At 39.4% G+C, this 1,028,779-nt stretch overlaps 5 protein-coding genes, 6 long non-coding RNA genes and 2 pseudogenes across 63 annotated transcripts, besides 25 other annotated features; 7 read left to right on the top strand and 6 right to left on the bottom strand.

The window, feature by feature from the left end:
* Positions 41,105 to 42,304: an enhancer, noted in NCBI's record as "BRD4-independent group 4 enhancer chr2:201109283-201110482 (GRCh37/hg19 assembly coordinates)". NCBI's record gives its function as "activates an origin of replication core promoter dependent on BRD2, P300/CBP, MED14 and CDK7 cofactors, and independent of BRD4, by STARR-seq in HCT116 cells {active_cell/tissue: HCT116}" and the evidence as "EXISTENCE:reporter gene assay evidence [ECO:0000049][PMID:35650434]".
* Positions 77,765 to 78,294: an enhancer, noted in NCBI's record as "H3K27ac-H3K4me1 hESC enhancer chr2:201073293-201073822 (GRCh37/hg19 assembly coordinates)". NCBI's record gives its function as "activates a minimal SCP1, AML or CMV promoter by ChIP-STARR-seq in naive H9 embryonic stem cells {active_cell/tissue: H9 hESC(naive)}" and the evidence as "EXISTENCE:reporter gene assay evidence [ECO:0000049][PMID:30033119]".
* Positions 82,841 to 83,646: an enhancer, noted in NCBI's record as "OCT4-NANOG hESC enhancer chr2:201067941-201068746 (GRCh37/hg19 assembly coordinates)". NCBI's record gives its function as "activates a minimal SCP1, AML or CMV promoter by ChIP-STARR-seq in naive and primed H9 embryonic stem cells {active_cell/tissue: H9 hESC(naive and primed)}" and the evidence as "EXISTENCE:reporter gene assay evidence [ECO:0000049][PMID:30033119]".
* LOC124906112 (uncharacterized) lies at positions 112,067 to 316,267 on the top strand. Of its 2 annotated transcripts, none has more exons than XR_007088012.1 (3): positions 112,067 to 112,294; positions 275,968 to 276,173; positions 314,820 to 316,267. It is a non-coding gene; the product is annotated as an uncharacterized LOC124906112 (long non-coding RNA). The 2 variants fall into 2 exon arrangements; XR_007088015.1 differs by lacking the exon at positions 314,820 to 316,267 and adding an exon at positions 286,950 to 287,460.
* Positions 127,782 to 128,516: an enhancer, noted in NCBI's record as "H3K27ac hESC enhancer chr2:201023071-201023805 (GRCh37/hg19 assembly coordinates)". NCBI's record gives its function as "activates a minimal SCP1, AML or CMV promoter by ChIP-STARR-seq in primed H9 embryonic stem cells {active_cell/tissue: H9 hESC(primed)}" and the evidence as "EXISTENCE:reporter gene assay evidence [ECO:0000049][PMID:30033119]".
* Positions 128,517 to 129,252: an enhancer, noted in NCBI's record as "H3K27ac hESC enhancer chr2:201022335-201023070 (GRCh37/hg19 assembly coordinates)". NCBI's record gives its function as "activates a minimal SCP1, AML or CMV promoter by ChIP-STARR-seq in primed H9 embryonic stem cells {active_cell/tissue: H9 hESC(primed)}" and the evidence as "EXISTENCE:reporter gene assay evidence [ECO:0000049][PMID:30033119]".
* On the top strand, positions 196,488 to 199,531 carry LOC105373833 (uncharacterized). The gene is made up of 3 exons (XR_923777.3): positions 196,488 to 196,600; positions 197,187 to 197,495; positions 198,992 to 199,531. It is a non-coding gene; the product is annotated as an uncharacterized LOC105373833 (long non-coding RNA).
* Positions 231,298 to 232,218: an enhancer, noted in NCBI's record as "H3K27ac-H3K4me1 hESC enhancer chr2:200919369-200920289 (GRCh37/hg19 assembly coordinates)". NCBI's record gives its function as "activates a minimal SCP1, AML or CMV promoter by ChIP-STARR-seq in naive and primed H9 embryonic stem cells {active_cell/tissue: H9 hESC(naive and primed)}" and the evidence as "EXISTENCE:reporter gene assay evidence [ECO:0000049][PMID:30033119]".
* On the bottom strand, positions 274,439 to 281,217 carry LOC124907962 (uncharacterized). 2 transcript variants are annotated; one of them, XR_007088035.1, is made up of 2 exons: positions 281,087 to 281,217; positions 274,439 to 276,307 (listed from the first exon to the last, which is right to left on the bottom strand). It is a non-coding gene; the product is annotated as an uncharacterized LOC124907962 (long non-coding RNA). The 2 variants fall into 2 exon arrangements; XR_007088030.1 differs by lacking the exon at positions 281,087 to 281,217 and adding an exon at positions 277,398 to 277,440.
* Positions 276,722 to 276,879: a silencer, noted in NCBI's record as "fragment chr2:200874708-200874865 (GRCh37/hg19 assembly coordinates)". NCBI's record gives its function as "represses an EF-1alpha promoter that drives an FKBP-Casp9 reporter gene in an ReSE screen in phorbol 12-myristate 13-acetate-treated (for megakaryocytic differentiation) K562 erythroleukemia cells {active_cell/tissue: K562(+PMA)}" and the evidence as "EXISTENCE:reporter gene assay evidence [ECO:0000049][PMID:32094911]".
* Positions 306,472 to 307,002: an enhancer, noted in NCBI's record as "OCT4-NANOG hESC enhancer chr2:200844585-200845115 (GRCh37/hg19 assembly coordinates)". NCBI's record gives its function as "activates a minimal SCP1, AML or CMV promoter by ChIP-STARR-seq in naive H9 embryonic stem cells {active_cell/tissue: H9 hESC(naive)}" and the evidence as "EXISTENCE:reporter gene assay evidence [ECO:0000049][PMID:30033119]".
* Positions 306,647 to 306,706: a silencer, noted in NCBI's record as "silent region_12222". NCBI's record gives its function as "represses an Ori minimal core promoter by ATAC-STARR-seq in GM12878 lymphoblastoid cells {active_cell/tissue: GM12878}" and the evidence as "EXISTENCE:reporter gene assay evidence [ECO:0000049][PMID:35858748]".
* Positions 316,268 to 322,746: 6,479 nt separating the features above from the next.
* Positions 322,747 to 331,547, bottom strand: MAIP1 (matrix AAA peptidase interacting protein 1). 4 transcript variants are annotated; one of them, NR_161377.1, is made up of 6 exons: positions 331,528 to 331,547; positions 330,616 to 331,367; positions 327,525 to 327,596; positions 326,984 to 327,110; positions 324,757 to 324,898; positions 322,747 to 323,131 (listed from the first exon to the last, which is right to left on the bottom strand). NR_161377.1 is itself a non-coding variant. In NM_024520.3 (6 exons), the coding sequence occupies exons 2-6, from the start codon at positions 331,063 to 331,065 to the stop codon at positions 323,053 to 323,055; spliced, it is 876 nt and encodes a 291-aa protein (NP_078796.2). In that variant the 5' UTR covers positions 331,066 to 331,367; positions 331,528 to 331,547; the 3' UTR covers positions 322,747 to 323,052. The 4 variants fall into 4 exon arrangements, 3 of the variants coding, with proteins under 3 accessions (NP_078796.2, NP_001356328.1, NP_001381884.1); NM_024520.3 differs by lacking the exon at positions 324,757 to 324,898 and adding an exon at positions 324,936 to 325,083; NM_001369399.1 differs by lacking the exon at positions 324,757 to 324,898.
* Positions 330,530 to 331,729: an enhancer, noted in NCBI's record as "CDK7 strongly-dependent group 2 enhancer chr2:200819858-200821057 (GRCh37/hg19 assembly coordinates)". NCBI's record gives its function as "activates an origin of replication core promoter dependent on BRD2, BRD4, P300/CBP, MED14 and CDK7 cofactors, with strong dependence on CDK7, by STARR-seq in HCT116 cells {active_cell/tissue: HCT116}" and the evidence as "EXISTENCE:reporter gene assay evidence [ECO:0000049][PMID:35650434]".
* Positions 330,850 to 330,949: an enhancer, noted in NCBI's record as "active region_16953". NCBI's record gives its function as "activates an Ori minimal core promoter by ATAC-STARR-seq in GM12878 lymphoblastoid cells {active_cell/tissue: GM12878}" and the evidence as "EXISTENCE:reporter gene assay evidence [ECO:0000049][PMID:35858748]".
* Positions 330,970 to 331,129: an enhancer, noted in NCBI's record as "active region_16952". NCBI's record gives its function as "activates an Ori minimal core promoter by ATAC-STARR-seq in GM12878 lymphoblastoid cells {active_cell/tissue: GM12878}" and the evidence as "EXISTENCE:reporter gene assay evidence [ECO:0000049][PMID:35858748]".
* Positions 331,300 to 331,419: an enhancer, noted in NCBI's record as "active region_16951". NCBI's record gives its function as "activates an Ori minimal core promoter by ATAC-STARR-seq in GM12878 lymphoblastoid cells {active_cell/tissue: GM12878}" and the evidence as "EXISTENCE:reporter gene assay evidence [ECO:0000049][PMID:35858748]".
* TYW5 (tRNA-yW synthesizing protein 5) lies at positions 331,373 to 357,951 on the top strand. 8 transcript variants are annotated; one of them, XM_047443271.1, is made up of 9 exons: positions 331,373 to 331,471; positions 338,392 to 338,546; positions 343,030 to 343,099; positions 346,731 to 346,775; positions 347,794 to 347,931; positions 350,372 to 350,459; positions 350,817 to 350,933; positions 352,001 to 352,038; positions 353,541 to 357,951. In XM_047443271.1, exons 1-9 carry the CDS (start codon positions 331,394 to 331,396, stop codon positions 353,559 to 353,561), a joined length of 750 nt encoding a protein of 249 aa, XP_047299227.1. In that variant the 5' UTR covers positions 331,373 to 331,393; the 3' UTR covers positions 353,562 to 357,951. The 8 variants fall into 8 exon arrangements, 4 of the variants coding, with proteins under 4 accessions (XP_047299227.1, NP_001034782.1, XP_047299229.1 ...); NR_004862.2 differs by lacking the exon at positions 352,001 to 352,038 and having other exon boundaries at positions 338,392 to 338,527; NM_001039693.3 differs by lacking the exon at positions 352,001 to 352,038.
* Positions 357,952 to 358,590: 639 nt separating this feature from the next.
* On the bottom strand, positions 358,591 to 375,571 carry C2orf69 (chromosome 2 open reading frame 69). Its single transcript, NM_153689.6, has 2 exons — positions 375,093 to 375,571; positions 358,591 to 361,802 (listed from the first exon to the last, which is right to left on the bottom strand). Exons 1-2 carry the CDS (start codon positions 375,423 to 375,425, stop codon positions 360,978 to 360,980), a joined length of 1,158 nt encoding a protein of 385 aa, NP_710156.3. The 5' UTR covers positions 375,426 to 375,571; the 3' UTR covers positions 358,591 to 360,977.
* Positions 364,559 to 365,060: an enhancer, noted in NCBI's record as "H3K4me1 hESC enhancer chr2:200786527-200787028 (GRCh37/hg19 assembly coordinates)". NCBI's record gives its function as "activates a minimal SCP1, AML or CMV promoter by ChIP-STARR-seq in naive H9 embryonic stem cells {active_cell/tissue: H9 hESC(naive)}" and the evidence as "EXISTENCE:reporter gene assay evidence [ECO:0000049][PMID:30033119]".
* Positions 375,250 to 375,439: an enhancer, noted in NCBI's record as "active region_16950". NCBI's record gives its function as "activates an Ori minimal core promoter by ATAC-STARR-seq in GM12878 lymphoblastoid cells {active_cell/tissue: GM12878}" and the evidence as "EXISTENCE:reporter gene assay evidence [ECO:0000049][PMID:35858748]".
* A 146-nt stretch (positions 375,572 to 375,717) lies between the features above and the next one.
* LOC101927687 (uncharacterized) lies at positions 375,718 to 408,368 on the top strand. 3 transcript variants are annotated; one of them, XR_923766.4, is made up of 4 exons: positions 375,718 to 375,839; positions 377,692 to 377,761; positions 407,254 to 407,458; positions 408,164 to 408,368. It is a non-coding gene; the product is annotated as an uncharacterized LOC101927687 (long non-coding RNA). The 3 variants fall into 3 exon arrangements; XR_923769.4 differs by lacking the exon at positions 408,164 to 408,368 and adding an exon at positions 404,268 to 404,423 and having other exon boundaries at positions 407,254 to 407,751; XR_241384.6 differs by lacking the exons at positions 407,254 to 407,458; positions 408,164 to 408,368 and adding an exon at positions 392,201 to 394,598.
* On the top strand, positions 385,487 to 385,783 carry RN7SL717P (RNA, 7SL, cytoplasmic 717, pseudogene; annotated as a pseudogene).
* Positions 416,565 to 417,290: an enhancer, noted in NCBI's record as "OCT4-NANOG-H3K27ac hESC enhancer chr2:200734297-200735022 (GRCh37/hg19 assembly coordinates)". NCBI's record gives its function as "activates a minimal SCP1, AML or CMV promoter by ChIP-STARR-seq in primed H9 embryonic stem cells {active_cell/tissue: H9 hESC(primed)}" and the evidence as "EXISTENCE:reporter gene assay evidence [ECO:0000049][PMID:30033119]".
* Positions 435,206 to 435,780: an enhancer, noted in NCBI's record as "NANOG-H3K27ac hESC enhancer chr2:200715807-200716381 (GRCh37/hg19 assembly coordinates)". NCBI's record gives its function as "activates a minimal SCP1, AML or CMV promoter by ChIP-STARR-seq in naive H9 embryonic stem cells {active_cell/tissue: H9 hESC(naive)}" and the evidence as "EXISTENCE:reporter gene assay evidence [ECO:0000049][PMID:30033119]".
* Positions 435,206 to 435,891: a biological region, named in NCBI's record as "NANOG-H3K27ac hESC enhancer GRCh37_chr2:200715807-200716381".
* Positions 435,612 to 435,891: a silencer, noted in NCBI's record as "silent region_12221". NCBI's record gives its function as "represses an Ori minimal core promoter by ATAC-STARR-seq in GM12878 lymphoblastoid cells {active_cell/tissue: GM12878}" and the evidence as "EXISTENCE:reporter gene assay evidence [ECO:0000049][PMID:35858748]".
* FTCDNL1 (formiminotransferase cyclodeaminase N-terminal like) lies at positions 435,672 to 623,029 on the top strand. Of its 34 annotated transcripts, none has more exons than XM_047444161.1 (7): positions 435,672 to 435,792; positions 437,895 to 438,016; positions 440,694 to 440,789; positions 467,107 to 467,292; positions 469,128 to 469,204; positions 474,140 to 474,296; positions 479,605 to 482,460. In XM_047444161.1, exons 2-7 carry the CDS (start codon positions 437,902 to 437,904, stop codon positions 479,622 to 479,624), a joined length of 651 nt encoding a protein of 216 aa, XP_047300117.1. In that variant the 5' UTR covers positions 435,672 to 435,792; positions 437,895 to 437,901; the 3' UTR covers positions 479,625 to 482,460. The 34 variants fall into 34 exon arrangements, 32 of the variants coding, with proteins under 32 accessions (XP_047300117.1, XP_047300116.1, XP_024308620.1 ...); XM_047444160.1 differs by having other exon boundaries at positions 435,672 to 436,124; XM_024452852.2 differs by lacking the exons at positions 469,128 to 469,204; positions 474,140 to 474,296; positions 479,605 to 482,460 and adding exons at positions 619,395 to 619,526; positions 622,827 to 622,914 and having other exon boundaries at positions 435,672 to 436,124.
* Positions 626,134 to 627,512, bottom strand: SEPHS1P6 (selenophosphate synthetase 1 pseudogene 6; annotated as a pseudogene).
* Positions 627,732 to 678,796, bottom strand: LINC01877 (long intergenic non-protein coding RNA 1877). The gene is made up of 7 exons (NR_110270.1): positions 678,737 to 678,796; positions 662,268 to 662,332; positions 657,718 to 657,800; positions 656,765 to 656,939; positions 654,969 to 656,618; positions 639,008 to 639,190; positions 627,732 to 627,861 (listed from the first exon to the last, which is right to left on the bottom strand). It is a non-coding gene; the product is annotated as a long intergenic non-protein coding RNA 1877 (long non-coding RNA).
* On the bottom strand, positions 814,106 to 818,766 carry SATB2-AS1 (SATB2 antisense RNA 1). Its single transcript, NR_026830.1, has 2 exons — positions 818,603 to 818,766; positions 814,106 to 817,257 (listed from the first exon to the last, which is right to left on the bottom strand). It is a non-coding gene; the product is annotated as an SATB2 antisense RNA 1 (long non-coding RNA).
* Positions 815,137 to 815,326: a silencer, noted in NCBI's record as "silent region_12220". NCBI's record gives its function as "represses an Ori minimal core promoter by ATAC-STARR-seq in GM12878 lymphoblastoid cells {active_cell/tissue: GM12878}" and the evidence as "EXISTENCE:reporter gene assay evidence [ECO:0000049][PMID:35858748]".
* On the top strand, positions 815,598 to 1,017,364 carry SATB2 (SATB homeobox 2). Of its 6 annotated transcripts, none has more exons than NM_015265.4 (12): positions 815,598 to 815,850; positions 826,332 to 826,412; positions 830,768 to 830,995; positions 853,350 to 853,526; positions 905,044 to 905,170; positions 906,377 to 906,500; positions 918,157 to 918,259; positions 937,691 to 938,163; positions 957,954 to 958,166; positions 962,906 to 963,061; positions 977,907 to 978,104; positions 1,014,192 to 1,017,359. In NM_015265.4, the coding sequence occupies exons 3-12, from the start codon at positions 830,827 to 830,829 to the stop codon at positions 1,014,651 to 1,014,653; spliced, it is 2,202 nt and encodes a 733-aa protein (NP_056080.1). In that variant the 5' UTR covers positions 815,598 to 815,850; positions 826,332 to 826,412; positions 830,768 to 830,826; the 3' UTR covers positions 1,014,654 to 1,017,359. The 6 variants fall into 6 exon arrangements, 5 of the variants coding, with proteins under 5 accessions (NP_056080.1, NP_001165988.1, XP_047299731.1 ...); NM_001172517.1 differs by lacking the exon at positions 815,598 to 815,850 and adding an exon at positions 821,756 to 822,028 and having other exon boundaries at positions 1,014,192 to 1,017,364; XM_047443775.1 differs by lacking the exon at positions 815,598 to 815,850 and having other exon boundaries at positions 826,328 to 826,412; positions 1,014,192 to 1,017,364.
* Positions 823,784 to 824,549: an enhancer, noted in NCBI's record as "H3K4me1 hESC enhancer chr2:200327038-200327803 (GRCh37/hg19 assembly coordinates)". NCBI's record gives its function as "activates a minimal SCP1, AML or CMV promoter by ChIP-STARR-seq in naive H9 embryonic stem cells {active_cell/tissue: H9 hESC(naive)}" and the evidence as "EXISTENCE:reporter gene assay evidence [ECO:0000049][PMID:30033119]".
* Positions 827,044 to 827,338: an enhancer, noted in NCBI's record as "tiled region #6083; HepG2 Activating non-DNase unmatched - State 1:Tss, and K562 Activating DNase unmatched - State 1:Tss". NCBI's record gives its function as "activates a minimal TATA promoter and a strong SV40 promoter by Sharpr-MPRA in HepG2 and K562 cells {active_cell/tissue: HepG2 | K562}" and the evidence as "EXISTENCE:reporter gene assay evidence [ECO:0000049][PMID:27701403]".
* Positions 827,605 to 827,734: a silencer, noted in NCBI's record as "silent region_12219". NCBI's record gives its function as "represses an Ori minimal core promoter by ATAC-STARR-seq in GM12878 lymphoblastoid cells {active_cell/tissue: GM12878}" and the evidence as "EXISTENCE:reporter gene assay evidence [ECO:0000049][PMID:35858748]".
* Positions 862,350 to 862,925: an enhancer, noted in NCBI's record as "NANOG hESC enhancer chr2:200288662-200289237 (GRCh37/hg19 assembly coordinates)". NCBI's record gives its function as "activates a minimal SCP1, AML or CMV promoter by ChIP-STARR-seq in primed H9 embryonic stem cells {active_cell/tissue: H9 hESC(primed)}" and the evidence as "EXISTENCE:reporter gene assay evidence [ECO:0000049][PMID:30033119]".
* Positions 1,013,780 to 1,014,979: an enhancer, noted in NCBI's record as "MED14-independent group 3 enhancer chr2:200136608-200137807 (GRCh37/hg19 assembly coordinates)". NCBI's record gives its function as "activates an origin of replication core promoter dependent on BRD2, BRD4, P300/CBP and CDK7 cofactors, and independent of MED14, by STARR-seq in HCT116 cells {active_cell/tissue: HCT116}" and the evidence as "EXISTENCE:reporter gene assay evidence [ECO:0000049][PMID:35650434]".

The raw sequence follows: 1,028,779 nt of genomic DNA, 5'->3' as shown, positions 1-1,028,779 counted from the left end.
AACTTTTGGTCATAATTTCTCCAAATATTCTCGTCTTCCCCATTCTTTTTTCACTGTTCTTCTGGGACTCCAATCATAAATGTGTTAGGCATTTTGATACTGTCTCTCAGGTTCCTGAGTATGTGTCTTTTAGTCAATCTTCCTTTCTCTCTCTCTCTCCCTCATCTTTTTCTTCTTCTTTTTTTTTTTTTTGTAAGGGTTAATCTGTCACCCAGGCTGGAGTGCAGTGGCATGATCATGGCTCACTGCAGTTTCCACCTGCCAGGCTCAAGCAATCCTCCCACTTCAGCCTTCTGAGTAGCTGGGAGTACAGGCATGCACCACCACACCCAGCTAATTTTTGTTTGTTTGTTTTCTGTAGGAAGAGTCTCACCATGTTGCCATGGCTGGTCTCGAACTCCTGAGCTCAAGCAGGCCTCCCACCTCAGTCTCCCAAAGTGCTGGGATGTGAGCCACCATGCCCAGCCTGCCTATTCTTTAGATCAGATAGTTTCTTTTTTTTTTTTTGAGACGGAGTCTCGCTCTGTCACCCAGGCTGGAGTGCAGTGGCGCGATCTCGGCTCACTGCAAGCTGCACCTCCTGGGTTAGATCAGATACTTTCTATTAATCTAAAAATTCTCTCTTTCCTCAGTCAAACTTATGCTCCATCGAGTGAATTTTTTATTTCAAGAATTTTACCTTTCAGTTTTAGAATTTCTATTTGCCCTTTTTATAGTTTCTGCTTTTCTGCTGAAATTTCCTATCTTTTAATTCATTTTGATTATATTTTCCTGTATCTCACTGACTGTTGTTTAATAGTTGCTTTAAAACTCTTGTCCTCTTGTTTGCTAATTCTAATGTTTAATCACTTTGGGTTTGGTTCATGTTGACTGGCGTTTCTCTCCAGAATGGGCCATAATTTACTAGTTTTTATGTGTCGGATATCTTAGATTATACCCTAGATATCATGATTATTATGCTGTAGAAATTGAATTGTGTTAAATTCCTCTGAAGAGTGTTTTTCTTTTCTCATTTGGATTTAGTCAGGCAATTAATTTGGTTAGACTCAAACTTCACACTCTGTTTCTTGAGTGGTAGATCAAATCTCAGTCCAGTTCTTTTATCCTTATCTAAACTTCAGGGGTCAGGCAAAGATGTATGTAGTTATTTGGATCTCCATCTCTCTAAATACTTTCTGGGATAATTCTTTTACTTTCTTACAGCTGAATTCTGCCACTTTTTGTCTTCTGCTTCTCCAGGGCAGAACAACTGGATTTTCTATCAGAGTTCTAGCTGCTCTGCATGGTGCCAACTGCAGCCAATCCCTGGACTAAAGCCATAAAGGTGGGAAGCTCACCCCATACCACCTGCTTGTTCCTTGTGCTACACCCTTCCAAAATCTGCCTTTTTTTGTTCACTCTCTATGCCTTCGGATTGTCGTGTTATTATATTTTTCCTAAATTTTGTAGTTTTTATCTATGGTTTAACAGGAGCTTATTCAGCCATTCCTAGAAGCAGAACCTCTTGATTCTATAAATTTTTGGAGTTTTTTCTCTCACAGGACAGGCAATATCTGGATTCCTGCTACAAGAAGTGGGTCACCATGAAATTTACCCACCTAATGATGTTTTGCATATTCTGTGTTGATCTTCATCATTTCCTCTCAAAGCCGTCCAAGTATTCTGTTACTGCTTAGTAAAGCCATTTCATTCTCCAAGGTGTACTTCCCAGTTTGCAATTTTATGGGCATCCTATTTATGGCTTTAGAGAATGCTGTTCAGTACTTATTGCCTCTGAAATCTCTCAAGGGATGCCATTCCAGTTTGCCCTCTGAGATTTTCATTCTTTCTCTTTTACATTTCTTTTGAGCCCCATTTGCCTTTCAAGGAGCAGTAATGACTAAAACTTCACCCTGTCTTATACTTCCGTATTTATGAGCAGTTAGACTCAGTTGCATATCCCTCTCCATATTGGGTAGATTAAGTTTGGCCTCCAGTATCTCATTTTTCTCTTCACAGTTTTCTAGCCTGACCACTAAGATCACATTTCTCCCAAGAAAATTTCTTTCTCCCTCCAGCTTAATCAGTTTGTATTTCTTTATTTTTCTTTTACTCCATTGCTGCTCCTATTCTGCAAGTCAAAAACATATTTTAATATTATATTTTATTTTTGTAAAATAAATACATGTACATACATCAAACCATCAAATATTACTACAAAGTTTTAACAAACACCAGTTGTTCCTTGGCCACCTGTTTCTCTATCCCTATCCCAAAGCCCCGCACCAGAGGCAATCACTTTGAATTGTTTTACCTGATTTTTCTGGCATTATCCTCCATATTTTTAAATAACATGATTAGGTTGTTATAGATATTTACTGATTCTTTTGCCCTATATGTTCTTCTGGCATGGTCTGGGTGAACCCAGAGAAGACCCTAAATTGAGGACTTGAGTAAAATAGCTTATTTAGATGGGAATCCTTAGAAGTACAGGTAGGGCAATGAGAAGTGAGACAGGGAAGGAGATGAAGCCTAATAAAGACTATGATATCAAGCATTGCCACTGTGGACAATTGAAGCTTGGTCATACTGGTGAACTCTTGGAAATGGGTAGAACATGACTTGGAATAACCTGTGAGGGGCAAGGAGTTGTGGTGGCTATCCTCCAACTCCTATCAGTCATTGGTTGAGGAGTGCTTTCAGAATTCACTACCCATCAGGGACCTTTAGCTGCTCCGTGTACAGGTCAAGTCCATTACACTGGCTTAGGAAATCCATCAAGTAAAGAGTTGCAGGTGCTTTCAGTTAGAAGCCATTGAGTAGGCATGAATGTCAATGGGCAGTGCCAAGGTGATACGTGGGGGAGCCTTCATCATATATTGTACAACTATATCAATGGGTTCCTTTACCCTTGGCTTCTGGCTGGATTCAGCCAATAGGAAGCCCTGGTGGGAGAAGACAGGAATGAAAAAGAGTGGCACTAGGGTATTTATTTTCCTGACTTTCTTCCTGTATGATTGCCCCAGGCTAGCTGTGTCCCTTGATCAATGGTCACTGCTCTACATTCTGAAGCTCACAGCTCCTCTCAAGGTGACCTTTCTATAGATTCTCTATTTCGAGGCCCTGGTAATCTCTCCCTATCCTCTACTGTCACCAGCTCTGTCCTGGTGTTATCCTTTGTCCTTTTGCTACACTCTGCTCCCATCTTTGTCAACGGTCCCTTTGAAAATATACCCTTCTCAAATTCTTCTAATTGGAGTGTGCCATCTTTTTCTTGTTGAGACCCTGATGGAAGAATGCAGCTTGAAACAGCAACCAAATTGTTCTGAACTAGGTTAGCCACCCAGCTACCACCATAAAACTATGGACTCTCTCCCATGGAGGGCAAACCCCTTCTTGGAAAATGAGGAGAATGTTTATTTCCCCAGGGGCTAGTCATATCAAAAGCAGAAAGGACTAAGCTAGAAGCAGTTCAGTTCCTTTCTCCAAATTCACATATACATTATTCCTTCCTTGGGGAGGAGTAGTGAGGTGGAATGAGGACAGACACTCTCTTCCCATTACTTTCAAAAAAGTGGATTTTCCCACTCTACAGGCCATGGAGGAAACGCTGTGAGGAGCAGATAATGGCCTCTACAATTTAGTCGAGCTGAGCTTAGGCAAACTTGCTCGCCTGCTGCCCTCACACTCACTGGACTGTGGGTTTGTGTCGGATGTCATAACCTCACAACAAACTAAAGTGTCTGTGAAGTGGAGATTTAGAGAAGCAGAGATAAATTAGAAAAGTGAATTGCAAAAAAAAAAAAAAAAAAAAGAAAAGTGAATTGCTCATGGTGTGTGACATAGTAAAATAACAAAGATATTCCTATCACAAAAGGGAATGCTTGGCCAGGCGTGGTAGCCCACACCTGTAATCCCAACACTTTGGGTGGCCGAGGCAGAAGGATTGCTTGAGCCCAGAAGTTCGAAACCAGCCTGGGCAATGTAATTAGATCCATATCTACAAAAAAACAAAAACAAAAATTTAACTGGGTGTGGTAGCATGTTTTTGTAGTCCAAGCTATTTGGGAGGCTGAGCTGGGAGGATCGCTGGAACCTGGGGGTTGAGGCTGTAGTGAGCTGTGATCACAGCACTGCACTTCAGCCTGGGTGACAGAGCAAGGCACCGTCTCAAAAAAAAAAAAAAAAAAAAAGGCAGTGTGGCGGGGGGGTGTGGTGTGCAGGGGGTGGGAATGCATGCAATCTGTATTCTTATAATTGCTGGCATTTTTAATTTCTTTTTTTTTTTTTGGATGTCCTCAGAGCTTACCAGCCTGTGAGCGTGAAAGAGGTTATGTTATTAATAATATTGGGCAAGCTTTATATTCCCACCTGCATTGCCCTGAGATCTTAGCTCCATCCCCCATTGGAGTCTCCTTGAAGGTCCCCTCCACCCTGGAGACCCCAGTTGGTGTCTCATGGTGACTCAGTTCTTCTGACCCTGCCTTTGTGAGGGAAACAGTTATTTGCCAGGCACTCAAAGGAAGCATCTTTACACTTCCTTTGCTGCTAGGATCCTCACTGATGGTGCCTTGGCACTGTCTCCTGATGCTGCCAGGGGCCTGTTCCACCAGAGTCACTGAGTGTTCTGTGTAGAAATAAGTAGAATGATAGTGTGATCTTCTCCCCAACTTTGTGATGCTCTTTGTCTCCTGGATCCCACATAGTACTATATGAACTTCAATTCTTCCCAAAACCCTGACTTCCAAAGCTGATCTCAGATTCTCTTTTTAGATACACGTTCTGACCCCAAATCAGCTTGATTAGATGGGCTATAATAACATTCCTGGATATGGAAAATCTCCAAAATCTAATGGCCAAATCAATACTATTTCCTGCCCTTCTCTGCCTCTTTTCCTCCCACCCCTACTCCTGGAACAATATATTCACCACTCAAGGATGCAGTGGACAGTTGTGCAGGTTGTAGACTATGTGAGTAACAGCCTCTAGAACTGCACAACTCATAATCATGCCAACTGGCCCTGTTAGTATTAAAGCCATTATTGCTGACCTGCTGGCCTTGTGGCTTTAGCAATCTATTCTTTTATTAGGCACTACATTAAATAAATAACTTAAAACATTTAAAATAAGTAAATGATCAACATAACCAGTAGCTTATAACCTGTATTACTCAAAAGAGTAGACCTTGGACTGGCAGCAGGAGCATCACCTGAGAACTTGTAAAAATGCAAACTCTGGGTCTCATAGAGCCTTCCTAAATCAGAATCTTTGGAGTTTGTGCCTGAAAGTCTGTGGTTTAACAATCTCTATAGGCGATTCTTCACAGGTTCACGTTAGAAGTACTGGTCTACAATCTACACAATCTCTTGAGTTTGGCTAAGCAAACAGGAGTTGAATGTAGGTGAGATATAACAAAAGTAAATAATAATGTATAATTATAATACATTAACATATGTATTACATATGTATTATATAAATGTAATAATGTGTCGCTGATGCTTCCAATTAGACCTCTTGGAAAAGGGGGCTGACAGGGATTCAAGATCTGTTACTGGGAATGTTCTTATCTTGTCCAGCCTCTAACAACCATATCACCTGTAAACAGGGAATGGGGATAATGACAGAGAACTTACTGGGCTGTTGTGCAAATCAAATGAGAAACTAGTGTGATGGTTCTATGCTCCCAAATGTTTATAATTGTTATTAATAATATGACTCTTTTAAGTCACTTGAGTACCATTTATTAAATTTCCACTTTAGGGAACTAAAATAGTATATGGCAACTCCCGAAAATGCTTTTATCCATGTTTTTCTACTCATGCATAATTGAAGAATGCCTTATTACACTATACCTTCTACAAATTGCTCCTGGAAGGGGCAAGGCTTTCTTTCTTTTTTTTTAACGATGGATTTTTAAAATCTTTTGTATTAGTGACTATTCATTGTGAATCAGAATAAAAGACATTTTTGCCCCTCCAGTAATTTATATTTGATGATCACATGCTCGGACAATTTCAGTACACTTTAGAGGTACAAATGGGTCCTTTTAAGTGCTATTATTTTAAAAAATTGCTATTTTTGCTACAGATTCATTAACAATTAAAAACTTGAATTAGAAGTAACCTAAAAATGTCTTACTTTATGTCAATGAAGTCTGTTAAATACAAATGAAATTCATTTTTGCAACACTCAATGAAGAACATATCACACCTAATGCAAATCTGTTCTCAGATTTTTTAGAAAATAATCTGAACAAAGAGGAACTAAGTAAAATGTAATTTTAATATCATACTAACATGACAGAATAGGAGAAATAGAAGGTCAAAATGCTGCACTCATTTTTAGTTAATTAAGGTAAGCCCAGGAGGTTTCATTTTAATTATACACCAGAGGTGATATCTTCAAGGAGTTCAAATAAATGCTCATTATCAATTTGAACTTAAAGTAGGCTTTGGAAAATATCTGCATAAATTCAGTAAAATCATCACACTTCTGTTAAATCCACAAAGTTCATTGGTAGTTTTCCTTTGCTTTGCTCTAAGCTTTTTGCCCATAATAAAAGGAGAGACTATATATGACAGGACCTAGCACACAAGTTGGCACATATATACATAATAAATGTTAGTTTCCTTTCTTTCCTTGCCCTTTATTAAACTTAAAGAGACTTATTAAATTTCTGGTCACATATTCATCTAGGATTTTTTTTAACCATTTTTCAAACAGCAAGTAAATATCCTTGGAAAATGGAATTAAAACTCTAGGGAATATTAGAGCTATTTGAAGACAAAATCTTTCAAGTACTATTAAGTGCTTAAAGTATTGCATAATCACACATATTAATAGTAAACATTTCAACATGAGAAGGATTTTGTATGTGTTGCTGATGCTTACATTTTTAACTACTATTTTCAGGGATTACAAATTCAGTCATAGAATTTAATTCAAAGGAAAACTAGGAACCTCAGATGATAGATGACCAAGTCAAAAGGAATTCATATTTAAAATAAAAGCAAAAAAATTCTTTAAATGTTTTTAGATCACTGGAAGAAATTCAAAATCAGAAATATATTTTGAAATGAATAATCCTGCAGTAATAGAATTCTCAATATTTTATTTCTTACAATCAAAATTTGTAGATTTACGTATAAAATAGTATAATGACTCAATTGTATAAATCTACAAGTTAAAATCAATGTTATCATTATGCACGGCATTTGTTACATATTAATTACATTGTTTGGAGTGTGTGATGTGTGTGTGTGTGTGTGTGTGTGTGTACGTGTTCACGACACAAATGGACTAAAGAATGTTTAACTTTTCTAAATTCAGAAATGCAGGGCCAATTTTATCCCCTTCCAACTTGAAATTAGGGGTCTCAAAGATTCCAGACTGGAATACAGGAAATGAAAGTCCCTGCAATGCCCACAGAATAGGTACCAGATGGAGAGCAGGGTTACCCAGTATTTGGGACAAGGCAGCCCAGAAGATTATATCCTAGGAAACAACAAAATGAAAGTAACTGAACCATAAAGTACATGTTGTGGCTCATTTATGTAGCCAAATGCACAAGAACTGTCTTGCCTTCTCTGTTTAACCATTTAGGGTAGAATCTTAAACAAGGCAATAAAGGACTTTAGATCAATCTAGTTTGATCTCTTTATTGTACAAATGAGGCTCAGAAAGATTAAGTGACTCATTCATATCACAAAGAGTAAGTGGAAGAACAGAGTCTTGAACTCTAAGTTCTCAGCCGAGTGCTTTCCCCACTATAGCCAAGGCCTTTCTCCAGTATTAATTACCAGCATCACAAATGCTGTGTGAAGGCTGAAGTCAAAGCTTGACTCTGACTTTGTGGGTACAATCAGGGAGGGACTCCAGTCTTGCCCAGACCTGCCTTGAAGTTTGGTCCTGCACAAGTGGGAAGCCCTAAGGAATCTCTGGAATGAAGGAACACACACCTTCAAGAGTGATTATGGGGTACGTGAAGATGCACCCAAAAAGGCAGACTGGAACCACATCATAGGGTCGTCTATATCCAGGCTACTAAATCTGGAAGTTATTTGGCATGCCAAGGCACGTCCCTCCCGATGCCCGGAACAGTGTAGGTATTAATGTTTGTTATATGAATAATGAGCTGTTGATAGTTTTGAGCTGGTTCTGGGCTGTGTTCTTATCAGACATGTACTGCAGGCTGCTAGATCTTTGACTGAGGCTCAAGGAGGCTGGTGGTTGGGAGAGTAGATGAATCACAAGGATGAAAAAGAGTCTACAGTAAGTTCTAAAATTTTAACATATATAAATATACTTTTAATAGCCTTATTGGTGCATAATTAGACTTTTTAATAAAAGGATTGCTCATAGGTGAATCCAACATATTTAAGTTTAAGCGAAAGAAGCCAGACACACAAAACTTGGCTCAGTGCAGCTCTTCTAGCAAGCAGACACCAATAGATAATTGAAGGCCAAGAGATACCTTACAAAAAATAACGGAGAGAGGAAGTAGATACAGGCAGGGAGAGCCATCATGCAGCAATACCAGTCAGACACCTATGAAAGGAGAGTGGGGAAGAAGAAGGGAGGAGGAAGGAGGGTTAGGTAGGAGGCATCTTAGACTGGAGGACATCTCTGAGAAAGACTTGGCCAAGCTGATGGGGATCCCTAGAGCAAAGATTGCCCACAGGGGGATCCCATGTTGGCCGGCAATAGCTTGGCTTTGGTGCCTTTACCATGCCCAGTCATTGGCTGGGGGCAACCTAGGAAGAGTGTGGTTTTGGTGGAATTCTGCAATGGATCCCGATAGTGCAATAGCTAAAGGCCATGGGCTCACTGCACTGTTTGCTGCAGGTTTTCTCCTGAAGGGACATCTGAGTGGCACACATCCATGACAACTGTAACAGTGTTTGACTCCATCTTCATGAAGTTAAAAAACAGGCAAGTCAAGATAGTGGTTACCTTTAGGGAGAGGTCATAGCTGGAAGGGGATACAAAAGGGGCTTCTAGGGTACTGATAATGTTCTATCTTTTAATGTGGTTGCTGGCTACACATCAGGTATGTTTGCTTTGTGAAAAATTCATTGAGCTGTAGACTTATGATTGTGCATTTTTCTGTTAGGTAATATTAATGCCAAAAGATAAAATAAAAAGATTGCTTACCAAGTTCAAAAGAAAATAATATTGAAGAGTTTACTGTAGTAGAAAATATCAAAAATTTGTTAGAAATTCAAATAATTTACTTTAAATATAATAAAAATATAGACTAAAATGGAACAGTGTGGACCAAGAGAGGTCACAGGGGCAAGGCTGATACATTCTGGCAAGTTTGTAAGGCTTCTTAGTTGGAGGCAAGGGCGGTGGGGGATTAGAGTAGGGAGAGGGACCTGTGAATAGAGGCCAGTGGTGGTGGGTTGAGCTGGGCAAAGGTTACCATAAAAGAATGATCAGGCAGGGTGTGGAGTCCCAGCAGACAAAACAGCATTAGCAACCAGAAAGCCAAGTTGGACAAGACAACAAAGATGCATTTTGGAATCAACTCTTTGCATGCAAATATTTAGCACACACCTTGTCAGCTACAGGAGAGAAACATGTCAATATGTAGACTGGGGGCGTCAAGCAGAATTATTTGACCATGAGGTTGGATTTCAGGTCCAAGGCTGGTTATCAGGTAAATGGATGAGCCTACTGACCCATCAATTCTGTTGGCTTTCTGCTCATCACTGTAAAAGAGATTAAGCTTTAGAAACGTGGAAAAGGTGGTTCACTTGTGGTATGAAAATATCCATCGTTTATGTGTGACTCTGAGTAAAAAATATGACTCAGGAGAAAAGTGAGAGGACTGTAAAATTCATGGAAGGGCTATTTGCAGAAAAGGAAATTTCTAATTGCTCGACTTTAAGTAAATTTTTGATTTTCACTGTAAATTCTTAAGTTCATGGTTTACTGAAATAAATCCTTATATTTGTTCAGTACATTACCTATTTTACATCTTTTTTGCATGTATGTTTTCTTTAGATCTTCGGATCAGCTGTGATGTCTGCAGAATGGATTTAGTTTCTCCCATAATTTAAAAAATATAGGGTTACATTAGTCAGTGTTCTCCAGAAAACAGAATCAATACTGGTGGTGGGGGGAGAGATTTTAAGGGATTGGTTCATGTGCTTCTGAAGGTTAGCAAGTCCAAAATCTGCAATGTGGGCTGGCACTCTGGAGACTGAGGAATGGGCTGATGTTGCAGTTCAAAGTCCAAAGGCTGGCCATCTGCTGCAGAATTCACTCTTAAGCGGGTAAGTTAGCCTTTTTGGTCTTTTCTGGACTTAAACTTACTGGATGAGGACCACTCACATGATGAATGGCAATCTGCTTTACTCAAAGTCCACCAATCCAAAAACACCCTTACAGAAACATCCAGATTAGTGTTTGACCACATATCTGGGCACTATGGCCCACTCAAGTTGACACGTAAAATGAACCATCATAAGGTCTTAGAGTCCAGGACTTACTCAAGTCTATGGAGTTAATTAGTCACAGAATTGTTTCTAAAATTCTGGGCTTCTGACATTAAGTTCCCTATACAAGACTTACTGAGCACTAGAATTAAGGGATAGTCTTCATAAATTCCGATTTAGGGAGCAAGAATGGAAAGGAGTTAGCCAGAAATGTCAGTTATAATTATGTAAGTGCTAAAAGCAAGAATCAGACCCTAGATAATTAGGAACCATGAAAAACCTTACTCCTCCTTAGTTAATGTTATGTGTAATTATACAAAATCACAAAACCATAAATGAACTCAAAATAAGAGAAAAGAAACTAAACCATCTGCCTAAATTTAAAAGATGCCTGTGAACGCTCAAGTTCAGGCCTGGAGTATTTCACTACAACATCTAGTTGTAGTAGATGTGAATAACCTGGCAGCATATGGGGCCAGGGTGGGCTGGCAAGGAGCGAGGTTCAGCTGGAAGGCTGGTTTATTCTGGGAAGTCTGACCTATATTGTGGGGCAAGCTTAGGCTTTCAGACTTGCAAACCAGCAGAGTAAGTAGAGTTTCAAGCAGCATGGCTTTCCCTGCCATCCACATATCATTCCCCAACCTCCTCATCTTGGCAGGAGTTTCTGTGTCTCAGATGGGTCGGCCAAAGCAACTCATCATCATCACGAAGAGTGTGAGATCCATGGCAAAAATTCACATTCCAAACCCATAAATCCATGAATTGATGATTCTGGAGGCTTCCTTGTCGCAACACAGTAAATTCACACACACTACAGTCTCCTACTCCTATTTACTTGTGATAATGAAGAATACAAATCGTATCACTCTTTGAAGACCTCAGATAATCCCCAAACCTAATTTTAAGTTAAATAGTTTCAACTTCCTGCCTCACTAAACAGCTGTTCTTTCAGTCAATTCTTCTCACCCTCCCTTTGCAAATCCTGGTGGGGACAAAACAGCATGCACAAATGTGTGTCCTGTTTTTCATATGCTAAAAATTTCATGGCTCAGCTGTACATATATTGTTATATTTCAAATACACCCTGAGTGAGGGGACTTGAGATTTAAAATCATCCCAAGGTAAAGGAAAAAGTCTTTTGATTTTATAGTGTTCGTGTCCAAATTTACCTGCCATATAGTTCTGACTTTTATAAGTCATATTTGCTAAAAGGAAGGTAAAACAGTATTAATAAAAAGATGGGTGAGAAATGCAGTTAATTAAGTGCCTACTAAGTGCCAAGTAGTATGCTGGACATGGCCTTGCGTACTCAGTGAGAACAAAACATGTTGAACATCTCTGCTTCTCAATAAGCACCTTTGATACTCAAGATAGGCCTTAAGTTTCTAATGAAAGGCAAGCTCCAATATTTAGCCCCTAAATATTGGAACAATAAATGTGCAACTGCTTAAGACAAAACAATGAATCACGTTTCATTTCTCTGCCTGAATAAGAGAAGCAGTCCTTTGTCCTGCCTTTGCTTCATGCTCAGCAGATGCTGGCTTCCCCCAAAGATAAAGCGTTCTTTGTGTGCTGTGCCCTCAGCTTCTCTGGGTATAGGATGACAGCTTCTGTATGCAGATGCTGAAAAATCTTTCTGAGAGTGTTTACATAGTAGTTGTCTCTTGAGCACATGCTTATTTTTAGTGGTAAATTATCAGAGCTTGTGAGGCTGAAACCTCAGCTACTTTTTGCATGTGTTTTAAGTAACCGAATTTCAGACTCAGAAACCATAGACCACATATCACCCATGACAATAGTTTTCAGACCTCACCCTCTCATCGTGCCAGGTAATTGAAATTGATTAATGACTTACCGATTTAACAATGGTCAGTGAGAGTCCACAAAATGCTTATTTTCAGATTATTCATAGTTGGAAGTCAATTTATTCATCACCAAGAAGAGTGAGCTGAAATACTGCTCTTTGTGGAGGTAGAAACCTTAGGTCAGTGATCTCAAGTCATTGCTCAGTATCTGTAGAGAACCAGAGCAAAGAAAAAGGGTCAAGTCCTAAGACCTGATGGAAAAACTGCTTAAATTGCTAGTAGGGAGGTGAAGACTGCCTTGGATACTTAGAATTCCACAGATGCTGCCCTCAGCAACATCCTTGATACTGCCCGAAAGTGGCAGAGATTGCTCCAAATCCTTCCGGAAGAGACCTGGGAGACACAGTGAACTCATATCCAAGATAGCTGTTTTTATGGGGTACAGCAAATGAAGAGCAGAGGCTCTGCTCCAGGCCCTCTGCTTTGTGCTTTGTCACCTCAGAGATTTAAGGAAGCAGCTTCATTCACTGATGACCAGGAAGGTTTAAGGGCAACACAGATTTTTTGTTTTTTTTTTAAGTCAGGACTCCTGGTTCTAAGCAACAGAACTCAGCCTAACTTTTACTTTTTTTTTCTTTTGCATTTTATTTATTTATTTATTTATTTTTATTTTACTCTAAGTTCTGGGATACATGTGCTGAACATGCAGGTTTGTTACATAGGTATACGTGTGCCATGGTGGTTTGCTTTGCTGCACCTATCAACAACACATGGTGGGCAAGTTTCCCGTAGTACCTGGTTAGAAATCACAGTAAAAAAAAATAGCTGTCTCTACTGTGTTCATATGGCAGTCCCAGAAATGGACTTTGATTGGCTCTATTTGGACCACATGTGCATCTCTAGACCAAGCACTACACCTTGAGAGCCATGATTGAATACCCTGACTCATGTGCCCACTCCTATGGCCAAAGTAGGTGGGGCTGTGTGATAATAGCTCTATGAGAATCTCACCACATATGCAAGGGGTGGGTTCTCCAAGGAAGGGATGGTAATAAACAAAAACAATGCCCAGTATAATATCTAAGTGGTTCATAGAACTCTAGTGGTCTTAAAAATAGATTACCGACTGCTCCTTTTTCCATCCACACTCTTCTTTTGTCATTCAAGGCAGTCCTTAATACACTGTGTACGCACTTGAGATAGGTCCAAATAAGACATGTACTAACCTACACCTAATAAATGTTAGGTTGTTGCTGCTTTCATTAAGCCAAATTTTTTTTTAATTAACTGAACAGTTTATTATTTTAGTTATTTCAGAGCCATGGTTTTGCTACGTGGCCCAGGCTGGACTCAAAGTCTTGGGCTTTTTAAACGATCCCCCACCTCAGACTCCCAAGTAGCTGAGATTACAGGCATGGGCCACTGCACCAGCTAAGCCAAATTCTTCTGTTAGGATAGCGTGCCATTGAGTGATATTTGGTAGACAAAAATACAGAGGAATATAAGCTTCTTAGGAGGCAGAATTTGGTTTCATGTTTATTTCTGCCATAACAATGAACATACAGTGTCTAGCACACGAAGGGCCTAAATGATTGTTTGTTAAGTAGGCCAACATGTCCTTTGGGGTCTTGGTAAATCCAATAGCTAAAGAATCTACATCTTCTGAGAACGTCCAGTTCTCCCAGACTCTTCCACACCAGAAATCCCATTTTTTTTTTCCTAAAGGATTTCCTTTAGCTAAAGACCTTGGGAAGAGTCTAGGCAGGTAACATACGAGATTGGCAAAGTGTGATGGCTGATGTTTTAGGGTTAGGCCTGATTTTAAAGTTTCTACTTTTCAATAAAATTTCCAATAAATTCGGTTACCTCAGTGTGATGGTGAATTTTATGTGTCAACTTCACTGGCCATGGAGTACCCAGATTAAACATTTCTGGGTGTGTCTGTGAGGGTGTTTCTGGATAAAATTAGCGTTTGAATTAGTGGACCCAGTAAAATAGGTTGCCCTCTTCAATGTAGAGGGACATCATCCAATCACAAAACGTGGAGGAAGGAGGAATTTCCACTTTTTGCTTCTTGCCTTCTTGTTTGAACTGGGACTTTGGTCTTCTCCTGCCCTTGGACTGAGATTTACATCACTGGCTTATTTTGGTTCTCAGGACTTTAGACTTGGACTGAATTACATGACTGGCTTTCCTAATAGCATGAGCCAGTTCCTCATAATAAATTTCTCTCCCTTTCTCTCTCTCTCTCTGAGAGATATATAGATATATGACAGACTGCATATAGTTTCTTTGGAGATCCTTGACTAATATACTCAGGCAAATTATTTAACCTCTTGGATCCACAGTTTCCCCTGGTAGTATTATCCTTAGTGAAAGGGTAATAAAAATATCTGCTTCACAGATTGATAGGAAGAACAACTGAAATAAAATTTGAGAAAATTGGCACATAATAATAGATATTGTTGAGGGAGCAGAGACAGGTACTGATAGGTGGACCAGAAACAAAAGAACCTAATATGGTAAGGGGTTGAATGGGGAAACCAAAGGCCCAGAAGACAAAATTTATTTATTTAAGTTTGCCCACTATGATGTATTTGTGCTGTTGTGACTACAAAATCTAAAATCATTGGTAGAGAAGATATATCCATTAATCAATTAATTGCTGCCAATCTTGCACCCCAAGGGCACAGCATCTATGGTTTGGTCACAGTATATTTTTTAAATTCATCTAGTGGCATCATAAGAAAATTTCGGGGATAGCTATCAAAATGAAACAACAATCACTCTGAGAGTAGATGCTAAAAAACTAACCGCAGAGTTGAGAACATCTTTGAGGGGGCACACCAGTTAGTGGCATTTGTATTAAGCTCAAAGATACATTCATAAGCTTTACTAGAATATGAAAATTTTAGAGAAATAGCATAGTATTAGACCTTACTTTTATAGTTACTAGAATGTAAAAATTCTCCCTAGAGACACAACCCTCCCCTCTATGGCTTATGCTGAATTAAGTGGTACTATATTTGAGGAAGTTTTACATTTTCCTCAATGCAAATCTATTTTAAGGTCAGCTAAGCTCAACCAAAAATAAAAGCCCAGCGTGGGCCTGCTGCTAATGCTTTCTACGTTGCATTTATAAAAGAGCTGGCTGGCTTATTGCTGTGTATTGGTATCTAGTAGAATTGTTGTTATATGTTGATTATTTCTGTGTTGGTCAACTAGGAACTACAAATGTCTATGCCCTGACAACGATTTTTAGCTGTATGTGACAAACTTGTAAAGCATGGGACTTACAGTTTTGAAAACATTTTGTACTGTGATTTTAGAAAAGAATACAATCTAAAATAACACACAGAAAAATTCAGTTCCACATTAGTCCTCCGTGGATCTGCACGTGGTTTTAGGATTGGCCCAGGGTTACTTCCAGCTCAGGTTGTCTCTTTTCTTCCCTCCCACAGGTCTGGGAGATTTGTCCCCTCTCTGGTTTCCTCTGGGGGAAAAAGGAAAGGCATACTTGAGATAATGGCAGAGAAGTTTTTAAATAATTACAAAAATAATTTTACCATGTACTCCTTTGGCAATTGTCACTGGTTGATAATGCCTGGTGGCTCTGCAACCCCCAGACCTCTCACAATCAACATGGCTAAAGCTTGAGTTAATTCTTTTCCTGCCAAACCTGTTGATTCATCGTTGCTTACTAATCTGTGCTGATGGCACCATTTCCACCCTGTCAACCTGACAAGAAACTTGAGTTACCCTTGAGTAGTCCTTGTCCTTTATATCTAATTGACCACCAAGTCCTTCCCCAGGATATATCCAAAAAGTTTTTAATTCCATTCTCCCTCTCCATTATCATTGTCATTGTCTGATTCAGACACTATTTTTCCCCTTGACTTTGGCATGAGTTCCCATTGATTCTCTCCTTCCCTTCCTACACTCTTCCTTCTTATCTATTATCCATATAATAGATACATTTTTACAAAATGTGATCATTTACTTTCTTGCTTAAAAAAAAACCCAGTCATCCATGATTTTAGTTAGTAACTCTGGCCCAGACAAAATATTACCAATTTTAAGTATTCCATCATGCAAAGAATTGACAATAATTATTATTAGATTGGTGCAAAAATAATTGCGGTTTTGGCTATTCCTTTTAGTGGCAACGGCTGCAACTACTTTTGCACTAGCTAATACATTAATATTGCAACAAAATTTCTGGGAAGAGGAAACCTAATGAAGCAAGATCAGCACAAATAATTTATTAGAGCTTGACCTAGGAAACTAATGTATATTATATTGAGAATGTTGTCTCAGAACTTTGTTAAGATGACTTCTTATAGAAATTTATCAGTCTCTATTTGTACCTCAAAATGGAGACTTAAAATAGTAATTGGTTAAAAGTTAAAGCAGACTATATTTCTTAAAAGATAATTGAGCCGTTTTCTAATCAAAACCAACTATCAAGACAAAAGTACAATAAAAAGTGACAAAGATAATGAACTACCACTATTCTCATTTAATTCCAACATACCACATGTACTTCCAACAACAACAACAACAAGAAAAAGCACATAAACTGACTTAAAGTATTTGGAAGCCTAGAACAAATTTTTAATTGTAGCAATGCTTTTTCATAATTTTCTAATTGTGGTAGCATAAGATGTTATCCAATATAAACAAGTAATAAGCAATTTATTTTTGCCTTATCTTTAAAAAATTTCATTAGCTATACCTAAAAGATTATATATAAATTACTAGGTAATATGACAACAGTGAATCTGCCACGCCACCAAAGAACCTGAACATTAACTATAATTCCCGTAAATCTGTTTACTCCTCCTCTATGTAGCTCCCAACTCTTCTGCAGAGGTAACCCAACCTGAGACAGTTGTTGCTAGGGGTGGTCTGAGAAAAACCAGTGATAAGATGAGGTTTTGAAGCTGGGTCACACACCTCCCTGGTGGCAATGGGGCCTTCATCACTATGGTAGGAGGAGTCCATATGGCACCTGGCGCAAAGTGGCAGTCCAGTGGTTAACCTTCTCACCAGAGGTGGATTGGGATGGTGTACTGGAGCAGTGTACTACACTAGCTGTCATGACACTGACATGCTAGGCACTTGAGAAATATGTAAATAGAAACCGTGAGGGCAATGGGATTAGATGGCTATAGCTAAGAACTGTTGATGCCCCAGGAAGAGGTAAGAAAAAGCTGCAAGTGACTGATGAGCAACTGAAAAGCTAGGATTGAAAGACAGAGGGCTTCTCTGGCAGCTTATAATGGGGCTCTCTTCTTCTGCAGCAAAACACAGAGAAAGCTGCAGACCAGTCCCCAGCCCAGGACTTAAGGGACCAAGCTCCAGAGAAGGTTAAACTTCAACCAACACAGGTCTGTTATACTAACGTCAGGTCCTGTTTGGGGAAAAATGGGCCCCACTTTTGGGATGCAGACATCTTGGTAAATCACCCCTAATATTTCAAGTGCCCAGACTTCTGAACTCTTGGAACCTTCAGAAGTGTCTCACCACCTTCTCCTATGAAGAATTAGCACACTGCCCTTTTTAGAGAAAATGTAGAGGTCTCTCCCAAACATGATGACATGTACCCCCTCAGAATCTGCCCCTACCTTCCCTCCTAACCACTCTGCCTATATAGTGAGGGTTAAGTTGTAGCATTCATCAGATGAAGAATGTTAGGGGACTCATAGGAAAGAGAGGGATCATGTCCCAGAAGGAGCTTCAAGACTTGCTAGCATGCTCCCATAGGAAGGCAGAGATTTTCAAGGAATGGTTAGATTCTGAGGGAGGTTGACCAACTGACAAGAGCATAAGCTTGAGTAGGAGAGAATAAATTGATTTGAGATTACTCTCCTGAGCTACAGGATTTAATACCATGGCAAGGACCTCAGGAGACAGGGCTGGCTTGCTATTAGAGTGGCTCCCAGAAACATAGAAAAAGAGATGATCCACATGCCGTTGAAATGCTCAAATTGTCATGACAGATAGTTGAGGAAACAATGAAAAGGCTTGGTGAAGCAGGAATGAAGGTTCATCATGGGAATGCCTAGAGGATATACTATCAACAAAGAATTGCTGGTGAGGGGGCACCAGCATCACTAACATGTTCAGTGGTGGCTCTCCTCTGCAGTCTGGAGCTGGAGTAGGAGAGGTCAGTACAGACTGAGGCTTGCGGATAACAATGGGGATGCTAGGACCCTGACACCATAGAGGCTCAGTGGACACAGTGGTTTGCAATGAGTGGTGAGTGTGGAGTGGCAGCCAAGGAAGCCTTCCCTACAGAGAATTATGAAGATGCTTAATGGAACATGATATTCTTAGATGCAAAATAGGTGGGCAGCTGACAAGACCACTGCTCAGCTTGTACTGTCAGAAAAAATCAGAGATAATGACCAGGATACCAAGGGCAGTTGCCTCAATACAAAGTCTCTTGCATTTCCCCCAGACCTGTGCCAAACCTAGAGCCTAGAAACTGACAATAAGGCCAGGTCCCCAAGAGAAAGAATTGGGCAACACCATGATGAGTATACGTGGTGATGGTTCCCTCAGCACTTCCCCACAGGAACCTATGGCCATTTACTCAGATAATTATATACATGGGAAAGGGAAAAACCCAAATATTTTGGGAACTATTGGATGGAGGGTGTTTTCATGGCTCATTAGCATGGAACACATTAGGGCCAGGTAAAAAACTCCTGGCTAAAGTTAACTTACAGTGGGCCTCCTGGCCTATAGACTCAACTGCTCCATTGGTCATTTCTTTGGTTCCAGAATGTACAATAAAATTCATATACACAGCAGTTGGAATAATCCCCATGTTGGGTCTTTTGCCTGTAGGGAAGGTGAAATGGAGGCCTTAAAAACTGCTCCTCTTCTCAGCCATGACAGTAAATCAAGAACAATAATTCTGGAGGAGTGGTGATAAGAGTGGAGGTTAATGCCACCTTTATGGAACTAAAGTGGGGTTGGCAAACTATCTTTGTAAGGGCCAGATGGTAAATATTTTATGTTTTGTGGGCTAGATGTCTCTGTTGCAATGACTTTACTTTTGTAGCAGAGAGCAGCCATGAGCAATACATAAACAAATGAGCATGCATGTCTGTGTTCCAAAAAACTTTTATTTATAAAACAGGTCAGCTCATAGCTTGCCAGCCCTAATCTAGAGAATGAGTGAGTGGGTAGCGGGGAGATGCCCATCACTTCTTCATTGAAGTCACCAGTCTTGTGCCGGAAGAACCCAGATTCTGGGAGGATAACAGTAGACTACCCCAAAGCCAACCCACTACTATCCCTAATTGCAGCTCCTGTGCCTGTTCTGGCCTCTTTGCTACGGCAGATTAACATGGCCTCAGATACATCGTATGCAGCTCCTAATTTGGTGAATATGTTCTTTCTATTCTGATCAAAAAGAGGATCATAAAGAGTTCACATGCACATGGAATGGGCAGTGATACACTAACATAGTTTTACAGTGTTGTCCCGGGTTGTGTTCTTTTATGCCCTCCATCATGACAGAGTCTGAAGCAATCTTCGTTTACAAAACATCACATGGATTCAGTAGCTCGATGATACTGTGCTAATCAGGCTGGATGAGTTGGACTGGATGAGCAAGATGCAACTGGAGGCTTCAGTTAAGACACACATGCTGCAGAGGGTAGGAGATAAGCACTGTGAAGATCGAGGGGCCTGCCACATGGGTAAACATTTTGGGATTCCTGTGATCAGGGGTATGCTGAAACCTGCCCTCCAAAATTAAATGAGGGAGATCCGCTGTTATACAGTGGGAGCAGATAAATGGGTTGCATTACCCAAGTGATCCACATAGGTGCTTTTGGGCACTCCTTTGCTCATCTCTATTGGCAAGTGGGTAAGTTCAGCAACTCCCACTGAGAAGGACATGGTGACCAAGGGCTCAGATCCTTTACGGATGGTCTGCATCACACCAGGACATTAGCCACCAAGACAGCAGAGCTCATAGTTAAGGGTGGGGAAATCCAGAATGGATAGTCTAGGAGGTAGATAATGGGTATCAGTTGCATCCTTATGTCCAGCTGTAGTGGCAGTCGTTTGTCCTGTTAACCATACCAAGTTTCCTGCAGAAAGACAAGCACACTTTGATCCTGGAAGAGCTGAATGCATATAAAGAAATAGATTTGAGTGGTGCAAGGGGTGGACTATGGCGGCGGATATAAAGATGCCTGCCCAGATGCGTCTTCAATAGGGATATTTTTGTAGTAGGTGCTGGGAATCAGCAGATAGTCTCCAACTATGTTTGCCTCAAGAACCGAGAGTCACTTGGCCCCAGGTATACCCATTCTGGGTTGGCCCACATCCAGTGATTTATCTTGGTGGGGGTCTAAAGGCCTGATTATTTGGGTCCACTGCAGGACAATCCTGACAGGTTGTAAATGCACCAGTGCCCTCCTTGGATTTGGCCTAGGCTCTGTGTCCGCATTGCAGTTGAATTTCTCCCTTTGCCCTTTCACAGGTGTTAATCCCTAATAAATATCTTGCCTCACCATCTACTTGCAGACAATCCAACCTGTGATATGCAGTTTCACTATGATGGCATGGATTTCTTTTTGTTTATGATGCTTGGTATTAATTTTTGTTCCTAGATCTGCGGATTCATGGTTTTCATTAATTCTGGAAAATTTTGATAGCTATTATCTCTGTAAATGTTATCTCTTCTCATTTAACTTTGCTTTTTCTGGGATTCTCGTGTGATGTATATTACTGCTTCTCTTTCTACCCTCTATATAATTTTTCACCTTTTTCTTATTACTTTGTGCTAAAATTTTGGTAATTTTTAAAATAGACCTCTTCCAGTGCACTATTTGTCTCTTCTTTGAACAGTAAACTGATGCTGCAGTCTTTGATTAAGATTTATGTTACAAAATTTTATTTTTTACTTCCAAAGTTTTCAGTTAAAAAAATTAAATTTGTCTATTCATTTCCTCATAGTATTTTATCAATTGGTTATAGTTGTAATTGAATCCTTTACAATTTTGTACATTTTATACATGGCTGTTCTATATTCTGTATCTAATAGTTCCAATATCTAAGTCTAAAAGGGCCCATATCTGTTTTTGTTTTTCTTTTTTGGTTTGATTTTTGTTTTGGTTGTTTCTGTCACCTCTTGGAGTGGCTTGCATTTGTGTGAGTTTGTTGATCTTTGATTGTGCATTCATTACTTGATCTTAATTAGTGAGAGATAAATTGAATATTGGAAAAGTTTACCCCAGATATGATTTGATTCTGCTGGTGACCAGTGGGGCTCTATACCTGAGAGCCCCTTGGTCTGTTCTCACTCTCTTCACATAGCTAAACCACAGAGTTTTAATTATAGAAACTTTATAATATATTTTAATAACTGGTAATACTACCCCTCCCACGGAAGATCTCAGCTAGTCCAGGAAATGTGGAGTTTTTTTCCTCTGCCATAGAGGGCCATGCTATTGCTCAACCAGTCTTAGTTAACTAGACTGGTTAACTAAGTCAACCAGAGTTAGTTAACTCTGTCCCTTCCAGCTGCCCCAGCTCTTGGCACCTCTTATCTAAGGTGAGTTTTTGGAGCTTAGAGAAGGATCTCTGAACACATCCTCTATCTCTCGTGAAAGTAGTCATGTCTTAGAGTGTATCCTCAATAGGATTTATTGTTTTGCAGTAGGGGAGTTGCTCAGAGCATCTAGTTAGCCATGATAATAGAGATGATAGCTTTTACTTAAAAAATAGAACAGGTAAGAACTTATTAGGCTAAATGTGTATGACTGTGTTCAAATTCCATTCATGCTCACACACGTATTGAGCATGACTGTAATGAGAGGAGTTGACATTTATTGAAAGCTACTTGTGTGCTTTATATAGATTTTCTTCCAAAAATGTTTTATCTTTTTAAGTATGGAGAATTTCAAATATGTGGAAAAGGAGAGAGAATAGTATAATGGGCCTCTATGTACCTATCATTCACCTTCAATAATTTCAATATAGCCACTCTAATTTTATCTATTCTCTCATCTCTTATTATTTTAAAGCAAATTCAAGACAGCATATGATTTCAACCATAAATATTTAAATAACTGTCTCTAAACAATAAATACTGTTTTTTTGAAAACATAACCACAACAGCAGCATCACACCTAAAAAGTTGACAATGATTCTTTTATATCATCAAATATATTGAGAATACTAACTCTTATCTGTGATATCAGTTACAAATACTTTTTCCAAATTTATCATTTGTTTTTATGCTCTGCTTATGGATATTTTTGTGATACAAAAGTTTCTTTTTTTATTTTTTATCTTTTTTTTTTTTTTTTTTTTTTTTTGACAGAGTCTCGCTCTGTTGCCCAGGCTGGAGTGCAGTGGTGCAATCTTGGCTCACTGCAACCTCTGCCTTCTGGGTTTAAGCTATTCTTGTGCCTCAGCCTCCTGAGTAGCTGGGATTACAGACATGCACAACCACTCCTGGCTAATTTTTGCATTTTTAGTAGAGTCAGCGTTTTGCAATGTTGGCCTGGCTGGTTTCAAACTCCTGGCCTCAAGTGATCCACTTGCCTTGGCCTCCCAAAGTGCTGGGATTACAGGCATGAGCCACTGCGCCTGGCAGAGTTTCTTTTATTATATATAGTCAAATACATTGTATTAGTCCATTCTTGCACTGCTATAAAGAAATACCTGAGACTGAGTAATCTATAAAGAAAAGATGTTTAACTGGCTCATGGTTCTGCAAGTTATACAGAAAGCATGGCAACATCTGCTTTTGTGGAGGCCTCAGGGAACTTACAATTAGGATGTAAGGCAAAGCGGGAGCAGGTGACTTGCATGGCAGGAGCAGGAGGAAGGGGTGGTGGTGGTGGTGCTACACACCTTTAAACAATACATCATACAAGAACTCACTAGCCATCATGACACAATACCAAGGGGGAAATCCACCCCATGATCCACTCATCTCCCACCAGGCCCCACCTCCAACATTGGGGAATGCAATTTGACATGAGATTTGGGTGGGGACGCAGATCCAAACCATATCATTCCACATCTCATGTCTTTCTCACATTGCAAAATACAATCATCCCTTCTCAACACTCCTCCAAAGTCTTAACTCATTCCAGCATTAACTCAAAGTCCAAAGTCCAAAGTCTCATCTGAGACAAGGTTAGTCCCTTCCACCTATAAACCTGTAAAATAAAAAAAACAAGCTAGTTACTCCCAAGATACAATGGGGGTGTATGCATTGAGTAAATATTCCTATTCCAAAAGGGAGAAATGAGCTAAAAGAAAGGGGCTATAGGTCCTATGCAAGTCCAAAACCCAGCAGGTCAGTGATTAAATGTTAAAGATTCAAAATAATCTCCTTTGACTCTATGTCTCACATCCAGGGCACACTGGTGCAAGGGATGGGCTCCTAAGGCTTTGGGCAGCTCTAATCCTGTGGCTTTGCAGGGTTCAGCCCCTACAGCCTCTCTCACGGGCTGGTGTTGAGTACCTGTGGTTTTTCTAGGTGCATGGTGCAAGCTGCTGGTGGATCTACCATTCTGGGGTGTGGAAGATGGTGATTCTCTTCTCATAGGTCTACTAGGCAGTGCCTCAGTGGGGACTCTGTGTGGGGGCTCCAGTCCCACATTTCCCCACTGCACTTCCCTATTAGAGGCTCTCCATGAGGGTTCCACCTCTGCAGCAGGCTTCATACATCCTCTGAAATCTAGGCAGAGGCTCCTAAGCCTCAACTCTTGCATTCTGTGCACTCACAGGCTTAACACCACATGGAACCTGCCAAGGCTTACAGCTAGCACTCTTTGAAGCTATGGCTGAGCTGTCTACCTGGGTTCCTTTGAGCCATGGCTAGAGCTGGAGTGACTGGGATGCAGGGAGCAGTGTCCTGAGGCTGCATGGGGCTGTGGGGCCTTGGGCCTGGCCATAAAACCATTCTTCCCTCCTAGGTCTCTAGGCCTGTGATGGGAGGAGCTGTCACAAAGGTCTCTGAAATGCCTTTGAGACCTTCCCCCGCCCCCCCACCCCGCCGTGTCTCTGCTATTAGCATTTGGTTCCCTTTTACTTATGTAAATTTCTGCAGTCATCTTGAATTCCTCCCCCTCAAATAGGCTCTTTTTCCCACCACATGCCTAGGCTGCCAGTTTTCCAAACTTTTACACTCTGCTTCCATTTTAAATATAAGTTCCAATTTCACATCATTTCTTTGCTCATACATATAAGCATAGGTTGTTAGAAGTAGCCAGCCCACATCTTGAACACTTTGCTGCTTAGAAATTTCTTCCACCATATACTCAAAATCATCACTCTCAAGTTCAAAGTTCCATAGATCCCTAGGGCAGGGGCATGATGCAGCCAGGCTGTTTGCTAACACATAACAAAAGTTACCTTTGCTCCAGTTCCCAGGAAGTTTCTCTTTTCCATCTGAACCCTCCTTAGCCTGGCCTTCATTGTTCATATCACTACCAGAATTTTGGTCATGACCATTTAACCAGTCTCTAGGCAGTTCTAAACTTTCTCTCATTTTCCTATCTTCTTCTGAGCTCTCCACGCTCTTCCAACCTTTGCCCGTTATGCAGTTCCGAAGTTGCTTCCACATTTTCAGGTATCTTTTTAGCAATGCCTCACTCCTTAGTACTAATTCCCTGTATTAGTATGTTCTAATTTCTAAAGAAATACCTGAGACTGGGTAATTTATAAGAAAAGAGGTTTAATTGACTCATGGTTCTGCAGGCTGTACAGTAAGCGTGGTGGCATCAGCTTCTGGGGAGGCTTCAGGGAACTTACAATCGGGGCATAAGGCAAAGTAGTTAGCGGCACTTCACATGGTCAGAGCAGGAGGAAGGGAGAGATGGGAGGAGGTGCTACAAACTTTTAAACAACCAGATCTCATGAGAACTCACTCACTATCATGACACAGTCCCAAATGGGAAATCTACCTCCATGGTTCATTCACCTCCCACCAAGCCCCATCTCCAACCTTGGGGATTATAGTTCAACATGAGATTTGGGCAAAGACACAGATCCCTGTTTGTTTCTACACTAAACTGGAAAAGATACTAACAGAAGGTATCTCACTGATAACCTCTACATGTAATATCTGGTTGTTCTGTGTATAAGTAACTTTCATTTCACTAGCATAATCTTATTTTATTTATTTAGAAAAATATCAAATATCAATCCTTTTCCCTCATTGTTCCTAGATATTTGAGTTGTAGTTAGGAAAGTTTTTCCACTCCCAGATTAAAATTCACCAATGTTTTCTTCTACTTATTATATGATTTTATTTTTTATGTTTAAGTCTCCTATCTATCTGGAATTTATCCTGGTATGTGGTGTGAGGAATGGATGCAATTTTACATTAATCCTTGTCATTCTCCGGTTATCCTTTACCATTTTCTAAAACATACATTTTCCCTCACTGATTTGAGACGCCAAGTTTATCAAACTTTAAATTCTTACATGAAACTAATTCGATTTCTACATTTTCTGTTTCTTTCCACTGGTGTGTCATCAATCTCTTCATGTACCAAATCCACACAGTTTTAATTATAGAGGCTTTATAATATATTTTAATATCTGGTAATACTACCCCTTCCACACATATTTATCCTTTTTTTGGAGTTTTTATTCCTCCTAACCTTGCTTGTGTTTTTTTTTAAACATGTAAAGTTTCTAAAAGGGTTTTTCCTGCTATTATTGCTTGTCTTATAAAAGAACTTTAAAATCAGGTTAAAACCCTCATTCTTAATGAATATAGTTTCTACCAAAATAGAATTATCTTGCTTGTTAAGTTATATTTGCTAACTTATTTTCCTACACATATATTGGTACTTCTCAGTGCACTACAGGAATATTTTTAGAGCCTATGTATTGTATAATATTGGATCCCTTATTTTGAATAATTTTTAGTATTTATCTTTGCACTAAACTCAAGAAAACACTAACTGAAACAGAACGTATCTCACTAATAATGTCTACATGTAATATCTAGTTGTTCTGTGTGCAAGTAACTGTCATTTCACTAGAATGATCATATTTTATTTATTTAAAAATGTATTTCTTATTGTATATATTTAAGGTACACAACATATTTTGATACACATATAATCAGTGAAATAATTACTATAGTCAAACAAATCCATCATCTTCCATAGTTACCTTTTGTGTGTCTGTGTGTTAACAGCAGCTAAAATCTACTCTCTTAGCAAACTTTTGGTATATAATACAATATTTGTAACTGTAGTCTTCATGCTGTACATTACATCTACAGACTTATTCATCCTACATAATTGCAAATTTGTACTCTTTGACCTATTTCTCCCAATCTCCTCTCCCTTTCTGCCCCTGGTAACTACCATTTGACTCTGTTTCTATTTATTCAACTGTTTTTATTAGAAAAAGGTTCTGCATTTACATGCGATCATATAGTATTTTTCTTTTTGTGTCTGGCTTATTTCACTTAGCATAACATCCTCGGGTTCATCCATGTTGTTACAAGTGTCTCTCTGCTTGTTGGAAACCATGTCCTTTCACAGGGACAGCACGATGCTGGGTACTTAAAGGCTGCTCAGTATGTATGAATTGGCTTTTGCATGGCAAATACACATTATCTTTACATTGCTTATATTTATAGAGCGATTACTGAAAGGGAAGCCCTGTACTAAGTGCTGTGCAAGGTGTAAAGATGAATCATCACAAAGATCAAGGAGCTTACAACATAGTGAGGAAGATAAGATGTGTACCTAAATAATTACACCACAAGACCTATAACCAGAAGAGATGTACAATGCATGCCAAGCAATAAAGAGAGAAAGAGAAATTAGTTCTACCTTGGGGACCGGGCAACTAGTTAGCATGCCAACATCTTGTTTGTTTTGAGAGTTAATCAACCAGGAATGCACCCACTGAAGAATCAGGGCAGAACTATCAGTTTGTCAAACCGGTTTCCATGAAAAGAAATTAATGCGTATGTCCTTGTAAAGCACTTCTTTCCTCCCGTATTTACTTACCGTCTTGTAGATGTGCCCTGGAGAAATGAGTATTTTTGGCTGGTGAGGAGGTAATGAGTTACTTGTAAGTCCTTATTATGAAGAAGCTATTACTCCAGAATGATATTCACTGAGGGCTCCAGAATGATATTTACTCCTTGTCTGGATGCAAGGCACATCGCTGCCTGATTGGGCCTGAGAAGAGTGGGTGCACCCTAACGTCGGAGAGGGAGGGTGCAGCCTGGGTACAATTTCAAACTGAAATGTGTTTCTGGTTGCAAAGCAAAATGAGTACTAACAGACAAAGCAAAGCAGAGAAATCGGCTCTCTGGGACTGATACCTGAGCTCACCAACCAGCTAAACACTCCCTTTGTTTCCTTTTGGAGCCGCCTCACCATTCCCTTTACTGGACATCCCCAAAAGATTGTTCAGTTCTTAAATCCCTTGTGTGGTGGTAAGAGGTCTGGGAAGTTTCTGGAGGGAAGAAGTGGTTTCTGTGGGTGTGATCTGGTGGACACCCAACTGGAAGCCTCTTTGGAAACCCCGGGAAACCCCCATGGGCTCTTGCCAGGCCCTCTGCCCTCCTGTTCCCAGTCTACTGCTGACTCCACACTTAGCAACCACTCACTTCAACTCCCGAGAAGACTGGCCCTTCAGAAGAGACAGGAAAATATCTGTGAGGGGAATCCCTCAACTCCAGGTATGCCCTTGCCCCAAAAGATGAATTCCTGGTTGGTTCTCAGGCTAACAAGCAGAGGTGTGTCTTACGCTGTATTCTATAGAATGAGAATACGGCTTTATTTATAATTTTATAAATCCAGCTGTGATGGTTAATTTTATGTGACAACTTGACGGGGCCATGAGGTGTCCAGAACCCTGATACACCAGCCTTGTGATAATATTGCTTATTGTAATAAAATGTTCAATATGGCACAATTGCTGCAGATACAAATGGTAATCTAACATATTCTCTTACTATATCCTTGGGAGAAGTATAAAGGACGACTTAGCTAAAGTTTAAAAAAGTCTATGGTTGTACCTGGAAATAAAGAAGACTCATGAGTACCATATTAATTTCTACTGGCTTATCTTGCACTTTGTATCCTGAGAAACCCCCACTTTCATGCAGAAAACAGAATATTTTGCCTTCCACACCATTGTGGGGATCTGAAAGAGTTTCTAGCTGTGTTATAGGAATTTTTGGGGGCACATTAGGTAGGCCTCATTACTAAAATCTTACTAGAGTGATCGTTTGAGTTTTGTCAGTGAAATGTTACCATTCAGACAATGTAGAGGCCATGAAAAGACACCCTGGCCAGAGAGCCTGAATAAACACCTGAACAAACACCACAGCCTCCCGTGGCCCAGGGCTGCTCAGTGTATCATCCAAAGAAACTCAGTCTAGCATCCAAAAGCAATCAAAGAGCCATTCACATCTTTAATTGCATTTTTGAAAGAACTTTTATCTTCCAGTGATCCCATGATTTTACTTTGTGATTCAGTTTACAACCTGTAGAAACGTCTTTGAGGGACTCGGTTCCTCACCAGGCGATCCAGAGCTTCTCCCTTTCTTGATGGCTCCTCTTCACTTTCTGATCAGCTCTCTTCTCCAAGTCTCAGCCTCGGTGGCCCTAGTCCTCAGGGCGCCTCCCGACTGCCTTTCACCTTTCTGATCTTGTTTTTGTCTTATCCATTTACCCGATTCTGCCTCAGGGAACCTGGAAACTGGGCCAGTAATGAAAGAAGGCCATTGATAAAGTGGGGGAGAGGGAGAAACTGAAGGGACAAAAGTGTACATCTTTTTCTAGATGAAATCTTAAAAATGCTGATCTTTTATTTCCTCTCACTGTCACACTACGAGGTGGCGCCACAGGTCAGTCTGGAGTAGGAGACATGTTAGCTGTTGGCTCAGCACCCGGGGAATATTCCTTCCATCCACAGCTGCCTGCACAGGGCTTCTGGATTGCCCATTGGAAGAAAGCTGGCACATCTCTGAGGCTTTGCTAAGCTTCATCCAAACTCTTGTGTGGATGCGAATCCTTTTCAATGACTTGACGCTTGTACCCCTCATTCCACACACAGATGGTGTTGGGTCTTGATGACCAGAGTGCTGGGATAGAAGGGAAAGAAAAGTCTCTGTGCTGGTGCTGAGTTGGACCTGCATTACACACACTACTGGCTCATTTTATCTTCTAGAATAACCCTGTGGGATGGGCAGAGCAAGCATGAATATTACTATTCTCATTTTCTAGCCCATCAGACCTGGCATTTCTGTTAAATGTTAGTGAGTGCTTCAGAGCAGTAGGGAGAGTTGCTCAGGCTAATTGTAATTATATTAACTTACCTTAAGCATCCTAGGTATTCTTCCCTTTTTTATGTTAAAAAAAAGTCCACTTTAAGGTATGAAATAAACATGTTGTTTTTTTCCACTGGAAATCATGCACCACATCTTTTACAAAGAAAAACATTGAATTTATAAGCATACTTATACTGTAATCATTTTCTGTGATTACTTTTCATTTTTATGCTAATATAACTAGAATTTATGTATTGCATTATTTTTTCATAGTGCATCTATCCTGATAAATACAGAAAAAGGAAAAAGCACCCAAAAACATCTCCTGAGAAAGACCATAAATATACCTTTTATCATCCTTAATAGCAAAGCATTTTATTCTGTCTTCTTTCTCTCTCTGCCTCTCTCTCTGACTTCATCAGAAACAATCTATAATATTTATGGGCATTGCATAGATTTAGAAATAGATTTATTTATAGGATCAAAGTAGATATCGACCCTAGTTCACCAAAAACAAGGTCATTCTTCAGTTCCTGTGAATCTCCCAAGTCTGCATCCTCTTCAATTACATGGCCTGACCCTTCCTTGGTCTGTGGGATTTTTGGAGGACCATTATGCTGATTACAAAGCTACTTCTCAGTGAACTGATTGCACTGAATGGCACAAATTACCTTTGGGCAACCAACAGGTGTATCAGCGGCGCGCATTCAAATGCATGACCCTTGAAGCCTGAAGAATATATCTGAGGTGAAATAAAAGGGAGGGCTGGCCATAATGGCTCAGATGTCCATATTATGGACACCAGCCAAATAAAGTGGGTCTGTAGATACCCCCTCGTCTTCTGGGGGGCTGGGGGCTGGAGGACAAACTGAAGGCAGGTCTGTGTCACATGGAGGAGGTGGGATTAAACCCACAGTTGCTCAGCATTATTGTTTTTTCCACTTGAAATCTTTATTTTAATAATCATGTTTGAATTTCTTCTGACCACGAAAAACAAGTTGAGTTGAAATCTGTGGCAGCATCTTGTTTTCTTGCTAGAGGCGAGCAGGAAACCTCCTGTTCTAGGTACAGATATGAAGAACTCCAGAAACTTAGTTTTCCTTCACTTTTCTTTTTTAAGAGGGAATTGGAAGTAGATGTAATAGAGAAAAGCTTAAGCATGATGAAGATTTTCTTTTTTCTTTTCTTTTCTTTTTTTTTGAAACAGAGTCTTGCTTTGTCACCTAGGCTAGAGTGCACAGGCACGATCTCTGGTCACTGCAACCTCTGCCTCCTGGGTTCAAGCGATTCTCCTGGTTCAGCCTACTGAGTAGCTGGGATTACAGACATGCAGCACCACCTCTAGCTAATTTTTGTATTTTTAGTAGAGACAGGGTTTCACCACATTTGCTAGGCTAGCCTTGAACTCCTAACCTTGGGTGATACACCCGCCTTGGCCTCCCAAAGTGTTGGGATTACAGGCATGAGCCACTGCACCCAACCCAGGCACTGTGCCTAGCCAAGATTTCTGAAATGAGAACTTGGATTGTGCTACACTTATGAGGCCAGCAGGGCCCTCCCCACCTGTTTTCCGGACACAGATGCCAACCTTCTCTGCATGCCCCAGATCTCACGGCCTGTGTTCACCCTGTAGCTCCACAGAACAAAAGCCTGAACTGGTCAACTGGTGCTTGACTTCATGCTTTCCAGTACTGCTCACTGGAAGTCACATGAGTTCTCCTCTAGGAGTCCTGTCTTACATCCTACCCTGCCTTCACCCCCCATCTAGACCAGGGCTGAGTTCATGACAAAAGCAGAGCAGGTGCTGACCACCAAAACCCCTTTTGGTCTCAAAGTGCTTCAGCCTCTAAAATGTGGATCATGTTTTGAAACATTAAGCAATGTGTACATCCTTCCTCTTCCCTGTAAATCATGTTCTTTGATAGCCATTGTAGCTCCAGAGAAGGGAGTGGGTACTGCTTTCAGGAGGGAAGGAATGTGACCAGAGTTGCTGGTAGCCCTTAGAATGGCTTTGTGCAAATTTTAAAAGGGTCTTCTTGCTCTAAGTAGATACAGCCCAGTGCCAGCTCACTCATAGCTGGGTGAGCAGAGGTAGATACCTGCTGTCTCACTTGGGCATTCTTGTGCAGGCCACAGTCTGTACAACTGTACATGGTGGCCCCTTTTGTAAGTGCTAACCCTGGCCAACCTGAGAGAAGAAAAAAGAAAGGTCATCTCTCTGGTCCTCAGTGGCTTGTGGGGAGGAGAACGAGATGGAGGTAAGAGAAGCTGCTATCCTCAGTGATGGACAGTGTGTCTGGGCAGAGAGGAATGTTGTGCTAGCATGCCTCTGCTTTCGTGTCATTTCAGAGCCCCGAATGTCCTGCATGGCTGTGGAGGAATGCATGGGGACTGAGAGTATAGCTGGGAAACCTGCCAGCGGGTATCACTGCAGTAGGATCATTGTGACCTGTGGCTAGGAGTACAGAGCACCATCCAGGATGGGCATCCAATGGAAGTCATGGCCAATCAGGAGACCCTAATTCCAGGGATAGCCTGGGGATATCCAGAGAGCAGAGGAGTGGGTTCTGCCTTTATTGAGCCCAGGGATTTGACTGCCCATTCACAAGCCCCAGATCTGGCATCTAGTGCCAGCAGAGTGCCCAACAGCCAGAGCCAAGAGACCAGGGAGCAGGCAGATGGACCCGAGCCCATCTCAGAGCTCTCAGAGCTGTCCTTCTCATGCCACTCAGAGGTCACACAGCCTTCCTTGGTTCTCCAGGATGTCACCTCAGAAAGGAGTAGGAAATCTGAAAGTATGGCATTTGCCTGAAAGAGAATGATTTCTCTAAAGAGATTATTTAAATGATTGCATAAAACTATGTTGATGAGGCTGGAATTTCATGTTGTCCTCCTTACACAGTGGGACAGAGGCTTACAGCAAAGACTGGATCAGCCTTAGGAGATAAAGAAGCTACATTTTTGGGAGGCTGAGGCAGGAGAATCGCTTCAACCCAGGGGGGCAGAGGTTGCAGTGAGCCGAGATCTCACTACTGCACTCCAGCCTAGGCAACAGAGCGATACTTCGGAAAAAAAAAACAAAAAAAAAAAGAAGCTACATATTTTTCTGGCCTCTCTTCTTTGTGGAATTGCCCCCACCTTCACCCTCATTCCATATCTTCCTGGCCAGCCACCATATGACAAGAGTGGAGCAGGTAAAGCTAAGGGTTTTGTGACTTGGCCAAGGCCAAACACCTGGTTGGTGGTGAAGCTTGGACTGGAACCCAGCCCTTTTGTCCAAGTCTATTCTCCAGACTGTCCCTCAAAGGCCATGAACAGACTGGCACCAATCTAAGAAGACATTTTTACCCATCTGTCTTCAGCCAGGCTTCCCAGAAGACGACCCTGAGACAAAGATGTATGTGCAAGTGAAATATGAAGGAATGGCTCTCAGGAGAAACCAATCAGGGAGTGAGAGAAACAGGACAGGGATGGGAGGGAAGCCAGGCAAGGGCATGACTCCAGGGGAAATCCCAGTCTCAGCCTGAGCATGTGGAGAGCTCAGGAGCATGTATTCTCCCCGGTGACAAATTCTTACAGCTTGATAGTTTTCTCCCCTCCTGTACTTTACCAAGAGTGACTGGGTTTTGCATTTAGATAAAGTTTCATGCATTTCTCTCCTGCCAGCTGAAAATTGCAAACAGAGGTTGTTTACCTCCAGGAAGGCAGCAGGGCTTTCATCCTCAGGCACAATCTGTCAGGCGATAGACCACACTCGGGTGTGGAGTGGGGGCTAAACTCCCAAACGTGAACCCAAACCATCTCTAGAAGCCCAAGGGCTGTTCTCTGAAGGTGCGCTGGTGGAAGCTATCAAAAGCGAAGCACAGAAGCTGAGGGATGAGCACAGATAACCCATAGGAGGGATCTGAGATTTGGGCACACCCCCCAGAACCCCCAACAGTGTCTGCTTTCTCTGTGTTGTTTGAGATTATCAACTATCCTTTTTCTTGGGAAAAACAGTCCTTTAGTCTGAAATTATGTTCTTTTGGTATTAAAGTGCCGTCCCTTTTATGAAGAACTGGCAATAGTGGCTAATAAGAGTTGGTATTGATCCTATGTCTTACTTAGAAAAAGGAAAGTTGCCAACTGCCTATTAGTTCCTCAATCTTTTTTTTTTTCTGACATATTACTTGTCCGCAAAACCCAAAAAATCTGGGAACCACCATATCAGTCCTTGTTGCTTCTCCTTTTGATGGGTTTCCAAAGTACTTCCCAACCATTCTCTCTGTGATTTAAAACAAAACAGGCAACTAAAACAATAAAGAGTTTGGAATCCAGCTCAGCAATAATTGTGTAAACACTGCTTTTCCTCCCAGGAGAGCCTCTGTAGTCATCAGCATGTGCATTTTCCCATGCAACTTGAAGGCAGGGGGGCAAGGGAAAAGCTGACCCAGAAGGAACGTCCCGATTGCCACTCTGGCCTCACTTCTCCTCCATGACTCCTAGGCTAGGAGGCACTGGCTGCAGTGGTAGGTGGGAGGGTATCTCTTCCCCACCTCCTACCCTTCCAAACCCATCAGGAAGTACCCAGAAACCACCGGTATGTGAGTGTATGAGTGTGTGTGTGTGTGTGTGTGTGTTTGTGTGTAGTGGGTGACTAAATGTTGCATGAGAACTAGAGAGTGGTGAGAAAGGATAGTAGTGATGAGAGTCCAGTTAAATGTGAAAATTAGAAGTTCCTCCATCTATGCCTTGTTCTTATTCAAAGGAGTAAGTTGCGTCAGCTTAATATTCTCCCCAGTGACAAATTCTTACAGCTGACAGTTTTCTCCCCTCCTGTACTTTACCAAGAATGACTGGGTTTTCCATTTGGATAAAGCTTCATGCGTTTCTCATCTGCCAGCTGAAAATTGCAAACAGGAAAATTCTGTTCGTTGGAGCAGTTCCTGGAGCAGAGGGATAGTTTGAGTTGATCAAAATAGTTTATAGTGCTTGACGGTTTTTACTTGAACTGTAAGAATCAAAGATGTATTTGTGTAAAGGAATATCGTTGATCATTCTGTTCAATTTTATGCTGTTGACTCTTAAAAAATGTGTGGCCACCAATAAGGTATTCCAATAGTCTCATTTTAATGAGCAATAATCAATATTTATATTTTGATTCCATATGATCTTATAGAAAATTTTATTTAAAATTATGATTTTAACATAATCTTATGTCTAAAATATTTATTCAATATCAAATACATACCAGGTGCAGTTTTAGGTGCTGGGGATCCAGCAGTGAGTTAAAGCTATAGTATTGTTGTCAAAGAGTTGAGCTAGCATTTCTTGTGAAATTGCTTTTTAAATAACTTATTTTTATGGAGGCAATCTAATGTTATATGATGTAGAAATTAAATTTTACTAACAAATATTGAATTACTATTATTTTGTTCTTAAAGTCAGAAGGAAAGTCCTACCAAAGCCAGAAAATATCATGTTTTAATACAGGTGTTTAATAGATTTAATCTTCTCTGAAAATAAGTAACATTTAAACAGAAAATAATTCTTGAAGTTCACAAGTTCCTAAATCTGTAAGACTTAAATGGCTTAAGGGCCAGCCAGAGAACCTGGATTTCATCAGGCAGACAACAGCAAGGAAATCATGTAGATGAAAACCCCCATTAACTCGTCATTTAGCATTAGGTATATCTCCTAAAGCTATCCCTCCCCGCTCCCCCCACCCCACAACAGTCCCCAGAGTGTGATGTTCCCCTTCCTGTGTCCATGTGTTCTCATTGTTCAATTCCCACCTATGAGTGAGAATATGCGGTGTTTGGTTTTTTGTTCTTGTGATAGTTTACTGAGAATGATGATTTCCAGTTTCATCCATGTCCCTACAAAGGACATGAACTCATCATTTTTTATGGCTGCATAGTATTCCATGGTGTATATGTGCCACATTTTCTTAATCCAGTCTATCATTGTTCGACATTTGGGTTGGTTCCAAGTCTTTGCTATTGTGAATAGTGCAGCAATAAACATACGTGCGCATGTGTCTTTATAGCAGCATGATTTATAGTCCTTTGGGTATATACCCAGTAATGGGATGGCTGGCTCACATGATATTTCCAGTTCTAGATCCCTGAGGAATTGCCACACTGACTTCCACAATGGTTGAACTAGTTTACAGTCCCACCAACAGTGTAAAAGTGTTCCTATTTCTCCACATCCTCTCCAGCACCTGTTGTTTCCTGACTTTTTAATGATTGCCATTCTAACTGGTGTGAGATGGTATCTCATTGTGGTTTTGATTTGCATTTCTCTGATGGCCAGTGATGGTGAGCATTTTTTCATGTGTTTTTTGGCTGCATAAATGTCTTCTTTTGAGAAGTTTTTCATGTCCTTCGCCCACTTTTTGATGGGGTTGTTTGTGTTTTTCTTGTAAATTTGTTTGAGTTCATTGTAGATTCTGGATATTAGCCCTTTGTCAGATGAGTAGGTTGCAAAAATTTTCTCCCATTTTGTAGGTTGCCTGTTCACTCTGATGGTAGTTTCTTTTGCTGTGCAGAAGCTCTTTAGTTTAATTAGATCCCATTTGTCAATTTTGGCTTTTGTTGCCATTGCTTTTGGTGTTTTAGACATGAAGTCCTTGCCCATGCCTATGTCCTGAATGGTAATGCCTAGGTTTTCTTCTAGGGTTTTTATGGTTTTAGGTCTAATGTTTAAGTCTTTAATCCATCACCAGCATGGCACATATATACATATGTAACTAACCTGCACATTGTGCACATGTACCCTAAAACTTAAAGTATAATAATAATTAAAAAAAAGAATAAGGAAATAAGGAGGCCACCGGGCTCATCTAAGCCTTCAGCTAGGCAAGAAAAGGACCTTTGGAGGCTCACATTCATTCTGTTCCTTCTGTTTACCACAATAAGATACAGCACAGGGTATTTTTTTTTTCAGTCGAAGTCTTGCTCTGTTGCCCAGGCTGCAGTGCAGTAGCACAATCTCAGCTCATGCAACCTCCATCTCCCAGGTTCAAGCAATTCTCCTGCCTCAGCCTCCCAAATAGCTGGATTATGGGCACATGCCACCATGCCCAGCTATTTTTTTGTATTTTTAGTAGAGATGTGATTTCACCATATTGGCCAGGCTGGTCTTGAACTCCTGGTCTCAAGCGATCTGCCTGCCTTGGCCTCCCAAAGTACTGGGACTACAGGTGTGAGCCACCGTGCCCAGCCAACACAGGGTAACATGGTCAAATCCTCAGCTGGCAATAATAGCATGCACGTTTGCCTTAATTGTCCTTTCCATCACAGTTTTTCCTTGGCAACCCAGGTGACAAAAAGCAGCTGGCAAGTTATTCAGATCTCTGCATTACACCGTCACCTATCAGAACTAACAGCATAGACATTACAGATGAGGAACAGCCTCAGAGTAGTTATGAGACAGGACTGCTCTTCCCCCTACATCCTGTTTCAATTACTTTTCACTCACTGAGAATGTGAAAAATAAAATGAATGTTTTAAAGAAGCATACTATATGAAAATACACATTTTGATTATTATTTATTCCTTGGTTGAGAGGCAGACTTTTAAGGTAAATTGACTTTAAGACAATCAGGCAATGCTAAAGACATAAACCAGCCTTAACATTTAAATAATAGGAACATCCTATGACCACCTCGACTCATTGATTTGTCATGTTCACTTATTGCTTCTTTTTCTCCTTCCAGGCAATTTTCTGGAAAGACTGAAAAGTTTTTGTTCTCATTTTCTTCAATATGGCAGTAATCCTAAATCTTAAAGCAATAAAAATAGACATTATAAATTCAAAAAAAAAAAAAAAAGAAAAAGAAAACCCCCATTTCCTTCCCTGAAAGGGAGAGTGACTTGTGGATTACCTAGATCATTGTCTCAGTTCTCTACCTTTAAAGATTACCTGAGAGATAAGCCAGGATAACATGAACGTATTTAATGTTGTTTAGTTCTCTAAATTCTTTAACAACATAAAGAGATTTACCTTTAATTGCGTCAGATCACCAAGCCAGGACTTAATCTGTTGAGGTCTTTGGTGCTGAAATCTAGTAAAGCCCTCAAAATGTTTCTTGTCAGGGATTCTGTGCCAGAAACAATCAATAGAGAATCGCAAAGGGAGGCTCATGTAAGTTAATGACACTTGGAATGTGATAGGTGCCTTGCAACATCACACTGATAATGCAGCTCTTCCTTATTTTTTTATTTTTTATTTTTTTTTTGAGACAGAGTCTCGCTCTGTCACCCAGGCTGGAGTGGAGTGCAGTGGTGTGATCTCGGCTCACTGCAACCTCCGCCTCTGGGGTTCAAGCGATTCTCCTGCCTCAGCTTCCTGAGTAGTTGGGATTACAGGCACGCACCACCATACCTAGCTAATTTTTTTCCTGTTTTTAGTAAAGATGGGATTTCACCATATCGGCCAGGCTGGTCTTGCACTCCTGATCTCAAGTGATCCTCTGGCCTCAGCCTCCCAAAGTGCTGGGATTACAGATGTGAGCCACCACGCCCAGCCAGCTCTTCCTTCTTAAACATGTATTACTCTACTGTGTTATTTTGCCACATGATGCCAGTAAAGGGCCTTTTCATTAAATTTTGGAGAGAACCAAATTCAGCCAAAAGAGCCCCTTTTAACTAAATAATGGAGTTTTATAAAAATAATAATGCACAGCCAAGCGTGGTGGCTCACACCTGTAATCCCAGTACTTTGGGAGGCTGAGGAGGGAGGATTGCTTGAGTCTGGGAGTTTGTGACCAGCCTGGGCAATGTAGCAAGACTCCATTTCTACAAAAAACAAAAACAAAAACAAAACAAAACAGCAAAGCGTGGTGGTGCACAACCTGTAGTCCCAACTACTCAGGAGGCTGAGGTCGGAGCATCACTTGAGCCCGGGAGGTTGAGGCTGCAATGAGCTGTGATCATGCCACTTGCACTCAGCTGGGTGACAGAGTGAGACGTTGTCTCAAAATAAAATAAAATAACAATAGTAGTAATAATGCTTCTCTAGCTCAAGGACATTTGCTCATGAGTAATTTTAAAAATTAGCTTTATAATTACTTATGAAGTTTCTTTTTGGGTCCTACAATTTAATTTAATCGTAGCATTTATTGCACATTTTCCATATACCAGACATTTTCCCAAGTGCTTTACATGCATTATCTCATTTAATCCTCACAAAACCCTGTAATGAGGGTATTCCTGCTTTACAGATGAATTAACTGAGGATTTGGAGAGGTTAAGCAAATTGCCCAAAGTCACATAGGTAGTAACGGGGAGAGGTAGGTCTTGGAATCAGGTCTCGTTGTGCCCAAAGTCCACGTTGCCAGCTTCACACTGCTCTCCCACTACTTGATAACACGCTGATGCCACCAGAAATTAAGTCAGATTCCAGGATTATAGAGCAATTTCTGGTAACTTCGAGGAAATGACGGGAATCTTTCCTAGAGTCGTTTCCCCAAGCTCCTCTCCCATTCCACCCATGTAGCATAATGATGCTATTGTGCCTTAGAGTGAGTTTTTTAGTTGGATAAACACCTAGCCAGCTGGAACCCATACCTAGCAGCTTCCTCATACAAACACTCACTATTTATAATATTAATTACCCTGTGCAGTACAATTCTTTTAGAAAAATGCATGATGTGTACTCAAAAAGCATTTTTTTCCACACAGTCTTGTTACTCAAAAATGTTGGCAAGGGATCATAAGAACATCATAAGCCTTGCATAGAATGTAAGAAAAACAAAAATACAACTGAATTTAAAGAGGGTGTATTCATTCCAGAGATGTTTTTGCTTCTTAATGACCATTCCTCCTTCAAAGTTGAGATGGCTATGTTTCTGACGAGGATGGTGCTATTCTGTCTCCAAATGCTGTTCTTTAGTTAGATGTTCCAAGCAACTCTATAATTTGAAAATAACATCATGAGAGAAGAAAAAAGCACACATACCATTTTAAAGTTTTCATACCTGTGTATTTAGACAGGTTTTTTTTAAGTGTGGAAATTTAAAAGTAAACTTAGAATTTCAAAGACAAGAAGTTTTCAGAATTTAAATATTTTTAAGATAAAATTAAGTTCCGCATTAAGATAGATGTATAAAAGAGAAAAGAGTTGAATCCTTATTTTTCAACTAACTCAAGGTGTAAACTACCTATATATTTATAAACCACTGTTGATATCTTTATTGGTGGTCATCTTCAAATTTCAAAAATATGTAGATTTAGAGAATAATATATTATACAATAATAATTTGCAGGTAAGCATTCGCCTATATCAAATGTATTAAGATGTTTCTGGCTGGGCACAGTGGCTCACGCCTGTAATGCCAGCACTTTGGGAGGCCGAGGCAGGCGGATCACCTGAGGTCAGGAGTTCGAGACCAGCCTGACTAACATGGTAAAACCCTGTCTCTACTAAAAATACAAAAATTAGCCAGGTGTAGTGGTGGGTGCCTGTAATCCCAGCTACTCGGGAGGCAGAGGCAGGAGAATCGCTTGAACCTGGGAGGTGGAGGTTGCAGTGAGCCAAGATCACACCACTGCACTGCAGCCTGGGCAACAGAGTGAGACTCTGTCTCAAAAAAAAAAAAAAAAAAGAATTGTTTCCAGCAGATACCTGGAGTGGCAGCCATTTTGCCACCATGAGGCCATAAGCAAATGTGCTAATGGATATACTTCCTCAATGACATTGATGAGACTGCTCTCTGCTTGTTAAATAAATGATATGTTATTAACAACAACAAAACATACTTGATCTAAAATTTAACCAAATAACATATTGTTTGAAACAAAAAAGAATCCCTAGTCTAATGGCTAATGCTTATAGGTGTGGCCCAACACTGCTTCAACTACCTGTGACTTCAGGTGTGTCACAGAACCCCTCCTCCAAACCTCATCTGTGTCATTTCTAAATAATGAGCTCGGCCCAAATGTGGGTCACAACCCAATAGTAGGTTGAGAAATCAAGTTGGTGCATCAAAACTAGTGATAAAAAATATCAAATTATGGCCAGGTGCAGTGGGTCACGGCTGTAATCCCAGCACTTTGGGAGGCCGAGGTGGGTGGATTACCTGAGGTCAGGAGTTCGAGACCAGCTTGGCCAACATGGTGAAACCCCGTCTCTACTAAAAGTACAAAAATTAGCCGGGCATGGTGGCAGGTGCCTGTAATCCCAGCTACACGGGAGGCTGAGGCAGGAGAATCGCTTGAACATGGGAAGAAGAGGTTGCAGTGAGCTGAGATTGTGCACTGCACTCCAGCCTGGGCAACAGGACTAGACTCTGTCTCAAAAAAGAAGAAAATTACATAGAATGGAATTAAAGAATAGAAAGTACCAGTGCATCATGCTTGAGAGGAAATAACATTTTATACAATGTTTCAGATACTCACACATGTGTGGTATACTGGGTTGTGATGTAAGATTTATTTCATTCTGTAGGTGATAGTCAAAAAAGTTCAAGAAATGCTGAGATAGATAACTTCTAGGTCCTCTTCAGCTGTGATATTCCTTGGGCCTTTTGTGTAAGTGATACTGTGGCAGAGACTGCAAACAAATTGTCCACCAAAATTAATGATCCCCTTCCATATTATGAAGCTATGACTTCCATATTATGAAGCTATGACTTCATAATATGGCTCAGAGCCAGAGACTCTAATTCCTAGTTCCTCTTGCAGGTAGATGGGACCATGTGATGGGTCCTTGCCAGTGGAGTGTAAGCAGAAGTGATACGCATCACTTCCAGGCAGAAGTGGTTAAGGAGCAAGTGAGTCTTCTCGCTCTCTTCTTCTCTTGCTATTGCCTCCATGCAGACGAACTTACTGACCTTGGGAACTCTGTGTTGGAGATGGTGAAGCCAGAAGATGGAACTAGCCTGGTGCTTCAGACGCTGCTTGGAGAACAGCCTCTGCCCTTCAGGAACACCTATTTTGGTGTTCATATGAGCAAGAAGTAAACTTCTCTTGTATTTGTGCCATTATACATATTGGAGGGTCTGCTTGTCATGACAGTGAGTGATTTGAATCCAGAAAACACCCAACAGCTGGAGAGAGAGCACTGGAGGCTGTGCTTCACGCAGGGCCTGGCTGGCACGCAGGCGATACTGCATTCTGTTAGAGTTCCTGTATGCTTGTCCTGCATGTGAAAGAGGTAACAGAACATGTGTTCAGTAGTCTTGCCTTCTGATAATCCTCTTGACAAAAATCAGGATAGGCAGAAAATTCCTCTACTGCAGCAATAGTCTCTTAACCACAACTAGGAAAATGATTAGAAAAATTAAAAAGTATTTCATAACCTGGAAGAAATTATAGTAGGTATAATTCTAAAATAGCTTACTCCATTTCTGTTTGTGAAAGTAATATTTTGTGTTTCTGTGAGTCTAAATAGTTTACAAAGACCTTTAAAAAAAAATTTAGACAGAGTCTTGCTCTGTCATCCAGGCTGGAGTCCAGTGGTACCATCTTGGCTGTCTACCTCCCAGGTTCAAGCGATTCTCCTGCCTCAACCTCATGAGTAGCTGGGTTTACAGGTATCCACCACCACGCCCAGCTAATTTTTGTACTTTTAGTAGAGACGGGGGTTTCACCATGTTGGCCAGGCTGGTCTTGAACTCTTGACCTCAGGTGATCTGCCCGCCTCGGCCTCCCAAAGTGCTGGGATTACAGGTGTGAGCCACTGGGCCCAGCCTACAAAGTACTTCTATATGTAACATACATCACTTGACTCTACAAATAATTTTGGCGATAGGAAAGCAGGAAGTTATTGCCCCCATCTCACAGACGAAAAAATACAGGCTTTGTGGAATTTAGTAACTTAAAGTTTATACCAGGAGTAGCAGAGCCAGTCCTTGAATCGCACACCTTCAAAGCCCAAGTCTGTTTCTCCTCTGAGCTTGTTAGGTCTGGGTTTTGTTTGCTGCTGTATTTTCAGCACCAGTCTGAAATGTAAAAAGATCTAATAAAGGAAGATCTCTTACTGCTTCTCCTGGTTTTGGCTCAGGTCCCCACTGTCTTTGCTACAGGAAAATGCCTACTTTTTTTTTTTTTCCATCCAGTGTTGGAGCAGTAACAGTGGACTTCAGCTGTGAGTCAATTAAGGTGATGTTGGAAAATGGAAAATGGAGTGGTTCACATTCTGCTGATTAAAGAGTATTTTTTGGATTTAATGAGATTTAAAACATTTTGCAACATTTTCCAGGGAATTCAAAACTCCCTTGGAATTATAAGAATTATGAAACTTATTTTGAGCAGCATAATGACAATACGGCATCGCTAAGCATTAAATGAAATAAAAATATCCGCAACAATTTTTGCCTGTCTAAATATAGGAGAGTAGCTGAAAAACAAAAGAGACCAAAACGCGCCCAGATTTTCAGGAAAAGAAAGTCCTTATCAATGAAGCATCAAACCCGAAGTAGATGAGTGGGCTCTGTTTTACTTTTTTTTTTTTTTTTTTTTTTGTAGTCTTGGTTATGTTTGTAGACATGGTTGCTGAAGAAAAACAGAAAAGTTTTTGATCTTACCAGTAAAAAGAACTTCTCTAGAAGTTACAAAAAGATTAAATACTGGGCCCCACGTAACTATTTCAAAAATGGTATTTTTGTAGCTATGTATATAAATAAAACCATTTCCAAAGCAGAGGTCTCTGTAGGAAATTTTGGACCAATGTTTCCATTATTAAATATGTCTATGAGCTAAAAAGTTTCCTAGATCCAAACCTGCCTGTCTAGTTATTTTTGGACACAGTGGAGTCTCAAGCTTGGAGGGAAACCGTCTGCAGTGCTCGGTTGGATCTCAAGGCACCCACAGCACAACTGAGAGGCAGCCTCTTCTGACGAGTCTGTTGCTGGCACAGCATGGCTTCGTCTCCGGGAACGTATTGTGGGGGGGAAAACCCAAATAGTCACTGGATCCATTCTTGAGAGCATAATCTGGGGCCTGTCTGAAAATTTAATAGCTAGAAAGGGAGGTAACCCAGTTAAGTGCCACAGAGAGGGTCTAGGGGGTCTGAAAAGGGTGGCCAAAAGCTCAGAGCTTCTTGCAAATGTTTTCATAACTGGGACATCTCTCTTCAACTGGTTCATAAAGAAAAATGCCTTTCATTTGTAGAGCTAATCTAGTTTGGTGATCAGCCCAATGCATGTAAGAACCAAACGCTCTGCTATTTGCAGATTAGCTCAACTGATGAAGTATTCTAAAGTCACTTATTTTGTGTGTGTGCTAAAAGTTTCTTCCAAATATTAGGGAGGGAGAACATTCTTTGATTTAATGATTTCAGTGTCCACATCATTCCCATGTTGGAGACTGTGGGTCCATGTGGGCTGGGCATCCTCTAAGAGATAGAATCTGGAATTAATTAGAAAGAAATTACCACCCCAATAAACATATGTTAAAATTATCTTAACGTTCAATAATTAAAGAGGTAGGAAATACCACTACTCTGAAACTCTCTTATAAGTGCGGATAAAAGAGTCAAGCTCCTAGTTGTGCGCATACATAATACAGCTCCCAGCACAGTGCACTGTTTAATGAAAATTCCTGGCTGGAGAGCTGACTCCATTAGGAAAGGTTCACATCAGACAGAAGTGTTTACCAGGGCACGTTATGTGTTCATTGCAATGATTAGAGGAAAATGGTTTTATAGCCATGAAATTGCTGCAGGGGAAAAAAAGCTAACATTAGCCTCTTCCTCTGCACAAGGCTTTATATTCTATAAATGTGAGGAGACAAAGAAATGTCTATTAGTAATTCTTTTTGGGGAGAGAAAAACATATTCTACTATCATAAGGATTCTGAACATAAGTGAATTATGATGGAAGCAATCCATGATGGATGCAATGCATAGACTTGTTGATTATTCATTCATTAAAAACAATTATGGAATACCTTCTAGGCCAAAGGTACCCTGAGAAGGGATAGAAGCATATAAAAATAAATGTCAAAATTCCTGCCTTTAAAGAATTTACAGGCCAGGCATGGTGGCTCACGACTGTAATCTCAGCACTTTGGGAGGGTGAGGTGGGCAGATTGCTTGAGGCCAGCAGTTTGAGACCAGCCTGAGCAACATAGTGAGACCCCTGTCTCTACAAAGAAGTGAAAAAAAAAAAAAAGCTGGGCTTGCTGGTGCACACCTGTGGTCCCAGCTACTCAGGAGACTGAGGTGGGAGGATCACTTGAGCCCAGGAGATTGAGGCTGCTGTGAGACATGATTGTACCATGACTCCAGCCTGGGCAACAGAATGAGACCCTGTCCCCCGCCCAAAAAAAAAATCTACAGTGTAGAAATGCAGAAAGAGAAACAGTAGGACCACAAACACCTCTAAAATCAGGTACAATGAGAGAAGTTAGTTATAGCAGAGCAACAATAAGGGAAGAATAATTCTGGCAATGAGGGAGGCTTTAAGAAGGAGGTAACATCTGAGCTGGGCTTGGCAGGATGAGTTGGATTTCAGGAGGGGAATTGCAGGAGGGAGCAAGGCATTCCCTGCAGAGGAAACATGGAGCAAAAGCATTGCTAGGGGAAGGTGCAGGGTGTGTTTTGGGAACAGTGGGCAACGTGGCACGATAGGAATCTCCTGTGCTTGGAGAGGTGCAGTGGGACATAGGCCTGGCAGGGAAAAGGGACAATTATAAAATCCCTTTGAAAGTATTTTATAAATTCAGTGTGTTCCTATTTCCTCTAGGGAAATTGCATTTTTCACCTTAAACACCAGCTGAATTGAGGACGTAATTGGTGGTTTTAAGTCCAATTATATTTAAGTCTGTTGAAAGTAAGGACTATGGATTTTGATATTACTTTTGACAGGGTATGCATAATAAGGCCTTTGATAGAAGTTAAAACAATGGCACAAAGTACAGTGGTCTTTCCCTCAGCTAGGAAACAAGAAAGAGATGACAAAAAATGAGAAATGAGCCAATTAAATTACGCAAAAACATCATGCTTGCAGAGAAACAGAAAAAACTCAGGCTTTAGGATTGTACTTCAAAGACTAATTTACTTTCCCTTTTAACCAGTTTTCTTATTTCCTTAGGATTTCCTCTAAACTATTTAGTAATTAGATTACACTAAGGAAAAAGAAAAATTTTTTAAATGATCTTAATGACTAATTTTAGGAAGGAATTTGAAGGGTAGATTCTATTTAGAAGTTGTTTTTTCTGTTATCTCAGTTCTTCACTGGAGGAGAATGATTCTTGTGTTTCTCCCTCCCTCCCAGAAGATGATTCTAGAGATTGCATTCTGCTCCTGATAAGTTAAGTTAGTAAACACAGATGCAACCAAGTGCAGTCTAAGTGAAAGAAGAGATGAGAAATTACCTGGTTTTTTTTAGAGGTATAAACAAATCTCTTAAATTAAGAGAGTTAGTTTCAAATTATATATATGTACATCTATATTTTATAATATATATTTCAAATTATATACAAATATATATTTCATATGTATATTATTAAATATCTGAGGAAGCAACCTCAGATCCATTGGTTCAAACCTTTACATGAGACTCAAATCATTTAAAAATTACTTTCCTAAATTACTTTCCTTTTCTATCAAAACAAAACACTTGATAGAAAAGCAGCACTTATCATACTGGTACTATCTTACTGGTTTTGTGTGTTTTCTGTCTTGTCCAACCAGAAAGAAACGCACTTAAGGGCAGGGACCATATCTTTTTTGTTCACAAGCGTACATCTTTGCATTTAGCACAATGCTTGGAAAATCACCATCATCATGATGATTATCTTCATCATGCAACTAACACTTATTGAGCAGTAAACTTCCTATATGTGCTTTGCATGTATTACCTCATTCAATATTACATTGAAGGTTATTGATATATGTTTGTTGAATATAAATGGACTTCTTCTGAAGAAACGGAATATAATGCTGACAAGTTATTCAAATGGTGTTCTAAAGGTTTAATTGTACTAAAGATTTTTGCTTATGGCAGAAAAATTGGAAATCTTGGAGAGACATTAGATGGGAAAGAAGTACCAGGAAAAAAGAAAAGGGTAGTGATGGTTAGGGTCACACATTTTACCTGTCTTCTTCACTTATTCTTTTTCAAATGGCCTAATTGTTTATTTTCCTCATTATGTAAGCATACATACTCAATGCAAACTTCAGAAAAGTTTTCTATTCTGGAAGCATTACACTTATGCATAAGCATCTTTTTCCCACTTTGCAGAAAAAGATAGCTTAGTAACATGCCACCATCCAAGTAACAGAGATGTAGACCCTTAGTAGCAACTCAATAAATGCACTGATGATTAATTTAAAGCTGCTGCCCAGAGGGCACTGATTTTTCATTGAGCCAAATTTCAAATCAATGTATTACATTTCTTTCTTATGAATGATATCGTCTAAAAAGGAAAGGGCAAATAAAAAGTTAGCAAACTCCTTCCTGGCATGTATTGATCCTCAAATATTGAGGCATATATTAGAATCAACTGAGTTCATTGCAACGGAAAATTAATACACCCAACTAGCCTCAAAAGCACAAGCATTTTACAATTTCTGAGTGGTTTAAAAATATGTACACATTTTTTAATGTGTATGGGTTGGTAGGTGCAGCAAACCACCATGGCACATGTATACCTATGTAACAAACCTGCATGTTCTGTACATGTATCCCAGAACTTAAAGTAAAATTTAAAAAAATATATGTACACATTTTAAAAGTCTCATTAAGTATGTAACACCAGCAAACTGATGTTTAGAGACCATTACTTAATCTCATCTCTGCCATTCCTGATTGTTGGAGGCGATGATGTGCCTATGGTGTTTGAACTTCAGAACAGCACACAGCTTTTGAATGGCAGTGACACAGCCTCAGCAGGGAGTGTGCCTTGTAAAGCTGTCTCCGTCTGAATCAGTCTGCCTAAGTGGTTTCCTGCAGTCCACAAAATGCATTCACATGTGGTGTCTACATCAGATAATGTTGTATCTTGTGGCTTCTATGGGGTCTGGAAGTAGTGAACAACATAGGAAAGTGAGAAGTCATTCAAATGCTGGAAGGAAGATGGCAAAGATAAAGCTGCAAACAGTGTCACTGGGAAACAAAGATTGAGGTCTGTACAGGGTGAAGCTTTAGGAGTGCCTGTTAAAGGCTGGAGTCTCAGGGCATCCTAGTGACTTTTCTTTCTCCTGCCTCTTTTGTCTCCTTCTTACTTTTCCAGAAAGAAGTTCCTGATGGGAGCATTTTTCCCATGGCTACTATCTCACCTGTAGTTTGAGTGCTATCCTCCAAGAATTAGCCTTCCCTCTTTGCTAAGGAACAATCAGAGCCAATGCACTGTGGCCACAGCCTTGTGAAACTCGGAAAAGATGCTGATGCCTGAGGTGCAAAACACACTTTCATGTACAGTGTTTTCTTTTCTTCCTATAACAATCTTATAAAATTATTAGGGATGAAATTATTCTTTCTAGACCAATATCTTGTCAGTAAATGTTGGATTCCAAGCTCACTATTCTAGTAACGGGAATCTCATACCCCTGTTGTTCCCTCCACAGTGCCTAATATTATGCTTGGCACATCATAAACATGTTTATCATTAATTGCAACTAAATTCCTTGGAAGGAATTACCTTGCCTCCTCCTCTTGAATAGAAATGGAAAAAGATCTTCAGTATAGGTACTGTTTTATTAGACTCTTCTAAGGAACCAGAAGGTCCTTAAGCTTTAATGGATAGAGTTTAACAAAGGTTCAAAGCTTTAATGGATAGAGTTTAACAAAGGTTCTCTTTGAAGAGGTGTGGGCAGGGAACTGGAACCAATGTGGGAGGATGAGATACCTAGGATGCATTAGGAAGCCATGGCCACCCTCAACCCTGAAGGGGAAGGCAAGTGATCTTACTGGAACCCAGTGCAAACCAAACAGAATCCTTGAAAGAGGAACCTTCTGAGAAAAGCCGAGGATACAAAGCAACCTAGAGGAATCTAGGAGAATGCAACCATTGCCCAAACCTTTGGCCTAGCGGAGGGCAGGAAGGTCAGGGAATAAGTACTCCAGCTTCTCTCTCTTCCTTCTCCTTCATCTTCTACTAATGCTTCTGATTGGCCAAACCCAAGTAAAGTCAAGGAGGTTGAGAGTGAAGCAGTCCATGGACGTCTGCCTCCCAAGACTCAGAGTGGGGAAGAGATGATGGAGAGTAGGTCTGGAGAGGCAAACAGAGTATTAGCACAGGAAATTAATCAATACTTGGTGACTGGAATTTTTCTTTCTTCCCCGCTTCTTTATACCAACTTTATACATCAAGATTTACCATAGAGCCATAGATTTTCCTCCTTCTGTTTTTTTTGTTTGTTTGAGACAGGGTCTCATTCTGTCACTCGGGCTGGAGTGCTGTGGCACAAACATGGCTCACTGCAGCCTCAACCTCCTGGGCTCAAGTGATCTTCCCACCTCAGCCTCCCGAGTAGCTGGGACTACAGGTGCCACACACTTCGCTATTTTTAAAATTTTCTGTAGAAACAGGGCCTCCCTATGTTGTCCAGGCTGGTCTTAAACTTCTAGGCTCAACTGATCTGCCCTCCTCAGCTTCCCAAAGTTCTGGGATTACAGATGTGAGCCACTGCCCCCGCCCCTTCTGTTCTTTATAATGGAAATGGCTATTACTTTAGTGTTTGTCTTTAAGAAACACAATTTCTCATGAAGTAATATGTATGTGTATACACACACATAAAATTAAAAAGGCATAATGCATATTTTTTTCATTTGCCCAAGAGAACTAGCTTAATGAATAAGCTAGGATTTGTGGAGTCATATCATGAAGTAGCTTTGTTTTTCTCACACCACAATATTTCAGAACTGCTCTATTTGCTCTCTTTTCTCCATCATGCAAAGATATCTAAAGCAAACCCCATCATTTTTTTCTAGCCATATTTGTATATTAAAATATTGTCATTCTCATGTATTAAGAAGCCCAGCTTAACCTAGGTCAACATTTCCAATCTGTCAAGAAATTTAAAGCTTTGCTCCTGGCCTGCACAGTTTCACCTGACCCATGCTTGAACACTTGCAGAGGGAAAATGCGGAGAGAGAGGGCCCTCTTTTCTCTTCTTATTCCTTGTTTTCTGGCTGTATTCTATGTGATGGTTTCTCTCATGGAGCACCTTTGTGGGTTCTGTGATTCTTTCGTGACCTCCTTCTCTTAGATTCTCCCACTGCACCCTCCCCTGGTTATCTGTGGCTCACCCTTCAGTTCCATCACGTCTCCCATGGAGTTGTGCAGTACAGCAGCTCTCCTGCTTCTGGTAGGATGCTTCTCACAGAATCCAGGATGAGGGATGACTTCTCTGGTAGCTCTCTCTGCTCACAGCCCTGACTATGGACTTGTCTAAGTCAAAGTCAGGTATGTGTCTGTGCCCTTCAAACTTCACGGACCCACATCAAGCTCCCTGAGAGGTATTCCTAAACCAGCCTTTGAAGGTGGCTGGGAAAAGCATAGCACTCCAACAAATCTCTCCAAAGAAATTTCTCCCAACCTTCCATCCTTATCCTTTCTTAGTATGGAGAGAATGGAGATAGAAGGGCCTAGAAGTCATGCACAGATGTTTTCGACCCTTCATGAGAACCTATAAGCACTTAAAAGCTATTGTTCTCAGTCTTAATGCACAGACTGGAAAAGTTTCATTTAGACTCCTGTTATGGCTTCCATATTGTAAAAATAGTAAAAACTAAATTTTATAACCTTACCTGCACAGGAAAGTTATCATTCTAAGTATTCTACTCCAGTCTTTTTGATAGACCTGTGTTACATAGTTGTAAACTCACCACTGTGATCTTCTTCCTTGTTTTATTTGATAGTTGGTTACTAGCAGTTTTTCTTATTTCTATATTGCTTATTTAATAATTTAACAAAATAAATTGAATGCCAATTTTGCATAGACACTATGCAGCACCAATAATATGGTAGTGAAGAAAACAGACAATTATAGGTCACATTCCAAATGGGCTGTTAGGCATTAAAGGAATAATCACAAAGAAAACATGAGTTATATGATCACTTAACATGTATAACTCATGTTTCATTAGGTGGATATGCCATGTTTTACTCAACTATTTCCCTGTGGTTTCATATTCTGAGTAATATAATCATGCAAATCACATTTTCCATACTCTGAATTATTTCATTAGGCTAGATTCCAACAAAAGACAATTAGACACAGTGCATTTTTCATTAGCTTGAGTTGAAATGTTTGTGTTTTGAGAATTCTTATACAATTTCACAATATCCACATAAAGCACTTAGAATAAGTTGGCCGTATGGTAATCACTCAATACACATTAGATATTATTAGTATCACTACTAGCATTTGCAGTAGAGTTATCCTTGGATGTTGTGACATCAGATTTAGCAGTCATAGGATGTTAAAGGGATGCAGCACTTTTATGAAGAAAATGTATTACATACTTCCCTTGAAAATAGCTTCCCATGAAAACAAAGCAAAAACCACAGAAAATAGAGGTAGAATTAGATATTTCAAGTTTCTTTGGTTTCCTTAGACTTCTAGACTAGTGCTTTTTTCCTGGACTACTCTAATTTCTCTTTGTTACAGAGCTAGGCTGATGGCAGTCTAGAAATTAAAGACAAGAATCAGAAAGTTAAGTTCCGCAGTTTATGATTGCATCATCATCCAAATTTCCACCAGTTGCTTCTAGCTCATCTACTACTTCTTCATGTAGTTTATGAGAGAAGTTTTGTAAAGCACAAAAAATAAAAACATGCTTGTCATTAGAAACTATCATATGTTATATAATATTATTACTACATGTATTATTATAACATATTACAATACAGTATAAGAACATGTCTGTCCCTAGAAATAATATACGTATTTTCATATATAACTCATTCATGCTTGTTTCAACTCATCTATTATTAACCAAACAACCTAGAAAATAAGTAAATAAAGCAAAATGCATTAAAAAGTCAAGGAGGGCTGGGTGTGGTGGCTTACGCCTGTAATCCCAGCACTTTGGGAGGCTGAGGTGAGTGGATCACCTGAGGTCAGGAGTTCGAGACCGGCCTGGCCAACATGGTGAAACCCTGTCTCTACTAAAAATACAAAATTAGCCAGGCTTGGTGGCACATGCCTATAATCTCAGCTCCTTGGGAGGCTGAGACAGGAGAATTACCTGAGCCCAGGAGGCGGAGGTTGCAGTGAGCCGAGATTGCATCACTGCACTCCAGCCTGGGCAATAGAACTAGATATATTCTGAAAAACAAACAAACAAACAAAACACAAAAAATGAACAACAACAACAACAAAAAATCAAGGAGAACTTAACAAAAATTATAATGTAAGGTTTCAATAGATCTCTCTCAAAATTGGAACCATCTAGGACAAAACCTTCAGATTTTGCTCGTATTTTTTTTCTTCCCAGAATGGCTTTATCCTACCTCAACACCAGTGGTAATCATGTTCACCCCTTAAATGTTATTTTAGGGTCATTTTCTTCAGGAAACTTTTCATTCCACCCTCTCTCCAGATAGAAATTTAGCATTCCTCCCATTTGGACTCCAGTGAATTCCTTATATACATGTGTCTAACACAGAGCTGAAAGCTTTTCTCGTGCTTATTGGTGAAAGGTCTATCTCCTCTACGAAGCTGTACATTCCTTGAGAACATTCACTGAGACATTATTTTGTTTGAATAATCAAGCTGTTTCTACTGTCACCCTGAACTTCACTGAATTTCTTCTCTTGAACCCTGATCCTTCTCCAGTCAAGCCACTAAACATGGGCCCACCATGCCCGAGGGGCCATAATGACAGTAACATTTTGTCTTTTAAGTTTGAAAAAGATAAAGCTGAGGTTCAGGGAGGAAGATAAAGAGATATTCCTGTCCCTTCTTTTATATTAAGAAATATTTCTCCAAGCCATGCCAGGGGTGTAGAGCTATGAGTTGGAAGGAAAGTTAGAGGACTGAATGTTGAAGGGTCTCTCCAAAGTTTCCCTGAGAAAGCACTCCTGCACTACTTAGCTAAATTCTCATAAGAGGACCACGGAATTCTCAGATAAGTCTGGGGTTCTGTGAGCATGGGATAAAGGAAAGCGTTCCCACATTTTTCCAACTCCCTAGAATTTTCTCTGCACATGTCAGAATGGGGTTTGTGTTAATCAGCTTTTGCTGTGGCAACAATCAACCCCACAATTTCAACGACTTATGGCAATGAACATTTATTTCTTGACCACAGTCCTGTGGGTCATGTGGGTCTGTTAAATGTGTCTTTTCATCCCAGACTAGAACTGATGAAACATTTCTTATTTAGCCCAAGAGGTCAGGCCAAAACACTCAATTGCTTTTAGAGCTTCTGCTTAAAGTGACAAATGCCATGTCCGTTCACATCTCATTAAACAAAGCATGTCACATGGCCAAACCAAAAGGCAATGAGGCAGGGATGCATATTCCTCCCACCATTAGGGAGGACAAGTCACATGACAATGGGTGGGGAATATAATCCTATTATATGGGGAGGAATTGCTCAATTGGGAAAAATAATTCAATCTACCACAGTGCAGTACCAATGTAGGGATGTTCATCATGGGATGCTGGCTGAGAGGCTTGTGGCTGCCCCTGAAAGGCACAAGAGAGCTTCTTTTTTTTTGTAAGTCAATTTGCTATCTTAATATTAAAATCACAGATTGTCCTGTTTCTTTTTTTTTGTTTCATTTTTTTTTACATCATAATTGCTTTTTTTTTTTTAAATTATACTTTAAGTTCTAGGGTACATGTGCACAAAGTGCAGGTTTGTTACATATGTATACATGTGCCATGTTGGTGTGCTGCACCCATTACCTAGTCATTTACATTAAGTATTTCTCCTGATGCTATCCCTCCCCCCTCCCCCCACCCAACGACAGGCTCTGGTGTGTGATGTTCCCCGCCCTGTGTCCAAGTGTTCTCATTGTTCAATTCCTACCTGTGAATGAGAAAATGCAGTGTTTGGTTTTCTGTCCTTGCGATAGTTTGCTCAGAATGATGGTTTCTAGCTTCATCCATGTCCCTACAAAGGACATGAACTCATCCTTTTTCATGGCTGCAGAGTATTCCATGGTGTATATGTGCCACATTTTCTTAATCCAACATTTTGGTTGGTTCCAAGTCTTTACTATTGTGAATAGTGCAGCAATAAACATACGTGTGCGTGTGTCTTTATAGTAGCACGATTTATAATCCTTTGGGTATATACCCAGGAATGGAATCACTGGGTCAAATGGTATTTCTAGTTCTAGATCCTTGAGGAATCACCACACTGTCTTCCACAATGGCTGAACTAGTTTACACTCCCACCAACAGTGTAAAAGCATTCCTATTTCTCCATGTCCTCTCCAGCACCTATTGTTTCCTGACTTTTTAATGATCGCCATTCTAACTGGTGTGAGATGATATGTCATTGTGGTTTTGATTTGCATTTCTCCGATAACCAGTGATGATGAGCATTTTTTCATGTGCCTGTTGGTTGCATAAATGTCTTCTTTTGAGAAGTGTCTGTTCATATCCTTTGCCCACTTTTTGATGGGATTGTTTGATTTTTTTCTTGTAAATTTGTTCAAGTTCTTTGTAGATTCTGGTTATTAGTCCTTTGTCAGATAGGTAGATTGCAAAAATTTTCTCCCATTCTGTAGGTTGCCTATTCACTCTGATGGTAGTTTCTTTTGCTGTGCTGAAGCTCTTTAGTTTAATTAGATCCCATTTGTCTATTTTGGCTTTTGTTACCATTGCTTTTGGTGTTTTAGTCATGAAGTCCTTGCCCACGTCTATGTCCCGCATGGTATTGCCTAGGTTTTCTTCTAGGGTTTTTATGGTTTTAGGTCTAACATTTAAGTCTTTAATCCATCTTGAATTAATTTTTGTATAAGGTGTAAGAAAGGGATCCAATTTCAGCTTTCTACATATGGCTAGCCAGTTTTCCCAGCACCATTTATTAAATAGGGGATCCTTTCCCCGTTTCCACAAGAGAGCTTCTTAGAGCTCCGCTGCCCCAGGAGGGCCACACAGATGGCTGACAGTAGACTTGCACACCTGGATGAGGAGAACACAGTGTGCATGAACTGAAGACAAGACTTGTTTCATTAAAGCCAAGATGAAGGGGTGGCCATGCCCGAGAACTCAGCAATTGATTAGACACCTTAGCAGGTGCCAGCATAAGGCAGAGGGGAGCTGCCAATGAGACCCCTCTCTATTTTCCCCCCACCACTGCTATGTTAGCCCCTGGGGAACTCAGCCCCCAGTACCTGGAGAATGGAAAGAGGAAAAGAGAAAATCTGCAAATGGACCCTGAAACAACCAATTTTATCTGGAAAGATTAAATTATTCATTACACCATTAGACAGACAGAAGCTGATTTCCGTTATTGAAAAACAAATTGCATTTGTGCTCATCTGAGTCAATGAATTGAAAATATCCTACGTCACATGTGTTTATATCCCTCAGTCGTGGCACACGTCTGGCAGGTAGTAGGTGTTCAAGAAAAGTTTATTTGAATGAAGGAAGAAATAATGTTTGGATAATTAAGATAGAAAATTTTTTATTTGTCATTGGAATTTGGGTAAATCATTTATCTTTTTTAGACTTTAAAGATTAGCTTTTGTTTTCTTTCTTCCTTTCTTCTCTAAAGAGGATGGTTTTTGAGACACTTGTGTCTCAAATGTTTGATGTGATTAAGATGTGGTTATTTTGAAAATAATGCATGTAAAAGAGAGCCCAAACATGAATGTCTATTTCTTTAGTGCAAGCCAGGTCTGTTGATGGCTGTCTGAGATGGGTTCTCAAGACTCATTCATTGTTAGTTGGGACAGAGACTTAATATCTTGGAACCCATTGAAATAGAAATGGCAAGAAAATGTTCCATCTATCTTCAAAGACTTGACTATACATATGTGCAAACACAGAAACAGTCACTGATCTTTGAAGTTGAGCTAACAGTTTTAATTCCCTGATAACTAATGAAGTTGAGCATCATTTTGTGCATTTACTGGCCATTTGGATATCTTCCTTTGTGAAGTGTCTGTCAATTCATTGGCCAGTTTTTTTTACCGAGTTTTCTGTTTTCCTTCTTATTGATTTGTAGGAATTTTTAAAAAATGTTCTGTGTTCAAATCCTTTGCGTTAATATTTTCTCCCACTCTGTGGGTGTAGATTGTCTTTCTGTTAAATGTATCTTTTTATAAACAGAAGTTGTAAATCTTAATATAATTTAATTTATTCATCTTTCTTTTATGATCAGCACTATTTTTATGTCCTGTTTAAGAAATTTGGCCTACTCTAAGGTACACTCCTTGGAAAGTGACTTTTCAAGCACTTAATTTTTTACACTGGTTCTGTTGCCACCTTTTTGCCTTCTTGGACTCTTGCAGCACAAGAAGGATTCCTCTGTTACACATCTGGTTTCGTATCTGGGAATCTTTGTGTACTTTAAACATCATCATCATCAAATATTGAATTTCTGTGTGAAGAGCATTGCATAAGAGCAACACCTGAGTTTAACTTTTGAGTGTGTGAAAAAGAGGTCTTTGAAAAAAACCTGAATTCTTAACAATTCTCTTTCCTCCAAGTTTGTGGAGATTTTTATGTGCTTTCATAATTTACTGTCCATCCAGAGGCCTATCCAAATCCAAATCCAAATCCAAATCCAAATCCAGTCCCATAAGACCACACTCAGCTGAAGCCATGTTTTCCTTAAGGTAACAGACGAAGCAAAAGTGTGGAAGGATACTAACTTCAATGCCCTAAAACTAGGATCCAGGCCAGTCTCTGAGTGCACCTTTCCTCATAATCATCAAAAAAAGTAAGGATTTTTTAAAATTGTCAAAAATCAATAGCAACACTGAATTTGGTATTCCATAAAATTCTACCTGATGTAAACTCTGTGTAAAGGGCTTAAAGTGTCACCCCTCCTTCTCCTTCATGGTCTTAGATGTAAGCTGCAGCTCAGTTGTTTTACAGTTGAGAGGAGGTACTATGACCACTGGTTTCCAGGACAAATCGTTATGGGGGACAACAATAAAGCATGTCTCTTGTGAGACTTTTCCAGAGTTTCATTTTGTTCCAACAATTTGACAAAATGTTTTTTTCTTTTTCAGGAGGATAAGGCCATTATTTTAGCATCATTTTGAAGCTGCTATAAGGTTAATTAACATATTTTATGCCTTATGCCTAACTTCATTTTCTCTACAATGTAGAAACCATTAGGAAACAAGAGTATAAAGAGTAATAGCACTAGCATTAGGCATGAGAAGACCTGCAAATGAAGAAAAGTCTGCGTGCAAGGCTTTTACTGTCTCATTTTGGTCTGTTATTGTCGGAGCCAAACAGTAGTTCCACAAATAGTATTTATAGTCCAAGTGTGCTAAATAGCCATAACAATGAAATATGCCTACTTAAAACAAAACAAAACAAAAATAAACAAAACTAATGCCTTCTGTTTATACAACATCTTGTTTTAAAATAAATTTCTGTTCATTGAGGTCTAGGAATAAGAAACCAGATTCTGTTTTCAGATTTAGCATGCTTCTCTGTCAATCAATTACGCATCCAATGCACATTGAGTGTCTAGTTTGTGCCAGGAGTTGTACTCAGTGCTGAGAATACTAAGATGAATACACCAGGGTCTCTGACTTTCAGGATTTTATAATGGGAGACAGATAAGGAAACTGACAATTCCATTACATGGTGCTAACTGCTATGGAGAGGAAGCATGGGGTGTAAGTACTATAAAAATTCAACAGAACATTCAGAGAAGACTTCTTAAAGGAGGTGATATATGAGCCGACAGCTGATGGATGAGCTGGAGTCTGCTAGTTGGAGATGAGAGTGATCTGGGAAAAGGAGGTGAATGGAAAGAGCCATATATAAACAGTACTGCACTTCAAATAATGGCAAAGAAGAGTTCTTGCGGGGAACAGTGGGAGGGAAACTGGAAGGTTAGGCGAGGAAAAGGTCATTAGCTGTGTTGAGCTTCTAAAAACAAAGTGATGAGTGTCAAATGCTGCAAAGAAGAATAAGACAGAAAAATGCTATTGAATTTGGCAGCACTAAGATCATTGGAGATTATATCAAGACGATTTCAGTTGGGCGATGGATAAGGATGATGGATTGCAGTAGGTAGAAGTCAACGAGAAGTTCAGAGACTGTTAGTCTTTTTCTTAAGAACCTTGATTGGAGGATGAGGAAGCAAAGACAAGTTTGATTGGCTTGTGGTGGTGGGTTTTATTTTTCTTTTCACTTTATATTTTGACAGAATTTTAGACATCAGAAAACTTCCAATAGCGCAAATAATTTCTATACTCATATTTTATTACATTCTCTGTATTTGCTTTACTTCTCTCTTTCTCTTTCTCTTTTGGTCACATTTATTTTTTCTGAACTGGTTAGGAGTAAGTCACAGATATTATGCTGTTTTAACACTTCATACTTCAGTGTATTTCCTAAAAAGCAATAATATTCTTTTATATAACTGCAACATAATGACCAAAATCAGGAAATTAATATTGAGACAATACGATTACCTAGTTAACAGACCTTACTGAGATTTTGCCAGTTGTTTCATTAATGTCCTACATTGCACAAGAACACTCCAGACATGTGTGTTGCATTCAAGTGTCATGTCGCTTTAGTTTTCTTTAGTCTGGAACCAGCCTTTCTTCATACATCATGAAGTATTCACATTTTTTAAGAGAACAGGATTCTCTTTTGTAGGATGTCCCTTTATTTGGATTAGTCTGATGTTTCCTCATGATTAAATTCTGGTAATGCTTTTATGGTAGGAGCAGTATATAAGGAATGTTATGTCTTTCATAGTGCATCATATCGGGGACACCTGGTGTTGATTTATCCCAGGATTGGTCAATTGATCATTTTGGTCAAGGTGGTATTTGCTAGGTTTCTCTACTATAAACTTACTGTTTTTCTCTTTGTAATATGAATTTTGTGGGAAGATACCTTGAGACTATGTAAATGTCCTGTTTCTCCTAAAAATTTCACCCCTAGCTATAAAATTTATTGATAATTCTTGCCTAAATCAATTATTATTATATTGATTACCAAATGGTAACTTTCTAAATTCATCCTCCCTTCTACATTTATTGATTGGCTTCATAATATAAGGAAAAGCTTCCCATTCTCCTCCACTACTATAATTATTTATTCATTCATATCACTGCGAACCTTGGATTCTTTTTTTTTTTTTCAGATGGAGTTTCACTCTTGTCACCCAGGCTGGAGTGCAATGGCACAATCTCAGCTCACTGCAACCTCCGTCTCCAGGGTTCAGGTGATTCTCTGCCTCAGCCTCCTGAGTAGCTGGAACTACAGGCGCCCACCACTATGCCCGGCTAATTTTTTTTTTTTTTTTGTATTTTTAGTAGAGACAGAGTTTCCCATGTTGGCGAAAAGGAGGTGCATGGAAAGAGCCATACATAAACAGTACTATACTTCAAATAATGGCAAAGAAGAGTCCTTTAGGGGAATGGTTGAGGCCAGGCTGGTCTCAAACTCCTGACCTCGGATGATCCTCCTGCCTCGGCCTCCCAAAGTGCTGGGATTACAGGCGTAAGCCACTGTGCCCAGCTGAACCCTGGATTCTTATTTATTCGAAGGTTAAAGTCTTTGAGATGCCAAGGCAGGAGGATCACTTGAGGTCAAGAATACGAGACCAGCCTAGCCAACAGAGCAGAACCCTATCTCTACTGAAAAAAAAAATTAACTGAGCATGGTGGTGCACATCTGTAATCCTAGCTACTCAGGAGGCTGAGGCAGGAGGATCTCTTGAGCCCAGGAGTTTGAGGTTGCAGTGAGCTATGATTGTGCCACTCTGTCACCCTGGGTGACAGAGAAAAACCTGTCCCTAAAAAAAAAATATATATATATATATATATATATAGTTAAAATATTTTATAGTTTGAAAAGATACCTGAGCACATTTATAGGCATAGAAGAATCAAGGGAGATATAGAAGAGCGTGTATGATTGATGCAGTAAAGCAACTAACATGCTTTTACTCTGCAACCCTGTTAAACTCCAAATGGGCTAAGTGTCGAGCATGCAAAGAGGAGCAAAATAGGGCCACATCCCAGAGGGAGTTCAAGTACTAGAAGAGAGGGCTAGGGAGGGGCAGCCCACTGGGAAAAGGGCCAGAACCATTTACAAATGTGACTTGTAAGCATCGTAGATATGAAAATAGAGCTGTGAGTGGCACTTGGAGGAGAAAGATTATTTTTAGTCAGTTGGCGAAGACCTCTCCAAAGAAATGACCTTTGCATTGAATCTCAGTAGATTAGTTGGATGGAAGCGAGGGAAAGAATAATAAAGAAGAGTGGGAAAGACATTCCAGACAGAAATGATACCCATGGAAATGTGGAAATAGCTTGTTAATTTTCCCTGGAAATTTGGAGAAATAAAGGGCTCTCTGTGAGTTGAGAATCAACACCAAAGGCTGCAAGGATTTGTAATCCCTGAAGGTTTAGGCAGCATTGGCTCCATCTGGGGATCAAGGGTCTGAGGGTGTGAAGACTTTGGTTGAGAACAGACCTTTATTTCTAAAGGAAATCCCTCCTGGACCAAGCCCCAGAAAAAGACGCCCTACCTCCCACCTTGATTACCACAATCTTCAAAATGAACTCTATGCTCTCTTTAAGCAGTTAGTGGCTAGATCTGAGTAGGCTTATTCAGGGAATCTCATGGGAATCTGGAATTTCCCTTTAAACATTTGCTCTTGATTCCAGAAAATGTACTCACAGGCAATTTGCTTGAGGAGAAAATAAATCTGACTGCAATGTTAATTATGTATCTTTATTTATTTCATCCACACTAACAATATCAAGATGTAAACCAGAATGCAAAAAGTTCAGTTTATTTCAAATTTTACCTTAATTCCAAAGATGCAGAGATATTGTACATTAGTGAAGCTTTCAATAGATTAATGTTTTATACCTAAAAAAGGCTTCAGTGGGAGTTTTCTGCTTGTGTGTCTTTGTTTTTAAAGAATGAAAAGGCAGATTAATGTGAATTTAAATACCTGGAAGGAAAAAAAAGAAGAAGAAGAAATGCATCTGTTGTTCCATTATCCAGTACATATAATACTCCCAAAGAAATGTAAACTTAAACACTTTGAATCTTTGATTTCATTTTAACAAATGCTGTCTAACTGCAAATGTAGGTCACATAGTTCTGGCATCCTGTGTGGGTTTCCAGCTGTCTGCTGAACACAGAAAACAGAAGAATACGTGTTCCATTGCCCAACTCACTTGAGAGTGAATTTCATATTAAAGCCTGAAGTTATTCACTTATTGAAATTTATGTTTCTTCAACATTCCCGCTTCAGCTTTTTCCTTCTCTTTGAGGTCAAGATTTTTAAGCGGTTAAGAGGATACGGCATTTTCTTCCTCTTTCCATCGGTGGACTTCAGTTTACAAATAAACTCAATCTTGGTAAAGATTAAATGAAATTAGTCTGGTTATGATAACAAAAACTGGCCTGTTATAATTCTGATTATTCCCAATGCAAATAAACAGAAAGTAACATACCAATGGCTTCCTTGAGCTTTTGGAGACAGGAGAACAAGTAAGATAGGGCCATGGCCCCCTGCAGCCTGTGAGCTGGATACTCATGGATACTGAAAAAATAGGGCAATTAATGGTAAATGTCGTGAGTGGGATAACAAATGTCACAGAAAGCCAAAGGAGGGCACAATGAGGGGCAAGGGAGAAAGAAAAAGAAATGTGTGATGCTCTGAACCCATGTGGTCATCCCACCAAATGGACAGAGCTGAAGGGCTCCCGTTTTACCACCAAACAATCTGTGACCCTCTGACAAATCCAGTTAAATAAAATTCCACAAATATATATTGAGCTTTTGGTGTCAAGAACAAAAGTCAGCTAGAATTAGCTTAAATTAAAAGTGGACACTTGTTATAGTAAGAATCAAAGGAGTCTCCTAGAATCCAAGTGCAGGAGCACATCCTTACTTCTAGAACAGTTGAGCCAAGAAGCTGGAAAGTCATCAAAGTCTCTCTCCACATCTTGTCCAGCTTCTCTCACTCTGCAGAGAGACTTTACCACTTCTACAGTCCTCGTGGCACAATATGGCTGCCCATATCTCTCAAGGCAACATACTGCCTTAGAGCTTTTCTTCCATTTCTCAGAAGAGAGACTCTCTCTAAGTCAGCTAGGAGAAAGGTGTCTATCACACATCCAGTCCACCACGGCCAAGGGCAACCATATTGAAAAACATGATGGCGGTGGTGATGGGAGGGGGTGTGGGGCAGTGGTAACTCCCAAAGAAGGGGGAATCAATCAGTGTGAGCTGTGCCATGCCCAAAATGTGTCTCAACAAACACTGACCATGTGTACACCATGGTGCTTCAGGGTCTCTCTGCCCTTATATAGAAGAGGAGGACGGTGAGGTAAGACTGGTTTAGAGTGATCACTATGAAGGAAGACATCACATCAGGGAGTTGAATGGGCTGGAGGAATCTAAGGAGTGGGAGACTCTAGTGATGGGAGGATCAGAAAGGCCTCATGTAGAAGACATTGGAGATGGGCCTTGACAGTGGGTTGGTTGCAGAGGTAGAGATGTACATAACAGAAGGGTAGGGACAAGAAGGGGCTGGACACAGCCAGCAGAGAGAACTCTGAGAACAGAGAGGCTTGGAGGCAAGAAGACCATGCTCTGAGAAAGTGAGAGGGAGCCCCCAGTATCAATTAAGATTAGATTTGGCTGTATGCGATAAAATGAAACAAAAGAATGGACAACAAAATAATTGTGGGTTAAGCAAGAAAGAAGTTTATCTTTTTCTCACTTAGAGGAGTCCAGAGGTTGGGAGTTCAGGGTTGGTAGGATAACACTGTGATCATCGAGAAACCAGGCTCTTTCTCTCATTCTGTGCTGCCATCCCCAATACTTGGCTTCTACTTTATAGTCCAGGAGGGCAGCCCAAGGTCCAGCATCGTATGTGCATTCTGCCACGCCATAAGGAAGAAGATATGTAAAAGTGGATACCCCCTACCACTTAAGGATACTCCCCACAAGATGCACACAACATTTTTGTTTACTTCCTATTTGCCAGAACTTTGTCAAACAGTCATGCTTAACTGCAAGGCAAACTGGGAAATACAGTGGTCCTGTGCCCATGTAACAGTCAAGAGTGCTATTTCTAAGGAAGAAGAGAAGAATAAATATTGTGATACAAGCCGTCTCTTTCACTCTCACTTTGCCAAAAATGTAGGTCCCATGTGAGGGATGAGGCGAGAAAATTAGGTTAGGATCCCTTGAATGTAAGGCCAATGAGGTTGTCTAATTTGATTGGCTGTGGGCAACCATCAGGGGTTTTGGAGCAAGCAAGTGACATGATCTGAGTTATACTTTAAGGAGATTGCTACTGAAATGATTATAAGACAAGTCAGTAACTACTGAGTGCCATTTGAAAGGTAAAGGCTGTTCAGGGTCTGTAGGATGTGCTAGAGGTGGGAGAGCCTCTAGGGGGATGGGAGCAGAGAATAGCAAGGAGACTATACTAGTTGAGTCTAGAAAAAGAATTAATAGGATCTAAACTGGGCCTGTAGCAATGAGAAGATGGAATGATGAGCAAGAAGGAGAGGAAAAAGGAAATTCCAGTTTTGAGCCTTAGAGATTGGGGACTGTTGGTGTTATTAATAGAAACAAGGAAGTCAGAGGAGGAGTAGATGGTTGTGCAAAAAGGGAAGACCATTTGTTTGGCACCAGGTCCTGTGGTTTGGGCATCCAAGCAAGGAGGTCCAGTAGGATGACTGGAAAATGAGGGGATTTAAGCAACAATCTCCAGGACGACTCTTCACAATTCTAGGATTCTTTGGCGTTACATTACTAGCACTTTAACAGCAGTGTGTGGCTCAGGACTTATGATACCACTGATTCATGTCTTGTGCTTGCAACTCTCTGAGAAGCTGAGAAGGCAATAAACCTCCATCACTCTTTAGTATTGAAGTTTCAGATTATTCAAGGCACTCTGGGCACATTTAGCATGGGTAAGTAAGACTTGGGTGTACTGATACTGCTATATTTCTAGAAAAATGTCAATAAAGCTGCAAATGTAATTTTGAAGCTAGGTTTTAAGTGGAGAGATTGGATGTCGAAGTGAACACTAAAGGCTATTCAGAGAAATTCTCACTTCAGGGTTTTATAATTTGTTTATAAATCAACTATTCATTCATTTAATAAATATTTATTGAGACTGCTATGATGTACTAAATACAGGTTTCATAAGAGTGGTAAGGCAGACACGGTCCCTGCCTTTACGGAACTTAGTCTAGACCAGGGGCTGGCAAACTTCAGCCCCTGGGCCAAACCTGGCCCGCTGCCTGTTTTCATTCTGCCTGCGAGCTAAGAATGGTTTTTACGTTTGTAAACAGTAGAAAAAAGAATCAAAGGAAGAGTGGTGCTTTGCAACACATGCAAATTATAAGAAATCCAAATTTTAGTGTTCATAAAAAGCATTTTATTTTGCACAGCCACACCCATTCACTCACATATTGTCCCTGCTTGCTTTCATGCTACAACGGCAGAGTTGAGTAAGTGCGACCGAGATTGCATGGATTGCAAGGCCAAAAACATTTATTATTTGGCCATTTACATAAAGTGTGCCAACTCCTGGTCTTGATAGAAGTAATCAAACAAATGACCACACAAATAAATATATGTTTAAGCCAAGTGGGTGGGTTTTACTATTGTCTGGTCCTACTCAAGCACCTTTTCTCCCTACCACTCTCCCATCTAAATATCAAGGCCTGTGGTAAGTAGCCTCCAAAAGGTGGCTCCCAGTGAATTGTGCTTCCCAGGATTTAGGCTTTTGGAGTCATCCCTTCACTTTAAATCTGGCTAACCTGCGACTTGCTTGTTACCAAGAGTTACTTTTACGGTGGAGGTTACACTGTGTGGTGTGGCTTCTACACTAGGTCAGAAGAAGCCTTGTTCTTCATGGTAAGCAGTTCTATAATACATTTAGTGTAGATGCTTTAGACAATAAAAGGGAATATGTTTTGAATTTTTGATTTATATATAGTTTATATACTAATGAATATTAGCATCAGATTGTCGAATATTTTAAGTACCACCCAGGTCCATTGCTGCTGTCTTCCAGGGCTCCCTGGTGCTGGCCAAGGATGGCGCTTGGCAGTCCTGATGCTGACTCCACTTTTTTTCTCTACCTGGTCCCCAAGACCTTCTCTCAGGTTACAGCATCATCTCTGCTTTCCATCCCTACCCCCCCAACCTGCCCTTTTAATTCTCACAAGCCTCTATTGGAAATTGAAGGACTGAGCATTAAATGTTTCTTGTTTTTGTCATTCCCTTTATAAAAATTATACTTGTCCTTGAGTAAATGGATGCATCTGATTTGGGGAAAGGTCATGGATAAGTTGTGGAAGGAAAAAAACCCAAAGTGAATATTTCAAGTTATTACTGCACAACACTAAGACTTGTGATAAGTGCTACCAAGGAGAAGTACAAGGACATTATGAAAGAGTAAAGTGTGATTTACAAGGATGATGGATTGGGAAATCAGGACCTGCCCCTGAAAAAGTGACCTTTAAGCTCAGGTCTAAAGAAAGAGAAGAAATTGGGCAAAGACCAGGGTGAGATTTAAGGAAGAAAAAGCCTATGTAAAGGCCCTGAGGCACATTAGAAAAGATCGGAAAGAAAGCCAGGAAGTTTGGGTAAAGATGGCAAATGGGACACACGCACCACTTGGTTTTCTTTTGAAATTCCACTAAAGTGATGATAAAGACAGACCCCAGGATGACAGCTGCTCATCAGACATAGAAGTCTGGGCAAGGGAGATTTAAGAAGATAAAAATTATCATGCACTTAATTGTTTGAGAGTATGGAGGAGATGTGTACACACCTGCAGGAGAGTTTAAGGTTAACTTAGTGATAAGAAAATCAAGCCAGTGGGGGAGAAAAGGACAATTATTAACTTTTGGGCAAAAAAGTTATTCAGGAAGAGAAGAGTAACCTTTGATACTACATGGCTCAGCTGTAAAAATGTTTGCTTAGTCAAAATAGTGCAAACACAGGGTATTCCTTGAACCTCAGTGATCAGGTGACTATATGGAGACACAGGCACATGGAAGGGGTTGTTAGGGGAGAACGTGGGAGAGCAACGCAGGAGGATGCATTGTCATCTTCCACAGTAAGGACTCAACAGGAGAAGCTTAAAAATGAAAGTGGCCTTCAAAACATGGTATTTAGAGATGTGTGGGCAAAATCCCCAAGAATCAGCTGACTAGCTGCAAGTGGTAGCCTTTGGGGAGACAGAAGCGAGGGGATGACATTTCCTCAGATGGGGGCATAACGAAGTTTGCAGAATCTTTTGACTTTTTTCTGTAAGTGCATTATAACTTAAATTAAAAATAAAAACCATGCAGTGGCAGGGCTATCAGGAGAGAGAGGGGGTGGGGTCTGAAGCAGGGAGGTGGAATCTTGTCAGCCATAGTGAGGATTTTAAGGGCAATAGGAAGCAAGTGAAGGAAGGAGTTTTTCAAAGGGGAATTGTAGGACCAGATTTATATTTTAGGATGACTCTTGCTGCGGTATGCAGAACACATAGAGGAGGCCAGAGTGGCCCTGGGAGACCTGAAGGGGAGCCATTGCCCTCACATTGAGGGTAGCTTGAAGGAGGGTGGGAGAGGGGTGGCCATGAAGATGCAGAGAAGTGGAAAAATTCAGGATTACTTTGAAAGTAGAACTATTTCATGAGTAACTACGAAGGAGAAGAAGAGGAAAGGGAGATTTTTCCTTTATGAATAACCACTGTAAAGCAACTTCAGAATTGCAGATAATAACTCTAAACTTATTCCACAGAAAAACCATTCAGATTAATGTTGAATGCAACGTTGCAAATTGGCAAGGATATTCATTTCAGGCTGAGTGCCTTTGGAAAATATGCGGGCTAGCCTCTTCGTGGTCTTGCATCCAACAATCCTATTTTCTTCAATTAAGTGGCTATTTCAAAGACTTGTCATCTGTTTACCATTAATACATATTAATACAGCCACCCATGGATCCACAGCAAAAACCAGCTAGAAAGCCTACATTATACTTGTACAATTTCAGATGCTTTTTCATATGCGTACATTTCAATTTCAAAACATTTTTAGAATGAAGTAACACAGTAAAAATAAAATGACAGTAAATTTAACTCTGCTAAAAAAAAGTATCAAACCTTATATTACTTAAAAATCAATGTTCTTTTTCTGGCTTTTGCTTTACTCATATGTTTAAAGCAAAGAGCTTAGTCGTCATCCTACCTCCCAACCCCCACACGCACAGTATTATTTACTTTCAGGCCATCTGGCAGTTTTTCCTCGCCATGATTTAAAATTTTCCTAATGTTTGCTAACAAAATTTGGGTGTTATTTTCTTTCTATAATAGTCCTTTTCATTTCCCCTAGGAGAAGAAGAGACTGAGATGTTCTGATAAAAGTTTAATTTAAAAAGGAAAAAAAAAAAGGTGAGTGAAATAACTCCCTTTAACCTCAGTCCTCTTTGCACAAAGGCACCTTGATTCTGTGACCCAGTAACTTGATTTGCTGACTCATGAAACAGGCAAACATGTCACCAGAACAAGCAATAATTTGTGTGTCTGAGATTTAAACCCAAAGCCCACAAGTGATCAGAATTAGATGGAATGGAGTTTGCTCATTCTTACTAATCTCTTTTTGTCTAATTTTCTTTGCATCCATATCTGGAGCAGTTTCAAAATATTGACAGGAGTAGGGTAGGCAGACAGAGTGGAAAACCTCCTGGTGTTTTGTAGCAGACAATTTTTCCTCCTCCAGGGCCAAAAACTATCTGTTTGGCTCTTTGTAACCCTTTTCTCATCAAACCTCCTGACTAATGTAAGTAAGATCTGTGTACTTCAGCATTCAGATTTAACAGATGTTAATATTTTCCCATGTTTGGTCCACATCTTTTATATTAGGAAATAAAATGTCACTGATACTGCTGAAGCCCATTTTGTCTCCCACCATGATCCCATTTTTCTTTCTTTTTCCAGAGGTAATCACTATCCTGAGGCTTAGTGTACCTTTCTTATCCATGTTTTACACTTTTACTATTACTATATGCATATATATTCAATAATATGTACTATATAGCCTGGTTTAAAGCCTTCCATAAATTGATTTATGCTCTACATTTCATTTTGCAACTTCCTTTCTTTTCTATCAACATTTTGTTCTGCAGGTTTATACATGTTGATGCGGGTAGCCCTAGTTTATTCATTTTCACTGTAACATAGTGCTCTGATAGATGAAACCCCCCCCCCCCAACAATCTATCTATCCATTCTCTGTTTTGATGAACACTTAGGTTCTCTCCATTTATCTTATTACAAACAATCCTGCAGTGAATGTGGTAGATTGCATTAATGGCCTCAATTCTTCACTGCTCCCTGTATCCATATCCTTTGCCATGTGACTTTGTGGTTCCTCCCACTAGAGTATGTTTTCATACCCCTTGACTTTGAGTTTGGCCATGTGACTTGCTTTGGCCAATGAAATGTTAGCAGGCATGAAGTAACCAAAGGCTGGAGCAGTGCCTATATGATTGTGCTCGTGCTTTTGAGTCTCTGACATTGCCATGAGCAGAACATGCTTGGGCTACTCTCTAGGCCCAGGAGGAGGATGAGATATATGGATCAGAGCAGGGCTGCCTGGCTGATTTCAGCCTGTATCAGCTAATCCCCAGGTGCATGTGAACTATCCCAGCCGAGCTCAGTACAGCCACCTGGATCAGCTAACCTCTAGCCAATCTACAGATGCCCAAGCTCAATAAATGTTTCCTCTTGAATGTCGTTGAAATGTATTAGTTGCTTGTTATAAAACAGTAAACTTTTTTTTTTGAGACAGAGTCTCGCTGTTGCCCAGGCTGGAGTGCAGTGGCGCGATCTCGGCTCACTGCAGGCTCCGCCCCACGGGGTTCACGCCATTCTCCTGCCTCAGCCTCCCGAGTAGCTGGGACTACAGGCACCCGCCACCTCGTCCGGCTAATTTTTTGTATTTTTAGTAGAGACAGGGTTTCACCGTGTTAGCCAGGATGGTCTTGATCTCCTGACCTCGTGATCCGCCCGCCTCTGCCTCCCAAAGTGCTGGGATTACAGTAAACATTTTTTGTAAGTGAAAGAAAAGTTCTGATTTCTGCCTACAGATGGAATTGCTGAGTTACAATAGATATGAATTTTCATTTCCTCTAGATATTTCTAAATTCGTCTCCAAGGAATTGAACTAATTTGTACTTCCACCAGTGGTATATCCCATTTTTCTACATTCTTATAGACAGTTGTTATTTTGTGTATTTATTTCTCATTTCTCGCTGCATTTCCCTATTTTCTTGTGAGGTTTACACTTACATTTGAGACTATTCTTCAGCCGTGCCAGCTTGGGTTTGACGTGTGAGTAAAGAAGCCATCTTGGAAATGAATTCTCCAGCCCCAGCTGTTCCGGCCATCAGCCATTTAAGTCACTCCTAATCATTCAAGTTGTCCCAGCTGAGGCCCCAGACACTGGAAAAGAGAAGAGCCATCTCTTTGCCGTTTCTGAATTCCTGAGCTAGAGAATCTATGGGCATAATAAAATGTTTGTTGCTTTATACCACTAAGCTTTGGGGTGGCTTGTTATGCAGCATTATATAAAAGAAACACTGGCTCATCATTTCACCTGGTATGCAACCCTTTTAGCCCCAATGTAGTGCAAAGGTTGGCCTCCAGCTGCCTCTGCCTGCTTGCGTACCTGGAGCTCTGCAGGCCTGCAGCTTCACTCCTGGCTCACTGCTTTCAATTATGACTTCATTTTCATCCAAGACAAGTTTTGGTTTTGTTTCTGAACTCTCTATTTTAAATAGTTGTTTCATACATATCACTCATTGCTGTGTGCCTGGAGTAGAGGTGGCAGGTCTCAAACCAATCTTACAACACTGCTATCTTGCCTGGTTTGCATTTTTAGCATAAGATGTCATCAAGCATGTGGCCAACTCAGGCCCCTGGATAACATTTATACTTCATTCGTTCATTTATTATAAATGTTAATTAGCACATACTATGTGCAAGCACTTTTCTAGACACACTATAGGATACCAAGAAGAGTCGGACATGTCCCAGGCTCTCAAACAGCTTACAGTCTGGTAGAGAGGATAAGGTGAATGCAAAGAACTGTAATAGCACATAGAGTCATAAACTGGAGTATAAGTGCAATGATGGAGATACAGAAAAAGTACTGTGACGTGAAGAAGACAAATAGACCAATGTAAACCAAGTCGGCAGTGGCCCAAGAATCAAACTGGGCTATCTGCTCCGATGTGTCTGTGACACATTGGAGAGCTGAGCTGGAGCTGAACTCAGAGAACTGCAGGACCAGTCATGGGTTTACCTCCACTGTGCCTGTTACCACTGCCCAGATGGCCCTGAAATTGCTACCTCTGGTCTGGACTCCATGAAAGTCTCTTTCTCTCACATCTTTCCTGCCTCTGGTCAAAGTATCCACCATTCTTCTAGACATGTGGATGTGAAAACTCAGAGCTGCCTTTCATGCTTCCTCTTATTTTCTCCTCTGTCTCTAGCATCTTATCAACTGTTCTCTTCAATCATCTCTTCAGTGCATTTATCTACTCATCCCATAACCACCACCCTAGTGCAGGTCTTTACCAGCTCATGCATGTATTACTGCCCAGTGTATATTTGGCATCTCTAATTCTAGGCTTTCACATTTCCCATTCCTTGGGCCAGATTCTTCTCCTTGAATGCCGCATTTATTATGCTCCCTGCCAGCTTCAAAACCTTCAAAAACTTCCCCATTTTGTACTGTATCTCAAGTAAACTCCTTCGATGGACCTAAAGGACTTCCCTAAACCAGCCACTCTCATCAGGGCGTGCAATTTTCTTGGTAATACTGGGACTATCTCCTCTTTGTCCTGAGCATTTATTCTCATATTCGCAGCATTTTCCATGCTGCCCAATGTCTGGAAGGTCCTTGCTTGTTATTGATATTTTTAAGGCATTTTTCCTCAAGAGTTTCTGTTATAAAATATTTTCTTGTCCTTTAAAACTTTGACATAAAAACTGCTGAAAGAACCAAGGGTGCTGTCATGCAAGGAAATGTTGAAGAATGATCCGAACAGAAGAGAACAGCATAGTGGTTAGGTAGAGTCCATAAGAGCCCATGGAAGGAGGTTGGGCAGATGCTATTGTCCTCATTTCCTAGGTCAGTTGAGGCTCAGGGAATCTGATTATTTATTTATGGTAACAAAGCTATCCAACATCTAAAGAAGGCCTAAGCCCTACATATCCCTCTGAACCCAGAAAGGGTTCCATACCATAGCAGAGTTAGACACTGTGTATACAGTCAATTGATAGAAGTCTCCTGAAGATAGATGTCTGTTCAAAATGAGAAACTACCTTCTAACAATTAAAGTTATGTAAGAGCAGAATGAGTAACCTTATTTTAAAAATGAGTTTTGCATGTATTAGAAGCAAAGGTGAGATAATGGAAAGAGTTTTTATGTTTGGAAAGGAGAAGATATAACCTTTAAGATCCTTTTGAAGGATAAAGTTCTGTGATTGCCAGCTTGTTTGTAAATGCTGCTTTTACCTGAGAGTAAAAGCTCAATAAAAGTGGGGAAGGGAGGGAAGAGGGATGTGAGGGAACTAATGTTTATTTAATAAGTATTACAAGTGACATCCTAAGGGATTTACATTTTTATTTAATCCTTACAGCAACCCAGTGGAATAGGTTTTTATTATCAGCATTCTAAATGCACACACAAAAAAATCAAGGTTAAGAGAGGCTAATAAATTTGCCCAAGACAACAAAACTGATAAGTGAATAAAATAGAATTCAAGCCAAATAGAGGGAGGAAGGCGAATGAAGTCGCTCCAACTCCCTACATGTGGGGTCTCCAAGGCTGACTGCTTGTCTGAACCATAAGGGTCAGGTACCCTCTCCAAGGGTCATTTTCTTTTTACCACATCATGTTGAGCCCGGTGGAGCTTGAAAAAAAAAAGCTTATTATTTGATTGCCTAATAAGGAATCAAATGAATAGACAAAGAACAAAAAAAAAATGAGAATTAAGCCAATGTATTGGCAGGTCAGAATTTTATTGCTTTTGACCAAAGTTTGCTGTGTGACTTATAGAGCAAGAGTAGATGCCAAGGGATATTTAACATAACATTTAAAATTCAATGAGAACAAACTATAGTCATAGGAGCTATTTAGAATCATTGTCCTAAAGATATTTCTGACCAAACATGGAGGGAACTAAAGTAGCTTTAGTTCTAAGTGCAATGTAACTTGAGCCTGCAGTAGGTAACATATATCTGCTTTAAAGAGCCAGCAACTCACCTTTTCTGGTATCATTGAGGACTAGATAGTTCTTAAATTACTTTCAAGAAACTCTGGTTTGAGTACAGATATGTGGAGCAAATTAAGAGATAATGTCAAACATCTGCTCTTCAAGTATCTCCACTTATTTATGTTCACCTGTCTTGAGACATCCACCGGCATCTGTCTTCAGCCCTGGCGATGGCTGCTTTGGATGTGGAGCGCTGGAGGTGTGTGCGTGGCTGGGTGGTTTGGTCTACCATGATGACTTTTCCACATGGAAAATACGGTATCCTAAATAATCAGCCTGAGGGACGTGGTGTTTTGATTGAAAATCCACTCAAATAAACTGATGTATTATTGAAAAAAAATAGCCTGTGTAAGATTTGAAATAATTTTGTATTTTAAAAACAATGCTTATGATTCTCTGACTGGATACCATCAGCTGATAGTTCTCATAGGAAACCCAAGCTGGGGGGAGTTTTATTATGGTCATATGAGGGTGAGAGCTCCTGGAGCAGGACAGAATTTCTGCCTGTGTTATGGTATTGGAGCAGAAAGAAAGGTGGCCAATGTAAAAACTTTGCAAGTAAAATGTTCTGTATGGTTTTTAAGTTTGAATTCCATGTATCATTCCAGGTTCAAGCCCTTGTTGCATAAAGTCTATAAGCCACTCAGGATGAATTTTAGCACAGAATCGATTATGTGGTTAACTTTAAACAAACTAGCATTTTAGTGCTGACTGAGGGATTTTAGATTTTACTCTTTAGTGTAGGCTCCCAGGAGTGTGTGTGTGTGTGTGTGTGTGTGTGTGTGTGTGTGTGTTAAAGCCTAGATTTTTAAATTCCTAACAGTGAATATTTAAATATCCTTCATTCTCTGTCTGATAGTAAATACCAGACTGGTTTCCTAAATGATCACTTTGGCTTGTGACTTCTGAAATAGTCATGAGTTTAGAAAGCAGTCAATCAGGGTCTATGAAATTAAAATAAAATAGGCCATATAGTCAGCAGACAGAAGAATAAAGAATCTTTGAAATCTAATTGAGGAAGGGAAACAATTGGCTCAAAGACATCCAAATTACCTCATCAAGCTAGAAATCAAGTCTGGGGACTGAGGATATAGTAGATGCCAAATGTCTTCTGTTAACTGCTGCAGACCCTCTCTCCATTCCCTTTCTGCCATAATCTGTGCCTTGGGAGTCAGACCTGCACTGAACATGCTAACAGGCTCCTTTGACCCCTGACTTCCATTTGGTTTAGCTTAACGGGAAGTACTAGAAGAACCTGGAGGAAGAAGGTATTTATTCCACTGGCTCCTTCCCTGTGGGTTCTCTGAAAACAAATGGAAGGGCTCCGCTCCTGTCAGGAGGCCCTCCCCACACATCCCGCCCTGTCTCACTTTCCCCTTTTCCTTGCCCCTTCAGGTCTAGGGGTGGTGAGATCCCTAGATCCTAGCCTGGGTGCTGGGCCCTGCACTACTCCAGTTACTACTGCTACTATTGCTACTATTGTTAATAGCCCAATTATTAAACTCTTCTCAAATTATCTTCTTTTTTTAATTTTAGTATGTCTTCTGCTTTCTGCGTAGCTTTAACCCTTGAAACATAAAAATAAACAGAAAGAAAGAAAGGAAAGAGGAAGGGAGCAAGGGAAAGAAAGGAAGAGAGGAGAAAAAAGAATGAAACCAGAGCTGTGTGCTTTGTGGTGTCTCTGCAAAGTTACTGAATCAAAGTAAGAGACATCTGTTAAAGTGAGTCCCTTGGGCAACTCCTGAGGGCAGAGTCAGAGGCTATGGATACGCCACTGAGGGAGCATCATGGTATTTCAGGGGTGCCTTCATACTTGATTGCACTAAATAACAGAGAGGTAAACATTGGTCACTTGATAATTGTCCTCCTCTGAGACTAGCTTGTTCTGGCAGTGGATGCTATTGGATTCTTCGCAGGCTCTGTGCTCGTTCAATATGTGTTTGTAACACATCTTGGAGCTTTATTGGGCAAGAGGTGCCCGGGTTTGTTTTTTGCCCTTTTAATTATTTGGACAACAGTTTTTTTCTTTTCTGGCTAAATTGAGTGTTCAGGATTTGAACTCAAAAGGGTAGAGACTCACTTAATAATTCTGAAGGCAATACATGCTTCTGGAAGGTCTTGCCTAAGGGAAAAGATCTTTTTGTTTCCTTCTTGTTTGAATAGAAGAGGTAAATTCAATGTATCCATTAAAACACAGATAAATCCAAGGGAAAAAATATAGTTAATAAGCTATCTACTTGGATGTCACATTTTAGTAACAACATATTTCATAGATGTATTTTTGGCAAACATTTTACAGGCAATTTACAGAATGATTTAGGCTATAGGTAATCAGGTCTTTAAAGGATTCAAGAAATTATTTAGGGTCCATTTGGTGCAGAGACTTGGACCAGGCAAAAGGGACCCAGTGTTGATCAAGATAGACAAGATTCTTGCTCTCAAAGGGCTTGCACGCTGGCTGACACATAGATGGCTGAGAAAAATCCATTGCTCCCACATGAAATTTGTAGTGACTAGCAGACACTTTTATTATATTTCAGCCTCAAGTTCAACAAGCCTTATAGGATTCATCAAATACAGATTTTTTTCATCATTCATCTTTGTGGGTGGCTTCAACTTTTTTTTCTTGCTTTCTGAACTTTATATTTTTGCCATTAAGTACTTTCATCTTTGAAATGGTTACTGTATCAAAAACAACTTCACAGAAACCCAGCTGTACAGTGTACATGAAATACTTGTTACACCTCTCAGGACTGCAAGTTTAGGGCACAGGGATGTTTACTTCCTTTTTTCCTGGGTGAATGCTTGGTTTGTGAATAGTTTCCAGTTACAATACCAGACAGCCAAGTATCCAGGAAGGACAATAACTTTCCAGGTTTGCAATGAACAAGATGCGCCCCAAGCAATATCTGGTAGGAATCATCCTGCATAGCTTTCTTCTATTATCTTTCTCTGACCTAAGAGGCATTCTGCTTCGCCTTCAAAAGGACTTTTATGAGCCAGATGTTCAACCCATATTGTATTTTGTGACTTTGGAAAGAAATCTGAGCACCTGGACAAGTGCTAGGGGGAGTGAAATGTTTAAAGAATGGTAAGAAAACGCCCAACTCACACAGTCCATTATAAGCACGAGGCACTAGAGTGTGATGAGTCCTTCCATTGTTAGATCAAACAAAGCAGCAACAACTTCCTTTGTTTTCATCACTGATAAGATAGTTCTATACAGCTGCAGGTTTTTAAAAGATCACAAAGAAACTATACAGTTTATGAAAAGTGCTATATTACGTGCGATATCTGTGATTTTAAAAAAGCAAGATTTCATTATCTTAAAGGCACTGAAAATACATCTGTTCTGAAAATTCATCTAATTTAGGAGTGAATCACTGTCTAGATTAAGTCCTAGCGTTGGTCTGCACAATTCAATCTGACTCTTCTGTAAATATAACTAAACGCAATGGTCTCCATCAGCTGAAAGATAGAATCTTAGGCAGACAAAGAGTTTTGTCCATTCTACACTTCTCTTTTCTTTCCCCTTCATGCCCTATTCCCTGTAACTCTTTCTATCCATTAAAAGTCGAGTTTAGGAAAAATCTTTCAGACTGAAATGTACGTGACTGGGTAGTTAAGAGCTCTCATAGACTGTGTGCACTTCCACTGGATGCAAAGAAGTCAATCTCCAGTAGGGATTTACGGTGTCAAGGAGTAAAGGGAGGAGATGGGAGCAGTGGTCCTTCCTGATTGTCTTGCTGCCTCACCAGTAAGATAGATGAGGTGCCAACCAGCACCACTCATGTGCATGGGTGGTGGTGACAATGGGGTAAGGTGAACGCTGCTGCCAGTGTCATATATGCTAATTTTTAAAAAAGAATGCTTCCAGATCTGCCTGGGATGGAACACCAAGTCTTATAGCTCACATAGGTGTTTTAGAAGCAAGAAAAATGGAGTTGAAAACATCCCAACTTTGCTTCCTGTATCTTGGCTACCTCTGCGTGTGTGTATATCACCATGCAGCAAGTCTGGCTCATTTGTTTCTCCCATTGAGTAGAAAGGAATGTCTGTCCCTGGATGTCAGAGAAGGAGATGCCAAGAGACAAAAGATGGAGACAGATCACATATAGTTATGAACATGGGCTCTAGAGCCAGACTGCATGGGTTCAAATCTTGACTCTTTAGGTTTGTGACTTTGGACAAGTTAGTTAACTTTTCTGTGCTTTGGCTTCATAACCTATAAAATGAAGAAAATACTAGTACTGGCCTCATATGTGTGTTGAGAATTATTTACATGAAGTGCTTAGAATATTGCCTAGGACATAGGAAGTGTTGTGTATTAATAATAATTTTTAAATGATTATAATATTGTTCTTAATGGGGACCTCTGAGATTCCAGAGCCCACTATTTTAACGGCTCTTTCTCTAGGACCCGTACCCCCAGCCCCAGTCTACCTTGGCTGTATTCTCCTGGCAACACTCCAGCGCTGATCCCAGAGCTCATAATTTGAGCTACTGAGTGAATTCTGCTAAATAAAACATCACAGTGCAGCAGATTTGTGTCACCACACATTTGTGAGCACCAGTTTCAACAGGGCTCCTAACACCACCAGAAATTCTGTTTCTCTGCCTCATTCTCCATAAAAACTAGTATTTCTTTTTTTTTCCTTTTAGAAGAAGCCAATTTTATCAAACATTTCAAATAAATTTGTGTTGTGGTTAAATTCCAAGGTCAAGTCAATAATACAGAGTGACTTAGAGAAAATATTCTAGACTAGAATTCATGATTTCTTTAAGTGACAAAAAGTTGATGTGTTAAACAAAAAATAGCTAAATATAATTATATGTAGGCTGGGCACAGTGGCTCAGGTCTGTAGTCCCAGCACTTCGGGAGGCTGAGGTGGGTAGATAGCTTGAGTCCAGGAGTTTGAAACCAGCCTGGGCAACATGGAAAATCCCTGTCTCTACAAATCATACAAAAGTTAGTTGGGCATTGTGGTGTGCACCTGTAGTCCCAGCTACTCAGGAGGCTGAGGCGGGAGGATCACCTGAGCCCAGGAGGTCGAGGCTGCAGTGAGCTGTGATTGCAACACTGTACTCCAGCCTGGGTGTCGGAGTGAGACCCTGTCTCAAAAAAAAAAAAAAAAAGAATAAATAAATATGATTATATGCAAATTACATACATGCTTATACTATAATCTATTGTGGCCAAGCAATAATAGGCTTCAAAGGTTTAACAAAAATTAGTAGATGGAGATTGAAATTGGCAATGAAGAACTAGTATTTCCAGCCTTGCCTGGTCCCTTCCAGTCTTTAGCTTCCCATCTTCTTCCCTTATTCTCAGTGGATAATCTTGCTTCCCACCTCATAAGAAAAGAGATGCGAGAATGGAATTATAATTATGCTGCTTCCAAATCCACAAACGCCTGTTCTCCCTTTAGAATGCTGGGAAGGATTCCCTTCTCTCCCACTGCTGCGGGGATCCCTCCATCGGTTATTCTCCTTCTTTCTTATATTTTCAGTATGTCCTTCTCCAGTGGTTTCTTTTCCCATCTGCATCTAGATAAGCTGGAGTCTCACTACATACACACACAAACACACACACACGCACACACACGCACACACATACACGCACACACATACACACATACACATACACAGACACATACACACATACACACACGTGCACACATACGTGCACACACAGACACACGTGCACACACACAGATACACACGCGTGCACGCAGACACACATACGCGCAAGCACGCAGACATGCACACACATACACACACGCACACAGACGTGCACGTACACACATACGGGCATGCACACAGACACACACGCATACACGCGCACACACACACATATACACACATACACATACACAGACACACATATACACACACACATACACACACGCACACACACGTGCACATACACACATACGTGCACACACAGACACACGTGCACACACACAGATACAGACACGCGTGCACACAGACACACACACATACGCACAAGCACACAGACACGCACACACATAGGCACACGCACACAGACATGCACACACACACTGGCTTGCACACAGACACACACACACATACATGCATGCACACATACACACACGTGCACACACATACACACATACACACACATACACATACACACACACACGCCTTTCCTTAATACCAGGGCCCCTTGCAGCCAACGACCAAGCAATCTCCCCCTTTCTATTCATAACCAAACTTTTTTTCAAGTCTACTTTTGTATTCTTTAATGCAATTAAAAAAATTTATTATTAATATTATTTTTGTTTGACAAGTCATAATTGTAGACATGTATAGCATACAACATGATGTTTTGATATATGTATACAAGGTGACATGATTAAATCTAGCGAATTAACATATCCATCATCTTGCTTCCCTACTATTTCTTATGGTGAGACATTTGAAATTTACTCTCTTAATCTCTTAGTTATTTTGAAATATAAACTACATTATTATTGATAATAGTTGTGCAGTAGATCTCAAAACCTTTTTCTCCTGTCTTTGTATCCTTTGATCCACAATTCATTCCCTCCCTCTCCATGCCCCACTCCAGGCTCTGGTAACTGCTGTTCTACTCTCTGCTTCTATGAGTTTACCCTTATTAGATTCCAAATGTAAGTGAGATCATGTGTTATTTTTCTGGACCTGGCTTATTTCATTTAGCATAATTTCTTCCAGATTCATCCATGTTGTCACAATTGACAGGATCTCCTCCTTTTTAAAGGCTAAATAGTATCCCATTGTGTATACTTACCACATTTTTTTAAATTTACTTTTTATTTCGCTAGGTTTGGGGGTTACGGGTGGTGTTTTGTTACATGAATAAGTTCTTTAGTGGTGATTTCTGAGATTTTGGTGTGCTCATCGCTTGAGCAGTGTACATAGTACCCAATGTGTAGTCTTTTAGAAAAAATTATTTTGGGAGGCTGAGGTGGGCTGATCAGGAGGTCAGGAGTTCAAGACCAGCCTGGTCAACATGGCGAAACCCCGTCTCTACTAAAGATACAAAAAATTAACCTGGTATGGTGGTGCATGCCTGTAATCCCAGCTACTTGGGAGGCTGAGGCAGGAGAATTGCTTGAACCCGAGAGGCAGCGGTTGCAGTGAGCCGAGGTCACGCCATTGCACTCCAGCCTGGGTGACAGGGTGAAACTCCATCTCAAAAAATATATATTATATTCCTTTTTTTTTATTTCCATAGGTTTTTGTGGAACAGGTGGTATTTGGTTACTTGAGTAAGTTCTTTAGTGGTGATTTCTGAGATTTTGGTGCACCATCACCCGAGCAGTGTACACAGTACCCAATGTGTAGTCTTTTATCCCTTACCCCCTTCTGACCCTTTCCCCTGAGTGTCCAAAGTCCAATGCATCATTCTTATGCCTTTGCATCCTCATAACTTAGCTCCCACATATGAGTGAGAACATACAATGTTTGGTTTTCCATTTCTCAGTTACATCACTTAGAATAATAGTCCAATTTCATCCAGGTTGCTGTGAATGTCATTATTAATATTTCATTTCTTTTTCATGGCTGAGTGGTATTTCATGGTACATATACATATATATATAATCACATTTTCATTTTTTTTGACTTTCCAACTGTATATCAATCAGGCACTTTCAATAGATTTTTATCATTTATTAAAATTTTTTTTGACTTTCCAATTGTATATCAATCAGGCACTTTCAATAGATTTTTATCATTTATTAAACTTTTTTTGACTTTCCAATTGTATATCAGTCAGGCACTTTCAATAGATTTTTTATCATTTATTAAAATTTTTTTGACTTTCCAATTGTATATCAATCAGGCACTTTCAATAGATTTTTATCATTTATTAAAATTTGGCTCTATGTTATAATGTCTGGTGGCTTTTTTTTGTTATACTTTAAGTTCTGGGATACATATGCAGAACATGCAGGTTTGTTACATAGGTATACACGTGCCATGGTGGTTTGCTGCACCCATCAACCCATCATCTACATTAGGTATTTCTCCTAATGCTATCCCTCCCCTAGACCCCCACCACCCAACAGGCTGCAGTGTGTGATGTTCCCCTCCCTGTGTCCATGTGTTCTCATTGTTCAACTCCCACTACAAATAAGAACATGCAGGGTTTGGTTTTCTGTTCCTGTGTTAGTTCGCTGAGAATGATGGTTTCCAGCTTCATTCATGTCCCTGCAAAGGACATGAACTCATCATTTTTTATTGCTGCATAGTATTCCATCGTGTATATGTGCCACATTTTCTTTATCCAGTCTATCATTGATGGGCATTTGGGTTGGTTCCAAGTCTTTGCTATTGTGTGCTATTGTGACTAGTGTCACAATAAACATACATGTGCATGAGTCTTTATAGTAGGATGATTTATAATCCTTTGGGTATATACACAGTAATGGGATTGCTGGGTCAACTGGTATTTCTAGTTCCAGATCCTTGAGGAATCGCCATAGTTTTCCACAATGGTTGAACTAATCTATACTCCCACCAACACTGTAAAAGTGTTCCTGTTTCTCCACATCCTCTCCAGCATCTGTTGTTTCCCTACTTTTTAATGATCACCATTCTAAATGGCATGATCTCGTATTTCACTGTGGTTTTGATTTGCTTTTCTCTAATGACCACTGATGATGAGATTTTTTTCATATGTTTGTTGGCTGCATAAATGTCTTCTTTTGAGAAGTATCTGTTCATATCCTTTGCCCGCTTTTTGATGGGGTTGTTTTTTTCTTGTAAATTTGTTTAAGTTCCTTGTAGATTCTGGATTTAGTCCTTTGTTAGATAGATAGATGGCAAAAATGTTCTCCCATTCTGTAGGTTGCCTGTCCACTCTGAGGATAGTTTCTTTTGCTGTGTGGAAGCTCCTTAGTTTAATTAGATCCCATTTGTCAATTTTGGCTTTTGTTGCCATTGCATTTGTTGTTTTAGTCATGAAGTCTTTGCCCATGTCTATGTCCTAAATGGTATTGCCTAGGATTTCTTCTAGGGTTTTTATGGTTTTAGGCCTTACATTTAAGTCTTTAATCCATCTTGAGTTAATTTTTGTATAAGGTGTAAGGAAGGGGTACAATTTCAGTTTTCTGCATATGGCTAGCCAGTTTTCCCAACACCATTTATTAAATAGGGAATCCTTTTCCTATTGCTTGTTTTTGTCAGGTTTGTCAAAGATCAGATGGTTGTAGATGTGTGACATTGTTTCTGAGGACTCTGTTCTGTTCCATTGGTCTATATATCTGTTTTGGTACCAGTACCATGCTGTTTTGGTTATTGTAGCCTTGTAGTATAGTTTGAAGTCAAGTAGCATGATGCCTCCAGCTTTGTTCTTTTTGCTTAAGATTGTCTTGGCTATACAGGCTCTTTCTTGGTTCCACATGAAATTTAAAGTTGTTTTTTCTAATTCTGTGAACAAAGTCAATGGTATCTTAATGGGGATAGCATTGAATCTATAAATTACTTTAGGCAGTATGGCCATTTTCACAATATTGATTCTTCCTATCCATGAGCATGGAATGTTTTTCCATTTGTTTGTGTCCTCTCTTATTTCCTTGAGCAGTAGTTTGTAGTTCTCCTTGAAGAGGTCCTTCACATACCTTGTACTTTGTATTCCTAGGTATTTTATTCTCTTTGTAGCAATTATGAATGGGAGTTCACTCATAATTTGGCTCTCTGTTTGTCAATTATTGGTGTATAGGAATGCTTGTGATTTTTGCACATTGATTTTGTATCCTGAGACTTTGCTGAAGTTGCTTATCAGCTTAAGGAGATTTGGGGATGAGATATATATATTTCTAAATATACAATCATGTCATCAGCAAACAGAGACAATTTGACTTCCTCTCTCCCTATTTGAATACCCTTTATTTCTTTCTCTTGCCTGATTGCCCTGACCAGAACTTCCAATACTATGTTGAATAGGAGTGGTGAGAGAGGGCATCCTTGTCTGTGCTGGTTTTCAAAGGGAATGCTTCCAGCTTTTGTCCATTCAGTATGATATTGGCTGTGGGTTTGTCGTAAATAGCTCTTATTATTTTGAGATACGTTCCATCAATGCCCAGTTTATTGAGAGTTTTTAGCATAAAAGGTTGTCGAATTTTATCAAAGGCCTTTTCTGCATCTACTGAGATAATCATGTGGTTTTTGTCATTGGTTCTGTTTATATGATGGATTATGTTTATTGATTTGTGTGTGTTGAACCAGTCTTGAAGCCCAGGGATGAAGCCAACTTGATTGTGGTGGATAAGCTTTTTGATGTGCTGCTGGATTTGGTTTGCCAGTAATTATTTGAGGATTTTTGTGTCAATGTTCATCAGTGATATTGGCCTGAAATTTTCTTTTTTTCTTGTGTCTCTGCCAGGTTTTGTTATCAGGATGATGCTGGCCTTATAAAATGAGTTAGGGAGGATTCCTTCTTTTTCTATTGTTTGCAATAATTTCAGAAGGAATGGTACCAGCTCCTCTTTGTACCTCTGGTAGAATTTGGCTGTGAACCCATCTGGTTCTGGGCTTTTTTTTTTGGTTGGTAAGCTATTAAATACTGCCTCAATTTCAGAACTTGTTATTAGTCTATTCAGGAATTTGACTTCTTCCTGGTTTAGTCTTGAGAGGGTGTATATGTCCTGGAATTTATCCGTTTCTTCTAAATTTTCTAGTTTATTTGCATAGAGGTGTTTATAGTATTCTCTGATGGTAGTTTGTATTTCTGTGGGATCAGTGCTGATATCCCCTTTATCATTTTTTATTGTGTCTATTTGATTCATCTCTCTTCTTTATTAGTCTGGCTAATTTACTTTTAAATTTTTTTTTTCAATTTCATGTAGTTCTGCTCTGATCTTTGTTCTTTTTTTCTGGTTGGTTTGGTTTTGGATTGTTCTTGTGTCTCCAGTTCTGTGAGGTGTTGTTACCAGTGGAAGGTGTCCAGGTTCTCGGCATCTTGAACAAAGAACTGGACAAAATGCACAAACAAAGTGAGGAAAGCAAAAGCAGAAATTTATTGAAAATGAAAATACACTCCACAGTGTGGGAGCCGGCCTGAGCATAGGGGCTCAAAAGCCCCGGTTACAGAATTTTCCAGGGTTTCAATACTCTAGAGGTTTCCCATTGGTTACTTGGTGTATGCTCTATGTAAATAAAGAGAATGAAGTGAAGTTACAAAGTCATTTACTTGGAATGTGCCCTATGTAAATGGAGAGGATGTTACTTGGTGTGTGTGATCCATGTAAATGCAGAGGATGAATGTGAAGTTACAAAGTGTAAATGGAGAAGATGTTACTTGGTGTGTGTGGTCTATGTAAATGGAGAGGGTGAATGTAAAGTTAGAAAGTGTAAATGGTGTAAATGGAGACAATGAAGTGAAGTTACAAAGCCATTCACATTCCTGTCATTGCTGAAGCGCTTCCATTTGATTTAGTTCTAGGAAGTCAGCATGGATCAACCTTACGTTCCCTGTCTCCAGGCCTTACTCTCCTGCCTCAGTGTGACCTTAGATTGTCTGTTTGTGCTCTTTCAGACTTTTTGGTGTAGGCATTTAATGCTATAATTTTTCCTCTTAGCACCACTTTTGCTGTATTCCAGAGGTTTTGATAGGTTGTGTCACTATCATCATTGAGTTCAAAGTTCAAACTTTTAAATTTCCATCTTGATTTTATTGTTGACGCAATGATCATTCTGGAGCAGGTTATTTAATTTGCACGTATGTGCATGGTTTCGAGGGTTCCTTTTTGAGTTAATTTCTAATTTTATTCCACTGTGGTCTGAGAGAGTACTTGATATAATTTCAACTTCCTTAAATTTACTGAGACTTGTTTTGTGCCCTATTATATGGTCTGTCTTGGAGAAGGCTGCATGTATTGATGAATAGAGTATATATTCTGCAGTTGTTGTGTAGAATGTTCTGTAAATATCTGTTAAGTCCATTTGTTGGAGGGTATAGTTTAGGTCCGTTGTTTCTTTGTTGACTTGCTCTCTCAACGACCTGTCTAGTGCTGTCAGTGGGGTATTCAAGTCACCCACTATTACTGTGCTGCCATCTATTTCATTTTTTGGTCTAGTAATAATTGTTCTATAAATTTGAGATCTCCAATATTAGGTGCATATATATTTAGGATTGTGATATTTTCCTGTTGGACTAGTCCTTTTATTGCTATATAATATTCCTCTTTTTTTAACTGCTGCTGCTTTAATGTTTGTTTTGTCTGATATAAGAACAGCTATTCCTGCTCACTTTTCATGTCCATTTGCATGGAATATGTCAAGGATGAGCCCAAAAGCTCACCAACCAAGCAAGTAATTACTCTGAACCCCCTTGGGCACTCTCTAATTGGATGTCCTGAGTCCTCCCAATTCTTAGTCCTTTAATACCTGTTTTTCTCCTTCTCTTATTCAGACCTTGTGTCTTCATTTTAGTTTCTCAATTCATACAAAACCACATCCAGGCAATCACCAATCATTCTATATGACAAATGCTCCTTTTAACAACCCCACAATATCGCCCCTTACCACAAAATCTTCCTTCAGCTTAATCTCTCCCACTCTAGGTTACCACGCTGCCCTAATCCTGCTTGAAGCAGCCCTGAGAAACATCGCCCACTATCTCTCCATACCACTCCCAAAAAATTTTCACCACCCCAACACTTCAACTATTTTGTTTTATTTTTCTTAGTAATATAAGACGGCAGGAATGTCAGGCCTCTGAGCCCAAGCTAAGCCATCATATCTCCCGTGACCTGCAGGTATATATCCAGATGGCCTGAAGTAACTGAAGAATCACAAAAGAAGCGAAAATGGCTGGTTCCTGCCTTAACTGATGACATTACCTTGTGAAATTCCTTCTCCTGGCTCAGAGGCTCCCCCACTGAGCACCTTGTGACCCCTGCCCCTGCCTGCCGGAGAACTCCCCCCTTTGACTGTAATTTTCCACTACCTAACCAAATCCTATAAAATGGCCCCACCCCTATCTCCTTTCACTGACTCTCTTTTTGGACACAGCCTGTCTGCACCCAGGTGAAATAAACAGCCTTGTTGCTCACACAAAGCCTGTTTGGTGGTCTCTTCACATGGACTCGTGTGATACAATATCCTTTTCCACCCCTTTACTTTAAGTTTATGTGAGTCCTTATGTGTTAGGTGACTCTCCTGAAGACAGCAGAAACTTGGTTGGTGAATATTTATCCATTCTGCCATTCTGTATCTTTTAAGTGGAGCATTTAGGCCATTGACATCCAACATTAATATTGAGATGTGAGGTACTATTCTACTCATCATGCCATTTATTGCCTGAATACCTTGTTTTTATTTTTTTCATTGTGTTATATAGGTCCTGTGAGATTTATGCTTTAAGGAGGTTCCATTTTGATGTATTTTGAGGATTTGTTTCAAGATTTAGAGCTCCTTTTAGCAGTTCTTGTAGTGCCAGTTTGGTGGTGGTGAATTGTCTCAGAATTTGTTTGTCTGGAAAAAACTGTATCTTTCCTTCATTTTTGAGGCTTAGTTTCACTGGATACAAAATTCTTGGCTGATAATTGTTTTGTTTAAGGAGGTTAAAACTAGAACCTCAAACCCTCCTAGTTTGTAGGGTTTCTGCTGAGAAATCTGTTGTTAGTCTGATAGGTTTTCATTTATAGGTTACATGACGCTTTTGCCTCACAGCTCTTAAGATTCTTTCCTTTATCTTGACTTTAGATAACCTGAAGACTATGTGCCTAGGCAATGATCTTTTTGTGATGAATCTCTTTGAGCTTCTTGTATTCTGATTTCTAGATCCCAGCAAGGCTGTGGAAGGTTTCCGTTATTATTCCCTCAATATGTTTTCCAGATTTTAGATTTCTCTTCTTCCTTGGGAACACCAATTATTCTTAGGTTTGAACACTTAACATAGTCCGAAACTTCTTAACTTCTTGGAGGCTTTGTTCATTTGTTTTTGTTTTTGCTTTTGTTTTTGAGATGGGGTTTTGCTCTTGCCACCCAGGCTGGAGTGCAATGGCACAATTTTGGCTCACTGAAACCTCCACCTCTCGGGTTCAAGCAATTCTCTTGCCTCAGCCTCCCAAGTAGCTGGGATTACAGGTGCCTACCACTGCGCCCAGCTAATTTTTGTATTTTTAGTAGAGATAGGGTTTCACCATGTTAGCCAGGCTCATCTTGAACTCCTGACCTCAGGTGACCCATCCACTTTGGCCTCCCAAAGTGTCAGGATTACAGGTGTGAGCGACTGCACCTGGCCTGTTTATTTTTTTTTAAATTCTTTTTTCTTTGTCCTTGATGGATTGAGTTAATTCAAAAGCCTTGTCTTCAAGATTGAAAGTTCTTTCTTCTGCTTGTTGGATTCTATCACTGAGATTTTCCAGTGCATTTTGCATTTCTCTAAGTGTGTCCTTGATTTCCAGAAGTTGCAAAGTTTTTTTATTTATGCCATCTACTTCACTGAAGGTTTTTCTTTTCATATCCTGTATCATGTTTTTGATTTCAAGTTGTACTTCATCTTTCTGTGGTGCCTCCTTGATTAGCTTAATAATTGGTCTTCTGAATTATTTTTCTGCCAATTCAGAAAGAGCCTGAGAGCCGAACTGCTGTGATTGGTTTTGCTCTTCTGGGTCTGGCCCCAGCACAGCTACTGGGCTCCTGGCTGGTACTGGTGAGTGTCTGCAAAGAGTCCTGTGGTGTGATCCATCTTCAGGTCTTTCAGCTGTGGATACCAGCACCTGCTCCAGTGGAGGAAGCAGGGAAGTGAAGTGGACTCTGTGAGGGTCTTTGGTTGTATTTTTTTTCAGTGCACTGGTTTTGTGTTGGTTGGCCTCCAGCCAGGAGGTGGCGCTTTCAAGAGTGCATCAACTGTGGTACTACAGGCAGGAAGCAAAGTTGCCCTAGGGTGGCCTGGTTACATATTCAGGTTTCTGAGGCGGTGGGCAGGGCCATAGAGCTCCCAAGAGATTATGTCCTTTGTCTTCAACAACCAGGGTGGGTAGAGAAAGACCACCAGGCTGGAGCAGGGATACATGTGTCTGAGCTCAGACTCTCCTTGGGTGGGGCATGCTGCAGCTGCTGTAGGGGCTGGGGGCGTGGCTCCCAGGCCAATGGAGTTTTGTTCCCAGGGGGATTATGGCTGCCTCTGCTGAGTCACACAGGTTGCCAGGGAAGTGGGGTAAAGCTGGCAGTCACCGGCCTCACCCTGCTGCCACACAGCCTGTAGTCCTAAGGGCTGGTCTCACTCCCACTGTGCTCCTCCAACTGCATCAAGTCCAGGCAGCCAGTGACCAGGCCTGAGAACTTGCCCCAGACCATGAGCCTCCCTGCTGAGAAAGCAAGCAGACTCACAGCTTTTTGGCATCTGGGGAGCCTGCAGAGGTGATCCAATTCCTTCAAAGGGTCTGTGGATTCTCTTGGCTTTCCAGGTATGTTGCTGTGGTAGTTCATGGAGCAAAAGTTCACAATATGAGTCTCCACATGCTGCTCTGTCTGTCCAAGAGGGAGCTGCAAGCTAGTCCTGCCTCCTATCTGCCATCTTAATCCTGTACCATATTTTCTTTATCCATTCATCTACTTACAGACCTTTAGGTTGGTTTCATATCTTGGCTATTGTGAACAATGCTGCAATGTTCACAGGAGTGCAGAGAGTCCTTTGACACATTGATTTCAGTTCCTTTGGGTATATATCCAAAAGTGGGATTACTGCATTGCATAGTAGTTCTGCTTTTAGTTTTCTGAGGAACCTCCATACTGCTTACCAAAGTGGCTGTACCAATTTACATTCCCACCAACAGTATATAAGGGTTCCCTTTTTGTACTTCCTTTTCAATACTTATCTCGAGCTTTTTGGTAAAAGCCATTCGAAAAGCTGTGATGTCTCATTGTGGTTTTAACTTGCATTTCCCTAATGATTAGTGGTGCTGAGAATTTTTCATATACCTATTACCATTTGTATGTCTTCTTTTGAAAATTGGTCAGTCAGGTCCTTTAGCCAATTTTCAGCTGGCTTATTTATTTTCTTGCTGTTGAGTTGTTTGGCTTCCTTATATATTTTGGGTATTAACTTCTTCTTAGATGTATGGTTTGTAAATATTTTCCCTCATTCTGTGGGTTGTCTCTTCACTCTTTTAATTGTTCTCTTTGCTGTGCGGGAACTTGTTAGCTTGACGCCATCAATGTGTCTACTTTTACTTTTGTTCCCTGTACATTTGGAATCCTATCCAAAAAATCACTGCCCGGACCAATGTAGTGGAGCTTTCCCCCTGGGTTTTCTTCTGGAAGTTTTAAAGTTTCAGGTCTTAGATTTAAGTCTTTAATCCATATTGAGCTGACTTTTGTATATGGTGTAAGGTTCTAATATCAAGATAAAGGTCTAATATCATTCTTCTGTATGTGGATATCTAGTTTTTCAACAACATTTATTGAAGATATTTTCCTTGCGCCATTGTGTTTTTTTTTTTGGCACTTTTGTCAAAAATCAGGCTGGGTGTGCTGGCTCACACCTGCAATCTCAGCACTTTGGGAGGCCAAGGCTAGCGGATCACCTGAGGTCAGGAGTTCGAGACCAGCCTGGCCAACATGGTGAAAACCAGTCTCTACTAAAAATACAAAATTAGCCAGGCATGGTGGTGCATGCCTATAATCCCAGCTAATTGGGAGGCTGAGGCAGAATTGCTTGAACCCGGGAGGTGGAGGTTGCAGTGAGCCGAAATCATGCCACTGTACTCCAGCCTGGGTGACAAGAGTGAAACTGTCAAAAAAAAAAAAAGCCAAAAGAAAAAAAAAATCGACTGTAAATTTTTGGGTTTATTTCTGGGCTTTCTATCCTGATCAATGTGTCTGTTCTTACACAGTTTCATGCTGTTTTGATTATAATCCCTTTATAGGATATTTTGAAATCAAGGAATGTAATGCCTCCAGCTTCGTTCTTTTTGCTCAAGGTTATTTTGGCTATTTGGCATCTCACAATCAAACTTTTTAAAGAATTGTCTACATTTGCTGTTACCATTTCTACACTAAGGATAAGAATATGCGATATCCTTGAACCGCCAGGCTACTGAAAATTATCTTGCCCAAATTCTTGTTGTGAAATCTTAAGGACATTTTTCAGTTGTTGCTTTGCTCTATTTTTTCAAAAATGTTTTTCTCTTTTCTTTTAGCTACAGTTACCTGATTTTTCTTTTATATCTTTGACTGCTTCTTCTCACACATCATTACAATCTTTCCTTTTCTACTCATTCCTTAAATATTAGTAGCCCTAAGAAATCTTTTCTTGGCAGTCTGATATTCTTCCTCTAAACTCTATAGACAATGTCCCCTACTTTCAGCTATATGCTGATGGCACCAAAAGCTAAATCTCTAATGCAACCCTCCTCCTAAGTTCATTGCCCATATAGCAATTGCCTGTTACACGTCTCCACTTGGATGTCTTTCTGGCACCATAAATTTAGCATATCAAGGCAAAACAAATGAGCATTTCCCCTAAACCACTACACACACACACACACACACACACACACTCGCACACACACACACACACACACACACACACACAGAGTACCAGAGTTGACTTTCTCAGGGAATGGAACCATCATTCACCCAGTGCCCAAACCAGAACCCTGGGGATGTTATCTTTAAATCCTCCATCTCCTTTGTTCTCTACTTCATATCAATTACTTTTGATCTTTCTTCCATCTCCAAAATGTCTCTTAAATCCATTCCCTTGATTCAGTTCTTTCTGTTCTACCTGGCCTTTATTTCTCGCCTGAATTACAGCCACTGCTTCACACTTGGTCTCCCATTTTATGTTCTATACGCTAACCTTGGAACATCTTTAAATATTACAACCTCCTTGAGTCTCTTGCTTAAAATCCTTGACGAATTTTCCATTGCCTCTAGGGTTAGTACAAAAAGGGCTTTGCTTGGGGTTTTCCAGGCTCTGGCCCCTGCCAGTGTCTCTAGCCTCCTCTCACCACTTCCCCTTGAGCTCTGTCCTATAGGCATAAGAACTTCCTTGGGCTTTGCAGACACAGCTTGCCATGCTCATATGTGGCCTTCCCAGGTGCTGTTCCTCCTGCTTTGAACACTGTCTCTTAGCCTATGAATTTTTTTCTGGCATATTTTTTAATCTTTCAGGTGTCTAACCACTAGACTAAACGTTTTTTTGAGTACAGGGACCATTCCCCTCCTCTGCTACCCACATCTGCACCACCTTTAGCATAATGCCTGACATATAGGAGGTACTCAGTGCATATTGGTTGAAAAAGAAATGGATAAACAAATGTAAGAATTGTGGGAATTCATCTTTTCAATTGTCTCTGATATCTCAGATCTTATCAGGAGTCCCATCCATGCCTCTATCCCATCTCAAAATTCAACTTCTCTACCCATTTCCTATGACTTCCCATATTTTTTATTTTATCTTTTTATTTCTTATAGTCCAGAGACTGCAAATGACTTGTCTATGGAACAAATACAGCAGGTGAATTTTGTTTCACCTGCATAATATTTTAAATTTTGAATTAGTTGCCAACATTGAAAATGCAGGAGGTTTTCACTTTTCACAGAAGCAGGACAAAAATTCTAAACTTTAAATAAAACCACAAAAGATCCTGAATAGCTAAAGCAATCTTAAGCAAAAAGAACAAAGCTGAAGACATCACACTACCTGGCTTCAAAATTTACTACAAAGTTATAGTAACCACATCAGCATTGTTCTGGCATAAAACAGACAGACACACAGACCAATGGAACTGAATATAGAACCAGATATAAACCCAGCCATTCATAGCCAACTCATCTTCAGTAAGGACACCCAGAACATACAATGGGAAAAAGATAGTCTTTTCACTAAATGGTGCTGGGTGAGGCCGGACAAGGTGGCTCATGCATGTAATCCCAGCATTTTGGGAGGCTGAGGCTGGCGGATTACCTGAGGTCAGGAGTTAGAGACCAGCATGGCCAACATGGTGAAACTTCCTCTCTGCTAAAAATACAAAAATTAGCCACACGTGGTGGTGCACGCCTGTAATCCCAACTACCTGGGAGGCTGAGACAGGAAAATAGCTTGAAGCTGGGAGGCGGAGGTTGCAGTGAGCCGAGATCGCACCACGGCACTCCAGCCTGGGCAACAGAGTGAGAATCTGTGTCAAAAAAAAAAAAAAAAAAAGAAAGAAAGGAATGTTTTTAAAAATTCAGGAAGTTTTTTACATAAATATCCAGCTTCTCTTGAACGAACAAGAAAAACATCAAAGATCTCACTACACTTACCAGCATTCCATAAGCAGTTGGAGTTGAGTAAAAGACACGTAGTTTCCAGTTTACCTCGTCACACCAGACACCCTTCATCACTAGATTTCTTTGTAGTGCTTGCTGTACCTGTAAGCATCTAATTTGCAACACCTGGTACAGATTTGCTCCTCAACCGTCGATTCATCAGGCAGTATATTCAATCTAAGAAACATTTATGGAGCTCCCAAACATGCACAGAATTGCATAGCATTTCTGTGCTGGCTCCCAGACAATGGGGTCAATATTGATATCATCACGCTGCCCAGTGTGGATCCTCTGCTGTCTATGTGCATTGCCTACTGTAGGGCAGGAGTGAGCTCAGAGATGTGCTTCACAGATGTCTCCTCCATGGACTACAGACAGCGACAGAGACCCTAGCTACAGCACTTAAATGTCCAGCTTCCATAAGCGTCCCACAGCCATCCCACCATCCAGACCATCAGCCCACCCTGGGTCCTGCACATAAGTAGTGCGCATCTCTGCCTCTTCTGAGAACCTCCAAACCACCATCCTCCTTCAGTGTGCAGGAAGCTGCTGCCTGGACTTGAGCCAGACGCCCAATTTAACCCAGGACACTAGCCCTGGTTCCTCCAGTGCTGGCATAATCTGGGTGGCCAGGAACAAAGGAAGGGAAATCCAAACCTTTCAGAGATATGATCCTGGCATCCTGCTAGTATACATTTTACTCCTCCCTGGTTAACTCATTGTAGCAAAACAGTAACAAAATAAGACGCCAGTCAGCACTTTCCTCAACTCTCATCATGTTATATTGATTATTTCAGTTTCTTTGTATTATCTTCCTCAGTGGTCTTCGAGTTTCCCGAGGATAAGCCATCTTTTACTCATGATATCTACCCCCAGTACCTAGCATAGGTTCTTCCATATCACATTTGCTAAGTAAATATTACTTCAATAAATGAATATATTATAGGTCAATGTTCTGATGTTCTGAGTCTCTTACAAGTAAGTGGTTAAGACTTAGGAGAACACAAACCCTAATGCAGCTATTTTCAAAGACCCCTTTTCAAGAAGAGTACAACACTGTAGAAATCCAAGGAACTCCAGAGACAAGCAGTTCAATTTATTCTGTTCAACGTAAATCCCCCTTCCAACTTATTAGTGATAACTGGAGATGACATTTCTGAGTAATCATTTCTTTTTCAGTGAGTCAGGGCCGGGATAGTTTCAAAGCTATAATCCTTACTTAGCTGCACTGATTTCTGTCATTAAAGATTATCCTTGAAATAGTGAATGAATGCACATTTCTTAACCTGGGGCTAAAATGCATCTGAAAGTCCAGCCATTCTTTGTTCGCTGTGGATGAAAGTTCACATTTCTCTGTAACACAAGTTACATGAACAGGTAAATTAAAACAAGTTTTGCACTGTGATTTTCCATTAATCACGATTATCAATTCATGAATTCCTGATAAGCCTGTTTGGTTAAATCTGATCTTTCACCTCCATGTTTAGAAGTTGAATTAAGGATAATTGCATGCATTATACCACTTGTGACAGTATTTGAGCTGATTAGCTTGTAGAGACTGATTAGATGAAGGCTATAGTCGTATAAAAGTGTGCATTATAATAGGCTATGTAGATGAGCTTGTAGTGATATCGTATATGACATGAAACTGAAAGAACAGATTTTTATTCAAATTAGAGACTCTCTTAATTGTACTCCACAAGCGTCACGGTACATGACAGTCACTGAATGACTATGTAAATTTAGCCCCACATTTTCATCAACTACTCATCATGGCTTTCCTGCTCTCTGCTGAAGAAAAAGAAAAAGCATAAATAGAAAGTCCTGGCAGGTGGGATAAAAATGCAAAACAAAGAACACAGCACAAAACATACTAAAGTGTGAATCCCTACAACATGACACGCACTGTAGCATTTCATTCCATCTATTGCCAAGCCTTATGAGACATTACTGATTTTGATAAAGGTCTTAGAGAGACTCCAGACTGTCCCACAATACATAAAGACTCTTGCCTCATCCTCACACCTCCTATTCCCATGAGCTTTCCTTCTTAGTATCTTTCGATTCTGTGGTGATATCTTGCTTGGCTTTGGTGCTCTAGTTTGCTTTATGTTTTTCCTGTTGACCTGTTTATCGTTGATAATTTCATCATAGTTGCTGCTGGCAGCCTCCAGGTTTGTGTATCCTGCTTGGTTTCTGCGTGTAGCAATTACCTGATATAATCTGGGCTTCTAATATTCCTGGAGAGCATAATGCATCAGCAATAGCTATTCTGAAAAGTAATAACATAAACAGGAATGTTTTCTACCCCCATCTTTTCTAGACAAGCCTTCCATTTAGTGGAATATTTTAAAATATCCCATCTTTAGCAGACAAGATAAAGCAAAATGTGATATTCTGGTGTGATGGTGACAGAGGACTCTTGAATTATCTCAATCTAGCCAATTCAGGGCATTTACAGAAGTTGTTGTAGGAAATGTGATTTTCTTGGAGAAGCATTGTGAAGACAACTTGCAGAAAAATAAATAAATAGATAAATAAAAAACACAAAACAAAAAACCACCAAATTTTACAGAAAGATGGCCTAATAAAAACATAAACCTAGCTTTCTTTTTTGATCCCAGATACTTATTATTGAGTTGTTTTTTCTAAGAACATACATTTTCTGACTTGTATCTTTTCTAGTACGACTTAATTGAAAACATTCTAAATATATGCAGCTTAATAAAAACATTTGGTGGGCAGGTCAAAAAGCTTGGTTATCATATGACCTTCCTACATATTTGATCGTTCTACAGGAATCATCTATGGGCTGGGTATATAGACTAGATCAAGAGGAGTACAATTTTAGGTTTAACTTGACCCTTGGTTTAGCCTGTATTATGGAAGGACCTCCAGTTCTTCCATATGGAGATGCCCTCATCTCCGCAGACACCTGCCTTCCCATTTATGAAACAACAATGAAATTTACCACGTGTGTTAGGCAGAATAATGCCCCCCTCAGGATATGTATGGAGTAATCCCAGGACCTGCAGATATGTTACTTTACATGACAAAGGAGACTTTGCAGATGTGATGAAGAGTATGGATCTGGAGATGAGGAGATTATTGGGGTGAGCCTTTCCAAATGGCGTAAAGAGATGAGATGAGCCTTTCCAAATGGCGTAAAGAGGAAAAATTCAAAGCATGAGAGGGACTCCACCTGCCAGTTGCTGGCTTTAAAGATGGAAGAAAGGGGCTGTGAGCCCAGAAATGTGGCAGTCTCCAGAATGGCCCTTGGCTGGGAGCCTGCAAATAAACCAGGACTTCAGTCCTACAACTGCAATGAACTGAGTTTTGCGCATAACACCGATAAGCAAGGAAGTAGATTCTTCCCCACAGCCTCCAGAAAGCAAAGCAGCATATTGACACTGTGGGTTTTAGCCCAGTGAAACCCATACAGGTCTTCTGACCTACAGAGCTACAAGATAATATGTTTGTGTTGTTTAAACTACTAAATTGGAATTATTTATCGCAGCAGCAGTAAGAAACTAACACAGCATGTGATGGGCAGATAGCATCATTATGGGGGATGAGGAAGGGGTCAGTCTTTTTTGTTTTCTTCCCTAAACTCTGCCAGATACAGAGTATTCTGGGGTTGCTCACTCAGCTACCCCTACCTTTCTGAAGAGAGTTCTGGGTCAGCTCCATCTTTTGAAACTTTGTGAGGTGGAATGAAATAAGAGAAGAGGGAAAAAGGAGAGTTAGGATAGACCAAAGCCTCAGAGGAGGCTCTTGCACAAAGCTGTTAATGAAGGGAGGTACTAAATTCCCTATGGGGCTGAGTAGGCTAAGGGTCGGCAAGTGCTCAGGGAGCTGTATGGAAATGTGGAGGTAGGAGAGGCTGTCTAGAGAGTGGCAGGACGCAAATCTAATGGGCTGAAAGGAGTTGGTGTGGAGGGAGGGGAGATAGGAGAGAAGGAGAGGGAAGAGGGCCCAGGAGATACAGAATTTTTAAGAGTTGTTAAGGATTCTGTGTTCATATTCCGTAACTATATTTTTCAGAGATATAGGCAAAGATTGGATATTTTTATTTAGACTATACTTCTTCAAAAACAATTCCATTCTGGACTGAGCCAAGGGTCTACGATGAACACATGATAAGGACAAGAGAAATAACTGAACTGAAAATGAATTAAATATTCAGACAAAAGAAAATATGTAAAATCTAGATCAAGCTGGCACTTTCTTGTCACTTTTCTCAAGAGTCTATGTATAGATTTAGATAGATTGGTAGGTGGATAGGATAACTAAGACTAACTACTTTATAATAAGGTTCTTTTTCTATGCCAGTAGCTAAGCCTCCTTGGACAGAACATTTTTATTTCACTAACTAAAACTCCAGCTTAAACTGATGTTTGCTCAACATTAAATAGGATTATAGTTAGACCTAGGTTCAAATTATAGCTCCCTCTGTTCCTAACTATCTGACATTAAGGGTGAAATTACCCAGTCTTTCTGAGTTCCGGTTTCCTCACCTCTAAAATGGGGGTAATAACATTCATCTTTCAATGTCATTGTGAGAATTAGATACACTGTCTAAAAAGTGTCTTGCAGAGTCCTTGTTACATGGTAAGCATTTAATAAAAAGCAGCTACTGTTATGATCAGGAGCCTGGAGGATATAATTGTCATAATTTAATCCAAGATATGAAAGAGGACAAGTGGATGACAGTTGGTAAAACTTAGTAGCAATTTTCCTTGGAATTGTTGACATAAATAAATGCATGAGTCCTTGATTATACATTTTCCAACAACTTCAATTAATTGTGGTTTCATTTCTGAAACTCTCTCTTCAACTCCAGGACTTGCACAAGTGAAAAACACTTAGCATCAAATTTAGAGTTAAAAAAAAAAAGCAATATAGAATCCAAGTGTTTGCTCCTCAGCATGTTATAATCATAACTAACCCCATGCCCTTACTTGTAATCAAACTTTCTTTCCTTGATTTCCCCTTTATTTATAAGAATGTAGATTAAAGCTCAGGCTGCAACACAGACCTTGGCCAAAATTGGGAAGTGTTAAAAATTGATATTTGTCAGTTTTCCCTTTAGTTTGATACTTAATCAAATCTCCAAGGCCAGTCTTCAAGCTGTTGTTTAATGCTTGGGGTATCTGCCACTACCTCTGCACTCTGCCCATCTGTCTCTCCTCCTTTCAGAGTCCAGGAAATTCTTCTGTTGAAGTCCATTTCTTTTGAATATTGGTGAACAGACACCATCTACTCTTGTTTTAGTTGCTTTCCCTAGTTCAATGCATAGATGACATATTAGTTAGCTATAACCTACCATCTACTAACAACTTCAAAATCTCAAGGGCTTACAACTAAAATAACTGTCTTCATATTCACCAGTCTGCAAGTAGACTGAAGTGCAGTTTTTATGGGCTGGGAGGTTTTTTTAAGGCTGCAGGTCTGTTGGGCTTAGCTGCAGGCTGTTGACTAACTCCATGTCTGCTCCCAATGTATTTTCATCCTTCCTGGACTCGTGACCACCCAGGGAATGTCCTCGTGGTGAAGGATTGGTGCACAAGCCAAAACACAAAAGCATGTTTCAAGTCTCTGCTCACAACATTTACTAGCATTCCATTTACCAAGTCAAGTCACATGGTCAAGCCCAACATCAATGGCATAAGGAAGAATGCAAAGTTACATGGAAAAAGGCATGGGAGTATAAGGTGAAACCACAGGGAATTGCTGATATTTGACCATTTTTACTTAATCAAAAATGGAAATTTTATATAGCCTGACCTTATATTCCTATTACCCAAGGAAATGAAGAACTAGATAATCTTCATTTAATCCAATCTACCACAGATGGCTTCCATTTAACACACTGACTTTCACAACCAATATATTAATTTTTTAAATGTTAAAACCTTAATATCTTTGATCGGATTATAATATACCTACCTGTGACTTTGTGGCCTCTATCATTTTAAAAAATATACAATTTAGTAGTTGTTAGTATATTCATGTAGTTGTGCAATCATCACCAAATCTAATTTCAGAACAATTTTATCATTCCAAAAAGAAACCTGTACCTGTTGGCAGTCATTCTATGTTTCCCCTCACCCTAGTCCCTGGAAACCAATAATCTTTTTCTGTCTCTAAGCACTTGCCTGTTCTGGACATTTCATACAAATAAAATCATACAAAATGACATTTTGTGACAGGTTTCTTTCACTTAGCATAAGGCTTCCAGGTTCATTTATGTTATAGCACGATCAGTACTTCAATCCTTTTTATGGTCATGTAATAGCCCATTGTATGCATATACCACATGGTTTTTTTTTTTAGTTTTTTTTTTTTTACCGTTTGATGGATGTTTGTGTTGATTCCACTTTTTTGGCTATTATGAATAATGCTGCCATAAACGTGTGCGTACATGCTTTTGTGGGTACATACGTTTTCAATTCTCTTGAACATATACATAGTGGAATTTCTGGGTTGTGTGGTAATTCTATGTTTAACATCTTGAGGAGCTGCCAAACTCTTTTCCAAAGTGGCTGCAGCATTTTACAATCCCACCTGCTATGTATGAGTTTTCCAATTTCTCCACATCCTTACCAACATGTGTTATTGTCTGTCTTTTTAATTCAGCCAACCTAATGGGTGTGAAGTGGTTGTGTCTCATAGTGGTTTTAACTCACATTTCCCTAATGACTAACGACTTAGAGCTTTTTTTCTTGTGGTTTTTGGCCATTTGTATATCTTCTTTGGAGAAATGTCTATTCAAGTCCTTTGCCTATTTTTTAACTGGTTGTCTTTTTGTTGGTGAGTTGTTAAGAACCGGATACTAGATTTTTATTGGATATATGATTTGCAAATATTTTCACCCATTCTATGGGTTTTCTTTTGACTTTCTTGATAGAGTCCTTTAATGCAAAAATGTTTTTAATTGTGATAAAACAGAAATGTTTTATGTGAAGTTCAATTCACATACTTTTTTGTTGCTCTTTCTGCCTGTGCTTTTGTTGTCATATCTAAGAAACCATTGCCTAACCAAGGTTATGAAGATTTCTACCTCTCTTTTTCCTAAGAGTTTTAGCTTTAGCTCTTACATTTAGGTCTATGATTCATTTTGAGTTAATTTTTGTATATGATGTGAGGTATGGTTTCAACTTCATTCTTTGCATGTGGATATCAAGTTGTCCACAGGCCATTTGTTGAAAAGACTATTCTTTTCCCCATTGAATTGTCTTGGCATGCTTGTTGAAAATCAATTGACTATAAATGTAAGAATTTATTTCTGAATTCTCAGTTCTATTGCATTGACCTATGTGCTTACTGTTATGCCAATGTCACACTATATTTTTTATTGAAACTTTATTGTAGTTATTTTTTTGAGATAGGGTCTTGCTCTGTTGCCTGGGCTGGAGTGCTGTGGTGTGATTACAGCTCACTACAGCCTTGACCTCCCAAGCTGAAACGATCCTCCTGCCTCAGCCTCTCAAGTAGCTGGGACTACAGGCATGAGCAACCATGCTCAGCTACTTTATTTTTAACTTTTTTTTGTAGAGATGGGGTAACACTGTGTTACCCAGGCTGGTCTTAAACTCCTGGGCTCAAGTGATCCTCCTGCCTCAGCCTCCCAAAGTGCTGGGATTACAAGGGTGAGTCACTATACCTGGCCTATAGTAAGTTTTGAAATAAGGAAGTGCAAGCCTTCAAACTTTGTTTTTCTCTTTCAAGGTTGTTTTGGCGATTCTGTGTGCTTTTCATTTTCATATTAATTTTAGAATCAACTTGTCAGTTTCTGCCAAAAAAAAAAGCTAAACTTGGATTTTGATAGAGATTGTGTTGAATCTAAAGATCAGTTTGGAGCATACTGCCATTTTAAGAATATTATGCTTTCTGATCCATGAACATGGGATGTAGTTCTAAATATTTAGGTCTTGTTTTGTAGTTCTCAGAGTACAAGCATTGCAGTACTTTTCTTAAGTTTATTTCTAAACATTTTGTTCTTTTTGATGCTATTGTAAGTGGAATTGTTTTCTTAATTGCATTTTTGGCATGTTCATTGCTACTTAAAGAAATATAATTAATTTTTCTGTATTGATTTTGTACCGTGCAACCTTGCTGAACTCATTTATTAGCTCCAATAGTTTTTTTTTAATACAAATTAATTAGGATTTTCTACATACAAGATTCTATGTGAATAGAGACATCTTTATGTCTTCCTTTCTAATGTGGATGGTTTTTTATTTCTTCTTCTGACTAAATGGTCCTGGATAGAACCTCCAGTGCAATGTTAAATAGAAGTGGCAAGAGTAACCTTCCTTGTCTTGTTCTTATGGAGAACATTTTTCATGTTTCAGACTAAATATTGGTTTTTACAGATGTCCTTTATCACATTGTGAAAGTCCTCCCTATTTCTAGGTTGTTGAGTGTTTTGATCATAAAGGGCTGTTTTTAGTCTCTTTGTGCTTATTTCACATACCTCCACAATGAGGAATCAATGTTAGGGTTTAGTTCTTGATGAAAGAAAGACCTTGTTCCCTTTAATCTCAATACTTAAGAGTATATTCCTTGACCCAACAACAGCTTTTATATTTATTGTAACTAATATACTCAATTCTAAAATATACCCATTAATCCTTATTTGTTTAACTTTTAGAAAACATTCAGGTTAAGATGAATGCACACAGATTAAAAATTTCAATGACTGCAAGGCAGCCTGCTTAGAGCAAGCTGTGTTAATAATTTTTTCCATCAAAATCTTCTGACCTGAAACAAATGTGCAACTCTATAATTTTCCCACTTTAATTAACTTTAAAAAACTAACACCAACTGAAGAAATTTTAAATGAGTTCATTAGTCCAAATATGCACATTTTTTCTCTTAACAATTGAAATAAGAAGAATTTAAAAAGAAAATTCCTAAAAAGCTTTAAAAACAACCCCAAAATCCATATACTGTGCATTTTAAGTTTTGTCTGAGTCTGTACTTATTAAATAAGCAAAAAATATAAATCTAATATACTTCACCCTATCCTCTTTTGTCTTGTAGTTCAGCATCTCTTTTCTAGTTTACTTGGGTTTTCTTGTTTTTCTCTTGGCCCAAGTAAGTATTTCATAGATATAATTTGTCTCCAAACCCTTAATCCAAAATGACAGCAAATATACCCTCTGCAATTGAGGAAATAAACATAAAATAAGTAGTACATACCTTATTGCAGTCTTTTTTAACTTTGTGGGTCATAAACTATTTTTAAAAACTGATGCTCACTGTGGGTCCTCTCCCGAGAAAAATGCACACATGCATAGATAAATAAAATTCTGTATACAATTTTAGGAAGTCCTCATATGTGCACAGAGAATATGAAAAAAATTCAATATGTGTTTGAGCCTATATGTGCATTTAATTAAGCAAGTATACTAGGAAAATTCCAAAGACATAGGAATTACAAGTATTTTTTCACATTTTGCCTGTCATTTTTGTGTCCAGTTTAGACTCTTGCATTCCAGACTATCACACTGGACATCTCTGATGTTTCAAATGCTTCAGTCATTTGCAGACAAATACTAGAAATGTTCCTGCCTCACGGTGCAGCAGACAACTGGTTAATGCTCTGTGGACTGGAAAGAAAAAGAGCAATACAGAGAAACAATATTTCATTTTGCCTAGGATCTCTTTTTTATTGAATTCCTTGCCCCTTTGTTCCCTTCTCTCCCGGCTAAGAGCTTCCCGTATTGTCTCGAGGATGGGAAAACACAAGTTGGGGGAAGGAGGAGGCTAATTTTTCAGTGAGACTCTTCAATGCCAATGACATGACAGATGGATTTGGAGGTTCACACAATCACTTTTTCTTTAATCATGCTGGCTACCACATGGTGCAGAGACACAATTGAAAATGAAGGCTCATCCAGGAGGGATGTTTTAAAGTACATTACCTATGCATAAACTATGTACAGGCAGTTTGCAGAGCATGGAGCAGCCTCGCATTCTAGGTATAGAGCCCTGCTCTGAAATGCTGCAGTGTGCATGTGTGTGTGAGTGAGCATGCACGTGCACATACACTCACACCCTCCTAGTTGAGCAATTGTCTTATAAAGATCCTCTCTGAAAGAAAACACATTTTATCTGAAGTGCCACAAAGAGAAGAAGATTCATGCCATCCATCAATCTCTAGTAACTGGCATTCAGCTCACAGATAGACTCCCCTCTTTTAATTTTTAAATCACCATATCAATCAAAGCACTGTATTGTTCTCAGTCTCATTTCAGCTGTTCTGAGTAGATCCTATCTCCTTGTCTCCTACTTGCTTCTTGGAGTTTCACCTATTGTCTGTGTCTTATAGAAAGCGTTCATGGGCTTCCGAGACACATGGTTAAAAAAAAGGTATTCATTTTTCTTCAGTTAATAAATACACGAGTCTTCTTAGGAAACTGTTTGTGTTGGCTCAGTGAGGTTCAGGCTATCAATTTCCAACTTTGGGTCATTGTGACATGAGAGCGAGGCACTGGCAGTGAACCTATGGCTGAGGAAGAGAGTTCAAGTTGAAGCTGCAACAAACGAATCCTAGAGGCAATTCCTTTAGCCCTGGTGCCTGGTGTTTTCAGAGAATGCCCTGGGGAAATAAAACTTTATGGTGGCTTTGCCTTCATAAATCCTGGAGGAAATTAAAAGGAAGAATACTTAACTTTTAGTAAACCATCTTAGCCCCACTTCTGATCCCCGGCGATCCCTTTCTGTGCTGTTCATTTCAGAGTTTTCCAGGGTTGAGCTGCAGAGCTCTAGTATCAGTTTATCTTAAAGAAAAACAAGGTGGCAGAGTATAATTACTCTCTTTTGTGACATCAGACGGTAAACCCTACACTACTGGCAGAATGGAGCATTGTTTCTAATGGTAAAATGTTAGAGTCTGTAATTGTCTATCTGACAGTTATGAGGACAAAGAAGAAAAGTTAGTGGTTCTTTCCTTTTTCATCTAAAACTGTTTCATTTGAAGCAATATTTTGATCACCTTTTATGAGGTGCATTGTCCTTTTTTTCTTTTTTGAGATGGAGTCTCGCTCTGTCGCCAGGCTGGAGTGCAGTGGCACGATCTCATCTCACTGCAACCTCTGCCTTCTGGGTTCAAGTGATTCTCGTGCCTCAGCCTCCCGAGTAGCTGGGATTACAGGTATGCGCCACCATACCCATCTAATTTTTGTATTTTTAGTGGAGACGGAGTTTTACCATGTTGGCCAGGATGGTCTTGATCTCCTGACCTCATGATCCACCCGCCTCAGCCTCCCAAAGTGCTGGGATTACAGGTGTGAGTCACCCCACTCGGCCACATTGTCCTTTCTAAAAGAGAAACCAGACATCTACTCAACAGTAAAATTCTCGCCATATTTAGGAAAGCAAGAGACAGGCAGAGGAAGTGGGCAGTGCCAAGCAGAGCAGGGCTGAAATATTGGATACAGTGTTGGGAACCTCCAAGCTCTCCCACAACACCCGAAACAGTTCTCTAGCAACCCAAATCCATCAACCTGCCTCTTTGGTTGTGTCAAACTCACTCTCAAGAAGCACCATAGAGGAAGGATAATATCTATTATTTAGAAATTACATGTAGCAAAAACCCATGTGTATTATCACATCTCATTTTCTTTTAAACAATGCAGAAAAATAAGGAAAATAATTTGGCATCTATTATACTTAAAAGCTTATTTAAATTTATTTATATTAATTGAATATGTTTTGAGATTCTACCAGGACATTGTAAGCAGATGCTAAAGAGGATGCAATGGCTAAAAAAATATAATTCCTGCTTTCGGGGAACTTAAAATCTTGTATATAATTTAAATAATATTTGTAACCAAGTCATTTGCAAGTCCTTTATTTGCATATGCAAATTAAGAAGTGAAAAAATTCAAATGGCAATTTGAAGATAGGTGATTACATCTTGAAATACATCTTAGGATTCATCATGTTCAATTGTACTTTGATACAAGAACCATGACAACTTGTTAGAGAAATGTGCTGCTGTCATGCTATCTAGTCATTTTCTCTCTGTTCACTGTCCAAACTTCCAACTGTAAAAAGGTTGACTTGTAAACAAATGGTTGCAGTAAACTTTCAGACAGGCAACAATTATTCCTTCAGATCTTGTCTTATCTGGTATTCTTGTCACTTGGGTTATATAGCATGTATCCCACAGCTTGCATTACACATTTTGCTCTAGGCATAATTAATATACACACTTGACTATTAAATGAAAAAATGCTAACATGTCACATCACCATGTTCATACTGGAATGAATAGTTTCTTACATTGTGTAGCTACTGGCTAACTGCACATGGCTACAGGAAAAGACTTCCTTCCCAAGGACCTCATCATCCATTTGTCCTTAAATCTTGAGTGTACTTGTTCTAATCTTATGCTCTTAGTACCTGGCTTAAGAGAAAGGCCTTAGAAATGTTTTTAATTTTTTTCTCCCACTCTTTTTAACACTCAGCCTTGGTGCCTCTGTAATTCAACACTGGTAGTGGTCTGTCCAGATTTCTTGGTGGATAAGATCATCTAAAAGTATAAAAGTAGAAGCTAAACTTTCTTAAAGCATATGTTCAGAACTGGCACAGCATCATTTCTGCCATATTCTACAGGTAAAGCACCCAGACTCAAGGTGAGAAGACCACACAAGGGCATGAGGACTTGTGTTATGGCATCTTTGGGGTGTCGATTTTCTGGCTGGAAACCTCTGTGGCTAGTGGTGCCTTTGCCCAAGTTCTTGTCCTGCATCCAGGAAGAATGAGGTACGCAGACTAGTAAAGGGTGAAGAAGATGAAGAGGAGCTTTATTAAGTGTACGACAGCTCAGAGGAGACCTGCAGTGGGTGGCTCCTCTCTGTAGGCAGGTTGTCCCATCAAGTATCAAGCTCTCACCAGAGAGGAAGCCCTGGAGAGGGTTGTTCCTCTCTGCAGCTGGTAGTACCGACATCTCTGCAGGTCTCTGAAGCTCTTAGCAGAGAGGGTAGTTCCTCTCTGCAGCTGGTTTTCCCATTGTCTCTCTGTCCTCTCCATCCTCTGCTTGCTCTGGCTGAGCTGGGGGCTTTTATGGACCTCAGAGGGGAGGAAATTTGTGCCCATTGGTCCATGGGCAGCCATGGGAGCTGGAAAAGGCACCGCAAGTCCCCACTCTGGTCTGTGGGACTGGCAGCCCAGCCCCCAGCCTTCAGGCCCTTTTGGGCCTGAAGGTGGGACCTTACCGGTCCCAAGAAACTGTCTGCCTCCTGCTGCCGTTCATGGAACTCAGGCTTGGCCCTGACTTCTCCCAGATTGGAATGAGTGTCAACAGCAGAGAAGGAGGAGGAAGAACAGGCACTTCCGAGCCTGCAAGGGCAAGAGGGCCTTCCCTGGGCCCCCAAGAGTGCAGGGATGCCTGAGTCTGCAGCTACATTTTGGGAGGGGCTCTTTCCTGCTCAGTGGAGTGGGAGCCTGAGTGTACAACCCCTGTTTGGGCAGCTGCAGTGGCACGTGGGGAGCTCCCCAAGAGCACAGGGAGGCTTGGATCCACAGTGGTGGTTTGGGAAGCTGCAGCCCTACCCTGGAGTAGGGGGATCCCGCCTGCTCCATAGAGCAGGAGGTCTGGGTCTACAGCTGCAGTTTGGGCAGCTGCAGCAGCACCCAGGGAGCTCCTACCCCATCTTGGAAGGGGGAAGGGGCAGGGTTCTTGCTTGTCCCAGCTCCCACCAGCTCCACTGAGCGTGCAGTCCCAGCTGTGCTTCCTGGCTGCAGCTAGCATGATGGCAGTGGCAGGCTGTCTGGAGCAGCCGCTGCCATCACTGGGAGGCGTGGTTCAACGGGCTCTCCTTTGGAGATAAGCTGCTTCATAGACTTCAATTTGTGTATAGTACTGGTCTACAACTCCTTCTTCAAAACTCTTAGATATTTTTCATAATTCAGATGTTTTTAGATATTAGAGAGTTCATCTAATACATATACTGCATATGACATGCCCATCAGTTAGAAGCAGCATCCCATAACCAAGCACATTCATATTTCTGTAATAAATGTATTTAATATAAATATGTTATTTATAATTTATGAAGTAGAATAATTGCAGATTTGAATAGCCTCATATACGGTCAGATCAAGTTTTGGTGTTTTCGAGATTTTTGAGTTTTAAATTATGGGTAAAACATTATGGAGCTGTATTTTGAGTCAAAATAACCTCTTAAAGTTAAAATACATTTCTCCTATCTTGAGCCTATAGCTGGTGTCAGCTCAGGTCCTCTGGGAGGCAGACACCAAAATAATCAGAAGTGTGAGTGATTTGGGAGGAGGGAAATGACTGTGAAAGGGGAGGGAAAATAGAAGCAGGCAGGGAAGGGCTTTAGGTCATGTAGTAGGTCTGATGCCTGTGAAAGGGGATGAGGAAGCAGGGAGGGTGGAGCAGGGAGAGCCTCTGCTGCAGTGTGATGCTGAGAAAGTCCAGCCAGCCCCATCCGGAGCTCCATGCAGAGCCAGGCTGTCCTGCTGGAGGAGTACCATGTTGGGCAGAAATGGCCAGACCCGAGTACCCCTGCTGTTCTCAGTCACTGGCTGGAGTCGCCTGGGAAGAGGTGCTGCCCTGAGGCCAGGAACTCACCACACAAAGTTCTCATGAAAGGAGACCTGAGCTCATGCCTCAGTGGCTGCCTTGCCTTCAGCCCTCAGCCCACAGACTTCCTCTGGTCCTACATTTGTAGTTAACACAGTGTGTTTCAGGAATGTGTCCTCTATGTAACTGGGTGGGGTCAGGGGGGTTCGATCCTATGTCTAATCCATCAGCTGCACTAGGTTGCAAAAAAAAAAAAAGAGATATCTCTGAGAGAAGACTCAGAAAGCCTAGAAGGACTGAGGCAGGCAGGGAGACTATGCTGTGCTTGGCAAACGTGGGGAGGGTGACTGTTAGTTGGGTGAATCTTCTCCATGGTATTTAGGATCCTGTCCCGTCTCTCCCTCCCTCAGCAAACCTCTGACCCACATGTAGCTGTGGAATGGGCTACACCTGGGCACTAATTAAATGGTGGCCCCTCTGACCCTCCCAACAGAACTTAGCTCATGACATTCACCTCCATGGTCCCTTTTGTCGCTCTCCGTGAATTCAGAAGACCAGCAGCTTAAGGCTTAAATGAAGTGCATCCAGGAGCCCAGTGGGCAAACGTCCCAAACCCCCAGTTAATGACAGAACTGGGGCTGCCTCCCATCCCAGATCTTTCCATGACCCCCCTCTTCCCCTTCCCTCTCCATATTAGGAAGTTTGTTCCAGGTGAAATTTGCTTCTACCCTAGGGCTAAGGTGCTAATGGCAGAAGTGTTATTTTAGCAGTATCTGGAAAGTCCAAAGGTAACAATTAAAATCACATTTCCCTTAAATAATTATTCAAAGGCTCCTTTATAAATGTGTCAGTCTTCCTGCCAGATGAGAAGTCCTGGGGAGTCTTCCAACAGCTTCTTGGCCACTGAGCGTTCTGCAGGCTCTTAATGTATTCTGGTGAGCTCCACGTTCTCTCAATAAGTAGACTATCTTTGCAGATGTTTATGAAGTCTTCCAACATGGCCACAAAGCATGGGGGCAGGTGTTGCAAAGGGTGCAGAAGAGGTATCAAAAATTACTCTCACCAAAGCTCTGACCAGTTTTTCTAAAGTATGAGCAGATAACTATCCTCTAGGAGTGATCAGCCATGCAGAGTGGACAAACTGGCTGAAGTCTGAGTGTGCTTTTGTAAGTTTAATGTGATAATCCAGTAAAACATATAATCCAGTAAAACATAAAGTTAATCTCACACATGCAGTGGTGTACATAACAGTTCTCATACTACACAGTGATTAGGCATCAGTGAAAGCCGTTCCCATAAATGCCTATAATTAGATCTGGAATTCCTCCATGGGTGAAGGAAAATGGATAGAGAATCTAGGAAATGCTATTGCATGTTTAATATATTATGGAGTTTTTAAATTTTTTTTTTTTGAGACGGAATTTCGCTCTATTGCCCAGGCTGGAATGCAATGGTGCGATCTCGGCTCACTGCAACATCCACCTCCCGGGTTCAAGTGATTCTCCTGACTCAGCTTCCCAAGTAGCTGGGATTACAGGTGCCCGCCACAATGCCTGGCTAATTTTTGTATTTTTTTTTCTTTTAGTAGAGGCCAGGTTACACCGTGTTGGTCAGGCTGGTCTTGAGCTCCTGACCTCAGATGATCCACTCGCCTCGGCCCCGCAAAGTGCTGGGATTACAGGCATGAGCCACCCTGCCTGGCCTTGGAGTTCTTCTTAAAGAAAAATTCCCCTTGGCTAGCAGTTCTGATGTTCATTTTGTGACAGAGTTCTGAGTACATCTGAGTGTGTGATTTTTTTTCTCCTTCCAGCTGCTTCTCTAGGATTATTAAAAAAAGCAGGAAGGGGGTGACTTGCACTGTAAGGTTTCTTGGCATCTGAGGACGAAATTCTGCTATTACAATAGAAGGATTTTTACAATGGCTAAGAAAAAAAATATTTTGAATATGGAAGAACGTGCCTAAAGTGAGTATTCTTTTTAAACAGTTGAGTTGTGTTTCTAGTTTGTATCTTTGGTTAATCCTCCAAGAATCTCTGATCAGGGCCAGCACTGATTAGGATCTTGGTCCTGGGAGCATCTTGGTTCATTTGGCTGTGCTCATGGCCCCACGGTGGGAAGACCAAGTTCTCTTTTTCTATTCTTCTGCAACTGGGGCTCAACATCCATTTAAGAGACGTTCATTGAGTACCTATCCTATGCCAAGTGCAGGCTGGGCGCTGCAGTTCAGGGTGAATCAAGCAAGGTCCCTGTTCTCAAGTATCTTCCACCTAGTGGAGGAGCAAACCATGCAAACAGATGGCTATGAGGAGGTAGTGAAGATTGCCATGGAGGTATGAATGCTGCAGAGGCTCAGGGCAGAGAGGCAAGGCCTAGGCAAAGAAGGCAAGCCTGAGATGGGTCTTAGAGACTGTGTCAGAGTTTTCAATACAGAGTAGGATGGAAGGACCTTTCAGATTGAGAGGAGCATGATCACATGGAGGCTGCTCAGGAGATGATGAGAAGCTGACCTGGGGGAAGTGGCAGCAGCCATGGGCAGCAACATGGGCAGCAACATGGGCAGCAGCTATGTTGGGAAGAGCTCAGGATACCATGCAAAGGGGTTTGGACTGCCTGCCATGGGCCACAGGCAGCAGCAGGGTGTGAGTCCCTGCCAGTGACCCGGGCTGAGTTCCCTGGATTGGTCCCAAGTACTCAGATCTTGGAATAGCCTTTTCTGTGGGAGCCTTGCAAGAATCCAGCTGCTCCTGGCTCTTCCCTCTCTTCTCTCCACCTGTTCCTCACCCAGACCTCTGTAGCCAGCTGGAAGGGGTGGGGAAATCAGTGCAAACAACCCTCGATGCCAGCACCTCATCCTCCACACTCCCAGTTCCCAGGCAAGAACCTCCAGCAGCTGCCACCGCTTCCCAGGGGAGCCCAGACAGTTGTCTTTTTTGGCATATGGTGCAGGGAGCTGGTGGAGATTTGCCATTTCTTCCCACTCAGGCTTTTCTGACTCACTGGCTTCCTAGAAAAAACTCAAGTAGACTTAGGCACTGACTTTGAGGAAGTTCGAGCTCAAAATCAGGAGAGATGCTCCAGCTTAGCAAAAGAATTCTTCTTGCCACCTGCACCCCACATGCTTGGGATTCTTTGTAGAATAGTCAAAGCCTTCCACAGTCAAAGATGAAAGCTGGACCCCACAGAAGCCTGGGGAACCATCACACAATCCAAATGAGTTTTAGTCTCACCACGCCATTTCCTTTCCTTTAATGTGAAGGAAGAATTAGAATTTTAAAAGCACGAGGCAATAAAGTCAAAAGGAAGAGAAAATTGCCAATATATGCCAGGCACTGTGCTAGTAAGTTGTACACATTATAAAAACTAATTCTCACTGCAAGCCCAGTAAGATGGATATTGTAATCTTCAGTTTATGAAAGAAGAAATTAATGCTTGGATAATGTAGATAACTTGTCCAAGTGAGGCTTAGGATTCCACAGTTGTCTACCTGGATAATCCTAGGGGAGAGAAGGAGAGGCTGGGATCATTGGAGACCAACTTCACTGGTTTTGCTTTGTGTAGGCAGTGAAAGATGGGTTGCCCCAGGAGCTTGGGGAGTACTTGTGCCCTAGCCTAGAGGAGTTTATATTCTAGTTGGCTATAAAATCTTAGGAACAAATGACTCCTGGCATTTAGTTAGGTACAAAACTGTCAAAGAGTAACCATAGAAACTTAGAACTAGAGGATTTGTCTTACAAATTATCTTAACCAATTCCTATTTTACCAATGGGGAAACTGAGGCCAAACGAATGGAAGCACTTGCCAAGGTTAGCTCATTTGCAGAAGGGTGGGTCAAGAGCCTCAGTTTTTAATTACCAGCTGAGTGAAAGCTTCACTTCCTCTCAACAGATAATCTCCTCATTGTACCATGCAGTTTTTGTGTGATCTTTCTGCTTCCTTCATGAAAGCTTCCTTCATGGCAGACCCAAGCCTGGCTGAGGTGCCTTGTGGAAGGGATGTGTGCGTCTTGGGTGCCCTGGCAAGGTCAGGGGAGGGGGAGAAACAGGAGCAAGGAATAATAGCTGTATTTTTTTCATGAACTTTAGTTCCAGCTATGAAAACTACAAAAAGTAAATGCCCTCCAAAAACAGTAATAACTCTCATTTGACAAGTATTTAAAACTACCAAAATAATTTTGATGTCCAATGAGGGTCAATTAAGAGGATTTTTGACTATATTTGTAAAACTTGTAAGACCTAATCACTCAATTGGGGCATTAGAAGGGAATTGTGGGATATACACTGAAACCATTCTGTATGTCATTGAATTTGATATTCACATAAGTTATTTATAATCGTGGAGTAGGTGAAGTTGTTTTCCTTGATGCCAATTGTCTCATGTTGTTTTCCTCTACCTCTGGGGAAATTTCTCAGAACAAGATATAAAACTCACTCATTCTGAAGTGTAAATAGCTAACGATGCTTAAAGTAATATTTCTCCTAGGAGTATTTTCATTGTAACATTTTAAGTCAGATAAGTGAAGCTTTGTTGGAGAAACAGCAGGCTTTACTTCAAGGTAGAAGAGAAACTCCTAAGGGTAAACAGAACATTCTTAGGCCTCTGAAATCACACTAAGTTCTTTAGTTTTTCAGCTAGAGGAGTCCTTTCTCCTTTTAAAAATAATAGCTATGGAAGCAACCAAGATGTCCCTTCAGTAAGTAACTGGATAAATAAACTGTGGTACACCCAGACAATGAAATATTATTCAGCACTAAAAAGAGATGAGCTATCAAACTATGAAAAAATATGGAGGAAATTTAAATGCAGATTACTAAGTCAAAGAAGCCAATCTGAAAAGGCAACCTACTGTATGATTCCAACTATATGACATTCCGGAAAAGGCAAAACTATAGATCAATAAAAAGATAAGTGGTCACCAAGAATTATGCGTGGGGGAGCTGTGTGGAGGAGCACAGAAAATATTTAGGCCAGAGAAACTACTCTGAATGATGCTGCAATGGATAGATACATGTCAGTATATATCGATCCAGGCCCATAGAACATACAAGGCCAAGAGCCAAACCTAATGCAAACTATAGACTTTGAGTGATTGATATAGTTTGGATACCTGTCCCCTCCAACTCTCTTATTGAAATGTAATCCCCACTGTTGGAGGTGGGGCCTGGTGTGACGTGACTGGATCATGTGGGTGGATTTCTCATGAATGGCTCAGCACTGTGTCTGTAATTGGTGGGTTCTTGGTCTCACTGACTTCAAGAATGAAGCCGTGGACCCTTGTGGTGAGTGTTACAGTTCTTAAAACGCGGCATCTCCGGAGTTTGTTTTTTCTGATGTTCAGATGTGTTCACAGTTTCTTCCTTCTGGTGGGTTTGTGGTCTTGCTGGCTCTTGAGTGAAGCTGCAGACCTTTGCAGTGAGTGTTACAGCTCTTAAAGTGGCACGTCTCGAGTTGTTCCTTCCTCCCAACAGGTTCCTCGTCTACACTGGCTTCAGGAGTGAAGCTGTAAACCTTCATGGTGAGTGTTACAGCTCATAAAACAGTGTGGCCCCAAAGAGTAAGCAGCTGCAAGATTTATTGCAAAAACCAAAAGAACAAACCTTCCACAGTATGGACTGGGACTGCTGGCTGGGGCAGCCTGCTTTTATTCCCTTATCTGGCCCCACCCACATCCTGCTGATTGGTCCATTTTACAGAGAGCCGATTGGTCTGTTTTACAGAGAGCTGATTGGTCCATTTTGACAGGGTGCTGATTGGTGCGTTTACAATCCCTGAGCTAGACACAAAAGTTCTCCATGTCCCCACTAGACTAGCTAGATACAGAGTGCCGATTGGTGCATCCACAAACCCTGAGCTAGACACAGGGTGCTGATTGGTGTGTTTACAATCCCTTAGCTAGACATAAAGACACTCCAAGTCCCCACCAGACTCAGGAGCCCAGCTGGCTTCACCCAGTGGATCCCGCACCAGGGTCACAGGTGGAGCTGCCTGCCAGCCCTGCGCCGTGCGCCCGGCACTCCTCAGCCCTTGGGCGGTGGATGCGACTGGGCGCCCTGGAGCAGGGGGTGGCGCTTCTTGGGGAGGCTCGCCGTGCGCAGGAGCCCACAGCGGGTTGGCGGGGGAGTCTCAGGCATGGCGGGCTGCAGGTCCGAGCCCTGCCCTGCCGGGAGGCAGCTAAGGCTCGGCGAGAATTCGAGCACAGCAGTTGGCCCAGGTGCTAAGCCCCTCACTGCCCGGGCTTGCCGGCCGGCCGGCTGCTCCGAGTGCGGGCCCGCCGAGCCCACGCCCACCCGGAACTGGCGCTGGCCCGCAAGCGCGGCGCGCAGCCCCGGTTCCCGCCCGCGCCTCTCCCTCCACACGTCCCGGGAAGCTGAGGGAGCCGCCTCCGGCCTTGGCCAGCCCAGAAAGGGGCTCCCACAGTGCAGCCGGGGGCTGAAGGACTCTTCGAGCGCGGCCAGAGTGGGCGCCGAGACCGAGGAGGCGCCAAGAGCGAGCCAGGGCTGCGACCACAGCCAGCACGCTGTCACCTCTCAGCACCATCCCCCATCATACTGTCCTCACCATAGTAAGTGAATTCTCCTGAGGTCTTTCTTTGAAAGTGTGTAGCTCCTCCCCCTCACTGTCTTGCTCCTGCTTTCACCATGTGATATGCAAGCTCCTGCTTTGCTTTCTGCTATGATTGTAAGCTTTCAGATCTTCCTGTACAGCTTGCAGAACTGTGAGCCAATGAAAACTCTTTTATTTATAAATGACACAATCTCAGATATTTCTTTATAGCCATGCAAGAACGGCCCAATACAGTGATGATGTGTCAATGTAGGCTTATCAATTGAAACAAATGTGCCACTCTGGTGGGGGATGTGGATAATGAGGGAGCCTATGCATGTGTGGGGGAAGAGGGGACATGGGACATCTTTGTACTTTCCTCTCTATTCTGCTGTGAACCTAAAACTGCTCTAAGAAATTGTTTTTTAAAAATAGCTATCAATTAGTTAATATAAGTCACATGTCTAGAATTTACCTAATTCTATGAGTGAATAATAATAGTGGATTCAACACATTGAACGTTTACTAAGCGCCAGCCATTTAAATAAGTAATTTGCATCTGAAACTAATTTCATCTTTCAGCTCCTCTCCTGGGTAGGTATTATTATTACCGTATCAGTTTTATGGATAAAGGAGTCAAGTGTATAAAGGCCAAGTAAGTTGCCAAGAAAGATTTTAGTGTGCCCACTTCACAGCTGGGAAAACTGAGCCTAAAGAGAAATAAAAGCTCTTAACTACTCTTTGTTTCCTTTCCCTGTATTCTCTAACTCTAGTTAACACAGAAAACTGTATTTGCTTCTGTTTTTTGCTTTGAGATTCTGCTTTTTATGTGATGTTTAGTAACAGGCTAAGTTATTACATCTGAAGTGAATAGAAATAAGTCCAATTTGGCTCATGTTCCAAAACAAAATGGATAAGGGCAGATTCTATGCGGGTCATTTATGGACATATGCGGCTATATTGTTTTCTGAATGGACATGGAAACCATGATGATTATGATCTTTTGAAAAATTCATGATTGAAACAGATCCAAGTTAATTATGAGATGTGCCTTATGAGGTTGTGTGTAGGAATCATCAAGGAAAAGAAAGAACAGAAGGTCACAGAATTCGTATCCGTGCAAGCATATGGATCAGTGTCTAAACGCACACACACACACACACACACAGACATTTCCACACATCTGGCTTGATTCACAAAGAATCAGGAAATTCAGTTGAAACACAAACCATTTTTATTTGTGTACTGTCTGGAGAAATATCATGGAATGTTATGGAAACAAAACCGCAAGCAGGGCCATAGGGCCGCTCAATTAAGATCAAATAAGTAGCAGTGCCCAACCCCTGTGTAGGTAATTAAGACCCAGGGTCCGAATCCTCTGCCATCCCCATGTCTTCCCTTTTCATTTAGGACGAGTAACTGGGATAGGAAGATGACAGAGATTCAGACTGCGCTCTTATTATGACAGAGACAATAACTTTTTGTACAATGTCCAAAAAGAAATGGAAAAGATTTTTTTTTATTGTGGTTATGGGCTAGACCCTTGACTTTTTATTTCGATGAATCACACATGTGGTTTTCTCTATGGGTACAGAGTGTTTAGAACACTCTGGAAAATCAGTTTTAACAAGACTTCAGTGTGGCTACATTATCCTGCACATAGTAGGCACTCAATAATATTTATGGATCACTTATTTGACAAAATAATTCTTCAACAAATATATATTGAGTTTTTAACAGATGCCAGGGACTTTACTAGGCTCATGGGACACAACAACAACAAAGAGAGCACTCTTTTCTCTGATGAAGACTATGTTCTACTAAACAGGACATAAACAAATATGTAAAATATGTAATGTGTCAAATGGTGATTAACTGCTCTGGTAGGCTGAATAATGGGCCCCAAAGATGTCCACTTCCTAATCCCTGAACCTATAAATATGTTCCCTTATTTGCCACAAGAGACTTTACGGATGTAACTAAGTTAAGAATTTTGAGGTGGAGAGTTTACCTGGATTATCCAGGTGGGCCCAACATAATCTAAAGGGTCCTTATAAGAAGGAGAGGTGATGATGGAAGCAGAAGTAAGAGTGATGTAAGCCCACCAGCCAAGGGATGCAGGAAGCCAATGGAAGCTGGGAAAGGCTGGAATCAAATTCTCCCCTATGGCGCCCAGAAGGGATGCAGCCCTGTTTACACCTTGATTTTAGCCTAGTGAAACGGATTTCAGATTTCAAACTTACAGAACTGTAAGGAAATAAATTTGTGTTGTTGGAAGCCACTAAGTTTGTGATAATTTGTTACAGCAGCAACAGGAGACTAATACAAATGCTCTGGGGAAAATAAAGGAAAGGGAGTAGACGGTGTTGAGGTGGAAGAGGCTGAGGGCTGAGAGTGGTTGCAACTTAAAATAAAATGAGTAGGGAAGGTGTGCCAGATTGTAATGTCTAAAGATGGCAACATGATATCACCCATCCCACATGCTTTCCTCACAGTGTGACTTTGAAACTTCTCCCATTAGATGGTGGGTTGGGGGAGGAGTGGGGTTCTCTGTTCCTCTCCTTCCATCTGTGTGCGTTTATGGCTCTGGTGAAAGAGATACTGTGTCACTTCTGAGGCTGGGTCATAAAAGGTGATACAGCATCTGCCTGCTGCTCTTTGAGACATACTCTTGGAACTCAGCCACCATGCAGCCAGGAAGCCCACAGAGCTATGGAGAGGCCACATATAGGTGTTCTGGTTGAGGTATCCACTGACACAATTGCTAGACTTGTGAGTGAGTCAGTTTTCAACTCCCAGCTGTGATGTCACCCTCAGCTATTCTCACTGTGCCCTTGCTGAGTTCCTAACCCACAGAATCCTTGAACATATAAGAATGATTGTTTTTTTAACAACTGAGTTTTGAGGACATTTGTTATGGCACAAAAGTAACTGGAACAGAAGGCCATATTGAGAGGGCGACATTTAAGCAAAACCCTAAAGGTAGTAAGGGAGCCATCACAATGTCTAGTGAAAGATTATTCAAGGTAGGAGAAAATGTAACTGCAAAAGCCCTAATGGGAAGGAAGGCCTTGTGTACCTGGTATGAATCAGGAACAGTTAGGGGGCTGTTGCAGAAATATAGATTGTGTAGGGGCTTGTAGACCATGGGAAGAATTTGGGCCTTTCCTCTGAGTGAAATTGGAAAGTTCTGAGTGGGATGGGGGATGATCTGACTCAGATTTATGGAGCATCAATTCAACTGCTACATTCAGAATGGACTGTAGTGGGGCAAGGGTGGGAGCATGGAGACCAAGAAGGAGGATATTTTTCTAATCAAAGGGAGAAACTTGGACTAGGATGGTAACAATATGAATGGTAAAACATTTGGGAATATTTTGAAATAGAGTCAACAGGTAGTTAGGATATGTATTTTTAAGAGTGCGATATTGTGATAGATTGGATATGAGTGAGAGAAAGAGAATGATTGTAAAATTGGCTTAAACAGCTGAAAGAATAGACTTGCCACTTACGAGATGGAGGACTGCTAATGGACAGACTCAGAGAAAATCACAAGTTCAGTTTTGGGCATAATAAGCTTGAGATGCCCATTAGACATCTAAGAGCAGGCTGTTGGATGCACAAGTTTGACACTCAAGAAGGTGTATAGGCTGGAGACATACATGTATACAATAAGACTCAGCTTTGAGATTGGTCGAGATCACCAAGGACATGATTGAAAAGAGAGGAGGTTCAAGCACTCTGATGTTTAAAGGTCGGGGAGATGAAAGGAGCAAGCAACAGAGACTGAAACATTATATAGCCCAAAAGGTAGGAGGAAGACCGGGAAGGTGTGGTTTCCTGGAAGGCTATTAAGGACAGTATTTCAAGGAGGAGGGAGTGACCAGCAATGTCAAGTGATGAGGTTAAACAAGGTGAGAACCGAGAAGTTGCCGTTGTCTTTAGCAACGTTGGAGTCGCAAGTATCCTTCATAAACCCAATCTCATTGGTTGTGGTGGTAGAGAATGAATGAATGAATGTTAATCAGATTTCATGAGGGTATTTTTTCTTTGAAAGAATATGGAACATTTTCCTGTTACAGCACAAGACAAAGGACGGGAAAGTATGCTGAGATGTCCAAAGCATTAGCTGGAGTACATTCAGATGTTGTTAAGCTCAGTGCTCTGGACACAATGTTACTGGAAGGGTTCAGAGCTTCCAGGGCTGGACTGTGGTGAAAATTATAAAGTCCTAAGCAAGCATAAGGCATATCCTTTGTTTGTTGCCAATTAAATACATCTCAAACTTCCTTCCAAGATGAAGATAATTCACTTCCTGGTTAGAAATGCAGCCTCTGAATTCGTCTGTCTATATGTGAATCTTGATTCTAACTGTTAGCCGAGTGCGTGGCTTATTTAAATCTCAAATTCCTCATGGGTAAAACGAGGCTAATAATGGTATACACCACATAGGATGATGTAAGGATTGGATTATATTTAACATGAACAGTGTCTGATGTGTGGTAAACTTTCAGTGACTGTTAGCTCTTATTACTATTAATTACGTAAAATGGGGGGAGAAGAGAAGTCTTTTGTTTTGGCTCAAGGTAAATCAGTGCTACACAAATAAATATTTAATAAGCCGATCTTCATAAGGGTAACTCTGTCTGTTTAGCTGGTTTAGCTGTAATGGGGATTGTCTGTAGTTGCAAGAGTTTACAGCCTCAGGTAACTCCATGCATCCTTCATTATGTTAGAATCAAACTAGTAAAGAGGGGTTGCCATTTTTAACCTTAGTATTTTATTGTCAGGATCAAAACACACAATAAAAGAACTTTATAAACTTTATAAAGTATTATGAGGTTGTAAGTCCGTGTTGGTTTATGACCACGACATTGCAACTTTGGTGTGGACCCTCTGGAGTCCAACTGTCCCAGGCTTTGACCACTACTGCCCTCCCCCAAAACCTACCACTAATACACATGCACACTTAGAATGGGCTATTTTGGTGCTGGGAATTCATACATGATCACACTCCAAAAGGAGCAGATGAAAAATGCTTGAGAAGGCTAAAAAGGAACACTCAGAACTGAAAAACCGTTCCTTAAAAATCTCAAAAGTCTGAGTTGTTGTCAAATTTGGTATCCCTAACACGTCCATGTGATGTGATCTGGACCTATATGAAAGTATACATTTCCCTGATGAAATAATGAAAAGGGAATGATAAATGCAGCAAATAGAGAATCCTGACTCAACTTCCGCACATGGAAACAATTGTCTAAATTATGGCAAAACGTGGCAATCCCACACCGGCCTCATTATTTACTTGAGAACAAAATCATAGAACACAGCAAAATCATCCTCGTGCAAGTTTTGCTGCTCACTTTTCTAAATTACTATGTGCATGCTGTAGTATTTGGGATTAAAAGCTTCACTCTCCTCTCCTCCCACCCCGCAAAAAATCAGGTCCTTAATACCAAAGTAAAGCACAAGACTATTATCTCAGTGATTCAAATAAATTCTTTGAATTCTTGCCTTAGTATCTTTGCTTTTTACAGAAAAACCTTCTGTGGTTGACAGAAAAAAATATGAATGAATACGAAGGATGAATCTAAAAAGCATCTACCAGCTTGGCAGGAGACTGGCAGAAACCCCAGTATCCCAGTCCTTGCTGCCATATGTGCAAAGAAACTTGGGAAACATTCTCCTCTAAGCCTTTGTTACTCAAAGTGTAGATAATGGACCGGAAGCACCAGCATCACCTGGAGGCCTGCTGGAAACGCCTAACTTCAGGTCCTACCCCAGGCCTTCTGAGTTGGAATCTGCATTTTAACAACATCCCTGGGTAATTCGTATGCATACTGAAGTTTGAGAAGCAATTTCTAAGAAACTCGCAGCAGTTCAGGTGGAGGGGAGCTTCCAAACTGCTTGTTCAGCTTAGTGTGAGCCTACATTTTTAAAACTCATCTTAGATCCATGCAGGTGACTGACAGCATTGAGGACAAGTGTACAATGAGCCTCATACCATTATGCAGAAATGTTCCTCCTTACCCATTAAAAAGGTTCAAAAGATACTGTGCTGTAGATATTCCACATAATGACCTTCCAAATTTCTTGGCACCAGTCACCTTCTAAGAGACTCTGGTGCCTGCACATATTAAATTAAACCTCCTCTCTTTGCAAACTGTCAGTTCTCTGCTACTGACTTTTGAGCTATGCCCCATAAATGAGGTTATTGGAGAAAATACATCAGGTATAACATGGACAAACTGTAGACAGATGCTTAAGGAAGTAAGAAGATTAAGGTACCTTCGAGAAACTGGCCTAATTATCAACTGTGGTATAGTTTCTGAGTCATTGAAATTCTGTTTTTCATATGTTCTGATAGTGTAGGGGAGAAAAACAGAAATCTGCTTTAAGATGTGATTCACAAACACACAGCTGTTGCCTTAACTATAGGGTCATGCACATATTTTTCTTGTCTTTCAGGTGTTTTCTGAGGATGCATTAAGTAGAATTTCAATGAGTTGGAGAGCTCTATCCAATGTATAAATTAAACTTAAAGCTTCTCAAAGCAAGTTCAAGCCAAATTGCCCTCCTCCGCTTATTTGAGGCAGTTACTAAGGAAGCAATGGAAATTACGCTTTTTAAGCCAGTCTTTTATAAATCAGGTGTTTCCACACTTCTTGAAGTGAAATAGAAAGCCAATTGGAAAACATAATAGCAAAAGACACTGCTCCCAAACTGTCGGCAGACTTTAGAGTGAGTATAATGTTTGACAGGAAAGATTGTGTGTGAACATTATTCATTGCACCAAGAACCACCCAAAGGCACCTTCCGAGCAAAGATTAATGAAAGAGCATTCTCAGGAAGTAACATAATACAGAATCTCTTCCTCTTCTCCACCCACTTCTCCTTTGGGGAGATCCAGATTTAGTTTGGGATAAAATTTAGAATTCTGAAGGTGTGATGAAAGGCAAGTCATAGTCTACAAGGCTATTACAGCGTGAGGGTCTCACCTCTGGACATATGGTATGGCATTGCTTAACCCAATTCAGGTATCCCTTAGGAGACTGAGAAGATTGCATTGATGAGGAGCTAGATATTCAGTGTCCCGTCTACACGGAAAACTAATACCCCAACATTAATGGGATTAATGATGCTCAGTTTGATTTTAGTTTGTTGTTCTCCTGGTGCCACTCTGAATTCATCAAATTTTCAAACGTCAGACCCACCTTCTTGACACTCTTATTAATATTCTTTGCCTGTCAGAATTGATCATGGGCTCTTTGAAGAGTCAGTGCAGAGTTATTCCTTAAGATAAAAACATAGAAGAAAGACTGATTTCATTTGTCAGTCTACACTTACAAGCAGCTGAGATTTTCCTTTGAAATATGGAACTTTAAAAATCTTTCTAAGTTCTGTGGCTGAGGAATCATGTCCCTAGGCATTCTAGAAACTCACCTCCTTGAAAAAGTGGCTTGGTGATCTAAGAATGGGAGGCTCCAAGTTTTCAGAACTGAATGCTCCCTGACTGCCAGCTAAATAGTGAGGGTCATTTTCCAGTCAACAATGAAGTTTGTAAACTTGTAGACACTTTTTAGAATTGAAGTGTACATTTACTGTGATTCAGCCTAAAGAAGGCTTCCACTGGAAGTATGTTAACTACTCACACTTTGAACTTGGTGGTTCTCAATTTTGTTGAGCATTAGGATTCCATTTTAAAGTATTTTTAGAAAAGATTTTTTATGTGGAAATAATTTTAAACTTACAGAAAATTTGCAAGAATGAGAAAATAAAGAACTATACTTACCTGGATTCATTTATTGTGAACATTTTATCTCATTTACTTTATCATTTATGTCCTGCTTCACTCTCTTTCCCAATATAATATTTTTATGAACCATTTAAAGATGTTACATACATCATGACCTTAATCTTTAAATGTTTCAGTGTATATTTCCTAAGAATAGGGGATATTCTTATGTAAAACCACTGATACAGTGATACATCGATACAATGCCTTTTAGTTAATCTATATCATACTTAATGGATCCAGCAATGCCTTTTGTAGCACATTTCTCCCTTCTAGTATAGGATCCAGGCTAGGCTAAGGTACCGCATTTAGTCGTCATCTCTCCTTTAACTTGGAACATTTTTACAGCCTTTCTTAGTATTGTATAATATTAACATTTTTGGAGAATATAGTCCCCACCCCTATTTTTAATAGAATGTTCCATATTTTTAGTTTTGCTGTTTGCATTCATGATTAGATTCAGGTTTTGCATTGTTGGCTTGACTGGAGCACTACATAGATGATGTGTCAGTCAGGATTTCTCTGTCTAAGTAAAAAGATAATTTGCTAGCTATCATGTGATCTGAATTTTTCTTTTATTTATTTGATTCATAGACAGTGCTTCAAGCAGTTCATGGTGCACGGATATCAATACCAAGGGAGGACTCTAAATGCCTGTCCACTGCACCTTGAGCTGCGCCAATTTTATCACTTGAGTGAGTCCAGTGAGATAGAACGCTTGCACACAGGTTAAGGGAAGCAACTTTATAGATAGGCAGTGAGGGACAGTAGAAGCCTAGAATTCATGGTGAGCCAGTCCCTTGAGGCTCAGAAAAGCTGTGCAGGGCAACTGGAATCTCATCTGCATGTGCACTACTTGGACCACAGTGGAGGAATGTGGAAAAGCATCCAGCCTTGGGTTTTATACCCCAGGGTAATTAGACTTGCTGGGCTCAAGTGTTGTAGGACACCCTGTTCTAGAAGGGACAGAAACAGAGCCCAAGCTCTTCCAGCCAATTCATCCTTATCTCAGGTTGTTGCATTCCCTGCACATTCTACAATTATTCTTGAGAACAAGTGAGAAAGGGGAAGGTTTGAGGCCACCCAGAGAGCTGTCCTGCAAGTGTTTAGTGTGCCTGTGGATATGTGACTACTTTGAAAATTCCATGTGTTAGTGGCCCATTGAATGCTGTGTTTTCTGCATTTAATCTTGCTTTTTTTTTTTTTTTTTTTTTTTTTGAGAAGAAGTCTCGCCCTGTTGCCAGGTTGGAGTGCAGTGGCACAATCTTGACTCTCTGCAACCTCCACCTCCTGAGTTCAAGTGATTTCTCTTGCCTCAGCCTCCCGAATAGCTGTGATTACAGGTGTGTGCCACCACGCCTGGCTAATTTTTGTGTTTTTAGTGGAGATGGGGTTTCACCATGTTGTCCAGGCTGTTCTCAAACTCCTGGCCTCAAGTGATCCACCTGTTTCAGCGTCCCAAAGCACTGGGATTACAGGCGTGAGCTGCTGGTGCCTGGCCCTGCATTTAATCTTGTTATTAATTCAGAAAATTAGAAAGGAATATGTCCAGATGTTATCTTTGTTCCTTATGTTGACATTTTAGAAGGTAGATGCAGGAAATGTTCATTTGAAGAATGCCTTTGTATATTTTGTAACCAATAACACTATACATTATATTTCTCAAAGCCCCCTTTAGTAAAATCCAGTGATACTTATTTCTAGTATAGCTTGCTTCTATAAAATAACTTAAAGATTTCCTTTTATTGAATAATTAGGAGGTGAAGGTTTCAATGAGATTTTTCTTTCCTCTTGGTTTTCAGAAAGTTTGGGGGCAAAGTTATGTGCCTAATTATTCTAATTCAACTAGAATATATGTAATCTTTCTAAAGTGTTTTCTGAATTTAAAAACTTTTATGTTAAATCGCTCTGCCATATTTCAATATCATGAGACTCATGGCTTGGAAGGCAGAGTGTGGGTTGGATTGGGTTGGATTTCAGTCTCACTTGTGTGTCTCCTCTGACACCTTTGTGTAGACACAATGAAGCTTAGCCCTGGCCAATATCCCCATCTCCTGTTTTTTATTTAGAGAAAGGGTCTCATTCGTTGTCCAAGCTGGAGTGCAGTGGTGTGATCATAGCTCATTGCAGCCTTGAACTCCTGGGCTCAAGCGAGCCTCCAGCCTCAGCCTCCCAGGCAACAAGAAGTACAGGCCTGAGATATGACACCTGGCTAGTTTTTAAAATTTTTATAGAGATGGGGATCTCACTATGTTGCCCAGGCTGGCCTCAAACACCTGGCTTCAAGTGATCCTCTTGCCTCTGCCTCCCAAAAGGGTGGGATTACCAGTGTGAGCCACAGTGCCCAGCCTCAATTCTCCTTTTAATCTCTGTGGCTGTTTGCCATATTGCATATCTTCAGTCTTAGGGCAAGTCCTGGTATTGGTCTACACAAGGCGCTTGCTGGCCCCTTTCCAACCATTGGGCCAGAGATGTGGATTTAGCTTGGCCTGATGATCTTCAAATGTCACTCATTTCCCAGCAGGTGAGCTGTCTCCTTTACACTGTCAGGGACGGGTGCTCCTGGGTGATTTTGTCCCTCCCTGCTTCACCTTTGGTTGCCTTCTGTTCCTTGGTTAATTCACATAAACTTACACGCACACGTGCACATTATGTGCGCAATGCTTTTCGTTTTCTTTTTTTGAGACAGAGTCTCGCTCTATTGCCCAGACTGGAGTGCAGTGGCGCAATCTCAGCTCCCGGATTCAAGCAATTCTCCTGTCTCAGCCTCCTGAGTAGCTGGAATTACAGGTGTCTGCCACCACACCCAGCTAATTTTTTTCGTTTTAGTAGAGAGGGGGTTTTGCCATGTTGGCCAAGCTGGTCTCAAACTCCTGACCTCAGGTGATCCACCTGCATTGGCCTTGCAAAGTGCTGGGATTACAGGCATGAGCCACCGCGCCCAGCTGGGTTGTGAACAATGCTTTCACAGTGCTTTTCATGGATAAGTAACATTTGTGTTTTATTCTCTTTATTTCCTCCTTTCTCTTTCCTAGAAGAGGTCACAGCCTTTGTACTTCTTGCTTCAGGGTTATTTGAAGAGCTGAAAGCAGAAACTGCTTGAAACAACTTCTCTTTCTGGCTTTCCTGAAAGTCTGTGAAAACTAAGCAAGTGTGTCCCCTGACAAGGAAGAGACTGGAGAAGAGTAGGCCAAAGACTGTCAGAGAGGGTGAACATTCTGTAAAGCAGGGCAAGGTCCACAGTCTCTCTTGTTCCCCTCTGGGAAGTAGCAGGGGTTTTGTTTTGTTTTGTTTTGTTTTGTTTTGTTTTGTTTAAGGGAAATGCCCTCTGTGCCTAGGGAGACTGACCCCAGGCACTGGAGCCCCAGAACCTGTAGTTTTGCACCCAAATATGGCATAGAAGGAACATGCCCTTGGATAGGTTTTGTTTTTACGTTTTATTAAAAAATGATCATATAAAAATCTTTTTAAATAATAAAAAATAAAAATTATTTTATAGTAAAATCAACTGTTTTGTTCAGATCTATACATTTTAACATAGATTAATGTGTCCTAGAGATTCATGTAATCAAGATACAGAACAGTTCCGTCACCCTCTCAAAGCCCCCTTTTGCCCCTTTACAGTCACAGCCTGCCCCCACCCGTAACCCCTAGAAACCATTGATTCGTTTTCCATCACTATAGTTCTGTCTTACAGAGAATATCAAATAAATGGAATAATACAGTGTGTATCCTTTTGAGACTGACTCCTCTCACTTAGCATGTCTTTGAGATTCATCCATGTTGTGTGCATCGCTAGCTATTTCTTTTTATGGCTGAGTAGTATTCCATAGTATGGATGCACCACAGTCTGTTTATCCCCTCCCCCTTTGAAGGGCATTTGGGTTGTTTCCAGCTTTTGATGAGCACACATAAAGTTGCTATAAACATTCATCCACAGATTTTGGTGTGAACATAAGATTTTATTTCATGGTAATTATCCAGGATTAGAATTTCTGGTCATATGCCCTCCTGTTTAAGTTTATAAAAAATTGCCACACTTTTCCAGAGCTGCTGCACCATTTTACGTTTCCATCAGCAACGTATGAGGGTTCCAGTTGTTCTGCAGCCTCAACTGTACTTGGTATCTCAGTAATTTCCTATTATTGCCATTGTAATAGGCGTGTAGTGTTATCTCTTAGTGGTTTTAATTTGTATTTCCTTAATAAAGCCCCTGGATTTAAGGACTCATGTGGTCTCTGACAGTGAATTTATTAGTAGTTGCTAGTATGGGGCAGATATGGGGATGGCCTCACAGATATTTTGTTGTAATGACTCTGAGGGTGGGGAGTGAAGAAAAAGGTCTGATAATAAGCAAGAATTAAATTCTCTACAATGGGGTCAGTGGATGGGGTTTCTAAGTCAGATTTAAATAAAATAAAATAATATGACAGCTCTTGCAAGCCCAATTGTGATGAAAAGTCATGCCCATTTCATGTGCCTTATAGATATTTCAAATCTATGTAGTCATAACTTAGTACATCCTATGTTGTGGTACATCATATGCTTGATTGCATTTGTATCACTTGATTATGAAAACCTTAGCGAAGGATTTTAAAAGGATTGCAAAGAGAATTGCCAACACAAGTATGTACCAGAATTCTGGCTGGACATATAATATTTCTGTGGATTTAGCACAACGGAGAAAAACTGCAAACTAAGTATAATAAAAACGGTGAGCATATAGGCCCTACTGTTGGTTTGTCAGTGTTGAAATAATTAAAGAAGGCTACCCGTCAATACCTAACTGATACAGACAACCCAGTCTCAAAGGTGCTAGAACTAAGAAATGGTCAAATGTGAGTATTTTAGTAAGTAAGCCAAATGTCTCTCTTCTCCTGGCCCCTAACCGTTAATGGTCTCTAACACTCTACTTTCAAGTATTCATTCTCTACATTCTCTTCCTTGGGGCTCTGTGAACCTCCATTGTGGGAATATCTGCTGTTTCATGATTCAGGAGCCTCTTATTGTGTAAGGAAGAACGTGTCCGGTCTTCGTCCCAGGTTCCTGGCACAGAGCTTCTAAAACCCTTGGAATTTGCCAAGTGGTAGAACAGTCTTTGTTATTCATGAATCCCCTGGATCCCACCTGAGTTTATGCTAATGAGATGACTCAAAGTGAGCCCCTAGGTAGCTTCAGGATGGGGACTAGTCATTGGAAAGACCAGCCAGCCATGTGATGAGAGGGTTGGAACATTGAGCCAGTTCAACCTCTGAGAAAAGGAGAGCCAGAGATTGAGTTACATCCTTGGCCAGTGATTTAATCACTCATGCCTGTGTAATGCTATACCAATTAAAAAAACAACTCTGGACACTGAAGCTCAGCGGAGCTTCCTGATTGGTGAATACATTTTCATTTTATTTTATTTTATTTTATTTTATTTTATTTTTGAGACGAGGTCTCACTGTTGCTCAGGCTAGAATGAAATGGTGCCTTCATAGCTCACTGCAGCCTCAAACTCTTGGGCTCAAGGCATCCTCCCACCTCAGCCTCCCACATAGCTAGGACTACAGGCTTGAGTCACTGTGCTCCAGGCCATGATTGGTGAACACACTGATATCTCAGGAGAGTGATACATCCTGATTCCATGAGGAGCGGACATAGAAGCTCCGTGTTTAGGACCCTCCCAGACCTCTCCCTATATGTTTCTTAATTTGGCTAGTCTGATTTATATATTTTTAAATAAAACTGTTGTAACAGGTAGCTAGTCGGGAAGACATAAGCAGGGCAGGAGAGCCCTCCACCGACCCCCCATCCAGGAATGTCAGGTGACCATCAGGTGATGGTCAGGCAGTTAACTGTCTCTCTAAAATAATAATAGGTCACAACCAGCACCAGGGAAAGGCAGTTTCCTAATAGATAGAAACACCTGAAACTGATCATCAGCTTCCCAATAAGATCTCAGGAGTTGGGCAAGTGGGCTCAAAATGGCGGAGTTTAACTGGTATATGACCTTCTGGGGCCATTCCACCAGAAAAGGGAATGCCTTAGGTGAGCATGCTTACAACTCCGGTAAACACACTGCACATGCTTACTTCCCAAATGCTATCAGGCCACTGTGTGTGCACACAGCCCACTCCAAGGGAAGAATCAGTAGAGAAAGGATGCGAGACCCTGGAGGTATGCCAACATGTAAAACCCCAAGCCGAAAGGTCAAAGCTCACACTTGACCTCCAAGTTTCCCCACTGGCACTCTTCCAAGTGTACTTTACTTTCTTTTCATTCTTATGCTAAAGCTTTTTAATAAATGTCCACTCCTGCTCTAAAACTTGCCTCGGTCTCTTCCTCTGCCTCATGCCTCTCAGTCGAATTATTTCTTCCGAGGAGTCAAGAATTGAGGTTGCTGCAGACCCGTGTGGATTCACCACCAGTAACAAAACCATAATTGTAAGTGCAGTGCTTTCCTGAGTTCTGTGAGTCATTTTAGTGAGTTGTTGAGCCAAAGCAGTGTTATGAGACTCCTCTGGAGTTGTAGCCGGTTGGTCAGAAGTGTGGGTGGCCTGGGGACTCCACTTGTGGCTGGCTCCATCTGAAATGGAGACAATCTTGTAGAGGACTGAGTCCCTAACTTGTGGGGTCTACACTAACTCTGCGTGGTTAGTACCAGAACTGATTGCAGTATACCCATTTGGGGTAAAACAGAATATGCGATGAGTCAGTGGGCAGGACCTGTGGGCAGAACTGTCGCTATTGCTCCAGACCCCACCTCTCATGTCCCTCCTCCCCTGCCACAATAGACACAGGCAGGCTGTCAGCACAGAATCCTGCAATCCACTGAAGACCTGGGCCAGATGGTGTTTGCCTGATGTTCTAATAAGAGAAAAAAGCCCCAGCTACTTCTCTGGTCCTTTAGGGAAATGCAAATGTGACACCCCTCTATTTTTTCTCTTTCCATGGCCCCTTATTTCAGAAACAGGGGAGGGCTTCCTCTGTCAGGCTGGTGATATGCTCCTTCTACAGCAGAAATATGCTGTGGCTTTTTTCTTATTCTTTTGGCCTTCGGAAGAAAGACTGCTGAATGCCAGTGTCTTCAAGTGGATGCTTGTGAGGCTCTTCAGAAAGAGCAAGAATGGATCCAGAGAGCCACTTGGCCTCAGGATGCTCCTTTGGTCCATCTGTATTCACCAGGGACATTCTAGTGTTGTGGCTTTTAAAGGGTGAGTTCACTAACCCTGCATTCTCTCCTCCATGTCTCAATTGGTGCTTTCCCTTGCCCTTGGGCAGTTTTTCCAGGCAGTGTGACACAAACACTACATTCCTTATGAGAAGGAGGTGGGGTGATCAATGAAAACTCCCTGATAAGTTACATGTACTCTGAGCAGTGCTGTCAGGCTTAAAGGTCACATATTTCTGCAGTATGAAAATCACAAAGCACAGTGGAAACCTCATGCATAAGCAAAGCTTCTCATTGCATTCAAAAGTAATTTAAATGGCTGAGAGCTTATCTCTATGATAAAGGCTGCACCTTTTTATGTATGTTAAAGCTAAGAAAGTGCTTAAAATCCTCCCTGGCATTTGCCTTGCAGAGCTCTTGTGGGAGTAATGGGCCATGACATGCTTGGAGCTCCTAGAAGGAAAAGTGTGATGCAAGTGTCAATGTATTATTATTGCCATTAGGAATGGTGATCTGGGGGGAAGATTAAATGCTAAAGAAAAAAATCACCAAAATCTCTGAGAAATGCAAAAATGGGCCCATGAAGTTCCATACTTCAATTAAATTAAATGACCATATAATGCTACATTCTAATCCTGTGAGCATAAATTAACATAAAAACAAAATGACAGAAAATTGCCAGCATCAGCAGGAAATAGAGGGGCCATTAGTCATCACCCTCTGAAGCCCCCTCTCATTATTATTCAGTGCCTAGGAACTTGACAACTGCAAAGTGCTTAGCAGTCGTTTGTTGGTAAATGTGCTTCCTCAAAGCTGGTTCTCTCCCAGGCACTCTGTCTAGCCATTGGCCCAGATTTTCCTCTTAATGCATGGCCTGAACTGGGGCACTGGTCTTCATGGCCTGTTCCCTTAAGCAGCTGCAAATACTCCCCAGTGCTTTGGGTTCTCTAGGATTCTGCAGAGCTCTAGTAATTAGCTGATACTTGATTGATAAAGGGGGCCAGTCCTGATTCATGCCTGTTCCACTGCCACCTGGTTCCTAGTATGAGGTGACAGAGGGTTAACCCTATGGTTCCTGGTGCCAGACTTGTATAGGAGCAATTTTTGCTTTGTCTATAAACTTTCCTAGAAGGAACTCTAGAACTAGAGCAGTCTGGCAGTTCCTTGAGTCCTGTGATCAGTGTGAATAGACATGTTTTGGATTTCTTGTTGTGCTGTGCTCTGTCCTCTCATATAGCTTCCTAAAAGGAAACCTTAGGTTCCCATAAGACACTTTTAGTAATGTTGAAAGAAAACAATAAGTGAACTTTTTTTTTTCCGGAAGTATGGGTTGTGACCATTGCAGAGTAAGGTGTTATGTTGATTTTCAAACCAGCATTTAGCTACATAGCAGGACTTGGGCCTTGACCCAATATTGTGTCCAATTACAGGAGTTCAGAAGTGTCCTAGCATGTCTCATGAGCCACCAGGGCAGTCCTGAGCAGTACCTATTTTCAAGAGGAGCTGAGCTGCTTCCTGAAAGTAATTCATCCTACAGAGGAAGAAACCAGGCTCTAGACCTGATGCACAGAGCCTCAGCCAGAGAAGGGAGCTGATTTCGAATATGGCATGGTGCTGTCTCTCTACTCCTTCCTGAGCGTACACCCAGTGCCTCATGCTGGTGCCAGTAACATTGATTCCCAAGCAGCACTACTTTGGAGCCCTTCTTTTTTTTTTTTTTTTTTTTTTTTTTTTGAGATGGAGTCTCACTCTGTCGCCCAGGCTGGAGGGCAGTGGCACGATCTTGGCTCACTGCAACCTCCGCCCCTCCAGGTTTAAGCAGTTCTCTTCCCCAGCCTTCGGAGTAGCTGGGATTACAGGTGCATGCCACCATGCCCAGCTAATGTTTTGTATTTTTAGTAGAGATGGGGTTTCACCATCTTGGCCAGGCTGGTCTTGAACTCCTGACCTCGTGATCCACCTACCTAGGAGCCCTTCTAATGGAAACAATACTTAATGGAGAGAGGCACCCCAACACCACTCTGCATCAACTGCTGTGGAGCTTGGTACCTTCAGGGCTTTGGTACATTGGCTGATGACAATGGAGGAGGAACCCTGCAAAATGAAGCTTCTTTCTATGCACATATGAGATAACCCTGGAGACACACAGAAATGTTCAATAAGCATATTTTAGGAGACTAGAGAGCTGTATGAACAGGTGTGTAAAAGTCAGTAAATCTTGATTATTTTGTATCCATAGGCTGGCAGGGCTTGAGGAATCTGGAGTTCACAGATGCATAGTGCATATGCCAAATTTTATGTATGAATTATTTTAATAAATAATTATTCGGTGCCTAGTATGTCTGGCATTATGCTAAGTCCTGAATTTATAGGTCTCTAAATCTAGTGGTAATGAAGAGGTATCAATAAATAACTTCGATGATGATGAGGAAGAAGACAATGATGACAACTGTCATTTGTTGAGTATTAATTATATGCATGCATTGTGCTATGTAATTTACATATATTATTACTAATCTTTGCTACAGCCATACAAGATAGTGCTTGATAAGTCCATTTTAAAGGAAGAAAATTGAGGCACAGATGTGTCATATGGTTGGTAGATGTCAGAGATGAAATTCAAATACAGATTTGTATGACCACAATCTGACGTCTATTACATGATAGACTACTAAACAATGGCATAAGAGGGAAAAGAGAAATTAATGTGACTCTTGACTACTGAGAACTGAACATCTGGTTTCAGATAAGCACTTTCAGTGCTTGATCATACAAAATGTGATAACAGTGACTCTAAGACTTTTTACATATATGTGTACCATATAGTAGTCCCTCATCATTTTACCAGAAAGACAAGAAGGAGAATACTAAAAGTATCAGAATATTGACCTTTTCCTAGCACCTTGAAGTAGCAGCTTGTTCCAAAGTGATGGTGATTGAGAAATGCCTGTGACATCATCTTGTTCTCTTAGGATCCAATGGGAGTCCCCAATGACTCAGCCACAGCCAGCACAGAGAATACGGCACATTCACTCCCCGTTCACTCAATTTACTTTCTCCAATAAAAACCAAATGTGTTTATTATTTATAGGAACACCCTCCATCCAAAAAAAAAAAAAAGAGCAATATTTGTCTGAATAAAAGGATGCTCCAAGTTGTGAAGTTTCCTGGCTATTTTTGTGTTTTTAAGATCACCAAGATTAATATGAAAACCCTTTGGAAAGATTTCAGGAGTAAAGAGAAACTGAAAGTTAAAGTGTGAGAAGTGAATTAAAGTTCAACCTGGAAGGAAGACATAACATCTTTGACAAGATAATATAAGCCAATAGGAAAATGACTCAATTTATACGTAACCTTTCAGGAACACGTTTATTTTAGCATGTGAAGCACACCTGTGCGTGCAGACTAGCACTGACTCAATTTTGTCAGAAGAATATAGTGTTCTTTTACTAATAGGAGCTACTTCATTATTTCCACAAAGATAAACACCGTTGATGACCCAAAAGTAAGATGTATAGATGGTCCACTTAAGATTTGAGAATTGTGAGGAAAATATACCATCACCCTAAATAAGCTACTCAGTGACATCTAATCCTGAAGAAAGACGTTTCCTGACACTTGTTTATTGCTACAACGATATACTGGGCATGAAGTATGCCTTCAAATTATTTGCTTTCCAAGAAACAGAAACCTATCCCTCTAATGCTATTACCATAATAGTCTAGACAAATACATGCAATTTCATGTCATTTTGTCTTGGCATATCAGCTGGATTTTATGCTGTCATTTCTCCCAGGCGAAGCTGATATCATTACCATATGACTATAGCCAGCAAACAGTTCTGCTGTTATCTCATATCCTCAGAATCTTTTCCCCCAAATGTCAATTTCATTCAAATGCATTCCATATGAACAACATTCAAAGGAACAGTTCTCTAATTCTGCCACCCACCCATTCTCCCTTCCAAAAATCAGCCTTACAAGAGAAATTCGGGGTTTTTCTGGCAAGAACTTAAAGATACCCGATTTAAGTGCTTAATTCTAGGATGTCGAGTGGAGCAGAGCACTAGCTGTAAAGACAGACACGTGTTTTTATTGTAGGCCCCACTCTGCTACACTGTTCACACTTGATTATGCATCATACCTAAAATTCCATTTCTCAGCACAACCGTAGTCCCCAACAAAAGCTCAGTGAGGGATCCATTCCTTTCTCCTCAACATGTACCCTTGGCTCATATTAATTTTAATGTAACTTACATGATAGTAACAATATTCATAAATTCAAAAGATAACCACTGCCACTTTTGGAGCTTTTCCATTTCAAAACATTAATTTCATGCCAAGTATGATTATTTGGGCAAAAGAAAAAAATGTTTCTTTCTATAACTTTCCTCCTAAACAGACAAGCAAGAATGTCCTGTATTGTAAGTATAATTTCAATCATTTTGAAGCCCAGCTGCCTCCACAGATTACTTTTCATATGTGTATCTATGAAGTGACATGATCGGCTTACTTAAATACTTCTTGTCTTAGTTTTTTAGGGCTACTACAACAAAATACCATAGACTGGATGGCTTATCAACAACACAAACTTAATTCTCGCAGTTCTGGAAAGTGGAAGTCCAAGATCAGGGTGCTAGCATGATCACTGGTGCAGGCCTTCTGGATTGCAGACTGCCAACATCTTGTATCCCCATGTGGCAGAAAGAAGGAGAACTAGCTCCCTGGCCTCTTCTTATAAGGGCATTCATCCCTTTCAGGAGGGTTCCACCCTCATGGCCTAATCACTTCCCAAAGGCCCTACCTCCAAATACCATCACATTGGATTAGATTTCAACATACCAATGTGTGGGGAATGAGGGGGGCACATATCACTTCTCTAGAGAGCAAAGGCCCCCAGGGAACCCAATGTCTTACAGGGCTGTTAAGCTTCACCTGGTCAATCTATTAGACTGTAAGCTCAACGAAGGCACAAAGCTAGTCTGTCTCATCTACCACTAGCTATTTAGTAGACCCTCTGGGAAGGCCCTGTCTGTCTTCCCCCAAATCCATTCTCTGCTCTGTGTGTGTGTGTGTGTGTGTGTGTGTGTGTGTGTGTGTGTGTTTGTGTGTAGGAAGGGTCTGAGGTGGGTACAGAGAAATGAGGGGGTTCTCTCTCTCATTTTCTGCCAGCCCAGGGCAGCATCCTTTGTGGAGACTGCATCTCCTCTGTGGCTCCAGTTCCATCAGACAGGCCCCACTGCGGTTCTGGCTTCGCCAGGGCCCCTTTCCTGAATTCCAGCAACACTCCCTCCTCCTACTGTCCTGGAGTTCTAGGATTGCTAATTTCTTCCTGTTGCTATTTTCTGGGATGCCTCACCATCCTGTTTGGCTACAGCCCCTCTATCACCTGTATCACTGATTCCTCGTAATTAAATTACCCTGTTCTGTTTTCCGAGTTGGACCTTCAAAAATTTTTTGTTGAATAAATGAACCTTATAGGAGTTTCTGTGGCTGGACACTATAACTGGGGTGACCCTGCAGCTCTCAGAGGACCAGCTCACTGCTGCTCACCCCCAGGCTTTTCTGTGTTCTCAGAGTGTGGCCCCAGACCAGCAGCAGCACATGGGGCTGTAATCCCAGCATCATCCAGAAATTTGTTAGAAACGTAAAAATGGAATTCTTCAGACCCTACACCAGACATTCATTCAGAATCAGAAACTCTGGAAAAATCTGAGTTTTTAAGCTCCCCATGGGATTGTGATACAAGCTAAGTTTGAGCACTACTGCCCTACAGGCTGTGGTACCTCACCCCAGGACCGGAGAATCCTTAGCCCCAGACCTATCAGTGCACCTGCAGGAGGCTTAAATGTTCCGTAAGTGAGACCATCCCAACTTCTAAGCTACATCAATTAATAAGATAAGGAAAACACTACATCATATTGATGAAACTCATTAAGAATTTTTTGCTAACTCCATTTAATTCTTCCTATGATCAGTTGAATGTCAATTGAATAGCTTTTCATTTTAACCTGAAATTATCGTTTTCAGACAGGCTAATTTAGCAAGGTTGACAATATTCAGACTTTAAGAACCTTCACCTAGTTTAGTATACATTCCACATCCTAAATTTATTATTAAAAGTGGAAATGGTAGAGTTGTTTTCCATAGTGATATCATAAATAATAAACAGAAAGATGGTTTGAAAATTATCTAGGACAGCTATGTAGAAGTTTTAATATTAATGGCACTTATTGTATCCCATTCAAGGTGCCAGGTACTGTGTTTTCTCTCTTCTTCATACCTATATTCTTACCTATGTTATGTAATTTATCCCTCGTAACAAAACTAGGAGGTAGCCAGTTGTATTCCTGTTTTACAGATGAGGAAATGGAGATTTAGAGAAGTTAAGTGGTAACCTGAGGTCACAGAGCTTAGGATGTAGTGTGGTAATCCTCTGTACTACACCGCTTGAATGTTCATTTATTCACTAGGATCTAGGATGTGCTATGCTCTCTGATGGGTGCTGGGGATAACAGTTACCTAGACAGATACAGTCTCTTACCCTCCCTTCTTCCCCATGAAGTCTTTAGCAAGGGGGATACATAGACACAAAACAAGTTAACAAAAACATAAATGCAATTATTGTGAGTGCAGTGGCCACCAAGGAGGAAGCAAGCATGGGGTTGAGATATAGCCAATGGGAAGAGTAACCCACCCCAGATAGGTGGGCAGGAAAGGTTTCCATGAGGAGGACAGATGCAAGCTGATCGCAGAATGAGCAGTAGCCAGCCATGCGGAGCAAAGGGAAGATCAGCAGGAAGAGAGGAACGTGTGCAAGGAGCTGTAAAGAGAGAAAGAGCTTGGGGCATTGGAGATACAGAAAGGAGGCCAGCTGAGCTGGGAGGTCAGGAAGAGAGGGCGAGAGTGAGACAGAGGATCAGGGAATGATGTGAGAAACAAACGCACAGAGCCTGATGACAAGTCCAGGTACAGAGATTGAGTTGTTTTTCCGGTGCAATGAGTATTCATTTTACACAGGGTGTGGCAGCCTGTGTGTGTTTTAAGAAGCTCTCTCTTGTTGTCTATGGAGCATGGAGTAGATGGGGATGACACAGGAAGCAGAGCAATCATTTGGAAGGTTATGCCGGACCAGCTCGGTCAGGGAGACCCTAACCCAGTGGCGCTAGAGGAATTAAGGACACACACACACAAATATAGAGGTGTGAAGTGGGAAATCAGGGGTCTCACAGCCTTCAGAGCTGAGAGCCCCGAACAGAGATTTACCCACATATTTATTAACAGCAAACCAGTCATTAGCATTGTTTCTATAGATATTAAATTAACTAAAAGTATCCCTTATGGGAAACGAAGGGATGGGCTGAATTAAAGGAATAGGTTGGGGTAGTTAACTGCAGCAGGAACAGGCCTTTAAGGCACAGATCGCTCATGCTATTGTTTGTGGCTGAAGAATGCCTTTAAGCAGTTTTCCACCCTGGATGGGCCAGGTGTTTCTTGCGTTCATTCCTGTAAATCCACAACCTTCCAGTTTGGGCATTAGGGCCATTATAAACATGTTACAGTGCTGCACAGATTTTGTTTATGGCCAGTTTTGGGGCCAGTTTATGGCCAGATTTTGGGGGGCTTGCTCCCGACAGGTTATTACAAGACAAAAGATGACAGTGACTCAGTCTAGGGAGATGGCTGTGGAGGTGTAGATAAATGGACGAAATTGGAATTTGAATTCGAGGAAGAGCCAACAAAATTTCCTGATAAATTATTCATGGAAGGTGGGTAAAATGATGATTTCGAGGTGTTTTTATTTAGCAGCTTTATTGAGGTATAATTTATACCACAAAATTCACCTATTATGTATGTGCAGTTCAAAAGTTTTTAGTAAATTTATAGAGTTGTGCAACCATACCCACAGTCCAGTTTTGGAACATTTTCATCATCGGAGAAAGCTCCCTCAGGCCCCTTTGTGGTCAATCCCTACCCCCATCTCCAGCCAAGGCAACAAGTTTTCTACCTTCTCTTTCTAGATTTACCTTTGTGGAAATTTTATATACATGAAATCATGCAATATGAAGTCTTGTGCCTGGCTTTTATCACTTAACATAATGTTTTTAGAGGTTATACATGTTGTTGCATGTATTAGTAGTTTGTTGCCTTTTTTGATGAATAATATTCATTGTTATGAATATAACACATTTTATTTTTTCTTTCACCAGTTGATGAATACTTGGATTGTTTCTAATTTGAGGTTACTACTAATACTACTACTAGACATAATCTGGTTCCCTTTATCTTCATAGCAATGAAATTATATCACAATCTTAAATCAATATTCAGCATTTACATTACTATAAATTATAACTATCCATATTAAGCAGGATTTATCTTCTTATTCAACTTTCTGGTTCCTCTGAGTTAATAATTGCCTTGACTTTTAGATCTATTTGTCACTAAGTGCTTCCCAAACTCCCTAATGAGGAACTGTAAACCTCCATTAGCTTATTTAGAGATACTGCTCTTGGAACCCTTTATCCTCCTGTCCTGATCTTAACTGGTTACTCTCTAAGCCTGCTGCACAGTTGTTGTCCTGGGACTTAGCCCGTTCTCTCCTGTGCTGGATTGTAATTGCTGGATCCCATGATTTCCTTCATTGTGGTGAAGCCAATAGTTTTTTGAGAAAGAGTGAATGAGAGATAAAACTTTGTAAGCTTGCATATGTGAAAATGTCTCTATTCTGACTTCATGATTTCCTGATGTATAGTTTAGCTGGATATAGAATTCTAAGTTGGAAATATTTTTATTTATCAGAATTTCAAGTCCATTGTTTTCAGTGCCTTCTCACTTCAGTGTTGCTCTTCAGCAACTGAACATCAATGTTATTTATGATTTGCCTCTTTGTTTTTTTATTTTTATCTCAAGTGGCTTTTAGGATCTTCACTCCTATCCTTGATATTTTGAAATTTCATAGCTATAAGTTTTAGAGTGATTATTTTATCTTTAATTATGCTGCATATTCAATAAGTCTTTTCAATTTGCAAACTCATCACTTTCATTTCTGAGAAATGTTCTTGAATTATTTTATTAGTAACTCTTTCCCCTCTCTTTTCTCTGTTCTTTCTATTTCTATTTCTCTGTTCTATTTCTTTCTATCCATTAATTGGATATTAGACTTCTTGGATTGTACTCTAATTTTCATTTCATTTCTTATTCATTTTGTTTCCTTTTTGATTCTGCTGTCTTTTAGATTTCCTCAGTTTTACAAACTTTTCCGTTGTCTTTAAAAAAATTCTTCTTTCTTTTCTATAGCACCTGTCCTTGTTTCATGATTCAGTATCTCTCTTATCAGATGATAATATTTCTATTATTACCTAATTTTTATTTTGTTTCCTATATGTCATGTATTCTTCCATTTTCATTGTTTCTGATTCTGATTTGTTTGTTTTGCACTTCGTCTTTTCATGTTGGTGGCTTTCCTCTAATGTCTGGTGGTCCTTAGTTATCTCATATTTTAGAGTGAGTCACTTATCTTTTGAAATTTGATGTGTGTGGTGAAACTTTCCAATTGCTGAGCTTCATTGTCAGTTGATATATTGGAGAAAAAGAGTGTATCATTGGTATTTCACCAATATCAGCATCTGTAGGAACTTTCTCTTTAGGATGATTCCTGCAAAGAAGAAATCCATTATCCTGACAGGAGGTATGATCCTAAAGTCTAGCAACTGAGCAGGTGAAAGGGGCAGACTGTCTGGCTTATTAGTATGTAGATTTTCTTGCAGTGCCCCAGGTATCTGAAAGGTGTCCCTCATCCACTCTCAGCTGTGCCGTGTCTTCAGGTCTTCATTTTATCCAGAGGATAAATTTTCTCTTTTCTGAAACATTAAAGGAGTCACATGAAAAAATTTTAGAAGCTCCTACCAAGTTTTTATTCATTTAATGTGTATTGATTGAGCTCCTTACTCTAGTCTAAGCCATGTCTATACAGTGGTAAACAAAAAGATGTGATCCCTGCCTGCATGGCATTTATCTACACTCTTTGTCTTGTTAGGCTTCATGAGGTTACAAGGAACCAAGATAGGTTTCTTCAGATCGCCAAAAAAAGGTCCCCCCACCCTGATACTGTGGTTTATTGTAAATATGCAGAAAATGTTTAGAAAATGTAGGAAAACAAATAGCCATGGTGCCATGTCTTAATTGAGAAATTGAACAATGGTATCTCATCATTCAGAATCCAGCCATTCTAATTTCCACCCCCAACGCAGAGGTTGTAGAAAGATGCCCAAAATAACAGCTCTTCCAGATTTAAAAAATTTGAGATTGTCTTCTTCACCAGGCCCCCATTATTGATGGATGATTTTGGGTTGGTTGCTGGCCCCTGGCCCAATCAGCTTTAGCCAAGAAGTCAGGGTCAGATACAGCTCATAATGGCAACTCAGGGGGAAGGTATTGCCTTGGAGCTAATGATGGGACAGGCACAATACATTTCCTGTTGCAAGTATTATCATGATACAACATATGCTCTAAAACCAGGAGATTCTTCTTGAAACTTTTTGTTTGAATTTATCAAAACTTGCCTGACACGGAGAACACATCTATGCACAGTTTGGGATTTAGGCACCAGAGCTCAGGATGGCCAAGGGTGAAGGGTAAAGAATGGCTGGAATGTCATTTAAGGAAAGAAAAATGTAGAAATGTTAGGGTTTGTCCAGTGTAAATAGTTTCATTAGACAGAACTTTTCACATGCTATAATCGACAAGTTACTCTCTTTGCACTTGTAACACTGGCCCAATCTAGAGCTGCCTTGTAGATCAGCCTAAAGGGCCCATCAACCCAGAAAAACCTATTACAAATCTTATGTCCATTCAAATGAAAGAACATAGAAATAAACTTTCACTGCACAGAAAGAAAGGTAATTCTGAATGTTCTCATTTCAATTATATAACAGCGCTTGCTCCAGGGGAAAGAGGGAATCTTTTAGAGATATAACAAGCTAGGGGAGATTTTGGTGAAGAATTTCCTTAGTCACAGCAGGAGAATGCAGAAGCTTATTTGGAGGCATTACTAGACAGCTGCTTCTTATTCCATAGCTCAACACAATGCTCTCTTTGCCATGAATTTCATGGGGCTTTAGGAAAAATCCTACAGCAATTACAGTCTGTGCACAGGAGGTTACTGTGACATGCTCCCTCTCACACCCAGATCCCGGAGTTCCAGCCCTGGGGTTCTCTAATTTTGATACACCAAATCACTGTTATTAGGTAAATGAGTAGCAGCCATGGTAATCAGACCTTAATTAAAACAAAGTGTATAAAGCTAGCTAACATGCACCACCACTCTAATTTTGGTTCATTGCATAAAACTGATTTATCTCAGGATCATTCACTTACCATAATCATTTCCTGTTTTGAGATGAAATTTTCATTCAGAGAAATTTACAATGATGTTCTCTCTCATACCATCTAGTCAATATCACAGTCTGATGATATTTCCAGAAACAAGCATTCACCAACGGAAAATATTTTACATATTTCCAGAAATGTCTTAAGGGCATTTTTCAGGTATTGTCCATTAATACCTCTGAGCCTATTCTACACAATCCTGAGAACAGAGGGCCAAGTATAGAATCACTACTATTGCTACCATTTTTGCCCTAGTGTTCAGAGCTTCTGGTAGACAGAATGTATGCCATTGTTCCAGTATGAAGAAAAAAATATCTAAGTGCCTCAAGACCCAATTTCAACAAATTCCAATTTTCACTTTCCAAAGTGAAGGAAAACATCTCTATTGATTTCTGACATAAACAACGGGATCTAAAGAGCTTACTGTTTTTTGTTCAAAGTCCTCCTCCTCTCTCTCTCTTTTATGAGTATGTACTCCTTTGCTTTACTTGTCTGTGACTGGCTTGTTATAGAATGAACTCACACATACATCTTTTGTTCTGAGTGAATTTTTTCTCTATAGAATTTTCGGGCTATAAAGAGCTGCAATGGAGTGATGTGTGGGTGCTGTCTGAACCAGCTATAGCATCATCCAGATGTTCTCAGGAATTCTCAGCCCTGGATGCTGACTTGGTGGCCAGAGCCTTGGTGTGGGCTCACTGCTTCTATTATTGATGGGCTGGATACTGTCATCAGTGATGGTGCAGCTGGCTACCTTTTGACTAAGTGCAGGAAAAACTGTGGGAACTAAATAGTAGTATTTTGCCATTTCACGGTGGATATAGCATTCTGGGAATTCATATTTGTTGTATTTTCACAAAGTCTTAGTTTTCTAAGTTTTCTTATTTATGTACTCATTCTTTTTTTAAATTAAGATATAATTCACATATGAAAAAATCTACACTTTTATGGTATAAAATTCTGTGATTTTGAGTTCTTCACAAAGTCTAACCATCACAGGTATCTAATCCAGAATATTTTCATCATTCCAATAAGAAGCCCATACCCATTGACATTCATTCCCCATCCCTCCACCTCCAGATTCCTGGTAACTATTTGTCTACTTTCTGTCTCTATGGATTTGCCTATTCTGCACATTTCTTATAAGTGGAATTAAACAATATGTGACCTTTTGCATCTGGCTTCTTTCACATACCATAATGTTTTCAAGGCTCATCCATGTTGTAACATGCATCAGCACTTCACTTATTTTTGTGGCTGAATAACATTTAATTGTATGGATATACCAGATTTTCTATTTATTTATCAATTAATAGTTGAGTTGTTTTCACTTTTCAGCTATCGTGAATAATGTTGCTATGAATATTCACATACAAGTTTTGGATGGTTATGTTTTCAGTTTTCTTAGGAGTGGAGTTGTTTGATCACATAGCAATTCCATATTTAATTTTTTGAGGAAATATTAAACTATTTTCCACAATGGCTGCACGATTTTACGTTCCCACTCAGCAATGTGCTCTAATTTCTTTACATCCTTGCCAGCACCTGTTTTTGTCTGTCTTTTTTTATTGTAGCCATTCTAGCAAATGTGAAATGCTATTTCATTATGGTTTATATTTGCATTTCTCTAAGAACTATTGATCTTGAGCATCTTTTCATGTGCCCATTGGCCGTTTGTGTATCTTTTTTGGAGCAATGCCTATTCATGTCTTTTTTCCATTTTTATTTGGCTTATTTGTCTTATTGCTAAGTTGTAGGAATTCTTTGGGTATCTTAGATATATAAATATGTTTTAGGTACCTTATCAGATAAATGACTTGCAACTATTTTTTTGTTCATTTTGTATGTTTCCTTTTCACTTTCTGATAATGTCCTTTGAAACACAAAAGTTTCAAATTTTGATGAAGTTCAATTTATTTATATTTTCATTTGTTGCTTGTGCCATTCATTTATTTTTACAAACTTTTTTCAGTCCCTACAATGATCCAAAATACAAAGATGAATTAAGACACCATTTCTGCCTACAAGTCAATCAGACTCCTGCATTAAAAAAGATAGACATGTGAATAGATGCAGTGCAGAGTCTCATTCCTAGATAGACCCATCACCTGCTTCATCCAGGTCTTTGCTCAAATGTCACCTCCTCTGAGAGATCCTTATGGACTAGCTGATCTAAAAAGCACTTGCTGCTGTCACTATCTTTTGATCCCGCTCTTTATGGCTTTGTTACTTCCTGGCTTTATCGCTCTCCCACCTGAGTGTGAGTTCCACAGAGACAGGAACTTTGTGTATCATTAGTGCTGAATCCCAAACATCTACAACAGCATTTGGCACCTGGTAGATGCCCAATAAATATTGATAAAAATAATAGTTGTTATATCACAGATATTGATAAGGTTTGGGTCTGTGTCCCTGCCCAAATCTCATGTCAAATTGCAATCCCCAGTGTTGAAGGTGGGGCCTGGTGGGAGGTGGACTGGATCATGGGGGTGGATTTCCACTTTGGTGCTGTTCTCATGATACTGAGTTATTGTGAGATCTGGTTGTTTAAAAGTATGTAGCACCATCCCCTGCCTCCTTCCTGCTTTGGCCATGTGAAGACATGCCTGCTTCTCCTTCACCTTCTGCCATGATTTTAAGTTTCCTGAGGCCTCCCTAGCCATGTTTCCTGTACAGCCTGCAGAACTGTGAGCCAATTAAACATCTTTTCTTTATAAAGTACCCAGTCTCAGGTATTCGTTTATAGCAATGCAAAAACAGACTAATACAGAAAATTGGTACTTAGGAGTGGGGCATTGTTATAAAGATACCTGCAAATATGGAAGCAGCTTTGGAATTGAGTAACAGGCAGAGGTTGGAAGAGTGTGGAGCACTCAGAAGAAGACAGGAAGATGAGGGAAAGTTTGGAACTTCTTAGAGACTTGTTGAATGGTTATGACCAAAATGCTGATAGTGGTATGGACAGTGAAGTCTAGGCTGAGGTGGTCTCAGATGGAAATGAGAAACTTATTGGGAACTGGAATAAGGGTCACTTTTGTTATCAGTTAGCAAGGAGCTTGGTTGGAATGTACCCCTGCCCTAGGGATCTGTGGAACTTTGAACTTGAGAGTGATGATTTAGGGTATCTGGCAGAAGAAATTTCTAAGCAGGAAAGCATTCAAGTTATGGCCTGGCTGCTTCTAGCATCCTGTACTCATATTTGTGAGCAAATAAATAATGTAAAACTGGAACTTATATTTAAAAGGAAAGTAGAGTGTAAAAATTTGGAAAAGTTGCAGTCTGGCCACATAGTAGAAAAGAAAAACCCATTTTCAGGGGAGGAATTCAAGCAGGGTGCAGAAATTTACATAACTAAAAGGAAGGCAAATGTTGATAGCCAAGAAAATGGGAGAAACATCTTGAAGATATTTCAGAGACCTTTGCAGCAGCCTCCACCCCAAATCACAGGCCTAGAGGCTTAAGAGGGAAGAATGGTTTCATGTGCCAGGCCTAGGGCCCTCACTGCTCTGTGCAGCCTCAGAACATGGTGCCCTACATCCTGGCCACTCTTGCTCCAGCCGTGGCTAAAAGGGGCCAAGGTACAGCTTTGGCTGCAGCTTCAGAGGGTGCGAACCATAAGCCTTGGAGGCTTCCACATGTTGTTAAGCCTGCAAGTGCACACAGTGCAAGAGTTGAGGCTTGGGAACCCCCACCTAGACTTCAGAAGATGTTTCCAGGAAAAGCCTGGATGTCCAGGCAGAAATCTGTTGCAGAGGCAGAGCCCTTATGGAGAACCTCTACTAAGGTAGTGTGGAGGGAAAATGTGAGGTTGGAACTCCTACACAGAGCCCCCACTGCGGTACTGCCTAGTGAAGATGTGATAAGAGAGTGACTATCCTCCAGACCCCAGAGTGGTAGATCCACTGATAGCTTGCACAATGCACCTTGAAGAGCTATAGGCACTCAGCGTCAGCCCTTGAGACCAGCTGTTGGGGCTGAGCCCTGCAGTGCCACAGAGGCAGAGCTGCCCAAGGCCTTGGGAACCCACCCATTGCATCAGTGTGCCCTGGATGTGAGACATGGAATCAAAGGAAATTATTTTAGAGCTTTAAGATTTAATGACTGCGCTGCTGGGTTTTGAACTCACACAGGGCCTGTCACCCCTTTATTTTGGCCAATTTTCTCTTGGCAGACAGCCGAGTAATACAAGAGGGTATCTACCCAGTGTCTATACCCCCATTATATCTTGGAAGTAACGTAACTTGTTTTTTATTTTACAGGCTCATAGGCAGAAGGGACTTGCCTTGTCTCAGATGTGACTTTGGACTTTTGAGTTAATGTTGGAATTAGTTAAGACTTTGGGTTACTGTTGGGAAAGCATGATTGTATTTTGAAATGTGAGAAGGACGTGAGATTTGAGAGAGCCAAGGAGCAGAATGATATGGTTTGGGTCTGTGTCCCTGCCCAAATCTCATGTCAAATTGTAATCCCCATATTGAGGTGGGGACTGGTGGGAGTTGATTGGATCTTGGGGGTGGATTTCCCCTTTTGTGGTGTTCTTATGGTACTGAGTGAGTTATCATGAGATCTGCTTGTTTAAAAGTGTGTAGCACCTTCCCCACCCACCTCCTGCTCTGACCATATGAAGATTATTATATCATAATTCAGTACCTGCTTCCCCTTTGCCTTCCACTATGATTGTAACTTTCCTGAGACCTCCCCAGCCATGCTTCCTTTACAGCCTGTGAAACTGTGAGCCAATTAAACCTCTTTTCTTTATAAATTACCCAGTCTTAGGTATTTCTTTATAGTAGCATGAGAATGGACTAATACAGATATAGAGATGAATCAATTACACTGAAGAAAGGATAAAGAAAGCCCACTAAAAATGGGGAGATGTAAGCAGAGTCTTGAAAAATAAGTTGGTGATAGGAATGTGGTAGGTGAAACAAACTAGGAGAGAATTCCAGCAGAGGGGAGACATGAGCAAAGTTCCATAGGCCTCTTACTAGAATGTAGTAATTGACTGAAGAGCCCACTTTGGTGTCAGCGTCATTCTCAGGGGTACTTTAGGGAAGTGGAGTGAGGGAGAAGAAAGGGCAGGGTCATCAGAAGTCCTGGTGTCTGATCTTAACTTTGAGCCTAATTTGTTATTAGCTTTGAACAAGACCCTGTAAACTCCGGGCCTTGGGTTCAGCCATAAAATGAAATGGCTTATCTTTAAAGTAGCGTCCAACACCAGGGGTCTAGAATTCTATTTCAAAAAGGAGATCAACTTTTAATATCTTTAAGGTGAACAGCAATTTATTCCATTTCCTTCTTTGTTTTTAAAATTAAATATAATTTACATGCAGTTATGAAACACAAATGTCAAGTATATGGTCAATGAATTTTTATGTATGTGTGTAACCTTGTAATAGCCTCTCAGATCAAAATGTAGAATATTTCCTTCACCCTAGAAAGTTCCCTCGTGCGCCTTCCCATGAATAGCTCCCCAGAAGTAAACCACTATTCCAATTCCTACTTCTATAAACACAGATTAGCTTTGTCAGTTCTTGAAATTCATTTAAATGAACCCATCCAGTATGTACTATGCCTGTTTTTTTTTCTCAACATAATGTCTGTGAGATTCCTTTCTGTTGTTGCATGTATTGGTAATTTTATTATATGATTATATCATGTTTCAGTTACCCATTCTACTATTGAAGAACACTTTGATGTTTAGGGTTTTTTAGCTATTATGAATAATACATGTCTCTTGGCAGACATATTCACACACTTTTCCTTGGGTTTGCATCTAGCAGTGGAATTGCTGAATCAATAGGGTAGACATATGTTTAGCTTTAGTAGATATTGCCAAATATTTACCAAACTGGTTCTACTAATTTACATTCCCACAAGTAATATAGGAGAGTTCCAATTGTTCCACATCCTTTTCAACAATTGTTATTGTCAGTCTTTTTAAATTTTACTAATCCTGGAGTATGTGTTATGGTATTCCATCATAGTTTTGATTTGTAATTCTCTGATACAAATTATATTGATCTTTTCTTATGCTCATTGGTTATTTGGACATTCTTTTGTGAGGAGTGGCAAGAAATGCCTATTCAAGTCTTTTTCCTATTTTAAATTGGGTTGTTTTTTTTTTACTATGGATTTGTAGAAGCCTTTATATATTATTAGTATGATGATTATTATTATTATCATCATTTTTTGAGACAGAATCTTACTCTGTCACCCAGGCTGGAGTGCAATGGTGTGATCTTGGCTCACTGCAACCTCTGCCTCCTGGGTTCAAGTGATTCTACTGCCTCAGCCTCCTGAGTAGCTGGGACTACAGGCATGCACCACCATGCCCGGCTAATTTTTATATTTTTAGTAGAGACAGGGTTTCACCATGTTCGTCATGCTGATATCAAACTCCTGACCTCATGTGATCCACCCACCTTGGTCTCCCAAAGTTCTGGGATTACAGGCATGAGTCACTGTGCTAGGCCTATGTATTCTTGATGTTAGATCTTTGTTTTATATATAAATTTATATTAATTATATATAATTGTATGCATCTACATATATAATTGTATGCAATTAATTATATATAATTGTATGCATATTAATTATATGTAATTGTATGCATAATTATATATAATTGTATGCATAATGGCATGTAGATATGTATGAAATCGGTATGTAGATATGTATGCAATTGTATGAATATATATAAAATAACATGTATAATTATTATATATATATTAATATAGATATTACAAATATCACCTCTCAGTCTGTGCCTTGACTATTTGTTAATGATTATGAATAGGACTGAAACCCAATTTATCATTTAAAAAAAAAGCATTAGTGCTTTTTATGTTCTGTTTGAGAAATCTTTGCCTGTCCCAAGTTCACAAAGCTATTCCTCCTGTTTTCTTCTAAAAGTGTGATTATTTTAGTTTTCACATTTAGGCTTATGGTCCATCCTGAACTAGTTTTAGCGCACAGTGTGAGATAAAGGTCAAAGTTCACTTTTTTCCATATGGATATCCAGTTTCTCCAGCACCATTTGTTCAAATGACCACTTTTTCTTCACTGAAATGCAGTGTTGCCTTTGTCATTAATGAAGTGATTGTACTCGTGAGGGTTCATTTCTCTCTATTTTGTTCCATTGGTCTGTTTGTCTATCTTTGCACCAGTACCACCATGTGTTAATTACTGTAGCTTTAGAATAAGTCTTGAAATCTGGGAGTGTTGTTTTTCAACATTTTCTTCTTCAAATTTTCTTGTCTCCTCCCTTCTCTTTGCATTTCCATATACCTTTCAGAATCAACTTGTCAATTTACACACACATGTACAGGCGCACACATAAACATGACAGGATTTTGATTGTGATTGCATTGATTCTATAGATCAGTTTGAGAAGAACTGGCATCTTAACAGTCTTGAGTTTTCCAAACCTTACATTTGGAATATGTCTCTGTTTATTTAAGACTTCTTTAGTTTATCTTCTCAGTATATGATAGTTTTTAGCAACAATTAAAAAAAATGCAATTTATGATAGTATCAGAAAATCAAATACCTGTAGTTTACTGTGAGTCATCTCAGTAGCTGCTGCTTTTCCAACACACTTCTGTTTTGGGAGGATTTGTGGATTTTACTTGCCAGTACATGATGTATAAATGTGAATTTTGATGATTTTATTGATAAACATTAAATTTGATTCATATTTATTTGCTTTTCCTCAGGGGAATTGACACCATGTGTAAATGTATTTGAAAGCTACATGTCTTTTTAGAAAAATCTAAAGAGGATAAGGAAATAATGAAATTGTTGCTCTGCTTGTAATTTTTTTCTACTACAATTTTTAAACTTTCCCTCTGAGCCTTCTTACTCTTCTACATAGCGACTTTAATATTGACAGACATCTGAGTTATTGTTATTTATTATTATTCACTTATTACTTGTTGTCATGTTTTTAATAAATATTATTTCTCAAAACACTCTTACCATTATTATTCTACTCAATATTTAAGACAATCTTGTGAATGTAACAGAGCAAATAGTACCTCTACTTTACAGAAGATAAAATTGAGGGCAGAGATTAAATACTTGTCCAAGTATGTCCAGCTGATTAGTGAAATATCTAGAACTCATAGCCAGTACTCTTGGTGGGAGTAGTATTATTACTGCTTCTAGCAACAGTGGTTTTTTGTTGTTGTTGTTCCAAAATACAGCAGAGAGTGGAAGGATAATTGCCTCAATACTAAGCTTCATTTTTAAATCCGTAGCCTAATTTGGTACTGACTACACAAGTACAGAAAATTAGATCTTGAAAAGAAGATATGCTGTTATGAAGGAGTCCAATTTCCTATTGGTATAAATTAATGAGATAAAACTACTTTGAAACTACTTTAAGTTGCAGTGGAAGTAGAGTGACTTTGAAATTCCTTTTTGTGCTCATTTTAAAGTGAAACAAAAATCCACTGCTGACAAAGCCCAAGAGAAATTGGTACACTCACACCCAGCAGCCAGCACGGCTTATCACTGTTGTCTTCATGGGATGCAGCTTGGCAATAGGAACCAAACGAAGCATAAAGGCATTTATACCTTTTAGTTCAACTATCTCATTCCAGAGAATTTATCTTGAAGATATGATTCAGTTACTATTGATTTTTAAAAGGCAAAACAGAATTCTTTATGAAAATATTCTATCTACAATAGCTGGACGTCAACAAATGTGTATTCAGATTCACAGAATAATAAATGTATAGATTCGAATGCCTTCCTTCTGTAGACTTCAAAAATGATCAGTCTTTCTATAACCAATACTGACTTTACTTCCTAAGCTCACAGTTGAGTGGTGAAATAGGGCTTCCCCTGAGTCTGGTACTCTTGAGCTATGCACATAAAGATGGGGCTTTAGTAGCTTAAGGTGGCTGGGAAGCCCGCTGTTTGGACATACTGCTTCTCCTCTTCACAGATCAAAAATATTTAATCTGCTACTTCCTCTAGTCTACTACCCTCTCTACCCAAATTATAAGTAACACCAAAGGAATTAACTAGACTATATAAAGCTAGCATTCCAAATCCAAATCTATAAAGCAACAATAAATATCACCACAGCACTGGCTCTTGTACATTGTATGTTGTTTATTCTTCCATTTTATGATTTCCAGCCAGGTTTCTAGTGTCCCAGCCTGCAGTGAGAGACAGAAAAACCTTGATGTTTTGGCCAGAGCCTATTGAGAACCCACTAACTAAACAGCCTGTGCAGCTGACCATGAACTTTCAGCACCACAGGGAAAAAGGAAAAAAGAATTATTTCAAGGCCCTTCCCTAGGACAGGTTTGGCTTGACTTATAGAAATGTCTTCCAGGAAAGAAAATATCATTAATGAGTAAGTTAGAAAAAAACAGAGCTGATTCAAGTCTCAGATATTTTCCTACGTTGGATTAGGGGCACCACATTAGTATTTTCCTCCTGGATCTATAAGCCAAGTACACTTCCATGAATTTAAACAAATACCTAGATTTCCCTAACTTCTCAGGACTGGAAAAATGGATGCAAACAGCTTGGGGAGGAGACATCCCTTGCTTTCAGGTTCTTTATTACTGACAGGCATGTTTTTGTGATTGTTCACGCTTGAGGTTGTATTGTAGTTTTCACTTCCAAGGCCTGCTGGTATTTCTCAGCTGTCTACCTCCCTTTTTCAATCCCACTCTTGGAATTTAGTCTTACTGTGAGGAGTAAGAAAAGAAAAACATAACTCTGTGCTGAGCTCATTTTACCATATGTGACATTATAGCTAGAAGTCAGGGAGTTTTTGAAAGACTCAACCTGTATTCTATTGGCCTACAGAATATGTCAGAAAGAGCCAGAGGTTAGAGACCCAAACACCACAGTTTCTAATCCTTAATCAATCATTTTTTTTGCTCTCTGGAGTAACCAGTTTATTTCATTCCAATTCAAGATGACTCTTAGGGGGCACAATTGTTCCTTATACTTGAAGAGAAGCCCATCATTTCCCAAGAGCTTAATAACCACACCATGGCAATAGCCTTTCAAAGTATTATATGACCCTTCTTAAAGCATTTGCCTCCATTTCTGAGGTAATGAAAGACATCTGAAAAGAATTTTTCTCAGGCTAACAAGAAATAGGTAACTCTGTTTAGTCTTTGTGTTTTACTCCTTTCTGTAGACATAGGATGTTCTTGGTACATTCTGAGCCCCATGTTGTAACTACATGTTACTTGTAGTTTGTGGATGATCTAGGAGGAAAAAAAGAGACAGCTTTAAGGAATTGTTCTGCATCAATTAGGCTTTGAATAGAAAGCAAAAGGAGGAAAAGGAATTCAGCACTTTGGAACACATCTTATTTGCTATAGACTTATGAGGCAATAGGATTGTACTGTTTGCTCAGAGAACCAAGAAAAGTCTAGAAGCCATTTAAATGGGAACTTGTACTGGTACGCTTTTTCATCATCATGGCTTAAATGTCTGCAAAGAGCTGAGCACTGAACAGAACATATAAAGCATGTCATCTCTGTCTTAAAACACAAAGAGAGCCAGCTTCACAGAGAGCTGCAAAGAATGTGTGCATGGTTCATGTAAAATATGCACTCAAAGTGGTAGTCTCAGGAAATGGTGTGCATGTGTGTGAAGGGGTTACATACGTGTTTGTGGAGGTGGAAAGTAAGGGAACGGGGCAGCTTAGATGTTAGAGACTAAAACTGCCTCCACAAGGTTGTCAAGAATTGCATGCAAGGTTCTGGACAGAAATGTAGACATAACTAAGCACTAACCAGGCTGCACTTTGGCCTACTTCCTTATTGTTAGAAGTCATATATCAGTAGATACTGACCATTTTCATCTCCACTGTTCCTATAGATAGGATTTCTGACATGAAAAGCTAAGACTATTTAAGAATTGATTTGCAGCCAGACATGGCAGCTTATGCCTATAATCCCAACACTTTGGGAGGCTGAGGTGGGAAGACAGCTTGAGCCCAGAAGTTTGAGACCAGCCTGCTTGAGCCCAGAAGTTTGAGACCAGCCTGGGTAACACAGTAAGACCCCATCCCTATAAAAATTTTTTTAAAAAATAGCTAGGCATGGTGGCATGCATCTGTAGTCCTAGCTACTTGAGAGGCTGAGGCAGGAGGATTGCTGGAGCTGGAGAGGTTGAGACTGCAATGAGCTATGATTACACCACTGCACTCTAGCCTGGGTGACGGAGCGAGACCCCTGTGTCCAAAAAAAAAAAAAAATGTATATATATATAGAGAGAGAGAAAGAGAGACAGACAGACAGAATCTCTGACGTTAGAACCATACAGCTTTTATTTAAGTATTGCTTAAGATGTTTTTCAGACCCTGAATTCCAGCAACCAGTTTGAAGCCCCCCCGCAGAGGAACAGAATTAGCATGAGAATACAGCTTCTTCCTCTCTCTGTCCCATGACTTCACCCTGCACTCTTTGATTAATCAATGATCTCCACACTGTGGCCCACTCCAAAACTCTTAAAAACCCTAACTTCAAATTCCTCAGGGAGATTGATTTGAGGTTTTCTCCCATCTTTTAATTCAGTGACCCTACAATTAAACCTCTTTCTCTTCTGCAACCCGAAGTCTTGGCATATTGACCTGCTGTGTGTGTCAGGCCATGAATCTATTGTGGTTACAAGACAATGTCAAAAATCATTCACTCCTTTGGTTGACCCACTGTTCATTTACCTGGGATAGATTTTAGGAAAAGGAAGAGCATGGAAAACAAGAGTAAGAAAATGCCACAGCTGAAAAGAATATTAGCATAGTCACAAGATGTTGCAAATTGTCAAGTCATTTACAGAATGAGACCTGTATTTATGTGGTCTGGCAGCCTCGGTGTGCTTAACACCTTTAGAATCTGAATGCTTTTAGGTTGGGAAGAACTCTCAAGTTTATGAAAGCTTCCAAGCCTTTCTGTTCTCTTAAACCTGGCATACTTCATGTGTATTCCTTGCCTTATCTCTGAGGGCCTTGAGTTAGTGTGATATTGTGATATAATAAAAGATATATATTTTGTCTTTGTCACCAGTTCCTGTCACAGAGCTCTTAAAATCTTTATAATTTCCTGAGTAATAGGGGTAAGTGGAGCATCTTTTGTTATTCATAATGAGCCTATTTCAACCACACCTGAGTTTATGCTAATTAGGTGACTCTTGGTAGGCCCTGAGATAGCTTCAGGATGGGGTATGGTTGCCAGAGGAATAAGCCATGTGATTAGAGGGTTGGAACATTCAGCCCCACACCCCAACCTCCTGGGAGGGGAGAGGGGCTGGAGATTGAGTTCAGTCATCAATAGCCAATGATTTAATCAACCTTGCCAATGTATTGGAACCTCCATAAAGCCCCCAAATGATGGGGTATGGGGAGCTTCTGGGTCAGTGAACACATAGAGGTGCTAGGAGAGTGGTGGGCCTGGAGAGGGCCTAAATGCTCCACGCCCCTCCCCTATACCATGGCCTATGCAGCTCTTCCACCTGGCTGTTCTTGAGTTTTATCCTTCATAATAAATTGGTAATAGTAAGTGAAGTGTCTTCCTGAGTTATGTGGGCCATTCTAGCAAATTATCAAATTTGAGAAGGGAGTCATGAGATTTATAGCAGAAATTGTCTTTTCAAAAATTACAACAGTGAGAGAAATTTAACCTAACTGTCTCTATCTTGATTCTAAACTCATAAGCTAACTGCCTTTGTTAACCTTAAAAAAACGTTGATAACAGTCCCTTCCTACAACTAACCAATCCTTGCTTGGGGACAAAGACCACCTTTTTAGGACTAATGAAAGCTCAAAAGATTGGGATTGTGCGACGGGCCTGAATTCTGCTAAGATAACATTACTATTGTCAAAACCTAAGATTGGTCTTTGAAATATTTTTCAGACGTTTGCATTCTGGTAACCAGCTGACCCCAGGACCCATGACCCATACTAAGAAACTGATTCAACTGGTCCTATGACTCTATCTAGGAACTGACTCAGTGCAAGAAGACAGCTTCAACTCTCTATGATTTCATTTCTGACCCAACCAATCAGCATTCCTCACTCCCTAGCCCCCTGCCCACCAAACTATCTTTGAAAAACCACAGTCTCTGAATATTTGGAGAGGATGACTTGAATAATTACTCCCATCCTTTCTCTTGGCTAGCCCTCTGATTATTAAATCCTTTATTTGCTGCAATACTGCTGTCTCAGTGAATTGGTTTTATCTATGCAGCTAGCAAGATGAACCCATTGGGTAATAACATAGAGAGTCAGTCAGAAGTACAGGAGGCTGGGGACTTGCCATTGGTGTCTGAAGTGGGGACAGACTTATGGGCCTGAGTCCTTACCTTGTGGGGTCTGCACTAATTCTGGATAGTGTCTGAACTGAACTGGATTGTAGGACATCTAGTTGGCTTCTGGAGGGTTGGAGAACTGGTTGTTTGGTGTGGAAAAACACTGACACATTTAGTGTCAGAGTTGTAAATGAAAACAGCAGAGTTAGTGACCCCAAAAGATCTCCATATTTCAATGAGGAGATAAAGGCCTGTGGGAGTTGAGAGTCAATCTTTCCAACACCATGTAGCTAGTTGTGGCAGTTAGTGGTAGAACCTATATTCCCTAATTCCTAGCTCAAAGAACAACAGCTGCTGTTCATTTTTTTTTCTAGACAATATTCTAAATCCTATCTGTGTATTATTTTAATTCTTAGAACAACCTTAGGAGGCAAGTCCTGATTATTATCTCCATTTTATGGGCAGGGATATGGAAACTTAGAGAAGTGAAGGAAGTTGCCTAGGGTCACTCCGTGATGAAACCTGTTGGAAAAATGCTCATGTTTCCTAAACAGGGTGTTTTGGAGCAGACATTGGGTGGCTTTATTCCTGTTTTTTGGAGGATTGTTTTGAAGAGGCCAGATTCAGCAAAATAGCAGGTTTTCTGCTCATGTGGAAAACTAGGTGGAAGAGTTGCTCAAATTGAAAAATTCAGTAAGGCTGCTATCTTTGTTCAAATTGACTGTGAGAGCTGTATAATGCTTCAAATCTGCCTGATATTTTAAGTAGATCATAAACTTTAATGGGTATATTTACTAGAATTTGAAAAATTATCCTTTAAATTTATTATTGTAGATCCTTTAAATCTGTTATTATGATTATTTTAATTGTAATTAAAAATTCTAGTTTGATTTTTGCATCTTGAGGTGGCTTGGGACATTTACTTTACCATTGGGTTTGCCATATTCTCATTTCTTTTTCTTCAGTGACAGCCTAGGCTGATTTTAGATTTTAAATAGAGAGAAGTGATGGAATAATTTCTGGAATATTTTTAAAAAGGGCTTTGTTGAATTTGTAACTCAGATGAATATATAAATGGTCCTCACTTTATATAATAGATGAATCTTAAGAGGCTGTAATTATATCTTTTTCAGGGGGGCACTGAATCAAATTTCACAATGTTAGTATGAGACCTATGAGAAAGATTGGGATCAATGAATACTTTTGTAAAACAAAGAATCATTTTGAAATACCAATAGTCACACACCAGCACATCTATTTTACCAGTAACAATTTTTAGCACAGTACATTAAAAAAAAAAAATCACACCACAAAGAAGTTTTTAAACATTAAAATTTTTCCTAGACAACGCTATAATATACAACCAAAACATCCTAAATGTTGATATTAGTGTGTAATATTTATAGTAACTGAAGCAGCAAAAGAAATGTACATTTGGGATTGGTTTCCCTGGACTGATAGATAATAGTGAAGAAGTATTGATTTTTCACTTGTCCATTTCTTTTTCATTCTTCACCACATGCTTCAAAGAGGTCAGCTCTGAGCCACTTACTCTTTCACACCAAAAATTAGATCTTTGAAACACAGGAGAAGCTCTCACTTTCTCCCCTTTTCTCTGAGATAAAACAATGAAGGGCTAAAACCTTTGGCGAGTCGTAGAATCCTTTGTTTCTTCCATGCTTTGTGAAATGAAGAAAGTATGTATAGTTCATAGCAGAGAAAGCAAGCTCTGCAGAGATATTTAGACTCTACTGAAAAGTTAAGGAGATCGGAATTTGATACGAATGCCATCTTCTTGTCACCTAGTACTTTGACGTGGTTAACACAACTTCCTCCATAGCATCTCTGGGCTTTCAATGGCCCTCTCAAATGTACAGAGCCACTTAAACTTGGGGTGTGGGTTGTGGATGCTACACTTTGGTGATATGTGGGGCTTGTAGGATGGCTTATTGAAGTAGATTCAGATATGGGGGCCTGCATTCTCATCCAAGCTGAGTGACCCTGAATGACTCATTCGCGGCTCCAATTTTCCATGAATATTAACAATACCTGCTCTACCCATGTCAGGAGGCTCTTTGAGGCATCAAATGAGAAAACACATGAAATGGCTTTCAGCAATACAGACAATACAGCAGAAGAAGTGGAAAATGTGAGTAAATGGTATTGGGCCCCATGGTTGGGCTACCTCAGGTGCTGGAAATCTGAGTGCAAAGGTTGAGAATTTCCTCCTTGCCACAGTCTTCAGAGCCTTGCACTCCCACAGCAGGGTGAGGGGACACAGAAACAGCAATGGGGTTCCCAGGAGAAGGGAAGGGAGCCCTGAAGGCAAAAGTGATAGGGCAGGAGGCTGTCTCTGTCTGCCATTCTTTCTCCTTCCTTAGCTAGTCTTCAAGGAGAAAGACCTCACTTAATACTTAGAACTGGAGGATGAGAGAATGAGCCATTCTTTACATGGACACAACCATTTCTCCCAAATGTCTTTTGGCCATGGCATTCTTGCCATAGCCCCAAATTAATTAGGGCTACCAAGTATACATATTAATCTTCTCTCCCCTCTTTCTTTCCTTTCTTCTCTGCCTCTTTCTTTTTTTAAAAAAATAGCAATGACAACAAATCATTCTTTGTATTGATTAGTTTGTTTTTTAAGAAACTTTTTCTTTTTAAATACTTATGGGAGACGTGATATTCTGATACAAGTATTGAGTGTGTAATGATCAAATCAACATAACTGGGGCATCTGTCACCTCAAGCATTTATCATTCCTTTGTGTTTGGAATATTCCACTTCCACTCTTTTAGTTATTTTGAAATACATAATAAATTATTGTTAACTATACTTGCCCTATTGTGCTACTCAGCACTAGATCTTATTCCTTCTCTTTAACTGTATTTTTATACCTATTAACCATCTCCCTCCTTTCCCCTGATTATTCTTCCCAGTGTCTAGTAACCATTATTCTCTCTGTCTCCATGAGTTGCAACTGCCTCTTTCTTTGTCATATCTGGTTCTAATGTTTTCTTCCTTATTTAAGATTTTTATTGTGCAATATAATGTGCAGTGAGAAAAAGAAAACTCTCCCTTAAACCAGCTAAGTGGATATACTACTGCTACACGCCAGGACTCCCAATCTGCCCCTTCCAAAGCACAGGCCCCTTTTCTTCCCTAGAAGTAAACTTATCCTATCCTTTATCATAATATTATTTTTAAAAATGTATTTCCCACTTTTATTATGCATCCCTAAAGAGTAAAGTTTAATTTCCCCTGTTTTTCAATTTTATGTAAATGGACTATTACTGTATGTATTTTGTGTCTTTTTCCTCCTCAACATTAAGCTTGTGGTCTGTAATCCTATTGTCGTATGTGGTTACCGCTGATTTATTTTATTACTATATAGTAGTCATTGTATGACTATACCACAATGCACATAGCTATCCTACTATTAAAGGACATTTGAGTTGTTTTCTGGCTCTGAATATTAAAAACAATGTTGTGATGAATGGACCAGAATTGCTGGGTCATAGGAGATTATGTCAAAACTGTTTTACAAAGTGGTTGTACCAGTTTATATTCTCACCACACATGACATACAGAAGATTCTATAAAACCACTTTCTTGACAATACTTGGTATGGTCAGACTTAAAAATTGTTGCCGAGGTATTGACTGTAGAATAATATGTTACAGTGGTTTAATTTGCATTTTGTGATTTCTGGCTCATTGTATTAAATAGTAACTATCCCAAACCTTTTCAGCCTTATCACTCTCCAGTCCTCTTCTCAATTCCTGGGTTCCAGCCTGCTTACAGCCCCCACGCTGCCTGGGCCTGTGCACATACCGCTCCCTGTCTCTGTCTCCCTCCTGTCTGGCTCACTTCCTCTCTGTCAGGTCTGCCCTCAGATGTTGTGATTTGGCCCTTCCAACCCCCACATGTGTCCCCACAGCATGACTGTTGACCCCCATCACGATGTACTGCAATTGCCAGCTGGTCCAGCTTTATTTCGCACTAGGCTGTGAGGTCTCTGAGGGAGAGGTCATACCTCATTCTTCATTTATCTCCAACTCATAGCATATGACCCAGCTCACAGTGGGTGCCGAATAAATATTTGTATAATGTCACAACTTGAATGACCCATTAAAGTGATGACACATTAAATTCTAAGTGGAGCTGGATTCCAACCAAAATGAAAATGTGCTATAAATGGTTGAATTGAAGAACCTAACCTGAGTATAACTTTTTATGACAGTATGGCCCTGCTAAACTATTAGTGACTTTAAGTCTCCCTTCGTATTGACTTTTGAGCTGAAAAGGAACCTAGAGATTGCATGATATAATACCTGTCCTTTGTCATCTTACACGTAAGGAACTAGAGGACCAGAGAGGTTGACATGACTGTGGTCACATAGAGGGATGGAGCTGAGATTCCCACTCTCATCCCCTAAGTACATCTCTTTCATCTAATTAGAAATGACTTGTTGTCAGTTATGGGAAAAATGGTTTTGAATCTTAAATAATATAGTGTACATGCAAAGGAATTCATAAGGTATTGCAAACTTTTAATATCTGGATGTGACTACTAATGATAAGCTATATGAGAATAGGAGCCACAAATTGTAAGGCTTTAAACAACCTCTGAAGTATCCGGGTTCACTATGAACAGACATGGTTGTTGCAAAATCATTTGTCTGAAGGGCTGGGCTGTGAGCTCTAGACCAGGCTGCAATAGCTCCTGAAAGTGGCTCTTGGGTCACTGGGCCATTATTAAGGTTTCTGTCCATCTCCAGAGTACACTGCTGCCACTACTGGCTGCTGGAGTGAGGTGTGGTGGCCTGGGGAGGAGCCATCCTAAGCCCCCCTGACTATGGTGGCCCCTGAGCTGGGGCTTCCTGCTATAACTCTACCTTGCAGGTGACCTCATTTCTCACTCTCAAAACACACACAAAAAAATTGTGATGATATGAAAAGAAAAATGCACCTCAGTTGGACACTGGGATCAGGGGTGGGTGACTCAGAATGATGCCTGTCAGCTCCTATGACAAGTTCATTCTTGTCATTCAATTAGGGAGATTTCAAGCAGAAAGGAGTGTTCTAAATTATTAACTGAAAACTCAAGCACAGCTGAGCCCCTCAAACATGTTCCTTTACAGTCTTATTGAAATTCATATTTCTTTCCAACGAGATATTGTCCAGCCATCTTAACCCCAGGGAAAATGACTGAACAAGAATCTAAGGGGGAAGCTGACTTAGAAAATGCCAGGGGGTCTTTAGTTGTAGTAGAATATTATATTAGGAGTGCATTGAAACCATGCAATAATCAAGATGTGGCTTTAGTTACCTGCTGGCACTTCGACATTAGACACACTATTCTGCTAATTACTTCAATTGAGCACTACCTACTTGACTTTTTGACTTCCTTGACTTAGAATGTTTGAGATGGAGTGTTTTCCCTTCTAGTATCTACCTGTATCCTACAGCAAGCAGAGAAAGACACCGTAACCCAGAAACAATGCAAGGAGATATACTTTTTTCCCCAAGGGCAACAAAAAATTGGTGTGGATATAGTTTTGTTTTTTTTTAAAACAAACCATTATACTGTTTCATCCTTTGATTCAAGGCATTCTTGTTCTTGGAGATGGTCAGTAAAAACTAACAAGTACCACATCAATGTAGTAATAATATAGTATTAAGTAATAATGATTATTATGATATATAATAGAGATTGGATACACAAATTGCATTAAATGAAAAGAGTTTTTTTTTTTTTTTTTTTTTTTTTTTTGGGACGGAGTCTCGCTCTGTCGCCCAGGCTGGAGTGCAGTAGTGCAATCTTGGCTCACTGCAAGCTCTGCCTCCCGGGTTCATGCCATTCTCCTGCCTCAGCCTCCTGAGTAGCTGGGACTACAGGTGCCCACCACCAGGCCCGGCTAATTGTTTGTATTTTTAGTAGAGACGGGGTTTCACCGTGTTAGCCAGGGTGGTCTCAATCTCCTGACCTCGTGATCCGCCCGCCTCGGCCTCCCAAAGTGCTGGGATTACAGGCGTGAGCCACTGCGCCTGGCCGAAGAGAGTTTTTAAATAATTCCACCTCCTAGGTTGCATTTTGTTCAGGGCTTTAGAGTTTTATATTAAATCCAAATGATTGAGTTCCTCTCTACCTTCCTTGGATACCGCTTCTTGTGACTTAATGGGAACACCACACCATGTAGTCATTGGCATGATAGCCTTTGCCAGTGTTATCCAATGGTTCTTTCTAAGAGAGTAAATATACAGCAGAAGAACTGAGGTCTTTTTTTTTTTTCATTTTAGGGCACCCTTTTGATATTACTGTTACACCGAAACCCTTCCTCCTCTCTTGACCTGACCCTCGATGTTCGGTCTTGCTTTTCAGCATGCATATCCCTTTGCAAACCAGTTGGAATTTGGCCTGGAAAAAAGACATATGGGCCTGCATGAGGTTATAAAACCTGGCTTGGAAATCCGCAGCTTCTTATAAAAACACTATTTTTTTAAAAAACAAATGTACCATTTTAAGGAAGATGGTTACCAAGCAACCTGATTTAAATTATTATGAGAGACGGAAGAAATTCTTCCATTAGGTCTGTTTTTACTTAGGTCAAAAAGTTTTTTTGCCTGTCTTGGTTTGAATCTATTTTTCTGTCTTTCTTTTTAAAACACATGATCCTGTGTGGCCAGCTAAATATTGGATACTAGACTAGGAGGGTCCTGTGAACACAAATGGAGAATTATCCTACACACCATGCCCTTAAGAAGCTAAGGCAGAGAATCTTAGGACTCTTTGGGGCTGTAACAGAAACCCACTCAAACTGCTGAATTGCAAAGAGGGAATTTAATAAGAGTGTAGAAATCTAAGGCTGGGAATGCATTTGAGCCTCATGGGGGCAGAGTCCAGATCTTGAGGGATAGGAGAAACCAGGGCAGCCCTGTTCTCAGGCTTCATATTTCTCTCTACTCAATTGCTTCATCATTCATTCTTTGTGAATTGGCTGTTCTGATTCCCCATGAATGTGATGAAAAAAGCCACCCAAGCTGTCTGTAGTGAATTCTTATAATTTTATGTTGCCTCAGCATCCATTTTGAATATATTTACCCTTCTTATGCCAGAAGCAGGGCTCGGTCACCCTTGACACAGCTTCCAGTTCTCCACTACATCCAAATGGCTTAAGCGGGTGGCCAGAGACAAGAACTTAGAGGCATCTCTCCTGCCTAGAAGGCTGGGCTCCTTGTTTTACTGCTGCTTCCTTAAAAAGACCATTCAGGCATTTGCATGCAAACTTAAGGCTATCCTCACCCTATTATTCCCTTACATACATTGCTTGTTGTTCTGTGCTTCCCTCTCTCTGCCTTTTTATTCCTGTCTCACAGGACACTGGGGACCAAGGACTGCCCTCCCGACTTATTATACCCTACCTTCCCAGGATGAGCACATACAAATCCTTGACCTTATTTCCTATTGTGGTGGTGGAGTGAATGGTTGCCTTCCATCTGAAGAACCAGGGGCTGTCCCTGGCCAGTTTCCTCAAGGCTCTGGGCTGAACACAAGGTCAGGCTCCCAGGGTCAGAGAGAGAGTCAGGCAGGCATAAAATGGACACAGCTCAGGTAAGAGCCACGAGGGAGCCTTGCCGGTATAAACAAGTTTCCCATGTGAAGGACTCCCTGGTTGCAGGTCAGACAACTAGGCATTAGGTCATCTGCCAGGTAAAAGAAGCATCCCACGAAGGCATACTATAAACACTGACATCCCATTAGGGCAGAGTTGCTAGCTGCTCTGGTACTGAAACCCCAATTTAGCTGGGGGCTCTTAAAATACCCTTTAAATATCTTTTAAAAAATTACTGTGGCCAGATGCAGTGGCTCACGTCTGTAATCCTAACACTTTGGGAGGCTGAGGCAGAGGATTGCTTGAACCCAGGAGTTCAAGACCAGCCTGGGCAACATAGCCATCTGCCATCTCTGTTGAAAAAAAAAGAAAAATATTAAAATTCTTCGTGATAAAAAAAATAGCATAGCTCTTGCCTGCCACCTTGTAAGACATGCTTTTGCTTCTCCTTTGCCTTCTGCCATGATTGTGAGACTTCCCCAGCCATGTGGAACTGTAAGTCAATTAAACCTCTTTCCTTTATAAATTACCCAGTCTTGGGTATGTCTTTATTAGCAGCATGAGAATAGACTAATACAGTAAGTTGGTACTGGGTAGTGGGGTACTGCTGTAAAAATACTTGAAAATGTGGAAGCGACTTTGGAACTGGGTAACAGGCAGAGGTTGGAACAGTTTAGAGGACTCAGAAGAAGACAGGAAAATGTGGGAAAGTTTAGAACTTCCTAGAGACTTGGAGGGCTCAGAAGACAGGAAGATGTGGGGAAGTTTGGAACTTGCTAGAGACTTACTGAATAGCTTTGACCAAAATGCTGATAGTGATTCGACAATAAAGTCCAGGCTAAGGTGGTTTCAGATGGAGATGAGGAAGTTGTTGGGAACTGGAGTAAAGGTCACTCTTGCTATGCAAAGAGACTGGTAGCATTTATCCCTGCTCTAGAGATCTGTGGAACTTTGAACTTAAGAGAGATGATTTAGGGTATCTGGCAGAAGAAATTTCTAAACAGCAAAGCGTTCAAGAGGAAGCAGAGCATAAAAGTTTGAAAAATTTGCAGCCTGATGATGCAGTAGAAAAGGAAAACCCATTTTCTGGGGAGAAATTCAAGCTGGCAGCAGAAATCTGTGTAAGTAATGAGGAGCCAAATGCTAATTTCCAGGACAATGGTGACAATGTCTCCAGGGCATGTCAGAGATCTTCAAGGCAGCCCCTCCTATCATAGGCCCAGAAGCCTAAGTGGGAAAAATGGTTTCCTGGGCTGGGTCCAGGACCCGCCTTCTGTGTACAGCCTTGGGAATTGATGCCCTGAATCCCAGCTGCTTCAGCTCCAGCTCCAGCTGTGGCTAAAAGGGGCTAAGGTACAGCTTAGGCCATGGCTTTAGAGGGTACAAGCCCTGAGCCTTGGCAGTTTCCACGTGGTGTTGAGCCTGCAGGTGCACAGAAATCAAGAATTGAGTTTGGGTTTGATATGCAAATACCAGCCATTAGAAACCGGGTCCACCCAAACATGGTGATTACCACTGCCTTCTTGCCCTTGCCCCACATGTGCCTGGCAACATGGCCACCCCCACATATCCCCATGTGTATAGAACATCATGGCACCCTGTATTTGCATATTAAAAGGCTAGGGTGGGAGGGCCAGCTTTTTTGTGGGCTATGTGAATGACATGCCTGGTTAAACCAATCCCTTGAGCCCTGTATAAATCAGACACCACCTCCTGCAGCCTCTACGTATACCAGGCTGGTTTCTACCCCACTTGGGGTTTCCTCTTTTGGCTTTGGAGCCCCCCCCTCCTCTGTCTCTGTATGGGGGAGCCTATTCCTTCTGTCTTCTCTTTTCTTTCTTGCCTGTTAAACTCTCTGCTCCTTAAAACCACAAAAAAAGAAAAAAAAAAAAGAATTGAGGTTTGGGAACCTCTGCCTAGATTTCAGAGTATGTATGAAAACACCTAGATGTCCAGGCAGAAGTCTTCTGGATAGGCCTAAGAGAGGAGACCACCCCTCATATTGTCTTATGCTGCTCAATTTCTGCCTCCAGAGAAAGAAGAAGTAAAAACTAAAAGGCAGAAATGGAATCTGCAGGCAGATAGCCCAGCACCACGCCCTGGGCCTGGTAGTTAAAAATCAACCCCTGACCTAACTGCTTGTGTTATCTATAGATTCCAGACATTGTATGGAAAAGCACTGTGAAAAGCCCTGTCCTGTTCAGTTCCGTTTTGATTACCGGTGCATGCAGCCCTCAGTCACGTACCCCCTGCTTGCTCAATCACGACCCTCTCACTTGGACCCCCTTAGAGTTGTAAGCCCTTAAAAGGGACAGGAATTGCTCATTCGGGGAGCTCGGTTTTTGGAGATGTGAGCCTGCCAATGCTCCCAGCTGAATAAAGCCCTTTCCTTCTACAACTTGGTGTGTGAGTGGTTCTTGTCTGCAGCTCATTCTGCTACAGGCCGAGCTCTCATAGAGAACTGCTACAAGAGCAGTGCGGAAGGGAAATGTGGAGTCAGAGCCCCCACACAGAGCCCCCACTGGGGCACTGCTTAGTGGAGCTGTGAGAAGAGGCCACCATCCTCCAGACCCCAGAATGGCAGATCCACCAACAGCTTGCACGGTGCACCTGGACAAGCTGCAGACACTCAACACCAGCCCATGAAAGCAGCCAGGAGGAGGGCCATACCCTGCAAAGCCACAGGGACGGAAATGCTGAAGGCCCTGGATGCCCACCTCTTCCATCAGCATGAACCGGATGTGAGACATGGAGTCAAAGGAGGTCATTTTGGAGCTTTAAGGTTTAATGACTGCCCTACTGGATTTTGGACTTGCGTGGGGCCTGTAGCCCCTTTGTTTTGGCCAATTTCTCCCATATGGAGTGGGTGTATGTACCCAATCCCTGTACTCCTATTGTATCTTGGAAGTAACTAACTTGCTTTTGATTTTACAGGCTCATAGGTGGAAGGAAATTGCCTTGTCTCAGATGAGACTTTGGACTGTGGACTTTTGAGCTAACGCTGCAATGAGTTAAGACTTTGGGGGACTGTTGGGAAGGCATGATTGGTTTTGAAATGTGAGAACATGAGATTTGGGAGGAGCCAGGGGTGGAATGATATGGTTTGGCTGTGTTCCCACCCAAATCTCACCTTTAATTGTAATAATCCCCATGTGTCAAGAGCAAGGTTAGGTGGAGATAACTGAATCATGGGGTGGTTTCCCCCATACTGTTCTTGTGGTAGTGAATAAGTCTCACGAGATCTGACGGTTTTATAAATGTGAGCTCCCCTGCACAAGTCCTCTTGCCTGCCACCATGTAAGACATGCCTTTGCTTCTCCTTTGCCTTCCACCATGATTCTGAGGCCTCCCCAGCCATGTGGATCTGTGAGTCAATGAAACCTCTTTCCTTTATAAATTAAAAGAAAAATACACAGCATAAAATTATCACTTTAGTATCTACAATTTAGAGGCATTAAATACATTCACAGTATTGTACAACTATCACCATTATCTAATTCCAGAACTTTATTTTCACCCAAATCAGAAACCCTCTAATTATTAAATAACAGTCACTCCCCTTTCCCATCTCCCCTCAGCCCCTGGTAACCAGAAATCTATTTTTTGTCTCTACAGATTTGTATAGATTGGATATTTTATGTAAATGGTACCATATAATATGTTGCCTTTTGTGTCTGACTTCTTTCACTTAGCATAATGTTTTTGATGTTCATCCATATTGTAGTGTGTATCAGCACTTTATTCCTCTTTATGGCTGAATTATTTTCCATCTCGTGGGTATACCATATTTTGTTTATTTTTCCATTGACGGACATTGGGTTGGTTATACTTTTTGGCTATTATAAATAAAGTTGCTATGAATATTCGTGTACATGTTTTTATTTAAACACCTGTTTTCAGTTCTTTTGGATACGTATCAAGGAATAGAATTGCAGGATTGTATAGTAATTCTATGTTTAACTTCTTGAGGAACTACAAAATTGTTTTCCAGTAGTGCACCATTTTACATTGCCATTGGCAACATAAGAGGGTATTAATGTATCTACCATTTTTACAACAATTATTATTTTCCTTTTTTTTATTATGGCCATTCTAGTGATTGTGAAGTAGTATCTTATTGTGGTTTTGATTTGCATTGCCCTGTTGACGAATGATGTTGAGCCTCTTTTCATGTACTTTGTATATCTTCTTTGAGGAAATATCTAGTCAAATCCTTTGTTCATTTCTTACTTGAATTGTTTGTCTTTTGTTGTTGAGTTGTAGTAGTTCTTTGTATATTCTGCATACTGGGCCTTTATAAGATATATGGCTTGAAGCTATTTGCTTTCATACTGTGGGTTGTCTTTTCAGTCTTGATAGTGTCTTTTGATTCTAAATACCTTTTAAGTTTGAGAACCAACAGAAACTCATTTGCTTTTCCAGGTCCCTATTCTGATTGTGAAAGAGAAAACTGGCATTGCCTAACTGGAGGCAGATGTCCAGTCATGGCCAAGTTATCTATGGTCAAGAGTATGGGATTATGCAGCACAAATAAGGCTTCTGGGCCCACCTCTGCTGGTGGCAGAGCTGGTTCTCAGAGAATGGACAAAAATGCACCAACACCTACAGGAGAAAGTATGATGGCAAGGAACCATGCATGGTTCAGGGTTTTAGCAAATGAAAAGGGTTGTTCATGGTAGAGGCAAGAAAAGGTGATACAGGACTTCAAAGAAAAGATGCTTGACTTTCAACTGAAGGATCAAGAAAAATTTCCCTGGAGTTGACATCTAACTGGCTGACATGGATTGAAAAGATTTGTTCATACCAGGATAGAAAGAAGGGTATTAGTCCAGACAGGAGGCAAGGCAGGATTCAAGGTCCAAGTGGAAGCCACATTTGCTGGAGGCTCAGATTTAAGAGTGTACCTGAGAGATAGGATAATTGCAACCATGAGCATTAGTGATTTTGCAGAGAGGAAACAGAATCAAAAAATGGAATGAGGCCACACAAGACAAGTCTCAGTGAGGTGTGAAAAGATTTGAATAAAAATGAGAGATGGAATCATGCAGAATGCCTACTTTTCAAGTTCAACTTTTCCCCTATGGCCATGGGGTCTTTCCTCTTATATTTACTTTTGTTTATATCTTTTCTGCCTGGAAACTCTTCCTAGACTTATCAAGCTCTGTGTTCTCTCTTCTCTCTGAGCTCATAGAATGCCTTTCCTTAAGATTCATGTGGTCATTAGCCTTGTATTACTAGTGCAACTCTTCATGTTATTACTCATTCTTCCTTGTTGATTCTTTTATTCTTGACTCCTTAGCTAGAAGATGAGTTCTTAGAGGGTTAAATGACATCTGTGTTCTCTGACATAGTGTTTTTCATAAAATAATGCTCAATATTTTTTGATGTGTTGTGAATAAAAAGTTCTAATAAAAATTGGAATAACTTCATAAGCTCCTTATAAGTAGGCTTCTTTAAGCTTTTTTGTTCTGTACTATTAATTTTGTCTCTTTTTTTTTTGAGACAGAGTCTCACTTTGTTGCCTAGCCTGGAGTGCAGTGGTGCGATCTCAGCTCACTACAGCCTCTGCCTCCCAGGTTCAAGTGATTCTCCCACCTCTGCCTCCTGAGTAGCTGGGATTACAGGCACGTGCCACCATGCCCAGCTAATTTTTGTATTTTTAGTAGAAACTGGGCTTCACCACACTGGCCAGGCTGGTCTCGAACTCCTGACCTCAAGTGATCCATCTGCCTCTGCCTCTGCCTCCTAAAGTTCTGGGATTACAGGTGTGAGCCACCATGCCTGGCTAATTTTGTCTCTTTATGTCTTACATGAAACAGTTCTTGTGTCGACATAGATGGGGTCAAGTTATCTATGGCATAATCTTTTCTATAAGCCCATTCATTCATTACCATTAATGATTTTTCTCCTAAGATTATGAAGAGACTAGAGAGATATGACAAAAAGTGTCAAGGCTTTCTCAAAAAGAAAACAGCATTTTCAATCTGAAAGATCATTAGCAATACAATGATTAAAAGTAAAACTTGAAACTTGAGATAATGTATCATTACTGCTCTGAGAGGTCTAAGATAACAAATTTAAAAATTTGTCTAAAATAATTGCAGGAGTACGATTCTTATTATCTGCTTTTATGAGAGAAACAAAGGAAATTGGTATTCTTCTTGAGGTAGATATAATTTGTGTGTATCTGGAAATTAATGATATTACAAGATATAATTGCAGAATGTCTTAATTTCATCATGTAATTATCTTCTTCCAGCAATATAGTATATTAGCGCAGTAAAAAATTGAATCTGTGAAGTTCAACACAGACAAAAGATTTACTAAGATTGTTTTTCCCTTATGAGAAGGTGAACAATCAAAGACAGCAAAATACAAAGATGATCTTGTTACCAAGCCAAAAACTCAAGCAAACAAAAATCTATCATAAAATGTCAAAAAGCTTACTGTTTTGCTTCAGCATTTCTCTCTCTTAGTCATTTACCATTTATATGGTCATTTGGGTTCAGTTGCTAAACTCCTAGAGAAATTATGAGAAAAGCAAAAGACAGGAAATAGTGACAAAAAGAGAATTATGCTGAAGTTTTTTATGTCACCTGAAGTGGTTATTCCTAATGGTAAACCTGTTCATGAATAGTGAGTTATTCTGGTCTTCTATTTCCTCTATTTTGGGATGGATGCTAGATAGCATTTCCTAAGGCATCGCATGCATCATAAATGCTGGGGAGGCTCTTAGGCCTCCAAGATGACATTATTGAAAATGGACATTTCAAGGTTCAGAGATAGTTTACTAGAAAAAGCAGGGGGTAAAGAGTCCAAAGATCCAAGTTACACTTTGAGTTATTTTACTAAATAACCGTGTGGCATGGGAAATTCAATAAACTTCATTGAGTTACCTGTCTCCTCACCTTTGAAATGAGGGAGGCATGTTACATCAAGGATGGTGTTCTGCGTGAACAGTTCATGCAAACCTACTCCTAAAGGCCAAGGAAGCTGAGAGGCCGAAGAAAGAGGCTGACAAATTCAGTTTCTCAGAAAGAAACATTTTATAGGAATTTATAAACAGAAGCCATGTCTTGGGCAGGCACGAGGTGAGATGGTGGATCCCTTCCCTTTTACCCACCAGACCCAAAGCTTACATATCATAGGGAATTTGCTTAAGGACAGGGTTTATGGTAAGCGTGTGTTTATGATAAAATCAAGATTGTTTTGACTTAAAGGCAGAATTTACAGTAAGTACATGACAATAGAACTCTTAGAGGCTTTCCTAGAACTGGGGTTAATCAGAAGTCAACATGGTAGGTTAGCATCCAAGATGGAGTTGCTTTAGCCTCCTCAGATGGCAAGTAAGTTTCATCTGAAATGCCAACCTTTTGACATGTAGTAGCTTTCTGGAGCACTGTGCTGAGAAGGATTCTGAAGCTGTTTCTGGGCTCACTGGAAAAGTCTTGTGCTTGGTCAGCAACATTGGCCATTAAGCATAGGGGATGCAGAATGGCTACCTCCCTGCTATGAGCTCGTCAGTTCTGAGACTATGACTGGAAGATGTGCCTGAAAAGACCTACTTTATGGCTGCAGAGGCTTGTTTGTTACTCACAGGTCTATAGTTTAAAGGACTTATATGTAGCTTTGTTTTGTGACCTCCAGGTCTGTCCAACATCTTATTTTCTTTTCTGATTATGAGGCTGAGGTGTTGGCTGCTGCTGTTTGCTGGAAGCCTACAGTGGCAGCACCTCATGGGAACATACGCTCCAGGGTGTTTTCAATGTAATCCTTCTGCCTGCCTTTTATTAGTAATTTAATTCAACAAATATTGTATGTGCTAGGCAGTCTGCTAATAGGCTGTGGTTGCCCTGCAGCTGTTTGGGAATCCATCCTCCACAAACCTACTGCCCACAAGAGCTGTAGCAATGGTTCTGGGGCTGAGAGGTGAAGGACTCTTCAGGGCAGTTTACAAGTCATTGGTTTGGCCAGTTCTTTTGTTAGCGAGGAACTAAGGGTCAGTCAAGGCCACTCTCTGGGAAGGGGGCAGGGATTAAAAGGCATGGAATAAAGAATCTAACAGAGCTCAAGTCAAAACTTAAAAGCAGGCTGAACTTCTCAGAGTCTAGAATTTAAGGGATGACAAAGTCCTCAGATTCTCTTGCCCACAATTCTCAGCGCCTTTCCTTGCCCCAGATCTGTGTTGGTGAATAAGCCAGCCAAACAGAGCCACCCTGACTTTTATCCTGAGATGAGTTGGTCAGCAGTGATTTTGTTAGCTGCGGTGAATCTGTAGTGGTCTGCAGCAACTTGATTCTTGCCTCCTTGGAGGAAAAAATTCAGCAGAGAGGCATAAGGCAGAGTGAGAGGACAAGGCAAGTTTTAGAGCATGAGGAAAAGTTTATTAAAAAGGTTTAGAGGGTCCATTCCAAGATGGCCAAATAGGAACAGCTCCAGTGCGCAGCTCCCAGCGTGATCAATGCAGAAGATGGGTGATTTCTGCATTTCCAACTGAACCTCTACTGGTGATACCCAGGCAAACAGGGTCTGGCGTGGACCTCCAGCAAACTCCAGCAGACCTGCAGCTAAAGGACCTGACTGTTAGAAGGAAAACTAAGAAACAGAAAGGAATAGCATTAACATCAACAAAAAGGACATCCACAACAAAACCCCATCTGTAGGTCACCATCATCAAAGACCAAAGGTAGATAAAACCACAAAGATGGGAAGAAACCAGAGCAGAAAAGCTGAAAATTCTAAAAACTGAGTGCCTCTTCTCCTCCAAAGGATCACAGCTCCTCGCCAGCAATGGAACAAAGCTGGACAGAGAATGACTTTGACAAGTTGACAGAAGTAGTCTTCAGAAAGTCGGTAATAACAGATTTCCCTGAGCTAAAGGAGGATGTTCGAACCCATCGCAAGGAAGCTAAAAACCTTGAAAAAAGATTAGACGAATGGCTAACTAGAATAAACAGTGTAGAGAAGACCTTAAATGACCTGATGGTGCTGAAAACCATGGCAGGAGAACTACATGACACATGCACAAGCTTCAGTAGCTGATTCAATCAAGTGGAAGAAAGGGTATCAGTGATTGAAGATCAAATTAATGAAATGAAGCGAGAAGAGAAGTTTAGAGAAAAAAGAGTAAAAAGAAACAAACAAAGCCTCCAAGAAACTACGTGACTCCAAGGGACTATGTGAAAAGACCAAATCTACGCTTGATTGGTGTACCTGAAAGTGACGGGGAGAATGGAACCAAGCTGGAAAACACTCTTCAGGATATTATCTAGGAGAATTTCCCCAATCTAGCAAGGCAGGCCAACATTCAAATTCAGGAAATACAGAGGACATCACAAAGATACTCCTCGAGAAGAGCAACCCCAAGACACATAATTGTCAGATTCACCAAGGTTGAAATGAAGGAAAAAATGTTAAGGGCAGCCAGAGAGAAAGGTTGGGTCACCCACAAAGGGAAGCCCATCAGACTAACAGCGGATCTCTTGGCAGAAACTCTACAAGCCAGAAGAGAGTGGGGGCCAATATTCAACATTCTTAAAGAAAAGAATTTTCAACCCAGAATTTCATATCCAGCCAAACTAAGCTTCATAAGTGAAGGAAAAATAAAATCCTTTACAGACCAGCAAATGCTGAGAGATTTTGTCATCACCAGGCCTGCCTTACAAGAGCTTCTGAAGGAAGCCCTAAACGTGGAAAGGAACAACTGGTACCAGCCACTGCAAAAACATGCCAAATTGTAAAGACCATCAATGCTAGGAAGAAACTGCATCAGCTAACAGGCAAAATAACCAGCTAACATCATGACAGGCTCAATTTCACACATAACAATGTTAACCTTAAATGTAAATAGGCTAAACACCCCAGTTAAAAGACACAGACTGGCAAATTGGATAAAGAGTCAAGACCCATCAGTGTGCTGTATTCAGGAGACCCATCTCACGTGCAGAGACACACATAGCCTCTAAATAAAGGGATGGAGGAAGATCTACCAAGCAAATGGAAAGCAAAAAAAAGCAGGTGTTGTAATCCTAGTCTCTTATAAAATAGATTTTAAACCAGCAAAGATCAAAAGAGACAAAGAAGGCCATTACATAATGGTAAAGGGATCAATTCAACAAGAAGAGATAACTATCCTAAATTTAAATGCACCCAATACAGGAGCACCCAGATTCATAAAGCAAGTCCTTAGAGACCTACAAAGAAACTTAGACTCCCACACAATAATAATGGGAGACTTTAACACCCCACTGTCAATATTAGACAGATCAATGAGACAGAAGGTTAACAAGGATATCTAGGACTTGAACTCAGCTCTGCACCAAGCAGACCTAATAGACATCTACAGAACTCTCCACCCCAAATCAACAGAAGATACATTCTTCTTAGCACAACACCGCACTTATTCCAAAATTGACCACATAGTTGGAAGCAAAGCACTCCTCAGCAAACGTAAAAGAACAGAAATCACGACAAACTGTCTGCCAGACCACAGTGCAATCAAATTAGAACTCAGGATTAAGAAACTCACTCAAAACTGCACAACTACATGGAAACGGAACAACCTGCTTCTGAATGACTACTGGGTAAATAACGAAATGAAGGCAGACATAAAGATGTTCTTTGAAACCAATGAGAACAAAGATACAATGTACCAGAATCTCTGGGACACATTTAAAGCAGTGTGTAGAGGGAAATTTATAGTACTAAATGCCTGCAAGAGAAAGCAGGAAAGATCTAAAATTGACACCCTAACATCACAATTAAAAGAACTAGAGAAGCAAGAGCAAACACATTCAAAAGCTAGCAGAAGGCAAGAAATAACTAAGATCAGAGCAGAACTGAAGGAGATAGAGACACAAAAAAACCCTTCAAAAAATCAATGAATCCAGGAGCTGGTTTTTCGAAACAATCAAGAAAATTGATAGACTGCTAGCAAGACTAATAAAGAAGAAAAGAGAGAAGAATCAAATAGACACAATAAAAAATGATAAAGGGGATATCACCACCAATCCCACAGAAATACAAACTACCATCAGAGAATACTATAAACACCTCTATGCAAATAAACTAGAAAATCTAGAAGAAATGGATAAATTCCTGGACACATACACCCTCCCAAGACCAATCCAGGAAGAAGTTGAATCTCTGAATAGACCAATAACAGGCTCTGAAATTGAGGCAATAATTAATAGCCTACCAACCAAAAAAAGTCCAGGACCAGATGGATTCACAGCTGAATTCTACCAGAGGTACAAAGAGGAGCTGGTACCATTCCTTCTGAAACTATTCGAATCAATAGAAAAAGAGGGAATCCTCCCTAACTCATTTTATGAGGCCAGCATCATCCTGATACCAAAGCCTGACAGACACACAACAAAAAAAGAGAATTTTAGACTAATATCCCTGATGAATATCAATGTGAAAATCCTCAATAAAATACTGGCAAACCAAATCCAGCAGCACATCAAAAAGCTTATCCAACAAGATCAAGTTGGCTTCATCCCTGGGATGCAAGGCTGGTTCAACATACACAAATCAATAAACATAATCCATCACATAAACAGAACCAAAGACAAAAACCACATGATTATCTCAATAGATGCAGAAAAGGCCTTCGACAAAATTCAACAGCCCTTCATGCTAAAAACTCTTGATAAACTAGGTATTGATGGAACATATCTCAAAATAATAAGAGCCATTTATGACAAACATACAGTTTGTATATATCGTACATACACAGCCAGTATCATACTGAATGGGCAAAAACCGGAAGCATTCCCTTTGAAAACTGGCACAAGACAGGGATGCCCTCTCTTACCACTCCTATTCAACATAGTGTTGGAAGTTCTGGCCAGCGCAATCAGGCAGGAGAAAGAAATAAATGGTATCACTTAGGAAAAGAGGAAGTCAAATTGTCCTTGTGTGCAGATAACATGATTGTATATTTAGAAAACTCCATCATCTCAGCCCAAAATCTCCTTAAGCTGATAAGCAACTTCAGCAAAGTCTCAGGATACAAGATCAATGTGCAAAAATCACAAGCATTCCTATACACCATTAACAGACAAACAGAGAGCCAAATCATGAGTGAACTCCCATTAACAATTGCTACAAAGAGAATAAAATACCTAGGAATCCAACTTACAAGGGATGTGAAGGACCTCTTCAAGGAGAACTACAAACCACTGCTCAACTAAATAAAAGAGGACACAAACAAATGGAAGAACAGGCCGGGCACGGTGGCTCACACCTGTAATCCCAGCTCTCAGGGAGGCAAGAGGTGGGAGGATAGCTTGAGCCCAGGAGTTCGAGACCTGCCTGGGCAATATAGCGAGACCCCATTCTCCAGAAAAAGGAAAAACAAAAAAACAAAAACAAACAAAAGACAAAAAAAAATAAGCATAACAAATGGAAGAACATTCCATGCTCATGGATAGAAAGAATCAATATCGCAAAAATGGCCATACTGCCCAAGGAAATTTATAGATTCAATGCCATCCCCATCAAGCTACCAATGACTTTCTTCACAGAATTGGAAAAAACTACTTTAAAGTTCATATGGAACCAAAAAAGAGCCCGCATTGCCAAGGCAATCCTAAGCAAAAAGAACAAAGAAAAAGGCATCATGCTACCTGACTTCAAACTATACTACAAGGCTACAGTAACAAAAACAGCATGGTACTGGTACCAAAACAGAGATATAGACCAATGGAACAGAAGAGAGGCCTCAGAAATAACACCACACATCTACAACCATTGGATGTTTGACAAACCTGACAAAAACAAGAAATGGGGAAAGGATTCCCTATTCAATAAATGGTGCTGGGAAACCTGGCTAGCCATATGTAGAAAGCTGAAACTGGATCTCTTCCTTACACTTTATACAAAAATTAATTCAAGATGGATTAAAGACTTAAATGTTAGACCTAAAACCATAAAAAACCCTAGAAGAAAACCTAGGCAATACCATTCAGGACACAGGCGTGGGCAAGGACTTCATGACTAAAACACCAAAAGCAATGGAAACAAAAGCCAAAATAGACAAATGGGATCTAATTAAACTCAAGAGCTTCTGCACAGCAAAAGAAACTACCATCAGAGTGAACAGGCAACCTATAGAATGGGAGAAAATTTTTGAGATCTACCTGTCTGACAAAGGGCTAATATCCACAATCTACAAAGAACTTAAACAAATTTACAAGAAAAAATCAAACAACCCCATCAAAAACTGGGCAAAGGATATGAACAAACACTTTTCAAAAGAAGACATTTATGCAGCCAACAGACACATGAAAAAATGCTTATCATCACAGGTCATCAGAGAAATGCGAATCAAAACCACAATGAGATACCATCTCACACCAGTTAGAATGGCGATAATTAAAAAGTCAGGAAACAACAGATGCTGGAGAGGATGTGGAGACATAGGAAAGCTTTTACAGTGTTGGTGGCAGTGTAAACTAATTCAACCATTGTGGAAGACAGTGTGGCAATTCCTCAAGGATCTAGAAGTAGAAATACCATTTGACCCAGCCATCCCATTACTGGGTATATACCCAAAGGATTATAAATCATGCTACTATAAAGACACATGCACACGTATGTTTATTGTGGCACTATTCACAATAGCAGACTTGGAACCAACCTAAATGTCCATCAATGATGGACTGGATTAAGAAAATGTGGCACATATACACCATGGAATACTATGCAGCCATAAAAAAGGATGAGTTCATGTCCTTTGTAGCAACATGGATGAAGCTGGAAACCATCATTCTGAGCAAACTGTTCCCAGGACAGAAAACCAAACACTGCATGTTCTCACTCATAGGTAGGAATTGAACAATGAGAACACTTGGACACAGGGCGGGGAACATCACACACTGGGGCCTGTCGTGGGTCAGGGGATGGGGAAGGGATAGCATTAGGAGAAATATCTAATGTAAATTATGAGTTAATAGGTGCAGCAAACCAATATGGCACATGTATACATATGTAGCAAACCACACATTGTGCACATGTACCCTAGAACTTAAAGTATTAAAAAAAAAAAGTTTTGGAGCAGGAACAAAAGGAAGTAAAGTACACTTGGAAGAAGGCCAATCGTGTGACTTGAGAGATGCAAGTGCCCCGTCTGACCCTTGATTTGGAGTTTTATCATTGGCATGCTTCCAGGGTTTGCATCTCTCCTCCCTTGATTTTTCCTTGGGGCAGGCTCTTTGCATGTGCAGTGGCCTGCCAGCACTTGGAAGGGGCTGCAGGCGGTGGTGTGTTTACTGAAGTTGTGTGCATGCTCGTTTGAGGCATTTTTCCCTTAACAATCGAGTATTGCTAGAGGAAGGTCATATAACAGTTAAACTCTTCTATTTTGCCTCTAGTGCACGTGCTTAAGCCTGCTCACCCAACTCCTGAGATCTTATTGGGAAGATGCTGATCACCAGCCTTAGGTATTTTCTGTCTTCTGGGAGACAGCCGTTCCCTGGCACCAGCTGCAATGAATTATCATTTTAGAGAGACAGTTTGATAACCATCTGACCATCACCTGATAGTTGTCTCACATTCCTGGAGGGGAAGCCCTCTCCTGCCCTACTCATGTCTGCCTAGCTATCTTCTCTAACAATATCAGACTTAGAAAAGAGCAACTTGACCCTCCCAGCACATTTCTCTCTGCACTCTGGAAAGGGCATAGCATCGTTTTCTCAGTTTCTGAAGCTGTCCTGCAGTTTCAATGGCCCTGGAAAACTCCCTTTGTCCATGGTCAAGGTGATAAGGTTGCTTGCATCATTGACATCCTGGACTTCTTGCCTTTTGCAAGGAGGAACCAACCCTCATACAGTCAAAAGCCTGCATACAGCCTAATATCTCTCCTCACATTTATGGGGGTTCCTAGGACTTCAGGTCCCTGGAAACCCGTCTCTTGCTCCTGACCTGGTTCTTGCTGTCCCATGTGATGTGACTGAATCAGACTCTGGCCAGCTGGAAGGAGAGAGAAGGACTTAAGATGCTGCTGTGGGGTACATGTGAGGTAGACCGGCCTGTCTGAGGAGTGGCAGTAAAATTTTGAAGGAAGAAACAGGTTTTGAGGGATTTTTAAAGAAAAACTACTAAATTTGATGATTGATAACATCTGTGCAGTGGGCTGGGCTTGCAGGGAGGGTTATGAGACATGGTGAGGCCAGAGTGGTCAAGTGACTGAATATTGTTGAGAGTGAGAAGTGAAAAGGGCAGGAGACCAGAACTGAGGCTGAGAGTGCAGCTATAATGATAAAGACGGGCCAGGCACAGTGGCTTACACCTGTAATCGCACTCTGGGAGGCCGAGGTGGGAGAATTGCTTGAGTCCAGTAATTCAGGACCAGCCTGGGCAATATAGTGAGACCCCATCTCTACAAAAAATTTAAAAATTAGCCAGGCATGGTGACACACGCCTGTGTTCCTAGCTACTCAGGAGGCTGAGTCGGGAGGATTGCTTGAGGCTGGGAAGGGGAGGTTGCAGTGAGCCAAGAATGCAGCACTGCACTTCTGCTTGGGTGACAGAGCAAGACCCTGTCTTAAAAAAAAAAAAAAAAAGACAAAGACTTGATTTGCTGTTTTTTACACCAGATACACACATAGGTGATATTTAATGGGATTGCATTATTGTTATTATTATTAAGAAAGCTTTTTGCAAAGTGAGGTGGCTCATGCCTATAATTGCAACATTTTGGGAGGCCAAGGTGGGAGGATTGCTTGAGGGGGGGAATTTGAGACCATCCTGGACCACACAGCAAGACCCCATCTCTACAAAAAAGTAAATTAAAAAATTAGCCAGACGTGGTGGCACACATCTGTTGTTCCAGCTACTTGGAAGACTGAGGGAGGAGGATCGCTGGAACCCAGGAGTTGGAGGCTGAAGTGAGCCATGATTGCACCATTGTACTCTAGCCTGGTTGACAGTGTGAGACCCCATCTCTAAATAAATAAATAAATAAATAAATAAATAAATTTAAAGCTTTTTATTTGAAAGTCAATTGTTAGCACATCTAAACATGCTCTCTCATCAAGACGACAGTAGAAAATTTCCCAGGCTAGTCCACAAAAGCCTGTTTAAAATCATAAAGATGGAAGAGAGCTTAGAGATGATCACGAACAGTACACTAAGGCAGAAAGCATAGTAATTTAGAAACAGATTCTGAAATCAGATCACATTTACTAACTAGGTAACCTTGTATCTTATTCAATCTCTCTGGGCCTCATTCTCCTTATATGTAAAACAGAACAATACCAACCTCACAGACTTGTCATGAGGATTCCATGAGATGATGGTGGGTAATGTGTAAAAGCTGAACTGCTTCTTGCTGCCATCACCACACCATGTTATGTTAAAGAAATCTGGGTCTTGCATGAGAAAGTAATTGAGGCTTTGCTGGGTCACCCCGAGAGCTGAGAGCTAAGGGTTTTGATGCATTAGTATTTCTGTACCCCTAGAAAACCCTAGGGTTGAGACTGTGAATGTACACATGCCACTATTTTGTCCCCATCGTGTGTAAAAAGATCAGCATAGGATCTGGAACAAGATGAATGCTCAACCAGGAGGATTATTAGTCTGACCTCTTCTTTTTGCATGTTCAGAAACTGAGGCACAGAGAAGTGAAATGACTAGGCCTAAGGCCCCAGCTAGACTGTGGCAGGATGGAAACTAGAAATCAGGCATCCTGAGTTCATAGTCAAGATTTCTTCCTACTGTATCAACTTGCTTATCACAAAGGAGCTCAAAGATCAGTGAGCTCAACCTCCCCACCATTTGTGGGTAGATGACTGTGGGAAATTGCTCCAGCTCTAACTAAAAATGCCAGAAGATATCCAGTCCCAGCCCAGAGACAAGGGAACAAGGCTTCTAGATGGAGCAACTTTTAGAGGGCATGGGGTGGAGTAGTACCAGAGGGAGGTAGGGGCCTCTGGCAATATTGACTGGCAGAAGGTTTGGTGGATGGTAGTGCTGGGAGACAGCTAAAAGGTGGCATGTCTGTAGTGCCCTTTGCAATGGGAGCATTCGTTGGGGCAGGGAGGAGGTTCCCATAGGAGTAGCAACAGAGATTTGGTGGCAGATGTGGGGGAGGGATTGACCAGGCTGCCCATTGTCATCTCTGTGGACAGGCTGTTCTGAAGTAGGATTTTAATATGTAGGGAACTACAATGGAGTTTACTGTGAAAAAGAACATGATACCTCAGTTAGTCTCTGTTATTGGGGCATTCTGTTACAAAATGAGGAGGGATCACATATTTAGTGAGCATATACTATGTGCCAGACATTGTACTAGGCACTGGACACACATATTCACCGTGTCTCACAAACCAATTAGAATGGAAGATGTCACTGAGACTCAGGAGAGTCCAGTGGCCAAGAACAAGAAAACAGTGGGTGTCAGAGTCAAGTCCAGTGAGCCCAGGCTCCGTCTGATGAAAGCCCAGCTTCTCCCACTGCTCCGTGCAGGTTCACAGATAACTAAGCCCCTGCTAATTTATTAGACCCTCATTCTGAAATTTTGAAATTCATTAGTCTAATTTTCTGCCATACAGAAGTGAACATACTTGCCTTCTTTTTCAATATATCCTCTCTTATAGAATAACAAGTCCTATTGGCTGTGGGTCTCAGTGGGGGAGAAGTTTATAACACAGGCATTTCAGCAACTGTGTAGCATTGGAGATTTTTCTTTTGGAGAGGTGCCACATCTTTTTGAGTGATGAGATGGTAGGGTGTAGTTTGAAAAAAAACAGGAATTTTTACTCTTCCCTTTTCTCTCTAGTATCAACTGCTGTCACCAGTGAAAACCAGCTGCCCGGAACCTTCACTCCCTTCCTCGCCACAAAAAGCTACCAGTTATCATTCAATCAAACGTCAAATCAAAGGTTTACTATACCCTTATGAGAGATGATAAGTATCAAAAAAGTTTTAAAAATGAGCATTTCTTTTGAGCCAATATTTTATTTCTATGATTTTTACTAGGAAATAGTCATAAATTTACTTATAAGGACAGTCAATTGCAATATAAAACATTTAAAAATTTAAGTTAAAAAGTATCAGACCAGGTGCAGTGGCTTATGCCTATAATCCCAGCACTTTGGGAGGCCAAGGCAGGTGGATCACCTGAGGCCAGGAATTTGAAACCAGCCTGACCAACATGATGAAACTCCATCTCTAGTAAAAATTCAAAAAATTACCTGGGCATGGTGGTGCATGCCTATAATCCCAACTACTTGGGAGGGTGAGGCATGAGAATTGTTTGAACCTGGGAGACAGAGGTTGCAGTGAGCCGAGATTGCACTCCAGCCTGGGAGATAGATCGAGACTCTGTCTCAAAAAATATATATATCAATAAAATATACCATATAATATATAGTATTTTTAAATAAAAATAGCAGATAATTCATATATGTATATGAGTGTATATATATGAGTATATATATATGAGTATATATATGAGTATATATATATATATATATGACTATATATATATATATACACACAGTTGACCCTTGAACAACACTGGGGTTAGAGGAACCAGCCCTCATACAGTCAAAAACCTGTGTATAACCTTTGACTCCCCCAATATGTAACTATTAACCGCCTACTCTTGACCAGAAGCCTTACTGATAACATAAAGAGTCGATTAATACATATTTGTATGTTATATATATTAAATACTGTATTCTTACAATAAAATAAGCTGGAGAAAAGAGAATGTTCTTAAGAAAATCATAGGGAAGAGAAAACATATTTAGTATTCACTAAGTGGAAGTGGGTCATCATAAAAGCCTTCATCCTCATTGTCTTCACGTTGAGTAGGCTGTGGAGAAGGAGGACAAGAAGGGTTGGTCTTGCTGTCTCAGGGGTGGCAGAGGCAGAAGAGGTGGAAGAGGTGAAAGGGGAGGCAGGAAAGGCAGGCATACTTGATGTAACTGTTACTGAAAAATCTCAGCATATAAGTGGACCCTCACAATTCAAACCTGTGCTGTTCCACGGTCGACAGTAATTTTAATTTAATAGACTTTATTTTTTAGACCAATTTTAGGTTCACAGCAAAATTGAGCAGAAAGGACAGAGATTTCCCTTATATCTCTTGCTCTCCAACTTACAGCCAACACCACTATCAACATCCCACACAGCAGTGGTACATTTCTTACAACACAGGAACCTACATTGATGCACAATTATCAACCCAAATCCATAGCTTGCATTAGGATGCACTTTTAGCGTTATACATTCTATGGATTTGACAAATGTATATCCTGTGTATCTGTCAGAAATGTTAGAACCAGAGTGACTCCATCTTGAATAGGGGCTGGGTAAAATGAGGATGAGACCTGCTGAGCTTCATTCCCAGAAGGTTAGGCTTTCTTAGTCACCAGATAAGACAGGAGGTTGGCAGGACTAGTTTCACAAGATACAGGTCACAAAGGCCTTGCTGATAAAATGGAATATGCTAAAGAAGCTGGCAAAGCCCACCAGAACCAGGATGGCAACTAAAGCAAACTCTAGTTGTCCTCATTGCTCGTTATAACCCATTAGCATGCTGAAGTCACTCCCGTCAGCACCATTGACAGTTTAATGCCACGGCAACGTCAGAAGTTATCCTATATGGTCTGAAAAGGGGAGGAACCCCTCAGTTCTGGGAACTCCCTACCCCTTTCCTGGAAAACTGAGGAATAATCCATCCCTTGTTTAGCATTTAATTAGGAAATAACGCTAAGTATATTCAGCCCATGTTGCTGCTCTGTCTATGGAGTAGCCATTCTTTTCATTCTTTTATTCTTTTTTCTTCTTCCTCATCCTCTTCCTCTTCTTCTCCTTCTCCTTCTCCTCCTCCTCCTCCTTCTCCTCCTCCTCCTCCTCCTCCTCCTTCTCCTTCTTCTTCTTTTTTTTCCTGAGACAGAGTCTCACTCTGTTTCCCAGGCTGGAGTGCAGTAGCACAATCTCGGCTCACTGCAACCTCCACCTCCCAGGTTCAAGTGATTCTCTTGCCTCAGCCTCCCTAGTAGCTGAGATTACAGGCATCTACCACTGTGCCTGGCTAATTTTTGTATTTTTAGTAGAGACGGGGTTTCACCATATTGGCCAGGCTGGTCTCAAACTGCTGACCTCAGGTGATCTGCCCGCCTCGGCCTCCCAAAGTGCTGGGATTACAGGTGTAAGCCGTTGCGCCCGGCCCCTTTACCTTAATAAACTTGCTTTCACTTTACTCTGTGGACTTATCCTAAATTCTTTCTTGCACAAGATCTAAGAACCCTCTCTTCGGGTCTGGATCAGGACCCCTTTCTGGTAGCAAATCCACCATTGCAAAACAGTATATTTTTAAAATAGGAAAATATATGTTAAATGTTAATATTTGTATTTGGATGATGAAATTACAGAATAATAGACATGACGTTCTCACTGTATTTCTCACTATTGGTATACTTTACTTCACAATAAAACAATAGTTTTCAAGCATCTCTGCTTAGGTAGCAGAACTGAAAGCTAATGGGAAATCTTACCTTGACTGTTACTGGTAGATAGCGAAAGAAAGTGAGTCCAGCTAAAGAATTAGAAGCAGTTAGTTAGTAGTATAATTGATATTTTGAGGGGATAGCATATTTTTGCTGCCCTATCCTCTGTCTTCTAGTAGAAAGAAGAAATAGAAGAAGGCTTAGAGAGAGAGGATGCACTAGTACTACATGTGAATCATTTAATAGAAAAAAGATGTGATTATCCACACTAGTAGTTTGTGATAATCTGTTTATATCTTAATGGAGAGGATTGCCCCAGAAACCTTTCAGGTGTAAAAGAAAATGCAGTTATTCTTCAACTTGTGAAAATTCTAACTCTTGCAACACTTGGACTTATCTGCATTATTTTTAATATTCTTAGAGTCATTTCCTACTTGCTAGTCTGCCTTTGCTACAAGATCACATAAGAGATCACCTCATGGGGGTACTGTCTGCTGTCCAATACTAGCATTTTAACTATATTTGCTCTTTGTCTACTTAGCAGTGATCGTGGTTTTGCTGGCATAGTTTACCAATTTTGCACTTATTATTTTTTTAAAATGAGAGAAAATATAGGCATAAAAGTGTTGATATAATAAAATCAGGTCTGTATTCTATCTAATTGAAATAAAGATAGATATTTGTAATCAAAATCTATAACCTTATTTGAAAACTCATTGGACAAATCATTCAACTCAGCAATCATAGGTAAAGGAAAAGAATAAAATTAAAGAATGTGTATAAACAATTCAATGAGACAAGCAAAGCTATTAATGGCATAAGAATTAGAAAGGTTGAGGTAAAACTATTTGTTGACAATATGATTCTCTCTCTAGAAAACTCAAAAGAATCAATGGAAAAACTATTACAAACAATAAAAGAATTTAGTAAAGTAACAAATTATGAAAACCAACAATCATAAATTGATAACCTTCATATATATAAACAACCAGTTAGAGGATACAATGAGAAAGAGGATTCCATTTTGCAATAGCAAAGGAAAATAAAACAAAAACAATGATAAGCATAGATAACAAGAAATATCCAAACCACACATGAGAAAAACTATAACATTTTTCTTAGGGATCAAAATATAGACATAAGCAAATAGAAAAACATGTCATGTTTTTGGATAGGAAGATTCAACATCAGAAAATGTAAATTTTTCTTTAATTTTATAAATTCAGTACAGTTCACATAAAATTACTGATACCATGAGTATTTTTTGTCTGGAGCTGCTTCCAGTTGATTATAATGTACATTTGGAATAAGAAGAAAGAACAGCCAGAAAAACATTCAGAATGAAAGGCTATGATGGGGGAGGGGTATCCCTACTAAATATAATACATGCATAACATTACAGTAGATTGGAATGATCCTGTGCTTAACATTGTGAGGTGGTGGCTCATGAGTAGATAGGCACATCAATGAACAGATAGAAAACCCAATAATAGACTCAAATACATATAAAAATTAGTATATGACAAAAAACATGTAAAATTAGTGAAAAAAGATAAAATTTTAAATAAGAGGAGTTGTGATAACTAAACTGAAAAAGGTAAAATTGGATCAATTTTTCACACTGAAGCTAGAATAAATTCCAAATGGGTCAGAGATTTGTCTAAACAATAAAACCGTAAAAGTACTAGAATAAAATATGCATAAATGCTTTTATAGCTTGGAAAAGGAGAAAACTCTTTCTAAGTATGATTTGAAAACAAGCATCAACAAGGGGAAAAGACTAATAAATTTGATTACATATAGATAAAAGGTAAAAATGCTTCGCATGACAAAGTAAAATAACTAATAAAAAATCCACTAAAAACATACATCACAAGCAAAGTCAATGACAAATGATAAATCTGGAAAAACATTAGCAATTTATATCACAAAAATGGTTGGCACAAGTTGCAGTAAGCTGAGATTGTGCCACTGCACTCCAGCCTGGGTGACAGTATGAGTGAGACCCTGTCTGGGAAAAAAAAAAAGTTTGAAAAGCTGCAATATAGAGGAAGCCCTCGATAGCATATCTACCTCAGTCATAACCATAACAACTTTAATTTGAATATATATATATGTTCTTAAAAAGAGAAAAGTTATTTAAAGCTATTTAAAGCATCGTATTTTGACGGTAGAGGGATATATCTTATGGTCAAAAAATACTGCAAAGTAATCATCACATCCTTAATAATAATATTGTTTGGTTGTTTTAAAATATACACATGCTTATACTTTGTCTGGTTTCTTTTTTAAATTCACCCACAAAAATGTCACATACAGTGTTACAGGTAAGTTTTGTTAGATAGTCAAAGAACAGATAATTCTAATCTTACGTAAGATCTAAAAAGAAGAAAATTGAGAAATGCTCTCCCCTTTTATGCTGGACAGAATAATGGCCTTGCAAAGATATCTACATCCTAATTCCTGGAACCTGTGAATATCTGCCTTAGCAAAAGGACTTCACAGATATAATTAAGTTATCCTGGGTGATATCCAGGATAATTATCCTGAATTATTTAGGTGGATCCAGTGTAATCACACATGTCTTTCTAAGTAAAGGGAAAGTAGGAGAGTCAGAGAGAAGGGGATGTGACCACAGAAACAGAGCTCTGAGTCATGCGATTGCTGTCTGGAAGGGGACCATGAACCAAGGAATGCAGACAGCATCTAGAAGATAAAAAAGGCAACAGAAACAGATTCTCTCTGAGAGCCTCTGGAATGAACACAGCACTGATGACACCTTAATCTCAGCCAGTGAAATTAATTTTGTACTTCTGACTATGAGAACTACAAGATAATTAATCTGTGTTGCTTTAAGGCATTAAGTTTGTGGTAAATTACTACAGAAGCAATAGGAAACTAACACATTCCCTGTATCTTATAAAATATTAGCATAGCACTATTCACAATGGCCAAGACATGGAATCAACTGTGTACATCAACAGATGAATGGATAAAGAAAATGTGGTATATTCAACTCAGCAATCCTATTAATGGGTATGTAGCCAAAAGAAAACAAATCATTCTGCCAAAAAGACACATGCACTCACATGTTCATCGCAGTTCTGTTCATAATAGCAAAGACATGGAATCAACCTAGGTGCCCATCAACAGTCGACTGGATAAAGAAAATACGGTGTATGTATACCATGAAATACTTCACAGCCATAAAAAAGAATGAAATCATGTCATTTGCAGCAACATGGATGCAGCCGGAGGCCATTATCCTAAGCCAGTTAGCGCAGGAAAAGAAAACCAAATACTGCATGTTCCCACTTATAAATGAGAGCTAAACATTGGGTACTCGTGCACATAAAGATGGCAACAATAGAAACTGGGGACTACTAGAAGGGGGGGCAGGGGTTGGAAAACTAACAGTTGGGTACTATGCACAGTACCTGGGTGGTGGGATCATTTGTGCCCAATACCTTAGCATCATGCAATATACCCGGGGGGGAAAAAACGTACACATGTAACCTATAAATCTAAAATAAAAGTTGCAAAAAAGAAGAAAATGTGGTGTATATATATACAACAGAATACTATTCACCCATAAAAAAGAATGAAATCCTGTCATTTGTGACAACATGGATGAGCCTGGAGAACATTATGTAAGTGAAATAAGCCAGGGACAGAAAGACAAATACCAAATGTTCTCACTTGTATGTGGAAACTAAAAAAATCGATATCATAGAAGTAGAGATTAGAATAGTGGTTACTAGAGGCTGGGAATGGTTGGGGGTTGCAGAAAAAGTGGGTTACTCAGAGGTTGGTTAACAGACACAAAATTACAGCTAGATAGAAGGAATAAGTTCTAGTGCTGTATAGCATTGCAGAGGGACTATAATTTACAACAATTTATTGTTGAATGTTCCCAACATAAAGAAATGATAAATGCTTGGGGTGATAGATATGCTAATTATACTGATTCAATAATTATATATTGTATACATGTATAAAAATATCACATTGTGTGCCATAGTATGTACAAATATTATGTGTCAATTAAAAGTAGTAATAAAAGCAAAAAAAAAGAGGTTAGTGTAATTTTGATACCAAAATAAAAAACAGCATGAGAAAGAAAATAGATAAGCTGATTTCATTCTTAAGTATGTGAACACCCTAAATAAAACATTGGCAAAACAATGCTAGCAAGTATTTTTTTAATCATTATCAAGTTGGGTTTATCCCAGGCATATGAGGACATTTTATCATTAGAAAAGTTATTAAAGTTAAACAAAGTTATTAAAGTAATTAATTCATCACCATAACAAATTGAAGAAAGGTCACAAGATAACCTTTACAGGTAAAAAAGAATGCATTCAATAAAATTTAAAACACATTTATGATTAAAAACTAAAAACTCTTAAGCCACGATGGAATAATTAGCATCAGATTAGCTCTTTCATTTCAAACAACTATAAAACAGGGTGAATATATTAATTACTGTTTTCAGATGTTGGACCAAAGTGACAAATGACTGTGATCCTTGAGAAAAGAGAATGAAATTAGGCGAGCCCTACAATCACCTGCCTGAAGGCACTTTGCGGATTGTGGCATAGGTAGAGTGCGCTCGAATAGAGCACGGCAGTCTTGCTGAATTGGAGAGACAGATATTGGAGTTCAGGACCCTTGGAGTGGCTGGAATTTACAGAGCAGAATGCCAAAAAGGAGGGAGCTACAGCAAAAGGCCTAAATATTTACTTAGAGGATTCTCTGAGTTTTTGGCAGATATTAAGCTGCACATATGCAGAGACTCTACAAGCCTGAGCAAAAAAGAATGACCAGGGAAGAAATACTAGTGGAGCTACTAGTGAGCTGAACAGTGGAGCTCACAAAGGCCAGGAGGCATTTGAGTTCCAATCAGACAGAGTGACAAGGCTTCACTGAACCCATAGGGCATTTGGTAGAGACCCCCAAAGGAGCACAACTGACCCTAGCATAAAGGCTACACTGTACTTATCCTAACAAAACTTAAGGACAATTCCTAAAAATATCAAGTGAATTCATAAGAAACTAAATGCCCCCACAAAAACTCAACACTCTAAAAAAGACAACTATACTTAACAATGTAACATTCAAAATGTCCAGTATCTAATAAAATTAGTAAACGTGAAAAAGCAAGAAAATAGTACCCTTAACCAGGAGGAAATTCAGTTGACAGAAACAGACCCAGAAGTCATAGGATGATAGGAGTAATAGAAAAAGACTGTATAAATTGTTCAAGTATTTGAAGAAAAACATAAACATATTGAAGGAACAAATAGGGAGTCTCCATAGAGAAGGGGAAACTATTTTAAAAGGAAAAAAAGATTCCATCACAACTTGGCAAAGAAAACGAAAAATAGAGAATAAAAAAATTTAAAAAGACTTGTTACAAATTATGAAGCTGAAAGATAAAATAGCCAAACCAAAATATTGATTGGACAGGACTATTAGCAGATGAAATCGTGCTGAAAAAAAAATCAGACTTAAAGACAGGCAGTGTAATCTATCCAAACTGAAGCCCAGAAAGAAAAACAAAGGGCTTATGGGAATAAACCAAGCTTCATGTCATATGGAACAATATTAGATAGAGAAAAGAGACAAATTGGAGGAGGAAAAATGTGAAAGAAAATTAGGAAAATATCTTGAACTGAAAATAAAAAGACAACATATGAGAGTTTGTAGGTTGTAGGTATAATAATGTTAAGAGGAAAATCTATAGCTCATGTTCTTATTTGAAAAAGACTAATATTTAAAAATAATGAACCAAGTTACCAACTTAAAAAAGCTAAAAAAGAAAAGCAAATTAAACCCAGTATCATTAGAAGAAATGAATTCCTAAAGTTAAGAGAAAAGATATATAAAATAAAAAGCTGACAAACAGAGAGAAATCAATAAGTGAAAAAGTTCAATCAGGGCATGGTGGCTCATGCCTGCAATCCCAGTGCTTTGGGAGGCTGAGGTAGGAGGATTGCTTGAGCCCAGGAATTCAAGACAAGCCTAGGCAATGTAGTGAGACCACATCTCTACAAAAATAAACATAAAAGTTGATTCATTGAAAGATTAATAAAAATAAACTCATAGGCTAAAAGAAAAACCCAACAAATAACCAATATCAAGAATAAAAGAGGAATAATTACTATCCATATCGTCTACATTAAAATTACAATAAGGAAATATTATGAAACATTTTATGCCAACAAATTTGGCAACTTATATAATATAGAAAATTTCTTGAAAGACAGTAAATACTGAAATGGACACAAGAAGAAATAGAATATTTGGGTAGCCCTATATCCATTAGATTTAATATGTAATTAAAATATAGTAACAAATTTATATTAAATTAATAAATTAAAAGCAAAGCAAATGCATGCTAGACCCAGATTGCTTCACTGTTGAATTTTATCAAACATTAAGATACAAATAATAACTTTACATTTTTATAATATAGAGAGGAAGAAACAATTTCAACTTACTTCATGGGGCTAGCATAACTCTGATACTGAAACCAGAAAAAGACATTAAAATAAAATACAATATTTCTCATAAATATTAATTCAAATCTCCCTATGAAAATATTAACAAATTTAATTCTGCAATATATGAAAAGGATAATACTTCATGACCAAATTGGCTTTATGCCAGGAATTCATGGGTGGTTTAACATTATAAAATTAATTAATGTAAATCATCAAAGTAATATAATCATGTTAAAAATAGAGAAAACATTTTAAAACAATTCAACTTCCATTCCTGATTTAAAAAAAAAAAACCTCAGGAAACTAGAATCAAAAGAGAATTTCCTTACCCTGATGAAAGACATCTACAAAGAACTACAGCTAACATTATACTCTTTGCTGAAAAATTGAACACATTCTTCCTAAGGAGAACAAGGAAAGGATAGGCAATATCATTACTTTTATTCAACATTGTATTCCTGTTCCTAGTCAGTGCAATAAAACAAAACAAGCAAATGAAAAGGAATACGGATGGGAAGTAAACAGTAAAACTGGTTTTTATTTGTAGACAACATAATTGTATAGGTAGAAAATCTTAGGGTCGATGAAATAATAATTAGAACTAATAAGTGAATTTAGTGTATTTGTTGTCTATTGTTGCATAACATTACCTCAAAAGGTAACAACTTAAAACAACAGACATTTATTATATCATGATTCCTGGGGATCACAAATCCAGGTGATGTTTAGCTGACTGCCTCTGCCCCAGGTTCTCTCACAAGGCTGCAATCAAAGTGTCAACTGGGGCTACAGACTCATCTGAAGGCTTGGTAAAGGAGGATTCTCTTACTCATGTGGTTGTTGGCAGGATTCAGTTCCTGATGGCTGTTGGACTGAAGGCTTTAATTTTTCACTGTACTGTGTTTGAAGACTTCCCTCAATTTCTTGCCATATGGTCCTTCTCCACTGGACATATCCCAACATGTCAGTTGATATCCATCAGAGCAAGCAAGCAAATGAAAGCAAGTTAGTGTTAGCAGAAGTCAGTATTTTTGTAACCTAACATGAAGTGATATCGCATCTCTTTTTCCATTTTCTGTTTGTTAGAAGAAAGTCACTAGGTCTAGCCCACACACAAGGGAAGGGGATTATACAAGGATATGAATATCAAAAGAAGGGATTGGGCCAGGTGCGGTGGCTCATGCCTATAATCCCAGCACTTTGGGAGGCCGAGGCGGGCAGATCACGAGGTCAGGAGTTCAAGACTAGCCTGGCCATCATGGTGAAACCCTGTCCCTACTAAAAATACAAAAATTAGCCGGGCGTGGTGGCAGGCGCCTGTAATCCCAGCTACTCAGGAAGCTGAGGCAGGAGAGTTGCTTGAAACCTGAAGGCAGAGGTTGTAGTGAGCCAAGATCGTGCCACTGCACTCCAGCCTGGGCAACAAGAGCGAAACTCTGTCTCAAAAAAAAAAGAGAAGGGATCACTGGAGGCCATCAAAAGCTGTCTACTACATGCAAGATGCGTGGTCACTATGTAAAAAACTATTGCATTTCTATAATTCAGCAACAAAAAAATGAAAAATTTTAAAAATACCATTTAAAATATTATCAGAAATACAATACAGTGAAAAACACATTTTATGAAATATATGTAATGAAAACTCCATAATGAAAACTATAAACCGGTACTGAAATAAATGAAAGGAGACATAAACAGATGGAGAAATATACCATGTTCATGCATTGGAAAACTCTATACTGTTATGATGTCTGCTTTTTGCCAAGTTAATCTGTAGGTTTAATGCACTTTATCTAAGTTGATCTGTGGATTTAATGCTGTAGCAATCAACATCCCAGCAGGATTTTTGTAGAACTTGTAAATCGATTCAAATTTATATGGAAATGCAAAGGACCTGGAATAGCCAAAGCCATCTTGAAAAAGCAAAACAAAAGTGGAAGACTTAAACTATCTAATTTTAAGATTAAACGCAAGTTCCAGTAATTAAGATAGTTTAGTATTGCTGAAAAGGTAGACAAAGAGATTAGTGGAAACAAATAAAGAGACCAGAAGTAAACCTACACTTATATGACTAGTTGATTTTGACCAAGGTGACAAAGCACCTAAACATCTCTAGGAAAGAAATATCTTTTCAACAAATGAAAAAGAATAACTGGATGTATGGAAGAAAAAAAATTGACATACTTCACATTCACAAAAAAATTAATTTGAGATAGATCATATAACCTAAACATTATGGCTGAAACTTTAGTGTTTCTGGATAAATACGTAAGAGAACATATGTACAAATTTGAAATAGGCAAAGATTACTTAGACAGAATCCCTAGAAATTACTGATGCACACAACACTGATAAAATAGAGTAACTGGAAGTATTCCACATTTCAAAAGACATTGTTAAAAAGTAAATAGGCAAGCTACATACTGGGATAAAAGATTCCCAATATATGTTATCTATATACACACACTACAATTCCTGCAACTCAATAATAAAAAGGCAAATAACCTAGGCTGGGTGCAGTGGCTCATGCCTGTAATCCCAGCACTTTGGGAGGCTGAAATGGGCGGAACACGAGGTCAGAAGATCGAGACCATCCTGGCTAACACGGTGAAACCCCTTCTCTACTAAAAATACAAAAAATTAGCCGGGCATGGTGGCACGTGCCTGTAGTCCCAGCTACTCGGGAGGCTGAGGCAGGAGAATTGCTTGAACCTTGGAGGCGGAGGTTGCAGTGATCTGAGATGGTGACACTGCACTCCAGCCTAGGTGACAGAGCGAGACTTCATCTCAAAAAAAAAAAAAAAAAAAAAAAAAAAAAGGCAAGCAACCTAATTTTTCAAAGTGGGCAAAACATCTAACAGACATTTCACAAGGAAGATATACAAGTGGCCAAGAAGCAAAGGAAAAATGCACATCATAAATCATCATGGAAATTCAGATTGAAACAAGGAGATATCAGTACACACCCACTAGAATGGCTAACATTAAAAAGACTGACCACACCAAATATCAGTAAGAATATGGAGCAACTAGGGGGGAGCTTAAAGTATTACAACCAATTTAGAAATCTATCTGGAAGTTTCCTACAAAGTTAAACATAAATTTATGATTCTGAAAGTCTACTTCTGGATATGTATTGGCCTTTTTGAGTAGTCTTCAGAACCCATGTCCATTATATTTATTACAAGAACACTTTGGAAGAAAATATTTCTAATGAATATAACGGATATGGGTTATTAGGCAGAATACACGAAGAACTCTTATAAATTAATTTTAAAAGACAACTCAATAGAAAAAAGGTAAAAATTGTGACCAAGCAGTGTTCAGAAGAGCGCACTTAAAAGACTCTTCTACCTAACTGGTAATCAAGAAAATGCAAATTAAAAAGAAGATGACAAAATTATAAAAGTCTAACAATACCTAGTTTTGCAAATAATGTAGAAAAATGGAAATTCATCTGCTGGAAGAGTGTGAATTAGTACAACCTCTTTGGAGAATAATTTGGTGATATGTGATATGCTTAAAGATAAACACACCCTTTGATCCAGCAATTCTACACCTGCAAATACCCTTGAGAAAAAAAAAAAATGCATGTGTGCACAGGAACCATGGACAGGAATGTTCATAACAACGTTTGTAATAGGAAAACATTCTGGAGGCCCATAAGTGTCCATCGACATTAAAATGGAGAATTCTGTATGTTCACACTGGGGTGTAATAATCTGCAATGAAATGAATGAGTGAGAACTACCTGCAGCAATGTGGATTAGTCTCATAAATATAACATTAAGAGGAAAAGAGCAAGTTGCAGAAGAATATATACTGTATGATTATGGCATCATGATGATGCTGAAATGGTAATGTGTTTTGTTTAAGGATGGATAAATAAGCGAATAGGAAGAAAGGAAAGAAGGAAGGAAGGAAAAAAGGAAGGAAGGAAGGAAAAAAGGAAAGGAAGGAAGGAAGGAATTGGGTAGCACAGCGTGCTAGCAGCACAGACTCAGGATCCAGACTTCTATATTTGTATTCCAGCTCCGTAATTTGCTAACTGTGTGACTTTAGGCAAGTTGCTTAACTTCTCTGTGTCATAGTTTTGTCCTTTGTTAAACAAGGATAACTGTACTCTCCAACTCACTGGGTTATTAGAAGGATTGGTTATTATAAGGATTGTTAGTATTTGTAAAGATTTTATAAATGACATAGAACAGCACCTGTCAGAATGCCTGTATCTGTCAAATAAAAGCGAGCAATAAACATTGAATTCTGGAGAGTGGTCACTGGTGTGGGAGGAAAAAGGAATATTGGGGGCTTCCACTAAATTTCAAATATCTTATTTCTTAAGCTGGATGGTGGACACACAGATGTTTTTATATTATTATTTTTGATGGGTCAAAATATTTGAAAATTTAAAAGGGGATGCATAAACTATTTCAAATTGTCAAACTTGTTGGGGGAAAAGTTATAATTAAAGATTGATATTGTAGTATCTTTCAGAAATCTGGTGTATTAGTCCATTCTCACGCTGCTAATAAAGACATACCCAGGATTGGGTAATTTGTAAAGGAAAGAGGCTTAATTGACTCACAGTTCCACAGGGCTGGGGAGGCCTCAGGAAACTAACAATCATGGCAGAAGTGGAAGCAAATCATGTCCTTCTTCACATGGTGGCAGCAAGGAGAAGTGCAGAGCGAAGAGGGGAAAAGGCCCCTATCAAACCATCAGACCTCAGAGAACTCACTCACTATCACGAGAACAGCATGGAGGCAACTGCTCCCATGATTCAATTACCTCCCACCGAGTGCCTCCCACAACACATGGGGATTATGGGAACTACAATTCAACATGAGATCTGGGTGGGAGCACAGCCAAACCATGTCATCTGGGAAGAGAAGCTCCCTTAAAATATATGAGTCTAGTTTTTGAACCTTCAATTTTGGTAACATTTTCTGGAATATGTTGTACATAAAGTAGGAAACTGCTTATACCTGGCCTCAAACTTGGAAGCATCCCTAAACCTAGGGTACAAAACACTAGCCTTGGAATCAGAAAACCGAAATTCTGTCCGTGCTTCTGCTGTTGATTTATTTTGAGTCCCTGTGCCAGTCTATCTCCAATGACATCCTCGTGTTTCATTTTATCTGTCTTTAGGATGGATGTGTCGTCTTCCACCTCTTTTAAAAGGCAGGAATGGAACCATCTTTCCTTATCTTCAGCACAGAAGGGAGAGTTAGAGTTTCCTTTCCCACCCTCCCCGACTGCCTTTCACTAACTAGCAAAGACGTTTATTTTATTTTAATGAAGTCTGTGAAAAATGATTCATGCTTGAAAGCAGCCTTTTCCCTTTACTTAATGACAGCTTCAGCTTCTGAAAGTAAGCTAAAATGTAGGAAAAAAAATCCCATGTGGCTTTCAGAATGTACAGATGAGCATATGTGCTGTGCTTTCAAAATTTTCTTTGTTAGTGGATCTATTGTACACATAAGCAAGAGCAGTCTAGACCTTCAGAAGGGAGAATCGCAAAAAAGCCATCTTCTAATTTCCCAATTGTTTGTTTCCCAATTGTTCACTTTAGGGAAGATGGTGACATTATAGCGGTGACAGCCAGTCACTTCGATATGCGTGTACTGTTGCATTTCGGAGAAAACACATGCAGTTGTTTTCTCCCTGCTGTGTCTGATTTCAGACTCCCAAACTATCATTCATTTAAAAATAAAACAACAAAAAACCCTGCTTACCCCTTTCCATGTCGATAGGAATTATATACTGGTAATAAGAGGGCCTGGCTTTTAAGCCTATTTATTTGAAAAAATAAGAATGGGTGCCCAGCCCAGCTGATGTGCTAATGACATCTACTCAAGCTTTTTCCTCTTATTGTGTAGAAGATGAAAGCATTTGGCTTGAAGTGTTGTTCTGGCTCATCTCCTTCCGTGCATTCCCTCCCTCTTTCTCTGATTTCTTGCAGTTGGCATAGGGGGCCCTTGATGCATCTCTGGTTGACTGGGGGTCTTGAGCTTCCATCTAAACAGAGGTGGAATAAAGCTCAGAGCTTATTTTGTCAAGCATGGTTGCTTTCTTTTTAAGCCCACATATGCTAGAAGGGGAATTTAGTCCTTGCATTTCTGATTTGTTTATACTAAAGAGTTGTGTTGTGAGAGAGATATGATGTCTGTGAGACTGTTTGAACATTTTAATAAAGCTTTGTGAAAAACATTTTCTCTGAAAACAGGAAACCAGATTTTGCCATGTGTAAATAAATATAAAATACCAATGGGCTCAAAGCTCCCAACCTGAAGGTTCTGAATGGAGCCCATGCTTAAACAATTAATGTGATTTTCATCTTTATCTTGGAATGAGTGTAAAGTCTCCCCATATGAGTGTTATTTCTCCTTTTGCACATGATTATTACATCTCTGCGTTAAAGTTGGTTCTACACAGAAACAGTGCTACATCAGGCAATTCCCAGGATTCATTCATTCTTCAAACATACATTGAACTCTATAAGTGACTATTGGACACAGTGATACAAACATGAAGAAGATTCAGTTTTACGTTCAAGGAGCCCATGGCCCATGGTCTGGTTCAGAAAACTGACTTATAAACAGATGATGATGATACAAGTTAATAAGTGCAATTGTAGCCATGTGTTACGGGTATTGCAGGAGCCTGGAAATTAGGCATTTGAGTCAGCCAGAATAAAGTCAGGGAAGGCTTCCTATACCTTAAAAGATGAGAAAGATTTGCCATTCTAAGTGAGGGAATGGGCGCTTTGGCAAGAAATGTGTGTGTGTGTGTGTGTTCATGTGTTCGTGCATATACTCGTGCACGTGTTACGGAGATGAGGAGGAGGAACGATAAAAAAAATCAAGCAGTTCAGCATGGCTAGAAAATATATGTAGGGCAGATGAGCCCAAAAGGTAAATGGGAATCAAACCAGGTTAGTTAGCATGGAGAGATTCTATTCTGGGGTGATGAATAATGTTTGCTTTTTAGATTGATCACCCTGGCAGCTTCACGGGTGAGGAACTGGGGAGGGCTGGAAAGCACTGGAGTCACATTGAAGCTCTTCTTGTTCTTCAGGGTCACTTCAATCTCTATTCTTATATAAACAAATCACCAAAAGTCCGTGGTGTATCCAGAAGTAAGGTAATCAAACAAAACCCAAACCCTCTGGAAGACACAGACTGGCAGGAGACTCTCTGGGCCAGAAGTAATAGCTGTTTAGGCTCACCCTGACTCTTCCCTAAATCCTCACTGGCCTTCCTACCTGCTCCCACCCCATTTCCAAGTCCACCTTTAAAATTTGGATCCAAGTGGGAAAAAATCCTTCATTTTTGTATTTGCTTTCAGCATAGCTGAGACAGGCAGTAATTTTCAGAAGGACCTTCATTTTTAAAAACACCACCGAAGAAAGCACAAATGGAAAACAATGAAGAAAATACAGAAAGCTGTCAAACAATTATGCTTACAATATACAGATTTTGTGTCCTATGATAACCAATGGTCCTGCCAGACCCAAGGGGTACATTCTGCTATGCTCTCCCAGAAATCATTTCTTAAGCTCTTAGCTCACCCATTCTTTTTCCTACCCATTGGGATTCCAGGCTCACAGATGTGGGAAAAACAGTGCACAGTCAATATTGCAGATGGGCCATCCCCAGGTGGGCAGCAGGGCTTCTAGCTCTCTAGGGGGCTCAACATTTTTGGAAGACATAGTCTCTCTCAGAGACACTTCCTGGCTTCCTGTGGGGATACTGGCTCTGGGGTAAAGACCCTGGGGCAGAGTGAATAGGAGCATGGTATGAGTCTTTTCCGCAGAGGCTGGAACATAAAATCCAGTGTTTCAGATGTGTCTCCTGCATGAGCCTTCCCTCCATCCTCCCTATCCCCACCCACATTCAGACCTTTTATTACCTCTTGTGCAAACGATTGCCTTGGTCTTGTCCACAAATGCTGCAGTGTTTTCTTTTCCAAAGTTTATCTCTGACCTTATGATCTCTCTCCTATTGTCTACCAGATGAATTGAGAACTTTTCTAACTGGTGATTAATGCCAGTCAAACTCCCCAGCCAAATCTCCCCTGCATACAACCTATGTGTAGGTCAAACCACAATAACAAGATATGCTGATTCCCAGACATGCCCCTGTCTTTATTCACATGGGTCCTTCCATGGGGAATGCCCTGTTTTGCCAATTCAATGGGCTGAAAATCCAAACTATCCTTAAAAATCCATCTCTGAGCCACTGACTTGATGAACTCTTCATCTTCCTTTTGACATTTATTTTACTCTGACTTGTTTTGGAGAAGATATATACATATATTTAATATATATATTATATATTATATAATATATATTAAATATATGTATATATTTAATAATTCTCATTTACCACATGCTGTTTCCTATGCCAAATTAAAGAGTCATGGAAGACAGGAATAAAGTATCTTACAAATAAGTGTAGAGGTCAAAGAAGAGACTATGAAAATTGCTAGCCTGAGGATTAGCACATTGTAACCACTCCAGAAATGTCACCAAGGTTTGCAGCAATGATTCTAGGGTCAGATAGAACTAGATTTGAACCCTGACTCCACCATTGGCTAGCTTGGTGACTCTGAGAATTATTTAATCTCATGGAGCCTCAGTTTTCTCTTCTGTAAAAAAAGTTACCTAGCTTTCTTTCTTCCTCAAGGTGGTGTCAGAATAAATTTGATAGTCGATCAAATTATATCACAGACATAAACATACTTTGTCCCGTGCATAGCTCTTAGCAATCTCTTAATAAACTTGTGCTATCATTATGGGGCCTAGAACAGTGCTTTGTCTGACAAAGAAAAAAACATAGGAAAGGCTTGTTAAAATAAATTTCGAGTGGAGGCTTCATGCCTCAGATGCAACTACCTCCCACAATATGTGAATCTGGATTCTAGTCAGGGGTCTCAATTCTCCTGCCCATTCTCTTCTTTAAGGGGAGCATCTGCTATTCCAGCCTTTGCTCTCTGTGACTTTGCCCTGGCTAGATCCCTACTGGTGCACCCTGCTGGGGCTGAGAGTTAGCCAATTGTAAGACACCATGCTGAAAGCCCCTCCACTGATGTGCCCCCTGTGGATTTCTGTGGAGTGTGAGATAGGAGAGTATTCCATTTTTCTGACTCCTCTGAGTTTCCACCATTTCTAAGACAACACTAGAGGAGCTATGCTTAGGTACTCTGCATGTGAGGATGTTTGTGCACGTAGCTATATTAAATTGATTAGGGCTGAAATGAAAGTCTGGACAACAGTGCTAATACTAATAAGGGCAAGAAAAGGCCGTTTCCATTGTCATTCTGACAGGATCTATGTAATGCAAGACAACCAGGAGGACTCCAGAAAGTGCCCTGTCCAGCTGTTTTGTAGGCTGGCCCTGATTTCTGTTCCTCATACACTGAATGCACATTGCCTGTGGATATTAACCAGCCATCCAATTGATGGTCTCAGTTTTCATCTCTGTCATGGGGCGAGAGCAAGCAATGCATTGCAGGAAGCCGATCAATTATTTTCAAGCGGGATATGCGATACCATCTCCAGCACTCCAACCACAGCTGAAATCCAATTCCCTCAGCTGGCTTGGATTTGGAGGGGAAATGAAAGTCACATTTTGGAAAAGTGGGATTGATTCTGCGTGTTACAACTGATGCTTATGCAAAAAACCAGCTGTGGAGACGTCCTCCCATGATCAATCTCCAATTATCAGTTTCAAGGAGTGACAGTTGAACCACACTGGTCTAGTACATTTTCAGTAATTTTAAGTAAATTTTGATGACTTGCATAGGGCCTCAGTTTTCTTATCTGGTAATAGATATAATCACGTACCTGTGGTACTGTTTAAAGATTAGATTAGATAGTAGATGCAGAAGCAAATTACCATGAAGCTACTGATGCTTAAGCCCCTCATTTGCATGTGTCCCTTTCAAGACCTTGTGCCTAACTTTATACTCATAATGTTCTATCCTTTTTCTTAAAGAGGGTCCAGAATCATCTAAGCTTCAAACCCCACAAGCCTGGGTCTGTTCCGAGGTGGGTGCTCAGATGGCAGGAAACAGCTGACACATCAGCAGGCCGGGAGATGTGGAAGGAAGGTGGGAATGTCTCTAGAGATTGGAAACTTTATTAAGCATTTTCTAATTGCCAGAGCACTTGTCCTTCAACTAATTGCCAGGGCTTCAGAGGGATCTGAGCAGAATATCCTCCAAATATGTGAGTTGATCATGGCATAAGCTGTTAACTCACTAGTGGGACCTGTGTCACGACTGAAAACAATTCATAAGGGTATTTACCACTCATGGTGGGATTTCAGTCTCGGCAACTAGTGCATGGGGGATATGATCTTGGGCAAGCACATATCAAATCACATCAGGGTAGCAGCCTGCCTGGACGGCCTCAGCTCTAGTTTTACAGAGTCTTTGTGAGACCTGGAAGAGACCCAGTGTGGCCTGTAGTAAGGGATGCAGTGCACTTCAACCGACAGGCTCCGCTCAGACAGTTTCTTCAGGCAGACACATGGGGTATCATTTTCAGCTCCTACCTCTTCCCTTCTTTCCGCTTCTTTCCTTCTCCCTCCTCTCATCCTTCTTAGCCTCCTGCTTTCTTCCTCTACTTTCTCTCTTCCATTTCGTGAATCATAATACAAATTTCAATCCAAGATAAAAATGTACTTTATTTCAGCCTTTTGGATGTGATTAAGTTCTGTCCACAGTGAGGACATTGCTGTTTCCATGGTAACCAGTATACTCTAAAGCCAAGGAGGATGACAGTGTAGAAAAGTATAAAGAAGCCAAAGAGGTTTGCTACGGTTGCTTTTCATCCACCACAGAGGAAACAGAATTATGGAATCCAGGAGCTGGAGAGGAATTTACGAGGTCACTAAATCATATGCCCACCTTCATTAGAGCTGTAGTGAAACAACTGTGGAGATAAGCAAATGTCCTTCATTTAAAGCCACCCAGAACAGACTTCACGATCTTTTTTGAAAAGGTATTCAACTGTTATTTTTTTAAAGGCAATTATTCAGCATCTGATTCAAGCAATTCCTGTGTGCCTGAGACCGCTCCTCTGGCCCAGTCAGAACCCCCAGGAGAGGATGCACATAATGCTAACGAGAGCTCTGGCTCTCCCAGGGCAAAGGCCTAGCCTCCTTCACCTTCTTATCCCCAAAAGCTATTGTGCTCAGGCTTTGCTGTCTTTATTCTACTAAGCATGCTGTTGAAGTACCCAGGATCCACAAAAATAAAAGAAAAAAAAAGTATCTTTTTAAAAAATGTTCTCTAAGAAGAGCATTTATAATTCCAGGCCCCCTATTATTATAAACAACATTTATACTTGTTTTAAGCATATAAAATATTATAGAGGTACTGTTGGGAGTGAATATTAATGCTGTGGCTTTAATAGGAAGACAGAATGAGTCTCTGGTAGTTGACAATGGATGTGGGAATCAAGGGAGAGTTCAAGATGTCATCCCTGTGGCCTGATAGCACTTAGTACATCTCGGAGCCCTTGATGCTTGTTCACAAGAAAAGAAGAGGAGCTGGTGGTCAGGACACACTTAGGGTAATCATTCAGATGATAAGGAAAAGGGAAAAGCATTCTGTTTCTAAACTGTGCAGAGACCTTCCCGTATACAGCTACTGAGCTGTGAGCACAGGATGCTAAGGGGAAAGTTATTGTCAGGAAAGATCCTGTTCTGGTTGTTAGTATTTTTCCCAACCTTAAAACTTCAGCTTATGATGGACTTTATTTTATTTTATTTTTTGAGATAGGATCTTGCTCTGTTGCCCAAGCTAGAGTGCAGTGGTGCGATCTCAGCTCACTGCAGCCTCTGCCTCCTAGGCTCGAAGTTAGCCTCTCACCTCAGCCTACCGAATAGATGGAACTGCAGGTGTGCTACTATGCCTGGTTAATATTTGTATTTTTTGTACATACAGGGTCTCACTATGTTGCCCAGGCTGGTCTTGAACTCCTAGGCTCAAGCAATCCCCCTTCCTTGACCTCCCGAAGTACTGGGATTACAGGTATGAGCCTCTGTGCCCAGCCATAATGGACTTTAGGGCTTTGGTTCTCCTGGGCCAAGACTGTACCCAGCAGCACCAAGGCAGCTGAGCATGTTTGTGGCCTCAGAGTTGTCCTGCCTTAGTTCGACTCCTGGCTTGCCACTTGCTAGCTGGGTTGTCTTGGGCAGTGGAAGCACCCTGAGCTTCAATTTCTTTTATTCAAAATGTGGTGATGCTATCTACCTCGAATCTGAGATGAGTGGAGTAAAAGCATGTAAGCCATGAAGAGTGTGGCCTGACACATAGCAAATAGAAACTGCTTGATAAATAGTAGCCACTTTGCTCTCCTTATAAAGGTCCCTGAGGAAGCAGACTCAGCTTCCTTGCTTATAGCTTCTGTTGCTTAAACTAGGGGCAAGGCCCCTTTCATAAACACCCTTCTCATACATACATGCCTCTTGTTCTTGCTCTTTCGATTTCTAGAGATGGCAAACTACCAGCAAGGCACCAACAAAGCCTGGGCAAGTTCAACGTGAGTCTCCAGTGGTGGGGATGTGTTTCATTATCCTCCTGGTGCCCTCTGATAAGGCTTAGACTGTTTCGTGCTCCTTTTCTTTTCTTGATCAAGACAGAAGACAGCGGACAGTTGGGATGGAAAGAAAACTGGGACAGATACTGCCTGTGCTGCCTCTTCCCCTTTCTTCCTGCCTTGAATGTTGGCATGATGTCCAGAGCAGAAACCCGGATAGTGTTGTGACTCTCAACCAATGTCAGCAGCCTGTAGTTCCAGAATCTTTACTGGAGAGGAAAAACTCCACTATTAGTTGAGTTTTCTTGCAGCCCAAACATTTGTAACAGAGAAGCCGTCCTGACTCTTGCCTTTATCTTGAGTGATTACTATCTACACATGGATTTTCCAATCATTAACCTGCCTTTTTCTTACCGAGGGCTGCAACCTTAGATTCTCAATCCCCTCTGGACTGTGTACCAATACATCCTCCTAACTTTCCCCTGCCCTCAATCTCTCCCCAAATTATAATCTGTACTTCTTAGAGACTTACATTTCTAAAACAAAATAAGATCATGTGCCTCGTAACATAATACCATCAGTGCTTCTCCACCGTCCACAGTCTAAAGCCCAGATTCCTGAGCAGAGCACATTAAGCCTTCTGTAATCTTGGTCCTTCCCTCCTCTCCAGCCTCCTCCTTTGCTGAGCCCCTCCCTACACCCCAGCCACACAGAACCTACTTACAGTTTCCCTGGTGTGTCATATGCTTTGCATCCGGTCCATCTGCTCACCTCCGCCCAGCAGCTCGATTGCCCGTTCCCTCCCTCCCATCCCATCTGGCCCGGTGAATCCCCAAGTCGTCTTTCAAAGCTTAGTTTAAAGAGACTTCTATGAAGCTCCTCAAGCCTTTCTCTCTGTAGGACCCCCGATCCTCTTGCTAAGACTTCGTCTACACTCTGCATATGTCTGCTGATAGCGCCTATTCATTGGTGCCCTGTTTATTGACATCTTCCTACTATAGTGTGAGCTATTGGAGGGTGCAGACCAAGTCTTATTCATCTTTGTAAGCCCTGTGCCAATTACATTGCTTGGTACATAGCAAGAACTGAACTGAATAAATGTCTTTGCTGAATGAAATATTAAATAATTTTAAAATCCCCAAAGCCCAAATCCAGTCCATATAATGAGATGCAAGCATCAAATCCTGTGAGGATGGTAGCAGGTCTATTCTCTGGGGACAGAAGAAAGGAGAATGGGGAACCTGCTGTCCTAGAAGGGCAGGCGCTTTATCACCATCTTCAAGGGACCCTAAGGAGTGTCCTGAGAATCAGAATATTGAGCAAAATCTTGGAGATTAAAGTCAAACATATTCCCCCAGCTGCATAAGTCAGAGACAGGGCTGCTCTAAGACTATGTGGGCAATCCAGGTAAATATTTTTTGTGAGACCCTTGTCTATATAAACATTTTGATTATAATAATATATTATGAAGCTCACAGGTGCATGTGAGCTATCATAATTTAGTGAGGAGAATTTTGAATAGTGGATAGAGAAGAGGTACTTACATATTTCTTCACAGTCCAATGAGTGCACATGAAGATTCTTCATGGCGTCCTGACACTACATTTCCCATTTAAGTCCACAAGCCATCTTGTTATTTTCTTTCTTGTCAAATGTGCTGGTCTTGGCTAATTTTTTTTTACATCGCTCTCCACAAGTAAAAGGTAGCAATGTTGTTATTACTCACAAAGAAGCAATTTGCGTTGAAACGATACATATCTTTTGCCTCTGCAGTTCTTCAACTCCAATTATTTAGTGTCGGTCACAGTGGTACTTATGACATGCACCATGCAACCCGCAGCCCATGAATACTTGCTCCAGTGGCTCTCTCAAAGGTTGTTACTGTGCTTTGTTGATGGTGATCAAAAATCAAATGTATACAATAATTTTGTAAATGATGTAAAATTTTCCTTTTGGAATTTTATAGCACAGGCATAAGACAATATTTCTCTTTACACCACAATCAGTGAATTTCTAGACTGTGGTCTGTCTCAATATTGCCTGCAGGCCTGTACACCAGCACCACAGGGGCAGAGAGGCAGAGGGCCTCTAGGCTGAGCAGGCAAAGCAATCCTAGTCCTTGGAGAGATGTTAGTCCCTCATTAGGACTGGTCCTAACAAGGAGTAAGAGTAAGATGATATCATATTGATTGGAAGCAAGAGAGCTCATCAATTGGAAGGGGCTGTTGGAGTTATGAAGCAACAGTCTCAAAAGCTCTTGGAGCACAAGAGCAGTCACCCTTTGGGACCAGCCCAAAAGATGGCATGGAGCCTGTAAAGAGGGTAGGGAGATTGTGTGGGACATACAGGGTGAAGGATGTTTGCACCACCTTCCCATGCTTGGATACTGTAGACCTGGTACCATAATCAGAACACAAATGGGTGAGAGCCAACAAAGGCCAACAAATGCAATTCAAGCTCCAGGGTGGGACGATCCAGAGCTCAGAGCCCTGACCTTATCTTATGTCCAGCATCAGTGAGAGTCACCCCAAATCCTTATATCAGCACCATTCTGGTGGCCCAATCTTGCATGATCCTATGAAGGAAAAAGCTTACAGATTAGTGACTCTCGTCTGCTAGCCAGATGGCCATTCAAGACCCTACTGGCCATGGGCTGGGACAAATCCATAGACAAGAATCATGAAACTCCTCAGGGCATCTGCTTGATCCCACCACTATGGGGAAAAATGGAGATGGGGGCCACAGGGTTCCATTTGGCCTCATGGTTCTCCATTCAGGTGGTACTACCCATCCCAGCCAGTTTCATGCACCTGTGTAGGACCTCCTTGGAGGAAGGTGCATGAAAGTACATGGTGCTCTGAGGCTTGGGGCGGAGTATGCTACTTTCCTGGGTCAAAGTATGACACTGGCCAGTGGCACGGCAGCTCCAACAATCCTAAGGAAGAATGAGACAGACCCTTGTCCCCTTCACAGAAATGTAGTTAGAGCTTCTGTGCATAAATTTCTAGGGTCTTACCTAGAAAAGATAGAAGGGGACAAGGTATGTTCCTCTGTAACTCCCATTAGGGAGAATAATGGGTTTTAGAGAAACTAAATCCACTACTCAGGGCAGTAGTACTAAACATAACAGACTGGATGGAACCCCCCTGCCACAAAGACACCCAATAAGCCCCATCACAAAACCCTATAGTTTTAAGAAAAGAGATGTGATTTCTTTCAAAGGCTTGAGTTTTGGTTTCTCTACTAAGTCACATTGGAAATCAGTGAGCAATGAACTAAGCATTCAATAGAGCTTAGGGAAATGCAAGAGACATATAAAGAAAAATCAGTGAGACAACAGTCAGGGGACACAAAGACTCCATTCTGGGTTGGACCTTCTGAGAGAGCAGCAGGCCACTTTCCCAGTGATCCAACACTGCTCTGGGAGATGGATTGAGCAGTAATGGTGGACCAGACCCATGAACACCTGTCTGGAGTCCTATCTTCAGGGGAATGTTCTCAATCTACTGGGTTATAGTTGTCCAAATCTGATCCCACCTATTTCTGTAGAGTAGATGCAAAACATTGCATGCCTCCAGACACAGGATTTGCCTTCCAGATAACATTTCAATGATAAATGGAAACCATTTAGACAGAGTGATAAATGACAGTCAAAATCAAGCAGCACCCTCTGGACTTACCATTTTGATTACAGTGATTCTGTGCTAACATTTGGGCTCCATTCTTGAAACAGATATGGATGGCAAGCTGGAGGGTTTGTAATATCTCCTAGAAAATAGATAAATTTGTAGAAAAAAAAGAAAAGACTGATGCTAAATATTTTTAAAGCACTGAAAAAAAAAAAAGTCCTGAAACACTGATTTGATGATATTTAAAACTTTTTCCAGGAAAGTGTCCTTATCTTGGCTCTTCTTCAGTTGTTCAGGAAGCATTGGTATAAAAACATGTCTCCTGATAGATAGTTTGCCACAAGATTTATTCCCAAAAGACTATCCTTTTTTAACGTTCTTTAGCCTGCCTCTATTGACTTAAAATGTAATGTGTTTGAACTTGCTTTAGCTTTGTTTCCTTTTTAAAAGACTCAGCAAATTGCCCTTGTCACCTCACCAGCTGGCTTTTTCTTCTTCTTCTTCTTCTTTTTTTTTTTTTTTTTTTTTTGAGACAGAGTCTCGCTCTGTCGCCCAGGCTGGAGTGCGGTGGCGTGATCTCGGCTCACTGCAAGCTCCGCCTCCTGGATTCACGCCATTCTCCTGCCTCAGCCTCCTGAGTAGCTGGGACTACAAGCGCCCACCACCACGCCCGGCTAATTTTTTAATTTTTTTGTATTTTTTAGTAGAGAAGGAGTTTCACCGTGTTAGCCAGGATGGTCTCGATCTCCTGAACTTGTGATCTGCCCGCCTCAGCCTCCCAAAGTGCTGGGATTACAGGCGTGAGCCAACGTGCCCGGCCCCAGCTGGCTTTTTCTAATGCTTTTGGAGGGTGGGGGGATAGAGGTGTTGCTCTTCCAGGTCCATGCAGTATTAAAAGAGTGGAACAAATACGATTTCCTCTTTGTGTACTAACTTAATCATTCCATAGACCTGTCTGCAAACTCTATGAGAGTTGTATGCTTTCATTTCCAGGATATTGAACTGAGCAAGCATAATATAAAAATGTGAAGCTTTAAAAATGTTAGTATAGAAATATGAAATGGAATTACCTAAAAACTGTGGTTAGTTAAAGATATATGCATCCTGACTGGTTCACTGCTAACATGTATAATGCCTTTGTGAGATGTAAGAAAAGGTTCCCTTCTTCCATTTGGAGACATATTCAGACTGGTGCAAAGCCCCCCTATCAGTTGCATCTTGGGCAACACAATTGTACATGGAGACCCTGATCCTGACAGTTGTCTCTGACCTCCCCTGTGCAGCTGGCTCCAGCCCTGCTTGGACTCTCTCTTTCTAAATGCTGCTGCTTGCCAACCTCACTGCAAATGCAGGGATGGTGTCTTAGTCTCCATTCTCTCTGTGGAACCTGACACAGAGGAGACACTCAACAAATAGTTGTTGGTTGAATGAACAAGTAAAAACTACTAATTGCAATTTTTAAAAAATTGAAAGAGAAGGGCTATGGAAGATATATTACTGGCTGTCCAGAACATTTTGCATCATGTCCAAATACCAGAAAACTTTTTTTATTCTTGGGATCAGTTACCGTACATGACAATTCACTGCTAAATATTGAAATGGTCAAACTTAGAAAAGGGCATATAGCAACCTTGATGGCAGTGGCAGATAGTTAAGTGTTCATTTCTAAGCATTTGGAGTGGGGAAGTCCAGAAATCAAGGAAACCAAGACAGGAAATCTGCTTTGCTGATTTTCTTCTTCTCATCTTATGAGTGGTTAGTATTATGCTTTGATAGAGGGTAATTTAGGCATGGCAGCAATCAGTTTCTGAGCACCATTACACTAACACTTTCACAGAAAAAAAGTTCTAGGAACTTGCTCTTTAAAATACTCAAAAGTCAGTTGAAGCCTACATGGATTTAAAGCAAGTCTAGTTGGTATCATCTTTTCCTTCCTTTTCTAATTCTGTCCCCAAAAGCGAGCATCCTGAGATGTTAAGAACAGAGAACTTGGAATGGGCACTGACAAATAGGCTGTAAACAGGAGCTGGTAGAGAGATAAATCAGATGGCCTAAAGATTCTTGCATTTCTTATTTCTATGACAACATCTAGTAGCCTGTTCCTATTTGTAAAAAAAGGCAGTTTTAGTTTTGTTGGAAGAGCAACAAATGCTGTCCATTTCAACCAGTGGGAGTCCAGCTTGAGTCTATTCTAGCAACACTCCGCCTCTGAGACCAGCTGAGGCCTTTACTGCCAACCCAGGACTGGAAGCAGCCCTGATGGCTGGCCACTTAAGCTAAAAACCTCACAGAATACTTCTCTATGAACAAAATGGCAATCCGGTTTAGATGGAGTAAAGTGCTATTAAACACTTAGAGCCATCAAAACCAAAACATGCAGTTCCTTCACAGATTGACCACAATTTCACTTTCTGAAACTAAAGATTCATGTTCATTCAACTCATGGATTCAACATGCAATGTGTTGAAATAGTGACTTTAGAAAAGCAATCGTGAAAGAACCAGATTTTTTTAAAAACGGTCAGCCTATTTCCCCTTGAGAGGCAGAAGGTGCATTTCTCTGCTTTAAACCGGACACATGTTAAACTAGGTTCCTGAAAGAATGAAATATCATTAACAAGATTTACCCAAGAGCTACCCAAATAGAAAAACGATGTGTGCAATGATCTGTTTCGCAGGAACGAGTCTGAATCAAACATCTGTTAGGCCTTCCTTGACTCCTTTTCCCCTCCCCAATGGTTAATGACATCTGAAGCGCTTAAGCTTTGCACATTCCTTCACTAATTAAATTCCCGCAAAGCTGTCTCATGAATCAGGTGCTTTGTGGAGCAGGAACACAGGCCCAGCTTTTGTGTCGCTGCTGCCTGCTGAAGTATAAGTAGGAGCTAAATGTACACTTGGCCTGCTCAGGAGTCTTTCAAAAGGTTTTTAAGAGTCTCGTTTTTCCCAGAGATCTTCCTTTGCATTTTACTACCTGTTCTGTCCAAACTAGATTGACAAAAATAAAGAAATGAGGAGTTAAGTTGCATGGATAAAGTTTCAAGCACCCAAGTCCTAATTTTTGCAAGGACAGGGATATTTTGACCCAAGTGGAAATCAAGGGAAAGGGAACTGCTTTCTCCCAAAAAGAAGTTCTTTTTTTATTCGTTAATTATTTCATTCTTCATTCTTTCATTCATTCATGAAATAAGGATGCATTGGGTGCTCCCTGCATGTTCCTCACTGTGCCAGGCCCTACCTATATTGAGACTCAGCCCCTGCTCAAAACCAGAGTGAACTGTGAGATCCTTCTATCACCAAGAGGTGATATGGTCATTGAGGCAGCAAAGGGGCTGTGGACAGAAGTTTCCAACTGATGGACAACTTGGTCTAGGATTACAATGTATAGAGACCCTGGGGTCTGGATCTGCCTCAACTGAGAGTGATTATTAAGTGTATCGTACGTATTGTAGAAATAATGCCAAAAGCCACCTCCAGTTAAATGCCTGTTATGCACCCAGCACAGTGCTAAGCACTTTACATGCCTACTCTGAATCTTCATAACAACTCTTCAAGATAGTGACATTCCCTCATTGTGCAGTTGAGGAAAATGATGCTTAGAGAGATTGAATATCCAAGGTCATAGGTTCGGGTCATTTTAAAACTCTTTCTGTTTTTTTTTTTTTTCTTTTTCTTTTTTTTCATCACCATGATTGAAGGTAGGGTCATGGACAACCACAGATACCACACAAAGCAAAGCTCTCTATGATGACTAGGCAATACAGGGTAAAAGAGTTCAGAGGAAGGAGAGCTTGTCCCAGCAGCCAAGGAAGTCTTCACAGTGGAGATTCGATAAGAGGGAATCAAAACAAATTCTTGATCAGGTAGACAGGAGCTGGAGGAGAACCATGAAATCATTTTAATTGGGGAATACTTGATACACAAGGACACAAAGGCATAAATGAACAGCAGCTGTTCAAACTTCCTCTGCTCTCCTCAAACCCCATCTCTTCCAGGCTCTCTCTTTCACAGGGAAAACAAACAATATCAACCTACAGATGCAGAAGCTTCTAAACATACACCTCTCCTGGCATCTCCTCCCTCCTCATCCTCTTTCCCTCCTATTACTGTGCAGGTAGTCTCTCTCTAGCTCATTAAGACAAATGCTCTCACCTGCGTCCTGGATCCAGTAAGTATGTGGCAGTCCTCAGGTGTGGCCACATATTAATTCCTAAAGACCTAGATGTAGTAGTAGAGGTAGTTTGCCTGCAAGAGAGTAGCTGCTCTATTTCCCAACCTCATTGCTAAGCAGAACCACCTTCAAGTCCTTGAGTACTGCATATGCCTTCATGCTCCTGGGGTTTTGCTAAAGCTTTTCCCTTCTGCCTTTTGTCCACCTTGTCAATTCTAACTAATCTCTCAAAACTTAGCTCAATGAGCACAATATAGGTTAGCATTAAGGAGGCCCAAAAGAATAATAGCTAAGGTATATGAGTTTATTTATTTATTTAGTTTTATGTAAAAGGAGTTGAGAGGCAATCTAGAACTGTATTATGGGCACCATGATCATTAGGAAGTCAGATTCCTTATGTTTTCCTGCTTTGCCATCCTTAGTCCTTGGATCCTATTCTCAAGCTCACCTATCATCCAACACGGCTGCTGGGGCTCCAGCTATCACACCCATATTCCAGGTAGGAAGGAAGAAGAAAGGAAAGGAAAAAGAAAGAGTTCTGTCTGTTTCTCCCTGTAAGGAGCCTTCATGGAAAACTCATCAAAATGCCCATTTACCTCTCACTAGTCAAAACGTAGTCATATGTTCATTAGGCTGAAAAATATAATCTCTCAGCTGAGCATATTGCCACACTGAATAAAAATTGCCATCATGTTAATAAGGACAAGAGTAAATATTAAATACACAACTAACAGTATTTGCCTAACTACCACCTCTTCTTATAAACCTTTCTGGGTCATTTTCATCTTTCAGTCCTTTCAGCGATTAGGCAAACTCCCTCTGTGTTTCTGTTGCATCCCAAGCATATATATTGCTCCACAGGAATACATACTGCATCATGTTGTCATCATCTGGTTTGCTTGCTTCTCTTCTCCGGTGGCTATAGGCTCTTTGATGCATGTGCCATCTTTATCATAGATGAATTTTCTAAAACAGGGTCTGGGGAATTGGTCCCTAAATAATTGGTCATATTGAATGCATCTCTGAGCATCTCCTGGGTCTGGGTTTTCCACTCGTCTCCCTTTTTTGGAACATTCATATTTTCAGAGAGAAAACACTAAAAATATTTGGAAAGTTATTCCAAAGTACTACAAGCTACCACTGTGCTTGGTGCCAGTTGTAGAGGAAGGAGCACATGGCTTTGAAACCAAACCAAAAATAGTATCGAAATGCTGATTTCAATTTCCACTCAAATGGGTCATCTCTTCAGTATCTGTTACTAGGGAACGGCCCAGAATGTGTTGGGTGGCAAGGACATTTTGACCAGGCTGACACAGTTTTAAAAGGCCAGATACATGAATTTGAACCAATCTTCTTTTAAAATGCACTTCTGATTTTGACAAATGCAGAGTATTGGGGGTGGGGGTAGGGAGGGAATGAGATGGCTGCTAAGAACAAGATGGAAACATGGTCACATAGCTCAATTGAAGTCACATTTTAATTATACTTATAAGTCTGGCTATGTCTTTTTGTGGGAACAGGAAATAAAGAGAGAACATTTTAAATGAAATATTGAAGGCCAGCATGTAAGAAAATCATAATAATGTGACATAAAACCTTTAAGAATTGAGGCATAAGATGCCATCTAATACCACAGCATCGTTGGTGACTTCTTCCCCTTCCTTGTTCTTTATGTCCTTTCTCTCAAGTCTTTTTCTTTCTTAATTAACCATTTTCACTGTCGTCAAGCTCACTCAAGTCCTTAAAACTTTAATTTGGATACAGCAATAACCTCCTACATAATCTGCCACCTTCATCTTTTTCACCCTTCACCTTCACCCCTGTCTATCCTTCCCATCTACCCCGTAATTTCCAGTGTCTCGTATCAATCTTTAGCTCCTTATCCCTCTCTGAATGTAAGTTTCCTCAATTCAGCTGCATTTTATGTTACATCTTACACTTCTTTGCATTGCCCCTGGGCCTAGTCCAGACCTCTGCTCACCATATGGGCTATTTGCGTACTGGCTGACTCAGGGCTGATGTATCCATCAGGCACAGCAGACACAGATTTATAGCCCACAACATTTCTAGGGGCCCATGAAAATGGTTTTATTTTCATTTCTTTGAAAATCAGGAGAAACTATTGAATTGAATAATAGTGAATATATAAGAATAAAACCACCCTGGATTATATTCATCTCTATACCAATGCAGTCATAGAATATAATTTTTAATATTTTTTAAATGAAGAATGGGATCCATCAAAGTAAAGGTGCCTAAGGCCCCCAAAAGTCATGTTGCTACCCTAGACTAACTTTTCAAAACCTAAGTCAATAAAAGTAAAAGTATGTGCAAAAAAAAAATGATTTTTTGGTACTTATTTTTAATGTGTATTTTCCTTGAAAACTCTCCATTTCTCAGCTTTTCATACTGGCCTAGTGCTGATCACTAGTCCGGAAAGTGCGAAGGCTTCTTCCTGGATTTGATAAATCGATGTAAATGGAATGTGACATGTTACTGTGTTATTTCGTTCACACAATTGCCTCTTTGATGGCTCAGTAAAAGGTGGAGGAGAGAAACTTCTCATGATATCTGTAAAATATACACCACGTTCAGTCTGTTATGTTAAAACACATAAAGTTCCCTTTCCAGTTTCTCAAACTAATTTCTGTGTGTCCCAGCCAAATGGAATGTGTTTTAGTCAGCTCTTGGGTAAACACAGAAATGTAATCTTTCCCCTCTTAAAGCAGAGCCTGCTTCACACACTGCATCTGTGTGTGCAATGTTTATTTAAGCATACAAGGATTAGGACTTAAAACTGGTTTGAAAGCACTGGTGAGTGTTTTTCTTAAGATATCTAAGTCTAATTATTTGAGAATTTATAATATTTTACATCTGCACAGATAATTTTTCCTTCCAGATAATTTATATTAACTTGGGTTTGAAATGAAGGAAATAATAATTGTGCTTTCTTCTCTTTCTCTATCTATCTCTTTTAGGTTGGGCACAAAATGTTCTCTAAAGAGCTGACATTATCTTGCAATTAGGATTTTCATTTCTTTTTACCTAAACATAATTATCATTAACCCAAATAAAATTCAGGAGATGAGTTGACCTTTTTCTTTGCACTACAAATTATAATCAATGCCATCAATTGCTGTTTTATTCCATTAGCTAATTTGTTTTTCTGTTAGAATGTCACATGCCCCTTTCCAACATTATAGCCAATTTATGTAATTTTAAGCTATTTATGCAGTTACCTAAGTGGTCAGTTTTCTATCTTCACAAACTCTCTGTGATTTACTTTTCAATCCTTTAAGTTTTCCTTCCCATGATCCTAGAATTACAGCGTGAGAATGATTTTGAAGTGTCACCTGGCCTAGTCCTATGCTTCTAGGTGGTAAATGCCCCACAAATACTGATCTGGAATGAAGGGATGACCCTTCTCTTTCTCAAGGTCGGCGGTCCCAATTGGGTTTCTTGGTTTAACTGCCCAGATCATCAGGAACTTCTCCCTTATGCTCAGTCAAGAATCTCTTCTGCCCTCCATGGATTTCCTTTCATTTTGTTCTCCACAGACATGGAGAATAACTCCTCAGTATCTTCCTGAAACAAACTTCTTGAGTTGGAAGGTCCAAGTGAAGGCAAGCTTGAGTGAACTTCCTCTTCCTTGGGCAAACCTCTCTTCATACTAGGACCTGTTTCTCCCCTTAGAAAATGATTCGGTGGAATATCCACCCAATGGACTTTATTCGGCCATGAAAATAAAAGAAATACTGAAATATGTCACAGCACAGATGAACCGCAAAAGTATTATGCTAAGTTAAAGAAGCCAGACACAAAAAGCCACATATTGTGTGAGTCTATTTATGTGAACTATCTGGAAGAGGCAAATCCATAGAGACAGAAAGCAGTATAGTGGTTGCCAGAGACTGAGGGGATGGGGAGTTGGGAAGTGACTGCTTAATGGGCATGGGTTTCCTTTCGGGGGTGATGCATATGTTCTAGAATTAGATCATGGTGATGGTTGCATAACATTGTGAATTTACTAAGTGCCCTTGAATTGTACAGTATAGTTAATTTTATTATGTATATTTTACTACACACACACACAAATGCTAAAATGCCTCTCTGCAACTCCTCCATTTTTGTGTGTAATCCCTTTTAAGGGTGGTGTCTAAGAAAACAAACTTTTTAAAGTCCTAACTGGAGAGTACAAATAAAAAGATTACATTTCAGCTGGCCAGAGTTAGAGGTCAATGGGTAGAAGACATGACCAAGAGTAAGGCACTAGATTTCATTCTTTCAGATTTTGTTTAGCACCTACTATGTGGTAAGTTCTGTGCTATGGGCTGGAGATGTAGCTGCAAGGGCATTTCAGATGCAGCCCCAGTCCCTAGGAAGCTTGAAGTCAAGCTAGTTTTTTTCATGATTTTATGAGAGCGGAGAGTGAATTGATTCTTTCATCTTCATTTGACAAACAAAAGGGGTGATAATAATACCTCATTATATGTACCTTTCTAATCCACAGAGATTGGAAAGACTCAATGAGAAATGCATGTGAACATAATTTGTATTTTATAAAGCAATATACAAAATATTAGGCAATAATATTATCATAGTTTAATGTTGACTTTTAAAAAATAATAGCCCTGCATTTTCAATCAGTTAAGAAACTGGTGTGATTGTCTCTTTATAAAATTTATTGGTGGGAGGGGGGAGCAGGCTTCCTATTACAAATGTCATATGTGTTCATTGGAGAAAATTCAACAAATCCAGAAAAGCATATTTTAATCAAATGTTATCTTCCCCCCAGATATAGCCACTGTTAACATTTTAGTATATGTTCTTCAGCAGTGATAATCATTGGGTTAAGAGCAAGGACACTACTAGAGACAGGTTCTGTCATTTCCTAATTATTTACCTTGGGAAAGGCATCTCACAACTTTAAGTCTCAATTCCTTATCTGTAAAGTGGAGGAAATAACAATAGCTAACTCCTAATTATGAGGATTAGATAAGGAACTCAATGGATATTACTCAGCAAAGTGCTTACTAATACATACTATTAATAGAATACATATATTATATACACAAATACTAGTATACATAATGTATACATGCACAGTATCTACATAACATATATATTATATACATAATATACATGCATGCTACTTAAATACATATATACTATGTACTTAATATATACATACTAGCAGTATACATAACATATACATACATACTGATTAAATATCTACATGATAATTATATACATATATATCATAAGTATGTCATACACACACACACACACACGGTATAAAATTTTGTTTCTTATTAGTGAGGCAGCAATAAACACATCTATCTCAATCAGTGCCTTAGCTCATTAACTACTTAAATGAGCCTCCCAAGTGTATTATAATGAAACTTAATTGAAATAAAAGTGTTCAACCCCTTCAAAGAGTAGACTTCATAATCTATGTACAGACGTTTCTGATTTTTGTGCTGTTTATCATTCTTTGCCTTGTAGTAGGGTGAAACAACTAATATTAATATTTTGACAGATGGCCCCTGGGTTCCTCTGGGAGAGAACTATTTTTGTGGAATAGAACTCTTTGCTACACATAGAAGATGACCTCTCGAGGGCTGGATATGAAAGGACAGTGAAACAAACTGAACAAACCTCACAAGAATAATCAGAGTCGGGGGAGGTGGGTAGGGGGCAGGCAGAATGGAGGAGCCAGGAAGAAAAGATAGCAGGGTAGGTAGAAAGACGGAGAAAGGGGACAGGAATAAAACAGCGTTCTGGGTTCTGATGAGTTTGAGAATGAAAAATTTCCAGAAGTGAGCTCACCAAGTGGCACATTTTTTTTTTTAACTTTTTTTTTCTCTTTTTTTGAGACGGTGTCTCACTCACTCTGTCGCCCAGGCCGGAGTGCAGTGGTGTGATCTCAGCTCACTGCAACCTCTGCCTCATGGATTCAAGTGATTCTCATGCCTCAGCCTTCCGAGTAGCTAGGCCTACAGGTGTGTACCACCACACCCGGCTAATTTTTGTATTTTTAGTAGAGACGGGGTTTCATCACATTGGCCAGGCTGGTCACCTCAGGTGATCCACCCACCTCAGCCTCCCGAAGTGTTGGAATTACAGGCATGAGCCACCTCGCCCAGCCTAGCAAGGGGCACTTAAGAACACAAATTCCTCATCCTCCAAGTTAATGTGTGTGTTGCTGAAATGTGTGCATCATCCATTTCTCTATAAGTTCTGTGCTCATAAACAACTTAGTGAACAGATTTGGGGCACATCAAGGAAAAGGACTGAGTTCTACATCTTGGCTGGTATCTAGCAAAGAAAATAATATATCCATGGAAAATGAGATGTGAGATTAAGATTTTTAAATTTTATTTTTAATTGATACATAATAATTGTACATATGTGGGAAACAGTGATATTTCGGTACATGTATACAAGATACATGTATACAACATGTAATGATCAAATCAGGGTAATTAGCTCATCCATCACCTCAAACTTTTATCATTTATTGGTTGGAAACATTCAAAATCCTCTCTTCTAGCTATTTGAAATATGTAATAAATTATTGTTACCTATACGTCACTCTTCAGGGCTAGAGAATATTAAAACTTATTCCTTCTATGTAGCTGTAATTTTGTGTCCATTAATCCACCTTTCCCTATCTCCATTCCACTTTTCTCAGCCTCTAGTCACCACAATTCTCCTCTTTACTTCTATGAGCTCCACATTTTTAATTCCTGTGTATGAGTAAGAACATGTGATGTTTGAGATTAAGGTTTTATTATGAGCAGAAACTTAGAGCCAAACTAACCATGAGACTATGAGCTCTTCCAGTAGGATGAATAGTGTCCCTCAAAAATTCATGTCCACCTGGTACCTCAGAATGTGACCCTATTGGGAAACAGGGTATTTTGTAGATATAATTAAGGATCTCAAGAAGAAATCATCCTAAATTTAGGATGATGTCCTAAATCTAGCAGCTGTTCTCCCTATAAAAAGAGAAGAAGATGAAGTCAAAGAGACACAGACAGAAGAAGGCCCTGCATAGATGGAGATAGAAAGTGGAGTTATGCCACTACAAATCAAGTGGCTTGGCCATCAGAAGCTGGAGAGGTAAGGAAGGACTCTTTCCTGGAGCCTTCGGAGGGACTGTGGCCCTGCTGACACCTTGAATTCAGACTTCCAGCCTCCAGAACTGTTGGACTATAAATTACTATTGTTTTAAGACGCTCAGTTTGTTGAAACTTTGTTATTGCAGCCATCGAAAACTAAGACAGCCCCTGAAAAGTTGCCAGAATCTTAGGGTGGGCATCAAACTTTCCATAGGACAGACAACCCAAAGAAGAAGCTGAACTCCTTTAATTTTCAAAGGACAAAATTTCATTCTCTTTAATTTTCATCCTTCAAAGGATGAGGTGACCTCAGCTGTCATCTAGGTTACTTTATATAGAGACAGAAGCAGAATCGTCTTTTAACTAAAAACCTTACTATGAGCTTTCCAATCACCTTCCCTGACCAAATTGAAATTCCCTGATCAAACAGACTTCTTTTTTTGTTTGTGTCCCATCAACTACAGTACATATGCAGCCTCCCTGTCCAGCTTCAATTTTTGGTAGTCCAATTATTCATTTTGATATGGTTTGGCTGTGACCCTGCCCAAATCTTATCTTGAATTGTAGCTCCCATAATCCCCATGTGTCCTGAGAGGGACCTGATGGGAGGTAATTAAATCATAGGGGTGATTTTGCCCCTTGCTAGTCTCGTGATAGTGAGTAAGCTTTATACAGGGCTTCCCCCTTCACTCAGCTCTCATTCTTCTCTTCCCTGCTGCCATGTGAAGAAGGACATGTTTACTTCCCCTTCTGCCATGATTGTAAGTTTCCTGAGGCCTCCCCAGTCCTGTGGAACTGTGAGTCAATTAAACCTCTTTCCTTTATAATTTACCCAGTCTCGGGCAGTTCTTTATAGCAGCATGAGAACAAACTAATGCACATCTCTTGTATTTTAAGCTTTAATAAAGTAATATCGAATTCTGAAAATGTCATATTGTTTGCACCTCCATGCCTTTGATTATACTGGGCACTCCTTACTCACCATCAGTCAAGTCTACCTGGTAAATGCCTACTCACTCCTACTCACTCTTCAAATGCTACTTTGGGAGGCTTTACTCCTCCAGTCTGACATCTCCATCTACCACAATGTGAGATATATATATATCTCCAAAGCAAGTATTTTATTTGCTTATTATTATAACTGTTTTCTGTCTTCTCAGAGAATATTCTTGAGGTCGTGGAATATGGCTTTTCATCCTTGTAGCCCAATGCTAGCACAGTGCCATCATGCTAGGCTGGTTTTATGTAGTGGCAAGTAGACTAGAATTGAAGTCATAAAACCCAGTTTGAATCCAGGCATCTCCATGATCGTCTGCGTGGTTGTGGTGGATACTGGTAATGAAGTTAGTCCTGTTTTCCCTACTAGCAAAATCCCAATTTTATTCAAGTGTGTGATGAGATGAAAGAGATTCTTCCATCTCAAGGAGAGTGGACCCAGCCACTAACCCAGGGATGGAAATTATAACTCACCTCTAGACAGTGAGAAGTAAGAGGAAGTCTGTGGGGTTACCAGAAAAGATATCTCTTCCATGATGAGAGAAAGATGTGAAGAAAAGCCCTCTGGGCTGAACTTCCTCTGAGTGGGTGTATGGAGATGCAGTAGCCTTCTCACATCTCTAAGAGGAAAGTCAAAACAATCAAAAGCCGTGTACCTTGAGCCATGATTTGAAAACTGACTTGACTGTGTAGCCACTGAGCCAACACCAGCAATGCCCTCCACCCAATTTTATGTTATTTGAGAGAAATTAACTCATATTTGTTAAAGGTTTCTGTTACCCAAGAGAAGCTAACAAACTTGAAGCTAAATTCACTTTTGTCTAATATGGTAACTTTGAATAACTTAAGTCATTAACCTCTCTGAACTTCAGTTTCTTATTTTATAGAAATGTGGCTAATAATCCCTTCCTACCACCTTTGGTCATTATAAGGTTCAAATTTAAAAATATTCAAAACCTCAAAGTAATGCATGCATTTAACAATAAGAGATTACATTTATTGCATATTCCATGGGTATTCTCCTAAGAGCTTTCCTCTTATTATTTTATTTAATCGTTACAATAATCTATCAGGTGTTATACGGAAGAAATCTTTACCCAACCCAAACACACAAAGATTTTCTCCTATGTTTTCTGCTAAAAGTTGTATACTCTTCAGTTTTACATTTACATATGTGATTCATTTTCAGGTAAGTTTTGTATATGGTGCAAGTTATGTTTCAAAGTTCATATTTTTGCATATGGATAGCCCAATTGTTCCAGTACCTTGTTGAATAGACCATCCTTTCTTCACCCTTGTTAAAAAGGGTAGGAAAAAACACACATTTTCTCCATACTTACACATTTCTTGGAATATAATAGTCTTTATATGCATGGGTCTATTTAAGGGGTCTTTTCCGTTCCATTGATCTGTTATCTTTACCACCCATCTTGCTCACTATAGATTTATAGTAAGTCTTGAAGCCAGGAAGTGTAAGTACTTTAACTTTTTTTTTTTTTTTACAAAGTTGTTTTAGTTATTCTAGTATATTTGCATGAATTTTAGAAATAGCTTATCAATTTATACAAAAAATTCTGTTGGGATTTTTTAGCAGGATTGTATTGAATCCATAGATAAACTTGGAAAGAATTAATATCTTAACAATATTGATGCTTCCCATTCATGAACATGGTATATAGCTTCATTTATTTAGGTCTTCTTTGGTTTTTCTCAGAAATGTTTTATAGTTTTCAGTTTATAGATATTGTACATCTTTTGTGAGATTTATCCATAAGTCATATTTTAATGCTTATATAATTGATAATTTAAAAAAAATTTTAATTTCCCATTGTTCACTGCTAGTATTTACAAACACAATTAATTTTATATATTGACTTTATATCCTGAAACTTATTAGTTCTGGTACCAGTTTTTGTAGATTCTTTCAGATTTTCTTTGAAGATGATCATAGTCACCTGTGAATTAGGATAACTTTGATTCTTTTTCTCTTCCAAAATATATGTCTTCTATTTCTTTTTCTCACTGATTGCCCTGGCTAGAACCTTCAGTACAATGTTGAAGAGAAATGAGAATGGACATCCTTGCCTTATTCCTAGTATGGGGGCAAAACATTCAGTTTTTCACCATTAAGTATGATGTCAGCCACATAATTTCTTTCAGATTTCCTCTAGTTCTAGTTTTTATTATGAATGGATGTTGGATTTCATCAGATACTTTTTCTGCATCTATTGAAATGATCATATGACTATTCTTCTTTAGTCTATTCATATGCTAAAAATACATTGAATAATTGTCAACTATTAAATCAAATTTGCAGTCCTCATCTAAACCCCACTTGGCATGATATTTTTGTTTTGTATGGTTGAATTGAAATTGTTAAAATATTATTAAGAATTTTTTCATCTATGTTCATGAGGGATTTGGCCTTTTTTTTTTTTTTTTTTTTTTTTTAGATAGAGTTTCGCTCTTGTCACCCAGGCTGGAGTGCAATGGCACAATCTCAGCTCACTGTAACCTCTGCCTCCTGAGTTCAAGCGATTTTCCTGCCTCAGCCTCCTGAGTAGCTAGGATTACAAGGGCCTGCCACCATGCCTGGCTAATTTTTTGTATTTATAGTAGAGATGAGGTTTCACCATGTTGGGCAGGCCGGTCTTGAACTCCTGACCTCAGATAATCCACCTGCCTCGGCCTCCCAAATTTCTGGGATTACAGGTGTGAGCCACCATGCCCGGCCAGTTTTCTTTTTTTAATAATATCTTTGCCTATCTTTTGTATCATAATTCTGGCCTCATAGCGGGAGAAGGAAATTATCCCTCCTCCTTTAGTTTTCTGGAATATTTTATGTGAAATTGGTATTATTTCTTCCTTAAATGTTTAGTAGAATTTGCCAACAAAGCCATCTGGGCTTGAAGTCTTCTTTATGATGATTCAAATTTATTAAAATTGTATTTCTTTAATAGATATAAGGTAATTTTGTTATTTGTGTCTTCTCTCTTATTTTCTGTATTGGTCTAGTTAAACATTTATCAGTGTTATTGATATTTTCAAAGAACAGGTTTTTTCCTGTTTGCTCTTTGTTGTTTATTTTTTTCTGTTTGCTATTTCATTGATTTCTGTTCTGATATTTATAATTTCCTCTCTTCTAATACTTTTTACTTGTTCATTACTTCTACTACAGACTTTCTTATGCTACTTATATTTTTGTCTCCTCTTGTTTTTCCAGTTTCTTAACATGGAAACCAAGGTCACTGATTTGAGACCTTCTTTTCTTTAATATAGGCAATTAGCACTATAAATTTCCCTCTAAGTACTGCTTTCACTGCCCCTACAAATTTTGATATGCTGTGTTTTGATCATTCAGTGCAAAATACATTATAATTTTCCTTTTTATTTATTCTTTGACCCCCTAAGTTTTTTTTAGAGGTGTGTTACTTAGTATTCAAATATTTGGGTTTTTTTCCAGTGTACTTTCTGTTATTGATCTCAAATTTAATTTCACTGTAGTCAGAGAACATGATTTAAGTCCTTTAAATCTACTGAGATGTATTTTATAATTCAGAATGCCTATCTTACTAAATGTTCTGTGTGTACTTGAAGAGAATGTATATTCTGCTGTTGGTGGCATGTTCTATACATATCAATTAAGTCAGGCTGGCTAGGCACAGTGCTTCATACCTATTATCCCAGCACTTTGGGAGACCAATGCAGGAGGATCACTTGAGCCCAGGAGTTTGAAACTAACCTGGGTAACATAGTGGGAGCCAGTCTCCACAAAAAATTAAAAAGCTAGGTGGGCATGGTGGTGCATGCCTGTACTCTCAGCTATTTGGGAGGCTGAAGTGGGAAAACCACTTGAACCTGAGAGGTTGAAGCTGCAGTGAGCCATGATCATGCCACTGTACTCCACTCTGGGTAACAAAATGAGACCCTGTCTCAAAAAACAAAAAAATTAGGTCAGGTTGGTTGATAGTATTGTTCAAGCCTTTTATAACTTTACTAATTTTCTAACTATTCTATCAACTATTGCTAAAGGGGTGTTGAAATCTTCTAGTATAATTGTGATGTATCTGGTTCTGTATGTTTTTGCTTCATATATTTTGAAGCTCCATTATGGGTGCATAAACATTTAGGATTATTATGTCTTCTTGGTGAATTGACTCCTTCATCATTATGAAATGATCATATTTTTCCCTGGTTATATTTTTGCTCTGAAATCTACTTTATTTATTACTAATAGAGCCACTCCAGCTGTCTTTCATTATTGTTAACCTGATACATCTTTTTCCACATTTTTACTTTTAAACTATTTATGTCTTTATAGAGTATGTTTCTTCTAGGCAGCATATAGTTGAGTCTTACTTTTATATTCAGTTGGAATATCCCTGTTTTTTAATTGGAGTGTTTATTAGTTGTCAATTGCTCTTAAACATAGTATATTAAAACAGCAAATATTTATTCTCTCACAGTTTCCGTGGGTCAAGAATGCAGGTACAACTTGGATGGATACCTTGGTGTTGGGGTTTCTGATGTGGAATGAAATTTTTAATTCAATCAAGTTTACTAACTGGGAACGTTTACTAACAGTGGAAATGGCAAGATACTCTAACACCCTTAGAAAGCTTCAGTGTGAGCATGTAACCTTGACTCAGTCAATTAGATGCACCCACTGGATCTTTTACTTGGGACAGTAAAAATTTCTGTTTTGGTGGAACAGGCAGCAATCATATCCATTATTCAGAGGCAGTAATGCCATGGGGACAGCAGTGATATCCAGAGTTCAGGGCTGCTGCACCAGTTGGTGAAGATTGGTACCAGCAGTGCTCGCCTCTCCCTGGACTGAGTCTGTGGCATGATTTTGGCTGTGATTCTTGCTAGCTATCCTCCCATTGTTGCTTACTAACAGTGAGCTGTTGTTTTCTCTATTTTTGTAATGTTCCCTGTCTTTATCCTTAACATCACATCTGGTTGTAAGCTCTTTCATAATAAGGATTCTTTGGTTCCAAGCACCAAAATTTATTCTGGTTTATCAAGCAGAAAAAAATATATACATTAAAAAGGTATTAGTTGCATACAGAATTGAAGGAAAGTCTGCAAACCCAGGCTGGGAAGGGAACAGCATTCAGGGTAGTTCCGGAGAACTAGATAGCAGAAACCAATCTATGGCCCCTAATTAGATACTAACTCATCAGGGTTCCAGCCCTGAAAGGGGTCAGTGCCAACTATTTTCTTTTCCTATCAATTAACTCAAAATTGCTCTAGTCTTGCTCACTGGCCTGCCCTTTGACTAGAGGAGAGAAGCATGCCTTGATTAATGGCTGCACCAAGGGCCCACAAAGTGGGGAGACATAATTCACTAAAAGGACAGCATGGTGCTGTTGTCTAAAAAGGCAGGGGGAGAATAGAGATTCGAGATTTAAAACACACACACACACATATTTTAAACCATACCAATACAATAAATGATTAAATGTACAGATACAATGTTTTAAATAAATATATAATCCTTGGTATCTATTATTTTGTTCTTAATGATCAGACTCTCAGAAACAAGTCGGTGTTCATTCTGGTTAAGAAAAAAGTTGCAGAATGACCTTCTTAACAAGATAAATGGGCTCTTAAAGGGTGAACCATGAGTATTTCTATCTATGGCCCAAGAGGGACAAAAGTCAATGCTACAGGTGCCTGGAGTCACTGCAAGACAATAGGCATCCTTGATTGTTTTACAAGAGTATGGCACACTCTGAAGTGTGGGTCAGAGAGGAGAATGCAGCAGGCAGGTAAGTATCACACGTTTATTTTTCTGTTTGCAATCTCAGGTAGGTTAGCAGAAATTAAATTTTGCAGTAACTTACCTAAGGCTATTAAGGGATCATTTGGTTTTCAAGGATTCAGTAAATTTTCTTAAAGCACTTTGGTTCCATTTGGGAGGAAAAAGTAGCATGGGAATATTTTAATCACAGTTCTGGAGCATGAAATCTGATTTAATACGCAAAGGTCACTGCACTGTTTTATTGTAGGGAACATTTCACTCCATGTTAAGAAGAAGTTACAGGGTAAAATGAACTGCAATTGAGGCGGCTCTGTATTGTGGTCTGCTATTTAGACTGTCTGTCCTCCATTACGTTGTTTGTACTGTACTAAAGAGTTCTGGAATGAAACTGCATGACAGCTGTTTCCCCTGAGACTGCTCTGGAAATAAGATATACATCTCATGTGTCTCTCCCAGCAAAAAAGCATTTGAAATAAATAAATATTCCATCTGTTGCCATCCATCTGAATTTTCTAATCTCTTCTGCTTTCTCTGTGCTGGTCCCACATTGTGTACTTGGTGTCAGGTGGTTGAAGGGCTGTCAGAGTGTCCTGGCAGGGCTCTGACATTGTAGACTTTTCAAATCTTCTTTGTTGGATGTTATGGCAATGCATCTTTTTTGTGTACTGCTTTGAACGAACCTGTGAAAGCCGTTGTCTGAAGGAAGTTATCAGTCCAGGATTTGGAGAGAAAGCTTCTGGAAGGAAGTTACATTTAAGTTGGATCATATAGGACAGGCAGGGTTCTCTGGGAAAAGTGAGGGCAATGGGGGTGGGAAAGAGGAGGACTCTGTAAATAGGGGTTCAGCTTGTGCTTGGGACTGGCAATGAGAGGCCTCTTCTGAAATCTTCAACGGCCCAGTGTGTGTGTATGTGAGTGTATGCATCTGTATGAATGTGTGTTAGTGTGTGTGTATGTATGAATGTGTGTCTGTATGAATGTATGCATATGGCTGTGTTTTTGTATGTGTATGTGTGAGTTTATGTGTGAATGTATATGTGTATGTATATGCATTTGTGTATTGTGTGGTTATGTGTGAATGTATGTGTATATATTAGTGTGTGTGAGCATGTTTGATGTGTGTGTGAGTAGTGTGTGTGTGAGTAGTGTGTATGTGAGTGTGTGGATGTAAATACATGTTTGGGATTGTGTCTAGTGTCATGGAGGCTGGCAAAATATGAGGCTAAAAAGGTAAGGCAGAACTTATCTGGATCTTACACGGTGATGTCTGTGGTTTTAGTTCTTTGCCCATAGAATAAAACCTTTTCCGCCCACCACCACCCCTACCCAGTGGACAAACGAGGCATTGGAACTGGCTTCAAATAGCAACCCTTTTAGGCATCACTTTCAGGCATATCTTGCCAGCACTTGTTTTAAAATCAGACTTTAAAATCAGGTTGCCTTGTTTTAAAATCAGACCAGCCCACTCATTCATTTTGAAGTTCAAAACTTTGAGCTTCCTTGCTCCTCAGAGCAATAGTTGTGTGCTCCTTCTCTTTGTGACAGTGTGTTCCAGCCCCTGTGGGTCTCACTTAGTGGAATTCTGCCCCTTTGGTTAAAGAACTGACTATACTATGGAACTGTAATAGGTTGATTTCTATATGTTCTAATTTATTGAATGTTTTTGTATTCTATATATAATGTGTCCGCTTTTAATTTATAGAATAATCATATATATACATATCTTAATTTATAGAGCTATTCTATCTATCTATCTATCTATCTATCTATCTATCTATCTATCTATCTATCTATGTCCATCTCCAAATGACAACAACAAAAACTCACAATCAGTTGTCTTGTACTTACACAAAATCTTTGATTAAATTTTTGGCAGGTCAGTGGTGCTTAGAAACAAAAAGGTTTTTCCACACCTGCTACAGATGCTATTACTGATTGCCTTGCTCATAAGGAGAGTTATGTTCCTTTCCTTTCATTTGCCTTATTGGGTTGCAAAAGCAATCTGCAACATTTTCCTGAAGCAAAAGGGCAAGACTTCAAGGGATGCCTGGAAGTTCTAACTACAGCCTGGTTCCCTTTTATGCCCCGTCTTTGTTTTCCCCTTTTGTTCTTCACGTATTTCTAATGTATGCTATCTTGTTATTTTACGTACCCTTGTAACACCCCTGAAATCCTTTCTGAGACAAGGTAGAATATAAATTTTAAACAATAAATTGTGTGAAAAAATATGAAATAAACCATGTACCACATATTTAAGAAAAACATACTGTTTTTCAGCATTATGAGGTATTTTAGCTGATTTTATAGTTAAGGGCTTGAGGCTGAGAAAGGGGGCACACTACCAGGTCCCTGGGATGCCATTCCTGTATTTCCATCACAGTCTTCTATGTAGATGATTTTCCTTTAGAATTAGGAAAAATGTCTGCAAACATCCCAAAGTAAATATCTTAGAAAGAAAAGTCAGCCCTTCACACCATTCCAATTCCTTAGGGAATCAATGCTTTGCAGTCAACTCCAACCCCAGACAAGAAGCGGGGCCAACATGATGCTAAGACCTCCAAGGAGAGCAAGACCCCAGTTCTGTTGTGGTGGGCAGCCGCCAGGCAGCCAATCGACTCCTCAGTCTGGGCTGCTTTTCTGTTTACCACCAGGTGACAGGAGGAAAATAATCTCCTTGCCCTCCTGTCAAGCAGGTTCAGAGAGGGACAGAAAGAGAGGGAGTTTGAGGTCGGCTCTCTGAGCCTGGGAGATGAAGCAGTCTCTTACAGGGCTGCAGGGTGGCCAGGGAGCAGCCATTAGGAGATGGGTGTTCATTCAGATTATGAGATAGGGCAGAGCTTAGGGGATGAAGCTGTAATGTAATCATCAAAATATTGCTGTTGTGAGACAGGCTGGTTTGAAAAATTACAGGGCAATTAGGAAAAGGGTTCTATTCCTTCCTAAGGATTAAGACCAGTGCTTCTAAATGTAAACACTCTTTTGTTTTTAAAGGCAAAAAATGTTATCTTGGAAAGGAAAAAATACATTCCTAGATCTTAGGTTGAAAAACACTGATTTCGATTGTACTTTCTCTAAAAACCAATGTGTGTCCTTGGGAGAGGAGTATGTATATATGCATGTGTATGTGTGTGTGTGGTGCAGTGTATGAATGTGTGTGGTGTATGTGTGTGTATCTGGATGTGTGTGTAGTGTGTGTGTGCGCGTGCACGTGCATGCTTGTGCATCCTACCACAACTGATTCCCTTGTTGGCAATAATTTCTTCTCTATCAGAAGTGGCGGTAGTGATGCCTCTCACTCATATGCTCCACGAAGGCTGTCACAGAGGATACCCTAGCACATGCAGATGACTACCCCTCCCAAGCCCTGGTTCCATCCAGAAGTGAGGTGAGCCATCAATGAGACAGGACCATCCACTGGGCAGGAGTGATAAGCAGGTGGAGGGCTCCAAAGCCAAGAGCAGCCTGTATGTTATTGGAGAAAGAGTTGGCCTTAAAAGAGAGAAGAAAACTGACGTTGGAGCTGCAGAAACACATCTCCTTTTAGGTACAAAGCAAGGAAGGCAAAGACAGTGTGTCTGGGCATTTGGGGAGGCAGGTCTGCCTCTTGGTCAACAGGTGGGAAGACATTTTGGCCTTCACTCTGATGACAGAAATGAGGGGTAGGGATGCAAACTAAGGTGTTTCTGCTCTTTCTGCTCTATTTCTATGTTGCTCTTCTACAAAGTGTGCCCTAGACAGTCATGATAAATAGAGCTTTTCAAAGTGGAATTTTTATAGGAAATATAAAAGAAAATTAGGTATATCAATATTCCATTCAATGACATAGCCTGAAGATAAAAACCTGTTGAAAAAAATTATCTCCTAAAAAAGTTACATCTAAAAAACATAAAACAGTAGTGTACGCTAATGTACTTAGAAACCACCTAGGCATCTTGTCAAGACAACTGGTTGGGTAGGTCTGGGCTGGGGCCTGAGAGTCTGCATTGCTAATGAGCTCCTGGCTGATGTCAATGTTGCTGGTCTATGGACCACACACTTTGAAGAGCAAAATTTTAGTATGTTTTCCAGTCTCAGGTTTTTAAAAAACTTTACTCTTCAAATTGATTATCTAGTGGATTCAGAGTACATACCTTCTTCAGAAGTCTTTGTCTTTCTCTGTTGTTGTAGAATGTTCTTTATTTTATATTTGCAATTATTAATAATATAATATCCAACATGAATTAAGTACTTAGCACATGCCAGGGACTGTTTTAAGTACTTTATTTGTATTAGCTAATTTAATCCTCAGAACTTTATGAGGAAGCTATTATTACCCCTGTTTTACAGATAGGAAAATGGAAACAGAAAGTATATTTCTTGTTCAGAGCTACATGTACAGTTTTATTATATAGGTAAATTGCATGTCACAGGGGTTTGGTGTACAGATTATTTCACCACTCAAATAATAAGCATAATACCTGATAGGAAGTTTTTCAATCCTCTCCTTCTTCTCACTCTCCACCTTCAAGTAGGCCCTGGTGTCTGTTCCCTTCTTTGTGTTTATGTGTTCTCAATCTTTAGCTCCCACTTATTATTTGTGGTATTTGATTTTCTGTTCCTGGGTTGTCTTGCTAGGGATAATGGCTAAAAAGGATGTGATTTTGTTCTTTTTATGGCTGTATAGTATTCCATGCTGTATGTGTACCACATTTTCTTTATCCAGTCTGCTCTTGATGGGCATTTAAGTTGGTTCCATGTCTTTGCTACAGTGAATATTGCTGTGATGAACCTATACATGCATATGTCTTTATGGTAGAACAATTTATATTCCTTTTGGTATATATCCAATAATGGAATTGCTGGGTCAAATGGTAATTCTGTTTTGTTATTTGAGAAATCACCACACTGCTTTCCACAACAGCTGAACTAATTTACATTCCCACCAGCAGTGTATAAGCATTCCTTTTTCTCTGCAACCTCACCAACATCTGTTATTTTTTTACTTTTTAATAATAGCCATTCTGATTTTTGTGAGATGGTATCTCATTATGCTTTTGATTTGCCTTTCTCTAATGATCCATGATGTTGAACATTTTTTCATGTGCTTGTTGGTCATGTGTATGTCTTCTTTTGAAAAGCATCTGTTCATGTCCTTTGCCTACTTTTTAATGGGGTTATTTGTTTTTTGCTTCTTACTTTGTTTAAGCTATTTATAAATTCTGGATATTAGAATCTATAAGAATATAGATGCTTAGAATCAGATGCATAGTTTGCAAACATTTTCTCCCATTCTATGCCTTGTCTGTTTACTTTGTTGATAGTTTCTTTTGCTATGCAGAAGCTCTTTAGTTTAATTAGGTCCCATTTGTCAATTTTTATTTTTGTTGAAATTGCTTTTGGCATCTTCATCATGAAATGTTTGCCAGGGTCTATGTCCAGAAGAGTATTTCCTAGGTTATCTTCCAGAGTCTTTATAGTTTTAAGTTTTACATTTAAGTCTTTAATCCATCATGAATAGATTTTCGTATATAGTGTAAGGAAGGGGTCAGTCCTTTGCATATGGGTAGCCAGTTACCCCAGCACCATTTATTGAATAGGAGGTCCTTTCCCCATTGCTTGTTTTTGTCAACTTTGTCAAAGATCAGATGGTTGTAGATGTGTGGCATTATTTCTGGGCCCTCTAGTCTGCTCTATTGGTCTATGTGCCTGGTTTTGCACCAGTTTCATGTTTTTTTGGTTACTGTAGCCTTTAGTATAGTTCGAAGTCAGGTAACATGATGCCTCCAGCTTTATTCTTTTTGTTAAGGATACCCTTGGCTATTCAGGCTCTTTTTTGGTGCCATATGAATTTTAAAATAGATTTTTCTAATTCTGAAAAGAATGTCATTGGTAGTTTGATATGAATAACATTGAATCTGTAAATTGCATTGGCAGTATGGCTATTTTAACAATATTGAATCTTCCTATCCATGAGCACAGAATATTTTTCCATGTGTTTGTGTCATCTCTGATTTCTTTAAGCAGTGTTTTGTATTCTCATTGTAAAGATCTTTCACCTTCCTGGCTAGCTGTTTTCCTAGATATTTTATTCTTTTTGTGGCTATTATGAATGGGATTGTATTATTGATTTGGCTCTCAGTTTGGATGTTGTTGGTGTATAGGAATGCTACCAATTTTTGTACATTGATTTTGTATCTTGAGACTTTCCTGAGGTTGTTTATCTGATCAATGAGCTTTTGGGTAGAGGCTATAGGATTTTCTAGGTATAGAATTATATCATCTATAAACAGGGATAGTTTGACCTCCTCTCTTCCTATTTTGGAAGTCTTTTATTTCTTTCTCTTGCCTTGTTGCTCTGGCTAGGACTTCCAGTACTATGCTGAATAGGAGTGGTAAAAGTGGGAATCCTTGTCTTGTTCCAGTTCTCAAGGGGAATGCTTCCAGCTTTTGCCTGTTCAGTATAATACTGGCTGTGAGTCTGTCATTAGATGACTCTTATTATTTTGAGATATGTTCCTTTGATGTCTAGTTTTTTGATGGTTTTAACATAAAGGGATGTTGAATGTTATTGAAAGCCTTTTCTGCATCTATTGAGATAATTATGTGATTTTTTGTTTTTAGTTCTGTTAACGTGATGAATCACATTTATCGATTTGCCTATATTGAACCAACCTTGCATCTCAGGGATAAAGCCTGCCTGATCATGGTGGATTAGCTTTTTGATGTGCTGCTGCATTCAGTTTCCTAGTATTTTGTTGAGAATTTTTGCATCTATGTTCATAAAAGATATTGGTCTGAAATTTTGTTTTTTATTGTTGTTGTGTCTCTGCCAGATTTTGGCATCAGAATGATGTTGGCCTCATAGAAGGCCCTAGGGAGGAGTCCTTCCTCCTCAATATTTTGGAATAGTTTTAGTATGAGTGGTACCAGCTCTTCTTTATACATCTGGTAGAATTCAGCTCTGAATCTGTTGGGTCCTGGGCTTTTTCTTGTTGGTAGGCTTTTTATTACTGATTTAATTTTGGAACTCATTATTGGTCTGTTCAGGCATTCAATTTCTTTCTGGTTCAGTCTTGGGTGGTTGTATTTTCCCAGAATTTATCCATTTCTTCTGGGTTTTCTAGCTTGTGTGCATAGAGGTGTTTGCAGTAGTCTCTGAGGGGTTTTGTATTGCTGTGGGGTCAGTGGTGACATCCCCTTTGTTATTTCCAAATATGTTTATTTGGATCTTCTCTCTCTTTTTTCTTTATTAGCCTAGCTAGTGGTTTATCTGTATATAATGCTAATTCTTTTCAAAAACCCAATTCCTGGATTCGTTTTTGGTTTTTTTTTTTTTTTTTTTTTTTTTTGCATCTCAATTTCCTTGAGTTCAGCTCTGATTTTGATGGTTTCTTGTCTTCTATGAGCTTTGGGGTTGGTGTGCTCTTGTTTCTCTAGTTCCTTTTGGTGTGCTGTTAGGTTGTTAATTTGAGATCTTTCTAACTTTTTGATGTGGGTGTTTAATGTTATAAACTGCCCTCTTAACACTGCTGTAGCTATGTCCCAGAGATTCTGGTATGTTGTAACTTTATTCTCATTAGTTAAAAAAATTTCTTTTCTTGATTTCTGCCTTAATTTCATTGTTTACCCAAAGTTCATTTAAGAGTAGGTTGTTTAATTTCCATGTAATTTTATGGTTTTGAGCAATTTTCTTAGAATTGATTTCTATTTTTATTGTGTTGTGGTCTGACAGGGGATTTTTTGAATTTGCTGAGGATTGTTTTATGTCCTACTGTGTAGTTGATTTTAGAGTATGTGCCATGTGCAAATGAGGGAAATGTATATTCTGTTGTTTTGGGGCAGAGAGTTCTGTAGATGTCTATTAGGTATACTTGGTCAAGTGTCAAGTTTAGGTCCTGAATATATTTTTTAGATTTCTGCCTCAATAATCTGTCTATTACTGTCAGTGACGGTGCTGAAGTCTACCAGCATTATTGTGTCCCTTCATAAATCCCTTGGATAATACCAGCATTATCCAAGTTCCTTCATAGATGTCAAAGAACTTGGTTTATGAATCTGGGTGCTCCTGTGTTAGGGGCATATATATTTAGGATAGTTAAGTCTTCCTGTTTAATTGAACCTTTTACCATTATCTAATTCCCTTCTTTGTCTTTTTTGATCTTTGTTGATTTAAAGTCTGTTTTGTCTGAAATTAGAATAGTAACCCCTACTTTTTTCTCTTTTCCATTTGCTTGGTAGATTTTTCTCCATTTCTTTATTTTGAGGCTATGAGTATCATTGCATGTGAGATAGGTCTCTTGAAGAGAGCGTACTATTGGGTCTTGCTTCTTTATCCAACTTGACACTCTATGCCTTTTAAATGGAGAATTTAGCCCATTTACATTCAAGGCTAGTATTGATATGTGTGGATTTGATCCTATCATCATGTTGTTAGCTGCTTATTATGAAGACTTGTTTGTGTGGTTGCTTTGTAGTGTCAATGGTCTATGTAGTTAAGTATGTTTTTGTAGTGGCCAGTAACAGTCTTTCCTTTCCATATTTAGCATTCCCTACAGGACCTCTTGTAAGGCAGGTCTGCTGGTAACAAACTCCCTTAGCATTTGCTTGTCTGAAAAGGATCTTATTTCTTGTTTGCTTATGAAGCTTAGTTTGGCTGGATATGAGATTCTTGGTTGGAATTTCTTTCCTTCAAGAATGCTGAATATAGGCCGCTAATCTCTTCTGGCTTGTAGGGTTTCTACTGAAAGGTTTGCTGTTAGCTTGATGGGGTTCCCTTTGTAGATGAACTGTCCCTTCTCTCCAGCTGCCTTTAACATTTTTTCCTTTGTTTTGACTTTGGATAATCTGATGACTGTGTGTCTTAGGGATGGTCTTCTTGAGCAGTATCTTGCAGGGGTTCTTTACATTCTTGAATTTGAATGCCAGCCTCTCTAATGAGTTTGGGGGAATTTTGAATGATATCCTGAGATATCTTTTCCAAGTTGCTTGCTTTCTCCCTCTCTCTTTCAGAGATGCCAATGAGTTGTACATTTTGTCTCTTTACATAATCCCATATGTCTCGGAGGCTTTGTTCATTCTTTTTTATTATTTTTTTCTTTATTTTTGTCTTATTGAGTTAGTTCAGAGATCCAGTCTTTGAACTCTGAGAGTCTTTCCTCAGCTTGGTCTATTCTGTCATTAATACTTGTGATTGTATTATGAAATTCTTGTAGTGTTTTTTCCAGCTCTATCAGATCAGTTTGGGTCTTCTTATGATAGTCATTTTGCCTTGTGACTCCTGTATCGTTGTATTGTAAGCCTTAGATTACTTGGGTGGGGTTTTGACTTTCTTCTGAAACTCAATGATCTTTGTTCCTGTCCATATTCTGAATTATATTTGTCATTTCAGCCATTTCATCCTGGTTAAGAATGCTTGCTGGGGAACTGGTATGGTCCTTTGGAGGAAAGAAGACACTCTGTTTTTTTTTGAGTTGCCAGAGTTCTTGCACTGATTCTTTCTCATCTGTGTGGGCCGATGTTCCTTTAACTGTGGAATAATTTGAGAATAGTCAGTTGGCTTCTTTTTGGGATGTTTTCAGAGAGCTGCGGCTTTGTGTGGGGTCTTTATTTGCAGCTGAATTATTGTCCTTAGTTTCACAGGGGAGTATGTTAGCAAAGTATTTTTGGTGTTGAAGTTTGAGCTGTAATCTAGTAAATGGCACTTATGTGTAATGGCTAATACGTAGTTTCTTGCCCAGCCACGTGTCTTCTCTGTATTTCCTCACAATTGCAGCCACACTTCCTCTCAGTGGTCTGAAAGTGTGAGCTTTCCCCACTAGAATGCTGGCTGCAGATCTTGGCTTAGCAGTCCCAGGCTGCACACCGCTGTCCTGCAGTGAACTCAGGCTTTATGTTCCCTCCCAACCTTGGAAGCATCAGGGGAAGAGACCTTGGCAGTGGCTATGGCAGAGGGCCTTTCACTTGTCTCTTCACCCCAGAGATATGCAGAGCTGCTGCCAATCAGTGTGATATTCCTGGGGGCTGGGGAGTCTGTTGTGGGCCCAAGCTGGGGGACTCTGCCTGTTGACAGGCAGAGGATGTGGGGGACTCATGGGGAAGACAGACTAGCCTCTTCTCCTTAGGGAGGCTGTGACTTGCTGGAGGTGTGAGTAAAGCATTTAGGGTCTTTGTTCCTTCCCCAGTTTGAGGGCAGCAAGGGCAGTACCACTGCAGCAGCAGTGGCAGAGGGGCTTTCAGTTGCCTCTGGGAACTCCACCTCAATGGAGAATGCTGAATATAGGCCCCCAATCTCTTCTAGCTTATAGGGTTTCTGTTGAAAGGTTTGCTGTTAGCTTGACGGGGTTCCCTTTGTAGATGAATTATCCCTTCTCTCTAGCTGCCTTTAACATTTTTTCCTTGGTGTTGACTTTGGATAATCTGATGACTGTGTGTCTTGGGGATGGTCTTCTTGTTCAGTATCTTGCAGGGGTTCTACTGCTACTGGGAGGGTTCAGCCAGTGGATGGGGTGGCTGCACTGCTGGCAGGGGCTGGGGCCCCGCCGCTTAGTGAAGAGCAGGAGGTCAAGCGCTCACAAGGAGTAGAGACGAGGCTCCTCTCGGTATGGAGACTGTGGTATGCCAGAAGTGCGAGTAAATCCCTCAGGCCCTTTGTTCCCTCCGTAGCCCAAGGGCATTAAGAGTGGTACCACTGCAGCTGCAATGGCAGAGGGGCTGTGGGTTCTCTCTGGGATTTTCTCCCCAAGGAAAGGCAGAGCCACCACCAACTGAAGTATTCAGGTGGAGGCAGGGTGGTTGTGCTGAAGTCCCAGGTCTAGAGGCACTGCCCAGTGAGGAGTGGTGGGGGCGGGGACCTGTGTGGAAAACACTCTGACTCCTTTTCTGTAAGGCAGCTGCACTGTGCTGGGGGCACATGTTAGTTCCTAATCAGTGTGCTCCCTCCCTAGACCGAAGGCAACAGGAGCGAGGGATGAGGGATGCCAAACAACAAAAATGTTGGCCTATATGCTCCCTCCGGGAGCTCCGTCCCAGGGAAGTAGCCACTACCCGAGAGCCCAGGCTGCGAGTGCCTGGAGTCTCAGGTCTGGAGGCCCTGCTCAGTGAGGAGTATCGAGGGGTGGGAACCCACCTGGAAAATAGTCTGGCCGCTTTCCTGCAAGTCTGCTGCCCTCTTCTGGGGGTCCACGTTGTCCCTAATCACTGTGCTCCCTCCCTGGCCCAAGGGCAACAGGAATGAGGGCTGCAAAGCAGCAAAAATGGCGGCCTGCCTGCTCCCTCCAGGAGCTCCATGCCAGGGAAGTGCAGAGCTACTCCTGGCCCGACAGCCCAGGCGGGGCTGGGGTGGCTGCACTAGGTTCCTAGGCCAGTGGGCCCCACCAAGCAAGGTGCAGCACAGATGAGGCCCGCAGACCATCTGCTGCTCAGCCCCATGGGATTCGATCCCTGTCCTGGGGGCATGCAAGGCAGCCTGGCCTCCCCCATTGCTAGAGATGCAGTCACTGGTGCCAGGATGCTTGGGGATTCAAGGCTCCCAGAACTCTGCAATGGTCTGAGCAAGTGGCTCTGCCCAAACTCCACGGAGCTCTCTGTGTCAGTGCAGTGGAGGCTCTGTGCCACTCCCAGGTGGGCGGTTGTCCTCTCTTGCTCCTCTCCATTCTCTATGGGTTGAGTTGTTTCCTTTATGAATCCCAGTGTCCACCTGGATGGTCCAGTTGGAGAGAGTGATGTTCCCTTGCCACTCCTTCTCTCCATGAGAGTGGTGCTCCCATAAAGTGAGCCTTATTTTAATCTGCATTTACAATTCAAACATGACAGGTAAGTCTATTGATAATCATTTTGAAAATAAAATGTAGAACTTTTCTCCTACTGAGACAGTCTATTAAGCCACAGTTATCTCTATTTTGGAGGTTAAGTACCAACAACTTTGACTGACTGAACCAGATAATTTAGGAAAAGTATCTAACCTTATTTCAGCCCACACATTTATGGGATAAGCCATAAAGTTTCTAGATGATCTCCGGTTGTCACTCTTTCTTGGTAGGGAAAAAGAATGCAGATTCAAGAGATATTTTCCAGCATTAAGCTCACGTATCTAGTGTTTATATGTTGGGTGAAACCAGCCCTGCCATTCAGACCACAACAATGCAACCAAAAATTAGTGGATAAACCAAAAGCATACACTCATCAGCTCCACTGAGAGAGAACAACCACCTCTCAAACAGCCTGACCTGGGAAGTTTGTCCAAAGGGTGGTTCTACGTGAGACAAGGTAAGGGATCCCTATCAAGTCTTTTCTTTGGGGACTATAAATACTAATTATGAAGTGAAGTTAGGTCTCATAATGCCAGGCAGCATTATGTGGTATATTTTTCCATTTTGGAAGGTCTAGAACAAGGAGTATTATGGCTTGCTAAAAAAGATCATATTCCTTATCATGTATCCTTATCATGAATCCTCATTACTGAGAGTAACTGAGTCAAACTAATACTCTGTACTAACAGAATTAGTTGGGTTATATTCCGTCCCTCGCTTCCTGCTACCCTTTGTACTCAAGTAAACTAGAATAACATACTATTCAATTAATATAATTCTGTTTGGAATTGCTTCATGCACTAAATTTCCCCTATATTTGTGCAAGATAAGTCGGAATTTTCTCCTATTAATGTGCTAAATTTGGTGGAAAATGTAAGGTGTTTATAAGGTCACTTAGCCTCTCAGTGATGTAGCCAGCAAAATGTGAAAGACAATGTTTTTAATTGCCCAGAAATACATTCTGGCTCTGGCAACTTAATTCAGAAAAGTCCTCTAATGATTATGAAACAATAGTACACATTGCAATACATCAGCTTAAAAAGACAGTACGAAGGAAAGACAATTTACAATTTCCAGATCTTTTCTAATTCAATGTCTACAAGCTTCTAAAAGTCTCTAATAGGGTCTCTATAGGACAAACTTTTAAGTGCATTTTTTGTTTGGTTGTTTTTTTTTTCTAGTTCCCTGAGGGAAAACACTATCATCCCTTTGTCGTCATTAAAGGATATAAGGTCACTGGGTAGCATCATATTTGCAATAAAATGAAGTTATTATGTTAAATGATTTAAGCATAGTAATATAAATCTAGGTTTTATTTTTTAACAACTCAGTCATGACTGTCTTGTTTTTTAAGCTATGACCTCCTCCTTTTCTTTTTGTTCATTCTTTCTGAGTTAAAAGTAGATCCAACTAGGAAGAGTTTGTCATTGCCTGGTTACTAGTCAGCAAGATCACCAAGATACAGGCTTAAAGTTACCTAAAAGACCAACGTTCAAGTGCCTTTATGTAGATAGATTTTCAACATTGACATTGACTACGTCATACTAATCAGAAGCTTTGATAGGCAGTTATATAAACTTTGATGAATTTTTAAAGGGGCAGGAGGAAGTCATGAATGTTTACTTAAGTGAAACTTAATAGACAAAAATCTCTTTGAACATGGTATTCAGGAAGGGCAATAATTTTTTAAGGTCTTTGTAGGTAGAAAACAATAAATAAACACCGCTGACTGAAAATTACACAGATAAAGCAAATACAAGTTCTTTTAAAAAATATATTTTAAAAAAGAAAGAAGGAAACTGAGAGGAGAAAAGAAGGCCAGGGAAAGAAAAGCTGAAAAAGAGATAATAATGGAAACAAGTAAAGGATGGGGAGGAAAATTAAAATGTGGTAAGACTATAATAAAATGTGGGAAGGGTCAAGCATGTCACCTTCTCTTCCAAATTGCCTTTGTAGAGATGAGTTCTTACTTTGACGTCTTTATCTGAAACCTCTTTATAGTTGGGAAGACCTATGTTAACCAGCACAGAATCAAATGCTACTCAATTCTTTATCATTGGATTTTGAAGTCATAGTGAAAAGAGTACAACCCTGAACATGTAAAGTCTAACTGGAAACCAGCAGACGTGATAATAATCCTTACCTCAGCTGCAGAAAACAAAGGATTCTTGAGGCCATGTGCCCCTGCCTTCCCACTTTGATTTTATGGAATAGCAGAGCAATGTAACAATGCAAAAATCCTTTGGTTACTTTAGAAGAACCACAAAGATGGGTTCACATATGGATTATTGGACTTTATCATGCAGTTTGGCTTTGCCAAATTTGGATATGATATTCCTATATAGATGGATCTGTTTTGCTTGGATAATGAACTATCATTTTATCACTCCAAAGCTTTGAAAAACATTTATGTTAGCCTCTCCTCTTCACACATGATCATGATAAAGAATATAAGTGATCATGTTTAGTGCTTTATAGTCAATGTCTCGAGTTTAGCCAAATAATTGTCATTCAGTCATCCATTCATTCAGCAAATATTTATTAAATGCCTGCAATGTGCCAGCTGCCATCTTAGGAGGCAGTGATTCAGTCATCAACAAGACAGACAAGGTCTCTGACTATGAAGTGTTTGCTACACAGAAAACCAACGAGATAATTGTCTTTTTACTCTGATCCAGAACTAATTGATTTACCCTCACAGTTAACCACAAAGCATTTTCACTTTTTGCAAAGTTTTAAAAACTCTCAAATAGGGAGGACTGGTAGGTGAGGAGAAATCATCATGGGATAGGGCTCAAAAAAAAAAAAATACCATGATCCTATGGGCCAACTGCAGCTAGGAGCATAATTCCTTTCATGCAAGACCGTATGGCTTTCAACATGGGCACTTCCCTCGCTAATCGAAATTTCAAAGAACACAGAAGACCATTTAATAGGATTATTGCTAAACCTGTTATAGATTAAATTCTCTGGCTGTCTGACACCATAGTAACTAGCCCAGATTTGTATTTACAAAGAAGAGGTGAGAAAAATTCCTTCCTGATAGGAACAAGAGAGCAGAATATCCTCCCTCTTCCCTTGCCTCAAAAATAAATAAATAAAATAAAACTAAACTAAAAAGGAATAGGAACATATGCCAGGAAACAGAAACCCCACCTCCAGTTTACTGTTGGCAAAGTTCAAATGCACCAGGGAAGCTCACCAAGCAATTTCCCCCGGTGCCCTCTGAAGCAAAACCCCACTGGCTGTTGTTTCCAAAGGCTCACGGCCAAGATCTTAACATTTCTTCCTGAATGGCAGGAACAATAAATATCTGTCTCTTGGTGACACAAATGGTTAAGCATTGACAGAATTTGATATAGAAAGTACTAAAAGCCCTCCTCTGGGTTGTAACCACTAATCTTACTGTACCTTCAGAGATTGAGGATGGCAGCTACTGACAATGGCAGCCCACCAGCAGCAAAATTATGTGAAGAGAAAAAATTACAAACTTGTATTTCCACCCTAAAATAGGTGGTATTGGGAGGAAATACAGATCAGCTAAAATGAGAGCAAGTAAGCCATATTCTTTTAAAACATGATGGGTGATACCTTTACATAGACATGTGTGCACCCCCAAGCTAACTAATGTTCAGATGAAGCTGTCATTCTAACATCAGTACAGGAGACAAAGATGTTCATAAATAGAAAACTATGTAAGTAAGGGTTTAAGCAAACAGCTTTTCCTGACACCTATGAAAAGTGTTAAAACTTATTTCTGTATTGACTTACCATCTGGGAGGATATTCTGTAGCTTTCCAAATGGGTTTCTAATAAGGTCAAGTCCATTTTCAGGGCTTAAGACAGACTGTCTGCTAGAGGGTTGGAGAGAAGAAGTCTTAAGAATTAATTCACTTTTAGCTAAGATTGCTGATTCATTCCAGATGGTTTATATTCGTACAGGTTCAGTAGCTGATTCTCATTTGGAGCATTTTTTGAATTTGATTTAATACTCCTTATTAGGCAGCTCTTCGAAGTTTACTTATTTACTACTAAGTTGATTCCGTGAGCTAGTGCTGTAGAGTATAGATTTTTAAATACAGTAGAACCACCATCAAAATGCAAGATGGCAACTTGTGTTTAGGCTCTCTGTGCTAGAGAGAGTGGGGAGAACTATGCTTTGCCATTGTCACAGGGACATGACTTGACAAGATCTGTCACATCCGAGGGCTTTGTCACAGCTTTATATGTTGGTGCATACACAGCTTTGCAAACACATCTCCCCTTGTACAACAAATATTTACCACATTTGACATGTAATTTTTATAATAGACATTCACATTTGTTATTTATAGACATGAGATACATGCTCACACTTATTTAATTTGCCTTTATCATAATTTCAACAGGATAGACACTAAAATACATTATTGTGTATTCTAGAAAGTGTTTCTCAAATCCACTGCCCTGCATGTGTCCTAAGAAATTGCTGTTGCTGCTTCCTTCAAACATTGATTAACAGCACAGGCTCTGATTCACTGAAAAATGCTGGTTCTGTCAGTAACTAACTTCTCTAAGTCTCTATTTCATTATCTGTAAATGAGGATAATCATAGTCTACCTATAGAGTTGTTATAACAATTAAATGAGATAATGCATGTAAAGTGCTTTGTATAATGCCTCAGAAAAAAAATAAGGCTTAATATGTGTTAGGTGTTACTGTTACCATATTTTCATGAAATCTGCCAGTGATTGCAAATGCACCATTATTGAATATACCGCCATGGAAAAAAAAAGATAAAACAAACTACTGCCAGTTCAACTATGCAACTATGATGTAAGACTTTTGCTTTCTCATTAACTAGAATTTTTATTTTTATATTCATTGAGAAGCTTGTTCAGATGGAAACATAGATTTTTATTATATAGCACTCTTATGCATGTATAAAAATGCAAGTAAAAATGGGTTAATATATTTCAAAACTTCTTTACATTCAAAGTCTGACTCCCTTAGTCGCTTTTTGACTCATAATTGCTGATGGCTGTGTTTTTCCACACACCATTCTCTCGGCATCAAGAATGCTGGTAATGCGGGATCATCTTTTAAGCCACTGGCACACTTTCTGCAAGTTTTCATGCTGATGCTTCCCAAATCTTATCAAATGATAAGGAGATAAGGTTTCCATTTGACATCAGGGTAAGATAGTTCTATTCTCAAATGATCATTGAATCATTCATTCATTGAAACATCAAGGAACTACCTTTGTTTGTCACACCTTTAATAATAATAATACAGTTTACATATGCACAGCAATGACACCAAAAAGTAGTATATTAGAATTGACTAAATACAGAATGTTCACTCTTACTTTTCCCCCTCTCTCACATGAGTAAGATTGTACGTATCAGTGTCTGCAGCCCAAATGAAATAGAAAGTTGGGCACTTTGCTATAGAATCTATGTATTGATTCCTACAGTGCCCATGGAAATCCAACATTTATGTGTTATTCATTTACCATTTATTGAAATGTATCTATTCTACAGACACATTTTAGACAAAATATACGAATTTAAAGAGATAAGTTTTGGTCACTGAGACAAAGTGGACGACCCAGCCCTTGGTTAGTGAGGGAAAGCAAACCTGTAAGCAAACACTGAAGACAATGAACTAAGGTGCCATAAGTGATGCGCGTGTAAGGTATCTTGGCCACACAAAGGAGACCTCTTGGATTATTCTTCGGCCTGAGATGGAGAAGTAGATATGAGTGCTTCAGGCAACAAAGGAGGGAAGGGTATTGCAGGAAAAGGCTGCATTTCTCAAAGGAATGCTTTTTAAACCTGCTTGTGTTCCTTGCACTGATAGATTAAAATCAGTCATTTCTTTTTTCTTCTTGAAACTACCTATTTATAAATATTGTCTGTTTTCTATGGAGTTATATTCACTTGTTGGCTTGTAGGAACTTTTTTACTTTATGGATATTAATCCATTATGAATTATGTATTTTACGAACACATTCTTCCATTCTGTCACTTGTCCTTTAATTTTGTTAATAGCGACTTTTATATTCCAACAGCTTTAAGTATTTTCCCAGTCAAATCTGTTGATATTTTTCTTTATGGTTTCTGGGTTTTAGATTTACTTATGAAGGCCTTTCCTACCCTAAGATTATCTTCTAAAACTTACTGTATATTCTAAGTTTCTTTAATATAATTATTTAGTATGGTACCTGTCACCTAATTTTTAAACTTTATTTTTAGTTTATTGTAAATTGATAATTTATGATTCTATATATTTATGGGAAACAAAGCAATATTATGATTTATTGATATAATGAGGAATAATTAAGTAAAGCTAATTCACATATCCATCACCTGAAATACTTACCATTTTTAATGAGAACATTTGATATTTACTCTCTTAGAAATTTTGAAATGTAGAGTATACTATTAACTATATTCACCAAGCCATGCAATAGATCTCAAAAAAAAAAAAAAAACCTACGCCACTTATTCTTCCTGTCTGAGACTTTATACCCTTTGACCAGCATCTCTCCAATCCCCCTAGCCCCCAGCCCTGGCAACCACTATTCTACTCTGCTTCTATGAGTTTGTTTTAGATTCCACTTATATGTGAAAACATGCAGTATTTGTCTTTCTGCCTGGCTTATTTCACTTAGCATAATGTTCCCCAGTTCCACCCATGTTGTCACAAATGACAGAATTCCTTTCTTTTGTTAAGGCTGAATAGTATTCCATTGTATGTATATGCACTGTATTTTCTTTCTCTATGCATCTGTTGATGAACACAAGTTGATTCCATAACTTGGCTATTGTAAATAGTGCTGCAATGGACATGGAGGTGCAGATTGATTTTAAACTGATTTCAGATCTTTGGGGGAAATACCCAGAAGTGGGATTGCTGGATTATATGGTAATTCTACTTTTTGCTTTTTGAGAAACCTCCATATTGTTTTCCATAATGGCTGTACTAATTTATATTCTTATCAACAGTGTACAAAGGTTCCCTTTTCTCCACATCCTTATGAACACGTATCTTTCATCTTTTTGATAATAGCCCTTCTGGCAGGATTGAAATAAAATCTCATTGTGATTTTAATTTGCATTTCCCTAATGATTAGTGATATTGAAATTTTTTTCATCTATCTGTTTGGCCATTTCTAGGTCTTCTTTTGAAAAATATTTGTTCCGCCTGATATGATCTGGCTCTGTGTCCCCACACAAATTTGAATTGTAAATTCTTGAATTGTAATCCCTACATGTTGAGGGAGGGGCCTGGTGGGAGATGATTGAATCATAACTCAGACTTACCCTTGCTGTTCTTGTGATAGTGAGTGAGTTCTCATGAGATCTGGTTGTTTGAAAGTGTGTGGCACTTCTCCCTTGGCTCTCTGCCTCTCTCTCTTGCTCTGCCAAAGTAAGATGTGCTTGCTTCCTTCTTGCCTTCCACCATGATTGTAAGTTTCCTGAGGCCTCGCAGTTATGCTTCCTGTTAAGCCTGCAGAACTGTGAGTCAATTAAACCTCTTTTCTTCATAAACTACCCAACCTCAGGTAGTTCTTTATAGCAGTGTGAAACGAACTAATACAGAAAATTGGTACTGGGAGTGGAGCACTGCTAAAAAGATACCTGAAAATCTGGAAGCAACTTTAGAACTGGGTAATGGGCAGAGGTTGGAACAGTTTGCAGGGCTTAGAAGACAAGAAGATGTGGGAAAGTTTGGAACCATATAGAAAGTTGTTAAATGTTTTTGACCAATATGCTGATAGTGATATGGATAATGAAGTCCAGGCTGAGGTGGTCTCAGATAGAAATGAGGAACTTATTGGGAACTGGAGTAAAGGTCACTCTTGCTATGCTTTAGCAAAGAGACTGGTGGCATTTTGCCCCTGCCCTAGAGATCTGTGGAACTTTGAACTTCAGAGAGATGATTTAGGGTGTCTGGCAGAAAGAAGTTGTAAGCAGCAAAGCATTCAAGAAATAGCCTGGCTGCTGCTAACAACATACAGTCCTATATGTTCACAAAGAGATGGTCTGAAGTTGGAACTTACATTTAAAAGAAAAACAAAGCTTCAAAGTTTTGAAAATTTGCAGCCTGACCATGCAGTAAGAAAAACCCAATTTCTGGGAAGAAATTCAAGCCAGCTGCAGAAATTTGCATAAGTAACAAGGAAGTGAATGTTAATAGCCAAGACAATGGGGAAAATGTCTCCAGGGCATTTCAGAGATCTTCAAGGCAACCCCTCTCATCACAGGCCTGAAGGCCTAGAAGGGAAAAATGGTGGCCCAGGGCCTTACTGCTTTGTGCAGATTTGGGATATGGCACCCTGCATACCAGCCACTCCAGCTCCAGCCACAGCTAAAAGGGGCCAAGGTACAGCTCAAGCCATGGCTTCAGAGGGTGCAAGCCCCAAGCCTTGGTGGCTTTCACATGATGTTGGGTCTGTGGATGTTTAGAAGGCAAGAATTGAGGTTTTGGAACCTCTACCTAGATTTCAGAGGATGTATGAAAATGCCTGGATGTCCAGGCAGAAGTCTTCTGGAGCCCTCATGGAGAACCCCCTACTAGGGCAGTGTGGATGGGGAAATGTGATTTTGGAGCTCCCACACAGAGTCCCCACTGGGGCACTGTCTAGTGGAACTGTGAGAAGAGGGCCACCATCCTCCAAACCCCAGAATAGTAGATACATCTACAGCCACAGGCACTCAACACTAGCCTATGAAGGCAGTTGCAGGGGCTGTACCCTGCAGAGCCACAGGGGCAGAGCTGCCCAAGGCCATGGGAGCCACCCCTTGCATCAGCATGCCCTGGATGTGAGACAGTGGAGTCAAGGGAGATTATTTTGAAGCTTTAAGATTTAATGACTGCCCTGCTGGGCTTTGGACTTGCATGGGGCCTGTAGCTTTTTTGTTTTGGCAAATTTATCCCTTTTGGAATGGGAGCATTTACCCAATGCCTGTACCCCCATTGTATCTTGTAACTAACTTGTTTTTTGTTTTACAGGCTCATAGGCAGAAGGGGCTTACCTTATCTCAGATGAGACTTTAAACTGTGGACTTTTGAGTTAATGCTGGAATGAGTTAAGACTTTGGGAGACTGTCTGGGGACTGTTGGGAAGGCATGATTCATTTTGAAATGTGGGAAGAACTTGAGATTTGGGAGGGGATGGGGCAGAATAATATAGTTTAGCCCTGTGTCTCCACCCAAATCTCATCGCAAATTGTAATCCACATATATTGTGGGAGGGGCCTGGTGGAAGGTGACTGAATCATGGGGGTGGACTTCCCTTTTGCTGTTCTCATGATAGTGAGTGAATTCTCTTGAGATCTGGTTGTTTGGCAGTGTGTGGCACTCCCCCCTTCGATCTGTCTCTCTTTCCTGCTCTGCCATGGTAAGATATGCTTGCTTCCCCTTCACCTTCTGCCATGATTGTAAGTTTCCTGAGGCCTCCCAGTCATGCTTCCTGTTAAGCCTGTGGAATTGTAAGTCAATTAAACCTCTTTATAAAATACCCACTCTCAGGTAGTTCTTCGTAACAGTGTGAAAACAAACTAATGCACAGCTTCCTTGCCCATTTCTTAATTGGGTTTTTGTTTTCTTGCTGTTGAGTTGTCTCTGAGTTCCTTATATATTTTGGATATTAACCCCTTATCAGATGTGTGGCTTGCAAATATTTTCTCCTAACCATAGGTTGTTGCGTCACACTGTTAATTATTTGCTTTGCTGTGTAGAAGCTTCTTAGTTTGATGAAATCTCATATATCTATTTTTGGCTTTTGCTGCCTGTACTTTTAAGGTGAAATCCAAAAAATCATTGACCAGACCAATATTGAGACATTTTCCCCCTATATTTTCTCCTATTTGTTTTATAGTTTCTAGTCTTAAGTGCAAGGCAATTCATTTTGAGTTGATTTTTGTATATAGTGTGAGGCAAGGGTCCAATTTCATTTTTCTGCATGTGGATATCCAGTTTTTTCAACACCACTTATGGAAAAGACTATCCTTTCCTATTGTGTATTCATGGCACCTTTGTCAAAAATCAATTGATTTCAGCGTGTGTAGGCATATGAAAATTTTTTTAGAAAATCAATTGACATACATGCATGGGTTCATTTCTGGGATCTCTATTCTGTTCCATTAGTCAATGTGTTTATTTTATGCCAGTACCATATTACTTTATTTACTATAGCTTTGTAGTCTAGTTTAAAATATGGTAGTGTGATACCTTCAGCTTATTCTTCTTGCTTATGATTGCCTTGGCGATTCATGGGTTTTTGTAGTTTCATAAGAATTTTGGAATTGCTTTTTCTATTTCTGTGAAAAATGACATTGGAATTTTGATAGGGATTGCATTGGATCTGTAGCTTGCTTTGGGTAGTGTGGATGTTTTAACAATATTTATTCTTCTAATCCATGAACACAGGATATCTTTCCATTTGTTTACATCTTCTTCAATTTCTTTCATCAATTTTTATTCGGTATCCAAGGCTTTTACCTCCTTGGTTAAATTTATTCTTAAGTATCTTATTGTTTTTTGTAGCCATTGTAAATGGAATTAAAGACTTTTTTTTACATTAAAGTCTGTAGTCAAAATTTATTTTTGGATACTATGTGAGGTTGATATAATTTTCTCCCTAAATGCAAATTGAATTTAGATTTTCTGTCAGCTTTTACCAGATTGTTATTAACTTAGACAAGTATAAGCAGGCAAATTTCAATGATCTGTGCCAACAAAGAAAAGTAGTGTCACAAATAAAATCAGACTATTCTTTTAGTTTTAAGTGTCAGAAACCTGCACCAAAATAACTTTGGTAAAACAAGAATTTTTTTAGTTCCCATACAGGGCAAAAGGGGAGAGATGAATCTATGCTTGGAAATAGGTGGATTTGGGGATGTGAAAGTCATAAAGACCAAGTCTTTCACTTGTTTCTGCTTCTCTTTTTATGTTTTTTTTTCCTCCAACTGAAGACAAATTTTCTTTCTCTCATATGGTAAGAGAAATGGGCTCAGAGCATTCCAGGTGCACATCCTCCCAGTTTAGTTACTAGGGAGGAAAACATGTTCCCCATCTCATCTAATAAAAAGAAAATCTCAGGAAAGGAGAGTACTTATACTGCCCTTTAGTCATTGGTTCATTCTGAGGCAATGACCCACCCATTTCTGGACTGATCTCTGTGGTCAGGAAGATAGAGTTTCTATGACTGACCAAGCTGGGTCATGTTGTCAGCCCAGTCACCAAGAAGCAGGGTCTGGTAGCAGAAGAAATCAGATGATCACAGACATAACTGCCAAGAGAATGACTAAGAGACAATCAATCCTTCCACTCTGTGATTTGCTACAATCAATAATCATAAAAGCAATATAAGCATTTACATTTCCCTATTGACCACATTTGATTTTTAGGCAAAAAGTTGTCTTTCTCATTTTTTATTATTTTAAGAGCATATTAAATTAATTTTCATAACCTCAATAATAATTGATTCAAAACCTGGGTTTTAGCCATATGAGCTAAGACAAGTTGTTTAACTTCTTGTTTATGATTTTTCATCTGTAAAATGAAGGCCTTTGATTGTATGATCTAAGGAACTGGAAAGAAGACAATCCAAAAACAGAGAAAAAGAAGGCTGGGATTCAATGTTTGCCATAAATGACTTTTAAATCTGCCAGTGGATAGTAGGGGTAGACTGTGCTCACAACATCAAGCCACTGTCTCCTGTGTACTCTCCCTAATCCACCATGTTACTTAAGAAAAAGATAAAGCCTGGAACCAGAATTCCCTCTATATGAGTCAGGAGCTCTTTCAGGATCAAGTAACAGAAATCTAAGTCAGATTAGATTAATGGGGCAAAAAGAATTTACCAGTTCCTATAACTGTCAAGGGGTGCACACTGCACTAGAGGAAAAGCTTCAGGAACCAGGATCTCAGAAACTCTAACTGGGGACTCAAAGCTACAGAGAACTGTCTATTTTGTTCACTGCTATCTCAGCTTCTCTTTGCTTTTTTGGTCTCAGGATTTTATAACAAAGAGTGTGGCTGCCACAAACCTCATGTTAGAAACCACAGCCCAAAGGGCATATTTCCACCCCAAGAAATGACTCTGGCCCTGGTTGGGTTGTATGATGTGGACCAGTCTCTATTAGAATGAGAATTGGTCACATATTTAGTCCTGTGGCCAGGGAGATGGTATCTGTTAGCCAAAAAAAAAAAAAAAAAAAAGGAAGTAGATGAGGAATAGGGTTGCCAGACTTAATAAATAAAAATACATCGTAATTTAACCTGGCAACTCTAGGTAGGAGAGCTTTCTACACAGGTAAACCTAATAACCACCACAGTTTCTACATTGTTTCCGCAAGCACTTGCCCGTGGGTTATTCACCATTTTGCTCATATAGTGGGCAGATTCATGAGCAGACAGACAATGAATTTGGCTTAGCATTAAAGGTGGGGAGTATTTACTAAGTCTTTTTTAATCCTCCTTGAAAAATTCCTTCTTAGCTTTTCTTAAAGCTGCATGCCTCTTCCATAAGCTTATGGGATTTGAGAGTTTGAAGCATCTTAGTGGCTGTAAGGTTTGGATTCTATTAGTCACACAATCAGAAGCTGGCAGGAGACCTGGAGGTCCTGTCCAATCTTCTCATGTAATTTGTAACTTTGGGGTGCAGGGGGTAAACTGCCCAAGAATTTTATGCATGGCCATTTCTAGGTGACAGTCCTTAAGGACAATAAGTGTTACTGGAACGTAAGGCAAGAGGGAGGAGAGGAAAGAAATAAGGTTGGGGGGAGCAGTACCAAAGAGCTTTGACTAGTGGGGAGCCAGCAGTGGTCTTCAGTGGAGGAGTAAACATGATGAGGCTGAGTTTTAGACAAATCACTGTGGTGGTAATTTGGGAGGAGAAACCATGAGAAACAGGACTAGAGGGAAGGAGTTTGATGGGGAAGTAGTAGCATTGGTCCCACTGAAGGGCATTGAAGGCTTCAGTTGGAATAGTGGAGGTAGGGCGGGAAGGAATGGAGGGAAAAAAAGATTCATTTCAATAGTTCAGAGTGATAAGTGAGCAAGAATTGGTGACTGATACTATCCATGTTTAACTTCACTCCTGCTTTTAGCCTTAACCAGTGACATATCTTCAGTTTCTCCCACTTTTCAAGGACCTAGAGACAGCACACACATCAATTTTTTAAAGGCCATATTCAAGTATTTGCTGAAGATATTGCAAGATTGGCAAGTTCATCATGTTCTCACCATTTTAATGATATTTTCCAGTGAAAGTACTTCTCATACATCTGTCCTCTTAATGTTTATTTTTACTGTGGGAGTTACGTATGCAAGGATCATTCTACCATGGTGTCAGTTTAAGTGATCTTTAGAAACAATGAAACTATCCAAATTCATTACTTTAGGTTATATGATTCCTACTTTCACTGTATCTCCAGCATGATGAGGTGGGGAAAGTACTGGATCAAATGTTAGCTGACGTGTGCCTGGCTTGCATCTCATTTCCATGGGTCAGCTGAATGACCACAGACATGGGACAGAACCTCAGATTCCCCACCTGCAAAATGAGGGAGCATGCGCCAGCTGATCTTTCAGAAGTCTTCCAAATCTATTATCATCAGATTCATTGGCCAGGAAAATTATAATTGAGATCATGAAAAAATGGTGACCTTTCACTGAATGTGACCTCTTGTGAAGTAAGCAGCAATCTCAAATGCAGGTTAAAATCCTAGGCTTTGGAATCCAGCAGACTTGCATTTGAATCCTGGTCCTGTCATTTTGCATCTTCCTCCCTAAGCTTCGGTCTTCACCAAAGAAAAGAAATACCTACTTCATAGTGTCATTGTGAGGTAGGTATTTCCCCATGCATGGGGAGCTTTCTACCCAGGGCTGAGCAGCTAATAAATACTCCATACATGGGAGCTTGCACTGCTGTTGGGAGCATGGGAGCATAGCTAACATGCTGCATCATAAACTGGGTCAATGCAGAACTAAAAAAATTGTCCTAATCATTCATTCATTTGTATATTCATTAAATTATTCATTCAATACAAACTACATTTGCCCAATAAATATTTGCATGGGCATACAAATAAGCATGGCCTCTGGCTACAGACTTCCATCAGGCATTTTTTATATTCTCACTTTCTGGCTTCCCCTAAAGTGCTGGGGTTGCAAGAATGAGGAACATTTCAGAATGGTTATCATTATGCTATCTTTAAAAGTAACAAGCTCCTGGTTTTAATTAATCTTGGTCCCTGACTTTTTCATGAAAAGAAAAGTCAGTGAGCTCATGCTGTGGTGTCTCTTTCCAGAGCTGATGTGGTTAGTCGTTCTCGTGTGAAACTGCCAAAGGCAGACTGGGTTACTGTCCTATGGAACATCTGCACAGTGTTTATCATTTTGGCATTTGAGAACTATGTAAATACGTGCAGACCCGTGACAACCTCAGGATTTTGTTTCCAAATGCGCCATCAATGAATAACGGCCCAAATGAGCAAAATCATCTGGGCAACAATTTGGGTGGAGAGTAAGGCTGGGAATTGCAATGTGCTTCCAAGTGCTCTGGGGGTAAAAATCTTTTCCTATCATTGCATAACAATAAAGTCTTTGGGAGCACAATAATGTGTAGAATGGCTTTAGAATCAGACAACTTGCATTTGTTCTGGAAGCACATATTTAAATCTGGCCTAGGATCATTACTGACAGAAGCAACTTTCTTGATTAAGTCAGTCCCATGAAGGAACAAACATCTTTATTACAGAGAGCACCTTCTCCTACTAATTTTCACCTTAGCAGCAAAGGCCAAATTCCCTCAGCTGAGCCACAGCTCTCAACTCAGAACTCAGTGCCTCCATCTCACCTGCTGGTAATTGAAGATAAATTCAACTTGTGCTGCCTCTGTTAGTGCCCGAGTGGTTCTCTCCTTTCACATAACTCAATCATTTGTCTTCAACTGGTATCTTAGAGATGTGCAAAGGCACTAAGGCAATTATTTTTGACTGTCTCCTAGAACTCAAGAAACTCCTTTGTAGAAGGCTGAAACCATGCCTGGTCATTTAGTCTGCCTAGACTTAAAAAGACATCAAATACAAATAAATTCTGGGAAATAAATCAACTTTAGGCCTTTTTTTTACTGCTGAAGGCTTAAATTAATTCCCAAAAAGGCTAATTACGTCTTTCTTTGCTCAGTAGTTGGGCTTAATAATAAGCACCAAACATATGGCAGAGATTGGGCTGCAGAATCCATCATGGCCTTCTGTTCAGCAGCAAGGGGAGGTCTTAAAGGAAATTACATACAGAAAGCTTGTACGTGTTAAACATTGTAGTACCCATTATTGCTGGAAACAATAACTGCTAACCTGGCTTCTAAATTTCTTTCAATTCACTAGTAATCAAAGAAGTGTAATGTGAAATATAAGTTGAGCATCCCTAATCTGAAAATCCACAATTCTGTATGCTCCAAAATCGAAAGCTTTTTGAGTGCTGGCAGGACACCACAAGTGGAAAATTTCACACTTGACCTCATGTGGTGGGTCCCAGAAAACACTGTCAAAAGTTCGTTTCATGCACAAAATTATTTAAAATATTGTACAAAACTATGCTCAGGCTCTGTGTACAAGGTGTATATGAAACACAAATGAATTTCATGTGTAGACTTGGGTTCCGTCCCCAAGATATCTCATTATGTATTTGTAAATATTCCAAAATCCAAAACAATCCAAAATCCAGAATATTTCCGGTCCCAAGCATTTCAGATAAAAGATACTCAACCTGTACACTAATAATCTATTTTTATTTTTTGTTGTTTTGTTGTGTTTTTTGAGACTGGGTCTTGCTCTTTTGTCCAGGCTGGAGTGCAGTGGTGTGATCATAGCTCACTGTAGCCTTGAAATCTTGGGCTCAAGCGAGTCCCCCACCTCAGCCTCCCATGTAGCTAGGACTACAGGCACACACCACCATGCCTAGCTAATAATAATAATAATAATAATAATAACACTTTTGTAGAGATGAGGTCTCCCTATGTTGCTATGTTGCCCAGGCTGTTTTGAACTCCTGGCCTCAAGTGATCCTCCTGACTTGGTCTCCCAAAAGACAGGGATTATAGGCAGGACTGACCTCTGAACCCAGGCACTAAGGCTCCCAAGCACACCCACCCATTTCCAGCCTCTATTTTTCAACTATCAGATTAATAGTGATTTTTAAATAATGATAATACTGGGGATAATTTGATAAAATAAGTATATTTATACCTTATGTTGAGAGTCTAAATTTGGACAATCTTTCTGAACAGCAATTTTAAAACGAAAGGTAAAAAGGTTACAAGTATTTACTCAGATGTTTTGATCCAGTCACTTTATTCCTAGAAATCTCTCTGAAGGAAATAGTATAAACCATAGACAGAATGTTAATTGTAACATTGTTTATAACACCAAAATATGCAACGAGAGAATGATTTTTAAACTATATACATCTACCATATTCTATGGCACATTATGCAGCCATTAAAAATTATGTTGACAAATATTTTCAAAGGCAGAGGGGAAGTGAAAATAGGATACAGAACAATGGATACACCATGACTTTGACTGTGTAAAATAATATATCACACACATATTGGAGATAAAAACATATTACTTTTAAAACTGCAGCAGTCAACCAGGTGTGGTGGCTCACGCCTGTAATACCAGCACTTTTGAAGGCCGAGGCCGGAGAATTGCTTGAGCCCAGGAGTTTGAGACCAACCTGAGCAACATAGCGAGACCCCTTTTCTACAAAAATATTTAAAAATTAGCCAAGTGTGGAAGCATGTGCTTGTGGTCACAGCTACTTGGGAGGCTGAGATGGGAGGTTGTTTGAGCCCAGGAGTTCAAGGTGCAGTGAGCTGTGTTCATACCAATGCACTCCAGCCTGGGTGACAGAGCAAGACCTTGTCTCAAACACACACAGACACACACACACACACACACACACACACACACACACACACACACACACACACACACACACACACACACCAGCAGCAGTTTCTGTATTCCAGGGAAAAAGTGGAAACTTGTGTGTCTTAGGGGTTTGGGGGAGAGAAAATGCCTAGACAGCTGGCGTGCGCGCACACACACACACACCAGCAGCAGTTTCTGTATTCCAGGGAAAAAGTGGAAACTTGTGTGTCTTAGGAGCTTGGAGGAGGAGAAAATGCCTAGGCAGCTGCCCTTGGGGAAGCTCTGAAGTAGCAGAATAATCCAAAGCCAATTGTCAAAAGTATTCTATTGAATATTACTAAAGTCAACCTGTATTGGCAGTGTCAACCTCTGCAAGCTCCTCCATGCATTCACATCACAGTATTTATGGAGCCCTCATTATGGGTCAAAGCACTGGGCCAGGAGAAGGGAGACTGTAACAAGCAACATAGACACAATTCCTGCCTTCACAGAGCTTATAGTCTGACTCGGTTGTCATCATCATGCTGTCTACTGATACTATTTCCTTGGTAGTAGCAACCAGTCGAGATTTCAGAAAAGAGATGTCCAGTAAGATATGTGTGGCTGATGAACACCAGACACAGCAATGTCAGATACCCAGTTGTAGTTCCCTTTCCCACACTGAAATTCCCTCGTATGACCCTCAAGACATTTAAGGCCTGTTAAACAGGGCCAGGCACAGTAGCTCACACCTGTAATCCCAGCACTTTGGAAGGCTGAGGTGGGAGAATTGCTTGAGCCCAGAAGTTTGAGATCAGCCTAGGCAACATAGTGAGACCCTGTCTCCAAAAAAATTAAAAAATTAGCCGGGCATGGTGGCTTGCACCTGTGTTCTCAGCTACTTGGGAAGCTGAGGTGGGAGGATCACTTGAGCCCAGGAGTTTGAGGTTGCAATGAGTTATGATCTTCCACTGCACTCCAGCCTGGGTGACAGAGTGAGAACCTGTCTCTAAAGTAAAATAAAATAAGTTTGTTAAACAGGACTGCCTGTGCTAGCTGAGCTATGGGGAATAATAGGAGGGCAAGTCCCCACACTCTTCAGCAGAGCAGGTGTAAGGAAGCAGCAGGACCCTGGAGAAGACCCTCAAGAGGTGCTGAGTCAGAAGACAGGGCAGTCCAGAGCAAGGGGGGAGGACAGGAGCCAAGATGGGCTGGTGCGATGTGCAGCCTTACCCCAAGGACTCTCAGAAATAGATAAGGGACTGGCCCTCCTTCATTCACCATGAGTGGAGTACGTGTCATTATTGTTGTAACATTAAAGGAAAGGCTGGAAAACATATGAAGGATCTCTAGAGCACACAGAAAGGGAAAGAGATAGCTATAAAATCATGGAAAGAAATATACCAAATATGCCCAGGGGTAATTGGGTCCTAGACGGATTCATTCTTTCATCATTTTACATATATTATTATCACATGCACAAAATGTCGTTTCAAATGCACCTGCTCTCACCACACTCATGTCACACATGGATTTTTCTCCTACTCTGTATCTTCCTTCTTCTTTCTCATTGTTTTTTTCTTTTTCTTCCCTTCCTTCCTTTCCTCCTTTCCCTGCTTGCTCTCATCTCAGGTGTTGTCTTTCAGCTGCAGGTATAGCAACCTCTTTCTGTCATGACCTATCTTTGGGGTTAAAATAATGACATTGATCTTGCACTGTTCTAATCATTTCATGTGTATCAACTCCTTGAATCTATACAACAATCCTACTTGGTAGTAAGGTCACTATCCCCATTTAGCAAATTAGGAAACTGAAATCCAGAGATGTTAACCAACCTGCCCGGACACACTGGTAAAAAGCAGGACTGAGCTCTGAACCTGGACACTGAGGCTCCCAAGCACACCCATCCAAGCCACCTCGCTGCACAGCTCCGGGAAAGCATAGAGGCCACCAACTACAACTCCTGCCCCAAGACTGCTCAGCATCTCAGCTTTTATATGAAATTGAGGGCACAATGGCTGGGGTCCTGAGCCCAGTTATTTCACAAGTGGTGCGACACAAATACAGCTTAGTGCCTTAGAGTCCTATCAGGTAGCCATCATGCCACACCCTCACGGACAGAAAGGCAGGTCACAGGATTTCACTACTTAGCCGTGTGATCCTGGATATGTTCCTAAAGCTTTCTGAGCCTTGTTTTTCAATCCACAAAACGGGTATCCAGTCGCTACCTCATTAGACAGTATTGTATATTCTTACCACAATACCTAGCACATAGTAAGTTCTTAATAGCAGTAGCTATTTTTCCCACCAGTCATTGGCAAACTGCTTGTTAGAGGATTCATTTGTCCTTATGTAGCTTATACTCTAAATGGTACACACCAGGGGCTCAGCAAACTACAGCCCACAGGTTAAATTTGGTTGACTGTTTTTGTAAATAAAGTTTTATTGAAACACAACCATACACATTTGTTTACATATTTATTATCTTTTCATGTTATAATAGCAGAATTGGCTAGTTACAACAGAAACCATTTTCTTTAGGTCTGCAAAGCTTAAAATATTTATTCTTTGGTTCTTTACTGAAAAAGTTGGTCAACTCCTGCTATAGACAGATGTACTTACTAGATGAAGTATCAAAACAAATACACAATCCAGTAGTTTGTCAGATTTTAGATAGATACTTCTGTTTGCTATTTGATTTTATTGGGAGCTAAAGTGGGAAGGTTTATTTTCTAGGCAAACACAGTAAACACCTAACATAGAAATTAAAAAGTCATAATCTTTTAAAAAATCACAAATATACAAAGTCATTTGGCAAGATGTAAAATAGGTTTCAAATTCCCCACATCATTTGTCCTTTCATGTGTCATTTCAGCTCTGCTACTGAAGGCTTCTTTCCTAGGCACTGATACTCTTATTAGGAAGGCAATAATATATGGTTCAGCTCTTTCGTTCATATGTTTAGGGTATCATCTGCCTTGCCCTGAGATGAATCAAAATGCAACATTACAGGGGCTAGAATGGTGGAAGTTATGGCTTCCAGAATAAAACAGCAGCCTAGTGATCTATAGAGTGTCTCCAAAGGATATTAAATTAATCAGCCAAGGATTATTGTGTATTTTTCCGGAACATCTGTGGGCTCTTTCTTTAGGGTGTTTTGAATGGGGTTTCTATTATGAGATTGTGGCAGGGAGAGCACTGTTATTGTCATACAGATGGCATGTGGAGAGAGACTCCGGATGGGCAACAGGGACTCAAAATTCAGAAATACAGTGGATCCTCTGGGAATATGAATACATGCTCGCTCAGAGAAGGGCTCTCTGCTTTGTTTAGAGAAGGCTTAAGTTGGTAGGAATGGAAAATTTGTTTTCCCTAGTGTGCTCTCTCAGAATCAAACAGCAGCCAAAAATCCCAGAAGGAAAAAATGAGATTTCTCTTCAGAAAGATAATTGACTAGGAGGAGGGTTAGACCAGAAATTGATGGCAATTGTACATAGTTACCAAGAAAGTGAGAGATTCCTCCCAAATTAAAGTTCATATGGGGCAACAAAGATCAAAGATCCTAACCAACCAGGGACTCGGGGGAGTGCAGTTTGGAGGCAAAGAAATGACTATGGAGAAGTGGAAACAATTTAGTTTAATGTAAAAAACTGTCGTGTCTCTCGTATCCATCAAATTAGTTGTGACAAAAATTACTTTTCAAGGAGGGTACTTAACTAGAAAGGCATAATATCAGAATTTGATTCGACAATACTGCACATAGAAACAGCAGCGAATGCTGACACTGGAGTCGGAGAAAGAACAGGGAGTTTGGATGGAGACAGACCTGAATGTGATGCTCAGATCTACCACTCAACATTACAGAAGCTCAAACAAATTGGCCAGGCGCGGTGGCTCGCACCTGTAATCCTAGCACTTTGGGAGGCCGAGGCGGGCGGATCATGAGGTCAAGAGATCGAGACCGTCCTGGCTAACACGGTGAAACCCCGTCTCTACTAAAAATACAAAAAATTAACCAGACATGGTGGTGGGCGCCTGTAGTCCCAGCTACTCGGGAGGCTGAGGCAGGAGAATGACGTGAACTCAGGAGGCGGAGTTTGCAGTGAGCCGAGATGTTGCTACTGCACTCCAGCCTGGGTGACAGAGCAAGACTCTGTCTCAAAATAAATAAATAAATAAATAAATTACTTCCCCCTCCCCCAGAAAACCTCCCTCTCCTCACTTTCTGCATCAGTCAGGCCTTATAGTCTACTCTGTTGAGAAAATGGCAACCGTTAGACATGACCTCATGCTGTCTGGGTCTCCCCCCAACTTCAAGCTTATCTACATCCACACCTTTGCATGCCTGTGTTCTTCCAGATGGAGTGCCCCTCCTCTTGCTCTCTTCAAGGCCACCTGTGTTCCTTGACCTTCTTTCCTGCCACCTCCTCTAAAATCCCTGGCTCTCCAATCTCTTCCTCCCTACCCCACTCCCCATTAACATTGAACAAATATTCCCCATCTCTCCCCTAAAATTTCCTGACCCTGCATTTACCTCCTAATTCCAGAGAAACTTTTCTGAATATTCTCTGGATGTTGTCTTAATTTCAATAATTATTATTTTTAATATATTTCCAGGTTATTCACTGTATTTTTGTATTTATGCTATAAAGTCTTAAAAATTAGGGAGTAGTGTGTGTTCAATTCCCAGTTCTACCACTTACTGGCTGGGTAAACATTAACACCTACTTTTCCTCCTGTGTCTGTTGGTTTCCTTGTCTGTACATTTGAGATAATAGTACCTACTTTGACTTCAGGACTGAGAAAATACAGACCAGTGAACAGTCACTATAAACTCAACTAATATATTGCACACACACACAAAAAAAAAGAGAGAGAGAGAGACAGAAAACTATTTCTGGTGTATATATTTGTGTAGGAAGATACTTTTTGGAGATTGCATTTAAAAAATACAATAAACTTTCTCCCTTTGTTGACATGATTTGACTTTTTCCTTGTGAATTCATTCTCTCCCTTCCTCTCCTCTTGAAACCACTTCTCCTTGGATAACGGCATATTTTTAATAAAGCTAGTTCTCCACCAGGGTAAGGAAAGGAGGTAGGTTGGGCCTGTTAAAATGATCTGAGGTCTCACACTCTTTCTCAATTTCATTACCAGAAATTCTAAGGTGTGGCATGGTGGCTCATATCTCTAATCTTGGCACTTTGGGAGGCCTAGTTGGGAGGATCACTAGTGGCCAGGAGCTTGAGACCTGCCTGGGCAACATAGCAAGACTCCCAAGTCTATAAAAAATAAAAATTTTAAAATTTTAAATTAAAAAGAAAAGAAATTCTAATTCAGTAAATCCAGAGCGAGCCCTGAGGAATTTGTGATTTGAAAAGATTCTTTAGGTGATTCAAATATTTACTTTTTTCATGTCACTCTGACTCCCAAATGAAAATCTGTGTTTGAACGTAGGCAGGTACTTCAGGCCAGGTCTGGAATCATTCACAAGACTCCTGGTGCCACAGCCACAGGCCTCTTCACTTGTGTTAGCTGTGTGCCTCTGGGAAACTAGATGCATCGATGACAGCCTGACTCTATCAGGCGCCTTCTAGTCTTTCTAAGGAGTCAACGCAGTGTTTTTGGCTGGGTCAGGTGTGAAATTGGAAACATTCTTTGAGAGATCCTGTTCAGATTTCTATGTTAATTCAGTGTTTTCATGTCTAATTTCCCACTCTGATGCGATTATACATATGTAATCCATGTTGACAAGTTCTGACCCTCAGATTCCAGCAAAATCTCCACCATGTATTTCTGAGAGTTCTTAGAGAGGACTCATTAGTGATTCTGATATTTTAATTCTCTCTATCTGCCCCATCTTCCCTCCCCTGGGTGCTGCCATGTTCACCAAACTCTCCTGAACCTATTGGGCCTGCTGAGGTTTCCCCAGGACACTCTTGTCTCTGTCCCCTCTGCTGGGTGCCTGAGCTGAACACCACAACTGCTTTGGCCATACCACCAGCCCAACAGGCTTTGCTGTCCCCACTCCTTGCCCCTAACCTAGCAAATCTCAGGCTTCCAGTGTTGATTCAAGGGGACCCTGACTGCCAGACTGCTGTTGGGAAATGGGAGAAAATGTCTCTCTCCCCTTTTTAGTGTGAGACACTCTTAAAGGAACTGATCAATGTGACCTTCTTAATCCACATACAAGATATTAGAAATAATTTTTCAGTAGTGATATTAGTGGTATTCAAGATGTGTGCTTGGCTAGATTTTGATGAGGATATTTGAAATATTTTCTCAGCCATTTCTGGAGTATGGATTGAAGATTAGGGAATTTCAAATGTTAATTGACTAATACGCTACACTGTAAATACAGGTTAAAATTAACTTAAATACACATATATCACATTGTTCATTCTGAACTGTTTCAAAGTAAAATCCCACAGACGATATAGCAAGCTCAGACATATTTCTAGTAGAGACCTGGATGAGAAGATAAATTCAATAGATAAACACTAACCAGAATTGCCCTTTGCATCCATATTTAAGAATTAGTAACTTGGCATGGTGGCTTATGCCTGTAATCCCAGCACTTTGGGAGGCCGAGGGAGGTGGATAACTTGAGGCCAGGAGTTTGAGACCAGCCTGGCAAACATGGTGAAACCCCGTCTCTACTAAAAATACAAAAATTAGCCAGGCGTGGTGGCACATCCCTGTAACCTCAGCTACTCAGGAGGCTGAGGCGCAAGAATGGCTTAAACTTGGGAGGCAGAGGTTGCAGTGAGCCAAGATCATGCCACTGCACTCCAACCTGGGTGACAGAGTGAGACTCTGTCTCAATAATAATAATAATAATTAGTAAGTTGGTCTAGAGTATACAGCCTGACTCTTTCTTCTAAAATGAATTTGTTTTCTCTCAGGAATGTCCTTAGACTCATTTAACTGGACTCTGGGTGGTCCATTCAACATCTTCCCAGATAGACCCAGACCCAGCATTCCATCTACATGTAGCCCTTGAAATTTTGCTACTGTACTACTCCTTTCTTTTCAGTCAGATTTCTTTTCACTCAGTAATTGGACTGACCCCTTCTCTTTCTCTTTTAAGAGTTGTTGATCACATTTGGAGTTCAATGACACTACTGTTTTGCTTTACTGTTGGAAGTTGGGAGAGACTAATTACTCATTCCTCCTTATTTATCAGTTCCAACCAATTTATAAATAGACTCAAGGAGTCAAGTTAGGAACAAAGTGCAGTACTGGCAAAGTTGATTTGGGTAGCGTGCAGAGATACTCTACCTTTTACTCCAGGTTGAACTTACCCACCACTGAGATTAAAAAGCTGGAAAAACATAGACCTTCTCAGCAGCTGAAAATCTAAGGCAACTATAAAATATCAGGCTGTATAGAGCCGTTCCATCTGAAGTCAAGCAAGTCCAAGAGAAGAAAAACAAGCGAGGCATTTAGCACAAGCCATTGGCACATTAGACCCATCCAGTAGTGACCCAATGAACATCTGCTTCTCACCAATATCCTACTTCAGAATGTTGAGGTATGACCAAGGGGATATGAGGAGTAGGGTCCCCCTCTCCATGTACTCTAGAGCATGTTCATCACCTCCCTTTCTTCCATACCCACTGTCCTTGGCTCAAGGACAAAATCGAGTTTTCAAGAAGACCTAAGGGGTCTTCTGTTCTAAAGGAATAGAAATTTCAGGAGCAGCAATATGGAATTAAACTCCTTCTTTTTGGTTCTCTCCATCTTTCTTTCTTCCTAGGCAGCTGGAGGGTATTTGGGGTTAAGTAAGGGGCTCCTGCTTGAGAAGTTCTTCTCTTGAAGGTCTAATAGACAATGGGGTGGGGCCCAGGAGAAAAAGGGCCTGGAGCTAGCCTTCAGTCCTGCCTATCTGGACCTTAAGTTAATGGGGGTAAACAGAGTCTGTAAATTTTCCATGTCTGTCCACTCCACCAGGATTAGAAATTAAAGAGACTTGGACCTAAAACATAAGTGAATATTTAAAAGTTAGCATTTGCCAGTAATAATAACTTAGATGGACATGCCTACAGAACCACGTGGAAGCATCCCAGGTAGGCATTCAGAGTAGGAGGAGCCCAGTCATCAACCTGCTTTTCTTGGAGACCAGCATTTGACCACAGATGAGCCTTGTCTAAAGCACATGTGTAAGTTTCCAAATATATCCAGCATTAGCATTAACCCCAACTGTATTATCATAGGATGATGACTTGTTCTTCAGCCAAGATTGTGGGCCATTTTCATCTCTGCACACTCATGTAAAAACAGTGGGGTTTGGACACATGCTTGACTGCTCCTAACACAAATACTAGCCACTATTTTGGAAACCTGACAGTTGCTTTTCAGATTCTTTTCTAGTGGCCTAATGTTACAGTCTTAGAGAAACTTATTAAGGAATGATTACCTCATTTGAGTCTTTAATAGTCTTCAACCTCTTTTTATAGATATTGACTTGCAACTCCCTCATAGAAGTATCATAATATGATTATGTTCCTTAAGTCCAACAGCTGCCCTTTACCATCAAGAAAACTGAGGCCTAGAACATTGGTGCATTACCTTCTTAAAGATCTCAGTTGACTTATCTGATTTATTTCAAATTTCCCCAAGCTATGAAGTTTGGTTCTATTGTGACATTGTTATCTTGGAGTCTACACAAATTTTCATTTTGGATGTGTGAAATTCTGCCTATTAGTCACTTCTTTTGAAAGGTGGAGAGTAGAAAGAAAGGGAGAAGAAGCAAATTTATTGCTGATTATAAATTGAGTCCTGCTTAATAAAATCCATATTCTGGCTTCATAAACTTTCTGCTAAAAGTCCTAATTAGCAGCAGATGGTTTTGAGATTCAGGAGACAAATTTACTTTCCAAATTCCCATTAGAAATTAGTTGGAATCCTTGATTTTTATCTTTTTCTTTTGCTTGTTTGAATTTCTAACTTTTCCATAGAGAACATGAATTACATGAATAATTTAAACTGTTGTATAAAAGCTACTAAATACTGTGAACAAGTTCAAACATTTGAAAATGTTAACCCCATAAGAGGACTGTCTGTATAGAAGAGATGCCCCGCACTGAATCTGAATACAGCCTTGGAATTATTTTTTAAAGTTCTATCATTTGCAGAACTATCATACTGCAGTTATATACTATATACATATAGCTTTAAAGCTAGGTCTGTTGGGCTAATATGGCAGTGTGAATTCATTTTTGAAAAGTCACTGTGCTCCAAACAAATGCAATGGTACAATAATGGATAAAATACAGAAACATACAAAAAGAGTACCAAGAAGTTCAACTGGCCTGAAAGGTGATATTAGTATCTTATCATAGAAGATACTAATTTAGCCATGGCCTAGTCATGGAAGAATTTTTGTTTTACTATCTGTATTTTTTTAATTAATGTTCTCAATTTGAGATAATTATAAATTCACATGCAATTGTAATAAATAATACAGAGAGATCTTGTGTAGTCCTTATCCAGTTTCCCACAATATAATACCTTGCGTAACTATAGTGCAATGTCACAAGCAGGCAATTGGCATTGATACAATCCACCGATCTTATTCATGTCATGAGTTTTACATGCACTGATCTGTGTATGTATTGAATTCTGTGCAATTTTGTATTGCACATATAGGTTCACAGAGTCACCACTACCTCAAGTTACAGAAAAGATCCGTGCCCTTAAGGATTCCCTGTGCTGCTGCTCTTTTTTTTTTTTTTTTTTTTTGAGGCAGAGTCTCACTCCGTCACCCAGGCTAGAGTGCAGTGGCACGATCTCGGCTTACTGCAAGCCCCGCCTCGTGGGTTCATGCCATTCTCCTGCCTCAGCCTCTCGAGAAGCTGGGACTACAGGTGCTCGCCACCACACCCAAAAAATACTAATTTTTTGTATTTTTAGTAGAGACGAGGTTTCACCATGTTAGCCAGGATGGTCTCGATCTCCCGACCTCTTGTTCCACCTGCCTTGGCCTCCCAGAGTGCTGGGATTACAGGCGTGAGCCCCCGTGCCTGGCCTGCTGCTGCTCTTTTATAACCATAACTCCTGCCTGCCTCCCCTATCCCTATTCTCTGGCAACCACTGATCTGTTGTTCTCCATCTCTAAAATTTGGTCACTTCAAGACTGTTAAAAAAATAGAAGAATCATGCAGTATGTAAACTTCTGGGGTTAGCTTTTTAAACTCAGCACAATTCACTTGAGATCCATCCAAGTTGCATGGATCAATTTCTCTTTATTGCTGAGTAGTATTTCATGGTATGGATATACCACAGTGTATTCACTCACTCACTAAAGAATATCTGAGTTGCTTCTAGTGTTTGGCTATTACTAATAAGCTGCTATGAACATCTGTGTACATGTTTTCTGTGGATGTAAGTTTTATTTCTCTGGGATAAATGCCCAAGTTTTTTTTAATCTCCAAAAATAAAAGCATAATAAGATGAAATCATGTACGTCATACGGTTTTCACATCTGGCCTGTGAGTCTGGCTCAAACAAATGTACTCACGCTAGAGATGAAGAAACTGGAATTGTCAAAATGATTTGCCAGAGTTATTCTGAATGTAAACTTAAAGCTAGAATTCTTTCTCAGTGAAAGCCTTGTTTATTCTTTAAGGCAGCCCTTTTAGAAGGGAAAGTCACTTTGTACCTTGAAACATAATATCTGCTACCTCTGAGGTCTACCCAGATGTTTGGCATCCAGGATTTTTCATGTTAGTTTAGGTACTTATGTCTAAAATAGCCAAATTCTGTGCACGTTTAAATGTCTATGATTCTGAAAATTGATCCCTATGTCTATTCTCTTAATGAAGAGAGCAGTTTGGTGACCGCAGACAATCAGGAATGCATTAGCACCAACTGGGGAAGAGCAGGAAGTCTACAACCCTCTCAGCTGAAGCTAACTAGCAGCTAGAAATTCTTTCTCCCCATAAGCTGGAAAACAGCTGTCCCAGAAAACTGTTCCTCCAAAGGAGGAATTACTTACACCCTTTTTTTTTTAATGGAAGAGATCATGGCCTGGCCAAATGCAAGGCCATGTCAAGCGTCTGTTCATTCACAAAGGGCGAACTGAGTATCCTCAACATCCAACTGGCAATAGCTTGAAAAAACAAAACCGGAAACCAAGAACCAACAAACCCTAAGCTTCATTATAGCCTTTTTTGACTTTCATTTTATTCAAACAGGTCACTGACTGTTTATATTTTAGCAATGTTTATCCATGGAAGAGGAGATGAAAAGACTTAAGGACTTAAACCTAGGACGAACAAAACTTAAAAACCAAAAAACTCTAAATCCATCAATCCCAAAATGTGTATTTCAAAAGATAGGGAGCCAGCCTAATTTAACAATATGCTAAACAGGTAAAATATTTCATCTTAGAATTTAACTCTGCAGCAGTGAAACAGGGAGCTTCTCCACTGTGTCTGGAAAAGACAACGCTTTGGTTCTATTGTAAGAGCTGTGAATTCAGCCCAGGGCAGGCAGGGATCCAAATGACCTGAATATGCCACTTCCTACGACTAATTCAGAGGAAATGAATCTTCTACCTTTCCTGGATACTGGGCTGACTTTACATATGAATAGAACTGATCAAGGCCAATGAGATGGGATTTCACATAAGTAATAAAAACAATCATGGCAATAACAACTAACATTTATTGAGAGCAGCATTTATAAACACCAGCAGTGGGCTAGAAGTTTCATGGAGATCATTTCCCTGACTCTTCATGATAATCCTATAAGGTGGGTGTTACTATATCTACTATTTTATAGATAAGAAAACTGATTCTTAGAGAGGAGAAGTACAATAACTTGCCTAAGATTTTGTAGCTGTTAAGTGATGGATCCAGGACTCTAATTATAAAGTCCAAGTTCTAAACTATATGCTCAGCCTTCACTCAGAAATTGCACCATTAGAAAGCCATTTCTCCAGCCTACGCAACATGGCAAAACCCCATCTCTACAAAAAATACAAAAAATAGTGGGGCATGGTGGCACATGCCTGTGGTACCAGCTACTCGGGGGGCTGAGGTGGGAGGATCCACAAAGAATGCAATTTTTCTGGAATAAGATATGGTCCCTTGTTAAATGCCATCCACCTTTGGAAGGGATTACATGGTATGTTCTCAGTCATCAACTCCAGTGTCAATGAGTTCTTCAGGCCCTTTATCACTTGATAACAAACTGAGAGGAAGTGTTTCCAGGAATCAGAGGAGACTGCACATAGGAAGTCTAAAGGGGGCAGTGAGGTTGTAGAGAAGCTACAAGAAAGCTATAACCAGAGTCCCTATGACTGCTGACATGCCTGCCTCAAGAGATTTAGAGCAAGCCCACTTTTATCCTTCCATCTGTAGAAGGCATTCTCTCCCACATAGGACTGGCCCTACTCACTGTCCCATTCTTTTATGTGGTAATTAACTTTACCACTACTTCTAGGGGACAAGAATGTACATCCCCTGGAGACTCCCAGATGCTTTCGTCTACTTCCGTGGGTCTCACGCTCCACATAGATCAAGCCTTCTTGTCTCTTTCTATATCTAGTAATTCTTGATGAGGAAGAAACCCATTTACAAATTTTTTTCTGAGACAGGGTCTTGCTCTTTCACCCAGGCTGAAGTGCAGTGGCATGATCACAGCTCACTGCAACCTCAGCCTCCCAGGCCAAAAGGACTTATAACTTAAAAGGATGGATGGGGTGGAGATGAACACAAGCTGAGGCACATTAAGCACCAGACTCTGATCCAGGGCTTGATATCCATGATGATCTCATTAAATATTCACAGCAGCTCTCCCAGGGAGACGTGATATCCCCATTTTACAGGAGAGTACACCAGCGTCCAGTACCTCCTCACAGTTTCAAAGCTTAGTAAGAGACCAATCCAGATTCAAACACATGTCCCCAGACTCCAATCTCCATTTCCCAGCCCTAAAAGAAAGAGTAAATGGGCTATAAAATAAATATCTTAGAACAGAACCTCTTATTGAAATTAAAACAATATTCAAAGGAGAGCAAAAAGGGGGCTGATGCTTCTTATGTATCTTAGCCATCAAATGTAAAAGAAGGTTGAGTTGGCCTTTATGAGGGGGGAAAAGTAGTGAAAGTGATGGGCCACAGAAATCAGTCAACTAAATTCCTTTACAGCCCCTCACTTATTTGGTGAATGGCACGTGCTGCTCATGATAAACAGAAAAATGGCTTGGATTTCTCATCCTCAAATTCTTACCTGAGAGATGGTAACATTCTAAATAAAGGTACATTTCTTATTACAACCTGAGTTTGAGCCCCAAAGCCCAACATAATCTGCTGGTGAGGTGGGGTGTGCCATTGTGAGCCCTGGTTCCCATGTCGTTTCTAAGAGCAGCCAAGCAGCAGATAGTCCTGGGCCTTCTCATCACCCTGATACTCATGAGGCACTCTCAGTCTCTGTTGAGAGTAAGAGCTTTTAGCTTTTGCATCTCCTAGAGGAGCTTTTGCTCCAGTCCCTAGCATTATTTCCTAGAAAAGAGATGTGGCCAAGTTGTGTCCTTGGCTTTCATACCCAAGTACATTCCTCTTGGCCTAAGGGAGAAAGCCTTGAGCTCCTCTTGTGATAGGTGCTTTGATCATGTCCTATTCACCGCATTGGTGAAGGAGGTATTTCAGGACACTGGACACCACACAGATAAGATTGACAGCAGTTTATTCATCACTGATACTGATAGTCTGGGAGAGGACATTGCTCAACACACAGGGCCACACAGGGACTGCACTTGGGACCAAGGTGAACAACCAGGGGCCATGGGAGGCAAGCTTGGCAGTATCAAGAGGGTGACATGCCCCTTGGTTCCTGTGGGAAAATGTGATTGGCCTCTTTGAATGATTCCACATGCTGGCAGGGACTGAAGCTTGCTCCTTAGGGATAAATAGGAACTGCAATCGGTCCCCATGATAAGAAGAGTTATTAGCTAGGGAACCTTTTCCACACTAGCAGAGTAGGGAGGGGAACTTGTGTTAGGCCATCTGAGGCCTGTCCTGTTTTCTTCAGATGTCAAAGCAAGCATGCTATGGGACTTTAGTTCTAGTCCTTGTACCATTGTAGTACATGTCACTAAAGGATCAAACAAAAATAGAGAAGGAACTCAACAAGTTTTGATTTGTATGTGCCCCGTTCCTCCTTCAACATACATGCTCTAGAGGTAAAGAAACATGCGAGTCCCTCCCCTTTTACGTTCCTTCATGAAGCCTTGGATAATACCGAGTCCTTTTTGATGGAATACCACAATAACCAGTGACTTAATAAATGTTATTGTTTGAGGAAGCCAATCTTTATTTGAGTAGCTATTGCCAGCCAAATTCTTTATTAATTTATCAAATATTTATAGAAAATCTAAACAGACCATTTGTATAGGAGCTGTATCTGTCAGAGTTCTTTGGTTGCAGGCCACAGAAACTGAGTCTGGTTGACTTTAACAAAAAAAGGGAACTTACTGGACTGGATTTCAGTAGCTCAGAAAACTGGATTAAAAAAAAGAATTTAAAGAACCCAGGTTCAGAAAGGACAATAATCAGGACAGCTCTGATTAGGATCTTGGTAGCAGAAACTGATGAATACTCTATTGAGGGCAGCATGGGAGAAATGAATTAACTCTAATCCTTCCGTTAGTTGGCCTAGCATTCAAACTGCAGGAGGAGTCTGACTGGCATGGCTGGAGTCTTGGCCCAGGGAAGGAGGACATGTTGATCGAAAATACAACCAAATCTGCAATAGACAGCAGATGGTTGCTCAAAGGAAAACCAAATGACTATTTACCCAAAGAAAGAGGAAGGGATTCTAGGCAGGCAAAAACAAAAACAAAAACAGGCATACATTTCTAGAGCTATGTCATTATCTTATATGAATTGGAAAATCAATGATTATTAAACAAAACAGGTAAATCATATCTTAACCCACTTTCTTGGTTGTGCTTTCTACAGTGTGTATTTGTGTACTTTTTTACTTGTTTCATTAAAATAAAACATGTTCAGTGCCTTAATACCTGGTTGTAAGGTAGATTTGTTGTGGATTTAACCCTCAGACAGGCCAATCTGCCTTTAAGCCTTAGCTCTTACTCCAACCACGTATCTTACAAAAATAGATCTTTTTTCACAAAGAAGAAGTAGAGATATGAATGGATCAGCAAAAAATATTTTAAGTGATTTTAAAATTATTTAATGAAAGCATTTTATGTAGGCACTGCCCTGCTAGACTCATGGGCAGCAAAAAGATAGATGCACACCACAAAAAGTACTTCCCACACCTAAGTTTATAATGAACATGTGCACACGCAAGCAATTAAATGACAGTTCAATAAGAAATATGTAACCCAGATGTCAGGGGAAACTCTACATTCTTTTCCTTCCCAATATTTACGTCCTGAAGAGTCCCAGAAGTTCCCATACTCAATGTCATTTTTGAATCTTAGTTTCTGTTACCCCTGAAATCTTATTTTCACTTTTATTTTTGCCCCACAATTGTTGCCTTTTCTGTGTTCCATACGAAACCAGAAATACCCCCACTAAAAAAAAGGGGCGTGTTGAGTACAGCAAACTCCACTCAAACATTGGTGAGAAGAAGGGGACCCACATCAAAGAAGAGCTAATAGGTAAAAAGTGTTTGATTTCTATATTTTTAAAAGTCTTTTAACTATTTCCAACAATTCAGGCCACAGCATTCTGTCATGTATTTCAGCCCTCTACTTTTTTCACTGCTTATCAGTAATCTACCCCATGTTACTATGCAAAGCAATCTAGGTTTCGTCAATGCAGCTGCAGCACTCCCTTGGTAGAACCAAACACTCACTAGCTGTTGGACAATTGATCACCTACTTCCTCATCAGTCTCTACAAGAGAACTGGATCAGATTTTTTCCCAGGGGTATGAATCCTGCCACCCATCCTTAGGGGCGTCAAGGGGGGCAGAAATGGCTATAGTTAACCTACATTTTAAATAAGAGTTTGCCCTCTGTCACGACTGCTCTGAGTGGGCCCATGAGGGAGGGAAGGTTGTGGGTCTTAACAGTGTGGAAGAGATTTTAGGGAAGGACTCTAACTTGAACTCATGACTGTGACTTAAAAATGCAGGGATCAAATTTAAACTGAAAACTTCAGACTAAAATTTTGTAACCAAATATATACATATTGGTGTGTGTGTATATACACACACACACACACACACACATATATATATACACACACACACATATATATTTCTCTCACTTTCTTTTCCAAATCCCGTCAAAATATCATAAGTAATATCAAAATAAGAACAAACCTATTGCATTACTGAAAACCAAGAGGGCATCTTCAAGCAAGTAAAAAATTTCTGGAATATATAAAGCAAATGACATATTTCCCCGAAGCTGAAGAATCTGCAACCCATGTAGTTGAACAGAAAAAAAGAAAAAAAAAAGAGAGAGAGAGAAAATAAAAGATTAAAAGGAAGAAAAGAAGGAAGGAAGAAAGTTAGTTTTCCAGACGAACTTTGAAATCCTAAAACCAACAATAGTTGGAATTAAAAGGAGCTGGAAATGGGGTGACAGGCTGGGTGAATAATTAAAGACCTGTGGAACAGCTGCACGAGTCCCCTGCTCTCAGAATTGCTGGTTCTGTTGTTTGCCTGCAGGATACAATTTTCCATTTGTGAAATAATTTTTAAACCCTGATACAGAGTATTCCCAGGATGGTTGTTGGGACCAGAAAAGCAGGGCACTCCCTAGGTAATATATGATCACTACGAGATTCGCAATGAAAAAACAGGTGACTCAGATAACTATTGGTTCTACATCTTTCTCTCCGCTTCCTTTATCAACTGCCAAAAGAAAGCTTGCTATATTGGAAAACTGTCACTGCCAGAGAAACAGAGATGTTTCACTTGGGCTGAGGAAATGGACCCTAGCTACCAATCCAGGTCAATACATACCATTGATAAACGTGAGTATACAACAAACAATCACCAATCATCTGAAGAAAATGAATAGCATAAAAGAGAGGGAACAAACCAAAAGAGTAGAAGAACTAATTCCTGAAGAAAGAGTTAGTAGAAAAAAACAAAAGAGAGTTAAGAGCATGCCATATCCTAAAGAAGAGCAGATGTGTGTGAAAAAGAATCTATCAGGACCTTGGAAATTAAAAACATGATCACCAAAATAAATAACAGATGGCTCAAATAACAGAATTTACATAACAGAAAGTAGAGTTAGTAAATTAAAATATGTGGCCAAGGAAATCTCCTAGGGTATAGTAAAAAATAATGAGATGAAAATAAGTACAAAGTTGAGAGATAGGAAAGACAGATGCAGGAGATCCAACATTCATCTAATTGGAGTTCTAAAAAGGGAGAACATCAGGAGGAAATTATCAAATAAGTAATTATGTAGGCATATGAAAAAGTGTTCAGCATCACTAATCATTAGGGAAATGCAAATCAAAATCACAATGAGAAAAAAATCACCATTTTACATACATTAGGATGGTTATTACAAAAAAAAAAAAAAACCCAAAACAGAAAATAAAAATTGTTGGCAAGGATGTGGAGAAATTGGAACACTTGGGCATTGCTAGTGGGAATGTAAAATAATGCAGCCACTATGGAACACAGTATGGTGGTTCCTCAAATAATTGAATGTAGAATTATCATATGACCCAGTGATTCTAACTCTAGCTGTATACCAAAAAGAATTAAAAGCAAGGACTCAAACAGATACTTGTATACTGATATTCATAGAGCATTATTCACAGTGGCCAAAAGGTGGAAACACCCAATGTCTATGAATGGATGAATGGATAAACAAAATGTGGTATAACCATAAAATGGAATATTATTCAGCATTAAAAACGAAAGAAATTCTGATACATGCTATAACATGGCTGAACTTTGAAAACATGCTTAAATGAAATAAGCCAGATCTGAAAGGACAAATATCATATGATTCCACTTATATGAGATACTTAGAGTAGTCAAATTCATAGAGACAGAAAGTAGAACAGTGGTTATCAGGAGCTGGGGGAAATGGGGAGTTACCATTTAATGGTTATAGTTTCAGCTTGAGTTGAAAAATTTCTGAAGATGAATGGTGATAATGGTTATGTCACAATGTGAACATACTTAATGTCACTGGGTTACATACTTAAAAATAGTTAAATGGCAAATTTTATGTTTGTATATTTTACCACAATCAAAAGCCCTTAAAGCAAAGCAAAACATATTACAGTATTGCTTTTGCATTTAAATAAATTAGACATTTTTGTAAAGAAAGAACTATGGAAAATTTCACTGAGCTGGAGTCTTCACATGGAACGAACTCACTGAGTGATGAGCAGAAGTAACTGTAAAAGAAATAAGCCTAGACACATCATGATGAATTTTCTAAACTCTAAAATTAAAGAGAGAATCCTAAAAACCACAGACCAGAAAAAAGATTACCTATTGCTATGGACTAAATATTTGTGTACCCCCAAAATTTATATGTTGAAATCCTAACCCCCAAGGTGCTGGTAATAGGAGATGGGGCCTTTGGGTGGCAATTAGGTCATGAGGGCTGAGCCCACTTGAATGGGATTAGTGCTTTTATTAAAGAAATCCCAGAGAGCTCCCTTACCCCTTCTGCCATGTGAGGACACAGCAAGAACCAGAAAGCATCAGATCCTGATATGGTTTGGCTGTATCCCCACCCAAATCTCATCTTGAATTACCATGTGTTGTGGGAGGGACCTGGTGGGAGGTAACTGAATCACGGAGGCAAGTCTTTCCTGTGCTGTTCTCATGACAATGAATAAGTCTCACCAGATCTGATAGTTTTAAAAAGAGGAGTTCCCCTGCACAAGCTTTCTTCCTTTGCCTGCTGCCATGCATGTAAGATGTGACTTGCTAGTCCTTGCTTTCCACCATGATTGTGAGGCTTCCCCAGCCACATGGAACTGTAAGTCCAATTAAACCTCTTTCTTTTGTAAATTGCCCAGTCTTGGGTATGTCTTTATCAGCAGCATGAAAACTAACTAATACAGTAAATTGGTACCAGTAGAGTGGGGTACCTGAAAATGTGGAAGCAACTTCGGAACTGGGTAACAAACAGAGGTTGGAACAGTTTGGAAGGCTCAGAAGAAGACAGGAAAATGTGGGAAAGTTTGAAACTCCCAGAGATGTGTTGAATGGCTTTGACCAAAATGCTGATAATGATATGGACAATGAAAAGCAGGCTGACGTGGTCTCAGATGGAGATGAGGAACTTGTTGGGAACTGGAGCAAAGGTGACTCTTATGTTTTAGCAAAGAGACTGGTGGCATTTTGCCCTAGAGATTTGTGGAACTTCGAACTTCAGAGAGACGATTTAAGGTTCTGGTGGAAGAAATTTCTACACAGCAAAGCATTCAAGAGGTGACTTGGTGCTGTTAAACGCATTCATTTGTAAAAGGAAAACAGAGCATAAAAGTTTGGAAAATTTGCAGCCTGACAATGCAGTAGAAAAGAAAATCCCATTTTCTGAGGAGAAATTCAAGCTGGCTGCAGAAATTTGCATAAGTGATGAGGAAGCAGATGTTAATCCCCAAGACAATGAGGAAAGTGTCTCCAGGGCATGTCAGAGGTCTTCACAGCAGCCCCTCTCATCACAGGCTCAAAGGCCTAGGAGGAAAAAGTGGTTTTGTGGGCCAGACCCAAGGTTCCTGTACTGTTTGTAGCCTAAGGACTTGGTACCTGCATCCCAGCTGCTGCAGCTGTGACTAAAAGGGGCCAAGGTACAGCTCAGGCCATGGTTTCAGAGGGTGCAATCCCCAAGCCTTGGCAACTTCCAAGTGGTGTTGAGCCTGCAAGTGCACAGAAGTCAAGAACTGAGGTTTGGAAACCTCTGCCTAGATTTCAGAGGTTTTGAAATGTAAGGACATGAGATTCGGGAGGGGCCAGGGGCAGAATGATATGGTTTGGCTGTGTCCCCACTCAAATCTCATCTTGAATTCCCACATGTTGTAAGAGGGACCTAGGGGGAGGTAGTTGAATCACAGAGGCAAGTCTTTGCCATGCTGTTCTCCTGATAGTGAATAAGTCTCACCAGATCTGATGGTTTTAAAAAGAAGAGTTCTGGCTGGGTACAGTGGCTCACGCCTGTAATCCCAGCACTTTGGGAGGCCGAGGCAGGTGGATTACGAGGTCAGGAGATGGAGACCAGCCTGGCCAACATGGTGAAACCCTGTCTCTACTAAAAACACAAAAAATCAGCTGGGCATGGTGGCACGTGCCTGTAGTCCCAGCTACTCAGCAGGCTGAAGCAGGAGAATTGCTTAAACCTGGGAGATGGAGGTTGCAGTGAGCCAAGATTGCACCACTGCACTCCAGCCTGGGCAACAGAGCAAGGCTCTGTCTCAAAAAAAAAACAAAAAAAAAAACAGAGGAGTTCCTCTTCATGAGCTCTCTCTCTTTGCCTGCTGCCATCCATGTAAGATGTGACTTGCTTCTGCTTGCCTTCCACCATGATTGTGAGGCTTCCCCAGCCACGTGGAACCATAAGTCCAATTAAACCTCTTTCTTTTGTAAATTGCCCAGTCTTGGGTAAGTCTTATTCGTAGCATGAAAGCAAACTAATACAGACCCCAAATTTGCTGGCACCTTGATCTTGGACTTCCAGCCTCCAGAAATGTGAGAAATAAATTTCTGTTGTTTATAAGCACCCAGTCTACTGCATTTGTTATAGCAGCCCAAAATAACTAAGACATCTACCAAAGAGAAAAAAAGCATATTGGCATCTTCTTTATAATACATGACACTAGAAAACAATGGAGTGATGTCTTCTAAATTCTGAAGGAAATTATTTTGAGCCTAGAATTCCTGCTTCAGCAAAACTAGTATTCACGTGTGTGGGGAAAGGCAATTTTTGAACACATAAGATCTCAGTTTACAACTTATGAATTCTTTCTAAATGAATTATTGAAAGCTATAGTAAACTGAGAAATTGGTTTTAAAAAAAGAAGTGTAATTCGAGGAAAAAATAGATACTAATAGGAATTTTAATTAAAATTAAATAATTATTGATAATATGGCTATATGACTCTATAATTTTTTAAAAAGATAAGCATGCCATAAAATATTTCATAATAATTAGAACTTAAAATTCAAAGCAATTTCAATGAAACTAGGAAAAGAGAAAGAGAAAGTAAGTGAGAGGATTTTCCCTTATTCTGGGGGGGAGTGAGATTTTAAATACAGAATAAATATCAATTCTGAGAAAAATGTGAGTTTAAATATATTTATTAAAAACCTAACAATAACTACTGGAACAGTAAAAATAAGATTTGTAACTTTCAAATACCAGGTGAAAAAAGAAAACCTTATCATCAAAAGAGAAGAACAGCTACCCAAAACAACACAAAATAGAAAACAAGCAAAACCAAACCAAGACAAAAAAGCCTTACAAAGAGAAAACACAAAATGAGAAAGCAAAAATAAGATTGATTGATATAACAAATACAGCACTTTCAAGTCCTAGGGACTGTTCAGAGCGCTTTACAAATATTAGCTGATTTAATCAAACATACAATTACCTCAATAAATGTGAATAGGTTAAATTCCTCAATTAAGAAAACCAGATTCTGATGTCTTAAGTTGTGTTAAAACAAGACAAGAGAGAAAGCAAGAGAAATAATGTCTTTAAACAAAATGACTAAAGTTTGTTAAAACAAAAAGCCAGGAAAATTACACCAAAATAAAACAAAGTAGCAGGGATGGCAGTATTACTATTGAACAAACTAAAATTCAAATCAAACAGGATTAAATGGAATTTTTAAAAATTACATGTATGTAAATATATGTCACTATATGTCATTATATTTCATATTTTTAAAATATAAAAATTTAAATATAATATTTTAATTTTTAAAATACAAAATATAATAATAAATCTGTAAATTTGTAAAAAGCTTTAAGAGCACTAACCTATGAGCCTTAGGATAATATCAAACATGTTTATTCAAAACTATTAGAAATGTCAGGATTTGAATTGATTCATGGAGTTGCAAAGGGAAGGAGACATTTTTGGCAAAAAGAAATTACCCTACCTGGTCAGCGAAGCCACTAGTGAGGCCACTTTGACTAACACTGAGGGTCTGTGGAGGAGGCTAAGGAAGAAATAAGATTAGAAAGGTGGAGCAGGTCTAGCTTTTACTTCCAGGAAAGGTGATGAGGATCAAGGGAGAGATGTGATTACAGGTGTCCTTTAGAAAGGTAAATCAGGGCTGGGCACAGTGGCTCACGCCTGTAATCCCAGCACTTTGGGAGGCTGAGGCGGGTGGATCACGAGGTCAGGAGTTCAAGACCAGTCTAACCAAGATGGTGAAACCCGGTCTCTACTAAAAATACAAAAATTAGCCTGGCGGCGGGGTGGGTGCCTGCAATCCCAGCTACTAGGAAGGCTGAGGCAGAGAATTGCTTGGACCCTGGAGGCAGAAGTTGCAGTGAGCTGAGATCATGCCACTGCACTCCAGCCTGGGCAACAAAGTGAGACTTCATCTCAAAGTGAGACGTGAGACTCACTTCACAAAGTGAGACTTCATCTCAAAAAAAAAAAAAAAAAAAAAGAAAAGAAAAGAAAGATAAATCAGGCAGCAGCATGCAAAACTGGCTGGAGAAGAAATGGAGTATTGGCAACACAGGCAGAAGTGCATATTCACTATTAGTAAATCAGTAGTACATTTCCACATTACCCTTATGCTCTTAGTCTATCAGAAAGAAGTATTTGGAAGTTGAGTTCAATAATATGAAAGTCTTCTGAAAATTGAGGTGCTTTAAATATGTAATATTAATATTAATTATTCTCATTCATTCTATAGTATTATATTTAAATACTTAAAGTCTCTAAATCATGATCATAAATTGGTATCTACAATCCTTATCCTGTAGGTAATTGAAAGCTTTGAAGAACTTGATCAAAGTGAATTCTTTCACCAAAGATCTAAGAATAGCCAGAAGATGTTCAATTACAGAGGCAGTCCAGGCATATCTGCTTTTCCTCCCCTTTCTCTCTTTGCACTGTATCCCCCTCTACCCTATACGGAGAGTTTGGATATGGAAATTTTGGAAGGGTCCTATTAGCTACAAGGACATAGCCTCCTATGGGAGAATCTGTCTTTTTCAGATATGAAATCAGTTTTATAATTTTAAGGAAATTTTTGATACCTACATTTTTAAGGAAATGTCATTCTTGACTCTGCTTAGGCTATGCACAGGAGCAGGCCGGCGGAGAACAGATTTTCCTCGTTTTAGGAACTGTTGTTAGTAATGCACTCTCCCAATCACCTGCATCAATGAAGGGGAGCCAAAATGGAAATAATCCCAATGGTAGATCATCCAAAAACATATGGCTGTTTAGTTTGGAAGTACATTCAATTACTTTTTCTTGCAGCTAGGTCTTTCTAAATCTGTATTCCCTGGTTATTGCTAAAGTAATTTGCTATCCCTGACCACACACTAATTCATAATGGGAAGAATGGCCCAGGTGGGCTGGTTGGCAATGGTGCATCAGCCTGAGATTAACCATTTGCCACAGATAATTACAAATGAGTAATTCAGAGCCAGATAACTGAGAATTCTTATATACTATATGTTTTGTCTCAGGAGGCCAACTGTAAAATTCCTGTGATTTCTATGATTCTATGTGCATGTGTGTGTGTGTGTAAGAGAGAGAGAGAAATTAAGAAGAATTTATGATAATTTTATGGTAATCCTTTAGCACTAAAAGAGAATTAATAAGGCCTTGCTTTTAGGAATTGAAGTAACATCTTTAGCTGCTTTCTAACTTTGAAAATGTGAGGATTTTGATTTTTTTAAAAAAAAATCAACCATAATCTTTAAGTAAATGACTTTAATGTCACATACCAGAAAGGGAACATATAAAGATGAAGCTTATCATTTCTCAACTAGTTTCATCAAGAATTATAATTTTCAATGGGTAAACTTTGAGAGAAATTATACTATTAATCGTTAAACTCAAGAGTTTTATCAAAGCCTCAAACATTATCACTGGCAACAAAAGACTGAATATAAACATAGTTAATTATTTCTCTGGCTTTACCAAATACCATTGTGAGGTACTGAAGATACCTATTAAGATAGACATAATTATTATTGAAGGATATGATTTATTTATATATTTTCCATAATACCTATAAAATAAATAAGTTAGAGGAAATCATAATCAAAATGTGTATTAAAATAACATTGTCAATAGCTATTGATATTTGGCAATAGCAGTCAATAAATTAAATAATTACAAGCTTGTCAAAATTTTGTATTGGAGATGATTGTCCTTTACCCAACTATCATTTCCTTGATGCCCATACCCCTTCTTAGAGAGCATACCTGGCACTGCCTGGAAAGAGCACTAGAACACTGTGTCCTTGCCTATCTGAGAGTGTGAGCCCATCACACTGAAGCTGAGCCCATCACATTCTCTCTCCTGGTTTTGGATGTGCAGACTAGAAACACCATTTGTAATCAGAGGTGGGTGCTGCTCTTTTAGGAGCACTGGTAATGGGAATTTTTCCAAAGACAAAAGAATGAAACAGGTGCAGCAGAGACAAGGAACCAGGGGCCAGAGGGACAGGAAGAAGAGGAAAGTGAGAGTAAAAGAATTTTACTGATAACCTTCTGGTTCTATAAAATTTTTTAGTTCTTGCTAAAACTGGACACCTTGAGATGCTGTATCCTTACAATAAACTTCTCTGTAATTAGCCGAGCTTAAGTGGATTTCTTCTGGCAACTATGCATATGAAACTGCTCAACCACTATGTTAATTTTCAAGTCTTCTAAAGATGGTAACAACTTAAATTTCCCTGCCAGAATTTTGGAGAGAGGCAAGCAAATCTGACATCAGAAATGTAGTTGTCTCACTTTTGGTTTAAATCCTGAATCAGTTTAGGGAAGCAGTGGGTGAAGATTATTTTTAAACAGCCCACAGTCAACTTATCCTACTCAAAAGTATGACCAAAACACTGAGGAGGCAGAAGAGATAAAGAATTTTTATTTTCTGATAAGTAGTGGTTATTTTGACATAAAATAATTATTATATGAAAGTCCTTTGAACCACTGTGACTTGGATTGACAATTAGAGAAAGAGAGAGAGTGAGAGTGAGAATAGAGTGAGTGTACATGTGGCCTACTGCATGAAAGGTAAATCAGCAGATTCTTGAATCAACCATCTATTCTATTTCTATAATTATGTATTGGTTTAAAAAAGACTCCTTCTTAGTAAAGGCAAGTGTTGACTAAGTTATGTGTGTCACAGTAAAAGCCATACACCTTCTTTTTGGCCTGTTAAAACAAGGTTTAAGGAAAATGAGGAATAGTTCAAGCCAAGAACATCTGAGCAAATAATCAAATAAGAAAAACAATTAAAAGTTTGGGATGATATTAACAAACTGACAAAAAAACACTGAGATAAGAATCTTGGGGGGAAATAGAAAGCACAGTAAAAAAATAAATAAATGGGGCAAGAGTTAAGATGTGAAAAGACTCAGAAGACCTTCATTCTTACAGTAACACAAGAAAAGTCATAATATAAAATTATACTTACATATGAGACAATAGAAAAGTGGTGGACAAAAGAAAACCTTGACAAACTAATTTTTAATAGATCAAAACCTTTCATGGGTCAGCAGAAAGTGACAACATCCTCTAGGGTAAGTTCTATGTCTAGATATAGGCAGGCAGATGAGAAGACGTGCCATAAACTTGATAAGTGTATCAGGTAAGAAGAGGCCAGCTGATCTATTGGCAATGGTAAAGGAAGGCAGGATGGACTGAGGTATGGAAGACCCCTTAAATGCAGCATTTTTTCTTGGCATAATAATTCTCCCCATTCTCTTCCACAATTTGTTGAGAAAAGCTGGGCATGCTGTATTAGATAATAAGAACTCAGGTAAATAGTTTGTTAATTTTAGAGTTTATGGTAATCTAGCTAGAAATTAGACTTTTTAATGTTTGATGTAGCTATAGATGCCAGAAGCTTCAAATTCCTCTGGCATCTTTGTTTTCGTCTCCCTTTTTGACTTTCAGCTTCCCTAGGTATTCCTCCTCAAAAAGAGTTGTGTTGTACAGCTCTTTCAGCTGTAATCCACTGTTATAATACTGGAGCCCCGCTGGTGTGGTGGTAAGCCATGGCGGATAAGGAGCATTCTATACTCTTCTAATTAAATCTCTGTGTTTTATTGGGCCTGTGTCTTTTACAAGTTTTTCTCCAGTGGTAAAGACCTTTTTCCCTCTCTTGCCTCCACTCCTATCCCTGACTGCTCCAATCCCAATATATTTTCTTAAAGCCTTGACCCTTGTTGACTATGTCTTTCCTCCTTACATGAGACAGGAAGACTGGAGGGAGCTTCAGTGGGAAGAATATCCTTCCCCCAATTGGGATAAAGTTCTGAAAGATTCTTTCCCCATGGAGCATAGGCCATTGTTAGGGAGAGGTCTCTGGGTATATTTCCCATTGGGATATTTCTGGGTATATTTCTCACTCTTCCTCTTCTCTTCCAGAGCTACCAGGGGATCTTCCTTCGCCCTTCACTGTGAGAACCTGCTGAGGTCCCTGAAAATACAGTCCGTGAAAGTGCAGGGGCCACCTGAGACTGTGATTCCCAGGAGTTTCTCATTCAAGTCCATACTCAGCCTCCAACAAAATTTATCAAATTTACTGTGTAAAGGTTCTGTCTACTTTATGGCTTGAGTACCTTCTGCTTCAGGTAAGAAGCTCTTGGCTATGTTTCTCTGGATGAACCTGTCTCCCAGATTTTGGGGAGAAGGGTTGCCCTATAACCTCAGTTCTCTGATGTGTCCAATAAGAGTCATTGATTTTCAGTTTTCCAGCTTCTTCTTGCTGTAAGGATGAGAGTGATGATTCAGGCTGTTAACACGTCAGAACTAAAACTGGAAATCACATTTATATATTTTCATCCAACAACTACAAAATACACTTTCATTTCTAGTACACATGGAAGATAGACCATGGCAGTACATTTAAAGGATTGAAATAATACAGAGTATTTTCTATGATCAAAATAGAATTAAGTTAGAAATCAATAATAAAAATTGATACATGAAAAATCTACAGTATTTGGAAACTAACACTAACTTCTGAATAACCCATAAGTCAAAGAAGAATCAAAGGGAAATGAGAAAATGTTCATGAAATTAAAATGACACAACAACATATCAAAATGCATGGAATAAAACAAAAGTAGGGCTAAGGGAGTGTATTAGTTAACTACTATTGTATAATAACTTTGCCAAAAATATAGCTATTTAAAACAATATATAGTTATTATCTCACAGTTTCTGTGGGTCAGCAGTGTGGGCATGACATAGCTGGCCTCTGCTCCAGGGTGTCACAAAGCAGCAATTAAGGTGTTAGCCATGGCTGCTGTCTCAGCTAAAGACTTGACTGGAGAAGAATTTACTTCCAAACTCATGCAGTTTTTAGCAGGATTCAGGTCCTTCCCATAAAGAAAACTCAAGGCCCAGATGGCTTAACTGGTAAATTATATCTTTAAAGGGGAAATAATGCCAATCTTACATAAGTCCTTTCAGAAAATAGATGAGAAAACAATACTTCCCAACTTTGTTGTGAAGCCAGAATAACCCTAAAACCAAAACTGGCAAGTACATTACAAGAAAAGAAGTAACAGAGAAGTAAGTTTTAACAAAATATTAACACTATAACTCTAGCAATGTGCACATAGGGTAATACAGCACAACCAAGTGGGGTTTATCCCAGGGATTCAAGGTCAATTTAATGTAAAAGTGTAACTCGTCGTGAGGTGTGGTGGTTCATGCCTGTACTCCCAGCACTTTTGGAGGCCAAGGCAGGAGGGTTGCTTGAGCCCAGGAGTTTGAGATCAGCTTGGGCAACATAGGGAGATCCTATCTCTACAAATAATTTAAAATTAGCTGAGCATGGTGGCACACACCTGTAGTCTCAGCTACTCGGGATGCTGAGGCAGGAGGAACACTTGAGCCCAGGAGTTCAAGGCTGCAGTGAGCCGTGATCTCACTACTGCACTCCAGCCTGGGCGACAGACCAAGACTCTGTCTCAAAAAAAAAAAAAAAGTTCATCACATTAACAGAATAAAGGAGAATCACCATGTAACCTTCTTCATAGATATAGAACAATAATTTAACAAAATTCAACTCCTTTGTAGTAAAATCTCTCCGGAAATATAAATAGAAGGAAACTTTAATAATCTGACATGAAAACTCTATGGCTACAAAAGACTTAATAGTGAAATTTTGGATACTATCCTTCTAAGTTCAGAAATAACAAAAAACAGTTTGTTCTTATCACTTGCATTCAGCATTGCACTGGAAGTCCCAGCCAATACTACAACATGGCAAGAGAATAAAATAAAATGCATAAATATTGGGAACGAATAAGTAAAACTCTTTATTCACAAATGATATGATTATATACCTAGAAAATGCAAAAGAATCTACAAAACTCTTCTAGGTCTCACAAGCGAAGTCAGCAACAAACAACTGGAAGATAACATTTTTTAAATGATGGATAGTAGCAATCAAGAAACATAAAATACCTAGGAATAAATTTAATGACAGATACACGTTTGCTAGACTGACGACTATAAAACATTGGTGAGAGAAAGAAAATCTAAATAAATGGAGAGCCATACCATTTTCACAGATTGAAAGATTCAATATTGTGAAGATATCAATTATCCCTTGTAGTAGTTTCTTATGGTTGTTTAATAATTTACCAAAAGTTTAGTCAGTTGAAATAATACAAACTCCTTATTTTACAGCTCGGTAGATCAGGGAGTCAGATGTGGGTCTCACTGGGCTAACATAAAGGTGTCAAGACTCTATTCCTTCTGGAGGCTCTGGGGAAGAATCCATTTCCTTGTCTTTTCCATCTTCTAGAGGCCACCCACTCTCCTTGGCTCATGGCCTCTTCCTCTGTTTTGAAACGTCAACAACAGCATGTCAAGTTTTTTTTGTATTGCATCATTCTGACTTCTTTTTCTGCACCCCTTTTCCATAGCTAAGGACTGCTGTGATCACACTGGCCCCATCCAGATAAGCCGGGATAGCCTCCCTATTTTAAGGTTAATTGGGTGGCAAACTTAACTACATCTGCAACCTTAATTTCCCTTTGCCACATAGCCTAACTTATTTACAAGTTCCAAGGATTAGAATATGAACGTCTTTGGCAGGGGGTGAGGGGAAGGGAAAAATTATTCTGCCTGCCATTTTCCTCAAATGATCTGTAAATTCAATACAATTCCAACAAAATACTGGCATATCCTTTTGTAGAAATTGACATGCTGATACTAAAATGTACGATGAATACTAAACAACTTAGAACACTTGACCCTTGTGCAACATGAGGGTTAGGGGCACCAACCCCCATGCACTTAAAAATTTGCATATAACTTTTGACTCTCAAAAAATTTAACTACTAACTGGAAGCCTTACTGATAATAGTCAATTAACACTTATTTTGTTTGTTATATGTACTATAAGAAACTGTATTCTTACAATAAAGTAAGCTAGAGAAAAAATGCTATTAAGAAAATCATAAGGAAGAGGTAATACATTTACAGTACACATGGTATTTATTGATACTGTAAGTTTGCATTGTCTGTTTACAGGATTGATTGTCTGTCTGAAATAGTGGGTGACCATAGCTGCAGACCTCAATCTATGGTACATATCAAGCAATTCGACTTTCTATTGTAGTGTGATAATTTTTCTCTGCTTCTTGGGAGTGCTTCCAGCATCACTAGTGGCACTTTGTATGGGTCCCATGGTGTTACTCAAGGTCTATGCTGTTGCACTTAACTCATTGAAAAATATGCAAGAACTGAGAGAAATCACTTTCCACTGCAATTTGCAATATACTGAAGAGACAAACTGCTCATGTGGAGATGATTAGCATCACATGGCATTTTAAGCAGATACTTGCAACATTTGAGCTCATGGAAATAGCAACAGGAGGTAGCTATGAAATTATGACAGTAGTACAATATGTACAACAGTGAATTTTATGTAGTTGTGATTCAATACTGCATCTTTACATTTGTGTACATTTCTCTGGACTGTGAGTGGCACCATCTATGATCTGTAAATGCTTATATGCATAAGTTTTGATAAATTCTAACTTTCTAGAAAAGATCTATGTGTATTTTATGGTAGTAAAGGATAAAATAGGTTAGTATCTATGTATGTTTTATGCCTTCATGACATATCTAACTTTTTCTTAATTTGGGGGGTATTTCTAGGCTACGTGGTTCTTTTGTAAGTTTTTTCAAATTGTCACAAATCTCCAAAAAAATTTTCAATGTATTTATTGAAAACAAATTCATGTTTAGGTGTACCTGTGCAGTTTAAATCCATGTTGTTCAAGCATCAAAGGTACTAAACAATCTTGAAAAGGGTAACCAAATCTGGCAGGCATACACTACCTAATTGCAATATTGTCAATAAAGCCACAGTGATTAAGAGAATGTAATACTGGTATCAGAATAGACTAATAGATCAATAACAAATGGTGCTGGAACATTTGGATATCCATATGGGAAAAAGAAGGACCATGATGAATACCTTACATTCCCAAAAATTAACTCAAGATGGATTGCACACTTAAACTTAAAAGCTATACTATAAAGTCCCTAAAAGAAGACACAGGAAAATATCTTTGTGACCTTGTGATAGGCAAAGTTGTCTTAAAATGTGAGAAGACCTAATTCTAAAGGAAAAAAATTGATAAACTAATAAACTGGATACAATTTTTAAATTCTGCTTATCAAAAGACACTATAAAGAAAATGAAATCTGAATAATAAACTTGGAGAAATATTTGCAATACATGTATCTAACCATCATGAGTGCATGTTGCATCACCGAGACCCCTCTCTGAGACTAGAGGATTATGTAATGAGCTGCTTAGAAAATTGTTGGCTGACAGCTCTCAGTTGACAACTCTCTTCAAGAATTGCCTAGGCTGAAGATGTCACACCTCCTTTTGGGGGTAGTCCACATCTAATATCTTACTGACTCAGGAGTGTAAATGTTTGGTCCTGCACTGCAACTTAGGAAAATTCTGAAGGCCCACCAGGTTCAGAATTTCCTATGTTGTGACTACACAGGTGGCCAGTTTCTCCCTTTAACAATCTTCCTTTTTCCTACGGATGTTGATCCCAAGAGCACTCCCTAATACTTCTCATACATTTGCCTCTCCATCTGCTTCCTAAGAAACCCATTCTGAGAAGCATTGACAAAAAACATGTGTCCCTGATAGATAAGTTACTCCTACAAATCAATAATTTTAAAGTAAAACAACCAAAGTTTTAAAATGGGCAAAATACTTAAATAAATACTTCACAATAAGGGATATACAAATGGTTAATAAACTCATGAAAAGATTGTCAAGATTATTAATCAACAAGGAAATGCAAATCAAAACTACAATGAGAATACCCACACACCCATTAGAATAACTGAAAAATAAAAGTATTAACAATACCAAGTGTGGGAGATAACATGGAGCAACTGGATCTTTCATACATGGCTAATGGGATTGTGAATTGATGCAATCACTTTGGAAAACTACTTGAATGTTTTACAATGTTCACAATATACCTACCTCATAATCCAGCAATTCCACACTTAGATATTTACCTACAAGAAATGAAAACATTTATCCATGAAAAGATTTAAACAAGAATGTTCATTACTGCTTCACTTATTAATTTAAAAATAACAAAATTAACCATCAACAAAAGGATAGATAAAGAAATTGTGGCATTTTCATGCAATGGAATACCACATAGCAATAAAAAGAAGGAACTACTGATAGATGCAACAACATGAATGAATCTCAAAAACACTCTGTTAAGTGAAAGACGCTAGACTCCCCAGAATGACATACTGTGTGTTCAGTAACAGGGGAAATTAACATATGAAGGTAGAAATCAGAGCAGTGATTTCCTGAAGAGGAGGGGCTATAGACCTTGAAGAGAACTTTCCAGGGTAAGAATTTTCTAGGGTGATGGCAATGTTCTATAACTTAATTGGAATATTGATTTACAGGGTCATATATTTGTCAAAATTCATCAAACCGTACACTTGAGATCTGTGCAGTTTACTATGAGAGGGAAGATACTGTTTGACAAAAGAATGTAAACAGAAAACTGCTAATAAAACATCAGTAAGACAAGAGAATAGTGGTGGGAGACATTCAGAGAAACATGCTCTGTTTCTTGGCCAGTTCCAAGGCTCCTAACATATCTGCTTTCCCTGGAGAGCCTGTTAATAGATACTTGCTATGAAATTCAAGCACACATGAAAATTCAGAACGTGTTCATCTTTATCAACGGTAATAGTTTTGAGGGCAAAACATGCAGTCAAGTGTAGTGCTGCACTTAGAAGTGCCTACCCAGCCACAAAATGCAGGGTTGAAGCCCAGCTCTGCCTCTGTTTATGAGATCTAGACCAGTTAGTTATCCTCTCATCTGTAAAATGGGGATAATGATAATAATTGCATCCACTTAGTGGGGCCACCTTGAGGATTAAATGACTTAACACATGCAAGCCTCCTAAAAAGTGTTTGCCATATAATAAGTGCTTGATAACTGTTAATATCGTATGAATTCTAAAGTGCATCCTCCTGCATGGATTTGCTATTGTGCAAGTTTAAAGATATCGAAGCAGAAAAGGATATATAGATCTTTGAAAACTTGAATCTGCTTGTATATTTCTCTGAAAATGTCACTGGCACTGTTGTGGCAACCCAGCAGTGATGGTTTCTATTCAGGGAAGAGGCAGTTCTGAATTCAATAAGGTTTTTTGCAGAGAATCAAGAGGCTGTGGGTTCTGGTCAAGATTTCACTGTAGTGTCTACCAAAGTGGGGTGGTAAAGGACCTATTGTGGCTAAAATCATTTCTTCCCACACCAATGATTACAAAGTTAACAGCTACAGTTAACTGGCTGTAGCTGCAACTGTGGCTGCTTGCTTTCTTCAAATTATGTAAACTACAACCAGCCAGAATACTAGTGAAATATTGAATAGTACTTTTGCTTTTATTGGTTTATCCTTTATTCAATCAAAGTCTGTGAACATCTTCATTTCACTTCAGATTTTAGCAAAGATATCCATTAATTAGACCTCAAAATAACTACATTTCTACAAACTAAATTGAGTTAGCCAGCTTATATTATCGGCAATAGTTTTTTAGTCTGAAATAAATATATGGTACCATCCCAAAAATCTGATGTAGTTTTCTTGAAAAAATTTCAATTTCCTAGTAGTATACAGCAATCCAGAGATGTTACTTACTGATATAGAGCTGCTGTATAATGTATCTTATTGAATCAGAATTATTTCCCAGTTGATTATTGGATGCATAAATCCAACCAAAATTATCACCTATCAACCTGAAAACATTAAACTTACAAAGCCAAATGGATCATCTGGCAAATCATAAATATGGCCATGGCATCCAAGTACACATCAGCACTCTGTTGTCTTGAGTCTAGACTTGGGGGAAACATTAACTCTTTCAGGTGGCCAGTAGAGTAGGGCAGCTGCATTCTCCTAGAAACAACTCCATATAATTAGGTTTAGGAAGCCAAACTGCCCTTCACATCTGAAAAGGCACCCTTCCAAGCAGTACATAGCAAAAAGTCTCCTTCAGTTTTCCTGTCCTCTCTCCCCAGGAGCCAGTGACCTCCAGAACTGCAGACAAAGCAGCTTTTGCTGCATTTAAAACAAACAAATAGCACAGGAAGGTGACTCAGTGTGATCAAGAGAATATTAGGCTGTTCTCACTGATCATAAGAATGTAAAGTTGAAACCTCATTAATATGCTGTTCCTGCTTTCCTCCTGAGAGAAAGTTGAATCTGGCGTTACCAGAAGGCAGAGCCATTTCAGGGTGAAGCAAAGTGGGCTTTTGTTTCATTTTGTTTTTGTTTTAGAGTGGCTTGTTGAGTCCTCTATCATTCCTCTCCTCTCTATGCCCTATTGTGATTTTCTGTCCTGTACATACACTTACATAGAGAGTAACCAAACATCTTATGTATTTCTAGACACTTCTTTCAAATATGTTATTTCCTCCATAAGCATACTCATATCTATCAGATCATGTTGCCTACTTTTTAATTTGAAAACCAAGGTCACCAAGATGCCCATGATGAAAACACTGCCCCATTCTATACTGAGTGTCTGTCTTCATTCCCTTATCATTAAGCGTGGCAGACATTTTGCTACATTGGTATTCTCTGCCATTGTCTGCATGTTAGTTAACATTCTTTTGGTTCCAAGTGTTAGAAACAGTCTGGCTAAGTTAAGTTAAAAAGGTAACTTATTGAAAGGACGCAGAGGCAGCTCCCAAATCTGGGGATGAGGGGAACAGCCAAGTCTGCTGGCTGAAACCTCAGCAGCAGGAATCCGTGGACTTTCTCTCTAGAGTGCTGCCTTTGATGTGCTTCAGCTCCGAGTAATCCCATCTTTGTGAGTCTTGGTTCAAAATTCCAAATTGGAGATTCCAGAGAGAATCTGATTTGCTCAGCTCAGAACAGGTGTTCACCGCTGTGTCAATCGGCTAGTGACAGAGGTGAAACCCCCTCAGTAAGATATGGCTGCTGAGGATCTCTCCTTTGCCTGTCTGGGGCAGGTCCCCTTCAAGCAAAGTGACACCAACAGGCATTTAAGCTCAGGAACCCCTCTTTGTATATTGCTTTGAATAGAACCATGCCTCGAAGCATTTCTTTAATACTTTGCCATAATACTTCCAACAATGGTTAGGAGTATTGTCTCTTCATCCCAAAAGAAAGGCATGTTTTTAAGTCTAAATATTCCCATGGCTTTGAAAACATCATTTGGCTCATCTTGAAGTGGTAGAGAGAGTGCTGGGCTAACAATGGGTTACAATAGACCTACTGAGCATGCCTGACCAAGTTTTGAAAAAGAAAACTTCCATAATCAAGTAAGATACATCCATCTACCAAAAAACATAATTTAGGGTGGAAGAAAGAAGGGCTCTTTTAAAATGCCAACCGGTTAGTTTATGGCCTGTATCAGTGCTGCAGTGATGGAAAAGGAAGGTGTCAAAAAAGTAAAATAGCTGATTTACTATCTACAAAAGATTAACAGCTTGCTAGGCCTGGGTGAGTATGGAAGTAGCAGCGAGTGAAATGTTCCCATTGGAGACACACTGATGAAAAGGAGCTGGGTGAGCAGATTGACCAGCTTCTTTTTGTGGTGAGGAAAAAGTTGCCATCCATCATGATTGAACTCTTCATTCTAGGGAAGTGTTTGGAAATCCAGATTGTTTAAGGTTCATTTCCACAAACTGAGATAAACAAATTATTCTGGGACTAAATAATAAGCAAATTCCTACTTTCTGTCTAAATGAGGGATATCACTGACCATCAGTCTCCTTTGAGGATTTATTCAAGTCGCCCTTTTTGGAGTAGGTGACACCAACATGCCCAGGAGGCTATAGTTTGGTAAAGGCAAGCCTCAGTAGAGTTGATACGGCCAAACTGTGGGTCAAACCAAGGAAACAAGATGTTGGCTGGGACTGGAGGCAAGCCAGTTTCAGAGCCAGAGTTACATTTTCTGGGCCATCTGTCCGAATGCTGGGAGAGGACATCTGGGAATTGCAGCTTCTTCTGGTTGGAAGCAAGAGGTTGAGAATCGGCATCTGGGACAACACCACCATTCAACCCTCCCAACCAAGCCTAAGCCCAGAGCTGGAGCGTGAGGCACTGAGCATAGGACAGTGTTTCCATATGTTCGGAACCCAAGGCCATTGACTGGAATAATCTGAGGAAGTCATAAATACGTAGATAAATTCTAGCACATGTCAAAATAAAAACTAATAAGCAAATGTTTTTCTAAAGTCATGAAAAAGAAAATCACATTCTTTATTAGTGTGCTGTCAAAACCTGTCAGTCTTATCTGGTTTTTAAGCATATAAGATACAGAATCTATTTTCCAATATCGAATCCATCTTTCTTTTACCAATGACCCTGGGCATGAGTTCATGTAATGGTTTAGTCTTGCTCATGTTTAACCTGCACTCCTCCGGCCTCTGAAAAAATTCTATCCTGATAAGCTTGTATTAGGGCAGTGCTTCTAAACCCTATCAGACCTAATGTCCCCTTTTAGAGCACATATTGTACAATACCTTCTTTATTATCTTGAGATTAAAATCACAGATGATATATCTTACCTTCAAACATAATGTTTTAAAAATCAATATAATGCCATAACTGTAATTTAAATAAGAAATAAAAGGAACATAATGTATAATAAAATAACATATCAATATGGAGAAGCTCAGACATGGCTTCATTAGAAGACAGAATGAAGAAGTCAGATGTTTGTGCCTCTATGTAGAGTTACTATGATTGCAACAGCTAAAAATGCCAACAGACAGAGGTGCAGTGTTGGCAGCTCAAGTGCCCCAAGCAATATCGTTGCCAGTGATACAATTTTCTGAAGTGGCTAACAACACTTGGTTAAGTTCCCAACAAAGCAAAGTATAATCTTCCCTCCACTCACATGGTAGTTGCACTCATGGAAAATTCAGTATATATTTAAACTGTACCCAAGATAGTCTGTGTTTATATAAAAATCGAGTTAGGCTTTAAGCTTAGATAATTGCAGACAGGTTTTTCACCTACATTGCTGTCTTCTGGGACATCTAAAAGTCATGGCAATCATGCATCAATTATTCACTGTGCAAGATCATCCAGCACATTGCAGTACATAGAGAATCCTTGACACTTACCTAACTGATGGCAATTACAGCCCTCAAACACTGTGAAAATCAAAATGTCTCCCCCATATTTCCAAGTGGCCCTTAAGGGAAGGTGTATCCCTGACAGCCACTGTATTAGGGCATCTTACTACAACTGAAAATATAAGGATCATTTAATTAGCCCTTTTTGCAGTATGAAGATACTATATTGTTGAAAACCAAAGTCATGCACCAAACTATACAGGCCAAACCTACCAGGTTGTAATCAAAAGCTCAGGATGGAAAGCGTTCACACATTTTAGGTTGCCTCATCCAGTAGAGAGATTACAAACATGGTATCAAATCCTAATCTGCCCTATACCTGTAACCTTCTAGAATACTATGTGTCTGCAGAATAAACATTTAGTATTAACTATCTGTGACTTATGTATTATCTAAGTGTTAAGCCCTTTTCTAATGTATCTTATATTTTGTCACAGGAACTCATATAAGACAATGGACTGTGAACTACTCCCAGGCAGTAGAACCATATCCTAATCAAGAACATTTGCTGCCTCCAGGCAAGGGGGTCTTGGCAACATGTACCTAGTTAAATTTCAGAATTGCTATGACCCAGTGACTTCTCTTTGCCTCCTCTCTATAAATGAGAGTGTTGGTTTGGCTCATCCTTTCCCTATATCACATTGAAGGAAGGTATTTATAAGTGGGGAGAGGGGATGGCAATAACTTGTCTTTTTAGTTTATAGGTTTCCAGATCAAGAGGAGTTGCACTTGAAGAGTGAAACCTCATCTGCAGTTGGACCTGATTTGGAGAATGAAATCATGGCCATCAAGTCTGCTGCCATAATAAGATGAGATTTTTGATGGACCTGAAAAGACTGCAGTAGATTTGCAAGGGGGGAAAAAAAAAGAAATGAAAAGCCACAATTTCTTTGAATTTCCTCCCATTGCCATTTGGTCCTGTGACCTGCATTTGTCAATGGGACATTAGCAAATGTGATGCAAAGAGACATTTGAAACACGTGCACATTGGGGTTCAGAATTGCTGCTTGGAAACTATGCAAGCAAGCTTGAACTAGCCTCTTAGAGGAAAAGAAGATGTGGAAGCAGGCCACGGCCACCCATCCTGCCCTCAAGCGGATTGCAACCACATGAGTAAGCCTGGGTCAGACCAGCAGAACTGCCCATATGAGTACAGCCCAAAGGGCCAACTTACAGAATCATAAGCCAATCAATGATTATTTTAATCAGTACATTTTGGGGATTGGTTTGTTACACAGCATAAATTAACTGCTACCGTAACTCTACAGCACTTTAGGGATAGCAACCTCAGCACCATGAAGAGTCAGAGGGAAGTTCCTGGTGAGTCCTACAAAGACTCATTATCTGACTCACTGGAGATATCAAAGATACCAGCTTATGAGAAGGAACACTGGCGACTCTGATTACTGACTTATTTTATACATCCAACATTTGCACATAAAGTTTCCAATCTTGCTAAGTTATCAGTTTCTGAAACTGCCTGAGAAAAAGGTAACTGCATGGTCTACTACACCTACCTGACATTTTTAGGCAGTTTTTCTCACTTTAATTTTACCTTTGGCTTATGAAATCTTATATAATGGATCAGTTGTGCTCCATAAAAGCCTTGGAATTTTATCAAATTGCATGTTGTTAGTTGACCCCTGTGCATCTCTCTCCATTATCCTGGCCCACTGCAAGGAACGTGCGATTAAATGTCATTAACCAACCAGAACTAAAGAAGCTTCATAAATAGACATGCTAACCTTTGACCAAACGCAGTTCATAAACTCTTTCAGGAAAGAAATGCTGGAGATTTCTTATAGCATTTCTGTTTCTGAGTTAAATTGGGACTATGTGGAGTGGAAAGGGTACTAAACTCGGAGTTAAAAGGCCTAGCTTCTTGTTTAGATCCTTCCTTCTCTTTACTGGGAGATCTTGGAGTTATTTAACCTCACTAAGCCTTGGTTTTCTCATCTGCTAATGGAAATGATGAAGCCTTCCCTTCCCACCCTCACAGGGTAGATGTGATGAATACATAAAGTAAATCCTTTGTTTGCACATGTCAGCATCAGGTGCTGACTGGCCCACAGAGACCTTGCTTTTGAATATTTTTAATGATACTATTTCACCTATACACAGTACTGTAGGAGGAAAGTCATAGTGGCAGTGCTTACTGGAGAGAAGAGAACCCAGTCTGAAATGCTGTCAATGCAAAGCCCTCCAGTCCTTGGTGCTGACTGTTAAGAAGAGGCCTGGACCCTCCTGCTGTCTGGCCTCTGACCATGCTGTGGAAGGCCTTTCTGGCATGCGTGGCATTGACTCATTAGATCAGGACTGAAATCTCCATTGCTATGTCTGCAAGATGCACCTCTGCCAGAACGATCCCTGTGTTTCTTGCATACACACCCCTAATATTTGTGGGAGCCGGAGGACAAATGAAAATCCATATGCCTGATATCTAAATATTTAAAAGGATCAAGGAATCTAACAGAGCACTTAAATAAAATATATTATATCCTCATATCTTGACAAATACACTTCACACTGACCTTGAAGGCTAGTTTTGAATTTAGAACTCCTCAGACTTCTCAGAGTCCCTTTCCAGGATATAGTGGGCCTTTCTTTTCCATCCCGCAGTATGAGGGCCTCAAGATCTCACGTGTGGACACCCCTGTCTCCATGTCCAAGCTCCATCCACACTCCTCACAAGTGTCTGTTGTTTTGGCCACCGATCAGATTGAGGAGTACATTGGGGGAGCCTGTCCACACTCAGAAGGACAGACCTGTGCAGAGGCTCATGCAAGCCCTGAAAATTGGCTCAGGACATTTGGGCAGAGACTTCCGGGGTCTTGGCTACTGAGGCATGGTCTGGAAGGGGAGGCGTCCAGTGGCCAGGTTCCCTTGGTCCTGCAGATTCCTCAGCTATTACTGGAAACCCTGAGGCCTCTAGTTTTCAGGTCCACTACTCCTCTCTGTCCAACTTCAAAAGCAAGCCATGACCCGAGAAGAGAATGGGCTGGCAACCAAGGGTGACATTAAAAGATATTTTTAACCAGCATGGCATGAGTACCATCCAATCATCTAACCATTACACCAGCAAAAATAGACACGGATGATGAGAAATTGCTATGGCCATAGTTCTACTTAGAACTGGCATTGCTCTATATCTGACATTTATCCTTGGCCTTCTTCCCTCTCCCTGCTACCTTGGCAAGGCCCACACAACTGATATTCTGCTTCAGTTGATTTCCTGGGCTGGAACCCTTTCCTGATCCTTAGTGTCTTTGACTGGGGCAGGCTCTGATACTCTTCCAAGTTCTTCCCGTCTCCTTTCCCCAGGATGCTAAATCAAGAAGATGATCTTGATGCATAGTGTCATTACCTGCCTATGATAAAACTGCTGCCTGGATCCCACCGCTACCACCTACCCACTAGCAGGGGGACCATGGAATGCTGCGGTTATTCCTCCCCTTGACCCTGTGAGCATTGGACAGCTGTTGAGACATACAGATTGAGTTTGACAAGATGCAAACACAGAACAATAGGGAACAAGGGTGTGGCTTAAGCAGGATCCTGTACTTCTGGTATCTGCCCTATTTCCAGCCTTGCTGATTCCTGGCTTCAGGTTCTGTGACCAGAGGCTCTTCTTCATCCCATGCCTCCAGCCTGGAATTTCTGCATCTGGCATCTCCTGCTCCACTCTCTTTCCACCCTAGTTGTCTCACCTGGTTTGCTCTTTCCACTCTTCACTTCTAGCAGAAGCTCTTTCCTGACTTCCTTTTGGCCTGTGCTCCAGCACTGTCTCTCTCTGAGTACCCGGCTAGTCGTCTCCCATCCCAAGCTCAGCTGGCATTCCTGATACCCTCCATGGGGCAAACAGGCCCTGTTGTCCCAGGAAGTGTCACATAGACACCTTGGCCCTCGGTAGAAGTACAAACAGAGGCCCACATACCATATGTCTAAATATTTTAAAGTTATACATTAAGCCAACCAACTGTTAAATAAAACATGTCCTACTCTCCTACTTTGACAAATATACCTTCACAGTGTCCTGGAGGTCCAGATGGAAATTTTAATTTCTGGGACTCCTCAGAGTTTTATGCCAGAACATAGAGACAGTGAGAACCAGCCCCCAGTCTTTGGCCCCACCCTGCTGCACAACTTCCTTTTCTTTCTGACCTGAATTTGCCCAACATGGTGAGGGGCCTTGCAAGGACAAGTATGCACTTCCCAGCCTTCACAGCCAAACTCCACCCACATTCCCTGAAGAGAGCTGCTCCTGGCCCACCCTGTCCTCAGAGTGACCAGCCCTAGAAGTGGGCCTGAGGCTATCAGGACAGGGAATTCTGGGGTCTTGGGTACCTGGAATATGGTCTCAAAAGGAGGATGTGGGCTTTGGGGTGGGGATGCTCCCTCAAGCTTCAGGCCTATGGCAGGAGCTCCTCTTTCCCTGGCCTAAGGGCTGTTCTGAGAGAGAGAATGAAGAAATTTGGGTTTAGATAAGTCAAGTTGGAGGAGCTGGTGAGAAACCTGTGTGGAGATGTCCTGCAGGCCTTTGGAAATGTCCATGTAAAGTTTGACCAAAGAACTACGCACAGTAGAAACCTGAACATCACTGAGCTGGAGAAATGGGATTGCGTGGGCTTTCCCACACCAGCTGATGATGGTATAGAGTTGTTTAAAGGCAGCACAGCTTCTCAGTGCCCGAAATCACTGCTCCTCACAATGCAAAGGTTGTTGCCTCTCCCTGTCTTGGTAAGGATGTTTTAGTGAGACGTGGCTTTCCAGGGGTCATTAGGGACATGTGGAGGTGCCTAAGGTAGAGGTTGTATATAAGATAGATTAGAGTTGACAGTGAGTGCCAAAAGATATAAATGGCTTATAGTGGCAGTTCAGGCTGCAATCATGATGCTACAATCTCTAAGGATCCAGGCTCCCTGTATCTGAATAGTATTTTCCATCTATTCTGAATAATAATTTCCACCTCACTGTTCAAGGTAGTTGCTGAAGCTCCAGTCATCACTTCCACATTCCAGCCAGTGGGAAAGAAGAGCGAAATATACACCTCTCCCTTGTTAAAAGAAAAACTTCAGCCAAATTAAATTTAAAAGAATTTAATTGAGCAAAGAACAGTTCCTGAATTGGGCAGACTCCTGAGCCAGAGTAGGCTCAGAGACTCCAGTGCAGTGCAGCCACATGGTGGAGAAGATTTATAGACAGAAAAAGGAAAGTGATTTACAGAAAATAGAAGTACAGAAACAGCCAGATTGGTTACAGCTCAGAGTTTGCCTTATTTGAACATGGTTTGAACAGCTGACCACCTTTGATTGGCCAAAACTTGGTGATTGGCACAAGAGTAGGTTACATTCTGTTTACAACTTCATTTAGAGTACAGTTCACGATGTACAGAGAAACTTTTAGGCTGAACTTAAAATATGTAAGGAGGCACCCTTAGGCTAACCTTGATTTAATACCTCTTAAGGCCATTTCTCAGAAATTTTACATGGCAGTTCTATTTTCATCTCATTGTCTAGAACTTAGATACATGACCACACCCAACTGGAAGAGGCTGGGAAATACAGAGTTTATTTCAGCCAAGGAGAATCCACCCCCCACCCCGGACATTCCTAGCTAAATATTAGGGTTTCTATTACTAAAGAAGTAGATAATGGGAACTTAGGGACAATTATCTGGCTTTGCCACAGGTTGGAAGAGCAGAGATGACAGAAAGAATTGCCTTAGCAACATGCTGTTTCGCTTCTGATGCTCTGAAATCCTTGGTGGTATGGTCATCTTTAGGTCCTGGTCCTTCCACTGCTATTAGGAGGGTGTGGTCGAAGCCTCCCAGCTCCCTTAGTCCCATTTCTTTTTGGGTAAAGCCTGGAACAGCAGGCTACTATCTAGATGCTGGGTGACAGTCACGTCTTAATTTGTCCTTGCACAGCTCATCAAAGGCTATTTCTCTCTTTGAATAAGCTGTAGCTGTAGCCGTTATTATGCCCGGAAAGGCTGTGAAGTTCCATGGATCAGCAGTTTTGGTAGTTGACTCTGCCTGATCAGATGTAGAGCAAATCATAAACTATTCAACATGTAAACACTGGAGGATGTGCTCTGCATGGGTAATGCACATGAAGTTTGGTTTGGCTCAGTGGCTCCTGTGAGGGCTTTAACCCAGCCCAGCTGGGTGGAAGTGTGGTTTTAAAGCCTCTCAGCCCAATATGGTAAAGTTGGGGAGGGAGAGGATGTTGAAATGATGGGGGAAAGCAGACTTTAAGGGGTCTTTTTTTCATAGAGGAGTCTTCCCTATGAGATTCTGTTCTCTTCCTTCCTGAAGCCCCTCAAACTCAAGGACTTCTGTGGTGTCCATTGAGGAAAGTCTTTGGAATGCTGTCACACAACAGTCTAGGGAAGAAAAGATGGCATTGTGAATTCCTTGAAGAGGCAGCAAAGCCATCACTCCAGCCAAATCCTAGCACTAACTTGCCTCACCCACTATTTTACCAGAAGAACTTTCTAGTTGATCTGTTTTTTGACCTGTTACCACTCGCCGGAGGCCCAGGAAGGGAGAACACCATTCTGGCCAATCCATGGGATTTGGAGTCAGGCAGATCCAGGCTAAAATTCTGCATCTGCTATTTACTAGTTATGTAGTTTTAAGCACATTAACTTTCTGAGCCTCCATTTGCCTACCTGTAAAATTAAAGGGGGAGAAAACTACCTCACAGGATTTCTGTGAGGCTTAAGTAATATCATATGCATAAAATCCTAGTTCAGTTCCAGCCCTTCAGGCACACAAGCTATAATTTCCTTCCATCTCCTCTGCTGGGAACACTGAATCACAAGTAGGACGTGTCATTAAAACCTTATATCTAAGAATCCTTGCCCACCCCCAGTCCCCTTCTCTACTTTCCCTTCTCTTGCTGTTCCTGACTCTCTGGTAGAACCCTACCCTTATCCAATTCTGTTCTCAGCAGTTACAGGATGTCCTTTAACAGCTGCCTGACCCTCGTCAATTTCCCCCTTCCACAGAGAGACTTATGGAGGAAGTCTTTAATTTCTCTTACCACAAAAAATTGCTTGCTAGCTAAATGCTACCTCAGCCCAGATGACCTGGGCTTGGCCAGTCCAGGGTGTCAGTCTATCCACAGTTGTAGATACATGCTGTCCTCAAGCCTCATTGTCCTCTGAGCCTGAGGGCCCTCTGGACCACTCCATGAAAGTCTAAACTACTGAATTGAAAATGACCAAAATCTTCTCTGGATCAGAACAGGATGGGGGAATTAAATGGAGAGACCCGAACTTTCCTTCTTGGCTGTGGCTTCTGTTTACAGCTCAAACCCTCTCATTCCCTTCTCATCAGTCTCTTGGCCAATCACATCAGCAGGCACAGAGCAGCCCGGCTGCGCCGAGTTCAGTTAACATTGGAAGCCTTGCAGTGGCGGAAAGAAATCTTGCTTCCTCAGTAAAACAAATGTGGTAAGACCTACATCTGCCTATCTTCTTCTTCCTCCCACCAGAGCAGGAGGTGCTCCCAAAGGCAACTCTGCTTGGGCTCAAGTCTCAGTCCTTCATGCTGTCTCCCTAGTTATACCTTCTCCTTTTTCATTGCTTCCCTCTGGACTGAATCACTCCTGACATCATATGTAAACATACTGTATTATTTCCCATTTAGGAAAACACCAAAACAAAAATAAAGACCCTCTCCTGACCCCACGTTACCCTCCAACCGCTATCCCATTTCTCAAAACCTCTTAGAAGGATTGTGAGCACACTGTCTCCACCTTCTCACTCCTATTCACTCCACAGCACAATCCAATCCAGTTTCCATTCCCTTTGCTCTGCTGAAACTGTTCTAGTCAAGACCTCCAACCATCTCCATACTGACAATCCAGGGAATTCTTTGGACCAGATGATGTCATTGGTTTGCTTAAAATTCTTTAGTCTTCCCATTGGGCTTAAAAGGACATCCAAACTTCATTTCTTGGCCTTCAGAGCCTTTACTGGCCATGGTCTAACCCTTAAACCTCATCTCATGACCCTTCCCAACCTTCTCGTGAAGTTTTAGTCTTTAGTCATTGGCCTTCCATGGATTCCAGAGATTTTCCAGTCTCTTTCTGCCTCAGGGCCTTTGTGCCTGCTATGGCTTCTGCCCGGAGTGTTTTTCCCTTTGCTTGCTGTGTGGAGGATTCTTTCTAAGTCTTTAGGCCTTAAGAGTCACTTCCTCAAGAGACCTCAGTGACTACTCTACCTAAAATGACCCACTTTGGTATTTTTTATTACGTCACCCCATTTTTAATATTGCATAAAATCCATCATTATTCTGACCATTTATGTATTTAAATGTTTATCATCTCTCCCCATTTTTCTCCCTACTCCCCCCTCACTAATGTAAACTCCATGAAGTCAGGGACTGTGGCCATCTTGTTTGCCATCATATCTTGCTAGGTCTGGTATGTAGAAGTGGCTCTATACTTATTGAATAATGAATGAATGGCTCAAATGTTCTCCACATATGAAGTAGCATGTGGATTCTTGAGATGTCTGGGCCTACCTTCACAGTCATTTGAATGTTAAGCAACTCAGATGATCAGCAGAGGTACCCGTTCTTTGCTATTTACATATAGTTGAGAAGAACTCCCTTTCCTGCAAAAGTGCAATACCCTCCTCAGGATGTTTGTGAATGCCTGGTGTCTTAAACTCTCATGAGCACTTGTGGTTTTAATTTGCTGCCCCTGTAAATTTTCAGTCTCATTCACATCTCATCTCATGCAGCTGTTCTTAGCTTTCTGCTCCAACATGACCCAGATGAGTCTTTCTCTTTTTTATTGGCCCCAGATATCACCGATCAGACATTTGAGTATAGACCAGTCTTTCTTCAAGTGTTGGAGCATTGCTGGGGACAAAGAGGCAGCCAGGGGCCATAGTGTCTATACCACAACACTAGGAAATAAACAACTTTAAATTTTAATATTAAATATCTTAGCAGTCCTTTTGGGCTGGGCTCAGTGGCTCACACCTGTAATCCCAACACTTTGGGAGGCCAAGGCAGGGGAATCACTTGAGGCTGGAATTTGAAGCCAGCCTGGGCAACAAAGTGAGACCCCATCTCTACAAACAATTTTTTAAGAAATGAACTGGGCATGGTGTCATGCACCTGTGGTCCCAGCTACTTGGGAGGCTGAAGCAGGAGGATCTCTGGAGCCCAGAAGTTTGAGGCTGCAGTGAGCTATGATCACAACACTGCACTCCAGTCTGGGTGACAGTGTGAGACCCTGTCTCAAAAAAAAAAAAAAAAAAAATTCCTTTAGTTACCACCCCCACTGCCCTCCCTCTGGTGACTTTTTGCTGGTGACATTTCTCAGCCCCTCTTCTCCTTTTCACTTGCTCTTCATCATTTCTTTTGGAGAGCAGTTTAATTCTATGTTCCTGTTCTTTCAAATGAGAGAGGGTGATGAGATGGGAACAGGGAATAAGAGAAGAAAAGGAATATTCGCCTTTCGAATAATAGAAGGCAATCTACTCCTAGAGAAATAGTCCAGTCCCTTAGAAACAGAGCAGCTTCAGGCTGTTGTGATTTTAAAGAGCACTTTTTTAAACTCCACTTTACCAACACATTTTATGCCCCAAGTGAGGGAAGTATGTTTATTGCTATACGTTGCTATATGTTCCTACATTAACAGTCACACACACATACACACACACAGATGCATAATCATGTGTTGCTTAATGATGGGGATAGTATCTGAGGAATGTGTTGGTAGGTGATTTTGTCATCATGTGGACATGATAGAGTGTACTTATGCAAACCTAGATGATATAGCCTACTACACACCTGGGCTATATGGGACGACAGCCTATTGCTCTTAAGCCACACACCTGTACAGCATGTTACTGTACTGAATACTGTAGGCAGTTATAGCACAATGGTGAGTATTTGTGTATCTAAACCTATCTAAACAGGAAAGGTATGTTAAAACAGTATTAGAATCCTATGGGACCGCCATCATATCTGTGGTCCATCTGAAATGACTGAAAAGTCATTATGCAGCACACGACTGTGTGTGTGTGTGTGTGTGTGTGTGTTTATGTGTGTCTGTGTGTATGTGTGTGTCTATGTGTGTGTGTAATTTTGGTTGTTTTCCAAAAAAGCTCCTGTATAGGCCAGAACCTAGTGAACCCAATTCTCAGTCAGTCATACCTTCAGAGTCTGAGTAAAAATTCTTGATTGGGTCTGCCAGCCTCCCCACCCTCACCCCTTCATGCTGAGACCTGTTACACCTTGACTCAGGTAGACCAAGTAAAAAGCCTAGTAGGGTGATCGGGGGAAAGGATTTAAAGACACCAACACATGTTCCAGTTAAGATCAGCCACAGAAGGTAAGAACATTTTTGTTTGGATTTAACATATGGAACACCAATAAGAATGGTCTGACTTGATTTCCAAAGAACAACTTTGAGCACCTAGAAAACCTCATACATCTTAGAAACAATAAAGACAATAATAAAAGGACTACGCTACTCTGGTGAAAGAGATTGAAACCACTCTCTCTAGATAAAAGCATTTGGGAAAGTCATGTTTAGATTACCCAAGGGCCATAATAGCTGACTCGCCAGGGCTCAGAGCAAAGTACACTCTCGGACTCCAAGATTCTCTTTTGCTCTAAGTACAAGTTGATATGTTCTAGACCTTTCAGGCGAAAAAAACTTGGTCTCTGAGTACCGATGAATTGATGCTTTAGAGAGAGCTATGACCCATGCCAGCTTGCTTAAATTATGGAGAATGGAGTATAAATGGAAGCACCTAGCAGTCCCCAGCACCTAACTTAATGCCTGTTGTTAACAAACACTCACAAAATAAATGAATAAATGAGTTAAATATACACTGGCTGGCTAGACTCTTTCTTTTCTGGTCGAAAGAAGTAGGTATAAGTAAATTAAGAAGGTAGCAAGGATTAATAGCAAATTTGGGCTCTGCACATGCAAACTCAGCCATTCAGATGCATAATCCTAAGGAAACAGAGTTGAAAATATAGCTGTGTTCTCAAAAGATAATCTTTGATCATGCCCTGGACCCAGAGAAGAGATATCAGGGATCTGAGGATATAGATGTATTCTTACCACATTTAAGTACATCTAGAATCATTTGGTGGAGTACAAGGAGTTCTCAACTTTGGCGCTACTGAAATTTTGGGCTAAATTATTTTTTTGTTGTGAGAGACTGTCATGTGCATTGTAGAATGTTTAACAGCATCTCTGGCCTCTTCCTACTAAATGCCAGTAGCACTCCTCCCCCAGCTGTAAACAACCAAAAATGTCTCCAGAAATTGCCACATTTCCCCTGGGGGCAAAATAGTCCCAGTTGAGAACCACTGGTCCATGTTCAGATGGATCGTATGATCTGAAAAGTCTTAGATGCCACAAAAGAAAGAAAGAAAGAAAACTACATTGGTAATAGGTTGCTTTATATTCCTGGCATGAGGACTAGCACAAAGTATTCAAAGGCCAGAATGTGTAATCAATCTAGCTTTAGCTTCAGAAATAGACAAAAGATCTACAGGATGAAGCCTGAAGCTCACTAGAGATTTCCAAAAGAAGAAGGAGGTGAATTAAATATGATTAGATAAAATAATTCATGCAACTGTGACAGGATTTAATTATGGGTGACTGCAGTCTATGCATGTGAATCAAAAAAGTGCCAAAAGCACATCGCGCAATGATGACTGAGATGATGCTCATCATAAATGACTGGCTCATAAACTAGGGCTTGCTGGTTGGAGCATGTGGACCAAGCTGCATCTGGTAGCAGCCTTAATCAATAGGCAACTCTAGGTAAGCAGTTCAGGAGTTGCTAAACTGATGGTATCACTGGCCCATGGCACTGGGATGAGAGTGCTTTATAAATCATCTTGACATCCATCCAAGCACTAGAAAACCCAAACTGAGGTTTCGGATCTTAGGTTTAGAAGAATGTGGCAAGTGCTTAGATAAATGGAGTAAAGAGAAATGATAGGGATGAGACAGCAGTGGAATGTGCTCTGCCCCTGTGAAATAAACTCCAACATTGTATTGCCAACATGCAAATTTAGACACCGTGAAGGAGTCAAAACAGTTAAGGAAATCAGCCTAGAAGGATCTTGGAGTGGAAAAATGATTACAATACAGAGCCCTCCCAAGGAAAACAGGAAACACACTGCACTGGGGAAATAGCACAAAACCTTTCTCAGACAATCTTACATGCAAGTGGAAACTTGAAAGGAGACACAGAGCCACACACTCTCACACAAACACTCGGTAACCACGTAACAGCTGTCTGATGCAGAGCAGGGTTTGTGAATATGTCTGAAATTATCAGCGGCAACAGCTGAAGAAGACAGATGCTGCGAAGGCTTCTTCTCTGTTAAGAGAGACTTTTAGAGAAGATCTGGGAGACCACGGACCTCATGATTTCAACAGCAGGGGGAAAGTGTTTTGAAGCCGTAAGCCACAGCTTGAACGTAAGAATCCTTTAAAAAAGTTACGTTTAATGACAAAGAAATCAGCACAAATTTTCAGTGGTGAAACTGTCCTGCAAACCTGTGAGGTTAAACTGCAAAAGAAAACATTAATGGATGAAGCAGCCTATCCAAATAATTTAAACACCCTTCCGGAAAGCATTTGACACCATTTTTCATAAAAAATCTAATCTGCAAAAATATATTCTGGCATTTACAAGGCAAGCTATTTTAACCACAATGAGAAAAAGAATCCCCCAAACCAATTTTGAGATAGGCTATCGTATTACAGTCAATACTGTGGCCTGGCAGGAAGAACACTGAAGCTCATTTGAAATACTGTGTGCAGCTCTGATAAGGACATAAATATGGAGAAGGTGGAGCAGAGAGCAACCAAGTGATAAAGAGACTCAAAGGAGACATACTTTACATTAGCACATATCTTGCAAAATCAGCAACTGCACCGCACTTGGTCAGCAAAGAAGGGGATTTATGAGAGAATTTCATTGAGATGTTAAGAAAAAATCTGAAGGGATTACAAATGATAAAGCAACAGGGCTGCTTGACTTTGAATGTAAAATCAGGGTCTGCAAATTCAGGTGAATTGAAAAAAGGTTTTTAATGTTTTTTGTTTGTTTGTTGAGGAAGAGCTTGGAGTTGTTGACATGGGGAAAGGAGCCTTGAGCAGTGCTGAATGGGAAAGAGGGACAGCAGAATAATTGTCAGAACTGTGGAAAGGTTAAAGGAAGAAGAAAATAAATGTTATAGCATCTTTGACATGGCAGCATAGAATCGTCCCACCTTAGACTGGAGAAACAGATGCTTTCCTTCACAGATCCGCCTCTGAGTTTTATAGAGAGAGATGTTGCTCTTCTTGGGTCCACCTCATACTGGTTTTGCGTAATTCTGATCTATGATGCAGAAAGTAACTTGTTTCATTGTGATGGAAAATCTAGATCCCATAGATCAACTTCTTAATGCTCTTTCTGGCTTTTCTCTTCCATTATTTCAAGTCCAAGCCACCATTCAAGGTTCAGTTCAGATTCCATCTCCTCTGTGACATCTTTGCCGATCTCCCCGGTGGAAGTGAACTCTTCCAGCATGTACACCTTTCATATTCATTTGGCACTTTTTAACTGCCAGGGCGGGGCCCCCACCTAGATTATAAGAAATTTAAGGGCAGGGACAATATCTTATTTGTTTGTATGTTTTCCCTTCATACTTCTCACGCACTTTTTGGTAAGGGGCTCAAAAATGAGTTAGGGCTTGGTTAGTAAAGGACATAGAAGCATCTTATTACTTATTAATAAGCATGCTTATTACTTATTAGCTCATGACACCTTATTATCCTAGGTCTTGGTTTTCAAAGACAGCCAGGCAGTGAGGATCGGTGTGATAATAATAGTGGCTACCATTTATTGTGCACCTACTGTGTACCTAGCATCAGTTATATCGAGAGAGAGAGAAAAAAAACAAGAATTGCAGGGAAAACATGCCCTTTTGAGTGGTGAAAAGAAGCAAGAATAGAGAGCTGAGATCCAATCTAAGATGTGAAAATGGAAGAAATCAGTTTTCTTAGAAAAGAGAAAAATATTTTAAAGTGCTAAAGTATAGTTACATTTATTTTAAATTATTTCATTATGTTTGTATTATGTGATCATACTCTACCATATATATGTGTGTGTATATATATATGTATGTGTGTGTATATATGTGTGTGTGTATATATACATATATATCCATGTAAATGTATTTGTTAAAGTTCTAGAGGGACAGACACCTGCTGATAGCTGTGGTTTCCTCTAGGGAGTGGAGTAACTAAGTGACAGATACTCAAAGGAGACATAACTTACATGATCACGTTCAGTCTGCAGCGAGAAAAGGGGGTGATATCATTGAGGACTTTCTGTTGGCCTCTATTTATGTATTATTTTTATAACTGCATATTCATGTGTATACCAGTAAGAAGAAATACAGCACTTCGATTATTTTATCAGTGAGAATTAGAATTCAATATAAAGAATTTTTAGCTAGAGATTAAAGAATTGACAAGGCAAAAAAGGGGCCACTGAAATGTAGCAGAAATAATAACTGCAGAAAGTAGTCACCACTTCAGGCTGGGGAACAAAGGGAGAAGGTTGGGCTTGTTAGGATCTCAGAGGACAGATTCTGATCTTTGAAAAGCGGGTGTCCGCAGAGGCTGGGAAAACTGCACACTGGAATCAACTGCCTTTGCTGGGGTGAAGGGCTATGGCTGGGAAACCCTAACAGGAACAGGAAGCAACTGGTTCTTTCTCTTCCTTCCACCATGCTGTCTCCCCTTGGCGCCCTCTAATGGAGACAAATGGCTGAGCTTCCTTCTAAGTCCCACGGGCATGTGTGTGGCTTATTGATGAACCTCCCAATTAAGCTGTGCTGCAAACTCTACCGATCTAGGTGGATGACATTAACAAGTTAGCTCTATCATAGTCATAGGAGTCAGAAGTAGCCCTAAAGAAGTTAGAAATGAACCTGGCGCTTATGTATATAACTAGGTACGTTGGTTTGGTATAGAATACACACAAGACCCCAATTTTTTTTTATTCTATTTGTGGCCCTCTCCACTAATTAACTGGACAATTCTATAGAAACCACATAATGTCTTTCAAAATAACCATAGTAAGAATTAATTCCAGTATAGCACTTAACGATGTGACAGACACTAAGTGTTTTATGTATGTTAACTAATTTAATCCTTGTGACAACTCTACAAGGAGCAGGACTGTTAAGTAACTCATCCAAGGTCACTAATAGTAAGGGGCAGTCCAGGAAGTGGGCCCGACCATCTGATATAGAGATTATCTCTTTATTATCAAGCTTTGCTGCCTCTCACTTACATTGGGCTTATCATATGCCAGGTATGGCTCTACTCCCTTAAAATATAGAACAATCCTCTAAGGTAGGAACCATCATCCCCATTTTACAGATGAGGAAAACAAAGCCTGAAGGGCTATGAAACCCTCTGGCCTCCATTTCTCTGGCTGTTAAGTAAGGAGGCTGGACCAGCAGAAGTAAAAAGCTGGTTCTGTAAGACACTAGGAAAGAGCCCAAGTGTCCTGGCTCAAACACAACTAGAAAGAAAGACTCCCTTTATGTCTTTATAGACCCCCTGACCTCAGAGGATTGATGATAAAACAGTCTTGTATATGAGTACTAAAATTGCCAACTCAACAGAGGTTTTTATTCCCCGCTGTCTATTCTCCTGCCAGGAATTAGATGGGAAATAAAAAAAAGGGAATTAACAGCTTTAAAAAAAATCATTTAGGAAAATCTGTTTCTTGCTGTTGGCAAGTAGCTCTCTGGTCATAGCCGCATCTGAGTATATTCAGACTCCCTTAACATTAAACGGGAGTGTGGGGGTGAGGGATAACACACCCTTTTTATTGCTTTGCTTTTTCCCATTTTTATTTTCTGCTTGACTTTAATAGTTTCAGTCTAACACCAGCCTTTGAAATGGGTTAGTATTGTCACAGTGGAAAGGCCCAGAGCCCAGGGAAGCTGAAGACCTTGCCTGAGGACACCCACCTGGTGAGAACTGAGCTGGGATTTGAACTTGTGATTTTTACCTAAAGTGACAGTATCAGGACTGCCAAGACAAAAATTGATCTTGTGTTAGAAATTCTGTTTTTTAAATAAAAACTTTCCTATCACTGTGTAAGCTTATAACTCTTGACAAGCCAAGGATAGGGACATTGTTAAACTGCCAGCCCCTCAGCCAAGTGAGCTGACATCATTGCATCCCTGACAGACTCATGATAGCAAGTCACAGGCCATCCACGCACCATGCTGATGCCATTTGAGGTCCATAAGTGTTTAACATCCCCAGGACCTACACACCACGTGAGGGAACGGGCATGTGGAATATGGCAGTACCTGCAAGAGCCACAGGAATGGAGTGATTTTATAAGGATGGACACCTGTTTTCTTCGAAATGTTCCTATGCAGCGGGGGAAGAAAGTCCTCCTGGGCAAAAGCAAGTCCTCTCTGTTCTCCACCAACAAATAACTTTACCACACTTTTATAATGCCATTTTGGGCTTATAAAAATGTTCCTAATATAATCTGCTGGGAAATTGATGGCTTATGGCAATGACAAGAAGCCTGCCTCAGAGAATGATCTTAATTCATCATTTTGAACATCTGTAGAACCCCCTAAATTAGCCTGGAGAGGAATGAAAGTGAAGGGAGGAGAGCAAACCTTCCCAGGGAATGGGACTGGTATGATGCAGATTCCTGCTAATTTTCTCTAAGAGTTGTTAAGCAGAAACAGCAGAGAGAGCTGCTCCTATTTCAACCCTTCCCTTCTTCAGATATGCCAGAAGGTCTTAGGGAATTCTACACTCCTCTACAACACAGCTACCAACGGTATTATTCAATACCTCCTCAAATTTGAATATGAATTACTTTAATCAACAAAGTCAACAGTTAATTGAATCCAGCACTGTTGAAGGGAGATTGGAAGGAGATGGGGTTACTTAGATCAGGGTTACAATCCCACAGCCCTCACTGGATATGCAAATCTTTGCAGGTATTACACATTTTGTCTGGGTTTCTTCATTGAACAAACAGGGGTAATAATGCCCATCTTATTGGCTGATGAAACTATTAGCCATGATGCTTGGCAGTGCAATTTACAACATCTGGATAAAATTTTAGTGTATTCAGAATTATGTTGACTGACTAAATTTTAGTGCATCTAGGAGGCATGGCTATTGGTTTCCTATGGATGTCTTAACAAAGTACCACAAACGTAAAACAATAAAAGTTCTAAAGCAACAGGAACTTTTTCTCTCATAGTTCTGGAGGCCGGAAGTCTGAAATCAAAGTATCAGCACGGCCATGTTCCCCCTAAAGGATCTAAGGAAGAATCCTTCTTTGTCTGTTACAAGGAGGCTCCAGGCACTCCTTGGCTTATGGGTGCTTAACGCCAATCTCTGCCTCTGTCTTCACATGGTCTTCTCTCTGTGTCTCTGTGCTCTATCCTCTTCTTAAAACATCACCAGTCATTGGATTTAGGGCCCACCCTACTCCACAGTGATTTCTTCTTGATCCTTAAGTAATTACTTCTGCAAAGGCCCAAATAAGGTCAAATTCTGAGTTGCCAGGTGAACATGAATCTTGGCAGACACCATCAACCCACAAGAGCTGATTAAAGGGGTTAATGAGAAGGTGCAGTTGAAGTGCCACACATATTACCTGCACATTAGGGGTTTTTAATAAATAAAGGGAGTGGCTTTTGTTTTGTTATTATTGCTGCTGCAGGGATCATGATTGTTTTTCCAGGGAATGGAAGGAAAAGGTTGGATTTGGGAGTGGAAAGGCAGGCCTGAGGAGTAGATGAGGAGGGAGCAGCATAAAGACCCAGCGGAGAGAAAGGAGGAGCCTGAGAGAGGGGGGGAAGAAAGGGCTAAGGGGACAGTCCTTGCCTGGGCTTGCCCGGCTCCTGTGCCCTCAGATGCCAAGGCCTGGATAAGCAAGCAGGGTTGGTCAGGAAACCTGGACACCTCACCCTGGCGCAGTCTGGCACAGTCTGGTCCTGTCCCCATAGGGTGGTCCCACTTCCCTAAGAGAAAAGAAATAGGAATATGCAGAAAGAAACTATGTGTAAGTTTCCAATTCTTCCTCTCTGTCTATAGATATTTCAGAGTTTTTCTTGAGGGAGTGGGAGAAGAGTAGATTCTAGAAGGAACACTCTCAGAATGCTAGACCTTCTTGCTGAAAAGCAATAAATCTCAGTGCTGAGCCTGCACAGAAACTCCTAGGCTTTCAGAAGATTCCCGAGCCCTGGAAGTCAATCAAGCATAACAAAAATTGTAAAAGCAGCTGGAAACGCTGGGCCTCTCCTTCCCAAGGCCAGGATGACAGGCATCCTGGATGTGCTAAAATTTAGTCAGTCAACATAATTCTGAATACACCAAAATTCTACCCTGATGTTGTAAATTGCACACTGCCAAGCATCATGGCTAATAGCTTTTGAAAATTTTTTATTTTTTGATTTCAGTAGGTTTGGGGGGAACAGGGAGTATTTGGTTCCATGAATAAATTCTTTAGTGGTGATTTCTGAGCTTTTGGTGCACCCATCACCCCAGCAGTGTACACTGTATCCAGTGTGTAGTCTTTTATTCTTCACCATCCCTCATCCTTTCCCCAGAGTCCCCGAAGTCCAAGGTATCATTCTTATGCCTTTGAGTCCTCATAGCTTAGCTCCCACATATGAGTGAGAACATAACGATGTTTGGTTTTCCATTCCTGAGTTACTTCACTTAGAATATTAGTCTCCAGTTCCATCCAGGTTGCTGCAAATGCCATTATTTCATTCCTTTTTATGGCTGAGTAGTATTCCATCATATATATATGTGTTGATATTTACTCGTTGATATATATGTGTGTGTGTATATATATATATATGTACATATATATATATCAACGAGTACATAAAGACACTCTGGTATATACCAGAGTGTCTTTATGTACTCGTTGATTGATGGGCACTTGGGCTGGTTCCATATTTTGCAATTGCAAATTGTACTGCTGTAAACGTGTGTGCAAGTATCTTTTTATATAATGACTTATTTTCCTCTGGGTAGATACCTAGTAGTGGGATTGCTGAATTAAACGGTAGATCCACTTTTAGTTCTTCACAGAATCTCCACACTGTTTTCCATGGTGGTTGTACTAGTTTACAATCCCACCAACAGTGTAAAACTGTTCCCTTTTCACCACATCCATGCTAACATCTATTATTTTTTAATTATGGCCATTCTTGCAGAAGTAAAGTGGTATCACATTGTAGTTTCAATTTACATTTCCCTGATAATTAGTGATGTTGAGCATTTTTCCATATGCTTGCCAGCCATTTGTGTATCTTCTTTTGAGAATTGTCTATTTATGTCTTTATCCCACTTTTTGATGGGATTGTTTGGCTTTTTACTTGCTGATTTGTTTGAATTATTTGTAGATTCTGGATACTAGTCCTTTGTCAGATATATAGATTGTGAGTATTTTCTCCCACTCTGTGGGTTGTCTGTGAACTCTGCTGATTATTTATTTTGCTGTGCGGAAGGCTTTTTGCTTAATTAAGTTCCACTTATCTTTGTTTTTGTTACATTTGCTTTTGGGCTCTTGGTTGTGAAGTCTTTGTCTAAGCCAAAGTCTACGAGGGGTTAATAGTTTTAATATAAGTGTGGGACATGTTTATGTCACTGGAAAAGATGGAAGGGCAAGAATTGAGTCATGACTAAAATTATTGAGCACAAAGATTCCCTTTAAGACTGACTTCTTTTCTCCAGTCCTATTGGCCTCTCAGCCAGGTGTTAATTTTTTTTTTTTTTTTGGTACCATGAGCCCTTTTGCCAGTCTGGGGAAATCCATGGGCTCCTTCTCAAAATAATGTCTTAAACTTAATAAAACTAAATACATAAGATTACAAGGCAAACCAATGATATCAAAAGACAGTTATTAAAATATCAACAACAAAAACAAATTTGTGATATAATTCTGTATGTGCTTTTTTATTAATACATTAAATGACAAGATCCAGCAGTAGTCCTATAGCTACTGTAATTTTGAAGTCATGAGATGTAAATGGTATTTCAAGATATCTGCAACAACCGTAGTGGAATCTGTAAATATCTGTAATTTGTTGCCTATATTCATAATTGAAGAAAATGCTAAATTTCAGTTGGAGCTTAGTGAAAATAAACATATAGCGTTTTTCCCATCCAAGTTCACAGAATTTTATCCATGGAGATTTGTGCGCACCAAATTTAGAACCCCTGCTCTAAGCAAACTTTTCAAAGGCATCCAATTTTTGATGGGGCTCTACCAGCTAGCCTGAGCACCAACAGATTTATGTTTGCAAAGGACGCCCCCTGCAGGCCAAAAGGCTTGGGCTATTCACCCGAAAATTCATTTAATTTGCCGTGTTAGAAAACAATAGGTCAGGCAATTAATTCACTGACTCACATCAAGAAATGGAGAAAGGAAGACTACTTGTCAGCGAGGCCCAGGGGCATCTAATCAGCATAGATTTAAAAGCCCCTTTTGGCTTAACGGGAAAGTGCTGATGACTTGTGCTGTTGGTTATTAGCACAGGAGAACAAGATTGCTAACCCGGCAGGCTATTGCTAAGGGGGCTGCTTCCCCTGCTTCTGGTCAACAGCAGGGCGGCTCCGCAGATTGCTGAAAGGTTAGATTTCCCAATGCGCTGTCTGACCAAGGTCTTTAGGATCTGCTTTCAGTGCTTGGAGCTTGGAGCCAAGAGGAAAGGAAGGAGAGAGGAAATGAATTCAGAACTTACTATGTGCCAGAAACCTGCTATTTTCGCTTAGGCTATTGCACTGAGTTCCTAAAGCAACTCTACATGGAATTTATTATTATTGTTACTACTATTTACAGAGGTAACTGAGGCTCAGAGAGGAAAGTCGTCACTTGCCCATGGTCACTCTGAGCAAACAACTGTGTGGGTTTGAGTGGGTAGGGAGCCCATTTGCTGTCCAGTCTCTGCCACCAGGGACACGGCAGTGAGAATCCCACAGCACTGCCCACTCCTGTTAGCATAGAGTTCTGGAGCCTGGTTTGAATTCCGGACTTCCCCACTTACTAACGGTGTGAACTTAAGCAAGTAATCATGTGCCTCAGTTTCCCAATCTGTAAAATGAGGATAATAGTAAAGACTAAATGTTTACTATTATTTTACTAAAGTTACTATTACTTTATTAAATAGTAAATACTAAATGTTAAGCCTGTAGAACAGTGCTCAATACCTGTAGGCATTCAACAAATGATAGCTATTACTACTCTAAGACAATGTTGTCTCCTGACAACCATAGCAGCTACACAGCAGCTAACAGCCTAAACCAGTACCTCTCAACCACATGCAATTTTGTCTCCTAGGGAACTTTGACAGTATCTGGAGACATTTTGGTTGTCACCACCAAAAATGCATCTAATGAATAGAGGCCAGAGATATTGTAAAACATCCTAGAATGCACAGCATAGCCTCCCCACAGTGAAGGTTTGTGTGGTCCCAAATGTCAGTAATCCAAGACAGAGAAAGCCTGCCCAAAACTGAACACCAGTGAAGTAGAGACTATTTTGCCAGACATAAGGAGGTGCTAAATTGAAACTCTAATTGAGGAGAAGGTGCAGACAATAAAAAATAAAAAATGAACTATTAGATGATAATAAATGCTGTAGTAAAATAAAACAGGGTGGCAGGAGAGAGTAATGGATGTGGTTGCTTTGGATGGAATGGTCAGGAAAGCCTTCTTAGAGGAGGTGGCATTTAAACTATAACCTGACTGTCAGAAAGTGATCAGCCATTGAAGATCTGAGCAAAGAGCACAGCTGGCAGAGGGAGCAGTTCCTGCAAAAGTGTCAGGGGAAGGGCAACTTTGATATGACTGAGGAACAGAAAGAATAGGAAATTAGAGTAGTGGGAGGGAGGGAGAGAGTCAAATAAAATTCCAATAAGGCCCCAAAGAATGGCTTCCTTTGGACGAGGCTACTTCTTGGTGTATTCCCTCAGGAAAAAAAAATGTCTCAAAGTAATTGACTATAACTAAAATATGTGATTTTTTAAATGTGGTATAATTTTACATTGGTTTTAAAGTTGTTTACTTTTTGTTTCTGTTTTGCTTTAAGGAGTAATAACAAGAAGTCTCTTTCCCAGCACTGAGTTAGTTAATATGGTCAATTATTGATTTGCTTACTTCTGGTTTGAGATAAAACCACATTATGTCTTTCTTTTCTCTGCAGTATAGGGGATTATTCAGATGTGGTATCATAAGAAAGGAGACAGAGCAGTTTCATTTTGCACTGTTGAAGCATTTCAGCTGCCCTGAGTCAGATGTAAGACTGCAATGCACATTTTGAAAACCAGTAATGCCAGGATGGGGGTGGTGGGAAGGGCAGGCAGGGTGTTCTCTTAAACCCATGAACTTTGTCCATAGCCACTCTGCACTTAAAAAGTCAGAAGCTAGGGGATGAGTCATAAAAGGAAATCACCATCTAATTCTTGCACTGGTCTTGGTGAATTTCTTTACATGAAGGTAAAAAGTACCACAGGATTCTTTGCCTACATCTCATCTAAGGTATTACTAGTGAGAGAGTAGAATAATAGTCACAGGATAACCATGACTACATCTCACATAAAAGTGAGCCAGAGTTGCAATTTACTAAGCAAGTAAATTTTGATAGAATGTCCAATAAACTGATAGGTTTATAATAGGGAAGGAAGCGGGGAGGAGGTTACTTTTGAAGATGGGATAAACTGTATCCAGGGTCCTCTAGACAGGAACCTGTATGTGGTATAAACAACACGATGTGAGGGTCAGAGATCTGGACCTATCATTTGGAGCAACCCTTCAATGGCTCTAAAATCAAAAAGTTTTCTCTGGGTGCTCTACTTCATTTAAGTTTTTTAAATTACCCGGGAACAGACACATAGAGCAGTGAAACAGAATAGAGAACCCAGAGGTACGTCCACACATCTACAGTGAACTCATTTTTTGACAAAGGTGCCACGAACATACATTGAAGAAATGATAATTTCTTCAATAAATGGTGCTGGGAAAGGAGATACCCATATGCAAAAGAGTGAAACCAGACCCCTATCTCTTGCCACATACAAAAATCAAATCAAAATCAACTAAAGACTTAAACCCAAGACCTCAAACTATGAAACTACTACAATAAAACATTGGGGAAGCTCTCCAGGATATTGGTCTGGGCAATGATTTCTTATGTAATACCCCACAAGCACAGACAACCAAAGCAAACATGGACAAATGGGATCATTTCAAGTTAAATAACTTTTGCACAGCAAAGGATACAATCAACAAAGCAAAGAACAACCCACAGAATGGGAGAAAATGTCTGCAAACTACCTATCTAACAAGGAATTAATAACCAGAATATATTATATAAGGAGCCCAAACAACTCTGTAGGAAAAAAAAAAAACTAATAATCTGATTAAAAATGGGCAAAAGACCTGAATAGACATTTCTCAAAAGAAGACACACAAATGGCCAACAGGCATATGAAAAGGTGCTCAACATCATTAATCATCAGAGAAATGCAAATCAAAACTACAATTAGATACCATCTCACCCCAGTTAAAATGGCGTTTATCCAAAAGTCAGGCAATAACAAATGCTAGCAAGGATGTGGAGAAAAGAGAAGCCTTATACACTGTTGGTGGGACTGTATATTAGTACAACCACTATGGAGAACAGTTTGGAAGTTTTTCAAAAAACTAAAAATCCTACCATAGGATCCAGCAATCCCACCCATAGGTATATACCCAAAAGAAAGGAAATCAGTATATCAAAGAGATATCTACCCTTCCATATTTATTGCAGCAGTATTCACAATAGCCAAGATTTGGAAGCAACCTGTATCCACCAGCAGATGAACAGATAAAGAAAATATGGTACATATATACAATGGAGTACTATTCAGCCATAAAAAAGAATGAGATCCTGTCATTGGTAACAAGATGGATGGAACTAGAGGTCATTATGTTAAGTGAAATAAGCCAGGCACAGAGAAGTAAGTTTTGCATGTTCTCACTTATTTGTGGGAGCTAAAAATTAAAATAATTGAACTCATGGAGATAGAGAGTAGAAGGATGGTTACCAGAGTCTATGAAGGCAGAGATAGGAAAGTGGGGATGTGATAGGAAAGTGGGGATGGTTGGTGGGCACAAAAAAAATAGTTAGAAAGAATGAATAAGATCTAGTATTTGCTAGCACAACAAAATGACTAAAGTAAAAAATAATTTAATTGTACATTTTGAAAACACTAAAGGAGTATAATTGGATTATTTGTAACACAAAGGATAAATGCTTGAGATGATTGATACCTCATTTACCCTGATGTGATTATTATGCATTGCATGCCTGTGTCAAAATGTCTCATGTAATCCATATATTCACCTGCTATGTACCCACAAAAATTAAAAATAAATTAAAAACTTTATGTAAGAATTAGCTTAGCAAGGCCAGGCATGTTGGCTCACACCTGTAATCCCAGCATTTTGGGAGGCCAAGGTGGGTGAATTGCTTCAGTCCAGGAGTTACAGATTAGCCTGGGCAAAATGGTGAAATCCCATCTCTACAAAACAAAACAAAACAAAATGCAAACAATTAGCCAGGTGTGGTGGTGTGTGCCTGTAGTCCCAGCTACTCAGGAGGCTGAGGTGGGAGGATCACCTGAGCCTGGGAGATCACCTGAGCCTTGGTGAGCTGTGATTGCACCACTGTACTCCAGCCTCGGTGACAGAGTGAGACCCTATCTCAAAGAAAGAAAAAATAGCTAGGCAATATTTAGGGCTATTTCCAGACCGCAGTTAGAAGCCACCATGGTCTGTCAGTGAAGCTGGGGAAAGCAAGTCTGTCAGCTATTTGGCAGGGTCTGTGTGGCTTCATGACTCAAGTAACCCAATTAGGGCAAATTGCTAGAAGCCTATAGCCAATATTCATTCTCCCCCTCCTCCTCAGTTTTAGGACCTCTAGTTTTATTTGAGGCAACAAAATGTACCCAGCTAAACAACTATATTTCTCAGCCTCACCTTCCCAATTACATGTGACCATATGACTAATTCCTGGCTGATGAAATTAAGTGGAAATGTTTTTTGTGCCTTCTGGGAAAGCATCTTAAAAGACAGCTGATGTATATACCCCTTGCCTGTTCTTTTCTTTCCTCCGTTCTGCTCCATGGAATATGGATATGAGAGCTGGAGCTCTACAAGCCATTTTTTAATATAAGGACACATATCATGCCCTAAAGAAGATAGTTGTGACTAGAAGGAGCCTAGATCTCTGAGGACTCTGTGGAGTTGGCATACAAGCCCCAAAGCATCATATCTCTGAATCTCTATTAGTGTAAGAGGAAACAACTACTTCTATATTATTTAAGCCATAATATTTAAAAGTTTTTGTTTCGTGCAGTTATTTAATAGAAGTAATCCTAAACAGTATGCCAATCATTTGCATAATCTGCCCACATTGTGAAATTAAAATGGCCAATATCAAGTACTCTTACAAGGTCTTATGTAAGTTTCTTAAAATTTGAGATAATGAACAATTTATAATAATATTGACATAACCAATTTTGTTGTTATTGTTGTTTTAGAAACAAGGTTTCACTATGTTGCCCAGACTACTGCTAACCTCAAACTCCCACACTCAAGCAATCCTCCTGCCTCAGCCTTCAGAGTAGCTGGGATTACAGGCGTAAGCCACTGCTTCCTCCTAGGTGACCCCATTAATCTAATGAGTGTGTTAGCACACCTTAGCAGATCTCATCAAATGGAGATAATGGATTCAAGGGCTCTATAGCCTTTCTCACTTAAACTGGTTTAGACATCTGCAATCATTGTTACACTGAACGAGTGATTCTCATCTCCAGACCCCCATAGCAGAGTAGTCAATAATGCTCAGTTAATAATGTGTAACTAAAACACCTGGAAAGTCTCTCTCTTGATCTCTGTGATGTAAAACCGTGTGCTTTTTCTGCATGTGGTAATCATTATTGCATCTCACCAAATACTTCTTACCCTCTGCCTTCCAGGAACATGGCAGATTTGTACTTCCTGGGTCCCTATGGTTGAGTGAGACCATGTTCTGGCGAAATAATTGTATCACTTCCAGGTTCACCCTTCAGAGTTGTCTTTTCCATTTGCTATCATAGCCGGTAGTGGCTTCCCATCAGCCTGTGTCCGGGGAAGAAGATGAGCTGGCACTGAGCAGAGTCCCCAGGTGTCTCTTACTGAACATACAGTGTGAACAAGAAACAAACCTTTTTGTTTTGTTTTGTTTTGTTTTGTTTTGTTTTGTTTCAATCCACTGAGATTGAGAAGCTGTTTGTTAATGCAGCATAATCTACATTATCCTGACTGATACATCACACAGTCTTCCCAGGATGGGCATAATTACAGAGGCACTGAATGATACAATCTGTGGTTCCAGCAGGGATATGGGTAAAATTTCCCTCCAATTTGACCCATGCAATTAACCACTTTAACATCAACAAATTATATTCATAAAATATTTTTGTGGAGCAATTTCCTAAAACACATCTATGTAGAAAAATCTGTCAATAAGCAAAGCAATCTTCCCCTTCCTTAGCGGCTTCAAATCCTACCAAACTTACAGCCAATCCTGGCATTTAGATTCCATATACAGTTAGCTCCATCGTGTGGAATTCAGAAAGAATGACATTTGTTACAGGACCATGAAAGTGAGGTCAAACATCCAATAATACCATATACTCCTTGAGAGGGGTACTGTACATGATTTTAAAAATCACATCCAGCTTGCTAGGGTATCAAATCAAAAGCAAGAGGGAAAAAGTTCCTGCCATGTGAACTAGGAAGTTCAACAGAAGTGAGGCTCACTCTTATTTATCCGGTCAACTAATATTTACTGAGCTCCACTTTGTATGAGATATTGTTTCAGGGCCTGAAACAATATCTTTGTATGAGATATTGTTTCAGTAGTGAACAAGATAGGTAAAGTTCTTTCCTTAGTTCCAAAGACAATGGGAGAAATAAACAAACACATCCTACAATGTCTGATCGTGATAAGTGCTATAAGCCAAAATAAATCAGGGTTAGGGCATAGTGATGGGGAAAGAATTATTTTAAATAAGGTTGACAGAAATAAAGGCAAACAATCCACATTTAGCTTTCCCAAAGTTATTGTAGGTAAATGATCCAAAATCTCAAACATGTATAAACATTCTCTTACAGACATAAAATGAGAAAACACCTCAAAATGCTCAAATCTTGGTTTTCAAATTCATCGCCCTAAAAAAAAAAAAAAAAAAGACTCCTTGGAGAAATGGCTGATTCCAGCTCTGAGGCAGGAAATGGACAAGAAGATCCTGAAATGTATTGTTACATTGGAAAACACAGGCGCACTCAAAGACTAACAACAGAGTCATGTTCATCTTTAATCTGTCACACAGACAGATTACAAGGACTCCTGCTGGCAAAACTGGGGCATATTTAGGCATCAACAAGAATAATAACTATAATTGATACTACATTGGATGAATAAAAATCCATGAGTTTAGGCTGGGTGTGGTGGCTCATGTCTGTAATACCAGCACTTTGGAAGGCTGAGGTGGAAAGATCATTTGAGCACAGGGGTTCAAGGCTGCAGTGAGTATGATCCTGCCACTGCACTCCAGCTTAGGTGACAGAATGAGACTTCATCTAAAAAATGAAAGAATTCATGAGTTTCTAGTGATATTTAAGAAAAATGAAGGGATAGGGCTCTGTTGTATCAAAGAATGCCAATAGCAGGTATTATAGAATTAAAGAATAATCATTTGGCAAATTATAAGGTAACACTGATTCATATAAGGATCATCTTCTGTATTAATTTCTTGTTGCTTATGTAACAAACTACCACAATGTAGTGGCTTAAAACAACACAGATTTATTATTTTGCAGTTCTGGAGATCAAATGTCTAAAATGGGTCAGTGTGGCTGCGTTCCTTCTAGAGGCTCTGGGGAGAATCTGTTTCTTGCCATTTCTTGACTCTAGATGCTGTCCACATTCTATGGCTGTCATGGCCCCTCATAGTTCCAACCTCTGCTTCCATCATCACATGTCCTTCTCTCTGACGCTGACCCGCCTGCCTCCCTTTTATAAGGACATCTGTGATAACACTGGGTCCACCCACATAATCCAGCATAACCTCCCATCACAAAATCCTGAATTTAATCATACCTGCAAAGTCCTATTTTGCCAACTAACCCCTGGAACACATGTTCACGTGTTCCAGAGGTTAGTATGTGGGCATCTTGTGAGCAGAATATTTACCAGGTATCAAAGTATCATCTCACAGATTACTTATTAACTATAAAGAGAAAAAAATGACTTTTACAACTGAGGGTTCTCATAATCACCACTCTAAACAATGGAACAATAAGAAATTAGGTACTGCCTGACGTTATATAATAGGAGGTCCGCAAATCACTTATATATTCTTGCCAAAAATGTTTCACCTGAATCTAATCAACTCTTTCGCCCTAACTTCCAGCTTACAGAAATGATGCCATAGAAAAACAAGCACATTCAAGATATGGGACATGCTGTGTGTCTACCATTCTAGACTTCTCCAAATTGCAGTGCCATAAATGAGGATGGGGATATTCTAAATTTTGAAACAAGGACTAAAGAGACATAACCAAATGCAACGGGTAAACCTTGACTGGATCTTGAATTAAAAAGTCATTTTAAAGACAACTGGTGAAATTTTAAATTTAAGTATTAGCTGATACTATGGAATTATTGCTAATGTACATGTGGTTATATAGGATAGTGTCCTTATCCTTTGGAAACACATATTGAAATATTAGGGTTGAAATATTAATACATGATGTCTGAAGCTTACTTTCAAATGCTTTCAATGAAAATATTTGGTCAAACACTATTCTAGATGTTTCTGTGAAAGTAGTTTTTGATGAGATTAACATTTAAACCACTATACGAATGTTAAATTTCTCTATATATGTTTCCATAGTTATCTATGTTTCTCTCTCTCTCCATAGATATGAGATAGATAAATATAAGTTTTGTTTCTCTGGGGAACTCTAATACAATACCCTTCTTTCAACTTTTCAGTATGTTTGAAATTTTTTCTAATGAAAAGTTAGGGAAAAAATTTAATTCAGATAATTTTTTAAAAACATTCAGGAGTTTTTAAAAACATTTTCCTGATCTAGCCAATGCTGACATTCAGGAGTTAAGTGCGTTATTTTGTAGCTCATAGCTATTCTTCTAGGAGAGAAAATTAGTCTTAATGGAGAATAGTCTGAGGAGCCTAGCCAACTAAAAATAAGCATCACCTGTTAGTTTGCAAATATTTTTGAGAATTTATTGTCTTAGTGGCTATGCTCAGTCCTGGGAAAAGAGTGGTAAGCCACCCAGAAGTAGTCCTTTCTAACTTCTTCCTGTGTCACTGTGTGTCCCATACTTGGCAAGCCAAGTTCATTTGGGTCAAAGTAGAACACATCTAACTAGTTCTTGATTTTAAGAGAATCTACAGGTTTTCTGATCAGGGAGCCTGTATTGATGATATAGCCACTTCGGTGAAAGCCAACAGTGACAGCTTCATATTTCAAAAGTCAGACAACTCCAGTGAACATGATATAAACTCTTTTCTTCCTCTGTTTGTTCCTCTGTGTGGTGTTCCTCACACCAACACAGAACACATTTAGAAAGCTTATTTAAAAACATGTCAAGTTCTCAGAGAGAGAAGAAGAATGGTTACCAGAGGCTGGGAAGGGAAATGGAGGTGGGGTGGGGGAGTGGGGATGGGGATGGTTAATGAGTACAAAAAAACTAGTTGGAAAGAATTAATAAGAGTTACTATTTGATAGCACAACAGGGTGACTATAGTCAATAATAATTGTACATTTTAAATAACAAAAAGCACATGATTGGATTGTTTGTAACACAAAGAATAAATGCTTGAGGGGATGGGTACCCCATTCTCCATGATGTGATTATTACACATTGCATACTTATTTCAAAACATCCCATGTACGTGCACCCCATAAATATATAACCCTACTATGTACCCACAAAAATTAAAAATAAAAAAATTTAAAAATAAGAAAATAAGTTCTGCTTTGGCCATAATAAACATTTATCCTGATGCCTTAAACACTAGACAACTCAGCAGATTACATGAAACTACTGTGCTCAAACACTGGACAGTAGGAAGCACAGTATTTTTATCTATGAAAGAAGAGAAACGAACAAGGCAGATCCTATGATAACCCAGATTTCTGTGTGGGGCACTTTCTAGACCACCCAGCCAGGGAAAAAAATCCCCAGCAAAACATGATAAACTTGCTGAATTGAGGAGACAGACATGGAAGGCCATGGAGTCTGAAGAGGCCAGAGGTGTAAGGCAAATGTTCAGACAGGAGCAAGCTATGCGGAACAAAACTTCAGAAGTTTGTATAGTAATTTCCTTGAGTTTTTAGTGAACTCTAAGCTATGAACAAAAGCTATAGAGTGAGACTCTATAAAGTCAAGCAAAGAGTGACTAGAAGCTGTGAAGTGAACAGTTCTCAGAGAGCCTGTAGTGCTGGGAATTCATTTGGGTTCCCTAAGCCAGCATGGAGAGTGCTGTCCTGTTTGATAACTCAGGGCATCCAGTAGAGACCCCATAAATTACTCCATACAAATGGGGCTACACTCTTGGTAGAGTAAAAACTAGTCTAGATAAACCCTAACAAAGCTTAACAATAGCCTCAAAAAAATCAACCTGAACCCCAAATAACCTAACTGGCTACCTAAGAGAACACAGTTCAACATTCTTCTCAAGGCAAATACTACCCAATGATACCCAGATATTCAATGACAGAAAATTCATAAATTCAGTGTCCAATAAAAAATTACTAGACCAGGCCAGGCCTGGTGGCTCACACCTGTAATCCCAGCACTTTGGGAGGCCAAGGCAGGAGGATTGCTCGGTCCAAGAGTTCAAGACCAGTCTGGGCAAAATAGTGAGAACTTGTCCCTATTTATTTTTTAAAAATTACTAGACCAGCCAAAAGCAGGAAAATGTGGCCCATAACCAAAAGAAAAATCACTTACTAGAAAGAGATTTTAAAGAAAGACAACTTTAAAACAACTGTTGGGCCAGGCAGAGTGACTCACACCTGTAATCCCAGCACTTTGGGAGGCAGAGGCAGGCAGATCACTTTAGCTAGAAGTTTGAGGCCAGCCTGGGCAATATAAGGAGACCCCATCTCTACAAAATCTACAATAATTAGCTGGACATGGTGGCATGCACCTTAGTCCCAGCTACTTGGGAGGCTGAGGTCGGAGGATCACTTGAGCCTGGGAAGCAGAGGTTGCAGTGAGCCAAGATCACACCACTGCACTACAGCCTAGGCAACAGAATGAAACCCTGTCTCAAAACAAACAAACAAACAAACAAAAAGCTGTTATAACTATGCCCAGCAAGTTAAAGGAAAACATGAACATAGAGAAGCTATGAGAAAGAATCAAATGGAACATGTAGACATGAAAACTAACACATCTGAAATAAAGCTGACATAATTCCACTCCCACCTTTCACTAACACAACACACTCTTCCTCAAAAATCCCTGTAAGATCAATGGTTTGCTCTGCTTGACAAGACTCCTCCCTTACTAAGGTAATAAATCAATTCAAATTTGGGGTTTTATATTGATTTTCAGTGGTGGTCTCATATTTTGACAACTATGAGGTTCCACCAAGGTTATTTTGATGACTCTAACTTAAAAATAAATAAAGGTGTCCTCATCAGGTCCCTTTGTGTCCAGATTTCATTTATCCTTTGGATTTGTTCCAAGTATATTTGTCTCAATATTGATCTGTACTCTGACTCTCAGTGAGCATGTATTGTTGAGTTTGTTAAATGAGGATTCCTATCAAAATAGTTCTTTGTAGATGGCATTGTCAATATTTTGGCCATTAATTTCATTATTCTTCAAGCGTGTGCTTGTTTTGCTTTAGTGCATCTACTAGTACAGAGTCTTGGCTTAGGACTTTTTTTTTTTCCTGTTTCTTTGTCTTTCATAGTCATTTTATTTCTTGGATATATAAGGGGGTTCTACATAGGGAATGAACAAAGGAATAAGTCCATTCAGCCTCCAATTCAATCCAAGTTGAGTCCAAGGACTATGAATTAGAGGTCCAGTAGACAATGACAAATTCATGATCAAACTTTGCCTTTTGTCCCCTAAACACCTTCATAGGGACACTTCCTCTTTTATCAATTAATGAAAGGCCATTTTGTTTAGTCCATATGCCAGGGTAAAAAATTGTCATGTCATTCATTGCATAGTCCCTTCTTAGCCCCAGTTGGTAGGTAACCCGAGATGCTATTCTTTAGCATATATTTTTGTTTGACTATAATGGCTTCTTTCTTGTTTGTCATGAATTTTTCTAAATTAAAGTCATAACTTCTTACTGGCAGAACTACTTTTTATATGAATTCTCACTAAAATACTAACTCACGTGCTCACCCTAGTACAGCAAAAATATTTTTAACTCAAAGTAGCAATGATTACCTTGGGGGACATTCTGATAGTCAAAATTAATACATTTAAGCAGAGCTCTAGAAAAATGAGGAAAACTAATAATATTCACAATTCAGTAGTCAACTTCTTTGGTGTGTCGAGACCTCAAAACAAACAGTTGATGAGAAGATAGTCTCTTTCAAAGACTCTCTAATTTCCTATCATTCAAGCCTTCTGAAACTATGCTCCGTATATAGATGATATCGAATTCTCATCACTCAGTCATATTCTTTCAATTCCTTCTACTCCTGGTCTCCTAAATGTCTAAATGTGATACCCTTTCCTCAGGACTTTTCTCAGAAAAGGTCATTGTATAGTATTCTCCTTAGACTTGCTAGAACAGAAAGCAGGATCAATAGAAGCTGAATTTAAACCTTGGTCTAGAGCATCAGTAAGACTAACACAAATTCGCTGCAGAATTTGGAATTTTGTTAGATAGACATTATTTTGGACTATTTAATTTATATAGCTTGCTTAATTGCTAGTCTCTCAAAAGGGAAAAATGGTTAAAAGCAGCAGGATGGGAAACACCAGGAGGAGATTTTCATCACTTAGCTGTGTATAAGTGAAGAAAATGGCTTTGAGAGGGAAAATAGATGTATATATAGTACACTATATAGGGACATGCAGTTTTTCCTTTACGGATATGAACAGATTCAACATTGTAAGCAAAGTGAAGACAAATTAATACAAGACTTTAAAGATGGATTTTAGGAAAGTTTCAGTTTGAGTAGACAGTTGGAATAGCCCCAATATATGAAATGAAGGGAACCTTATCTGTCATTGTAATGGGCTGAGACTCAAAACAGGGGTCTTAAACAGCAATTGCACAATGGAATGGAAAATTGCCAGTTTAGGAGAGTTCCAACATGTAGCTGAACATTTTCAATGAGCTTTAAAAAGGAAACTAGCTGAAAATTAAACCAAACTTATCACCCTTCAGATAAAGTAACTGGCTCCAAGTTAAAAATACCAAAAGTCCTCTGTTCTTTAAAAATAAAGAGCCTATGGCTAGGAACACCTGTAGATGTTGTAAGCAGAAAAGCCAGTGAAGGAAACAATGGGCGATATTTTGAACAAAATATGAAAGAAACAGAGTTATCCAAGATTTGTCCCTGCTGTAAGAGAAAACTCAGCACCCAGCAATTTTCTGTCATTCCTCTAAAGTCCCAAGGGGAATTGTCTATAAATACAGATGGACAACAATGCAGCTTTTATGTTACTAAACATGCCGCCTATCTATCATTAATTCTACTTCCGTAGAATATCAGATTGCTCAGAAAAACATTTTAAAGTTGAAGAGCCAGAGGAAAGATGAATTGACTTGTACTACAAGTTCAGAAGAGGGGAAAGGGAGTTTTGTCTTAAAGTGAAAATGTTTGGTTGTGCAATAATGTGAAAGAAAATAGTAACAAGCAAACTTGAGGGTGTATGTAAGTTGTAGAAGGCTTGATGAAAAGTGGACTTTACTTGGCCTTGTTTTACTAAAGCAATTCAGAAGTGGGACTTTCTATCAATCCCAAATCTTTTCACCAGACTCAATATTTAAATGTTACTTTGGGACTACTATGAGAACATTCCTTTCTTCTTTGTGACATAAGTCCTATCTTACATGGAATTTCCAGATAAAATAAAGCAGAAGGGTTATTTTTAAGGCTCCCTAAAATTTTCCCTCATGTATACACTTACTAACTGGTCTATGCATTGGAAAACTTTCACTATATAAAATTCAAGAAATAACTACAGAATTATCTATGGTCCACAGATGAGGTCAGAATATTTGCAATAAAGGCCATAAGAATCCATTGACTCGTTCAAGGTTATCATAAAAGTTCAGTTATATAGGTGTGTGAAAAGATAAAGCTCTTCTCCCTAGGGGCCATAACAGCATGAAAATTGTCAAAGAGCCATTGCATGTTCTCCTTGTTTCAAAGATATGGTAGTCTCAGCTAATTTTGTTAAAACCTTTTCAGATCATCTTTCCCAATCTGTGAACTGCCTTTTAATTATCTTACTGTTGTCTTTCAAAAAGTTTTAATTTTAATAAATTCCAAGTTATAAATTTTTTTTGTTTCATGGTTCATGCATTCTATATCCTAAGAAAATCTTTGCTAATCTCAAGACAGCAAATGTCTATTTTTTTTTTTCTAGAATTTCTAGGTTTAGCTTTTGTTTAGGTCTATCATCCATTTTAAAATCTAAATTTTTCACTAAAATTATGTATGTGATGTAAAAGTCGAGGTTCATTTCTCATATGAATATATACTTATTCCATTTGTTGAAAAGATGCTTTTCCTCTTTGCTTTGGTGCCTTTTTGTTTTGTTTTCTTTTCTTTTTAGACAGGGTCTCACCCTTTTGCCCAGACTGGAGTGCAATCACAGCTCAGTGCAGCCTCAACCTCTCCAGGCTCAGGTGATCCTCCCATCTCAGTCTCCCAAGCACGTGGGACTACAGGCACACACCACCACACACAGCTCATTGTGCCTTTGTCAAAAATCAATTGTCCATATATGCATGGGTCCATTTTTGAACTCTATTCTGTCCATTGGTCCTTAACATTTCTTATAAAACATGTCCATTGGCAATCAATTGTCTCATCTTTTCTCTGAGTCTTCTCACTTTTTGAAGATTTCTGCTGAATATCAAATTCTAGGTAAACCGGTTATTTTTTCAGCACTTTTAAGATAGCATGCCAAGGTCTCTAACTTGCTGTTTAAGAAAAATAGGTAGCTATTCTTATCTTGGTTTCTCTGCATGAATGTACCTTTATTTTTTTCCTCCAGCTGCTTTTGCAACTTTCTCTGGTTTTCAACAATTTCATTATGATGTACCTTGATCAGACTTTTTTCTCTGTGTTACCTTGTTTGTTGAATTTCTTGTAATCTGTGGGCTTATAGTTTTCATCAACTAGGACACTTTTCAGCCATTATTTCTTAACATACTATTTTTGTTTCCACTACTCCAACTTCTAGGACACAAAATACAAGTATATTAGAATAGTTGATATTATCCCATAGGTGGCTAAGACACTGTCCTGTTTTTTTCTCTCTCTTTGTATCTTAGCATGCTTTTAAATTCACTGATTTTCAGTTCTGTAGAGACCTATCTGCTATAATTTCATCTATTCCTTCTTACCTAGCTAGTGACCAAAGAGGCCAAATAGCAGCAGTGATTAAAAAATAAATGAATAAATCTTACACATACTTAAAATAAAGGTATAAGGCCAGGCACAGTGGCTCACGCCTGTAATCTCGGCACTTTGGGAGGCCGAGACGGGCGGATTGCCTGAGGTCAGGAGTTCGAGACCAGCCTGGCTAACATGGTGAAACCCTGTCTCTACTAAAAATACAAAAAAAAATTAGCTGGGCATGGTGGTGCACACCTGTAGTCCCAGCTACAAGGGAGGCTGAGGCAGGAGAATTGCTTCAACCCAGGAGGTGGAGGTTGCAGTGAACTGAGATCATACCACTATACTCCAGCCTGGGCAACAGAGGGAGACTCCGTCAAAAAAAAAAGTGTAAATGTATTAGCCACAAATAAAATATTTAAGAACTATTAATTTAGAAATGTGTAAGTAGGCTGGGTGCAGTGGCTCATGCCTATAATCCTAGCTCTTTGGGAGGCCGAGGCAGAACCACTTGAGGAGTTCAAGACCAGCTGGGCAACATAGTGAAATCTCTATAAAAATTTTTTAAAATTAGCCAGCCATGCTGGTGGATGCCTGTAGTCCCAGCTACTCTGAAGGCTGAGGCAGGGGGATCGCTCAAGCCCAGGAGCTCGACGTTACAGTGAACTATGATCATGCCACTGGACTTCATCCAGGGAGACAGAGCAAGACCCTGTTTCTCAAACAATTTAAAAAATATATAAAGAAATTTGTAAGTAGTTTTTTCAATACCTTCTTTATTATGTCTATAAAATTATATGTAGCATTGGAAATGTTATTGAATATGACACCAACAACGTGCTATTGTATTTTTTAAATTTTGACTTCTTTTAAAGAAGGTGATAACAATCTGTGGAAAATGCTTTTACTGTATCATGCCAATATACTGCAAGGAGTATTTCAAAATAATATAAAAGTAATTCACAGACTTAGATTAAGTGAAGATCAAATGACCCCAAAATTTTTCTTCCTTAGTTTTTCACAGCAACTGCTAAAGTCCATAAGCTGATTTTTCCAAGAAAATTATTCTAATAATTTTGAGTGTTCAATCCGTGCAATGGTCCAGTCAGGCTTTACTCCTTGTGTGAACTCCCTCTGAAACCTAGGAAAGACATTGCAAATAATGTAAATCTTACATCAGTCCAAGTATGTGTTAGATAACTATGTAATTTGCAAGTGTATATTTAGAAGAATTTTTGGCAACAAGATAATGGTTAATATTAAATCAAAATCAAAACAAAAAAAAGTTTAACCTACCCATTCAATCACAATAAATATACCCACAAAATTGAAGTACATTCTCAAGTAATGTAAGTATTTTTAATGGACTAATCTATATTCAACATCTACCAGCCCCTAAGAGAAACTTGGATATATGTGTTATATAAATAACACATATAGCTAGTATGTGTTAAATACTAGCTATAACACATGCCTAATATGAGGACAGATAAACTGGACTCTGGTGATGCAAACAGCACTTTAAATACATAACCTAGGATACAGGCAAAAAGCTATTTTTCAAATAGCACTGTTACCAATTTAGGAATAAATAGTGGAATTTAGTTTACATACATTAAATCAATCTTGAAAATAACAATGTTTATGAAGTACCCATAGTCTTAGTAAGAAACATCAGAAAAGATAAAGTTTAGTATTGACGACAGTGCTCTTTAAAAATTATTTCTTAACAGGCAATTCAGTAGATTTAAATTAAGTATTTAAATATATAGAATATTTTGGGTAATTACAAATAAAGCAAAATTTAAAAAAACACATTTCTTTTAAGAAGAGCAAAAAAAAAATGAGGATATAATTCTCTTTTACCTTAGTAAAACAGAATACATTTTATTTCTTAGGTCATTTTTGGGGTTTGTTATTTTGAAGCAGATTTGTGTAACTCTGGCAACATATTTTTTTAATAAATGTTAAATTATATCTTCACTGACTTGCTCCAGCAGTTCACTGTTCTAGATTTTATTCGCATAAAAATACAATATAATGTCTCTTTTACGTAACTTGCTAACTTCCTACTATACAGTATGTGCTTAAGGGCAGTATCCCTTCAACTTTGTATCTGAACCTCTACCAGAGCATGTGGGCACACAGATGACCAACAGATGTCTAGTGAATAAATTGTTCATGTACCAATTATGGCAGATTTTATTTTCCAAAAATGACCACAACCATATCTCCCCTCCCATGTGCTCTTCTGCTATGTGGCCTTGCTGGTTTTTGCCCCAAAAAATGGGGGAGTCTTTCTACACCCTTTAAACTATACAGATCCTTTGACTGCTTTGACAAGTAGACTATGGCAGAACTGATGTTCTAATTCTGGGCATAGCCCTTTACTGGTTTAGCAGCTTCCATTTTCTGCCTCCTAGAATTCAACCACTATATGAAAGATATGACTAGTCTGAAACTACCACAAGTCCAAGCCACAAAGAGTGGCCCTGGAGAATACAGAGTCATGCAGAAGCCAAGGAGTACCAAGGTGCCACCCATGCGAGTTAAGAAGTCACTGTGGAAATGAATCCTCCAGCTCCTGCCACTCGTGTTGATGCCAGGTGAAGCAGAGAAAACCCCCTAACTGAGCCTATCCAAAATTTCTGAGCAGTGAAATAGCAGGCAAAGTCAATGGCTGTTTGAAGCCAATGAATTTGGGGGTAGTTTGTTAAGCAGCAATAGACAGCTAAAACATCATTTAATTAAATTCAGCAACTTTACCTCTTTCTAATTTCTTAACTCTCCTGTTTCATATCCAGTGTGTCTTTCTGACCTTTTCTCTTCATAAATAACTTGTCAAATTTCAATTCTTTTCTTCCTAAAGATCTCTTAGTTTTCATACCTTCACACTACCTTCCATTTTCTGAAGAAAGGAAACAATGAAATCTGATTAAACTTACTCATAGCTTGCACTAAGAAGTTGTTTAGTTTCCACATTCTGATTCCCCAACTTAACCTGGAATACACTGGCTCCTCTTAAAGTTTCACTGGGGATGTTGGCACTGGTTAGATACCAAAAGCACATCAGGATGTTAACAAACTTCCTTCCTTAGAGAAAAAACATATACACACATACGAATACAAATCAAAATAATCTATCATCCATATAAACAAAATGAAATCAGAAATTGGCAGCAGTTATACAGTTGTTACAGGTCAAATTTTGTGCTTATTCTGATGTGACTTAAAATACTTGTATTGATACTATTTTATTTTTAGAAAATTGTCTTAGGGTTTATGGCATACTTGCCCTCTTCTCTGTATCTCAGTAATAAAACTACTACTTAACTGAGCACGTACTTTACTAAGTATACTACATGGATTATTTTCAATTAGTGGCATTTTCTTTTTCTTTCTCTTTTTTTGACACAGAGTCTCACTCTGTCACCCGGGCTGGGGTGCAGTGGCGCAGTATCGGCTCACTGCAACTTCCGCCTCCCAGGCTCAAGCGATCCTCCCACCTCAGCCTCCTAAGTAGATGGGACCACAGGCACGCACCACCATGCCCGGCTATTTTTTCATATTTTCAGTAGAGACTGGGTCTTGCCATGTTGCCCAGGCTGGTCTTGAACTCTTGAGCTCAAGTGATCCACCTGCCTCAGCCTCCCAAAATGCTAGGATTACAAGTGTGAGCCACCACATCTGGCCAGGCATTTTCTAAGATTATAATAATCTCCTGACAGATACCTGTTGTCAAACCAAAAATGAGGAGAAAAAAAATATTTTTTGCTGCTCAGTAACTATCTTAACTTCAACTGCCAGAAAGAGTAAAGGCTTCCTATTCTACCCAATTCACCTTACTGTGCCTGGTGATTCTGACAAACTCCTGATGCAAAAATTAGTTAGTGACCATGGTGCTGAGATGCAATTTGAAATATTAGGGAAGCGGAAAATATTTATCACTAAAAATATCTTTACAAATATTTCAAAATAATGTGTGCATGAAAAATTTTATCATCACTAAGAGTCTTTTTCTTCCATCTTGGGAAGTGTATAAGCAGAGGCTCCATTTCCTGTGTGGCTGGCACATAATACATATGCAAATAGAGTCATCCCTCAAAATCCACGGAGGATTGGTTCCAGGACCCCCCTGTGGATACCAAAATCCACAGATGCTCAAGTCCTTTATATAAAATGGTGTAGTATTTGCATAACACACATCCTCCAGTATACTTTAAATCATCTCTAGATTATTTATAATACCTAACACAATGTAAATGCTAATGTAAATAGTTGTTATACTGTATTATTGAGGAATAATGACAAGAAAAAAACTGCACATGTTCAAGTACAGATGCAACTATTTTTTTTTAATATTTTTTACCCTAGATTGGTTAAATCTGTGGATGCGAAACCCCCAGATACAGAGGGCCAACTTTGTATGTATCAGGAACAAACAGTGAATTATCAGGAATGCTATAGGGAAAATGTATGCCTCAGACAAGAAGAACCAGATAACCACTAAATTTCCTACCAACTTTTTTCATTATTCTCAAATAGATCCAATTTGGGAGTTCTGCAGTTAACCTTTTCAAATTGTCTTTAGCTGACAATATCTAATTTGATTTTCTTTTACCCCTCATTCCTTCCATATAAAGTGCAGCTTTAAAATACTCAATTGTTTCCTTCAAGTTAGGAAATCTGAAACATAAATATTTTCTATTTGAGACGTGGGAGCCACTCAAACTATTTTCATCAATGTAAGTGATGATGTTCTCTACTGTGAATAAAATAGTAGCAGAAAAAAGTTCTAGATAGAAAGGCTTAAGAAATGATGACCATATCTCAACTCTTTCAGAAGTAGGTCTTTAAAGAATGGATATAACATTTTCTTTGAAGTTCTATAAATACTTGTCCTGACAAAACTCTACTATTTTGTGATTATCCACTAGTTTAGCTTATCTGGACAATTATGGATCATTTCAAGTTGACTATGCTCTGGTATTACCTTTCTCATCATAGTAAATGGAGATGTCTCCTGTTGATGTAAATACAATTTCATCTATGTTAGCAGCAAGGGCATTTTTATGGTTGTCAGGTAGTGAAGTAACCTTTTCTTTCAATGCATGTAGCACCTAAGTTTGAAAAAAGCAAGCCATTAGTTCACTGATACAATTTTTGAAAACTTTCAAAAAGTGATCTTTATCATGGAATACATTTTTCCAAACCTATTTTTAAATTTACTACCGTATTTACTCATCCTCAAAAGCAAGGCTGAAATGTATCTCATTATTCAAGTAGGTAATTCCTAACAGAACATTCCATATAAGAGCAATTGGAAGACATCATGATTACTTCATTATGCCTTAAGTGGCAGGAGTTATTCCATGCTTTTATATGACCCAAAGTACCCATAAGAACAGATACACAGACTCTACTTTGGATGCTGGCACACACACTATTTTTAAGCATAAATAAGGAAAATGTGCATCATTCTATTGCAAGAGAATAGCATTTATTTTTAAAGCAAAATGTAAAATATACTTTACCTCTTTGGCCACAAGTTCTTCCAACAGATCAAATTTACACTGTGACAGCAACTTGGATACATGAGCAAAAGCCTTGAAAAAAATATTAAGGGAAGTGTGGGGATTATTATTTCAAAATACCATACCATGTTCATATTTAAATGGCTAAGTGTAATACAGACTATTTTATGGTAATAGTGATAAACAACATCAAATATTAATTTATCAAGGCATGACTCTTGGTTGACTTTTCATATATGGCCTTCCCACATATATAGCAGTAAGTGACTTGACCTTTAATTCTGGATCCACTCTCAGGACCGGGAAATGATAGTGTGTGGTGTACAATCTAGATGTCTCAATAAAAATCCTCCTTTATATTTCTTTTTAAAATGATGAAGTAAACAATCATTTGGCAGTTATATGACCTACCTCTTAATCATGCATAGATAGCAGTTGGAAAGGAGAACAGTCGAGACTGCATTGGGAGTCTGGAAATCTGGGCTGTAGTCTGAATCTCAGTATGGGAGATAATGTAGGTTTGGGAAAGTGGGAGAGAAGGTCATTAGTTTATGTGGTCTAAAACAGTAGATCCTAACTTTGAAGTATGAAATTCCATTTTCAAGGAGGGAAAAACCCAACTGCAATTCTCCTCACTGCTAGCAATGAGAAAGCAAACTGTGAGTTAAGATCCTACCTGTCTTCAGGGAACTTTCAGTCTACATGGGAAAAGGACAAGTAAACTGACAAGTTGAAGAATTTTGACAGGGATAAGAACAGGATGACTTGGGAGCATACAGAAGAGCCTTCTAACCCAATCTGGGAGGATCAGAGAGGGCTTCCTAAAGGAAGAAACATCTAAGCTGAAATCTAGGCTGCCAGAGGATGCACAGGCATGTCAGATATGGCATGTCAGAGAATACTGCCTAACTGTTATAGGATGAATTGTGCTCTCCTTCCCCGAAAATTTATGCTGAAGCTCTAACCCCCAGAACCTTGAAATGTGACTATATTTGGAGATAAAGCCTTAAAGAGATGATTAAGTTAAATGAGACCATCAGGGTGGGCCAAAATCCAATCTGACTGGCATCCTTATAAGAGGAGCAAATGTGGAGTAAGAGCCACCAGGAGCACGCATGCACAGGGAGGACCATGCAAGGACACAGCAAGAAGACGGCCATCTGTAAGCTGAGAGAGGCCTCAGGAGAAAACAACCCCTCCGACACCTTGATACTGAAATTCAGGTTGTTTGCTTTATATAAGCAACAATGCTTACAGGCTGGCTGATGAATGGGGTGGAAATACTGCTTAATAGCAAGGAAGGAGGTGAAAATAGCTAACAGCTGGAGGACCACTAGGACTGGAGTGACCCCAAAAATGCTGCATGCTCCTCTGTGTGTTCAGAGGAAACAAGTACTGAGGCCTGATGCCTGCCCATGGTGGGGAGATGATTTCCATTCCTTACTGAAACATAAATGAACTGGTACCATCATATGTGTTATGAGGTGGACAAGCTCATATATCATCAGTGGGCATTGTACAGAACAGTAGGATCAATACAACTTACCACTGCATGGACAAAAGACTTTGAGAACTGACAAGAGCAGAGGTTTATCAATTATAATGCTGAGTTAAGCATCTTAATCAAGTTTGTTCTTTGACTTTTTTTATATAAATATATATAGTAGTCAAGAGTTGACTCAGAGAAGCAGGCAGCAGGAGTTAATACTGACACTTATTAAACAAAGTTGAAAACATTTGATTTACAACTGATTGGTCTTATAAATACAAATGGCCATGATTATGGAAAGAATCTGAAATAAATTTGGAGTAAAATATCAATACCAGTATACAACCAATACTGTAAAATGATTACACCAATAGCATGGTTTTAAGGCATATGGAGGTATGAAGCGGGAAATAAACTTTCTGACTTCTATTGTGGTTTTTTTGTTTGTTTTTGTTTTTTGAGACGGAGTCTCGCTCTGTCACCCAGGCTGGAGTGCAGTGGCGCAATCTTGGTTCACTGCAACCTCCACCTCCCGGGTTCATGCAATTCTCCTGCCTCAGCCTCCAGAGTAGGTGGGACTACAGGGGCTCGCCACGCCTAATTTTTGTATTTTTAGAAGAGACACTGTTTCACCATATTGGCCAGGCTGGTCTCGAACTCCTGACCTTGTGATCCACCTGCCTCGGCCTCCCAAAGTACTGGGATTACAGGCGTGAGCCGCCATGCCTGGCCGACTTCTATTGTTATCAGCAGTTCTGCAATGTTTGGGAACGATACAATCTGTAAAGGAGTCCAAAAAAAAAAAAAAAAAGCATGTACCCACAAAATCTACAAATAATCTCAGGACCCAAGTGACCATATGTCACAAGGGTAAGGCAAGGTATAATCAGCCATTCAGAAACAGGTACGTAACTAACAAAGTCAGGGATAAGAATCTCTAAAGGCTAAATATTTTCTGTGTGCAGGGTGCTGTGCACTTAGCCACCAGGCAGTCTCAGCAAATCCTTTGAAAGGGTAAAATTGCTCATCTCCAGTTTAATCTTTACGGAGTATGGGGTGGTGTATTGGTCGGCTCTGTCTAATAGCTGGCAGGAAGTTCTGCTCTTCTACCCAAGGTGACATTACAGCACTTTGGAAATGTTATCTCAATTATTCTTCAATCTTACCCATTTATTAATGTATTCAGCAAACATTCATGGAGTGCCTACTATGTGCCAGGCATTGTCTTGCCCACTTTGTAAATTTGAAAATTATGTTCAGACAAGATGAGCCATATAGCTTTTTCTTTCTGAGACAGGGCCTGGCTCTGTATCCCAGGCTGGAGTGCAATGGCACGATCACAGCTCACTACAACGTCCAACTCCTGGGTTCAAGCGATCCTCCCCTTCAGCCTCCCAAGTAGCTGAGACTACAGGCGTGTACCACCATTCCCGGCCCAGAAGCTTACTTTAAGTCAAGCAATGGCTGGAAGGCTCTATGTCTGGGCCACTAATCACGTTTGATCACTTGTATCCCAGTGAAGAAAACTCACTGCTAAGCACTTCTGCGAGCAATAGTTGAACTCATTAGAGACGGATAGGTCAATCAGGGAAATAAACAAACCTGCTTCGCTCCCTCGGAGAACTCTGTGATGCTGAACTCTTTGTCGAAATAGGCCCAGATAAGGAAGGCCTTAATTCGAGTCCTAACCCAGTTGATGGGGTTGGAGAATCCCAGGACGATCATCTTGGTTTTCTGGTGCTGCTGGGGCTTCTCCTCCGTGCTGTAGCTGCGCTGAGGGCAGGCAGGGAAAGAAGCGAAGGCTGCGGGGAGTCCCGGGCTGCTGAGCACTGGCCACCGGGAGCCCTGGGCAGGTAGCGCCGAGGCTGCCAAGGCCCTAGCGCTTCGTGGAAATAACGCCGCTCCCAAGCCGAGGCGACAGCGGCAGAAGTAGCAAAGTGTGGCCGACGGCAGCCTCACCTCGGCCACAGCAGGAGTCCGGAGTCGGACGGCCCCGCAGGGCAGCGACCGAGAGTGCAGGAACTGGGGTAGCAAACGAGCGGCCAGCGCCATTTTTATGACCCTTCACACCGGTGCCTGCCGGTGCTGTATGGAAAGGAAGTCGGTGGGAAACCGCCTCAGCGGTGTCGGAGAAAGAGACTGGAGAGCAAAGTGGACCTGTTGCTGCAGCCTCTGGTGAGTCGGCCCCGTCCCCGCTCTCCAGCACGCAGCCCAGGCCGAGGCCCTTCGGCAACCCGCCCCGCGCTCGGACCCAGCCACTCTGGAGTCTGCCGGCCTCGCGGACCTTTTCTCTGTCGCTCGTGTTTCCGGGCGGATGGCGCTGAGGAACGCTTTAGAGCCGAAGTTCCGAAGACCTGGAAGAGGGCAGGCGTGAGCAACCATGGCCGGGCAGCACCTCCCGGTACCCCGGCTGGAGGGCGTTTCTCGGGAGCAGTTCATGCAGCACCTCTACCCACAGGTGAGGCCCTCGCGCGGGGCAGAACCTCGAGAAACCAGCGAGAGACACGTCTTTACCTTTCGGACAGCTGGGAACTGGTTTTTAGAGACCCAGGGTGTGGGAAAGAGGCGCAGGACGGCAGCAGATCACTGGTTGGCCCTTAGACCAAGGGAAAGGTGCACGGGGGACGCCGACTGGCTCCTCTATTGAAATTTCCGGAGAAAGTCCCATGTTTCTGGGGAGCAAGATGATGGCGGAGAGCTGAGTGCGAGAGGTATTTTGCCTAAACTCTTTACTCCGCATCTGTCAGTCTGCTCCGAATTAATGGATTTGAAGGCACAACTTTTCACTCCACTGAGCCAAAAAGGAAAGCAATGGGATTCCCCCGGAAAACTCCTACTCGTCTTGAATTCTAACTTACTTAGGTTCTAGTTCCGACATTGGAGTCTTTTATACCTGTAGTTAGAACCTTAGGTCTTTAAAAGAAAACTCATAGAGAAATATTAGGGAAACAAAAAGTGCTTTTACTTGCAGTGCTTTTCAAGGGAGTCCAGACCTAAGAAAAACAAGGTATTAAAAGGAAAAATCCACAGGATTACAGTAAGTCAGTTTATGGTAGGAAAAATACCCAGCAATTTTCTTACCTGATATTTACATTTATAAGGGTGGTCATAGAATTACAGTTCTGGGGCCGGGCGCGGTGGCTCACGCCTGTAATCCCAGCACTTTGCGAGGCCGAGGCGGACGGATCACCGGAGGTCAGGAGTTCAAGACCAGCCAGTAGAAATCCCATCTCTACTAAAAATACAAAATTAGCCGGGCATGGTGGTGGCCCATACCTGTAATCCCAGCTACTCGGGAGGCTGAGGCAGGAGAATCGCTTGAACCCGGGAGGCGGAGGTTGCAGTGAGCCGAGATCGCGCCACTGCACTCCAGCCTGGGCAACAAGAGCTAAACTCGGTCTCAAACAAACAAACAAAACTACAATTCTGAGTGTTACAAAAGTCGGATGGGCTGGGCGCCGTGGTTCATGCCAGTAATCCTAACATTTTGGGAGGCCCAGGTCGGTGGATCACTTGAGGTCAGGAGTTCAAGACCAGCCTGGCCAATATGGTGAATCCCCGTCTGTACAAAAAATACAAAAATTAGCCGGGCGTGGTGGCGCACGCCTGTATTCCCAGCTACTCTGGAGGCTGAGGTCGGAGGATCTGCTTGAGCCCGGGAGGTCGAGGCTGCAGTGATCCATGATCCTGCCACTGCTCCAGCATGGGCGAGAGGGTGAGACCCTAGCTTAAAAAAAAAAAAGGCGGGGTTGGGGGGATGCGGGAGGAATGAAGTTTTTCTTTTGATAGCAACCTACGGGAGAGGATTCAAGCCTTTATTAGTTTGGAGACTTGTACTAGATGGGTTGTTCTTGCTCTCCCTGTCCTTAGACACCCCCTATCTCAGAATGTGCTAGACGTAAGTTGCCTAAAGGGCAGTGTTGTGAAGATTAGGGTATGTGGAAGTGCTTTGTAAGAGTCATAGCAAAAGGTATTTTGTAATTTAATCTCTTCAGACAAGACATACAGCACAAAGCATCATTACATTTTAAAAAGTCGAAAATTACAAACAACTTTCTCTGGCCATGGGCAGTAAAACTAGAAATTAATAACAAAATTGGAAAAAAAGACCTTTCTATCTGGAAACACTAAAAAGTATGAGGGGGCATAGTGCTATGAGTTTTTTGTTAAACATTTTCTAATAACTCCATAATTAACACTGTATATTGTACAGGTACATGAATAGATAGACCAAGGGAATAGAATAGAAAGTGCAGAAATACCTATTCCTATGGAAATTTAGTGTATAATAAGCATGACATTTCAAAAATCAATAAGGCACAAAATGACTTTTTAAAAAATAGACTGTTTTTTCGAGGCTTTATAGGTTCACAGCACAATTGACCAAAGGTACAGAGATTTCTCATGTCCTTTCTGCCCTGACACATGGATAGCCTCCTCCATGATCAACATCCCCTCATTAGAGTGGTATATTTGTTACAATTGATAAACCTACATTGGCACATCATTTTCTTTTTCTTTTTTTTTGAAATGGAGTTTTGCTCTTATCGCCCAGGCTGGAGTACAGTGGCACAGTCTCGGCTCACGTTAACCTCTGCCTTCAGGGTTCAAGCGATTCTCCTGCCTCAGCCTCCTGAGTAGCCAGGACTACAGGCACCCGCCCCGACGTCCGGCTAATTTTTGTATTTTTTAGTAGAGGCGGAGTTTCGCCATGTTGGCCAGGCTGGTCTCAAACTCCTGACCTCAGGTGATCCGCCCATCTCAGCTTCCCAAAGTGCTGGGATTACAGGCGTGAGCCACCGCGCCCAGCCTGGCACATCATTTTCACCCAAAATTCATAGTTTATATTAGGGTATACTATTGATATTGTACATTCTATGGGTTTGGGCAAATTTATAATGAAATGAATCCACCATTATGGTATTATACAGAGGAGTTTCACTTAGAAAATGATAAAATTCGGTTTATATCTCACACTGTACACAAGAATAAACTCCAAGTGGATCAGAAAAATGTAAAGAAATGAAACTACACAAGTTGTGAGTACACTCGGCAATACAAAACAAAATGAAGCTACACAAGTGCTAGTAGAAAATATGGGTAAATTCCCCTATAATCTAGGTCTATGGAAGGCATTTCTAGCTATGACTCAAAATTCAGGTGTAATATTAGATTAAAATTTGACTGCATGAAACATTTGTATGCCAGAAACACTGTAAGCAAATTTGAAAGACAAATACAAAGTGGGAGAAAATATTTGCAACATTTATCTCATATAAAGGACAGTAAAAGCCCTTGTATGGAAAGAACTTTCAAAAGGGGGTAAAAGGCTGAAAATCTGGTAGAAAAATGAGCAAACGATTGAGGGGGGAAAAAACATTAAAATGGCCTTTAAACTAGGAAGTTTAAGTTTACTCATAAGAGAAATAAAGCTACACTGAGATACAACTTCTTATATATCATATTGGCAAAAATTTAAAAAGCTCTGGTAATACTCTCTTGGTGATGCCCTGAAGAAACTGGCATACTCAAATTTTATACCAAATGGTACAACTCTGTTGGCATATCTAACTATGTTCACTTTATGACCCAGTAATTCCTCATTTAGGAATTTATTCTGGAGATATACCTCCAAAAATGTGTAAATATTTACGTAGTGTTACTGTACTTGCAAATTATTGGAAATAACCTAAATGCTTATGCAGGCGAGAATAATTGAATAAATTATGGCCCATTTACACTGAGGTATACTAAGATGTAAAAAAGAATAAAGGCGATATCTGAACTGATAAGTGGTGATTTCTAGGATATATTTATGATTTTTTTTTTTTTTTGAGACGGAGTCTTGCTCTGTCACCCAGGCTGGAGTGCAGTGGCACGATCTCAGCTCACTGCAAGCTCCGTCTCCCGGGTTCATGCCATTCTCCTGCCTCAGCCTCCTGAGTAGCTGGGACTACAGGTGCCCGCCACCACACCCGGCTAATTTTTTTGTATTTTTAGTAGAGATGGGGTTTCACTGTGTTAGCCAGGATGGTCTCGATCTCCTGACTTTGTGATCCGCCTGCCTCGGCCTCCCAAAGTGCTGGGATTACAAGCGTGAGCCACTGCACCCAGCCATATATTTATGAATTTTTTAAAAAGCACACAACAGAAGAAAATATATGGTAAGCTACTATTTATGTAAAAAACAAGGGGAAGAGATAATGAAATATATGTTTTTGATCACTTTGCAAAAAAGAAAGGAATAAGCCAAAAATTAATGAGATCAGTTATGCATAGGGGATGTGTGAGTATGAAATGGAAGAATGTGGATGGGGTGACTTTTGTATAGTTTTGATTTGGGGAATCACATGGATGTTTTACATTCTAAAGTCATAATAATAAAATCAACAAGGATGAAAAATTATTTTTTAAAAGACCCTAATATAGAATATAAAAAGTAACACATGAATCTGTTTAAGTGGGAGAGGGAGAAGTTACCCAAGTCACTTTTTTTAAACACAATACTTTAATTATATGTCCTCAATCTAAGACACAAAAAACTGAAAACAAACTGAATTCTAGTTAGTACAGTAAGTCCTCATTTAACGTTCTCAGTAGGTTCTTGGAAGCTGCAACTTTAAGGGAAATGACCTATAATGAAACCAGTTTTACCACAGGCTAATTGATACAAACAAGAGTTAAGTTCCAGTGGCATATTTCTGGTCACAAAAATATCACCAAACTTGTAAATAAAGACCCAAAACATTTCTAATCTTAAACATTGAAATAAACATGAGCTACATGTACATTTAAGAAGGATTAATAAAAGTAAATAATTACTCAATTTTTGGTGAATTGTTATGTGACAGTGGTCATAGTAGTGGTGGGTTAAATCAAGGAATAAATGTTTACAAATGGAAAATTGTAAGGAGCTCCTCCTACCACTGAACAGTTCAAAACAAGTGTGACAGGTTTGCTGATTGCTTTCATACCCCCTTGTTTATTGTGCACTTGTATGATTATCATATGCTTTACAAATTTTTGTTTTACATACTTTGTATTCACTCCTTTCTTCATTTTCCAACCTGCTTATTTCAGTTCAGGGTCACAGGTGGCCAGAGTCTCTCCTGGCAGCTCAGGGCACAAGGTAGGAACCAATCCTGGACAAGATACCATCCCATCTCAGGGCACGCGCACGTGCACATACACACACACATACACACACACAGACCCACATGCACTCACTCATACTGGGACCATTTAGACATGCCAGTGTACCTAATGTGCACATCTTGGGGTTGTGGGAGGAAACCAGAGTACCCGGGGAAGACCCACAGAGATGTGAGGAGAATGCAAAAACTCTACTCGGAGGGGGGCCCTGGCTAGGAATTGATTTTTTTTCTCATCTGTGTTATAACTTTATTTGAGGACCTGTTGTAGACATGTTTTTTACAGTGGTGTGACCTAACAGTGGCAAAAGCAAATTCTGTGAATTCTTTACTTCTTGTGAATTCTGGGATTTTGCAAGTCATTAAACATTGAGGATAATGGGAACTAGGTTTCCCACTGCTGAAAATGGGAATTACAAATTCAGTAGATTATAATGAACCTTGAAATGTTTATGGTTCATACGTACACCTGTTAGGTATATGTGTGTGTGCATGTATTATATATATGGACATATATGGAGAGAGAGCTGAATAGAATAGGTATATGCATATATGGGGTGTACGTGTATATATATTTGTGCGATATACATAGACCCTCACATATATCCTAACTGTGTCCACTGAGAAGAAACCAGAACTACTTTAAGAAATGACTGATCACAGGGCTGGGCAGAGAAAGTATAAAAGACGTCGGGTTCTTTTTTTTTGCCATAATGTAAGGAAGTGCCCCAGTTAAAAAGTCACAAGAAGCATCTTGAAGGGGCTTACTGGCCAAATCTGGGATAATTTGGGTATCAAAATTATACCACTAGATACCACTAGATTATTACCCAGTAAATAAAATAATTCAGTGGAGAATTTAGAGCTCATTTCGATATTAGGATGCCAACTAATAAATGTAGAAGAAATGATGGAGTTTAGAAAAATCACTGTTTTTTGCACTCATCATAGCAAAACATCGTGTGCTACCTGATGTGGCATGCTGAGAAGGCGACACCATTCCTTTTGTGGTACATTCCTTCTCCAAAATGTGTAACTTGAGTCTAATTATGAAGAAACTTAAGATAAACCCAAATTGAAAAGTTTTCTACAAAATAGCTGGCCTATACTCTTCCAAAATGTCAAAGTCATAGAAGGTAAAGAGGCTGATGATTAAACATTTCAGATTAAAAGAGACATAGCAACTGAATGCAGTGTGACATCTCAGATTGAATTCTGGGTTAGGAAAAAATAAAGCAAAGGAAATCATTGGGACAATTAGCAAAATTTGAGTATGGACTGTAGATTAGATAATAGTATTATGTCAGTGTTTTGTTTTTTGTTTTTTTGTGTGTGATGGAGTTTCACTCTGTCGCCCAGGCTGGAGTACAATGGTGCGACCTCAGCTCACTGCAACCTCCGCCTCCTAGGTTCAAGCAATTCTTCCATCTCAGCCTCCCGAGTAGCTGGGATTACAGACATGCACCACACTTCAAATTTTCTTTTTCTTATTTTTTTTTTAATTTTTAGTAGAGATGGGGTTTCGCCATGTTGCCCAAGCTGGTCTCCAACTCCTGACCTCAAGTGATCCACCCTTGGCCTCCCAAAGTGTTGGGATTACAAGCGTGAGCCACTGTGCCCAGCCTACATCAGTGTTAAATATAATTTTGGTAATTATTCTGTGGTTATATAAGAAGATGTCTTTGTTCTCAGAAAATATACTTAAGTTTTTAGAGATAAGGACCATGGTGTCAGCAATTTAACCTTGAAATGGTTCCAAAAAACAAAATTATGCTTAATTTAATTTCAATTAATAATAATATGTCCTTCTCTTGAAAGTAAGAACAAATCATAAAGCAAATGTGCAAAATGTTAACAGTTGGTGAATCGGGGTAAAGCGTTTACGGAAATTCTTTGTAGTGCTCTTAAAACTTTTTTATAAGTTTGAAATGACATCAAAATTAAAAGTTACAAAAATATTTGACTATAAAGTACAAATTTTAGTCATTATATATTGATGGTCTTGCAGTTTTGTTTTGTTTTTCTAATCTTAAAATTTTGTTCTAGATATTTCATATGGCCCCTCTTCTTGTTTTAGTGACAGCATGAACTGTCAGAAGCTTTGAGTTCAAGCATCTTGGGAGCAAGAGTCAGATCTTACTTGTTTTTGTCTCCCTGTTGCCAAATACAGCTCTTGATGTGTTGTTGGTTTTCATGAATTTTGTTGTATTTCTTTCCCCACTTACAGAGAAAACCTCTTGTGTTGGAAGGGATTGATTTGGGGCCATGTACAAGCAAATGGACAGTGGATTACCTAAGCCAAGTTGGAGGGAAGAAAGAAGTAAAGATTCATGTTGCTGCAGTTGCACAGATGGACTTCATTAGTAAGAACTTTGTATATAGGTATTTTCTTCTGAGGTTTACTCTGGGGATACAAATAACTTTTTAAAAACTTTTAAAATATTTTTGCATTATTATACAAAGACCATATGGCATTTCATCTTTTGGCTGGTTTGATGTAATCATGGAATAGCTTACTGATTTTTAAAGAGTGGTTTTTAAAAGACAAGAGTTCTGAGTTTACATAATTATACAGTGACAATTTTTTATTTTATTTTTTATTTTTTTTGAGACAGAGTTTTACTGCGCCACCCAGGCTGGAGTGCAGGTGTGTGATTTTGGCTCACTGCAACCTCTGCCTCCTGGGTTCAAGTGATACTCCTGCCTCAGCCTCCCGAGTAGCTGGGATTACAGGCACATGCCACTATGCCTAGCTAACTTTTGTATTTTTAGTAGAGACAGGGTTTCACCATGTTGGCCGGGCTGGTCTCAAACTCTTGGCCTCAAGTCATCCACCTGCCTCAGCCTCCCAAAGTGCTGGGATTACAGGCATGAGCCACCATGCCTGGCCAACAATTTTTTAAATAGGGTATATACCCAATACCTTCTGGAGTCATGGAAGGAAGATAAAATTTCTGTAACTAGGGTTAGATTTCATACGAAGTTGGATGTGCCATACTCATTCAATGCTTGATTAATTAGTTGATCCTACCACATTAGTAACTGTTATCTAGAATAGGAAATTCTAAAAGGCTCATGTTTTCTTTTTCTGTCCTCTCCAGAAAACCAGGACAAGCTATGTTTGGTATAATCTTTCATCATCTTAGATAACTTTTAAAAATCATACTTAATTTTCCCTTTTGATAAAATAGTCTTAAATACCTTTAATTTCTCCCATGATGGTTATTTTATGCTGTGGAATTTCTTAAAAGTAAATAAGAAATAGTCAAAAGCTGCTGATTGTCTAAAGATGAAAGTTTTAAATGCTGTCATCTTGCAGATTTCATTTGCTATTTATTCCCATGAGTTTCATTTAAATTGTTAAATTAAAAACAAACAGCTCTCAAACTCTGAGCATGTGAAGTTCCCAGCAAAATCAGTCTATTGAAAAACCATGTAGTTCACAAGACTTCAATTTAGAGATGAGTTAAATAGAGCTTCTAATGTCCACAGCCATTCCTTTCTCATTAGAGTTTTCCAAGTTCATATAGCAGCTGCCAAAGCATTCCTCAGTTTTTAATCCTTTGAATATTCACCATAATGGTTTTAGTTATTAATAGTCCATGAATTGAATTTAATTGCCTTAAGTTTTTCCAAGTGTAGGAACTTTTCATTTTTTATCAAATTAAAAATGCCAGAATGATGAGTGTTTTTCAGCTGGCAGTTAATGATGTTTATTTTCCAGGGAGTCCAATGCCATAACAAATGAGTACTGAAACTTCATCTTGAATTGCCTTGATGTTTTGTCATGTCTTTTTAAACTTTTCAAAAGTTGTTTTTGAAGCACATACATTATGTAATAGTTCCTATCACAGCTTCCTCCAAGCCTTTCACTAGAGCTACTAAAAAGTTGCAAGATTATTTTTTTTAGTGCAACCAAAAAAATAGGTTTAGTCATTTTTAGCATTTACCAGGCAGTAAGAAAGAAGGAATGCATCCAGGCCAAAGAGAGACTAGAAAGTAAGAAACCCTGCACACACATGTATATTATTATTATCACTTCAAATTGAGGTTGCTTTTATGCCTTATCAAACATTGGAAGATTGATACGTTAACAGGTATGAACTTTTACTTCTTTCTTATTGGTAGTGCTCATTGTTCAGAGTCAGGAGAGTCTGGACAAAAGAACCTTGTGTGGTGAAAGGATATTGTTGGCATTCTTCTGATCATAGATTTTTTTAAAAAGTCTCATCATGTAAGGTTTGCCACATCTTCCTGTCACATCCTGTAATTCCTGTCATCATCTTGCTCTTGTTTATTGTACTCTCATCAGTTCTGATCTTGATTTTGTAAAGCAGCCTTTTCCAAATGGGGAACAAGACAGTGAAGGGCTTTCTTCTTCTTTTTTAAAATGTTGATGACTACTTGCGTGCTGCAAAAGGGTACATTATCATTGTTGTTAACCCCACCATCTGTCCTTTACTGAGTACTTATTATATATCAGCTACTGTGCCAAGCAATCTAGGTTATATTACTCATTTAAACTTCAGAACAATCTGTGAGGTAGATATTTTTAATAATAATTTCACAGATGAGGAAAGAGAGGTTTAAAAATATTAAGTAACTTCTCCAGGATCACATAGCTTGAAGTGATGGAACCCAAGGTGTTTACTCTAATTTCCCTGACTCCACGGAGCCCATGATTAAGCCTTCTTTGACATTACCCTCCTTACTGGTGCTGCCAGTCCAGACAAATGGCCCTTTAATAACCAATGCCCTTGTTTTTGAAACATGGATAGGATAGATTTTTAAAAAGCCAAAGAACTTCCCAATTTACATACCTAATTTCTCCCCCATCTGGGCTTAGTAGAAGCTATGACAGGTACCATTACCTAGGAGAAAAGGTTGCTGGTGACACCCCAGTTCTGCTTATCTGGGCTGAGCTACTCTGTCTGCTCTTTCAGGGTCACTGTTCTGTTCTGTTTTTCTAAAGGTCTTGAAACACTTTTGTGTTATTCCTGGTAAGAAAGCTAAGCCTGGTTAAATGCAGCAATTACAGTAGTGGCTATGGTCCAGATAAACTTCCCCACTGGCCCAGACTCTTCAAAGATGCTTTGAAGAATGAAAGCAAGAAGGAATGAAGGGTATATGGTGAGGTCAGAGATGGGAAACACTGAGTAGGAGAATGCCAAGTAAATTTGTTGATATTAGTTAGTCAGACACTATCTATAGTCAAAGAAATAGTACTCTGCATTGGTCTGAGTAGATGGCAGACCCCTCTTTTCTCTCCTGCAGTGCTCACTCTACATAATTACCAGCAGTGGCCTCAAGTTCAGACTGACATACAGAGCACCCACCAATCCATAACCTGGCTTCAGATTCCCTTAGCTTTTTGCGGGAGGATATAAGGCAGGAAACGGCATTCTAGCAGGGTAGTATCAGTGGAGTCTTTATACAAATCCAGGGAATATTTGTTTTACTCATCAAGTTACAGCTTAGTTGTAAGGGAATGAGACAATGGAGGTAGTATAGAAACACCTGAGCTTAGGTAAGACATATGGTCCATAGAAACCGGTAGCTTGAAACACCCCATGAACTTAGCTTCTGCGTTCCTCCAAGGGCCATACTCAGTTAGGAGAGTTGCACTACACACAGGAAAGCCAAATCATCTGCTTCTGAACAAGTATTTGTAGTCCACTTATAGGCCACCTGGTGCAAACATAATTCATCTATCAGGTTATTTTTATGATAAACAGTGTTACCTGATATCACAACTGACATTCCACATTTATCTTTAATTTTTTTTATTCAACATAATTCATGGGTTCACACCATGTTTGTGTTTACCCAGTATATTTCTGGGAAAACAGTGCAAGGAGAAAGTAAGCTGGCCCAAGGTCATCTTCTCATAGAGAAGGAGAAAGTATTTAACCTTTTCTTTCGACTTTCTCAGTACAGAGTTCAAGTGGGAAGATATTTAGTAGTAAGAGTGAAAAGATTACAGCTTTTAATCAGAAGTTTGGAGGCAGGAGTGTAGTGGGGGTAGCAGAGGAGAGGATTTTGACCTAGAGGCTTTTGAGGACTTCATTGTCTTGTTACTTATACAGTATCACCATCATTTATAGAGCAGTACTTTTGATTCTAGAGAGTAAAGGAATAGATGCAATCTGGAGTAAGAATATCCTTCTAGCTCAAGAGTGTGATGTAAAGGAAACAAATTTTGCTTCCACAGTGTTCAGCCCTGTTCATCAGGATGGAAGGAGACAGGCATTTGGGCAGAAATTTTGAAGAATAAAAATTGGTCACTTCACTGGAATTCTCCTTGAGCTATTCTTCAGAAGCCTTAAAATGATAGAGGGTGGTGCAGCAGGATGAGAGCAGTGTTACTGGCTTCTGTGTTCTGTGATATGCCAAAAGGCAGGAATATGGGGGGTGGTTATCTTCATGGGACCATTTGTGTACTGTCTCTTCCAAAGTAGCACTAGTAGTTTGCCCCACTCTTCACAAGATTTGTTTTGCCATGCCACTTAAAAACAGGTAGCAATCAGAACCTGAAAGTCTGTGTATTTACAAAGGTAATCAGATACCATAGAAACATTTTTCTGTCATAACTTGGAATAGAATATTGATCTATTGAAAGATTCATCTGTATCATAGATTTTGAAATATTTAATTCCAAAATTTCAGACAACTTAGATCAAGTAAACATACTGCTCAATAAGTTTTGAAAAGTTAGAATTTCACATAATAGGTTATAATAAAAATTACAGATATTATAAAACAGGAGATTATATCCAACTCCAGCAAGCCTTTATGTATAGTGATTAGATTCTTACTAGTTGATCTGTTATTATTAAGTCCAAGGATTCCTTTGTGTTTATTTCAGAACTTTACCTTTTGACCAGTTGGTCCAGAGGGCAGCTGAAGAGAAACATAAAGAATTCTTTGTTTCAGAGGTAATTGCTTTTAACATTTTTAAAAGAAGGCATTAATATCTATATACTAAATGGATTTTCTTATGAAAGAATAGTAGATACACAAGAGCAACAGCCGTCTCTGATAGACATTCGTAAGATTTGGTTGGATGCACCACAGACTGTAGCTCTGCTATTTATTAGCTCTCAAACTTTGGCCAAATTATTTTTCTGTACTTCAGTATACTCATCTGTGAAATGGGGGTGATAATAGTACCTATTTTATAAAGTGTTTGTGAGGATTAACTAAATAAAATAGTAAAATACTTAGCAGTGTGCCTGATGTATAGAAATTACGCATTAAATGTTAGCTATTAATGTTACGTCCTTTTAAAATGCTTTGGTCTGATATGCCAACTTCAAATGCTAATGGAAAACTTCATTTTCATATCTATTGACTATTAGACTGTTTCTGTATTCTTGTTATCAATGTGATTTCTATTGTGTATATTTGCTGTAATATTTGTTCAGGATTAAATGCGGAAGAATTCTACTTAATTATAGTCTAGCTTTAAATAATTCAATTTAAATACCTTGAGATAAGGCATCAAGGCCTTGTATATAAATATGTTTTTAAAAATTTCCTGTGTTGGTCGAGCGCAATGGCTCACGCCTGTAATCCCAGCACTTTGGGAGACCAAGGCGGGTGGATCACCTGAGATCGGGAGTTCGAGACCAGCCTGACCAACATGGAGAAACCCAGTCTCTACTAAAAATACAAAATTAGCTGGGCATGATGGTGCATGCCTGTAATCCCAGCTACTCAGGAGGCTGAGGCAGGCGAATCACTTGAACCCAGGTAGCGGAGGTTGCAGTGAGCTAGATTGCGCCATTGCACTCTAGCCTGGGCAACAAGAGCATAACTGTCCAAAAAAAAAAAAAATTCACTGTGTTATTCAAAAGCACATTTTAAAAACAAATTGCTTTTTAATCTTTGAATGAAGCTGTTTTCTGCATTTGAGCCAGCTGGGCTGGGGAGTTTGGTTCTAAAAGGTGCTGCATTTTTACAGTCCTCTTGTCAGGTAATAGTTATACTAGATTACTGCCACAATCCCCACAAACTCTGTAGGTCTGTGATTCTGTAGTATAACCAAAATGTCTTTTTAAATGGATTCCATTAGCTGCACCTGAGAACTGTTTTATAACTTTATAGCCATGCTTTGAACATGTATATTCAGTTGCCCTTTGGTACTTTGATGTCTAAGGGTAATCAGTGGTATATATTTAAATAGCCATGAAATGTGAAGTAAAAGAAATAGACACGTGGTAAAAGATTAAAGTCTAAAAATCATGGAAACTATGTAAACAAGATCAACTTGAACTGTCAGTTTGGTCCTCTAAGAAGCAGATGCTGAGATGGAATTAGGAGTGCAAAAGGCTGGCCGGGCGCGGTAGCTCACGCCTGTAATCCCAGCACATTGGGAGGCGGAGGCGGGCGGATCAGGAGGTCAGGAGATTGAGACCATCCTGGCTAACACGGTGAAACCCCGCCTCTACTAAAAATACAAAAAAATTAGCCAGGCATGGTGGCATACGCCTGTAGTCCCAGCTACTTGGGAGGCTGAGGCAGGAGAATGGCGTGAACCCGGGAGGCGGAGCTTGCAGTGAGCCGAGACTGCACCACTGCACTCCAGCCTGGGCTACAGAGCAAGACTCCGTCTCAAAAAAAAAAAAAGAAAAGAAAAACAAGGAGTGCAAAAGTCTTGTTAAATAGGAGAAATAACTGTGAAAGGAAAGGGGAGGAAGCAGGATTGGATAGGGGAAGACATGTAGATACAGATCTGACAGTCTCTGCCAACTCATCCTGGAACTCCTGAGCAGACTGCCTATGAGAAAAGTCCTGCATTGGGTGGCAATGTCTAGGTCTTTTACCAGCTTAAGTCACTGGTTGTGACTACCCCAAGAAGAGCATGACCTAGATTCCAATCCTGAGGTGGACCTGAAGAAGTTAACAGCTGGTAGCTCTAAGCTAATCACACTCCTTACAATGAAGCAGTGAGTTCTTTCTTGAAGGAATTTCTGAGCAGTGCACTTCTGTGTCTGGTGCATTAATTTTATTTTTTAAATCTTGAAATGTTAGAACTAGTAGAAAACCCTTAGACTTTCGAAGAACATTTTGAAACTTATTAGCCAGTAATTTATAGAATCTATGTGATGTGGTGCTAGCTAAAAATAGAAAAGCACTGAGAGTTCAATTAAAACCTCAATCATCAATTTATGTCTTAAGATAAATATTATTATCTTTTGAAGTTTATGTTATAATTCTCAGTGTTGGGTGAAAGAGGCAGAATTCTGAGTTTGGATTGCCCAAGTGCTTGACTTGGTATATCTCACTTCTCTAACAGTGAATGTTTTATAATTCAAACAGTTCTCTAGTTACTTGGTGAAGGATAAATAATAATTTTTGGCCTCGCACAGTGGCTCATGCTTATAATCCCAGCACTCTGGGAGGCCAACACCGGAGGATCACTTGAGTCCAGGAGTTCGAGACCAACTTGGACAACATAGCGAGTCTCCTTCTCTACAAATAGTAAAAATAATTAGCTGAATGTCCCAGCTACTCGGGAGGCTGAGGCAGGAGGATTGCCTGAGACCAGGAGGTTGAGGCTGCAGTGGGCGTGATCGCATCACTGCACTCCAGCCTGGGTGACAGAATGAGTCCCTGTCTCAAAACAATTAATTAATTTAAAAAATTTAAATAATTTTTTTAAATGATCAGTTTACGTTTACTACAATGAAATTATATTTTTCTAATTCATACATGAGCTGAATCTTAAGCATTTGGCTTGAGAATTTATAGACAGGGATAGGCTTAGCTTGATAAAATGCAGTGTTCTCAAGTTTAAAAAAATATATTATTAAAAGCATAAGGTATTTATCTGTTACTGTACATTTATATTTACTAAGTATTAAGACACTATTAAAATAAGAGTCTAAATAATTTGGAACATAAAGACTAAATCATTGTAGCTTTAGAGATGGTATGTATATGTTGCCTTTAGAATTTATTTTACTTATTGTTTTATGGATCCAGTCACTATCATGAGCAACATATTAAAGACATTTCTTCATATGGCCACCAGAGAGCATTAGTAGAAAGGGTAAGAGAACTGAACTTTTTTTTTTTTTTTCTTTTTTGAAAAGGTCTTGCTCTGTCACCCAAGCTGGAGTGTAGTGTCACAATCATAGCTCACTGCAGCCTCAGCCTCCCAAGTAGCTGGGACTACAGGCACGTACCACCATGCCCAGCTAATTTTTTGTAGATGGTGTCTCACTCTGTTGCCCAGGCTGGTCTTGAGCTCTTGGACTTAAGCAGTCTTCCTGCCCTGGCCTCCCAGAGTACTAGGATTACAGTTGTGACCCACCACGCCCAGCGATAATTGAACTTTTTAGAAAACTACTTAACTGGGTCAGATTTTAAGACTTGTTTCCTAACTTTACTTCCTAATATTTTTGAAGTGAAGGTGTTTTATTTTTTTCCGTAGTTCTCAGTACATAATTCTTTTTTTTACTTTTAATTATTATGAATACATGATAGCTATACAAATCCTAGTATTTTTACATTTGAAAAAGTAAAATATTGCTGATGTTATTTTTCTCTGGGGTGTTTAAGGATGAGAAATACTACTTACGGTCACTTGGAGAAGACCCTAGAAAGGTAAGAATTCTAAATGTAAAACAATTCCCTAAAATCTAAATGGATGTATGTATGTTAACTGGCAACACTGTAATTTTATACTTACTGCCTGACATATTCCCTGTTCTATCCTTTTCCATTCTTCTCTCAGTGATTTGTGCCCCTGAATAAGAAGTAAGATGATTAAAAAGTGATTACTTTGTATTCAGGTAGGCCTGTAGAATCTTAGTGTTTATAGTCATCTAATCCCTATACAATAAGAAATCTCTTCTACTGTATATTTTATAGGTGGCAACTCAGTTAACAAAATATTAATTTGAAATAATTATTAGAATCCTGAATAGTTCATTGTATAAGTTTTGACATGTATTCAGAGTCAAATTAGTATGGCTGTGATATTAAAGAGTAGTCCCTAAAATGATCAAATAAGATTATTTTTTCCATTTATGTCACCATTTAGTTGTTTACCCTCTCTTTTAGTCCCCTCCCTCAGTAGAATTCACAGGTTTTATGTAGGTGATAGCTAGTAATGTTAGTTCAAGGTGTTGACTCCTGAATATTAGAGTGGATGACATTTGTGTAATTTGCTTAAAGTAGAAAGAACCTTTCTATTAATGAAGCATATTGAGCTTAACAGTAGTGATACTATAAAATCTGCAGTCTTGTTACACAGCCTGGTATTTCTTCATTTGAAAGATCATGTATCGGCCAGGCAAGGTGGCCCCATGCCTGTAATCCCAGCACTTTGGGAGGCTGAGGTGGGTGGATCACCTGAGGTCAGGAGTTCAAGACCAGCCTGGCCAACATGGGGAATCCCGTCTCCACTAAAAATACAAAAATTAGCTGGGCGTGGTGGGAGGTGCCTATAATCTCAGCTACTTGGGGGAGAGAGAGAGAGAAAGATAGAGAGAGAGAGATCATGTATTGGCACATGGTCACATCATAGTATTTTAAAGCAGTGAACAAAGTTTTGCCCCAGTCTTCCTTAATATCATAGGGTCTAATCTAATTTTTTCTTTTTATGTTTCTGTAAATGCAGGATGTTGCAGATATCAGAAAGCAGTTTCCTTTGTTGAAAGGAGATATTAAGTTTCCAGAATTCTTCAAAGAGGAACAGTTCTTTTCCAGTGTTTTTCGAATTAGTTCACCAGGATTACAACTATGGACTCATTATGATGTATGCTACATAAATGAGAAATTTAAAGCTACAATAGATCTTTAGCATTATAGATTTAACAGTCACAGTTTCAACTTCCTATAGGTTACCCTAAACATCTGTGTAATTTGCTGAAACATGACTTTTGAAAATAGGTGCTGTGCATAGCAGTGATACAGGAATGAATTATTTTGCTAATGGCAAAGCCTAGTTGGTTCCTCACATTTGTATTTCCCTGTGGTCCTATTCTTGATTCATCATCATATATATACCAAGTTTTGTGAAGTGATTTTTTTTTCCATGTGAAAAATGGCCACCAGATAATGGGGGAAATTGTATTGGAAAAAGTGATAAGCCTTTAGTATAAGGAGGTATAAATGATACACATGACTCTGGCTACCCAGAGATCCATAACTCTCTGGGTCATGCAAAGTTATGTTATTCAGGAAAAAGGCTGAAGCTTGTTGAGTCATTACCAATTGTAAGAATTTGGGGATATCTGAAGATCTTAGGATATATATGCCTTGAGAATGTCAAATATCTGCTGTATTTGTAGGGCAGCAAAAATGTGTACAATATTGATCTTGATCTGCTGGGCGCGGTGGCTCACACCTGTAATCCCAGCACTTTGGGAGGCCGAGGCGGGCGGATCATGAGGTCAGGAGATCGAGACCATCCTGGCTAACACGGTGAAACCCCGTACCTACTAAAAATACAAAAAATTAGCTGGGCATGGTGGCGGGTGCCTGTAGTCCCAGCTACTCCAGAGGCTTAGGCAGGAGAATGGCGTGAATCCAGGAGGCAGAGCTTGCAGTGAGCCGAGATCGCACCGTTGCACTCCAGCCTGGGCGACAGAACGAGACTCTGTCTCAAAAAAAAAAAAAATTGATCTTGATTATTTATGATGTTATTTTGTTTGCTTAAATTTATGTACACATCTATAAGCGTTTTAAAAACATTAAAAATACTAGTATGGTATATGGTTTGGTGTTGGGAAGTAGAGAAACTTAAGGAAGGTAAAGGAATATCTAACAAGTTTCCAAAGAAAAAAAAATTTTTAAGTTCTAAATCACAGTATAACATTTTATACATGTGTTTTGTAATTCAGTTGAGACCCTCTTGGGAGGATTTTACCATAGTCAGTAAATCTGTAATTATGAAATAGACATGAACTCTTAGCATATTTTACAGTTTTATATGAATAACATGGTGAGAAAATCATGTGGTAATACATTTTAACTATATTCTATGATGATGATGATGATGATTGTTGTTGTTGTTTTTTGAGACAGAGTCTTGCTCTTTCACCCAGGCTGGAGTGCAGTGGCACGATCCTGGCTCACTGCAACCAGTCCCTCCCAGATTCAAGTGATTCTCGTATCTCAGCTACCCAGATAGCTAGGATTACAGGCATGCACAACCACACCCGGCTAATTTTTTTTTTTTTATTTTTAGTATACATGGGGTTTTGCGACGTTGGCCAGGCTGGTCTCAAACTCCTGGCTTCAAGTAATCCGCCCACCTCGACCTCCCAAAGTACTAGGATTACAGGCATGAGCCACCATGCCTGGCCTCTATGATTATGTTTTAAATTTTGAGTAGTATCCCCTTTACCTTGAATTATAATAGAATGTAATATATAAAGCTTTTATTATAAATTAAGTCAGAGGAACGCTAGTTTGAATTGTATAGTTATGGTTTACATGAGTAAAGGGTTAGTACTAAAAGGAAGAATGCTTAGGTAGAAGTAAAAAATCATGAATATATCTTGCTTAGTGCTTATCTTAAATCCTTAGCTGAGAATTATGTGACTCTGCCTTTAACATTTTTTCACAATCTATACCAAGAAAGTATACCATTACATTCATGGGAAACGATTGCTCCAATAATAAATATATATTAAGAAAATCTGTCATAAATCACCATACTGTTTGCAGAAAAGGAAAAAAAAAGAAAATCTGTGAGATTATATTCCTATAGAAATAATTTGAAAATCAAGATACCTATAATGAAATTATGGTTGAACATATATTAAGAGTGTAGCAGCAGTTGCAACAGTACCTTGTATTTTCCTAGCATCTGATTTTTCTAAGTGCTTTTACTCTGTTGTCTAATTTTGGGCTTATAGCATTCCTTAACAGATAGTAAATATTAACCAAGGGGAGCCTTAAATAGGCTTAACTATGCTGTCAGTTAATGGTGAGGCAAAGGCAAATCGTTTTCTGACTCCACATTTTCTAATTTGCCAAGTCTTCCCATTTTAGGGCAGTACTGCAGAAATGTCTTGAAGGCCCAGTTGTATATGGAATACAAATGTTTTTATTGTTAGGTAACTGTAAGAGTCTTAAGTAAGTCAAGTCTCATTAAAGGATCGGGTTTGCAGTTAAAGTTTAGCATGCCATTGGTTCTATTTATTTGAATTTTAGATAATGATTACCCATAAGCTTTTATTGGTCTTCAGGTAATGGATAATTTGTTAATACAAGTGACAGGAAAAAAGCGTGTTGTACTCTTCAGTCCTCGAGATGCCCAGTATTTATATTTAAAAGGTATGGGATTTTTTTTAAGTTTATATTTCAAAAGTCTATTCAGTTACTCTTTTTGAGAAATCTCTTGATTCTTATAGGAAAAGAACACTTCAGTACTTAATCCTAATTGTATTTGTGTATATATGTAATAACAGGTTCAAATTTGAAATTATCTTATTACATGGGTATCAGTCATCAGAATTAAAGAGTGAGTCATTGAAAATTGTCTTAGGTGTCAGTAGCATAGTAATTCTCACAGTGTTGGTACAGTAAGTAACTGGATAGAAAAGAATAAATTTTCAAATTTATATTTGTGATTACTTTTTTTAAAATGCTAACTTTGCTGAATCTATATTATCCCTTTTTGGAACTTTTTAGGTACTAAATCAGAAGTACTGAATATAGATAACCCAGACTTGGCTAAATATCCACTTTTTTCCAAGGCTAGAAGATATGAATGTTCCCTTGAAGCTGGTGATGTATTATTCATTCCTGGTAAGATTTCTAGACCTCACTAATGTGCTATTTATAAAATGTGTACTCTGTCACTCATCCTTCATGTGATTTTTTTTTTTTAGTACAAATATATATTTGTTATATGTATCCGGTCCTATACAAGATGATTTTTAGACAAAACTCTGTGTGTGCGTGTGTGTGTATGTGTGTGTGTGTGTGTGTGTGTGTGTGTGTGTGTGTGTGTGTGTGTTTAAAGCAGGCCTAGGCAAACTTATTATAAGTTAACAGCCCTTGTAGTTTTGGCCTATAAGTTAACAGGTCTTGCACTTTTGGCCTCAAGCAATCCTCCCAACTTGAACTTTGGGAGGCCAAGGTGGGAGGATTGCTTGAGGCCAAAAGTGCAAGACCAGCATGGGCAACATAGCGAGACCCCGTCTCGACAAAAATAAATAAATAAATTTAGTCAGGCATGGTGGTGTGCATCTGTACGTCCCAGCTGCTCGGGAGGCTGAGGCAGAAGGATCTCTTGGGCCCACGAGGTTGAGGTTGAGGTTGAGGAGGTTGATGCCATGGCATCATGGAATCACTGTACTCCACTGTGAGCAACAGAGTAAGACCCTGTCTCTGAATAAACTAAATTAACAGTCTTGCTTTCAAGGGCAACCTATAAAAATAATATTATACTCTATTTTACTAAGTGACATCAAGTAAGACACATTTTTTATAGCTTTTATTTATTTATTTATTATTATTTTCAAAGTGGGACACTTTATATCTGGGAAAAGATTATACTTGTTCGTTTTCTAAATTATTTTTTAAAAATAATATACTCTATTAAATGACATCAAGTAAGACACTTTATATTTGGGAAAAGATTATACTGATTGGTTTTGTAAATTATTTTATTTTAAAAATATTTCTGTATTTTAGAACTGTGTCACTTAAATATTTACCAAAAAAAAATGATAAGTATCTTTCAAGGCCAAAACAGATGAAAGATTTCATATTAAAATGTTATAATCTCAACACCTGTAGTATCATTTGTGTACATTATTTTTCTATACAGTCTGGATTTGTGTCACTTAATTTCTTTGTTCAATTAATAGGCATTAGTTTGAAAGTCCATAAAGTTCAACACAGCAAGGTAATTAACATCTGTAATTAATACTTAAAAGTGAACTCTTGAAGATTATAAAAATCATAATTAAAATTAAAGGGATATATTAACAAATTCTATTTATAGTTGTAGTTCCATATTTAAATTAATCTATTAAGAATCATTAATACTTTTCACTGATAAAAATAAGTAAATATTAATAAAGATCCATATTTGATGACTTCTTTTGGGACTAGATTATAAATTCCTTGAAGACAACTATGTTTTGTTCATCTTTGTCTTCCCCAAAAGGGCCAGATATGATATAATGGCTTTCATATAATTGATAATTTATAAAAAGTTGACTTTTTATTCTTATTTTCATTGAAAGCAACGAACGTATTAGTCTTCAAATCTATTGCCATCTTTTAAATTTACACTTTTGGTTTTTGTATCTTGGGAGCATGATTAAGATCTATGTAGTTTTCCCTTATTCTTCATACAATTGTTTTAAGAAAAAAAAAAATACTGAACATTTGCATATATTTTTAAACAAAAGCAAAATTCCTGTCTTTGGGTTTAAATTCAGCTGAATGGTTAGCATTTTCTTCCTATTATATTGAATAAGGGAAAAAAAAGATTCTGAAAGAAAGTGTAGTTAAGATTAAAACCATGTTTGAAAATTAGTTTTCCAAATCAAAATGTTAAGCTTTTGTTTTTCCTTAAACACTCTTAGAATAAGTTTCTAAAATTTAAATCTCCCTTTCACAGGATTAAAAGGGTTTTTCCTGTGATTAGTGTTCCATCTTTGTTATATTGTGGTATTGCTTTAGTATTCCTCTAGCACCTATATTCTGAAAATGTTTAGATTCAATTGAAAATAAAGTAAATTTCCCAATAAAAGGAAAAAAATTAATTAGGTATATAATAAAGTTTACTCATCATTTCCACCACCAAAATATTTGCTGTAGTTTTGTATACTATTTATAAAGGAGCTGAAAGAAATATAAGATGATTATAATTGCATTCAAAATATAAAACGAGGAGGCTATAATGAATACGAATTTAAGCAAGTTAGAAAACCAAATCGCAGCTTGAACAGGAAGTCTTTAGGGACAAAAGTATTATAATGAATCAGAAAAGGTCAAAGATACTCCTCAAGTAATTGAAATGTTCTGTGTACCAAAAAATAAACACTTTGATGTGGTTGTATGACTCAGGAAGTATAAACAAGTAACACAAAACACAGCCCTAGATTAGAGAACTGCAAAACAAATATATCTTTATTATGTCTTTCAAGTTTAAAGGAAAAATTGCTATTTCTAAAGGTTTTAAAAGTAAGGGTTGTGCTATTGACACTTTAAATTTGTTGGCAATTCATAAAAGTTAAAATGATTCTGTTAAAAGCCTGGAGTGTGCTAACGAAGGGATCTGGTTACAAGAATTATTTCTTACATTGGCTATATGCAATTCGTGATATTTCACTGACATTTTGGGTTTTTTTTTAACTGTAGGTTTTATTTTTAACTTGTTTTTTAAACTTTCTCCAGCTTTATGGTTCCATAATGTAATTTCTGAAGAGTTTGGAGTGGGAGTGAATATCTTTTGGAAGCACCTTCCATCTGAATGCTATGATAAAACAGATACCTATGGAAACAAAGATCCTACAGCAGCATCAAGAGCTGCACAAATTCTGGACAGAGCCTTGAAAACACTGGCCGAGTTACCAGAGGAATATAGGGACTTCTATGCACGACGAATGGTCCTACACATTCAAGACAAAGCCTACAGCAAGAACTCTGAGTAAATAATGAAGTGAATGCAATGCACATTAACACTTTAGTAAGGTATAACGATATAAATTAAAGATTTTGTTAAAATAGGAAAGATACATCAGATTTACAGATTATGTAAGTACGAAGGGGTGTTTGTGTGGATTCTACTTGATACAGATTGTTATAATTAAAGAATGCTGTGCTGGGACCACTCTTTAACATTCAGATGCTGACCACTAAAAGTCCAACTTAAAATGACTTAAAAACAGTAAGAAAATATATTGATTCACAATACATGAAATCTATTGACAGAATGTGCTGCAGTGTTTCTGATCCAATGATTCAGTAATGTCATCAAGAACCTTGGGAACCCGCCTCCACACCCCACCCCCTTTTCAACCACAACATTGGCATCATCCTAAGGCTGGCTACCCTCGTGGTCATGGGATGATTGCCAGTAGCAGTTGGAGCCTTGTGCATCTTCATTTACATGCAGCGGAAGAGTCAGGCTGGATTCTAGGGGCCCTGTCCTAGTATGAGAAAGCTTTCCCAGAATTCACTTTCCATATCCTTAGGTCTCATTGCTCTAAAGTAACTTAGACCTGTCCATCCCTGAGCCAGTCACTGGCAAAGGGTCTAGAATAACCTTTAGGGCAGTCAGGTCCACTGGAGCTGAGAGTAGAAGTGGAGGCCACATGAGGGATATATGGGGACAGAAAGGATAGTTTTTTTAAAATCATGGTTCTGATAGGAAAAACATGAGCAACGCACAATATCTATTACATTTGCCTAGAAGCAGAATTTTTTGAGGAACTTTAAAAAATGTACAGATACCTAGGTCCCAACTTTGTAGACTGATTCAAGAGTGTTTGGGATTTGGTATAGGAACTTAATAGACCTCACAGGGTGTTCTGATGCATAATCAGAGCTGAGATCAACTGGAGTTGATGATAGTGACTTGGATTATTAGTTTTGTGATTAGTGCAAAACAAATGTTTAATCTGATCTTGACTTTTCTTGCCACCCAGTATGTCAGGGTGGTTTTTGGTTTTTGAATGTTACAAAATAAATAATTTATACCTATGTCTAAACCTTAGCCTAGTTAAAGATTTCCCAACTATTTTTTCCACCTATCCCTTTTTTAAAAGAAAAATTACTTAAAGAATGAATAAATGAGATCCTAAAAGTGTTGTCATCGAAGACAGTGAGCCATTGTGTGTGGATCTCTGCTTTTGTTTTGTACCTAGTAATTATATTGCAGTGTCATTGAAGACCACATAATCTTCACTGAACATAAATGTGTTCATCTAAAGCAATCTCTTAGTACATCAATTTGGTGCATTTTAATTAGAGAAAATCATTTTCTCTATTGAAGAGAATCCATCCACTCATGTCCTATAAATTATAGTAAATAAGGAAAAGCATATATAACATTCTGAATTTCCTAGGTGTCTTTGGAAACAGGTAAGTTACTCAGGTGAATAAAGGTGAAAAAAGTCTTGTCAGAAAAGGAATGATTATATTAGCCAAATTTAATTACCAGGTTTTGATCTTCATTAAGCAAAGCAAAGAACTTCTTTACTGATTCCTTGTCCTTCAGTAAGGAAAAAGACAAAACTCTCCTTAGTTTACACATTATTTATGGTCAGTTTTTAATAAATCTTGTTTTTTTTCTTAACCAGCAAGAGAATTGATACAAAGTATAAATCCAGAGTCATGTAGAAAACTTGGAAGTATTAATAAAACAGATTACAGTTTGTGCACTGAATAGTCATCTTAATTGATTGTTTAATGGAGAAGCAAACTGGATGACCTTAGACAAAATAACATTTATCTATGAAGCTTATTTTCCTCATCTTTAAAACAGAACTACAAAAATGCAGAGAGTTCAAGGGCAGGCACATAGTTGATAACTGGTGCTAGTTCTTCTATTTAATTATATTCCATCTTTGTTGAGAGATTTGAGGTAGCTCCTGTTGCAGTATTAATTTATAATATTTTAAAAGTTAGAGAACTTTCCTTTGGGATGTTTTAAAATTATTTCCCTGGTCATAATTAATATTAGGGTCTGTTTATTTCAAATACAAAATATTTTAATCTTTTCTTCCTACTGGGTTAAGACCAAATGAGATGTTTGTTTTTAATGTATAAAATCTTATACAGTGTATGTTAGCTGCAACTTCTCAGGAATTCTGAATCTTAGAACTTTTTTATTGAAAGAGATCTTAGAAGCCATCTAACCAACCCAGATTGCTTAATGATTGTCTGGGTTCACATAGCTATGGGTGATAGAAACCGGGATTCGTTGTGACCAGTAATTCTCCATTCTCCCTAATGTGCAGCACATCTCCAGTACTTCTGAATAGATTACACAGCTTTTCTTTGGCTAGTTTGGGGGCTTGACCTGATGCAAAAAGGAATTTTTTTCCTCTGCCAACAAAATTTCTCACTGCACTGCTTGCTACACAGACAAGATTCAAAATAAAAGTAATGGTGGGTCAGGTGCCATGGCTCATGCCTGTAATCCCAGCACTTTGGGAGGCCGAGGTGGGCAGATCACGAGGTCAGATCAAGACCATTCTGGCCAACATGGTAAAACCCCGTCTCTACTAAAAATAGAAAAATTAAATGTTACATGAAAAACATATTTGAAACTGTACTGCCATTTGTGTAAAACAAGGTATGTGGTGTGTGAACATCTTATTTGCATATGCATATAATTATCTCTAAGGATGCACGAGAAACCAGTGATAATTATGCCTCCAAGAAGAGGTTCAACTAGGTGGGCTGCTTAGAATCTAGTTTTGTATTATTTGGACTTTTGTTCACATTATCCTTTCAAAATACATTTTAAAAATACTATATGCACCGAGGTGGGTGGATCATCTGAACTCAGGAGTTCGAGACCAGCCTGGGCAACATGGCGAAACCTTGTCTCTACCAAAAATACAGAGAATTAGCTGGCTGTGGTGGTGTGCGCCTGTAGTCCCAGCTACTCAGGAGGCTAAGATAGGAGGATCACTTGAGCCTGGGAGGTGCAGGTTGCAGTGAGCTGGAATTGTGCAACTGCACTCCAGCCTGGGTGACAGAGTGAGACCCTGTCTCAAAAAAAAAAAAAAAAAAAAAAATATTATATGCAGAGCTGGGGAGTGGTGGTCCACACCTGTAGTCCCAGCATCTTGGGAGGCTGAGGCAGGAGGAGTGCTTGAAGCCAGGAGTTCAAGTTCAGTCTGGGCAACATGGGGAGACCTGTCTCAAAAAAAAAAACTAAACAGAGTGTAATTATTAGCATTTCATAACATTATTTGTCTTGGTATTTGAATACATTAGAATTCTATTTGTCCTGTAATTAATTTCTAACTCACTTTGATAAAATACCAAAACAAAGGAAACAAAGTCAACAAAACTTAATTTGTATCCTTCATCCTTTTGAACAGCAGCTATGTGAACATTTGGAAAGAACCTTAGTAAGGCGGCTTTTCTATCACCTATAAAAAGTTGCCAACAGACATCAAAGGAGTTGACAAAAAAAAAAAAAAAAAAATGCAGGAAGCTGGAAGGCAGGCCTGGATGGAATTGGAACTGTGCTGCTGTGACTCCTTTCCCCAGTGCTAAAAAATAGATGTAGTCAGGAGGAACTAACATAGATTGGCAGTCACCCACACATCTCTGGTGTTACCTTAGTCTTGTTTCAAGCATACAAGCCACAAGTTTTTGGGTGTCTTAAATATACCTAAGTTGTAGTCTCTATTTATTTTTTTATTATACTTTTAAGTTCTAGGGTACATGTGCACAACGTGCAGGTTTGTTACATATGTATACATGTGCCATGTTGGTGTGCTGCACCCGTTAACTCGTCATTTACATTAGGTATATCTCCTAATGCTATCCCTTCCCCCTCCCCCAACCCCACGATGTAGTCTCTTTCTAAGTTCCATTAAACAGAATACTAAAATGACCTTTTTTGGTGACTCTTGCCTGTCTCTACCACTAACTGGCTTAAAAGCTGCTGGGTCTCTTCCTTTGTAAAGAGCAACATGAGTTTACAGATGAGGTCTGTCTATATCTCCTCTTATGTTTTTCTCTTAAGAACTTCAAGTGAAATAAAACAAAATAGCTCTTTTATGAATACTACCTTTTGTATTTTACCTCATAAGATTTAATGTATTAAACATTTCTATACCAACATGCTGGGACTTTGTATTGTCTGTCCTATATCCTCATTGCCTAGACCCTCCTTGACCTTGGTGGTTACTTAGATAGTACATGAATGAAATGAAAAATAGATTACACCATACCCTAACCAAGTCTTGTAAGAAGCTAAAGGACTACAAATCCCTGAGATGATTAGCACAGAAAAGAGAAAAGGATGAACTTGTTAGAGGTTTTGTTCTCTATGAAATCCAATAAAAGAAGTGGATATAGTGCAAATTTTTATGGAGCAATTTTAAAGGGAGAAGGTATGTATTTGTACAAAAAAGGTTCAAAGTTGCTCATTTGAAAAGACATGGAAGATAATGAAAAGATGCACAGTAAGTCCTCACTTAATGTGCATAGGTTCTTAGAATCTGTGACTTTAAACAAAAGGACAAACAGCAGGTCCTCAACGTTTTGTTCGTTGTCATCTAGTTAAAACAATGATGAGAAAAAAATTGGTTTTGTTATATCAGTTTGCTTCAAGTCTCAGTTTCCAAGAACCTACTGATATGTTAAGTGAGGACTTACTGTATACAAACCCAACTTAGCAGGGTGGAGAAATGGCTTCCTTTATAAATAATCTGAAGTTTTAACAATGCTAATAAATATAAAGCACATCCAAACAAACTTCTGTGGATGATCAATTTTAATACAATTATACATTCATGCTGTGGTGGTAACAACTTTCACATTATTTGTAGGACTACTTTTCTCAACTCATGACAAAGGCACAATCCAAAAGTGTAAATTAACATTACAATAAGTTTTAAACAAATGTGGACAAAGGACCAATCTGAAGTATTAAACAGAAAACATCTGAATATGGATCAACTTGAATATATTTTCATTCCAGAAAATATTTTGTCTTTTCAACACTGTCTCATTTTGCTATGATGGCAGTTTTGTGTACCTGGTGACTTACTCTTAATACCCATTCAACATGTAACAATTATAATTAAGCATTCACATACTGGATAGACAACCTAGATTTTTAAATATGTCTGATTTTTTAAAATTATTTTTAAATGAATTATTCTGCTAAATGTCTTACTTTTCCATTTCAGTTAATCATGTGAAAATAAATGCTTTTTCTTCCCCTTATAGAATTCAGTAACTCAGCTATTTTCCTTTAGATACATGTGAATTTAGCCAAGGATTATTAAACAAATAGAAAAAAAGCCATCCAATCATAGTGCTTAAAGGCAATGTAATATGTAAAATGTTAAAATCAGGCTGATTTATTTCCTTGATGGGAATTTTTGGTCTCAAAAGAAACGAGGTATTTAAAGAAACTGAAGCAACATAATACTACTTTGTCTTTAAAAAAAAAAAAAAAGCCATTTAGAGATGCTGTTCTGCAGTTTATAAAATTAAGTGTTAAAACACCAAAAAGAAATGTTATTTTTAAACATTTGTTAAGAATCCTTTCTCATGAATCTCTGAATATTTGGAATGTATTTATGGAGTCATTAAAATATAATTCTGGGAAGAAACCAAGAAATTAACATTTTTATTCTATATGGCTTTATAAATCTAGGTCTTCTGGGTCATTAAGGTATTAAGCTTCAGTGTCTTTTTTTTTTTTTTTTTTTTAGTCCTAAAGCAGCATGTTACTTCCCTGCTATTTCATTACCTGCAAAAGCTAATTATTAATAAACAACAAACTGCTCACCTTTTATTGTAATCACCCAATTACAATGTCAATGTTGGTTGACATTTATTAGATCTGGATTTCTCAAAGTGTATTTATCTAGGTCAAGAAAAACGGGCAGAAGGAAACTTCACCCAAATTATGTAGCAGTGTTAAGCAAATTCAGTTTTTGAGCCAAAATTAAATCATTTGTGTCTTCAAACTTTCCCTTGTAACTTTTCTTATAGCAATGTAATTTTGCATTTTGGCCAAAGAGAGCTATTTTCTTTTGGCAGACAAAATCATGCTTCTGGAGAAACATTGACTTAGATCTATGGAATCTGTTTCCTTTTTAATAGAGCTCTAACAAATAGAGCATTATATATTTATTTTATCCAAGTTGATCCTTTCAAAAAGACTGATATAATGAAAAATTTGAAATTTGCTCTGTAGTACATTTTTATCCAATATACATAAATATGCTCAATTTAAAGCAATTTTCCAAAACAACTGGTTTTTGGACAAGATTCAAGAAACCCCAGAATGTCTTACCCAAAATAATGATAAACTGACAATTAAAAATTAAACAATAGTGCTTAAGTGTAATTTTGTTTTGTTTTGTTTTAGAGATGAAGTCCCACTATGTTGCCCAGGTTGGAGTGCAGTAGCTAGTCACAAACACAATTATGGTGAACCACACAGCCTGGGCTCAAGCAATCCTCCTGCCTTAGCCTCCTGAGTAGCTGGAACTAAAGGCACGTGCCACCACACCTGGCTATGTTTTTAAAAACCACCTTTACACTATTGTACACTTGTGGACATTTGGAAACAAATATATGTTGACTCTCATGAGAAAAGTACTTGGTGACACATGAAAGAATGAGTCAAGGAGTTTACAAAAACACAAAAGGCAGGGTGCAGTTATTCCAAAATGATAGAAAACAGCATCGTACCTTTGCTTTTGTTTGAAGAGAAATGAAAATATTTCCACTCAAAATAGCTAATTACTGTTAAAATGTCACCAAATTAGTTTAAAACATTACTCAGAAAATCAGTTATTTCCAACAGTAACAATTTTAGTTACCTTTTATAAGAACAATGTTGTAACTTTCATTTTAAGGGTCTTATATCTCCTCAGCATTATTACAAACCACCTTGTTAGATTTCAAATTAACTAATTCTAACTCAATCCAAATTAATAACTGCTCACATTCACAAGCAAAAAATACTATTGCACATTACACTCACATTTTAGGAATGTGTGCTTCCCCCCATACCCCAAAACTGACAATGCAGCTATGAATTACATCCCATTATCTGAATTTATAACACTCAAAAGTGCTTATGTTCTTCCACTGAACAAGTTCATTAATATACCTGTAATCTCAAAATACTTCATGAACCCTGAAGTGATTCTCTATGGAAGGAGCTTCCTTTGTAAAATGAATTTGGCTAGTCACCTGCATACCAAGATCCCCAAGTATCTGAACAAATTTCTTGTGCTCCTTTCCAATCCAAGATCTCATTGGATCACGTACTTGGTAAGGTGTTACATGAGTGTGAACGATAATTCCTGTTTGTGCAAATTCTTTCAAGACTTCTGGATAAGTAACCCAAGTATTGCTTCCTCCAGAATGACCACCATCCAGCCAATACATTGTTCTTATGCTTTTGATAAAAGCATCTATGTTCTTGTCTTTCTTGGCTTCTTTCAATTCAAAAAGCAACTGATTCAAAACAACACAACCTTTACTGAATCCAATCAAAGTAAAAGATGCGTCATTTAGTGATGGTGGATAAAAACTCATGGCAGACTCATCAGATTTTTCACAGGTCCTCACTTTTTCTCCCTGGCAACCATTCGTAGTATGAGAAGGACTGGATCTACAGTTAGATGCTATGGAGTCCTTATTCCAAACATTCAAACTTTTCTTTGATAAACTATTCTGACTTAAATTAAAAGCATTAACTAATAACATATAAAGGTGCTTAAAAGCTCCAAAGTCAGTATTGTGTTCTGGGGCACCAAACATGTTACTTTTCACAAAATTGTCATAGCAGCTGAATTTGTGCAAATGCATTCGGGAACATTTTATCACCCAAATATAACTATTGGGGAACCGGTGGGCTAAAATGGTAGCAACATTTTCTAGACTCCAGTTTTCCCATTGATAATTCTCAGGATGACGAGTCATAATTTCATGGTAATTCTGAAAGGTAAGAAAGATGAAATAAGTATTAAATACATATTTACATAAAATGATTTCCACAAAATAAGTTTCCATTTTTATTGTGGAGAAGGGATGTTACAATGACCTATGGTTAATGTACACTAGAAATGAAAACTATAAATTTGTCATTACTTTCTAGTAATAAGATTTTTGAACCAATTACTTCTTCAGTTTAAGCCTGAAATCTATCAAGAGACAAGGAAGTAAGTTATACCTACATGAAACAGTAAAAAGTTTTTAAAAATTTAATTTTGAAGGGTTATAGGTATGTTTAACAAATTTTATTTAGTATATACATATAATCAATTTTCCTAACACATCAACTGAAAATATAAATTTGGTTCACTAGATAGACTTTTTGACCAACACAGAATCTTAAAATATTTCCCTAAGTTGCCATTCTATACCCCTCCCTCTTTGGATTTCTCTAGCAACCTGAACACTATGTTCAATTTCAGATTTAGTATTATACACAAGGCTGCAATAAACATTATAGAAAACTCTTTGTACACATCTGTGATTATATCCTTAAATTCCTAGATATGGAAAAACTGGGTCAAAGAATATTTGTAATTTAAGTCTGGATTTCTACTCTTGCCTATTCATATCCTTTGCCCCTCATTCCCCATTTTCTGTGTGAGACAGGATCTCTGTCATCCAGGCTGGAGTGCAGTGGCATGATTATGGCTCACTGCAGCCTTGACCTATCAGGCTCAAGCAATCCTCCCTCCTCAGCCTCCGGAGTAGCTGGGACCACAGGTGCATATCATCACTTGTGGCTAACGTTTTTATTCTTTGTAGAGAGAAGGTCTCACTTTGTTGCACAGGCTGGTCTCAAACTCCTGGGCTAAACCATCCTCCTACCTCATTCTTCCAAAGTATTGGTATTATAGGCATGAGTCACCATACCCAGCCTCCTTTGCCCTTTTGTATTTACACCTTATTTATAAGCATTCTATATATACTAACCACAACTTTTTGTTTAGGTCCTAGGATGTGCATATAAATTGTCTTCCTTTTAATTTTACTCATACTGACTTTTTTTTAAAAGGGAGGTGATTCATTCAAATTTATTCATTTGTTCTATAAAATTTACTGGATACCTACCAGTTGGGCAGGGAGCAAAACAGACTAAACCCTTGTTCACATGGAGCTCACATTCTACTGCAGAGATACACAATAAACAACTCCACAAATAAATAGAGCAGCACTGTCCAACAGAAATAAAACATGAGCCACATTTAAAATTTTCAAGTGCCAGATTTTAAAAAGTAAAAAGTTAACAGGTGAAACTAATTTTAATCATTTCTTTTTTGAGCTAAATATATCCAAAATATCACAATCTCAACATGTAACCAATATTAAAAATTACTGGAGGATTCTTAACATTCTTTTTTCCTTCCTAAGTCTTTGAAATCCAGTGTGTATTTCGTACTTATAGTACATCTCAATTTGGATGCTAAATTTTCATCAGAAATACTTGATCTGAATTTGAATCTCATAAAATTTACAGCTGAAAAAGTAAACTCACATACCCAACTTGTTCCAAATATACTTAAAAGTTTTCCATTAACTGAACTGGGTATCCGTTATTTAATATACATTTAAATTAACCGAAATTAAATACAGTTACAAATATAGTTCCTCTATTAAATTTAGTTCCTCAAGTAGACTAACAACATTTTAAGTAGGCAATAGCCACAAGTGATTAGTGGCTACGATACTGGACAGTTCAAAACATATTAGACTTATAGCTTGGAAACATTTCAAAAAATATATATATTAGATGTTGGTAAGTACAACGGAACATAATAAAGCAGGAGAAAAGGAATACAAGGTGGAAAATTATTACTTAACACAGAATGGTCAGGAAAGGCTTCTCCAATAAAGTGATAGTTTGAAAGGACCTGAAGGAACTCAGAGAGTGAACCACGTGGGTATTTCAGGCAGAAGGAACTGTAACTGCAAAACGCCCTGAGGTGGGAGCTTGCCGGACATAACCCAGACACAGCAATGAGGTCAGTGTGGCTCCAGAGGAGTCAACAGTAGCAAATGTGATCACAAAGGGGGGCAGAGAGATGGTTTGGGGAAAAGGAGAGGTGCTGATCAGGCTTTTTAAGACACCACAAAGACTTCGGCTTTTGCTCTGAAAGGATCTGGAGCCAAGGGCTGATATATGCTTTGAAAATATTACTCTGGCTCCTAATAATGAAGGGGCAATAGCTGATGCAAGGAGACCGTTAAAAGGCTACTGAAATATAATCCTGATAAGAGAAGGTGGGTTGAATCAGAGTAGAAGTGGTCAAGTCCTGAATTTATTTTGGAGTTAGAGTCAACAGGATTTGCAAATGGATTGGATATAGAAGGTGAGAGAAAAATAAGATAAATGGTGTGAGTTTTCCTTATTTCTAATGGTGATATACAGTATCTATCAGTTTTAAATACACCTTCCTTTTGACTTAGTAATTCTTCGAGAAATTTATCTCATTGATATACTTACATATATGCATAAATAAATATGTATAAGGATATTTATTTCTGCTTCAAAAGAATGAGGCAGCTCTATGAGTACTCCTATGGGTTGTAAAATAAGGACTAAAAAATCCAGTACACTATGCAACCATTTGTATTTTTAAAAAAAGCCTGAGGCTGGGGGCGGCGGTTCACGCCTATAATCTCAGCACTTTGGGCGGCAGAGGCAGGCAAACCGCTTGAGTTTGAGACCAGCGTGAGCAACATGTGAAATCCTGTCTCTACAAAAAACAACAACAACAAAAATTGGCAGGGTGTGGTGGTGTGCCCCTGTAGTCCCAGCTACTCGGGAGGCTGAAGTGGGAAGATGGCTTGAGCCCAGGAGGTGGAGGTTGCTGTGAGCTGAGATTTTGCCACTGCACTGCAGCCTTGACAATAGAGTTAGACCTTGCCTCAAAAAAAAGAGAAAAAGAATAAGGAAAAAAACACATAAGTATAGAATGTCTCTGGAAGCATATATATATATATATATATATAAAAATAACAGTGGCAGCCTTGGGGAAGGGAAATGGGCAACTGGAGGGAATGGGGTGAAAGAATTACTTTTCAATGTAAAACCGTAAATAATCTGAACTTTTAGCAACATGCACATTTTCTCTATTTAAAAATAAAAACTAGTAAATACTACAAAAATTCTATATACAAAGGTACAGGTAAGATAGAAAAATCATCCATATAACCAATTAAAAATAATCATTAAAATTCTGATGTCTAGCAGTCGTTTTCTCTAGCATACACATATACAAGTATGTATACAAGGAAGCATTCTTCTCCCCCAACAAGCAATAAGCTTATACATAGTTTTCACTTAAAAATATATTATAGGCATGGTTCCATATCAATACAGATTTGCATCATAATTGTTAGACATCTAAGGTTAATACCAATTTACACTTTCACTGGAAACATAAAAGAGTGCTTATTTTCCCACATCTTTACCCATTCTTAATGCTGACGGCTATTAGCATCAATTTTTTAAAATCCTCGCTACTATGATAAAATGATATCTTACTTTTGATTTAATTTGCATGTTTTGATTCCCAATCAGGTTAAACATTGTTAACTGGCAGTTTTCATTTTTCTTTTGTTAATTTTCTGTTCATGTCCTGTGATAATTTTCCCACTATGATGTTCAATTCCTTCCTAAGTTACATTTCACTAATATTAGTAGTTTGCCATATATGTTAAAAATACTAATTCCCAGGCCGGGCACAGTAGCTCACGTCTGTAATCCCAGCACTTTGGGAGGCCGAGCCAGGCGGATCACGAGGTCAGGAGATGGGAGACCATCCTGGCCAACATGGTGAAACCCCGTCTCTACTAAAAATACAAAAATTAGCCAGGCATGGTGGCGCGTGCCTGTAGTCACAGCTACTCAGGAGGCTGAGGCAGAAGAATCGCTTGAACCCAGGAGGTGGAGGTTGCAGTGAGCCAAGACCGCGCCACTGCACTCCATCCTGGGTAACAGAGCAAGACTCCACCTCAAAAAAAAAAAAAAAAAAAAAAACTAATTCCTAGAAGGCCAACAAGTGACTTTTTTTTTTTTTTTTTTTTTGAGAGTCTCAGGCTCTGTCCCCCAGGCTGGAGTGCAGTGGCAAGATCTCGGCTCACTGCAACCTCTGCCTCCCGGGTTCATGCCATTCTCCTGCCTCAGCCTCCCGAGTAGCTGGGACTACAGGCGCGCGCCACCATGCCCGGCTAATTTTTTGTATTTTTAGTAGAGATGGGGTTTCACCATGTTAGCCAGGATGGTCTCCATCTCCTGACCTCGTGATCCACCCGCTTCGGTCTCCCAAAGTGCTGGGATTACAGGCATGAGCCACCGCGCCTGGCCCATCATTTGACTTTTTATGGATTCTGCTATTGCTTTCTGCACAATTATTTTATAATTAATGATATATCCAATTATCATGAAATCATAGGCACTTACATCTCGAAGGGCTCATCTAAATCCTTTTTATAGTTAAGGAACCTGAGGTCCTGGAAACTACAGTTATTTATATATTTATTTAGTTAATGAGCCAAAATGAACCTAGATTTTATGACTCTCAGTTTAGTCCTACCACATAGAAGGTGCTCTAAATCTAGAAACATGATATTTTCCTTGATTAGCCCCAGGTTCCACGATTAGAGGAAGGAGAATGCTTATTCTAAGGAACTGTATGCAGTAAAATGTAAAGATGGAATCATTACTGTGTGTCAAAGCCCAGATCTGGGAACAATGGAAACACACTTTCATATTCTAAAAAGAGGCACCAGACACCCCTCTAGGAGTTACTAAGAGGTAGCCCAAACTGGTTCTGCAACTGAGGCTGTTACCCACGGCCAATCTACAGAAAAGGTTAAAGACTAAGGAAAGAGAGAGATTTCTTTCAAGAGAGTTTTCATCCTAGTTGGGAATGCAATGCACTACTATCCCCATAAGAGGTAAGGGGTGAAAGGCCATGCTTCTCATCCCCAGTGAGGCAGGCCACAAGAGAATCTCTTGAGAGTTTAAAGAATGCCTACTACTCCAGTTAGATGCTTGCTGACCTGCAAAAACTCAGAGACCCACTCCAAACTGCTATTGAAGTAACGAACAATGGATTTTTAGGAAATCTTGACATGTGTCTCTAAGAGTTGGTAGACAAATGATAGATTCAAACTAAGTGTTCTGCCCTTAGAGCAGAGTGAACTTCTGCTACGGTTTGAATGTGTCCGCCAAAGTTCATGTTTTGTAAACTTAATCCCTAAAGCAACTATGATTAGAGGTGGGATCTTTAAGAGGTGATTAGGTCACAAGGGCTCTGCCCTCATGAATGGATTAATGGTTCTTGATAAAAGGATGAATTTGGCCTCTCCTTCCCCTCCTCCACTCCCTAGTGCTCTCTTGCCCTTCTGCCTTCCACCATGAGATGACAGGGCAAGAAGGCCCTCACCAGATGTAGGCCCCTCCTAACCTCCAGAATCATGAGCTAAATAAATTTCTGTTTATTATAAACATAAAGTGCACATCTGAAGTAAGCAGGCTAGAATGACCAGAACAGGGTCCAGCCTAAGAGAGCTGCCTGATAAAGCACAGGAAGCTCCAAGGTACATGACCAGGAGACACCACTTAGGGCATGATCGTCTATAGATCCTAACCTTTAGGAAAGCAAAACTTTTAAAGAGTTAAAACTGGAAATAACTCAAATGTTTATGAACTGCTGAATGGATAAACAAAGTATATATCCATACATAGAATACTACTCTGTAAATAAAAGGAACAGACTACTGGCTGGGCACAGTGGCTCACGCCTGCAATCCCAGCTCTTTGGGAGGCCAAGGCAGGAGGATCACTTAACCCCCGGGGTTTGAGACCAGCCTAGGCAACCTAATGAGACCCTCGTTTCTACGAAAAATTTTAAAAATTAGCCAGGTGTGATTGTGCATGCCTGTAAGTCCCAGCTACTTGAGAGGCTAAGGTAGGAGGATCGCTTGAGCCTGGGAGGTTGAGGCTGCAGTGAGCCATGTTCACGCCACTGCATTTCAGCCTAGTTGACAGAGCTAGACCCTGTCTCAACAAAAAAGAACAATGAAAAAAACTACAGATACAGGTAACAATATGGATGAATTTCAAAAGTATTAAATAGTGAAACAGTCACACACAAAAGACTACATACTATATGACAAATTAACAAAATTCTAGAAAAAGCAAAAACCATAGTGAAAGAAAGCAGGTTAGTGGTTGGGAAAAGAAAACTGACCATAAAGGAGCACGGAGGTACTTTTTAGGATAATGGAGATACTCTACAACATGATTTTGGTGGTTACATAATTCCAACACTTGTCAAAATTCACAAAATTGTACTCTTACTTAAAATACAAGGGCCGGGCACAGTGGCTCACACCTGTAATCCCAGCACTTTGGGAGGCCCACGCAGGCAGATCACTTGAGGTCAGGAGTTCGAGAGCAGCCTGACCAACATGGTGAAACCCCGTCTCTACTAAAAATACAAAAATTACCCAGGCGTGGTGGCACACACCTGTAATCCCAGCTACTCAGGAGGCTGAGGCACAAGAATTGCTTGAACCCGGGAGACGGAGGTTGCAGTGAGCCGAGATTGTACCACTGCACTTCAGCCTGGGCAACAGAGCAAGACTCCGTCTGAAAATATAATGATAATAAATAAATTAAAATACAGTAAAATAAAGGGGATACATATAATTATATACCCAAGGCTTTAAAAAGATAACTCAAAATGGAAAGCACCTACTTTAAAAAAATCTTGATCACCCTTCAAAATCATTATTGCTAGATGAGAAAAACATAGGTACCTAAAGAAATACAAAATACTATGGATATATGGTTTGGTTGTGTCCCCACCAAAATCTCATCTTGAATTGTAGTTCCCATAATCCCCACATGGGAGGGACCCGATGGAAGGTAATTGAATCATGGGGCGGTTACCCTCCTGCTGTTCTGGTGACAGTGAGTTTTTACAAGATGGTTTTATAAGGGGCTCATCCCCCTCTTTGCTCTCATTCTCTTTCCTACCACCATATGAAGAAGGGCATGTTTGCTTCCCCTTCCACCATGACTGTAAGTTTTCAGAGGCACCCCCAGCCCTGTGAAACTGTGAGCCAATTAAACCTCTTTGCTTTATAAATTACCTAGTCTTGGGTATGTCTCTATTAGCAGCATGAGAATGGACTAATACAGTAAATTGGTACTGCAGAGAGTGGGGTGCTGCTATAAGGATACCCAAAAATGTGGAAGCAACTTTGGAGCTGGGTAACAGGCAGAGGTTGGAACAGTCTGTAGGGCTCAGAAGAAAACAGGAAAATGTGGGAAAGTTTGGAACTTCCTAGAGACTTGTTGAATGGCTTTGACCAAAATGCTGATAGTGATTTGGATAATGAAGTCTAGGCTGCACTGGTCTCAGACAGAGATAATAAACTTTTTAGAACTGAAGCAAAGGTCACTCTTGTTATGGTTTAGCAAAGACACTGGCAACATTCTGCCCCTGCCCCAGAGATCTGTGGAACTTTGACCTTGAGAGGGATGGTTTGAAATTGGAACTTATATGTAAATGGGAAGTAGCACATAAAAGTTTGGAAAATTTGCAACCTGACGATGCTATAAAAAAAGAAAAACCCATTTTCTGAGGAGAATTTCAAGCAGCCTGCAGAAACTTGCATAAGTAACGAGGAGCCAAATGTTCATCACCAAGATAATGGGAAAAATGTCTCCAGGGCATGTCACAGATCTTCAGGGCAGCCCCTACCATCACAGGCCCAGAGGCCTAAGAGGAAAAAATGGTTTTGTGGGCTGGGCCCAGGCCCTCGCTGCTTTGTGCAGTCTTGAAACTTGGTGCCCTGTGTCCCACCGTGGCTAAAATGGGCCAACGGATAGCTCAGGCTGTTGCTTCAGAGTGTGCAAGCCCAAGCCTTGGCAGCTTACATGTGATGTTGGGCCTGTGGGTGCATAAAAGTAAGGAATTGAGGTTGGGGAACCTCTGCCTAGATTTCAGAGGATGTATGAAAACACCTGGATGTCCAGGCAGAAGTTTGCTGCTAGGGCAGTATGGAAAAGAAATGTGGGGCTCTACACTTCCCTACTGGGGCACTGCCTAGTGGAGCTGTGAGAAAAGGGCCACCATCAACCAGACCCCAGAATAGTAGATAAACCAACAGCTTGCACCGTGTGCCTGGAAAAGCTGCAGATACTCAACACCAGCCATGAAGGCAGCCTGGAGGGGGGCTGTACCCTGCAAAGCCACAGGAGTCCACCTCTTGCATCAGTGTGACCTAGATATGAGACATGGAGTTAAAGGAGATCATTTTGGAACTTTAAGGTTTAATGACTGTCCTATTGGATTTCGGACCTGCATGGGGCCTGTAGCCCCTTTGTTTTGGTCCATTTCTCCCATTTGGAATGGCTGTATTTACCCAATGCCTGTATCCCCATTGTATCTAGGAAGTAACTAACTTGCTTTTGATTTTACAGGCTCATAGGTGGAAGGGACTTGCCTTGTCTCAGATGAAACTTGGACTTAGACTTTTGAGTTAATGCTACAATGAGTTAAGACTTTGGGGAACTGTTGGAAGGGCATGGTTATGTTTTGAAATGTAAGGACATGAAATTTGGGAGGGGCTAGGGGTGGAATGATATGGTTTGGCTGTGTCCCCATCCAAATCTCATCTTGAATTGTAGTTCCCATAATCCCCATGTGTTGTGAGAGGGACCCAGTGGGAGGTAACTGAATCATGGGGCAGGTTACCTTCATGCTGTTCTCATAATACTGAGTGAGTTCTCATGAGATGGTTTTACAAGGGGCCTCCCCACCTTCGGTCTCATTCTTCTCCCTCCTCTTGCCATGTGAAGAAGGACACATTTGCTTCCCCTTCTGCCATGATTGTAAGTCTCCTGAGGCCTCCCAGCCCTGTGGAACTGATTCAATTAGACCTCTTTCCTTTATAAATTACCCAGCCTCGGGTATGTCTTTATTAGCAGTGTGAGAATGGACTAATATATATGGCCTTAGCTTTCTTGTAATTCAAATGATAAAGGAAAAGTACAGAATTTTTAAAAAGGACATACAACAAAACATGACTGCAAAAGGAACATCAAGAAGTTAATAGGAATTAAGAGGACTTAAAATCATATGAAAAACCAGTTCCAATTAACAAACACCAAATAATGAAACAGTATCAAGATAGGTGAAGCTTCAGGCCAGGTGCGGTGGCTCACATCTATAATCCCAGCACTTTGGGAGGCTGAGGTGGGAGGATCACCTGAGGTCAGGAGTTTGAGACCAGCCTGGTCAACATGGTGAAACCCCATCTCTACTAAAAATACAAAAAAAAAGAAAAATTAGCCAGGCGTGGTGGCATGCTCCTGTAGTCCCAGCTACTCAGGAGGCTGAGGCAGGAGAATCGCTTGAGCCTGGGAGGTGGAGGTTGCAGTAAGCCAAGATCACGCCACTGCACTCCAGCCTGGGCAACAGAGCAAGACTCCATCTCAAGGAAAAAAAAAAAAAGATAGGCAAAGCTTCTAATACTATCTTACAAAATTCTGTTTAGCCCTATTCTGTTCAATATTTCTTCAAATTAAGAATAAAGCTATAACAAGAATGCTCAGCGAGGTGTGGTGGCTCATGCTTGTAATCCCAACACTTTAAAAGGCTGAGGCAGGAGGATCACTTGAACACAGGAGTGGGCAACATAGTGAGACCCTGTCTCTCTAAAAAATAGTAATAAAAGAAAATAAAGAAAATAGAATGTCTATAGGCATTCTAAAAGCATCAACACAATAAAAAGATGGGCTGTACTCAGCAGCGAAAAGTTCATAAGGATAGATATTAGGCTCAAAAGAATCAAGTACAAAAATACAGATGAAGAAATCAGCCTAACAGCATTTTATATAATAGCCAACACATTTCAAGTATTTCATGCATTGTTCAAAGCAATTAAAAAATACTCATTTATACAAGTCATCTACTGCACACCTAAAACATGCAACTCTCAAGCATCGCAGATTATATCGGTGAACAAACGTAAGCTTATATTTTAGTGGCAGAAGGCAAACAAAACTCAAAACGAAAACTAGTATAGTAAATGCAATGGGTAATAATAAAGAAGAAAAGTTGATAGGAAGCCTATATATACTATGATTATTAAACAGGATGGTCAGAAAAGGCCTCAGAGAGGCAGAGTCTTGAGCAGACCTGGAAGAGGTGAGGTAATAAACCTACAAGTCATCTACTTGGAAGGCTGTTCCAGGCAGTATACAGAAAGCTTTTTAGGTATAGTGTGCCTGACATGTTTGAGCAACACCAAGAAAGCCAGAGAGGCTGGAGAAGAGTAAACAGAAAAAGGAGACCAAGTCAGATAGGTAACAGGGTGGGAAAAGATAGAAATAATGAAAAGCCTTGCAGGACAGGATATTAACAGGAAGGACTCTGGCTCTTACTCTGAGTGACATGGGAAGTGACTGCACAGTTTTGAGCAGACGTGGAATGATTTGACTTACATTTTTCAATGGTTATTCTGATTACTTTAGATACACTGAAAAGGTAAAACCACTAGATTTGATGAAATGAGGTATGAAAGACAGTTCTAATGGATGACTTCAAGATTTCTATCTTGAGCAACTAAGAAGGTAAAGTTTCCATTAATGACATGAGGAAGACTGCATAGGGGTAAAGATCCAGAGATTTTAGGTTTAGGATATCTATTAAATATCCAAAAGGAAATAATCGTGCATATAATTGGTTGGCCTAAAGTTTGGGGAATATGTGTAGGCTAGATACATAAATGTTGAGGGGTGTCAGTGTACAGGTAGTGAGTAAAGCCATGAGACTGAAGGGAGTGAACACAGACAGAGGAAACATGGAAGAACAGACGACTAGGATACTCCAATAATTTTTAAAGTCACCAGAGAGATAAGAAGGGACCAGAACTCATTTAGTATCCACACATTTAATCTCCATTGACACCTTATAAACTATTATTCTTATTTTGTAGTTGAAGTAGCTGAAACACAGAGAGATGTAACAATTGTCCAGGGACTTTATACCTAAAAAGTTCTAAATCAGGGTTCAAACCCAGGCAATCTGGCCTCAAACTGTATGTAAGACTTTTTAGACTTCCTCTGAAGACTTGTACTATATATCCTGGCTGGCACACTTTAAAAACACTTAGGAGGTGCTCAATAAATGTAATCATTATCATCATCATTATTTTAGGAATGCATGCAGTAATTGTTCCACAAAATTATTCTGGCAGTCATAGTCGGAAATGTCACATGTTATTTTCCCAATCTGAGCCACAAGGGCACCAAGTAAGTAAGTGGCTTTTTTTTCTCTTAAATCTAAGTAGTAGTTGTTTTTTTCTTTATTCTCTTTTTTTTTCTCCAGTTTTTATTAGCAGTCAACTAAACCAGTCAATTATTTTGAGGGCAAAAGAAAATAATACATATTATAAAAATATATATATATTTTATATATATTATATAGTATATTTTATATATAGTATAATATATATTTTATATAATATAATATATATTTTATATAATATATATTTTATATAATAGAATATATATTTTATATAATATATATTTTATATAATAGAATATATATTATATATAATATATGTTATTATATATAATATATATCATAATAGAATATATTATATATAATATATATTATAATAGAATATATATTATATATAATATATATTATAATAGAATATATATTATATAATAGAATATATATTCTATAGAATATATTTTATATAATATATATTATATATATTATAATATATATTATATATAATATATTATATATTATATATAATATATATAATTTTATATATAATATATATATAAAATAATATATATTATTTTCTTTTGCCCTCAAAATAACTGGTTTAGTTGACTGCTAATAAAAACTGGAAAAAAAAAGAGAATATCTATATCTATATCTATATATCTATATCTATATCTTAATCATTATCTGACTCAGAGCACAGTTTCTAAGTATGTCATTTTAAGGCACCAATTTTGAAAATAAACTAATGTAGTTTCATAGTATAAGAAACACATGTAGGCCGGGCGCGGTGGCTCACACCTATAATCCCAGCACTTTCAGAGGCCAAGGTGGGCAGATCACTTGAAGTCAGAAGTTCGAGACCAGCCTGTCCAACATGGTGGAACCCCATCTCTACTAAAAATACAAAAATTAGCTCAGTGTGGTAGCGCATGCCTGTAATCCCAGCTACTCGGGAGGCTGAGGCACGAGAATCACTTGAGCCCGGGAGGCGGAGGTTGCAGTGAGTCGAGACTGCGCCACTGCACTCCAGCCTGGGCAACTAAGCAAGACTCCGTCTCAAAAAAACAAAAAAGAGAAACATACCTAGCTATAGTCTAGCTTTACCTGTCTAGAACTTTCTATGATGATGGATTATTTTCTATGATAATGCTATATATCTGTGCTGTCCAATACAGCACACGCAAGCCATCTGTAGCTACTGAGCACTTGAAATGCAGCTAATATGAATAACTGGATTTTTAGTTTTATTTAATTTTAATTAATTCAGATAGCCATATATGGCTAATGGCTACCATATTAGATAATGCAACGTTAGATTAAGACCCAGTTTTCAGGGCAACATAACCACGGATATTTACCTGCAGCTATAAAATAATAAACATAACATGCAAAAGCAAAAGTACAAAAGAGGTGAGCATCAAAACATTGACATGCTTAATAATTATTGTCCCTTTTCTTCCACCCATCCCCACTCTTTTTTAGGGTTACTGGATGTCATACCTTTGTAATGTTTGTTTGGTTTTTAATTACTGCCACCGTTTTCTAAACACTACGTGCTAACTTAATTTGAAAGCCATCGCTCTGTCCCCTGCCCAACACACACACACGGTCCTCTGAGAAACCAAATTATAGAATAAATATACAAGATGCGTGTCACTCCCTGTCTCAAATTCCGCCTCTTGGAAACCTGGACCGACAGCTGGCTCTTTCGAGATCGTAGCCCTCGTCGGACACCTTCCCCATGGGGTTCTATGGACAAAGGGCGCCAAGGGCGTGGAAGGCACGGTTTTGGATTTCGTGGAGTAGAGGAAGAGCCACCCTCAGTGAATGTGTGGGTGTGTTCAGGCAAGGAAAGGAACCAGGCAGCAGCCACGAGGGAAGAATCAGTGACCGCGTACGTATACACGAGAGGAAGGAACAGATACCCAGGCAGGCCCCGAGTTACCTGCACATCCCCAGGGAAATAGAGGACGTGATGCTGGGGCGGCGGCTGCGGCTCCTCCTTCGCTGGGTCCCCGGGGAGGTCCTGCCGCTCCAGTCCCTCCCCGGCCGCCGCCAACAGGAGCAATTCGTTGCTGCGCTGCGGATCGGCTCCAGGCACGGTGGAAAGCTGCAGGCACTGACGGCGGCGCACCTCGGCCGAGAGGGAGCATCGCGCGCCGCCGCTGCCGCCCGGGTTCATGGTTCTGGCCTGAGAGCAGGACGAGGCGTTTCCGATTCCGAGCTGCGGCAGCAGGAGCAGCAACGGCGGCGACCGCAGGAGCCTGAACCCCCACATGGGTCGCCGCCGCGAGAGCGGTTCGGAGGTGGAGGGTGGCGGAGGGGTTCCTGAGGGAGGGACTTCAGCAGGCGGCTCAGCCGGCGGCTCAACGGTCGGCGGCCGCGGCCCGGCCGGGAGCCGGCGCTGAGGCGACGACGTCAGAGGCCGACGTCCGCGCGCAGCGTGCGTAAGGAAAGGAAGGGAGGGGTGTGGGCGAAATCGGTCTTGGGATCCCGGAGAAGACGGTGGGCGTGGCTTGAGGAAGGGCGTTTGTGATTGGTGGGTTCTGCCGCGGCCGGGAAGTTCGAACAGAAGTCTGGGGAAGAGCCGGCGAAGAGCAAAGAGATAATACAGTACTCCCAGCTATAGCAAGCGGCAGTTATGGAGCATGCGCAGCAGCAGGGGCGGCCGCAGGTCGCCGTTCAATAATACGTAATGTATAGACTTTTGAGTATACGAAGCTCCCTGTTTCTCTAGGTTCACCTGAGATTTATCTGGTCTTTCAGGGCTTAAAAGGGAGACATTCCCAAAGAAGATTCCGTGGGAAGTCTCCTACAAGCCCCGAAGGAAGGGAATCTCTCTCCTCATACCTTGAGTTTCCTGAGTACAATTATTATAGATATACGAAGATCTCTGTGCTCATGGAGAATTTGTGGTTAGATATGAAGCTAATTCATCTCTGTTTGGGAACAGGGTACATGATCTAGGACAGGAAAAAAACGGGGCGAGGCAGTACGCTTTACTTGGTGTTTTGCTATTTGGAGGTTTTCAAAAACTAAACAGTGTAGGAAAGTCATGTGTGTCCAGCAACTATCTGTGGCCAGTTGAGTAGGAATAAGATTTGGCGAAATGTATGCTCAGGCCTGTACTCCCAGCACTGTGGGAGGCCGAGGCGGAGGATCACTTGAGTCCAGCAGTTTGAAACCAGCCTGGGCAACATAGGGAGGCCTTGTCTCTACTAAATTTTTTTTTTTAATTAGCCGGGCGTGGTGGTGCATGCCTATAGTCCAAGCTACTGGGAGGGCTGAGATGGGAGATTGGATCGCTTGAGCCCAGGAGTTGTATGCTGCAATGAGTTGTGATCCCACCACTGCACTCCAGCCTGGGCAACAGAAGCAGACCCTGTCTCAAAAAATAAACCAAAAACAAACAAAACAGGGAAATGTGTGCGAGCGAGGATGAGATCCAAGTACTTGTGAGACAAAGCACTGTAAAGAGAATAATTAATGAAAATTACAAAAAACTACAGCCAACATTTGTTGAGGGTTTACTATAGGCCAGAAATCTAAGCACTTTATATATAATTGTTCGGAGTTTATATATGTGTATTTAAGCACACATACTGTTTTCTTTGGTCTACATATGCAAATAATAACAAATGGCTTGGAGTAGGAACATAAATGAGCAAATGATAAAATATGATTTATATATATGTATAGACTTGGTGACTTAGTATGCTAACCTACTCTGGTCTAAATTGTTGCATTCCATCTGACATCAAAATATTGTTATCAATCAAAAATTATTCAATTAATTACTAAGGAAATCTGCCGCTTTCTAAAATAACTGGTTAAAAACAAGTAGAGGTTAGTTATACAATAATTAGTATATAATGACATTTAGGCAACCTGACGTCACTCTGTTTTGCCAATTGCAAACATGTTACTTTCCATTGTTAGATAGAGGATTGCTGAAATGTTATCTAAAAGTCCAAACATGTACATGAATTGCAAATGCAGCTTTTGATTTGTGGTCTTGTTTTTAGCTTGACCTTATAATGAAATCTATTTTTATTTTTAAGTTTATTTTTTTAAGACAAGATCTTGCTTTGTCACCCAGGCTGGAGTGCAGTGGCACAATCTCGGCTCACTGCAATCTCTGCCCCCCAGATTCAAGCGATTCACTTGCCTCAGCCTCCCTAGTAGCTGAGATCACAGGCATGTGCCACCACGCCCGGCTAATTTTTGTATTTTTTTAATAGAGACAGGGTTTCTCCATGTTGACCATGCTGGTTGCGAACTCCTTACTTCAGGTGATCTACCCGCCTCGGCCTCCCAAAGTGCTGGGATTACAGGCAGGAGCCACCATGCCCTGCCTTAATGAAATCTATTCTTATTGAAGAGAGTGGAGAATGTGTTTTATAAGGAAAATTGTAGCAAATATTAAATGCCACAAAGTTGTCTCAGTATCGCTAAGATAATTAAGGTCTTTGAGAAATACAAGTAAGAATTTAAAGAGTAGAGTAAAGAAACAGACTAAAGTAAGCACAAATGTTTCCTTACAGTCAAGGGATTTGTACAGCCCTGTAGGAGACACCTCCAGAGAAAGTAACAGCTCTCAATTGATTAGCTGAGGTATGTATGTCATTTATGGCAAGTCATTGCCGTTGCAATTCCTTCTCACAGGTCCCCTTGATATTACTGTAATACCTGTTTTCTGTCTCCATCCCCTCTGTCTTCTAGGAGACCGATTTTGTAAATCACTACTTTTCTAACAACACTGGCACAGATGGCCAAGCATTCTCCCTTTTCTCAGAGCTGGTTTTCCATCCCGGAAAGAGGTCTTACATATACAAAGTTACTCTAATCAGTTGTGTGAGTTTTCTCTTCTCTAACTGATAGGGTTCTGCACAGGGATTATATTAATGCTTATAGTGTCCAAAAGGCTATAGCTCACCTCTGGACTCTTGAGAGTTCTCAAGGGATCCTGCTGAGCTCTCAGACCTTTTTAATGCTATTCAATATAATAGAAAAGTTGCAAAATTGGAAGGAATCTGAGAAAGGCTAATTTACAATGGAAAGGACAGCATTAAAAGGCACAAACTCCAATATCTACAGGGGCCAGGTCTATATTATAAATAGTAAAATTGGCCACAAATAAACAATAGGGAATGTAAACACTGGCAAACTAGAGAGATGTCATATTTGAAGAAGGCAGTCACTATTCACTGCTAGCCAGTTGTAAAATGAAGGCAACATTTTGCCAAACCTTCAAACTTGTTAAGAGATTTCTCGACACAAATCAGATACAGATTTTTATGTTTCATTTGCCAACTTGTAAATGTTGACAACTAATTAAATTTGCTTGTAAAACACCGTATTAAATTAAATGCACACATAGGCCATATTTGGCCTAGGGGCCACAAATGTGCAGCTTCTCTACTGAAAGGTGAAATGGGTGGATACAGGAAGGCAGGAGATGGGGGAAAAAAATAGACAAGACAAAAAAGTCCGGGCACAGTGGCTCACACCTGTAATCTCAGCACTTTGGGAGGCCGAGGCAGGCGGATCACTTGAGGTCAGGAGTTCGAGACCAGCCTGGCCAACATGGTGAAACCCTGTCTCTACTAAAAATACAAAAATTAGCCAAACATGGTGGTGGGCACCTGTAATCCCAGCTACTCGGGAGGCTGAGGCAGGAGAATCACTTGAACCCGGGAGGCGGAGGTTGCAGTGAGCCAAAATTGAGCCACTGAACTCTATCCTGGGCAACACCGTAAGAGTCTGTCTTTAAAAAAAAAAAAAAAAAAGCGGGGGGGTGGGGGTGGGCGAGCAGCAAAAGCCCTTAAATGTGGCTTTCTGTGAGCAGTTGAGAGGGAGAGGAGTGGGGAAATGATTTTGAGAAGTTCTGTGAGATTTTAATTGGATCCCATTTGATGTTCTTTAAGAGATTGAAAAGTTTTAGTTTTAAAAAATTATTCTTGGTTTTGAATAGGTATTTTTTTGTGTTTTAATAAGCTTGTTTGCCAAAACTGGGCCTTGAGAGGAACAGGCTTCATATGAGGTATGCCACTCTAGCATGTAATTTGGCCCCCAAAGTGCTTGATAAAATAAAAATTAGAGAATAGAGCCATTTGGGGATTTGAAAGCTTATTCTTTGGCTAGTTTCACCAGCTAAGCAACACCATGTACCCTGTTCCTGTGGTATATAATTTATTAGACACCTACTTCCTCAAAATGCAAATCACTACATGTCAAGACCTTACAGATTATCTTTACCACTCAATGAATCCTCAAATGCAATAATTAGCTAAAAATACTTGCATATATTGTACTTTACTCAATGTTAAAGGGTAGAAAAAATTGAATCAATTCAAAATACAGCAAATCCTTAACAAAATATTAACAAGCTGATATGGTTTGGCTCTGTGTCCTCACCTAAATCTCATCTCAAATTATAATCCCCACATGTCAAGGGAAGGAGGTGATTGGATCACAGGGGCGGTTCCTCCATGGTGTTCTTGTGATAGTGAGTGAGTTCTCACGAGATCTTATGGTTTTATAAGTGTTTGACAGTTCTTCCTTCACACACTTCTCTCACTTCTGCTGCCTTGTGAAGCAGGTGGCTGCTTTCCCTTCTGCCATGATTATAAGTTTCCTGAGCCCTCTGCAGCCATGCAGAACTATGAGTCAATTAAACCTCTTTCCTTTATAAATTACCCAGTCTTGTGTATTTATTTATAGCAGTGCAAGAATGGACTAATACACAAGCCAAATCCAGCAACATATGAAAAGAATTATACACCATAAAAATGTGGGATTATCCCAGGAATGCAAAGTTGGTTTTTAATCTCTGAAAATCTATTAACATTATATACCATATCAATATAATAAAAAACAAAAATGACATAATCATCTTAATGGGCACAGAAAAAGCATTTGACAAAATCTAACACTCATGATTAAAAACACTCAACAAACTAAGAGTTGAAGGGAACTTCCTCAGCCTAATAAAGGGCATTATGAAAAACCCAACTAACATACTTAACGATAAATGACTGAATGTTTTCCCCCTAAGAATAGGAAAAAAATAAAGATGTTTACTCTTGCTACTTCTAATCAATATCATCCTGGAAGTTCTACCCAAGGCAATTAGGCAAGAAAAAGAAATAAAAGCTGTGTAGATTGGGAAGGAAGAAGTAAAGCCATGCAGATGACATGATCTTGAATATAGAAAATCCTAAGGAATCCACTAAAAAATTATTATAAATAATACACAGGTTCAGCAGGATGCAAAATCAATACAACAGTCATGTTTGTATATGCTAGCAATAAAAATACAACAATTCCATTTACATTAGCATCAAAAGATACTTAGGAATAAATTTAAAGAAATGCAAAATTATATAGTGAAAGCTACAAAACATTATTCAAAGAAATTTGAAAAGACCTCCCATATTAAATGGGAGGAAATGGAAAGATCTCCCATATTCATGGATCAGAAGACTTATTGTTAAGATGACAGTTCTTTTCAAATTGATCTACAGATTCAATGCCATTTGTATCACAATTCCAGCTGCCTCTTTTGCAAAAATGTTTAAGCTGATCCTAAGATGTGTATGGAAATGCAAGGGACCCAGAATAGCCAAAACAATCTTGAAAAAAATGATCAAAGTTGGAGGGCTCACATTTCCCCATTTCAGTACTTACTACAGAGCTACAATAATCAAGACAGTGCATATTGGTATGAGGATAGGCATGTAAAACAGTAAAATAGGATCGAGAGTCTAGAAATAGACCCTAAATTTACGGTCAAATGTTTTTCAACAAAAGTGCCAAGATAATTCAATGGGGAAAAAAAGCCTTTTAACAAGTGGTACAGGGTCAAATGGATAGACACATGCAAAAAAAGGAGTTGGATCCCTTCTTTAAGCATTCAAAACTCAAAAGGGGGTGTAGAACTAAATATATGAGCTAAAACTATAAAATTTTTAGAAGAAAAAAATAGAAGTAAACCTTCATGACTTTAGCTTAGCCAAAGCCTTCTCATATATCGCACCAAAAGCACAAGATTAAAAAAAAAAAAGAGGCAAATCGCACTTTTATCTAATTAGAAAAAGTTTAGTGCTTCAAAGAACACCAATAGAAAATGAAAAGACAGCCCACAGAATGAGAGAAAATGTTTGGAAATAACATACTGGTTGTGTTAGTCCATTTTATATTGCTGTAAAGGAATACCAGAGATTGAGTAATTTATAAACAAAGGAGGAGGTTTATTTGGCTCACAGTTCTGCAGGTTATAAAAGAAGCATGGCACCATCATCTGCTTTTGGTGAGGCCTCAGGAAGATTTTACCCATGGCAGAAGAGAAAAGGAGCTGGCATGTCACATGGTAAGAGAGGTAGCAAGAGAGAAGGGAAGAGGTGCTAGGCTCTTTTTAACAACAAGATCTCATGTGAGCCTACAACCACTGATTACCATAGGGAGGGCACCAAGCTATTGGCTAGAGATTTGCTCCCATGACCCAAACACCTTCCATTAGGTCCCCCCTCCAGCATCGGGGAACACATCTCAACATGAGATTTGGAGGGGACAAACATCCAAACTATACCATTGGTTGAAGGATTTATATCCAAAGTATAAAAACCACTCTTACTACTCAGTAATAAAAAGACAACCCAATTTTTTAAAGGGGTAAAGGATCTGAATAGACATTTCACAGAAGATATACAAATAAACAATAAGCACATGAGAAGATGCTCAACACCATTAGCCACTAGGGAAATGCAAATGAAAACCATAAGAGATACCACGTTATATCTACCAGGATGGTCATAGTAAAAAGACAGATAATAAAAAATGTCAACAAAAGTTGGGTATTCATGCATTGCTCATAAGAATGGTGTAGTGGCTTTAGAAAGAAGTTTGATAGTTTTCAAAATGTTAAATGTAGATTTATCATGTGACCCAGCAATTCTACTCTTTGGTATATATTCAACAGAAATGAAAACATACAACCACACAGCAACTTGTTCATAAATGTTTATAACAGTACTATTTATAATAGCCAAAAAGTAAAAACAACACAAATGTGTATTAACTGATAAATGAATAAAAAAGTCATATATTCATACAATATATTGATATTATTGAATAATAAAATATTAATCAATAATAACAGAAAGGAATTAGTCCGGGCACAGTGGCTCATGCCTATAATACCAACACTTTGGGAGGCTGAGGCAGGAGGATTGCTTGAGCCCAGGAGTTCAAGACCAGCCTGGGCGACATAGTGAGACACTGCCTCTATTTTTTTTAAGTAATTAAATACTGATCCAAGCTACGACATGGATGAACTATGAAAACATGCTAAGTGAAGGAAGCTAGTCGCAAAAGACTACATATTTTATGAGTCCATTTATATAAGTGCTCTAAAAATTGAGTATCTATAGATTCAGAAGTTAGATTAGTGATTACATAGGGATGGGGAGAAGAGGAACTAATTAAAACCTGGTCATTAAGTCCACTCAAGGGGAGAAGAATTAGCCTCTACCTTTTGAAGAGGCTCTACCTCTTGAGGGGAAGAGTACCAAACTCTTGTAGACATATTTTAAAACAACCATACCCAAGCTCACTCTAGACCCATCAGAATTCAGAGAACTTTGAATTTAAGCACAAGGTGAATAAAAAGAAATAAGGTACGGCTATTCACAGTGGCTCACGCCTGTAATCCCAGCACTTTGGGAGGCCGAGGTGGGTGGATCACGAGGTCAGGAGTTCGAGACCAGCCTGACCGACATGGTGAAACCCCATGTCTCTACTAAAAATACAAAAAAAAAAATTAGCCGGGTGTGGTGGTGCGCTCCTGTAATCCCAGCTACTTGGGAGGCTGAGGCAGGAGAATCGCTTGAACCCAGGAGGCAGAGGTTGCAGTGAGCTGAGATCACGCCATTGCACTCCAGTCTGGGCGACAAGAGAGAGACTGTCTCAAAAAAAAAAAAAAAAGAAAGAAAGAAGGTAGACTTAGCTAAGACTAGATTATTGTCAAGCCCAACAGAGCTTAAAGGTTAAAAAAATGATTGTATGAGACTAAACATAACCTTTATCTTGAAAAACCTGGGGAGCCACTGAATAATTTTAAATAGGGAAACTCATTATCAGATCTGCACTTTAGAAAGATCACTGTTACAGCAGTATGGAGAAGAAATTGAAGGAGGCAGAAATGCAGTCAAGGGAAGCCAGTTGGACCGCTACTTCAGTACTCCATATATGTCTGTTATCTATTGTCACAATAATGCTGTATATTTAACAAACCAATCTCAAATTCAGTGGCATAAAACAATAGTATTTATCATTGCTCATGAACCTATTAGTCAGCTGGGCAGTTCTGCTGATCTGGCCCAGTATCAACTGATCTTGGCTAATCCCTTTATTCAGCTGACAGAATGGCCAGGGGCTGGCTTATTTATTATAGCTTCACTTGCATGTCTGGTGACTGGCTAGCTATTAGCTAAGGCAACAAAGGTAACTAGACTATGTATCACTTATTATCCAGAAGAGTAGTCTGGGCTTATTTTCATGATGGCAGTGCCTAGGAGAATGAGCAACAGTGAAGCCAAGACTTAGAACTTGCATGTTATCCAGCTGCTGCATTCTATTAACCAGAGCAAGAAATAAGGCCAGCTCAATTCACGGAGTGAAGAAATAGATTCCGCCGCTTAATGGGAGAAACTGCAAAGTCACATTGCATAGGACATGGATATAGAAAGGGTTGAAGAATTGTAGCCATTTTTAGAATCTACCACAGTCCACTCTCTGGCCACAATTATTCACATCCCTCCTTATGATCCCTCTTCCTACTCCAAAATATGATATCATGGCATTTGAGAAAACAGCAGAAGCAGGAAGGTCACTCTCATCTTCCCCCTCATTTTTCTTTCCTGGAGCAGCCATAAAACTTAATTTCCTGACCTTCCCCTGAAGAAGATCATATGACTCTCTTGTCAGAGGTTCCTTTCCTATTTTCGGAGGAAAGGAACATCCTTATCTCTGAAGGCACAGGGTCACAGAGAAGGATCTGAACAAACAAGCCTTGCTAAGTTCCCTCCAGTTTATTACTGTTAGGTCACATCACCTTTCTCCATACTTCTCAGCTATCCACTTCTTCATCAAACATAGCATAAAATTATACAAACTTCCCTGTTTATTTGAGTCTACATTTCTGAAAGCTCCTGTGTCATGTTAAACTTATATTAAAGAAATTTGTATGCTTTTCTCCTATTGATCTTTCTTTTGTTATAGGGGCCTCAGCCATGAATCTGGTGATTGATGAGAAAATAAATGTCTTTTCCCATACACTCACATACAAATACATTCACTTCTACCGCAAGACACCCTAATTCTCGTCCAGTCATGGTTTCATACTTCAGAATTTCATGTTCTGTATCAGGTACCAATGTGGCAGCACGTCCTGATATGCAAATCTATAAAGTGAAAAAGGTTACCTGTCCCTCATACACTCAATATTTAGTGGTGAAATAAGGAGTGGAAAATCACATAAATACTTCCATTCAAAAAGAGAAAAGTTAGCACACTTCAGTCCTTGGTTCCGAGCAGTTTTGAAATTCTTCTAGACACATGTTATCAGATCCCTCTATTCCTGGGAAAGGGAATATTCCTTGATTGGGGCCCAGCTTAGGTCTCTGGGAGTGGCTCTGTATTCCATTGTGTCCTGTGAGTTTTGGCTCTAGATTCTGAGCAATATATTATGAGACACCTTTTCTTCTCCATCGTCCTTTGGATACATCTTAAGTAGCTCATGTTGGCAGCTGACTAACTTTCTTAACCTGCTTTCTGCCAATGGCAAATTAGGGATCCAGAGGTCTTTTTGCATATTCGAATACTCTCAGTCCTTTTAAGGGCATGCTAATAGCTTTTTTACCTATAAAATTTACTTAAAAATTGTGTGTGCTATGTATTTGATTATAGTCTATGTCATGCTCCAAAGCTCACAATCATAATTGTTTTTTTGGTTTTGGGGTTTTTTTTTGAGACAGGGTCTCACTTTTTTGCCAAGGCTGGAGTGCAGTGGCACAATCACGGCTTACTACAGCTTTCACCTGTGAGGCTCAAGCAATCCTCCCACCTCAGCCTCCCAAATAGCTAGGACCACAGGCATGCACCACACTCAGCTAAATTTTTTAAATTTTTTTGTAGAGACAGAGTCTCCCTCTGTTGCCCGGGCTGGTCTCAAACTCCTGGGCTCAAGTGACCCTCCCACCTTAGCCTCCCAATGTGCTGGGATTACAGGCATGAGCCACTGTTTCCAGCCTCCATAATTGTTTTTAAGACATGCCTCTCACCAGACATGGTGGTGTGTGCCTATAGTCCCAGCTGCTCTGGATGCTGAGGCAGGAGGATCACTTGAGTTCAAGAGTTCTGGACTGTAATGTGCTATGTCAATTTTGTGTCTGCACTAACTTCAGCATCAATATGGTAACCTCCAAGGAGCAGAGGACCACCAGGTTGCCTAAGGAGGGGTAAACCAATCCAGGTCAGAAACAGCAGGTCACAACTCCAGTGCTGATCAGTAACGGGATTGCACCTGTGAATAGCCGCTGCATTCCAGCTTGGGCAACATAGTGAGATCCCATCTCTTAAACAAATAATAATAATAAAGCATACTTCTGTATATAGAGATTTTTACTTTGGGAAAAGGTTTCTGTAAGACCATGACCCTAAAATTCCAAAACCCCTCTGCCCTGCTGATAAGGTCTAATAGTTATACTTTAGTTCTTTCAAAGACCTGTATGAAGGATCTTGTATTTATACCCTTGATCTTATCTGTGGCTACCAGGCTATATTTTAATTGGAGAGACTGGAGATAGAAAGTTTTATTTTCCAACATAAGAAGTCCTGGGCCCTTAATACTCCCTTTATATTTGGTTTGACTACTGGCCATTTTTAACTCTTGTCTCTTTCTTTCTGTATCTTTTCATACACAACTAGGAGCTGATACCATCAGCATTCTTACTGAAGAACTCCTTAGTGAAATAGGGAAGTTCATAAAATGCTTGTGAGAAGATGGAATAAATAGGAATTTCTGTATTCCTCCTGATAAGTACAACTAAAAACCCTGGACATTATTTATAAAACAAACTGAAGAAGACTCTGAAAGATAGAGAGGAGAAAGCAGACCACCTAGGGACCTCAGGACTCAAGGAACAAAATGGTAGTGATACCTTGGGTATTCTTTTTGCGTCATATATTGCAGAATTGGAGCTGAAGAAGCCAGCAACTCAGAAATGCCACTAGGCATAGACCAAAAACAGAAAGAAAAAGAAAATCCTCAAAAAGAGCTTGTAAGCCAGGCACAGTGGCTCCTGTAATCCCAGCACTTTGGGATGCTGAGGCGGGCAGATTGCTTGAGCTCAGGAGTTCAAGACCACCCTGGGCAACATTGTGAAATCATGTCTCTACCAAAAAAATTAAAAAATCAGTTGGGCATGGTGGCATACGTCTGTGGTCCCAGCTACTCGGGAGGCTGAGGTGGGCCTGGTGGGTGGAGGTAGCAGTGAGCTGAGATCGTGCCACTGCACTCTAGCCTGGGTGACAGAGTGAAACTCCATCTATAAAAAGGAACTAGGAAAGCTGGAAGCAGTGGCTCACTCCTGTAATCCCGGCATTTTGGGAGGTTGAGGCAGGGGGATTTACATTAGGGCTCACTGTTTGTATTAGGTTGGTGCCATTAAAAATGGCAAAGACCGCAATTACTTTTGCACCATCTAATATTTACATTCTATGGATTTTGACAAATGTGTACTGCCATGAATCCACCATTACAGTATCATACTGAATAGTTTCACTACACTAAATATCCCCTTTGTTCCACCTAGTCATTGCTCCCCTGGAGACCTCTGATCTTTTCACTGTCTCCATAGTTTACTTTCTCCAGGATGTCACGCAGATAGAATTAGGTAGTAACCAGCCTTTTCAGATTGGCTTCTTTCACTTAGCAATATGCATTTAAGTTTCCTTCATACCTTTTTGGCATGACAGCTCATTTTTTTATTGCTGAATAATATTCCATTGAATTTATGAATCAGAGTTAATGTATTCTTTCACTTATTGGAGGATATCTTGGTTGCCTCCAAGTTTTCAGCAATTATGAATAAAGCTGTTATAAGCATTTGTGTGCAGGCTTTTGTTTGAACATAAGTTTTTAGGTCGTCTGGGTAAATACCAAAAAGTGCAACTGCTGGATTGAATGGTAAAAGTATGTTTAGTTTTCTAAAAAACTCAAACTATCTTCCAAAATGGCTATACCATTTTGCATTCTCACCATCATTAAATGAAAGACTCTGTTGCTCTACATCCTTACCAACATTTGGTGTTGTGAATGTTTTGGATTTGGGCCATTCTAATAGGTGTGTGATAATAACTCATCGTTTCATTTTGTAATTCCCTGATGATGTATAATGTTGAGTGTCTTTTTATATGCTTATTTCCATGTGAATATTTTCTTTGGTGAGGTGTCTGCTTAGATCTTTGGTTTATTTGTTAATTGGGCTGTTTGTTTTCTCACTGCTTAGCTTTTAAGAGTTCTTTAATCATTTTGGATATCAGGCCTTTGTCAGACATATGTTTTGCAAATTTTTTTTCTAATCTGTAACTTGTCTTCTCTCTCTCTATATCTATCTCTATCTCTCTCTGTCTCTATGACTAGGTCTCACTTTGTTGCCCAGGCTGGTCTTGAACTGGGCCCAGGCAATCCTCCCACCTCAGCCCCCCAAAGTGCTGGTACAAGCGTGAGCCACCATGCTCAGCCTTTTTTATTCTCTTAACAGTGAATTTCACAAAGCAGAAGTTTTCATTATAAGGAAGTCCAACTATCAGTGTTTTCTCTTATGGATTGTGCTTTAAGTATTGTATCCAAAAAGACATCACCAAACCCAAGGTCACCTAGATTTTTCCCTGTTTTCTACTGGAACTTTTATAGCTTTTCATTTTACATTTAGATCTGTGATACATTTTGAGTTAGTTTTTATGAAAGATGTAAAATTTGTGTCTACATTTATTTTTTATTTTGCTTGTGGATGGACAGTTGTTTCAGCACCATTTGTTGAACTATCTTTGCTCCATTGTATTGCCCTTGCTCCTTTGTCAAAGATTAGTTGACTATATTTGAGTGGGTCTATTTCTGGGCTTTCTATTCTGTTTCATTGATCTAGTCAGTAGTCTTTTAATAATTTCGATCCTCCCAAAGTGCTGGGATTACAGGCGTGAGCCACCGTGCCCAGCCAAGTTTCCCTATTTATGAATGAATTCAGCATATAATTTGGTGGTGGTGCAAAGTAATGTTTCAAGATCTCAAACTCTCTAAACCTATTAACCTAAATAGTTACTTTCTCTTGCCAGTTTAAAGAGGTGCCCTTTCCTCTTCTACTGTATAAATTACCAAGACCCATCTTTCTCCTCATCTGCAACAGCCATCTTGCCAAGAGAGCCTCTGCTGCCCAAGGAGCTCTCCCAGGAGGTTCTGTCATATTACCAGAGGGTCTGATGCTACTAGAAGATAAACAGCCCCTTCTCACACTGCCAAAATTGGGAGAGATGTGCTTCCAAAATGAAAATTGGAATTTATTTATTCTTAGAAACAATGTTAAAAGATAGGTACTTAGTACATCATGTATTAAATGGCTTCTTTATGGTCTACTCTAGGAAAATAAGACTGTTTATGGCACTTTTATTACAAGTTCTAAACAAACTTCTCTTTGGAAAAATCTTGCAAATTAACTTGGGGGCTTCCTATATGTACTGGTTACCAAGGAGTGGGGAACAGTTCACCTCAGCAAGAAGGAATATTTTATTGCTGACATTGTTTAGAATTGATATCACATGATGATTATCATTGAAAAGCAGATCTATTTTTAGTCTGTTTTACTATTGTTTTTAAATTTTCTCCCACATAAGGCATCTTTGGTTGCCTGCTCCCAAGAGCTGATGATTTTACTCTCCCCACGGCCCCACTACTTTGTACACCACTGCTTATATGTGCATTAGAAGCTGGGAAGTGGAAATTAGAGTTCTGTTGTAAAAAAATAAAATAGGCCGGGCGTGGTGGCTCACACCTGTAATCCCAGCACTTTGGGAGGATGAGGCGGGCAGATCACGAGGTCAGGAGATGGAGACTATCCTGGCTAACACAGTGAAACCCCGTCTCTACTAAATATACAAGAAATTAGCTGGGCGTGGTGGCGGGCGCCTATAGTCCCAGCTACTCAGGAGGCTGAGGCAGGAGAATGGCGTGAACCCAGGAGGCAGAGCTTGCAGTGAGCCAATACTGCACCACTGCACTCCAGCCTGGGCAACAGAGCGAGACTCTGTCTCAAAAAAATAAAAAAATAATAAAAATAAAAATAAGATAAAATAAAATGAAGAATTTGGAAGGATAAAAGCCTGGCATGAATCTCTGTTCTCCATTTTACCAACAAGACAATTCAGGGCTAGTAACATCCTTTCTGAGCCCCAGCTTTCCCTTCACTAAAATAGAGTTAAATATCTATTTTTGTGAGCATTAAGTAATGTGATTTAAAGCATCTGACACTTAGCATATACTCTTAACTAAAATTGATTTTCTCCTGTAGTAAACATTTTCATATTTTCTGGTAGCTCAGGATGTTTTGAATATATTTGCTATGTTTAGGGAATTTCCAATCTTAATATAAGTGTTGCTTCCCCAAGGTAAGCTCTGAAAATTTTTCCAGACTCTCAAAGCTAGGGCCAGCACGCCTGCAGAAGACTGATTTGGAAGTTAGCAGCTTGAGAAAGGAAAAATTCTGCTTTGAAAACAATTTGCTGATAAAGGCATATGACATTTGGGATGGCAGTGCTTGCAAGGCCACAACTAGTGCAGTAGTGGCCTTGCTGGGCAGTGGGAGTGGCAGCAGTTACATTTAGTGTTTGGTAGGGCATTAATAAGTTGTGGCGGTGACTTTGTCATTGGACCAGTTTTATGGGATAGTTTTAAGCATTGTTCCTGGAAGCCTAATTCCATACCTGTTCCTCTAGCCTCCCATTGATTCTCTGAGTCTTCCCATCTCCTTTTAACAAATTCTTTTCTGCTCACTCAGCCAGAATTAGCTTCTGTTACTTACAACTGTGAGTCCTGACTGAAAACATATTTCTTCCTTTGAAGAACTGTTACCTGTAACAGGCTAAGAAGAATATTAAGGTAGAGGGAGTAATTATATAATTTATAATCACTGTAAACAAAGGTGCATAATGCTGGAAAACAAACTCTAGAAAAGTTTAGTGAACTATTATTGAGCAGAAATTGAAGAATGTATCTTTTAAGGAAATTATACATAATATGGGGATATTTTTGCCAAGTTTCTCTATTACTGTTGGAAATAGTTGGAGACCTTAGACGTTTTTTGTCCTCCAAAAGAAATTATCTTAAAACCAGTTTATACAAATACAAATGTATACAAATTTTCAATCCCTGGATATTGATTCTTTTGTTTCTGGGGTTTTTTTTGTTTGTTTTTTTTTATGCACCCTCTCTTGTCTGTCACCCAGGCTGGAGTGCAGTGGTACAATCTCAGCTCACTGCAACCTCCGCCTCTCGGGTTCATGCAATCCTCGTGCCTCAGGCTCCTGAGTAGCTGAGATTACAGGAATGCACCACCACCCCCAGCTAATTTTTGTATTTTTAGTAGAGATGGGGTTTCACCATGTGGGCCAAGCTGATCTTAAACTCCTGGCCTCAAGTGATCCGCCTACCTCAGCCCCCCAAAGTGCTGGGATTAAGACATGAGCCACTGTGGCAGCGGGCCAATATTGATTCTTTATAGCAGTCCCAAGTGAGTTTATCAAGTCAAAGCCAGAATCAAAATGAATCAGGCATTATATAGCATATTAAATTTCTAGAGCTCAGCTCAGCTCCCCTAATCTCTTAGCAGCAACAAGCAGAGTGGCAGCTCTCTCTCATTGCAGTAGGGAAATAACAAAGCGAGAGTAAAACTGCTGTTGCAAAATGAAGCACATCACCACATTTCCATCTAATGCGTTATACTTCATGAGTCTCCCAGGAGCCAGAAAAACACAACAAAGTCTTTAAAAGTGAATCCAGATGTCGGCCATCACCATAGCAGTGCTTTAATTATCAAAAAACAAATAACTCCTTAGGTACAGTCTAAGCAGGTGTTTGTTCACAGAAAACAGAATAGCTGAAGAAACAGCTGTGGCATTATATCTGCTTCAAGACTAGGGAAGAAAATTACAATCTAAATGACAGAGAGACTACCCAGGGAGAGCATAGAAAAATCACAATTATTAGAATTTTGCAAGTATTAACCTATATGACATAATGACTGATTAATATTAATTACTCCATTTTACAGATGGTAAAACTAAGTGCCTTGTATTATAGTCATGCCTCATTCAAAACCTGTCAGTCTTTGACAAGTTCACTACATGATGAATTTATTTTACAAGATCCTTTATGCATATCATATAGCATGGGCTTATTTTTAAAATATATATATATATTTTAACACAAATAATTTTTGTTTTATGAAACTTAGAAAATAAAAATTAGCAAAAAGGAAACCTTTAAACCATCTCTAATAACTGCTAACTTTTTAGATGAGAGGATTTTACATCTGGATCTATGGTTAGGCTTCACAGGATCTGTGAACCTCTGAACTAACTAAAAAATTACAGTATGTTTTTTCCTGGGGTGAGACTGTATATACCTTTCATCAGGTTCTCAAGGGTCTATCATAAAAATTAATAACTCTCCATTCTCTAGATTTTATATGTTTGACTAGAAGACCAAAGATTCATTACAGCTTATTAGTCGCAGCTTGAGAAGGAAGATGGCCTTTGTCTAAATGTTAAATGGGCCCAAATAAATAGTAATCTCTAAAATTTGGCTTAGCTTTTGTACAGCAATCTTTCAAAATTACTGAATATTAGGAAAATATTTCCTTTCTTCTTTAAGATTTGTACTTTTTGTTTCTGTGCATGTTTTTGTATGTGCAATCTCACAATTACCTGATGGACAAGAAGAATAAACAGATGCTTTTACAGCTCGCCTTGGCGGGAAGATCTGGCACAAATGAAGTATCTATAAGGAGCAGCAGAGTCAAGGTGGTGATCCTGTGGATGAATAACTGAAACCTGATATACTTGACAGCAGAAAATATAAAGCAAATTGAAAAGGAGAGAGTGTGGAGATAAATAAGAAAATGAAAGAACTGATAAAGTCACTTGGATTAAAAAACCTGGGAGTAAGGGCTTTGTTTATGATTGAACTTAAGAGAGAATTGAGGGACCACCTACCTTTGATGTTAACGAGAAAGTAAAGAGGAAACATATTTAGAGATACCCTTTGGTGAAAAACAGAAATGGATGTGTCATTTGATGCATCACATTATTTATTCAACAAACTCTTAGTGAGAACTTACTGTGTATGAAAGACTGGACTGAAACATATATAAGAAATAATTTTTGGCCCAAGGAATTTATAGTATAATTGAGGAAACAAATACAAATCACTTCTGCAAAGTAGCAGAGACACAGATGAGGAATTGTAATGTTTGTAAAATCAAAGTGGTGGGAGTAGTCAAAAAAGTGTTTACAGAATGGTATTCAAAATGGGCCTGAAGGCAGAAATCAGACTGGTTGTTACCTGGAAAACAAGGAGAGAAAGGACAAGGCAGGAGAAGAGAACAAGTACAAAGGCATGTGGGGGTAGGAAGGCATGGCATGGGTAGAAAATGCCAGTTAAATTGACATTGTGGGAAAATAACGAGTTTAGCGTATGGGGGCATAGCAAATAATGACTCTGGTTTCGGCAAAACCCCAGGGGAAAGAAAATGAGATCCTGAACTATGGCAGTAACAGAGGGGAGTGGGAAAAGAGGATTAACTAGAGAAATATTTAGAAACTAAGAATCTCAGGATTTAGTACTTCTTGGGGAAGCCATCGTGAATGCTGGCTCTCAAGCTGCATTATCAACAAACAAAAATATTGATACCTTAAAGTTAAAGTCCCACCCTCCTTTTAGAGACTGTAAGACATAGTTCTATCTTGTCTCACATCTCTACCTCTGTTAATCTCCATTTGGGCCAAGCATCCTCAACATGCCTATTCTCATATTCCTCCAATTACAACCTCCAGGGTCTTCATGTTGCAGAACTCACGGAGTTGGATTCTATGTGAATTGTAAATCGGGTACAAGGTGCATAATGCCCTATTTACCTTTTCCTTAGCTTCCAAATTCTTTTATCATGATCTCCAAAATGCCACCCAGCATGTCTAACTCTGCGATCAACAAAACACCGTATGACCTCAACCTCTTTCCTGAGGTTTCTTGCATTAATGGAAGTTGCCCTGAGCTCTGATGTCCTTGCTTCTCTTGCAGCCCTCCCACGTCGAAGCGGTTTTTTCCTTCACCTTTTTTTTAAGTATTTTAAAATTTATTTTCATGCCTTTAACACCTTATGAATTTGTGTGAATCATTCAAGATTACATCTGCCTTCCTTTCAAACTAGCTATGAGATATTTGATTCACCTTGACAAACTGTTCATTCTACACAACTGGCAATCTCCACAGTTCATTCTCTCAGTTGGGTTGATTCCAACCTCCTCAGAAAAGGGTATCAATGGAATAAGGGTTTTTAATTTTTAACTTTTTTTTCTTTTTTTTTGAGACAGAGTCTCACTCTGTCACCCAGACTGGAGTGCAATGGCTTGATCTCGGTTTACTGCAACCTCCACCTCCCAGGTTCAAGTGATTCTCCTGCCTCAGCCTCCCGAGTAGCTGGGATTACAGGCACCCACCACTATACCCAGCTAATTTTTGTATTTTTAGTAGAGATGGGGTTTCACCATGTTGGCCAGGCTGGTCTTGAATTCCTGACCTCAGGTGATCCACATGCCTCAGCCTCCCAAAGTGCTGGGATTACAGGTGTGAGCCAACACGCCTAGCCCAATTTTTTATTTTTTATTATACTTTAAGTTCTGGGATACATGTGCAGAACGTGCAGGTTTGTTACCTAGGTATACACATACCATTGTGATTTGCTGCACCCATCAACCCGTCATCTACAGTAGCTATTTCTCCTAATGCTAGCCCTCCTCTAGTCCCCAAACCCCCAACAGGCCCTGGTGTGTGATGGTCCCCTCCGTGTCCATGTGTTCTCATTGTTCAACTCCCACTTATGAGTGAGAACATGCAGTGTTTGGTTTTCTATTCCTGTGTCAGTTTGTGAGAATGATGGTTTCCAGCTTCATCCATGTCCTTGCAAAGGACATGAACTCTTCCTTTGTTATGGCTGCATAGTATTCCATGGCGTATATGTGCCACATTTTCTTTATTCAGTCTATCATTGATGGGCATTTGCCAAGTCTTTGCTATTGTGAACAGTGCTGCAATAAACATACTTGTACATGTGTGATAGTAGAATGATTTATAATCCTTTGGGTATATACCCAGTAATGGGATTGCTGGGTCAAATGGAATTTCTGGTTCTAGATCCTTGAGGAATCACCACACTCTCTTCCACAATGATTGAACTAATTTACACTCCCACCAACAGTGTAAAAGCATTCCTGTTTGTCCACATCCTCTCCAACATCTGTTGTTTCCTGACTTTTTAATGATTGCCATTCTAACTGGCATGAGATGGTATCTCATTGTGGTTTTGATTTGCATTTCTCTAATGACCAGTGATGATGAGCTTTCTTTCATAAGTTTTTTGGCCACATAAATATTTTCTTTTGACAACTGTCTGTTCATATCCTTTGCCCACTTTTTGATGGGGTTTTTTCTTGTAAATTTGTTTAAGTTCCTTGTAGATTCTGGATATTAGCCCTTTGTCAGGTAGATACATTGCAAAAATTTTCTTCCATTCTGTAGGTTGCCTGTTCACTCTGATGATAGTTTCTTTTGCTGTGCAGAAGCTCTTTAGTTTAATTAGATCCCATTTGTCAGTTTTGGCTTTTGTTGCCATTGCTTTTGGTGTTTTAGCCATGAAGTCTTTGCCCATGCCTTTGCCCTGAATGGTGTTGCCTAGGTTTTCTTCTAGGATTTTTATGATTTTGGGTTTTACCTTTAAGTCTTTAAGCCATCTTAAGTTAATTTTTGTATAAGGTGTAAGGAAGGGTTCCAGTTTCAGTTTTCTGCATCTGGCTAGCCAGTTTTCCCAGCACCATTTATTACATAGGGAATCCTTTTCCTATTGTTTGTTTTTGTCAGGTTTGTCAAAGATCAGATGGTTGTAGATGTATGGCATTATTTCTGAGGCCTCTGTTCTGTTCCATTGGTCTATATATCTGTTTTGGTACCAGCACCATGCTGTTTTGGTTACTGTAGCCTTGTAACATAGTTTGAAGTCAGGTAGCATGATGCCTCCAGCTTTGTTCTTTTTGCTTAGGATTTTCTTGGCTATATGGGCTCTTTTTTGGTTCCACATGAAATTTAAAGTAGTTTTTTTCCAATTCAGTGAAGAAAGTCAATGGTAGCTTGATGGAGATAGCATTGAATCTATAAACTACTTTGGGCAGTATGACCATTTTCATGATATTGATTCTTCCTATCCATGAGCATGGAATGTTTTTCCATTTGTTTGTGTCCCCTCTTATTTCCTTGAGCAGTGGTTTGTAGTTCTCTTTGAAGAGGTCCTTCACATCCCTTGTAAGTTGTATTCCTAGGTATTTTATTCTCTTTGTAGCAATTGTGAATGGGAGTTCATTCATGATTTGGCTCTCTATTATTCATGTGTAGGAATGCTTGTGATTTTTGCACATTGATTTTGTATCCTGAGACCTTACTGAAGTTGCTGATCAGCTTAAGGAGATTTTGGGCTGAGATGATGGGGCTTTCTAAATATACAATCATGTCATCTGCAAACAGAGATAATTTGACTTCCTCTCTTCCTATTTGAATACTCTTTATTTCTTTCTCTTGCCTGATTTCCCTGGCAAGAATTTCCAATACTGTGTTGAATAGAAAATAATGAGAGAGGGCATCCTTGTCTTGTGCTGGTTTTCAAAGGGAATCCTTCCAGCTTTTGCCCATTCAGTATGATATTGGCTGTGGGTTTGTCATAAATAGCTCTTATTATTTTGACATATGTTCCATCAATACCTAGTTTATTGAGAGTTTTTAGCATGAAGGGGCATTGAATTTTGTTGAAGGCCTTTTCTGCATCTATTGAGATAATCATGTGGTTTTTGTCATTGGTTCTGTTTATATGATGGTTTACTTTTACTAATTTGTGTATGTTGAACTAGCCTTGCATCCCAGGGATGAAGCCAACTTGATTGTGGTGGATAAGCTTTTTGATGTGCCTCTGGATTCGGTATTTTATTAATTGCCAGTATTTTATTAATGCTTTTCACATCAATGTTCATCAGGGTTATTGGCCTGAAATTTCTTTTTGTTGTTGTATCTCTGCCAGGTTTTGGTATTAGGATGATGCTGGCCTCATAAAATGAGTTAGGGAGGATTCCCTCTTTTTCTATTGTTTGGAATAATTTCAGAAGGAACGGTACCATCTCCTCTTTGTACCTCTCGTAGAATTCAGGTGTGAATCTGTCTGGTCCTGGGCTTTTTTTGGTTGGTAGGCTATTAATTACTGCCTCAATTTCAGAACTTGTTATTGTTCTATTCAGGGATTCAACTTCTTCATGGTTTAGTCTTGGGAGGGTGTATGTGTCCAGGAATTTATCCATTTCTTCTAGATTTTATAGTTTATTTGCATAGAGGTGTTTATTGTATTCTCTAATGGTAGTTTGTATTTCTGTGGGATCGGTGGTGATATCCCCTTTATCATTTGTTATTGTGCCTATTTTGTTCTTCTCTCTTTTCTTTTTTATTAGTCTTGCCAGCGGTCTACCTATTTTGTTGATCTTTTCAAAAAACCAACTCCTGGATTCATTAATTTTTTGAAGGGTTTTTCATGTCTCTATCTCCTTCAGTTCTGCTCTGATCTTAGTTATTTATTGTCTTCTGCTAGCTTTTGAATTTGTTTGCTCTTGCTTCTCTAGTTTTTTTTATTGTGAAGTTAGGGTGTCGATTTTGGATCTTTCCTGCTTTCTCCTGTGGGCATTTAGTCCTATAAATTTCCCTCTAAATACTGCTTTAGCTGTGTCCCAGAGATTCTGGTATGCTGTGCCTTTGTTCTCACTGGTTTCAAAGAACTTATTTATTTCTGCTTTAATTTTCTTATTTACCCAGTAGTCATTCAGGAGCAGGTTCTTCAGTTTCCATGTAGTTGTGTGGTTTTGAGTGAATTTCTTAATCCTGAGTTCTAATGTGATTGCACTGTGGTCTGAGAGACTATTTGTTATGATTTCTGTTCTTTTGCATTTGCTGAGGAGTGTTTTACTTCCAATTATGTGGTCAATTTTAGAATAAGTGCAATGTGGTGCTGAGTAGAATGTATATTCTGTTGTTTTGGAGTGGAGAGTTCTGTAGATGTCTATTAGGTCTGCTTGGTGCAGAGCTGAGTTCAAGTCCTGAATATCCTTGTTAATTTTCTGTCTCATTGATCTGTCTAATATTGACAGTGGGGTGTTAAAGTCTCCCATGATTATTGCATGGGAGTCTAAGTCTTTTTGTAGGTCTCCAAGAACTTGCTTTATGAATCTGGGTGCTCTTGTATTGAGTGCATATATATTCAGGATAGTTAGCTCTTCTTGTTGCATTGATCCCTTTACCATTATGTAATGGCCTTCTTTGTCTTTTTTGATGTTTGTTGGTTTAAGTCTGTTTCATCAGAGACTAGGATTGCAACCTGTTTTTTTGTTTGTTTGTTTTTTGCTTTCCACTTGCTTGGTAAATATTCCTGCATCCCTTTATTTTGAGCCTATGTGTGTCTTTGCACATGAGATACGTCTCCTGAATACAGCACAATGACGGGTCTTGACTCTTTATCCAATTTGCCAGTCTATGTCTTTTAATTGGGGCATTTAGCCCATTTACATTTAAGGTTAATATTGTTATGTGTGAATTTGATCCTGTCATTATGTTGCTAGCTGGTTATTTTGCCCATTAATTGATGCAGTTTCTTCATAGTGTTGATGGTCTTTACAATTTGGTATGTTTTTGCAGTGGCTGGTACCAGTTGTTCCTTTCCATATTTAGTGCTTCATTCAGGAGCTCTTGTAAGGCAGGCCTGGTGGTGACAAATTCCCTCAGCAATTGTTTGTCTGTAAAGGATTTTATTTCTCCTTCACCTATGAAGCTTAGTTTGACTGGATATGAAATTCTGGGTTGAAAATTCTAAGAATGTTGAATATTGGCCCCCACTCTCTTCTGGCTTGTAGGGTTTCTGCAGAGAGGTCTGCTGTTGGATGATGGGCTTCAGCCCTTTGTGGGTAACCTGACCTTTCTCTCTGGCTGTGCTTAACATTTTTTCCTTCATTTCAACCTTGGTGAAACTGACAATTATGTGTCTTGGGGTTGCTCTTCTCAAGGAATATCTTTGTGGTGTTCTCTGTATTTCCTGAATTGAATTTGGCCTGTCTTGCTAGGTTGGGGAAGTTCTCCTGGATAATATCCTAAAGAGTGTTTTCCAGCTTGGTTCCATTCTTCCCCTCACTTTCAGGTACATCAATCAAATGTAGGTTTGGTCTTTTCACATAGTCCTATATTTCTCGGAGGCTTTGTTCATTCTTTTTCATTCTTTTTTCTCTGATCCTGTCTTCATGCTTTATTTCATTAATTGATCTTCAATCTCTGATATCCTTTCTTCCACTTGACCAGTTCGGCTATCAATATTTGTGTATGCTTCACGAAGTTCTCATGCTGTGTTTTTCAGCTCCATTAGGTCATTTATGTTCTTCTCTAAATTGGTTGTTCTAGTTAGCAATTCCTCTAACCGTTTTTCAAAGTTCTTAGCTTCCTTGCACTGGGTTAGACATGTTCCTTTAGCTCAGAGGAGTTTGTTTCACCTGTTTTTTCTCTGCCCCTGAGTATCTTAGGGCTAAGAGTTGGAATAGATGTCTTTGTGTCCCATTGTTGCTTTGAAACCATTTTACTGCCACCTTCCTATAGGTTATCTCTTCCCTCAAAATTCATTCCCTCTTCTTCCCCCCTTATTGCTAATATTTAATGTCCTCCCTCCCCTTTCATCCACTGGAAATTTTAGCTTTTGGTTCATAGTTCACGTTTCACCTCCTTCTGCTTAAAATTTTTTCCTTGCAGTTAACCCATTCTACACCTGCTTTCTCAGTTCCTTGATCTCACCTCCAACACCTTTTCTTGCATTTCACTCTGGGCACACTCCCATAGCCATTTCCCAAATTTATCAGAACCAAAGTCTGCACTATCTCTGAAATCTTGGCTGAAATATTCGACTTTTTGATTAATATCCTTTTATTTTGTGCTTTTTTTTTCTGTAGAACTCCTATAGCCACAATTTGTTGATTTAATGCAGACTCTCAATACCTTAACCCACTGATTTTCATTATCAATCAACCTCTTCTTTATTCTACCTTCCTATTTGACTAGCTTAAATTCTATGGGTGATTATTATGACTCTTTTGTTAATACCTAGCTTTACTTCTTTATTCATTCCGCTTGGAGAGGTAGAGAAACTTGTCTGATTGGAAAATTTGGGAAGAATATACTGGGCATGGTTAGCTCAATTCATTCCTTTTACCTGTTCTCTGCAGGTGGGTAATAAACCCATAAATTTCTCTGTAATCCTCTGACCTTGTGCCAAGATGGGAAGAGGTCTGCCCTGGTGCAGTGCTGCACTGTGGGTGGGTGAATGTGCTAATTCTGGGGTTTGGTATTAGGAAACTCATTTGCCCACACATGTAAAGTATATTCATTAATATATCAGCTTAATAAAGGTGACAATTTGGCTTCTTCTATCTTATTTCTTTGTCTCCTTTCTCAGTTGTTCAGAACTCTAGCAGGGAAGATTTTGGTTAATTTAATTTCCTCAAAGTCCTCAAATTCATATCTCCCTTCTCTCTTCTCTATATTGTTAATATAAACATGAGCAGTATTTTATGAATTATTCTGCACTTTATTGTTTTCGCTTAATTATATATCCTAGAATTCTTTCTCTATCATCACAGACAAATTTACTTATTTCTTTTAATAGATACATGGTATTTCAATATGTAGTAGTACCCCAAAAATGTATCATTTATTGAGACAGTGTTGCTATTGATGAACATTTTGGTTTTCTGTCATTTGATAATACAAAGTGCTACAACTGAAATTACTATATATACATTTTCTGTGTGCATGAGAGGAGAGGTTTTTCTGTGTGCACTTTAGGAGAGGTTTCACACTAAATTCATAATTATAAACTTCAATTGAGACAGTTAACATGACCTGGAAATATTATTTTATTTACCAAGTAAGTGCAGTTTTCCACTTTGAGTCAATTATTTTATACCTTCCTTCCCACTCACCTGATGACAATATTTTATATTTAATTTGAGGGAATTCATCAGACAGGAGCACTCTCATCTTCCCACTATCAAAATTTGTAAACTTAACTATGTATGCCATCTTTTCTTTCCTTCCCTAGCAATGAAGGATGTGTTCCTTCTCCCACCATTTGTGTTCTGGATCCTACTTCTACTTTCCTCAAGCCCTTCATCTTTTCAGTTACGCCTTCCCTGTCCTGTATCACCACTCTTTCCCATCCACATTTAAAAAGAATGCTTTTTAAAGCCTTTCACTATTGGTTATCCTCTAGCTACCACCATTTCTATGAATCCTTTCACAGTAAAACTTCTGGAAAATTAGCTTTATTTCTCACTTCTTATCAATTCTTCAACTCAGTCCTGACTGGTTACTATACTCATCACTTCACTGGCACTTCTCTTATTAGAGTCATCAACGATGTACACGCTGTCAGATGTAAAAGATATGTCTGTGTCTTCATTTAGCCCAGCTTCTTAGCACCTTTTAAAATACTTAAAGACTTTTTCCTTGAACACTCTTCTTGGCTGTCTTCAGAGAAATTGCAGAAACCGTATTCTCTTGGTTTCTCAACTACTTCACTACCTGTTCCTTCTCAGTCTGTTTATCTTTCTTTACCTTTTCTCTAAATACTGAAGTAAATTACAGTTCAGTTCTAGGCTCACTCTTCTTCATACATTTTTTATACATTTTCTTCCTAAGTAATCTCATTAATTACCAGAGTTCTTTTTTTTTTTTTTTTTTGAGACAGGATCTGTGTTGCCCAGGCTGGAGTGCATTGGTACGATCATAGCTCATGGCAGCCTCCCCCTTCCCGGGTCTCAGGTAATTGTCCTGCCTTAGCCTCCCAAGTAGCTGGGACCACAAGCACGCACCACCACGCCTGGCTACTTTTGTATTTTTTGTAGAGCCAGGGTTTCATCATGTTGCCCAGGCTAGTCTCAAACTCCTGGATTCAAGCCATCTGCCCACCTCAGCTGCCCAAAGTGCTGAGATTACAGGTGTGAGCCACTGTGCCCAGCTTTATTACCAGTGCTTTTAATTCCCATCTATAGACTGATAAGTCCAAAATTTATATCTCCAACTCAGAATATCTTTTTTTTTTTTGAGACAGAGTCTCACTCTGTTTTCCAGGCTGAATGCAGTAGCATGATCATAGCTCACTGCAGCCTGAAACTCCTGGGCTTAAGTGATCCTCCCACCTTAGCCTCCTGAGTAGCGAGGACTACAGGTTCATGTCCAGCTAATATTTGTATTTTTGTTTTTAAATAAAGACAGGGTGTTGCTACAGATGTTGCCCAGGCTGGTCTTGAACTCCTGGCCTCAAGTGATCCTCCCACCTAAGCCCAAAGCACTGGGATTACAGGTGTGAGTCACCATGCCCAGCCCAGAACTTTTCTTTTCACATATTCTGTTATTTAGGTAGAGTTGTATCATACAAGCATTTAATTTACATGCTGACTTTGAACGCTCTTCCTAATGTAAGATTTAAATTTTAACTGACATATCCACTTGGGTGTCTCACAGACACTCAATATGTCCAAAATGGATATCTTTGTTTTCCCTTAAACCTGTCCCTACTACCTTCAAACTTCCTTGTCTCAGTCAACCAATCCAGCATCCTCCCAAATTCTGATTACCAAGATTACCCATAAATCTTGGTGTGATATGTACTTAAAATAAAATCCACACTTCTTACCATGACCTAAACATTGTATGACCTACGTGTTATCCATATTTCCAATGTCATCTCTTTCCATTTTCCCTTTTGCCCATGGTGTTTCAGCCATACTGGTCTTTGATTGCCTAGAACAACCCGCCTCTGCAGCTTTAGGGCTTTTGCCTTTCTCTGCCTGATTCACTCTTCTGCTGTTTTTTGGCTAGGTCCTTATTTTTTCAGGTCTCAATTTGCACCTGTCTAAAGTCTTTCCTGACTTTTCTATTTAAGGTAGGTTATCCTCTTCCCACTACTATATTCTTATCTCAGCCTTTTATGGAGTTTAACTTGAATGTATTGATCTAAAACTCAAAGAAGAAGACATGTACTAATTAGGGAAGAATGCACATGGGCATAGGTAAATTTAGGGAACAGATGGTGTATTCGTCTGTTCTCACACTGCCAATAAAGACATACCCAAGACTGGGTAATTTATAAAGGAAAGAGGTTTAATTGATTCACAGTTCCACATGGCTGGGGATGACTCATAATCATGGCTGAAGGTGAATGAGAAGCAAAGTCACGTCTTACATGGCAGCAGGCAAGAGAGCCTGTGCAGGGGAACTCCCCTTTACAAAACCATCATATCTCATGCGAACTATCACAAGAACAGCACGGGAAAGACCTGCCCCCATGATTCAACTACCTCCCACAGGGTCCCTCCAACAGAATGTGGGAATTATGGGAGCTACAATTGAAGATGAGATTTGGGTGGGGACACAGCAAACCACATCAGATAGACAAGATATTGAGTTTCCTGCGAAGAAGGAAACAGGGCTATCAATTGAGAGTAGGGGCCTTGAGAATGGTAGAACTTTGTAATAGCTACTTGGGGTGAGAGGTGAGGTGAGATAGGGCATTTTCACCAAATAATTGGCAGAGTATTGTGTAAGAGAATTGGCAGAGTATTAAGGCTCCAGCTGAGACCAGTGTGAATTTTTTCCACAAGCTCAGGTGTGCAAAAAATACCACGTTATTTTTTTAAAGGCAATTTAAAATTAATTCTAAACCTCAAGTTAATGAGGGTGGAGGGTAATCCATTCTCAGTCATTATTGGGACTCCCAGAGTTGTCCAAAAGCCACAGGTATTGTGGAGCCCCCTTTTGACATTCAGATATAAATTATCAATCAGCTCATAATGCTTACTGCTGAAATAACCATTGCTACCAACCCTTGACCAGCCCTTTAGATCCAATAACTCTGCTGCCTGCTTGGGGTGTAGAAATATGTTTCTAGTTAGTAGTTCCTGTGCCTCTAGTCCAGCTTTCCTACATATCCTCTGATGTCTTACCACATCTCTGGTACTAACATTCTGGGATCTGACAACTTCTGACCTTTCCCAACAAAAGATGTAATATCATGGTTATAACTGTGCCTGGAGAAGCAGATAAAAAGAAAAATTTAAATAGTGTTCTAAGCCAGATTGGAGAGAGTCGTGGAGCATATACTTAACTCTAATAATTCGCTAAGAGATGAGCTGCAAGCTAGTGGGAAGTACAGAATCCTATTTTGCCAAATCAGGTAATTAAGTTTTGAAAACATTTACTGTAAAACTTTATAAAATGTGCAATTTGAAATATGTTAGCAACACATTTCCTGGGAAACTAAATTCTAGAGGATCAGCTTGAGTATAGTCTCAGCAGTTGACACAGCAAGCAGAGCTCAGCTGCAGTGGATTAAGGATGGCTGCAAATTCTTTGACATTCCTCCCATGGAGAAATGGGGTCTAATTCCTTAATCCTTTAATCTAGACTGGATTTAGTGACTTGCTTCATCAATGGAATACACTCAAATAACATTTTGGAATTTCTGAGACTGTCATAAAAAGCTGAAGGGCTTCTATTGGGCTTCCTGAAATGCTCCCTTTTGGATCCCTGAGCAGCCATGTGAGTTTAACTACTCTGCAGGAGAGAGTATGTGAAAAGGAACCTACCTAAGCCCAGCCTCCTTGTCATCCACAGGAAGACACCAGACAAATGAGTTACACTGTTTTGGACTCCCCAACACAACCCAGCCACCGGCTGAATGCCACCAAATTACCTTCTAGTTAAAGGTTTATGGAGCAAACGAATCACCTATTCAATATCTGCTTGAATTTCTGACTCAAAATACATCAGGTATAAAATGATGGTTTTTTTAAGCCACTAAGTCTTGGGGGAGTTTATTATAAAGCAATAGATAATTTTGAAAATAAATAGAACAAGCTGAAGTCCCAATAAGAACTCCATGGTTTCATTTATTTCTTTGATAGAATGGTCTTGGAAGTAACATCTAATTTTGACTGAGGTATCATCTCTAACCAGTGATCTATAAAGCAGTTTGGGATCTCTAGCCTGCCCGTGATCATATATATATATACACACACACACATAAACATATATAACATATATATAAACATATATATGCATGTATGTGCCCCATAGTTAGGTAAGTCAATTTACAATGATGAAGTAAATCGAATTCATAATAATAACGGTTAGGTTTAGTGATAAATTTTGTAATTACTGCTGTTATGTTTGTGGATTTTTTTTCTTTCTTTGAGACACGTTCTTGCTTTGTCACCCAGGCTGGAGTGCAGTGGTACAATCATGACTCATTGCAGCCTCAATCTCCCAGGCTCAAAAGATCCTCCCACCTCAGCCTCCCAAGTAGCTGGGATTAGAGGCATGTACCAACACACCCAGCTAATCTTGTATTTTTTGCAGAGACAGAGTCTTACTATGTCACCCAGGCCCGTTTCAAACTTCTAACCTCAAGTGGTCCTCCAACCTTGGCCTCCCAAAGTGCTGAGATTACAGGCATGAGCAAACACCCCCAGCCTGTTATTTTAAGTATTTAAAAAGTTAAAGAGGATTTGATATATTAGCTTGTGGTTTAAATTAGGAAACTTTAAGACAATTTGATGCTAGACTTAAGATTTTAATTTGAAATATGTAAGATAATTAAATGTTTAAATAGTGCTTGAATGTTTAAGATAGCCCTGATTGAACACATGAATGAGTTTCATTCATTAGACTAATAATAGTTATAAATCTTAGATTTTGCTTATTGAAACAAGTCTGCCTTGTTAGTTGTTTGAAGTGGCTCAGATAAACATATATCTTAAATTTGTCAATATAGTTTACAATGGTTAAGATAATTTTTTTGTAAGTGGGGGATTAACTGTTTAAGGAATTTTAGTATTGAACTTATAAATTAATTGAACATTAATCAAGAATAAATGAAAGGATTTTTATCCTCCAGCAGATTGGTAATGATTAAAAAAGTTGGGAAGATGAAGACCATGTTGCTTGAGGGAATGTAAAGCAGTAGAATCATTTGAAACACTATTTGGCATTCCTTACAACCCAGTGTTTCTACTCCTAGATATTTACCCTAAAAAGATTCCTACATGTATACACTAAGAGATGTGTCCAAGAATGTTCACAGTACCCTTGTTTGCAATAGCAAGACAAAACAAAACAAAAACTGAAAATAACCCAAATGTCTATTCACAGGAGCATGGTCATATAAATTGTTATTTATTCAAATTATGGAATATTATAAAGCAGTGAAAAACAAGTTAACTATAACCAGATGGAATAACTTTGGTGAGTCTTGGAAATATAATGTTGAGTAAAAAAAGCAAATTACAAACAAATGTAAAACATGACACCATGTAAGTTTGAAAGCAGACAACTGAACAATATGGTTTAGGAATACACACATACATTTGTGGGCAAAGCTATTATAGATAGATCTAAGCACATTCTACCAAGAAAAAAAAAACCTATTATGGAAAGCAAGGGAACTGTAAATATGAAAATACAAAAGGTAGTTGTTTTTGGAAGGAGTGGCAGAGGAAGAGAATGTAATCAGGAGGGGCTCAAAGGACCTAAAAGGCAATGTTCCTTTTCTTAAGCTGGTTTGTGGCTACGTGGATGTTTATTATTATTATTTTTTGGTTTTTCTTGAGACAGGGTCTCGCTCTGTCACCCAGGCTGGAGTGCAGTGGTATGATCACAGCTCACTGCAGCCTTGACCTCCCAGGCTTACGTGATCTTCCCACCTCCGCCTCACAGGTAGCTGGGACTACAAGCCCTTGCCACCACACCCAGTTCATTTGTTTATTTTTTGTAAGGACAGGCTCTTTGTGTGTTCTCAAGTTGGTGTTGAACTCCTGGACTCAAGCAATCCTCCTGCCTCGGGCTCTCAGGGTGTTGGAATTACAAGCATGAGCCACCACACCCAGCAACTGTATTATTCTTTAAATCATATATGTATACAGTTTTATAGGGCCGGGCCCATGGCTTATGCCTGTAATCCCAGCACTTTGGGAGGTCAAGGCAGGTGGATCACCTGAGGTCAGGAGTTTGAGACCAGCTTGGTCAACATGGTGAAACCCCATCTCTACTAAAAATACAAAACATTAGCCAGGTGTGGTGGCAGGCACCTGTAATCCCAGCTACTTGGGAGGCTGAGGCAGGAGAATCGCTTGAACCCAGGAGGCAGAGGTTGCAGTGAGCCATGATCACACCATTGCACTCCAGCCTGGGCAGCATGAGTGAAACTCCATCTCAAAAAAAAAAAAAAAAAAAAAATATATATATATATATATATATATATATATATATATATATATGTATATAATTTTATATGTGTCATTTTATATATGTGTGTACACACATACATACACATATATTTTTCTGTAGTATTGTAACCAAGCGGCTTAGCTTCCAACCATGTTTTAAAACTTCTTTTCTTTCTTCCTTTCTCCTCAGTCTCATGATGTAGCTTTGAGACAAACTACAATTGTTTATTTCTTCCTCTTGAAATATAGCCTCAGAATGTGCTGTGAACCTCCACTGCCTTCCCTTTCCCACTTTATGCTCCTATGCCTTATGCATATTTATTAACCCAAATGCTTGTTAACGCACACCATGCTCACTTACCTGGTCATATCTTTAGAAGCCTCAGGGGCTGGATCCTGACATGAACCAGACACCTCCAGAATTCTATCCCAAGCAAAAGATTATTTCAAGGCCAGAACTCACTCCCTGCTGGAGACTGACTACAAGATCCACTGAGATTGATGTGTAACCTGATTGGGCCCACAGTGATGCTAGCCCCTTCACCAGATGGAACAATAATTCCAGACAAGCCATCAGAGCAGGTCACACCACTTGACACCTTCTCGCCCCCTTGCCTCTCCTGCATTCCAAACCCCTCTCTTTAAAATCCCCATGTTCCCTCCGTAAACTGGGCAGTGCCAATTGTTGGAAAGAATTCTGGCACTCTTTTCCTTCTTAGCATGGATAAAAAGATTCACCCTCTTTTTATCACACCTCACTCTTGTTATTTTGGCTTCTTTCTACAAGTGGTGAGCAACCGGGCCCCCTTTGCTGGTTATAGTATGAACTATTTTATTTTTTTTAATCTACAATAAAATAAAATACATTCATTAGATTTCAAAGTGGTGTTTAATGGTTTAAGAAAAACTAGTTTTACATTTGCAACTTGAATATATTAGATATTATTAAAAGCACCACAATTGTTAAGTACTGCAGTACCTTTTCATCTTTGAAAGCCCTTTAGAACATTTGAAAACTCCACTGGCATAGTTGATACCTTTCTGGCTGTCTTTTCCCACTCCCCATTGGGAGCACCTACCATAATATTGATAGAGTCAGGAGACAGGGAAATTCTTAGCAGAAGAGGGTGGGTATCTGGTGAGGGCCCCACTCTCAAGCCTGGAACCTGGCCCAAAGTGTGAACATGCATTCCTGTTTTCCTGCTCAAATGTTGCCTTTTCCAAAACCACCCATGGCCTGCCCCACCCCCATCCTGTGCCCATAAAAACCCCAGTCTCCACCAGCAGAGAGCAGAGAAGAGGAGAAGCAGCTGGATGTCAGAGACTGCAGTTTGACGTTGGAGAAAAGCAGCTTGACTTCAGAGGGACAGCTTGACAGCATGGATTCAGAGAGGAGAAGATCACCTTCCTGCTCCGTCCCCTTTCCAGCTCCCTTTCCCACTGAGAGCCACTTACACAGGCAATAAAATCCTCTGCATTCACCACCCTTCAATTCATTCATGCAACCTGATTTTTTTCTGGATGCTGAACATGAGCTCAGGTACCATGGGTGCAGATGCAAAAGGCTGTCACACTGACCCTGTGCCCTTGCTGGCAGAAAGCAGCTGCCTCATGCAAAAAGGCAGAGGGCCACTGAGCTGTCAACACGTAAGCCATCTGCAGATGGCAAAGGTAAAAGAGAGCTGACTGTAACACTCCTGGGGCTTCAGGGGTCACCAGTTCCCCTTGCCTGGATGCTGCTTCAGGAACCACACGGAGTTTTGCTCCTGCTGGTGCCCAAAAGCACTCACACCAGCTCCTGCACCCACTCACCTGTGTGCGCCCTCCTTTGAGGGGTTGAGCACAACCCCTCACAGTTTGAGTAAGTGGAGTTTGCCCCTGTGAACACCAAAGTGGCTGGCTGACTCCAGAGCCCATACTCCAGATCCTGCCTGTGAAGGGATCAGGGAAAATTTCCTGCTTCAATATCTTAGATGAATTTTGGCTTTTACAAAAGACAGAAAGAGCTTGTTGAATATAAGTGACTTTTGCTTTTAAACTAAACTAAACAGCTACACAACTCTTCTGACAAAGGGAATACACAGCATGGCTTCTTGCTTGAAATGTGGGGGGAGAGAAAACGAGGAAATATAGGGAGGACAGGCACAAACTGATAAATTAACTTTCTATAGATGTTTTATACTTTTATAATTTTTCCACATTCAATTTTTTTTTCAGGATTTTTAGCGTTTATGTAATCTCTTTCTATCAGCATATAGTAAATAACACATTCATTTAAAAACCCCATATCCTGTCTTAATAGCATTCATAGCCAGAAGATTTTCTTCTCTCACAATTTTTTTTTTTTTTAATTTGCTTAAAATTGGTCTATCCCTGAAAGTCAGTCTTTCATCCTGGCATCTGAGTCCATGAAAAAGCCTTAAGTCATCCCTAGTGACTTTATAATCAAATTCCCTTCAACCAAATCCTTGTGTGGGCATTTGCTGACTTAAAAATTTCCCAATTGTGAATTGCCCTTTAGGTTCTGGGTTCTGTGCTCTTCCCTTCAGAAATTGTTTAGTGTTTTTCCTTCAGCAGAATTTTCTTTTTTCATGGATCTTAAGGGAATAATTAGGCATGATATAAATTCCAGAACCTCTTTACCGTTCTTTTCCTGCATTTGACATTCAATTTTCCTCTCCTATTTATTCATTCATTGTGTCCCTGTACCTTTTGCTACTTTTCATTTTGACTCCTTTTCTCTGTGTGTAAATGTTCATTCCCTGATTCCCAAAGTAAACGCATGACATTTAGTATAATATTTGGTTGCTTTTCTGCCCCCACATTTCTGCTGCATCTTTGTTTTGCTTGTCTCCAGCCCTTTTCAGTTTGTTTGTTCATACCTTTCTCATCTCAAACATAATTTATCCCTTTTACCAAACATTTTATCTTGGTGTTACTCCTTTTTAAGCTTTGACTCTCTTTTTGTTGGTCACGACTTACAAAAGTTTCGTCTGGGACAAAAGCAATAGATTGGCTCTCTGAATTCTCATTTGGTATTTTATGATAAGGAAGAATTAGTTATTATCCACATTTTACAGGTGCCTGAAGAAGATATAGAAAGGAAAATATTAACATCGTGCCTTAAACCATATGTTAAATCCTTTTTTTTTTTTTTTTTTTTTGAGACGGAGTCTCGCTTTGTCGCCCAGGCTGGAGTGCAGTGGCGTGAACTCGGCTCAGTGCAAGCTCCGCCTCCCGGGTTCACCCCATTCTCCTGCCTCAGCCTCCCGAGTAGCTGGGACTACAGGCACCCACCACCTCACCTGGCTAATTTTTTTTGTATTTTTTAGTAGAGACGGGGTTTCACCGTGTTAGCCAGGATGGACTCGATCTCCTGACCTCATGATCCGCCCGCCTCGGCACCCCAAAGTGCTGGGATTACAGGCGTGAGCCACCGCGGCCGGCCTGTTAAATCTTTTAGAAAGGCAAACTAGAGCAGAGAACTCCTACCCCCACATCTATTACAACCTGGTGCCCCATCACCTGGGTCCAGGGACCATCTTCATTAAAAGTTGTCCTTTGTGCCTTTCTACTCCAAACTCACAGATTTACAGATTTGGGCCCCGGAATCTCTATTTTTAAAAGAATTTCCAGGGTTATTCTTAGGCACAGTAAAGTTAAAAAAAAAATTAAGCCACTGATCTAGCTCTGCCTCCTAAGATAGCTGAGGAACTGATCCTTTCTGTGCATATACAATGTGTCTAATATAGTGCTCCATTTTATTCTTACATATGCATATTATAGCTAGTCAGGAACAAAATGACTTTAAACACTTGCCCCCAGGCAAGGGTGCAGGAGCATGACTGAAGTTCTATACTCATAGTTGTTTATTTTTTGAGACAGAGTTTCACTCTTGTTGCCCAGGCTGGAGTGCAGTGGCACGATCTTGGCTCACAGCAGCCTCCATCTCCTGGGTTCCAGTGATTCTCCTGCTTCAGCCTCCCAAGTAGCTGAGATTATGGGCACCCACCACCACACCTGGCTAAATTTTTTTTTTTTTTTTTTTTTTTGTATTTTTAGTAGAGACAGGGTTTCACCATGTTGGCCAGGTTGGCCTCTAACTCCTGACCTCAGGTGATCTGCCTGCCTCGGCCTCCCAGTGTGCTGGGATTACAGGTGTGAGCCACCATGCCCAACCCCACAAGGGGTTTTTAAGGAAAAAAAAACCTTCTAAGTTGTTTAACAAGAATTTACATTAAAGTAACATGAGCTATTGATTGGCTATACATTATCCTGGTATTACAAATTCCAGGAGCAGAAACATAAAGACAATGGGTGAAGCAGCTAGTCAGGAACAAAATGACTTGAAACAAATGCCCTCAGGCATGGGTTTGGGAATGGGGATTGGAATGACCGAACTCCCATTCTTCTCTCTGGGCCTGATAAATTGTGCATTCCTGACATAGCTTAGACTGCTCTGAACTATTTTTCTTTTTCTCAGTACATTCATTGCAATAAAAAATATAAATATTGCAGGAGCACAGGGAACTTTATCCTAAAATATGGCACCCTGGTATGATGAGTATTTTGAATTAAAGTGCCTCAGAAATCAACAGACTCTGGAAAAGACTTTTCTCCTATCTACATGAAGACCAGAGGGACTCACTAAGGAGAACAATTGTTTTTTCTTTCTCTCCCCATTATTTCTTTATTGCCAAAAAGACGACCAAGAATGTAACCACACCTGAACACATTTTTTCATAATACCTGTCTCTCAATCTCTACTCCTAGATCATTCATTCTCCCTAATAATCAGTTATCATCCCTCAACAGAATTTCCTATATTCCCCATCTTCCCTCTCTCCTTTAAAATAAGGCTATATAGGTATTTGGGTTCCACTGGAATATGGGGTAATTACTCTGTGGTTCTCCTCCATGTGAACATTAATAAATTTGTAGGCCTTTTCTCCAATCAATCTGCCTTTTGTCAGTTTATTTTTAAGCAAATCTTTTAAGGTCAAAGAAGTGTTCCCTTTGCCCCTACAGGATTATAGAAAACATTCTGTGTTTCAGTGGAAAACTGCACTGTCTCTTAGCATGCCCTTCTGGGTTACTATTGGATTCTAGCCTTGTTCATTTTCATTGAGTTGTTTTGCAGCTCTCTGTAGCCTGTTATTCATAGGTTTGTATATCTGTCCTGTCTGCTAGTGACCATGGCTGAAATTTTAAAATTGAAAACTGACTTAAAACGTACCAGTTCAAGTCAAAGTGCTGTTCTCTTCCCAGTGGGTACAAATTATTGATTTGAAATAAAAGTAGACAAACAAACAGAAAAGACTAACAAACCAGATATTCTGTCGCCTCCTACCCAACAGAGACAAGATCTCCATAAACTTTTTATTTGTTTACAGAGATCACCAAATAATCTGACAATAAAACCAAATTCCCAATGGGAAATAATTTATTGGCCATATAGAAACCAAAACTAAAGTCACCCTAGAGCAAAATTTAAATGAGAAAAACAGAATCTGTTAAAGCCTAATGGGTTCTTCTTGCCCAGTGCACAAGTAAAGCCAATACACTGAGACAGTGGTGTTGCAGCAGAGAAAGAGTTTAATTACCACAAGGCAGCCAAACAAAAGAATGGGAGATAATTTTCAAGTTTGCCTCTGAGAATTTGTGGGCTATGGTTTTTCAAGGATGGTTTGGCAGGCAGGGGGCTAGGGAATGGGGAACGCTGAATTGTTGTGTTGGGGATGAAATTGCAGGAGTGTAAAAACTATCTTCTTGTGCTGAGTCGGTTCCTGGGTGGGAGTCACAAAACCAGTTGAGTCAGTTTATTGGTATGGGTTATCGATCTGGGTGGCACCAGTTGGTCCATCACAGTGTAAGTTCTGAAAAATGCCTCAAACACCAATCTTAGATTTTACCTTAGTGATGTTATCTATAGGAATAATTGGGGAAGTTACAAATCTTGTGACCTCCAGCTACATGACTCCTGAGCAGTAAGCAGTTATGAAAAGACAAATTATGAAACAATGCCTTGTTAGAGTAAAACTCTACATACATCTTAGCAGAGGAAACAATGCCTGGTTGGAGTTTAACTATGCCTACATCCTAATAGAATTCAGGCCTCTACCATAATTCTAACCTTGTGGCTAATTTTAGTTTTACAAAGGCAGTTTTGGTCCCCAAGCAAGGAGGGGGTTACTTTCTTTTTTATTATTATTGTTATTATTATTTTTTTTTCAGGTAGAGACAGGGTCTTGCCATGTTGCCCAGGCTGGTCTCAAATTCCCGGGCTCAAGGGAACCTTCCACCTCAGCCTCCCAAAGTGCCGGGATTACAGGTGTGAGACACTACACCCAGCCAAAAGGGTTAGTCTTGGTAAAAGACTGTTATCACCTTTGTTTTAAAGTTAAACTGTAAACTGAATTCTTCCCATAGTTAGCTTGGCCTATGCCCCGAAATGAGCAAGGACAGTTAGCTTGTGAGCTTAGAAGCAAGATGGAGTCAGCTATGTTAGATATCTCTGTCATAATTTTTGCAAGACCTCATCGCTTTAAAAAAATAAAATCTCTGTAAGGAGCTCTATTCTGACTGGCTTATAGAAATAACTAAGTTATTATATAAATTGAATATTCCTAAAATTCCAGAAAATAAAGAAATTGAACTTCTAATACTTTTAGTATGCTAGATTTAAGAAGTATTTTTTACTGCAACTAACTAGGAAATGTTTTAAGAAGTCAAATTTGGCTGGGCGCAGTGGCTCACACCCATAATCCCAGCACTTTGGGAGGCCGAGGCAGGTGGATCATGAGGTCAAGAGATGGAGACCATCCTGGCCAACATGGTGAAACCCCATCTCTTCTAGAAATATAAAAATTAGCCGGGCGTGGTGGTGCATGCCTGTAATCTCAGCTACTCAGGAGGCTGAGGCAGGAGAATTCCTTGAACCCAGGAGGCGGAGGTTGCGGTGAGCAGAGATTGTGCCACTGCACTCCAGTCAGCCTGGCTAACGAGTGAAACTCCGTCTCAAAAAAAAAAAAAACCAAGTCAAAGTCACATAATTTAGGTAAGTCTTTGCTAAGCAAGGCTAGTTTAATATTTTTGGTTTAATAACAAAACAGCTATCTTCTATGATTTATCAGTGTTAAGTACAATATAAGCATCAATTTTTATTCTACTTGGGTGTATTCTTTCTAAACTTGTACAGGTTTACTGATCAAATAAGCTAGCACTACTTCTACTTAATATTTAAAGTTATAAAAATTATATATGTATTCAACCAAATTGACTCATTGCTCTAACAAAATTTTATTTTAGCAGTGATTATGTTTCATAGTATGTCAACTTGGAGATAATTTCCAAGATCTATTGATAACTTAAAACCTTAGGCTGATGTTAAATTGAATTAATTAATGGCTATTCATTGAATGCCTAGATAATTTGTAAGTTACTATAACATTGATTATTATCTATTTTTTTACTTGTTAATTGTTTATTTGTCAAGAGAGAAATTATTTCTTAGCCCACATAGTCATGTTTCATAGTTCAGGAACACAAGTCAGTGACAAACTTCTAGGCAATTTAACTCAAAGAAATTCTTCATATTCCAGAATTATTTTGTATTATAAAAGATACCAGCCTTCCTTATCTCCTTAAAATCTTTCATGGAATCATAATTTTTGTAGAAATCTGCACGTTTCCCTTCTTGGTTCAACCACAGCAAACTTATAGAGAGCCACAACCTCCAGGAACACAATGCTCCAACAATATGAAATTGCAGATGTTTGACCAGAAGGTCATGCATCTGAGGTTTCATCAAAGCACTGACAAGCCATGGCAGTTATTGTCCTTGATAAGTACATCAGCCTCAAAACCAGTATCCTTCCTGGCTGATAGAGAAATGAACAGCACCTACTAAGCATACTTTTAAGATTGTGCTTTTGCTTCTTATTTTTATATGCCACAGAAGGACAAACTTGGGGTTTCTTACTGTGTTCATTTTTGCCACCTTGAAAATTGGTATAAAGTATGGCTGTAGAAAGTTGTGTTAAACGTTTTCATGAACTCTGCAGGACTGCAAGGATGCTGGTGTGTAACATGGTTGTCCACCTCTTTTCCCTCCCACTCCCCAATTTTCTATGAAAATAGAAATTACGGCCGGACGTGGTGGCTCACGCCTGTAATCCCAGCACTTTGGGAGGCCGAGGCGGGCGGTTCACGAGGTCAGGAGATCGAGACCAGCCTGACTAACACGATGAAACCCCGTCTCTACTAAAAATACAAAAAATTAGCCGGGCGTGGTGTCGGGCGCCTGTAGTCCCAGCTACTCGGGAGGCTGAGGCAGGAGAATGGCGTGAACCAGGGTGGCGGAGCTTGCAGTGAGCCGAGATTGCGCCATTGTACTCCAGCCTGGGTAACAAGAGCGAAAGTCCGTCTCAAAAAAAAAAAAAAAAAAGAAAAAAAAAGAAAAAGAAAACAGAAATTACTTAGGTTAAAAATTATAATTAACGTATATAAATGAGACTACCTCGGAGCAATAGTTTCGGAGAAATACAGTTGACCCTTGAACAGTGTAGGGGTTAAGGATACTGACTCACCTCTCCGTAGAAAATCCACATATAAATAAATAAAATATAAATATATTTTAGAGACAGAGACTCACTTTGTCACCAAGGCTGGAGTGCGGTGGCACGATCATGGCTCACTGAAACCTTCACCTCCCGGGCTCAAAATCTCCTCCTGCCTTAGCCTTCTGAGTAGCTGAGGCGCCACCACGCCCAGCTACTTTTTGTAGAGAAGGGGTTTTTACCATGTTGCCCAGGCTGGTCTCGAACTCCTGGGCTCAAGTGATCTGCCTGCCTCGGCCTCCCAAAGTGCCAGGATTACGGGCATGAGCCACTGTGCCTTGCCTGTTCTAATTTAAAATTTAAAAAAAGCAAAAATTTTTTAAATTTAAAATAAACTAAAGAAGATGAAAAGGACATAGGTCCATTACTAAAATAATTATTTCTGGTTCCATGGTAACATTTTAGAGACAGCTTTGCTATGTCAAAAATAAAATTAGAGCTTTACAGGATGAATAATACATTGAGACAACAGAGGGACTTTTTTTTCCAACATTTCCAACCAAGTCTCTGACCCTATTGCAGCAAGTTAAATGTCCCATGTCTGTATAAAGTACTCCAGCAGATTTAGGATTGGAATGCAAAAATTACATTGTAATACTGAATAAAACTGGGGCTAATGTGAGGAAATATGAACTCTTGGAGGAAGTTCAAGCATCAACGAAAGTAGTCATGGAATTGCAGTTTGTTATTATAATAGATACTTAGAAAAAAATGTCTTCTGAAGAATGAAGGTGAAAAATCCTACATTCCCTATTCTAGAAGTTGAACTACTGTACCTAGTTCTGTTGTGACAGAATGTATTCCCAGGTTTTAAATGTTTTTTCCTTCTTTTCCTTCTCAGAGGGACAGCATCACAGGTGTAGGAGCTGCTGTTGTCTTTAATCTATTTCCATTATACGTTTAGGGGGTGGGGGAAGTAAAGAAGGGTTAGATTTGGGAACCCAAAAAGACAATGAAGAATCACACAGGGTTTTGTTAAAAAAAAAAAAAAAAGGAAAATTTAGTTTTTCATAACTAGATAACCAGTTTTAAAGTGTTCCTCTCTTTCTTGTCACTACGTTTTAATGTAAGATGCATTGAACAGACCTAAACAGGAAATTGAGTGGTGTAATTTAGTGAAATAAATGCAGGATTAAACTGCTGCATACAGAAAAAAATACTATCTACATTTTCCTAAATGTTCAGGTTTCTAAAAATATATAGGTATAACTTTAATTTTATGAACTTAATAAGTTGGATTTCCTGCCTTTTTTATTTCACATAAATTCACCAGGGAATCTAGAGGCAGTCTCTGAAGTTATCAGGGCTACTGCAAACCACCTCACAAAGATTCCATTTAAAAATCTTCCCTAGAGGACAAATTTAGTGAAAGTTCAGTTTATAATTTGCCTCCTGAATAATGCCAGAAGACCAAACTGACTCTGTCTGAATTCGATCCTTTAGCTCAGTGATTTCTCACCTGAGCTTTGGACCATTAAATAGTGCTTTAAGTACTTTAGCAAGGCATTCATACACTGTGTTTCTAATCAGGAAAACATACAACAAGATCTGTCCTTAAGCTGTTTTACTTTGCCTTATAATGGTCTCCATTTCCTTTCATGCAGCATTATCTTGATGAATTGCTGTTTTTAAAGATCACCTTTTGCCTGGAAAGTGTGCAATAGATCAGGCATGATGAGGGTCTGTGTGGAGGCTGAGATTTTGGTCAAATTTTGTATAACCCCGTTGCCTGCTGTATTAATATACCATGCTATTCCTGAATTTCCTCTTTGTTTCTAGTTTGTATACTGTATATTTTAGCAAATTTGACTGGGTGGATTCTTCCAACAATAAGGCATATTCAGTAGCTAAACTAGTACTAAAAATCATACAAGATTATCATAATCCAAAAAAATCTGTAGAGTACGGAAACTGTTGAAAGAAAGAAGAAAGAGAAAAAGGAAGGAAGGAAGGAAGGGAGGGAGGGAGGGAGGGAAGAGTTCTATAAGTCAGGTCACATTCCTTGAATTCAAATGTTAATTATTCCCAATGACAATTACTGTGGTAATTGATTTATAGAGGTATGTTAGAATTTGAATCACCTACATTTATCCCTAGAAATCTAGCAATAGTTTAAAGAAAACTTACATGGTAATTTGTCTGTACTTATTGCACTTGGAGGAACACTTAAAAAACACTACACATAAACAAAAACAAAGCAGGCACATCACTGTGGAGTACAAGTTCCTTAGAGTGACAATAACAATTAGTATGAAAAGAGCAGCGTTGGCTCCACTGAGGACTACCATTTCTTTAAAAGCAAAGGAGCAATTTAGAGGAAAGCTATCAAAATTAGTCACTGTATCAGTGAGTTGATTGTTAAATAATGTCCTGAACTGACTTTGAAATAACACATGGGTATAGCAATGTTACTATGTAGGGCAAATGGTAAAGAAACACCTTCTGAATTCGTTTTAATTTACCTTACCTTTTCTTTTTTTGTCAAGTAAGTTTTTCATTTTTTTCATCAAGAAGTCAAGAAAGCACCTGTCCCTCTGTTAATTTTTTTACAGTATTAGATTTATACCTCTATTAAAGGATTTCAAAACTGCTTTGTAATTATCGAGAACAGATCTCAAGTTCTCATTTAAAAATAAAGTTAATGTCATGCCCAAAGTCATGGAGAAATTTAGAAGTGGTGTTTAAAATAGAAATTTAGACTACTGACTTGAAATCCCATGCTCTGACCACGAGACCACACGCCTGCCCAAAGATACTTAAAATTTTTACTAAGCTATTCTTCTTTGTAATTAGATGCAGTGATTAGAGTGTCTTTTGCATTACTCTGCATTTTTCTTTTAAGTCAGGATTGTAAGCCACATAGGGCACTGTCCTTTACAAAACTAAACAAGGGATTTTCAGTTTTGCAATACAATCTCCTGATATTTGTTTATAGGTTTCACACATCAAAAACAATGAAATCTGTAATTTTTCAAATTACAATTCTCTCATTCTCTAAGTTATGTGCCTATGAGAATTTGCAAATCTTTTGAAGAGAATGTAATCTTTATGCTTACAAAATGTAGGCTTTCATATTTGGGTGCAATTACAAATCAAGGCCTTTTTTCCCCATAATAATCAGTTTCTCAAAGTTGTGGGTTTTCCTCATTTGAAAATAAATTAATGGGAATTTTAAGTTATAATTCATCCAGCTATTCAATCTTTTGAATCTTCAAAATTAGAAACCATTTATATTCTCAGTTCCCAAAGGAGAAATGACAGAAAGTGCTTTGTATCAGAGCATATAAATTACAATACTTTTGATTGGGGAAATAAAAATAAACAGTTAAAACTAGTTAAATTTAAATTAAAAAAGAAAGCTTTTATGTGTCTGCTCATTGTTTTATGTTTTTTCATTACAGGTATGTACTGTGTGACTTAAATATTGAGTTTATTTTTATCAAATACCTGTCAAGAAAGAAAGTCAATTCTGAAACAGCAGAAGCTCAAAGTTCTACAGATGGCTTTCAAAGGAATTTGAATTAGACATCATTTGATGTTGCAAAAAACAATGACATCTTTTATAGCTCTAAACATCAGTTTTTAAATTAGAGATTGATCTATAAAGGAGCTAAGTTTGCATAATCATTATTCATTTTAAGATAATAATATATGATAGGTACTAAATTATATAGTAGTTTTGTGTAGAGATTTATACATATTTTCTGATTGCCATCATCACATCATCTAATTATTTAGAAATTTCATTTTCAGAACCTTGGATTTTGGACATAGAGCTTTGAAAAATATTGTACTTTATTTTGAGATGAAAATGTGGTCATTCACATTTTCACAGACCTGCGTGGAGCAATCTGCAGGGTGGGGGTGAGATTTGGGAGTAGAGGGGAGGTGGTAATAGACACACACAAAACTTGTTAATTGCTATACAAGAAGCATGTGCTTTAAAAATGACAATAACAATCACAAAACCAGTTTATCATTGTTTTACATATTTATTTAGTTCACTACTATGGGCTTTTTGTTGGGGTTTCCCAGAGGGAAACTAAGGTAGAATCAGGAACAACACTGCCCACATACAAAGGGGGAGTCTTCCAAGTAGTAAGCCCCTGCCTCTTGATCTCAACTCTAGCACACACATTGGAAGGCAGGCCCTTTGTCTAATTTGCTCAACACTGTACCTCTATCATCTAGAGCAAGAAATGAAGGAATGGATGAATAATAAAGAATAATGATTCCTTTGGATACCTTTTAAATCATGTTACCAAGTTAACATTAATACTCATAGATAGACTGAAAGTGTTGTCACGGATCAGTGAGTGACGTAGGAAGTCTACACATGGAAGGTATAATACTTGAGAGAACAAAGTCATGGCTGGGGAAATGGCTCTCTGACAGTGGCCACTTGGGTAATCTGAACTTTTCCAAAATGGACATAAGTCATGGAAAGAACAGTGCTCTATTCACTTCAGAAACCTCCCCTTGAATGTGCGTGAAATATGATAGCTGGGCTTCCTTTAAAATTATACTTTGAAGAGCAGGGTAGAGAGGACAGGAAAATTAGATGAATTAGAGATGCAATAAAATTGGCTTTGTGTTAATAATTGTTAAGATTAGGCATGTGGGATTCACTTTGGTGTCTGAAATTTTCTATAATAAAAAGTCAACAAACATACACATCTCCACTTAAGAGCCTGACATAATAAACATTTACACTGCTTAATGTGTAAATATAGTCTAATCTTAGAAAGCACTTCTTACATAGATTAAGAAAATTTAAAAAAAGTTTTTCTTCATGACAAAAAAAATTGCTTTCAGCTCTAGATGCAACAAATCATGATAGAAATTGGTACTAGGCTGGGTGCCGTGCCTCATGCCTGAAATCCTAGCACTTTGGGAGGCCAAGGTGGGTGCACTGCTTGGAGTCTAGGAGTTCAAGACCAGGCTGGGCAACATGGCAAAAACCTGTTTCTACAAAAAATACACACACACACACACACACACACACACACACACACACACAATTAGCCAGGCATGGTGGCAGGTGTCTGTAGTCCCAGCTACTCAGGAGGCTGAGGTGGGAGGACCTGAGCCCAGGAGGTTGAGGCTGCAGTGAGCTGTGATCACCACTGTACTCCAGCCTGGGAGACAGCGTGAGATCCTGTCACAAAGAAAACCTCCAAAAACCAAAAAACAAACAAACAAACAAACAAACAAACAAAAAACCCACAAACAACAACAACAACAACAAAAGAAACTGACGTCACTATACATCATTAATATCAGGTTTTTAATGATCTTGGGGGAAACTAAGGAGCTATGCATATTACTTATCTTTACGCAAAGTCTGCATGATTCTCAGCACATTTTTGTACTCACTTGGACAAGGGCTGAGTAAGTCAAGGAAAGTCATTGAAAAAGAGACCAAATAACCACCATGTATCTCAGTAACTCACCTGCCGCCAACCATCTGCCAAAAAGACTTAAGTGCCGTCCTCTTGTCAGGTGGTAGAATTTATCATTTCATAATGTTTTTATGTGATTCTCATTGTTTGATCACAAGTCAGATTTATTTATCATCTAAAATTAATCTTGGATCCTGGCTTAACAACCTTTTAATGATTTTCTAGTTCTCTTAAAGTCTTGTTCCTTAACATGGGATTGTGTATTTTCCTGCCTCTTTAGAAACATTTTTGGGACTCCTTTAGCTTGGTGATTTGTGACCTCATAAATAAATACTAGTTAAATGAATATTAGATAATTAGTGTAAAATGAGTTTGACTTTGAATTGTCAATTATCTTTAGGCACAATCATTAGTGTGGTGATGCATTCAAATAAGAGTTGATCAAACGGAGTAAAGGAGGTGATTTTTCTAGTCCAATCCCCACACTTTCCCACTCAAATGATAACTTCAAGATTGATTTGTGAATGTTTGGCATGAAAGCTTAAAAAAGACAGCTACATATTATAGGGTCCTAAAGGCCAGGAATTATTTCTCTGTAAGTACCTTTTTCATTTTCTCACAACACCTAATAGTTCTGTAGCATAGCAGGCCTCAATGCTTTTTTCTGTAATAATTACCATCACTACCACCAGACATTCTGATATGAAAATACACGGTTCTAACCTTTAATAGTGTAAATCTGAAATTTTAAAAGCTAAGTTGTTATTGAATTAAGAAAATATAAAATGACATCAATACTAAGGCCAAAAAAACCCTTTAATAGAAAAGGTCAAAATTAAGTGAGCTGTTTACTTAAAATTATACTTTGACTCATATTCATACAGTATATTTTGTAGAACCCAGCTGACCCTCCACCCCAAATCTATCTACTTACAAAAAGAGGGGTTTATGATTCAAATGCTATAGAAGGAGGAAATCTAATTTTGACCTTGAGTCAAACTGATGCCAAAGGGAGTTTATGGTTTTCTCTACTTTATAAGCTGTAATTGCAAATACAGTTTCCTTCATCTAAAAAACCATTCCACCCTGAAATTTTCAAACAAAAATAGTTTTCAGAAACATTGGCAAAAGATATCTTCAAAGGAAACTAACTAGTTTGAATTAAAAGGAAAGGGAGGAGAGAGATGGTGGATTTTTTTTTTTTTTGATGGTGGATATTTTTAAAGGGATTATGTTTTCAATATTTTGGGCACAAGATGTCTAATTCCTATTTTTTAAAGCATTTCTCATTTAAAATTTAAAGTAGATTAGTAACTTAAATGTGCTTAATTTGTAAATAAGATAAAAATAGCAAAAACGCGTATAAGATAACTTTAAGAGAAAAACAGTAATATAAAATCCTTTCTCTAAATATTAAGGAGAAACAAAGTTATCAGTAAATGCCATGAAATACTGAAATATAAGGGTCCATATCATATAATTAATACAAATGTAGTAATGGTATGAAATTTAGTGACCAAAAGTATTTTTGACTATTTTTGTCAGAATATTTGATATTATAACTTCATAATAACTTTAATTTCAACAAATAAATTATGTTAGTTGCCCCAATCCTGTTATTATGGTGTATGTATAGGTTAAACTTAAAATCCTAACTAACTTTGAGATTAACTGACTAATCACCTTTGCTGCAACTATTGGCTAACATTCAACATAAGACATGTTAGGTATCCAGTTTTACAAAGTTAGTATAATATTTCAGTAGATGAGAGGTTAGGGTAGCGCATTCAGTGGAAATGTCATTGCTTCTTACTCCTCATCACAGCAGGTTCCAAACTTTAATTTTCTCACTCCTTGTAAACACATAACTCTTTTCTTTGCATTGCGTATATATACATAGTTTTTTTTTTTTTAAGGTTCTCACACCTACTTTTGATTCCAGGGATTATTGAACATGGACTTTCATCACCAAAATCATATTCGACTGAGGTAGCACAAGGGAACACACTGAGTTAGTCTCAATATATTTTGAGCTTACCTTTGAATTAAATATATCAAATACAGAAATGGAAACTGGAGACATCTGAATCTTTGAGGTATCTCAGATATTGGACTGAAAGTTCATTTGTCTTTTAAATGGCCATCCTAATGTTAAGTTCAGAGGTTCTTATTCATTTCTAGAAGGAAATAATTAAATACATTTTTTAAAAGGAGCGGGAAAAAATATTCAGAGAAGCATAAAATTTTCTGAGAAGTAACTTTGTGTCAGGACAGGCTAAAACAATAGGCTTAGAATGGTAAAGCCAATTTCTGAAGTGATAGCCCCCAAAAATCCTGCCAAAAATAAATTGACTAACCAAGACAAAATAAAACAAACTCAAAACAAAAACAATCAGAAAACAAAGGTAATGTTTCAGAATTGTTGAAGTTATAACAGCCATTGTGAATATCCAATAAGACATATACCATGAAGTGAGACCGAAAGTTATTTTGATTGTGGAACCCTTAACAGGGTAAATGTTCTGCAGGCTCTCTTCAGGAAAAGATAAAAGATGTATGATTACAGTCTGTAAAATATGTAAGATACAAAAGTTTCAGAGAATTAGAAGCTGATTTTAGAAAAGTAAGATTAGGTGAATATTCTCTGAAATTTGAAGAAAATATTCACAAATAAAATGGAAGTCTTTCTGATGTGGTATATATTGAAAATAAATGGTATAAAGAAAAGTTTAAAAACTTAAAGGGTACTTCTACCTTTGATCACTAGGAGGGAAAGTTAGAGATGGTTTTGTTAAGTCCTTAAATGTGCAGGGTGACACTACTCAAATCATTCCCTAGGGCCACTAGCAGAAAGAGAATATTAAAGTTGGGCTAGGCTCCTACCCAGCAGAACAATTCATAGAATCTTAATCTGTTAAGCTGGAAAGGACATTAAAGAACACCCAGTCCAGCCGCCTCATTTGACAGATACGGGAACTGAGATGCAGAGGGGCTGAGTCATTTGTCCAATGTTATGCACTTGGTGACAGGCTGGAATAGAAATATGGTTTCTTAATCCCTGGTCTGAAGTTTTTTCCACTATGGAATATTGACTAATCGGGGGCATCTCTATGCTTACTCAAAGCCAAAAACTATGTTATTCATAATGTGGATTGCCTTCTTACACAGGTAAGTGGGTTAAATAGAGCTAAATGCCATTACAACTATTGTGATTATTCGAGCTGGCTGACTTGATCTACCTGCTGGGGATCTATCTTCAACCACAAAGACCTGCAAAGGAGTCCACTGTCCTGTAACGTAATATTGTTACTTTGGGGTCAAAACAATTATGTGAAAGTTCTTGCAAGAAAAGTTATCTTTTAGACACCCTTGTATTCTTACCATTTCCCTAAATAATGGTACCTTATCTTAGAGAAAAATGGAGCTTAGATACCCACATACGCTGGGCTGAACTCAGTTGGCCATTCTTGATGTTTCCATGTGGAGAGATGAGGAGATAATCAAGGAATAGAATCTTCTAGTATATGGCTATGCTTAGTTTATGTCATGAAGAAGAGAAGGAGATTGTCTATCAGGATGGAAAATAACAAATTAGAATGTTAATCAATTAAACATTTTGCCTATAAAATTGGACTGTAATTATTGACACATCCATTAATAGAAATGCTTTTTTCCATACAGTAATCCCATGCAGGGTACTCGTATGGTCCTTAGCCTTTAATGCTCCTGGTATTTCGTGATAAATATTTACTTTCAAGTTAGAAAGAAAAAACTCACATATTTAAAAAAAGAGGAAGGTACTTCAAATCCATTATGTTTTACATCATTTTCTTTCTATTTAATTCTTCTTTTAGGTTTAGAATAAGTGTATATCGAATACATTTTTAGGCCAAATTCCCAATGGCTAAGTATTGGATCAACATTTTTTGGAGGCTGATGCTAGATACCATCATAGAATGAACTCCTTAGATATAATACAAAATGTGAACTGTAACTGCAATTATGCTTATATAATAAAAAATTTAGTAATCAGATTTTAAAAGTTTGACATCATGGTACAGGAATGAATATTCATATTATTGTCAATCTATATCCCTATTTCTCAATTTAACAGCTTAAAGATTCTTATTTGTTTTCTGTGTAAGCTTACTAGCTTTCACAATCTTCCCTAATTTTGCAACACTGCTCTTCCAATACTTACAGCACATAAGGAAATTTTAATTCTAAGTTATATCTGTACATTCAAAATGAATATTCAAATATTAAACAGTACATTAGGATGACCTTTCTTGTTGGCACATCCCTTCTTTGCTGATTGTACATGGTAGTAACCTATAAAAGACACACATGATGATGACAGTGATGTAGGTTTGTGGCTATTTGACTTTCCAAAGGCCAAAGAGGAAGCTGTAGTTGAAACCAAACAGTAAATCTTGGCCGAATATAAAAATTGAAGTCAAACTTCACTACGTCTCTAATTCAGAGTTTGGTGGAACATTTCAATAAACACAACTTATTTTTTCTTTATAGTTTATTCTTTTCATCCTTTTCTGAAGAAATGACTAGACATTTTAAACTGAAATCCATGAATTCCTCTGAGATCCACAAGATGGTGCTATAAAGTGGCATTTAGAAAATTTTGACAAACCATATGACTTCCAGGAGCAAATACTTATTAGGCACGGTCAAATAATTATAATTTAACAATATCAGCTACAGATAAATGGTATTTTTAAAAGGCAATAGTAAACTAAATTCGTTAAAATAAAGGAAGTATACCTTTACTCTTAATGTTGTTTTTAAATATTCTGTCTCATAAATTATATTTTTGTTGACTCTGTTTTCAATCTCGGGTTTTAAGACTATTTTGTGAGAAGATTAAGAATTGATTTGGATCTCAACAAGGCTAAATCATATTAGAGAAAGTACTGAACTGAATTGGAGACCAATCCCTGCTCTCCACCTGAATTGCTGTAACCAGTCTTCTTTCCATCTCTTCCAGTGGTTCTCAACCAAGGGCAATTTTGCCCTTGGCAGGTCTTTGGCAATGTCTGGAGACATTTTTGGTTTTTCCAGCTGCATGGGTGGGGGTGGAGGGAACTGCTGCTGGCATCTAGTGGGTAGAGGCCAGGGATGCTGCTAAGCGTCCTTTAGTGCACAGGACAGCCTCCCACAACAAAGAATTACACTGCTCAAAATATAACAGTGCCAAGGTTGAGAAATTGACCTATTCATTCACTTCCTTGTTGTTGGTTTGTTTGTTTATTCATTAATTCGTCCACGCATTCATTCACTGATGCATATACTTATCCACCATCAGTCCATGAATTCATTCCTTCAACACATTTTTTACAATGTGCCTGCCATGATTCAAGACTGGACTAAGGGCTGTAATGGCTCATGCCTGCAACCGCAGAACTTGGGAGGGCAAGGCAAGAGGATTTCTTGAGGCCAGGAGTTTGAGATCAGTCTGGGCAACGCAGTGAGACTGTGTCTCTAACAAAATTTTAAAAATTAGCTGTGTGTGGTGGCATAAGACTGTAGTCCCAGCTACTTAGGTGGCTGAGGAGGGAGGATTGCTTGAGCCAAGAAGGGCGAGGCTGCAGTGAGCCATAATCACACCACTGTACTTCATCCTGAGCAGGAGCAACCCTGTATCTAAAAAAAAAAAAAAAAAAAGATACAAAGATAAGGACTATCCTGTTTCTATTTAATCTGACAGGAGAGAGAGATGCTTATGAAATAATCTAAACAATAATATGATGTGATTAGTGTTTCATTTCTAAGTGTAAGATGTTCTAGGAACAAAGAAATTATTTAATGAATCCTAGGAAAGAGGATAGAATTCAGGAAGTCTTCACAGAGATGGGGGTTGTTTATTGGATGGGTGGGTGAGGCCATGGAATGAAATTTTGAGCAAAGCACAAGCAAAGCCAGAGACATGTAATAGTTTAAAGTGTTTGGTGAGCAGGTACTCTTAGGGTATGAAATTAGAATGAGGAGGGTTGGGAAAAGGAATGGAGAAAATACTTAAACAATTGAGCAGGGCCACTCTGGGAAGGGCCCTGGACTTCATCCTCCAGGTATGTAAAGTTTAAAATAGGATTGGGGGCAGTGGCTCATGCCTGTAATCCCAACACTTTGGGAGGCTGAGGCGGGTGGATCACGTGAGGCCAGGAATTTGAGACCTGCCTGACCAACATGGCGAAATTCATCTCTACTAAAAATACAAAAATTAGCTGGGTGTGGTGGCACAAGCCCATAATCCCAGCTACTTGGGAGGCTGAGGCATGAGAATCCCTTGAGCCTGGAGGCAGCGTTTGCAGGGAGGCGAGGTTGCAGTGAGCAGAGATTCTTCCACTGCACTCCATCCTGGGCAACAGGTCGAGACTCTGTCTCAAAAATAAATAAATAAATAAAATAAAATAGAAGAGTGATATTAGACATGTAATAATTACCCTCTTTAGGCCTGGGTTTCATACCCTTAATGTGAGAAACATGTCAGGTTTCCTCTAGCTTTTAAACCATGTTTTATAATTAGACAGTCAATCCATTAGATATATTACATACTGTATACTATTAGATTTATATTACAACTTGCAATAAAATCACATCTATAAAGAACATTTTTTAATATATAAAAACTGTGTTGTCACAGACATTTACTTTCATTATGATGAGCAAAATATTATATATTCCTATTAAAATGTTTGGTGTTTGTTTTAAGGCTGGACATACTTGAGTAGATCAAGTTATTCTGCAGAATAGAGTCTTCCAGGCCAGGCACTGTGGCTCACGCCTGTAATCCCAGCACTTTGGGAGGCCGAGGTGGGCAGATCACGAGGTCAAGAGATCAAGACCATCTTGGCCAACATGGTGAAACCCCATCTCTACTAAAAATACAAAAATTTGCTGGGCGTGGTGGTGTGCACCTGTAGTCCCAGCTACTTGGGAGGCTGAGGCAGGAGAAGCACTTGAACAAGGGAGGTGGAGGTTGCAGTGAGCCAAGATCATGCCACTGCACTCCAGCCTGGCGACAGAATGAGACTCTGTCTCAAAAAAGAAAAGAAAAGAAAAAAAGAATACAGTCTTCCAGTTGGTTTATTACTACGTCAATAGCTAATTGAGGTTGCACCAGAATAAATTTTAAAAATATTTTCCCCTCCAACTTCTCTACTCTTGTATTTTTATCAATACATTTTAGACAGTCTAATTAGATACAACTAGTTTAGCAAGTTTTATAGTTTGAAAAATTACTTCAAAAGTATTAGTGTTTTACAGAACACTAAAACTGTGGCGAGTCCTTTGTGTCTTACATTAATAAATAAAGAAAACCTGATATGAAAAGTTGTGTGGGCCGGGCGCGGTGGCTCACGCCTGTAATGCCAGCACTCTGGGAGGCCGAGGTGGGTGGATCACGAGGTCAGGAGATCGAGACCATCCTGGCTAACACGGTGAAACCCCATCTCTACTACAAAAATACACAAAAAAATTAGCCGGGCGTGGTGGCGGGCGCCAGTAGTCCCAGCTACTCAGGAGGCTGAGGCAGGAGAATGGTGTGAACCCAGGAGGTGGAGCTTGCAGTGAGCCGAGATTGCACCACTGCACTCCAGCCTGGGCGACATAGTGAGACTCCGTCTCAAAAAAAAAAAAAAAAGAAAAGTTGCGTGAATTTTTTTTGAGTAAAATCAGTAGCGATAAGATGAATATTTGATATAATTTGATTCTGATTTACAAAATATATGTTTTTATATGTTTTTATATTTGTAATTTAAATTTGGCTTTAAAATATGGGTGGCTGAAGCCACTGCTGCACACAGTTCTGTAGTCATTCAGAACTTAAGGTCACAGAATAGATCAAATGGAGTAACATGAGATATAAGTTAAAAAAAAAAAAACCAAAAAGGTGAGGGTGCAGAGAACAAAAATGGCCCCCATATCTAAATAAAATACAGAAAACCCAGAAATCTCCTATAAGGAACACGTCCATCCTTTTGCCCAAAATAGAGAAATGAAAATACTGATGTTTAAAGTCACAGAGGTATTGGGAAGGGCAGGGCTGTATTACAGTCTTCAGAACTGGTTAATGATACAGTAACTGAGCCACTTTCATTCTTGCCTGTTGTTTGAACTATAATTACCTGCCCTATTTGATTGCATCTTTTGGAATCCTCCTTCCTCCTTCCCCCAAATCTTGATCGTTATGGTTTCTATACCACATTTCCTCCAGTATTAATTCAAGTCTTTGATGGAACATTTCAGATTTGAATATTCATCCATATTTATTTCCTCTGCAGAAATTAAGACCCATCCAATAATTTACAAAGCAATGTGGATTTTCCACAGCACTTGCTTTTCTTAGACAAGGTCTCACTCCTGGGCTCAAACTATCCTCCCACTTCACCTCCCGAGTAGCTGGGACTACAGGTGAGCATGACCATGCCTGGCTAATTTTTGGATTTTTTTTTTTTTTGGTAGAGATGAGGGTCTCCGTATGTTGCCCAGGCTGGTCTTGAACTCCTGAGCTCAAGCAATTTGCCCGCCTTGGCCTCCCGAAGTGCTGGGGTTACAGGTGTGAGTCACCGTGCCCAGCAGCACTCGCATTTTGAGACCACATCATAGATCTCTTTTCGAGAGAGGGCTAATTTTCAAAAGATAAGAACATTGTATGATGTTATAAAAAAGGGGTTCAAGCCCAAGAAAAGTGTTTGAACTAGTTCGTGGTTTTGAAGGGACCTTAGGGTTAGGCACAGGCTGTGGAAGAAGTAGATACAGGGTGGGTGGGGGGCGAAAAGTGCAGGACAGTGGGACACCCAACTCTCCACCCCAACCCCCTGCTTCCATCAGCCACTCTGCTTTCGTCTCTATTGTCTTATTTCAGGTGAGGTGTAATTTTTTTTGAGACAGGGTCTCGCTCTCCCAGGCTGGAGTGCAGTAGCGTGATCACAGCTCACTGCAACCTTGACCTCCTGGCCTGAAGCCATCCTCCTGCCTCAGCCTCTCCAAAGCTCTGAGGTTACAGATGTAAGCCACTGTACCAGGTGGAGGCAGAATTTGAACAAAGGGTTATGAGGAGATGCCAGATGATCTCTAAGGTCCCTTCTGCCCTGTAGTGGCAGGGAACTTTTGTTTTCAAATCTTTGACATGAGCATAGACCTTTAAGCTAAAAGAGTTGAATAATAACTGAGAGACACAGGATAGGATAAAGAAAACTTGTAGGCTAGGCACGGTGGCTCATTCCTGTAATCACAGCACTTTGGGAGGCTGAGGCAGGCAGACTGCTTGAGTTCTGGAGTTCAAGACCAGCCTGGGCATCATAGCAAACCCCGTGTCTACAAAAAATACAAAAATTAGCAAGGTGTGGGAGCACATGTCTGTAGCCCCAGCTATTAGCCAGGTGTGGTGGCACGTGCCTGTAGCCTCAGCTACTCAGGAGGCCTAGGTGGGAGAATCACCTGAGCCTGGGAAGTAGAGGCTGCAGTGACCCATGATCAACCACTGCATTCCATCCTGGGCAAGAGTGAGAGTCTGTCTCAAAACAAAAATAAACACAAAAAACCATGTTAAAAAAAAAAGGCACCAAAATAAAATTTAAAAAAAAGAAAAAGCACCAACAAATTAATTTTTTCCCCTTCTTCCTAAGAAATCAAAAATTTTCTATTTAAATGTAATGAAAAGATACATTCATAAAAGTTAAATTCCTTCCAACGCTGAGCTATATAGTAAAAACCAAACAAACTAGCATGAAACCCTCAGTTTGAGTGTCCTGCAGAGACAGGGCTTGGAGATCTACCCAAATGCAGGAGAACTGGTTCTCTCCACAAGGAGCTCCTTTTCAAAAACAAGGGGTGCCTCTGAACACCCACCTGAATTAGGATGTGGCAAACACGACATGCAGGCTTTTGTTTTGGGTCTCTGATTTCTGTGCATGTAGGACCTTCCCCTCTTGGTGTCCGTAAGAGTTGCCATTCATTTGCATATACATAGGGACATTAAACAACAACAGCCCTGTGAAGGTGTGGAGAGCATGACTGGCCATTGCTGGACTGACACAAGATGTTGGCAGTTACCGTTCACTGGTTGGCATTTTTAAGTAAATATTTATTGATAAAAACCTCATAAAACAACAAAAATTCACGTTACTTAGGGGAAAATGTGTCTAAGCATTCCCAGCATTTTTTGAATGTAATGATACATTTTGTGAATTTTAGTAGCTTTGGAAATAACCTTAATGTTGTCCCAAAAGTTAAAACAAATTTTCAGCAGAAATTCAAAGTCTGTTTTAGGAATTGTTTTTCATCTGCAATATAACTAAGAGTTATGAAGAAGCAGCTTTGGAGAGAGGCTCTAGAAAACACTTCATTTCATCTGCATTATGCCCAGGTTCCTTAATAAAGGAAAGCACAACTGAATGACTACATGGAAGGTATAAAAAGGCAAAGAATGAATTAAGGGGCAGGTGGATCATAGACTTTTAACTTTTGGCTAGTTACATGAGATACTCCAGCTGTGAATGCATAGCAAGTGATTCCATTTTAAGCTAATAACTATGCTTACATTTTAGCCTACTGGTCTTTCTTGAAAGAGACATTGGCAGACTAAAGAGAAAGAACCCAATCCATATTGTGTAAAGAGAAAGTGATTTCAAAAATATTAAGGTGAAAAATAAATTGTTAATTTTCAAAATTCTATGGTTCCCCACACCCTTCCTTCATCCAGACAAAAATGGCTAGTGATCATTTTATGTAATTAATACACAGGTGTGTGGGGAATGGAGGTGTTTCTGTTAGTTGCTGTCACTTTTTTCTGGACATCAACCTCCTTTTCTTCGCTTAAATTAATAGCACAGCTTCTGTCACTCCAAACTAATAATGGCAGCAGTGAAACCTATTTGCTATTTTAGAAAAATGACTAGTAGAACACATATTTCATAATATCACATGATAAAACAATTTAAAATTCACAGGTAATTAAAAACACTTCACTGTCCTATAGTGACAACTAAGATCACTTTAAAAAATCCCTCATTTATCAGACCACATTTATATGCAAGGAGAAATAAAATCTTTTCACGTTCCATGAGGGAAGAAGATAGAATGAAGTCTGACGTAGTGCAAAAATGTGATTAAAGTGAAACAAGTTGCAATAAGAATTAGACTTCTGTCTTTCTAAGGATAATTCTCTATTCATGTTTTCCTGAACACAAACAAATGCTACACCAAAAAAAAACAACCCATAATATAGATAGTATTAATTAGGAGGTTCTTTAAAAACATTTCAAAATTCTGCTGCACAATAGGAAACCTAATTTTCATACTCTGAAATGTATCAGGTACGTAAAGTTGATTCTTTTCCTAGTTCCAAGAAGGTTTTGCCTTCTTTTTCTTTTTCTTTTCTTTTCTTTTTTTTTTGAGATGGAGTCTCGCTCTGTTGCCCAGGCTGGAGTACAGTGGTGTAATCTTGGCTCACTGCAAAGCTCCACCTCCTGGGTTCACGCCATTCTCCTGCCTCAGCCTCCTGAGTAGCTGGGACTACAGGCGCCCGCCACCATGCCTGGCTAATTTTTTGTATATTTAGTAGAGACAGGGTTTCACTGTGTTAGCCAGGATGGTCTCGATCTCCTGACCTTGTGATCTGCTCACCTCGGCCTCCCAAAGTGCTGGGATTACAGGCGTGAGCCACTGCGCCCAGCTCTTTTTTTTTTTGAGACAGAGTCTTGCTCTGTCACCCAGGCTGGAGGGCAGTGGCACAATCTTGGCTCACTGCAACCTCCACCTCCCAGGTTCAAGTGATTCTCATGCTTCAGCCTCCTGAGTAGCTGGGATCACAGGCATGCAGCACCATACCTGGCCAAGTTTTGTATTTTTAGTAGAGACAGGGTTTCACCATGGTGGCCAGGCTGGGCTCAAACTCCTGACCTCAAGTGATCTGCCTGCCTTGGCCTCCTTAAAGTGCTGGGATTACAGGTGTGAGCCACTGCGCCTGGCTTGCCTTCTTTTGAAATAAATTGGCTGTCTCCTATCTATGGAGGTCTAGAAACTCTTGAACAGAGTATGAATTATATGTCTCCACTGGCCTGGAAATTTCTATCCTTGACATTGTTGGTTTTGTTGCCCATTTTGTGGGGCAGAAGAAAGGATGCAGGCAGGGCGGAGTGGCACAGTTTCCTCTCAGGCCTACAATCAGAAACAGGTTGGCACAAGCGGACAATCCCAGGGCCAGGATCAGGGTGAGGTCAGTGAGGCTGAGTTGAGAGGCAAGTGCAGGGTCGGATCCTGTCTTTACTTAAGATTTTGATATTTTGTTCACCACATTTCTTTTCTGCATTAATTTTTATTTTAAAAAATGTCGCATCCCTGAGTTTTTTGGCACCTACTTACATTTTGTGCCCAGGGTGAACGCCTCACTGACCTTACCTTCATCCTGGCCCTGCTCAACCAACACCTGGGCTGTGGGCTCAGGTAGATCTGTGAGGCCACAGTGAGCACAGCCTCTCCCTTTTACCCTCTTCAGCTCAGTTGGGTCAGGAAAGTCTCCTACAAGAACTAAGTTCTCCCTGCTTGCAAAAACGAAAACAAAGGGTAAAGAAAAGTGTCCTCTTTGTCTAACAGGAAGCCAATGGGAGTGTTACAGAACAGCAGTTGTCGTAGATAGAACTGACCCATGGGAGTTTCAGTTGCTCTATTCCAGGGCTTATATCTTTCTGGACAGGAACCATAATGAGCAAAAGAACTAATGCCCACAAGGTGAATTTAGCAGAAGAATCAAGGAGTCAGAATAATACATTAATTCAAAAAGTAGGAAGACTCCCTCCAAAGAATGCTAAGTTAAATAAAAATGAGAGACTTAAGATGCACACAGAAATGTGACATAAAGCTCTTTTATGTAGTGAAATGGGCAGGAGTACATGCGGTACACCTAAAGTAACCGATGGTAACTTTCCATTCTTGAAGAGAACAAAATAATACTTTCAATCGTATCGCTAAACTTCTCATGGGACAGGTTGGTATGTGTCTCCTTGTATTTTCCAAAAATACATGCTTACCCTCCTCAGGCAGGGGCCGGATGCTGCCCCCCACAAAGAACACTGGGGCCCTGCTTTCTCTCCATTTGGGTTTGAAGTGAGTAGAGTGGAGAAAGGGATGCTTTCAGAAATGTTATCTTACTTAATGCCCCCATAGCCTGTAGCTCCGTAAGGAACAGTCTCTCGGGAGAAAGAGAGGATTAGGAGCTGTGGGGGGAAAAGCTTTCCTTCTGGCAGTTTCTACAGCTAGAACCATGAAGCCCCCAGGTGTCACACTGTTTTCTCTGGAGAAATATTATAAGATTAGATGTAATGTTATTACGCTGTCTCATTTGGCAAGTAGTATCATTATCCGATTGTTTGGAAAGGTGAAATACAGGGGATTCTGGTTCTTTGCCCTACCATGGAAGGAACATTTGGACACCACATTACTTTTTTTGGAAAACGGAAGCTAAAGCTAGAGGCCAAAAAAGCTCTCAAAAGAGAAGATGAAGAAAGTTAGGAATATTGGTCTGATTAAAAAGCTCTCAAAATTATCTAGTGAATGCTGACATTAGATAGGTATTGGTCTTTAGGTAATAACATGGGTATGTATCTACTTTATGCACTTCTATGCAGATTTAGTAGAAAAAAATACCTAAATATATATTTAATTCCATAGGATCCCAGTGCATTTTGAGGATTTAAACAGATAAGCCAACCTCAAAGGGACTGATTCTTGCAACTAAAACACAGACACCTCTGGGGTGAAATGTGGCAACAGTTTGACAGGCATAGCAGTAGCTTAGGCCAGAAAGGATTTATCCAATTAAAATTATGGGATGAATTTTGGCTGGCAGAATGTAATTACCAGCCTTGGAATGGATCCAGGATCCTGAGGTTAACACCCCTCCTCTTGCCAACAACCCTCCTACCTGCCAACACTCCGAGATGGAGAAGGCTGGATCTGACATAATCGCACATAATACTGTTGTGACATCTAAGTACAATGATGATGATGTGAGAAGCATCATGAACCTGATTTTTTTTAACACTCATTATGTTACTTATTTTTATGCCACATTAGGCTAGAAACCAAATGTCCACATAAATGTTAATTTCCTCAAATCTGTGTTTAAAAATTATAATTAGAAAATAAAAAATAGATTTAAAAATTAATTTATTCCGTCAAAGTAGTTATTTAGTGATTATTTCACTACAGGAACAAAATTGGATCAAAATGGTGACATTTAATCCTTGCTACACGAAAAAAAAAAAAGCAGGTCCTGATTTTTTGGAAGCGAAATGTGTTTTCAAGGTTGAGTGGCCTAGAAAAAAAGGAAATGCGGAAGCCTGATTCATATTCGTTGTAACTTTGACTAAATGGGTATGCGCAAGGACTGCTTTTGTCCCGGGGTGGGTCCAGTTCACAGTCACGGGGGGCACTAATCCTCCAGGAGGGGATTTACCAGAAGGGTGTGTGTGAGTGCGTGTGTCCCTTCCAAGGAAACGAGAGAAGAGCCCCCTGCTGGTGCATGATCAATAGGCAAAGACCTGATCATTAGATGCCAATGCCCCTTTAAAGTCATTAATTGACTAGAGAATTGTGGAGGGTCTGGCGATACGGAAGAGCAAACGAAAAGGCAACACTGATAAAAATCTGAAGCGTTCAAGGACGCCAGGCACGTGGTGCCGGGTCAGGGAGGGAGAGGCAGAGCCAGCCCGGTCGGTGTGCGGCTGGGGTGGGGCGCGCTCCGGGCGTCCGGGAGGCGGAGCCGGCGGCAGACGCTGCGCGCGGGCCACGCGCGGCGGCGGAGGCTGCGCGCGGGCCACGCGCGGCGGCGACTTGGGCTGGGCGGTCGCCCTGCCCCACCGCCCTTCGGCGCTCGCAGGTCCGCTCCCCTCCCAAACCGCAGAGCGGCAGGCGCGGCCGCTGGTTCGAGAGCTCGGCCGGGGCAGCGCAGCCGCCGGCTGCCCCTCGCTCCCAGGCGCCACAACCCCGCGCCCTCGCCGCTGCTGCGTCCCGCGAGACCTGTGGGGAGGCCGGGAGTCACTTCGGGTTCCCTTTCAGCCCACGTGGTCCTGGGACACTCCACCCAGGAACCTAGTCGGCACCGCGCAGGGAATCCCAGCAGCGGGGTTCTGGCCCCAGCACGCGTTGCGGCAGCCTGGCGAGCGTCCTTGCGGCCTCCAAGTGCCGGTGGGGTGCGTGCGCAGGGGGCAGGTGAACTGCTGCACTTTGCACTTGCTAGGCTAGGTTCTCCGCGGGTGGGGAGGCGCGGGGGCGGGGGACGGCCGAGTGTTTAATCTATCACCAGAGGTCATCCAATGGTAATTGAAGGATGAGCTGGGAGGACTAGGATCTCCCTGTCCCAAACACAGAGTGTTTTGGGGGGCTTGCGTTTGGGTCACTTTCTGAGCCTGGTACTGCCGCTCATTTCAGCTTCGCTGTGAAGGTGAATTTTTCTAACACCATCTTTGTGTGATTTAGCTGTCCACAGGGAATCAAAATGTGGAATGAGAGGATGAAACTAATCCTTTCTTTTGCACTGTTAGGGGTTGCCATAAACACCATTTGTTAAAAAGCATAATTATGTTGGGAAAGTGCCTGATGAGACAATTAAGCTGCATAAACACACTGAAAACAAATGAAAACCAGAAGACGCCCACACCCCTTGTGTAAAGCAATTTTTTGTTTACATAGAAACGAGAGGTCTGGGTTGCTTTATTACAACAATGTTATTAATATCTAGAAAAACCTAATGACAGAATTTTTATGAATTTTCAGTGATGAGATGATGGACATGATATGAAAACCTGCCTGCAAACCTGAGCTAGCTACGAAGCCTGAGCTCTCTCTAGGTTAAGATGATTAGGCCAACGAATGATCCTGGCGAACAAGCCAGTGGATTTATTGAGGGAGAGCACCATTATTTGCACCAGAGCACTTTTAGCTTAAACTCTAAAGTTTAACGCGTGTCTCAGAGTTAGACCACTGTGGTTGGTATCCCTCACACAGGGAACAGTGGTTGGTATCCCTCACACAGGGAACATTACCTGTCAGAAAAAGACCCTCATTAAATATTTGTTGAATGAATTCATGAGGGCCTCATCTATTTTTAGTTATGGTATTTAAAAGAGACCAAAGTTATGAGGTCCTGAACTTGAAGAGGGAAATTATTTTCTTATTATTTTAAGATGTTTTAATTCCTTTAGATCATGAATATCATTTGAAGTATGGAAAGATGTGTCAAAAATGCTATTCTAGAGTACTAAAAAGTATCAAAGCAACCTCCAAAACCTGTATAATTAATTTTCAACAAAAATCACATTTTTGATATTATTGAATAATATGTATCAGAATATGTATCATCTTTCAAGTTACAGAATTTTGTAAAAAGACTTTAAACTGATTTAGAAACTTTGGTGGAACAAGGAGGAACTTAGACAATTGTCATGTAAACCATCCAAATGGCTTCCTTATTTATTTGTATAATGTCCATGGCATGGCCTGTAGACACTTTCATTTTTGCTGCAAGAATTTCTTTTATAAGAATCCACATATTAAATAATCTTCCTCATTTTCTTTTTCTGCATTTCCCCACTAAGTCTAGTTTAACAACAAAAAAAACATACCTGTTTGTAAAATAGTACAGACCTTGAAAACAGGGATAAGGCTAAGGAAAACTATGCTTAAAATGGGATAACATACTTTAATGAAAAACTTTCACTTACATGATGAAATTCACGCTGAGGACCCTGCCAGGTATTTTCCAGTGTCGTTACAAGGTTTATATGTATGTGACCATGTACACATGGTTTCTTATTTTAGTCAATCTGGAGATTTTATGCTTTAGAATTTTTCTAGGAATGAAATAGTAAAGTGCTCATATTATGACTGCTTCGTTTCCAAAAAGTTATGATTTTTTTATAGTTAAAACATGAAAATATGAATCAACTCTAGAGACACATAAAAATTTTTCTCCTATTCCAGAAAAATCATGTCTTCTTCCAGAGTGGGGCTCCGTTTGGCTGCCTGTTTACTAAACGTTTCAGAAGCCGGAAGAAAATACATTGTTGAGAACATAGCAAAAGCAGCTCTTCTTGACAAAAATGGTAGGAAAAACAGACAATTGAAGCTGAATATTATAGTGTTTTGATAATTTAGTAATTTTTGTACTGTGCACACTGTATCTACAGAACACTTTTCTTTCTTTCTTCCTGAATTTTCCTCCTTGCTCTTGAGCTGTTGCAGCTCTGCGCAACTCCAGGATACTGAGATAGCTCAGTTACTCAGATGTGCACATATGCTCTTTTCCAAATGTCTGCATACGCTCAGCAGCGCAGCTCTTAACATTTGCGTGTGAATCTCTGAGATGCGTGTTGTTCAGGATATTGACAGGCTCCTGGGGAGGATGTATTTACATAAAAGTATAATGTTTCCCTCATGGGTCGTTTATTTGATCATTAATAGAATGAGCATAATCGTACCTTATGCTTTTTATTGAGCAGATTAAATGAAAAATAAACTTGCCAAATACCAACTACTTTTCCCAGCACTCCTGCCAGCAAAGCCCATGCAATCATTACAGTATTATTATTTCTACCCTCTTTTCTCTGTATAGACACTGTTAGGCAAGTGCATTTAAATGATGCGCTTAAGATCACTCAGCAATTTGGTGACAGAAGACTGGAACTCATGCCTCCTTATTCCCTCGGCCAGTATTACTATGAAAGATACTGCTCTTTAAAAAACATTTCATTTTTTAAAATGTTCCTGTGGTGACACATGGTTAGGTATTATTTGTCTTTACTTTGACACACACACTAATACACACAACAGTGTATACAATCATTTAAATAGAATGCTGTTATTAAATCAATAACTTTTTGGCAACAGGTGAAACCAACCCTAAAGCATTTCAGACAGTAAATTTTAATTTCCGATTGTCATTTTTAATGTGGTTACTGCTTTTCATAAGAAAGAAGTGTTTTCCCCCAACCCATCTTAACTGTGAGCACATTTAAGTTACTGTCTTGCAACTTTGCAGGAGCTAGAAATGTCTATGAAAATTCCTGATAATTGCTGATAAGAAAACTTCTTTGGAGTTGGTATGCAGCTGTGATTTTGCATGCTTTTTGTGGAAAGAGCCAGCTCGGGCTCTTCATTGTCAGAAACAGTACATCTAATGGGATTGGGTTGCCTGTCTCTGTGATTAAGTGAATGTGCAGAGACATTTGTGGAAGACACACACTGATGGATGCCTGGGTCTCAACTCACAGTTTTTATCAGCTTATTAGTGGCAGCAGCTCAAATGGAATTATAGCTATTATACTCCATTACAAATACCAAACAATTTACTTCTGCTGAGATTCACACTGACAGCTCCTCTTGCCAGCAGTAATTTCTTTTCTATATGCATGCTTAAGAAATTGCAGGAGAGTGTTTTATTCTTTCAGCATTTGATTCAATTGAATCATATGAAACTGAGAATAAAAGCTTTTCAGGAGAAGATTTAGGATGAAAAAAATTACATCATATCTCGTTTCTTCCAGGAGTTAGAGTATGTTGAAAAACTATATAAAATAGGAAGTTGCATGATCTTCTTCTTACTTCATCTTTTGTAGTTTTCAAAATGCAAGGAAGGTAGCACTAGTTAAGAAAATGAACCTTTTTTTTTTACAAATATTTTAAAGGCATTTATTTTTAAGTGAGTGGAATAAAACCATATAAACTGTATTTTTTTTTTCTAATTAAGCAATGTGAGCACATTTAAATGGCCTAGAAAGGTCTTAGGTAAAGGAATCTGAGTAATAAATTTTAGACCTACACCAGGGCAGGACTCTACAGATGCTCGTTTGGCCATGAGTGAGTGACATATGTTTATCTTCTCACATTATTAAAATTAATAGTGTAGGGCTGTTCTAAGCTCTGTAGTTCCTGGGTGTAACTTGTTTTTCCTTTCCTCTGAAAAGATTAATTGTTAAGCTGCCAGGGGACAAGGAGACAAGGTATAATAGCATAACCAAAGGTTTAATTACCGCCTGAAAACTTTTGTCCTTCACTTTGAATTTGCTTTTGTAGGCTTAAGGGGGACTTTTAAGAAGCCTGGACCATGCTTGTAAACTTCAAAAATAACTCTAGGGTTATGTATGGCTGCCACACAAGGGAATGTCAGCTTTCTCCTCCAGGTTACACATATTCAAGAGAGTCACAAACCACCAAAAGCTGGAAGTTGTTAACATCTGAAGGCTGTTGGTGGCCTCCGAAAAGGAGATGGTGGACTCAGAACAGTTTCTAATGGACAGGTGCATGCGTCTCAAAAACCTCTGCTCTGGGCACTAATTGGTCTATTCTAGTTTTACCAGATGTCAGATCTTGACCCAAACAGTTTAGTTTCTGGATTTTGGAAGGAAATATTGACAAGGCCTAGGTGATGAGATTGATAAGGAACAGGATTTAGAGCCATATGATTTGGCTATTGAAGAAAGGAGCTACCATCTTAGACTGAGTTAAGGGAATTTTGGCAAATTCAGTAGCAAGTCCAAAAGAGTGTCTCTTATAGACATCAAAAGCTTGTGTCTGAGCTGAGCCATCTGGTTATACAATAAGATGCTGTAAGAAAAGTGGACATTGCCTCTCATGAATTTCATGTTTATTCAATGTCACTTCCAAAAGTCACATCCCAGAATTTTTCCACTAAGCTAAATTTAAATATACCAGAAGAAATTAACTATTAAGGTTTTATCACAGAAAAAAAATTCTTGCACTTCTGTCTTGTTTTTTTTACAGGAAAGAAACATCCTCAAGTTTCAGTGCTCAATATATTTTCCGATCAAGACTACAAGAGATCAGTCATTACAATAGCAACTTCTGTTGATAAGTTGGGTAAGATTTCAGTTTCTTTCTTTACATATATGTCTTTTTTTTGGTTCAGGTAGACCTGAACATTCTCTAATCATTGATTTCCTCTGTAAATATGAATACTCCCCTCTATTAAGTAAAGAGTCTACCACAAAGCTACACTTAATCATTTTTCTGAACATGTAAATCTCAAAGAGTCTCCATTTCCTCTTTGTTACAGTGAACCTTGGGGTCCAAGATTTCATAACTTTTTTTTTTTTTTTTTGCTGAAGGTGATCACATATCCTTTGGGGTTAAGAAAAGACATCTTCAGGTTTTAGCCTGTGAAGTAATAGTGTTGAAGTCAGCTTTCATTTCACTGCTAAGCTGGCATAGAATGAAACATGCTAAGCAGTGCATTCTGGGTTGGGAGCTTGAGATCTGGAGTTGGGCCATGAGTTGACATGTCTTATAGGGACATTGTAAGGTTTAGTAGAGAGCTTACAGATAACTTCAGCAAGCATAGGACAGATTATCTTTTTTTTTTCGAGATAAGAGTCTCACTCCATCACCCAGACTGGAGTGCAGTGGCCCGATCTCGACTCACTGCAACCTCTGCCTCCGGGGTTCAAGCAATTCCCATGCTTCAGCCTCCTTTGTAGCTGGAATTACAGGCACACACCACCATACCTGGCTAACTTTTTATATTGTTTTCAGTAGAGATGGGGATTTGCCGTGTTGGCCAGGCTGGTCTCAAACTCCTGACCTCAAGTGATTTGCCTGCCTCAGCCTCCCAAAGTGCTGGGATTATAGGATTGAGCCACTGAGCCCGGCCTGGACAGATTATCTTGAATGTTGTCTTAATACAGGATAAAAATCTGCTTTTTCCTCTATTGCTAAAATGGTCATACTGTATTACTAATGAAAACTCAGAGTAATATCACAAAACTCTTAGGTGTCTATAATATGCATTTAGCTATAATAATTCAATGAAAAATATAATTAGTGGATAAGAGCAAAACTAAAATAAGTAAGCTTTAAAAAATTTATGCAAAAAAAAAATTTACGTGTTTGGGCACAGTGGCTCATGCCTATAGTTTCAGCACTTTGGGCGGCCAAGGTGGGAGGATTGCCTGATGCCAGGAGTTTGAGACCAGCCTGGGCAACATAGCAAGACTCAGTCTCTAAAAAATAAAAAATAAAAAAAAATTATGTTTGTGTATCTATTTTAATATAATTACTCATAAGGCATTCTGAAAATAAGGAATTTGATTAAATTAATTGGAGACAATTGAAAAAATTTAAAGTAAACAATTGTAAAAAAAAATCAAATAGTATAAGACCAATAAATCTTGTATAATTCTCCCACTTTGGGGAGGAAAAAGCTGGAAGAAATGTCAAGTTTTATGACTATTGGGAGGTGGGGTGAGGGGAAAGGTTAGATTTTGTATTTTTCATTATTTTGGACAAAAAATCTTCTACACAGATTACAGAAGAAAAACAACTAGGGGACCAACAAAATCATAGCTTTTTCTTTAGATGCAGTTGAAAGCTGAATGATTGTTTTTCACAATTTTGCATTTTTAGGCAGTTCTGTTCTGGCTGCCTGCCTAGAGGCCTTCCAGGCTATCGATATGGAAGTTCAAGAGGGAATCCACCCTTGCCTGGGAGCAGTGGACTTGATTCCGATTTACCCTCTCTCTGGTGTCACAGTGGAATAGTGTGGAGTGGTGGCCAGAAGTAAGAGAAAGTTTGGGGTTATGTGTTCTTTCTTACTGGAAACCATTTTTACAAACTGAAATAGCTTGTGAGAATCAAATCACTCCTCAGCCCCCGGGAAAAGTTGATCTTGAAGAACTGTATCAACAATACACTGTGTGTTTGTGACACACCCCTCCACTTCCTACCCCATGACATTATGGAACACTAAATGTTGTGGGATATGGCAAAAAAAAAAAAATCAATAATTTTATCCCTCACAAATTCACAGTAGATCTTGAGGAAACAATAGCAGTTTCTAGTAAGTCTTTTAGGCTCTTCAGGGCAGAATGATGGTGTGTTTTGCCTATCTATCTGTGTCCTATTTTCTTGAGCAGGGGTAATGATGAGGTTGAAAATCCACTTAAATGTTAACTCTTACCCCTTTTTCCTTTGACTTTTTTTTTTTCCTTTTTTCCCTGTGCACAACTCTAAGATTTTCTTTAGAGCTGAACTGCCACTTGAATGATTTCAGCCCCAGGGGTAAGGTTAATTTGGAAAAATTTGAGCTATGTCACTTGAGGTGTTTTTGAATTAGGCAAATTGGGAGAAAAGAAAGACCTTTTGCCTGGACTGTCTAACTGTACCACGGTTAATTACAAGATGCAGAGGCTTATAATCTTCGGGGAAAAAAAGCCGCCTTAGGATAATTGCATTCTTTTCTGTATGACCTCAGAAATCCCTCTATGATGTTGCCTCATTTTTAATTAATGGTGAATTGTCTAACATTTGGGATGTAGATTTGGACTTTAGCTGAGCTACATTAAGCACCAGAAATAGGAAATGAGACTTGCTTCCAAAGGAGTACCTCACTACTTATGCTGCATTTTATGTGACCTGACAGTTGAAGGGTTATCCAAGGGAAATCTTGGCTCCAGACTTGCTTTACGTTTTATCCAAGAAAGAGTTAAAATTCAGCATGGGGGGGTGGGGAAATATGTTCCACACAAAAATGAAGAGTTCAGAATTGTCCAGACCAGAATAATGATTTTAATTGTCTTCAAAACAATTATGGACAATTACATTAAATCTCAAATTAGCTAGTACATGAAGTTCTTCATTACATCAGGACTGGTCCACCCCAGATGTTCATCCTGTGTAGGAGACAGTTGAGAATCAGTGAGTCTGGACACAGGATTTCTCCCTTCCCTTGCCCTTTGCTTCATTGGCAGCTACTGTACCTCATGATTTAAACATGGACATTTCTAATTAAATGAGAGCTCAGCTGCATTCTTGAACTAATTTATAACATTTGATTTGAAATGTAATAGCTTCAATCTTCATCTGATTAAAAACAGTCCTATACTGTACATGGTTACTATTTTGATGCTCTAACATGCAGTTTTTATTTTTACATCCCCTTTTCTACACAGCTGTTCATCTAATATCATCCAAATTTTTTTTAAGTTTTTTTTTTTTTTTTGTAACAGCATGCTCAGGCATTCTTATGAGGCAGAAGTATTCGCATTCTAGGATCCCGCTGTTCTTAGAACAGTGAAAGGATGTTTTTCCCTAGAATAAGGCTTTCCCAGAGAAACCAGCTTTAACATAATAATCAGCTAACTTTCTCTGGACAAAGGGCAATAAATAGCATCCCAGTGACATAAAAGAGTTGATACTGATATGTGTAATTTATGTATACTTTGTATGCAAAAATGCTGAATAACGTATTTCAGAACTTTTTAATATCAGCTGTAAGTTTGCTTATAGCTTCAGGAAGAGGTTCTTAAGGTGGGTCCAGGATGAGGTTCTTAAAGTGGGTCCAAAGTTGGTATTCAGAGGATTTATAAATAACTGTCAACAATTTTTGCAAGTTTTTACGCATGTGCATTGTGTATATATACATAGAGACATACACTCACACATAATTTTGCATATCATTTTAGTTTGAGGACTTTTAGAATAAAGGGAACAGTGATGCAGAGGCCCAGAGGTGAGGGCAGCCTGAACTTGAGCACCTGCAAAGGACTTCAGTATGGCTGCATGGAACTTAGAGGTGTGGAATGGGAAACACATTCCTGGGAATGTTATGAAATGAGTCTCAAGAGGTAATCAGAGGCCAGATTATGAAGTTTTATTTTTTTTAAATTTTTTGAGATGGAGTCTTGCTCTGTCGCCCAGGGTGGAGTACAGTGGTGCAATCTCAGCTCACTACAACCTCCGCCTCCCAGACTCAAGTGATTCTCATGCCTCAGCCTCCCAGGTAGCTGGGACTATAGGTGTGCACTGCCATACCCAGCTAATTGTTTTTTTTTTTGTATTTTTAGTAGAAATGGGGTTTTGCCATGTTAGCCAGGCTAGTCTTGAACTCCTGACCTCAAGCAATCTGCCGGCCTCGGCCTCCCAAAGTGCTGGGATTACAGGCATGAGCCACCGCACTTGGCTAGATTATGAAGTTTTAGATGTTAGGTTGAAGGGTTCAAATCTTGTGCTAAAGGCAGTGGTAACCACTGAAGTGTTTTAAGCAAGAAAATTAAATGATTGGCTTTAAGTTTTAGAAAGATCACTCTGCCTGCATGATAGAGAATGGACAGGAAGCAGGCTGACCAGTTTGGAAGGATGATATTGGCCTAAGAGAATAGACAATGGACAGATTCCATGGGCTGTTGCTGGTGAGGGACAGAGCAGTGGTGTGGTAATGTTATAACTTAAAATGGCAGAAGAAAGGAGGTTTGAGGGAAAGAGCATGAATACATTTTTTTTACATGCTGTCATTTGACAGCATGTAAAAGGTTGGCAGAGGTAAAATAATAATAATGTTCTAAATGATTCATCGTGAACAATGTTTACATAGGTATAATAATGTAACCACTAACTATTGGTCCAAATTTTGATATAAATATATTGAGGGGATGGTTGGTTATACAGTTTAGAGCTCAGGTGAGATGTAGATCTAGTCTATATTTATTTAAAGCATACAGGTTTTTCCCCAATATTTTGGACATTGGTATTTATTTATTTATTTATTTATTTTTTGAGACAGAGTCTCGCTGTGTCACCCAGGCTGGAGTGCAGTGCACGATCTCGGCTCACTGCAAACCCCGCCTCCTGTGTTCAAGCGATTCTCCTGTCTCAGCCTTCCCAGTAGCTGGGATTACAGGTGTGAGCCACTGCATCTGGCTGGTTTTCATTTTCTATAAAAACTCACAATTGATCTATTAGGCTACATCCCATTTTTATCACTATTAGGTCTCTAAATTTTTTTTTTTTTAAGACAGGATCTCGCTGGGTTGGCCAGGCTGGAGTGCAGTGGCATGATCCCGGCTCACTGCAACCTCTGCCTCTCTAGTTCAAACAATCTTCCCACCTCAGCCTGCTGAGTAGCTGTGATCACAGGTGCATGCCACCACACCTGGCTCATTTTTGTATTTTTTATAGAGACAGGGTCTTGTCATGTTGCCCAGGTGGGTCTTGAATTCCTAGGCTTAAGCAATCCCCACCTCAGCCTCTCAAAGTGCTGGGATTACAGGCATGAGCTACTGCCCCTAGCCAGGTCTCTAAAATTATTTCCTTTCCTCCTTCTCTCTCTTTCTTTTTTCTTCCTTCCTTCCCTCTCTTTCTATTTGTTTTTATCAAAATGATACAGGCATGTAGCTAAAAATCACATACTGTAGGGGGGTTTATTCTAAAAATTCTAAGTACCTATCTAACCCCCTTTACCTCCTACCATACACACACTTCAATTTCCTTCTCCTCAGAGCCAGCTGAGTACTTTCTACTCTTTTACCTTATTGATTTAACTCTAGATATCGAAATATCACACTTAAACACTGGTACGTCTTGGTCTTTCAGTTTTAGGCATTATCTATTGACTTCTCACTGTGGAATATGAAAATTTAGCTTCCCCTTACCCCACCTCTCATCTCTAACACACACACACTCACACAAACACAGACACACACCACTCACACTTCCCAATCTTCCAACCTCTCAACATATTTATATCAAAATTTGGGTCAATAGTTAGTGGTTACATTATTATAACTATGTAAACATTGTTCACAATGAATCATTTAGAACATTATTATTATTTTACCTTTTCTGCATAACTTTATACTTTTGCTGGAGTTGGTCATTATCTTTTTGATAATTTGTTTGCTTAGAGTTTTATATACTTACCACTGGTTTAGCTCCAAATTCTGTCAATAGTTACATCTCTCCATGCATTCAGATAGAACACTTCATGCATTCATTGAGGGTTCTATCAATTCCATCTTCTTAAAGAAGTATCTTCTAGAATACTCTGACCTGTTCCAGTTAGGACTAGCTGCCCTCAGTGTGTTGAGGATAACTGTCTTCATAGGATCCCCCTCAGCCATCATCATGACTTTCATCTTTCTCCATGTTGGATGCCCTGGTCCTCAACCTGAATCCCATGTCTTCTCTTTTTCTTTTTTGACTTTCTTGGTTTATGGTGTCGTTTTGGTGGAACACATCCTTTAGTAGCTTTCTGAAAAAAAATGAAGTACATTGGTGACCCTTTGCATATCGGAAAGTGCCATTATTCTACCTTCACACTGAATTGTTAGTTTGTCTTGCTATAGAATTCCAGGTTAGAAATAACTTTAATTTAAAGATGTTGTGTCACTGAGTTCTTGTTTCCACATTGCTATTGAGACTTCTGAAACCATTATGACTCCTTATTTTTTGTATGTGACCTTTCATTTCTCTCTGGAGGCTTGTGAGGTCTTTGCTTGGTTCCCAGTGTTCTGAAATTTCCCTGAAGTGCTTTTGTATGGGTCTGTTTCCATCCCTTATGCTGGATACTTGGTGAGTCCTTTTATTCTTTGAAACTTTGTCCATCAGTGCTGGACAATTCTTTTGAATTATTCCATTGATGATTTCTTCCATTTTCTCAGTTCTTTCTAAAAGCCCCATTATTTGGAGATTAGAACTCTTTTACTGGTCCTCTACATTTACTTTCTTTCTTATTTTCCATCACTCTATTTTTATAACACTTTCTGGTGAATTTCGTCTACTTGCTGTCCCAGCCTTCCATAAGTTTTTATGGCTTCTATATTAATTTCCAAGTGCTTTCATTTACTCTGTAAATGTTCCTTTTATTTTACTTTTCAAGAGAACATCCTGGTTTTATTTCATGAACGTATCATTAATGGATCATTTCGGTTTCTTCTTCCTGTATAATCTCCCCTCACCTTGTCCCCTTCACCCTGTTGCTTTTGCCTGTATTTTTTTTTTTAAAGGCTTTCCTTAAATGTTTGATAATGCCGTGTTGGCTGCTTATTCTGAGTGGATGCTGGAAGGCTGAATGGACACTCCAAGTGTGCAGGTGGGGTTTGTCAACTGTAGGCTGACATGGCTGGGTCATTTCTTTGGGGAACTCATACTTCAGTATTTTTTTGGTCTTTCCTCTTGAGCTGTTCAGGTTCCCCAGAGGAGGATCTTCCAGTGTCCAGCCTCGAGTGGAGACACCACTGCCAGTGTTTTAGAAGCTGAGTTGCACAAAAGGGCTGAAAAAATCTCAACGTTTAGATTGTCAATATAAATGTTCTTTTAATTCCTCTCTTTTCATTACTCACCCCAGCCCTCAGCTGTGTCCATATTCCCCAGCCCAGACACCTTGTGTTTTACCTCTTACATATTCTACCAGGGTGTGGCAGGGCAGGTGCCTGTCTGTGTGGATCAGGGATGGGCTCTGACCGCTGCTGAAGCCGACTTCCCACCCATCTTCTGGTTTTGAGCTTCCCCTTTGCCTTCCCTCCCAAAGTGGGGCTGCTGGTTCTGCCCTCTATCAGGCGTCTGTGGGATGCATCAGGTGCTTCTCTGCTGCTCCACTTGCTGCCTTGAGTCTGCCGAATCACATCCCCCTCACACATTTTCTCTGCAGCTTCCAGTGCGATTGCCTCCTCTTTATTTCTGTTGGTTTGAGTTAATGCTTGGGAAAAAAATTTCTTTATACCATTTTTTTTCCTGGGGGTTTTTGGAAGAAATGAAAGTAAACATATGGATCCACATTTTCATGTTTTCCTGGAAGTCCCTACTTCTCTTGGCGATTTTAAATCATCTTGGATCTTTCAGGAACAATGCATTCACCTCACTTGGAATCATTGGTAAATTTTCAGGAGCATTCTTCTTTTGTCTGACTTCTACTCAGTATTGAAGATATTTAGTCTGATTTTCTGTACTTCTATCAAGTTTCTATAGACAATTTCTCTGCAGGATACTGTGGACCCTGATGCTTCTTGTATGTGTTCCACGTCTTCCTCACTCTGTGCTTTCACATGCTAGACCCAGTGTCTCTGTAACATGACCCTGTTGCCTGTTGACACACAAACTTTCATGAGAAGGATTGAATGATGATAGAGGGGAGGGGTCAGCGCAGAAGATTCTTAGGCAAATTCTCCCAATGCCTTGACGGTGAAAATAGGCTTACCTAACCTGTAGGCTCATAATATTCAGCTGCAAGAGTCTAGACCATAGTTAATGAATTTTATAAATGATATGGAAACTTGCTTTTTGTTTCATGTCATTGATCAAATGAATGTTTGCACAATGCCGTATCAACTAAGGTCATTATTTAGAGAACTGGAAAGATAAATGCTAGCCATATAAGCTACATGAATAAAGAAATAGTGCTGGCATGATTGATACTTATTGTTTTGATTTTTTTAAAAAAATATATAAAACATTAAGGACTTTGATCAGAATGATCAGCCTTGTAGATTTTTTTCAATTATTCTTATGACTTGGAGGATGTGTGCCATGACACATTCACACAGCGTCAACACTCCCATGGTAGTCTTGAGACCCTTTGATTACCTTATTACAGATTGTCAAAACATGGGCTGATCTGGCAAATCAGGAACAACTTTTCACTTTGAGAATTTCTACTCTGATTCTCCAGTTGCTATGGAGATTGTCTCATAAAACAGTGTTGGATTTGGTTGAGATCAGTCAATTTAGATGCTGGGTTCTGATATAGTTCTAACCACCATCAACACTACCCTCATTGCCATAGCATAAAAACAATAGTTGATTTTACAAATGTGTGTAAACATATTTAGGGCATAGCATTTAGTTGAAGAATTACAGGAATACTGCCACCATAGAAAAATCTTAGAAAACAAGGGATTGTGCATTGGGAAAGTACTTAAAATATTAAGATTGATTTCCAGTGACTTTAGTACATTTTAACTATGAAGGAGAGTTACCGGGTTGCTCATAAATGCATATTGCCACAGGCTGAATAAATGCAAGAGGAGTCTACCAACTACTGTAAAACAGAGGTACTAATGAAGAAGGAAAGGCCAAATGGGAGAACTGGGATAAACAAACTTAATCTTCCATGACCAGCAGTTATGGATGAACCCAGCCATACTTGAAAAAGCTGCACTCTTTTCTCTTACTGTGGCTCTGCTACAACCTGCAGTGTGAGTGAGCAAGCAAGTTAACCCCATCGGGCAACACTTGGCCTGTGGGGGACCAGAGCTGGTGGATAAATGCTTGCCTCTTTTGTCCCTGAGATGGACAATTCTGAGGCCCATCTCAGCAGGATTGAGTCCCAGTTGCTCACAGCTTGATACCATACCCTGCTATGGACTTTTACTCCTTCCCTGTATCACTCTTCCTTTTTTTTTGAAACAGGGTTTGCTTTGTCACCCAGGCTGAGTGCAGTGGCATGATTGTGGCTCACTGTAGCCTTGACCTTCCAGACTCAAGTGATCCTGCCACCTCCACCTCCCGAATAGCTGGAACTACAGCATGTACCACCATGCCTGGTTAATTTTTGTATTTTTTGTAGGATGGGGTCTCCCTGTGTTGCCCAGGCTGGTTTCAAACTCCTAGGCTCAAGGGATCTGCCCACCATGGCTGGCCCCCTGTCTCACTCTTGATGTAAAAGCAATAGGGTTTATTGAAATATTGACAAGTGTCTGGGAGTGGTGGCTCATGCCTATAATCCCAGCACTTTGGGAGGCCAAGGTGGGAGGATTGTTTGAGCCCAGGAGTTCAAGACCAGCCTGGGCAACATAGGGAGACCTCGTCTCTACAAAGAATAAAAATAAAAAACATTAGCTGGGTGTGGTAGTGCGTGCCTGTAGTCTTAGTTACTTGGGAAGCTGAGATGGGAGGATCCCTTGAGCCCAGGAGGTTGAGGCTGCAGTGAGCCATGATGTGCTACTTGTACTCCAGCCTGGGCAACAGAGCGAGACCCTATCTCAAACACAAAACAAACAAACAGAAAAAGAAATATCAACAAGAATAAATGTCTTATAAGAATCTCCTAATTGGAACAAATGGGGGGATACATGAAATCCATGCTGCCTGACTATACACTTCTTGTAATTGTTTCCCAATCTAGAAGCCACAGTTGAGATTTACAGCTAAAAATTAGGAGCCCCCTCCCCAGCCAACCACTTCACCTAGGTAAAAGGTCTCTTAAGACACTCAGTGTTAAACCAGGAGTCATTGTGGGAGACATGAAACATTCACCCCTTACTAACAAAGGGAGCCCCAGGGGGCCTCAAAGTTGAGGGGTTTTAGGTTTTCTGATTTTCAGTAGATATCTACAACACTCAGAGTTTGGTATTTTATATGATTGCTGATAGTGTTTTAGAGATTGTGGATCTAGTAAGGGTTTATAGCAACTGACTGAATACTAGGCCCTGGTATTTTTGAGCTCAGGCCCCATAACTGTGGAGATGTTTTTCCTGAATCCCTTTTCCTTTTATCTTTCCTTCCTAGCTTTTATAGTGGCTTCCAGTGTCAAGGCCACTAGGATTAGAAAACTCTGAAGAAATGATATAATGATGTTAATGACGTTGATGGGCTTGTAGATTAAGTGCAAGTCTCTCCACACTGTCATGCACCCACCAACCCATCCACCTATTCTCTATTGGTAGAGTAAGAGTGTGCTTCTCGGGAGACTCACAGCCTGCAATAATAATGACAACAATGTATTATGATATTACAATAATTATAGCATCATTAATTATCGTTTATTATGTGACTATTAAAGTTACATAGGTTGAATAATTCATTCTCCAATTTTAATTACCTAAACATATGTAGTAAGATAATATTTTGAGATACTAATTGTTGTGCTTTTCTTTTCCCCGTAGCCTGTGTGGGACTGTCTGAGTTACCTACCTTGAGGGGATTATAGGATTGTTATAGTGACAATGCAGAAGTAACAGTGTTCATGTTTGATTTATTTATTTATTTTAGAGACAGGAACTTGCCTGTTGCCCAGGCTGGAGTGCAGTAGTGCAATCCTAGCTCACTGCAGCCTTGACCTCCTGGGCTCAAGTGATTCTTCTGCTTCAGACTCCTGAATAGCTAGGACTACAGGCATGTATCACCATGTCCAGCTAATCTTTAAATTTTTTTTTTGTAGAGACAGGGTCTTGCTATGTTGCCCAGGCTGGTCTGGAACTCCTGGCCTCAAGTGATCCTCCTGCCTTGGCTTCCTAAAGCTCTGGGATTATAGGCATGAGCCACCACACAGCTAGAATTTCTGACAATCGAAAGCAGAGGCTTTGGGAAAGCATTGCACAAAGTTTATATAACGTAGCAACGAAATTAGAAAGAGAGTAGAGAAAGAAGAAGGTCACTTCACTCCCTCCCCTCAGGGAAATAAGAGTATTGGGGTAGGTTTAAGAGGAGAGCGTGACAAATAATACACGTCTTCCTTTCCCACATTTGGAACCAGTCCCACAGAAGAGAAAGGCAGATGAGAAATGGAGACTACAATAACTTTATTACTGATCAAACTAGTATTGGCGGCTGGGACTACCCCACCAGAGAATTAGACTAACCCAGCCAGTCACAGGCAGTACCGGGCAGCCAAGGCCTGAGGCTGGACAGCTTTATGGTGAGGAGGAGTGGCCTGTAATGTGTGTTTCCTGCTGAAAACCAGCTCCTAAGAAGGAAGAGGGAGGCAGGGTGGGCCTGTGCACATCCAGTTTCTTTCCCAAACTTCCCATCAGAGAATGAAAGTTAGGAGGGAGCGAGGCTGGTGTTTTAGTTTACTAGGGCTGTAGTAACAAAGTACCACAGTCTGGGTGGCTTAAACCACAGAGATTTATTGTCTCACAATCCTGGAGGCTAGAAGTCCGCGATCAGGGTGGCAGCAGGGTTGGTTCCTTCTGAGAGGTGTGAGGGAGAACCTGTCCCATCTTGGCTTGCACTTGACCTTCCTCATGGTCACGTGGCATTCTTTCTGTATATTGTCTGTGTCCCAATTTCCCCTTTTTATGAGGACCCCAGTCATATTGGATTAGGGACCCAACCTACTGTAGTATGACCTCATCTTAACTCATTACATCTGCAATGACCCTATTCCAGAATAAGGTCATATTCTGAGGTACTGGGAGCCAGGACTTCAACATATGCATTTTTGGAGAACGCAATTCAGCCTGTAACAGACAGCAAGATGAGCAGAGCTCTCTCCATGTGGAAGAAAACATCAGTAATGGGCAGAAAGCATTTTTCTCCAAAACATAGTTGAAAGAGGTTGGAGAAGGGTGTGTGGAAATGGTCGTTATCTGAAAGGTGGGGATATGAAAAGGGGGAGGGCAGGACTTGACTCCTTTGGCAGGCAAATGGTGAGAGGTAGTGCCAGCTTTGAGACCACTGAGAGATTATTGTGTGTTGTCTGTGGCCAGCAGCCAAGAAGAGGCTTGAGAGCTGAACACACACAAGGAAAGCAAAGTAACTCATGCAAAGCATTTGTTTGTCCTTCTGAGGAGCACCAAATAGGTGGAAGAGCCAAGTTAACTCTTTGTTGCTGTGGGGAGTAGGCTTAATGCTGAAGGCTATTTATACATTGCTGATATGTTATCCAGCAGAAGGATTCCTGGCCATCCCCAAGGCTTTGCCATGACCCATCTGAACTACTCTTTGGGGAACCTTTAGCATCTCTATAGCTTCTCTGAAAGAGAGTGAGAGGTCCTTAACAAACGGGGAGCAATATATGCAAGTGAAAGGTCAATACCAATTCCACCCACTCAGGGTGTATATGTGTAGATCTGCCTGTCAGTCTCTGATCAGCATGAACTAACCAATAACATCACATTCCACTGTGGTTAGACAGGGAAGCAAGATGGGAAGTGGGCAGGATAAGAATTTGAAACTGGACACACTGGCTCATGCCTGTAATCCCAGCACTTTGGGAGGTCGAGGCAGGTGGATTGCTTGAGCTCAGGAGTTCCAGACCAGCTTGGGCAACACTGTGAGACTTCATCTTTACAAGGAATTTTAAAAAAATTAGCCAGGTGTGGTGCTGTGTACCTCTAATCTCAGCTACTTGGGAGGCTGAGGTGGGAGGATTGCTTGAGTCTGGAAGGCAAGGCTGCAGTGAGCTGTGATGGTGCCACTGGACTCCAGCCTGGGAAACAGAGGAAGACCCTGTCTTAAAAAAAAAAAAAAAAATTAGGGAGCTGAACAATCTGAGTTCAAATCCCACGTCTGCTACTTGTTTGCCAACTGGCTTGAGAAAATTTTTTAGTCTCTTCTTTTTCAGTCTCTAAGAGTTTTTGTATCTGTAAAATGGGAGAATAGTGTCATCCTATCAGGATGGTTATGATAATCGATGACTGTGTAAAGCCCCAGGTCCTCTGCCTCCTACCGGCTGTCATTATTTTTAGTGATTCTCCATTGCCTTGTGGAGGGGGTACAGAGCAGTTGGAGCCCAGGAGAGTCTCTTTCACCATAAAGAGAGTGGATCCCCCTTTTCTGTTTTATATATCAAGATTCCAAATAAGGTACCTTCTGAGAAAAGGGATTGCACAGCAAGATGTTAGAAAATCACTTGAGCAAGAGATGTCTGAAGTGCTTTCAGCTCTGAAATTTAAGTTCTATAGCAGACAGCTTCTCCTTCATCAGTTCTTCATTTGCAAAATGATATTCAGTACCTATTTCAGAGAAATATTATGAAAATAAATGGAGACGTGTTTGTGAACATCCAGACAGTCTTGGAGTGCCTGTTATGTTTCCATTTCCTATAGTAAATGCTATTGTGACTTTTAGAGAAATATAACAAAGTACCTTCCCCCAACAAAACTGAGTCCATGAAATAACTGTGTGTGAAGCTATTAGAAAGCACCACAGGACACAATAAAATGAGTTATGGAGTACAGTATAAGTTAAATATGTTAGGCCACTCAGGAAAGTATAATTCTTTAAATGAATTATATCACATCTGCACAAAGTGGTAAATATATCAGCATATGCCCTACAAAGGAATAATAAGCTTCTGTATACATATCTCTATGAAACTATATGTTATATGCAAGGAAATAACAACCTTCTTGGATTATTGGTTATGAAATATATATGTAAAATATACCCCAAACTCCTGATATACTATATACTTTCATGAATACTTGTATCTGTATCTCCATGAAATTGTATGTTATTTTAAGAGTTTGAGGGCACATTATTTTTCTGTTTATAGGGAGGAGAGTAGATAGGTCCAGTTTTTTCATTCCATAGCTGGAAAGCAGACCTCGACACATTAAGAAACTCACTTGTAGTTTTTTCTATCAAGACAGTAATAGAACAAAGAATCCTCACAACCATTTATTTATTAGACCTTGCCTGATTTTTTAAAATTAATTAATTCTCTGTTTCAAAATTTCGAGTACTACAGTTAAGGTTAAAATTCACCTCTGATCACTACTCTCATTCCTGGTTCTCTGAATGTCCCCCTGCCAAGTTATGGTAAGAGTATAGCATGCCCCAAATCCAGAATTTTCTACATGCTTTACTTACATACATGTATAAACCAATAAATCCAATATAGTATTGCTTGTGTATGTTTGTATTAGAAATGCTCTTATACTATAATTTTTTCATTCAGCAAGATAGCTTAGAAATATATCCATGGTATTACATATAGTTCTATTTCATTCTACCTGCTTTATAATTATCATAATATGAATATAACACATTTTGTCTGTTCTCCTGTTTGTGGACATTCAGATTGTTTCTTGTTTTTCCTAGATCAAATAATGAAATGATGAACATTCTTGAATAGTCCCTCTTGTGCACAAATGCAAGGCTTTTCCTAGAGCAAATACAAAGGAATGGAAATGTTAGGTTAAAACATTTAAAAATGTTTTTTCCAGATTAATTTTATATGAAAATCAATTAAGTGCTTATCCTGACCTCATTTCCATAATAAATAAGTTTTTTCTTTGCATTTTATTTTTTACTGTCATGCCAATAATAAACTGACAACTCAGAGATGCAAGTGAAATTTTTCTTAGCAAGGCCTGTTCATTTGGAGGCATAGGTGTTGTTATCAGCCTATCGTGGTTTTTAAGTTCGTCCTTTTGAAATGAAACATGATGGAGTAAACAGTAGCATCCAGTGATGTGCAGTAGAGTTTTGTTTCTTCCCTTAAATTGTTTTCTGCTACCTCAAGAAAAAACAGGCAACAGAACGTGTCAGTCGAAATGCAATTTAGGAATTGCACTTGATCTCATTTTTCAGCCTGATGTTTCTGCTCTTTCATCATAAAGATCAGCTGCATTTTATTTTTTTCAGTCCCTTAGAATAACATCCAGTTCTAGTCAGCATGTTTAATGTGCTTCTCAATGATGTTCTAGCACAATAAATTTCTGTATCTCGTGCATGTGTACATATGGTAAAAATTTCTTCAAGTTCTAGCCATGTGGGGGAGGAATATTGCGGTCGCTTTGTTAATGCAGTGTTTGTGTTGGAGCGGTTAGGGCCCCGCGCTTTAACTCTCAGCACTGGGCGTAATGAGACGGCTTTGATGGTGGTGTAAGAGTCTAGTGGGATGGTCACAGCTTCACACTTCAAAGCAGAGCATATGGGACGAATACTGGTTAGCTTTGTACTCTTTGGGGATGGTTGGGAGACAATTCTTAACAGCTCTGTTTAATGAAGACATTGGAAAAGAAATGTTCTATCTTTAAAATAATTTTGAATTGCAAAGAGAGAAATTTCCACCACCCCCCTTTCATAGACTAAACTAAGAATAATTTTTCCTAGTCTGCACTTAATTAGAGGCAGTGCAGCATCACACTGCTATACTGTATTTTCAAATGCCACTCTTTTTAAACATACTGTAGCGAGATTAATCGGCCAGTTTTAGTTTATGTGCATGAGTTTAGGCAAAAACTTTTAGGGCTATCTGTCTTATCATCTGAAATTTTTATTACTTCCGGTAGAGAATTTTACCTTCTTCTCATTAAAAAATATGAAAGTAAGAAATCAACTAAATAAAAAAAACTTGGCTATATTAACAGCTATACTAAAACTAGAGGATGCTTGTAAGATTTTAAGTCTAGCACCCAGTTTAATTTTTAGATTTTGAGCTTTTTTTTTTTCCTACTTGATTTGAGTCTCAGGTGATATGGGTTGGAAAATGCTCTTTTTGATTGGTTTGTGCTTAGGGAAAGGTTTGATACTTTTTTGAGTATCATTTGAATCCAGGTTTAAGAATAATAATGAACCATGCATTTATGCAGTAGGTCACAGAAAAGAGAATTTAACTTTTCCTAGAGGAAAGGGAATGACAGACTTGAGGTCTTTTTTCTAAGTTCTGCATTTTGGCTGGCATCAGAAATATAACAAAACGAATGAGTTATATTCCTTGAGCTGCTGAAATGCAGTTCTGTTTAACAATTCAATTTCAAGTCCATTTATATCGGTAGTCCTAAATTGCTCCTGAAAGAAAGAAAAGCAGAAGGGAAAAGAATGATATTAAATACCACTGTAGACAGATACATTTAATTAAGCAGATTCTTAAGTCCTGAATTCATGTACTACTTTTACTGTTGTATATTCTTAATAAAATACTACATTTTAGCCACAATTATGTCTGTTATAGGCTTAGAAAAGACATTTGTGTTATGAATATGAAGCCTAAACTTCTCATTGCACTGAGAAACATCTAATTGCATCGATTCTCCTGCAAAGAGGAATATAACCAAACTCACAGAAGTCTCTAAAGTTAAGCCTGAAAAGAAAGTGCTAGATATTCATATTTAGAAATGACTAAAAATTATTTTATAGCAAATAAGGTCAGCCAAACACGAAGGTTAAAAAATATAAATTTTTAAAAAGCATTTCAGTATTTCCTTAAATCAACCCTTTTAGAATACGACCAGAGAAATTGGGAAGGGCAGAACCACTGACCATAGCGGTGGGAAAAGCTTCTTAAATTGGGGGAAAAAAATAACCTAAAAAAAACTGGTCTTTTAATAAAGAGTGATTTAGGAAGCTGCAGTTTTGTTTTGCCTGTTTCAAAACTGCATGATGGCCTTATGTTCTTTCTGAACAGGTGATTCATATATATGCCTTGTCTAACAAAGCTGATCAGCATGGATATCCCACAGGTACATGTGGTTTTGACTGCTGTGAATATGACCACTACTCTAAGGACAGAGCATAAAACGTTAACACGACTGTGGAAAATTGATCCCATGGTTTCTCACTAGGAATACAATATGTTCTCACTGGTGTTGAACTCTCTTCTCGTTTTGTTAGCAGAGTGACTCCTTACTCCCATTTGTTGGTTTAGAATGGACACTGATATTCCAGGTTTGCAGCACCAACATCAACAAAGTGCTTAGGAAGCAAAGTCAGTTCATTCAATTTGATAAACCTTTATTGAGTAACTAGAAGGCACTGCCTTCTGGGATTTTGAAACTCAGAATGGAAAACAAAAGCTCAAGATTATTTAATACAAGTCTATTAGATTTGATACTATCAATAAAAACAAACAAAAGCTGTAGAATATTCTAACACAAGAATGGGAGAAATGAATTCCCGGAGAGGGAGGACACAAATATGAAGCAGGAGTTAATTCAGGAGTTTGGGTTTCCTGGGACTCTTTCACAAGCTCAAGTTTGGTTCCACTGTAGAGGGAAGTGGAACAAACAGCTAAGAGAGCTACAGTGAGCAGTGGCTTTACAGCAAATCTGAACAAAACTATTGCTTTAAATGATAATGCCACTTACTTGAAAACTGATGAGACAGTTTTCCACAGGCTTGAGCTTGAAGTATTCAGAATTATTATCTTCTTTAAGAGGCCAATATGATTTGCTTGATGTGGACATTTGAAGTTACAGGGGATGATTTTTATGCAGATTAATTGAGAAAATCAAAATATAAAATCAAAATTAGCCTTTTTGAATATACAATTCATATCACAAATAAAATAGCTTGGTAGTAAGTAATTCTCTGACTAAATATGAGATTTTTTTTGAAACACAGGCCATCTAAATTTGTTTTCCAACAAAATTACAAATACCTACTTACTATAGGCCCTTGGATTGCAGTCATTAGAAACACAAATGTTATTTCCTTGAGTATGAAGAGGGTATTGTACTGTCTTTATTGCTAAATATTATTTTGGCCTTGGTTGTCTCTTCATTGTAACGAGAATAATGTAATATTTCATTTTCTTGCTTCATTAGAGAACAAAAATCAAGCTTGATTTCTTCCATGATGTATTTATGTAGATGACAGAATGGAAGAGGAATTGTTAAAATATGGGAGCATTCCTAGTAAGTAGGAACATGCCAGCCTAGGAGGGTATTCAGAACTCAGGATTCAGAACAGTGGCTTAGGCTTGCAAAAGGGAAAGGGAGCTATTTATTGAGTTATACTCTGTACCAGACATTGGGCTACATGGTTTTCTTAATTTATGCAATCTCTATCCGTCCTATGGGATAGTTTCTTTTTCTTTTTTTTTCCTTTTCTTTCTGTTATTTTTCTCTCCTTGCATCTCCTTCATTTTCCTTTTGTTTTTAGTAAATAATTTTAAAGCAAATTCCAAAGATCATGGTATTTCACTCCTTCATAATTAATATACATCTCTAAGCAATTCGAATATTTTCTTACATAACTGTAATGCCACCATCACACCCAACAAAATGATAATTTGATGATACCATCTAATACCCAGTGTATAATCCAGGCAAATATCTCTTTATAGGGGCCTGTTTGAATCTGGATCTAACATGGCTCATACATCACACTGATTGTTGTATCTCTGAGTCTGTTTTGATCTACACCAGTCTCCCTGTCCCCCGAAATCCCCCAGTTTTTTCCCTGCCATTTACTTGTAGCAGAATCTGGGTCAGTTATCCTATAGAATTTCCACATTCTGGATCTGTTTGCTTCCTTATGGTGTCATTTAATTTGTGTCTTTATCCCTCACATTTCCTGTAAACTCTGTTAGCTCCAGAGGTCTGATTAGTTGAAGTTTAATTTTTTTGGCAGGAATTCTTCAAATGTGGGCTGTGTGCTTCACACTGCATCACACCAGGAGGCTGCAGTGCCTAGGTGTCTCACTTCTGGTGATACAAACATCAGCTGCCTTTGATGTTGTGAAGTTCCTAATTGACTTTTCAGGACGGTTTCATCCATTCATAATCTTTGCCTAATACAATCATATTTTTAGGTGCTGAAAAATTGTGATTTTCTAATTCTATCATCACTTCCGCATTTATTAGTTGGATTTTTTTCTATTAAAATTTTTTTCTCATCAGTTTGGACTATCTAGCTACCCTAAAATACTGTTCATGCAGGAAGGACAGGATAAACGCTTATTATTATTTATTGTTTTTTGAGACGGAGTCTTGCTCTGTCACCCAGGCTGAATTGCAATGGCGCAATCTCGGCTCACTGCAGCCTCCGCCTCCTGTGTTCAAGTGATTCTCCTGCCTCAGCCTCCAAGTAGCTGGGATTACAGGTGCATGCCACCACACCTAGCTAATTTTTGTATTTTTAGTAGAAATGGGGCTTCACCATGTTGGCCAGGCTGGGCTTGACCTGTCGACCTCAAGTGATCCACCTGCTTCAGCCTCCCAAAGTGCTGGGATTATGGGCGTAAGCCACCGCACCCAACCTATTCTTTTTTTTTTTTTTTTTTTGACTGAGAAATTTCTAGATAAGGAATTGGTGATTTAGAGAAAGGTTTTTTTTTTTCTTTCTTTTCCATTTTACATATAGAGAGGTTAAGACTCAGAAATGTAAAGTAAATTGTTCAAGATCTCCCAAATAGCTATTAAGGAGCAGAAATGGTATTCAATCCTATACTTTCTGGACTTAAAAGCATATGTTGTTTCCACTAAATTAAAATGCACCCCTGCCCTTGAATCTCCAATTGCAGACAGCTGGGGGTTGCTACCACAAATATCTCCCAGTGCTTTGCCCTTTAGGAACCAGATTAAAGAATCTCCTTTGTAAGCATTCTGCCTATATAAACTTAGGCAGTGCTACAGAACTGTAGCTCCAAATGGAGGTGCTGGCCTGGGTAGGCAAAGAGCTGGGCAGGGCCAGGAAACATGTATTTAGTAGGACAGGTTTTTGGGCATCACAGTTTGTGCTTTTAGGCTACTGCAGCAGCCCAAATGTGAGTTACACTAAGTTATGGCTGGAGCACATACATGTGACCAGAACATTTGGAGAGTTGTCAGAATTTAGTTCTAACCTTTCCTAAATATTCTCCCATTTCTCATGCCACCTCCTCAACCATTGTAGATTTGAGGGGAGAATTTAGCTCACTGCCTGTGTTAGTCCATTTGCATTGCTATGAATGAATACTCCAGACCTGGTAATCTATAAAGAAAAGAGGTTTATTTGGCTCATGGTTCTGCAGGCTGTACAAGCATGACACCAGCATCTACTGGACTTCTGGTAAAGGCTTAGGAAGCTCTTACTCATAGCTGTAAGGCAAAGGGGGAACAGGTGTGTCGCATGGTGAGTGAGGGAGCAAGAGAGATGCTGGCTCCTTAAACAACCAGCTCTTGTGTGAACTTATAAAGTAAGAACTCACTCATTACCATGGGAGGGCACCAAGCCACTCATGAAGGATCTGCTACTATGACTTAAACTCCTCCCATTAGGCCCCACCTCCAACACTGGGGATCACATTTCAACATGAGATTCGGAGGGGACAAACATCCCAACTATATCACTACCTAAACATTATCTTGCAATTCCTAAACTTCAGTTGACTGTATCCCTGACCTCTAGCCCCGCCCCATTCCAGGAGCTGTGGCCTTTTAGTACGGCTTACCTTGCTCATTGTGACTTTATTGCATTTTTTACAAATTAAAGGTTTGTGGCAACCCTGCATCAAGTGAGTCCATTGGTGCCATGTTTCCAACAGCGTGTGTTCACTTTGTGTCTCTATCACATTTTGGTAATTTTCACAATATTTCAAACCTTTTCATTACTATTTTATCTTTTTTTTCTTTTTCTTTTTCTTTTTTTTTTTTTGAGACAGGGTCTTGCTCTGTCACCCAGGCTGGAGTGCAGTGGCATAATCATGGCTCACTGCAGCCTTGGTCTCCCAGGCTGAAGCAATCCTCTGATCTCAGCCTCCCAAGTAGCTGGCACCACAAGTGTATGCCACCATGCCAGGCTAATTTTTGTATTTCTTGTAAAGACGGGGTTTCACCATGATGCCCAGGTTGGTCTCTAACTCCTGAGCTCAGGCAGTCTGCCTGCCTCAGCCTCCCAAAGTGCTGGGATTACAGGCATGAGCCATCATGCCCAGCCACTATTATGTCTCTTATGGTGATCTGCGATCAGTGATCTTTGATGTTTGGGGTGCCACGAATCACAACCACATAAGAGATAACTGATAAATGTTGTTATTCCAACTGCTTCATCGACTGGCTGTTCCCCCATCTCTCTTCCTTTCCTTGGGTTTCCCTATTTACTGAGACACAACAGTATTGAAATTAGGCCAATTAATAACCCAACAATGGCCTTTAAGTGTTCAAGTGAAAGGAATAGTCTCACATCTTTTATTTTAAATAAAAAGCTAGAAATGATTAAACTTAGTGAAGAAGGCATGTTGAAAGCTGAGATAGGTCAATAGCTAGGCCTCTTGTGCCAGCTGGCCAAGTTGTGAATGCAAAGGATAAGTTCTTGAAGGAAAATAAAAGTGTTACTACAGTGAACACATGAATGATATGAAAGCAACACAGCTTTATTGCTGATATGAAGAAAGTTTTAGTGGTCTGGATAGAAGATCAAACAAGCCATAACATTTCCTTAAGCCAAAGCCTAATCCAAAGAAAGGCTGTAATTCTTCCTCTATTCTGTGAAGGGTGAGAGAGCTGACAATGCTACGGAAGAAAAGTTGGAATCTAGCAGAGGTTGGTTCATGAGATTGAAGGAAAGAAGCTCCCTCCATAACATAAAAGTGCAAGGTAAAGCAGCAAGTGCTGATGTAGAAGCTGCAACAAGTTACCCAGGAGCCTGGCATCTCTAGCTAAGAGCAAGGATGAAGGTAGGCTGGCCATGGTGGCCATTCCTGTAATTCCAGCACTTTGGGAGACCGAGGTGGGAGGATTGCTTGAGCCCAGGAGTTTGAGACCAGCCTGGGCAATATAGTGAGACCCTGTCTCTACAAAAAATTTAAAGAAAAGGATGAAGGTGGCTACACTAAACAGATTTTCAGTGTTGATGAAACAACATTCTATTGGAAGAAGAGGCCATCTAGGAGTTTCATAGCTAGAGAGAAGTCAATGCCTGGCTTCAAAGAACAGGCTGATTCTCTTGTTAGGGGCAAATGCAACTGATGACCTTAAGTTGAAGTCAAATGCTTATTTACCATTCTGAAAATCCAAGGGCCTTTAGGAATTGTACTAAATCTACTCTGTCTGTGCTCTATAAATGCAACAACAAAGCCTGGATGACAGCACATCTGTTTACAGCATGGTTTACTGAATATCTTAAGCCCACTGTTGATACCTACTGCTCAGAAAAAAATATTCCTTTCAAAATATTCCTGCCCATTGACAATGCACCTTGCCACCCAAGAGCTCTGATGGAGATGTACAAGGAGATTAATGTTGTTTTCATGCCTGCTAACACAACATCCATTCTGCAGCCCATGGATCAAGGAGTAATTTTGGCTTTCACATCTTATTATTTAAGAAATACATTTTGTAAGGCTATAGCTGCCGTAGATAGTGATTCCTCTGATGGATCTGGAAAAAGTAAATTGAAAACCTTGTGGAAAGGATTTGCCATTCTAGATGCCATTAAGAACATTCATGATTCTTGGGGGGAAGTCAAAGTATCAACATTAAGAGGAGTTTGGAAGAAGTTGGTTCCAACCCTCATGGGTGACTTTAAGACTTTAGTGGAGGAAGTCACTGCAGATGTGGTGAAAATAGCAAGAAAACTAAAAGTAGAAGTGGAAACTGAAGATGTGACTGAATTGCTGAAATCTCGTGATAAAACTTGAATGGAGCCCAGCAAGGTGGTTCATGCCTGTAATCCCAGCACTTTGGGAGGCTGCAGCTGGCGGATCACTTGAGGCCAGGAGTTCAAGACCAACCTGGCCAACATAGTGAAACCCATCTCTGCTAAAAATACAAAAATTAGCTAGGAGTGGTGGAACACACCTGTAATCCCAGCTACTTGGGAGGCTGAGGCATGAGAATCACTTGAACCTGGGAGGCAGATGTTGCAGTGAGCATACATCATGCCAGTGCACTCCAGCCTGGGTGACAGAAGAAGATGCTGTCTCCAAAACAAACAAAAAAACCCAACAACTAGAACGGATGAGGAGTTACTTCTTATGGATGAAGCAATAAAAGAAGTTTCTTAATGTGGAATCTACTCCTGGTGATGATGCTGTGGACACTGTTGAAATGACAACACAAGATTTAGAATATTACATAAACTGAATTGATAAAGCAGCATCAGAGTTTGAGAGTATTGTTTCCAATATTGAAGTTTTACTGCGGGTAAAATACTATCAAACAGCATCACATGCTACAGAGAAATTTTCGTGAAAGGAAAAGCCAATTGATGCAGTAAACTTCACTGTGGTCTTATTTTAACAAATTACCACAGCCACTCCAGCCTTCGGCAGCCATCAGCCTGATCAGTCAGCAGCAATCAAGATGAAGGCCAGAATGTCCACCAGCAAAAAGATGATGACTTGCTGAAGCCTTAGCATTTTTTAGCAAAAAAGTTTTTGGTTTTTTTTGAGACAGGGTCTAGATCTGTCACCAAGGCTGGAGTACAGTGGCATGATCTCAGCTCATTGCAGCCTTGACCTTCCAGGCTCAAGTGATCCTCCCACCTCACCCTTTTCAGTAGCTGGGACTACAGGCATATGCCACCACACCCAAGTAATTTTGTTTATTTTTTGTAGAGTTGGTGTCTCACTATGTTGCCCAGGCTGGTCTCAAACTCCTGATCTCAAGCAATCCTCCCTCCTCAGCCTCCCTAAGTGTTAGGATTACAGGCGTGAGGCACTGCACCTGGCCAATAAAGTATTTTTAAATTAAGGTATATATATTGGTTTCTGCAGACATAATACTATTAAACACTTAAGAGATTACAGTATAATATAAACATAACTTTTATATGCACTGGGAAACCAAAAAATTTATGTGACTTGCTTTATTGTGATATTTGCCAGCGATATTTGCTTTATTGCTGTGGTCTGGAATCAAATCCACAATATCTCTGAGGTATGCCTGTACCTTAAAGCAGTGTTAATGAAACAGAAATCACTTAGGGCTAAAATAAACTTAGGAGATTTTCTTGGCTTTATGGTATCTACAATACCAGGAACTTCTAATGCTGGAGTCCCTACCTGACTCAGAGAAAGAACATTTCCCAGGCTGGGCGTGGTGGCTTATGCCTCAAATCCCAGCACTTTGGGAGGCTGAGGCAGGCAGATCACTTGAGGTGAGAAGTTTGAGACCAGCCTGGCCAACATGGTGAAACTCCGTTTACTAAAAATACAAAAATTAACCAGGTGTGGTAGCGGGTTCCTGTAATCCCAGCTACTCTGGAGGCTGAGGCAGGAGAATCCTTTGAACTCAGGAGGCTGAGGTTGCACTGAGCCAAGATCATGCCACTGCACTGCAGCCTGGGCGACAGCGTGAAACTCCATCTCAAAAAACAAACAAACAAAAAACCAGGCTGGGCACGTGGCTTATGCCTGTAATCCCAGCACTTTGGGAGGCTGAGGAGGGCAGATCACGAGGTCAGGAGTTCAAGACCAGCCTGGCCAGCATGGTGAAACCCTGTGTCTACTAAAAAAAAAAAAAAAAAAAAAAAAATTAGCCAGGCTTGGTGGCACGTGCCTGTAATCCAAGCTACATGGTGGGCTGAGGCAGGAGAATTGCTTGAACCCAGGAAGTGGAGTTTGCGGTGAGCCAAGATCGCACCACTACACTCCAGCCTGGGCGACAGAGCGAGACTCCATCTCAAAAAACAAACAAACAAAAAACCACCAAAACCAAAACATTTCCCAAGACTTTTTACACCCCAGTGGTACCCAGTCTTTTTTTAGTGTCTTCTGCATTTCATTTCCTCCATTAACATGGCAGCCTGAATTAGAATTAAACAAATAATACACCCTGAAATTGCAGTTGGGAAGGTCTCCTATGCTTATTGTGGCCAGAGGTCTCATCTCAGCTCTGATTTTGATGATCCGTGATACGGAACAAATAAAGAAGGCCTGCACTCCTGCTATCCCAGGCCAGCCCCAGAATTCCCTGAGCACCTACATTTCGTATATCAGACAAAAATGTATGCCATCTCTGTGTTTGCTTACAGGGGACTATAATTAGCTCCTAGAAAACAAGCAGAGGTCCGGTGAAGGAGTAATCTAGAAAAGCCCAGCAATTCTATATTTTGCCTTGAGAAGATAAAATCATATCCAGAGAATCCAGATATGAAGAATGGCAGAGGAAGATGAAAAATGTTCTATCATTTAGAGTAATCTCCAATTGTGTTTAAATATTAGGCTTCCTTATGTAGCATCTGGCCCAGAGCTGTCCAATAGAACTTTCTGTGGCGATGGAAATGTTCTTTATCTGTGCTGTCCAGTATGGAGACCACTAGCCATGTGTGGTTGTTAAGTACTTGAAATGTGACAAGTGCAACTAAAAAACTTCATTTTTCATTTTTTTCTTTTCTTTTTTTAGTTTTTGTAGAGATAGGAGTCTAACTATGTTGCCCAGGCTGTTCTCAAACTCCTGGCTTCACTCTATCCTCCTGTGTCAGCCTCCCAAAGTACTGGAATTATAGGTGTGAGCCACTGCCCTGGCCCATTTTATTTAATTTTAGTCAATTAAAACTTTAGTTCTAGAGATAAATCCTAATTAAAATTTTAATTGATTAGAATTAAATTTTAATAGCATACATAGCTAGGGGCTACTGTATTAGACAGTGTGGTTACTGGCCCTTGCCCTCCTAACTTTTTATACCTTCTAACAATATTTACAAGTTGGGGCTATTATAACATTGTTCAAAAATTGAAGGCACCAATTTCATTAATCCTACATATACATTTCCACTGTGAAATTAGATTTGTAATGGGTTAGAAATTCAAGCCTGCTTGTATCAAGGCAAGCTTTTATTGTGAGACTAACTTCAATGGAGCATTCATTCTGTTTAAGCTTTGATGTTTAAAATTTGTATAAATCATGTGCTTTAGTGGTGATGGTTGCACAACAGTGTGCAACTTCATGCCACTGATCTGGACACTTAGAAATGACTAAAATGATGAGTTCTATGTTAAATATGTTTTACCACAGCAAAAAAATTATATGCTTTGGTTTTTAAAATTTGGCTTGATTGTGATTTTCTTTGGTTAAAATTCCCTCTGCCACAGGCCTTGCTGAGGATCTGGTGCTGCATGTTCCTGGCTGCAGCGTGTTTCTCTTTGGCGAAGCTGACCTGCCTGAGAAGCGCAGTCTTGTGCAGAGAAGGAAGCAGCTGGGCTGGTTCACGAGGAGGGATTTCAGTGCTCTTCAGCCTGACCTGGGAGCTGCCCCTTCCCAAAGATGTGGTTTAACAGGTTCTGAGCATGGTTTTTGCTTTGCTCTGTTTTTTTTTTTTTTTTAAACTTGAGGTCCCCTTTATGAGCCACACCCTGTTAATGCAGGAAGAGTTATAGGGGTGGCTGCTTCTTGAAATGGGTGAGGCTCTCCTTTCTGCTGTTACTCTCACCCAGGCCCTTTTAAGCTAACCTGTGAGCCTAGAAGCTCCCGTCAAGTATTTGATGAGGGCCCCCAGAAGTGATATTCAAGATATATCATTAGCCCTGCAACGTGATCACTGATGAAAAGAATGCTCGTAGCTCCTGGCACTGGGGCAGGGTCCTGGAGGCCCCTGTCTGTGAATGGTGTGGGGTGTGTCCTAGGGTGTGATGGAGACACCTGGAGAGGGAGGACTTAGGGAGAGATCACTTCTAGCTGGTAGGAAGGTCTTTCAATACTTAAACATCAGTGTAGCCAAGTTGGTGCTTACAGCTGGAAATCAGTTCTAGAGGAACCCTGGAAAAAAGCTGTTCTAGATAACGGACTTCTAGAATGCAGAGACCAAAGACTGGAAAAAGAAACTATTCCTTCCCCTGGCTTTTATCAACTTTTGCCTCTCTGTGCTGCTCCTGCCCTCACTCCCTGCCCCACCCTAAGGGATGTGTCAGGAAAAGGTGGAACTCCTCTCTGTTGTCTGTACTTCCACCATCCTAGTGTCACTTATTTGAGTCTTAATTGTTCCATTTTCAGACTCTGTTGGGGCCACAAATTAAACCATGTAAGGTCACATTTTGATGGTCAGTCAATAACTTAAGCAGTTACCAAAATACTAGGTATCCAAGGAGCGAGAGGTGGGCGAGCATAAGAAACACATTTCTCATGGCACAGCTCTGCCAAAGCCCTGCAGAATCATTTACACATAGGTCTTTGGTTAGTAGCCCCTGGCACAGAATTCTGATCTTAAACAAATATTGTCTATAATCAAGTAGAGCAATGCAATTAAAAAAAAAAAGCACAGGTTTTGGGGCCATGCTGAAATCCCAGCCTTGCTATTTGCTGGCTGTGTGACCGTGGTTCCTTGGTCTCATTATGCTTTGGTTCCCGTATCTATAAAACGGACGTAATAATGTCTCCCTCTCATTATTGTGAAGTCGAAATGATGTCTGTAAAGTGCCCAACACAGTACTAAAGGGCTATTTTTTTCTTCCCTATGAAGATGAGATTTAATAAAAGTGATATTACAAATGTATTTCATTCAACATTTTGTCATAGAAAAAAGGAAGAGACTGATTGCTCTCTGCCAATTTGAACCTCACATATTTTCCCATGATTTGTCTCACAAATGGAGAAGTGTAAAGTTTTATGACTAAATTTTCAGAAATCCATTTCCTGGTTTCTAATTTGAGCCTCCCTAAAGACTGAAGAGATTATACCGCAGATGTAGTCACTTCAGTGCCAGGTGGACTGGTATTGCAGTCAGGTGGACGGGAATTAGACATAGGTATACTGCTGTGAGATCATTAGGTTAAGCAAACACTTGAATAACTTAATTCTCATTTTTGCAGTGCTGTTAGAATAAATGGGTCTATATTTGGGAAAAACTTTAACCTGATATAAAAATCATATGTGAGTTAAAGACCAAATGCTAATATTATCACTAATTATGTTTAGTTTCCTAAGAACAAACTTGATATGTAGTTGTTTAAACTAAAGGGAGGATTGCTTCCCAATCTGATCTATCACCTGCCTGTGGTTGGATAATCTGTGTCTCTGCCTCATCATTATCTATTTTATATTGTTTGATTTGAAATGGTCAACACACTGGGATTTCTGATTTTTTCTTTTTCTTACTTTTTTTTTTTTTTTGAGACAGGGTCTCATGGCATTTGCCTAGGCTGGAGTACAGTGGTGCGATCTCGGCTCACTGCAGCCACAACTTCATGGGCTCAGGTGATTCCCCCACCTCATCCTTCCAAGTATATTTTGTAGAGACAGGGTTTCACCATGTTGCCCAGGCTGGTCTCAAAACTCTTGGACTCAGGCCATCTACCCACCTTGGCCTCCCAAAGTCCTGGGATTATAGGCGTGACCCCCCGTGCCTGGCCCATGATTTTATTCTCTGTTTTTACTCACATGGAGATCTGTAATTTACATAAAAAAATTCATAAAAATCTGCAAATCCCACGTTAAAACATTAAGATGCCAAAATTGGCACAATGAATGTTTAAAGATGATATTTTAAAGGTAATATTTAATACTGGGGAAGATGTAGTTAGAGACATTTACACTGTTAATGATAGTATAAATTGGTATAAACTTTTTAGAAGTGAGCTTGTGATATGTGCGAAGAGCTCTAAAAATGTATATAACTGCCTTTCAGGAATTCTAGATCTAGAGATAAATCCTAAGGAAATAGTAAAAGGTATATGTACAAGTATGTTTATCAAAGCATTATTTATAATAGCAAATACTGAAAATAATGGAAATGTTTGCTATTTGGGTATGTTTATGTAAACTATGGCATACTCAAGCATGATGTTTTAGAAGAACTTTCAGAGACATAGAAAATGCAATCTAATGTAGAGAGAATTTACAGTTAAATTAGTTAATGAAACAGATATTAAGTACCTACTATGTGCTAAGCAGTATCACCAGCGGGCAAAATAGAACTTATCTGTCCTCAAAGAACTTACATTGTAGTTGGGGAGGGGCAAAGAGACAGACGATAAATAAAAGCCTTAATAAACAAATGAATTATATAGTACATTAGAAAATAACAAGTGCTACAGCCAAAATAAATATTGAACAGGACAAGGGCATTAAGAGTTCTAGAATGGGGCCGTATTGTGATTATAAGTGGAATAATCCAAATTAGGCTTCATTGTAAAGGCAATATTAGAGCAAAGACTTGAAGGAGTGAGGCCACTAGCCACGTGGAGATGTGGAGGAGAGTTTTAGGCAGAGGGAATAGCCAGTGCAAGGGATACCAGGTAGTATAGGCAGCATGATCTCAATATTGTAAAATATATATGTACATATTTTGTTTATATTATATGTAAGAAAAACATTTTTATATTCTTAAAGCTTCCAACATATTTTCATAATATCTCTAAATCAACCCTGTGATTATTTCCATCATCTTCCCTGAAGGGTAATTAGTAAGATTTATTAGTGGTCAATTTTATAAAAGCTAAGTTTCAGTGCCTGTATTCAGATTATATTTGATGGCATATTCATGATAAGAAGGGAAAAGGAGCACAGCTTTTCCCCTATATGCCTTTTTTCACTGGTAGCCATGACCAAGGGTAGAAACCTTAGCTTGTGGAAGAAACAGGAAAATTACAGTTTGCCAAGTTTGGGCAGTCTGTTTGTCCATCATTTAGTAGGCTCAAAGCAGGTGCTAATAGCAGAAAAATAAAGTATTTCAAGGAGGATCAGTGAATAAGGGATGTGAATAAACAATTAGTTTCTAATATTCCTCACACCAGATAGTAGAGTTTAAGACTTTCTACTAAAATATTAGGTTACCTTAATTGCACATATTCTTCCTTAAAAAATAATCCAGAAAGAAGTAAATTGCTTTCTTTCTTTCTTTCTTTCTTTTTTTTTTGAGATGGAGTCTCGCTCTGTCACCCAGGCTGGAGTGCAGTGGTGTGATCTCAACTCACTGCAACTTCCGCCTCCTGGGTTCAAGCGATTCCCCTGCCTCAGCCTCCCGAGTGGCTGGGACTACAGGCACGTGCCACCATGCATGGATAATTTTTTGTATTTTAGTAGAGACGGGGTTTCACCATGTTGGCCAGGATGGTCTCGAACTCCTGACCTCGTGATCTGCCCACCTCGGCCTCCCAAAGTGCTGGGATTACAGGCATGAGCCACTGTGCCTGGCCATAAATCGCTTTCATTTTTTGAAGCAATATCTACTGAAGTAGAATTTATAACACCTCTTTCTTTAGGGTAGAAATGTTATTCATCTAATTTTTCAATGAATTTGGTTCCCAACAATAGCGATTTCCCTCTTGTTTAAATTTAATTGGCTTTATATATTTTTCTAACTTTTTTTTTGGTTATGTCAGTGTTTCCTAACATATTTTTCCCTCCCACCAAAACAGAAAAACCTCAACACATTGTTGCTATGTTTATGTTTTTCCCTACAAAAATGAAATAGAAATGATTGGCGCTATCAACTGTACAGTACAGTCAACAATCCAGGACAAATTAATTTGCACAGTACCAGAGAGGAAGCAGAATCTATAAGGAAACAGGTTTCTGTTTTGAAGTTCCCAAAGAATATTATAAACAGAAGAGAAAAAGAAGTGAGCTCAGAAATGATTAACACCCATAGTCAGTGCCAAACACACAAAATCTTTTAAGCCAAATTCCTTTTAAAAGTTTGTAGTTGGCCAGCTTGTGGGGAACATAAATAAGGGCAAAGCAGTAATAGTTGATACTTTTAGATCTATAAATAAATACTTTATACATATATATTTAAAATCCTAAACATTTATGGGGTAATTTAAACACTGCTGTCTGATATGTTGTATGAATGGCCTGCATGTATGCATCATTGTTTAAAAATGCAGGGAAAATTCTTTGAACTGTAGTTTCATATGATGCCCTAGGAGTCAGAGATGGAGGTAATTGGTACATCTTGGAATCAGGGGCTTCTGTTTAGTTATTTAAATGGGTTACTGAGCACTTTCCTGCTTACTTCTTTCTACTATAAATAAGAAATGCATCATCAGGCACTTTTCTTGACATTGAATACTCCAATTTACTCCACACCAAAACTTTATCTGGTATTTGAAAAATAATTTCTAGTTTTAGAATGAGTCTCGTTTTAGGGAGCCTATTTTTAAAAATCATTTGCTGATGCTGGCTAGGAAGCCTAGTTGGGATGATGAAAAATGAAAGTCTCAATGTGTCACTAAGCATGTAACCTATAATTGGAGCATGAAGGACTTAAGACTTTGCCTGAACTCAGGGAGGGCACTGTTCTATTATTGAAAAACCTGACAGCAGGCAAGTTACTTGAGTTTCCCTCTTATCTGGACTGGCTTAATTATGGGAGGTAAATTTGTACCTATGTTTGTAATCTCTTCTGAATTATTTCTACTCTGAAAGATTTAAAGGCAATAGAATGAGGTTCACAATGCCTCACAGAGCAAGGAAACGTCATAACCATTTTACAGAAAGAGAGCTGAGCAGAGGCAGTGTCCTGTTGAGGTGGAACTTGAATTTGGACCCACGGGAGTACTTCCTAGCCCTGTGGCACGTGGTTCTCACTTAGCTTTCTTTTCTGTGGATTCAGCCACACGGAGACAAGTCCTGCATTCTTCCCGCCATGGGAGCATTGGACTTAGCAATTATGTTTGAGTTTTATGGCTTTAGTCATCAAATGTCCTGTTTCAGCTGTGGTTTCCCTTTAGTGCATGGTCTAAAAAATTTAAAATACCAATATATAATGATAACTAATTGTTTTTGGTATAATAACTGTTTATGTTTTTGAACCTGAGTTCTGAGTCTGGTTGCCTTGCTCTGTTTGTTACTCTGAAGCAAAGTCCACATTTAGGCTAGGGTTTTACCTTATTTTAACTTTCTTCCTGTTTTTATACTCAGCAACCTGCATGGTTCCTGGCACTCACCAGGTTTTCAGTAAAAAAGTATTTTTTTTTTTTTTTTTTTTTTTTTTTTTTTGAGACAGAGTCTCGCTCTGTCACCAGGCTGGAGTGCAGTGGCAAGGCGATCTCTGCTCACTGCAACCTCTGCCTCCTGGGTTCAAGTGATTCTCCTGCCTCAGCCTCCTGAGTAGCTGGGACTACAGGCACGCGCCACCATGCCCAACTAATTTTTGTATTTTCAGTAGAGACGGGGTTTCACAATATTGGCCAGGCTGGTCTCGAACTCCTTACCTTGTGATCCGCCTGCCTCGACCTCCCAAAGTGCTGGGATTATAGGTATGATCCACCGCACCCAGCCTGGTAACAAAGTATTTAATGAGGGAGTTGAATTGGTTGAAAAGAATCTGTTTATTCAAACTGTAATGCAGTCCACAAATTTGAAGTTTTCTCTTTAGATATAAAAGTGCTAAATATCCTAAAACACCATCCCAGCTCTCTCCTCATGTATGCTTTAATACTGGCCACCAAAGAGGAGTATAATATAATGAATGGAACTTCTGAAGACACCCCTAAACAACTTTGGCACTCCTAAAGTGAAACACTTTTCTGTAGAGTTAAAATATATAGAATCCTTTCACCTTTAATTGATTGAAAATGATGGTGCCTGGAACTATTTTTGAGAATAATTTTGATCTAAAGGGAAAAAAAATACATGTGTTTCTTCTGAGTGCTGCTTTTCCATTTTCCTAATGGGCTCTTCGCTATTGTTTTGTCTGAATGCAGTTTTTTATTTGTGTTATTCCAGACATGGTCCTACCACAAGCATCTTTAAACCAGACATTAATAGCATAGTTCACAGTCATTACTGCCAGTGCTCAAACACAAATATTGCATTTGTGTTTGCAAAAGCTACACATCAGATGTTAATTAAGTGCATTTGGTTTTTTTCTGCTTAAACAATCTGGCATAAAGAGTTTACATCCATATCAGTTCACCATAAGGTCTCAACAATATCTAAATCACCAGCCATACAGTATATGATAAATACAGTGTTTCCACACAAGAAAATAACAGAATTGTCAGGAAGACATCAGGCCTGTTATATTTCTCTGTGAAATAATAGCGACTGAATCTCAGTTTCTTTTTCTTTTTGATAAAAAAATATTTAACTAGGAGTAAACACCAATATTTAGAATGATAAATTTTTCATTAAAGCACACATGGAAAACGAAATCATACCAAAGATTTTTTTCCTTGTTTTTAGCTTGCTTCAGGGCGTTGTGACAGTTGTGTTGGAAGAAAATTGGAATTTCAGCCTTGCAGTGAGGGGATCCGTGCTGCCACCAGAGCAGCTGAGTGCCAATCTGCGGGAGGCGGGAGTGGAGCGAAACTGCAAACTGAGAAACAAACTTTCACATCAGGTTTCTAATTTTAGAGCAAAAAGTGGAATTACTTTAATTATATGACATTTAACTAGAAATACGATTTGCTGGGATTAATTATCTCTCTCATTTAAAATACCTTCTTAGTAGGTTTAAATTAACATAAAAAATCAAATTCAGCATTTAAATAAGGTCAATGGGACTGCTGGATTTAAACACAGAATTTGATTCAGTATAATTGGATCACCGTATTGGTTTTGACTTGGAAGGATTAAATGGAGGAAATTGGAAAAGCGTGAATTTGGGCAGAAAGAGAAATTTTCTCTTCTTTTTCTTTCTTTCTTCTTTCACCTTCCAAGGGAGAGAAGTTTCCCCACCTTGGAGAGGAAACTACTACCCTGATTAGGTCAGAAACATCTCAGATTCATTAATTGTCTCCGTTTTATCACTACTTGAATAAGAAATAGTAATAAAACAAAAATATTGTGTAACTAAAGCTTACTAGAAGAATTTAAAATACATATAACAAGGGTCTGTTTGAAAAATGATTATTCTGTGTTAAGTGATTACCTCTTATTTTATTTAAAAGCATATGAAAGTTATTTCTGATGTTTTATTTTGCTTAAAAAATGAACTTTATGCTTTTGAAGGAATTTTAAAAATAAGAGTTTCATTTCAATCAAGTAAGTCGCTGTTGGGACACTGAACAGTGTACGTGTCATGTTCTTTATTGAACTCTTGTCCTTAGGGCTTATGTCTAAGCTTACTTTATCTTTAATAATTTGTCTTAGGCAATGAGTTCATTTATAGCAAGAATGATCAACTTTGGAAATTCTACTAACAGGGGGAAGTTATTAGACATGCAATGGAAGAGGATGTCTTGGAATTTGCTGGGTGAGGGATTCAGGAAAAGTCCCAGGGCTACAGGGATGGAATGACCCATGTCATGGGGAAAGCCCCAAGTCCACATGCAGGAACTTCCTTTGAAAGTGACTTGCTCCCTCAGGCTGATGAATTGCATGTGAATAACTGAATGTGACTGGGCATATCAAAGCTATGGGACAGCAAAGCGTAATGGTGAAGCACTACAGGCCTGGTAAGGATTTTGAATAGTCATGCTGATGTAACCCCCAGTGTTATATACTCTTCAGCAAAACCTGAGTGTGATCCAACTATTTGTTGGAACGATGGTAAAGATATTACCATTCCTTGAGTCAAAATAGGATAAGTACATTAGATTTTAGGACATAAGGCTATTTGTAACATGACTTATTGGGGGGTAAATGAGAGAAAAATGTTTGGAAGTTTTCTGTTAAAGAGTGGCAACATTAAGATTGACAAAAATTCCAATTATACTCTGTGCAATGTTAAAACTGATATAATTCTTAAAGATATTTAGGGTAAGTGATTGGGACATGAGATGATGAGAGAGAGATGTATTGACTGTTAGGAAATTTAATTTTTATGAAATCAGCATTATGGGGAAATACTGTAATCTGATTCATTCCTGCAGAATTCCCAGGAGGAAGAGGCCCAGCCTCGGGAGTTGAAATGTTTCATTATGTACATGTGTGGGAAAAAGATGAAATGTGGTTTCCGTGTGCTGATTTTCTGTAAAACATCTATTAGTATGAGAGTAGCCAGGCTAGGCAACAAAGCCCCCAAACCATCGTAGTCTAGGGAAAAGTGAACCCAGAAGGCATTTCTCTGATGGATGCTGACATCAGGAGCAATAAGTTTGAAAGTAGCAAGAAAAAGTAATGACAGTAAAATAATGTTGAAATAGTAGCTAAGGAATGATCACATGCTGAAGATGAGGTCAGTCCTTTATTCCTCATCAATCCCTGCTTAACTTTGCTTTTAGAAATGTAAGGTTCCCCAAAAATGAGGAAACTGCAAATGTAAGCTTTTTATACCAATGCTAATTTAACCAAGTTGTCCATCTTATAGTGTAAACTATAATTAGAGCCACGCTATTTATGTAATGTGAGCCGCACCATCCCTGAGACAGGGAAAGGCGGGACATTTGCCCCTGAGCTCTAGAGTAACAGGGCTCTAGAGTGTCAATGGCCATCTCAGCCTCTTGTATAGCTGGGGATGGAAGAAAGAGGTGCCTCCAACAGGTTTCACAAAGAGAAAGGCACGAGGTTTATAAGTCTGTGTGAGGGAACTCTTTTGTCTTGTTTGGCTCCAAACCCTGCCAAACTCACATCATCACAAAACACGTGAGTCCCTTTGCTTTTCCCAGTTCCAAGGCTGTTTGTTAGTTTTTAGTGACCTCTTTCCCTAATTAAGACTGGTTTTGAGATTCATTTTAATCTGATATTAACCTAATTCAATAATGACAGGAGTTTGTTTCGGAGAGAGGGAGTGGTGGGTACAGAGGTGTGATTTACTCCTGTCTCTGAGACTCTTAGGCCTGTCATTGAATTCAAGCCCCCATGGAGATGGCCTTGGAAATGAATGAAGGTCTAAGGCCTGTTGCTGCTGATGACGCTTAGCTCTTAACCGTGCTTTTCTTTCTCTGTTGGTATTTTGGAAAGTTCGAGCTCTTTTAGGAAAAAAAAAATCCTTCGGATAGTTTAGAGTAGATAAAGTTACCTGATTATAGCCTAAATACTTTTGTTATGGAAAAAAATATTATCAGCAAAATAAAATCAGATACTAAGTGACTAAAAAATGGGAGGGTTACCAAAAAAAAAAAAAATCAGGTACTAAGTGACTAAAAAATGAGAGGGTTACAAAATATAATCTCTCTTTCAAAGCATGATTGTTCATTCTTGCCTTACTACTTTTAAGATGATCTGCTGCTCATAAACCAGATATAGAATTTTGAAATGTTTATATTGGGGAGATGGCATGATGGTGTTGGGCATGACTTCAAGGAAGTACTTATTCTTTTGGAATTCAGATGGAAAGTCTAAAGGTTTAGAGAACATACTGTTTTTGAGCAAAGAGAAGGGTATTGGCAGAAGAAATTTTATTTGAAAGAAAAGAAAATTTGTAGCCTTTTTGTATACTAAAAGAAGCTATGTGTCAATGATGGCAATTTTAATTAAATCCTTAGTATTTATATTGTTCTAGTATCAGATGCTCCCCATAAAGCACAGAGAAATGAATTTTTCCACAAATTGAGTTTAGCAAGAAAGACTGTGATCTTCTTTAATAAGAGCGCAAAATGTGAATTTATTTTAAGGAATTAAAAATAAAGAGTTTGGCTGGGTGTGGTGGCTCATTCCTGTAATCCCAGCACTTTGGGAGGCCAAGGTAGGAGGATCACTTGAACCCAGGAGTTTGAGACCAGCTTGGTCAATGTAGTGAGACTATCTCTATTAGAAAAAAAAAAGTTAAAAAAAAAAAAGGCCGAACTCAATCTTTTTATAGGATCCAGTGATCTAATTTTTTTTACTTACATTTGATTCTTGAATCTGACTGCATTTATATTATTCTGGAATTCCAATTCTGTGTGTGTTTTCTCTGTCAATATGATTACAACGAAGATGGAAAAGATGATGGACTAGGTATGGTTTTTAGACGTGAGGAATTTTAGTTGCTCTGGTGAAGAGAGAAAATGCTGTCCAGTTAGACCTGATAGGTCTGTCTCTCAGTCTCTGAGAGGTGAGAAGCAGCAGTGCCCAGGTCTTGCCTTGCTTTGGCGGAGGCTGTGTGGCCCGATAGAAGGAACAGCAGACAGTGGTTTGGAGGGCTTGAGTTCAGTCCTTGCTCTTATTTTTCATGTAGCCATAATTTCATTAGCTATGAAATAGGACAAATCGTTCCCTCCCCAACTAGGGGAATAAATGTCTATAAGCTGTAATGTACAAATGAAATGTATTATTAATAGTTTTTCTAGGTCTATTCTAGAGCTTTGCTTTAGTTTTGAGCATCAGTATTAAACAGATGAGAGGGGATAAAAGCACATGGTGCCACTGATTCATATTGGGTTGTAGGGGTTGATTCATTTGCCGGTTACCTGAATTAACCTCTCCAGGTTCCTGTCACAGCATTACAGGCTGCTGGCTTTGAGCAAGGCCTATTTAAAACCAAACATCTTTTTAATGGGTACAGTGTGTCATTTGGAAAGATGAAAAATGTTCTGGAGATGGATGATGGTGCTTGGTTGCACAACAGTGTGAATGTACTTAATTCCACTGAATTATACACTTAAAAATGGCTAAAGTGGCAAATTGTATGTTATGCACATTGTGTTTTATAATTAAAAAAGAACAAAAAGTATGTATTTATCCCACAAAAGTTAAGAAAAAAATACAAAAATCCCCTCATATCTGAATAAGATAACTTTACTAAGTCCATTGTCTTAGTCCATTCTTGTATTGCTATAAAGAAATACCTGAGACTAGGCAATTTATAAAGAAAAGAGATGTAATTGGCTCATGGTTCTGCAGGCTGTACAAGAAGCATGATGCTGACATCTGCTTGGCTTCTGGGGAGGCCTCAGGAAACTTACAGTCATGGTGGAAGGGGAAGGGGGAGCAGTTATGTCACATGGCCAGAGAAGGAGCAAGAGAGCTGGTGGGGAGGTGCTACCTACTTCTAAATGACCAGATCTCACAAGAACTCACTCACTGTCATGAGGAGAGTACCAAGAGGATGGTACTAAACCATTCATGAGAAATGCACCCCCGATAATTCAGTCACCTTTCACCAGGCCCCACCTCCAACACTGGGTATTATGATTGAACATGAGATTTGGGTGGAGACATTGATCCAAACCAGATCATCCATATGTTCTAAATAAAATGTTGGCAAATTTCTGTTATCTACTAATAGATACAAATATGTATGACCTATTTTTCCCTTTTAAAATCTATTATGATGGACTGTAGTGCTCCAGATGAGGTTTAGTTAATGGTTTAAAATAAAGTTGATTAAATGTGGCCTTTGATCCAGCTATCCATTAAAAAGCAAAAATTTACATTTTTATTATAAATAAATAATTTTCTTTTTCTGAGATAGAGTCTCATTCTGTTACCCAGGTTGGAGTGCAGTGGCACAATCTTGGCTCACTTCAACCTCCACCTTCCAGGTTCAAGGGACTCTCCTACCTCAGCCTCCTGAGTAGCTGGGATTACAGGTGCACATCATCACACTCAGCTATTTTTTTTTTTCCAGTAGAAACAGGGTTTCACCATCTTGCCCAGGCTGGTCTTGAACTCCTGAGCTCAGGTGATCTGCCCACCTCGGGCTCCCAAAGTACTGGGATTACAGGTGTAAGCCACCATGCCTGGCCAATAAATAATTTTTAAAACAAGCACAGACACACCTCTTACTTCTCATTCATATTTGAATTTGTCTTTTCTTTCTCTGTTCCCCTTCTGCCTTTTAGAAAATCTGAACCAGCTGTAAATTGCAGAAGGTGTTCTGGTGGATGGGTACACTATCACCAGCTCTTCCTCTGCAGGAACTGGCATAAGTCACTGGGATGCATCTATAATAACTAAGAAGGACGATCCCATTGGCTTGAGAAGACCTGACAGAATGAGCTAACAAATACCCCGACCCATACGCAGCTTTTCTCAGATTGGCCTCTTAGAAGCAGCCCTACAGTTTGTGCCAATGTTTCATCAGTATTTGTTTTTTAAATCTTACTACAAGGTGGACAATGTATGGAATATGTGCTTCATAGTTCATATTTACCCTCCCTCCTTTCACCAACTGTGAAGAGGCCAAAATTGATGTGAACAAATAGACTTTACTTTCTATCAGCCCCTTTGTGTTTTTATTCTACCCAACTTTAAACTTTAACTTTTAGTTTCTTAAAAGAGGGATAAGGAAAGCAACAAGCTAGGCTATGAGGTGATAAGGTTTTGTGTGTGGGGTGCAGGGGAGAGGGGGAGTTGTCATTGGTTTCCAGCCTAAATTGGGGCTTGACTCACGATAAATTAAAAGTATTTAAACATTGGGAGAGGGGAGTAAGGAAAATATAACTGAAATAAAACAAAAGGGAGGTAATATTTTCATTTCTTGACATAATGAAAAGCCTTGCTCTGTAATTGGTTTGTACTGTCTTGGAAGTGGCGTCCGTGGTCAACAAAGGACCACTCTGTGAGAGATCTGCAAGGAATTTATCATTCCCCCTGGCTGAGCCAAAGCAGGCTTGATATACAGTTTTGTTTCGTATAAATATTCTCATGTTACTGTTTATTCTGTGGGAATGTGAGGATCTCACTGACAGGGTACGTGCTCCACTGCCTTGCTTTTAAAGGCATTTATTTGACTCTGTTGTTTGTACTTGCCCAGAAACTTCAGAGAACAGCCCAGGAACTTGTTTGATAAGCATCCAGACCGTGCTCCCGAAGTATGTTGTGCTTGGGGGGTTAGGAAAGCTTATTGTTTTAAGCGAGCCTGCACATGGCCTCCAAGGAGCCCATTTTTCATAGATAAAACAATTAGAACACCCTCAGCAATCTCTTAGAATGCTTCTCCAATGTGTAATAAAATGTCCTGGTGAGCAGGGCTCTGGTTGAACTCAGACTGCCTTTGGATTACTGTGCCACTTCTTTTGTTCCTATTTGCAGTATTGTGAGGCAAGTTAGTGTATTGTGAGTTAAGATGTGAGATACAGACCTAAACATGGGACTAATTTCTTTCTACATTTTTAGTGTGGGTGTTAACCTATTATCTCTCAGCTCCGCATTCATCCTTCCATATACTTTTTTTTTTTTTCAAGACAAGGTCTTGCTTTGTTACCCAGGCTGCAGTGCAGTGGCATGATCATGGCTCTCTGCAGCCTTGACGTCCCAGGCTGAAGTGATCCTCCCACCTCAGCCACCCAAGTAGCTGGGACTACAGGTGCACACCACTACACCTGGCTAATAATTTTTTATTTTATTTTATTTTATTTTTTGAGACAGAGTCTTACTCTGTTGCCCAGGATGGAGTGCAGTGGCATGATCTCAGCTCACTGCAACCTTCGTCTCTTGGGTTCAAGCGATTCTGCTGCCTCAGCCTCTGGAGTAGCTGGGATTACAGGCGCACGCTGCCACACCCAGCTAATTTTTTGTATTTTTGGTAGAGACGGGTTTCACCATGTTGGTCAGGCTGGTCTCGAACTCCTGACCTCAAGTGATCCGCCTGCCCCGGCCTCCCAAAGTACTGGGATTACAGGTATGAGCTACTGCGCCCAGCCAGTTTGTTTCATTTTTATGTTTAGTAGACACAGGACCTTGCTATGTTGCCCAGGCTGGTCTTAAACTGAGCTCAAGCAGTCCTCCCGCCTTGGCCTCCCAAAGTTCTGGGATTACAGTCATGAGTCACTGCACCTGGCCCCATACTCTACTTTCTGATCCTGGGACTCTGCAAACCACATTTCTTCTTTGCCAGCCAGTTCCCTATTAGGCTCTGCCAATATGGGGTCCTGGACTGAGGAGGCTGCAGGGGTGGAGGATGGTGAGGGATTGCTCCTTCCTTTTGACCTCCTGTTTCTAGAAGCCCCACTTCAGCAGTGACTCTTCACCTTGACAGTGGCTCTTAGTTCCAGGCTCCAGCTGTTCTTTCTCCCCACCCCCCAACACTTGTCAGAGCTTGCCTTGTTGCACTCCTCAGAAGCCCCAGCATCAGCTGGGCAGTGCCACCTTCCTCAGACGCCTGAGCCCCAGCTCTGCAGGGCCTCTCCTTTCAGCTTCTAGGCTCTGAGGACCCCTGCTGTAGTGAGTGGTGCTGCCTGCAGTTACAGCTCTGTGATCCCTTGTTCTCTGTTTTGCTTTTTAAGTTCAACAACTGTTGACAATTTTTTTTGTGATCTCTTTTGAAATGCTTAGTGTGGTTTCTGTTTTCCTGATTGGGTTCAGACTGGCTTCTGTCAGAAACAAACATCAGCAGACCCAATGGGACTGGGGGAAATGGAGAGGGAAAGGAGAAGGCAGAAAATACTCTTTGTGAACATAGCTCCTAACACAAACAGCCCACGCATGGTTACTCTCCTTTTCTTCTCATTCGCACATTATTCTCTTATCTCACTGTCTTCTTCTTGTCAAATTCGCAGTTTCCTTTTGGAATTCGTGCTATTTTTTCCACCAGTAGGGAGTCTGAGTGTTGACTTGAGGTGAGGGTGGGAAATGCCATGGAAAGCATTGGGCCAGGTTTTCCAAAGGATGTCTTTTGCGTAGTAGCATATTCCATCATTTAAAATGTAAACTAATGTAATTATATAATTTAAATAAGTAAAGTCTTTTGAATCTTATAATAGTTACTTGTCTTTCCTTGTGTAGCCATCTTTACCTGCCATGTAGATAATGCTTTTTATCTGGCGGTAGGCCCCCAGCCAAACGCCTTTCCCAAACCTCTGGGTACCACGCTATCAACTTTTTCTCAGGAAGCCCCGTCTGAAGCCAGTCAGTTTCCTAACTTCTTAGGTACCTGTATCTCCATGAAGACTAACTGCTTTGAAAAAAGTAATTATATGGATGTAGTTTAGCTAGGATCCATTGTTACAAAACTATATTGTTTCTAGTACGTATAAAGGATTTTCGGTAACTGATTAATATTAATCTGTGTCTATCCCAAAATTCTTTTTAGTAGTTCATCTTCATGATATCCACTTTGTTATTTCACAAAGATAAAAGGAAGATAAAATAGCAAGATATGGGAAAAGAAGTCTTGAGTGAACCCTTTTGGCATCATTATTTGTAGCTATCTTTTACTGAGTACCAACTAAGTATTAGTTATTACATGATTTTCACAACAACCCTCTGGAGCAGGTGACTAAAGTAATAAAATTCCCTAAGTGCTCTTAGCCTATTGGGTCAACCAGGAACCTCCTCCTACCATATCCCATACCTGTAGGTTTATACCACTGCCCTAACCCTAAACAGTACCCCTTGGGCTGGGCATGGTGGCTCATGCCTGTAATCCCAGCAATTCAGGAGGCCCAGGCAGGAAGATCACTTGAGCTCAGGAGTTCAAGACCAGCCTGGGCAACATAGTGAGCCTTTGTCTCTACTAAAAATAAAAAATTAGCCAGGCGTGGTGATACACGCTTGTAGTCCCAGCTACTCAGGAGGCTGAGAAGTGAGGATCGTTTGAGCCTGAGAGATCAAGGCTGCAGTGAGACATAATTTTGCCATTCTATCCTCGGTGACAGAGTGAGACCCTGTCTCAACAAACCAAACCAAACCAAACCAAACCAAAACAAAACAAAACAATAACCTTGGACCCACATTCTCAGATCTCCAGGCCTCTCTTCCTAGGCCTGATGGGCCTTCACCTCTAGTTTGTTGTGTTCCAGTTCGAAATTGTACATCCAGTTAGTTGACTCACCCCTCTATGGCAGTTTTATAGGATGGTCCACTCAGGATCCTGAGACTTCTTCCAGATCTTAGGCCTCTCTCCAATACTTCTGTACTCTTTCCTCATTTAAAATTTCTTCCAGGTCTTTTTTTTTTTTTTTTTTTTTGAGACGGTATTCCTCCATCACCCAGGCTGGAGTGCAGTGGCATGATCATGGCTCACTGCAGCCTCAATCTCCCAGGCTCAGATAATCCTTGCACCTCAGCCTCCCGAGTAGCTGGGGTTACAGGTGCACACCACCACAGCTGGCTAATTTTTTTATTTCTTTTTATTTTTAATAGGGATGAATTCTCACTCTGTTGCCCAGGCTGGTCTTGAATTCCTGAGCTCAAATGATCTTCCTACCTCAGCCTCCCAAACTCTGTCTTTTACTCTATTATCATATTCTGAGTTCTTGCCCATTTATTCCTTTTTGTACCTGAAAGAACTATTAGCTTCTAGTTTTGTGACTTCCTCCCCTGGACTGTCAGCGCCTCCTCTGTAGGACTGTGCATTTTGTGCTGCTAGGCACAACCCTCTCTCATCAGGTGGGGAAGTGGAGGATGAACTGCACATCGCCAGATTTCTCCCAGATGAATTTCTCTGAGTTGGGCCACAGACTTGCTCCAACTCATTGGGAGATGCCTGAAATCACTCCCACTATCTTGAAATAGCCAAGTCAGCCATAGGACCCAGAGTAGTCCCCATCAGTATTTAAATCAGGGAGGAAAATTGCCACCAGGTGAGGCCAACACTGCTGCTAGAACCAGGATGGATGTGGATTGTGCAGCCAGTGCTCCAGAACTCCTGGCTGGCTAACCATGCAGAGTCACCTGGTCATTTCTTTTACTTTTAATTCACATCCCTACATTTTATGCAATTTTAGTTTATGGACTTGACACATTGACTTGTTACAGGGTTTTATTGATGTTGTTTGTTTTGCTGGCTAGACTGTAAAGTCCCTGAGGATGAAGCTTCATTCATAAATATTTATTGAGCTCCTACTGCATTTCAGCAGGAGCAGATTTATCATTATCCTAGTGATACATAAGATGTAGGTGCCCTCACTTGTATGGAGACCTAGTAAGTCCTGGGTAATATGTTCACAGGCCCTAGTAATATGCTTACATGGTTGTATGATTTCGAAAAATGTACACAAGTTAGATATTTTAGGCACAATCTGTTGAAACTGCTGTCTCTTCCCACCTCTATTTCTTTGTTATATGTCCTTTCATGATGAGTGGCAGCGGAGCAGCTAGTATTGGCTTCATGAGCTTGCAACCTGTGCAATAGCACAGGGTCCTATGCTTGGTTCAATGTTCTGCTGTTACTGTCAGGAAATTCTGAATAATTTTTTTCTTATTCCTTTTTTTTTTTTTTTGAGATGGAGTCTCGCTCTGTCGCCCAGGCTGGAGTGCAGTGGCGCGATCTCGGCTCACTGCAAGCTCCGCCTTCTGGGTTCATGCCATTCTCCTGCCTCAGCCTCCTGAATAGCTGGGACTACAGGCACCCGGCGCTACGCCTGGCTAATTTTTTGTATTTTTAATACAGACGGGGTTTCACGGTGGTCTCAGTCTCCTGACCTTGTGATCCGCCTGCCTCAGCCCCACAAAGTGCTGGGATTACAGGCGTGAGCCACCGTGCCCGGCCTATTCCTTTTTTTTGAGACACATTGTCACTCTGTTACCCAGGCTGGAGTGCAGTGGCGTGATCTTGGCTCACTGCAACCTCCATCCCCAGGCTCAAGTGATCCTCCCACCTCAGCCTCCAGAGTAGGTGGGACCACAGGCAAGTACCACCACACACCTGGCTATTTTTTTTACTTTTTATTTTTGATAGAGACGGAGTCTCACCATGTTGCCCAGGCTGGTCTCCAACTCCTGAGCTCAAGAAATCTACCTGCTTGGGCCTCCCAAAGTGCTGAGATTAGAGGCGTGAGCCACTACCCCCAGCAGGGACCCATATTTTCATTTTGCACTGGGCCCCGTGAGTTATATGGCTGGTTCTGGGAGTGGCTCTGGACATTTTTGGACTCAAATAAAGGAGAAGTTGAGTTGTGAATATTTGTGTGGTTCATAGTCACATCCGTGTCTAGTGAAGTCATTACCAGCTCTTCCAGTGCAGGAACGGCTCCCAGGAGTACTCCTCTTGCCCTCTGTGATGGCTCACTCAGTGCTGTGACTCACAAAGCAGGGCCAGAGGACCATCACAGGTGAGTGTGTCCTCTGGTGCCCAGCATCAGAAGTATGTAAGAAGTGGAGGAAAAACGAGGATCAAAAGCTATGGAGCCAGAAGCTAATCTGTGCAAAATCTTTCTAGTTATTGGCAGCACAAGGTTGTAAGCAAAGGATGTGGTTTTTAATAATGTCCATCCAATACAGAAGCTGTAGCTGCACTTATGTATATGTTGATGTAGTATATACAATTATAAGGACACCAGATTATTTCATTTTTTGTGATAATCATAGGAAACAGAATTGATCAGAATTTCTGTTTCTAGAGGAACAAATCTGTGATATAGCTATCAAGAACAAGTATGTCCCATGGGAATTTGCCTGTTGGGAAAGTTGTATCCCAAACATTAATGATTAAAAACACATTTCTGTCAACCATTCTAAATAAAGGAATGAGTTATTTTATATTCTGTTCATATAAAATGACAGATTACTATCATTTGCATAGGTGACAAAAGAGTAGCCATAAAAATGTGGAAAACATGTATAGCACTATACAGATAATAAGTATATGTTATTTTTCTGGAATTCACAATAATTGTAGTTAAAAAATGTATAGTTTGTTGTAATTTATTTTCTCATTCTAAATTCACTTACAAACCTATTTTTGGGTTATTTTTTAATGATGGTACTCAAAATGGTGTAAGCTTCCAGCTTCACAGGACCTGGACCTGGCCGTGTGCTGAGTACATGCCAAGCATTTGGCACATCTATTACTTTATTTAATTCTCACAACAGCCCTCTGAGAGCAATATTATTCCCACTCTACAGGTACAGAAACGGAGGCTCAGAGAAGTTAAGTAACTTCCTTGAGGTCATATATCTTGTAAGTTTCAGGACCAGGTTTCTGTATAGGTTTGTCCTTTCTGAAGTCTATTCTTTTACCCTTTGCTCTCCAGTTCCTAGAGTGACAATGTCATTTCCTCAGAAAAGTCTCCTAAGATCACCAGGGTAGGTTACATGCTCCGTTATGCCTGTCCTTTCTTTCCTAGCTCACATCACAATTAACTAATTACTAAAGTGATTATACTGTGATTATTATATAATCACAGTGTTTTATTATACTGTGATTAAAAGTGATTATCCTGTAACCTCCATGGAGGAAGCTGTCTGTTTTACCTACAGCATGGAAACTCTGGGTATTCAGTGAATAATGCATTTAGATCTACTAATTTTCAGAGGCACCTTAGAGCAGCTTCTTGCCTCAAGCACTTTCTTTCTCACCTTTCCTTCTGCTCAGCAAAGGAAGGGTCTGGGAATGGCAAAACATTCAGGCTCAGAATTAACACCCAAGAGTATTAGGGTTGTGCAGCTGATAATGTAGAGATGTTATCATTTATACATTCACACCTTCATATGGATTGCCTGGTACCAATTTCAGGTACCAGATATCTATGGGGCTGGGATATTCATGCCAAAAGGGTATCTGTTACATAGTTTTATATTTTTGTAAACTGAGTCATCTTAAAATGGGAGAGCACCTGTGTTCAATTTTCCCTGGAATGAGCTGCTAAATTCTCTTGTACTCTTCACTTCGGATGAGGTTTTCTGGATGACACCATCTGGGAAATGTCACTTTGATTAAAGTAAATATGCAGCATAGTTAACACTGGGAGCCTATTTGAATTTCTCTAAGTAGCCACATCTACAGAAGCAGAAGGCAGCCGGCTCTTTGGGCTGGGAGAACTTGAGAGAGATGCATTCCACGGTTTGGTGTCAGTCGAGTGGCAGTGTGTGGCCAACTAAGCTCTGAAGGATTTTGTGTATTTTCCTTTTCTTACCATTGGGCTATTTTTTTTCTTTTCCAGTTTATTTTGACACGAAGAAGAAAATATATAAAAATAAAAAACTCAGCTTTACGATTGCCAAGTTTTTCTTTCAAACTAAGAAAAGAAACCAGTTGTTGAAAAATATGATGAATGGCATCCTTTGTTTTATTTTCAGCGTAGCACATGAGGGCACTGCCATTGGAAAGGGGCCAAATTCCCCAGGCAGGAGGGAACCCTGGGCTGAAAGGCGGCCTAGTGATTTTGGAGGCTGGTGTGTCAGGATTTCCTTTCAGCTGTTACAAATATCTCTCTTCTTTCCACAAGATTTCCTCACAGACTCACCCCCCTCCCATTCTTCAGGCATTCCTTGTGTTTTCAACACTTGCTACTGATGAGGATGTCATCTATTTGTAAGAAAACGCCATTGGTACAATGTGGGGCTTTCAGCATTTACATTGTGGTTTTCCCGACTTCCACAGCTATTGACTTATTTGGCTGTGGGATCATGTATGGTTGAGGGCAACAGTCAGTAGTTGACGTGTAAGCAATCCATAAGATTGTTAGCATGATTCCTGCTCATTGTTGTCTTGTCACCAAGTGGTTTGGGAGAACCAAGGGGAGAGAGAGTCTAACTTTCTTGTTCTGAAAGTCAACCTCAGGGCCCTTCTGATCTCTCTGTGCCGCTCACGTGGTGGAATGAAGAGGAAGGGATGGATGAGAAGAAGGGTCATGCTACTCTTTCAAGGAAGTGAGGGAAATGTCTCAGATGCCTTGAGCTCATCCTCATGTGTCCCATGAAGTGAAATCTAAAATTGCTCTGAGGACGTAGGTGAACTGTACCTCCACAGAACCTGTAGCACTTTCCCAATTTGGAAGCTCCTTCTGAAAACTTTATGCACTTTGGCTGGGGTATTTAACTCATTTATTATAACTTTTGTTTGCCAGGGTGTTTTTCTCACTAGACTGAGATCTTTGAGAACAGGGCTGTTTTATTCCACTTGGTAATTCCAATACCTGGTCTCAGAAAACCTTTGCTAAATAAATTAATGTACCAATAGCTGAATTCCAAGCCCTGGTGTTGAGTCAGAACTAGATAACTCTCTAGGTATAGTTGGTTTAATCATTTATCAAGTGACTTCAGGTTCTGTTGCATCAAGTTGAGTTACATTTATAAGGGACAGTTAAAGGAAAAAGCTGTTCTGAACTTCTAGGGAACAGAAAGTCTGGCTCAACTTATGTGTGAGGCTGGGGAAAGAGGGTAGAGACATCACAATTCCTCATAAAGACAGACATCAAATGACTCGAGAATGCAAACACCTGACTTACTTCCTGCAGAAACGCCAGTGGGAAAAAGTGTGAGTTGGAGCTCCTCATGCCTCTTCCTGTTGTCTTTACTCTTAAATTCAGGCTGTCTTTTAAATGCCCCATGATCTACTTGTAAACTCTTTAAGCAAAAACGATGCCAGGTTCTGTTCTGTGGCTACCAGATTGGAGCTTTTCTCTCCCGGCTTCATTCAGTTAATTGAGCTGTGCTGGAAGGTTCAGTAATTTATTCTATGGAGTCTTTCTGTGCAAACAATTCCAGGCTGAGGGAAAGAGACTTAGCTGAATCTCTCAAACACTTGAAATGCAGAATTTATGTTTTGGAAAACACCAGTGAGTCAGTGTCCTCAAATGTAATCAATAAAAGACAGTCTCCATCATCAGCTTTTCATTAACTGAGCTTAGAGTTGCCTCCTTTTATTGCTTTTTACATGTTTACAGTATCTCATTCTTTCCTTGATTCTGGATTTTCACACCATATGGCCACATCTTTAAGTCATTTTTCAGCTGCTCTATTAAATAGTAAAATGAGATTCAGAACAGATTTCTTTGATTTTAAAATAGCATTTTGGGTGTGTGACTTTGTTGTAAATAAAAAAAGAATTAAGACACTCAAACGCATGAAATTTCAGGTATTTCTACCCAGACAGTGTAATATGTAGCTTTCTGCTTACTTAGAATAAATATATGTTTATCTCGTGGAATTTCACCTGCTGCATAAATGGATTCATTCATTCTGCATATTGAAATTCATTTCTACTTAAATAAGATTTAGCCTCCACTGTTGCTAATGAACATAGATTGAAAATGAAATTGAAAGTGTATCTTTATAACTATTCAATATTATACTGTATTTCTCATTAGAAATGATTGCTATCGCTTATAAGCATCCATACTACATGTCAATAATGCTCTATTGCTGTAATTATGGTGGTGTTTCTACTATTTGATCATATAAAAGGGGATTCTTTTATGTTTTACTTTTTTTCTGGGTTATCTAGTGGTCAGTTCCTTGAGAAGCTGCAAAGGAGAGATTTTTGACTGCCAACATTTGGATCTCACAGTTTAGAGTTGGTCAATGAGGGCTTAAGGCGTATAGTCCTACAACTTAATACAGTTTACTTTGTAAAGGGTTACACATATTTAAAAGACTATTAAATATTTACTACTTGTTTTCTGAGCCAGAAAGGACATTTTGGTGTAGATTGTATGGGATTTTTTTTTTTAAGGATACTACTTAACAAAAGGAAACCACTGCATGAGCAAATTTTGTAATATGAGTAAATTTGCCATTGATCCAGACTTTAGCAGCAGAGACTGTGTCAGTCACAATTAATCAGCTTATGAGTATGTGATTCAGAATCTTCAATTATCCTTTAAAATCTGGACATCGACTTGAAGAAATGACTGACCTACAGTTGATTGTTTAAAGTTAAAACCAAGTGCACTCAACATCTGAAAGGTCAATAGTCTCTTAATTGTAATTCAATAAAGTTAATTTAAAGTGGTATACAATTTGTGAGTGTTATAATTACAGTTCACATATTTTTGACTTCAGTGACGGTACCGTTTGCTAGAGAAATATGCTTCAGTTGAGGATAAGTCCATTGGATGTGTGTATTTTGATGGCTATCAATATTTTAAAGTTCATTACTTAATATGATACATAGGAAGATAGCAATTTGGAGCAACTATTCTAAATAACTCAGGTAAAATTCTGCTTTTTCTTGAACTATTCTGGCATTATTCATTGTTTTATTGTCACCGTGATAAACTTGCACAAAATTTTTAAGCAACAGTAACAAAAAAGTAAAACCTTGTTTTTAATTCTGTTTAAAATTTTAAAATCAGAATCACTTCTGCATGTTCTATTGTATTTTTTTCAATAACATATATCTCTAGAAGACATAGTTGGTATCTCCCAATCTGTTTTATATCATTTCTAGAATGTAAAGATTGTCTCTGAGGCCAAAATTAAGAGCATGCTATCCTTTCCACATAGCAAAGATCATCACCCCTCAGCATGTACTAAGTATCTAAAACTTGGTGGTGGCAGAAAATGTTATAGACATAGTGCTTTTACCTAAGAGCTTGACATTAAGAGAGATAATAGCATTTACCGAGACAAGAAAAGGAAATATGGATGACAATGAGATATAAACAGTACATTGACAGATCAGAAAGACAAACATTTCTCAAAATCTCCATTGTCATTTTCAGCTTGGAGGTCAGCACAGAGGGCCCCCCTGCTCCTTGAATGAGATCCATTAGGAGTTTTGGAAGAAGTGCCAGCCTTCTGGTGTTTCCAGATCACTGCCTGGCAGGAAACAGTTTATTATTTTGAGAAAATTACTTATTTAATAAATATTTGTTGATCTACTGTGTGCCACTCAGGTTATAAGAAACAGAGCTGTGAATAAGACGAAGTCCCTGCCCTTAGGGAGCTTGCTTTCTAGTGGCAGGAGACAGGCAGTTTACAAATAAAAAGAAATGGAAAAATGTTCATATGATGTAAGTACCATGTAGAAATATAAAGAATAAGGAGGACGTTTTTGTAAGGTGTTCAGGAAAGCCCTCGTTAATAAGATGCCCTCTGAGCAGAGAAAAAGAAAGAACCACGTGTTTGTATTGGGAGGAAAGTGAGGTATCGAGGCTCAGCTGGAAGAAACCTGCAATAACTCCTCTCTCTAGCCATCCTGTATTCAGCCATCACGTCTGATCTAGCCTAACAAGTGGGTAAAAGACAAATTACAAGATTACTCAGGTCAAAGGGTCTCTTATTCTCCAGTCAGTGCCATACTGGAAAAGTAATTTTATCAGCTACCACTTATTGAGTGCCTTGTATGTCAGGCATTGGGTTGGGCATTTTGCAGCAGTCCAAGTCAAATTTTTATTATTTCCTTTTCTCTAATAGGGAAACTAATGCTTAACTGAAGTTAAGTGACTTTCTCAGGCCCACATGGCTTTGAATGATGGAGCCAGAATCTGACCTTGGGTCAGTCTGACTCCAAAGTCCCTACATGTTGTTGCCTCTTCAAGAGGGTAAGGTGCCTGGGAGGACAACAACATGAATGCATTGTTATTATTATTAGTAGTAATAGTAGTATTTGAGACAGGATCTCACTCTGTCACCCAGGCTGGACTGGAGTGCAGTGGCTTGATCTTGGGTCACTGCAACCTCTGCCTCACTGGCTCAAGCAATTCTCCCATCTCAGCCTCCCAAGTAGCTGGGACTATAGTTGCGTGCCACCATGCCCAGCTAATTTTTTGTATTTTTTGTAGACATGAGGTTTCACTATGTTGCTCAGGCTGGTCTCAAACTCCTGGACTCAAGTGATCCACTTGCCTTAGCCTCCCTAAGTGTTGGGATTACAGGCATGAGCCACTGCACCTGGCCATGAATGCATTATTATTAAAATATCCTCAGAATGTGACAAATGTTAATGTTCTTAATTTAATGAGAATGGCTGAGTTGTTCTCCAGGAAAAGTCAGAATAACAAATGGCTACCAGCCTCTGATTGGATTCACTGAAAGATGCAAGGTTTTGTACCATAGAGAAGTAGAAACGTGGTTATTAGCTAGTACATTTGGAATCTTTGGGCCACTGATCCGCATAATCCATCACTCCATTATTCCTTCAAGTGAGAAATATTTGCTTTGGCCACAGTGCTTTTATATTTTTAAACTTTTGTGTAGGAATGCTGGTTCTTCTATGCAAATATTGCCAGCCCACTATTTTGAATAAAAACCACCCAGTTCCTTTCAGGAGCATTGGAAATATATTAAAAATTTTCTGGCTCTTAAATTTTCCACCAGTGTGTACTCAAATAGATAGGATTAATAAGATTAATATCCATTACTATTCATCCAGAATTATAAAATTTCAACGTATCTGTATTTTCAATGATGAAATTTAGAGTATTTCTGTCCATCTAAGACACATCAGAGTCCACTAGGGTGCTGACTCATTTGAACATCAACATATGGAAAAGTGATCTTCAGCTGGGATAATTAGAAATGCAGCTTTTACTCTTTATGCCACCTCTTTCTATAACGTTTTGGTCCTACACTTTGAACTAACCTTGCGGAGAAAAAAATGATAATGAAGTGAAGTACACGTATAATGAGTATCTGTTAAAATAATAGCTCTGGAAAGAAACTAAAGTTTAATGCAACACAGGAATTTTCCCTACTTTTTAGTGGATTCACATTACAGCTGGTCTTAGGTCGTGGCCTGGGTGGTTGTGAGTTCTTGATGTCAATGCCGTATGTTTAAGGGGGAATATCAATCCGATAGCCATTTTCTTTACTCATGTGTGCTATGCATTTATTGTTACACTGGGACTCAGCTTTTTTTAAAAATGTAAATGTCTATGTCAAAAAATAATCTTAGATTTTTCATTGTCTTGATCAAATCATGGTTAGCTTTGAAGAATGGATGATTTTGTGAAAATTCATAAGGGAAAAATGTCTATATAAACGGACTGCACCAAACTTCAAAATACTTTTATTCCTTTGTTGTTCTCCAGTTTGGTTTTGGTAGCCTTATTATGACTCTTTATTGATGATGGGTAGTCATATATATTTTATGTTTCTTTCACTTGCTTCTCAAGTAATGCCCCCCCTCCTCCGTCTATTCTCAGGAAATATGAAACTAACTCTCAGAGGGTTTCTGTTGAGGACTAGATAAGAATTATGCCTTGGATTATTTATCCTTTATTCACAGCTCACCTACTTTATTATTTTTCTGATCTCATGTATTATTTCCATTTCCACTCATCTCATTATGTTTCTAAGGGAACTTTGGGTATAAAGATACTTGCAGGCAGTTAGAGATGTTAATTCCATATGTATAAGAGCAGCAATTAGCATCAAGAGCTGTTTCTAGTAGGAGGAAGGAACTTGGGTCCTTGTAGGCAAATGAAGAGAGACTCATTTCACCACTTTCCCAGAAGTATTTTGAGGTCATTGTTTTTGTGTGTATGCTCCCTAATCTATCCATTAAATAGAAATCAGAAAATTATACATTAATAACATATTTGACAATACAATGAGAATCTAGAGGGGAAAAAATATGTTCCTTAATTTAACCAGTATTGATGGTTAAATTACTTATGTTTGGTACTAGCATATTTGGAAATTAAAAAAATAGCACCCACGGTTTCTGTTTAGGATCTTGCTTTGGATACAAAGGTTGCACATGTGGAGTCATTAGAAAGCAATTGGAAGCAGTGCAGAGACACGAGGAGATAAATCTCTATGCTGGGGATAAGTGGACTGTAGAGATAAGAAGTCATCAGAGGGAAATGCTGTCAGGTTTGCAGGAAACACAGATTAGCGAGACGGGTGAGAATATTAAAGATTGAGGTAACATGGGCAAGAGCACAGAATGGGAAATAAGTGATGTGTGAGTGGGTAGTTGGTAGGCATGTATGTAGTCAGGCACGAAAGGTACAGAAATTTGGTTTTGCCCTGTTTGCTCACAACCAAGCAGGGAGAAGAATATACAACCCCCTAAGTATAGTACCAGTGGTAAGGACAGAAGGGAAGAGCCAAAAAGTCCTCTGCTGGACAGAGTCAGGGAAGGATCCTCAAAGGAGGATGTAATATTTGCAGGATGAGGCAGGGACTTTGGAAGGGTATAGCAGATTTGGTTGGATAGAAGTGAGATCTCTGGTGAGAAATAACGTTCAATGTACTTTAAAATCTAGTATCAATTATTTCTATATTTACCAAAACACCTACTACTTTAGGAGACTTGATTGCACAGTTGCTTTGGGGCTTCATATTTCAAATATTGGTGAAATTTGAATCATTAAGAGTGATAGAAAAATAATTTTTTCAAAATTTCATCTCCCACCATTTGCTTTTTCTTTTCAACAAAATTTACTGTGATTTTTTTTTTACACATAAAATTGAATGGATAAGGCAAAACGGAGGAAAAGACAAAATTCATAGTGGTAAATATGCTATATTATTTATTTACATATTATTTTCTTCTAAAGGGGATAACGTAGCTAATTCTTTTAGTACTGTTATGGAAATTAGCTCATGTAAATAATTTATAAAAGGTGATACTATATACAAATGTAGCATATACTATAGCGGTAGTATATACAAATAGGTATATACACATATGCATATACATATATTTGAATGGGGCACATTATATTTGCTTGTAGTCTCTCTCATCACTTTGTACTGCACCATCAAAAATTTTTCTTTATACTATTAGTCCTTTGGAAACACAGTTATCAAAGTAAACAAAAATAGATGGCCTTGACTGCATAACATTATATGGATTTAACATAAATTTTATATTATGTACAATGACACTATTAAATGTGTTAATACAACACATAAAATGACCAATTCTCTTTAAATTTTAGTGTTTAGCATATTTGTTTTGATTGTACGTGTGGGAGCTGTGAGAACAGCTCTGCAAAAATACTTTGCAAGTTACCATAGTGACTAAAGTGTAGTGCTTTATGATATTGTCTTTCCCCTGGGTCTTAATTCAGTTGCGTGCTTTTTAAATCATAATCTAATAGTTGACGTTTAAATTTTTCTATTTTTAAAAAACTGTATACACACATACAGGTTTATAACTTTACTTAAATGTATAATTTGATTATATTACACATTCTTCAAGTAAAATGTTACTTTTTCCTTTCTCTTTTTGCTGGGTTCCCAGAACTCTTTTTTCTCCTTTTTCTTCCCCCTCTCAGTGATCCATGTTGACAAATGATATCTTTTAAATTTTTTCCTCTATTTTCATACAATTATATACAGACCTATATATGCATGTACAAAAATAAAGCAGGATTTTTATAAGCAGGATTTCATGGAAATAGTTCTGAATTAATTGATACGTAATAGTTCCTATTTATTCCTTTTAATGGCTTCTTAATGTTTCATGTTGTAAATGGGTCATAATTTAATCACTTTGCTTCCATTTTTTGTTCTATGAATAATGCTTTAATAAATATCACAATACCTATGTCCACACTTGCCAGTGGTGTTTTTATGTCTCTGGGATAGGTTTTAAGAAGTTGAGATTGCAGCGTTAAAGAGTATATTATATATTTTAAATTTTCACAGAAATTGAAATTACCTTTTGAAAGAGCTGTAACACATCAAATTTATACCTAGCAGTATTTGTATCTTTATCCCATGTGTCTGCCAAGCAGTAGGAATTAAATATGATTCTCTTTAATTTTTGCCACTCAAGTGTAAAGTAAAATTTCATTGTTACTTTAGTTTGCAGTTTCCTAACTATTAGTGAATTTGCTGGTTGACAGTGTGGATATGTTTAAGGAATATGTTTGTCAAAAAAAAGTATTTATTTAAGAATTGCCTATTCATATATTTGAATAGGCATTTATTTGATTTTTATTTGATTTTTATCCTTTTCTTATCAAATTGTGAGATCTGTTTGTATATTACAAAGATACCCCTTTGTATATCAACTCTGACACTTTTTTTTTTTTTTTTGAGACAGAGTCTCGCTCTGTCACCCCAGCTGGAGTGCAGTGGCACGATCTTGGCTCACTGCAACCTCCGCCTCCCAGGTTCAAGTGATTCTCCTGCCTCAGCCTCCCGAGTAGCTGGGACTATAGGCACACATCACTATGCCCAGCTAATTTTTGTATTTTCAGTAGACACAGGGTTTCACCATGTTGGCCAGGCTGGTCTCGAACTCCCAACCTCAGGTGATCTGCCCACCTTGACCTTCCAAAGTGCTGGGATTACAGGCATGAGTCACCGCGCCCAGCCGCATTTTTTTTTCTTATAGCCACTGTGTCTCTTTTGCCTTTCAAGTGTCTTATGCTATACAGAAATTTTAATTTTTTACATAGTCTTTCAAAAGTGTTTTAGTATAAAATTATCTAATTCTTTCTCTTCCCACCCTCTTTGCTTTCATAAAAGCAAAAACCTTGTCAAAATTCTAATCAAAATGACATTACATTTATATAACTGATATTTTTAAATAAAATTAAGTATTCCAGCCAAGAACATGGTGTATCCTTCCACTTGCCAGACCTTATTTTATGTCTTCAGTAGAGTTACCATCCTCTTTATGCAGGTCCTGTATCTTTCTTGGAAACTTTATTCCAAGTATTTTATTTGTTGCTACTGTAAATATAATATTTTCCTGTTTTCTATCTCTAAGTACTTCTATGGAGAAAATATATTGATATTTAGATATTTATCTTATATCCAGCTACCTTGTCAATTTTATTTATTCTAAAGGTTTTTATTTTTTAAACTTGAATTTCTTGTGGGCTTCCTGGGCATGGATTCATGTTACCAATGAAAAGAAGTAATTTTGTATCTTCATTTTCAATTCTTATGCAAGCTATTTAATTTTCTCTAAAAATCAGAGATAATATTAAATAGTAATGAAGATACTGGGCCTACTTGCTAAGTTCCTAATTTTAATTAAGATGGTTGTGATGGTTTACCATTTAGGAAAATATATGTGCTTGCTTTTTCATAAATATTCTGTGTTATAAGTTGTGTTCTTCTATTACTATTATTTTTAAAGTTTTTAAAATAGAGATGACTACTGAATTATATCAAATAACATCTTGGCATTTATTAACATTTTCAATAATTCTTCTCCCTTAATGTATTGATGTAAGGGATTATGTTGATGTATTTGTTACCATTAAACCGTCTTGCATTCCCGAAATAAACTACTCTTCGTTATATCATATTACTCCTTTGGGATTTTGCTGATGTTTTGCTTAGTATTTGTAGTATATTCACTGTAAGATTAATCTGTGGCTTGTTTTTTCATTTTTGTGTTACCATCTTTCATAGGTTTTGGTGTAATTGCTGTAATATAAAATAAATTCAAGAACTTTCACTTTTTTTCTAGAGTCTGGAATAATTTAAGTAAGTTTACAACTATAACAATTTGAAGATTGGATAAAATTGCCCTAGTGACTTCTTTTTTTTTTTTCGTAATGATAGCTTTCTTCTATGGTAATTTCCATATTCAAGTTTTCATTTGGGTAATTTTGGTGACTTATATTCAGCTATGAAATTATCCATTTATTCTAGATTTTCAAATTTGTTTTCCATAGAGTTACACATAGAATTCTCATAATTTTTAATCTCTTCTCTGTCTGTATCTGTTATACATCCTATTGCTCTTATTTTTAGGATCTCTCCTTTATCTTTAATCAGGCTTGTGAGTCTTTTTTTTAAACATCATTTTATAATCTTTTCAAAGGAGGAACTGTTTGTAATTTGTTTATTCTTTCAGACTTGGGGGTCTATTTTATTAATTTCACCTTTTATTATTATTAATTCTTCCTAGTTTCTTTAAGTTTATTTTGTGTTTATTATCCTAATTTTAAAGAGGGAATATTTAATTCTTTAATTTTTAGCCCTTTTTTTGTAATAGCAAACAATAAATTTTTCTCTGCAAAGATCTTGCTGTATCATATAGGATTTATTATCCAAACAGTTCCTAATTTCTCTTTCTATTTTATTCTCGGGATTTACTTCAGGCTTATTCAAGAGAGTGCTTTTAAATTTCCAAGTTGTCGAGATCATTTTGGCGACCCTTTTATTATTTACTTTTAATTTTATTCTACTGTGATCATAGAATATGCTGTGCTAAAATATCTACTAAAAAAATATTCCCCTAGAATTTCTCTTCTTCCCTCTCTCAGCTAGAATGCAGATATGCCAGCCCCTGCTTCATGCCAAGGGCACAGATGCCTTTGGGGAGGGCAGAGCAACAAGATAGAAAGGACCTGGTCCCTGAATAGCCATATGGAAAAAATGGCATCTTTATCAGGACTGCTCACTTAAGCACTACTTTGTAAAAGAAAAATAAGCTTTCATCTTCTAATATTGTTTATGTTCTTTTTCTTATAGCATCTTAGCCCTTAATTCTACTCTTATAAGCCTTATCTGCAAGCTCATATTCACATTGCCTTTTCATGTTTTGGTTATTATTTTAAATGCAGAAATCCAGTTTCTGCATGGAATACAAATCTGCAGTGCTTACAATTCCAATTTTGCATTTAGTGCTAATGACACCATCACCACAGGGATGCAGAACAAAATTATGTCCTCGGAAAAGTACGTGTTCATATACATTTATGTATTTTATATTTTTACTTAAATATAAAATATTAAAATTGACTATCTGTGAATTTATACTCTGTTTCCTTCAATCTAAGATGCCATTGACTCTAGAATTACAGTCAAAATATTGCAAGTCATATAGTTGACATTTGTATTTTTTTCCCCCATATAATGTCATCGTCTGTGACACAAAGAGCTGTGGCAATGTAGAATATTTTCAAAGAATGCTTCTCTCTTGTCTCTGAGATTTTCTTTCAAACCTCTGACACGAGTTCTGCAAGTTTTATATTGCATGTATGTGGTAGGTAGAATATTGTCCCTCCCCAGAAAGTCTCAATGTCTTAATCCCGAGAACCTGTGAATATGTTAGGCTACGTGGGATAGAAAATTAAGGTTGCCAAGGCTTGGAGTGGTGGCTCATGCCTGTAATCCCAGCATTTTGGGAGGTCAAGGCAAGTGGATTACTTGAGCCCAGGAGTTCGAGACCAGCCTGGCCATCATGGTGAAACCCCGTCTCTACTAAAAATACAAGAAATTAGCTGGGCGTGGTAGTGTGCGCCTGTTATCCCAGCTACTCAGGAAGCTGAGTCAGGAGAATCGCTTGAACCTGGAAGGTGAAGGTTGCAGTGAGCCAAGATCGTGCCACTTGCACTCCAGCCTGGGTGACAGAGCGAGATTCTATCTCAAAAAAAAAAAAGAAAAGAAAAGAAAATTAAGGTTGCCAATCAGCCAACCTTAAAATATTAAGATTATCCTTGATATCTGAGCGGGCCAAAGGAATCACAAGGTCCTTAAATGCAGAAGAGGGAGACAGTAAAGGAGGTCAGAGTGATGCAATGTGAGAAGAATCCAGATGCTGCTGCCGACTTTGAAGCTAGCAGAGGCCAAAAGCCAGGGAAAGAGGGCAGCCTCTAAAAGCTGAAAAAGGCAAGGAAACAGATTCTTCCCTAGAACTCCCCTAGAACCATAGAGGAATGGAGCCCAGGTGACACCTTGATTTTCACCCAATGAGACCCACTTCAGACTTTTGAATCCCAGAACTGTAAGATAACAAATTTGTGTGGTTCCAGGCATTATGATGGTAGCAACTTGTCACAGCAAGTTGCCATAGAAAATTTAATACAATGTGCAGGCAGTGCTAGTGTTTCAACACTGATCGCCGGCTAACAGCAATTTGAAGGTTCACCCTGATCTCAAGACATTAAAATATGAAAAAATATGTACTGTAAATTTGATGAAATATGGTAAATGTATGTTAAATAGGTGTCATAGGAAGGACCATTTAGAAATTGTAACAGTGGACTCAGTCTTGTGTGATACTCAGAATCCAGTTAGACATCATTTTAATATCTGAAGTAATTGTGTCACTCCTAAATAAGAAAAAATATGAGAAGAGTGGAATTCGATCAAGTTCAAAGGTTTTTAGTAAGGGCTAGGCAGGAAAAACATGCAAATACCTTAAAAGCCAAAGAAATGTAAACCTCAGTCAAATGATGTGGCAACCTGGGCTAAGTGACACCCCCTTTTAAGGTTCTGAAGTCCCCAATATATATATATAAACAGGGCTAAGTGACACCCCTTTTTAAAGTTCTGAAGTCCCCATTATGTGTATGCATATATATATATATATATACAGGGCTGGAGGTAGCCCAGACTGTTCATGCCTGTGGTCACTACACAACTCCACAATCAGGGTGAACACAAAGTTGTTTAGGACAGGGGTCCTCAATTGCCAGGCCACAGACAGGTACTGGTCTGTGGCCTGTTAGGAACTGGGCCGCACAGCAGGAGGTGAGCAGCAGGAGGGCAAGCCGAGCATTACTGCCTGAGCTCCACTTTCTGTTAGATCAGTGGCAGCATTAGATTCTAATAGGAGCACGAACTCTATTGTGAACTGCACATGTAGGGGATATAGGCTGTGTGCTCCTATGAGAATCTAACTAACAGTTTCATCCTGAAACCATCCCCCCTGCCATCTGCCATCCATGGAAAAATTGTCTTCCACGAAACTGGTCTCTGGTGCCAAAAAGTTTGGGGACCACTGATTTAGGACATCATTGTTCTGTTGGTGACTAAACAACATTAAACTCAGTCAAGTGAGCCAGGCATGGTGGTGCACACCTGTAGCCTCAGGGAGGACCTGTACTTGGGAGGCTGATGTGAGAGGATCACTTGAGCTCTGGAGTTTGAGACTAACCTGGGCAACAGAGACCCTGTCTCTAAAAGACAAAAAAATTCAATCATGTGAATTGCTGCCAATAATAACTAAAACTTAATAAAAATGTATTTTGAAATAATATCTACAGGTTACAAGTAAAAAGGACTACAACTTAAGAATTTGGAAGAGTTGGCTGGGCGCGGTGGCTCACGCTTGTAATCCCAGAACTTTGGGAGGCCAAGGCAGGCGGATCATGAGGTCAGGAGATCGAGACCATGGTGAAACCCCGTCTCTGCAAAAAATACAAAAAATTAGCTGGGAGTGGTGGCGGGCACCTGTAGTCCCAGCTACTCGGAGAGGCTGAGGCAGGAGAATGGCGTGAACCCGGGAGGTGGAGCTCACAGTGAGCTGAGATCGCACCACTGCACTCTGGCCTGGTCGACAGAGTGAGATTCTGTCTCAAAAAAAAAAAAAAAAGGAATTTGGAAGAGTTTAGAGACCCTGACAGAAAGAAAGGTATGTGATGATATATGACATTTCATATCCCCCATGTATGAGATCATGAAAACACTCAAGAATATGTCTAACCAAACAGTCAATAAAGCAGAACAGATAACTCAAGTTAGGGAAGATGAAAGAGCAAACGGGGTGAGCAACAAACCTTGTTAACTTCATTATATAGTTGGGAAATCCTAATTTTTAGTTTCAGGGGAATAGAATTAAATACTGTTACTATTTTTGTTCAAATGAATCTCAAACTTCCCCAGCAATTTGAGTTAACTGGGCATGTGTTCTGTGTGTTTTAAGTGTTCTCAGTCTACAAATCCCACTTTGATGGAGTCTTGAATGCTGTAGGCTATCCTTAGGCCACTTTTCTAGAAGCCCCTGTTTCCCCAACTCCTGGAAGAGTTAGTTGCTGATAACTCACAGATGAGTTTCTCCCCAGGAACTGTCCCCAGCCGGAGAGTCGCCTTACCCAGGCCACACTTCCTCCCTGGGGAGAGCCCACATCAATGACTGGCTGATGTATGGTACAAAGTCCCGCCTCAATTGGGGCAAGTCTGAGGGAGAGTCCCAGCTCCAACAGCTCCCAGTGAGATGACTGAGGCCTTCATAGCAAATACATGGCACTGAAAGTTCTCCCTCTGCCCAATCCTGCTTCCCTCACCCCGACAGGTATTGTTTTTGAGAGTCCTCCCCAATAAACCTCTGGCATGCAAATCTCAGAGCCTCAGAGTCTGTTTTCCAAGGAACACGATCTACAACAGGGATTTTAGAGCTGAATCCCATGGCACAGGTTGGCAGCAAGGACCCCCATCATTGGTGTGAGATAGAGCACTGAGAGCCCCTGGCATACAGTCTTGGTGCAATTCCTAATCTTTACCTGGTGCTGAGGAGGAATTACACATAGGTAGACCAGAATGCCCTGCTGGAGGAGTATCTCAGGCATTTGAGTGTAGTAATTACAAGGACTTTGGAATCAGATTGCTGTTGCTGGGAGTCTTTAATACATTGGAGCGAGACAAGTTTGGGGATAATCACCAAGAAGTCCTACTTGGTAGCATATAAAGACTCTTTCATCTCCTGTAAATGGAGGGTAGAAAAAGCTGAGGTTCAGGTCCCAAACTTAATTATAAGGGTAGTGAGCCATGAAGGAAGATTAAATTTTCAACCCTAAGAGGTTGGCTACCCTGAGGTTAGGGCCTCATTTGGGAATGGGAACCTGAGACTTGAAATAGGGACATGTGGAATGATGCACTTATCATCTTGAATCTTGAATCCCCAAATTCCTCTGAAGTCTCTGGGATCACTCCTCCCCATCAAAAGCTAGCATTGTAGCATGGTTGAACATGATACAAAATCCTTTTTGTTTTTTTTTTCAGCACAGAAAGACCCCACTCAGAAGGTACCACACCTGGCTGCATGGCTTTAGACCAGTAACTCACATGATGAACAATGTAATGTGTCTAGAGAAGTGCTGGGCTTGCTGAGGGAGGAGGAGAATTGTGTCCTGAAGGTGCTGCTGGACCCACCTAACATGGGTAGGCAGGAGCCAGGAGAGGCTGTATGGGACAGGAGCCTGAAAGTGCTGGTGTGATGAAGGTGGAACATAAATCTGGATAAGGGAGAATTTATTGATATGAGCACTGTTCTGATATAAAGAATTTAAAACCCTGACAGGGTCCCAGAAGATGGTGCTAATACCTAAGCTCTAGGAAGCTTGGAGATAATGATGGCCCATACCATGTAACGTTGAAATATTAGAATTATGATGGCCAATAATTGAAGGGTGGATCAAAAGACCCAAAGATGTATACGAGAACTTATTAACATTGGTGTCATTAAAGTAGGTATACAACCCCCCACTGCTAAATTTGACTGGCTTTAACAACAACAAAAAAGACTCAGAGATGTAGGCATACTAAAGTAGATATTCTACATAGGGCCAGAAAACTCACCAGCCAACTATGTTATGTGGGCTTGGAGAATACTTGTTTATTGTATAATGAGAAAAGTACTGGTAACAGGCCATGGCCTTGCAGTAAAGCTTAGTGGCGTCTTCTATTGTCTAGGGCTGACAGTAGGCAATGCTGCTTCAGAACCAGGCTCCCTGATGGCCCTGTATGATAGAATGCAGAGCAGGCACCATTATCATCATGAATAGCAAGTCAAAGTGATATCCAAGAGTGCCAAACCTACAGAAATCTGTAGAGATGGGCAGTCAGCAAGAGGGTTGCTTATTTTATACAATCAAAAGAAGTCAAGAATGGTTGACAATATGTTAAGGATGACCACCCCAAAAAAATCATAGTCCTTTGTTTAATATATAGAACCAAGTTTTTAGACATGGAAGCCACTAACTGAAGGAGTGGCTGGATCTGAAGGATGAAGGACCCTGCAAAATCGTGAATGACTATAGTATACAGTTATGAAACAATGATGGAAGAGCAAGTCCCAGACATTTTGAAGACTATTGAATAGAAGTAATGAGCTAGAAACTGAGATTGAAACTTGCTGTTTTAACATGGCCCCCTCTTAGGAGGATACGTGGAGACCAGGTGAGAAATGGAAGAGTTCTGGTTCAGGTCCACCAGTCCCACAAACCCACTGGGTGAGCATCTCTCTAGTCCCTCAGTATATTATTGCAGCGGACATAACTGCCAGTTAGTAGAACTCCCACATTGAATCTCAGAACTGTAGGTTAAGAACCTTCCCAGTAGAGAAGCTATGTGGAATCCTTTGAAACTTTCCCCCTCAATCAAAATAGTAAATTGAAAAGGGTCACAAAAGAACATAGTGGGGTGATGGAAATGTTCTATATTTTGATTGCAGTGGTACTGATTACATTCATTCATACGTTTGTCAAAAAGTCATCAAACTATGCACTCAAAATGAGTGCATTTTATTGTATGTAAATTATTCCTCAGTAAAGTTGATTAAAAATACCATTTTGCCCAAGTGTGACAGACATTGAAGAAGTAAAGAAATCATATCTCTAATTCAATAGTCAGCCTCCTGAAAAATCCAAATGGATCCTGGAGCATGAGAGTGAACTATCACAAATTCACAAATAGTGGCCCCAGTTGTAGCTCTTGTGCCAGTTGTGCTGTCTTTGGTAGAGCAAATTAACGACACCTCACAAAGGCCTGGCGCAGTGGCTCATGCCTGTAATTCCAGCACTTTGGGAGGCTGAGGCGGCAAGATCACGAGGTCAGGAGATCGAGACCATCCTGGCTAACATGGTGGAACCCTGTCTCTACTAAAAATACAAAAAAGGAATTAGCCAGGTGTGGTGGCGGGCGCCTGTAGTCCCAGCTACTCGGGAGGCTGAGGCAGGAGAATGGTGTGAACCCGGGAGGCGGAGCTTGCAGTGAGCCGAGATGGCGCCACTGCATGCTAGCCTGGGCGACAGAGCGAGACTCCTTCTCAAAACAAACAAACAAACAAACAAAAAACAAGAAAAAAAAACAATACCTCACAAACATGGTATGTGACATTTTGTCTGCCAAATATGTATTCTATTCTATCTCCTTCCACAGGAAAGAGAATCAGACATAGCTCACATGCTCTGGAGTGAACAAGAGAATGTATGGTTTTTCCCTAGGGCTATATTAACTTTCCCACCCCCTGCCATTCTGTAGTTCTAAAGAGATATGAACTGCCTAGATATTCTACAGAATATCTTACTGGTCTATTGTGTCAATCTATTATGACATTGTGCTAATTGGATTGGATGAAAGAGAAGCACCAAGTAGGTTCAAGGCTCCAGAAAGTGGAAATAATGCCTATAGATGATTCAGGAGCCCATTAAATTAGTAAATTTTATAGGGCTTCTGTGGTCTGGAAGATGACCTCCAAGGTAAAGGAAATGTTATTACATCATATACCTCCTGTCAGTAGGAAGGAAGCACAGAGCCTGAGGAGCTGCTTCATATTTTGGTGGTAGCATATTCCACGCTTGAGAATTTTGCCTTAGAGAAGAATAAATATGTACATATAGGTAATGGTTTATATCCTGGCTGTTTGGTCAAATGCCTGGAGGGAGAAATACTGGATAACCAAAGACAAGGAGGTCTGAGTAAGAGACATGATGGACCTGTGGGAGCGGACATGAAGTAAGAGAGCCTTGAATATCATATGAACATCTATGTGGAAGGAGAAAGTCATCAGCCAGCCTCTGACACCAGTCACTCGGTGCTGGCACAATGGGCATGTGAATAGAGTACATTGTGGCAGAGATTGTGTGCTTCCTGTCTCTATAATTCTAGGCAGTATGGGTTAGACACCTTGGTTCCCTAGAGGAAGAGCACTTCCATGAGGGGACACAAGAGAACAGCAGGCACAGAAAGAAGTGACTCTTCTGGCAGGGACATTTGATCCTGGTCACACCAGGAAAGGGCAGAGGAGCTGGTACTTAATGGTGACAGTGGAGAATGTATTTGGCAACAAGACAATTTGCTGTGGCATCTCTTGGTATTCCCCTGCCCACTTGTGATATCAAATAGACAAGTGCAGCAGCCATGCCCTAAGCTAGGGCTCAGAACCCCAAAAATGAGGGTGTGTGCTACTTTGCCAAGCTGTCTAGATCAGCGGAAGTGCTACCTAGGGACAAAGGGAACCTGGATTAGGTAATAGAGGAAGAGATGGGCTGGTTTTGAGACCAGCTGCAGAAGCAGGAAGAGAAGCATGGCAATTCATCCCTCTAGTTTTCATCTTTAATTTTTTTTCAGGAAGAGACCAGTGAGAATCCTGAAGAAACTGATCCCAGAACTTGTTACATGAAGCACATGGGGGTGAATGGCCTAAGAGTGGACTGAGGTGTGGGGTGCTGCCAGATTCCCATCAGCAGGAGTCATTCCACAGTCTGCTGGGAGTGCTGGCAGAACACAGCTCTTAACAGAGTCCCTCCTCAGGATTTGCCCTTGGTCAATTTCTTCTGTGAGGAAGGCAGCATCTAATGGTGGACTCAGGGATATAAGGGCCCAGCAGCCCCCTGCCCTATCCTAGCGAGGTGGGCCATCCGGGCTCCAGAGGTCCCTGTAGAGCTGGATAAGGTCTTTGCTGTGGCTGCATCCTAGTTCAGTTTCTCTGTCCAGTCCTGCTTCCTTCACTCGACAGGCACTTCTGAGAGCACCTCCTGCACACCAATCTTAACCACAGTCTGTTCTCCAGGGAACTCCATGGATTGCTATGTTTCTTGCTTTTTATTTCATCAGGGCTAGCTGTCGGCACGTGATAAGAGGTGGTACTTTTGCAGGTAGTGAAAGCAAAGTGTCTCATTTTGCAGGCTGTGGTCCTCTGCTGAGCCCCCTGGAAGAAGCCCTCAGTTGTCTTGCATGTTTGTTCTTTCAGAGTCAAGGAGGATACAGTCTGGCTGTTGAGCTCTTCTTAGGAGCGAGGACAACCCCATACACTTAGGACTGACGTCACCATCTCCATCTCAAGCACATTTGCTGGAGGCTGATGTCACCCTTATCACCACAGTTCCCTGCCCCTACCTGGGGTACACAAACCACACTGGGCCATGGTTTTCCAGGTTTGATTGTCCTTATGTCCTTGCTCCAGATCCCCTGACATTGCTCTCCAAGATTGGTGCAATCCCTGGAGGCACATCGCTTTTTTGCAGGGGTTCTCTCCTCTAAGAGTGTAGGGGAGCCCTTTGGTTCAAGAGAGGCAGATGGATTGAAATCATGAGTGCACATGTGGAAGGTGGAGGGGGAGCTGCATTCAGGTCACTGTGTTCCCAGAATCCTCTCCTATTTTCAGTCTTCCATTTTGCTTTCTGTTTCCCCATTTGCTTTTGAGATAACTTGTTTGTGTCCTGATTAGTTTGTGTGCTGATCTTCTGTATGAAATAATTGTCAGGTCTAGGTAACTGGCAAGGACACTTACACAATTGGTCCAGTAAATTTGGGAAGTTTAGCTTCCTTGGTAGAGTGAATAACTCTTCTAGAATATGTTTCACTTCAACTTTATAGTTCTAGTTAAAATTTTACTTGAGCAAATATCAATAGTCTTTTGCCCAGCCGATAGAGCCAATTTATAAGAAATATTGTCTGTGTATAGTTTGAATATAGTAGTGGGTATTTCATTTGGATTTCTCTTTACTTACATAATAAGGAAAACAGGACTTTTAAGTCTTTATTTTACCTCCAATTTTTGCATTTCAGAACTTGGAGAGGTACATTTTAAGACCGAGCAAATCTATCAATTATAATCTGATGGAAAAAGATACGACTGAGTGTTCCTCCTTACCAAAAAAGTTCTTGTGATTACTTATTTGGTACTCATGTCTACTGAGAAAGGCTTCCCTGAGCTATTTATTACTCATGCGCTTTATAGAGCATTACAGTCAGTAAATATCCTTTGCCTGTCACAAGAATTTGCAATTATACTAGAATGTCATCATTTCAGGAAACTATAAAGCAATGAACATGTTTATTTTCAGCCACAAAGGGAAAAAATATCCTGAGAACCACATTCTCTTGGCAGTTTGAGGCATTTATTAGAAAATCTGTAATTTCTTTTTGTAATCCCACACTCAGTGGGCATACCCTTTAATGGAGGTATGTCAAGTCTGCAGAATTATATAGTACATTCTAAACTTGCTTTGCTGGGAAAATAGGACTCATGGCTTAATTTATAGGCTTGCTGAGCTCACCACCCTGCTGGCTCCCTAGAAGGAGGAATTAAAGTCTCCTAATGGCTTAAAGGGGCCGAAAGTGCTCGCAGGTGCCCTTAGACCCTTGGAATGGTGGGCACTGAATTTCAGCATTTGTATTTTACCTTAAGGAATGTGTTCTCTGCAAAATAGATGACTTCAGGGATTTCTGCGTAATCCCACTGAGTAGAGATTGTCACCATTTTTCTGTGTTTCTACCATGTTCCCAGTTTTTTATTCCTCAGTACCTAGAAATGTACTGGATTTTAGGTGTTTGCTCCTTCAAACGTGCTTTCAGGAGGGAGAGAACAAGAATCATTGAGGTGTTAGTGAGATAATGCCTAGTTCCTCTCCAGACCTAAATATGTATCAGCTGGCCACATTTTGCTTGCTGGTTGTGATCTCCTAAATTATTCTTCTTTGTGTATGGTGATAGCTTCAACTGGGACCAGACTTCCTGTTTTGGATTACAGATTGAATGTTTTGGACCACCTGTTTTAAGTGGCAGGTGTCTGTGGTCAAACCTACTTTGGTTAATGTTTCTTCCTCTTGGTTCTCTACTTCTATCGTTATATTTTTTAATTCATTAAATGGAGTGAAATCTACATTTTCTTTTGAAACAGAGCCTGATTCTATTTTTTGATATCTTTTAAGCTGCACCCCTTCCTCTTGCCCTTGTGCCCCACATTTAGACATGCAGGATAAGAAAGCCTGCACGCTCCCTCCTTTGGCGCTGGAGGGAGGTTCAGGCCACATGAACCTCTGCCCTGAGTGGGAACGTTCCACCCCCTTGTCAGCCAAAAATCCCTAAGCAGCCTCTTTCCCAAGCTCTCTCAAACCATTTTTGGGTGTGCTTTAGAGTCACCCTTTTCCCCACAGAAAGCCTCATTATGTGAATGTGCTGGTTAATGTTATGTGTCAGCTTGGCCATAATATCCAGATATTTGGTCAAACATTCTTCTAATTGTTTCTGTGAAGGTATTCTTATGATGAGATTAATATTTACATCGGCCAACTTTAAGTAAAGCAGAGGACCCTCCATAGTTTGGGTGGGCCTCATCCAATCAGTTGAAGACTTTAATAGAAAAAGACTGACTTCCCTTAGAGAAAAGAAAATTCTGCTAACAAACCACTTTCAGATTTGAGCTGCAGCATCAACTCTTCACTGGGTCTCCAGCCTACTGGTTGACCCTGCAGAGTTTGGATTTTCTAGCTTCCACAATTCTGCAAGCTAATTTCTTTTCTCTCTTTCTTTCTTTTTTTCTTTTTTTGGAGACAGAGTCTTGCTCTGTCACCCAGGCTGGAGTACAGCAACGCGATCTTGGCTTGCTACAATCTCCGCCTCCTGGGTTCAAGAGATTCTCCTGCCTCAGCCTCCCACGTAGCTGGGATTACAGGTGCATGCCACTGCACCTGGCTAATTTTTGTATTTTTAGTGGAGACGGGGTTTCGCCATGTTGGCCAGGCTAGTCTCGAACTCCTGACCTCTGGTGATCCACCTGCCTCGGCCTCCCGAAGTGCTGGGATTACAGGGGTGAGCCACTGTACCTGGCCTCAATACACACACACACACACACACACACACACACACACACACACACACACATATACACACATCTCTGTGTGTGTGTGTGTGTATATATATATACATACACATATATTACACATGTATATGTGTCTATACATACGTATACATAGACACATATATGTGTGTGTGTATATATAGGGAATATATAATCATACACACACATCCTATTCATTCTGTTTCTCTGGAGTATACTAATACAGTGATTAACAAACTTTTCTGTACCTTTTTAGTGTTGTATGTGGAATCATCAGTCTTAATATCTGAACTCCAGTTTGGGTGGGGTCCACCCTCTATCTACGGAGTGTCTACCACACCTTAGTTTTAGCATATTTTGCTTTCATCTGCCAACCTTCCCTTGCACAGTTGACTTAGGGGTTGTGTGCAGTTTTGGTAATGTGAGATGCAGAGGAGGACCCGAGTGGTACCTTTGATGCCAAGATGTTTAGTTAAATCCCATACTTGTGCAGGCCACTTTCAGTGCTGGACTAGATATGCCATTGGATAAAAGGCAGCATCTCTGCCATTTTTCATGGGACATAAGCTGTTAGAATGATTAATTGGCAACACGAGTGCATTAAAGTAGTGTGATTAAAACTGAGATGGATGTTGTGAGGTGTTGTTTTGGGGATGTATGTAAGCCTTAGCTGAATTGTTCTTGTTGGAGCTAGATGTCAGACATCTGTTTCCTTGTTCTCATTATATGACAGATATGGCCCTGAAACCTAAGGTTCTTTGGGCAATATCAGTTTCTGGCTTTCCTATCTTATCTCAGGATTCCAAGAGGCCATGGCCACTTAAAAGGAGATCCTGGCCAAGGTGGGTGGATTACGAGGTCAGGAGATTGAGACCATCCTGGCTAACAAGGTGAAACCCCATCTCTACTAAAAATACAAAAATTAGCCAGGCGTGGTGGCGGGCGCCTGTAGTCCCAGCTACTCAGGAGGCTGAGGCAGGAGAATGGCGTGAACCTGGGAGGTGGAGCTTGCAGTGAGCTGATATCGCGCCACTGCACTCCAGCCTGGGCAACAGAGCGAGACTCCGTCTCAAAAAAAAAAAAAAAAAAAGGAGATCCTGCTACTGTACCAGCCTGCTCTGAGCCCCGGTTTCTTTATAAACTAGACATGATCCTTATTTCATTGAGTGGTTGTGAGGGACAAATGAAGAAACATATGCAAGAGATTAGTACCGAGCCTGGAACCTATAAGGTCCTCAAGAGGTACTCATTTCATTGGCTTTCTCTTTCTTTTTTCCTTCTTAAGTTCCTTTCTTTATGTTCTAAACTAGGTTGTGGAAAGAGGGGGAACAGTGGAGAATGAGTGGATATTACCCAGTGCTGCCATTATTAGCAGCAGCTAGGCACATGAGCGTGGATATCTGGAGCAGAAAAAGGAAGACTGGAGTCACTGACTCAGATCTAAGCCACTGATTTCCCAAGCTGCAGGAATGTTGGAGACTGAAACTGTGCAGCTGAGTCCCCACAGGAAATTGCTCCTGGCCTTAACGGAGTTGCTTCCCTCAAGTTTTCATCAGTTCCCAGGGAAATGACTGGTCAGTGTAAGGAAACAAAGGCCAGCCTCCTTGCCTCAATTTGGGCCAACTCTGATGGGCCGTTATATCTGAAGACATCTCAAGAAGTCTGTGGGGGATTGGCTGAGTCTGCTACAACAACATTGTTTTCAACTTTTCCTTCTGCTTAATATTACTGGCTTCACTCCCTCACACGTATCACTCCTGAGCATTCTCTAATAAACGTTCTCCAAAACAGGGGTTGCAGGCTTAGAATCTAATCACCAAAGCATTTGGTGTCAGGAGTGGTTGGAGAACGCAGACAATGAATGTGATTTTGGAGCTGCATTACTTGCTGGCCAGCTGGCAATATGGAAACTATTGCTGGTGTCAGGTGAAACATGGAAGATCCCTGGCATTCTATAGCACTGAAACTATTATTACTTGATCAGTGGTGAACAGGGATGGGATAGCAGTAGAAGGAATGCACTTAAATATCTCAGGGTTTGTTAGATTCTGAGAGGACTGGTACTTATGAGGATGATGGAATTGAATGGCTGTTGTGGACTGCAATCTCATGCCCTGGAGAAAGACAGTGAATGACTTTGAGTCAGTAATCAGTAATTTGAGAGATACTGTGAATGTCAGAGGAGCTCTTTAGGAACATATAAAGAGATTCTTATCTCTGTGATCAAGGACAGAAAAACCTGAGGGTCAGTTCTAGGCCATAATTTTCAGGATGGCAAAGCTCCATAGAAGGTTGAAGTCTCAGATGCAGAAAGTCTATCATGTCAAGGCCATGCCCTGGTTGAGAGTCTTAGAAAGGGGATACCTGGGTGGGTGCACTAAAAAAAACCCTTAAAACCCGTTTTGCCTGGAACTCTCTGAGCTGGTAAATGTTCAAGGCTAGCATGCCCACCCCCTAAAGCCCCCACCATTAAAAACTGCAGAGGCCTGTGCTTTGTAAGACAACATGTACCCCTCAGGAATTACCTCCACCACCCGTCCTGGCCTAGTATGAGACAAATAGAGTCAATTCCAACATAATCTGTCCAGGAAAGATGGAGCCTGCTAAGGGAGGAAAGGGACAATATAATAAATCAGCTGTGACACCTGGCCACATAATCCATATGGGACTGGATCCTGAAGATGCTGAATTTGTAGGGCAGAGCATGAGGTTGGGTAAGGGAGAGCATATTGATAGTGGACCACTGTCCTAGTCTACAGTATTTAATGCCCTGACAAAAATGCTGGTTGCATTTGCACCTTCTAACACACGGCTAGGATGGCTCTTGGAAGACTGGAGAAGGTTATGACCCACACTAAATAGAAAAGCCAGAACTTTTGTGTAGAAGATGGTAGAAAAGGACCAAAAGGCCCCAAGGATGAGTACATTCAAGAATGGATGTATTACAAAACATTGCAAATACTCCCAGCTGACTACATTCCAGGGACAGGACAGAGGACACTCTATTGACTAAAGTGATATGTAATGCATCACTCAGACAGGGACCAGCATCACTGAGAAGTTCAGTGGAGGCTTTCTCTGTAAGCCAGGGACCTGCTGCTAGAGAACTGGGCTCCCTCACTACAACAGGGATGATGGGATCCTGAAATCATAAAGGCCAGGTGGTGGTGCTTAATATCAGAAGCGAGATGCAATGCAATTATCATAATGAAAAGCAATGTCATAATAGTAGTTGGGGGGATGTGACCCACACAGAGCCATGGAGATGGTTTATTGGACATAGCAAGATAGATGGACAGTCATCAAGGGAATCACTCAATCTATACAATTAAAAGAAATCAAGGAGGCTAAGTGCAGGTGTCCCTCTAAAGAGTCACAGTCCCTTATCAGTGTCTGGACATGAGCCACTTCTCAGACTGGATGCCACTGACTGAGGGAGAGGCCAGATCTCCAGGAGGAAGGACCTGCAAAATCATGGCAAATATATATGACAATGACTCCTACAGATTTTCCCCAAAGGGACCTATGGCCATTTATTCAGGTAACCTTACAATGGGGAAAGAGTAGTACTCAGACACTTGTGAGTACTTCTGGATACAGGGTCAAGGTAGCACTGATACCTAGGGAGGTAAAGGGTTATTGTGGCCCTCCTAAGAATGGGGGTAGATGGGGACTGGTAATAAAATGGAGTCCAAGCCTAGGCCCAACTCTTAGTGTATGTTTGTGTATATGCATATACGTATAGTTGGGATATATATGCTGATAGCTAGTGAAACCCTCCACATTGATCCTTTGGCTTGAGAGTGAAGAGTTACCATAGTGGGGAAGAATTTGAAACTGTCCCCACCCCTATTACAACAAGATAATAAATAAAAGGCAATGTTTTGTTTAGGGGAAATGGCAGCAATTAATACCAGCCTTACAGGGGTAGTGAGCCTCATCATATCCCCATTAAATTAATCAGTTTCTGGCCAAACAAAAAAGACAAGAAAACCACAAACAAACAAAACAGGTTAACAGTTGACTTCTGCCAACTCAACCAGGTAGTAGCTCCACTTGCAATTACTGCGCCAGAGTAGTATCTTACCCAGCCAATGAACACAGCTAATTATTAATACAGGGCGTGTGGCTACAGATCTGGCAAATGTGCTCTTTCCCATCTTTCTCAGAAAGGAGAAGCGGAAGTGGTTTACGTTCACATGGAACAGACGACAGAATACATTTAAGGTCTTATCTTGAGGCTATGTTAACTCTTCCTTTTCTGTGATAATATAATCTGAAGGGACCCAAATCATCTGAATGTCCTGAACATCATCACATTGATCCACTATATTGATGGCATTGTGTTCATTAGACTGGATGACCAAGAAGGGGCAGATGTATTGGAGGCCTTGGTAAGACACGTGCTTCAGAGGGTGGGAGATAAACCCCACGATGATTCAGAGTGTGGGGTCATGGGGAGGATTAGGGCTCCTGTGTAGATATAGAGCATACTGACATTTACTTAACCCCTACTATATGTCATACCTTGGAAATGTGTCCCCTGCTCTTTGGGACCCTGACAGAGAAAACTAGAGTTAAGTGCCCAGAAAGAGGAAGCCCAACGTGTCACAAGATGATTTCAATTACAGCAGTTGTCTCCCTTATCTGCAGTTTCGCTTTCCGAAGTTTTGGTTACTGTTAGTCAACGGTGGTGCAAAAACATTAGGTGGAAAGTTCCAGAGATAAACAATTTATAAGCTTTAAGTTGTATGCTACTCTAAGTAGTGTGATAAAATCTCCTGCCATCCTGCTTTGTCCTGCTCCAGATGTGAATCATCCCTTTGTCTAGCATATCCACACTGTCTATGCCACATGCTCATTAGTCACTTAGAAGACACCTTGGTTATCAGATTGACTCTCACAGTATCGCAGTGTTTGTGTTTAAGAAACCCTTATTCTGCTTAATAATGGCCCCAAAGTGTAAGAGCAGTGATGCTGGCATATTGTTATAATTGTCCAGTTTTATTATTAGCTACTGCTGTTGATCTCTCACTGTATCTAATTTATAAATTAAACTTTATCATGGGTATGTATATATAGGATAAAACATAGTGTATACAGAGCTTGGTACTATTAGAAGATTCAGGCATCCACTGGAGTCTTGGAACATATCTCCCATGGATAAGGGGGGAAGTAGTATATTCTAATTCTACTGCTTTAATTGTAGGTAGTATTCTCTTAAAATCTAAATGATATACAACGCCAGTTCTCTACAAGAAAATCATAACATTGCTTGCTGTCATTGGGTGGTATGGAAATGATCTTTTGCCTAGAGTTTATAAAGAATCTTTTACTTAATGAGCTAAATGACCATGAATAATACATTTAAATTATGACATACTTTTCCTATTTACCATTTGCTTTTGTTCTTTTATACCATAAGAAATTAATGAGGCTGAGAGTCTTAAACTGTGTTTTATGTATTTAAAATAATTATGATTAAGGGTCTTTTACACATGTGTATTTATCATGAATTCTTGTTCAAAGAACTATTTTTTATGGTTCAAGAAGCAAAATTAATTTAAATCAGCAGCTAATGCACAGTTCTCAATTCCATGAGTCAACTGGATACTGCTGACATTTTTATATGGAGCCTCCTTTAATGTAATAAAAAGTATGGCACTAAATGGTGTCTGATATGGGAAGGGGTAGAATACTCATTGTCTGAAACCCACATGGCGATGTTCTGGGTCATGTCGTGAGCCATAGGTAGCACTCCGTTGGCTTCATGTTCTCTATTGTCTTATAGTTGACTCGTAGTGACAATGGAATGGTGTCATCAGTTGCTAATTTTTACATTCATATGTTGCAAAACTAAGGTGGCTAATCCATGAATGCGCATGCCTGTCATTCTCTATCAGAATAGCAAATAAAATTCATTATTGCATGCTCAGAATCCCTAACATAAGCCAGTAAAAGCATTACAAGGAACTTGCCTTCAGTGCTGTATACATGTACTGTGAGCTTGCATTTGGTCTGAGTATTCAGGACTCCAGGGCTCAGCCTCTAACAGGGCTGGATTCCTTAGCAGAGTAAGAGCTTACGGCTCTGTGCAGCTCTCTCTGTGCATCTGCTGGCAGCCAGGTGCTCCTTGTAGGACAGAGTATGTAATTATGAATATTTTAAATGTGGGTAGTTGATCCCTTTTCTATTCAGCATGTAGCTGTGAGTGAAGCGGCAGACAATGGCCAGAATACTCTTTGTGTTTGCCTGAATTTATCTGAGAATACTGAAGTAAAGAGCCAAAGGGCTCTATTCTCCCCTTCCCAGATACACAGGGAAGAACAGAATCCAGTCTTTGTCTGGGTGGTTAATTTTTAAAATGATATGTGAAGGATAATGCATGAATAACTAACAGCCCTGGGGGGCTCAGGAAAATTGTATTTCACCAGGAGGAACAAATATATGCTGTTTTTGAAATGGAAGGGCTATACTAAGGATTCAGATATGAAGAAGTAGATTTTTGATAAGAAGATATTGAGATACATAAAACTGGTATCAGAGGCAGCAAGGAATGTAATAAAAATATTCTGGCTTTGAGCCCCAGATGTGCCACTCACTGACTATGCGATGTTGGACTTTAGGTCATCTCTCCAAGCCTTAGTTTTCTCATCACCATAATAGGGAGATTAGGCCAGATTATCTCCCTAGTTTCTTCTTAGTCGACTTACCTGTGATCCTGTGACATGCTCTCTTAAGATAAATGTGCACTCACACCTCTTTTCAAGGTGTGATCGCTAAGGAGTGACTGCTACAGCTCAAGAAAGACTTTTGTTGAGTGCCTAATGTTGAGCCAACACAGGATCAAGCAGTAAGGGTATAAGCAAAAAAAGTTATCAACTGTACTGGTGGTGCTGAGATGAAGAAGAGGCCTGAAACAGAGGACAAATTGGGAGCTGTAGAGTATGAGCTTAGAGAACATCAGATGGGAGACGTCAGTGTAGTTGCACAAGCATGAGGATGAGATTTGAACGAAAATGTGAGCTGAGCTTTAGAGGATAGATAGGATTTGGGTAGGTTAAAAAAAAAAAGAATAGATCATTCCTGGTTGGAGGCTGAATCAGTCAGGTTCCTTGTAGGAAACAGATGATTCAATCAAACTGGGTACTGAGAAGAGTTTAGTAAAGAGATCATTTACACAGGTGTTGCCAGGGCTGAGGAAAACCAACACAGGTGGTGCTGTACCCTGGGCTAGTGACAGTGGTGAGCCATGACCACCCTGAAATAGCAAGGGGTAGGCGTGGGGACCACAACCAGACCTGACTGTCTGAAGGGAGGAGAAGCCTTCAGTAGAAGGATTGTTGGAGACCAACAGATTGCACACTGGCAAGCAGGAATCGGGGAAAAAAATGCCCAAATATCTTTCTTCCCTCTCCTTGTATTAGTCTGTTCTCACACTGCTACTAAAGACATACTTGAGACTGAGTAATTTATCAAGGAAAGAGATTTAATTGACTCACAATTCCACATGGCTGGGGGGGCCTCAAAATCATGGTGGAAGGCAGATGAGGAGCAAAGTCATGTCTTACATGGTGGCAGGCAAGAGGACTTGTGCAGGGGAACTCCCATTTTATCAAACTATCAGAGCTCATGAGACTTATTGACTAGTAGAACAGTAAGGGGGAAACTGCCTCCGTGATTCAATTATCTCCGCCTGGCCCACCCCTGACATGTGGGGATAATTACAATTCAAGGTGAGATTTGGGTGGGAACACAGCCAAACCACATCACTCCTTCAATTTTTTTCTGGTAGATAGTGAAGGTCAGCACCTGTGGGAAAGGATGAAAAATGGGTCTGAAGAAGCAAATGGAAGAACTCAGCAGAGCAGGAGATGTGAATGCTCACAGAGATACAGCTAGAGACCAGCATGAATGGTGGAAGTCTCTTGGTAGAGTCTTGCAAGTTGGGAAGAGAAATCACACATGTTCCGCCCCTGAGCAGTGTCCCCTTGATTGCAGCACCGTATTAGATTGCTGCAGGAGTGTGGGTGTGTGTGAAAGAGCTTGCAGAACACCCCCTAACATTCCTGGCCATGGTGAGGGTGCCCACGATGCCCACCCATCCAAACGTTTCCTTTGTGGAGAGACAAACTTAAATAGCTCCTCTCTTCTCATTCTTACCTCCAATCTCAGCAGCCAAGTACGTGTTAAAGAGGGAGGGAATACTGGAGCCTCAGCAAATAATGATACAAGTAGAACTCTTGCTTTTCACATGAGAACTCACCCTGGTAGGCCTCCAATGCTCCATTTCACACCTTGCTGTCATCCATCTAGAACTTGCCTTCTCTTGGCTTGTCCTGGCACACCAGGTACCTGCCATTACTCTTTAATTGGTCTGCTTTTCCTTCCTTATTCTTCCTTCTGATTTCCTAATTAAAAAAAAAAACTAATCTCAACTATGGGAAAAGGGGAAATGTCAAATACAAAGTTTACCTTCTTCATGATTTTGCTCTGGGCCATTAAAACTAAGTGGGGTTGTAGATCCTTTCTTCAGAAAGGCATTGAGATGACTGTAAAATGGCTCATTTGTCTGGAAAGTAGTAAATGTAGTAGTATATAAAAACATAAAATGATGTAGAAGACTTCTTTACTCCTTGTTGCCCCTTTAATCTAGTAATAACTCACGGGGGAATATGTGGTGTTCTTATAAGAAGCTCATCTTAAGCATAAGAACCTCATATTAAGAATTTTTTGGCATGCAAATATAAGAACCCAATGCAATCTTTTACACAGGATTGATTTTGGTTTTTGTTAAGAATTTGCAACTTCCAGAATATATTTTGGAATCAGTATAATTAATTCCCATGTCTTACATCTCTTTTCATATTTCTAAAAGTCTATACTTTCTCGAGAATATGTATAATGAGGCACAATACTCTTCACTGTCTGTATTGTACTCTACTTATCAAGCCTAGAAATGGGCTAAATGTTAAATATGTATGTTTCAGGTTATACAGAACTCAATAATGTCAGTTAATTGAGAAATTTCTTACTTTGTCCTTTTAATTCATTGAAATAAAACTCATGCTTTGCTTATCTGGAGGTTTTAAAAGTTAGATTGTGCAAAACTCATTGTCTTAGTCTATTCCTGTTGCTATTGCAAAATACTTGAGACTGGGTGATATATAATAACAGAAACCTACTTCTCACAGTTTTTGAGGCTGGGAAGTCCAAGATTAAGGTTCTGACAGATTTGGTGTCTGGTGAGGACTTGCTCTCTGCTTCCAAGACCATGTCTGTTGCTGCTTCTTCTGGAGGTGACAGATGCTATGTTCTCACGTGGTAGAAGAGAGAAGAGGTGCAAGGACCAAGCAGCTCTCTGAAGCCTGTTTTATAAGGATATTTATCCCATTCACGAATGCAGATCCCCCATGGCCTAATCACCTCCTGAAGTCCCTACCTCTTAATACCATCACCTTGGGGTTTACATTCCAACATATGAACCTTGGAGGGGACGCATATATTTAAACCATGGCATTAATTAATGCAGTTCTTTTATTGTCCTAAAAGATTGAGTTAATACCAATAGATGAAAGTTAATTCAAACGAAGCTGTCTCAAATAAAGTAAGATGATAACTGGAGGGATTCAAGTAGAAGCTGACTGTTCTTGGCTGTTGTGAAATGAGAGGATTCAGCTATTTATGAAAAGATCTGGCTTCAAGGGCTTCTAAGCCCTGAGTTCTCAGACTACCTGAAAACTGAAACTGATAAGCTCACTCACAAATACTCAGAGAAACATGGTACCTGGTATGGAAAAGAATCTGTTTTTTCAAGAATCTTTTTGTTTTCTAAAAGATTATTTGGCACTTTACTTAGAAATTTTTATAGAAAATCATTTTGATTTTATAAACTTCTTACTTCTCACCCTGGCATTGTCATCTTGATCAAATATAACTTTTTTATATTGGGGTCTTTTTATTATTAAATCCTATTTGTATCAGAATGGCTTGATCTCGATATTTAGTACTAATCCAAAATATTGCTTTGTTTTTTCTTACTTCCCCTACCTCAATAACCAGAAATATTGTATATTTTTAAGGCCTTTTTGTATGTTCCTCCCCACACATTTCAGTAAATCATTATTGTCTAGACACCAAGAGGAAGTCAGAAAACATTGCTGGAAGTGAAAATTCTTTAGGGATTTTCATTCAATACTAGGGCAATTAAATCGGACATATTATTGATCAATAGAGAGTACTTTCTTTACTATCTGCATACATAGCAGTCACATCATTAACCATCAAGCTGACGTTTAAGTTCAAGGCCACATAAACCAAAAAAGCACTGTTTTGTACATAGCTACCTGATCTGTCTTTGGAAAATACTTAACACTTTACTTAGAAAATGAAATATTACATTCTATATTAAAGCCACAATTAATATAGTATGTTGTGATTATCTACATATTTCTGATTCCTAAATTATATGGCAGAAACAAAATTATCAAAGTATAACTACTCTGCTCATTTAATCAGAAGATGTAGGCCTAAAAATGTGTTCCTTATGGAATTCAAATCTGCCATAGCTTAAGGGAAACCATGCTGAAGGACAGTGGGTGTCTGTTCAAAGGCCAATATGGGAAGGCTATGATGATGTCTCAGTTCAGTTTACAATTTATATATCCTGTCAGCTTTAAGTTAGATAATCTTTACAAGTGTTTATTTGTGGTGGCTACACATTATTTCAAAATTTGTGCCTAATGGGAAGCTGTGTTAATATTATTAAAATTGCACTGTTCTCAAACCACACAATTTAATACTGTGTGCAATTCAAATTTATATTTGCACTTATAATGCCACTTTATTGCATTGAGAGCACTTCCAGCTTGACATTTTAAGGAGGTTTTCACACTGGCCTGCCCAGGTTGTCTGTACACTGTTGAACTGATGGGGGTGAGGGGAATGAGGAAAGTAGCAAAGATAGTGAAGCTTGATTGACTTATTTAAGAAAAGACTTATTGCCACTAAGAGTGAGGTGTGCCTATGTGTGTGGACCTGTAGTTAGAACAAACAGTGACAGAGGGACAGAGAAGGAGAAAGAGACCCAGAGAGAAAGCAGGGTGTCAAGGCAGGAGAATCACAACCACAGCAGGTGGGCTGGAGTCAAAAAAGAATGAAGGCCAGACACAGTGGCTCACACCTGTAATCCCAGTACTTTGGGAAAGTGAAGCAGGTGGATTGCCTGAGCTCAGGAGTTTGAGACCGGGCTGGGCAACACGGTGAAACCCGGTCTCTACCAAAAATACAAAAAATAAGCCAGGCATGATAGTGTACGCCTGTGGTCCCAGCTACTCGGGAGGTTGAGGTGGGAGGATCGCTTGAACCTGATAGGTTGCTGTGAGCTGAGATCACGCCCCTGCACTCCAACCTAGTGAGACGCCATCTCCAAAAAAAAAAAAAAAAATATATATATATATATATATATATAATGAAGACAAAAAAGAGATGCCACGTGGTAGTAGTTTCAGGCTAGGATTTCCTTTTTGCCTCCTTTTACAAGGCTGAAGTAAAGGTCCATATTATTACTATTATTTTGTAATAGACTTTATTTTTAGAGCAGTTGTAGCTTTGCAGGAAAATTGAGCACTAAGTACAGAGTTCCCATATACTTCTTGCTCCCCTGCTCCCAGCCTACCCCATTATCAACATTCCCCCCACAGAGTGGTACGTTTGTTACAATTGATGAACCTACATTGACACATTATCATGTCAAGTTCATCGTTAACATTCGGGTTCACTCTTGGTGTTGTACAGTCCATGGGTTTTGACAAATGCATAATGGTATGCAGCCACCAATATAGTATCTTACATAATAGTTTTACTTACCTAAAAATCATCTGTGCACTGCCTATTCATTCCTCCTCATGTTATTTTTTGATGTTGAATATTTTGGGATTGAATTCCCCCTTGCTGATCTTGAGATGGGCGAAAGAAGGCCCACATACTCAGGTCCTAGTTGTGGGCTGTTTACCCATGAGTGGCACTGAGGTTTACTATGAGGCACTCAGACCACTAAGTCTGTACTTAGATGACTTGAGAAAGCTTCACAATGGCTGTGTGCGAAGGTCTGAATGCCTGGGTCAGGGGGAGTAGGGAAGCGGGTGCAGGAGGAGAGCTGGGGCACATGACACAGGGTCTTGGAAGGTCCTATTTGTGCAGAGTAGTCACAACAGAAAGCTCATCTGGATTCCAGGTTTCACATGCCTAGGGGCACTGTGGACATTTTCTTTACAGCATTCTAGTAATTCTGCTCCGGTAAAAGGCCAGAGTCCTCCGATTTCGCTGGACTCAGGGAAGAGGCAGCTTTTACTACCTCTCCAGGCATTTCACAGAAGAGTCCTGACTCCTGCACTTACTCAGAAAGCAACTTATAAGGTAGGAAGTAGAGAGAATCTGGCCAAATAACCACTGTACTTTATGAATATTCATGTTCCAATGTGACAAAAATGAAGGCTTTGGGGGAGCTGAATCACGAATATTAGCACAGCATATGACTTTGGTGATAGTCTAAGTGGCAGCATGGTACAAACGCTAACAGAAGGCCCCAGAGCCGGGCTTCCTGGGTCCAGAGTCCAGGTCTGCTGCTTTGTCATCTGCATGATTTTGGGCAGGTTACTTCACTTTTCTCTGCCTCAAGTTTTTTTCATCGGCAGAATGGGGGTAATAATAGTGCTTGCCTTGTGAGTATTAAACAAAGTAATGTTTTAGTAATTTGGTAGTGTTTTAGTAACTTAGCCATGTTTTAGTAATGTGTATCCCTTTGGAGATTGTCTAGTGCACAGTACGTGCCATGACAATATTTGTTAAATAAATATTCCAGGCCAGGTGCAGTGGCTCATGCCTGTTATCCCAACACTTTGGGAGGCTGAAGCGGATGGATCACTTGAGGTCAGGAGTTCGAGACCAGCCTGGCCAACATGGTGAAACCCCGTATCTACTAAAAATATAAAAATTAGCCAGGTGTCGTGGCAGGCATCTGTAATCCCAGCAACTCAGGTGGCTGAGGCAGGAGAATTGATTGAACCCGGGAGGTGGAAGTTGCAGTGAGCCAAGATTGTGCCACTTCACTCCAGCCTGTGTGACGGAGCAAGACTCCATCTCAAATAAATAAAATAAAAATAAAAAATAAATATTCCAACATTGTCATTTGACAGATGAGGAAACTTCTCTTAGACATAATTTACTTCAAATTTTCACAGGGATTTCACCAGTCTGACTGTAAATCCTTAAAGTTTATAAAGTCTCTGATGCCAGAAATTTTGAGATTTTTCTTCTTGGCATTGAATAGGGGGAGAGGTCCTTCCCTATGAAATAGTCTCGGCATTCAAATCCCCAAGTTGTCTCATCCCTGGACAGGACTACCAGAAACAAGTAAGAGCTCTGGCAGATCCAGGCAGGAAACACAGGTGGGTAAGTGGGAGCTTGGGGAAAGGTGAGTAGGGAGCTGGGAGGAGGCTGAGGAAGGCTTCATTATTTCTTCTATGAAGATCCCCAGTGAACCTCCAGGTGGTGGGGGCTACATAAAAATATTTAAGGCAGGGAATCCCCTGTCCCCTCCCACCCTTGTAATACTATATCAGATGTGTTTTGGGAGAATGCAAATCACCCACATTGTAAAAGGCTCTGCAAAACTTGGTGCACACTACAAGTCACGCTGGGGGAGAGGACAGTGTGAACGCTCAGAGCCCCTGGAGCATCCAGCAAGGAGCCTGGTTTTCCTGCATGGTCTGTGGAATCTACCTCATTAGTAAGGGTGAAGCCCTGGAAACCACTGGAGCATTGTCATCTCTGCATGACGTCTCTATAATTGTAGTGACTTAGAACCGGATGGGCCCTGAGCAGTGCTTTTTGGTCAGAAGATAGTAATGTGTTGTTACTTAGAACTAGATGTATTGAGAAATGTCTCTTTCACTCCTTCACTTTTTTATAACTCCCTGTTTAATTGACTGCATTGAACATGCATCTCATGACAAGTATGTGATTTCTCTAAGTGATATTACAAAGCAGAAAATGTTAAGATTGACCCCAAATGTGTGCTTTTATGTTAACACTGAACCTTGCATTTTACAGGAATGATGTTGTCCTTGCAGTTTTCAGGATGCTATTACCTTATCTCACTTGATTGTTATATATAACCTATAAGGTGAAATATGCTACTATATATAAATGTACAATTATATGATAGATATAACTGTATATGTGATATAATATATATGACATAGGCAGATTAGTTTCTTATTGCCGTTGTACAGATAAGGCACCTGAAAGTCAGAGTGTATACTATCACACAATAAAGGGTAACATTGCAAAAACTCATTCATTTATTCATAAATGAATTATTTATTTACTTGTTAAATATCCATTTGTGCTATTTTACTGGGCCAACACTATCTAAGTTCTGGAGAGACAGCAGAGAACAAGACAGAAGAGACCCCAGTTTTCCTGGAACTTATTTTTCAGTAGGGGAAAGATAAGCATTAAACCAAGCTTGTCCAACCCATGGCCTGTGGGATGCATGTGTTCCAAAATTGCTTTGAATGCGGCCCAATAGAAATTTGTAAACTTTCTTTCTGTTTTTTTTGAGACAGAGTTTCACTCTTGTTGCCCAGGCTGGAGTGCAATGGTGAGATCTTGGCTCACCGCAACCTCTACCTCCCAGGTTCAAGTGATTCTCCTGCCTCAGCCTCCTGAGTAGCTGGGACTACAGGTGCCCACCACCATGCTCGGCTAATTTTTGTATTTTTAGTAGAGATGGGGTTTCACTATATTGGGCAGGCTGGTCTCGAACTCCTGACCTCATGATCCACCCACCTCGGCCTCCCAAAGTGCTGGGATTATAGGCGTGAGCCACCACACCCGGCCATAAATTTGTAAACTTTCTTAAAACATTACAAGATTGTTTTTTTTTCTCATCGGCTATCGTTAGTGTTAGTGTATTTTATGTGTGGCCCAAGACAATTCTTCTTCTTCCAATGTGGCCTAGGGAAGCCAAAAGATTGGACACCCCTGCATTAAACAAATAACTGAAAGATAATGTGAGATAGTAAACAATGTTAAGAAGAAAATAAAATAGAACAACTTTTGATCAGGTTCTGAGGGCGGCTTCTGAGGAGGTAAGTGACCTGAGGCTTGAGAAAAGTCAGAACAGACATGTGAAGACTTGGGACTGAGCACCCCACATGAAAGTCACAGAAAGTACAAAATCCTGAAGACAGGACCCAGGAAGACAGCATGGCTGGGGTGTAGTGGATGAAGATGTTGGGGCTTGGGATTTTACCCTACTTACAAGCTCATAAATTAGCCTGTTACTATTTCATGGATACCAGAAGATGACATGAGGCTCCTGGGTTAGGCTCATAGCACAGCCAGCAATATTGAGCATCAGGTTTTCCTCAGTTTCATTTGTCTCCAAAGTCCCAGGAGGGCAACAGATGGGCCAGGTGGGAGGCATGTACTCACTGAGATGTGTCCAGCTGAGAAACATCGAGATCAGGAATCCACTGCTCTATTTATGGCAAGTGGGAAGCAAGATTGTTCTTTTTGTCTTGGAGAGAGACGTAATCTCATCCAACCAGCCTGGGTCAAGGGTGGCCAGAGTCTTGCATTTTCGACGTACACAGTGAGAACAGGCAGCATGCTCAGGTCCATGGCAGATCGCCTCTGCCAACAGGGACAGAGCATGCAGAGAGGCAGATGTGGGTTGTGCAGGACCTGATGTGGCCCTGGCTGGGATTTATTCAGGAGTGGCATGAGCCTTCATTTACCAGTTGCTGTCATTACACCAGAATATTCATGGATACCTGCAGGCTTCTTACTCTGTGCAGGGAGCAGTCAGGGTCCTGGCAAGAAACTGATGGAACATTCAAACGATTAACTGAAAGAGTAGTGAAGGGACTACTTACAGAGGCGTGGGCTGGGTCAAAGGCACCAATAAGTGAGAGCAAGTGACTTAGGGATCACTGTCACCAGAACCCAGAGAACGTGAAGCCTTGGAAGACAGCTGCCAGGTAGCTACTGTCAGCCAGACAGTGAAGCAAGGAAAGGAATGGGGGTTGAGTGGAGAGGGGTAAGGCCTCAACCACTCTTTCTCTTCCAAATACTAATCTCTCCTTCCCTTATTCCCAGTGGACAAGCGCAACCAAGCCTAAAGGCAAGTGCTGTTGCGAGGTCGACATCCAGGAACCAGAGGAGGGCAGAGCAATCCACAGAATGGATCTGGGGTGACTCATGGAGGAAAACCAACACACAGTACCATTTAATTCTTTTTAAAAAGATGGAAAATTATACCATACCCAGAATTACTAAATTCTAAATAGAGGGTATATTGCATTTACATTTGTAAAAGAATGTTTCCCCATGTATCTTTTAAAAATTCATTTTAAAGATATACAATAAAAAGTGTTTAACTCTGTTTTTCAAAAATAATTTGTTTATAAAATTGGACTGACTCACCCTCTTATATACAAGGTGTTAAAGGCATTTGTGTTTGTTTGGTTTACACTCCGGAAGGAGCCCTGGCCTAAGGGAGAGGAAAAGTAGATTCCAGTCCCAAATTTGTCATTAACTGGTTGTAAATGACAGGGTTGTCAATAAGCTCTGAACCTCTTTCCAGTTAACTGCTATGTTTGAATACTGCATATGATCAAGAAAGCAGAACTTTCTCTCTGTTATGGGAAAGTTGGGTTGGCTGAACTTTGTAATTAGCTTTGCCTTACTGTTTGGTTTTTAGTAGAGTTTTTTGTTTTTTTTTTTTTAGTTCTGATTTAATCAAGATTCTTCCTTACGACTCCCCCGCTCCACCCCCAGAATTCTGGTTTATTCAGATTTCTCTATATCTTGGTCAAAACAAATCCAGATTCACACATGAAACAAGTTCCTAATCTTTTTTAATGTTCAAAGGTGATATACGATATTGAAGATATACAGAGTGATTGACATAAATCCCTACTTTTCCTGTTAGAATCAAAACATGATACGATCATTATAGCTCTTTGGCCTGACACCATCTATATGCCCAATACAATTACGAGCTGTCCACATGCATGATTATTGTCTGGACCAGTGCATTCTGCTAGGATGGTGTGGCCATGTTGTTTATGTTCACATACTGATGCTACTGAAACTAGGGACCTAAAGATCCATTTAAATTCAGATCCCTAGAAAACTTTGAGAAACAATTGGTTTTATCAGGTTTCTAATGTTTATTTTAAAAATGAGCTTCTCACAGCCACAGCAATATTTAAAGGCAGGGTATCTCATGCAAGTCATTTGTCCTATGATGACATGTGGAAGTATTATCATTATTAACTATTTCTTCAAAGGACAAATACAGACATAGATTTAGATATACACATACATGTTTCTGTTTATTGCTTTGGTTAGGTTTATTAAGTGACCTGATTTTCACACCAAGACTCTTGGAAGAATCATAGTATGATACAGCTGAATAAAAGGACTTCGGGGTTAACTGGCCTAATTCCTCTGTTTGGCAGGCTAGGAATCTGAAGTCATGGAGGCTGGGACTCCCAAGGTAACACAGCTAGGTGGTCTAGAATCCAAATCTCCTAACTCGCAGGGAGTGCTCTTTCTTAAAATTAAAAAAAAAGGAAGACAAATGTTTTCACAAATAATACCTATATGAATTTTTGTTACAAAAAAAAAAACAACAAATGATAAGGAAAAAGCCATAGTTTTCCTTGACCACCATCCTAATCCCAGTATTTTCACCAGAATTAAGCACATTTATCAATTGGTGTATCTACTCTGGACTTTTTGATGAGTGCTGCACACACACATACATATGTGTATATATATATATACACACACAAATATATATACACATATAATACATATATATTACACACACATACACAGATTTACATGTAGAAATGTACATTTAGAAATGTATGGCTTTGTTTTGTAGTTTCTTTTTTAAAAACAAATATTACACTGTACATTTTGTTCTTCAGTGTTTTTCTGGATCCACACATATCTACCCCATTCTTTTAAACTCTAGGTTAATTTTTTGTAATATGGTAAGCCATGGTAGATGATGGACAGTTAGCTTGTTTTCATTTTCCCTCCAGTACAAACAATGTTTTGACACAGTGCTTCTCAAAATTTTGTGAGCATCAGAATCCCCTGAGGGGCTTGTTAAAATAGATTTTTGGGGCCCATCTCCACATACTCTGATTAATTTGTTCTGAGATGAAACCCCTACCCCATTTCCTACAAGCTTTCAGGGGATGCGTATGCTAGTGGTCCAAGAACCTTACTTTGAGTTGTGCAGCTGTTATGGGTATCAATGCATAGACTTCTTGTATACTTGTGAATGGTTTTGCATGGGAGCCAGTGGGAGGGAAGGATTTGCTGGGAGATGCGGTGTGTGCATTTTAAATTTATGGATACTAAGAAATTATCCTCCAAAGTGGCTATACTGATTACAATCACCCCAGCAGTGTATGAAGTATGAGGGTCTTTGTTTCCCCAGTTCTTTTTTTTTTTTTTTTGGTGGGAATGGCCTCTTGCTTTTCCCTGACCACTAATGAGTTTTATCATAATTTCTTAACTATACAGGGCACCTGAATCTCCAATTCTATGAATTGCATATCCATACCCTGAGTGTGTTTTAAAAATAAGTTATTTGTTTGTTTTCTCATTTATTTATAGCAATTTTAAAATAAATATTTCATATATTAAACCCTTGCCTGTTTTATATGTCTGAAAATTTTTTTTTTCCAGTTCTCTTTCCTCTATACAACGTAGTTATTACTTCCCTCCTAATTTTATAATGTTACCTGAATGGTACTGGTCCCTCTGAGGATCATAAAAATTCCAGAATAAAACATTATTTTCCTTTTGGACCCCCAGCTCACACCCTGTGCCTGTTTTGCTGAATGTTGGCTAGTGATCAGCGAATTGTGAGGAACTCAAGAAAAGGAATAGGTTGGAGACTTCCCCAGCCCCCTTTAGCCAAGGATATTCCACTGTGGAGGAGCACCCCAAATGAATTAAGGAATAAGACTCACATATGGAATTGAAATAAAGCAACCTCCATTTTGTCAAAAAGGAATTTCTGTAAGCTCCTGAGTAAAAGTTCTTCTAAGCCACTTTGACATAGGATTATTCTCTTTTGACATATTATAAACATTAAAGAAAATTTAATGCCCATCTGGACAGTTAGTTTTTGCCAATTGCTACCACCACCAGCTGCAAAACTACACTGACTACAAGCCATCCAGCTGCCATGCATACTCCATGCCAAGAGAGAGCAAGCTGCCAACACTGCTTCAAGTGGCTGGGCTGGTTTGCAGCCAGGATTTGAGGGAGGATGTGCAGTGAAACACAGGAGTCAGGACTAGGATTTTCAATGAGTGTTATTTGTGTTTGCTTTTTTTTCTGGTCATCTACTGTGGGAGGCTGCTGGGGACACCATCCCTTTCCTGGAAATGGCAGCAAAACATGTTGATCCTTCTTCCTCTGCCTTTTATGTACTTTCTGGCATCCTTTGCATTCACATTCTGCTTACACGCCATCATTAGCTGGAACCGCCTGGAGCTGCAGAAAATGGTGTCATCTCTCCAAGACTGGGTTTCCCCAGCTCCTAATCTCTCTCCCCATCTCTAGTGGCACCCCTTTCCTTGGATTTTTTTTCCTATTTGTTTGGCATTTATTTTCTCACAAAATAGCAAAGAGAAACTGCTTCCCCAGCTCGTGTTTTCCTAGAAGGGTTCTTATATTTGTGTACTTGGGTCCAAGCACTCCTGTGTTATGGACTTTTCCCCTCAACAAAGAGGAGGTTCTTCTTCCTTCCTTTTAGGCACAAATCATTTTCCTGTTTAGGAGGTAAATTCTCCATTGACTTCTGTAGTAGATTGCATTAGTGTTTGCCAATTATTCTATTTTCTTTCCTAGTCGTGTTCTTTGTGGGAGGTTAGATTATTCATGCCCTGCTTGTTGAAGTCAGGAGAAACCATGTGATTCACTTTGGCCAATATAATGTGGGCAGAAGTGATGTGTGTGACTTTCATGCAGTAGCTTTGAGAGCCAGCTTATGGTTTGAAATTCCTCTTTCCCTGTGCCAGAAGAACAGCCATGTCCAGATGGAGACTGCTCCATCAGTCTGGGCTCTGGAATGAAGAGGACATGGAACAGGGCTGCAGCTGACCCTGGATGCATGTGCAACATGGGTAAAAATAAAACTGAGTTGTTGAAAGCCAGGGGGATATTTGGAAGTATTTGTTACTGCAGCATAACCTAACCTGTTGTGACCGATACAACCTCCTTTCCTTTGTACACCTACAATAAAATATCTAATCAACATATTGAGACTACATAGTAGAACATGAAATGGGAGATTTAGGAAAGTTATCCTGAAAACTAGGCAGTGCTGCTTGCCTGCTAATGTGTATTTGGCCAGGTTAACATAGGACTTTAGAGTGTGAAAAATTATAGGGATCTTTGAGCTCTTCTAATTAAGTCACTGTGTTTTGCAGTTGAGGAAATTGAGGCTCAAAATGTGAAGTGAAACTCTTCAGTCAGCCCGCTGGCTGGTGGAAGAAAATGGCCCAGAGAGGAGGATGCCAGGCTCCCACCCCCACGCCCTTTCACCCACACCTTCTCCTGAAGTGTTAGCTTAGTTAGCGTTGAAGAAAAGATTCATAAATAAATTGAGAAGATTCTTAAATAAAATTGTTCTATCACTTTATTTAAAGTATGTCTCACAAGCTTAATAATATTTTCACCTATCCACTTTAAAATCCAGATTGTCTCTCATTACCTGCACTACTGTTCATGTTGAGGACACCTCATATTACCCCAATGAAATGCATATTTAAAGAAGTAAATTTACTATAAAAGACAAGTATAAGACTTTTCTTTTAGTCACTGTTCCAACATACCCATATTCATAAACCTCTTCATTTTACCACACAGTTGAGAGTTGACTCTATGTAATTATTTTTCCAAATCAGTTAAGCCTAATTTTATTTTAGAACATGTAAAGTGGTCAGGTCACTTCCCAGAGAGCCCTCTTATTCTGTATATTATTACTGCTTCATAATAACAGAAGCTAATATTTATATCATACTTACCGTTAGCAAAGTGCTGTTCAAATGCTTTACATCTCTTTAAATGCTTAATCCTCGCAGCAAACATGTATTATCATCCCTTATTTATAGATGAGGAAATGGTGGCACAGAAAAGTTCAGTAATTTACCCAAGTTCATACCATTAGGGAGTGGCAAAGCTGGGATTTGAACCTGGGCAGCATAGGTATACTGCTCCTGGAATGACCGTAACGATGATAATAATAAAAGTAACAATAGCAGCAGCAACCACCATGCACGTATTAAGATACTGCTGTGTATAGGGAATATGTACCATTTTGTGTTCATCATTTGTAATCCCTAAACTATATGTTTTATTGATTTAGAAAACTGAGGCTTAAAGACATAAAATGACTTGCCCAAGATCACATAAATGGTGAACCTAGAGTTCAAGGCTAGATGCATCTGCTCTCCAAGTCTGGCCTTCCCTCACCTTGCCATTCTGCCTTTCATGTCTTCTCCACAAGAATGCAGTGAGACAGACTGAAGGAGCTGCTTTTAGCTGAGCAAATTTGTATTGCTTTATGTATCAAATACACTGGGTAGCTTAATAGTGAGGTCCCTGTCAATGGAAATGTAGACTCTAAACAGAACAGATAGATACCTACTTATCAAGCCAGTGATGAAGGGGATACAGGCATCAGATGGGCATATGAACCAAGTACCCAGTAATGTCCACTCTTGCCTTAAGGCTACAATCCTTACTGCCTTTCTCTGGAAGAGTTGCAATCATTTCTCCTCTTTTGGAGATGTGAAATTGAGGTTCAGAGCAGCAGAGTGCTTCAGGCTGCTTAACTCTGAAGTTAGTTGTGGGGCTCGTAGTAAAACTTGGGTCCTTTAACTCAGAGATTACACTCTATATGATGGATTTCACAGTTTTGACCATCTGCTAAAGTCATTTGCAGAGATTTCCAAAGCTTGACTGGAATTTTCTACCGCTAAAAGTGTTTAAACTGTTATTCAAAAGAAATGTTAGAAACATATATATAGTTTAAAATTATGTGTGTGTTTTACTTTTTAATTAACGGCAACTAAGGAAGCAGCTACAGAAGGATAAGGACTCACTTGGTAAATCACTGCATAACTAAACTGCAAGGCGCAGTCATGAGGTTCCGAAGCCCCCAATCTGTGAACAACGTTCACAGGATTCACTCTTGTGGGAAGAGTCTGCCCTTGTTTTGACCCCCACACCTCTAGGATGGGAGTGGGTAGAAAAGTTTAAAGCCCTGGAGACTCTCTAGGAAACAACTTGTATCAGTTAAGATATGGCTTAAAATAACGACTTAAATAAGATGGAAGTTCTCCCTTTCTTGTGTGCTAGTCCAGGCATCAGTGTTCCTGGTCTGGTGTGGTGGCCTCCTGGTGTTAAATGGTGGCCTCCTGGTGTTAAAGACTAGACTCCTCCCATCTGCAGGGCCACCAGCCCTGATATGCTGCCTCTAACCCATCCTCCAAAGTCTTTACCATCACTTCCACAGTTCAGCCCATGGACGTGGAAAAAGGCACTAGGAGGGGGCATGCCACTTCCCTCTGGGGCATGATCTGGAAGCTTCACACATTCCTTCCGCTCCTCCCATGACCCACAACTTGGCCCCATGACCACACTCAGCTCCAAAAGAGGCTGGAAAATAGAGGCTGTGTTCTGGGTGTCCGAGTGCCCAGCTACGAATTGTATTATTTACAGAGGAAGGGAAGAATGAATTGTGGGGGACAATTTTCAGGCTGTGCCACACTTCTGCTGTCTCTGCTGCGTTCTCTCTCCACTTCCATGAGAAGGCCCTGAGGCCCTGCTCTATCATAGCCCGGCCAAGTCACTGGCACTTTTGCCTCTAGATAAAGGCCCAGGGAGTCTTGGAGGGGCAATATCTCCAAGGAAACACAATATTCATTAATAAATAACTCATTAATGTAGTTTTCTTGTTAACTGTAGAAAGATCCAATCATAATCCACAGTAAGAGTGTTAAATTCCCTTTTCCCTTCTCCCTGGTTTTGTATCCTCAGATCCTTGGAGGAGCTTCTCACCAGCTATTCCTCTCCCCACAAATAATCTCTGAATATTCACCCTCAAATGGCTTTCTCTCTGACCTACCTCTTCATTTTTTAGTTATGTATTTTAACTAAAGCTATCTCCCTGTAAGGAAGCATCTCTCCTCTTGAGAGGCAACAAACCGAAGGGGAGAGGGTAAGTGCAGGTGTCCCTTTTCCAGCTGGGGATGGGAGTAGAAGTGAATGCTGCCATGAATTCCCAGTGACAGTGACCACGCTTGTTCCATCACATTGGGCTCCCCATGTGTATTCTCCGATTGTGTCCCACATGGAGGTAGCCAACATAATTAAAAATATATATAAATCAGGATAATGTCATTTCTCTGCTTAAAGTTCTTCGTTGGCTTCTCACTGTAACTGGGGAAGATGCACTGTCCTCAGCACCATCCTCGGCAGGGCAGCCAGGCTCCTGTACAGCATGGCCCTGTCCTGTGCCTGTCCGCTGTCCCCTGCTGCACCTCCTCTCGATCTTCCTGCCTCCAGCCTCACACCTGCTGCTGCCTCACCTGAAATGCTCTCCTGCAGCTTGGGAAACTCCTATTTGTTTTTCAGCTTCTCTAAAATGTTGGCTTTTTGGAGGTGCCTTTCATGACCTCTTATACCTCTTATAACCTTATACAGGGTTATTTCCTCTAATGGGACACAGCAGCTATCACCACATACCTTTATATATGTGTCTTTATTTAATTGCTGAATTATGTCACTAGAGCGTAAGCTTCAAGAAGGCAAGGCCCCGTTTCACTCCCCACCATGTGCCCATGGCTTAAGCACTGCTGGAGGATGAAAGTCTCCCTATAAGCTTCTTATTTACTTGTGGCACTTATCGTCAATGAGACAGACCAATTAGATACACTGCTGTGTCAGACGAGAAAAACTAAACTCACCCTTTCTCAAGGCTTGCTAAGCCCCAATCACTTTCATATCTCATATACTTCTCTCTCTCTCTCTCTCATTGTCTGTCTCTCTCTCTCTCTCTATCTATATATCTCCAATTTAGTTGAAGACCCGAATACACACACACACATACACACACACACACACACACACACACACACACACACACACAGAGAGAGAGAGATAGTATATATGTATATACTGAAAGCAAGAGAGAGACACAGAGACAGAGACATTAATTTTAAGGAATTGGCTTATGTGATTATGGGGGCTGGCAAGTCCAAATTCTGCAGGTTGAGGGAGAGCCGATGCTTCAGTTCAAGTCCAAGGCCATCTGCTGGCCAAATTCCCTCCTGCTTTGAGGAAGACAGTCTAGTGTTCTATTCAGGCCTTTGACTGATTGGCTGAGGCTCACCTACATTATGGATGCAATCTGCTTTACTCAAAGTCCACTGATTTAAATGTAAATCCCATCCAAAAACACCCTCATAGAAACATCCCAACTAATGTTTGACCACATATCTGGGCACTGCAGCCAAGCCAAGTGGACTCATAAAATTGACCACCACAGGGTGTAAATTTGTCCACTCAGGGAAGAAAAAGTTTCAATGTTCTTTTGAAAACAAGGATGGTCCCCACACAAAGAACCTAAGTAGTATCTGGGAATGCTGTGGGGTGGGGAGGGAGAGGGGAGGCAGCCTCAGCTCCAGGGAGGGTTGGCTGTGCCTGGAAGTCGAGGCATCCTTGAAGAAGGCAGAAGGAGACAGGTGAGAAGGAATCACAGGGGAGGAAGCTGGGGGAAATAAGAAGGAGAGAGAGAAGCTCTCTGGGTTTCCATACTGCCTTTGGGCGCATCATTCTCTGACTGTCTGTGGACAGTCAGTCTGCCCCCTCCCTTCCTCCGTATTTAGTGATCCACCCGTGGCTCCCTGCCACTAGGTTTATTTGGAAGCAGTAGATAAATGTCAGCACTTAGAAGCTATGAAATGTCCTAACTGGCCCCCCAAGACTAATAAACATAAAAAAAAAATCCTGATTCAGGCAGCCTGATGGGCTCATTGGTGAGAGGGAGATAAAGTTTCCCTTCAGGACATTTATAATTTACATAATAAAAAGCTTTTCACCTACTAGTCAAGGAGCAAAATTAATTACCATGGCCCTGTTACCTCGCGGAACACTTTTTGCTTAAACTGGCAGGAACAGTTTGTGAACTCTTAAATGAAGGGTGGGGGTGGGGTGATGTTAGCATGCAGTCGGGCAGAGAGAAGGGGAGAAAGGCGCCCTGCAGCTCACTTCACAATGTTCTGGAATGGGCTTTTGAGGAGTGGGGGTGCTCTGCCTTTAACAAAGACGGCTGTGCCTGACCTGTCCTTCCAATCCATTCCCCACCAAATATGCACTAATGATAATAGACTCAGGCAATCTGAGGCTCTGTAATCACCTCCCCTCGGACAGATGTTGAATGGACAGTCACCAGAAGGGTTGACTCGATCATAGCCTTCAGTCATGTCTTGTCCTCTTCTCTTTTGGGCATCATTTCAAATAACAAATAGAAAAGCTGGTGTTCCCGTGTCCCTGGTTCTGAAGATATATGGACAGCCTCAAAGTCCTTTGATTAGGGAACCATATTTGATATCCATACAAGGTCTCTCATTCCAAATTCATTGAGCTCTTCAGAAAGCTGACAGCATTAGCCTAATATCATTAATTATCACCACACTCCTGTGAGGGAAGCAGGTGGCCTGCATTATTTTGCTATTTTGCAGATGGAGAGACAGAGGCGAAGGGAGGTTAAGTGTTACGTCCACTTTCCACTGATGAGCTGGGAATATAATCCAGTCTCAGGTCCGCAAGGTTATAGGGTCTCTCGATAGATGGGGGAGGCCCAACTGAGGGTCTTTGGAAAGCAGGTAGGAGCTGCGAAGATAAGGATGGCAAGTCAAAGCCCCCGCTCTTATGAAAAAGGAACAATTATTGCTTTAAGATTCATTCTTAGCTGTAGCAATTATAATATGACACAGAATTATAAAAGGAAAAAGCAAAGGATGGCATGGCAAAATTATGTTTTTCATCTCCTTCAAGCCTGGCTTCCTATCTTAGATAAAGAGAATATCAACAGACAAGTAAGGTAGCTACTTTCATTCAAAAGTTCAGAATTTGAGGGGAGAGCAGGATGTGTGGACAGAGTCCGCCCGGTGGAAAGCCATCCATGGCGGAGTCTTCAGGGCCCCTACCTGGCTCTCTGATTCACTTTGGCTTCTACGCTTCCTCCCCAGATTTGCATTTTCTTGGTGTTTTCTAGAACCTGGTGTCCTCAAAGCTGCAGAGCATCAATATTTCTTTCTCTTCAGGCAATGATTAAGTTAAGGTCTTCTCAGAACCAGTTAGGTGTGGGAAGGGGGCAAAAATAAGTTCAGTCAAGTTGGAAACAACCTTTTCCCCCCTGACTTGGTGTGTTGGATATTAGGAATAAATTGACCAATGAGAATTATAGGATTGACCTATAGAGCAACTGAGATTTGCAATTTATTTATTTATTTATTTATTTATTTATTTAGACAACATTTCTTTCTGTCACCCAGGCTGGAGCGTAGTGGTGAGATAATAGCTCATTGCACCCTCCACCTCTCAGGCTCTAGCAATCCTCCCACCTCAGCCTCCTGAGTAGCTGGGACTACAAGGCACATACCACCAAGCTCGGCTAATTTTTGTATTTTTTTTTATAGAGAGGGGATCTTGCCATGTTGCCCAGGCTGGTCTCGAACTCCTGGGCTCAAGAGTTCCACCTGCCTCAGCCTCCCAAAGTGTTGGGATCACAGATGTGAGCCACTGCACTCAGCCTATTTTTTAATTTAAATTTAAATTTTTAAATTTTTAATTTTTGGGGGTACATACTAGGTGTGTATGTCGGTCACCTGAAATATTTTGATACAGGCCTGCAATGGGTAATAATCACATCAGGGTAAATGGGGTGTCCATCGCTGTGATGTCTTTTTGATGTGAATATAAGATGGAAGCTGTAGATAACTGAATTATGGATCTACACTGGAAAATATCATGTGCTGTTTCTGGTGGAAACCACACAATGCTCATTCATGTCCTCAGAGACAGTAGAACCTAGTGAGGGAGCACTTGGGCTGTGTGGCTGTATTGTGAGCCCACCTCGGCCGTGCCTGCTGGGTGCCCGTAGGCAGCTCTCTCATCTGTAAAGTGAGTACTACGAAAACATGCACCTTCTAGAGTTTTTGTGAGGACTCAATGAATCAGTCCATGCAAAATGAATAAGATAGTGCCTGGTACACAGTAAACACTCAAATAAATGTTAATACTTTCCATTCATAATAGCTGGCAAATACTCTTTTTTTTTTTAGGGGGAGATGGAGAATTTATTTCGTATGTGATTTAATTAACAAATGACTAGTCTCATTTGCAAAGATGATCAAAACAGTGAGTTCAGTTGTGTCATACTCTGATTATTGGCTGGTGGGTTAGTGGTCCAATTGAGTTGATTGTATGGTAAAAAGATATTGCTACCAACTTTTTGCAAAACAGTCAATTTAGTCAGTTCATAGAGACCTCACTGCCATGATTTCCTTTAGCCATGTATTTATTCCCACACATCTATTCATTCAAAAACCATTAAGCATCTGCTGTCTACCCCCTCAGGAACTCCTAGGCTGGAGAGAAGAGACAGGCAGGTCACACATGTTGTCATTGTGAGAAGGGCCAGGTATGTGCCCCAGGTGATGAAGATGCCCCTTCCGTTAGGAGACAATATCTAAGATGAGGCTTGATAGAGAAGTGGGAGTTAGCCAGGAAAGAAAGAGCCCTTCAGACGGAGGAAAAGCAGGTGCTCCCCATATAGAACAGGTGAGTCTGGATTGGCAGGTGCTTGGGTGGAGGGGCTGAGAGAGTCCAACTTCTGCAAGGCCTCCTGTGCCCTGGGGAGTGTGGACTGCACCTTGTGGGCCAGAGGGTTTGGGAGGCAATGGGGAGCAGGAGAGGTGAGCAGGAAGGGGGCAGAGGAACTCCTCAGAATGAACCAGAGAACTTTCCAGCTCCCCTCTCTCACATCATGTCAGAATCCAGAGGGACGAAGGGCAGTTCCTGTAGAATTGGTGCAAAGTATAAAACTTCCCTGGAGAGATTCTAGTAAATTCCCTTCCCTCCACTTGATCCTTTTGACTACCTTCCTTGGTAATGGAAGTCATGGAAGGATTTAGGCAGTGCAGGACACACTCAGAGGTGCATGTTAGAACTATCGCTAATAGTATAGATAACGGACTGTCTCACAGATCAGGGGCTGATTAGGATGGGATTGATAGTGCAAACTCAGGCAGAGGGGCTCAGGTGTAAACTAAGTAGGAACCATTTAGAAAGCGACCTGTCTTTGTGGCACCTTGAACACAGGGATAAGGAAAGAGGTGGCTTCATCTGGTATCATTAACTAAGGCAGGAATACAGGAGAAGAAGCAGTTTACCTTTTACTTGAGGGGCTGGTAAGACTTCCCCATGGACATACTTTGGTAACATAGTTTTCAAAAAAAAATAGCTATGTAGTTTAGGAGAGAGTTCTGTCTTAAAATCAGTAGCTTTGTTTAAAAGTCCTAGCTGATCTATATGAATATGGGAGATGACTTCATCAGAATTTTTTTCTCAAACTCTTTCCGTAGTATGTATAAGGATGATCATGTGCAGGACAGGACGAATGAGTTTCCTTTTCTTATATGGAGTATATTCTACATACTTTCATACTTTCATTGAATTATTATATTTTTTCAACTATTGCACTGCTCTCTTTGACCCTACTTTTTCTTCTTTAAAATTCTTGTTTACATTTCAAAAGTTGACTTCGTTCTCTTTTGCAGGTTAAAGATTGAGGGATAAAGAGGACTGGGGAAAATAAGGACATTGTAAAAGTAAGTGGCAGAATTAAATAGGGAGGGAAAAGAGAAAAATCTAATAATTAGCCATCCAACATCAAATGAAACCTAAAACAGAGGTTCCCAGGCCAAGAAGGGTCTTGGGAAAGGGGAAGAGAAGAGACTGAGTGTACTCATGTTGATGTTCTTTTCTTGTATAAATTTTAAATCAAATTTGGCTTAGGGTTTCTGGCAAAGCAGACTGTGCAGAATGAGCTGGAAAATGGAGACTTCTTGCTTGCTACTTTTAGCTCTCACCATTCTGCTGGTTCAGACGACTTCTCACTGGGTTCAGTGTACGGCAATGAAATGCAAATCATAAACGATGCGAGCTGGCCTCCGGGGAAAAGGGGTCCTGGATGTGATCCAAGGTCTGTAACACAGAGAAAAGACATATTTCTTTGTCACACACAGTAGATTCTCCCCGAGGGTTTTAGCGATGGGAATAAAATGATTGGGAGGGGGGTGGGTTAGTGGTAGTGGAAATCATTACAACGTTCTTCTCTCATATGAAAAACCAAACAAAAACAAACCCTCTGTGAGTGTGAACACAGACAGGCTCGAGGCCTTGCAGCCCTTCTTCACAGCACACTCCATATACCATAGTTATTACTCCAGGCCGCAAAAATGTGTGCGCCCCTACGACCATGCAATAGACGTATATCCATGTATTTATAATGCGATCTGACCTGGGGTGGGGAAGCTGTCAAGTAAAGTTTGAGATGAATTTTCGAACATTTGAGCTCAGGAAAATCCAGAATATATTTCCCAAGCACTTTCTCTCTGAATATTTAAACCCAAGTGTATTTTGAGGGAAATTTAATCCACATGTTCCTGATTCATTTACACTTAATTCATCAAATTGTTTTGTAAGAGTCATCTGATGTTCAAGGATCTTTATGAGGGATTTTGTTTTGTGTGTGTATGTGTGTGTGTGTGTGTGTGTGTGTGTGTGTGTGTGTGTTTTAAATAAACCCTCTTCTCTGAAACAGGATATTGTTCATGTCAATGCTGGCTGAACAAAATTCACGAGAACCTCACTCTGAATCTGAACTCACAACCCAAGACGTTTAAGGTAGTGGGAGGCGTGAGGGAGGGAAGAGGAGTTAAGAAGGATCATCGTTTGGCAGAACACAAGGAACATTCTCTCATCTTTAATTATAATGCTGGGGATGGAGGCTTTTCGTTTAATTTTTCGAAGAAAAATAAATGTAAAGGACACCCTGACCATGAGTGGTCTTAGCCATCTGCTTGTGATTCTCGGTGGAGGTTGTTTTCCATTGTCTCATTCATGAGGGTTCAGGGCCTCTTGCTAGTCTTCAGTAGGACCTGAGCCCTGAGCAGAAAGATTATCATCGATTTTCAAAACCAGCTTGACATTCGGTGGCCAAACATCAGTGGTTTTTAACAAAGCCTATTGCTTTTAATGCCTCTCAGTCTGGCTCCATCTAAATACTAGATGCCGACCTCCTCATAGGGCTCAAGGGCCAGGGCTTGGACCTCTCTGCCTAGCTGGCACCATGGCATAGACATTAAGCTTTGCCTTGATGATCAGATTGGTTTGACTCTATACAACAAGTCTAAGAGTGGATTCTAACTTGTCACTCCATGACAGAAGGCTAAGTCGACGCAACTTCACTAAGATGAGTTTCTTGGAATTAAATCCTATTCTATTTTGACCCAAACACATTTGACCCATCCCCCACTAGCCCTGTTGCCACTGTTAGAGATTTGGAGAGGGTGAGTTTCTAGTACGACACAACTGTCAGAGGAATTAAGAAAGAATGCAAGATGCAAAGGGATGATTAACCACAGCCTTGAGAAATTCTCCTGCTTTAACATAAAACCTTGGGACACTGATGATTACTGATTTTGGTAGAGTAAAAAAATAAATTATCTTCAAACACATTTATGAATATGATAAAGGTCATTTTTGGGTTGGTTGACCTTGAAGAAGCAATTTTAATGTCACGTAAAATCTGATCCATGTTGTGGAATCATTTATATTTAATATGTACATTTTACACTTAAGTATAAGTTGGCTTTTAGGTCTTTTCAAAAAGCAATGCTTTGAACCCAGGATAGCAATTTGATTGAGACTTGCTATAGTCAAAAATAAAATAATTACGGGTAAACTCAGTGTTACTTGGATAGGAGTTCATGCTTGTAACTCCTACCCAAGGTCTCTGATCTGCGTGCAATATGCATTTCACTGTCACGACCCTGGTTGCTTTTGTCTGAACCAGTACAATGGAGTTATAAGAAATCAGCCAAGAAGGGTCCTTGTGGAGAAGTTATAGGAAATTTTGTTTGTATTTTTACTGCCAGTGCAGAGCTTAAGTGGAAAGTAAGAATGTGAAGCACTGTGCTTTGCTTTCTGATGGTTAATCTGTACTCCAGATTTTAGAAATCCTAGTTCTTCTCCCTGGCATGGAGATGATGTGTACGAGTGCTATGGGAAAAGACAGATACAATTATCCTTTGTCCTTCAACATCTCTATTGGGAAAATGGACTAATGACAATGTTATTCACTTTCTAAGAAATGGGAAAGCAGATTTAAAAAATGGTTAAAAACAGAAACCTGTCATCGAGTAGGAAAAGGCATCTTGGGACAAATAGAGAGCCACGTTAGAATAAGATAAAATAAAACAGAATCTTACTTGATTAAAGGTTATTTAATTAGGGCTTACAATAAAATGTAAACTCCATGAAGATAGGGATTTTTGCTTGTTTTGTTCACTGCAATATCCCAAGTTCCTGGAACAGAGTCCAGCATGTAATAGGCGTTAGTAACCATTTGTTGAATGTAAGGGTGAATCGATAAATATCAGTAAAACTAGACACTGCAGTGAAGTGGCAATCTGCATTTGTCTTTCTTCCTCAGGCAAAGCCATAGACTGACATGTGGGGAAAATGGCAGGTAGGCAGGTGGGCATCCACAGGACAGTACAGAGCTGTAGGGCCTGGTTTGCCCGGTGGACACAGGATGATGCGTCTGGGAGGGCTGCCAGCTGAGAGGCGTGCACAAAGTCTCCAGGAGTTCTCTTAGGAAAAATGGAGAGGCCTTTGCGAGGAACGGGCGTTTTCCCGTCTCTTGCCTGTGGCCAAATTCCAGAGGCTGGGAGAGCAGGCTTAGCTCTAGGAAATCAGCCTTTTACACCTACGAAGGTTGGGAGATAAAGAAATGAGCTAATATGAGGAGAAATTAGAAATCCTGCTTCAATTCTTAAACTCCGACGTAAGGAAAACAAGTAGTCGTGATTAAGTCACTGAAAAAATATGAAAGTTACTTTGAGGATATCACAATGTCAGCCCTAGGGAGTGTGTTAGCCGGCTCTGGCTGCCATAACAGAATACCACAGACTGGGTGGCTTAAACGACAGAAATTTATTTTCTTACAGTTCTGGAGGCTGGAAGCCTGAGATCAAGGTGTTGGCAGGTTTGGTTTCTCCTGAGGCCTCTCTTCCTGGCTTGCAGACAGCTACCTTCTTGCTGTACCCTCACATGGCCTTTTCTCTCTCTGTCTCTCTCTCTCTCTCTCTCTGTGTGTGTGTGTGTTTGTGTAGAGAGAGAGAGAGAGCACACGAGAGCACGTGTCTCTTCCTCTTCTTATAACAACACTAGTCCTATCAGATTAGGGCCCCACTCTTCTGACTTTATTTAATCTTAATTACCTGCCTAAAGGCCGTATCTTTAAATATAGTCACATTGAGGGTTCAGGTTTCAACACGTAACTTTTGACAGAGACACAATTCAGTCCATAGCAGGGGCTTAAAGAGTCCATCTCAGGTTGGAGGTGTCAGCACGGAGGGGGCATCTCTGAGGCCTCGCCAGCCCTTTTCCTAAAGCAGTCATAGTCATTAAAAATGAAAGACTTTCTCAGGTATTAAGGGGGTAGCATGCTCTGTGATCTCTGGCTCCTATTTAGAGCACCATTATTACTATTGGATTGTGACATTAATCATGATACAAGAAACATATAAAGCCTAAGGCCTTCTTTATGGTTGAGAAGCTTAGGCAACAGGCATGTTCAGTAGGAAGAGAGCCAGCCTATTTCCTTATTCATTTATTTTTAAAAGCAAGCTATATACTGGAAATATAATACTTAGGTTTTCAGATTCTTATGCAAACCACTGAAAATGCAAATTGTTTACCAGTCATGTTGGAATTCCTGGGGGAAATTTCTATTCCCTTCAATTCTGAAAATATCACTCTGGAAATGTAGTGTTAGAAGAACCCTCAGAGGAACCTATAACCTCATTTTATTAACGATGGCCTGCAGACCCCGAGACACTAAGAGGCTTAATTACCATCTTGCAGCCAGTCAGAGGCAGAGGCAAGGGACGTGCATAGGTTCCACACAGCATGTAGTCTCAGGAGAAACGCCCAGAGCCTCTGACAGGCTGCCTTTGCCTGCAAGTCAGGGAGAGTCTCCACCACTCCATCTACACCTTTGCTTTTGGTCCTCATTTAATCAGTGCAGAAACGTTCAATGAATATGTACTCTCCACTCAACAGTGATAGACAAAAGCATAACATTCTGTCTCAAGAGGTAAACAGTCTGGTTTTGGATGTTCAGGCTAACATTCAAGAAAAGAATACAAGAGAATATACAATTTCACATAAGCAGCTAAAATCCTAGTGGGCTTCTAAAGACTGCTTGGTTTCCTGAGAGTCTTTCGAGGGGCTTTGAAGTCAGATCTGGATTTGAGCTCAACTTTGTTATTAACTGAGTGACCTTAAGCAGTCACTGGGCCCACTGAGCCTCAGTTTCCCCATCTGTAGAGAGGAGACTACAGGGCTGGGGACAGATCCACATGGGCTGTTGAGGTGATCATGGTGGTTATGGTAACCACACCACTGTAGCCCCAGCTGCTGTTAAAACAGCTGCCACTGATATTCCCATTGCCCTAGGGATAAAACAGCAGGAGCTTAGTTGGAGATTAGCCTCCAGCTGGCCCTCCAGGTAACCCCTGAAGGCTGCTTCATTCTTACAGATAAATAACATTTCCAGTCTTCTTTATAATGCTCGCTTATTTTCCCCAAGAACCTAACAGGTGGGTTTTTGCGAGACCCATTTGTAGTTCCTTTGTGGTCCTCCTACACTGCACCATAAATATCCAAGCATAATTCTTCCTCCTCCTTTGTGAATTGGAGGAAAACTCATACCTTATTTTTCTACTTCTATTGTAGTGAACTTTTTCCTTGTTTGACTAGAAACCGAGAGACTCTTTGGGTACAAATCCCAACTCTGCTTCCACCTGTTGTGTAACCTTGAGCAAATGACTTCATTTCTATGTGCCTGATTTCCTCATCTGTAAGATGGAGATAATCATATATTCATATCATATGGCGGTTGAAATCATTAAACAATGTATTCCATAAAAAACACTTAGTATGGAGCCTGGCACATAGTTAACACACAATAACTATGAGCTATTAGTAGTAGTATCATCAAGACTTTAAGAAGAGATAAAATTGCTTTGTGTAGGACTACTTTGAATAAAGAAGAAATTAAAATAAGGAAGAGAATCTCAGTGCAAAATTCTCCAGGCGTTGATCCCCGAACATTCTAGGCATTATGATAAATCCTAAGAAACAGAGTTACTTTGGAGCCTTTGAGCAGTTAATGGGAAAACAGAGGAATTCCCCCCACCCCACATTGGTATAGTAAATGGAGGGAGGTACCCACAGGGCCAGGGGAAAGAAGGAGCAGGGTGTAAGTCTTCATGGGAGGCGTTAGGGAAGTGTTGGGGGTAGTGGGGGAGTCTTCACAGAGAAGGAAGACTTGACTTGAATTTGAAAGAATGGTTAGGAGGGGATCAGATGAACACAGAAGCCCCAGGATGCTCTAGGCAGAAGGACCAGTGTATTTAAAAAAAAAAATTGAGGCAGAGAGAACAAGATACATTCTGGAAATAGCAAATAGTTGGGTCTGCTGTGGGGCATATGAGGGCGGAGGGTAGGAAATGAAGCTGGAGACGGTAGGCAAGTATTGGTTTATGAAAAGCCCATGTGCCATGCTAAAGAGTCCAGATTTTATCAAGGCAGCCAATATTACATAAACTGTATTCCCCAGATTCGTCGATATGTTAATAGCTGTTCCATTAATTTAAAAACATTCTGTGGTCCAATATATTTGAGAAATGTTTAGTACAAAAAAGTTAATTTTTTTTTTACTGTAGGATTTTCAGAGCATTAATATGTCAAGAGGAAGATATAAAATGAAGCTTTCTTAAAACCTTTGATTTGGTTTTGAAATACTTCTTATAGTGCGCTTGTTAACATCTAGTTCCAGAGGACAATAAAGAATTTTGAGGAGGGAAGTAACATTTGAAAATATTTTATTTAGGATTACAAAGACAATTCTGGAAGCAAAGTGGAGATGAGCTAGAGAATGTTAATGAGGGGGAGGTGTTTTTGAAGGAATATATTATTTGTTCCGTAAGTATAATAATTATTCTGAAATGAGTAATATAAATATGTCACCTAATCGAAAGGGACTGCTAATTAAAAAATAAAATGTTGAATTAGTTCTTATTTAAAAAGCATGGTGGTGCTTTGTGGGCCAGTGCTACTTCCTACAAGGAGTTCATCAATTAATTAGGTACATATTTAATAGACTTCTTTGGTTACCCAGTTTTGCATTTGTATTTTCATAGGTTGATATGGAGACTTTGAGTTTTGTTTTTTCTTTTGTTTTGTTTTATTTGAGAGACAGGGTCTCACTCTATCGCCCGGGCTAGCGTGCAGTGGAGCGATCATAGCTCACGGCAGCGTCGAACTCCTGGCCTCAAGCGATCCTCCTGCTAATGCCAACTCTAAAATACCCAAGGCAGGATGAACACAGGCTGTCTTCTACTTATTAACTGCACGAACATAAGCAAGTTATTTAATCTTTCTAATTGCAAATTTTTTAACATATAGAGGGGAGGTCATAATTCCTGCCTCAGGGAGTTGTGTTGATAGAGTGGCATGACCGTTCTTTGTGATCTGTGAAGGACTGCCTGAATGAAGACTTGTGAGACACTGCAGGAAGCTGGCACACAGTGGACCCTCTATAACATTTGCCGAACCATTTCATGAAAGTAGATCCTAGCCCTGTCTTCTAACAGCATGAAAAGGGGCATGTGCTCAATTTGTGTAATCCAAATTTTCAAATCGAGAGTTGCTACCTGTTAGCTCTCCCCAGGACTGCCACCTCCCTTTCGTGTGAATGTGAGTTGCGTTTCCAGACTCCCCTCAACAACCTCCCTCCGAGTTTTCCTAACTCAAAGAGGCTACAGGAGATTCAATGACAATTGCCTTTGAGGTTGCCAGAGCAGGCAACTCTTTGTTTCTAATGAATCCATTGGATGGGCCTTTCTCCCCTGCAGCCTTGCTCTTGGAGATCACCTTGATCACAGCTCACCCCACGAAGCTGGGGAAGGGAGGGCACCTATGGAATGTCCTTATGGTGTTCTAACACGTCCTTAGAATGGGGCTCCAGCCCTGTGCTCCACTCCTCCGGGCAGCTCCCATGATGCTCAGATTAGGGGGCAAGAGGGAATGGGGCAGAAAATAAGGCGATTCAGAGGCTCTGGAGAGCTCTCAGAACTACAGCTTGGCTTGAGTTCCCACTCTACCTTTTGGTGGTGCAACTGGCTACGTCAGACTCTGAACTATTAACACCTGCAGAGTTTTCTCTTCTCCAGGCCCTGCTCCATCTCAAAAGTTTCCGGCACCACCGTGGCTGCCTTTGTTTCTCTTGTCCTTTCATTTAGGTGGCTCTTTGCCAGTGATGGTAGCTCATAAAGATGACTAACAGTCATAAAATGAACCGAGTTGTTTTTCCATGCAATAGTGATTCTTTGCAGTTATAATTCTTCTGAACTGACAGCTAAGAAGTGAAAAAAGGTGCGGTAATTGAAATTAATTTCCCCTTTAAACAGTGGTTGTTTTCCACCCTCGAAGTTCTTCTGGCGGCAATGCGTACTCTCGCCAGCAGGGGGCAGTGTTCATCTTTAAATGACGTGAGCCTGGCAGGCCCGGCTCCCAGAGTTCGCAAACCCCACCGTGTCCCAGGATCCTAGGCCCTCCAGAGCCCATACTGAAGTTCTTCTACACACAACGTCTCCTGAATGCAAATCTTATGGACTGGTAAGTCTAGATTTGCTCTGAGTTCTGACATTAAACAAAAGCACTTCCATAAAACGGAATGACGGGGACTTTATGGCAGCATGCAGCGTTATTTTCATTGTGAATAATGTTTTAAGCATTTCGGGGTGTTGGGATGGTCACAGAGTAACTGAAAATCACTCTAGTATTATCATAGCTGCTAAACTGGGTTTTTTGTTTTGGTTTGGTTTTGATTGTTGTAGTCACCCTGAGGCTGTTCGAATAAGCAAGGGAGGAATGAAACAACTTTCTCCCAATTAGCCAAACTCCTGTATGGAGGCCTCTGTTCTTTCACATAAGCATACTCTAGCTTCCCAAAACAGAAGTGTGTTGTCCACAGTGTGGTGACTTGGATTTTGAATGTAAAAACTAGAATCACACTATGTTGCAAGTCAACTTTTAACCAATGAATAGATGATAAGCCCAATATACTCTAAGTTTTACCCGTAAAGCTCCTTCTGAAAATAAAAAATTCGCAGCACACATTTGTGTGCATCCTTGCAGTTTTAGCCCCCTGTTGATAAGAGCACCCCGATTCCGAAGTGGTAGAGGGTAGGGAAAGAGGAAGGGCTATCTCCTCTCCAGTGGCCTTGAGGCAGGAACCAGCATTCAAGAATGTGAGTGAAGTCGGGTGATTAAAATAGCCACACTGCTTCAAACTTTGAAATCTTACTTAAAACACAGTCTTCATTTTATTTCAATGAGAGACATACACTTTAAGGAAACATTTAACATTATTTTTCCAGGTTCTTGAAGAATTTTGCATTTCTTCCTTCCTTCTGAGACATGGTTTCTAGTAATTTCCCCATACAATTTGGGCTTCCTGTGACTGAGAATTTATTGCAACGCCTGTCACATTTTATGGTGCTATTACGAAATTTAACTGAAATACATGAGAATGGTGTGTTTACAAAGGTTGTGCAATCCTCTGAGTTAATAGAAACAAAGTTCCTTTGGAAGAGTTAAGTGGGTCTTAAGCTATAGTACTGAGAGAGGGATACAGAGAGAGAGGAGGAAATTTAGCCCTTACAGTCTTCACCTTTGCTTCACTCCATCATTATTTGCTTTTCTCTTTACCATCATTGATAGTTGAATTCAGCATTCACACCAAAGCAGCTGTGTATTGAAACGAGCTTTCTTAAGAGTTAAGGAATTTAAAGCACTGAGATTTTGGACTTTGGGAAACACAAAGTGAATCATTTGACCTTGAATTGTGTATCACAATCCTCTGTTTCAGCATGAAGACTGCATATGTACATGTTTAATGAAAAAGACCCTTAAGGTTTGCAAGGGGGAAAAAAAAAGCAATGCCCTAGATTTATATATTCCATTAAACGTGATCTTCACAGGCTAATTAGTTAGTAATTTCACCCTTGCTTGTAATATAAACCATTTTATGCTCAATAATAATAAAATCTATGTAAACCAGGCTCTTTATTAATAAACATGATGTGCTTCTGGCTTTCAAATAAAATAATGCTTTACGTGCTTTCCTGTCTATCATGCCTAGACTAATCACACAGTAAAAATCAAACAACTAAAACAGTAGTTTTTATCTCATGCTGTAGAAAAACAATAGAGAGACCACGTCAAGAGCTTCTGAATGAGCCATGAACTAGAGAAGGCTGGGATGGGGGAGAGAAACCCAAATCTTTCTTTCAGTGTATGGTATCGAGAAACTTTTAGGCTCTTAAAATGATTCAAAATATGTTTTTGAATAATGAGCAGACATCTATGGAATTGCAGGTGAGGGAAATGACTGAGAATCCCGTTTCTTATCAACTCCCCCAACCTGTGAGAACCCAGTGAAGCAGTTAATGGAGAGGCTCCGTGAGCCTGTGCCGTGAGGCAGCTGTGGTCATTGAGGCAGCTTCCCCAACAGACAGGAAGAAACAGGGAACCTTATGTCTCAGGTTCAAGTATCATACAAATATCTTCTAACTGAAACGCTCCTAATTGTGGAATTTGCATTACTCTACCTCTCAGTAATAGGTCACACCCAGGCAGGACCAGCTACGTGACACGCAGGGACCACTGCAAAATGAAATGCGGAGTTCTTTATTCACGTTATTCAGCCTTTCAAAATGATGCCAGCAGAGCATTAAACCAAGTGTGGGGCCTTCTAAGTGCGGGACCTATGAGCCTATGAAGCCAGCTCTGTGCCCAGGAGACACAGTGGCCCCAGGCGTGACACACAAAATTAATTTTTTTCTACACATTTCATCTCTCTAAAAGATTGTTTTAGTCAACACAGGAAGAGTTCTGGTCATTTTAGCACCACTATGAAAGTTTTCAAAAGGATAATTCCAGGTAACCTTTCTGTTGATATATTTAGTATACCTATGAGTATTTGGAGAACTCTGGAAAAATAAAATATTTATTGACAAATGAAAATGTCTTTACTAGGAAATATATTATTTCAAATTCAAAAGTATCCAAGGCAATCTGGGAAATTCTATTCATACTATGAAGGCTCCTATCTGAAATTTCCTTTTGTTAGATAATAACAAAAATAATGGCTAACATTCATTGTTTATTAAGTGCTTTATATGTATTAACCTGTTGATTCACTAAACAACCCAGTAAGATGGGTAGTATTATGCCCAAATTATAGACTGGAGGCAGAGAGTGATTAGTTAAGTCACTCAAAGTCACAAAGATGGTAAGTGACAGACATGAGATTTGGTCCAAGGTAATTGTTTCCAGAGTTCTTGCTCTTAACAACATCACAGCTCTCAGACAAGGTGGAGAACACAGAAAGTAAAGTTGCTGTTTTGGAAATTTATTCCATGATACTTCAGGCACTGTGGCTCAGCAGTCTGGCAGCCAATGGCTTTCTGCCAATCTCTCCTGTTTCCCTGTGTCCACTGTGGTCCACATTCATTCCACAGTGGGACAGTTTGGGCAACAGGGGGTTCCCAGGATAACTGCTTTGAACTGAATTAATCAGTTCAATCAAACAACCCTTCAACCCAGTCAAATTACCAGTTCAATTGACTATTGCTTTGACTGGGTTGGTTGGTGCCTGAACTCAGTGTATGGGTAGCTGCGTCTTTTGAGGCTGTGTAGACACTCACAGTTGTAGATTGAAGTGATATCACTACTGTGATGCCGAATGACACTAGTCAAGTTCTTCCTGTAAAAACCAACATCACCAGGCTTGACTCTGTGGGAAGGGGATTTGCTTCTTCTCTAATTGAATCTAAGCATGTTAAAATATTGTTTTTCCTCAGTGAAGGCAGCTTAATGGATTGAATTAGCAATACAGAGGTAAAGACAAAATATGAGACAGAAGGCATACTGTTATTTCTACCTTTAAGGGAGAATGCTGCAGGTAGCGTTTGAGAAGATTTTCTTCTATCTAGAAAGTCAAGGTTAGCATCCACATTGTGAGTTCTAACAAGCAAGTCAGGCATCCCCCATAACTCTGGAAGTACAGGTTGGAGGCCAGAGTGCAAACTGGTATTTGTTTAAGGTTGACTAAGGCAGGTAAATGATCCAAGGAAGCTCATGGAAACATTGAAGGGCAGACAAATGAAAACCTGAGGCATGTTTTTAAGAGTCAGGTTGATAGCCTCTTTGCTCTGTAAAGATCTGAAGATGCGTCCACTTAACCTGCACCCATCTCTTTATCACTGTCAAATATTTACAGATAAATGTTTAAGTGCCTGGAAGCTTGGAGAGCTTTGCTTATCAGAAAGCCAGTTTTAAAAGGCACTTAATGCTGGAGTTGGTGGGCTGATGAAAATGCCCTCTGTCCCATTTACTTCCCAATAGTCACAAAGCTAATTGGGGTTGGCATAGGCTATTCTGACTTTGCTGGGAAGAAAATCTTGAAACATTTTCAAAGAATTCATAGCTATAAAAGGAAAGGCTATTAGAGGGTAGTGTACATAGACAAATGATAGATTTGTCCGCTGTCGTATGTGAGTCTTTGAGGGAAAAATAGATGGTAGTTATTCTGGCTCTGCTGTATTCATTCACAAATATGCAACAGATATTTATCAAGTGCCTTGTTGCCTGGTGTCATGCTGGAAATTATGATAGAGCTGTGAATATGGCAGACAAGAGCACTGCCTTCACTAAGACACAGCCTTAGTGCGAGAAGAACACAGCTATGGCGTCTGCATACCGTGTGCTTGCTCACCACCAAACATGAAAAGACGAGGAAGAACTCTTCTACTTGGGCATCTTCTGATTTCTTTGCCCATTTCTATAAAAGAAGTTTTTTTACCTGAGGACAGATGGAAATGCTTCTTGCTCACCACTAAAGATATGTCTAGGGAAAAACCAAGGAAGCATGGAATAGGACCCCGTACTAATTTAAGCTGTAAACTTTAATTTGTTATACACATGTAAAAAAAAAAGCAGGGTAATATTCACTATTGTATAAATCAAACCAACCGTTTACCCTGTAAAATATTTTTATGCACAATGGATCTCATAAAGCAGAACACAGAGTCTATTTCACTAAGGTTGCTGCGCTTGTACCAAAGCACAGCATAAATGATGTGGCACGGAAAGAGTTTCTTCTTCCTTCTCCAACATGTGGGAAATTGAATGGTCAAAGTCAGGACCATGTTCTTCAACCCTAGAGCTGATTATCTTTTACAAATTGAGCCTTTCATAGAGTTCTGTGTTGGTAGCCACTAGGATAATCTCATATTTAGGACTGATTTCCCTGAGAAATAATGTGGTTTTTTTTTTTTTTTTTTTTCTAAAGGTAGTGGCTTTGTTTGTTTGACTATCAGGGGGTTTAAGAACATTCTCGTCTTCTGAAGCCTTGATATGCGTTTTGAGACACCTTTGTGGTTAGTACCTGGAAGAATAAATGACCAAACAGAGTTTTTGTCTTGGCTTCTTTTCTCCAGCTCTGTCAGACATGTGGGGTTTGGCAAATCCCTTTAGCACATTTTGCCAGGCACTTTCCCCATAATTTTTTAAACCCATGTATGTTTCAAGAGAAATTTAATCTACATGTCTCTGATTCATTTACACTTAGCTCATCAGAATGTTATTTTGCTGGAGTTCTTTCATTGTCTGGGAGATCAGTGAATCCCCTTAGCAAACTCTATCCTTTTTCTTTCACAATTTCTGAGTATAAGCAAAATCTGAACTTTATAATTCTGTATTCTCAGGAACCAGTCATTCTGGGTGCTATTTGAAATACCAGCATGTTCACTGCCTTTGGTGATCATGTGTCATTTAAATTTGTTGGGTCCAGAATAATAATAATTTAAACATTTGATTTAAAGATAACTTTTGAGACTTATTGATTTAAAGATATTTAAAGATAACTTATTGACTCTAAAGGAAAAGTTTCTGAAAAATGGGATATTTAGATAATTTTGATAATCTCCAAATATCCTGCCTACAATAAAATCATTAGTAATTGATTCAAAATATTGTTTGAATCCACTTGAAATTGATTCATTTGAAATCCTAGAGTTAAAGAAAGTAAAAAAGTTGGAAGCTTTTCTTCTCTGTCTAATGGTACCTTAAATTTGCTTCTAAGAATCACTGCAGTACACATTGTATGTTGTATAAAGCAAAATGGTTAATCTGTCTCTTAAAAAGCAGTTTCAGCATCCACCCGCAATGCTGTATGAGCTGCTAGAGACTCTTTGGCTCAGAGTCAGAAATTCTGCTTTCCAGACCTGCCTTCCACTGCCTACGTTTTTGTGTGACTGGAAGATCATTTGTAAACACCCTCTAGATCTTACCTCAAGTAAAATTCAGGAAACCAGGCTTGCCCTACTTATTTGAAGATTTTTTCAGGATAAAATGAAATAATAAATTAACAGAACTTTATAATCTTTATGTTTGAAGCATACTTCCCAATGGCACCTCTCAAACTATTTTTGGTGGAAGACAGTTTTTTTTTTTCCTTCAATCCATTGTGGGTTGAAATCTTTATAAAATGCAATAAAAATGAATTGCCAAAAAAAGAAATTAAAAAGACAAAAATATAAGTGCAATGAAAAAAATTAGACCCAATAAACATAAAATGTTAAATTTTTATATAAAGGTTTCTAAATGCTTTGCTTAAATTTAATTTCCATCTCGTCATGTATGTGTAACATAAAGCTTGTGGACTGGCACAGATCTGCGGACCACATTTTGAGGTGCTGTGCTTCTGCATACGGAGCAGGAAGAACTTGCCTGTTGTTACTGTCCTAAGGGCATTCTTTCAGCACCTGACATTGATGGTTTCTAATTCCATGTCATGTGGTTTGAACTACCATCTCTCTTCCTGCTTTCCTAGATACAGTAGCTCCACTGATGAGACATCTTTCTGAATACTTCACATTTAGATTTCCAGTGATGCTCTTTTGGGCCTTATGCCTTGGCAATATTTGATTCTGCCAGCTCCCTTACCTAATACCCATAACTTAACTTCTCAGGCATCTCTTTTCTGTCTATTCCTATTTCTACTCTTCTGGGCAGGTCTTCTTGCTTGCACCATTACTAGCCTCTGTCCAGTCTATGGTACTCTTCACACTGTGGTTGAATTGACATTCTTCAGCTACATGCCTAAATATATAATTCCTTTTCTCACAAATCTTCTATGGCGTAGCAAATGAGCAGTGCCTGCCTTACGCTTTCCTGCTGATTGGCCTCTTCTCATGCTATCCTCCCAGCTTAAACTATCTCCCAGCCTCAGTATCCTGGCATTTGCATCCTTTCCATCATTCTGTGCTTATGGCAAACACCACCTTCTCCATGAAGCCTCTTTGGGGGATATGTTCTGTTCTTCCCTCTAATAGTCTGTACCTGTCAGCTGACACAGATGCTCTTCTGTCCAGCTCTATGGTGCTTTGTAGGTTAGAATTAATAATTTCCCTGTCTTCTTCTCCACCCCACCCCAACTCAATTGTGAACAAATTGAAGTTAGGAGTCATGCTAGTCTTTTAAATAAAAAAAGAATTATTATTAGTGATGGAATAGAACATACATTCCCTTTGCCATAAAAAGAATGTTCAAGTAGTATGGAGAGAGTTAATTGTCCCTTGATCACTTATCCTAATTTCAATCTCTTGGGTAACCAATGATCATGGGTTCGATGGGTTAGGGTGCATTATTTGAGACCTTTTCCTTTTTTAATATATTTTCACATGTAACTACTGAAATATGTTTATTTTGTGTATACATGTCAGGAAGTCTATGTGTTGGCTTTTAGCACTTTTATTCTGAAACTTTTTTTTTTCATTCAGTGATATGTCCTGGAGATCTTTTTATGTCAATACCCATAGATCTACCTCATTTTATGACTGCCCTGTAACATTCCAGGAAGAGATGTAACTGAGTTCATTTTGCCTATTGATGGACATCAAAATAATTTCTACTTTTTTGTTATTACAATATCAGAATTATTCCTACTTTTTTATGCCAATGTCTGTCTTTTCTAGAATTTAGTACAATGCCTCACCCATATGAATGCTTGATAAATACTTGTGGAATTGAACAAACCGGGGAGTTCCCAAGACTTGTTAACTTTTTGTTTAAGAGATTAGGAGTGATAGTCCCTTGAGGTGGTCTATAGAAATTTCCTGGAGGACAACTCATATTTGGACTTCACAGTTAGAGTGAAATGTGAAGAACATGAAAGAGAGTTTCAAGGAGGTGAATGAAGATTAGAGAAGTAGAAAAGAAGGTCTAGGAAAAAAGGCCAAAAGGAGGCTGAGAGTGAACTTGATAATATTCTTTCCATATGAAGATCAATGTTCTCTCTCTACAGAGACAGAAGCAGGAGAGAACAGTGAACATGTTAAATTGGATTTGGTGTGAGGATTATTAGACCTAGGATAATTGTGGATTTCCCTCCTGGAGACTTTGAAAAAACAAAAATTGTTTCTTCTCTTTAAGAAACAGTGTAACAGTAGTCTTATCTGATAGCACAGAGCTGGAATAGGTGACTTCTCCTAGGGGATTTTTTTTTTTTTTTGAGACGGAGTCTCGCTCTGTCGCCCAGGCTGGAGTGCAGTGGCGGGATCTCGGCTCACTGCAAGCTCCGCCTCCCGGGTTCTCGCCATTCTCCTGCCTCAGCCTCCCAAGTAGCTGGGACTACAGGCGCCCGCCACTACGCCCGGCTAATTTTTTGTATTTTTAGTAGAGACGGGGTTTCACCGTTTTAGCTGGGATGGTCTCGATCTCCTGACCTCGTGATCCGCCCGCCTCGGCCTCCCAAAGTGCTGGGATTACAGGCGTGAGGGGATTTTTCCTGGTGGATAATTTATTAGCTCTTAATTCTCTCTTTAAACCCTTACCTATTGTAATCTGTTCAGTGAACTCAAAATTCCTAGGGGGCACAACTGTTATGTTAATGATGAGTGATATGTGAGGGTGCAAGTCATCTGTCTAATTACATTGTTCCTAACTTCAATTTCTTCACCTTTTAACTGTCTTTCCTTGGAAATAAATTCTCTCAATTAGGTTGGTCATTGAAGTATGCCATTTTAAAAACATTTTTTTATTTTCCTTTAAGTTCTGGGATACATGTGTAGAATGTACAGGTTTGTTACATTGGTATACATGTGCCATGGTGGTTTGCTACACCTATCAACCCATCATCTAGGTTTTAAGCCCCACATGTGTTAGGTGTTTGTCCCATTGCTCTTTCTTCCCTTTACCCCAACCCCTCGACAGGCCCTGGTGTGTGATGTTCCCCTCCCTGTGTCCATGTGATCTCATTGTTCAACTCCCACTTGTGAGTGAGAACATGCAGTGTTTGGTTTTCTGTTCTTGTGTTAGTTTGCTGAGAATGATAGTATCCAGCTTCATCCATGTCCCTGCAAAGGATATGAACTCATTCTTTGTTATGGCTGCATAGTATTCCATGGTGTATATGTGCCACATTTTCTTTATCCAGTCTATCACTGATGGGCATTTAGGTTAGTTCCAAGTCTTTGCTATTATAAATAGTGCTGCAATAAACATACATGTGCATGTGTCTTTATAGCAGAATGATTTATAATCCTTTGGGTATATACCCAGTAATGGGATTGCTGGGTCAAATGGTATTCCTGGTTCTAGATCCTTGGGGAATCGCCACTCTGTCTTCCACAATGGTTGAGCTAATTTACACACCCACCAACAGTGTAAAAGTGTTCCTATTTCTTCACATCCTTGCCAGCATCTGTTGTTTCCTGACTTTTTAATGATTGCCATTCTAACTTGCATGAGATGGCATCTCATTGTGGTTTTGATTTGCATTTCTCTAATGACCAGTGAAGATGAGCTTTTTTTTCACATGTTTGTTGGCTGCATAAATGTCTTCTTTTGAGAAGTGTCTGTTCATATCCTTTGCCCACTTTTTGATGGGGTTGTTTGTTTTTTTCTTATAAATTTGTTTAAGTTCCTTGTAGATTCTGGATATTAGACCTTTGTCAGGTGGAAAGATTGCAAAAATTTTCTCCTATTCTGTAGATTGCCTATTAACCCTGATTATAGTTTCTTTTGCTGTGCAGAAGCTCTATAGTTTAATTAGATCTCATTGGTCAATTTTTGCTTTCGTTGCAGTTGCTTTTGGTGTTTTCATCATGAAATCTTTGCCCATGCCAATGTATTACCCAGGTTTTCTTCTAGGGTTTTTATGGTTTTGTGTTTTACATTTAAGTCTTTAGTGCATCTTAAGTTAATTTTTGTATAAGGTATAAGGAAGGGGTCCAGTTTCAGTTTTCTGCATATGTCTAGCCAGTTTTCCCAGCACCATTTATTAAATAGGGAATCCTTTCCCCATTGTTGTTCTTGTCAGGTTTGTGGAAGATCAGATGGTTGTGGATGTGTGGTGTTATTTCTGAGGCCTCTGTTCTGTTCCATTGGTCTATATATCTGTTTTGGTACCAGTACCATGCTGCTTTGGTTACTGTAGCCTGGTAGTATAGTTTGAGGTCAGGTAGCATGATGTCTCTAGCTTTGTTATTTTTGCTTAGGATTGTCTTGGCTATATGGGCTCTCTTTTGGTTCCGTATAAAATTTAAAGTAGTTTTTTCCAATTCTGTGAAGAAAGTCAATGGTAGCTTGATGGGACTAGCATTGAATCTATAAATTACTTTGGGCATTATGGCCATTTTCACTCTTGATTCTTCCTATCCATGAGCATGGAATTTTTTTTCCATTTGTTTGCATCCTATAATATTTCCTTGAGCAGTGGTTTGTAGTTCTCCTTGAAGAGGTCCTTCACATCCCTTGTAAGTTGTATTCCTAGGTATTTTATTCTCTCTGTAGCAATTGTGAATGGGAAGTCACTCATTATTTGGCTCTCTGTTTGTCTGTTATTGGTGTATAGAAATGCTTGTGATTTTTGCACATTGATTTTGAATCCTGAGACTTTGCTGAAGTTGCTTATCAGCTTGAAGAATTTTTGGGCTGAGACGTTGGGGTTTTCTAAATATACAATCATGTCATCCACAAACAGAGACAATTTGACTTCCTGTCTTCCTATTTGAACACCTTTTATTTCTTTCTCTTGCCTGATTGCCCTGGCCAGAACTTCCAATACTGTGTTGGATAGGAGTGGTGAGAGAGGGCATCCTTATTGGAAGTTTGCCATTTATTCTTCCATCTTTATTTAAGCTACAATGCCATCAGCATCAGTGGCTTGAGTAAGGAATGGACTTTAGAAATACATACTCACATGTTGAACCCATGTATTTTAAAAGATTGTACATGTTATGTTCTCTATATATTCAACTTTTTATTTTCCAAATGTCATGTATTCCGTCATCTCATCGCAGAGTAGCTTACCAGGAGGAAGTGAAGCTCATTCCCTCAGTGGCCCTGGCTCTTTGCCTCAGCACTTAGTATTGTATAGTCGACCCATATTTTTGACAACAGCTGCTGCTTCATGCTTTTTCCTCTGAGTCCTTCCCTGATTATCTGGCAGGACAAACTTCATCCTGGGGTTGGCACTTTTAGCCGTTAGCCTAAAGCTGTTGGAAACCTGGGAAATAAGCACATATTAATCAATCATGCCCTGATGTTCATTTATTGTCATTCTGTGTTTGCAGCTCATAGGCTTTGATTTAGGCTCAAATATTCTTTTAAGGAAGCAAATGACTTGTGGCTCCGAGGAGGAATCAGTACATGCTCAATGTGATCAAATGATAGCTCAAGTTCCATTGCATTCATGGTAACAACTCCTCCTATCTATAATACCCACTCTTCCTTGTGCTCATTTCCCTCTCTCCCACTTTGCATTGTCTAAAGAGCAACCCTGGTATAAGTTTTATAAAGTAAAAGTGGTAAATTTCATTCTGAGTTTTCCCTTAGAAACATTGTTACCAGGCTGGGCATGGTGGCTCACGCCTGTAATCCCAGCACTTTGGGAGGCTGAGGTGGGCGGATCACGAGGTCAGGAGATCGAGACCATCCTGACCAACACAGTGAAACCCCGTCTCTACTAAAAATACAAAAAAAATTAGCCAGGCATGGTGGCGGGAGCCTATAGTCCCAGCTACTCAGGTGGCTGAGGCAGGAGAATGGCATGAACCCAGGAGCAGAGGTTGCAGTGAGCCAAGATTGCACCACTGCACTCCAGTCTGGGCGACAGAGCAAGACCCCGTCTCAAAAAAAAAAAAAAGTTACCATGGAAGTTTTGATTTGTAGTTGATGCACAACTTTAAAAAATCACCTTAAAAACTCTTTCTAATAGATTGTAAGTGATTTATAGTAGAGCATGGGGGAAGGCAGTATTAGAATCTTGATAGCTGATACTAGAATTCTTCTTCAACTGAGAACTGTCCCTAAAAGGAAGTCAGTTTAAATCGGTTAATAAGATCCCAGGATAAAAAGTGAGCCCCTGAGGGCAGGGCTTGCTGAAGGAGGGAAGAAAATAGACAATGAACTTGTTCTGCCAAGAAATAAATAGGAATGGGAGTGTGGCAGTTAAAGGGAAATGAGAGAGATGATGGCCAAGTCACACGGGTATGTGGGTGAAGAATTTAAGAACAGGAATTTCTTATATTTGATTTAAATGGGTTGCCTTTATATGTTCAACCCCTTCATTATTGATAATTCAATAAAATCTATTATTTATGTAAAAGCCCTTTAAGAGTGATTATTTTTAATTGAGGCCAAATTCTGTTTCTGGATTGATAAGGCAAGGGATGGGAAGGATCTGAGATGGCTGATTAGAAGCAGCTCCAGTCTGTGGCTCCCACTGAGAACAAAAACAGCAAGTGAATCCTACAGCTTCAGCTGAGGTATCCAGGTTCTCTCACTGGGACTGACTAGGCAGTTAGCACAACCCACGGAAAGTGAGGAAAAGTAGGGTGAACAACTACCCAGCTGGGAGCCTCACAGGGTAAGGGGAACTCCCATCCCCAGCTAAAGGAGGTGGTGGGTGACTGTGCTACCCTGTTAGGGAAGCCACACTTTTGCCACAGATCTGTGCAACCCATGGATCAGGAGATCCTCTTGTGAGTCCACACCACCAGGGCCTTGGGTCCCAAGCACAGAGCTGTGCAGACTCTTGGTGGCCTCTCACATATGCTGGAGACTGCCTAAGATGATCAAGTTCTCTGAGGGAGGGGAGGCTGCCATCACTGCAGCTCCAGTGGGCTATTTTCCCCTGCTGGTGCTGGGGGGACTGGGCAGTTTGGACCAGAAGGAATTCCCTACAGTGCAGCACAGCGGCTGTGGCAGATTGTGACCAGACTGCTTCTTTAGGTAGGACCTGGATCCATTCCTCCTCACCAGTGGGGCCTTCCTTTGAGAATTTCAGCCACTCCAACCAGGGGTTTACAGACAGAACTCTGATTTCCCTTGGACAGAGCCCCTGTGGGGAGGGGTGGCCATGGTTTCTGGTTCAGAAGACTTAGTCTTTTCCTCTGCTGGCTCTGAGGAATCCAGGCAGTCTGGACAAGTGGGATTCCCCCAGCACAGTGCATCCCATCTGTCAAGGGGCAGCCAGAATGCTTCATTAAGTGGGTTCTGGATCCCATGCCTCCTTACTGGGTGAGACCTCCCAATAGAGGTTGTCAAACACCTTATACAGGAGTGTTCCCACCAGCATCAGCTTGGTGCCCCTCTGGGACAGAGATCCCACAGGAAGGACAAGGAAGCCATCTTTGCTGTTCTGAAGCCTCCATTGGTGATACCTCCAGGTGCAGGAGGGGCCCAGGTGAATAGGCTCTGCAGTGGACCACCAGCAGACCACAGCAGCCCTATGGAAGAGGAGCCTGACTTTTAAAAGAAAAACAAACAAACAGAAAGCAACAACAACAATAACAACAACAATATCAACAAAAAAGAACCCACAAAAATCCCAACAAAATGTCAGCAGCCTCAAAGATCAAAGGTAGATAAACCTATGAAGATGAGAAAAAATCAGCGCAAAAACATGGACAAATAAAAAAGTCAGACTGCCTCTTCTCCTCCAAATGATTGCAACACCTCTCCAGCAAGGGCACAGAACTGGGCTGAGGCTGAGATGGATGAATTGACAGAAGTAGACTTCACAAGGTGGGTAATAGTGAACTTCACTGAGTTAAAGGGGTATATTCTAACCCAATGCAAAGAAGCTAAGAATGATGATAAAACATTACATGAGCTGTTAACCAGAATAACCATTTTAGAGAGGAACATAAATGACCTGATGGAGCTAAAAAGCACAACACGAGAACGTCACAATGCAACCACAAGTATCAATAGCTGAATAGACCAAGCAGAGGAGAGAATCTCAGAGCTTGAAGATTATCTTGCTGAAATATGACAGGCAGACAAAATTAGACAACAATGAATAAAAAGGAACAAACAAAACCTCCGAGAATTATGGGATTATATAAAAAGACCTAACCTATGAATGATTGGGGTACCTAAAAGAGATTGGGAGAATGGAACCAAGTTGGAAAACATACTTCAGGATATCATCCAGGAGCACTTCCCCAGCCTAGCAAGACAGGCCAACATTCAAATTCAGGAAATCCAGAGAACCCCAGTAAGATACTCTATGAGAAGATAAACCCAAAGACACATAATCATCAGATTTTCCAAGGTCAGAATGAAGGAAAAAATGTCAAGAGCAGACAGAGAGAAAGGCCAGGTCACCTACAAAGGGAATCCCATCAAACTAACAGTGGACCTCTCAGCAGAAACCCTACAAACCAGAAGAGATTGGAGGACAATATTCAACATTCTTAAAGAAAAGAATTTCCAACCCAGAATTTCATATCTGGCCAAACTAAGCTTCATAAGCAAAAGATAAACAAAATCATTTTCAGACAAGCAAATGCTGAGGGAATTCATCACCACCAGGCCTGCCTTGCAAGAGCTCCTCAGGAAGCATTGAATATGGAAAGAAAAAACTGTTACCAGCCTCTACAAAAACACACTGAAGTACACAGACCAATAACCCTATGAAAAAACTACATTAACAAGTCTGAAAAATAACTAGCCAGCATCATGATGACAGTATTAAATTCACACATAGCAATATTAACCTTCAATGTAAATGAGCTAAATGTCCCAATTAAAAGACACAGAATGGCAAGCTGGATAAATTAGAGTCAAGACCCATTGGTGTACTGTATTCAAGAGACCCATCTCACTTGCAAAGACACACATAGGCTCAAAAGAAAAGGATGAAGGAAAATTTATCAAGCAAATGGAAAGCAGAAAAAACCAGGGGTTGCAATCCTAGTTTCTGACAAAACAGACTTTAAACCGACAAAGATCAAAAAAGACAAAGAAGGGCGTTACATTAGTGGTAAAGGATTCAATTCAACAAGAAGAGCTAACTATCCTATATATATATGCATCCAATACAGGAGCACCCAGGTTCATTAAAACAAGTTCTTAGAGACCTACAAAGAGACTTAGACGCCTGCATAATAATAGTGAAAGACTTTAACACCTTGTTGTCAATATTAGATCATCAAGAAAAAAAATTTTTTAAAGATATTCAGGACTTGAACTCAGCTGTGGATCAAGTGAACCTGATGGAAATCTGCAGAACTCTCTACCCAAAAACAACAGAATATACATTCTTCTCGGTGCTACATGGCACTTACTCTAAACTTGATCACATAATTGGAAGTAAAACACTCCTCAGCAAATGCAAAAGAACTGAAATCATAACAAACTATCTCTCAGAAAACAGCGCAATTAAATTAGAACTCAAGATTTAAAAACTCACACAAAACCACACAACTACATGGAAATTGAACAAACTGCTCCTGAATGACTCCTGGGTAAATAATGAAATTAAGGCATAAAACAAGAAGTTCTTTGAAACTAGTGAGAACAAGGAGACAACATACCAGAATCTCTGGGATGTAGCTAAAGCAGTGTTAAGAGGGAAATTTAGAGCGCTAAATGACCACATCAAAAAACTAGAAAGATCTCAAATCAACATCCTAATGTCACAACTAAAAGAACTAGGGAACCAAGAGCAAACAGACCCCAAAGCTAGCAGAAAACAAGAAATAACTAAGATCAGAGTGAAACTGAAGGAGATAGACATGAAAAACCCTTAAAAAATCAATGAATCCAGGAGCTGGGTTTTTTGAAAACATTAATAAAATATATAGACCACTAACTAGATTAATAAAAAAGAAAAGAGAGAAGAATCAAATGGACACAATAAAAAATGATAAAGGGGATATCACCACTGACCCCACAGAAATACATACAACCGTCAGAGAATACTATAAACACCTCTGTGCAAATGCATTAGAAAATCTAAAAGAAATGGATATATTCCTGGACACATACGCCCTCCCAAGACTGAACCAGGAAGAAGTTGAATCCCTGAATAGACCAATAATGAGTTCTGAAATTGAGGCAATAATAAATAGCCTACCAACCAAAAAAAGCCCAGGACCAGATGGACTCACAGCTAAATTCTGCCAGAGGTGCAAAGAGGAGCTGGTACCATTTCTTCTGAAACTATTCCAAACAATTGAAAAGGAGGGACTCCTCCCTAACTCATTTTATGGGGCCAGCATCATCCTGATACCAAAACCTGGCAGAGATAAACAAAAAAAAGAAAACTTCACGCCAATATCCCTGATGAACATTGATGCAAAAATCCTTAGTAAAATACTGGCAAACTGAATCCAGCAGCACATCAAAAAGCTTATCCACCGCAATCAAGTTGGCTTTATCCCTGGGATGCAAGGCTGATTCAACATATACACACTAACAAATGTAATTCATCATATAAATGGAACTGAAGACAAAAATCACATGATTATCTTAATAGATGCAGAAAAGGCCTTCAATAAAAATGAACGTCCCCTCATGTTAAAAACTCTCAATAAACTAGGTATTGAAGGAACATATTTCAAAACAATAAGAGCCATTTTTGACAAACCCACAGCCAATATCATACTGAATGGGCAAAAGCTGGAAGCATTCCTCTTGAGAACTGGCACTAGATAAGGCGGCCCTCTCTTGCCACGCCTATTCAACATAGTATTGGAAGTTCTGGCCAGGGCAATTAGGCAAGAGAAAGAAATAAAGGGTATTCAAATAGGAAGAGAGGATGTCAAATTGTCTCTGTTTGCAGATGACATGATCCTATAACTAGAAAACCCCATCATCTCAGCCCAAAAACTTCTTAAGCTGATAAGCAACTTTAGCAAAGTCTCAGGATACAAAATCTATGTGCAAAAATCACAAGCATTATGTTCTCACTCATAAGTGGGAGCTGAAAAATGAGAACACATGGACACAGAGAGGGGATTAACAAACATTGGGGCCTATTGGTGGGGGCAGGGGGAGGGAGAGTATCAGAAAAAATAGCTAATGCATGCTGGGCTTAATATTTAGGTGATGGGTTTATAGGTGCAGCAAACCACCACGACACACATTTACCTATGTAACAAACCTGCACATTCTGCACATGCACCCCAGAACTAAAATTGAAAAAAAAATCACAAGTATTCCTATACACCAACAATAGACAAGCAGAGAGCCAAATCATGAATGAGCTCCCATTCACAATTGCTACAAAGGGAATAAAATACCCAGGAATACAACTAACAAGGGAAGTGAAGGACCTCTTCAAGGAGAACTACAAAACACTGCTCAAGGAAATCAGAGAGGACACTAACAAATGGAAAAACATTCCATGCTCATGGATAGGAAGACTCAATATTGTGAAAATGGCCATACTCCCCAAAGTAATTTATAGATTCAATGCTAGTCCCATCAAGCTACCATTGACATTCTTCTCAGAATTAGAAAAAACTATTTTAAAATTCATGTGGAACCAAAAAAGAGCCCCTATAACCAAGACAATCCTAAGCAAAAAGAACAAAGCTGGAGGCATCATGCTACCCAACTTCAAACTGTACTACAAGGCTACAGTAAACAAAACAGCATGGTACTGGTACAAAAACAGACAGACCAATGGAACATAATAGAGAACTCAGAGATTAGACCGCACATCTACAACCATCTGATCTTCAACAAACCTGACAAAAACAAGCAATGGGGAAAGGATTGCCTATTTAATAAATGGTGCTGGGAGAACTGGCCAGCCATATGCAGAAAACTGACACTGGAGCCCTTCTTTACACCTTATACAAAAATTAATTCAAGATGCACCAAAGACTTAAATGTAAAACCCAAAACTATAAAAACCCTAGAGGAAAATCTAGTCAATACCATTCAGGACATAGGCACAGGCAAAGATTTCATGATGAAAACACCAAAAGCAATTGCAACAAAAGCAAAAATTGACAAATGAGATCTAATTAAGCTAAAGAGCTTCTGCACAGCAAAATAAACTGTCATCAAAGTGAACAGGCAACCTACAGAATGGGAGAAAATTCTTGCAGTCTATCCATCTGACAAAGGTCTAATATCCAGAATCTACAAGGAACTTAAATATATTTATAAGAAAAAGACAAATGACTCCATTAAAAAGTGGGCAAAGGACATGAACAGACACTTCTCAAAAGAAGACATCTATGCAGCCAACGAACATATATAAAAAAGCTCAATATCACTGATTGATATTGAAATGCAAATCAAAACCACAATGAGATACCATCTCACACCAGTCAGAATGACGATTATTAAATAGTCAAGAAACAACAGATGCTGGTGAGGCTGCAGAGAGATAGGAATGCTTTTACACTGTTGGTGAAAATGTAAATTAGCTCAACTATTGTGGCAGACAGTGTGGTGATTCTTTAAAGAGCTAGAACTGGAAATACCATTTGACCCAGCAATCCCATTACTGGGTATATACCTACAGGAATATAAATCATTCTATTATAAAGATACATACATGGGTATATTCATTGTAGTACTATTCACAATCGCAAAGACATGAAATTGACCCAAATGCCCATTAATGATAGACTGGATGAAGAAAATGTGGCACGTATACTGTGTACCATGGAATACTATTCAGCCATAAAAAGGAATGAGACTATGTCCTTTGAAGGGACATGGATGGACCTGGAAGCCATTATCCTCAACAAACTAACACAGGAACAGAAAACCGAACACTGCATGTTCTCAACCATAAGTAGGAGCTGAATAATGAGACTACATGGACACAGGGAGGGAACAACACATACTGGAGCCTGTTGGGAGTAGGGGGAAGGGAGAGCATCAGGAAAAATAGCTAAGGCATACTGGGCTTAATATTTAGGTAATGGGTTGATAGGTGCAGCAAACCACTATGGCACATGTTTACCTGTGTAACAGAGATGCACATCCTGCATATGTACCCTGGAACTTAAATAAAATAAAATTTAAAACATAAGACAAAAGAAAGAGACAAGCGGCAGATAATTTATGAACTGTATTTATTCAGTAGAGTTTGTTCTCCTTTTCTCTTGCCCCACTCTGAAATTTGCAGAAAACCTGGAGATAGATTAGACTTTCCTAGGCATAGAATCAGGATTCTAGAAAATCACATTTGTATCTTAAAGAGAAGGAAGACCTCAACTGACATCCAGGTTACTGCTGTTATACCGTGTAGTACAAAGCTTTCTGAAATGGATGCAATCTAATTCGAGAAATTACATAATGTAGTGGATTGAATGGGGCTTACCCCCATTTCTCCTTGAAAAAAAAAAAGATATGTCTACTTGGAACCTGTGAATGTGACCTTACTTGAAAAAAGGTCTTTGCAGATGTAATTAAGTTAGGCATCTTGAGATGAGATCATCCTGGATTATGTTGGGCCCTAAATCCAACGGCAAGTGTCCTTATATAAAAAGAGAAGGGTAGAGTACACAGAGAAAAAGACCATGTGAAGATAAAAGCAGTGATTGGAGTTATGCTGTCACAGGCCAGGGTTACCTGGAGCCACAGAAACTGGCAGAGGCAAGGAAGGATGATCTCTTATTGCTTTAGAGGGATCGTGACCTTGCTAACACCTTGATTTCAAGGTCTCCAGACAAGAAGAGTATACATTTCTGATGTTTTAAGCTGCCTACTTTGTGGTAATTTGCTATGGCAGCCCTAGGAAACTAATACAGATAGTAACCCACTAGCCAAATCCAAGTTAATATTAATCTGTGGTGCTCTCTCTTTATCAATCTTGCTCAATTTTTATTGTAGGGAGTCAAGAACTAAAGAACAGCTTCAATAGGGTCATACAATTCAAAATTCTTTGAGGGAAGTCCTCACCAGAGCAACCTGGCAAGAGAAAAACATAAGAGGCATCCAAATTGGAGAAGAGGAAATCGCATTATCCCTGTTTGTTGATGGTATGATCATATGCCTAGAAAACCCTAAAGACTTCACCAAAAACCTCTTAGATTTGTACAGAAATCAATAGCATTTCTATACACCAATAACAGTCTAGCTGAGGATCAAATCAAGAAGGCAATTGCATTTATAATAGCTACCAGAAAATGAAATACATAAAAATAAGTTTAACCTAGGAGGTGAAAAATCTCTACAAGGAGAACCACAAAATACTGATGAAAGAAATCATAGATGACACGAACAAATAGAAAAACATTTCATGCTCATGGATTGGAAGAATCAATGTTATTAAAATAAACATACTCCAGCCTGGGCAAGATGGCGACCCTCCTATCTACAAAAAATATTAAAAAATTAGCCAGGTGTGGTGGTGCATAGCTGTAGTCCCAGCTACTTGGGAGGTTAAGGTGGGAGAATCGCTTGAGCCCAGGAGGCAGAGGTTGCAGTGAGCTGAGATCGTGCCACAGCACTCCAGCCTGGGTAACAGAGTAAGACCCTGTCTAAAAACAACAACAACAAACAAAACAAAAAAACAAACATACTACCTGAAATAATCTACAGACTCGATGCAGCCCCTATCAAATTACCATCATTTTTCACAGAATTAGAAAAAACAACCCTAAAATTCATATAAAATAAAAAATAGCCTGAATAGCCAAGGCAATTCTAAGCAAAAAGAACAAAGTTTAAGGTATCGCATTTACCTGACTTCAAATTATACTACAATGCTATAGTAACCAAAACAGCATGGTAGTGATATAAAAATAGACAGATAAATAGGAACCCGAAAATAAGGCCACATACCTACAACCAACTGATCTTTGACAAAGTCAACAAGAATATACACTGGGGAAAGAACACTTTATTCAATAAGTGGTGCTGGGAAAATTGGATTGCCATATGCAGAAGAATGAAACTGGACCCATACCTCTTACCATATACAATGATTTACTCAAGATGGAGTAAAGACTTAAACATAAGACCTGAAACTATAAAAACACTAGAAGAAAACCTAGGAAAAACTCTTCTGCACACTGATCTAGACAATTTATGACTAAGTCTTCAAAGACAAATGCAACAAAAACAAAAATAGACAAATGGGACTTAATTAAACTAAAATGTTTCTGCACAGTGAAAGAAATAGTCAACAGAGTAAACAACCTACAGAATGGGAAAAAAAATTTGCAAACTATGCATCTGACAAAGGGCTAATGTCCAGAACCTACAAAGAACTTAAACAACTCAAGAAGAAGAAAAAAATAATAAAAAAAATCATTAAAAAGGCAAAGTACATGAACAGACATTTTTGAAAACAAGACATCCACTTGGCCAAGAAACATGAAAAAAATGTCAGTAATCTTCAGAGAAATGCTAATTGAAATCACAACGAGATAGCGTCTTACACCAGTCTGGATGGCTATTGTTAAAAGGTCAAAAAATAACAGATGTTGGTAACGATGCAGAGTAAAGGGAATGCTTATACACTGTTAGTGGGGATTGTAAATAAGTATAACCTTTACAGCAAACAATATGGAGATTCCTTAAATAACTAAAAATAAAACTACCATTAGATTCAGCAATCCTACTACTGAGTATCTACACAAAGGGAAAAAAATCATTATACTAAAAAGATATCTCCACTTCTATGTTAATTGCATCACTATTTACAAGAGTGAAGACATGGAATCAACCTACGTGTCCATCAGTGAGGAATAGGACAAATTTAATATGTGGTGTATTTATACCACGGACTACTACTCAGCCTTTAAAAAGAATAAAATCATGTCTTTTGCAGCAACATGGATGGAACTGGAGGCCACTATTCTAAGTGAAATAACTCAGAAACAGAAAGTCAAATAGTAGAAGGTAAACAGTGGGAACACAGGGACATTCAGAGCGGAATAGTGGACATTGGACACTACAAAAGATGGGAAGGTGGGGAGGGGGATGAGGTTGAAAAATTGCCTGTTTGGTACAATGTACACTATTTGGGCAATGGGCACACTAGAAACCCAGACTTTACCACTACACGATATATGCATGTAAGAAATCTGCACTGGTACCCCTAAATCTATACAAATAAAAAAATTTTTAAAACTCATTGGAAACATTTTTGGGCCATTTTGCAGGAGAATTAAGTGATTTCGTTTTTTTTGTTTTTTTTTTTTTGTTTTTTTGGTTTTTTTTAAGCAGTGAATCCAGAGATGATGGCATTGCTCCTGCCTTTGTTATTCCATAAGTAGCATGTTGGAGAGTCCATTGTGGATCTTCTGGCTGTCTTTGCAATTGGGATCTTGTTCTTTGAAAATAACTGGGCAAGGATGTTTATGCAAGGTTGATGACAAGTGCTTGAAGTAGTAATATGAGTTTAATCTGTCAAGCCCTGGAAGTGAACATGCCTCCTGGAATAGCACTAAGTCAAGCCTTGCCCTACTCTCCCTCATTGTCTCATAGGAAGGAGCCAATGCTGACCAGTTGTGGCCTCCATGACCACTAAGCCTTAAGTTCCCTCTTGATGGAGAGGGGCTTTTATGAAGAGTTGGAAATAGTCCTTGTTGGTTGTATATTATTCTGTGAAATGAAAGCAGCAGAGGCCTTCCTTGCCAGATGTGAGGAAGCAAAAAAAAAAAAAAAAAAAAAAAAAAATCTCTGCCTTGTAATGTGGGCATTTGCTGCTGGGAGTGTCTCCTGCTGCTGAGCAATTCTAAACAAACATTGTGGGAAGTTAACAACAAAGAAACATAAGGAGGGAAGTTTTGGAGGCAAAGGTACAGAATAAGGATGAACATGAAAATTACTGAAATAAGTACTGAACCAATGTACAAAGTAAACACAACTTTATAAAAAGACACCCTTGTGTTGATGGGAAGCTGAAGTGTCAGCAATACAGACTACACGGACAGTCATTTCTCTGATGCCCGACATGGCAATATCTTCTGTAGCTTCTAATTCTTTTTGTGTTCCACAGTCAGCAAAAAAGGAGGCACTTGCATGAATGAATGAGATTGTATTAAGGACACAAGCCATGTTCATATTCTCTATTGCTCTTTGGGCTCCTGAGAGAATTTTTTTCCCCCTTTTTGCCTATTTCTGGATTCTTGGCAAAGTTCCATCTGGGAGAGATTGCCCACAAAGAAAGACATTAGTCACTCTGACACCTAACACTCCGAGAAACGAAGCAGAACAGCCCAGAGTGAGGCAGGCTACAGGAGTCAGAACTTTGCCAAGCCCTTAATTAGGGGCAGAGTAACCTTAGCCATTTCCCATCTATGTCTCTTTTGAACCATAGCTACTAACTTGTATCTTTTTTCAAAAGGATTTAACACTTACATTTATCCAGGAATTATCCAGGAAACTGCTAATTTTATTTGTCCTTTCAGCCTGTTATTTTAGGTTAAATCTATTAAGGCAAATTATTAAGGCTGTAACCGTAAGCCCACCAATTTTCCCAGGCCTCATTGTAAATAGCGTTATAGTAAGGTCCTATTTAAGCAGCTCCTAAATAATCAGAAGCCTCCATTAATCTGCAGTGTTTTTACTATGCTCCATTGTTTTGTGGGGGAGTGGGGCAGGGTAACAGAATCAATTAAACAACTTCATCACAGGGAGTTAAAAAGGCATAAAACACCTTTCAGGATATGCCTTCCACGTTTTCTTCATGTGTAGACAATATAATTACTCTCAGAGTCATTGAGAATTGGGGCTAAAAAAGGCTTTGGAAAATGTCATCCAAACATTACCTAAAGTCCAACCATCTTTTTAAATAAATGAGGATACAGGGAACCGGATATAAATTGTAATGTCTAAAGCTTCGGGCTCATCAGGGCTGAGCTGGACCTAGAACACAGACCTCTTCATTCCCAAGCTGACTGTTTTATTTGGTGTAATGGCCTGAAGCAGTTTCTAGATTATCATTTGCCAAATAAAATTTTCACTTCCTTATACTTAGTAAAGCAAGAAAATTAATACATTTTTGAAAGGACAGTGAAAACAGAGACAGTGCTGCTCAATCTTAAAGAGAACTGCCAATTATTCAGAATATGCTAAAGCTGCTGCTTTTTTGCTCTCTAAAATCTGCTATTTGTGTTCCTTTTTTTTTTTTTTTTTTTTTTTTTTTTTTTTAACTAGAGGCAGTAGAGTTCAGGATCCTGTTTTCACATGCGGGATATATTTCTAAAGAACTTACCGGGTAATTCAGGACTAATATTCTCATTGGATGAAATGTAAAGAAAATGTAAAGACAGCACATTTTTCAGAGCGGGATTAATCTGAGGATTAATCTGCTGCTCTAGGGGCCTGTTCCTGTGCCCTTATTCTAATAGCCATTTTACCAACCCTTTTCTCCTCTCCTCCATTATTCTTGCCCCATTGGCTCTCCCTCTTACAAGCTATGTTTTCTTGGACAAGTAACTTAACCTCTCTGTGTCTCAGTTTCCTCATCTGTAAAGGTAATGATGCTCTGCACCTCATAGGGTTGCTATCCCTTGTAGGGATGTTTCAATGGATAATTTATTGTGTGTTATGCTGTATTAGTCCATTTTCATACTGCTGTAAAGAAATACCCGAGACTGGGTAATTTATAAAGAAAAAGAAGTTTGATGGACTTACAGTTCCCCATGGCTGGGAAGGCCTCACAATCACAGCAGAAAGTGAAGGAGGACCAAAGGCACATCTTACGTGGTGGCAGGCAAGAGAGCATGTGCAGGGGAACTGCCCTTTTATAGAACCATCAAATCTCATGAGACTTATTCACTATCACTAGAACAGCACGGGAAAAACCCACCCCCATGATTCAATTACCTCCCACTGGGTCCCTCCCATGACACATGGGGATTATGGGAGCCACAGTTCAAGATGAGATTTGGGTGGGGACACAGCCAAACCATATCACATATGGAATTAGATTTGGTTGCATATATATAGCATATATATATAAGACAAAATAACAGTGGCTCAAACAAAGTAGAAATGTATTTCTTGCTTGAATTACAAAAAGTCTGAAGGCAGGCACCCAGGGCTGCTGTGGCAGCTTTTTTTTGTTTTTTAATTATTATTATTTTTTATTATACTTTAAGTTTTAGGGTACATGTGCACAATGTGCAGGTTAGTTACATATGTATACATGTGCCATGTTGGTGTGCTGCATCCAGTAACTTGTCATTTAACATTAGGTATATCTCCTAATGCTATCCCTCCCCCCTCCCTCCACCCCACAACAGGCCCCGGTGTGTGATGTTCCCCTTCCTGTGTCCATGTGTTCTCATTGTTCATTTCCCACCTATGAGTGAGAACATGCGGTGTTTGGTTTTTTTCCTTGCGGTAGTTTGCTGGCAGCTTTAACAGGACTGCAGTGTCTGTGTTTCTCCTCTGCCGTCCCTGTACAAGCAAAGCCTGCCCATCCCATACCTGTGACCCTCCCTTTTCTCTGGTGGTCACATCCTCTGAAACCCCCCAGCATTCCTGTGCCACAGCTGGCTGCTCAGTGCTCCTCAGCCAAGCTTTGTTTCACCTGGGGAGTTTCTTTTCACTGTCAACTTGGGAACATCCATTTGGAAAGAAGGAGAATAAAATTTACACGTAGGCAATGATGGTGGCTAGACCATCTTTAAGAAATTAACCTCCCATACTTGCCTTCATCTCTCCTCTGCTGTCTCTGCTTTCTTCCCCCAACTTCTCTTAGTTATGCCATTACTTTTACCCTGTTGTAATTTGTAACATTTACATCTTATTCTGTCACCATATGTATCTTTAATATTTTATTCATGACTGATGTTAATAAGAGATAAACATTATTGATGGTTAATTTTGGACATAATTTTTTTTTAGTCAGATTCTCAGCTGTCATCTTGGAATGATTTTTCTATTGATCTCTTGAGTTTTTCACTGTCTTTTGACTCTCATGTCTTTACCTTTTTTGGATTCTTTCTGCATTGCTGGAGCCTATCCTCATTGTTTTCAGAAAGTAGGCATGAGACATAAATCGTCTGCATCATTGCATACATAAACATATCAGTATTTTGTCCTCAAAATCACTAGTCTGAATTTCATAGAATTCTAAATTCAAAATAGTTTTCCTTCAGACTTTTGAAAGCGTGGCTCTATTGACTTCTAGAATCAAGTTATTCTGATGTCCAAAGCCAATCTGATTTGCATTCTCTTTTTACAGGACACACTATACTTTGGCTTTTATCTTGGTATTTGACCCAGTTTTGCCATTAGGTTTTGGTTTCAGCCACTGTAAGTCAAAATAAGTGAGACTTCGATGTCATTTCTGGCATCACTGAACTTGTGCATGATCAATTATGTTCTTGAATAAGTTTCTTAATATAAAATTAGTCCAATAATGGAATTAGAAGAAAGGCATATTGTTCAGATTATTGTTACTATTTAGATCCTTACTTTCAAATATAGCTAAGTACCTTAGGTATAACTTTTAGCAAGAAAAAAATTCTTTACATTCTGAAATTCTATCATAGTAAAAATGTGCAAATATTATAAGACTAACACGGCACACTAACAATTGACAATGATTGTCAGAATATCAGTTTTATGGATTAAAAATAATTATTAAGAACTTTAAAATACACAAACAAGAAACTAAGTTGAGAGTTAATATGACTATTAGAAATGGTGTTTCAGCTGGGAAATCCCCAGGTCTTTCTCCTCAACTCAGGCAACTGTTTGGTTTGCCCTGCCTGGCTTCTCATTACCTGTGCCATGTCTGGGAAGCTCTCCCAAGTTGTAAGCTGTGGGGCTTGGTTGCAGGCTCACCTTATTCATTTCCAATTTCTCAAGGATCATTGTCCTTTGTTCCTTGATGTCCAATGTCTTCAAAAAAAAATGTTTCATTTGTTTTGTCTGGTGTTTTAGGTTTTCATGCAGTAGGATAAATATGGTCTCTATTATTCCATCTTGACTAGTGGTGACAGTCTTATAAATTTAAATGTTTATATGAAGGAAAATTTCCTAAATAAAGTAGAATAGCACTCATGACAAATTAACTTTAAGACCCAGACCTAATACAGAAGAAAAAAGAATGTGATGAAAAGAAGAAAAATGAAGAATTCTAAACACATTTGTTCTCACTATACTGCAAAACTACATTACAGAATTATTTCAGAAGCAGTTTTCTATTATTTTGAATCTATAGAAACTGTTGTAGGTTGAATTGTGTCCCCAAAAAAGATACTTTGAAGTCCTAACCCTCAGTGCCTCAGAATGTGACCTTATTTGGATGTCATGTCTTGGCAGCTGGAAGAAGTGAAGGTAAGGTCATACTGCAGTAGGGTGAGCTCTTTATATGGTATGACTTGGTGTCCTTATAAGAAGACAATGTGAAGACACAGAGACATGGAGGGGAGAATGCCATGTGATGACAGGGGCAGGGGTTGGAGTGACACAGCTGCAAGCCAAGAAATGCCAAGGCTTGGCAGTGGCCACCAGCAGCTGGGAATAGGCAAGGATGGATCCTCCTGAGAGAATCAGAGAGAGCAGGGCCCTCTTGCCCCCTTGATGTAAGGCTTCTGGCTGCCAGAGCTAGGAGAGACTACATTTGTGTTGACTGAAGCCACCTAGTTTATGGTACTTTGTTATGGTAGCCCTGGGAGTCTCATTCAGAGATTACACCTTTTTTAAAGTTATTAAAATGATTCTTATAGTTTGCTAGCCATTTTTGGTTTTCAAAGCTGGAGAATTGAACAGTACATTCTAGGTAGAAGGCTTCTTCTAGCAAACATGCTACTCAAAATATTTTTCTGAACTATATATTTTTGCACATAAAAAGATTAGTGATATTATTAAAAGTGCCAGTTGAAGTTAATGTCTATTTAATATCCCAAATGGTGCAGTGACAGCAGGAGCAAGTTAGCAGCTGACAGTTCTGAAAAAATTGTCTGTCTTGCCCTATTAAAATTTGACTAACACTGAATTTGAAAATTAATCAATTTTGAATAAAATTTTATATTTGTTCTTATATCCCTGAAGTTTATTCCATGATGATGATTTTTAGCTTTGGCTGGGTATTGATTTTTACTCTTGGCCATTTGTTTTTTTGACCAATACGTGCATTCAGAGTACCTCTACCTTGAAGGTAGGGGTACTTTTACCTCTAAATCTGCATAGAAGCTTTTTGGATTCTCCTATCTGGTCTACATCATTGGGCATCTTACTGTCTGGCTTCTGGTTGGGCAGTGGGGAACACAGGCAAGCCATCAGATGGTTGAGGTATTTTCCTTTAGTTCTCTTCCTAGACTTTTCTTGGGCTGGCTGAGGATTGACTAAACATCACTGCTCCTCTCAATGTGACCTTCTCATCATGACTCTCTAATTCCAGGATGTGGAAACCCAGGAATTGGAAGCCCATCCCTTTGGTTGCTTCCAGCCAGGTGTGGTGACAGCTCCATTGCTACTTGTCCTAGAGGACTGCAATGTCCCTTCTAGTTTTCTATAGCCTTTTTTCAACAGTCCCTTTAAAAGCCCTTCTGGAATAATCTTAATTTCATTTTTCCATCTATTCCTGTTAGGACTATGACTGATACAGACCAGTTGGTAAATCACACTCTCAGTGTTGCAAAATGGTATAGCCCTGTAGAACCAAATACCATAATAGAATAAGGTAGGTCCATAACAACCCAATATCAAAGCCCATAACAAAGACTCCTGAGGGAAAAATGATTGAAAAAATTTTACTTCTCATTTTCAAGGGAGTATTAATACATGTTTTTCTAATAAAGCAGAAAAGCCAAATTATGCAGAGAATTCATTTCATTTTTCAATCCCCCCCCCGCCCCCTCACAACCCCCATTAGATAGTCACCTTCTGTCATTACACATATGGGTCTGTATTCTTTACACTTAGCAGAGCCTCATCCTTTAGCAAAGAGTTGTAAGTTACTTTTGCTTCTTATATGAAAAACTGTGGGTGTGAATTCAGGTTGCCACCTGACTGTACTCTTCCTGTATTTTTAGTAATGTGCCCATACCTCGCTCAGTCTGGCTGCATTTTGGCACTCTGTATTCAGAGCTGTCATCAGAAGGCTGCACCCTATTGAAGCCTACTGTGGCTGTTTTCTTGTAAAATTCCTTATTAATATCTATTTCTTAATGTGACATGTACTGTTATTTTGATATCACTTTCAAAGTCATGAGCAACTCTTTTCCTGGGAAAAATTCCCAGATTAAAAAAAAATCAGTGCATTTTATTTAATCTCTGTGGCACTCTATAGAACATAGCACTCACTTCTTGTCTTATTGTAAGGTCATTATTGCCACCCTAATTCCTCATATGGAGCAGGATGGTTTGCACTAAAGCAAAGAGAAGACTTTCTCAGGAAGAGACTATTTTTGAGAATTTTCCTTACTGATGATTCAAGTTCATAGAATGCTACGACTTCAGGGGCCTTAGCAATAATCTAATTTAAAGAGCTACAGTCATAGATAAAGAAGCCAAGTGAGGCCCAAAGACTTGCTGAAAGATGCACAGCTAGATAGTGAAGGAGTTAGAACTAAAACCAAGATCTCAAAATTGTTGGTCTAGTGCCTTTTCTACTGCACCATACATTCTTTTAAAGAAAAATATTATACAGTTGAATCTCATTATTTTGTGATAATTATGTTCTATAAAGTCGCTGGGAACACTGAGTTACCAAACTACTGACTTATTGCTCCCAAGCTTAGAGTCTTGAGAGCCCTCCAGTCAAAATATTTTTGTCAACCAGTTGACACATTACCTTGTTATATGTGTGTTTCTGTTTAAAGACATTTATTTAACATATATTGTTGATTCATTAACACTGAACTCATGACCAACAGCACCATAACTCACACCTGAAAAAAACTTCTTGAACTCATATATTCTCTCCATAAGGTGTTTCCTAGCTTTCTTGTTCTTAGAAACGTTAGATAGCACTTCAGCGTTACTTGAAGCACATTTTAACTAGTGAAATCATCAAAAAGCACAAAAATGTGGCACTAAGTAGATTGTGAAAAAGACACTTCTTTATGGTATCAGAGCTGAAACAAGAAGGCAGAGTGTAGCCTTGTTCACCTCAGCTAGGAACATGCACTTTGGGCAACTCAATTTTTTTGCCACTCTGTATATGTCTATGAATGATGGCAAAAGTTTCATGAGGTTTAATTTTGGGGTTTCAAATAAATTTTAGCAAATAGGCAAATGTGCAAATATGGAAGCTGAGAATAATGATGATCAACTGAATATAGAAAAAGAGATTAACAAATATATGAATGGGACAAATTATGGCTACAAAAGAGGTATTGTGACAATATTGGCACCTCTTACTAGAGAAATAAATAAGATTTTTCTCTAAAGAATGCCTATTTTTACAAAAACCTTTTCTACTTCTTATATTCTTCTCCAGGTATCTTCTTTGCTCCCTCGTCAGCAAAACTTGAACTTGTCTCTGCTTTCTCACCTCCCTTTCCTCTCCATTTCACTGAAAATATTCTTGCTAGATCTGTCTTGCCTAAACCAGTGGCAGATTTTCATTTTTCATCTTACTTAACCTCTAAAACCATTTAATCACCCCAGCCCTCTGAAACATCTTCCTCACTTGGTTTTCAATACAATATGCTCTCCTAGTTTTCTCCTACTCCATACGCAATTCTCAGTCTCCTTTGTCAGTTTCCCCTCCCTGCAATCTATCTCTAAATATTAAAATTCCTCAAGACTCAGTTTTTTGCTTTATTCTCTATCCTCTCTTTCTAGTAGCACAGATGGAAATAGATTTAAACAATTCATACTGTGGAAAATGAGGGGGGCTGTTATTGGCTAGGACTGGCTGCCCTGGGTTAAAAGGAGCATTATCCCCATACAATGTAATAAGTTTGGGAGAAACACTTGTACTGTATGACTTTCAAATTTATAGCTTCAGATTAGGCTTCTCTGAGCTCAGAGTCAGAGTCAGACTGAAATATTCAACTGCCCAGCCAATAGATTTTTGCATCTGGTCATGATGGAGTAACATGCATAAATTTACTTTCTACCTTAAACAACAGGAGAACTGGAGAAAGATATGGAACAGATGTTTTTTAAGTTTTTGAAAACAGGGAGTATAGTATCGGGATTCCAAAGAGAAGAGAAATAATTGCATCTACCCTCTAATTGCCCTAGATTTTCACTTGGGGAACAGGGAGGAGATCCCAAGTAGAGTGTGATGGCTTTGATTTCTCTGAGTTTTGGCAAACAGAAACCAGTGTTCAGGGTATCTGAGGGATCTAGAATTTATAAATCAGAGTTTCAGAAAGAAAGGAGCTACAAAGAAAAAGAGCTCCAGAAATGTACTTATGGATACCATTGAGTTTTTACTAAATACTAAGGCATGCACAAATAAGGTTAAACTTCATTTGGTCAAAGACCAAACAGGGAACTGAATGGTTTCTAAGCTCATAGAATCTTCCAAGAAATAGTCATGCTTTCAGCAGTCAGAGTGGAAAACCCTTGTTGAAGGCACCAAGAATGTAGTAATTGAGATACCAGAAGGTTATGTCTTCATAGTGAAGGTGAAATTTTCCCTGGAGAAAAGGCTGCTATAGGCCTACATAACAAAGACTGAGAACAAACCTTGAAATAATTTGCTTTATTCATAGGTAACTTAACTGTCTAACACAAACACAGCCCAATACTTTTTAAAGATAGATAATGAAATTCAGGTACTAAACAAGATAAAATCCACAATGTCTAGTATTAATAAAAATATTACATATTTCAAGAAGCAGGAAAATCTGATCCATAACCAGGACAAAAAACTGTCAATAGAAACTGACTCAGAAATGATAGTGGGGATGATATTAGCAGACATGAACATTAAAACAGCTATTTAAAAAATATGCATGGTGAGGAAAGGAATTGATGATATAAAAGTAATCATGTGGAACTTCTAGTCATGAAAAAATCACAATATCTGAAATGAAAAATTCTCTGGATGGCATTATTGGCAGATTAGACAATGTAGAATAAAAAAGTGGTACATTTGAAGACATAGCAGTAGACTTATCCAAAATGACATGCAGACATTTAAAAAAAAATTCAGAAAAAAAACTCAGAATCTCAGTGATATGACAATATTAAACAATCTAACATAAATGTATTTGGAATCTAAGAGGAAAAGGAGAGAAGCACAGAAAATAATATTTGTAGAAATTACAGTCAAATATTTCTAAAATTTGATAAAAATTATCAATCTATAGATCCAGGATACAGTACAAATGTAAAGAAAAACACATCAAGACACATCAGAATCAAACTCCTATAAAGCCAAAACACAGAAAATTTTAAAGCATTGAGGAGAAAAAAATAGTGCATTGTGTATAGATGAACAAAGACATAAATTACTGCAGACTTCTGTTCACAAATTATGTAAGTCAAAAGACAATGGGATACTATCTTTAAAGTCCTGAAAGAACTTGTCAACTTAGAATTCTATACTTATTTTTGGGCATTTTTTTAATGGAGAAAAAACAAGTTTGAATTAAACAAAAGCTGAGATGGTTTGTTATCAGTAGACCTGCTCTACGAGATACGTTAAAGAGGAAAGAAAACTTTACCAAATGGAGACATACATATATGCTAAAGGAAAAGAGAGAAAAACCAAATTATCAATATAAGGAATGAAAGAGGAAGCATCATTACAGAACCAACATTCATTAAAAAGAAAATAATGAAATATTATGCCCAACTTTACGATAATAAATCCAATGCCTTGGATGAAATGGGCAAATTTCTTGAAAGACACAAATTGTAAAGATTATTCAAGAAGTAATAGAAAATATTAATAGTAATATTTACATATATATAAAATATTGAATTTATAAGAAAAAATTTGTAACAATGTAATCTTCAGGCCCAGTTGGCTTCACTGGTGAATTTTCTCAAATATTCAAGGAAGAACTACTAATAACATATAAATTCTTTCAGAAAATTGAGGAGTGGGGAGGACATTCCAACTCTATGCCCCATGGCCAAGTGTTTTGTCTCTAAATCTAGGAGTCGAATAACATGCCAGAAACACTTTACCATGGGGCATTAAGTAACTAAGTGTCCATTATCATCTGGGATATATATAAGTGATAACGTCTGACATGCCCAGCAGTAGTTCATCATAAGATGAAAATAGTATATCTGAGAAAGCTCAAATATGGCCAGAGGGCCTAAATAAGCTGACCAGGAGCAGATAGCCCAGATCCCTATGTCAACCAGCACACAGCCCCTTCCCCAGCTTGCAACTATAGCCCTACGGGGGATGTCCCATATAATCGGCTGAAGGAGGGAAAAGCCTGAGCTTGGATTACAGATGGGTCAGCTAATTATGGGGAACAACTAAACATGGTTGAAAGCTGCATTGTAGCCACATTCAGGGGTGGCCTTGAAGGTCAATGAAAAGAAGAAACTTCAGCGGACAGAGCTGTGAGTCGTGCAGCTGTCCATTCACTTTATGGAAGGAGACATGGCCCAAAGTGATAATATATCCATATTCATAAACAGTAACCAATGGCCTTGCCATCTGGTCAGGGGCCTGAAAAGGAAAGTTTGGAAGATAAGACGTCTAGGATAAAGGCATGTGGATGAACATATGGGAGTGGACATGAAGTGTGAAGGTTTTTGTATTATACATTAATAAAAAGCCTCCATCTGTAGTTAAAATGGTTTAACCGGTTGGCATTAAGCAGTTTTTACTATTGGCCTACCTTGAACCAGCATAATTGGAGCATTAACAGAGTGCCCAAGGTGACAGAGATAGAGGTTATGCATGGTCTCATGAGCATAACCTCCTACTTCCAAGGCCAGTCCAATTATTCCTATATTTGAATGTTGAACCCAATTTACCTACTGGGATGTTGTGGTTTCCATCCCTGCATCTCTGGGTTCCTCAGGATTCTAACACCTAAAGAGGGTGCATTTTTACCAGATGACATAGCAAAGGTCACATCAAACTAAGTCTTAACAGTTGTCCCCAGGACACTCTAGACTTCCTGTATTCAGGGAATAGCAGCAAAAAGGAGGTATCACTCTTTTGGCAGGGATAATGGACACTAATCAGCAGGAAGACTTAAGGCTGCCTTTATAAAATGGGGACAGGACAGAAAACATGGAGATCAGATGATGCACTTTCCCCTGTTATAACTGTGAATAGACATGGTTAGCAATCCTAGCCCAAGACAGGGATTATTAGCAAGGGCCCAGAGCCCTCAAGAATGAAGGCTTGGTTCATACCACCTGGTTAGCCAGTGAGACTTCCTGCCCTCCTTTCATAGCTGTCCAACCTGCAACAGATATGAAGTCTCTGCTGGCTACTCCACTGCCTCCTCCTTTATCCTTCACAGGTATTTCCCCAAGTACATCTTTTGTGCATCTAATCTCATCTTGGCATCTGCTTCTTTGAGGAGCCAAAATGACACAGAATGAAACTTGCTCAACTTGATAAAGTGCATCTACACACAATCTACAGCTAGCATTACGATGACTGTTTTCTCTTTAAGGTAGGAAACAAGGCAGTAAGTACACTGTCAGTACTCCAATTCAATATTGTAGTGAGAGCAGTAAGGCAAGAAAAAGAAATAAAAAGCATATGGATTAGGTAGGACAAAATATAATTTATTTACAGATGATTATAAAGAAAATCCTAAGGTGTTTATAAAAAACTTACTAGAACTAAGTGTAGTAAGGTTGCAGTATACAAAATCAGCATACAAAAATAAAGTGTAATTCAAAACATTAGAACTAAAACATTAGAAATTGAAATTGAAGAAAAATATAATTTACAATAGGATAAAAATGATGAAATTTATAGGGATACATTTAGAAGCTATCTGAAACTGAACATAACCAAATTCTGGATTCTCACCACCTCCTGGGGGTAAGGTTCCAGTACTATCTCAGCCCATAGTACTTATGTTCTTTTAGTTGTCCAGACCAAAACTGTAGGATATATTCCTTACTTTCCCCCTCTTACCACATATCTAGTCTATCAACAAGTCTAGTGCATCTTTAAAATATATCTTGAATCCTATTTTCACCACCTTTCCTAGAGCAATCCATGTCCATCTCCCTTGTGTGACCTTCTGACTGGCCTCTGGGCTGTCATTTGTAGTTTCTGTGGCCCCATGAGCTCACAGGCAAACATGTATCTGAGCAGGATGTCCTAGCAGAATGGTCCTGACTCCTGAATGAAGGCTTCCACAGAACCTCAGTCCTCTTAGTGGGGAGAAATTTTCATCTGCAGAATTGTTTCAATCCTTGTTTTATAGCATATTTTGCCTAAAGATTGCTTGGATCTCTATGTCTGTGGATAGGGCTGGTTTACAATTTGGGGTGGTTTACAAGATTCCTAGTTCAAGAGCTCCCTCTGCTGTCAGTGTAGCAAAGTGTGGCTGCTTTCTTTGCTGATTGGCTGTGTGTGAGGGGTGGGGGCACTGATAGGAGGAAGAGTTGTGCATTCTTTTGTTTTTAAGGGTCCTAACTTTCCCATTCTTGCCTTTTCTTTCTGCACTGTACAGTTTTCTAAAGGTGCTTCTCCCTTCCCATTTATCCAGCTCTTCTTGGAAGAGTTACTTTTCCAAGGTGCCACCTTGAGTCCTGCACACACTTACAAGTCTCTTCTCATTTCACTCTGATCAACCACCACACTTTTCAGCATTTTGCATGTAGGAAGGACTTTCTCTTTCTGTGACTTTAGATCACTTTATAGCCTTTGCTTGTCTTCCCTCTTCCCCCCAGTCTTCCCTGGACAGTACTTGCCCCTCGACCCCCAACTCCAAGGCTTGGGGCAGCAGGACCATGTAGGGTAGTATGCTAGGATCTCATGCTCCTTGGTTTTTGTTTTTGTCTTTTTAACTTACAGTAATTGGGAATTTGGATTTTCTCTGTCTTTTATTCATGCCAAGGACAGATTTTTATGTTGCTTTCTTTGTTATTGCTGTTCTTTATTGAGTTGTTTTTTGGAGAATGTGTTGGAAAATACAAACTGACGCAGCAACTATTACCCCAGTTATGGAATTCCTTAGTTCCTGACCTCTTAGGATTTGGGCAACACTGGATATAAAAGGTTATTTCCAGGAAGAGCTATATTTCTAGAGGCAAGATTCAATTGTCCTCTGAGGGGCCGTCAGAAAAACAGTCCTCTGAAATCAAGACTGATTCAGGACAATTTCTGAATCCAGGCTGCAGTGTTCTTAGGAGAAGGGAAGAGTAAAGCCTACTCCGTAGACCTTCATCCATACCTAAAAATGGGTATGGGAAGGGGAGGGTAATTCTATCATTTTAGCTCATTTTTATATGTTTTTAAAAGGTTTATTCTATAGAAAAATTTAACTTTGTGTTATAGAAAAATTTAAATACATACAATAATAAGAAAATAATTTAATAAGCTCCATGCACCCAATAATAACTTTTAAGGGGGTACATGTGCAGGTTTGTTACATGGGTAAGTTGCCAGTTGCAGAGGTTGAATGTACAAATTATTTTGCCACCCAGGTAATGAGCATAGTACCCTGTAGGCAATTTTTTAACCTTCACACCTCTTGCTCAAACCCTCTAATGCAGTGCTGTCCAGTAGAAATATAATGTGAGCCACAAACATAATTTTAAACTTCCTACAAGACATATGGCTTTAAAAAGTAAAGAGAAACAGGGGAAACCAATTTGATCAATATAGTTTACCTAATAAATATATCTAAAATGCGATTTCAATGTCAATCAATATAACAAAATTATCACTGAAGTATCTAACATTCCTCTTTTCATGCTGACTCATCAAAATCTTGGATGTATTTGTTACTTGCAGCACATCTCAGTTTAGCCATTTTTCAGGTGCTCAACAGCCACATGAGCTGGTGCCTACCTTACTGGACAGCACAGTCCTAATACCTTCCTATTACTCTTAGAATAAAACCCAGAGTCGGAACATCACACTCTGGGGACTGTTGTGGGGTGGGGGCAGGGGGGAGGGATAGCATTAGGAGATATACCTAATGCTAAATGATGAGTTAATGGGTGCAGCACACCAGCATGGCACATGTATACATATGTAACTAACCTGCACATTGTGCACGTGTACCCTAAAACTTAAAGTATAATAATAATAAAATTAAATAAAATTAAAAACAAACAAACAAACAAACAAACAAACAAACCCAGAGTCCTTGCCAGGCCTCTAGGGCCTTACATAATCTGGCTTCTTTCCACCTCCCACTCAATCACCCTCCTTAATTTCTGGATTTGACACTGACTTTCTTGTTGGTCTCACCTCAGGGTCGTTCCATCTGCTATTTCTTCGATGGCTGATGCCTTTTCAGGGCTCCCGTCCTCACTTCGTTTTACTTTCTCCTTAAATGTCACCACCTCAGAAAGGCCTTCCCTGGCTATGTTCTATTGCCTGTTTTATTTTTCTTTACAGTGTTTTATCACTATTTGCCACTATATTATACATGTTTTTATGCATTTGTTTATTGTAAACTCCACAAGGGCACAGATCTGTGCTATTTACCATTCTATCTCTGGAACCTAGAATAACAACTGATGCATAGAGGCAGCTTGATAAATATTTGTTGAATGGAAGAAGGAACTGTATTTTTAGATTAGGATTGTATTGACCTGCTAATATTCATTTACCAAAAACTGAGATGCACATTTGGGAGACTATTTATTGAGTATGCTGAGGGTCTGCCACTCTGGTATTTTTTATTCTTAGGCGCTGGTTTGGAATAAAGTTGAATTATTCCTACAAAGGTCGCAAGAGTTGCATCGGGAGGCGAGGGTCTTCTGGGGTTTCTTTTTTCCCACCTTTGTTACCATGTGATGACTCGAATTCTGGTTTAAGACTTTGGTGGAAATATTATTATTGTTTTCTTTCCAACTTTTATTTTAGGTTCAAGGGTACATGTGCAGGTTTGTTACATGGGTAAATTGAATGTCACGGGGGTTTGATGTACAGATTATTTCATCTCCAAGGTAATAAACATAGTACTCAGTAGTGTTCAATCCTCACCCTCTTCTCACCTCCACCTTCGAGCAGGCCCCGGTGTCTGTTGTTCCCTTCTCTGTATCCATATGTACTCAATGTTTAGCTCCCACTTATTTTTTAATATTATATGATTTTATTTTAATTTTTTTGAGACAGTCTTACTCTGTCACCCAGTCTGGAGTGCAGTGGTGCAATCTCAGATCATTGCAACCTCCACCCTCCAGATTCAAGTGATTCTCATGCCTCAGCCTCCTGAGTAGCTGGGATTACCAGTGTGCACCATCACGCCAGGCTAACTTTTGTATTTTTAGTAGAGACGGGGTTTCGCCATGTTGGTCAGGCTGGTCTCAAATTCCTGGCCTCGAGTGATCTGCCTACCTTGGCCTCCCAAAGTGTTGGGATTACAGGCATGAGCTCAGCCTAGCTCAGCCTAGCTCCCGCTTATAAGTGAGAACATGCAGTATTTGGTTTTCTGTTTCTGCATTAATTCACTTAGGATAATGACTTCCAGCTGCAACCATGTTGCTGTGAAGGATGTGATTTTATATTTTTATGGCTGCATAGTATTCCATGGTGTATATATACAACATTTCCTTTATCCAGTCCACCATTGATGGACATCTAGGTTGATTCCATATCTTTGCTATTGTGAACAGTGCTGTGATGAACATATGCGTGCATATGTCTTTATGGTAGAGCAATTTATATTCCTTTAATTCCAATAATGGGATTCTGGGTCTAATGGTAGTTAGTGGCTGAACTAATTTACATTCCCACCAGCAGTTTATAAGCATTCCATTTACTCTGCAACCTTGCCAGCATGCGGTGGTTTTTTTTTTTTTTTTTTTTTTTTTTTTTTTTTTTTTTTTTTTTTTTTTTTTTAAACTTTCAAGTAACAGCCATTCTGACTGGTGTAAGATGGTATCTCATTGTAGTTTTGATTTGCATTTCTTTAATGATTAGCGACGTTGAGCATTTTTAGATGGAATGCTAGAAAACGTAGCATTCCTATACATGAGTTTAACATTGTTCTTAAATAATTGTTGGCCAAAGTTTCATTTGATGAATCTGATTTTTCTGAAATAGATAATTCTGATGATTCACATGATTCTGATGTTAGTTCTGTTTAGAAATAACTCCAAGGACAGTTTTTATATTTTATTTTCACATTGAAAATCAGTCAGATTTGCTTCAGCCTCAAAGAGTGTGTTTATGTAAAATTAAATGAGCACTGGCAGCGAACTGACCTTTTTTTTTTCTAGTTGAGAAAGGGTTAAGTCTTTAATCCATCTTGAGTTGATTTTTGTATATGGTGAAAGGAAGGGTTCCAGTTTCAGTCTTCTGCATTTGGCTAGCCAGTTATCCCAGCACCACTTACTGAATAGGGAGTCCTTTGCCCATTGCTTGTTATTGTCAATTTGTCAAAGATCAGATAGTTGCAGGTGTGCGGCTTTATTTCTGAGTCCTTTAACTTGTTCTATGTGTCTGTTTTTGTATCAATACCATGCTGTTTTGGTTACTGTAGCCTTGTAGTGTATAGGTTGAAGTTGAATAGTGTTATGCCTCTGGTTTTGTTCTTTTTGCTTAGAATCACTTTGTCTATTTGGGCTCTTTTTTGATTCCATATTAATTTTAGAATAGTTTTTTCTAATTCTGTGAAAAATGTTGTTGGCAGTTTGATAGCATTGAATCTGTAAATTGCTTTGGCAGTATGGCCATTTTTACACTACTCATTCTTCCTATCCATGAACATGGAGTGCTTTTTGTTTGTTTGTTTGTGTTGTCTCTGATTTCTTTGAGCAGTGTTTTGTAATTCTCTTTGTAGAGATCTTTCACCTCCCTGTTAGGTGTATTCCTAAGTGTTTTATTCTTTTTGTAGCATTGTAAATGGGATTGTATTCTTGATTTAGCTCTCAATTTGGACATTATTGGTATATAGCGATGCTACTGATTTTAGTACATTGATTTTGTATCCTGAAACTTTGCTGAAATTGTTTATCAGATCTAGGAGCCTTTGGGCAGAGACTATGGGGGTTTCTAGGTATAGAATCATATTGTCTATGAAGAGAGATAATTTGATTTTCTCTCTTCCTATTTGAATGCCTTTTATTTGTTTCTCTTGCCTGACTTCTCTGGCCAGGACTTCCAGTACTATGTTGAATAGGAGTGGTGAGAGAGGGCATCCTTGTCTTGTCCCAGTTCTCAAGAGGAATGCTTTCAGCTTTTGCTCATTCAGTATGGTGTTGGCTGTGGGTTTATCATATGTGGCTCTCATTATTTTGAGGTACATTTCTTCAGTGCCTAGTTTGCTGAGGTTTTTTAACATGAAGCGATATGGAATTTTAGTGAAAACATTTTCTGCATCTATTGAGATGATGATTTGATTTTTGTTTTTAATTCTGTTTCTGTGATGAATCACATTTATTGATTTGAATATGTTGAACCAACCTTGCATCCCAAAAACAAAGCCTACTTGATCATGGTGGACTAGCTTTTTGGTGTGCTACTGGATTTGGTTTGTTAGTATTTTGTTGAGGATTTTGGTGTCTGTGTTCATCAGGGATATTGGCCTGAAATTTTCTTTGTTTATTATGTCTTCCAGGTTTTGGTATCAGAATGATGCTGCCTCATAGAATGAGTTAGGGAGGAGTCCCTCCTCCCCTCCTCCTTGATGTTTTGGAATAGTTTCAGTAGTATTGGTACAAACTCTTCTTCTTCTTTTTTTTTTGAGACAGGGTCTCACTCTAACACCCACGCTGGAGTGCAGTGGTGCAATCACAGCTCACTTCAGCCTCAAACTCCCAGGCATAGGTGAGCCCCCCAGGTAGCTGGGACTATAGGTATACACCACTACACCTGGATAATTTTAGTATTTTTTGTAGAGAGGGAGTTTCATCATGTTGCCCAGGCTGGTCTCAAACTCCTGAGCTCAAGTGATCTGCTTGCCTTGACCTCCCAAAGTTTTGGGATTATAGGTGTGAGCCACCACACCTGGCGCAGCTCTTCTTTATACATCTGTGAATCCATTGGGTCCTGGGCTCTTTCTGGTTGGTTGATTTATTACAGATTTAATTTTGGAACTTGTTATTGGTTTGTTCAGAGTTTCAATTTCTTCCTGATTCAATCTTGAAAAGTTGTATGTTTTCAGAAATATATCCATGTCTTCTAGGTATTCTAGTTTGTGTACATAGAATTGTTCTTAATAGTCTCCGAGGATTTTTTCTATTTCTGTGAGGTCAGTGGTAATATCCCCTTTGCCATTTCTCATTGTGTTTATTTGGATCATCTCTCTTTCTTTCTTTGTCTAGCTAGCAGTCTATCAATCTCATTTATTCTTTCAAAGAACCAATTTTTGCCTTTGCTCTCTTTTGTATGGGTTTTTCTTGCCCCATTTTGTTCAGTTCAGCTCTCATTTTGGTTATTTTTTTCTTCCACTAGCTTTGGGACTGGTTGTTCTTGTTCTAATTCCTCTGGGTATGATGTTAGGTTGTTAATTTAAGATCTTTCTAACTTTTTGATGTGGGCATTTAGCACTATAAATTTCCTTCTCAACACTGCTTTAGCTGTGTCCCAGAGATTCTGGTATGTTGCATCTTTGTTTTTACTAGTTACAAAGAATTTCTTGATTTCTACCTTAATTTTACTGCTTACCCAAAAGTTGTTCAGGAGCAGGTTGTTTAATGTCCATGTAATTGTATGGTTTTGAGAGATCCTCTTGACATATTTTTGTTGTGCTGTGGTCTGAGAGTGTACTTCGTATGATTTCATTTTTAAAAAATTTTCGAGAATTGCTTTATGGCCAACTGTGTGGTCGATTTTAGAGTATGTGCCATGTGCAGCTGAGAAGAATTTATATTCTGTTGTTGTTGGGTGAAGTGTTCTGTAGATGTCTGTTAGATCCATTTGGTCAAGTGTCAAGTTTAGGTCCTCAATAGCTCTGTTAGTATTCTGCTTCAGTGATATGTCCAATACTGTCAGTAGGGTGTTGAAGTCTCTCATTATTGTTGTGTGGTCATCTAAGTCTCTTTGTAGGTCTCTAAGAAGTTGTTTTATGAATCTGTGTGCTGCAGTGTTGGATGCATATATATTTAGGACAGTTGAGTCTTCTGGTTGAATTGAACCCTTTATCACTATGTAATGCCCTTCTTTGTCCTTTCTGATCATTGTTGATTTAAAGTCTATTTTGTCTAAAATAAGAATAGCAACCCCTGCTTTCGTTTGTTTGTTTTCCATTTGCTTGATAGATTTTTCTTCATCTCTTTACTGTGAGCCTTTGGGTGTCATTGAATGTGAGATTAACCTAATGAAGACAGCATACAGTTGGGTCTTGCTTCTTATCCAACTTGACACTCTTTGCCTTTTAAGTGGGGGCATTTAGGCCAGGTACTTTTAAGGTTAATATTGATATGTGCTTATTTGATCCTGTCATCATGTTGTTAGCTGGTTGTTATGTAGAGTTGATTGTGTAATTACTTTATAGTGTCAATGTTCTATGTACTTAAGTGTGTTTTTATGGTGGTTGGTAACAGTCTTTTATTTTTATGTTTAGCACTCCCTTAAGGATCTCTTTTAAAGCAGGTCTGGTGGTAATGAATTCCCTTAGCATTTGCTTGTCTGGAAAGGATTTTGCTTTTTCTTTGCTTATGAAACTTAGTTTGGCTGGATATGAAATTCTTGGCTGGAATTTCTTTTCTTTAAGAATGTTGAATGTGGACCCCCAACCTCTTCTGGCTTGTAAGTTTTGTGCCTAAAGGTTCACTATTAGCCTCATGGGGTTCCCTTTTTAGGTGACCTACTCTTTCCCTCTAGCTGCCTTTAATATTTTTTCTTTTGCACTGACCTTGGAAAATCTGATCACTATGTGTCTTGGGGATAGTCATATAGCATCTTTTTTTATTTATTTATTTTTTGAGACGGAGTCCCTCTCTGTCGCCCAGGCTGGAGCACAGCGGCGTGATCTCTGCTCATTGCAAGCTCTGCCTCCCAGGTTCACGCCATTCTCCTGTATCAGCCTCCCGAGTAGCTGGGACTACAGGCACCCACCACCATGCCCGGCTAATTTTTTGTATTTTTAGTAGAGATGGGGTTTCACCGTGTTAGCCAGGATGGTCTCGATCTCTTGGCCTCATGATCCACCCGCCTTGGCCTCCCAAAGTGCTGGGATTACAAGTGTATTATGAAATTCTTGTAGTGAATTTTTCAGCTGTATCAGATTAGTTTGGTTCTTTCTTCAAATGGCTATTTTGGCTTTCAGCTCTGGAATTATTTTACTGGATTCTTTAGGTTTCTTGGATTGGGTTTCAACTTTCTCCTGAATCTCAATAATCTTCATTGCTATCCAGATTCTGAATTCTACATCTATCATTTCATCCTTTTCAGCCTGGCCAAAAACCATTGCTGGGGAGCTAGTGCAGTCATTTGGAGGGAAGAAGGCACTCTGGCTTTTTGAGTTGCCAGAGTTTTTGCACTAGTTCATTCTCATCTGTGTAAACTGATGTTCTTTTAATCTTTGAAGTTGCTGTCCTTTGGATGGATTTTTTTTTTTTGCTTTTATATTCTTTGATGACCTTGAGGGTTGGTGTTATACGTTGGATTCAGTTGACTGGCTTTGTTTCTGCACAATTTCAGGTGGCCAAGGCTCAGCTCAGCACTCCTGGGAAGTGTGCTGTCATCCTGGGGCACTGGGACCAGGCTCATGGCATTCTTCTCTGGCCCCTGAAGGTTAAGGCCCTGCTGTGTTGAAGAGGCCTAGGTGTCCCCAGTCTGCCGGCAACAACACTTCAATGGCAGGGGGAGGGAGGTTGCTGGCAAAAACTCTTCATCGAGGTGGTGGCAGCAGGGTCCATGTTCATGTGCACTGGCTGCAGCAGAGCAACAGTGCAGCAGGGTCTGCATGCATATGTGCCAGTGGCAGCAGGGTGGTGGTGCTGTGGGGTCCATGTATGCGTGCTTGAGCCAACAGTGGCAGGGTGGTGGGGGCTGCCCATGCACGCTTGCCCTAGTGGCAGGGTGGCGGCATGTGCATGTGTGTGCCCTGGAAAAGTGGTGTGGGAAGCTGCGGGAGAGTGCCTACTGAGGGGGGCCTATCTGTGGAAACTCTCCAATGGCTAGGCAGGGTCTGCTGGTGAAGGAGCTGTGGCAATGGCTGCTGGGAAGTGCCCCAGTTAGGCACCTGAGGCTGTGTTGTAAGCAGGTGCAGCCAGGCAGAACCCCAGGACAGGCCAGCAGACAGGAGGGTGCTCAGATTAGACTGCCTCGGTCCCATGGGCAAGATAGCCCTGTTCTGTCCAGTTCTGACAGTCAACAAAGGCAAAAGCCACCTAGAGGAGTATGGTGATCCTTGGGGATGGGCATCTCTGCCCTTGCTCCAATACAGCTGTTCCTGCACCAAACCTTCTGCACTCTGCACAGGCTGGAGTCTTGTTCCTGTCAACTCTCCAAGCAGCTCTCCCTGCCAGCTCAAATGTCTGTGGGGGTCGTGGGGTCTCCTGGAGCTAGGATTCTGGATGTCTGTGGTGATAGTGGGTCACTCTACACTCATTCAAGTCACCCCTTCCCCAGGAGCTGCTTGGGGCCAGGAATGAGTCCTGGTGCTCGGCAACCACATGCAGGGTTCCCAGCTTCCTCTCCCTTCAGCCCAGAGTCTCTGTCCTCTCTCCATCCACTTTCAATGACTTTCTCCCCTATTTTTATTATTAAGAGATATTTTACAATATTTTCTTACATACAAAGTCATCAAAATCTGGTGTGCATTTTAAACTTATAATACATCTCAGTTTGGGCTAGCCATGTTCCAAGTGCCCAATAGCCACATGGATTATTTAAATTATGGTGATTTCAGAGTGTAAGTAAATGTTATTAGTGATGTTTAAAAATTAGATATATAAAATAAAAGCTCCCTTTGATAAAACATGTGTGGTAGATTATATTATTGTTCCAATTTGTCATGCCTTCCCTCTATTAGAATTATTCACCAACTCCCTTTGTCTTGTGATTTTGAAGTTCTTTCTACTAGAAATGAAACATATTTTATTGCTTGATGGATGTTGGGATTAGTCGCTTGACTTGCTTTGGCCAATGGAATATGGGTGGAAACGTTAGTGTGTGCATTCTGGGCCAGTGCTGTAAGCCTCTGCCATTTTATATGAAAAGGGCATTTCCTGGGTAGTCACTAATCCAAGCAAGATAGAAGATATGTGAAACAGATCTATACCAAACCTGCAGCTAGATCCCAGAGACTGGAGTTCAGCCTCGTCTGGCCAAGTTGCAGCTGGCTGTAGACCTTACTGAGAAATAAATGCTTGCTGTTTTAAGTCAATGAATATTTTTTAATTAATTAATTTTTTTTGAGACAGGGTCTTACTCTGTCACCCAGGCTGGAGTGTAGTGGTGCAATCACAGCTCACTGCAGCCTCAACCTCCTGGGTTCAAGCAATCCTCCTGCCTCAACCTCCTGAGTAACTGGGACTACAAGCACATGCCACAATGCCCAGCTAGTTTTTTAATTTTTTATTTTTTTGCAGAGATGGGTTCTCACTATGTTGCCCAGGCTGATCTCAGACTCCTGGACTCATGCAGTCCTCTTGCCTCAGCCTTCCAAAGTGCTTGGATTACAGGTGTGAGTCTCTGTGCATGGCTAGTCAATGAATTTTGGGACAGGTTTATTATGTAGCATTATTGAAGCAATAGCTGATTAATGTACTACCTAAGATTAGAAGCAGGAAGGCAAACACTGACCACATGTCAGGGAAAAGCCCAAAGTATTCATCCACTTGAAACCTGGTTGTGCACATCAGATTGGGTACCTCAAAAATTGTAGCTAATAACTGGAGCATCTAGTCATCTCTTCATCTGAAATATCTGCACTTGTAGAACAGAATCAGGGATTTGAAAAATAAAACAAAATAACTGCAACGACAAAACACCTGGTAGGTCTGAATATAAGTAGAACAGCTGCCCTGAACAGGCCAAGGCAGGAGTCTCACATCCTTCCAGCTCCAGTGCAGGGTCCCAGGCTGAGCTTTCCTAAGACTGCTCAGGGGGCAAGGGCAACTTGCATTCTTAGTGTAATTTTAAACCTTTTTTCTCACATTTCTTTCCTTTTGGCTGCAGTCCCAGAGGTGGCCACAGACCTTGGAATTAAATACCCAATCCTTACCTCTCTCTGCTGTCAGGCCAATCTACAAAGCACCAGTTGTTGGGGTCATTTCCCACTTCAGAAGCTAAGAGGAGATGATATAAATTCTCTACACATCCTAAACCCATATTCCAATCCCCAGATGAAGCCGATTAGGATTATTAACAGTTGGTTTCAAAGAAATCTGTCCAGTGGTTCACAGCCATACAAATATGTACCTGATCATTCTCTAAGTTTGTTCTGTTTAGCAACAAGAGTTTGCATGTGTAGATGTCTGCACATTACTAAGTACTAATGCTCTGATAATTTATTTCCTCTGCTCAGCATCCCTCTGAGATAGGCAGAAATTACTCCATTTTACAGATGAGGATACTGAGGTTCAGTAAGGTCATATGGTTAATAAACAATAGAACCAGGTCTAGGTGCTATCTCCTTTGAACCAATCTTGTAATGTTTTTATTACCTATAATTATCCGTGTAGACATTTTCAAAATTATTATAGACTTCCTAAAATTAAGATACCAAGTCTCTCACAGCACTTTCTCAAGAATATAAGATTTGTCACTCAATGCACTTATCACAGGATAGATGCTAAAAGAGTATGAAAAACCTTAGTCATGGAGTAAAAAGTATACGCTATTGCTTTACTAAGCCACTTCCAGGTAACTGATACTGCCACAAACCTAATGATTTTGCTTTTTTGTTTTGTTTTGTTTTTGTATTGTGAGAATTTACAAATTGGCAAGTATTAATATGCATATAACAGTGTTTTCTAAAAGAAGCCTACTTCTATACGTCATAATCATTGGCAGATTAATGTACACAAATGCAAGCTACTTTGTCATTTCAGTCTACTTCATTTTTACATTCTTGTACTTGAAGTTGACAGTATCTAATCTGGTATCTATAACAGAAAACAGAATGTACTGTACAATGCCCAGCCCCCAACACATTGCACTTCTACCAAAGAAAGTATTCTATCCTGTTTCCTCAAACAACCTAATAAATACAGCAAGAAATGGCTTGGTTCAGACCCTAATACAAAAACCTCCAGCTACTGAGGATGATTTCTTGTAGCCAGAGTTGCCATCTTGTTTGTAAGGAAAACACAGCCATTTTCTTTATTGTGTATACAAGCACTGCAGAGCAGTTTGTTTGGTTTTTAACAAAGACAATACAAAAATAAATTAAGCCTCGATTTGGTTTAGGTAAGCAATCTTTTGAGCCACAGCTGTATTACTAACTCATCTATAATTGCTCTGCATTTATGAGGTACATAGTTTATTCTCTTGCTTGCCACACAATGGGCCATGCAAGTTAAAGAGCTCCAAGTTTCAAGGACTGGAGTTTTTGGGTGCCTGCCAGGACTGATCTGTTTAGCAAACAAGCTGGAGGGTGCTTATTAGTAGGTTGTGGCTTGCAGACCATGAAGCCCCTGGGGCAGAAGCACTGATCAAATGGTAGATCTATATACCAACAAGGCCATTGGATGGAAAGGAGAACAGCAACGCATTACTAAATATGCTTCTCACAAGCCTTAATTACGCCACTGTAAATGACTTCTTTTGTAACTCCTTCTGTTGGTCCAGAAGACAGGCTATTTAAGATTAACATACCAACTATTTTTCAAATTAAAATGTAGACAATTCTAATGAGTTATAGTGATATTATTCATATTACAAAAAACGAGCCCTGGTTAGATTGGGAGAGTGGAGTCATATTTCTAGTGGAACAAAACACATCTTATTCTCTCCAGTTGCATTTCTCTCTTTCTTGAAAAATTACTAGTCTTCTCTGCCCCCTGCTTAGATTTTTGTTTCTATTGAGTGACTCAAGGTGGCTTGAGGCTTTAAATTAATGCCTGGTAGAATATCATTGAGGCCTTAAAAGAATGAAGCCGGTCTGACCTATGATACCTCAAAAAAGAAAAAAAATCTGGATGATTTCATCTTTTGCCATTCTTGGTCTTGTATGTTCTCCTCTGCTACTTTCCCTAGTGTGTTCCGCATTTTAAGATAACAGTATAAAATGTACCTTATGAGTGTTGCTATATTTTAATAGAAGCTATTTTAATAATGCAAATACATGAGTTGAGAATTTTTTTGAGAGTCAGCCCAGTATTCCATTTAAATGAATCCTATTAGTGAAATCTTTTGTGTCTCTTGCTCTGCTGCTGATTGGTTAATAATTTGTTTTTTTTAAGTTATTAGACAATTGCTCATTAAATATCAATCTCATCAAGTTATGCACATCTGTAGTGTAGAGGAAGAGCATTGAGAATGCACAGAGCTATATTTGCTACCATGATAATGATTGACCGTAGTTATAAGGAAGAGTTACCCACATTATTATGATGAAAGTAGAGTATACAACAGTTTTGTAAGTGCTTATGATATTTCAATTCCAATTTTGAGAAATTCTGGGAAAGGGAGCAAACTACAAGCAATTTTTATTTCCAGTTTTGTGATATTCTTGGACCTACTTTACCATTGTAATATTGACATGGTTAGAAGTGATTTTTCATTATTTAGGAGGAAAATATTTACCTAGAAACACATAATCTTAAAATGTGTGGCTATTCTGTCAACTGTAATTATTTAGTGCTGATAAAATTGGCCACCTTTCGGGCAGATTACCTGAGGTCGGTAGTTCGAGACCAGCCTGACCAACATGGAGAAACCCTGTCTCTACTAAAAATACAAAAATTAGCCGGGTGTGGTGGCGCATGCCTGTAATCCCAGCTACTTGGGAGGCTGAGGCAGGAGAATCACTTGAACCCGGGAGGCGGAGGTTGCAGTGAGCCAAGATCGTGCCATTGCACTCCAGCCTGGCCAACAAGAGCAAAACTCTGTCTCAAAAAATCAAAATCAAAATAAATAAATAAGTAAAAATTGGCCACCTTTATTTCTTATCAAAATATTTAACCAAAAACAAATGCACTATAGCAAATTCCACACTTTTATTTAGGCCTCAAAACTATTTTACTCATAGAAATAACTTCTTTATTTTTTATTTCTTAGCTTTTGGCCTATGTTTGTATATGTGGGTCATTTTACTATTTTTAATAAGCTGATTGATGAAAATTAGTTATTCAAAGTGCTTAAGCTTGTAGTTTGGGCATGCAAATTACATTGGATCCAAAAGTTTAGACCATGGAGTAAATAAAAGTGGACAAAGTGGTCTATGAACCTGAAGCATAACTCAAAAATGCATAGGAAACAGAAATTCCTTCTTTAGATTTCTGTCATTTGCTTCATTCCAACACATATTTTTTGAGCCTCTACAATGTTCCTGCTTCGGTGTTTGATGCAGGAGAGATCAAGACCTGGTCCTAGCTTTCTCGGGGCTCAATTTCTTAGGGAATTGGAGTAAAAACAGAAAAGTCAACCTAAAACTATAGTTGAGTGGGGTGCATGCAAACATGGAGATACTTGTAGGTAGCCCAAAGGAGCTAGTGACCACCTCTGAGGAATGGGGCAGGGTAGCCTCTCTGAGGTGGTCTTTGAAAGGCCAGATAGAGTTTGCTAATCACAGAAAGGCAGAGGACATTACAAGGAGAGGGCTCAGCAATTGCAAAGTGACAGCCGGTGAGAGAGGAAGCAGGTCTGAGAGTACAATAGAGGGGAGTGAATGGAACGGGCCTAGGCCTTGAGGATGCAGGGGCTAGGCAGAAGCTAAGCTCTACTCTCAGGTGTCATGTTCAGGACTTCGATTTTAATGTAGTGGGGATCTCCTGAGGAACTTACAAAATCAGATTTGTGTGGATGTATTTTAATAATACACTTTCCTTTATAAGATAAAATACACTGGATGCATACAGTGGAAACCCCAATGTACTTACGCTCCAACAACTCAGAGAAAACTACTGTTAACATTTTGATGTGGATCCTTCTGATCACTTTTCTATTTATGTGTCTGATATATGTAAATATCTATATGCACATATATGTATTTAGAAATAGTTACATGTCATACTTGCTACTCAATAACCTGCTGTTTTACTTAGCAGTAGGTGTGTTTTGAACATTGTCATATCAATTCTTTTCTGCAAGATGATTTTTAATAACTATGCAGTATTTCATCATGTGGAAATATACCAATTGAGAAACAATTGTTGGACATTTATATTATTTCCATATGTTTTGGTATTATAAATAATGCTCCATTAAACATCATTGTGCACATACATCTTTGTGCCCATATCTAATTATATTCTTTTTTTTTTTTTTTTTTTAGACGGAGTTTCTCTCTTGTTGCCCAGGCTGGAGTACAGTGGTGCCATCTTGGCTCACTGCAATCTCTGCCTCCTGGGTTTAAGCGATTCTCCTGCCTCAGCCTCCCGAGTAGCTTACAAATATTCCTAAAAACCTAATTGTTGGTTGAGGGAGTAGAAGCAATTTATCATGAATTTGATAACATATTGCCAAATTACCCCCCAAAAAACTGAGCATTGTACTGAACAGGGGTGAGGTTATGGGCCAGGAGACACATGAGAAGGCTGTTTCTGTAGTTCAATGGAGAATAATTGGTGACTCACTAAAGGTGGTAGATCAAAAACAGGTAGGCATCTGGGATGATGCCCAGCTTCCTGTGTTGGGTGATAAGACCCATGGATATACCTAAGAGAGAAAGAGCATGCAGAGGGAATAACTCAATTCCTTTCAAGGCCGTCATTATGGACTCTTAGTTAGGAATGTGTATTCTGGCTAATTCCCTCTTCCTCATATCAACAACTTTTTAACTTTCTTGATCCAAATACCTAGACCCAAACCATTAGAAAAATTCTCTTTCATTAAGGGTAACTACATAAAAATGACCTTGCTTTATTCATAAGAGAACATTTACTGAGTAGTTTCTCTTTATGTGGTGTTTTGAACATTGTCATATCAATTCTTTTCTGCAAGATGATTTTTAATAACTATGCAGTATTTCATCATATGGAAATATACCAATTGAGAAACAATTGTTGAACATTTATATTATTTCCATATGTTTTGGTATTATAAATAATGCTCCATTAAACATCATTGTGCAGTGGCATGATCTTGGTTCACTGCAAACTCTGCCTCCAAGGTTGAAGCGATTCTCCTGCCTTAGCCTCCTGAGTAGCTGAGTAGCTGCCCTTCTGGGCAGGGCAGAAGAAGTGCTATAGAAATAATGGAGGATGTAGGAAAGCCTAGAGCAGGCATCTTATCATAATGCCCTTAAATGAAGGAATTCACTATCAACCCGAGGCAGAACTGTACTGAGATTGCCTCCAAGTCTGGAATGCACTTTTTCTGATAGTCCACAGAATTTTAGAGCTAGAAAAGGTCTTCCTGTCCAAAGCTTCCTGTTTTATAAATAAAAAACTGAATCTTTCTCAAAGCAAGGAATGTGCTGGGATGTTGAGCCCTAAGGCCAGGGGAAGACCAGAATGATCAGAGACTCCAGGCCTGTCTCCACTGCCTGGGAACAGCCTTGTCCACTTTTCCCTGTGAACTGTACAGATAATACCATTATCGGTGTGAGTGAGGTTGGGGAACCACTTCAAGCAGTAGTTTCCAAGCCTGAATCAGGGTCAGAATTACTTGGGGAGTTGTTTAAAAACAACAAAAAAGGGCACCAGATTCCTAGACTTGCCCTAAGTTTACAGAATCAAATCTTGGCTCCTGGGGTCTAAGAAGCTTCTTAGGTGATTCTGATGTTTTTGGTTTACAGATCAAGTTCCCAAAGCCCCTGGATTACAGTATGGGCTTTAGGATGAGGCACACCCATTTTATTTTTTATTTTTAATTTATTTTTATTTTCTAATTCTAATTTTTTTTTTTTTTTGAGACAGAGTCTTGCTCTGTCATCCAGGCTGGAGTGCAGTGGCATGATCTTGGTTCACTGCAAACTCTGATCCAAGGTTGAAGCGATTCTCCTGCCTTACCCTCCTGAGTAGCTGAGATTATGCCTGGCTAATTTTTGTATTTTTTAGTAGAGATGGGGTTTCGCTATGTTGCCCAGGCTGGTCTCAAACTTCTGGCCTCAAGTGATCCACCCACTTTGGCCTCCCAAAGTGCTGGGATTACAGGCGTGAGCCACCACACGCGACCCAGAGACATGCTCACTTTAAATCGTGGTTCCATTACTAGTTACTATGTAACACTGGGCAAGTGATATAAAGTCTTTGAGCCTCAGTTTTCTCATCTGTAAAATGGAGATAAAAACACATATATTACAAAGAAGGAGGAAGTACATAGACAATGTCTGGTTCTAAGAAGCATTAACTAAATTATAGTTGTTACTATTATTCTTATTTATGCTTACTGGTACTTTAATGACCAGAGTTAATGTAATTTCCCATGGTCAGTCCCATTTCTGTGTTTTTTTAATCACTCAGAGTTAAGGTTACTGAAAAACTATCCCTGGGCCATATATATTTAGCAGTTTGGCCCCCTCCCAGTGATGGGTTTGCACTTACAACTTCTACCTCCAGGTGCAAAGACTTTCAAGTTCAGAGCACAGCCAATGACCAAAGAGGCAAAAAGAATAACATTAACTGGCTCACCTGTGAGCTGACCATAGCTTTATTCATTGCCAGAGCCAACCTGACTGTGACTAATTTTAATACAGGGAGAGATAGCACTCAATATGTTCCATGGTAAGTTCAAAATCGGAACTTTCATTTCCTTTGCTACTGTAGAGAAACATTGGTATGTTGCAAGTGTAGGTTCTCATGTCTAAACATTTAGCTGTGCATTAAATTCTGCCTTTGACCAAGGCTTACCAGAGTATTAATAAGACCTTGAACTTTTGCTATATTCTACAAACTTCCCTGATCAAAATTAAGAACAGTGCCATCTTCTTTAAGGTTTTAGAAAAAAAACTCCAACTACAGCAAATGATTAAAAGGCAGCACCACTTTTAAAGATAAAAGTTTATAATTAGCATGGAGGTTCTGTAATTTAAAATGGAAAGTTTGTGAAGACACAGGAAAGTAGGATAAACCTCAGCTACAAAATAACAGGTTTTAGAGGCTAAAAATATCAACCATTTAACCCAAAGTGAACCAATTATAACAAATTTCCTGTAATGGATGGGCCTAAAACTTAGAGGTAAATCCACTGACTTCACAGGAAATAAGTCAGATTCTTAATACTAATTACCAAACTTTTGCCATATATTGCTCTCCAAATTTAGAATTCCAAATATCTATTCCATTTGAGTTGCTGAGCTCAGTGTTGTTTTTATGTTAATAGGATAGGAGCACTTGCATAGTATATTGCATTGAAATTTGTTATCTATGTAATAACCATCTATCGCTTATTTAATTATTACCCAGACAAATATGTTTTTCATAGTCATCTGGGATCTATTTGGAATACTGTAACTCCTGTTTCAGCTTAGAGTTAGTTTTATTTCAATATTATTTCACTTCTGTATATCAAAAGCATACTTTAGCAGTGTGACAGGTAATAAATTGTTATTTTCAAAGAACTGTCAATCATTTCATAATATATTCTTCTAATCAACTGGCATGAATTTGATACATGGTAGATAGCTTATCAAATGTCTGTTTGGATTCTTTCATTTGGAGTGTGTTAACTGAACCTATGGAATGATGAAACTCAATCTCAGGCTAAAGTAATGGAATTTTTATATCTAAAATATAAAGAGTTATTTTTGGGCAAGGGAGTTTAGGTGATGAAATGCTTCACTATGAAGTGCCAATTCCTTCCCACCCCCAAGAGTTAGTTTAAAATTGAGATCACTAAGTTCCAAAGCCCAACTGCACTCCAGGAAATAATTTAAACTATGTAGTGGTGTAAGTATCATTTTAATCATAGTGCATAACAAAAATAAATGTGACTACCAAAGGTTTCTTTTTAGAAAACCAATTGGTTTTTACCACTATGATCATATCTCTGTTCACACCCACGCTGAACAGCGGAGATAGCCCACTGGCTTCATTCTGGGGTCTGAAGTAAGTTTGGAATACTTTCCCAGCTATTCCTCCATGCCCCACATTAGATTCCAGTTATTAAATGAAATTTTCCCAAAGAGTATACTCATTTCTCAATAATAAAATGTAGAATTTATGTTCTGTAACTATTCATGTTCCAGACTAGGTCAGAGATTTCTCACACATGAAGTAAACAGAAGTCTAAGGCTTTCTAGGAACACATCAGGTTAAAAGGAGTCTGTGGTTTCTTCAATTGGTTTGATCTCTCATGTAGTAGATCTCCTTTCTCTGAACTTCTGTGACACCATATTCTAATGTAAGTTGTTTTGTTGTCACTTTCACATTTGTGGGGTTATATTCTTCACCTGGTTTATTTAAAACTCCTGGATTTATAAACCAGGTTCTGTGTTCCCATAGTGTTGGATTAGGAACATAGGATTTTAAAAACTCTTATTAATGGATTTGAATTGATTGCAACTTGTCTGGGTAACTTAGAGAACTTCCTTAATTTTTCTTCTTATATTTGCATATAAAAACACATTGCAGTTACAGCAAGACTCTAACCGTGATCAGTCACACAGTAAGAATGGAGCTACCTATCAATTCTGGGAGGCTCTTGGTTTAGAAAAAAAACAAAAACAAAACTGTGCAGTTAAATGAACATGGGGTCCGAAGTAAAGATGGAAAGAGGATGCGTGTAGAGAGGAGGGTCTTAGGTGGCTCTGGAGGTAGTGCAGTATTTTGGTAAAGGCACTTTTATCCACTCTAAGGCCCACTCTAAGGCTCTATTTCCAAAATCCTGTCACTGGGTCATATTCTTGCCAAAGGCACAAGAAGGGTGATCCATGTGGGCTGGGTATTTCCTTCGCCTGCAGGTCTCTTAGGTGCTGTTTCCCCTTGTCTCAGAGGTTCCATTGCAGATTCCTGAAGCCAATTATATCACATTCTGGAATAAAAGGTTTTCTATGTTCAGGCCACCATTTTGACTCCACATTGTTTCAATCAAACCAAGATTAGCCCAGAGAAAGGGAAAGTTACATTAACATGGAGGAAGTACGAGCTCCACAGAGAAAATGCAAATTAGCAAGTGGTAAATTTTAACGAAATGATCATCATAAAAGATTACAGACTCAGGGAAAAAAGAAAACCACAGACACTTTAGTCTGTTTGTGAAGAAGTTTATGTATAACCATCCTGTACAGTTTAGATCTATTTCTAGGCCACCTGTCTTCTTGCCACACTTTTTGAGAATATACATTTATCAAAAGTTATTCCTTACTGAATTATAATTTCCAGAAAGAGACTTTATGTATCCTCATGCTTAAAAGTGAAATGCTCCTTGAAGATTATAGGTGACTTTGATATACTATGAGAACGGCCCTTCCGTAACACACTCCCCTCTGCCATCTAATTTGACACTTAATCTGAGAATTAATAAAAACGTTCTTATGCAATGTTGTGTGTAATTGATCCAGGGGATTTGGAGACGGCCAGTATTAAGTGAAGAGAAGTAAGTAGGGTTTTCTGTGGCCCACCCCATTGCCTGAGTCCATACAGTTGTATGTCTTATCCCAATCAATGCCATAGATCCTTTCTTTGAAATTGCACAGAATTCAGTCCAAAATGTTATTGATGTAATACATGTGTGTGTATAATTTATTTACATACTTGGGGGTAAATTAGCAATCTAACTGCTTTATTTAAAAGAAAGTGGAATTTAAGTGCCATGACTCTGGAAAGTAGGGTATTTATAGCGCCATCTGTCTTCAGTAAAAATTTTTGAATTCCACTCCCAGCTCCATCCTCAACTTACTTGGGTAATAATACCTACAGCAGACAGAAGATTTGTCTAATGAGTTGTGAAAGTTGTTTCTTTTGAAAACTGGGTGCTTCTCACAGTACAATAATTAAGTAATTGCTGCTATAGTGTGAATCCATCTAAAATTGCAACGTTTGGGTTCACATGGGAACAATTTGGCATGGAGATAATTACTGAAAGTGTAAATGTAGTTTAATTCTTTGGCAAGTGGTAACAACAGACAGTTACCCATCATCATCCTAATTACCTGATGGTATTTGTTAAGCACACATAGGCCACTGGCTCTATATTATGGATTGCACCCACAATTAAAGTGGGCCCAGACCTTGCCCTCTGGGCACCTACAAGAGAGAACAGACAGCCGATTAATGAATGCACAAACTGAGCATGTCTTAATTCTCCTGGTTTTCAAACATCATGACTTTGCTGGCTGCCACATACCTTTAGCTAAACTGACATAGACAAGGTGAGCTTTAGGACAGAAGATGTAGGATTAGGATTTCCACAGGGAATTAAAGGTATTTTGCATTCACAAACCCATAAGGTAACACCTGAATGCCTCATCGCAGGTATTATCTTATGAGTTCGTAAATGCAAAATACATTTAGGATCAAAAGAAAATACTGTCAGGAATGTGCACGGGCTGCTCCATCTTTACAGCAGTCAACTATGGGCTCCTAGAAGAAAGCTCAAGAATATCAGATTTGGCAGAGATCTCGTAGGCCACTTAGCCAACTTCCCACCTATATGGAAATCTCAGTCAGCTGGGATTATCACTGGTAGTGTTAAAAATAAGCCTATTAAAGTTGTAGGGAATTTAAATTTTAATGTGCCTCTACATGGTACACTGGATTTGAAATTGGATTTACTTGGAAATATGAATACTGAGTAGCAAGAAAGAACTTCAACATTAATTCACTTTGTAGCATGTGTAAGCAGTAAGTGTAGGTCCTTTCATATGCATCATGGCTTATAATAGTCATTTGTCCTCTCTGCTCTTTATTTTGGCAATTTCATTCAAATACAAACTCCGTTTTAATATATTAATCCCAATTTATATAATATAATTGGGTTTTTCATGGAATGGCTCGCTATTGCTGATTTAATTTGGAAGAAACTGGAAGATCATTCTTCTTGTAAAAGATGATGATGCATCATATCTAAGGCTTAAAAGCTCATTCAATTTTGGGTGCAAAACTTTAGACCTGAATGGAGTTGTACAGTGGGAAAGAGAAGAAAGGGACTTCAGTCTTTGAAAAACTGTGTTCTCTCCTCACAATTATAGAATGGGGTCTCCAAATGATGACATTCATTGAGTAATCTGTCTTGAATATGAATTCTTGGGGACAGATCATCTTCTCTATGTTCTAAAAAGAACTTCCAAAATATTTCCTACAGAAGAATTCTCACTGTTAATCATTCGATGATGAATAATCCATTTTAGGTGGATATTCCCTTAATGAAAGATCTGCACAGGATAATGAGAAATCTATTATATGTTACCAAACATTTTTCTGTATCCATTTATTCATACTCTTTGCTAATGCACTTAATACATATGTCTTTATTATCATCACTCAATTAAACAATACCTTCCTGCATATTGTTGCTAATTGCAAAATTTCTGAAGAGATTAAGATATTTTGAAAGTTCTGGTGAGTTACAACCCTGCTCATACAAACACTGTGTATGTTAAACAATATATTATGGTTCTGTGTGGAATCTGGAGACTGATAGAACAGTATGTAAAATATGAGAGTGGGGTCATATTTTTGGGTTCATATAGCCTGATTTCCTTTCAAATGCAGGCTGTCTTTTTATTCCCACAATATATAGTACAGTTGTATTAGTCAGGGTTCTCCAGAGAAACAAAACTGGTAGGATGTATATAAACATAGAAAGAGATTTAATTTAAGGAATTGGCTGACATGATTGTGGCAGCTGTAAAGTCCAAAACCTGCAGGCTGGGTGGGCAGGCCGGAGACCCAGAGAAGAGCCAACATTGCAGTTCAGGTCCAAAGGCCACCTGCTGGCAGCATTCTCTCCTGCTCAAGGAGTATAGTCTGCTGTTCTATCAGCCCTTCAACTGGTTGGATGAGGCCCACCCACATTATGGAGGCAATCTGCTTTGCTCTAAGTCCACTGATGTACATGTTAATCTCATCTAAAAATAACCTCACAGAAACATCCAGAATAGTGTTTGGCCACATTTCTGGGTAATGTGGCCCAGCAAAATTGACACATAAAATTAACCATCACAACACCCAACAACAACAAAAAAATGAGACAGCATTTGGAAAGAGTGTTGCTTTTCCCTTTCTGTCCTCTTTGGGCAACCAAATTTTGATTGTAATAGGAAAGTAACACACACACACACACACACACACACTCCTTGGAGCAGTCCATAGTTAGACTTTATGAAAGCAGAGAATGGTTAATAGAGAAGGAGTGAATCCACACTTTGGAATGACGACGCTACATGATTAATATTAGCACCCGTATATATAACAATTTGTATGTTATTTAAAGTGGGAAAAGAGACCTGATGTAAAATTCTGATTCCTCATCACTAAGAGTCTTGTGACTTTTGCCCATGGAAATATATCCGGAGACTCTTCTAGGTTCTCATGATCCTCTTTTGTTTCTCCGACGGGAGAAACATACTGCAGGGAGCATACTTCTTTATTTCAGGACAATAGACTGACTTTGTTTCTGAACTTGCTCTCATCCCCTTTTCTTGTCTCTCTTGCTCTTCCATATTATGCAGAGGCTTCAGAGACTCCCAACCCTCCAAAGCCTGCAAACATTCAGACAGAAAGCCTGGCTTTTCTTTCTTTTGGAGATGGGGTTTCACTCTTGTTGCCCAGGCTGGAGTGCAATGGCGCAATCTTGGCTCACTGCAACCTCCGCCTCCCGGGTTCAAGCAATTCTCCTGCCTCAGCCTCCCGAGTAGCTGGGATTACAGGCGTGTGCCACCACACCCGGGTAATTTTTTTGTATTATTAGTAGAGATGGGGTTTCACAATGTTGGCCAGGCTGGTCTCGAACTCCTGACCTCAGGTGATCCACCTGCCTCAGCCTCCCAAAATGCTGGGATTACAGGTGTGAGCCACCACGCCTGGCTGAAAGCCTGGCTTTTCTATCTCTCTTTTCCCACACCATGCCATCCTTTTAACTTTTTAAACTTATCAAGTAACCCTTTAAATAATACTATTCGCATTTTCCCTGTATTCTCAATAACAAAGCAATTCTGGACGCTAAGCCAGCAAGTGAGAGCATTTCCCACTTTTCTTCCACTTCTCCAGATCTTGTACCTCTATATAAGAAGCCAGAACCCTGCCCAGCAAAAGCAGAACTCTCCTCAAAGATGAAGTAGGAAAGAGAGTGAGCAGGTGAGAACAAGATACTCTTTACTAGAGGTATTAGGGGTGGCGGCAAGGGGGAACATTGTGTAGCAAGGAGAAGTCTAGGAAATCACACACAGTAGTATATTTGTCCCAAACACATTTCTAATTAACCATTTATTTGCCAATATCATATAGGCTATGCGTCATCTTCAAAAGATACCATCTACTCTCTGAGGATGGAAACCATGCGAGTGTCTGATGCGGCCCATGGCAATCTTGGACTGCTCTAACTATGACAAATTTCCTCCTGTTGCATCACAGTCTTTTACTCTGAAACTTTATTTATCCCCCTACATCTGCCTCCAGGAGCAATGAGTCTAAATTTATTCTCTGTGATAGCTCTTCAAATACACAAATACTGTCAGAGCTCCTAAATCTAATTTTTTCCTGGTTTCAAGCCCCCAGTTCCCTCAGTCAAAATGTATATGATATGATTTTCAGAGTCTTCTCTGTCTTAGTTGCCCTTTTTGATGTTTGCTAGTTTTTAAATGTTGAGATGCTCAAACTGACTTGAACATTCTAGCCAAAGATTCCATGGCTTGTGCCTACTCAAGTGGAATTGTTATCATTTCTTCTATGATTTGTGCTTTTTAACATGACCACCGTATTTGCATTTGCTTTTTAAACTATCACATTACAATGGTTTGCTTATATTGAGGTTACAAACTCCAATCTCCTGGTCATTTTCATTACAATTATTGCCAACAGACTCCTCCAACCTGTATTTATTTAATCTTTTAACCTAAGCGCATTACTTTTCCAGCTTCATTGTTAAATGTCATCTGGTCCATCTATTGTTCTGGCCTTTTTACAATCTAGCTGCCTGAGAATCACATTAAAAACTCAAGGACCCAGGAAAGAAAAGCTCTAATATAAAAGGACTGCTAGTGACTGTGAGCAACAAAACCACACTAACATATATTTAAATTAAAATAATTGGTGTTACATTCATACAAAGCTGAATGCATATATAAAATAAATAATTTCTTTGAAAGTTAATGTCAAATTACTCTAAAAGTTATAAATAGAAAAGTAATAATTTAGTAGTAATGATCTAGATTGAAATCCCAGATGATGTCAATGAAGACCACATATCAAATGCAGGAAAGGATAGGGGAATGAAAACATACCAAATTCCTAATCTCACACAATGAAAATCAAAGGTTTTGTTTCATCCATGATTTTGATATTTTATGAAATGTAGGTTCACGTATGATTTGAAAAACTTAGCAGCAACCACCAAAAAATAAAATAAAAAAAAAGATGTCTATGTTCCAAATCACCATGGGAGATAAAAGCAATCAAAACACCAATCATAGAGAAAAACACAGGCACCCACAAAATAAACAGCAAGACATTACCCAAAAACGAGGAAAAAAGCAAAATGCTAGTGGTAAGGTCAAATATCAGATATAAGAATTGAAGTAAATTTTGTAAACTTTCCAATGAAGAGGCATATACTCCTTAGGATGAGTTTTTAATAAAAGATAAATAAGAGGGCAGACAGAATTAAAACAAAATAACAAAAGTTTAATTTTTAAAAACCCCAAAATTGCCACAAATAAAGCAGAAATGGTTACTGTCTTTTATATTATAAAGATGACATAACAATGGATAAGGAAAATAAATTATCATTAGAAAAATGAATAAAAGGGAAGAACAGACAATTCACAGAAGAACCATAAACAATAATGTTCATATAAAAATATTCAATATTAAATATGTAGTTAATGAAATTCAAACCAAATTAAAATTAGATTTTTCTCCCCCTGCTAAATCAACAAAGAATTTGAAAAGGAAAGAACATTTTGAATGCCGGTAAGATGGGTCCTCATTCAAACAAGTGCTAGCGGCAGTGTGAATTGGTACAAGCTTTCTGAGAAGTAGTTTGGTACTGTGTGTATCAAGAATCTTTAAAACATAATGTATTGTTTCATTCAAAAATTCCACTTCTGGAAATGTACCCCAAGGAAATAATCAGAAATGCAGATAAATATTTTTGAAAAGTAAATTGCAATTTTATAAGAAAAACAATAAAAAATTTCAGAATAAAGTAGTAATTAAATGAGTTATAATATGTAACTGATTTACTAGAAATTATGTTTATAGAGTTTTTTATGACATGGGGATCAAGAACTACAATAAAATGCCAACTGAACAAAATGTATGATTTCAACTCTGTAAATGTGTTCTTGTATATGTGTATGTATTTCCTCAATTCTAAGGTTGTTTTTTTTTATATTTCAGTGATTCCAAAATGAGGATAAATCATACACTTAATATAAATATTTTTTACAACCCAAAAAGCTATATTTAAATTAATAGATTATCTTACAATAAATTACATCTTACAGTCAAGGAAATACTGTGTCCACGTACTTAAAAAATATGGCTTATATAATAAAAAATTAAATTATTCTTTAAAAAGGAAAGAAAGTCCTGCATGGCATACCTTTAACAACTGCATTTCAAGTTTCTAAGGGGGCTATCTTACAGTTCTTCTGTGCCATGGTTATGGCATGTGCCCACATCTGCTCATCTATTTACCTTACTAAAAAGATAATCTATCTATTTTACTGAAAGCCCATTTGGAATGGACTTTCATTATGAATACTCACTAGATCCTACTGATCATCATTTTGTTTTGTGAGGTCCACAAGCCACCTCTTTTATTGTCCTCTCTGGAATTTTGCAATATAATAACATCATGTCTACTTATTTATTTACTGTTTCTAGAATTTGCTTCCAAACCCCCAATCTCCAACCTTTTGTAAACCCAAAGCGACTCTGTTTTGTTTGTCTTTCGACATATTTCTGTTTGTCCTCGATTCAATGGTTACCTCACAATCATGCCTAGGAGTTCCTTTAGATTCCTCTGGAAATGAGGGTAGGATTCATTTAAGCAGCCCTCCCTTTTCTAGAAATTTGTGTCCCCTTTAACCCATACTTGACGTTTAAGTTTTGAAAATAATTTTCCTCAATGGAACTGTTTCTCTCATCTATTAGCATTGTACTGTCATCTCCAGTATTGTACATTTTACTTTCTTGTTCACATCAGTGATATAAACAGAGTTGAAACGATTGGTTTTATTGCTTTTGTCACTGTTGTAAGCTTTGGCTTATGAGCACATTAACGATTCTGACAATTTTCTTAGACATTTCACAATTTGTGACCTTGGTTATATGACCTTCCTTGCTTTATATATGTATTCTTTCAAAATCTAAACTCATCAGAGGATTTCTGGGCAGTCTTACTCATGTCCTTATTTCCACATTTATTTATCATAACATGGTCAGAATTTCATTTTTAGAGCCCACCATCTCTCTTAGGCAATGCTCTCTCTTCATAAAGCTATATTTTCAACTTCCTCTAAACTACTTTTCAAATCTTCTTAGTCTTAAGGCCTTGGATATATGCTGGACTCTGACCAAAACTCAACATCTTATATATTAGTTATTCCTAGATGGCATGATCACTTTTTTCTGTAGTCCCTGTTGTTATTATGGTCTCAGAAAATGAAAGATTTAAATGAATAGTATACTTTGTCAAGATAATTAGGCTAAGTAATTGATATCAGCAAGTAGCTGTGTGGCAGGGGTCTGCCTAGTCCTGATTGCTTGGTTTTATTCTGTAACACAAAGTGAAAGCTGTCAATTTTAGGTTTTGGCCTTAGGGAAATGTAACATGACTAGTCCAGCTATAGCTTCGTTTGAAAAGCTTCCAAGTCTACATACATGTTATATAGAAGCACACATAGTACACACATGGCACATTGAAATCAAGACTCCGTAGTACCTCAACACGCTTCTCCAGGGCCCTGTAACTCATGACCACAATGAGCAGAGCAGCGGTGTTCCTTGTTTATTCCATCTGCGTAACCCAATAGTAGTAAAATTAAAGCTTCATAAACAAGAAGATATTGAACTCTTTAGCAAAGTCAAGTATGTTGTGAAAAAACCCAAATGGGTTTTTCAATGCAGACATTTTGTCGAGACGCTTAATTTTGTTTGTCGGACCCAAAATGTGGGAGTTGCAACAATCATTATTTCTTTTCCATGTGGGACATAACAACATAACAACTTATATTGTTAGCATTTTGTCCTAGCCTTCTTTGTTAGGTTTTGGTTGAATTCTCAATTGCAATAATGATATATGTGATCACTAAAGAACATAAGTCAGGATATCCACCATCTCTTAGATCAGCATTTGCTTAAGAACATCAACTGGTGTGAAGGAAGAAAATATTTGAACTTTGATTTTTACTTCTTATCTCATCAATTTTATTTTTTGTGCATGTTTTGTTATATATATAATATATTAATATAGGGGTACATTTTATAAAGCATATTGATAAATAAGTGTAAATATACTGGGGGATTAAACTGTATTGATTGTGGTTCATGATCAAAAAAGTTGGAGACCATTATGTTTTATATAAAAATGGCCCCCAACATTTTTGATTATATATAATATATATGAAACCTCCCAGAGCTTGGAACTTATATTTTGCTACATTAAAAATGGAATCTATTGATATTTATTGAGAACTCAATAGGAACAAATATGCTGGAGTATGAAAAACCAATTTAAATGAAAATAGAAATTCACTGACCAGCAAGGTCTGGCAAACATTAGAATGGGCCATAGAAATGGAGACTTCCGGTTGTCTCTCAATATCTGTTCTCTCTTCCTCCTTAGTAGCAGAACCCATGATTTTTAAACCATGCACATTCCTCAGTTTCTATTACTACTGGGTGCTATATGTGACTGAGTTATAGCTAATGGGATATAATCAGATGTATGCAACTTCTGAGATGTGTCCTTAAAAGGAAAGGAAGCCACTTGTGGTGGCTCATTCCTGTAGTCCCAGCACGTTGGGATGCTAAGGCAGGAGGATCACTTGAGCTCAGTAACTGGACACAAGTCTGGGCAACACAGTGAGACCCCTGTCTCTACAAAAAATACAAAAATTAGCTGGGCTTGGTGGTGTGCTCCTGTAGACACAGCTACTTGGGAGGCTAAGGTGGGAGGATCCCTCAAGCCCAGGAAGTTGAAGCTGCAGTGAGCTATGATCACTATACTCTAGCATGGACAATAAAGTGAGACTCTGTCTCAAAACAGGAGGTTGGGGGTGGGTATGCCATTCTTCTGCTCTTCCTTCCTGCTGGCAGGAATAAGACTAAACATCAGACATCTATCTTGAACCGTGAGGAAGAAGCCACTCACTGAGGATGATGGAGCCACACTCAAAAGGACCAAGACAGAAGGACGATGGAGTCATTATACCAGCTCCGGACTGCTGAGCTCCAGATTGCCTTTATGAGAGAAAAAAAAATCAATTTCTATTTTGTTAAAGCACTGTAATTTTGAGTTTTCTGTTGTTCACTACTGAATCTTATATGGCTAATGTAGTTATTAATTTTAATTAATTTATTAACAAGATTAAATTAAATTTATTAATTTTAATTGTGAAATATTTTAAAAGTACAGCATATTGAATATTGCATCATAATATCTTATATACTATGATTTAATTATATACACTTATTCCAACCTTTATTGAACACTAATGCATATACAGAGAGGAAAAGATAGTGATTACTTATAGTTAAAATAGGAGATGTAGACACAAACTACAACAATTAAAAGCAAGAGTGGGACAATAAAGGAACTGTAGAAGAGAAGAGAATATTATCAGGAGGAGGGAATGTGGAAGAAACTGGTAGATAGGGATGATCATGCAGACACAAAGTACCTTCTGATGACATTGAGAAAGCACGAAATGTCGACAAAAAGGGGTCAATAGATGGAAAATTGTTCCAAATTTGGTCTGGAATAAAACTCTTTGTGTGTGAGACACTTCACAACCAACTTTCTTCTGCAATGAAATTAGCATTCCTGATACATGCTTAAGCAATTTTCTGAGAAACTTTAATGCAATTAAAAGCTTTTCTGGGAAGTCAGCTCCTTACCTCCTCTATTGATGTTCTTTAACCAGACAGATTATTTTTCTGAATTTTGTCTAAAATTTTTATCTAAATATTCTCCTTTTCCATAATACCTCCCTACTAAAAGTGAATCTTTGAATTAGCCTCATTGGATTTCTTCCCCGGCAGCATGAGAAATAAAAACTTAGATATGTCTTTGTAAATAAATTTGTAGAAAAGGTTTTTTTATTGGCCTAATTACATTTTGACAAAATAAAGTGTGCATATGAGGACATAGTTGCTAAGACAGGCTAAATGATACTGGAAAGCAATGCATACTGGGCTAAGGAATCTAATCTCTGGTTGGGAGTATGGAGCCACTGAAAGTGGCCAGAAACACAGAAAATACTGAAATGCATAGTTGTTAAATTGCATTGAAGAGTGATGCAATCCAGATAATATTGTAGGGCTACTTATTTGGAAATAGTGTGCTGGGTAATCCAGGAGGATCTGAGCTGCTTCACTATTATTCAACAGAAACTGCTATGTGAAGTTCACCAGTACCCACCTTGTGCTACCTGTGATTTCTGCAGCACTGATCTCAGCCTTCATTCTTCTTGACCTACATGGCTCATTCATGGGGTTGTCTCCCCTCTCCTTATGAAAAGTCTTCTCACTTGAGCTGTCATGGCATTGTACTGTCTTGATTCTTCTTTTCCTCTTTACTTTACCAATTCCCTGATGACCATTATTTTGTCTACTCAGTGACATTCTTCCTTCTTCCAGCCTCAGAATGCAGCTTTCCTTCAGTGGCTGCCCTGTGACCTCCTGCTCTGACACCTGCTCCCTCTTAGGGTTTTCATACCTGATGGTACATCGGGACTTCCTGCAGCATAGTAAATATCTTTCACCATATAAAATGTAAGAGCCGTTTCTATTAGCACTATCTTGAAAATAGCAGATACATTTCCATAGACTTGGGCTGGGCTGAGAAATCTACCTGGATGCATGGGGGTGAATCAAATGACATCTCAGTAATTTATTTCTACACTGGGATCCTAAGCTTATGTTTTTGTGTTTTAACTTGGAAAATCTTTGTCTGACTTTAACCCTGAAGGACTATATTAAGGAATACTTTCCATATTAATATTAACAATATGGTTTATGGCACATTTAAATTAGACATAATCAAAAGTCTCATTTTGCAAGTCTGAAAAAAGAATGACACTCTATGATATGATTTTATCAGGTTATTTTTCTTTCTTATATCTATTTCATCTCAATGTCTTGTTTATGCATCTAATTTTGCAGTTGTCACATGGAATTATAAATTCAACTGTGAATTTCCTGTGAACGCATGGACTGTATGAGTTTGTTTCTGTATTCCAATTGTTTTAGTACATGCCTAGCATATAGTAGGTGCAAAACAAAATTTGCCAATTAAATTAAAACAAAAAATGATGTCATCACGAAAAAATTATGTAGCAAAAATTAGAAGCTAAATAAGAGTAGAAATTATATTGAGAAGATTTGGAAGGTCTGAATCTTATTCATGATTAATTTTAAGGAAATGTCAATGGAAACTACTTTTAGCTTTTATTCTTTGTGACTTTTTTTTTTTTTTTTTTTTTTTGAGACAGAGTCTTGCTCTATCAACCAAGCTGGAGTGCAATGGAGTGATCTCAGCTCATTGCAACCTCCACCTCCCAGGTCTAAGCAATTCTCCTGCCTCAGGCTCCCAAGTAGCTGGGATTACAGGCACATGCCACCACACCCAGATAATTTTTGTATTTTTAGTAGAGACGGGGTTTCACCATGTTGACCAGGCTGATCTCAAACTCCTGGCCTCAAGTGATCTTCCCACCTCGGCCTCCCGAAGGGCTGGGATTACAGGTGTGAGCCACTGTGCCCAGCCAATTTTGTGACTTTCATTTGCAGTTGACACTCACGTCTCCCTGACTTTCTCTGTGATTGTCTAAAAAGAATCTGCAAATTCTTTGATACTCCTGCAATAAAAGATTGAGTCTAATTACCCTTCCTTTGAACATGGGTCAGGTTTAGTGACTCAATTCTACCAAACAGAAGAGGGTGGGGGGCAACCTCCTAACAGTTCTGAGGCTGGGTTAGGAGCAGAGATGCAGCTTCTGCCTGACTCTATCTCTTAGGAGATGTGCCTTTTGGGGCTCAGGCTGCTATGTTAGAAGTCCAGATATCCTAGAGCTGCCCTGATGCAGAGAACAAGCAGAGAGACCACTTAGAGAAGGTCCAGTTATTCCAGTTGCCAGCTGTCTGAATCTTTCCAGCCAGAGCACCAGGTGTCAGGTATGTGAGTGAAGAAGTCTTCAAGATGACCTCAATCCCAGCCACTGTCTTCCTGTAACCTCATTAGACCCCAAACCACCCAGCTACCCTGCTCCCAAATTCCTGAGCCACAGAAATCTAAAAGATAATAAATGATTTTTATTATTTTACACCGCTAAGTTTTGGGGTGATTTGCTATACAGCCATAGATATACACTCTCACTAAATTATCATCTCTAAAATCAGCCAAATTCATCTATTTAAGTGCATCATGCTTTTCAAAACATGTTAAAACTTACATGTAGTAAATCTATTTATATGCTTCTAAATTTTATTCCCATTTTTTTGTGTATATCCCTGATTAGCTAAAGCAAAGACCCTCTCATGTCAGTTTGAGAGTTATGAATATGAAACTTCAGAACTTGCAGCCTTTCAGAGCTACCAAGAATGTAATACATTTAGGGCTGCCTGGGAGGAAGACGGATAGAGAAGGAGCAAGGGTACCAGGTAGCTATGGAAGTCAATCAGCAGGTGATTGGCACACACTGGTATCCCCAGTACAAACAGAGTGTAGTCTTCCAGGGCAAAAAACATGTAACTCTTAAAGGAAGATAGCATATCATCTTTTCTGTGACCGAGAACGTGGGAGAGTCTGAATCTGGACGATGACACTGTGATCCCACCCCATGTTAAGATCTGAGGTTCTGAAGCAGGAACAATTATAAACAGATACAATAAAACTTAAAAAGAAGGAATTTCTTATTTTTAGAGCTTTGAGTTTTGTTATAAGAACTGTGTTCTTTGATCTGACAGGAAGAGAAGTCTATGTTCCTCTTAAGATATATATGGTGCTCAGGTCTTTAGGTACTCTGGGTGAGACAGAAACAATTCCTGGCCAAAAGATTGCCAGGAAAGCCAGCTGGCAGGGCAGCTGGGCTAATATTGTCCCAGCTCAGTCAATCTGGAAGAGAACATGGACCACTCAGCTAGCAGGGGACAGTAGACCTTTGAGGATCAGTGCATGATTTTAGGAGCTCCTAAAAGAATCTTCAATTTTGAAAAGAACCTGGCATTTGTTAGTTGCCTGTGGAATTTTGGAAAACTTTTGCATATTGTCAAACTTCAGGTTCTTATGACTTGACTCGTCCAGGATATGTAAGAGAGTTTGGGAGGTTTTTTTTTTCCTTTCAAACTTTCTTTAACTTGTTTGTAATTAGGGCTCTTGCCTACATGTGGTTCCCTCTGCCTGGAATGCCCTTCTCCCAACCTGCACTCCCATAGGCTGCCCTCCCATCATAAGCATATGCTTCTTGGGGTGGCTTCCAAGAACTCTCCCTTTTGCCACCAGAGTTGATCACCACCTCATTTATGATATCACTGATGGTGCTTAGGCCTCTACAAGACCCTTTTCCATGTTGTGTGGTCATTATTTATTTTCTGACTTCATTCACTAGGCTGTGAGCTCCTAGAAGGCTACCTTTTTTTTTTTTTTGCCATGGATTTAATACAGATATTATGCCTTTCCTGGTTTCCTCTTCCCACTTCCCGGGCAAGCCAAGCAGTAGGTACTCTCCTAATGGGTCTTGACACTTGCCATTTATGGAAACACAGACAGGGTTTTCCACTGACCTTCTCTAGGTTGCCTGGCAAGAGCCATCTGGGCAGCTTGTATGCTCAGCACTGGCGTGTACTTCTTCCGAGAAGCTGGTAGTAAAACTTAGGTTATTTAGCCCTCTTTTCACAAGGCTACTGTCATGTGAGCCTTATAGAAGGACAGAAGAAGAGGGGACTGGGCCCCTCTTGTGTACTGTATCTGGCCCATCTAACCAACCTCTTAGTAGGAAAGGGGAGCTATGAGTCTACTGACTCTGCCTGTGCATCTCAGCCTGCTCTAGTGTCTCTTGTGCCATGTTCAACTGTGCCCTTTGCCTGATACTAGGCCACTGCTTGGAGATAAAGTGATCAAGAGAAGATGTATACACACACACATACATACATATATACATACATACAAAGTCTGTGAGTTTTGGGGAACAAGTGGTTTGCGGAAAAGCTAAGGTTTAAAGGTCTCCATCAACCCCCATCAGTCACTCTCTTCTCTTCTACTGATACAAAAAAGAGAGAAAGACCTTATTACTTTGCCTGAATGTGTTTTCTGCAACTTCCTTGTTATTTTGATTGAAAAGTCTCTTGATTTCTGCCATTGATCCTAGACAAAACTGATTCTTGAGTCCTATTTTGCCTTGGTAAATAATCAGGGTTTCTACTTAAAAACCCAGAGACTGGAAAGTGACAGCAGGTAAATGCACCTACTGGAAAGCTGAAATAAATTTAAGTTTAAAAATCTCATTGTTGATACCTGCTAAATTTGCTGCCACTTCATTTAGAGGTGACTTCCAGTATTTGGCATTCCAAAATTAAATATTAGGAGAATCTCTGCTTTTAAGCCAGAAACAGAAAGTTCTCTCTATCACAAATATCTACCCATTATCTTTCTGCAAATTATTAAAAGGATTGATGTCTCAAAAAAGGAAAACAGTAGGAATATAGTAACTTTCCCAGGGTATAAATCCATGTAAGGATTATGCTTGCAGGTAGAAACATTATGTTTCATGTAATCACCATTTGAAATTTTAATTTTGAATTGTAGTACTTGCCCAGGAGAGCCACTACATCAATCTCAAAACTAGGAAAAAACTCATTGTTTCAACTTGAGAGCTATTTTGGTATTGGTTTATAACATGCCTTTCTCTTAAGACTCCCGAAAATTATATTTTATTATAAAATTCCCCAAATCTTGTATAAAATATTATCTTTATGTAGATAACATCTGGAAGAGTGACCCAGCATTGCATAAAAGCAAATCAAGGACGGAGGTAAGAATAGTTCATTCCTGGATTTCCTAATTCTGTTCTTTTGTTATAAACTGTGTATTATTTTACTGGCTTTATGGTTTCACAAACAAAAGGTTCGGCAGAATCTTTGGACATCAAATGGCCTTTATGAAACAATGTCTTGATGAGTTAAATAAAAACGAATCAGAAACACATGGACTCGACTTCCCTTGAAATATAAGAGGACGCACAAATCAAGGCAAAGAGCACTTAACAAACACTGGGTTTGGGTTTCCTGAACCTGAAATGTTAAAATAATTAGCAAGGACTTATTGAGGCTGAAAAATGATCAGTTCCAGTATTTCTAACTCAAAACTAAAATGAGGAGAGGCGGGAGGGTCCTAGAAGAGAAGGGAATGGTCATGGGGCAGATGGAAACCTTTGAAAATTAGCTTTTCCTCCAAGCTGTTTGTTTCCCAAAGCTCACAAACTTTGCTTTTATTTATTTATTTTTTTCTCTTTTGCTTTGATTTCCAGATTTCAGCTGAAGACCTATCTAAAATATTCTGAATTGGTTCAGCTGAAGTCTTTCTAGTCTCTTCTCAAAGGCAGAAAACCATGATATTTAGTTAACAATGCTCTGTTCATTCTTGAATTGAAAGATAAATTCATATATTGGTTATCCAGGAAGTTCAGTTAAGTTGAATTTATTTCCTAGTGAGTTGGACTTCTCAGCATTCCCCAAACCCGCGAAATAAATTCTTTCAGAAAGCACTGTGAAAAAGTTGTAAGAAAGAATTATTACGTACTAGACTACAGATTTTAAAATAGATTGTAAGCCTAGAGGAAAAAAAAAGAAAAGCTTGAATTATTACAATCTGAGATACAACAGTTTCTTTGCTTCATCCTACACTGTATCTGGGATTCCCAGAATTTCTTCTCTGGCCCAGATCTGATTCTTTCTCCTTTCTTCCCGAGTTCCCCTGGGAACTCAGCCTGCTTCCTTAATTCTTCCACAGCTGTTTCTCTCTACTCTTTGCAATTTTTGTCTCCAAATCTGAGTCTGGCTGCAGTGTGAAGCAGTTACTCACGACTACTTCAGAAAGCATATATTTTTAAAAATATTATTTTAGGTATTTTATTAGTAATAATAATAATAGGAAACTGACTGGGGTGACAAACATAACAACCAAGGGGAGGTCTCAGAGTAGTGGCAGAGTAATCCCTGATCTCTTGGTTCCTTACTTCCTCTGTCAACTGAAAACTTGAATACAGCAGTCCTGCCTTACCTCTTATCTCTGAGGGTAGATCTCAGCTCCCAGACCTGCTCATCTGAAGGTCAAGTGGGTCCTTCATTGGCCATGCCTGGAGATACTATGCAGATTGCATCATTAAAGTCTACTTGTATTAAGGGAGAAGTTTCCATTTCTGAAGACCTTCTGATTATAGGACATTTGTTCACTACTGCTATGTGCGGTATAAAATCAACCTCTTTGGGCATATTCTCATGTACTCCCTCCTATTTATGAAAAACTATTTTTAAGGTATTTCAGACTCATCAATTTTTAAACTTTAAAGTTAAAAATAATATTTTTATCACTTAAATATGAGATGTTTCACTTAGTCATCAATATAATATATATTTGTTTCCAGTAGGTCCAAAATGTCTGGCACTGTGAATACAATGTGGTCAAGCGTGTGGTGTAATTTAAAACAACAACTGTGAAAGCATTCAGCAAAGCCCAAGAGTTCTAAGGGGAGTTCTTCATTAATGCTGTCAGCAAGCACCATCACACTGCTTCCTCTGCATCTCTACTAATAGTATTTTAGCACATGATGTAAAATAAAAATAATATTTTGGGTTCGGTGACTACTATTTTTTGTGCATATTGTCTTTCTCTTGTGATGCAAGACCTTTTCAGATGCTTGAGTTCATTGTTTCTTCTCTTGCCACTCTCATAGCTCCCTTCTATAGAGCACTTACTATGAGGCTTATGCCTCATTTAATCCTTGAGCAACCCTGTGAAGAAGTTAAATAATCATATTTCATGACAGAACAAATTTAGACTCAGACACATTAATTGGCTCAATACCAAGCCACTAATAAAGTGGAAGAACCCACATCTGAACCCAGATCCAATTCTATTTTCTTTGATTTATTTATTTATTTTTATTTTGTTTTGTTTTCTTGAGACAGGGTCTCACTCTGTTGCCAAGGCTGGAGTGCAGTGGTGCAATCTCAGCTTACTGAAGCCTCGACCTCCCAGGCTCAAGCAGTCCTCCCACTACGTGCATGCCACCACACCCAGCTAATGTATTGTTGTTTTTTGTTTGTTTGTTTGTTTGTTTTTTGTAGAGACGAGGTCTCACTATGTTGCCCTGGCTAGTCTCCAATTCTTGCTGTCTCGCGAGCCTCCCATCTTGGCCTCCCAAAGTCCTGGGATTACAGGGATGAGCTACCATGTCCAGCCCCAGATCCAACTCTAAGGTATATTTTATCTCAACATTCCTCTCCATTTTCTTGGTCGTCTGTACACAATGCCTAGACCTTTCAAAGAAAGGTGCTATATAAAAACCAGTTCTGAAGTTAGAGTAATAATGGACAGGAAAACCAACTCACTATTTTATAACTGTATCATTATAAGTCCATAAAATGTTAGAGTGGTAGGGGCATTTATGATCACCAAATTTAACCTCATTTTTACATAGAAAAAAGCCTCCTAGGAATAGAATGTCATCTTCAGAGTGGCACTTAGGTTGCAATCACAGTCCCCACTCCTCAAGCCAGTGTGCTTTCCAATGTATTTACACCTGGTCTGACGAATCATAGTATAGACAAAAGAGAAAAACTCCACCAAGGAAAAGCAACTCCACTTCACTAGATCCCCAAAGGTATCACTTTTTTTTTTTTTTTTGAGATGGACTCTTGCTCTGTTGCCCAGCCTGGAGTGCAGTGGCGCAATCTCCACTCACTGCAACCTCGCCTCCTGGGGTCAAGAAATTCTGCCTCAGCCTCCTGAGTAGCTGGGATTACAGGCATGCACCACCATGCCTGGCTAATTTTTGTATTTTTAGTAGAGACGGGGCTTCACCATGTTGGTCAGGCTGGTCTCGAACTCCTGACCTTGTGATCTGCCCACCTCGGCCTCCCAAAGTGCTGGGATGACAGGTGTGAGCCACCACCCTGGACCAAGGTATCACATCATTAAGGTTATTGCCAAAGCTACCATTTCTAAAACCAAGAGTTCTGAGGAGAGTTGTGAGTGTTTTGCATTGGATTCTAATGGCTGTCCAATCATTGAATATATGAAGTTCTTTTTGACAGTTGGATGTCAAGAGAGAAAAAGGCAGTGTGACCATTTTTCAAATGCCACATGTATGCGTAACATGGGCATGTGCTATAGTACCATTAATTGAGTCCTTGTTTTTTGTTTAGAGTATACAGTTGGGTCTAGAATTCAGCAAATCTGTAATAGCTCTTTGATTGCTTAGACTCAGGGGTCCTTCCTTATCAGTCCTAAATTATCTTCCTGTGTGTGCGTTTTTTCTTTATTTGCCACAAGTCCTAGAAATTCAGCTTGTTTTCCTATTTTAGTTTAAAAAGATGATGGAGCAACCACAATTATTTTTATTGAACACTTGTTATATGCAAACACTGTCTTTAGTGCTTTACATGCATTATTTTGCTAATCCTTGTGAAGTAGGTCCTATATTATTCCATATTTATAGGTGAGGAAACTGAGATACAGGTTAAGTAACTTTAGCAGGTTAAATCACAAGGAAGTGACTGAGCTGCTCTGCACTATGTCATTTTGGTTTCTCCCAGATTTCTCCTTTGTTACTCCTAAAAGGCAGGCACATACTATATGCCCTTTCCCATCACATTAGAAAAAAATAGGGTTTTGCTGGTAATTACTGCTACAAAACAGTAACACAATCTAAACATTAGTTAGTTATGAGGTAACAGGGCCTTACAAAGTTCTTTTGATTGTGATTTGTGGTCTGTAGTTTATGACTGCCTCCTGACCTGACAAAAAGAAGCCATAATCCTCTCTGTTCTCTTCTTTCTCGATCTCCTGACCTCGCGATCCACCCGCCTCGGCCTCCCAAAGTGGTGGGATTACAGGCTTGAGCCACCGCGCCCGGCCGTTCTCTTCTTTCTTTCTTTATTCTTTTTTTTTTTTTTTTTTTAAGACGAAGTTTTGCTCTTGTTGCCCAGGCTGATATGCAAATGGCACGATCTCGGCTCATTGCAACTTCTGCCTCCCTGGTTCAAGTGATTCTCCTACCTCAGCCTCCTGAATAGTTGGGATTACAAGTGTGCACCACCACCCCAGCTAATTTTTTTGTATTTTTAGTAGAGACGGGGTTTCACCACATTGGCCAGGCTGGTCTTGAACTCCTGACCTCAGGTAATCTGCCTGCCTCGGCCTGTCAAAATGCTGGTATTACAAGCATGAGCCACCATGCCTGGCTTGTTCTCTACTTTCATTTCCCTGGGGATAGCAGTCTTTTATTCCTGTGTGCCTTTTTGCCTACCTGAAGAAACTGGGGTGTCTAAAGACACTGGTGACGGAGGCTGAAGCAAAGGTGTATCTTGATCCCATCCCATGGGCTCATGTCACTACTGAGCCCCTCCAGACTCCATGGTATGCCCATCCCCAGGTTTCTGTGTATCCCAAAATGATCCCCTCTGGAAAGAGAAGTAGAAGGAAGGAGAGGATAAGGAAGGGAAGAAGAAATATTCTTATCAGTTAACATAATCAGCGTGTTTTCCTGTAGCATCTTGCTGGTAAATGTTGAGAGTGTACTTGGACTTAATTTTTCTTTTAAACAGATTCATCACTTCCCTTTATGGGCATAGTAAAGATAGATATGACTAGGATTATATGGCGAATTGGGCCATTGATTCCTAGCCTACTGGTTGTCCAGGCTATTGGCAGCAGGCGAGTAAATTTTATGCAGAAATGAGCTCCACTGTTTTTTCATAATCTAGTATTATGCTGACACTGTTATATGTTATAGAATAAAATCATAATTAAAATTTAAAAAAACCAAAGAAGTAATTCCAATGGGAAGACACATGCCTTGGCTCCGCCATTAATTAGTTTTGTGATTTTTGGCATATTCTTTGGCTTTTTGGGGACTCAGTTTCCTAGTTTTTAAAGTGAGAGAAAAAAACTTGTCATTTCTAAGATATCTTTAAGTTCCAGTATTCTGTGATTTATAGGAACCGTGTGAATAATGGAGGCTTTTGAAGCTTAAAAGTATAGTATTATAATGGATTTTATGCTTTTCTGTTATTTCAAATTTTATTAGACTTTTGGTTCTGGATATTAAAGCAGAATTGAATATTTTTCAATTAGCTCTGTAGGTAGTACTGAACACATATTTAATTCAGGAAGAAAAAAGCTAAAATCTTGTATTGGGGGAAAAAGAAGTGTTCTTCAGTTTTCTTAGACATTAAATGGCTCATTCAAAGCAACATTTTGATAAATTGTGTAAATGAGAGAAGAACATATGGATTAAATTTTCCTTGAAATACATACGCATTTAAAAATTAAGAAGAAAAAGTGCTTGGCAAAGCCCATTTGGGGTTCTGCCAAATGGAAAACATTTTAAAAATAGTTGAAGATGTAGTTTTATCTTGAAATGCTACAATATCACCGATCTTTATTGATTATATATTTTTAAATTTGTTAGTTACTCTCCTTATATTTATTTTTACACTTTTTTTTTAATGCTCTGGGGGCTTGTTCAATTATAGTACTTTTTTTTTTTTAAACAGAAAACACAGTCCATCAGTCACTGAAGAGCACGTCAGTGTATCCGTCTCTCCCTGTGTGAATCCTGTTACTTGGACTTGTGTAGAGGTTGCAGTTTCATCTTTCGTGTAGTAATGACTGGCATCAATTTATATCGATACAATGAAAAATTCTAAAGAACACTTTGTGGTAGAGAAATAAAGGAGATCTCGTCTTTGAAGATGCAGAATATGGCAAGTAACTTTCCAGTAAATCATTCTATTTTAGTGGAGGAGTTTTGAAGGAAGATAAGCCCTGAGTTTCCTGATTATGTATAATTCAAAAATAGATATTCAAAAGTCTCAGAGATAACATTCTTCTGTATAGATAGAAGAGTTTGCTTTGTCTATAGATCCCATTGTACAGCTTGAAGAAGAGAAGAATTATTTTCTCAAAATCTCAAAAATCATATTTCTGCAATTTTCTCAATCTCAGAATCACATCTAATTTCTGATCAAATTGGCAACACTCTCTAGTTCTAAGTGTTCAGTTCATCTGGAAAGAACTTGGTGCAATTTGTGTAATTACTTTACAGCTATCTGCAAAACAAACTGTGGGAGTCACGTCTCTGTCGATGAATGTATAGATTCAGGTCACTAGAACATAATCCTGAAACTGACATTCTCTGTAAGATTTTTCTCCTCTTTCGGTTCTCCTTTTTTTTTTTTTTTTTTTTTTTTTTTTGAGAAAGGGTTTCTCTCTGTCACCCAGGCTGGAATGTAGTTGCACAATCACGACTCACTGCAGTCTTGACCTCCTGGGCTCAGGTGATCCTCCCACCTCCCTCCCAAGTCGCTGAGAATACAGGTGTGTGCCACTACACCCAGCTAATTTTTGTATTTTTTGTAGAGATGGGTTTTCGCCATGTTTCCCAGCCTGTCTCCTTTCCTTTTTATGATTGAATCCTTTTGAAAAGAATGTTGTTTTGTTATAAAATTTTAATAAATGAAGAATTTATTTTGGTGTTAAAATCTTAAACCCTATTAGATGGTACCATAAGGGTTTGTATTCTACTCAGGATATGTCCAAGGAAATGATAGGATTTGTTTGCATAAGATGGTAACAATATCTTATCTTTTGAGGCTAATCTTTAAAACCCAAGAGTATGTGTTAATTGTTGGGTTGTCCTTTTTCTTCTATAGCATCAAAATATTATATAAGTTATTGTTAATAATTTTCAATGAATTCTTTATGATTTAAATAAAAATCATTCTTATTGGGCTCATATGTTTTACCCCCACAAAATTGTGAATAGAATTTGTACAGTTTCATGAACTCTGAAATAACAAATGTAGGCAATTTTCTTTTTCTTTTTTCTTACTCAGAGGTTTCCAACACATTTTATTTTGCAGACCACTGGTTTGTAGCTTTTTAGGACCAACATCTGTATCAATTCCTATAAAATGTTCAATCAATTTCAGTTCCATAGCAGGCTCTTCCATGCTGCGCACCATGCTTATGGCTGAAGGTCTAGTTACACACGCATAAAGGCTGCCCTTCCCGCTGGTTCCTGGACGAGGGCGCATCCAAGTTAAAGCCTCTTCCAGGAGCTCCATCTTCGCAGGGGGTCATTTCCTTTGGCAGTAAGTCAGTTTATGTGTGCGGCTTTGGTGCCTGTGAGCAGGAAGCACCAGAAACGTGCAGGATGTGCTATTTTTTCTCTGATGAAGATGGGCACTTGAGGATCCAGTGCTTGTGCTTAATGACAGGAATCCCTCAATTGCTTAGTAGGTTAAAATATAAGGAAGCCTCCACTTTATGCAACACAGATAACACCTAAATATAGGTCCCATGAAAGACTTAAAAGTTTTATAAAACTAAAATCTAGTTTTTCCCAATAAATTGTACTTTAGGCAAAACCCTCCCAATGCTTCTAAAATAATACTAAAAGGGGAATCTGATTATACAAGAGCAATTTAAAAAATTAAATATTTATTTGAATAACAAGTTTAAGTTGGAGCTGCAATGTTGGCCATGCAGGTTTTTAACACAGATCACAAAAAGCGTGCACAAAAAAGTACTGGTGCAAAGGACAAAATAATGCTAAGAATTAGGCTAAATATCTGCTGATTTCAAGAAAACAAAAGGCCTGAAATCACTGTACAAAATAGAAAATGTATTAAACACTAACATCCACAGAACAGTCTTTATTATTGATTATATTTAAAATTTATTTGCGTAATTATATATTTTGTAAATGAGTATTATACATGAGCCTCCTTTTGGAAGGCATTTCCTTGTAGCACTATAGAACGTCTAATTACATTGCAAAAAGTATCGTTCTTTGCTATCGATAAAGAAAACAGTTAGTGGTATTATTGTAAATATCAGAAAGGCTACAAAAAAGAAATAAGATTTCTTTTTTGTCTCTTCAAAGTGTTTTCCATGCAGTGAAGCACTTGCCCTGTTTAACTGAGTGCACTACTAGAGAATGTTCTGGGTCTGAGATGCTCTTGAGAGACAAGACTAGGCTTTTCCAAATCAAACATTCAAAGGAATCATGCAACCCTCTTATGACTGAGATACCGTCATGTGCCACTTATCAATGCTGTCTCTCCAGAAAACCATTCAAGACGCTTAAAAAAAATCAGACTTATGATAAATATACATAAAATGAAGACACCAACTGCTATTTGACAAGACTACTGGTAATGTCTGTGCTATGTGAAAGCACCTTTAAAAAGAGCCTATGCAGCAAGAGATAAGTGTCTAAAGATTCAAAATGAATCAACAGTATTGGATAACAATATAATTCTCAACTCAGAAGCTGCCTCAAGATTGGGTGCATCTTCAGTTAATGTAACAGGAAAAAAAGGTGACGGATTTTATTTTATTAATTGTATCCACTTACAAACCGACCTAAGGTCACCCGATGTGTAGACACAATGAGATTTCTGTTGTTTATAGTCTTTAATTGAAGTGATGATAAAGGAAATAGGTCTATTTAAAAACAAAACCAAACAGCTATTTCTGTCTAGATTAAGAGGTGGCCCCGTCAAGCATGTAATCCCAGCACTTTGGGAGGCCTAGGCGGGCGGATCACAAGGTCAGGAGATCGAGACCATCCTGGCTAACACGGTGAAAACCCGTCTCTACTAAAAATACAAAAAAATATTAGCCGGGCGTGGTGGTGCACGCCTGTAGTCCCAGCTACTCGGGAGGCTGAGGCAGGAGAATGGCGTGAACCTGGGAGGCGGAGCTTGCAGTGGGCCGAGATGGCGCCACTGCACTCCAGCCTGAGCGACAGAGCGAGACTCCGTCTCACAAAAAAAAAAAAAAAAAAAAAAAAAAAAGAGGTGGCCCAGGTGTGGGATTCATATTTTGGGTGGCCACTTGTGGTGCGACCTCGATGATCCAGGGTTTGTCTATGATTCTGGCTGTGCAGTTGCCCTTCTCTACAATCCCAATAATCCATGCTTGGTGGCCTTCACCATATTTGGGGGACTTTATCTCTGCACAGAACCGAGCTGCTTGCTGATGTGGTAAACAGATCAGAAGGCCGCCTGAGGTCTCTGGGCAGGTCCTGTGCATGAGGCCGAACATGTTTCCGCACGCCTTGCTCGCTGCAGCCATCTTGGCCAGCACCGGGAGGTTGTGAATTACAAATGACACCTCGTTCCTCTGCTGCTTGGCCAGGTTCTGCACGTGGCCCCAGATCCCAAAGCCCTTGATGTCAGTGGCCGCGTGGGCATTGAACGTGTGCATGAGTCCGGCAGCTGTCCCGTTGAGCCTTGCCATGTTCATCATCGCCTCCTGGTAGGCCAGCTCTACATCTTCTTGGGTGACCACTAGTTTAATCTTATTCCATTTCTTAGGAATATCCAGCCACTGGTGCACAGCCATTGCCACCTGTGTCCCCAGGGGTTTTGTCTACACCAGCATGTCTCCTGGCACTGCATTGTCTGCATGATAAATTCATTGGGCTGGCAGACAGTGGTAGCGACTCCTCCCAGGACAATCCAGGGGTTTAGAACTGTTTGGCCGCCTGTTACAGACGCTCCTGCGTCTTCAGCTGCGTCTTTAAAACCTTGGATAATCTGAGGCATCACTTTATCCCTTTCCCTGTCAGTCATTTTATTACTGACTCCGAGGAGCATCAGCATATTGTCGCATTCCATGACCCCCGTTGCGTAGAGGTCACTGAGGACATTGACTGACACATGCTATCCTGCCCATCATGTAAGGGTCGTCTACCATCGGGTAAACGTAATCTATGGTTTGAACCAAGGAAAGCCCACCGTGCCTCAAAGGAATGACACAAGTATCCATTCCAATGCCAAGCCTTGGCATAACGGCTCCCAGAAACTGCTCATCTTCTTGGAAGTGGTTCTTCTGTAAAGATTCCAGAAATTTTTGCAGGACATCTTGGGGCACTTTGCAGCCTGTACCCTTCAGTTCAGTGAATCTGGTTAGCCAGAAGCTCCTGTCCAATTCGTAACTTTCTGGGTTAAAAGGACTCCCGCGTACACATGGTTCTTGTGCCCCGCTCTCCTCACAGCTCAGCCCCTCCCCTCCCTCTGGGGGTTGGCTGGGTTCTTTACGGATCCACCAGCTCGCTTCGCGCCCTCCGCCTCCTCCCGAAAACGGGCCGCGGGCCGTTCCCACAATGCACCGGGCGCGGCCGGGCTCCGTTATCTCGCTTGAATAAAAATGCCGCGCCCGGCGGCGGCTGGGGGGCCCGCGCTTGGGCGCCGCGGGGGCTCGCCTGGCTCGGCTCGGCTCTGCGGCGGCCGGGGCGCCGCGTTCCCCAAGTGTAGGCAATTTTCTGTAACAACTCAGAGCAGACACAGAAGTGAAGACCTAGATGACACCTTGGAACTTCTCATGTGCTGGGTTTTGTGTTTAAAGGCCATTCAACATAATACAGCATATTTAAAACATAAAGGAAGTAATTTTTAAATGCTTTATTTACTTAGGGAATGTTATAAATACTGTAAAATGTTTACTCTCCAAACACTTTAAATATAAATTCTTTTATTCCTTGGTGTATTTGAAAGTAGTAGCATTTATTTAGTAAGTCTGAAAGAGAAATGAATGTAATTATTTTACTGATGGTATTATAGGAAGTTATTTCAGTTCATTAATAAAGGAAGCTAGTTACTTAAATGCCTTCAAGTGTAAGGGGTTAATTTATCATTGGTAAGTTAGACTTGAGTATATCACAGTGGTTTGGAGAATTAGATTATTGTCATAGTTTCTCAGTTACCATGAGAACTTACTTTTTTTAAAAAATCAACTTTATCAAGGTATAATTTACATGAATAAAATGCACCCATTTTAAGCGTACATTTAGATGAGTTTTACAAATCTGTACATCTGTGGAACTACCATCACCACAATCAGGATATAAAAACATCTACATCACCCAGAAAGTTTCTTCATGTTCCTTTGCATTCAATCCCCTCCCCTACAGACCCTCGGAAAACACTGATGTACTTTACACCACAATAGATTAGTTTTGTCTGTTGTAGAATTTGATATAAATTCAATTACAAAATATGTACTCTTTTGTGTCTGACTTCTTTCACACAACATCATGTTTTCAGATTGATTTGTATTGCCTGTATCAGTAGGTTACATTTAGGCTGTTCACAACTTTTGGTTATTATGAATAAAGCTACTATGAACGTTTATGTACTGGTCTTTGTGAGAACATAGGTTTCATTTTTCTTGGGTAAGTACCTAAAAGTGAAATTGATGGGTTCTATGATAAGTATATATTCAACTTTATAAGAAACTGTCAGATTGTTTGTCTAAAGTGGTTGCATCATTTTTTACTCTCACTGACACTTGCTGACACTTGGTATTAGTACTCTTGTTAAAATAAGCAAAAGAAGTAAAAAGCTGAAGAATCTAAAAAACCAACAACTCTTCTTGTATCTGTAAGAGGAGTGAGGACACAGGGAAAACTTCAAAATTGGAAAGACCGGCAGGGGAACACAGAGAATCACAATTTACTAGAATAGACACCCACAAACAGAAACCTCCATATTCTGTTCTTCTTAACAAGGCCTGTCCTCAGGAGAAACTATTTTATCAGACCCGAATCTGCTGGGGTTTAATCAGAGCCTTACCCACCAAGGGGAAGAGAAATGCACAACTCCAGTTTTCCACATGGAAAAGGAGAAATACCCAACTCCAACTTTTTCCACCCATCCTGTCTCACAGGGAGAGGGCAGAAAACTGAGAAGCACTGGTAAAGGTCATAGTTCAGGGGCACAGCCTCCCTAAAAGACTGAGAACTAATCACAGGAATATAGAAAACCACTTTGCCTTACTACCATATTATTAAAGGCCTATTTACCCTATACATCATTTTACCCCACGAATCATGTCTACCTTTTAACAGAAAAATTATAAGGTATCCAAAAAGGCAACAAGTATGGTTTGAAGAGACTGACAAGCATCAGAACCAGAGTTAGATACATCAGAAATGTTGATATTTAACCAGGAATTAAAACAAATAATTACTAGTATGCTAAGAGCTTTAATGGATAAAGGAGACAACATGCAAGAACAGGTAAATAATGTAAGCAGAGAGATGGAGATTCTAAAAAAGAGTAAAAACATGTACTAGAGATAAAAAATACTGTAGCAGAAATGAAAAATGCCTTTCATGGGCTTATCAGTAGACTGGACATTCCTGAGGAAATAATCTGTGAGCTTGAAGATATATGACAACAGAAACTCCCAAAACAGAAAAGCAAAGAGAAAAGAGACTGAAAAAACAGAACAGAATATCCAAGGACTGTAGGACAACTAAAAAAAGGTATACCATTTGTTTAATGCAAATACCAGATGGAGAAAAAAGGGAAAAGGAACAGAAGAAATACTGGAAGCAATAATGACTGAGAATTTCCTTAAATTAATGTCAGATGCCAAACCATAGATCCAGGAACCTCAGAGAACACCAAGCAGGATAATTGCCAAACAAAATCTGGGCATTTTATATTTCAAATTTCAGAGAATCAAAGATTTTTTAAAATTTTTGAAAGAAGCCAGAGTAAAAACTCCTTACCTAGAGAGGAGCAAAGGTAAGAATTGTCTCCATCTCCCCGAAAACTATACAAGCAAGAAGAGAGTGGAGTGAAACATTTAAAGAATTAAAGAAAAAAACCCCATCAACCCTGAATTTTGTACCCTATAAAATTATTCCCAAAACTGAAAGAAAAATCAATAATTTCTCAGCAAAACAAAAATGAGGACATTTGCTGCAAATATACCTGCCTTGCAAGAAATGTTAAGAAAAGTTCTTTAGAGAGAAGAAAAATTATATAGGTCAGAAATTCAAATCAACATAAAGGAACAGCATGGGGGAATGTGTAAGTGAAAGTAAAATAAAAACTTATTTTACTTATTCTTAATTAATCTAACACAACAATTTGTTCAAAATAATATCAACAATGTATTCAATTTTATAGATATAAATATAGATATGTTTACATATAAGTAAAATGAATGACAGCAATGAGGCAAGGGAGGGAAGGGAAGAATTGGAAATATCCTGTTATTACAAAGAATAACAGACAATAAATTGTGACAGAGCAAGACCCTGTTTCAAAAAACAAAAAGAAAAAAAAAGAAATTGCACTATGGTGAAGTTGTGTAGTGTTTTTTTAAAGTGGGCTTGGATTTGTTGTGAATGTATATTGCACACTTTAAGACAACCACTAAAAGAGAAAAAAAAGAAGCATGATGAAGCGTGACTAATATGCTAAGAAAGGAGAGAAGATGGAATTATATAAAATACTAAATTAAAACAACAAAAGGCAGAAAAACTATGGAAGACAAAAATAAAAACAAAGAAAAATGGCAACAGATAGAAAACAGTAAAAATGTAGTAGATATTCATCCAACTATATTAATAATCACTTTAAGTGTCAATAGTCTAAATAAACCAATTGAATGGCAGAGATTGATGAGTAGATTAAAAAAAAAGACCCAACTACACGTTGTCTGCAAGAATTCCACTTTAAATACAAAGACATATATAGATTAAAAGTAAAAGAAGGAAGATAGATATACCATGCTAATACTAATTTAAAAAGTAAAAGTAGCTATATTAATTTCAGACAGAGCAGACTTCAGAGCAAGGAAAGTTATCAGGGATAAAGAGGAGCATTATATAATGATGAAGAGGTCAGTTCTCCAAGGAGATATAAAAACTTTAACATATATGACAACAGATTGTCAAAATATGTGAGACAAAAACTGATAGAACTGCAAGGAAAAATAGATGAATTCACTCTTGTACTTACAGACTTTAACACTCTGTCAGAAATGAACAGATCCAGCAGGCAGAAAATCAATAAGGACATAATTTAACTCAACAGCCCCATCAGTCAACTGTATATAATTGACATCTATAGACTACTACATCCAACAACAACAGTTTACACATTTTTCTTAAATTCACATGGAACATTTATCAAGATAGATCAAATTCTGGGCTGCTGAAAATACACCTTTAGAAATTTAAAATTACAGAAATTAAAAAATGTCTGCCCTCAGACCACAGTGGAATTAAACTAGAAATTGACAACAAAAAGGTAGCTGGGAAATCCCCAAATACTTGGAGATTAAACAACATGTTTCTAAATAACACGTGCTCAAAGAAGAAATTTCAAGAGAAGTTTAAAGATATTTTGAACTAAATGGAAATGAAAATACAACTTATCAAAATTTGGGGAATGACGTGAAAGCAGTGCTTAGAAGGAAATTTATAGCATTGAAAGCATATATTAGAAAAAGGAAAGATTCAATAATCTAAATCTCCACCTTAGGAAACTAGGAAAAGAATAAAAATTAAATCCAAAGTAAGCAGAAATAGTAAAAAATAAGTGCAGAAATCAGTGAAATTTAAAACCAGGAAATCAACAGAGAAAAACCAGCAAAACCAGAAGCAAAAGGCCAGAAGCTGGTTTTTTTTAAAAGATCAATACAACTGATAAGCCTCTAGCCAGGCTAAGAAAAAAAGAAGGAAGACACAAATATTAGTATCAAAAATGAAAGACGAAACATCAGTACAGACCCCATAGACATTAAAATGATAATTAAAATGATAATAAATAAATATTATGATCAACTCTATACTCAATAAATTGATAACCTAGATGAAATAGACCCATTTTTTGGAAGACACAAGTTTTCAAAACCCAAACATGAAGAAATAGACAATCTAAATCGTCTATAGCTATTAAAGAAGTTAAATCAATAATAATATTCTAAAAAAGAAATGACTCATCTGTCATGAACCTACCATGACAGATGGGTTCACTGGTGAATTCTACAAAATATTTAAGAAGGAAATTACATCAATTTTCTGCAATCTCTTCCTAAGGAGAGAAACAGAGGGAATACTCTTTCTATGAGACCAGCATTACCCTAAGACAAAAATCACATAGACATTACAAGAAAGGAAAACTGAAGACCAATACCTCTCATGAATTTATAAATGCAAAACTCCTCAACAAAATATTAGCAAATTGAATCCAATAATTTAAAAAAAGAAATATACAATATGACCAATTGGAATTTATCCCATGTATGCAAGGCTGATTTAACATTTGAAAACCAATTAATGTAATTCATCACATCAAAAAGCAAAAGAAAAAAAATCACATAATCATATTAATAGGTGCAGAAAAAGCATTTGATAAAAATCTAACCCCCATTCATTATAAAAATTCTCAGCAAACTAGGAATAGAGTGCGAATTTCCTCAGCTTGGTAAAAAATAGCTACAGAAACCTATATCTAACATTATACTTAATGGTGACTAAGATTGGGAATAAGGCAAGCATGTCCTCTTTCATCAGTGCTTTTCAACATTGTACTGGTAGTCCTTGCTAACACAATTAAAGAAGAAAATGAAATAAATAAATATTATAGAGACTGAGATTAAACAAGTAAAATTTTCTTTGTTTGAAGATAACATGATTTCTTACATAAAAAATCTGAGAGTCAACAACAAAAACTCCTGGAACTTATAAATGATTATAGAAAGCTTGCAAAATACAAAGTTAATATACAAAAGTCAATTGCTTTCTTATATACCAGCAATGAACAAGAGGAATTTGAAATTAAAAACATATATCAATTCTTTTCAACTTGATCTATAGGTTTAATGCAATCTCAATAAAAATCTCAGCAAGTTATTTTATGAATATCAGCAAACCGATTCTAAAGTTTATATGCAGAGGCAAAAGACCCAGTCAACTCAATATTGCAGGAGAAGAACAAAGTTAAAGGACTGACACTACCCAATTTCAAGACTTACTATACAGCTATAGTATTCCAGATAGTGTGGTGTTGTTGAAAAAACAGATAAACAGACCAATAGGCAAGAACAGAGAGTCCAGAAATGGCTGAAAACTCCCCAAATTTGGGGAGAGAAATGGACATCTAGATTCATAAGGTGCAAAAATCCCCAAATAGTTTGAACCAGAAAAGGAATACACTGAGACACAGTATAATTAAGTTGTCAAAAAGACAAAGATAGAGAAAATTTTGAAATCAGGAAGAAAAAATTGACTCACATCACATACAAGTAAAGTACCATAAGACTATCAGACAATTTTTGAGCAGAAACTTTGCAGGCCAGGACAGAGTGGGATGATATATTCAAAGTGCTGAAAGGGGGGGAAACTGTCAACCAAGAATGCTTTATCTGACAACGTTGTTCTTCAGAAATGAAAGAGAGATGAAGACTTTACCAAACAAACAAAAACTGGAGGCATTCAATACCACTAGACTTGACTTACAAGAAATAATAAAGATGCCAGGTACAGTGGTTCATGCCTGTAGCCCCAGCACATTGGGAGTCTGAGGTGGGAGGATCACTTGAGCTTGGGAGGTCGAGGCTACGATGAGCTGTGATTGTGCCATTGCACTTCACATGGGCAACAGAGAAAGACTTTGTCTCAAAAATAATAGGAAAAAATTGACCAGGTTTGGTGGCTCATGCCTGTAATCTCAGCACTTTGGGATGCTGAAGTAGGTGAATCACTTGAGGTCAGGAGTTTGAGACCAACCTGGCCAACATAGCGAAACCCCGTCTCTACTACAAATACAAAAAACTTTAGCCAGGGGTGGTGGCAGATGTCTATAATTCCAGCTACTCAGGAGATTGAGGCAAGAGAATTGCTTGAACCTGGGAGGCGGAGATTGCAGTGAGCTGAGATCATGCCACTGCATCCCAGTCTGGGCAACAGAGTGAGACTCTGTCTCAAAAAAAAAAAAAAAAGGAAAAAAATAATAAAGGAAGTTCTTCAAACTGAAAAGAAAAGGATGCTAATTAAAAATGTAAAAACATGACTGTACAAAGCTCATTAGCAAAAAAAGTATAGTTAAATTCAGAATTCTGTAATATTGTAATTGTGCATAAACTGCTTTCAACTCTAGTAAAAGAGTGAAAGACAAATGTATTTTTGAAGCCACAGTAATTTGTTAATGGATACATAATATTTAAAAATTTACATTGTAGCATCAATAAGTTGAAATGTGTGTGGAGGGGAAGTAAAGTATACAATTTGTATATGCAAATGAAGTTGTATGACCTTAAAATTGGTTGTTATAACTATAATGTTTTATGCAGCCTCATGGTAACCACAATAAAAAAACCTGTAGTAGATATACAAAAGATTCGGAGAAAGAAATCAGAGCCTGTCACCACAGAAGTAATCAAATTGTAAGGGAAGACAGCAAGAGAGAACGAAAGGAACAAAGGAAATACAAAACAGTCAGAAAACAATTAACAAAATGTCAATAGCAAATCCTTACCTATCAATAATTACTTTAAATATAAATGAATTAAATTCTTCAATCAAAAGACATAGAGTAGCTAGATGGATTAAAAAAAAAAAAAAACAAGATCCAAGTACATGCTTCCCACAAGAGACTCACTTTAGCTTTAAGAACATGCATAGGCTGAAAGGTGAAAAAAATAGAAAAAAAAATTCCATGCAAATGGTAACCAAAAGAAAGCAGGATGGCTATACTTACATTAGAAAAAAAGAGCCTTTCAATAAAAAACTGTCAACAGAGACAATAGATCATCACAGAGTGTTAAATGGGTCAACTCATCAAGAATATATAACAATTATAACTATATCTGCACTAAATGTAAGAGCACTTAACTATATAAAACAAATATTAAAATAACTGAAAGGAGAAATAAACAGCAATATAGTAACAGTAGAATACTTTAATACCCCACTCTCAACAATGGATAGATCAACCACATAGGAAAATCAATAAGCAAGCAGTGGATTTGAATACCATTGTATAATCAATGGACCTAACAGACACATATAGGACATTTTATCCAACAGCAACAGAGTATACCTTTTTCTCAAGTGCATATGGGACAGTCTCCAGGATAAATTATGTGTTTCAAGAAGACTGAAATCATATCAAGTATCTTTTCTGACCACAAAGGTAGGAAACTAGAAATCAGTAACAAGAGGAAAATTAGAAAATTCACAAATCCATGGAAATGAAGCAACATGCTCCTGAATGACCAACAGGTCAAAAATAAATCAAAAGGGAAATTAAAGCTATTATGAGAGAAACAAAATTGAAAACACAACAAACTAAAAGATATGGATGCACCAAAAGCAGTTCTAAAAGGAAAGTTTAGGCTGGGCGTGATAGCTCACACCTGTAATCTCAGCACTTTGGGAGACCAAGGCGGGTGGATCACCTGAGGTCGGGAGTTTGAGACCAGCCTGACCAATATGGTGAAACCCCATCTCTACTAAAAATACAAAATTAGCCAGGCATGGTGGCACATGCCTGTAATCCCAGCTACTCGGGAGGCTGAGGCCGGAGAATTGCTTGAACCCGGGAGGAAGAGGTGGTGATGAGCCGAGATTACGCCATTGCATTCCAGCCTGGCAACAAGAGTGAAACTCTGTCTCAAAAAAATAAATAAATAAAAAATAAAAGGAAAGTTTATAGCTATAAATGCCTATATTTAAAAAGAAAGATATCAAATAAATAATCTAACTTTACACTTTAAGGAACTAGCAAAACAAGAACAAACCAAGCCCAAAGTTAGCAGAAGAAAGAAAATAATAAAGATTAGTGCTAAAATAAATAACACAAAAACAGAGAAACAATGAAAAAGAATAAAACGAAGAGTTAGTTTTAACAAAAATAAACAAAATTGATACACCTTTAGCTAGACTAACCAAAAAAAGGGATGACTCAAATAAATAAAAAGAACAAAGAGGAGACATTACAAATGATACCACAGAAATACAAAAAGGACCACTATGGACAACTATATACCAATGAATTGTATAACCTAGAAGAAATGGATAAATTCTTAGAAACATATGATCTATGGATACTGAATCAGAATCATGAAAAAAATAGAAAGCCTGAACAGACCAATAACAAATAAGAAGATTGAATTGGTTATCAAAAACCTCCCAACAGGCCAAAGCCCAGGAGCATAAGTCTTCACTGGTGATTTCTACCAAAATTTAAAGAATAGTTGATGCTAAGTGTTCTTCACTTCTCTTAAAAAATTGAAGAGGAAGAAACAGTTTCAACCTCATTTTATGAGGCCAGTATTATCTCCATAATAAAGCTAGATAAAGACATTACAAGAAAAGAAAAGTACAGGTCAATATCCCTGATGAACATAGATGCCAAAAATTTTGACAAAATACTAGCAACCAAATTCAACAGCACATTAGAAGAATCATACAGCATGATCATGTGAGACTTATCCCCATAATGCAAGGATGCTTCATCATGCACAAATCAATAAATGTGATATACCATATTAACAAAATGATGGATAAAAAGCATGATTATCTCAATACATGCATAAAAAGCATTGACAATATTCAACATCTTTTTATGATAAAACCTCTCAACAAATTGATATAAAAATAATGCACCTTAACATAAAAAGGCCATACATGTAAAACTCACAGATAATATTATATACTCAACTATGAAAAACTAAAACCTTTTCCTGTAAGATCAGGAATAGGACAAGAGTGCTCACTCTCACCAATTCTATTCAACATAGTACTGGAAGTTCTAGCCAGAGAAATTAGGCAAGGAAAAGAAATAAAAGGCATCCAAATCAGAAAGGAAGAAGTAAAATTATTCTGTTTACAGATAACATGATTTTATATATAGGAAATCCTAAAGACCATACCAAACAACTTTAGTATCTAAAACTAAACTAAAATTAATAAATGAATTCAGTAAAGTTGCAGGATACAAAATCAATATACAAAATCGTTGAATTTCTACACATTAATGACAAAAATATCTGAAAAAGGTATAAAGAAAAGAATTCCATTTATAATAGCATCAAAACATAAAATACTTAAGAAAAAATTTAAGGAAATGAGAGATATATGCACTGAAAACTATAATATATTGATGGAAGAAATTGATGAAGGCACAATTAAATGGAAAGATATCCCATGTTCATGGGTTGGAAGAATTAGTACTGTTAAAATGCCCATACCACCCCAAGTTTTCTATAGATTCAATAGAATCCCTATCAAAATTTCAATGGCATTTTTTTTGCAGAAATAGAACAAACAATTTTAAAGTTCATATGGAATCAAGAAAGACCCTGAATAGCCAAAGAAATCTCGAGAAGGAATAAAACTGGAGGCATCATCACACTTCTTGCTTTCAAACTGTATTACAAAGCTGTAGTAATAAAAGCAATATCTTACTGGCATAAAATCAGACACTCAAAATAATCAAAAATAAAGTTATTCCATATTTATCCTGGAATAAATCCTGTTCATATGCCAATGGAATAATAGCCCAGAAATAAACTTATGCATATATGGTCAAATAATATTTGATAAGGGTATCAAGAATAACAAGGGGAAAGGATGGTCTTTTCAACAAATGGTGTTGTGTTGAGAAAACTGTAATGTCCACATGTAAAAAAATGAAATCGGACCCCTATCTAATAACACTCACAAAAATTAACTCAAGATAGATAAAAGACTTAAACATAAGACCTGAATCTATAAAACTCATAGACAAAAACATAGGAGAAAACCTTCTTGACAATGATCTTGGCAGTGATTTTTTGGATATGATACAAAAAGCATAGGCAACAAAAGTAAAAATAAACAAGTGGAAATACATCAAACTAAAAGTTTCTGCACAGCAAAGGAAACAAGTAAAAGGCCACCTATAAAATAAAAGAAAATATCTGCAAACCATATATCCAGTAAGGGGTTAATATCTAAGATACATAAAGAACTCATACAACTCAGTAAAAAAACAAAACAAAACAAAACAAAATAACAACAATACAAATGGCCAATAGGTATATGAAAAGGTGCTCCATATCACTGATCAACAGAGAAATGCAAATCAAAACCACATAGAGGTATGAGGTACTACCTCACATCTATTAATATGGCTACTATTAAAAAAGACAAGAGATACAAGTGTTGATGAAGATGTGGAGAGAAGAGAACCTTGTGCACTGTTGGTGGGAATGTAAATTGGTATAGCCATTATGAAAACAGTATAGAGGTTTCTCAAAAAATTAATAATAGAACTGTCATTGATCAAGCAATCCCACTCATGGAAGTATATCCAAAGAAAATGAAATTTGTATGTCAAATATAGATATCTGCACTCCCATGTTCATTGCAGAATTATTCACAACAGTCAAGACAGGGAAACAACCTAAGTGTCTGTTGAGAGATGAATGAATTTTATACATACATGATGAAATATTATTTAGTCATAAAAAGGAATAAAATCCTATCGTTTGGGGGAAATGAGAAGATGTTGGTCAAAGCATACAAATGTTCAGTTATAAGATGAATAAATTTTGGAGATCTGATCTACAACAGGTGACTATAGTTAACAATAGTGTATTGTATATTTGAAAATTTCTGAGTGTTGTAGATTTCAAGTGTTGTCACTACACAAAATCATAATTCTGTGAAGTGATAGATGTGTTAATTAACCTGATTGTGGTAATTATCTCACATCGTATGTGTATGTCAAATCATTACATTATACACCTTAAATATATACAATTTTATTTGTCAATTACACCTCAATAAACTAGGTTAAAAACAACAACAACAAAAAAAAACTGATTACTTGTAAACCAGCAAGCACCATGACCTCATCTAGGGCAAATTAGGTACCTCTGCAGCCAGGTGATGCTGTCTTGCAATAGAGTCCTTTGGCTTTTTCTGGATACCATAAGTTTACCAGTAGATGTGATGATGGGTTGTCCTTTCCAGCCAGGTCACAAACAGCCACAGTTAATGTTCTTCAAATCAGCAAGTGCATTTTTAGCTTCAAGTCTCATTCATGCCATTTCCTCCCTATCAAGAATAGCTTTATATCAGTCAGAATCCTGGCAACAGGATCACTACATAATTTTCAGGGCCCACTGAAAGAAGAAAATGCAGGGCCTCTTGTTCAAATATATTAAGAATTCCAAGACTGTTGCAGAAGAGCATTAAACCAAGCATGGGACCTTTCTGAGCATGGAGCCCCATGTGACTGCACAGGAAACAGACAGCACATTCACCTGGAATTTTGAGGTGACTTTTAAGTTAAGGGATAATTTGCAGAGATGTGTGCAGAGCTGAGAAATCAATAATGAATATTGAAGTACCAAGACATTAGCTAGCAGCAGCAGCAAACTTTTGCCACCCTAGGCCTGAAGGGACACAGGAGAATAAGGAGTGGCCAGAACCTCATTGAGAGCTAAAGCAATAAATAAACAGCTACCCCCAAATAGATGTAGCTATAGAGAAACAAAACTACTGCCAGAATTATGGCAACACACAGAGGAAGTGGGAAAAATAATAACCTGTTATCTCTCCCTTTCCACCTTCAATGTCCAGGTGGTACCTATTATTGGCTGAGTCCAACCAGAAGCCAGAGGGCAAGGGAGCCAGCCCCTGGGTAATCTGGTTTCTGGACAGCCTCGTGGAGACTGGAAGAGAATAAAGAAAAATGGAGAGTGAATCTGGAAGCAAATATTTTAACCAGCACGATTTTCAACTGTTTTGTCTGTTTACACATTTTCCATTCTTTAGAAGAATTCTCATCAGCTTCAGCTACATGTTAGAATTATCTGGGGAGCTTTAAAAACTTTTATCACCTAGGTTCTAATCCTGGAGATTCTGGTTTAAATGATCTGGTGTACAGTTTGGATATCAGGATGTCTAAAGTCTTCCCAGGTGTTTCTGATGGGCAGCCAAGGTTGAGCTTTAGAGCAGTGTTTCTCAATCTCAGCAGACTGACATTTTGGGCCAGATAATCTTTTGTTGTGGAGGGATGTCCTGCACATTGTAGAATGTGTCTTTCATCCACCAGATGCCAGTAGTTCCCCCACCCACACTTTGTGACCACCGAAAATATCTGCAGACACTGCCAAATGTCCCCTGGGAGCAATGTTGCTTGCCCCACCCCTGTTTGAAAACCACTGCTTTGGAACAGGGGTTCTCAGAGTGTGGTCCCTGCACTGGCAGCATCAGCAGAGCAGGTGGAGGTGAGGTTGAGAAGTTGTTAGAAACGCAAATTCTCAGCCCCCATCTCAGAATTAACTGCATAGAAAACTCTGGGGTGGGGCGCCAGATAATTCTGATGCATGCTCAAGTTAGAACCACTGCTTTAGAGCCTGAATTGAGTTTCTATTCTTCAGAAAGGACTTTAAAAAACAAAATCTGTGTCAGCTTTTACCTATAAACTTGTACCTTTTATTTGAACTTCTAGGGTACTATTTTCTGTATTTCTCATGTTAATAATCATATGTTTGTTACCAAATCAGTAACTTTGACACTGGGTTATTTTAGGCAAGTTTCTTCTCCTTAACAAGATTTCGTGCTCTTCAAGAACAAGGACTGCCAAGATGACACTCAGCAGACTTTACAGCCTAGTCCTGCTTGGGGAGGAGGTGGAGGTCACCTGGGGAAATGACTCTATGAGAACTGACCTTAAATTCACTCATTTCCCAGGTAAGCACTTAGAAGTGTATCAGGGAAATGCTTCTCAGACTTTCATGTGCAAATAAATCTGGAGATGTTAAAATGCAGATTGTGGATCACAACATACTTTCAGTGGCAAAGTGCTTAGGTGCTCACCAGTCAGTCACTTGCACCTAGTAAGTCAGACAGTCCAACAGTCAGAGACTACAGAACAACTGGGTGGTGCTGGAGGTTAAAACCTTCCTGAAAATGGCAAAAGGAGCTTCTAGAAGGACCCAAAATGATTCATACCCTTGTTAGCTGATTTCATTTGGCAGTGATTGGTCATCTTAATATAGTTACGTTCTTGTAGCTTTTACCGATATTAAAGGAACTTTGTTCTTTGTGCCTTCTAGTACCTTTCTGTCAACCACTGAGCCCTTGCAACAACTGTCAAAGTCTATATAGCATTCTTTTGCTTTCTCTCAACTCCAATTTAGTGTTATATATTTGATCAATACTTAATAAAATAGATGAATAGGAGGGGGGATCATGGCAGATGGGAGGCAGGACTAGATTACAGCTCCCACTTGGACAGACAGAGCAGTGTTTGGAGGTTCACACTGAATTTTTGCTCCAAAACAACTGCAGAAACAAATCAGAAAACCTGAGAGGACCCACCCTGAAGGAATCAGAATGCTCCTGAAGGACCCAGGAGACACCCCATATACTGTGAGTGTCCAAACTGTAGAACTGGGAAAGGGAGATCATCCACCTCTGAACACACACCCCCACTGGGGAAATGGAAGTCCTAGGTTACAGAAGATTTTGACCTTACCTGGAGTTGAGTCAATTTAGAGAGTCGAGAGAAATACAGGGGTAGAGGAAACAGCAGGAAAAGCCATGGCAGCTCTGTGAGTCCCCTAGCAAGCTGTTTTTGCCTGGCCTCACAGGGGTCCTTTGGGAGGGTGGCCAGAGGTGATGGGAAAAGGCCACAGGGAGAAGGAAATCTCCAGCAGAACTTTGTAACACTTTGAACTGATTGAGAGGCCTCCTGGCCAGAACTTGGGGAGGGCGTGAAGCCGGTGTGCAGACTCCACAGGCAGAGGAAGAAGGAAAGCCATATTTGCTTCTGCAGCTGGGTATGTGGCCCTGCTCACCCACTGCCTGGAAACAGACTTGATGTTGTTGTGGGGAGCATGGTGGGAGTGAGACTGGCCTTTCAGATTGTGTGGGAGCTGGGTGAGGCCTGTGACTGCTGGCTTTCCCCCACTTCCCTAACAACTTTCATGACATAGTAAAGACAGTCGTAATCCTCCGAGGGCTATAACTGCATTGACCTGGGAACCTCACCCCCATCCCCAACAGCAGCCGCAGCAAGACCCACCCAAGGAGAGTCTGAGCTCAGACATGCCTAGCTCTACCCCCACCCGGTGGTCCTTCCCTACCCACCAAAGACAAAGGGCATATACTCTTGGGAGTTCTAAGGCCCTGCCCACCACCTGTTCCCCACCTTACTACCACAGCTGATGCTCTCTGGAAAGTGCCATCTCCTGGCAGGAGGCCAGCCAGCACAAAAATAGTGCATTAAACAACCAAAGCTAAGGACCCTTACAGAGTCCATTTCACCCCCCTGCCACTTCCATCAGAACAGGTGCTGTTATCCATGGCTGAGAGACCCACAGACAGTTCACATCACAGGACTCTGTGCAGACAATCCCCAGTACCAGCCTAGAGCCTGGTAAACTTGCTGGGTGGCTAGATCCAAAAGCAAGAAAACAATCACTACAGCTTGGCTCTCAGAAAGACACATCCATAGGAAACGGGGGAGACTACTACATCAAGGGAACATCCTGTGGGACAAAATAATCTGAACAACAGCCTTTAGCCTTAGACCTTTCATCTGACAGAAACCACCCAAATGGGAAGAAACCAGAAAACCGACTCTGGTAATACGACAAATGAGGTTCTTTAACATTCCCCCCAAATCACACTAGCTCACCAGCAATGGACCCAAACCACGAAGAAATCCCTGATTTACCTGAAAAAGAATTTAGGAGGTTAGTTATTAAGCTAATCAGTGAGGGACCAGAGAAAGGCTAAGCCCAATGCAAGGAAATCCAAAAAATGATACAAGAAGTGAAGGGAGAAATATTCAAGGAAATAGATGGAATAAATAAAAAACATTCAAAACTTCACAAAATAATGGACACACTTTTAAAATGCAAAATGCTCTGGAAAGTCTTAGCAATACAATTGAACAAGTAGAATAAAGAAATTCAGAGGTTGAAGACAAGGTCTTCAAATTAACCCAATCTAACAAAGACAAAGAGAAAAGAATAAGAAAATATGAACAAAGCTTCCAAGAAATATGGGATTATGTTAAACAACCAAACCTAAGAATAATTTGTGTTCCTGAGGAAGAATAGAAATCTAAAAGTTTAGAAAACTTATTTGGAGGAATAATTGAGGAAAACTTCCCCAGCCTTGCTAGAGACCTAGATAGCCAAATACAAGAAACACAAAAATACCTGGGAAATTCATCGCAAAAAGATCATCACCTAGGCATATTGTCCTCAGATTATCTAAAGTTAAGACAGAGGAAAGAATCCTAAGAACTGTGAGACAAAAGCACCAGGTAACCTATAAAGGAAAGCCTATAAGATTAACAGCAGATTTCTCAGCAGAAATCCTACAGGCTAGAAGGGATTGGGGTCCTTATCTTCAGCCTCCTCAAACAAAACAATTATCAGCCAAGAATTTTGTATCCAGTGAAACTAAGCTTCATATATGAAGGAAAGACACAGTCTTTTTCAGACAAACAAATGCTTAGAGAGTTCACCACTAACAAGCCACCACTACAAAAACTGCTAAAAGGAGCTCTAAACCATGAAACGAATCCTGGAAACACATCAAAACAGAACCTCTTTAAAGCATAAATCTCACAGGACCTATAAAACAAAAATACAATTTAAAAAACAAAAACAGGTCGGCTGCAGTGGCTCACACTTGTGATCTCAGCACTTTGGGAGGCCGAGGAGGGTGGATCATGAGGTCAGGAGATCGAGACCATCTTGGCTAACATGGTGAAACCCTGTCTCTACTAAAAATACAAAAAAAAAAAAAAATTAGCCAGGCTTGGTGGTGGGTACCTGTAGTCCCAGCTACTCTGGAGGCTGAGGCAGGAGAATGGCATGAATCCAGGAGGCAGAGCTTGCAGTGAGCTGAGATGGCACCACTGCACTCCAGCCTGGGTGACAGAGTGAGACTCCATCTCAAAAAAAGCAAAAACAAAGACAAAAACAAAACTTTGAACAAAAAAAAAAAACAAATAACCAAAAACCAAGGTATACAAGCAACAAATAGCATGATGAATGAAATGGTACCTCACATCTCAATACTAACATTGAATGTAAATTGCCTCAATGCTCCACTTAAAAGATATGGAATTGCAGAATGGGTAGGAATTCAACAACCATCTGCTGCCTTCAGGAGACTTACCTAACACAAAAGGACTCGCACAAACTTAAGGTAAAGTGGTGGAAAAAGACATTTCATGCAAATGGACACCAAAAGTGAGCAGGAGTAGCTATTCTTATATCAGACAAAACAAACTTTAAAGCAACAGCAGTTAAAAAAGACAAAAAGGGACGTTGTATAATGATAAAGGCCTTGTCCAAAAGGAAAATATCACAATCCTAAACACATATGCACCTAACACTGGAGCTCCCAAATTTATAAAACAATTACTAACACACTGAAGAAATGAGACAGACAGCAACACAATAATAGTTAGGGGACTTCAATACTCCACTGACAGCACTAGACAGGTCATCAAGACAGAAAGTCAACAAAAGAAACAATGAATTTAAACTATACCCTGGAACAAATGCACTTAACAGATGTATACAGAACATTGCATCCAACAACCCCAGCATATACATTCTATTCAACAGCGCATGGAACTTTCTCCAGGATAGACCGTATGATAGGCCGTAAAACAAGCCTCAATAAATTTAAGAAAATTGAAATCATATCAAGCACTCTCTCAGACCACAGTAGAATAAAACTGGAAATCAACCCCAAAAAGAACCTCTAAAACCATGCAAATACATGGAAGTTAAATAACTTGCTCCTGAATGATCATTGGGTCAAAAATGAAATCAAGATGGAAATTTAAAAATTCTTTGAACTGAACCACAATAGTGACACAACCTATCAAAATCTCTGGGACACAGCAAAGGCAGTGCTAAGAGGAAAGTTCATAGCCCTAAACGCCTACATCAAAAGGTCTGAAAGAGCACAAACAGACAATCTAAGGTCACACCTCAAGCAACTAGAGAAACAAGAACAACCAAACCCAAACCCAGCAGAAGAAAGGAAATAACCAAGATCAGAGCAGAACTAAATGAAATTCAAACAAACAAACAAACAAACAAACAAAAAATAAATAAAACGAAAAGCTGGTTCTTTGAAAAGATAAATAAAATTGATAGACCATTAGCAAGATTAACCAGGAAAAGAAGAGTGAAAATTCAAATAAGCTCAATGAGAAATGAAACAGAGATACTACAACTGATACCACAGAAATACAAAAGATTATTCAAGGCTACTATGAACACCTTTATGTGCATAAGCTGGAAAACCTAAATGAGATGGATAAATTCCTGGAAAGATACAACCCTCCTAGCTTAAATGAGGATGAATTAGATACCCTAAACATACTGATAACAAGCAATGAGATTGAAATGGTAATTTAAAAATTGCCAACAAAAAAAAAGTCCAGGACCATACGGATTCACAGCAGCATTCTACCAAACATTCAAAGAAGAATTGGTACCAATTCTATTGACAGTATTCCACAAGCTAGAGAAAGAGGGAACCCTCCCTAAATCATTCTATGAAGCCAGTATCACCCTAATACCAAAACCAGGAAAGGACATAACCAAAAAAGAAAACTACAGGCCAATATCCCTGATGAACATAGATGCTAAAATCCTTAACCAAGTACTAGCTAACTGAATCCAACAACATATCAAAAAGATAATCCACCATGATCAAGTGGGTTTCATACCAGGGATGCAAGGATGGTTTAACATATGCAAGTCAATAAATGTGATACACCACATAAACAGAGTTAAAAGCAAAAATCACATGACCATCTCAATAGATGCAGAAAAAGCATTCGACAACATCCAGCATCGCTTTATGATTAAAACTCTCAGCAAAATTGGCATACAAGGGACATATCTTAATGTAATAAAAGCCATCTATGACAAACCCACAGCCAGTATAATACTGAACGGAGAAAACTTGAAAGCATTCCCTCTGAGAACTGGAACAAGGTGAGGATGCCCACTCTCACCACTCCTCTTCAGCATAGTACTGGAAGTCCTAGCCAGAGCAATCAGACGAGAGAAAGAAATAAAGGGCATCCAAATTGGTAAAGAGGAAGTCAAACTGTTGCTCTTTGCTGATGATATGATTGTTTACCTAGAAAACCCTAAAGACTCCTACAGAAAGCTGTTAGAACAGATAAAGGAATTCAGCAAAGTTTCCAGATACAAAATTAATGTACAGAAATCAATAGCTCTTCTGTACGCCAACAGTGACCAAGCTGAGAATCAAATCAATAACCCAACCTCTTTTACAATAGCTGCAAAAAATAAAATAAAATAAAATTCTTAGGAACATACCTAACCAAGGAGGTGAAAGACTTCTACAAGGAAAACTATAAAACACTGCTGAAAGAAATCATAGATGACACAAACAAACGGAAACACATCCCATACTCATGGATGAGTAAAATCAATATTGTGAAACTGACCATACTGCCCAAAGCAATCTACAAATTCAACACAATTCCCATCAAAATACCACCATCATTCTTCACAAAATTAGAAAAAGCAATTCTAAAATTCATATGGAACCAAAAAAGAGCCCACATAGCCAAAGCAAGACAACAAAAAGAACGAATCTGGAGGCATCACATTAACTGATTTCAAACTATAAGTAAGGCCATGGTCACCAAAATGGTATTGGTATAAAAATAGGCACATAGGCCAGGGGGGGTGGCTCATGCCTGTAATCCCAGCACTTTGGGAGGCCAAGGCCGGAAGATCACTAGGTCAGGAGTTTGAGACCAGCATGACCAACATGGTGAAATCCTGTCTCTAATAAAAATACAAAAATTAGCCAGGCATGGTGGCACACACCTATAATCCCAGTTACTCAGGAGCCTGAGGCAGGAGAATCACTTGAACGTGGGAGGCAGAGGTTGCAGCGAGCAGAAATCATGCCACTGCACTCCAGCCTGGGTGACAGAGCGAGACTCTATCTCAAAAACAAACAAACAAACAAACAAACAAACAAACAAACAAACGGCACATAGATCAATGGAGCAGAATAGAGAACCCAGAAATAAACCCAAATACTTACAGCCAACCGATCTTCAAAGCAAACAAAAACATAAAGTGGGGAAAGGACACCCTTCTCAACAAATGTTGCTGGGATAATTGGCTAGTCATACGTAGGAGAATGAAACTGGATCCTCATCTCTCACCTTATACCAAAATCAATTCAAGGCTGATTAAGGACTTAAATCTAAGACCTGAAGCTATAAAAATTCTAGAAGATAGCATTGGAAAAGCCCTTCTAGACATTGGCCTAGGCAAGGATTTCATGACCAATAATCCAAAAGCAAATGCAATAAAAACAAAGATAAATTGCTAAGAGTTAATTAAACTAAAGAGCTTTTGCATGACAATAGGAACAGTCAGCGGAGTAAACAGACAGCCCACAGAGTAGGAAAAAATCTTCACAATCTATATGTCTGACAAAGGACTAATATCCAGAATCTACAATGAACTCAAGCAAATCAACAAGAAAAAACCAACAATCCCATCAAAAAGTGGGCTAAGGACATGAATAGACAATTCTCGAAAGAAGATATACGAATGGCCAACAAACATGAAAAAATGCTCAACATCACTAACGATCAAGGAAATGCAAATCAAAACCACAATGCGATACCACCTTACTCCTGCAAGAATAACCATAATCAAAAAATCAAAAAATAGAGTAGATGTTGGCCGGGATTTGGTGAACAGGGAACACTTCTACACTGCTCGTGGGAATGTAAACTAGTACAACCAGTATGCAAAACAGTGTGGAGATTTTTTAAAGAATTAAAAGTGGAACTACCATTTGATCCAGCAATCCCACTACTGGGTATCTACCCAGAGGAAAAGAAGTCATTAAACCAAAAACATACTTGCACACACATGTTTTTAGCAGCACCATTCACAATTGCAAAAATGTGGAACCAACCCAAATGCTCATCAGTCAACGAGTGGATAAAGGAACCGTGGTGTATACATACAATGGAATACTACTCAGCCATGAAAAGGAATGAATTAATGGCCTTTGCAGCAACCTGGATGAGATTGGAGACTATTATTTTAAGTGAAGTAACTCAGGAATGGAAAAGAAAACATCGTATGTTTTCACTCATAAGTGGGAGCTAAGCTATGAGAATGCAAAGGCATAAGAATTACACAATGGGCTTTGGGGACTCAAAAGAAAAGGTGAGAAGGAAGTGAAGGATAAAAGACTACAAATAGGGTGCAGTGTATGCTGCTGGGGTGATGGGTGCACTAAAATCTCACAAATCACCACTAATGAACTTATTCATGTAACCAAACACCAGCTGTTCCCCAATAACCTATGGAAATTAAAAAAATTAACAACAAAAAAGTAAAGTAACTACATTAAATGAAAAAATAAAATAAAATAAGGCTGGGCACAGTGGCTCACGCTTGTAATCCCAGCACTTTGGGAAGCTGAGGTGGGCAGATCACTTGAAGTCAGGAATTCAAAACCAGCCTGGCCAACATGGCAAATCCTGTCTCTCCTAAAATACAAAAATTATCTGGGCATGGTGGGAGGTGCCTAATAAACTCAACTACTTGGGAGGCTGAGGCAGGAGAATAACTTGAACCTGGGAGGCGGAGGTTGCAATGAGCTGGGATCGCTCCATTGCACTCCAGCCTGGGTGACAGAGCGAGACTCTGTCGCAAAAAAAAAAAAAAAAAAAAAAAAGAAAGAAAGAAAGAAAGAAAAGTGAGGTGAATAAATGAATAAGCCTTCATTGACCTTTTGGATTTTATACCTCCAGATAAACCCAGTTAATGTGGTCCCTAACCAAATTGTGGGCACTTTTATAAACTGAACTACTGTTTCATTTACTACACTTCCATCCTTCAAATCCAGTCAAAGAGGCTAGATGTGCAAACCCCTAAGCTAACTTTGGGCTATTAACACCAGCAAGTTAACTCCACAACCTTACTTCTGATTTATAACATCTTCATGACATTTCCAAAGTACAAAGACAGAACTAGGATTCCCTGCCTTGTAAAAATTTGAAAAATCGCTATCATTGAAATACTGACAGATTTTATGACTAAATCATCCCTCCCATTTTCTTAAAAAAATTGGAGTACTAGTTTCTGTTCCTTTATTTGGTATCTCTTTGCCAAAACTTAAAATCCTAACATTCAGAAAGTTATTTTTATGTATTTTTACCTAATACTTTTTTTCTGCAGTTAAAGTCCATTTCTACTTATTATGGCCTTTGGACACATGTGGAAAATTTGACCTGTACATAAGTACTTTATGTGTTTGAAACCTTACTGTATTAGAACAATCTGAAATTTTATTTGGCTAAAATAAATAATCCTTACTAAAATCCATTTTTCTTTTCTTCCCTTTTCCTTGTTGGCAATTCTATCAAAATAATGAATAAGGGGGAAATCTGTACCTCCAGAGATAATTGAACAGGCAACAATAAGCCGCCTGGGGTTTATAACTAAGCAGGGAATGTGTTAGGCCGTCCTATCAAGTGTTGCTGGGAAAACATTATCTGGGAAGATTTTATGGGAAGAAGACAACTTCCAAATAAGGCTCAAGTTCATAATGGAAAAGTTAAATATGATTTTTTTAATAGTTGGCAGAGTACCCCAACACAATACATTACTATTTCAGACTTCTCATGAGTTATGTCCTACTACAAAGATAATGGAAGAGATGCGTACTTACAGCTTTATTAACAACCTCATAATTTGTGTCTATTGTGCCAAAGACTTACCACAACTTAATCTCTCAGGGAACCATAATGCCATAGGGACAGAATCTAATGTCGGCTCCTATCTTCAGACAGAGCTACAACTAAACCATCCTTCCCAATTTTTTTTTTCCTAAAAATTGGAGGACTGTTTTCTGTACCTTCCTTGGGTATTCCATTACCAATGTTAAAAACCCTAAAATTCAGAAATTTTTAAAAAAATTTTTCACCTGAAGCTCTTTTTCTGCTGTTAAGTTCAGCTGCTACTTATTTTGGCCTTAACAGAGATACAGAAAATTTGATCTGCACATGAGCACTTTATGCATAGGAAACCTTACTATATTAGGACAATCTGAAATTTTATTTGGCTAAGATAAATAGTCCTAATTCTGTTTACTTCTCCTCAAATACCCTATTACTTAAGCCTCAAATCATCTTTATTATATCCTTTTAGGCCTCTCTAACATTTCCATGTCCTTCTAAGTTGTGCTTCTAAAACTTAAGTACAATTGTTTATTAAGGGCTCATGCAATGCCCAGGAGAAGGAGGTGGTTTGTATTCTTAAGATTCTTATATGTTTCCCTTTTACTTAGATAACTCAGAAGCAACCTGATTTTTGTCTTCCCATTAGGAACTCTTGCTTGAAATAACCCTTGTTTAAAATTGGGCATTAACTTCCAGTTTAAAATGTTAGACCGAGCACAGACATCTACCTCCTGTTCCTTAAAAGATGCTTTTGAAATGACAGCAAATATTTTCTTTTAATGAAAGCAGAACAATGCGGAAAAACATGTATTTGTCAAAAATGTGAAAGAATTCCTAGAATACTGAAAACATATGTGAACCAATAGACAGAGACAGAGCAGAGGAAACCATAGCCCAAGATAACAAGAATACGTATGGGATGTTCTCAGGAGTCCCAGGAAAGCTCCAAGTTCAAAATCACTAAAGGCAAAGGGTAACAGTGGCTAGTTCCAGGTTATTCCTTTAAAAGAGCATCCCTAACCACTCCCACCATAAGTGGCCAGCAGTGGGAATTTTTGTCCTTGGGCAAAAGCCTGAAAATTACACTTTAAAGGAAATGAGTGATTTTTGCCCAAAGCTTTGTAGTTAGGGTTTTGGGAGCTGAGAAGGAATCAGAACCTAGGCTGAGTATTTCCAGAATATACAACAGATATGGAGGGGCTCTGCTTCTACATCATCACCATCCCCACTCTGGCTGATGGAGGAACCACCACATGGAACATTGTCATTTGATGTCGCAGATGTAAAAGGAGAGTTCTAGAGGCCTTGGAATAAAAATTTTACATGTGGAAACTTAAAAAGTTGATCTCAGGCCGGGCGCGGTGGCTCATGCCTGTAATGCCAGCACTTCGGGAGGCTGATGTGGGTGGATCACCTGAGGTTGGAAGTTCGAGACCAGCCAGACCAACATGGAGAAACTCTGTCTCTACTAAAAATACAAAATTAGATGGGTGTGTTTGGTGCATGAGTGTAATCCCAGCTACTCGGGAGGCTGAGGCAGGAGAATCGCTTGAACCTAGGAGGCGGAGGTTGCCGTGAGCCAAGATCGCGCCATTGCACTCCAGCTTGGGCAACAAGAGCGAAACTCTGTCCAAAAAAAAAAAAAAGAAAAGAAAAAAGAAAAAAAAAGTTGATCTCAAAAAAAAGAAAAAAAAAGTTGATCTCATAGAAGTAGAGAGTAGAATAGTTACTGCTAGAGACTACAAGGTTTGGGGGGAGACAGTCAGAGATTGGTTAACAGATAGAAAAGTATAGCTAGATGGGAGAATAAGTTCTAGTGTCCTATAGCACTATAGAGTAACTATAATCAACAATTTAGTGTATATTTTCAAATAGCTAGAAGAGTGGATTTTGAATATTCCCAACACAAAGACATGATAAATGTCTGAGGTGATGGAAATGCTGATTAACCTGATTTCAGCATTACACATTGTGTGCATATATAAAAATATCACACTATCTCATAAAGGTACAATTATTATGTGTCAATTAAAAATAATTTTAAAAATCTGAGTTATGGACACTTTCTTAAAAAAATAAAACAGAAAAAAAGCAACATACATGTACACACAATTTTGCAAACCACTTTAAGAGATTTGCCTCTAAAACTTATCCACAGAGCTCTGGCAGCACAGGCCCAGGTTAGGAACCTTAGAATGGTCTTACTTGGAATCTGTTTGGACCTCATGATGCTGACACCTGCAGCCTAAGAGCTGGAGTGAGCACATGGATGGGGCAAGACAGTCCATGCTTTTGCTTCTGGGAGCAGGAGTGTAGTCTCTAATTCTGCCTCTAACATTATAGCGGTTCTCTAGGACCGCCTCATGTGAGTGAGGAAATGCAAAGAACCAAAGGCTGCCTGATAGTTGTGTGTGGTAGGGTGTGGTTCCACAGGAAACAAGTTTCCTCTGATCCAGTGGCCACTGTGCTGTGAATTCTTGACTTTTGTATACCACGCAGCAATTCACAGAGCACTTTTATAAACGCTGTCTCATTGGACTCACGAATATCTCTGGAATCATGAGGTCAGGAGCAGCAGTCTCATTTTACGAAGTAAAGCAGTGAAGCCTCAGAAGGGTTAAATGACTTGTTGAGGGTCGCCCAACCAGTTAGTGACAGGGTTGAGACTAGGTTTTCTGACCATAATCAAACAATTTTTCCATTTTACCCGCCCCCGCCAACCCCGGCCCAGGCTAAACTTCTGTGTGAGTAAAATGTGGAATATGATTTTGGACTCTTGAAAAAGCCTCCTTTCTCTAATAGCACACAAAGACTTTCTATTCACAAGCAGAGAGACGGCTCAAAATGCAAAATAAATTTATTATCACCAGGAATACTTGCTATAGCTATTCGAGAACAGGGGCTGGAGGCAATAGGGACTATCCTGTGTGGTAGTCTGTAGGGAGCCTGTGTGAGGCACTGGATGCCCGAGAAAAAATATAGAGATTAAGTAGATTCCCTAACACAGCTGTTGGGCCCCTACTTCCCAACAGGGCCTAGAGCTGGCCCTAAGAACATTAAAGAACAGCAGGAGGTTTGCGAGAGAAGGAAAAGTACAAATAACTTGTTTTGTAGAGGCCTAGCCATTTAGGAACTGGATCTACCTCAGCTGTGTATCTCCTAGCCCAGCCCCAGGGCTGGCAGAGAGTAGATGCTCAGGAGCCGTGTGTGCTAAGTGGAGGAAATGCAAATGGTAAACCGGCCCATGGAGGATCAAGATGAGTAACTATCTATGAGATACTCTGAGACTGTCAAAAATGACTTTTCTACCAGTGACATTGTCAACTGGCATACCATTGGTTAGAAGGCAGTATTGGAACTCAGAAAACTGGGGTGGACAAAGAACTGAATATAATTTTTTGGTTATTTGGGAGTGGGAGGGTCACATACTGGCAGGTGGTGAACCCAGTGACCCAAGAGACCTCTTTTATTTGTGAGTCCCCTATGGTTAAATAACAAACTGCTTTTCACAGTTTGGTAATTCAGTGGTTCCTTTCCATAACAGGAAAAAAAAATGAAAGTAACTAACCATCAACTAAGACCTTGAATTCCCTCAGCTGAGAGAAGAGACTAATGCACATAGGTCATAAAAAAAATTAAAGTTCTGCTGCAGCAAAGAGGGAGAGACAAGGCTGTGCTAACGATCTATCTCATGCTTTCTTGTTGTATGAAGAAGGCCATGATGACAGCTAACTTTCAAGACCTCCAGTATGAATCAGTGGCATGACCACTGTGCTTCCCTAGGTAGACCCTGAAAGAAGCACAGAGAAGAGAGTCTGGTGGGGAAATCCTACCTCCAGGATTTAACCCTCCTCCATTTCTCATAGCGTAGTTGAGTAACCCCAGCAACATCCTCTAGCCCAGGGTTTCCCAAACCAAAGTTATTTCTTTATAATGGTCACAATTTTTGTCTTATCCAAGTACCAGCTGTATTTGTATTTCTTTGACATTTTCCTGTAAATTCATCTACATTTTTAAACCTGATGCTAGAGCTTAACACCAACTGCTTGTTCAGTATACAAGCAATTATTTTTCTAGAAACAACAAAATAGCTTCAGTTTTTTGTGTGTTTTGTGGCCTAAAAGTACATTTTTTTATTATGATTTTTCTTTGAATATTAGGTTCTTGGGGAATGACATCACTTAAAACAGAAACTGGGGAAATACTTTGTATAAGCCTTTAAAATGTGGTTAAAAGTTGGGAAAAAACAGATTCTTCCAATCAATGATAGTTTTGGAAGAAAGTGGTGTACCCAGAAAACTTCTCTCTCTCAGTCCTTGGTTGTGCAAGTAGGGAAGGAGGTGACTTTCATTCAGAAAATGAAATATAATAAGAATGAGGTAAATTTGGTCAAAATAATGACAAAGAAAATAAAATATTTCTTAAAGACAAAATCACACTGCAAGGCAATTTGTATTCACTACAGAAAGCTTGCCCAAAGTGAAACTTAAGCTATTTCAGAATTCTTAGTGAAGATTAAATCTCTCTAATTTGTTCCTACTCAGGGGAATCACAAGATGTGGAATTTACAGGTTTCTAACCTAAATGGTCTTTTGCAACTGAAAGGACATCCCTAAAGAATAAGGAAAAGATTGGCCTCACTGGCCTCTCAGGGAATGGCATGGTTTTGGACTATGTAAATCAGCAAATGTATTGCTTTCTTACCAAGTTCAGAGTCTGCATTTTGTAAACCCAGGAGCACAAAGGTAAAAGATAGAAGTCCTACTCTGTGTGAGTTGTAATTGAGTGAAAGGAAAACAAGCAAACAAAAAATTGCAGTACATTGCAAGTACTGAAGGCAGTAAGAACTGACATGTATTTAGTGATCATCATATGATACACATAAACCTACCAAATCCTCATGAAGATACACTTCACATATGGAGAAACTGAGACACAAAACAATCAAGCCATTCATCAAGGTGGCAAAGTTTATAAGTAGCAGAACCAGAAATCAAATTGAGACTGGTTCCAGGGCCTTAGGCATCACAAGTTGGGGAATCTTCAAAGAAAGTGATCTGAAGATGAAGAAGAGCTTACCAGGCATATGGAGATCAAGGGGCGAGAAGCTGAGATATGACACTCCAGTCCTAGAAAACAGAGTATATGAAACATCTCTGAAATGACTATTTAAATATGATGAGTTGCTAGATGTGCTTCAAAGTGAATTATGAGGCACAGTTCCCACCTTCATTACACATTTATTAAGCATCTGTTATGTGCCAGGAATTATATTCCACAGTAGGAATATGGCCATCAAGAGGACACCATCCCTCTCCTAGGCCAGAAGGGTCATTATATGTGATTTGAAAATCCATTGAGTTTGGATAAATTGTTTGAGAAGGGTGGCATAAACTCTTAACCTCATAAAACTTAATTAGAACTGGGAAATCTGTCAAATTTGGGGGTTTTGTTTTACACCTCGATAAAAACAAACAAACAAGCAACAACAACAAAGATTCCTCATCCTTTCCCCACTGGCAAAACACTTTTATTTTCCATAAATGCTTTAATCAGTTTGGAGTGTTGGTTTAAACGTTTAGAGTGTATTTGAGAGCTTTAAGTATCAAACAGAGTTTTAAAGTGGCTTTTCCTGTTAACACAATGTTTCTTGTAACCAGTGAGTTGTGCCAAAACTCACTGTAAAGTAATACTGTCAGGTGGGGTTGTATTTTGGCAGTAATGCATCAACCTTTTGAATGGCACTACATTTTTTCTAAGTGTTCAGTTCACATTTTGTCTTTGCGCACAACTTCCAGAACATCACTTTGCCATCTTGTAAATCGGTTTGCATTATTTGTGATAATACTTACCCTTTATTATAATTACCACAAGTCATGGGAAGGTTCAACTGTTTCACTAGTTAACTGAGAACAACAAAGTCTAAAGTTTCATTGAAATCACATGTAATGCTTGTGTTCCAAGGTCAGCTGGAAACTAATAGGAATAATTTAAGCCATGATATCCCAACTGAGGCTGAGCCACGCTAATCATTCTGCAGGTCATACTAGAGTGATTCTGGAAGGAAAAAAAGACATCCCATTTCTCCCTCATTAAGTATACTGAAGACCAACTTTGTAGGAGGAAAGGATTAATCTATAGCAGGGTGGTCACAGTTCATGCCTGGAGAACCACTCACAGGCAACCCTTGGCAGCCAGGAGCCACAGCCAAGTGGGTCTTAGGGGACTAAAGAGCTGATTCCCCTTTCTCCTTCCTTTTTTTTTTCCTTTTAGGTGTCTCTTCTCTCTTCCATAATCTAGCAAGTGTGGAACCAGGGGATTCTGAGAATGTCTAGAGTCCCTTGGAAAATTTTCTCACTCACCACCTTCCAAAGCTGTAAATGTCAGGAAGCTTTGAGAATGAGGAAGGAAAGTCTTGCCATTCTGCCAAAACAGCCAACTGGAAAGCTCCCTGTGATACCCACTGGCCTTTTGTCTAAAAATTTCTAGCCCTTTACCTGTAGTCATTATTTTTATTTGATAAAGTCATAAGGGACTTACCTTCTTCACCATGAGTAAAGGAGCCTGTCTCAGTCTGCTTTGTGCAGCTATAACAGAATGCAACAAACTAGGAACTTTATTAAAAACAGAAATTTATTTCTCACAATTCTGGAGGCTGGGAAGTCCAAGATCAAGGGGCCATATCTGGTGAGGGTCTTCCTGCAGGATCATAACATGGCAAAGGGCATCCTATGGGTGAGAGATAAAAGGGGGCTGAACTTTTCTTTTTATAACAAATCCATTCCCGAGATAACAAACCCACTCCTGCAATAACAGCATTAATCCATTCATGAGGGCAGGGTCCTCATGACTTAAACACCTCTCAAAGGTCCCACCTCCCAGTACTGCTGCATCGGGGATCAAGTTTCCAACACATGAACTTTGGGGGACGCATTCAAACCACAGCAGAGCCTCTTCTCTCTTCAAGCTTTTGTCAGGCACTTCCCAGGGGTGCCTTTTTTCTTCTGTGAATAAAATCAAGCTGGGAAGACTGCTTCTATGAACTGCAAACTTAAATAAAGAAGAAGAAGAAAATATGTCTAGGCAAAATAAATATAGAATACATATAGTCATCATCTGCCTAATTGTGGCATTTTAAACAAAGATGGAAGAGAAAATAATTTTATAGGCTATTGGAAATCCTGAATCTGTTAGTCCACAAAGTAAACGCAAGCTTATAAAACTGGAAATTCCCAGGAGACCACGTTACTGCCCCCCACCATACGAACCCCATTTTCTCCATTTGCTTTGAAGGAAGGAGAATGGGAGTGGGGGAAACAAGAGTTCTAAGTAATATATTTTTCTGCTTTTGGAATACATAAAGGTTCTACACAGACCTCTAAGTAACAACAGTTTTCAGGAATGTTGAAGAGGGGACATAATTGTTGACACAGAGGATGCCAGACCAGGGATCAAAGAGTTGCCTCTGGCTATAAGAAACTTAGAAGCTGCTGGGTTGTGCTTCCTTAACCCTCATACTGCTATTCACACCAAACTTGGGCACTTACCAGAATCTCCTCTCTCTATCCCTTTTCTTTGCTTTCTAATTCCCTTTGAATCTTAATCCCTATAGTTATTTATGCTTTGCAAAATGCATTCATAAATTATGATGAAAATGAAATTTCATCTGAAATTGCTGATAGTAGCCTGTTTTGCCCTACAAATGGGTATTTAGTACAATTTAATATACTGCCTCATTTTATCACCTTGATACCCTTTTTGCAGACACAGCCTGTTAACTGTGGTGAGACTCAGCCCCAGAGATCATATAACAAAAGAAGTGGCTGACCTAGAACTTGAACCTGGGTGTCTGACTCTAAATCCAGTACTCTTTTCTCCCTGCACTGCTGCTTCCTGCTTCTTGGGCTGACCCTGCAAGAGAAGAACAAGAAAAAAGGAAGATGTGTCTAGGTTCTGGGTTCTTCACTGTGGATGAACCACCTTTGCAGGTCCCAGGCAATCTTCTCCAGGCAATCTCTCCTCCAGTGCTCAAGATATCAAATATATAAAAATGCACCCACATCTCGTATTACTTATAATTTTTATAAATTTTAAAAATTGATGCTTATAATTGTGTATTTGAAACTATTTGGCTATGAATAACACATAACTTATAATTGACTATGATTTCTTGATCACTTACAAAATGATGAAATCTAGCCTACAAATTGCTTTCAAATATAATGAAAATTTCATGAATTCTAAATTTAACACCCAATGAATTTGGCATGGAATTACCTTTTGGAGATATTTAATTAAACATTTATTAATTTTAGTTTTGCCCTTTTTGCATTCAGAATAAATGCTCTTTTTTTTTGTAATTTCAGCTTTTAAACTGTTTTTTAGGTCCTCAGAAATCTCATAGGCCCCAGATGTTATGCATTTTATGCCCAACGTGTAAAAGAGCTTGGCAAAGTCCACTGGCTCCAGCGAGCATGGCCATTCATTCATTGCCCATTTTGTGTGCACTATATATGGAAGAAGACATGGTCTTTCCCATCAGACCTAAGGCAAATACTTTGAAAATTTATTGTCACTAAGAAGCCTCCCTGACATTACCAATAAATATACTATTAGAGAGTCTGCTGATCCTGCACCAATGTAAGCCAGCAAAACCTTGAGAAATTGGAATTTCTGGGTCTTCTAGAAAGGAATTTGGGGTGTCTCATAGTTAACCAGAAAGCATGTTTCCTTTAGTCCTTCTTGTTTTAGCTTACTCTCTAGCCCTAGTGAATAGCATATGTGGAAAAAAATGAGATCTTTCATGATGATGATTATCACGAATAGGCTCTGAAGGTGCATCCATTTGGAATGATCCAGAAATAGTTTCTGGACATTGATTTTCTTCTTTAAAACAAAATTTCTGCTTAAGACTATTTCTATGGCCTTGAATTTTTTGTGACAAAAGTGGAGTGCAGCAAAAATTCTGAGTTACCTTTGCTAGTTAGTGTTTTTGCGATGTCACAATACAAAAAGCCAAATGAAACATTTAATCAATGTAATAGATTATTAGCTGTCTGCTCTGAAACATTATCTTACTCAAAAAATTTGAGAAAAAATCCTTTAACTTCACGGGCAATATTTTATTCTGCACCTAATATTATAGGCCCTTATCTTTCCCTATATCACGACTTCTAACATCTTCAATAGGAGATATATTTTTCTTTTATATTAAGGAAAAAGATGTTTCCTCAAACATTTATCATGATGCTGATAGACTTAGCAACTACTCTAAGCTCCACACTACATTAAGAAAAGAAGTCTCAGTATTTCTGGTCTATAAAGAAGAATGATGATGACACTCTCCTTGCTCTGATTCACTCGTTGACTCATTCTGTACACACATTTATTCATTTAGCAAATGTTTATTGATCATCTACTCTGTTAGGTACTAGCAAGACACAGTATTAAAAACTGGAAATGTCTTCACTTCGAATTTAGTATTTTATCACTAATAACACACACACACACACACACACACACACACACCAACAATATCCAACAGGATGGTGTAAATAAATAGTGGTCCCAGTACCATTATTTTTTGTTTCTGGGATTTTAGTTCAATAAATGCTATTTATAGGCAAGGCCCTACATTGGGTGCTGTGTATGAATATTTCTTGATTCATTTCTTCAACAATAATTCACAGAATGTCAACAATTTGCCAACACTTTGCTAGTCGCTGGAGCTACAGAGGTTAACAAGAAGCAGTCCCTCCTCTCAAAGTGTCTCCCCTTTCTTATGGGGTCAGCAGACATATACATGAACATATACAAACCACATAATAGGTGTTACAATGGAACCGGCATTCCAGACAGAGTGGGAACACACCCAGGGAAGGCTTCTCAGATGAGCTTTGTAAGCCATTTTGTTATCCAGACCCTCCAAGGATGCGTGTGCAGCATCCCTAAGGGGAATTGTTTATATTGTAGACATCATTAATCAGTATATTTTAAACAAGAGTTTTTAAAGTTAACAAAATTAGTATAGTTCAACATTTCTCCAACAGAGGAAAATGAAGGGTCTTGAATAAGGTGTGTGTTTTTCTAGTGTGCATGGAGATGCCACATAAACTAGAAGGCTGTGGAAGAAGGGCATTCCAGTTATGGAAAATGTGCACAGCATAGATCAGCATGGTGCATTGGAGGAATTTTAACTATTATATAGTTTTATATGATTGAATTATAGGGTGCCAAGCTCAGGTGTAGTGAGAGAGGCTGAAGACAAAAGCACAGGCTCAATCACATTTTTTTTCCTTCCTTCCTTCCTTCCTTCTTTCCTTCCTTCCTTCCTCTCTTCCTCCTCCCTCCCTCTTTCTCTCCCTCTTCTCTTCTCTCCTCTCCTCTCCTTTTCTTTCCTTTTCTCTCTCTTTCTTTCTTTCTTTCCCTTTCTTTCTTTCTTTCTTTCTTTCTTTCTTTCTTTCTTTCTTTCTTTCTTTCTTTCTTTCTTCTCTCTCTCTGTCTCTCCTTCCTTCCTTCCTTTCTTCCTTCTTCACAGAGTCTTGCTGTATTGCCCAGGCTGGAGTGCAGTGGTGTGATCTCAGCTCACTGCAACCTCTGCCACCTCCTGGGTTCCAGCGATTCTCCTGCCTCAGCCTCCTGAGTAGCTGGGACTACAGGCGCATGCCACCATGCCTGGATAATTTTTGTATTTTTAGTAGAGACGAGATTTCGCCATGTTGGCCAGGCTGGTCTTGAACTCTTGGCCTCAAGCAATCCAACCACCTCGGCCTCCCAAAGTGCTGGGATTACAGGCATGGGCCACCACACTGGGCCTTGATCACATTCTTTTAATACCTACACTTCTACCCAGGCCTGTTGTTAGCTTTCAGCATCATAACTTAATGTGATATAGTTTTCCCTTCTTCTATAGTAAACGAGATGTTGATCCTTCACAGGATCCCATTACTTAAGTGGGGATGTTGTGACTTCATTCTAATTTCTTGGGGCATGTATAAAAGTCAATGAGGGATTTATCAATACTATTGAACTCCATAGAGGAAACCTTCCTCCAATCCTGTATTCTTAGTGCTTTTTTTAATCATAGGACAATCTTTCTCAAGTCATGGATCTTGTGTTTTTTGGCATTACAAAAGAATCTCTAGGATTCTATGGATCTGAGAACTATTTTTAATGCAAACCTCCTCATTATGCAGCTTTTTCACTCAGGTTATTCAATATTATTTCCTTTATCTTACTAGTCCTTTTACCCTAACTTGGTTGGATAGAAGTCTCTTTCACTGTCTTTCATTAACATCATCATTTTTTATTTGTAGCATATGGTTATAGATACAGCTTAGTGTAGGTGAAAATATCATTATTCTTAAAATGAGCAGAACAGTGGGATCTAATATCTTCAGTAAAAGCTCTTTGTTTGCAAATAGCCTACTGGCAAGCACCCTGGCCAGCATCCATTCTCCTGGGAGAGGGTCATGTTCCAACTGGTGAATGCCTTCTCCCACAGGTGAGCCAATTGGTAAAGATTTTGATTGACACCTCTGATTGTAAACAATAGTGAAGAACTTTGGCTAGGTTAAGAAAAGAGAAATTAATGGGAAAGACATGGAAGAGATAAAGAAACAAAAGTAAGACCAAATAATCATATTGGGAAAAGTTCAGGACTCAGGGCAGTCAGATTCTGGGTAGTAGAAAGTAATAGTATTGGCAAGTCACTGCCTCTAGACAGAGTAAGCACCCACCTGTCCTTGCTATGCTGTGCTCAAGACTCAGTCTCAGGAATGCAGTCTGTCTGGTGTACCTTGGCTCAGGCACTCATTCACTGGCTGGGGGAACAGGGACATCTTAATGGCAGACCTCTCAAGACTGTTCTTTATGGGGTCAGGTGATTTCCTAAAAAGGAAACTGGAGTCTTGTTACCAAAGAAGTAAATAAATAAACGTATGTGTGTGTGTGTATGTGTGTGTGTGTGCTCATGGTAAAAAAACTTCACAATTTGGCTGGGTGCAGTGGCTCACACCTATAATCCCAGCATTTTGGGAGGCCAAGTGGGAGGATTGTTTGAGGCCAGGAGTTTGAGGCCAGCTTGGGCAACATTGAGAGACCTGTCTCTACAAAAATTAAAATATTAGTCAAGCATGGTGGCACACACCTGTAGTCCCAGCTACTCAGGAAGTTGAGGTGGGAGGATTGCCTAAGCCTAGGAGGTCAAGGCTGCAATGAGTTATAATCTAGCTGTTGCACTCTAGTCTAGTTGACAGAGTGAGACCTTGTCTCAAAAAAATAAACAAAACAAAAACCCAAACCCACAATTGTCCGTTATGGTGTAGTATGGTATACTATACAGTATTTTTTCTCTTTTCCAAATTATGAAACTCTTACCTTCCTTTTTTCATGGAGGGGAGATGTTGGTAGAGGAGTTTTAAGAGCCTCCTGGGTTTTAGGAGCTAGGAAATGGTAAGAAACACACAGAGACAAGACTCAGGAGTTTATTTCACCATTTCGGATTTCCTCAGTCAGATTTTTTTTGTTCCATTTTATAATTATCAATCACATGAACTTGAAAATGTGAAAATAGAAGAAAGAAAATCATTGGGGAGAGGAGGATTTTTTAAAGGAAATTTTTTTTTGAAACTTGACTTAGAATAATGGGATTTCTTCAATTTGCTGTATGCAAAGTAACAGAGAGCTTAGTGTATCCCAGAGATGGATTAGACAGATGTAGCACTTAACTATTAACATTTGTGAGGTTCATTCCCACCAGTGAGATTTGTGAGCAACTTCCATGAGATTCTACGCAAAATCAGCTTAGTACTTTCCTCATTTGTCACTGCGCCGTGAAACTGGTAAAATATAGAGGAAACAGAAAATTGGGCACATCTGTGAATTTGGTTGTGCCCTGATTATAGCAATGCAGTTCCACAGATGTGCATGTTTTCACAGGAGAACAGGTTTCTATTTGACTCCAAGCTCCATCAATGCTCAGCTGATATTTTATAGCCCCCTGTGGGTTTAGCATACCCTCCCTTTATAGAGCCAAAACAGTAGCTTAGCTATAAGATTCACTGGCACCACTTTGGTACCTATTTTCTTAAATTATGGCAAATGGGGATTTGTGGCATACCTATATCAACTCCACCTACATATTTTCCCATGATAGTGCTTGGCACATTCATGCTACCTCTCAGCAGAGAGCCCCAAACATTTAGTAAACATTTATTCTTTCTTCCATCAAAAAGAGTTTGGTAACTTTCATAACTCCCATTTTATAGAAGCATAAAAATGAAAGGCCCTTAGCTTATTAAGGAAGGAATACAGAAGTATAAGTATTAATGATCTGTTTCCTTCTCAAAACAAAGTCAGAAGTGCTTGAAATTGAAATAACATCAGAGATGGTGTTGATATATTCAACTGTTTTCTGTGTCAGAGGTTCTCACAGTTGGATGTGCATGAGGATCATCTAGAAATCTGGTTAGGACAGAGACTGCCCATCGCCATCCCCAGAGATTCTGATCCTGGAAGTCTGGGGTGGGGTTCTAGCATCTGCATTTGTAACAAACACTTTTGCTCTAAGTGATTCAGAAAACCACACATTGAGAAACAAATTTTAAGACCATAAATAGAGAAACAAAAGCATAGTTCTCAAGAGACTACAAATCCTCTCCTTCTCCAACCACGCCCTGCCTCTCAAAATTATTCCATTTTTGAAAAATATTTCTTGAAAGCAGCTGTCATTGTCACCATAGTTGAGGAGTCCTCAGAAGGAGAACTAATTGCAAAAGAAAGGTAATAAAGTAAAAATTATAGCTTGAGTCTAGTTTTGGATTCATTTGTGTAGCTAATCAAGGGAACATGGCCATCTATGGCTAAGGATCTCAATTTGTCCCACCAGGGCTTGTAGTCTAGAACCACATGGGTTATTCAGAAGAAGCAGAAGCTGTTTCCAGGGGCAACCAACATCTCTAGGAATTTTTCTAACATCCATCAAATGGCTTATCTTGTGGCAAGTGAGCCTCCTAAAACACATTTGGCCTGTTACCATGATTCCACTAAAGACTTTTATGACCATGGTAATAATGACAGCTAACATTTATTATTTACTATATGCCAATCAACTGGTATTCAGTTTTGCATTTGATCCTCCTGACAATCTTATGAGGCAGATACTGTGTATAATGATTTTACAGTTGAGGAAACTGAGATAGATTAAATACCTAGCCACACAGACTAGTAAGGGTATGAAGTGAGTAAGCCTTGATTTGAAACATATTTTATATATCATTGAGTCCCTGCACATAAACGCTATCATCACATTGTCTCTCTTGGTAGAAGGACAGCGAGTTGGCCGGGCGCGGTGGCTCATGCCTGTAATCCCAGCACTTTGGGAGGCTGGGGTGGGCAGATCACGAGGTCAAGAGTTCGAGACCAGCCTGGCCAATATGGTGAAACCCCGTCTCTACTAAAAATACAAAAAATTAGCCGGGCATGGTGGCGCTCACCTGTAGTCCCAGCTACTCAGGAGGCTGAGGCAGGAGAATCGCTTGAACCCGGGAGACGGAGGTTGCAGTGAGCCGAGATCGTGCCACTGCACTCCAGCCTGGGTGACAGAGTGAGACTCCGTCTCAAAAAAATAAAACAAAATAAAATGAAAATAAAGACGGTGATTTACAAGGGCAAAGTTGTTCAAATGTCTTTGGAATAGAAAAGGAGGATATGGGAGAATTACGCCCACTGCTTATAGGCAGAGGAAAGTAGGATTCTCATTTCTCAGAAATCAGACTACAGAAGAGGATTGCACTAACTTACATACCGTGTATTATTCTCCATGTAATTATACTGAGTAAAATACCTTTAGAGTAATTGTATACATAATCAAATATTGCACAAAACTAAAAGCTTGAAAGTGCCTGCCAGCCTCCTCCCACCCTGGATCAAATGAAATCCTATGTACTAAACCATAGTTATAATTTTCCCCCTGGTTTCACTTGGATTTCCTTTAATAATGTTTGATTGTAATTAAAAATCAGTGTATATGTGGAATAGAGAAAGAAACCAAAATTACTCTCTTTTGTCTTTTAGAAAAGTGACAGTTATAAAAATGCTCAATATAATCAATTCACTCCCTGCCCCCACTATTGAACTAGCATTTTATCAACCACAAATATGCTTCTCCACATAAGACAGTAACTACAGTTCTGTGGTAAATGCAACAGGACTGAAGTCATTGCCAAAGAAGCATCAAAGCTTTCAGAGTGCTATTGATGTGCTCAGTTCATAACTCAAAGAAAGAGCAAAGAGAAGAAAGCCAATGGCAGGAATGGCTTCAGGCTATGCTTTCAAAATAGGTTTAATATAAAGGCTAAAATGGCAGTAAGATACTCATATATAAAACAGATACCTGCTGCTTAGCAAGCCGAATGGAATGAGTTTCCAGAAACTCTCAATGTTCAGGCACCACTGATCCCAGCAACAAAAGGCTTGAAAAAGATAAGAGATTCTAATAGTTTATTCTGACCTAATGTTGTCTGTGTGGGAAATCTAGAGATCTTAGTGATGAGGCATTAGGATTCATTCACTACCTTTGTCAGTCCTGTTGTTATTAGGATCAGGAGCCAGAATATTCACAGGTTCTGGGATCTAATTCTACTGTTCAGGATGAAGTGACTGACCACCATCCAGAGGCATGTCCTGGACATCCAGGAGAATCCTAGTCTGTTCTTGAGTAAACCCACTTATTGGGTTAAAAGTCAGTCACAGCCCTAGGTTTTGGAGGCACTGGCAGCAGCAATATTATTTGAGAAATTCTACTCTCTGCACAGCTACTCAGAGATATCTGACTTCACTTGTTTATAACACTGTCTTCTCCCTTTCTACCTAGCTTGATGTTGCCACTATTAGGGTTCTGCAGGGACTGAGGCTGAAATCAACACTTGCCACCTAGTCACAGACTTTCATGACAGCCATGTCTTTAATGGAGAAGAATCCCCTTTTCATTTCAGGAGACAACGTGTTATAGTGGGAAGAGGGCAGTGCTGGAGGACATACAGAATCTCGTCTAATCTGAGAGTTGTCATTTATTAGCTTTGACACATTAAGCAAGTTACTTAATCTTTCTGAGCCTCGATTTTCATCAGAAAGTTGTACTAAAACTCAACTTATAGGGTCATCCTAAGGAATGGAGATACTAGTCAGAGCTAAACAAAAGATGACTTAGTGTGGTTGTTGAGGTGATGAAAGCAAAGTAGAACAGTTAGTCTAGCTCTCATTTTTTTTTAAAGGATAGGGTTCATTTTGGCGATTTTCAAAAGAAGATGGAAGAAGGGAAACAAGGTCACCTGTTTTTCATGGTTGAGGGAAGATACCTGGTGGTAAGCAACTAACAATTTTCTCCAAAGAGAATGAGGTGGTACTAAGTGGGGGCAGAGATTGGTGGAGTGAGATGGGGTTGTGGTCCCTTTGGGAGATGCCAAAAGAAGAACTCACCAAAGATGACCTCAACTCCTTCACAACTCTTAAAGTCCTTCTTGACTCTACTTGAAAGCGGATGCTAAGTATAGCACTGGGCAGTTAGCTGTAAATGAAAATTATGGCATCTGAAAGTGAGATGATTGGGAAGTCAGTGACAGTCTTTATGCAAAGATCTCTGAGACCCCAAATTCTTCTTGCTAGAAATAGATAGGTATTCTCCAGGAGCGTCTGTGGCTTGTCATTAGAATATTCTTTTCCTGGCTGGGTGCGGTGGCTCATGCCTGTAATCCCAGCACTTTGGCAGGCTGAAGCAAGTGGATCACCTGAGGTCAGGAGTTCAAGACCAGCCTGGCCAACATGGGGAAACACTGTCTCTACTAAAAATACAAAAAAGTAGCCAGGCATAGTGGTGTGCACCTGTAATCCCAGCTACTCCAGAGGCTGAGGCAGGAGAATCCCTTGAACCTGGGAGGCAGAGGTTACAGTGAGCTGAGGTCGTGCCATTGGACTCCAGCCTGGGCAACAAGAGCAAAATTCCGTCTCAAAAAAAAGAAAGAAAGAAAGAAAGAAAGAAAACAAAGAATACCTTTTTCTCTGAGGTCTTAGGCACTAAGGCTGGAAACCAACATAAACCTAAAAGGAGAGGCCCTATGCCCACAGGCCATCCACAATGCATCAGAGAAGATTCCTCATCCTTTCCAGTCTCACAACTCTCCTCTCTGTTCACATGAGATTCCTGTGGCAGATATATCTCTTCTGAACAGCGCTTTTAGTCTACAGACTATAGACAGGCATACTGGTGTATTTTCTCAAACTTCTCCAGCAGTTAGTGTTTCAAGAACACAAGATTAATTAGAATTAATTATACATTTGAAAAACAAATCTGGCTGTTTGGCAGAAAACAAGAAGTAATAATTTTGTAGATCACATCTTTTTACATTTCTCCATTTAAAAATATGGATTTTGTTTCATTTTTTTATGGAAAATGTACTTTTGAGTCCAAGTGACATAACTAAAAGAACTGGTGATGATGAGTGAAACTCACATACCTATTTCCTCACAACCTTAAAACCTTTTTCTTAATTGGCAAGAACATTTTTTTTTTTGAGTTGGAGTCTCACTCTGTCGCCCATGTTGGGGTGCAGTGGCGTGATCTTGGCTCACGGCAACCTTTGATTCCTGGGTTTAAGCAATTCTCCTGCCTCAGCCTTCCGAGTGGCTGGGACTACAGGTGCATGCCACCATGCCTGGGTAATTTTTTGTATTTTAGTAGAGACAGGGTTTCACCGTGTTGCCCAGGCTGGTCTTGAACTCCTGAGCTCAGGCAATCCGCCCACCTCAGCCTCCCAAAGTGTTGGGATTACAGGAATGAGCCACCGTGCCTGGCCACATTTCTATTAAATGCATAAAAATTACAACCTTCTAAAAGAGGCCCAACTGTATATAGAAAATAATAAAAATCTATAAGGCGATGATTTTTATGACATCATGGCCTGTTGCTATGGAAACTATGATGAAGCAGATTGAACAATATTATGCCAATAGAAAAGGTAGGTATAACAAGGGTGAGAGTTGAGAGAGAGTGAAGTCCTATATTACTGCATAAATACCTTACATAATTAGAAAATGTAGCAGAAAAAATGTATAATATGGAAGTAAAAGGTAAATAGATTTCTGTTTGATTGGCTTGAAAATTATCCTCATCACTAAAAACAGAATCTTCAAACTTGAAATATAAAGATGATTACTTTTTAATTTAGTGTACATTTTTATACTACGCACAGCCACTTTGAACTCCTTAGTCTTCACCATCTGTATAACTCAATTTCTGTTTTATAAAAAAAATGGCTGACATCTGTTTAAACCTTAATATCTCCACAACCATGTAGAATGTTAACTCAAGCTTGATGTCATGTTAAATCACTTGAGCCTTAAAATAATATTAAACTTATGGTTCTGTTTCAACTTTGTAATGATACTACATTTAACCCTTCAGATATTCCAAACTGTTCACCAACGAAAAATCTTGGGCAAAAAAATGAAATCAATTGTGGACCCTTCATTTTCAAAATGATGCTCCATTAGGGATTGTCTAAAACCAACCCAGAATCTGGAATCTTAGAATATAATGGGCAGTTAAAAAGTCGGTAATTTAGTTTACACATGGGAGAGTCTGACCTCACTAAGACATCTTCTCTTACTGACTATGGCAGCTGATTCTGTGCCTGGGCCAACCCAAGTCAAAATTGTGAGGTTATGAGAATATCTTGCAAAAAAATGCAAAAATTAGCCAGGCATGGTAGTACGCAGCTGTAGACCCAGCTACTCAGGAGGCTGAGGTGGGAGGATCACATAAGCCCAGGCAGTTGAGCTTCACTGAGTCGTGAGTGTGCCACTGCACTCCAGCCTGGGTAACAGAGGGAGACTCTGTCTCAAAAAAACAAAACAAACCCTTGGATTTATAAAGTGTTGAAAATAAACTGAAGTCCTTCCACATTCATGTTCTGATTAAATTTTTAGAACAGCATTGGTAAATGCAGTGGTGAGGTACACCCCAGATTTCTCTCTCCACCTTCACCTTCAGGACTGAGGTTCCTGTTCTCCCAGCTGCCAGGATTCTTGCCTGTTGATGGCTGACAGTGAGTTCTTCCCCAGGAATTGCCCTGAGCCTGAAAGGTGCTGCCTCACACTAGTGTATGTCCCTGCCACAAGGGCAGCCCATATCCAATGAGGTCTTTGTCAAGAAGGAGGCGACAAAGACGAGGCCCCTCTCACCTCAATTCAAAACACCTGTGCAGGGCTGTCCCAGCTCCAGAGATTCCCCAGAGGATGGACTGAAGACTCTGTTGCAGTTCAACCTTTCCCACTGCTTAATCTTGTTCCTTATACACCCTCCCCCATACATATTGTTCCTACAAGTATCCTTAGTGAAGTCTCTAATTTTTGGAAGTAGGTCATCTGCTAGTTGGCTGGCAATGAGGTTCTCATCCTTGGTAAATAGATGGAATATGAACAGTCTCTAGCATTTTGTAGCCGGGCAATTGTTAAAACTTTATCTGACAGAGAACTGGGATGAAGTAGAAGGGAAAGGAAAGCACTGGCAGGTGCAACATCTCAGATGTTTGAGAAATTCAGAAAGGAGTAATTATAAAGACAAGGGAATTAGGTTGCTCTTGTTGAGTGTGATCAATGCATTGGAAATAGACAACGAAAAGGTGAGGGTAATTCATGACCAGTGTAAGGGAGAGTGTGAAATTCAGAAGCCTCCCCAGAAGCACATGAAAGGACAATCATCCCCTGCAGCCACAGAGCAGAAATAGTTGAGGATCAGGCCTAGGACTTAATTATAAGAGTAGCTGCGCACCAGAGAGAAATTTAAATTGTCAATCCCCCCAGCAGAGTCCTAGTTAGGAAGAAGTGGGACTCTAGGACCTGGATGGGGATATCTGGGTCAGTGCACTAAAGAACCTTGAAATCCCAGGTCCTCTTAGACCCTTGGCATATGCAAAAGTAACCCACTTTTCCCTATTAAAGGATAGCACTCCCCCTTGTTTGAAGACAACACAAAGTCCTCTGCTTTGCAGGACAACACATTCCCTCCCCTTTGCCCCTCCTTTAGAATTTACTCCCAATTCCACTCTTGGCTGCTCACCAGTTATTAGGGACACACCATAACATAACCTGATGGAGGATATGCTGGGCCTGTGAAGGGTGGAAAGGGACTAGGAACCGAAACAGTTGTATGACCTAGGAAACCAGGAACCAACAGAATACATATTGGACTTTTTGATGGCTCTGGATCAAGGTTTACTGGAATATAGAGCTGACTAAAGGTTAATTTATCAATATGTGAGCACCTTCCCATCATATGGGTGATCTTGGGCAAATACACAGGAGGCAGTGCCAATATATTGTTGGTCCATAGTAAGTGAAAAAGAAAGGGCAGAACTGCCATGCAAATGGTGAAAAATGGAATCAAAGGCTCAAAGAAAAGCTCAAAGAGGATATCCTGGGATAAATATACTTTATGAAGCCAAAAACACACCAGCCAACTGTGTTCCACAAGTTGGACTAAAAAACACTCTGTTTACTAAAGTAATAAGGACTATACTGAAGAGAGCTTCAGCATCCTTAAAGACTCAGTGATAACTTTCCTCTATAGACCAGGACAAATGTAGGAGATGCTGTTACAGAACTCAGTCCCCTAGCAGATGAGGAGATGATGGGATCTCAAAATAATGAAGGCCAAGTAGTGGTACTTAACAGTCAGCATCCAGGTTGATGGGACTGCCATAATGAGTACAAGTTCAGAGCACATCAAGAATTGTGCCTGACCTGCAGAGAGAGCGATAAAGATGCCTAGATCTCTAGAATAAGTTGGACAGTCAACAACAGTATTGTTCAATTTATATAGTCAGCAACAATTAAGGGTTGATTAGGGCTTAGAGCAGAATAGGTGCCCAGTTTCTGAATCTGAGCCAATTTTCAGATTCAGAACTTTTTGAATGAAGGGGAGCCTGGGCCATAAACAGGAAGACTCCAATATCATGGTGAGATTATTTGGTAATAATTTGCTTGTGCTTTGTCAAAACTATCTATGGCCATTTAATCCAGTAACTCATCACAGGAGGACAGTGAATACCTAAATATTTCAAGGACTATTGGACACAGAATTTGAATTAAAATTAATATTTGTTGATATTTGTCATCATGACCTCTTAGAATAGGAACAGTGGGAGCTACATAATAAATGAAGTCCTGGCTCAGGTTTGGCTATGGTGTGTTCCCTGAGTCCATGAATGCCCCCAGTGGTCATTTTGCCAGTACCTGAATGTATACTTGGATTGGACAGACTTGGGAGTTGGCAGAACTCAACATTGATTCCTTGGCCAATAAGATAGGAGCCATCATAGTGGATAAGGCAAGTGAAATTCTCCGAAACAGCCCTTAATTGTCCCCATCCTTTCTCATCCAAGATGGTAGACGAAAACCAATAATGCATCCAAGGGTCAAAGATAGAGAATAAATGTTACCCCTACAGTTAAAAGACTCAGAAGAAGTAACGATTAATTCCTAATTTATCCTTATTTAGTTCACCAACGTGTCTTCTACAAAAAAATAAAGTCAATCCTAAAGAATGATAATAGACTACGCAAACTGAACCATACAGTAACCCTATTTATCGCTACCATACTAATTATGGTTTGTTTGCTATAGCAGATTAGCATGGTGCATGCTCAAGTACACAGCATCCATTCACTGCCCTGGTGAATGTAGTCTTTTTTTTTTTTTTTTTTTTGAGATGGAGTTTTGCTCTTGTTGCCCAGGCTGGAGTGCAATGTCACAATTTCAGCTCACTGCAACCTCCACCTCCGGGGTTCAAGCGATTCTCCTGCCTCAGCCTCCTGAGTAGCTGGGATTACAGGCATGAGCCACAGTGTCCGGTTAATTTTGTATTTTTAGTAGAGGCAGGGGTTTCTCCATGTTGGTCAGGGTCGTCTCGAACTTCTGACCTCAGGTGATCCACCCACCTTGGCCTTCCAAAGTGCTGGGATTACAGGTGTGAGCCACTGCGCCCGGCCTTGGTGAATGTAATCTTTCCCATTCCTCTTAGAAAGAAAGACCAGAAACAATTCGAGTTCACATGAGAAAGCAACAATATACATTTATGATCTTGTGCCAGAGCTATGTTCAATCTCTTAGTTTCCATTACCCTATAGGACTGGAACATCTATACATTCTACAGAACATCATCTTGGTTCACTATTGATGACATCCTATTAATTGAACCAGATAAGCAAGTAGAGGCAAGTGTGCTGGAGGCGTTGGTAACATGCACTCCAGAGGGTGGGTGATAAATCCAACGAAGATTTAGGAGCCCATAAAGTTTTTAGGGGTCCCATGATCTGGGATTTTTGACAACATCCCCACTCAAAACAAAGGACAAATTATTTTGTTTTGTATCTCTGATTATTAAAAAAGGACCATAATGCCTGGTAGGGTTCTTTGAATTTTGAAGGAAGCATCTTTTGCATTTGAGAATATTGCTCTAACTCATTTACTGAGTGATAGGGAAGTCTTCTAGCGATGAAAAAGAAATGGCTTTGCAGAAGGCTCATATGACAGTACAAGCAGCCCTGCTTCTTGAAACATATGATCTACTAGACCATTGGTATTAGAGGTAAGTGTGGTGGAAAAAGATATTGTGTAGAGGTTGTGACAGGCTCCAAAAGGGGAATCGCAACATCGGCAGCTGACCAGAGCCACACTGTCTGTAGTGGAGAACTATATACTTTTCACAAAACGGCTACCCGTGTAATATTAGGCATAAAAAGTCTGCCCACAGTATAAGTGAGCATGCAGCCAGAACCACCTATCAAGGAGCTGGATTCTTTCAGAATCATCAAATCATATTAATTAAGTGAGCCCTGCAGCAATCCATTGTAAAAATGGAAGTGGCACATCTGGGATGGGGCACAAGTAGGTAGTATAGACCCCTTTGTCATGGTTCATGTCACAATGGTGCCTCTCTTGCAGATCATACTTATAGCTGAATCATCTACTTAACGTGGAAACAGAAGTGGCCTGAAATGAAAATAATATACATATGGATTTATGAGTAGAAGAAAATGGCTGGTTGGTCAGGGTGTTGGAAGGAGAAAGATTGGGAAGTCAGAAACCAGACAGCAGGTCTTGGGAGTGATCTTGAAGTATGAATATTTTTGTGTAGCATGTTAACATCCACCAGAAAGCACCCACCAGGAACAAGGCCCTTCCTTGTGGAATGTATGATAGATAGAGATGATCTTGTTGACAGCATAAAGATTTCTCTACCTTAAAGCAACAGTGCTCCTTCCACAAATATTTATCAAGTGGCTAGTAGGGATCAGGCACTGTTCTTGTGTTTGGAACAGATATATCAAGGGAAAAAACAGGCAGAAATCCCTGGGCTGGTGGAGTTCTAATTGCTGTACTCCACAGCTTACTTCAATTTGACATTTGTGAACAAAGCAGTTGTCTTCCTTACCTTGATCACTGTCAGGAGTGTTTTACAGGCAGCCAAAGTTTGCTTACCATGAGTGTGAGTCCCTTGTTTTCACTAACTTCTATGGTTTGAACGTGTTCCCCAAAAGTATATGTGTTGGAAGCTTAGGCCTCAATGCAGCAGTGTTGAGAGGTGGGACTTTTGGGAGGTGATTGGATCATGAGAGCTCTGTCCTTAAGAATAGATTAATGGTTTATCATAAGAGAGGGTTAGTGATCATGAGAGTGGACCTGTTATAAAAGCCAGGTTGGCTCTCAGTGTGCTCCCTTGTCTTATGATGCCCCACACTACCACAGCACTCTGCATAGAGTCCTCACCAGCAAGAAGGTCCTCACCAGATGCAGCCCCTCATCTTTGGACTTCCTAGCCTCCAGAACTGTAAAAAATATATTTCTTTTCTTTATAAATTACCCAGTCTCAGGTATTCAGTTGTAGCAAAAGAAAACAGACTAAGGCACTATGCCTCCACGTCAGGGGTTGGCAAATTATGGCCACTGAATGTTTTTATAAATAAAGTTTTATTGGATCACAGTTACAACCATTATGTCTGTAATTGTTTTTATGCTAGTACAGTAGAATTGAGTAGTTTTGACAGAGATTACATGGCCCACAAAGTGTACAATATTTACCATCTGAGCCTTTATAGTAAATGTTTGCCAACTCATTCTGTGCAAGGGCTCTTGCAAAAGGAGGATTTTGAGTTTGAAGAACTTTGTAGCGACAGGAACCTCCCAAAGTGAGGAGAAAGCCTGACTCAGCTCTTTATGAGAGCCTGACTGCAGCCTTATCATAGCTTGTCTTCAGTCTGAGATGGACATTTTATAGATGAAAGCTACTGCTTTGCAACTCAGATTTGTGTCCTAGACATAGGAGGACAAATTTTGAGACAAATTTTAAAATAGAAACATTATTTGGCTGAGCACGGTGGCTCATGCAATAATCCTAACACTTCGGGAGGCTGAGATGGGAGAATCACTTGAGCCCAGGAGTTGAAGACAAGCCTGGCAACATAGTGAGACCCCATCTCTACAAAAACATTTAAAAATTAGCTGGCCATGGTGGCATACGCCTGTGGTCACAGTTACTGAGAAGGCTGAGGTAGGAGGATCACTTGGCCTGGGAGGTCAAAGCTGCAGTGTGCCATTAGTGCACCAATGCATTCCAGCCTGGATGACAGAGCAAGATTCTGTCTCTAAAAAAAAAGGAAGAAACTTATAATTCAACAACTATTATTGGCTATACACCAACAAATGAAATAGATTTATTCCTTTCCCTTATGAATCTTACAGTCTAATGGGGGAGACAGATACAAGAAATTACAACATAAGTAAGTATTTAATTACAAACTGTGAAAAATGCTATCTAGGAAAATAGTAGCCTTGTTGTGGCTTCTCTTTCCATTGTACTGGCATATGATAAGAGGAAATAACAGGATGGGGGTGAGGGCCCTCTTGCTGTTGGGGATTCTCTGCAGAGTCCTGAGGTGGCACAGGGCATCACAACCACCGTTACCTAGGTCAGGGAAAGACCTTGGGATCTGCAGGATCAATAGGAGGTAACCAAGTAGGGTGGAAGGGAGAACATTCCAGACAAAGAAACATCATGGAGGAAGTCACTGAGGTCAGGAAGAGAAACAGAAATACAGGAATATGCAGCAGAAGTGCAGTTAACAAGGGTAAAAGGGGCTGAAGATGAGACCAGAGTTGCAGGCAGCAGATTTGTAAGCCATGGGAAGGAGTGGAATTTCATTCTAAGAGCCATGGAATGTTTCAGCATGGATGATATGGCCTGCCTGGTGCTTTGAGAAGATTATTCCAGCTACTGTGTAGAAAATGGATTACAGGGTACAAATGTGAATGTCTGGAGAAGAGTTCTGAAGCAAGAGGTGATGATGACTCACGCTAGGCAGTAAAAACTGGAAAGAAGTGCATGGAATTGAGGCATGTTTTGGAGGTCAAAAGGACAGAAATGGGTGACTTTTTAAGTAAATGTGGATGTGTACATGTGGTGGGTGGGTACTGATGGAGAGGAGAGGACTCATGAATGACTTGGGTGGAGTGGGGGTGAGGGTAAGGCTGAACAAGAGGAGACAATTCAGGAAAAACAGTGAGTTGTAAAAATGGAATTCTCACAATACAGACACAAATGATCCTGTCATTAAAAAAGAGAGGCATTGCCGGGCGCGGTGGCTCACGCCTGTAATCCCAGCAGTCTGGGAGGCTGAGGCGGGCAGATCACGAGGTCAGGAGATCGAGACCATCCTGGCTAACACGGTGAAACCCCGTCTCTACTAAAAATACAAAAAAATTAGCCGGGCATGATGGCGGGCGCCTGTAGTCCCAGCTACGTGGGAGGCTGAGGCAGGAGAATGGCGTGAACCCGGGAGGCGGAGCTTGCAGTGAGCCCAGATTGCGCCACTGCACTCCCGCCTGGGCGACAGAGCGAGACTCCGTCTCAAAAAAAAAGAAAAAAAAAAAGGGAGGCATTTTGGAAACAAACCTGATTGCACAAGTAAGTCTTTGATGGGCTCAGATTTAAAATAAAAGTATTTTTAAAATATAAAAATAGAATATTTGCCATATTTGATATATTGTCATATATCAACAGTATATGAACACTGTCAGTATTCAACATACTATTGAAACAAATCCCCCAGATTCCTTTTTCAGTTTCTGTATATGCCTTTGCGTCTACCAGCCAATACCTGGAAAAACCTTCAGAAGACTGCAGTTGGACTACTGCAGCTGCTCACGCACACACACATACACGCACGCACGCACACACACACACACACACACACCCCGAGAGCCAGAGGGACCGGGCAGTTTAAGCTCTCACAGACACATCTTCCACCCCTTTCCCTGCCCTGTTCCCCCAGCCAATGATCCACTGGTGCAGAGTATGAAAGCCCAGGTTTCTGGCTTCAACTAGGAAAAAACCTGAGGCACAATTTAACTCTAGAGTTTTCCTACAGGGCTGGGCTGAGGTTGACTTTTGCTTGGATCCCATCCTTGCTTCGTTTCTTTCTTTTTGCTGTCTTACTTTCTTCATTCCCTTACAGGATTTTCCTGGGTTCACTTCCTTAATAAATCTCTTGCATACACACCCTTGTCTCAGGATTCGATTCTGAGAAACCTGTCCTAACACACTTCCCAAGGATATATACTATAGAATAGCGTGAATTCAAATAATCGATCTAGAAAAAGCTAAAATCCTTAAGGAAGTGAAGCTTGCAAACAAACAAACACTATTCCAGCTATGTTTCCAAAAGGAAAAGAAACAACAAAAAGCTAGGAAGTTTTATGGCATAGAAAGTGACATATAGGAAGCTTAAGTTCTCAACTCCTGTGTTGAATCTATCTAGTCTAGCAAGGAAAATAATCTCTTCCAAAAAGAAAGAGTAGAGCAACCTTGGTTAAGAAAATAGAGAGGACAGAGCAGAATGTACTAATTTCAATATATTCACATCTCTGGTCTAAGGCAAGGCATAACCCGGAACTTTAAGTAACATTTCATGATGTGATCTCATAAACACTTGTAGATTTTTGAGAAAGTATAAAGAATGGGGAAATTGCTTGGGTAATGGAGCTGGAAAAATGTTTTCCTGATTTTCGGAAAAGGGAAAAATGTAGAATGATAAATTTGATTGTTAATTGCTTCCTAGTTTCAAGAATGGATAATCAAAGAGACAAATACTAGAAAAAAGTGCAGTGAGGCCAGGCACAATGGTTCATGCCTGTAATCCCAGCACTTTGAGAGGCCCGAGGCAGGCAGATCACTTGAGGAATTCAAGACCAGCCTGGCCAACATGGTGAAATCTCTACTAAACAAACAAAAAAATTAGCTGGTCGTGATGGTGTACCTGTAGTCCCAGCTGCTTGGGAGGCTGAGGCAGGATAATTGCTTGAATCCAAAAGGTGGGGGCAGCAGTGATCTGAAATCACACCACTGCACTCCAGCAGCCTGGGTAACAGAGTGAGACTTTGCCTCAAAAAAAAAAAAAAAAAAAAAAAAAAAAAAAAAAAAAAGAAGAAGAAGAAGAAAGAAAGAAAAGAAAAGAAAAAAATGCAGTAATTACTAGGTACTAACATAGGATCACAAAGAACCTTTCACTTTTAAATTGGGTTACTGGGGGTGGGGTTTGGGGGAGGGAGAGCATCAGGATAAATAGCTAATCCATGTGGGGCTTAATACCTAGGTGATGGGTTGATAGGTGCAGCAAACCACCATGGGACATGTTTACCTATGTAACAAACCTGCACATCCTGCCCATGTACCCTGGAACTTCAAATAAAATAAGATTAAGTAAAATTAAAAAAAAATAAATCAGGTTATTGAGTAGAATATTCTTGACATAATGAGTAGTTATGAGTAAGGTGTTTGATAAAGGCTCACATGATTGGTTATCTTGTGGACAAGATGAGGAAATGTTACCCTGATGATTGTGAAGTGTAATCAGAACTGGTGTCAATTAATAAATTGAGGTTAACCTGGAAAAGATGTTCTTGAGAATGTGCTGTTGGGAGCTTCAATTCAACATTTTCTTCATTGATCTAGGTGGCTAGCACAATCTCCTATGCTCTGGCCTTTTCCATTCCTGAATTCCCACCAAACCTGCTTTCCTATTTCCAATGCTTCAGCCCTTCATTGCTCCCACAATGTACCAGCCTCCTCAGCTGCATCTAGTGACTGGGGTGGCATTCACACACACTCCAGCATACGCCTCAGTTTTTCTGTTGCTCTCAATCTAGAAATATTTCCCCTTTGGAATAATTCAACCTTCCATTTTCTTATGATTCTGTCTACTGAGAAATATTCGAGAAAATTGCAAACTAATAGCTTTCAATTCCAGATGTCCTTCCTTAGAGTAATTTCTTTTCTCTCAAGTTTTCTACCCTCTATGACTAACACCATTTATCGAAGATGAAATCCCCAGAGTACCCTGTTCTCTTCCTTACTCTTTATATAATTTTTGTTTGTTTTTTTTCACTCCTCTCAGCTCATACTTATTCGCTCTTTATATTTAATTGGTCATATAGTCTTACTTATTCCACCTCTGAAAAATTCTGAATTCTGTCTCCTCTTCACTCCTATTGTCCTTGCTGTACTTCAGTCCTTATTAACTCTTACCTGAAATATTGCAGTAGCCTCCTAACTGGCCTCTCTGATTTTGGTGTTCTTCTTTGCCAAGAGAAGATGCTTCATCATCCCAGCTGCTGCTGGAGATGTTCTGCTAACATAAACAGCTGATCAGGTTATTCCCCTTGCTTGAAAGTCCCCTAGTTTAATCTCCTTAATGGGGTAAGTAACGGCAGTCAAACCAGCTGATCCCACCTACCTCTCCAGTTTCATCTCTTGGGCTCCTCATCTCTGTGTCTCTCTAGATGGCGAATGCTTTGAAGACAAAGATCTTATTCATTTTTGTATTCCTCTTTCCTAGAAAAACACCAGATACATAGTGGATCTTTTGTAAATTAGTGAACAACTGAAAACACGGAAAAAGGCTTTTCAAATTATTCAGGATTCAAATATGCAGAGGGTATCATGGCAAAATAAAATTAATAGAAAATACAAATTTAGAAAGATTTCAATATGCTATATCTGAAACTAATGAAACTATTTTAATGGGGACCAATGATTCAAAACTTAACTGTGCAAGAATAAAATGAAGGAGGCCTGCTGTCTTAGTCTTTTTAATTGCTTGTAATGGAACAGCTGAAACTGAGTAATTTATAAGAAACAAAATGTATTTCTTACAGTTCTGGAGGCTGGGAAATCCAAGGTTGAGGGGGCCCATCTGGTGAAAACCTTCTTGCTAGCGGGGGCTCTGTACAGAGTCCTGAGGTGTATCACATGGCAAGGGGGCCGAGTGTGCTAAGATGCTTGCTCAGGTCTCTTCCTTTCTTAGAAAGCCAGCAACCCTACTTCCATGATAAACCATTAATCCATTAACCCATTAATCCATCAACCCATGAATGGATTAATCCATTCATGAGCACAGAGCCCTCATGATCCAATCACTTAAAGGTCCCACCTCTCAATATTGCCACATCGGGGATTAAGTTTCAACATGAGTTTTGGTTGGAAATAATCAAACCATAGCACCTACCTTACACTCAGTTAGGATGAAAAATACCCAGGGGTTTTGTTGTATTACAACTGAATAGTGGCCAGAAGTGTGTTCTGGCTAGCAAAATTTTATGAAACCCTAAGTTACATTTCTAAACAAAGGACGAGATAATGGAGAATATGGTTCCACAATCATTTGTGCTGGCCAGAACAAAACTAGGTTTCAGGGACACTGACAGCTGAAGCTCAATCAGAGAATGGCATGTAGGAGGAGGGAGGTTCTGGAAAATATTCATGTGAAGAACCATTAAAAACTGAGAGTATTTACCTTAGAGAAGAGAAAACTTAAAGGGAATATTAGTTTCCTTAAATTTTTGCAAAGTGACTGTGGAAGTGTTTGATATTAGCTGAGTTCTTCTGAGGGCAGAACTAGCATGAATGAAATGGCATTAGAAAGGCAGATGACTTCAGTTTTATATAATGAAGACATTTCTATCAATGAGAGTTATTAAACAAATACATGGGCTATTGTTTGAATTTCTTGAGAACTGGAAATGTTCAGGCAACAGCTGAATGATGGTATGTCAGCAGTATCGGAGAAGGAATTCTAGACGGCCTCCAAGATTTTTCTAACGCCAAGATTTTACAGTCCTATATTTTATTTTTAGTTTAATTTTAAAGGAGACCACCGAGAAAATCCATTTGGAAACTTTCAATAACAGTGTAAGGTATAAAAATCCCAAGCCACCAACTAAATTTGTCTAAAAGGCAACCCCTAACCTCCTTGGTGAAGGCCTGTCTTTTGTTTCATTGTTTTGGCGCCCTAAGCACCCACAAGGGGGTGCTTGTGGGGAAAGGATCATGGATGTGATTAAAATCCTTATGGCTAAGCTCAGGATTAGAATTAGTAGTTAAACAACTGTGCAAAGATGTTTGCAAATCCTGATGAGGAAGCAAAGGTAGAGAGAAAAATGTCCAAAATGGAACCTTCATCAGACCCAAGAATTCTCCTTTGTTTAAGTCCAGAGGAGGCTAAGTAGAAGCAAACACAGAGGAAGCATTTTGTTATCAACTCCAAGGCCCTAGAGCTGAACTCCTCAACATGTTCCTCTCTGTGTCTTTGGCTGCTTGCTCAGTTGCTTGTTTTCTCCAACTACAAAACATAGAGACTAAAAGGCACCACCGATCCCATTCACCAGAAGCCGGGATTCATGAGTTAATGTCTGCAAAGCATTTTGAGCTTGTTGGAAGAAAGGCGCTAGATAAATACAAAGTGTTGTTGTTATTATAGGGAAGAAAAAGCAACTGTTAGCTCAGGGTCTATAATTAGGAAGCAAATATAGTGTCTGGTGGCTTTGATAATAGGATTTCTATGAAGATGTGGCATGCAGTAAGACCGTTGACTGAAATGTTATAAATGACATGATTTTTGCCATCCGAGTCAAAATCCTTAACATTTTAGTTTTCGGTTTTGTCTTCCTGCCCCTCTTCCTGCCCCTCCCCCCACACTCTATTTTTAGGTAAACTCTAAGAAAGCAAGTGTCAAATTAACAGCCCTGAAAATTAATAAACTTAGCGTGTTTTTGGAGAAAGTATGGTCCTGAAGGCATCTGGACTTGCTTCTTTTTCTTTCTGAGGCCAAATCTCGAAGACTTTAAGTTGAGCGTCAAGGTGTTCCACTGAGCGCCTTCAGATCCTGGATTCTTATGCTCTCTGTTGAGTCTTCAATTTGTAATCCCAGGGCCCTGTTGGAGGCCTAGTCCTACAGACTGGAAGAGAAAGCTCTGGAATTCTTTCAAGGGAAGCACAGATCTGAGTGCAGGTCTTGGAAAGTAAGTAAAGGAGGAAATAGTTTTAAAATATTTTAATATGTTTATCTGCATATTTTCGGTCTACCCATAATGTTCTGAGAATTTAAATGGTTTAAGAAAATCACTTCTAAAAATAAGAAATATTGTTTTTTGTGGAACAGTTTAGCCCTTCAGACTCCTCTCACTCCTTCTGCTATCAATTTGCTTAGTGATTTTTACCTGTATTTGCCTCGATTTCCATCCTATAAAATTGTCATAAATGATTACTATTCTAATCAGTGCTGCTGGAGAAAGGCAGCAAAGGCAGAATTCACAGATGTACAATTAAATTCTAATCTTTGACCTGCCATTAATTAACCAGCCAGCTATGGGCTTCCAGCAAGTTGCTGAATTCCCTGTGCCTCAGTTTCCCATAATGTAATAAACTAATAAATAATTGAAATGAATTAAAATGAAATTCACTTGGATTTAAATAAAGTAAATGAAACTTCCATTAAGGACTTTTCCATTTTTAAAATCTCTTATTTGTATGATTACTTCATTGTCCTTCCTAAAGTAAACATTTATGATTATGTCTTTAATGTTGATTTTCTTGTTCAGGTTTTCTAATTTTACTGTGGGGACTAGTTTGTTCCATGGAACTTGGTGTCATAAGTCTGATTTGAATCTGTTACATTTTTAGAACACAGAAGTTTCAAGTGTGTGTGTGTGTGTTTCATTGGGTAGCTGTAGACTTGTTACTTTTATCCCATGGGTTTGGATTTTTTAAAAATATAAACATTGTTTCTATTATTACTACCAATAAAAATATGTAAAATAGAGATTTATATTTTCACAGTCTTCTTGTCAGCTGAGTTTGCAGGAATTTTGGTTCAATGCATGTATTTGTCAGTTGCACTGAGGCAGGCAATGCACTTGGCGTCTAGAGGGTGAGGAGGGGTGGGTGGGGATGGGTGAGAGTGAGGAGTTTGAGGGGAGTCAGAGGAGGTCTCTAATTACACCAAGTTCTTGACACACCAAGGGGAGTGATTAATGCTTTCAGAGGTGTTACAATTTAGTGTTTATTTGAATGTATTAAAGTTTGCTTTGCTTTAAAATTCATCACATTTACACTTTGAAAACAGGACTACTGAGTTTTTTTTTTTTTAATGTCAAATTCCATTTTGTTTTTCCTCTATTGACCAGATTGAAATGATCGGGACCTATGCCTCAGGCTCGCGTCATTGCAAAGTAGCCTTTGAAGGACACTTAAAAGATTCTCACACCGACTTAGAGCAATCTCGGAGAATAGCTGTGTAGCTCAACGAACCAGTGAGAGAGGCCTGAGGACTAAGGAGAAAGTGTTTGGAACGTGCTTTCGAGGTTGCCATTGCTCAGCGCAGGGCAGGGCGTGCGCGTAGCGCGGCAAGGGGGACTAAAGGGACCGGCCGCGGCCACGAGCGGGCGGGGTGCGCGCCGGGGGCTCCCGGGAGGCGCGGTGGGAGGCGGCCTTGTCTCCAATCGCAGCCACCAAATTGCTGCTCCCTCCCTCCGCTCCCAGCACTGGGCTGGCCCCACGGAGGAGGCTCATCAGCGGTCCCGGTGGGGTAGGCCCCTCAGGCAGTTCGCTGTGGTCACCTCCCAAGTTCTCCAACTCCCTGACACATCTGCTTTCCCGAGTGACAAATTAAAACGTCTGAAGCGGCCGGAGCCCGCTGCCGCCAGCGCACATGGCTAACATGTGAAGCTGTGGGATTCCCGAGTTTTGACGCATTCCGTTTAGGACACAGGGACAGCAGTATTTAGCAGTTGACACAAGAGGGGTTTCTACTGCCTGCCAGGCAGCTAAAAGGCTGCAAGAAATCTTTTGTGGGTTCCCTGAACGCTTTGAATTCTTCTAGCCGGCCTGACAGCCCTCCACTAGCACTCTGGAAAAGACTGCAGTGTTCTTCTAACACTGGGCGAGCCTTCATTATGAGGGTGAATGGGATCCCAGGAAGACTTGAAGTGGGGGAGACGATAAACGCCAAGAAAGCGAATTCTGTCTAACGCCGTGCTGCAAAAAACGCAGCAGAAACACCAGCAGACAGGATCCCACATCCGTCCCTCAAGATTCAAGGGGTGAAGGGAGCCGCAGGATCTCAAGTGGATCTTAACTCTCTCTGCCCCCCACACCTCACCCACCTCTCCCCTCCCCAGCTCCCTTCTGCCCCTGCAGGGTTTGTGTTCAACATCAAATTAAGTGTTCATGACAGCTAACCACAAGTTATTAAATGTGATTCACTGCCACATTGCTGGGCCTTCACTGGTGGTGCAGAATAACCACTTAGACAAACCATTTGATTCATGGCATTGATACAAAGACTCTTTCAGAAGAGAGAGGCCTTCTCAGGCCTTTAGCTGAAAATTGTTTTATTTCCGTTATTCTCTTAAACAGGTCAGTGAGCTGAATTAAACCCCAAATCCTTTCTAACTGCTTAGCTGTGAAGTCTTTAAGATATTACAGAGCTTGTGAGAAGTGGCTGCAGATTGCCAAGTCAGCGGAAATTTAAGAAATCAGTGTCAAAAACGAACTTGTGTTTGACAAGTAAGACAAACGATCTGCAGCCAGTACGAAGGGTGGCAATCTTCTAATGTTTAATGCTCTTAATAATTAGGTTTCCTATCATAGAAAGGCATTATTATTTTTGAATAACTCCCTGCTGTGAGAGAGAGTTGATGAAATAGTGATTGTTGCTTTTCTTGCGTTTAAATTTCTCCTGGTTCATGCTTGGAGACAGTGAAGAATGAAAGACAAATGATCTTTCAACCATCAGACACTCGGTTTCCTTTCTTTTCTTTTCTTTCTTTCCTTCTTTCTTTCTTTCTTTCTTTTCTTTTTTCTTTCTTTTGCCTTCCTTCCTTCCTTCCTTCCTTCCTTCCTTCCTTCCTTCCTTCTTTCTCTCTTCCCTAATTCATTTTTTTTTGTTTGTTTGTTTTTGAGTCATGGTCTCACTCTGTTGCCCAGGCTGGAGTCCAGTGGCAAGATCATGGCTCACTGCAGCCTGGACCTCTCTACTGTTTTTCTATTCAATCATTCCAAGCCCTGGTGTAATGTTGGCTTGTTGTGAGTGTCGCTGCCCTCTCCTGGGTGGAGTATGACATTTACTGCGGTGTTAGGTTTTGCCTGTGCTAAGCCAATGGGATTTAAGGATTTAGAAGGTCCTGAAACAGGAAGCTGAATGGTCTTTGTTCAAAATTGGCTGGGCTCTGTGTTCTTCCTGATGATGCCACGGAAGATTCCTGGATAAAAGTACTTTGGCCTGTGCTCTCTGCAGCACACGGGTGTGGAGGCTTACCATCTGTTTATAAATGGCATCCAGAGGTGATAGATTGTTGAGGTATCCCAAGCTTATTGAATTTAAAGGGGGTACCAAGTTTGTGTGGGATAAATTCAGATCTAAGTTATCATCACTCTGCCAACAGCATGTAATTCATTTTCTTATTACCAACATAGTCTATTAGAAAATAAGTTAGCTATGTAACAAATTGAAGTCTAAGAAAATATCCATATTAGGAAACCTAGTTCGATGATTAAATTAAGCAAGGATTACTTTGGCGTGAATAATTCCACAATCTGCTTTTCTGTCCTGAAAAATGAGTTTAGCAAGGCATGGCTGTGCTTGTAATATTTAACAGCTTTATTTTCAGAGTTTTGAGTTATTTCCTCTCTATCAGTCTTCCAAACATCTTGGTTTAATGTCAGCTAATGTCACCTTCACTATCATTTATGAAATTTACAGAATTGGTTCGAGTCAAACAAATGTCTTACTAAAGGGACCATACCCAGTGTAATACATATGTTTATTTGTGTATTCATTTATTTATTCAGCGTATATTGAGTGTTTCTTCAATGAAAGTTATCTTAAAGTAAATCAAAAGCATTTGGTCATTAAGATGTCATTTAAGGTAATAGTAGAAATGTAATAAAAGCCCAATTCACCAAGATACATGAAGTTAAAGTAAAAGCAAGTTTTCTGTTTAACCCATGATCAAGCCAGCAACCCTTTTCGTTTCATTTCTTACTGAAAAATCTAAGTGGATGACTCCCTTCTTCTCCCTTTTGGCTAGGATGGAGGGAAAGAATCAAATCTTTGGTGACTCAGTATATGGCTAAATTACCACCCTTTTTAAAAAAGTAATGTTTGTTTTATTACATTTAATACACACGTGCCCAGTATGTATGCTGAAAATGTTTTGTTGGCTTTGTTGTTGTTTTAGCTAACACTGACCTGTTTCTTTGATTTTTGATTCGTTTCCTCAAATACAGAACAAGAAGTAAACCCTGGATAATGGAGGATTTGGATTACAATTAATCAGTGTTTTAATATAATTTAATAAAAGATGTCATGTTGCCTGCAAGAGTTAAGGTGATCTTTACTCAGAAAGCAGTGCTATCATTAATAAAAGTGATTGAAAAACAAAGGAATAATTGAGATATTTTTCTTTACTTCGAACTATATATTAAAATGGTCACACTGATGGCTTTTTAACTTGCAACTTTTTGCACTCCTACAAATATCTGATATAATCTACTAAATTGGCAGGATCAGAGAGAAGGTTTAAAGTTCACCAAGAAACATTTTGCCACATGATATAAAGCAAATAAAGCCCTAGAGTTCAAAATTAGCCAACACATATGATAATTAATGGATGAGTATTGGAAGAGTAAGAAACTTGGAGAGAACACGAAATTAAAAAAAAAACCTCTAATGTAAATTGGCAAAATTTGCAGTATTTTATGATTCATGATAGATCCATTTGAGTGTATAAGTAGATTTTGAAAGTCAGTACTTGTCTAGGATGGCAAATGTATTCAACACGTATTTATTTAATCTAATCCCTACTATGTGTCATTCTCTCTACTGGATGCCAGCATTCAACAGTGAACAAGATAACTTTCATATACACTGTGCCCTACATTGGAGAAACTATTAAAAAAAAAAACCTCAGTTCTCACAAAATATCATAAATGCTCTTCATTCATTCCACTAAAAATTATTTAATAAGAGCCTAGTATGAACTGGGAAGGAAAAGGGGAACCATCTAGCAGAGCTCTTAGTCTGAGACAGGGTAGGAACCACACAAGCTCCCAATAAAGAATAAAAGAGTTGGCCGGGCGCGGTGCTCACGCCCGTAATCCCAGCACTTTGGGAGGCCGAGGCGGGCGGATCACGAGGTCAGGAGATCGAGACCATCCTGGCTAACACGGTGAAACCCCGTCTCTACTAAAAATACAAAAAAATTAGCTGGGCGCAGTGGTGGGCGCCTGTAGTCCCAGCTACTTGGGAGGCTGAGGCAGGAGAATGGCATGAACCCGGGAGGGGGAGCTTGCAGTGAGCCGAGATCGCACCACTGCACTCCAGCCTGGGCGAAAGAGCGAGACTCCGTCTCAAAAAAAAAAAAAAAAAAAAAAAAGAATAAAAGAGTTAGGAAGAGGCAATAGATATGTAGGTAGAAGAAACCGAATGCACAAGGGGCTGATTGAGAAAGCATAAAAGAGTTTGGTAAAAGCTCTTGCAGAAGGAAGGAGGGTAGGGTGAAATAAAGCTGGAGATGCAGTAACAGCCAACTGACTGAGCACATAAACAAGCCGAGCATCTCACAGCAACCCTTTGAGGTATGTGCCATTGTTATCCCCATTGTAGAGATGAGGAAATTAAGTCAGCAAGATCACACATCTAGAAAGTGCAGAGCCAAGATTTGAACCCAGTAGTCTGTCAGTATAGGCTCCACTTTTCATTGCTTCATGAGGCTGTAAACACGGAATGTAGTCTTGACAATAAGGAATTTGGTCTTTAGGCTAAGGACAAATGGAAGCCCTCGAAGCATTCCACTAGGGAATGAAATACTCCCATTTGCCTTTTAGACGGATCATTCTGACAGCAAGTGAAAAATGGATTGGAAAGGAACTATGTGAAGTCATTGCTTAGAGGCTATTGCAGTGGCCCAAGTGGAGAGATTCTAGAGGCCAGAACTAGGAGGTAAAAGGAGGGATGGGGAGAAGTAAGAGTTTAAAAGATGTTTAGGAGATAGAAATAAGACTTAGTAAGGAACTAGATGTCAGGACAGGGTGGGTGGGGTGTCAAAAAGAGTTCCTGTGTTTCTGGCTGGGGCCACTAGATGGAATTTGGTGCTGTTGATTAAGTTGGAAACACAGAAGGTAGACAAGCTCTAGGAGCATATGAGATGAATTTAGAGTGGGACGTTTTGTGTTTAAGATTCCTTCGAGACCTCTAAGTAGAGATCTTTGAGACCTTTGAGACCTTCAGCTACATACTAGAGCTTTGACAGCTCTAACATCTCAGGAGAGAGGCCTGGGTTGGCTGTGTAATTTAATCAACTTTAGCACATAGAAATAGGGGAAAACATTCACATGCAATGATAGAAGACTATGCCCCTCTTCCTTCTCTCTGCACCCCTTCACAGCAATTCATTGTATTTGCTGTTGTCTACTTGTCCTTCGTCCATCCTGTCTCTCATTTCCCTCTTCTTTTTTTTTTTTTTTTGAGATGGAGTCTCTCTCTGTTGCCCAGGCTGGAGTGCAGTGGCACAGTCTCGGCTCACTGCAACCTCCACCTCCTAGGTTCAAGTGATTCTCGTGCCTCAGCCTCCCAAGTAGCTGGGATTACAGACATGCACCACCACTCCTAGCTAATTTTTTTTGTATTTCTAGTAGAGGCAGGGTTTTGCCATGTTGGCCAGGCTGGTCTTGAACTCCTGGCCTCAGGTGATCCACCTGCCTCGGCCTCCCAAAATGCTGGAACTACAGGCGTGAGCCATCATGCCCAGACTCATTTTCCTCTTCTCACAAAAACGTTGAAAGTGAGAGAAGGGAAGTGAGCCCTTATCAATTCTTTCAGATCTTTTGCCCTGTACTTCCTCTTTTTCTCCTCCTTCTCCTGATTCCATTTTCTACTCACAGTGTAGCTGTCTATTCTTTTAGGCCACAGAACCAGGAGACATCTCTGAATCCTCTCCACACTATACCAATCACCCACTGTGTCCTAGGAGTCCCCAGGAAGAGTAGCAGATCAGGGCCTCATGGCTAAGTTACTCTCTCCTCTCCCATCTGAAAGACATTTTTGTTTGCAATCAGATTCATCTTTCTAAAGAGCAAAACAAATAAAATCATTCTTTTGCTTGAAGAAACTCAGGAGTTTCCAGTGACATTCAATACGTAGTCCAAAGATCCTTAGGGAAAGAAGGGGAGGGATCTAAATGTACTGAGAACCTTTTATGTGGCCAAGTGCTTTATGGACTGATTCAGTCAGTGTCCTAACAGGAAAGAGGTGGCACACTGAAATTAGGATAAATGAAAGATTTTATTTCCAAAGGAGTGATTTCAGAAGTGTTGGTGTAGGGAAGGAAAACCACAAGGGCTAGTGCAGTAACTAGGGGAGGGAGTAGTAAGACTAAGGGAATGTTAAAAACAAAAAAAAAACAAAAAACCCCTAGATATTTCCAAATTATTTCCTAGTAAGTTGTATCAATTTACAGTCTCATCAGTAATTTTGAAAAGTGTCCATTTCCTCACATATTTGCCAGCATCAAATGCTTTCAATCACTTTAATTTTTGCCAACTGAGTGAGCTGGAAGATTAAGAAATCTCATTGTTTTAATTGTATTTTCATGACTAATAGAAAAGAGAAACATCTCTCTGTATGTTTATTCGCCATTTGTATTTTTATAAATGGAAACTGAAGTTAAATAATTTTTCCAATATCACGCAGGTAAAGAGTGGCAAAATCAGACCCAAGAGTCAAACATAAATCCATCTACTCTTTAGCCTCTTCTATTTCCACCACACTATCTCTTTTCTGTGGTATGCCTTTCCATATAAGACCTTTCATATTCTGACCTTTAACTAACTTTCCATGTTTACCTTCCCTCTCTCCCTAACTCACCTGTAATTCTAACTTGTCCCTGAACATATCATGCCCTTTGAGACTTTGTTACTTTGCACGTTTCTCCCCAGCATTTTCCACACTTGGTAAGCCTCCATTCAGCCCTCAAACCCTGGATAAAGCTTCCACTAAGAATTATTTCTTGACTTCTTGAATTAACCTCCCGAGCACTCCATTTGTTTATATATTGTGGTTCACATCACATCACATTTTATTATGATTGTGATTACTTGTTACTCATCTGCCTCTTTCTCTGGACATAAGCTCTCTCCTCATGTTGTTTGCTTTGTTGTACTTCTGTCTCTCCTGCACTTTGCTCAGTATGGGGCTGAGAGTGTCTTAGCTCAGGCTGCTATAACAAAATACCATAGACTGTATGGCTTAAACAACATAAATTTATTTCTCACAGTTCTGGAGGCTGGGAAGTCCAAGACTAAGGTGCCAGAAGATTCAGTTCCTGGTGAGGGCTCCCTTCCTGGCTTGTAGATGGCCACCTTCTCACTGTATCCTCACCTGGTAGAAAGAGAAAAGGCTCTCTCATGTCTCTTCTTATAAGGGCACTAAACCCAGCATGAGGGCTCCATCCTCATGACCTAATCGCCTCCCATAGGCCCCACCTCCAAATACCATTACATTGATGGTTAGGTCTTCAACATATGAATTTTGGGTAATGCAAATCAGTTCTTAGCAATAAGTGATTGCTGAATAAATATCGAATTAAAGGTAAGAAGCTTTAAATTCCAAAGAAGAATACAATAAGGAAAAAAATCAAATCTGTGAAAACATATTAACCTTCTACAAAATATGTAAAATGCTATGCCAGCCAGCTTGGGTTAGCAGCTTTCTGATCTTTTCTCCCCTAAGACAGCCAGTCTTCTGATTCTCATGGCTCCTTTGCACTTCCACTAGAGGGTGCCCAAGAGAAAGTAGAAGACATCTATACTCAAGAGTTATCCACTGAAAAAAAAAAAGCTGGATTTCACTCCAAATTCTCTCAATGGAGTTTTGTTATCAGAGAACCTTCCAGTTTCTTCAACACTTACAAAGAGGGAAATTTCTTGTAACACTAAGTTTTGTATTGGATAAGTTTCTCTTTGTCATTCTTAATTTGCTCCAAGCTTTAGAGGTTTAAAATAAACTGAATTTTTCCTCTTCCCATGCATATTTCTAAGTCCTTCATTCATTTATTTCCAGACCATCCAGGATAATCATCTGTATTTGTTTCCTGTTGCTGTATAACAAACTGCCACACACTGGTGGCTTAAAACAGCACACATTTATTCCCTTTAGTTCTGCAGATAAGAAACCTAAAATCAAGACGTCAGCAGAGCACTGTTCCTTCTGGAGGCTTCAGAGAGATTTTGTTTCCTTGCATTATCAGTGTCTGAGGCTATCTGCATTCTCAGTTCCCGGCTCCTTCCTTGAAGAACTCCAGTCACTCACTCTGTCATCATGTCTGCTACTACCAACTCTGATCCTCCCATCTTCCTCTTTATAAGGACTTGTGTAGTTACATTGCGCCCACCTGGATAATCCAAGATAACCTCCCCACTTCAAGAACTTAATCACATTGGCAAAATCTCTTTTACTATATAAAATAGCCTATTCACAGCCTCTGGGGATTAGGACATGGACATCTGTGGGGGTCATTATTCAGCCTAAAGCTAATCTTAATTTCTGGCATTAATTGAGTGAATGCTATACAATGGGCACTACACAAAACACTTTATATACTTTCCTTGGTTCACTTCACTTCGCTGCCACTCCTAAAGGTTGTTTTATTATTGTCATCTCTGTTTTACAGATGAGGAAACTGAGGCAAAGAATTGTTAAGCACATTCATTCGCTCACATAGGTATATCAAAATCGAGACTGAGGTTCAGGTTGATCTCAATCTTAAAATTATTGTACCATTTACTCCCCAGACTGGATATTGTCATTGATAATTTGTTTCTTATAATTTGTATATTTTTACAAAAAGACTTTTACAGAAAGTCACAAGATGTCCAATCTACTCCCTCCTCTCTCTTCCTGGACAGCCTGTTCTCTTAAGCTGCCCCGGGCTTTCCAGACCAGAAAAATATTTAACAGATTCATTCACACTAAGGCACTAGAAGTTTAATCTGCCACCGGTCTCAGGAGTTTTTGCATTTTAAAGAAGGTTGGGAAGAAGGAAGGAAGAGAGAAAGCTGGAAGGAAGAAACTCAAGTGGGACATGCATTTAAACTTTGCTTTAAATAATAGATTATAAGCCTAGTATAAAAGGGGGCATATGATTTTGACCTAGGGGACACCCTTGCTGGGTGGGAGTCCCAGCCCTAAGCCTCTTTGCTCTCAAGTCCTTTTCTCACTTCCTCTGCTCCTCCCTGTATTTTACAGAGCCTATATCATCAGGGTCAGCCAGTGACAGCTACTGGTGGGAGGTTGAAAGGTAAGAGAAAAGGAGAAGCCAAAAGTATTTCTCCTCTGCCTAGGTCCACCCCTAACATTTACAGAGTCAGAGGTAAAAGGTCAAATGGAGATCCCATATCACATATCCAAATGTTTACAAGTTCTAAAACAAGCTAACAAATTGTTAAATAAAGCACATTCTAGCCTCCTACCTCATCAACTGTACTTTCACATCAACTTGAAGGCTAGTTTGAGTTAGAATTCTTGGACTCCAGGAATTTCACACCTGGACATGGTGGTATGGAAAGAGTTAACCCTGGCTCTGGGCTCTGCCACCCGGTCTAGGCCCTGACCCCAACCCTGGCCTCTGCTTTGGCCTGGCCTCTGGCCTGCCACCCACTTGCTTCTTGTGACCTGTCATACACACATATAGACATCACTGTCACCACGTCCAAGCTTTTTCCCCCTCCCCTCAAACACCTGCTCTGGGGCTCTTAGGCCATCTGAAATGAACACTGGAGGTGTGCCCCACTTGAGGAGAAGGCCAGAGGCCTGCACAGTCCCTGGGAGTGGGCTCAGGCTGTTGGGATAGACAGTCTCAGTGTGGCCTAGGAGTTACACAGGCCCTGAGGCCATAGGCACCTCCCTGTAGCCCCAAGCATTCCTCAAGGGTGGAGGACCCAAAGCTGGAGCAGGACGACTGCAGGCTCGTATCACGTGCAGACCCAGGTAGGCGGCCTTGTTAGCCCTGGTCAAGGGGCCATGCTGTCCCCTCTTTTTCTGCCTCAGGGGATATCTCAGCCAACTGTCCTTAGCTAGCTCTAGCTTCACCTTCTCCTCTGTCCCTCCAATCTAGGGGACCCCATGGCTTCCTGCTGTTTTTACCTCTGGGTTTCCTAGGTGTCCCTTGTGGGCTTCTTGTTCTCTTCCAGCGCCAGTGTAACCAATTCCCTGTGTTAAACTTACTTTGCTTTAAATGCTCAGAGAAGCTTCTATTTTCTTGATTGGATACTAACTGTAAGGGCAGCACGTAATGAAGGATTTCACCTAGGGCCATTTGGGAAAGGGGTCAAGTCTTGGTGCACTTCCCTTTTGGCATAAATGAACTTCAGAAGTTCCATGACACCGAGGGAAGTCTCTCCAATAAGGGAAGCCCCAATTGTCATCACCAATGCTAGCTTTCCAAAAATGTTTCTCAAAAAAAGGGAACAAACTTCCCTGCTGAAGTAGTCCATTTGAAATCTTAGGGAAAGAACCATCCCATTGCTAACCATTGCGTTTCTCCCCTTGACCTTGACAATTATTCACAATAGTTGCTTCTATATGCATGCTGCTCTTTTGCAGAACTTTATGAAAACCAGACTTTGTACAGTGTTCTAAGTTTTGCTGCATCAAAAAGAAGTTTAAATATTTTCATTTAATGTGGAAATATTTTTAGATGAGGAAGATGATTAAGTGTTGAAAATGTAGCGATTTGTTTGGCACAAAGAGAAAAGAAATATGAAGAATTTTTAATAAAAATCTGACCACAATGGTGTTGGAACACAATCTGTCTGAAATACAAGACAGATACTTTATCCCACAAGCTAAGCTGACTTTACTAATAGTTTTGGACAGTTACAGGTGTAATTTTAGCTACTAAAGGGAGCACAAATTGTGTTATAAGAATGCAATAGAAACAATGGGAAATGCAATTAAATTTTTAAAAGAAAAATTGAATATAAAGTTAGCAGAGCTAACACAAAGCATATTTTTGTAGCTTTTCACCAACAATGTATGTGAATTCAAGCTATTAAGAAAATCAGATTTACTTTGGAGCTTCACATGTGAAGAGTGTGAAGGTTGTTTTTGCTATGAGTGCTAGCTGCAAACATTACATAAACCTTGCACCTAATACAATTATTTTAGATATATTTGGTTTACATAATTTAATCCTTAAAGAAATACCAAAAAAAGAAAGAAAAAATGTTGATGGATCTGGAAAGAGGCCTATGCCCAAAACCCTTGCTTCTCTATAGTCATTGAGGATGTTTCTCTTTTTTTTTTTTTTTTGCCTACGTGGCTTTAATTTACCATTCTGAGACACAGTATGTGTGGAGAAAATATGTGGAGAAAAAGCTTTTATGTGTTTTTTTGATTAAAAAAAAATCGGTGCCACCAGCCCATGAGTGATCCTAAAATAACAAGGCAGTTATGTGTGTGTGTGTGTGTGTGTGTATGCTGAAAGGAAAACTTTGGGTAAGGAAATAGATTTAAGTTTCAAGTTTCCAAGGATCTATTTAAATGACAGCAAGGAAAAAAATATTGTAAAAGTGATGAAAAATATCCCAGCAGTATCCTTTCAGAAAGCCATTTAACTTCTGGTGGTTTAAGTTGTGCAATGTAATTTCTACAGCCTTTGAAATATGTGGGCACCCTCACTGCTATTTATGTTCCCAATACTTGGAATTGAATGCTCCATTAGGGCTCTGAGAAGACAGGAGTTTCCAGAAGAGTTTGGTAATTGCCCATTCATTACTCAAAAACAATGACAGGGAATCATCATCTCTTTCCCTAAGTAACGCTGGCGTGTGGTCTAAGGCAGGCGCAGGAAGAGGCAGGAAAGTGTCAGCTCTGAAGGCGTCTATAGACCGGTTAGGAATATTGTGCGTGGACTTAATGTGTGCACTGAGTCGAGCTATTACTCTGCTGCTTATGAAGGAGAAAGAGCTCTCCACACTGGTATGCTGTTAACACATGTGGGCTGAGGCCTGGACTCGCTGATAAGAAGGCTATCCCCACCTGTACCAAGGAAAGAAGCAACGACACACCTGTTCATTCTCTCTCTCTAAAAGTTTTCCATAGAGAGCGTCCTCTGTAACTTGAGCCTTGAGCAATATATATTTTTTTCTTTTAAGACAGAATCTCGCTCTGTCACTGAGCCTGGAGTGCAGTGGCATCATCTCGGCTCACTGCAACCTCCGCTTCCCAGGTTCAAGCGATTCTTCACCCAGGTTCAAGCAATTCTCCTCCCAGGTTCAAAGCAATTGCTCAGTCTCCCAAGTAGCTGGGATTACAGGCACGCACTACCATGCCTGGGTAATTTTTCACATTTTTAATAGAGATGAGGTTTCATCATGTTTCCAGGCTGATCTCTAACTCGTGGGCTCAAGCAATCTACCTGCCTCAGCCTCCCAAAGTGGAGAGATTACAGGCATGAGCCACCATGCCTGGCCAACGTGAGCAATTTTATTGGCAGTCAGTGACAAAGTGCACTACCCAAGCTGTATCTAATGACTTAGTTATCATACCTCCGAGAATTGTCATGGAATTGCAGACTCTGTCCCAGTAGAATCACCTTGCTGATGTCCTTTCTGCTTTTAAATCCCAGCTGTGTGTGCCATGTCCAACTGTGTGCAGTAGCTTAAAATAGTATACATTTTAAAACACTATTATAGAGACTTCTTAATTTTCATAACTCTGTGAAGGCTAGCAGGCAAACTCTCCATTTTACAGATGGTACAACTGAGGCTTTCTCTAGGTAACTGGTGCTAGGAGGAAACCTAAATTTCTTAGCTCCAGATGCAAAGCACTGTTGTTTCTGTGGATTTGGCTTCTTGTCACATTTACACTCTTGACCGCCTCTGAATTACAGTAAAGTTTATCATTGTGTTAACAGAAAATACTTTTTTCTTTTTGTGTCCATAGAAAGGGTTTAACTTACCGTTTTTTGAGTGACATTAAGAATTAGCAACATAGAAAATGATTTCCCACACCCCCACTCCCTGCCATATTGCCTTTTTCCTGGGATTATGTCTCAAACTGAATAGATTTACGAAGTGAGGTGGAGAAGGGTGTTTTGTGGGAGTTACACCCTCCTCCAAATACTTCTAGGTTGTAGTGTTTTCCTCTGAAGTAGATAGCTAATACTTAACATGAGAGGAAAAGATATTAAATATTATAATTAGTTTTAAAAAATATAAACAGAACCAAATCTTTAGCTCTTTGCAAAGTCTATGTTTTCTAATAAGCTTATTCCCCCATCTAGAGTTTCCCATCAGTGGGAATATTATACTCTTCCCATAGTATAGACCCTAGTGTGTGGGTGGAGGGAGGTTGGGGTCTTCTACCTCGGACACACAGGGTGCTCATTAGATGTTTTCTGATAAGTTATTGTGCTGGGGAGGAAATCTCCCATGGCGTTTTATTAAACGTTCTGGCTACAGCCTGACAGTCACAGTCCTTTTGCCCTTTGCTGTGAAGATCAGTGAAGGCAGTTGTAAAATGACCCAGTCATCAGACAATTTCAAAGTTTACAGCATGAACAATTGCATCTGAAAAAAAACTGGCAGAATTTTACATGCATCATATCTTACACTCTTATCCACCCAAATGAAGTGCCTCTTGAATACACTTTAAAGGCTAGATACAGGATAATTTCTAAAGATCATATCCAGAAAATGGAGTCATATAATAGCTCCATTTATGAGAGCTCATTGTGAAATAGATTTATATTTGTAGTGGGTCAAATAAAGGCCTGCCATCATAAGACCTCCTGCCTGGGGAAATAGGGTTAGCCTCTAAGAAGAGTGAGTCAGGCTGAAGGAGCTGCCTGTGTTTGAATATTTCTTCCCTCTGGTTCCACGTCCTTAATATTGTGCTTATACACAGCTGTGAATTTTTCTAAGTGTCAAATAAGAAATGAACAATGCCTGTGCTTGGTTTTGTCTCATAAAGGGTCTGAACAACATTAAGTGTCAGTGTTACATTGCAGATTGATGTCCCCTCCTGTTAACCTCTGTGCTCTGTGGGTCCCAAGTGACTCTGCTGGCTGCCAGCATCCTCTGCGTTCATGTGGCTCATTGGGAAATCCCACTGTTTTCCTGCCAAAGGGTTTGTTACCTAGGTTTAATTTCTGTTTGGTATGAAAAGTATAGTTAACTTGTTTCTGTGGGCTTTTTTAGAGAGATATGTAAAACCAAAGTTAGAGCAACGGAAAACAAACATTTAAGAAAGCACATAATTAGGGGATACAAACTCAAACTGGGGGAGGCTGATTTCATAAAGGGGATAGGACTGTGTGTGGTCAAAGAAGAGGAAAGAGTGTGTGTATGATTCGCCTGCTTTTGGAGAGCTGCCCCCCTTAGAACTGGAGTCCAAGGAGCTGGAAGTTTAAATGAAAACCTACAAATTGATAAGAACCAACAGCCTAAATGAATCTGATTCATAATTAAAATTGCAATTATTTTTTAGTTGCAAAAGCTCCAGTTATCCACAGGCTTCATAAAGTTACCAAATATTGCGATGCTAAGTCACTCCTTAAGAACTTCTCACTGCAGGTCTACATGGAGATGTTTTCTTCTAAGAGTCAGAACAGCATTGTTACAGAACCACAGGAGAGAGAGAGTGAGGGAAACGAACATTTAGCATGGTCCCTCTCCAAGAGGAAGAGATGAGAAAATTTAATAAAACAAAATATACCCACTCCCCAAAACATGGGACCATATTATTTTTCGGAGGAAAGATGAAAGAACTACGATTCTCATAAAAGCCAGGATGGTGCTGAATTTGGGGGGGTACAATGAGGAAGTTATTGCTGTGATATGGGTGGGTTTCTTCTATCTTTTTCTAGGTGCAAAGGCAGCAGTCATTTGAACGCCATCGAACAGCTTTCAGCTAACACAAAAGAGCAGACGGTTCCACTTATTTCTGAAATTAGATGCAATCATATCTGTGAATCACGCAGCAGCAAACCACCGTAATCTGCATTACAATACATTATCCTGCCACGCTCCCTAACTGCAGTCTACCGCAGCAACAGAAACACTTTGCGGTGACCTGCGCTGAGTCTGCCAAAAGCACCAAGCCACGCTAAGGCAGTAAAGCGACAAAAAAGAACTGCTTTCTGCTGCAAAAAAAGAGCAAATTATAACAGGAGTCAAGTCTCAGCTAATGCAAGACTAGCATCTTCTTGTTCACAGTTTGCATAATTAGATATCATGAATAGGTTTTTTATTGTTCTAAAAATACTCCTGCTTTGTTTAAATCAGCTATTTCCTTAACAGCATGACTTTGGTACCAGAATTAGTGAGGTAGTTAGGGCAGCAGCAGAGATAAGGTACTTTTAGTTAACATTTAGAAAAAAAAAATCTATGGATGATATTCCCCCCTCTCTTAGTAACTGTCAAAAGAGTCCTAGGTTTCCAACACCGTATAACAGGAGAGGCGGCCCACTGGAATGGCCTTGAGAATTGGGTCAGGGGTTTGAGGGTCAGAGGCACCCCAGGGTCCCAGAACTGATAAAACCAACTTTTATTACTTTCTTAAAATAAGACATTCAGAGCCACTACAAACCTCTTCAGGAATTAAAATGCTTAATACAGTGGGGCCCCGGGTAGCGGTACTTACACTTCAAATGATAACATTACTAAGTTCAAATCCAAGGGAAAAAAGTAAATTTTGTTTGTTTGTTTGTTTCACTGGTTTGAATCATACCAGCACTTCCCCCAACCTGGAAGAGTGAGGGGGCAGAGGGACATTTTACTGGGCTTCTTTATCTCCCACCGCTTTGCTGTTTTCCTTCTCATTCACTCATAGTCTGTGTGCTATAAAGAGTATCTTTCTTTCAAGGGAAGATGTGGGTGCCAGGCTCTATCAGTAACTAGTCAAGCCATTAAAAACTTTATTTTTCTTTTTCCTTCAGCCTGTGAGCTTGAACAGCTGCAGCTAAGGAGCTATAGTAGCAGTGACCAGTCCCTAGGGTCCATCTTGGTATCAAACACTGACAGGTCTCAGGAAGAGGAGGTCACAGCAAAATTATATATTGAATTTTTCCAGCCCCCTAGAAGCCCAGGAACTGTTTGGAGAGACCTGGGGCCAGGCAAACTCCCAGCAGCACTGTCGCTCTTCTCACAGGCAGTAGCTGCAATTGGTCAAAGCAGTCCCCAGCAGAGACATTTGGAATTACTGTCTCTTGGTCTACGTAGGACAGTCCCGATGTTCAATTTGACAAAACACCATAAAGAGAATCCAAAGGGCAAGGCTCATGCAATTCTTGCATGTGCCTTAAAATGCACTTTTAACCTTTGTGGTTTTTAATTTGCACTAATGATCTATAGGCTTCCAGTGACTGTGACAAAGAAAATGGCACTGATGCTTTTATTTTACTTTAATGTAGGCATTAGATAAAATGCATTTACCCCCAATTATTGCATTTATATTGAAGTTTTTATTGCTAGTGAGATTTCTTTAGACCTGTGCATCATTTCTTTTTGTAAAAGAAATAATATCCATCTGAATAATATTGTAATAAATGATGTATTGTGACTACTTCTGTTTCTGGTAGAAAAAGTTAGCCCCAAAGCCTCCTTACTATGGTTTCCAGATTGTGGTAGCGTGGGAGCTCAGTGAAATCATATAACTCATCCTTTCTCCTCATCAAAGTCATAGGAAAAACGGGAATACCATCTTGGGTCAGACCCTTGATGCATTTTTGATAGATAGGGGTGTCAGGGGTTATTTTCACAATATCACATCAAGATCACTAAATACATTCTCCAGGTGGTTCCATCTTCCCTTCACAATTTGAACTTGACATCCATGATCCCATCTAAATAAACAGGCTTCTCAAGTATTTGAGGTAACAAAGTTTTTAAGTTCACTATGAAACGTGAACTTCTTTTTACCTGATCTAAAACTACGGTTTCCTAGATCTGCAGATCTAGGCTTAGGTAAATGAGTATTGACACTTTTCATGATTTCTTTAACTTTGATTAGTGTTTATCTTCCCAGTTAGAAATGTGCTGCTTTTGCAGTCTAATCTTGGCAAAGAAACCCCTTAAAACCCAGGATTATTTTTCCACATCCCTCTATGGATAAATTTTCAATTTGTTTTGTATTTCTTGAGCTGTCGTAACCAAAACTGCATATAGCAATCCAGGTGGAGATAAACTGTGTTGTTGTACACAAGTAACCTAACACTTGTTCACAGTTGTTATTATCTCCTGGTGTTTGATCTCCTATAATCCAAGTAAGGTTGTCCTTCATGTTTCCAATGAAAGATACTTTTTAAAAAACCAACAACCTTCAGACCTCTACACATAAAAATCTGAGTGCGTATGCCTCATATTAATATATACTCCATTGGAATAATCAGGCACTGTGTTTTAATCAGTAATATGAGATGTAGAGTAAGTCTAGCTATTGTAAATTATTTCAAGGGACAGTTTAAAATTTTACCAAGAGGGGGAATGTTCCAAAGCGTTAGACTCTATTGAAGCATAAATCCTGACATAGTTTAATTTAATTGTATGTAAGCTCCAGGATAAGGTTTGAGCATATTACAAAGTACCCTACGATCTCTGTTTTCTTATTCAAGGCCTGGGACATCTGTTACTGATTTCTTGTGCCAGAAAAGGTGACAGCAGTCCAAGTTAGGGAGGGTGGAAGCATAGATGGGGATAATTCTGTATTGTTGTGTCCAAGGGGGAAAAGTAAAGTTTCACCAGGCAGGGCCTGATGTGGCACAAACTCCCCTTCCACCCAGTCCTTTCTTCAGGGCCACTGCCAACTCATGCTGCATTTCTCATGTTGATTATAAGTGAAGCTTTGGCAAGGGGGCATTCTGGGTATCAGACAACCACATTATAATTCTACTGAAAAGGATTCTTATTGTTTCTAAATTACCGGTTATAGTAAGCAGCCCTCATGTCTTGTAGGGGGTGCATTTTGAACAAACACACGTAATCTTAAAGCTGATCTCTGCAAACAAGGGAGAGAGATCACCTGTGTACCTCAATATGCAAAGTGGCTTCTGCTTCAAAAGTGGACCTGTTAAGTTACTGAACAACAATTAAAGAGCCCCTAGGATACATGTCGACAATGACTATGTGAAACCCAAATTGAGTTTTCTTCTGGTAGAGGACACAGCACACTTTTGCCACAGCCCCACAAGGCAACAGAAGCCATCCTGTATTGTTCTATTGTGCTTTCCTGACCTGAAGGGTATAAGCTGTGTGGAACCACTTGCCAGGGTCTCCACTATGGTGGCTCTGTCCCTTCAAATATTCACATTATGTAGCATATTGTCTTCCCTGAGAGAGACTGGTAAATGAAATGCAACTCAGGGACTCAAGGATGTTAAGATGGCATTGAGATTCCTCTGTCCGGTGGATATTTTGTATAAGTGTGCTGTCTACTAGACCTGCATTTTGATTGAGTCTATGCAATCAACACATCACTTGTTTTCTTCAATTTACTTGGCTGACTCCAAGACCTTCTTTAATTCCTCAGAATCTTTGAATTTTGTTTACTGAAGTACAGACAAAAATCACAAAGGCAAGTGATACCTCTCAGAAACAAGGTATGTTATCTGGATTGCAGCAGGTTCTGAATAATAATGGATTTAAGAAGCAAAACCAGAATGTCATCCACTGTGGGTACCATTCCCAGCAGGTCTGGCCTTTCCCCCAGGAGAAGACCAAAATGTCAGTTTCCCTACACTATTGTGGTCACTGTTGTAACACGAGAGGATAATAGCTAGGTCTTTTTGGTTTCAAACAACTGATTTATGATGCAAAACTGCTGAATATTTCTGGTAAGGGAATGCATTGTTCTTTTTGTTTTTTTTTAAAGTTGAGACCTTGAATATTTGACCAGAAATATTGAAGACCATCTTGCATTCTAGATAGTATTGCTGTTTCATTTACTGTACAAAGCAATTGCTGGCTCTTTGATCTTCGTTCACCCTGCTGTATCTCCTGGTTCTGTTCCTTCTCTGTTCTACTGTAATCCAAACATGTCATGTAACCCATCTTTTTCTGTTAAGGTACCTTTTTTATAGCTGAAAAAGGAGAGCTTTCTTGTTGATGGGTTTTTTTTTTTTTTTTTTTTTTTTTGAGATGGAGTCTCGCTCTGTCACCCTGGCTGGAGTGCAGTAGTGTGATCTTGGCTCACTGCAACCTCCGCCTTCCAGGTTCAAGCGATTCTCCTGCCTCAGCCTAGTGAGCAGCTGGGATTACAGGTACCCCCCACCACATCCGGCTAATTTTTGTATTTTTAGCAGAGATGGGTTTCACAATGTTGGCCAGACTGTTCTCAAACTCCTGACCTCAAGTAATCTGCCCTCTTCGGCCTCCCAAAGTGCTGGGATTGCAGGTGTGAGCCACTGCACCTGGCCCCTTAATTAGCTGTTTTGAATTAATGGTTGAATTTCTTTCATGTTTCAGAGAGCAGAGCATTAAGAATTATAAGTTTAAGGACTCAAGTAAGATTTGCAGATGTTGGTAAGTAGTCACTGTGTCACATATATGTATATTTAAGTGTAGGAAGCAGGGAAGTGGAAAACAGAGAGGTGCTTATGGGGGATGAATGCATATAATGTTTGAAGAACTGGAGAGGAGAGACAGGTTTACAAACCACAGCCACACCTGCCATGTCCAGTGCCCTATCTAGGCCTTCAATTAGTAGTGTAATCTGCTCATTTAAATAGGCCTCAGTGGTTTCTCTCTACAAAGGTCTTCTTGGCTCATGAAGTGGAGATGGGAAGGCTGTTGTGTTTGACCCTGGAGACCAGGTTCTGGTCCCAGTACTTCCACCAGCCAGGTGGGTGAACTCTCAGGTCTTTGAGGACTTTTTGTTTCTTCTGGAAACTGAGAGTCAGGGCTGAAATAATGTCAGGAGAGCTCACTCAGCTATAAGAATCTAAGAGCATCTGTGTATCTTGGCTGCTTTGAAGAGGTTGTACAAGCCAGAGAGAGAGCCCTCTGGCAGCTGGAATTAAGTAGGCCTGTAGCTGAACATGAATCCCAACATCTGAACATTGGTGGGCTGAGGTGCAAAGGTGGAGTGCAAGGATATGTTGCTGACTCTTTTGACCATATCAGAACTATGGGAGAAAAACAAAAGCACTTGTTCACAGGCGAGCATGCACCAACATAGAGATGTGTCCTCTCATGCCCGTAGATCCTAAATTAAGTTCTATTAATTTTTTGGAAGCATTATGAAGTTAGGGAGCAGTGTGCAGAAAGAGGACCAAAGTCAGTTTTAGAATGTTCCATCACTTTCCATTTCGGCCACCTTATTGAATCTGACTGATCTCAGTTTTCTTTTCTATATCTATGTCCTAAGTGTTTTGTGAGATGAAAAAAGGTTGTATATTCAAAAGAAAAGTGCTTTATAAAATAGTTTACACAACATTATCATTGTCCAATTATTACAGCCATATTTATAGCTAAACTCAAAGCATTCCCCATAAAGCTTGGAAGTCCTAAGAGAGACAAGCACTCCCCAACCATTGTGGAAGCCACAAGTTCTGTTAATTCCACAGGAGGCATTTGCAAAACGTTATGAGAGAACTCTGAGCCTTCATAAATCATGCCCCTTCCACCTAAGATGACAAGACTGTGCTCGTAAGGAGTGGAATGTCAACACACACATTTTACAGTTGAGAATACGTCAAGTCCCCACAGAGATTAAATGACATGCCTAAGTTCACACAACCAGTTAGCAGCAGGACCCAGATTAGATTCTTGGGCTCCTATTGTCCAATCATTCTTTTTTTGTTAAAAAAAGAAACTTTCCCATGGTAACACTGTTTTAGCTACATCTGTTAAATTTATGGGAGTTACCTTTAGGGTGAGTGATGATGAGTACCCCAAGTCGTTGGTATTAATTACCTAAAAAATTTGAAAAAACGATAAAATGGAAAGTGAAATCAGGTTAGAGCAAGAAGGAAAAAAGAGAAGACCTTAGCATCTTTTTCTCCACAATGTCTACACTGCTAAATATCACCTAACTTGCCCCTGAATGTTGGGGGTGTGGAGGGCAAGGGAGCACTAGAGGCATGTTTATTTGGCAGTTACCAGTGGATAAGTGAATTCTTTCTAAAATTTCAATTTAGGGCCAAGATTTATCTAAATATGTCACTGTTTAGACCACTAAAAAAATATGGTATAAAAGTTCTGATTCTCATTTCACAATATGTTAATCTTTCTTTACTTATTCCTCCCAAATGTTTTTAAAACAATCTCTCTCTGGGACAATTGGATCCTGCGTATCCTGTCAAATTCTGGTAGAAAGCAAATTTTTATAACCAAATTATAAAGCTTTCAACACTGAGGCTTATTTATGGTGGAAACATTGACAGAATATTAACTATAGTGGCTTCAGTGATACATGTTCCAGTGAGGCAGAATTTCCAAATTGGGCAAATACTAAAATTATTTAGCATCTATTTTAATGCCCTTCTCTCAACATCGTGCACCATCTCCCCATTTCAAGAGTATATGATCCATTTTTGGAGTGATTTTTTTTTTTAAGATCTGACATCAACTTTATACATCATTTGAATAAAAGACCTGGATGTTGCAAATTTTTTAAACTAAAACTTGTTCTAGTTTCCCCAGGAATTAACTTTAAAAACAAGATATGGCAGAGCACTGTCCTGTAACCACTTGATGTTTGATCTTAAATTTAACTCTCATTGACTATGACCAAATCTTCCAAAAGAAAATAATATTTTGCTTTTACCTCTGAACCACAGTTAGGAGGGGAAGGGGAAACTCAAATTCAACCCTTCCTTTTCAAAATTACTGAGTCCGAATATGGGTCTCTATGAGGAAAATTTCTCCAACAGGCCAGGCAAATTTTCACCCATTTGAACAACAATCAAAATGCATAATACTTCTCTTTCCGAAGTCTTAACAAGCACCACAGACCTATGTTATGCTTTATATTTAATGAAAGAAAAAAAAAGATGGCTAAGAAATTGAGGCACTGATGGAAATAACCAGCCGTTGTGTAAAGTCTTTCAAAGCCCAGGGACTTGATAGCAGGAATCCCTGCTCCCAGACCACCTCCCCAGATCTAAGTGGTTAATCAGACAAGGATGCCATTAGGGTCTGAAATTGTTCATGTGCTTTGTGGCAGCCGCAAACCCCTGGCCTCCTGTGGAATGAAAAAAATACATAACACGAATGAAGGCGCAGATCAAGCCTGCCCAGCCGCAGGCTCCCAGTCAGAGGCACCCCAGGAGACCCTAGATGAAGCTCATTTAATATGTATGCGAATGTTTTTGGGAGCTTTTTCCTCTTTGGCTTCGTGAAAGAGATGTTGATACCAAATGTATAGAAAGGGGACAGGAGAAAGAGACATTAAACATTCGCCTGTCGGGAGAAGGAGCAGAAACAGTAGCAGCTGGCTGTGCCTGAGAACAGAGAAAGGAAATGGAGTAAGAGGGGAAAGTGAAACTCACCATTTGAGCTCCCTTTTCCTAAGCTGACATACACCAAAAAGGGGCAAAGTGGCGGGGGGTGGGGAACAATGGATGGAATTAAATGTGAATGCGTGAATTCTAGGGGATTTAGTGATCTGAGAGGTGTCATTCGTTTGGTACCGTGATCATTCTTTTTAAAAATATACTTCTTTGGCTAATGTGTGCTTTTTAAGACACCGATCTTAGCTTCTTTTCCGTTATGCAAAGCTACCAAACCATCTCATTTGTCAAATAATTCCCATTGAAACAGATGAAAGAATAATGGAGGAGGAAAACAAAACATCTTTGATGTGCTGCTTTATCAGAAATGTGTGTCAAAGGTCAAAAAAGCAGTGCTCCAGAGTCTCTTAAACATGTCATTGTCATAATATAAAAACTGACTTACTAACTTAGATTATTTGGAGAGTTAAGTGCTTGTGTTATTGCAAATTAAACTAATTAGTATCATTTCCTGACAGCTGCAGCAAGTGTTAGCAATTCCACGATTTTTCTTCAGCCGTTCGTATGGGATGCATAGAGGGGAGACAGCTTTGTGATTTAATGGAATGGGATCAGCTTATCATACTAAGGGCACAACATTCCACCCCCAATAGAGAACAGCTTCCACGCTCACTCCTTCCCAGTTTATCCACAATTATTATACTATTCACTTATTAAATAAGAAGTACAGCAGTGTGAGGTGTCAGTGGTTCCTCAAACAGCCATGAGAGGGAAATGTGTTGGAATTTGCCTGCAGTATTTCCCTTTTGGAATTGCCGAGATTATGCTCTCTAGTCTTTGAACCAAAATTGTAGCTGCCCGTAAAACATGCTGGAACTAATTTTCTACCACAGCTAGCTTAGTTGTTATAAAGCAGCATATAAAAATGCCCCAAGTGGAGCTTCCAGCATCTGTAAATGAACAGCTGAAGCAAAAGTTTACATATTTCATCAGCTTTTCTCTGGAATGGATGAGCTTCTAACCATGAATGGTTATCAAAGACTAATGATGGGTGTTTTTGCAACACTGAACACAGGAAAACTTACATAGTGACTTCACCTATTAGACACAAAAATTAAGGAATTATTCAGACTGTATACTGCAACACTGAACACAGGAAAACTTACATAATGACTTCACCTATTAGACACAAAAATTAAGGAATTATTCGGACTGTGTACTGTCAGTCATAATCTGATCCTTATAACAATGAGTTCCTAAGTAAGTTGAAGAAGCGACAAACTTTTTAGAAAAGAAACATGAAAAAGAAAAAAAGGAGGATAAGGACAAGAGAGAATGAAAGGAAAAAAAATATGCGAAAAGGAGAAAAACTAAAGATCTGTAAGAAGTATGTAGTGAGGAGTTAAGATCATAATGGACTCTTGTATCTCATTCTTGATTTTGCTCTGACTTCTACTAATACTGATTTTTCATCCCATATTTAATAAAGGAGCAGAGGACCCAGTGACATCTCTGGAACTATTTAAAGTGAACTAGTTAAGAAGTGAAAGAAGGAGCTGAGAGCAAGGAGAAGGCTAGTGGAAACCCTATTCTGCCCCTGCGGACTCCTTTAGTATATAAATAATTGACCTTCTTACAAACAATTCAACACTTTTGCAATCAGATGTCAAGAGCATTTTATTGTCTTTTCTCTACTGCTTAGAATTACTTTCTGTCTAGGACAAACTAAAGGATTACCAGAGAAGGAGCAGTGAGACTGGGATCCAGACTTCATCAGCTATACATCAGAGTCACCAATAACAGCAGAATCTCTTAGAAGGTGGCAGGCACTGGTATTTTTAAAAACTCGAAGTTGATTGTGATGTGCAGCGGGGTTCAGAGCCACGGGATAAAGAAATGAGGCTCAGCCTGTTTAGAGAAGAGCCAAATGGCATGGTGATGAGCAGGATGGACTTTTTAAAATCTCCAAATTGTTGTGGAAAGGCAGGGCGAGGGAGCACTAGAAATGTACAAACCCTTGGGCCTGGCAACTCAACTTCCAGGAAGATATCCTACAGGTGTACACATAACTGGATATGAGGATACTGATGGTATTATTATTTGAAATAGCACAAGATGGTATAAAACCTTAAAAGGCAAAGGTTAAATGAAGTATGTATAGGTACACTATTAAATACTACACAAATGTTCAAAAGAATGAGCAGATCTGTGGGTGCTCATGTGGCACAGCCTTAAGATAAATTAACTTTAAAAAGGAGAGAGAACAGTATATATGTTATACTATCATTTTTGTAAAAAAGAAAAAATGGGGATATATGTGTTTGCATAATCATAGACTATCTATGGAAAGACATAAAAATCTGGTAACCATAGTTGCCGTAGTTATCTTTGGGGAGGGGGATTTAAGCAACTGGGGTTCAGAAGAAGGAGAAAGACTTTTCACCATATGCTGTTTCATACTGCTTAAATTTTTTTCAGTGTGCAGGGTAAATGCATTGCCTCTAACATTAACTGATCTTAAAAATTAAATTTCCTTAGTAAGATGTGTTCTATTTAATTCTTCTAGAATGCTACATTGCTATCATATATGCAGAGTTGCATTTCTATAACTTATACCTTTAAAAAGTCTTCAGTCATTTTTTTTAAACTGAACAAACTGATAGTGCTATGTGCTTAATTCTTCTTTGTGAAAACTTTATTAAAGGTTCAGCTTTTACTGGTGATATTTATCCAGTTTGATTCAAAGCAGTTGAGCTATTGCTCACTGAGCCCCTGTTAGGAGCAGACTGTTTCAATAGTGCTGTGAGAAAACACATGAATGTTCTTACCACAATATCTGGCACATAGGAGAAACTCTCTTGACTTTGTTGGGTGATGGAATGATGCAGGAATGAATGAAAGAGGAAACAAAAATATAGAACTTCAAAAATTGAGCCAGGCGCGGTGGCTCATGCCTGTAATCCCAGCGCTTTGGGAGACCAAGGCAGGTGGATCACCTGAGGTCAGGAGTTTGAGACCAGCCTCGCCAACATGGTGAAACTCCATCTCTACGAAAAATAAAAAATTTATTCGGGGAGCACCAAGTAGTAAGCAGCTACTTGGGAGGCTGAGGCAGGAAAATCGCTCAAACCCGGGAGGTGGAGGGTTGCAGTGAGCTGAGATCGTGCCACTGCACTCCAGCCTGGGCAACAAGAGCGAAACTCAGTCTCAAAAAAAAAAAAATCGAACTCTGTACATTGCAAGTCCATGTCAAAATTTTCACTGATCCACAGCAAAATGAGAATAGTAAGGACATGAAATGGGTTTTTATTCACTTTAAATGTCTATCTTCATAAGACCTTCTATATTTTATATGTTATAAAGTTATTTATTTTATGAAATAATGTCATAATAAATAGTTATCAAGTTTTATTTTTGAAGCCATTATTTGGTAAAATAAAAGTTTGGCAAAATCTTTGTTGAGCCTCCAACTTTTACATGTCCATGAAATGTAAAGGTTTGGTAACTCGGAGAAGCCAGAAGTTATAAAGATGTCAGAATAGAATGACAATGGAAAAAAAGACTTTTTGTCCACTGGCTGCTTTTTATTATAATAGTTTTTTTCTATCTATTGTTCATTGTAAGACGTTATTTTAAGGTATATTAAAATAAGCATTAATAAATGTACATTTTCAACATGATTTGTTTTTTAAAACAATTATTTAATACTTGCACCTCAAAAAAGGTTTTTAACTTGGAAATAGTAACTCTTTCCTAGAAATGATTTTTAAGAAGATTGAAAATGAACCCAAAGGTAGTAAGCTAAAGTGCCATAAGGAAAGATTTTACTTTTCATTAAAGCCATAATTAAGGTGGGGGCGCAGTGGCTCACACATGTAATCTCGGCACTTTGGGAGACCAAGGCAGGCAGATCACTTGAGGTCAGGAGTTTGAGGCCAGCCTGGCCAACATGGTGAAACCCCATCTCTACTAAAATTACAAAAATTAGCAGGGTATGGTGGTCTGCACCTGTAATCCCAGCTACTCAGGAGGCTGAGGCAGGAGAATTGCTTGAACCCGGCAGGGAGAAGTTGCAGTGGGTGGAGATAGTGCCACTGCATTCCAGCCTGGGCAACAGAGCGAGACTCTGTTTCAATAAATAAACAAATAAATAGCCATAATTAGCCATATTAGCCAAATACTAGCTCCTTTACTTCTCAGTGACCACTTAGATCCTCACTGCTATGAAGGCCTGTTCATTATTAACCAAAAGGAAAACAATAATGGAGCTACTACCTCAATTTCAATTTGATGAAAAACTGTGGACTACAGTTTTGCTTTGTTTTCTTTCCCTCAAGGACTAATTTTTTTTTTTGTCTTCCAGGCTCATTGGCCCATTGTTTTTGGAGGCAAGACATAATCAAATGAAAGACCCAGCACACTGGGAATTAAATGACTCACTGGAATTCAGTTCAATTTCAGTCACATCTTTTGAGTGTCTGTGACATGCTACCTACTCTGCTAGGTACCTAGGACACAGAATGAGTGCAGCCTGGCCCCTGTCTATTGCAGATTGCTCACAATTTGCCCAGAATTTATGTATGTATGCAGTTAGCCATAATGTATAATACTAAATCTATGTTCTCCTAGAAACAAAGTATTATGGAAAGAAACGAGGTGTGGGGATGGGTAATTCTACTGGGTCAGGGAAGCTTTTGAAAACTTCTAAGAGATAGCTGCTTTTAAACTGGACTTTGAAGTATCGATGGTGAAAAAAGACATTCTTTACTGTGATAGCAATTATTACAAAGTTGAAATGATCTATTAAGGAGTTTTTTTCCCCATTAAAGTGTGAGCCTTAAAAATAAGGCCTCTGCCTTACTCAGTTTTGTGTCTTACTAGCCCTTAACACCACGGCTGTTACATAACAAGGGCTCAGTACATGAATGAAGGAATTGGCTAGGCAACACAATACATTTTAAAAGGCATATTTGTAAAACATGAGATTACAGTCCCTCAACCTTTAACATACAAGATGAAGAAGGACAACTGAAGAAACTCTAGTATGTAACACATACGCATGATTCCTCAACTACCTGCAAAAGCACTGGATAAACAGTTTTGAAACATGCTTTCTACTCTGAGTTTAGCATTGAAATTTATTTATCATCTTCTTATCCTTGATGACTAGATGTTAATATTTTTCAACATCTAAATCCTAGAGCCTGGCAAAGTTTAAGAATTTGGTCTTACCTGAGGCGAATGACTTTACACAGCTTAAAAGAGGATGTAAAATAGATGGTCAGTAAATGTAGTTGGCTGATGGCAGTGTCTCTGGCTTAGAGAAGTTAAAGGACAGCCCATTTAAAGAAAATCCCTTGCTATGTTACATCTTTTCACCAGGAAAGGGAAAAAAGATATTTCTCTCCTTCTCCCCATCCACCACTCCTTTCTTCCTTCTTTGTTTGCTTACCTTGTCAAAGATTATTCTTGCAGCCTTAGTTTATTTATTTTTATTCTATGTCCCAATAGGTAGTTCTGGAATCTCCCCAGTGTGCATGTTCATTTTCCATTTGAATCTACCCACACACACCCACCTCAGTCCCCTAAGAAGATGAAGATGGAGTCTGTTTCTCTTTTCCCCATTATTTTTTCCTTGAGTAGCACTAATAAACACCTAAGGGGTTGTGTTGCTGTTGCATGTACTTATTTTTATGACTGAAACAGAAAACACATCACATTCTCAATACCCCCACTCCCAAGCATTGTGAAGAAATGTTGCACAGGCAGAAAATGAGCTACCTGTGCCTATGACGTGCCTTTGGTTTAAGAGAGGATAGGGCTTTAAAAAAATACCTTAAAGAGGTGTATAATTGTTGGAAGCATGATGAGAATGTGATATTGGAACAGAATATAATTCATATTTTCTAATGAGGTCATGTCAGTTATAATTATTGTAGCCATGATGTGGACTCATTTTCTAGACTACCGTCCCTGTAACGCCATTTACTGTGAAGTTTGGCTCACATTTGCAGTGTCAGGGAGGTGCCAATATCTATCTTTACACAATAGAACAGAGAAACTTCTACTATCTTTTGAGCCAGATATCCATTTTTAAAATAGCCTCGGTTGAAATTTAAATGATGCTCCATAACAATTCGAAACTCAGTCTGTTTTATAAGGAAACAACACATTTTTATGGGGCAGTCTTCTGCAGATTCAAAAGCAGCAGTGGTGGCTCTGAAGGAGCGCTAATAAGCTACTGGATAATAAGCATATATGTTTTATTAAGTGCCTAAATAAGCATTAGCATCATAGATTTCACTGCAAGCTATATACAGCCCTTTCAGGATTCTAGACATGGAACCAATTATTAATTCTTTTGCAAAGTAATTTACTCAGGAAGGAACATGTTAAAAAATGATTCTTATGCCAAAATTTCAGTCTTTTCTGAAGATGTTTCCCATTTAGTCTAATGGAAATTTGGCCTGAGTTACAGGAAGGGCCTGGACAGCAGCCGTATATAATCAGAAAGCTTGTCGTTTGTTAATTTTACAATTGTTATTCATGTTAACTAGGCAAACTCTATATGTACAGAACCATTTTCTCATTCTTTGCAACAACCCAATAGGTTGGCTAGTATTACTATCCCTGTTTCACAACTGGGTGGCAAACAGGAGTGAGACAGAAGTGAGGGCTGAGCTCTTTTGATGATTTACTGTTTGCCTCAAGGGCCTTTCTTATAAACACATAAACAAGTGAAAGCAGTTAATGAAGACCTACCGTATGCCAGCACCTAGTAACTTCATGTTAAAATATTTGATATTTTTCACATTTAAAAATCATGCTTAATTTTTTTATTATTACAAGAACAATATAGAACTCAAACTAAAAAAAAAAAAGAAGGAAAAAAGCAATAAAATACTCATAGGCAAATAGGAGAAAGTTTCTATGTAGAAAGTATCTATAACCCCCCATTCCCAAAGGTAGTCAGAGGAAACCTCTTGGTATACATATCCTCTGGACTTTTCTCTCCTTTCCTTTGTTATATATTTTTCCATACTTTTACTTGAATGAGACTACAATACATGTACTGTTCTTAAACTTGCTTTTTTCACTTCAAAAAAATCACTAGTATATTTTCACAAAAGTATATACAGATTTCATTTTGGTGTTAAATGACTTTTGTACATCACTGTTTTAATCAAGTAATCTGGTGATTGCAAAGGAGAAAGTTAAAAAAAATTGCATCACATAAATAGCCAGTGTGAATATATAATTCTTGATATTTCCTATTTATATATACTTTATGTATATGTTCTTTATGAGTCTCTTAAATCATTATTATTTAATCTTAAATCATTATTAAATCATTATTTAATAGTTTAGGTAACCAACTCTCTATTTATGGATAATTAATTTTGTCTCAGTTTTTGTTATTACCATGTAAATATTTCCATGGATATATTTTATTGTGCATTTGTCTAATAATTTCCTTAGGTTCAGTTTTTAGAAATACAATTCATGAGTTAAACTTTAATACACATTGCCAGGTTGCCTTCAAGAAAGGCAAAATTTTGTATCTCGTTACCAATTTATCTCTAATTATCAATGAATCTGAGAATTCTTTTCATATATTTGTTAGACATTTGTACTTCATTTGTGACTTACCTGTTCATGCTTTTGTCTATTTTTTTCTGTCATAGTGTTTATCTTTTTTTTTTATAGTTGATCTGTAATAGGCCTTTATATATCTAGGAAAATATTTCCTTGTCAAATGCATTGCAGCTTTTTTCTTGTTTGTTGTTTGTCCTTCAGCTTTGTTTATGGCACCTTTATAATAAATCAGCTTAGAAATTTTATGTTATCAAATCTTTTCATCATCCCCTTTACATCTTTTGACATTGGTAACACCGCTGAAGAATTACAAAAAAATGTATCTGGCTTGGTGTGGCAGCTCACGCCTGTAATCCCAGCACTTTGGGAGGCCGAGGTGGGCAGATCCATTGAGCCCAGGAGTTTGAGACCAACCTGGGCGACATGATGAAACCCTGTTTCTACAAAAAATACGAAGGGAGTTGTGGTGCACACCTGTAGTCCCACCTATTCAGGAGGCTGAGGTGGAAAGATCACTTGAGCCTGGAAGTTCGAGGCTGCATGATTGCCCCTCTGCACTCCAGCCGGGGTACAGCCTGGGCAACAGAGAAGCTGTCTCAAAAACAACAACAACAACAACAACAACAACAAAACAAACAACCCAGTATCTTACATGCTCTCATTTTTTACATTTAAAATATTTACAACAAATGATTTTCTGAAATTTATTTTTAGGTATTGCATGAGTAAGGGCCAAAATTTTTTTTCACAGTTTTCTACCATTTGTCTCCAAACAATTTATGATCTGAAATACCACTTTTTTCATAAATTCCCACATATTCTGTAGTATGTTTCTAGACTGCTCTGTGTCGTTGAGCTATCTGCCTATTTCTATATTGGTGCCTTACCATATTAATTATCACAGCTTTAGAGAAAATTTTATTATGTGGAAGGGAAGTTTTATCTCATTAATTTTTTTCAAAAATTTCCTTGACTATTTCCATGTATTTGTCCTCTATATAAATTTTATAATGAATTTATTAAGTAACCCCCCCTCCAAAATTACTTTAGCATTGTTGACTATTTAATCTTGAGAAGCAAAAGGATTTGTAAGTCCAGGCATTATTCTTATGGGTCAAAACTCACATGAAATCTGGATACTGTGTTTCAATAAAAGCTCATGAATTCTATACAACTGTTATGGTAAAACATATTCAACAAATATTTATATGTCTCTGGCATAGTATTCTTTTCAATTTTGAGGTTTCTCCCATATATTAGTATAAATAAGATTTACAAGCTAAGACTGTTTCAAGCTTGTGCCATGGTTTATAAAGTTGCATTTGAAATTAAAGTAAAATAATTCATAAAGTTTCTATGATTCTGTTACTTACCATCTAACCATATTGATTCCTATGCTTTGGAGTGTTGTCTGACTCAGAGAACACCCACTAAATGCATATAATGAGCATCTGCCAAAGGAATCCAGATAGTATTCTGTTCTGTGTGCCTTCATATCACAGTGAGCAGGGGTGGGGAATGGAAGCCCAGTACATTTTCTTCAATATAATAGCAGTGATGGTGAGCCCCTGGTGCTCCTCAGCCCCATAGCTTCAGGATTCAGTTTATCAACTGTCAATAGGCAAAGGCATGTTTTTCTTTTCCCATGAGCTGATTAAAGTTGTGGTTTCTTGTAATTCATGGCATTCCATTGTATTTATTTCTGCTGGGATTTTCAGGCTGGATTACTGTAACTAATATACCACTAAGTCTGTGCTGCAAAATCCTTGACCTTTTGAATCCTCTTTTTTAGCAGAAAATTGGCATAAGAAATTTCAACACAATAAATGCTTTAATTTTTTCTTAATCTTGATCCAGAATTCACATGGTTCAATTTAATTACGTCAGAGGCTCTTTGCCACCAGTATTAGTTTGGATTAAGGGTTTTTGGAAATTGTGGTGATAGGAGAAAAAGAGAGATGAGATAATTCTATTTGCAGTGGATTATTAGGAGAGAAACAAAAATATAAAATATGAATCCTTTGTTTTTTTTCTAAAATAATTTGTGCCCACAGCTCAATTTGAGCACATGGATTTGGCTGGCCTCCCAAACCATGTGACTTGGAAATTGATTTAATCTTTCCTCCCAAATCATGTGACTTGGAAATTGATTTAATCTTTCATATGTGATCAAAGAATCTTTATGCACCGCCCCCCCGCTCCTCCTTCAGTAGCAAAATGATGGACTCTTTGCATCCATAGCCTACCTGTGTAGGATTGGGAGAGATTTCGAACTAGGAGAAGAAATGGAGGCAGCAGCAGAAAGGTGTTATGCTCAGAGTCTGTAGGGATATTGTTGGTCCAAACTCATGTGACTTATTTCTGTTGTTTTAGGAGTCTGCAAACTTTCTCTTTAAAGGGCCTGAGGGCCAATAGTAAATTAATTTAGGTTTTGCAGCTGACATACGGTTTCTCTGATTTCTTCTTCTTCTTATTCTTTTGCTTGTTTTTTTGCTTTTGTTTTTACAACACTTTATAAATGTAAAAACCATTCTTAGCTCAAAGATAGTTCAAAAACAGGCCATGGGTTCGATGTGGCCCACTGACTTAGTTTGCCAACCCCTTTATGGGCTCATTGGAAGATAAAGTCACACAGAAATCATCAGATTATGAGATGCTGCTGATTATAATTGCAATACTACCTTATGTTTTAATTCTGTTTTATTGTTACCCAGCCCATGCTTGAACATTGTCCCATTTGATCCTCAAGCTAACACTTACGAGACATCATTATTCCTATATGAGAGAGAAAACAAACCCAGGGAGGTAGTGACTTGTCCCAAACTACACAGATGCTAAAAGGGAAATCCAGGAATGAAAGCATCTTGTGGTTCACGTTTGTTGCTCTTCTTTTATATTAAACTCAGATTGAGTAAGAGAAAATGTCGGTATAAAGGAAATCAGATTGAGAAAGCTGCTAGCTCATCATTAACATGTCTGTCCTCTGAGACCCTCAAGCTTTAAGTTGAATAAAAACCCAAGAACATACACTCCCGACTTCTTTCACAGTGCAGTGGCCCTAAGGGCTTAGGTAAATTACCACATCAACTTGCAGCCTGGTCAGGATTTTGGAAAATCTCTAGTTATCTCATAATTCCCACCTATGCTGATAAAAATGATGTGATTCGTGTTTTATTAATGCTTTAAAAGACTGATCAAAGAAGTGATAGTTTAGCTTCTAGGAACATACTCTATGATACCGTAGTTGGATTGAGGGAAGAGGGAGAACAAAACTGTTCATTTCATCAGCCTGCCAACAGGAGTCTGAGCAATGAAATACAACAGAATTGTTTGGAAAGACACATTAACTCAACTTGTGTGGCCCAGAGGCTAATCAAAATCTACATCATAAAGAATATGCAAAGGTACATATGGGACTCATTCCTGCATTTTTATGGGTTAGAGACATGAACTGTGTATCCCATTATACAGCAGAATAACACTAGAATGAGAGAGATAAGGTCCAAGAAATACAGTAACTTTATGGATTATATTGTGATATCTTTTTCGTTAAACATTATAGGCCAACATTGTTTAGTAATAATTATTTTTTAATTTGGATTTTTAGTTGCTGTTTTCTAGATTTAAAAGTGCGTATCTTTAAGAAGGCTGTCACCCTGTTACACTTAATAAATGAGTGCTACCAGAGTTCTGTGACCACTTGTGGCTTCTGCAACTTGAAAATGTGGAAATGTTGGAGAAGGTTCAGAAAAGACTATGAAAAATAAAAGTACTGTAAAAACAAAGGCTGGGAGCAAGATTAAAGGGATTTATTTTTTGCTAAGGTTTAAAAATACTTAACAGTGACTGATGCAGTGATTGGCGATCACATTAAAGGTTTCCACACAGAGCATACAGAGCGATCGTTTTCTCTTTCCATCTGAAACAAGAGCACAAGAAGAGAATCTAGAACTTTGATTTCCAATTTGTAGGCTCCCATGGAATTACTTAGAGGGATCCTCAAATTGTTATAATTGTATCAAACACTAAATACAAAAAAGGATAACGATGTTATCTTTTTTGTGTGAAATGTTTGCTACTAAAAGGGGGTGTTTGTTTTTGAAAATGTTGAGAACCACTGATCTCGAATATAGCATTGGGAAATAAGTGAGGTACAAAAACTGACAACCAGCAATGAGAATTATTAACCTACAAGCATTGAAATGTACTTTGATAGACTGATTAAAATAGAGACCATTGTTATTTCAAGGTAATATAGAAGTTTGTTTATTCCTTTATTTATTCCACAGTTAGTCTCTGAATACTATCTATGTGTGAATGCACCAAGCATTGTTCTAAGCCTGGAGCTGCAACAGGGTTGAGGCGGGCACACTTTCTGATCATGTTATTCACAGTCTCTTAGTCACTAGTAGAATATATTAATTCATGTCCAGCATGAGATTGTTTCCAGTCCTACAATTTTATTATCTTACCTTAATAGCAAGGAATAACAGATTTTGAAAAGGAAAGGTGAAGTTTTACTTTTGAGGCTTATCTCTGCATTTGAAATGAGATTGTAACCAAATAATGAACAGAGGAGTCACCTTTTAAAATCCTAAATTTTATTTCCCAGTTTGTGGGACAGCTAAAGAATATTCATTTTACCTGTACCTGTCTTACATGAATGTTTCCTATATTCAGAACATATGTTGTTGATTTTCATTTAGACTCCAGATCCTTAAAGTACTTCAGAGAGGAAAGTTTGCCTCCTCCCCCTCCCCCTATTTGTTCTTTTCCAGGGTAAAGGTGGAGATGACTGTAGTTTTTTAGTTGTAAATTGGATTCATTCCATAAAAAGATGATGATTTAATCTCCGATTACTCATTGAGCTTTCAATTCACTTAGAGGTCTTCATGATGAATAATTTTCTTTAAAGAACATCATAAATTTATATCCTAATGGACTTGCCATGTGAAGTCTATGATTACAATATAGATAAGAGATATTCATCTCTTCTGTTTAAGGGCTGGACCCTAGTGATATGAGCTTTTAAAGCTTATCCTTTTTCCTTTTTCTTTTGTGTTCCATTTAAAGTTATCTTTAATGTCACAGACAGTACAAGAAAGAAACAAAATTTGTCATCTTTTCTCCAGAAGTATTAGGAACCATGCTTTTCTCCTTGTTAAATGAAAATTCTTAAAATACCTTACCATAGACATTTAAATCTGCAGAGATTGTTCCAAATCTCTTATGGCAAATATTTATTGAGCATTTAAATGTGAGCCAGGAACTGGTCGGGTGTGGTGGCTCATGCCTGTAATTCCAGCACTTTGGGAGGCCAAGGTGGGCGGATCACGAGATTAGGAGATCGAGACCATCCTGGCTAACACAGTGAAACCCAGTCTCTACTAAATATACAAAAAAATTAGCTGGGCGTGGTGGCGGGCGCCTGTAGTCCCACCTACTCGGGAGGCTGAGGCAGGAGAATGGCGTGAACCCGGGAGGCAGAGCTTGCAGTGAGCCAAGATTGTACCACTGCACTCCAGCCTGGGCGACAGAGTGAGACACCATCTGAAAAAAAAAAAAAAAAAAGTGAGCCAGGAACTCTTCTAAGCACTTCATGTATATTATCTCATTTCATCATAACAATATAACAATGCTATGAGACAGATACTATTGTTATCCCCATGATACAGATGAGGAAACTGAGGCACTGAGAGGTTAAGTAGCCTGTTCAAAGTTACACCAGTGAAGCCAAGGATCAAGCCCTGGAAGTGGCTCTTAACCACATTCCCTACACTGCTTCTCAAGAAGGAAATGATTGGGTTTCTTTTGAGGCATTCTTTTTTTGTTTGGTTGGTTTTTCTTGAGACAGAGTTTCACTCTTGCCACCTAAGCTGGAGTGCAATGGTGCAGTCTTGGCTCACTGCAACCTCTGCTTCCCAGGCTCAAGTGATTCTGCCTCAGCCTCCTGTGTAGCTGAGACTACAGGTGCCTGCCACCAAGCCCAACTAATTTTTATATTCTTAGATGGGGTTTCATCATGTTTGCCAGCCTGGTTTCGAACTCCTGACCTCAGGTGATCCACCCACCTTGGCCTCCCAAAGTGCTGCGATTACAGGCATGAGCCACTGCACCCAGCCTCTTTTGAGGCATTCTGACATGGGCACAATCTAGAAACATTAATCAAAAAATTTTCAAACGTGTTTATTTCTAGAATGCCTAGCATGGTATATTCAATAATGGAATACAGGTACTCCTTGACTTGTGATATGATTACATCCTGAGAACGCCCTTATAAGTTTCAAATATCCTAAGATGAAAATGCATTGAATATACCTACTGAATTTCATAGCTTAACTTAGCCTATCCGACCTTAAACATGCTCAGAACACTTACATTAGCCTATAATTGGGCAAAATCATCTAATGTAAAACCTATTTTATAATAAAAGGTTGAATATCTCATGCAATTTATTAAATACTGTACTTAAAGTAAAAGATAGCACCATTGTAAAGTCAAAAAAATCATTACATTGAACTATCTGAAGTCAGGGATCTTCAGTACCATACAGCAGTGAAAAATGAATGAGCTACAGCTGAATGTATCAGCAAAGGTGAATGTCACAAACATGTGGAGATAAAAACCAAATACATAATTATTATTTAATTCATAAAAAGTTAAAAAATATGCAAACCAAATAACATAATGTTTAGGGACATAAGTATACAATAAATTTTGAGAAAATTCTGTACACAAAATGCAGGATTGGGAGAAAGAGGGAAATATAATTTGGGAAGACTACATAGGGGATTTCAAATTACTGATAGTGATACACAGGTGTTTTATTACTATTTTAATCATGTATATATGTTATATATTTATTATGTATGATATTTCATAATTACATATTTTAAGGAAATAATATACAAATGCAAGGAAATATCTTTATTGCAAAGTGGATAAGGCAATTTTTCAATAAAGCATCAAATATTAACTAACATTTTCTTAATTAGAACTTCTCTATGCTCCAGTGAATTTTTAGTCATTATAAGAACTGACAGGCCGGGCACGGTGGCTCATGCCTGTAATCCCAGTACTTTGGGAGGCCGAGGCAGGCAGATCACTTGAGGTCAGGAGTTCAAGACCAGCCTGGCCAACATGGTGTAACCCCCTCTCTATTAAAAATACAAAAATTAGCCGGGCTTGGTGATGCATGCCCGTAATCCCAGCTACTCGGGAGGCTGAGGCAATCACTTGAATCCAGGAGCCGGAGTTTGCAATGAGCCAAGATCGTGCCATTGTGCTGTATTGGGTGACAGAGCAAGACTCCATTCCCCACCCCACCAAAAAAGCAACTGACAGATCCTTTGAATGGTAAAAGAATAATCAAATCATTTCTAAGGTAGCAGAGTTGAGAGTATATTTTCTGATTTTCTCATTTAAAAAATTGTTTATCAATATAAGAAAATTATGATGACTATTAACAGATGTATATGAATCACCATCACTTGCAATTCCTCACTGCCACCAGATAACAGCATTTATTGAGTAACACCAGAGGTTTTGCCATCATTTGGAAAGATAATCAGTATTGTTTTATTCTTTGTGAGACTCTGAATCGGGGGAGAGCTAACTATTTTTAACTGATATCTTAGGGATCATAGCAACTGATCTGTGGTATCAATTCCAATTCTTGACTGTTACTTCTCAAGCCTGTATGTGAATTCAATAACAACAGTGAAATTATCCTGCAAATGCCACCCTAATGTTCATACGTGAAACCTGGGTTCTCTACATGCAATTGAACTACCTACACAGGTGACTTGAACCTACGATATGAGGGAAGAGAGTGGCAGCCTTTCTAGAACCCACTTCACTTAGACCCACCTCTGACTTTGAACCCCTCCCACTCTTTCTCTTCTGGCTATTTTCGTGCTTGGAAACAAAAGACTGGGAAGTAGAAAAGTTTAGCTTTTTATTCTTTTCCCATCACTCTCAAAAGTCTAAAATTCTGAACTTATCAATGTTGAAGTTCACTAAGAAGTAGAAGGTATTCAATCAATCCATTTAAATTAGTGAGTATTTTATTGAGTGCCCAGATAGTCACAGACTGTTCTAGGTGCTCAGAAGAACACAGAAGATAGGTAAATGTGATTATTGCTTTTAAAAACTGTATAATTGGGGAGGCAATACTAAATACATTCTATAATTTAAAGCAATACAAATAAGATGTACAATTACTTAGCATAGTATAGATATAATGCTACCAAAAGTCAACATCAGTTTTTATTTTAAAAGATTTTTTTTCAAAAAATTCTATGATCCTAAGATTTTATGTTCTGAACTATTCAAAAGTTAACTGGAGTCTAAATTTTGTATTAGACTCCAGTTATTGTATTTTGTATTTGGTATTTTTAACAAAATGACATTCCATTATTTAAAGTAACACTACATGTTGGCTGCTTTGCCTATAGAGTAGCCATTCTTTCATTTCTTTATTTCTCTAGTAAAGTTGCTTTCACTTAAAAAAAAAAATAACACTGTATTTTAAGCCAATTTTAGCAAATAAAATCCAACAATATATAAAATGAGTAATGCATCATGACCATGTAGGGTTTACCCTAGGAATGCAAGGATGTTTTGACATTAGAAGATCGAACATAGCAGGGTGTGGTGGCATGCACCTGTCATCCTAGCTACTTGGGAGACTTACACAGGAGGATCACTTAAGCCCAAGAGTTTGAGGTTACAGGGAGCTGTGATCATGCCATTGGACACTAGCCTGGGTGACAGAGCAAGACTCTGTCTCTCTCTCCCTCAAAATAAATAAATAAATCAAACAGACTAAATAGAAAAACCATGTAATCATCTCAATAAATGCAGGAAAAGATTTGGCAAAATCCAACATACATTTCTGAGAAGAATGCTTAGAAAACTAAAAATAGAAAGAGATGTCCTTAACCTGATAAAAGGCATCTTTGGAAAACCTGCAACTAACATCAGACTTAGTGGTAAGACTGAAAACCTTCTTTTTTTTTTTTTCTTCGGAGTCTCGCTCTGTCACCCAGGCTGGAGTGCAGTGGCATGATCTTGGCTCACTGCAACCTCCACCTCCCACGTTCAGGAGATTCTTCTGCCTCAGCCTCCCGAGTAGCTGGGACTATAGGCGTGCGCTACCACACCCGGCTGATTTTTGTATTTTTAGTAGAGACAGGGTTTCACCATATTGGCCAGGCTGGTCTTGAACTCCTGACCTCATGATCCGCCCGCCTCGGCCTCCCAAAGTGCTGAGATTACAGGCGTGAGCCACTGCACTCAACCCAAAAGCCTTCTTAAGATCAGGAACAAGCTAAGCCATGTCCTCTACCACCAATTCTATTCAACGTTATACTGGATATTCTATTCAGTTCAATCAGGCAAGAAAAATAACAGACACCATATTAGGAAGGAAGAAATAGAACTGTTTTTATTCATAGACAATGTCATCATCCATGTAGAAAATCTGACGGAATCTACGATGAGCCAGAATAAGTGAGTTCATTGAGATTTCTAGTTATAAGATTAATATACAAAAATTAGTTGCATTTCTGCTAACAACAATCAGAAATTAAACTTAAAAGGCAATACCATTTACAATAACATAAAAATACGGAATACTTAAAATTTGGCAAAAGATACAAAAGAACTGTGTGCTGAAACTATTAAACATTGTTGAGAGAAATTAAAGAAAATCTAAATAAATAAAGAGATAAATTGTGCTTATGGGCCAGAAGACTCAGTATTGGCATAATGATAAATTGGCCATCATAATACAAAGCCCAGAAATAGATACATACATAGATAATTGATTTTTTTTCACACGAGTGCAAAGGCAATTCAGTGAAGAAAATGGAGGTTTTTCAATAAAGGGTGCTAGAACAGTCAAATACCCATATGCAAAATAGTAAACTTCCATCCACATTTCATACTATATTTAAAAAATTAACTCAAAATGGACCTCAGAATTAAAAGTAAAACACAAAACTCTAACACTTCTAGGATAAAGTATGAGAGAAAATTTTTATGACTTTGAATTAGGCAAAATTTTCTTAAGGCAATTTCAACACCCAAAAGCAAGCTGTAAAAGAAATAAAAAGACAAATTATGCTTCATCGAATGAAAAACTTCTCTCTGAATTATGCTGTTAAAGAATAAAAAGACAAACCCCAGACTGGGAGAAAGTATTTACAAAGTATACATCTGATAAAAGGGTTATATCCAGTATATATAATGAAGAACTCTCTCAAAACTCAACAATAAGAAAACAAATAACCCTTTCGAAAAAAGGGGTAAAAGTATTAAACAACCACTTCACTGAAGAAAATATATGAATGGCAAATAGGCATATAAAAAGATGCTCAAGTCCGGGCATGGTGGCTCATGCCTGTAATCCCAGCACTGCCTGTAATCCCAGCACTTTGGGAGGCCAAAGCAGGCGGATCACGAGGTCAGGAGTTCGAGATCAGCCTGACCAACATGATGAAACCCATCTCTACTAAAAATACAAAAATTAGCTGGGAGTGGTTGTGTGTGCCTGTAATCCCAGCTACTTGGGAGGCTGAGGCAGGAGAATCGCTTGGACCCAGGAGGTGGAGGTTGCAGTGAGCCAAGATTGTGCCATTGCACTCCAGCCTGGGTGACAGAGTGAGACTCTGTCTCAAAAAAAAAAAAAAAGCTCAAAATCTTTAGCCATTAGGGGACTACAAATTAAAATCAGAATGAGCTATCACTACATATCTATAAGAATGTCTAAAATAAAAAAGACTGACCATATCAAGTGCTGGTGAAGATGAGGAGCAACTTGATCTCTATAGATCACTGGTGGGAATATAAGATGCTGAAACCACTTTGAAAAAGTTTGCCAGTTTCTTAAAAATTTAAACAACCATCCACCATATTCCATTCCATTATTCCTTACCCCTCCCCTCCCAAAAAAGAAAGTATATGTCCATACAATGATTTTTACACAAATGTCTATAACAAATTTAGGTGTGGCCTTGACTGGATTAAGAAATACATAGAAACCTGGTAAAGCATTATTTTGGGGTCTGTATGTGAGAGTGTTTCCAGAGGTTAGCATGTGAGTCTGAGTGGACTAGATGGGGAAAATCCACCCTCAATATGGGTGGGCACTATCCAATCCACCAGGGTCTGGGGAGAACAAAAACAAAGAAAAAGCAAATATGTCAATCTATCTGCTGAATCTGGGAGACACCCTTCCTCTCCTGTCCTTGGAAAACAAACTATAGACTCCCAACCTTTGGACTCCAGGACTTACCCCAGCAGCCCCTCTAAGTTCTCAGGCTTTTGGCATTGAATTGAGAGTTAACACCATAGGCTTCCCTGGTTTCAAGGCCTTTCTACTTGGACTGAGCCATGCTACCAGCACCCCAGGGTCTCTTGTTTGCAGATGGCATGTTGCAGGACTTCTCATCCTCCATAATAGTGTGAGCTAACCCCCCTAATAAGTCTCCTCTCATATATCCATATATATATATATATATATACTCTTGATTCTGTCACTCTGGAGAACCAAGCCAATACAAATAGCCAAAAATTGGAAACAATCCAAATGGCCATCAACAGGTGAATGGATATACAAATTGTGATATACCCGTATGATGGAATAATGCTTAGCAATAAAAAGGGATGGGCTATTGATACACATAACATGGATCTCATAATAATAATGCTGAATGAATAAAGCCAGAAAATAAGAGAATATACTGTATAAGTCCAGGACCAGATGGATTCACAGCCGAATTCTACCAGAGGTACAAGGAGGAGCTGGTACCATTCCTTCTGAAACTATTCCAATCAATAGAAAAAGAGGGAATCCTCCCTAACTCATTTTATGAGGCCAGCATCATCCTGATACCAAAACCTGGCAGAGACACAACAAAAAAAGAGAATTTTAGACCAATAACCCTGATGAACATCGATGCAAATATCCTCAATAAAATACTTGTGAACTGAATCCAGCAGCACATCAAAAAGCTTATCCACCATGATCAAGTGGGCTTCATCCCTGGGATGCAAGGCTGGTTCAACACATGCAAATCAATAAATGTAATCCAGCATATAAACAGAGTCAACCACAAAAACCACATGATTATCTCAATAGGTGCAGAAAAGGCCTTTGACAATATTCAACAGCTCTTCATGCTAAAAACTCTCAGTAAATTAGGTATTGATGGGCTGTATCTCAAAATAATAAGAGCTATGACAAAACCACAGCCAATATCATACTCAATGGGCAAAAACTGGAAGCATTCCCTTTGAAAACTGGCACAAGACAGGGATGCCCTCTCTCACGACTCCTATTCAACATAGTGTTGGAAGTTCTGGCCAGGGCAATCAGGCAGGAGAAAGAAATAAAGGGTATTCAATTAGGAAAAGAGGAAGTCAAATTGTCCCTGTTTGCAGGGCAATCTTTTAAGGAGATTTTGGGCTGAGACGACATGATTGTATATCTAGAAAACTCCATCGTCTCAGCCGAAAATCTCCTTAAGCTGATAAGCAACTTCAGCAAAGTCTCAGGATACAAAATCAATGTGCAAAAATCACAAGCATTCTTATACAACAATAACAGACAAACAGCCAAATCATGAGTGAACTCCCATTCACAATTGCTTCAAAGAGAATAAAATACCTACGAATTCAACTTACAAGGGATGTGAAGGACCTCTTCAAGGAGAACTACAAACCACTGCTCAATGAAATAAAAGAGGATACAAACAAATGGAAGAACATTCCATGCTCATAGGTAGGAAGAATCAATATCATGAAAATGGCCATACTGCCCAAGGTAATTTATAGATTCAATGCCATCCCCATCAAGCTACCAATGACTTTCTTCACAGAATTGGAAAAAACTACTTTAAAGTTCATATGGAACCAAAAAAGAGCCCACATTGCCAAGTCAATCCTAAGCCAAAAGAACAAAGCTGGAGGCATCATGCTACCTGACTTCAAACTATACTACAAGGCTACAATCACCAAAACAGCACGGTACTGGTACCAAAACAGAGATATAGACCAATGGAACAGAACAGAGACCTCAGAAATAGTGCCATATATCTACAACTATTTGATCTTTGACAAACCTGACAAAAACAAGAAATGGGGAAAGGATTCCCTATTTAATAAATGGTGCTGGGAAAACTGGCTAGCCATATGTAGAAAGATGAAACTGGATACCTTCCTTACACCTTATACTGAAATTAATTCAAGATGGATTAAAGATTTAAATGTTAGACCTAAAACCGTAAAAACCCTAGAAGAAAACCTAGGCAATACCATTCAGGACATAGGCATGGGCAAGGACTTCATGTCTAAAATACCAAAATCAATGGCAACAAAAGCCAAAATTGACAAATGGGATCTAATTAAACTAAAGAGCTTCTGCACAGCAAAAGAAACTACCATCAGAGTGAACAGGCAACCTACAGATTGGGAGAAAATTTTTGCAATCTACTCATCTGACAAAAGGCTAATATCCAGAATCTACAATGAACTCAAACAAATTTACAAGAAAAAAACAAACAACCCCATCAACAAGTGGGCGAAGGATATGAACAGACCCTTCTCAAAAGAAGACATTTATGCAGCCAAAAGACACATGAAAAAATGCTCATCATCACTGGCCATCAGAGAAATGCAAATCAAAACCACAATAAGATACCATCTCACACCAGTTAGAATGGTGATCATTAAAAAGTCAGGAAACAACAGGTGCTGGAGAGGATGTGGAGAAATAGGAACACTTTTACACTGTTGGTGGAACTGTAAACTAGTTCAACCATTGCGGAAGTCAGTGTGGCGATTCCTCAGGGATCTAGAACTAGAAATACCATTTGACCCAGCCATCCCATTACTGGATATATACTCAAAGAATTATAAATCATGCTGCTATAAAGACACATGCACACGTATGTTTCTTGTGGCACTATTCACAATAGCAAAGACTTGGAACCAACCCAAATGTCCAACAATGATAGACTGGATTAAGAAAATGTGGCACATATACACCATGGAATACTATGCAGCCATAAAAATGATGAGTTCATGTCCTTTGTAGGGACATGGATGAAGCTGGAAACCATCATTCTCAACAAACTATCACAAGGACAAAAAAACAAACACTGCCTGTTCTCGCTCATAGGTGGGAATTGAACAATGAGAGCACATGGACACAGGAAGGGGAACATCACACACCGGGGCCTGTTGTGGGGTGGAGGGAGGGGGGAGGGATAGCATTAGGAGATATACCTAATGTTAAGTGACGAGTTAATGGGTGCAGCACACCAACATGGCACGTGTATATATATGTAACAAACCTGTACATTGTGCACATGTACCCTAAAATTTAAAGTATAATTAAAAAAAGAGAATATACTGTATGATTCCATTTAAGTAAAACTGCAGAAAATTCACACTAATTATAGTGACAGCTGATCAATTGTTGCTTGGGGCAGAGGTTAGGGAGGGGTGTGAGAGAGAGATTATAAATTAATAGGCATGATAAAACTTTGCGGGGTTATGGTTATGTTCACGATCTTGATTGTGACGATGGTTTTACTAGTCTGTGTTTGTGTTGGTATAGACATAAAAATAGATATCATATCATATATGTATATCTAAACTTATAAAAGTATACAGTTTAAATATATGTAGTTATTGTATTGTCAATTATGTATAAATAAAACTTTAAAAATTATATAGGTCCTACAACTTTGTTCCCTTAATTATTCAAGAGTTTAACCAAAGTCTCTGACTATGTTTAAAATATTCACTGTTTCATCCCAAATGACACTACCCATAACTGGAAAACTAAAAATTCCTTAAGTGCATAATGAATTATTTTTAAGTACACAATGCAAAATGAACACTTATTTATTAAAATAATGTTTTTTAAAAAACTTTGAAGCGATATCCAGACAAACGATAAAGATCTAACAGGAATTGCAGGCTTGTGAAACTAAAACTAGAATATAAAATGAAAATTATGTACATGTCCAAACAAGAATATACATAGAGGCCCTGTATAACATTTTCAGTGGGATTTTCTCTTGGTGCAGTTCTAACCCTATGATGAAAAATATCTTTTCTTAAAGTGTATAATTACCCTCCGTCACTCTTAAATCTCCTCTGGTGTCTAATGGTGAACAGATGAGCTGAAATTAAAAATAAAGGCCTTCTACCAATTTAGCACCCTGCACATAATGTACCTATAATGATAGTTTGATTGCCAGTGCCCATTATTTTGTTGCTGCCTTTTTTTCTATTACTGCACCAGAGCCCTGGGTTTCAAAAAGAATGCAGCATCCTGTTTGATAAAACCAGAGCAATTTACATGAACACCAGTTTTAGCCTGTATTAGAAAGATGCACAGAATAAAGTGGAAAACATAATGTAACGCCACGTGGACCATTTAATGTCAGTGGCACTCTTCACTTAAATATCATATTACATTTTGGTTAATTTATTTTCCAAAAAAGAAAAGTGAAAAGCATGATTTTTCTCCAGTAGAATAAGGGACGAAAATTGAAGTGTTTATGGATAATAAAATGAATAAGAAAAATATATCAAAATGAGGCTAGGGAGTTCTCTACCACAGTTCCCTCAGTGGATATGGAGCAAGTAAAAAATAGGAATTTAAGGTAAAGCCAAAAGAGATATTATCCAAGTTTGGTAGAGAGCAGGCAAGTCTTGAAATACCATTATAATTTTAACTATTATTTGGATCTGAAAACCTCCTGTTCTAAGACCGTTATCTTCGATTACTCTTATCCAATCATATATGGCATCTTATTTATATTTCTATTTTTCCTAGGGAAAATCATGATAATCATAATAACTGCTAATAAGTCATGTAGGAAGGAAGCCTCCACACTATATACATTATGATTGCAGTAAAAATAATAAATTGGATTTTTCAAATGGTTGTGATCACTTCCCTCACTTTTAACACTAAGTAGACCAGTTATTTTAGTGAAGTGTGGACATGGCCTCAGACACCTGCCTCAGTTCCCCGTGAGGACGTTGCTCCCCGGGACGCGGTGCTCCCTGCTGACGTGTGTGGAGGATGTCCAGGCCACTGGGCGCTCACGTCTGGGCCGCGGAAGTGGACGTGGGAGTGAAGAGACCCCTAATGCGACCTAACTAATATGCAGCACATTCAAAGTTCTGTGAGAAGATGTGTTATGTAAAACCCCACTCACCACCAAACACAGAGTCTCAGTGCGGAGCTGAGGGCTCAGTTATCGCTTCCCCTGCCTGGCAGACCTGAAGGATGTAAACAGCTTGTGGTAACATCAGGGCCCAATCTAGCGCCAGTAAAAGATCTCCCTCTCCACAGACCTCTGCAGTTACTCAGGAGGATTGTAGACGGTTTTCAGTTACCCTAAAAACATCCCGTGTAGGCCCGTCTTGTCCGTGGACAAGCAGACTGTATGGATCATTTGTCTTTCCGTGGACGCTTTTCCTCGCCCTCCACCACCTGTACAAGCAACTCTGGCCCTCGACGTGCATCCCTTCAATCATTATAACCTTCTCCCTCAGTCACTTCCTTGATTTTATAGCAACGTGTGCTCCGTTTTCCCATTAGGTGTTCTGGAGCTTGGATAGGAATTTGAATCCATTCTTTGGGCTGTTTTCTGAGACCAGTTCTGTGTGGGGTCCTAAAGCTCCTTGTCGATGTGGGAGGCGATTTTGAGGCGATGGAAGCCTCCTTGGCCCTTGCACTCCCCGCTCCCGGGGGCAGTGGAGTTCGGCGGAGAGCAAGATTTTACACATATTAAGTGCCTCTGAGTCCTGTAGAGAACCTCCAGCCCCAGACTTCCGCATGAAACAAGGGCGCACAGACTGGAGCTGTGGGGGTTTGAGGAGAGCCGTTTATTTGGAGAGCCTAGCACAGGAGGCGGCCCTGTCTCTATGGCTCTGAAGAAACCACCTTTAGACTGCTAAGTGCTGCCCTGGTCTCTTTAGGAACGGTTCAATGTCAGCAAGCTCGAAGCCAAGCAGAAGAAAAACAGCCAGAAAGGAAGAAGGCTCAGGGGGAGTGACTCCACCAGGCCAGCCGAGAGGGAACAGGGTCTCTCCCCTTGACTAACAGCCAGTGGGGCATGCAGGCACCCCGGCAAGTGCTACTGAGCAACAGCTCCCAGGAGCCAGGCCTTACTCAAAGACAAAGGATGAGCACAGGACACAACCCATTCAAAGGCTTCCCAGCCTTAGCCATGGCCTCCTGCACCTCTCATATAAGCAGCCGGTAATGGAGTGTCCCAAGGAGGTGTTGGAGCTCAACCTTCTAAAGCCAGATCCAACAACTACCCATTTGAATAGTTGGCCGCTGGCTCAGAGCCAGGCGTTCCTGTGGCTGGATTACGTATTCCTGTCTTCTTCTTTCTCCTCCTTGGCTGATCATAGACACAGCAGAGACCCTGCAGGGATGGATAACCTGCGTTTTAGATGCTGGGAGACGGGGACATGCCAGGTTGTGACATGCCTGGAAGACACAGCTCCGTCTTCCAGGCCCAGCAGGGAGCCCGCCTCCATAGCGGAGAGGATGGTCGAGCTGACCTAATAAATATTTTCCATCTCTAACCTCAGTAATTATTTTCATGTGTCACAGCTCAGTAAGGAATGATGAAAAATAAAGTTTCCCTGATTAGACAAGACCCGCAGATCACTGGGAGTAGAATCTGAAACTGTTCTCTGTATTGCTCAAGAAGTCATTCTCCACACTCATCAGAGAGCTGATGTCACCCCATCCCTACTCAACTACACAAAGTAAGTGAGTTTGTTTCGTTCCTGATTACATGTCTATTCTTTCCTTGTTATCTCATACACCCCATCCCTCCCCACTCCAAAATCTGCAACAGTAGACTTTTTATCTGCTCTTTTCTCCTTTGAAGGTTTGAAAACTTACCTATTTCTGTGTGAGAATCTCAGATCCGATTCTGCCTGCAGCCACAATACTTCTCTGCGGGGTGGGAAATGTGGTCGGATGAGTGGTAGGAAAATGCCTTTCGGAAAATTTTTTGATTTGCTACACTCTATTGAGTCCTAGTGGGAAGTCAGCATCCCTTTACTATTTTGGAAAATTCTCAGAAACGATATGCACAAAAGTTTCAGCAAAACATTTTCCATCCTAATAACTTTTCTACATTGTCCCAAGGTAAGAAGAGAGGGGCTAGGGAAGGGAGCCTGTTAAAACATGGTTCTTCCTTCTTCTCCATGCTGAGCTAGGGGCAATGCCATCTCTAAACAAGAGTCCCAATTTAGGGAAGCTTTTGGTCCAGAGAAGGATGTGGTTAGCATAATAAAAAAAGCCTCATTTAAACTATTTGCCTTTAATTTCGGTTCAGACCTCCTCAGTAGAGTTTAGTTGGCAAGGGGATATTGATAACCCCAGCCAGGAGGTCAGATGCAGCAGGCAACCAAAAATCCAAGGGCTTCATTTGGCAACTTCAAGAACAACCCCCTCAGAACAGCTCACTTAAGGCCACAGTGTCTTTAGGTTGATTGCCTGAATTCTAAGTCTTGATTTAAACCATCTCATGTCTGCAGGTTGAGTATCCCTTATCCAAAATGCCTGGGACAGAAGTGTTTCAGATTTTGGATTTTGGAATATTTGCATGTATGTAATGAGCTGTCTTGGGGATGGGACCTGCATCTAATCATGAAATTCATTTATGTTTCATATACATGTTATACATACCTGCACTGCTATGCAGTTTCTCCAACAGCTTGATTTTCTGTGGTATAGATAAACATAAATGCTTCCTCTTTCATAACACTGTTACTCGCAGGAGTACCTGTAGTCCTTTTTGACATTTTCGACAGTATCTTTACACCACAGTGCAAAGAATAAACAACCAAACTAACAAAAAAACAGTGAGCGATGCACCTAGGTTTGGGCCCCATGTGGGGACATTGTGCAGGAACCCCCTGTTGATGCATCCGGCTGGCACATGGGTCCTTCTGTTACCCTTGGTGGATGTACTTGTGTGGGGTAATCTGGGCATGAGCAGAAAAGATATATCGAAGCTGAAGGGGGATAGGAGGGTTTTTTTTCCCTTGGGGATGCTGAATAAACGGTGTGTTGTACACCTGTGTTTTGACTGCAACCCATCGAATGAGATCAGGTGTGAAATTTTCCATTTGTGGTAACATGTTGGCATTCAAAAAGTTTTGGGTTTTGGATCATTGCAGACTTGAAATGTTTGGCTGAGGGATGCTCAACTGGTTTTAGAATTAGGATAAATTCTCTTCAAGGGCTTATTGCTTAATGAGATCCAACATTGACAGGATACAGACTACCAGAGAAAAAATCACTTTCTAGGGATTCGTCCTAATGTTGTTTTCCATCACACTGTCCAAGAATCTTCCTAAGGAAGAAGTGGGCTTTACCTTTGAGAAAACTTCAAAAGTGTGATCTGCTTCCTCATGTCCAATCTAAGAGGCAACAAGTTTGGTAGTTAAGTGTGCTGGTTTTGAGGTCAGTATACCTGTGTTAGAGCCACGGTTCTAACACAGAGAAATCTTAGGGACCCTTTAGTGACATCCTTCTTCTTACAGAAAAGGAAAATGAGGCCAAGAGAGGAAAGGTGACTTCCTCAAATGTTTACAGTAGAACCCAGGTCATCTAAAATTGCTTCTAATGTTTCTTCTCAGAGAACTGGAAGAACTAGCAAAGTGGCTTTCCAAACCATAGTCTACTTTTTCTAGTTTTTGTATGAGTCATTTTGTTTTGCTGTGTTTTTTTGAAGTATAACATAGATGCTCGCAAGTGCACAAATCATAAGTGTACACCTGGATCCATGTTCATAATGTGGTCACATCCATATAACCAAACACCCAAGTCAAGGAACAAAATGTTACCAAGTCCCCTCCCACTTTGTTGCCCTTTCCAGTCACTGTCCCACTAAGAATAGCCACTGTTCTGACTTGCCTGGTTTTAAACTTTAGGTAAAGTGGATCATATGGTATGTGCTCTTTGGTCTGGATTCTTTTGCTCAATGTTATATTCATGAAAGTCATCTCTTGTATTATATGTAGTAATAGTTTTTTTTTTATTGACAAAGTATTCCATTATGTAAATACCAAATTTATTTATCCATTCTACTGTCGACATTTGTGTTATTGTCAATTTTTATCTATTATGCATAAAGGAAACATTTTTGCACATGTTTTGTCAGGCATATGTATGTATCACTGGCGGAGTAGAATTGCTGAGTCATAGAATATTTGTAATTTAGTTTTAGTAGACACTGCCCAACAATTTCCCAAAGTGATTGTACCAGTTTACACCTTTACCACCAGTGTATGAGAGCTCTAATTGCTCTATATCCTTGCCAAAACTTGCCACTAACAATGCCTTTCTCAAGAAATAAATTTATTGCTTTTCTTTCATTTGTAGAAAAGTTAGTTGAAGAGGTGAAAAGAAGAATTTTGTCACAAATTTATTTTATATTTCTAATTGCTTTTGAGATGTCTCAGGTCCTACTCCCTAAAGATTTTCTGTTTTACCCCAGTATTGTCAGCCTTAGGTAAATGACTATAGGAATATAATTTAGAGTTCTTTTTTTTTTTTTTTTGAGACAGAGTCTCGCTCGGTCGCCTAGGCTGGAGGGCAGTGCAGTGGCGGTCGCCCAGGCTGGAGTGCAGTGGCGCCAGGCTGGAGTGCAGTGGCGCGATCTCGGCTCACTGCAAGCTCCGCCTCCCGGGTTCACGCCATTCTCCTGCCTCAGCCTCCGGAGTAGCTGGGACCACAGTCGCCCGCCACCACACCCGGCTAATTTTTTTGTAGTTTTAGTAGAGACGGGGTTTCACTGTGTTAGCCAGGATGGTATCGATTTCCTGACCTCGTGATCTGCCCGCCTCGGCCTCCCAAAGTGCTGGGATTACAGGCATGAGCCACCGCGCCCGGCTAGAGTTCTAAGAAGGCTATTCCTAGAGGACTTTCTGGCCACACACTTAGCTAAAATATTACAATTAAAGATGGCTTCCATTGGCTCTTAAAGTCTTTCGCTTTTCAGGGGTGCTTTATTGAGAAACAAAGATTTACTTTCAGCTAAGACCATAGCTGACAGTTCTAGGACAGCTTGAAGGTAGGTATCCTGATGTTAATTCCGCAGACAGATGCGGAAAGGATATCATCAGTAGGGGTGAGGAAGAACACTATCACCCACCCCTCGGGTCAAGTGCTAGCTTGCAGCCTCCACATTTTAGAGACTACTTTCTTATCAGAATGTTTACTTAGCCTGTAGAGTTATGGTAAGACCAAAAAGGAGATAAACTTAACCTTAATGCTGGTATTTGAAACTCAGTGTAGACTATTTGAAAACAAAATCTTTAACTGTCACTAAGTCCAAAATTAAAGTTTTGCCCCAAATAGAAACCAATTGATCTAGTGTTTTTATGCTGTATTAACAGCACAATCTAGCGAGCTGCATCTCTGAGGCCACCAAAATCAGTAATATTTGGGCCAGCACTCTATAAAAATAATTTAATTTACATCTCCAATACCTGAGATAGATATAAACTCAATTGACTTACATTAATGACATAATGTAATTTGCTGAAATCTTATACTGTGCCAATGCCAGTTGTATAATAATCTCTTTAAATACATTATTATACAGTCCTGACAATATCCCTTTGGGAGGGTTATGTTGTCCCCAGTTTGTGTATTAGAAAACTGAAGCATAAAAAAGTTAAAGACCTTGCCCTTCTATAAGTGGCAGCGTAGGGATTCAAGATAAAGTCTGTTGGACTTCGGTTCTCTGGTAGGAACCACTGACCTTGACTGGCTCCCGAAGAAAACATACAGCAGGACTTCAAGCTGGAAAAACCTGCGAGTCGTAATCTGAGCCCTGTGTTTATCTCCACCTTTCTCTACCTGTCTCTTCCCCTATCTCTATCACTCTCTCTACCTCATTCATGACCTGTCACCCACCAACTTTCTTGCCATGGAAGGTGCGCCTTGTGCATTTGCTTCTTATGATAAATCTTCGACAGAGAAGGCCTCACAAACACATTTTAGTTTGAAGCAGACTCTGCCGCAGCACCATCTGCCAGCTTGATAAAGACAATCCTCCTTTAATGAGGAATGTTGAAATGTTGGAAATCCAGGCCAACTTCTAGCATTACAGAGAAAACTTAGAGTATGGAATCCTTGGAGGAAGAAGCCGAGAGTTGGGTCCAGATTTTCAGGGAAAACACACAACTTGCCTGAGTTCAGGAGAAATGCGGCCTTGTGCTCTGTCCTTGGGAGGCTTCCTGCACCCTCCCAAGTGGCCTCCGTGGTCTCACTGCCAGGGGCCAATGCACTGGGAAAAGTTCTCAGTGTGTTCACATGTTTCTAGCTTGTGTCTTTCCTTACATATGTGTGGGTTTTTTCTTAATAAAGCTTTGGCCAAAACTAACTATTTTTGAATGTGCAGTTATTGAGCAAATACTAGACATTTCTCCAACATTCCCATTGAACTTGAATATTCCAGAAAGGCACTTTACCCTGAAGAGAGTTTTACTTCAGGCCTGGGGTGCATTCTTTCTAAAATGGTGGAAATCAAAATTAGGTATACCTGGGAATTATTGCACACATAGTGTATATAATTATAGAGTTAATACAATGCCACTTTAAATCATTGAAAGAGAATGTATACTTGAATGTAGTATAGTCACTATAGCCAAATTGATAATTTTTTTATGTGTTACACAGATTTTAATATAAGCAGGCCTGCTAAAATAAAAAACAATTTGGTGCATTATAACGATAGATTTGTTTTATTTCAGCTGTTTAATATTCCTCAAAGGTAAAGGTGTTGTTTATGTTCTTAAATTTTAGCCATCTTTTATTAATTTAGAGAGTAATGTAATCTATTATTATAACTACTGCTTAGCTGAATTGTCTATTTTTTAAAAGTTTTTATAATATGATTAGATAGTAAATGTTAGTCATTACTAAAAAGACATGTATCTTAGAACTTAACAATAATGTTATACCATGTATAATAATAGTGAGAAGAATAAATCCATGGCAAGTTTTACCTTAGGGAAATTATGTAATATTTCAACCCCCAGACAAAATGCTATGAAAGGAAACAGTTTTTTTTTTTTTTTGAGATGGAGTCTCGCTCTGTCATCCAGGCTGAGTGCAGTGGTGCGATCTTGGCTCACTGCAACCTCCACCTCCTGGGTTCAAGTGATTCTCTTGCTTCAGCCTCCCGAGTAGCTGGGACTAGAGGCATGTGCCACCATGCCCAGCTAATTTTTCTATTTTTAGTAGAGACGGGGTTTCACCATGTTGGCCAGGCTGGTCTTGAACTTCTGACCTCAGGTGATTCCACCTGCCTTGGTCTCCCAAAGTGCTGGGATTACAAGCATGAGGCACTGCACCCGGCCAGGAAATCTTACAAGAACTTTAATATCTCAACACTGCCACATTCCTTTATTGCTTAATATAAGATATAGCCATTCATGTTTCTTTAGCTAAAACCACTGAAGAGCTAGAAATAAGCTGAACAAACATAATTAATTTCAGTTGACTATAATATACAATGCCGCAAACACACTGACACACACTCCCTCCTAGATGGGCCCACCTAGAGCAGGAATGAAGATATAGTTTTCAATACATATAATACAGGTAGTATTAAGTTTTACCAGTCAGAATGATAAGATAAAACTTTTTTTTATTTTTTTTAATTCCCCATAAGTATATAGCAGGTTCTAGTCCTAAAGGATTCAATATCATGCTAAAAATAAGTCACGGTGAAAGGAAACCCCCATTAACCCCTATTATGGCATGTCTCCTTAAATTTGAGTCAGGACTGACATTTTTGTTTTTATGAAAGTGCCATAATACACACAACAATGAAGACCTTTGACCCTAATCACTTCTTGCAGGATTCTGTTGTACCTGGTGGAATCTGTAGATCACTGATCTGTCAATTGCAGGCTTCTGTGGGAAACATGTTGTCCCAAGGACAGTCAGCCACCAGCACTGTACCTGCATGTACCAGTTTGCTATCCTTGTTATCAAAATTAATCCTGCTTAAAAAAAGCATTTCAGAGCTTCAAGTGATAACAACATTCAAAATTTGACAGACAAATAAATCATCATTCCTAATTTATGTCCTTCACAGTAGAGATATTGGGGAAAACACTATTGTACAGTCCACATCATCAATCTCAAGTTTTTTTATATGTGCTCTGGGTTACCAACTCAAGTTATAAGTTGTTTTCAAGAATGACATTGAATTTTACATATCCTGTCAAAAACCAACCTTATTCTAACTTCTACTTTTTCCAGCTTCATCCTTTTTATCTTAGTAATCACTAAATCCTGTCAATTCTTCCACCTACATTTTCTCTCTAAATCTTTGCTTTCCATCTTCATTACCTCTGTTTTATTGCAGAGTAATAGCAATGGAGCTAAAATTGGTCTTCTCTACACTTTCACATGTTTATTAAACACCTACTTTATGCCAGACCTTGTATCGACTCAAACAGAAGTTTGAAAATAATACGCATATGGAACACTGCATTAGTCTGTTCCTGTACTGCTATAAAGAAATGCGAGACGGGGTAATTTGTAAAGAAAAGAGGTTTAATTGGCTCATGGTTCTGCAGGCTGTACAGGAAGCATAGTGGCTTCTGCTTCTGGAGAGGCTTCAGGGAGCTTTTAGTCATGGTGGAAGGCAAAGGGGAAGCGAGGGTGTGGCCAGAGCAGGAGGAAGAGAGAGAGGACAGAGGCGCTAAACGCTTTAAAACAACCAGATCTCACAATAACACACTCACTCACTATCACGAGGAAAGCACCCAGGGAGGCGATGGTGGTAACCCATTCATGAGAACTCTGCCACCATGATCGAATCACCTCCCACCAGGGCTCACATCCAGCACTGGGTATTATAACTTAACATGAAATTTAGACGGATCTGTGACATGGGACACAGATCCAAACCATATCAAGTACTTAGGAAGTCACAGCAGCTAGACGGTGGGTGCTAGAGGAGAATGGCAAAATTCGAGGAGGGAACTCAGAAGCATTGCAGTGAATCTCAACTTAGCCAAGTGATTATGGCCAAAAGTCAGAGAGCAAGGCAAAAACTTCTCAAAAAATTTCATTGCCCGGCCGGGTGCGGTGGCTCATGCCTGTAATCCCAGCACTTTGGGAGGCTGAGGTGGGTGGATCACCTGAGGTCAGGAGTTCGAGACCAGCCTGGCCAAGATGGTGAAAACCCATCTCTCCTAAAAATACAAAAATTAGCTGGGTGTGGTGGCACGCACCTGTAATCCCAGCTACTCATGAGGCTAAGGCAGGAGAATCGTTTGAAAAAAAATGGGAGGCGGAGGTTGCAGTGAGCCGAGATTGTGCCACTGCACTCCAGCCTGGGGAACAGAGCAAGACTCTGTCTCAAAAAAAAAAAAAAAAAAGTTTCATTGCCCTTGAAAATTTTTCATGAAGGCTCCATGTTGGTACCATGTGCCATCTCTCAATAAATTCATCCCAGGCAGGCTTTTCTCCCACCTTTGTGGAGAAGGCTGTTCCTTCAGTTGACTACCAGATGAAAAAAAATGGCTTCCATTTTGAATTCATGGGGTACCAGAAATACATCTGTTGAAACACTGGCTGACATTCCATTCAGTGTCGTGAGATGTTCACACCATGAAAGTCCTGAAGAGATTGTTGAGTGAAAGAGCAAGTTACATTTCCCATCTTCTTCTCACTTTAGGACATGCTCTCACTTAGTAAAATGAAATGTTTAAGTTTTGCCTACAGTATTTCAACATTTAAATTGCCATTTTGGCAGGGTGCGGTGGCTCACGCCTGTAATCCAATAATCCAGCACTTTGAACAGCCAACGGGGGGTGGATCACCTGAGGTCAGGAGTTCGAGACCAGCCTGACCAACATGATGAAATCCCATCTCTACTAAAAATACAAAAATTAGCCGGGCGTGGTGGTGGGCACCTGTAATCCCATCTATCCTGGAGGCTGAGGCACAAGAGTTTCTTGAACCCGATGGGGCGGAGGCTGCAGTGAGATGAGATTGCACCACTGTGCTCCAGGCTGAGTGACACAGCAAGACTCAAATTGCAATTTTATTAATTAGCCAGGTGTGGTGGCACTCGCCTATAGTCCTAGCTACTTGGGAGGCTGAGGTAGGAGGATCCCTTGAGCCCAGGAGTTCCAGGTTACAGTGAGCTATCATTGTGTCACTGCACTCCAGCCTGGGTAACAGAGCACAAGACCCTGTCCCCCACTCAAAATAATAATAATAATAATAATAAAAGTAAAATAAAATAAAAAAATTGCAATTTTGTTACTCTTGATTCTTCTGTCAGGCATTAATATTTGACTTTTAGAAAATCAAAGCTGAAAGTGTGAAGATTATTGTTTGGCCATAAGTGTTTAAAGGCGTTTACCATTATCAGATTAGTGATTTAGAATGGTGAGTTGTAGCTTGGAGGAGGTATATAAGGGAGGGATAGAGGACATAGCGTTGGATATTGTCACAAAGGCTTAAGAGGGCTGTCAATTTTATCACCTACATTTTTTCTCTAAATCTCTCCTTTCCATCTCTGTCACCTTACTTGACAGTTTTTTCAGGCCTTTCATGGGGTGGACATCTCACCACACTGAATGGAATGCCAGTGTTTCAACAGATGTACTCCTAGTACACCATGAATTCAAAGTGGAAGCCAATTCTTTTCATCTGGTACTCAACTGAAGGAACAGCCTTCTCCACAAAGGTGGGAGAAAAGCCTGCCTGGGAAGAATTTATTGAGAGATGGCACATGGTACCAACATGGCACATTCATAAAAGATTTTCAAGGGCGATGAAACTTTTTGAGACTTTTTTGCCTTGCTTTTTGACTTTTGGCCATAATCACTTTGTTAAGTTTGATTCCATTGCAATGCTTCTGAGTTCCCTCCTCGAATTTTGCCATTCTCATCTAGCACCCACTGTCTAGCCTTTGTGACTTCATCAGTGCTCCACATGCATGCTCTTTTCACATTTCTGTTTGAGTCAGTACAAGGTCTGGCATGAAGTAGATGTTTAATAAACATGTGAAAGTGTGGAGAAGACCAGTTTTAGCTCTATTGGTATGTCAATAATTTTTACTTAGCATTATGATCATTATATGCATGTGCAATTGGAACTAAAAAAAAATCACTCACTTGGCACTGAAGCATGACGAATATAATTTTTGGGAAAACTCCCCAGGTTTCTCTAAGCACCATGTGGAGGCCTCATGGACCCAGAGTTCCTGACTTGTCTGAAATATAGCTATATATCCAAAGAGGGGGGACTCTATTATGCCTACAGGAGTCCCTTTATGAGGTATATGTGAGATTTCCCTGGTTCTGTTCTTTGCAGTGAAGCTTTCTGCTGTGACTTTAAAGTGAGCAGGAGTGTCTCCATTTCAGAAATACAAGTGCAAACAAACAATCTGTCTGTCTGCATAACATTTCTTTAAAGTCAGATGAGTTTATGTGAAGTGTGGTAGCCCTGGGAGGGGGCTGAAGACTGGCTAACCCTACCACAGAGCCTGTAGGAACCGAGTGGCCTCGCTAACTTTCCACCAAGGTTTGTGTCAAGGTTTGTGGGGGCTGGGCGATGTTTCATACCAAATAACTCAGACAGAGGATTAAACACATTTCTATGCAACTGTGGCAGATTTGGGTTTTATTTTTACCCCACAGTCCTTAAATTACAATACCTCTTTTGATGTGGCATATGCACATTGTGTATTCTTAACTGCTTATTTGGATACATTTGGGACTCTCAGAAGCCTTTTTTTTTTTCACTATAGATGCCAATAAATATGTCTGCAGGGGGAAGGGAGACTGTACTTTTAGATTCCTGGCTTGAGGATCCTAATAAGTTTTTTAAAATTTATAACCTAATAATGAGCTTTGTCTACCACTGCTTCATACTGAAGGAGTTTTATTTTCCTTAAAAGGAAAGATGCAGGATTTTTTGGTCTAAAAATGACCTGCTATAGTTTCCCATCTGGAAATTCTAACTACCTCGTTGTCTGGTGTTTCCTGTTATAGTCTCTGAAAATTAAAACTGTGGAGAAGCTCCATTGAATGAGAGCCACAGACTCCCGGTTAAAGTCCTTTTCCTTCTTCACTTATAAGTAACTTTATCCTAAGGCCACTATATCCTTGTTCTTGCTGTCCTTTGACTTACAGTTACAGTATTATTTTTTTCTATTTGACATGTGCCATAGTTTGAATGCTTGTGTCCCACCAAACACATATGTTAAAATCCTAAACTCTAAGGTTAAGAGGTAGAGCCTTTGGGAGGTGGTTAGGTCATGAGGGCTCTGTCCTCAAGAATGGGATTAGTACCCCTATAAAACAAGCCCAAGGGAACTTGCTTGCCTCTCCCACAATGAGAAGATACTCCCTGTGAATCAGAAAACATGCCCTCACTAGATACTAAATCTACCAGTGCCTTGATCTTGCCAGCCTCCATAACAGTGAGAAATAAATGTTTGTTGTTTACAAGCCACACAGTTTGTAGTATTTTTGTTATACCAGTTCGAATTGACTAAGACAATATCTAGGGCATTTGTAATATTTTTGCCATCACGAGTAATTCTGAAAATGCTTTATAATAAATGAATACGAATATAGAAATTCCAAAAATGATAAGTACTATGGTTTGCATATTTGTCCCCTCCAAAACTCATGCTAAAACTTAATCCCCGCCAGGCACAGTGGCTCATGCCCATAATCTCAGCACTTTGGGAGGCCGAGGTGGGTGGATCACCTGAGTTTGGGAATTCGAGACCAGCCTGACCAATGTGGAGAAACCCAGTCTCTACTAAAAATACAAAATTAGCTGGGCATGGTGGCGCATGCCTGTAATCCCAAGTACTCAGGAGGCGGAGGAAGGAGAATTGCTTGAACCCGGGAGGTGGAGGTTGTGGTGAGCTGAGATTGTGCCATTGCATTCCAGCCTGGGCAACAAGAGTGAAACTCCATCTCAAAACAAACAAACAAACAAACAAACAAAAACAAAAAATAACTTAATCCCCAACGTAACAGTGTTAAGAGGTTGGGTCTTTAAGAAGTGATAAACCATTCATAGATTAATAGATTAATAGATTAATGAGTTATTGAGGGAGTGGCTTAGCTATCATGAGAATGGGGCTGTTATAAAAGCCACTGTGGCTGTCTTTTGTGAGCCCCCTTGCCGTGTGATGCCCTGTGCCACCTCCTTGGTACTCTGCAGAGTCCTGACCAGCAAGAAGGCTCTCATCAGATTTGGCCCTTGACCTTGGACTTTGCAGCTCCAGTGCTGTTAAGAAATGAATTTCTTTTCTTTATAAATTACCCAGTCTCCGGTATTCAATCATAGTGACAGAAAATGGACTAAGACAACAAGAAAGCTGCCAAGAAGAATCACGGTGCACTCAAAGTGACTATAAAAGAACAAATGGGTAGGGGAATTGATGCTGTAGAGGAGAAGAAATATATTTTCATCATCAATCGCTAGGTTCATGGCTGAGGCCCCTATGACAAAAAATAGATTAACAAGGGAAAAGCCTATGAAAGTAGTAAGTTTTACATGACATGCGAGGAAATGAAGACCCCTCCCGCAAAATGGGTAAACTTGTGTATATTTTGTGCTAGGTTGGAAGAAAATGTGGATAGTCATAGGGAAGTATGATTGGATTAAAAAGTGTGATCTAATGGTCATAAACTGGGAGAAAACTCAGTGACACTGTGTCTTCAGAGATAAGGATGTTCTTTACTCCCAGTACAGAAAGGGCACCTCTTGAATGAGGGTCTTATGATCTGCTTCAGAGGAAGGTCAGTGTGATGGTTAATATCGAGTGTCGACTTGATTGGATTGAAGGACGCAAAATATTGTTCCTGGGTGTGTCCATGAGGGTGTTGACAAAGGAGATTAATATTTGAGCCAGTGAACTGGGAGACGCAGACCCACCCTCAATCTGGGTGGGCACCACCCAAAGCTGCCAGCGCAGCTAGGATAAAAGCAGGCAGAGGAACATAGAAAGACTAGACTGGCTTAGTCTTCCAGGCTACATCTTTCTCCTGTGCTGGGTTCCTCCTGCCCTTGAACATCAGACTCCAAGTTCTTCAGCTTTTGGACTCTTGGACCTTTGACCACAGATTGAAGTCTGGACTGTCTGCATCCCTACTTTTGAGATTTTGGGAGTTGGACTGGCTTCCTTGCTCCTCAGCTGGCAGATGGCCTATTGTGGGACTTCACCTTGTGAACATGTGAGTCAATATTCCTTAATAAACTCCCCTTTATATGTACATCTATCCTATTAGTTCTGTCCCTCTAGAGAACCCTGACTAATACAGTCAGAAACTCCTTCCTGGGTTTTATGGCCTGCTTCAGGGAGAGGGCCAAGAGAAGTTGAGAGAGTGACCTTCCTGCTTCTGTGGTTTTCTCAAATGCCAAGATGCCATATTTGGCAATAGTGTGTCCTGAACCCTCATTATGCTTATGCTGACCAGTGACCAAGGTCTTCCAATTTGGAGGCTCAAATTGGAAGCTATGACCTTCAAGTTCAGTGTCTAGTGCTTCCAATTTCTCATTCATTTTCACTGTTGAAGAAGGCCATTTAAGTTAATCAGCGACACTTTGATGACCTGGCATATTTTTAGCCTCTGGAGCCTTGCGTGTGAGGCTAGGGGCAGGGGATTGGGATTGTGGTTCAGCTTCACTGCCAAGCATAGCATTGTGTGTTACCCCGACTTTTTTCTGGAGTTCTCAAGGTCCTAATTGAGTAATCCCATTAGTGGTGTATTTTAGGAGAAAATATTGTAGGGGAAAGAACGAATACTGCTCCATAATCAGGCAGAGTAAACTTCGTATTACAATAATCTACCATCAGTCATCATGCAAAATGATATGTCTCGTTGACTTGGAAAAGAAATCATTTGAAAGCTCTATCCTTTTCTTTTTTGGCTATTTGGAGTTTTCTATTTTATACCTTTTAGTCATTCTTTGGATCTTGTCAAATTGGAAACATCTTAGTAAAGAAGGCAATTTTCTTTAAAATTTTATAGGAAATATAGTGATAATGGGTGGGTGGGAACTTCTTTCAGATCTTATTTGATTCAGCTAATTAGTGAGCTTCTGAATAACAGAGTAAATTTTTGTTGGTAACTTTACGAAACCATTTTGCCCTTTGTTCAAAAACCCTCTCACATTTTCAGACAAGTTTTGTCTGAATCCTAAAAAATGTAGAAATTTTTAGAAAAATAAAATAGAGGAGTATATGGATATATGGACATAAGAAAGAGAAAATTTCTTACTTAATGTATTGTCGTATAACTTCCCAGAGGAGGAAGTCCACTTTGAATACTATTGTGTAGATGGAATGATTATATGCAAATTGCTTACAATATTTCTTCTGTTTATATGCATGTATGTGTATGGAATCTGTGGGCTTTTTTGTGTGGGTGAATATGTGGTCAAATTATGTGGATGGGCTTGTTTCTTGGGAAATATGGGGTGTATACAGGAAATTAGGAATTAGAAGCCCTTATGGTTTTACTTTAACAGAGGTAGGGATGGATTGGAGTGGCTTTCATTTTCCATATGAAATCATTTAAGCTGGAATTATTCTCATAATATACATCAAGCAGGAATCCAAAACAGTTTTAAGAAATGCATTGTCACAAAGAAGGTAAGCTCCCAAAACTAGAAAAAAAAGGATATATTCTTTTAATGGGGAATACCTGACCTGAAATGTAATAATTTTATTTCTATAAAACTGACTCCCAGATCATTGAAGAGACAACTCTTCTACACCTTATACTTTCGAAAACCTGTCTGAATCGTTTAGACAATTTAAGACAAATAGTTATATAGCCATCTGCCTAGATACGCTTAACCCTAAGCCAATGAGTGTGTAACGGTGGAGAGCTCCAAAAAGAGTACAGTCTGCACGCAGCGTAGAACTGAAAAAGGACACCAACATCCACAGATGGATTTGCCTACCACATTGAAATCAACATGGCAAAGATGGGAGGAAATGAAAAGTGTTTATTTCCTCAGGAAATCTCATATATTCATTCTGATGGGAACACATCCATTCAACAAACATTTAGTGAGAGCCTACTATGTGCCAGACCCTGTGTTGGATGCCAGAGAAGAGTCATAAGAGAGCTTCTTCTGGACCGCCATATATATGGTGCATGTTATAGCAGAGTCTGGGCAGAGCACTGACCAATCTCCTCAGGGAAGATGAGCCTCACTGAGGAAGGTGACATTTGGCTAAGTCCTGAAGGATGAGTAGGAGTTTCTATGTGGAAAATGAGAATAGCATCCCTGGCAGCAAGGCCAATGCTGAAGAGATGCACAAAGTACATGGTGTGTTTGGGGAACAACAGGAAGTTTCGTGTGGGTGGAACACAAGGCTAGGTAGATAACAAACACTTTCTGGCTCTTACCACAGGGGTCACAGTCTGGTGTCCCATTCAATTTGGTTGGCAGACTTTTTTTTTTTTTTTTTTTGGCCCATACAGTGTTTTAAAAATATTTTGAATTAGTTGCCAAGATTTAAAAATTGGAAGATTTCTCATAAAATTCCAGATTTCTGGCTTCTCTTGAAAAAAAAAATTAGAAGATCTGGCAACACTGGGCCCACATTCCCACATGGCAACAAATGACTGGAGCTGAGTAGCAGCTCCCATGCCCCCTCCCTCTCTGAAAGAAGTATGTGCTTGCCAGTTCACCCCAGTCTCCACCTTGCTATCTTCTCTCCTTCGTGTTACATGCCTGGCCACTTCCAAGCCTGTTGGTCACTGGGCTAGAATAGCGAACATAACAGCCATGATTCTTGTTCTCATGGAACAAAGTATTATAGAAGACTTCCTGGTGACGAGTGGGAGGAGCTCAGATTAAAAGGGAAGTTGGAGCCAGAATGAGGGAAGAGCCTTGTATATCTCCCTAAGGAATTTGGACTTCATCCGACAGGCCTATATGGAGACAATAGATATTCTTAAAACAGTGATGTGACTAAATCTATCCTTCAGAATTCTGACAGTAGAGTGGAAGATGGCATGGAATGAGAGTCCACGGCAAAGAAACAAGTAAAAAGCCATCACAGTGGCCAAGAGAAACCCAAACTAGACAATGATACCCTATTTATGATCTTAAGAAAGCCACAATCTAAATTTGAACAATTAAAGCATTTTCCAAAGAGAGATCTTATAAAACTTCAAACACAGCAACATGTTAATTTATGTATTTTAAATATTGATATGTAGAATGAAAAAAAAATCTTCACCAGAGTAACACAGTAAGGAAATGCCAACTTTTGAAGTTTTGTGCTAAATAGCAAACGTTAAGCCTCACACCTTCAGAAACTCATCTCTAGGCAGCCCCACAGATCTTTTCCCATCAATTTATAATTCATAATATATCATGATCTAGCCCTCCATGAAGGAATTTGTATATCAGACCAGTTGACTCAATTGCAAAAAAAAGTTCATAAAATGAAAGACATAATTTTTGCCGGTTCTAGGTTTCCCACAACAATGGAAAACCAGAATTCTGTTTACCTGAGAAACTCTTCGGGACATGAATAATCAAATTTTAATCCCAGAAAAATGTGGTCAAGTTCGTTAATACTCTGTGGATGAAGATTTTGCTTTTTTAGGTTTCCATAGATTTTTATGTAATCCTAAGATTTATTTTATATTTTTACAGGGAGTTGTCATTTTATCCTTCTCTTCATTATATTATTTTTTCTAGAACTTCTCTAGAGCAGGGAAGATGATGATCAAAATTCAGAAAGAGCTAGGAAGGATTATGATGCCAATGGATCTCCTACTTTAAAAAATATGAAGTTTTATACAAATGTACAGTTGTATGATTTAAAGGAAAAGCAGGTTGCTTAAGTCTTTTTTGTAATAAATAACAATTCTTCAAATTCCTAATGGGTATACTCTAAAGGGCTCATTATCAAATAAAGCTGCTCATAAATGCCTCAATCTTCCATACTGCCAAGCATTTCTGTCCTTTCCATAGCCTGTAACTTGCTTCTTGAGTTTTCTTTCAAGGACTAATACTCAGGTACACAGATGAGTTAAGTTCCATGTCTTCTGTACAGGTACATCAAACCACCTTAGATGAATGAGATCAGCTGCCCTAAGTAGAGAAGAAAAAATGCCTTCTAAGATGCCTTCTGATTTTGTCAACACTCTGTGTGTTCTTTGCATAAGAGAGTAAAGGCTTACAGCCTTTTATTACCACATAGGTATTAGATCAACAGTCCTTTAGTAACATGATGATTGATATGATGTATTGCAAATTAATGATCACATTCTTTTTCTAAACTCTTGTGTAAAAAGCAACTACCTGAGGTCCTTCAAAGTATAAGCCTAGAGTATAATGATAGCAAAAGCTTGCTTTGTACCAGGATCTGGTCTAAGTAATATGTATGTATGTAAATTACTTAAACATCACTGCAGCCCTATCAGGTGGGTGCTATTATTTTCATCATTGCCATTTAGCAGATGAAAATACTCAGGTACAAGGAATTCTAAATAATTTTCCCAAAGTGTCACAGTTGAGAGAGTTGGTTTGACTCCATGCAGTTTGGCACCGAAGTCTGGACTCTTAACCACTGTATTTTGCTTTGTGCTATATAGATACACCTGCTTAAACATTCAAGGATATTGACAATGTACAAATGCAAACTCCCATCAGGCCTCAAAATCTCTGCATTTTGGCTAATGTGGAGACAATTTCAGGATCTGTAGCATCTGCTATGTAAAGCTAAGATGCAAGACCCAGCCAAATTTCTCAAACAAATACAAGATTAAAAAATGCCCTTCAAGTATATCTGGTGTTGCTGCATCTGGTACAATGGGAAATAGCTTTGCAGTTAGTTTTACTTAATGTAAAAGATCATGATGGATAATTTCCTCTTTGCTATGCCTTGGTCAAAGTACTCAATAAGTATTTGCTGGATTTAATTCATGGTCAGAAAATAGAGGAGATTCTCTCAACCTAGAGAGAGGTTTAGCATGACTTCACAGAGCACTCTATTACGGTACACAGACACTTACTGGCAATTCTCGGCCTAATTATCTGTTTTCATTTATCTTTTCTCCCTAATATCTATTTTCCTTATTCTATATAGAATCTTGAGCTTTATATATTCAATATTATAGTTTTATTCAGGGTTTAAATATTTTCTTTTTAACCTAAGGTACACAAGGACAAGCTTGGTAAATCAATTAAAAATGGCGTTTACACAGAATAACCAGTTGACTGTCAATGCATATCTGCAGTAATTAGTACTCATTCATGAAAAGCAAAATACTGCTTAAAATGAGAGCACATTAAATTGAACTTTTTTCATTGATAAATGATAATGCCCTCTAACGTATGTCAAAATGAATCCATTTTCTTTAAAGAGAAGTCCTAAATAAGATACCATAAATGTTCAGAATGTTAATTCTTGATGGCATTAAGACTTTTTCAGTGATTCAGCTGACTCTGTGGAAGCAGTAAAATATATTAATATATTTTTTAATAAGCAAGGGTTTTAAAGTTCAGATCCCTAATCAATTACTCAGTTTTTTCTAATGGCAAATAAGAATAATAATGTCTACTTCATAGAAATGCTGTGGGACTGAAGATACTGCAGAGTGCCAGGAAGTCACTAAGTAAGGCTTATTGTTACTATCCTTTTGACTTAACTTAGAAGTATTTCATTCTATTTTTAGCATGTAATCATTAGTTGTGTTAAACCACTCATTAAAAATGAGTGTTGTCTTTGGCTGTCCATTGAAATCATCTAGGGTGCTGTAAAATATATTAATGCCAGAGTCCCACCCTCAGAAATTCTGAATTATGTGGTCTGGCATTTGGAATTTTAAAAGCTCCTCAGGTGGTTCTAATGTGCAATCAAGATTGAGGACCAATGCTCTAAAATAATTCACCTCAGCAATAGACATTCTTGCTATACCATCAAGCATTGCAATCAACATTCCAGCAACATTGGGACTTCTGGTTTATGAAGGTGCCAACTTAAGCAGCCTTTGGCTCACAGTCTACTAACTCTCCATTTAAAATACCCACTAGGACACTTAAGTATGCAAATTCACATTACAAAGGAAAATATAATAAAGTCAAGCGTTCACCATGTGCCAGAATCTTCGTGGTATTTCCAAGAATAAGAGTACACTGGGGGCCGGGCATGGTGGCTCACACCTGTAACCCCAGCACCTTGGGAGGCTGAGGCGGGCAGATAACCTGAGGTCAGGAGTTTGAGACCAGGCTGGCTAACATGGTGAAACCCCGTTTCTACTAAAAATTCAAAAAATTAGCCGGGCATAGTGGTGTGCACCTGTATTCCCAGCTACTCGGGAGGCTGAGGCAGGAGAATCGCTTGAACCCGGGAGGCAGAGGTTGTGGTGAGCCGAGATCGCGCCATCTTACTCCAGCTTGGGCAACAAGAGCAAAACTGTCTCAAAAAATATATATAAATAAAAATAAAAAATAAAAGAGTATGCTGGGGCTGAATTCACAAACAGTGTCGTTTGCACTCTGTCCCACTTGAATCAGAATAACACCTTTGGTTGATGAGTAAAGAGAAGAATGCTCCTGTTAATTTTTGTTCAGTGATGCTGGAGCTAGTTCAATCAGAAAATGAGGCAAAGTTGATCTTCATTCTCTGATATCCTTTCTTCCGCTTGATCGTTTCAGCTATCGATACTTGTGTATGCTTCACTAAGTTCTCATGCTGTGTTTTTCAGCTTCATCAGGTCATTTATATTCTTCCCTGAACTGGTTATTCTAGTTAGCAATTCGTCTAGCCTTTTTTCAAGGTTCTTATCTTCCTTGCATTGGGTTAGAACCTGCTCCTTTAGCTCAGAGGAGTTTGTTATTGCCCACCTTCTGAAGCCTACTTCTGTCAATTCGTCAAACTCATTCTCTGTCCAGTTTTGTTCCCTTGCTGGTGAGGAGTTGTGATCCTTTGGAGGAGAAGAGGCTTTCTGGTTTTTGGAATTTTCAGACTTTTTGCGCTGGTTTCTCCCCATCTTCATGGATTTATCTACATTTGGTCTTTGATGTTGGTGACCTTCTGATGGGGTCTCTGAGTGGACGTCCTTTTTGTTGATGTTGATACTATTCCTTTCTGTTTGTTGGTTTTCCTTCTAACAGTCAGGCCCCTCTGCTGCAGGTCTGCTGGAGTTTGCTGGAGGTCCACTCCAGACCCCGTTTGCCTAGGTATCACCAGCGGAGGCTGCAGAACAGCAAGTATTGCTGCCTGTTTCTTCCTCTGGAAGCTTCATCCCAGAGGGGCTCCTGCCAGATGCCAGCCAGAGCTCTCCTGTATGAGGTGTCTGTAGACCCCTACCGGGAGGGTGTCTCCCAGTCGGGATACACGGGGGTCAGGAACTCACTTGAGGAGGCAGTCTGTCCCTTATCAGAGCTTGAATGCTGTGCTGTGCTGGGAGATCTGCTGCTTTCTTCAGAGCTGTCAGGCAGGGACGTTTGTCTGCTGAAGCTGCTCCCACAGCCGCCCCTTCCCCCAAGTGCTCTGTCCCAAGGAGACGGAGGTTTTATCTATAAGTTCCTGACTGGGGCTGCCGCCTTTTTTTCAGAGATGCCCTGCCCAGAGAGGAGGAATCTAGAGAGGCAGTCTGGCCACAGCAGCTTTGCCGAGCCTGGCTAACATGGTGAAACCCCGTTTCTACTAAAAATACAAAAAATTAGCCAGGCGTGGTGGCACACACCTGTAATCCCAGCTACTCCGGAGGCTGAGGCAGGAGAATTGCTTGAACCAAGGTCAGGAATGGTACATGCTCTTAAGACTGCACCGTCCAATATTACAGCCTCTACTCACATGTTGTTATTTAGATTTACATTAGTTAAAATTAAACAAAATGAAAACTTCAGCTCCTCAGTCATACCAGCCATTTTCAAGTACTCAATGGTCATATGTAGCTAGTAGCTACTGTGAAGGACTCTGCAGATTATAGACTATTTCCATCATCAGAGAAATTTCTTTTGGACAGTGCTGCTATAAGATAATATTTTCAATAAAATCTGAAATATGGGAATAGAAATAATACCAATTTTGTAAGATTTTTAAAGCCTACCAGGCAAAGACCATCAGGGACACACCTGAAGTCAACATTTGTTTATCTTGGTGCATAAGGGGGAAGGCACTCCAGAGGATCTCTGTGGCATTTCAACAGCCCAGGAGTTAATGAATGGTTCTTACAACTTTTGGAGGTTTGGATTAGTCAAAGGATGGCCTTGACCAGGCAAATTGCCGGAACAGTATCTGATCTTCAACTACATTAGCCTGTGCAGTTACTGTTTATTAGATAAGTTTGTCTGTGGTCTTTTCTCATTACATACAGATCTGAGTAGGTCCTGTTTAAAAAGTTTGAGCCTAGAGGCCAGGTGCGGTGGCTTACCCCTGAGATCCCAGCACTTTGGGAGGCCGAGGCAAGCAGATCACTTGAGGTTAGGAGTTCCAGACCAACATGGTGACACCCTGTCTCTACTAAAAATACAAAAATTAGCTAGGCGTGGTGTCGCATGCCTGTAATCCCAGCTATTTGGGAGGCTGAGGCAGGAGAATCACTTAAACCTGGGAGGCAGAGGTTGCAGTGAGCAAGATTGCACCACTGCACTCCAGCCTGGATGACAGAGCAAGACTCCATCTCAAAAAAAGAAAGAAAAAAAGTTTGAGCCTAAAAACTGTATGATGTACAAGATGACTTTAGTTCAGTGCGGTTTATCTGTTTTGAAGCTTTGAAAGTAACAGCTTCTGTTTCACTTCTCAGTATCTCTGCCACTTCTGCCACAGCCCAACTGCTAGTATGGCCATTTTTCATTTTCTTGTAATCACTTTCTTCGGGAAATACAGTCTATTTAGTTTTGCACCTGTGTTTATAATGCCTGAATCTATTAAAAAGATTTGAACATTTGTAAGGTAGTTGTTTTGGTGACAATAAGCATTATACCTTCTAGTTATTTTTGTTGAATGGTTATTTGTTGAATCATCTAGTATGACAGTGGGCAGGCAGCAGCAGTTAAGACTGGAGCTCATGCATTTGGCAGCTATCGTGGAGATAAACACTGATACAAAGATTATAATCAATGATTGAAATATGCCCCAAGTGTCCCACAAACTACAGTATTTGGATATTTCTTAAATGACCTAGTTTTTTTTTTAATCTTTAGTTCAGCTATGAGTGGTGTAACTTTGTCAGTGACTGAAGACGTGATCCACTAGCTGAAAATTACATAGGACATAGGTCTTGGCACGAGTGAGGGACAGAGGTATCTACTAACAATTCAAACACCAGAACCAGGAAGGGAAAACAAGATGGCTTAGAGGATAAAGAACAAAATGTGTGAAGAAGCACAAGACCAGTAGCTTCTGGCCTCTGGTTTTGCTGGGAGGGGATGGTCTTGAACCAAACCTGACCATATGCAGTCATCTGTTTGTTCCAAGGATCTTGAATTCACTTTCTATTCTGTGGACCATTTGCTTTAGGAGACTCTATAGAGACCCTCAGATTAATGTTTCTATTAAGTACAGTTTTTAAAATTTTTACTGTTGGAGAATGGATGATATCTTCTCTGGGAAACATGTATCATTGGGTTCTTACTGCTATGTTAGTTGTTAATAGTTTATGAAAAAGACTCCTCTGATAAGGTTTAAGTGAAGTCTTTATCTGATCATCTTTCTTTTTTTTAAGAGATGAGGTTTCTGGTACCAAAACAGAGATATAGACCAATGGAACATAACAGAGCCCTCAGAAATACTGCCACATATCTACAACTATCTGATCTTTGACAAACCTGACAAAAACAAGAAATGGGGAAAGGATTCCCTATTTAATAAATGGTGCTGGGAAAACTGGCTAGCCATACGTAGAAAGCTGAAACTGGATACCTTCCTCACACCTTATACTAAAATTAATTCAAGATGGATTAAAGATTTAAATGTTAGACCTAAAACCATAAAAACCCTATAAGAAAACCTAGGCAATACCATTCAGGACATAGGCATGGGCAAGGACTTCATGTCTAAAATACCAAAAGCCATGGCAACAAAAGCCAAAATTGACAAATGAGATCTAATTAAACTAAAGAGCTTCTGCACAGCAAAAGAAACTACCATCAGAGTGAACAGGCAACCTACAGATTGGGAAAAAATTTTTTCAATCTACTCATCTGACAAAAGGCTAATATCCAGAATCTACAATGAACTCAAACAAATTTACAAGAAAAAAACAAGCAACCCCATCAACAAGTGGGCGAAGGATATGAACAGACCCTTCTCAAAAGAAGACATTTGTGCAGCCAAAAGACACATGAAAAAATGCTCATCATCACTGGCCATCAGAGAAATGCAAATCAAAACCACAATAAGATCCCATCTCACACCAGTTAGAAAGGCGATCATTAAAAAGTCAGGAAACAACAGGTGCTGGAGAGGATGTGGAGAAATAGGAACACTTTTACCAGTTGATGGGACTGTAAACTAGTTCAACCATTGTGAAGTCAGTGTGGCGATTCCTCAGGGATCTAGAACTAGAAATACCATTTGACCCAGCCATCCCATTACTGGGTATATACCCAAAGGATTATAAATCATGCTGCTATAAAGACACATGCACACGTATGTTTATTGTGGCACTATTCACAATAGCAAAGACTTGGAACCAACCCAAATGTCCAACAATGATAGACTGGATTAAGAAAATGTGGCACATATACACCATGGAATACTATGCAGCCATAAAAAATGATGAGTTCATGTCCTTTGTAGGGACATGGATGAAACTGGAAACCATCCTTCTCAGCAAACTATCGCAAGGACAAAAAACCAAACACCAAATGTTCTCACTCATAGGTGGGAATTGAACAATGAGAACACATGGACACAGGAAGGGGAACATCACACACCAGGGACTGTTGTGGGGTAGGGGGAGGGGGGAGGGATAGCATTAGGAGATATACCTAATGCTAAATGACGAGTTAATGGGTGCAGCACACCAACATGGCACATGTTTACATATGTAACAAACCTGCACGTTGTGCACATGTACCCTAAAACTTAAAGTATAATAATAATAAATTAAAAAAAAAGATTACATAAAAAAATAAAATAATAAATAAATAAATAAATAAATAAAAAGAGATGAGGTTTCACTACATTGTACAGGTTGGTCTTGAACTCCTGGGCTCAAGTGATACTCCTGCCTCAGCCTCCTAAAGTGCTTGAGCACAGGGATTACAGGCATGAGCCACCTGATCATCTTTCAAACGTTTCTAATCATCTGGTTAATATCATATGGAGGCTGATTAGGTGGCAGGCATGAAAGTCTATTCATATCTTTTGGTGGAAAGAATAAACATATCTTGCCAATGTATTATATTAAACTACAGTATTAGATCGGAGAAAAGTAAAATTCTCTATTGAGGCGTCACATAAAATTAACTTGTAGGTATTTAGTCAATGATTTTCCTAGGGATAATATAATATAGGTAGTGAGGACAGTGATAAATCTCTAGGCCTTCAATTTATTCAAAAATATATGCTACAGATACTACATATTAAACCTGGAGACAAAAATCTTTGTATAGATTATACATGTATCTATATGACCATGTTTTCTTTAACATACAGAACATACAATAATTGAGACATATTCATAGTAATACATTTTATTTATACATAATTGACATGGAAATGTTGAACTTTTCTTTAAATTTGTCAGTTAAAAAGAAATTTATCCTAATTGGTAAAGAAAGAAGCTCTCTAATAGTCTGGAGTTAATTAAAATTTAGAGAATGGCAAACAAGTCTAGTTATTCCTGTTATCCTTCCATTTATAAAGTAAAGGAGTAAATCTTTATGTTACCTGTATTCATTTAGGAAACCCAAAGTTATTTCAGGGGATAAGAGCTATTATAAAAATATTTATTTATTTATTTATTTTCCAGAAGTCATTGGGGTACAGGTGGTATTTGGTTACATGAATACATTCTTTAGTGGTGATTTGTGAGATTTTGGTGCATCCATCACCCGAGCAGTATACACTGTACTTTATTTGTAGTCTTTTATCCCTTGCCCTCCTCTCTCTCTTCCTCTCAAGCCCCCAAAGTTCATTGTATCATTCTTACAGTTTTGCGTCCTCATAGCTAGCTCCCACGTATCAGTGAGAACATACAATATTTGGTTTTCCATTCCTGAGTTACTTCACTTAGGATAATAGTTTCCAATCTCATCCAGGTTACTGCAAATGCCATTTATTCATTCCTTTTTATGGCTGCATAGTATTCCATCATATACATACTACAATTTCTTTATCCACTTGTTGGTTGATGGGTATTTGGGTTGGTTCCACAATTTTGCTATTGTGAATTGTGCTGCTCTAAACATGCGTGTGCAAGTATCTTTTTCAAATAATGACTTCTTTTCCTCTGGGTAGATACCCAGTAGTGGGATTGCTGGATCAAATGGTAGTTCTACTTTTAGTTCTTTAAGGAATCTTCACACTGTTTTTCCATAGTGGCTGTACTAGTTTACATTCCCACCAGAAGTGCAGAAGTGTTCCCTGTTTACCACATCCTCACCAACATCTACTGTTTATTGATTTTGTGATTATGACCATTCTTGCAGGAGTAAGGTGGTATTGCATTGCAGTTTTGATTTACATTTTCCTGATCGTTAGTGATGTTGAGCATTTTTTCATATGTTTGTTGGCCATTTGTATATCTTCTTTTAAGAATTATCTATTCATGTCCTTAGCCAATTTTTATGGGATTGTTTTTTTCTTACTGATTTGTTTGAGTTCATTGTAGATTTTAGATATTAGTCCTTTGTCAGATGTGTAGATTGTGAAGATTTTCTCCCACTTTGTGGGTTGTCTGTTTACTCTGCTGACTGTTCCTTTTGCCGTGCAAAAGCTCTTAAGTTTAATTAGGTCCCAGCTACTTATCTTTGTTTCATTGCATTTGCTTTTGAGTTCTGGGTCATGAAATCCTTGCGTAAGCCAATGTCTGGAAGGGTTTTTCCAATGTTATCTTCTAGAATTTTTACAGTTTCAGATCTTAGGTTTAAGTCTTAATCCATCTTTGGTTGATTTTTGTATAAAGTGAGAGATGAGAATCCAGTTTCATTCTCCTACATGTGGCTTGCCAATTATCCCAGCACCATTTGTTGAAAAGGGTGTCCTTTTTCCACTTTTTGTTTTTGTTTGCTTTTCCCAAGAGTCAGTTTGGTTGGCTGTAAGTATTTGGGTTACTTCTGGGTTCTCTATTCTATTCCATTCGTCTATGTGCCATTTTTATACCAGTACCATGCTGTTTCGGTGACTATGTCCTTATAGCATAGTTTGAAATCAGGTAGTGTGATGCCTCCAGATTTGTCCTTTTTGCTTAGTCTTGCTTTGGCTATGTGGGCTCTTTTTTGGTTCCATATGAATTCTAGAATTGTTTTTTTCTAATGCTGTGAAGAATGATGGTGGTATTTTTATGGGAATTACATTGAATTTGTAGATTGCTTTTGGCAGTGTGGCCATTTTCACAATATTGATTCTACCCATCCATGATCACGGGATGTGTTTCCATTGGTTTGTGTCGTCTATGATTTCTTTCAGCAGTGTTTTGCAGTTCTCCTTGTAAAGGTCTTTCAACTCCTTGGTTAGGTATATTCCTAAGTATTTTATTTTATTTGTAGCTATTGTAAAAGGGGTTGAGTTCTTGATTTGGTTCTGTACTTGGTCACTGTTGGTGTATAGAGGAGCTACTGATTTGTGTACTTTAATCTTGTATCTAGAAACTTTGCTAGAAAGTTCTTGGAGCTTTCTGGAGGAGTCCTTAGGGTTTTCAAGGTAAACGACCATATCATTTTTTAATGACCATTTCAATCTTGCTGCTTGTTCTTGGTTTGTTCAGGGTATCTAATTCCTGATTTAAGTTAGGAGGGTTGTATTTTTCCAGGAATTTATCCATCTCCTCTAGGTTTTCTAGTTCACGTACGTAAAGGTGTGCATAGTAGCCATGAATGATCTTTTATATTTCAGTGGTGTTGGTTGTAATATCTCCTGTTTCATTTCTTAGTGAGGTTATTTGGATTTTCTCTCTTCTTTTCTTGGTTAATCTTACTAATGGTCATCAATTATATTCATCTTTTCAAAGAACCCACTTTTTGTTTCATTTATCTTTTTTTTTTTTTTGAGACAGAGTTTTACTCTTATTGCCCAGGCTGGAGGGCAATGGTGCAATCTCGGCTAACCTCAACCTCCGCCTCCCAGGTTGAAGCAATTCTCCTGCCTCAGCCTCCCAAGTAGCTGAGATTACAGGCATGCGCCAACACACCCGGCTAATTTTGTATTTGTAGTAGAGACAGGGTTTCTCCACCTTGGTCAGGCTGGTCTCAAACTCCCGACCTCAGGTGATCTGCCTGCCTCAGCCTCCCAAAGTGCTGGGATTACAGGCGTGAGCCACTGCGCCTGGCCCATTTAACTTTCGTATTTTGTTGTGTTTTAATTTTATTTAGTTCTGCTCTGATCTTGGTTATTTCCTTTCTTCTGCTGGGTTTGGGTTTGGTTTGTTCTTGTTTCTCTAGTTCCTTGAGGTGTGACCTTAGAATGTCAGTTTGTGCACTTTCAGTCTTTTTGATGTAGGCATTTAGGGCTATGAACTTTCCTCTTAGCACCACCTTGGCAAAATCCCAGAGGTTTTGACAGGTTGTGTCATTATTGTCATTCAGTTCAAAGAATTTTTTAATTTCCACCTTGATTTTGTTTTTGACCCAGTGCTCATTCAGAAGCAGGTTATTTAATTTCCATGTATTTTCATGGTTCTGAAGGTTCCTTTTGGAGTTGGTTTCCAGTTTTATTCCACTGTGGTACTTGATATAATTTCAATTTTCTTAAATTTGTTGATGCTTGTTTTATGGCCTATCATGTGGTCTATCTTGGAAAAAGTTTCATATACTGTTGAATGGAATGTGTATTCTATTATTGTTGGATGAATTGTTCCGTATGTATCTGTTAAGTCCATTTGTTCCAAGGTATAGTTTAAACTCATTGTTGCTTTGTTAACTTTCTGTCTTGATAACCTGTCTAGTGCTCTCAGTAGAGTACTGAGGTCCACCATTATTATTGTATTGCTGTCTATCTCATTTCTTAGGTCTATTAGTAATTGCTTTATAAATTTGGGAGCTCCACTGTTAGGTGCATATATGTTTAGGATTGTGATATTTTCGTGTTGGACAAGGCCTTTTACCATTATGTAATGTCCCTCTTTGTCTCTCTTAACTGCTGTTGCTTTAAAGTTTGTTTTGTCTGACATAAGAATAGCTACCCCTGCTTGTTTTTTTGTGTCCCTTTGCATGAAATGCATTTTTCCATCCCTTTAAGTGTATGTGAGTCCTTATGTCCTAGGTGAGTCTCCTGAAGGCAGCAGATGGTTGGTGAGTTCTTATCCATTCTGAGGTTCTATATATTTTAAGTGGAGCATTTAGGCTATTTACATTCAATGTTAGTATTGAAATGTGAGGTACCATTGCTGGGCATGTTGGCATGCACCTGTGGTCCCAGCTACTCAGGAGGCTGAGGCAGGAGGATCGTTTGAGCTCGGTAGGAGGAGGTTGTAATGAGCCAAGATCATGCCACTCCACTCTAGCCTGGGCAACAGAGTGAGACCCTGTCTCAAATAAATAAATAAATAAATAAAACATACATATATTAACCAAACCAAAGGCATTTGCACATCTTTTAAACCTGTTAATTGAAGGCTACTCTATGATATATCAAATAGTAGCACAGATATATTGAAATCGTGTGCTCAAGTATCCAAAGATTATTAATCAATTAACACAAAATAATATTAATTTAAGATTTTACATTCAAGTTCTTGATAAATCTTATGTTTTGTAGCATTATATAAATTTATCTATTTTCCTAAACACACTGTCTATTATGATACAATTTACTGGAACATACAAATTTCAATTTTATAATATTAAAGGAGGGACTAGCAAAACCAATGGAGGAAATTTAGGAAATTCAAATTAGAATTAGAATTTTTTTAATGAAAATAAAAACTAGCTTAAACTATATATTTTGCTAACGTTTTAAACATGGTAGTAAAGTTGGGGGGAAACATAGAGCAGCTTTTAAACCAAAAATTATTAAATCAGTTTAATTTGTCCAGGGAATCATTTTTATAGTAATATTACATAATTGTTTTTTTAGAAAAATGCAGTCTATAGGGTGAGCACAGTGGCTCATGCCTGTAATCCCAACACTTTGGAAGGCCACTTGAGGCCAGGAGTTCAAGACCAGTTTAGGCAACATAGTGAGACCCCGTCTCAACAAAAATAAAAAAATTAACCAGGCATGGTAGTGTGTGCCTGTAGTCCTAGCTACTAGAGATGCTGAGGCAGGAGGATTACTTGAGCTCAGGAGTTTGAGGCTGCAGTGAGCTACGATTTTGCCACTGTACTTCAGGCTAGGCAACAGAGAAAGACTCCTGTCTTTAAAAAAAAAAAGTAAAAATAAAAATAAAAGTAAAGACCAATGGATAGCTAAGATCCTGTTTCTTTTTCTATTCCTATGAAAAGCCCTCCAAAGGCCACTGTAATTTCGAATTGTCCTTAATGAAATTATGCCATTTTGAAAGATGCATATGAGTTAAAAATATAATTCAAAAAATATCAAGAAATCAGGAGTTTGACCCAGAGACTTAGATTGATACCACCCCATGGGCATTTGGAAGAGTCGGCGAATGATGTTTCTACAACCTCAGGTTTCTGGAATATGAGAAAAAGGCAGCCACCACTAGTGGTGGGACCGACAAACCCATAGCTCTGGGCAGATGAAACTGAACAGACAGCTCTCAGGGGTAACAAAAATAAGACTATACATCCTTCTAACATCTTAAAGGATGGCTCAAAGCAAAGTGTTTGTCCACAGGAAGCTAATTTGGTGAGAACTTCCAAACTCCTCCATTCTTGGGGCAATCTCTAGTGTGGGCCTAGGAAGGCTGCTTGGCTTTTTTGACAGGCCCAGTTCTAATAAATCAAAGACCTTTTTCCTGGTTAGCTAGAAAAGATCCATTCAGGAAAAAGCAGAAACCAAAGATCAAATTTCAGCTCAGACAGGTCGATGTTGGATATTTGCCCCATGGGTTTATACTCTAAAATGTCCAGTATTTGAACTGGATGTGAAAACAGAGGAGAAACCCTTTTGACCAGTGAGTGAATTATATCTGTAAATGGAGAGAAAAGTTAGAGTCTCCAAATTTTGCTTTTTAGGTGACCTGAAATAGTAGTTAATTTTGTCCTTTTGTTTTCAATCTGTTGTTTAGTCACAGGTGGTGTAAGATTCATTGTGGCCAGGAATGGTGGCTTACCCGTCTAATCTCAGCACTTTGGGAGACCAAGGCAGGAGGATCACTTGAGCCCAGGAGTTCAAGACCAGCCTGGACAATATAGTAGGACCCTATCTGTACAAAAAATTTAAAGATCATCCAGGTGTGATGGTGCACACCGGTAGTCCCAGCCACTTGGGAGGCTGAGGCAGGAGGATTGCTTGAGCCTGGGAGGTCAAGGCTGCAGTAAGCCATAATTGCACAACTGTACTCCAGCCTAGGTGACAGAGTAAGACCCTGTCTCAAAAAAAAAAAAAAAAATTCATTGTGCTTGACATAAGGAAGAATTAAAGTGAATCTTAGTATCTCAACCTAAATATTTGTAGAGTAATTACTTTTGGAATCTGAGTGCTGTTGAAATTGACTCTTAGAAGAGCTGTTTTCATGTTTCTGTGATATACTTAGACTCTGGGCCACATGAACTTGCCTCTGACTCATGTGCTGGGACCAGACATCACTGGCTTCCCAGAGTAGGAATGGAAAGGTTAACTAAACTCCTCTTCCAACAATATACCTATAGCAGCCACTGCCTGTGTCATTTGCATGCAATAGGTCTGAGCTGACAGTCTTTGGAGGAAAGTTTTTGGTATCCTTGGCCAGTCTGCTCCAGGTGGCTCAGTCATCAGCACTACCTCCACACTACTGCACTGAGAGCCAGGATGGGAGATTCCAGTTGTTTCTCATTTCCTCTTCATTTCCTATGATTTTGAAGTTACCAAAGGGAAAAGAAAATAATCATCTCTCCTCATCAAGCCTCCACTGAATGACTCTTGGTTTCCTGGTTTCCCATTTTCCCAGCCTGTGTAGACAAATTCTTCACTTCACTTTTTGACATGCTTATATACTAAGAATGAAACCAGCTTTCTAAAGGTCTAGTGCATTTTTGTGAAGGAGGAAACCCCCAGAGACAATTAATTAGGGAGAGTTATTAGCCTATTGTTACAGAAGCTTTTAGGGGCAAAGAGAAAAATAGAGCTGTCAAAATCAAGGATCATACCTTGCTCAGAATCTAGTGGCTCCCCAGAAACTCCCACTTGTGGCTCCTGTCCCATGGATGGAAAGTACAGAGACCTAAGTGGAGGTTAATCATAGCTGCCCTCCTTCACACCATGAAGGAAGGAGCACAGTCTTTCACGGTGGATGGATGGATGATGGGCTCTGAAGTTAGGAGCTTGAACTTGGAGCCATCTCCACCCCCTTGAATTTTTGATCAGATATTTGGTCTTAAATTCTCAATTTCTTCATCTATGAAAAGATGATAAAAATAGTACCAGACTCATAGACTTAGTCTAAGAATTTAATGAAACAATCTATGTTTCCATCTCTTGCATCTAGAGAGTGTTTATCAAGTCTCAACTGTTATTATTTACAAAGTTGAGAAGTTCTCAAGGCCACATCACTTTTGAGACCAACTGCAAGTTCAGGCATCCCCAAGACCACCTGTAGGTTCAATAATTCACCAGGACTCACAGAACTGAGAAAAACTGTTATATTTACAGTTACAGTTTATTATAGCAAAAAGATACAGATCCCAAGGGAAGACACGTATAGGGCAAGATGCAGGGGAGTTCCAGGTGAAACTTCCAGTTGTCTTCTCCCAGTGAAGCTGTGCAACAGTGCCTATTTCTTTCAGCAACTATATGTGGTAATACATGGAGCACTGCCAACTAAGGAAGCCCACCTGAGCTTTGCTGTCCAGTGTTTTTATTAGGACTCAGTCACATTTACCTGGTTGACTGGCTGTATCACTCACCTTAGCCTCAGACCCTCCAGCATTTAAGCTGGTAATGCATGACCAAAGGTCCACCATAAACCACATTGTTAGCATAGACTATCTGGCATGGCCCAAGGCCCTAAGTAAACAAGAACGCTCTTATCAGGCAAAATATTCCAAGTGCTTAGAGATTGACCCCCAGAAGTCAGGGACAAAGGCCAAACCTCTGAAGGCAAAGTTAATCCTTTGTTGCATATTATTTTGTAATCTACCTCTTTTCTATTATCCATAAACCACTAAAATAATTTCAAACCTCAAATTAATTGTTAACTTTTTGTTAAAAATCATGTTTTGAGCACTTTCCATGCACTGTGTTGACCAGTGGAGATAAAAATCTCAATAAGCCAGTGTCCCCCACAGTGCACCAGTGGAAGAGACAAATGTTTAGACAAATAACTATAGTACTATCGCCAAAATGTTCTAGGAGTCTGGTGGAGGAAATATTTGATTTTGGCTGCAATTGTGGGGAAAAGCTAAATTCTTTTCCTTTGGTTGAATTTTATTTTGATGTTATTATCCTAAAATTTAGGTCTTTACCACCTTGAAAAATGGCTTGACTCTGGGTTACATTACTAACCTGTAAATGAGGACTATAAAAATTGGCCGGGTGTGGTGGCTTACTCCTGTAATCCCAGCAAAATGCTGGGAGGCCGAGGTGGGTGGATCACCTGAGGTCAGGAGTTTGAGACCAGCTGGCCAACATGGTGAAACCCCGTCTCTACTAAAAATGCAAAAATTAGCTGGGCATGGTGGCGCACCAGTAATCCCAGCTACTCATGAGGCTGAGGCAGGAGAATCACTTGAACCCGGGAGGCGTAGGTTGCAGTGAGTCAAGATTGTGCCACTGCACTCCAGCCTGGGCAACACAAGAACGAAACTCCATCTCCAAAACAAACAAACAAACAAACAAACAAACCTTGTAATTGATATAGATAGTTCCAACTTTTCAAAGCTTCTCACTTTATTATGTCACCCATTCAAGACTACCTGACAAATTAATCCCTGTGCTTTACTTCTCATTACTTTTGTCAACTCCTTCAAAGATTTCTGCACCAGAGTCCTTTGCTTCTGTTGCTGGACAGTTAGGTCCAGGTATAAAACAGAAAGAGAAAGTATAAAGGTATAAAATAGAAAGTATTTGTCACATGTTTAGAAGGAAGTGATGCTCACACAATACCAAACTTGCTCATTTTAATTTATTGATTGTCTAGATAAGGATCAACAAACTTTTTCTATATAAGGCCATAGAGTAAGTATTTTTGGTCTTATAGGCTAGATGGTCTCTGTCACAACTACCCAATTCTGCCTTTGTACTGTGAAAGCAGCCATCACTGTACATAAAGGAATAGGTGTAGCCATATTCTAAGAAAATTTTATTTGCAAAAATTCATCTGGACAGATTTGGCTCTAGTTTGCAAACCCTAATCTAGGTCATTTATTCTCACATCAAGTATTGTGGGCTTACCTGATATAAAAACAGTGAGGAATGAAGAAGTGCTTTCTAATTTAATGCAGAAACATAATTAGGCCAGAAATTGGGAGTGTGTGATCATCAGCTTTTAAATTTTTGTGCCTAAGAAAGGAACAACAGATGCTGGAGCCTACTTGAGGGTGGAAGGTGGCAGGAGGGACAGGAACAGAAAAAAATAACTATTGGGCACTAGGCTTAGTACCTTGGTGATGAAATAATCTGTACAACAAACCCCCATGATATGAGTTTACCTATGTAACAAAACCATACGTGTACCCCTGAACTTGAAATAAAAGTTAATAAAATAAAATTATGTAATAGCTATTCTAGTGGGTTAAAAAAAAAACCAGCAATAAGGAACACACACACACAAAACTTTGTACCCAAATGAGATGGGACTCAGATCATATGAGTGAAAAATATGACTATGACACATCTGCCAAAACCATCCTTTTGACCTATTCTTTTTGTTGTTGTTGTTGTTGTTGTTTGTTTTTTGAGATGGAGTCTCACTCTGTCACCCAGGCTGAAGTGCAGTGGCGCAATCTCAGCTCACTGGAACCTCCACCTTCCAGTTTCCAGTGATTCTCCTGCCTCTGCCTCCCGAGTAGCTGGAATTACAGGCATGTGCCACCACACCTGGCTAATTTGTTTTTGTATTTTTAGTAGATGGGATTTTGCCATGTTGGCCAGGCTGGTCTTGAACTCCTGACCTCAGGTTATCCACCCGCCTCAACCTCCCAAAGTATTGGGATTACAGGTGTGAGCCACTGAGCCTGGCCTCTTTTGTCCCATTCTTCCCACTCTCTGCCTTATTGCAAACACCATGGGAAACACCTGGGAAGTCAGTGAGGCTCTGGAGAGGTCTGTGGGAAAGAATGGGGGATTTGACAGCTAAAGTTTGCTATTGTGGTATAAAATGGTTTTAGATCTGATTATCAGAGGGTATAATCGAGGCCGTATCTATACAATATGAAGTAAAAAAGAATGCAGATAATATGTTTGGTCACCATAACCAGTGGTTGTTCATGTATGACAACAGCTCCTACTTACCTACTCAGCGTCCTCTATTTCCTCCCTTCTTCCTTATCAAAGGAGACCTGATTTTATTGGGGTAATCCAAGTGGCAAAACAGAACAGGATTCAATTTCTCAGGAAACTCTTTTAACTAAAGGTGGCCCATGTTAGAAATTTCTGGCCAGTGCGCTATAAGCAGAAGTCTCCTGGCAGGAAAGTTATTTTTTCTTGTTAAAAAGGAATAGTTTCAGCTGCCATGCACATTGGTGCTGTGCACTTTCTTCTTCCAGACGATAATATAGATATGATGCCTAGAAGTGGAGCAGCCATCTTGTAATAATGAAAATCAAACACCATGGAAGATGGAGCAGAAAACTAGAAGGAACCTCAATCCCTGATGATTTTCTTAATGACTGTAATGCTTCCTTCTGGACTTACTTATTTGAGAAACATAAAACTTTACTGCTTAAGCCACTGTTGGCAGGTTTCTGTTAAATGAAGCCAAACACAACCCTAATTGAATGAACTAACTTAAAAATTTTCAAAGCCATGAAAATCAGTCCATTGTCAGTGTTGAGATGCTACCGAGGACAGTATATAAAATCTTGACTTGGCTTTGTGTATTGTAGACAGTAGAGATAAAAGCGAGGCAGTACAGGGTTGACGAGTGCTGTGATTCCTGCCCTGCTACTCTTCATCATCTCATTAGCAGAAAAGTTCCAGGTGCCTGAGTGGCTACCAAGAAAGGCATTTATGATGATGGAGTGTGGGCCCATTAAGAAGTCTGGCTGGCAGAACACAATCTCCCTTCAGGCTCTACACGTTTACTCTAAGCAGTTTCACAAAAACTCGGCAAAATAGTAGAAAATCTCAGTGCTTGTTAATTAGTTCATAGCCCCCAAAAGTGCTCCCGCATTTTTTGCTGTTATCTATGAAGTTCTTCAAGTTAACTATTTTATTTTAGAGGAAAAAAATTAAGTTTTAATGATCCTTTCCTGGTTCTCTACCCAGCTTTATAAATAAATTCTATTGAAACCATGTTTATGATGAGTAATTCTTTAAACATTTTCTCTTGAAAGCCTTTTGCCATTAATATTTCAGTTAATTAAAAATGCATTATGCCTTAATCCTTTGTTAAATGCACAACAGAATAAAACAGCCTATAATATTGAAGTTGGACTTTTTTTGGAATTGGATGGTTGAGCTTACAATTGATGGTTTATTAATGTAAACCTGGTGGGGGGTAAACCAAAGAACATTTCATGTTCTTATGTTTGCAAAAGAGATCAAATTTACAAGGGCATTATTTTTTTCCTACTGAATTCCTAAATGTTACTATTAAAAGACATAGAATATGTGTAATACAAACATGTGTATCCCAAGGGACAGTTCAAAAAGATTTCTAAACATGGAAAGTTTATGGAAGAATCCAAAGTCAAATTAATATCCCAGAGCTTGGATACAAACTTGGATTTTGGAAATGTTTTCCCAGATTAAAAAGGAGTTTTGGTGTGGGGCCCCATATGGAAAACATGCATAATTTATTTAAAAGACCAAAGCAAAAGTGAATTCACAGTTTGAAATCTGGATAATTATGCTATAATTAAAGGACTAGTTTGTTTTTGTTTTTAAATTATTGTCTTCAGAGTTTCCACCCATCCCCATTACTATTCAGGGATTCAGAAGTTTAGTTTATTTTTTTTATAGTCCTGGAAGTTTTTATCTTCCTTTTAAATGCAGCTCAACTTAATAAAATATTTTATACTTTTTTTTCACTACAACACAACAATGGGAATTTTTCTATCCCTTCCCTCATTATGACTTTCTGTTTAAAGATTATATCTAAATAAGGTCACAAAATCAATGAAATTGGCTGAGTAAACTGGTTTGATTGGCCACTTAAGTAAATGAATTAGTTCTATGGCACAATTTAAATTCATTCATTCAATAAGTATTTACTGAACCACTTTTGTATGATGGGTCCACAGGCCATGCGTTGAGGATTCAGTCCCTGACCCCAGAAGCTTTAAAACCATTGTACTGTAAAGATTCCAAAACATTTTATCACTAATGCTCAACATCATAAGAAGCACAGTAGGTCTTCAGCAGAGACTGAACCCCCAACTCATCTTCCCCTCACATTTTATTAAATGAAAAGCAAACAAAAATCTTAAGGCTGCTTTATGAAGGAGAAATAGAAATTTTTTTCACAATATCTAAAAATTCTGTATAATAGATTCCGATGAATAAATATATATTTTAAATTCTTCCAAGACCATAAAGAAATGGAAGTAATTACATATTCAAATATAAAAACTAGTTTTGAGGATAAAATACTCAAGATGCATGAAAGTTTAGAACATATACAGTTGTGGTAGCAACTAAATTTTGGTTTCCACACTCCTTTCTCTCTTCTATATATATACACATTGTATAATTTTATATACTCAAGTCATACAGTGATTCTTTATCTCCGAGACTAGTTATTCTATTAGCTGCTTACTCAAGCAAATTGTGCCTAGAAGGGATAGTGCATATATTTATTCTTTTGACCTAAGTCCTGAAGAGTTTCTTGTCAGAGAAACAAACCAAGAGTATAAAATATATTCTCCTGTGGTTACTGTTCTTGAATCTGTATGACCCAGCATCTCCTCTAATTGTTCAAACTTGAGTGCATGAACACACTACATATGCAAAAACTCCAATGACCACATGTAGAAGAATATAGTTGAGAGATATAATCCAATACAACTTAACAGTGTTAGTCTGACACATATTTAATGTTGTGAATAATCATCCTTGTACTGCATCCTTGTTAGATTTAAATGAAAAAGTGGTTCATGTAAGGGATGGTAACTAGTATGACTTGAGAAGCCAAGCCTGGCATTTTCAGGAGTCAGCCAAAAGTAGAGAGGAAGAGGAATAACTAAGTGGTGCTGGAACTGTCCTAAGGTTTCTCTGAAGACTTCTAGATCCCACCCTTATGAAGTCAGCATTCTCTCTTCTCTGATTGAAAGCATTCAGGGAGATGGATATCCACTGTTGCTAGTTGAAAGGCTCCATTCTATTCACCAAGCTAATTACTTTGAGTTTAGGGGAGAGGCAGGCCCGTTCAATTTATTAAACAGAAAAAGCCTGAGACCTGCTCAAGGGACTGTGTTGTCATGCTGTAATACCCCTAAGGACTTGTGTTCAGTTCATAGCAGGCAGTCAAAACAGTTTTGATAAAAGTTTGAATGAATGCAGTCAGAGTTGTCTCTTTTCATGGAAAAGCAGATCATACTGGGCAACCTAGTCTCAAGTTCCAGACAGGAATATAAGGAGATAAAGAGAATGCAGCAATAAACAGTCTTTCCTCAGCCACAAGAGAGAGGACTGGGTGCTGAAACCTCTGTTTCCTTCTTCATTCCCATTCACAAATACGCGTGTGAATATTGCAAGGGTCATCTGCCAAACTGATTTGTCCTAAAGTGCTAAAAAGTCCTCTCATCAAGGCAACAAACCACACATCTTTAAATCCTAACAAGAAAAGTGGATTTCCAGGTAGTGGGGCTCAGGACTCTGAGATAGGAACCCAGAGCTAGGCTGGGGTTGTGTTAGGGATCAGGACATGGGCCCTGTCTGCCAAGAAAAACCAAGGTAAGAGGCAGCCCAGAGGTAGGTGAGGGACACAGCAAGTGAAGATGGAGAAGAGAGTGAGGGGAAGAGGAGGAAAACAAGAAAGTCAAGAGGGAAACCAAAGAAATAAGAAAAAAAGTGCAAAAGGAGACAAAGCAAGGAGTAAAGGAATGATGGGAAAGCACCGAATCAAAGGACATGAGATGAGAGCAAGAAAAGCAAGGAAGCTAGGAGAGAAGCTAAACAATGCAAGTCCTGGATTATGAGTAGCAAGAGAAAGTGTCCTCAGAGAGAGTCTACACAGTATGTATCTGCTTGAATGAAATTATTATTATGTGACTATTACTGCATTTGACTTTATACTTTTTATATGACTACTATTTGCTCCCATTATATTACTTTAATAACATAAAAAATCAAAACTTAAATCATTTTTAAAGTTGATTTTTATACTCATTAGTGTAGTGGTGAGTAAAAAAGAAAAAAAAAAAAAGGCTGGGCATGATGGCTTCACCTGTAATCTTAGTGGTTTGGGAGCCCAATGCCGGTGGATCATTTGAGGCCAGGAGTTCAAGACCAGCCTGCCCAACATAGTGAAACACTGTCTTTACTAACAAGTACAAAAAATTAGCCAGGTAGAGTGGCGCACGCCTATAGTGCCAGCTACTTGAGAGGCTGAGGCACGAGAATTGCTGGAACCTAGGAAGCAGAGGTTGTAGTGAGTTGAGATCCCACCATTGCACTCCAGTCTGGGTGACAGAGCAAGACTCTGTCTCAAAAAATAACATAAAATAAATGAAGTTGATTTTTAAACTTTCCTACAATGCTTTCTCAATGGTGTTTCTTTCCTATCAGTTGAAATTAATTTTTTTTTTTTGAGACGGAGTCTCACTCTTATCACCCAGGCTGGAATGCAATGGCATCATCTTGGCTCACTGCAACCTCTGCCCCCCAGGTTCAAGCAATTCTTCTCCCTCAGCCTCCCAAGTAGCTGGGATTAGAGGTGTGCGCCACCATGCCTGGCTAATTTTTGTATTTTTTAGTAGAGGCAGGGTTTTGCCATGTTGATCAGGCTGGCCTTGAACCCCTGGCCTCAGGCATTCTGCCTGCCTCGGCCTCCCAAAGTGGCAAATTAAATTTTAAAAGCTATGAAAACTAGCCTTTTATGTCCTGCTAAAATTTTTTAAAAATTAAACCATAAAACCCAGCTCAAATATTTCACATTTTATGCTGATGGGTCTAATTACGCTTCTGGGATCAGAAATAGAAGTGTTTAATAAACATTTAGTGTTGATAGAATGATACAACCATTGGCATTCATCAAGCTTTGTCTGTTCACAAACAACACTGGTGATATTACACAGTATCTGAAAGGAATTTTACTATATCCTGAAGACAGTGGGAGCTATTAGAGAGTAATTCAAGAAAAAATTTGACCACTTTATGTTTGGGGTAGATCCATCTGGAGAAAAGATTAAAGGAGAGCAAAGAGACTGCTCAGATCATGCACCGGAGTCCTGGATGGTCTGGACTGGGACAGTAGGGGTGAGGATGGAGAGAGGGAGAGCCCACTTAAAGTTGGACTTCAATATCTAGAGGTGCAAGTCTGTACCGCTGCATAATTTCCTCCAGCAATAAACAGTAGGCGATGTGTAAGGCAGAGAAGGCAGAATGGTTGATCTGCACTTGGGAGGTTGATCAATTAAGTGTGATGGAATGGCACTGAAGCTTGGGACTATTAAGAGAGCGATGGAAGTGTTAGACTGTGAGATCTAATTTAGATGTAAAAGGAAATGAAATTCAGAACATGACTTAAACAAAAAATAAAATGAGAACAAGATACCCACCTGAATGGCTAAAATTCAAAAGAGTAGGATTTCCCGTGTTGGTGAGGATGTAGAAACTGAAGCTCTCATTCTCTGCTGGTGGAAGTAAAAATTGGTACAGTTACTTTGGAAAACTGTCAGTATTTTCTGAACTCCTGGCCTCAAGTGATCCACCTGCCTCAGCCTCCCAAGGTGCTAGGATTACAGGCGTGAGCCACCGTGCCCAGCCCCTGTTTGTCAGTATTTTCTAAAGCTGATCAACTACAATCTTATGACCTAACTGTTCTTTTCCTAGATATTCTTCTTCTCTTTTCCAAAAGGAAAAGCAAACATTTGTTCCGAAGGACATGGACAAGAATGTTCATACATATATAGCCTTATTCATAATAATAAAAAATTGAGATCAGCTTAAATGTTTATCAACTGTAGTATGGATAAATTGTGACATATTTATGCATTGAAATATTGTAGCATCTCTTTTAGAACATGAGTTGATCCTTACAAACATAATAGAGAATGAAAGAGGCACAGAAGAGTACACATTGCAGAACTCCTTTTACTGGAAGGTCAGAAATAGACAAAGCTAGCCAGGCACAGTGGCTCACGCCTGTAATCCCAGCATTTTGGGGGGCTGAGGTGGGCGGATCACTTGAGGTCAGGAGTTCGAGACCAGCCTGGCCAATATGGTGAAACCCCATCTCTACCAAAAATACAAAAATTAGTCAGGCATGGTGGTGCATGCCTGTAATCCCAGCTACTCGGGAGGTTGAGGCATGAGAATCGCCTGAACATGGGAGGTGGAGGTTACAGTGACCTAAGATAGAGATCATGCCACTGCCTTCCAGCCTGGGAGATGCAGCGAGACCTGGCTTAAATTAAAAAAAAAAAAAAATAGACACAGCTAATCTATGGTGTGGGAAATCAGCATAGTGTTTGCTTTTGATGAGGGCCAATATGGCTTGGTGGGGGCTCATAGGATTATAGGCGTTTAACGTGTTCTATTTCTCAATATGGGAGGCAGTTACATGAGTGTGTCCACTGTGTAACAAGTCATCAGACTTTGCATTTAGGATTTATAATTGCAAAATGTATTACACTTCAGTCTCTTTTATTAAAAGTAAAAAGTCTGTGGAGATTCTTTAGTTATTGTGTTACACAGATTCTAGCTAAAGCACAATTGCTGGTGTTACAGACAGGTACCTTAGCTGTCCAAAGTTGCGTTTCTCATACACTTCAGTTCATGGTTCAGTAGCCCAGGCAAAACTTCTCTTATATTTTATTTTGTGTTATTTTTGCTCCCTTTATTCCCCATCTTTCTCCCTCCTAGATACCCACCCTAATGTATTTAATATACAGCCTTTCAATTCATTGTCCATCCTTCTTTGCAGCAATCTGTATATCTTTGAAAAATGCATGGTGGTATTTTTTAAAAATTTAATTTTATTCTATTTAAATTCCAGGATACATGTGCAGGACATGCAAGTTTGTTAATAGGTAAATGTGTACCATGGTGGTTTGCTGCACCTATGAACCCATCACCTAGGTATTAAGCCCCACATGCATTAGCTATTTATCCTGATGCTCTTCTTCTCCCCATCCCCCAACAGGCCCCAGTGTGTGTTGTTCCCCTCCCTGTACCCATGTGTTCTCATTCTTCAGCTCCCACTTACGAGTGAGAACATGTGGTGTTTTGTTTTCTGTTCCTGTATTAGTTTGCTGAGGATAATGGATTCCAGCTCCATGCATGTCACTGCAAAGGACATGATCTCATTCCTATTTATGGCTGCATAGTATTCCATGATGTATATATACCACATTTTCTTTATCCAGACTATCACTGATGGGTATTTGGGTTGATTCCATGTCTTTGCTATTGTGAGTAGTGCTGCAATGAACATATGTGTGCATGTATCTTTATAATAGAATGATTTATATTCTATTTATTACTGCATAGTATTTCATGGTGTATATGTACCACATTTTCTTCATCCAGTCTGTCATTGATGGGCATTTGGGTTGATTTCATGTCTTTGCTGTTGTGAATAGTGCTGCAATGAACATACGTTTGCATGTATCTTTGTAATAGAATGATTTATATTCCTTTGAGTGTATACCCAGTAATGGGATTGCTGGGTCAGATGGTATTTCTGGTTCTAGGTCTTTGAGGAATCGCCATACTGTCTTCCACAATGGTTGAACTAATTTACCTCCCACCAATAGTATAAAAGCATTCTTATTTCTTCACAGCCTCACCAGCATCTGTTGTTTCTTGACTTTTTTTATAATTGCCATTCAGGCATGAGATGGTATCTCACTGTGGTTTTGATTTGCATTTCTCTATCAGTGATGTTGAGGTTTTTTTCTTTTTTCTTTTCTTTTCTTTTTTCTTTTTTTCTTTTTTTTTTTTGAGGTGGAGTCTTGCTCTTGTTGCCCAGGCTGGAGTGCAATGGCTTGAACTTGGCTCACTGCGACCTCTGCCTCCTCCTGGGTTCAAGCAATTCTCCTGCCTCAGTCTCCCAAGTAGCTGGGATTATAGGCGCCCACCACCACACCTGGCTAGTTTTTGTATTTTTTAGTAGAGACAGGGTTTCACCATGTTGGCTAGCCTGGTCTCAAATTCCTGATCTCAGGTGATCCACCTGCCTCAGCCTCCCAAAGTGTGGGATTATAGGCATGAGCCACCGCTCTGGGCCGTTGAGCTTTTTTTCACATTTTTTTTGTGTGTATGTGTCTTTAACATACATAAGTGATACAACCATTGGCATTCACCAAGCTTTGTCTGTTCAAAAATAACACTGGTGATCTATGCAAATGATGCTCTTCCTAAAAATCTCATTTTGTTTCTTACATATCAGACTTAAACGTTGATTTTGATATTTATTCATGTTATATGAAAATGTAGTTTATTTATTATAATTACTGCATGGCATTCCACTGTATGCCTGCATTTGACTTATCCATTACTTTAATAACAAACATCCAAGTTTCCTCACACTCCTTGCTATCACAAACTATACAGGTTTCCTTATGGTTCTGTGTGAAAGTTAGTTAAGCACGTCTTAAAAGCTTTTTATCTTTACCATCAGTTTTCCTTCCAGGAAGATTTGGTCACATTCCCATCAGGCTTTATAATTATTTTTCATATTTTCCCCATCTAATAAGCAAAAAAAAAAATCAATATATGGCTGGTGCAGTGGCTTATGTTTATAATCCCAGTGCTTTGGGAGGCTGAGGCAGGAGGATTGCTTGAGGCCAGGAATTTGAGACTAGCCTGAGCAACATAGTGAAATTCACTGTCTACAAAAATAAAAATAAAAGTAAAAATAAAAATAGCCAGGCATGGTGGCCCATGCCTGTAGTCCTTTCTGTTTGGGAGGCTGAGGCGGGAGGATCACTTGAGCCCAGGAACTCAGAGTTGCAGTGAACTATGATGGCTCTACTGCACTCCAGCCTGGGCAATAAAGCAAGACCCTGTCTCTAAACAAACAAACAAACAAACAAAATCACGATATAGTATTAACTAGCATTTTTAAATAAGTTGTAAAATTAAACTGTTTTTTCATGTTTTTTGGCCATTTGTATTTCTGCTTAGTTAACTACTTGTTTATGCCTTTAGTTTTATTCTGGGATTTTTTTTTCTGCTTGACTTTTAAGAGATATTCGTATATTAACAAAATTGACCTGTGATCATATATTGCAATTATTTTCATTTTATTTTTCTTTTAATTTTGTTTATTATGCTGCTAGGTGGTGATGAGAGGGTAGTTGGGTTTGGGTTTTGCTTGTTTATTGTTTTATTTTGGCCTTACAGCTGTCGTCTTTCTGGTTTTGGCTTTGGAGGTAATACTTAAGAAGAGTAAAGAATGTTCAAATTTAATTACATGTTAAGAGATAAGGAAAGTGTGGAGAAGGGAAGTACGGTTATGAGGAACCAAACCAAAGGGAATTGTATTTGTAAAACAAATTTTTGATGTTGGAGCTTTTCTAAGAAAAATTCCAAGAATATGTGCTTTATTAACTGACTAATCTCTAATTTACAGTTTTCCCACTTAGTCAAAAAGTAATGTACTATAATCCCCTTCTCCTGCCTTCTAACCTATCTATAATAATTATGATTGATATTTCAATAAATATGGTAATTTGTTTTAATTACCCAAAGCCTTAGAATCTGTAGCTTTAAACACACATAGTACTTTACTTTTAGTGCATATTTTGCTGATGTTCTATCTTAGATTTGCTCTCTTGAGATTTATGATTTTACTTGTTTTGGTTTTTTTGGCAATATTTTATTTTATAGAGACTGTGAAAGGTAATTTCCATTGCTAAGGGAAATGAGTCCTCCTGTCATTTGTTTTCTTCTTAGGTGCCGTAGAAATAAAAAAATATTACCACTTCATCCTTAACAAAATATTAACAAAGTAAATCTAGCAAAATTCAAAAAGGGTAATACACCATGGCCAACTGGATTTTATCTCAGCAATGCAAAGCTGGTTGCATTCAAAAATCAGTCAATAGATTTTACCACATTAGCAGAATTTTTTTAAAGCCATATGGTTATTTCAACAGATTCAGAAAGCTCATTTGACTAAATCCAATGCTATTTCATAATAGAAACTCTCAGAAAACTACAGATGGAGGAAAATATCCAGGCCCAACTAATGCCCTGCTTGTCTTGAAGACTCTGATGGGGGCAGTGAGCAAAATACAAATTTATAGTCCCCCAAAATTAGTATATAGCACATATCTTTATATTTATAAGAGCAGAGAAATATCGTTACTGGCTATCTCAACACCCCTTATAAACAAGCCATTTTGCACCTCATTTATATTAAAGGCCAACTTTATCAATCACTAAATCCTTATGTAATCTGAGTAATACTGGACCTTCCATTTTACCTTATGGTCAGGTTCAGCACATCATCATCAACAAACAAATAAACAAAAACACAACAAATTTTCTCTTCCAAAAGCATTGAAGAGCACCATGGTTTTTAGGTATACTGACAAAGACATTGTACATTTCTGCACACAGTGAAATTTGCTTAAAATTATCTTTAATCATCTTGCCCTCTTCTCAAAGTTTTATCTCAGCACTTCAAACTCTCTGCTCCAAAACTACAAATCTAAGTGGACTCTCACCTCCATCTCATCTTAGGTACAACCACTTCCTAGTCTTCTAAAAGCAAGCACTCCTGACCAGCAATGATGCCAATGGACAGCAGACTCCTTAAATGCATAGCCCAGTTCTTATCTCAGTGGTGCAGCTCCCCAGAATTCAGGCTTTATGTATTTTACCAACCTTTGTACCGTCTATGCACCACTTCTTTTATTATCATGGGTTCCTAGTGCTTTAATATCTCATAGGGCAGGCTCTTTCTCATTATTCTTTTCAACATATTTTCTTGGTCATTCTTGCTCCCAAAAAACTTCCAAATCATTCTTTTTTTTCCAACCTTTCCCACGCCTGTTGTTTTAAATTAAGATTGTAATTGGCATTGCATTAAACATATAGATTATCTGGAAAAACCTCTTTCTTTTCACAAAATAATCTTCCTTTCTAGAAACATAATGCACACATGTTTCATACATGTATTAGTCATTCATACATGATTCATACATGTTTTATTTTGCATACATTGGCAAAATTTTATCTTTTTCTTCATATAGGGCCTTATGCATTGTGATAGCTTTATTTCTAGGTGTTTATTCATTTGTCCCAGTTGTAACTGTTTACATTTTAAACTGGTTATTACTGGTATATAAGAAAGCTACAGATTTTAAGCATAATTTTGTAAATCAGTTGAATTGATTAAACATTATATACAAGTTCTAATAGTTAGAACTTCAGTTAGTTCTTTTGGATTTTCAGGTATACAATCTTATCATCGGCAAAGAGAGATGATCTCATTTTCATTTTCTTATTATATTAGCTAGAACTTATATAATAACACTACATAAAAGAAGTCACTATGGGGACAGGCGTGGTGGCTCATGCCTGTAATCCCAGCACTTTGGGAGGCTGAAGTGAGTGGATTACTTGGGGTCAGGAGTTTGAGACCAGCCTGGCCAACAGAGTGAAACCCTGTCTGTACTAAAAATACAAAAATTAGCCAGGCGTGCTGACACATGCCTGTAATCCCAGCTAATGGGGAGGCTGAGGCAGGAGAATTGCTTGAACCCGGGAGGTGGAGGTTGCAGTGAGCCAAGATCATGCCATTGCACTCCAGCCTGGGTGAAAAAGCGAGACTCTGTCTCAAAAAAAAAAAAAAAAAAAAAGAAGTTACTATGGGTATTTTTGCCATGTTCTTGACCTTAAAGGACTTTTTAATGTTTCACATTCAGTCTAATGCCTGGTATTGGTTATTTTCACTGTTTAGAAAGTATCCTCTTTCTGTTTGCTGATAATTATTATGAAGAATGGGTGTTGATTTCCATCAAATGCTTTTTTGGCACCTATCAAATGTGTTTCTTATGTCCTCTGATGTACATATATGATTAAATATTATTCTATCTTGAAATAAACAAACTAGAGAAGCCTGAACATAGGGGATCTGTGCTACACCATCTATGCTGATGAAGCATTTGTCATTATTTGTTTTTAGACAGAGTCTCGCTCTGTCGTCCAGGCTGGAGTGCAGTGGTGCATAATCTTGGCTCACTGCAACCTCTGCCTCCTGGATTCAAGTGATTCTCCTGTCTCAGCCTCCCAAGTAGCTGGGATTACAGGCACGTGCCAGCACGCCCGGCTAATTTTTGTATTTTTGTAGAGATGGGGTTTTACCATGTTGGCCAGGCTGGTCTCAAGCTCGTGACCTCAAGAGATCCACCTGCCTCAGCCTCCCAAAGTGCTAGGATTACAGGTGTGAGCCACTGCACCTGGCCTGTTATGACTTTTTAAATGTATTTTTCACTGCCATCATTAAGTCATCAATAAAATAGAGATTATGGGTAGAAAGAGCATTATTGCTTGTATGTACTGATAATTTAGTCATTCCAACACATACTAAGCGTCTATTGGATGTAAAGCAGAGAGCTGCCAGATACAATACTAATGTTACAGAGTCCTTTGGGTTTGTTTGTTTGTTTGTTTTTTGAGACAGGGTCTCGCTCTGTCACCCAGGCTAGAGTGCAGTTGTGCGATCATGGCTCACTGTATCCTTGACCTCCTGGGCAGCCTCAAGCAATCTTCCCACCTTAGCCTCCTGAGTAGCTAGGACCATAGACAGATGCCACCACACCTGGCAACTTTTTAAGATTTTTTTTTGTAGAGACAGGGTCTCACTATGTTGCCCAGGCTGGTCTTGAACTCCTGGGCTCAAGTGATCCTCCCGCCTCATCCTCCCGAAGTGCTGGGATTAGAGGTGTGAGCCATCATGTCTGGCCTGGTGTACCTTTTATTAAAATTTTGACATTCTTGAAAGTCTGAGAAATGCCTTAGTCAATGAAATTGGATATGATAGAAGCCAATGGACCTGATTCCCCAGATTCTAGCAAAATGGCTGGCAAATGGTAGTTGCTCAATAAACTTTAATGAATGATGGAGGCAATGTGGATGCTGAGAACCACAGAGGCAAGCCATATCTGAGTCCTTAGGCGACAGTCAAGTGTCAAGCACCAGGGTGAGTGAATCTAATTACCATGTGCAGAAAATGGAAATTAAGGTCATGGGCCAGTACTTCAGAGCATTATGTAGACAAGCTCAAAGTGAAAGCAGTCTGGGAGACTTGAGAACTGAGACTCAGAGAGCACCACTCATCACACCCCAAGGGGCTTCCTTAACTAGGGTTTTCATATTCCTTGGCTAAGTTACAGGATGAACTTTCAGAAATTTTCAATATGAGCTGTCCAGAAACTTTGTTTGGTGGTACAGAAATGAGCCTAACTTTGAAGATCTGTAGACCCTGTAGCCAATCCAGACTACTTACTTTTCCATGGGATCATAAACTACGTTTCTGAGTTACATATTATACAGAGTAGGCTTAAACATAAGGGGAGTTTATCTCTTGCTCACGTAAATAGGCTCAAATGATTCCAACTTGTTGAGGAATTTGGAGGTGGAATGGGGACAGTGTTGTTACATATTGTCATTCAGCAAACCAGCTCACAGAGGTTGTGTCATCTTTAACATGTGGTTTCTGAGGTGCCCATAGATGTTTCCCTAGCCCAGGGAACAAGAAAGAGCAGGTGAATTTTCCATGGGGGGATTTTTATAGACTAGGTCTGGGAGTAAAGTGCATTCCTTTCACTTGTGTTTCATTGGCTAAAATATAAGCACACGACCACATCTAACTGAAAGGGATACTAGGAAATGAAGTCTATCGTGTGCCTAGGAAGGCAAAACCATGTCATGACAAGATGATAAATAGTTTTTGCCACAGGTCACACCAACTTTTCAGGTCCACTAAAGAGTTTTGTTATAGATTCCTTCTCAACAAAGCCTTATGTGCTCCTAATTTTAACTCACATACACACTGCAGTAATCTTAGCTCTGCCCTTGTAGGAACTATCAGACACTACTGTTTCTGACCATGGAATTACCTTTGTCTTTGTGAGATTTAAGCAGTTTGTGGACATGAATCTCATCTGTGAAGTCCTCATCATGCCTCATTCCTGGCAAAGTAAAGATGTCATCACCATCTCTTGCCACCCAGTCCATCACTGTGTTCAGCATGAAACGTGAGGCCCTCAGCATAGGGGTTAAGAGCATGAACAACTGAATCAGATATAGCTGAGTTTGGGTCCTAAGTCCACTAATCCATCACATGATCATGAAAAAGTTTCTTAACTAGTCTTGTCTCACATTCCTTCAACCCTAAATCAGGCATAGTAATAGTATCTACCTATAGGGTTGTGTGAGAGGGTTAAACAAAGTAATGCACACTTAGCACTGTACCTAACATTTCTTAAGCACTGAAGTACTAACAAGCTGGTTAATGATCAGCTAATAATGGTATTAATAACTATCAAGCTGGTAATAGTAGGTGTAAAATCTGGTCTTTCAGTATGATTAATTTATATTTGTTTAATATAAACAGAAATATATCTGGAATGAGCCAGGCGTGGTGGCTCATGCCTGCAATCCTAGCACTTTGGGAAGCTCAGGTGCGTGGATCACCTAAGGTCAGGAGTTCAAGACCAGCTTGGCCAACATGGTGAAACCCCGTCTCTGCTAAAAATAGAAAAGTTAGCTGGGTGTGGTGGCACGTGCCTGTAATCCCAGCTACTCAGGAGGCTGAGGCAGGAGAATTGCTTGAGCCCGGGAGGAGGAGGTTGCAGTGAGCCAAGATTGCACCACTGCACTCCAGACTGGGTGACAAAGCGAAAACTTGTCTCAAAAAAAAAAAAATATATATATATATATATAATATAAATATATATATTATATAAAATATACATATATATATATCTAGATGTTGTTTTGACTATATTTACCCTCCACACATCTATTATCAAAGTATCAAAGGAGCTGAAACTGGGGGGTCTTCCAGCCATTATGACTTAGTTGATGGGGTCTCTGTCATGCACTACGCTGTCAAGAAAGAAGATGTGGCAGTTTATCAGCCATGTGATCTACCTGGCATTGGTGAGCATGTCAGACCAGGCTGATATCTTCTGAAATGTTTTTCATGGTGAAGAAGGAAATAGTTCTTCTCTGGTCAGCATAACTGCTGAAAAGATAGTCACTTCTTTTTCTGGACAGTTTATTTAGGAATTTAAACCATGGCTTACTCCAAAAGGGGATATGAAATTGCTTACATGTAAACATATAGTTCAAGATAAAAGGAGTAAGTGAAGAAATTGTGGGAAAGGGAAAATTAGAGTAGGACAAATAAGATAAAAATCAGGGATAGCATTATTACACAAAATGCATATCAAAAAGTCCAGTACAAGTTGTAAAATATAGGCTAGAATTGACCGAGCTGCCTAGTATCACAAGTGAAAGAATGAAACCTATTCATGAAAGTTGTTCATGAAAATTATAACTATTCCTGATACTGAGTTTTGAGAAAAATGTCTCCATTGAATAACCATAAAGAGCATATTTGGCCATATAACATGTCAGCTAGGCTCTCTGCAACATATATACAGTAAAACTAAGTCCTCCTTGTAGACAGCTAAGGGAAGTACTTAATATTTTTACACCCATTGGTTTGAATACAAAAAGAACTGAAAATGTCTCCCCTTCTGGATTAGCAAGTTCTAGTAGATAAGGGAGGACAGATGTCATGAATGTCCAGATCATGTAGCTCAAAATCCACGTGATGATTTTCAGTTCCTTTGAATTCCTATAGTCAAATGCCTGATGTCTCAGGGAGGGCTTAGATAAGAATTTCTTTGTGAAAAAATGACTTTCACATTGACCTGTATAAATCCTTGCTGGCTACTTCTTCCTACCCAACATAAACTGTCCTTTTTATCACTCTGCATTATAATTCATGAACAATATTTTATTGTAATGGTTTGAACTACACAGTTTATTTGCTACCCACACACCTATTTTCTCCTCTTTCTGTTAAGACTGGTTGGGGGTGTGTTTTCAAATAAGTAGACTGAGCACTAAGGTAGCTCAGAGGAAAAGAGTTAATAGGGACAAAAGAGATGAGGCAGCACACATTTTATGGTATCTTATTTTTGTCCTGGTGCTCTTGTAGACACAGAAGTGGAGCAAATGTACCCTTTATGGCATACAGTCAGCTGTGCAAAGGCTGTCGTGTATTTGGAATTCGTTTTGGAAGCAGGACAGAGGTGTGTTTTTCATTATGCCACATTGGATTTTCGCATTCGAGAGTGTAATTACCAAACCCAGCCCTCAAACCACTGCAAAAACATCACATGCTTCTTACACACATTTTTGTCCCTTCAAAATGGCACTCAAGTGCCCACCAAGAGCCCTGCCCACAGTAGGGTTAGTTTAAAATTCTTTTTAAACACAGTTGTAACATGGCTCTCGTCCACAAGACAAGTATTATCAGCACTGAAATCATAGAATTATTCTTACATTAGAGATCACTAGGTACCTTTAATGTGTAATGACTATTAGATTCAGACCCTGAGTCAGACTGCCCCTGTTATAAAACCCTCTCCAGGAGTCCAGCTCTCAGCAACACTCCAGTATCTCTTTCAGACCTAAAATCAATGTTGTGCTACAAATCTGAAGTTCAAAAGGTCAATTCAGTGTGGAGTTTAACTTCTTTTTTATTTAAAGTTTAGGAACTGTGCTAAGAAGACACAAAGACAGAAAGGCATAGACATTTTATGCTTCTTTGCCTTACAGCCTATTCAAAGTCAGTGAGAAATTCAAAGAGTTGGGCTCTCTCACATTCTCCCTTCCTTGCTGCAAACCTGTGATTCCTCCTCTCACTGCCCGAGGGCTGGTGGACAGAAGTGACAGAGGCTCTCTTAGATCATGAAGGCTTGGCAGAAGCAGTTTCATATTGAGTTGTATTCTAGCAGCTTAAAAGATTTAATACAGCTTTTTGAAAACCCTTGGTAAAGAGGAGCTGCCATGGGGTAAAGGAAGTCACTTATTACCTAGCATCATGTGGCACATACACCACTGATATAATGCAAGCTGATTTTAGGTGATACGTTAACAGACATTTATTCTTGTCATAGTGAAGTGTTTATAATGATAACTTCCCTTTGAATAACATTGACTATGCACTACACATTGTTCTAAGTGCTTACGTATACTAACTCATTTAATCTTCCTAACAACTCTAGGAAGAGGGTAGGTAGTATTATTATCCCCATCATTATTAAAGCACAGAAAGATCGAATGATTTGTCCCTGGTGGTTTAGCAAGCTATAGGTGAAGCCTGGATTTGAAGCTATCCAGTTTAGCTCCAGTGTCTATGCCCTTTAACCCCTCTTCAGCCCTTCTCAACTAGGGTTCTCTGAGAATCAAACCCTTCCCAAATCTCATCTTGAATTGTAGCTCCCATAATTACCACGTGTTGTGGGAGAGACCTGGTGGGAGATAATTGAATCATGTGGGCAGTTTCCCCCGTACTGTTCTCGTGGTAGTGAATAAGTCCCACAGATCTGATGGTTTTATAAGGGGTTTCCCCTTTCACTTGGCTCTCATTCTCTCGTGTGCCACCATGTAAGACAAGACGTGCCTTTACTTCTTTGCCTTCTCCCATGATTGTGAGGCCTCCCCAGCCATGTGGAACTGTGAGTCCATTAAACATCTTTTCCTTATAAATTACCCAGTGTCAGGTATGTCTTTATTAGCAGCATAAGAACAGACTAATATAGTCATACTTTATATGGATTGGAAATTCAGGAGCGGCTTAGCTAGTTGTTCTAGCTCAGGAATAGCCATAAGTTGCAGTCAAAATATTGGCAGAGGCTGCAGTCATCATAAGCTTCACTGGGGCTGAGAACCTGCTTCCAAGATGGTTCAGCCACATGGCTGTTGAGAGGAGCCCTCAGTTCCGCTTGATGTGGACTTCACTGTAAGGCTACTTGAATGTTCTTATGATATGTCGGCTAGTTTCCCCAGAGTTTGTAATCTAAAAGAGGTGACAAAGAGGAAGTCACAGTCCCCTTTATGACCTAGTCTTAGAGGTCACACACTGTTGCTTGCCATATTCTACTCATTACAAGTGAGTTGCTAAGCATAGGCCACACAGGGTGGGATAATTTCTCTAGACCTTTAGAAGGGAGCTATATAATAAATGTGTGAACATTTTAAAACTACTATACCACTCTAGCACATCAAATCTATGATTTCATGGGCATTACTTCCTAGGTAACACTGAGGTAGGCATTACTATTAGGTCTAAATTGATTTAAAGAAAAATGTTAAGTCAATAATGAATGATACAGATAATGTGCTAATATGGCAAAAATTGCAAAGATGGTATATTCCCTTGTCCAGAACTTAGGATTACTGCCCTAGAGGACTTTCCATTTTCAGTGCACTGTGGGAGGAGCTGACGGGTATCTAAAGAGGCCAAACCAAAGAGACTTAAGAGTTTGGAAGCACCAGGCAGAGCTAAAGGAGCACATATTAAGTGTTAACTGGAAAAGAGGGGATGAAGGATCATGCTTTTTTAAAAGCCACTATTATTTCTTTTAATAACAGATTGATTAAGATATCACTCACATACCATAAAGTTTACCTTTTTTTTTTTTTTTGAGTCAGAGTCTCACTCTGTCACCCAGGCTGGGGTGCAGTGGTGCAATCTCGGCTCACTGCAACCTCCGCCTCCCGGGTTCAAGCCATTCTTGAGCCTCAGCCTCCCGAGTAGCTGGGATGACAGGTGCCTTCCATCACACCCAGCTAATTTTTGTACTTTTAGTAGAGATAGAGTTTCACCATGTTGGCCAGGCTGGTCTCAAACTCCTGACCTTGAGTAAACCACCTGCCTCAGCCTCCCAGAGTGCTAGGATTACAGGTGTGAGCCACCATGCCTGGCCAAATGTACCCTTCTATAAAGTATACAATTCAGTGGTCTATCATGTTTTCACAAAGTTGTACAATCATTATCACTCTAATTTCAGAATTTTTTTTTATTACTCCACTCTAGAAAAATCTCCATACACATTAGCAGTCACTCCCCATTTCTCATTCCTTCCAGTCCTTGGAAACCACCAATTGACTTTCTTTCTGTATAGATTTGCCTATTTTGGACATTTCATATAAGTGGAATCACACAATGTGTGGCATTTTGTGTCTGACTTCTTTGATCCAGCAGAGTGTTATTAAGGTTCATTCATGTTGTGGCACCTATTCATACTTCATTGCTGTTTATGACTGACTAGTATTCCATTTTATGAATATAATATATTTTGTTTAATCATTTGTCAATTGATTGACATTGGGTTGTTTCCACTTATTTGCCTATTAGGACAAATATTACTATGAGCATTTGTATACAAATTTTTATGTAAATATATGTCTTCAATTATCTTGGGTACATACCTAAGAGTAGAATTGCTGAGTCATGTTAAAACTCTATGTTTATCTTTTTGAGGAACTGCTGTATTGTTTTCCAAACTGGCTGTATGATTTTCATTCCCCCTACAGTGTATGAAGGTTCTGATTTCTCCACATACTTGGCATTATTTGTCTTTTTGATAATAGCCATTCCAGTGGGTTTGAAGTAGTATTTCATTGTGATTTTGATGTGCATTTCCCTAATTAATGATATTGAACAATTTTTTCATATGCTTTTGGCCATTTGTATATCTTCTTTGAAGACCTATTAAAATTCTTACCAATTTTTAATTAGATTTATTTTTGTTGTTGACTTGATTCCCTCGTAGATTCTGGGTACTAGTCCTTTATCAGATATAAGTTTAAAAAATATTTTCTCCCATTCTATGGGAGAAAGTTTTGAATCCACTTTGAGTTAATTTTTGTATGTGGGGGTGAGAAAGGGGTCTAACTCATTCTTTTACATGTGAATATTAGTTACCCTAGCACCATTTGTTGAAAAAACTATTTCTCCCCATTGAGTTGTCTTGGCACCCCTGTAAACAATGCTTCATCCTAAATAATTGCTTTTCTTTCCCTGCCCAGTTTCGTAACTCCAGCAACCAGGCTTCTCACCCCTAAACAGAAATTTTTGTTACCCCCAACAGTTTCTTCTTCGCAAAAACTGAACTTTTCAGAGTAACCGATGAAGACTGTCAACTTGCCCAGAGGCAATTTGATTGTACCCCAATGAAGATAACCAATTTCTAAGCCCTATCTGGACATTTAAGTTTTTATTCATTTTTTAAAAATTTTTATTTTTATTGACAAATAATAATGATATATATTTATGGGATACAATACAGGTATACATTGTAGACTGAGAAAATTAGGCTAATTAATGTATCCATCACCTCACATTCTTCAGCTTTTTTAGTGTCTCTTCATATGAACAGATAGGTAAATATTGCAGTACATTGACGAAAGACAGAAACCATGCACAAAACAAAAGATATCTTGGAAGAAACAGGCAGTGAGGTGAGAAGACCAAAACAATCATATAATTACCATAATACTAGTAAAAAAAAAAAGAGAAGATATCGTGTCCATGAGAAAGGAGTACAAAGCTATTAGGAAGAAATAATTTTAAAATAATAAAGATACACTAACACTGAGCATATCCAAACCAAAACTAAAAACACAATGCCATTTATAATTGTTTCAAGAAAATAAAATAATTAGGTAGAAATCTAATAAAACATACATAGGATTTATATCCTGAAAAGTACATAAGGCTGGTGAAAGAAATCAAAGAGGATATGCATTAATGGAGGACACACATACTATGTTCATGAATTAGAAGACTTAACAGTACAGATGTCAACTATCTCGAAATTGATCTATACATTTAATAAAATTTCTATCAATATCCCATCAACGTTTTGTGTAGACTAGACAAGCTTATTCTTAAATGTATATGGAAAGGCTCAGGACCTAGAATAGCTAAAATGATTTTTAAGAAGAATAATAAAGTGGAAAGAATCACCTTATCTAGTGTTAAAGCTTATTATATAGCTATGATAATCAAGACAGCATGGGCCTGGCGTGGTGGCTCACACCTGTAATCCCAGCACTTTGGGAGGCTGAGGCGGGCAGATCACCTGAGGTCAGGAGCTCGAGACCAGCTTGGCCAACACAGTGAAACCCCGTTTCTACCAAAAATACAAAAAATTAGCCAGACATGGTGGCACGTACCTGTAATCCCAGCTACTCAGGATGCTGAGGCAGGAGAATTGCTTGAACCCGGGAGGGGGAGGTTGCAGCGAGCTGAGATCACACCATTGCACTCCAGCTTGGGCAACAAGAGCGAAACTCCATCTCAAAAAAAAAAAAAAGAAAAAAAAAAAGACAGCATGGTATTGTAGGGGGGGTAGACACATAGATTAATGGAACAAAAATAGGGAATCCCAAAATATACCCATACTAATGTGCCCAACTGGTTTCTGACAAAGGTACAAAAGTAACTGAATGTAAGAAGGATAGCTTTTCAAAATCCTTGGTACCAGAGCAATTGAACATCCACATGCGAAAAAAGAAAACAGGCATAGTGGCTCATGTCTTCACGTCTATAATTCCCACACTTTGGGAGGTCAAGGCAGAAGGATTGACTAAGGTCAGGAATTCAAGACCAGCCTGGTCAACATAGCAGGGCTCCATCTCTACAAAACGTTTTAAAAAAGAGTGGGAATACACATGATACCATTTAGGAAAGGAGTTTGTCAGTTTCTTATAAGCAATCCCTTGCCACAGGATCCAATAATCTCACTCCAACGTGTTTATGCAAGAGAAACGGGAATTTATGTTCTCACAAAAGCCCATATATGAGCTTTATTTGTAATTATCAAAACTGTAAAGAACCCAAATGTTCTTCAACCGGTGAATGGATACACAAACTGTAGTACATTTATATAATGGAATACTACTCAGCCACTAAAAGCAATAAACTGTTAATATGTGTTAATCTCTTTGTTTTATTTTTGTTAATTTAGTCATTCTGGTAGGTGTGTTCTGGCATCTCATGGTGTTCATTTACATTTCCCTAATGACTGATGGTGATGAACATCTTTTCATTTGCTTATTTGCCATTTATATGTCTTCTTTGAAGGTCTTTTCAAATATTTTGCCCGTTTTTTTAACTGAGTTGTTTATTTATAGTTGAGTTTTAAGAGTTCTTTATATATTCTCTATCAGATGTGATTTGCGAATACATCCTCCCAGTATGGGTGTTGTATTTTTATTCTCTTGTATATAGTGTGAAGTAAGGTTCTAAGTTTTTGTTTGTTTTACATGTGGATATTCAATTGTCTCTGCACTATGTGTTGAAAAAACTGCCCTTTCCCCACTGCATTGTTTTGATACTTCTGTTGAAAATCAACTGATCATAAATGTAAGCTTTTATTTTTGTATATTTTTCGTTCTGTCCCATTGATTTAATATGTTTATCTTTTTGCACTGTCTTAAATATTTATAGTAAGTTTTGAAATCAGATAATGGAAGTCCTCCAACTTCATTCATTTTCAAAATGACTTCGGTTACTTTAAGTCCTTCATATGGCCATATAAATTAGAGGATTCACTTGTTAGTTTCTACAACAGAGAGCTGGTCATGGTGGTGTGCACCTGTGGTCCCAGCTACTTGGGAGGCTGAGGTGAGAGGATCGCTTGAGCTCAGGGGGCAGAGGTTGCAGTGAGCCTAGATCCTACCACTGCACTCCAGCCTGGGTGACAGAATGAGACCCTGTCTTAAAAAAAAAAAAAAATTCTACAAAAGTAAGCCTGCTGATTTTTACAGAAATTATGTTGAATCTATTCATCAGTTTGGGAAAAACTGCCACCTTAACAGTATTTTGTGAACATGGAACATCTCTACAATTTAAATCTTTAATTTCTATCAGAAAAGTTTTGTCATTTTCAGTGTACAGGTATTGTACTTTGTTAAATTTATTACTAAGTATTGAATTTTTAAAAATTCTATTCTGAATGGAATTCTGTTCTTACTTTTATTTTCACATTGTTTATTACCAGCATATAGAAATACAGTTGATTGGCCGGGCGCAGTGGCTCACACCTGTAATCCCAGCACTTTGGGAGGCCAAGGCAGGTGGATCACGAGATCAAGAGTTCAAGAGTAGGGCCGGGAGCGGTGCCTTACACCTGTAATCCCAGCACTTTGGGAGGCCGAGGCTGGTGAATCACATGAGGTCGGGAGTTTGAGACCAGCCTGACCAACATTGTGAAACCCCATCTCTACTAAAAATACAAACAAATTAGCCGGGCGTGGTGGTGCATGCCTGTCATCCCAGCTACTCAGGAGGCTGAGGCAGGAGAATCATTTGAACCTGGGAGGCAGAGGTTGCAGTGAGCCGAGATCGCGCCGTTGCACTCTAGCCTGGGCAACAAGAGCAAAACTTCGTTCAAAAAAAAAGAAAAGAAAGAAAAGAAAAGAAAAAAAAATGAAACTCCGTCTCAGAAAAAAAAAAAAAAGAAAAGAGTTCAAGACCAGTCTGGCCAAGATGGTGAAACCAAGCTGGTGAAATTCCGTCTCTACTAAATCTAAAAAAATTAGCCAGGTGCAGTGGCAGGCGCCTGTAATCCCAGCTACTCAGGAGGCTGAGTCAGCAGAATCACTTGAACCTGGGTGGCAGAGATTGCAGTGAGCCAAGATTGTGCCACTGCACTTCAGCCCAGGTGACAGAGTAAGACTCTATCTCAAAAAAAAAAAAAAAAAGGAAAGAAAAGAAATACAGTTGAGATGGAGTCTTGCACTGTCACCTGGGCTAGAGTGCAATGGCACAATCTCAGCTCACTGCAACCTCCACCTCCCAGGTTCAAGTAATTCTCCTGCCTCAGCCTCCAGAGTAGCTGGGATTACAGGCACCAGCCACCGTGTTCAGCTAATTTTTTGTATTTTTAGTAGAGACAGGGTTTCACTATGTTGGTCAGGCTGGTCTTGAACTCCTAATCTCGTGATCCGCCCCCCTCGGCCTCCCAAAGTGTTGGGATTACAGGTGTGAGCCACTGTGCCCAGCCTACAGTTGATTTTTAATATTAATCTTGTATACAGTGAACTTGCTAATCTTGGTTATTATTTCTAATAGTATTTTTTGTAGATTCCCTAGGATTTTCTACACAAAGGATCACATTGTAAATAAAGACAGATTTGCTTCTTTTTTTCCAATCTATATTCCTTTATCTTCTTTTTCTTACCTTATTACACTGGTTAGACCCTCCAATACAATGTTGAATTAAAACTGTGAGATTGGAAATCCCTACCTTTTTTTTTGCAGTCGGGGAAAGCATTCAGCCTTTCACCACTTGATATAATGTTAACTATAGGTCTTTCATAGATGCCTTTTATCTGGTTGAGGAAGTTTTGTTCCATTCCTTGTTTGTCTATAATTAAGAGATACCATCTGGCCAGTCATGGTGGCTCAAACCTGTAATCCCAGCACTTTGGGAGGCCAAGGCTGGAGGACCACTTGAGCCCAGGAGTTGGAGACCAGCCTGGGCAACGTAGTGAGATTCTGTCTCTACAAAAAATAAAAAGAAATAGTTGGGAATAGTGGTGCATGCCTGTAGTCCCAGAAATTCAGGAGGCTGAGGTGGGAGAACCTCTTGGAGCCAAGGAGGTTGAGGTTGTAGTGAGCTATGATTGTGTCACTGCACTCCAGCCTGGGTGACACAGTGGGACCCTGTCACATGCACACACACAAATAATGGCCATTCTATCTATTGTGAGAAGCCTTCACTCTCTCCTGGACCCAGAAGCTTTTTTTCTGCTTGCTGTTATTTCCCCAGTGCCTCATGGGAATTCAACCTGAAGTACAAAATCCAAAGAATCCATCAAGGCATTTTTATTCTCTACATTGTAGATGACATGGGCTTCTAAAGCAAGTACAGTGTGTTCTTCTACAGCTGGTTTCTAATAAGAATTAGTTCCTAAGTTGTTGGTAATTGGGATAAGAATATCAATATCAAGCAAAAGCTGTGCTCACTTAAATGCGATTTTTTTTTTTTTAGACAGAGTCTCACTCTGTTGCCCAGGCTGGAGTGCAATGGCACAATCTCGGCTTACTGCAACCTCCGCCTCCCAGGTTCAAGCGATTCTCCTGCCTCAGCCTCCCGAGTAGCTGGGATTACAAACACCCACCACCGCGCCAGGCAAATTTTTGTATTTTTAGTAGAGACAGGGTTTCGTCATGTTGGCAAGGCTGGTTTTGGACTCCTGACCTCAGGTGATCCGCCCGCCTTGGCCTCTGAAAGTGCTGGGATTACGGGCGTGAGCCACTGCGCCCAGTCTTAATGTGATTTTTCCTAGCATTTTAACATGTTGTGTCAGCAAGTAACAACAACTAAAGGCAAAACACCTAAAACAGCTGAACACCAAAAGCCATGAGTGTGAATAGAATCCACAGTTGCCCCACAGTCTTCTCCTTGGCTCAGTTTACCTTATTCACTGCTTCTCCCCAATGTGTATTTTTTTTCCCCCATAGTTCAGCAACATCAATTCTTCCTTTTAGCCCTGCTTAATTTATCTATTGCTGCATAACAAGCCACCCTCAAACTTAGTGGTTTAAAAGAACACGTTTAATTTACCCATGTATTGGCTTGTTGGGAGCATCTCCTCTCTGCTTCACAGCATTTGGGGCCTCAGCTTGGATGACTCCAGTGGATGAGAACTGGAACATCTGGGGGCTGGCTAGGTTTCTCTTTTCTCTTCTCTTTTCTCGCTCCTGTCTTCCCCTCCCATCCCCCATCTCCATACCTCTAATTCTCTCCTGCTTTCTACCCTCCATGTAGATAGCTCAGGCTTCCTCACAATATGTTGATCTCAGGGTGATTGAACTTCTTTTACATAGCAGCTGGCTTCTCCCAAGCCAGCATTCTCAGAGTCCATGGTGGAAGCTCCAAACCTTCTTATGATCTAATCTCTAGAAGTCCTAGAATATCACTTTTGCTGCATTCTATTCAAGTAAGTTACAAAGATCAGCTCAGATTAGAAGAAAAGGGTACTAGATTCTACCTCTCAATGCCAAGAATAACGAAGAATTTGTAGCCATCCATTATCCATCTAAAGCCCCTTTCATCAAACAATGTTGCCTTTTTGAAAAAGTTTGTTAAGCAGGGTGTGGTGGCTCACGCCTGTAATCCCAACATTTTGAGAGGCCAAGGCAGGCGGATTGCTTGAGGTCAGGAGTTCGAAACCAGCCTGGCCAACATGGTAAAACCCCATCTCTACTAAAAATACAAAAATTAGCTGGGCCTGGTGGCTCGTGCCTGTAGTTCCAGTTACTCGGGAGTCTGAGGCAGGAGAATCGCTTGAACCCAGGAGGCAGAAGTTGCAGTGAGCCAAGATCACCCCACTGCACTCGAGCTTGGCTGACAAAGCGAGACTCCATCTCAAAAAAGAAATATAAATAAAGTTTGTTTACTTAAGAATCACACAATCTATAAAATTGGAAAAGAGACTTTATTTCTTACAAAAGGTTACAATCTGAAAAGTGGTCATTCCAACAGGTTGAGAAAGTGTAGCCTCCAGCTGAAGCCAAAAGGCAGGCACTTTGAGGGAGACAGGGATGACAGTAATTTAAGCGAACGGATTGGCCAAACATACACATTCAATAGGTTACCAGGGAGCTATGAATATTGATGAGGGTGGTCCTGACACATGCATATTGAACAAACATGCATGTTGCATATGACCCATGTTCACCTTGAGGTGGAGACTTAGCATTTATTTAATTTAATTAATTAATTAATTTATTTATTTGAGACAGAGTCTTGCTCTGTCACCCAGGTTGAAGTGCATTGGAGCAATCTTGGCTCACTGCAACCTCCACCTCCTGGGTTCAAGCAACCTCCACCTCTGGGTTCAAGCAGTTCTCCTGCCTCAGCCTCCTGAGCAGCTGGGACTGCAGGTGTGAGCCACCATACCCAGCTAATTTTTGTATTTTTAGTAGAGATGGGGTTTCACTGTGTTGGCCAGGCTGGTCTCGAACTCCTGACCTCAGGTGATCCACCTGCCTCGGCCTCCCAAAGTGCTGGGATTACAGGTGTGAACCACTGTGCCCAGCTGAGTCTTAGCATTTAAATGTGTTACAATTAGGTCCTATAAATCAAAAGGCCTTTTCAGGACATAAAAGCGTTCAAGTGTACAGCCTCCGTAAACCAGCCAGAACCAGTCTATGGTTGGTGGTCTTCCTATCAGGAGAAAGTTACTGAAATTTGTCTCTTGTCCAATCAAAGCTATAGTTATGGCTTGAGGAGCAGAGGGGTGGGGTCAGCATCTGGTGGTGGATGAGGGGCAAATTGTTTTCATATTACTTATCTTGAGGCCAGTGCTTGTTTGGCTGCTAAAGAAAGAGAAAAAACTTTGTGTCAGTTAAAACACAAGTTTATTCTTTACGTGCAGAGTGGTTGACTTCACCCTTGCCTGGCATGGCCTTAGGTCCTGTTTAGAATTTGGCATTTGGCCAGGAATGATGGCTCATGCCTGTAATCCCAGCGGTTTGGGAGGCTGAGGTGGGGGATTGCAGGAGCCCGGGAGTTTGAGATCAGCCTGGGCAACGTGGTAAAACCCTGTCTCTACAAAAAATTTTAAAATCAGCTGGGCATGGTGGTGCATTCCTGTAGTCTCAGCTACTTGGGAGGCTGAGACAGGAGGATCACTTGAGCCCAGGAGATGGAGGTTGTAGTGACTGAAGATCACACCATTGCACTCTAGCCTGGGTGACAGAGCGAGACCCTGTCTCAAAAATAAAAACAAAAAATAATAATTTGGTATCTTATTGCCACAAAGAGCCCATTTTGTCACTCTTATAACCTCTGGTTTAACAATAATGCTGGTCGGTTGTGTCTAAACCACAAAAGGGAAGGGTTATAATAAGGTGTGTCTGACCTCCCATTCATCATGGCTTGGAATTCAGTTTTTAAGGTTTCTGTGGAGTCCTCTTGGCCAATAGGTGGTCCATTTAGTGAGTTTCGGGGCGTCAGATTTCATTTTTAGTTTATAAGTTTAAATACTGTATTAATTATAATACTTTTATTTATTAGTAACTTAGCACATCTTTTTAAATTGTGCTGGTATATTCATCTTAAATTGTGATAGCTGTTAGCAATTTAGCTATTTCTCTAATGATTAAGTTCCACAGATTTTGAGTGGCTTGCTTCAACTATATATTCTCCACAAACTTGTGGTTTGGCGTGCAAGATTTCACAAATCTCATCATTTTCAGGAATATATATGTCATGTATACACCATTTCAGCAGTAACACTTGTAAATACACATGTTTACAGTTCTAGTATCTTCGCTGAGTGTGTTTCAGGCCTCTGCTTACATCCAGCGTTGTTTAAGAAGCCCCAGTCTTTTCTTTTACTCCTTGATCTCGATACAGAAGTAATGGTTATCTCAAATAACACTCATTCATTAAGCAGAAGCTGCCAGAAAGAGGCAGTAATAAAATCAATCTGCTGTGATGAAGATGGAGGTTGACTTCAAGGTAAAATTGAGAAAATTATTCAGATTATTGTTGTTCCTGTTCTTTTTTTAATTTGGCACATTGTTACATGGGTGTCATGAAACATAATTGGATATAAGGTTAGCTGGAGACATGTAAGGCATTTCAGCTGGCATAATGCTGGAGGAGTGCATGTGTGTATATGTATGTGTGTCTGGCTCATCTGTCATTCAGAAGCTCTGCTGATTTTTTTCCATGCCTTCTTGTGTCCTTACTACCCGTTTGTTAAGTACTTTCCAAAACACAGGGACACTGGAAAGAAACCAAACACCATGTATAACTAAAGCTAAGACACTGACTTTTCTTCTGGTCACATTTTCTGTGGACATAAAAACATGTGCCTGCACATGTGTGTACAGGTGTGCCCACACACAGATGCAGCTTAACACTTGGAACTTGAGCCCCACTACTGAGGGGAGGATCCTAGCACCAGATTTCTGACCTAAAATTTTATGTCAACATAAACACATTTATAAAAAAATACAATACTGGAAAAATTAGTAGCACCATTGAAATGAAAGTTATGAAACCTTATAGTCACAGGTCAAATTTCAATAAAAATTTCTCGACAGGCTGCTGTATATGAGGAGGTTGTATGAAAAGAAGTAATTCATTTCCTATCACTCAGTTGCTTGGACCAAAAATCTAAACTATACTCTGGCTTCTCTCTTTTCCAAGCCCTCAGTAACTGCTCTAGAATCTGCTGTCCCAAATAATGTTTAATCCAGACTCTGCTCACCACTTCCCTGCCACCCTCCTAGTCCAAGCCATCATCTCTTCCATGGACAATGGCAGGAGCCTCCTGACTGTTCTCTGTTTTTCTGCCTCCACCCCAGCTCCATACTGTCTATTCTCCACACAGCAGCCAGGATGACCTTCTTAAAAATTAAATCATGGCTGGGAATGGTGGCTCACATCTGTAATCCTAGCGCTTTGGGAGGCTGAGGCAGGTGGATCACTTGAGGTCAGGAGTTCGAGACCAGCCTGGCCAACATGGTGAAACCCTGTCTCTACTAAAAATACAAAAATTAGCTGGGTGTGATGGCTTGCACTTGTAATCCCAGCTACTTGGGAGGCTGAGGTGGGAGAATTGCTTGAACCCAGGAGGTGGAGGTTGTGGTGAGCCGAGATCATGCCATTGCACTCCAGCCCAGGTGATGGAGTGAGACCCTGTCTCAAAAAAAAAAAAAAAAAAAAATCAAATCAGATCATCCAATATCTCTCCAGCATGGCTCACAATAAAATCCAAACTCCTTACCATGCCTTCAGGCCCCTGCCCCTCTCTCCTACTTCATTGTCCACACTCTCCTCCCTGCTCATGCTACTCCAGGCATGCTGACCTGCTCATGTTACTTGGATCAGAACTAGTTCATGTCCAGATCAGGTCCTTTGCACTTGCTGTTTCTTCTGCTTGGATTCCTCCTCCTCCCACAACCCTCAATTTTGTCGTCAGAAATTCACTTGATTCGGGTCTCTACTCAAATGTCACTTCCTCAGAGAGGCCTTCCCTGACCTAAAATGTCATAGCTAGAATAGCAGAGATTCCCAACTCCTCACTTTGTTCCCTTGCCTATTTTTTGTGTGTGTGTTTACAGCCCTTTTCAGTAACCAACATTATGTTATTTATTTATTTATTTTTTAGAGACAGGGTCTTGCTCTGTTACCCAGGCTGGAGTGCAGAGGCATGATCATAGCTCACTGTAATCCCAAACTCCTTGGCTCAAGTGGTTGGAACTACAGGCACGCACTGCCATGCCTGGCTAATTTTTTAAATTATTTTGTAGAAACAGGGCCATGTTGCACTGGCTGGTCTTGAACTCCTGTGCTCAAGCTATTCTCCCACCTTGACTTCCCTAAGTGCTGGGATTACAGGTATGAGCCACCACACTGGCCTATGTATCTTGTTAATTGCTATTACCCTGATGCCAAGAACAGTGCCTGTCACATAGTAAATACTGAATAAAAACTTATGCTGGAAGAGCTCATGATCTATACTGAGAGGCAAGCTTGGAAACTATCATGATCATACAATATGATGTGTATACAAGGCGTTTGAGGAGCACAAGAGGATAGAGTCACTGGTGGAGTGTTTTCAGCTGGGTCTTGAAGGATGAGTAAGAATTTACCAGATAGAGGAGTCTACAGAGGACATTTCAAGCAGAAGAAATAGTGAATGCAAAGGCCCAGATATAAAAATTAAAATTGGGGAAAAGCACGTCATTTTATTGTTCCTGGATAGCGGGATGTGCTCAGCTCAGGCCCAGTAGTGACTTTCCAAGGAATTTGGAAGAGCCATTGGATTTTAATAAGGTAAAATAATCTTCAGTGTTTCAGAAAGATTCTGCTGGCAGCTGTATGGTGGTTAGTTTGAGGCAGAGAGGCTTTGCTGTCCTTCTGGACAGAAAGAAGCGGGAATGGTGAGAAGATAATGGATGGGAGGTGGATTTTGAGAGCAGATTGAGAAGGCTCAGTGACCTATCTGTGAGGGACAACAGAAAGGGAGGCAGAGGCCTGAAGATTTTTAAACTTGTGTGACTTGATGGCATTTATCCTGATACAAATGCAGAAAAAAAAAAAAAGCACACATTGAGACAGTAAGGAAGAGGAACAGTGGTCCTTCACATCTGCCAGTTTCCTTCTTCTCTGTGTCCTTGCGTAGCTGTTTCCTAATTTCTAGCCATTAGTTAAAAAATCACATGGTGCTGGGTTCACACCTGTTCTTCTTCCACCCACTGAGGCTTGGTTAGTAGGCCACACATGTGTGCCTGCTTCTCTCTTCCCTTGGGACTAAACCTCTCCCAGGCGACTCTTTATCCGTCTTGAAACTAGATTCCTAGCAATTCTACCCCATAAGGCGTGCTCAGACTCGCCAAGTCCCAAAAGGAGACAAGACTTAAGATCAAACCTGGACCTACCCCAACCACGTGTATAACGTGATCAGGCTTCTGGTCTGATTTGCATGTAATTTTTAAATTACTCAACTAAATACTTTCCAATTATTTTTAAAAAACTCAGAGAATACAGAAAGACACAAAGTAGACTTGAAAGACTCCTTGAAAAATAAAGGAAAGGCACAAAGTGGCCTTTCAAGTCTACTTGGTATCCTTCTGTATTGTCTTTTTCAAGCCCCCTCCTTGAAAAATTAAAAAATCCACTCTTTCTATCTTTTTGGCCAGGTACAGTGGCTCAAACCTGTAATCCTAGCACTCTGGGAGGCCGAGGCGGATGGATCACCTGAGGTCAGGAGTTCGAGACCAGCCTGGCCAACATGGTGAAACCCCATCTCTTCTAAAAATATAAAAATTAGCTGGGCGTGGTGGTGGGTGCCTATAATCCTAGCTAGTCGGGAGGCTGAGGCAGGAGAATTGCTTGAACCCGGGAGGTGGAGGTTGCAGTGAGCTGAGATTGCACCACTGCACTCCAGCCTGGGGGATAGAGCAAGACTCAGTCTCAAAAAAAAAAAAAAAAAAAAAGAAAAGTATCTTTTTCTTTTTTCGGTCTTTATTCTATGTAGTTACAAATAAATATATTATAAAATATTATATATATTCATATAGAAACAAGATATGGTTTTATAGGTTATCTTTGGGCTCAGGGTATTTTGAAACATTTTTTCCACTTAAAAATCTGTCTTTAGGCTGGGCTAGATGGTTCACAACTGTAATCCCAGCACTTTGGGAGGCTGAGGCAGGCAGATCACTTGAGGTCAGGAGTTTGAGACCAGCCTGGCCAACATGGTGAAACCGTGTCTCTACTAAAAATACAAAAATTAGCCGGGTGTGATGGTGCATGCCTGTAGTCCTAGATTCTCAGGAGGCTGAGGCACAAGGATCGCTTGAACCCAGGAGGCAGAAGTTGCAGTGAGCTGAGATCACGCCACTATACTCCAGCCTAGGCAACAGAGTGAGACTTGGTCTCAAAAAAAAAAAAAGAAAAAAAAATCTGTCTTCAAAGGTTTTCACATTAGTAAATATAAATCCACTTCTTTTCAAACTTCTGAATGCTATTCCATGGCAGAGAGACATGTTTGTCATTTAATCATTCCCCTCCTGACGGATACTTGGGTTGCTTCCAAGTTTTCAAGATTATAAACAGTGCTGCAGTGAATATCCTTGCACACCTTTTTTGGTATACATTTATTGAGACAGATCCCTGAAAGTAGAACTGGTGGACAGGCCTAAAGTTTAATTTTGCTATAAGACGCCAGTTTTCGAGTCTATTTTATTCGGTGCTTCCAGATAACAAGATTTGTAAAATTGTAAAGTAAGTTATTTCTTGACAGGATCCATCCTAAGGCTAACATTAATCCAGAAACAAACCCACCAGTGCCTCTGATAATTATGCTGTATCTCAGAAAGCTAGGAATACTTGGCCACAGGCACAGTTCTTTAAGCTTTTAAAGCTTTTCTGAGCCAGTTGTGGTGGCTCACGCCAGTAACACCAGCATTTTGGGAGGCTGAGGCAGGAGAATCGCTTGAGCCCAGGAGTTGGAGATCAGCCTGGGCAACATAGGGAGACCTCATCTCTACAAAAAATTAAAAAATTAGCCAAGTGTGGTGGTGCCTGCCTGTGGTCCCAACTACTTGGGGAACTGAGGTGGAGGGATCACTTGAGCCTGGAATGTCAAGACTGCAGTGAGCCATAATTGTGTCACTGCATTCCAGCCTGGGTGACAGAGTGAGACCCAGTCTCAAGAAAGAAAGAAAGAGAGAGAGAGAGAGAGAGAGAGAGAGAGAGAGAGAGAGCAAGCTCTTTGGGAAGCTGGGCAACCTAGCAAGACCCCACCTCTCCAAAAAAATTAAAAATTAGCCAGCACACCACTGCACTCCAGCCTGGGTGACAGAGCAAGACCCTGTCTCAAAATAAAAACAAACAAACAAACAAAAAAAGTAAGTAAAGCTTTTCTGGGGCCTGCTAAAAAGTTCGAGATCTGGAAAAATTGTTCCCTTCAATATATAAAACCTAGAGAACGCTAAAGTTAACACAGATTTATTAAATCCCTACAAAATTTATCATTGTGTCAATTTCATTAATATTACATTTAGTATTCATAAATGTTTCATTGTTGGAATTCTCTTTAATTCTTTCCCCAATCTGCTTTCCTCCCTAAGTGAGGGACCAACACCAACCCTCTTGGTTTCTCCTTACTGTATTCAGAGAAAAGATTCACCTAAAAAATAACTTAAGGTCTTTCTTTTTCTCCTCTTTATTTTGGGTGTCTTTCTAAGGAGGATTGCCTTCTGCTCCTCGTTTAGGAAGAAGGCAGCTTTAACCAGGACAACAGTTTGGGGACGGAGCTCCCTTCCCCAGGAGGGGGCAGTATTGAGGAGAGAACTGCATGTGGCCAGTGGCAAAAACTAGGGGAGAAATTCTTTCTTCAGTCTTCTGAGAGAGCCCATGGAAGACAGCGAGAACTTAGAGGGCAACAGACCCAATTCATTTGGTGGGTTGATAGGGCAGGGGCTGTGGGTCACAGGCTCCCTGTTGTGGGGATGAGGCGGCAGGCAATGTAAAGGATCTCCCTCTTGATGCAGCTTTCATTCTGAGTATCAAGCTCTTTTTTAATGTACTTGTTTTCCTCTAGTGCTTAATTCTTAGCAATGACATAGCATCCTGCTACATTTCATCATGAAAGTACTGTATTTCAGCAGCACTTTGGGTTAATCAGTACTGTCAGGATAGGCTGGGAGCCTAATCAACAATAGTGTTTCTATGAAGGATGACAGAATTAGTGAATGTAATCACCTCAAGTGTTTCTTGGCTCTGAATTTAATTCAACAAGCTCGTGTTGAGTACTTACCAAGTATCCTGCTAGACAGAGAAAACCCTGAAAATAGGGACCAGCTATTTATTTATTTATAAAATTTATTTGTTTATAAAATGCATTCAGGGTTTCCAACAATGGACTTACACAGGAACCTTTGGAACACCATCCATCCCTGACTGGGCACTCTTCACACGGGCCATGTATGGGACAACCAGACGTTTCTGTTTTCCAAAGAAGTTTGTGATTCCCTGGGAAATGTCCCAGGCCAGGGAGTTTTTTGTTCAAGGTTTCTCTGTAATAAGTACTGTGTGGGATACTTTATGGATTGACCTGGCTAAATTATGTTGTTTTTTTAAGCTGGTGATTTTGTAGTTTACAAAATGATCCACAGAGTTTGGCAGTTTGCAAGCCTTAAAAGCTTGAGATGCATTTCTAAGAGTACAAATATTCCCTTTGGCCATTTGGGCCACAAAACCCTGAAGGTTCCCTTGCTTGGAGATTGTTGGTGGTCTTCCTTTTCTGCAGCCTGGAGCTCTGCCTGGAGCCTTTAAAAGTGAAGTGGACTAAACTCTGTTAAAATTATATGAATTGCCTGACTACTCCTTACCCTTATCCCCATGAAAAGTACCTGATTGTTAACATCTCTTTATAGATATATCCAAGATGTAGTGACTTCAGTTTCTCCCTTTGCCAGACAATGGAGGTTGACTTGTGTTCTTCATTCTATAGTTCTCACCCACACATCCAGGAGAGTTCCAAGGGAGCCATAAAGGTACACCAGTGGATTTCAGCATTTGAGAAAGTCTCTCAAATGTCATATGTTTACTTCTCTGAAATAAAACTGCACAGAAAAAGAAAACATCAACTGTCTTTTGCTTTTGGCTGAAATTGTATAAACTCACCAGTTGAGACATTGGCCATACGGAGATGAGGAAGAGCTGGTCCCTATTTTCAGGGTTTTCTCTGTCTAGCAGGATACTTGGTAAGTACTCAACACATGCTTGTTGAATTAAATTCAGAGCCAAGAAACACTTGAGGTGATTACATTCACTAACTCTGTCATCCTTAAATGGCCAGATCCTGCAGTTATCCCTTGTCTTGGCCACTGCACTGTCCCTACTCAAGAAGATGCAGGCCAGGCATGGTGGCTCATGCCTGTAATCCCAGCACTTTGGGAGGCTGAGGCAGGCAGATCACCTGAGGTCAGGAGTTTGAGACCAGCCTGGCCAACATGGTGAAACCCCGTCTCTACTAAAAAATACAAAAATTAGCTGGGCATGGTTGCACATGCCTGTAGTCACAGATACTCGGGAGGCTGAGGCAAGAAAATCACTTGAACCTGGGAGGAGGTGGAGGTTGCAGTGAGCCAAGATTATGCCACCGCCTGCACTCCAGCCTGGGTGACAGAGCAAGGCTCTGTCAAAAAAAAAAAAAAAAAGTTTAAGTTCCTATTGAAATACAAAAGTTTCTAGGAGAAGAGGGAGGAACTTGTATATTTCAAACATATTGTGTGTGGGGTGTGTGTGGTGCTTGGCAGTTAATAAAGGGAAGAGTAGAGAGGCTTAACTCTTCTAATTCCCTCTTATTACCATGGAGCCTCAGGTTATCTTGTTAGCAGTTTGGAAACCTTGGAAACTTGGCTTTGAGGATCTAGGAAACAAAATGGCACTGGGCAAAGACTGTTATGCATGGCAGTGACTTACTTTAGTGCTATGCTGTCCAATCCAGTAGCCCCCAGCCACATGTGGCTCTGGAGCCCTTGGAATTCAGCTAGTCCAAAACTGAAATGTATTATAAATATAAAACACATACTGATTTTCAGAGTTAGTGTGGGGAAAAAAAGAACATGAAATATCTGAACAATGTTTTGTATTGATTACATGTTGAAAATATTTTAGAGGCCGGGCACGGTGGCTCATGCCTGTAATCCCAGCACTTTGGGAGGCCGAGGCGGGCGGATCACGAGGTCAGGAGATCGAGACCGTCCTGGCTAACATAGTGAAACCCCATCTCTACTAAAATTACAAAAAATTAGCCGGGCGTGGTTGCAGGCGCCTGTAGTCCCAGCAACTCGGGAGGCTGAGGCAGGAGAATGGCGTGAACCCGGGAGGCGGAGCTTGCAGTGAGCTGAGATCGTGCCACTGCACTCCAGCCTGGGCGGCAGAGCGAGACTCCGTCTCAAAAAAAAAAAAAAAAAAAAAAAAAAAAGAAAAGAAAATATTTTAGATATGTTGGGCTAAATAAAATACATTATTAAAATTAATTCTACTATTTTATTTTTAAAAGATGGCTACTAGAGCATTTAAAATTACATAAGTTGCATTATATTTGTATTGGACAGCATGGCTCTAGTGGCTAGGAGGACAGACCCCCACCTAGAGGGCGCTAAAGTCCAGTGCATGGGCAGAGGTGCTACCGAATGAGACTGCAAAGGCAGGAATGTCACTATGAGAAAAGGGTGGCCTCAAAGCAGGGGGAGTAACAAAAACTCCCCAACGTGTCTGGTTTGCAGCCTGGCTAAACACACAGGAATTTCCAGCTTGTCTTCCCATCCCAAGCACTTTGATTTCGTTTGTGTGGACTCCTGTCCTAGAGAATGGTGTGGGGATGAGGTGCAGCTCTCTATGACTCTAACTAGATTTGACTTGGGGTTAGCTTCTGAGATGATACCAGGTTCTACATGTGGAATCTACGTTGTAGATTACTGAGATGTTGGATATGAGCTTGTTACCACATCAAGCTTAGGAAAGCTGATAATTCTGTTTATTTGGTTGATATAAAAATTTCAGATAATACATTTTATGTGTAAGAACTTGCTTTATTGTTTTTCTAAACTGACATTGTGGTTTGACTCATAGACATTGATATCAAAGCAGGAATAGCTGAATTTTGCATAGTACTTTACAGTTTTCAAAGTCCTTTTCAGCAAATTATCACTTTTTATTGTCACAACATCTTGTGAGGCAGACAAGGCATGTATAGATTTTTATCCATATGTTATAGCTAAGAAACCAAAAAAAAGGTTGCCTTGACCAGCATTTAAAAGCTGTTAAGTGACAGAACTAGTGATGGATCATGGAAGATCTGATTGGATACCTTGGCTTCTGGTCTCTGGTGGCTTCTACTGGTGCATAGAGGGTGACTGAGGTGGGGCAGGGAATGAGTGGTCCATAGTTGCCTGAATTCAAGCAATTATGTCCCCTTAAGGGTGAGGAAAATAATTTATAGGGTTTGGATGTCAAGATTTGGAAAGCTGCCTTTAGGAAATGGAGGGAAGGAGCCTAATTGGAGTACTGCCTTCACTCAGCATGAATGGCTTTGAAGTCCCTGTCTCTGTTTGATTCCTTCAGCAACCTCCCTGCTCTGAAAGGCCCTGCTGGTTCCTCTGCTTTAGGCAGAGCCCAGCAGAGGGTGCTGGGAGCCTACTTCAGGATAGGATGGGTGCCAGACCTGTCCACTTTGCAGAGATGGTTCACTGGAAGAGGAAGAAACCTAAGAAAGGAATGGTTGTTAGAGCTTTCCCATCAGCAGAGTGATGATGATGGTGACCATGATAGAAGCAGAAGCCTGGATACACCTGGGGGGTGTAGTGCGATCTGGAAATGTTAGATGGTCCGGAGCAAATTTCCTCAGTTTCCATTATTTGTTTAAGTCTTGAAATGGCAGCCATGAACAAGCAGGGAATGTGAGACAGAGAAGTTAGGAAATCAAAGGCCTGGGGAAAATGGTAGCAATGATCTCTACATCAATGCCACAGATGCCAATTGTTCTTGGCCACACTTTTGTGTTGTATTTAGAGATTACCATGATTCTGACATGAATATGTTGTAAAAATAGGTTCAGCAACTTGCCTAGCTCCCAGCAAATCATTGCACAGACAAACTTAGAACCATTCGACAGAGTGACAGAGTCAAAGTGGACCCAAGGGATGTTTCCATCAAATGCTTTCACTTCCTAAGAAGGAAAATGAGAACCAGGGAAGGGAGAATACTTACCAAAGGTCACACAGCTAGTAGGGACGTGTCAATATCATGGTCAAGAATACAGGTGATGGGGCTGGGCAAGGCGACTCACGCCTATAATCCCAGCACTTTGGGAGGCTGAGATGGGCAGATTGCCTGAGGTCAGGTGTTCGAGACCAGCCTGGCCAACATTATGAAACCCCATGCCTACTAAAAATACGAAAATTAGCTGGGTGTGGTGGTGAGCACCTGTAATTCCAGACACTCAGGAGGCTGAGGCAGGAGAATTGCTTGAACCTGGGAGGTGGAAGATGCAGTGAGCTGAGATTATGCCACTGCACTCTAGCCTGGGTGAAAAAGTGAGACTCTGTCTCAAGAAAAAAACAAAAAACAAAAAACAAAAAACAGGAGATGGCTGGGCCTGGTGGCTCACACCTGGAATCCCAGCACTTTGGGGGGCTGAGGTGGGCAGATCACCTGAGGTCGGGAGTTCAAGACAAGCCTGGCCAACATGATGAAACCCCATCTCTACTAAAAATAAAAAAACTAGCCAGGTCTGGTGGCACATGCCTGTAGTCACAGCTACTCAGCAGGCTGTGACTACAGGCTGAGAATCACTTGAGATCAGAAGGTGGAGGCTGCAGTAAGCTGACATACTACCACACCCCAGCTTGGGTGACAGAGCAAGACTGTCTCAAAAAAAAATTTTTTTAAAGTCCAGGCGCGGTGGCTCATGCCTGTAATTCCAGCACTTTGGGAGGCCAAGGCGGGCAGATCATGAGGTCAGGAGATCGAGACCATCCTGGCTAACACAGTGAAACCCCATCTCTACTAAAAATACAAAAAATTAGCCGGGTGTGGGGGTGGCGGGTGACTGTAGTCCAAGCTACTTGGGAGGCTGAGGCAGGAGAATGGCATGAACCCGGGGGGCAGAGGTTGCAGTGAGCAGAGATCATACCACTTGCACTCCAGCCTGGGTGACAGAATGAGACCCCGTCTCAAAAAAAAAAAAAAAAAAAAGAATACAAGTGATGAAATCAGATCTGGCTTCAAATTTGGGTTCTGACAATTATTTGTCCTGTGACTTTGAGTAAGTTATTTAACTTTTCTGATCTCATTTTCCTCATCTGTAAAATGGGAAAAGAAAGTATATCCCTCTAAAGGTTGCTGTGAGGATTTGGTGAGATAATAAATGTGAAACATTTACAAATTACCTACTAATAGTAAACATTCAATAAATGATAACTACTATTATAATTAGAACTCAGCTTTTCTGATTTCCAGATCACAATTCAATTTTTAGACCGTGCGGCCTCCCTCAATCCCACTCAAGTCTCTGCATACCTATTATTAGTTCTGCTATAATATCTTCATGAAAGACTGTATGAATTATACAATGATGGAATGAATGACAGTAGGTTTATTTGACTTCACAATTTCCCTACATATAAAATATGATTAAACTAGTTGGGCTACAGAAGGACTCCTAAGCCGAGTGGCTTAAGCAGGATAGGAGCTTGTTTTTCTGGTGGGACAGTCTGCCTTCTTCAATGATTGAGTCTTGGCCGGGCGCGGTGGCTCACGCCTCTAACCCCAGCACTTTGGGAGGCCGAGGAGGGTGGATCACCTGAGGTCAGGAGTTCGAGACCAGCTTGGCCAACATGGTGAAACCCCATCTCTACTAAAAATACAAAAATTAGCCAGGCGTGTTGGTGGGCACCTGTAGTCCCGGCTACACGGGAGGCTGAGGCAGGAGAATCGCTTGAACCTGGAGGCAGAGGTTGCAGTGAGCTGAGGTCGGTCTCACTGCAACCTCTCATTTGTGGACACACAACTAGCCTGGGTGACACAGCAAGACTCCATCTCAAAAAAAAACCAAAAAAAAAAAACCAACAAAAACAACAGTTGAGTCTCTTCGCACGTTCAAAGTGGCTTCTTAAATTGTTATTTTTTTTCAGGCAGACAAATAGTTCAAGAAGGTGCATGCTTGATTTTTTTTTTCTAATTTTATTTTAATGTTTTAGATGGAGTCTTGCTCTGTTGCCAGGCTGGAGTGCAGTGGCGCAATCTTGGCTCACTGCAACCTCTGTCTCCTGGGTTCAAGCGATTCTCCTGCCTCGACCTCCTGAGTAGCTGGGATTACAGTTGCCCGCCACCATGCCCAGCTAATTTTTGTATTTTTAGTACAGACGGGTTTTCACTATGTTGGCCAGGATGGTCTCGATCTCCTGACCTCATGATCCACCGACCTCAGCCTCCCAAAGTACTGGCCTTATTTTAAAATTAAGACTAAGAGTAGCACCCATCACTTATATCATTTAATTGGCCAAAACTTGTCACTTAGCTGCAAGGGGAGCTGGGAAATATAGTCTTCCTCCACTGGGAAGTCATGTGACCTGATGAAGACCTGAGAACAATATTGAGAACCTGAAGTTGGTCACAAGCTTCTTACTATTATAGCAATGAGAGCTACTCTTAATATAAGTGGTGTTATGTATTTCTGAAGATCCATCCACCTCACTTTTCACCACACCAAAAAATACATTGCCTGGAAAAGTATCTTCTCTTTAAACAGTTTCATTATTTGTTGTGATTCAAAAGTAATGTAGAGGCTGGGCACAGTGGCTCACACCTGTAATCCCAGCACTTTGGGAGGCCGAGGCAGGAGGATCACCTGAGGTCAGGAGTTCGAGACCAGCTCGGCCAACATGGTGAAACCCTGTCTCTACTAAAAATACAAAAATTAGCCGGGTGTGGTGGTACATGCCTGTAATCCCCAGCTAGTCGGGGAGGCTGAGGCAGGAGAATTGCTTGAACCCACGAGGCAGAAGTTGTAGTGAGCTGAGATCGCGCCACTGCACTCCAGCCTGGGTGACAGAGCGAGACTCCATCTCAAAAAAAAAAAAAAAAGAAAAAAAAAAGATAATTTTAGAGACTGAGAAGTTGCTGGTGGTTATAGACAGCCATCCCCTTTTTCTGCTCCTTTTCCCTTTCCTAGGACTGAAAATATCCACAGAAGTGATAAAAACACCAAGCATTCTCTTCCGATAACTGCATTGCACAGAGTCCTCCCAGCCTATTGGAGTCCTTGCCATAGCTATTTTGCGGGAGGGGAGGGAAAGAGCAAGAAAGTTGCTACCTCAGGCTCCTTGGTTCTGCTTTAGTTTATAATAGCCCAGTTGGCTGAAGTGGGACAAGGGTTTCCAGCATGGTATCTCCCCTTAAGCTGCCAAAGAGTATGATAAAGAATTGCTACTGCAAAACAGAGCTGGAAAATGAGTGTGAGAACCATGAAGCAACTGAGAAAAGTGATTTGCCAGTGGAGACGGAGAGAGCAAACATTGAAGTGCTGTGGTGAATTACGAAATGTGGATCCTGTTTTGACCATTTGGGGGCTACATTCTCTTCCCTGAAGGAGATGCTCATCCAGCACATAGCTAACCCAGGAGCACCCTCTACACCTGCTCAGTTTGAAAGACTTCAGGAAGTCAGTCCAAGAGTCTGAATCCATGAAAGTGTTTCTGAAAAGCTGAAAAACAGTTTCCAGTATCTCTTATGCAGATAGTAATTTCTAGAACTTTAGTACTCTCTGGACATACTTTGGGGATATTTTACTGGGATCAGAACAGTTTCTGAGACACTAGGTAATTCAGGCTCTGAAAGAAAACAAATGGGAGAGGTAAACCCAGGCAAAGATTCTGATTCCTATGCCCAGGGGTAAGGACTCCAATAGGCTGGGAGGACTCTGTGCAATGCAGTTATCAGAAGAGAATGCCTGGTGTTGCCGTCCTCTTGAAGATCTCTCAGATCCAGCCTTTCCTCCCTGTTCCCACTGCTACTGGGCCTGGCTCTCAGGATTCTCACAGGCTTATCTTGCTGCCTATCTTGCTGGTAACTTGTCTCCTTGCCACTCACCTTTTGTTCCTCGAAGCTGCATATTATTGCCACAATAATTCCCCAAATCCTTTTCATTGTGAGCCTTCTTTACTTCAGAATGCACCAAGTAGTTATTAGAGTTGTATTATATTTCTTTTTTTATTTTTTGTTGGAGCTGATGTTTTCATTTTTCTTACTGTATTTTTAAATGCTTGTACAATAAGTATGTATGACTTTTGGAAGAATGAACAAATGAAGTCAGTTTTCAATGCCTCAAAAGTTGGGGGATGGGAGACACAGTCAGGAGCTACTTTGGCTCTAGGTTCTTTTCTGACAAGTCTAAATGTTTTGGGTAGCATTTGAAGCCTCCATAAACAGTCCTACTCTAACTCTCAAATGTGCTCTTCCCCAGCCCTTCATCCTGGACTCTGAAGGAAAGCCTGGATAGTTTGCTTACAGCACCCAGCTTCTGCTCTTGTCAATCCTGGCCCTCACAGCTTACTTAAGTCACAGCCGTTTTTCCGGATCTCACCTTCCTGGACCATATTAATTATTATTTTTTCTTTTTTTTTTTTTTTTTTGAGACAGAGTCTTGTTCTGTTGCCCAGGCTAGAGTGCACTGGCACGATCTCGGCTCCCTGCAACCTCCACCTCGCAGGTTCAAAAAATTCTCCTGTCTCAGCCTCCTGAGTGGCTGGGATTACAGGTGTCTGTCACAATACCCGGCTCATTTTTGTAGTTTTAGTAGAGATGGGGTTTCACCATGTTGGCCAGGCTGGTGTTGAACTCCTGACCTCAAGTGATCTGCCTGCATGAGCCTCCCAAATTGCTGGGATTACAGGTGTGAGCCACTGTGCCCAGTCTGGAGCATATTAATTCTTAAGCTTATCTGTCACATCTATGACATTTTATTTATGTCTGTACCACATCCCTTGGAAAATTGATTATGTCATTTTAGTTGTTGCCAACTATTTTATTGGTGTGAATCTTGTATCCTAAATAAATTCCAAGTTATTTGAGGACAAGGGTGAGATCTTGTAAATTCCTTGCTTTCCTCACACCATCTGGCATAGTTCTAAACATATAATAGATATTCCATTGATAATTATATTTTGAGAACTTTATTTACATCTTTGCTAGATGACTTAACATGTGTCAGACCACTGTGTCATCCTTCTCACAAATATTTGTAGGGAGACTTTATAGGGATGGTGATCATAAATACAAAGGAATAGAAAACTAATGGGGGGACTTGGGTGTCAGTAACAAGCTGACTGTGTAGCCTTGAGAAACATCAACTTTGCCCTAACTTGCCAACCAACCACTCTCCGTGTGACTCTTGTTGACTGTTCTCATCACTGCTCCATCTTCTGTCCTTAGCAAACTGTGAACCTCATTGTCTATACCAGGTTTCTTCCCCTATTATTTGTGGACAGCTCTGTTCATTTGTCTTATTTTCATCAGCATTGGAGGTACCTTTTTCTCCATGGAACAGGCCTCACATTTCTTTTTCTTTTTCTTTTTTGTTTTTTTTTTGAGGCAGAGTTTCACTCTTGTTTCCCAGGCTGGAGTGCAATGGTGCAATCTTGGCTCACCACAACCTCTGCCTCCTGGGTTCAAGCGATTCTCCTGTCTCAGCCTCCCGAGTAGCTAGGATGACAGGCGCATGCCACCACACCCAACTAATTTGTATTTTTAGTAGAGACGGGGTTTCATCATATTGGTCAGGCTGGTCTTGAACTCCCGACTTCAGGTAACCCACCCACCGTAGTCTCCCAAAGTGCTGGGATTACTGGCTTGAGCTGTGGTGCCCGGCCTCCCAAATTTCATCAGTGGGTTAGAAAGCCCACCTCCTCTATGGCCTGGACTTTTAAATATGCTAATCCTCTGCAATAGTCACAAAAAATATGAACTTTTGTCATTGTACATATGGCTATAAAACCTCTGTTTAGTTTACTCATGTATTTTGTCCATTATCTGTGTGATCTAGCAGGATGTGATCCAAATAATAGTTGACCATAGATTGTAAACCCTGAGAGGGTGCAATGTTGTATTTTTTAATGTGCCTGGGGCAGCTCCTGGCTGGCAAAGGTATTTCAAAATGATTGCTAAATTGTGCCTTTAGAAAAGGCCATGAACTTAAAAACCCTTCTTTGACTTCTCACTGTTATACTAATGACAGAACCAGATAGAAGGAAACTATGAGTAGCTCCGATCTTAGTTAAGTCCCATTCCTGATTAGCAGTGTGACCTTGTGCTAATTATCTAACCTCTCTAAACTCACTTTTAGAAGGAAAATGTAGATGATAATAGTACCTAACTCATAGTATTGTTGTGAGGATTAAGTGAGATAACACATGTAAAGTGCCTAGGAAAATTCATAGCTATCAATTTTGTAGTTGTTTTCATTATTTCTTAAGATAAAAGACAAGCTGGGCGCAGTGGTTCACGCCTGTTATCCCAAAAGTTTGGGAGGCTGAGGCAGGCAGATCATTTGAGGTCAGGAGTTCGAGACCAGCCTGGCCAACATGGTGAAACCCCGTCTCTACTAAAAATACAAAAATTAGCCGGGTGTGGTGGTGGGTGCCTGTAATCCCAGCTACGTGGGAGGCTGAGGCAGGAGAATCACTTGAACCCGGGAGGCAGAGGTTGCAGTGAGCTGAGATCGTGCTATTGCACTCCAGCCTGGGCGACAAAGCGAGACTCTGTCTCAGAAAAAAAAAAAAAAAAAGATAAAAGACAGCTGAGTAATAAATGAATAAACCAGTAGCTTCTCAGTATAGCTGTTGAATTAAATTGGATCTGTGAAGTCTCTAATATCAGCAGAAGCCTGCACCTTTCAGTCAATTAAGTTGGGTGGCTATTATCCAGAGCCATCCCCTTTTTCTGTCCTGTCTCCCTTTCCTAGGACTGAAAATATCCACAGAAGTGATAAAAATGAATGGCTGTTTTGTAGGATGGGGAGGGAAAGAGCAAGAAAGTTGCTACCTCAGGCTCCTTGGTTCTGCTTAGGTTATAACAGCCCAGCTGACTGAAGTGGGACAAGGGTTCCCAGCACAGCATCTCCTCTTAAGCTGCCAAAGAGTATTGATTGCTAAAAGGCAATCAATTTTTGTTTGGTTTGTGGGAGGGAACATAGTCTGCAAGGTCACTGAAATTTTATTGTTGGAATGTTTTAAACCAATGTAAATGTGGAGGCAGAGTTCACAAAGAACACAACATTGAATCAAAGAGAAAACCAGACAGAGCAGCATCTTGGGTGCTTTTCTTCTGACATTCTCTTTTTGGGCCTGACAACTCTTTGCATTTTGATAATTTACCTCTCAAGTCAAAGGCACTAGTAGGCCTGCCGACAGAGGACTTGACTTAGTGTGTGGACTTTGAGAAATCATCTGAAAAGAGACACAAAGCCACAGGACGGAGGCAGTGGGCCTTTAGCTGTTACTTCCTACAATCTGTTCTGCTTTTGTGAAAAGCTGGAGGGGCAGCTCTTTTGAGTCTTCATGCAGAACCCCCTGGATTTTCATTTGGTCTTGCAGGTAAGTGGGCAGAATGACTTGGTATTCTCATTCCTGGACATCTCAGCTTTGTCACTGCCCCCTCCTGGGGCTACTTGGGCTCTCAGTGTAGCAAAAAGAGCACAGCCCAGAGAAAAAGCTGACTACAGTAAGAACAGCATAGGAATTTATAAACTGGATGGAGAATATTGCCCAACTCAACAAGGTGTAACCATTTTCTTTCATAAAACCACATCATCGTAGAGAAAGAGAAACGGTAACGTTTTATTACTTTGTCAACACCAAACAAAACACTGTTAGCCACTGTGCAAGTTTAATTCAGAAGAGAGAGATGTTTCTCAGAGTAAGCCTGGGATCTTTTCAGCCATTTGGTACGACACCATTTGTTCCCGAATGAAAGACTAGAGAACACAGTTTCTCTGAGTCTCTTTTCCTCTTCTCTGACCTTGATAACTTCACATCTCTGGGACTGTATGATGAAAAGTTCTACTTGCCCAAGCACAGCCTTCTATGAAAGACTTTGAAATGGCCTCTCAGCATATACTCCTGGTAACGTTGGCTCACCTTACCCAGCTGAGGAGCCTCTGGTGTACAGGAAGACAGGGTGCCATACAGCTGAAGAAAAGGAACTAGTGAGATGCTTAATAAAATCCAGAGACAGTTCATTGCTACTGAAGTAATAGGGTTGTTTGAGTGATGTTGTCTAAAAGAAAATGGATCAAAGAGAACAATGTGACTCAATCTTCATCTCCTTATTCAAATCCAGTAATTTGCAGTGTGAATTGAGTCAACTGGATCAGCAATTCCCACATCACAATAATATACTCAACATTTTACTGAACACTTTCTGAGTTTTTACTATGTTCCAAGAACTGTTCTAAACAACTTACAGGTAATATTTCATTTAATCCTCACAATTTTCTGAGACCCATTTGACAGATTAAAAAAATGAGGCTCAGAGAGTCTCAAGCTGATCTCTCCAAGTTTACACAGCTAGTAAATGGCAAAGACAGAATTAACTTACTCTGTAGGTTTAAAATCTTAAAGCATAATTCGTTTCCTTCAATATTTCCAGAAATTTTAAGAATCTTTAATAGTAATTGTGGGAAGATGGATACTATTGTTTAAATAATTTTTTTTTTTGAGACAGAGTCTTGCTCTGTCACCCAGGCTGGAGTGCAGTGGCATGATCTTGGCTCACTGCAACCTCCGCCTCCCCGGTAAAGTGATTCTCATGCCTCAGCCTCCCAAGTAGCTGGGATTACAGGCATGTGCCACTATGCCCGGCTAATTTTTGTATTTTTAGTGGAGATGGGGTCTCACCATGTTGGCCAGGCTGGTCTGAAAATTCTGGCCTCAAGTGATCCTCCCACCTTGGCCTCCCAAAGTGCTGGGATTATAGGTATAAGCCACTGCACCTGGCCTAAATGAAAGCAGTCTTTTAAAAAGAGAGTCATTTCTTTCATCAGCTCCACATAACCTTCTTAAAGGTGGGCACAGTTCTTCTTTCTCCATCACACTTCCCTATCCAACATTTTCAACACCAGCCTGGGAAGGGAGGATTGGGCAGTGGAGAGGGGCTGGGGAGGGATGTATTGGGGGTAGGTAGGCAGTGTTCCAGATCATTCTTCCAGGGCATTCCCCGTCTAGTTTCTCCTCGGATAGCAAGAGCCTACAATCCAGGCTCAAGAGTGGGCAAAATGAACCATATGCTCTGAGGAGGGGAGAACCTCTCTTCACCATACCCTTCCCCCTACTCCAGCACACACAAGCATAGAAAAGTCAAGCATCATTGGTAAGCAGGGATTTTCTTTTTTTCTTTTTTTTTAATTGAGACAGAGTTTCACTCTTGTTGCCCAGGCTGGAGTGCAATGGCGCAATCTTGGCTCACTGCAACCTCTGCCTCCTCGGTTCAAGAGATTCTCCCGAGTAGCTGGGATTACAGTTGCCCACCACCACGCCCGGCTAATTTTTTGTATTTTTAGTAGAGACTGGGTTGCACTAGGTTGACCAGACTGGTCTCGAATTCCTGACCTTAGGTGATCCACCCGCCTCAGCTTCCCAAAATGCTAGAATTACAGGCATGAGCCACCACACCTGGCTGAGCAGGGATTTTCTAAATGATGGTGCTAAGCCTAGAGAATTGATATAAATGGATAGAAAGCTTGGAAGACAAAAATATTCCATTCTTCTTGAAGCGGGGAAAGGAAGCAGGAAAAACAAAGTAGCTAGCATGCAATTGTGCATTACAGTAAATCTTCCCTGTTACTCAAGGCAGCTCACCCATACAAGGGAGAGGAAGTCCGAGGTTTGTTTTTATTCATATATTTTCTGCTTCGCTGTAGATACTGTTGTGTGTGGTAATTCCTAGGCAGATGTTACAATGTGGAGTTTCTCCAGGCAGTTTAGTTGGCATTTTTAACAGGACTTGGATTAAAAGCCTTTCTTCTCAAAAACCGGTTCAGTGATTGAGGCTGAAAGGAGCCCTGCTTTGAAACCCTCTCCTAAAAAACCTAAGACAATCAGAGCAGCCTTACTTTCTTTATTGTCATGGGTCTGCTGTGAACCATCACAGGTTTAGCCCACAGGACACTCTCAGAGACTCCCTGCCCCACCCAAGGTGAGAAGTCATACCAGTCCATGGACCACAGAAGACCCCTTGTGAGATTCCCAGCAAGCGTCAGTCTTAGAGATACTACTGTGCTTATAGGACCCCAGAGCAGAGTTTATGGGGTCCTGTGTTTGAAAGCAACAGTACATACACCACTTACTTTCCTGTGATGTTCCTCTTTTCCTCACGCTCCCCTTGTAGGCTAACTGAAAACCTGCTGCTCTTTGACTTCTAAAAGGCTTAAATTGGAAGAGTAAATAAAATGATAAGGAGAAGAAAAGGCAGGTTGATCAACTGAGTGGCCTCAAAGTCATCTCATTATGAATTTCTGTAAGCAATGCTTCTGAATTGTCAATTTTATCAGCCAAATGTAATTTTTGTGTGTCTGCGTGTGATAGAATAAGTATTGCACATCTCAGCCAGCCTATGCCTTTCATTCTTCTCCTCAATTCCCAAACGACTTTGAAGAAGGGAAATCAATAAATCAATTGGTACTTTGTCCAATACCCATTTCAATGACATCACAGCACCATTTGCTAAAGATTGGACATTAGTTACGGAAAAAGACTGAGACACTTTCATTTGTTAATGTATCTCTGCCTTTGTGAACAAGAATACAAAAAGGAATAGTGAATTGACCTTGTAAATAGTAATTTTTGTTTTGATCCTATCAAAAAACAAAAAGGGGATAATTATAGAAAGGATGATAAAATATCATTTATATCCCAGGATTTATGATAAAGTCAGTGGGTGGTATATTTTGGGCTTATCCTATAATATTCCATTCAAAAAAATTTCCCTACTTTTGCTAAATCAATTTTTTATTAGATTTTTTTTTCAAATCTTATTTTAGAAATTCCTTCCTGTTGGTTCTTAAAAATGACACCAAAATGTGATATTTAAAAATCTATAAACAAACACTTAAATTAAGGACTAAGTTAGGTCTGGTTTTTGGAGAAAAAATACACAACTTGGGAGAATGCTTTTATAATACCAACAATCCCACCTTTTTCATTGTTTTGTTTGTATATTCATTCATTTAATCACATATTTGCATATATCCAATATTTTTTGTTTTGCTTTGAGACAGGATCTTGCTCTATTGCCTAGACTGGAGTGCAGTGGCACAATCTAATTGCAACCTCCCCCTTCAAGCAATTCTTCTGCCACAACCTCCTGAGTAGCTGGGATTGCAGGTGCCCCCCACCACGCCTGGCTAATTTTTGTATTTTTGGCAGAGACAGAGACGGGGTTTCACCATGTTGGCCAGCTTGTCTTAAACTCCTGGCCTCAAGTGATCCACCTGCCTTGGCCTCCCAAAGTGCAGGGATTATAGACGTGAGCCACTGTGCCTGGCCTCATATATCCAACATTATTAAACAGGGATAAAACAATAAAACTGGCCAGGCATGGTGGCTCACGCCTCTAATCCCACACTTTCAGAGGTCGAGGCAGGTGGATCACCTGAGGTCAGGAGTTCGAGACCAGCCTGGCCAATATGGTGAAACTCCATCTCTACTAAAAATACAAAAATTAGCTGGGCATGGTGGCAGGCGTCTGTAGTCCCAGCTACTTAGGAGGCTGAGGCAGGAGAATCGCTTGAACCCAGGAGGCAGAGGTTGCAGTGAGCCAAGATAGCACAACTGCACTCCAGCCTGGGTGACAGAGTGACACTCCGTCTCAAACAAGAACAAAAACACACAAAAAAGCAATGAAACTATATTTTTCTAGTCTTTCCCCCAGATATGTCAATGTTATATGTAACTTCATTCCTAAAATTCAGCCTCCCTTGGAAGCAACTGCTACACTCTTAAAGATCTTCCAGATTTTGCTTTTATTACAATAGTGTTAAAGGAGTATGCCTAACTAAGAACGACAAAATATGCGGGAACATAATAATCACAATGATAATGAGTGCTCTGTAGTCAAACTTACTGGACTGAGAGTAAGAAGAGGAGAGTTCCAGTCTCAGCTCAGTGCATGGGGCGTTTCTCATCTGGAGTATGATTCTTTGCTTCTACTCAGTTCAAGCTCCTCACCAGTAAACTTTAGGTTTCCTTCCAAGTTTGAAATTCTTTGTTTTTTATGATTCTCTTTCAAGAGGCCTTGATGACTTGGCATTAGGAGAGTTGTTATGAGTTGTGGGTTCCCAGCGAAAGATGGATTTGTGTATAAGCAGATCCTGCAGTCTTTTATCTGTGGGAGTATTGACCAGGAAGTCTCTGGCCGTTCAGCACAGGTGTACGGCCACACTGGGTGCAGTGGAGTGGTCTGCAGGTTCACAGTCTAACTGTTTTCCCCTTGACCTTGGTTTAGTCTTGTTCTCTAAATATCAGTCATACCTTAAAATGAAAGCCTGTAAACCCTTACTTAAGTCTATAGAGTCAGAAAGAGAGAGACTCTTTTGCTGACATTACTGCAGCAAAACTGGCAAGTCTCATCTGAGCTCCTATGCTCAGCTCCTATGCTGGGATCACCTAAAACTCTTGGAAATAAGTGACTTGGAAAATACAGTGAGAAGGTATTAGGTCACCTAAAATATTAAAAGGGCTCAAAATTTGTGGAACTGAGACTAATTCTAAACCACTGCTATACACATACATACACACTCGTACATATTTACATATGGCATACGTATATATATGGGCAAACACATGTAATGGATATATTATATATGGATATGGGCAAAGGAGGTGATCTCACCTACAAATTTTTCAACAATATTTAGACCTAGAGAATATAATTAGTTCTCCCCCATCTTCTTTGCTCTGCAACAACGGGGAATTAGGAGGGAGCTTGGCCGTCTGTTCCCTTCTCTGCTCATGGCGCCTTATCTGGAGAGCAGGTGGAGTCCTCCCGAGCTCTGTGCTGAGAGTCCCGGCCGCTGGCAGCAGGGCCGCCCCGAGGCCAGAACACAATCCGGCCTGGCGCCCGCGGCGGCTCCCCCTACCGGGAGTCCGGAGCAGCGCCGATGGCTTGGTCCCGGGTGGCACAACCTCTCCCAGCCGCCCGCTCCTTGGAGGCTTCGCCGGAGGGATCAGCGAGCTACCGCCCGCCGGGCCGGACCGCGCAGAGCGGAAGCGCTCCGCCCGGGTAACAAGCATTTTCCAGCACAAGAAATTAGTTGCAAATAAACATCTGAAACGCCGGTTCTGTAAACCAAGTGCCCACCGCACGCCTCTAAACGGGCGGGGCCGTGGGGGTGGTGGGGGTGAGAATGGTGGGAAAGATGCTGGGCCTGGGAAGGAGCCAGGGGTAGGGGTGGATGCAGGGAGGCGCCCCACCAAGCGCTCCCCGAGTTCAGAGGCGCTTAAGTTACCAAGGGATTAGGGCTGATCTCAGGAGAGGTAAACGACCATCCTTGGAACACGGAGCCCTTCTTCCCTGCCCGGTATCTGCGCGTGCCTTGGGTAGTCCGCACAACCCTCCCCAGCTCCGGATGCCCTGGGATACCCGGACCCAGGAGAGAGCGCGTCAGCGGGGCGCAGCTACTTTGCACTCGCCGATTCTGACACAACAGATAGTTAATTGGGGCCTTCGAAATCAAGGACTAAGGTGAGCAGAGGAGTCCCCCAGCCCCTGGCTGTAGCCTTTGGGACTTCTCTCCCGCGTCTTGGGTCAGAGCAGCGTCCGCAGCAAAGTCCTTTGGGGTGAAAGACCCGGGTGCGAATTAGTTTCAAAGTGGGAGGTTGCTTACACGTGAGCGGGGTCGCCAGCTCTTTGAAGGGCGCACGGTGCGGAGGCTCCGGCAAGGGTGCAATTCCCGTGCGCGTGTTAGCGCAATGCGCACTCCGCTGGGCCCAAGCAGTCATCAGTTCTGCCAAGTGGGTGCTGCTCCGGGTACCCACTGGTGTGGTGGGTAAGTCGGGAGCAGAATAATGAAGCGCATTACCTGGGAAGCCAAATTTGCAAAGCTTAACCCAATCCTCCTCGGGGGCACTTCTTGTAGAATAAGCTGTTGGTGTATAGCAGCCATACATTTAACAAATATATGGGCATAAAAAATGATAGAAAATAATAGGGTGAAGGTTTGACCCGCCACCAGGCTTCTTGCCCTCGCCTCTTCCGCAGGCCGAGGGCAGTTTTGAGTCAAGTGCAATACGCAGTGGGTGTCACCCAACCTCTCCTGGCTCTGCTGAGGTCGTGATCCCTCTGACCCAAGCAGAAACCCTCCAGCTTCGGAGCAGCCCGTCGCCTCCGTGCCCCAAGTTGGCATCCCGAGACCAAGCTCCAGGGAGTCGGGGGTAAAGAAAGGCCGATGCTCAGAGCGTCCCCAGCATCTTCCTGGGGATCCTCCGCGGCAGGGGCTGCGACCTGTGTGTGGAAGAGTCGTCTTAGCCCTTTCCGTTATGGGGCTCTCAGGCAACAAGATTCCACGGGAGACTGTGACGACCTTCTCCAGCTGCCCAGACTTTCTTGCCCGACTGGGCTGAACCCGAGCACAGAGACTGGTGTCTTCCCAGCCACACAATCTTGATTCCCAGCCGGGTGACCAGCTTGGTCTAGGGAGTGAAGGAAGGGGGTAAAGGGGAGAGGAGGAAGGGATTCGTTTCCTGTCTGCTTTCTTCTCTCTGCCTTCTCAGAAGCTGTGCTGTTACAGAGAAAAACTTTCTAAACTACCTCCCCATTTTTCTGGAAGGTGTTGCACACATCTCCCCTTCCCTCAATACACACAGCTTTCTCTACCCCCTGCTCCTCCCACTTTCCGGAAAAATGTAATAGGTGTGAACATCGACTAAGCCCAGTGTCAGTAGCACAGCAACAAGCTAATGTGGGAAGGGGTTTCGCTGGTGTTTATTTCTGAAGTTGCTGATATACTCGTGGCAAGGGAGCTTGGCTTGTTGCAGAGTACGAAGCCAAGCCCGGGGCGCCTAGGCTGTGAACACCTCGCGCGAACTTGGTCCGGCCTCTAGGTCCCTGGCCTCGGGCCCTTATGCTCTGCCGGGGGCCAGGATCAGGTTCCTAAGAAAACAGAAGAGTCAAATAAGTGATCTCGCTACTTTACGCTCCCTGCCCACCCCCACCCCCACCACCACTTTTCTTTTCTTCTTTTCTTTTTTGGTTGATGGTCTGTCTGTACTGAGCGGGTATCCCAGAGCTGAGGTGCAGGAGTAGTGAGCGATGCCGGGGCTGGCTTTCCTAGATTTAGGAACCGCCGGGGGGCGGAGGAGAGTCGAAGGGGCATCCACTTCTTTGGAGGGAGGACGCCGTTTACTTCCCGCAGACGACGGGCGGGAAGACCTCGGAGCTGAGGGCTTCTTGGGGTGGCTCTTTGAGCAGGTAATTCTGCGGCGAAATCGAGAGCGGGTGACTGACACGCTCGGTGACGACGGCCAGGCGGGGCAGCACCCTTTCCGGTTAACAAAATGATTAACCTTCCTGCCTTGCCTGTAGTGGGCTCTCCCCTCCTCCTTCACCCTCCCTTCCTCCGGGATTAGGGGGTGCTCTTTTCAAGGAGAGACTGGAGACTCGAGATGTGGGCCCTTTCTCGCCTCCGCGCGGCCTTTCCTCGGAGCCAGGCTGGGGAACCCGGTGAGGCACGCAGACCAGTCCCTTCGAGACGCCCGCCTCGCGGAATCGGGTTCACCGGCCCTGTCCCGCACGGTCCCCTGGGTCATCTCCCCCTGCAACCACTTGTCTGAAACTTACCAGATTCCAACCTTAAGGCAGGAAAAAAAGTGTTTCATATACAAACTGATCAGGGTATTTGCAGATAATTGCGAATGTCAAATACTCGGGCGTGATGACAAAGTGCAGAGATTGCCAGGGCCAGAGCTTGGCCTGAGGGGCGGGGGCTGCTGGCGGGGCTCCAGGGCCACCTCAGGCCTGCCCAGAGGCGGGCCTGCGAGGGGTAGAGCAGTCAGCCGCAACTGCCAACAGCCCATTTAACGAAGACGGCTGCTTCTTCTACCCCTCGGCTATGGAGCTGATTCATGGATTCATTCACTTAGTCTATACTGGAGCTCCGCTCAGGGAGGAGGTGCGAGAGTGGATACTGCACCAGCCCAGCTCTCTCTCCCTCACTCCCCACTCCTGATGCACAAATACCTCACTGCAAGATTCCCCACAGGTGGAATTGCTGGGCCTCAGTTGGATGCTTAGGCCCAAAGCGAAGGCCCTGCCAGGCGGTGCTCCCAGAGCTAATGTCCTGTGGCAGAGTAGGAAAGAGCTACAAGCCATTTAGGACAAACAAGTGCACCCTTTGATACTGAGGTTAGTCTTCAATAGAAATAAAGAGGGACATTAAAAAAAAAAAAAGGAAGAGGAAGAAACGAAATACTGGACCCACCCACCCCAGTCCTCCTACCGGGTTGCAGGAAGCCATCCTGGTGCCATCAGAGCCTGGGTGCAAACGGCCCACCAGAGCTGACCCTGCCAAGCTCTCAGTGACAGCAAAGGTGGCTGCTCTCAACAGCTTTCAGAGCAACTCCTCTGAGACCCTACTGCAGGCACACTCAGAATGTTTCAAGTGCCTTGGATTCTTAAAAAAAAAAAAGAGAGAGAGAGAGAGAAAGAAAAAGAAAGAAAGAAAGAAAGAAAAAAGAGTGGGGCGTGGAGGGTGGTGTTACTCTTGTTGGATTCCACATCTACTGAAAACTGAGTGGATCAATTATGGGTGATACCATGATGTTGGTGGCAAGTCTGGCTTCCCAGGCCAGAATCGCAGGGGTTTCAGGACCTGGATGCTGAGACCGAGAGGAGCAGTGGAGGCAGGGACACCCCATTCTGCATTAGGTGGCATAAGCTGCAGTCACTGAGGCCCTGGCCCCGGGGTCCTGTGTCCTAGGCCAACGTGGTGGTGGTGAGGGGGCTGGGAGGGGTATATTGCGGTAGGGATGCTGAAAGACCTTGACCTGACTGCCCTCTCCTTTCTGAGAGCTAAAGAATGTGGTGGGGATTCTTCCAAAGCCGGGAGAAGGCAAGACTAGTGTGTGCTAGTGGGTGCAGCTGGGCTGCAGAGGGAGGGAATTCCTGCCGACTACAGGGAGCCCTCTGTGCTTGTCTCTCTCCCCCGCCCTCAGCCCTCTTCCCCTTTCATTGAATGCCTGAAGTCAGAGCCTACCTGGAAACCCTCAAAATTTTACACTCCACTTGTCCGAGGTTTCCAATGATGACAAATTTGAAAAACGCTTCGGCTGAAGCCCGGCACCTAAGGCTGAGAGTTGGGGGGAGGGGAGGCTGTTGGATAAAAGCTCCTTGGAAAAGACACACTTGCCTCCCCCTTTTTCGCCACGCGGAAACTGGCCGGTCTGGACAAGGGATTGCGCTGGGCTAAGGCCTCGGGCTGGGGAGAGCTCCAGCAGCCTGAAAGCCGAATCCGCAGAAGTTATCCACCTGGCTCCTTAGCCACCGGCCAACAAGAGGGCTCTGGGCGTCCCGCCCTTCACGCCTGTATTAGAAAGGCCTGAGTCTGGCCGGGAGACCTGACTTGAGGTCTCTTGGGAGGAGCAGGGGGTGCCAGTTCTGCAGGGGACTTGCCCAGTTCCAGTGAGGCTGATGTAGAAAACAATAGCTCTGTCCTCAGCCTGGGCGGCCAGCCGGGGCCGCACGTGTAAGATGTGATTCTATCTGAGTTTCCAAATCTAAGTGCATTGATTGAGGCCCAAAGAGTTCACGGCGCATAACTGTCTTAATTAAACCTGCTATAAACAGACAAATCACTTCTTGTTCTTGTAAATAGAGCTTGGGGAGATGGCACAGGGTCTGGCAAAAGCCAGGCTTGGGGAACATTCTTAAAAAAGGAAAAGAGTACTGAGACACAGACAGAAAAAGAATAAAACTGGAGTATCCACATCTTCAGAAAATAGCTCAACTGAAACCAAAATATGCCATAGCAGGGAAGTAATGTGAGACACCCTAAGTTCCCAGAGCAGCTCAGTGGAGGCTGGTAGCCCAGGATGGGACCAATGGTGGAAAAGCAGGGAGCCGGAGAGACCACAGGTTGTTTGGGGGAGGACAGGTGCCCATTGCTGAGGCTCTGAGCTACTCTACTTGGCCCTGCACTTTCCTTGCCAATCCTTCCATCTTTCCCTGCCACTGATCTCAACTTCCTGATACTGAGAGACAGTGCTGGGAGGACAAGTACTCTCTCAACTTGGTCAGCTTGGGGGACAAGGGCTGGTCACCAAGAGCTCAGAGATAGCAACAACTGGGGATGATGGGTGATCATAGGAGTCCAGCGGGAGCAGATGGGAAGAAAAGTTGTCTGTGATCCTCTGGGAAAGCAGAAAATGGGGAGTATGTACACCCACAGCTCAGATTCTGCTGTCCCTAAGTGCCGGCAAGGGCTGGGGGATGATCTTGAGTAGGGTCAGGTGCTCCAGTGCCCCAGCTGTTGGGTGTCCAGAAGAGGTTAGGTGTGTGGTAGCTCTGGGAAGAATGCGCGAGACGTCCTTCACTTGGAATGTGCAAAGGGCCGGGTCTGTCTCCAAGTAACTCCGGGTCTCCGGAAGTTACCTGGCAGGGGCAGCCCTCAGCAGACTTTGGGTCTTACAGCATAAAACGAGACGAACTAAGGGGAGCCCACCACTTTTCTAGCTAAAAGTGGAAAGGAAAAGTTGTCTATAATATGTAAATACAGGAGATATGAGTGCACAGGTTTGGGTGGGTTCCTGGTAACTTCTGGAGCCGACTTTTCCCTGGTCTTGGTTTGCAAACTTTAATTCCCATTTCTTTTCCTTTACTATTTAGCATATGACTCTAACAATAATCTGATTCAGAAATACTCTTCATTTCGTTAGGCTAACATTGATAAGGAATTTAAGTTCAGGTAAATTTTAGCACAACACTTTTCTAAAAAGTAACTTTAAAAGTGTTTTTAACTTCCACACAACAAAAACGAAAAAAGTATATATCACTATGGTTGGAGAGAAACATTCTTAGATTGCCTTTATATTTCAGAGACTTTGTATAGGTGCCAGCAACTCCGCAGACACTAACAAATGGGTTATTTGCAGTTATTGTTCATGAAAGGTCTTTTATATTTTTAAATTACGGCATGGTTCCCAGGTGGAAAAATTCCTTACAATTAAGAACTGGTTTTCAAGAAGATTGGAAAACCAGAACAAAAATTACAACGTTTTATCATATAGAAGTCTTTACTGAAAACAACGGATATTGAGTGGAAGTCAGAATGTAATGAAAGTTAATTAAAATGCAAACTATTAGGGAAACACTGCAGATGTCTTTCTGTCATATCCAACGGGACAGTCTTTAGATATTCCACCCTCCCTTATATTATACTTGTATTGTGAGACTTGAATGGTTGTCAACAGTTTTCTGTTGACAGAAATAACAACAGTTCACCTTTGAAAACTCTTCACTCAAAGCTACAATGATGATTGCTCTCGAGACAAGGACTGCTGAAACAAATAACTTTCACACATCTACACTCACACTTGCACACCCCAAACGCACACGCAATTGCCGGTTTTTGAAAACGTTGCCTCTGAATGAGAAAGAGAGAGAGAGAGAGAGACTGAGAAAGTCGAACTCGAGCTTAGGTAACCAACAAACCCAATTACTAGGCTTTATTGATACTAAAAGGAAAAGTTCCCCTCGTAAAATTTCTCTGAGCTTATTAGTTATTTAAATCAGCCCCAGGGTTGGACGCGTGACGCCGAAGGCACCTTCTGTCGGCTCCTGGAGGTGAGCAGCCAGCGTCCCTGCGCCGACCCACAGCCCCTCGCTCCGTCCTGGGCACTTGGGGCGAAGGCGGGCGCAGCGAGCCGAGGTGAGCCACTGGGCAGGGGCGCAGGGCCCGACACGCCGGGAGAGAGCTCCGCGTGGCCTAGGGTAGGACACCGGGCATCACACTTTGGAAAGGAACAGGTCCCAGCCAATAATAAGGGAGTAGGCGAGTAGGCCACGCGACCGCGGGGCGCAGGAGCTCAGCCGGCCCGCTGCCTGGCTCGCCAGACCCCGGCCCGCTGGGCACCGGCCCCTGCGACCCGGCCGGAGCGCTGGTGTTCGCGCCGTGAGTCGGGCGCGGGGCGTCTCAGACCTCCAGGGCTCGCTAGTGTTTTGTGTGGGTCTGGGAGCTTTGCAATTGGGTGGGCACCAGGTGAATTTACACCTTTCTGGGTCGCTGTCTCAATAGTTGACAAGTCCCTCTGTGTGTGTGTGTGTGTGTGTGCGCGCGCGCGCGTGGAAATGGTGGTGGGGGTGTATGTGAACAGCTGAATTTATTGAAAATAAACCCCAACCCGCCCAGTGAAGTCCTCTAAGCCCGACACGGGGTTCCCAAGTCCGGATGTGGCTCCGGGACCGCGCGAGGCGATGCCCTGTTCCTCTGGGCTTGGCTGTAGGGCGGGGAGGGAAGGCACCACGGGGTGGGGGAGAACTGAGCCCGAGTCGCCGCCGTCACAGTCACTTGGGCCTTTCCCGGAGGCCAAGGTCTTGACGGACTGAAACGGTGTCCGAGGGGATTCGTGATACCGAGAAAACAGGCGAGGCGCCAGCTCGGGAAGCCCTCTAAGTTGGCCCCCACTCCTTACGAGTTTGGGCCGCCGGATACACTGCCCCCCTCGTCCCTGGCTCCAGTAGGTGTCTGGGACCGTGGGTCCCGCAGCGGGCTTTTTCGCCCTCTCCGCTTGGTTCAAGACCGGCGTGGGCCCATAGCCTCAAAGCGTTCGGGAGGCAACTGCGGTTTGGGCCCCCTTGCACCCGGCTGCCTGAGCTTGCCTGCCCCTACGAGGGGTGGGAGCGGATTTCTGGACGCCTGCTGGCCTGCCTGAAATTTGGGGTGCGGACCGGGTGCTATCTTGGGCTTTCCAGGTGTACTTTTCATTTCAAGGGGTTGGGACAAACTGTGGGCGTTCGTATTTTGCACGCGCCAGGGCGTTTTTGTGTTGAGTGGCCCGGTGGTACCCTGGGCCAGGGACCTGCCCATCCCCCGCCACATCCTTAACCCGTGGACTGCAGGCGACGCGGAAGGGTTGGCTCCGGGACGCGACCGGCAGAGCCGGCGCCGAAGGTTTCGGCCTCAGCCCACGCGGTGGCGCTGTCGGGAGAGGACGCTGGGGCTCCGGGCCGGGACCCGGGCAGTGACCCGGGCTCGAGGGTGGCGGGACATTGACGCCAAGCCGAGGCCTCGGGGCTCTTCGCAGCCACCTTGGGCCTGAGATCCTCTGCCTCACTCGGTGTTTCCCTAAGGAAAACGCGGCGGGTCGGGAGCGCCACCCGGGGCCCCAACCCCGGCAGCTCCGAGCTGGGGGCGGGGACGCAGCGGCGGCTCCTTCGGCGCTTCCTTTTCTTCCCCCACCCTTGCCTTGTTGTCCCGGTTTACAGTCGATTTCTACAAGTAAACTAGATTAGCAGGGCAGTCATTCTCTCGCAGCGTGGTTGCAGAAGGGGACCCACCTATTAAGTTCTGGGCTCTGCAAAAGAATGAAGGGCGCCCCGGGGGGCGTTGCCTGGTGTGGTAGGGTGGTGCTCCAGGCCGCAGGACCCTCCGTCTTCCCCGGTCCCCCGGCCCGCGGCCGCCGAAGGGACACCAGATCTCCCACCAACGACTCCCCCAGCTCTGAAACCTATCTCCTCGCTTTCTTCCCCCAGGGCAGGCAGTGCCCACACCCGACGCCCATCTCCTACCCCGGGAAGCCCAGTGCAGAAAGCTCCCCGTCCTCGCCTGAGGCAGCTCCTGGGCCGACCTTGGCAATTCCCTTCCCGCCCACCCGGCTCCTGAACGGTCGGCCCCACTAGCCCCAGACCCTCGGGCCTCTGGGGTGCTAGGCTCACCGCCTAGCGCAGACTCGTTGCCCACCATCCTTCCCCATCAGTCGTCCCTCTGAGGCGTATCTCTCTGCTCGGGCCGCAGGGGCTCATTCGCTTGGGGCCGGGAGGAGGACCTCCACAGTCTCTACCTCCGGCGGCCGACGGCTTCCTTCCCTCTCCGCCCCCGCCCAGACCCCCTGAGCTGCCGGGGGAGCCAGGAGTCATTTATCTTTGCCTGGCGCGGGTTGGGATTTGTCCGGCTCTGATGCCAACGAGGAAGGCGTGCGGATAACGAAGTAAGTGTCCCCCGCCCTGCGCTCCGGTCAGTCCCCAGACGCCCGGAGCACTCTGGGAAAGGGCTGAAGCCCACCCTGGGCGAACCGTCCTCCAAGGCGCGTCCCCCACTGGGGTATTCTGGCCCCTGGCTCTTGTCCTCTTGGCGCATCTGATTTCCAGTCTAAGCCCCTCGCGGTTATGCCGTCCGAGAAAGTGTTGGTCGCCAACTCTCCACGGACAGTCCGCGGCGGAAATTGGCTTCAGAGCTGGCGTGGGCTTCATTTGAAAGAAATGATTCCCTCCCGCCCTCCTCCCGCCCCCAGGAGGGCAAGCTCCAGGGGAAGAGGCAGGCCCGCTTGGGTTCCTAGAAGCCGTCGAAAGCTTTTGACGCGGGCGATTCCCATAGTTTTCCCTGCGTGTTCCAGGGTTGAGGGAAAACGCGGCGCAACTTTCCAGGGCTCTTTAAAAGGCAGGGTCTCTCTGCCTGGGTGACCGAACTTGAAAGCCATGGACCTTGGGGATGGATGCCGGGCCCTCAGAGCCCGGGATGGCCCAGGCGAGAGCCGAAGTCCCGCGCCCGGCACCCTGCACCCTCCACCCAGGCGCCCAGGCCTACGCTGTCCGGAGCGGGCCTCTAGGAAGGAAGGTTGACCAGGGTCGAAAGCACGCACAACAAAAACTTGGTGTCGACAAAGAGAAATCAAGAAACGTCATTAGAGTGCAGGCCATAAAAGAAGGCCTGACAGAGAGAAAAGGAGAGAAGATGGAAATAAGAAAAACCATACACCTTTAACACTAGCATATAAAGATCTATTGATTTTTAAAATAACAAATCCGTGTTTGTGAAAAACAGGCGGCCTTTTACTAAATTACATAAGGAAAACTTGGGAGGTGGGTGAAGAAAAGGGGAAAAGTCTGAGCAGATTCCCGACAAAAACGTCAGTTAGAAGGAAACTGAGGGATAAAAATGTCCCCCAGATGTGAACTCCATGTTTTGAGCATGGAAGCAAACTATCTCCTAATGCACAAAATGGGTTTTAGATAAAAGTATTTTTAAAAATCAAACGTAATTAAAACAACTCTTTTCTCGTGATTTTGTTTTAAAAAGTTTGGAAATAAACCTTTTGAGGGATACAAAACGAAACCAAACAAATATTCTTGAATCATCAGCAAATTTATTCATTTACTGTTTTAAACAATACAAAATTCTAGCGAAAGGTAAAACTATTAAAATATATCTTATTGTCGAAATTAAACCTGCTGGAAATAATCGCTTCAGTTGAAATAAGGTCAATACAAAAATTGTGCAGTAAAAAGCGTATGTAATTTGAAACAAAAAAGGCCTTTATTAGAGACAAAACTCGAGAGGACAAAAACCCACACCGGACATAGATCACAAAACTTCCTAGAACTCTCCTTTAAATCGGAAGAAATTTGTAAAATGTGATATGAAATACAACTCTACAAACATCCAAAATACATTTCTGGTCATAATTAATCGTATTTGACATTTTCCTCTAAGTTTAATGCAACTTTAAATAATTTAGGCTTTTTCCTAACATGATAGATTTTTTTCAGTATCAGAAATGGACAAGAGGAAACTCCAGTAAAGAGAAAAGCAATGAATTTAAAAGGGTGCAGAATCTGAAAACAAACTAACCACAATGTACATTTAATTGTACTTAATTGTATATTTCATTTAAATAGTCCTTCTCAGGGGTTTAATAATTTAGAATCAATAGTTCCCTTCAAAACATAATAAAATATTTACACTTTATAAAATATTAACCGATTAACAATACAGCCGTGTTGTTTATAAGAGTGTAACTGAAGTCCTGCAAATCATGCTGTTGACACAAGCCTGTGAGGTTAGCGAAGTGATCCTTAGCAAAATGTAAATGAAGATCTTCAGACAGTGGTGTTTATAAAATAGCTCATTAATGACTTAGGATTGAATCGCTCCAACCATTCGCATCATCAGATATAATAATAGTGACGAATCAGACAGGAAAGATCCTGGCTAAACCATTTGCATTTTTTTCCAGAAGTACTGAACTCCTAATATCACCAATTCTTCTAAGTTCCTGGACATTGATCCGGAGGAGGATTCGCAGTTCAACATCAAGGTAAGGAAGGATACAGCATTGTTATCGTTGTTGAGATATTAGTAAGAAATACGCCTTTCCCCATGTTGTAAACGGGCTAAGTTTGACAGTGGTAGTTGGCTTTTGCAACACCCCCTTCCCATTTCGACATATTACAGATTGAAGAAAAAGTTTGTTGCTCAAAACTTACAGTTTGTTTCTTTGCAGCCCCAAACCTTTTAGCTACCACCACGGGTTGATTTACTAGACCCATTTTTGCTCTCACCGACTTCGAACTGTGCATTTTCTCCCACTCTTTTGACTGGGGGTGGTATGCGGGGGGAGGATGGGGCTTGGTGAAGAAAACCAGGGAAAGGCAAACGCTGCCTAAAACTCCCAGGGTGGCTCCCCTAAGAATTGCTATCCTGCTTGTTTCTTTTCTCGGCTGGGATCCGACCGACTCCCAGGTCGCCTCGGACTTCTTTGGAACTTGGTGGGCGGCGCCTAGGTGCGGGGTTCGTGGTGATCTGGGCGCCGACACTTAGGCCGGGGGCAGGTTTCCTTCCTGGGACCCTTTCTCTTCCAGAGGCTCTCAAGCCTCTAAGCCCGTGCGCATGCCGCCTACCAGGTAGATGCGGCGAGGGCGAGTGGAAGGCAGCCTTGTCCCGGGCACGATCGGCGGACTCAGCTTTTCGCAGTCTCTGCTCCCAGCAGGGATTTACAGAACTGCTCCCGAGAGCGTTTCCCGAAACCGAACTTAGTTTGGCCCTCTGGCGCCGCCGTACAGTCAACGCTTCTTAAGGGGGATCGGTGGCTCTTGCTGCGGGAGATGTGGGAGAGCCCTCGGGGTCCTGGGGATTAGGAGGGAGAGTCAACGTGTGCGGGAGGGACATGAGGTGCAACCAGTTGAGGGGGGATTCTCTGGCCTCAGGGCCGGCGGGGATGCGTCCACATTTTCTCGCCTAAGGTCCTAGCGGCTAATGTCCGCCGACGCCCCGGGTATCTCGCGGGGGCTGCGGCCCCTGCCCACGTGCTTTTCCTTAAGGAGGCAGCGCGCCCAAGCGGAATCGCAGGGACAAAAGCGCGGCCAGAGGCCAGCCTGCTCGGCTAGTGCCCGCGCCACCTTAAATGAGCACCGCGGCCGGAGTCGGGCTGCCGGCGGCCGCGGCCGCGGGAGTCGGCAAAAGTTTGTGGCTCTGTTACGCCTTCGCGGGACCTGCTGGGGACGCTCCTGTGCGGCCTCCCCCCGGGCGGGGAGGCCGGGTCCTCAGGGCACAGCTCTGTTGGCGCCAGCAGCCCTGGGCTCGAGCAGCTTGGGGTCCCCAGGAGCCCCAGTCCTGTAGCCCGAGGACAGGCAGCCCCACCGCCCTCGCCGCCACCGCGTCACGGGCTCCAGGCGGCCCGGTTTGCACCGCTCGCGATGTCGCCGGAGCGGCGAGCGCTCCAGCGATGCCATCCAGGGATGCACCCCGCTCTGCATCCACCACGCAACCCCCATTCCTGTGCCACCCACAGCCCGGCGGGCAGTGGCCGTGCTCCTGGCATTCGGGACACCCCGACTATTGTTCCGGACTCGCGGCCGTGCCAGCTTTGAAGGAGAAGCGGCCTTCCCTGCGCGCGCGGCGGCACGAAGCGCGGCGGGCCGGGACGTTCGGCTCGGCGCGGAGGGGGAGCTCGCAGGCACCGGGAAAAGTTGCTCGGAGGGGCGGAGGCGGTGGGTGGTGGGCGGAGGCGGTGGGTGGGGGAGGCGATCGCCCTCCTATCTCCAAAGTCGAAAGTACTCCGCGCAGTTAACAGAGCTGGGAGCCGAGGCAGCCGCGGTCGCCTCTTGCGCGTCGGTCTGCGTCTCCGCCGGCAGACGCGGCACCCAGCGACTGCCTTGTCGCCGCCGCCTCCGCGCCGGGACGAGTGCGCCTAGGGGCTGGGCGAGGCGGCCGCGCCCTGGACCCGCCACAAGGAGGAGGACCAGACCCTGGGCCCCGGTGCCCGCCTGCGCCCAGACGCACCCACCCGCTGGCCGCGGCCACCGCCTCGCGCCGCACTCGGTTCTCTGCCATCGGTCCTTCGCCGCCTCGTGCATGAGGTCCTCGTCACCCCGCTCCGACCGCCGACTCTCCCCTTCCTCTTCCCTCCTCCCTGCCTCCCACCCGCCCCTCGCCTGTCCCTCTGCCTCCTTCGCAGCCCCGCCGCCGTTGGGTCGCCGTGCTCACAGCGATTGATTGATTGATGTTTAATTTCCTGCCAGGCGGGGCCCCCCTCCCCCCGCAACCTCCCCAGCCCTCCTCCCCGCCCCCCACTCCCCTCTTTTCTTGCGGTGGACCAGTCTGGCTTGGGTTTAGATCCATCCCCCCCACCCCCATCCCGAAATAATCCAGAGACTTCCCCTACCCCCACCCCAAATTATTATTTTGAAGGCGCTAGATCTGGGGACCGAAAGGGGGAGGGGGAGAAATCGGAAACCGAGGACAACCCAAAAGGACTCACTTTGCCTGATGACTCAACGCAACTAATAATCATCTCCCTCTCAGTGTGTCTCTCTCTGCGGCTTGTCAGTGAGTCCGGCTCTGGCTGCTGGCAGAGGCGGCCGAGAGGGGAGAGGCTGGAGGTGACAGCTTGGGCGGCCGCCGCGTTTCCTCCCGCGCGCGGTCCCGGGTCCCTGCGTCTTCTCGGCTCTTGGTGTTACCGGTCCCACCGCTCTGGCCGCGCCTCCTCGCGAGCTAGCCGCCCTGCGAACCAGCAGCCCCGGCTCGCCGCCGCCGCCGCCGCCTCCGGGTTCTCAGCCCTTTCTCTCCAGAACGGGTCTCCTTCCCGAAGGTGTGAAAAGGCTCTTTCAGCCTCCTTCTCTTCCCCCCTCCTCCGCCGTCCCCTCCCCCGCTCGCTCGGGTGTCCCTTTGGAGGAGTCCTTTCCCTCTCCTCCTCCTCCCCCTCCTCCCTCCCCCCATCATCATCATAACAACCATCTCCGCACCAGAAGAAGACACCCTGACCCAGGACCTTAAACATTAGGACCTGGGGAAGAGGGAAGGGGAAGGAGTAAAGAGGAAGACTAGGAGAACACTGCAAAGCCAAGCACCAGAAACTTTCCACCCTGGATTCTCTACTTTTGCTCCATGGACAGAGCCCCAGTCAGCCAAGTTTCAGACAGACCGTGAGCAGTAAGTACGCAGGGCGAGGGCTCCCGCGCCGCGCTCGGGAGTTCGGGGAAGCCCAGGGCCAACGAAGTCCCCTCCCCGCCGCTCTCGGCCTCTCGGACCGCGAAGTCGGGGAATGCAGGCGGAAGCCTCGCCCTCAGCCCTCCTGCTCCGTGTCTTCATCTCGCATCCTTCCTTTCACCTCCCCCTGCCACCCCCACCTTGTCTCCTTGACCCGTGGCGCCGACACTGCTCGCGCGGCCAGAGCGCCCACGAGGATTCCCAGCGCGCACGCAGTACGGTGCCGGGGTCTTGCTTCTTGCGGGTGTCAGTGACAACGCGAGCGCCGTTTCATCAGGTGTTTCCCCTCCTTCCCCGCCCCCCCCCACCCCCCCAATCCAGGGGTGTCGAGACCTGCGGCTTCCGTGGGGAGCGCACTGCCAACCTAGTGACCCAGAGGAAAACTTTCTGGAGCGATGTTAAAATTGGGGCGGATGAAGGCTGCTCTTGCACTAAGAATTCAAATGCTTTTTGCTTTTGTGTTTTATATTGAAGAGCTTTAAAAAAGCACTGGGGATCAGATGAAGATAAGAACGCTCCAAAATAATAACGATTGTAGCGCCCGCCTTTGTGATGGAGGTTATTCTGATAAATACCTCCAAGTGTTTTCGGATGCTTATTAATGTGGAATTAGGGTTGATTTTATGCAGGTGTGTGCTTATCTCAGGACTTGCTCCGTATAGGTAAAAAGCGGGTATTCAAGGGGTTCTTTCGCCCGGCCTTTGGCTCCTGCCTGGCCATTCACAGCGCATTTACCGGGTGGTTAATTCGGTTATGGACTTGCGCACACCCCCAACTCCCTTCCCATGTGGGTGGAACGTCTTTTTCTGAAGTTCACTTATTCCGCAACCCTGACCCCGGGACGGGCTAGGCTGTAGCACCCAGGAACGGTTTATGCCAACCCCGTCCCAATGAATGGACCACTTCTAGGCGCCCCTGGGTGCCAACCCCGGCCGCGACCCCGAGGGCTGACTTCTGGGGAGCTGCGACTGGGCAGAGTCGCCGAACCGAGGCGCTGGGCTTCCTGGGGGCCGCCCAGTGTAAGGTTGGGACCGGCTTCCCGGCTCGGGCCCCTCGGGCAGCGTGGGAGGAAGTTTGTGTGGCTGTGGTGCAGCGCTCTGCCACTGGCCTGAACGTCTATCACGTGTATGAGCGGTTTTCCCTCTTTTTTCTCCCTCCCCCTTCCTCCCCCCACCCCCTCCCTAGGTCCCTGTGCGTTTTATTGCGACCTGCCGGTGGGAACTTTGTCTCCGAGTCGGAGCAGCATGGAGCGGCGGAGCGAGAGCCCGTGTCTGCGGGACAGCCCCGACCGGCGGAGCGGCAGCCCGGACGTCAAGGGGCCTCCCCCAGTGAAGGTGGCCCGGCTGGAGCAGAACGGCAGCCCCATGGGAGCCCGCGGGAGGCCCAACGGCGCCGTGGCCAAGGCCGTGGGAGGTAACAGCCCGGAGCAGGGAGGCGCGCAGCCCGCGGCCCAGTGATAATGGCCCGGGTGTCAGGGTTCAGGTTGATTAGGCGCTGTCGCGGTGTAGGATTACAGGAAGTGAATTCCAGGTTGCCAAATAATGCCCCCGTCGCCTCTCATCTGCAACTGGTAGCTTCATCTCCAGTTAAAACAAGAAAGTGGTTTTACCCAGAGGGTGGCATTTTTTGGGCATTTTGCCACTGTGTGCTGAGGTGTTGGCAGGTTTATGTCACAGCCAGCTAACTGTTTCTAGATTTTCCTAGAGAGCTTTTTAGTGATTTAACTCTTTTGCCTTGCCTCGGAGTGTCTGTTGTAGGGATGAAGTTCACGTGCGTTCGCTTTTAGGGAATAAAATAGTCATTAATGCTCAGGCGAGTACAGGAACAAGGAGAGTTGATGTTACTTTGTAGTGAGGACAGTGCTTCAAGACAGATGAATGACAACTGGGAATATTTCCTGCCACGTGAAATGTGGGAAATAAAGAATCACCATGAATCCATCAGGCCCTTAGAAGCTTAAATGCTGCTGTTGTCTATAAAGTTTAGTCATATGCATTCGTAACTTTATTATGAATTATAGGAGAACAGATAAAAATAGCAAAGTAGCCTTATCAACTAGATGTAGTTTCCCCTCCAAAGAATTTATTAATAATTTTATTTAAAGAAAATCTTTTGTAGTTTTTACTACTTAAGCAACTACTTTCTTTTAAAGTGGTCAGGAAAAGCAATCATACAAAATAAAGATATGGGAGAAATTTAAACATTGAAATATTTTGGAGTTTGTATGCCATTTGCTTAGTTGTCTTTTACATGTAAAATCCACAATTCCACATGGCATGCAGGTTTTCTGTGTGTTTGGCATAAATCACTAGTTTAATTTTTTTTGCCTCTAACGTTTTTTCTCTAATAATTTCAACAGTAGCCCATTTAATATTCAATATATTAACTTGTCTTAAATGATATAAAACCTTGGCAAACCTTAATGATAAGCTCCCACCCCCTTGTTGTAAGTGTCTATTGTGTGTATTTCAAAATAGTTACTTACATCTAAAAATGTTCATTCCTCCTTAAAGAGTTGAACACATACGTTTTATAAAATCGTATTTTTTTCTTTTTACTTATTTTGCTATTTCTATTTCTTCATGGTAAATACTTAGGATGGTTTGTCTCAGTCTTTCATATTAATCGTCTCACTTGAGAAGTATTCATCCTTTCAATGTTGTGAGTTAAAAAGTTTGGTGATGGATTCTGGCTTGTTTATCTCCCCTTTTTGGGACTTGAAAATATACTTTATTGAAGCAAAAGAAAACAGTTCTGTGACCCACTTTTTAAAAGAGAGGTTTATTAATTTGTTGTCCTGATACTGGAGCAAATAATGTCAGACTTTTGGCATAATCAGTTAGTATATGCATATAAGAAATAAAAATTCATAGAGTATGATGGTACCAATTATGAGATATGCTAAGTGCTGAAAATGTTTGAAAAAGTTCTGAAACTCCTTGGAGACAGTGTGTTCCAAAGTGGCCTTTGTGGACAGAAAAGGCTTGGACTTAAAATTTTGGTATCTTTCTGAAGATCTAATAAAATTCACTAAATTGAAAGGAGCTGTAAACATTTTAGAATGTAATTGTTAACAACGTGCTTCCCTAAAACAAGTTTTTTCCCCTCCTCTATATCATGTTGAACTATGAAAGAAAGTGCCTTGTTCTGTTGACCAGGGATAACTTTAGTGTTAAATAGTGGTTGGTTTTCAAATTTTCTGAGACTATAGTTCACATTTGAGCCCTTATGTGTTTAATATAAACTAAAATTATTATCTTGGTGAAGAATAATAGATTTGTTTCAACCAGCTGCCTTAGACACTTTCTCTTGATTAACTTAATTTAGTAATAGCAGAGGTCTTATTAGCTGCTTCCCAAATTGAAAATAAAGATGACATTATTTTGTCTCAATACATATCGTTTATAATACACGATAGTAAACTGGTTAAAATTGTTTAGTGGAATTTAAATTTTTTTAAAAAAGACAGCATAATAGTGTGTAAAGAGATTAATTTAGACAACTTTAGAATATAACAACTTAGAAGATAAGATTTTGATAGTACAAAGGTTTCTAATTGAATGTTAACAAAATTATGAGTTTAAGTTTATATAATTTCCAAATGTATGTTAAGATGTTAATAGTTTCTTTGTAACTGTTAACCATGTATACAGTTTGGAGCAAAGCCAGGCCTTTTGAAAAATGCACATTCTAAATTTTAAAAAATGTTTAAAATACATTTCTAGTTAGTTTTTTTATAATTAAAGGATTTTTTTGAACATAGAGTAAATATAAAGTAGATTATATTTCTACCATTCTATGTTCTTTTGTTTAAATTTTCTTTATAAAGCAATATAATAAGCATAGATAACTACACAAGTATTTATAGCTCTGTATCATTTATTACCGTTTTCAGATATATTGCAGTCTTTTCAATGGTGTAATGATGGATACAATAAAATTTGTCTTAAAAGTGGAGCCAAAAATTTGGGAGTACATATTTGTTAATCTTTAGTGTTCCTCTTTCTTAAAAGCTGTTCTTTTAAAAATAAGGGAGATCAAGTTAATTGGTTGTCAAATCAAATAGCAATTTATCTTACTGTTTTTGATAAGCAGTGAGGTAAATATAGTTTAAATATACTTCTGAATGCATTGGTTGCAGTAATAAATTCTGCTGTTACTCTACTTATTTAGGTAGAGGGAATTTACTGTGTTTTTTGATGAGAACTAAGTATTCATAAAAGAAGGGGCATTACTTTAGTGTCTCAATTTAAATAGAAGAGAGGGTAGATACACTGTCACTGTCTTTAAGGTTGTGTTTTAACAGGGGACTTAAAAGTGGATTGTTTACTATGTGGTTAGCTTTAGAAGACTGTTAGAAACTAGATGTTTTGCTTTGTCTTTCCAACACTTTCTGGGATGTTTTTACTCTTATCTGAGCAGTGTGTTTTAAAGCATGTATGTAATAAAATGTAAGTGCTCAGATGTGTATGTCAGTCAGCTTTTACAGACGGTCCTTAGGAAAAAAAAAAGGCTAATATCTCTTTAAAAAACATATGAAGGCTAGGAGAGAGTTTAGAGCTAGCAAGAGCACCATGGTGTTGACAGCTTTATATCCCTGCTGGGTAACATTCACTTACTAGAATTGGCGTCCCCTCTCAGCTAGTAATTCACTCCATAAGGATTTTGAAAAAGGATGATTAATGGTGGGGAAATTTATATTTGTGAAATTGTTGATTAAAACTTACAGATCTATTTGAAGATTTAGGAAAAGAAGGGATTATTAAGGATGATGAAAATAAGAATCAGATGATCCTTTTTACCACTATTAGCATAAGTACCTAAAATGTTCTGCTGTATGGAATGCTTCAGCCATGCAACTTACAGCATAAAATGAAAGTGATGCCAATCAAGTTTCCAGAGGAAGCAAGGCATTCTGCTTTTCTCCTGGACTGCTGAAAGGTGCTGGCCAGTTGTGCTTTAATAGCAATAAATTATTGTGCTTCATTCATTGTTAACACAAGCATTTTCATTTTTTAATGTTTGGCTTAAAGAAGAACTTTCAGACAGCTTTATTTAAACTGAATGAACAGCGCTTGAATATACCAGATGGTGTATTTGCTGATAGGAGACATTAAACATCAGAAATCTTTTTGATATTTTTCATTTTCCTATGAATTTTTATGATTTTTTGGTGTTAAATGTTCTACATTTTAGGGAAAAATATTTAAACATTGAAAATATCTTTTAGAGAGATTTGCTTTTTTTATTAAAAAAACTTGCTTATTTCTGAAAAATAATTTATGTTTTATAAATAACAATTTAATTTTGTTGGCATACTGTCTGTTAAAGTTATCTTATAACTAGTCTACCTGAAGTAGACCTATTCGTGCTACCAGGCAGCCCTTTCAAGAACATAACTGTCTTGTTGCAAGGGGGAAAAAAATCATTATGCAGTACACACTGATGTATTCAAATAGGGAAGCAAATGTGATCAAGATTGTTAGTCAGGGCCTCATTTAAAGCTGAACATTGTCTACAACAACAGTTAGTTTAATTGTCTACATGTGGAACACTTCCTTTTAGATGAAAAGAAATGCAGTTCGGGTCAGGTGTAGTCACCATATCAGCAACAGTAGAGAGACATTTAACTTTTTGAAAGGAATGCAGATATGAAAGTATAGATAGGTATATATTGAGATTATAAAATACTTAGAAATATATTGTTAACATGGGCAAAATGGAGAAAACTCCATTCCCAAGGATGAATATCATAATATTTGTAGGAAGTACACATTACTTCAAAAGAGAAAAGATTGTATTTCTCCCTCCTCACTTTTTTTTTTTTTTTTTAAGGTTTTAAGATCTTTTAAATAGAATGAACTTAGGCTTTGGGGTCATCCAACAATCTAGCCTGTCCTCTGTAGTTTTGCTGAGGTAGAAAAATAACTCTTCTCTAAAGTGTTTTTAGTTCTTGGCCTGTTATTAAAATAAAGATATACTTGGTTAAAAAAATATATGCAGTGGAACATACACATTAAACAGAACATAGGGTATCCGCCCCTCAAAGTCCTGAGCATAATTTGATGTTTCAAGTAATTTTGGAAGCCTTATGTTCCATCAGAAGAAACCCACTGACCATTGTATACTCAAGATCATCTGTAGTGCAGTGTGTGTGTGTGTGTGTGTGTGTGTGTGTGTGTGTGTGTGTTGGAACTACATAGATGTCCCTTAAGGCATCTGTTTTTTAACCCCTGCAGAAAATAAGCAATATCATCCTTTCCCAGAGGGTTGTAACCAGCAAAGTCTGTACATATGAGATATCCTGTTTGAATTCTTCTTTTCTTTCTTGAATTTTGTTTTAACCAATCTATCTCTGTAGAGAAGGGAAAACAGACTAATCATCATTTATTAGATAGCTAAGAATATGAATTTGAGTCATTTTAAGTATACGGAAATCAGTTTTATTCCAGGAAAGACTACAGTAATTATTTGGTATATCTGACAAAGTAGTAAGCAGTGAAGTTTGATGGTTATAATTTAAAACCCCTATTTTTCTTTCTTTTTAAAAAGTATTTATTATAGAATCAGCATATGTGTATATATTTAAAAAGACATGTTAAATTTACAGGGCTAGATGAATTCCAAATAGTATTATTTTCTTGGGTTATACTTATCTTTTAAAGCTTTTTAGGTTTCTGTTGGAATAAAATTTCTCACCATTAAAATGTTTCTTATGACTAAGAACCCACATTAGGTGTGTAAAATATGTACATTGTTTTATTTCAGAAAGCCAAACTTTATCCTATATAGCATGTAAATTAATAAAGAATTCTTTATATTGTTTAATCAGTAGGCTTTTAAAAAACCTATATAACTAATATATGGTAACATAGTAATTTTTACTATCTTCCTTACATGAATACTGAGATACAATGGCATTTTGGAACATATTTAAAGATGGAGCATTTGACAAAAGTTGTATGTGTAACAGTTTGTCAGTGAAAAGTGACAAGTGGGAAATGACAAATGAAATGTTGGCATCATCACTCTTTATTTTGATAAAAATGTCTCAATTTGCAGTGATATAATACTGTTTCATATTATTTCATGAGTTGTGTGAGAATGCATAAGGGGAATTTAGATTTTGTGAACGGAAAATTAGCAGCCCAAAGTCTCTTTTCAGAAGCTTTGGCAGCAAGTTCCCCGTCTCCCCCACTCCCCAAGAATAAGAACAGCAGTGAAATGTTGGATCTAACCCATACATTTTAACTCATTATTTTTTGGAAAAAACAGAGAAATAACCTAAAATGGTTTCGAGTAGGAGACCTTTATGCTTAACTCAAAAAAATGAAGAAAAGAGTTTGCCTTTTAGTTTCTATTCTTTTCTTTGTAGCAATTTTTAAATGAATGATTTGCCTCTACTGACTTTGATTGTATGGTCTTTTTTCACTTCCAATCAACACTGCTCTCCAGCATTAATTTAGGGTGCCAGTAAGGAGAGCTGTGAATTCCTGTTATTTTAAAATGCAATAGAGGTTTTGAAAATGTCTGTGGTGAAAATGGATTTTTATATACAAAAGATTCATCATCCTACTACTTAAATGTAATGTGATAAATATTTCAAAGTCAAAGTAGATGCCCTGAGTGGAACTGAGGTATGACTAAAACAAAAACCAGTTGAGGACTTACAGAGTTTGAAAAAAGCACAGTTGTAGTCATTATAGTATGCTATTTTCCGTTGCTCTTTATTGTTAGCAATTAACCAAACATTATTTTTCTTCTTTTATGTAGAAACAAGCCCTGTAAGCATAACATGCTACAGTGTTTTTGTAAAAATGTTCCATGGTGGAGTTTTCAAAATTATGGAACTCTAGCTATATATATTTGTTTCAATTAACAGAATTATTTTGCTTTTTAGTAGCAAGTGATTTAAGAATTGTGGTAAAATCAGTATAATTAAGTGGCACTGAAAGGCTACATCAGAAATTGCATTCTACAACTTCTGTATCTTTGCTGCTCAATTAAAAAGTTTTACTTATTTCAGATTTTTAAAAAACTAGATAAAAAGACATAATATGGAACAAGTGTGCTTTAGATATATAATTATGACAATAGAGTTTATGGCATGCATTTTTTTTCCCCTTTTTAATTGATGTCCTTTAACTTAAACAAGTGGATGTTATGGTTATTAGTTTGACAAATGCCTAAAATGCAGATAAAAGCATGAATAGAAATTTTAAGAATTTGAAACTTGCAATAAAGTTATCAGCAAACTATGTCAGTTTTATAGTAAGCATATTCTTTATTAATGATTATGACACATAGGACAGGAAAACCTTCTGGGGAAATATATTTCAATTTTAGTTGCTCCTGGTACTGTTACTCACTAATAGTGTGTGGGCAGATTCAGTTCTGCTCTTACCTAGTAGCCGTATCATTGGAATGGAGTTCTATCGTAGTACAGTTGGTTATTAAACTGTAAAATAACAAAAAAGATCAAAAAATTAAGGGGAGGCACTGCAAGCTACTATTTATCAAAAGGGATCCATTTCAAACCAGGGTAACTGGTGCCCACTGATGGTTGCACAGTTACTGAAATGTGCACAGCAGCTCAGTGTCTTTCTTTTGTTTATTTGACTGAAGACTTACACAGATATTTATGTATATAATATATAAAATAAGAGACTCTAGTTAGAGCAAATGTTTTCCAAAGTGCTAAGATCTGACAGAGGTGATTTGCAGGGGTTTGTCGTAGAAACAGCGTGAATTTCATCACGTTAACCACATATATCTTTTTCTTTCTTTAAAAAATACTTTTTACTTGTTTTTGCATTTGGCTGGAAAGCAAGTGTATCAGTTCTTTCATAACTGATTGTGATTGATTTTTTTTTTAACACAAGAAAATATTTTCTTTGCAAAGAGAGCAAATTTGATTGGATGCCATGCCCAAGACTCCTGGGAAAGGACCAAAGGACCAAAGGCATAAAGTAAAAATAACTGTATTTTTAGATTTCCCAATTATGTCCTATATTAAAATTGAGTACTTTTATTGCATTTGTTTCAATTATTATTACATATAAGGAAAGGCAAAATTGATATATTTAATAGCTTACTGACGATGCATTCATATCAAAACACTTGAAATAGCAATAGCATTTTTGAAATATTATTTTTTGGGGGTTAACAGAACAAGAACTTTCTTTTGTCATAATCCAAAGATGCTAACAGAGCAGCATGATAAATGTCTCTTTAAGTGTCGTAGTAAAAGAAAATGACTTGTCTTCTGAGGCAGTGGAGAGTTTATGTTGTTTTGGACCCATTTCCCAAGCAGTGATCGAAAACAGATTACAATAACAATTATACAGTCAGAAGATGCAATATCCATTTCTGCTTTAATTGAGTGAAAGAATAATAAAAACATCATTAAGAAAAATGAGGTGGACCTGTCACACAATGTACAAATTTTTAGTCTTGGAGAAGATGCAGAAAAACTGAAGTGCTTTTCGCATACTTTGTTGTGTTTATTAGCTAAAATCTGTTTTAGGGAGAGACCATTTGGCTCTCATTCTTCCCTGGGAAGTTCAAAGAGGAGCCCATGGAAAGTGGTTGCCCAGGAGACATTACAAATGACCATTGACTTTGTCTTCATACACAGTTTGACCAGGAAAATCCCATTTTCTTAAATTCTACCTGAGGTGGAACTACTCTCTCCCCCTCCTTTTTTTTTGTCTCTGTAAATGGAAGTCAGAAGTAATGAATGTTCCTCTTGTTACAAAGCCCAGCCAAGTAAGGGTTAGATGGGGTTCCTAGGCCTGCTGTTCTTCCTCTTCCCAAAGTCCAAACTAGGCTGAAGGGGAGAGAGTTGAGGCTGAATAATGAGCACCCTCATTTCTTCTCAGCACACACCGGGGTAACCTGAGTTGCTCTGTGGGCACATCACCTGAGGTGTACTCACCTGACTGTCACCTGAAATGCAGAGGCTCTTGCTTCGACCTGCAATCCTCTGAATTATGAAATCGATGTCCTTAACATTGCTGAGACTCTGGCTCTCATTCCACAGAGCTATGCTTTCAGCAACTCCGAATGAACCGCCAGGCAGCAGGGGCTGCCTGGGGCTCGTTTTGCCTCACTCTGGGCTGTATTTGTTACTCTATTAATAGAAACTGTGAGCTCCTGAAGAAACCTAGGTGGTGACGGTGGAGTTCACCCGGGAACCTTGACTTAGGGTGGGGATACCTGAGGTGGGGATAACTCGGGTTACCCCCATGTGTGGTGGGGATACTAAAACTGCAGATAATGTCGGCCATCAGAGTAGTCAGAGCTCCAGGTTTTACTCAGTTGACAGACTTAGGGGGGAATATTTCTTTCATCTGTCGCTGAGTTTCTTGGATTTAATATTTAAAAACCTTCCTGAGGTGACAAAATGAAAGAAACAAGATAGGCAGTACATCCTCCTGGTGGAGGTCTCATAATTTCAGAACTCTCCCGAGCATTTATCATCCCTTTTAGAGTGGGATGTATATCAAACAGCCCCAAAAAAGCTTTTTTAAAAAAGTTATTTAATCCATAGAGCCTAGTTAATAGTGCCTTCATTAAAATGCTTTTGTCAGCAAAGGGTTTTCAGTTTTAACATTTGCGTAACCTAACAGTGTTGATGAAGGCCATGAGCTTTAAGGGTCTATTAGTGGTTCCGTTTCTTCTGGACTTTATAATTTAAACCTAAACATTAATTCTGGGTGGAACTTGGCATAATGTCTTTTTGCCTTGGAAGGAATTTTTGTTGTACAATTAAAAGAAAGTGTTTTGGTTTTTTTTTCATACGATCACCTTCTCCATGTCCCTCTTCCCCAAGTAAACAGCAATTAAATAGTCAAGGTTTTAAAAGGGTTTCTTTAGTTTAAAAAAAGGAGTAGTTATTTTAGGTGAATTTAACAATTTTCCATTAGTTCACATTGCAAAATAGTGCTTTGGTATTAACAAGGAAGTTCTGTGAGGCTGATAATGTAGTGAAAATATTTTTCTTTTCTGTCCCTCTCCCCTGTATACAAGAAAACCCTGTGGTAAAATTTTTTAATAAAACCATTTTGCATGACAGTTGAAACTTATAAATCAGTTGCTATTCTTCTTTATTAGAAGCTGAGAGACAAACATGTTTTAAGTTTTTTGTCACCTGTAATTGTAACATTGACTAGAAAGGAAGAAATTGGAATCTTAATATTAAGTCATTACGTGACTGAATTTTTCAGTATTGTTTATTTTGGAAAATAAACTGTGATCCTTAATATGATCTTTTTGATGTATTAATACTATGTTAAAGTTGAGTTATTATAGGAATCTAATTACATGTTAAGTGGGAAATTAGAAAGCACTAAAGAAACCTTGCAATGATAAATTGTCTTCATCCGAAAACCAGAAGGTATTCAGAGTGAAGGTGCCTGTCAGGAGAGAAGCATTCCTAGAGTCTCCATTCAGACATCTCCATTCAGATGTTGCCCTTTAGATTTGGGAAATGTGGTATTAGAACACCCCAAACCCTTTAGTATCGACGGAGTATAAGAAGAGCAAATTGTTCCCTGAATAGGAAGTTATTACACCTTTAATAACCAGGTAAAGTCACTTTACAAGGGTAAATAAGGTGATCCTGACTTTTTTCCTTCTCAAATGAATCTCTAGGTAATATGCAGCAAAACTACCTCTATTTACAGCCTCTTTCATATGGCAAGTTTGAGCCTTAAGCACGTTTTTACAGCTAACTTATAAACTCCCCCAAAACTGGGGCTTACCATTGAAAGTCTGCCAACACTGTTACAAATGGTCATTAGTTCCCAAGAAACTTTGAGGAGGAAAAGAACTGTATGAAAATGCCGTGACTTTAGTAAGAACCATTTTGTTTCATGTGTATTTTTTGCTGCCATGGCAGAACTGGGGACTGACCTGCATGTTCAGGATTGATACTGAACATTCTCCTGTGGAAATGTATAGGATTCCAATTAGCGCAGGGTCAGAGCATAAATGTACCTCTTTTTTCACACTGTTCCAGGTGGTTAGTGGGAAACAAGCTGCAAAGTAATTCCCTTGGCCCCCCAATAAAAAGATTTATAGCAAAATAATTCTCAGCTCCATAACGGGACTGTTGTAGGTTTGTGTTTGATATTTGTAGGACTGAAATACAGTCCATGTACCCAAACTAAGCATTTATTGTAAACAAGTTAACTGCCAAGAGCTTATATTCTGTCAAACATAATTATATTGAAGATTGATGTATAGCTTGAAAGTGAGTTTGTGGGAGACAGTTCTTTTTAACCAAGGCAGGCTTCTGAGATGCAGCTCTCTTCTTCCTTTGCTAGAATGACTCAGTAAAGCCATCTTTCTCGCCGCCAGCCTCTCATATATAGAATAAACACAGGCTTGCTCTTTGAAAACATAGCTGTTTGTCGATCCTATTTGTGTTAACAAAATAAATGAACTTATAGAAACTGTCATGTATAGTTTCTTCTATCATCTCCATCTAGATGTAGCGTGATGGTGCCAAGATAAAATAGTAGCTCTTACCTCTTGGGTGATACTCGAGTTCACCCACAAACTTTAAACGTATACTATTAAGTTAACCCCAGATGAAATTCTTTCCTCCTTCAATATGGAGTTTGAAATAATGTTTGACTTGTGTTTCTGTTATTTTGTATTGGGCTTGTCAGAATAGAACTGTTTTGAAACTGGCTTTCTAGGGGGAGGGGGACAACACCAATACCTTTATTTTGTGGCTCAGAAATTATTAATATTTTATCCTTAAATAATTTATGAACCAAGGACTCTAGGGAAAATGAAATCTTTTTGAGATTAAGGTGTTAATACTTGGAATTACTCCCAATTTAAAATGCTGCAGTAGTCTTCCAGGGTTTTTGCTTTGAGGAAGGTAGACTCTTACATTTTATTTAGGGTAAAAGATTTCTCACTTTTTTGTCCAGGAGACAAATCACTTTAGGCTTTGATAACACTTCTCAAAGGCAGTAAAAAGTGGAATAACTCTTTCATTGGCTGGGTGATAGCCTTTGGATAAACATATTCAGGATGAACATAAGGTTTCCAAGAGATTTATATGCAGAGACTTAAATAGTCTCTTTCATTTTTAAAATATTTATTTTAATATTTTATTTTGGAAATTATATAAATTATAAAGAGGATGTATTAGAACCATAAAGTGAAAAAAATGCTAGTTTTCTCTGTTCTGTTTTTCTGATTAATTTCTATAAATTACACAGGCACTACATATATACTTAAAATATTTTGTCTGGGAAGTATTCCATCAGACCCTGGTTTCCCTGGTCTGTAGGCTGGGTTTTATTAACTTGATCTGAGTCACAATAATAATATCCTATGTATTGCAAACCAGAGATCTCAGTCAGATCCCCTAAGGGGACTGGAGAATACACACTATGATTTTGACTTTCTTGCTCTTTCTCCCTCTTGCTTTTTTTTCTCTTTCTCCTTTCAGCGTTAGCCCTTTCACCAGCTTGGTTGTTATTGAGTCTTGATGGATGCATTTGTTGAATATAAGAATGAGAGTGGCTTTTAATGGCTGAGAAATGGTGGTGGTAGTTGCCTGTCTGCTTAAGCTCGGCTTTGTGAAATCTGCATTCATTGCACAGTGTTGCTTTCTACACATCTATTAAGTATCCGTAAATGTTTTGCTGTTTGAACTCTAAACATAGACAGTAGGATTTTCTTTTTGTGAGGGAGAAAGCCTTTTTTTTTTTTTTTTTGCTATAACTTTACTTTTCAGTTTTTATTTGATAAAAATCTCTCCATTCTAGTATGATTTCCTTTGAGGCTCTGCACCAGTGTTTGATCTCAATTTTTAATAATTTTTGTGAGTTAAACTCCCCAAAGAAAACATGCTTGTGCTATGAAATATTCCCACTAGAAATCTGGGTAGTCTTGTCTTATTGAGAGCTGAGCACTTGATTCCTTTATTAATTCCTTTCAAGAGGACCTCAGTACTGTTAACCTTTCCTTAACACTACACTGGAGAAATTAATCAAGCTGTTTTTTTTTAATTGTTTGAATTAGATAAAATAACATTTAGGCAGAGCTCAAAACCTGAAGTAAATGTTAGTATAAGGACAATTTTCATTGACTCCTTTTTTGATGCATGGGACTCTGAGTTGCAAATAGCTTTTCCAGAGAGGATGATGAGAATAAGGTGGGGAGGTGAATCGATCTCTGCTTAAATACTATTTTCGACAGAGTGAGACTCTGTCTCAAAAAAAAAAAAAAAAAATTCTCAGAAACCTCCAGAATGAAATTTTACTTAACAAAGGACAGAAACCCTAGCATTCATAAATTATGGTAGAGTCATTTTTAACATGTGGTCGAGTCTCAGGACTTATACATATATGCATTTTTAACCTATCGTAAAAAGAACCTGAAGAATTTAGGCTTGAACTAAGGATACTTCAACAATATGCCATACCCTTGAACTTTTCTGTTATATTCAAACTTGTATATCCTGTTTTTTTCCTTTCTATTTTTAAAAGTTATTTAATTATTTATTTTAGAGATGGATCTGGCTCTGTAACTCTGGCTGGAGTGCAGTGGTGAGATCATTGCTCACTGTAGCCTCGAACTCCTAAGCTCAACTGATCCTTCCACTTCAGCCTTCCAAGTAGCTGGGTTTAACAGGCTCTGGCCACTGTGCCCGGCTCTTTTGTCCTTATAACATTTTTTGTTGTTGTTTTTTAAATTCTAGGATCATTAAACATTTTGTCTTTCTGTAGTTACTAAATTTAGAAAAGATACTGTAGTCTTTCAGTGCAGGACATGGGTAGGACTGCCGACAAGACCCCCGTGGCTCTAGGGTGTATACAGAGCATGGTGCAGCATGCCACTTTGTTACGCACCCATCCATGCGATGCCCGTGGTGATACCCTGACAAGTTCTGTCAATAGTGGTCACGCACAGCGCTGTGATCTGGCCAACATCCCCTGGACAACATGGAGCAAGCTCCTGAATCCACTTATGTGGATCATTTCCTAGAAAGCTTTCCTTGTTTGCTGATGCTGAGTGCAGTGCAATGGGGCCAGAGTGATATGGACAAGTTTGACAGCTAGGCAGACACTGCCTATTAATGGTGGTGATTAATATCTAACTGGAATTGGCATTTTGTTAGATTAACCAACATTTATTTTGGGCCTACTATATAGGTCAGGCTCAGGGTTGGGAGGGGCATGAGGCAGCTAAGTCCAGCCCATGTTTGAGGAGGAAAACGGTGGGCCTCTCCTCTACACCCACTAGAGCCTTGGCATTCCTGACATCAGAGAATTTAGTTCCGTAGGTCAGGCTTGCTGTGGCAGAGTTCCCAGGTGTGGCTCAGGCTTCTTTTGTTTAGATAAGCTGCCACAAATTGCCTCCTATGTGCCCATGAAATACTGTTTTGCAAACTGCCTGGCCAATTTGATCTTGCCACTAAATTTCTATAACCGAAGGATGTTTAGAGACCTGGAGTTTCTCCTTCAGCCTTCGGACCTGACTTCAGGTTGAATTGTGATTGCTTTGCCTGGAGTCAGGCCTGGAATCAGAGATGTGGAAGGCCAGAACTCATCTCCCTTCCCTACCACTTTAGGCCCAGTTTGATCCTTCGGGGTGGTCAGTGAGCGAGGACTAGCGTCCACTCTCCCATCCTCATCCCTGCCTATTTTTGTTCTTATTGTCCAAAGTTAAGATTGGCCTCAGGGGTTGCAAAGTAGTATCTGGTTTTACTAGAGAGAATTCTGAGAATAAGCTATTTCTTGATATCATTCTCAACCCCATTGCCCCCACAAATAGTGGGAGAGCCATCAAGGAGTTTATTATCAAATAAATCAATATTAAATGTTATTGAATATTATTTCATAATAAATAATAAAATTGAGAAATAATATTCAATATATTGTAAAGTACACATTCTCTGAAAAATTCACTTGTTTTTCTAGTTGGTTTTTTCTTAACTCTTATTCAATATTTCTTAACTCTTAATTTCTTACTCTTATTCAATATTATTGAATATTATTTATTATTTAGTTGGAGGTCTAATCCTGAGTTGCACCTGGGTCATGGGTAAATATGAAATTGAATTATTGTATGTATGGCTCAGTTTGTACCTAAGAGTAATTATGATGGCTGGGCAAGGTGGCTCACACCTATAATCCCAGCGCTTTGGGAGGTCGAGGCAGGCGGATCACCTGAGGTTGGGAGTTCAAGACCAGCCTGACCAACATGGAGAAACCCTGTCTCTACAAAAATACAAAATTAGCCGGGCACGGTGGCACATGCCTATAATCCCAGCTACTTGGGAGGCTGAGGCAGGAGAATCGCTTGAACCTGAGGTGGAGGTTGCAGTGAGTCGAGATTGCACCATTGCACTCCAGCCTGGGCAATAAGAGTGAAATTCCATCTAAAAAAAAAAAAAAAAGTAATTATGATGCAGAGTTTGCCTTCCTCATAACTGGAAAATTGACTGATCTCTACCTGTAAACCACTTAGAACTTGCTGCTGTCCCACCTCTGTCTTGGCTTCTGCTTCCTCTACGATAAGAGTTAAGAAAAAGCCAACTAGAAAAACAAGTGAATTAATGTTTCAGGGAATGTGTAGTTTACAAGCAAAGGACAGGGAGGAGCGTTGAAAACTGGAGCAGCTGGGGGAGCCTAGAGGGCCTCTGGTCCACCTGTGGACCTGTGGGTGGCTCCCTTTGCATCCAAATGATTGCTCTGCTCTCTCCTTTAAAATTGGTGAAATTTTTTTTCTACTGTTTCTTATTATACTACCTGAAATTTCTTCCATGAGAAATTTATTTGAAATAAAATATATATTATACTGTGAAGACCTAGCTGAGGAGATTAAGGAGAACACTAAACCATTCAAACAGTGTAGCAAGCATCTTTTTATCTATTAATCTGTGGAATTTTTGAGATCAGCCCCTGGGGGGAGTAGGAGGCTGGAGTGGAATGTAGAGCCTGTGGCTGCCTTAGCCCAGGGGGCTGGGTGCCTAGTAGAGGACAGCAGGGCCACAAAGAGGAGATTAGGAAGGACACACTGCATCCCTTTTAGAAATTTTTCCTGAGACCCCAACAGGGAGGTGAGAAACACCCTATTCTTTCTTTCTATTTATGGTTGCAATTTTAGGCACTCAGGCTTTTCTTCATTATTATTATTATTATTTGAGGCAGAGTCTCTTTCTGTTGCCCAGGCTGGGGTGCAGTGGCATGGTCTCGGCTCACTGCAACCTCTGTCTCCTGGGTTCAAGCCATTCTCCTGCCCTCAGCCTCCCAAGTAGCTGGGATTACAGGCGCCTGCCACCATGTCCGGCTAGTTTTTGTATTTTTAGTAGATACGGGGGTCTCACCATGTTGGTCAGGCTGGTCTCGAACTCCTGACCTCAGGTGATCCGCCTGCCTTGGCCTCCCAAATTGCTGAGATTACAGGTGTGAGCCACTGCGCCCAGCCTCTATTATTTTAGGATGGAAAGAAGGGGCTAGTGGTTAATGTTGGCAAGTTACTTCTCTTCTTGTCTGTGACTCAGTATGTATGTGTATGATTGTGTCAGTGTGAGAGAGAGAGAGACAGAGAGAGATAATGAGAATATGAGGTTATAGAACAAGTAAATCGTTGTTTTGATTTTCTGGTAAATTTACAATAAGAAAAAATAGTAGCCATCCCTCACTTTTTCTCTCTGTCCTCTTGAAGACTGTTATTCACTCAGTTTATGTGGTAAAGTTTGTTTCAGTATTTCAAACAGATTGTTCTTTGGTACTTCAGGTTCAGTTTTATACGAAGAAAAGATATGCAAGGCTTTGCCCTACAGTCTTTATAATCTCCAGTTAGCCCTCGGACCTTCTCAGGTGATAGAACTAGATAAGCTGCAGGCTCCAGGGAAGGGAGTGGGCCCTGTCTGCTGCCTTCCTTCAAGAGACAGATGGGCTTCAGGAGCTCTTTGAAAGAGGGGAGGCGAAAGCCTGGCCTCCTCTCATCTCAAACTGGCTCCTGTCATTCAGGAGTGCTGGTGGACCAAGGAGACAAAGGAGCTAGGGAGGAGGCTGGAGACAGTGCTGATTTACACTAGAGTATGACCATTCATGTGAGCCTTTGTTTCTTTCTTTGTCTGTGAATAACGGAAGGGCAGGAGCCCTCTTAGTTTCCCCCTCCATGCCTAGCATGGTGCCAGACACCTGGTAGGCAGACAAAAGGTGAATTCACTTACAAGTAGTACAGGTCACCCATTGGACATAGCAAGTGGTAAAGGGTCCTTTTTATTAAGAGGCCAAGCCCTTAGATTTCAATGGATGTGGATTCTGGAGTGTTGTTTTCAACTCTCAGGAAAGCAGCCTGCTTGGGATTTAGAGCTGGATAACCTGAACTATTCTGCCCTTGCCTTGCTGTGTTTTTTGGGGCATGTTACTTCTCCCATAGTTTCAGTTTCCTAATTTATTAACTGAAAATAATGCTAACCCTGTCACAGAGTAAATGTGAGAAGATAAAGGTGTGTATGTTAGACTACATGATGATCTAGGAAGTGCAGTGCAAAGCAGGGGTTTATTTCATGTCCCAACTTTGGCGCAAGCCCATTGAATCCTGTCACCTAGACGCCCTGCTGCAGCTGCACCATCTTTCGTCTTTCATTGTTGGGTTAAACATTCAGAGCCTTCCAGAATACGCATTCCTCAGGTCACTTTCATAGCCAGTGTTGTGACATTTCCTGAAGTCTATTCTTTAAAATGAAGGCAAGGGGGAAAGAGCTGTTCCCTAATAAAAGAAGTTGGATTAATATAGTTAGTAATAAAACAGCAGCCTGCAATTGCAGAGAAGGTAACACGTTGGATTTTGGAATTTAACCAAGAGTGCTTCTGTCTTCAGGACTCCTAAGAGCTGGAACACAGAGGAAAGACAGCTAAAGGGCTCACGACAGTCACACTATTGGCCTAGTATCAGTTTGTGATAAATGTATCCTGTGTGAGAAAAAATTATATATTGTTATTAGGCAGATTCATTAGAACAGTGCTCTCTGATACTAATACAAGCCACATGTATAATTTTAAATTTTCTAGTAGCTACACTAAAAGTTAAACAGGTGAAGTTAATTTTAATAATATATTTTATTTAACTCAATATATTCAAGATATTCTACACACAATTACTTTTAAAAAATAATTTTATTTTATTTGTTTTTGTTATTAAGTCATTAAAATCTAGTATGTATACTTACGACACATCTCAATTTGAGACTAGCTATGTTTCAAGTACTCAATTGCTACATGAAGTTAGAGGCTACTGTGATGGACAGGTAGTTTTACTGTGCTTTTAAGCACTTTCACCTTTTTTGCCATGGGGCATGTTAAACACTTTAAGCCAGTTGTCATTTGCATAATAGGCCATTCAATAATTATTAGTATCATCTTTATTCTGAAGAAATGCCTTTTAGTATCGTGAACATTGATTATAGGCCTTGAAAAAAATTACTGGTTAATTTTTTTCCTCTGTAAAATGGTATTAATACCGATTTTGAAAAAAAGGAAAACAAATAGATTCCATTGTTTGAGAGCTATCTGTCAGACAACTTAAATATGTAAAATTGTTTAATCTTCACAACAGATCTATGATGTAGATATTGTTTGCATTTTGGCTAGGAGGAATTGGAGCTTCAGAGAGGTAAGATGAACTACTCAAGGTCACACACAGGTAAAAAGGGACAGTGCCAGGACTTGACCCTGACCTGGTGCTGTTCATCACCACATCTAACCATTTTCCCACATGTCTCAGTTCTCACAGCTGTTGCTGTGAACAGTGGCAGTTACAATGGTTAACGCTTTATAAATTATACACACTTCTTTAGAAATAATGTCAGAATGAAAATGACAGTTTCAGTATCATCACTAATGACAGTTGGAAAAATGCATTTTTCTAGTGTAGAGAGGGTACCAGGCTTGTTTTGCCTCTTTGACAACAGAATTCATCATTTATCCCAATTACCAGAACAACTCTTCATTTTTAGCAAATGGCTGAGGCCGAGCGCCTGTCCTCTAGATTAAAGTACCTGCTTACCTCCTGTGATTGTAAAAGGCTTAGTAAGGCTTATGATCAGAAGGTTCAAAGTTCTCTACTAGATCATCTGAAAATGGGTCTGTGCTACAATAAAAGAAAAATAATATTGGAAGCTCAAGATATAGGGCTAGAGCAAGATTTTCTTTTTTCTTCACCATTTCTAAATTTTGTTGAAAATGGATTTCAGTTTTACATTTTTATTCTTTTATTGGAACTTTTAAATTCTCCCCACTCTTAATTTATTCTGTGAAGTGCTTTTCAAGCACCTCCCTATCTTTCTATCCATTGTCACTTTTCTCTCTCTTTTTTTTTTCTTTCTTTTTCCCTCTTTTTGCCTGGGACGAGTTGTTAATAAGATGGACAAATCTCTCTCTCTCTCTCTCTCTTTCTTGGCATATATTTTTACTCATCCTTTTATAGTTTGCTTCCCTTAGGGATTTCTGGTTTTTAAAGGCCTTTTAAACCTGTGCCTTAATTTTCTTCTTTCTACACTTGACCTCAATGATACTATTTTACTATTTTTTATTTCTCTTGTTATTGTCATTAGTAATTGCATCTATTTTTCCTCCTTTATTCTTCTTTTGTAAAACTTGCATTTCATTATAAAAACCATAATTGTTTAGATGGGTCAAATTCTAGTAAGAAGGTAAATTTTTCTAAGAATAAGCCCTTTATGATATTCTTCAGTATCTCATGTATATGTTCTGCAGAAGAAACCCTATTATCATACATACGTTCCTGGTTAGTACTGTTTTATTTTATAAATGACCACAAAGTTTTGTTTTGTTTTGTTTTGTTTTTTTTTAAATAGATGATGCCAGTAGGGGATTGTTGCATGCTTTCTGTAAGAAGTCATTACTGTTGTCAGCTAACAATTGCTTCCTTCAATCACTGAACCAAAATGTTTAGGAACTATTTCAGTAATTGACGGTTATAAAACGTAAGTCCCTACATGTTATAGATCCCTGTGCTTTCATGTTATATTTCATATCTAACTGAACAGTTAATATTATTTTTAAAAATTAATATGGTCTTAAGTTTTTTCAGTTGACCATAGACTTGAGAAAGATTTATAGTTTCTAAGTAATGGAGACATGATAGCTTATGGAGCAATTGGATTCATTTAAAGATCTTATCTTTGATTCCCAGATGTGTGACACTCAGATGTTGACATTAGGAACTGCACATGGATTTTCAGCATCGAAACTTATGTACACACAGGTATTAGTGGTGAAGTAGCTTATGGCACCATGGACTATATGGCCTTATGTGTGCATATGCTTAAATCATTAGAAATAAAAATCTACCTACTTCCTTGGGCAAAGATTATATGCCAGCATGTAAGAGTTAAAAGCTCTAAATGGGGGCTATTCCTTGCTGGTAGGGACTCTCATGAATGAGTCCTATAAAATGCCATTATGCTTGCTTAGGAAGGTTTTACAACTCCTTTAACTACATTGAGGGCAGGAGTGATATCAGACTTGTTCTTACTTGTATCCCTGGAGCCACTGGTGGTGATACCTGTCACATAGTAGGTGTTCAGTGAATAAATCCTGGATACATGAATGACTACAAAGATAATTTGGGGCCAGGCACGGTGGCTCATGCCTGTAATCCCAGCACTTTGGGAGGCCAAGGCAGGTGGATCACCTGAGGTTAGGAGTTCGAGACCAGCCTGGCCAACATGGAGAAACCTCTACTAAAAGTACAAAAATTAGCCAGGCGTGTTGACGGGCGCCTGTAATCCCAGCTTCTCAGGAGGCTGAGGCAGGAGAATCGCTTGAACCCGAGAGGTGGAGGTTGCAGTGAGCCGAGATTGCACCATTGCCCTCCAGCCTGGGCAACAAGAGCGAGAAAAAAAAAAAAAGATAATTTGAAGGAAATCTAATTTATATTATTCGCTACATGTCCTATATATATTTGGGAATAAACTTGGTATAAATAAATAAGCATTTCATATACCAGTAATGATCACAATTAAAAAATATATCTTACAAGGCATTGTGTAGCTGTCCTAAATCTTCTTCTTTGTCTAAAAAATCAGTCTACTCCACTCGTATCTTATATTTTTAAATAAATCTACACCATGGAGAGTGTATTTGCTATAGACAATAATACTGCTTTCTTGTTCTCAGGAGTGAACACTGAGTTGTCTTGTGTGTGATATGGTTTGACTTGTTACACTGTTGTGCAGTCTTAATAATAATTACCATGATCTTTAATGATAACAATTCTTAATGAGTATTATTATTGTTAATAAGGATTATATTTAATAATTACACCCAATACTTATTATCTTTAATAATAATAATTAGCACATGGGAACCAGTTGCACCATTGTATTATCTTTAGAACAAATACCTCAATCTGTAACCCAGTAGTTTGCAGAGTATCTGCTCCCACCCTTGGCTTTCCAGATCAGAGTGAGTCAGGAGGCTTCTAGGGTTGAGGCCACAGGGAGGGGGTTCTGGAAAACTCCTATGCATTCTATGTGTCAGGGGCCATACTCCCATCTAGTCATTTCACACAGAGGTCTTCTTTTTGTTGTGAAGTACCTTCACCATGACCATGTGACTTTCTACCTCCCCCGTCTGCCTACTCACCCAGTCTTCATAAGTTTTAATTTTTCTTGCACAAAAAGAAGACCCATAACATACTAATTTGTGTGAATTACATTAGGCAGGGTCCATGTTTATTACTTGTATGTTGGTAAAACTTTGATCTTCTTCTGCCTTGGTTATGTTTAGATTTAAGTGCCTGTATGACTTTTTTAAAAATAAAAAAAAAGTTTAAAAAAATCTTTGGTGAATTAAACATTTTTTAGCTTTTCACACTTTGATACAAAGCAGAGAAATATTTCAGTGACAACAGATTTCAACAGATTTTCAACTAGACTAATTTGCTTTATTCTTTAGGGTAGTTTACTTATTTTCTCTGAAAACACAAGAAAAGATACTCCCTTTCCAGTAACTGATGTTAATGTATAAAATAATTTTACATAGGCAAACTTTTGTATTTGGATGCATATTTTGACATAAATGTAAATTAAGATGTTTATGATCATGTTATTTTCAGGCTAGTTGATAACCTATTTACTAGGATTTAAAAAAACAACAGCACGTAAGAGGGACTTATTTTAAATTTCTATTGACTTTATTATATTCACATAACAGCTTAGGCCTTAAAATCAATACCACCTTAGTAGGAAGGAGCTGGAAGCTTTGAAATATATTTCCAGACAAGAGAAATATATTACTTTTACACGTAAAAGTAATATATTTAAAGAGAAATATATTACTTTTACGTGTAAAAGTAATATATTTATTACAACTGGAAGCTTTGAAATAGATTTTTAGACAAGAGCAGATCTGATCTGAAAATACTAGTGCTGATAGTTAATGATAAAACTATAGACATTAAAAGATTCGAGTGTCTGTGTGGTCACCTTCATCTCACCTATGTACCAGGACACCTCTAATTGGTGAAAATGACGGGAATCTAAGGGCTTCTGCCACTGCCCTGGGCAATTCTGTAATAATAGAGGGGGAAAACCCACAGCTTTCCATTAGACCTATATGACTAAGAGGCTTGTTTAATCTAAACCACTGTCGATCACAGATGACTGACTTTTATAACTGTTGCTTCCCTTCTCATCGTGGTGACTGAGATTTGCTTTTTAATGTTTGTGTTTTGCTCTTGAATTTTGTCCCTTCAGGTTTGATGATTCCTGTCTTTTGTGTCGTGGAGCAGTTGGACGGCTCTCTTGAATATGACAACAGAGAAGAACACGCCGAGTTTGTCCTGGTGCGGAAAGATGTGCTTTTTAGCCAGCTGGTGGAGACTGCGCTCCTGGCCCTGGGGTATTCTCACAGCTCTGCGGCCCAGGCCCAAGGTATTAATGCCTCTCCCCTCTCCTCCCAAGTCTCTTGTGTGTCATAATTTGAGGAAGAATATGTTTTCTGAAATAGTTCTCCAAACAAAGGTTGAAGGAGAATTGTCAGATTTAGCATTTCCTAGTGAGCAGTAGAATATTTCTTGTAGAAGGTCTTGTTTCTTGTTTTGGGAAGCATTTGACCAGCACTTCTGGAGCCACAAAATCAACTTGCATTTCAAACCGATCATAGATTTTTTTGCATTTATAACACTGTTATTTTCTCTAAGTTAGGACCAATGTTGAGATATTTAACTCCTGACTTATCCAAACTTATAATACATGACTTATAAAGCATTCAGTTTTCCAAATTTATTTATTGCTTTGGGCCTGTGGCTTCTGCACTTTGCAATAAGCTTTTAATTAAACAGAAAAAAAAATGGATGTCTTTTATCCTTTTGTTTCTTTGAAAACTGTTTTGTAGTTTTGATGCAGTCCATTTAGTTAAAAAATATTGCCATGTCTTTATGATCAATTCCTTTCACTTATTTGATTAAATATTAAAATTGCATCATTATTTCAGTGCGTATTGTACAATACTGGGGAGCCCGTTGTGAGCTTCTGTTGTTTCATTTTGAAGTATAGCCCATTGTTCTGTCATGCCAAAGAATTGACAAAACAAATAATAACAAAAATTCTCCCCAAACCTTGAGTGATGAAAAAAAAAAATTGATCTGATGGAATTTATTGTTCTTGTTTTTCAGCTGAAATGGTTGAATTGTATTGTTTATGATTATGGTTATAACCAAAGGAGAGAAATCCGTAACTTCCAGATCTTAGTTTATATGTTAGTGTCCTGTATTACTATCTTTAGTTAACATTTGTGAAGATGCCAAGGATGTTTGTTATTTTTTAAAATGAGTTTCTCTTCATATAATTCCTAAGAACTATCAGTCAGAGCCTCATTTGTACCAATAAGGATACTATGAGAGATTAAACATTGATATAAAGTTACAGATGTGGTGACCAAGGGATTTAAATTCCCAAGCTCTTGAATTTGATTCTGTAAGTAGATGATTGCTTTTTAGGAAATATTTTAAGTATTTAAGTTATACTTTAGTTCTATCAAGAAAGCAACCTAATTGAAATTAGGAATGTTTTCCCAGGGCAGGTAGTACCCTACTAGTTATTGTGAATCCCAGCGCAGTCTGAATCTGAGCGCTGGCCAGGCTGGGCGCAGTGATATAGCTGAATCGTAGAGTCCAGTGCTTTCAAAGCAGCCTGATAAAGGATGATTCATTTCCTTTTTCCAACGACTTTCCTTCTTGTGTGAGGGATTCACGATTTGATCCTGAGCAAATTGCATACTGGGCACCATTGCTTTTATGTCATGCTATGTACTTAAATGAAATAAAAGAATCTCCCTTCCCTTCCCCCCACAAACTTTTCATGCCACTTTAGGGATATTTTTCTCTGAATGTAAAGGTCATTGTATCCCACTGCTTGCACCCTGGTGTGCCAGCTTCCTGTTTGACAGGGCCATCCATCTCAGTTAGCACAGCCGTTCAGCGCGTCGCGAGCTCACATGTGGAACACAGAGCACTAAGTGGCCAAGATTTGATTCTTGGCACATACTGAGGGAAGGGGCTCTCAGGAAATTTGCACTAGGGAGCCACACTATTCCTTTCAGGGATTTGGACTAAGAATTCTACTCACCAAGGTGAGATATATGAGCAAATAAATGTCATCTACAGTGGAGGATTATTAAACAGGGAACAAGTCAAAAGTGATTATTTGCGTCCTCAAAGTTTTTGAATATTAAGGCTAAAATGCTAAATATTCTACTATTTATAAGTTGAATCAATATTCTTAAGGTGCTCTAGAGTACAGATATACTTTATTTTATAGGTAAGCAAAGATTTTATCACTCAGTCTCGTACTGTAATCTCACAAAGAAAAAAATCAGTTTGTTTTAAATTAGGCTGCTGATCTGTGTTTTGGGGAAATGGAAAAACTTAGAATTGTTTACTTTGAAATAAATATATTAGATCATTGTCTTCATTCAGATCATTAAAAGTATGCTGTTTGCTGCGTGTTTATTGTAGACCAAATAGTATGCATGATAAGACAGGTAATTCATATGCTGGATAAACAGCAGCGTGTGAAAAAGATAGAAAAGGAGGTAGAACAAAATATGACTTTTGATGACTGAAGGCATGAAGTTTTATGGGGGTAGTTTTTTGTTCATTTTTGTTTGACTTTGTTGATTGTTTCATGTTTATGTAATTCCTCCAAGATGAGGACTTGAGGGACTTCCTGGCAAATCCATTTAAAGCAGAGAAATGGCAGTATTCTTGAATCTCTTTTTCCTATGCTGGAAAAGTTGGGCAGAACTAAACTGCAAGGATAGTGGGTTGCTTTAGCCATCTTAAAAATCAAGACTCTTGAAATATGATTTTTCATTTTGATGTGACCAGAAAAGAGTGTCAGTAATTGAGTTGGAAGAGTATTTCAGATTGCCTGTAAAGGAGGAGATACGTTAGCAATGTCATTATTTGGAATAGTCCTCAAGTCCCAATGACAGGGCAGCAGGTCCATGATCTTGTGAACATAGGATAGTCAGTTTCTTTTTCTCAGAGGGTATTCCCTCCAGGTGAGTTGAATTTTTATTAAGAAAGAATATTTCCTCCTAAAGAATGATAGAAATTCTACTAAAATGGAGTTTAGGGATTTCTTTCCCTGTGTTAAAATAACCTTTATTTGAAGGCTAGATATTAGTACCTAAGAGAGAATAGTGTAAAAGATACTGTCATAAACCATGGTAACTGTGTTTCTAGCTGACCCATAACCTCCATTTCCCAACACACATTCTGTTAACTCTGATTCTCAAGGATATGAAATGCAGGATTCATCAGACTTGCTGTTTTGCATATGTAGAAAGCCGAAAGCTGGCAGGCCCTTTGCTTCTACCAGAATAGCTGGACTGAGGTCTAATGAATGGCAAGCATACTTTATACTATATGTATGATGGGCCGTGAGTACACGTCTCTGCATTGAAAGTCTTTTGAAAGAGGCATGTTAATCCAGGGTACTGCTGCTATTCTGGGAACTGCCCCACTCTCCCAACTTAAAACTCACCACTTCCTTTACTATTCTTTCTTCTTTCCTTTTCATCCTTTCAGTTCTTCCCCATAAGGCTTTTGGCAGTAGCCATGGAGCTCCCCACACTGTCCAGAGATTTCTGGAGTCCACTGGTTGAGTAGCTATTCATTCATATTGGCAGTGTGAATGGTGGGCTTTGGGAGGCAGCCGTGATGGCAAGGTAATGCCTCACTGTGCTTGTTTGATTTAATTTGTAAGTGGGCATTTTATCTCTCCCCTACTTTCTGTTAATTTTAAAATAAATTTTAAAATTGACTGTTGATTAATTTAATTAATTAATTTATTTCGAGACGGAGTCTCGCTCTGTCACCCAGGCTGGAGTGCAGGGGCACGATCTTGGCTCACTGCAACCTCTGCCTGCCGGTTTCAGGCGATTCTCCTGCCTTAGGCTCCCAAATAGCTGGGATTACAGGCGCCTGCCACCAAGCCTGGCTAATTTTTGTATTTTTAGTAAAGATGGGGTTTCACCATGTTGGCCAGGCTGGTCTTGAACTCCTGACCTCAGGTGATCCGCCCACCTCGGCCTCCCAAAGTGTTGGGATTACAGGCGTGAGCCTCCGTGCCTGGCCGACAATTTTATTTTAAAACAAACGTGCTTAGCAAATAAGCAAAAATCCTTTCTGACTGGATTTTTTTTAAGGTCAAAATTATATGTTTAAGAAGGGGTATATTAATTGTCACTGTTTCTTATTTATATTGGAGTAATTACATTCATGCAGTCATTTAAATAATGTTTCTAAAACACAGAAAAGGTGTCTTTAATAAATGTTATGTGAATCAAGCAGGGTGCCAAGTACATTCTCAGTGATATAAAATTCCACATATATGCATGGAAGAAGGATGAAGGCAATGTATTAGAATAATCAGCAGAGTAGGTGATGGGATTATGTGGGATTTTCTTCTTTTTCTAATAAAAAAAGTAAATATCAAATTTTACTTCCTTCATGAATTCTTTGAATAAATGGGAAGATAATTATGTCTTATTCCCCAATTTTGATAAGCTGTTCACTTCATCCCTAATTTATCCACAAATGTGAAAATTTATACATGATACAGATGTATTTCTGTTTTTTCAGTGGAAGATTAAAAAAAGAATCAATAAATCGTTAATGAGCCCCTGTAATGTATAAACCAAGGGATTTCTTAGAGTTGGTTTTTTTCTTTCTTTCTTTCTTTTTTTTTTTTTTTTTTGAGACAGAGTCTTGATGTGTATCCCAGGCTGCAGTGCATTGGCACAATCATAGCTTACTGCAGCCTTGAACTTTTGGGTTCAAGCAATCTTCCTGCCTCAGCCTCCTGAGTAGCTGGGTGGCCATGCCACCATGCCCAGCCTAATTTTTACTTTATTTTTTGTAGAGACGAAGTATCCTTATGTTGCCTCAGGTGATTCTCCTGCTTCAGCCTCCCAAAGTGGTGGGATTAAAGGTGTGAGCCACTATACCCAGGCAATTCTTAGAGCTTTAATATAATGCATGGTAACAACTGAGCAATTACTATATGTTGAGCACTATTCTAAGAGATTTACATGTACTAACTCATTTAATTCTCATAACAGACTTTTGAAGTAAGTTATACATTTCCCGTTTCACAGAAGAGGAAACTGAGGCAAAGAAAGGTAGGGGAGTAATTTTCCCAGAGGCGCAGGCTAGTGGGTGGAAGAGCTGAAATCTGAAGTCCATTGATCTATCTCTAGAGTCAAGGTCCTTAACCACACAGCCGTCCTGTGAACAGTTTGATTGCCAGCACTTGCTCTTTACTTTTGGACATAAGCCCTAAAAGGTAGGACTTTTTGGATTAGGTGGTTACTAAATACATGCTGATTATATATATTTGATAATGATGTTTATATATTTCATTTCTTTGATGAAATATATAGATACTTTTTTGAAGTAACAGAGACAGACTTCATTAAAATTTAAAAGCAAACAAAAAGCCAAACCTCATGGAATTGTCATGTACTGAAGCCAACTTCTAAAACTAAATACTTGTAGAGGGCCTATAGTAGGTTGAGCATTTCAAATACATAATTCTTGCTTATGTGACCAAAATGAGTCCTGATACAAAAATAGAACATATTCCTAATCTAGAAGTTTCTTATCAAACTTACAAATGTTTTGTCAGTGTTGATCTGAACCTCATCTGCTTGAAGGCATTGTTATGTAGAAAGCAGAATTTCCATCTATGAACTGGAAACAATGACAAAAATAAAAAAGATTTGAAACCAAAATACCAAGGATATTTTTATAAAAAATGAATGCCTTTATTATTATCACTTTATTATTCATTTATTATATATTTTTCAATGTACTATCTCTTTACAATGTACTATTGGGAAGATCTTTACATAGAGGCTACTTTCAAGGACAATTTTATTGTTAGAAATGAATATTCTTTCAGTTTAAATTGTTCAGTGTTTGAAATGCTCTGCTCTTAAATTCTCTAAAATCATTTTTTATGGAAACATGCAACATATACAAATTCGAGAGACTTGTGTATTAAATATTCATGAACTCCTCATCTAGGATCAACAATTAGAAATTCATGGCCAATCCTGTCTCGTCTCTTTCCCTACCCACTTCTCACCCCCTCCCCCACTGGATTATTTCAAAGTATATCTTAGATATTATATTTTATCCATAATATTTTAATAAATATCTCTAAAAGATAAAGACTATCTTAGAAAACATAAACCACAATACTGTCATAACTCCTAAAAAAAGATAATTCTTTAATTTCACATTCAGTAAAGATTCAAATTTTCTTAATCATTTTGTAATTTTTTTTTTAGTGTTGCCTTATTCAAATTAGGAGCCATACAAATCTATAAATTGCACTTGGTTGATGTGTCCCTTAATTTTTTTTTTGAATCTATGGGTTATCTATTCTTTCACACTTAAAAAAATTCTTTTCTGAAACTTAGGTTTGCTGCTTTAATTCAGAATTTTTGTTTGCTAAACTTAATGAAAATCCTAGTCCTATAAATTCCTTCAAATACTATGATTTTAAATAAACAATTAGTGGCTGTGCACGATGACTCATTCCTGTAATCCCAGCAGTTTGGGAGGCTGAGGTGGGCAGATCCCTTGAGGTCAGGGGTTTGAGACCAGTCTGGTGAACATGGCAAAACCCCGTCTCTACTAAAAATACAAAAATTAGCCAGGCATGGTGGCAGGTGCCTATAATCAATTCCAGCTATGCGGGAGGCTGAGGCAGGAGAATCACTTGAACCCAGGAGGTGGAGGTTGCAGTGAGCCAAGATTGTGATAGTGCCACTGCACTCCATCCTGGGCGACAGAGAAAGACTCTGTCTCTAAATAAATAGATAGATGTCTCTAAATAAATAGATGTCTCTAAATAAAGACTCTGTCTCTAAATAAATAAATAGATGGACAGTCAGATAATTAGTAAGTGCAGTCATAATTTTGGAAAGGAATTCAGAAATTCACCTTTTTTTCTTTTTCTTTCTTTCTTTTTCTTTTCTTTTCTTTTTTTTTTTTTTTTTTTGAGAGAGAATGGTTAAAAGATATATGTTGTCTGGAGTCAAAAGGTTTTTCATGCTCTGAAAGTTTGACATTTTCCCTATTGAAAATGTTTAAAATGGTTCAGGCGTGGTGGCTGACACTTGTAATCCCAGCACTTTGGGAGGCCAAGGCGGGTGGAGCACCTGAGCTCAGGAGTTTGAGACCAGCCTGGCCAACATGACCAGATGGCCAAACCCCGTCTCTACTAAAAATACAAAAATTAGCCAGGCACAGTGGCGCACACCTGTAATCCCAGCTACTGTGGAGGCTGAGGCAGGAGAATCACTTGAACCCGGGAGGAGGAGGTTATAGTGAGCTGAGATTGTGCCACTGCACTGTAGTCTGGGCAACAGAGCAAGACTGCATCTCAAAAATAAATAAATAAATAAAAAAGAAGAAAGCTTTTAAAATGGTTTAATCTTGTCTTGCTTTCTCTATTTCTTCCTTTCACTCTCTCTCTTTTCTCTACTTTTTCTTCTTTAAACACTAAATGTTTGGGAGACTTTCAGCAGTTTTTTCTTTGTAAGGGCAATGTTGAAAAAATATACGTATTTAGACATTTTAGGCCTTAGAGCTAACTTTTAACAGACACGCTGCTTTTTAAAAAATTCTGTGGCTCTCTAAAGAGAGCTGAAAATGCTACCCCAAATTGCTGTTAACCATGTCTCAGCCCTCATTAGAGCTGGATAGGCCGCAATGTAAAACACTATTTGGAGAACACAATTCTTCAACAGACCCCATGCTTTGTCCTCCTCTGCTATATAAAATTAAATATTCATACATATGTGTGTGTGCACATATGCATGTTCATATGCACACAGTGAAACCTGAAATACTAATTAAATGCCAGCGGTAAAATAATGCTCACCTTATTTCCTCATCCCAATACATAGTTAAGATTGAATATCTAATATAATATTTATAGTTCTGTATTCCTTATATTTGTTTATGTTGGCATAAATATGTATTTAACATATATAGATATATAATTATGGCTCACATGAAGGTCAGCTGATGGAAATATTGTTTATATGTTAATTTGTAGAGGGTGAAGACTCTAACTTGATTTTCGGGATACCTAGCAGTTGACTAGGTAGTGCTTGGGGGTAAAAGCTGTTGAGGGCAAGAAATGAATGTGCGATCTCACTTTACCTCTGACCTTGAATTTTCTACTTGAATGCCCACTAAAAAAAGTCCTATCAGTGGAAATAATTCATTTAAAAATGTAGCTTATTATTTCCTCCATGATGAGGAAAGTATTTAGCAGTGTTTTCAGTTATCTGTTTTGCTTGGGATGATAGGCCATGGTAGCAATTAACTTTGATATATTTTTTAAACTGCCTAAAGTCCTTCTTCTCCAGAGCTTAGGCATTAATGCCCATGACCTGGAAGGGACTGGTCATCTGAGACATTCACGTAAAATGATCCAGGTTAAACAGACTGACCTACAGATATATACAACCTTTATTTAATAATTAAGGTATGTCTCATTAAAATATATAACTTCTAGGAGTTTCAAGTGTGAAACCTACAAGCCTAAAATTTGTGGTACTCTGATATGATATATATCATGTTTAATTTTTTGTTCTGCTCCCCTTTAAAGCATAACTGTCTTTTACTAACTTATAGATTTTAAATGTAAAATAGAGTTGTTTGCTGAATAGCTAGGTTTGTTTGTGGTTTAAGAAGATGTAGTACAGATTTCATTCAAGGAACTCATTTGGTAAAAAACACATTCGTTAAAGCACTTAAATTTTTCAATAGTGCTGTTACTTTTTTGATATATTCTTTACATTTAAACTTGTCCATTGATATAACTCCTAGTTTTGATGCTATACCATTATTTTCCAACTCTAAGTAAAGTCTATTTTGGCATTCATAATGGACAGTAAAAAAGTCTTGGCCATAGAGCATTTTGTAATATTAAAATGCTTTTTAAGAAATTCCCTGCTTCCTATTTTGTCTTTTTTTCCTTTGGAAAAGATTTCTCATCATCTGAATCTTATAATTTCAGTTATTTGCAAAATTGTGAAATTTCAGAATTGTAGGTCTTTCACTTCATATGTTAGTATATATTTTACATTTTAATACTTTGTCCAGATTTTCTTTGATACAGTGTTATTATATTTTTACATTCCTATGGGATCCCAGTTCCATAACTATTCATTTATTTCTGTAGTATTAAGTGTTCAATTTATTTATTACTTAGTTCAAATAGCTTAGCATATAAGTGGGACCCAGAGCTGTCGGGGACTTCCTTTGTTTACAGTATGACAGAAGAAGAGCTCGGTGGTGGTTTTGAGAGGCAGGAGTGAAAAGTGAGCATTCTGCTGGCTGTTTGGTCACAGTTGGGCACCTTAGGTTGGTTTCCTAGGTGCCAGATAGATTTTGCGTGACTGTGATGAGCATTTAAAACCCAGCACTTTGAAATGCAGGTTTCTTTTGATGGCAGCTTTGAGAGCTGTAAAGGGTCTTAAGTCAAGGCTGTAGAGCACGTGCCACTTGCTTGCTCAAAAGCAGTATTTGGCAAAATTATTTGTATGTCAATGAGAGAAAACACAAAGGTTCTTCCTCTATCTGTCTGCCTCTTTTTGGTTTGAAGAAATATCACTCAGGACAGAACAGCAAATCTGTGCTACTATTTTACAAGCTTGTTACTCAAGTTGGAAAAGATCGCTGTGGGCTATATGCAAATCAGACAGCGCAGAGGTCCCCCTCAGCTTCCAGGTTGCGCTCAGCAGAGAGATGCTTCCAAGATACTCTTTCTGTCAGTTTTATAAATCAGAGAATAGGATGCTGAAAATCTCCTAGAACATTTAAAACCTTGGCCTTCAATGATTTGGCTGCTCAGGTCTAATAATCTCCCTGGTAAAAGCCTACCATCATGGGAGCTGAGCTAAGAGGGCAGCCTGTTCTTGATTGAAAGCCCTCACCAGCCTCACCAACTTCAAATGGTGGTTCTTCTTGAGAATCTATGCTCCAGAGCCATGGTAATAAATAGCAATTCTAAATGTCTTGTTTTATTACTATGAATACGGTGATTCCTTAAGGGGGTGAAGAGACTTCTTTAAAGGGGGCCTATGTTAGATAATCTGCAATGAAAGATATATCAGAAGTGCATGAAAAAAATCTTTCCATGCATACATTTTTCCATGCACTTCTGATATATCTTTCTTTAAAGATTTTAAAATTAAGATCTTTAGTCTTTTGAGCACTATTGAAAGATAGGTGGTTGAATTTTACCACTCTTACTTTGCAGAAAGGAAAGCTAAGAAACTTTAAAAGAGCACACCTGGAGGCTGTGGTTCTCTAGCATCATATTTTATTCACTCATTTAACAAATATTTTTCAAGTGTCTATTATGTGTTAGATGTTGTTCTAGGTGTTGAGACACAGCAAAGAACCAAATACATAATGTCTCTGCCCTCAAGATACTTACATTCTTATATGTAGGGGAGATGGAAAATAAGCAACTCAATATGTAATAAAATGTTAGGTAGGACCTAACATTATATTATGCTTATTTTGATCCTCTTCTCTCCATTTCGTCTAGAACTAGGGTTTTGGCAAATATAGACTTCTGGAAAGAAGCTGCTTAACCAGAACAAAATGACAGGTTTTGAATATGTTTTGAGGATTAAAACTAAAATGATTGGACACTTAAAAGGTTAAGGTTCAGCTGTCTGAATTATCTGAAAAATTTACTTACATGGACTAACTCATGTTTGGAATAGGATAAATGTAACATTGTTACAATTAGCTTATATTAAGTCATGGTTTTGCTTTTGTGAGGGAAATTGAAGCTTTTACATAATAGACATATTATGGCTATAATAAAATTTGTTAATATTTATTGAGTGCTTCTTATATACCAGGCACTGTCCTAGGGCTTAACATTTACTAACTCATTCAAGCTCATAATAACCCTGTGAAGTACGTAATATTATTGTCCATATTTTACCAATGAAGAGGCTGAGGCTCAGAGAGGCAAATAGCTTGACCAACACCAAAAATTGGCTTCAGAAAATGTGTACTTAACCAATATCCCATTTAGTGGCACTGTATTTCTAATCTGTCAATTGAGTCTAGAATCCAAGTGAATAGTAATTATACCTTACAGGCATAAACCGAAGGTTGACATTTTCAAATTGATAACTTAATGAAGATATGTATTTTAAAATTGAGTGGGGAGCTTGTTTTGAGCTTAAATGACAAAATTGAACTTGCTATCATGGATGGCATTTTATAAGAGCCTGTTTTGTTAGACCCTATTTTTGTATATTTGTATATATAAGCTCCTTATAAACTTATAAAGTTTAAATTTGTTTTTTCTAATTATAAAGTATAATACTTGTTAATTACAAAAAAAAAAACTAAAAATTTTTAAAAGTAGAAGACAAAATTCCCTCATGAACCAACCATTCTAGAGATAAAAATAGGTAATATTTGGGTTGCTTCCCTTTGGTTATAGTTCTATGCATACTTTTACGTAGTGGAGGTCAGATGTATGCAATATTTTCACTTCTAGTTCTTACTTAACATTATAATGTATAACTTCCATAGTCTATATTATTAATTTTAATACTACGTAACCGTGAAGCTTTGGATTTTCAAATCAAATGAGAAACATTAGTTTTCTCTTGATTATCTATTAATGGAAGGATTTAGGAATGGTCAGTAAATTAGGAAGTGTTAAGTGCAGATACTATATACCCAGCACATGCTGGGCAATCAGAGTAATTTACGTCAACATTTATGTGCAGATACAGTTGTTCTTTGAAAATAAATTTATTTTCATTGTTCATTGCAGGTGCAAGGCCAGATTTTTTTACAAAAACTTTTTTGACATTAATGTTCATTTGGCTTGCTTTCTTACCTTTGTCTGTGGTAAGGAGTTAAGCGTTTGTTTTTAATGTGGAAGAAGGCTATAAAGACATTGTGTCAGGAAACTTTAGCTAATTGATTTCATATTTTGTTTTTGTAATTGTCTTGTTCTTACCCACATTTTGTTCATTTTCCTCTTTACAAAACATACACGCAGTATTGTGCGGGTTGGTTACTGACTGCTTACTAGTTTCACGATGACAGTCCTGTGTTAAGATGTTTCTTTGCCCAGGAATTAACAACTGATGACAGTTTGTCCATTTGTTAGCCTCTGTTTTTTGCTGTGTGCAGTAGGATGGAGATTTTATGAAGGAGTCTTTGGGGGAAACTCTGAAGGAAGGTTTTTTTCTATGTTTGAATTGCTTGAGAACAGCCCATTATTGGAGGTAGGGAATTTGTCGAACAAATCATGAAATCTCCCATATTTGCTGGAGTGATGGGTTGTAATCCTTTTTGTTTGTTTGTTTCTATGGGACCTCAGGTCCTGCTGGGCATGGAAAAGAGATAAGCATCTCTCTGTCTCCCTTCTGTATTGTATAATTCTAACGTGACCCAGCTTCTTTTCATAGTCTTTCTTATAGCATACCAAGTATGAGATGGTCCTACCTGGAACCTATTTGAGTACCTACTCTGAACTTTTTCTAATAGTGTCATTGGCTCCATTCTGATTGTCTCCCTTCTGAGTGTATTTCTGGAGTCATGCGGCTCATACTGAGGCCTATCCTCAGATACTGGGATCGTTCTCTTCCTATGTGAGTATGTTGGTAGTCCCAAGATAGAGAGGAGTATTTGTTTTCAGTAAGTATTTGCCTGGGTTTTCATAATAGATATAATTGGCTAGCATTTATAGAACTCAAATTATCTATTAAAATATATTCATGTAACCAAAAATATCAATTTATGTGAAAGAAATATTAGTTATGAAACCAATGTTTCATAATTAAATAAGTATACAATAAGTATACAAATGAGATATCGATTTAACATATTACATTATAATTTGCTATGTTCCTTTTTTACATGTGACCCCCACTAGATATTAAAATGCACCCATTTGCACTTCAAACTAATGCAATTAAGATCATCAGTTGCTTTTCCATCTTATTAAGGAGGAATTTCCTGTTGTGGCTAATGACAAGATTATGAATTTGTCTGAGTCTCTTGGCAGATATTAATTTAACCATGTAAATTAAAAGGAATAGGCCCAACCCTGCTGTAAATCAGGGGATTAAAACATTTGGGGTGGCACATTCTACCAGGAGACTGAGGTGTCACTTAGTACTCAATAAGGGATGCTGGCCACATTGTCTTGGAGTTCCCTAAAATAACCAATTTTTCATCCAAACAAGCACCCACCAGTAGGATGTTTTTTTCTCATCTCCTATTGGAATGCCTTAAGACATAGTCTCACTAGATTCTTATGTCCATTTAGTCCTAAAAACAAGAAAAAAGGAGTGGTATGGGTATTGTTGCTAATGATAATGCTAGGAAACATAGAGCTTACTATGTGTGAGGCACTGTTCTAAGTGTGTTACACATCTTAAATCATTTAATGTTCGCAAACCTCGTGTGGCATAAGCATAATTATCTTCATTTAACAGCTGAGGAAACTGAGGCACAGATGGGCTAAGTGACATACCCCAGGGTACACAGCAAGTAAGTGATGGAGCCAGGACCTAAATGTTCAAACCCAGGCATTCTGTTTCTTGAGACAGTGGCTTAGCCACCACACCCCTCTGCCTCTCTAGGGCATGATTAAGACATTATTGTAATAGTGGGTTATCATTAAGAATACGAATAAAAGTCCCTGTAAGTCCTGACCTAATATAACTAGATTAACTCATTAAAATGCTAAATATTTCTCTCTCTTTTCCTTTATTTATTTTTTTCTTCAGGGGGTGGATTGGGAGGAAGGGAGAGAGGAAGAGAACTTCAAAGACATTACAAATGCATTCTACTTAATCTGAAATACTTTGATGCTTCTGGAAAAGTGAGATGATTTAATTTCATATATAATTGCATGAGGAATTATAAATTATGTTTTCTGAAATACCTATGACATGAAACCACAAAATGAACAGATAAAACTGATTTGTTCTCTGACAAATCAAGATATATGGCGGTGTTTTCATTACAAGTGCCATTTGTGCGGAGGGAGCAGCTGAGTATGCTACAAGATGACAGGAACCGTTCCCAGGCGGCACTGCTTTCACATGGACATCCCGAGGTAATTTATAACCCATGCTAAAATTTTTAAAAAACATGCTGTCAAGAAAGCCAAGGTTGAACTTCTAAAGTCATGGAATGCAGGTACATCTTTCTAATTGACCATCTTTAGCATAAACTTACTCCTTAGAAATAAGTTGTTTTATTCTGTGGGGAGAATGGATTATTTTCAGGGCACTGGGGGTGCCATTTAGAAAATTCTCTCTCTTAGTGCGTTTAATAGTTTCCTGGAAGATATGTGTTGACTTCTGCTGAAGGGTAATATATTCATAGTAAAACTGACTAAGGATTCTTTTTACTTCCCACTGGCCTAAAAACAGTGTGTTCTAGGCCTCTGTGGTGGTGGAAGGTGAAGACTCAAAATCTGGATGTTGTGAGTTGAAGCACTTCTCAAAGGACCTGTGTCCCTAAGCTGCCACAGTCATTTGTTTGTCTTGAATTTTAAAAGGGCTTTGAAATGTGTGGAACCAAAATAGTTCTGTTTGTAGTACTGGTGATTCTGGGAAAACGAGAGCATGGTTGTCTGTGTGGGAGAGAGCTGATGTGGGTCGATTACCAGTGGCACTGTATCGTGTTGGTTTTGCTCTGCAGTGATGGGTTTCTCACTGAGCTGCCCAGAATCACTCACTCGATGCCTTTTGGGATCGATGACATTTGATTTGTAATGAGTGGGCAGGAATGGGAGTGGAGACCAGATCTTTGGGTCAAAGAGGGAAAAAAGGAACTCCGTACAGCAGATCATAGTCTCTTTTGCATCTGATTCCAGCCTGATGAATTCTCACACACAGGGGGCATTATTCTATATAACTAAGACTTGTATTAGATGCTTTATGTAATGCTTTCTTTTTGGGTACATTTTCTATTACGTGTAACAAAACATTGACTGAAAGTGTTTATTTAATAAGAGTTAAAATTTACTAAACCAAATCAAACAAATCGAATTGTTCAAAAATGTTTGGATGTAGAAGCAAACCACGTTAAGATTTGAAAATAAATTCACATTTTACATTAGTTTTTAAAATAAAACTAATAAACTAATAAAATGTGAAAAAATTTCACATTTTATATTAGTTTTTAAAATAATTTCCTTTTAATTTTGAATATAGTGAAACGTAGATGGTGAAGAACAAATTGATTGACTAGTTTCTTTCCCCTAAGAAGTGGATAAGCAATTGATCACGATGACTTCGCTCACTTAACAGATCGTTGGCCCTCTAGTTCTGTGTCTTTTACAATCTGGTTCTGACTGAGGGCATTGTAGTATAGTGCAGTGGTTAGGCGTTGTGGACTCTGACTGCCGGGCCTTTCATCTTGGTGCTCCCCACTTCCCAGCTCTGCGATTCTCTGCCTCAGTTTCCTCTTCTATGAAATCAGGGTAGTAATTATAATTCCCCCTTGTAGGGTTGTTAGGAAGATTAAATGAAACAATCCAAATAAAGTGCTTTACATTGCCCTTGACACAGGGTAAGGGCTGAATCATGTTAGTTGCTATTATGATTCCAGTTGTTGTTATTATTACTTTACAATGCAGAAGCCAGATACAGTGTGTCAATTTCTTTTGTTTTCTGTAGCTTCAATTCATATGAGCCCTTATTCTGAGATACTGGATGTGAAGTACCAATCTTAAATTTTCTTAAGGTATAGGTAGACTAGGTCTTCTGGTATTCATGTTTTTAAATTGACAATATCCTATTCCATGACTGCATCAACTTAGAAGAATGTTATTTTCTTTTTTGTGGATAAGTTGTTCTGCACTACATTGCTTCTTTCCCCTTTTCTTCAGAGTACTTAAATATTTACACAGGCTGACAATATAATAAAACTTCCACCCCCATCATCTGGTTAAAATTGTGTATTTTAAACAATGAAATATCCTTAACTAATGACAAATGAAACTTTAAATATTCACTGATAGCTTTGTAATTAGTGAGTTATAGTCTTGGGACAAATTTTTTTTCTGTTCCTTGGTTTTTCTTCTTAAAGTTCTAAATATTGAGTTACCTCAGTACAAATGCAGCTTGACTACAGTGAAGCCATTTTATTTAATCCAACTCTTCCCACAGTCGTGTTGAGAAGACAGATGATTTTCCCTTCCATTCCTCCTCTGAAATAGTTGCTCATATCTTTTCTCTTCTTCTCAAGTGGTTCCACTTGTGGAACTGCCTCAAAGCACATCTGGGACTATGTGGAGCAGAAGGGATGTAAATGATTTCCTCTGGGGATGCGTTGTCAGTAGGTATTTGTATGCTGGAAAATTTGAATGTAATGAGAACTGAACTTGTCACCCTTGAATCATGGTTCCTTTTTATCCTCTCTCCTAGAGCATTTCACAGGAGGTAGCTTCATGCCGAATTATATTATTTTGGTGCACTTTTACCTGGCCTAAATGATCATGGCTTAAAAAAAAAAAGTAAATGGTGATATTTATATGATTTAAGCGCACAGCACACCTAAAGACAGCAGGTCATGTTATTTTATTTATTTTTTTTTGTGAGTGTGTGTGTGTGTGTGTGTGTGTGTGTGTGTGTGAGAGACGGAGTCTCACTCTGTCCCCCAGGCCGGAGTGCAGTGGCGTGATCTCCGCTCACTGCAAGCTCCGCCTCCCGGGTTCACGCCATTCTCCTGCCTCAGCCTCCGGAGTAGCTGGGACCACAGGCACCTGCCACCATACCTGGCTAATATTTTGTATTTTTAGTAGAGATAGGGTTTCACCATGTTAGCCAGGATGGTCTCGATCTCCTGACCTCATGATCCGCCTGCTTCAGCCTCCCAAAGTGCTGGGATTACAGGTGTGAGTCACCGCACTTGGCCCATGTTATGTTATAGTCAGTTGTGTTCCAGCATAATGAAATTAGCCTGTAAACAAGGCAGTAAGAAATGACATGGAGGGGAATTCAAAAGTAGTAGTTTAATTTATTCTGATTTATTGACTTTTTCTTCACCTCTCCAGTCTTCTACTTTACTGTTTCTCTCCCTTTTGTTAGTATTTAAACCCCTCCTGTCTTCCTGATTTTTGAGCAGATTCTATTCTTAAAGAAAATTAAACATGAATTACCTGTGGTAAACATAGCATTTGAAGAAGACCTCTCTCCTGCCAACTAGTAGATGTGTGGTCCTCCTGTGTTTTTGGTGTGTGTTTATTTTAATATTAGAATTACCAACTGAAAGCCAATAATACTCTAAGAAAAGTGTAATTACGAAGGTAAATCTGTATCAAAAATTGTGTGGTGTACCTCAAGGTCAAATATAATTATTAGTGGATAGTCTGTTTGATAATTACCCATTCATAGATTTGTACATAATGTTTTCAAAATTGTATATTTTTAAAATTCATTCAGTTTCCTACAAAGTATAATCCACTAGATCATAAACAAAATAACCTCCTTTGGTATAATAGAACCACACCTGTATGGAAATAACTGTAACACTCTAAAATAGAAATATAATAGTCCTTGTGCGAAATAATGTAATGTAACTTCTGCTGAGTCTTGGGTCCAGTAGTTCTACTTTTCCTTTCCTTTGTACTCACCCCTGCTGAGGCCTATGCCTTTGACAGCCACCTCTCTACCCTGTGGCCCTTGGCAGTGGCAGTGGCAGTGAGGGCAATGATGATGCTACAAGTTGGCACACAGGCTTGGTGGGGCTGAGGACAACCTTACAGAGAAGGACAGCTCACATGGAGTGTTACTGGCCCTGGAGGATACTCGCAGAAGTCTTGGAGAGCAGGGTGGAGCATCATGCCAGGAAAGAGAAGGGCTGGGCCAGGAGGGTCACAGTGCAGGTGCCCCAGATCTAGCTTCTAATCGTAGAGCTTTGCGTGGCCACAGTAGACCCTTGTGGGAAGGCATTAGAGAGGTGATGGGCCACGGGTCACTCACCAGGCACAACCTCATTGGATAAATCAGGGATTTAGTTATTTAATCAAACTTCTGATGAATGAAGTATTCACTTTTCCATCAAATTAAATAGCTCATCTGCAGTATTCTAATGTAATTTGGATATCCATATATGTTATCTTAATGTAAACTCAGTTATGTTTTATCCAGGATGCACTATTGGTATTAAATTCTTCTTATAGCAATACAATTTTAAACATGATATTATACATAGCAGCTAATAAGTTAAAACAATACTATATAGCACTTTAAATGATTTATATGGCTAATGATTAGCAATTTATTCTTGGAGATTTATACTAATTTATGACTTGGTCTCCATTTCAATTAATTGTGTACAACAGTTACTTTGTTTTAGTCATTTTGAATGGTTATTTCTTTGAGACCATGGCCACTGGTCAGATAACAAGCTTACAACTATTCTCTTCCTGAAGATAACTTCTTCCTTTTGGGCTTGTAGTCACACATATGTGAAGTATGTGTTATAAGTCTGTACTGTGAAGGATAGAGCGTTTCTTGCTTCAGGTCCTATATTTTAATACGCACATAATTGTGGTGCTCATTCTTATGTTGTTTTGTGTTTTAGGTTGTATTTAAATTACATATTCTCTGTTGCACTCATTCTATAAACTTTTCCTTCTTTTATTTTCCCCGATGTTTTGCAACCTGAACTTCATGCTTCTTCAGTGCTGCATGTGGGGTGGCCTTTGCTTTATGGGAAGACTGCCGTTTTGCCTTGTCCTGGCTCTCTGTCACAGCCTGCTGCCCATTCACCCCCTCTTACCACGTGCCAGTGATCATTCCTGGAGGGACAAGTGTTGCAGTCAGATCCCAGTGAGACCTTGCTCCCAGTCGTTGTTTTGTTTGTGATCCTTGGGGAGAAGAGTGACCAGCTATAGGCTTTTCTGAAGAAGATGCCACATGGTGCTTCGAAAGGAAAGGCTTTTGCAGACTGGGGCCCGTGACAAGCAGGAAAGGCTGGCACCGGAGTCTTGAGTGAGCGCTTTGACACACCGAGTCACAGCCCATTATCACTTGTTCTGGTGTCAAAACAATACAGCAATTTGAACTGCAGCTCAGCTCACTCCTGCTGTCACACAAGCTCCCTCCTAAGTCATTAGAGTGCTGGCATGGACTCTTTCCGGATCAGTCAGAGATGCATTAGGAGAGGGGTATGTATTTATTAATTCAATTTAATAAGTGACTATTAATCATCTGCTGTGTATTGGGCATTGCCCTGGTGGGGGGTGGATGGGGAAAGAGGAGAGTTCCCGTACCAGTACAACAAGATCCCTGACCTGAAGGTGCCCTTGCCTACGAGAGCACACAAGTACCGTGGCTATCATGAAGACAAAATTGCTTTGAAAATTCAAAAGAGGGAGAAATCTCATCAGATTGGAAGGATCAGTTTAGATGGATGAGGGAGGTGATGTGTGAGAGGGGCCTTGACAAGACTGCAAGATTTTGATGGGCAGAGAGAAGGTGAGACAGACAGTTGGCAGTGAATTCTGCTTGGCTGGTATGCAGGATATGTTTAAGAGGTATCAGAACTTGAATCTATTGTAAAGTACCTTGGATGCCAAACTAAAAAGTTAATGTTTTATTTAGTGGTCTCCTGCTTGAGACCACCACTGAAAGGGTTTGAGTCAGTGGAGTGACATGTTAGGAATATGTCAGTCCTTATTAAAATGTTAGCTTAGGTATTAATCATTTAAGATTGCAAGTGACTATATGTAGCAGAAACTCTTCAACAGCGGCTTAACCAAACAGGAGTTTTATTTGTCTCGTGTAGGTGTCCAGTGCAGCATCTTCACAATGCCGCCAGGGACCTGGGCTCTGGCTATCTTCTGGCATCTCTTAGATTGAAAAATGGCTGCTGGATCTCCAGATACCCAGTTGAGATTCCAGGCAGGAAGAGGGTAGGGAAAGAAGAGCAGAAGGCCAAATGCCTCTCGTGAAGCTCTGCCTTTATTATTCTGGAATGGACAGCCTTCCTTAAGACTTTGTCTTTATCTCAGTCTCAGGACTAGAGAGCCTGGGAAATCAAGTTTTTTATTTGACACAATGCTGCTCAGAAAAAAAAAAAAAAAAGCGACTCTCTAGTAGGAAAAGTGGACATTGGGTAGGTAAGGAGCACTGTTGGCCACAGCTTATTTGTGAATCTATCATGGGAAATCAGAGAAGGCAGAGAGCAGAGGGGCAGAAAGCTAACAGTGCCAGCAAGGAGTCCTGATTAGATTCAGAGAAAATAATCTCAGAGAGCAGTCTCCATTTTAGGTTTGTTTAATGAAAGAATATGGGACACTGAGTTAGGAAAACCAGGCTTTAGCTCCGGCATCATTATTAAACATGCATGTGTTGAGAGAAGCTACTTCTTTGAACCTCAGTTTTCTTATCTATAAAATTGGGGACTTCAAAGCCTGTAAGCCAAAAGCTGTGATGCTAAGAAAAGATTACATATGTGCTTCGGAGTACTATTTTCAGATTAAACACTGAGTAAGTTACAAAAATAAACATATAGATTATGAGAAGATATACATTTTATTAAAAAATGTTTTCTCCTAATTTGAGGAACCAAAGAACTAGCAAACATATTTCATGTATTAATTTGAAATATATTAGCTAAAAAAAATTCTGTAATATTCCTTGGCACTGGTGTTTTCTGTTACCAACTAAACAGTACTTGCATTTATTTACTGTAAAAGAAATAAGAGATAACAGATTCATCCCTAAGCCCCTGCTCTAACAGGATTATTTATGATGTGACAACTTATTACACTCCTTTCCTGATAAATAGTTAGCTACATTCTCCATGGATTTTACAGTTTCATCTGGGGCAGTTTGTTCCCTACAAAGTGAAGATACACAGTTTTTATTTCTCATCTGTGACTTGTCCCCATTAGGGAGGTTTTTTTGTTTGTTTGTTTTTTGTTTTTTGTTTTTTTTTTACCTGATTTCCTTCTCAAATCATTGTGATAAAAGACTGGTTCATATGTGTCCACATTGTTTTAATATGGAGGGAGATACAAAGAAATAGAAAATATGACCACTACCTTTGGGGGACTTATTACCTAGTTGGGGAGAGAAGACAAAGACACATAGGAAAAATAAAGAACAGCACAGAAGACAAAGTAATGCCATGCTGAAGCAGACGCTTTAGTCTTTGTGTGCTGTGCATTCAGGAGGGGCGTGTGGTGAGGGGTTCCTTCCCCTGCCCAAGGGCAGCCTCTCTCCTTGCTCCTTCCATTGCTGACTCTCTCAGCTTTATTTGGGGTTATGCTTCATCATTTGTCCCCAGAATTCTTGTATCTTCTATTTCTCACTCTTCATTGGCTTCTTCTGTTTGTAATACAGAAGTGCTCAGTCAGGACTACTGCAGACAAAACCAGGAATTCTTAGTATTTGCTTCCTGACTGAGGCTACCACCATATTTTATATCCTCCTTGTTAAATATTTTCCAAGTATGCATCACTGTGTCCTTACAATCTAGCTCTCATTTGCTTCAAATAGCTTCACACTCCCCAGTCAACAGTGCTTTTCTATTCATCAGATTTTGGGCCTGGCAGTCAGGCTCTGGTCTTCCTTTTCATTCCCTTCAACCATGTGACTCCTCGCACTCCCCACCCTCCTTCAGAGCTGAATTTTCTGTAGTTTGTCAGATGCCCCATATTTTTTCTTGAATCTCTGTCCTTAGGCGTTTTCTGAAATGCTTCCCCCTCTTCAGTTCACCTGAGAAACTTAAGATTCAATTACAATTGAGGTTATCAGCCTGGGAGAATCATCCCCTTATCCCACTGTTCACCAAATAGCATTAGTTACTTTCTTCTTTATGCCCCTATAACACTTATCTTTGTAACAGTTGTTAACACAGTGGGTTATCATTTATCTGTTTACTTATCTCTTTTCTCCCTGTTCTGTGAGTTGTTCTAGTCTAGGAACTAGTCCTGTCCACACCTATGACTTGCCATACAGTCCAGACTGCACTATAACCATTATAGTGGTGAAAGCACTAGCTTTGGAGTCACACAGTAGGGATTTATACCTTGACTCTGTCACTTGCTTGTTTTGTGACATTGGGTGTGTATGTTGACCTCCATGAACTTCAGTTTATCTGTAAATAAAAATAACATCTACCCTCATAATGTTGTGAGGAGAAAATGACATCCAAACAATGTTCATAGCATAGTTCCTAGAACATGGTAGGTATTCATATTAAAATAGTATTCGTTGAAAAAATGTTAATAAATAGAGCAATAGTCATTTAGTGGTAATACTCTCTCCCTCTTTTTCACTTCTTGTTTGAAGGTAGATATAAGCAAGGAAAGTTAAGGGGGATCGTCATGCATAGATGTACTTGGCGAGTTTCTGGATGGTACATTCTGCTTGTAAGGATGGAGTTAAGTTTTAAGTGAGAGTGGGAGGACAAAGAGGTGAATTTTTTTTTTTTTTCTTTTTTCTGGACATAGTGACTTGGAAAGAACCCGTCACAGGTGGCAAAGGAAGCTTTGTTAGAGAATGAAAATGGAATGTATGTGGCAGAGGAGAGTAAATGATTCAGTGTGATTTGTATTTGATACATAGTAGTATTGTCCAAATGAGATCCTTATCATAAGAAAGAAACTACCCAAGATTAATAAATGCCATGTATTAGCAATTACTACTTGGGCTTCTTTAATTAGGAAAAAAAAATTCCAGGTGTCTGTGATCACTAATGGAGCTTTACAAGTAAGAGGCAGAAGGGAATTTTATGGTTTTAAAAAAAACTTTATTTTTATATTTACAAAGGTGAATGTAAATGTCTTACCAGACCATAAATGTATGTTTTGATCTACTTTTACACTATTAGCTGCTTAGTTATAATAGGAAAATTCATCATAGGTTTTAACACTTGCTTTTATGATACCCTTATGATGTCATTCCTGTGTAGTACATTGCATTAAAAAATAGAGTGACCACCCTGAGCAGACTGTTAAAATAATGGAGCATTCATTCTTCTTGAACTGCAATCTAAATATTCCATAAAGTTATAGTAGCGTGCGCTGGGAGGGCAACATTTCAGAGTTGTGGTCTCACCTCAAGATTGGAGATTGGTAAAGACATTAATTGCCAGCATTCTTTGTTCAATTTTTTGCGAAGAAGCAAGGTTTGCAGATGATACTGGAAAATATGGAGTTCTGATCAACGAGGCACAAATGTACTCCTGTTCTAATTGTGAAGTTATCTGTACTGAGGAATAGGTGATCAGTAATATCAGTTTAACTCAAATACCAATTGAGACAAGAAGACTCTCCCCGAGGAACAATGACTCATTTTACAATGTGGCCACAGAATTTAGCACACAGAATTTAGCTGGGTTCATCCCAGCTGCCTCAAATATCATTAAACTAATCTCAGAGTCTAGGATTAGATGTGGCTGACCCAAGCGTCCTTTCAGGTCAGAGTTCAAGGAGTTCTGCTTAAGTTTCTGTGAGGAGGAGCAGAGAGAAGAATCTGTGCCCGATATTCCTTTAAACAAAGGTTTTATTCTGTAGTGCTTTTAAGATCCCTCAAATAGCCTCAACTACTAAACTAACACACACAGAAAAAGGCAGTTTGTGATCTCTAGAATAGTCTGTTTGCACAGGTTATTAATCACTCTGGGCTGTGATGTACACAGACCAAAAGAAAGAAAAAAAGTCAGTGATGGTGGGGGGCAGTGATGGAGTGATGGGGAGCCATGTTGAACTTCCTCCCTTCCTCATTCTTTGTTGATTTGTAATTAAATCCAGACTTAGCAGGAGTATCATTACATTGTGAAGATGAGCTGGAAACTCTTTTCAAGTTAAATTTCTTAACATTATCCCCTGCAGTAGGAAGGGCATTCACACTGTGACCAATCTTTAAAAACAAAACAATGCTAAATAGTGCTTGCATATTTCAAGTAAAGATTCCTCCTTCAGAAAGACTTGGCATTTGTTGTAAGTGGTGTTATGACACCATGGTATAGAAAACAAAAAAAAACAAAAAAAAACAAAAAAAACTTGTCTTGGTTTTTTTTAAAGTAAGGCGTTGAAAATATAAAGTAGGCAGTATACTTTAGCCATGATAAAAATGTTAATTCACCATCTTGTCCATGGAAAAAGCTATTCCTTCAGTGAAGTCGTATTAACTATGCAATATCTTACAGCCAAGTATTGCTCTAGAAAATGTTGGAGGTTTGCGGCCGGGCGCAGTGGCTTACGCCTGTAATCCCAGCACTTTGGGAGGCCAAGGCGGGAGGATCACCTGAGGTCCGGAGTTCGGGACCAGCCTGACCGACATGGAGAAACCCTGTCTCTACTAAAAATACAAAATTAGCCGGGCGTGGTGGCACATGCCTGTAATTCCAGCTACTCAGGAAGGCTGAGGCAGGAGAATTGCTTGAACCCGGGAGGCGGAGGTTGTGGTGAGCTGAGATGGTGCCATTGTACTCTAGCCTGCACAACAAGAGTGAAACTCCGTCTCAAAAAAAAAAAAAAAAAAAGAAAAGAAAAAAGAAAATGTTGGAGCTTTGCACATGATCTAAATTCAGCTTTCTAATTATTATTTAATTTCTGTTTTATATCATCATACCCTCCCGTCTACTGAAGTATAGATCACCATTAAAATAACATAGCTGAGTAGTGTATAGGAGTGTCTGTGAAAAAGAGAAAAACTAGATGGCTGTTGGGATTATCGTAGAGCCATAAAACATAATTAATATATCTTTTCCCACTCCCTCATTATGTTCAGTGCTCTCCTCCATGACTTCCCTGGTAGAGCTTGATCCAGCCTTCACTTAGCTACTTCCAGAGATGAGGAGCTCACTTTTTGGTGAGGCTGTAGACATCACCATTTGCTCTTGTTTTACTATTTCTAGGGATTATAAAGGAAATCATCTTGAAAGTATATTGATATAGTTCTTTTTCTACAACTCAGATATTTGGAAACTAAGATCATGCCCTCCCTAAGACTCTATTTTTTTTTTTTTTTGTGGACTAAACAACCACAGGAGTCTTTGTATACATTTGGTCTCTTTTCTCTCCTTTCATGTTGTATTAAGTTGTTGCAAAAGTAATTGCGGTTTTTACCCTTTCAATGGCAAAAATCGCAATTACTTTTGCACCAAGCTAGTATATCCCCCTTGTATCTGGTTGCTCATGGTCCCTCTGACACGAACTTATCTCATTACCTCATTGTGGTCTTGACTTTCTATAAATGCATTAGTTTGTTTTAGCAGATGTTCACAATAGTGGCTTATATTAAGTCACCTCAATGTAATAGTTTGTCTTGTTTTTGTTTCCTATTTCACATAAATTTATGCAAGGTCAAAAATTATGTGTATACATATATAATTTTAAAAATAATTTAATACATTCTTATTCCGTTTTATATAGTCAAGTGTTATAGCCCATCCTTTTGAATCTAAATCATATTATCAACTATATTAACCTTGCAAAATCTACAGATTTTATAAGCGTCTTCACCCAAATCATTGGTAAAATGTTGAATAGGCGGGGCCCACGATAGTACTCAGTGTGTAACCCTGAAAACCACCTTTCAGGCTATTAATTTTAAGATTAGTTATTCAACAAGGCACAAACTATGGAACTACCCTGTCAGGTCCAAGGTTATCATGAAAGGCTTTCTCACGTATTTTTGCTGTTCCTATAAGTCTGATAAAAGGACAGGATCATGGTTTGGGATTACATCTGTGGACTGAACTTTTTTACTTTTTAATTTTTGAACTTTGAGTGAAAATATTACTTGTTCTGGAATTTCTGTTTGTTCATGATTTTATTTATTTATTTATTTTTACCATCAGATATCGCTTCTATGCATTCCTCCCATACCCTGGGATGTGAATCTCTAGGCCAGTAGGTTTATACTCATTTACTGCATCCAGATGTTCTTTTATGATTTTATTTTCTATATTAGCTCCCAGGGCTTTCTTAGCCATTGTTCTAGCATTTCCAGTTTGAAACTTCTTTTGGTCTAGCAGATAAAATGGAAATAGGTGGGTAATTGGGTAGTTTTGCCTCCACTTTCTTTATAGTTTTACATGACATCATCTCCCACAGCAGTTGTCCTGTGTTTTTCTAGATCATCATTGAGTTCCTGACTTCACTTAATAACTTTGTCAAAGTTAGAGGTTTCACTTATCTTAGATCTCCTGGGCTGTAACCTCTTTGATAAGATTCTTAGAGATTCCTACTTGTTTCTCTGCTTCATTTTCAACAATAGTTACCTAGTCTTAATTAAGATTATGAGATAACTTTCAGATCCTGGCCTCACCTCTTATTAGGGCATCTGACCTCAGGGAGTTACTTAACTTTTCTATGTTTCTTTCTTTTCTTCTCTCTCTTTTTTTTTTTTTTTTTTTTGGGAGACAAGAGTCTTGCTCTGTCACCCAGGCTGGAGCACAGTGGTGCCATTTCAGTTCACTGCAACCTCTGCCTCCCGGGTTCAAGTGATTCTCCTACCTCAGCCTCCTGATAATTTTTTTGTATTTTTGGTAGAGATGAGGTTTCACCATGTTGGCCAGGTTGGTCCTGAACTCCTGACCTCAAGTGATCTGCCCACCTCATCCTCCCAAGATGCTGGGATTACAGGTGTGAGCCGCCACACCCAGCCAACTTTTCTATACTTCATGTGTAAAATAAGATAAGAACCCTCCTTACTTTAAGGCAGTTTTAAGGATTAATTGAGATATTATTTTAATGATAAGTGACATTGTACACAATGAATGTTACTCTTATTACTATTATTTCTCATGATGATGCCCACCTATCTTCTTTTTCATAATTGTGATCATACGAATATTTCCACAGCTTCACAACTCTTTTAAATCATCTCCCCTAACATGATTTCATCCATGGAATTACACCCATTTTTTTTTCAGCTTTTCAGTGTCATTTCCTAAACTATAAAATACATACGTCCTCTCAGAATGCCCTTATTGTACCTTTCAGAAGAAGTGGTCTTTGGTACCTCAGAGAAACCTGTGGCTTCATGTCTCTCAAAAGTCTATTCTTCTGATTTAAGCCCAGCATAGTTCACCTTCATAAATGTATTTATTATATTATGCCTTCCATGATGAGTACTATAAGCCAGATGACTATGGGGGCAGCCTGCAGCTCTTAGAAGGCTCTGTTGAAACCTGTTTTTCCAGTGGGATAGATTATCCGTGGAAAATGCTGATATTTCACTGGGCTTTCTCACAAAGTTAGATATTTCACTGTGGTTTATCTCACATTGTAAAAATGAAACATATTAACATATAGGGCTTGGAATTTAATAGATTTAGGGAAAAATAAAAATTGTGGAAACAAAATTATAAAACTATAAGGTTTCACAGTGTTTCCATTTTAACTTTCTACCATGTTTAGGTGTGTTAATTATAAAGACTCTGCCTGGTTTTTATCTATGGTAAGCAGAGAATAATAATAATAGAATCATCCTTTTGTGTCCAGGGGGATTGGTTCCAGGACTCATTTGAATATCAACATATCAAGGATGCTCAAGTCCATCTTACATAAAAGGGCATAGTGTTTGCCTATTACCTCCTCACCTCCTCCTGTATACTTTAAATAATCATCTCTAGATTGCTTATAATATCTAATACAATGTAAATGCTATGTAAGTGTTATACTGTATTTTTATTTGTATTTTATATTGTTGCATTATTATTATTTACTTAAAATTTTTAATCCAGGGTTGTTGAATCTGTGAGTCTAGAACCCATGGACTGAATGAAGACCCACTCCACTTACCTTGACCCATGCAATATTCATATAATCAAGCATTCCTAAATTTTTGGAATTTCTAAATAAGAATGGATTTGAGAGAGTTTGGCCCTGAAGCTTTTTTATTTCTTTTTTTTTTCTTTTAAAAAACTATGTATAACCAGAAATAAGCATGTGGAGTTTGATTTCTTTACCATGAATAATTGTACTGAAATATTTCTAGGACATGTTCTAAGTTTACAGTTATATGTGTGAAGGTTCAGAGAACACTTTTGAGGAAACTGCTTTCCTTTTCCCTGAAAAAGTGATAGTGGTGGAGTACTCCCCATACACCCTCCCAAAAAATGCAGCTCCTTTTCTCCACCCATCATTTGCATTTGCCCTCCAGCCTTTCTCTATTTCCCTCCAGGGCACACACCCTAGTCTTGTATTTCCCTGGGTCAGCCTGCTTGGCTGGAGGGTGCTTATTTAAGTGCAGATTCCTGGGCTCATATAAACCTAGTGAATTGGGTCCCCTGGTGGTAGATCCCAGAATCTTCATTTTTCTCAAGTTCTTTATGGGGGAGTCTCATGTCCCCAAGTTTTGAGAACCACCACTTAAGTCCATTTGTCATTGGCTTCTATTATGTCTGATGAAACCAATATTATGCAGAGCTCTTTCTGAAGTGCTTTGTTGTTGAACAGGCTGCTGGTGGGCCAGAACAGATTGTCACCATGTAAATGAGGAGTCAAGGGACATAATTTTATGGGCTCACACCTATCTCTTAGCCAAAGACATTTCAGGTTAGTTGTTTGCCTGTACTGGTAAAGGAATATAGTCTCATTTGAACTGGGACAACCCTAGTTCTGGGTACATTCTGTGGTATTATATTTGCCAACTCACATTCAGCCCATGCATTTATAATTACTCAACTGTTTCCATGCATTGAGTCATTGCAGAAAAGCCTCTTCTTTGTAGAACCTCATTAAGATTTCAGCTGCTAACAGATTTTATTTTACAGTTCCAGCTTTCATGATATTAAGATATGGAGATTTGCGCTTCTGGGAGGGGTTATTTACAAGTTTAAAGCTCTTAGAAGCATCACAGTGTTTTTAAGGGCATAACCAGAAAGGAAAATAAAAAGGGTAGTCTGGTATTCTGATCAATGTGATATAATACTTTGGAGGCAAAAATTTAAAATGTTGAATTGCTTTTAAAAAATTGTTACTTATTTGTGATCTGTGTGATTTTTTTCTTTTTTTAACAGCCTTTGGTTTAAAACAATGTTTTTATAAACGTTGTTTATTTTTGGCTTCTAAAAAGACACATAACATTAAAGCAATACTCATAGGGTTCATACTTTTTAAATGAATATACTTTCCTTATGCTAAGAATATATGGTAAATGAATAATCTCTGATTTAAATGATGCTTTTTTTTGCATGGTTGCACTCAGAATTATACTGTGCCATTTTATATCTTGTATTGTTCTTCCCCGTGGTATGTTAAAACTTTTAAATAATGTGCACTATTTTAATTACAGTAAGTAATCATTAACTGAGAGTTATTGGTTATATCAATTAGAGGTGCCACTTATGTTTTTTCTTCTATCTGTTAACATAATAATCATTCATTAGGCACTCTACAGAGAGAACTTAAGCTAAATGAGAGCGAGTAGGTCCACATCGGGAGTCAGGAGTGCTGGCCGCCATGATGGCTGCTTTCATGTGAAAGGCCTTGCCTCTTTTCTTGACGTGATGTTACCACTGCTTTCACTGAGGAGACATTGGCTACATGTCCCCTTTGGCAGTCATCTTGGGTATCTGAGAGTCTTCCTCATCCAGTGAAGTTCCTCCGTACAGCGTTTAGAGGCCTTTCCTCTTGCTTTGCCCTTCTTTGGCATCTGCATGTGGATTATTTACTTGCTCATTTGTTCCTGGTGTCTTTGCATTACCTACTCTTTCTCCAGCCAGGAATAATAAACACCTTATTGACAGATTGACTTCTGATTCTCTGTGTCCTCCTTGTCAGGTTGATATCCTGCCATCCCAGAAGGCACTGTGTAGATGTTTGCTAAATAGATGGTTGAATAGAAGAGGACTTAATTTTTGCTAACCGACCAGATTGATTTAATTTGTTGGTGTTCCAATCCAGCCACTTTGAATATCAAGGCTTTCTTGCTTAATATCCTTTTAGGCAACATTATAACTGTTCATGTTTCTATATAAAGATTTCTAAATTGGAGGGTTTCTCATCCGAAAATAGTCAAGAATTTATTTAAAAAACTGAGATTTCTGAATGCAAATAGCTTCCTTTTTGCATGTAGGTTGCTTTGCTTTATTTGCAAGGAAAGAGCAGCGATTTAAAAGTAATAAACACACCCATTGTAGGAAATATAAAAAATACAAAATGATGTGAAGGATAAAATAAAATTCCCCCTTGGTGTTACCTGTGACCCAAGATATTTCTTACCTTGAAAATTTTGCTGATAAAGTTAAAATCTGCTTTATGCCCCTCATAGTCTCTTTTCTTTCTTTCCTTATAGGCAATTGGCTATCTATATATCTTAGTTTTTCACTTAATATTACAATATTATACAATATTATACAACAATATACAATATTATACAATACAATAAGTTTTTCACTTAATATTACAATATTAATCATTTTGTCATGGCATTAATTTTTAATCCTTTTGTAATGGCTGATTGTGTGAGTATAACATAATTTACAGAACCATTCTGTTGGTTTTACACAGGTTGTTTAGAATTTTAAAAATATTATCAATAACTCTTTAATAAACATTTGTGGGTGTCATTCTATGTTTTTGATTCATTAACTAGGATAATAGACAATAATTTTAAAAGTCTGCATTCTATGCCTGGTTGACAAATTCATGATTGATCTTCACTGACATTTAAGGTGTTAACACTGTCAAATTTCAGATTTTAAGTTTAACTTAGTTTTCTTGTTATTACAGTTAACCTGGACTTAGAATATACCTGTTTCATTAGAATTTGAGCTGGTGAAGAGCTTCATTGTCCTGATTGAAAGGTCAAACTGAGGGATTTATAAAGCCTGCCTGAAATGACAAGACTGTTAGATCTGAGTGTTCTAAGATATTCGTCATTTAAAACCCATAGCATTGATATTTTTAAATGTCTTATTATGAAATATGTTCTGCTTACAAAAGAATGTAAGTAATGTATAATGTATATGTTTAGTATTAAAGAATAATAAAACAAAAACCTTTGTACCTACCACTCTGCTTAGGAAAGAGAACATTATTAGTACCTTTGAAACTTTCATGTTCCCTTCAATGCAATTGATTTTTTAATGCCAAGGATCTCAGTGATAATGGATCAAATATTTTATTTTGTTTTGAAACGGAGTCTTGCTCTCTCGCCTAGGCTGGAGTGCAGTGCTACGATCTCGATCTCAGCTCACTGCAACCTCCACCTCCTGGGTTCAGCGATTCTCCTGCCTCAGCCTTTCGGGTAGCTGAGACTACAGGTACCTGCCACCATGCCTGGCTAGATAATGTATCAAATCTTTTTTTTTGAGATGGAGTCTCGCTCTGTCACCCAGGCTGGAGTGCAGTGGCGTGATCTCAGCTCACTGCAACCTCCACCTTCCGGGTTCAAGTGATTCTCCTGCCTCAGTGTCCTGAGTAGCTGGGACTACAGGTGCGCACCACTACGCCTGGCTAATTTTTGTATTTTTAGTAGAGACGGGGTTTCACCATGTTGGCCAGGATGGTCTCAATCTCTTGACCTCATGATCCACCCGCCTCGGCCTCCCAAAGTGCTGGGATTACGGGTGTGAGCCACCGTGCCCAGCCAATAATGTATCAAATCTTGAGGAAGATTTGGAAGTGTCTGATTTTTTTCACCTGTACTGCTTCTACCTGGTCCAGGTGGCCCTCTCTTCTCACCTGGCTCACTGCAACAGCTTCCTAGCTGGTATCTCTGCCTTTTACTTCTGATCCACTTCAGGGCAGCCTCCCCCAGTAACCTAAATGATGACTTAAATACAGAAACTAAATAATGCCATTTATCTGCCTAAAACCCTTCCTGGGTTTTCTGTTTAATTTAGAGTGAAATACAAATACTTGCGGTGATCTGCAAAGCTCTTCCTAATCTCTTCTGATCTGCATCTGCAACACTTACTCTCCAAGCTTACTGCCAGCCTCTTTGAATTTCTCAGCCCTGCCCAGACTTCCTGGTTTTATGACCATCACACATTTTTTTCCCCCATATTTCTGCCTAGCACCCTCTTTTTACCACTCTTAGCAAGGCAGGTTATTTTATTATTTTTTAATCCCTTGGGCCATTTTCCCTGACTACCTGATTATTCTTTCTCATAACATCCTATTATTTTCTTTCTTTCTTTTTGTTTTTTTTTTTGAGACAGAGTCTTGCTCGGAGTGCAGTGGTGCCGTCTCAGCTCACTGCAACCTCCGCCTCCCGGGTTCAAGCAATTCTCCTGCCTCAGGCTCCCTAGTAGCTGGGAGTACAGGCACGCACCACCACGCCTGGCTAATCTTTTTTTTTTTGTATTTTAGTAGACACTGGGTTTCACCATGTTGGCCAGGCTGGTCTTGAATTCCTGACCTCGTAGTCCGCCTGCCTTGGCCTCCCAAAGTGCTGGTATTACAGGTGTGAGCCACCGTTCCCAGCCTCATCCTATTATTTTCATTCCTAGCACTTGTTAAATTTTTAATTATATATTTTCTTATTGGTGAGACTAAGTAGACCTAAGTTTCATGAGTATAGTTACCATGTCGATCTTGTTCACCATCCTGTATGTCTAGCCTGGGTAAACACTCCAGAAATATTGAATGAATGAATGAGAAAGTTTAGTGATAGAGAATATTAGCATGGCACAGCTTTTTATGTTCAAAAGATATATATGGTATTTTGGGTCCAACAAAATACACCTGATTGAATTAGTTGAGTCAGGCCTACATCCCTGGACCTCCTTTTGCCTACCACACCTGTTATTTTTAATTCTTACCGACTCATTTGTAAAATATAACCAATGTAGGTTAAATAATCAATTGGAGATTTCTCAGGTATTTAAGACAGACTTAAGCAGCATAATATAGAAGAGATCTTGGTATAGTGGAAAGAATGTGGGCTTTGGAGTCAAAAATATGAATTTAAATAGTTACGGTGCCTGTTAGCTGTGTAATCTCGAAAAACTGTCCCCTGGTGTTCTCATCTGCAAAATGTCATGATAACACCTACCTCATTGGTTTGTTGTGAAAATTAAAGGATGTTAAATCTTAGCTCTGTATTTGCCACAAATAGACTCTTCATTCATGATATTATAATCATTGTCTTACCATTATTACGTAAGTGCAAATAGCAAATAGTTTCATCATTTTTTTGCTTCTGGTTTTTGCTTCATCTCTAAAATGGGGATCTTACTTTAAAGGAATAATGTGAAGATTAAATGGCATAATGTATAAATGTGTTGATGGCACAACACCTAGTGCAACTCCACCTGGCTCATAGTTGGCCCTCAATAAATACACATGGCTAATAAAAATAACAGCATAAAAGAATTGGTATCATATTACTTGGTGGCAATTTGGAGTCTTTAAATTCTAGGTATTCATTTGCCAAATATTTATTGGATATCTGTTTTATGCCAGGTGCTAAGTTCAGTGCTAGAGCAACAAGGAGGTCTAAGATGGAGCTCTATTGAGTAGCCTGCATTTTAATGGGGAAAGGAGGTTTCACATGAATTGTATAGTTTTTCACCTCATGAGTAAATACAAAGTGTGGTGCGATTAATTCTCTTGGAGGGAATAGGAAAAGTGCTATTCCCTCTGGAAGTACTGTTTGAGTTGGGTCTCAAAGGCTAAGCAGCATTCTCCAGAGGATAAGAAGTACCTTGTTCTGAGGAAGATAATATGAGTTTTGGAGTCAGGCAGACTTGGATCCCAGTGTCTGCCATTTAACATCCTTGTAACCTTAGGCAAGTCATCTATTCTAACCTAAAATGGAGACATTAATATTTATATTGATGTAGTTTCAGTGTTGTCCCTGCCCAAATCTCACATGGAGATATAATCCCCAATGTTGGAGGTGGGGCCTGGTAGGGGGTGATTGGATCTTGGGGTGGATTTCCAACTTCTGTTCTCTCAATAGTGAGTGAGTGAGTGAGTTACCGTGAGATCTGGTTGTTTGAAAGTGTGTGGCACCTCTCCGCTTCTCTTGCTCCTGCTCCCATCATGTGAGCTGCCTCGCTCCTCCTTTGCCGTCCCCATGAATGTAAGTTTCCTGAGGCTTTCCCAGAAGCTGAGCAGATGCCAGCAACATGCTTCTTCCTGTACAGTCTGTGGAACCGTGAGCCAATGAAACTTTTTTCTTTATAGATTACCCAGTCTCAGGTATTTCTTTGTAGCAATGTGAGGACAGACTAATACATATATTGTAGGATTTTTGTGAAAATTAATACAATGATAAAGGGTCTGGCATGCAGCAAGAACTTACAAATGCAGGGTCTTTGCAGTCACTTGGAAAGCACTTCTCTCCACACTAGGAAATTACAAAATGGCTTTCACTCCCAAGAATTCATAGTTCTATGTCTTTACCTGATCAAACATGAATTTCTTCTACTTTGTAAAATCTTTTAAATTAAATTAAATTAAATTTTATTTTTCTGAGACAAGGTCTGGCTCTGTCACCCAGGCTGGAGTGCAGTGGCAGGATCTTGGCCCACTGCAACCTCTGCCTCCCGGGCTCAGGCCACCCTCCCACCTCAGCCTCCCGAGTAGATGGGACTATAGGTACACACCACCATTCCTGGCTAGTGTTTATATTTTTTTGTAGAGATGGGATTTTGTCATGTTGCTCAGGCTGGTCTTGACCTTGTGAGCTTAAGCGACCTGCCCACCTTGGCCTCCCAAAGTGCTGGGATTACAGGCATGAGCTACTGTGCCCAGCCTAAATCTTACCTGTATCTTTATCTTTAGAAGTTCAAAGATTGGCTGTTCAGCACCACTTCAAATTCAGTTTATTAGAAGATTTACTTAGCTCGTAGGAGTTACTCTCTTACCCACTGTTAGAAAAAATAGTAGTCTTCATTCTGTGAGTCTTTATTTTTTTATTTCCACACTTGTCAAACCTGGTGAATCTTCTAAGATTCTAAATAAGAAATCAGTCATTTTAGCTCTTTATTATTGTGTTTACTCTTTGTAACATCAACAATAATAGTAGTTTACATTTGGTTAAATGTTTAAAACTTATAGAGAACCCAAATTCATATTACCTAATTTAATGTCCTCAAAAACCCTTTGAGGTGGAGGCCATCATCATCTTGTTTACAGATAAGGAGATCGAGAGGCACTGAGTGTGGGTGACTTGGTCATCTGATTCTAATTCAAAACTTTATACTGTAGGGGAGGAAAAACTTAATGTTTTCTTCTGCCCCCTAGAGCTATTCTCCACCCAGGACCCTATAAATTGAATGACAAAAGACAGATTAACAAGAGGAAAACAAATAGAAGTTTATTAACGTGTGCATCTGTATCTGCTTTTCAATTGTCTTCAACTCAAAATAATCAATATGAGAAAGAGCATATTTTGGGGGTATGTATTCTGCTACCTGCTTTTCTGTTTTGCCCATCTGCAGATTCTGTTGTTTTCTCCAAGGTTACCAGTGCTCATCCTCTTTTTGTTTTTTCTTTCTACTGCAGTAGTCTTTCGTTCCTGTGTGGCCCAGGTTATTCAGCAGTTCCCTATGACCCAGATTCTCTAGTCTGGAAAACATGTGTCTGTTTTTTTATTGATAGATTAGTATTTCTTAATCATGTGTTAATAGTCTACATTGGCTTCTCATTGCCCTGAGAAGCAACTTCAGGATCCTCTTACCCTCTTCCCACAAACCACTAGTCACTCTTTATTTCTTGTTGTTAATTCTAACATCCTGACAAGGTAAATGAAATGTACTTAAAATATAACTTCTTTAAGGTGGAACCATTTCACTTGTAACATTCTTTTGTCCCATAGCACTCTGCTAAACTACTGTCTTTCAAATATCTTTCTGTTTTGTTTGTTTGTTTGTTTTTGAGACAGTCTCTCTTTGTCGCCTAGGCTGGAGAGCAGCAAACCCTGCCTCCTGGATTTAAGGGATCCTCCCACCTCAGCCTCCGGAGTAGCTGGAAATCCAGCAGCACGCCACCATGCCTGGCTTATTTCCGTATTTTTAGTAGTAATAGGGTTTCACTATATTGGCCAGGCTGGTCTGGAACTCCTGACCTCAAGTGAAATGCCCACCTCGGCCTCCCAAAGTACTGGGATTACAGGCGTGAGCCATCGCGCCCAGCCATCTTTCATATATCTTTCTAAAGCAAAAAAAGCCAAATTCTTCCATCATGGTTTCCTTTGGGACTTCTAGACCTATAGTAAGTCTATTTTAAAAAATTATCTGATACACTTAGCTTTGTGTGTTTATTCTTTTTTCCCAAATTTTGTGTGGCTTATATTAGTTACTATTCATTATTGTTGAGTTATTTTTCAGATTCACTCATACTTGAACTGAATGACTTTGATTATAAATTCTTTGGATATAAAGAGCACTGTCACTTTAAATTATTCTGTGAATAGCAGAAGCCAGTGTTGAGATGATAATGGTGATATTTAATATACTATTTTTCTCTATTAGGCATATCATAGATTTAACAATAATTATTAGATTTGGAGTCTCTGCTAGCTGCAGCCTTTTCCGAAATTCAAGGTATATTTCTGTGTAGCGTATCTTCACAAAACATAAAAACACTAAACTGAAATTAAAACTGATTTGAAAGTATACTAGAGAGGATTGTGAATATCTATGAAAGTACATGACTTTTTTTTTTTTTAATTAAACATTTGTGATCTCTGCCTACTCCATTTCCTAGCACCTTTTATTTTGTTATTCTTCTTTAGGTAAACAGCCATTCAGGAAGATGGTTTGTGCAAAAAGAATGAAAATAAAGGCATGAAGGAAAATGTATGCACTAGCATCTTCTGTCTCTCCCTCTGAGATTTTATGCTCTGCTTCAAAAACCAGTTTAAAAATAAAAAAGATGAGGGCGGTTGCAATCTGCTTCATTTTATGCAGATTAGGTATGGCCCTCGGGTACCTGCCAAATTGCTAATATGGCCTTCCGTTGGGCCTGATTAGTGTGAACCCGGATCTTTTCCATTAAAGCAGAAATGAATTTGTTGGGAATAAGGTAACAACAAAAGTGATATTTTCACTAATAACCGTGGGTCAGGTTACATTAAAGCAGTTTCTCAGTGTGTACCTGAGGCAGACTACCCTCAGCATTTATGATTTCCTCCATCCTCACTTGGCTCCTCTCTGAGGACATCGTGGTTTTTAGAGACCAGTGGGACCGTGACCTCCTTTTATACCGAAGCTACTTTGAGAGGTCATTTTCTTCTACATTCCAAATGCAAAATGTTATTCTCATTTTTGTAAACACATCTGTAGGCCTTACACTTGTAATAACAAGTATCTTAAATTATCCAGAATGAATGTTTATATAAGGATATCCACTCTGGGCAATTGAATTTTTGGATAATTCCAATAGCCATTTTGAGTGCCCCTGGGTGAAGCATTAATTATCTTCCAAAAAGATAATGGAGACAATAAATATGGAACTATCAAGCATCTCTTATGACTCTATTAGAATACATTTTTAAGAAAATATTTTGGTACCAATGATTGTATTTTGTGGGAAAAGAATTAGAGGTTTGTATGAACTAAGCAGCAACTGGAAGTTCAAAAAGACAAATTGGGCCCTATCTGCAGATTTGGGTGCCTAAAGACTTATACAAAGTAAAGTCAGCTTTGTCAGTTGCCTAATTTAGCCCATATTGAAAATCACTGGAGCTTTAGCACGAGCAGTGTTTCATGTGAAGTCATTTTGTAACCCAAATTATTTCTTGCCCATGGAGGAGTAAGAAACACATTTAACAGTTGACATTCTGCATCATCATGGACAGACCAGAGAGAGAAGTAGCTACACCCAAAATACATACGAAAGTCTTTTACGTGGGTTTGCTTCCCATTAAGTGGTTTATGGATGAATAAAATATTTATTTTTAAAGGCCTTATTCTGATTTATTAGAAGCATTATTGAATATACTACCCCAACCCAGTATTTTGTGTCTTCAAGTAATTTGATAGCAAGGGCAAGAATTGCAAAGCTTTTGTTTCCTATTTCTTAATTTTATTTGGCAAAGTACAAATCAGTTAAAGCTAAAATTATCTGTCACATAGATGTGATTGGGGAAGAAATTTATAATCATTTTTGGACTCTTACAGTTCTTAGAACATCATGTTTCAATATTATTATACAAGCATTTTTTTTTGAGTGTCTACTAAGTGTCAGACACCAGGCTAGCTTAGATGAATGAGGTGGTTTCTGGTTGATTATGACCAGTTTTGAGATGTGTCCAAGTGTGCAAGAACCACAAACTGATAAAGAAATGTTCATGGGCATTTTAACTTAACAAAAATTTAACTTACCTTGACTCATACTGGAAACTGTTATCAGAATTTAAAAATTAATGACTTGCCCTTTATTTCTGGTACAAATTAATTTTAATGTAATATTGGGTAACTTGGTCAACTACTTTCTTCTAGTGTAGCAACATAATAATACCATGATAAACTTAAATGCCCAATTTCTTGATGGATTATTATAAGGTGTTTATGATAAAACACGATTGAACCAATTAAAAATGAGTAGAGGTAAACTGGGGCCCACTAAGGTGTCATCAGTATCCAAAGGCTCATCTGTATTCAGAAAATTAGACATGGCGACAGAGTGAGACTCCGTCTCAAAAAAAAAAAGAAAATTAGACATGAAGGAAATCAGTCTTATCCTAGTGAATATTTTCATGCTTTTCTCCCCATGTATTATAGAATGTGTATGTTAATAATGAAAGCAAAACAAAATAAAACAACATGAAATGAGATTAAATGGATCTTTTTTTTTCTCATTTAAGTTAGTGGCCTGAGTGACTAAATATATTTTGATTTGTGATTTTCCTTCCTTTTAGAGGTGGGAAGTTGATGGTGATATATTAGAATCAAAATGAAACACCACTTAAGTTATTTTAAGGATGGTTGAATTAAAAAAAATCCATATGACAGATTAGCTCTTGGGACCCCTTTGCAGGCTTTTGTCTATATTTATTTATTTATTTACTTATTTTAGAGGCAGGGTCTCACTCTGTCAGCCCCCTGAGTAGCTGGGACTGCAGGTACGTGCCACCACGCCTGGCTTTTTATTTTTATTTTTATTTTTGCAGAGACAGGGCTTCTCTTTATGTTGTCCAGCCTGGTTTCCAACTCCTGGGCTCAAGCAATTCTCCCACCTCAGCCTCCCAAAGTGTTGGGATTACAGGCATGAGCCACAGAGCCTGGCCCACAGCCTTTTTTCTAATAGAATGTAATAGAAATCTACAGTATTAGCTCTCATACAGTTCTTGCCATCTTCTTATCTTTCTTACCGGGTTTTATATCTTAAAGCTCTGAATAAAAGTAAATCTTGTCGACATGTGGAGGGTCTTCATATATCAGTGATTCCTAGGGTATTTATTAGTATTTATAATCAGATAATTTTGAGATTTTTGTATCTTGCTCCCAATTTTCAGCATCACTCTTCCTGAGCAAATTAAATTTATTTATTTATGTGGTTTATGCTATGGGCTTCATTGGTCATATACAAATACATCTTTAAGAAGAGGGGATTACTTATTTGTGCAGGTATATAAACTATTCTATTGGGTACTATGCAAATGCAAAATTGATCTGAGAGTATCGTGTCCTAATGATTGTGTTATTGTCTTTCATTAACATAAAAGTGTCCTGGGGAAAGTTACTCTTTAATAATTTTAACATAAAGAACTAATGAATACAATTATATTTATTTAGATAGAGAAGTCCATTAGTAGTCAGTAGGCAGCAGCTTTTGTTATTTTAGGAAGAAGTGCAGTCGGCTGGATGATATTCAGTTTAAAAAAACCTGATTGAGCCATATTTTTTTTTCGGTTGATCTGAAAGCCATTGTTGTTTTGCTCACCAACTGGCAGACCTTCAATTATCCTGAATTTAGAAGTTGTTTACTATACTTTGAAATTTTAAAAATGAGCCCTTCCTGAGAAACAAAAAGCTGGATGCTTGCCATTTTTTTTTAAAGAAAAGTAGAACTTTAATGGCAGAAAAATCAATCAACCAATTCAATGTTGACTTTATTTCCAGTTTTGAAGCCTTAGTGTGTTTTTAAAATGACAGTAATCAAAGCTATCATTATTAATCTCCAAAGTTTTGGGGCATCATTTTGATCTAGAATGTCAGAACTGCAAGGGGCCATGGAGATTATCAGTAAGTCTCTGGGACTGTAGTGGATTCCACAAGATTTGGTTGAGGGTTTCAGCTATTGAGGCTCTTCTCTGTGCCATTATCAGGTGTCTAGAACATCTCTTGGGCTAGTCTTCCTGGATATCCAGGGTACCAAGAGTATGGGCGCTCACTTTTCCATATGTTGGGGGTTGGCAGAATGCTGGGGAAGGGTCTGAGAGCACAAGGTCAACCTGCAAAGAAAGCTGGCACTGCCCACTGGCCACGGCACAGTGACCTTTCATCCCTTCCAGCTTCATTCCCTCCTTCCCTCCTTTTCTTCTTTCCTTATCTGTGAGCCTCTACCATCTGCCAGGCACCGTGTTATCTGTGGAACTTACAGTCTAGTGAAGAATAAAGGTGCCAAATATTTTTAAGTGCAGAGGCTCTCTGGGATCATTTGTAGCAGAGGGTGGGTGGTCCCTGATGCCTTCTCTGATTGCGGACACTCCTACAGATGGCAAAATGGAGGTTCAAAGAGAATAAGTGGCCCCAGTCAGTAAGCTAGGACAAATTTCCTATCCTAGGGTCTTTTGGACTATGTCAGATGACTTGCCGTGTTAGCAGGTGACATTTTAGAAGATCCAAGTTTTTGCTTCTTTAAGTAAAGGCAACTTTCCCTTAAAAACATCCTAAAAAATGTAATGCTTACCTCTTTTATGTTGACTTACAATTCATTAATGCCAACATATGTTTATACAGGACTTTATAATTTTCAGTGCACTTTAACTCATGTTATTTTATTGTAATTACCATCTTGTGAGTCAGGCAGGGGAGTTTGTTTCTTGTTTTAGCTTTTAACTCCCCATTTTATAGAAGAGAAAATAGGGGCCCAGAGAGGGTAAGCGAGTTATCCACAGATGCAGAGCTGCATCCAACAGAGGGCAGATCCAAGATCTGGGATCTCTTGATTGCCAGGCTGCTGCTCTTCAAACAAAAGTGGGTATGTGACATACACACACCCACTGTATTTTAGGCATCCTCATTTTATGGGGCTGTAGCCAGAGTTGTTAGAACAAGTTAAATTGACATGACCTTTGCCTTTTGGTGGTTTATAGTCTAAATATGGTTTAAAAAAAAGCTTCAGGTTTATTAATACACAAGAAACTATTTTTTTTTTTCCTGGGTATTGTCTATTCAGCCTATGCCAAGTCCTTCACACTTAGAAGGAAATAAAACACAGTTACAGTGCACCTTAGCCCTACTTTCCTACTTAAATGTTACAATGTTCCTCTTTCTCTGCAACAGTAATGAGATTTGCCAGTGAATTGAAGGGAAAAAAAAAAGGAATCTGGGAATTTTGATTTTTCTGCTCTTTTGAGGAGAATTAGTGGATTAATCTAGATGCTCCCAGTCCTTGCTTTTTACTGGGCACGCTGGGCAGTGATGTCCAAATCTGGCTTATCACCAGCATCTCCTGGGATCTACCCCTGGAGCTTTTGTTTCAGAGGCCAGGATGAGGCCCGTGACTGCTCTACAGATGAACTTGGAACCCATTTACTTAATCTGACCACTCCAAACACCATAGTTCTTAGTAATCTGCAAATTCCTGGGAATGGAGAGAAAAACAACCCATTTGTGATCTCTTCTACCCTCCAGATTATCTCTAACTGTGTGGTCCAGCTGCCACAGGATAACTAGACATGCAAGGGGAATAGCCTCTAACTCTACCACAGTTCCATTGCCCATTAATTTATATGGCATTTTTTCTGACATTGCTGAATATTTTTTGGGGCTCAAATAGGCCATTGTCATTATTTATCACCATGTATGTTGTGACTGTAAGTCTACTTTTGATTCAATTAGAGAAACATTTGCTTACCGAGAGAACACCTCCTGTGTATTGGACTCTTGGCTTCTTTTTTGGCCATTAAAATGGTAGCGGAATATTTTAAAATTTGGTTTACAGCCTTTAAATATGACATTTCCAAAAAATGTAAATCAAGGAACTGTCAGAATATCTTTAAATGTAAAACATCTGAAGCTGTGTGCATTAGGTTTAATAACATATATATGAAAATGTCCCTGATGTGTATATGAACACTGAAAGTAAAATATATTAAAATACTCGTTTTTTGTTTTTTGTTTTTTTTTTTTTTTTTTTTGAGACGGAGTCTTGCTCTGTCGCCCAGGCTGGAGTGCAGTGGCGCAATCTCTGGTCACTGCAACCTCTGCCTCCCGGGTTCACGCCATTCTCCTGCCTCAGCCTCCCAAGTAGCTGGGACTACAGGCGCCCACCACCACACCTGGCTAATTTTTTGTATTTTTAGTAGAGATGAGGTTTCAGCGTGTTCTCGATCTCTGTCCCTTGTGATCCACCCGCCTCGGCCTCCCTAAGTGCTGGGATTACAGGCGTGAGCCACCGCGCCCGGCCTAAAATATTCTAAAGGGAACAAAAACAAAAACCCAAAATCTTCAAACCAAAAGCAGTTGCCACTTCTACCAGTTATAGCCGTAGTTGCTTCTGTGTATTGTAGTTTCTTAGTGAATTACTGTGAAATCAGGTTAGTTGGAACATGAATAAAAATGTACAACATAAATGAATATACGTTTGCCTTCATATTATTAATATATGGTGACGTTTTCTTTGATAATCTACATGCCATCATAATATTGCCCCTAAGATTAGGTATTATGTAACCGTAAACTGTAGGAAACACAATATGCCTGGAGGACAATTCTAGAATATATAACTGGGAGCATGCAATTGATAGAGAGTTTCCAGGGATATTGAACCTAGACATGGAGTACCTGGAAAGCCAGGTCCTCAGGAAAACCTATTGCAACATTTGAAAAGAATACACATAATTAATGAGGATGTGAAAGATGTGAGGCAACTGTATTCTTAGACCTTCAGTGGATACCTCATCGTAGAGGATGCAGAAACACTGGCTAAACATAAGTTATGAATAGCATCTGCTAGAATGTAGCAAAGTATGTTTAAAAGAGTATACTCTTTCGCTTGTGTCTTTGATTATTGAAGATATTTTAGGGGGACAAATGCTAGGGGGAAATCTCTTTATGCAAATGTATTTCCGAATAGAAAGGAGGAAAAAAGAAGCTTCTTTGCATTACCTGCCACCATGAGTTTTTTAATTTAAAACTCTTTTAGAAAATGATTAAACTTAGAACAACAATAAGAAAATATGTACTGGATGAAATGGTTTTTAACCAGTGACAGAAGTTTAGAACCAACCCCAAATAATTTCTCATCACACTTTTCTTTCTCATTTGTCTTATTCCTCCATGTAATAGTTTTAAATGGCACTTTTATGAAATAAATAACTAAACACCAACCACATTTTTTTTCATATCCTGACCAATATTTTGGCTGTTTTACAGAAGAACTGGAATTCTGAAAATTAAATAAAGATTTCTGAAATGCTAACTTCAGAAAGTTTTATTTAATTTGTGGAATAATTTTGTTCTCTCCCTCTCCATTTTTTTTTCAATAAGGTCTTTATTAATTTAGTCTAGTTACTTAGTGCTTATATTAAATAATCTAATAAAAGTCAGGGTTGTAACATAACATTTCCCAAATGTGAAGCAGCATCTATTACATTAGACAAAATCTTTATGCCGCAAAATTGTAAAAGCCATGTATAGAATTACAAGGCACCAAATGGTACTGTATATATTTCTAAAATAGAATGTTTCTGTAGTGTAAGGGGGTAGTCAGCTTAAAAAAAAAGTGTGACAGACAGCTGTATCACTATAGTTTATTCAGAAAGTACTCTAAAATTAATTTTAATTTTTAAATAATAATCTTCTTGATAATTTCCTCTGAAAGATAGAAATATGATTTAAATATACAGGTTAGTATTTTTAAAGGTAAAACCTACTTTGTTTGTGTTTGTCAGTGTTACCGAATTCTTGCAAACAGAGAAGTTATCTGTGGGGATGGGAAACAGTGCATTGTGTGTGTGTGTGCTCACACACTTGCATCTCTTGATTTTTAGATAAATTCATATGACAGTATATGTTCAGTGTTTATTTTGAATCATTGAATTATTTATTTTTGTTTGGCATTTCCTTTTGTATTGTCATAAATGCAGGATTAAATCCATTGTAGGCTCCCAGACAAGTATGTTGTGAGGTTTCATTAATTTGTGTAAGTTATAAAGGCACTTGAATAATGTAAGATGACTCAAAAATGCTGTTTCATTTTCCACTTACTTTTACCCCAATGCAAGCCAGTTGAAATATATATAGAGAGAGTCCTTAAAATCAAAGCAGAAGGTGTAGAAGAGTTAGGTTTATTCCAACAAGTTGTACTGGGGCACTGCTAAACTATGCATTAAAAAGGAAAATATGTATACTTCAAAAACCATTTTTGTTTCACCTTTTTTTCTTTTTCCTCATTGAAAAGTCATTCCCACCACAGCTTTAGCAATAATAACTACAATTTATGTCTTTTTGCTGCTACAATTTGATGATATACCACAGTCAGGCCACAGGTTAGAAACACAGGCTGAATTATTATATACTGCTGGGTAGTGATTTCCTGTGAACTGATTTATGGATAAATAATTCTATGTTCTTATTATATAGGATAGACAGTTTTTAATTTCTTTAACAAAGCATAGCTGAACAACAGAAAATTATATGCTATAGCATATGAACACAACCACTCTGAGGAAGATAAACAGATGCAATCAATGTCATGAGTTCTCCTATTTTTACAAGGAGCCTCATCAGCAGTTGGTATTGTGGAAATAATACCGAGAACCAGAAGCCCCAAGGCTTAGTTCTTCTAAGGCTGGGGTTTTTATTGACACTCTTTTGTGGAGATCTTTTCCAGGGAGTTATGAGATATACAAACCCCAGCCTTTGGATATTAAAGCTAATGTCTCATTTTTTTTTCTCAGGTTGAGTTTTCATTTTGCTTTAAAAATTAATGTTAAAATGCACCTGGAATAAAAGAAAATTATCCATCCAGCTGAATTATAAGAATACTGCTGGATATCTTGCTGGGTTGCTTATATCTGTTTCACAGATTGAACTGTAGGCTTTATTGTGCAGTATACCCAATATATATCTATTTTATCAGCATCTATCTACATGCCACTGCAAACTGTGAGAACTGTTCTCATGTACTTCACAGGCAGCCTGTTGTAGGCCTTCATGAAGTAAATATTTCTCATATTTAAGGTACAGGGGTAAAAGCTATCATCTTGGCTTATTTTAGGAATGGTTTCACTTAGCTATGTGTTTAGCAATAATAAGCTTCTCTGCTCAATTGTGAGCTCCATAATTACAGGGACAGTATATATTGAGGTTATCTTTGCATCTTAGTGACTTATGTTGGAGGGACACAAGAAAAAAGTTGTTGAATGAATGCTTCATGCTTAATACAAACACTTCTAATGGCTCATTGATTATAATGTATTATCACATTTTATTTTATCCTCAGACATGATTGACTTTCTAAAGGCTTGAATCAAATATTGATCGACTATAATGTGTATTATCACCACTCTTTTGTTTTTATATAATTAGAGGCAAATGATACTAAAAATATGAATTATGCATTTACTGAGAATAGTAACTGTTTTCTTTGAGATAAATACCAAAAACATGAACACAAACAACTATTGATATTTCTTTTGGTGAAATGTCAGCTCTTTAACTCTGGCAGAATACTGCATTGAGAAAATAAAAAACTGGTTTCCATTATTGCATCTTTTTAATTTTAGACAAAAATTGCCTCCATTCCCAATCTAATTTTATATCACTAATGGGAAATTTACCTACAATTGCATTTTGTTATTTGGTCTGTACACATTACACATTGAGTAGATTGGTACTCTATATTTTAGTGAACAGATTTGTCTGGATATAGACGGTTTTATTCATACTGTGCTCAATTCAATCATGTTAACATTTGTATGAATTTCAACCCCAAAATAAAGGCCCATAATTTGTGACTCAAAGACCTTATAACAGCATCTGTAATAGTCTTCAACACCAAGCATTTTCTAAATGTTTGCAGATGACAAATTCCTTGTAAATAATAAAGATGATTGGAAAACAATGTTTATGTCTGAAATGGCACTGTTGTGGGAAACTGTTTTTTCCAGAGAAGTCCCAAGTTTAACTGGCTCTTCAGACTTCTGGGACTGTGATGTCACCTGTTTGCTCATTGGTCTCATTTATTCCTTGGTTTAACATTAAATGTCCAGACACTGCCTGATGTGTGACTGTGGACGTGCTCTGGCCCTCCTCTCCAGGGGCCCATTTGTGTGGTTGGGCGCTTGGACGTGGGTACATCCTCAGGGCATCGGTAGCAGAGCTGAGCAGAAAGGATATTGGCCCAGTAGTTCAAAAACTTGCAAAATGAAGCCTAGGTTTTATTCCTGGTTTTCATCCACTTATGTCCTTGAAAAGTCATTCTTTGATCTTCAGCTTACTTCCAGGTAGAATGCTGAGTCCAGGCTGTTTTCATAAGGATAAACTAATGGTTGTATAAAACACTGTGCAAACTGTAAAGTAACATAAAGGGATATTGTGAATAAGTAGGTTTTTTATAAGGTATACAAACCAACCAAGAATATTTATTGTACCGTGTTATAGAGAAAGGATTACTTCAGGTGGGTTATCTGGGTTGGAATTATTCCCATGGCAGAATTTCAGCAATAATATAGACAGTTTCTAGAAGTGAATATTGGGGATCAGTACTCTAGACAGAGTGAGAGTGTGATAAATTTTCAGAGAAAAAATGGAAATTGCCATGCATTTAGCATCTACTATGTTCCTGGCTGAACTCAAAGGTGTGTGTGTGTGTGTGTGTGTGTGTGTGTGTGTGTGTGTGTGTGTGTGTGCGCGCGCGCGCGCGCGCGCGCTTGCGCACGTGTATGAAATATTTCCTAATTTAATCATCACTAGTTTTTCTCATTTTTCAAATTGGGGTTACAAAACTTATAGAATGTGAATGTTGGGAATAACATCTGTATACTTAAGTTATGCCATCATTATTGACATTTCTCTAGTGCTGCAATATTATCCTCAATGGCCACATAACTTGTTCTTGCTTCTTTGTCCTTGTTCACTACACTGGAGTGATTGGTGTGGTCTGCATCCCTCCTTAGAAGCCAGGAAGAGGCTGTTGTAATTGTAACTAGACATACCTACCTGAATTATTTCGGTTCTTTTTTCTCCCCTTGGAATGAGCGCTGTTTTTAATCCACCTGCAGTCCAGTACCGGTTGAGCATCTCAAATCTGAAAATCTGAAATCTGAAATGTTCCAAAATCTGAGATCTTTTGAGTGTCAACATGGTGCTCAAAGGAAATGCTCATTCGAGCATTTCAGATTTTGAATTTTTGGATTTGGGATGCCTACCTGGTAGGTATAATGCAACTATCTCAAAATCTGAAAAAATCAGAAATATGAATTGCTTCTGGTTCTCCAAGGATTTTGGATAAGGAATACTCAACTTGTATAAATTAATCTCTGGAAGTTTTGCTTTATTGTTGTTATGTGTACACTAAGAAACTTACAAGGATCTATTGTCCCTTAAGTTTTATGGAGCACTTATGTAGCAGTCCCAGTGCTAGAGTCTCCTTTTCATGTAAAGTCTCATGATAACCCTAAAGGGTAGGCATTGTTCGTATCCCCATTTTACAGATATGGAAATGGACACATGGAAAGACTAAACAATTTGCCCAAAGTCTCACAGGTGACAAGCAGAGGAGGCTGGGTGTAAACTCATCTTTGACTCCAGACCTTACTCCTAACCTTTGACCTATACAGTGTGCTACTGAGTCAGGCATTCACGGCCTCCCAAAACTTGGAACCAGTCTTTTCTTCTAGTTTGCCTCTCACTTGAGCCAGTGTGATAACAAGAAGAGTGAGAGCCTGGTCTTTGAAGTGAATCTGAGCTCTGCTACTTGCTAGTAATATTACCTAGGCTACTTAAGATAACCCATCCCTTCTGAATCTCCATTTCCTCATGGAGGGAGTTGACACTAGATATTCAGGGGTAAAGAACTGATGGAGAAATTGGAGGTACACCTATACTAGATTTGGTGGTGCAGAAAATAAGAGACTGAGGGAACAGAGAGATTGTCATAGTGTTTTTGTTTGTTTTAAAGTAGGGGAGGGCTAGGTGCAGTGGCTCATGCCTGTAATCTCAGCACTTTGGAAGGCTGAGGTGGGCAGATAGATCGCTTGAGCCCAGGAGTTGGAGACCAGCCTGGCCAACATGGTGAAACCCTGTCTCTATAAAAATACAAAACTTAGCCAGGTGTGGTGGCATATACCTGTAGTCCCAACTACTTGGGAGGCTGATGTGGGAGGCTAGCTTGAGCCTGGGAGGCAGAGGTTGCAGTGAGCTGAGATCTCACCAGTACACTTCAGCTTGGGTGACAGAGCCAGACCCTGTGTCAGAAACAAACAAACAAACAAACAAAAAAGTAGGGGAGATCTGAATCTACTTACAGGTCAAAGGAAAGACGCCACTGAGGAGCAAGGATGGAAGAAATGAATGGGGAAGTGGTGGGAATAGAAGATGGGACACATTGATGTATACTCCTCCTTTGTGATTTAAAACAAAAGTCTTTTATAGACACATGACTGAAAGCTAATATAATCATCAAAAATCTTTTGAGTCAATGTATTTTGAAATAAACTGACTATATCTTCTCTTTAAGACACATTAAAAAGGTCAAAAGAATGACTAAATTTTTGAGATTAAATTATATTCATGCTCTTTAATAATTTTTACATTTAATCTGCACAGTATTCTTGTAAGATCAGTACTTTTATTGTTCCAGTTTACAGATGAGAGGATTGAGGTATGGAGAATTTTAAGTAACTTGGTAGGGTTACATAATTAGTAGGTGACAGAGCCAGGATGTGAACAGAGGCAATTTAACTTGGAAGCCTGCATTCTTAGTCACTATGGTATACTGCTTCCCAATTTGATTTCCTCAATTAACACTTGACTACTATTCCAAGTAATATTTTTGTCTATTTTATATCAGGGAAGGAGGACTGTTCTAAAGAATGTATTTGCAAAGAGGATTAACACAGTACGTTAGACAGAGACCCTGTTTGGAGGAAAGGCTCATTAAGAGTTACTCCAAGCCTCTACCTGGCTGGAGTAGAGTGGGCTTCTGGCCATAGCTCTCCTAGCAGATCTTGTACCTGCAGACCCTGGTAAATAGCTGTGCAGAGACCATGACTTCTAGGACTGTGCAAGTTAGTTAATAAGGTGCAAAAAAGGAAAAGCACACACTTCCCATTGCCTGGGAAAATAGCATGTGCCAACAGCTCTCTTCCAAGATATAGAAACCAAACTGTAGCAGCTGCTCTATGTGGAGGTATTAAGTGTTGTTAAAACACCTGTGTGTGTCTAATTCCAGCCCAAACAAGTCTTCTTCCGGCTCATCAAGGTGGGGTAAGAATTTACCTATATGGAGATTCTATTTCCAGTAGAATGAGTTGTCTATTATTTCCTGTAGAGATTTCTCTCCCTCCCCTCTCTAAAAAATTGAGGTATAATTTACATACAAAAATGTATGCATATTAAGTGATCAGTTTGATAAATTTTGACAATTTGTATAACCATGCAACCACCATGCCAAACAAGAAAATCCCCATATGTCCCTGCCTATGTAATGCCCCTTTCTGTCCCTCTGACTTCTATCCCCATTAGATTAGTCTTGCCTGTTCTTGTATTTCATATAAATGAAATCATACAGATATATTCTGTTGTGTCTGGCTGTAGTGTGGTGTATTCTTACAATGGAATGCTTCTTTACAATAAAAAGGAATCAACTACTGACACCACAACAGCTTGAATGAATCTCTTGTAGAGTTGTGCGTTGAAGCTTGTAGGGTCCTTTTTTTTATATTACTTGCTTAGTCTTAGTAACCAAAATGACCCACAAAATCTGCTTCTTTTACTTGCCTATCATAGTGCACAACTGTCAACTTCATTCCCCCCCATTCTGTCATATATTATCTGTGTGACTTTAGAACACAGCCAATTTATATTCAACTTATGGGTGATCATGGTAATGACTTTTGAAAGGAATTTAAAATTGTAGAATGATTTTTTAAAAAGGAAATATGTTAGACATGTTACATGGTTTCTTTTTAGTATTTGCAAATGTCAGGAGTAAAAGAAGCAAGGAAGCAGACCCACTCTCTCGTGGGTGGCTGTCCAGTGGGCCCTGGATGTTCATTTCATGACTACTACATGCTGTGTGCTGTGCACTTTTCATTGTCATGAGAGAGAATGTTAAGAAAACTATCCCCGCAAGAAAACAGCTTTTCTTGGCAAGTGAAATATGACTTAAGGAGCCAGAACTGGAGACATACGGTACTATGAATGAGAGCTGTGTTACTTTATTGGATCTGAGTCCAGGCACTATTTATACTGCAGCATATTCAGCACCAGATTGTTAAATCTTAATACTGAAACAGTGTATCATTTTAATATTTTTGTTCTGTTTATTCCCTGTTTTCAAGCATTATGTCAAGCATTGCGCATTCATTTATTTCATCTTGGACAGGACGTGCCCTGACCAGAAAGTCCATTTCCTATTGCTGGAATTTTGCCCCATAGCTGTCATTTTGTGAGGCTCTTAAAAGTTCACTTGGGTGCACAGGTGTTTTCTCTCTTTGATGATAATATATTTTTTTAAAGAACAGTGTAGTTGGACTCACCTGTATTGTCAAAAATAAAAATGCTGTTTTTCTTTTATCACTAAAGCATCACTGCTTTTTATGTGTGGCAATTTCTGACATCCTGGAGACATGGGATTTTTCATCGCCTACAAATAAAATTTTTGTTACCCTGTGTCATATGTGAAATGGGTTTCTCTATTTTTCTTCATCAATGTTACGTGTGCCCTGTGTACCAGATAAAATGGGCCTATCTTATGAATAAGTTAGCATTTTCACCATATGTTGCTGAAACCATCCCATGAATCTTCCTCTAACAAGGGTATTCCTAAAATTGCTGTTCTACGTAGCCCAAGCTTAAAAAGGATTTTTATTATTTTTTCATTGTTATGCATGTTTACCATATGCAGCAGGAAATCCACAGGGAAAAAGTACTATTGTCACTGTCAAAAGAGCTGAGGAATAAAAAAAAGAAAGGAACTTGAGGGCATCTTTGCTATTTCTGATCTGTGGTCAATCACCGTGGTATTGCATTTGGCCTGGGAAAGCAACCCCACTGCCTGCTGAAACGCAGATATGGGAGCGAACTCTAACTGCTTCATGAGCTCCAAATGCTGTTCGCACTGGGAATCGCACCACAGTCAGGATGTAACTGCGTGCTGAGCCCACACACAGGAATTTTCTTGTACAATTCAAAACTGAATCTTATATTTACTTAAGGCTTACTTTTTTTTTTGTCTATGAAATCAGCAGTCCTGTATATTTAGCATCAGCCTTAAGTTAGAATGTGAAACAATTCTGGGGGGAAGGAAGTATCCGTATGGTTTTCTAAGTAATTTAAGAAACAGGAAAACATAAAAGAACTGATTGTCTGTGATTAAACCTCATTCTTTCCTTCCCATCTTCCTGTATAGTTAACTAACTCAATTGTCGGCCAGAAAGAAATAGCTTATTGCACTGGGTTGTAAAATATCTGAGTGGGCCTTGGATGTTGATGATTGAATGACCTTCTTAACATTGAACAAACAATGGGAAGGTTTAATAAATAGCAGATATGTGTTTATTATGTTTTTCTTCCCTGTGCAGGAATAATCAAGCTGGGAAGGTGGAACCCTCTCCCCCTCAGTTATGTGACAGATGCACCCGACGCGACAGTGGCCGACATGCTACAAGATGTCTATCATGTTGTGACGTTGAAAATCCAATTACAAAGGTGGGTGTTTCTGAACATCTGCTTTTCCTTACTGTCAGAGCTGCTCCGTCAATCATAGATTCACTGCAAAGATCAGCATGTCCTGTCTATTAATTTCTGGACATTGGACAAAATGAAAAGAAGGAGAGAGAGGGAAAGAAGGAGAGAAGGAGAAGGGTGGCCCTTCCCCAGGTGTCTTTATAGTCACATTCCAACTACTTTATGCTTTGTTTTCAGAAGCAGTGAAGTGGTAACCTAGGGGCGGCTTGACAAATCATTAAAAATCTATAGCCCTTAGGAGTAGCTTTACACAGCCCCTTATTCAATGGGTCCTCTAGGCCTGCTTAAATGTGTAGCACATAGTATTTGAAGAATAAACACCTCTGCTGTTTTCACATTTGTGTTATGAGGGGAGAGTTTTGTTCTTGTAGGAGGTTTACCAAGAATGTCCTGACATAGGAGATCTTTTTCTTCCCTTTCCAAGGGCCACATCAAAACAAACAAACAAACAAACAAACAAAAACACACTTTGTGGCCTGCAGAGATTCTGGGGATGATTTCTTTATTTTTTCAAATATGGCATCTGGAACAAGATATCTCTCTAAAGAACTGGAGGTTCTTTGCAGTCTTTTATTGTAAAGTGCCTGATAGGTGTGATTTAAGGAGTGTTGTCCTTTAGTGTAAGTGTTTTGAATTTTCCCCTTTTGGGCAATTTATACTTTAAATATGGACCCCCAGCATTCCCATCTGTGTCTATGAATGGGTGAGGATCTGAAAAGTCATTTTTTGGTTCAGAGAGTAACTCTGAGCCATTCTATGAGGGTGAGGGTGGGCCTTCCAACTGCAAATCTGACAGGGGATGTTTGTTTACAGTTAACCTTAGGCATGCACAATAATTACATTTGTATTGGGGAAGTTTATAACCACACTGCCATGCCATTTCCACCAGCACATTGGAAAAATCATATTTTATAAAAATAGCATCTCTTGTATTGCAAATGACTATTTTTCTTGGATGAGTGGGATGACAAACTCAAAAGAGACCCCTTGGGCCCTCGCAAAGTCTTGGAGAAGCAGTTTTACTTCCCTTCCTTCACTTAGACCCCATTCTTTAGCATTTCTTCTGAAGCTCCCACAAGACCCAAGAATGGCTGCTGCAGTGTCTCCTCTTCAGTCAGGGACCCTGGTTGAGGTTTGTGTATTGTTCATTATTGCTCTGTTTTGCAGTTGTTCAAAGTTGGAAGACTTGCCTGCGGAGCAGTGGAACCATGCCACAGTCCGCAATGCCTTAAAGGAACTGCTCAAAGAGATGAACCAGAGCACATTAGCCAAAGAATGCCCTCTCTCCCAGGTCAGTATCTTCAGGTGGGGGTCTGGGAAACAGAAGAAGCCATTGGTAGACTCTCTATCAGGGGGTTCCTTCTGCTTAAACAACTGTCTTCTCTGTCTTTTATTTATAGACTTAAACTGCATTTGAGGTGTAAAAGATTATGTTGCTTCTGGTTGTAGAATAGAAGTTATAGCTTATTAACCGGGCATGGGGTAGCTCATGCCTGCAGTCCCAGCACTTTGGGAGGCTGAGGCAGGCTGATTGCTTGAGCTCAGGAGTTTGAAACCAGCCTGGGTAACATGGCGAAACCCCATCTCTACAAAGAATACAAAAGTTAGCTGGGCGTGGTGACATGTGCCTGTAGTCCCAGCTACTCAGGAGGCTGAGCTGGGAGGATTGCTTCAGACTGGGAGGTGGAGATTGCAGTCAGCCAAGATCACACCACTGTACTCTAGCCTGGGTGACAGAGTGAGACCCTGGGTGGTTCTTAAAAAAAAAAAAATTAGCATTTATTGAGACTGGGTAAGGAGAGAGTATTAAAACAATTTACGTATACGGGCCAGGCATGGTGGCTCACACCTGTAATCCTAGCACTTTGGGAGGCCGAGGCCAGAGGATTCCTTGAGCCTTGGAGTTCGAGACCAGCCTGGGCAACATAGCAAGATAGCGAGACCCTGTCTCTAAAAAAAAAAAAAAAAAAAAGAAAAGAAAAGAAAATAGACGTTTTACATATACAGTCATTAACTTCTCACATATTTCATCGGAGATAGGGACCAGTGTCTCCATTTTATAGATCAAGAAACAGGAGCTTAGAGAAGCACTTACATTCACTGCCTAAGCATACTAGCTGGCTAAGTGGCAGGCTGAGATGCTACTCCCCACCCCCCTGTTTCAAAGTGGATGCACCAGATTGTTGTTTTATTTGGTCAGCTGGATGAGTCAGCCATGCTAAATCCATCTATGCATGATTTATTGGGCCTTTTGCCTGTCTGGTGTAGAGAGATGATCTTTACATCATATACATTTGTAGAGGTTTTGTAGTGAATTCACAAGAAGAAAATGCATCATGAGGAAAAGTGATACTCTGTTTTTTAGTGAACGCACCATAAACTAATACAAACCATGAAAATGAGATTGAGAGGATCAAAAGAAGAGCAGTGGAGGAAAGGGCTGCCTTTTCCATTTGTGTTCATGGGCTGGGACTCATTTTTTTCTACTGATGAGATAATATTTTTCCTATGGTGGATTGGGGCTGCTGTAGAAATGAACCCAGGTTGACAAATCATCTAAAGCTTTGAATGGAAATCTGTTTCCTGGTGTGAGCTGCTACACATGATTTAAGACAATGTCTGTTAAGTTGAAGGGAAAATAATGAGAAACCTATTACAGAAATTTGCTGTGCCATGAGCTTTGTTCCAGGGTAAGGGAGTCTCTGGAAGATAGGAAGGCTATTGGGTAAGAGCATGTATCCTGGAATCAGGGCTGGATTCATGTCCTGGTTGACAAGCCTCTATAACCTTACCTTTATGAGCCCCCCTTGTTTGGTTAGTAAAACTGAGTAGTAATGGTTCTGAGTTATATAAAGAGGATTAAATGATTGGAAATTACATAAAATGCTTGGCCTAATGCCTGGCATGCAATGATGCACCATAAACAGTATCAGCTATTATTATTGAGATATGATGTGAACTGAATGTGTGTGTGTGTGCCTTTGAGGGTGTTTTGGAATTTGGATCCTCTGAAGCAAAGTATGCTATTAATATTTTTGCCTCGAAAAAAATCAAGAAGGCATGCATTCACGTATAGGCAGCTAGATAGAAAAGGACATTATTCTGACCTTATGTTTAGGACTTTTCATGGAGGCCATTTTAATACCTACCTGTAGGTATGTATGTAGATGTTAAAGCCTTGTTACATACAAAGTTATAAAATGCATATTTTGATTATACTGGTGATACAAAGGAACTGGACAAAGAACAAGTTAGGAAAAGCTGTCAATAATTTTTCCCAAATTTCACAATCATTCACAATTAATTTTCTCTTGCATTCACATGGAAGTCGAAATGGGCTTTGTGTGGAAGTGTACAAACCTCTAACTTGATATTACCAATTCAGAAATTTATCCAGGGCTTCTGAGGCATGTGGAAGTTTGGTCCAAACTGTTGTATCATGAAAATCATGTTTGGTTATAATTGTAGATATGACTAGAGAGGCAACATGAGTGAGGAGAATCCAGATCAGGAGCCAAGAGCCCTGGGTTCTAATCTCAGTTCTTTTATGCCAGATATGTGATCCTGGGCAAGTCTGTTCACTTCTCAGGGCCTCGTTAAACTCTTCTATAAGCTGGGCATCATTGTATTTGCATGTTTCACATAGTTCGGAGGGTTGTCTTGACGTTCAAATGAGATCATCTTTAACCCTATCATAAAAACCTCTTTCCCCTTCCACTCTCTGCTCTCATGGTTTGCTCACGTAGTTGTCTGACCTAAACAGTTTCTTCTCCCTCACCCTTCTGTTTGATCCTATGGGTTCCATCACTTCTCCATCTAAAATCTTTTTCCCTTGTGCCACTGCCTTGTTCATTCTTTCATCATCTGTCATCTAAAATATTTCAGGTCTTCTTGCCTCATGACTTTTCTCCTGCCACCTGATTCTCCTGTGTTCCTTGTTTATAATTCCTCAGTCACTCCCCCTACCCACCCTGTAGGAAGTACGGACTCCATATCATAAAGACCATCAAGATGACACTGTTCAGCCTTATATTTCACTAGAGCTACCTTCTTCCCTCTTCCTGCACTCATTCTATATTCCAAACACATGAAATTAATTATTTTGAAATGTTTACCATTGCTCAAAATATCTCTTGAGAGTGGGAGCAACCTAACTAGTGTGGCATTAAAAATCTAACAAGGCCACCTTCTGTATTATCTTAAAATTTAATGCCAAGTTTATATTCTAGTCCATATACCTGTTTTGTTGTTTTTTGTTTGTTTGTTTGTTTGTTTTTAAGACAGAATTTCGCTCTGTCACCCAGGCTGAAGTGTAGTGGCACGATCTCAGCTCAGTGCAACTGCCGCCTCCCTGTTCAAGCGATTCTCCCGCGTCAGCCTTCTGAGTAGCTGGGACCACAGGCATGTGCCACCACGCCTGGGTATTTTTTTTTTGTATTTTTAGTAGAGACGTGATTTCACCATGTTAGCCAGGATGGTCTCGATCTTCTGACCTCATGATCCATCTGCCTCAGCCTCCCAAAGTGCTGGGATTATAGGCGTGAGCCACTGCTCCTGGCCCCTGTGTTTTAAATATTTTTAAAATGGCATAAAATCATTTTGCCTGTTAAGTTAGTAATCTCCTTCTCTCCACATGAGATTGGTTCTTTAGGGAGATGTACCTTGTTAATCTCTGGCTTTGAAAGCCCCTGCACACAATCCTGGTGACTCTAGAGTCCTTCAGTTTGACACTTGCTTGCTTTTGCATGCATGATTTCACCTGGCTAGAATGCACTATTCTTTTCTACTTGATGAAATTATCTTTCAGATTCCAGCTGGAAAGACACTGCTAGTGAAGTGCCTCAACCTCCTGGTTGAAGTAGTTGCTACTTCTGCTCTTAGTAGCCTTTGTAAATAACCCTGTCACAGCACTTATCTCAGCCTGTTGTCATTGTTACCTGTCAGTTTCCATCACTAGATGGACTGTCCACAATAACAGAGGCCATCTCTTATTGATCTTTGTGTCCACAGCATTCAGCATAATATATATTTTGTATGTAGCTGTTACTATAATGCAGGAATTTAACCTTTTAGCAGGATAATTCTTTGTGGTGGGGGGCTGTCCTGTGCCTTGCAGCATCCCCGTCCATTACCCACTAGATGCCACTAGCATGCCACTATACCCCTTCCCCCAGTTGTGACAACCAAAATGTCTCCAGATGTTGCCAAAGGTCCCATGACAGGAGGAGTACCACTCTCAGTTAACCAATTCTCTGATGTGCTTAATGAATTAAGTTTAAAAATGTTTCATAAAGTATAGTTTTATTAGTATGTAAAGTTTTATTATTATTACAGTGTTCTTGGCAGTTCCAAAACATTTTGAACTAGAAACAGTGAATAGAGTAATTTGGTGATTGATGCCCAGCACATTTCGGTTAAACAGGGGCTCATATCTGTTGTTTAGATTTGGGTGAGATTTGATTTAGGCTTCTGATATGTTGTGTGATTATGGAAAATCTCACTGGGATAGCTCTTTTCAGCTATCATGGATATGTAATGTGGACCCTGGCATTCATCCTACAGCCATTATCCTTAAACATTCCAGATTATTCACTTAAATTGCATAGCTAGATTGTAATTTAGTGTGGAGATAAGCGCGCCTATTTTGTTGGTAGTTGTCATAGAACAGATGCATGCAGTTTTTATAGTTCAGCCTGTATAAAGTAAAAAAGAATGCATTTTTGTTCTAAGCAAGGTGAAACAGTAATTCAACAGTATATTTCCACCAGCATTCCTGGAGTCCTGATTAAGAATCAGGCACTTTGCGATGGGCTGGGGATATAACAGTGAATCTGAGGGAGGAACTAAAACCCTTTCAATATAGGAAGAAGAGAGTGAGGCATCCAGTACTACTCACCTTAGGTGAGAAAGGTGGCTTGTTGGGTTTTTCAAAAATAGACTCAACTCATGAGTAAAAGATTCCTGTTATTGAAATAATTCTTCCTTATTACCCCTAAGCCAAACCATTTTAGGTGATTCTTCACTTGAGTTTGGCAATTACAAAGGGAATGATTCAGTGGATAGTTCATACTTTCTTGAACACCCCAGTGGTCTGAAGTTCAAAAGAGCAGTTTTGAAGGTGGAAGAAAGGTATGGAGAAGTCCATAAAAGTGCCACAATTGTAGCCTGAGGCATATATATATTTAAAACAGGGAAGTAATGATTTAGCCGTTCTCTGTCTGGCCAGATGCTTGGAAAGTACAGATTGTGGTTGTGTGTCTGCGTATTTATTTTTGATTTCACCTTTCAAAGTGTGTTTAAGTGCTGGCACCTCTTCCTTTTCCTCTGATGTCTCTGTGAGTAACCACTTGCAGCCTCTTTCCTCTGCCACTGGCTGTCCTGAGCATCCTAATTTAGCAGACCTTAGGCATCGTCCTCCCTTATTAAATAGTCCTTAGCTGTTCCAATTTGAAAACCTTATGATTGCATCTTTCTGTGGCTTACTTATTCTTACTTGAGGAAGAGTTGAAATACCTAAGGTCGGCTTTTGATTGCAAAACCCCAGGTGCTCAGGGTTTTGACCCATTTAAATAAGTAGAGGTACCAGTACCTGCCTTGTGCATCTCATAGGTGATCATGATGTTCAAATGGGATGACTAAAGAGACAGTCTTGTTAACTGAAAACTGTGGGGTTTTTTTTTTTTTTCTTTTTGCGACGGAGTCTCCCTGGGTTGCCCAGGCTGGAGTACAGTGGCATGATCTCAGCTCACTGCAGCCTCTGCCTCCCGGGCAGAAGCAATTCTCCCCGCTCAGCCTCCCAAGTAGCTGGCATTACAGGTGAGCACCACCATGCCCGGCTAATTTTTGTGTTTTTAGTAGAGATGAGGTTTCACCATGTTAGCCAGACTAGTCTTGAACTCCTGACCCCAAGTGACCCTCCTGCCTCGGCCTCCCAAAATGCTGGGATTATAGGCATAAGCCATTGCACCTAGCCTGAAAATTGTAATGAAAAGAACAATTTGCAAGTGCATGCAACTTCCAATGTGCTCCATCTCCTAAACATATTCTCTGTGACTCTAGACATGTTTTCTTATGGTAAAATATACATAACATGAAGTTTGCCATTCTAAACGTTTTTAAGCTTACAACTGAGTAGCATTAATTACATTCACAGTGTTGTGCAACCATCACCCCTGTCTCTTTCCAGAACTTTTTCAACTCTCCAAATGGAAAGTCTGTAACCTTTAAGCAACAATTCCTTATTCCCCTCTCATCCTGACCCCTGGTAGCCTCTATTCTGTATTCTGCCTCTGTGAATTTGCCTATTCTACCTACCTTATGTAAGTGGAATCATAGAACATTTATTTTGTGCTGGTTTACTTTACTTAGCGTGTAGACATGTTTTTGAAGCAGCTCTGTCCCATGGTGCTGGCTGAGACTTTGTTGCTGAATATTTGAGGAACAAAATGACTGACTAAAGCTATTGAGCTGCAGAGATGTTACTAGATTTCCGGTGTGACAATGGTATGGCGTTCATGTAGTGTGCCTTTAGAAATAGATTGTAGGATAATTATTTCTGTCATCCTGAGCAAGCCTTACCCATTTGGACTTAACTCATATGTACAACATGCCAAAACAATTGAGTAGTGAAATCAAGCAGCCAATTGGGTCAGCAGAAAAAAACAAATTGAGCATGTGCTCATCATATATAGTGGCTGATCAACTGCATGGACCAGAATCATGGTAACTGGTTGCCAACTGTCCGTTTAATTTAACCTAAGTTCATGTATGTAGTGGGGATGCATCATGTCTTGTGTTAACCAGTTGCCAACTGTCTGTTTTAGTTATTTTCATGTGAGGTTATTTTAGTTTGTGTCCCAACCTCGTGGACTCATGCTGAAGAAGGCTCACAAATGACAGCTTGAAAATATTCCTAACCAAGGGATTGCAGTGACCATAAGAAATGATTGCACAGTGGGGAGAAAGATGCCATTTGCTGATTCCACATCTTGTGCTAGGCCTTTTACACAAATCATCTCACAGAAGAATCCTTACACTCTCTGATGCAGGAGACAATATCCCCAATCACAGGTGAGGGTGCTGACATTAGAGAAGCAAGCCATTCAGCAACAGCTTAGGGGAAGAGCTCTCAAATGTAGTGTTTTCATACTCCAAAGTTCAGAGGAAGTGTTTCTTTCCCTTAAAATGGCAGCAGTTTTCAATTCTGATGTTATAGCTCAGAAGTGGGGACAGAGAGGGATAGTAGAAGGCTGCCAAATGACATTAAATGAATTTTTTTCATGACAAAGTAATTCCTCAGAATCAGTTTTTTTCCCATTACCTAATTGAAGTATCATTATATTCTCATGTTTAATATGTTATTTAGCATATCACCAAGCAGATTGAAAAGGCCGAAAATGAGCAAAGAATGCACATATCACTCACTCATTGCCTGTCTTTGCTCTCTCCCTCATGAAGACATAGAAGAGGAGGCTAGGGGATGCCCCTCCTCTTCCCTCAGACAGGGGATTCTCACTGACAGAATATGTAATTCTTCACATTGCTTTAAAAATGTTCTTCTTCATAACAAGTGTATTATGTGTTTTCAGCTTAGCTACTCTTAGTACCACACTGCTGTTCAAACAAATAAATCCCACCAAGCCAAGCAGATTGTAGTGAAGGATATCCAGTTATTTTATCTTTTGTTTTATTTTGGGAAAAGGGGATGCTCAGATCTCTGTTTTTCTAAGTGTATCTTACAAATCATTTTAACCTGTGTTTATTATTTTGCTTTTTCCTATTAAGTTTTAAATTCCCTTTAGGTTCCGTAGTTTTCTTGGATTCTAAACTTCTTAGTTAACTTGTATAAGGGGCCTGAGATCACAGCTTCATGTTTTCCTTTTTTTGCTGTTGTTACCTTGTTTTTTGTTTTGTCTAAAGTATTGGTTGCAGCATCAGCTGTTGAGCTTGGGGTCGCTGATGGAGGTGGTGGTGAATGTTTCCTTCCATTCATTCGTTAGTCTCCCTTCTTAAGAGATCCATGAAATACTGGTCCACTAACAGAGTGTCTTCATGGTGCCTCCCAGTGCTATTTGACTTTGGGAAAGATGCTTTTTATTCTGAGTTTCTGGGGCCTCAGTTTGAAAATGGAACCATGCTTATAATCATATGTGACATCTATTCTCTGGGCTAGTTGAAAAACAAACAAGTGAGTTAAAAAGTTGTTTCAGGAACCTAAAAGAAAATCTATTTTTAGATAGATCAATCTAGCTATCATAAGTATTAAATACCAATATTATAAAATTTATTCTCTTGCAGTTTGGCTTAGAGCAAATTCAAGTCTGCTAGTAAACTTTGGAATAAGTAAAGAAAATTCTAATACAGTTTGATTTCTGAAATACCTTATTTAAAAAAAATTCCAGATATTAATGGCCAACTAAATGTCAAATTGACTACAAATAAGGACACCTATACTTTATCTCCCATCCAAAAACCTTTATACTTAAAATTTCATAATTAACTACAATGAAGTCAGAAATTTTCAAGTTTCTGTAGTTGGAAAGACATTTTAACCATTTTAATTTATCTTAGAATATAATATTATTCATAAATTAGCTTTGTCTGTGGCCACTGTTTATGTGGTGGTGTTTGTGGCTGTGTCTCGGTATCTGAGTGGGGACTGCCGCAGTTGCCCATTATACGTGTACCCTCATCCTTTCTTTTTCACAGCCCACCACCATGCAAAGCGATACATGCTTAGTAAATGCAAAATCATTTTAATATTAGCCTTAGTAAATCATAGTTCCTCGGTTTAAGTGTTAAAAATAGCAATACACATATTTTCTGGGTTATTTGTATTAGTATTGCTTTGTATAAACAGAGATACTCGAGTTGGTTGCATTCTGGATTGAAAAAGTTGACTCAGCTCTTATTCCTTTATCAAAAAGATATGGATCCTAACAGTCCAACTGTGCGGTTGCTTTAGAATGACTGGAAAACATAAAAGAGCAACATAAACTGCAAAATTATATGTATTTTAAAAAGCAAAAAATTGAATTAGATCTTTTTTGGCAGGGTGGTAGGTGGGAAAGACATTAATTATTACTCATCCCATTCTGCATCAACTGTATCTTATCAGGTTTAAGATGCTATTGATTGTAAGATGGATCTCTATTTCAGTGATGTTGAAGTATAAAAAGTGGTTGAAATACGGTAAATATAGATTCTCGGTGTCCCAGGACCTTTAGAGAACATTGTTTTCTGTAGAGTAATAGCACATGCTGGGTTCATGTTAGCCCCTTTCAACTTTATGTATCATTAATTAAGTGTTGATGTTCTAGATATTTAATGGACACTAACATCAAGATGACCTTGTGGTATGTGTCCAGAGCATTCTAGTGAAGCCTAGTGATTTAGCTTCAGATTATGAGAATTTAACAGTCTAATGTAGGGTTAGAAAATATTCATGAAACTGGAATAATCAGATATAACATGGCCTTTCTTTTAAAATATTCCCAAGATATTTTTATGTCTTCTGATTTTAAAGTCTTCTGAGGATGGACTATAACAATTCTTATCAGTAAAAACTATTTTGGGTATTAGTTCTATATAAAGACCTGCAGGGAGTTGATATGAATAAAATGTGTCATAAACTCAAACAGACTTTTCTGGTGATTAAAGATTCTCATCTAGGAAATTTGTTTGCTACTTTTTTTTTTTTTTTTTTTTTGCTCAGTTCATAGTTGAAACCTGTTTATGTTTTTGTTATGTGATCAGTAGAGGTAACAACTTATTTATGATTATCTGGGACAGAAAACAAATCTAATTGAGTCAGGGTAGCCAACATCTCCTTTACAAATGAGTTATATGAAATATAGGACCTGCCGACGGAGCCAGTAGGAGCCCAGATATTCATTTCCTTGCCACTCTGCCTTGTGCAGGGTCAATTGAAGATATAGCAGGAGCAAGGACAAAGAGAGGGTAGAGAGTGAGGGGAATTTGGATTATCTGGGGCCAAAATGATGCAGTCGTCTGGGCTTGTGGCCTCGTATTATGGGCCAGGAAGAATTGAGGAACAGTGCCAGGCAGTAATTAGACACTGTTCGTTTTAGTTAACTTTCTAGACCATTTGGCAATACAGAGTTTAACTCTGACTCCTGCCATGGCTGTGTATCCTGTGCCTTTCCAGAGGATAAATTCATACAAATAAGATAGAGAGATGACAAGTACGTTTGTGGTTATTCACATATACCAGTATGACTGATGCATCTATTATTAAGCTACTTTCATGTTAAAAAAATTTATTACTATGACATTTCAGTTTGGCACTTTTAAATCTCATCTCTGTCCCTTTTCCTGTGTTAAATTTCAGTGACTCAGATATCCCACATCAGAACTATGTGAGACACGAGATAGAAAAAAAAAAAAATGAAACAGACATAGTCACTGTCCTCAAGGGTCTCACAGTCTAGGAACAGAGTGAATCTCAGCCAGAGCGGGAGCTAGCTCAGCTAGTTAGGGAACAGCCGTACTTGGTCGTTAATAGCGCAAAGCAGAAGACTGTCTCCAGGAGATTAGGATTCCAGTGGTCATCCTATAAGGCAGGAGACAAGGCCTCATAGGTTCTGTGATACACTCCGATGATATTAGCTCTTTGAGTTCCCAGTGCTGTGTTCAGACCTTGGGATGAAAAGAGTTATCCTTACTATCTTCCCTCAGAGAAAAGAATTGTCATGTTTAGATCAGCAACTGGGGAGGGCTAACCATCTGCGAAAGAGGTTTCTGTGAATTGAATTAAGAAACCCCTCCCCTACCAGTACTGCATAGTGATTAAAAAAGAGGAGTCTGTTGTTTTAAATGGGAGTTTATGAAGGTCTGTCTGCTGGCATTTTAACCTCCTGTTAAATAACTTGATTTATTGTTACTCTTTTTATCTCTATTACTTTGTAGAAATGTCGTTAGAAGTTCTAAGATTTCTCTGAACTGTTCTATGTCTGGGGCTAACTTTTTTTGAGAAAGATGAGATTTCAAGGCAAGATATAAAACCTTACACAGGTCATTTGGATCTCTTGAGTTGTTTATGCACAGGACAAAATAAAAAATAAGAAATAAAATCTATGTATAAAACATACACAGTCATTTCAGGTATACATTAACATCTGCCACAAATGTTGGCCCAAACATACTGTATTAACTGCATCTCTGTAGGAAGTTCAATTCAAGGTGTGTAATTATAATTTTAACTTTTCAGTGCTATGTCAGGCTATGCTCCACTTCTCTTTTAACCCCAATGATTAATACACACAAATCAGCTGAGCAGTTGGGCTGAGGAGGATGAGAGCAAGGAAGAATCATGCACCTAAGCACTCAGAAAGTTTGAGCTTTGGTTCATTTTTTATTGAAACACAGTACAAGTATTGTGTTTAGTTTCCCCTGCTCTAAAATAGCACTGTTAATTTTTTCATTTGGTGAATTTTCACACAAGTTCTAATCACACGTTTCTATAAATTATATTAATTTAACTTATTTCCCTAAATGTTGTTCTGCAGTGTGTAGCACGGATGTTCTCAGATTCTTGGCTGTGTAAGCTTGTTGCAGTTGGAAGCGGAACAGAAACATCTGAAAGGCATTATTTGGATTACGGATGCTGGAGCATCTGATCTCACCTTTTGCTCTGGTTCCTAAATCACAACTGTTCTTCCTCTTTGCATTTAATCTGCATGTTCTGTCCCCTCCATTGTTGACATTGCCCCAGGGTTGGCTTTTTGGAGAAAGCACTATCATTGTATAAATTAAAGGGATGGTAAATTCAGGTAATCGTGTTTGATGTTAATAGTTCAGTTTACAGGAGAGTGACTGTTTTAAGTTTAAAAGAAAAAAGAGGTTAGTGCAGGTTATAAAGTGCTCTTTCTTGTCCCTAAAAAGAAGTAGTCATATTTTGAAAAAATAACTATAATTTTTTTTTTCAGAGTATGATTTCATCCATTGTAAATAGCACATATTATGCCAATGTGTCAGCAACCAAGTGCCAGGAGTTTGGGAGATGGTATAAAAAGTACAAGAAGATTAAAGGTAAACTGACTTTTTTGTTTGTAAAGCCTGTTTTCAGTTTCTGAGGTTCATGAGTTGTTGGTTGTTTGGAATTTATGCTCATTTTAGATACAATTTACGTAATTTTTTTACAAAGGTGAGATCTTTAATATTCCTGTCATGAGATCCTAGTTGGCTCCCTTAAAACTAAGAAGATATTTGAAGTAAAAGTAAAATTAGTAGCACCATATGTTAAGTTTATAGTTTTCATAAGTGATACCTGCAAAGACCAAAATCCTTTAGAATGGAAACTTAAAAGCTGTCATTCTAGGTTAAATCAGCACTTATAGTTTGGGTACTGATTAACAGATACTGTTGGGGTATCAGGATGTCTTTGGTCAGAAATGGAGTTTGATGTTGTGTTCCTGTGTCGACGATTCCAGAGCAGTGGTGAAAACACGGGCTCTGCATTCAGGCAGACTTGGGTTCAAATCTTTAGCTTCTACATTCTAGCTGTGGGAGCTTAAGCAAATTATTTAACTTCACCAAGACTCAATTTCCTCATCTGAAAATGGGAAATCATCAAAGTACTTAGGTCACTGGGTAGATGCGAGGACTAAATAAGACAATACTGGCACAAAGTAACCTCTTGACAAATAATAGTATACTACTACTAATAATTAATAGTAGTAGTCATACTAGCAGTAATATATTACATGTAGAATTATGTTTGGGCCTGAAAATAAAGTTCCTTTGTGTAGTAAATAGCATGCTATTTAGATCACCTAGACTTTTAAACATGTCAGGACCATTTCAAATATGTCAGTGGTGGAAAAATTCTTTTGTTTTCACTCCATTCAGATAAATGTTACCTACCAGGGTCCCTGAGGGGATTTGGGGAATTTCTTGTAACATTGGTTTTGATGGTCCTTCCAGTCCATGTTTTGCATAAGTATGACATATTTATCACACTTTATAATATGTATTCATAGCCTTGCTTACTCTGCCCCCATCGGAGGGGCAAATGACAATTTATGGTGGGTAAGTAAAAGTAAAGGATGAATTTGTTTCTTTTACTACTTGCAGATTTTCTCAGGGGAGACAGGATGTCAAAGTAGTGCTTGTTGGCTATTGAGTGTTTGGGAGATTTTTGACAAGGTTGTCTTTTGAAGAAATGAAGTTTACAAACATTGGCAGCACATTTCTGATCACAAAGGAATGAGAGTGTTTTATGCTAAATATATGTTTTATAAGGCAAGCCAAAATATTGAGCTACCCAGGAGAAATTAAGTACACTGAAAATTGAATTAAGATCCATTTCTTTTCAACAGACTCTAAAATTCTTAGGACCCGTTAGATCCTGGTTTGGGCAAATGCTTTCGCATATTAATATTCACCCTTGTGCAATATAAGATGAATAACCCCTTCTCATTATAAGACATCGATGTGTGGCTCAGAAGGTTTCTTTTCTGTAAGTGTTGCCTCCAGGTTTTTCTTTTAAAATAGGATTGTTAAAGTACTTTGACATATCCTCTTCGGCTGAAAATCAAAAGAATCATGCAGCTTCAAGGTCATTTGTTAGATCCCATTTACTTGCTGTTATAAGAGAAAGTAAGAGAGTGTCCTCTTTTAATAGGCTGGAGTGTAATTCCAGATTCAGAAAGATTGGAAACTCTTCACTCTAGTGTTTTCAGAATTGCCACTACAGAATGTGTGTGTGTGTTTGTGTGTGTGTGTGTGTGTGCATTCGCACATTAACACTCATATCTTCTACTTTTCTTTTTTCTTTCCTGGAGCTTTAATTCTTCAAGCTGTATCTTTTTTTTTTTTTTTTAAAGATAGTAAATGCACAATTAAATCTTTAAGTGCTGTAAAAGCAGACTGAGACCTTGATTTCATTCAGTTGGTCAAGGATCCACACCTGAAGAGGCTGTCAGACACTGTGTACACATACTATTCAAAGAGATGGAGCTAGTCATTGCTGTTGAAAAGTGTGTGTGTGTCTGTGTGTGTGTCAGTAGGAGGAGAAAAGGGAAGGTTAAGGTATGTGTGAAGTAAACACAAGCTGCCATAAAACAGTTCAAGTGGTGTTGATTCATCAACCAAGGGAGTGGGAGGAAAAACAAAGAATTCATGACAGGTATAATGGTGTACAGAAAATAAACACCCAGAGAAGTGCGTTTTATTAACTTTCGACCCTCAGAAAAAGGGAAGTGTTGGACTGAAGCAGGCATATTTTATTTGGTAGAAGCCTTTTTCTATGAATAGATGTTGCTGTGGGAGTTTCTACCTAGTAGGACTCATTTCTCATGGGAAAGTAATGATTTGATTTGTAAGAGTTGTGTCCCTGCTTTCAAAATGAAAAAAAGGCAATGAATTCCAAATTTGGAAACCAGTAGTAGTGAAACCAGAATTCTACCATAGGGCTTTTTCTGAGACCCCAGAAGTCAGAGTTCCATGTCCCTCTCAGCCTCCCTACCTTCCATTTCTGCCTCAAAGTTACCAATTTACATGCACTTCTATGCACTATTCAGCTTAGAAGAAAATCTTAAGTCAACTTACTGAGGTCCCAAACTAAATGCAGGCTACATTGTTAAATATGTTTCCTATTATCTGCTAATGTCTGTTTTAATAAAACAGTGGGAACTAAGTGGTTGCTTCTTAATCAAAAACATGATTTCCTAAACATAAGCTATGTGATTCTGTTACAAATTGCCACATATAGATCTCCTAGGTCAAAATTTTTTTCTCTTCTCATAGAAATAAATAAACGGTAAAATAATGATATACTCTGAAAGATCAAAGTAAATATGACTAAAACCTGGCAAAAATAAAAGTCTACTGGAAGGACAAAAAAAAGATCAGATTGCAAATTCTATAGTCAATGCTGAAATAAATATGAGAAAAATGAACAATCAATAATTTGATATCATTAAAAACAGATGTAAAAACTACATACAAATGGAATTGTCTAAATTTTGAAGTAAACATTTTAATGTGCATTTTTTGAATTTGTTGTTATTTCAGCTAAACTATTTACACTTATTCTTTAGAAAGTCCTAAATTGGTTTGGCTTAGCATGTTAACTTTATTTTCCCCAGTGATCACAGCAAAGCACATTCTGTTTACCTTTTTTCTTTAATTTCAAAGACAATCATGGTTGACACAGACATATTTGAGTTAACATGAGCATTACTTCAGAATAGATAGGGAGACAGTGTGTATACTCTGGTTTCAAGGTCTAAGACCATGAATCTGTTTCCCAGGAATATTTGACATTGAAGAAAATGGAGTGGGTAGGTAGGGTAGGGTGGTAGGTTGGTTTAGACAGCATTTTTTTTTTAATTGCTGATCATCACATACCATAATTGCTTCTGGACCAGATTTTACAATGTAGAGCTCATAAGCTCCGAAGTATAAGAAAAAAAAAAGTACATTTTATCTAAAAGCAAAGAAAAAAGACCAATATTAATAGTTGTTTAATGTTAGGAGTTTTAGTATTGTACATGAGATTCCATAGACACCTAGAAACATTCATGCTATTCCAAAATTATTTTTAAGGTCTTGGGATTATGAGGGATTTACCCAAGTAGTTTTTTCCTAAGTTCTACACATTTTAGTAAAATTTTAATTTTTTACACAACTTTTTTTGTCTGAACTCTTGATGTGAACTTTCCCCATCATTTTTATGAAATGAAGTGGCAATCATATATGTAGTAGCACTATCAGTTTTACTCTCATGGCAATCTACTTTTGGGGGGATATAATAAAAATAAGAAAACGCCTTAATAAAGAATCTTTTATATATTTTAAATGTGTCCTAATTAATAAGTTACAAGAAAATAATTTTATATCTAAAGTGTTTGTCATCTGGTACCAAAAGCAAAATAAGCAGTCATCTTTGGTGAGGTCAATCCCAATTATTTAATATGCCTCAAGAATTGAAGGGTCATTGAAAGTTTACACAAATACAGGTGGTTATTATAAAATTATTTGTGTTATAAAATAATACCATTAGAATGAGTGGACCTAACCAAACCCTGTATTTTGGCCAGAGTGCAAAATTATCCCCATCACTTTTCTTTTCTCAGTCATTGCCCAAGAACCGTCTGATTGTTAGTTGTCTTAATTTTATTTGTTTATTTGAACTTCTTTTGCCAGATATTAAAAAGCTGGGAGAAAAGAGGATTTTAAAAACCAGTGTTACTTCCCCAAGCCTGGTTTATTCTACTAATCAGTATTTTATCTGACCCTGTCTGATCTAGTCTTGCAAGATCAAACGTCCAGGCCAGCAGGCAGACAGTAAACAAAGCCCATGAAGGGTTTCGGTAAACACAAAGATTAGATGTTGAATGAAAATTAAACTCCTTGAACTAGTCCTCTGTACTAAAGTGGTTAAGTGGGTTGTGATTAAAAGAAATAAGTAATTATGATCATTATAGCTGAAATGATACAATGTTACCACATTTAAAGCACCTCTTGTACTCAAAAATGATTGTGTCATTTACAAAGTGGTGCCTTGGAGTTGAATAGAGAAATCAATGTCCCCTGACCTGGTTCCATAAGGCAGCCCTTGCTTAGCCATGGTGGTATCAGTGGTCAGGACAATGCCTTTAATCAACTCCTGGTCCTTCTGCCTCTGCTGTTGTTTAACTCTGATGAGGTAAAAGTAACTTACTTTTGTCTACCTAATTTTTCTGTCATGAGAGAAATTTGCTTTCAGCTTCAGATCTAAATGAAGTGTTCTGTAAGGAAGTTTGTCTGCCTTCTGCCTATGTTGTAAGTTTGTCTGCCCTCTGCCTATGTTGTATCTTGTTGAAAGTAATGGCAGGATAAAATCCTTTGAATATTGTATACATATTTACTTACGTATTTTATACTGACAAATTATAGCTGTTTACAGGGTACAAAGTGATGGTATGGTTTTTAATACAACGTGAAATGATTAAATCAAGTGAATTAACCTATTCATCACCTCAAATATTTGACATTTTTTGTGATGAGAACATCTGAGACTTACTCTGTGATATTAAAATGCACAGTACTCAATTATTAGCTATATTCACCATGCTGTACAATAGATCTCAAAAAAAACCACTTGTTTCGCCTCACTGAGACTTTGTACCCTTTGATTATCATCTCACTGCTCCCACCTCCCAGCCTCTGTTAAACACCATTCTACTCTCTACTTCTATGAATTCAATTGTTTTAAATTCCACATATAAGTGAGAACGTGCAGCATTTGTCTTTCTGTGTTTGACTTGTTTCACTTAGCACAACGTTCTCCAGTTCTACTCATGTCGTCACAAATATCGGATTCATAGAAATAGAAACATCATTTCTACTGTCAGCCACCTTTTATCTCACCAGTTTTTCAACATATAGGAGAGCCTTGTGTGTTTTCATTGTGATAGTCACTGATAGTATGCATAGATCACCTATGCTTGCTTGGCCCTCCAATGGAAAGCTTATTGGTAGTTTAAGTGGAAAAATGGTGCGTGGGGAATGTCTTGAGCACTCAGCTTAGACATGGACTAATTCCTTGCATGGATCTTAAGAAGCTCATTCCAGCTGTACTGTAACTGCTTTGTTGGGCTGAATATACTTATTCATAAATGTTTAAAGATATAAAAATGTTTGTTAATAATATAGTTTGTAGATTAAAAGAAATGAGCTTGCAATCTACTCATATTTGTACTATTTCTGATGTTATTTTAAATAGACATTAAGAAAGGATGCAAAGGGAAAAATGATCTATTTCCTTACGCCCCTCCCTGCTTCTCTTGCATCTATTCATCCATCCAGCCTCATGTATACCTACTCTTTGGAAGAAGCATAAGACATAGTTCCTGCTTTCCAAAAGCCTACAATCTGTATGAAATGCTTACTTTATAATATAACACATATCTTGTCATTCAAAAACAAATTCTAGCTTCTATTTTATATATAATACCTGGCAGGATTCTAAGGGCTGGGAATACAGTGGAGAGCATTACCTTTTTCTTCCTCACAAGATAATTGTAGTCATAATTAAGTAAATAATTTTAACTAAATGTTTAGTGAGCACTTCTGCTACAGGCCATAATTAATGCTAGAAGCAGTGAGAAATGTCCATACACACGTAAGATATACTTCCTACCTCTGGTTGTGTTGTCCTTAACCTGGCAGGGGAAGCAGCTGTATAAATGGATCTGGTAAATATATAGTAGTGATATAAACTAGTGTAATGGTGGCATAGAGGAAAGTCCGGAAACTCTTCTTGCTAGATTTGACGTGGGGTGGGGGGTGGGCGGTTAGGGAGAGACAGCGCATGAATTATACCTTAAGGACAAGTGGAGTTACTGCAGCAAGGAGGAAAAGAGAAGGAGGAATGTTTTGGGCAACCGCATGATCATCAGTACAGATGCAGAGGTACGAAAGAGCATTGCATGTTTAGAAAATTACAAGTGGCTATCCAGAATGTCTAGAATGGCAGTACATTTATCCTGATACTATAATATAACAGGTGCTCAGAATGGCTAAGCTTTTGATCAGTGAAAAGGCAAAGGTAGAACTAGCTGGATATAGGGAGGGTAGTGACACCAAATGTTGATAGAAATGGTTGGGACCTGGCTGGGCGCGGTGGCTCACGCCTGTAATCCTAGCACTTTGGGAGGCCGAGGCGGGTGGATCACAAGGTCAGGAGGTTGAGAGCATCCTGGCTAACATGATGAAACCCCATCTTTACTAAAAACACAAAAAGTTAGCTGTAATCCCAGCTACTTGGGAGGCTGAGGCAGGAGAATCGCTTGAACCCAGGAAGTGGAGGTCGAAGTGAGCTGAGATTGCGCCACTGCACTCCAGTCTTGAGTGACAGAGTGACTCTGTCTCACATAAAAAAAAAAAAAAAGAAATGGTTGGGACCTGGCTGGGCGATCATATTTGTTGTAACAATGAAAAATAAGGCTGAGAAGGTAGAGAACACACCTTAGGGGTCTTTGAAAGCCCAGTTGACGTATTTTGAGAATCCTTGAAGGTTTTTCAGCAAGAGAGTGACATATTGAAAATGAGGTTTTACGAATGATTCCCCTAGACACCATCTGAAGCTGTATGAGGGTGTGAGTGGGTGTATGGCAGGAAGGGAGGTGGGTGGGAGGGGGAAGGCTGGTGTGTACACCTGGTGGAAGTAGGCAAAGTCGAACCTATTGCAGTAATTGACGGAAATGGAATGGTGAGGGAAGTGAGGCCCTGGCTTTGAGTGGCACAAGTGAGAAAGACAGGAAGCCACCAATGCAAGAGGTTCAAGCAGAGGAGAGCCATGAGACTTGGTGAGAGTAAGTAGGGGTATGAGAATGAGAAAGAGACATGCAAGCAGAATCCAGGTTTTGAGCTTAAGTGACTCTTGATGGTTGTGACAGAAATAAGACAATACCAATGGAGACGAAATTGCTGATACCTCAGTGAGAATTTTGACAACTAGGTAGAAATGTCCATTAGGCTGTTTGACATGTGAAACCAGCCGACTAAAGGACAGGATGGAGAATAAATTTTTGAGCACTTTTTTGGATGACAATTGAAATGGTACCAAATGAACATTCCTTAAAGAGGAGAGCAAGAGCGGGAGAGGGCTGGAAGCTTTGAGAGGAAAAGGGCCAGGAGTTAAGAAGATGCAGCTAGAGAGAGTGAGGTGTCACTGAAGCCAAGGGAAGATGAGTTACCAGGGGGAAGTGTTATCAAGGGTGCAGTGGAGGGGCAGGGGAGAGGAGAGGGAATTGGAGGCTCTTGGCTTTGGCAGAAAGGATACCATAATGACATTGGAGGGAGCTGTCTCTCTGAAGTGTGAGAACAGGGAAGCCTATGCATCTACTGAGGGAGGGGTGGCAAGGACATGAGAGGAAAGAGTCTAAACGTGGCTAACTGAAGCATGAGGGCTAAGTGTAATTATCAGAAAGAGGATGGAGCCAGCAGTTTTGAAGAGGAAGAGGAGTGATAAGCAAGAGCCCACCAACTAGGAGGGAATGGATTTGAGGCTCAGATAATGCAGTGCCTTTGAAAGAAAGAGTAATAGTGATGTTTTCTTCAGAATCTGGGAGAAGGGCAAGGAGATGTGTAAGGAGGGAAGGTTCTAGAGATGGAGTGGACGGTGAGGATGGGCAGCTCATGCCATGAAGTGTGAGGCTGGGCTGGCATGACCTCCTAGCAGTGAAGGAGAGAATGATTGGCATGGGGGCTTGGTGGTGAGAACACCTGAAATAGGATCTGGACAGACCATGTCTGGGGAACAAGGAGGGAGTGTGCTTTAGATTGCTCCTAGTTTCAGATTTCCATTTGTCCTGCCCAGAAACAGAATAAAAAAACTCAAAAACATAGATGTGATGGGGGCTGACAAAGAATCTACAGAAGTGTGAAATGAGAGGCTTTGTGTGTAGACCATGAAATGCCCAGCTTATTTAAAATCTGATGATTGTGGGGACATCCTCTTCTACTGGGGAGACCAGCAGGTGAAAATCAGAGAACTCTTTTGGTTTCTTGATCAATTAAATAAAGATTATTACCTAATTTTCCTTAGACGATTACAAGGTTCAAAGCTGAAAAGCACTTAAGCTCATAAGGTGCTTGAAGCACTTTAACTATAAATGCTATGTAAGATACTAGGACTGAAATCACATTGCCTAATGGGAGACAGTTATTTAACTATTTGCCTGACTGATGAATGGCCTTCATTCCACCATTTGTGAGAATTTGAGATTATTTGACCCTTGGAGTTCTGAACTCCCAAGGGAATAGACATGAATCTATAATCATCTAGAGTACAAATCAGACTATGAGTTCTAACATTGGGCCTTTCAGGGTATCACCTTTCTAAGTTTTATGTACCATAGAAATTTTGATTTTTGACTAATCCCCCTTCTGGGCCAAAAGCTGCTTGAAAGAACTTCAGAGGTAGAGGTTTTGGGAACACAGGAACATATCCATTTTCTGTCCTCCCCAGAGTCCTGTGAGCATGAGGCCTTAAACACAGTGAATACTTAGTAAATATTAATATAATTGAATGTAATATAGATGAACTTATTTGAATATATGCATTTAGAACAGTTTTATTTTTACACATATTATATGGTGCACTGATCTTATTTGCTACCTGATCTGTCAATTGAGAGAAAAAAAAGAAAGAAAAATCTTTGCTTGTTTAGTTCATGTTGCAAATGTCCTTAGCAAATGTGATTGGTTAGAATCATTCTATGTTTCTACTAGTTATTGAGCTAAAGACTTAACAGTAGTCAATTCAGTTGAATAGGACAGTAATACCTTTATAAAGTACGAATTAGAGAACATTTGTGTAGCCTAAGATAAACATGCCTTTGAGGTTTTCACAGCTAGTTTATTGAGTATTTTCCTCAATATAATGGCCTAAAACATCAAAGTCCTATAAAATCACAGAGACTGGTCAGAGGAAAAGAATGAATCATGAATTGATTGTTTTCTTTGATTAACTTTTCTTCAGGTAGGTTGAATTAAAGAATTAATACACATGGAATGCCAACTGACAAAGGCAGAATTTTCCTAAGCAGTAATGTTAAGTTTCAACAATATGATCTTTTTTTACTATCATGTGCTGAATTCACCTTAGAAATTATAGTTTTAGATTAAAATAAAGAATAAAAATGAAGATATTATTAGATATAAGCAGTTTTAACCTATGTAGAATGTTATAGGAATACTTGAAATGATCAATGATATCAAACTGTGATAAAGCATTGTTTGAAACCAAAAGGGACAATAGTGTTCTGGTACAGAGGGTGGAGACTAAGAAAGGTAGATAATGCTCACTTTTTCCATGGAACATAATGGGTCCTAGGAGCTTTTATTAGCAAAGAAACAGAGGTGTCCACATTTGAGTTACTTTATGGTGGATATATGTTTCTGTGGAGGTTAATATGATGGAAAAAGGAAGTTGATAATAAGGGGAAAATACACCTAAGAAAACCAGTCATATGGTATTATCACAATGCTGGCTGGTAGGCTTTGCTTATGGGCTGTTTTATTAGGAGTTAACAAGTTGGCTCTGAATATCTTGCTCTAGGCAGGGACTTTGCAAGCAAGTTCTCAACCCAGAGACAAATTCTCTTGAACAAATTTAGAGAAAAACAAAATCTTTGGGTTTGGTGGCAAGTTTTTTGTTTTTTCTTTTTTCTTTCTTTTACTCTTCAGCTCTTTCAAGCTCAATAATTTTTTTAAATTATATTTGGTGAACTCATCTGGTAGTTTTATTTGTTCGTTTTAATGGTATGGGATTTATATCTGAGAGATCTATTAGCTTTGGCTACTGCAATCATGTCCATCTGTGTTTGTATTAACAGAATTTTTTTTTGTATAATAAATTGACCTTATACCTCCAGTTATTGACTAGGAGAGAATAAACCAGAAGTATTTTCAGTGACTAGGCATATTCAGTGTTGGCAGACGGGATGCTATTCTGGTTTGTTGGGGGAAATTAGCATTATGTTTACCTTTTAAAAAGATTTTAACCCAATGAAAGAGTTTGGGTGGACAGTGGGGTTGTTGACCATTAATGTGTAGCCCAGCTGAGTGAAAGGAGACAAAATAAGTATCAGGTGGAAGCATATGGAATTGCCATTTTTGTAGGTCAAAATTGTTACGTATCGCCAATTTCATATAGTTCAATTATATGTGAATTTGTGATTGCCCAAGATTCTCAAGCTGTTATATTATGTGAGTGTGCATACCCAGTTTCATTTCTTGTTGGTTACTTGTTTCAAAGAAATAATTTCTATTTATAGAATTTATAGGGTACCTGAGAAAGCTCTCTGCTGTGTGATTCATATCTTTCATCAGTCAGGTGGGAGTCCATGCTGATGACACTCATTTTGGGACAAAAGCTTTGGCCTCAAGAAAAATAAGATAATGGGAGGGGATTTATAAAAATAAATATAATCACTATATTTATATACTGATTATATAGGCACATATATATATCTTACAGATGACTGGAATGAATTGCTAATAAACTGACAAAATAGGAATTTAAAGGAGCTATCTTTTATCATCAAATAGAAATGCACTTTAAATCATAGGCAGATGTTATGGACCCATCTACATGTGGCAGACAGTTAAAGTGTCTGAAGCAAATATATTGATGGAGTTTTTTAAAGTTAAGATTATTCAGTACTGTATCTCTAGGGGCTGCCATTATTCCTGGCACATGATAGTTGATTAATAAATGTTTATTATATGAATTTTAATGTAAATAATTCTATTTAAGTGACTAGCTGATTCAACTGTTGAGGAATCAATGATTTCATCACTTTTTGAATTGACAGTCTTTTCAGTGTATGTTACACAAAGCATACAGTGAAGGCTGAGGTTGAGCTTTTACCATTCAGATGACTTATCCATCCTTCCTGTCACATACGTGTGCCACGTGCACTTGTGCACACAAACATGCAAATACAAAGTGAAACTTATCGGTAAGAAAGTTGATTGCTCCTGACCCAAATCCTAAAGCTATTAATAACCACATGCCCCAAACTGGGCAGTTCATCTTAAGCAGCGGAATACAGACTGCAGGGTCCTAAAGGCATAGGTTTGAATTCAGAATCTTCCATTAACAGGTTTGTAACATCAAACAATTATGACATTAAAGTCAAATAATGACATTAAAGAAGCCAACTGAGCTTCAGCTTCTTTAATAAAGTAGGCATCTTAATATCAATGTCATAGAATTGTTGTGAGAGTTAAACGATAATGATGTGTCAGGGATTTAGCTCAGTGCTTCAGCTACTATATAAATGGTGGGGCTTGGTGTTACCTGAAATGCCAATACAGTTTGAAAAAGGTATGTTAGTAGTAAAAATATGAAAATTCTTATAATAAATATATTTTTTCTAAAGAAAATCCATTAAAAAGCACTTGTGAAACATTTAGGCTTTAGAACTTGACTTTGAGTTATTCACAAAAAGAGGAAAAAGTAGCCATGTGGTTTGTGTTTCTTATTACGAGGCGAGAGCCAGCAGCCTTAATCATTTTGAATATTCCTAAATATTTATCTGCATTTGGACAGTTATTCGACCTAGAGCACATTTTTTAAATTTCTCTGGTATTAGACAAGATCGTTGTCTTTAAAAACTGGGCTTCAAGGTTTTAGAGCATAAGGTGGGGAAGCAGAGAACCTGGAGAGGAGGTTTGTAAATTTAAGGCATTCATATGCTCGAGTATCTTTTTTCTGTGCTCTAATGTTTGGGTACCAATTTGAAATTGTTGGTTTGATTGGCAACATTTTTACTAAGAGTGCCAAAAGCAAGCCAGTGTCCTTTTTTACATTTGTAGAATCACTTCCAGAGTACTTTCTAAGGTTGAAAGAATCGTAGAGAAATTCTGCCGTCGTCTTTTCTTTCTTTCTTTTTTTTTTTTTTTTTTTTTTGGCTTATGTTCTTCTACCCAGGGTTTCTAGGAGAGGTTCTGGGGAATACTAGAGTGTTATCTTATTAAGGAATCCATTAGCACTCATTCATGCTAATCCATTTACATTTGCATAAGCATCTTAATGGCTTAAAGAAAAATCCATAGGCCAGAGATTCTGGAAATTTCTCAGTGCAAAACCTTTTACCCAATTCATTGCTTTCTACCCATTATAACTATGGACAAACCCAAGGGGCTGTTTCACAAAAGCAACTGTGTTAAGGTTTACAGCGTGAAAATACTACAATAATAGCTTTAGAAATATTATCTATCTTTTTTGCAGTATTGATAAACTTGCAAGAGCAATACTGTAATTAATATTGCTATTGCCACTATATAAACAACTATTTTTCTTGTAATGGTGAGTTTAATAGAGATATCTAAGGAAAGTCTTAAATTCCTGCTAAAGAGTAAAGAGCAGAAGCAAGTATTCTGAGAAAGATAATTGTTTTAAAACGGTACTTTTAAAGATGCTCTTAGATAAGTAACCTGGAAGGTTACTTTAAGACCACTTTACAGGTAATTCTTCCCATTTTACAGATAATCCTCAGATCACTCATCTAGTTATAACCCAGGCCTTTGAAATTTCAGTTTGCTTTTCTTTCTACCTTTCCTATGCCACCTTGCTATTATTGGCAGGCATCTGTGCCAATCAGGTGCTTCACCTTTTGCTCAAAAACCTTCAGAAACTATACTTTGGGGCACTAAGTCATTGGATTATATTTTGAGCATTGAGATTTTATTATATTTACTTTACATAATTGCAAAAGAAATAATAAAAATTAAGTGCCAGAATATAGGAGTGAAAGACTATATATATATATATATATATATATATAGATACACACACACACACACACACATACATATGTATATACATACATCCTTGTATATATACACATATATACACACATCCTTGTATATATACACATATATACACACATCCTTGTATATATACACATATATACACACTATATATATATACATATATAGTGTGTATATGTGTGTGTGTGTGTATTATTTTATTTTTTGAGTTTTGAAAATGTTCTTGTAACAACCTAAAATATATAAATATATATCAGGGATTTATGTTATTTAAAATAAATACCTGGCTTCCTGGATGTACCGTAACAAGTGTCTTAAATAAGATTTTTGGACCAAATACCTTTTAATTGTAATGCAGGTAAATTCCTGAGGGAGGAATATAAGTTTCTCATCTATGAATAACCAGCCACAGGCAGCAATTGTGAGCATCTGAATAGCTAATGGTCATAGAGTGCTCTTGGTTAGAGCATTGTCGCTGTGAACTTGGTGAGGTTTTAGGAGTTACTGAAATTCTAATATAGGGCTACAAAGGCCCTACCTACTTTAGAGTTAAATGGAATCCCAGAAGTTTAGAGGGTGGTTGGAAAATGGCTGCCCATTCCCTGCAGTTTTCACTCAGTCCCAGGAAACTTGAAGGAATCTGCAAGATCCTCTTAGAACTCTGGGTTTCTCAGAGACCTGAACAGACTCCATATCTGAACTGTTTATCTGGAAGGTCCCTGGACTGGTACCTTTCCCCAGATGTTGGAATAGCTACCAAAAGTCTCACAGCTACTGGACGTAGAAGCATTTGAGCCTCCCTTGCCTTGACGGTTTCTTAAACCATGTTCTGTTTGGGGACTTACATTAGAAACTGGGGACATCATTCCTTTCCAGGCAATTCCCTCTCCAGTGCTCACCCTCAAGGCTTCAGCCACAGTAGAATCAAGTTCACTGTGAATTAAATTGCAGCTCTGATTTAAAGCCCTGGGAGCAGTTGTGAGTTATTTATTTATTTATTTATTTTTGAGACAGAATCTCACTCTGTCACCCAGGCTGGAGTGCAGTGGCACAATCTCGACTCACTGCAACCTCTGCCTCCTGGATTCAAGTGATTCTCCTGCCTCAGCCTCCTAAGTAGTTGGGATTACAGGCATGAGCCACCACACCTGGCTAATTTTGTATTTTAGTAGAGACCAGGTTTCATCATGTTGGTCAGGCTGGTCTCGAACTCCTGATCTCAAGTGATCCGCCCTCCTTGGCCTTCCAAAGTGCTGGGATTGCAGGCATGAGCCAACATGCCGGGCCAGCAGTTGTGTTTTTACTGTCTCTTTAATAAGTAAGCGTGTTGCCTTTATCAGAATATTTTCTGTTGTGAATGTGAACATTGCTTTCACCGTCAGAGACAGCACTACCTTTTACCCTTCATTTTTTCCAGGATTTCTGATCTTCTGCTAAATACTGCAGGGATAAGATGGCCCTTAGGGCCAAGGTGATGTCTTTGGTCTTGGTTTAGTTTAAGACAGACTTAACATGATGTTTTCCATTACACAGTGAAAAAAGCAAGAACACAAAACCAGGCACTGCTGTTAGGTCTGTGTTTCAGACATTGTGATTACTTTCAAATTATTTTAAAAGAAAGAAGGGAAAGGAAGGGAGAGAAGGGAAGGAGGGAGTAAAGGGAAGAAGAGAAAGAGAAAAGCAGGAAAGCAGGAAGGAAGGGAGAGAGGAAAGAAAGAAAGAGAAAAAGAAAGAACGCTCAGGCTCAATTTTCTGATACAGTCTGGCACATCCTGATACTCCCTCTCTTTTTTAAGCATCTGTGCTTCACTTGCTGTGACTTAAGAGGCTAAAAACGTTATTCTGATATTATTTTTATGAGAGTGGCAGCAAGAACTAAATTAAAATGTTTTCAATTTAGGTAAAATCAGCCAGGCATGGTGGCTCATGCCTGTAATCCTAGCAATTTGGGAGGCCGAGGCGGGTGGATCACTTGATGTCAGGAGTTGGAGACCAACCTGGGCAACGTGGTGAAACCCCGTTTCTACTAAAAATATAAAAATTAGCTGGGCACCGTGGCACATGCTTGTAATCCCAGCTACTCAGGAGGCTGAGGCATGAGAATCACTTGAACCTGGGAGGTGGAGGTTGCAGTGAGCTGAGATTGTGCCACTGCACTCCAGCCTGGGTGATGGAGTGAGGCTCTGTCTCAAAAAAAAAAAAAAAAAAAAAAAAGACAAAAACGTGTGTAAATGGTTTCTGAAATCGTGTTCTGCCTTGGTCATTGTAGATGCATCCTTTTGACAGCATTTGATCCTTAGTCATTCTTAAAGTCGGGATGATAATTTTTTTTCTTTTTTCATTCTTGGTAGTAAAGAACTTGGCTTTTACTGGTAGAACTGTTAGGAGCTGAAAAACATAAAGGGTGACTAGTCTCAGAGGCAGAATTTTAAAACTGGTAGCCTATGGGCAGATCTGGTTTTCAGAAATGTTTTGTTTGGCTTTTATTGTATTTTGAAATGGCATTAGTTGCTAACACTTAAAAATTAGGAATATCATGTAAAATCCAGATTTTTTGTTTTTCAAAAAAAAATCTAAAGAAATGACAATATAAGAAAGACAGAAACTGGCTGAGGTTAGGTAGTGGTTGCTACCTTTGTACTGGTTAGACTTTCCCTCCTCCACCTAGTTCTTCTGCAGCTGGCTTTTCTGGCTGTTATCTACCTGAACAGGTAGGTATTTGTGTTTGCAATGTCTTCATTAATGTTTACTGAGTAGTTAGTACTTCATGGTGTTACTACGGATGTAATATGTTGCTATGTCTTTACAAGATACTTCCATAGTTGCTCTTCTTAACTACAAGAATTTATAAGGATCCACCTGGAAACTCATAAGGATAGAAAGAATGATTATATATAACCTTAAAGAATATGGACTGACATTATTCAGACTCTTACTGCACCAATTCATATAGGTTTCATGGAGCTTTGATGTTTATGCTTAATTGTGTACATGATTTTGACTAGGTCTATGAATGAGGTATTTTTAAATTATATGATTTAGATATATCTCAAGAAAATAAAGTCACTCAAATGTAATTAAATTGTTGAAAAATGAAAATACCAAAATTTTGGAAAATTAATGTTTGGTCAAATAATGCATTCTATAGGAGGATGGTTCTATGTTTTTTCAGTAGAAAATGAAATAGATGGCCAGGTACAGTGGCTCACGCCTGTAATCCCAGCACTTTGGGAAGCCAGGGCAGGTGGATCACCTGAGGTCAGGAGTTTGAGACCAGCCTGGCCAAGATGGGTGAAACCCCGTCTCTACTAAAAATACAAAAATTAGTTGGGTGTGGTGGCGGCATATGCCTGTAATCCCAGTTACTCGGAAGGCTGAGCACGAGAATAGCTTGAACCCGGGAGGCAGAGGTTGCAGTGAATGGAGATCACACCACTTCACTCCATCTTGGGTAACAGAGTGAGACTCGGTCTCAAGCCCCTCCCCCCACCAAAAAATGAAATAGATAAAATATTTCCTTATTAAGAACCTGAAAACATAATTTAATATCTGAATTTATCTTTACTTTGACTGAATTAAAAGCAAATAAACAAGCAAAAGTGAATCAAATATTTAACTGAAACCAAATATTTCTGTCTATAAAATAAGATTTTACTGTGGAATCAGTTCATGGTCTCTTTACCTTTTTTTTCAGTGAGGAAATTATGATGTTAATTCCTGTTCTATGGAAACTGTTAGATTATGTTATCTGAAGGCTCCTAACCATTTGCTTGGTTTGATTTTAAGACTATGTACTTTAAAGTTTAATTAATACAATAATTGAAAAAGGTTTGCCTTTAGAAGATGAGTAAAATAATTTGTTTTCTTAACCTTATGAAGGAAAGGTGATACGTAAAACAAATGAATTACACTATAAGGATTAGGCTGGGTGCAATGGCTGGTGAGGCTGAGGCTGGTGGATCACATGAGGCCAGAAGTTTGAGACTAGCCTGGCCAACATGGCGAAACCCCGTCTCTACTGAAAATACAAAAAATTAGCTGGGCATGGTGGTGCATGCCAGTAATCCCAGTTACTTGGGAGGCTGAGACAGGAGAATCACTTGAACCCGAGAGGCAGAGGCTGCAGTGAGCTGAGATTGCGCCATTGCACTATAGCCTGGGCAACAAGAGTGAAACTCTGTCTTAAAAAAAAAAAAAAAAAGCAAGCAAACATTGTAAGGATTAAGTTAGAAATTGAGCCCTAAAAGAAGTTGGAAGTAAACTCTTGACTTATTTGGAAGTTTATAGGAATGTTAAGCAAGAAATCGGGTTTTCTTTTTTTTTTTTTTTTTTTGGAGACAGAGTCTCGCTCGTCACTCAGGCTGGAGTGCAGTGGTGTGATTTCTACTCACTGCAACCTTTGCCTCTGCCTCCTGGGGTTCAAGCGATTCTCCTGATTCAGCGTCCCGAATATCTGGGATTACAGGCGCATGCCACCATGCCTGGCTAATTTTTGTATTTTAAGTAGAGACGGGGTTTTGCTGTGTTGGCCAGGCTGGTATCAAACTCCTGACCTCAGGTGATCCACCAGCCTCGGCCTCCCAAAGTGCTGGGATTACAGGTGTGAGCCACCATGCCCAGCTTAACTGAGTTTCTTTAAAAAGCAGGAAAAAGCACTGTACATGTCTAAATATAAGGTGATACCAAGACGGGTGTTCACATGTTTTCCTAATGGGATATTTTGCATGCATAAAACTTGTAGACATGGATATAAAATAGTTAAATATCTACCCACATTTTAATGTATTAATTTATTTCCACATATACATTTTTAAAGTCACATATTACATGAAGTATTAATTTAGAAATACTACTTTTTTCCACCCATACAGTTCATTGACTTTATTCAGTGCTTCACATGTGATTTGGCATCAGTGTCTGTCATCACCAACTCCCCTGTTTTCAGTCATCTCACCCAGTTGTCCAGCACACATCATTTCTGCCTAAATTTTTTGAGACTCAGTATTTTTTTTTTTTTTATAAAACCATGATTCTGTCACGGTTAACTATATGGCAAACCACACATTCCATTTGTATAATAGGGAGACAGTTACTTTTTATATGTGTTCTATAGGTGAATATGTTTGATCTCTAGCTTCTTAAAGTTATCTTTAATGGACTTTTGCATAGTCATATCCAGCATTTGCAATTATAAGAAATAATTTCTAAATTTGTATGGATTTTTTGCTTTGAAAAAGAGATCTTGTTAGATTATATTACACCTATAAGCATTTAAAACTAATAATGTTGGGATTGCTTCAGCCCCATTTCTTTTCTCCAAACCAAACTTTGTTTTTCATGATAGAGTAATACAGAGACTTGGATAAGGATTTGGCTATGAGGTGACTGTCTTTCCTAAGACATTATTTTAGGGAAAGAAAAATACTTGCCTTATGCTTGTATATATATGATACTTACTTTTCCCTTTCAAAGTTATTCTTTTAATCTTTATTAAAGCACAATATAATGTAATAAAGCAGATAACCTGAGGAGAACTTCATTTAATGGCAAGTTGAGGTGATGTTATTAATTTTGTGATTTTTTTTCTTATCTGAGTGCATAGCACAATGTTTAAAATATCAATTTCTTAAAGAAACATTTCTATAAAAAAGATAGCAAGTGAGTCAATAAATGGATATACTATGTGGCAGACATTTTTAAATGAACATTTCCATAGCTGTATAATAATATTTATGTGAGCTTTTTACTAGAAGGTAGCACTTAATTTGGCAGGAGATGTTATCCTTGTCATTTCCTGATAACCATTAACTACATACTACAGAAGATAGGAACAGCTGGTGCTTTTATAACAAAGGTTGATTGGGGAGATGATAGAGCTTGGGGGATCTAAGAGGATTTAGAATGGTCAGTGGTTTCTGTCTTGGCTATTTAAAGAAATGCTTACTTTTAAGAATTTTAACTAATTGAAGTGGCAAATAATTTTACTTTCTTTCATATGTTCCATGAAAAAAATCTATTGTAACATTTAGCAGAAAAGAATATCACTTTTATGCTGGAGCTTCCATCGTTGTATGAAAAAATGTTTATATTATTAACATGCCAAAAGTATGATAATTCAGTTCTACATATATTAGCAATAAATTGTACCAATGAAAATAATGATTAATTATCACTTTTATCTCTTAACAGTGGAAAGAGTGGAACGAGAAAACCTTTCAGACTATTGTGTTCTGGGCCAGCGTCCAATGCATTTACCAAATATGAACCAGCTGGCATCCCTGGGGAAAACCAACGAACAGTCTCCTCACAGCCAAATTCACCACAGTACTCCAATCCGAAACCAAGTGCCCGCATTACAGCCCATCATGAGCCCTGGTCTTCTTTCTCCCCAGCTTAGTCCACAACTTGTAAGGCAACAAATAGCCATGGCCCATCTGATAAACCAACAGATTGCCGTTAGCCGGCTCCTGGCTCACCAGCATCCTCAAGCCATCAACCAGCAGTTCCTGAACCATCCACCCATCCCCAGAGCAGTTAAGCCAGAGCCAACCAACTCTTCCGTGGAAGTCTCTCCAGATATCTACCAGCAAGTCAGAGATGAGCTGAAGAGGGCCAGTGTGTCCCAAGCTGTCTTTGCAAGAGTGGCATTCAACCGCACACAGGTACAATTAGCATTAAACACTGTAATTAACAGTAATACTGGGGACAGAATTGAGATAGGTTATAATTATTTTTATCTCTTTAAAAAGCTTTATGGATCTCAGGACATAGAATTAGATTAATTAATAATCCTTAGTTAATGAAACGCTATTACCATTGATCCATGCATGACCATGATTAATTAACTAATTGATTAATTTTGATGAGGTAATGGACATCTTTGAACCCAACATGCAACTCAGGACCCCAAATGTTACTAATGACTTGGGTATGTACTCTCTCATCCTCTCCATTTACTGTTTGCAGATGTAACCCTGATCTTGAATTTTGTGATTATCAGTCTCTTGCCATTTTTTAAAACAAATTATAAAACTATGCATGCCCAGACAATCTATTTTTTTCCCTTGGTTTTGAACGTTATAAAAGAAATAAAATTATGTTTTATAATTTTATAAGTAAAGTTTTATTTAAAAATTTATAAAAATCCTTCAAAACATAAAAGTTAGATTTAAGATATTGATAAAATGATAATGGATAGTTTACTTTTATTTTTAATGTTTGAGAGAATTATATGCCAATTATAACACTAAATGTTGAAAATGTAAACAGTTAATTCACACGTCTTATTTTTATTGAGGGTGCTTATATGTAAGACATTCTTTTCTGCTAGTAGTTCTTAAACTGGAGTGTGCATCAGAATCACCTGGAGGGCTGTGAAACACAGACTGCTGGGCCTCATCCCATAGTTTCTGATTGAGTAAGTCTGAGGTTGGACTCAGAAATGGACATTTCTAACAAGATCCCAGGTGATTATGATGGTACTGATCCGGGGCCGCATGTTGAGAAAAACTTACCTAGCCCTTATATGAGTAAGAACAAAGCAGATGTGCATAATCTCGGGGAGCTAACGATCTAGTGGTGAAAACCAGGTAACCAGATAATTAGAGTAAAATGTGAAGTGTTATGAGTAATGTTGGAGAGTGTAAGCAATAGTTGTGGTGGAGGTTCATGGTGAGCTGGAGGTGAGGAATACTTCCAGGAGAATGAATATGGTAAGCCTTCAAGAAAACAGTAGATTAAAATTTCAGCACCCTCGTAAATGCAAGGCAGGAAGCTAAGCTCTATGTGGGTGCAAAGAGGAAAAAGATAATGGGCAAGCACATATGTAAACAACACTCTAGAGTATTAGGTTGTCAATGGGTTAGACCTTGAAGGATTAATAAAGTACAGCAGGCAAAGATGATGAAGAAGAAGATTATTATTTTAAGGTAAAGACATTCATAGGAAAGATGTTGAGTTAAAAAATGCAGGAATAATTTGAAGACATAAAACAACTGATTTCTGAGAAAAACCCTGTGAACGTACAGAATGTAGGAATGCTTTCATTTATCTGATACCTGTTCAGAGACACATGATAACACACGCTGTAGATGGACCTTACAAATGAAAGAAAGCATGCTGGATTGAAACCTCAATAATTTGGAAAATACAGGAATGTTTCCAAATTTAATGATTACTTCAGAAGTTAAGGGGCTGGGCACAGTGGCTCATGTCTGTAGTCCTAGCACTTTGGGAGGCCAAGGTGGGCGGATCACTTGAGGTCAGGAGTTCAAGACCAGCCTGGGCAAGATGGTAAAACACCATCTCTACTAAAACAGAACAAAACAAAAAAATTAGCTGGGCGTGGTGATGCGTGCCTGTAGTCTCAGCTACTCAGGAGGCTGAGGCAGAAGAATCCCTTGAACCCAGGAGGCGGAGGCTGCAGTGAGCCGAGATCATGCCACTGCACTCCAGCCTGAGTGAGAGTGAAACTCCATCTCAAAAAAAAAAAAAAAAAAAAAAAAGTTAAGTGAAAACTCTCACTGGGGAGAAATCTGATAAATGTTGGTAAATTGGATTGCCTGATGCAAGTTAACACTCAAAAAATGCACCTAAGTGAAATGTTATACCAGTTATAAATATTTTATGTTTATCAGTGGTTCATTGTTAAAGAGGGTCTGTTTACTTTTGGTTTCCACGTCTCTTGCAAGAAAACATTGAGGTAAGAATTTTGTAGATACTCTTTAAGCAATACTGCGTGAGTTAAATAAATAGCGTTTTTGTTAAGTCAGTTAATACATTTTTTCTCTCTTTATTCGAAAGTGTGTTGGATCTCTGGTTGAATTGAAATGTATTTCTATTATGTAGGCGATTTAAATTTTTATTAGTTTTGAAATTGTCGTATGATTAATGAGTCATTGAAAAATGAGTTTTTGTGCTGGGTGCGGTGGCTCACGCCTATAATCCCTGCACTTTGGGAGGCTGAGGGTGGCAGATCACGAGGTCAAGAGATCGAGACCATCCTGGCCAACATGGTGAAACCTCGTCTCCACTAAAAATACAAAAATTAGCTGGGCGTGGTGGCGTGTGCCTGTAATCCCAGCTACTTGGGAGGCTGAGGTAGGAGAATCACTTGAACCCAGGAGGTGGAGGGTGCAGTGAGCCGAGATTGCGCCACTGCACTCCAGCCTGGCAACAGAGCGAGACTCTGTCTCAAAAAAAAAAAAGAAAAAGAAAAAAAGAAAAATAAGTTTTTGTTAATGGTTGGGATTTTCTTACTGGCCTCGTGGCAAGTTTTGTTATCTCTTATTATATATATTCTACCTTTTTATGGGAAAAACTACTCTTTTTGGTGTAAAGATATTTTTTATATTTTCTTTGCTTGTAAAGAGTTATTATCAATTTGTAAGTATAAAAACTGCAAGTATAGTTGGTAGTTGATAAGAAAGGTAGATAATAAAACTTAAAAGGGATGGACACAGATTGAAAAAGGCCTTGAGTGCCAAGACAAGAGCTCTGAACTTTAACAGGCACTGGAAACCGTCATAGGTCTTAGGTAGGAATATGCTGTGCTCCCACCATCTTAATTAGGTCTTATGGAGGTTTGATAGCAAGAGGGTAGGAATATCATTTAGCAGGCTACTGCAAGTATCCAGGTGAAATGTACAGAGGTTTTGAACTAGGCTGCTGGGGAGGGTGCAGAGAAGAAATATTTTGGAAATAAAATGGACAGAAAGTGTATAAATGGATAAAGAGAGGAATAGAACTGACACCAGGCTTCAAGCCTGATGCCTGAGAATAAAGGTGTAATTATGAAGGGAATCCAGGAAGACATGGAAAGAGTGGTTGGAGTAAGGTTAAAGTGATAGTTTTAGATTGGGTTATTTTGACGTTGAAGTGTTGACCAACTTCTTAAGTGAAAATGTGCAACAGTCATTGAAAATATGAGTTTGTGGGGGGAGGGGGGAGGGATAGCATTAGGAGATATACCTAATGTAAATGACGAGCTAATGAGTGCAGCACACCAACATGGCACATGTATACATATGTAACAAACCTGCACGTTGTGCACATGTACCCTAGAATAATAAAAAAAAAGAAAAGAAAAAGAAAATATGAGTTTGGCGCTAGGAAGAAGAGTTATCAGGACTAGAGCAAGAGATTAGAGATGTTGTCACAGAGCCTGGGACAGGAAATGGAAGAGTCAGGGGAGAGAAGGGGAGAAATCACTGCTATCACCACCACCAGCAGCAGCAGCACCAGCCCCAGGAAAGAGAGAAGAAATGCCAGGAGATGGGGGCAGGTGGAGAAGGAAGAAGAGGGAGACAGTAGTGAGAGTATAGAGGACATGCGTGGAGAGTTTCCAGAAGAAGACTTGTCTACTTGTGGAAAGCTGAGAAGTTAAGAGAGAGAGGCTTAAAACCATGTCATGAGATTTGGCAGTTGGTTGGGAGAAGACTGGCGAAGTTTAGAGTATAATTTCATTAAAGTAGTGGGGACAGGAGCCAGAATTCAGGAGTTAAAGAGTGATTAGCTGTTGAGGATGCAGAAGTAAGTACATGACACTTTCCAAAATTTGGTGTTGAAAGGGAGGCCAAAGTGGGTGGACAGTTTGGAAGTGATAGGGGGTCAATTTGAGATCACAGGATTTGGGAAGTTCACAGCATGAACTGGTGATGATACCAATCATTGTGGTTTGGTAACGGTCTTCAGCGGTGCTGGAACTTCAGGACTGGGAGCAAGGAAGAAACACAGTGGGACTGTTTGAGGTTTGGTGCTGACATTTTCGGTATGGCAGGAGGCCAAGAGAGGTAAAAATCTCTTGTTCCCTTGACTCTTAGCTAATTTATACATTCTAATATTGACAGAGTCTGTTAACATCACTTGAAAATGAGTTTGGAGGTCCTGAGAGACTCTCACATGTTCCAGACATCACTCTTCCACTTTCTCTCGTGATTCAAAGTACTCGGGCAATATTTGTGTGTCCATAGTTGTCTGGACTGGGGTTATGAAAGGCTCTGGTCCTTTTGAGAAAGTCTGTTGCATACTACTGCAAAATAAAAATTGGAAGGATCTATCTTTTGGCTCTGTATTTTGCAGTTCTCTGTCTCTGTGTGTGTGTGTGTGTTGTGTGTGTGTGTTCGTTCATCTGTCCTTCATGTGCATGAATAGGCATTTCATGGCTAGCCAACATTTTATTGCCTGGTTATGTATACAGCTCCTTTGGCTAAGGATAAAATTGAAAGCATGGTTGTATTACTTTGGATTTTAGAAGCAAATACAGTATACATTTTATCCAAGTAGCATGAAGCATGAGAGAAGACTCACAATGAGGCAAAACAAAGACAGACCATATTGGCGAGAGTGTATACTTTGCCAAGGACCTAGACTCCTGGAGGTCTGTCTTCTCCCATATAATCCTTTTTGTCTATTTTTATGGATTAATGATTTTTCTTTGGCGTTGCCATCTTTCAAGTGCCAAGTTATAAAAGGTCTAATTGAAGCATGAAACACATTTTATTATTTTCCTCCTGCCATTAAATTTGTAAGATGGCTACACCTAGAAAGAAACATTCACTTTCAATCAACATGAGCTTGAGTTCATGGGCCAGCCTTGAGGATATCAAATGGAAACTGCGTAGGAATGTATGAGTATTTCCTTTTAAAATTCTGCTTTTAATTTAGGAAAGCTTTTCATCCCTCTGGGATCATAACCTGTTGTGTATAAAGCCCAACCTAATCAAGGTAGATGGTACTGACAGAATGACATAGTTTGAACTTAAGCAGGAGGTCAGCAGGCAGATTGTTTTTTGCTGTATGTACTGTAGTCACTAACAGCCGGACTGGGCAGCTGGTTTTACCAGCAGCATTGTTAAATGGAAAATATGGTATATTATGCCCCATGAAACCAACCATAGATTTTCCAAACGTTTAGACTTTTTTGAGTGGAGTCAGATGTTTATGGATGATATAATGACTTGCCAGCTATAATAAACAAAAATAAACATTGTAGCATATCCTCAGTCTATTGAATATTTTCCAGAAATAGTTCATGATCTCTATTATTCATATATTATCAAATTCAATAAAAAGCATTTTAATACATTTTGTCACCTTATATTTTGTGTTCCTGGATTTGTGCTTCATGGTTATACCAAGAGCAAATCGTGTGTGTTCATTTTGTCACCTTATATTTTGTGTTCCTGGATTTGTGCTTCATGGTTATACCAAGAACAAATCGTGTATGTGTGTGTGTGTGTGTGTGTGTGTATAAAATAAAATAATATGTAAACATTTACAAATAAACCTGGAACTGTTAGAAAAGAAAACCCTGCCCAGTTTTTCATGTTTAAGATTTCCAGATGAAAAACTTAAATTCATAATAAATAACATTTCAAATGTCAGTTCTCCAAAGAGAAACTATTAATTACCCTGTTATGGCTGATTCATTGTCACCATATCATTTGATGATGTAAAATAACACAGTTAAGAGAATAGAGCCATATTTTCAAGAGCTTCTTTTTAGTTTATTTTTATTTTAATAAATATGTCTTTTAAGAATATAAAATGTATTTGTTTGATAAAATGATGCCCTATCCACACTTTATGACAAGGTCATGGCATCTGCTGGAGTCAGAGATAGACAGCCTTTTGCCAATATTTTATTATTTATTTATTTTTATCCTTACATTTCTCTTTTGGTTTGCTAACAGAAACATACATGGTCTAAACTAGGAACATAAAATTGAGTCACTTGTTCTGGGGTAGGGATACAGCACATTAGAGGTCATGCAATGCCAGGATATGGGATCTCCAGCATGAGCCTGAGACTAACGTGTTTCTAGACACAGGGTGTGGCTGAGCCTTGTGTCCTGTCTGTGCCATTAGGTCATTATGACCTTATGTAAAATAAGTAAAATACATTCTGAGTATCACCACTCTTTTTTTTTTTTTTTTAGCTAGTCTTTTGAAAGATGAGATTAGCCCTGCTTTCTGTCTCTGAAGACTTTTATGGCAAATGAGACCCAGTGAAAACAGTAAGGTGAAAGTGATAAGGCATTTTCTGACCTGGTCATTAATATTCAGGCAATCCCATGATACATTTCTAAGCACTTTAACCTGTGGCCACAAAGTGAGATGGATGATTTTACACTGGAGGAGCCTCAGGCAGATAACATCCCAGCTCTGTTTTTGATGCTCCCCCGCCTCCCCGCTCCCCGGCCCATGGTTTTACTTCTGAAAGCCTGCGTCTGCTGTTAGGCTTTTCCGTTAACATCTCTCCAGTTTGGGCTACTGATTTTCTCTGCTCATCCTGGCAGAGTTGGAAATGCTTACCACCATCTGATGGGTACAGGAGGATGACAACAGGGCAGCTCCCAGCCTCCTGTAGTAGCGACAGCTCTGAAGCATAACTTCCACTCCAGAGCGCTCTGCAGGACCAGGCTGAAGCTGGGACTTTGCTTGCATTTCTTCTCTTCCCTGTCCTGCTTCTCACACTCCCTCAGCAGTTTCCCTTGGAAGTCCATCTTAATAAATCACTGGTGTGGTAGTCTCTATCTGAGGATCTGCGTTTTATCCCAGATTATAGGTCCACGCCATTTCCAGCCTAATTGGTCATGCCATAGGGTAGTAGTTTGAGTAAAACCTATCTATAGTTTTATGTCTACTTTCTCTGCAAGTCAAAAGCCATATGTTGTTATGGAACTAGTATAGAATTTTTTACTCCTTTCTTTTGAAAATATTATCAGTATTATTGTTTAAAACCTATGCCCCCTATAGCTCTGCAATTCAATGGGTCAGTATTGATATAGTCCAGACTGACTTATGGATATTGAATGTGGAGGAAAGAGAGAGAATGAATAAAAATGAGACAGAAACAGACGTTGGATGTAAGGCCTTATGAGATTTACCAAACTTGACTTAAATGAAAACTGTCCTTACTGGGTCCAAATGGTGAATTATGTGATTCTGTGGCTTTGAGAGTGGCTTTGCCTCTCGGCCCTACTCCTCCTGTGCTCCTGCAGTGATGCACATAGTGTCTGTGGGAATAAGCAGCTGTATCAGGTTTCCTTTTTTTTCCATATTCGTTCTTGCTTATATCCTGAATTTATTTTAGTGCTGACATAGTTTGACTTACTAGGCCTATGTACATGAAATATGTTGCTTGACTATTTAATTTGTTTACATCTTTGCCTTTTGACAGTGTGATTATGAATTCCAACCTTAAGCATTCTTTTGCCCTTTGTTACTTTGTGGACTTTAAAAAATTAATCAGGGATTTATGCCAGTATGGAAAGGTTTATGACAGTATTTTAAGACTTAATATTACTGAGGGATGGTTGTAGAATGCCCACTGACCTATAATAAGCATGATTTCATAAAATATGTACAGCGAATCTTCCTTAATAGATAAACTATTCTCTAATTTATTTGAAAATCCAATGACCTACATATTCGTATGTTCAGAAATCCCCCTTTTACTAACATTGTTTCTCCTCTGAGACCTTCCATCTGAGCAAATCTGTTAAATGAAGTAGAGGAAGCTTTGATCCAAACTAGGCTAAATCCAGTGGAACGGATGCCCTGCCACATGTGAATGGGAGCATTAGAATGCCAAAAAAGGGAAATTAGGTGCGATCCTCATATCTTCTCTATACCACTGTCTCCTTACCTTGGTAGCAGAGTTCAGGAAACATCCTTATGCAAGGAATTAGCAATAAGAAGACTGTATCATTTGAAAATGAAACATTTGCCATACTCATTATTTATGTTGTATGGGGTTTTTTTCTGCCTCTAGCACATCATGCCATAATTAAGAAAGTTTCAGGCTCATTTTGTGTCTCAGCTAGTTCTTCTGAGCCGGTTCTTGGAAACATGTTTTCAGTTGCAAGTACAGATGTGTTTTGCAAAATGTGCTATTCTTTTGTAACAGTAAGTCTCTAATTTGGTATCTTGCTCCTTCAGTTCATTGAAAAAGTTGTAGAGTTACACAATTTGCAACCTTACATCAAAGGCCTTGCTTGGGAAAGCTGTGCATCCTGGTCTTACGTGATAGAGAACAGGATTTTAAAAATCCTTTGGGAACTCATTTTGTTGACCTGTCCTCATTTGACTACTTTTAGTTTTTATGAGACTTTGCAAAAAAGTCTGCAGTTTACTCATCAAAGCCACATCATTTGAAGAAACTTAAGACAAGGATCATAAATACAATTTATGAAGTCACTCAGCAACTGGAGAATGTTTTCAATGGATTGGAAAATTAGATTGAACGATGTATCAGGAAAGCTGACAGTAAGGTCAACTGCTAAAATATAAACATTCATGTGAAATGGCATGGCTTTTGCTTTTATGCTCTGTTGACACAGTGTTTATAGTATATTCATGCCCCAAATTATTAAGGTTAAAAATGACTCAGGACTTACTAAACATTATATTTTGAAGTGGCACAGTTAGGAAGTGATATGTAGCAATAACATGAAAATCCTGGCAACCAAAATATTTGGGAGTCTGAGCTTCAGTGTGTTACCAGTCAGTTTTTTGGAGTAGAAACTTCTCTTTTAACTCCTTTGTTTGAGTTATACATATTGTTAGCCAAAGGTTGGCACAATTTAATCATACATACAGTTTATATTTCTAGAAAATTTGACCTTTAAGGTATTCAGAATTCTGTCAGCCTACGTCTGGTCTCAGTCATCATTATTTCTCACTATCCAATAGAGATACAAGCACCCAGCAAGTCATAGAGTAATAGAACACAATGTAAATCCAGGGATCTTGACTCCATGGTCCAGTGAGCTGGTTATAAAATGACAAGGAAACCTGTGAAAAAAGGAAGTCCACACACTGAAAGATGAGCTGTAAATATGAAATGCCGCAGATCAAGCATGAACCCGTTATTGAGTTTTGAAGTAAATAATATACCCTCTTTTGATTTCAGAACATTAAATTAATAAAGTAGGAAGAGATGGCCCTGGTTGCTTCATAAAATAAACAGTCTTTCATTTCAGGATCACTAGCTTGAATTCATAGATTTACAGATTATAATAATATTAATATCTCCCAGGATAGCAGTGTCTCAAAGTTATTAGATTGCTTGAGGGTAGCCCTGTAGATAGCAGGTTCCCTTTAGTTCCCCTTGCACATATAAGACTATCTGTTGTTAATTGGCACCTTTTTCAGGCACTCAGCCACAAAACGTGGATTGATAGGTCAGAGGGCTCATCTAAAGAGACTTGGGGAGATGATGGCTTTGTTTGTGCTCTGCCTATAGAGAAGGCTAATTTAGCAGCTGTCAAACATATGCAACTCTCCTCTCACTTCTAAATCCACCTGAAGTAGAGACTTGTATGTAAAAGAAGACCTTTCTTTTCTCCTTTCACAAAACTCATGCAAGAGAATCAGAAGAAGCAAACATGATGACATACTGGTCTGTCTTGTTCTTTCTTTCTTTTTTTTTTTTTTTTTTTAAGACAGAGTCTTGCTCTGTCACCCAGGCCCAGAATTCAGTGGTGCCATCTCTGCTCACTGCAACCTCTGCCTCCTAGGTTCAAGCGATTCTCCCACCTCAGCCTCCCGAGTAGCTGGGACTACAGGCATGCACTGCCATGCCTGGCCAATTTTTTGTATTTTAGTAGAGATGGGGTTTCACCATGTTGCCCAGGCTAGTCTAGAATTCCTGAGCTCAGGCAGTCACCCACCTCAGCTTCCCAAAGTGCTGGGATTACAGGCGTGAGCCATCACTCCCAGCCTATCTTTTCCTTTCATCCCTGACCAATGTGCAAAGTTCTTAAAAATTAGTTGCCAGACTCATTATAGAAAATTCAGGCTTCTCTGTTTTTACTAAAGAAAACTCACTTTTGGTAAGTTTTATAAGCTTGTTTCACCATTCTCTAACAGGGAATGATTGACTCATTTTACACAGATAGAGGTCTCTATCCTCAATGAGGACTTTTACCTCTAGTGAGTATATTTCAGTAGAAACCTGCACTTTTTTTTTTTTCTTGTTTGTTTGTTTTTAAATGAAAGTCTTGCTCTGTCGCCCAGGCTGGAGTGCAGTGGCATGATCTTGGCTCACTGCAACCTCTGCCTCCCGAGTTCAAGTGATCCTTCCACCTCAGCCTCCCGAGTAGCTGGGATTACAGCCATGTGTCACCATGCATGGCTAATTTTTTTTTGTATTTTTAATAGAGACAGGGTTTCCTCATGTTGGCCAGGCTGGTCTTGAACTCCTGACCTCAAATGATCTGCCTGCCTCGGCCTCCTAAAGTGCTGGGATTATAGGCGTGAGCCACCACATCCGGCCGAAACTTGCACTTTTAATGTGAAAGTCCATTGTTGTATTATTTAACTAGTCTCCCGAAATTCTGAGTGATGTTATATTTACAGTATGATTTTTATTAAAAAAATACAAGGAAGCACTAGCTTTAAATTCTGTTATTTATATATTTTTCACCATTGCTCAATTAAAGCAATTTTAAAAATATATACAAGGCGTTTTCCTTTCATGGTCATTTATTGAAATGATGACCATTTGGCCTTGGGTTAATTGCATATTTGCTCAAATAAAGTGAAGGAAGTTTAAAGGCCAGAAATGCTGAGAGAAAAATATAATTGTTATCAATTTGAAATTACTAGGTTGTTTCAATTCTGTATACAGTTCTGTGTCTAAAATTGTCAGTATAGACTGCAGAATTTACTTCCAAAGTTCTCTGACTGCAATACCTATAAGAAATACTTTTTACATCATGAGCTGGTACACACCCCCAGATGAGCATGTGCACACACATCTGTATGTCTGTCTCTAGCTATATCTCATTTCTACCTCTCCCTATCTGTATGTTTCTAAAGCAAAGGCTTCATGAAAGAAAAAAATCCTTCATGGAACAATGCTATTACCATGTATTAAACACTTTGGTACTTTGTAAGGTTTTTTAATTCCAATTCATAATAGAAAGTTAGTTATGATATGTTAATTATGATCCACTAATAATTATGACCCATGTTTGAACAGTGATACAGATTAAAGCTGATTTTTAAAGATAGCAAAGTTACTTAGAGAAAGAAAGTTGTTTTACTTTTCTGAAGTATAAATTGAATATTTTAATTTAGTGTTACCTAGAATATTCATGTGGTCATTTTGCATCATATAATTTATTACATTTTTCTTTATACCTTCTCTATGTCAAATAGTTTTAATTATTCCATTTCCTGTAAGTTACTTATATTTTCTGCCTTCTCTATGAGAAGACGTTTAGCAAAATATAACTAGAGTGTCTTGAATATTTAAAGTTGTAGATGTAAAATAAAAATTGTACTGTGATGTTTATGTATTTATTCATCAAATATTAAGTATTCAGAAACTATACTAGGCATCCTAACAATGGCTAACATTGATTAAACTCTTAGTATGTATCACATACAGTTAGAAGCTCTCTAGGGGACCCTATAAGGGAAGCAGAATTATTTTAGTTTTACAGGTGAGGAGACTGTGCCATAGGGAGATTAATTGATACTTGTCCAGTTAGAGCCCAATTTCGAATCCAGCAAGTCTGACTTCATGACTCATACTCATAACTACTTTATTCTCAATCATTTCTGCTACCACAGAGTGGAAGATGAAGGGCATAATCCCTTCTTCAAAGAGGTACAGGGGTAAACAGACTTTCAAACCAGTAATCCTTTTGTGAAATCATTAGGACTGTGACGTGTCCCATGTGCTATGTGAGAACAGATGCTTTTGACCCTGAAGGTGATTAAAACTAATGCAGAAATATTTCAGCAGGAAAGAATAATATTTTGTAACTGTTTCAGAAAAAGTCAGCTCAAGTGTTAATAGACTGCTTTGCTTATATCTGAAGGCATCTGATACATTTGAGATATAAATATTCAATAAATGTATTTGTTTTGTTTTAGGAAAGTACTATTTTTGCCAATGTTTTGACAAAGTAGCCAAAGCTAGTAAATTTTTGGGGCAGGTTGCCAACAGTTGTTTTACGGAACATTCATGGAAACTAGGAATAAGAAGGGCCCAGAACTTTGTGAATGAAATAGTCATAGTGCCAGGTACTTGAGGTGTGAGTAGAAACCATGTATGTGCCCAGAGCTGAAGAACACTACTAGTAAAACGTTTCCAAAGGGAACCTGTTCAGTTCTGTTTGCTTTCACTTTTTGGTGCTAATGTGTTTTATAAATTTTGACTTGGATTGTGCATAGCCTCTTATTCCAGTACCTAAGACTTCCTAGAGACACCAAGGAGGAAGGGATAATCATTACGTAGATTAAGTATGCAAAAACAAACAAACAAACAAAAAACATTAAAGTTGCCAGGAATCTGATTTTGGCTAATTTCCTCTATTGTACATGCTCAAATGTGGCTTGGTCAAAGGTATTGCAGTTAAGGGAACACAGACTGTTTTGGCTTCAAGAATGCTCTGTTGTATCTACTCACTTTGTGTTATGTGGGTACTGTATTCTGATGTGAAAGTTGCCACAAGTGAAATTTTATTGTATCCACAAAAAACAAATCTGTGAGACAAGTGTTTTACTTAATAAATTACAGACTTAGGGTGCCTGAAATATTTGCTCTAAAATGAAGTTTGCATGACCCAAAATTTCAGTTTCAGTTATCTTGTTTTCAGCAGGCTGGATGAAAAGATCTTGAGTATAATGTGAGTCATGTTTTCAATATGTAGTCTCCAGAGCCTGCTGTTCGCTGTTCAGCAAAGATAGGACTCCCACTCCCAGAAATTTAAAAAATATGCATTTGTTGCCTTCTTAGAACCATTCCTATATATTACCAACTGGCCGCTAAGTGCAAAATATGCAGATTCTGCCCCCAAGGAGTTTACTGTATCATGGGAGGAAGGTTTTATAGTAGCACAGTGCAAAAGATGTCTCATAAATGTGAGGTAGAACTATTGCTGTTTTGGTTCAAAGGAGGGAGAAAGTATTTCCAATTGCAGTGTACTGTACATACATATACACATGTATACCTAGTCTTTTAGTGCTTTGCAGAATATATCTCTATAGTAACAACATTTGTCTGCAAATGTTACTTTTGTATATGCATTTATATTTGCAGAATACATTAATTCCCTTTAGATGCTCAATTCTATCCACCCCATCCGACAAAAATGCCACATGCATAGGCTGTCTTTCCTAATAAAGAAATATTGTAATAAAAGAGAGGTTTTATTAAACTAATGCAATAACGACATTTTCTTTGAGGATTTAACACATCATTTTTAATAATAAAAATCAAATTGTCATTGTTGTGCCCTGTATACCTTTTATTCAAATCAGACTAAGTACTCTGGCTTCGTGGCTAAGCAATGCTCTGGGGTGTGGGGGATGGGGTGAGTATTTTTAGCATTACACAAATGAATTTCAGCAGCCAGATTCATAGTGGGGTTGTAGATTATGAATACAGAACCCAGGGAAACCTGTTAATATTCGTGAACTGAGGGGGAAATGCCTCTCATGAGTATCTAGAAGGAAATGAGAGACTGGAGGTTAGGAGAGAAACGATTTTGTTGGGTCAGCTTTCAGGTAGTAGGATACCAGTACTTTCTACAGCCATGTCGCTGATTTAACCGCTTTGGCTAACTCTGAATTGACCACTGAAATTTAAGAGTTTATTTTGTGTGATTAGACTAGGTTTGATATCACATAGTTTTCTTAAGAGGTTACCAGTTTTTTGCTTTCATGTCAGCTGGACACAGATATTTTAGAATTATGTGAAAATTAAGGCTAGCAAGCATACAAAAGGGGTGAAACATGAGGAATAAGGGACCTTATTTGGAAGGAACCTTTTTTTTTTTGACATTTCAAGGGAAACGTGATAGGTTATCCGGGGGCAGGGTGGATGGTTGGCCCATATGAGTGCCAAGGCTCCTTCCACCTCTAGCCTTCTGTAATTTTAATCTGTAAAATGGGAGGATGTGATTTGTTTTAACTTTACTAATTGGTTATGACACCAATTGTTTAAAGCAATATGTAATTATGAACTAAAATACATTTTCACTAACATGTTCTGAATCATATACCTTTAAAGAGATGTAACTTGATTTCTGAAGATGAGTGTCATCCCAGAATTAATAATTAAAATATAATATGAGGGGATAGGGCTTATTTTCTCTATCTAGTCCAAATGTTTCTAAAGAAGTGCTCAGCGTATGATTTTACTTTTAGCATAGGAATCAGAAGTACATCTAAGCTGTCTTTGAGATTTACATGACATTTGAATGTTTATCTTTGTTCACATTGGAACCTAACACTTTCCTACTATATCCTTTCTATGATAAATGAATATTTTTTGGATCAAGTTACTTCAAAAGGTACATGTTTTAGTAAATAGATGAGCATTGCAAGTTACCAGTTCTACCTCTCATTTCAACTGCCACAAACAGAAACAAAATTTCCAGAAAGGAAAACAGTCTCTAGCTAGCTTGAGGCTTTTTCCAAAGGGAAGTACTAGGGTTTGGCTGGGCCAGTTTCCTCAGTACACACCTGGTGTATATCACTTTAAAAAATAAATTATGCCTCATTAAGTTACAATTAAATGGAATCGTGATCATTTGTTTTTCTGGAAGGAAGATGTTTTGCATATTGAAAGCCTAATTTGTTGCAGGTGACAAAAAGGCTGAACAGATTATCTAATATCACTTCATTTTGGGGGTTAATGTTTGCTGGTTAGCTTGTGTATACTTCAGTAGTTCAGAATCATATTAATGTAGACTCTTATTATATTTTTGCTTCAAAATATCTTCTACCACTTTATCAGTTTTTGCACTTTATTTTACAGCTTGTAAGGAAACAGAGGCTTGTCTTGGTATTCTGGAGTACCCATGTGCTTGCTTTCTTCAAATGTTCTAATACTCCCCAGCTTCACACGCTGCCCAATATTCATCGTAACTTTATATCCATGTACTATCTATATTTAAAATTCCAGCTAAGTTAAGTCTTACCTCTTCCAATTTTTTTTCCCTGAATCCTGCAGTTGATAATACTTTCTCCCTCCTTTGAGCCAAGGTGACACTAGTTCTGGCTTGCATTAATAATGCTTGGCATCTTTTACATTGTGCTGCTATAATACCTTCTCCTTCCCATCATATGGTAAACTCCTGGGAAGCAGAATCTGTCCCTTATTAAGTCTCTTCATCCCTCTCAGAACTTTGTATTCAATCATAAATAAGAAATGAATTAATAGACTGATCTGTTTTTTTTTTTGAGACTAGGTATATTGAATTTGGGGGTTCCCTAGATAATCAATGGGAGATAATGGATTTAGGGGCTTCTGAGGTAATCCATGAGAGATATAGCCTAATCCTAGGGAGTTACCTATGGTCTGAGAGCCGTAAAGAACAGATATCTGTTAAAATCTAGTCAGTAATGACTTTAACTGTTGCTGTCAGGAGTGGCATGTCAGGCTTAGCATTCCTAAAGCCTGGCCCAGGTGTGAGTTCTCTTATTGCTCTCTTCCAGGGTTAAAGGCCCATCAAAGGTAATTTCTCACCTGTCCCAGACAAGATGTCAAAAGCTAGTGCAAAAACTTGGAAGTAGATTTTATAGAGCCAGTCATGATAACGTTTCCCAGACTTTTCTGAATATCAGCATATATTGTACATGCTAACAATTTGGGACAAACTATATAAATTGTTAAGGAAGTATGGAAATCAAAAGCTCATTGACACAGAAAGTACAGACTCAGAATCTGTAAGGTCATTTAATTTGTTATAAAGAAATATTTTAAAATACTAGAAAAAAATAAGGGCATTAATTTTTCATTTAAAAATTAGCCTCAATTCTTTGTTTTGTGTGTAGAGGTAGCAAACAGGCTAAATTATGAGCAAGCTAGATGGCATTATAATAAGTTATTGCTCATTTCGTACTTTGAATTATTTTGCTTTTAATGAATATTTTGCCAAACTCATGTATTCTTTGGTGGTCCTGGAAATTATATGAAGCTTGCAAAATGTTAATTAGGCTATGGAAAAGGCCAACTTCCTTCTTTTTCCACTGACTTGTAACCCAAGAATTATTTTGGAGGGTATCTCTCTACCTTGTGCAGATGTTCATTCTGCTCCTTTTAGTCAACATGTTTCCTGGTCTTACATAATCTCGGCTAACACTGTGGAGGGAATTGTTTTAATGTGTCCCTGGAGAAGGTTCTGTTGCCTACGAGGAGGAAAATACTTAATGATCACTTTACTCAATACTTGCAATATATTTTAATATGATTACTGATATGAAAGTTTAATAAGCTATATCCTGGTTAATTTATTAATTTCCCTCCATTTGCACATTCTCAATATTCATGACCTTTCTATTCATAAAAGTGCATCTTTTTTTCAGTGCCCAGGTGCCGCGCCACATTTTCTGTATCCCAGGCTGCATAATGGGAATGTCCAAGTGACACCTCCAGCTTGGCTGGTTGATAATTAAAATGCCAGATGACATAGTGGCAAGGGCTTTAGAAATATTTATGTGAGAGATAAATTATTAATTTATGTTCTATTCAAGACAGTTTCAATATGATAAACATTTACTTATCTTGATAATTAGGTGGGGTGATTTGTGGTATGTGAAAGTTATGCTGTCTATTTTCTTCTGATTTTTTTCTCCTCTGATGATTTTCAACTAACGAAATAGACTCACTTTCCATTTATAAGCATGCAGAATTTGGACTACATTTTTAAAAAATCCCAATTTAAATAGTTAAAAGCACATAAATAACTCAAATGAAAAAGACTCAACAAAACAACTAAAACTCTTCTTGTGCCCACCAGTGAGCCACTTGTTATTGAAAATGTCTGAGGTGAAAAGAATCTGCTTTGGGACCATAGCTACACATATGAGAGTTTTAATAAATAATTTAAAACAGTGTTCTGATTCTCTGGGGGTAATATGTGGAGGTGACACTGGCTTCCTTGTTGGTTTGAGACTTTATCTTCAATTAGGCAAATGAAACAGAGGAAACAGTATATTCCACCACCCTTTAAAAATACAAATATTGTGTCTCTTTCACCTCAGAAATGGTTGAGCAGTCATTCTCAAGGATACTTCATATTAATTTTCCTTGGAGATGGATTAATTTCCCTGTAAGGTTTTCCAGTATGTAAAAAATGTAGGAGAAGAAGCTATACAGTTTCAAAATGGAAAAAAAAAAACAAGAAACAAATTAAAACACTCTGTGTTTTAAAATTTTTTTTATTGATTGAGAATGAACAAACATAATTTTGAGCCATGGTCCATTAGAACAATAGTTTTGTTATGTCACTATTTCGTATCCAAAATCTTTCCCATAATAAACTCCACAACTTGTTAAAATAATTTCACAGAGGAAGAATAGGTTTATAAACTTTGCCTTTGAGATCTCTTGAGTATAATCATAATAACTAAACAAATTTATCCGTGTTGACCCTAAAACTCCTTCAAGTTTTAGTAATTTGAAATTTATTGAAATACCAAATTTATGAGAGTGAAAGGGAGAGGAAGGAGGGAGAGGAAAAAGACCAACTCATCCTTTATATGCAGAATTTATCATTAAAGAAAACTCAAAAAATATCAACCTTAGTGTTTTTTACTGGTATTGAAAGTTGAAATCCACTTTGCTCTTGCTTCTCTGCATATTCATTTGAAGATTTTTATCTTCAAAACAAATTCATTATGAATATTTCAGGTTGCTTAGTGCAAGTGGAAAGTAGGATAGCTTTAGGCAGAACTGACTTTTAATTTCAGAGAGTCGATACTTAGATTGTATCACATTTTCTGGAAGATAAGTGTCTCACTCGTTGCTTCTAAAAGCATGACAAGAAATCTGGATTGTTTTAAGAATCATGTACCAGTCGGTTATTTTTACATACACATCCTACCTTGTCCCCTTCTTGGGCATGCATGCATGCACACACACAGACACAGACGCACACAAAAGACACTGATCTGTAGCTTTTCTACCAAGTATTACTTAGAATTTCTCTAATCAAAGTAACATGACATCCAAATTGTGAAACTGTCAGATGACATAGTACTTGTAAGTTTCTTGTAGTAAAATTGACTATGTGATGTTCTGAGTGGTGATTGCTTCCTTGGAGTGCTATGTGATACAGTTCCTATAACTGGCATTTGCTTCGCTATATTATAATGCATTGCTTTATTTTAAAACATTGCCTACCTTTCCCTGAAGATTTTTGGACAACTAGAGATAGCATATTCCTCTTACATCCATTGCCTTTTCATATTTAAGCCACATATTAGAAATCTGATAGTGTTTCCTTTGCATTAATTTTCACCTGAGTGGAAATGTCTTTGGCATCTGTTCTACTTTACTACAGTTAAAGAAGTGACTTTTCATGATTTCAGTTGCCCCATCTGTTCTAAGATATGGGATTAACATCTCAGGTCTTCCCAGGAGGATAATCCTAAACCCTGTTCTTATACTGCTCTGAGAAGCAATATATTAGCTGGGAATATAAAGTGATGTCTCTGTGTGATAATCCAACAAGTGTGCAGAATGGAAATAGACCTGCACCTACCCCCAGTACGACAATGTCCCACCTTAGATCTCCAGCCCTTTTCTGGAGTCCATACTACTTTTCTCTAGACTTGGCAGCATTTTCCTTTTCTTTGTGAATTCTCTGTCGTCAGAGCACATGAAAACCCTGACTTCCTATTTAAATCTTTCTATTTGGGTGAGTCACACATTCAGAAAGTATCTGGGCCTATCATGGCATTCCGTGCACACTGTTATTACAGTGTGCTCAGCCCCTCGCCAGAGGTGACTTCATTTTCATTGCTTTAATGGTGACATTAGGGTTTCCCCCATGAAGACGTCTCATGAAAGATTTGGGTGCCCTTTGTACATATGTAAGGATAACTATTGTGTGTATAGATTGGGAAATTATCAGAGGGTTAACACAATTTAGCCATTTGCTTTGCGTCTTTTTTTTTTTTTTTTTGCATAAGAAATATCTCTATTGAAAACAGTGGCCGGTCATACAGAAATTCAGCCAGTTTTTTTTTTAAATTGATGTAAATCTACCATGCTGTTTAAATGTCGAAACTAAATTTACCAAACTTGGCAGATTTGTAAAGCTAAGCAGGACTGCCAAGTGTTCCCAGTTTCAAGCAGAGAGAGTTCTAACAGTTCCTGAAATACTTGTAGGAGGCACCTGGTGGTAATTGCAGTTTCACAATTCTTCCCAAGTGCCTACCTTGCTAGCTGGCATGTCTGTACACTGATGATTATTACAGTGATGATAAAGTGTCAGAATAGAACAGTCCTAAAATAATGCATATCCCCCGGAAGGCAAGCACATTGACTTCATATCGGAGAACCCTAAGGAATTAGTGTGAGGTTCTTGACATCACAGCGAGCTGGTTAAACCAAACAAAGGAGGAGAGGGGTGGAAGACAGAAACCACACACATATACCTGCAAATGTGACTTGGTCTGTTTTTTTCCCCCATTTAATCAGGGATTGTTGTCTGAGATTCTGCGTAAGGAAGAAGACCCTCGGACAGCCTCTCAGTCTCTTCTAGTAAACCTGAGGGCCATGCAGAATTTCCTCAATCTGCCAGAAGTGGAGCGAGATCGCATCTACCAGGATGAGAGGGAGCGGAGCATGAATCCCAATGTGAGCATGGTCTCCTCGGCCTCCAGCAGTCCCAGCTCCTCCCGAACCCCTCAGGTGAGAAACTTGCTTTCCGTATTTTTCACTCTTTGTCTTGGAAACATCTTGCCTTCACTAGTTACTGTGTTTTCCCTCAAACATTGAGAGACATAATTCAAGGATTTCTTTCCTTTTTTTCTTTTCTTATTTTATTTTATTTTATTTTAATTTTTTTGAGATGGAGTCTTGCTTTGTCACACAGGCTGGAGTGCAGTAGCATGATCTCGGCTCACTGCAGCCTCCGCCTCCTGGGTTCAAGGAATTCTCCTGTCTCAGCCTCCCAAGTAGCTGGCATTAGAGGCACCAACCACCATGCCCTGCTAATTTTTGTATTTTTTGTAGGGATGGGGTTTCACCATGTTGGCCAGGCTCTTCTCGAACTCCTGACCTCAGGTGATCCGCTTGCCTTGGTCTCCCAAAGTGCTGGGATTACAGGCGTGAGCCACCGTCCATGGCCAATTCTATGATTTCTTAATCCGCTGAACATGTTGGTCAGAGGATATGAACTTCTGACCATATATGATCCCATACTATATTTCTGTCCCTTTAGGAAGTCCCATTCTTCCATACGTGGTAGGTGAGGGGTAGGAAGGTAGGAGTGGGCACAGGGGCGGGCTCTAGGATGTTTATACATAGCTGCTCAGTTAGGAGTTAGGGCATTTGTGTTGAAGCTGAGTTTGCATAGCAAGCACACTGCTTTCCCTCAAATTGTATGTTTATTTGGTTGGGCTGGATGGGGTAGAGGTGGCTGAGGGCAGGGGGCAGAGGGTAGTTGAAGCTCTGTTTTATGTAATCTGAAAAAGACAAAATGGAGGAACACTTGCAGTGGAAGCATGCATATGCAGTGTCCAGATCAGAATGACTGAGATGTCACTCAATGATCCTTTAGAAAATGATGGTGGAAAGGTAGGCCTTAATTATTTTCCATCCTAGGATGATCTCCCCACAGAATTTGGTGACTTCCATTCTTCCTCTCCACACACTTGAAAAGTATTCTTTTCTTAGGCCCTCATGCAAATGTATACATCTAGTAATGTGTGCTTCAAAGCTCCTAACTCAAGGGTCAAGGTCTCAAGGCAGTCAGGGGTCATTTCTAGTTCACATCCAAGCCCACTCATTTCTGGCCTATCCCCTATTTCCCCTAAACTTTTACTACTCGATAGATTTATGATAAGGCCAGTCCGTTCACTGTTGCTATGATAGTTGCAGGTTCTGTCTGAGTGCTAATTCTCAAAACCAGTATTTAACAGGTATAAATTTTTTTTGTTTGTTTTTGAGAAGGAGTCTCACTTTGTTGCCCAGGCTGGAGTGCAGTGGTGTGATCATGGCTTACTGCAGCCTCTGCTTCTCAGGTTCAAGTGATTCTCCTGCCTCGGCCTCCCGAGTAGCTGGGATTACAGGCACATGCCACCACACCAGGGTAATTTTTTGTATTTTTAGTAGAGGTTGGGTTTCACCATGTTGTCCATGCTGGTCTCGAACTCCTGACCTCAAGTAATCTGCCCACCTCGGCCTTGCAAAGTGCTGGGATTACAGGCATGAGCCACCGTGCCCGACCTAATGGATATACATTTATACAAAGCTGAAAAATGGGCGGTTCAAAACCAAAGGTTGTTTTGCTTAGATATTATAGCTTTGGTTTTGCGTTTTCTGATAAATTCTAAGGAACTGATTAAGCATAGAAGCAGAATTGTATCCTAGTAGAAATATTTGAGCTTTTTCAAGTATATCCATTTTTTCACACATTTTAACTCTTTTTATATTTTTGTACTCTGCAATAAACTTTTAATTGAAGATTACTTTCTATCATGCACTGCCAAATTGTGTTACTTACACTTCAGTCTTTAGTGAATTATGAGTTTTAGTTACTGTTTGAACCAAAAATAAGTCTCTTGACTGCTTACTTTGGATGAGTATAACCAAGCATTTTTGTTTACTTAAAAAAAAATCTGGGGACATACATACTGAGCTAGTAAGTTGGGCAAGTTGTTAATGTGCACTAATATTTACTTCTGCTAAATTCATCAATATTTTTGCCACTTTTGAAGCCCATTAAACCATTATAGAAGAGCCCAGGCATACTTCATGGCCATTTGACAAGGCAGCTCTTCTTAGAAAGTTACTTCTGCTTGTTAGAAATTAACACAGGTCTGTGTATTTGTTTTCAGCTCTTTTGTACTATTTTCCTAACAAGATTATATATCGTAGGCACCTTTTCAAAGACCTAATAGCTTTCAGTGCCAGACTGACTTACAAGGCCCCACAGTTAGGGTCAGTATTTTGCTTATTTTGACCAGAATGCCATCTAGAAAATTCATACAGATGCCCTTTAGGGATAGGTGTAGCAGGGAAATCTCTTATTTAATATCACAGTTTTGATATTTTTGAAAATAAATATTTAAACATGTTTTTGAGAATACGGTCATGGCATTGCATTTGTACATTCTCTAGAATTGTCTTTTTCTCTTGGGTAAAGATTGAGAAAGGAGAGTTTATTAAAGTCTTTTAAAACATTTCATGATTACTGACTTAAAATTCTTTACAGTCATATCTCAACAGTAAAGATCGTAGTACAGTACAGATTTTATTGTGAGAACAAGTATTAGAGGAGTACTCACTGACTCAGCCTTTTAGTTGGAGTCAGCAATTTAGTGCACACAAGCAGCTTGACATTGATGCAGGGAGATTATTTTCCAGACCCCATCTATACTTTATTAGTAGCTGAAAAACAAATTGAAGAAATTTGAAATTTGAAATTATACCTCCAGTCTCTTTTTATTTCTTCAGCTGGCCAGCATTCCATGGTGTACTTAATAATGACAAAACAATACTAAGATAAGAATGATCATTTGTTAAAACGCTTACTGTGTATTAGGTGTTGTGAACATTTTGCATGAATTCAGTTGTCACCATTTTATGGTATTATGCCCATTTTACAGATGAGGGAACTGAGGTTTAGATGGATTCAGTAACTTGTGTAAGGGCACATGGCTGAGGGGTTTCGTCTTAGCCCTCATGGTTGGAGAGAAGGCTTGACCAATCAGGTAGGATGAGATAGTCAGTGAGGCAAATTAAGAAAACTGAATTGAGAAAGGGCAGACATGCTATGCTAAAACGTTCTCTTAACAGGGAAAGCACTGTGGGTTAACTAGAAATTTTGAGCAGAACAAATAGTTTATTTTAAAAAATTACAGATAATTGAATTTTTAATGGGAAAGTCCCAACATAGCAAGAAAATTCTTACAACAGCACCTGGCATAAATTGGAGATTTTGGAGGCAGTGTGTAGTGCAGTGTCCTGAGCCCATGTTTTTGAGCCTGAAAGACTTGCGTTCAGATCATGGTTCCTTCACTGGCTGCTGGGTGTCCTAGGTTAAGATCCTCTTTTATTTCAGTTTCTTCATCTGTAAGATGAAAATAATAATATCTAACTCATTGGAATCTTAAAAGAATTAAATGTGAAAACAAATGTTAAAATGCTTTCTGGAGTACCTGGCCCATAAAAAGCACGCCATAAATTATAGTAATTATTGCTTTGCGGTAATTAGAAAATAGTATGAGAGAAGGAGGTAGAAGAAAAATGGCAGAAGTTACTGAGCACTGTTAGGAAGCAAAGCCTTTATGGAAACGTAGGGCCTTAAGTTCTGCCGCTAGACACCATTTGTCACAGAGTCCACACTGCCTGTTACATCTTTCTCTGGACCTGCATACTGCTGGATCCAGTAGAGAACAGCTCAGGGCATCCGCACAGGGAAACTTGTGATTTGGAGATAACTCTGTTGGTTTGAGATTCTAGGGTGAATGGGGACAAAGAGAAAAAACCCAGGTTAGGCCAATTCGGCTGGTAGTGCACAAGGATCAAGGATGTCTTTTCCTGAAATCTTGCTGCCAGAGGTTCTAAGAAAATGTCTCAGCCCTCTCTTATTAGACACCAGCAATGCATTCTAGGGCTCACACCAAGTAAATGTTATGACCGTCTTTTGGATTAAGTAGATTCAGACATTTTAGGGTTATCCTAACCCCAAGAAGTACAGACTTCTATATTGTCCTTCATTTGTCTCTGAAGCTGATGGGAAATCATTCAATTAAAACGAGCACTGCAGAATACATAAAACCGCAATATGAGTTTAAGAAAATGAAAACGGCACATCAAAGGCATTGTGAAGCCTAGTTTTATGAAATGAAATTTTGTTTCATTTCCACTGATTTCCTAGGTGAAATTAGGTGACTGTCTGGGTAGCATAATGATGATAATGATGGGAAACCATACATACTCGAATGACATATGTAAAGCTTTAATAAAGAATAAGAGAGACTTGGGAGTGCATTAAATTGAGTAATAATTTATTATTTAGAGACCTCTACCCATTTACTTATTTTTTTTCTGGAAGAATTGGCTCTTATTCCAAGGTGTGCCATTTTTAGAAAGAAAAGGTTAACTGTGTGTGTGTTCTGCATGTTTGTTTTGTAGTTAGATGGTTGCTTATAGTTTGGTGTCTAGGAGAGCCATCCTACCTGTGAACCTTCGTCTGGGATGCTGTGAGAGAACAGGGTTGACAGGATTCTGCATGTCCTATAGGAATGCACTGCAATTATTTCCAATCACAATTAACCTGATTAGAATAATGGACAGGAAGTGTCCCTCTGTAGCTAATGCAGTTTGGCATCAGCTGACTGAAATCCTTTGATAATTTCTGCACAGATGGCTGGGCTGAATGCAGCACTTTTTAAATTATTATTTTCATGGTCTCTTGGTAGGCCAAAACCTCGACACCGACAACAGACCTCCCTATTAAGGTGGACGGCGCCAACATCAACATCACAGCTGCCATTTATGACGAGATCCAACAGGAGATGAAAAGGGCCAAGGTGTCTCAAGCCCTGTTTGCCAAAGTGGCTGCAAATAAAAGTCAGGTGAGTGGTTTTTAAAAAAGCAAAATCGAGGGCTGGAATTAGATCCTTCTCCTTCCTCCACCAATAAAAATACATCTGTTCCTATAATAATAATAACAGTAATAACCCCCAAGAAACCTGTCATGTTCTGCCTTTTACTCTAGTTTGCTTTTATTCCCATTGGAGTTCAAAATAGAGATGAAGCCAAAACTTGACCTTTTTTCTTTTAAAGATTAAAAAAAATTAGCCTCGAATGATTTCTCTCCTTATTCTAAACACTGCAATGTACCCTTTTGTTTCTCTCCCTTTATATATGTGTGTGTGTGTGTGTGTGTGTGTGTGTGTGTATGAACAAAACTTAGAATGTATATAACAGCACCTTTCTGAGACCAAGTTTTAGCCAAGTCTCATCACCTTTCCTGTTCCCACAAGGGGAATGTCCAACTCTGTTATAATAACCACTTTTCCCCAGCCCCAGAGACACCTTTTGATGTCAGGTGTTTCTTTTATGTACAGAATACAGTTGATTTTTTCAGGAGAAAACACACGTGGGGGGAGTGCAGAGTAAGTGCTAAAATCTTTTAACAGAAAAACACAGAAGCTTATCCAGTAAAATTTTTCAGAGTTCTGGGATTGTGGAGAATGTAATGCTCTGGGGAAAAGAGCAGACAGATGCTTAGGTTTTTTATTTCTGAAAGCAGCAACAGTTGATGGGATCTACTATCTGCTTCAATTCTTCATTTAAAGGGACAACTTCTGCCCAAACCTAGAATCCTAGGTTTGAGGTGCATGCTCACTTATGTATACCTAGGGCGAACACCTAATGCAGAGTGGAGGAAATAAAAGTTAGTTAAAGCATAATTTTGAGAGTCCTTTGATTCTGAGCTTGATTTCCTCTGTGTCCTTATATGACAAATGTTTTCATCCCTACATATGTAAATAATCAAATGGTTGATCATCTCCCTAACAAATCTTCTGTTGTGTGCTATAAAGAAAGGAAGTGACTGAGTATTGTATTTCTATTAAGCAAGAAGGTTTTCAATAAAAATTAAATTTTTAAAACTGAAAAACTTCAAACTGTAGTTAAATGTTATATTTAGATTAATTATAGAGTACAGGGTTAGCCTTCTTTACCTGCAGTTTTAACCTGATATAGGTTATTTTTAGATGTTGATAAAAGGAGGGGAGTAGAATATCAAGGAACTTGGAAAGGGATTGAAATGTTTGTTTCCCTTTTCAATTTCAGTGTAGTAAGTTTTCCAGATTACTCTGACTTTCTCTCTTCAATGAAATCAGTGAAATACAGTTTGCTAAGACATAATGTCCAACCATAGTATGAAATACATGAAAAGAAAATACCATAGAGCCTTCTTAAACTGTTAAATGCATAAAATCCCATGTACCACATGGCAAAATATAATGAGAGTTGGAGCTGTTAAACGAATAAAGCTGTTAAATGCATAATGCCACTTGGCAAAACTACTGTGCATTTAATGGTTTTCCACTGTGTAATAAAGGACATATGTGGTAAATGTGCAGTGAGTATAAAAGCTGCACAATTGATTTTGCAAACCTGCCCCTTAGTTGTGACTTGATGTAAATATCAAAGTTTCACACAGTCCTTCTTTTATAAGCAGCTTTCAAGAAAAACTGAAGACCACAGTCTGAGAACTTGATTCCAAAAGCCTGTAATCTTCCTGTTGATTTAGCAGTATGGCTTTTGGAAATAGTGATGCCTCCAGCCTCCTAAAATAATTCAGGTAGCTGATTGAAAGCTGCTTTTGCCAACTGGCAGAAGCTTAGCTCTCCAAATTTTTGATGTCTCCTGAAGAAATCAGTAGCCCTGATTTCGTAGAATTTGGAGAAGAACATAGTTCTGGGAATTAATATGCTGAAGGTAAGATTGAGCTTAAGTGAGGATAAGATGCTTTGAGGTTGTTCCTTTTTCACTGGGACAATGATCTCATTTTCATCTATGAGTGGGGAACCTTATTGTAAATAGCTGACTAGATAGGCAATTCAGGCACTATGTTTATTATGTTTTTTTTTTAAAAATGATACTGCCAAACAAAATGAATTTAATTGGCAGTTTCAAAGGCAATTTAACAAAAGATATTCACTCCATTTTATAAGTATCAGTATTCATTTGATAAAAAGTACATTTAGTGAAATCAATTGCATGATTTGGTACATGGCATATATATTTGGTGGCTATCCATAAGGTGTATCTATGTGTGTGTACCTGTGTGTACATGTGTGTGTATGTGTGTATATATATACACATATATGTATATATGTATATGTGTGTATATACATGTATGTGTATATACACATATATACATGTATGTGTATACATATATAAATCTATAAGGTGTATATATGAGACTGAGATATATATATATCCATAAGGTGTATCTGTGTGTGTATATAGACATATATATGTCTATGTATAGACATACATATATATCTATACATAGACATATGTACATACATATATGTCTATACATAGACGTGTATATATATGTCTATACATATGCATACACATACATACACCTTATGGATATATATATCTTAGTCATATATATACACCTTATAGACTTATATATCTCTCTTAGTCATGACTAATCATAGGACTTAACCTTTTCAAGCTGCAGAGGGGAGTGGCCACACCCACTCCATTGTATTGTGAGGACGGAGAGGAACAAAGATTTTTCTCTTCCCTTGCATTTTCTTCCCTCCTTTTATTTTTCTTTGGAGGGATCTTAAGTTCTTGCAGTGACTGAAGAGCCAAATGCAAGGGCTTTCCCTTCTCCTGAAGGTGAAATTAGGGAAACAATTAAGTAGTCTTGTGAACTGGAGTTGCCTTGAATCCCTGAAGGCCGAGTTCAAATATGCATAGCAACCTTCTCCTTCCATTTGAAATTTATATGACCCCTCCATTAACACTCCTTGGTGTTAATTGCTGTAATCAGCTGTTAACAATAATTTCTAACACTGCCCTGTGTGTTAGGGAAGCCTTGAATGGGGAATAGGAAGAGGGAGGAAAGTTTTAGAGAGAGTAGGAATGGTGGTCCAAGAGGGTCCTCGAGGGCTGTAAGTGTTTAAGTAGGAACCAGGCACAATGCAAGGATAGGGGTTCAGAAAAGGAGTTGAAAGGGTGGCAAACTGGTTCATTGTGAAAATCCATTACTGGGAAGTGTGTGTATATGTTTCCCTAGTGTATGGGTTACATGAGGATGCATTTGTAGGGTCCCAGACCACCTCCTGCAGCTCAGCTCTAGTTAGTCCCTTGGTGATTGCTAGGCCAGTCCATCATCCACTTCCATTAGGTATCTTCTATCAGGCCCTTGCCCCTTTCTTCGTGGGAAAGGAGTCCAAGAAGGATAAGACCAGAGGGAAAGACATGTTTATACACATTTCGCCTTGTACTTTTCCTTCATTTTCTATTTAGGACCAGTTTAGTGTTTTAAAATAATTTTCTGTGTGTGAATTCTGAGGATTACCTTCCTTTTCTGTCTGCAGAATACTCAGATCATGGAATAGAATGACAGTGGTAATTCTCTGTGAATTAGGAGTTAGGGGTTCTTAGTAGAAGCCATAATGTAAAGGCATATGGAGCGTTTTCTGTGTAACTCCAGTCTGACCCTCACATACAAAGGGCCACCAGGGAGCGAATGCCCCACATTCTGTCTGCGTGGCCACAGGAATGCCTTGTTCCTCAAAAGCTTCTGCTAATCTTGCTGGCCCTCTTCTGCAGATTCTGTAGGGCCGCTTTCCCCCTTTCTTCCCAATTTTACCCAATCACCCGTGATCTGGGTTGTAGAAATCTAGAGGAGAGAAAACATAGTAACCTGTGGGCACATCTTCTGCGGCTCTCAGGGGACGGTTGTGTACTTTGACAACATCCTCAGCCACATTTCTCTCCCTTGACATCAATTACCCCATTTCCCAGACACTGATTGTTTTTTTCTTCTCATATCCTGCTATCTTCTCCCTTTTATGGGCTACGATAGGTTAGCTCATAGAATGCTAAGGATCATCTGACTTTTTTTTTTTCTTTGAGAGGAGAGTTAATCTTTATTATTTATTATTATTATTTGTATACCCGAAGACTCAACACTACATATGTGATTGTTTTTTCCTACTAGGTTTGGGTAAAAATAGAGTAGGGAGAGAAATGGAAAGGGGCTTATTTTTAATCTCTGTTTTCCCTTCCCTCCATTAAAAAGATAAACCAATGAACAAAAACTTCCGAAGGGCTGTGGACTTGCTTTTTGTATCAGGAAGGTGGAGAGAAACTGATACACCCTGTTCTGTTCCATACAGACAAGGGGAAAAAGACGGCCTGGTTTTAAACCCCAGATGGTGATAATGAAAGGGGGTAGTGCCAGAGCCTGCTGGGATAAAAGAAAAAGGGTGATTTTGGAACCAACAGGGAACCAGGGGGGTCTCTGGTGAGATGATATTAGTAAGATGTCCTCATCTTTACAAAGGTTTAAAGACCTCTGCCAATCCTCCATGCTACCTATGCCCTTGCAGGCCCACTGGCTGCAGGAACTGCCACTAAAGTCAGGAATGAGAGAGTTTTTCTTCCTACTACACACTTTAGAATGGGAGGCATAATTGTGATCCCATTGTAGCTAAAAGAGATGGATTTCTGGCTTGTAATACACAATTCTAAAATCATTTTCCCCATAGAAACTATGACCTACATGGTGATTGGGTTTCAGTATGTTCTATGCTTCATGTACATTAGGATTAAGTGGATTTTGTGTACTGACCTTTATGCCTTAGCACTATGTTTCTACAAAAAAAAAAAAAAAGTTTCAAGTTCTCAACTACTTAACAAATTGTATTCCTAAGTGAGAGTGTACTTATGTTTTAGATGTAGTTTACAAGCTCAGATTTTATGAACATTGCTTTTTTCTTAAAATCTCTCCTTATAGGTGGTCTAATTTGCTTGACAGGCTAAATAATTTAAAACATCTAGGTCTCTGTGGAAGATTCTTTTTATATAAAAGAAAAATAAAGGAAAGAGAGTAATTAATTTTTGTTTTTGCATCTCTTCTTAAAATGTCTCAGGTACATATTTATACATTTTTTAAAGAAATAATTTATATTTTGTGATTACGTAAGTAATTTAACAGCCTCATTTTAAAAAATTCAGAAAGTGACGAAGAATATGAAAGTGAAAACATGGATCACCCATGATTTCATGACCCAGACATAGTTAGTATTAATATTTTAGAATCTTTTCTTTCAATGTGTATATGTTTGCATGGGAGTATATGTGTATGTTTATGTCCTAATTGATATCGTAACTGTGTAACACATAATTATGAGACAAGTTAAAACTATAATTTTTTAGGACAACTTTTTTATGTAGGAGAGTAAATTTACAAAATATAAAAAATTATCTTGTCTCATTACTTAGTTTCCTAGCCTTTAAAAAATGTTGCACAAAGATCAAAGTTTTGCCATTTTGCACAAAAAGTGCTTTAATGTTGATCTTATATTATTAAGTTTCCATTTTGAGGATGCCTTTACTGGGGCTGGGATAACTTAGGGCCCTGGAAGTAGACATGTTGCTGACCTGAGCTCTCTGGTATAAAGACTAACAGAAACTATAGGCCATAAGATACCCTGTGTAAAAGTGAGTTGGTGGTCTGCCTCACTGCTAATGATTTTGCTTTTGCCATTTATATTCAACATGTAAGGTAGGAAAAAATGAGGTGTACAGCCTTGACTGAGTAGCTGCCAGGTAGCTTTCTTCAGAACACAATCATTCTGAGAGCCTATCATGGACCAGTTTCCACTCTTGTCAACTGGGCGAAATATACTAAAATTTAGGGGTGGTGTTCCAAATTCAAATTCAAAAAAGTTTAATATATGTACGCTAAAAATACCATTTGAAAAATATTATATGCCTAGTGAAGAAATTTCTCAGATTCCCAAATGCCAAACTAAGTGGTGTGAACATAGTGATATGATGCGCGAGCGTCAAGTTGAGCCCTCCAGTCTCCCCTCTTTTTTCTCTTGGTATAATCTCAAGAAATCAGATTCTAGTGAAGGAATCTCCTCAGACATTCCCATAAGATCTGTTTTAATATCAACCTCATGATCAAGAATTGGGTTCTTTTTACCACCCTCACAATTAATTATGTTAATGTTTCATGCCTTAAAATTAGTCTTTATAGGAGTCCTTAGACAATCAATAATAATGATGATAATGAAGATTAATCAGACTACATATGCAGTTCTTAAAATGTCAAATACTTTTAACTTATCACTAGTTTTAAACTCATTTTAAGTTCATTTTATCCTCTGCAGAAACCTTTGAGTTCATTATTTTGCCTGTTCCTGACTTGGTAACTTTGGAAACTTGCATGTGTCTTTGAAGTAAATTAGGTTGCCATATTAAAGCTTCCTCTCTGATTTCTCCCCAGCTGGTTAGGGAAGAGGACATCGAGTTAAACTGTGGTTCTTACAGTGGGAGAATGTTGGTATCTATGAATGGTTGCTACCACTTTGCTGTTGAGACTATTTAATCTTCTTTTCACAGGGCCAAGACCTAGGGTAAGGCAAGCTAGCTGCCTGGGGTGCAAGATGTAAGAAAGCACACACTTGTCAAGCCATTCTGTTTACATTTCATGCCCTAGTTGCTTGTTCACCTCATTCTAGTCCCACCCTGATCTTTAAAAAAAGTTTTACTCCTGGTTGTCTGCCCTGTCTGGTTTCCCCAACCACTACCCTGCCCATACCGCCCCACCCCTGCCACCCACCCATTATGATAACTTCTTGAGGAAGTTTGCAATATACAGTGATACGTCACAGGTATGCTGGCATTTGGACCTGAAGGGAGGTGCTGGAAGCATTTTGATTGTTTTCAGTTTGATATTTTAGCCTAGTGCATTTTGCTGTTAATATCTTTCTGCCGTTGAAGTGAAGAAGTCCAGGATTCTAGATTCATTCTTCTTTTTTGACAAACACAAATGGCTTTTTAAGGTGCATGTACCCATGTATGCATGTATGTGTGTTTGTACGTATTTATATGTGTAAAGGTGTACCAAATCTCCATACTGTTAAATAGCTATGCATATTCCGTGTATGCTAAGGAGGGCAACAAAATTTTGTGTAATCCCCTCTTGACTTGAGCCCAGCAGAGGTTTAAAGGGCTGTTCTGAAATAAAATTTTCATTACTCTCAATTACAGACTCAATCTTTACAGACATATCCATAGAAATGTCAGTGACATGCATAAGATAACCCAGACATAGCTAAAAATTGGTCCCTGTAAAAATACAGTTTAGAATTTAGTATACAATTTTGAAAAGTAAAGAAGCAGATCTTCTGTACTTACCACATTTAAAGTATAAAATAATTAACCTTGAACTTTAACCAAATAGCCAGCACAAATCTTTTTTCAGGTTTAGATAATCTCCTTGTCAGGGATTCATTGAAGCCCTTGACAAGCCTTCCTTGTAGTTAGGCTTTTATCCATTTCAGTTTTCTTGATTAGGTTATCTTGAGTCATTAGGGGGTTTATTTATTTTAATAGACACTTATTGGATTCATGAAAAGAGAATTCGGTGACGAAGAAACAAGAGCTGAATATTATCTGGCTCATTTCACACTTCAGAAGAGTCTCAACCATCTGAAGAGAAATCCTTTCACAGTTACAAAAGTTTGTTTGGGGACTTTATGTGCTTCCATTTAGAAAGCGAACTGTCTGTGGTTAATAATATGAGTTTCCTTTTGAGATACTCAGAAAACATTTCCCTTTGGTTACATATGCTGACATTTTCTGTATTGAAGATGTGGGTGAGTAAATGGCCTTTTGCATTTCTGCTGCAAGAATCTATGAGTCATTCTCCTGAAGAACTGTTCATTTGCTGAGATATTCATTCATTAGAGTTCCTAGAGGGGCAAAGGGAGTGGGGGCTACTTACTAATTAGTAGGTGAAGTAACTCATTAGCTTTGTGTTAGTCATATCAAGGGGAATAATCACTGTGACAAGGCCCTGCCTTCAAGGAGCATATACAGCTTTATTCAACAGGGGTAAAGTTATTAACTCTTGTGGGAGATCAGAGCAGGCTATGAACTTGTGTTTAGTGCTGAGCAAGTTCTAGTTTGTATTTGTTCTGAAATATTGTAAAAACTGGAAAATTAGTCATAAACCTAGACCAATGTTTTTTAAGGAAAAAACATGGGGGCTGTGAGAAGTTGGGGTCAAAACCAAGTGTCCTGGGGAAGAGAAAGCAAGCCACTTTGTATGCAGTGGCATTTCAGTACCATGGACAGGAACCCCACTCTTTTCATCTGTGGTGTGCCCCTCCCCTCCTTATCACTTAACATGTAAGATTTACAGCCAAGATTCAAACTCTTATCTGTTAGGCTCCAAGCTTGAACACTGGGCCATATTATTGTTTTGTGAAAGGCCTCCCTGGTCATTTGAACATTCTCAGCCTTTGGTATGTGGTTTGGAGGATATGTCACTCATTTATTGTGGACTTGAAATATTTTAATCTTTTAAAATATTTTATAAGTGAAATAGATATTGCCATACCTCATTCATTTTCAATTGAAGAGAGCTTTAAAAACTCTAATATTAACAACAGCAACGACAGAAATACATGCATATATACACACAGAGAGAGAAAAGAAAGTGGTTAAAATGATAACAGATTATTTAAATGATTGATGTAGTGTGGTTCTTTATGATATATGTCATGTCTTTTTAGAATGAACACTCCTAGAGGGTAGAACTTATGAAGTGTGCACTTTACCAGTACCAGGCCATTGTGGGTCCCAGTTAATACCAAGCCACACAAGTTCACTATGAAAAAAGATATCTAGTCTAGGATAAGTCATGCTCTTGACTTTATGATAGCCTTTTCCCCAACAACTTCTTCTTAAAAAGGAAGAAGGTGGGGGAAAGAGATGAAAAGAAAGACGAGTTAATTCTTCATCATGTCAGTTAAAAAGCCCTCAAAGACTCCTAGGGCCCATAAGATTAAGATAAAAATTGTTTTTTTGCATGACATTCTTTATAATCTGAGCCCTACCTTCATTTCTAGACTTTCAGTCCTCTCCCCACCTGGTGAAATCTATCTTTATCTTCCAAGATTCACCTTGCATGCCATAATCTCAATGATGACACTTTTCCTGAACTGCTTCATGGTCAGAATTACTCACTTTCTTGTTGGCAGTCTCAATTAACCTTTCAAGTAAAAAGTAACAATGACAATTAGATAATATATGTAATGTACTAGCCCATTCATTGCATGGCATGCAGGAGATGGGTGCTCAACAGAAAATTGTTAACAGAATCAATGTCCTGAGAGACTACTATTACTATTTGCAATTTATATAATGGACCATTTTCCCTATCGTATTCATGCATTAGAGATAGGGAAACAAACCTTAGAACAGTGACAAAGTTGCTTCTGAGAATTGGTGCTTCTCTCAAACAATAACTTTCTGAATTTGAGTCCATAAAACATTCCTCTAGGCTAATTTCTGTGTACTCTAATAATTTTGGTTCAATCTAATGACTATTTATTGAGAAGCTACTATGTGCAAGAAACCATACTCTGCTCTGAAAATGGTAAAATGAGTAAGAAACAAACCCTTGCCCTCCACTCCCATCAAGAAGCTAACTGTTCTGATGGGAATGCAGACATACCCACCCCTAAAAATAATAATGATCAAGTTGTGAAAAAGTATAAACAAAATGCTTCAGGGTTATGCAAGAGTGAGAAACAAATGAGACCACATCAGCTGAGCCTTGAAGTACAGCTTCTCATGGGGAAAAGAAGTTGAGTATGAGACATTCCATCTAAGAGAGTAACATGGCAGAAGCATGAAGGTGAGAGTGTACCTGTGAGTAATTCACAGTGGCTGGAGCACAAGGTCAGTAGGGGAACTGGTGGGAGACAAGGTCATGAAAGAAAAATGGAGGCAAATGGTGTTTTTTTATTGTTGCCTCTAGTAATGTTCTTAAATTGTGAACTAGAGGTTCTCTCCTTTATGCAACTCATTAATGAAACTATCAACTTAATAAAAGATAAACTAGGAATTTTTTATTCATCTTCCAGAAAGAATTAATGGCACATTTCTTCAAATAGTAAGCATGTCTAATACATTTACAATGTGATTTGCTTTGTAAATGTAAATTGATATGCAACTTTTCAGGAACACTTGGATTGTAAACAAACTATATCTTGACTGGTAGGAGTGTCATCTCACCTGCATAGTTGGAAGGGCAGTCAGAGTTGTTTTTTCTACTGAGGGAAATATATTTGTTTAAGAGGCTGATGAGATGGCTAAAATGAGATGTGAATAAATATTATTTGCTTATGCACCCTAATGCTTGGGAACTTTTAACCATTGATTGCAAGGAAGCAGTCTTTGAACTTATTAATAGATTCCTTCTCTGGATTCAGATTTTGAAGGTAAAGTTTTAATTGCGAACCTGTTGGTATTATTACACTTAGGCTCCATGTATATTTTTCTCTATAAGTTCCAGGAATTTCCTGTATCTAAAAAAAACTTTTTATTTTGAACTAATTTTAGACTCACAAAAATGTTGCCAAACTAGTATGGAAGGGATCATTGCACTGTATTATATATCCCTCCCCTATCTTCCCCTAATGTTGACACCTTATATCACCATATGGCAATTATTGATGATAGGGCAATTATCAAAACCAGGAAAGTGACATTGTTTCTATACTGTTAACTAAACAAAAACCTTATTCTAATTTCACCTGTTTTTCTACTAATGTCTATTTTCTGGGACAGGATCGTAGCCGGCAACCACATTGCATTTAGTTATTATTATTCTCCTTAGTCTTCTGCAGTCTGTGACGGTTCTTAAGTCTTTTCTTTTCTTCTATTACCTTGCCATTTTTGGTTATTTTGTTGAACACTTCTCAGTTTGGGTTTGTTTGATATTTTCTCATGTTTCGACTGAGGTTATGCATTTTGGGCAAGACTACCTCAGACATGATGTTGTAACCTTTGCAGTACATTATATCAGAGCATTCGTGGTGTCAGTATATCATCACTAGTTATTTGACCTTGACCACTTTGTCAAGGTTATTTTTTATTTGTGCCTTTAACCCTGATGGTTTATCACTATCTGCTTTTTCTGACAGATAACAAGGTAACAGATCATGGAATGTAGAACCAAAGAGGAACTTAGAGACCATCTTTTGTTAACCCGTCCTTTTACAGTTAAGCACCCAGGAGCTTGAACAGTGTAACTATTTGCCCAAAGGTCACCCCGTTATTTAATGACAGACCAGGAACTTAGCAGTTAGGTCTTAGAGATCCAGGTTTGATACCTTCTACATTCCTAGCTATGCTCAAACAGTTATAATTCACTCAGTCCTAGTTTTACCAGACTGTAAAAGCTAAATGGACTCTAGGAATATACAGCCAACCTTTGGTCAAAACTTAAAACCAGGCTAAGAGAGAAATCCCAGGGAAGCATATACTCCACAGTTCATGGTGCCCACTCACAGAGCTGTCCAAGGCTGGAAACCAGATGAACTTCTGTATCAGCATTTCTGAAATGAAAATAATTCTCATGGAATGCTCCACATAACACAGAGAAAACAACAAAAACCTACTTGAGATTTTTAACAGAAAAAGGAGATTTGTTTATTAATAATTCATGAGTTCCCATTGAACATGCACGACAGAAACAGTGCTATTCAATAGAGAATACTGTCATCTGTCACTGTTTTATTTGACATTTACACTTTTTTTTTTTTGCCTGATACTGCAAAACTTTCTTGGATGGCATGCAAAGATTATATAAATGAAAAAAAATCCCAATATGGGGACCCTTTATCTCTTCTGTGATGGGGTCACTCACAATTACATACATGTGTGTTCATGCAACTGCGTGGCACTTTCTCACACATTCATTAGCCAGCAAACAAGCTAATAAGAGACCGTATTGAGAAAACAGAGATAAGCATCCCAAATGGGCTGGTGAAAAGATGATATGAATAAAATGATGGTGCATGAGATGGGAAGTGAGGTGGAAGAATAGATTTCCTGAAGATAGGCTTACAAATACATGGAATGAGCAAGCGAGCCAGAGTGAGGGGAAGGTAAATCATGGCTGCCATGAGGAAAACTAACACAAAAATACATTACCAGTTCAGATACAAAATAAATACCTATATATGGCATCACAGGAGCGCCCGTAGGAGGGAATAACGGCCTTTAGGAGAAGAGCAAGGTAGAGTTAGGATCACCTTCCGATTTTGTGCTACTATAAGGCTCTTGACAATCTTTCTGCTCTGTAGGTTATTATTTATAAAAATCACAGAACCAGCTGATACATTCATAAGCTAATTACTGAGGCAGCTGGGTACACATGGTGCAATATGTCCAAGGCTGTGAAGTATCACAGATTTCTTGGGGCCTGCTGTGGTGGGGGTGCGCTGTTGAAGGCTCCATCCCTTAATCTGATCAGCCAAGCAAACACTTTGTGGGGAAACTAGATTAATAACCCTCTAAATACCATGAATGTGCTTCATCTTCAAAACCGGGTTCCCTTAAACATGCTATTAGCTCAGCTCCATCAGGGATTTGAGGAAGTTCTCTGGTGCCTTAAGAACAGGGTCTTGTTGGCTACCTCCCTGTGCCAGAAATTAATTTGGTTTGCTTATGTCTGCACACATGATCACACTTGTGTCTAATCTGCTCCCTAATAGCTTCAAGGTCAAGACCTTGCATGTCAGTGGGCAAATTGAGCACTACACTTCTTAAAGACTGATGGCAGACAGCACACAGTCCATAATGAGGCCTGTAGTGTTGTTCTAAGTGATTGTAATGAGTGCAGATTATAACAGCGCATATAAATCAAATGCGGCAATGAATGTTGTGCGAGACATTCCCAGTGTCATAAGTGGAGATACCACTCAGCTGTCACCTGTCTTCTTTCAAGCTGCGGCTTCCCACAATGCAGTTCAGTCCTCAAGCAGAACAGCAGGTGCTGTCTTCCTTAAGGTCTGGGTATCTCAGATCTTCTTCTTTTAACAGATGCAGGTTTTTGTTTGTATTTTCCATTAAATGGTTAGTCTCCATGCTCTTGCCTCCCCTGGGAGATGTTAAACATACCTGTTTGAAACATTTGAAAGAATTCAGTTGGAGACTTATTCAGATCTATGAAAAGATAGAGAAGTAGGAGCTTATTTTTCCACAGATGGTTTATTTTCCATTTCAAGAATTCTTTTACTTTATGCAAAGAAACCCTTGAGGAAACACTTGGGGACTAGATTTTTAAAACTATAATTTATTTTCTGGTATGGATAAAAAAAATTGTCTTCATTTTTTATATACATTGCACCTTGAAAATCAACCATGACCTGCCTTTCAATTGAGTTGAAAAAAAATCTATGAAAATACTTGGAAAAAGATTTCCAAGCAAATGATAAGATACCTTGTTTTCATTCTTCCTAACCTTCTAACTCTCCCAAGCTTCCAGTTTATTGCAAGAAAAGATCAGGTCTGCGCAAATGTGGCCTCTCACTTGTAAAAACAAGGCAGTGTTGTGTTACAGATTAGTTTATAAATCCCTGGTGGCTTCACAGTTCAGTGCCTACAGCTGCTGCAGATGGGCCTGGGTTTTTGTCTCTTCGCGGTGCTGCAGCCGGCAGTTGAAGGAGAAAATGGAATGATCAGGTTATTAACATGGAGGCCGCGAGGAAGAGGCTGCACAATGAGAACAGCTGGTGTTGCTGTCTTGGCTGATGCAGCAGAGATAATCAAATCTTGCCTTTTTTGGGGTAAAGGCAGAAGACACAGTGGAGAGTTAGACAAACAATGGCTTATGATATTATATGGGGTTTTTATAATGCGTGTCAGGAACTTTCATTGGCTTACAAGTGATGATATAGAATTTGTTGAGGTTTGGGAATTATTTTTCACAAAGTCATTCGTGTTTATGCACCTCTTAAGAACATTTTTTTACTCTTTTGCAAGAGACATGATGTGGGACAGTTCTTGTTTTTAAAATTAGTGATGTAGCTTAGAAATGATGGGTTAGAAAGCTACTGGTAAAATATTTTGACATGAGTCAGTGAGCGATGTTGACAGCATCCTCTGTATTATTTTCATATAATCCATCATTATTTGCATTACATTTTCTTTCTCATGCAGTTGCAAGAGAGAGAACATCCGGATGCCAGATTTTGGAAGCAGACATTTGCAGGTGTGACCTGACCAACTGCCTACCTTCCTGCAGGTGTGGCTGTTGCGGGAAGGTGATGGTTAAGAGGGCCTAGAGCCCGAGGTATTCAGAGATTGAGCAAATATACATTTCTTTTCATTCTAGCCAAGGTTGTTGCTTCTATTTTGTGGAGTTATTGATAATTTTAAGAATATTTCCTCCCTAGAGAATTCAGTGTTGTTTACACCTAGACAATTTTTCTTTTTTAGAATTTGCTGTCCTGTTATGCATATTTGTTTATCTTCACTCTTAGCATGAAATGCTGCCCAGTTGGGTAATTTTAAAAAATTGTAGCTGACTGACACAAATTACTTTTTCTGAGAACAGATGACTATAATCTTGCTAATCTTTTACAGAGAAACTGCAATTGAGAATATATTCTATAGGCAGGGTGATACGATATCTAACAAGAGGAAAGATTCTTGGGCATTGGTATAACCACCTATGTGGTCAGGGGTTGGTTTTTAGAGTCAGACTGTTTCACTATCTCCCCACGTTGGCAGGAACAATTTTGACAGAAAAAGATGTACTGTGATGGCACTGGACCGCAGTCAAGGCCCCCTCAGCTCCTCTACACTCTGCAGGTTAATGCAAGCGACCTCCTCTCTCTACAGGGCTGGCTGTGTGAACTGCTCCGCTGGAAGGAGAACCCAAGCCCAGAAAACCGCACCCTCTGGGAAAACCTCTGTACCATCCGTCGCTTCCTGAACCTTCCCCAGCATGAGAGGGATGTCATCTATGAGGAGGAGTCAAGGCATCACCACAGCGAACGCATGCAACACGTGGTCCAGCTTCCCCCTGAGCCGGTGCAGGTCAGTGTCCCCGACCGCCGTACCCCACCTGATCAGGGCTCTGTGTGCCAGCAGTAGCTGCTGAGGGTCCAAGTGGCACACACCACACCAACTTCTGTCAGAGGGTGTCTCATGCCAGGTCCCCAAGTACAGAAGACGCTGTCGTCACAGTGGGTACTGTGTGTATGTGTATGTGTGTGTGTGTGCATGTGCGTGCGTGTGTGTGTGTGTATGCACACACAAAGAAAAATGACTGAGAAGTTGAATGCCAAAGACAGCTGCTTTCCTGAGATCATTTTACTTGTGGGATTGTAAAGCCAGAGCGCTCACGGAGAATTAAATCTCTCGATCGGAAAACATGGTTTCCATCAGTTCATTTTCTATAAAAAACCTGTGAAGTAGTTTTGCATCCAAAATCCCTCAAAGAATGTTTGATTAGACTGAGGAAAAGAAATAGCCACATGACCTAGGGAATACCATTGAACTCAGCTGAACCTTGAGAGACAGATTGTGACAGATTCTTAGAATTTTAAGATGAGTTTTTGCTGTCTTTGGTTACATCTCATTTAGAAATCTGCCTTCCTTTGGATTGCGTGTTTTGTTGGCTTAGTTTTTGCTCTCATTGAGAGAAATAATATTGCTTTGCCATAGTAATTGAGTTTAACTACTGACACTTTCCATAGTCTAAAATTAATTGCTTTTAAGAAGAAATATTAGTTGAGGTTTCCAACGTTAGACCCCCTAGAGTTTGGCCCACAAATTGTTTTGGTAGGTTATAAGATGGGCCTGCTGCCCAATACTCTCAATTTCAGCTGCCACCAAAGAGGACCCTTTGGCCTGTCTCTGAATCTCCTGGAGTAAGAAAAAGAAAGTTGAGGCAGGAGTGCATATGTGCACATGTGTGTGCAGAATGGAAGAGGAGAATATAAAGGGAGAGTGAGGCACAGTTTCTTGATAAAAATAGAGAGGAGTGGTGAGGGATGCAGTGAAACACCCCAACCTGAGGTTTCTGTCTCCTTTCCCTTCCCTCCCCCCTCACATGTTTGGGAGAGAAGCCAGAAGTTAACACATCTTTATGTCACTTTTCATCTAAATATCATTATCTCTGCCAGTGCTTTTGTGCTATGCTTTTGTGTTATCATTGGTCAGTTTCCAGGGCCAAAGTCGCAGAGTGAATTGCCCAAACTTAATAGTTTGGCAATTAGGCTTATGAATTTGTAGAGGCAGTCTCTTGCAATATCCACAGTGATCCCAGAGTTGGGGATGGGGGTGATGAGGGTACACAGCACATACTCACCCTTCAGGACCCATCCTCCCCTTTCCCTTCTTGGTGCTTTTCTGACCGAAGTCTCATCCACCACCAGGGCACCTTCTTTTAGATAATTAAACCCGTGTACTCAGCCACACAGAGCAGTGGCTTTCAGACTTGGAGATTTAATTGAAATTAAAATTAAAGAGGGGCCCAATGTAGGCTTTCCAACCTTTTATTTTAGAAAATAAATTTATTTGAAAAGTTTTAGGGAAGCTCCTATTTATTGTCAATATCATTTCATAACATACTCTTTGATATCAGACAGATTAATGAAATGGATAGCCTCAGACAAAAGATCATGTAAATGCTACAGTTCAGCCATATGAAAATCTATCACTCCCCCGGCATCTCCACTGCTTTTTTTTTTCTCATTTTGATGTGAACTGGATTAGACTTCTATCTTGAACCAACACAAGGCCAAGGACTTGCTTCAGGGAACCACTGACTTTTCATGGAATTTTTATTCAGGGCCTATCTTAGTTCAGTACAAATGAAGTAGAAATAAAACAGCAAGGAAAAAGCAATTTATTCCACATATTAATCACAGCTTATTTTAATCATAAGATGGTGATAAAGTTGGAAACTTAGAGAAATTTGAGATAAATGTAATAAAATGCATTGTTTGTTATAATTGAGGGCCTCCCTTCATCTGGATGGCAGCTCTTATACCATGCCTGTCTGTTTTTTGTCCATTAATTATCATCTCGTTGGGCCCTGTATTTAGGTAGCTAAAAATATATTCAACATAATATTTTGTCTTATAGTTGGCCAGTTTGAGTACAGTAAATCTTAGAAGCAGACAGCCAATTGATTTATGAGTTTTATTATCTTTTCTATTAGTATGTCAGAACTAGAGTATGCTGACAATATTTAATGGCTAAGCATGAATCTGTAATTTTTCTTTTCAGTTTTAAGCATCTTGTGGCTATCAACATTAACTTCTGATATCACTAAGAGAAATGCACTTATTTTATAAAAGTTTATTTCCATCACTCAGACCTTAGCTAAAGAGTTTACAAATTAGGTAATTTTCTCTAAAGTGAATTTGCCTCAGCTGTTGACCTTGAGCCCATAACTACTGTGAAACTCATCAGCACGTCACATTTCTTTAACGTTATGCCTATATCTGAGTGACACTGCTTTGCAACGTTGAATTTATGTCTGTCAGCAAAATACAAAGCTGTGGATTGTTTATTACAGTCATAATATGAAAAGTGAAGAAAAATAACTGACACTAGACAGCAGAACTCCTGAGACTAAATTTGGCACAGCCTCTGTGACTTGGGGAGGGCTGTATTTAAAAACATACCAAGCTACTATAAAAAGGTCTGTAATTGTCCAAAAGCCAAGGACTCGGGGTTGGAATTCACTTGGGCCTTTCATATCAACTAAATTTTTAGCAAGATACAGTTAATTACCTGTTTTAGAAATCTTAAAAATTCATATGTAGGGTAATATTAGTTTGGTGATGTTACATTTTTGTCTAATTAGATAGGAAATGTGCCATTATTAAATTGTTAACTATGGGTAAAATCAGTGATTATTAAGAGCTTATATATGCAGCATATTAAAAAACACGTAAGTCCTCTTCACTTGTGGTCATGGAAGCATGCCATTTAAATTTCTTTAGGTAATTAGGGTACACTATTTCCAAATTTTTCATATATGGTAAAGATATGAGGCAGTGATTTCTGTGCATAATTACCCACCAGATTAATCTGTTGTATTAGGGTACATAGATGTACTGGAATAAAAAGAGGGAGCTTTGCATCACTCCTTCTCCATTTGGTGCTTTCTGTGATATTGAGAAGTCCCTTGGAGTCACAGCCTCTCTTCTTAAGAAGAGAGGAACTTTTTCTTGCTGTTTGTGTGCAAATGGAGTTGACAAATGGATAGTTTTTTATTGTCTGCAGATGTGTTTCTGTTAAGCCCACAAAAGGTTTAGACATTTTAAGCCCTTGTTTTTTAACTTTTAAGTTCAGGGGTACATGTACAGGTTCATTACATAGGTAAACTTGTATCATGGGGGCCTGTTGTACAGATATTTCATCACCCAGGCATTAAGCCTAGTACCCATTAGTTATTTTTTCGGACCCTCCCCCTCCTCCCACCTTTTACCCCCCTATCGGCCCCTCAAGTCCACATTTAAAAATTAGAAGATATCACATAAAATCTAGAAAGTCAGAAGATGTGATCCAAGCTCAGAGTTTTATGTGGCTGGAGCCAATGTCCTTTCTGCAGGGCACACACTTACTGTCCTGCTGCCCTGGTCCCTGTCTCCCCTCCTCTGAGTGTACATGCATATATAGCTGTCATGTGATTTCTTGAGGCATCTCTCCTGTCAGGTCACCTGACCACCTCATCAAAGCCACAAGTGCCTTTGCCCCATGGCTCCAATTTCTTTGATGGTAGCTATTACATGCCATTTATTTTTATATTAATTTATTATAATTTTATAATCCCAACAAAATTTTTTGCATGCTTAAGTGCATGTTTGATGGCATTTCTCTTCAGAGATGAAGCAAGATTATAGCTGAGACCACGCTGGGCCTGAACCATTGAGGGACATTGTCAGCCCCAGAGACTCACCAGCCCTGGGAGAATGAGACGGTTCTTCCTTGGGAATTTGGATTTCTCCAGGTGTTGTGTAGCTTTGATGTCATATTGAATTATCTGGTTTATCCAGGTTTCTCTTTAGTATTCTCAGTCTCTTCAGAAACCCCGATTTAAGCTCCTGCTTTTGGAAGCTAGTTCTTCAGGATCTGAACACACTTCGTAAGCTAGATCCTGTCACATCATGAATCCACAGTTGGACCAGCATTGCCCCAGGGTGGTGAGAATTGGTTCCTGGGGAGCATAAATATCTTAGATTCACAGTGGTTTGTGGCCCTCCAAGGGAACTTGGTACATAAAGAGATAATATCTCTCTGGTATTAAAATTTCATAAAGAGGGGCCATGATTAGACAAAAATGCCCCAAAAACCTTCTGAGGGGATCAGTAGTGAAACACAAGTTGAGAAATACTAATCTACATAATGTTTCTAGTCTGTGTGTAGATAGCACAGAGGAGAGACCTTGTAAGGCAAACCAAACCAAAGCATTTCATGAAAAAGAGGAAATAAATTCCATTTTTCACCCCGAAAGGTTGGAAACAAAAGTATTTCCTGTGGTTGTAGTGATTTTTCTCCCAATAGTTATTATAACCCAAGGCCCTGTGCTGAATAGATATTCTCAGCTTAGAATAAAACACTGGTTAGGTTAGGTTCATTACTACCAACTCCGTTTTACAATTGGAAAAACTGGAAGAGAGACGTCAAGCCTTGCCTGAAGCCAGGGTTGCCAGCGGAATGAAAACACAGGCGATTTTGGCATCCAGTCTTTCCTCTGACCACACTTCCCTCATGCAGGAGAGAAGAAAGGACATTGCTCATGCTATGACTAGGTCATTGAGTGAGGGTGATTAGGGAGCACTTGCCAAATTGTTCCTCTCTGTGTCATTTGTGCTTTATTGTATTTCCACCACACTGTTTCCATGGGTTATTTTGTAAGTTCAGGAATTCTGAGCTTGCTGCTGTGTGGTTTCCTGACAAGTACTTGTTTTAAAATTCCATGCCGTACATTGAATAAGAATGTGAGACTCGGTTAGTGACAGTCAGACACCAGCATTGTCCCTTGACTTGTCTGGGTTGCTTCTCAGGCGATTTTCAACATTTTCTAAGCCACAGACTCCCTGTCATTGGTAGCAACCAATGATTCTCAACCAGGGGAGATTTTGCTTCCATGGGATATTTTGGCAATATCTGGAGTCATTTTTGGTTATTATAATTTGGGGGTGCTACTGGCATCTAGTGGATAGAGGTCAGAGATGCTGCCAAATATCCCACCATGCACAGGGCAACCCCCCAAAACAAAGACTTATGTGATCTACAATGCCAAGAATGAAAGCTTGTGCCAGTAATTGCCTAACAGTGAAAGATAAAAAATCATTAGTATCTCTGAGACTGATTCTGAGTTTTGTCTGTTAAAAAACCCAGTAATAATAATGGTGACACTGCTGCTGCTTCTCCTTCATCTTCCTTCTTCCTCCGCCCCTGCCTCCTCCTTTTCCTTCTTCTCTGGCAGTAAGTAGCCTTTTTGAGAGCCAGGCTTTCAAAATGTGAGATTTTCACATGTCTTATCTTCTTCAGTTATTGTGAACAACCAAAGGGGTGGTTGGTTTTTATCTATTAATACTTTCACAGATGAGAAATTGAAGCTTAAAGAAGTTAAAGTAACTCGCTCAAAGTGAGAACTTAAATTCACATCTGTCTACCTTCAGAGTCTGACTTTTATCATGTGCTGGAAAGCACTGCTAACGTGCGACAGCCAGCATTCCCTGAATACTTACTATTAGCTGTCTGCTGTGATGCAGAGCTGTTTATGAGATCTTCATTTTTAACCATTCACTGAGCAGATCTAGTTCTGGGAGTTTTCTTATTTACAGAACACCTAATGCACTGAAACCCACAAATCATTGGTGTGATGTCAAAGAACTGATGTGACTGAAATTTTTACTTTTCATAGCTGCTTTGGCATTTTTGAGGTGGCTTCAGAATGTGCCTCTTATCGCTAATGTTCAAGTGCACTTCAGATTTACCTCTCAGCCCTGGGAATCTGACCCTGATTTTCTACTCCAGCTGCACAGACTGTATCTTGATTTGTGAACTTGCTTCCTGAAGGACATCTTCCAGGGAAACAAATAAACTAATTAATCCATTAAGAATGTTTACAAATTCTCTTACCGGGTTACTAGAATTTTTCTTTCACCTTGGATTCATTCCAAGCTCCTATTCAAAGCCTACTGTGTGAATGTGGCTCCAGAGTTTTGAATCCCCACTCTAGTCCTGAGGAGAGATGCAAATGAACACTTGCATTTGTAATAAAATATTGTAGCAGTTGGGTAGAAGTAGGTCCTCACTTGGGAAGATGTTGGGAGTTCCTGACTGTCAGTGAGGCTGCACTAGCATTTTTCATGTTGATATTATGTTGTTCTGTATGTATTTATTCAACTTGAAGAGCATCCTTGGTTTATTATATTACTAGGTTTTCAACATGTCAAAAATTTTAAATTTGTCATTCAGGAATATAAAGAGATTTGAAAGTCATTTGTTATCAATTCTTTTTACTCTAAGAGACAGTTATTTTCATCTTGGGTTTATCTTCCAAAGTGTACTGAACAGGTTTCCTTTAGTGATAATCACAAAGCTGAAGAAGTTCATTACAGTCAGTAGATTAGACATTAGCTATGGCTTTGTTTTACCTAGAGATTTTTAAAAACTCTAAGACACTGTACAATTTAAAAAGTAGGCAGGCAAAGTAGGCCAAAGAAATGTGCAGTTTCTTAAAGTTGTTAAATTATTTTCTTTTACAAGACAAATTCCAGCTTAATAATTGGAGATGTATTAAAAGAAATTGAGGATGCTAGAACTTCATGAAAATCCAGGTGTAGGACTCTTGAGTATGGTTAGGTTTCTCTGAATCTGGAACTGGGAATTCAGCAGCTGCCATTTATGGATTCACCTTCTCCTTTGCCATCCTGAACATAGTATTACCTCTTTCTCATGTCAACTTCTTTCCACTACAAGCTTTACTTCCAAGCATCATCTGATTTACCATCTTCTGTGTATCTCTGTCTACCTTGTAACTTCTGCATACTACTCATAGTGTCTCTGCATTATAATTCTGCCTCCTCCACACCTTGGCCTGCCCACGGTTCGTGCTCTACCTCATGACTTTTTACCATGCCTTTGTCAAACTCACTTTCTCTTGCATACTCCATATTTACTACTTTAAGTTCATCTAAGAGGGAAATTGACTGGTTAACCTTATCCTCCTGAAGGCTGACTTTCTTGGCATTCAATTTCCAATCAGTCATCTGAATGCCTAATTTGGAAGGCATTGCATTTTGAAGAAAGAGCTTTGTTGGGCAAAATATTAGAATAACCTCAAGAAGATTGGGAAATAGAAAGCCACCTGGCCATAGATCACTTGTAGGTAACCTGTGAATGAGCTGTCTTTGGGCTGGAAAGTTAGGGCCTTTTAGTGGAACATGGCTTCTAGTACCCTGCAGTTACCAGGGTAGAAGAATACAGGTATGATTAACAAGTCTAGAACAAACCTTTCATTATCAAGAGAGATTCATATGACTTCTTTTTTAATGTAAAGTGCTGTGGGCATGCAAGTAGTAGGAAACCAATGCCTAAGGGAGATTTTCAGTTCCATGTGTGTCCAGAGTATTCTACCTTTTTATTCTATTGCAGCTTTTCTAACATTTATCATGTAGTCACATATGTTTAGTGACTTTCCTGTAGAAGCTGATAAATATTAAACATAAATTTTTATAGTATTCTCTTCTGGTTCTGCTAATGTATTTTTTTAAAGTCAGTTCAACATTTTACTAGGCTTATCATTTTAATTACTGAAGTTAGCTTTTCATTCATCATGGGGTGGTTCTAATATTTTTGCCAAGCAGAACTCCTCCTATGAGTGACTGGACCTCCATAACACACCGCCTTCCAAATTCAACATTCAGGGTTAGTTGCTGGTTGGAAGTGAAATGTCAAACAGCTGGGTTCCACTTCGCTCAGTCTTTTCCTGCCTTCTGGGAACATAGAGAACCCTGGTTTCTTGAGTAGCTTGTTCTTCCATTATTGCTATGTTTCTTTAAATAATAGTCTAATTTTTATATTCTGCATTTTTGAAGGGCAATGAAATTCCTGCACCTTACTCTCTTGGTTTTTAGATCCTAAAATTGAGTAGAAGGCACTTTGTCCAATGCTCCCTATAGGTAAATGGAATCACAGTCAGTTGTGTCATTTATATCGGTACAAAAAGTCTTCATGGATACAAGCCCGGTGCTCAGAAACCACTAAAATTGCTAATATATATTGTCTTTCTATTTTAATAGAATATTGAGATTTTTAAAGTTTTTTAAAAGTTTTGGGATAGCAAAGTACTCCTTAGACATGTTTTCATAGTTTTTTCCTTCTGGTGAGAGTAAATGAAGCCAGGTATAATATTAAACCTTTAGTGCCTTGACTTTTTTTTTTTTTTTGACATTTTGGTAGGAAAATAAAACTAAACAGAATGCTTTTGAACATAAAGCTTCATTGGCTTTCTTTTTTAATATTGCTTTGGAATTTGTTAGGTGCTGGTTTTGCTGTTGTCCTATTGGTCAACTCAATGTTGCTATTTATCCCCTTCTCCTTCCCCTTCCGCTTCCTTCCTTCTCCCTCCCTCCCTGCCTCCCTCCCTCCTTCCCTCTCTCCTTTTACTTACTTAAAAATAAAATATGAAACACTCTTTACACCTAAAAGAAGGCAGTGACTAGTACATTTTGTGAAAGGGCAAACTGATTAAATTGAGCAGCATAGAGCAATGAGAAAGACAGAGGCAAAATAAATAGAGACTACGGTAGAAAGTGCATTAAAATGCATCCTTCTTTCCCTTCCCACCCACAAAAAACAACAACAATAAATCTAAACTAAAATTGAGGTACTTGTAGATATTGATGTGTCATTGTTCTAGTCAAGTGCCTTGTCACATTTCATCTGTGAGAGGGCAAACCACATTCCTTTATACTTGTATAGATAGCTAGCAAAGTCTGGCTTTTGGAAAAAAATGATTAAATTTCATCGATAAGCCTGCTGTTAGGCTTCAAGTTATAGACCTGATTGAGAAGATGGGCCATTTTTATTCTCGCGTTTTTACTTATTCATTCAACAAATATTTGTGGAGTTTCTTGAATATGCCAAGTGTTATTCCAGGCACCACATATATAACAGTGAAAAAAAACAAAATTTCACATGTACATTGAGCAGTTTTCTCCTTTATTCAGAATGTATTTTTAAATAGACCTCCATTTTCCCTCTGGCTACCTTGCATTATTCTAAAATTCAGACTGTAAATTAGTGGAATCCATAGGTTCTATTTCTTCCTCTGTTCCTGACCCTGGGTGACATCTTTCTGCTTCTGTTTTTCTAGCTGTTTCTAGAATGGACAGGTAATATCTCTGAAACACGTTAAGCCTCTCAGTGATGAGATTACCTTAAAAGAACAAAGTGTGGCTATTTGAAGGTATCAAACCAAACAGACCTTCTGAATCTATTCTATAGAGTCTAAAGTGATTTACATAGCTCTACAAAGAATGGCATCTGTTGATTAATGATCAAGTGGCATTTTAAAAAATAGTTTTGATGGAAAACAGATAGATAATAAGTGTGTCCACTCCAACCCTAATTTCTCCCTGACCACACAGATAAACACTTCTCTTTTTATGTCCTGCTCATATTTATTCTCTCCAGCCAGAATGACTTCTCCAAGTTAGCAACCTTATTTACTTGGTACTGAGGTATGGGCTAATTCATCGTTAGTACATGAACCAAACCACCTGGCTCATTTGGTGTGCCTTTAATAAAGCTGTGGTCCTTGGAAGGTTAGGTGTGTGAACTAGTCCCTCTTAATAATGAGCTCTTATGGCAGAAAGTCACATGCTGTTCTAGGAAGATGGGAGCCTTCTTCACATTTTCTGTTTCAATTTTCTACCAGAGTGCTTCTCATTGATAATTGTTGATTTCAAAGATAGTCATCGTCATTGCAGAAGAAACAGAAAAGAACATCTGCAGAAAAGGGCTTCCCCACCTGGGTAGATGAAATTCTCATTATTTCACTCTGTTTGGTCAGTGCACTTGTTTCACATACTTTGATTTGGGCCCAATCACTCACACAAGGTCATAAATCTAGGAGGTAATTAACAGTTGAAATAGGGGATGAAGGTAGCTTAAGAAGCTCAATCCCAGTTGCGTTTCTGAGAATACAAGCCTACCTGCTGGGGATCTGGACTTAACAAACTCGATCTACAAATACATACTAATACAGTCATTGTTAAAGCATTTTGGACTGTCTTACTTAAAAAATATTTCAGTACAATGTAAAACGTCCAAATGGAAATATAATTTATTTTAACCTCCATTTCTTCTTTTTTAAAAAATACTTAAGTAGTATAAGTTGTCAAAGAGCTTATACAAGTAGACTGAAACATTATCTCTGCTGGAAGCATGGCGAGGTGTTTGGATAGAGAGGAAAGGCCACTGGACCTTCAGAAGATCTGGGTTTGAATTCTAGGACCATCACTGGAATTGGAGCTCTGACGTTGTAGAGGCTGCTTAAAATTTCTGAAACTAGTTTGCGAGAATAATCCCAAATTGATGGGGTTATTTGAAGTTTATATGAGATGGTGATTGCATAGAAGGCACCTGAGAAATGTTAGTAGCTTCTGAGCGTTATTAGTATTAATCTTAAGGATAAAGGGGATAATTCTTACTGAAAAGAGCACAGAATTGAATCAAGGATGGTGTCAGCATAGAATTTTATATTCAGCAAGATAACGGGAGCATGCCTGGCCTCTATTGTTTGCATGTAGTACAGTTGTTTTAAGACAGATTTAGAGACTCAGCTGTCTGGTTTCATATGGCCTTCCTACATTTTAAGCTTTTTTTAAAAGTTATTATAACTTATTTAAAAGATAAGTGAGAACTTTTCTTCTCAGCTGTGAATGAAATCCTTCTGTAGAGCATAATAAAATGCCATTGGGTATGACAAAAGTTGGTTAGTGCTTTGTTTTTTTTTTTTTAAGCTTAAAAAGCAAAAAGGCTACTTCAGCCTCTGTATCATCTCTGAGACTTCTGCTGTCCTTGCTACCCATTAGCATCCACAAAGTTGTGAAAGAACCATGTAGTGATGATGCTTGAGACTCTTTGGTGCAGTATTAAATAGGCATCTCCCCCATTAGCAGATCTGTGCTGGCCTTGGTGGACTCAAACAAGGGAAAATAAATATTCTCTGGTGTTGAGTTCCTCAGAGACTACCAGGAAGATGAATTCAGGCTACCAGAAGATGAATTAGGATATGAAGTGACAAGTAGAGTGAAGATGCAGAACTTGCTGTGATCCCAGGACTCCCTTCAGTGGAACCTCTGTGCTGAGAATACTAATGGCCTATTTTCACATGTATGACTCTTCCGGGAATGACCACCTGGAATTCTACCTCTTTCCCTCCCATGTATGCAGGTAAACAGGAGTGGACTTACATACACTAGTGTCATTGTAGAAGGAATATAGGATGAGCTCTAATTTACTCAAACCAAACAAAAACAAAAAAGTAAAACATTTGCAAATTTTACTATTTTAACTATTGATGGCAACAAATTATTTGAAGTGTAGTTCACAACAAATACGTAACAAGTCATGGCTTTATAAATGAAAGCCACAGGGCAATGTATATAACCATTTAATTTTAATTTTAAAAAATCGTATCTTTCTTATATAATAGAAACAAACACAAATGCTTCCTTTGAAATTAGAGTTTTCTGATTATAAACTTTGAAGTGCATTTAAAATAGATGACTGGGATTTAAGTCTAAGTGTAGTATGGCTTTAAGGTTAAAAAGTTTCCAAATATTTAAAATTTTTCTATATGATTATTGCCCCCACACTGAGGATTTCTGGGTGTTGTTTCAGAGGCCAGAGCATCTTATAAAGAATAAATATTACTCTCTATTTCTAGTTTCAATGAACCTTTGACCCAATAAGAGAAAAGATGACATGGTAAAGAAAAGGGCACTGTAAGTGACATAGAGTCTAGTCCTAGGGCTGAGTGTGTGACCTTGGATGAGGCATTTCACTCTGAATTTCCATCTACTGTTTTGTTTTCTTTTGTTTGTTAGTTTGTTTGAGACAGGGTCTTACTCTGGTTGCTCAGGCTGGAGTGAAGTGGCACAATCATGGCTCATAGCAGCCTTTACCTCCTGGGCTCAGGGGATTCTCTCTTCTTCTACCTCAGCCTCCAAGGTAGCTGGGACTACAGGAGCACACTACCATCCCTAGCTAATTTCTTGTATTTTTAGTAGAGATGTGGTTTCACCATGTTGCCCAGGCTAGTCTCGAACTCCTGGACTCAAGCAGTCTACCTGCCTCGGCCTCCCAAAGTGCTGGGATTACAGGTGTGAGCCACTGCGCCTGGACTCCATCTACTGTTTTCTAAATTATTACAACATGAATTAGGTGATTGCAGAGACCCCTTTTATCTAAAACACTCATACTGTGAGTTGGCTCATCCATTTCTAATTTCCATTTGAGTATTTTAATGAGGGTGCAAAATATAAACAACAACAACAAAACAAAACAAAAACACATTGCTCCTGGGAGGTTCAAATGCATTTTGGAAAAACAAATTAGCAACACTATAACAGATTATGAACATCTTATATTGGACTCAGAGACCCAGTTGATTTTCTTATGACTGATAGTTTTGGCAATTGCAAGAGAAAGCCAGCCACTGAGTTTTAAACTGTCGTAACCAAACCTACCTACTGTGGCTTCTCAGCTGTTTCTGTTTAGTGTGGAAATCTAATGTAGCTGCAAACTACTGCTGATTTTTATTAAGTTGAAGTCTGGAACTTCCCCTTGTAATGATAGAAAAGCACACTTTCAATTAAAGGAAAACTGCCAAAGTTCTGAAATTCATTTATTTTATTATTACTTGGTTTGACCCTAGAAATGGGAGATCAAGCAAACTAGATAGGTTTGACAGTTCTAAGGTCACAAGTTCAATTTCCTCACAAGTTGTTTCCAGATCAAATTCACTGCAAATCATATAACCCTTCACCTTTTGATATAGAATATTTTATGGAATTGTGGATCACATTGGGGTCATCCTAATAATCACTTTGGGGCTGGGAAAATGACAGGTAAGTCAGGCCAGGCAAAGGGATTCAGTGAGCAAGTCTGGGAAGCAGTATGTGGCTTGTCAGAGGAGGAACATGGTCTTGCTTCTCTATAGTAGAGTCAGAGTATGCTGGAGAAAGCCTACTCTGGCTTGCAGAAGCCAATTGTTAAATTTTTAGAATTTCAAAAGCTGGTTGTTATACCATTGGCAGCGTGAAACTGGCCATGGTGGGATTATTCACACTACAAAAACTGGTGGATTATCCAATTGGGGCTTTTTTTTTTTCTTTAGAGACCCAGTTGTTAAATATTTGCCAGCGAAACACTGAGTAGACTCCAGTTAACTTTTTTATTTCAAGCTCTTTGGCCATCCGTGTATTATTTATTTTTTATAAACAAAACTTGCTGAAAACAATTGTATGAAAGAAAAGTCAGGTGTTTCCAGAACTGATTGTCTGATTGGTAATACAGCTCATTTGATCATCCAGATAACAAAAATGTTTATTTAAATAGCAGTTGTTCCTACTCTTTCCTTGTCATGCTTTTCTTTAGTTTAAATTTATTTCTTCATGTTCAAACATGTTTATCTTTGTATTTCTTTCTTATGCAGCGTACAAAGCTCACTTGAGTATCTGGTTGGATCAACTTTATAGAATCTGTAGCATAATGAGTCCATAATTTGTGATTTCCTAGTGCCAAACACCCAAGATATTTGAGGAGTCTAGGTAGAAAACAGGAACAAATTAACAGTTATTTTTTAGATATGATAAACTCAAACAGTGCACCTCAAAAATTAAGAGTCAATTTTTTTAAAAAAAGTAAATTAGGGAGCTAAAATCTATGATGTGAACTCTTAAAGATGAATATATGTGAATATGGAAAGGTATTCCTGTTTCTGTTATGATCAAAATGAGCAGAAGGTGCTAAAGTGAGCATGTACTGCATAAGTGCAGTATTCACATGCAATGATTTTTTTTAAGTATAGTGTTTTGCATTTCATGTTTTTTTGACAATGCAGGTCAATAGTTGTACTCAAAAGTGTGGTAAGAGAAGACTGGCAAGGAATTGTGGTGGGCCAATGTCAAATATTTCCATGTGGTGTAATTTAGGGCTACACTTTTGAGAGGAACTCTTATTTGGGTGCATCATGGGAAATGAAAGCCTCCCAAGGAGACAGGGGCTAAAATAGTTAAACAGCATGCCTAGTAAGTTAACATAGTAATGAAAGGAAAGAACCAAATTAACTGATTCTTTGGTTGTATAACATAACCTGGATCAAATGCATCAGGATGGTCTGTCAGTTGACAATTCTTCAATAGATCTTCATATTAGAACTACTGATTTACCAGGAGAGAAGAAATTTTCTTGTCATTTTGTTGAAAAGAAATCAACCAGTTTGAGTTCCTAATACAGATGTAGTAGAGGTGGCATGCTGTACTTTGATGATCTCTATATATTTGTATATATGAAGCAGAGTAGTACTTTATACCATATGAACATGTAACTGTCATCTGTGTTCTGTGTTGCCATTCCTCACATATAGAACGTGTATGTAATCAGTTTCTATTTCATGTCATATTCATCTACATTTGCAGCATTTCAAAGATTAGTCGGAAACATCTTGGCAGAAATGGGAAATGCAGAGTTACTTATAAATTCCAGAACTACAAAGACACAGATCAAACATATGATATTAATAACTAGTTGGGGGGGAGCATTAAAAATTAGATTATTTAGAAAGTTGAAAGTATTTGTGATCATTTTTCTCTTCTTGAAAGGAAATAGATGCTGAGTTTTGTGTTTTGTTTTGTTTTTTTTCTCCCACCCTCACATTTCCTTTCTCCCCCTTTTTCATGTTTTGAATTAAAAGCTAAAGACAGGCTGAAAGGGTGTATATATAACTGCAAGAAGGATGTGGTAAATCATGGCAGTGGTTTGTGATCTCACAGACATGGTGGTGTCAGAGACTGAATACCAAAAGCGAATCCTCAGCTTCCAATGGATTTACTTGAAATCCTTCACCCTTGTAGCATATCATGGGTAATAGCATATCATGGATAATTACATTTTTACAAACGGTAGAGAAAATCATTTTGACACACACATAGTATTTTCCAGCCAGACCAGCTTTTCAATCTTTTATAGCTTTCATGCATTAAGGCTCATATTTTCTTTGTTTATTTAAAAAATATTATTAATAATAGGTTTGTTCTGTGGTCAACTTCTGAATAGAAAATACTAAGAAAGACCCCTTTTTTTCCTGTTGCCCCCAAGTCAAACATTCGATACCTTTTCCTTTGTAGAAGTTTGGGCTACTCGAGTTTTTGATTAAGGAAAGTTATGACAACCAAATTTTCATGGAGATTTTTAAGAGCTTTGGTCATTTTTCAGCTTATTGCTATGTATAATGGAATGAATTATGTTTGGTGGCAAATCACTAGAAAAAAAGAAAACAGGAGAAAAACTCACAGGAGAAATACTGTCATTGATTTCTTTGCTACCATACTACTGTCCAATAAAGTGAATTCTGGCTGCATGAACCTAGAAAAGGCTGTTCCCACTAGCCATTCACCTGCATCAAAATTCCAGGGAACAGAAAAAAATTAGGGGACAATATTCTCTTTTCTTAACCCTTTCTGATCAAATGTGGTATTTCATTTTGAAAATGAGATTAATTCCCCTAAGGCTTTTGAAACTTTAATAATACACAATAAATAAAATCATATCTAATAATAACTCAACAGTTTCATTTGGCACCATCATCTAGATGTACTGCAACTGCGGAAACATAAATACTTGCAGGCTTCAAAAGCCCCATTTCTATTTGCTAAATAAACTTGGCTGGCTTAAAATTCCTCTGTGTACCATCATTAATACAATCTACTTTGACAGCATTTAATTAAAGTGCTTTTTCTCTATTAAATTCATTAAAAGTTCTCCCCCACTCCCCAATGTATAACTGCTTTCCAGATGCTGAGTGGCAAGGACCTATAAGCCTCACTTTAAATAACTTCTCATTTCTCTTTATAAAGTGTTTATTACATTCAATTTAGAAACTGTTAAATATGGCTTAGAAAGGAAGTCAGATTCCAAGACATGTTCTCTATCCCTTTAGCCATCTCTTTAAAAACAAATGTTAGTTTAACTCATCTGAATAAGCATTTATTATCTGCATATTTTTCTTATACTCTGTCAACACTACTAGACATTTAAACTGGGAGGTAATAAAGATATGATTTCCACATCAGGGTTGGGGAATTTGCATTAGTTCTAAGCAGGTACATGGCTTGAATACATTTGCCTGCCCAGATTCGGGGAGAGTAAGCATAGCAGTCTAGTATTAATAGGTTATTGACAGTTTAATGTCTTGGCACCTACTTAGCCCATGCAGTATAATAACCAGGAAGCTGTCTGATATGAAAGCCATCAATAGCATTTTCAATCAAAACCTTTCAGTTAATTGCTGGTTGACCTTAGAGATTTCCTTTAGGCAATAGCATTCTTAGTTTAGACCAAAAGGACCATATTGATTTGTAGAGTTTATTCAGAGATGATTATTTAATACCCATTGCTCCACTATGTGTGGTAAATTTTGCCTTTTCTCTTTCTGCCCTATGAAGTGTTTTTTTTTTAGCATTGCTTTTCACAAATATTCTTTTTACCAGCTCTACTTTCAAAATATCTCATTAAATCTGTTCTCTTCTCAGAAATAGAAAGTTTGGAATCTTGAGGGTACCCTTAATCAAGTGGTTTTTGTTTGTTTGTTTTTGTTTTTATTTTTATTTATTTTTTTTTTGAGACAGAGTCTTGCTGTGTCCCCCAGGCTGGAGTGCAGTGGCGTGATCTTGGCTCATTGCAACCTCCGCCTCCCAGTTTAAGCGATTCTCCTGCCTCAGCCTCCCTAGTAGCTGGGATTTAGGTGTGTGCCACCATGCCTGGCTAATTTTTGTATTTTTAGTGGTGACTAGGTTTCGCCACGCTGGCCAGGCTGGTCTCAAACTCCTGACCTCAGGTGATCCACCCGCCTCGGCCTCCCAAAGTGCTGGGATTACAGATGTGAGCTACTGCACCTGGCCTACTCAAGTGTTTTAATATGATAATAGAGGTTTGATAGAACTCGTTGCTCAGCATGGAATTATAATTCCAATAGAGACCCTGACAAAGCTAAAAACTGTACTCTCAGTAAGGGTAATTATATAATGTCTTAAAAGCACTGTACCCTAAAAAAATGTTGTTTAATGCCAAAATGCTTTTTGATTTCTGCAAGTATAAATGAAATGGCTCATATTTGGCCTCTAGAGTTTCTTAACTTCCATTATTTATTCAGTTTCAGATGCATATTTTTAGAAGTAAATTTTGATAAAGTCTAAGTAAGCTACGAAGACAGGCAAAAAGCAGTAAAGACAGTTTGTGGCTCTAACTTGAAACCATTCTCTTTGCTTACTTTGGAATATGTGGTGTTGGAACTATAGAGGTTAAATCAAAGTGGGGGCAAAAAAATATATACATTGAATTAATTTTGTTACTTTTTTTCTTTGTTGTTTCTTCACAAAGTCTCTCTTTGTTCATTCTGTTCCAAAGAAAATCATTCTGGCATTTAATATTTGTTTTGGACAAGACATTCAGTGTTTTCTATAGTATTTTGTATATAGGCAATATTCTTTCATATTTTGCTCAGTTGGGAGCCATTGACAATTCAGAATTTTATTGTGATACATATGATCCATTTTTTAACAAATACTTCTGGCTTTTATAAATTCTGCATTGTTTTTAAAGGTTTCCTTTGTTTGTCTTATATGGATTCTCTCATTTTTATTTGTTGTTTTGCTGTTTTGCCTCCAGCAACTTTTCTTGTCATGGAAGCTGTCTGCTGCAGGCCCTTTAAGTTCTAGTGATAGTAGAAATATTTCTGCAGATTGGGGAGGGAGAGAGAGAAGCAAACTGATGAATATGTCAGTTTTTATCCCTGAGAATAGGAATATCCTATATATTTCTTGAGTGTTAATAATTTTCAATCAGATTTTTTTGGGAATTAAAGAACTGTGTGAGTCAGTATGGTATTTATTAACCTATGGTATTTATTAACCTGTATACAAAGTGTATGTGTGCATGTATCAAATTATTATAAACTATGATAACTCAGCTCTTTTCGGTAATAAGTGTATTTTTAGTGAGTGCCTACATAGATTTAATACTTTATTTCCCCTTAGGACTATTAGATGTGTTCTAAATTTAAGGATGACTTTCAGTCTGTGTAATATGGCTATTGCCTGTGTAGACGTATATATTCATTCAAAGCACAGTGCCTTGACATTGTGCTAAGTTTAGAGTATGTGGAGGTGAATATAACACAGAATCTACCCTTAAGGAGCCCAGAGATCAGTGGAGAGGCAGATATGAGAGCAGATAGCTATAATACAGCGTATAAGTAAGAGAAAGAAAAGCACAAAAGGGGCATGCCTGCCCCAAACCTGGTGAGTTGGAGAACTCAGAAGGCTTCCAAGGCGTAGTGCTGCTCATGGCTCTTACAGATTCATCATCAGAGGTTTCCAAGAAAGGGTGACACAGCATGAGTCTGGGGGCTCCAGTGTAGAGTTGTTGGAGCACAGCCTGCAAGGCAGGGGCTGGGGAGCAAGGACCAGCAGGGGCTCAGGCTGCAGTGAGGTTACGGGGCCTTCTTGTACACAGAAGAGGCCTAGACCACCTGAAGGCCACTGAGGGCCTTTAGCAAGATGTTCGGTTGGCTGTGACAGGGAGGCCTGTTGGGAGGAAGTCAGAGTAATTCAGGCAAGAGATTATAAGAGTCTGAATTACAGCAATGGGAGTACACCTGGAGAAGGGAAAATTAATCCAAGAACTGTTTAAAAGGAATAATCAGCAACACGTGGGATCAACTAGATGTGGAGTTTTAGTTGAGGGGAAGGAGTCAGTGAGAACTCTCAGATGTTGGCTGGAGCAACCTGGGGGGTTGGTCTTGGAGCACCAATCAAGAGCGTTAACGATTAATTCCCTGCTAATGTCATTTGTAAGTATGTTTGTTTTGTACTGAGTTCTCAGCTATTAAATTAAATCCACCCCGAAGCGTATTCACATTTGAAAGTATAATAACTTGACAGTTCCAGTTTCTGAAGACGACCTACACAGGGTAAGCAAATATGCTCAGAAAAGCCAAGGCAACGTTGTGTGGAGACACAATTGGACTTGTTTTGTGAATCTGAGTAGATAAGGATGCTGAATGGCCTTGTGGGAGTAGCATGGTCCTCTGCTGCTCGGAGACTGGAATCTTGCTTGTGAGAAAAGGAGTTACTAGTCCAGTTACTTTGCCCCAGGGAATTAGGAACTGAGATTTCTCTTCCCAGTGACCATCCTTGGACCCCTGGGAAAAGGAGACTCATTTTCTTGAGAAAGCCTTGATCTAAACAAGAGTGCCTGTCCTTGTTGGCTTTTCACTTCTCACCCGATATACCTGCCACAAAGTTGAGAAGCAAAAGTCTGTCCATACCTGGTTTCAGGTAGTAAGATCATTAATGTGGAGGATACAAAACCAATATTCCCATAATGAATTAAAAGTGGTTTAGAATGGAAAAGCCTACCCTAGAATTAAGAGCCCAAACTTTTGGGAAGTTTCTACCTCACATATTTAATTTTTCCATATTATTTTTCTCTTGCAAGAAAATAATACCAAGAAAGCCAGTCTCTGATGAAATTAAATGAAGTTGAAAACTAAAGGCTATGTCTGATAAGCTCTCACTTGATACCTTTTAAGAGCTAAGCCACCAGGAATCTTTGCTGCCTCTCCCTAGAGATCAATGGCCTCTGCCTCATGGTTTGAGGCGAAAACCCTTCTTTGATCATTTGACTTTGTTTACCCAGTTTGGACTTCTGGGTATAATAAACTATAATATGTCAGTGGTGTGGTAATGCTAGATTTTTTTTTTCTTTTACCAGAGTGGTTGATTATAATGCACTCCTTAAGATTTACTTTCTATAAAAGGAATATTTGTACTTTTATGTGTTTGATTCACACAGTGCAGTTTTCTCAAGTCCTGTTATTAAGTGGTTACATTCAGAAAGCAAAAAATATGCTGAGGTAGTATTTTCTTGGTGAACATCTAATATTTTCACTAACCATAACTGTCAGATTGTTCTGACTTCTGAGTACCCCAACTGTAAAAATTATACAGAAAATGTGGCCTAATGTGGGATTCTAAATAGCCTCATGTGAGGCTTCAAACACATGGATTACCTTCTTTCATCTCTTTCCCCTGAAGTAAAGCATCTCTTCCAAACATGCTTTCTCCTTAAATAATTGAAGCCCTGTCTTTTAAGAAGCTGTAAAACACTTCAGTTGTGATGTCACTAGTGCCATTGTAGTTATGGGGATTTTAAATCCTAAACTGGTTCTTGGCTGAGGTTTGTCAGGAAGGGTCTCTCTTTATGTGCTAGCAAATTTTGATGAAACTGGGTATCTGCTTTGTAAAAATGGTACACAGAGATAGAAATGTAAAAATCTCTTTATAACCCACTCTAAATGGACATTTGGGAGAGAAACTTCCCCATAAAGTATTCTAATTTTTCCTAACATTTGTGTTGTTTTCACTTTTAATTCCAAACTTGAAATATTGAATAATAGCCTCTGTCATTTATAGTGTTATTCTTAGAGTCTAGTAGATTTTAGTTGAAGGTGTTTATTCACACTAAAAGAAATTTGTGCTAAAAACTTAAATTGAAACAGAATATAATTTTGTATTTTTCTCCATTAGCTAGCTAAACAGCAGTAAGCATATATTTGTTACATGTTAGACTCGGGGGTATGTGATTTTGGAGTCAGAGCTCAATTTTGTGTATTTGTTTCTTCCTCTGAAGAATAAATGCAGTAGTACCTGCCAATATTGTGAGATTATTTCATTCTTTTTAAGAAGTAAGAAAAACAAAAGATGATAAAGAGCTTTGAAAATAATTACAGGATTTAAATAATTACAGAAATTTGATATACGACCATGGAGTCATATTAAATAATCTATGTGTAAATCAGTAATAGTAATGCTTTATTTCAGTGAAGCTTACATAATTTATTGAGATCCTATGACTGAAAGTATACATAGATAATCTCCCCCCCCACCACACCCCTCCATATTATCCTTGTTTCTAAATCATCCTATTCTAAATAGGTGTTTTCAATTTATATTTTTCATCACTAGATTTATAAATACTATGAAGGGATTTGGAAATGGTTTGAATTCTGACTCTTTGGTGCTTTACCTTAGGAATCATTATTTAAGTCTTCATTGACAATTCTTGGCTGACTGAGTGATGTCTCTTCTTATTAAATGTATCTATTCTTTTCCTTCATATATCTTAAAACATTTTCATTTAAAAGGAATTAAAACTCTGCTCTGGTTAAATTTACTGGGTGAAATGTATTTATCTGAAGTGGTCTCTATTCTATTATTTTAAGCTTACCTTGAATCTGTTTTAAAACAAGTTTCAAAGCTCACAAATCATGTGTCACTGGCATTGATGAAGTTATTTTCATTTGGGTCACATTTTTACTTCACTTGAGAATTATAGAGCCAGCTGGATTAACTATTTAAGCATTCTGAGGGATCATGCTTAATCTGAACCCTTTGCACATCTTTCTTTCTTAGCCTTTTGCCATTGCTGAAGTATTAGAAATTTCCAGGTTGGTTCTTTTAATATCATTGGGATCGTGTGGTACCAAGTCATCCTAACCTTTCATCTTCCTCATTTAGTTACCTGGTTATGTTTAACTTAAGAGTATCTTCTTTCATGTATGCTGGTGCAAAAGCCACTTTTTTTTGCAATTATACCCATGAAGCAAGTCACACATTTATTTAAAAATCAGAATCCTAGAGGTAACTGTTACCCTGCTCATTTCCATCTTACTCTTTATTCGTTTTAACCAGATGTAAGGTCTTTAAAGACACTTTAATCTGTGCCTTGAATTGGGTCTTCAAGAGATAGGCCTTTCCTGTGAATTTTTAGGCTAGGTTTTGTGTTCTGAGAATACTTTGTGAAGAGTGGTGGAGGAGTGTCGGAACAGGGAGAAATTAGTGCTTATGGATGTCAGGCAAGTGAGCGTGTGGTGGGTGGGCTGGGGATGGTATCTCCCAGGCATAAGGACACATGGTCATAGCCCGGACTGTCCTAAAGGGTCCGGTCTTCCCAAGTCTTCTCATGGATTGTGTTTGTTGTTTTTGTGGAATGGTTTTGGTCATTCTTCCCAAGTCTTCTCATGGATTGTGTTTGTTGTTTTTGTGGAATGGTTTTGGTCATGTTAGCCCTAGATGATCAAATAAATCTGTTTCTCAGATGGTGCTGATTAAGGGAAAGGTATAATTGCCACTAGGTACATCATGTGTCCATGCTTTTCCTCAGGTTCTAACTGGAGAGTGGATTGTTTTCTATACTCTCTTCATAGCTATTTGATATAGTTCCTCATCTCCTTATATTGAAGAAGCATTTCACTCAGCCACCTACCTCTTCAGTATTTGCAGATTCTGGCCACTCCCAGCAATCAGATTAATGACTGTGATACTTTTTTTTTTTTCCCCAAACTATACCAAAGCTGTTGGTATAGTTGTTCTCAATTTATAACCAAAGAGGAAATGATATAAGCCAAAGGCTGTTTTAAGAACCATGCTTCCTCCAAAACCCAAGTTTAACAGCCTATTGTGTCACAATATTTTTATGCTTTTATCTTTGACCAAAGTGTTTATTTTGAGAAACAATTATTAAACTGCATTAAAAACATACACAGTGTTCCAGTAGTATCTTGGTTACAATATTTAAAAAAAAAAAAAAAAAACAGACTAAGGCTGGATGAAATTGAACACATATTTCCATGTCAGACTTCCTACCATTTTGCTTGTTTGTATTGATTTCTCTTGACATGGTCTTCTTTTGTTGACTGCCACTTTTTTTTTCTTATTCTCTTTCTCTCTCTCTCTCTTTTTTTTTTTAAATCCCTCTCCTATAGCTGTATGTGCTAAGAGCAATTGTAAAAGAGAACCAACTTATATTAAATCCGCCTGGAGTCAAAATGTAATCTAACACCTGTAGTCTGCAATTTGTCATCACTTCATGGATACTTTTTTTTTTAATAACAGATTTCCTGAGTTTTGACCTTAGGATACTGTGTAATCCAAATAAAGCAACAAAGCTAAACCATGGTTTTTTAATAAGTCCTATAATGTTAGGATGTGAAATTACAATCATAAGAGCCAACTTAAGTAACATCATTTGAAGTTAGAAATAGTGCTGAGTTGTGTATCTAGGAGAATATGTTTTGCCTGTGAAAATGTCTTTGTGTGATAAAGTCAGGAGACAAATCATAATGCATGTGTAATTTCTCCTACACTCTTTCCCTAAGGCTTTCCTAAGTGATTTTCTCCTACACTCTTTCTCTAAGGCTTTCCTAAGTGATTTGACTCAAGTAAGGATGTTTTTACTATTGAGTGTGATTCATGTCATCCAAAGTTTTCAAACTTTTTGGTCTCAGAATCTCTTTTCACTGTTACTATTGAGGACCCCAATAATGTGTTATATTTATGAATATTACCATATTAGAAATTCTGAGGAATTTTTTAAATGCTTACTAATTTAAAAATAATTATAGATAATACACAGTCATCCCCTTGTATCCACGGGGGATTGATTCCAGAACTTCTTGCAGATAACAAAATTCATGGATGCTCAAGCCCCTTATGTAAAATGGTGTAGTATTTGCATGTAATGTACATACATCCTTCCATATACTTTGAATTATCTCTAGTTTACTTATGATACCTCATACAGTGTAAATGCTATGTAAATAGTTATTATACTATATTGTTTGGGGAATAATGACAAAAAATAGTTGATACATGTTAGGTACAGATATAACCATTCTTTTTTTTTTCTAAATATTTTTGATTGTGGTTTGTTGAATCCATAGGTATGGAACCCATGGATATGGTGGGCCAACTATAAATGCATATATGTAAATGATATATTTATTTCACAATAAATATATTTTCAAAACAGAAAAATAATAGAATGCCAATGTTTTATATACTTTTGCAAATATTTTAAAGTCTGACTTAATGAAAGACAACTGGATTTTCATAATTGCTTCAGCATTTAATCTAATACAATATGTGGTTTTGGTTGACGCTGGTGAGGCAAATCCAGCCTCAGGTAGATGTGTAATTACAATAGGAAAAAATATTTTAATCTGCATTTCAGATAATTGTGATATTCTTCTTTGATACTAGAGCAACATTCTACAAGTGGTAGTTTCTTAATGGTTAGTTGCAAAGTGGAATTGAATCTAAAACTATATTGATGAACTTTTCATACTTTTTCTTTTACCTATTCATAACTTTATAACATCATGCATGCATTTGGAAAATACTGGTTTACTGTATTTTGTAAGGTTATGCAGCCCTTACAAATGTTGGCACATTTTATTATATGACATATTTAAAAGCAAAACCAAACATATTTGTTAAATCACCACTGATATCAAAAAAGTTAAGTATTGGGAAACTATTAAGCATATGGTGGCCACTACAAGTTTTTCAAAACTCTAATTTTTGCTTGAAAGGTTAAAAGGTATAATTGGCAACAAATGCTGTCAGATATTTTTCCTGGAGTGATAGGCTCACTTTAGTTTTAAAACAATGTCAAATATGCAGATCCGAATAACCATAGTTTGTCTTTAGTTGTTCTTTCAAGTCAAATTGATACTCCATGACAAAGATGGGTGGCTCAGCTTTCAAGTCCAACAATGACACAAGTGCTGTTTCTCAAGACAACCATCTTCCCTCAGTATGCTACAGAAGTACTTCATATGCGCTTCCCATTTCTTCACACAGTACATTAAAAAGACGTATACTCAAGGATTGAGACTTAAGTAATACAATTTTACTGCTTCATCAAAGATGCTCTTAAATGAAAGTGGCATCATTTTTGCCATGAGCGTGTGGCAGTGAAAAATACAACTGCCTGGACCATTTGGTGCTGCTGCTTTGATTGTTGCAGGCCAGCATTTCCCACCAGTGCTTTTGTACCATTGGCAAATTTTGAAGTGTGGTCTATGCAATAGGCCCACAACATTGAAACTATTTTCATAGCAAATCCAAGGCATTATTTACCTTTTTGACTTTGCTGAAATTTGCAGATGGTACAAAAGCACTGGTGGGAAATGCTGGCTTGCAACAATCAAGGCAGCAGCACCAAATGGTCCAGGCAGTTGTATTTTTCACAGCCATGAGCTCACGGCGAATTTCAGCAAGGTCAAAAAGTTTATGTTTGGCTGGGCGTGGTAGCTCACGCCTGTAATCCCAGCACTTTGGGAGGCAGAGGTGGGTGGATCACAAGGTCAGGAGATAGAGACCGTCCTGGCTAATACGATGAAACCCCGTCCCTACAAAAAATACAAAAAAAAAAAAAATAGCTAGGCATGGTGGCGGGCGCCTGTATTCCCAGCTACTCAAGAGGCTGAGGCAGGAGAATGGCGTGAACCCAGGAGGCGGAGCTTGCAGTGAGCCGAGATCGCACCATTGCACTCCAGCCTGGGCGACAGAGTGAGATTCCATCTCAAAAAAAAAAAAAAAAAGTTTATGTTTATGTTGTAAATAATGTCTTGGATTTGCTATGAAAATAGTTTTGATGGCATGGGCCTATTGCATGGACCACACTTTGAGAATCATTGATAAAGAATGTCTTCCTAAGAGGATGTCAGGCTGTATGTATAGAAGGTGTCACCTTAAACAGACTGTAACTTGAGGCTCAATTTCATGTAACATATGCTTCAGAGGCAACTTTTCTGTGCCAGGTGCCATTTTAAGTACAAAGATGTATGTAGTATTTGAGTGAAAGAAATAAGAAAAGTTATCAGTAGATGTGCCTATTTGTAGATCTGTGGGGTGAAAAAGGTTTCTGAATTTGTTGCTTTTATAATAAGCATGTTGATAGAAAAAATGAGTGACTCATTATACTCCTGATTCTTAAATACTCCTCACGTTTTGTAATAACTACTACTAATTGAAACCCTACTTATGACTTCAGAACTTTGCTGCTACATACTTAGCATATATTATCTCACTTTCCCTCCTAACACTACCAGCACTACAAGGAAGATTTTACAGATTAACAAGCACTGTGGCTCAGAGAGAGTAAGTAACGTGCTCAGAATTACAAGGCTAGTAACTAAGCAGTTGTGGTTTTGCAGTAGAAACTGGATTTGAAACCAGAACTTTGTGACCTCAAAACTTCTCCTTACCACGTGTATACAATGCCATCTTATAGGTTATACAGTGCCCTAGGAATTTTTTTTTACACAGAAAAGAATTATATCCCTACTCTCAGATACACACTAGATATAAATTCCTGTAATTAGTGATAGCTTCTTTATTTTTTAAACATTCTTTTGCTAAAAAGGAATAATAGCAAGAAAAGTAATAACTAGTTTTGCTGAACAAGAATAGTAACTGATCTGAAAGTAAAGAAGAGAGAATATGGGCCGGGCGCAGTGGTTTACGCCTGTAATCCCAGCACTTTGGGAGGCCAAGGTGGGCGGATCACGAGGTCAGGAGATCGAGACCATCCTGGCTAACATGGTGAAACACTGTTTCTACTAAAAATACAAAAAATTAGCTGGGTGTGGCGGTGGGCACCTGTAGTCCCAGCTACTCGGGAGGCTGAGGCAGGAGAATGGCATGAACCCAGGAGGCGGAGCTTGCAGTGAGCTGAGATCACGCCACTGCACTCCAGCCTGGGCGACAGAGCAAGACCCTGTCTCAAAAAAAAAAAAAAAAAGAGAGAGAATATGGAATGCAGCGCCACAGAACAAAGATACTGAGCACTAATTGTGTCCCAGGCATATGGTATGCCAATATGTAGCTCACAGTCCAACAGTGACGGAGACATAAAATAATTACATTGATATTTACATTAGTTATTAATCATTAAAGTTCTCCTTACTGAATGTTTGGGCCAAAATTAATTGTCCTTAATGCTGATTTTGAAAAAAGGGGAATATTAGAGGGTAGAGCTAGGTTTTTGAAACTTTCAATTACATGATATTTTATATATAGTCCATTTAAAAAATAATAGCATGTATTCAATCATCTATTCAACAAATTCTAATTGAGTTATGCATAAGGACTTTCAACCAATTGTTGTTACTTTTAAGTAAAAAAAAATTGTGTGTGTGTGTATATATCTCATATCATCTTGTTTGTGTTCTCATCTCCTATTAATGTACCTTAGCCTACAGGACCTGAAGCTTTGGGTGAGGCTTGTCATAGAGGGACAGACGTGACCACCTGGGAAACTGTTTTAACCTATTACTACACTGGATCAACCACCTTATACAGTCACCTCCTTAATGATTTCTCATATATATGTATATATACACACACACACACACACACATACATACATACACACATGCTTTTTTTTTTTTGAGACAGGGTCTTGCTCTGTCACCCAGGCTGGAGTGCAGTGGTGTGATCTCAGCTCACTGCAACCTCCCGCTCCTGGGTTCAAGCAATTCTCCTGTCTCAGCCTCCCAAGTATCGGGGGAACCTGCCCTTGATAGTCAAGTAGGTTCTTTTCTATTTTCCCTAAGTGTCGGCCAGTCTGAGAAATAAAGGGACAGAGTACAAAGAGAGAAATTTTAAAGCTGGGTGTCTGGGGGAGACATCACATGTCAGCAGGTTCCCTGATGCCCCACAAGCCGCAAAACCAGCAAGTTTTTATTAGTGATTTTCAAAAGGCAAGGGAATGTACGAATAGGGTGTGTGTCACAGAGAGCACATGCTTCACAAGGTAATAAGATATCACAAGGTAAATGGAGGCAGGGCGAGATCACAGGACCACAGGACAGGGGCGAAATTAAAATTGCTAATGAAGTTTTGGGCACGCATTTTCATTGATAACATCTTATCAGGAGACAGGGTTTGAGAGCAGACAACTGGTCTGACCAAAATTTATTAGGCGGGAATTTCCTCGTCCTAATAAGCCTGGGAGTGCTACGGGAGACTGGGGCTTATTTCATCCCTACAGCTGTGATCGTAAAAGACAGCCACCCCCAAAGCGGCCATTTCAGAGGCCTACCCTCAGGGACACATTCTCTTTCTCAGATATGTTCCTTGCTGAGAAAAAGAATTCAGCAATATTTCTCCCATTTGCTTTTGAAAGACGAGAAATATGGCTCTGTTCCGCCCGGCTCACCAGCAGTCAGAGTTTAAGGTTATCTCTCTTGTTCCCTGAACATTGCTGTTATCCTGTTCTTTTTTTAAGGTGCCCAAATTTCATATTGTTCAAACACACATGCTCTACAAACAATTTGTGCAGTTAACACAATCATCACAGGGTCCTGAGGCGACATACATCCTCCTCAGCTTACGAAGATGATGGGATTAAGAGATTAAAGTAAAGACAGGCATAGGAAATCACAAGGGTATTGATCGGGGAAGTGATAAGTGTCCATGCAATCTTCACAATTTATGTTCAGAGATTGCAGTAAAGATCGGCGTAAGAAATTATAAAAGTATCAATTTGGGGAACTAATAAATGTCCATGAAATCTTCACAATCCACGTTCTTCTGCCATGGCTTCAGCCAGTCCCTCCGTTTGGGGTCCCTGACTTCCCGCAACACCCAAGTAGCTGGGATTACAGGCGCGTGCCACCACGCCTGGCTAATTTTTGTATTTTTAGTAGAGACAGGGTTTTACCATGTTGTCCAGGCTGGTCTTGAACTCCTGAACTCAAGTGATCCGCCCGCCTTGGCCTCCCAAAGTGTTGGGATTATAGGCATCATCTACCGTGCCTGACCTTAAGTATATTTTTCTTGGAACTTTTAGTAGGATAATGCTTTCCTTTTTTGGATCACAGTTTATGTTCTGTTCTAAAAAATGAGGTAAAATTGGACAACAAGTCAAAATAATTCTAATATTAACCCAAAATAAACGTGGATAAAAGTCATTTTGTTTGTGTTCTCATCTCCTATGAATATACCTTACCCTACAGGACCTGAAGCTTTGGGTGAGGCTTGTCATAGAGAGACAGACGTGACCACCTGGGAAACTGTTTTAACCTATTACTACACTGGATCAACCACCTTATACAGTCACCTCTTTAATAATTTCTCATTTTCTCTATAAAAGAAGACCACAAAGTGTTGGCATATTATAAGTAATCCAGCTCACCCCATAATGATACAGTGAATTACATACTTTCCTAAACTTAATCATTCAAGATCTCACTTCCTTCCCTACAGGCAAAAAGCATTATATTTTACACTTGGCTCCCAGCTGGTTTTCATTGAGGCCTTCAGAATCCATTTGAACACTGAGAGCTTTAAGAAGAGCTGCTTTATCTTTCTTAGTCAACTTTGGTCATGGTACCATTAGGTCTTTTTGTTTTCAAATTTTGAAAGCAGAGAAACAACATGTGTCCATATTATAATTGTGCTTTATGACTGGGCAAGGAACTTTGGGTTTCATTTGCAGTTAATGTCTCTTTTGAGTATATTTACAACTTCTCATTCTTCATTGCCATCTTCATGCCCATTTATAGACATATGTGTCACATTTCAGCCCAGAGAGATTACAGCAAATAAATAAGAAACTTACTAGACTTTTAACTTTCTATTTGTTTATTCCTACCCATAACTTATTCATCAGACCTTAATTGTTGGAAATAGGACTTCTTATTAAAAAGCTGTGTAAATTAATAGGTCCAATTATTGTAGATACTCCATAAATGTTTGATATATGGATATACTTTTTAAAAAATTCTTTTAACCCAGGGCTGTTTTTAATATCATTTCTTTTAGATATGATGAACACCTCTGATGAAGAAGACAACAATCAGTTAAATGTAAATTAACCATTCTTTTGAGGGTAGAAGTGCCAGTGCATACTTCTGGCTGTGTTTATGACAATGTTGCTATTTGTAATACTCCGATAAAAATCCAGTGCTATATTACAAACTGAATTTTTCTTACTAAGTAATTATTTAAATATTTTCCCATCTCTCTGGTAATAGTAGCAGTTTTCAGGTCTTAGTATATTTTTGGCTATCTCAGATTTTATGATTGAAGTTCATTGTGAGGGCTTTCCATTACCCTGATGGTGGAATGCCAAGCACTCCATGCTCTGGCCGTGTGGCTCTCTCAGGTGTCATTTTGCTGGAGCATGGTACTATCCAACAGTACTTTCTGTGCTAAGGGAAATGCTCTGTATTGTGCTATCCATCATGGCATCGCACAAGTGACACAATGGGGCACTTAAAATGTGGCTGATGTGACTGAGTGAACGTTTGTTTGTTTGTTTAATTAGTTTAAATGTAAATACCCACATGTGGCTAGTGGCTACTGTATTGGGCGGCACAGCTCTAACGTGCTGACTTTCTTGCGGTTTTGCAATTGTACCAAGTATATTCTTGCCTGGCAGCCTTTTTGTTTGCCTTTCTGTTATCTGGAATGTTCTTCCACATGGCTGGGCTTCACATCTTCATGCCTGGGCTCCAATGCTGCCTCTGTAGGGAGCCTTCTCTGAGTCACCTTATCTCAAATAACTTCCCCTCCCCACAATCTTCCTCCTTATGCATTGCTCTATGTATTTATTACTAGCTGATATTTTATTTACGATCTATCTCCTCTACTCTAAAGACTTTGTTCAATTTTTCTCTATATTTTACTCATAGAAGTCAGGAGACCATAATGTTTAAGGGCATGGGCTTTAACATATGCTTGAATAAGATATGCTTGACAAGCCCAGTTCTGCTGCTTGCAAACTCTGCACCTTAAACAAATTATCTACACTTTTGGAACTCCAGTTTTCCCATCATAAAGTGGGGGTAAAAATGCCTGCCTCTAAGAGTACTGTGAAAATTAATAACATAAAATATATTTATAGCATTTAGGTCAATGTGTGTCTCATGAGTAAGCTTTATATGAATGGTAGCACCTATTACTACTATTATTATTGTTATTAAAGCTACTTAGATATTTCATTACTGTGAACCTTGCCTGTCATACTGAAAAATCAACAGCAGAAGCTATGAAAAAGAAAGGCTTTTAAATAAACCATTTAGGACTCTCTTTACAGAAATGAATTTGTTGTCTAGATTAACCTTAATTTTGATGGAGAAAAATCCAAACCAAAAAAAGAAATAGGATGAGTTGATAGGCTTCAGTGTGCAAAGATCAAGAGTAAAAAGGAGTGGATAGTTACCCTTACAGAATTAAATATTCCATTATTTGGGAAAATCACATGAAGAGAGGTGTTTGCCTTAGGGATAAATAAAGGTCAACTACTAAGCCCATTTTTTTAAACTTTTATATCGAAATATGTTATAGTTTGCATACAGTAAAATGCACAGATTTTAATTGTACAGTTTGATAATCTTTTAGACATACACACATCCTTTTAACAAACACACAGGTCAATATAGAGAATATTTGCAACATCCCAGAAGGCTATCTTCCACCCGCTTCCACTCAGTAAACCTCAGTGGAAACCCATTATGCTGGGATCTGTCAATGCAGGCTTTTCCTATTTTTTTCTACTCTTTTATATTAATTTGTTTTTCCTATTCTTTCACATAAGTGGAATCATACAGTTTTTGGTCTTTCATATCTGACTTCTTTCACTCGACAGTAAGTCTGTTTTTATCTATGTTTGTGTATATAGCAATAGTTCATTTTTCCTACTGCTCGGTTATATAAGTATACTACAATTTATTTATCGATCTTATTATTGGTAGACACTTGGGTTGTTTCTGGTGATGACTAAAACTGCTATGAGCATGCGTTTTAGAGGACATAGGCATTCATTTCTGGTTTTATACAGTGTTTGTATGCATGGCGTTAGTAGGTACTATCAATGGGGATTTTTTTTTGCCCCTCCACTGGGCCCATTTTGAAAAAAGGGAAAAAGGTAATGCTGGAAAGACCTTGGTCCTGCCAGCTTTTTCATAAATTGTTGGAAAGATGCTCGATTAATATAAAGAAAATCTCAGAAAATTATAATCTGACTGCATAAAGGACTAGTTTGGAAAGAGAATTTTATTCATTTTGCAGGGCATTCTCTTAGTTGGAGTAATTGTGAATTTTGTGACTTAAAATATTAATTAACAAAAAAATTATGCCCAAACTGTCAAATGAGCCTAGGAATGAAACCGCTTATAGGTCTCTCCATCAGCAATCAATGGCATGACTCTCAGGGCACTTGCTTGGGACAGAGACCAAATTTGATTCGTTCTAGTTCACTAACAGGGAATTTAGAAGATGTTCTGAGAGATTCAGACAAAAAACAAAACAAAACAAAACACCAAATCGAAATATCAGTTAAGTGAGAGTTCAGAAACTTTTCCTGTGAAGAAATGGCTAAAAGAGTTGACATTATTTAGTCAAGATGTGAGAAAGTGAAGAAAAGATGACTTGATTCTGTCCTTTAGATGGGAGGATTTTAGAAGAGGATTTGGATTGGTTTTCATGCCTAGAGAAGACCATCTTATAGGCATTAGGTACTGCTCTCCTTTCACTCAGAGTACGTATACCACTAGAATAAAGTACTACATGGTATTAGGAAGGATTCTTAGCAATTGGCTAGAGAGCAAATTATGTTGTTCTTTTGCTAGGAATTGTCTAGAGACAGTAACTCTCTGCCTGGAGTAATTAGAACATTTTAGGGGAATACAGATAGTTAGGACAGATAACTTTGGGAATCTTTTAATCTCAGATATTATGTATATTGCGGTTGAAAGGGACTTATAGCCAAAGAAAAGTGTCAGTATAATAGAAAAAGCTCAGCTCCTTTGCTAACTTGTAAGACAGTTTCACTTTAGAGATGCCCATTTGGACATTCACTGTTTTGACTGCTCTTTCCTTACCTGTTAGAAGATGCTAGAAGATATAACTTAACCATCTTCATGTAGATGTCATCATGGTGCCCAACCCACTATGGTACATTGTCTGACCAGAAACTATATATTTCACTTTGTAGATAATTTCTCTGACTATTACTTCTCTTGAGAAACATCTTCCTAGTCTGTCATGGGCAGTTGCCTTGTCATTGTCCCCTGGAAACCTTCTTTATCAGACTGACAACTCCCCATGTTTGTAATTTCCAATTCGGAGGAGAATCCTCCGAATTGGAATTAAGAGGAGATGCTACATGTTTCCAGTTCAATCTTGAATCCAAATAGCACCTTTGTGAGGAACTTGTCAGGATTCAGTTAATTAATCCATGTGAAGTTCTTAGAACTGCCTGGCACAGAATAAACATTCAGTGAGGGGTAGCTATTCTTACTGTTCTTTCTCTGTTTCATGTTTGGCTTCTCTGTACATATGTATTACTAGTGCTCAGTTCTAGGAAACAAAGGGGAGTGAAGCAGGCTAGTTGGTTGGACCTAAGGAGAAGAACAAATGCAATCATGCAGAAAGATTATAGTAACTTCAAAGTATAGTTTTGGAAAATCTCTTTAAATCTAACCAGTGCACAGTGGAAAATCCCTGAAGAACCAATCTAATTATTCAATTAAATGGAACCGTTATGCTGACTTTTACTACAGAAGGCAAGCATAATTTAGAAAATGGGGCATTTTAATTCTCTTTTGTTTTCCAATTAGCGCAATTGCTCTAATGGGGAGTACTCATGCTTGAGTCTATGTTCTTCCAGTATATACTTTGCACATAATTTCAGTCTCTCTCTCCCCCAAAATTGGAATCCTCACCTGTTGACATAGAGGTTTACTTATTGCAGTGCTCATACTGCCCAGATCATGGCCTCAGAGCAAATATCCTTCTGCCATGAAAGTGGACCTGACCAGCACCAGTCCCCCCACCCCCCATCCCTGGAGCTCTGCTTTTCCTGCCGGGTATAATTAGGATGCTAAAGTAACGGAGCTCTCACTTTTTTTGCTGATGCCAGCTTACCACAACAGACCACATGAGTTTACTCTTAGTTGAAAGTGGTAAGGAAAATGCTAAGAACATTCATTTTAATTGGTCAACATTATGCAGACTTTAGTGCCACTGTTTTATAGTCCTGTGCTTAGGATTTCTTTCTGCCACTAGCCGTCAGCTTATTATAGCAGATAGTCTTATTTGCTTCTGATTATCCTTTTTATTATTATTTGATTATTGATTATTACTTGAAAAATTTAAACTTCTTTTGTTTATTGCTACCTTATTTAGGTAACAGTTTCATCCGCCCTAATATTTGTTAAGTTCTACATAAAAGACTGACAGTTTCACATTGGTGGGAAAGTATTTTTTCATCATATGGCCTTCAAGACCAGGATGAATGACAGATTTTTTTTTTTCTTAAATGCTTGCTTTGATGCTGATGTTTCATAGCTAAAAGACATGGATCATATGGGTAGTGTGTGGTGGTGGCAGGAAAGGTGGCAGGGATGGTAGTGTGAATGGTCCTTTAATGTAACTAGACGTGTTTTCTTTGCATTGGTTGGATTTATTCCTCCTGAACTCTGGAAAATGTTTAATTTGTTATTCTAAAATGAAAAAGATCCATAAAATATGAGAGAATAGTAAAAGGAGAATTGTGTTTTTTAAAAAGTGAACTCACTCTTCTTAAAAGTTTTGGGAGGATTTAGGAAGTTAGGCACTGACCTAAGTATAGGAAATGTGGTCTTTGCCTTTGGAGCCAACATGACACATTTTAGTGGGGAAGAGCACAGTAACCTTGTAATTCTGTCATCCAGCTGAAGCTGTAAGGTGTGGGCGATGGCTGCAGTTCCTCATCAGGACTTCATGTTCCATCTCCCCCTCCACAAAGTCCTTCTCACATAGGCCTGTGGGGAGAGCCGGGACTGAGTTCCTTTGAGTAAGCTTACCTAAGATTTTGCTTTTTTATTAAATGAGTGGGGAATAGGTAGAAATAAAAGAAAAATTATTTAAATTACAACTAGAAAACTTTAACATTAGGAGAAAAAAAACCCAGAAATTACAAAGTATATGCAAAACAGAGGATTAATTAGTTTATAGTGATTTTGAGAAGGTCTATCTATGTTAAGTATAAAATGGTCGTTTAAATTCATAATTTAAGAAACAGTTATGTCTTTAAATTAGTTTGAATATTTTCTCATTCTAAAAAATACATTTAAAATCAAAAGACTCAAAACTAGAACTAAAAGAATATAAAGTCATTTCTAATTTTACAAAGGATTGATTTTCTGGCTTAAGTACCAATTATTCCTCTATAACACTGTAAGAGTCATTATGAAGCTGATAATAATTACTGTCATTTATTGGATGTTTGCTCTAAGCCAGAGATGAGGCAAACTATGACTCATGGGCCAAATTTAGTCTTATTGGAACATAGCCATGTTCATTTGTTTTTGCAATAGAATAGAATTGAGTAGTTGTGGCAAAGATCGACCCTCCAGAGCCTCAAATATTTACTATCTTGCCCTTTCCTGACAAAGTTTGCCAATCCCTGATTTAAGACAAGCACTGTTTTTTGTAACAATTATGTCATTTAATCCTTACAACATCTCTAGGAGGTTGGTTTCTTATCCTACTTTTATGGATGATGAAATAGAGGCTGAAAGATATTAAGTGATTTGCCCAGGGTTACTCAGCTAAGTGGAAGAATATGAACTTGAAGCCATGATGATAGAGTCCATACTTTCCCCTTTGTGCCCAATTTCTTTGTCGTTAGCCTTCAGAGAGGTGGCATATCTTGGTGGTTACAGGTATAGAAGACTCTGAAGCCAGGTTGCCTAAAGTGAGATGACCTTAGGCAATAAATGACTTGACTTTGCATCTCAGAATATAAATGATGGCAAATACTACTGTTATGAACCTCCTGTTTTGTAGGTGAGATACTAAATGTCCAGAAATGCTTTTAAGCTTTCCAAAGACCTGACTTTACAAATGACTATAGCTTACCTCCAGTGCTAGATAGATAACACATATTTCAGAGGGCTGATGGTTTTGGAAAGGTAAAATCATGAGTCCAGTGTTCATTTTTTTCTCTCTTAATTATCAGGTACTTCATAGACAGCAGTCTCAGCCAGCCAAGGAGAGTTCCCCTCCCAGAGAAGAAGCGCCTCCCCCACCTCCTCCGACTGAAGACAGTTGTGCCAAAAAGCCCCGGTCTCGCACAAAGATCTCCTTAGAAGCCCTGGGGATCCTCCAAAGCTTTATTCATGATGTAGGCCTGTACCCAGACCAGGAAGCCATCCACACTCTTTCGGCTCAGCTGGATCTCCCCAAACACACCATCATCAAGTTCTTCCAGAACCAGCGGTACCACGTGAAGCACCACGGGAAGCTGAAAGAGCACCTGGGCTCCGCGGTGGACGTGGCTGAATATAAGGACGAGGAGCTGCTGACCGAGTCAGAGGAGAACGACAGCGAGGAAGGCTCCGAGGAGATGTACAAAGTGGAGGCTGAGGAGGAAAATGCTGACAAAAGCAAGGCAGCACCTGCCGAAATTGACCAGAGATAATGTGAACTTCTACTAGGCAAAGCAATACATCGGTCCAAGGATTTTCTGCTTTCATTTCTTTAAAAGTTTTTTGTTAGTTTGTTTTTTGTTTTTGTTTTTGGGTTTTTTTGGCTTTATTTTTGTCTTTTTATGTCTGTTTTGTTTTTCTTACCCTTTTGGACATTTCTTTGTTGCACAGGATACACCTATAGACTGAATAAGTTCAGTATTTCCGAATCAGACATCGCCTTGGCAAAGACACTAAAGCGTTACACTTTATCCCGTCTCTATGACTGGATCATAGTCATTATAATCACAGGAGACTCTGCCTTCATTATCCTTGCACTTAACGGAAGTTACATCAGGCAAGTACCAGGATGAAAAGAACTATGAAATAAATGAAGGAAGCTACAAGTGTGTGTGTATATGTATATGTATATATCTCTATATTTACATATATATATTAAAATTGCATGGGACAGAGACTTTGCAATCCGAAAGAATAGACTGTGAAATGAGTTCTTAAAGAAAAGACTTGTTTATGTATTAAAAAAACCACTTCACAGTGAGTCGCTTTGGCTTTTTGATAAACTGCGGCCTGCTCTCAGGGTGGGGTGACTATTTTTGAATTCCTATTTATTTTTTGTGTTTGTCCCTGATTTTTTTTTTTTAATTCTATGGCTTCCTATCTGGCAGCTTAATGGGTAATTTTTGAGGTATGTATTTAACAAAATAAACGACACTGCCGAAAAAAAAAAAAGTGAAGTGAAAACAATCAGGGCACATTAAAATGATACAAGTCAAATAAATCTTAAAGACACAATGCACACTTAAAATGACTCAATAAAATGACTTGCTACGTTCCGTTATTCAATTTGTCATTACTGTAGTGAACAGATGCATTTCTGTGGAATTCCAAATAAGTAAAACTGAAATTCAGTGCAGAGAAAACTTTGTCCACTAGTGCAAGTCTTGATCAAATGACATTTTGACATTGGACATATGGAATTCATAGTATGAGCCACATTTTGTTGTGAAATTTATTTACCTGCTTGTGGCTTCAAATCTGAAAATTAATAAGCCTGCTCGTTTAAAAGTTGTTTGTTGTTGCTGTTTTTTTGTCTTTTTGTTTTTTACTAGAAAATAGTTCAGTGTAATATTAAGTTAGAAAAGAAGTTGCTGCCCAGTTAAAGGGGCTCCCTCTCAAATAAATCTCCATCCTTCCCTCTCCCAAAAGACATTTCTGATTTCTGCTTCACTTTGGGCTTCCTCTTCTTCGTACACATTCCATCTACCTAATCAAACATTTTCAGTCCCTGATCTCTCCTGTCCCTTTTCCTGGGATGACAGCCCTAACAAGAACTGTTTTTGAATCGTTGTGCAGCTCCAGGCAATAGAGTATGTGAAGCGATTTCAGTAGAATCACTTACTCATCCTAAAAGAAAACATTATCCCAGTTACCTACATCGCAATTACCTTATGTAAAGCAGAACTAATGCTGACTGGATGTTTAATGGGATGAGCATTAAAGCTGCAATCTACTATAGTACTCCAGATCTCTTTCGGCTTCCTATGAGAAACACCAGAAGCATTACTTTCCACTTCTACTTACAGTAATTGCAAGAGGAGACCTCACATTCAGGACTGGCCTAGTGAACGTAATCCATGCTTTAAACTGGCCATTAAACAGTCCCACATGGTTGGATTTTTTTTTTTTTTTTGAGTTGTGCTTTCACAAAACCTTGTCAAAGACCTCATGCAATATCACTTTGAAAGTTATTTTCTGTTTACTACACAAACATTGTAATATAACTGTTAATACTATTTATATATTTGAAAGGTATAAAAGGTAGGAGTTAAAAAAAAAACCTCTATGTGTAGATATTAACTCAGAACTTACAATATACAGGGAGAAGACATGTTGCAATACAAGCTAATTCTAGCTGCTCAGTAACCTCTGGAGTTTTTAAAGGGACATTTTCCTGTACTTTTTCAAATAATGATGTTTAAAAATTATCTTGACATAAGCGTCATATACCTTTGCAAAAGGATGGTTGTTTGCAGTTAGCCCTGGCCCCATCCTTCCTATTTCTGTAGTATGCTGCAGCTTTAATCAGAAAGTCCATGGTTGCTGCTTCCTGATCTCCGAGTTACTCTTTCCAAATTGTCTTCTTACACTGTTGCTGAAGGTCACTCTGTACACGTAATGGAAACTGATTTTGCCAAGCTCTTACAAGGTGGTTCATCTATCGATGGCATCCGCATTTGGTATCTTTTACACTTCAACCAAAAATTTATTAGGTATTTTTCAATGCTAAGTCTTGCCTTTTATTTTTTAATTTCACTGCCAAGTTTGCAGTGGTTCTAAGTGAATCTGTGGGCATTTTAGCCTGTGGTCTTGCCAGATCTTTGCGAATTACAATGCATATATGTCTATTTATTCAATATCTGTCATATAATATCTATTTGGAAGAAGAAACTTTCTCTTGTAGTGCCTCTTGACAAAGCACAATTTCCCGCCTTTTTTTTTTTTTGTGAAATGAAAAAAACAAATTGTGTTTTATTGCGGTATCAACAATGTGAATAAGGATTAACATATTGTAAATGTTCTTTTTTCCATGTAAATCAACTATCTTTGTTATCACTAAGTGATAATTAATTTTTAACTTATGTGCATTGTTAGGCTGTTAGAATTTTTTGGTTGTTAAAATAAACGCATTCAATAAATATGACTTTGTTTGTCAGTTATTTTACTGGGCATTATCTGCTTTCCCACTTAATTTTTCATGCAGAGAGAGACCTGGTGAGTCTTAGGAAAATTTGTACCCTTATTTTAGAAACAAGACAGTGGTACCTGCAATTACAGATATATGAGTCCTGTACAGTGCATGGATTTAATAGCACATGTGAATGTATGTGTGTCTCTGTGTGTATATAAACACATGCATGCTCACTTCCTTTATCCAATCTTTTGTCATATACAAACAAAACTCAAATGTATAAAGATATATTTATAGGCTGCTGTTTTATTTTTCTAGTGAATATTTTCTGTTTATAATTAAAAAACCACAAATGACTGCGTGTCAGGAAACTTTTGGAGCACATATGTCCATGGTTAATGGACATAATAAAAGTCTTTTATATTTAGAGCTGGGGTACCATAATGTGTGCATGGAGGAATGCTGAAAGGATTGATGTATCTGAGAAATGTGTGAAAATGATTTTTTAGAAAGTACTTACAATGGAAAAAACTGCTCAAAAGACTAATGTTAATAAGGAAAGAGCAAGTGCTTCGCTTCAGAACTGGCAAAGAAAAAGTAAATTAAAAAGTGATTTTGTTTTCTTTTGATATTGTAAATGTTTTTCCTGTTTATTTTTTTTTCCATTTTTCTGCATTTGATTGACATACAGATGTAACTTCTCTTTCTTCCTCGGTTTCCCTTACCTTTTTTAACAGCCCATGAACCATGTAGATATGTTTTAATGATAATTTGTGAAAACCGAGTGTTTGCAGAAAGGCAGACAGCTTCAGGGTGCTGAAGGTTTTTAAAAACAGCTAGAGGCTCAACACAGGGTGAAACGTTATTTATGCAAATGTAAATGAACTCTGCATTTAGACTAAAGACAAAGAAGAAAAGCATTTGTGAAATAATGACTTTTAGCACAAGCAGCTTCCACATTCATGAGATTGTGTTTTAGGGGTCAAACTTCATCAGTGGGAGGCTCTACACACACATGAATTGGTGTGCCTAGAAGGTGTCTCTCTGCTAGTGACTTCTATTTTCAAGAAAGCAAAGTAGGAATTTCTCAAGTAAAGTCATAGCATCTCAGAGCGATCACTTCATGGGTTGAGTTTTGTCGTGTGTGTGTGTGTCTAGAGGACATATGTTTCTTTACACTGTTATTTCCCTTTGTGAAGAGTCTCAAATAAAGACTTTAAATTCCCCACATTCTTTCTAAAGGACAATCATGCTGTAATCAGACAGTAAACATTTATTAAACATGTACTCTATGCCGGACAATTTGCTAGAAATTGCGGTGACAAAGAATGTACGACTTTGTGCTTTCTCCTCAGGAAGCTTATAACTTGTTAGAAAGGCAAAATATAAATCCAGGAAAAATGAAATAATCACACAAAAGTTGTCTTCAGACAGAAATGTATTTGTTTAATGGGTGGTACAAACACATGCTATGAATTAAACAATTATTGCTTATAAGCTAGAATGGTCTTAGAAGGTGGAACATTTATGATTAGGTTTAGCTGCATACAATAGAAAAAAAAAAGCACAAAATAATTATGACCCAACAAGTGTTTCTTACATGAAAGAAATTGCTGAGATAAGCTGGCTTCATGAAGTCAGAGACTCACACTTTTTCCAGCTCACAGCTCCATTTTTTCCTGTGTTCATTCCTGTGTTCCCTCTTCATAGTCCAGGATGATCGCTAGAGCTCTTGCTCTCACACCTAACTTCCAGGCCCCAGGAGGAACAAATGAGTAAAGAATGACACACAGTCTTCCCTTGGTACTGTAGGGGATCGGTTCCAGGACGCCCCCACACACACATCCCCAACCCATGGATACCAAAATTCACTAATGCTCAAGTGCCTTATATAACAGTGCATAGTATTTGCATATAACCTTTGCATATCCTCTCATATTTTAAATCATCTTTAGATTATTTATAATATCTAATACTATTAGAATACATAGTAATACAATTAGTATAATGTAAGTGCTATGTTAATAGTTGTATTGTTTAGGGAAGAATGACAAAAAAAAGTCTGTACATGTTCAGTATAGACACAACCATTCATTTTTAAAAACAAATATTTTTGATTTGCAGTTAGTTGAATCCACAGATACAAAGGAGCGACGATATTCTCTTTCTTCAAGCCCTATACTTGAATGCAAGGGAGACTAGTAAATGCTTCTAGCTGTTCCGTGAATTCCAGAGAAAGGGGGAGAGTGGATATTTGGTAGGCAGCTAACAGCCTCTGCCATAGACGGTATTAAGAAGAATGTTGAAAATAGTAGATAAGAGAAGGATAAGTGAAGAGGCACATTTGCCCTGCTGCTACTTCCTGCACCTTACATCTGTTCCTTCTCCTGAGTTCAAGTTCATTCCTGGCTAACTTTAAGGATCAGTCCAAGCAGCACTTCTTCCAGGAAGCCCTTCCCCATCTGCTTTGCCAGTGTGATACAAATTCTTCCATGCTCATGCCGCTTCCAGGGTATTCCACTGCACAGAGTTTGTAGCATGTTGTGGTTACTGTGCTAAATGTTTATTTCCCATGAACCCTTGAGACCTACAGCTGAATCCCAGACATGGAGCTCCTCAGCTAGAAGAGTGCACTCAAAAATGTTGATTGAATGATTGTGTATTAAATATGTGAAAAAACAGTGCATTCAAAGACATAGAGTCAGAAAAGAAGACACACTGTGGGAGAGCGAGCAGAGGAGCAGGAGAAAGGAACCTGACACTGGCAGAACTCTCCCAGGCTAGTTGTTGCTTTACGCTCTCACAGCGACTCCTCACAAATACTATTATCCTCAGTTAACAGGGGAAAGGAGGCTGTGCCTAACACAAGGTCTCAAAGTGGGTTTATGGCTATTTTTCATCTATGTCTAGTCAATTATTCAAGACACACACTTTAGGGTTTATGTAATCTTTTTTGATTTCTAGATCTTTCCAAATTGTAAAAGTTGGGAAATTGATAAAAAATGATGGAACAGGATAACAAATATTGGCAGAAGTTAAGGATGTTCATTCAAATTTTTTCCAAACTCTCATGTTCTTAATAGACTTGTAAAATGAAGCAGAAAAAGCCAAACCTATTCCTAAAATGATCTGCCTTTAAGACCATTATAACTCACAGGTAACAGTTATTTTCTCTTCCAAATTCATGGCACTTGTCTGTACCACTCATTAAAAATAATAGAGCAGTGTTTGAAGGCAGCTTTCGTGAGGTTATTTCACATCTTCTGGGTTTATGTTACGGACTGTGGTGGGTGAACGTGGCAGATGATATTAATAAGGAAAAGCCCTAAACTTCGAAGGGAATTGGGATCCAGAATATCTGAGTTCTGATGGTGGCTCCACCATTCCCTGGCTGTGTAATGTTGGGCAAATTACGACTTTGAGCCTAATGTTCCTCAACTAAAAATTGGGCATAGTGACGCTCACAGGGTTATGGAGAATCCAGTGGCATAAGATGCTTTGAAAGTGGTAAAGTTTATGAAAATATTACGTTTGTCATCAGAAAGTGCCAAGTAGTGATCTAACTTTGATTAATTGTATTTATTAACTTTCAGAGGTCCTGATGAAATAAAGCAACATTTAAGCTTTTATATAGTTATTACAGACATATTTAATTAAGGCTTGTGGTACGACCACAAGAATGCATGACCAACTCAATCTATTCAGCAAATATATTTATTGAACACCATTAGTGGCCTTGATTTGTAATGCAGAATCAAAGCAGTTCTGGATACATTTAAATTGATTAGTATATAAGATTTTTGTTTTCTATCACCCCAAAGAATGCCACTTCAAGGATCCCTGAGAGTGAAGTTAAATACATTAATTTGTGTCTGAAATGCTTACCATGGAAAAGTGGACATTTATGAATTGGGTACATTTTGCTTTATTTCTACCTTCCACCCATCTTTTCAAAGTGAGTGGAGAAGGATAAATTCTAGGGGACTACATCAAAAGTAATTAAGAGAGATTTGGGCAATAGCTCAGCAAGTTTGGGGATGGGTGTGATTCTTTAAAGAGAACAGCAAGGCCTGAGGTCTTTGCATTTGGCCATGCAGAGAACAGGGGTGGGTAGGCAGGTGGAGGAGACATGGGGCTGTGTGGGGATAGGTATGACAATGTGTCTTCTGAATGAGCATGTCTAGGACTGGCATATTGAGTCGGAGACAGGAACAATGAATGAAGGGTGCAATGAAGGGAGGTGATTTGGAATCCTGCAAATTCAGTATTGCTGGGAAATAATAGAGCCAGGTTCTAAAGCAAGGTCTGCATTTTCTCCCCAGTATCACACCACCTCTCTTTTTGTATCCTAGAATGTCCTAGAAAGAATGTATAAACTGAGCATTAATTCGCTGACCAGCATGGTTTATATGTCATGATGATTTGACATCTCTTAACACACTTTTTCATAATCTTGTTCAAGTATGACATTTCTGATTGAGTTTTGTTCTGAGGGAAAGCTTATTTTTAGAAAACACCATGATCTGCTAGTACAACTGTCCCAAAGAATCTAGAAGTAGCTTCTTTGGTGACATTTAAAAAGGCTTAAAGTGTTACCTTCACATATGGGGAAATAATTACAAAAATATTCCATTAGCCATGTAATAAATAGTGCAGAGCAATGATTAATTAAAGAGATAACTATAATTTATTCACTATCCATTAACAAGCATAATCCCATGTAAACACAAAATAACACAGGTTGAGGGAATCAGGGGAGACTCAGTGTCAACTTTGAACTGAGCAATCCTAGGAATCTACCCTTAAGGAAAAGGTAAGGAAAAAATAAAATCTTTACAACTTTAATTTGTTTCTAGTTGATTGTGTGGAGGCAATGAGTTGTTCTAGTTTCTATTTTTTACTAATATTGCAGCTTGAAAAAGTTACTTTTCAATCCCTAGTTTCTGCATCCATAAAACAGGCCCAGGAACAGTGGCTCACACCTATAATCCCAGCAGTTTGGGAGGCCAAGGCAAGAGGATCACTTGAGGCCAGGAGTTCAAGACCAGCCTGGGCAACATAGTGAGACCCTGTCTCTTCCAAAACAAACAAAAGTATAAAATAGGGCTAATGACTTATATATTTCAAGGTTGTCATAATTAAACAAAATAACTATGTGGAAGCATCTAGCGTAATTCCTTCCTTCCCTTCCTCCCTCTTTCTCAGGGAGAAAAAAAGCAGGATATAATCAAATGTTACAGAGGACTTAAAAATAGTTCAGATGAGTTTCAGAGTAGGATTAAGTCTTACATTTAAATTTTTTTGTGTGATTTAAAATCTTTAAGGATAAAGGGCTGTTATGCTACACTTTCTCCTTTTCTCCTTCTCCCACTTTTTCTTTGATTCTCTTTCATTACAGTCCCTTTCTCTCCATCTCTCCCTTCCTCCTGTTCCTTCTTCCTGGCAAGAGCTATAATATAATTTTCTTTCTTAATTGCAAACAAAATGAATGAGGTGTTTTAGTAGCCTTCTGAGGTCTTCAAAATTAGATATTTAAACATTAATGACACCACACTTGCTTGTTTTTCTGCTGCCTCATTCTTGTTCTTTTTTAATGTATTTTGCTGATTCTCTTCTCTCCAAGCCTTTATGCCCAAGACGATCCAGGGTTCTTCCCTTCATCCTCCTTTTCCCAAATCTACTCTCCTTCCTCATCCAGCATCATGACACTAAATGCATCCAAATGCTGACCACACTACAATTTCTGTCTGTAGCCTAGACCTTTCCTACATCTCCAAACCAGTAGGTTCCACTGCCGATTCAACTCCTCCACATGCCTGGCATGCTTCACATGGCCCCAGACAACCTCCTCTTCTTCCCTGAACTGTTCCTCCCACCTGTTGGCAACTCCAGCTTTCCAGTGGCTTAGGCCTAAAGCCTTGGATTTGCCCTTTATTTTTTTTCTTTAACACAATGGCATTTAATCTGTCAGGAAAGTCCTATTGGGGGAACCCACCCCCAATATTTCAATATAGGTTCTTTCTATTTTCCATAAGTGTCGGCCGGCTGAGAAATAAAGAGAAAGAGTACAAAGAGAGGAATTTTACAGCTGGGCCTCTGGGGGTGACATCACATATCGGTAGGTCTGTGATGCCTACTTGAGCTGCAAAGCCAGCAAGTTTTTATTAGGGATTTCAAAAGCGGGGGGTGGTGTACGAACAGGGAGTAGGTCACAAAGATCACATGCTTCAAGGGGCAAAAAGGAGAACAAAGATCACATGCTCCTGAGGAAACAGGACCAGGGCAAAACCAGAAACTCCTGATAGGGGTCTATGTTCAGCGGTGCACATATTGTCTTGATAAACATCTTAAACAACAGAAAACAGGGTTCGAGAGCAGAGAACGTGTGTGACCTCAAATTTACCAGGGCTGGGGTTTCCCAATCCTAGTAAGCCTGAGGGTACTGCAGGAGACCAGGGCGTATTTCAGTCCTTATCTCAATCGCATAAGACAGACACTCCCAGAGTGGCCATTTATAGACCTCCCCCGAGGAATGCAATTCTTTTCCTAGGGTCTTAATATTCCTTGCTAGGAAAAGAATTTAGTGATATCTCTCCTACTTGCATGTCTGTTTATAGGCTCTCTGCAAGAAGAAAAATATGGCTCTATTCTGCCTGACCCCGCAGGCAGTCAGACCTTATGGTTGTCTTCCCTTCTTCCCTAAAATCACTGTTATTCTGTTCTTTTTCAAGGTGCACTGATTTCATATTGTTCGAACACACATGTTTTACAATCAATTTGTATGGTTAACACAATAGTGGTCCTAAGGTGACGTACATCCTCAGCTTAGGAAGATAACAGGATTAAGAGATTAAAGTAAGACAGGCATAAGAAATTATAAAAGTATTAATTTTGGGAACTGATAGATGTCCATATTAAAATGAAATCTTCACAATTTATGTTCAGAGACTGAAGTAAAGACAGGCATAAGAAATTATAAAAGTATTAATTGGGAACTGATATATGTCCATATTAAAATGAAATCTTCACAATTTATGTTCCTCTGCCGCGGCTCCAGCTGGTCCCTCCGTTCGGGGTCCTTGACTTCCCACAACAAAGTCCTGTTAGCTTTCCTTTTAAATATATTCACAATCTCACAACCTCTCACCGCCACCATTACTACCAGCTTGATCACAGCCACCATCACTGTTTACCTGGAGTGTAGCAACAGCCCCCACACAAGTCTCCTGCTTGACCCTGTCACCTCTTCAGGATTAAATCAATGTCCTTACAATGACCTGCAAGGCCCTACATGATCTGACCCTTCTCTGACCTCCTCTCCTTAATTCTCTCTCCTCTGTTTACTGGGCTCCAGATACACTGGCTCCCTGCTGTCCCTGGAATACACTAGGCCCACTCTTGCCTCAGGCCTTTGTTCTAGCTCTTCTCTCTGCCAGGAAAGCTCTTTTCCCAGACAGCCCCATGGCTGGCTTCTTCAATTCCCTCCAGTCTGCCCAAAAATCATCTTCTCAATGAGAACTAGGCTGATCACTCATGTAAAATTGCAAACTCACCTGCCTTCTGGATTCTTTTTATTCTGTCCTGCATTTTCTTTTTCATAGCTTCTGACATACTCTATAATTTACTTATGTTTCATGTTTTTATTTATTGTCAGCTTCCTCACCCCATTGAAAACACCAATAGGGCACAAAGCTCTTCCCTCCCTTTTAACAAATATTTGATGAATGGGGTACATTTCATAGCAGTTTCTCTTTGTTGGATTTTGAAATTTTCCCAACTTCAGCCAGGATTAAATATTTAAATTGCCTTATAGGGATAAACTTCATCTGAATATTTCTGTAATGCATAATCAAGGTATTTGAGTTACAAGTGCCTTGACCTCAAGAACCTCCACAACTGACATTTGTAAGCCCCACATTCAGGTAATTCATAGTCTGTGATTCTGTGTTGTCTTGGAAGACAGAATCACAGAACCATGGGCTTTATTATCCTGCACATCCTCTTATTCAAAGCAGAAATTCCTTTTCAGGCATCCTTGGCTGGAGGCCATGCAGTCTTTGTTCTTTCATGACTAGGAACTTATGAGTTTGGAACTCAGCCCATTCTGCTTTTGGTTAGTTCTCTTTTCCCCTGTTATTGGCGCCATCTAAAGCTGAATTGACTCTTCTAGTAACCACCTCACATATTTAGGCTCATACTGAATATTGATTACTAAATCCTATAAGTTCTCAGGCTTTCTTTCTTAATCATGTGATACAGCTACTAAGAGAGCTTATGCTTATGTCATTTCAGACTGCATGAATAGAGATATACAGCTTAAACCAAGAAAGGTGATCACCCTATACTCTTCAATACTAATCAGGCCACATTGCAACATTGTTTTTAGTTCTGGATGACATATTTTGGAAGGATGTTGATAAATTGAGATATATTCAAAAAACAGAGGGTGACAAGGATGTATAAGAGCCTAGAAAGTTTATCTTCTATTAATTTATTCTGTTAAATCATTTTTTTCATTTGTCAACCAACAAAGTAGATTTATGAAATGTCTATTATATTGAAGCCATTGTGAGGGAAATAAAGTCACGACCTTTAGTTGACAACAATAGAACTAAATTTAACTAGTTAAGCAGAAAAAAAAATTTACTAAAAGTTATTAGAAGGCCCAGAGAATTTCCAGGTAAGTCAGAAAATCTGGGTTAGACATTAGGATCTATATCTAAGATGACTCCAGGGGAGACAGCTGCTGCAGCACGGAGCACAAGCACCAGATCTTGGTCCCACGCTCCTGGGCACTGAATGCCATCTCAAAACCTCTGCCCCTGCTGCCTCTGAAACCCGGATGGCTCTGCCACTGCCCTTAGTGAAATGGAATTCACATGGTGCATTTTTTTTTCCATTCCCTTCCAAATAAAAGTCCTGATTGAAGGAGCCTAAGTCATATGTAAGGAAGGCTGGGAAAGTGCGTTTCTGTCTTCTGTCTTGGACTCATAGGTAGGAAATTCTCTAAACATAGAAAAAACAGACAGAGGTGCTCAGGGCCCAAAAAGTATGCCAAATGCACTAGACTTCGAACTCTTTGAGGAAAGATACTATGCCTTATTAGAACAACATAGTGTTGCTTTGAAATCAGAAAGGGCTGGTATCTATCTAGAAATAGATCTACTCTACTTCCTAGTTTTCGGTAATTTGGAGCTATATATGTATATATATACAAAAGGAAAATAATACCTCCCTTGCAATGTGTGTGTGTGTGTGTGTGTGTGTGTGCCCATATAAAGCAGAGTGCCTGCCTATTAAATGATAGTTTTCCTGCAATATCTTTGTATTCCCATTACCAAGGATGATTCCTGGTACAAAGCATTCATTTTTTAAAAATATGAGACTGTTCGTCGAAGTCATGGTATTTGCCTTTGAGAAAAATATCAGTAGGTAGGTAATTTGTAAACCAAAAAATTCTAAAATCCAAGGTGAAATAATGTCGATCCACCGTGGATGGGGAAGTAAGTGTCCTCTGAGGTACTGATGCCTGCTTTTACCAGGAGAAACTAGAAGTAGCATCAAATAATACTTAGTCTTATTTGACTAAGAGTGACTGTAAGAGTGACTCAGTATGAACTTGATCAAGGGTAAATCACCTCCATCAATCATTCTTCTATATTCAGTTGGACACTACTAAATATTTCCAGATGGCAGACCAACTCATTAGATTATGTGGGAGAATACATTTTGTAACTAATTCCACCATGGACCAGCATCAAGTTGGGGTGTTTAATATCAGAAAGATTGTCAAGCCTTAAGTGAAACTTGTTTACATCACAGACAGTTTACACATAACATTGCTTTGAAAACCTCTGCACTCAGATAGTAGAACAATGGGGTTTTAACCAGTATATATCTGCAAGCTTGCACACCTGAAGTTGATTCATGCAGATATCCTTGAGACCCATTCTGGTGGCATTCAGGAAGCTTACTGTACTGGGAATATTGGGGAGGCCTTGGCATCTTCAGCACCCTAATAGGATAAGGGTACTCCTGCCAAGGTCCCATCTGCAAGTATGACACTTACCTCTATTACTTTGTGAAATGCTATTTTGGGAATATAGTCCATGGCTGTCATTACCAGATTTTGGGACTTCTTGGACCAGTAATAGCCACTCCTCAGGCTTGGGGGCCAATAAGGACTTGTCAAGTTCATACTGGCAAATAAAGACACTCAACAAGCAATACAAAATATAAAACTACCATATTTTCTACCATTATCACATCAAACAAAGCACTTTTAACTCCTCCCAAAGTTGGAAGGACATCATCTTAAAATAAACTATAGTTGGGCTGGGCAGGGTGGTTCATGCCTGTAAGGAATCCCAGCACCTTGGGGAGGCTGAATCTGGGAGGATTGCTTGAGACCAGGAGTTCAAAGTTACCATGAGCTATGATTGTGCCACTGGACTCCAGCCTGGGTGACCAAGCAAGGCCCTGTCTTTAAAAAAATACAACAAAATAAAGCATAATCCTATTCAAGTGAGGAAAGTGAACCAATTTGCTGTGAAATATGTATGTCTTACCCTTTTTTCCCCTCCTTTTTCTGGGGAGCAGAAAAAACTCTGTCACCACCTAGAAGCTGACTGCAGATGACATCTAGAAACTGCCAGTCTGAGGACTAGGCTGAGTATTTACTTTCCCAGAAGTTCTGTCCTTTAAGTCAGGCACCAAAAGATCCCCAAATTTGCTCGGCCTTCTCAGAATTAGCTCAATTGGGCTTTGCTTTTTCTAAAGGATTTTGCAGGAAAGTGCTGCCATGTATTGCCATTACATTTACTATAAACTATTGATGCAATGGTTGTCTATGATGCCTCAGTGGCTCCCAGGTGAAATTTCATACAAGAAATTTCCTTTTGATTTTAAAGTAAAAAAGATGATCATTGTTTCCCCAGTGGAATTTGGGTATGCTACTTTCTTTATCTGATAGTGAGAACAACTGAATTTCTTGAGTTTCCCTTTCTTGCCCTGGCCAGTAGGAGGCTCAGCATCATCTCTGATGTCTACTCATAACTACTGAATTAATCCTGTACTTCTAAATGAGAAAAAGGTGACAACCTCAAATTACCCAGAAAGCTACATTTGGAGAGTATAGGAATTTTAGTAGCAAGTCATTAAAAATTAAACTGAATACAATTTCTTCACACAGACAAATACATCCTTCTGGAGAAATCAAAGATTTCCCCAAGTTCATATTTGGGACCACATCATCTGATTATGTAGATTGTTCACAGCATGGGTATCTAGGTAAAGAGAAAAGTGGCAGCTCTGGTATAGGGTCTGTTTTTACCCAGAGGAAGTGACCTTTTTTTCTGATTAGTACCAAAGCGCAGAACGGGCAAGGAGAGGCTCGGCCCACACTTGTGCACAAGTTCATTTGCATGT

Source organism: Homo sapiens, chromosome 2, assembly GCF_000001405.40.
Source record: "Homo sapiens chromosome 2, GRCh38.p14 Primary Assembly".
Lineage (NCBI taxonomy): Eukaryota > Metazoa > Chordata > Mammalia > Primates > Hominidae > Homo > Homo sapiens.
Note: the sequence above shows the minus strand (reverse complement) of the source record. Positions and strands in the feature narration are given on the sequence as shown.

Coding starts and splice junctions, on each gene's coding strand:
- MAIP1 (NM_024520.3), bottom strand. CDS start 331,065: ATGGCGCTGGCCGCTCGTTTGCTACCCCAGTTCCTGCACTCTCGGTCG. Junction 327,111..327,524: donor AAGAACTTGTGGCCAAAGAG/GTAAAGTATATT, acceptor TTTCAAACTTAG/GTGCTACATGCATTGAAAGA. Junction 323,132..324,935: donor CTTCTTAGTGCAAGCTATGA/GTAAGTTTAATC, acceptor TGTCTTTCCTAG/GTTTCAGAGGGAGTTCACAC.
- TYW5 (NM_001039693.3), top strand. CDS start 331,394: ATGGCCGGGCAGCACCTCCCGGTACCCCGGCTGGAGGGCGTTTCTCGG. Junction 346,776..347,793: donor TTGGAGAAGACCCTAGAAAG/GTAAGAATTCTA, acceptor CTGTAAATGCAG/GATGTTGCAGATATCAGAAA. Junction 347,932..350,371: donor AACTATGGACTCATTATGAT/GTATGCTACATA, acceptor ATTGGTCTTCAG/GTAATGGATAATTTGTTAAT.
- C2orf69 (NM_153689.6), bottom strand. CDS start 375,425: ATGTGGGGGTTCAGGCTCCTGCGGTCGCCGCCGTTGCTGCTCCTGCTG. Junction 361,803..375,092: donor ATTTCCCTGGGGATGTGCAG/GTAACTCGGGGC, acceptor CTTACCTTTCAG/AATTACCATGAAATTATGAC.
- FTCDNL1 (XM_047444161.1), top strand. CDS start 437,902: ATGTCTTCTTCCAGAGTGGGGCTCCGTTTGGCTGCCTGTTTACTAAAC. Junction 438,017..440,693: donor AGCTCTTCTTGACAAAAATG/GTAGGAAAAACA, acceptor TTTTTTTTACAG/GAAAGAAACATCCTCAAGTT. Junction 467,293..469,127: donor CCAAAGATGTGGTTTAACAG/GTTCTGAGCATG, acceptor TTTTTGAGACAG/GGTCTCATGGCATTTGCCTA.
- SATB2 (NM_001172517.1), top strand. CDS start 830,827: ATGGAGCGGCGGAGCGAGAGCCCGTGTCTGCGGGACAGCCCCGACCGG. Junction 918,260..937,690: donor AAAGTACAAGAAGATTAAAG/GTAAACTGACTT, acceptor ATCTCTTAACAG/TGGAAAGAGTGGAACGAGAA. Junction 978,105..1,014,191: donor TTCCCCCTGAGCCGGTGCAG/GTCAGTGTCCCC, acceptor CTTAATTATCAG/GTACTTCATAGACAGCAGTC.